Below are 1,153,433 nucleotides of genomic sequence, written 5' to 3'. Positions count from 1 at the left end.
AAGGAATGCTGCCCTCCCCCTCACCACCGCTGGACAGTTTTTGGTGCAGCCACCCAGATCCCATGCTGTACCAGGCTGCCCTGAGGCTCCATCACCACCACCTCTGGGCTTCCCAGCATGGCAGCAGTATTACCTCTCAGCTCCATGTTCTTGGGGAACCCTGGCACAGGACACAGCCTGTCTGACTCGCAAAGAATTTTCCCCTCCTCTACCTGAACAAGAACTGATTATGAAAGACAATGAAGATGCAATGGGAGATGCACCTAAAGCCCTCCAGATAAGGGAGCAACTACCCTGGTCTCATTTGCATCTGAGATGGAACCTGATGACAATTCATTTAAATGGGAGATGGGACAGGAATACACCTTCATTAGCATTCAGGATGGAGACCAGAGATTCCAAGGCAAGGACCGCACTGAATTCTGGGATCAGAAAAGCAGGGGAGCACTGCATGATGGGGAATCACCTCATCTAACCAGAACTAAGCAGAAATAAAGTTTAATAGGCATCTTGGGCTGTACATTCCTCGGTTCCACTGTGGAAGGCCTATTTAAATTTGATTGTCTAAAACTCGGTTGCCGGGTTAAGGAATGCTGAGGCAAAGAGACCAAGTCAGCGGGTGTATGGGCAACATTTGAACAATGGTGAAGGGTTCATCACAGCATCCAGCCCACTGGAGCCCTGACCAGAAATGCTGTCATACTTTTCCTGGGATGACTGGTAGAAGTCCTTCCCACAAAGTTTATGAACACTCCAATAATCCCCTTAAGTCTGTTAAAAGACTACAGTAAAATCTGGAAAAGTCATGCTAAGCTGAGGCTTATTCACAACAGGTAAAAATACAAAACCCTGATGCTGCAAGCTATCTATTGTTTCTGAAGAAACAACGAGGTATCCCATTCAGTATATCTGCTATCCATAAGAATTTCAAGCTGGCTCCTAAGTGTCAGGTTACTCCTTAAAAACTTATGTTTTTTTCCTGGTTGTTAATCAGTTTCTTGAGATGTTCCAAACCAGATAACCCCTTGTCAATAGAAAAGACAATTATTTACACTATTAAAAGAATGTTTTGAAGAAGCTGAACTGAGGGTAAAAGCAGCAAAGCGTGCTTCAAGAGGAGAAATCTCTCTGACACCATCCACTGTTGTTCCTGAGAAGCTGGAAGAAACAGATCATCTCCCTTCAAGGACTGTGCTAAGAACTTTACCTGTCAACATTGGAACCTGAGTGCCTTGGACTGGTGAGACCTCAGCTCTTACTCTCTCTCTCTTTTCTCTTTTCTCTCTAGGCACAGATTTCTGAACCTGAACTGTATTAGTCAAGCTTGAGCTAAGTTTCCCCAAATACTTAGTGAAACCAGGGTAGTATTGTAATTGATTGTTTTCCTTTGTATGTCTATTATTACTAGTACCATTATACATTTCATATACTCAGCAATAAATAACTTTTATAGTAAAACTGGTAGTAACTGGGTATATTTTTCCTTCTCTACTTTTCCTTCCCCACTTGCTCTGCAGCAACACTTCTTTTACCTAAGCTAAAGATCCCTGTGAAGCCCAGAAATACTGTGGGGTCTGCTCATCAAGAGGCTACCACTACTAGGACAGTTAGGGCAAAGATTGGGACATGCTGAGTTTGAAACACATAAGAGGATCAGCTTGTACAGGCTGATTGACCCAGTTTGGCTCAGACATGCCCTAATGAACTGAATGCTGGCCCATGAGGATGTCAGCTGGACACCCAGCCTGATTCAGAGGTATTCTGTTCACCTGTGTGCTTGTGTCTGATTGCATTTTATTGTTACCTTAATGAACTGATTCCTGGCTTATAAGGGTGTCAGCCTGTCCATGCTGATCATCCCAGCTGGGTCAAGCATGTCATGTTAATCTGTGTGTATGACTGATTTGGTGACTGGAGGTACCTAGCCCCATTGAAACTGAGTCCTGCAAGATAGCTCCATTGGGGGTGAAGACTTGCAGAAAGGAGATATACAGCTCTATATAGAAACACCAGTACACAAGCAGCACATTGATAGAATTACAAAGACCCTAGAAACATATCCCTAATAAATGAGTGCACCCCAAAGTGATGGGCAAATCTGGTAACAGCAGTGACAGTGTGGAGCAGCCACAGGGCAGCCCAGAGGCAGTGGTGACAGAGCCACAGGGCAACCTAGCACAGTGCAGGCTCCACGCAGCCACACCAAAAATTGCTCAGCAGCAGCGAGGGGGAGGGGCCACTTTACCACACACTGAGCAGCAGTTTCTGCCCTGCTGCTGATGCTGCTGCTGCTCAGCCTGTACAGGTGAGCCCAGAGCTGGCACAGGGTGCACAGGGTCATGGCTGCACATGTTGGTGCCCTCCATTTAAAAGGAAGGAAACAACTAAAAGAATGTATATGGTAGTGTGGTATAATGTAGAAAAATATGAGCCAACTCTAAATGCATGCATTGATTTACCATGCTAAGAACAGCAAAGCTCTAAGTTACTCTGGTTTCTGACAGCTACCTAGTTTTGTCTCAGGCATGTCTTCACAAAACCTAACCCCCAATCTTCATTGACTCCTCTTCAAATCAGTTTCATATTAATCAATCAATAATGCTTAGCTTCAGTATCCCCATATTATTCGCATTAAAATGGTATTAGACAATCTGTCACCTGTAGAAAGCTGAAATTATTACTTCAAGCCTAGCTGCAACCTTAATCATGGAGTACTTAATGACATTACAATATGCTTTTTAATCTAGCTATAGACACATTTGTAATTTTTCAAAGGGTTGATAAAGAAAAGTTATGCTGGAAGCAGCTCAATCATAATCAGTAGCTGAATGTATTTTGACAAAGCACAATGCATACTGTTACTTGAAAGGTTATGCTTCCTTGGCAACTATCAAATGCATTGTTAATGTCCCCCAGGAAGTTTTGGTCAATAATGACTCAAGTCCTTTAAAGCCTATTTTTAAACTAACGTTTTGGCTAGTTTAATCTTACTTCCAATTTGTATGTTTAATTGATTAAATGGGAGGTAGCTGAACATTTTTGTTAAGGAAAGGTTTTCATCTATAGTTCATTTTTTCTCTAGAGATATAGAACAGCATAACTGAAAAGATCTGAGCATGTCCAGTTCACAAGTTACTTACCCAATATTTTATGACATGTCTAGAAATCAAAACTGAATTAAGTTGAAAACTGAAATTACACAAAGACTTCTACTTCTTGGTTCACTTCTTGGTTCACGTATTTTGCTCCAGACAATTATACTGTCTTGGATACATGAAAAGCAAAGGTAACAGTTTGAGAATGAGTTTAAATATTAAAATAAAGTGATAAGGAAGCTTGAAATCTCACCTGCTCCAAACACACCACAGAGTGCATAAAAAATTGGCAAGTCACTTAAAAATTTAGGTCCCATTTGAAGTTTGAAGACTTAAACTTGTAAAACTCAGGCTTGCCAGTAGCATGCAGAGACTCCAACCCAGTTTGGGTACCTACTAAATTAAGCATTATAGTAATGCTATAGTGTACACTGTTATGGGTAGCTTTTGTTTTGGAGAGCTAGGCATGTTTGGTCAGGCACCCTGAGCTGACCACTTTGTGCTTTTATAGACACACTGGGTAGAGTGTGCTTTAATTAAAGTGGCTCCAAGAACACCACATTTATGAACACCACACTTGTTTATACATTTGCATAAGCCTGGCAGGCCCTCTTAGAGCTGCTCTAGTTAAAGCATCCACTGTGTCATGTGTATCAGCATCCCCATGCTGAAAAATGGTAGCAGGGTTGTCAAATGCATTTTAGTTAAAGTGCCCCTGCTGCCATTTTTCAGCATGGGGACACTAATACATGTGACACTGGAATCTGCTGGAGTGTGGTAATTATCACACTCCAGCAGACTCAACTAATCAATAAATTAATGGATTAATTGAGTCTGCCCTGACACGCTGCAATTATACCACATCACTGTAATTATACCACCTCACTGCATGTGTATAGGTGCCCTTTTACTTTTGCTGCTGGCTTTATCTAAGGACCCACTGTTCAGGGCCCTCACCTCACCCTGGGCTTGCAACAGACACAAAAGAAACAAACTTAGTGAAACAAATAAACTGCCACTTAGCATTTTGCTGGTTTCATGCCTCATTGTTGCTAGGCTTCTCTCAGGCTTCACTTGCCCATAGCCTCTTATCTTTCAGAAGCTTTGAGGGCCTGTTGGGCTTGTGCTACCAAATGAGCAAACAAACAAAAGAGAAGTCTTACTTACAGCCCCTCCCTGTGGCTGCTGGACCTCAACTAACCACAGGCTCCAGGTAGCCTTGCTCCCTGCCAGGGCAGCCCACAGAGGCTGCTTTCAGCATCTTTTATTTTCCCTCCGATGGTTCACAGAGCTGGCTCTCCCTCATTCTTCACACCTGAGTTGGGTCCCTTGCTGGGAGGCTGGCTGCATCGCCAGACCTGGGTCCTCAGCCTCTGTTGAGTCCCTCCAGCTCTGGGGTGAGTGTGGGGGAATGCTTCCAGGGTGTGGGGTCATTCAGGCTCCTCTACACCCACAGTAACAGAGTCAGGCCCTGTTATACATGGCAACATGGCTCCAAATATGGAGGGAGGAAACCTTACAGTTGAACAGAACAAGAGATGGAAGAGGTGAAAATACTGCTTAATAATACCAGCTCTCCCTCAGCCTGTCCATCACTAGCTTCTGGTTTACGTGTTGTGTTAAATGTAGTGTTCATGAATTTGATGGAGTTCATAGGATCATTTGACTTATTTTTTCTGTTATTTTCATTATTTATATTAAATAATATGAAGTAAGAGACAACTGTAAAATGGAGAACTGGGACTCATAGCAGACTGCATCAACAGACATTCATGTACATGGGAAAAACACTGGGCAGCACTGGGGCAAAGGGGATGGAAGATAAAGACATTTTTAAGTGAAGAAATGGTTAGGGTTATAGGAACACAATTCAGAGTTATTTTCAGGAAGCTGGTTAAGTCACTTGTGAAGAGAAGCTGGTAGATGAACAATGGCAAGTTTCCCTTGTTCTTATCCTCACTTCATATGCGCTTTGTAGTATGCCTTACCTTGTACTATTTTGCTTCCAAGACTGCTGCTTTGAATAAAACATACCACCAATCCATTGAGTCATAAGGCTGTCAAAATTAAACTCTGAAATACTAAAAGCATAGGCACAAACAGTTCAAATCTGCTTCCTAAATGAAATGCTATTATTTATCTGAGATGGTCTAAGATGTGTTTTTCCCTCAAATGACATCTCTATCACAACACATCTGTAAAATGCCCACTCTCTTGAAATAGCACTCCATCTTGCAATATTTCCAACATATCTTGCTCTTTTTCCTTCTTCCTGGTTTTCCTTCCATTTTGCCTAATATAACAAATACTGGAAATTAGTTTTTAGCAATTTCTGGACAGTAGGATTTTATTCTTTAACCTAGGATTTCAAGTTGCTGAATGGGCGACTGGTGCTGCCTTAGTCAGGAGGGGCACGTGCCCCCCCAACAACCAGTCAGCAACTGTGGGGGTGTCCCTGTGCAGCTAATCTCGCCAACCAGCAGGGGACTTCCCTGTGGCCGACTGTACCAACTGGTAAGTGGCTGTGGCGCTCCCGGACATGGACACGGCACTATTTTCAGTGCTCCCACTCCCCGGTCAGCGCTCGTGGGGGGGGCACTGGTGCTCCCACCTGCCCCCACTGCCCGTCATCTAAGTGGGGAGCGCAGCCTGTCAGGGGGTGCACCAGCACTCTCAGGGGTGCATGCGCATACCCGTGCACCCCCTATGCATCGCCACTGAGTTACTGTATGGTTTCTAAATTCATTGCTCTCAGTACCATTCACTGTGTTGTTGCACCATTATTTCACTTCAGCTCAAATAGTATCATGGAAAGGAAAAAGGAAAAACCAAGGAAATTATACGTAAGTTAGCCTACTTGAATCTCTGTAAGGATTCTGGAACAAATTACTTTTAAAAAGTCAAGTTGCAACTACCTAAAAGATAATAAAGAGATTTTTAAAAGCCAAATGGGCTTGTCAAGAACAGATCATGTCAAACCAGTTCTCTAAGAGGATATCAGGCCTGGTGTGTGAAGCAGGAAGAGTAAATACAGCTTAGTGCAGTGGTCTCCAACCTTTTTAAGTAAGAGATCACCTTTGACATTTAAAAACAACCCAAGATCTACTGTGCACCACCGCCCCCGCCCCCCTGCCCAGCAGGTAAGTCTGTGGGGAGGGAAGGGGGTGCAGATCAAAGAAAAGGGAAAAAAAATAATTTGGGGGTGCTCCTCCCCAGCGGGTAAGTCCAACCTGTCCAGAGCCCCACTCAACTTACCCTTGCTCCTGCCTCAGCAACACTGTCCCTCACTGTGGGGGCACATGACTGACTTTCCCCCACAAACTGACCTGCTGGGGTAGGGCACATGTGTGCGTGCATGTGCGCACTCAGGCCCCCACCCCAGCCTCAGATCGATTCCAAGAGGCTCCAAGATTTACCACAAGAGGCTCTGAGATCTACCAGTTGGTGACCACTGGCTAAGTGGATGTTATAAGATGGTCTGGCAGCAACAACTCTGGAGGCCCCTTCCAGAGCTACATTTTTATTATTCTATTATTTGAAATAATTGTCCCGGCTTTTGCTTCTGCACCATGTGATCAGATCCAGGTTTCTATTTTATACACTGTCCTGAACAGTAGCTATGCTTCTTTAAAGATGCTTACCGCCCAAGTACTACAACACAGAAGAATCTTATTACTTGCTACCTGATCTCCTCAGCCTTAGAAATTTTATAAAAACCCAGGATATGACAGTGTGAGAATGTATTTGGGTAATAAATCAAATAGTCAGAATTTTTAATTATCTAAGAAATTAGTTCAACACTAAGAACTTCACCCAGTTAAGGAAAACAAAATAAATTTGAACTGACCCTGATTGCTAATTAGGTCTGTTTAGAGTTCTAGCTTTCACTTTTACCACTTCCTTGAAAGGAAACCAAGCCCTAGAGACTTTTCTAATTACATTATGAAAAGATAGGTCCTAGCTAATCACTCCATATAAAATGGAATGTCCAACTGCCAAGAACACAACTAATCTACACAGCTGGCGCTTCTTTCTTTTTACACTAACCAGCAGCAGTTCCCTCTGACTGTGAATGCAGATCCACAGCTTTCTCTCTGCACCCTCTATACAACCCACCATCTGTATTTCACAAGCTAGCCACGACTGATAACATGATTGCCAAGTTTGTTGGGATGGAAAAGGGAAGGCAGCAGCTGCACTGTATCTGTACTTAGTCCTTGTTACCAGAAATATTGCAATATTGTCTGCCACCTTATACAATCAGCTGCGGTGTAATTTGTAAACATTCTGTTGGATCAGGAAAATACTGTAAGATCATACATTTAAAACAAAAATAACGATAACATCTGAAAAAAAGCTCTATTATTTACCTGTTATTCAAGTTAATGTATGCCTCATACCACATGCAAAGTTTTAATACAGGGGTGCCCAACCTATGGTACAGGCAACTTCTGTATGTGACACACAGAAAACTGGTGAGGGGACAGGTGGCACAGTAGCAGATAGGGCCAGGAGCAGAAAGCAGAGCAGCGGATCAGACAGGCAGCACAGGGCAGGAAGCTGAGCAGCAGATCAGTGTGGCACTTGGGAAGGGTGTGTGGTTAATCTGTGGCATGCATGCCAAAAAGTTTGTCCCTTTGCCGTCAGCAGCTTTAATAAATAGCTAAACTTTGCTTTCAGAAATGTCCCAAGTTCTTATAAGTCTAATGCTCTTTGCAAATGACTTCAAATTAATCATTCAAATGCTTATGTTACTTTTACAAGAATACCACAAAGGTGTCTTTCCCAAGAAACTACTGAAGAGGAAGTGGGCAATGTTACTGTCATTTTAACTTCTCATTATTTTAAGGCAGTTGTCACCAGAAGTGTGTAATCTATCTGCTGGAACACAGCTGATTTGCAAAACTAGACTAGCTTGCACTTTTTGTTTTGTGTACTTAAAGCAGTCATGAAAGAGAAAAAAGGCACATTTGTACTGACACTAAGAATATCTGATCCTTCTGAGTCTTTGCTGGCAGCTTTCTAACCCTTCATTCATCCCCAAAATGGCTACTTCGAAGCAAAAACATAGCTTTGCACGATGAAGTTAGAAAAAAGTCAGAAAATAATTCATTGGCTAAACTGCCATCTACATTTCATTGCAGAAAACATCATGGAAAATATGAGTTAAGAGTAAGGGAAAGCACAAAACTATTTTAGATCATGTAGTTGGAGTTAAATTTGATGTGTTAGTCATAGAAGTTGACTATATGCAGAAACTCAGGGAGTCATTTTTAATCACTGTTATTAACATAATTTCGAGCCAGAAAACAGGATTACGGTTTTTTAAAAAATGCATAAATCCCCTAAGGTGTCAACATCTAGTGAAACCAGTTGAAAGAAAATAGAAATATTACAGGCATGGCAGATGCTACCATAAACGTTGCTGCCCCATGACACAAAAGAAGCAAGAATCACCTGTCTTGAGGCCTCTTTAATATTAATATTATTATTTAATAGTTAGGAAATTAAGATGGGTGGAGAGGAGGAAGAAAACAAGAGCCAATGAGGTTATAGATAATACTGACTATTTTCAATCAAGTGTCACTTATCAAAGGCAATCATAAATCCAATAGAAATATCTGCTAAAATAACTAGTGGCAAGTGATGACTTACATTCAATACCAAGATTTTTCTCCCACAAAGCTCACGTCTTTCCCTTTCTTTAATTCTATCAACAGTTTTTATAATGTTGATACACCATTTGGCTTTTATTACACCTTTAAAGAGTCCTCTCTATGGTATAACGCTAATCTTGAGCCAGTTTAAGGTACAATTTCCTTTATTTCTTATATTTAGTGCCTATTCCCAGGTGTCTGACACTAAAACCCATATATTCTCTACTTTCCAAGTGTTCAGCCTCTATAGCATGTGAGCTGACAGAGAGTTCTCCTTTCACACCTTCCTGCCACCATCTACACATCAATGACCTGAACCTCCACCGTCTCCACCTATACTTACTTCTAACTGTAATACTTCAATTTATGCCACAGTCCATCAATAACCAACTATACTTTCTTCAGCATTTGTGCAAAGCTGTTATCTAGACAAAAGTATGGTCTTATCACCCTAAGCTTCTCCACAGACTCAGTTATTTCACGATTTACTTCACAATTACTCTTGTTGTAAAATAAAATCTTAAAACTACCTTGCCGCCAACTCCCTTGCTTCCTCCATTCTTTCACAGTTGTTTCTGTGCATGAAATAGCATATCATACAAAATTTGCACATAAAATTGATAGACATTTCATTGGTACTGTATATTGAATTTAGACTCCCTTATATAGGAATTTGTCTCATACTAGTATTCATAAACAATAGCAAAGGAAAAATAATAAGTTATAGTAAACTTTTTGGATGTAGTTAACACAGAATTGAAATTACATTGTATTTCTGGCTACGATGTGGGATGCAGGGCACTTCTGTAAAGTTATTTCAGCTAAACCATGCTAAAAGGAGCACACGATGTACATTTTCATACATTTGTTTTCTAGTTTAGGGAAAATCAGTTTTGACTAATTAATCAAACTGTGTGATTATTTGGACATTGCCTTCTTGACGTGATCAGCTGAAATATTTTTCACATAGCAATATTTGATTCTCTATGTAGGCTTTCATTCTTTCTCCTTTCTATTAAGCAGCATCACCTTTACTTACTCATATATACTTATTGTGAGGGAAGAAAAATGAGGTCCAAAGGATTTTTAAAAAACCTCAATGGAATAAACTGCAAAAAAGTACAGATAAAGAATTTATAGTAAAAGGAAGGTCACCTAACCCATCCATCATGCACATAAGCAACTCAATAAAAAGGGGACAGGGAGGCAGAGAACTAGTTTTTTTTTCTTGTTGTATTATGTATTTTAATGAGTATTGTATTCAGATGGCTTTAGTAAAGTCTGTACTGTTCTTGTTAAAAAGTACATACCCTTGAAACATTTTTGGAGCCTTAAAGATTAAATAATGCTCTTAAAAAGGTATTAAGCTTGGATTCATCTGATTAATGCTCAACATTTGTATGAAAAGCTGGGCTCTTTATAAAAATGATATATGATAATTAAGGCCACTAGAAGGCAGTGCAGTTATTTTCTTTAGAGCTGGTATGTTTCCTTACATCTAAGGCTTTGTTGTTAAAGAACAGCAGCCAAAAATTGTTTATGGGGAAATGAAGCCAATTGGTTTTCTAAGCTATAAGGATTAAAATACTTCTGTGAAATATTTCCCCTGGAAACCTTGGAAGCAACACTTTTTCCCAAAATTTTATTACAGCTGATGAGCAAAAAAGCATATGCTTTTTAATATCTCCTAAATAAAAATAACTAATTTGACTTATTAACGTTGATTCTCTTGAGCCAAAGATAAGAGCGTTTCCTGCAGCTTTATCTAGTTGTTGTTATTCTTTAGCAATATCTGGTTTTACATGAGAAATAATTATTCTAGCCATCTGTTTTCCAATATCAATTAACAAATTTACAAACTGCGTTTTAAAGGTATTAGCTTTCTGGGAAATAGTTTTTCAATTACTCTATTTCTTCAACTTTTGAAACTCTGCTAGTAGGCAGACAAATATTAAAGTCAATTTAGAAGTTCTGTATCTGGTCATCTGTCTTAGAAACCTGAGGTGTATGGCCACAGTTTATTTATTTAAAGCATATTTAGGATCTTGCTCCCAGCGTACTACGTTTTAGATCATAACAGCATAAAAGAAACATATCTGCCAATAAAATGACAAATCTACTTCGGCACCTCTGATATAAAAAGAAGATAAAGGGATCTAATGAACATATATAAGCAGTACTCTAACACAGGTAAATTGAAGCCAAATACATATCAATTACCTTAAGGGCTAGGCAGTTAAAGATTGGCTAAGTAACATTATGGCAGGAGAAAGGAGATTATCTAGGAATAAGGAGGGCTAAGTGAGGGTTCTGTTTATATGCAGAAACAAGATATTCAGGTGACATTTGTATTGCCTTCCTACTGCCCATCTCCCTTAGGCTAAAATGATACACGTAAAGCACATTGAATACACTCCTTGGCATTCCTATGTGGGGTTAGCAGCAAGCCAGCAAACATGACTCCTCCCAGAACCCTAGGTGACTGAGAGTGAATAATAAGGTTGTCAAGGCCTTGTTACACAGTAATTTTAGGTAGCTTCTGGAGCTCTTAACCCCTGATTGGCTGCACATTAACATCTTTAAGTGGTTTAAAGAGTTCGTTATTCAGTTTAAAGTTACACCACTCCTGGGCAGGATTAGCTATAGTCCACCTAATTCTGCTCCTGTTCCATTAAGGTGTGGCCACTCTTCAGTTATTCAACCTAATCTGAAGTCCTCCAGCACCCCAGGATGCAGTGGCACCTGCTAAATCAGGGTGAGCAGGGAGACCAGGGTACACTGGGGCCAGCACAGAACCTCTGCCCCACTGCTCCCCCAGAGCAGAGCCAGTGCTGCACCCCTGGAGCTCCTGGCAGCCGTGGTGCCTTCCAGACCAGCTTGCTGCCTCAGATGGCTGTGCTGGGCTTGGGCCACAATGTCCTCAGGGGATCACAGGCTGGTGCTCACCCTTACCACTGACCTGCAGTTGAACCTGCACCCAGTCCTATGCTCTGCTGCAGCGCATCCCCTGCCTGGAGCTTGTGCCCCCAGAGCCTGGACACATGCCCCAGCAGGGCCAGGAAGTTGGAGCAGGGCAGAGCTCAGAGGCTGCAGCATAGCAGCCTGAGGCCAGTTCTCAGTGATCCCATGCTCTGCCAAGCGGTGCAAGGTCCAGCCACCAGCTCCACCTGCCTGGCTAGCCTGGCAGGCCACAATTGGCAAGCACCTGAAGCTCCTCAACCTCCCATAGCAGTCAGGCAACTCCAGGCATGTAGTGTGGGGCTCAGCACTGCCCATCCTGGTTGAGGCTGCTAAGAACACATGGGGAGGCTGTGCCACTCACAGAAGCCTCCCAAGCCCAGCAGGGGTGGGAAGTCCCATCCCTGTCCCCACCCCTGCAGGCATATTCCAAGACTTCTGGGCCAACCAAAGCAAACAAGCTCCAGGGCTGCAGCACTGGGTCTGCCCAGCAAAAGTAACAATCCATTCCTGTCCCTAGTTCTGGTTCAGGAACATGCCTGGAAATTGGGGTATAGGGATGGGACTTTCTGTCTCTGCCAGGCTTGGGAGGCAGCTGTGAGCAGTTCAGCCTCTCCCCCTGCTCTGTGCAGCCCTATCCCAGACGGGCAGCACTAAGCTGCATACTCCATGCCAGGCACCCAGCTGCTACAGGTGGTTCACTGGTACCAGGTGGGGGATGTGCTATAGTGGAGCATGGGGCTTGGCACAGGTTCAAATGTTGTTCAGCAGGAGGTGTGGTCACCAGCCTGCCACCTCCCCTCCCCCACAGGCATCACTTACGGAGTCCAGCCTGGACATTCAGACCAACAAGCTGGTCCAGGAGGCACCATAACCACTGGGCACTCCAAGGCTGTAGTTCTGGCTCTGCACAGCAAGAGAAGCAAGTCCCACCTGCCCCTATCTCCTAGTCATGTCCTCACTCACTGAACCTCTGATGGCAAGTCACAGCTGCGCATATGAAGGGCAGGATGAGATTTTTTTTTTTGCCTTAAGGTGTGACTGCTCCACTAAGTTGATTAACATTTGTGTGGTTTATAGCATAAGGTGTATGCATTTGTGTAGCTTACAGCATAAGGCCCTCACTTGATGGCAGATAAGAGATGTAAAGGCATTTGTGAGAAGGTGTAATAGGCAAAGCACCTGGGCTGCCATTATGCCCCCTTTTGACTCCCACATATTGTTACTAAAGTAATGAAGGGAGGCTGGTGAGCCTAGGCCCTCTCTTTCTCCCTCTACGTCAGTATTCACTCTATCCAACCCTATGTGTTTTAAGGGCTACATTCATGACCATGTCTGACAGAAGTTACCAGTTTACATTTAGGCGAAGTGATTTGCCCTCAAGCCCATGACAGGCCACTTCAGGCCTTGACGCCTGTATTGGTGCCTTGACCTTCCCAGCCTCCATCCCTTTCTGCCATCTCCACTATGCTGAGCCAGACCTCTGGGTTCCAGCCCTCTTGTCCCACCTTCCAGAGTCCTTATTTCTGCCCCTCCCAGACTCTGGGATCCCTGGCCTTGGTTGCCTTTTACAGGGTTCAAATCTCTGCCCTTCTCAGGCTTTCAGCCCCTGGCCCTATCACTGCCCCTCATTGGGCTGTGGGCTCCCTAGGCCCATCTCTGCCTCTCCTGTGCCATGCTGAAGCTTGAACACTGCTCTAGCAAGCTAGAGCCTAATGTGCCTCCCTGGCACTCTGGGACCTCCTTTCACCCCTGTCTATTCCCACCCAAACTGCTGGTATAAAATTCTAACCAAGAAAGAAGCCTCTGGCTATAATTCAACTTCCTGACTGAGTCTAAACACAAACCCCAGCTCTTTGACCGTATCACTAAGCTTTCCCCCACCTATTCCCCTGCAAGTCAGCAGTATTCTACATGCATTACTCACAGGGTAATCCGAGTCTCAACCAGGAACTCCTCCACAGTTTCCCCACCTAAAGCTCTTTCTGCAGCTGCTTCCCAAATCAGACTGACTTCTGGCCCTTGACTGATATGGCTGAAAGCCATGCCCCATTTTGGTCATGTGCCATCCCCAGCTTTGCACAGGGTTTTACCTGTAAAAGAAGAGCCATCCTGCCTTCTTGCATCCACAGCCAGCTGAGCCAGCTGTGTCTTCTTAAAGGGACAGGAGCCTCCTGGCCCCCTGTAACAGTTCCCTCTTCTCCCTCTCTTACTCCCCAAGTATCAAGGTCTGGGTCCCCTGGTACAAAAGGGGAGAAAGATGGAAGCCACATGAGGATTCTTACATGCCTTTGGGATGTTAAAAAAGTCCCAGGGGATCCCAGCGTATGCTCCAATCTGAAAGTGGGGTGCATACATGGCACTGAACCGCCTCTGGATTTGCCCCTGCCTATGTCCCTTCAACTTGATCCTTCCACAAGGCATTTTGCTCAAGCCATCCTAACAGTGTGAGGACTTCCCAACAAATTGCAGCTTGATTCTGCCCTCCTTTTGTCAGGATCCTGAACCGTTCATGATAAAAGGAGTACCTGCACCCAAGAGACATCTTGTAGATAATCCATAGGTCCTTAGCCTTCTAGGAGAGATGCTGAGCTGATTAGTTGGTCTAATTTACTACATTTGAAATGTGATGGGCTGGCTGGTAGTGACTTAGCCCAGGGGATTTGAAAGGGAAAAGATGATTAGAGGCCTTGGGATTCCCTTTCCTCACCAATCAGGCCCCAGAGACTCACCCCTCATGTCCCCTGATTGGCCCCTTGGGTCACCTGGAGGGGTATAAAAGGGGCAGCATGGCTGACTCAGGGGAGAGACCAGCAAGGGATCACAAGGAAGGAGCTTTCAGCAGCTGGCAAGAGCTGAGCCAGCAGGGTGGGAGCAGTTGCCCCAGAAGAGCCTGAAGGAGTAGGACCTGCAGGCAGCATTGAAGTCCTCAGCAGCACGGCGTGTGGTCGGCAGGAGAGGCTTCCTGCTGGGCTCCAGGATCCCCTACGAGAGGTTGTGGCTAGTAGGAGAGGCTCTCCAGCTCCAGCAAGATCTGAGCAGAGACGTGAGAGGTTCCCAGCTCTGCTTCCTGCTCCTCTAATCAGAGGTCAGGCAGCTCAACATGAGGCCAGGGATCCAGGAAGGTCAAGACCCCTAGCAGTTGGGAGCAGGACTAGTGGAGGTGGCTGTGTGGCAGAGTTTCTGCCTACTACATGGGAGATCTGAGTTCAAGTCCTAGTTTTGGTGGCTTAGGGTGAGTGAGCTAACAAGGAAAAATTCCTCTTGCAGTGGAAAAGGGCCATTGTGTTTTCCCCCTTTCTTCCCCTCCAGGTACCCGGGCCCTATATTCCTTGTAATTTGACATTTTGTATTTTGTACCTTTTGTATTTCCAGTAATACCAACCAGTATTGTTTGTTCTGCTGTTTGTGTTTTACATTTTGGTTAACCCTGTCTTTTGTCAACTGGATTAATATGTCTACCATTATAACTGTCTAACCTTTGTTGAATCCTGCCCCTTCGGGGCATTGTAGTGTCCCCTATACCCCGCTGGTTTATACTGGTTATGTTCCCAGTATTGTTCCCTCATTAAAAAGTATATGGTTAAGTCCCCATTGGTGGTCTGGCTCTCCTCTATAGGGGGAGGAGAGTCCCTACACCTCCCACAGCGCTTGTGCACCTGCTTTGATCCCTTCAATTGGAGAGGGGCTACCTCTTGGAGTACCCCCCGGGTTACAGAAACATTATCCAGATGTAGCCAGCTGCACTCCATGGGGCTGCAGAGCCGCTCAGAGCACAGCCGAGCAGTAGGAGGTGGGGAGAGCCAGGGTTGCACTCCCCACTGGCCTGAGCTTCATGGGGCTGGCGGAGTTGCTTGGAGCACAACCCTGGCCCACCACTGGGCTGCTTTGAAACTTGAAATGTTTTGAAACTTTTGAAATGTTTTGAGTGCCCTCATTTCATTTCAAAACTGTTTTGAAGCTTTTTGTTTCATTTCAATTTCACTGTTTTGAGCTCAAAACACATTGAAACAGCTTTGAAATGAAACACGCAGCAAAATTTCACACAGCCCTAGTACTCATCTTTCAAAATTGAGGACCTTCTCCATACCCTAATTCAGGGAATTGCAAAGGAAGAGGAAAGCATTGTGGGGGAAGTAGCAGTTTTCATAGTATTTAGGTCCATGACTTGTGAACAGGGAGTCTTCTATGAAATGGCAGCTGCATCCTTTCATAGGGGGCATATCATATAGGAAAACTATGGTCCAGAGGCAGCAGATGGAAGTGGGTAGAAGAAAAAGGTCTCCATATGTCAAGACATGGCAAAGCAGTATTCCTGTGAGCTGACCATTCTTATACTGCATAGTAGGGGAGCTGATACATGGAAGTTATAGATAGAAAAGTCACTATTTGGTAATGTTACTGAATGCTTTTAAACTAAGAATAAATTTCAGGTATTTACTGCATACTGGGCATATCTACACAAGACGCTTACTCTGCATTAGCCTAATAACACTGTGCAGTAGCATTGTGGTTAAAAACTGTGCTAATGCCTACTGTGCAATGTTATTAGGCTAATGCACAGCAAGCATTACAAAGTAACTGTGCGCCAGTGCTACTACACATTTAGTTAGTACTTCATTGAGCAAGTACTAAACTAAATGTACAGTAACTAAGGTGCATTAATGAACATGAAGACGTTCCCATTAAGTCTGTATTCCCTGTGTCTACTCTAATTCTACTGTGTAGTACTATCCATTTACTATATAGTAAGTGTGTTGTGTCTATGCCCTAAATGCCAAGTCAAAGTAGAGGAGAGGGAAGAAAAGGTAGAAGTAGCAAAAAGGAAAACTAAGAAAATTGAAATAGCAAAACATAATGAACTAACCCATTGTTTTGTGTGTTCTATGAACCATGAAACATCTCAGTAATACTCGTGAGGACAGGAAGGCAGGTGCAGTTGCAGGTCTCCTGTGAACTATAACATTTTAAGACAGCTCCTTAATCTTCCAATGTGTCCATATTAAATTACTGAGGTTCTATGGAGCCCAGAAGAATATAATTTCAACTTTTCTTTCCACCTTTCCTTCCATAGGCAATATCCAATGCTAATGTGTTAATAAGTAATGTACCCCCCCCCCCCCCGAAATAACTAGAGACAAGTTGTTGTTTTTTTTTGCTTACTTTTTTCCCATCTTCAGGAACAAAAAGTTTAATCTGAAGGTCAAATGCTGCCTAGACTCATACCCCTTTCCTCTAAATCAGATTGTACAGACAAGTGTTGATATTAAAACTGAGTAGGACATGTGAAAAAGAGTTCTTTGCCTTGATTATCTTAGCTTTTATGCAGTAAGTACAGCTGAGAATCATTGATCATTGGTAATCATTGATTATATTTAACCAAAAAAAATGTATACCGATTTTAATCTACCATGAATGAAGCTGCCAATACAGCAAGTTATTGACATGAAGATGCTAATTCCATCAGTAAAAACTTAGCAACTGCTTCATGCCGGTATGCAAGATGAGTGTTACAGAAGTAATATAATATACTTGAGAGCAATTAAGAAAGTCAAATTTCTATACCTTAAGTTGCACAATAAAATGGCATGGTTCCAATTACCTCACACTTCCAAATAAAATTATGCTAAAAATAAAACAACAAAAAACATGCCATTACAGGAGTGCTCAAAGGAAACATTTTTGGTTGGTTTCTGATAATCAAGGGCCAAAAGCATAATGTGAACATAATTTGAATAGAAATTCCAACATGAACAACATATACACTATCTACTATATATTGTTTATTCTTCTTTTCATTATTTTCTTGGTTTTGTTTTGCTTTAATAGGCAAACAACATGTCTCAACATTTCTAGTTTATGTGCTATAGACCCAGTTGCACATTCCTTAAGTAGATATAAGTCCTACTAAAGTAAGTTTTGTTTCTAGTAGGTATGGTTTCATACCTTGATAGTCCCTAGAAGACAAAAGGTATAGATACTGGGTTTAAGCTATAGATACCAATATTTAGCTTAGTTAAGTTTTTCAGGAAAACCTGCTCAAGGCTATGGGAGTAGATTTTGAAGTCTTACAGCAAGGAGACAAATCTAATTTATAGAGTTTGACAGAAAGTTATAAACCTAATTCATTATTCAGATATAAAAATCTACTTACGAAGGATAAAGTATATTTTTACTGATTAAGCAAAGTTAGATAACAGCTAAGCATGCATAAGGATGTAAGTAAAATAACATTAACTATAGGTTCGCTTACAAACTTTAACAGAAATGACTAATATGTTAGTGGTAATTCTCTAAACAATTCTGCTACTTCTCCCACAGGTTTGATTTCTAAAGTAATATTTAGACGTGTCACTTGAATTAAACTAAAATTTGTAGCAGATTTAAATACACCAGATCAGGTTTAAGAATTATTTTTTACATATGAATTCTTATCTATGAAATGTTATTTTGTAAGGTAATTTATGTTTTAGTACAATATGCAATGATCTAATCATCATTATCAAGATGCTAGGCACAAAGATGCATAATCACCCACATGCCACATCTCTCACTGGCACCTTTGTCCACCACTTAAACCTGGCAGTGTTAGCGACCTGCCCTTCCTGCGTACGGGGTGGAGGAAACTGTCTTCTATGCCTTCTTGGACTGCCACTGGCTGCAGCCACTCTTTGCTGTCCTCAGCGCCCATGTACATGCTGGAATTAGAGACCTCTCTGAGACTGTGTACATCTTTCTAGATCAGCTGCAGAGCAGAGAAGAGGAGTATGATCTGCCTGGCCAATTTGCTGCTGGACCATACCAACATGGTAACTCTGAAGAGTCACAGAAACCAGCTCACATGGTATGGTCCTGGCAATGCTCTCCAACTCTTACACTTTTCAGTCCAGGCGCAGGTCACATTTGAATTTGGACACATAGCCTTGCAACAAAATGTGGACTAGCTTGTGTCACACTGGGCCATCAGGGAGGCACTCTGCAAGGTGGAAGATGGACGTTTAAGGTGGAAGTCCTACGTATGTAACCCCGTTAGAGACATGGATGGAGATAGTTCAGTCTCTGATGATATGGTGCTTTTTGTCACTGAAAAGCATTTCATGCTCAGTCCCTGGTAGGACTACATTCCTTTGCATTTTCACTGTTTCTAATATTTTTTATAATAAAAGTTTTAAAAGTCTCTCCCTCTCCTCTTTCAGAACTCCTTTTTTGTACAGGATCTGGGGCAAAAGTAATCCCCAGCCCAAAAGCCAAACTTATATAGCTCTCTAATTCCACCTTCTTCCAGTCACCTTGTTGAGAATATTATCAAAAAATAATTTAAGATGAATGCATAAGTGAGTGAGTGAATATGGTTTCAAGCATACCCAGTCTGCTGAGAAAGCAGCCTTGAAAACAGGAAGATAAGAAGAACAAATAAACCATCTACAAGAAGATAAGAAGCAGAGCAGACTCCCTGTCTCAGGAGGTTGTAAAACAAGGGATTCCTCACCATCCATCCATCTGCATACCTAATCACCCTGTACAAATAAGGAACTATTTAATTTAGATTTAGATTCAGCTGATTTGGATGCCAGCGATTCAATTCGGAGCTCCAAATCAGTTTTCGGCATCAATTCGGCCAAATCGGCTCTAAAGCTTCAGAGCCAATTTGGAGATTCGGCCATAGGCTATAATGGGGAATCAATTAAATATCTATAACTTTGTTGGTTTTTGTCTGATTCAGATTAAACTTGTAGCAGTGGTAGCCTCTGCTGATAGCATGAAGCCTGACAAGACTCAAGGAAATAGGTGCAGGGGTTTCTGAGAAACTGCACCTCAAATTCATGAAAGCAAAACTCATGTCACTTGTGTGTGCTATGCCACAGTGAAAACTGCAGGAATAGTAGCCCCTGCTGAGGCCACAAAGTCTGCCAAGTTTCAAGGTGATAGGTGCAGGGGTTTGGGGGAAACTGCACCTCAAGCTGCTGACAGGCAAAACTCGTGACATAGTTGACACTGTGTGTGTTAAGGCGCAGTGGTAGCCCCTGCTGAGGCTATGAAGCCTGCCAGCTGTCAAAGAGATAGGTGCAGGGGGCAATTTTGGGGCCCTCCACCTCTGGCTGATATCAGACAAAACTTGTGACATGAGTGCTTGTGCAACTGTGTCTGTCTTAGGGCATGGGTAGAGGGGGAACTACTGCAGGCCTGTCAGGCCCTGCTGTGGCCGTGAAGCCTGCCAGCAGTAAAAGAGATAGGAGTGGGGGGGGGGGGGGTGGAGAGGGGAGCTCTGGGGCCCTGCACCTCTGGCTGCTAACAGGCAAAACTCATGATGTGGGTGGGTGATACTGTGTGTGTCTTAAGGTGTGCCCTCTCTGTTGCTGGGGCCTCTACATAACGTGGAAGTGTGACCCAGTGGGGTCTCTTCCTCCCCTACAGCCTCAGCCCAGGTCCACCACTTTACATGACAACAGGTAAAATAACTTAGTGACTGACTAAGCACTGTAGCACCAGCAGCAGCACCAGCAGCATCTCAGGTAGCCAAACTTCCAGACAGCCCTTCTTTCCTCTCAAGTAGGACCTGCTTCTTCTCTAGCATATCTGTTAGGGTGTGCTCTTACTGTGCTACTGTGTGTGTGTGTGTGTGTGTGTGGTTATGCCTCAGCTCTGTATTCTTGGGCAACCCTGGCACAGGATGCAGTCTGTCTGACTCACAAAGGACTCACCCCCCCTCCCTCCCCTCCTCTACCTAAACAAAACTGATTAAGATGCAGTGAGAGACGCACCTAAAACTCTCTAGATAAGGGTGATAAGAGTGAACAACTGCCCTAGGTCTCATTTACATCCAAGATGGAACCAGATGACCATTCATTTACAGGAGAGAAAGAAAGAAAAAGAAGAAGCAGGAGGAAAGAGGGAGAAAAGGAAAGAAGAAAACTCCTGTGCTGACACCATCCCCTGTCATTCTTGGGACGCTGGAAGAACAGATCGTCTCTCTCTTCAAGGACTGTGCTACGGACTGTGCCTGTCAGCTTTGCAGCCTGAGTACCATGGACTAGGTGAGATTCCCAGCGTTCTCTCTCTCCTCTCTAGGCATAAACTTCTGAACCTGAACTGTATCAGTTAAACTTGAGCTAAGTTTCCCCAAATACTTAGTGAAACCAGGGTAGTATTGTCATTGTTTGTGTTTGTTTTTCTTTTGCATGTCTATTACTACTAGTACTATTATATATTTCATATGCTTAGCAATAAATAACTTTTCTAGTCAAACTGGTAGTAATTGGGTATATTTTTCCTTCTCTGCTTCTCTTTCCTCCCGTGCTCTGCAACAACGCTTCTTTTACCTATGCTAAAGATCCCTGTGAAGCCTAAATTATTGTAGGGTCTGCTCATCAAGAGGCCAAAGATTGGGACGTGCTGAGTTTGAAACACGTAAGGGGATCAGCTTGTACAGGCTGATTGACCCAGTTTGACTCAGACGTGCCCTTATGAACTGAATGCTGGCCCATGAGGGTGTCAGCTGGACACCCAGCCGGATTCAGAGGGATTCTGTTTACCTGTGTGCTTGTGTTTGACTGCATTTTATTGTTGCTCTTATGAACTGATTCTTGGCATATGAGGGTGTCAGCCTGTCCATGCTGATCAGCCTGGCCAGGTCAGGCATGTCACGTTAATTTGTGTGTGTTTGTGTGTATGACTGATTTGGTGACTGGAAGAACCCAGTCCCATTGAGACTGAGTCCTGCAAGATAGCTCCACTGGGGGTGAGGGCTTGCAGAAGGGAGAAATACAGCTCCGTATAGTAACACAAGCAGCACACTGACAGAATCACCAAGACCCTAGAAACTATCCCTAACAAATGAGCACACCACAAAGTAATGGGCAAATTTGGTAACAGTGTGTACTTGTGTTCAGGTGTGCCCTTCCTGCCACTGGGGCTTCTGCACAACACGGCAGTGTGCCCTAGTGAGGCTTGCTACTCTCCTACAGTCTCGGCCCCAGTCTACCACTTTACATGACAACAGGTAAAATAACTTAGCTGACTCAACACCGGTACCAGCAGCAGCAGCAGCAAAGGTACCCAAACAGAACTGTCACAGAGCCTTTCTTTTTTAAAGGAATTCACAGCAAGAAGTAAAGATGTTGTATTGGATATATGATGTTACACATGGTGTAACATGAGACTCCCCAGGTACCTCTGCACTTTTACCTGCATGGCTACATCCCCCTTTTCCACCCCTGATGCCTCCATTTCCATTTTCACTGGCTAGATTTCTTGCCTGCATTGAGTGCCAGGCCAGCCTCATGCTTCTTTACTATTCCTTCCACCCAGGAAGAGCACATATAGTTACATACACACCAACTCAACTGCAGGTACTTCCTCAGCCTGGTTTTGCAACCGAAAAGCTGGCATCCGTGGCACCTAAACTGAGCTCACCAGGAACCTCACAACTGCACTGCAAGCAGCAAGCATCAGGCCTATCAAAGATCTGGGCATTGCCCAGCCAGGACTCTGTGTGCGCATGTGTTAGCTGGAGGTTATGGAGCCTCCTACCTGCCTTTCACCAGGGGATCATTGGTCCTGGTATTTATGGGGCTGCTGCACTGCCAGCAGTCCCACCAGGCCTCCCTACCCTGGCAGGGTGCAGTTTTAGTGGTTATGCCCAGGATCTGGGGCCTCCTCCTTCCCATACCTCTAAGTTCATCCTGGAAGAGGAATGAGCTCAGCAGGGACATGTTCTTCCTCTGCTGGTTAGTGATACAGTTAGTGCTGCCTCCAGCTGAGAGTGGGGCAGCTTGGCTTTTCAAAACCTCCAAAAAGGAAATTGGTGCAGAGTGAGGAGGGTGGCACTCAGTCCATCTGCAGGTGGAGCTTGGGGAATCCCAGCACCAGGAGGTTCACCTTTAGGAACACCAGCTGCTCCACCAAAGCAGAATCCAAGCAGGTGTGGTGTGGTGTCACAAGATCCCCAGCAATACTGAACACCCTCTCGCTTGGCACACTGGTCAATGGACAGGACAGATGTTGCCAGGCAACTGTGGCCAGATCCTGCCACATCTGGATGCAGCTTTCCCAGTAGGCCAAGGGGTCAGAGTCCAGTGGCTCCCCATCCCCAGAGAGATAGGTAGCCACCATAACCTCAGAGCTACCTGCCCAAGTTGGGGTCTGGTGCATATTGACCCCAGCATTGAAGCAATGTCTATGGCCCACAATGGCAGTAGCTGGCGTGGAGGACACTGGCTGGTGCTGGAAGTGCTGGCACAGGAAAATTGATCCTCCTCTTCCACATCCCCTCACCTCTGCACTTTGGGCTCCCTGACTTTCTTGACCAGCACCTGCATCCAGTGATCGGGGGTTTTGGTGCTGCCAGTGCACATGCTTCCCTTCACCCTTGGGTCACACATGCCTGCCATCATGTGGACCGTACTGAACCGCAAGGGATCCAGCCATCTCCTGATGCCCTCCTTCAACCACCTCACCAATGTCTGCACATCTGGTGACAGCGGCCTTCCCCAACCAGAAACACTGGAACCTCTCCATTTGGCTCTCAAGTTCTCTCACTATGGGAATCACCTGGCTGAGGAGGGCATTGCCAGTGCTACAGGTCTCGTTGGCCTCCAGGATGGGCTTGAGAACCACCAAGATCTGGGAGGTGGTACCCCACTCAACTCTGTTCAGGAGGCCACTAATCCCAATCTCGCTAAGCAAGGCCATCTCATGGATGGCCTTCTGTTGCTGCACCAGTCTTTCGAGCATCAGGTATGTGGAGTTCCACCAAGTCTCCACATCGTGCATGATTTTGTGCTGCAGGATGTTCAGCTCTGCCTGTTTCTCCCATAGCATCTTGCCCCCCTTGATGCTGCTGTGGAAGTAGCCCACCACCTTCCTGCATTTTGAAATCACTTGGCTTGTAGCAGTAGTGGTGGCAGCACCATCACCAGAAGCCCTGTCCCCCTCCAAAGCACCCCTCACTATGAGGAGCAGCCTGTGTGCCACACAGCAGATGCCAACAAAGTTGGCATCATGGACAGCCTTCACCATATTGGCCCCATTGTCAGTGACCATGAACTCACGAGTGAGCTCGACCTGCCCAACGAGCCACCCCTGCACCATGCAGTTCAACACCCCCATGATCTCCCTTGCTGTGTGGGGACTCAACCAGCACCTTGGCTTGCAGTAGAGCCCACAGACATCCCGACTGATCACACCAGTGCCCTGTGTGGGGGAAGTAGGTGTGATTGACACCCCAGCTGCTCCAGATGTCGGAGGTGAAGTGCAAAGCCAGCTGCAGCCCTGCCTTGTGCAGCTCCTCCCTCAAGTACTCCCTGCATGCCTCTTAGAAGCAGGGCAGCACCATCCTGCTAATGGTGGTGCATGCAGGCACTTTGTAAGATGGGGCCAGAAGTGCTAAGAGCCACCTGAACCCTGGCTGCCCAACTAGGAAGAAAGGCTGGCTATCCAGAGTAAGCATCTCCCCAATGGTCTGGGTGATCTCGCTTGCCTTTGCAACTCACCCCCCTCTGCCTGCAGCTTTCCCCCTCTGATCCAGGCTGGCCTGCCTCTGGTTTGGGGGAAGAGGGCTTTGGAGTGAGTGGGGGACTTCTCTTTTGGCACGCTCACACTGGTGTCAGGCTGAGCAGCAAGAAGGGCAAGGGGGTGCTGCCTCCTGAGATGCAGCAGGATCACCGTGGTAGAAAAGTGTTTCCTGTCCTTGTCCCAGCTGATTTGCCTTTGGCATTGCTGGCAGATGGCAAACCTGAAATCATCTGCCAGCTCAGAATGCTCCCACGCTACGCTACTGACCTGCTTCTGGGTTGAGGGTGAGGATGCTGCCTTATCCCACTCCTCAGCAGGCTGAGGCTCAACAGCAGGAGGAGCTGCCTCAGCTGAGCCACTTGCCTTCACAACCTCAACCTCCTCCGAGGTGTTGCTTTCCAGAGGAGACTTGCATGTAGGGGAAATTTGAGGGGTGTGGAGCACAAACTCTGATTCCCCCTTGGCCCCCAGAATCACTTGAGCCAGCATGCTCAACCCCCATAGTTCCAGCTCCAGCTCCCCCTCTGGCAGTGGGAGGCTCATGCTGAGAGATGACATTGGGGTGGAGGACACAGTGATTCCACTGCTGGTGCTTATTTCTGGACTGAGGGGAGGTGGTGCAGGTGCACTGATGTCAGCTGCAGACACTGCTCCCACCTCCTTGCTTCCACTGGCAGCAGAAGCATCATGGCCACTTACGAAGAGAATGCATCTGTTTGGGGGTGGCACTTGCATCTCTAGCTCTCCCTCTACCCCTCTCCCTCCCCTGCCAGAAAACCTGGCACCTGCCTTTCCAGCACACTCCATATTAATCCTTCCTGTGCTGCAAAAGGTGTGTGTGTCACTCCTTTTGTGTTGTATGTTTTATTCCCTCTGTGTGGCATGTGTGCACTGGACTCTTCTTTGATTGTTTGACTCAGTAAAAGTATTAAAAACTATGTAAAAAATGTGTGTTGTCTGTCTGTCTTCTTCACTGTGATGTATTTATTTACTATGAATTAAGAATGTGAAGTGTGACTCTGTTTTCTGTTTTATTCCCTCTGTGTTGCATGCATGCACTGGACTCTGCTTTGATTATTAATAAACTATATATGGTGTCTTCTTCTGTGATGTTCTATTACTGTGAATGTGTGACTACTACTGTACTTCTTGTTCTTCTTCTGTGTTGTAATATGCACCTAAAATGATTTATCTCCTTCTTCTAAGACCCTGACTTCTGTGTTGTCTTCAGTCTCTATGTAAACTAAATATAATAATATTAATAACTACTAAATATAATCTAACTCTTTTCTTCTCCTATGAATATCTGATTTTTCTTCTTCCATGTGTGTATATTATAAGTGTGCGTGTGCAATCTGTGTGCCTCCCTGCACAGTGATGGATCATGCTGGCAGGGAGAACACCAAGTTTTCTTTTTTCAAAGTTTGCAACAACAACAAATAGAGAGCAATTATAAGTTGAAAGAAATTAATTAGATAGTATTAAGAGATTCTAAGCTAAACTAAGCCAAAACCTTCCCAATCCTTTCTAACAACAAAAAGGAGCAGGTAAGTATCAACTGCTTACTATGAAACAAGCCAGACAGGGCACAGTACCTTTCTGATGCTGTTCCTCAGACAGAGCCAGCTTACAAAAAGCACAGGAAGCTTGCACACAGAAGCTTTTATGCTGTTTCTATGTACCTCCCCCCAGACACTGTAATTGGAAAGGCAGTCAGAGAGAAATCATGCTCACTGGCCACCTAGACATGTCAGTCTTTCCCCCCGTGCTCCTCCTCCCCTCCTCCCCTGCTCCTCCTCCCTCTTCTAAATTTCTGTTTCCCATACAGACAGCCCTCCAAATCTCTGAATCCCTGAATCGTTTCTGAATCTTTTCTGAATCTTTTCAGAAGCTCTGAATCAATTTGGAAAGCCCAAAGCAGCCATTAATTCAATTCGGACATGCTGATTCGGCCTTCAAATCATCCGAACCTTTTCTGAATCTGAATCGTGGTCTGAAGCTTCACACAGCACTAATACTTAAGCCATGATGTATGTAACCAAAAGACCGTGCATTTTGATGAAGTCAACTCAGCAACTCAGCTCAACAGCAACAAGGTGATTGGCTGGGTGTGTTGTCAGAGGCTGGATAAAAAGGCAGCGAAGACCAGGCCCTGACGACATTATATGCCACATCAACTTGGGAGAAAAATACTGGCATCCCTCCCAAGAGATCATCTTGTCCAGAGTCGTTGCGACTGGCCATTGTGACTGAACTTGAGCACCAGTGGATTGGCCTGTGTGTATGTGTGTGTGAGTATAAATGGTTTTACATAAAGCATTGCTTTTCCCCACTTGATCTGTGTGTGTCACTCAATAAAGATCTTGGTTGCTGAACCCCTGGATTGGTCTTTCATCCAACAGCCTGATCCTTTCAGGCTCACAACAGGGCACAGGTGTTGCTAATTATTGAATCAGTGTCCTGGCATCCTGCTGCCTGTAGTTTGCAGGCTGGGGACCTGCACCTACTGTACTTTGTAGCCTCATAGCACTGCTTCTTACTAAGTAACAGGGGTTTATAGTGGCTACTATTTATACCCTCACATCATGATGTCATGGCTCTGATTGAACTTTCTCTAAATATTTAGAATTTTGTTTTTTGCCCCATATGCTTGGATTGGTCACTGGGCAGGTTTCAAACACAGTTTCTGGCTGTAGCCTCTCCAGAACATTTCCAGGCTAAACTCTTTTAGAAACCCATGTTGTTTGGGTTCGTTCCATGTGCCAGTAGCCTCAAGTACCTCAAAATACAACTGATCCCAAAAGATACCCATGGTTGTTTATTTATTCAATTTTCCATGGGCACTCTGTCTTTTTAATTTATTCCTTCAAGGACATGTGATAGTTGTACCAGAGAGACAGAGACTTTAGAAAAAGATTTTCAGCAGTTGGGGGTGGTGACCTGGGATTTCATATGCAGAAACTGAGAAATTTAACTCAAAGAAGGGGGTCTTTCCTTTAGCTAGGGATATGGGGCAAGCACTGCCATTCCTAATGCTCACAGGAATGAATTTTAGAATTTAAGTAAAGCTATTATAAAAGCTGTGTTCTGCATTCACAAGCTTTCCCCTATAATGACTGACAATGTCATCTGTCTAGGAGAAAGTAGCTGTTCTGCAGTCATAAAACAGTGTTTTTCAACCTTTTTAGACTTAAGGCACCCCTCAGTAGAGTCAAAGCACCCCTTACAAATGCCAACTCCTACTTTTCATTAATTTTTTGACTATGGAAAAATACTACCTCAATTTTTCAATTGCAAAGCACTCAAAAACACCATGGCTAAAAAAGTCAAAAAGCCCAAATCTGAATTAATTCAGTCTATGCAGGATAGTCTAAACTGCAAAGATTGAACTGAGAAACAAATTAACAGACTTTAACTTTTGATTCCAGAAATGCAGTCACATGCCTGCAGTGGCTCAGGCCAGAAACTGGGGGCATTAAAGCATGCCTTCCCTTCCCTTCCCTTCCCTTTGACAGTGGCCGGCAGGCTGAAGGAAAGCAGGAAGAGAAGCCCTCCAAGGCTTTCTCCCCCCACTGCTTGAGCTTAGGGGGGACATGGCCAAGCCATGGCAAACTGATTCAGTATAATAGGGGAAGTTAAACCCCAACTCTGGCCTACATGGACCCCAGCCAGGGCATACCAGGGGAGCTGCCCCTACCAGACTTTTCCCCTGCTCCCCTTATCCCTGACCCCAGCCTGGGCCAGCACACAGAGCAGAAAAAGGGGTTTAAACACCGACTCCCATGGTACCCCAGCAGGGGTGGAGCAGACCCTGACAGGCTTTTCCCCTGCTCCACAATTGAGTAGCGGGGGAGGGGGGCGGGGGGGGGGGCATGGCCAGACACTGGACTGGGCCAGCACACTAAAGTGGAGGGTAGGGAGGGGTGTTTAAACCCCCTTCCCCACATACATGGAACCCCAGCCAAGGTCTGCCTTGCAGGGGCAGAGCAGACCCTTACAGACTTTTCCCCAATGCCTACTGGAGCCCCCTCCCCCACCTGCATGGAAGCCCAGCTGAGGTCAGCAGGGGCAGAGCAGCAGGGCACCGCTTCCTTCCCTCTGCCTTAGTGTGCCAGCCTGAGCCAGTGTCTAGCCACACACACCCTCCATCCACTCAAGCAGAGAGTGGGGAAAAACTTGTCAGGGTCTTCTCCACCCCTGCCAGGCAGACCCCAGCTGAAGACTCATGTGGACAGAGTGATGACACTGGATTTATGACTCAGATACCTTGTTCCAGGTGGGCCCAAACCTTCATACTGACCACAACCTCTCCATTTAATAATAGGATACACAGTGACAGCAGATAAGAATAATGCAAACAATTCTGTATCTACCAGTCCTAGAGCTGTCATCAAAGCCAAGATACATCAGGCCAGTACACAAGCTTCACTGTGAGGTTCTCTCTTGAATGTCAGATGTCAGCAGCCTGAAGGTCAGAGACCAAGGCCCACCTCCCCCACCACCAATGGGGTGGGTGATATGAGCTGGTGATATGCCCTCTATCCATGGTGGCCTCAGGTTCCCCACTTGGGGATCCTTTGCTGCTCTGAAATCTCTCTTTTTGTATTTTTTTTCCTCTGTGATGACTCTTTATCTTTTGGCATTGCTGATTGGTTTCTCTGTGGTCATCATACTGCCCACTTTCTGTCCCATCAGCATATTCCTTTGTTTCATAAACCCATCACATGCACACATCCTAATTAGTTATTTCTGGTTTCTCCTAATTTGGTCTGTTCCCCAGAACCAAAAATCTCAATGGCTCTGCAGTTAAGCACTGTAAAGTAATGCCAACTCATCTCATGTTATAGAACACTATGGGACATGTGTTCAATTTCCCAGCCTGTGCATCTGCTTGCTGCTTACCTGTGTCAGACACAGTGGGCTGTGAAGGCACAAACAGACTTTTAGAACTAATTAACCCTTGCTGTTGCCCTGGACCATTATTCTAATGCATATCTACTTTACCTACAAGCCAGTTCCCAATAGCAAACCTCTAATTTCCATTTTCTACCCATCACGGGGGAGGAGGTTTAAACTATCCCTCTCTCCCCTTCCCTCCATCCTCACATGCTGATCCAGGCCAGCATCTGGCCACATCCCCCCACTCATGCAGGGAACAGGGGAAAAGCCTGTCAGGGGCTTAAAGCCAACTCCCTGCACCTCATTCTGCCAGCCCAACCCAGGGTCTGGCCATGTCCCACCCTGCACTCAAGCAGCAAGCAGGGAAAGTCTGTCAGGGGCTGCTCCACCCACACCAGAAAGACCCTGCCTAGGGTCCAGAGCCACATTTTCCACCCCCACCCCCTTCTCAGCCAACCAAAGCAGTGCTAGTGCTCCTGCTAGGGAGTGGAGGGGTGGGGCCAACCCCACTCTGCTGGAGCAGAGAGCTCATCCCAGGGCTGCAAACCTGGGATGCTGGGGGAACTGTGTGTTAACTTGAACTAGGAAAGGGTTTGGGACAAAAGTTCCCAAACTTTTCAGTTCGTAAACTGTTTCAGTTCGTAAACTGATTTGATCTAAATCAGTTCAGTCTGATACTACATCCAAACAGATTTATCTTCAACCAGTTTTGGCCATTTTGAAAGTGGTTTAAGTGTACTGAACTTCTGTTGTGTTATAGATTTGAAACAGTTTCTGATCACTTAAACAGGTTTATATATAAATTCTGTCCCTAGCCCACAAGTAAGAATTGTTTTTTAAACTGCAAACTCTTATTTGAAATTGCTGGGTTTATCTTCTGAATCATGTTTACACATTTAACATTGTGTGGCATCCTACAAACTACTGAAAGGATCTGAAGTCACCCTTATAGACAATCACTGTCTTAAATGAAATATTCTCCTTTATTAATTAGGACACAACTGATGCCACACTTCGAATCCTGAAACAGAAGTACTGTGAAAGCTTTCTCACGAGAAACCCAAAAGGAGAGTATAAGATCACTTTTCAAAATCAGTCAGTGATCATCATGCTTTGTATTTTTTTACTGATTTAAAGTAATGTTTCCTTTGAAAAATTACATTTTATCCTTATTTTTTATGAAAAAATAGCAAGTTTTCCTCCAAAGTAACTCTGCAAGATTATTTTTAAATTTTTGCTTTGAATTTTTATCACTTATCCTATTGCATAGCTGTGGAAAGTCTGCTACGAGCACAAAAGATCATTCAAATAATTATTTCACACTTTCCCACTGTATTAAGAAGTCTTAGCAGAAAAAACGTCTTTCATTTTTTACTTTATATTTTCTTCTGTGTGTGGAGAGTGAGGGAGAAGGGACAGAAAAAAATTAAAACTGAGGACATTTTCTTTTATTTTGACAAAAGTTAATATTTCACTGCTGCTTTTACAAAACATTTAATCTGAAATTAATTTTTATTAACATTTGATTAAACTGGATTTTCAATGAGAAAATGGTCAAATATTTCTACCAGCCATATATCCATCACAGTTCTATTCAGAATACTGGTTAACTTAAAGTTTTATCTTTTTTTTTTTTTAGGGTGTGGCTTCACTTCTGGGGGAGAATTACAGTAAGGAGTGCTAGAACTCATTAAATAATGTAATGAGGCATCACATCCATCCTGTTAGAGATGCAGTTTCCCTCACAGCCTATCATAGTAGACCAATAAGTGGACTTTTAATCCTGACCTCAGTGAGGATATTTTTAGTTATACCAAGCCCTTGCTGTTTTTTATGAAGCCTTACCAACCTATGATGCCATAGTCACAATGGAGTGTTTAACCTATATTCATTCTTACTAAAATCCCAGCTAACTGGCTCAACTAACTTATAGGGCAAGACAGAGCTACTGCTTTTTTGCAAATCAGGAATGAAGCAGATTGTCTTGTACTAACCTTATTTTAGCACAGGTTAGGCTCAGGTGCATAATAATGTAGTACTGCTATACAATAGGCCTGTGCAAAGCAGCAAATATTTGCTTCAGATTTGGATTTGGCCAATTCGGAGGGACAGTGATTCAAATCAGTAATTTGAATCACTGTCCTGATTCAATTCAGCCAATTCAGATTTGGAGATTCAGCGCCAATTTGGAGATTTGGCCATAGACTATACAGGCTGTCCTCAGCGACACTGGACACAACTGCCTCCAGCTGGTAAGTCTGTTGGGATGAATGGAGCGGGGAGGGAAGGGTTGTGTGGGGGCCAGATAAATGCCCCACCAGCAAGGGAGGGATTGGGGCTGGGGCAAGCTGGGGCTGGGGCACAGGACTCACGGAGTGGGGGCTCCCACCACTGCATGCCAGTGCACACCACCGGTCCAGGAGCTGCTTTTCTGGTGGCTCGTCTGGAAGCTCTCACCACCGGTCTGAGAGGGCATGAGAGCGGGTGTGTGCCCTGGATCTGCATGGGATGGGCTGGGCTGGGCTGGGCTGGGCTATGCTCTGGGAGACTAGCCTCATCCACCCACTGGCCAGCTGTGCTCCACAGGGTGGGTGGAGCCAGGTCTGTGCTCTGGGTGGCAAGCCCCCACTGCCAGGCTGTGCTCTGCAGGGCAGGTGGAATCAGGTCTGTGCTCCAGGCTGCGGCTGGAGCTAGCCACCCAGAGTGTAGCCCTGACTCCACCTGCCCTGCAGAGTGCAGCCTGGTGGCAGGCAGCTGGGGCTAGCCTCCCAGAGCACAGCCCTGGCTCTGCCTGTCTTACAGAGTACAGCCTGGCAGCAGGGGCTTGCCACCCAAAGCACAGCCTCCACCCACCCCACAGAGCATAGCCTGGTGGCAGATTGTTCAGGCTAACCTCCCAGAGTGCAACCCTGGCTCTGCCCACCCTGCAGAGAGCAGCCCAGCAGCGGGGGCTTGCCACCCAGGGTGCATCCCTGGTTTCACCTGTCCCGCAGAGTGCAGCCTGGCAGCGGACAGCTGGGGCTAGCCTCCTAGGGTGCAGCCCTGGGTCCACCCACCCCACTGAGCACAGCCTGTCAGTGGGGGCTTCCTGCCTGGTGCACAACCCTGGCTCCACCCACCCCGTGAAGCACAGCCTGGTGGCAGGAAGCTGGGGCTAGCCTCCCAGAATGCAGCCCTGGCTCCAGCCACCCCACAGAGCACAGTCTGGTGGCAGGTGACTGGGTCTAGCCTCCCAGAGCACAACCCAGCCCAGCCTAGACTGCCTCATGCAGATCCAGGGGCATGTGCCCACTCCCATGCCCTCCTGGGCCAGTGACGAGAGCCACTGGAGGAGTAACTTAAAGAGCAGCTCCCAGACTGGTGGTGCACAGTGATGTGCAGTGGTGGGAGCCCCCCTCTCTGAATCCCATGGCCCCCCCACCCCAGATGGGCAGCTTGCCCCAGCCCCAGCCCCAATCCCTCCCCTGCTGTGGGGGCATTGATCTGCCTCTCCCCTCCATGCCCCTTCCCTCCCCCCTCTTCCCACCACAACAGACTTACCAGCTGGAGGCAGCTGTGTCTAGCATTGTAAAGTTGAACCCCCATCAGAACCTGGAAAAAGGATCACAATTTTCAAAGGTCATCAGAGTCGTTTGTCATAATTCAAACCATCATATGTTGAGGACTGCCTTTATGGAAGATAACTCCCTCCCCCTCCCTCTTTTCAATTTCTGTTTGCTGCAAGCCTTCTGAATCTCCAAATCTCTCCATATCACTCTGAATCAATTCAAAGACTTCTAATTTGATTTGGACCCTTTAATGGGTCTCCCAATTCAATTCAGATTTGGAGATTTGACTGCTGATTTGGGTTAAATCTCCTCCAAATGAAATTGGCTACCAAAGCTTCACACAGCCCTACTAGACAATCCACAACTAGCAACAGAGTATACAGTGCACGTTCCAAATCCCCTCTTGCTGTCATGATACACACTGCTTTGTTTACCTGCCAACAACTTTCTCTTTGTAGCAGCTAGGGCTGTGCAAGTCGGCAGCGATCCAATCCAGCTTCAGATCTGGGTGCTTCACATGGACATGATCCAATTCAGAGCTCAGGACCGGGTTTCTTCCTCGATCTGGGCAAAGCAGCTCTGAAGCTTCAGAGCCACCTCGGCAATCCAGCCATAGGGTATAATGGGGAATCAATGGAAGATCTATAACTTTGTTGTTTCTTGTCCAATTTTGATGAATCTTGCAGGAATGGTAGCCTTTGCTGAGAGCATAATGTCTGCCACGTTTCAAGAAGATGGGTGCAGAGGTTGGGGGGAAACTGTACCCCAAATTCTTAAAAACAAAACTCATGTCAAGGCTGTGTGTTACAACGTAGGAGTCTGGAAACTGGAGGGATGGTAGCTCCTACTGAGTCCACAATGCCTGTCAAGTTTCAAGAAGATCAGTACAGAGGTTGAGGGTGAACTGCACCCCAAATTCTTGAAAGCAAAGCTCCTGTCACGTCTATGTGTTACAACACAGGGGATTGAAAACTGCAGGGCTGGTGGCTCATACCAAGGCCACAATGCCTTCCAGTACTGTGTGTCCTACAGCAGGCCTGAGTGAGTGCTGGACCCTGCCAGGCCACGAAGCCTGCCTGCCAGCTGTGTGTGTCTCACTGTGGGAGTCTGTTTTTTGGGGCCCTGCACCCCAAGCTGCTGACAGGCAAAACTCATGATGTGGGTGGGTGACAATGTGTGTGTGTTAAGGTGCACCCTTCCTGGCGATGGGGCCACTGCACAACACGGCAGTGTACCCCACTGAGGTCTCCTCCTCCCCTACAGTTTCACACCCGGTCCTCCACTTTATGTGACAACAGGTACAATAACTTGGCTGGCTCATCACCAGTAGCTTCAGCAGCAGCATCAAAGGTACCCACATGGAACTGTCACAGAGCCTGTCATTTTATAAAAGAATTGACAGCAAGAAGTAAAGCTGTTGTGTTGTGTTGTGTTGTGTTGTGTTGGACATATGATATTATTCATGGTGTATGATGGCTTATCTTGTGTTTTTATGTCTATGTGTTTATTATGGAAAAAAAGGAGTACTTAAAAAAATGTATCTTTGGAAGCTTTAGGGTTGAAAACCCCTTTGTCAGGCTGAGGAAGTACCTGCTGTTGGTCCTGGATGGAAGGAATAGTAAAGAAGCCAAAGGCCGGCCTGGCATGCAGTGCAGGAAAGAAAGCCAGTTAGTGAAAATGGAAATGGAGGTCACAGAGTGAGGGACAGGCTGGGTGGCGGGGATGAGGTTGCAGCAGGTAAAAGTGGAGAGATACCTGGGGAGTAAGTTGTCCAGCAGGTTGTAGTATGTCAGAATACCAATGTTTATATTGAGTCCATGAGTTTCTGTACCTACTACGTAGGAGGCTGATGAAGTGCAGTTCATAAGCCCAGCTCTGAAAAGTGGTTTGTATATTCAAACAAGCATCTAACCTCATCACCAGAACTGAAGCCAACTTCCTACAGCTCAAAACACAAAACCTGCCACCTATCTCCAGTACCCCCACAAACTGCACACCAGAATCTATCAAAGACAACAAAACTCAACTACCTGTGGGGGCACATTCCTCACCAAAAAAACACTCTGCCTCCAGTCTCTCAGGCCTGATCCTGAGAGGGGAAAAATTACACTGATTTACAGTCAGGGCAGCTAGGATCTGGAACAAACTTCCAAGGGAAGTGGTGATGGCTCCTACCCTGGAGGTCTTTAAGAGGAGGATTCACATCTACCTGGCAGGGGTCATTTGAGCTCAGTTTTCTCTCCTGCCTGGGGCAGGGGGTTGGACTTGATGATCTACAAGGTCCTTTCCAACCCTACTTCTATGAATCTATGAATCTATGAATCAATGCAAACCACTTTTCAGAGCTGGGCCTATGAACGGCACTTCATCAGCCTCCTAGGTAGTAGGTTCAGAAACTCATGGATGCAATAGACACAGTGGAGTTCTCACACACTGTGACCGACCGGACATCTGACACCCCAGGCAACTCTGCACTTTTACCTGTGCTGCTACATCCCCCTTTCCTCCCTACCCCACACCCCAGCCTGTCCCTCACCCCCTGATGCCTCCATTTCCATTTTAAGTGACTGGCTTTCTTTCCTGCACTGCATGCCAGGCCAGCCTCTGGCTTCTTTACTATTCCTTCTTTACTATTCCTTCTTTACTATTCTTTACTATTCTTTACTATTTACTGACAAAGGGGTTTTTAACCCTAAAGCTGGCATCCTGGGCAGCTAAGCTGAACTCACTGCGAGCCTCACAACTACACTGCAACCAGCAAGCATCAGGCCTGTCAAAGACGTAACAGATCTGGGTGTTCCATCAGCCAGGACTTTGTGCATAGGTGGAGGTTATGGCACCTTCTACCTGCCTTTCACCAGGGGATCATTGGTCCTAGCATTTATGGGGCTGCTGCACCACCAGCAGTCCCACCAGGCCTCCCTTCCCTGGCAGGGTGCAGTTTTAGTGGTCATGCCCAGGACCTGGGGTCTCCTCCTTCCCCATAGCCCGAATCCCATACCTCCAAGTTTGTCCTGGCAGGGGAATGAGCTCAGCAGGGACATGTACCTCTCCTGCTGGCTGGTGATGCAGTTATTGCCCCCTCCAGCTGAGAGTGGGGCATTACTTGGCTTTTCAAAACCTCCAAAAAGGAAATGGGTGCAGACAGAGTGAGGAGGGTGGCACTCAGTCCATTGGCAGGTGGAGTTAGGGGAACCCCAGCAGTGGGAGGTTCACCTTTAGGAACACCAGCTGCTCCACCAATGTAGGATCCAAGCAGGTGCGGTGGGGTGTCACAGCAAGCCCAATGATGCTGAACACCCTCTCACTTGGAACACTAATTGGTGGACAGGACAGATGTTGCTGGGCAACCATGGCCTGATCCTGCCACATCTGGCTGCAGCTTGCCCAGTAGGTCAAGAGGTCACATTCCAGAGGCTCCACATCCTTAGGGAGATAGGTAGCCACCAAAGCCTCATCGCTACCTGATTGAGGCTGGGGTGTGGTGCATTTGGACCACAGCATTGAAGCCATGCCCATGGCCCACATTGGCAGTGGCTGGCATGGAGGAGACTGGCTGGTGCTGGTGCTCATGCCAGTGCTGGTGCTGGGAGTGCTGGGAAGGGAAAGTGGATCTCCATCTTCCACATCCCCTCGCCTCTGCACTTCGGCCTCCCTGACTTTGTTCACCAGCACCTGCGTCCAGTGATCAAGGGTTTGGGGGCTGCCAGTACACATGCTCCCCTTCACCCTTGGGTCACACATGCCTGCCATCATGTGAACCGTACTGGACTGCAAGGAATCCAGACATCTCCTGATATCCTCTTTCAGCCTTCTCACCAGTGCCTGCACGTCTGGTGACAGAGGCTTGCCCCAGCCAGAAACACTGATCCCCTGGAACTTCTCCATTTGGTTCTCCAGTTCCCTCACTAGGGGGATCACCTAGCTGAGGAGGGCATCACCAGCACTAAGGGTCTCAGCAGCCACGAGGAAGGGCTTAAGGACCACTAAGATCTGGGAGGTGGTACCCCACTCATCTCTGTTCAGGGTGGCGCTGATCCTTATCTACCCAAGCATGGCCATCTCATAGATGGCCTTCTCTTGCTCCATCAGCCTCTGGAGAATCAGGTATATGGAGGTCCACTGAGTCTCCACATCCTGTATGATTCTGTGCTGTGGGAAGCTGAGCTCTGCCTGTTTCTCTCGCAGCATCTTGCCCCACTTGCATCTTCTTTCTGGCTCTTACAATATTGTGTATCTGTGAATGAAATTATTTGTGTGTCTATTCCTGTGTCTTTTCTGGCTCACACAATATTGTGTGTCCGGTGTTGTCTGTGAATAAAATTTTCTGTGACTATTCCTGTATCTTGTTTCTGGCTCATGAGATATTGTGTATCCGGTCTTGTGCTGTGAATGATATTATTTCTGTGTGTAGTCCTGTATCTTCTTTCCGGCTCTTATGAAATTGTGTATCCAGTGTTGTGCTGTGAATTAATTTATTTCGGTGTCTATTCCTGTGTCTTTTCTGGCTCACACGATATTGTGTATAGGATGTTATCTGTGAATGAAATTATTTGCATGTCTACTCCTGTGTCTTTTCTGGCTAACCTGATTTTGTGTCTATTCCTGTGTCTTTTCTGGCTCTCACGGTATTGTGAATCTGGTGTTGTGTTGTGAATAAAATTATTTACATGTCTATTCCTGCATATTCTTTCTGGCTCTAATGATATTGTGTACCCGGAATTGTGCTGTGAATGAAATTATTTGTGTGTCTATTCCTGTGTCTTTTCTAGATCACACAATAATGCATTTCCGGTGTTGTACTGTGAAGGAAATTATTTACATATCTATTCCTGTATCTTATTTCCGGCTCTTACGACATTGTTTTGGGCGGTGTTGTGCTGTGAGTAAAGTATTTGGATGTGTATTCCTGTGTCTTTTCTGGCTCTCACGATATTGTAAATCCAGTGTTGTGCTGTGAATGAAATTATTGCTGTGTTCCTGTGCCTTCTCTTTGGCTCTCATGATATAGTTCCATCTAGTGTTGTGCTGTGAACCAAATTATTTGCGTGTCTATTCCTGTATCTTCTTTCTGGCTCTCATGATATTCTGTATCCAATGTTGTGCTGTAAATGAAATTATTTGCCTCCCTATTCCTGTATCTTCTTTCTGGTTCTTACAATATTGTGTATCTGGTGTTGTGCTGTGAATGAAATTATTTGGGTGTCTATTCCTGTGTCTTCTCTCTGGCTCTCACGATATTATTCTATCCAGTGTTGTGCTGTGAATGAAATTATTTGCCTGTCTATTCCTGTATCTTCTTTCTGGCTCTCATGATATTGTTTATCCAGTGATGTGCTCTGAATGAAATAATTTGTGTGTCTATTCCTGTGTCTTCTCTCTGGCTCTCACGATATTGTTCTATCCAGTACTGTGCTGTGAATCAAATTATTTAGGTGTCTATTCCTGTATCCTCTTTCTGGTTCTCATGATATTGTGTATCCAATGTTGTGCTGTGGATGAAATTATTTACATCTCTATTCCTGTATCTTCTTTCTGGTTCTTACAATATTGTTTATCTGGTGTTGTGCTGTGAATGAAATTATTTGTGTGCTATTCCTGTGTTTTCTCTCTGGCTCTCACGACATTGTTCTATCCAGGTTGTGCTGTTAATGAAATTATTTACGTGTCTACTCCTTTGTCTTCTCTCCAGCTCTCACAACATTGTACTATCCAGTGGTGTGCTATGATTGAAATTATTCACGTGTCTATTCCAGTATCTTCTTTCTGGCTCCAACAATATTATTTTATCTGGTGTTTTGCTGTGAATGGAATTATTTGCATATCTTTTCCTGTATCTTCTTTCTGGCTCTCACAATGTTGTGTATCCAGTGATGTGCTGTGAATGAAATTATTTCTGTGTCTAGTCCTGTGTCTTCTCTCTTGCTCTCATGGCATTGTTCTATCCATTTTTGTACTGTGAATTAAATTATTTGCGTGTCTATTCCTGTATCATCTTTCTGGCTCTAAGGACATTGTGTATCCAGTGTTGAGCTCTGAATGAAATTATTTGCGTGTTTATTCCTGTGTCTTATCTCTGGCTTTCTTAATATGGTTCTATCTAGTGTAGTGCTGTGAATGAATCTATTCGCCTTTCTATTCCTGTATCTACTTTCTGGTTCTCACGATATTGTGTATCCAGTGTTGTGCTTCGAATGAAATTATTTGCGTGTCTATTCCTGTATCTTCTTTCTGGCTCCAACAATATTGTTTTATCTGGTGTTTTGCTGTGAATGGAATTATTTGCATATCTTTTCCTGTATCTTCTTTCTGGGTCTCACGATGTTGTGTATCCAGTGATGTGCTGTGAATGAAATTATTTGTCTGTCTATACCTGAATCTTCTTTCTGGCTCTCACGATATTGTGTATCTGATGTTGTGCTGTGAATGAAATTATTTGTGTATCTATTCCTGTGTCTTCTCTCTGGCTCTCACGATATTCTTCTGTCCAGTGTTGTGCTGTGAATTAAATTATTTGTGTGTCTACTCCTTTATCTTCTTTCTGGCTCGCACAATATTCTATATCCAGTGTTGTGCTGTGTATGAAATTATTTGCCTGTCTGTTCCTGTATCTTCTTTGTGGCTCTTACAATATTGTGTATCTGGTGTTGTGCTGTGATTGAAATTATTATTGTTTCTATTCCTTTCTCTTCCCTCTGGCTCTCACAATATTGTTCTATCCAGTGTTGTGCTGTGAATGAAATTATTTGCGTGTTAATTACTGTATCTTCTTTCTGGCTCTCAATGCATTGTGTATCCAATGTTGAGCTCTGAATGAAATTATTTGTGTTTCTGTTCGTGTCTTCTCTTTGTCTCTCATGATATTGTTCTATCCAGTGTTGTGCTGTGAATGGAATTCTTTGCATGTCTATTCCTGCATCTTCTTTCCGGTTCTCACGATATTGTGTATGAAGTGTTGTGCTGTGAATGAAATTATTTGCCTCTCTGTTCATGTATCTTCTTTCTGGTTCTTACAATATTGTGTATCTTGTGTTGTGCTGTGAATGAAATTATTTGTGTGTCTATTCCTGTATCTTATTTCTGGCTCTCATGACATCATGTCTCCAGCGTTGAGCTCTGAATGAAATTATTTGTGTGTCTATTCCTGTGTGTTTTTGGCTCTAATGATATTGTTTTATCCAGTGCTGTGCTGTGAATGAAATTATTTGCCTCTCTATTCCTGTATCTTCTTTCTGGCTGTCATAATATTTTGTATCTCATATTGTCCTGTGAATGAAATTATTTGCATGTCTATTCCTGTCTTTTCTTTCTAGCTCTCATGATATTGTCTATCTCGTGTTGTGCTCTGAATGAATTTGTTTGACTGTCTTTACCAGCATCTTCTTTCTGGCTCTCACGATATTGTGTACCTGGTATTGTGCTGTGAATTAAATTATTTGTGTGTCTATTCCAGTATCTTCTTTTTGTGTCTCATGATATTGTGTATCCAGTGTTGTGTTGTGAATGGAATTATTTGCATGTCTACTTCTGTATCTTCTTTCTGGCTCTCACGATATTGTGTATTCAGTGTTGTGCTGTGAATGAAATTATTTGTGTGTCTATTCCTGTGTCTTCTTCTGGCTCTCACAATACGGTTTTATCCGGTTTTGTGCTGTGAATGGAATTATTTGCATATCTATTCCTGTATCTTATTTCTGGCTCTCACGATATTGTGTATCCAGTGTTGTGCTGTGAATTAAATTATTTGCCTTTCTTTTCCTGTATCTTCTTTCTGGTTCTTACAATATTGTGTATCTGGTGTTGTTCTGTGAGTGAAATTATTTGTGTGTCTATTCCTGTGTCTTCTTTCTGGCTCTCATGATATTGTTCTATCCAGTGTTGTGCTGCGAATGAAATTATGTGTGTGTGTATTCTTGGATCTTCTTTCTGGCTCTCATGATATTGTGTATCTCGTGTTGTGCTTTGAATGAAATTATATGTCTGTCTATACCTGAATCTTCTTTCTGGCTCTCACGATATAGTGTATCTGGTTTTGTCCTGTGCATGAAATTATTTGTGTGTCTATTCCAGTATCTTCTTTCTGGTTCTCATGATACTGTGTATCCAGTGTTGTGTTTGAATGAAATTATTTCCGTGTCTACTCCTTTATCTTCTTTGTGGCACTTACAATATTATGTATCTGGTGTTGTGCTGTAAATGAAATTATTTGGCTGTATATTCCTGTGTCCTTCCTGATTCTTACAATATTGTGAATCTGGTGTTGTGCTGTGAATGAAATTATTTGCGTGTCCATTCCTATATCTTTTTTCTGGCTCTCACTGTATTGTGTATCTGTAGCAGAAAGCCGCCTTTTCCTCTTGCCTGGAGTTGCTCTCCCCTCTTTGGATATGTTTCTCCTCTTCTACCTTTTCTTCCTTCCTCATTCTTTCACTATAAGATAAGGAATTGTGTTTTAAAGTTTGTATGTGTCCATTTTGTATCTCCACTTGTATTTTGGTATTTTTATACATTTGTGTGTAATGGCATTGCTCTTGTAGCTTATATTTTATACTCCTCACCTTTTAACTAAATGTGTTTAGTTTCAGAAGTAAGTTATACATTGTAACAATGTTAACAAGGGTAGGAACCAAACTGCTGCTTCCCTGTGTCAGGCTGGCCCCTGAAAGACTGAGTGAATCAGTGATTGAATGCGTAACACAGTAGCAGGTAGAAATTAACACCTAGGGAAACCGCAGAGCAACCAATGGAAGAAATCAATAGGAGACAATGTAGCAACTGGGAATTCGCTGTTCAAGGGCTAGAAGCCCTGGTCTGAGTTAATCAATGCCGGGGACCAACTTTTGGGCTGAATATCTCCAGATGGAATGCTCCCAGATCCCTATTCAAAATACATCAACATACTCCCAAACCTGCATGTACATGCGGATGACCCCTAGGGCTGACAGATGCCATCCAGTAGCCACCGAGGGGGAAGTCCCACGAGGGTCAACCCCTGGATTGGGCAAACCTGAAAACTGGGGAGTCACCGAAGTCTGCCAAGGACAGATAAAAAGCAGTGAAAAGTGACCCTCAGCAACACCCTCTTCATCTCCAACTTGACCAGCAGCCAACCTGTCCAGCCAGAAGGACCAGCCAGCAACCCCCTTCTGCAGGATAACACCACGCTGTAAGAAGCCTTGACTGGCCATCGATGGCAGACTCCAGCACCTCTGGGATAGGTATACTCAACTCTTGTAACTCGCTACTGTGTGTGTGCATGTGTGTGTGTGGGGGGGCGGGAGGAACCAGCCCCAAAGTTTATGATTTGACTTCATTACAGTGTTTCAATCCACCTAACAAAACATAATTTTAAGGATCCTCAGTTGGACATTTGTAGCCAACATATCCAGTGTTGTGCTGTCAATGAATTTATTTCCCTGTCTATTCCTGTGTCTTTCCAGGCTCTCAAAATATTGTGTATCTGGTGTATCTGTTCCTGCACCTTCTTTCTGGTTGTCACAATATTGTGTATCCAGTGTTGTGCGGTGAATGAAATTATTTGTGCATCTATTCCTGTGTCTTCTCTCTGGCTCTCACAATATTGTTCTATCCAGTGTTGTGCTGTGAATGAAATTATTTGCCTGTCTATTCCTGTATCTTCTTTCTGGCTCTCACGATATTGCTTATCCAGTGATGTGCTCTGAATGAAATTCTTTGTGTGTCTATTCCTGTGTCTTCTCTCTGGCTCTCATGACATTGTTCTATCCAGTCCTGTGCTGTGAATGAAATTATTTGCGTCTCTATTTCTGTCTCTTCTTTCTGGCTCTCACGATATTGTGTATCCAGTGTTGTGCTGTGAATGAAATTATTTGTGTGTCTATTCCTGTGTCATCTTTCTGGCTCTCATGATATTGTTCTATCCAGTATTGTGCTGTGAACAAAATTATTTGTGTGTCTATTCCTGTATCTTCTTTATGGCTATCATTATATTTTCTATCTGGTATTGTGCTGTGAATGAAATTATTTGCGTGTCTATTCCTGTACTTCTTTCTGGTTCTCACGATATTGTGTATCCAGTGTTGTGCTGTGAATGAAACTCTTTGGCATTGTATTCATGTGTCTTCTTTCTGGTTTTTACAATATTGTGTATCTTGTGTTGTGCTGTGAATGAAATTATTTCTGTGTCTATTCCTGTGTCTCCTCTTTGGCTCTCATGATACTGTTCAATGCACTGTATTGCTGTGAACCAAATTATTTGCTTGTCTATTCCTGTATCTTCTTTCTGGTTCTCATGACATTGTGTATCCAATGTTGTGCTGTGAATGAAATTATTTGTGTGTCTATTCCTGTGTCTTCTCTCTGGCTCTCATAATATTGTTCTATCCAGTGTTGTGCTGTGAATGAAATTATTTGCCTGTCTATTCCTGTATCTTCTTTCTGGCTGTCATGATATTGTTTATCTAGTGATGTGGTCTGAATGAAATAATTAGTGTGTTTATTCCTGTTTCTTCTCTCTGGCTTTCATGACATTGCTCTTTCCAGTGTTGTGCTGTGAATAAAATTATTTGCGTGTCTATTCCTGTATCTTCTTTCAGGCTCTCACGATATTGTTTCATTCAGGGTTGTGCTGTGAGTGAAATTATTTGCATATCTATTCCTGCACCTTCTTTCTGGTTGTCACAATATTGTGTATCTAGTGTTGTGCGGTGAATGAAATTATTTGTGCATCTATTCCTGTGTCTTCTCTCTAGCTCTCACAATATTGTTCTATCCAGTGCTGTGCTGTGAATGAAATTATTTGCATCTCTATTCCTGTCTCTTCTTTCTGGCTCTCATGATATTGTGTATCCAGTGTTGTGCTGTGAATGAAATTATTTGTGTGTCTATTCCTGTGTCTTCTTCTGGTTCTCACAATACAGTTTTATCCAGTGTTGTGCTGTGAATGGAATTATTTGCATATCTATTCCTGTATCTTCTTTCTGGCTCTCACGATATTGTGTATCCAGTGTTGTGCTGTGAATGAAATTATTTGCCTCTCTATTCATGAATCTTCTTTCTGGTTCTCACAATATTGTGTGTCTGGTGCTGTGCTGTGAATGAAATTATTTGTGTGTCTATTCCTGTGTCTTCTCTCTGGCTCTTACGATATTGTTCTATACACTGTTGAGCTGTGAATGAAATTATTTGTGTGTCTATTCCTGTATCTTCTTTCTGGCTCTCATGACATTGTGTATCCAGTGTTGAGCTTGGAATGAAATTATTTGCGTGTCTATTCCTGTGTCTTCTCTTTGGCTCTCATGATATTGTTCTATCCAGTGTTGTGCTGTGAAGGAAATTATTTGCCTATCTATTCCTGTATCTTCTTTCTGGTTTTCACGATATTGTGTATCCAGTGTTGTGCTGTGAATGGAATTATTTGCCTAACTAGTCCTGCATCTTCTTTCTGGTTCTCACGATATTGTGTATCCAGTGTTGTGCTGTGAATGAAACTCTTTGGCATTGTATTCATGTGTCTTCTTTCTGGTTTTTACAATATTGCGTATCTTGTGTTGTGCTGTGAATGAAATTATTTCTGTGTGTATTTCTGTGTCTTCTCTTTGGCTCTCATGATATTGTTCTATCTAGTGTTATGCTGTGAACCAAATAATCTGTGTGTCTATTCCTGTATCTTCTTTCTGGCTCTCATGATATTCTGTATCCAATGTTGTGCTGTGAATGAAATTATTTGCCTCTCTATTCCTGTATCTTCTTTCTGGTTCTTACAATATTGTGTATCTGGTGTGCTCTGAATTAAATAATTTGTGTCTCTATTCCTGTTTCTTCTCTCTGGCTTTCACAACATTGTTGTTCCCAGTGTTGTACTGTGAATGAAATTATTTGCCAGTCTATTCCTGTATCTTCTTTCTGGCTCTCATGATATTGTTTATCCAATGATGTGCTCTGAATGAAATTATTTGCCTGTCTATTCCTGTATCTTCTTTCTGGCTCTCATGATATTGTTTTATCCAGTGTTGTGCTGTGAATGGAATTATTTGCATATCTATTCCTGCATCTTCTTTCTGGTTCTCAAGATATTGTGTATCCAGTGTTGTGATGTGAGTGAAATTTTTTGTGTGAGTTCCTGTCTCTCTATATATTATCTGTGTCTTGCTGTTCTGTAAATATCTGTCTGTATTCTTCTGCTGTGATTTTTTTTCTTTATTCTGTGTCTCTGTGTATGTTCATGTATGCATTCAAGCAATCTGTGCCTCCCTGCACAATGATAGATAACACTGACTGGGAAAACACAAGTCTCTTTTTACAAAGTTTCCAAAACAAGTTTCCAAAAAAATAATTCAAAGAAATAAATTGAATTCTAATACTACTATTAATTTAATTGAAAAACTAAGCTAAACTAAGCTATGTTAAGCTAAATCCTAACCCCTGTTTTTAATGCAAAAAAGCAGCAGGCAGGTCTCAGTCACAGCATTCCTCTCTCACACAGCTGCTGACAGGGATTAAGCTACAAAAGGCACAAAAGGGCAGGGAACAGGGGCTTTTATACTTTTTTTAGTCCCACCCCACAGACGCTGCCATTGGTTAGGTAACCAGGGATAAATGCTTCTTCCTGGCTACCTACAGACCTCAGTCTTCTCCCCCCCCACTCCCCCTCCCTTCCCCACTCCCACTCTCCATCCCTCCCCCCAGTCCCCCTCCCTCTTCCAATGCCCTCAAAATGGCCAAAGCACCTCCGGAGCATCCAAAGTGGGTCTGAAGTGCTTCGGATGCCCCTGACCCACTCTGGACACCATTGCTTGTAACCCGCTTCATCCTTTAAGTGTCACTTCGGATGCCGGATCACCCAAAGCGGGTCCGGATCCGATGCAGGATCCAAAGCCTCATGCAGCCCTAGTAGTGGCCGACAATATTTGCTACAGAAAACTCTCACATAGCAAGATGTCTTTCAGAAAGTCTGTGTTAGGCTAAAGTAATTTGAAAGTCCCTTGTCCACTTTAATAATACTCAGAAAACCAAGAAATAACATAAACTATTTTCAAGGGTAAAGTCAATAACATGACTATCATTTTGGGAGAGTCCCCTTCCCTCAATAGTTTGAAAATATGTAATAGGTCCTTAATAAACCTCAAGGTAAATATCAGTAAGCAGTGGAAAAATCTACTTACTGTCCAGCAAACAAATGGATAGCACAGGTTGTCCTTAAATGTTTTTAAAATGAATGTTAACCATTAATGCCAGTTTTTTAATTATTTTTAACTTTCCATGTAAATACACAAGTCTTGGTTTATACTTTACATAAAAGCTAATATTTGAATGGGAAGTGCATGCCAGTTACAGGGAAATCATGGTATATGGGTTCTAGTCACACCTGTACTACTGAGTTCAGTACCTCCCTCTAGACATTTTGAAGAGATATGAACATTTGCAGCTCAGCTTGTGTGCCTGATCAGCCCATTGGCACAGATATATGCAAAGACTTCCCTGCTGCTAGGTACAGAAATCAATACTTGCAGATTAATTGATTTTTCCTATCTCTTAAATCCTATGAATTACACTAACAGCAAAGTACTTATTCATAAACTAATAGTGGCATAGACTTATTGCTATAGCAATCAGACATGAGCAACAGTTAAAGGAGCACCTCTGTAAGAGCTGCAGTGGTAGACAAAAGATGATATTTACATTTTTAGATGAGCATGTCAGAATCAGGCTAAAACTTCCAACATAGATGTAGCAGGCAGTGAGGTCTACAGTAAGTCCAGCAAGCAGTAGCTCGCATCAAGTCTGCACAGCTTTTGATGTCTTTTTGGCAGTGTTACCAAATTTGCCCATTACCTTGGGGTGTGCTCCTTTATTAGGGATAGTTTCTAGGGTCTTGGTGATTCTGTCAGTGTGCTGCTTGTGTTACTATACGGAGCTGTATCTCTCCCTTCTGCAAGCCCTCACCCCCAGTGGAGCTATCTTGCAGGACTCAATCTCAATGGGACTGGGTTCCTCCAGTCACCAAATCAGTCATACACACAAACACACACAAATTAACGTGACACGCCTGACCTGGCCGGGCTGATCAGCATGGACAGGCTGACACCCTCATATGCCAAGAATCAGTTCATAAGAGCAACAATAAAATGCAGTCAGACACAAGCACACAGGTAAACAGAATCCCTCTGAATCCGGCTGGGTGTCCAGCTGACACCCCCATGGGCCAGCGTTCAGTTCATAAGGGCACATCCGAGTCAAACTGGGTCAATCAGCCTGTACAAGCTGATCCCCTTATGTGTTTCAAACTCAGCACGTCCCAATCTTTGGCCTCTTGATGAGCAGACCCCACAATAATTTGGGCTTCACAGGGATCTTTAGCATAGGTAAAAGAAGCGTTGCTGCAGAGCACGGGAGGAAAGAGAAGCAGAGAAGGAAAAATATGCCCAATTATTACCAGTTTGACTATAAAAGTTATTTATTGCTAAGCATATGAAATGTATAATAGTACTAGTAGTAATAGACATGCAAAAGAAAAACAAACACAAACAATGACAATACTACCCTGGTTTCACTAAGTATTTGGGGAAACTTAGCTCAGGCTTAACTAATACAGTTCAGGTTCAGAAGTTTATGTCTAGACAAAAGAGAGAGAATGCTGGGGTCTCACCTAGTCCACAGTACTCAGGCTGCAAAGCTGACAGGCACAGTCTGTAGCACAATCCTTGAAGAGAGAGACGATCTGTTCTTCCAGCGTCCCAAGAATGACAGGGGATGGTGTCAGCACAGGAGTTTTCTTCTTCTTTCCTTTTCCTTCTTTCCCCCTGCTTCTTCTTCTTCTTTTTCTTTCTCTTCTCTTCTTTAAGCACACACACTTACAGATTTTTATACCCTCAGTTCAACTGCTTCGAAGCACCCTCAGTAGTGTAAATCATTGTCTTTTCTATTGACAAGGGGTTATCTGGTTTGGACCATCTCAGGAAACTGATTGATAATCAGGAAACACTTAAGATTAGGGAGTAACCCAAATACTTGGGAGCCAGCTTGAGATTCCTATGGATGGCAGATATACTGATGGGATATCTCATGGTTTCTTCGGGAACAATAGATAGCTTGCAGCATCAGGATTTTGGATTTTTACTTGTTGTGCACAAGCCTCAGCTTAGCATGACTTTTCCAGATCTTACTATAGTCTTGCTATAGTCTTTTAACAGACTTAAAGCAATTATTGGGGTGCTCATAACCTTTTGTGGAGAGGACTCCCACCAGTCGTCTCGGGAAAGATATGACAACACCTGTGATTAGGGCTCCAGCAGGCTGGATGCTGTGATGAACCCTTAACCATTGTTCAAATGTTGCCCATACCCCCTCTGACTCGGTCTCTTGCCTCAGCATTCCCTAACCCGGCAACCGAGTTTTAGTTAATCAAGTTTAAATAGGCCTCCCATAGTGGGACCGGGGAATGTACGGCCCGAGATGCCTATTAAACTCAGAGCTGTGTGTGTGTGTGTCTGGGGGGGGGAAGTCCTTAGTAAATCCAGATTAGAACTGGTCTGATAAATGCTGAGCTGGGTGTGTGTGAACATGGGTTGATTAACATTGGAAGCACAGATTCCCCATCATGCAGTGCTCTCCTGCTTCTCTGGTCCCAGAATTCACTGCAGTCTCTGCTTCAGGCTTTCTGTTTTCCATCTCTCATGTAAATGAATGGTCATCTGGTTCCATCTCGGATGTAAATGAAACCTAGGGCAGTTGTTTCACTCTTATCACCCTTATCTGGAGAGTTTTAGGTGCGTCTCTCACTGCATCTTAATCAGTTTCGTTTAGGTAGAGGAGGGGAGGGAGGGGGGGGTGAGTCCTTGTGAGTCAGACAGACTGCATCCTGTGCCAGGGTTGCCCAAGAACACAGAGCTGAGACGTAACAGCAAACTTAATTATCACAATGTCTTTTAAATCCCATATGGGTAATTCCTATTGATTACTTTGTTGCCTACTGCTGAGAGCAAAGCTCATCCACTACATCCTTCTGTGCTCTTAATCTTTGCCAGCATGCTACTTATGTCTATTACTGTTTTTGCATTTTTAGGTGAAAGAAAAATTAAGACAGACTTTCAAGATGAGGCCTATATATGGCACTAAGCTTATCTGAGGAGGTGAAATCCCTGTTTATTGGCAGCTGAAGAACCATGATTTAGAAGTCTTTTATTTTGCAGTTTTATTTCCAATTTCCTAAATACCTGTAAATATTTTCTATACAAACAGTTTTCATAAAAAACAAAATAATAATCCACTGACTGCTAAACTTTCTTATTCTCCCCAACATCTCTACCCATTCCAAAAACATATTCCAGTAAACTGAAGTTGGCTGATACCTTCACTTGACATACCCTATACTTCTAATTCTCTGGTAAACAGCTAAGTTATATGTAATATATACTTTACTTCATAAATTAAATACATATTAAAATATAGGAACTTCATTCAAGCCTCTTTTCTTGTAAAGATTTTACAAGAAAATGTACCTGGTTACTTTTTAGTGGAAAATACTTTAGGATGCAGAATTCAAATAATAAAATCCTTTAAACTTTCTGTTACTACTTTTACTTGCAATGTGAATATTGTTTATTCTTCCCATTTGGATCTTGCAGTGAAGCAATTAATATGTAATAGCAATAGCACCTTTTGGAACCATAATCTATTGCCAGGGACACCAAGCTAGCAATTATGATGCCATTGTAGACTCCAGCTAAAAAAAAAATCTTTGTTGAAGGGCAAATACAGCTATTTAGACTCATCTGATATTAATTGCACCCACACAGTTTCTTTCATCCAGATATCACAAAGAGTCCTATAAACAATTATGCACCATGTTACTTGGGAGGCAAGAGCAGTCCCTATTACAGGGAAAACAGTACTGCAGCAAAAAGGGTTTCAATGATTTGCCCGAGGTCAGGGCTGCAGCTGGGAATAAAAGCCAGATGTCACCTTACTACATTCTTTTATTAGCATTAAGATAGCAAATGCATGGAATCTAGCCAGCCAAAACAATTTGCCAGTTATACATTCTTACTTTGCATGAATTGAGCTACACAGTTGTAAGAGCTCCCTGTATTCTTCCATGCTATCAACTCAATGCTGCATTTGACAAGGCAGAAACATCCCCCTCAAACACATGTTTTGTCATTCCTCATCAGTATGGGGCAGCTGTTATTTCACTCTCTGAAATTGCCATCCCTCAGGAGGAACTGTGATTTAATTAGATTAGGTTACATTCCAAAAGGCAAGGAACTTGAAAGCAAAATAAAACAGAACACTAGAATCAGTGTCCTTATAGTTTTGTTTGATAATCAGATTTCCATTGGCTGTTTTCATTGAACCGGTTTCCTAACAAAAAAAAAAAAAAAATTATGGCCTAAAGTTTAGTGTGATCCCAAGAAAATTTTGTATGTATATGTGGCAGAGCACCAGTGGGGTGCTCACCACTTAAGGGCTGTTGCAGGCTGTGAGGGAGCCTGCTTTGTGAGCAGCAGGGAAAGCCTCCCCCAAGAACCATTTTAAGAGGGAAGGCAGAGAACCCTTGGTGTCTGCCACTTTAAGGTGGAGAGCAGGCAGCAGACAAGTGCAGGCCAGCCCTGATAAGATGGCCATTTTAAGATCCATTTTAAGATCCTGGCTTTCAGGGCTGGAGCAGCAGTTTGCTGCCAGCAGCTGAGGTAGTAACATCACTCAGCTGTGCTGCTGCTCTCTTGGAGGTAAAGGAAGAAGCAATGGGGATGGCTGGAGGCTCTTGGTCCTGGGTATGACTGAAAACTGCACCCTGCCAGTGAAGGGCCGTCTGGTGAGACAGTCCCTCAGAAATGCCAGGACAATTACCTTCCCATTGAAAGGCAAGAAGGGGCTCCTTCAAACCTCAACCCCCACCATTCAGTGGGTTAACAACATCAGAGGGAAGTAGAGCCAAGCACACCCATCAGAGTGGCACCTGGGCCCAGAATGAGTAGTGGGGCCAGGGACACCCATGAGAGTGGCACCTGAGCCCGTAGGGGTGTAAGACCCTGGGGAGTAGTGGGGCCAGGCACACCAGTGGGAGTGGCACCTAAACCCATGGGGTGAAAGACCCCAGAAAGTAGTGGGACCAGGCACACCCAACCAGAGGCACCTGAGCCCAATAGGAATAGTGGGGCCAGGCACACCCATGGGGGTGGAACCTGAACCCGTAGGAGTGGAAGACCCTGGAGCCCCAGAAGAATGGGGTTAGCATGTAGAGGCCCCAGAAAAAAGGAGCAGTGAGGCCCAGGTAAGTGTTTCAATGCCTGAGGCTGCAAGTTGGCTGGGGCTGAATGAGGTGCCATAGAGGGGGTCATGAGTGGCAGGGTGTGTCATTGGCCCCAATTAGAGAACCAGTGGCCTGTGTTACCCAATGAGGGGCCAGGGGTGGAGTTGGCCCAGTGTTTGGCTAATTGCACAGTCACCATACAGATAAGGGTTGTGGGAGAAGCCCAAAAGACTGCACCAGGACTGGCCAAAGAATGAAGGGACAAGCCTGATGCCCATGTGGTCACTCAAGGAAGCAGGGTGGGGTGAATGAGGCTCAGTAAAAGGGCAAGGGTGTGAGAGATCTGGTGAGAGTAGGCAGAGTAATAGAGGCCCCAGTGAGAGTAGGGCTGTATGTGTAAGGCCCAGAACAGGGCAGTATGACAGAGGCCTAACAATGTGCTGAGTTGGGCCCAGCCTTAAGTCAAAGCATAGCACAACTCACAGATGTCATTTGCAAGGCACATGACATAATAAGGGGAGGTTAGAGTCATGTGTATACTGCCCTTTGACATCAGGACACACAAAGGGCAGCCTCCTGCCTAATTAACATCCTAATTATTTAACAACAAGGCATGAGTAAGGTAAGGTGGATGGTTTGCCCAAAGACAGGTGGGCAGGCCGGCACTGTAACTGGGCCTTGGAGTTTGCCCCCTGTTACAGTACACTAGAGCAGTTTCTATGTCCTTTTTTTTTAGGAAAAAAATTAACTCATTTGTTAGAGAAAACATAACTTTTCTCTCACTTTCACGAGCATGAATTAAAAATTAGCGGAGTCCACAGCAGTCATAGGAATAATTTCCCACAAAATATTGATTCTTATTAAATTTACTTTTTGTGGGTGGAGGAAAAGAAGGATATTGCATAGAATACACAAAATTATTAACCATACCTTCTAGGAAATGTTCTTCCTAACTAGCAAAAGTTTGAAGCTCTATTTTATGCTATTTTAATAGTGTTAGTGATATTCTTAATTTTCTGTTGCATTGTGCCTATCTTCTAAAGAAGGTTGAGAAACAGGAAGCCATTTTGTAAGTACATCAATTTTCAAGTAATTAAAAAAGAAAGTCAAGTTTGGTTTAAAATTTAAAATTTTGATTTAAAATGTTCATGGAATATTTTCAAAAGTTTTCCAACCTCGTCTTGTCTTTCCCATTCTTACCACTGAATGCAACAACATTAGTGACTTCCAAAGACAGTTTCTTTTCCTTTTTGCCACTTTTTCTGCTTGTAGCAACAAGAGGAAAAATGGAAAGGAAAGTGAAAATGGTCTGAGGAAATAAAAGCAATGTCCAAGTGGGAACAGAAGAAAAAACCAAAACAAAAAGAAAAGATAAAAGCAAGATTTCAAAATGATCTTTTTCATGAAAAACATGTATTTTTAAAAACACAGTAATACATTAAGAAATTATTTTTTCAAAGATGGAAAATAGTATCAAGAATGGCTTAAAAACTTAAACAGGTTACAACCTGTTTGACAGTGCAAAAATCATAGCAAGAAGTATGTATTTCCATTTTCAAGGGAGCCAAGTTAGACCACTTCTATACAGACAAAAATAAAGGGTCATATACTGTGCATTTGACCCATGCATAGAGCTCTAGTTAACTGGGATTCTAGTAATAATAACTGAGAGAGTTTCTGGCCCGCTGCTTTAGCAGGGATAAATTTACATGTTTGTAGATAGTCACATTCAGAAAAACTGGTACAGAGGTTCCAGATTGTGGAGCAGACCACAAACAGTTCTTTGCAGGTTGTAATACATCTGAGCAATCACAGGGTTGCCTTCATTTTTGTTTTAGCCTTGGATCAACAAAGAATCATGAAATACAAAGTTATCAGAGCTATCTATGAACATCTATCACTGAGGTATGCCTCCCAAGAACTCATATCAAATACTAATTTAAGTCTACTATGGAGTGTTGCTAATCTTCCATGAACTTGGTCTAAACAGGTTAGTAATCTCAATCCATATTTCCTGTGCTATCTATTATTTTGACAGCTAAGTAATTACAGATGACCTCCATACTTGATATGTAAGTCATCACTGCAAAAAACTTAATATCCACTTTCATCTACCCTTGCAAGTGCATATGTTCATTTTCCTGTATTCAACTTAGCAGAAACACATTTCTCCACCTGCAATTGCTGTTTCTTTCTCTTTTCTATATGGAAAATTATTGCAGAAATTATTAATTCACTCGTCTTCCAGAAGAAAAAAGGCGGGGGGTGGTGAGAAATGTGAGTAAGTGGACAGAAACAAATACCATTTCCCAAAATTTTCTCACTAGTAGTTACCAATAACAAATACATTTTATAAGGCAGAACTGTAATCAGTGATGAAAGCCATCATTTGGAACTTTATATTTGGGCTAACATGATTATCTTGGTTTAAGAATGCTTCTTCAGACTATGTTTTATTAGGAAAAATTATGTCAGTTTTCAGTCTCATGACTGGTTTCTGTTCTTTATATTCTGATGCTTTTCTAAAGAACTAACAAATTTTAACTTTCAGTCGACTCACTGGAACTAAGTAGCAGACAAAGTTCTTATTTTCTTAGAAAGGAAAGAAATAGTTGTCTTGTTGAGGACCATAGAATGCTATTTTTGTATTCCACTATGTGAGCCAAACAAGCAGCATGAGAAAGTGTATAGAATGAGGTTGGTAAAGGGATTTATTTTTTTATATTAGAAATGCTCAATGGAAAGATGCATTTTGCAACTTATATGTATCCAATGTACAGAATCAGACATTTCAGTCCATGTTAAGCAGACTGTATGTATGTAGTGGTTGTCAATGTCTAGTTTAAGTCTGTTTAGCTAATTACTATGAACTTAATATTTGTTTTTTATCAATGTGCAATTACAATTCTTTATGCTGAAGTTACCTTTTCCTTTGGGGACTGATTATATGCTTCTTGGGGAATTGAGTGCCAACCTATTCTTCAACTCTCTTAATTTACTACCACATAAATCTGTCCCACCCTGACCTTGTTAGTGCCAATAAGAGAAATTGGTAGGACTCATTTCCTAGTTCCACCGCAATGATCGTCTTTATTACAAACTCTTAGTTGTTGTCCTTTTCAACTGGATACAGACTGGAAACAGTAATATTAAGGCTAAATACATCACATGGCAATATGGAAAGAAGTTGGTCTCCTATATTAATATGGACTTTGTTTTCACATCTTCCTTCCCATCCATATATCCATTACCCATTTTTACACAAGGTATCTAACTTACAAAAAAAATTTAGCTCTGGAAGACATTTTTCCAGCTGGGTGTCACTACATGCTCAGCTGTTTTCTTGGCTGGTTCTACTAATTGCCCTCATGAAATAATTGAATTTAACTATCTTCCAATTAGGCCACTGCATAGTTCCTTCTCACTTGTCATCTGAGATCTGCCACATACATCTCATATATTCAGTGCAGTAAACATTTTAGGGTCTAAAGTATTATTTTTTTTCTCCAATGAAATATAAGGAAAGGACCTAAAAATAATTATACTTAATGGTAACTTATGTCTTACAACTATCCCTTCTCTACATTTTGATTAAGGTACTGAACTGATTATCCAGTATGAAAATTGAAGTATTCATATTGTTTTACAGTTTACAGTGAATAAAATAGACTAATACAGTTTACAGTAAAAGGTGAAGAGTTAGTTGTAGCAGAACTTTCTGACCTTGAAAGTCAATGAACTACGGTGATGTAGCATCAGCAGGCATAAACCATAACACCAAGGCTATGACACTGTAGCAACAAGCTTCATCACCGTAGCTCATCACAAGGGTGACACAGCATCTCAAAATAGCTGCATGCCTCAGTGACTGGATGGTACTGGCAGGTACAGAGTGAGAGCTGTCTCTTAGTAATCATTCACAGATTTTTTTTTATTGCTACATCCCAGGACGATGTCATCTGTTATGAGAATCTTGGTTTCAGATTCACAGCACTGACTTCTTAGTTTCAGGTCTATGACAAACTCCTCTACTGTTCCTCCTGCGTTTTCATCCTGAAGATATACCTCTCAAGTGATTTTTTTTTTTCTAGGAGCATTGTGATTCTCAGGCATTTTCATTCTTTCTTTAACATGTGTTTCTTGGTCCCATGCTGTGTAGAAAGCATTATTTGTATATACAGTGTTTCAAATAAAAGCATATAATTCTTTTGCTCTTCCTATAAATTGTCTCCTAATATGCAGATCAAATAATTGTTTTAACCTGTTCCAGGCATTTCCTTTTATGCTTGACAATCTGTAGAATGGGCACTGTGTCTCATAAAAGGTGGCAGCTATTTTATGTTACCATTCTTCATAGTTTTTGCAACATGCTGTACCTGCCACTCTTGGTACCATGTAAGAGTTCTAAAGATTAGCTGTGTGTTAAAAATAATGCTTTGTTAGTTACCAGCACTTTGCATAAGCATTTTTTTTTTTGCAATGATAAAATACATATATTCATATTGCTATGCAGAGGAGCCTGATGACCTATATAAGAGCTATCCTAACTACCCAACTCTTTCTAGAAATGCCATGCTTCCTGGATACTGCATTTTGCAAGGTAAATTTACTTTATGGTAAAAGACTGAAATGTATTAGTTTTAACTAAAGATTTCCATCTTAATATATGGTGTTTCTGAGAGACTTAATGGCCTGTAATAGAAAGTCCATGATTTAATCGTCCCTTCTGGCCTTCACATCTATGAAACAGAAATGATGCTTTTCTATAGCAGACTTTTCAGTGAAAATATGGAGTCAGGAAGAGATGGCATGCAGCAGGTTGAGAGCACTCTGAGAGAAAAAAAAAACAGGCTTCTTTCCTGCCTGAAGAGCTTCTGTACTTCTGACAAACATAATCAAGCAATAAATAATAAAAACCCAGTGAATATAGTTTTTGCTACAGGAGTTTCTGAATGTGTATGGAACCAGGCTGTGATAAAACTGCTGTGACATCAGATCAAGTTATAAGCTAAATCAGTCTATGGGACAAATTGTACACAAGGGGCTCTAAATGTAAACTTTGAAAGGAAATATCTTGAAGGTCACTGAAACCTGTATTCCAATAATTCAACTGTATATTTCCCCCTAGGCAGTTATCTTAATTCTGTATTTCCTAAATGAATAAAGATTTGGTTTTCTGAGATATAATTTTCACAGAGTACCTATAAGTAAATATATTAGTTGTCACTAAGTTCCAGCATTTATTGTTGTTGCATTATCTAACATACTGCCATTAGTTTTCATACTATCTTTGAGCAGTCAACTATATCAGCCCACATAGTTAACGCACATATTAATAGTTGTTTATTTCTTAATGGCAACTACTGTACAATGAATAGTAAATGGAGCAGGCAGCCTGTGTGATCCATTTCAGCTGACCTACACACAAAGAGTTCAGACTTTATTCCACATAGAACCAGCAAATTATCCTGGATAATTACATTAAGAAGGTCTGACACCCCACATTGCTACACAGATATGTATTCTACAGTTGAAAGACTATATGGCTTTTCACATTACTTGTTCAAAATTATATTGTATAACTGAACTCACAGTGGTGTCTGTACCACCATGTCCTAGATCCCAGTACTTGGATTCCAATTAAGGTATGACAACATTATATTCGAGGATCATTTATGTCATCAATCAAGTCACACTCTTTAAGAAAAAAAATGGATCAAACATTTTGGCTAGAATTTGCTAATTGTTTCAAGGTAAAAAAAGGTTTATTTTAATTTTTTTATTTCACTTCATTTCTGCCAGTCAGGCAGATTCCATCTTGCAAGGTTTCAACCAGCCCACCCACTTTGCTTCTCAAATCTTTTTGGCAGACTCCCTCAACACCAGAACCCAGAAACTCTGGGTTTTCAGAGCCCACAGCTCCAAGGCAGCCTTCCTGGAGCTACAACCCTATTTCCTTTTTCATTACCACATGCCACACCTTTTCCATCCTCCCAGTGTGTCTTTCATGGAAACCCAATATCTGGACTAGAATAGAGGCATGGGGAAACTGAAGTGGCTGGTATGGGCTGCAGTCCCATCTGTTCATATGCAGCAGGTACAGAGTGTGACGGGCCAGTAGGGGGTGCTCCTGCACTGAGCCACCTACCTTGCTGCACCCGACCACCTTCCAGGCTCTGAGTTCCTCCCTGGGGGTGCCTCATGTCTCGTTAACCCCCTTTCTGGAGCACACCCGCTAGCCTGGGGGTACAGCTGCCACCACCCAAGGATGGGCTGGATTCTGGCATGATGTTCCCTGGGAAACACAGGCCTAGTAGCCCTCAAGGGTATTTAACTCACTTCAAGAACTTGCGGTGCTTCCCTCAGTCAGAAGGACAAGTAGTGGTCTCCCTTAGTCAGTTGAACTAAGGGAACCCCAAGGCATAATCTAAACCCACTCCTAATAAGTATCCCACTTTAGGTACAAAGGAGAACTTTATTGGTTACAAGGAGTAGGGTTGGAATAGGGTACAGAGTAGAGCAATATCAAAGAAATCCCATAGAGCAAACAGGGTGGCTGGACTAGCCTTTGATCATGCATCTGAATTACTGCAAACAATATATCTACTTAGCTATCAGGTAGCTTACTCACAAGTACCATCCAGAGAAAGATGGAGATTCCCTCTGGAGGCAGGCAGTTCTTGATCATGAGTTTTGAGAGAGAAAGTTTCAGATGCCCGCCCGCCCGCCCGCCCGCCCGCCCTCCCTCCCTCTCCCTCTCCCCCTCCCCCTCCCTCTCCCTCTCAGTTTTCCTCTTGGCTGCTGCCCCTTCCTCCTGGGCAGTCCTTAACTTATATAGCCCTTATGACCTCATTTACCTGGCCCAATGGAGGCCAGCACCTGTTGGCTGTCAGCCAGCCAATTTGAAATGCATCACTGGTTGCTGGGCAGACTGGCAGTCTCTAGCCCACCATGGTGCCCAAGCCCCAAGCCCAGGTATGTGATGCCAGTCACGTAAGCAGAGGGAGCAGGTTTCCCCCCTCCCTCAGGAATGGATCCAGATCAGGTTACCTAAAGAGAGAGGGTAAGGTGTGTATCCTCTGCTGGACCCATCCTAAACAAATTGTCACAGAGCAGAGTTTTTGAGGAGAAACAGAGGTGGCCTTCTGCCACACAGAGTCTACTCTTCAGCATGACTCACCCTCCTCTTAATGTTCAGTCAAAAGGTAGAGGTGTAACCCTGTCACAGTTGCTACCAATTTAGCAATGTCTTTTGGCTAAGCAGCAAGCAGAGGGCAAGTGACACTGGTGAATGCACACTTTCCCGGCTCCATGCAGTCAGCATTCAGCTGTGACTCTGGGGAAATCTTTTTTTTCTTCATTCTGCCTTCCTAAAAGAAGTTGTGTGTCTTCCTTGGGAGCATGTGGTATGCAAAAAGACACAGCATGTCATTTTTGTTTCAATTTGGAACAAAACCAAATACTGAAATACTAAAATCCTCCATGAAACAGCATGGTTTTTCTCCACACAGCTGGTCATCAGTAGTATGTTCTTCTACGTTAGAATACAAGAGATGATTCGAGGCAAGTCATCTTACATACAGTGACCTTCTGTGGTTTCATCTAATGCCATTCAACTGATGGCTTAACTATTCATGCTGCCCAGATAGGAACTCTATTTTTAAGATTCCTTTTCACTTCCCATATTACGAGTTAATAAATTTTCTCCAGCTAAGTTGTAGCTTTATTAACTCACTAATCATTCTTCTACCTGCTGCATGCCACCCAGGATGTACTTTCAAGTAGAGACATAACTTAAGAATTTTTTTCATTTTAAGGGGTCCTTTCCCTATTTCCCTCCAAAATATTCAAATGTTTTAATAGGATTCTTCTGTTCAGAAATACCACCTAGCTATTTTCAACTACTGAGTGTCTTCAGTGCACTGTCTGAAACACTAACAAAAATCAACCTTCCTTGTATGATTTCAGTTTCTCATCCATTTTCCCAGTGATTTATTGAACCTTGCTGTTAGCTGCCATATAGCTAATGCTACAATATTGAAATATCTGACTGATGAATAATGAAACCACAAGTTGTTTTTAAGTTAAAAGTGAAAGCTGCTAGAATAGCTATTTATTAAAATGGACTAATTATCTATATGGCACCTTTTAATTATAACCTGCTTTGTATCTGTTAAATACTCTTGAAAAAAAAACCAAGGTAAAAACCCCAGGCAGTTCATTCACATGTATTCTTCAATTAAGAGTCACTCATATTAAGCAAATCAAACAAATGTAGGTAAGCTTTCTGTAGCAATTTAAAGAAAAGAATTAATGATGAACAATATAGGGAAATTGTTTCTCACTCTTTTAAAGAACAGAATTCATAGTACATAATATATCATGTCCACTAAAGGCAACTTTTAGTACCCTCCTGGTACTAGAGTACCTTTTGTACTCTATTGTGCCTTAAGCCCCTTCTTACATCAGGAAAAGTCATCTCAGAATGTGTTATGTTATGAACACAAGAAAAATAAATAGGGCTGACATTTTTAATTAAGGCAACTGAGGAATGCAGCACACATCTGAAGACATGATAATTTCTTTAAGGTATCTCCATGACAGATATTAGGTGTTACATCATGACAATATCACTTCCCATTTCTTCATTTGATAGTAACTCAACATTTCCACTACCCCTTTGCATCAACATTTTAACATGTTATCTTTAAGGTTAATAGCTCAACAGGTGAACCATATATTTGTTCTTTTTTTCTATTCCAATAGCAACCTACACCCCAAACAGAATCAGAGGCCCAGGTACTACAAACATGGAAAATTAGAGACTATATCTAGACTGCCTATAGTTTAAACAAAAAGAAGTCCTCACCTTCACTTCTCATTCATCTAGGAGAGCAATTGATTAGGACCTGCCTTTTTGTTCTAGTCATCCTGCCTGTTTTAGCACCTATGATAGGGGCTAACTGTTCTTCCATTATAGTCATAAACTTGGTTATCACTATGTTGAATGTATTTATTTTTTATTGTTTTCCTTTTTCACTGGCTTTAAAAAAGAAAAATGATTTACAGTTTATAAGTCATTTAACACTAGCTGAATTGTGTGTTTTATGCTAAACAGTGCTGAGGGCAATATTTACAAGAAACTTCTAACCATTATAAATCACTTTTTTTCCAACAATGCATAAAAATTAGCAAATATTTTATAAATTTGAAAATATTTCAATCATACAAATTTAAACAGAACTTCCCAAAGCCAGTGTTTTTGCTTAAATAAAAATAGTAAGAAATTATATTTCAACTGATTTTTTTGGTATATTCAGTTCAATACTGAGGCTTTATTGAGTAGCTGTGAGAGCAGATGGACACTTTGGGGAACTAAGAAATAATTTATCAGACTTTTATTAATGCAGAATTCTGCACACATATACTCCTCAACTATTTCTTTAAGCTTTTGACCCAGCCACTTAACTAGCTCTCAGTAGAGCTCACCACTGTCAAGGGCTTATCACTGAGCTTATAGTGGCTCTACTTTTCCTTCTTATATTTATATTACCATTACCAGTTTACTATATTGAAGTTACTTCCTAAGCAGCTCTTTCCTTCCCTTACCAGCTCTTTCCTTTGCTTCCTTTGCTCTTTCCTGAGCTTACCAGATTGCCATAATCTTCAATTCTGCTTTCATTTTAAATCTTCACATCTAGGATACATCTAAATCTTGCCTATTTTTTTTCTAAAATCCCTCTAAAAAACAGCCTTTCTTACCCACCCACACAGCTGAAACTCATCTAGGCTGTCATCCTCTCAAATCTCAATTACTGCTAGATCCTTCTTTCTGGCCTAGATAAATACAGCCTTTCCCCACTCACACATTTTCAGAATACTGCTGCAAAAAGCGTTTTCATAGCACATCACTTTGGCAATGTCATACTTCAGTGTGAATTTCTCCACTGGTTCTCCCTTCTCTAGTGCATCAGACTTGTGTTCCCTCTGTCCACTTTCAAGATCTTTCCTAGTCTATCTCAATCCCTATCAAGTTGTCTAGTCCCCTGTTTGATTCAGACAAGCACTTCTGTGCTTTCCTGTTCTGTCTCCACATCTGGGACATGTTCTTCATATAGATCTGTACTGCTAAATTGTCTTCATATTTCAAACACCTCCTCAAAACTGTCCTTTTCTTGAAGTCTACAAAACACTTGACAACAGTTGGGCTGCTGGTGGGTTGACCACACTATCTATGATACTGAGCAATACTGCTTTCATCCTGATTCCTCCATGTCTTGTCTAAGATACTAGGCTGTTTGCACCAGGAACCATTTTTTGGTGTTATCTTTGGACAGCACCTAGCACAATGGGAACCTAGTCCCAAAATAGAACTCCAAGACAGTACAAGAATTCATATACATAAAAATGTGTTTTCTGTTACTGAAGTAAACAATAAAGCCAGCTAATAATGACATGCAAAATGACTGAAAGATTATAAACATAATAAGATGAGAAAACTGTATCACAATGAAGATCAAAGATAATAAAAGTCTAAGGCTTGGAAATAGGGATGGATTTATATTTAGCATGGGAATGTACAGCTTGAAGAACTTACTTTCATAAACACTTAAATGGAGAGTTCACCGTAAAAGTATATTTTATTTCTAGCAGGGGTGCTTTTAAATAGCTTGTCTCACAATGAAGAGGATAGTCTCTGAAGCTCAGAAAAAAAAAATGTAGTTAAGAGGCACTTGAAGGACTTTCCAAGTACCACCAACTGCCAGTGTCTCAGATCACCGAAAAAAATTCACTGTCAGTTTGTACTGCAGAGTCCTTGATCAGCTTGAACTTAGCTCTGTTCATTTGCCTAGAAGAATTTTTTTTCTTTAAATAAAAATTCACCAAAGACCTAGCTGAAGAGGGTTTTGAACTAGATAAAAAGTGACATAGCTCTCTTGGTGCTTTAGAATTCACACTACCAGTGAAAGCCATTTTGGAACTAATGTCACATTCTATTTACTTATTCAGGTCCTCTTTCATTGAAGTTAACTATTCAGTGCATTTGTTTAATGTTGTCTCTTTAGTTTGCTAGACAGATACAGAAATCATTAAGCATACATTGTTAAGTAAGGGCATGTATGTTACCACCATTAAGACAGGAAAAATATTGGAGACTGCTTAATTTGTTAGAAATCCTTTCCCATCAGAGTTCAATAGCTCAGACCATAAGCCTTGTTTTGTTGCATGACTAGTGCCTGTTTGCTTTCATTTTAGAAGTTGTTTACTATTGTTTACTCAAGAATGTGTGACTTAGATGTCCATTTCACTATACCCAGTTAACCAGACTAGCCAGCAAGGAGGGTGTAAAAAAGACTAGGAGATAATTTACCATGGAGAATTCCACCATAATGGAATTGTCCTCCTAGACAAATTGAAGGATTAGTCCAAAAGAAATAATATGAGGTTCATTTAGGACAAGTCCAAAATTCTGCACTTAAAATAGAACAATACCATGCACAGGTTGGTGGGGGACTTACTGGCTAAGAAGCAGCAGCTCCACAGAAAAGGACCTGGAGGTTACAGTGAACAGTAAGCTGAATATGAGCCAACAGTGTGCCCTTGTTGCCAAGAAGGCTAAAAGCATATTGGGCTGCATTAGCAGAAGCATTGCCAGCAGATTGATGGAAGTGATTATTCCCCTCTATTCAGCACCTGTGAGCAGCAGGACCCTGCGGGGTAGGTAAGGTGTGTGAGAAGGAAAGCTCCAGGGCTATGATTCAGAAGAGGCCAAAGAGCCCAGAAAGACTCCAGTGCAGAGTCCTTCCCCTCTTGCAGTTTGTTCTCACTGTGACTGATAAAATCCTCACTAGTAAGAGACAGCTGAAGCTATGTTACCAGTAAGGCCAGAGCTGAGATCCAAAAGGAAGTACTATCGACAGCAACCCTGAGCAGTAGTGGTGACAACTGAGCAGTAACAATCCCAAGCCATGTGAGGCAGCATTTCTAGAGAGGCAGCAAGCAGCAGACCTCAGTGCTGACCCAAGCAACAGTCTCTAAAAGCAGTGGCAACAGCAGTGATGCCAAGCAGAGCTCCTTACAGTGGTAGTGGTAGCAACCCCAAAAGCTGTGACAGGCAATTTCTATGGTTAGCAGGCAGCCAATGATCAGGAGTGATTGGTGTAGGACTCATATCTCCAACCCCTCCAGTTAAGACACGTTAAGAGTGCCAAGGTAGGAGTTCTCAGATGGAAACTCACCACCAAAAACCCATGGTGGTTGTTGTTGGTGTGAGTTTGATATTTGGGGTGTTGCTTGATATGTAGGCAGGTGCTATCTGGCATTTAGGGTGTTATTAGATATTTGAACTGTTATTTGATTTTTGGGGTATTCATTGTTTCATTGTTTCATAGTTTGTAGGGTTGGAAGGGACCTTGACAGATCATCAAGTCTGACCCCCTGCCATGGCAGGAAACAGCACTGGGGTCAAACGACCCCAGCAAGGTGTTCATCTAGCCTCCTCTTAAAGATCCCCAGGGTAGGAGGCAGCACCACTTCTCTTTGAAGTTGGATCCAGATCCTAGCTGCCCTGACTGTGAAGTAGCGCCTCCTGATTCTAGTCTAAATCTACCCTCTGCCAGCTTGTGACCATTATTTCTAGTCACTCCTAGTAGTGCTCAGGGGAACAGGGACTCCCCCAATGCCTGCTGGTCCCCCCTGACTAGTTTGTAACAGGCCACTAGATCCCCCCTCAGCCTTGTGAAGGCTCTCTTGTGAAGGCTGAACAGGTTCAGGTCCCTTAGCCTCTCCTCGTAGGGCCTGCCCTGCTGCCCCCTGATCATGCGGGTGGCCCTCCTCTGGACCCTCTCAATGCTCAGTGCTCTCAGAATTTGGGGAGTTCAATTTGTTGAAGTGGAATTTAGATAACACTAAATTTTCTGGGCAGATGCTTGATGCAGAACCTGCTCTCCCCCCCTGCCCCCCCATATTTGAACCCAGGGCCTGGCAGAAGGTTTACAGTAACATTTCCAATGACAATTTTAAATAAACCACATGATTTACTGTGTTGCTTGCTATTAGAAAATAGCAGTGTGACTCTCTTAAGGAGGATTTTCTGTCCATGTTTCATGTTGACAATTCTGTACCTCTAATAAATAAATGGAAACTCACCACAGAAAACAGCAATTTTCTTGGCAATTTCCCATAAAGCAAGATTCTTAAATGCACACACATGGCACTAGCAACAGAACTAAATATTGCTGTGGCTTCTACAGGCATAATTCAGCAAGTGGAAGACAAAAAGGAACGCACAAGTTTGTTGGGGTTGCCCAGTACACTTACATAATGGATCAATAACTTACAAAACAGTGTCATTAAAGACCAAGGGGATAACTTATGGGGTAAACACTTAAAAGTTAAGCTTTTCTGTTACTTCTAAGTATGCACTGTGGAATGTGGGCTTTATGAACAGACTAACCTTGCAGCATACATGTGCAACCCTACATACAGTGAGCTTCCCTGAAAGCTCCCAAGCATAATACCACCACTTCCAGTGGCTTGTCTTGTGAACAAGGCACCCAGTAGCATTTTTATCACTGTGTACATTGCTTTTGAGTAGTTCCATAACAAGGTGGTAAAATGCTAGCACTGGGTTTAACATTTGGTGCTGCCTTTAATACTGTGTTTCAGTGAGGGGAAGGTGTCACTAGGTCAAGAAATGTTGGGGCAAATTTTCATGATAACATTTTATGGGGTTGTCAGGAACCTTTGCTTTGTAATTGGCTCAGCATTTGAACAGGCTCTTGCTCTCAAAATTAAAAGAAAAGAGAAAATTCAGCTTATAATATTATTAAATGAACATGTTTAATGGATTCTATTATGTGTACAAGGCTCTTTTCAAAATCCCAGATACTTTCCTACATAATTTCTTTGCCATGACACACTGTTGAAAAATATTGGTGGTGTTAATATTAAAAATAAAGTGGCTTAGTAGATAAATATATTTAGTGTCTCTCAGCTTCCCCAGAACTAATTAAATTATTTCAGCTACCACTCTACAAAACAAAAGCCAGTAAAAACTTGTAAGTAATCTATGCTTCAGATGAAAGCCCTAATTATTAAGTACTTCCTACACAAGAAACCATAATTAAGACCTTGCTACTTCAAACCTAAACATGGGCAGTCAAAGCCCACATTAAAAAACAGCTGGTAATGGTTTTTATTCTCCAGCCACTAGAGGGCCAAATCTAATGTGGTGCTTCAAACCATTTGGAAGGTGAAATTAGAAGAATGCTGAAGCTCTATCATTAAGTGGTGGACGGGTCATATTCGACCTGGGGGGAAGTGGGCAGCAAAGTCCCCCAGGGCTCGGTCCTTGGGCCCGCACTGTTCAATTTCTTTATCAGCAATTTGGACGACGGGGTGAAAAGCAATCTGTTCAAATTCGCTGATGATACCAAAATCTGGGGTGAGGTGGGCACGCTAGCAGGGAGGGAAAGACTACAGAAAGACCTGGATAGGTTGCAAGGGTGGGCTAACAAAAACAGGATGTGTTTCAATACGGACAAGTGCAGGGTGCTGCACTTGAGCAGTAGTAACCAGCAACACACTTATAAGATGAGAAACTCCTGAGAGCACGAAGGCAGAAAGGGATCTTGGAGTCATCATTGGTTTTGTGACGGGAACACATTAAACTAGTGTTGCTTGAAGTGACAGTACAAGTCAAAGGTTGGCTGAGTAGTCAGGGTAAGATCCCTGGTTTTGAATTTCTCTGTGCAAGAAACTGAGGTAGTTTGCTGCATTGGTCTGAATTTAAGAAGAAGGCAGGGCAGTGTGGCACCTTGTAGACTAACTGATTCAGATGTATGAACTTTGATAAGTTACAGCCTATTTTATCAGATAATTTGTCAGAAGTAGGCTGTACCCTTTGAAAGCTCATTAATCTCTAAACGAGTTAATCTATAAGGTCCCAAAAAGTCCTGAATTGTTAGTCTCATAAGAATGCTGAAAATCACACTAACCCTCATTGTTATAACAGTTGTGATTGTAGTATGTTGTGGGGTTACACAGTCTTGCAATGGAGCCCTATCCCAGGGGTGGCCGTAATGCCCCTAGAACATTACCTTCTCAGACCTTGTCTTCTTTGCTTCCTTCAGGCAATCTCCCCTTCAGCTCACCTACCATTCCTTGACGGTATTATGTGCCTTGTTCACAAGACAAGCCACTGGAAGTGGTGGTATTATGCTTGGGAGCTTTCAGAGAAGCTAGCTGTATGTAGGGTTGCACATATATGCTGCAAGGTTAGTCTGTTCATAAAGCTCACGTTCCACAAGTGCATACTTAGAAGTAACAGAACAGGAAGCTGCCCAAGGGCTCCCCAAGTAAGATCTCACTCATGAGCACGTGTGGCTGCTCATTGCATTAAAGGCTAATCATGGGCTTCTTACTGAACCCCTGCTCCCATGCACACATAGCCACACCCATGCCTCACAGGTGTTTTCAGTCATCATTTAAGTGGGCATCTTGGCTCACACCACCAGGCCACCTTAGGCTTCTACTCCCTTGTTGGCAATTTGGCCTTCCTGACTTCTGCCCCTGCTGCTCTGGCTGGTCCCTTTGGCCTAGACTCACTACACCCTATCTGGCTCCTCCAATTCCATCCCTTGCCTTGCCCTCTTATCTCTGCCCCTCTGTAGGCTGTAAGCCCCCTGGCCCCAAGATCCTCCCCTCTCTGGGCTGTGGGTCCTCTGACCCTATTCCTGCCCCTCTAGGACGGCAGGCTTGCTGGCCCTTGTTCTTGCCTTTATAGCACTGTTTCTGTCCCTCTCAGGCAACTTGGGGCTCCCCGGCCCCTGTTTGTGCCTTGAGCCTGACTCCTGTCAAGGCTCAAGGCAGTCATGTGCCTCTCGGGTACCAATGGAACCTCCAAGCCACCCCTTTCTAGTCCTACCCAAACCACCAGTCACAACTCAAACCAAAAACATAAGCACTCTGGTTATAACTAAACTTTTACCCCCTGTCTGTATACCAGAACTCCTACCCAGCCATTGGCCTTAGTCGGGTCCTAGCTCCCAGCCCCTTCACTTGCTGCCTCTGGACAAAATGGGTACATGTACATACCATGATATTTGCCCTTTCAGGTGCTGCAACTGCGTGTGTTTGCACAAATGCAATTTCCCACCATTTTAAAAGTCTTCTTCTTGCGTTAAAGTAAAACTGCTGGGATGTAGTTTAGTTCGGCTCACCATGAATTACAGTGTTGCACCTATGGATTCATTGCATGCAAACACAAAGGTGCTCAAAGACTTGTAATCCACCAGGTGGTGCTGCACCATTTGTGTAGTTCAGGACTTTGGTCCAATAGATGCCGCTTCCCATTGCTACTGATATATATATATATATAATTTTTTTTTTTTTTTGGACTCCTGATCATCCCTCCCCTGACCTGCCCCACTCCCCTGCTCTCCCACAGCTGCATGCAAGCAGGGCACAGTGCAGGGGGCATCTCATGCCTCCCTCTGTCCTATACTGGAGGCAATAGTACTTATACTGAAAGAAAAAACTGGAGGAGCAACCCAATACTTTCCCAATGCACACTGTGGTATACTACCTCCTAGCAGTTGTCATGCCCATACCACCACCCTCAGGACCGTTCCTGTATGTGCTCCCCAGCCTCCTCCCTGTCACTGCAACCTGTGCCCAGCATACTGTTCTAAACTGAAGAGCACAGTGGCAGAAGCCCCAAAATGGTAAGTTTACAACTGAGGGAGTGTTGCACCTCTTCTTAACATTTTAATATTTCAGGGATAACTTTCCTATTTCTTATCATTGCCATTGTCATTCCAGAAGTAAATAGATAGTGTATAAATGATAAATAGTGTATAAATAGTAAATAAATAGATACAGGGGTTCAGGGAAGGAAAATCCAGACTACTTTTTTCTATTTTTCTACTACTTAAGTTTATTTTGAATGACTTATTTTTTACTAGCCAAAGTACCCAACTTCACATGGGTTGCAGTAATTAAATGTTAATGCTTTATAAATAAAATATTTTCATTCTATTTTATTTCCCTCTACTAATAAGCTGTGGGCATGTGGCAGGCCACGCTTTTGCCCTCAGTTGTGTGCATGTAGCACTGAATGGCTCCAGAAATCTTTCCCTTGTTGATGAGATTCATTAATGCCTTCACTTTTTGTCGGAGTACTCTTGCCAACAAATCATGCCGATCCCGTGGTTTTTGGTCTGGCATCAGTTCATTAGCCACTTACACCCAAGCTGGGTTGCAGGTGAAGGTAATGAAGAGATCAGGGCGGCCATAGTTTCGCACATATGTCATGGCATCCTGAGTGCGCTCATGCATGTAGCGAGGCCCACCTGTGAAACTGGAAGGCAAGATGACCAACTGGCCAACATTGGCAGCATCTCCCTCGTTGTTCATGGCATCTCTGAGGTGAACATAGTTTTCAATTCTGAATTTCTTTTGGTTCATTCGAATGAATCTCAACCTTTCTGCTTCAATTTTGACATACAAAATGCCACAGCAAATTGGTGGAATAGATCTTTGCATCACAAGATGTGATTGAAACTTCTAGCTTGCAGCATCATCCTGTAGGCATAAAAGTCCATGGCAGAAATCTTCTTTTGAGTTGGCAGCCCCATTGCTGGGTTTGTTTGTCGCAGTTCAAAATGGTAGCCATAATCACCCTGCCAGAAAATTAGTGGATACTGAAGTGCATTATATGATCAGTGTGTCTCAGCAATTCTCTGGAGGGAGCTGTTGCTCAGTTGTGACACAATGTCTCAATTGCCATGTTGTTCACCAGCCAGAATGACAGCTGCTTCTGATGTTGTGGGTGCACTGAAGCACCACTCATGCTAACCAGCTGGAGTTTTGTCTGCATGAATGACAACATTGTACTCTGGAGTCATCTTCTCCATGGCACACTTGAAACTGTGAACATAGTTGTTTTCCTTGTGGAGCATGTCTTGCAACTGCAACACCACCTGCAGGTGGTTTTGAATGACATTGTTTCAACACTGTTCAACCTGCTTTGTATTGTCACCCATGAAGTAGATCTGAAGGAATTTGGGCTCTTCATTTGTGAGTGGCATCAGACTGGCCCTGCACTTTAAATGTGGGCATGTAGCCACATTCTCTGATGTCTTTTGTGCTGCCAAAAGTTGTCATTTAGAAGCATGAGTTGTATCTTCTAATGTTGCTTTGGAAATGATGTGCATCTGGAGTGCTGCCTGTCAACAATGTGTGAAGGGGCTCAGGAGGATCATTCCTTTGGGGCAGTTGAACCTGGCTACTGTTGCAGCATATCCCTGGAGCTTCTCCTTTCCATCTCATTGCAAGGCAGTGGCTGCAAGAAGTCGCCATTGAGCCAATTGCAACTAATGGATCAGAACCATAATCCAAAACTGAATTGTAGAAGAATGCATAGTTTTCTTTTTCCCTCAAGGGTCAGTTCCTGGCTGCAGCCATTGCTGCTCTGTTTGCAACATGCTGTGCAGGAGTTTCAGTTGCTCTGGATGCAGCCATTGCTGCTCTGTTTGTTGTCTTGCAACTTGCTGCTCTGGAGTCTCAGCTGCTCTGGCTGCAGCTTTTGCAAGTCAATTTTTGGCAGGTTTGCTTCTTGTAGATTGCCTTACAGGAAATGCTTCTCACAACCCCCAATCAGTACCTGAGAAGGCCCAGTACAGTTTTCTCCCTGGACCTTCCTTAAGCCCTCACTCCACCTGCGGGTGCTCCCAGGTCCTGTTAACCCGTCCCAAGCACAGCCCTTAGGGAAATACTCCTAAATGCAGAGCCTTCTCCAGCTGTACTGGTTGACCTTGACCAGGAGCTTTGAACTTTGCTAAAGAATGTTTTGCACATGCACATTTATACTGCTTCCTGGGGCTGACCTGTCACAGGGGGTTATGCAGTATAGATCAAAAAATCATCAAATTGTTTTTTTGAGCCAAGTCAAAAAAATAGCATCCAGGGGGCCCCCAGGGGCCCCTTAGTATGCATGCAAAGTTTCAGGTCTCCAGGTATCATGGTCTTGGAGCTATGGTGCTGACACACACACAATCCCTTTTATTACTATAGATGGAAAAAAATGTAAAAGAACCATCATCATAATGTTGAAATAAAGATTTGAAATTCATATAGTTCCTTCCAGATGTGGCATGTCTTCTTTCATAGGCAGATTGTCATGGCAATCCATGTGGTTTGGGGGTGGGTGAGAGAGGTGATGACCATACCTTAGCATGGGGATCTCTTGCTTGGGGGCATTTTGGGAGTGATGGGATTACTGGAAGACAGCAGCAGGGTGGATTGGTATGGGTGGTGCAGTGCTTGTATTACCCCCAATCCCAACGTACAGGGATCCTAGCAAGCCAGACTTCTGAGGGGGCAGCACCTTTTGATAGATTTGCAAGAAAGACTGCACCTCCCTCCCCACCCACTCACACACAGAGAATGTCCCATCCCAAACCCAACAAGAAAAAGCAGCAATACTGCACCAGGGGAGAGCCAGAGAGAAGGCTTAACGTTTGAAAGAGGGAAATTAGCAACTCAGGCTATCATGAGCCTATGCTTGGGTTCTCTTTTTGGCATCACCTCCACCACACCCTCCCCCCCCCCCGTGAGGCCTGCCAGCTGCTTGCAGGCAGGCCACCACATGTAGGTCCCTGGCCAGGTGGGTGGAGAGGCAGCTCATCGTGCTGTCCCACTGGCTGGCTCCCCTGCTCCCACACCTGCATGCGGGCATGGTGGGCAGTGTGGTGGTTGCCAGACAGGGGGTGGAATAGGGGGCTTGGGGTCCCCGCTGGGTGGGGGGGCAGCTGTCCTGGGCACAGGGACCCCCAGGACCCAGGGAATCTTAATCCGCCTCTACACCACCCTCCCATCAGCCTCTCCCAATCTTCCATGCTGCTGCTACTCAGCTTGGGCATTTGTCCTTTTCTGCTGTTTCACGCAAAAGACAGGAGGCAGATCATTCATTATCTTTTATAAAAAAAAACCCTTTAATGTTTTATTCACCCTTTTATTTTTTTTTTCATTAGTACACACATAAGTGAGTTACATGCATAGAAATCCAAGCATAGACATATTCACAGTTCAACAACTTAGCAGCTACATTGACCAAGGCCACCTAGCCCCCTCCCTGCTTCAGGGTATTTAGCAGACAGAGGATGCCAACACCATTTGGGCAGCAGTACCCCATAGTTCGCAGCAGGAACCCCTACAAGGAAGACAATTAATGGAAGCAGGGGGTGCGTTATAAGAAAAAGACATGTAAATGGAGCACCATTTTAATGTTGAAATACAGTTTAGATATACATGCAGTTCCTGAATTGGCATCTTTTCTTTCATAGGTAGACAGACAGGCGGGGGGGCTGGCTGGTCATCTCACTGTCCTGTACCACCAACCATCTCCCATAGCTGTGTGCATGTGGGCTGGGCAGTGTGGGGTTCGCCAAGCAGGGGAACTGGGGGCAGCCAGCAAACATGCATACAAATGGCAGCCAGGAAGTACTGCACACTCTGCGTGCTTCACAGACATTTCTGAAACATTATTTTTACTGCTTATTCTGATTATTATTCCACCAATTATTTCTAATGATTACTATGAAAGAGGGCAAACCCTCACCCACCACATGCTGACACCGAGCAGGCAGGTGACCCCATAGTTTGTTCTACATTGATATTTGCATAACTTAATAGCTTTTAGTCACAACTACTATGAAATGGTTATAATGTGTTAACTAGAGCAACAAGACATCTTTTTTGTAATTCAAAAATGAAAATATATGGAGGTCAAGCGCTCAATGTTTGGGATCTGTAATAGTAAGTTTTTTAATTTTGAGAGTCAGCTGTATTTTTCTGAAGTGTTGTATTTTTGTGTGTGTGTTTGTGGTTTTGTTTTTGTGTGTTTTGTGTTTTTGCCTTTGTGTTTCATACATTGTAATGAAGCACTAGTTGATTGATTCACCAGCACCTTGATACTGGCAATATTTCTCCTTGAATCTTTATATTCATTGCTTTGTCTTCATGTTATTGTGGTTGTGTTTTTTGCATTTTTGTGTTTGTGTTTTTTTGTGCTGGTTTTCAGGCTTTCTGTGTTTGTGTTTTTGTGTTTGCAGTTTTCCCTTACTTGTGTTTGTGTGATTGTATCCTTTGTGAATGCATATTTATAGCAACAGTCACCTCATCAAAATGTATGGGAAATGTAGTCCTTATACAGAAAGAAAAAAATGGAGAACCAAGCCAATACCTGCCCAACCATCATGCATGCTTTGGTGTACTACCCCCACAGTAGTGGTGTTGCACATACCACCACCACCATCTCCAATCTCTTATGTGCTCCCTGCCACCCCTGAGCCCTTGCACCCAGCCCCCTGCTCGAAACTGTGGAGCACAGTGTCAGCAGCAGCAAATGTTAAGATTGCAACTGCAAAGCAATAGTTGCTTCATCAGAATGTGTGAAAAGGTGGGACCTCAACAAGAAAAAGACGCTGATACCCAAGATGCATTAGGAAAGAGGGCCATTGCCCACCACCCCAGGTGCTGAGACCCACCACACGCTAAGGAAGAGGATCATCACCCACCACCCTGGGTACTAAGACCCACCAGGCAGTAGGGAAGAGGGCCATCACCCACAATCCTGGGTGCTGAGACCTACCAGGCTATTTAATATTTGGCATAAACAAAGAGAACAGAAGTCAAGATGGAATGCTTATTTATAGCAACAGTCTCTTGATCAGAATATATGAAAAGGTGGGACCTCAACTAGGGAAAGGTGCTGATACCAAGGATAAAGTAAGAAAGAGGGCTGTCTCCCACCACCCCAGGTGCTGAGACCCACCATGCAATTAATCTGATTATTTCTGGTTAGCTATAGTATTTGAACTTCAGCAAGCTGACCAGACCAGAAAGGGTTGGGCTCCACAAGCTACAAAAGAGTGGTGGCTAGAGTATTCTTATTATTATTTACAACTATTACTATTATTATTATTAATGTAATCATTACTGTAGACAGACCTAATTGGGCTCATTGTATTCACAAGATACAAAATAGTACAATCAATAGGCACCCACCAAGCATGCCCAGGCCAAGACCCCTTTCTGGGGTGTTACCTGCTTTTTAATGACATACTTCAGCAAGCACTGCAGGACATCAGTTATCAACTCGTGTGTCTTCTGGGCATCCACATGGTACTGAGCAGCCATGTCCACCAACTGGCCCGTGTAGTCTAGCAGCTTTTCCCAGAAGGCAATTGTGTTGTCCGCAAGTCAGTTCTCCTGGACCTCATCACAATGAAGCAATTCCCAGACTTCATCCTGCCAGCCATCTGTGGCGGACACTCTGGTTCGTGACAACTCCACCAAAGCCTCCATCATGCTCTCTCAGGACCATCACTGCCTGCAGTGCATATCTCTTGAGTGCTTTGCTGTTGTGCAAGCTGGGGTCAGGGGCACATCCCTGGTAGGCATCAGGCATGGTAGCTGGTAAACAAACAAAAAAAGTGTTCCTGGTTTGGTCACATTTCCTTCCCCCAACCATTCAAGAGGATGATGATGACCCTCCACCCCCACCCCCCTGCAGTGAAGAATTTGCCTGCAGGCATGGAAATTAAGCCTGCAAGAGTGGGGCACCATTCACATTCCCCAAAACTTACAAGTCCCTGATTTGAAGCCATGTCTCTGGCTGCTACTTCCTGTGCCAGCTAAAAACAATTAAAGCAAAACAATGAGTTCAGAATCTGTTACATTACCAGCTATCCAACTAATAATGACAAAAGAACATGGCATATACCCTTCATACACCACTAAAAGAACATGGCGACCCACCTCCAGTGATACATGCATTTCTCCCCTCACCCCACAAATCCAACCCGCATGAACCCAAGCACTGCCTGCCAGTGACGAGGCACATTCCAAGATACTTACAAGTCTCTGGTCGCACATCTTCTTGGGTCTCAGGAACATAAACCGATGTTTGGGTGTGGGGAACAGAAACCACATCCTAAGTGGTTTCATCCTCCTCATCCTCCTGCTCATCATCTGTGCTAGTCTGTGGAATTAGGGGGGACACTAAAGTCAAGCTCAGAGTATACTGCTCTCCTTGGGAGTCCCCACCATCCAGCACCATGGAGCAGTCTCCCCACTGCCGAGACATGCTCATGGTTTCCCATTCAAGAGAAGATGCTTTTGTTGGTGTGCTCTCCAACACAACACCATTCCCAAAAGACTGCACACAGGTAGCCTCACCCACATCATTGAAGAGAATGATGGACAGCTGGCCATAGAAAGGAGCAATTGTGCGCCCTGCCCCAGAATGAGAGTTTTCATCCTTGGCATGATGCAACACACATCTCAGGTCCTTGATCTTGCACCAGCACTGGGTCTAGTCCCAGTAGTGCCTGTGCCTTCATTTCTTTTGCAATGGTGGCATATATGGGTTTATTCCTCCTACTTTCCAGCTGGTCTATGATCTTTTGCTCCAACAAAATGTAGATTAAGTCCTGCAGTTCTTCCCAGGTCCAGTTGGAGGTATCAGCCTCCTGCTGTGTCACCTGCATACTGCTGAACTTGGTTTTCTGAGACATTGGGAAGCAGTTCAAAGGCAACAGCAACCAATTCATGAAAGGTTGCTGGCAAAATGTATGGATTGATAATATACACATGCCTTGCAGGAACAGTTTGGAAAATTCCACATACTCAAGATTGTGAAGGTATCACCTGTGTCTCACAACACCCAATGTGATAAAGCACCCTGTTTACCAACAAAAATATGATAATGGGCTTGAGCGTGGGCCAAATAAGTCCACTGTCCATTCAGATGGCTAGTTAGTGTCCTGTAATGTTAGCAAAAACTGGTCATGCCTGCTTGTCTTTGCCTGTCTTCCCCTAGTCCCACAGAATCAAGGCCAAATGAGCACCCCTTTGAGAGGAGCTATTTTGGTAGCTATTGAGCCATAGTCTTGTCCATAACACACCCATGTTTCTGTGGGAGAAGGGTATTTTGTGGAGATATCTGCCTTGTAAAAATATTTTTTGGACTGGGTAAGATGCCTCATGTCCCTTATAGAAAAGTTCAAGCTAACTGCAATTTACAAATAGGAAAAAACCCCAGATTAAACACACACACACAGATATATGGTGAGGCCATTCTGATTGCTCATACTACACCATTGTGGCAAATCTGTACACCAAAAAAAACCCACTGCTGGAGTATGTAGGTTGTGTTGCTTTCTTTTGCCACCTGAACACATTCCCTTGCATCATCATCAGAGGAAAAAATTCCTTTTTAATGCCAAATATACCTAGTGTAATAGACATGCTTCCTCACATATTCAATAAAAATCAGCAGTTGATGCTTCTAAACCTAGAATATTTAGGTTCTTTCACAGTGTGGCTTTGTATGGAATTGCTACTTCTGGCAAAGCCAATTTGTTACTGCTGCAACTAGAGAAGCACAGACTGTTTTTGTTGCCCTTGCAAAAGTATTCAGCTAATACTGGCCCATCTGGACATGGATTCTGAAGGCTTTGTCTGGTCCTACATTAACACAAGAGCAGTATGGCAAAATTGCAGGATTAATCATCTTTGCAACCCTAGATTGACGACAGTTGTCTTGAACAAAGATTTGATGCATCAGAACTTTTCCATTATAACTCTTTTCTTATCTCAGGGTATTTCATTTTTTCCCTGTGCTTACTAGGACACACTAAGAGTGAGCACAAATTTCAAAAGGATGAGATCCTGTGCATCCAAAACATGACTTTTAAATGTAAATGCTGTGCCTGGCCTGACAGGGCAAATGGTTTTCCCTGGGAGGACCTTGTTTTTTTAGCCAGGAGTGATGTGTTATTGTAGGTGAGGCCTTTTACTGGATGATATCACAACCAAAGAATGAGGAGGCATACCCAACAACTATGTTGCATTTTCTGGGTGTGGCTATTCATTGATATGGTATGTGCAGTTATCCTGAAGCCAGGGCACCATTGTTCACCACAGTAAACACCAACATGCTCCACCAAACACAATAAACAGAAAGGCTCTGCTGAGCAAATCCCCAGTGCCCAGGGGTTACTTGTTGAAATGCAGAGAGCTCCACCAGACCACAACACCCCCTGCTTGGTAATGGTGGTGCTGTGATCTGAGAAGCAACCCTGCTGCATACGTTCAATCAACCTTGCTTGCGAGACTCCATACAGAATGATGGAGGATGACCAAATGGAGATTCAGGATGAAATGCCTGAGGAATGGGAAGTGGAGAATGGAAAAGAACTGAATGAAGACTCCGACGGAATGAAGACTCCGATGAAAAATCTGGACAACATGGGTGAGGAGGAGGAGCTGGAAGTGCTGCTGCTTACCCTAGAAGTAGAAGGATTGTGGGTTAGGCTACATGGGGGGCAAGGAGAAAGGGATTTGCTGGTAGGGGTCTGCTACAGACCCCCACATCAAGGGGAAGAAAGAGATTCGGGGCTCCTCAGGCAACTCTCGGAGACCATAAAAGCTAAAGAGGCGGTAGTCATGGGGGACCTAAACTACCCGGACATCTGCTGGGAGTCACAGACAGCAAAGTCCCACTGCTCACGCAGGTTTCTAACCTGTGTACAGGACCTCCACCTGACACAGGAGGTACACAGTCCCACTAGGGGGAATGCCATACTGGATCTGGTATTGGCAACGGGGGATGACATGGTAGGGGACCTCCAGATCGGTAGCCATCCTTACAAGCCTCCCTACAAGTACAAGCAGAGGAGGTATATTTATCTTTGGAGATCTCTCCCTGTTTCCACTTTTTATGTGCTCCCCTTTTGTCCCTTAGGCTGCTCTGGATTTCTCTGGTCAGCCAGGGAAGCCTCCTGGCCCCTTTCCCTCTTTTGCCTCGCTTGGGGATCGTCTTGCCCGAAGGATCGTTAGCTTTCTGCCCAAAGGATCGTTTCCTTAAGGCACAGCCACCCTTCTTGGGCTTCCATCTCTTCAAATCTCCTACTCTGCAGTCAGTTGGAAGAACTGGATGCCTTTAAGTCGGCAGGCCTGGATGAGCTCCATCCGAGGGTGCTGAAGGCACTGGCCGACATCATTGCACAGCCACTGGCGGGAATATTCGAACACTCGTGGCGCATGGGCCAAATCCCGGAGGACTGGAAAAGGGCCAATGTGGTCCCCATTCTCAAAAAGGGGAGGAAGGAGGACCCAGGCAACTATAGGCCAGTCAGTCTCACCTCCATCCTTGGCAGAGTCTTTGAAAAAATTATCAAGGCTCACATTTGTGAGAGCCCGGCAGGACAAATTATGCTGAGGGGAAACCAGCACGGGTTCATGACAGGCAGATCATGCCTGACCAATCTAGTCTCTTTTTATGACCAGGTTACGAAACGCCTGGACACAGGAGGAGGGGTGGATGTCGTATACTTAGACTTCAGGAAGGCCTTCGATACGGTATCCCACCCCATACTGGTGAACAAGTTAAGAGGCTGTGACTTGGATGACTACACAGTCCAGTGGGTGGCAAATTGGCTGGAGGGTCGCACCCAGAGAGTCGTGGTAGATGGGTCGGTTTCGACCTGGCAGGGTGTGGGCAGTGGGGTCCCGCAGGGCTCGGTCCTTGGACCGATACTCTTTAATGTCTTCATCAGTGACTTGGACGAGGGAGTGAAATGTACTCTGTCCAAGTTTGCAGATGACACAAAGCTATGGGGAGATGTAGACACGCCGGAGGGCAGGGAACAGCTGCAGGCAGACCTGGACAGGTTGGACAAGTGGGCAGAAAACAACAGAATGCAGTTCAACAAGGAGAAATGCAAAGTGCTGCACCTAGGGATGAAAAATGTCCAGCACACCTACAGCCTAGGGAATGACCTGCTGGGTGGCACAGAGGTGGAAAGGGATCTTGGAGTCCTAGTGGACAAGATGAACATGAGTCGGCAGTGTGACGAAGCCATCAAAAAAGCCAATGGCACTTTATCGTGCATCAGCAGATGCATGACAAATAGGTCCAAGGAGGTGATACTTCCCCTCTATCGGGCGCTGGTCAGACCGCAGTTGGAGTACGGCGTGCAATTCTGGGCGCCACACTTCAAGAAGGATGCGGATAACCTGGAGAGGGTCCAGAGAAGGGCCACTCATATGGTTAAGGGCCTGCAGACCAAGCCCTATGAGGAGAGACTAGAGAAACTGGACCTTTTCAGCCTCCGCAAGAGAAGGTTGAGAGGTGACCTTGTGGCCGCCTATAAGTTCATCACGGGGGCACAGAAGGGAATTGGTGAGTATTTATTCACCAAGGCACCCCCGGGGGTTACAAGAAACAATGGCCACAAGCTAGCAGAGAGCAGATTTAGATTGGACATTAGGAAGAACTTCTTCACAGTTAGAGTGGCCAGGGTCTGGAACGGGCTCCCAAGGGAGGTGGTGCTCTCCCCTTCTCTGGGGGTCTTCAAGAGGAGGTTAGATAGGCATCTAGCTGTGGTCATCTAGACCCAGCACTCTTTCCTGCTTATGTAGGGGGTCGGACTCGATGATCTATTGAGGTCCCTTCCGACCCTAACATCTATGAATCTACTGCTGGCGTTGAACTTATTACAAAACATGCAAGTGCAGCTAAAGATGTCAGCGTATGTATTGATACTGTTTCTCAATGCTTCCTATGAGAAGATACCTACACGTACAGGTGCCTTGTGAAAAAGGGAACTTAGATTTGTGATGGAGTGGGACAGCCAATAGGCACACAAAGAAGTGGAAGCTGACAGGGCTCTGTAGATAAACCTGGAGCAACCACATGGTCTGTGCCTGCAAGAGCATCTTGGACTGGTAGGAGTGAATCATGCTGACCACTTGGAATGATCAGGAGTGGCTGGAGACGTTCTGAATGACCAGGGAGATGTTTTATCATATCATCTCAATGCTGGGGCCACGAAATCTGAGGTAGGACACTAACATGTGTTGGGGGATACCGGACAGGAGGGTGGCCACCCCGTGCATGAAACTGGCCACCCTGTGCAGTCTCTGCTACATCGCAAACCAGTTAAGCATGGTTCCCTGCATGGCTGGGCTGGCAAATCACAAGGTATGCCAACTGCTGCAGGACATCATGGCAAACAACTTTATTTGCCTCAGGAATCCTCAGGAAGTCATTAATGGCTTCAATAGCATGGGATTCCCTAACTGTGTGGGAGCTTTAGACAGCACTTACACCCCTGTCCATTCCCCTTTGGGGAGTGGGAGGTCATTCACAAACAGGAAAGGATTTGCCTCCATGATCCTGCAAGCCATGGCAGACCACCAGGGCTGGTTCATGAATATTTATACTGGGTGTGCCAGCAATGTGCATGACACACACATGTTCATAAACTCTCCGCTGCCTCACATCAGGGAGAAAGGAAACTATGCACGCAGAGTCCCTGTGACAGTGATCCCTGATGTCACCATTCCCCTGCTTATAATTTCAGATGCTGCTTACCCCTCAAGCTCTGGCTCATAAAGCCTTACAGAGGGCATGTTACAGACCCACAGAAGCTGGTTTTCAACTTCCATCTGAGCAAATGCAGGATGGCTGTTGAATGCACCTTTAACCAACTGAAAACACAGTGAAAGGCACTTAATTGCAGGTTCAAGCTGGAGCCAGAAAATATCATGGCCTTTATAGTGGCAGCATGCATGCTGTACAACATCTGTGAGATGTGCAGAGAGGTATTCAATGACTCATGCACTGACAAAGTGTGAGAGGCAGCAGCAGCAGTGGCCAGACAGAGATGCAGGTGGGCAGCAGTGCAGGGACCAAGAACATATCCACAAGGAGAAGCTGGCCAGCTGGGATCACCTGGCAGCACATATTATGGACGCTGCCAAAAACTAGCAGTGGTTGTTCTTGATTAAAAGAAATTATTTTACTATTTACAACATAAACCATCTGTGTCTGTCTGCAGGCATGTGGGGGCAGGAGGGGATGGGGGGGAGGATGAGCAGGGCATAAGGGGAGATAGCCTGGGTTGGACTGGAGTAGGGGGTTATTGTTTGGAGGCTGGCATTGGTCCGAGGTGGGGGGGTGTCGGGCAGCTCATTACACAACCCTGCCTAGCCAGCATGAATCATGTCATGCAAAAGGGTTAATTACGCCTCTCGTTGGCTAGGTTGGGGTCTTGGTGGATGGGGAGTGAGTGATATGAACAGCCTGCAGGAGTCCGGTTTAGGTGTGTGTGCAGACAGGGGGCAGTGGGGGAGGGGGAATGGGGTTCATTTGCCTAGGTTGTAGGAAGGGAGGACCAAAATCCTCCTACAAGTCTCTGCTATATCTAGCTCCTTTTTCCCCCAAATTCAATATGAAATGGCAAAGAGCACTTTTTGGAGTAAAGAAATCGTCTCCGTTTACTGCACCATTATACACGGAAAGATTATGGGCGGTATGGAGTGGGGGAAGTGAAGTCAATATTCAACCCTAACTCTAACCCAACCAATACCCCACCATTTCAACAACATTTCACAGCACTCCAACATTTCACAAAGTGTTATGCCGTGCTAAACAAACACAAAGCCTCAGGTATTCACAGCGTAACATGGGGAGGGAAGGGGAGGGGAGGAAGCAGCCCTGTGAGGGGTCCCCATGGAAATTGTTCCAAGCCCAGGCAACTAGAGAATGCTGGGAAAAATAGTCCTAAAACATGGAAAACTAACAGCTGTTGGATTTGCCCCCCGCACCTCTCCACCCCTCACTCCACGCACACCATACTATTACCACACCACTACATTTTCTAATAAGCATTCATGGCACACATCTGTTTTGGCAACACAACACCAACCACCCACAAATCCACCTCATGAACACCACCAACAACCACAGTCACCAATCACCCGGGGTGGCACCCACTTCTCTCACCCCGTAACTTTCTGATGATATATACAGTTTAAAAAAAATTCATATAGACATTTACTAGGGGTGTGTGAAACAGTCCCTATTCAATTCAGATTCAGCACCAATTAGGGACAGTGATTCAATTAATTGATTCAGATCACTGTCCCTGATTGAATTCAGCCAAATCTGAATCTGAAGATTTGATGCTGATTTGAAAAATCAGCAATTTGGACATAGACACAGCTTTAAAAGTTTTTTCTACATAACGTTGAGATAGCAGGAGCAGCTCATGATCACTGCAATGCTGGGGTAGATGAAGCATCCCACAAAAGCATGATGCAGCTCCCCATGTGCTTGGCAGTGAACCAGGAAGTACTTCCAGTCCACTCCCAGGTCTGCCAGGGAATGCACTGGGGCACTCCCCCCATGCCTCCCTGGCTCACCATTCAGTCACAGGGGGACCCTGGGTGCTCCCCCAGACCCAGGAGGCACCATTCACCAAGCCCGGGGGAGTGAAGGGGCACCATGTGCTCCCTGGTGAACCCAGAAGTGGACTGGAAGTGGGTATTACTGGTTTACTGGTCCGGTCCTGCAGGGAGCATACCAGGAAAGCCAAGGCTGCAACTGAACTCCAACTAGCTTCGAGCATCAAGGACAATAAAAAGTCTTTTTTCAGATATGTGGTGTTACCAAATTTGCCCATTACTTTGGGGTGTGCTCATTTATTAAAGGATAGTTTCTAGGGTCTTGGTGATTCTGTCAAAGTGCTGCTTGTGTTACTATACGGAGCTGTATCTCTCCCTTCTGCAAGCCCTCACCTCCAGTGGAGCTATCTTGCAGGACTCAATCTCAATGGGACTGGGTTCCTCCAGTCATCAAATCAGTCATACACACAAACACACACAAATTAACGTGACACACCTGACCTGGCCGGGCTGATCAGCATGGACAGGCTGACACCCTCATATGCCAAGAATCAGTTCATAAGAGCAACAATAAAATGCAGTCAGACACAAGCACACAGGTAAACAGAATCCCTCTGAATCCGGCTGGGTGTCCAGCTGACACCCCCATGGGCCAGCGTTCAGTTCATAAGGGCACGTCTGAGTCAAACTGGGTCAATCAGCCTGTACAAGCTGATCCCCTTATGTGTTTCAAACTCAGCACGTCCCAATCTTTGGCCTCTTGATGAGCAGACCCCACAATAATTTGGGCTTCACAGGGATCTTTAGCATAGGTAAAAGAAGCGTTGCTGCAGAGCACGGGAGGAAAGAGAAGCAGAGAAGGAAAAATATGCCCAATTATTACCAGTTTGACTATAAAAGTTATTTATTGCTAAGCATATGAAATGTATAATAGTACTAGTAGTAATAGACATGCAAAAGAAAAACAAACACAAACAATGACAATACTACCCTGGTTTCACTAAGTATTTGGGGAAACTTAGCTCAGGCTTAACTGATACAGTTCAGGTTCAGAAGTTTATGCCTAGACAGAAGAGAGAGAATGCTGGGGTCTCACCTAGTCCACAGTACTCAGGCTGCAAAGCTGACAGGCACAGTCTGTAGCACAATCCTTGAAGAGAGAGACGATCTGTTCTTCCAGCGTCCCAAGAATGACAGGGGATGGTGTCAGCACAGGAGTTTTCTTCTTCTTTCCTTTTCCTTCTTTCCCCCTGCTTCTTCTTCTTCTTTTTCTTTCTCTTCTCTTCTTTAAGCACACACACTTACAGATTTTTATACCCTCAGTTCAACTGCTTCGAAGCACCCTCAGTAGTGCAAATCATTGTCTTTTCTATTGACAAGGGGTTATCTGGTTTGGACCATCTCAGGAAACTGATTGATAATCAGGAAACACTTAAGATTAGGGAGTAACCCAAATACTTGGGAGCCAGCTTGAGATTCCTATGGATGGCAGATATACTGACGGGATATCTCATGGTTTCTTCAGGAACAATAGATAGCTTGCAGCATCAGGATTTGGGATTTTTACTTGTTGTGCACAAGCCTCAGCTTAGCATGACTTTTCCAGATCTTACTATAGTCTTGCTATAGTCTTTTAACAGACTTAAAGCAATTATTGGGGTGCTCATAACCTTTTGTGGAGAGGACTCCCACCAGTCGTCTCGGGAAAGATATGACAACACCTGTGATTAGGGCTCCAGCAGGCTGGATGCTGTGATGAACCCTTAACCATTGTTCAAATGTTGCCCATACCCCCTCTGACTCGGTCTCTTGCCTCAGCATTCCCTAACCCGGCAACCGAGTTTTAGTTAATCAAGTTTAAATAGGCCTCCCATAGTGGGACCGGGGAATGTACGGCCTGAGATGCCTATTAAACTTAGAGCTGTGTGTGTGTATCTGGGCGGGGAAAGTCCTTAGTAAATCCAGATTAGAACTGGTCTGATAAATGCTGAGCTGGGTGTGTGTGAACATGGGTTGATTAACATTGGAAGCACAGATTCCCCATCATGCAGTGCTCTCCTGCTTCTCTGGTCCCAGAATTCACTGCAGTCTCTGCTTCAGGCTTTCTGTTCTCCATCTCTCATGTAAATGAATGGTCATCTGGTTCCATCTCGGATGTAAATGAGACCTAGGGCAGTTGTTTCACTCTTATCACCCTTATCTGGTGAGGGTCTTAGGTGCGTCTCTCACTGCATCTTAATCAGTTTCATTTAGGTAGGGGGGGGGTGAATCCTTTGTGAGTCAGACAGACTGCATCCTGTGCCAGGGTTGCCCAAGAACACAGAGCTGGGACAATAAAAAGTCTTTTTTCAGATATGTGGGGAGCCGGAGGAAAAGCAGGGGCAACATTGGACCCCTGCTGAACCAGATGCGGCAACTGACAACTGACACCCAGGAAAAAGCCGACCTATTAAATAGGTACTTTGCGTCGGTCTTTCATCAGTCCCATGGGATGCCCATGCCTGCTACAGGACAGGGAAGTCCGGGTGAGGGTGGTCCCCTGCCCTCCATTAATGCTGACCTCGTGAAGGAACATCTTGAGAAGCTGGATACCTTCAAGTCAGCCAGCCCTGACAATCTTCACCCCAGGGTACTCAAGGAGCTGGCGAGCATCATAGCCCAGCCTCTAGCACGGATCTTTGAAAACTCTTGGCACTCTGGTGTAGTGCCCGAAGACTGGAAGAAGGCCAATGTGGTGCCTATCTTTAAGAAAGGGAGGAAAGTGGATCCAGCTAACTATAGGCCCATTAGCCCAACTTCTATCCTGGGGAAGATCTTAGAAAAGTTTATTAAAGAGGCCATCCTTAATGGACTGGCCGACACCAACATCTTAAGGGATAGCCAGCACAGGTTTGTTGCGGGTAGGTCTTGCTTGACCAATCTCATTTCCTTCTACGACCAGGTGACCTATCACCTGGACAAGGGAGAAGAGATTGATGTCATATATCTTGACTTCAAAAAAGCCTTCGATCTGGTGTCCCATGATCGTCTCTTGGAGAAACTGGCCAATTGTCGCCACGATCCACTGGCTGGAAAATTGGCTCCGGGGTCGGACCCAGAGGGTAGTAATTGATGGAAGTCACTCATCGTGGTGTCCTGTGTCCATTGGGGTCCCCCAGGGCTCTGTCCTTGGACCCATACTGTTCAACATCTTCATTAATGATGTGGACACTGGAGTCAGAAGCGGACTGGCCAAGTTCGCCGATGACACCAAACTTTGGGGCAAAGCATCCACACCAGAAGACAGGCGGATGGATCCAGGCTGACCTGGACAGGCTCAGCAAGTGGGCGGACGAGAATCTGATGGTGTTCAACGCCGATAAATGCAAGGTTCTCCACCTTGGGAAGAAAAACCCACAGCATCCTTATAGGCTCGGCAGTGCTATGCTGGCTAGCACTAAGGCAGAAAGAGACTTGGGGGTCATCATTGACCACAAGATGAACATGAGCCTGCAATGCGATGCTGCGGCTAGTAAAGTGACCAAAACGCTGGCTTGCATCCATAGATGCTTCTCAAGCAAATCCCAGGACGTCATTCTCCCCTTGTACTCGGCCTTGGTGAGGCCGCAGCTGGAGTACTGTGTCCAGTTTTGGGCTCCACAATTCAAAAAGGATGTGGAGAAGCTTGAGAGAGTCCAGAGAAGAGCCACGCGCATGATCAGAGGTCAGGGAAGCAGACCCTACGATGACAGGCTGAGAGCCCTGGGGCTCTTTAGCCTGGAAAAGCGCAGGCTCAGGGGTGATCTGATGGTCACCTATAAGTTTATCAGGGGTGAACACCAGTATCTGGGGGAACATTTGTTCACCAGAGCGCCCCAAGGGATGACGACTAGGTCGAACGGTCATAAACTACTACAAGACTGTTTCAGGCTGGACATAAGGAAGAATTTCTTTACTGTCTGAGCCCCCAAGGTCTGGAACAGCCTGCCACCGGAGGTGGTTCAAGAGCCTACATTGAACACCTTCAAGAGCAAACTGGATGCTTATCTTGCTGGGATCCTATGACCCCAGCTGACTTCCTGCCCTTTGGGCAGGGGGCTGGACTCGATGATCTTCCGAGGTCCCTTCCAGCCCTAATGTCTATGAAATCTATGAAATATAAGCCTAGGCTAGAGGTAGAGCAAACAGTCTGGGCCTTGAAGCTAAATGGAAAGGAGCTCTGCAGGGAGCTGCCTACTGATGATGGACTGTAAGGGTGCGTGTACATGCCACAGCATTTAATCCTCATTAACTTAATGAGCATTAAAAATGTTAAACTTGTTTATTTTGGTATGTCAGGTTTGTGTTTGCACACACCAGGATTTTGAATAAATTAAGCCCTGTGTGCAATTCCCAGCAAATTCCAGCAGGGGGAGCCAAATACCAAACTACTCCTGATGCTGTCTTTCCTAATGAATTACAGCAGAAGGCGCATGTTTGCCTTTTAGTTGCCAACCGGGGTACTTGGACCAGGAGGACTTGGACCAGTCCTATGGGGTACACATGGGCAGGTGAGGGCATGAGAAGTTACGGGGTGAGAGAAGTGGAGATGGTAGCACTCCATCCCCACCTGCCCCCACCTGCCCATGTGTACCCCGTAGGACTGGTCCAAGTCCTCCTGGTCCAAGTACCCCGGTTGGCAACTATACTCCGGTTGGTACTATAGCACAGTGTGAAGAGGGTCTGGATAAAAAAAGAGATCAGGGGAACGGGGATCAACATCACACCAGGAGAATGCCACTTCTGAAGCACCTGTTCTTTGAAATTAAAAGGAGGCGATGTGGCAGGGCACGAGCGTCTGGAGAGAAGCATGTGGAGCGGAGGTCTGGGGGTGGAGGAACCACAGTGCAGAGATTGGGACGGGGAAGTCTCGGGAGCCAGCTCCGACTGGAGAAGAGGAACTCATCCAGAGGGGAAGACCTGGAGTCCCTGAAGAAGTGAACACTGTTCTAAAGGTTGACTTTACCTAGTTTTATGCTTGTTGTTTTGGGCTAAATAATTGCAACCAAGTGTCCTTAAAAAAAAAAAAAAAAAAATGAATAAAAGTAAATGAAGCAGTTTGAGGGAGTCACAGGCTGTATAAATATTATATGGTAAAAAAAAAAAAAAAAAAAAAAAAAAAGGAAATTCTATCTATATTGCCAGTGTCCTTCTGCATCAGTTACACCTCCTGCCTAATAACATCGAATTAGGTCAAGACATGGCAGGCAAGAGTTGGATAACAATATGGAAGTACCCAAGTCAGGCAATCAAGGAGGTGAGAGCAAAATTCAGAATCTTGAGTATAAAAGGAAAACTCCACACATCAATAGACACTTCTCAATTTAAAAGGGGTCTGGCTGTCTATCATGCTATAACTAGCCCTCCTCTTAACTGCCTGAGTGGAATTTGCCTACATTTTCTCTCAGTAACAGGAACTGTAGGTTCCCTGTTACAGTACTTAGTACACCATGCATGTGCCTATAGATTTTGGGTGGAGGCTTTCCCCTAAAAACTGAAACAGCAAAATCTGCTCTGGCATCATCTAGTTATAGCCAGAAGAATGTAGCCCTTGATATATGATTATCTAAAGCAACATAAGATATTAGCACTTCATGAAACCATGCAGTGTTTTTTTTTATTGGATTTATGCAAACACCTTTTTTCTGTACCTAGGTTCATACCTATAGATGTTCACTTTGGATTCTAATTTGACATGCAGGTGCTAAAATTTCACTGTAAGCTGCTAAATAACACTTAATTGTGCAATGCAATCAAAAGACGCTGTGAACTTCAGAAGATTTCCACGCAAAGCATGGAAATGGCCCAGGTCCACTGAAAAAAGTGTCTACAGATTAAATTTATACCACACCTATCCTGACCTATGGCTCTGTTTCATGACCATGCCAAAGTTACTTACATCGCTAGTATGACATTAATACCTAACCTGGGTCCTAGAATCCTTTGCAGTATTAAAAATACCAAAGAACCAAATAGCACACTGGTTCTAGATAAAAATATTGTGCTCTCAGATATCCCTACAAAGCTTTCCCAATGTTAGAAAAAAACAGTTAGGTCTTGCAGTATGTGAAGAAGTTCAGCAAATCCAGGGTCTATTGGAAAAAGGAAAAGCAGGGAGTCCTCATTCCACACTAACCTCAAAATCCAGCTTAGTTTAAACAATGGGTCTGAAAACTTTTGCTGCCATGGGCTGTGACTTCCAGGCCAGCCCCCTGCCATGGGCTCGGGGCTGGCAAATCTCTGCGCCATGGTGCACTCAGGTTACCTGAATTTACCTTCAACACCAATCCTTGTCCCCAGTGGCAGCAAATGTAAGTGCAAGCACAAGAGCAGCAGAGAAAGCTATGGAATGGAATACTGTCAAGGGGTTGGGCAACATGGAGCAGCTGCATGCCTCCAATCCCCCATAGTGCCCCAAGCCAGATTGAACCTTCATGGGCAAGATCCAATCTCTTTGCATGTGGGCTCAGCCCACCAGCTATAGGTTGCCACCTGCTGGTGTAGATTGTGAAGAGCAGTTTTATGTTATGTCATTAGTAATATAGGAAGGTTTCCATGTTTAAGAAACAGTCACTATCTGGGCTACTTATAAATATTTTTAAAGTTCTACATGTTGTGGTAATGGTAAGATTGCTGGGCTGGGCTTTATGCTTGGTCAGACATGGTTACCTGCATGAGTGATACCCTGATCCCAAGCTCTGAACAAGCACCAATACTTTGCATTTTGAGAATTGATCTGATCCTGATGAATTAGATGTTCCTTCCCCAGTTGAAGGTTCCTATGTATTTGTAAAAGAGAAGCCATGGATTTAATTTATGCCTCAATGGCTAATTCTAGTTGCTAGTGTTTAAATTTCTAGATGCTCTTAATTTAACACAAGAATTTGCTATGTAAATTGAAAGTTAAGTCATTCCACCTTGTATACTACATATCGCTTGAGGCATTTGTCTTTATGTGCTACAGGTCAGATTAATTAGGTGTCAGTTGTCTTAAAGAGATTTCACACTGGTTTTGTTTTCCTTCATCTGAAATAAGAATCTTCAAAAAAAAAAAATTTGCTCTTTAAACAGGAGAAAGTTAGTCAGGAAACTCGAAAAATAAGGGGTATATGATTCCAGTAGCATAAAGATGAGTGGGCAAACTGGGCCTCTGAGCTGCTTACAGCATTTTGGGGGCATTAAAAGGGGTGAGGCCATTTCACTCTCCCATGTCACCCATCACCCTCTTTCTGCAACCTTCAGCTCCAGAAGTGGCACAGGAGTACGTATGAGTGAGTGGAGGGCATCCTGGAAAATATGTTCTGCTGAGCAGCAGTAGACAGGGGGCTCAGCTTGAGTTTGCTGCTGATGGGCAGGAGATGTCACTCCATTTTTGCCGCTAAAAAAGAAAACCTTGAAAGAAAGAAGATTTTTAATGTCGAAACCATAAAACAAAATGTGGCTGAGCAGCTTTTAGCAATCCCACAAATTGCTTATCATCAGAGGTGCTTCCAACAATGGCAGAAATGTTGGGAGAAGTGTGTGGCTGCAGAAGGAGCATACTTCAAAGAAGATTAAGTTGCAACCCCTGTAAATAAGATATTTTGTTTCCTACAGCATCAGTCTCAATACTTTTTGAACAGCCCTCATATGCTTGTTTCAAAAATTTCACAAATGTCTTATAATAGAGACGTGCTATAGGCTTGACTATTGGGGGGTTTTTAAAATATCCAATAGCATGCATGCCACAGCTTCCCTAGAGTGCTAGATAACTGAAAAGGAAAGAAACAAAATCAACAGGTAAACAAGTGTTAGTGATTCAAGAACTTTATCTGGGAGGTATTTCCAATATTCAGATATGAAAAAATAAAGTTTATTTCACCCCTTCAAGCCATAAATGTAACATAGGTAAAAATAATAGTCTACAGAGTTAAATGACTTGCCACATTTTTTGAATATCAAAGCTTTATACAAATGTAGTGGTCAGTTGTATTCTAAAAAGGAAGAGGGGAGAGAGGCGGGGGAATGGGAAGAAGAAAAAGGGGCCAGAAGTCTGTCTGTTGTTGCACGACTGGTCACCCAAAGCAATGCCACTGAAAAAAGGAGAATTATGTTAACATAAAAAGCCTTTGAATCTGTCATGGTTCTGCTTATCATAAGTATTCTGTTGCATGATCATACACAGAACCATATGTCAGTACTGTCTGTTGAGTGTCATCTTTAACATTGAACAAAAGACTTGACTATACTTTATTTTAGAATCATCACTTTTCCTTCTGCACAAGAAGCATATTTTCCTGGCCATTTTTTTTTTTCCACAGCAAAGCCTGAATCCTTGATCTAGTTTATCAGCTGAGTGCATTATGTCTATTTTTGTCCATGTCCAATGAGGTCCAAGAATCAGGTTTTTAATTACATCTTTTACATCCTTTCACATGAAGTAAGTATTGCTGCTTTAAAAGGTGCAACTAACTGCAGTTTAATATGCACCGTTTATAAGAGACTTCCAAATAGCATTGTCAAGTCAGAGGAAGAGGATTTTGAGTCAAGACATATTTCAGTCATTGCCACCCCTTAGTTTTTACAACATTTTGGGCAGATGACTTGTTTTCTCATTTGACAGGTGTTGAGTATATTTGCTATAACTGACAAATCGCGCTGTTGTTCTCCACCTCTGAAACTAGTCAGGCTTGTACCCTTGAGCCTTAAACTGCACCAGCCTGTAAAAGTAGTATACTACTTATCTATCATTGTGAAACTTTGAGATTTAATGAGTTAGAAAAAAGGTAGGCATTATTACTTGTTATGGCCGTGAGCTCTGTAAATTCCTGCAGCCCAAATTTATCACCCATGATGTTTTTCTGCTAGTTCCACAACTGCACTTTAATTTTAAAAATTGTATCCTGTTCTGCCTGTGAACAAATCCATTTTTCCTCACATGTTCCACTGGAGACTGCTGGTGCACAAAGTGCTTATACCCAATAAATAATATTTATATCAAAATATATTTTTTCTGTTCTCAATTGCTCATCCACAGATTTGACTGTATTGGTAAATTTGTAAGTATGATATCTCTTAACACCTAGTGTTCAATCAATTTATCTTGAATAATTTTGTAGGTTTATCCTGACATTTAAGATGCTTGTCATTTTCCAAGTGTTTTCATAGGTTGTGTTTACATCCATGTTCTCCCTGAGGAAAATAGCTACATTCCACCATAAAAGTGCATTCATACCTTTAAGGGCATTCAACTCTCTAGTGATCAATTAGGTACAATAAGGCACATATCAGTGTAGTTACTAAACTACAAAAACAACACTTAAGTATTATAGGCTGACTATTGCCTCCTTTTTGCCTCTGACATTATGGTCAACAGCCCTGAAATTATTATTTAGAGACTACTCTTTGCTTCTTGCTTAGATGAAAGTAGCAGAAGCCCATACTTAAAAAAAAAACAACTACGTAAATAAAGCGTGTGCGTGTGCGTGTGAATAATTGCCTTGCCTTGCTCTTTCAGGTACAGATCCATGGTAAGTATAAAGCCAGGAAATGTAGTTTCTCTCACCAAGAAAAAGAGGATACTTTCACTACCAATATAAACTACGCCACTTAAAGAAAGCTACGTAACTTAGCTCTATTCTGCCTCCAACTTTTTTAATATCTGTACTTAGCCTAAAATGCTCCAAATCTTCAACCTAGGATTGCCACATTATTTAATCCCATATCTAGATAATTACGTAGATATTATCCGGATATATTACCTGACATCCTAAACTATGTGAGGCCTTTATGTAATCCAGAGCATGGTGTGAATAACATGTCCCAGCCTGGAGAAAAGAAGACTCAAAGGGGACTTGGTGGCAGCCTATAAATATAGTAGGGGTGTATATCACCAAGACACTGCAGGGGAAGACAGGAAACAATGGGCACAAATTGACTGAAGATAGCTTCAGACTGGACTTAAGGAAAAACGTCTTTACAGGTCGAGTGCTGAGGGTTTGGAATAGGCTCCCACCAGAGGTAGTACAGTCACCCACCCTGGTAATCTTCAAAAAACATCTTGACACCCATCTTGCTGGGGTCATCTGATCCCAGCAGTCTTTCCTGACCAAGTGCAGGGGGGCTGGACCCAATGATCTGTAAGGTTCCTTCTAGCCCCTAGCAACTATAAAACTATGAAAAGTGATCTTATACTCTCCTTTGGGGTTTCTCATGATATAGCTTTCACAGCACTTGTGCTTCGGTATTCAAGGTGTGGCATCAATAGTGTCCTAATTAATAAAGGAGAGTATTTCCTTTAAGACAGTGATTGTCAACTAGGGTGCCTTGAGATCCTTTCAGTGGTTCTGCAGGATGCCACAAAATGTTACGTGTGCAAACATGATTCACAAGATAAACCCAGCAATATCAAATAAGAATCTGTAGTTTAAAAACAATTCTTACTTATTTTATTGATATATTTACAATTCTTTAGTAATTTTGAAGCTTACCAATGCCTCAATCATTATAAAAAATAAATTCTAAATACCTATATACGTCTGTTTTATTTTCATTTTTTATCATGCAAAATCAGAGCTCCCCCTATTCCCTTCACTCACCAGGATGCAGATCCAGCTGCAGCTGCCCCCACCACTGCTTTGTGACACTGAGACAGCCTGATATGCTGGTGCCCTGACCCTACCCATGCTGTTGCCCCTCACTCCCAAGCCACAGCCCTGCCAGTGCCCCTCACTCCTGACCCACCACCCCCTGGCCCTGCCAGTGCTCCTCACACCCAATCCACAGCTCCCAGGCCCTGCCAGTGCACCTCACACCCAACCTGTAGCCCCCTAGCCCTGCCAGTGCCCCTCACTCCTAAACCACAGCCCCCCCAGCCCTGATGATGCTTGTCACTCCCAGCCCACTGGCTCTCACCCCCAGTCCTCAGCCCCCCAAAGTGTGAGGAAGGGTGTGGGTGTGTGGGGAATAGGGTGGGTGTGTGGGGAAGGGGGAATGTGGGCACAGGTGACACACGGGAGGTGAGAAGGGAGCACAAGCAATGTGATGTGGGAGGGTGGAGGGACATATGCTCCCTGAGATTTTTGTGCCCACAGCAGGCACAGGGCTGCAGCCAGGCTGGGCCAGCTCCGGGAAGGAACTACTTCAGCAGCCCAGCAGGCAGGACTTGATCTGGGAGGCAGCACCATGCCTCTAGGGTGAGGTGTGGCAGTGGAAGCAGCATGGAGTAGTTCCCCACTGCTGCCAAGTGGGCAAGGGCCACCTCATCTTGGTGGCCATGAAGGTTTAGCACTCCCTCCTGAGCTGAGTCCCATCCACTGGGCTGTGGTGGCAGCTCCTGCCCAGACCTGGTCCAGCCCAGCTGCAGCCCCATGCCCCACTGTGGGCACAAAAATCTCAGGAAGCTTTTGCTCCCCCACTCCATTGCCTGTGCCCCCTCCCACCCCCATAGACTTACCTGCAGGAAGCTATGGGAGCTGTTCTCCAACACACTGCCTGGCTGCCGTATGCATGTTTGCACACACTCATGCACATGGCACCCCCTGCATCTTGTTCCCCCAAGCCCCAAGCATCCCCTTGCAGACTGGAGCACTGCCAGACAGGAAGGACAAACCCACAGTTTCCCAAGATTTTCTCCTTTAGAGGGAAAAATCCATGATTTTCTCCTTTGTCTGAGAAAATCTGCATTTTTCCACAGGAAATGGAAAACCTAGATCCCTGCGATGACAAACACAATTGGCAACAAGGATAGGGGAAAAGATAAGTTTCCTAGAGTAAGGGAAAATGTGTTAGAGATTATTTATAGAAGCTAGATATTTTTAAGACAGCAGGGCTGGATAAAATGGATCCTAGATTATTCAAAGACTTGGCTGAGGTAACTACAGAGTCACTGGCTAGTCTCTTTGAAAACTCATTGAGGTAAGGTGAGGTCCCAGACAGCTAGAAAATATAGTGCTCATTTTGAAGAACAGGAAAAAGAGGATCCAAAGAATGACAAACCAGCCCATCTGACTTTGATAATGGAGCGGGAATCTTTCTCAAGAGCAGAATGAGTTGATCAGGAACAGCCAACATCAAAGTGATCAAGAGCAAGTAATGCCTGGGTAGTTCAATTTATTTCTATAAAGTGATATTTTTTGTGGATGGGAAAAGACCATAGATGCAAGGTATATCTCAACTTCAGCAGAGCTTTTGACACTGTCTGCTATTACATCCTCATTAATAAACTCAGGAAATACTGGACTCATCTACACATGTACTTTAATACATAGTAGACTACTTTACTGTGCATTAAGCATCATGTAAAAAACCATGACATTATGCTAATGCACAGTAAAATAGTCTACTGTGCATTCAGCATCAGTATAAAAAGCATTCAAATGCACTACTTCACATTAGCACAGCCTAATGAGCAGTAATTTAGTAACTCATATTGGAGGTACTAAATGTAAGAATCATTAGAAAAGATGCATTATTGCATATGTAGACATGCCCACAATCTACATAAAAGAACTGTAGGGTTCATAGTTCAATCTACACTATCAGTAGCATCACCTGATGTTAGAGTGGCACCAGCTGCAAGGGTTAAACTAATTTCCTGCAGAATTGACTGCACTTAGTAAATAAGCCAAGACCTTTCACTGGGGATTTTGTTGCTCAATGCTTTATGCCATGCAGCACCTTGGCCTTGCTCCAGGCTTGCCCCTGCCTTGGACCTTAGACCCCCCGTACTTAACTTACCAAATGTGTAGATGACAACAAGATGGCTGGACCTTCAGACATTTTGAAGAATGAAATTAAGATTTTTATGACCTCAACAAACTGGTAAAACATCCCAAATCAAATTAAATAAGACAAGTGCAAATACCTGCATTTAGGATGGAACAAACAAATTGACAAATACAGACTAAGTAATAACTGGTTAAGCTGCAGTACTTCAGGGAATGACCTAAGGGTTATAGTGAGCTGAAAGCTGAAGCAGAGTCAACAGTACACTATTGTTGCAAAAATAGTAGCACACTGGACTGTATTATTATTAATAATAGTAATCATGTTGTTATAAATTATAGATTTATATTCCACTCTATCCAGAAAAGCTCAGAGTGGCTTACAATAAGTGACAAATAACAACAAAAGATTCCCCAAGCAACACCCCAAATTAAGATATCCATAGGCTCATCTGTGAAAAGCAGTTTGTAAATTTCCCTTTGAGGATCAGGCCTGAGAGATTGGAGACAGGTAGTTGGGTGTTCTTGTCTTTGATAGATTTCTGGTGTGCGCTCATTCTGTCAATGGTGACACTTGCCACTTAGGCGATGAACAGGGGGGCAGGCAGGAGCACCAGTGCCCCACTACGAGCTCCTGCCGGGGAGCGGGAGCACTCTTGGAAGTGGTGCAGCCAATTCCAGAAGGAGCTGCAGCGATTGGCCACCTCATGATCAGCTGCAGGGGGACCTCCCCCAGTTGCTGACTGGTCGCTGGAGGGGCATGTGCCTCCCATGACTAAGGTGGCACCTACGTATTTTCCTATGTGTCTCCTATGATATGCATTATGAAGATATCTCCACACTGGAGATACTGTTGGCAGGTTTTACATGTCTTGTCATGGCATGGTCTAGATCCATTCAGTGTGTTTTGGGCTGTAGAATGTTGGCATCTGGTGATGAGGTTAGGAAGGTTCAGTGCTTGTTTGAATTTACAAGCCACTTTTCACAAATGACCCTATGAACTGCACTTCATCAACCTCCTAGATACTCATGGACTCAATATAAACATTTGTATTCTGACACACTACAACCTACTGGACAACTGACTCCCCAGGTATCTCTCCACTTTTAGCTGCTACATCCCCATCCCCTCCCCCCCCCACCCGCCTTTCCCTCACCCCCTGACACCTCCATTTCCATTTTCACTGACTGGCTTTCTTGCCTGCATTGCATGCCAGCCTCTGGCTTCCTTAGAATCCCTTCCATCTAGGAAGAGAACACACACCAACTGCAGGTACTTACTCAGCCTGACGAAGGGTTTTCAATGCAAAAGCTTCCTAAGATATATTTCTCCAACTTCAGTTGATCTACTAAAAGATATCAGATTGACCCAAAGAACCTTGTCAGCATAGAAAACAAGAGCAATAGGAGTCAGCTTGCAGGAAGAGGAATATGAGGCTGCTGACTGAGATAAGTAGCAGCACCTGTGCCCTAGAAAGGCCAGGAATTTAGGAGGTGAAAGTCACATAAGTTTGAGCCTTGGGCTAGAGGCTCAGAGAAGTCCAGATTCTCAGAAGGAAAGGAGCTCTGCTGACACTTGTGCAAACATAAGCTGTTTTATGTTGAATAATTGTTTCCTTGCAAAGGGGGAGGGGTTTTCTACAGGGAGGTTTAGGTTTGCCTACGAGGATGGCTGGAGGCTACAGAGGTGCCAGGGAGGCACTCTGTCTTTTGAGACCTACAAAGGTCAAGGACCCAGTTGGCTGAAGACACCAAGGGCCTTACACAGGTCCTGCACAGACAGAGGCAAAAGCATGCACAGGTCAGGTATCTGGTAGGCTGGAACAGCCTTGCCAGGGCAATGGGCCCAGTGGGCTGAGTGAGCTGAGGAGAGGACAGGACTAGAGGGCCTGGTGAACTGGAGCTTAAATAAGGCCCACAATACATGGGGATAGTTATGAAGAAAGCTGGAGGCCATGAATAGGGCCATTAGGGCCATGACTAGTGCCAGTAGGGTACAATTGGTGACCACAGGGCAAATCCCAAATCTGGGACCCAAGATACTGGGGCAGGGCTGTAGGCCCAGATCAGAAAGAGAGAATGAGGCCACCCATGGCCTCACTCTGGTCTCAGAAGGCAGCCTTCCTAGTTTGGACTAACATTCATCAAGGTGTGGCAGACATGATGGGGCAGTAGCCTATGGGATTGGGTGAGAGCAGGTAAGGGACAGTAGGGTAATACCCAGTCCTTTGGGTAAATCTGATATCTTTTATTAGACCAAATAAATAGCTGGAAAACTTTTTCTTAGCAAGCTTTTGGGTTTAAAAACCCTACATCAGGCTGAGAAAGCATCTGCAGTTTGTGTGTGCTCTTCCTGGATGGAATGAATAGTAAAGAGGCCAGAGGCAGTAGGGCTGCTAGAAGGGCACTATGACCACCCTCCTGAGGTGGGCCTTGCCACAAGTTCTTACCCAGATTACATGTAAACTTACAGGTAGGATAAAAGCAGCAAGAGACAGGTCTACACAGTGTGAATTTTTCTTGCTTACACCTCACAGCACAAAAACAAATGCTCATTCCAAAGGCTATGTGGCTACCCAAGACAGCAACACATATGCAAATAGGGAACTATTCAATACGGGTTTGGATTCAGCCAATTCAGATGCCAGCAATTCAATTTGGAGCTCCGAATTGGTTTTCTGCTTCAGTTTGGCCAAATCAGCTTTGAAACTTCAGAGACGATTCGGCAGTTCATCCATAGGGTATAATGGGGAATAAATGAAATATCTATAACTTCGTTGGTTTTTGTCTGATTTAGATCAAGCTTGCAGAGATGGTAGCCTCTGCTGAGGGCATGAAGCCTGCCAAGTTTCAAGGAAATAGGTGCAGATGTTTCTGGGAAACTGCACCTCAAAGTTCTGAAAGCAAAGCTCATGTCCCGTGTATGTGTTAAAGACTGCCAAGTTTCAAGGTGATAGGATGCAGGGGCTTTTGGGAAACTGCACAGCAAAATGCTGACAAGCAAAACTCATGACATAGGTGACACTATGTGTGTATTAAGGTGCAGCAGGGTGAAAACTGCAGGCCTGCTAGGCCCTGCTGCAGCCACAAAGCTTGCCAGCTGTCAAAGAGGTAGGTGCAGGGGGAATCTGGGTTTTGGGACCCTGCACCTCTGGCCACTAACAGGCAAAACTCATGACATAAGTGGGTGACACTGTCCGTATGTTAAGGTGCACCCACACTGGCACTGGGGCCTCTACACAAAACAGTAGTGTACCCCAGTGAGGTCTCCTCCTCCCCTACAGCCTCAGTCTGGTCCACCACTTTATATGACAACAGGTAAAATAATTTAGTGACTGACTGAACACTAGCAGCAGCACCAACAGCATCTCAGGTAGCCAAACTGTCAGAGAGCCCTTCTTTTCTCTCAAGTAGGACCTGCTTCTTCTCTAGCATTAAGGTGTGCTTTCACTGTGTGACTATGTGTGTGTGTGTGTGTATGTGTGCCTGTGTTCAGGTGCATCCTTCCTGGTGCTGGGGCCTCTGCACAATATGGCAGTGTGCCCCAGTGAGGCCTCCTCCTCCCCTACAGACTCACTCGGTCCACCACTGTAAATGATGGCAGGTCAAAATAACTTAGCTGGCTGTTGCAGGGAGAGACAAAAGGGAGGACCCAAATGGGTAAGGGGGGGAACCCCAGGAGCAAAAGTCTGGGGAAGAACAGGGAGAAAAAAGCAAAAATAAAAGAGAACACTCACCAGCAGCGAGACCCACGGCAAAGCAGGAACACCGAGAGGAACCCATGCAAATCATCAGCTGGGCCTTCATACAGCTGCAGCCAGCTGGTAACATCAGCGGCGATCACTGGTCAGTGGAAATAAAGCGGGTGGCCAGCAAAGAAGTGGTGGAACAGACGCTGGCAGAAACCCCAGCTGGAGGGGTCTCTAGCAGGCTCTGAGTGGGGCCAGAAGCAGGGTTCCCCAGTGGGAGAGGATCTGATGCCTTGCGCGGTGAGTCAGGAGCTGCTGACTGTGGAGAAGGCAACACCGCACTAGGAGCAGGAGCTCCCATGCAAAGAATAGAAGAACAGGAAGGAAGAGCCCAGAGAGACCCCAATCCCAACAGTCACCGTGGAGAAGGGGGAGGTGCTGACCCACCACCCAGCATCCAACCAGGTGGGACAGTAAAGGGTCTCAGGGGGCCTGAAGATATGCCCCAGAGAGAGCGGCATTGGTGAGAAGCCCCAGAGAGGGGGCAGATTCATTGAGAAGCCCCAGAGGAGAGGGCAGCATTATCAGGAGCCAGAGAGGCAAGGGAGAGAAAGCCCAGGGAAAGCCCCAGGGTCCCACGACCATGTGGGGAACCTAAGATAAACCCATAGATGTCAGGGGGTGCTGGTATTGTGTGATTGGGGCTTAGGGGCCGGATGTGAGTACCTAGGGGTACCGAGGGGTGTGTTAGGAATACTCTTTTCTTTTTGGAGGTTTGTTGGAATATATTTTGTGTTTCCCACTTCTGGAGGGGTTGAGTATCAGGGAACAAGGGGAGAACTGATGGTTGTGTGAGCCTCAGGATTGGGGTTAACAGGAAGGAATGTCAGTATGCCCAAAAACCAGGGAGATACTAGGAGCCCATCGCTCGGGAGTTTGGCCGCAGGAACAACACTGACCTGCCAGGCTGGGTATAAGGATGAGGTAGAGGGGAGGTGGAGCCTCACAGAAGACTGCCAGAGAAACAGGGTGCCCGCAGGGGAATCTGAGTTGTCCCGACCCCCCCCCCCCTTTGTATTAAGATTCAAAGTCATGGCAGGTGAGACAAGGGAGGGCCACATCGGGAGTAAACATCAACTCGAAGGGCCACCTGGGATAGCAAGGCAGACACCAGCATAAATCCATGCTCCGTGGGATCCACTGGAGCATGGGCTTGCTGCTCTACTTGGGGGTCTACCTGTCCCCCACAGACCTCTCCCCACTGGAGAACTGGCCTCAGCTGGAGGCAAGGGTGGTGGAGCAGCTCCGGGTATGGGCAGGGCTCCTGAGATGTTTCTCCCTGTGTGGTAGAGTGCTGGTGCTGAACCAGCTTGTTCTGTCCATGCTCTGGCCCCACTTACACAGCCTGCCTGTGCCTTCTGAGGTCCTGGCGGGATTCCAGAGATGAGCACTGGAGTTTTTCTGGCCAGGATGGCACTTGGTTGCTGCAGAGGTCCTGAGCCTCCCCTTGAGGGATGCCAGCCAGGGCCTGGTTTGCCTGCGCAGCCATGTCTTGGCATTCTGCCTTCAGGCCCTGCAGCAAATGCCATACTGTGTCAGCAGCCATGTGGCATGGGGCCACCTGGGGTATGCTTTCCTCCACCACTTCCAGAGGCTCCAATATGACTGGCAGCTTCTCAGCTTGTGGGGCTTCTCCCTGCAGGACCTGTGAGGGCTGCCAGATTTCTACCAGGATCTCCTCCAGGCCTGGAGGCTGGTCTCTGCCTCCAGGTCCCCTGCAGCAGTCACCCAGGGTGCCAACCTCCTCATCGAGCCCCTCCTCTGGACCCCCCAGCTGGAGGTGCCAATGTCAGAGGCAACCCAGTTATGACAGAGGTGGGTCCTCACTGATGTCACCCATATTGGAGACCTCCTGGATGATGATAGGTGGGAGTGGGTGGACTCCACTGTGCTGGCCCGGCACATGGGTCTACCCATAACACGTGCAACCTGCCATCTGGTCCAGGAGGTGAAATCTGAGCTGCGTCCTGATGCCCTTGCCTTTGTTGACCAGGTCCTGCATGGTGGTGGCCACCACCTTCCCTTGTTCTCCAGCCAACCAGAGTATGTCATGGGCCCAGCTTCACAGCACTCTCTGCTCTACCACCTGAGCTGGCTGGAGGACACCAGACGGGTCTGCTTTTCCTCCAGAAGATACAAATAGACAGAAGCTTCTGGGGACCAGCCAATAGGTAGCTGGGGACACTACCCCTTGTGCCAGCTGGACTGCTGAAGCAGCCATGAGAGCTCCCTGCACCCTTTATCCACTGCAGCAGTGCAGCAGTGGGGACTGCTGCCTGGCTGTGACCTGCTGCACACCTGCCAGACCTGGATGAGGACTGCACAGCCAGTAGAGGCATCTGCCCCTCTGGGCCAGCTACCAGTGGGCTGTGGCTGCAGAGTTGCCCTCTGTGCAGCACTACTGCCACGTGTGCCCCTGCCCAGCCATCTGGGCAGCTATCACTCAGAAGATGTTCCAGGTGTGGTGGCCTGCTTTCAACTGTCAAAGCATGTCCTCCTGGCCCCATTTGGCCAGGAAGTCAGCCACAGCCAGCTGGGCCCAAGGTGCCAGCTCTGAGCAGGCAGGGTCCTGCCACTGGCCTTCCTAGCAAGAATTCTGGTGTTCCCTATTGGAAAACTGAAAAATCCCTGTTAAAAAAATCCCAAAGTCACTCTGTAATATACCCCCAAATCCATGTTCATCCACAAGTAAAACAAAAAACCACTATAAAAAGAGAGAGAGAGAGAGAGAGAGAGAGAGAGAGAGAAATTGAGACAGAGACAGCCATCAGTTGGACAAAGTTTTATTGATATTTCTACAGTGTTAAGTGGAAGCCTACCAGTGTCTCTTATCATAATAATAAAGTGAACTCTAAATACTTGTTTCATGAATTCAACTAGACAAAGGCTTGGCTGGGATGATATAGTTGAGGATAGTCCTGCTTTGAGCAGGAGGTTGGACTAGATGACCTCCTGAGGTCCCTTCCAACCTTTATTTTCTATGACTCTATGATTCTATAAAAGCCTTTGGTATTCATGTTAGCCTTATTAGGTCAGAAGAATGTAAATCATTCATAGGTTTAAATATAGGAGCATTAAACTTCAATGGAAATGATTTTGGGAAAGTAACTTCATAAATCAAGGAAAGGGTGAGGTTGGTTAATCCTAGAACTCTTCATATCTCTGCTCCTAAGTATCACCAAGAAGAATGATATAATTAAGGATCTACTTAAATTGTGCCAAGGCAAAGGAAAAAACCATGGGCCGCTCACAATGACCCATGCCATTTTCACTGTCTTTTCACATTCCCCCCAATGCCACTGATTGGTCAAGAGGACTGCCCTTCATGTGGCCCCACCCATCGCTGCTGATTGGTGAGTGAGAGACAGTGCCACACAAAAGGCATCCCTCAGCCAATCAGCGTCAGAGGGAGGAAGAACAGCTATCATCTTGGCTGCTCCCCTTTGTGCCAGCGGTTTCTTCCCATTCCCTCGGCAAGCTGTGGGATCCAGCATTTTATTTTTAGTAAGTTTTATTTTGTCCTGCTATTCCTCCCAAAATAGCAGAAACCATCATTTTTCATGTTCACAAAAATTACAAAATCACGATTTAAGTAGGTCCCTAAATATAATTACTTAAGCTGTCATGCAGTAGCTTTTAAGTTATAGTATGTAGGTATGTTTAAAATTAAATACAAAGCATATTATATAAACTATATACTATACTGTAGAAACCTATATGGTAAAAAGGAGTGCCTAGTATCAGCACCTAACCATGGCCTTTTTCTGTTACCTTATTTGTATGTTGCCAAAATAAAATGAATTTACTGATCAACCTGCTTTCCAAATGAACATATTTCCCCAAAGTAAATATTTGAGGGGAGTATTATGCAATCATATGAAGTGGTTTGGGAGGCACATTAAATAAGCAAGTTAAGCCACCGGCCTTTTTATTTATATAAACATGAATTTTAACAGCAAAGAACTGGAAAACTCCCCATACTTACCATAGTTGGCTCAGCTGAAGCCAAACATTCCAATAAAATTATATCTGTCCAAAACCTGGGATAGGTTAGAAGAGCTACAATTCCTTCCCACAGGTGTCCTTCCTTCCCTGGGCTTTTCTTGAGCGCTCATGATTGGTTTTCAACATAAATTTTCACTACAGATGGCTTCAGGCCACATAGTTTGAGACAACTCAGCTACAAACTCATGAAAAAAAAATACAGCATATGGGGTAGAATGTCAAAACATTCACTGCTCTCCAAAAATATTGATTGCCAATGAATCATCAAAAAAGACGACGTTCAGTCTTCAGGTTTCCCATATACCTGAGTGTGATTCATATCCTGTCACTTTGGGACAGGCTGTTCTTTCAGACATTGTATGGCTGAATGATGGAGCAGATGGTAGAAATTTTCATCTGAGGATGCAAACTGAGACCAGTTACATTATGTATTGAGGTTACTGGGCTGCAACCTCAATGCATGGTGTACCCTTTACAAGTTTAATGAGAATTGATATTTATTTGTAACAAAGTTATCACTGACTTTCTCTTATTAAATAGCTATGAGTGCTGCTATTGGCTAGCAAACTGAGCACACATTTGAGAAATGAAAGATACTTAAGGTATTATTGATACTACCCTTGACTTATTAAAAGCAACCTTGGGTAAGTCACTTAGCATGTCTTAAAAAAATAATGCTTATACATCTTCATAAAGTGCTTGCAATGACTCTGATAAATAATCCAGATGCCAGCAGTGCCCCCTTGTCAACACAAACCACATCATCACTTGACCAAATAACACAGATTATAACATCCAAGTTCCTGCACCTCTCCAAATGTTATATGAACTGTCACCTACTAACGGGGCTCTCTGCAGTGTACATTCAACAAAGTGATCCATACATGTAAGCATGAATGAACACCAATCTGACATCAATACCAGAAAGACAGACAGCTCATGGCAGAACACTTTCAGCTATCTGGACATTCCATCGCTGACCACAAAGTAGCTGTTCTTAGACAACAAAACTTAAAAACCAAACTTGAATGGAGAATTGCAGAACAAGAAATAATCTACAGACTGAGTTAAGTATGGTCTAAACCAAAACTATGGATTCTTACCCCATTATCTGGATTATGTTTTATAAGCCCTATGTCCCTCATTGGTGAACGGCTTTGTTTTCCTCTCTCCTACCCACCTTGCCTCTCTCATCACTGCTCCCTTCTCTTTCAGCACCTCTCCCCCTCCTTCCCTACTTTTGCAGGGATTTCTTTGGTTGATATCATTTATTGGACTGACTACATAGTTGGGTTAGACTTAGACACGTTTTCAATTGCAAGACATTCTTCTTCAGGTCTCCTACTTACCTTAACCTGAAGAAAAATACCTTGCATTCTGAAGTCATCCAGTAGTTACCCAGCTATGCAGTCAGTCTAACAGAAGCAACCATCCAAACAAATAACTAGCCTGTCACATAATTCCTGGACCATCACAGCTGCAACATCACTCTTTATCCTTTGTATTTTAATCACTGTTTTCTGTTTAGGAGCTCTGCTTTCTGCAGTCCCTGATGAAGTAAATCCCATTCTTATGAAAGCTTATGCTATAAATTTCTAATTTAGTTAGTCTATAAAGGTGCAAATCTACCCTGACTTCTGCATGACTTCAGACTAAGACAGCTACCTGTCTTCTCTGATAAGTAATGTCATCAGGTAAGTGTGCACTTAAGGAAGCTACTCAAAAAGCTTTTTGAATCTTTTCACCTTGGTCCAAATCCTTTAAATGAAGTAAGGTCATCTGTAAAAGCAGTACAATTATTACCTAGCTATTTTTGCACAGTCCTTAATAAAACATTTCAATACAAGGCTAACAGCTTGACCTGGAAATCCTCATTCCATCCAGGAAGAGCACACACCAACTGCTGAAACTTCCTTAGCCTGACGAAGGGTTTTTGAACCCGAAAGCTTGCTTAATAATTATTTTCCAACTATTTGGGTTGGTCTAATAAAAGATATCAGATTCACCCAAGGAACCTTGTCTGCCTATGTCCTTAGACCAACACAGCTACAACCTACACCCCTGTCATTTGAGTAGTTGCATTTTCAGGATCATGTTGTATGGCATCCACAGATGAAGACTATATTATCACCTTAATCGTGAAATCTTTAGAGTTCAGTAAGTCTTCATGGACAGCTGAACTTACTGCGAATATAAATTCATGGATGTACATTTATCTATTTATCCTTACATTTTGACACTCATTTAAAACTCTACCTGTGTTTGGTTTTTAAGATTTACTGCAACTTAAGTCTTGGATGAAAGTCATGATTGAGCCAAAAACAGTGCTTCCCATCAGTAGCTGAGAGCTCGTTTGTCCCCTCCTCTGAGCTCATGCAAGTTCAATTAAACAGTAAACTTTAGATCAAATTAGTGAGTTGCCTCATTATCAGCCACTCAGCTATCCAGCTGTTCACAATAATATAATTAATATATGTATCATATACAGAACTATGTTGTAATATGCTTAGTAGGTTCTCTCTTTTCTTTAGTTAATTACTAGTGTATGTGCTTATGTAAGCCTGGCTTCCTGTTTCACTGCTTCTTCCACTCTAGCAAGGCCCCTAAAGAACATAAATCACAATGCTATTCTTGCATCATTATTAGCTGTAATGCTTTTTTCCTCTCTCAGGAAACAGCAATGTGGTTAGATGTTGCTGTTATTAGTACTTGCACACTGAGACTCACACTAAGTATGGTTGCAATTAGCGATCTAAAAATCATTTCTCATTATCTAATTATATATTCCAAAATGGTAAGAATACATTAAAATGCTAACTATCAGCATACAAGGATGCAATCAATCTTAGGTTACATGTACAACCTATATGTATAATAGAATTTCCCAAAAGAAAATACACAAGAGAAGGTTCAGCTCTCTTTTAAGTCAGTCCTAGCTACTATTTTCAGTTGAATTGCATGGGTGTAAGTGAAGTCAAGAGCCTGGCCATTATTTTGAAGTGGAAAGATAGCTATGTATGAGGAAAATATCTTACTAAAATTCTTGAATGTCTCATTACTTCTTTGTAAACACAGTATCCCTCAACTTGTCACCTTGCATTGACAACCACATTGGTGAGCCTACCCCACATTTGGACTTTATGTACAACTTTATGTACAATATAAAGGCAGAATAGACTTTCTAGATTAGTAATGTGCACTTTGAAAAGGATACGCTTATGATGAGTTAATATAGGACATTTCTGTCTAAAATAAGAACACACAAATCAACAAAAAGGGATCAGTTGTCCAAATGCAAAATAAATACAATGTGTCAAGTGGCTTTCTATCTTACAGGCAGTTCTGAGTACTGATCGTATGGCTATGAAAGATTAAGCAGATAAACCTGTTAATCATGTGATCCTGCATTCCTGTAGATAGCTACACATTCATCCATTTAAAGCAAGGGCAGTCAACCAGTGGTATGTGTGCCACAAGTGGCATAGGCAGCCTCCATGTATGGCGCACAGTCGATTGGGGAGGGAGCCAGGGGCAAATCAGCAGATCAAGCAGCAAGCAAAACCCAAAGCAGCAGATTAGGCAATGAACATAAAGTCTGGCCTCAAGTGATCTAAAGTCTCAGCACCTAATAGTACCTTAGCATCCTATTGCAATTTATTAAAGCTGATTCAAAACATCACCTTTCTTTAGTTTTTTGGTTTTTTTGTTTACTTAAATTTCTGGAAGATGGTAAAGAAAGACTAGATTGAGGAAGAGAATTTTATGTCACCTTCAAAAGTCATTATGGTTTATAAATACAGTCTCTAAGTATAGCCAAACATTTCAAACCACCTCCTTCCACCAATATTCTGCCAAAATTTTCATCTTTTTCTAAGCTTTATGTATGTTAAGATCTATTTATTGTCTAATCCCATAGCTTGATTTCACTTTCAGAAAAAAAATAGGAAGGGAAAATTTCAGCCTAATATCAATGACAAGCAGTTGTTTACAATGTTAAAAAAAAAAGAACAAAAAAACCCCCCCCTTCATCCACTTAATTTATAAATGGGCAGCATGCAAACTAAGAACATGAAGACCATGAACATGACTAGAGAAACTGTACTTGAAGTAGTTATAGGAAAATAATGATAGTCTAACTAAATCCCTGTCTCCCCTAAATGATTGCTGGAATGTGGAACAAAGTCTCTACTCAAGAAAATATGTCAAGAAAAGGATGTCTCAAGCTTCAGTTCTGAGTTAGTTTCTATGGCAGGTTTCAATATCTTTTAAACTCCTGGAAAACATATTCCAAGTGTGCATAAACCTTCCCTATATATGGTTTCAGTATCTTTGAGTAAAAAGACCATGAATTTGTATTAAAGCAGCTGTATAGAAAGATATTTCTCAAAAGGTCACAACCCCCACACTAAGCTAGTTTTATGTGCTGTGTACTTTTGTTCCTTGAAAAGTATTCTGCTCAAGTAAAAGCTTCTGAAGCTAGTATCTAATGAACTTAAGAAAACAAAAGCAAAAACAGCTCATATTTTGGAAAATCATAAGTACATTACCACAGTTTTAAGATTATTTATTATAACATATTAAAAGCTTTTTGCTAAAAGAAGAGTGAGTACTACTCTTCCTGTTCAGTACTTAACATAGGAGATAGCACAAGTACCCATGCCTATAATGTATCTTTCTTACTAACTTCATTGTATTTAAATGTGTGCACCTGAAGTTAAGTTAGTTTAGTCTTGTTTCCTTCTAAAATTAAGAGTTAAATAGCATTTACTGACCTGCAAAGCAACTGTTCATGTCATAAACAAAAGTGCTAAGGAATGATCAATAAAACTAGTGAACAAATGTTTGCTTTAAAGATTTAAAATCTTTTCTTACTTCAAGAACTTAAATGCTAGGTTTCCGAATTAGCAGACTCAGGGGCCTCAAAGCATAAGCTATCCAGTATGCAGAAAATGAACAAACTATGCAACAGTTACTTAAGGAAATAGTATAATAATCCATTTGTCAACAGCACGGCTGGACTTACACTAGAGAAAAAAGGTAAGCAAGAAAACTCTTTCCACACTTTATGTATGACTGTAGTTAGCTCAAGAATTAAAAGAAGTCAGTAAGAGGGTTTAAGATATGGTGACAGTGGCTGCCAGAATTAGGTAAGGGTCTTTCAGTGAAAAAGGCACTATTCTCTACATAAAAATAAATGATTTTATGAAGGCCTGGAAGGAATCCCAATAAGATCATGAATCACAATACAATACAAGATGGACTCATTTTGTTTTTTCCCCACACACGCATTCTCTCTGCACATGGTTAATATGGTTATTAATACTAAATCTACATTGATCAGCTACCTCAGGGGTTGTCAACCGGGGGTATGCGTACCCCTGGGGGTACTTGAGAAGGCCGTAGGGGATGCACACAGGCAGACAGGAATGGAGCACTGCCACACACCAGCCTGTGCTGCTGCACAGGTGCCACCCACCCAGCTAGATGCGAGGGGCGAAGGAAGCTCACATGCATGCGTTTGGCCATGCTCCCCTCCCCCACACTGCTCTGCATCCAGCATCACCCTGCATGTGCTGGGGCTGGGGCCAGGCTAGGTGCTGTCAGCGCAGCGCATTCCTCCTAGGGAGCAGTGCCAGGAACAGTGGCAGCCATGGCTGCACCACGCTTGCCACCCCCCACTCTATGCCTGGCCGCTCGTCACTACTCCCCCACCCCGCATCTGGCCACTTACCACCTCCCCCCCAAGGGTACATGTATTAAGAAGGGGGCCACTGGGGGTACACTTATTTAAAAAGGTTGAAAACTCCTGAGCTACCTAATCTAAGTGGCACCTTCCCAGTATACCCACCCTGCTTGTGTTTGGCTGACCCCTACCCCATTACTGAGAAGGGGGAGCAAGCCCCCAGATGCAGACTTACGTGGGGGGTAAGAAACAAGCAAACAGTCACCAAAGAACCAGCAGCAACAGCAATATCAGGAGTCAGGGGCTTGCATAGAAACCCCACAGGTCTCAGCACCAAGAGTCCTCCCTGAAACAGCCTCAACAAGCCAAAGCAGAAAACGCATGGGGCAGCTCTTGGAGGCAGGTGACCAGCAGGGGCAGGACCAGAAAGCCACATAAAACACAGGCCCTGAATCAGAGGGAGGCAGTCTGGCTCTGCAAGTTGCAGTGGAAAGAACTGGTCTAGAAGGCTCCAAGGGAGTGTCTGGTGGACTGCTGCACTGCCTGGGAACTAGTAGCAAGACCATGAGGCTAGGGACAGACATTCAAAAAGCCCGAGTCTGAATTGATTCACTCTTTGCAGGTTAGTTTAAGCTGCACAGCTTAAACTGATTAATAAGTGGACAAACATTCTCTGTTAAATCAGGAAATGCAGCCACATGCCTCAGTAGCTCAAACCAGAAGCCAGGAGGTGCTAGAGCATACCTGCCAACCATTGCCAAAGAGAAGAGAAGAGAGATGCCCTCCAAGGCTCTCACCCCTCCCTGCTGGAGCAGAGGGGACATGGCCAGCCACCAGTCAGGGCTAGCACATTGCACAAGATGCCAGCCACCAGCTGGGGTGAAGTGGGGTGGGCCAGTGTCACAGAGCACTGAGGTGCCCTGCTCCTAAAGAGGAGAAACTGCTAGGGAAAGAGCCCTAGCAGTGAATAAGGAGCCCAGCTGTTGGTTGCCAGGGCAACTGGAGTCAGCAAGCAACCCACACCTGCCAGTGGTCAGCTGACCATAAGGGGCAGGGCCTGGCCCTTATAAACTCTAGGAGCTGAGGCCAGAGGTAGTTCTTTGCAAGCACTCAGAGAGGAGGGAGTTTTTTGAGCAAAGATGCAAGAAGAAGTCTGACTGTAGGGATAGCTCAAGCTGGGTAAAGGATGGCAGTTCTAGGATGTTTGAGCAATGTGGTTTTAGCCAGGCAGCTTTAAATTATGTTATAGCCTAGGGGCTTGTGTTTTGTGTTGTTGTTTATCACCGGTGGTTTGGGTGAGGCTATTAGGGGTTGGAGGAGGCCTCATAGGGGACTCACACTAGTGTGGGGATGTGAGCGCCAGTGAGGGTGCAGCATTTGGGGTGCATAGATCCCAGTCCCAGAGAGGGGGCAGCTGAGAGGCCCCAGAGAGGAGGGTGTTGCTGAGAGGCCCCAGTGCAGGTGTGGTGAGCCCCAGAGACAGGGGCAGCATTGTGGTGAGCCCTGGAGAGAGGGTGGCACCTTCCCTTAACTCCATCTCCAGTGTGTGTGTGTGTGTGTGTGTGTGTGTGTGTGTGTGTGTGTGTGTGTGTTACTGGTGCCCTCTTTGGTGTGCAACCAGGTTCAAAAAACAAAAATAATATTGTCCTCTAGGGCTTGTTTTGGAGCCAGTGCCCATCTTAATATCTACGCCTGTCTGTTAGGCCTCCATTCTTGCTTGCCATTATTTTGATTCTAATTATTCACCTTGGGAGGTTTCCACAAGTTAAGGTTAAGGATTTCATGCAAGACTTTTGGCTATTTCCTCTGGGCTCCTACCTCCCCTTTCACTCCAGCCTTTCACCAACCAGATGTTGTGTCATATATATACTCCAAGTCCTTTTAGGTCAATTTCATATCAATAATAGTCATTCATTAACTTAATAAAGTCTTATCATAATTTTATAAGGAATCAGTAATCTTAAGAGACTCACGATTTGATGTTTTTCTTGTTCTGTATATCTTTCTAATTCTACAGCTCCTTGGGGAACGCTGTGTCCTGCTCCAATGTCCCATTGTGCCAGTCCCTTCTCCAAGTAACTGGGCTTGTACTGCTAGGTGTCTGTCTCCTCTCTGGGGTAAATGGCTTATATCAGACCAATCGTGGTCCCATGGCCCACTGCTTTCTGCTTTTGGGGCTTCCTGTTCATATTAGTCTTTCCCTGCTTCTCTCCACTGCTGAGCTTTCCCAGCTTACCTGCTCCACTGCCGGTCTTCCCCAGCATGCAGGAATGTCTGGCTTTGCCAGTCTTCCCCAGCATCTCTCCACTGCCAGTCTTCCCTGGTCTCTCCACCTGTTTGCTGTCTTTCTTTTAAAGCTGGCTTTCTACTTCTGGCTGGACTGGAAGCAGCTGCCTACCCCCCCCCCCCCCCCCAGCATGCAGCCAGCACACTCTTAAAGTATACGGGAGGAGGTGCTGGGCTAATCGGCTGCTCTTCTGTTGCCACCACAGCATCTTTCTGCCAGTGAGCAGTGCCTGAAGCCCTTCCTGGGCCATTTATCTTCTTTTTGACACCTTTTCCTCTACCAGCCCTCTCTTGGGACTCTCTCGGAGTGCACTCCCACAGTCTGATGATTTTCAGGTCTTTGCCAACACTTCCCACCTCTCAATCTGGTCCTGCACGGCTTAGCTTAGTTCTGGGATCACAGATACAGGGCTTGGATCTGCACACTAAGGATGGGCTTGCCTCTCATCTCCCCTCCAGAATGCACTGTGGAATTGATCCTCTCCTTGCCTGGCTGCAGACAAGCTGCAGAGACTACAGCCAAACCCCCAAGAGTTCCAGGGAAGAGAGGAGACGGAGGGAGGAATTAACCAACTCCCTACCTGGCTGCAGGCAAGCTGTAGAGGCATCTGGGGCTGGCAAACTCCGGCTGTGGTCTGCAGGGTTTGCCAATAGTGGGAAGAGGGGACAGAGGGAGGAATTTGCTTCAGGGGCCATGGCAGACCAGAGTCTGGCCATGCCCTGCCCCTGCTCTGGCTAGAAAGCAGAGGGGAGGGGCCAGTCCAGCTCACTAGACCAGAGCTCCACCCAGCCCAGAGAACCAGAAAGGGGTCTGGGACAGACCTTGCATAAACTGGTTTAAGCCAAATCGCTTAAGTCTGATACTATATTCAACCAGGTTTATCTCAAACCAGTTTCAGCCACTTTTAAAATCATTTATGTGTACTGAATGTCTGTCCTGTTACAGGCTTAAACCAGTTTCTAATCGCTTCAACCAGTTTATGTGTAATGTGTGTCCCTAGCCTGAGAGCCTACAGGGGGATATAGCTTGTGTGACAAGGGCAACTCTGAAGTCCAGTGTTAGCACCAACACGCCCCTGTTTCTGGGCAAACCACCCACCTTGCTCACCTGCCATGCCTTGTTGTTATCTAATTAAGATGTTAAGTAGGCGGGAGGCTGCCCTTTGAATATCTCAGTTGTAATGGTGCAGTGTTTACATGCTCCAACCAACCCTTACATGTCCCATGCCTCAGATGTTTCCTCCAGTGGTTTGCACTGGGGTCTTCTTTAGACGGACTAACATACACAAACACACACTGAGCCCCTGGCCCCACATACTGGACTCTCAGCCCTTGGTTCCCTCTCACTGTGGCTCCTCTGGCATCCTCCACCTTGTGGGGCTCAGGTGGCTACAGCCATGTCTAGCCCCCTCTCAGGGCCTTTGCAACCTCAGGTCTCACAGGGATCCTGGGTGCTGCTCCAGGTCCCTCCACTGATCTGGACCCTGCCTCAAGACTCCCATGAGCCTGGGTTCCCCCTGTGTAGATTGAACCCACCAGGGATGTTGGGGCTGGGGTTTTCAGGCACCCCTTCTCCCCTTTCAGTGGGGAGGTAACTGGCCTGGATTTTCTGGGGAGCTACCCAGCCACAGGTAGCTCCACCAGACCACCCTTCCCTGGCAGGGTGCAGTTTCAGGTCATGCCCAGGACCAATGAGGCCTCCTCCTTCCCCATAGCCTCACCTTTACCTCCAGGATATTCCTGGAGCCAGAGCTCAGCAGGGAGATGTTTCTTCCCTGCTGGCTGATCTCAAACTGCTCTCCACATCCCAGGGAGCTGAGCATTAAATGGCACCTGCCATCCCCCTTGTCTAGCCCTTAAAGTGATGGAGCACTAAGGCTGCTCCATCACAGCCTGAGCTGGAAGTTATGTTGGTACCCAGGGTGGGCTGCTCTGAGTGTTTGTTTACCGACCCTGATGGGGTTAGAAGACTTTCCTTCTTTTTTTTGTTTTTGTTTTTTGGTTTTTTTTAAAGTACTCACATGCTCTTCTATTGTTTCTGTTAGGTAGCTCAGAAGGGAAATTTTTTGTTAACCTAAAATGCAGCAAATGATTGTTTATACTGGTGGCTGTGAAAGAGACTGTGAGGGGTGGCTTTTTCGGAGGTCCCATTAGTGCCCCAGGAGCACATGATTGTGGGGACAAGCTGATGATTGTGAAACTCAAGCTGATCCAGGCCTACTCGCAAAAGTTAATATACAAAATATTTATGACAACTGCATAGTGCAAAAGAACGTAAGTTTGTGGCTGGACCTTCTAAAATGGAATAATAAGGCATCACTTCAAGCTTATCTTACTATATTTATAATGATTTTAAGCAGGCTTCTATTTGTGTAATCCCTGGCTCAATTAGCGTAGTAAATATTTCTTTGCAATTAACTTGTATTTATGTGTTGGAAGAGACATTCTCTGTATAAGCTTTGATAGGTGTGTCTTCCTGATTTTACTCTCATTTTGCTTCAGAGTTTCCCTTGGTCTCCCAAGGATGACTCCTCAGAAACCTTGTGTTTTTTTCCTAGATGTTAATCAATTTCCTGATATGTTCCAATTTGGGAGAAATTGATAATCTCCTGTTACTGAGGAAGGTAATTCAATCAAAATTGGGACTTTCTGATCCATCAAACTGTTCAATTTTTTGGCTAACAGGATTTTCCTGTTAATTATTGTTTGAGACTTTCTCTTGGTTTACACAACAACAAGAATGCTTTGAAGATGCTGAGCTAAAGGGCATAAAAGAAGAAAGAAACAACTAACAAGGCACACTTCCAGACTGATAAATCACTCTGAGGAGAACTGCTACTGCACCCAGCTGATCTAGGTGAAAGTATCCAAACCTTGAGAAGCTGAAAAGACAGAGACCACCACTTTTTGCCTATAATTAGTAAGATACTATCACTTTTACAGCTGAACACTGGACTTTGCTTTGCTTTATGCTCACTTAACAGTGGATACTTGTAGCAAATAAAGTCTTTCTGTCATTCATCAAACAAGTTGCCATGTCAACCCTTTAACACTAGTCTTGAATCCCATTTCTTCACTTAACAAGGCTCAAGGGATTCCATCAAAGCAGAACCTGGACCAGGGCAGAGTGTGGGGCCAGAGAGCCTATAACTGGACAGAGATGAGGCACAAGGAAGGCCAAGGCCATATGCCCCAAAATACATATTTAGCCCAGGAGACAAAGAGTGAGACCAGGCATGGGAAACCCTGGGGCAGCCCCCTTTCTTCCATGCCTTGATGTCATAGAGTTTAGAAGACAAGCAAGGGGGTGAATGAACTAAGAGGACAGATCAGGCAAGGGCTGAGCAGCCAGCAGGGGGTACCGTGGTTATCCCCTAGGATAAGTACCTTGTTACACTGTCATATGAACATTTTTATAAGTATCTGGTTTGTCATTTTCATTCTCTTCCCACCTCAGTATAGAGTCCCCCCACTTTCACCCTTGAGAAACTGAGAAATAAAGTTACTTCTTTGTATCCCTTTTTCTAAAACTCTACTACTAATATTACTTTTTCCTCTTAAGTTGAGGTGGTTGCAAGCTCAACACCGCATGTTAGATGTCTACCTACTGATTTCTCTGTGTTCTTGAGGAAACGTTACTGTAGCACCAAGAATAGGGGTTATAAAGAGTTGGAATTAGTATCAACGCTATAAGGAAAACAGGAAAGGCATGTAACAAGAAGATGTGTTTGAAGTTATTACCTTTCAAATAATGTAAGGATGAATTTCCAGTCATCCAGGACTAACTTCCTTAGGCCTCAAAGGCAGACCTCAAATACAGACTAGGGTCACAGGTTAAATTCATAGTTTTTAAATAGTATTAGATCAGTGGTGCTGAATATTTTGGTGCCACAGACCAAGTGCATTGCACAGGACTGGGCTATAGGCCATATCTGAACTAATGGGCTGGGACTGGGCCCCCACTCTCCACCCTGTGACCTTCAGGCTGATGCTTCCTGTGTCAAAACAGCAGCATGGCAGAGACACAAGCAGCACAGGCCTGCTCTGCTCCTGCCATAGCTGCACTTCTCACTTCTGGCTGCCCGAGGTCCTGGCTCTGGCACCCAGGGACAAAGTTCCCCACTTCTCAGGGCTGCTGCAGCTGTCCTGCTTGACTGTTGCTGTTTCACATGCCTGCCACTCAGCCACCTAGTGCTGTCTGACTCTTCCACCTGCTGGTACATGGTCTTCTTGGACCCCTGCCACTATGCAGCTGTTCCTGCCAGCCCCAGCAACCATGGGCTCCAGGACATCACAACCAGGGCTGCTGTAGCCCTCCTGTTCCATCAGCCCTACTGCCTCAGCCTGTCACGCCAGCCAGCACTGGTGGAAGCACATCATGCTGCAGGAATGAGATGATAACCAATGGGTTGACATGCTCTGGACAACCCAGACCAACTCTGAAGATCTGCTGTGCCACCTCCAGCGCCGCCTAGAGTGCCAGGACATGGAGAAGTGCCTATCCATCCCTGCCAACATCTGCCTGCCCCGCCGCCCACATCCCCCTTACTCTGCTTGGAGAGGTGTCCACCCTACAGCACCACTCCAAGACATGCACACGTGTTTGTAATGAAAAACTTTATTCCCCTCACAGCCCTCATCCCATCTCCCACACCTTCCCCTTAAACAAACAGAGCCTCCTTCCCCTCCCTCCCCAACACAAAGCCCTTCCACCACCCTCCCACCAACAATAAAAACCTGCCTCCCAAACTGAAAACTATATACATCAGTCTCAGTCCCTCTTTGGGTCCTGGAGTGGGGGGCTGTGCAATGGGGGCATCCAGGGCGCGGAGCCTGGTGGCAGGCAGCCAGCACCCTGCTATGGACAGTTCCCCCCTATGGGTCCAGGGGCTGTGGCAAATGCGAGGAGCTCCCGTGTGTGGGGGGCAGTGGAAGTCCTCCTATGAGGCCCAGGCAGGGGGCTGCTATGAGGTGGTGGTTGAGAGCCAGGAGTCCTTGCTGGCCAGTTGCTGCAGAATCAGCTTCACACAGCACTGCTCCAGGACTTCCATCTGAGCCCAATGTGCCCGCTGTGTCTGGTCCTCTGCCTCCTCCCATGCAGTCTCACATGCGATGTCTTCATCCCTCCAGGCTAGCTTCCATGCCTGTTGCACTTCCTGCCATGCCTGCTCCTATGCTGCCCAGCTCTCAACTGCTGCCACCAGCCACTGGAGCAGAAGGGTCCAGTCCCTGGTGCACCACTGGCAAAGCCAGCATGTCTGGGTGGCTACAGCAGTGGCTGGTGGCAATCCTGCTGTGGCACTCCCACAGGACCCTGCAGCTTCTCCCCAACATCCAGATGTTGGCCCTGCAGAGGCATAAGACAGAAGCTTTTTGTGCAAGTTTGTAATATTGCAAAGATAAGAAGTTCCGCGCCAGAGGCCCTGTGCTGCTGGGCCTCAGATTGAAGTTTGGCAGTGCATGGATACCCAGGGACCATGGTAAGCATTGTTGGGGCAGGGCTGGGCCCAGGCAGCTGCTGGCCAAGTTCCCCAGCCCAACTTGCCCCCCTAGGGCCAGTAGGCCACTGGGTGCTGGTCACAGGCAGCCTGCCTCCCCTGAACTCTTCCTAGGGCAGGCTAGGCCAGGCTACTGGCAGCACCTGCTGCCACAGCTCCAGGGCCCTTCCACTCCCTAAAGGCCAACTGCTCTTCTGCACTGCTGCAGGCTCCTGGAAAACTGGGGGGCTACCTGAGCCAGTATGCCCTGATGATGATGATCCTGATGGTGCCCTAGGCACACCTGCTCTCCTGGTTCAGGACCCTAAACCATGACCCAGCTGCAGGGACATGGGCTGCTCAATAAAGTTTTGAACTGTGTCCAGCCTCTCTGCCTGCTGTCAGGGGGGAACCTGGGGACAGGGGAGTGAGAGTGGTCCATGCAGGGAGCAGGAGCAGGGAGAGAGGCCAAGGGCAGGGGCAGGGCCAGGGACTAGGAGGGCCTTCTCCCAGTGCAGGACTTACTTTGTGTCCAGGGCTGGTGGCTTGGTATGGGGCTCCCCATCAGCAATGGTGTCTTGCTGCACCCAGCACCCACAGCCTGTGGTGAGAGGCAGGCCCGCACCTGGCCAGTAGCCAGGGAGGAGCTGGCACTTCTGGCAGATGGCAGCCAGAAATGGTATGCCTGGCTGCACCTCATGGAGGGGTGCAGGGCTGGGCCGAGTGTGAGGCAACTGCTGGGCAGGGCTCCCTGAGCTACCAGTGGATGCAGCAGCCAGGGAGGTGAGCAGGGTGGAGTGCTGAAGGCCCAAGATCCCCTCCTCCAGTGACACATCACCACAGGCATCAGGATGGGATGCGGGTGAGGATAGGCCACCCATGTTGTGGCACTCACAGGGGTGTGGCCTGTCTCCCAAAGTGCCAAAATGCAGGTTATCTTCTGCATGAAAGGCATGGTCTTCTGGGCATGACTGAACCAATGACTGAAGTCAGTCACAGCCACTCACTATGTCCGCAAGACCTTGACCTTCACGTGGCATTTCCATGCCTTCTGGGAATGGCCTCATGCACACATCCTACTGGATATGGCCTCATAAATGTAGGCATTTGAGCACCCAACCTGCACAAACTGCCTCGGGATGTCAACCCCACTCTAGAGCACCACAAGGTCACACACTTCCTCCTGGGTCCAGTTCGGGCCCAGTTCGGGCCCTTTGGTGGTTGCACACCACCAAAGAGGGCACCAGTAACACACACACGTGCTCGGCATCGGCATGGGCATGGGCATGTGAATGGGGCTGGGGCTTGATGGGGGTGATATGCTGAACATGATTCCCCTGCCAGCTGTCTGGGCCCCTCCACGGCTGTCCCTGCAGTGTCAGCCCTGGAGGGATGCCAGCAGCACCCAGGACAGAGGCATGGCCAGGGACGGGGAACCACGCAGCAGAGGTACTTCACCACAGTTCCTGCAAAGAGGCAGAGCTGAGGTTGAGGAAGAGCTTGAAGCAGGTGCTGGCCCTGCTGCCATAGAGAGCAGGACCAGTAGCCCTTTGGGGAATTTCAGGAGTGAGCAAGGGATGCAGTAGGCTGCACCCCTCTGCAACACTCACCTTTGTCCAAGGAGCAGCTCCAGCTATGGGACAGGACAGGTGAAGGCTGCCTGGGTCCTGTACAAGGGAGGCTCCCTGCATCCTGTCCAGGGGCCTGGAGGGTTCCTGCAGAGAGCACTGGCTCCTCCAGGCTCCCTGTGCTGTGTGCCCCAACATACAAAATGGCTGAAGGTTTTTATAGCCTGTAGGTGGGGCTGCCAGAAAGCAACCTGGCCCGGGAGGAGGAAAGGTGGCTAACCAAGAGCCCCAGGGCTGGGCTTAGGATGGCCCTCTAGTGGCTAGGCAGACCCAGCACTGAAGTCCCTGCATTAATGCATGTACACTTAATGCGGTTTAACTAATCGCATTAACTGAATTTGATACTTGCTTTATACAGGTATCAAATTTAGTCATGATTAGCCTAAATTTGCCATTTTTAAGATGTATTAAGGGCATGCACATGTAGATATGTGCCTTTAATGCACCTTAAATCAGCCTAACACACATTAAATGCCCACATGCAAACACCCCCAAAGTCCTGAGCTGCCTCCACCCAGCTACATGCCTAATAGAGTAGAGAAATGACTCAGGATTGTTGGAACTGAAATATATTGCTTAATATTTACCATCCAAACTTGATAATAGCACTCAGAAGCAGTGTAAGCCATAAGGTTTCAATGCTACTTTCCAAAGCACCTTTACTTTGGGGGACCTAGCCCATTCCTAGATATTTTGAAGCCAAAGCAGTAATCAGGTTTGTCCTTTCCTCCTTATTTGTACTTTACATATACAAAATTATCATGAACCTCATGACGAATACTCACACTCCATGGGTGTGTCTACATGTGCAAGTAATGCTATTTAGCCTTACAGTAAGCCAGCCCTGAGAAGGCATCTACATGTGCACCCTGTTGGAAGCAGATTTGCTCCTTGTAGGATTAAGCAGATCCATGCCTGTTCCTGCCTTGCTCAGACCTCCTGCAGCAGCCAGGGGAAGCTGCAGGCCCTAGATGCCAAGGGTCTCTGGGGGTGGAGGGGCGGGCTCAGGTTGGCAGGGGTATGTGGGTGGACAGGCTTATACTGGCAGGGCCCTGCAGGGGGCCCAGACACAGGTTTGCAGAGGTCTCCAGGGGGGATAGGCTGAGGCTGACAAGGGTCTCTGGAGCAGGTAGGCTCAGCCTGGCCAGAGATGCTGTCCCAGAAGCCTGTAATGAATGCACCATGGATGCTCTCTGCCCTCTCCTCAGCAGCTTTGGACAAGGCACCGTATCCACAAGACACTCGTGAACCACCTCCACCCCCACCCTCTGCAATAGGATGACTGGGCAGCTGCCTGCAAACCTCACAGCACACCCCCAGGACTGCACCCCTTCTAGATAGTTTCCAGTTAACAATCTTTATTTCCTACCAACCACAACACACTCCCTCCTGCTCTCCCTCCCCAACAACACACTCCCTCCCATCCTCCCTCCCCAACAACAGCCCCCACCCTGAACTCCAACACACATCACTAATAAAACACTCTTCCCCATGCAACTATTTACAATAATGTGGTTGGTGCAGAGTCAGGGGAGAGGGGTGGGCTGGAGACAACTATGGTGCAGAGCCTAGGGAGAAGCATCCAGGACCCCAGCTTTATACAGCACTGCAGGTGTGGACACCATTGCAAAGCCAGTGGCCCAGGGGCTCAGCCAGGGGCAAGGGTAGGCACTGTCCAGCCTGCTCTCCCTCCTCCTCTGTGGGGCCAGGCCCAGTGGGAACCATCTCCTGCTCAAAGGACTGCAAGGTGGGGAGGTAAGCACTGGGCAGTAGCCTAGGTGGGCATTCTGGCTGCCAGAGGACCCAGCTCAGGGGCAGGGGGCTCTGGCCACTGCAGGTGTCATTGGATCTCCTCCCAGACTCACTGCGGGGCTTGGTGCAGGGCCACAGGTGGCTGCCAGGCAGAAGGTGGGGCTGAAGCCAGAGCCAGAGCCAGGGCTAGGCAGCAGACAGGGCTAGAGACAGGGTAGGGTGGCAGACAACATGAAGGTGACCACCAGGGCCAGGATGGTGTCCAGCACCTGGCAGTCCTCCTCTGTGACCTCTGCTGCCTGGGACACCACAGCAAAGTGGTTCTTCTGCACCTCCAGCATCTTCAAGGACTGCAATGTGCCTCTTCTTGAGAGTGTGGAAATAATTTTAACCAGGCCTCTTACTTGACTAAGAAGAGAGAGAAAGAGAAGAGAAAAAGATGCTGATGCTGATGCTATGTGTTTTAATATGTTCTAAGATAAGGAAAAACCTTCATGCCTTGTTTTGTCTGTGTGCAGATGTTAACCTCCTCCTTTCCCCCGAACCAGAAGCTGATAACTTTTCCCAAAACATAGTGTTTTTTTCTAAATAAGTAAACTGCTTACATGTGACAAACGAATGATCAACATCTTTCTGTTTCTCTCAAAGTTGCTTTGTCTGAACCCTGCATCTTTTCTCGCTGTCTAAAGTATAAATACACTTGTAAATTTGTAAAGGTCAGAGTTCCTTTGTGAACTCTCCCTGTGATCACTTGTATAGCTTTAAATAAACCTAGATGGCTCTGCCAATTCTAATACAACCACAACACAAAGTTTGATTTCTTCCACAAGAGTAAGGAGCCTGTCCCAGAAGGCATGGCCCTCCCAGTCCCTCTCCTGCTCATAAGTGGTGGTCTGTGGGACTGCTAGAGCCAGAATGTGCCTGCAGCCCAGAGGCATGGTGCCTAGTGGCTGGAGAACAGCTGGCAGAGGCCTGGGGGTCAGTCTGGGGCTCTGCAGTGCTGCTACAACCAGCACATGCCCACCACACCAGTGCTCAATGACCAGGGGCAGGCATCAGCTGACCCAGACCCCAGGGGTCTAGGCAAGGTTCTAAAGGCCGCCCCATGGTTGGAGGGAATCCCAGCCATGTTGCTGTGCTCCAAAATTGCTCCTGGTCAGCATCTACATGTGCACTACTGCACATTAGCCTATTTTACTGAACAGTAGCTTAGTGCATAGTTATACAGTGATGCTTTACTGTGCAGTAGATTAGTTTACTGTGAAGTAAAGAATCTTGTATAGATGTACCCCATGAGCACACAACTGCTGTCATAACCCTTCTAAGGCCTAATTCTCTTCAAGGAAACTACTTGCATATTTAATAATAGTTTGGCTAAGTTGGAAATTTAACATTTATAATTATCTATTGGCCTCCCAGCTACAAGTGTGAGTGGGGTCCCTTGTGTCTGTGAGCCCTGTCAGCTAGAAGCTCCAAAGCTCAGGGGTGTCCATGAATCCCCCAAGCTGGGAGCTATGATCAGCTGAATTAACTTTGTAGCTGCTTCCTATCATGTCACTAATTGGACATGTGGCCAGGGGCCCCTGTAGCTAGGAGCCCCATCAGCTGATCAGAGCTCCCACTTGTGAGGGGGGGAGGGTGCATGTACACCTTTGAGCCTTGAAGTTTCCAGCTGACAGGGCTCCCAGCTCTGGAATTACTCAGGATCGGTGGACTTGAAATATATTGCCCCATTATTTTCCTCCAAATTTGATTATGGTACTAAGAGGCTGTGTAGGCTACAGGGTTGTTAGTTTGAATATATACAGAAAATGAATGCTACATTAAGTATAAGAAAATATTAATCTAATAGTTACTCTGCTCTCCTTTTCAGATAACTTTTTTCTACTTTCCAGATCAATTAACAATATATTTTTTAAAGTTAACACAATTACATATTATTTGCAATGCTATCTTAAAATTGGTAACAGTCTCAGATTCTGAAAAGTGAAATAATCCCCTAATAGGCAGTTTTAAATTGTTACTTAAGTAGTGGGATTTTGCTTCTTTCCTGTGTTCTAATGTGAGAGGGAATGCTTGGTCCTGAATGCTAGACACTCACGTTTACTTAACTTTCATAAATCAGTTTCAGGTCTACATCAGTGATTTAAATGCCCAGCACTTCCAGTTAAAGTGGGTGTTTATCTGTTGTGCTATCTTTGCTTAAGAAAATTATAGATACATTTTAAAATATTAACAAAACTAAATACTCAGTTCCCCAGAACTGCATCATATTAAACTTATTATTCAGAATTAGACTTCAAGCAGTTTTGTAGGAGGGATTTGAGAGGATTTAATTATGATTAGTTAAATGTAATTGGTTACACTGCGCCTGGGGATTACTCTGTTATGCAATGCATTTGTAATTTACATATCCATATGGCTGTAAGATCTGCTCAGAAAAACCACAACCCCCGAGACAACTGTTTTCCAATTTAAATCATAAATACACTATATCAAATGTTGACAATAAACATAAGTTGGAGATCTGGTGAGTAAGTGCAATCATACAAGCAATTTTTTTTTAATTTACCTTTTTATTTAATTAAAATCATATTCACCTTCCTTCACTCATATACATTCCAATTAACATTCATAATTATTTGAGGAGCGTGCCCGCCGCTGCTCCAAAAGGCGTTCCCTGGCTACTCTTGCGCGGGTAGCTGACCAGGTCTGCCCCGGTCCCGTGGGTGGATCCCCAGAGAGTGCCCCAGGAGCCGGTGACAGACCCCAGGAACTAACCAGCCGCGGGCCTAACTGGACCCACAGCAGAGGGATCCCCCTCTCCGCGGCCTCCGGCGCCAACACGCCTTTGGTGGGCACTCACGGGGCTCCAACCTCCCCTACACCCCGGCCAATGCCACCTTCAGTCGTGGGACTTCCAGCCCCTTTATTGCCGGCCTGAGGGCTACAGGTCCTGAGACTCAGTTGCCCCTGCGGGCTTCCTCCCTGATGTCCCCGCCGGCTCTTCCACTGGTTCCCTCACTGGCGGCTCCCTGCTGACTCTTCCACCAGTTCCCTCACCGGCGGCTCCCTGCCGGCTCTTCACTGATTCCCTCACCGGCGGTTCCCGTCCCCGCCTCCCTACTGGCTCTTGCGTCGGCTCCACAGCTGGGATCTTCGTGGCGGCGGCTTTCTTCGCCCTTGCTGCTCCCAGCGCTGCTGCAGCTTACCCTGTTCAAGGCAGAGACACCACGCAGATACCCGCTTCCGGTCTTGGGCTTCCCTCCAGGCCTCGCGTCCTCCTGCAGCGTGCCCCCTGTGCCCTCGGGGCCGCGCTTTATTTCTGCCGGGTGGCGCTTCTCCCTGACGTCACTCAGCCCCAGCTGAATGTAAGCGTGGCTGATAAACCGCACGGGTGGTTTCCCGGCATGCATGCCTCTCTTGCCCTCGACTCCTGCAAAGGATAAGTAGGTGCTCCCTCTGGTTTTGGGCCGGGGTTTCCCTCTAGCCCTGATGTCCCCGGGACATAACCCCCCCTTAAGATGCTTTGGGGCACTTCTTTGTTCCCCATCCGGGTCGTACCTGTGGTGTCGGTCCGTCCCTTTTCTTGACCTCCTTGGCCCCTGGTCTGGTCTTCACCTCTACACCTGGACAAGAAGTCCGCCACTGTATTGGTTTTCCCAGGCCGGTGTATTATGTAGAACTTATACGGTTGGAGTGCCAAGGCCCATCAGGTGATCCGAGCATTATCGGTCTTGGTGGTACTCAGCCACTTCAGAGGGGCATGGTCTGTAATCAGCTTAAACTCTCTGCCCATTAGGTAGTACCTAAAGTGGTCCACCGCCCACCGAATTGCCAGGCATTCGTGTCCGATAGTCGCATACCTTTTCTCCGCTGGTAGTAGTTTGCGGCTTGCGTAAGCCACAGGTCTTTCACTCCCCACCTCTTCCTGGGTGAGGACGGCACCCACCGCTGTCTCTGAGACGTCCGTCTGCAAGATAAAGGGTTTTCGGAAGTCAGGGGTATGAATTATAACATCTTCGCATAGCGCCGTTTTCAATCTTTCAAAACTTTGCGCCATCTCCCTAGTCCATCTTACTGCCCCCATTTCCCGCCCTTTGAGGGCTTCTGATAAGGGTGTTGGCAGCTCTGCAAAGTGTGGTACAAATCGCCTATAATAATTGATCAGCCCTAAAAATGACCGTAACTGGCAGCAGTCTTGAGGGGCTGTGAAATTGCGGATGGTTTCTACTTTGTCAGCCAAGGGTTTAATCATGCCTCTGCCAACCAAGAACCAAAAATATTTCATTTCTTTCTAAGCCAGGGCACACTTTTGAGGATTTGCCGTCAGGCCAGCGTGCCTCAATTCCGTGAGGATGGCTCGAAGGGCGCTCTTGTGCTGCTCCCAGGTTCGGGTGTATATAACTATATCATCTATATACGCCGCCACATACTCGGCATGGGGTGCCAGGATCTGGTCCATCAGGCGTTGGAACGTTGCGGCGGCGCCATGCAACCCGAAGGGCATTCTAAAGAACTCGTTCAGTCCCCACGGGGTGCCGAACGCTGTCTTCAGCCAGTCTTCCTTGGCTACTGGAATCTGCCAGTACCCCTTTGCCAGGTCAAGGTTCGATATATATCGAGTGTCCCCTGTCCTTTCTACCAGCTCTGCCACGTGAGGCATGGGGAATGCGTCGAAAACCACTGGCATTCAAGCACCTGTAATCCACACAAAGCCTCAAAGACCCATCAGGCTTACGCACTGGCACCAGCGGGCTCCTCCAGGGACTTCTTGAAGGCCGAATGACTCCTAGCCTTAACATTGAATCAATCTCTCTGCGGACGATTTCCAGGAGATGGTGGGGAATGGGCCACCACCTCTCCCTTACTATGGCCCCAGGGGGCATTTTTATAGTGTAGCACAAGCCTCTAACCCAGCCGGGTTCCTTGCGAAATGCTTCTCAGAACTCGTTTATCAAGCTTCGGGCTTCCCGCTGCTGAACAGGGGACAATTCATCTCCTATCCTAACCGGGGTTCCCTCCGGAGAGGGCTCAGTCCCTCTTTCTAACCCCTGGGGTCCTAGGTCCTCGTTATCGGTCTCAGAAAAGGCCGCCCATCCTTCAGGTTCCCGCCATTCCCGTAGGAGGTTCACATGGTAAATCTGCTTCTCTCAAAGGTGTCCAGGCCTGTGAACCTCATAATCCACTGGTCCCACCCATTGGAGAATTTTGAACGGCCCCTGCCACTGCATTAGGAGCTTGCTCGTGGACGTGGGGAGCAGCACGAGGACTTTCTGCCCCGGCTCGAATTCTCGCTCTTTGGCCCGGCAGTCATACTGGCCTTTTTGACGGGTTTGGGCTTCTCTTAGGATTTCCTGAGCCAGGTCCCGGGCCAACCTAATCCACCACTGGAATGCCTGTTGATATGTCTTCGGCTCCTGGGAGGGTCCTTCTCCCTGCTCCCACTCTTCTCTCAGGACCTGTAAGAGACCCCGCGGGCGATGTCCCAACACTGGCTCGAATGGAGAGAACTTCGTGGAATCTTGGGGGGTGTCCCTGAGAGTGAACAGCACTAGAGGAAGGAGGAGGTCCCATTTCCAGGGGTCCCCTTGTATACACCGATGCAATGCCCGCTTTATTGTCCCGTTGAGGCATTCTACCAACCCATTGGTTTCGGGATGGTAGACCGAGGTGAGGAGCTGTTTTATTTGGAGGGTCCGGCATACCACCCTCAAAACCCCAGACATAAAATTCTTTCCTTGGTCTGTCAGTATCTCTTGCGGGATCCCCATTCGGGCCATCCATCTTATTAGCTCCTCTGCAATCCGTGGGGCAGTTACGGCCCGCAGGGGGATCGCCTCTGGGTACCGGGTGGCGTAATCCACAATGAATAAGATGTATTGGTGGCCCAAGCTGCTGTGGGGCAACGGGCCCATGACATCTAAGGTGATCCTAGAGAACGGGGTGTTGATAATGGGCATGGGTTGGAGGGGTGCCCGTGGAGGGCGCTCGGTTCTCGTCTTTTGGCAGTTGGGGCAGGCTGCACACCAGTGGGCCACTTCCTCCCCCATCCCGGGCCAAAAAAACCACCTGCTAACTCTCGCGAGGGTCTTGTCCCGGCCCAGATGCCCCCCTGTGGGACTCGCATGCGCCAACCGCCAAATGGCCTGGCGGAATCGGGAGGGCACTGCTAGTTGCGAGCCCTCGGTCTCCTCCCTCTTGTCCCCCTACAGGCGGTGAAGGACACGGTTCCTCACCTCGAAGTGGGGACGCCCTTCCGGCAGTAACGCTGAGGCCCCTTGGGTACTTTGGGCCTGCTCTCGGAGCGCCCCAATCTCTGGATCCTCCTCTTGGGCTTCGCGGAACAGGAGGCTACTGGTCAGGTTGCTAAGGTCCAACTCATCTGCCTCATTGGCCAACCCTTCATTTTCTTCAATCTCGCCCAACCAGCCCTCCCGGTCCTGGATCTTCTTACAAGCCACTTCTGTGTCCCTCACCCTATCCAGGACGTCATATATTGGTGTCCAGTCTCGTCCTAGAAGCATCTCACACGCCAACTGGGGTACCACCCCCACCAGGAGTTCTCCCTGATGCTCCATCACCCGTAGGCAGACCCATTGGTGCTCAATCTGTTTGGCATCTCCATGGAGGCAGGCTACTCTCATGGGGAAAGCTGTCTGCCGGCTGTGCGATTGTACCAAGTCTTCCCTGACAAGAGATTGAGCACACCCCTAATCCAGGGTAGCCTGCACGGGGTGGCCTTCCACCCAAGCCTTGACAACCGGACGTCTCCAAGCCACGTTCTCCCCGCTGACCACATAGCTGCAGTCCATCAGCTCGTCGGGCTCTGCGCCTCTCCGCCTCTCTGCTGGGGCCAGGCTCTGTCACCCAGGATCCAGCATTCCGCGGCCTGGTTCAGGTATTCCCTGGAAAAATGGCCCTTCTGCCTGCACTGGAAATACACGGTATCTCTGGAAGCCCCCTGGCCAGGCAGACGCCGGCGCTCCGGCTCTCTTGGGACTGCCATCGAGGGCCCCAGGTTCCTCCTCTCCCTAGGGTAGTGGGCCTCTGAGGCAGTAAAAGCCTCGGCTAACTTTAAAGCTTCCTCGCAAGTCTGTGGGGTATGTTGTCGGACCCAGCGTTGCGTCCGCTCTTCTAAATCATTCTGAAACTGCTCCAGGGCGATCTGGTCAGCTAATGCCTCTCGGTCCTGCCCTGCTGGGTTCACCCACTTCTGCAGCAGATCCCGCAAAAGCTGCAACAGAACTCTCGGTTGTTTCACCTTGGGTCCCTTCTTGGCTCGGAACTGGCACTGGTAGTGCTCGGGTTTAATCTCCAATCGGTACAGGATGGCTTCTTCACCTGCTCGTACTCTAGGGCATCATCCCTCAAAAGGGCCCAATAGGTGGCTTGGGCCTTGCCAACTCCTAAGGCTCCTAACTGGCTGGCCCAATATCTCTTGTCAAGCCCGGTCATGAGGGCGTGCCGCTCGAATGCCTCGATGTATGCCTCCGGCTCCTGCAAAAGGGTAAGTAGGTGCTCCCTCTGGTTTTGGGCCAGGGTTTCCCTCTAGCCCCGATGTCCCCGGGACAAGGAGTATGACTGAAAACAAGTTGGATTTTAAAAATAAGCTAAGGCAGGTTTCTGCCAACAGAAATGTTTCATGTTTAGAACAGTCAATTCAGAAAGTAATCTTATCTGATGTCTTGCTTAACACTCCTCTGAAAAAAACTGCATAAAATTATATTAATCACTACTCCACTAAGCACTTGATTTACCCTACAATAACTTGATTATTTTGGTTATTTGCAGTGCAAAACTGGAAAGCAGTTAATAAATGAAGTATCCAAGCAGAGCATCTGTTGTATAAAATGTGTGTGACTGAATTAATTGCCAAGGTGTCTGCCTTTTGTCAATAGTGAAATCTGTCAATGAAATTAGACTTCTTTCTGGTTTAAGAATTTTTGTTGTTATAAATTAACTGTTGTTCAATAACCACTCCATTGACTTAGTTCAGGGGTGCTCAGTCTCTGGCCCACAGACCAAAAGTGACCTGTGGAACCATTGTATCTGGCCTGTAGGCTCAGTAAGTTTGGCAGTGGGGTAGCAATGGCCATTAATATGGCATGCCAAATTCCCAAACCCCAAGCCCCACACAGCCAGTTGGAGCCAGGTTGCACCCCCTTCTCCCATGAGGCTGAGGGACACCTCCTTCCCTCCCATGGAGCCAGGTTGAGGCGAAGCCACACCCCCTTCTTGCCCATAGAGTCCCCTTCCCCCCAAGTTCGGGCCAGGCCACATCTCTTTCCCTCAAAGTGCCAGGTAAAATAACCTTTCCTCTGTGGGGCCACATTGGGATGACCCAGTATACACCCTATTCTCTTCCATGCATCCAGATGGTACCCACCATAGGCACTAGGTTAGGACCACTGGTTGGACTTGGCCCATGAATGGACTGCGCACTGCATATCCAGCCCACTGGGGAAAAAAGATTGAGTACCACTGAGTTAGTTAAAAAGAAAAAGGAAAGGAAGGCCCTATTTTGGGAAGTGGAAAAGAAAAAAAAATTTAAAAAGTTGTTATCCTGTTCTCACCTCACCTACTTTATTAAATTGTATTTCTTTCAATTGTGCCCATTTGTGTTTCTCTTCAGGTTAATGTGACCTAAAGAGTAAAGATTTTACTTGATGATTGTCTCCCTGCTACGAAGTGTTTTTTGCTAAGTAGTAACAAATTACATTATTGCATGTGTAAATCCAGTGGCATTATCTCCAAGGGCTATACACTAGGGCTGTGTGAAGCTTTGGTAGCTGATTGAATTCCAAAATCAATTCAGAAAAGCTTCAAAAAAGATTCAGCTGATTTGATTTGGCCATAGACTAAACAGGCAGCTGACACAGCTGTCTCCAGCTGGTAAGTCTGTTGGGCATAGGGGAGGGATGGAATGGGGCTGAGGGTCGAACAATCTGCCCAGCTCAGGCTGGAAGTGCATTACTGGGGGAGGGGAGGGAGGAGGCAGCATGCGGGCATGGCAGTGCTGAGAGCAGGAGCTCTGCCCTGCTGCCATTTGTCCAGCTGGGGCAGGGGGTGCAGCTCACTCCAGGTGGGAGAGGGCAAGCAGCAGCATAGCATAGCCCCTGCTCCCAGTGCTGCCATGCCCGCATCCTGTACCCCCCCCCACCCACCACATTGGCTGGCAAGTGGTGGAAGAGCAGAGCTCCCACTCCTGGGAGTGGAGGCTATGCCCTGCTGCCACCTGGAGCAAGCTGTGCCTGCATCACACCCGCTCTGTGCTGGCTGGGCCAGCGGCAGCAGGACATAGACCCCACGGCTCCCCCGAGCAGGTCAGAGGCTGACACAGCCAGAGAAGCAATGGGAGAAGCCCACAAGGCTGCCCTGACCAGCCCCGTCTCCTGCCCTGCCCTGCCCAGCCCAGCCTCTGGTACTTAAGAAAGAAAGAAAGACTTTGAATTTTAAAGAGGCATTTATTCCAGGGAGGGTAACATATCAGGGCCAGTAGAGATTATGTACAGGTTGGCCCGAAGATCTGGGCCTCATGGACAAGGCCTGGGCTCATGGCCTACAAGGCCTGCCCATACACTCTAGACACAAAACAAAAACACAACCATAAAGAACAAAAGGCGTATTTACATATATACAGTTCCACCATTGGGGACGCCCAGGGGGGCCTCAGGGCATCAGGGGTTGGCCCGCATGAACAAAGTCCGAGGTCTCGGCTTGCTGGACATGTCTCTGCACCTTGAGCAGCTGGCGGTGTCACAGGCATCCCGCCTCGACTCGGCACAGTGTCCCCTTGAGGGCCCAGTGTTCCTCAAAGGTGGGCACCGTCTGCCGGAGAACCGCGTGCTCGAACTCAAGTGAGAGGCGGGCCCACACCAGCAGGCAGAAGAGCTGCAGGGCATCGACCATCCCGGTCCCGGTGAGCCGGTTTTGCCAGCTCTTCAGGGTGGCCACCTTGGCCTGGCCCAGCAGGAAGCTCGCCGGGCTGACTGCGGCCCACTTGGCTGCCCGGTATGGGAAGGAGTGGATGTAGCTGTCCTCTGAGAAGTCCCGGCCCAGTGCCCGAAGCAGCGGTCTGAGGGTGGCAAAGAGCGGCTGCAGCTGGGGGATTCAAGGAAAGCATGGAAAGTGTCCTCATCCAGCACCCCTGGGCAGAAGGGGCAGGCTGCTGAGGCCACCGGGCCCAGGTGGTGCACAAAGGTGCCAGGGGCCAGGATGCTGTGCACTAGTCACCAATGGAGGTTGCTGGTCTTCTTGGTGGTGGGCGCCTTGCACAGCGTGTGCCACGCTGGGGGTTCCAGACCACACCAGGCACTGCTGCCACACCATGTCAGAGTGGCCAGACAGCACCTGGGCATGTCGGGTGCGCACCACCCACACATAGAGGTCCTTGCGGGGCAGTGCGTCAAAAGGGCAGCCTGTATTGCTGCTGGGGGCACAGGGAGCCTAAGCAGCGTGTTGGGCCACTCAGCCAGCTCACTGGGCACTGCTGGGATGACCGGCAGTGGTGGGAAGGTGTCACCTGCGGCGTCCGCGGTGGGGAGGGTCTGGTGAGCCTGGAGATAGCCTTCCAGGGCAGTCGCTGCTTCCTTCAGGAGGGCAGCCCTAACGGCCCACAGATGCACTGTGATGAAAAATGGCCCAAAGCCAAAAGCCTCAAGGGTGCCAAGCAGGTACCGGTGGACGACACGATCGAAGGCCTTCTCCTGGTCCAGGGAGACCAAGCCGGCGACCAAGCCAAAAAGCTCCACGGCTATGAGCAGGTCATGCAGCAGAAACAGGTTATCCTGGATGGTCCTGCCCGGCACACAATAGCTCTGCTCGGGTCCGATGACGGAGGCCATGACGGTGTGGAGATGGTTCTCCAATGCCTTGGCCAGGATCTTATAGTTGGCACACAGAAGGGAGATGGGCTGCCAGTTCTTCAGGCAGCTGAGGTCCCCCTTCTTGGACAGCAAAGTGAGCACTACCCGGAGGCAACTGGTCAGTAGAGTCCCATCGGCAAGGCTCTCGCGGAAGACACAGAGGAGGCTGGGCCCAAGGAGGGGCCAGGAGGCTTTGTAAAATTCCATGGGCAGACCATCAAGGCCCAGGGCCCTGCCCGAGGTGAGCCCCCCCACAGCAGCCTCGAGCTCTGCCAGGGAGAGTTCATGCTCCAGGCCTTGACCTGCAAAGCGCCAATGTGCAGCAGGTCCTTATGCAGCTGCTGAGCCGCCTGGAGACAAATGGGCTCAGATGCAAACAAGTCCTGATTGAAGGCCATGGCATGCCCCCACACTTCGCCTGGGTCCATAAGCAGCCGTCCCTCTGGGGTCTTGAGATGGTCCAGTGTCTTTCCTGCAGCCCGCCACCTCTCTAGGCCAAAGAAGAAGCCGGTCAGGGCATCGGCCTCTGCCAGCTCCTGGCAGCCGCATGTACCCATGCGCCATGGGCCGTGTCCTCTGCCAGCTCCCACAGGAATTTCTTGTGGGACCAGAGGCTCTCGAGGTGTGCTGCGTCATTGCCCACATGGAGCAGGGCTGCCTCAAGCTCCGCCACGTCTTCCTCTAGCTCCTGGGTGCAGCGGCAGATCTTGCTTGCCGCCAACTGGGAATACTGCTGGCAGAATGTCCAGATCTGGATCTTCCCGATGTCCTACCACAGCTGCCAGGAGGAGTAGTCTGCTCGCGCAGCCTCCCAGTTCCTCCAGAGGTGGGAGAAGCAGTCCCTGAAATTGGTGTCCTGCAGCAGGCTGATGTTGAGGCACCAGTAAGGGGCCCGCGTGTGTGCTTTGTCAGGCAGGCTCAGTTTGCAGCAGACCAGGGTATGGTCCAAGAGGCCCAATGGGATGATGCGGCTGCCACGCAGTAATGGCAGATGGTGCTGGCTGATGTACAGGTGGTCGAGGCGGGCCATGGCGATCCCACTGGCACTCATCTTTGCCCAGGTGTATTGGCGTGCATCAGCATGGAGGACCCGCCAGGCATCGACGAGATCCGCCGCCTCCAACACGGTCTGCAGCTTGTGGGCCGAAGGCAGGTGCGGCTCTGGCCCAGTCTGGTCTAGCAGCGCATCAACGGTGCAGTTGAAATCCCTGCCCATGAGGAGCAGGTCACTGGTCTCGCTGGCATCACGCAGGAGGTTGCCCAGGGTCTCTAAGAAGGCTACCCTCTCTCTCCCATCAGTGGGTGCATAGACCTTGACAAGGAGCAAGCTCTGGTGTACCAGGGTGACGTGGACGGTCAGCAGCCAACCGGGGACGACCTTTCGTGCCACCGCCAAGTTGTACTGCAGCTGCAGCGAGAGGAGGGTCGCCACTCCTGCGCTGAGGTTGGTGCCGTGGCTCAGAAACAAGCGACCTCTCCAGGCAGTGTGCCAGTCAGCTTGAACATGCACGTCACTGTACATCTCCTGGAGGAAGGCGAACACCAGTCACTTTTGTTGCAAGCCCTCCAGGACAGCCGTCCACTTCACTGGGTCTCTGCAGCCATTTGTATTTAGCGAGGCAATTGTGGTAACCTCCATGAGCAGGACAATAGAGAGGAAGGGTAGGCAAAGTACAGGCGGGAAAGAAGGTGACAGATCCGGGCAAAAACCGCAGAGACAGGGGAAGTCCTATCGTTGCTCTACTCTATTCCATGGACTCGCCTCGGCCCCACACCTCCCTCACCTGGGTCACCATCTTCTCAAGCCGGAAGGTATGTTGATGCATGCCCGGGTCCCATTGCCTGATACTCTCTGCCACATTCCTCTGGCTCTTGGTCTGGTCTAAGAGGTTGAGGAGGCCTCCATAGCTGGGGCCACCCAGGGGGGTTTCTCCGGAAGGAGCTGGATATTGCCGACCGAGAACCCGTGGGACTGTACTCTGGGAGGGGACTTCCTGGTGAGACCGGTGAAAGTGCCCTCAATGGCCAGGCTCCCTAGCAGGCCCCCCTCAGTATCTGGGTCAAGGACCGTCTCCGGGAGATCGACCCCATCTGCTTTGGGGGGCAAATGTCATTCCGCTCTCGGGGCTGCTTGCGGCACTCAGAGAGCAAGCACTCCAACTCCTCCTCATCGGCATCGGTGGGCAGGGGAGCGGGCAGTGGGGTGGCAGGACCCTCTGCTGTCTTCTGTGCCTGCTGGTCGGGGGGCTAGCACTCTCCCCATGCCTTGCCACTCACAAGCCCCACTACCTGGGATGGGATCAAAAGGTTGCCAGATGGCTCTGGGACACCCTCAGTTGTGGCCTGAGGTGGCGCGGTTTCTGGGGCAGCAGGCAGGTGGGTTCAGGTTCCCTGGCTACATTTTACCCGGTGCTGACCAAGGCAGGCCCCAAAGGGGCAGGAGCTCCTTTAGACACTCCTTTTTGCCTCTTGCTCTTGGCTTTTTTGGGAGCAGTCGACACCTCCCCCATAGGGGACGGGCCAGGCTGCTTGGGGTTCGCCACCTCCGGGTCCACCACCTTAGCTGAGGCAGGGGTGGAGGGAGGTGGAGAGGAGGTCTTGGTTGCTCCACCTGATGGGGCCCCAGTGCCTCAGACACTAACCACCCCGGGTGGAACTGGGACAGGGAGGGACTGGGACTGGGAGGACTCCCCAGCCCCGCCACTGGGTGGGGCATCAGCCGCAACCCCAGGTGGGAGAAAACTGGGAGAACATCTCAGGCCCCCCCCGGGTGGCATGCCAACACCAGAGGGGTCGATCTCCCTGGATGGAGCAGGGGTGGAGGGGGGCTTGGCAGATCCCCCAACCCCACCCTTTGATGAGGGTCCCACACCAGAGGTGGATGCACCATCCTCCTTCACGGGTGCAGCAGCCTGTGCCCCTGCTGATTGCCCTAATGGGCACTGGGCAGCTAGGTGGGAGCTGCTGCCACAGTGGCAGCATGAATTCCCACCCTGGGAGAAATACACCATGTAGGACCTCCCATCCAACACAAAGGTCATGGAGAGAGGCAGTTTCTGGGTGCCACACATGAGGAGCATGAATGCCTGCCTCTGAAAGGACAGGACGTGTCTCAGCTTAAGGTCCCTGCTCCTCATGGTCAGCCTGCGCCAGAGGCTGGTGAGGACACCATAGCGCTCGAGCGCATTGGTGAGGTCCCAGTGTGGCAGCTGCAGGGGGACATAGAGGCCACCACCTGCACTGCCAGCGTCTCCAGGGGCATAACCAAGTGGTGGACCCCCAAGATTTCAAGCCCTGCTGCACACACCTCCCTCGCCAGGCTGGGAGAGCTTAAATATAAGATGGGCACTGAGTTTACCTGGGAGGCGTACCGGATACTCCTGCATCCCAGCAGGTCCGCCACAGCTCCGGCGCAGTCCTCCACCCTGATGTGGAGAGGGGCGTGCACCCGCAGGCCATGGCTGAAGGCAAGGTCCGCAGAGACATCCCCATGCCAAGTGCCCTGGCTGCTGGCAACCCTCTCCTGCCCGGGATGGCTAAGTCTCCCACAGGAGGGGAAGAAAAAAAAAAAAGCCTCAGGCTGACCCTGGGGACTGGGAGTGGGAGGGGGCTGAAAACACCCCAAAATCGGCCTGAGGGGGGGCAGAGCAACTCTGCAGGGGCTCAGGGCAAGCCCTAAGGCAGGGGGAGATGGCAAAGACCAAGGTAAGGGGCCCTGGGGGAGGGAGGCAGCAGGAATCACAGGGAAAACTCAGGCAGGGGTGGGGGAGGGGCAGAGGCAAACGAGGCTGCCAGAGCCCAGGGGAAAAATGCTCAGAAAGTGGGGGGAAGGGGCAGGGAGGGGGGGTCCCCAAGCACAGGCTGGGGAGAGGGAAGGTTTGCGGGGGTGGGGAGAGGGACGGGGGGGGGGGCAGGGAGTGCAGGGGAATACGCAGAAGGCACCTGAGCTGCAGAAGCTCAGAAGGGCTTCACCTGTTGGTGGCCATTTTGAAAGAATGAAAGACTTTTGAATTTTAAGAGGCATTTATTCCAGGGAGGGTGATAAATCGGGGCCAGTAAAGAGCATGTACAGGTTGGCATGAATATATGGGCCTCATGGACAAGGCCTGGGCTCATGGCCTGCAAGGCCTCCCCGTACACTCTAGATGAAAAAAAACAACACACAAAAAACCCACAATGAACATTAGGACTATTTACATATTTACAGTTCTACCAGCAGGGACACCCATGCAGGCCTCAGGGGTCGACTCGCATGAACAAAGTCCAAGGCCTCGGCCCTCTGGACACGTCTCTGCAGCTTGAGCAGCCCGGGGTGTCACAGTGCAAGGATCAGGCGTCCCACCTTGACTCGGCACAGTGCCCCCTCAAGAGCCCAGCGTTCCTCAAAGGTGGGTACCGTCCGACGGAGGACAGCGTGCTCGAACTCGAGCGAGAGGTGGGCCCGCACCAGCAACAGGAAAAGCTGAAGGGCGTCAACCATCCCGGTGCCGGTGAGCCGGTTTCGCCGGCTCTTCAGGGTGGCCATCTTGGCCTGGCCCAGCAGGAAGTTGGCCAGGCTGACCGTGGCCCGCTCGGCCGCCCGGTATGGGAATGAGTAGATGTAGAAGTCCTCGGAGAAGTCCTGGCCCAGCGCCCGAAGCAGTGCGCCCAGGGTGGCAAAGAGAGGCTGCAGCCGGGGGCAGTCGAGGAAAGCATGGAAAATGTCCTCATCCAGCACCCCCGGGCAGAAGGGGCAGGCCACTGAGGCTGCTGGGTCCAGGTGATGCACAAAGGTGCCGGAAGCCAGGATGCCGTGCACAATTTGCCACTGCAGGTTGCTGGTCTTCTTGGCGGTGGGCGCCTTATACAGCGTGACCCACGCTGGGGTCCTGAGCCACGCCAGACACTGCTGCCACTCGGTGTAAGGGTGGCCAGCGAGCACCTGGGCATGCCAGGTGCGCACCACCCACACGTAGAGGCCCTTGCAGGGCAGGGTGCCAAGAGGGAAGCCCATATTGCTGCTGGGGGGCACCGGGAGCCTGAGCAGCGTGTTGGGCCACTCGGCCATCTTGCTGGGTACCGCTGGGATGACAGGTAGTGGTGGGAAGGCATCTTGTGCGGCGTCCGTGGCAGGGAGGGTCCGGCGAGTCTGGAGATAGACTTCCAGGGTGGTCATGCTTCCGTCGGGAGGGCGGCCCTAACGGCCCGCAGAAGCCGGCCCATGATGCGGCCGGAGTGCATGGCCAGCCGGGTAGCCAGGGCTTCGGGTGACAGCCAGTCCGACCGAGCAGGGTCCAGGAGGTGCTCCAGGTGGGTGGTGTGTGCCTTGATGAGAGCTGCCACGAGGCTGGAGGAGGCCAGGCTCGGCACGACACGCTGCAGGGCTGGGTTGTAGACCAGGGGCTCCCGAAGCAGTTGCGGGAACCGCAGGTGCCTGGCCTGGGGACAGAGATGGAAGGCCGCCCGCCAGGCCCGCACCATGCTGTGGTAGAACGGGGGAAGGTCTGCCCCATTCAGGAAGGTGAGGTCCAGCTGAAATAGCTCCCGGTCAAAGCCAAGGCCCCCCCACTCACTGCAGGAATCAGCACACCAGCTGTCGCTACGGGAGGTGGCCTTTGGTGTACAGGAGCCGCTGGAGGGCCTGCAGCCAGTAGGCGGCCACCCTGCTGGCCAGGTCGATCAGGCCTTGGCCCCCCTCACTGGTGGGCAGGTAGAGGGCAGCTCGTGGGAGCCAGTGGCGTCCGTCCCACAGGAAATCCACCAGGAGTCGCTGCAGTCTCTCCAGTAGATCCGGCGGAGGGTCCAGCACTGCGCAGCGGTGCCACAGGGTCGCCACCACCAGGTTGTTGATGATGAGGACCCGGCTGCGGTAAGAGAGGGCAGGCAGGTGCCAGCGGCAGCGCTGAAGGCGGGCCTCCACTCCGTCCGCCAGGTCCTCCCATTTGCGAGCCACAAATGCCGGTGACCCCAGGAACACTCCCAGGGCTTTGAGACCTTCCCGGCACCAGGCGAGGCCTCCTGGTAGGTTCGGAGGTGGTGTGCCGGCCCATGTCCCGAGCAGGAAGGTGTCGCTCTTGCCCCAGTTGATGCGGGCCAATGTGGTGAGCTTGTAGGTGCATTGGCAGTCCACCAGGGCCCGCACATCCAAAGGCCTCGAGGGTGCTGAGCATGTACCGGTGGTCGACACGATCAAAAGCCTTCTCCTGGTCCAGGGAGACCACACCGACGTCCAGGCCAAAAATCTCTGCGACCGTGAGCAGGTCACACAGCAGAAACAGGTTGTCCTGGATGGTTCTGCCCAGCACACAGTAGTTCTGCTTGGGCCTGATGACGGAGGCCATGACGGTGCAGAGACGGTTCGCCAGCGCCTTGGCCAGGATCTTGTAGTCGGCGCACAAAAAGGAGACGGGCCGCCAGTTCTTTAGGCAGCCTAGGTCCCCCTTCTTGGGCAGCAAGGTGAGCACGGCCCAGCGGCAGCTAGTCAGCAGGGTCCCGTCGGTGAGGCTCTCGCGGAAGACGCGGAGCAGGCTGGGCCCGAGGAGGGGTCAGAAGGCTCTGTAAAATTCAATGGGCAGTCCAGCAAGGCCCCCAACAGCAGCCTAGAGCTCCGCCAGGGGAGTTCGCGCTCCAGGGCTTTGACCTGCGAAGAGCCGAGGCTCGGCAGGTCCTGATGCAACTGCTGGGCAGCCTGCAGACAAACGGGCTCAGCCGCAAACAAGTCCTGATAGAAGGTGACGGCATGCCCTCGCACTTCGCCTGGGTCCGTGAGCAGCCATCTCTCCGGGGTCTTGAGGTGGTCCAGTGTCTTCGCCGCAGCCCACCGCCTCCCCAGGCCGAAGAAGAAGCCAGTCATGGCGTCGGGCTCTGCCAGCTCCTGGCAGCAGGCATGGACCCGCACGTTCCGGGCCGCGCCCTCCGCCAGCTCCTACAGGCATTATTTGTGGGACCGGAGGCTCTCGAGGAGTGCCGCGTCATTGCCCGCTCAGAGCAGGGCTGCCTTGAGCTCCGCCACGTCCTCCTCCAGCTCCTGGGTGCGGCAGCGGTGCTCCCTTGCTGCCAGCTGGCAATACTGCTGGCACAGAGCCCAGATCTGGACCTTCCCCACGTCCCACCACAGACCCCAGGAGGAGTAGTCTGCTCGCGCCACCTCCCAGCTCTTCCAGAGGTGGGCGAAGCAGTCCCTGAAATGGGTGTCTTGCAGCAGGCTGACATTGAGGCACCAGTAAGGGATGAGCGTGCGTGCTCTGCAGGGCAGGCTCAGCTCACAGCAGACCAGGGCGTGGTCCGAGAGGTCCAATGGAATGATGCGGCTGCTGCGCAGTAACGGCAGGTGGTGCTGGCCAATGTAGAGGTGGTCAAGGGGGGCCATGGCAAGCCTGCTGGCACTCATCTTTGCCCAGGTGTATTCTTGAGTATCAGTGTGGAGGACCCGCCAGGCGTCAACGAGGTCTGCCGCCTCCAGCACGGTCCGCAGCTTGTGGGCTGAAGGCAGGTGCGGCTCCAGCTCCGTCCGGTCTAGCAGAGCGTTGACAGTGCAATTGAAGTCCCCGCCCATGAGAAGCAAGTCATCCTTCTCGCTGGCGTCACGCAGGAGGTCGCCCAGGCTCTGTAGGAAGGCGATCCTCTCTCTCCCATCGGTGGGCACGTAGACATTGATGAAGAGCAGGCTCTGGTGTACCAGGGTGACGTGGACGGTCAGCAGCTGGCCAGGGACAACCTCTCGTGCCACAGCCGAGTCGTACTGCAGCTGCAGCAAGAGAAGGGTTGCCACTCCTGCGCTGAGGTTGGTGCCATGCCTCAGGAACAAGCGACCTCTCCAGGCGGCGTGCCAATCAGCTTGAACATGGATGTTGCTTTGTGTCTCCTGGAGGAAGGCGATCGCCAGGCGCTTTTGCTGCAAGCCCTCCAGCACAGCCGTCTGCTTCATTGGCTCTCTGCAGAAGTTGGTGTTGAGCGAGGCAATTGTGGTAACCGCCATGAACAGGAGAAGAGGGACGAAGGGTAGGCCAGGTACCGGTGGGGGAGAAGGTGTCAGACACCAGGCAAAAACTGCGGAGACAGGGGGAGGCCTAGTGTTGCCCTACCCTATTCCACGGGCCCGCCTTGGCCCCACACCTCCCTCACCCGGGTCACCAGCTTCTCAAGCCGGAAGGCATGTTAACGTGTGCCTGGGTCCTGGCGCATGAGCCTTGCTGCATCGTTAGCGGTGCGGACAAACTGCGCGGGGTCCAGGCACCATTGCCGGATACTCTTGGCCACATTCCTCTGGCCCTTGGTCTGGTAAAAGAGGTTGAGGAGACCTCCATAGCTGGGGGCCACTCAGGGGGGTTTCTCCAGAAGGAGTTGGATATTGCCAACTGAGAACCGGCGGGGCTGTACTCTGGGAGGGGACTTCCTCGTGAGGCCAGTGAAAGTGCCCTCAATGGCCAGGCTGCCTATCAGACCCCCCTCTGTATCTGGGTCGAGGACCATCTCTGGGAGATCGATCCCCATCCGCTTTGAGGGACAGACGTGATCCCGCTCCCGAGGCCACTTGCTGCACTCAGAAGGCAGGCACTCCATCTCCTCTTCATCGGTCTCACCGGGCAGGGGAGCGGGCGGTGGGGTGGCAGGACCCTCTACTGTCTCTCGTGCCTGCTGCTGCTTGGGAGGCAGGCACTCTCCCCATGCCTTGCCGCTCACAAGCCCCACTACCTGGGATGGGGGCGAGGGATTGCCAGACATCTCTGGGACACCCTCAGTCGTGGCCTGAGGTGGCAGGGTTTCCGGGGGGGCAAGCAGGGTGGGCTCAGGTTCCCTGGCTACCTATTCCCCAGTGCTGCCTGAGGCAGGCCCCAAAAGGGCAAGAGCTCCTTAGATGCTCCTTTTTGCCTCTTACTCTTGGCTTTTTTGGGGGTGGCCGGCACCTCCCCCCTAAGTGGCGGGCCAGGCTGCTTGGGGTTCGCCACCTCCGGGTCCACCACCTTGTCTGAGGAAGGGGTGGAGGGAGGTGGAGGGGAGGTCTCGGGTGCTCCACCTGACGGGGCCCCAGCGCCTGAGACGCTAGCCACCCCGGGTGGAACTGGGACAGGAAGGGACTGGGAGGACTCCCCAGCTCCTCCACCGGGCAGGGCATCAGCCACAACAGGAGCGGGAGAAACCCAGGAGAATGTCCCAGGCCACCCCCCTAGGTGGCATGCCACTGCCAGAGTGGTCGAGCCCCTCAGATGGAGCAGGGGTGGAGGGCGAGCTGGCAGATCCCCCAGCCCCACCCTTTGATGAGGGTATCACCCCAGAGATGGATGCACCATCCTTCTGGGCGGGTGCAGCAGCCGGTGCCCCAGCTGACTAACCTAATGGGCACTGGGCAGCTAGGTGGGAGCTGCCACCACAGCAGCGGCATAAATTCCCGCCCTGGGAGAAATACACTACATTAGACCTCCCATCTAACACAAAGGTCAAGGAGGGAGGCAGTCTCTGGGTGTCCCCCCTGAGGAGCATGAACACCTGCCCCTGAAAGGACAGGACGTGTCTCAGCTTGGGATCCCTACTCCCCATGGTCAGCCTGCGCCGGGGCTGGTGAGGACACCATAGCGCTCGAGCGCGTTGGTGAGGTCCCAGTCTGGCAGGTGCGGGGGCACGTTGGAGGCCACCACCTGCACTGCCAGGGTCTCCAGTGGTGTGACCAAGTGGTAGACCCCCCAGATGTCCAGCCCCACCACACACACCTTCCTCACCAGGCTGGGAGAACTCAAATATATGATGGGCACTGAATTGACCCAGGAGGCGTACCGGATACTCCGTCGTCCCAGCAGGTCCACCAGAGCTCCGGCACAGTCCTCCACCCTGACATAGAGAGGGGCGTGCACCTGGAGGCCATGGCTGAGGGGAAGGTCCGCAGAGACATCCCCATTCCAAGTGTCTTGGCTGCTGGCAGCCATCCCAGGCAGGAGAGGGTTAACTCTCCCACAGGAGGGAGAGGGGGGGAAAAAAAAAAAAAGCCTCAGGCTGACACGGGGGACTGGGACTGGGAGGGGCCTGAAAACGCCCCAAAATCGGCCTGAGGGGGGGCAGAGCAACCCCGCAGGGGCTCAGGGCAAGCCCCAAGGCAGGGGCAGATGGCAGGGACCAAGGGAAGGGGCCCTGGGGGAGGGAGGCAGCAGAAATCAAAGGGACAACTCAGGCGGGGGTGGGGGAGGGGCAGAGACAAACGAGGCTGCCAGAGCCCAGGGGAAAAAGGCTCAGAAAGTGGGGGGAAGGGGCAGGGAGGGGGTCCCCAGGGACAGGGTGGGGAGAGGCAAGGGGTTTTTTGGGGGGGGGGGGACAGGAAAAGGGGGGCAGGGAGTGCGAGGCAACGAGCTGAAAGCACCTGAGCTGGAGGAGCTTAGAAGGGCTTCAGCTGTCGGCGGCCATCTTGAAAGAAAGAAAGAACGCTTCACGAATTTGCGTGTCATCCTTGCGCAGGGGCCATGCTAATCTTCTCTGTATCGTTCCAATTTTAGTATATGTGAAAGAAAGAAAGAAAGAACGCTTCACGAATTTGCGTGAAAGAAAGAAGCACTGTAATACCAGGCTGATGCATGGAGGGGATGGAGCAAGCTCTGGTTCTACCTCCCAGGACCAAAAATGTGCTCAATACGTATACATTTTACAGAAGAAAGATCTTTGTAGAGGTCACTGAAGAAGCCTTTATGCATCTTCTCCTCCAGCAGGCGCATTTCCTCCCTTCGTGTTCCTGGTGTAAATCACTTGTGCTCAATGCTTGGAGACAAGTTTGAGAAAGAAAGACTTTTGACTTTTAAGAGGTATTTATTCCAGGGAGGGTGACAAATGAGGGCCAGTAGGGAATATGTACAGGTTGGCCCAAAGATCTGGGCCTCATGGACAAGGCCTGAGCTCATGCCCTGCAAGGCCTGCCCGTACACTCTAGACTAAATAAACACACAAAAACAAAACAAAACCCCACAACAAACAAAAGGACTATTTACATATCTACAGTTCCAGACATCCATGGGGGCCTCAGGGCATCAGGGGTCGGCCCGCATGAACAAAGTCCGAGGTTTCGGCCCACTGGACGCGTCTCTGCACCTTCAGCAGCCGGTGGTGTTGCAGAGCAAGGAGCAGGTGTCCTGCCTCGACTCGGCACAGTGCACCCTTGAGGGCCCAGCATTTCTCAAAGGTGGGCACCGTCCGATGGAGGACAGCATGCTCGAACTCGAGCTAGAGGCAGGCCTGCACCAGCAGGCGGAAGAGCTGCAAGGCATCGACCATCCCGGTCCCAGTGAGCCAGTTTCACCGGCTCTTCAGGGTGGCCATCTTGGCCTGGGCCAGCAGGAAGTTGGCCAGGCTGACCGCGGCCCACTCAGCTGCCCGGTACAGGAAGGAGCGGATGTAGATGTCCTTGGAGAAGTCCCGGCCCAGTCCTCGAAGCAGAGCTCCCAGGGTGGCAAAGAGCGGCTGCAGCCGGGGGCAGTCGAGGAAAGCGTGGAAAATGTCCTCGTCCAGCACCCCCGGGCAGAAGGGACAGGCCGCTGAGGCCACCGGGTCCAGGTGGTGAACAAAGGTGCCGGTGGCCAGGATGCTGTGCACTAGTCGCCATTGCAGGTCACTGGTCTTTTTGGCAGTGGGCCCCTTATATAGCGTGTGTCACGCTGGGGTCCCGGGCCATGCCAGGTGCCACCGCCACACGGTGTCAGGGCGGCCGGCCAGCACCTGGGCGTGCTGGGTGCACACCACCCACACGTAGAGTCCCTTGCGGGGGAGGGTGCCAAAAGGGCAGCCTGTGTTGCTGCTGGGGGACACAGGGAGCCTGAGCAGCATGTTGGGCCGCTCAGCCAGCTCACTGGGTACCGCTGGGATGACGGGTAGTGGTGGGAAGGCGTCGTGTGCGGTGTCCATGGCGGGGAGGGTCTGATGAGCCTGGAGATAGACTTCCAGGGCAGTCGCTGCTTCTGTTGGGAGGGCGGCCCTAACGGCCCACAGAAGTCGGCCCGTGGTGCGGATGGAGTGCAGCGCCAGCCGGGTAGCCAGGGCTTCGGGTGACAGCCAGTCCAACAGAGCAGGGTCCAGAAGGTGCTCCAGGCGGGTGGTGTGCGCCTCGGTGAGAGCTGCCACGAGGCTGGAGGAGGCCAGGCTCAGCACAACACGCTGCAGGGCCGAGTTGTAGACCAGGGGCTCCCGAAGCAGTTGCGGGAACAGCAGGCGCCTGGCCTGGGGACAGAGATGGAAGGCCGCCCGCCAGGCCCGCACCATGCTGCGGTAGAACGGGGGAAGTACTGCCCTGTTCAGGAAGGTGTGGTCCAGCAGAAACAGCTCCTGGTCAAAGCCAAGGCCCCCCACTCGCTGCAGGAATCGGCACGCCAGCTGCTGCCGCAGGAGGTGGCCTTCAGCGTACAGGAGCCGCTGGAGGGCCTGCAGCCAGTAGGCGGCCACCTTGCTGGCCAGGTCGATCAGGCCCTGGCCCCCCTCACCAGTGGGCAGGTAGAGGGCAGCTCATGGGAGCCAGTGGCGTCGTCCCACAGGAAGTGCACCAGGAGCCACTGCAGTCTCTCCAGGAGCTCTAGCGAAGGGTCCAGCACCGCGCAGCGGTGCCACAGGGTCGCTGCTGCCAGGTTGTTGATGACGAGGACTCAGCCGCGGTAAGAGAGGGCAGGAAGGCGCCAGCGCTGAAGGCGGGCCTCCACACCCTCAGCCAGGTCCTCCCAGTTGCGGGCCGCAAAGGCCGGCGGCCCCAGGAACACTCCCAGGGCTTTGAGGCCTTCCTGGTGCCAGGTGAGGCCTCCCGTCAGGTCCAGAGGTGGCGTGCCGGCCCACGTCCCGAGCAGGAAGGTGTCGCTCTTGCCCCAGTTGATGTGGGCCGATGCAGTGAGCTCATAGGCGTGGTGGCAGTCCTCCAGGGCCCGCTCATCCTCCTGGCTGCCCAGGAAGATGGTCACGTCATCCGCGTACGCCGTCAGCCAGATCGGGGGGCCGGTGGTGGGGCCCGGTGCCGGCGGCAGGGCTAGGCCGGTCAGGCGACGTCGCAGAGTGTGCAGCAGCGGTTCGATGACTAGGGTGTAGAGCATGCCTGACAGGGGGCAGCCCTGGCGTATGCCGCGAGGTACGGGGAATGGGGAGCACAGAAAGCCGTTCACCTTGAGCTGGCCGGAGGCATCGTGGTACAGGACCCAGAGCGCAGCCGTGAAGAGTGGCCTGAAGCCAAAGGCCTCGAGGGTGCCGAGCAGGTACCAGTGGTTGACACGATCAAAAGCCTTCTCCTGGTCCAGGGAGACCACGCCGACGTCCAGGCCAAAAATCTCTGTGACCGTGAGCAGGTCGCGCAGCAGAAAAGCTTGTCCTGGGTGGTCCTGACCGGCACACAGTAGCTCTGCTCCGGCCCTATGACGGAGGCCATGATGGTGTGGAGACGGTTCGCCAGTGCCTTGGCCAGGATTTTGTAGTCGGTGCGCAGAAGGGAGACGGGCCGCCAGTTCTTCAGGCAGCCGAGGTCTCTCTTCTTGGGCAGCAAGGTGAGTACGGCCCAGCGGCAACTGGCCGGCAGGGTCCGCTCGGTGAGGCTCTCGCGGAAAACGCAGAGCAGGCTGGGCCCGAGGAGGGGTCAGAAGGCTCTGTAAAATTCCACAGGCAGTCCATCAAGGCCCAGGGCCCTGCCCGAGGCAAGCCCCCCCCCCCCCACAGCAGCCTCGAGCTCCGCCAGGGAGAGTTCGCGCTCCAGGGCCTCGACCTGCAAAGTGCCCAGGCGCGGCAGGTCCTGATGCAGCTGGTGAGTGGCCTGCGGACAAATGGGCTCAGCCGCAAACATGTCCCTATAGAAGGCAATGGCATGACCCTGCACTTCGCCTGGCTCCATCAGCAGCCATCCCTCCGGGGTCTTGAGGTGGTCCAGCGTGTTTGCCGCAGCCTGTCGCCTCTCCAGGCCGAAGAAGAAGCCGGTCGGGGCATCGGCTGCTGCCAGCTCCTGGCAGCAGGCACGGACCCACGTACCACGGGCCGCACCCTTTGCCAGCTCCCGCAGGCATTTCTTGCGGGACCGGAGGCTCTCAAGGAGTGCCGTGTCGTTGCCCGTGCGGAGCAGGGCGGCCTCGAGCTCCACCACGTCCTCCTCCAGCTCCTGGGTGCAGTGGCGGAGCTCGCTCGCCACCAGCTGGCAATACTGCTGGCAGAATGCTCGGATCTGGACCTTCCCCATGTCCCACCACAGGCCCCAGGAGGAGTAGTCTGCTCGCGCCGCCTCCCAGTTCCTCCAGAGGTGGGCGAAGCAGTCCCTGAAATCGGTGTCCTGCAGCAGGCTGACGTTGAGGCACCAGTAAGGGGCCCGCGTGCGTGCTCTGCCAGGCAGGCTCAGTTCGCATTAGACCAGGGTGTGGTCCAAGAGGCCCGATGGAATGATGTGGCTGCCGCGCAGTAATGACAGGTGGTGCTGGCCAATGTAGAGGTAGTCAAGGTGGGCCATGGCGATCCCACTGGCACTCATCTTTGCCCATGTGTATTGTCGCGCATCAGCGTGGAGGACCCGCCAGGAGTCAACGAGGTCTGCTGCCTCCAGCACGGTCTGCAGCTTGCTTGCCAAAGGCAGGTGCGGCTCTGGCCCCGTCCAGTCTAGCAGCGTGTCAACGGTGCAGTTGAAGTCCCCGCCCATGAGGAGCAGGTCACCCTTGTCGCTGGCGTCACGCAGGAGGTCGCCCAGGCTCTGTAGGAAGGCGACCCTCTCTCTCCTGTCGGTGGGCGCATAGATATTGACGAGGAGCAGGCTCTGGTGTGCCAGGGTGACCTGGACAGTCAGCAGCCAGCCTGGGACGACCTCCCGTGCCACCACCGAGTCGTACCGCAGCTGCGGCGAGAGGAGGGTCGCCACTCCTGCGCTGAGGTTGGTGCCGTGGCTCAGGAACAAGCAACCTCTCCAGCCAGCGTGCCAGTCTGCTTGAACGTGCACGTCGCTGTGCGTCTCCTGGAGGAAGGTGATCGCCAGTCGCTTTTGCTGCAAGCCCTCCAGGATGGCTGTCCGCTTCACCGGGTCTATGCAGCCGTTGGTGTTTAGCGAGGCAATTGTGGTAACCGCCAAGAGCAGGAGAAGAGAGAGGAAGGGTAGGCAGGGTACCGGTGGGAGAAAAGGTGACAGATCCGGGAAAAAACTGCAGAGACGGGAAGGCATAGCATTGCCCTACCCTATTCCGCGGGCCTGCCTCGGCCCCACACCTCCCTCACCCGGGTCACCAGCTTCTCGAGCCGGAAGGCATGTTGACGCGTGCCTGGGTCCCGCTGCATGAGCCTCGCCGCGTTGCTAGCAGTGCAGACAAACTGTGTGGGGTCCGGGCACCATTGTCGGATGCTCTTGGCCACATTCCTCTGGCCCTTGGTCTGGTCCAAGAGGTTGAGGAGGCCTCCATAGCTGGGGGCCACCCAGGGGGCTTTCTCCAGAAGGAGCTAGATATTGCCGACCGAGAACCGGCAGGGCTGTACTCTGAGAGGGGACTTCCTGGTGAGACCGGTGAAAGTGCCCTCAATAGCCAGGCTCCCTAGTAGGCCCCCCTCCGTATCTGGGTCGAGGACCGTCTCCGGGAGATTGATCCCCATCCGCTTTGGGGGGCAGATGTCATCCCACTGCCGAGGCCACTTGCGGCGCTCGGAGGGCAGGCACTCCATCTCCTCCTCATCGGCAGGCAGGGGAGTGGGTGGTGGGGTGGCAGGACCCTCTGCTGTCTCCTGTGCTTGCTGCTGCTCAGGAGGCAGACACTCTCCCCCTGCCTTGCTGCTCACAAGCCCCACTACCTGGGATGGGGGCGAGGGATTGCCAGACATCTCTGGGACACCCTCAGTCATAGCCTGAGGTGGCAGGGTTTCCGGGGGGGCAGGCAGGGTGGGCTCAGGTTCCCTGGCTACCTTTTCCCCGGTGCTGTCCGAGGCAGGCCCCAAAGGGGCAGGAGCTCCTTTACACGCTCCTTTTTGCCTCTTGCTCTTGGCTTTTTTGGGAGCAGCTGGCACCTCCCCCATAGGGGGCGGGCCAGGCTGCTTGGGGTTCACCACCCCTGGGTCCACCACCTTGGCAGAGGCAGGGGTGGAGGGGAGGTCTCGGGTGCTCCATCTGATGGGACCCCAGCGCCTCAGACGCCAGCCACCCCGAGTGGAACTGGGACAGGAAGGGACTGGGAGGACTCCCCAGCCCCTCCACCGGGCAGGGCATCAGCCACGACAGGGGCGGGAGAACCCTGGGAGGATGTCCCAGCCCCCCCCCCCCCCCCACCCGGGTAGAATGCCAATGCCAGAGGGGTCGAGCCCCTCGGATGGAGCAGGGGCGGAGGTGGGCTTGGCAGATCCCCCAACCCCACCCTTTGATGAGGGTCTCACCCCAGAGGTGGATGCACCGTCCTCCTGGACGGGTGCAGCAGCCTGTGCCCCGGCTGACTGCCCTAATGGGCACTGGGCAGCTAGGTGGGAGCTGCCGCCGCAGCGGCAGCATGAATTCCTGCCCTGGGAGAAATACACCATGTAGGACCTCCTATCCAACACAAAGGTGAAGGAGGGAGGCAGTTTCCGGATGTCACCCCTGAGGAGCATGAACACCTGCCACCGAAAGGACAGGACGTGTCTCAGCTTGGGGTCCCTGCTCCCCATGGTCAGCCTGCGCCGGGGCTGGTGAGGACACCATAGTGCTCGAACGCGTTGGTGAGGTCCAAGTCTGGCAGGTGCGGGGGCACATTGGAGGCCACCACCCGCACTGCCAGGGTCTCCAGGGGCGTAACCAAGTGGTGGACCCCTGAGATGTCCAGCCCCACCACACACACCTCCCTCACCAGGCTGGGAGAGCTCAAATATACAACGGGCACTGAATTGACCCAGGAAGCGTACCGGACACTCTGGTGTCCCAGCAGGTCCGCCAGAGCTCCAGCGCAGTTCTCCACCCTGACGTGGAGAGGGGTGTGCACCCACAGGGCATGGCTGAGGGGAAGGTCCACAGAGACATCCCCATGCCAAGTGCCCTGTCTGCTGGCAGCCATCCCGGGCAGGAGACAGGAGAGGGTTAACTCTCCCACAGGAGAGCAAGGGAAAAAGAAAAAAAAAAGCCTCAGGCTGAGCGGGGGACTGGGACTGGGAGGGGGCTGAAAACGCCCCAAAATCGGCCTGAGGGGGAGCAGAGCAACCCTGCAGGGGCTCAGGGCAAGCCCTAAGGCAGGGGGAGATGGCAGGGACCAAGGTAAGGGGCCCTGGGGGAGGGAGGCAGCAGGAATCAAAGGGAGAACTCAAGCGGGGGTGGGGAGGGGCAGAGACAAACGGGGCTGTCAGAGCCCAGGGGAAAAACGCTCCGAAAGCGGAGCAAAGGGGCAGGGAGGGGGTCCCCAAGCACAGGCTGGGGAGAGGCAAGGTTGGGGGGGGGGGAGAGGAACAGGGGGGCAGGGAGTGCAGGGGAACGCGCAGAAGGCACCTGAGCTGCAGGAGCTCAGAATGGCTTCACCTGTCGGCAGCCATTTTTAAAGAAAGAAAGAAAAAGAAGTCCCAAGCTCTGGCAGCAGGGATCATGGCAGAGGCCCACCCATGCAGTGTAGGGCTGTGGGTGGAAACAGAGATAACTCCCCCTGCCTGGCACCTGCACTGCAGCTCCCCATGTTGCAGGTGTAGTGCAGTGCAGTGCAGTGCAGCGCAGGTCTGCAGTTCACTGCGTGCAGGGGCTGAGTGGTGCCAGGCTCCCACTGACTGCTGGAGCTGCCCCAGCTCCCAGACATCACATGAAGCCCTGCCTACTCACGCTGCACCCAAACCATGGGGCAGCTGCCACACAGGTGCCAGGCAGGGCTGAGCGATTGCCACTGCCCCCCACTGTCCGGTGCTGCATGGGGAGGCTCTGCCATGAGCCCTCAGGCTTCTGCAGTCAGTGAATGCAGGGTATTTTTTTTTTTTTAAGTGCCAGGATGCTGGGGCCAGTTATGGCAGCCATGGGGGCTTCTCCCACAGCTCCCCCTGCCCAGGGAGAGGCAGGCACAGCTGGAGGAGCTGCAGGAGAAGCCTTCATGGCTGCCATGCCCAGCCCCTCACCCACCCAGCTCCAGCCTTTGACACTTAAAAAAAAAAAAGCCCCACACACTGGCTGCAGCAGCCTCTGAGGGCTCATGGCAGAGCTGCCCCACACAGCGCAGGACACTGGGGGGCAGTGGGGATTGCCCCCCCCACACCTGTCACCCTCATGGCAGCTGTCACATCAGATGGGTGCAGTTTGGCTTGGCAGGGCACCTGGCGCTGCTGGGGAGCTGGGGTGGCTTTACATATCAGCTGGAGTCTGGTGCCACTCAGCCCCAGCTCCCAGAGAGCACACAGCGCCCTGCTGAGCCATGGTGCACCCATGCTGAGCCATGCTGCACCCATGCCATGGGGTAGCTGCCAGGTGGGTGCCAAGCGGGCGGGGTGATCCCTGCACTGCCTGGGGGAATTCTGCCATGAGCACCCAGAGGCCCCAATCACCACTCCTGCAACTAGTGAGTGCATAGCTTTTTTTCTTTTTTTTTTTTTTTTTTAGTGCCAGGTCTAGGCTGGGGCCTGGGCAGGGGTTGGAGCTGGGCAGGGCAGCTATGGGGGCTTCTCCTGTGGCTCCCCCTGCCTGGGGAGAGGCAGGCACAGCTGGAGGAGCTGTGAGAGAACCTGCAGCCTCCCAGCTGTGCTTGCCTCTCCCCAGCTGATCTAAATCACCAAATCTCTCTGAATCAGTGCCAAATGGTTGAAGGCAATTCAACTGAATTGATTTAGGACAGTGATCCAAATCTATAAATTGGATCACCGTCCTCCAAATCGGCCAAATCCAAATCTGAATCGAATACTTCCCTATTCGCACAGGCCTGCTATGTACTCTAGCAGTTCAAACTAGCCAACAGGTATCTCGATTTTTAATTTCAAAATAGCTTTCTAAGGTAGCTATTTTAGGAAGTCTAATCTATAGAAGTGGCATGTGCAAACTGTGAAGGTAAACATCATTCTTCATGGAATATTGAAAAAAAAGCATTTTTACTATTCTTACTCTAGAAATTTAGCAATGATTATCCATAAAATTTACCTGAGCTTATTGGGTAATTTTAAGTTTATAATTTTTGTACTTAAAGGTTAAAATGTAAAACTTTGTAATATGTCAAATTTGGGCCTTATTAGAAAACCAGTAAAAAGCTCTAGAGGCAGATTCACTACTATAAAACTAGATAAAGAAGGCCCACAGGTGATTTACAGTCAGCCCTTGAACTGACAGCCATTTTCAACTCCATGTACTTATCACGTATGATTTAGGAAATATTTTAAAGATTATGACTTTATATATTGCAAAGATAATGATCTGGCCGAGTGTTACTTTAAGGATTTGGCTCTCTGGTCCCAGTATAACAATTTTTATTCTAATTTTTTTTCCATTATGAATTTGTATCCCACACTTTGAGCCTTTCTACTGCTGTGGAATAACTATTTTGAAATAACAGTGTTCACATGCCTACTATTGTTTATTTCCCGCTAAATAAACATATCCACAACAATACCTATAACTACACAGGCCTCTTGGGAGGTATCTTGGCACTTTGCCTTGCAGCTGGTCATTATGCATCCTGGAATATTTCTTGCAGAAATTCTGTGTTGAATCAGATTTACAAACCCAAAGACTGCTCTCTCAGCTTCCCAGAACTAATTTTTCTTTTCCAAGCCAGTTTGATTTCTAAACTACCTTTCAGCCAGCTTGGGGGAATGCTGAATAACCATTTGAATAAACCATGTATATGGTTAAGGTATTGTGTTCTGGTTTTCCTCTATAGAGACCCTGGAGAAGAGGAAGCTGCGAGCAAGCTGCAGTTTCCGTCTCCAGTATGTATGCCCTGCTGACCATCCCCTTCTATTGGAAAGGGGGGTACACCTTTCAGTACACCCAGGTTACACAGGTAATGGGATAAGAATGCATAGTTCCCATTTAAACCACACTTAACACAGCCCAGTCTGGGGATAATTTCTTGTTCCACGATTTCCCTTTCACATCAGTTTTTAAATGTTTGTTGCCTGAGAACAACCCCCCTCAGGTCATTGATGGGATGTCCAGCAAGTCTGAAGTGTTCTGCCACAGTTAGGCATGTTTTTCTGCAGCACTCTCCCACTCCCTTCTGCTTTTGTATTCAAATTTCTCTATCCTTATACACAGCTTTGTGCATGTTCTTTAACAGCCTCTGATGAAGTGAGCTTCAGCTCATGAAAGCTTGTGCTATATATATCTACTTTGGCTAGTCTATAAGATGCAAATCTACCCTGCCTTCCAATAAAAGTTATCGTGCACAAGAATTCTTGCCCTTGGGAATTATGGAACTTGGAGTGCAGGATCCAAGGAAGCTAGAAGTTTAGCACATTGTTACTATACTTATTTTAGCCTTCATAGCAATGGGATTGATTGCTTATTTCTTCTTCTTAAAATGCCATTCCCATAGTCTGAAAACAGCTTTTTGGAACCTGGCTTGCTGCAGGAAGAAAAAAGGTGGAAGAAAGAGGAGAGACTAACAGGAAGAAGAGAAATAACAAGAAAAATGTAATGAAATACTAATAATCTTCCCAAATACTAGTAATTTCACTGTCTTACCTTAGTGAGTGATGCTGAATAGGACATCCAGGTACTTAAATATTTATTTAAACTCTAAGTTCAGTTGCTATATATCAATTGTGTTCTACACTTTCATTTGATGCATCTGCCACAAGGCAGACTTTCAGACTTGTTGAGATCTATTTCACTATACATACCTTAATGCTCAAAACCTTCAAATGCTCCATAATTCCAGCATGGATTCAAAGGTGCTCAATAGACATACCCAAGAATATACTGTTAAAGAAAACAATATGCATACTATATCATGCGGTAAATTAGCTCTGAGCATTTGTATCTACCTACTCAGGTGACCAACTTACATTTTGCTTACATTTATCATAGTCATGAGTTTTCCAATAGACTCATAAAGGTCATGACTATCTATGGTGGTGGGAGAGTAGAGTTATTTTTTGTGGTTCATAATTAGAGGTTCTCAACTACATTTTTATACATTTGGTAACTTGTGATTACATGAAGCCATTTATCTCTATAAAATTTACAGGTAAAACAAATAGCTTCTTCAGTCAGCGTATATAATGGGATCTGGAAATCCACCTCTGCCATTTGTAGGCTTTGTGTAATCTCAAATTACCAAATGTGTAAAAATGTAGTTGAGAGCCCCTAATTATGAACCACAAAAATAACTACTTACCCACCACCACTTTTCCACTGTAAGAATATGGCCAATTTTTGCATATTATAAGATGTATATATTTAAGTAATAATGCAAAAAAAAATTGAAGAGAGTATGGACTACAGTTTTCTCAAATAATCAAATGGATCAGGTCAGGTGTGTGTACCATCATCTTTGAGAGGGAAAACAATCTTTTATTAGAAAGTATAGCAGCTGCTTTAGGAATAATAGACAATGTATTGGTTGGCCTTACTCTTTCTGAAAGAAATAATGCCTTTAAGTAATTCATATTTATGTTAGTGAAAGATCTCCTATAAGTTCACTTAGAGGTGGCAAAACAACTCTTAAACTGTTCTATGAACAAGTGAAATCATCTCAAATAATTTAGAAGCTTCTTTTTCTTCCCCTTTTTTCCTAATTTTTCATTTCAACTCCCCACTTAAAATGTTTCCATTTGAGAATGTTTTAGCTTTGCTTTATCTGTATTATTTACCCAGAGCTTGATTCCTAGTAGAACAATTTAGGTGTAGAGATTGCTATGGTGATATCATATGCTGGCTTCATTCATCATGTCACTAATCACAAATCATGTTAATCTGGACTGAGCAAATGGATCTATACAACTGTAAGTTTCATATTCAATATAAGATCTACCCTAAGAATCATTATTGCTACACAAATCTCATTTGTGTCTAATGAGCCCACACTGCTACTGCAGCTACATGTATCTAATATTAGGATTTCTGATGGGGTATATTCCAGGGTTATTAGTGCATTAGTTGTGCCTGCTTATGGGAAAAAAAATTGCAGCAGGGTAGATGCAGGGTAGATATAGAAAGACTTTTAGGCTAGGGACAGACATTCAAAAAGCCTGAGCCTGAATTGATTCAATCTTTGCAGGTTAGTCTAACCTGGCTAGGCTAAATCAGTTTTGTAACTGGACAGACATCCCAGAAATGCAGGCACATTCCTGCAGTGGCTCAGGCTAGAAGCTGGTGGACACTAGAGCAGCCCTCATTTACTTCCACAGCATGGAGCTAAGGGGAGTGTGACCAGGCTCCAGTAGGAGCTCTGATTAGCCCAGCAGAGAATTGATAACAGTGTTTATCACCCAATTAAGAAAACAGAGGGACATTACCAGCTCCTTGTGGATTCTGCCTATTGAATTTACCTGTTGATTCAGCACTGACTGTAGCCAGCCCATGGTCTACTACCTAATACACAGACACCTTCTCAGCAAGACAGAGGGGAGGGGGGAATTCCTGCTTAGCAGGGAGTGGTGAGGGGAGAGGGAAAGCAGCCTGCAGTCTCTGGAGCTGTAGCCAGAGCAAAAGGGAGGGGCCAGCCCTGCTGTGGAGCAGAGAGCCCCACCCAGCCCAGAGAGCATGCCGGGATGCTGGGGGTATCTGGTTTATCTTAAACCAGCAAGGGGTATGGGACAGACATTGCATAAACTGGTTTGACCCAAATCAGTTAAGTCTGATACTACAATCAACCAGGTTTACCTCAAACTGGTTTCAGCCATTCTCAAACTGGTTTATGGGCACTGAACATTTGTTCTGTTACAGGTAAACCAGTTTCTGATCACTTAAACTGGTTTATGTGTAATGTCTATCCCTAGCCTTAGATAACATTAGATTTTGGACTTTTGGCAGCAACCCATCTTGAGTTCAGGGATACCCATGTCTACAGGATTTGTGCACTCAATATCACTCCACATCTGCAACCAAATAATCTCTAACCATATCATTTTTAAATTAGAGCAAAAGGCCAATAGATGTTTATATTCCAACTATCACAGGTTCTAGACTCTATCATGAAATTTTTCTTTCTGATTTCTATTAGCACCCACATTTGACTACTTAATTTACAAAGAACAACTCATAAGGAAGGTAAGAATTCCCTGATTTCATAGTATTCTCATAAGAAATGTAACAGTTATCCCCAGGTACAAAAAAACTCAGCTTTCTATACAGTACCTTACAGATAATGTGATAACTCAGGATTTTCCCTTGTACCTAACAAATTTCAGTGTATTATTTATACCCAACTTTGAGCAATCTGAGGGCCTTGCTACATGTTGCACTTTGAACTGTTCAAATGTTGATTGGTGTTAATGCCAGCTCAAGCTTAGAGCAATCACACCTTAAGGCTAAAAGCCTTCTCTGACTGTCCCCCTACCTGCACAGCTGTGACTTGCCACTAGAGGGCTAGCAAGCATGGGGTAGACTAGGAGCTAACTGAGTTCCTAGTAGAGAGCTAGTGACCCAGGATGGGCTTCTAGCCCTGCTGCTGTAAGTGGAAGTATGTGAAAGACAGGTTGGGAGGGAAGGGACACAAAGCTGGGAAGTGGAGAATTAATTGGACCAGGGTGGGTAATGAAATGGGAAGTGGAAAGAAAAAGAATTTTAAAAGAAATAAAAAGGAAGTACATTTAAAAAATTCTCATGTTTTAACAAAATTGGAATGGGATTGGCCTGTGGAGGGTGCTAGTTGTATTTCCTGGGGTAGTTTGGCAGTGGAAGTAGTGATGGGTGAGGAGGTGAATGCTTTTGGGGGAGTTACTGACCCTTCCCCAGGAAGAAAACCCCAGTTCATGTGGACTCAATCTGGCCCCCTACCTTGTTCTCCACCCATTCCTCTAGCCCCTACTCCTAGACGTGTCCATGCCCTGTGACCTGGCTAGCTGGCATGTGGTCTTCAGGGTGTTTGTTTAGGGTGGGAAGATCACACACCCCCAGGATCAGAAGGGGGTATTGGCTTGGTGCCAGAACTGTCCCCTGGGCAGTAGAGTTCAGGGGTGGAAAGTTTGTCCACATAAAACAGGGGGGTGAGGGAAGGGGACAGCTGTCAGCAACCCCCTGGCTGATCAGGGTAGCAAACAGCTCTGGGACTAGGGACAGGGGCACATAGAACAACCTTGTTCTGATGCTGATCAGCTCCTGGCTCCTGGGAGAAACCAGAAACTAAGCAGTGCCAGGACCAGGGACAAAGAACTCCCCATCTGATGTGGCTCCCTGCTGCTGTGGCTGACTGGGGGCAAATTTACTCCCAGTCAGGTTCTACACGAGCACTACTGTGCAGTAACTACTGCACAATTAATGTAGTACCTATATTTCCAGGTGATAGCTAACTGAGCAGTAGTCTAATTTTCCATGCAGTAAATGCCATGTAAGTGTAGATGGTGATGCTTTATTACTCAGTAGATTAGTCTACTGTAAAGTAAAGCATCTCATGTAGATGCACCCTATTTAAAACAATCATTTAAGTTCTATTAAGCAATCAATTGAGCATGTCTAAAAAAAGGAGGTTTGCCTATAAAAAGCCAGGCAAAAGGATGGAATGTGCATCTGATCCCAAGCAGAGAAAATGAGCAAGAGGAAGAGATTATTTAGTCTTAATACCAAAAAAAAAAAAAAGAGAGAGTCTCATTCTGCTTTCCAAAACAGCTTTTTCCCCCACAGAAAATATGTAGATGATATACACCCTAAAGTTGAAAATGAGATTCTATTCCATCTACTGAATATTGTAATGTGAAATATTTTTAAAAGCAACCATGTACTCATGTACAGGCATTATGTTTCTACCAGGAGACCCACTGCTCTCCCATTAGAAACTACAGGCATTCATTCAATTTCTCCCAAGGAAACAGGGACAATGCATAGGGTGTGCATGGGAGTGCATGTACACCCCCTGAGAGCACTGGTGTACCTCCTGTCCAGCGGCATTCTCTGTTTAGCCAGCAGGCAGCGGGGCAGGCACCAGTGCCCCCCCTGCAAGTGTCGGCCAGGGAGTGGGGCTGCCAGCAAAAGTAGTGATGTCACTTCCAGAAGTGGCTGTGGGAGTTTCAAAACCAGCACAGCCACTTTTATGATGAGTGAGATCAGCCACCAGGGGACCCCTCTGCCCCAGCCAGCAAGATTGGCCACTGGGGGGACTTCCCACTGGCCAGCAAGATTGGCCGCTGGGAGGACTCCCCATCGGCCAGCAAAATTGGCCACCGGGGGACTCCCCACTAGCCAGCAAGATTGGCTGCCGGGGGACTCCCCACCGGTTGCCCCCTGACTCAAGAGGCACCAGACACCCATGCAAGGAAACATGCCCCCTTTAAGAGAAAAATATTCCAGGTGTTAACCTAGAAGATCCCCCTGGTGACAGAATCTGTCACTTGTATTCTCCTCTCATGGTCTGGTCCAGAAGGAGTGTAGAACAGTGAGTCAAACCAGTTGCCAAGAGCAGGAAGCTTTGGTGGTTGCTCCAGTATCTTCCTGGTCTGAGAGGGGAGTGGAGCTTCTTGCCTGCTGCCCACTCCTTGGTGTTTGGACCCAGGGCAGCCGGCCAGCAGCTCTCCCTGACTCCCACACGGACAGTGGTCGGCAGAGGGTCGGTCCGGGGGCCTTAGAAGGCTGTCAGGCGGGTACTTGTGACGCTTGGAATGGAATTAATTAGGCGGACGCTTATCGGTTGCAAAGCAAGATTATTTACTCACGCCGTCAAGGTGGTAAAAGACGGAGGTCAGAAATACTTGGTTAGTTACAGCTTAGGGTTCGTAGGTTGGTCTGCATAAGTGGTCGGATAGAAATGGTCGGGCAGAAAAATGGTCAGGCCGGCAGGTTGTTGATTTACGTCTGAGATTGGGTCGAGACGTGAGGGGGGGGCACTGGCAAGTGATCAAGTTGTCAGTTACTCTGATACGTGTGATCAGAGGTCTCCAAGGTTTGTACGGAGGTCCCCCTTCTTCTTCTTCTTTGCGGAAGTGTATTGGGGTTTTATTTGTATAATAGCCAATTGCTTTTCGCCACGTCATAAATTTAATTAGAATCACCAATTATCTAGCGGTCTTCGCTCGGGTATTATCATAGGGTTATTCCCTGTTTTCTCTGACCAATTATAATGATTTATGTACAGCACAGAAGGCTAAGTTCTATTTCATGTTGGTGTCGCAGTTATAAATTTCTTTTTGACATGCGCAGTAAAAAAAACTTACTATCATCTTGTTAGTTAACCCTTAGTTAACCTAGTGCAAAACAAAACTGCTTTGAATGGTTTCACTTGCTTGTGACATGGGCACTACTTAATTTGGTTGTGACACTTGGACCAGAGTCTGTTATGTGGGGAGCAGGCAGGGGATTAACCTCATTGCCCCAGTGCTCTCCTAGATCAGCCTGGGAGGGGACTTAAGCAACTGCTGCTCCCCATGTTTCCCCAGACCAGAATCACCATGCTCTGGAAAAGGCACAGAGGTGCTGGTACAAGCTGAATACCTATACTGCTCCTTCTCCTGGAGATTCCTGGCTGTGAAAATTTCTCAGAAGTTTCAACAGCTAAAAATGAATGCCTTCTCAAATAATTAATATTTTACTTTAGAAACTGTGCATTTCCAAGGAAACAATGATTTCTTATGGAATTCCACCAGGTATAAATACTACTGCTGCTTCCTTTATTAGAACTCTTTGGAGTGTGTATAATGAGTCAGAGCAGTACTATGTCAAGTGCTGACATACTGACATTGTAGGATGCATTTCCAGGGTTTGATTACTTTATTAGCCATTGCCAGCCTAATGGGTGTTTAAAAGGACACTCCCTCCATAACTATATTTTTGTCAAACACATTCTTTCCCCACCCTTCACCTGTTGCTATGTGCAAGATTCAGGGGAAGGCAACTATAGTCAATCTGCCTACATACTACTGCTACACAATACAAGTTAGAACAGCTTGGTATAGTACTTTTGTCTTTTATTTTAGAGATACTTAGATTGGATTCATATATTAGGATCAGAAAAAACCATTATAACAACTACACTGCTTGGCTGCCTGTATAAACAGACTTCTGAACATCTTAGACTTAATAGATATAATAGACTTCTGAACACTTACATCTATATCTAGCCTATGTGCTGCTATTAACTCTAGGTAAAATATTTTCATCTACATCTCATTTTAAGCTGTTTGTGTCCCTTATATAAAATATTCGTATAAAGTCCTCTATTGTCTTAGTGCTGCTACAAACCAATTTAGTCTAGAAATCAAAGACACAGCATAACCGTTTGTTTTTCTATCGTCTCCTCTATTCCAACAAGCCATGTTACTAATATAATGCAGCACCCATTGCATCTGGCCGCATTCCAGAGTTATTTTTCCAAAACTCAATTCTGTGTTGTAATTCCTAGATTTATAAAAATGCCTCTGGAACTGTTAAATATGTCCCAGTTGTCACTGTGCAGTTACAAGGGGACACTAACGTGAACTCACTTCTTGAAAATAAATAAATAAAGGCTTCTGCAGTTCTAATTATTTAAACCAGAGCAAAATAGTTGAATACAAACAGACATGCAACAGGTACTATCTTAAAGAGTAGACAAGGCCAGTTTGGCTCATTCCCTCACATGGGTGTATCTAGCATTTAGAAACATGGGGATGGTGGTGGGAGGGTGTGAAGATGCTGAGAGATGCATATTTTTCTCCAGTTAGAAAGAAATTTCTATTCTAGGCACACAGGGCTACATTATTCAGTTTAAGATCCAAGCAGGGGGAAAAAACAACTATAACTAGGTTTGGAGAAGCCTGATTGCCAGCTCCGATGTGGGGCAAGAAGCTGGTGCCAGAAGCATACAGCTGTTACCCTCCAGTCTGGACATATACCAAAAACCCATTTCTTTCTTTTTTTTTTTTTTTTTTAATGCATTCCCTCCCCTTCCCCAATCATTTCTGACCTTTTCTCTCCCTCTCTTTTCCGTATAGATAATTATAAGTAAGCTAAGACGTAGGATAAGATTTAAACATTTTTATTTTGGTAGCAAGTTTTTGGTTTTGGATATCCACCATTTTATATTGTATTATTATTGATTTTCACTGTTGTATATTGTATTATTATCATTTTTGCACTGATTTTTATTGTTTCATATGGATATTGTATGGTTTAGGCCTGTGTTTGTAAGTGAACCAAAGTCATATCAAGTTTCTATTTTATATGTCAAGCTTCCATCTTCTGTCGTCTGCCTGGGCATCCCATGTTGCAACTGTATGAGTCACGTACACTCATGTACATTGGTTCCCCAATGAATGAGAGTGATTGGGAATGATTGAAATACAATGGTAGTAGGCCTCTACCGAATGGCCTGTAATGACTGGGCCATCACCTCGCATTGATTCACCCAGGAACCACGGACCTCACCCAGGAACAGAGACAAGACCAGCATTTGAAAGACAAAAGACCCTGCAAAACCAGCAACTCTCACCATTACAGACACCAGAAACTGCACATTCCTGCATGGAGCACACACACTCAGTACACCAGGGGCTGACCCTTGCCTGGGCATGCCTCCTGTCACTAGGATCACACAAGGTCTATGAAGACAGTGAAGACAGACCCAGTGGGAACACCATTTGCATCTGGACCAGCACCATGTCACACCACCAATCCACCCAGAGGCCTTGCCGGTGACCCCCCTCTGGACAACACCTACTGGACAAGGACCCCTTCCATCCTGGGATAGGTAGACATTACCTGCACACCTCCTCCTCCAATTTGGACTCTCTCTCTCTCTCTCTCTCTCTCTCCTCGTGGACTTCAGCCCCTGCACCAAGCCTCTCTAACCCCTGCTGCCATTGTGTGTGGGTGGATGTGGGTGGGTGCAAGGGAACCAATTTGGCACTGTGTCACCATCTCCCCTGTTCAATAAAACCACTATCATTTGCAACCCCGAGTTGGGTCATGTTTTACTGAATCACAGTCCTTTCCTTATCTTAAATTCCAGCCTCATTCTCTCTCTCTCTCTCTCAATTCCAGCCCCCAGCCCTCTCCAGTAGTTTCCCGATCTCCTCTCAATTCCTACTACCATTTCCCTGTGACCTTCTGCTGCCTTTCTCTGCTTTCCTGCTACCTCTGCCACGTTTCAGTCTCTCCTGCTGCTTCCCCCGCCCACCCCCCTTCAGCTTCCCAGACTTCTCTAGCTGCCCTGGTGCCATCCTCTGGCTCCCCCACACCGAGAGCCCCTCTTTAACACTCACACTTTCCCTTAGTCCCATTTTTCCCTCTCCCCATCTACCTTTTCAGCTTCCCCGTAGCTCTGGCTCCAGACCAAGCCTCTGTGCAAGCATGCTTCCCTGTTCTGCAGGCTTTGGGCATTGTCTTTTAATCAATTAAAGGTACCCCCGAGCCTCGGTTCTTCAGCCCAGGCCCCTCTAGTCTACCGGTTCTAATCCCAGTCCCGGTGACTTTCATTTCCAGTAACTTTAACTCCCTACACTTCTACCTTCTTACCTTAACCTTTCCCAAGGAGACCAAGCACATGCATACATACACATCACAACACCCAACTTAGGAACTCACCTGTGTGTATGTGTAGGTGGGTGGTATGTGTGTGAATTAGTGAATACACCTATATTTACATATATAGATATCAGTGTGTGTGTGTGTGTGTGTAATCCACCTGTGTGTGTTGGATGTGCAGGTGTTGGTAACGGATTCGGTCTAAATGCAGTGTATGTAGCGTGTATGGGTTTAAACTGGTGATAGGTGTGCATGAACCTAGACTGGTTATTTTGAACGTGTGTGTATCTGAGTTGCTAGTGTGAGTGTGTGTGTGTGTGTGTGTGTGTGTATGTATGTATATAATGTGGCATTGTGTGCATGATATATGAATTAGTGATCTGTGTCTAACTTCTGGGGTGTATAGTGTATGTGCTTGAATTGGTGATAAGTATGCATGTGCCTAGGCTGGTTTGGATGTGTATGTGCCTGAGCTGGTAGTGTGTGTGTGTGTGTGTGTGTGTGTGTGTGTGTAGCGCTAATTGATTTGTGAGTGTTTTGTATATGTGCAATTGTGTCACACCCTCCTGTCTAACAGCGCAATATTGAGATCCTGAGAGTTGGCCTGACCCCCCAGGGCAGCAGAAAGAACTGCTTCCTGAACTCCCACACCTGGGTTCCCTTATTGCCTTGAGGGGTCAGGCCAATGCTCAGGATCTCAATATTGCACTGCTAGACAGGAGGGCATGGTGTACAATTGCACATGCACGCATAAAAATCAATTAAGCACACGTACACTCACTAGGTGCATACACCCTTACCAGTTCACACACATACAACCCACCTACACATACACACAGGTAAGTTCCTAACTTGGATGGTACAGTGTGCATGTGTGTGCTTGGGGTACCTGGGATACTTGGGGGAAGGTTCAGGTGAGAGACAGAGAGTTAAAAGAGTAGGGAGTGAAAATTGCCAGAACCAGGATTAGAACTGGTGGACTACAGAGAAGCTGGCTGAGGAATGGGTTTATTTAAGGTAGACCAGGGATGGAAACTGAGGCAGACAGCTGAGATTCATAGATTCATAGATGTTAGGGTCGGAAGGGACCTCAATAGATCATCGAGTCCGACTCCCTGCATAAGCAGGAAAGAGTGCTGGGTCTAGATGACCCCAGCTAGATGCTTATCTAACCTCCTCTTGAAGACCCCCAGGGTAGGGGAGAGCACCACCTCCCTTGGGAGCCCGTTCCAGACCCTGGCCACTCTAACTGTGAAGAAGTTCTTCCTAATGTCCAATCTAAATCTGGTCTCTGCTAGCTTGTGGCCATTATTTCTTGTAACCCCCGGGGGCGCCTTGGTGAATAAATACTCACCAATACCCTTCTGTGCCCCTGTGATGAACTTATAGGCAGCCACAAGGTCGCCTCTCAACCTTCTCTTGCGGAGGCTGAAAAGATCCAGTTTCTCTAGTCTCTCCTCGTAGGGCTTGGTCTGCAGGCCCTTAACCATACGAGTGGCCCTTCTCTGGACCCTCTCCAGGTTATCCGCATCCCCCTTGAATTGCGGCGTGCACTAGGACTCCAAGATCCCTTTCCACTTCCGTGCCATCCAGCAGGTCATTCCCTAGGCTGTAGGTGTGCTGGACATGTTTCCTCCCTAGGTGCAGCACTTTGCATTTCTCCTTGTTGAACTGCATTCTGTTGGTTTCTGCCCACTTGTCCAACCTGTCCAGATCTGCTTGCAGCTGTTCACTGCCCTCCGGTGTGTCTACATCTCCCCATAGCTTTGTGTCATCTGCAAACTTGGACAGAGTACATTTCACTCCCTCGTCCAAGTCACTGATGAAGACATTAAAGAGTATCGGTCCAAGGACTGAACCCTGCGGGACCCCACTGCCCACACCCTTCCAGGTCAAAACAGACCCGTCCACCACGACTCTCTGGGTGCAACCCTCCAGCCAATTCACCACCCACCGGACTGTGTAGTCATCCAAGTCACAACCTCTTAACTTGTTCACCAGTATGGGGTGGGATACCGTATCGAAGGCCTTCCTGAAGTCTACATATACGACATCCACCCGTCCTCCTGTGTCCAGGCGTTTCGTAACCTGGTCATAAAAAGAAACTAGATTGGTCAGGCATGATCTGCCTGCCACAAACCCGTGCTGATTTCCCCTCAGCATAATTTGTCCTGCCGGGCTCTCACAAATGTGAGCCTTGATAATTTTTTCAAAGACTTTGCCAAGGATGGAGGTGAGACTGACTGGCCTATAGTTGCCCGGGTCCTCCTTCCTCCCCTTCTTGAAAATGGGGACCACGTTGGCCCTTTTCCAGTCCTCCGGGACTTGGCCTGTGCGCCACGAGTGTTCAAATATTCCCGCCAGTGGCTCTGCAATGATGTCGGCCAGTGCCTTCAGCACCCTCAGATGGAGCTCATCTGGGCCTGCCGACTTAAAGGCATCCAGTTCTTCCAAGTGACTCTGCAGTGTCTCAGGGTCTACGCATGGAAGTCTGGCACCTTGCTGCTGCCTCTCTACAACCCCAGTGAGAGACTTGTCGTGCCCCTCCACTTAGGAACACTGAGGCAAAGAACTCGTTGAGTTCAGCCTTGTCCCCCCTGTCTGTCACCAATTGCTTCTGCCCATTTAGCAGGGGTCCTATTCCTCCCTGGGCCTTCCTTTTACTCCCTATATATCTAAAAAACAATTTCTTGTTCTCTTTTACTTGGGTTGCCATCCTCAGCTCCATGGTAGCTTTGGCCTGTCTAACTGCCTCCCTGCAATCACGAGCAGAGGAGGTATATTCATCTTTGGTGATCTCTCCCTGTTTCCACTTTTTATGTGCTCCCCTTTTGTCCCTTAGGCTGCCCTGGATTTCTCTGGTCAGCCAGGGAAGCCTCCTGGCCCCTTTCCCTCTTTTGCCTCGCTCGGGGATCGTCTTGCTTTGTGCCCGAAGGATCATTTCCTTAAGGCACAGCCACCCTTCTTGGGCTTCCATTTCTTCAAATCTCCTACTCTGCAGTGTGTCCTTGACTAATCGCCTGAGTTCATTGAAATCAGCTTTCCTAAAGTCTAGCACTTTCACCATACTAGTTACCTTACCCACTTGACGTCTTATGGTGTATTCTATTATTAGGTGATCACTGTCCCCCAGATGGCTACCGATCTGGAGGTCCACTACCATGTCATCTCCCGTTGCCAATACCAGATCCAGTATGGCATTCCCCCTAGTGGGACCGTGTACCTCCTGTGTCAGGTGGAGGTCCTGTACACAGGTTAGAAACCTGCGTGAGCGGTGGGACTTTGCTGTCTGTATCTCCCAGCAGATGTCCGGGTAGTTTAGGTCCCCCATGACTACCGCCTCTTTAGCTTTTATGGTCTCCGAGAGTTGCCTCAGGAGTCCCGAATCTCTTTCTTCCCCTTGATATTGGGGGCGGGGGCAGATAAGTGGTGGCAAGGAGGAGACAGCCAGGAAAGAAACGGAGGCAGAAACCTGGTTGCTCAGGGGAAAACAAAAAGGCAGTGGGGATAAGACAGTGGCAAAGAACCAGGGGGTATGGAGGCAGAGAGGAGCTCAGGATAGGTGTTGGAGGTAGCAGTGAGCCAGAAGCACGAGACGGAGAAATGAGACTGAAGTTAGAGGGGCGAGGAGCAGAGATTGGAGCAGCGCCAAACCGTAGTAAAGCAAAATCCAACTTAGGGGTCCAATAACAGTTTTATTAAACAGACAACACATTACACAGCCCCATGAAGTTAGTGGTTCACATACACACACACACACAGACACACACACACACACAGAGCAGGAGAAAGAGACTCAGTGGAAGGGCTGGAGTCCAGGTAGGGAAGAGAAGCAGAGTCCAAGTCCTTGGTTGAAGAGGGGGTAGGGGGTGATAGCTACCTATCCAGGCTGGAAAGGGATCCTTGTCCAGTAGGTGTTGTCCAGAGCGGGGTCGCCAGCAGGGCCTCTGGGTGGATATGTGGTGTGGCATGGTGCTGGTCCAGATGGAGAAGGCATCCCCCTGGGTCTGTCTTCACTGCCCCTTTTTATAGGGGCAGACCTTGTGTGACCTTAGTGACAGGAGGCATGCTCAGGCAAGGGTCAGCCCATAATGCAATGAGCATGTGTGCTCCCTGCAGGGATGTGCAGTTTTGGGTGTCTATAATGGTGGGGTACAATGGTAGAGTTGCTGGTTCTGCAGGGTCTTTTGTCTTTTAATTGCTGGGTTCTTGTCTCTGTTCCTGGGGGAGGTCTGTGATTCCTCGATGAGTCAATGCAAGGTGATGGCCCAGTCATTACAGGCCATTCAGTAGAGACCTGCTACCATTGTATTTTAATCATTCCCAATCACTGTCATTCATCCGCGAACCAATTTACATGAGGGGGTACTTGACTCATACAGTTGCAAACACAGGGGATGCCCGGGCAGAGGACACAAAATGGAGGCTTGACATACAAAATGGAAACTTGACATGACTTTGGTTCACTTACTAACACAGGCCTAAACCATACAATATCCATATGAAACAATATAAATAAATACAAAAATTATAATACAATATACAACAGTAAGAATCAATACAAACCTAATAATAATAATAATATAATATAAAAACAGTGGATATCCAAAACCAAAAACTTGCTACCAAAATAAAAATGTTAAAGCTTATCCTAAGTCTGAGCTCACTTATGCTTGTCTATAGGGAATAGAGAGGGAGGGAAAGAAAAGCCAGAAATAATTGGGGAAGGGAAGAGAATGCATATGTATGTATGTATGTATATATTAAAAAAGAAAAACTGAGGGTTTTGCTACACCCTAAACATTCCACCATGGCTCCAAAGCACCCCTGCCCATTCAAATCCTCCCCTGGGTCCACTCCATCCTCTATAAGGGACTGGGACATCGGTGTTGTAGTGATTACTTGCCACAGATGTCATTAAAGAGGGCAGGTATCTGGGAACAAGTTACTGGATCTAAAGGCAATCCAAAGGCAGAGTCCAAACACAGGCCAGGTCAGTGTTCAGGGGGCCCTGACCGAGTTCCCAAAACCAAAGGGGAAAACCGCAAGCCAGAGTCCAGGAACTAAGAAAGCAGGGTCAAGAAACAGGAAACTGATGCAAGGGGAAATCTAAGGACAGAACCAAACCAGGGTCAAGAACCAGGAGGCTCACCAAAGCAGAGCTCAGTCAATACAACTGGCTGGCCTGGGGGCTGCTGCCACAAGTGAGAATAAATGGGTAGCTGCCCTCCCAGCAGCTAATCAAAAAGCCAGCCAGATAATTAGCTGGGGTAGAGCCATCAGTCAAAACTGCAGGCAGGTGTGACCACCTAGGCAATTAGCCCAGGCTGGTCTGCCTGATTAAGATTCCTGATAACACCATTATCCCATGTATCTCCCCCATGCTCAGCCCCACCTCATCATGCCCCAAGCCCCATCAGATCACCCCATCCCCATTGCATCCCACTAAGGGTTACCATGTCTACTCACTGCACTCATAAATCCCCGACACAGATGTCCCTATCACACCACAGCCCTGCCCTGAACCCCCAAAATCCCTTTCATGCCCCACTGAGCCCTCCCTTGCTGTAGTCACACCTCACCACAGATCTCCACACTCCCGTGAGCCACATTCAGCTTGCTCCCTGACATACACCTCTGGTAACCCCTTTGACTCAACATATGAACCCCATTTTGACTTTGGCTTAGCTCCTATGAACACTGGTATCAACTCCTAGCTCTAACTACTAGACCTAGTACCTCTGTGCACCCTGACACACTGCAGTAATTTACCTTTTGCCTCACCTTCACAACTGCCTTCTGTGTCTAACCACAGCACCACCATGCAGCCCAGCCTGCCTTCAGCCCTTTCCCTCCTATCCCTCTCTCTGATTTATCGTGGATTGAGTCCCCTTGGAATATCAACACACCCAGTACAGGTTCCTTGTTAGTGGCATGCCTTTATTGAACATGCCATTGGAGAAGCAGAGAAACATTACCAGAAGTAGGTAATTGTAACAATGTATTGGTCCCATGGGGTGACCATAACACCCACTGGGTGTCACTCAGCCCTAGCTTGGTGCACCCTTCTGCGGAATTCCCCCCTTTGCTCACCCACCACACCTTGATGTTCTAGTATTTTGAAGGAAGGGAGGCTGCCCCAGGGCTTTCCAAGTATCACTCAGTGGCCCATGGGCTAATTACATGTCTCAGGGTACCTGTATACACTTGTTGAGACTTGGCCTTCCTGGCTTCAGCCCCTTCTTTCTATTGTCTGATTCCCATGGTCTAGGCCCACTGTATAGGACCTGGCTTTTGGGTCCCAGACTTGTCCCAGCTCTCCTTGGGCCTTGGCTCTGCCCAGTTTGAGCTCTGGGCTTTCTGGCCCCCAAACACTGCCCTGCTCTGGGCTCTAGACTCTCCAGCCCCCAATGCTGCCCTGCTCCAGCCTCTGGATTCTCTGGCCCCTCATGCAGCCCTGCTCAAATCTTCAGGCTCTCCAGTCCCTCATGCAGCCCTGTTCTAGGCTCTACTTGATTGTTCTGCCTTGAGCCTGCCCCCAGCAGGGCTCAAGGTGATCACATGTCCTTAGGGCACTAATGGAACCTCCAAAAAAACCACACCTCACAGTCCCTTCCACAACCACCAGTATAACTTAAGATGCAGTGAGCAACTGCTTAACACAAACCCTCCCTTCTGGGTCAACAAACATCAGCTAATAGAAAACAGCATGCTACTGCTTTAAAAACAGGAAAACCTCCTACCCCTATCAGGGTAGGCAAGCAATCACCCAGAGCAGCCCTCCCTGTGTACCAGCAAAACCCCAGTTTTGGGTTATATCCCCCTGTAGGCTCTCAGGGTCCTGTTGGTAGTTCCCAGGCAGCTCCGTAGTCCACCAGGCATTCCCTTAAAGCTTTCCTAACTAAGACCTCCTTCCTCTGCAGCTTGCAGGGCCAGACTGCCCTGCTCCAGCTCAGGGCCTATATCAGGGGCAGGCAATTATTTTTGGTGGAGGGCCACTTAATGTATTTTGATGAGCTGTCAAGGGCCTCATGGGTAGCCACACCTGTTGACAGGTACCCTGCCCCCTGGTCACCATCTTGTGACCAGAAGTCCTGCCCCCTAACTCCAACTTTTGCCACCAGAAGTCCCTATCCTTGCCCCCGGAAGTACTCCTTTCAGCAAAGGGTTTTGCCATCTTGGAACCAGAAAAATACCAAATTATATTCTAAAAAGTGAACATCTACAACATTCATTAATTTAATTTCAAAAAATACTTTTGTCCTGATTTACATGTGTTTGTGTAGTGTACAAAGGTGATTGTATAATAGCTTAAAATGAAGTTTTATTTTTGTATATTGTAGGGAGTGGGGGGCATGGGGGTGGGTATAGATTTGTGGGGGGCTGTGGATGTGTGGTTATGTGGGGGATGGGGGATGGTGTGGGTGTCTCTATGGGGGGTGGTTAGATGTGGGTGAGGGAGCATGTGGGTGTGTGGATATATTGGGTGAGGGTGGGTAAGGGGTTTCTGGGGAACTGTTTGTGGGGGGAAGGTGGCTGGGATGTATGAGGAGGTGTGGGGGTCCGCATGTATGGCAGTTCAATGGGGCGGTGCATGTGTATGGTGGGGTACGCATGTGAGACTCACTCTACAAACACACAGAGTCCCTACCTCCCTACACACACACATGCACACACACATTGCCATTTCCCTGTTTTCCTTCCCACTGCCAGCTGCTCTGGCAGCACGTGGTTCTTGGCTGCATGGCCACAACCACAGGACTCAGAAGGAGCCGGTCCTGCCCCAAGGACTGGGGCGATCACCCACAGTCCTCCCCTGCCTCCCCCCACCCCCCGTGTTATTATCTGAGTTTCCTTCTCCAGCACAGGGAGGTGGGAACAGCGCACAATCCCAGAACAAAAGGCTCTGTTAGACAGAGGCATCTGGCTGGGAGGTGCAGAGGTGGGAGGGGGCCGTGGGGGTGGGACTTGCTGCTGGCCTGCAGGATCCTGCTACTGGCTTCCCCTTGATCCTGCTGCCCAGGCTCCTGTCATCTTTGACAGGCAGCCAAGAGCAAATAAATATTAATTTTCTAAATTTTTTAGGGGCCCTGCGGGCTGCATAGAATGGCCTGGTGGGCCAGATCTGGACCACAGGCCATATTTTGGCCTTTATCTATATGGCTACTTCGCTCTGCCCCTTGCTAGGCACCTGCCTCCCAGAGGTGCCATAGGTGATTTCTGATTTGACTTGGTGAACCAGCCTCAGAGAGATCCTTTGCTGCTAGAACCTATGGCATTTCTATGCAAGCCCCACAACTCCTGATGTTGCTGTCACTGCTGGCTCTGTGGTAAGTGTTTGCTCACATCTTTTTCACCCTTAAGTCTGCACTTGGGACTTGTCTGGCCAGCCGGCCCCTGGGATTTGTCCCCCTTTCTCAGTAATGGGGTATGGGCCCCTGTCACAGACTTGTGGCCACGGAGGTAGCTGCAACACCCCCTGGTGGTCTTCCAGCTCCTGCCTGGCTTGGACTCTAATGTTGCTCTCCTTAGATTGCTTTCCTGCCATGCCTTGTTCTTAAAATTAAAGGTTGATTAAGGGAGGCTGCCAACAGGCCTTGAAGTGAGCCTTAATCCTAATAATTTCCCGCTGGGTCTCTCCTGAGGCCCCACTATCCTCGATCAAGCCCTCAAGCCTGATAGGTCCATCTTGGCCTGACTAGGCCCCTGTAGGGCACCTGTAGCCTTCAGGGAAAATTGCATGGCTCCTTTCCCTTCCCTACACCATGCCCCAAGGCTCACAGATGTTCTCTCTCTGATATTAACTATTTGCACACTTGGCACCCTTGGGCCCTCATACCCCCTGATCCCTTATGCCATCTCCCTCTGAACTTTTGGACCTCTGGTCCCACATGCAGCCCTTCCTCCAGGCTCTTGGGCCCTCTGGTCTGGCTTAGACCACTCTGGAGTCATGGACCCTCTGGCTCAGCTCAGCCCTTCCCTGGGCACATGGATGCTCTAGTCTGGGTCTCACCCTTTTCCTAGACCCCCTTATTGGGTCCCAGTCTCAGTCTGAGTGCTCCTGGGTCACCAGTTCTCTAAATAGGCCTTAAGCCTGCCACAGCAGGGCTCAAGGCTAAACTACCAGTGTAACTTAAATAAACAAAAAACATCTCAGCCCTCTGATAGACACTTTAAACCCCCTAGGGTTTAACATAAACAAAGGACACTTGCCTGTAAAACCCAGTGATGTTTAGCTAAAATCCAAGTCCCTACAGGAGCTCTTAACTTCAGGGTTGCTGGAGAGAGACTAAGTGACTGGTGCAGGCTCTGGGCTTATATAGCTCCAGCCTGAGCTCTCTCCAAGTCAGGTGAGTACCTCATTAGCTCCCCACTGCCACCTGCAAGCATCCTCTCAGGTTTCTTGCTTTCTTAAAGAAGCAGGCACATCTCAGCCCTGCTACAGCCCCATTACAATAACAAACAGGAAATTTGTAGAAGAAAGGCTAGCTTGATTAGTGGAAGATCAAGAATTATTAATACCTTTAGAGTAGTGGATACTAGTAAGCCATAAAATCAACTGAATCAGCTCATGAAATCAATTCAGTTCAGCTCTGCCTGGACAGCTTGTTTCAAACTTTGCTAGAAGCAGGAATCAAAGGGCTGTGCTTCTGCACCCTGGATCCACTCCTCTTCCCTCAGAAAAGAAATACAGCAAAATGGTTGTTTCCTACTTTCAACAGGCTTTGTAATCATATTGTTCATAATATGGCCAACAACTCACATTTGCCCCCAACAAAGCACCTGTTTTTAGATGTTAAGGTTCACTAGTGATATAAAGGTTTATTAAAACCATTGTTGGTTAAAATATTAATACTCCTAGCTCACTGGCCTTTAATGCTCTGAAGAGAAGAGGAAACAATGAAAGCATAGACGCATTTTGCCCTTTACTTTTTATAGGTATTTGTATTTCACATTCCAGGCCAAGTTCTATGCTCATGCTCAATAAAACTCCCTTATTTTCCCTTATTGGTAAGGCAATAGTTAGACGTATTTGCCAGACAGATTATATAAAATCTCCATTCTGTTACTCTTTCCTCATTCCCTCCCTCATCCTACCATACACCCATTTCAACTACAACAAGTACAACCAGTGATAAGCTACAAATTCTAAGTGGCAGGAAATGGACCTGTAAGGAATATCTCAAAAAGCAGACTTTTCTAATCTGTGTGTGTGTTGGGGGGGGGGGGGGGGAATAGAAGAAGTAGTATAATAGTCAAAAGTAGTAATATAATGTCACCACAGGAAAAGATACTTGAGGCCCTGCAGTTTCAAGAAAGAAGAAAGGACTCTGATTATCAAGATTCAGTCTATTGTAAGCAATTAAATCAATATTACATGTTTGAATCAAGAAAAGACACATACCATTTCAGGGGTGTACTTGGTAGCCATGTTGGTCTGACACAAAAAGACATACAAAAAACTAGAACTTTTGGTTCCAAAATGATACCTTTTAGTAGACCAACTAGAAAATGGCAAGAAAATTGTCCTTTTCTGCAAGCTTTCGGGATCAAAATCCCTTTGTCAGGCTCTGGGAAAAGTGTAGATGGTACAAGATGGTAAAAAGTCCCCATAGGTAGGAAATAAACTTCATTTTTGCACAGAGGGAGCTGAAGATGGAAGTCTGTCCCTTTGGGTCCATGAGCCATTTCAGACATTTGTGGCCTTAAAAATAACTCCATTTGATATGGTACAATCTTTTCGTATATGGGTTAGAACTGTGCTTTATTATGTTCCTTTTTTTTTTCCCTTCCTATAAAATTCCATTTTGATGTTTCCTGTTTAATGACTTCCTTACTCAGGTTCAGGGAATATGCAAACTTTACATTTAGATAGACCTAAATATGGACTATCTAAATGCTGATCTGTGCAGACATTCAGCAGGTTTAAATAAAACAAAAAACATTGGCTTAAATCTAAGTTAGTAAACCTACTCAGGTGAACTAACTTAGACTAGAAACAGGCTAACCTAGTCCAGCAAAAGTCTGAACACATTTGGAGTACAGCCCCAGAGCTGGGAAAGCCTAGCTGCTTGCCCCAGTCCCCAGCTCTTTTTACCCCGCCACTGTGAACAGACTATTTTTAGATACCCATACCCCACTGCAGACTCACCAACCCCTCCCACCTGCAGACCTGCGAGCCCCTTTCCAATCCTATCAAACCCCGCATGAACCCACCAAGCCCACCACCACAGACCCACACCATGGCTTCAAGTAAGCCATATGATCATAGGTTGGATGTGGCGAACGTTTGTATGGTGTTAATTCCAAGAGTGTAATCCCTTATGGCCGATGTCTACAGCCTATTTTTTCCTTTGAAACTATTTATAATGCTATTAAACTATTACATTTGATATACAAGGTCTTGGTCAGGGTGTTATTTTTAGGAGTTATAAATTAGCTGTCCATTTTTCCATGGACTACATCAGAGCTAAAAGGCAGAGTTTCTGGAGAAAAATCCAAGGTAACTTTTCCCAAGATCAAACTTCAACTATTAAAAAACAAATCTCCTAAATTGGAGTAGAACAGCCATTTTCTTTGGGCTAATAAGACAAAACCATGCTTCAGGAAGTCAGGAAATATTTTCTCAAGTCTATTGGAAGAAGTTGGTGTTTTTCCTAGAGCAAAATTGTATAGACATACTATAGATGCAGAAGGAGTCATTTATTCATATGGAATTGCACTTGTATTCATAGAAGTAATTTCTAATAGATATGTGTAATAGATTGTAGTACGTAATTTGATATAGGAATCTCACTTATTGCAGGAAATTAATGAAGTATGAGTTTATTATATTAAAACTTCCTTTTTGTTTTAAAATCACTTTTGGTGTTAACATAATTTAAGATAGTCTGCTAAATTTGTATTATATAAAGAAAAATTGCTACCCTTTGTGAAACAGCGTGACAGGTTCAGGTCCCAGGGGCAGCCATGACACCTCCTGGTGGCCATGCAATTCCTATCCTAGCTCTGTCTCTAGGGGCCCTAACCTCCTTTACTCACCCTCCACACCTTTGTTTGGGAAGGAGGGAGTTTGCCTGAGGGACTTAGAGGAAGTCTGCCATTGTTCAGCCTTCCCGGCCTCCACCCTTTTGCCCTTGCTGAGCCCTCCAGTCAGCTTTAGTCCACTGATCGGACCAAGCATCAAGGTTCTCAGCTTCTTGTCTGCCTTTCAGGGACTTATCTCTTCCCTTTCTCAGACTGCTGAGCCATCCTGGACTCTCTCTGTCTGTCTGGGCCCAAGGCCTACCTGTTCGAAGGCTTATCTCTACCCCGTCTCAGGCTACTGACCATGAGATTACTGAACCCCTTTAGGCACTATGGGATCACCCCTCCAGGCATTCTTAGTAACCCCCTTGCAGGCACTGTAGGATTTTCCCTCTCAGGCACTATGGGACTGCTGTGCCCCCACTACGTGCTCTGGAACCTCCAAGCCACAAGGTAATGCCCCTTGGGTACCAAACCCTTCTGGTTCCACCCAGGCACCAGACCAAACTGAAACCAAAACACATACACACTAGCTAAGTTTCTGTGGCAATCCAGTTGCAGCTGTGCTCAGGCTGTCTGTCACAAACACTTAATATAAGTCAAATTGGTAAAAACTTCAGGACTTCAACAGTAAGACAGGATGCAATCAACATTGGCCAAGTGCTATTTGTCCTTCTTACATGTTCAATTCATTTTTTTAATAGACTAAAGCATCCTAAAGCCAGTAGCCATCTTATAATTTTATTCCTATTGCAATAATGTAAGCAAGGTTCCATGACATTTTTTTATATTATTCTTCACACTTTCTTTTCCTTTGAAAATAGGAACAGGGCAGAAATACAGGTGACCCTTGCCATTCATTGGGGATATGCTCTCATATCCCCTGGGAATGGCAAAATCTGTGAATAAGGCACTGCATTCATGAACACCATCTGCATTCATGAACTCAATGCCCTTGGGGGCTGGGCGGGGCATGGCTGCTCTGGTGGCAGCAGGAGCACAGTGGCAGCAGTGGGAGTGCAGCGGCAGCAGCGGGAGCCCAGCAGTGGCAAGTGCAGAGCTCCCAAGGAGCTCCATTAAGTGTATTTCAGAAGCGGGTTTGGCATTCATGAATATTTGAAACCGCGAGTGCCAAACCCGAGAATAGTGAGGGTTTCCTCTACTGGTTAATAGCACACTTCATTTAATCCTAAATTTGTGAAAACAAAGAAGTCAGGCCATTTTCAGGAGCATTAGCCTTTTCTAGCATCTGCTTCCTTCCTCCTACTCTAAAAGTATTTTACTTGAAGTGCAATAACTTTCACCTCCACTTTTCTATATGGTAATAATCTTTGAAAAAATTATCAAGGCTCACATTTGCGAGAGCCCGGCAGGACAAATTAAGCTGAGGGGAAACCAGCACGGGTTCGTAGCAGGCAGATCGTGCCTGACTAATCTAGTCTTTTTATGACCAGGTTACGAAATGTCTGGACACAGGAAGAGGGGTGGATGTCGTATACTTAGACTTCAGGAAGGCCTTCGATACAGTATCCCACCCCATACTGGTGAACAAGTTAAGAGGCTGTGACTTGGATGACTACACAGTCCGGTGGGTGGCGAATTGGCTAGAGGGTCGCACCCAGAGAGTCGAGGTGGATGGGTCGGTTTTGACCTGGAAGGGTGTGGGCAGTGGGGTCCCGCAGGGCTCGGTCCTTGGACCGATACTCTTTAATGTCTTCATCAGCAACTTGGACGAGGGAGTCAAATGTACTCTGTCCAAGTTTGCAGATGACACAAAGCTATGGGGAAAAGTGGACACGCCGGAGGGCAGGGAACAGGTGCAAGCAGACCTGGACAGGTTGGACAAGTGGGCAGAAACCAACAGAATGCAGTTCAACAAGGAGAAATGCAAAGTGCTGCACCTAGGGAGGAAAATGTCCAGCACACCTACAGCCAAGGGAATGACCTGCTGGGTGACACGGAAGTGGAAAGGGATCTTGGAGTCCTAGTGGACAAGATGAACATGAGTCGGCAGTGTGACGAAGCCATCAGAAAAGCCAATGGCACTTTATCGTGCATCAGCAGATGCATGACGAATAGATCCAAGGAGGTGATACTTCCCCTCTATCGGGCGCTGGTCAGACCGCAGTTGGAGTACTGCGTGCAATTCTGGGCGCCGCACTTCAAGAGGGATGCGGATAACCTGGAGAGGGTCCAGAGAAGGGCCACTCGTATGGTTAAGGGCTTGCAGACCAAGCCCTATGAGGAGAGACTAGAGAAACTGGACCTTTTCAGCCTCCGCAAGAGAAGGTTGAGAGGTGACCTTGTGGCTGCCTATAAGTTCATCATGGGGGCACAGAAGGGAATTGGTGAGTTTTTATTCACCAAGGCGCCCCCGGGGGTTACAAGAAATAATGGCCACAAGCTAGCAGAGAGCAGATTTAGATTGGACATTAGGAAGAATTTCTTCACAGTTAGAGTGGCCAGGGTCTGGAACGGGCTCCCAAGGGAGGTGGTGCTCTCCCTTACCCTGGGGATCTTCAAGAGGAGGTTAGATAAGCATCTAGCTGGGGTCATCTAGACCCAGCACTCTTTCCTGCTTATGCAGGGGGTCGGACTCGATCTATTGAGGTCCCTTCCGACCCTAACATCTATGAATCTATGAATCTATGAAATTACCAAATGGCCCTCTGGGCAGCTGAGACTGTGTCAGAAGCCAAAGGAATTGCGATTTTAGAGAATGTTGATTCATGTGTGTGGGCAGATGGGACTCCTGCCCGGGCAAACTACATAAATCCAGTCAAGATTCCCCTAAAGTAGGGAGAGGGTCCTGTGTGTGTGAGACAGTACTCTCTGAAGAAAACCACCCGCGCAGGTTTAAAGCCACTGATTGAAAAATTCAAGCAGTATGGGTGGTTAATAGAGGGATCATCCCCCTTTAATACGCCGATCCTGGGTGTGCCCAAAGCAGATGGTGCCTCCTTCAGGTTAGTGCAAGACATGAGAGCTGTAAACAAAAAGGTTTTAATGAATCATCCTATGGTCCCAAATCCACACACCATTCTGACCCAAGTTCCAGCAGATGCCAAGGTGTTTTCTATGTTAGATTTAAAAGATGCTTTCTTCTCTATCCCGCTACATAAAGATAGTCAGAAATTGTTTGCCTTTGAATGGGAAGACCCGGACACGTATCATAAGACTCAATTGTTATGGACAGCCCCAGGGATTTGTCTCATCCCCCCATATCTTTGGAACAGCATTGCAAAAAGACTTGGAGCACTGGAAAGAGAGACACCCTGAGGTGGTGCTGCTGCAGTATGTTGATGATTTATTGATAGCAAGCCCTGATGTGCAGACGGGAAAAAGAGCAACAGAATCCTTGCTGAATACCCTGGGAAAGAAAGGGTATAAAGTGTCATGGGAAAAGGCTCAAATTTGTCAGCCAAAGGTCACCTTTTGGGGTTATGAGATTGAGGAGGGGGCTCGGACTTTGAGTAGAGATCGAATTCAAGCAATACAGGATATGCCTGCCCCCAAAAATCCCAAAGAGCTGCGAGCTTTCCTGGGCCTAACCGGGTTTTGTAGACTGTGGATTCCTGATTATGGGGGAAAAGCCAAACCCCTATATGAGTCCCTCACAAAAGAGGGTCTCACAAATTGGAAATGGACTAAGGAAAACCAACATGCATTTGAGTTATTGAAAGCTGCCCTCTTGCAACCCCCAGCGCTGATGATTCCAAATGGGCGCAAGCCCTATAGACTTTATGTACATGAGAATAAAGGGGTGGCCTCAGGGGTCTTAACTCAACCAGTAGGCCCAACTTGGAAGCCCGTGGGCTACTACTCCAAGGTCCTAGACCCGGTAGCGAAGGGATGGCCTGCATGTTTAAGGGCTGTCGCTGCCACAGCTACTCTTGTGGAGGAGGCCCAAAAGATTGTTATGGGAGCGGATATGGAAATACATACACCCCATGGGGTTCCCCAGATCCTCGGAGGAGAGGGGAGGGAAATTTTTAAACCCCTCCAGACAATCCAGATATGAAATCTTTCTCCTATCTAATCCAGGCCTCACCTTCAAGCACACCACTGCTTTGAACCCAGCCACCCTGATGCCAGAACTGGGACCTCCGTGCCATGATTGCTTAGAGGTATTGACTCAGACAGTACTAATTCATCCTGACTTGACAGACGACCCACTCGAGGACCCAGAGGAGGAGTTCTTCGTAGATGGTTCAAGTAGTGTAATACATGGCGTGCGGCATACAGGGTGTGCTGTGGTAACCTTAACTGAGACCGTATGGAAAGAAAAACTCCCTGCAAACTGGTCAGCACAGGCAGCGGAGCTCACTGCCCTGACACGTGCATTGGTATTAGGAAAAGACAAAAGAGTGAACATTTTTACAGATTCGCGCTATGCCTTTGCCACTGTACATGCCCATGGGTTGTTGTGGAAAGAACGTGGGTTCATCACGGCCTCTGGACAAAAGATTACAAATGGGCCACAGATTGTAATGCTATTGGAAGCCCTCCGGCTACCGAAAGAGGTGGCTGTGGTGCATGTTAAAGCCCACAGCAAGGCTGCAGACGAGCGCCAGAGAAGGGGAAATGCGAAGGCTGACGTAGCAGCCAAAGAGGCAGCACAGATGGGAGGAGAGGAAGTGTTTCAGGGCTCGGCCCATGAAGTGCCCTTTTACTTAGAAGATTGTAAAGCAAAGTATGGCCCAGGATCAGATAAGCTAGCCGCAGAGCTCAAGGCTATCAAGAACCCTCAGGGATGGTGGATTGTACCCGGAGGGAAAATATTAATACCTTGATGCTTATTGAAAGAGATACTCCACCGGTTACATTATTCCACTCACATGGGAGGCACTGCGATGGGAGACTTGTTAACTCGTCAAATGGTGGCTCCAGGACTTTAATTGGAAGCCCAGAGAGTGGTCTCTCAGTGCCCAACCTGTCAAAAGGTAAACCCAAAACCTACAAGACCACCAGCCCCTATGGGAGGAAGACCGTGGGCCCATTATCCCGGACAAGCTTGGCAGATTGACTTCACTGAACTTCCAAAGTCTGGTCGTTACCGTTATCTGCTAGTATTGGTTGATCAACTAACTGGATGGGTGGAAGTGTACCCCACAAGAACGGCTACTGCATCCACAGTGACACGAGTACTACTCCACGAGATAATACCCCGATTTCTGTTGCCTGAATCCATTGAGTCAGATCAAGGAAGTCATTTTGTGGGGAAAATAGTACAGGAAGTGTCCAAAGCTTTAGATATCAAATGGAAACTCCATGCTCCATGGAGACCCCAGAGTTCAGGTCAGGTGGAGCGCATGAATAGAATGCTGAAGGCTATGCTAACGAAAATCTGTATCGAGACTCATTTGAAATGGCCACAGGCACTCCCACTGGCTTTAACTCGTATTCGTAGCACACCACGTAGAGGGATTAAATTGTCACCATTTGAATTAATGTTTGGTATGCCTCCCAGAGTCTTGCCAGCGGGGTGGAGGGAACAGGTTACTGTGGATTTGGGGAAATCCAAAATTTGGGAACATGTTATCGCCTTGCAGTCTGTTTTGTCTTCCCTACACAGGTTTGCTGCACCCTTCCAGAGCCTCCCGCTTGATGCACCGATCCACAACTTTAAACCGGGTGACCAGGTCCTGGTACAGAAGTGGAGAAAGAATCCCCTCGCGGAAAGGTGGGAGGGACCCTACCAGGTGCTGCTGACTACACACACAGCTGTTCGCTTATCAAACAGCGATAAGTGGACCCATTGCTCGAGAGTGAAGCCTTTTCATCAGGAGGACACCAGCTCCCAGGGTGTGGTCACTCCGGAAGCTGATAACACCCGGGAACAAAAAGCCAACAAATGGAAAAGTGAACCTGCTGGAGATTTAAAGTTACGCTTGCAAAGATGTGGGCCCTAGTCTATTTGTTGAAGCTCTTGTCCCTTTTAGGTATATTAAACCCAGCTATTATGCCCACCTGTTGTAAGTGTCCCCAAAGCGGGGGTGGAACCCTCACTAAGGCTAACTACAAACTTTCAAAGTCTACAATACTTAGTGCCCTCCTGCACCCCATTTCCCGGTGCTGCCCGCGTCAAGAAATTATAATTCAATCCGGCGATACAACACTGCTGTGTGTAAAGCCAGACCCAGAAATCTGGTCTGCAGTCCTCAAAGATTGGCTTTCAAGCCTTCAACCTGTCAATAATATATGGGAACCTAAAGGCCCACCTACAAATACATGGGTGGGAAATTCATGGGTGGCCCTTCTTAAAGACTCAGCCCAGGCTCTAACTAACCAAAGTTGTCTTTTGTGTGCGCTTACTCCTGTTTCTAGTGATGAGGGAGTCCCTTTCTTGCCTATCCCCCTCAATAGGACTGGTATAGTCTCAGATTGGGGTTTTAACCGGAATTTCTCCTTGAGATATAACGGTTCTGGGAGAATTATGGTGGCAAAAGTTACTGGATCTATTTGCATTTCCCAACACGGAAGTGGATTTAAAGTGGGACAGTCAAGGTGCAAGGAAACATGGATTTCTAAGGAAATCGCCCCCTGGGAGGGTGCATGGACATGCGCAAATGTCTCACATAACAAGTTTGACAATTGTAGCTGCCTATTGAGTAAGGAGTGGATTTCAGTTTGGGGCATTAATTGTACCCACTATCAAAATGGTACCAAGGTGAGTGGGAGTTCAACAAAAAGAAGCTCACTAACTCTAACTTTAATGAGCTCTTGTTCCACCATCACAAACGAAGGCTGTGGGCTATGGTGGATTTGTGGGCAATGGGCATATAGACAGCTTCCCGCCAATTGGGCTGGGACTTGTTATTTGGGGGCTTTAATTCCGGGTGTTTGGATAACACAACCCAAAACTCATCGATCCAAACGCAATACTGATGTTTCTTTTGAGGGTATTGCAGCAGGGGGAGGCCAAAAGTGGAAAAATGATGAGTGGCCAGCAGAGAGAATCATTCAGTACTATGGTCCAGCAACTTGGGAGCCAAACGTGGTTGGAAGAGAGCCCACATATTTGACAAATCGAATTATTAGACCCCAGGCCGTAGTAGAAATTGTTACCAATAAAACTGCTGCAGCCCTGCGTCTGATTGGCAACCAGCTCACTCAACTACGTACTATGGTACTGCAAAACCACTTAGCTCTTGACTACTTACTTGCAAGTGAAGGAGGGGTGTGCAGGAAGTTGAATTTATCAAATTGTTGTGTTGAAATTGATGATAATGGTGAATTGATAAAGGCTTTAGCGGATGAAATAGAGGAGGTAGCACATGTCCCAGTCCAAACATGGAACGGGTGGAATTTTGATTGGTTTACATCCTGGCTCCCTAATTTTTGATGGTTAAGGGGAGCGTTCTTAATCTTTTGTCTGCTAATGTTGATACTTTGTTTGATTCCCTGTATTATACCCTGCATCATGGCTCTTGTGAGATGAACAGTACAGTCGGTCGTCAACCAAGAGATGTTTATGCATTATCAGAAGCTAGCCATAGCTGAAAATTATTAAAATTAGAGTTAGAAAGCATCTTGAGGGGGGAGTAATTGTGGTAAAAATATAGCATAATCTATACATCCTGCTTTTATAATTGCTTCTGCATATTATCACAATTGCTTTTGCTAAGGCATATATGCTAATGATAGATTTACGAGTAGCACCAAACTTCTGCAGACAGAGCCAGGAACAGATGCAATCAATAACTCCTTACGAGAGATAAGAGAAGAGGGACAGGGAAAGATGCTGATGTGAAGAGATCAGACCCTGACCGAAGGATGACCACGGGGGGCTTAAGAACTGCCCCTGGGAGGGGATTTAAGATGTAAATGAGACATGTATGTAAACCGTCATAGAACATGTAACTGCTAGACATACGATGCAAGACGTAATGCTAAGTCTGCCAATAATTGCACAACACGTTGAAATCTATTGTTTACATTGGCTATAAAAAGAAGTTGCAGACACAGTTTGGGGTCGACTCTGATTTGAGCGGCTCAGCTCCCCAGTCGATCTGTTTGCAAACAATAAATCTGAAATTGGACCTAGCCTGTGTGTGTGACTCTGTCCTGGGGGTGGATTGGACAAGCCTCCCGGGGCACGAAACTAGCAGTTTGTGCAACAGTGTTCACCTGTGTGTGTGCATATGAGTCGGTAATTTTTGTATGTACATTGTGTGTGTTGCATATAATTTTGTGTCGCGCCCTTCTGCCTAACAGTGCGATATTGAGATCTTGAGCGTTGATCTTGCTTGTCATTATACTTATCTAGAAAGGGAGTCAGGTGATTTTTTAAAGGGCTGCAAAAGTTATGTGGAGCAGACTTGTAGTAGGTTATGGATTTGAAGGGGTGGAGAGAGCAAGACAGAGTATGTATATTGGAAAAACAGCTGGGTCTTAGTTTCTTGTTTTGCTTAAGAGAAATGATGATGCTTAGACAAAATGTATGTTGAAGTACCATGACCTTGAAAAATAAATTATGCCCTTCAGAGGAATTTCAAAAGATCTTGTGTGCAGTGTTACACCTGAGTATGTTAATGAAAATTTGAGTAGCCCTACAGGTTTAAAGGGTTTGGTTATGGGGCTATAGGAGGTCTTGGAAGCATGGCAAGAGGATCCATCACCAGCTCACTGAAGGAACAGTCCTTTCTGTCTCTTCAGAGAACCGAAAGGAAGTGGGAGAATGTATTCTCTTAAGAAAAAAAAACTTGCTGTTCAAACAGAGGAATATGTGTCTAAAAAGAGAAAAATCATCTTTAGATGCAATACATACATGCTGAGAACTATAAAATAGAAACCATAGGAAAGACATAGGACAAGGATTTACTAAAGTGGGGTGTGACACACTGCCCCTCAGAGCATGGAGGCACTGGGGTGAGGCACAGTTGGAGCCCTCAAGTTTGTGGGGGACACCAGGAATCTGGGCAGGGAGCAAGTGCAGCAGGTGTATGCAGGTGGGGTGGGGTTGGTTCTGTCCCTGCTACTATCCTCTACTGATCTGGAGTTATACAGGGTGCAGGGCTCAGCAGGGGATTATGGCAGCAGTACTCAGGTTCCTCCTTTCAGTATCTGCTCCCTGTCTGTTCTTCCCAGTGTCCTCCCACAAGATGGGAGGAGGTGCTGGAAGGAGGAACTTGTGTGGTGCCACTGCAGCCCCTGCCCAATGCAGACATGGACGTTAGCCCCAGAGCTGTTCCTCACCTGTGCTGGAAGGAGTGGTTTTGAAGGGAGCTGGGCTGAACTGTGAACAGTAGTGGCATCATGCAGTTTCCTTCTTCCAGGGCCTACTCCTGGCCAGCAGGGGACACTGGGAGGGAAAGAGAATGATGCTGGAAGGAGAAACTTGGGTGCTGCTGCCATGGTCCCCTTCTGGGCCCGGTACTCCACACACTGCAACCCACAGGTGGAGTGGGGCAGAAGCAGTTTTCAGTCCCCCCCACCATGCCTGGATTAGCCAGGGACAATTGCAGCAGTGGCAGAGGCAGTATGTGATCACACTGCCAGAGCCCCTCTCAATCTGCCCCTGACAATAATCAATCTTCAGGGAAGGATGTTTCATGGTACTCAATAATGAGATTAAATCAAAGGCTTTTGCAATAACAGCAGCAACAATTTCAAGGAAAAAATGATCTGTGTTAACAAACAGCGGGGTAAAAAAATTATTTTGGAAATGACATAATTTTGCTTTTCCCAAGTTGATTCTGTGGCACTTGTGTAATATAGCCAAGTTTGAGTAAGGAGAGGAGTTTGGATTCTGCATAATCTTGGTGTTTGTACATGCTAGTGACATGGTAACAAGTAGATCATTTATTCACTTAGAGGGAAACTAAGTTCTAGCTTGCAAGAGTTTTATTCTTTTACAATAGGAAAACCTTCATGGAAGTTCTGGACTGTAATCGTGTGTGTGAGGTTGGATAATGGTTGACCCAAACTGACTGTGTATCACCAAATGTTTAAGTTTTTGATGAGAAGTACCTTTTTTGCTATAGAACTCTTGGGTTAAAAAAAAATATTTGGGCACAATGAAAACACTTTAATTTTTAGAGCACTGGCTAGAAAGAAAACCCAGTAAAACTACTTTCATAATACAGTACTATCTCTTTCAAGAAACAGTGAATGACTAACAAATACTGACTTACACTGGTGACTCCATAATGGTTGCATCTCCACCTTGTTAAAAAAATCTGCCAAGGAAGGATGGAGAAGGAAAAATCCAATGTACAACATGATACTAAAAAGCAGCAGTAGGTAAGGGTGGACCAAAAAGATTTTAATTATGTAAATCAAAAGAAAAGTGCTTGTATAAAAAATTGCTTCTTGCAAGAGAACAAATACTATAATTGGAGAAATGTATAGGATTTGATTTCCAAACAACAGATAAGCAACTTTTAAATGTCACTATCCTGAAATATTATAAATGCTCAGAGTACAAGCAATACGGAATTTATTTATTGATTTATTTCTGTCTCTCTGATAGTAGTGAGCCAGTACAGGCTATGACTGTCCTTTAAATATAATATTTAGGAATATTGCATCTCATCCAATTTCAATCCCTTGTTTTTTGTCTGTGGCTAGCAATAGCAAACAAAATTCAATTGCAGATCTGCTGTGACTTTGCAGAGACCTTATTATACTATCCTCACATGTAGCATATAAACTTTTTTATACAATAGGCTGTGGTTGTCCATTTCCTTCAGTTAGTGTAAGCGGGGAATGGTGAAATCAGTGACTAAGCAGTTTTCCATTGTTAACTCAAACCTGTCAAAACCAGTACTTCATCTCTGATTGTTATGACTTCTCCCTAGCTTTCTCATAGATAGTTTAAAACAAAGCACTAGTTGTGGCTGAAGAAAATTGAACAAATTTCAATGGCTCTAAAGCAATCTGCTTGCAAAATACTCTTTCCCCTATGCTGGTAGATGCTATTTAATGAAGTTCTTGGTACTGCATTTTAAGAAGTTTTCAGAAGTTTATAAATCATTACAATAATATGATCAGGACAAATGCAATAATAACACTGATGAAAAAAATCACTTAATCTGGAAAAACTTGCTGTACATATCACTGTCATATTTTTTCTGTTGCTTCTTTTGACTGTACCCTAGTTACAGATCCTAGTCATTTTGTGTTCTTGTACCCAACTGTGAATGAGTGTTTTTTTCCCCTTGGAACGGCACAAAAAGGATAAAACGGGAAAGGTAGGTTAAGAGAGTTTAAAGAATAGTAGAAGGAAGAGTAGGATTCCTAACAGGCTCAAAGGAAAAAGCTGTGTTAGGTTTTTTGTGGTATAGAGTGTTTGTACTAATGATACAGAAGCCTGGGATGGAGAAGCAGATGGTCTGTATTATCTGCTGACTTGACATTGTGTTTCCTGTCAGTGGTTAAGTTAAATATAATATGCTTTCTTGCCAGCTGTGGTATACAACATTACAAGTTTGCTGACAGCATGGTGACTTAGTCCTGATAACTTCCTTTTTTGGTGCCAGTAACTAGAACATTTCATTTTGCAGAGTCCAAAATTTAGAGCAAAAAACTGTTTCAGTGACCAGTAGATTTTCATTAGCAATTTTAACGTAATCAGTTTTAGGAGTCAGACTTTAACTGTCCCATGGAAAACTCCTGTTAATGGTTCTTTGTAAGCTTTTTTCAAGTTTTGTTGTAGTATGAAGCTTGTATACCTACATATGCTGCCTTTTTAAAAGGAAGCAGTAGGTGGTTAGTAGAGGATGCCTGAAGTGCCTGAGGTGGTAATCTTAAACAGGGTTTCTTTTCCTTTCATGCTCTTCTATAAGGCACCCAACATATATGTCAAGGCTATATGAATGTTAAGCTATGACACTGTTTTTCAGACAGCAAATACTTATTTGCAGTTTCCCCATACCTAACAGTTCAGCTATTTTAGCTACGTAACTTTGAATATAACTGAGATTACATGATAAACCACAAGCTGAAATGTTTGTATCTGTGCAAAATAGAGGTGTTTAAGTTTATATGGTTTCACTGCTGTGATATGATTTTTACACAGTAGTGATATTGTAGTTATCAGAGTGATTGTTACTTCAATGTACTCAGCAACAGTACTAAGCAAGGTAATAAAGCTCCATGGTCAGAAATTGGTCTTCATATTATCATAAAAGACCCTCTAGATTTGGAGTAGTAGCTTATTTATAGCAGTTGCTAAAACAATACAGTAAAATTGACAATTGTTATAGATAATTATATATGTTATGGTTATTGGTAAAATACTGTAAGATTATACATTCTGCCAGCTGAAGCACAATAAAAATAAAACCTTATAGGATGATATAAAAATAGGTGAAATGAAACAATATACAATAGCAGAATAAAAGACTGAAAGCAGATTTTATTTGATTTTGGCCTTTATTCTTTGTATAAATAATGCAAATACACCTAGAGCTGTGGCCTGGTGCCGGGCTGCAGCGGGTCAGCTGCCAGTCCGTAGCATGGCCAGCAGTCGGACTGGAAGTGGCTGTGGATCGGCAAACCGTGGCCCTGCAGAATCAGGTGGAGAGGCCACAGCTCCTTTCGCAGGGCCGGCAGCAGTGCAGGGTTTGGCCCACTCCCCTGCCCAGAGGATACGGGGATCCTTACCAGTCTTCTGTCTGGAAATTCTGGCCATGGTTGGCTGTGACTGCCAGACCACGGTTTGCCGGGCCACGATTTGCCGGGCTGCAGCATAAAAACTTTGGGAACCCCTGACCTAGAGAGTATAGGACTAGCTGTAAACTATTAGAAGGAGCCAAATTATTTTCTCATTAGTCTCCTTAGTGGTGTCGGGGCTGAGGGGCTGTGGCCAGCAGCCCGGGCATGTGGGCCGGGGAAGTCAGCACGGCAGGCTAGAATTAGGCACTGACGCATGGAGGTTGATTAAAGATTGTTTTACTTACACCGTAGATGGTTGCGGTGCAGGCAGGAAAACTTGCTTGGTTACAGTTGTAGATAGAAGAAAAGAAGAAAACTCGAACGATGAGAGCTCTCTGAACCGATACGAGAGTCTGAGCTGTGACTCTCAACGAGCGCGCAGGCTAGGGATACGACAGGGATCGTTCGGTGACGGGGAGAGAGTCTTGATGGCTGATCAAACCACCATTCGGTCCGAGATTTACGTAGAAATCCACGAGGTAATCGTGGACTCCTTGCCGGAATTCTCTCGGATTTCTCCCGGAATTCTCGGAATCGGGGTTCTCAGGATCCTCCTGAGATTCTTGGAGATCTCTGATTTGGGCGGAAACTGCTCAAGCCTCTTATATGGCTAGCAAGCCAATCGCTAGCCGCCACGTGGGAATAATTTAGAAACAGCCAATAGTGGGACACAAATTTGCATGCGAGTGGCGGGAACTCCTTTGCACTGGGGTTTTCTCTCTGCAGCTGAGAATTGCACCATGCAAAGAAAGCTCCAGATGGCGGGAAGTAATTCTGCAGTGCTGAAGCGCATACACAAATACTCATTAGGTTATGACAAGTGGCATTTAAAATTTTCCACAACTGAAGAGATCCCTTTTCTTATTTCTTGAAAGAATGAGCAAAACAACAAGTTTAACTCATCTATCTCATTTTTTCTGCAAGAACATATCCTGTTTGTATATGGGGTCCAACAGAACCTGCCCATAAAATGTTACCAGCTAGATTTGTTCTAAGTAACTTTCACCGCAGCAAAACAAATTACAAAGATATAATATGTAGATCTTAACTGCTATATTTACTTGAATCCAGGATGAGGTTTTTTTTCCCTATTCAGCATGGGGTGGGAGCAGGAAGCCTCAGCTTGGATTTGAGTATGAGGCATGCAGGGGCCAGAGCTGCCTTTGCTGCTGCTTGGCCAGGACTTGGGTGGCTCACAGGGGAGGGGAGGGGATGTGTGGTGCGGGAGTCCTTGGGAGACTGCACATTATATGGCCCTGGGGATGCACAGCAGCAGGGGTGTTACTGCAACTCTGATTCTGGCTCCAGCCTTGAATTGAGCCAGAGGCTGCAGCTGTTGCTTCTGGGCTAGGCCAGGCCAGGCCTGGAGTCACCACATGCTACATGCCCTGAGCTGGAGCCAAAGCTGCCACATAGGGTAAGCAGTAGTGGGGGGCCAAGTGATGGGGGAACATGCACTTGGGGGGGGGGTGCAAATGGTAGACGGGGACAGATGGCAAGAGGGCAAGCACCAGGGGGAGGTGGCAAGTGGCAGGGAAGACAGGTGGAAGGGAGACAGGTGGAAGGGAGGATAGAAGATGGCAGAGGGCCTGGCATCTGGGGGGAAGGGGGTAGGGAGTAGGCACTGTGGGGGCACAGACACTGGGGGGGCAAGAGGTGGGGCCAAGCTGCCTGCCCTTCTGCTGCTTGCCCCTCCTTTACTGCTTTTCCTATCACTTTCTCCCATGCTGCTGCTGCTTTCCCTGCTGCAGTGGTGGTGGTGGTGGGAATGTAAGATTACCCTCCAATAATTAGATTGTAGATGTAACAGACTGCCAATGTGGGCTCACCAGATTGGCTTGAGATACTTACCCTGGGCTAGAAACAGTGTCGGTGAACTCTGAGCGAACCCCAAGAGGTGGGAGCCCTGCCCTGTGGAAAAGGAGAAGCCAATCAAAAGAAAGGGTTTTCAATCCCCTCATTCACATGGAAGGGGGATGGCTGGGGTTGTGGGCCAGCCACCCCGAGCCCTGGTTGACAGGTTTGCAAGCCAGGGAGGAACTGCCTGAGGGGATAAAAGCAGCAGCCGAACTGGCATGTGGGGGCTGCTGACAGTGACTCCAGGGAACGATGCAGGAGGCCTAAGAAGAGCTGGGGTGAGCTGACCCAGCAGAGAGAGGAGAGACCCTCCAAGGCCCTGGGAGAAGAAGGCAGCAGCAGTCGGCTGTGCCTCCAGTCCTGCAGCAGAAAGGGAGCCATGGCCAGGGCTTGGGCAGAGAGCTGGTGCCCCAAGGCCCCATTGCAGTGTGCTGGATGTGTCAGGTGACCCAGAGGCTAGGGGTGGCAGTTGGCCCCCACTCCACTGTGGAGAAAAAGCAGGGGCCAGGAGCGTAGGCGGCATCCTTATCCAGAGCAGGGAGCTGGGCCGGTGAGTTGAGGAAACCCCTTACCTTCCCCAGGGAAGCAGGACAGCAGCATACAACGCACTGAGATCCTGAGGAGCAGCAGAGCGCCAGGACGAGAGTCCCCAGGAGCTCTGGGCGCAGGCCGGCACTCGGTGCGATTGGCGAATTGGCATATGGGGCACCTGGCCAGCCATCTGGAGCAGGGGTTTAGAGCAGTGACCCCTGGGAGCTGCCTGTGCTGCTGACCCTCTGCCACTGACTGCCCCAGAGGGGACTCAGTCCTGTCCCTTATTCTACAGCTGATTGTCATCAGATGGAGTCCCTGAGCTTTGTGCTTGGGTCATGCCGATTGCTGCAGGAGCCTACTTTGTTGCTTGTCTTTTTGGTTGCCACGGAGGGTCATCCTTCAGCCTCTTTGGGGGATTAATATAATTTGATTACTGCAGACCAGAAGAGCTTACACTGTTGCAGTCTGTCACTTATTGGTAAACCTGTTGAAGCTGCTGGGAATGAGTACCCTGCTTCCTTGCTGTAGCATCTCAGCAGTGGCTGAAAGCTGCCAGTTAACCTACCTGTGGTTCTTGAGTCAAGGGTTGACTAATGCATTCTGGTTTGTTTTGCCATTTAAGTTCACTTGTAAATAACCTTTCCTATTATTCTTGTTTTGTAAATAAAGTGTAAATAATTAAATCAGTTAAGTGTTAGACCTTCTTGGGACCACGGGATGCTCTGTGGGGAGCAGGGGCCAGCTGGAAAGTAAATTGATGCTGGCCAGAAGCCCTGCCCAACTCTCACCACACCATCCCTGATATTTGGGCATAGGTGGCAACTATTGGGCTGCCACCCAGGTTACATATACTTGGAAAATTATAACAAATTTCTAATTTTCCATGTATAGAATTTAAATATCAGGGGGTTGTCTTAAATGCAAAGTCATCTTGGATTTAGTTAAACATGGTACTCAAATATTATAGTAAAGCCATAACAACTGCTGTGATTGAAAGGATACCTCGCAGCCATTCCAGTACTTTCTATTTTTTTCATAATACAACTTTTCTCTGGAAAAGAATGTGAATAGTTCACAAGTATTACTTGTAGAAATGTCAATCCTAAAGATTCTAGCAGATTAGCATACACTGCAGCATTGTGCATCAAAGGTGACCATGAATAATCACTACTTAAGAAGCTGAAAGGAAGAGCTTTGTCTACTAGTTAAAGCAAAGCATTAAGACAGTAATCCTCTTGTAAAGAAATATGTGGGAATATTAGAGGGGATAAAACTTGCAAGATGTATCTCACTGAACTTTGTGTTAAAAAACTACTACCCAAAGGACGCTGGCTGGATTTTTTTTTAAACTAGACTCTTCTGCAAATTCCATATGCCATATTTTAATGCTGGAGTAACACAAACATATTGTGTAAATTCTTTGGTTGAGGTGAGGGAATCTGGAGGCTTGGAGCGCTGTATATGGGATAGTTTGCATCTTTGCCACACGCAGAAGAACAGGAGAGGGATGGATTTTGGCATGCACACACCTCATATTCTTAAGAGTCTGTAGCATAAAAGGCATATTGCATTAATGCTTGAATTGTCATTACAAGGCCTCAGAGGTGATAGCCAGTTGGGATAAACACATTACTTCGTGTCCCAGCCTCTGTTTAAAATGGTCTGCAGGCTTCCTTTGACAGTTTATTGTTTCATTTTTGGAATATTTGCTTTAAAATCATAGCCCGAGAACTTTTTTAATGAAGACTGATTGTGAAGCTTGACTAAGCTTAACACTGTTCTCTATACATTGAGACTCTATACATTGTTCTCTATACTGTTCTCTATACATTGAGACTCTATACTTCTGACTGCCTCAATCTTGCTTTTGAGTCTGATTTTTCAGGAGACATGTGTAAACTTCCCAGTCCTGAGCTGATGTCACTGACCTCCCCAGGCACCATGTCTTTGAGAACACACAGTAGAGAGAAGCAAATACTGAATCTAAAAACTCTGTCAAACTTGAGCATGTTCAAGTCTAATCTTTACTCTTCTTGCATGCAACAGTAAGGAAAATGTTATTCCAGGCTTGTTAGAAAGTACAGGCTTACTGGTTCTTTGCATGTGCAGTGGATACAGTGGTAGTATTGTGTTTTGTCACATTCAACACACAGTTAAGTCGCATAAATGACCCACTTAAGTGACATAAGTGGGACTCTAGTAGGAAATGTCGGTAAGTTAGTTCAGTTTGGAGCTATACAGAAGTATGTCTCCAAAATTCCCTGCAAATTTGTGTGTTGTTGCCACCCTCACTTCATTTCAACAACTTTAAACCATAGGTGAGGTGTGGAATGGAGACTTTCAGAGTAGGTCAAAAGGTCAGAGCAGTTACACAACCTTAGGATTCTCAGTCATTTCACATATAATAGTAGTCTTACTTTAGTAAAAACAATTAATTACTTACTGCAGTATATAGTCATTTCTACTAATCTCAGCATTCGTCATCTTTTCCCCCCATTTAATAAAAAATGAGCTTCACATAAATTGAGATTTTAATTAATCAAAAATTAGTTTCAAGACTGAATGTATCATATTCATGGGCTTTTTATTAGTCTCCCCTCATGGCTTTTTATCATTCCCTTTGCAGAAGTTTATTTTGTTAAACTTTTTTTTGCTGTTCTTGTGTTTTGTGAATGGTGATGAAGTGTAAATGTTTAACACATTCAGCTAAAATAAAACTTGCTTAATGCCATGAGTTGAGTTCTTTTAAATGCAAAATGTGTGTATGGGGAAGCTCTAGAGTACCTGAATTGTAACAAATATGGCTCTGCAGAATAGTTCAAGAACACCTGAAACCCGTGTTTAGGAAAACAGACCATTAGGAAGTATTTGCTCTGTATTTGGGATGTCTGTACTTGTATTTTGAGTTATGGGATCCTATAATGACCTCAAGAACAAAGTTGCCGGGGGGGGGGGGGGGGGGGCGGGGGGGTACAGGGCCTAGCTGAAAATAAGAAAGAATGCTGAGGAGCTGCTTTTTTGGCGAGGCTGTCAATAAATACTGCATTTGACCAGGTTGTTTTATGATAGTCTAAACTGCAGCAGGGGCCAGTCACTCCTACTCAGATCCAGAAGAATTGGCAACACCGACTTACATTTTTTTTGCTTACCATGTATTTGAATTAAAAAGTACAATATAATATTTTTAACCTTTGAAAGCCTTATAAACAGAATATCAACCAATGAAATGCTGCCTGCAGTCTGCATTTCAGAAAAAAAAAAAAATGGATGTGTGAACTTCTCACTGCTCTATTAAGAAAATACCCCAAACCTTGTGTACTATATAAATGCTGACACAACTCTCAAAGTGTGCCATTAGTAGGGACCCACTGAATTTACGGCAGAAGTAGTATGTGCGGCAGCTCCTTGAATCTTGCATGTTCCTCCATGTGCAACTTCCCCCCCCTCCCCACCACCTTGCTGCTGATTAGTGGAGGATCCCACTGCCTACTCCTGATCAGCAGGGAAGCTAAAACTGTGGTTTTAAAGATGGCGTGATGTCTTCCTCCCTGCCAGTCAAGGCCCATCCAGGGCCCTGCAGTCAATCAGTGGCGGGAGGCAAAAATGGCGCCATATTTAAAACCGCAGTTTTTGCCACTCCACTGATCAGGAGCAAGCCGCATGTAGGGCCCCTCCACCAGTCAGTGGGGGTGGGAGGGCGGGGGAACCTGCAAGATTAAAGGAGCCACAGCACACCCCACTTCCATCATGAATTTGAATCACCCATTAGTGCCCGAGGATTGCCATAGAATGAACAGTGTCAAGTATTAAATTTATATCCAACTCCAGTGACTGCAATTACAATTGATAGTCTGGCTCTGTAGAATGATTTTGACAATCCTGTATCAATACAACATACTCAAGGAATTTCAAATCTATTGTTTGCAAATTCTGGAAGTGTCTAGAGATAAAGCTTCATTGCTCTGAACAAGTAGGGGATGTCTTAAAGTTAACTGTCTTCAGTTAATGTTAGTTTCAAGAAACTAGGTCAATTTAATACACTTGAGGGGAATATTGCATCTTCTTCACTCACAATACTTATACAGGGGAGGGAGGGGAACCGTGCTTCTTATTCTCACCACTTAAGTACTTTACTTGCTACATAGAAAGAAGTGTGAAAAACAAAAAAACCAAAGAAAAACAAAAGCAACAAAACCCCAAACCTGCTTACTGTAGTTAACTGAAAGGGTGTGCCTGTCTTATTTAACTGATGGAGCTATAAAGACAATCTTCCTCCCTGGATATGCAGACTTCACTGGCAATTAGTAGTTCAAGAACTTTCTTGAAGGCAAGAAATTACCCCTGCCTCACCCTATCTGTCAGCTTTTATTTCCTTTTAGCCTATCTGCAGCACAGCTGTGCTACCACAGCCCCACTCTAGCCTCAGCTGGCGGGGTAAACACACTCCTTAACTTTCAACAGCCAAAGTAAGAGGTCTGCTGGTCACAACTAGTGGTTCTCAGAGCAGAGGGGCAAGGAGAGAGGCAGGTAAAGGCAAGCCGAGGTACCTCCCCGCCCGGGCCCTCTGCAAACTTGCAAGCAAACGGGTTTGTGCCACTGGGTGCCCTCAATTCACATGGCCGGAGACCAGAAAACGCCCTGTCCGCAACCCTCACAGTTCGGAGCTCCTGCTGTGCGGCGGACTGCACCGCCGGGGGGACAAAGCGCCCCGTGCACAGGAGACGGCGATTGAGCTCGCAGGGACCTTGCGGAGCCGCCGCCCGGACGCAGTCCAGCCGCTGCGGGCGCGAGGGGGGTGCCTGGCGTGGGCGGCAGCTGAGAGCCAAGTCGCGGAGGCTGCGCGGGTCGGAGGACCGCGGGTTTGCGGCTACGGGATACCCCGCGCGCCCGGACTTAACAGGCCCGCAACTGTCTTGAGGCTAGGCGCGGCGCAGGCGCAAACGGCGCTCCCCGGCCCGGCTCGGAGCATGCGCACAGCGGGCCCAGAGGGTTTTTTTTTTTTTTTTTTTTCAGCGGGCGGTGGCAGTGGCAGTGGCAGCCCGGATGTCGCGGGGCCCTGCGTGCGGTCGGATGAGGCTGTGAGACAGCGGCGGAGCGGGAGGATGGAAAGCGCGGCAGCGGAGGACGCCCCCGGCAGGGCAGGCACAAGGCGGGCCGGGCGCGGCGCGGCCGAGGAGGAGAGCAAGAACAAGCCTAAGCTGGTGAGGCCCCGCGGCGGGGGCGGTGGGTGCTGCGATGCCCTCGGCGTGACCCGAGCTCGGCCGCGGGGCCCGCGCTGCTCGGTTCGGGGTCTGGGAGCGTCGCTCCTGCAGGCGGGGCCGCTCGGGGAAAACAAGCAACAAGTTGTAGGCGACCCGCCTCTCTCCCCTCCCGGCCCGCCTTTCGGTATCGCGCTGGGCCTAGGCAGCGCGTTCCCCGGGTGCCACAGCCTGGGCCGAGCTCCCAGTCGCTTGCGGTGATCTTTACCCTCCACGTGATGTGGGAGGAGGAGCCGGCACCTCACGCACCTGAGCCGCTTCCTCGCCGACTCCCGGGTCCGGCAGAGAGCCTGGGCGCGTTGTGAAGCCCTGTCGCGCGGGCAGCGGCTGGTTCCTGGTCTTTTTTTTTTTTTTTAAAGAGAAGTCATTTTGCAGCAAGGTGCAGAGGAGCGAGGTGCTGGGTCGTCGGCTTGCTCGTTTCAAGTCGACTGGCAAAGCTGTTGCTCACTCTGCAAGTTTGCCTGGGTCGGGGTGGCAGCAGGTGGCTTGGTGCTAAAGCCTTAGGTAACAAACCTCACAAATACAAATGGTGCCCAGTACTGTACCAGAGAAAAGCCAGGTGAATTGCTCTGGCTCCTGCTGTTTTGTTTTGAAGACCAGGCTATTTTACCTTGTGGTGGGAAGGCTTCACGGACTCAAATACCTCAGGACATTTATGTTCACAAGCACACTGTCCTTTCACTTTTAAAATTTTGATTTGAGCCATGGGTAGACTTCATGTACTAAAATCAGTAGAACTGCTTTGTGCTGCAAGGTAACTATGAGTTTACAGGTTCAGGTACAAGGCTACAGGGGTGTAGGTTGTAGCCGTGTTGGTCTAAGGACATAGACAAGGTTCCTTGGGTGAATCTGATATCTTTTATTAGACCAACCCAAGTAGTTGGAAAATAATTATTAAGCAAGCTTTTGGGTTCAAAAACCCTTCATCAGACTAAGGAAGTTTCAGCCCAGTCGGTGGCTTCTTTACTTTTCATTCTATCCAAGAAGAGCACATACCAACTGCTGAAACTTTCTTAGCCTGATGAAGGGTTTTTGAACCCGAAAGCTTGCTTAATAATTATTTTCCAGCTACTTGGGTTGGTCTAATAAAAGATTCACCCAAGGAACCTTGTCTGCCAGGTACAAAGCTGCCACGTTTAGAAAAACGAATGCTTGGAAAAACATATATAGCAACTTGTGGGTTTTTCAGCTTTTCAGAGTTAGACTTTGGGTTTTTTTGTTTTTTAGTGCAAAAACATGAAGGTTTCTTGATTCTAGCAAATCAGCTGTGGTCCCTCCCCCTCTTGATCTGTTGATAAGCTATCACTTCCTCAGCAGAATAAATTTTGTGTTGGTTTTTTCCCCCTCCCAGTAGTTTTTTCCAGGTAATGTGTAGGTAGTGATGGCTTACATTCCTGTGACAGATGAATTAAGAAATGGCTGAAGAGGCCAAGCAACAGGGTGCATTTGGTTTAAATCAAATTGATTTAAATCACAGATCAGGAAACCTCGATTTAATCATTGTTTTCTACAAAAAGTGCATTCTTGTTGTTTAATATCCTTTATTCATTTAATTTCTTGAAACTTTGCACTTTTAGAGAAAGGTAAGGGCTTGACTGTGTATACAAACTTGCAGAGACACTAGGGCTGATGGATGGGTAATCACTGTCTGTTCTCTTTCATCTCCATGTGCCCTTGTTAACAAGGATGGGATCTCTGAAGACTGCAAACCCTACCTGTGTCTGAAGAACCTGCTCTTAAACTTCTCTTAAAAGGTTCTGGGCATGTAGAGTCCACAACTTTTCTAGGTACCTTCTTTCAGTGCTTGGCCACCCTTATAGTCATAAAGCTTGTGTGTTTTTTAAGGATGGCTGATCTTTATCTGACTTTAGATCAGGGGTTCCCAACCCCTGGTCTGTGGCCTGCTGCTGGTTTTATACCGAGTATAAAAAAGGGTTGGCTACCTGCCTGCAGTATGCTGGCCACTTCTGGCCCGTGGCTTGCTGGTCCTCAGCACAGAAAGTTTGGGAACCCCTGCTTTAGATCCTAAAAATTTTAGAGTTAATAATGATTGCTTCTTCACTTGAAGACAGAGTTGCTGTAATAGTCTAGTTAAGTGTTTCTCTACCGGTGGGTCGCGACTCAGAAGTGGTTTGCAAGATTATTGCAGGTCCCTGGAAAAACCCGTGAAAGCACAGGTTTCCTCTTGCAGGCTGGTAGTGTTTTAGACTGCAGGTGGCTGCTTGGGATAGTTGGAGGCAATGGGAGCATGTGAGTTTGTGTGTGCAGATGCACGTGGCCAGCATAGAGTGAGGCTGGGTGGTGGGAGCAGCCCCAGCTGCTGGATGCAGGTAAGTATGGGGAGCGGGGGATGGAAATCCAGGGGACTCTCTGGAGGGCTGGGGGGAGGGGTGTGGGTGTCGTGTGCGTGTGTGTGCCTACCTGCTGGTGCTGGGGACAGTGATCTGGTGTGGGGCTGTGCCATGGCACGGAGGGTGGGGGGACAAGGCACCTGGCCCTGCAGCGGGGAAAGGAGGCAGGGGCAGTTCTTCATGGCAGGGAGCTGTGTGCCTGGGTTGGCAGCACGGGGCAATGCCCATATACACAGGGGTTTGCATTCACTGCTTGCGCTCTGGCCCAAATGGGACGGGGGCAGCTGGGGATCCCCTCTGGCAGGGCTGGGGGGAGGGGGCAGGGGACAGCAGATCAGGAGAGAGGGGTACCAGCATGGCTCAGGAGAGCAGGGGTCTATAACTTGGGGTGAGGGGCACCAGCAGGACCAGGGGGCTGTGGTTTGAGGGTGAGGGGCAACAGTAGGGCCTGGGGGAACAGTGGACTGTGGGTTGGGCACTGGCAGAGCTAGGGGTGTGTGGGTTGGGATAAGCCATTGATTTTGGCAAATGGGTCCTGGTACGAAAAAGGTTGAGAACCACTGGTTTAGTTAACACCTGAAGGTGCTTCCTTTTGAGGTGACTAACATCCTACTAGATAGGGTATGGGCAAATCCAACAACTGAACTGTTATCAAATGTCTCACTGATTTGGGAAGACAACTGTTTAGTGTTAGAAGTATCTATCTGTACAGTGCCTTCGTGTTTCAGGTAGAAAGGTATTTTTATGTATTGAAGTTTTGTCTCCAACAACAGGGGTTGGGAGTCAGTGCCCAGCATGCCCCCCAGTACCTGAATTGCAGCGGGGGAGGGGGAACAAGGGATGCTCGCATTTGTGTTTTGAACATCTCATGGGTTTGGGTGTTCTGTGGCTGGGGATCTTTTACTCTTCTGCTTTCTCTCATCTCCTGAATATGAGCTCTGTGAACTCCAGGAGCCTGCAATAGACCAGTGTGTGCAGTGTCTTGACCTGGCTTCCAATTCTGGTGAAGTTTGGGGCTGGGAGGGGGAGTTCTTGGACCCATGTTTAAGGAGGTCACTCAGCCAGTTCCCTCATGAAGGCCAGCGAGCTCCGAGTTCAAGTTTCCAGTCACTTTATCTTTTTTACACGGGTCAAGCTTGTCCCCATAGCAAACAACAAAATAAGCAAGGATGCAAATAAAAACAAAATGTGCAAAAACACCTATGGTCTTCCTTCAGACCTAAAGAATCTCCCTCAGCCTATCCGCCTCCTTTCTTCTCTCCCCCTTGCCCTCTACTAGAGTTAACATGTTTTCTAACTCTGTCCTCACTGGCTAGTCATCAGTTCCAGCTGGCTTCCAGCAGCTGACTGCTGCTGGCAGCTGGGTCTCAGTCCTCTGCATGCTGATGATCTCCTTACCCCATGTTTTTGGACTTCCAAAATCTGGACAGGCATGATGAGCCACTATGGTGAGGTAGGGAGTGCAGTGTTGTCAACTCTCATGATTTATGGCATTGTTCTTTCAGAGGCTATGCTTTAGGAATGTGAAAAACTTAATTTTAGTTTTTGTAATAGTTCTAAGTTTACTAGCTAGGAATGGTAATCTAGCAAAACAGCTCCAACTTTAATACTGTACTGGTGGCTATACTCCATGTGGGGCAGTTGCAGGTCATAAACTATTTTAGACATGTGAAGCCAGTTAGCATCTACATGCAGTTCATAACAGCAGAGTAGATATTATTAGGTAACTACTTGTGCAGTGTATATATACACAGTGGACTAAAAGTGTATGAAATGTTTTCAGAAGCTTGATTAATGGAATATACGATGAGTATACAATGAGCAGTTTCTGCTTATTAAAAAAAACAAAACAGCTTTTAAGGAAGATCACAGCAATTTTACACTTGAGGTTGTAATGGGTGGTTGTAAATGTAAAAATTTGGCTCAACGTTTATCCTCTCCAGACAGTGGACAGTTCTCAAAGCCATGCGATATGTGCTTAACTGATGCTGGTAGAAGAACAGACTTGTTAATTGTGATGTTGCACGCTTGCTGTGTGTCTATGAATTAAATGTATTTTGGGAGGGGTGTCAGAAGGGTTGAAAAATACTAGGAAGGTGTTAAAGTGAATGAACAATTTGCCACAGGTGTTAGACATTCTTGACAATCGTGGTAAATGGGAAAAGTAGACTGTGCTCAGCTGGAGAGTTGCTCCATTCCTTGGAAGTGTGAGCTCATTAAATTGCTTGTTGGTAGTCCAGATGTAAGGAGCTGCTTGTCTCAGTGGGGCCAGTCCCCTGAGCTGCTCATAGTTTGTTCCTTATACACCTTATCTCACCTGCTTTTATTTTGTACAAATAACAGGAATAAGGAAATATTCTTGTGGGGAGGGGGAGGTACCCATCATATTTCTGTGTGACTATAGATTTGCTTGTTGAAATAAGTCAACCTTTTACAAAGATTATTAAGTGTTTTGGTAGAAGTGCATTATCCAGTACTAGTTGATTATGTGGGTCATAAAAAAAAAATACAGATAGTAAAAATGTGGTGTTCTGTGTATGTCAAGCACTTTGGCTTGTAGAGGGAGGAAGGGGCAAACTATTTACTTCAAAAAGCAAAGCAGCACAACTCCCCTCTCCCCTTTGACCCCCCTCTCTGCAAGTTGAGGTTGTACCAGTGAACCTTGACTTTTTCATAATTTTATATACCATTCTCAACAAGACTTGGTAATGAGCAGAGATCCGGATGAGCAGGATGGGGAACCTGAGCCCCCATCCTATTCTTGGGCAGCCCAGGTAGGTGGGTATCCCACCCTCACGCTCATCGCAGATCTGGGGGGCATGGGTCCAGCATGAGAACCAGCACCACCCTGAGCCTGCAGTGGTCAGTCTGCACCTGCCCCCACCCACAGTGGGCTCCATTTTGGCTGTGCTGTCCATGGGGGAGGGCTCTAGACTCCACTTCACTGCAGCAGCTGCCACCTGCTGCAGGTGGAAGCCAAGGCTTGGGTGCTGCTGCAGGGGGCTGTGGACTCCGGTCCCTGGCTCCATAGCCTTGGCAACTGGGTCCCCACCACTGGAAGGACTGTGGGGCTGTATATGTGGAGTGAGGGGCTGGGGATGAAGTGAGGGGCCTGGACCTGCATTCTGTAAACTAAGGGAGTAGGGAGAGCTCTGATTTTTTTTTCTCCATGATTTAAAAAAATAAAATCAAATACCAAAATTCATGAGTATTTAGAATTTATTTTGTTATAGTGATTGAGACACTGGTAGGCTTTCTAAAACTGTAAATATATCAGTAAAACATTGTTCTATGTATGTATGCAGGGAGGCAGGCATTACACATTGTATGCCTGGAGAACATATCTCACCATGATCTGAAGTAGCTTGCCATATAATTGAATGTCATCCCCACTTTGAAGAGCATATTGTCTCATATTGTCACATTCTTTTCATGGTACAGAAGTGTTTGTTCAAGCTGTCTTGAGAACTTAAGCTGAAGAGCGGGGAAAAGAGAAGGCAGGCACACCACAATAAATTAGACAACCCTGTGGACCACTTCAGGCACAGACCCGTGTTCTCGAATGCACACAGAGGGTTGTTAAGCCTCTATACCCTACCAACCTCCCTATTACATTTGAAGAACACCAAAGAGTTAAATCCCTCTGGAAATTGGCCTACTGCCTGGCCCTGACCAGAGGTGCAAAATACCAAGCAAAACCCCACACAAATGTAAAGTTTAACAAATGTATTAAGACAAGAACCAACAAAACCAAATGCAACAGTATATAGACACAGTATACAGTCCTATAAACAGTTAAACTATAGAACAGCTAAAGAACCCCATGCCAGTCTGTCACTCTTGGTGGCAGACTATCCCTAGAGAGCTGACAGGCAGGGCAGGCCTACTCTGCAGCCTGACACCCCTGAGGATTTCTCTGCTGTTCCCTCTCATGCAGGTGGGTACTAAGCACATCAAAAAAAGGGGTAGGTGATACTTTACCCAACCAACACAACGTGCAGAAGCAGTTGAGTGGCTGGCAAGTACTCAGGTGATCAGGACCCTCCTGTCATTGCGCCTGAACACTGTCCTACACACACTAGTCTCACTTGCTCAAGAGCCAATAAACTATGGGTTCCACAAACACAAGTACTCAAATACTAAATCAGTTGCGCGCGCACGCACAGACACCAGGTGGAAGAGCGGGAGAAATCATGAGACAGAGCAGGTCTCAACAAGCTCTAACTCTGATGATCCCCAAAAGCTGCTCTGGCCCCTACACTGGACAGGCTTTATAATGTCTGAACCACACCACCTGTCAATCACATGCAGATCCAGTCATTACTCTCTCATTCAATGTCAATCAAAGTCGATCACAGCTAGGACCATACAAATCAAACTATCTCAACAACCCATAATAACTTATTAACATAATGGTCCTAACTGCCACAATTCCCCTGGTTACCAAACAAGCAACTAGGTACTGGTCAAACAACTTGCTATATATGCTCAGGTTTCAGAAGTGGGTCATGATATCATTAAGGTTAGGAGTTCAAATGTTCTAGAATAGTCCAGCCTCTAGTCATCCTATGCATGCATAACAGTGCCAGGACTCCACTGTGTCCAAGGGTACATTTCAAACCATTATTTCTGAACCTGGTGGTGACTCCAGTATGTACCTGTATCCAAGGCAACTTAGAATTTAAGGAGCCACCTACTAATTAGGTTGTATATAGAGGTACAGATAAAAGGAAAATTTACATTATTGGCAATGGGCTTTTTTTGGCCGATGTGGGGAGAAGTGTTGCTGATAAGTACTGTGCTCATGTGCATAGCTGTGGCGGTGCTGGGAGGAAGGCTACAGCAAATCTTGGGGTGGAAGTAGCCTCCCCTCCATAGCAGCGCAACAGTTGCCTGCCCTGCCTGGCCCAAGCACAGTTCCAGCCTGGGCCCCCCTCTGGGAAGAGGCTGGTGCAACCTCTGGCCCCGAGTGCAGCGGCAGCCTGCCCTTGCCCTGTGTGCAGCTCTGGGGAGCACATGCCCCCCCATACCTCACCTTGGGGTGTGTGCAGCAGTGGGAAGTGCTCCTCCCTCCCTTCCTGCATGTCCCCTGGATGAGTTGCAGCTCTATCCCATGCCACCCGGGCTGTGCAGTCCCTGCCCCACTACCTCACCATGGGGGCCTCAATCTGATCCCCTTAACAGACTGCTCTCCAAGTTGCTGGGCTGCATATTGGCAATCGGATCAGTATTGGCCCAGACAATCTTTCTTGGTGTGCCTCTGCTTGTATACATGGAAAATTATAACTTCTATAATTTTTCCATGTATAAAACCTAATTAGTGAAAGGTCATCTTAAATTTGCACTGGCAGCAGAGGGCAAGGATCCAGACCCCCAGCAATGCACCTGCCAGCCCCCCCCCCCATACCTCTTTCATAGATTCATAGATGTAGGGTTGGAAGGGACCTTGTAGATCTTCTAGTCCGACCCCCTGCCCTGGGCAGGAGAGAGAACTGGACTCAAATGACCCCAGCTAGGTGAACGTCAAGCCTCCCCTTAAAGACCCCCAAGGTAGGAGGAACCAGCACCACTTCCCTTGGAAGTTGGTTCCAGATCCTAGCTGCTCTGACCATGAAGTAGTGCCTTCTAATGTCTAGTCTAAACATACTCTCTAACAACTTATGGCCGTTATTCCTTGTTACTCTGGGAGGCGCTCGGCGCTACTGGTCCCCCCTAGTAAGTTTTTCGGCAGGTCTCCTCTGGCTCTAGGACAGTCTAGCACCGGGGACTTCAGCTCTGTCTTGCCCTAGCCTGGCAGTGATGGCAGCTCCTGGCCAGCTTGGGTCAGGATGGAGGGACCAGAGCAGAAGATAAAGTGCAGGGGAGCGGTGTAGTTTGCAGGAGGTGGGGAGGTGGAGGCATAGGCATGGATGCAGGAGTTGGGTGAGGTTGGAGTGGGGGCAGGCTGCAGGTTCCTTCCCTAATTGTGCCCCTTCAGTCAGATGAACTGTTCCAGACCAGGGCAGGCAGTGACTTAGTTCTTCACTTCTGACCCAAGACCAGGTCCAAAGCTGGAGCTGAGGTGCCATGTGCCTGAGTTAGTACTCAAATCTGGATGAGGCTTTTCTTTTCCCCTTGCTAATTGGGGTGGGGTGGGGGATAGGAACCACATCTTGGATTCCGGTAAATATGGTTTACTAGCAAATTGCCTGTCAAGAATGAAGGGGGGGGGGAGGGGCGGGAGGGCTGGGTGCTCTTTGGCTGGGGCCAGGGCCACTCCCTACCTCCCCCCTCCCCTTCGGGCTGGGGCCTGGGCCACTGCCTTCCTCCTTCCCCCCCCCCCCCCCCCCCCCCCAACCATCGCTTTGGGCCAGGGCCTGAGTCGTTTTTTCCCCCCTCCCCCTGCTGCTGCTTCAGGCAGGGGCGGGGGCTGGGGCCTGGGCCGTTTTCTTCCCTTCCCCCTCTGCTGCTTGGGGCCAGAGCCAGGGCCGTGGCAGTGATCATGGTGGTGGCTAGGTGCAGCCACTGGTAACTCCCCCTGCTCCCTCCCCACTGCCTACCCTCCCTGCTGGCTTGAGGGGTGGGGGGTTGCTGGCCCCTGGCTCCAAGAAGCAGACCTTGGGGTGGAGGGAAGCAGACCCCGCTTTGTTCCATCCATTATGGCGGTGCTTCAGTCCCTGTCGTCCCTCTCTGTCTCCAAGGAACTGGGGAGGGGGGCAACGCCAGCTCCGCTGGCCTCACCCTCCTCCCCTCCAGCCTCTCAGTCCCCACTATCATTGCTTTGCTCCTCCATCTGTCTTTGTCTGTGTAGAGCACTCTGATTGACTGCTGAGACAGCCAGTCAGAATGCAAATAAAGTGTTACAGACAGACAGACGGACAGAAAGACAGACTAAGGCTTTTATAATATTAGAATGTTTGGGGAAGCTTTATTAGAGATGGCCTTGCCACCTGCTGGGTTTTGTAGACTGAGGGGATTACTTGGAACTGAGGTCATTTAGTGAGCCAACTGAGGCTGAGGTGGTCTGAATCTCTTTGGCCAAAGCAATTAATTATTTGTGAAATTTACCCCTGGAGTTAAGTCATTGTGCCTTGACTGCATAATTGCTTTGTGGCTTTCCTGCTACATGTTGAAATAGAGGTGATAATGGATATTTTTTCTAATTAACAATCTAAGAATATTAATTAACTCTAAGAAACTGAGAAAAGAACACTGATAGAAATGTTAAAAGAACAGACTACAAATATCCCTTAAGTAAAGATTAATAAGATGAGTTCAGTAGTGATATGAGTCATATTTGATTAAAAGCTACAGTAGTCTCAAGTACTTAAGAATACAAGAGCAGAACTCTAAGGTAATGCAACTTGTGTTCCAGTATTATCGGTGCCTCAGAAAATCCTTATATGTATAGCAATGGTCTGACTGCTAATATAAGAAGCAAGGAAATGATGTGTGACTGCCTACTGAGATGTTTTGTGTTAATTTCTTAGTCTGTCTAGCATACCATAACTTCTTCATGCAGAGTTCAGAATGGACTTCAAGTCCTAGTTACTTAGGTTGTATACAAATTGAAGTTTTGCTTAAGTTAACTGAAGACCTGATAACAGAGCTGAAGTTGCCTTTGTTGTTTCAGACTTAATTTTTGACTCATGTTACCAGATTTGCCTGTCACTTTGGAGTGTGCTCATTTATTAGGGGTATGTTTCTGGGGTCTCTGTAATTTTATTAATGTGCTGCTTGTGTTACTTGTGCTTCTTTATGGAGCTGCATCTCCCCCTTCTGCAAGTCCTCACCCCCAATGGAGCAATCTTGCAGAACTCTGTTTCAATGGGGCTTGGTTCAAATCACACTCTCACTCTCACTCTCACTCTCACTCTCACTCTCACTCTCACTCTCACTCTCACTCTCACTCTCACTCTCACTCTCACTCTCACTCTCACTCTCACTCTCACTCTCACTCTCACTCTCACTCTCACTCTCTCTCTAACAGGGCATGCCTGAGCCAGGCTTGGTTATTCAGCATTGACAGACTGACACCCTCATGTGCCTTGAACTCAGTTCATCACTTATTTCAGCAGGAAAATAATAAATGCAGTTAGACACACGTACATACATGCTACCAGAGTACATCTGAGCAGGCTGGGTCTGATCAGCACTTTGAGCTGATACCTTCATGCGCCTCAAAACTCAGCATATCCCAATCTCTTGTCACAGTGGTCCTAGTAGTAACTCCCTTGACAAGCAGACCCCACTGTAGTTTTGGGCATTACAGGGATCTTTTGCTTAAGTAAAAGAAACATTGCTGCAGAGCAAATTGGGAGGTCAAGGGGAAGGAAAAGTAAGTGAGGTTCCTAGAGAGAGTATAAGTATATGGTCAAGCAGCCAGCCTGACCATAAAAGTTATTTATTGCCAGCTATATGAATTTATGATACCAGTAGTAAAAGCTATACAAACAAAAAACAAATAAAATACTTACAATATGAATTTCAGTTAGGTATTTGGGGAAGTCTAACTCAAGTTTGATCAACAAAAATCAGGTTTAGAAAGCTGTGCCTGGAGTAAGAAAGCAGAAGTCGGGTTTCAAGCGAGAGAGAGCAAGAGAGTTGGGGTCGTACCACTCAGCAAAGCTTGAACCAGTCAAGGGTCCCAGGTGTAGGATGGAGCTTGAAGACAGGCAGAGCCCTCGGCATGGTTAGTGGAGGGATTCTGGGCAGAAAAGAAGTGGAACTGGTGCAGCTTTTGGATCCAAGCTCCAGGACAGAAACTTGAGCTTGGGTAGGGGTTTTTGTAATGAAATAACAGTGGCTTAAGGGAGAGCCCTAGGTTTGTTTATGGGTAAAGATGGCTCATATACTGGATAATAGAAACTGATCACCAGGGATCCGGGTTTTCCATTTCCCACGGACAAATGGAGAAAATGACAGATTTCCCATTTTTATCAGAGAAAATGCGGATTTCCCCTTTTAACAGAGAAAACCCATGGATATCCCACTTTTGAAAAGAGCTCTGCAGGCTGGCACAGTATCAGCCTGCAAGAGCTGATTGCAAAAAGGGTGGGAAAGCCCCAACCCTGGGGAGAGGGGAAGGGAGATAGGGAAGGGCAGGGCCTGATGCTTTTAGTTGGTCCCAAGTTTTGGGTCAGGTTCACTTTCCTTGTGGTGCCTGTGAAGTAAGTGGGGCTTATAGAGGGCTGGGGGGTTGCCCAGCAGGGCTTGGGGGGAAGCTGGTTGGGGGCTGAGGGAGCGGGGAGGTTTGCAGCTGGCTGAGAGCTGGGGGGTTTTGGATCCAGCTGGGAGGTTTGCAGCTGGGAGCTCAGGGGTTTGCAAGAGCTGGGGAGTTTGCAGCAGGGGGTGGGGTTTGCAGCCAGCTGTGAGGTTTGCAGCTGGGAGCTGGGGGCTTTGCAGGAGCTGATGGTGGGAGGGGGTTGCAGCCAGCTGGGAGGTTTGCAGTGACTTTTCAGGGTTTTGCAGCCTCCTGTTCCCTGCTGGAGTACCAGACTGGCTGCACGTGGAACCCAAGCAGTGCTATTGGCTGGACCGGGCTCGGCTCCTCTGTATGTGGCTTCCCTTAAGGGCTGATAGCACAATTTGCAGTCCATGTTTTCCCCCCACACCTACTCACTCCCTCGGCCCCCAGCCAGCTTCCAATGGGAATGTGTCCAGTGTCCATGCATGCACATACAGATGCACACACACATGTACATCCATAGATGTGCATACGGGTATGTATACACATGTATACTTGCACAGGTGCACACATGCACGTACACAGATGCACAAATGAAAGAAGGGCACCAGGAGGGCTGGGGAGACTCGGGGGTCGGGGGGAGTGAGGGGCACCAGTAGGGCTAGGGAGGCTGTGGGGGGCCTTTAATAACGGATTTTGGGTTTTTTAATCGGAAAATTTTATTTTATTTTATTTATTTTTTTTACCAGAGAAAACCAGGATCCCTGTTGATCACTCCTGGCTATGGGTGCTATTACTCTGAAGGAGCTCACAATACAAACAGGCAGATTCAGTGCTTTGGTTACCAGTAAAGGAGTCATTACTAGAATTGGTCTGATAAATGCTCAGCTGGGTGTGTGCAGATGTGGGTTGATTAGCATTTGGAGCAGAGATTCCCCCATCATGGAGTGCTCCCCTGCTTCTCTGGTCCCAGAATTCAGTGTGGTCCTTGCCTTGGAACCTCTGTTCTTCATTCTGAATGCTAATGAAGGTGTTTTCCTGTCCCATTTCTCATGTGAATGAGTTGTCATGTGGTTCCATCTCTGATGTAAATGAGACCAGGGGACTTGCTTCACTTCTGTCACCCTTGTCTGGAGGGATTTAGGTACATCTCCCACTGCATCTTCGTTGTCTTTTGTAAGTCTTTCCTCTAATCGGTTCTTGTTCAGGCGGTGGGGTGGCAGGGACTGAGTCCTTTGTGAGTCAGACAGGCTGCATATGGTGCTAGGGTTCCCCAAGAACACAGAGCTGACAGGTAACACTGATGTTAAGTTTTTAATAACGGCTATATTTCAATGAATTGACTTTTGCTGGTCAGATCAGAGGATAGTATCCTTATTGGGCCTATAGAAGATGGTGTGGGAAGGGCTTCTCAACTAGTGTCAGGAAGGCTTAACTTTGGCTTGGCCAAGATGAAAGTCACCTCTTATATCTAACTTAGTAAATAAGAGCTGGTTTAAACCAATTTCTTGGCAGCCACTTGACTTTCTCCAGCCTCCCTACAGGTTTCCCTTGCTTTATGAAAATGGCGCATAACTCGAATTCGCATAAAGGGAACCCACTTTGCAATGTAACAAATGGGATATGTTTCAAGACATTGACTGTACTGACACCCAGACCCGTTTCTATCACTTTTATAAGACAGTTTTGGTACTCGCCAATAGCAGACAGTACACACAAGCACAGGGTGGTGGTGAATATTACTATAATGGGGATGGCAACTACAGAAACAAGCGAGGAGCACAGTTCCGCACAGGAGACTGTATTTTGGTTTGCATCACTCCCACAATGCACTGTACAAAGCAGCTGACTGCAGGCTTCTACCACACTGATCACAGAGTGAATTTACCCCTCATATAATGAATTTTTGGTATAAAAAGGGTCCTCGTGTAAGAGCAAATTCGCACGTACAGAACCCTCATAAAGCAAGGGAAGCGTGTATCATTCTGAGCTACTACGAGGGAAGCGTGTATATGCAGCATGGAGCTCAGAATGATAAGAAGTAGGGGTGCACAAGGTGGGCAGTATTCAATTCAGATTTGGCCCGATTCAGGGGACAGTGATTTGATTTAATTTGATTTGCTGATTTGGATCACTGTCCCAATTCAATTCAGCCAAATCTGAATCTGAAGATTCAATTCTGATTTTTCTATATACCTCAAGGTACCAGGTGAGGCTCGTGGATGCTGAGATGTTTGGACGGATGGAGCGTCCCATGGGAGCGCGGGGCTGGGGAGGGGCCTTCCTGGTGTGCTCGGTGGTGGACCCGGAACTATTTCCGGGTATGCTTCCGAACATGCGGGGGACACCCCTCCCGCACTCCCATGGGACGCTCTATCCGCCTCACCATCTCAGCGTTTACAAGCCATGGCTGGTACCTTGAGGTACGTAGAAAAACATATAAAGCTGTGGCTATGGCCAAATTATCAAATCTCTCCAAATCAAATCGGAGGCATCTGATTCAGTTCATAGAGATTAATGGCTCTCCTGATTTTAATTCGGATTCGGCTGCTGAATTGAGCCGAATCTCCTCTGAATTGAATCAGCAACTGAGGCTTTGCACAGCCCTAGTAAGAAGCATTCCTGTGCAGGTGAATACCCCCCCGCGAGTGTATGCAGCAGTGGGGAGTTGACCTTGGCCCTGCCCCTTCTTGCCTCCTTGGATGAGCTGCCTGCAGCCGGGTCTTGCTGCCTGCTGGGGCCCTATGGCCATGTATTATGGCCCCAGCCCTGCCCAACTCCCTCTTTCCCTCCCTGCATATACGTGCACATGGCACCTCCTGCCTGACTGCCCTTCTCCTGTTCCCTCCCAGCCCCTTGTAGGCTGCAACTCTGCCAGCCTGCAGAGGGCGCATTGCAAAACGGCAAAATCTGTGGGTTTCTCTGCTAAAATGAGATAGCCATGTTGGGGTGTGATGCCAGTTCCCACAATTATGCTTCCTGTCATGCCACCCATGCGTGATGGGAGGTGTGATTGTGTAATTGAGCATCAGAGCCCATCATGCCAAATTGCTAGTGTAGGAGAAGCCTGGGATCCTAACCCTGTACAGGCAAGTAGCAAGCCCCAGCAGCTGGTAGCCCAGATCAACTAGCAAACAGGTCTCAGCCTCCGAGGCACGCTGGGAGCCCCAGCCTGGCCACATGTTCAGTTAATGGTAAGGTAAGAACTAGCTTCTTGGCCTCTTGCCTGCTTAGATCAAGTGTGGTTCCTATGCTTACCTGGCAGGGGAAACACCGTGACCACCGAGGTAGTTTTCCTAGTTGTACCTGGGGATGACCGTTCCTCTGGCATGGGGGTAGTACCTGCGAAGGTAATGTATAGTTAATTTCCCACTTAGCTGCTGGAGTGGGGAGATCTCAGCTTTATGCTCACTTTATAGAAATGGGAGACTGCTCCCTAGCTTGCTCCTGTGGCCATATGTCTGAGGGCAAGTGAAACTTGGGCATCCAAGGGCTTGGGCCTGCACATAGGATGCCTGCCAAAGGATTTGGAAACATCTGAAGCCCCATATGGGGGTGGATGGAGGATGTTTGCCAGTAGTAGGGCCGCTTATGGTTCTGGACTGACTCACGGATTTGGAATTGATTTGGCTAATTTGGCTTGGAACATGGAAAATTAAAAATAAATAAAAGTAAGGTAAGAACCAGCCACACAGCTGTTGCACAAAACTGTAATAACTGTGTGGCTTGTTCCTTGTTTTATCATGCCATTAACTGCAGTAATATGTGTCCAGATAACTACTTGCAATTAACCAGTTAATCACATCTTAAGTGTAGTGTGTGCCAGGGGCTGTGGTGGCATGAAGGGTTCCATTGAGTTTAACAGGCTTTTTTAACTTGTTGCTAGTTTGACAGCTTGACTGCACAACCTCTGCTTTGTGTCCATGTGTTAAACACTGAGCATACTTGCTCTTACCCCTGTGACACTTGGTTTGCCGTACTATATCTAGTGTTGTTTAGTGAGCTAATGAATCGCTTCCTGTATTAGGGAGCCCAGGCTGAAATCAGTCTGTAGAGCTGTATGTTTGACAATATTTTCTCTAAAGTAGTAATGAGTGCCAGACATGCAGGGTGGATAAGAATCACAAATGGGCTTCTGGTGACTATAAATGTTTATTTGATGCTTATTTAAATATTCATAGTTGAAATGTTGACACACCTGTCTTAAGGAACAAGCTATTCAAGTAACATAAGAATAAAGAAAGTATATATGTTTAGGACTAAAAGAAATGTAAACTACTGAATTGCTACAAGTCACTGACTGGGTACCTGGGGTTCCTTTGTTTAAAGTCTGACATACCTCTTGACCAGAGCTGTGTTAGTTTGAAGTCAGGCAGAAGGTAGGATAGTTATGCATCTTGTAGATTAACTAAGGGGTGTGTATATATAGTGTGTTATACGTGACATATACTGGGTACATTTACACATGCAATTAACATGTAGCAATAAACTATGACACAGTCCGTGCACATGTACCCAGGACCACTGCACATTAAGCCAGGGTGGAGCAGCCCCCACTGGCAGAAACCCCAGTGGGGGGTGGGTAGGGGTCAGCCTGCCAGCCGAGGGCTGCTCTGCCTTGGTTCAGTGTGCTGCAGAAGGGCTGGCTCGGGCATGAGGGTGCCACATTGCTGTTAGCCACATTGATGTTAGTCCGCAGGCAGCCCCTGCACTGTAGCACCGTCATGCCTCAGCCAGCCCCAGTGACTGTCTACACATGCGTTTCACCGTACTTAGCTACTCTGCTCTCAGATAGTACGTGTCCCAGACAAGTAAATGGGCTTAGTTAATATTTTTCTCTCATCTAGTATTTTTAAGGTTCTTTTGCTAAACTGCCCAAAACATTTTATATTTACTGACATCCCAGTGAAGCCTGCCACAACTGGGTAAAGAATTGGTTTGCACAAAAGAAATGCATTTGTCAATATTTTTCTAATGATGACTCCAAATAATTCACGTATTGTATAGTGGTTTGTGTTTTTTAGATTGACCACCTTTTTTGGTGTGTAAGGGGTGGGTGGGAAAAAAAGGGGAATTTGGTAAAGAGGCTGTTCTGGGTTAGCATTCTTTTAGTGCAGGGAAGGGCAATTATTTTGGATGGAGGGCTGCTTACTGAGTTTTTTGGCAAGCTGTCAAGGGCCACATGGGTAGCTCTGCCTCTTGGCAGGTGCTCCGCCCCCTGGTTGCCATCTTGGGGCTGGAAGTCGTCCCCCCCCTCCCCTTAACCTCTGACCTTTGCCAAGGCAAGTCCCTCCTCTTGCCCCTGGAAGTACTCCTTTGGGGAAGAGGGTTTGCCATCTTAGGGGAAAAAAAAAAAAAGCAACAAATTATATCTAAAAATAAAACACCCATAATAATATATTTCAATTTAATTAAAAATATATTTCTGTGTGTTTGTGCTGTATATGTAGAAGTGATTGCATAAAAGTTCAGAATGCAGTTTTGCATGTATATTGTGTAGGGTATGCATGGGCAGGGCCATCCTGGGGGTGGGGAGGGGCATCCCGGGGGTGGCACAGGGGAGAATCAGCGTGACTGCTGGGGGCCCTGAGGAGCTGGGCAGAGCAGCGTGGCAACTCAGTGCTGCTGCCAGCTTCACATCTGGCTGCTTGCCACCCCCCTGCCGAATCTGCCACTGGCTTCCTCGCGTATGGGGCTGGAGCCGCATACAGACTGATTTGTCCCGGGCCCTGCACCTTGTTTGGGTTGCCTCTGTGCATGGGTGTCTGGGGGTATGGAGTGGGTGTGGGGCTTCTGGGGAGCTGTGGGTGGGTGGGTATGGGGGTTTGTGAGGATGTGTGTGTGGGTATGGTATTGTGGGGCATGGGAACCACGGGGTGCCGAGCGGCCGGCAGGAAAGTGGGGAAACTGGTGGTGGAGGGGGAGTGGGGAGTAAGTAGGCATGTGGGAGCACGGGGCCTGTGGGGCCCAAAGTGGGGTGGTAGGAGCATGGGGTGTGGGCTGGCTCCCACTACCAGCACTCCCTGCAGCAGCTGCCTAGAGCCTATGGGGCTGTCCTGCCTTCCACCGTATCCCTGCTGCCTGTGGGGCAGCGGTGGCAACGGAGGACAGGCACAGGCAGCCCCACATGGGCTCCAAGCAGATGCTGCGGGGAGCACTGGTGGCGGGAGTGGGAGGGGCTGCTTTTCCCCCATGCTCAGTTGCAGTTTGTTCCTTGCCGCTGCTGCCAGCTGGGGCCTTGTGCCAGCTCTGGGCTTGCCCGTTGGACTGAGCGGCAGCAGGAGAAGCAGCGGGGCACAAACTGCTGCCTGCCCCACTTTCCTGCCTACCCCTCCACCTCCTTCGTACCTGAATATCCTGCACTGGCGCAGGGAGGCCTGAACAGTCCCACAGTCCCAGGCCAGAAGCCCCTGCTAGCCAGGGGCTTCTGGCTTGGGGAGCGGGGCCAGGTGGGCCCTGCTATTGCAGGGGCCTGCTGTGGCTTCCCCTGCTACTATTGCCCCTGGCTGCTGTCATCTTTGACAGGCAGTGGTGGGGCAGATAAAAATGTTAGAAAATTAATATTTAGGGGCCCCATGGGCCAGATACAATGGCCTGGTGGTCTGTATTTTGCCCACCCCTGTTTTAGTGGTTACCAAGCAAGGGGAGCCGAACTTTTTTTTCTTAAGGAAAATGACAAATGCAAATGAAAAATAATTTATTTCTTTGTTGATTATTGCAGAATTAATCTGACCTGGTCACAATACCCTGGAACATTTATTGGGCGAGTGATCTTGGGTATATGTTAAAAACCCAATATGAATTGGATATTGTTACTTACAGTTGACCAAAGCAAACCTGCCTACTTAATTCCTCATGAATCTTTTCTGTCATGCATGCGTGTGGATTTGAGACCTGCTTTTTGTTGCCCTTTGTTCCAAAAAGGCCAAGTCTTCTGAAAGGCTGTTTAACAAAATCAGACCAATCTAAAATAGGATCTACATAAAGCTACCTGTAATGAGTATTCAGACACTTGGTGACAACATCAGTGAATACCTGAAGAATAAATTACTTGTCTTGGGTTTTTGTTGTGCAGTGAGGTTGCAGTTGCTTCAGAACTCAACAGGAATACTTTCTGGTGGCAGTGCAGCTCTTGAATATCTTGAGTCATCCTGGATCTATCAGTGTTCAGTTCGAAATGACTTATATGGAATATTTTGTATTACTGTACCCTGTAAAGAGGATAAAACACAAGCACGTTGGGGTAAGGGTAAGCTTGTGTTCACTAGGCAATGAGACTTAAGCTCAAATACTAATACAGAACTAAATAAATGTTGTTCTTGGAAATAGAACGTACATGGATTGGTTTGCATGAGCCTTGTGACAAGGATCCTGGAATCCTCCTTGCTTGTTAAATGTTTTACTTTTGAGATTTTTGGCATCATACTTTTTCCTTTTCAGGGGAAAAAACCCCTGGAAATAACAGACATTGTCAGATGGTTATTTGTTGCTTCCCTTCTGTAATTCATTGTCAAATATGTAGGGCAACCCCCAAAAATACTTCAAAATGTTTTGAGGTAGTTGTGGTCTGCTTCAGGAAGGATTCTTGCATAATTGCTTTTAGTGTGTTTGACAAGTCTTCTGAATTATGATGGAACTGCACCTAAGCGGGAAGAGCCCTTATGGATCTACCTTTGCAGCATGGACTTAATTAGTACCTTTGAAATAGGTACAGGAGCAAGCTGAAACAAGGTAACTTGGCTTTTTTAGAACTTGAATGTATTTAGGGTAGTTCTTAAGTGTCAGGTTTTTTTCTGTTAAAATAGTGAGAGGTTAGATTTATTTATTTATTTTTTGTGGGCACTTCTGTCCATTGGATTAACTTTCCTATTAATAAGGATAGGTAGATGAATAAAACTGGGCATCCCAGTCTCCTAGGTCCTATGTATGCAAATCCAGCTTCTGCCTTTAAGATTTTATAAACTAAGAAGGAAATAAATTGGCTGAAGGCTCTGCTACATTGAACAGTGCTTGTACTGAGACTCTCTCATTAATTCTCAACTCACTACAGTAAAAGTTCTGTTAATCAGCATCTTACTAGCTGACATGCTCTACTAACCGGCATGCTGGCTTGTAAGATGAAGTGAAACTGGAAGTGCCCGCTGTGGCACTTACGGTTTCTCTGAGCAGAGAACCGGTTTCTCTCTGCCTGGGGCAGAGAAACCTGTGCTGCTGAGCCCCCATGGCCCGGGGGCATAACAGGCTACGTGGGGCTGTGCGGGGCCCCATCTCCCTGTCCTGCAGGGCCTGTGGGAGGGGCAGGGGGATGCCGGATAACAGAGCTGTACTTTTCTTTTCTTCAGGAACTTTGTCAATCTGCCCAAGCCACTACTTGTCCTTTCTTGCTTGTGACTTTTTAGGACTACAGTTAGTGATGGGAGCCACTGGAACTGAATCTTTGGGAATCTGATTTATGAAGGAACAATAACATAATACTGAGACCACCCTATGGAAGAGTACATTATGTGCTGTAATGACTAGCACAAAACTTGAAGTGTTGCTTTCAGATGGGGACATTTCAGTGAAAGATTTAATTTGATCTTAAAGTTGCTAGTTGACTGAGCATGGAGATGACTTGCTTTTATGTTGTAGTTTGTGTGTGCATGCATGTTTCTGTCAGAGTATAAAATTGTTGACGTCACATTTGATTCATACGTTTCAGCCAGCAGGCTTTCTGTATTCTAGTAATTACTTGTCTGATTGTTCTGTTAAGAGTTGTCCAGCTTGTGTGTGTGCACACTCTAGGATACAAAGCTTAGACACCCAAGGGAATAGTTAAAATTAATACAAAAGAAAATATATTAAATAGTACTTGAACCAGAACACGTTAATTAGCATCACACTCCATAATCTGAATGCAGTTAAGAAATAAGATAATTACGAGATAAGCAAATTTTTCTTTATCTAATCTCTGTTGGTTCCTTGCTGTGTTTACTAATTGGGGAAAGCATTAAGGTTGCAATATAAATCTGCTGCCTGGGAAATTGAATGAGTTTTTGTTGAACAGCTGAATATCTCATTGCAGGTAAGAAGCAATATAGCCTTAAGAGCTAACCAACCCAATATGTATGGTGATGGGGTTAGCTGTATATGTTGCCTTTCTGGAATATGCAAAGAACTACTAAAGATATTCAGTTGCATGCTGCTGTTTATGCTTTTGCTTGTTAGGTTAATGATTCTAGATTTTAGTTCAGGAGTGGGCAGTTATTTCAGCGGGAGGGCTGCTTAATGATTTTTGGTGAGCTGTTGAGGGCCCCAGGTGCGCTGCCCCTGGTTGCCATTTTGGGACTGGAAGTCCTGCCCCTAACCTCTGACCTTTGCTACCAGAAGTCCTTCCCCTTGCCCCCAGAGGTACTTTTGGGGTAGGGGGGAGGATTGCTATCTTAGAGGTTTGATTTTTAACAGTTCCACTATAACATTTTAATTTTATTTCAAAAAAGATTTTTGTCCCGATTTACATGTATTTGTATGTATATAGAAGTGATTGCATAATAGCTCAAAAATAAAGTCTTACTTTTGTATATTGTGTGTGGGGTTTGTGGGATGGTGTGAGACATGTGGGGTGGGTGTAGGGGTGGGAGTTGTGGTGGGGTGTGGCTGTGTAGAGGCAGGTGTCCCCCCCCGTCCCCCCCCCCCCCCCATGGTGCACAGCCCTTCTTGGGGTGCTCGTGGCCTGCACAGGCAGAGCTTCTTGGCAGTGCATGGATCTGGCCAGTTCCAGGAGATGCACATAGCAGCAGGAAGAGGGGCCAGGCCGACCTGCATCCATTGGAGTGTTCCCTGTGTCTCATGTGCAGCTCTTGGGAACCAGCCAGAGCTGCAAGGGGGGAACCCTGTGCAATGGAGCCAGTGGCCTGGCCTTGCTCCCTGCTTCCATGTATAGTTTCCAGGACTCCCTCATGCCATGTCCCACCCACTGGGCCATGGAGACGGCTAGTGCCTGGAGCTGGTCTGACTCCACTGTAGCTCCACACGCCTGTGCGTGCAGAAATCTATGGGCATGTGCCCTCCTGCCACATCGCCTTGGCCCCCTGCCATGTCACCTGTGCCCTCCCCTCTCCCCCAGCTCCCCATGACTTATCTGGAGGGAGGTTTGGGAGCTGTTCTCCACTGCCTTGCTTTGCTGCTGTGTGCATGCCCACATGCATGTGGTGCCCTACATCCTGTTTTTCGCCTAGCCCCTTGCAGGCAAAAATGCTGCCAGCCTGCAAGGGGAAACCCACAGTTTCCTGTGTTTTTCTCCTTTAATGGAGAAAAACTGTGACTTTTTTTTCCCTTTTAAGAGGGAACATCTGCTATTTTCTCCATTAAAGGAGAACTGTTACATTTTTCTGCAGCAAAATGGAAAACCCGGATCCCTAGTCATTACTTACCAATTTTTATGCCGTTTAGAGATTATACCAGCAGTGGTGGGTTTCCCCCCCTTATCCTACACTTGCCTTCTGGGGTTTGAAAAATAGTATTAGGACCAGCAAATAGCTCTTCAGAATTCTTGCCCCTCCTCTCCAGCCCTACCCCCTCTATTAAAAAATACAAAACAAAACAAAAAACAAAAACACTGTCATTTTAATTATTTCCTATTGACTACTAATCTGGAGGGCTGCCTAATTTTAAGGTGCGCTACTGATGCTGCATAGTGGTTGTTATTTTAAATCAGAATGCCACGTGCTAAGATAATTTTGGAGCTTGTAACGTGGTACCAAGCAGACAACTCACCAATACTTACCTACATCATGTCGTGGGAGAAAACTCCCTGGAGTTCGTTGTCTAGCTGCATAGGAACCAGGCAACACAGGTAAAGGCTTTACTGCAGTATATTTGCTCGAGCAATGACCATAAGCCCGCAAAGAGGCAAAATGGCCCCCCCTAAAGGGTGGGGTGTTCTTTTATACTTTTTACAACAAGGCAAGACTACAGGGTGAGCAAAAGCAATACTTGGGCGGTGCTTCACAAATCTTCATAACAGCATATTTCTGTTAAGCTAGCATTTTTCTAAAAGCTGAAGAAGTTAAGTAACAGTAACATTATGATACGTTAGCAAAAACTTGCACAGTAGTAGATATTTCTTAAGGACACGATCACTGTACTTAGAACAATGGCTTCTTTGTGTTATCTTGTTCCTTGCTGTATCTGGTTTACAGCACATGGACACAGATTCACTCGCTGCATTTACTCAGAAAATGGTTAACACAGTTAAAATGATTACTTAACATAAGCAAAGGCTTAGCTATCATTCTGCCTTGTGGTCAGCGGCATTGCTGGGCCACAGGTCATGCCTTGTATTCAGCTGTAAAGCTAATACTTCTTAATAATCTAAATTATTGTTAACCTAACCGTATGCTATCAGAAAACTATTTTATTTCAGGGTAATAACAAACTTGCCCACCACAATCACATTCAGTACTGGCCAGGCATAGAGGTTAACAATATGCAGTGGCTAAAAACGATAGATCAGACACAGGACCAAGAATAGTCTTGCTTTTGGCTGCACTATTAATGCAAAAGGATATAAATAAATACTGTGTTTGGGTTGCAGTTGCCCTCTGAAAAGTTGGTTAGCCTAGAGCAGTGGTTCCCAATCTGTGGTACATGTTAACAGATTTATTATAATTAGTTTATATGACAAAAATTTGCTGGTGGTACTTAAGGGTAAACTGAAAAATATGCTGGTTCTATTTAAGGTTGTATTGTTTTAAATTGGTGGTGTATAATCTGTCAGTTTGGGAACCACTGGCCTAGAGAAATAAAAATCATTACTATCAGGTTTGCTGCTGGTACATAGACTATAGCTGCTGTAGTGGGTACTTATCCAGTGGTTGGTGACTAAGTTTTGTCTAAGAATAGTGATGGACTGAAGTGGGCAACTACCCTGATCTTACCAAGTAAGTCTATACCTAATATCTGAAGTAAATTGGCATTCTGCACCTAGCTAGAACCTTACATTTGTATTCAGCAACCCACTTCCTGGTTAATCAACCTAGAAGAGAAATATCTTGGCCAGTATATCCATATCCAGTGACGTTTTTGGCCACACTGGCCAAAAAAAGCCAATAAAGTTACTTTGCCAATCTGATATGGCATCGATTATATTGGTGCACCTCTAGTGGGAACCTCGCCCAAAGTCAGCTTCTCTGTGCATGCCAGCTATAGCTGGCGCTCTGTCCCTCACCATGGGGGCTTTGATCTGTGCCCTCGCTTGCAGGGAGCTGCTTTCCATGCTGCCCAGCTGTGCTCTTGTAAATTGGTTATTGGATTGGTATCGGCTGATTTGCATGGTGAATAATCGGCTATTGTATTGGCCAAGAAAATTTTTATTGGTGCACCCCTAGTTCCCATACCTATCTTCAGAGAGTGGAGGAGGGGGAGGGCACAGAATATCAAGGGCAGAATCTGCCCCCAATAGCCTGTTAGCAGGAAAAGATATTTCTCTTCTAGGATGATCATTCAGGAAACAGGTTGCTGAATACAAATATGATAGGTTCTAGGTGCAAAATGCCAAGTTACTTCAGAGATTAGGTGTAGAATTGGTAAGATCAAGGTAGCTGCCCACTTTACTCCATCAAGGGAGTTGTATCTTAACTGCCCTGCCTCATGAAACTGACTGTTATTGCAGACAGTCTGGGAGACGAAAGCTTAATTATATGAATCTCAAACATGTCTACGGGGGATGCCATTTCTCCCTGTTGAACAGACCAAGGTTTCATAGATTTCATAGACATTAGGGCTGGAAGGGACCTTGGAAGATCATTGAGTCCAGCCCCCTGCCCCAGGGGCAGGAAGTCAGCTGGGGTCATAGGATTCCAGGAAGATAAGCATCCAATTTACTCTTGAAGGTGTTCAATGTAGGTGCTTGAACCACTTCTGATGGCAGGCTATTCCAGACCTTGGGGGCTCAGACAGTAAAGAAATTCTTCCTTACGTCCAGCCTGAAATGGTCTTGAAGTAGATTATAACCGTTTGACCTTGTCATCCCTTGGGACACTCTGAACAAACGTTCCTCCAGATACTGGTGGTCACCCCTGGTAAACTTATAGGTGGCCATCAGATCACCCCTGAGCCTGCACTTTTCCAGGCTAAAGAGCCTCATAGATCTCAGCCTGTCATTGTAAGGTCTGCTTTCCTGACCTCTGGTCGTGCGTGTGGCTCTTCTCTGGACTCGAGCATCTCCGCATCCTTTTTGAATTGTGGGGCCCAAAACTGGACGCAGTACTTCAACTGCGGCCTCACCAAGGCTGAGTACAGTGGGAGAACGACAACCCGGGCTTTGCTTGAGAAGCATCTATGGATGCAAGCCAGCATTTTGGTCGCTTTACTAGCCGCAGCATCACATTGCAGGCTCATGTTCATCTTGTGGTCAATGATGACCCCCAAGGCTTTCTTCTGTAGCGCTAGCCAGTGTAGCACTGCCGAGCCTATAAGAATGCTGCGGGTTTTTCCTCCCAAGGTGGAGAACCTTGCATTTTTCAGTGTTAAACACCATCAGGTTCCTGTCTGCCCATTTGCTGAGCCTGTCCAGGTCAGCCTGGATCACCCTCCTGTCTTCAAGTGTGGATGTTTGGTGTCATCAGCGAACTTGGCCAGTCCGCTTCTGACTCCAGTGTCCACATCATTAATGAAGATGTTGAATAATATGGGTCCAAGGACAGAGCCTTTAGGGACCCCACTAGTCACAGGGCACCATGATGATTGACTTCCATCAATTACCACCCTCTGGGTTCGACCACGGAGCCAGTTTCCCAGCCAGTGGATCGTGGTGGACCCAAGGCCACAGTTGGCCAGTTTTGCCAAGAGGTGATCATGGGACACCAGATCAAAGGCTTTTTTGAAGTCAAGATATATGACATCAATCTCTTCTCCCTTGTCCAGGTGATAGGTCATGTGGTCATAAAAGGAAAGGAGATTGGTCAAGCAAGACCTACCTGCTACAAACCTGTGCTGGCTATCCCTCAGGATGTTGGCGCTGGCTAGTCCATTAAGGATGGCCTCTTTAATAAACTTTTCTAAGATCTTCCCTGGGATAGAAGTCAGGCTGATGGGCCTGAAGTGTGGTGGATCCACTTTCCTCCCTTTCTTCCCTAGTTTGCTCTGGGATAACTCCTTATCCCCATAAGTTTGAGCTCCACTACCCTTATACTAGACCTCACTTGTGGCAAGGGAGTCCCTAGCAAGGAAGCACTACAGCAAGAAATGTTAGGTTCCCTTTTCCATAGAATGCAGCTAGTGTGGAATACCACTTGCCCAGAGACTACTCTTTGGACAGGCAACTAGTAAGGAGATGGAAAAAAAAGGATCTGTTATGTAGGAAAGAAGAATTATAAAAGCAAAACTGATTATAGATTTATAGATAAAAAATAATAAGTTTTGTACCCCTCTCACCTAACTATACCCTAGTCTTCTTTGAGAGCTTTTGCCAGTGATTTTAGAGATCATTCTTGCTGATTCTACCAGCCTGGGCTGTTGAGACCTTAGACCCTAAAAATGCTCCAAGCTATTTCACTCAGCTGTTCTTGCCCAGCTGTTTTTTTTCCATTACAGGGAGACAATACCTTGGGTGCCCAGTCTAATAATGTTACCTTCTGCCTATGTCTAGGTGTGGCAGTTGTTTATGCATGCATACCTCAGTCCCTTGACTGAACCATGTCTAAAATCGTAAATATGTACTTGCACAGTAGAACATAATCTATACAGCAATACAAATGACATAAATGGATACAGCAGAAGTTGGGCTTTCCAGCGAGACCATATGTGCCATATCTGTACAACACAACACAAGATAACATTGATGACACTCTACATTCCCTGACAACATAATAGGTTTTGTGACACCACGTTTGCCATTTGCTAGATACTGGTAGAAGGTGTTGCTGTAAACTAACTGGATAACAGTGTGGCGGGCCAGTAGGGGGCGCTCCTGCGTTGAGCCGCCCACCTCCCTGCGCCCAACCACCTTCCAGGCTCCAAGTGCCTCCCTTGGGGTGCCTCACGTCTGGCCCACCCCTTCCCTGGAGCACACCCGCTAGCCTGGGGTTCCCGCTGCCACTGTCCAAGGCTCTGGACTCAATTCTGGCTCTGCGCACCTTGGAGAACACAGGCCTGATCGTCCAATGGGTACTCGACCCAATACCAGCACTTGGGGCACTTTCCCAAGTCAGGGGCTTATTAGGGAAGCCTCCCTTAGTCCACAGACTTAAGGGGCCTCCTCGGCATAATTTAGACCCACCCCTCAATAAGTCTCCCACACCGGTCACAAAAGAGAACTTTATTGATTACAGGGGGTAGGACAGAAACAGGGTAATGTCACTGCCGTGCACTGCAGTGAAGGGTACAAGACCTTTGAAGGCCGTCAGGCGGGTACTTATGACGCTTGGAGTGGAATTAGGCACAGACCCTTATCGGTTGCAAAGCAAGATTATTTACTCACGCTGTTAGGGTGGCGAAAGACGGAGGTCAGAGATATTTGGTTAGTTACAGCTTAAGGTTTGAAGGTCGGTCTGCATGAAAGTCTTTCGTCGGGCAGATAAACGGAAGAAAAATCGAGCCGGCAGGTCGGTGATTTATGTCTTAAGATTGGGTCGAGACGCGAGGGGGGCACTGGCAAGTGATCAAGTTGTCAGTTACTCTGATACGTGTGATCAGAGGTCTCCAAGGTTCGTACGGTGGTCCCCCCCTTCTTCACGGAAGTGAAGATGGGTTTTATTTGTATATTAGCCAATTGTTTTTCGCCACGTCATAAATTTAATGAGAATTGCCAATTGTATAGTGGTCTTCGCTAGGGTGTTATCATAGGAACACTTCCGGACACTCCCATGTCATTCCGACCAATTACAATGATTTATATAAAGCAAAGAAGGCAAAAGTTTTTATCTCTGTTAGTGGCGCAGTAATAAATTTCTTTTTGACATGCGCAGAAAAAAACCTGTTATTTTCATCTTGTTAGTTAACCCTTAGTTTCCTTGTATATATTAAAACTGTTTTGATTAATATATTTCTTGCTTGTGGCATGGGCAGTACTTAATTTGGTTGTGACATGCCCCCTTGCCCATGGCACAGCAAGTTACATCATATTTATGAAACAGAGAGGGGGAGACGAAGACACGCGGTAAGGCTAGGGTGGTTGGTGGCGGTGCCGATGGTTTCGTCCCAAGCTGACAACATCAATAGGACGGTGTTGGTGGACGGCGGTGGACTGTCATCATCTGGTGGTGGGTTGACACCTCGCTCCTGTAGAGGGCTTGCTCGACACAGGAGGACCAATAGACACAAAAGGAACATGTCGTCATCAGACGCAGGACGACTCGAAAGCTGGAGCTGAAAGAAAAGAAAGAGACAAGACAGTGACTGATTTACAACCTAAAGGGTTGTTGCGTGTGGGTTTGCGCGTCGGGACAACCAATTATGATGGGCGAGAAGCGTAGTTGGTCGGTCCTCATGGATGAAGGTAACGGTATAGGTGTTTGGATACTGTTCTGGACGGACGACGGTTCCTTTGTGGATACGCGGATGTGGCTGACGTGGATGTGGAATGGTAATCCAGACTAACTCGTTGGGTGTAAATTTTGGGACCCATGGTTTCGGGGCCCAATAAGTGGATTCATCCCACAATGTCTTATCTGCATTCAGTGATATGATGACTTCATTGTTTAATTTCGTCCAGTTTTTGAAGGTTCCGCCACCTTTTAAGCGCAATCGCTTTTTATAGAGGCCAACGTGTCTTTCTACTACTCCATTGGATTGGGAATGATACGGTAAGTGCAGATGCCAGGTAATGTTATGGAGGTGAGCGTATTTGTCGAGCGCTGAGGAATTAAACGGTGGACCTCCATCTGATTGAATTGTGTCGGGGGTCTTCCAACTGGCAATTGCTGTAGTAAGAGCCGATATAATAGCGACGGCGTTGCTCTTTCGCAGGGGGATGACTTTTAGTTGCCGGGTACTAAGATCTACGATAACGAGTCCCTTGTTTGGAGGCTTCGTGCCTGGTAGAGGTCCCAACAGGTCTACTTGCCAGACCTTTCCCGGTGCAAATTGCTGCGCGTCTAGCGCTCCAGCCTGATGGTTTGTCTTATGACACTTTTCTTTGGCGCATGCTTCACAGGCTTGAGATATTCGTTCCCAATCGGACCTTGTGCCATAGGGTGCGGGAGTTTCTGTGGTGGATCGCCATCGTAGGTGACTAGCCCTTGGTCCTGGGTGTCCCCAGTGTTCATGCAGCCACGTAAGGAACGGATCAAACTGTGGTTTGGGGTCATCTGCTTTAGCAACTAAGACAACATCACTCCGGAGAGGGTCTTTTAGAAGCTTGTCGATGATTTCATGTACTGGATCAGTTTCAAGTTTATGCGACTTGGTGTGTTTTATGAGCGGTAGAACAATAAATTGGGATAACAGGTCCCAGATTCTTTCCCAATCCTTTAGGTTTTCCTCCGCAGTCGCTGTGCCAGTAACAATTTTGTAGACATATTGGGAATCAATAGCTATGATGGGAGTTGGAAGTGTTCCGTTGTGATGTTGAAGACAGTGGCGGATGACAACTTCAAAACCTAAGAGTTCATTTCTTTGGGCTGTGCCCCCTTCCGGGGCTCTGTGTAATCCCACATCATGGCACGGTTTGCAGTAGAACCCGTAGCCCCCTCCATTTCGAGTGGTGCCATCGGAGGCCATCCAGGCTGGGACTATGGTCCCATAGAGAGTGAGCGTTGCGTTATCTTGTGCATTGGGACCGGGCGGCAGGTCTTCGCACTTCCAACAACACCAATGATAGTGGTAATGCAATACCATTTCGTTCCAAGTAGCCGGTTCTCCTTGGAACTGTGAGTCAACCTTTGTGGCGTTCAGCAAACGTAAGAGAGTAGCAGCTGGTGTTCGAAGCGTTCCATGTCCCTGGGATAGTAATGTGACGAGTCTTTCTGCCAACAGAATTTTTCCAAAGGCTCCGTAGCGATGTTGTGCCGCCTGGAGAGCTTTGTGTGAGGCATACACCAGTTCGTTTTGGGGGTTATGGGCAGTGGCCCATACATGACTGGCAATATATCCCAAAGTAATTACTAATGCCTCGGTGAGGTTAAGTGCTTGAAGTGGTGTGTGTTTCACAGCGTGGAGAAGATTACGAAGATCCTTTCTGTCTTTGTCCTTCCAAGGTGTGGCTTTCCGCAATTTGTCGCGGGTCTGACGCTGGAGTCTCGCCAATAGCGGAAGGTAATGTGGAGTGATGTAATGTCGATACCAATTGAGATGTCCCAAGAGCCGTTGAAATTGCTTTTTGTGCATTGGTAATGGCTCTTGAAGTGTACCGAGCTCCGGGGTTTCGTTGTGTGTGACACCGGATCTAGTTGTGCCGGTAAATCTGGTACCTAGGAATGTAATATTCATCGTGGGTTGCAAGTTTGATTTTTTCAAATTAACTGTCAAGCCCTTAGCATGGAGATGGTCGACTAGACGGCGGGTGACCTCAGCAACAACTTGCTGATCACGACCCATAATGGCAAGGTCGTCAACATAACTCCAAATTTTGAGTTGTTTTTCCACTGGCAAAGGATAGGAAGCGCGAAAGTCTTTAAGTGTGTCGTTCATTGCGCCTGTGGCCAATGCAGGAGAGTTGCGATATCCTTGCGGGCATACTGTCCATCGGTACATCATACCTTTGACACACATGTTCAAGATTCTGCTGTTGTCAATAATTGGGATGGAGAAAAACATGTCCTTGAGGTCAAGGGTTGTCCCGTACCACTTGCCCCCTTGAAACCTCGCCATTTCATATAAACACTGGGGTAGCGTAAAAGCATTGGGTTGCGTAAGTGGGAGACACCGTTTATTCGCCTCGCGGAAATCCACTACAAGTCGGACTTCGTTGGGTTTTCTGGGCTTCGCGATTCCCCACCCTGGTGATAGGTGGGTACTGGCCGCTATTGGTGTTATACATCCCTGTTGTTTGAGCCTCTGTAACAGGGTGACAAGGGCTTCCTGAAGATGTTGTTTGGTCAGGATTGGTTTATAACGCCATGTAGACGTGTTACGAAGCGTAGGTTGGTGTCGGTCGGGCTCAACAATAAAGAATGGAAGAGCTTGAAATATTAAGTTTTTTAACTGGAGTGTCTTAATGCCTGGTACGCCCAAGATGTTCATGCCCCCTAGAACTGCTTCAAGGGGTTTTTTGTGATTGTGTATCCAAAATTTGACTTTTTCAGCAGTTGATATAGCATTTAGCCCTTGTACCATGATGGTTTTTGGAGTCTTTCTATGAGGTGTCGCAGGTGCTACGACGTTAATTTGTGCTCCCGTGTCGAGGAGAAAAGAAATCTTCCGTTGCATCGAGGGATTATCAGGGTGAACGATAATAAGGCTGGTATATGGGCGAGGATCCGAAGGGTCAGGCTTTTCTGTAGGGCCACTGGCTTGCCCGGCGGCCACTACCCGTTTTTTGGCTTCTGGGTGTAATTGAATCCCAACTTTTCTGCTAGGGCCTTTTGCCCATCGTCCCTCAGGACGCGTAATTGTTGTTTGGTAAGGCCAGACTCTTTTATCAGGAACCAAAACATGGCCTTTTCTTTAGGGGTCCATCCTGGGACTGGTGGTGAGCCTTTGTAGGGTGGTTTGTTCACTTCAGGTTGTTTTATGGGGTACACTGATGATGGGTCCGGTTCTGTAGCACAATTGACACCTTGAGTTATCGCTGTTGGCTTCTTGAGGGTTTGGATACGGCCCAAATGACTGAGTATGTTCCCGGCCTGTCCGTCTATTTGTGGGGTAAGGAGGAGGCGAAGAGTGATGGCATGAGATCCCCCATAGATGTCTTTGCAAGCTTCCAAGGCTTCAGGGGTGATTGGAACCATTCCGGGTTGCGTTAGGAATCGATGTGGCCACGGCCCAGCGGCCTGTTGCTCCGTCAAGCCGAACCTGTTGTGTTGAATACCCATCGGCTGTGGGCCCCCGTCCCATGTGCAGTACGAGGTTCCTATTATTGCTAATAAAAGTTGTTCTGCCGACGCTATTTCCGGGCGGTCGTTGTGCCACAGGTGGGACTTGTTCACGATTTGGCGGGCTAGAAGCGCAGGGAGTGGTATGGCCCAGTGTTGGTTTTCCATGATTGGGCCGCGGTCGGTGGCGTGTCCTCCACTCCATGCAGCTTGATGAATGAGGAAGCTGGCCTCTTCCATGTCCAGTAATTCTGAGCCAAATTCAACTACCATTCAGCCAAGCCAAATAGCCAGGGTTTCTCCCGGTTTAAATTTTGATAGCTGAAAAATTTATATAAAGCAAAGAAGGCAAAAGTTTTCATCTCTGTACCTGGATGACCGCATGGCTAATGGCTGCCTTCTTCCTGGCCCGGGCCCTTAAATAACCTCTCTGACCTCAGCAGCCCGGTCCAATCGAAGCTGCCAATACTGGCCACAAGCCAGCCAATCTACCAAGCATCCCTGGCTACCTGGGCCCGTGAGCAGGGTCGGGCTTTTCCCCCCTGCCCAGGTGACCAGAGCATTTAGGCACCAGGCTTTTGTCATGCAGACCAGGGAGGGAGATCCCCGCCCTGAGGGATTCAACACCAGCCTCTCAGGCTGGCAGAGACAGGTCTCTGGAGAGGGGCACCGACGGTGGCATTTCTGCCACAAACAGTGCAACCAATAACATGTGTTACAGGGGTATGCTGCACACTGCTGTGCTGTGCATTGCTAAACATGCAAGAGAAAGGGGAAATTTTCACCAGAAGATGGAACAAAATAGTGCTGGCAGGCAGTTCTAGTACAAAGACAGAACCAGAAAATGCATGCACCTAATTATATTGTCTTCCAGGAAAGTAGGATCTTGTGTATCTGCTTCTTTACACAACAGGGACAAAACATTAAACTAGGTATTACGCATACATACTACTCATGTTGGTATTGTTTTTACCAAAAGCTGCTATTATGTTTTGCATAGAACTTCCTGCCTGCTGCTTTGGTGTACAAGCAGCTACACCCCAATGCAATAAAATCTTTGTTCAGATATTAAGAAATGCTACCAGGAAGCCCAAATGCCTTTAACTCAAATGGGGAAAATAGAAGAATGTAACAATACTGAATGCAGTGAAGACTAGATGAATAGACAGTAAAAAGGTATCCTTTGATAGTGATACAGATCTTGACTATTACTATGCAGCTATTAGGTTTGTATGATTATGCAGGAAATCTGCTCTTGACTTAAACTCTGCTTTGTTTGGGGTCAAAATCGGAACAGTTTTTAGATGGCGTGTACAGATAAACAGTTATATTGTAACAGATGATGAATGGCTGTACTTCTTTCCCTTTTTAAGCAGCTAAAACTTGTTTGTACCGTAATTCTATCATCTTGGAGAAGATGAAAAGGATTTGTAAAACTGTTTAACTTGAAACATTTCAACTACCATATTTTCTTGCATACATCACACTCTGGAATATAATATTTACTTTGTATTTGAAAGGCAGAATAAAGTGAGAGACTTCTCTCCTCTCCCCTGTCCCTTCCCCCAGAGTTATGGCTACATAGATCAGGAACAGAACCTGATCTTCAAATTAGACTTCTCTTTTATTCCCCTAACTAAAGCTGAAACACTAGCCTTGCGGAGAAGGTGCATGCTGTATGTAAGAACATACAGTATTAGCCCTTGACTGCAATCAGATGACTTGAGCGAATGCAGAAGGCCTTCCGCTATTCGGAAACTCTCAATTCTTTTTCTTCCAGCTCTGGCATGAACAGTCTAAATGATCCAAGTCAGTTTGGAAAGGGAAGGATCTCCAGGAAACTCATCAAACAATGATATTCTTGATTAAGATAGCTAAAGCTTTGCAGAAACAATCCATATTCAGTAGGTTGAAATGATGGAATGGGTGACACAAATTTAAAAGTCTGACAGATTACAGCAGAACCTGGACAGGTTACAGGGGTGGGCAAATGAAAATAGGATAGAATTCAATATTGACAAGTGCAGGGTGCTGCACTTGGGCAGTAGGAACCAGCAGCATACCTATAGGCTGGAGAACTCCCTTCTTCAGAGCACGGTGGCAGAAAGAGATCTTGGAGTCACTATTGACTCCGAGATGAACATGGGCTGACAACGCGAGAACACGGTCAGTAGGGCTAACCGTACCTTGTCATGCATCCACAGATGCATCACAAGGAGGGCCAAGGCCAAGATCCTCCTCCTCTATGCGACATTGGTCAGGCTGCAGCTGGAGTACTGCGTCCAGTTCTTGGCGCTGCACTTCAGGAGGGACGTGGACAGCATTGAGAGGGTCCAAAGGAGGGCCACTCGTGTGATCCGGGGACAGCAGGGCAGACCCTATGAGGAGAGGCTACGGGACCTTAACCTGTTCAGCCTTCGCAAGAGAAGGCTGAGGGGGGACCTGGTGGCCATCTATTAACTTACTTGGGGGGACCAGCAGGGTTTGGGAGAGACCCCCGAGCGCCTCCCAGAGTAATGAAGAATAACGGCCATAAGTTGCTAGAGAGTAGGTTCAGACTAGACATTAGAAGGCACTACTTCACAGTCAGGGTGGCTAGGATCTGGAACCAACTTCCAAGGGAAGTGGTGATGGCTCCTACTCTGGGGGTCTTTAAGAGGAGGCTCAACGTTTACCTGGCTGGGGTCATTTGAGCCCAGTTTTCTTTCCTGCTGAGGGCAGGGAGTTGGACTAGAAGATCTTCAAGGTCCCTTCTGACCCTACAGCTATGAATCTATGAACCTGAAGTGACTGGCAAGTGTCTTACCGCAACAATGGGATTCTTCAGATCTCTGGGTCATCTGTGTGATTAAATGTTTAAAAAGGTTTTCATTTGGCTTTAATTAATGCATTTATAGTAGGAAGTGAGTGCATTTGAATCAAATCTCATTTCTTGTTGTTTGATAGCTTGGCTTTTGAGGAAAGTGGATGAGTTATCTCACTTACTCCAAAGATTTTGGTCCAAGATCTTAATGCCTTTGGACCCAAGTTAACCTCCCTTTAACTTCTCTCTATTTACAGACTACAAAGAAAATCTGTGTCCTGGAACTTGCAGTGAGAAGTTAAGGCAGGAAGGAATCCTTCAGAAAGCTTAAACTCTTGCTTGCTATAAATAGATTATAAGGCTGTTGGCTAACTCATTTGAGTGAGAGCAACTATGGAAGTCAGGTGAACTAGAAACTTCTTATCCTTTCAGGCTTAAAAAACAAATTGAACTTTCATATATCAGCACAATTTGCAGAAGGCATACAATCAGAAATATATTTGTTCGACATTTAGTTCATTTACTAGATAAGCGACTGTCATTTGGATCAACTTTGAGTCATAACTTACTTTCCTAGAGAGGCATCTGTCATTCAGGAGAATAGAAGTAGGTAATTTTATCTTCATACACCATAGTTGTAAACGCATCACTTCTGTTTGAAAGTTCAGATTTGGAAAGTTCAGCAGGTGCAGGTGCTTGTGTCCCACACTGGTGTCCAGCTCACGTGGCTCCAGCCAGCACTGCGTGTGGGGGCAAGGAGCATAGCCTGCCTCCATTGTGGGGGCTCTATGCAGGGGGTAGGGCTCCCTTCACTTCCAGTGGGGTCCCTGAACCTGTGTGTCAGGGGGCGGGGAAGGCAGCTGGTTCCAGTGCAGGACTTCCCTTGGTGGTGCCTGATTGCAGGAGCTCCATGTGCGCTGTGTGGAGCTGAAACTCTGCAGTAGTCGGGCCGGGCAGGCTGTGCTCCTTACCCCCACATGCAGTACTGGCTGGAGTAGTGCAGTGCCAGTGCCTGTCTGGGGCACAAGTGCCCCGAGTGCCTCTGCCTGCTGCTGTTATAGGTGAGGGAAAGCAGGAGGGCCTTTTGAAGGCTAGAACTTTTATAGCAGTGGTCTCCAAACTTTTTATGGTGAAGATCATTCTTTGGCACCCCAGGATTTGCCCTGCTCCCCCTCCCCACTGCCAAGCTGCCCCGGCTCTGATCCCCAGCCCAGCCCAGCCCAGCCCAGCCCAGGTGGTAGGGGGTGTGGCTCAGTCCAGCCACCTGTCGTGCCGCTCCTGATTGTAGAGCCTCTGACAGACTGAGAGAGACTGTTAGAGGCTCCACAATCAACCAGATGATCGAGATGGACCGGTTGGTGACCACTGTTTTATAGCATAAGGCAGAAGAATGGCTGCCTGTAGTGACAACCCAGTCAGGGGGGGCAGACACACCAGTGGCCAGGAAAAGTACCAAGTGGTGAGCAGTGGGGGGCACAATGGTGGCTGCAGATAAGAGCAGGAACTGCCCTGAAGAGGCATGACTGGTTTGGAGCACAACTAATCGCCCTCTCCCCCTCCCCTGCACCTTTTCTTTTGCAAAGCCCAGCTTGTAGCTAGTTGGCTGTAGTAGACAACAGCAGGAGGGGCACCTGGGCCAAGTAAGCAAGAGGTCCAGTTGGCAGACTGAAGGTTAGGGGTTAACTGGGATATAAACCCTTCCTCAGGACAGGGGCAGGGACTTCTGAGAAGAAAAACTGTACTCATTCTAGAATATTGTAAATAATTCTGTTAAATCCTAAATGGATACAGTAAATTGGCTGATTAATCATTAGGAGTAATTTATCATAAAATAAATTCATGTTAAATAATAATCATAATTAAAAAATATCACTAATCTTGTTTTCTTGGGGCCATAGAAATATTGCTGAGAAATAAAAAGAGCTTGTAATGTAAGCTTATGGGAGTATTTTAAGGAACTTGTCAGTGTGTGGAAATTCGTTAAATCAACATGAGTGTTTTTTTGAGTACTGTAGCCCCACAGGGTGACAGAATAAAGGAGCTTTTGTCAAGTATTAAACAGTTCTTAGATGCAGCGTGTCAGGGAACTGACAGACTTGATTGTATTGCCACCCATAAAAATGGACCACTATCCTTATAGACAGTGCAGCTGAAAGTACAGACTTGATTAACTTATTTCATTAACATCCCTTTATCTTCTGGTCTGATCCACCTCTATACCCCTAGATTAGAACTTAGTTACAGTTACCATATTTCCAGTTTCAAAAAAAGAAGACACTGGGGAGAGGCAGTGATAAACCTGTGTCCTGCCCCTCACTGCCAAGCTACAAGCCCCCTGCCCTCCCCAGCTCTGCTGCTCAAAGTGTGAGGTGTAACAAGGCTTTTAAAAGAATTCATATAAAAATAAGCAAGGTACAAAAAACATGCTTTAGGGATCAGTTAAATTAAGTGTGGTGGCTCTTAAACTTAAGTGCAGCTTTTTGCCATAATCTATCTAAAGAGTCCAACTTTATTTGATAGCTTGTGAGAAGTTAATATTTGACTGCTATTTACCAATTTCACCCAGTTAAACCCTACTGCATGTTACTTAAAGTGCCTTTTTCATTGTTTCTGAACTCTCAGTCAAGTGCTAGAATTGCCATGTTTACTTGAGTCCAAGATAAGGTTTTCTCCCACCCCCATACAAAAGCTAAGCAGGGGAGAAAAAGTGTCTTGGATTAAAGAAAAACTTGGGGCACGTGCCTGCTGTGGTTTTGGGCAATAATGAGAGTGAGACCTATATCTATATATCTATCATCTGAATTTGCCTGAGTAACTTCTTAAAAGCAAGCTTAATTCCTGTTACCAATAATTACAACAACTACTCATATAAGATGATACATCAGTTATTGCTTCCCTGAACTTTGTCTTCAGTTTCAAGAACTTGAGAAATTACACTGCAAATCTGTTACTTTTATGCTTTTTTCACATTGTCAGTTTTGTAAGCAGCTTCTTGACGTGTGTTAGGACTTGTTCTGAGAATATCAGTCTCTTGATTTACAAGCTGAGAGAGAATTTTGCTAACGCTTTAGAATGTTGCATATACAGGTGTTGTCTTATAATAACAATTTTAAAATTTCCCAAACTTACCATACATACAGTGACGGGGCTGTCTCAGGCCCAGTCCAGTCATTGGCCTGCCCACCTGTCTATGGCAGTCCGCCCACCTAACTCGCCTGTCACCCCTTTATATACAACTGAAAAGATGTTCCTAGGCAGGAGGCTGCCCATTTAATGCCCTGATACCAAGGGCATAATACACAGCTCCATACTGCCCCTACACCATGTCCCATGCCTCGCAGATGGCATTAGTATATGGCTCTGGCCCCACTATATTCCAATTGACATTCGCACCCTGACCTGGATCCCTCCTACTCGGGCAGCCTGACCTCCACGATCATCCTGGGCTGCAAAACTCCCTGGACCCCTTTTCCTTCTGGCAGTGGCCTCCATCAGGACCCTTGGCCTCACAGGCCCTGGCCTTGCCTCTAGGCCAGTTGGGACTCCAGGCCTCTAGCTTTTGGCCATTCCTTGTGGTGGGCCTCCTTGCCCTTTTGACCACCATGGTCCTGGCCCCAGCACGGGCCAGTTGAGTTTATATGTCTAGATTTTTTGAGCAGCTAGGCCACTCTCCCATGTGGGTCCACTTTCTCAGGCCCCCTCAAACACTCTCCCCACTCTCTGAGCTTGTGGGTCACATAGTTACTCTCTGGACCCCTCCTGGGCCTGCTGTTCCACCCTCACTGGGCTTGCTCACTCTTTGCCTCTTACTGGGCCACTACTTGGACCATTCACTGCGATCACTACTCCGCCCCCTCACTGGGGCTCCTGGGCCATACACCTCTTGGGCCTCAGGTATCTGATAACGTGCCTGGACCCATCGCCTGTCCCCTCTATGGGGTAACCCACCAGGTTGTGGAGGCTCAGGCTGTCCAACGCCTTTGACTGGGGAAGCACAGGTGTGGCATTTCCTGGAGACAGCCCCACCACACCATCCAACTCCAGCAGGGTGTAGTTTCAGATCATGACTCAGGAACCTCCTTTATTTCCATAGTTCCTACCCTTGACCTCCATGATGTTCTGAGAGCACCAGTACTCCAGCTGGGAGATGTTCACCCTTTGGCTCCCCAGTTGTAACTGGCAGCCCTGCTTCTTGGGTCTGGTCTTATATCCTGGCTGTGTAATCTTAAGTCTTAATCATTTTAAGATGACCTCAGGAAGTCATCTATTCCAACCCCCTGCTTTAAGTAGGAACATCCTCAACTAAATTATCCCAGCCAAAGCTTTGTTTAGCCGGGTCTTAAAAACCTCCAAGGATGTAGAGTCCCCAACATCTCTGGATAATCTGTGCCAGTGCTTTACTACCCTCCTAGTGAGAAAATTATTTTTGTCTAACCTAAACTTTTCATGCTGCAACTTGAGACCATTGCTTTTCGTTTTGTCATCTGCCACCACTGAGAACAGTCTAGCTCAGTGGTCTCCAACCTTTGTAAGGTGAAGATCACTTTTTAAAGTAAAGGGCAACTCAGGATCTTGGTGGTGGCGCTGGGAGGGAGAGTTGGAGGGGCTATGGTGAATTTTGGGGTGGCTACAGCCCCCCTTCCCCCCCATAGCTTCCTTCCTACCACCCACCCCGAGCTCAGCTTGACCCAGCGTCCTTCCTCTGGGAAGAGCCTGGCTTAGCCCCAGCCTGCAGCTGCAGCCTGCCTCCCCCCATACAGATTCGGGGCACTTCACAGGACTTTGCACTTGTCCTTGTTGAACCTCATGAGATTTATTTTGGCTCAACCCTCCAATTTGCCTAGGTCACTCTGAATCCTAGCCCTATCCTCAGCGTATGTACTACTCCCCCCAGCTCGCCGTCATCTACAAACTTGCTGAGGGTGCACTCTATGCCATCTCCTAGGTCATTGATGAAAGATGCCCCTGTAGTGCCCCCTGGGGCACTCCACTTGATACAGGCTGCCAGCTAGACATCGAGCCATTGATTACTACCCTCTGAGCCCGATGCTCCAGCCAGCTTTCTATCCACCTTACAACCCATTCATCTAGCCCACACTTACTTAGTTTGCCTGTGAGAATGTTATGGGAGATGGTATCAAAACTCTTGCTAACATCAAGGTACACCACATCCACTGGTCTCCCTGCATCTACAGAGCCAGTCATCGCATCATAGAAGGCAATCAGGTTGGTCAGGCATGGCTTGCCCCTGGTGAATCCATGCTGATTGTTTCTCATCACCTTTTTCTTCTCCAAGTGCTTAGAAATCGATTCCTTGAGGATGTGCTCCATGATTTTTCAAGGGACTGAGGTGAGGCTGACTGGCCTGTGTTCCCTAGATCGTCTTTTTCCCTTTCTTAAATATGAGCACAATGTTTGCCCTTTTCCAATCATCCAGGACCTCTCCTTATCGCCATGAATCTTCAAATATCATGGCCAGGGGCTCTGCAACTTCATCAGCCAGCGTCCTTGGGTGCATCTCATCCAGCCCCATGAACATGTATATGTCCTGCTTTTCTAAATGGTCCCTAACTGGTTCTTGCCGAGTGTTGCTAATTGGCTTTTGTCCAGGGACAAATGAAGCCCATTCCCCTCCCTTCTCCCTCCTTTTGGATTGGACCAGTGCTGGAATCTCTGGGAACATGTAAGAATCCCTTCCCCTCAGTGCTTAAAGCTACTCCCCCCTCCCCTCCCCCCCCAAGCAGGGAAAGCAGCAGCAGAGGGTTTGGGAGGAGGGGGAAGGTCAGGGAAGGGGATGTGCCTTTAAGGTATGGAGGGGAACGAGGTGGATTCTTGCATGTTTTTGGGACTTCATAAAAGTCCCCAGGACCTCTTACAATCCAGTCTGTCTACACCTGTGAACTGGCAGGGGAGGAGACTGAGAGCTGGATGCAGCCCTCCTGCAGTGCCAGTAGCTGCTTCTGCTCCCGTTCACCAAATCCTGGCTCTGTCCCTAGCTTTGTCTCCAACTGCTTGCAGTTGGTGCCTTTATAGTATTTCTACTTCTCTGGTATTGCATTGTGGGGCTGGTGTCTTGCATATTAAATAACGTTTTCAGTGAGAGTAAAGTGTTCTTGCTGATTACCAGGGATCCTGGTTTTCTCTGATTTCAAAATTGCAAATTCTCTGATTTAAAAACCCAAAATCCATGATAAAATGTAATTGCCCCCCCTGCCCTCCTGGTGCCCCTTGCAACAGCCCCCCAGACATGCAGACACAGACACTGATACCCACCCCAGCAGGTAAGCGTATGTGGTGGGGGGGGAAGGGAGGGACAGGGCAGGGGAAAGGGAAGGTGCTGGGGGGTAGATCAAGAAGGGGTGGGGAGTGTGCCCCTGTGCCCACTCTCAGGAGCAGGACCAGGGGGTGAGGGCAGGGGTGCCACTCTGTGGGCCACACACGTGCCAGCTGGCCTGACAGGGGGTTCGCACACGGAGGCTGCCACCGCAATTCTGCCACTGCAACCTGCGCTACCATCCCATGGCCACCTGCATGGCTTTGTGGGGAAGTGGCGCAGGGTGCAGCAGTGGCAGTGTGGTGGCAACCACCGTGTGTGGGCCGCATACGTGCCGTCCGGCTGGGGGTGGAACGGGGGGCTTGCATGTAGTGGCATGCCCTGCAACTGGCTGCATGGCTCCGCAGTGGTGCGGGGTGGTGGTGGCTGCATGCAGGCTGGGGGGGCTTCGCGGGCCAGCACTGCCACCATGGAGCCATGCCCTTTGCCCCTGGATCCTAGAGGTAAATGGGGCTTGGTGGCTGTGGGGCAGGGCTGGAGAAGATGGTTGGGAGCTGGGCGGGGGGGAAATGCCAGCCCCAAGCAGCACACCACAGATGGGAACAGGGCCAGGGGGTGAGGGCAGGGGTGCCCCTTTGTGGGGTCTTTGCAGGGAAGCAATGCGGGGTGCAGTATGGTGGTACCTGCCATGTGTGGGCCACACATGCTGCCCAGCTGCTAGCCCAGGGGAGGGGGAGAGGGAGGCTTCCATGCGGCTGGAGCACAGCTCCGTGGCCGACTGCAGCCGCGGCGAGGGATGGTGGCTGGGGTGGGGAGCTTGCATGAGGTGGCTGCTGCCGCTTACCTGGAGGACCGTGCCAGTGGTGATGACCACTGCCTACAAAACCTCCCGCTGCCACCACGGAGCCCTGCCTGGAGTTGTGCTGCCGGCCACTGGGCGGCAGCGGCAGTGTGGTGGTGGCCGGGCAGTATGTAGCTATCCCCACCAGCGTCCCGCACTGCCGCCGGCTGCACAGCTCTGATCATGGCTTCGCAGCGGCAGCAGGAGGTTTTGCACACAGCGGCAGTCACTGCTGGCACAGGCGGTCCCGCAGGTAAGCAGCAGTGGGCGCCCGTGCCAGCAGTGACTGCCGCTGCCTACAAAACCTTCCGCTGCCATCGCGGAGCCATGCTTGGAGCTGTGTGGCTGGTGGCAGCGGCGCGGCACAGGATGGTGGTGAGGATGGTGGTGAGGATGGCTGTATGCCGCCCAGCCACCACCACGCTGCTGCTGCCGCCTGGCAGCCGGCTGCACAGCTCCAGGCACGGCTCCACAAGAGCAGCGGAAGGTTTTGTTGGCAGCGGATGTCACCACTGGCATGGCCCTCCAGGTAAGTGGCAGTAGCCACTGCGTGTGAGGACCCCCCGTTACCATCCCTCGTCATGGCTGCGGAGCCGGACACAGAGCTGTGCTCCAGCTGCATGTGAGCCTCCCCCACCCCTGGGCAGGTGGAACGTGTGTGGTGCACACATGGCGGGCCACCACACTGCGCCCTGCATTGATTGCCTGGAAAGCACCCCGCAGAGGGGCACCCCTGTCCCCACCCCCTGGCCTTGCTCCCAGCTGTGGTGTGCCGCCTGGGGCCGGCAGCACCCCCCGCTCCTTCAGCCCCCAACCATCTTCCCCATCCCTGCCCCAGGGCCCCATTTACCTCTAGGCTCCAGGGACGAAGGGCGAGTCTGAGCCCCGCCTTGGCTGACTCAGAGACTCAGGCTCCGCCCTTCCCCCCTCTCCCTCCGGTTAGGGCTGGGGGTTTCTCACCCTTTCTGCAATCGGCTCTTGCAGGCTGGAGCTGTGCCAGCCTGTAAGAGCTCTTTGCAAAAGTGGAGAATCCATGGATTTCTCTGCTAAAACAGGAAATCCGTGGTTTTCTCCATTTTTTTGCATGGGAAATGGAAAACATGGATCCCTGTTGATTTACTCTTGTATCATTAAGATAGCCTTTGAAGGATGTCCAAGGTTATTTGGGTGTCATCAGCACCAAGGTAACCTTTTTTTTCTTTTAATAGAAACCAGTTCAATCAAGCCCAGATGTTTCACATTTATAGTTTAGATAGCTCAACCTGAAGCCTTTTGCGTAAAATACGCACTTTAAGTACTTTATAAGTACTACATTTAGTTAGTTTTATTGCTTGAGAAACAGATTTAAGTATTCTTCTTGAGCTCACCCCAACAAACAAATTGACCCGTCAATCAATAAGGACATATCTGGAACTCACTTAGCCACTCTAACATCAGCAGCAGTAGTGCTAGTCTTAAGTCTGAATAAACAGGGAGGTTCAGTATCATCTGAGAGGCTGCATTTAAAAAAAAAAAATCCAATAGTGTTGTAAATGTCAGGCTATGCATTTTGGTTGCAAAATGTTTAATGAGGGATTAAAAAGTAGTAGGCCTTCCATCTGCATCTCTTATATCTAAAATGGAACTAGCTTTGATTCTATACCATCCCTAGATCTGTGCTGTGTGTATGGGTGGGGGCTGTTTTGCAGTGCATTTTGTGATTCTATCCAGAGTATCAGAAAGTATTCTGTGAGCAGCCTGGGGTCCCTTTTACCCCTTTCTTTTGCTGGCTGTTAATAGTGGAGGTTTGAGCTGTCCATCATTATACTCATCCTGCAGGTATATAAATCCTTGAATGTGCTTTAGCATAAAACCTCATGACCAGAATGGAGCTATCTTGCTTTGACAACAAAACAAAATGTGGTTGTCTGGTAGTTTCTTGTTTTAAAGGAAGAATACCGACAAGCTTTTCCAAATGTTTCTTACATCCTCAGATTGTGCTTACAGACATATTTTTATATCTACAGTTGAATCTTTTTTGGTTTTCTTTTAATTGCACTACAGACAAACTGGTCTAAAGTTTGTACACAAGCAACAAATTGGAGAAAATTGACTATGGGTAACTGAGTGCATCTTCCTGGTGATGCTGCATTTTTAGTTTCTATTCTTTAGCCAGTTATCTAAGTATAGGTAGGTTTTATTACAGTAGTAGAGCAATTTAGAACTCCTTGACAACCAGAGCTTCAAGTTGTAGCAACTGAAAAAATGTCTGTAGTTGAATTGAGTCATCTGCACTCCCTACTATTCTCTGACCTGTTCATAAAACGAGTTGCTTACCTTGAATGGTTGCAGCAGCAACCATTTTAATAATGTGGGCAGGTTAAACATCATGAAGTAGAGACAAAGTGAGTGAAAACTCTCTCTAGAAAGAGGATTCTATGTGGCATTTATTTTGTCATATTTAATATTTTTGCAGAAAGAAATTTGAGTGACATGAATAATATAAATGAAGAAGTGGATTAGATCTACTTGCCCCAGGGTCCGGGTAGTTTTGAGATCCCTAGAAAATTAAGAAGAATAAAATAGCTTTTAATAGATTGTTTCCTGAAAATGGAAACAAATACTTAAGGCAACTTTATTTTTGCTTTGCCATGGATATCCTTTGGGATTAGGTAGTTAAGCCTTGGTCTTAGGTACTTAATGTCAAGCACATTAACAGTTTGTTTGGATTATCTAGATAATAAACACAAGGCAAAATTGTAAGTTTGAGTGGAAAGTCAAAAAATATTTTCACTGAAGAAGTAATGTTCTCGACTAGAAATCTTATTCCTGCTATTGATCATGTTTATTGTGGGGTGTGATTAAAGATTAACCTAGAATGGTCCTCACTGTTCTATGCAGTGTACAAATACATATTATTAAATGGTTATGTCTGTGGGAGCTCTCAGTCCCCCCAAAAAAGCAGAGTAAATGGTGTGGTGGCAGTAAATGTCATGTTAAAACCAGCCTTTTTGGAGGTGTAGTTAGGAGTTAGGCTAGAAGCAGAGGAAGAAGCTAGGGAAATTCACAGCTTGTAACTGATCAAAAGGAGACAGAGTGAAATATTTACAGTTCTCATTTTAACAGTAAAATTATACTTAATTTTTTTGCCTATATTTTGGAGGTGGAGAGGTGGTGTTGCTTGATCTCCTTTTTGTGGGGAGCTGGAGGGAGGCGGGAAAGGAGTTGTTTCTATTTATATGCCTAAGTATGAACTCAGTTTGACCGTTAACTATTAAGGTTGAATGACTTTGGCCATACAATTAGCTGTCACATGCTAGATCGGGGTAGGTAACGTTTTTTGGTCAGAGTTCCGAAAACCCCAACAATGCCTACCTTGGAAGGTGCCGGAGTGCTGGCATGCCAAAAAAACAAAATGAGGGCAGGGGGTACATGGCAGGATGCCCTGTGCCCCCCAGCCTGGGCTCTGTGGCTGGCAGCAGCTACCCAGAACCGGGGCGGCTGTGGCCGGGAGGCTCCAAACAGCTGTGTCAGGCTCCAGAGCCCTGGCATCAGCTTCATACCGGCACGTGCACCTGCACATCAGAGCGGGCAGTGGGGGAGGGGCCTCAGACAGCACAACCCCGGTCTCTCCCCCGCTTGCAGCACAGAGCTGGTGTCTGGGCTCCGGAGCCCGGCACAGCTGTTTTGGAGCCTCCTGGTTGCAGCCGGTCCCAGCTCTGGGTAGCTGCTGCCAGCCACAGAGCCCGGGCTGCTCCCAGCAGGCAGCTGGGATGCTGCAAGCCCTGCTGGGAGCAGCCTGGGCTCTAGCAGCTACCCAGAGCCAGGGCTGGCTGTGGCGTACCGAGTAAAATGGCCTCGTGTGCTATGCTCGGCACACATGCCGGGGGTTGTCAACCCCTGTGCTAGCTGTTCATTAGCTCAATATGGAAAATTTTTCTTGTTACATTTTTCTGTGAATAAATAGTTCAGTGTAGTCGGGCAGTTAGATCACCATAAACCCTGCTGCAGCATAAGGGCAATCAGGATTAAGTCTCTAAGGCCTCTACAGCAGTGTTTCTCAACCAGAGGTCTGTGAGCAGGTTTCAGGGGGTCTGCGATTGAGGAATGAGGAGGTGGGAGAGTGGTGCTCGGGTGCTGGCTGCTTCCAGGTGGGGGGCTCACGCCAGGCGCTCATCATGCTGGGCTTCTGCTGACTGAGCCTGGTGCTGTGTGAGCTGCAGGGGCAGGTGGTGCAGCAGTCTGGTGAGGTCTTTGAGTGCACTTCCTTGTGCAGCACCGCCCATCATGGCATGGTGCTCTCCTTCTGCCTGCAGGCCATTTGACCTGCTACTCCTGCAGCTCCCTGCAGGTAAGTCTATGTTGGGGGGCATAGGCAACAGGCTGGGGGGCAGGAGTTCTCCCAGCTTGCTGTGCCCACAGCAGGCATGGGGCTGCAGCTTAGCTGGATGGGCAAGGGCAGGAGCTGCTTCTGGCCCAGCAGGTGGGACCTGGCGCAGGAGGGCAGAGCAGGGCAGTGAGACTTGTTGCCACTATTGTTTCTGGGACCCCAGTTGTGCCACCAGCAGCATGATGAGTAAAGGGGTGGGGGGTACACTGCCCTCGCCTCCTCCCACTGCTGAAGGGGAGATGGGGTAGGAAGCGGCATGGGCGACCTGAGGGGAGTGGTTGGCTGCTAGGCCATGGCTCCCCTCTGGCCTGTACATGGTAGGGTTGGGGGCGGGGAGGTAGTGGATCGGTACTGAAGTCATGCAGGGAGGTGGGGGGGGGTTGTGGATCGGGAGTGAGGGGCACTGGCAGGGGTAGGGTAGTGAGGTCCCACTCTTCACTACCAACCCACAAGTCCAAAAAGGTTGAGAACCACTGTTTTAGAGCATCACCTCTGGGTGGCTGCAGGGTGCGGGCAGCTGCAGGTTGCTTATGTTTTCGTGCTATAACGCAAACATGTCTGTCACAAAAAAGGGGCGCAATGTTTTACCATGTCTTGTGGCTACAGTTTTGGGTGTTTGTGGTGTGATAAGGGGCATGGATGCCCCTTTGCTTGGGCATTCATGCCCCTTATCACCATAAACATATTTTTTTGGCACAAAGGGGGGGATGCTTTTTTTGCAACTTAAGGGCCGTGTCCAGGTGAACACGGCCATGTGGTATGTGGTGCTGCAGACACATCTGCAGCACCACATACCATGTATTCAGTTGTTCTCTGCACTCCAAGGGAGCAGCGCAAAGGGGTTTTTTGACCCCTAGAAAACCTGTGGAGAAAGAAGGCGGACCAGAGCACTCGTGGGTAGTGCATGCCACTCACAAGCAGAATCGGGCTGTGCTGCGTCTGCCAGCTAGGCTGTGTGGCAGAATCACTGCTGTTGTAGCCCCAGGAGGTCCCCAGGCCCCAGGTAAGGCTGCTGGCGCCAGCACAGTGCTGGCTGTAGCCTCTCCTACTGTCGCCAGGGTAACTTACCACGTACCAGATTGTGCATGTGTAGCAAGTGTGGGATCTCCCCAGCCAGCCACAGTGCTGGCCTCCCACTGCCTCTGGGCATGCCGCCCACCTATCTCACCTGCCATGCTTTGCTGTTAAGTAATTATAGTCTTAATTAGGCAGGAAGCTGTCCATTCTAGGCCCTGATGTCTAGGTCCTTTAGTACATGGTCCTACCTCCCCTTATGTGTCCCATGCCTCGCAGATGTCTCTTAACAACTGTGTAAAGCTCTGGCCTGAGACTGGGCCCAACTCATTGCAGTATTAGGCCTCTTGCAATCTGCCTTGTTATGGGACAAACTCATACGGCCTTCCTCTGACTGAGGCCTCTCACATACAGGGCTCTCCATACAAGGTTGCTGACTTGCCCCCTTATTTCTCTGTGGCTTCTCTGCCACCCTCCAATTGGCCTCAGGTGCCAGAAGGCTTACCTGGGCCAAATTTGGTTCCCAAAGTTAACAGGACCTCAACTCGTCCCCTACTCACAGGGCCTCATCTGGTTCAGTTACTCAGATGCAGCCCATCAGGTGCTTCTCTGTACCTTCTCCTTCCCTGAGGCACATACTCAGCCCCCTTCTCTGGGACCTGGGGTCAAACACCCCTGCAGGCTCAGGTACCCCTTTTTGGTGTGCCTGGCTCAGAACTCTCCTTCTCTCCCCAGGGTCTTGCAAGCCTCTGGGCTCAGGTTACTTCAGCCATGCCTGGCTCCACTACCCACTCTGGGGCCTTGTGCCCCATTGGGTTCATGTGTCCTGCCTAGACATATGTGGTCCTAACTCCCTCTGATGTTACTAGTTGGCCCCAGATGGTGGGGGCAGGGGTTAAGGTGCCCTGACCCGCCTTTCACCAAGATGGTCCTCAAACCTGGTATTTGCTGGCCCTGCTCCATCATTGGCAGGACCACCAGGCCTCCCTATCCTGGCAGGGTGCAGTCATGCCTGGGACCAGGAACTTTCAAACCACCCCATAGCTCCTGCCCTTACCTCTGTGTTGTCTCCAGAGCAGCAGCTCTGCCAGGAGATGTTCCTTCCTCCATGCCAGGCAGCAATTGCTGCCTCCAGTCCTGCTGGCCTGAGTCTTAAGATGGCCGCTTGTCAAGACTGGGCTGTGCCTGCCTGCTACCTGGCCCACTTCTTAAAGTGGCAGAGCACCATGAGTGCTCTGACACATGCCTTCCCCCTTAAAATGATTTGGGGGATGGGGAGAGGCTGCATTTTCCCTGCTGCTCAGCCAACAAGCTCCCCCAGAGCTTGCCCGAGCTGGTGCTCTGCCACAGCATGGCATGGACATTCCCCAGGGGCAACTAGTGGCTCTGTAAAGTGCGTTGTTGCTAGTTGTTCCAGGGGAGCAAAACATACATACCACGTATGGACGTGGCCGAGGAGAGCAAGAGAAAGGTTGCATGAAAAGTGGTTGCGGGGGTATTTTTTTAAGTAATGGAAGTGCTATAACTATAGTTGTTAGTACAAGATGTACTAGTGTCTTCTCTGCTCTTTTAGTTCTTTTAGAAGCAAATTCTAGGTTGTCTCCTGCATCTGGCTTTACGGTATTTCATGGCCTCAGATCCATTTATCCTTATACGACTATTGACCTGGACATAAAACAAGTGCAGTTTTGATGGATGATTTACTTGGAATTAACACTAGGAGGAAATGTCCCTGATGTACAACATTAACCTCCTTGTTCATACAGTTGGGAGTGAAAAGGTAGCAACTCAGACACATACTTCGTAGTCCATACTGAATGTTTTCAAAACATTCGGTACATTGGAAAGTCATTTCTCCCCAGGAGTCTTGCTGGTTCATCTTTCCAACTTGAGAAGTGCACTTTGCCCTAAGGATTTATGGTGGTAAGAAGGCCTAGTTGGTATTGACCATTTTTCTGATAATCCTCAGTGTTGTCCTCTGTAATGTGACTAGGATGGTTATTTTTGTTACTTATATGGTATTGGAGCATGAACTTTAATTTACTGAATGCTGCAGTTGCAGAAAATTAGCATGTCCCCCTGCTTGTGCTCTGTGGATGGGATTTTAAATATATAGGATTTCTTGAAGGATATTTTAAACATTAGACATAAAGGGCATTTACACACATGCTCTGGCAGGGGGAGGTAGGGGCACTTTGACAGCCGCTCTAATTAAAGTGACTGGGGCATCACGTGTATCGGCATCCTCATGGTGGAAAAAGGTTGGAGGGGCACTTTTGTTATTTTAAATTGCCAAAACTCAAATTAAGAGCGAGACCTTAAAAGGGGGATAAGGCAAAATGCCGTGTTTATTGGTTAGATGAAGCAGATACATAAGCTTGGACACACCAGTCATACAAACAGACATACACAAGCATACATACAAACAGATATACACAGATATACAGAAAAACCACTCCAGTAAGATGCTATAGTTATCAGCAGATGTTACTCAATATTAGCACTGGATGGCCGGGTCCAGGCTTATTGAGGGTGATAGGAGCGGGGGAAGAACAGACACGCATGTCTGTGCTCTATGAGGTTGCAGAGAGTGGATTCCACATCATGGCTTGTCTGCATCTCACTTTTATAGGGATTTCAAGTCTTTGTTCAGCATTAGGGTTTTTCCATGCTCAGTCTTTAATTAGAGGTTGTTTATTCTTGTTATCTTAACTTGAGGTCATTCCAGTAAATTTGGTATCTTTGATGAGGTCATTTTAGTAAAGTTGGTTATTTCAAGAGTTTAATATTTTGGTCTTGATCTTTGCCTTGAAGCTTTGTGTTTTTGAAGTATTGCAGTTGGTATCTCTGCCTTGAAGTATTGTGTATTTCAAATGGCAGAATATGCAAAATTCCTTTTTCTTACTATCTTTTTTGTACCTGATCACAGACAAGTTCCTCAGCTGTCCATTAATTAGCTTAATTAGTTTATTGTATGGTAACTTATACATTGGCATCTTGTTGCTTTCAGAATCAGTTTAATCTTCTTCTGTTTTCATGCAAATAGTTACCATTTTTTCACCATTCACCCTCTCACACAGGCACTCGTGTACACAGAGTATATGAATTTCATCTACTCATGTCAAGCAAGGGAAAAGCACAAAATGGAGTTTTAGTTGTTCATACAATCATAGCGGTTGATCAATTCAATACTATTATCATTTAAGCATAATAACTAATATGCAACAATTCATACTACACTTTAACTAAAGCTTGTTAAACAAACTTTTTTCAGAGTGGGGATGCTGACGCACGTGACACTGCAGTCTACTGGCGTGTAGTAATTGCCATGCTCTAGAAGACTCAGTTGTGTTGGAGCAGCCTCAGTGCACTTGTATAGGTACCAAAGAAGGATATAAAGATGACATGGAAGAATTTTTGCAAAAGCTTGAAGCTGACTTAATTATGGTGACAGATACCAGTTGCAACTGTTTGGTTTATATTTACAAGTCACTTAAAACTCTAGAAGTTTTTTTCTTTCAAATTTGGGATGTTACAACTCAAAAACAACCCAAACCAATAGAAATGACTGACTATTGGATCCACAAACTTTTGCGCAGGAAAATATTAAATGGTAATAATATTACCTATAATGTAAACTGGTTATAGAATAAAATGAAAAACCTCCTTGATTCTGTAATCTCAAACTTTTAGCTTGCTAGTGAAATGAAGAGTAAGGAATGCTGCTCAAATTGGCAGTTATGTCATCCAGACAAAGTTTAAATTGGCAATTTTTCAAACATTTAAAATTAAGTCAAGTATTGCGCAAATCAAAACACGTGTACTGATTTCAGGTTCCGTGGAATCTTGGATGAAAAGTTTTCTTTGCTTTTCTATTGAACAGGTTTAAAAAAAATTAAAGCATAATGTCTGGTGAAAGGGTAATAAATTGCTTGTGGTTTTTAACCTACTTAAAAATTAGGTTTTTTTGGCTATGAGATTTGTTACTTTAGCCATGTCTGTATTAACATTGCATGCTAATGTTCTGTACGAGAAGGTAACTTTACTCTTTTCTTTTGGTTTTAATAGAACATTCAGATAAAAACTCTGGCAGATGATGTGGTAAGGTCCTCATGGCAACTTGGTTTATAATTGACCTATAGTGCATGCACTTGCTCAAAAAGCTGTGGACAATGAAACATATGCTTAAAGGATAAATGTTTTACTAGCTGGTGTCTAAAAAGAAAGTGCGCTACTGGAGATGTGTTGTGAAGAAAAACCTTTTTAAAACGTTTTGAATTTAAGTTTTAATACAGCAGTATGAATTTGTCCTGCTTCCTTGGAAGGCTATTTCAAAACACATGTACAACTCAAATACAATTGAATGGCCCATGAATGTGTAATTTCATTTACAATATAAACTCCAATCAGATTTCACTGTGGCTAAATACATAATTTACTACATTTCAAAAAACATTTTTGTCCCAACTTACTGTCATTCTAGACTGAATGATTTTGCTTTTTAAATATAGCAACAAAATCATACTGCCTATTTGGTGATGATCTCATTGATCATGACTCAGAAATGGTTTTGTAACAGTTTTTAAAAAGCATATTATACTTTGATAGGGAAACTACAGAGATATGTTGCGAATTTTAATTTAAACACAAAAATGAAGCTTAACTCTTGAGGTGCACAGGTATGAAATATTCTGTTTAAAACAGACTAGTGACTTTCGGTTCTATTTGCCAATATTTATTGGGTATGGGCACATAGTAGCGGTGAGCCGATAAAAATTCTTTGGGCTGATACCAATGGCCGATTTACTAATGAGCCATATCGGCTGATACCAATCAGACTGCTGATTATGCAGCCCGAGAGCTTGGAGAGTAGCATCCAGCTGGTAAGTCTGTGGGGTGCAGGGAGGAATGTTGGGGGAGGGCAGATCAAGGGCCCCGTGGCAAGGGAGGGAGACGGACTGGAGCAGGGACAGGCAAGGCTGGGCACAGTGTGGGACAGAGCCATGAATGGCTTGTCTGGGGGATGCATGGAGGAAAGGGGGCAGCTTCTGCAGCTGTGCACACCCCTGGAGGAAGCATGGACCTGGATCTGTGTGAGGTGAGGGCAGGGTGCCACTGTGGAGCACCAGGCTTTTCTTGGGGGCAGGCTGGGCCAGGGCTGTGCTTGGGGCAGGTGGTGGCCTTGGGAGGGGCGATTGGGGGGGGGGGGGGCTACAACAAATTCTGGGGTAACTGTAGCCCACCCTGTAGCCCTGGCTCCCAGTACTGTTGCTGCCCACCCTGAGCATAGCCCCAGCCCACCCCAGCCCTCCTCCCCTGCTAGGAAGAGCCCAGTGCCACCTGTGGCTCCAGCCCACAGCAGCAGCCTGCCCTTGCCCTATGCGCAGATCTAGGGGGTATATGCTCCCAATGCCTCCCCCAAGGGTCTGAGCAGCGGCAAGAGCCCCCCCATTCTCTGGATGAGCCACTTGCTGCTCCATCCCATGTCCCATCCTGCCCTGTCCCGCCCTGCCTGGCTGGGCAATGCCTGCCCCTGTCCTAGCCCCACTCTCTTGCTGTGGGGGCCTCGATCTGCCCCCCGCCATGCCCCTTTCCCCTTCCCCCCCCAATAAAATTATGAGCTAGATGCTGCTCTCCAAGGGCCGGGCTGGCCCCATGTATGCTTCAGCTGCGCACGGGCGCGCAGCATTTATTGACAATGTTATTGGCCACGTCAACCAAAAAAAGCCGATTGCTGATAATGTAAATTTTCTTTTTATTGGTGCCGATGCAATATGGACCAATGTATCGGTGCACGTCTAGCACATAGATAAGAGGCGTGATGTGGCATATGTTTAGGGCATAGCTTTACCCAACGTTTCTAGCAGGAATAAGGTGGCTTGTAGGGTTACTTCATGTATGAGCATGCACATGAGCAGTTGGTTTGAAGCTGATGTGCTGAAAGCATGTACCCTCCTTTTAAATTTTAGGGATTGATTCCTGTGCCTGTAAATTAGGAGATTGATTGGCTGAAGCACAAGGCTTATTTGAAATTATGCGCATAGTAGTAGAGTGAAATGCACCTTAAATGGCTGAAGCAATCAGGGCTCGTGGTAGAGCCGATATCTTTTATTATACTAACGAGATTTCTGCAAGAAAAATTTATTTAATTGCAAACTTTTGGGCACAAGCACCCTTCATCAAGCATCAGATAAAAGAAGTTTTCCTGGGTAGAAATGAAAGTTCATATTTCATAGGATTTCACAGAGGAGTCAGTAGATGGAAAGCGCCTCTGGGCAGGCAGTTCTTAGCTGGTGAAAAGTCTCTCAGCTCTCCTGTGAGGCTCTGTTATGATGCAAATTACCTTGAATCAAGGCAGGAGCAGTATCTCAGATTTCAGGTGGTCACAGTTGCTTTCTCCTTGGGAAAATATGAAGATTTCATTTTAAAAGTCTTAAATGGCTGTTCACTTGAATGATGGTTGTTTACTAAAAAACTTATCTTACCAATTGTGAGAAACAGAACTCTATTGGCTATATTTTACACAAGGTTGGGATTTCTTTAAGCCAGACAAGCCTTTAATTCTATTTACTTTGAGGGGATATTAAATAATATGTAGATAGACATAATATCTACATGACAAGAAAAGTGGCAGCATCCTTTAAAGTTATGTTCTTGTCCACATATTTGACTACATTAAAAAGGGTGTGCAGTTTACCTAGGGTTACCTCTTTCAAGATGAGTTTGAAGCTTATGCTAGGGAAACCTGCCATTTTGTGCCCGACACAGCTGGAGTAACTCACTTGAGTAAACATAAAGTACAGTTCTTTGTCGACTTTGAAACTGTAAGCCAGTTTTTGAATCCTTAATGTTCCTCAAATGTTAGCTGTAGATAACTTAAACTTCAGTCTAGTAATTTGTTTAACATGCTTACATTAACTAGATGGAACAAATTGAGCTTACTTTCATAGAAAATGCTTCAACATTTTTATATTTGTAACCCTATTTAAGCTGCTTCAAACCTATTGTGATTTCTGTCTTAATAAAAAACATCTTCATAAGGCTGTTTTGGATCTATAAAAACTACATACCCAGTGAAGTGTACTAATTTGTGCATGGGCATGTTGAAGAGCATGTATTAGGAATTCACTATTTAGATGACTTCATTCCTGCCTAGCTTACATAGAGTAAAATAACAAGCTTTCTGCTTGTAAACTCCAGTCCCTAAGAATAAGATAATGTTTTGATTAGTATGGTGTCAAACAGCTTTATAATATAGTTTCACTTTCAATCGAAGTACAGGTCCTTTCTGTTTTTTGTATTAACAAATTAACTGAGTGGTATATGTGCTGCTAAAAGGAGAAAAAGGAATAAAACCTATTCAGTTTTAAACAAGTAACTTTATTGTAGTTTACATAAGTTCTTACTAATGTCTTTCGAACGCATTTAAACTATGAATGGCTACTCCTTTGCAATAAAACTATTAACAGGTTTGTGAAGCTGTTAATGACAAGAGACTGTACTTGAAACAATTTTTAAACAAGTCCTGACAAAAATCTAATCTGTGTATTCTTTTGGGAACTTTATTTTTATGAGGACATACTACTTCATTTTGATGAAGCTGCCAAACTGTATCAATTGAACTAACCTCTGAAGAGCCACAGCTTTTCAGTCAGAGGAGGATTGGATGTTGTCGATGAGAGTTATATTGCCAGTGTTGCCTAGTGGAGAGAACATGCTATTCTGTCCACTAGGAAAATATCCAAAGTTTTTCACACCTAAACATAGTGTTCCCATGAATCTTGGAAAGGAGTTAAAAAACAATCTTACAGGACATGATGGAAACTCATGTCATTCTTCTGGACTAATTTAGTTGAAGATGCAACAATATTTATTTACATGTTGAAGGGTGTATTAATAGTACAGTCTCTGTTTATTGACTATGCTGTTTAAATTAACCTTGGACATGTTTACAGCATCAATTGCATGTGAAGTGCTCAATAAGTATTTATACATCCTTTTTTTGGTAACATACATGCAAGTTTAAATATCTTTTTATTTGCAGCGTGACAGGCTAACAAGTCTTAGAAAGTCAGCTGTGAAAAAAGAGAAACCTCTAATTCAGCATCCTATTGATTCTCAAGCTTCTGTAAGTGAACTTCCAGTTGCTCAGCCACTTATTGATGAACGTTCTATGAATTTATCCGAAAAAGAAGTTATGGACCTCTTTGAAAAAATGATGGTAAGTTCTTTGCTTCTAGTCATACTTCATATGCTTCAGTATTTTTGGATAGTGTTGCCCTTGGTGTTTCTGAATTACTCCAAAAAGTTGAAATTTCACTGCAGAGGTAAGTTTTGAAATGAGAAGATGGACTAAGCTATGACTTTAGCTATTAGCTAACATGTTTTAAGGACTTTGTTCAGTTAAGGTAATATAGGTAGTAGAAGTTTCCCCAGTACTGTAGATACTTAAGAGTTGCCTGGATTGAGGTTGAATAGGAAGTATGGAGCTAGGGAGTCAGGATGCATAGTCTGTTGGTTGAGCTGACTAGGTAAGGGACTTGAGAATAAGTAATAAAAAAGGAGAGTACTTATTTCCTCCTGTTTTATCCATTCATTTTCCAGATTCTGTTAATTTCAGTTTGCCACTGGGAGTGTTCCTAAATACATTGTATCATCATTTATTTCAACTCCTGATTGTCCAAATGGCAACTTTTGTTTTACAAGCCTGTGTTGTATAATAAACTTTTCAAAAAATTTTTATTTAATATGATACTCTGCTTCATCTCAAGCTTGATAATGGAATTTACTTAGTATTTTAAAACACTTAGTCACTTAGTATTTTAAACACTTAGTTACTTTAGTTACTTAGTCACTTAGTAACTTAGTATTTTAAAATACTTAGTCACTTAGTATTTTAAAACAACCTGTTTCCGAGTTTTACTGTAATGGATGTGCTGTCAAGTTTGATACAGTTTTACATGTCCCATATGTTGGCATGTACAGTTTCTCACGAGGAGTTGAATTTTAAATTTAACTGAAGGATTTCAGTTACTCAAAGGCCTCTCCAGTGTGTGCTTTCCGATGGGGTTAAACTAACTGAGGAGAAACTGTTTCTTTGCTACAGATGGAGCTTAGAATGTCTGGTAAAATAAGATACTTGACAGAGGAAGTAAGTCCTTTGAATTGGCTTCATGTTCAACATCTCCACTAGTATGTGAAGTGGTTATTAGAACTGTGCTCCATTGCCTGTAGACTTGTGTTACTATTGTCTCGTCTGCTGGAGCTGCCTCTGCAAAGCATGTTCAGGAGGAATCTTAACAAAAAGCGATTACTTTAGCCTTACTTGCATAGGAAAGTCATTTGGATTAAGGCAAAGTGAGAAACTGAAGGAAAACCTTTATTCTTGAGAGTCCCTGTGTAGACGTCCTTGCTTTGGAATACAATTTATTCTTAGTAGTTAAATAAACTCCAGAAAATTGAATGATAATGTGGAATAGATTCGTTTTTCAAAATAAACATACCTACATAGGGTTTTAGTTGCCACTAGTGTTTCAGTATACTTTCCTGAGTAGTCTAATCCTTCAGTGAAACTAGATAGAAATAAATTGGTTTACTACACAACTGCTTTAAATTGTTTAGGATTTTACATTACACTTACAGGTCAGGAAGAAGCTTGTACTTCATACAAGCCCCCACAGCAATACTTGCTTCTGTATAGAGCAGTGCTCCAAGCATACTATTAGGCTTTCTCTTCTCATTTCATATAGCATGTTATATAACTTAAACTCAGATGACTTGCCCAGTGCCACAAAGACAGCTTCAGTGCTGTTCAGCTCCAGCCCCAGGGGCCAAATGATGGGGCTCTGAAGGCTGGATTTTGCCTGCAGCCATCTTTGACACCCCTGGCATATGGAGTAGGGGAGATGATCCTATTTTGTTGAGCACTGTTATATGTATAGCATGAGATACTACTAACTTTGCTCAATTTGTTTTTGGAATTTGTCAAAGAAACCATCTTAGTGTTTAGTCCTGTGAGTGGGAACAAGGTCTGCATATCCACGTCTGTGGTAACCTGGCCGAGGCAACTTATAAAACATTTCTTTATCTGCTTATGCTAGAAGAAATTCAGAAGCAGAGAATAAAAATATATTGAATAGAATAATTAGGCCACATAATTATTCTTTGTATCACTCCATAATGCCACCTGCTGTCATATCAAATTGAAATGTCATTCATTTAAAACTCCTTTCCACTTAGTCGTAGTTGATCTGTAATATCTGTTAGTGCTTTCAACCTTATCCACATTGTTAGGTGTAACCAAGCGATAGCCATGCCTTCTTGCTTGCAGACCCCTAATGAAATGACTTTACTAAGCTTGTCTGGAAAATGCTTTTCCTTTGAACATCAGGCACTGTAGCATGACTGCATCTTATAGTGTTGTTTGGGCAGTGTTGAACATTTTCTCTCTTTTCCTATTTTCTTGACTTTTTTGTTTCATAGTCTTTAAATTATGAGTTCCTTAGCCAGGGTTGTTTTGCCAGACCTTGGAAAGCATTTGATATATGTTAAGTACTGTCATGACTATGTTAAAATGGTCCTCTGAGTTTCAGACATGAATGAGTCTGGGACCTAATTCTTTATGGAGATAGTTTAGGAAATATTAAAAAACATATGTTTCTACAAGTATAATGGTTGTAGTAAAACTTTGATATTTCGTGGTATGAGATTTAAAGAAAAGCAGTTAACCAAAATAGTAAATTGTTTTAACTAAGAAAAAACAAGTGTTGATGTGAAATGTTGAACCAGTTTATGGTTTGTAACTATCTTGCTAATGGACTGTCTGCTGAAGATGGTTGTTTATAGGCAGGTGGCTTTTGACACAACTCTAGTTCGCTCATTCCTCATGTCACTGTAAATGTTAATAACTGTGTTTCTTGCTTGTAAAAACACACTCTTTCAAAATTAGAATAATGGAAATATCTAGATTTTGAAGTTGCATAATAACTTGAATATCAATTTTTTAACTTTGTTACTTTTGGAGTGATCATCTTTACAGTCATCTTTACAGTGTAGCACAAAACTACTTACTATGCGATTTAGAACTTAAAGGTGATGAGCTGACTTTCTGCGTGGAGTGAAACACAGAACTGGAAGTTGTGTGGTGGGATTGGAGGGGGTGCTACTAGGCTGAGCCACCGGCATCACTTTGCCTGACCAAAACCTGCTCCAGCTTTCTCTTGGGGTGCCTACATCTGGCTGACCCTCTTCCGGGAGCACACCCTCATAGATTTCATAGACATTAGGGCTGGAAGGGACCTCGGAAGATCATCGAGTCCAGCCCCCCGCCCAAAGGGCAGGACGTCAGCTGGGGTCATAGGATCCCAGCAAGATAAGCATCCAGTTTCATCTTGAAGGTGTTCAATGAAGGCGCTTGAACAACCTCCGGTGGCAGGCTGTTCCAGACCTTGGGGGCTCGGACAGTAAAGAAATTCTTCCTTATGTCCAGCCTGAAACGATCTTGTAGTAGTTTGTGACCATTCGTCCTCGTCATCCCTTGGGGCGCTCTGGTGAACAAACGTTCCCCTAGATACTGATGGTCACCCCTGATAAACTTGTAGGTGGCCATCAGATCACCCCTGAGCCTGCGCTTTTCCAGGCTAAAGAGCCCCAGGGCTCTCAGCCTGTCATCGTAGGGTCTGCTTCCCTGACCTCTGATCATGCGCGTGGCTCTTCTCTGGACTCTCTCAAGCTTCTCCACATCCTTTTTGAATTGTGGAGCCCAAAACTGGACGCAGTACTCCAGCTGCGGCCTCACTAAGGCCGAGTACAGGGGGAGAATGACGTCCCGGGATTTGCTTGAGAAGCATCTATGGATGCAAGCCAGCGTTTTGGTCGCTATACTAGCCGCAGCATCGCATTGCAGGCTCATGTTCATCTTGTGGTCAATGATGACCCCCAAGTCTCTTTCTTCCATAGTGCTAACCAACATAGCACTGCCGAGCCTATAAGGATGCTGCGGGTTTTTTTTCCCAAGGTGGAGAACCTTGCATTTATCGGCGTTGAACACCATCAGATTCTCGTCCGCCCACTTGCTGAGCCTGTCCAGGTCAGCCTGGATCCATCCGCCTGTCTTCTGGTGTGGATGCTTTGCCCCAAAGTTTGGTGTCATCGGCGAACTTGGCCAGTCCGCTTCTGACTCCAGTGTCCACATCATTAATGAAGATGTTGAACAGTATGGGTCCAAGGACAGAGCCCTGGGGGACCCCACTGGTCACAGGACACCACGATGAGTGACTTCCATCAATTACTACCCTCTGGGTCCGACCCCGGAGCCAATTTTCCAGCCAGTGGATCGTGGGGGACCCAAGGCGACAATTGGCCAGTTTCTCCAAGAGACGATCATGGGACACCAGATCGAAGGCTTTTTTGAGAAATGCCTCCCCTACTCCATATGCCATATACTATATACCTCAAGCCTGGGGTAATTGCTGCCACCACCCCTGCTCTGGTCTTTGTTAGGGCCCTCTGCAGCCCAGGCTACACAGACCTTGGGGGTGCTTTGCCCACTAGTAGTATTTCTGGGTGTTCTTTATAGCCTGGAGCCACCCAGGATGTTTTCAGGTAAGACAGAATCAGATAATAATCAGCCGAGCTCTGCTAGGAGCAAAAAGGCCTGTCCCTCCTCTCAAGCATTCACCATTAGGTGTGCTGTAACAGATAGCTTTTATTAATCAGAGAGGGAGAGAATGGGGAAGGAGTACAAGATTGAAGAGTATTAAAAAAAAAAAAAAAAAAAAAAATGCCTTGAGCAAAACAGAATGGGCTTGTTGGCCCTTTTTAACATATGGCTAAAGATACATAACCCTAACTTACTGGCTAAATTTCAGGTAGGCTACTTACAGATAGATCCAGAGGATTCTGGAGGCCCAAGGTTCTATGTGCATTTCCAAAATGCCTGCTGGAGGAAGCCCCCCAACCAGGTGACCTGACCCTTAAATAACTGTTCTGCCTAATTACCCAGCTTCAACCAGAAACAGGCATTATTTGAACCCTGCTGATGTGGTGAACAGCCCTCGGTGGAGTGATCGGGGTCACCAGACAGTTCCACAGGTTACTTGGCTGGAAATTTAAGACAAAGGGTATGGACACAGTAAGGGGGAATGGGAGGAAGCCAAGCATACAACTCAAACAAGATGCACAGCAAAACGGAGATAGTCAAAAGGGGATTTCTTCACAAGGTGAACAATGCTGGATTCTCTTACAGTTGCATTAGTAAGAAAAGGTACTTGGTAAAGTGAAAATAGGCATATGCAAGTAGGCTGAACTAAGGTTGCTATGGTGAAATGACAATTGGAAAAATGAAGCTTTAAGTACATTTCACATTCCAGGTGATACAAAGTACAAGATGCAAGTCAAATGGAGAATAGTCTTACGGCTTCTTTATTTCAATTTGGCATGTTTAAAATAAAGTAGTTATAACTTCCAGATAGTGAATTCTGCTTATGTATTATCTTGCATGGAATATGGAAAAGTACTTCTGAATTATTTGACACTCCATGTAAGTATATGCCAATTAATTGCTGCTTTTTTGAGATGATGCAGTAACTCCTGAGAGAGTAATTGGGTTATGGAGCAGTAGGTTGGCAAATGGGTGGGATTACTACATGAGGGGATTCCAGGAATTAAATTCCTCTAGGGCAGAGGGAGCTATCTGCAGTATGATTGCCCCAAGTGACATAAGCAGTTTCTGTGTGTGTCACTGCACCAGATAGGGTAGGAAGCTGAAGGCAGAGCAGATCAGTCAGGGAACACAGGGTACAAAGCAGACCAGGAGATTGGACAGGGGTCAGTGATTGGAGTATCCCTCAGATGGAGTGGGGCTCATCTGTGGCATGTGTCAAAAAATTTGGCCTCCACTGCTGTAGGAAAAAGCTTGTCAAAGAAGCTATCTTTGACAAAAATCTTAAAGCAGGGTGTCAAATATTTGGCCCATGGGCCAGATCCACCCAGTGTCATCCATCTGTTTGGCCTGCCAGACTACCAGCATGGCTTGGGGAGTGGCCTGCTACAGAATCCAGGGCCTTCGGGCCCCACTGAATAGGGCAGTCAGAGCCAGGAGGGCAACATGAGGGTTGACACAGCTGCTTTGCCCATCCACATTGTTATGGCCCTACCTTTCTGGTTTGTGGCCCTGTCAGATACACGTGCTGGAGCCAGAGCAGGAGCTGCTGCCACTGCATGGGGCACATGATGATGTAGGTTCTAGCTCTGTCATGGGCAGGGATCCTAGTTTTCTCTTTTAAAAAAAATAATTCCCAAATTCTCTGATTTTTAAAAAAACCCCAATCTTGTGTTTTTCTATGATAATAAAAGGAAATGCTATACATGTGTGTGCATACACTCAATTGAACACAGTGTTTTATTGATATGTTTATAATTTTAAAGCAATTTGAAGCATACCAGTGCCTCAATTATAATAAATTCTGAATACTTACGTATTTTGGCATTTTTGTTTTTTATCATGGAAAATCAGAGCTCCCCCTGTCTCCTTTGCTCACCATGATGCAGGTCCCACTGTGGCTGTTTCTCCTCCCCTCCTTTGCTCCCCCTTGTTGGTCTTGTGGTGATGAGCAGCCCTGCTATGTTGGTGTTCTGCCATTGCCTATGCCCGCCACCCAAGCCATAGCCCCCCACCCCCCTTCCTCCCTGCTGCTGTCTCTCAGTCCCAAAACCCAGTCCTACAAATGCCCCTCTTGGAGGCCATGCCTCACTTCTCTGCCTGCTCCAATCCAGCCTATGCCTGGAGCAAAGGAAGACTTTGCGGGAGCTATGCCTTAGTGAGGACAGGTTTTACAATGCCTGGCCACCTTGGAGAAATGCATGGGTTGTGCTGTTATTCATCGCCATTTGCCAATGAAGCCATCTGCTCCTGGCCTTCCTGCCAGAGGGCTATTAAGTGTTTAGCAATCAAAAAAAAACTGGGGAGGGCAATGCAAGGCGGGGAGGTGGAGATCCTGGCGGCTGGAGGAAGTAGGCAGAGTGCTTTCTGGGCACGTGTGTGCATGGGCCTGGGTGGGGAGCCTGCCAAAGTTGAACCTGGACTGGGGGCAGGTGGGGAGGGAGTGGGCATGGTACCTTGGAAGAGGAAGGTTTGCTCCTGTTGTGCAGCCCCGGGACCTGCCACACCCTTGCCACAGCTGCTGACTCTCTTCCAGCTGGAGCTCGGACAGCATCTCAGTCCACAGTGTGGGGTCCATGCTGAAGTCTGCAACTGCCCTGCATGGTGCCTGTCACTCCCTACCTGCTGCAGTGCCCAAAGGACCTCTGTTGCTACGCCCATACTTAGCACCTGGCACCACCTGGTGTCCCAACACACCTCCCCCAGGTGCTCTTGCCCCATGTCCCCTTTCCTCCATGCCTCCCCACTGCCACCTCTTTGTGCATATCTGCTGGCAGGCACAGGAGAAGGCAGAGAGTGCTGAGTCAGCAGGCAGGCTCCATAGCACAAGTGGCTCAGTTGATGGCTCCTGGCCACGAAGAGGGAAATGTCTGGCCCATGTGCACTGTCCTGCTCCAGCCACATGTCTGTGCATACACACATGGTTCTCCCTGCCTCCAAACACCCTCCCCCCAGACCTAGGCAGCTCCCTGCAGGCTGGAACTCTGCCAGTTTCTTGCTTCAAAGGAGTAAATCCAGGTTTTACTGTGGGAAACAGAAAACCTGGATTCCTGGTCATGAGATGGATAGCAGGGTCTGCTGCTGCATGCTCATGCTCTGAGTCAGGCCTAGGGCATAAGGTGGATTTGTCATAGAATCATAGAAAGTTAGGGTTGGAAGGGACCTCAGGAGGTCATTTAGTTCAAACCCCTGCTCAAAGCAGGATCATTCCTAACTAGATCATACCATCCAAAGTTTTTCTAGCCGGATTTTGAAAAGCACCAAGGATGGAGCTTCCACCACCTCTTTGGGTAACTTGTTCCACAATGTTTTATTGCCCTCCTAGTGAGAGAATTTTTCCTAATGTCTAACCTAAACTTTGGTTGCTGCAGCTTGAGACTGTTACTCCTTTTTCTGTCATCTGCCACCACTGAGAACAGTTTATCTTTATCCTCTTTTGAACTCCCTTTCAGGTTCAAAAATAGAAGGCTGCTATTAAGTCTCCCTCTGTCTCCTCTTCTGTAGACTAAATAATCCCAGTTCTCTCAGCCCTTCCTCAGAAGTCATGTCCCCCAGCCCCCTCACCGTTTTTACTGCTCTCTGGTGGACACTCTGCAATTTGTCTGCATCCATTCTGTAGTAGGGTGCCAGTACTGAACACAGTACTCCAGATGTGTCCTCACCAGAGCTGAATAGAGGGGAATAATCGCTTCCCTTGACCTACTGGCAACAGGCTTACCAATGTAGCCCAGTATGCTCTTAGCCTTCTTGGCAACAAGGGCATACTGTTGGCTCATATTCAGCTTATTGTCCACTGTAACCCCCAGGTCCTTTTCTGCAGAGCTGCTGCCCAGCCAGTCAGCCCCCAGCCTGTACTTGTGCATGGGATTGTTCTGTCCTAAGTGCAGGACTTTACACTTGTCCTTGTTGAACCTCATGAGATTTATTTTGGCTCAACCCTCCAATTTGTCTAGGTCACTCTGAATCCTAGCCCTATCCTCAGCGTATGTACTGCTCCCCCCAGCTCGCTGTCACCTACAAACTTGCTGAGGGTGCACTCTATGCCATCTTCTAGGTCATTGACGAAAGATGCCCCCGTAGCGCCCCCCTGGGGCACTCCACTTGATACAGGCTGCCAGCTAGACATCGAGCCATTGATTACTACCCTCTGAGCCCGATGCTCCAGCCAGCTTTCTATCCACCTTACAACCCATTCATTTAGCCCACACTTACTTAGTTTGCCTGTGAGAATGTTGTGGGAGATGGTATCAAAACTCTTGCTAACATCAAGGTATACCACATCCACCGGTCTCCCTGCATCTACAGAGCCAGTCATCGCATCATAGAAGGCAATCAGGTTGGTCAGGCATGGCTTGCCCCTGGTGAATCCATGCTGATTGTTTCTCATCACCTTTTTCTTCTCCAAGTGCTTAGAAATCGATTCCTTGAGGATGTGCTCCATGATTTTTCAAGGGACTGAGGTGAGGCTGACTGGCCTGTAGTGCCCTGGATCTTGCTTCTTCTGTTTCTTAAGTATGGGCATCAGGGCTCTGTCAAAGTCTGTGTTTCGATTTGGTTTCAGATTCAGCCATTTCGGAGGACAGTGATTAATTTTGGTGTTTCGGATCACTGTCCTGTTTCATTTCAGCCAAATCACCTCTGTGTCTGTTTCAAATGGGCTGCAAGCTTTGCATAGTCCTACCCAGCTGGGCGAGGTTTGGGACTGGGGGCTGCAGGGCCCCAGTGGGGAGCAGAACGGAGCCGTGGGTGGCTTGTCTGTGGGAGGGCTGCTACTCTCCGTGCAGGCGAGGAGACTTTCGTGTGGATCTCTGATACCTGTCATGATGGGTTGCAGGGCAGGAAAGCAGCGCAGAGCGACAAGCAAGCTTGCTAGTCCCTGCCATGCAACCTGGTTCCACAGGGAGCAGAGAACTGCGTTGGGGATCTTCTTGCCGCTGTTGCCCGCCCTGTGCTGCTTCGGTGATGTGGGGCTGTGCGGGGCGGGCAGTGGTGACGAGGAGACCCCGGCATGGATCTCTGTTCACTGTGGATCCAGGTCTCGCGGTAGAGACCAGCAGTGCTCTGCCATGTGACTTGGCTCTGCAGGGAGCAGAGATATGTGCCGGGGTCTCCTTGCTACTGCTGCCTACCCTGTGCAGCCAGGTCATGCGGCAGGGACCAGGACTGCCCTGCCACGCAACCTGGGTCCGCAGTGAGCAGGGATCTGCACTGGGGTCTCCTTGCCATCACTGCCTACCCCTTGCAGCCCCAGTGAGGACACCTCCAGCACAGCTCTCTGCTTCCTGTGGAGCAGAGTTGTGTGGCAGGGCAGCAGTGTACAGCTGTTTTTCTGCAAGCCCGACTCCAAAACGCCAAGATTTTCCAAAACGTTTTGGATGCCTCGTTTTGTTTCAGAGATGTTTTTGAGACTTCTGTTTTGATTTGGATTCAGTGTTTCAGGTGCCAAAACATCCTGAAACACTTCCAAAATGAAACGGCTGCCAAAATTTCATACAGCCCTAATGACCACTATCTTTGCTCTTCTCTGAGCATCTGGGAGCTCTCCTGATCATCATGAGTTTTCAAAGATGATGGCTAATGACTCTGCAATCACATCAGCCAACTCCCTCAGCACCCTCAGGTGTATTCCATCAGGACCCATGGACTTGTACATATCTAGCTTTTCTGAGTAGTTCCTAACGTGTTATTTCATAACTGAGAGCTCCTTACCTCCTCCCCAAACTGTGCTGCCTGGTGCGGTAGTCTGGGAGCTGACCTTGCCTATGAAGACTGAGGCAAAGAAGGCATCGAGCACTTCAGCCTTCTCTGCGTCCTTTGTCACAAGGTTGCCTCCCCCACTCAGTAAAGGGCCCACACTTTCCCTGATCTTCCTCCTGCTACCGACATACTTGTAAAAACCCTTCTTGTTGTCTTTCACTTCCCTTGCTAGCTGCAAGTCCAATTGCTCTTTGGCCTTCCTGACTTCATCCCTGCATGCCCAAGCAATGCACTTATATTCTTCCCTAGTTATTTGTCCAAGCTTCCACTTCTTATAAGCTTCCTTTTTTGTGATTTAGTTTACTGAAGAGTTTCCTGCTAAGCCAGGCTGGTTTTCTGCCAAACTTGCTAGTCTTTCTGTGCATCGGGATGGTTTGTCTCTACTCAGTAAGGCTTCTTTAAAGTACAGCCAGCTCTCCTGGACTTCTCTGCCTCTCAGTCCGGCTTCCCAGGGGATCCAGACCATAGTTTTCTTAGTGAGTCAGTGTCTGCTTTTCTGAATTTCTCTGCTGCTCTCCATCCTTCCTTTCCTCAGGATCCTGAACTCGTATCATCTCGTGGTCACTGCTGCCCAAGTTGCCATGCACTGCTACATTCCCCACCAATTCTTCCCTGTTTGTGAGTAGCAGATCAAGAAGAGCATGGCTCCTAGTTGGCTGCTTCAGCACTTGCACTAGGAAGTCGTCCCCAGTACTCTTCAAAAACTTCCTGGATTGCCTGAGCACTGCTGTATTGCCCTCCCAGCAGATGTCAGGGTGATTGAAGTCCCTCATGAGAACTAGTGCCTGTGATCGGGGAAGCTTCTGCTAGCTGTTTGAAGAAAGCATCATCCACCACTTCCTCCTGGTCTAGTAGCAGACCCCCACCATGGTGTCATTCTTGTTGCTTTCCCCCTCTGACCCTAACCCAGAGAGTTCTAAACAGGCCTATATCCAGCTTCTGTACTGGAGCTCTGAGCAATCATATGGGTCTCACATGAAAAGCAACTTCTCCTCCTTCTGCCCTGTTGCTTCTCTCTTAAAGTGTTAGGCTAAGCTTTTGAAACTGGGTTAGAGTAAATCAGAGCTAAGTGGATGAGGTGATGAATACATTTCAACCAGAACATCAGATATCCTCTGTAACTTGTGGTTTTATGATACTCTGTTGAAAGTCTGGCAAATGCTGCAAGCTCATTCAATCAGAGAAGTAGAATGCCAATGTGTAATGCTGGCCTTCAAAAATAAGGTGGTGTTGAATGTGTATATAACACACACCTTTTGACATGAAGGTGGCTTATTTTCACGTTGACTTCAAATGATACAATTTGTGATGACGTTAAATGCCCAGACCTTTAATGTTAAATTACATGAATTTTTGTTCTAAAACTGGATACGTTAAAATGTTATGTGAAGTACTTAAGCCTGCTACATGCAGTACCCACAGAACCAATAAAACTAAACAAGGAATAAATTGTTGTATGCCTAAACTTCAGCTCTTCCCACCTAGCTATCTTGTAGGTATTACAATATCAACTATAAAAAACATTTTAAGAAACGAGTTTGAGTTTATGAATGCATGAGAAACCTAAGCGTTAAAAGAAAAAAAGCTGTTGGATTATGATCTTGATTATTTAGGAGGATGGCACAATCAGCACTATCAGTGAAGGACAGGTTTAGGGACAATAAATCAGTAAGATCTAAGCAAGTTTGTGAAATCTGTAATTGACTAGGGTCAGCAATTGTGGGAAATCATTGTTCCTGGGATTGCTTTTTGAAGATGACAGGCGATTGAAAAAAATAAGCAAAATGAATTTTAAATCATAAATGATTTAGCTACTTGTTCCTCTCTTTTTTTTTTATATTTATTTTTAAAGGTTTCTGATTTTATTTACTTTACCTTGGGGCTTCGTGCTTAGTTAGTGATCATTGAAGCTGAAAGAGAAATCTAGAATTTTAATAACATTGCTGTGGGAATAGCACAAAACCAAATATAATCATAAGCAGTCAGTCCAGATTATGAGCTTGCAATATATATAATAGATTTCATAGACATTAGGGACTGAAAGGGACCTTGTGAAATCAGAGTCCAGCCCCCCCACCATAGGCAGGAAGTTAGGTGGAATCAAGTGATCCCAGCCAGAAAAATATCCAGATTTTTTTGAAGAAATTCAGAGTAGGTGCTTACACCACCTTGGGCAGCGGGGAGTCTGTTCCAGACCATGGACACACTGTAAAGAACTTTTTTCTTGTGTCTAGTCTAAATCAGCCTTCCTGGAGTTTAGACCCTCCATGGCCATTAGACCTTGTTATCCCTTGGGGAGCCCTGGTGAACAGCTGTTCTCCCAGGTCCTGATGTACCCCTCTTATATAATTGTAGGCTGTTACCAAGTTCTCCCTGAGCCTTCTTTTTTCCTGACTGAAGAGTCCCAAATCCCTCAGCATTTCCTCACACAGCCTGTCTTCCATACAAGTGGCTCTCCTCTGCACTCTCTCAAGCTGTTCCACATCCTTCCTGAAGCGGGGGGCCCAAAACTGGATGCAGTACTCCAGCTGCGGCCTCACAAAGGCTGAGTAAAGTGGGAGGGTGGCATCCCTGGTTTTGTTTGAGATGCATCGGTAGATGCATGCCAGAGTTTGGTTTGCTTTGCCAGCCATAGCATTGCATTGGTGACTTGTATTCATCTTGTGGTTAGTCAGGACCCCCAAGTCTCTTTCAGTCGTGGTGCTAGCAAGCATAGTACTGCTGAGCTTCTAAGTATGTTGAGGGTTCATCCTACAGAGGTGCAGCATCTTACACTTCTCTACGTTTGAGGGCCGTCAGGTTTTGGTCAGCCCACCTTGAGAGCATGTCCAAGTCTGCCTGTATCCCCAGCCTATCCTGCGGTGTGACCGCCCTCCCCCATAATTTGGTGTTATCTGCGAACTTTGCCAGTTTGCATCTGACTCCTGACTCCAGATCACTAATGAAGATGTTAAAGAGTATTGGCCCAAGTACCAAGCCCTGAGGGACTCCACTGGTCACCCTGCGTCACGTTGATTTGCTCCCGTCACCAAGTACTCTTTGGGTCTGACCCCGTAGACAGTTAGCTAGTCATCGGACCATAAGATGATTGAGGCCACAGTTCCCCAGTTTAGCCATGAGGACATTGTGGAGAACTAGGTCAAAGGCTTTCTTGAAATCCAGATATGACATCCACGTCATCTCTGTTGTCCAGGGATCATGTCACGTGGTCATAGAAGGAGATGAGGAAGGTCAGGCAAGACGTACCAGTCACAAAGCCATGTTGGCTGGCATTCAGAAGCTTGCCTTCCGCTAGTCTGGTGTTGATGGATCCCTTGACAATTTTCTTCAGGATTTTTCCAGGGATGGACATCAGACTGATTGGTCTGTAATTCCCTGGGTCATCCCTCTTTCCTTTCTTGAAGAGTGGAAAAGAGCCAACGTGGTTCCTGTCTTCTGGGACCTGACCTGAGTGCCACGAATTTTCAAATATCTTTGCCAAGGGGGTTGCAGTGATGTCTGCCTGCTCCTTCAAGACTCTTGGGTACATTCTGTCTGGGCCCACGGACTTGTGAATGTCCAGTTTCTTAAGGTGTTCCCTCACCTGATCCACATCAAGTTTGGGCCCACCACCCACTCCCAGAATGGCTTGTGTCCTTTCTGACAGTGTGATCCCCATGAGAGGGTGAAAAACCGATGCAAAAAAGTCATTTAGGAGATTGGCCTTTTCTTGGGCATTGGCTGTCAGCTGCTCCATTTGATTTTGCAGGGGCCCAATGCTATCTTTGTTCTTTTTTTGACTTCCCATGTATCTAAAGAAGGACTTTTTGTTGTCCTTGATCCCCCTAGCTAGCCTGAGTTCAGTTTGTGCCTTGGCTTTTCCGGACTGCTCCCTACAGGTGCGGATGAGTGCTGAGTAGTCCTCTTTGGTGATGCTTCCCATTTTCCAACTGGTGTAGGCTTCTCTTTTGATTTTAATGAGGTCCAACAGTTCCTTGTTCAGACAAGGGGGCCTCCTTGCCCGTTGATTACATTTCTTGTGAGATGGAATAGCTGTCCCCTGTGTCTCGAGGATTATATTTTTGAGAGATGACCATTCTTTGTGTACTCCTTTATCTAGGGGGGTATGGCCTCTAATTGCCTGACTTACCAAATCTCTGAGTATGCGAAAGTCATCCTTTCCACAGTTAAGGACTTCTGTTTTACTGGGGGATTTGCCTGCTCTTCGGTGAACTCAGAAGCTGGCCAAATCATGGTTATTGTCACCAAGCTTCCCCTTGATCCTCAGATAGCTCACCAGCTCCCCCTCTTTGGCCAGCACCAGATCAAGTAATGCCTCCCCCCTTGTCAGCCCATAGACCTCCTGTGTTAGGTAGAGGTCATCAATGCAAACAAGAAAGCTGCGCAACCTGTCGGATTTGGCCGTGTGCTCATCCCAAGAGATGTCATGGGGGACTTCAACTTCCCTTACGATCATGCATCAGGAGTGCACGGCCTCGACCAGTTTCCTATTGAATTCCTGATCAAGTTCTTGCTCTTGGTGGGGAGGTCTATAGTAAACTCCTACAAGTATGTCACCCTCCCCATATTCTCTCCATATTTTGACCCAGAGGGTCTCAAGACACCTGTCCTGGTTAGAAAACTCAATTTGCAGGGAAGTGAACTGATCCTTGACATAGAGAGCAACACCCCCACTCCTCTTCCCAAGACGGTCTCTCCTATACAAGGTATAACCCTCCAAAGCAACAGACCAATCGTAGGTAGGGTCCCATCAGGTCTCTGTTATCCCTACAAGGTCATAGTCATTTTCACGTAAGAGAAGGGCCAGTTCCTCTTGCTTGTTTCCCAAGCTCCTGGTGTTCGTATATAGGCAGTTGAGTCTGCCATGAGAAGCCCCATGCTTCCCTATGGGGTGAGGCAGGACCTTTCCTTGGACTGTCATCAGAACAGGTTTCCTTGGGCTGCCCAAGTTTATTAGTAATGCGGCTGACATGACCTGGGCTAGAACTGTTAATAGACCATCCATCCCCCAGCAGTCTTAGTTTAAAGCCCTGTCAAAAAAGTCAACCATTCTGGCTGAGAACAGCTGCTTCCCTTTCCAGGTGAGGTGGAGGCCATCCCTTTCCAACAGTCTGCTCTTTCTGCAGTGTGAACTGTGGTCAAAGAAGCCAAACCCCTCACCCCTCACGATGGCACCATCACCGGAGTCTTGTATTCACCTTGCTGATGCACCTTTCCCTCCGGAGCCCATGTCCTGTGACCGGGAGGATTGATGAAAAAACTATTTGTGCCCCCAGTCCCCCTGAGCCCAGCCCCCAGAGCCCTGTAGTCACGCATGATCCGGCCCGGACTGCTCTGTGCCTTATTGTTTGTGCCCCCATGGATGAGTAGCATGGGATGATGGTCAGAGGGCCAAAAAGTTTGGGGGTCCTCTTTGTCACATCCTGGACATGAGCTCCAGGCAGGCATCAGACCCCATGGGCTAAGGGATCAAGGTGACAGATTGCTCCCTCTGTCCTCCTAAGGAGGGAGTCACCCACCATGATAACTCTGTGCCTTCTTCTAGGCACAGGTGCTGGTGGCCCTCTGTCCTCACATGCTGGAGTCGGTGGTATGGCTGACTCATAGATTCATAGATGTTAGGGTCGGAAGGGACCTCAATAGATCATCGAGTCCGACCCCCTGCATAAGCAGGAAAGAGTGCTGGGTCTAGATGACCCCAGCTAGATACTCATCTAACCTCCTCTTGAAGACCCCCAGGGTAGGGGAGAGCACCACCTCCCTTGGGAGCCTGTTCCAGACCTTGGCCACTGGAACTGTGAAGAAGTTCTTCCTAATGTCCAGTCTAAATCTGCTCTCTGCTAGCTTGTGGCCATTGTTTCTTGTAACCCCCGGGGGCGCCTTGGTGAATAAATACTCACCAATTCCCTTCTGTGCTCTCGGGATGAACTTATAGGCAGCCACAAGGTCGCCTCTCAACCTTCTCTTGCGGAGGCTGAAAAGGTCCAGTTTCTCTAGTCTCTCCTCATAGGGCTTGGTCTGCAGGCCCTTGACCATACGAGTTGCCCTTCTCTGGACCCTCTCCAGGTTATCCGCATCCTTCTTGAAGTGTGGCGCCCAGAATTGCACGCAGTACTCCAACTGCGGTCTGACCAGCGCCCGATAGAGGGGAAGTATCACCTCCCTGGACCTATTCGTCATGCATCTGCTGATGCACGATAAAGTGCCATTGGCTTTTCTGATGGCTTCGTCATACTGCTGACTCATGTTCATCTTGGAGTCCACTAGGACTCCAAGATCCCTTTCCACCTCTGTGCCACCCAGCAGGTCATTCCCTAGGCTGTAGGTGTGCTGGACATTTTTCCTCCCTAGGTGCAGCACTTTGCATTTCTCCTTGTTGAACTGCATTCTGTTGTTTTCTGCCCACTTGTCCAACCTATCCAGGTCTGCCTGCAGCTGTTCCCTGCCCTCTGGCATGTCTACATCTCCCCATAGCTTTGTGTCATCTGCAAACTTGGACAGAATACATTTGACTCCCTCGTCCAAGTCACTGATGAAGACATTAAAGAGTATCGGTCCAAGGACCGAGCCCTGCGGGACCCCACTGCCCACACCCTTCCAGGTCGAGACCAACCCATCCACGACGACTCTTTGGGTGCGACCCTCTAGCCAATTCGCCACCCACCGGACTGTGTAGTCATCCACATCACAGCCTCTTAACTTGTTCACCAGTATGGGGTGGGATACTGTATGGAAGGCCTTCCTGAAGTCTAAGTATACGACATCCACCCCTCCTCCTGTGTCCAGGCGTTTCGTAACCTGGTCATAGAAAGAGACTAGATTGGTCAGGCACGATCCGCCCGCCACAAACCCGTGCTGGTTTCCCCTCAGCATAATTTGTCCTGCTGGGCTCTCACAAATGTGAGCCTTGATAATTTTTTCAAAGACTTTACCAAGGATGGAGGTGAGACTGACTGGCCTATAGTTGCCCGGGTCCTCCTTCCTCCCCTTTTTGAAAATGGGACCACGTTAGCCCTTTTCCAGTCCTCCGGGACTTGGCCCGTGCTCCGCCAGTGGCTCTGCAATGATGTCGGCCAGTGCCTTCAGCACCCTCGGATGGAGCTCATCCGGGCCTGCCGACTTAAAGGCATCCAGTTCTTCCAAGTGACTCTGCACCACCTCAGGATCTACGTATGGAAGTCTGGTGCCTTGCTGCTGCCTCTCTACAACCCTAGTGAGAGACTTGTCGTGCCCCTCACTTAGGAACACTGAGGCAAAGAACTCGTTGAAGGGTTCAACCTTGTCCCCCCTGTCTGTCACCAATTGTTTCTGCCCATTTAGCAGGGGTCCTATTCTTCCCTGGGCCTTCCTTTTACTCCTAATATATCTAAAAAACAATTTCTTGTTGTCTTTTACTTGGGTTGCCATCCTCAGCTCCATGGTAGCTTTGGCCCGCCTAACTGCCTCCCTACAAGCACTAGCAGAGGAGGTATATTCATCTTCAGTGATCTCACCCTGTTTCCACTTCTTATGTGCTCCCCTTTTGGCCCTTAGGCTGCCCTGGATTTCTCTGGTCAGCCATGGAAGCCTCCTGGCCCCTTTCCCTTTTTTGCCTCGCTCGGGGATCGTCTTGCTTTGTGCCCGAAGGATTGTTTCCTTTAGGCACAGCCAACCTTCTTGGGCTCCCATCCCTTCAAAACTCCTACTCTGCAGTGCGTCCTTGACTAATCGCCTGAGTTCATTGAGATCAGCTTTCCTAAAGTCTAGCACTTTCACCCTACTAGTTACCTTACCCACTCGACGTCTTATGTTGAATTCTATTATTAGGTGATCACTGTCTCCCAAATGGCTACCGTTCTGGAGGTCCCCTATCATGTCATCCCCTGTTGCCAATACCAGATCCAGTATGGCATTCCCCCTAGTGGGACCATGCACCTCCTGTGTCAGGTGGAGGTCCTGTACACAGGTTAGAAACCTGCGTGAGTGATGGGACCTTGCTGTCTGCGTCTCCCAGCAGATGTCCGGATAGTTTAGGTCCCCCATGACTACCGCCTCTGCAGCTTTTATGGTCTCTGAGAGTTGCCTCAGGAGCCCCGAATCTATTTCTTCCCCTTGGTGTGGGGGTCTGTAGCAGACCCCTACCACCAAATCCCTTTCTCCTTGCCCCCCATGTAGCCTAACCCACAATCCTTCTACTTCCTCAACCTTGGATTCTGTCTTGATGAGGGTTGATGTATATTGCTCACTGACATAAAGTGCAACCCCCCCCCCCCTTTCTTCCCAGACCTGTCCTTTCTGTACAATCTATAGCCCTCAATATGTACCGCCCAGTCATGGGATGAATCCCACCAGGTCTCTGTTAGCCCCACTAAGTCATAGGTGTTTAGTACAAGCAGGAGCTCTAGTTCATCCTGCTCGTTCCCCATGCTCCTAGCATTAGTATATAGGCACTTGAGCCCTGCGACTGGCGCCTTTGCTGCCCCCCGCTCCGAGTCCCAAGGGGCCCATTGTTTCTTACCTGTTCTGTAGTGCTGGTCTCCCCATGGCTTTCAGGTTTCCAATGTTCTCCTTCAGGCTGGGCTGTCCTTGTGGGTGCCACATGGTTTGGTGGTCCACAGCTTCCCCTGCCCTCGTACTCCCCTCCCCCCGACGAGCCTAGTTTAAAGCCCGCCGGAGGAGATCCGCCAACCTAGTAGAAAACACAAGCTTACCTTTGGGGGACAGGTGAAGCCCATCCCAGCTGAGCGTGTCCCTCGTCGTGGTGTGCGGGTCATTGTCCAGGAAGCCGAAGCCTGCCTCGAGACACCACTGCCGAAGCCGCCAGTTGGTTTCTCGGATGCAGTTCTCCTGCCGTCTTCCTTGTCCGGTCACTGGTAGGATGGAAGAGAAAACCACCTGTGCACCGAACTCCTTCAGCACGCCACCCAGAGCACTGTAGTCCGCCATCAGGTGATCGGGGGTTCTCCTGGCCGCATCATTAGTACCCACATGGACTAGGACCATTGGGTAGTAATTGGTGGGCTTGATCCTGGCCTGGATTACCTCCGTCACATCCCGAATCTTTGCTCCAGGGAGGCAGCATACCTCTCGTGCCGAGGGGTCCTGGCGACAGATGGGTCCTTCCGTACCTCTCAGGATGGAATTGCCTATGACGAGCACTCGTCTCCTCCTCCTCTGGGTCCTTGTGGATCTCTTGATCTGTTCGGAGTGTGAAGAACGTGGTGTTTCTTCTTGCCCGAGGGTTTCCTCCTCCCCTTCCATCTCCTGCAGGGTCGCCAGGGCCTCGTACCTGTTCACCAGTCGGACTGGAGAAGCTGGTACCAGTTTGCTGTGAGCTGCTCCGGTCCTGGCTGTGACCGTCTGCCACTCTGCTGCGGAGGGCACTCCCCGGGCTGCTTCTTCCTTGGGTGCCTGGGCCTGCAGGGAAAGGAAATAACTGTCAATTTCATCCTCTGCCTCCCTGATCCCCCTCAGCCTGCTAACCTCCTCCCGGAGCTCCCTCATCTGCGCCTCCAGAGCCCTAAGACGGGCACCTGCCGGACAGGTGTGGGGGCCCCCAATCTCTTCCCCCCCCCCCCCCCGGCCCTGCTCAGTTGGTGTGAGAGGTGCAAAACAGTTGTGCAGCTCTAGGGGAGTGGTAACCCTGGCACTGTGCCTCTCTGGGCCGGAGACGACCATTGTCCGGACAACCCCAGGTTGGACTTCATGGCGGTTCCTTGGTTCCGCCATGCTTTCATCAGCCATCAGGTAGAGAGCCTGAAAGTAAGAGTCCAGCTCCTGCTCCACATCTCTAATGGAGCGCAGCCGCTGAACTGTTGCCTGCAGTTCCCTGATCTGGTACTCCACGGCCTCCAGCATTGGGCACACCCTACAAGGGGAGGTATTAATGTCCCCAAACCAAGCTGCCTGCAATCTTGCTAGGCAGCCTCCACATGGAGCCAGGGGCTCCATCTGAGTCGAGGCTGGGGCAGAGGGTCTCACCCGGGTGGGGGCAGGGACCGCAAGCTCCATTTGGGTATAGGCCGGAACCATGGGCTCCCTTTGGGTGGATACCCCACTGGTGGCAGAGGTGTAGAGTCCAGGTGTAGCGGGGAGCTTCGGTGTATAATGTGTCCCACTAACCATTGTCCTTGTAGTAGTCTGGCTACTGCTGTGCAGACCCTTGGCTGGAGCTCAGTGCCTGGACCCTCATGCCCTTCAGCTGTTGCTCCTGCGCAAACTTCTGTGCTAACTTGAGTGCCAGGCCCAGAAGCACACTTGTTTTGAGTATCCTGTTCATGTGGCTCCCTGGGGGGGCTGGGCCAAGTAGGAGCTGAGGCAGGGCAAACTCCTCCTTGGCTCCTCTCAGCTACCTTCCTGCAGCTGGCTAGTCCCCTCCCACCATGAGTCCTGCTCACCTCTGGGTCTGCTGAGGCGGCTAAGGGTCTTTGGAGTGCAGGGTCATGATGGGCTTACACCTATGCGTCTCTCCCCGCTCCTGGACCCAAACTGCTGCTCCTGGACCTGAACTCTTACATGTCAGAAAAAAACGGATGTGTTTTCACGATATGTTCTGTCAGGCCATATTATTTTAAATAATTGGGACCAGTAGTGCAAAGTCACTTAACATTTTCATTTTTTTAAATAAATCCTTCTTGTAGCAAGTGCTGGAAGCAGTAGTATCTAATGAATTTCACTGGAGTGGGATTTAGGATTCCTGGTTTGCATTTGTAGTTCTGTTCCTGCCCTTTTGAGTGAGTTTTGGCAAGTGACTGTTCCTTTCTGTTTTCGTGAAAAACACTAAATGTATTGATGAGAAATTGTACTGAAAAGGCAATTAAGTGTCCAGTATGAGCTTGGAAGCCCATTACAGAATATTGTTGTTTAAGAAGAAAGAATTCAAGCACACTCTTTGTGTATTGTATGGAAAGTTTAAACTTTTTGGATGGCTCCAAAACAGTGCGGTCTAAAGTGAGAATATTGTATGCCACTTAAACATCTAATAAAATATTGTTTCAAGGACTGATGCTTGAAATATTTACTTTTGCTCAGTTTTTTTATATCTTGTTCTCCTCTCCCCTCCCCACCCCCACACCTCAGTGTGGTGATTCTAACAGACGTGCTGATTCTAGTACTCCTTTTTAGGTATATTATGGAAAACTATAAAGTTAGAGTTAACAATCAGTTTTTAATATAGAGTAAATTTTAAATAGGCAGTTGAGATGAAACCAAACTAGAACAATTCAAAATTAACTGAAATGATCACAGATAAACCACTAAGCCCAGTCACACATTAGTCAGCTGTGGTGAAGATTAAAAAAACCAAAGAATAAGTATAAACCTGAAATTTTATATCATTTTTACCTTTACAGGAAGACATGAATCTAAATGAAGAACGGAAAGCTCCTTTACGGAATAAGGACCTGACCACAAAGCGTGAGATGGTTGTCCAGTACATTTCTGCAACTGCCAAATCTGTAAGTAGGTGACTCTCCAGAACAGACCAGAAAAATAAGTTTAGTCTAATGTTGTGTTTTTTTTTTTTTGTTTTTTTTTTTTTGCTTTTGAAGCTGAAGTCTTATTTGGTTCCCCAATTTATTTACCTAGAGTGGTTAAAATCTGTACTTCATAGTATACTTCAAAATGCCTTCAACTGTGGATGTAGAGTTGGTTCAGAAGAACTGATTTGTATCCGTTTTAGCTGCTCATTAATCTGAAACTTGATATTTTGCTAATAAACCATTAAGTTTACAAAATGTGCTCCTGCAGAGAAATAATATTTCTGAGCATATTTTTTGCCCAGGTGATCTTAAAAACAGATATTTAGGGCATCTAGTTAGGACAGCATAAATGACATGGACAGACATTGTCACCTGATTTAAATAGAAATCATAAAATAGCAGATAAAAACAGAAGATAGCAGTATTGAGTAGTAATAAAAATGAAATTAGTCAAGGTCTGGTAGCAGAGATTGTTTTGGTGTTGGTTAATATTCTGAAGCACAAATTAATATGTCTTTCTGAAGAGGGTAGTTCTAAAGTGTATTGTTTAGTCAAGTTTATTAGGTCAAGTTTTTTTTTGTTTGTTTGGTTTTTTTTGTACTGCATAAAACACTTATAATGGCTTCACAAATCTCTTTGGTATCAAGGTGGTCACTTAACACTGTTTTAAGGGTACTTTCATGCAGAGGGAGTTTATTTTAATGTGTAGGATTCTAAATCTCTAACTTTGTACTTTTTCTCAGTGACCACTTAACTAGGCAATATTATTATTTTAATGGAAGTCTGTTTGAAGCAGTATTGTTCTGCCGCTACCCAATTTTTTCCATTATATTTTAAATGTTTATATTATAATGAAATAGCATTTAGAACATGTATAGATTGTATAGAACCATAAAGGTTTGTTTAAATAAGGCTGATCGATGCAGTCCATCTGCAATAGAGAGAATATTGTTATATAAGTAGTTGACGTACATATGACATATTATGTAAGTGTAGCAATTCCAGTATAAATTAGAAATGAAGTTTGCCCTAAACTCCCTTACTGTACCTGGTGTTCCTTCTGCTTTTAAGTAAGGTAGCGCTGAGTGTTAAAACAATTTAAACAATTCACTGCAGCACTGCCAGGGTAGAGTAAAAGCACACTTTTTAATTTGCTGTTGGTGTCCAAGGACAAAAATGTGTTTCAGGTGATAAGTGAAGTTTGCCATCAGCATCATTTTTGACAGAGCTGGGGATGCATAGGGTTTTACTTAAAAGATTTGATTAATCTCTTTAAATTTTTACACTGATCATTTAATAATAAAATGTTATTGAAAATGCAGGGCATAGGTTTAAAACAGTTTGTAAGATACTTGAAGGCAGAGTTGCCATTAATTTTACATATAAGTGCAAAATATGGCTAACATTACATGGACAATTATGTTTAACATGGCCATCTGTTAAAGTAAGGTGGTAAAGTTGTTACTGCATCTGCCTAGTGGATTTTATGTAGAATCCCTTTAACTCAGGGGTGTCCAACCTTTTTGAATGTGGGGCCGGATCACAAACTTTTTATCACCCAGGGGGCCAGCGAGCCATATTCAAAGACCTCGCAGGAAGTGGTGTGATACCACATCAGGAAGTGATGTCAAGTGATGCCACCTTTGACACCAATAAAGTTGCAGGAAGTGACAATGAAATGGGTCTAACTAGTTCAAAACTGTCCCTCTAAATGACGCATTTCCTGGATCTCAGCAAGTAAGCTGGAGTTCTCAGATAATATGCAAGCGTCACAGAGCTGTTAATGTCACAGTCCATCAGTACAGTTGCCCTGTGCTTTAGAGTCCTAGTGAAGACATTAGCATTATTTCTGGCTGTGCAGTGTCTGAACATCCCCAGTGGAGGGAAGCCATCCCACTACAGTTAACTCATTTTACCCAACAACATATATCAAATCCTTCCAGGGACACATCTATTTCACTCCACCACCTTTCCTGCCAGAAACTCTTCTCCCCTTTGCTACACACCTCCAACATCAAGGAGGGGTCGCAGAGTCTGGTGGGTCTCTGCCCCCTGAAGAAGTTTTCTCACCACTAGAGACTATTGGGGAGGGCCCGCCCCTCCACCAAACCGCGGCTAGCCATAGTTTTCCTTTAGCTAAAGTTTTGGGGCTGCACCTGGCACCACGCAAATGCCATTCCGGGTAGGGCATCCCAGCGCAGGGAGGCAAGGAGGAGCTGCCGGGACCAGTGCAGAAGGGAAGCGTGGCCGCGCACGTGGAGCCTGGAGTCTGTGCGAGGGCCCGCAGAGGTGCTCAGGCCCCGTGCCTGTAAACGGAGCAGGATTTGGCCCAAGGGGTTAGGGCGCCTCTTGATGCTGAACCGACGCTCCGTGAGCAGCACGTCCCTGGGGCCGTGGGCTTCCATTCTGTGCCTGACCACGCCGGACTCTTCCGCAGCCCGGCCCCACAGCTGCCCTGCGCCAGGCATGGAGCTGCGAGAAACCTTGCCGGGGCAGGCCCCAAACCACTGGGGGATCCCGGAGCCCAGCAGGGGCAGCGTGGCAGGAGACGTGGTGAGGACAGTTCAGCTTCAGCTGCATGCCGCTTTTCCTGGCCGGTGCTGACCCAGCTGGGTCCGTCCCATCCGGAGCAGCATGCGGCTGAAGCCGGCTTCCCACGTGCTGCTGGGGACAGGAGGAGGCCGGCCGGGTCTGCACTGGCAGGCAGAAGCGGCAGTGGAGCCTTGTGCCGCTCGGGAAGGGACGAGCCTGGCCGGAGTGGCAGGGGCTCAGCTGCATTTTCCCCTACCTGCGCCAGTCAGTCCCGAGTGACACACGGCTCTGTCGCTGCTTCTGCTGGCCGGTGCCGACCTGGCTGGCCGCCTCCCATCCTCAGCAGCACATGGGAATCCGGCTTCAGCTGCATGCTGCTCTGGATGGGACAGACCTGCCCGGGTCAGCACCAGCCAGCAGAGGCAGCGGCGAAGCTGTGTGCCTCTCAGTACTGACTGGCACAGGTAGGGGGAAAATGTAGCTGAGGGCCCTGCTGCTCCGGCTGGGCTCAAGCTGCCCGAGAGGCACATGGCTAGTTCTCTTCCCATGCGCACCGCATCGGCAACATCAAGGTGACGTGCTGCGTGTGGGAACTTTGTCCCTTCCCCAGCCCTTCAGCAGCCATTAGGAAGCTGCTGAGAGGCTGGGGAAGGGACAAGGGGCGGGAATGAAAGTAAACCATATTTACTTTTGGTTCCCATCGCAGCACCATGGGCCACAGAAAATGCCTTGGAGGGCTGCATGTTGGACAAGCCTGCTTTAACCTATTTAAGTTACACTGCTAAATGGAGCTTTCACTTCACCTAATTTTTCACAATACAACGTATGTACATGACTGTGTACACACATACACGCATATTCTATATAAAACATTATTCTTTTTGAGAAAAAACTAAACCTGTCTTAAAACTGGTATAACATGTAAATGAAAATTCTGTAAGACTAGACAAGTCTACCTGTTTTCAAACGCCAGTGAAACCTTAGAGATTGTCCTTCGAAAAGAGAAATCCAGAGTTTAAGGCATTGTCCGGAGCAACATACTTGAATTTAACATGCAAGCCTAAATAACATTCCAGCATTATAATACAGTTTTCCTTTTTTTCCATGGACTACTTCTGGACCTCCTGGTTAGGATGCTTTAATTTTTCTTTTTCCTAAACTGATAAAATACTTAAAACTTACTATTTCTAGCAAGAAGAAAACACCTTACATATTAAACCTTTCTATTTTTTGGAAAGTGGAAGATTTTTCTAATGGGAGTACCAAATGAAAATAGTCTTCTTGAGGTAACTGCCAGAAGCAATACTGTATCATAGATGGTTAAAGCTTGTGCCAAAATATGGGTCATAATTTGCCAACTTACTAATATGGCATTTTGTCAAGGTTGCTAACAAGTTAAGTTTGCATTTTAACAAACTCTTAAACAGAATAGAGTATGCGGAAGTGTGACATGAATTTAGGACTTGATTTAAATAAAACATTAATAGAATTACAGTAAAATCCAGCACTTTAGTAACTGGCATGCTCCATTAACTGGCATGCTGGTCAATGCAGCAAAAGCGAAACCTGAAGTGCCCACTGGGACAAAGCAGCCTGCATAGGGCCTTCAGCCTGCATAGGGCCCCAATCCCCTGACATGCTGATGCCAGGGAGGGGCAGTGGCGCACAAGATGCGGCAGGAGGGGCAGCAGCCTGAAAAGGCAAAGATGCCTGTTCGGGCCTCTCAGGTAACTGGCATATTTGGTTATCCAGCACCCCCCATTGCCCATGGGTGCCGGATAACAGAGCTTTTGCTGTAGTATCTTTAAACACCTACCAACAAACCCTTCCAACTTTGCTCAGCCTTTAGTATGGATGTTTTATTAGGTGCTACAACTTTTTAACAAAAAAATTTAATTTCTAATTCATGAATAAACTTGCATATATTTAATTCAGACACATGTAAACCATATTGTAAACCAGTTGCCATATATCATTCTGTGTATAAACTAGAAATATATAGATGAGCATTCATACCACATTCGTGGTAATGTCATGAATCATGCAGCAGAGTAACCTAATCTTTAAAGTAGGAATTTGGTGTTTAAAATAATTTAAGGTTTTCTTTTAATACTCTCTCAAATTCTGCAACTAGGCTGACTCTGGCACTAGAGAGAACTAAATTGGTTCTTCTGTCCTTCAGCCATCTTCCTAGCTAAACAGCTCTATTGCTCTAGTTTAAATTTATTCCAATGCCTGCCTTCTAAGCTATCTTCCTGCTAACATATGACTTGCTCCCTCACCCTCATCCCCTTCTGCCTTCCTTTGCATAGTATCTTAGCTTCCAAGAGAGAATTAATAGCTCATTTATTCTGACCTTTTTTCTGGTCTCCACTAAAACTCTAGCTCATACTACCTAGCTTTTATTGCTCCAGTAGACTGACAGGTTATTGGTCCAATAGCCAAATACTCACCTACATCAGGGATGGCCAATTATGTGGGCGGGAGGGCCACTTAAGGAGTTTTGAATAGCTGTTGGGGGTTGGATTAGTACCCCCCCACCCCTGCCCCCCATTCCCCTCACCTACAACAGCTCACCAAAACTCCTTAAGTGGCTCTTCCTTGGGGCCTGGCCCCACACTGTCACCACTCAGTGATGTCTCTGTCTCTCTCCCCCACTACCCCCCGGGGTCTCCATGGAGACTGGCATAGGGCATACTTGGCTGGGCAAATGGGATGGGGCTACAGGTGGGGGGGGAATGGCATCTGGGAGGAGGATGGGTAGGGCTGGGATCTTGGGGTGGTGACAGCGCAGAGCCAGGGCCTCAGACAGAGCTGCAATCTGCTCTTGGTACACTCCTGCATGTGGAACCAGTGCCCATTGCAGGGATGTGCCAGCAGCGGATTGTGGCTTTGCCCTGGGGCTTGGCCCTTTGCTGTCACCATCTTGTGATCCAGGCCCCACCTCCAGTCTAGCCCGCTTCCGGCTGCCTATCCCCACCTGACTTTTGCCTCATTCCATCTGCCTGGCTAAACACACCCTGCTGTCAAGGGAACATGGACTGGTTTTCATGGCACTTCCAGCGGTGGTTACAAGGAGGATGGGCTGGCTTGCCCAGGCAGCAGGGCCAGGTCCAGTGGTGGTAGTGACACTAGCGGCAGCAGCTGCAAGGAGTTGGAAGTTGAATCTGGTCACCGTGCTGCCCCAGCCCCAGGCTGGTTGCGCATACCAGGGCTTGGGCTGCCCCCTTTGCCTAAGCCAGGTGGGGCTGAGGGACCTACTGCAGGCCAGATGAAATCCCTTGGCAGGCTGGATTTTGCCCACCCCTGGCATACAGGAACTGAGAAAGGAGGTGTAGAGTGCAAGGGTGGTGGGGTGGAAGGAAGAGAATACTTTTTATTTACATCTGCCATTGGACAGACATACCTATTCAACTCTTTAAAAGAGATGGGGAGCTGCTGCTCTACAATGTGTATCAGCAGTTATGAGACAAGTGTTAGGTTTGTATGCCCCTCTGGCATTACAGATTAGTAGCTAAATCCCTCTAATTTTGATCCTTAAGGAAATGGAGTGAAAGAGTGTTTCTGGTGCATGTATACTGCTGTAGAATTATGCAGGTATAACAGTTGGATAGTAACAGCTTACTCTATTTGTCTATACCCTCTGCTGAACTTGAGGTGACAGCTAGCTATACAGTGAGGATAGGTCTGGGCAAGAGAGCAAAATCGGAGTGCTCTCATGCAGATAACAGTCAAATTTGGTTGAATACTCTCACTGTTCCTGCTATCCTCAGACCTGAAGAATTCAGTGCATTTGAAAGCTTGACCAACAGTGCAGTTGGTTCAGTAAAAATATCACCCACAGAAAGCCTTATTTGTGTTCATTTATTGAACTTAATTGTAGAGAATGTATGGTGGGTGAGTGGGGTAGGAGCCCTGTGAACCCTCACAAAGCTGGAATGTGCATTAAAAACTTATGAAAGAAAGACTAAGGCTTATTACACCAGTCAGAAAAGAATCAGGGTTGGCAGCGTGGCAGTATGGTATCAGAGCCAGGAGACCTGAAAGCATACTCTCCCCCTGTGGAGAGTGTCAGTGGGAGCACATCCAGAAACAGGCCAGTGAAACCTGCTCCAGTGGTTAGTTTTGAAGGTTAGTCTTCAGTGTATTTGAGTGGTGTCACTCACTTTTGTTTGGAGCGTGAGAATGGGAGCAGATAGGTTGTTTATACTTAGGTACATCTCTGTCAGGGCTTGTGTCTGCTAGAATGTGACCATGCCTGGAGCAGGCAGAATCATAGAACATAGTGAACAAACTTTCAAAAACTCTAGAGTACAGTCTTTGGTGGGGAAGGGAGAGACTTTCTTTTTCTTAAAGGGATGAATTATTTCTTGTTACTTCACTGAATTATTTCACTGGATCATAAGCCTTTGGTACTTTCCGTAAAATACCCCAAAACTTGTGTTTTAGGGTTGTATGTATTTCTTCTTCTTGAAGGACTGTATTCTGGTAATCTGCAGGTTAGATAGGTGTGATACTTAAGGATTTTCTCATCCACTTGGACCTTAGTGTAAGGCGATATTATCAATAACCTCTCTTAGTCGACTGTGGCTGCCTATACATGTGCTTGGGGGTGGAGGCATTTTAATAAGAGCACTTTCCAGACAGCTCCTCTAATTAAAATGGCTTGCTATCATGTATTCAAGCCCCTGCACATTTCAGAATGGCTGCTGGATGCTTTATTAAAAAGTTCAGTTGACAAGGTTTAGATAAAGCGCCCCCGCAGCCATTTTGAAACTCATGGCGGCTTAATGCACGTGTTAACGAGGTGATGCTGGAGCATTCCAACTAGAATGCAGAGCAGACTCGATTAATCAAGTCTGCACCAACGTATTCTAATTAGAACATCAAAGAGCATGTCTATAGGAACTCTGTTTGTACTGGGCTGCAGGCGGTAGCAGCCAAAGAGAGGTAAAGGTAACAGTGCTTTTTTGGACATATCCACTTTGGGTAACTGAATTAAGCAGTAATTAATGGATTGTGAAAGTCCAACTTTGTTAGTACAAAAGCATCTTATTTAAATACAGGGGCAGCACAGAAAAAAGAGTTCCCAAATTCTGGATGACACTGGTTTTTGTGTTTTTGTGGGTTTTACTTAATAGTCTGTATAATGGAAAGTATCCATACTGAACAGTTGAACAGCATGCCACGTGAAAAGATTTCATAAAATACTAAAGGTCAGACTTCCAGTCACAGGCTACATATTAAATTATAAAAATATAATGGCCCTTGCTAAATGAAGCAAAAAAACCTTGAAGTAAAGGGAATCACCATTACCAGAATAAAGTTGGAATCGAACAAGCTATTAGGTGTTCTGTTGCCATGCATTTTTTCACAGTGCTGTGTTTTGTTAATGCATAGTGCTTGATGCTTAAGTTACAAAATACTCTAATGCTTGATCATCAGCTGCTGCATGAGTGTATAAAATACTAATGATTGGGCACTTGATCATTAAATACAACCTTAACTTTCTCCATCCCAATGATGTACCTATTACATGGCTTCAGTTATTAAATATTTTATAAATTAAGTATTCAAAAAGATGTAGCCAGGATTGACTAATTATTAGAGTTTTTGTGTGAAGTGCGATGGCTTACTAATTTCGCTATGTTTGTTTTTTTACACCATAATCACTCTTCGCTGACCACTGCATGCAGATAACTGGAAGTAAAGTTCTGGTGAGTACAAATGTGGTTGTGGTTGCTTGCTCTAAATAAACACTTGTATGTTAAGTCTCTTGCTTTAAAAGATTTTGGTCACCTTATCTTGTTTTATATAGAATGTCAAGGACATTTAACTGTATGCTAGCAATGTAATAGTAAATTCTTACAGTAAGAAGTAAGAAATACAATAACAATTGACCCAAAGCTTTCTGGAATCTAAATCAAGGCCCATTCAGTTAACTGGGAATTGTTCTTTGTCAAACTTGAAATACGAACTTTATTTAAAATGGACCAGATAAGTTGTTTTTTTTTTGTACAGAACATGACTATCAACAGAAACCCATGCCACTGGAATACCGTAAACAAAGGAGGATTTATCTATCTCGATATTTGACTGAATTAAGTCTCCGATTCATATACTGTTTTGCAGTAAAAAAAAAGTAATATCTGTCATGGGATATCCCTTTAGAGTATGACAGTCATAGCCTGCAGCCTTTGGAACTAATTAATCATAAGTGTTATGTGAAGATTTCTAAGAATGTGGTTTCACTGAGAGTGTTTCCTTGTTTTGAACTACTGTTGATAGGTGATAATGTGAAGTCATTCTGTGTGGATATCACCTTTTGCCTTAAAGAGCTAATCTGTGATCTGAAATTTCAGTGTTAAACTCAGGGCAGGAAAGCCTGGGAAAACCTGGTTGAGCTTGTGAAAAAGTAGTTACAGTACGTTTTTTTTTTTTTTAGATAAAAGTGCTTTTCTAAAGAGGTGACTGCCCTGTTCTGTTATAGGGGTGGGTGAGATTATAGAGGGTACTTAACATGCATATTAGTTTAATACACGATGTAGAATCAAAATTGTTGTTTGCCATGCAGCTTTCAGTTGGAAGAAAATGTACCCTTTTTGAGATGGAATTTTTAAATGGCACAATAAACGAGGTAAAGAATTACTGAATGTATGGGAGAGACTAATATTAACCTGCAGTGACTCACAGATGATCCACTCCTGTGGGCCTTAAATTTGACACCCCTTACCTACAGCATTCTTGTTAGTCACGTCTACGTAGCCTTAACAGAATTTTTTTTTACCTCTAAATGGTTTAAAGGTATATATTTTTTAAAACAAACAAAAACAACACTTAAGCAGTCTATGCATTGGAAGCATATTTGAAATAAATCAATATTTGACTTGATGTGAGAACAGATCTTGAACAAATTTCCCAACTGTGAGAGAGTACACCTAATAATAGTTGGGTAAAGGCATATCTTTTTCCACCTCCTTTAGGATTAGGTCACAGACGATAACAAGATAAAGATTTTAAGTACCAGTTTATTTTTAGTGGTGATCTTGATTCTTGCCTGCCATGTTTCAGTAGAAATGAAAAGGGTTTTTTTTGTTTGTTTGTTTGTTTTTCTTAATCTGGAGGAATGGATTTGAACACCACTATATAACCTGAATATGTCACTTCACCTTGTAACATGAAACTTTGAAACCTTCCTCCAAGTCTATAGAAATTCAGCAATCCTTTTTGTAAAAACTCATAATGATCAATTTTTTCTCTTTTACTTGTCTTTTATTATTCAAATTACATAACAAAAATTATTATGTTTTCTTAAGTAGTTCGAGATTTTTTTCTTGAGTTCCTAACACCACTTCTTCAGATTTTGGTAATTGCAATATTTAGTCTTAGCCAAAATTAAGATAAATGAACAAAACAAGAAAAAAAACCCTCTTTTTAGATGAAGTTGCTCAGTACCCTCCTCTCTTTTAGGGATACATTTATTAAATAATGAAAGTTTTTCTGACATCTCTCCCGATTGTCTGTGTTGGGGCTTCAGTTATTAGAGTCCTTGCTATCCTCGCTACTCTCCACTTCACTTTTGTTTCTTTTTTATTTTCCAAACATAAAAACTTAAAGGAGAATTTTTACTTGTTTCTGTAGGGCTTCCTATCTGTTTATTGGGATTCTCCGTCTATTTATCTGGTTTCTGTACCTCGTTTATGTCAGTGGGTCATCAGGTGGAGTCTATATTCCTACATTGTAAGGCTGCTCTTAGTCTCTTGATCTGCCATCTGTTGTCTCTCCCTCGCTCCCAGCATCCCACTCGCTTCCTTGGGCTCCTTCTTGTATCGCGTCGCACATCTCTGCCTCATCTGGGTCTCTTTTCTTCCCTGCCCCCTTCTGGGGCCATTCCAGCTTCACGGAGCACTAACTCTGGAAGCACAGCTCCCAGCGTGCTCTCTTTTCTGTCCCTGGCTCCTGCCTGCCCTCAGGGAGCATCGGAATTGTCGTCTTCTCTTCCTCACACCAACATAACCACTTTTCCAAGCAAAAAGGTGCTGCTTTAGTAATGTATAATACTAGAGGGATGGTATTAGGAATCTTTGCATCCTAAGATGTTAGCCATTGGAATTAAATGAGTGAAAAGGATGTGCCCCTGGCAGTCTCTGGGAGTAGGTCTCTGAAAGTGGGGAAGAGCCAGGGCACTCCAGTTGATTGGCAGTCACAGTCCCAAGGTGGCAACCAGAGTGTCTAGACTCCCTTGTTTCCAGAGGTATGCCTTGGAGATTGCTAGGATGTGCCTCTGGAAGTGGAGAAAACTGAGGTAGGCCACTCCCTAGGCCTGAGGGGCCCAATCCTGTAAAGGAATTTACGTGGTGCTTTTGACCAAGTCCCTCAATTTTAAATTATAGACAGAATTACTATTTGGTATTATTATACAGTGTATACTGGGGCATCAAAGATGCAGCCAATGGGCCAAGTGTCATCATCTGGCCTCCGGTGCTAGGCCCCTGGCACCTGTCCACCCACCGAATCCTCAACCCTTTCTGTACACGGTGTGAGTCCCAGACAGGCCGGTGCAGGAGGCGCAGGTCCTGGGGAGGGAGGTACTGTATCCAGAAATAGTCAGGGGGAGGGAGGACAGTGGTCCATGGGCCTGATATGCAGAGCCAGATGAATATGACACTAGAAGTGCACTGATATATCTGTCCAATATCGGATCAACACCAAAATAAAGAAAATTGAGTGTATCGGAAATCGGCCTGTTGGGGCCAATAATTTGGCCAATAAATGCCCGTGTACGTGTACAACTGCAATGCAGCACGTAGGCAGCAAGAAGCGCAGCCCGGAAGCATGGAGAGCTGTGTGCAGCTGATAAGTCTGTTCTGGTGGATGGGGAGGGGGGGAGGGGCATGGGGTGGGCAGATCAATGCCCCCCACAGTGAGGGAGGGAGTGGGGCTAGAACAGGGCCTGGGGTAAGTGCTGCCCAGCTGGGGTGGGGCAGGCATGGGATGGAGCTGCGGTTTGTCTGGGAGGCGGGTGGGGGGGATGGCTCTTGCCTCTGTGCACCCTGGGAGGATGGGGGGGCATGTGCCCCTGGATCTGTGCGGGTGGGGTCGGCTGTAACTGGGTTGGGGCCAGGACTGTGCTGGGCTCTTCCTGGTACAGGGAGTAGAGTGGAGGTGTGGGGGTTCACCTGGGGTTGTACTTGGGGTAGGTGGCGGTGGCACTGGGAGGGGAATATGGGGGGGCTATGGCAAATTTGGAGGGGGGGGGCTGCAGCCCCTCCCACCACCTGTAGCCTCTCTCCCAGTGCTACTGCTGCCTGCCCTGAACACAGCCTGGTGCAGCCCTGGCTCCAGCCTGCAGCTGCAGCCCATCCTGCCCATGCCCTGTGCAGATCCAGGGGCGCACACTCCTGCCCTGTGCTGCTGTTCCCCTTCTACCACAGCAGACTTATCAGCTGCATGCAGTTCTCCACGCTGTATCGGAAATCGGATTGGTATTGGCTGATATGCCTCTTTAAAAATCGGATATCTGTATCGGCCCCAAAAAACTCTTTATTGGTGCACCCTTATTTGACACCTCTAGTGTACTTTGAAATGAATCTGACAAATGATTTCATAATAAATGTAGTGCTAGAAAATAGCATACTTTTACTTGAATCCAAGATGACTCCCCAATAATTAGATTCTAGGTATAAAAACTTCGTAATTTTTTTTTTTTATAAATTAAAGTCCTCCCCCCCACCCCCCCCCAGTAATTCGACTCTAAACATTTGCTGTAATTTTCCATTTATAGATTGATTACTTGCTGTTTGTCTTGCATTTGAACCCATCCAAGGGGGTGGGGGAATGGGGGGCGGGACAGGCACCTTGACCCTCTGCACCTTGCACCACCACGCTTGCCCTCCCTTTCTGAGCCTGTGCTACCTGCCTCCTTAGCTGATCCCCAGCCTTGCTGCCCTTGATCCCCCATGCGTGCTGCTGCACAATCCTTCATGTGATCCTGGCTGTCCCATCTTGCTGCCTCATTTCCTGACGCACACTGCTGTCCTGACTGCAACATGGATCATGGAAAGGAGGAAAAGTATAAATCAGGTGATAGGGCAGTGGCACACACTGCTGTCCTATCCCATGGTCTGCCACCAGATCCCTGAACTGCTGCCCCTCCAACACACTACCACCCAATCCTAGACTCTACCTCTGGCCCGTGACCCACACTTATCACATGGCTGCTGACTTCATGATTCCCAAGTAGCAGCGGCAGTCCTGGTAGCTCCGGCTCCTGCCCTGGGGCAGAGCTGGCGTGCTGATTTACTTGAATCCAAGCTGAGACTGTTTTTTTCCCTTTTGTTGACCGAAAGGGGTGGGGGGTGATGCCCCTTCTTGGATTCAAATAAATACAGCAGTGATTATTGGAGGGTTGTCTAAAAATTGTCCGTGTCCCCCCCGCCAGTACTGTGACAAGGCAAGCAGTGGCAGAGGCCAGGTTGTTGAGAGGCCAGATGGTGGAGGGAGTCGAGCAGCCCAACTTCTCCACCTTGCCCCATTTTTTCCCCCCTTCTCCCCTCCCCCACTTGCTACCTCTTCCTGCAGTGCCTGTGCCCATGCTACTGTTTACCTTGAGGCATGTATCTGGCTCCACTTCAGCCTGGGGCACAGAGCACATGCAGGCTGTGGTTCCCCGTTCAGCGAGACAGCAGTGCCAGCTCCAGGCCCAAGACCAGGGTTATAGCTGCTGCTGCTGCTTTCTGCACAGGTTAGGGCTGGTGCCAGCATGTGCTCTGTGCCCTGGGCCTGAGCAGTGCTGGAGCTGGAATTGGATCCAGAGCTGCAACTCTAGATAACTGGTAGTGGTGGGCTGGAGTGGGTGGGGTGGCGGAAGGCAGGCAATTTAGGTGTAAAGGGGTAGGTGGGAGGACAGGGCAGTGGCTGTAGTTCCGTCTCTGAGCTGGGTCAAGGCCGCAGCTGCAGTCACAGCTACAGCAGCTTCTCCCTGCCCCCACTGTACTTGAATCCAAGACGAGAAGTTGTTTTCCCCCCATATTGATTGGGGGAGGGGCTCAGTGATTGTGCTTTTCTGTATTCTGAGTTAATACAGTATTTGTGCTTTTCCAAGCCAGGTTTGATGTTCAACTGTGAATAAAATTTTTTATTAATACTAAAGCCTGCAATAATTTAAAAATAACCCTTTTTGGTAAATTTATTTCAGACTCTTACATTTCCTAAACGCACAGCAGCATGTATCAGTTAAATTCATTTTAGTTTATTTCCTTGAGCTTGATAGCACTATTTTGCTAGTGCAGAATGTATAATAGCCTTTCAATTGTATGCTCTAAATGAAAAAATAAAATACAGTGTTTAAACAATTAACGTCTGTTCTGTTACATTTTATGTTTGAATTATTCTAGCTTTAATTCATTGGCTCTTGTTGTAGAGCAAATTTTGCAGAATTAATATTAGGTGAGTAAAAAGAATTTGGTATACTTGGAGGTCTCATATAATCCTTTCAATATGAAATTGCCTTACTAGTGTTCTTATCAATACTGCAAACCTAATAAATGCGTGTTAGTTTGGGAACATAGTTTTATAATCTTATTAAGCTGATAAATGCTTAAGACCATAGAAATAAAAAACACACAACACTAGAATTCCTTTTTCTTCTAGATATTGTGTTAACTAAAATAGATAACTTACTGCATAGACACTGGACCTATCATCCAGAAAGTTGGGTCAGGTTGATCACTACAGAAATTAAATCATTGTACTAATCTCAGTGTATATTTATAAGAACATAAGAACTACCTTTTACTGGGTCAGACCATAGGTCAGAGGTGGGCAATTATTTGGGATGGATGGCTGCTTAATGAGTTACGGTGAGTTGTCGAGGGCCACAAAGGTAGCTCTGCCCTTTAACAGGTACCTGCACCCCGGTCACCATCTTGGGAACAGAAGTCCCACCCCTAACCCCTGATATTTGCCACTGGAAGTCCCTCCCCTTGTCCCTAGAAGTATTCCTTTTGGGAGGAGAGGGGTTGCCATTTTTGGAACCAGAAAAAAAACAAATCATATTAGAAGTTAAAAATTTTACTGTAACATTTTATTTACAAATTTTTTTTGTCATGATTTGCATTTGCATGTAGTGTATGTAGAGATGATTGCATAACAGCTCAAAAATAAAGTCTTATTTTTGTATATTGTGTGGGGGAAATGTGTGGTGTGGTGTGGTGTGGTTGGGGGATGGGTATGTGTATGGTAGGGGGTGGGTGTGTGTGGGAGGGGTTTAGGGTATGTTGAGGGTGTGTGTATATGTGGGGGGGGCTATGGGGTGTGTGAGGGCAGGGTCTGGGGACCCCCAAACACCCAACCCCTTTCGGTGCACAGCCTCTGCTGCCAGTAGCAGCAGGCCCTCAGGTTGCTCGTGGCCCTGGTAGGTGCTGCCACCAACCCAGTAGTGCGTGACTCCGGCCAATTCCAGGAGCTGCATGCGGCATAAAGGAATGGAGTCAGGCTGGCCCTCCTCTATTGTGTGGGGCTCTCCGTGGCACGCATGCAGCTCCCAGCACTTGTGTGCCATTGGGGGGAAGCCCTGTGTGATGAAGATGGCTGCCTTCCCCATTCCCTGCAGCTGCTTGCAGCTGCTGGGACTCCTCTGGGAAGCAGAGGGTAGGGCTCCCCACCACTTCTAGCAAAGTTCTGTAATCTGCACATGGTGGTAGGGAGCGACAGAGGCATTTGGCTCCCATCGTGTGGGGCTTCCCCCTGGTGGTGTGCAAGTGCTGGGAGCTGTATGTGTGCTGCAGAGAACCCCAGGGGATAGAGGCAGGCTGGCCTGGTGCTGCTCTTTGCCATCACATGCAGCTCCCGGAACAGGCTGGAGATGAACGCTGCCAGGTAGCAGTGCCCGCACAAGCCACAAGCACCCTGAGGGCTTGCTGCCTGTTGCTGTGGGGCTGTGCACCGTTGGGGGGGAGTCCCCACAGTCCTCACCTTCCATTGCAACCCCTACCACCTGAGCTCCACATTCACAACCCTGCCCACCTGAGCTCCATACTGCTGCCAGCACTAAGCTCCCCCCCAGCTGCGTCTCCACCCCTCCCCACGCCCCACTCCCTGTTGGCACTGGATTTAGGATCCAGCCCTTATACCATTGTTTCAAGTGAGCACAACTTAAGGCTGACTATGATCTTTCCATTCAATAATAGGCAAATTTATTGATACAGAGTGATAACAGAAAAGCAACAATACAAACAATCAAACAATTATATATCTACCAATCCTAGGGCAGTCATCAGAGTCAAAGTACATCTGGTCAGGATGCAGGTTCCACTCTGAGGCTCTTTCAATTACCTGGACATCTCGTGGGAGGATCGCTCGGCAAAATCTGAGTGGTCGCAGAGCTTCCTCTCGTGCGTGGATGACCTCTACCTGACTCAAGAAGTCTATGGGCCAACAAGAGGCAAAGTGCTGCTCAGCCTGGTACTGGCTACTGGGGATGACCTAGTCGGCGACCTAGTGATCGATGGGAAGCTGGGTGACAGCGACCACGAGCTGATCACCTTCGCCATCCACCGAAAAGCTGGCAAGTCAGTCAGCAACACGCAAGTCCTTGACTTCAGGAAAGCCGACTTTGACAAGCTCAGGAGGCTTGTCAGTGAGGCCCTAAGGGACTGTGACCACAGGGAGAGGGGAGTTCAAGAAGAGTGGTTGCTCCTCAAGGGAGTGATCCTCAATGCACAAACTAAGTCTATTCCATCTCGGAGGAAAGGCAGCAAGAGGGCACAGCAGCCCCCCTGGCTCTCCAGGGACCTAGCAGACCTCCTGAGGCTAAAAAGAAAGGCCTACAAAGGATGGAGGATGGGAGTCACCTCCAAGGAGGATTATTCTGCACTGGTCTGGTCCTGTAGGGAGCAGACCAGGAAAGCCAAGGCTGCAACTGAACTCCAGCTAGCTTTGAGCATCAAGGACAATAAAAAGTCCTTTTTCAGATATGTGGGGAGCCGGAGGAAAAGCAGGGGCAACGTTGGACCCCTGCTGAACCAGATGGGGCAACTGACAACTGACGCCCAGGAAAAAGCCAACCTATTAAATAGGTACTTTGTGTCAGTCTTTCATCAGCCCCATGGGATGCCCATGCCCGCTACAGGGCCGGGAAGTCCGGGTGAGGGTGATCCCCTACCCTCCATTAATGGTGACTTCGTGAAGGAACATCTTGAGAAGCTGGATACCTTCAAGTCAGCCAGCCCTGACAATCTTCACCCCAGGGTACTCAAGGAGCTGGCGAGCATCATAGCCGAGCCTCTAGCGAGGATCTTTGAAAACTCTTGGCGCTCTGGTGTAGTGCCCGAAGACTGGAAGAAGGCCAATGTGGTGCCTATCTTCAAGAAAGGGAGGAAAGTGGATCCGGCTAACTATAGGCCCATCAGCCTGACTTCTATCCCGGGGAAGATCTTAGAAAAGTTTATTAAGGAGGCCATCCTTAATGGACTGGCCGACGCCAACATCTTAAGGGATAGCCAGCACGGGTTTGTTGCGGGTAGGTCTTGCTTGACCAATCTCATTTCCTTCTACGACCAGGTGACCTATCACCTGGACAAGGGAGATGAGATTGATGTCATATATCTTGACTTCAAAAAAGCCTTCGATCTGGTGTCCCATGATCGTCTCTTGGAGAAACTGGCCAATTGTCGCCACGATCCACTGGCTGGAAAATTGGCTCCGGGGTCGGACCCAGAGGGTAGTAATTGATGGAAGTCACACATCGTGGTGTCCTGTGACCAGTGGGGTCCCCCAGGGCTCTGTCCTTGGACCCATACTGTTCAACATCTTCATTAATGATGTGGACACTGGAGTCAGAAGCGGACTGGCCAAGTTCGCCGATGACACCAAACTTTGGGGCAAAGCATCCACACCAGAAGACAGGCGGATGATCCAGGCTGACCTGGACAGGCTCAGCAAGTGGGCGGACGAGAATCTGATGGTGTTCAGCACCGATAAATGCAAGGTTCTCCACCTTGGGGAAAAAAAACCTGCAGCATCCTTATAGGCTCGGCAGTGCTATGTTGGCTAGCACAATGCAAGAAAGAGACTTGGGGGTCATCATTGACCACAAGATGAAAATGAGCCTGCAGTGTGATGCTGCAGCTAGTAAAGCGACCAAAACGCTGGCTTGCATCCATAGATGCTTCTCAAGCAAATCCCGGGACGTCATTCTCCCCCTGTACTCAGCCTTAGTGAGGCTGCAGCTGGAGTGCTGCATCCGGTTTTGGGCTCCACAATTCAAAAAGGACGTGGAGAAGCTTGAGAGAGTCCAGAGAAGAGCCACGCGCATGATCAGAGGTCAGGGAAGCAGACCCTACGATGACAGGCTGAGAGCCCTGGGGCTCTTTAGCCTGGAAAAGCGCAGGCTCAGGAGTGATCTGATGGCCACCTACAAGTTTATCAGGGGTGACCACCAGTATCTGGGGGAACGTTTGTTCACCAGAGCGCCCCAAGGGATGACGAGGTTGAATGGTCACAAACTACTACAAGATCTTTTCAGGCTGGACATAAGGAAGAATTTCTTTACTGTCCGAGCCCCCAAGGTCTGGAACAGCCTGCCACTGGAGGTTGTTCAAGCGCCTTCATTGAACACCTTCAAGATGAAACTGGATGCTTATCTTGCTGGGATCCTATGACCCCAACTGACTTCCTGCCCTTTGGGTGGGTGGCTGGACTCGATGATCTTCCGAGGTCCCTTCCAGCCCTAATGTCTATGAAATCTATGAAATCTACCCTGAATCTCAGTGTGGATTTGGGTCTGGAAGATCAACCATAGACATGGTATTTTCCCTGCATCAACTTCAAGAAAAGTGCTGAAAGCAAAACCTACCATTGTACATCACCTTTGTGGACCTAACCAAAGCATTTGACACCATCAGCAGAGCAGGCCTGTTTGTTTTAAGTAATATCTTCTGATGGCTAGAAAATGATATTTAGAGATTTGCTTTAGAAATTGGCTTGTAGGTGGAGTAAATATTGCATTAGAACACTTGTTCAGGGCAATGGCAAGGGTTAATTGCTTTCTAAAAGTCTGTGACAAAGTTTTATGTTCTCAGCCACTGTCTGAAGCTAGTACTCAAACAGGCTGGGGAATTGAAAACATATACAACACTGTTCCCTGAAAATCCATAACAAGAAAAAAGGTAGCATTAGGTCACAGTGACAAGCTGCAAAGCCCCTGGGGTTTCAGGTTGGACCAAATTAGGAGGCTGGGCGTGCCCAAATTAAGACATTGGTAAATGACCAAATTTAAGACGTATGCATGTAATAGGTTTGTGGAAACATTCTGGGTTCCACAGTTCAGGAAGGATGTGGAGAAGCTTGAAAGAGTCCAGAGGAGAGCCATGCACATGATCAGAGGACAAGAGATCAGGCCTTATGCAGAGATGCTGAGAGACATGGGACTCTTCAGCCTGGAGAAGTGCAGGCTCAGGCATGACTTGGTGGCAGCCGATTAAATACATAATGGGTGTGCATCTGGATCTGGGGTAATGCCTGTTCACCAGAGTACCCCAAGGGATGACAAGGTCCAACGGTCACAAACTCCAGCAAGATCATTTTAAGCTGGACATAAGGCGAAACTTCTTTACTTTCTAAGCCCCCAAGACCTGGAATAAACTCCCTCAGAGGTGCTGCAAACACCTACTCTGGACTCTTTTAAGAAACGTTTGGATGCTTATCTTGCTGGGATCCTTTGAACCTCACCAAAAGCATACGGGAATGTCTCCTAGGTAAGAAGGAGGTGTACACCCAATGGAAGGGAGGGACCATCACCAGGGAGGACTATACCTCAGTTGCTCGGGGCTTTAGGGAGCGGTCAGGAAGGCCAAGGCGAAGACGGAACTGGGACTAGCTACCCAGATCAAGGACAACAAGAAGTCCTTTTTTAAATACATAGTGGGTAAAAAGAAGGTATGGGGTAATGTGGGGCCTCTGCAGGATATGCTAGGAAATCTGGTCGTTGCACCAGACAGCAAAGCAAACCTATTTAACAATTTCTTTGCCTCTATTTTTCTGAGCAGGGACTGGGTCACCCCCTCACCAGGACCCCCGTAGGTCCCAGGGGAGGTGCACCCAGGCCTAGGGTCAGTGAGGACCTAGTCAGGGAACTTCTGGAGGGACTGGATATATTTAAATCAGCAGGTCCTGACTATCTCCACCCCAGAGTGCTGAGGCAATTAGCAGAGGTCATTGCGGGACCCCTGGCACAGCTTTACGAGCACTCATGGTGCTCTGGCATGGTGCCAGAAGACTGTAAAAGGGCCAGTGTGGTTCCCATTTTCAAAAAAAGGAGGAAGGAGGACCCAGGAAACTATAGGCCAGTCAGTCTTACCTCGATCCTGGGTAAGCTTTTTGAGAGAGTTATCATGGTGCATGCCTTCAAGGGGCCAGCAGGGGAGATTGTTCCGGGGCAACCAACATGGGTTTATTAGAGGCAGGTACTGTCAGACCAACCTGGTGGCCTTCTATGACCAGGTCACAAAATCCTTAGATGCAGGGGTAGCAGTGGACGTAGTCCTTCTGGACTTTAGGAAGGCCTTTGACACTATCTCTCACCCCATTTTCATTAAAAAGCTAGGAGACTGTGACGTCGACACATACACAGTCAAATGGGTCACTAGTTGGCAGGAGGGCCACACCCACAGAGTGGTGGTGGATGGGTCTTATTCGACCTAGAGGGATGTGGGCAGTGAGGTTCCACAGGGCTCGGTCCTCGGGCTCGCACTGTTCAACATCTTCATCAGCAGCTTGGACAGGGGTGTAAAAAGCACCCTGTTCAAATTCGCGGATGACACTAAGATGTGGGCAGAAGTAGGCACGCTAGAAGGGAGGAATAGACTGCAATTGGACCTAGACAGGTTACAGGGGTGGGCGGATGAGAACAGGATTGTTTTCAACAGTGACAAGTGCAAGGTACTGCACCTGGGGAGGAGGAATCAGTAGCAGACCTACAGGCTGGGGAACTCCCTTCTCGTCAGTACAGAGGCAGAGAAGGATCTTGGAGTCATTATTGATGCCAAAATGAACATGGGCCGACAATGTGGGGATGCAGTCAGGAAGGCCAACTGTACCTTGTGTTGCATCCACAGATGCATCTCAGGCAGGTCCAAGGAGGTGATCCTCCCTCTCTGTGCAACACTGGTCAGGCTGCAGCTGGAGTACTGCATCCAGTTCTGGGCACTGCACTTCAGGAGGGATGTGGACAACATGGAGAGGGTCCAGAGGAGGGCCACCCGCATGATCAGGAGTCAGCAGGGCAGGCCGTACGAGGAGAGGTTGAGGGACCTGAACCTGCTCAGCCTCCACATGAGAAGGCTGAGGGAGGGGATCTAGTGGCCGTTTACAAACTAATCAGAGGGGACCAGCAGGCATTGGGAGAGTCCCTGTTCCCCTGAGCAGTACCAGGAGTGGCTAGAAATAATGGCCACAAGCTGGCAGAGGGTAACTTTAGGCTAGACATCAGGAGGTGCTACTTCACTGTCAGGCTGGCTAGGATCTGGAACCAACTTCCAAGAGAAGTTGGTGCTGGCTTCTACCCTGGAGGTCTTTAAGAGCAGGCTAGATGAACACCTTGCTGGGGTCGTTTGACCCCAGTACTCTTTTCTGCCATGGCAGGGGGTTGGACTTGATGATCTGCTCAGGTTCCTTCCAACCCTACCAACTATGAACCTAGCTGACTTCCTGCCTTTTGGGCAGGGGGCTGGACCCAGTGATCTTATGAGGTCCCTTCCAGCGCTAATGTCTATGAATCTATGAATATGCTGACAAAACAGAATGTGGATAGTATGACGGCCACAGGGATACCAGTCAATGGTATCTAGAAATGAAGTCATTAGAGGAGAAAGGATATAAAAGGGGGTTCTGGAGACCACCATGGGCAGAAAGGGTGCACCACTGGCTTATTTTACCCACCCTGCTGGGAGGCGGGGAAAAGTGGGTAGAGTTGGGAAGGACGGGGTGGACATTGGCCCTCGACCTCCAGACTGCTGACATCTGACATTCAAGGAAGAACTACAGGGTGGTACTCGCATACTGGCCTGGCATACCGATCCCCTTGTCAAGCCTTAGGACCTGGTAGGTGAGTCGAATCAGGGCGGTTATTTTGTTTGCCTTGCCTGCATTGCTCTTATTGATACACAGTGATATGATTGATAAAATTTGTGTATTATTGAATGGAAGAAGGTTGTGGTTGGTCTGAGGGTTTGGGTCTGCCTGGAATAAAGTATCTGGGTCATAAATCCAGTGCCAACATCCTCCTAATGCAAACATCTGTTCATTTCTTTGATGAAGCTTCAAGATGATATAAGGAATAAAAAAGAAACTGAATTGCTCCTAAGGAGTTCTTCATTGGACTACTGAATTAAAAGGAGTAATACAAAGCATTAGCTCTTGAAATAAGCATGTTTATAGTAGAGAAGACTACAGTAAATTGCCACTGGAAAAAGAAAATTGAAAGAAGTAATCCTGCTGTAAATTTGGGAGTTATTTGTAGTGGATAGAGGGGATGAGTGAGTATTCAGGTGAAAGGCTTCAAGCAGGAGTTGAGTTAGCTATTGTGAATTAGGTTTTGGGGAAAAATGAAGGAGAAGAGAGATTTGAATTAATTTCTACTTCATGCTTAATAAAGCAGAGAAATATTTTCACCATCAGAGGTTCAGGAGGAACTAAGTGGTGTTAACTTTTTGAAAAATTAAAAACGAATAAATTCTAGATTAAATGAACTTCATGTAATGGCTTATTTTTTAATAAGGCAGTTTGTTTTGGGTTGATTTCTTCTTTCTGGATTCTCAGTGCCACTTAAAGTACTTATACTATCTGACAGGAATAGTAGTATATCCACAGGGAGAATCTCTGGCGGCCTGGCCAGCTGCTGGTATCTCTGGATGGGCAGGGGAGTGAGCCTGAAGACACCAGCTGGCCCAGCTGCTGGGCTTTTGGTGCAGGCTACGGTGCCCCCTCCCTCCTGGCCTCAGCCAGTACGTGGAGGCTCTGAGGCCCCACCATCAGCGGTGTGGGCGGGCTGAGCAGGGACCACCCCCACCAGCAGCTGTGGCGCTGACACTGGGAGGGTGGGCCAAGTGGTGACCACCCCCACTGGTGGCCATGGTGCCCCCGCTGGTGGCTGGCTGCTGCGGCATCATCGGCAGTGAGGGTGGGGAGAGCAGGGGCCGGGCGCCATTGGTGACGAGCGGGGGGCACGTGCCCCCCCCCCCCCCCCCCGTGTGCCTCCTACAGGTCGCCTATGCCCCTAGATACCTTTTCCATTGCAAGGGGGAGATGTCAGTCTGTGCCTGGGAGCAGCTCACAAAAACTGCTCCTTGATTTTGTTTCATTTGATTGGGTATTAATCCTCAGGTTCATTTTTAATTTTGTAACAGTTTTGTTGTGAGTGGAGCTGACTGCCCTGGGGGGGAGAGAGAGGTTCTGAGAAAGCTGAGTAGAGAGAATAGAATAATTAAAGGGAGGACAGAGTGAGAGAAAGGACACAGATCCCAGGGAGAACTGAGTTCAGACTGAGAAAGTGGAGAGGCAGTTGCAGTGGCACAAGAAAGACTGTTTGTTTGTTTGTTTGTTTGTTTGGAGCTGAGATGTCTGCTCTACTGTTTGGGATGTTGTCACTCTGACCATTCTCTCTTTTGAAGAAGAAAGCACCCCTGTTCTGGCAGCTGACCAGAACAGGTGGAGTTGAGGTGAGGGTGCTGCAGGTCAGTAGAAGAGCCAGCATCTTGACCCAGAGGCTTGCCCCTTGAGAAGCCATGTCAGGGCTGACTGAATAAGGCTGCTATTTGGGAAGCCTTGGGGCAGAACTTCCTCTCAAAAGTGGTAAGTTCTGTGACACATATCTCTAAAGGTCACACAACATAATTATAGAAATTTGTAAAGTGGATTGCATAATATCTTTTAACCTGTTACTAGCTTCTTCACCAGCTTCTCTCCTTGAACATCACCTGCTAGAGTGCATGCAACTTGATCTGCTTTGTTTAGGAATGGTTTAATTACAAAGTTCTGTATGGCAGCCACATGAAATAACCTGGTGATGTCTTGATTTGTATGGTTTTAATATGGCAGCTGAACAGAAATTTAGAAGGTAATACTTTAATATCCATTTGATAACTGCGACTTCCTTCCCATTGTCCATGGAGAATACCGCTTGTCAATATCCTACAGTGGGTTCTTCATTGAAACAGAATTTGAAGAATGAAGTAATCTGGGGGCTGGGGTGGTGTGGGTGCTAAGTGAGTCTCTGAGCTTTGCTAAATACCTTGTTACAAGGACATGAAAAAGGAAAGGAAGTGTGGTGATCTTCTTAGTACAATAAGAAGTAATCACCTGGCAATCGTATAACTTAGCCTCTCTTTATTCCCACTTTTTGGAGTTCTTAGCTTATTACATTTTGTATTGCCTTCTTACTAACTCCTTTATCACTCACAGTAATGCTTTTATTTGAGACCTTACCTTGTCAGGAGCAGGGTCTTCTTATGGTTGAAGTAGCAGGACTGTTGGGGATTATGTAAACAGTCTCCATGTACATACAAAACCTTTGCATGCTTAAAAAACTTGTTTTGGGCTTTTGGTTTCCATCAGATGCTATGATAAACTGTGGGGCTATATTGTTGTTGTTCTGATTGTTGCCATTAGAGCTGCACTGATGCATTGGTCCGATATCGGATCGGCACCTATATAAAGAGAATTAAATATATTAGAAATCGGCCATATCAGGCCAATATATGGCCCATACATGCACGCAGTTGCAGTGCAGCACAGGTGGTGAAGAGCACAGCCAGGTAGCGTGGAGAGTTGCCTCCAGCTCTTAAGTCTGGTGTGGTGGAAGGGGAGCGAAGGGGCTTTGGCGGTGGCAGATCCCTGTGGGGAGGGAGGTATGGGGCTGGGGCTGGGGCAAGGGCTGCCCAGCCAGGGCAGGGCAGGGCAGGTGCAGGATGGAGTGGCGGCTTATCCCGGGGGGGGAGGGGGGATGTCTTCTGCCGCCATGTGCTGCTTGGGCAGGAGCAGCTGGTTTGGTGGCTTGTCTGGTGGCTCCTGCCATTCTTCTGGGAGGGCTGGGGAGGCATGTGCCCCTGGATCTGTGTGGGGTGGGCTGGGACCTGGGCTGCACCAGGCTCTTCCTGGTGGGGCGGTGCTCTGCTGGAAGGGGGCCGGGGGGGGGGGCTGCAGCCATAAATTTGCTGTAGTTCCTTGGCGCATACATAAATAGTTAACATGGCTAATAAGATGCAAGAGGCTGAGGCCAACAAATATAGAAATACTACCATAACCTAAGCATAGCTTTCAAAAGAGGCAGGAAAAAAAGATTATAGCAGTTGGTGCAGGCTCTGATACAATTAAAAACCAAATGCATAAAATCCTATTAAAGTTGTTATGGGTGAAAAAGGAATATGAAAAATGCCTGACCTATCTTTATTAGATTGTTAGAGACCATACGGAGCTAAGGAGCTTTAGGAACTGCATATTAATCATAACCAGTCTTGTGAGAGAAACTTGTTTTTTATAACTTATCAAAGCTGTACAGATGATGAGTCATTTCCTTTGGTAAATGAATGTTTTACATGCATTGTTCTGGGTTTTGAATGCCACTGCTTTAAAAAAAAAAAAAAGATTAACAGATTCTCATTGAATTCTATAGCTTAGCCGGCTATTTTTGTGTAATGCCATCTCAGTAGGGAGTTGATCTCTTTGTTACATCTTACATATTATTGTTCCGCTATGTATTGAACAAGAGACTCTGGGGACAAGTATTAGAGGCCAGACAAAGGAACTTCGCTGCAGCAAGGCATCATTAATTCATGCAAAAGCATTTCTTTGTTTAAGTCCTTACTTTAAGCAACAATTGCTAGATGTCAATTCAGTTTTTTGAGTCACTTTCAATTGTTCAACTGCTTTTATTTCATTTGGGGAAAGAAAATTAGCTAAAGGGGCCACAAGTCCATCTTGTTAATGTGCTGTATTATAGAAGATAAAAAGGAGGTGTAAAAGGAATAATCAGACTAAGATATTTTAGGTAATTGAACTGTAAAGCCAAGAAAACCCTTAGCATGGGATTATTTTAGTTTATCAATGAAAAAGTAAATTCTTACAGTTGAACAAGTGAATTAATATATTTGTAATCATGAGGAAATGGATACATGAAATTTGTCTTTAACCTGGTTGGCTGGTTTGATAACCACCACAGCTGCTATCCTCCTAACTGTATTTAATTAATTGCTGCTTTTAGAGCAAATGAACACAACCTGGTGTCTCGTGTACTTTTTGCTTTTAGAATGACTGAAAACAACCAATGACCAAGCCTCAGTCATCAGGGATCCTGGTTTTCTGTTTAAAAACGACAAATTCTCTGATTAAACTCCAAAATCTGTGTTTTCCCATGATTCCATACTGTGGAATAAACTCCCTCCAGAGGTGGTGCAATCACCTACCCTGGAAATCTTCAAGAGGAGACTGGATGGTCATCTTGCTGGGGTCAGCTGACCCCAGTTGCCTTTTCTGCCTAGTGCAGTGGGGCTGGACCTGATGATCTTGCAAGGTCCCTTCCAGCCCGTTACAATCTATGAATCTATGAGAGAGGTATCAGTTGAACACAATGTTTTATTGATACATTTACAATTCTAAAACAATTTGGAAGCCTAACAGTGCCTCAGTCATTATAATAAAATAAATTCTAAATAGGTATACATTTTGGCATTGGATTTTATTATGGAAAATCCCCCTGCCCCCTTTGCTTGCCATGGTGCAGATCTAGCGTTGGCTGACCCCTGCTGCTTTGTGGTACTGAGCAGCCTTGATATGCCAGTTCCTTGCCCATGTCAGTGCCCATTGCTCTTGGCTTGCACCCCCCGCCCCGGCCCTGCTGGTGTCCCTCACTCCTGACCCAGTCCCCTCCTCTTCCCTTCCCCTCCCCTCCCCCCCGCAGTGTACCGCAGGGCTGGGGGTGCACTGGGAGTGAGTGGGCACAGGAGCACAAGGCCCGCACTGGTGGAGCCCAGAGCAGGGTGCAGGCTGAAAGGGGTCTGTGGAGCCGGGCTGGGCTGCACCAGCAGGGAGAGGGGGGAGCTGGCCCGGCTTCATAGAGGCCCTGCTCTAGGCCCAGCTGGTGCTGGCCCTGGGGCATTGGTCCCAAGATGGTGACCAGGGGACAGGGCACCTGTCAAGGGGTGGGGCTACCCATGCGGCCCTAGTTCTCAGGCTTACCCAATCCAGGGGTCGTTGACTTCAAGGGACGTCCCTCTTGGTAGCTGCTGGATGGCAGCTCTCGGCTCCAGGGGTCACATCCACAGGTACGTGCAGTCCCAGGAGTTCGTTGATGGATTTTGATTGATTCACTGCCATGATGAATAGAGCTCTGGAAGTGGTTGATCAGGTGGTATTTCAGCCCCAAGGGTCTGTTTCCAGCCTTGATTAGCTCAAACCGTGGCTTCCGCACCTTTAACAGTGAAGTTTCAGGGAGTTCCTGGCTCTGTATTGATTCTTTCTTCTTCTTGGTCTGTAGTTTTGTAGGTGTTAATTGCCACTTGTTAACTTGTTTATCCAGATTAGCTACTGTGTTACACAGTTGACCATGATTCATTTAGGGACCCGCTCCATACAGAGATTCCTGCCCTTGCTAACATTGTCACATGGTACAGCTTACTTTTAAACTTAAAGTACATTTGTAAAAGCATCTACAAGCTCTATTTTCACTACAAGTACACATTATATAAAAATAATAATAATATAATAAAAGAAAAAGAGAGAGCATCCCCAAAAGGGGGCAAATACTGCAAAAAGGGGCTTTTGCCATATGGAGGAGCTTCACATGGGGGGGGGGGGGGCCGCAGGCAAAAAGGTTTCTTGCTATACCTGTTCATAATTTTCTCTCTTTTTCTGATGTATGCTTCTGGGACTATCATCCAAGGAATGCATTTTTATACACACACACAGTTGGAAAATTGTTTAACTTAACATGCCTTAAAGTGAAGACTGAAGGGTGGAAAGTTTTGGTTCACGAGCTGCTGTTTGATGATGCTGTACTGAGAGCAACCTTCAAAACCTCAGCACTCAGTTTGCTCATGCCTGCCAAGACTTCGGTCTTCCAATCAGCATCAAGAAAAGCAGTGTTATAGGCCAGGATTCAACACCAGTGATTACAATAGGAGAAAACATATTGGATGCTGTAAGTAAACTTATGTACCTGGGCTCCATTGTTACCAACAACCTGTCATTGAGGCTGAACTGAATGGCCATGTTGGCAAAGTATCAGGTATCATGAACAAGCTGAGCAAGTGAATGCGAAACAGCAGCAAATTGACTGTTAAGATCAAAGTCAAAGTACATCATGTTTGCTTCATCAGCACCCTTTTGTAACATCCTGGGCAACATAATCAAGAAAAGCACCTCAACAGCGTACACTTTTGTTGCCTTTGCTGCATTTTTAGGAATTTTCTGTAGTGGGACAAGTATTGCCCATGCTGTGGTCTTGCAACGTGCTAACATTTTAAGCATCTGTTCTCTACTCAGCGTTGACTCTAATGGCTTGGTCATATGTGGAGAATGGATGACGGCTATATACCAAAGTATCTCTTATATGGAGAGCTAATTACACGAAGATGACCACGTGGGTGTCCTTATCTCCAGTTCAGAGATGCTTTCAACACGGATATGAACATTGAGCCAAATGACTGGAAGAAGATTGCTGAGGATAGAAGCACTTGGAAACAATCTGTTAAACATGGAGTGAAGGCTTTTGAGAGAAGATCTCACTGTGCAGAGGAAAAAAGAAATCTCAAGAAGAACCCCACACCACATTCAGGATTGTTCAGTATGAACTTCAAATGTGGAAAGTGCAGAAGAGATTGTCACTCAAGAATTGGGCTCTACAGTCACATTCCCAGATGGTCAGTTAGGTGATGCCTCACTTGGCATAATTCTAAGTCTTGAGACAGATGCATGTCTATTAGTGCCTATTACTATAGCTACTATGACTAGAACTCATATTTTTTGCTGGCTTTCATAGTTAGCTTTTGGAGGCTATGACATTGTTGTCACTGGACCCAGCTACCTTGTTCCGGGCAGAGCCAAACCCTCAGACTGACCACTTCTTCCATTTGATAATAGGAAAAAATTGATTGATACACAGTGATAGCAAATAAGAATACTGTAGGCAGGGCAAACAAAATAACCCCCTGTCACGGTGTGGGGTCCTGAAGGAGGGCCGTGATCTCAAGGCCCCCTTCCCATGCAAAGTTGGCCCAAGGGCACCCTCAAATTGTCTCCCGCCACGTCTTTGATGACACAATGTATTTGGGAGGCTGCCTTTTATGCCCTCTTGGTCACATCTTGATGGACACTCAGACCCTGTGGCTTCCCAGACCCCCCCTTAGGGGTCCTGTTCTGCAATGGGTGCTGCAGGGGCACCCCCGCCTTAGGGGCTTTGCATGGCTCCAACCACCCCTTTACCATGCCCCAAGCCTCGCAGATGGAATAGACGTTGTTCTGTCTGGGCCCTGTTATAATTTGGCCCCCTTGTCCTCTCTGGGCCCTGCATGGCCCTGTCTTGCTCTTCCCCCTTCTCTGGGGCTTCTCAGTAATGCGGCTCCCCCTTCTCTGGGGCTTCTCAGTAATGCGGCCCCCCCTTCTCTGGGGCTGGGATCAGTGCCCTCGAATGCTGCGCCCTCGTTGGGGTCTCCACACTGCTGTGGGCCCCCTATGAGGCCTCCTCCAACTCCTAGTAGCCTCACCCAAACCACCGGTCTTTAAACAGCAACACAAACACAAGCCCCCTCAGCTATAACATAAACTGAAGCTGCCCGGCTATAACGACGTTACTTAAAACACCCCAGGGATGCTCCATCCTTTACCCAGCTCAGGCTGTACCTGCGGTCAGGCCTCTCCTCTCAGCTTTGCTCAGGGAGAGCTCCTTCCTCCCTGGCTGCTGGCAGGGAACTTCCTCTGGCCTCAGCTCCTAGGGTTTATAAGGGAGCCAGGCCCTGCCTCTTTCAGTCAGCTGACCGCTGGCAGGTGTGATCACTTGCTAGCTCCACTTGCCCCTGGTAACCAACAGCTGTGCTCTTTACTCACTGCTAGGGCTCTTTCCGTAGCAGTTTCCCCTCTTTAGGAGCAGGGCACCTCAGTGCTCTGCGACACCCCCGTCCCCCTGATTCTGTATCTACCAGTTCCAGAGTTCACAGAGGGAAGGTACATTTGACCAGTATGCCAGCTTCACCCTGTGGTTCTTTCTTGACTATCAGCAGTCTTGGAGGTCAAGGGCAGAAGCCTGAACCCCACCCCCCATGGATGCGTAAGAGGGGCCAGTGGTGCCTGCTGTCCATGGTAGCCTTGGGATTCCCCTTACGGCACCTTTTTGCTGTTCTGAAATCCCTCCATTTTTATATTTTCTCCACTGATAACTCTTCTTTTCCAGGCATTGTTGTTTGGTTTTTCTGTGGTTGTCATTGTCCATGTTCTGTTCTGTTTTGTCAGCCTATTCCTCTGTTTCTAAAACATATCCCATGTATACATCTTAATTTGGCCATTTACCAGTGTTTTAAGTTGGGCATGCCCTGGCCTCATAATGTGGTCATCTCACTAAAACCAGAAATCCCAGTGGTTTTGCAGCTGGGCACTGTGACCTGGCTGTAGTGCAGCATTATCTTTGTTATGGGTTTTCAGGGAACACTGCATAATTTCCCAGCCTTTTTGTCTGTTGGCTTCAGACATGGTGTCTGCTTGAAGACTGTGAAACTGTGACAAAGAGGCGTTTAGAAACCATTTAACCCTTGCTGTTTCCCTGGACCATTGTTCTAATGCAATATCTACTTTACCTACAAGCTAATTCCTGAAAGCAAATCTCTAAATATCATTTTCTAGCCATCAGGCATGTCATGTCATGTCATATCGCTTGGTGTCAAAAAGGAGTAATAAGGCAGTCTAGCAAAGGTAGTCTGAATTACATGAGGAAGACGATAAAGCTTTGATTCTTTATTGCTTTGTAATGAATAGACCAGAGCATTACAATGTTTAATAATGGTTGTCCTCTTCCAATGGGGCAGAAAAAAATGGTTAAGGATTTTTTCTTCTTTCCCATGTTTAGGCTCTTTAATACTTAAAACAGAAATCAAGATTATTGTAATTACTAATTTGAAAGGCTAGAAAGCTTACTCGCCAAATATAGATGCATACACTTTTTATTTGTCTTACAGTAGTATAATATATATAGTATATATAGATATAGTATATGTATTACATTAGGCTATATACATATATGTGTGTATATATAAGAAATGAAATAAGGTACTTGGTTCTTCAAGAATAGCTTGAACAGGGCCAGAGGGAAGAAAGTCAGTTTGATTTCTTTAACATGGTGGTTCTCAACCTCTTCTTAGACCTGGGGCACCCCTTGATAAGCTCCAGGCACTTCTTCAGAAAATTAATAGCTTTTAATTTTCACTCTTTTTTGGCTACAGAAAAATATTGAATTAAGACAAGGATTTTTACTCCTAATCAGCATGGGGAAAAATTCCCCTTTTCTTATATTCGCATTCAAAATGGGAGGGGGAGGTGGGGTGGAGGGGCGGCTGCCACAGGTCTGACCTTGAGCCTATGTAGAGAATAGCATGTTCAATGAACTGGATAAAATAATTTTACCTACACTTGTTGCCTGAGATGTGCACCAGCATGAGAACATAGTAAAAACAGTCACGAGACTACATGATGAGCCATGGCCCATTTTTATGAGGGAGATATTGTCATAACCAAATGAGTTTTGTGCCCCTGTCATAATAGAACTGCCCTGAATAACCGCAGTTACTTTCAAATTTGGTACGTTCTGCCTCATTAGCTATTCCAACCTGGCAGTCTGTTATTGGCTACTCTAAACGTATAAAAATCCGTGCAGCTTCCGCCCAAGTCGGAGAGCTCTGAGCATGTGGTAGAGTACGGAGAACTTTGCCACATGGCAGAGAAAAGCTGGCAGACTGATCACCACCCAACATCTCCCCGTTACCATCTGTTCCCGACGTATCCTTCATCCTGCATGCTCGTTTCTGTCTACAAACTCGCCGGCTCATTTTGGTCGCCAGTTACCTGTAACTATGCAAGCAACTTGTTACCTGTAACTACGTAAGCAACCTTACCACCTGCGTCATGGCCACCAGCGGTGTAAGTAAAGTTAAAGTAAAAGTTATTTTGCAACCAATATGCTGTGTCCCACCTCTCCATCCACCAGCCCACCTGATGGCCGAGTAATCTGTGATCCTCCGCAAGTCGGCTCCAGCCATCTGAGAGAGGTATAATGTGTTGTACTACCCCCCAGAACAGCCGGCAGGGAGGGGGAGGTGGCAGTCAGGGAGGGAGAGAAGCAGATGCAGGCCAGGTGGGTATGGAGCGGCGGGGATGGGGGGTGAAGTGGGGCCGGACTCAGAGCGGTGGGTTGGGAGGGGTGGGGTGGAGCGGGGCCGGACACGGGGCTGCATCCCTGCCTGTCCCCTGCTCATCATTCTTGACAGGCAGTTTGCTAGTTTAAGTATATATTTGATCATTTCTCAAAAGTACAATGGCAGCAAATTTATTTAAAAAACCTAAAATCAAATAATACTATGAATGGAAGCTAGTGTTTAGGCTGTGGTTTTGTAGGAATATTAACCAAAGGCTACGGACATATAAGTGTACTCCCTAGTAAAAGAATTACTTTGTAAAGTATACTATATTTTCTCACATATAACACACCCTGGAATATAATATGTATCTTGTTTTTGAAAGGCAGAGTGAAGGAAAAAAATGTACTTGTAAATAACTAAGGATCAACAGCAAGGGAGCTCAGACCTTTCTCATTTTCCTGCCTCCTGTTTGTCCCGTGCAGATATAACCTACACTTTTACTTTTATACAATAAGAACAGTTTCTGTCAGTGTTCTCATATTTAACACACACTGCAATTTCCTGCAGCTGTTTTTGGAGGAAAAAATGTTGTATACAAAACAACACAATAACTTAATTTTGAGTCTTTTTCAAAGACAACATTCAATTGTTAGAAATAGAATATGTATTTTCCCCTCATATTTCAGTAGGCATGAATGTAACCGTTCATTAAGTGAAAAGACATATTATTTCAGGCCTTTGCTTTGAAGCTACATGGATGCTGTATTAGGAAAAAATGTTCTCTTTATGGAAATACCTACATTAATCTTTAAATGTTTTCATTGTTCATAATCATAACTCATCAAAAGCTTATGAAAGTTAACTTTCCGTGTCTAATGAACCAATGTATTTGTTGTTCTAATAAAACTTTGAAGGGAATTATACAACAGATATAAATGTGATTAGCACTTCCTCTGCAATATGCATGCACATAAGTCGTGCTGAATTTACTAGAATTATTCTTATTTACAGTTCTCCAGATTTAAAACAAAACTGAATTGAGCAACATCAGTATTTCTAGATGACATTGGGAAGCTTAACTGAAGCATATTGAAATTTTTAAGTCTCTGCTTAAAATTAGAAAAAGCCCTTAATTTACCAGAAACATACAGAAAAATGCCATGACTCTAAAAGCCTCCAACCCTACCTGAACATTAATTTCAGACACCATTTTTCCTATCAAAGGATAATGAACTTCAGCAGTACAACTAGAGAGTTGTTACAAAAACCCTCCCAGAAGAGAGAGAACCCACTATAAATATTGAATATGACATTTCCAACTCTTAAAAACATGGGGGCACTCAGCCCTGAACCCCAGTCTCAGATTGATTCCAAGAGGCTCTGAGATCTACCGGTGGATCAAGATCCACTGGTTGGTGACCATTAATTTACAGCATTGGTAGAGTTTCATTTGACAAAATCTTGTGGTAACCTTGCTGCTGCTGCTCCAAAGATCAGAAACATTTTGTAATATTTCTGAGAATAGTTATTTTTCTTGAAAAAGTGTGACAGAATAATTGGGGATAGTCTATTTTGTACTTCTGTTGTACAGGTTTCCTTCGCCAACCACAGTTTTGCCAACCATAATTTTGAGTATGCATGGTTCAGGGAAGGGTGGGGCACAGTCTGAAAATACCGTCCCCTCTTCCCCCAGCCCTGCTGGTTTTGCCAACCACGGGAACTTTCAGGAGCCTAACTCCTGTAGTTGGTGAGGGAAACCTGTATTAAAATGCCATCCTTGTATTGTATTGTATTGTATTGTATTGTATTGTATTGTATTCAAGTCCATACTTGGACGATTTCTGTTAAAAGTAAAAATGAGCAGGGTACTCATTTTTCCCTTCCTCGTCATCTTCCTTTTTAATATTTCTTACTGGGCTTCTTTCTGCTATATAAATCTGGTGGTAACATAGCATGTACTGAAATTTGATGAAAACAAGTACAGTTATTGGCTCAATGTTGGCTTTAAATGTGGATGCACTACTGAAAAAAAATAGTTGATAATTCTGGGGAGAAAGAGACCAGTTCAGCAGTGTGGGCACCTGTGTGGCATGCTATGAAGTAAAGATGCTTGTCGGGAGATAAAACTAAGGTTTCATGCTTTGTATTAAAAAAGGCTGTCCTACTGTTTACCTGTTACCTACCTAACCCCCAACACTAGACAGTGAAAAACAGACTGTCATCACTTCTCGTACTTTGTGATTCAGTGACAACTAAATTTGTTCAGTGGGTTACTGAGTATGTTTTAACTTATTTAAAGAGTTTTAATATTAAAAAAAAAAAACTTTTGAAAAAATATGACAAGATTGTCAGAAGTACAAGGAGAAAGCAATAGATAGGTCTCATAAAGCCTACACTATATTTATGTTTTGGTGTGTTTTTTATTTTGACTACTTCTTAATTGGCCATAACTGTAGTCTTTATTTCCTAAAATTTTAGGATTAAAATAATATGCATTTTATTTTGTTGTTGTTGGATATCCATTTGTGTATGCAAGATTAAATAACCTTGTAACCTAGTCATAGAAGGCTACCAAATCCTTAGATGCAGGGGTAGCAGTGGACGTAGTCTTTCTGGACTTCAGGAAGGCCTTCGACTCTCTCTCTCACCCCGTTCTCATTAAAAAACTAGGGGACTGTGGCGTTGACATCTACACAGTCAAATGAGTCACTGACTGACTGGAGGGCTACACCCAGAGAGGGGTGGTGGATGGGTCTTATTTGACCTGGAGGGATGTGGGCAGTGGGGTTCCACAGGGCTCGGTCCTCGGGCCTGCACTGTTCAACATCTTCATCAGTGACTTGGACAGGGGTGTAAAAAGCACCCTGTTCAAATTCGCAGAGGACACCAAGTTGTGGAGGGAAGTGGGCACGTTAGAAGGGAGGAATAGGCTGCGATTGGACCTAGACAGGTTACAGGGGTGGGCAGATGGGAACAGGATGGTTTTCAACAGTGACAAGTGCAAGGTACTGCACCTGGGGAGGAGGAATCAGTAGCAGACCTACAGGCTGGGGAACTCCCTTCTCATCAGTACAGAGGCAGAGAAGGATCTTGGAGTCATTATTGATGCCAAAATGAACATGGGCCGACAATGTGGGGATGCAGTCAGGAAGGCCAATCGTACCTTGTCATGCATCCACAGATGCATCTCAGACAGGTCCAAGGAGGTGATCTTCCCCCTCTATGCGACACTGGTCAGGCCGCAGTTGGAGTACTGCATCCAGTTCTGGGTGCCGCACTTCAGGAGGGATGTGGACAACGTGGAGAGGGTCCAGAGAAGGGCCACTCGCAAGTGGGATCAGGGGACAGCAGGGCAGGCCCTACGAGGAGAGGTTGAGGGACCTGAACCTGCTCAGCCTCCACACGAGAAGGCTGAGGGAGGGGATCTAGTGGCCATTTACAAACTAATCAGAGGGGACCAGCAGGCATTGGGAGAATCCCTGTTCCCCTGAGCACTACCAGGAGTGACTAGAAATAATGGCCACAAGCTGGCAGAGGGTAGATTCAGACTAGACATCAGGAGGTGCTACTTTACTGTCAGGCTGGCTAGGATCTGGAACCAACTTTCAAGAGAAGTGGTGCTGGTTCCTACCCTGGAGGTCTTTAAGAGCATGCTAGATGAACACTTTGCTGGGGTCGTTTGACCCCAGTACTCTTTCCTGCCATGGCAGGGGGTTGGACTTGATGATCTGCTCAGGTCCCTTCCAACCCTACCAACTATGAAACCATTGCTGGGGTTATTTGACCCCAGCAGTCTTTCCTGCCAAGAGCAGGGGAGCTGGACCGTATGATCTCACGAGGTTCCTTCCAGCCTTAAACTTCTGTGAATCTGTGCTGCAATAGAGCTATATTATCTGTCTTGTTAATGTATTATAGTTTTGTAATTTCTGAAACACAAATGAGAGAAACAGTGAAGTGAAACTGAAATGATGCTGCAAGTGTTTACATGCTCCTAATGTCATCTCTGTTATCGCTAACATTGACACATGCATCCAGATTGTACTCATGGAGCGTTCATAACGTTGATGAAACCACATGAAGAAATAAACATATAATTTTGACCCACTTCATCTGGGTTGCACTAACCAGCAACCCTTAGTGAGAACTCTTAGTAGAACTACTTTTTACTCCAGTCACCACTGTTCTCAATCCTTCAGTATTAAAGAAGTAGCATTGCATACTTTTCAGGCAGGCAGAAATAAAAATTACCTACCAGTTTAAGCGAAGGTGTGCCTCAAGTTGAATTCAGTTAAATTAGTGGTCACCAACCAGTGGATCTCAATCCGCTGGTAGATCTCGGAGCCTCCTGGAGTCAATCTGAGGTTGGGGTGGGGGGCTGAGTGCTCGCATGCATACACAAGTGTGCTCCAGCCCAGCCAGGTCAGTCAGTGGGGGAGGGAAGAGATGGGGCTAGATCGAGGGCCCCCATGGTGAGGGACAGTGCCACAGAGGCAGGAGCAGGGGTAAGCTGAGTGGGGCCCCTGCCGGGTGGGACTTACCTGCTGGGGAGGTAAGCCCCCAAATATTTTTTTCTCCCTCTGCCTTGGTCTGCCTCCTACCCCTTCTCTCCCCACAGACTTTCCTGCTGGGCAATGGGCGGGTAGTGCATGGTAAATCTTGAGTTGCTTTACCATGCGCCAAAAGTGATCTCCTACTTAAAATGGTTGGAGACCACTGAGTTATATCATGCTACTTCTGATATCTGTGTCCTGATCTTTTAACAAAACTTTCACAACTTTGATTTGTTATGGAAAAGGGATTGAACCTTTATCATAAGAAGCTCCTTCTATGTTGAACCAACAGAATGCTCAGCATTGTACTACACTTTGTTTTTGTTTACTCAATAGACAATAAAAAACTTAGAAATTTGGTGTTGTCATTTTCTCCACGTTATTAAAGTGTAGCTGCCAGTATATATTTGCTGGTCCTTCAAATTCCTTATTGAGAAAGGTCAAGTTTTGTAGGATTCTTTACTCTACATTTGCCTCTTGCATTAAAATTAATTTGTAGCAGAGCGGTTCTGGGCTCCAGTGTTATACTGCTTTTAAATTAACTTAGAGTATTTTTTGTGTTCATATCATTGACTGCTGCATATTTAACAAAACCTCAGGTAAAAGTAGTGTTATCCATTGCCTATATTGAGGTACATGAATCAAATATACAAAGTAATGTCATTATGATGGATATAAGATCAGCTTTATTCATGAATGAGAATATCCCAATGGGGCATAAAGTGTTTAATGTGTATACTTATTTCCAAACTTCTAGTTGTTGTTGTACCTTAGGGGGCAGCGGGGATCAACTTCCGCCTGACAGGAGCCAGTAAGCCTGGGCTTTTTTTAAAGGACACGGAGCTGGGGTGGGCAGGGCAGCCATGGTGGGGTTGGGAGAGAGGGCAGGGGTCGGGGGGCTCGTGGCAGAGCCCCACACATGTGGAGCAGCGGGGGGGCAGTGGGGATCCCCTCGCCTTCCCCCCCCCCTTGCCTTGCAGCAGCTGGGCAGTGGGGGCTTTTTTTTTCCAAAGAGCCGGGAGCTAGGGCCCATCAAGCTCTCCTGGCGGGGCTGGGAGAGCAGGTGTGGGATGGGGGGGCCTGTGTGATTTGGAGATTCGGCTGATTCAGCAGAGGCTGAATCTCCAAATCAGATTTGGCTGAATTGATTTGAGACAGTGATTCGAATCATTGAATCTCACTGACCCCTGAATTGGTCTAATCCAAATCTGAAGTGAATACGAGCCGCTTCGCACAGGCCTAATGCTTATCATCTTGAATTTGCATAATTATTGTAAAGATACTCATGCCATAATATACATTTAAAAAACCCCACATTTATAGCCATTTGACTTCAGATTCCTGTATTCATTACTAATAATCATGGAATATTGATATTCTTCTTTTTGGAAAAGCTAGCAATTAATCTTACATGGCATATTCAAATATGCAGAAAAATTCTTTCTTACTAAACAATAGGAAATGAAATCAATTTAAGTTTATTCTACGCATTAACTTATTACTTTGAATGAGGCCACTATATGACCCACTGAAACAGATGGCAGCTTTTGAAATATTATTGATTGTTTTAAGTGTCCATTGTTTTACTTTTCCTTTACTTTTAGCTTGAAAAGCTAAAACTGTTAATTGCTGCCTTTGGTAAGTGTGTGGTTTTTTGTAGCATTGAATGATTTGCATTTCTGTGCTCAGAAGCATAATCTCGGAATCTTTTAATCTGTTTAAGAGTAGATGTTGTTGCCAAAGTTTAACTTCCTGTATTGTATATCTCTGTTGTGTAACATTTATGTACTCCAGGGTCTGGACGTTAAATGTTGCATCCTATATACTTACAGTTTCTTGCCTGAAGTTTGAATTGGAAAGATTCTTCTAGTTTGTCAATCTTTGTATGTCCATTACATTACCAGAATTAGGTTAGTGGATTTAATGACCTATGACGGGTCTTCTTTGGCCACTCACTGTCAATACTACTCAACATTTGCATATGCTAGGAAAAAAGTAAATTTATGCTGAAGTGCCTATTTCATTCATAGTCTCACAGAAGAGTAGAACCGGTGAGGACCTCGGTAGTCTCATCTCTTACTCAAGGCAGGATCATCCTTGTCTAAAACATCTCAACCAAGTGTTTATCTAACCCAGTCAGAGTAAAACATCCCCTGGGGTGCTGCAAGATCTTTGGATGGGTGCAGTAGGAAGAGATAAGCAGATAAAGACAGGCTTGGGTTCTCCCTACCCAGCTACTTCCCTATCCCCACTGCTTGTCCTCTTTGCAAGGAGGTAAATCATGTAATAAATAAATTAGTTTTTAAAATGGGCTGCCACTTAATTCAAAGAAGTTATGGAGGCATGCCTCAAGTCTGGGTGTCTTGAGTCTAAAAGGGTTGACAACCACTCGTCTAACCTGTTCTTAAACTTAAATATGGAGATTCCACAGTGCCTTCAGGTAGTCTGTTCCAGTATTTAATCACCCTTATAGTGGGAAGTTTTTTTTGTAATATCCAAGCTGAATTTCCTTTGCTGCAATCCAGTATTATTGCTTCTTGTCCTGTCCCCTGCAGCCACAAAGAATAATCTAAGAATACCCTTCACATAATGGTTGTTAGTTTGCTTTACTGAAGTCCACTATCTCTGTTTGATTTGCTGCCCTTCCTTCTTCCCTTTAAGATCTTGAACTTAACCATTTTGTGGTTCCTGTCACCTAAGTTACCTTCCATCTTCATATTCTCATTCAGTTCATCCCTGGTTGTGAGCAACAAATGAATTCACCCCCTGCCCCCCCACCTCGTTAGTCTCTCTACCACCTGTACCCTAAAGATGTATTCCGAGCGCTTTAGGAACTTGACTGCCTGTGCACTGCTGTGTTATCACAGCACACATCATGGTACTTGAAATCTGTTATCAGAATCAGGTCTCACTTGGAAAAATTTGTAAACTTCATTTGGTTGCTTGAAAAAGTGCTCTTACATTTCCTTCTTGTTTGGTAGTTTATATCAGATGCCCACCATGACATCACCCTTCCTGTTTTCCCCTGTTACTTTGACCCAGTGACTTTCGGCAGTACCACCTCCTACTTCGTACCACACCTTGGAACCAAAAGTATGTCTGTCTTCTATATGTAGAGCAACATCATCTCCTTCCCTTCCAACTCCACCTGTCCTTCCTGATTGAGTTATACCAGTCTGTGACAGTACTCCAGTTCTGTTAATTATCCCACCAACTCTCCTTCATACTAGTTGCATCATATTTCCATAGTTGCATTAGGACTTCCAGTACTTCCTGTTCCAGTAAGGGCTATGGGCCTGCTTGTACAGTGTGCCACCCAGGTACCTTGGGTGCAGCCAGAGCAAGTAGGAGAGGGAGTGATGACTGAGTATAAACCTGGGGGCCACAAATGAACCCCTGGCAGGCCACATGGAGGCTGCACATTGAGCAGTCCAGTCCAGAGAAAGAGAGGTGTTTGGGACAAGCCTATCTGATTGGCAGTGGCTTGGCAGCCCAGAAATAAAGCCATAGAACAGTGGTTTTCAGTCACCTGTTGGTCCAGGCTTCTGTGCCACCACTGCCAGTGGGTCAAACTGGTCCCACGTGCCTGGTTCCATAAGGTGTGTGCAGGGTCAGACTGGGAAGCAGCTGTGGCAAGTAGGGTTACTACTGCCGCTGTTAGATTTAGTTGATAAACCATATGCAGGAATCTGCTTTGTGGAAATATAGGGACATGGGGCAGTTTCACTTGGCTGTTGGGGCTGGCAGTGCTGGCACTTTGGCACCCTTGTAGTGGTGTCATGAACCTTGATTAGGATACACTGGCCTGGAAGCAGTGTAGTAGGCACATTTTGAGAGCATATTAAATATCAGTGGTTGGCAAGGTTCCCTCTAAGTTGCGCGCACGCGTGGTGGCACACAACTAAAAGTGTGGCCACGCACAGCCTTTTCAAGGTCGTGCACCAGGAGAGGCTGGGGTGGGAGCCTGGCATGGGCTCCGCTGGCTCTGGGGAAGTGCTCTGCTTCCCCACATCAGGGCTGGGAAATGGAGCACTTCCCCAGAGCCGGCGGAGCCCGTGCCAGCTCCCCGCACCAGCCTCCATCCCTGCCTTGCCTCACCTCGGGGAGGAGCAGTTGCCTGCCCCGAGTGAGGCTCTGCTGGTTCCAGGACACTGCTCCGCTCCCCTGCATTGCCTTGGGGGGCGTGTCCCAGAGCCAGCGGAGCCTCACTCGGGGCAGGCAGCGGCTCCTCTCCAAGGTGAGACAAAGCAGGGATGGAGGCTGGTGCGGGCTCCGTCAGCTCCGGGGAAGTGCTCCACTCCCCGGCCCTGGTGCGGGGGAGCGGAGCACTTCCCTGGAGCCAGCGGAGCCCATGCCAGCCCTCGGCTCTGGCCCCTGCCCTCCAGCCTCCGGCCCCCAGCCCCAGCTTCTTGGCCCCAGCTCCAGCCCCAGGCTCTCGGCTCTGGCCCCCAGGCTCTCGGCCCTGGCCCCTGGCCCCAGCCTCTGGCCCCCAGCCTCTCGGCTCTAGCCCCCAGCTCCAACCTCTGGCTCCAGGCCCTAGGCCCCAGCCCCTGGCCTCCAGCCCCCTTCAATAAGCGTCTCACATCAGACTGAGGCAGCGCGCTCACGGACCGCTACTCCTTAGAGGGAACATTGGTGATTGGTATTCTTGATCTCTTCCAATTTTGCTGATAGTTGTGTGGTTATAGCATGGGTGGTAGTATATGAAGTACAGTGAAGTGCATAAGTGCATAGGTGAATTGACTATGTGAACAATAGAATTTGGCTACTTTTCAGCTAGTACATCTATCCAAAGCTATTTCCATTGCAGTTGACTTCAACTGTAGGGCAGGCGGTCGGACTTGATGATCTGTTCAGGTCCTTCCTGACCCTACAAACTATAAAAACAACAACAACCCCCTCTCCCCACCCCCCAAAAAACCACCTTCTTCTGCTATTTCTGGGTACATAATCTTTGAGTGACAAAAGTGGAACTTAAGTTATTCCTAAGTTAGTAAAGTGTAATGACTGTTTTTCCCTTAGCTTTTTTACTATATTCATCACTTTTTCTAATATAAATCAAAAGAGAATTGAATTTGGATTAATTGCTGGATGCTGATTGTACATAATCAGGTATGGTGTTAGATAATGGGATTTTGAATCCATTTGATAAATTCAGCTGTCTTGACTAGAAAACAGGAAGTTCCTCAGGTGCATTTCTATAGTTCAGCTGAACACCGCTTTTGACCTTGGGAGAGAGGCTTCTGTTTAGAATTCAGGACCACTAATGCAGGGTTAGACAGAAGAGCCACTAAACTAGGGCTCTGCAAAGCTTTGGGTTCTGATTCAATTTGGCCCGATTCGGCAGCCAAATATCTGCATCGAATCAGGGGACCAATTAAAAGGTCCAAATCAATTTGAAGCTGTCTGAATTGATTCGGAAAAGATTTGGAGAGCTTCAGCGATTCGGGCAGTCCACACTTGCTGCAGCAGGGAGGTGGACCTGGACTGTTAAGTAGGGGGCAGGGGAGGGGAGGGCTGGGGGAGGGAACCATGGGGGGACCCCTGCCAGGCCCCATCCTCTGCCTGCTCTCTTAGCCCTGCCCATGGCTGACCCGCCTGCCCCAGCTCCCACCCCTTTAAAAAAAAAAAAAGCCACAACTCAATGGCTCCTGCCTGGCAGGGGGGGTGATCCTTACTGCCTGATGCTGCAGGGTGGGGTGGTGGGGAGCTGTCATGAGCCTCCAGAAGTCCCAAGGCTGCTGCAGCAGCCGGTGAGTCTGAGGTTTTTTTGTTTTGTTTTTTTTAAATGGCTGGAAGCTGGGGTGGGTGGGTCAGTCATGGTGGGGCGGGTGTCGCTGGGAGATCGGACGGGGGATGGGGGCCTGTGTGGTTTGGAGACTTGGCTGATTCTGCAGCAGCCGTATCTCCAAATCGGATTTGGCTGAATCAATTCAGGACAGTGATTTGAATCACTGAGTTGAATCGCTGTCCCCTGAACTGGCCGAATCCGGATCCAAAGCGAATACTAGCTGCTTCGCACAGGCCCACTGTAAACTAATATGAAGTTGATTTTCATTTGTTAATAGCATCAGTCTCCAGCAAAACGAGCTCCTGTAAATTAAATGTACTGCATTATTTACCGTGTTTCAGTATGTTTGAAAATGAAGTGAAGAGAAAGCAGTGAGCAAAAGCATCTTTGATAATGAAGCAGGTGCTTGCTCGCTCTCAAATATGACCTATAATAATGATGGAAACCACAATCACCGCAAGTCCAATCAACTATGTATCCATTCAGCCAGATTCTGTTTTTGCAATATAGTTCTTTCCCTCTCAAAGTTATATAAAGAGTTCTTCTTTCCTTTTAATCAGAAAATCTCTTGCTATTTGAGATAGCATGGGGAAGAATAGGTTTCTGAATTCTGTTATATTAACTGGTACTTAACAGGTGATTTTTGTGCCATGGACAGAGGGTACTTTTAACTACTCAAAAAGGGGTGCGACTTACTGCTTGGATAGGGGCTGTTAAGATATGCAACTTCTGCATTAACTTCTAGTGATATAAATGAGCTACTCTGTGGTAAATTTAGTCCTGAATGAAATAGGCATTTAAGTTGCAATTTTTTTCTTCTCTCTTTGTACTTTCACAGGATGTTGCAGAATTCATAGTTAAATTTATATAGTTAACCATCAACTGCATTCTAATATTATAAAAGCCTAAGTCTGTCTGTCTGTCATGCTTTATCCACACTCTGATTGGCTGACAGAAACAGCCAATTCGAGTGCTCCACCTGTGGGCGAGTACTGCTGTGATTCTGAAGCTGCACTGAGGACAGAACAGAGGGTGGGGGTGCTGAGGCCAGCAGTGCTGGCCTTGGATTCCCCACTCTGCTCCCTGCAAGAGGCAGAACAGTGGCAGCATGGTGGTGGCATTCTTCCCCCCCTCCCCAACCCCCCGTCATTCTTGATGGCAGTTGGCTAGTGTTTTCATAACTGCCGAGGGATCGATCCCAATTAGTGCAGTTGAGACTTCTACTGTAGATATCTACTTGCTGATTAACTTAATTGCGAAGAGTTACAAGAATGTCATTTTTGTTATCTTGGTTAAACAACTGTTATATTAAAATGTGTGGTTCTTATGGAGGTTGATGTCTTGGTAATAAAATGTAATGCTGACTGATCTGGCTGAGTACAGCTTGCACTTTTTTACTCTGAAATGAGTGCATGTATGAGGGATGAGGAAGGGCTAAAGAGACATCTACACAAAGTGGTTGTTGGTGTTTTCATCTCTCAATACAGTCCGAAATATATTTCTCACAGTCTTCCAATTGAATTGAATTACAGTGATATTTCACAGGTTAAATGAGCCCCCTCGCTAAAAGGTATCCTGGTGCTCATCTTGGCCTTTCAGGACAGAATGAGTAGTTGGTTGATCAACTTGATCTTCTGTTAAAAGATTTTCATTACACTATGGGCATGCAAATTTAGGAATTTGTAGTCTAGGAATTAAGTGTTCTTGGGTGCATCTGCACGTGCAGTTAGCATGGAGCAATAAGCTGGTGCAGTTTGCATGAAAGTCGACTGCTCCTGGGCAGCTGTTACTGGGACACCAGGAGCTTGAGCCAGTGTGGAGCAGCCCCAGGCTAGATCCAGGGTCCGGGGGAAGGTGTTGGGCAGCAGAGGGGCTGGCTGGGGAATGAGAGTGCCCAAAGAGCAGAGCTATGTAGGCCAGCAGGTAGGGCCTGACATCCTGCTGCCTGGGCTGACCAGGTGCAATGGTATGCCCTGGTCAGCATTTATATGTGTGTTTAGGTGTAGTTATTTTCACTGCTGTTAGATAATACTGCCCCCTACAGTACTGTCTTACAGCAACAAAATGTTTTTGTTTGATGCGGTCTAATAGCATCGCAGGTGTAGATTCATAGATGTTAGGGTTGGAAGGGACCTCAACAGATCATCGAGTCCGACCCCCTGCATAGCAGGAAAGAGTGCTGGGTCTAGATGACCCCAGCTAGATACTCATCTAACCTCCTCTTGAAGACCCCCAGGGTAGGGGAGAGCACCACCTCCCTTGGGAGCCCGTTCCAGACCTTGGCCACTCGAACTGTGAAGAAGTTCTTCCTAATGTCCAGTCTAAATCTGCTCTCTGCTAGCTTGTGGCCATTATTTCTTGTAACCCCCGGGGGCGCCTTGGTGAATAAATACTCACCAATTCCCTTCTGTGCCCCCGTGATGAACTTATAGGCAGCCACAAGGTCGCCTCTCAACCTTCTCTTGCGGAGGCTGAAAAGGTCCAGTTTCTCTAGTCTCTCCTCGTAGGGCTTGGTCTGTAGGCCCTTAACCACACGAGTGGCCCTTCTCTGGACCCTCTCCAGGTTATCTGCATCTTTCTTGAAGTGCGGTGCCCAGAATTGCACGCACTACGCCAACTGCGGTCTGATCAGTGCCCGATAGAGGGGAAGTGTCACCTCCTTGGACCTATTCGTCATGCATCTGCTGATGCACGATAAAGTGCCATTGGCTTTTTTGATGGCTTCGTCACACTGCCGACTCATGTTCATCTTGGAGTCCGCTAGGACTCCAAGATCCCTTTCCACCTCTGTGCCACCCAGCAGGTCATTCCCTAGGCTGTCGGTGTGCTGGACATTTTTCCTCCCTAGGTGCAGCACTTTGCATTTCTCCTTGTTGAACTGCATTCTGTTGTTTTCTGCCCACTTGTCCAACCTATCCAGGTCTACCTGCAGCTGTTCCCTGCCCTCCGGCGTGTCCACATCTCCACATATCTTTGTGTCATCTGCAAACTTGGACAGAGTACATTTGACTCTCTCGTCCAAGTCACTGATGAAGACATTAAAGAGTATCGGTCCAAGGACCGAGCCCTGCGGGACCCCACTGCCCACACCCTTCGAGGTCGAAACCGACCCATCCACCACGACTTTCTGGGTGCGACCCTCCAGCCAATTTGCCACCCACCGGACTGTGTAGTCATCCAAGTCACAGCCTCTTAACTTGTTCCCCAGTATGGGGTGAGATACCGTATCGAAGGCCTTCCTGAAGTAGAAGTCTAAGTGTAGACTATGACACATTAGTCTACTGTGCATTTAAGCATATGTGTAGGTGCAGCCCTTGAGCACTGCATCTTTCAGTAATTTAAAATGTCATCCAATCCTTATGATAAAAGAGTGGTATAAAATGTAAAATATAGGCTCTGTCCTAGGGTGTAGGTTGAGGAAGAGGCTCAGAAGTAGTAGCAGCTGTTCTGGCAACCATGTTGTCTACACACTGTCAGCAGCATGGCCTCTTGCTTGGCTGCTGCCAGGGTACTCGAGCACTCAGTTACCCCTGATAAAATATTACGTAATGTTTAAAGAATTTCAGAGATTTTCTCACTGAGATTTCTACTACCAGATTACAAATCACAGAATTTGTTTTAGTAAGTTTTACATTTTCCAATGTTGGAACAGAATGTTCTAAATCTATCTCGAGAACAAACTTTGGTCAGTGGCTTATTTGTGAATTTTAAGCCACATTCTTTTACTCTCAAAGACTAGTAGTAATTTTTCTTGAAAACTAAGTTTTCTTTACCTTTTTCAGTTATCTTACTGGTTAAGCATAATCACAAATAGAGGGGATGAAATGTCACTTGACCTTTTTTGATGCTTAGGAAGGAATAGGCGTCATGAACCTGCCCATGAGGGACCCTGGGAGCCCCAAATTTTATCCCACTGTGCTGCCACTCACTCCAAAGAAGAGACTGAAGTTTCCCTGAGAGTTTCTCTAATTCCTAGCCCAGTACCTCAGTTCTTCTGCTATTACACTGGACTCTGCAGCTCCAGTGAGGGATCTGTGCTGGTCCCAGGTGGCCTTGTTTTTTGGGTTATGGAAGAAATAACCCAGTCTCTGTAGAGAGAATCAGCCTGGAATGTCACCTGCCCAGAAGTCACTTCTTCTACAGGCAATCAGTAAGGAAACAAACCAACAACAGGGTTTATAACCAAAAAACCCCCAAAAATCAAGCAAAGGAAACCTATAGCCATATGCTGAGATACAGCCTGAAAAATAAGTAAATAACTAAGTAAATAAACAAAAGAAATACCAGAATGTTGACTTGTTCTTTCCCTGTATCTTAAGTCCAAAGATATGGTCTCTACCCTGAGGTCTAAATGCAATTCCTGCCTCTGCCCTTGCTATCAGGGTTTCCTGCATCTTCCTGTCACACTGGTTTCCCCAGACTGCTTGTCTGGGGGACTCAGCCCTCCCTTGTACCTGGGAAGGCTATTTCCCAGGCATGTTTAAGTACCCTTGCCAGTCTAGCTTAACATATGGCACCCCTTCACTTCAAGGGGAACTCATACTATGACAGTTAACATCTTGATACCCCTTCTTCCCTCTGCCCCTTGCATATTTACCAGACTATAGCTTTGTTAATTTGTTATGCTGCTTTATATGATGGTTTGACCAGTTAGAGACCTTGTAGCTGCCTATAAGTTCATCACGGGGGCACAGAAGGGAATTGGTGAGTATTTATTCACCAAGGCGCCCCCGGGGGTTACAAGAAATAATGGCCACAAGCTAGCAGAGAGCAGATTTAGATTGGACATAAGGAAGAACTTCTTCACAGTTCGAGTGGCCAAGGTCTGGAACGGGCTCCCAAGGGAGGTGGTGCTCTCCCCTACCCTGGGGGTCTTCAAGAGGAGGTTAGATAAGCATCTAGCTGGGGTCATCTAGACCCAGCACTCTTTCCTGCCTATGCAGGGGGTCGGACTCGATGATCTGTTGAGGTCCCTTCCTACCCTAACATCTATAAATCAGGCATTTTTAAAAATGTAAGTATATTATTGTCTGGCAGACCAGGCTTCTTTGTGCCTAATAGGAGCTCAGCCATTGACTCTTCTAGGTGTCAATAAGATTAACTGTTCAAATTAATCACTGCCTTATTAACACAATCTTGGCTGAATTATTATAAAGACATACCAAAATTGCATGAACATTGTTTGATATAATAGATACGATGATGGGAGCAATACAGCTGAACACAGCTTTGCAATAGCTACAATTAGAGACGAAATACCACAAGAGTAAGTTTAGTTTGGGAGAATATCCAGGCATGCCACAAAGTGAACCCCCAAAGGTGTAATTTTGTCTTCAGGTGACTCCATGACCATGCATACCATGCTACCGCATTCTCTGACCTGTGCTTTTGCTCTGTTCCCCACCTGGTCCCCGACTTATCCAGTCTTTCTGCACTGCGGCCCCATTCCTTACCTGAATTATGTGTGATGCTGTCCAACACCTCACTGTCATCTAATCTTGAATCCCAGCCCCAGGTCCACTCTCACCGCACTGTTGCTGAGTCCATGGTTGCTGACTCACAGAAGTGGCATCCCCAGTAGGCACTGCAAACTCCAAGAAAAAGCTACTTTTGGGGGGTTCACTGTGTGGCATGCATGGATATTATCCCAAATGATGTTTACTCACGTGGTGTTTGGTATCTAATTGTAGCTATTGCAAAGGTCTATTTAGTTTTATTGTTCCCATAACTGTATGTGTTACATTATTTGATATAAATAAAATTTTGATATGTCTTTATTTCAGCTAAGTTTCTTTTACTAAGGTGGTGATTAGCTTAAAAGTTGCACCTAAAAGAGTCAGTGACCAAATTGGGGCCAGGGGAGAGCTGGAACACTGGTACTCAAATGCAAATGAGACTTAATTTTTCCCACAGCAGTCAACATGTGGAAAAAACATCTTGGATTCTAGTTAGGGTGACCATATAATTTGAGGGAAATGCAGGACAGGGGACGTGGGTGCACACACTCCCCCCCCCCAGCTCTTTGGCTCCCAGGAGGACGGTGCAGCACACACAAACATGCACCTGCCCTCCCTTACACCTTCTTTCCCCATCTCGCCCTGCTCTGAGTCTACTGCACCAGTGACTCTGCTTGCAGCCCAGTGGAGTCTGGACCATTGGCTGGGCTCCCTGGAGAAAATTGAAACAAGTCCCAGATTGGTATGAACCTGCCCACACATGCCTGAGTCAGAAGCCAGACAGGTTTGCTCCAATCCAGGAGTTTTTCTTCAGTTTTCTCCAACAGCTGGGGTGCTGAGACAGCCTCTGAAATCCAGGACTTGCGTAACTTTATCAAGCAGGAACATTAAATTGGTTATCCTTGCTAGTTAAACAAGAAATGACATTTCTGTAAAGTCTTATTTACAGCTGTAAGGCAGGAGTTTGGGTGCAGTTGTCAGAGAAAAGTCTTCTTTTTACATAAGAAGAATAGATGTCAGTATGTGGGGGTATCTGTTTAAATACATACTTCTAATTTCAAACCTCCTTGTTTGCACATTTTCACAGGGAGGACTGAAAAATAGCAAGCATGAATGCACACTGTCTTCCCAGGAATATGTTCATGAATTACGATCTGGTATCACAGAAGAAAAACTTCTCAACTGCTTGGAGTCTTTGAGAGTGTCTCTGACCAGCAATCCAGTCAGGTAAGTGACCACTTTTTACATTATTAATGCATATAATTATCAGCTCAGTTTTTTTTACAGACTTCACAGATAAGCTTTTTTTAGCCCTTTTATACAGAGAGTTCACAAATTTATGGACAGTTGGCACCCATGGGGCCAGTGTTTTTGGCAGGAGTGCCACACTAACCCTACACCTTCCTGGAATGTCACGATGGTCCCCTTCTCTTGCCTGATCTAGTGCTTTGCTTTCTACCCATCTTTGATCTGCCACATGCCATACACAGGCTACTTGTTCCACTTGTGGCACTTGTACTGCAAATTGGCCACTTCTTATCTAGACTCAATATAATGGTGTGTGTGCGCATGTGTATTCCAATAGTATTCAAAGAGTTTAGTTCATTGGCTGGAGAACTCTTTGCCCTCTGCATGAGTCAGAAATGGAATCCATGTTTTTAAATATGTATCTTGCTATTAGAAAACATACAAAAATCTAACTTTCTATACCAAAGTTGTTTTTAGCAAGATTACCCAGCTATGAGTTGACCAAAAAGACACATCAGTTCTTCTGTATTGGCTGCTATAAGAACAGCAGGAAAGGAGAAGAATCTGAGGGATCCAAAAGAAGCTGGAGACTATAGGGAACAGGAATAGAGTCTTAATATTTTTGGCAAGAATAGTAGGAGTTACAGGAATTGGGAATTAAGGAGTAGGAGTTACAGGAATGAAGGCTTCCCTACTTAAAATAGGATCAGAATGATTTTTTTTTCCGTTTGTTGTTGTTTTTCCTAGAAAAGTTAGGGAGGATTCTTCACTGATGGTGAAGAGTCGACTGTGACATTGTGTTAAATCTGTTGAAATCGATCAATGGTAGATATCTTATGGTAACTTGAACTGTCTCTGTAATATCAAACTCACTTTTTATGGTCATTTCAGCATCTAAATGCTGGGGAAGTGAGGGAGGAGAACTCTGAATTAGACATGCTGTATATCTATAAATACATGCCTTTCCTATTTGCGTCTTCATATTGATGACCTAATCAGTACCTGGATAAAAACCTGAAAATTAATCTCATCTAAAGAAACTTTGATTTCCTGTTTTTTTCTACTTCTCTCGAGGATAGAAATAACACCTGAAAGCATCATAGACTTAGAAAGTTTAAGTACTTAGGCTTTAGTTTTACTAAGATAGTAAAACTTTTCTGTCAGACCTATCAGTTGTCCTCCTGTTTTGACTTTTGCATATTGCTTTGGATTTTACGTTTTGCATCTTTCTAGTTCAAACTCTCCCTGTGGTGTTCAGGTAATATTCTATGTAGTTTTGAAAACAACATAACTTTCCAATGGTCAGGAACAAATGTAGAATACATTTGAAAACTCTGAGATTTTGCAACGAAATCTAGTTAACATCTGGTGAACAAGAAAAGTTGAAATCTCTGGACACGCACAGATTTTTTTTCAATGTGTTGATAAAATTCAATTCAGCAGTGATGGGCAGATGTAAACTTAGGTAGTGACCTTACCAGAATTTAATTCTTTGGTTGGGACTAGCTTCCAGTAAAAGACTCTAAAGTCAGGAGCAGGTGTAAAAGTTAGGAGGGATCGCTTATCAAAAAGCATAGTCGCATTTTGAGGACAGTATACAGCAGACCACTGTTTTTTAAAGATCCCTGAAGATAATTAAAAAAAAAAAAAAGGGGGTAAAGTTAGTCTCCTTTTCCTGGGCAGTGTATCATGATCTCTCTTACTCTGAAGAAATTAGTGTTTATAATGACATTAGTCCTTGATTTCCTGTGGATCTTGCCTTCTAAGTCCAACTTCATTATATGCCTTCATAGTACCTTCAGGTTTCTTGCTTATCTCCTATGTATCTTAATCTTGCCTTAAAATGTTATACTAATTTGGGAGGTAGGATTTAACTTAATTTTTGCTACCAAAGCGATAAAAAATAATTAAAACAACTTCTGTCTTATAGTAGGTCTTGGACATCATTTCATATAATACATGAAAATTAGCCAGAGAGACTCCACACTAGGAAACTCAGAGGCATGTTAGTGTGTCATGCTCTACTGCAGTATTATAGCTTCATAATCTTATTTTTCTGTGTTGAATTTTATAGTGCCTAGTTAGAGTTTTTAATTACTTAAATGGCTCTGTTGCTGGGATGCAACTCTTTGATCCAAGCACAGGGGGGATAAAGGAACAGAACAACTACCTGCTGAAAAATTTTGTTAAAAACTTGTTTAAAAGAGTACAAATCCTGTTTCTTATTGCCTCACTAAGTGACTGTGACTTGTGAAAGATAGCTCCTGAGTTATATGATTGAAGTGGAATGTACTTACATTGCCATTATGGCACTTTCCGTAGAATAAAAAATATATTGCTTTGCTGTGGGGACAGAAAATATTTAGTTGCCCAGTGCAGATGCTAGGGCAGCAATTTCTCAACCAGGGTGCCACAGCACTTAGAGTGTCAAGACGTTTGTCTAAAGGTCCAGCAGTCTGCCCTGGAATACTAAGTGTGCAAGTACCAATGAATGATTCACAAGAGAAACAGAGGTTTGAAATGAGAATCCATAGCTCCTAAAACATTCTGACATATTGTGATCCCTCTTGAGTTCTTTGCAATAAAAGATGGATAATACTGACCAAATATCCCCATTATCAGGCTGCAGTGTTTTAACTATTTTGGTATAAACACTATAAACAAGGACTTTTGATGCTGCTTGTTCTTTTCTTTTTTTAAAGTCAGAAATAAAAAATGTCCTTCCTGCAGGTTTTTTGCAAGACAACAGTTATATATTTATTAAATTTGTATGTTGTCCTTCCTGAACAAAGCTTAGAATATCTTACATTGAGATACAGAAACAACATAAAAGCAAATGGAATGGAATATGAAGCAAAAACACCTTTTGTTGGCATCCTAGCCCATAACAAACTGGAAAAAGCAGAAAATCATGGTAGTACATAGTTTTTAAAAACAAAGTTAAGGTAGAAAGATGTGATAGTAATACATAATCTAGAATTTGAGAGATGAATGCTTTCCCGCTTTTACATTTTTGGTTGATTTGTCAGCAGATAGCAGTTTCTTTGAAATAATTGTATACTTTAGGTAGGATTGTTTATTAACTGTTCCCTATAGAGTTGTAGGAGGTGCACTTGTTGATTCTAACCAAATAATTTTTCACATAATTAGGAATGTAGATGACTAAAAAAAGAGAAGAGAAAATTTACTTTCTCTACTGTATACACACAGAGAAAACAAGTCCAGAAGTTAACCTGCAGTGGTGGTGGTTTGATGGACTCCTCAATTACTGGTGATAACAGTTTTATTAACTTCCATGTCATTTCCATGTTTATGTATTTTGTAGTGCAAATACTGTAAATCCTGTTAACTGGCTAGAGAAACTTAAAAAAAAAACAAACCTACACCTACCTTTTGCATGCTAATTGTTGGCGACTCATTCATAATTTCTTTTTATTGTATAATAATTATATTTTACTGAAACAAGCACATTGTATTTGATTGTACAGGTTAGATTTATTGCATCTAATTCATTTTATGCTAAGGAAATAGATATGGCATCCTTCTTAATAACAAAGCATTTAAGGGAATTTACTGTGTGCAAGTTGTGCTTTCCTTGTGTATTTGTTTCTGTCATTCAAGAGCAAATTAAGTAAGGAGTGAGCTTCTTGCAAGTGCAAAGACTGTTAGCTTTCCAGCAGAATGCATTCTACACATGCTGGACCAGTGAGCTCAACCTCTTAGAGTAGTGGCCTGGATGCCTATAACCTAGCTGCACTAGCGTCCACCACTTCCCTTCAGGGAAGAATGTAAAAAAGAATGTGAACAGGAGTCTAATTCACCAGGGGGAATGTGAAAAGGAATCTGCTTTTAATGTCAGAGGGAGCTGTGGGAAGAAGAGAGCTTTTCCTGGAAAACAGTGCCTGCCACAGGGAAGTAGGGAGGGAGAAAAGGGGAGAGAGTAAGCAGCACCTCCCATAAGGAAGGAGAGAGCGCAGAGGGCTGCAGGGGGATCAGTGGCATGGTGCAGGGCAGAAAAGCAGATGCATAAGGCTGAGCTGCTTGCCACTGTTCCAAGCTGCAGGTTGGATTGGGTCACTTCAGGGGCCAGAATTGGCCCACAGAATTGGTTAGCACTAAAGTGGCATGGAATCACCATTGCTTTTTCATCCAGTTATTAAACTGGGGTTTAAGGGTCTTGATGAATTATTGGCTGTGACACTAGCTAAAGTATTGCTTAGCTCCTTAGTTAAAGTAGATAATACTATACGACTGGTATACAATTGAATTGATTATGGATATTCTATTAATCTGAATAACTACTGTAGTCAATTTGGACCTAAAGGCCTAACAACAAGGTGGTTACATTTAGGAAAATGACTCTAGATAGTGTGGAAACAAAGCGTTGATGTAAGTATAGACCAGGTATAGTCTTATGTGTACGTAGGAAGCTTGTTCCATCAACGATGAAGTTAAAATGAGATGCGTCTCAGCCACACACATTGCATAAATACTAAATATAATGTCTTCATCAGTCCGTAATTCAATTTTGAAGTGACAGTTTATCAAATCAATGCACTAACAATATTGCTCTACAGTGAAAGTGAGTGCATTAAATGAAATGCACATCAAAAAGCTGAAGACAGAAAAGATGAGGTCTTCAGGGCAAATATTTTTACTGAAAATATTTTTTCAAGATAAGACTTAAAGTGAAACGAAACCAAGGTTTGGGATTAGTAACAAATGAAGAAAATATGATAGTAGGGAAACATGGTAGAGATGCTGCGGAGGACTACTAATATTTATATGAAAGAAACCCAGAGTGAGTCTGACCTGGAGGCTGGTCGCCAAACAGATGACTGGGCATCTTATGCATGCATGTGATCAAAGTGAAGCTGTAAGCCTTGGAAAGGAATGAATGGCAGCATGGCAGCTTTGTACTTCTTCCTGTTTAGGAAATGAAGTGAAAAGACCACCAAAGGTTAGCTTGAACCTGTGCATCCTCACTTTACTTCAGTTAGGTTGGAAACCTAGGGATAAGATACGACTTGGAAAGTTCCCTTGCAGCCCTTGTTACAGGGCATTTTCATTCCTTAACCAGGTGTCTCAAACTTGCCTCAGGCTGGATCAGACCTTTTGATGTCCTTCCAGGTCCAATGTCTGGGGTGCAGTTGCAGCATCTGAGGGTCCAGTGGTGGCGGCTGAGGTCCAGGGACCACAGGGTAAGCAAGGGCTGTGTGGACATGGTCCTAGTTCATCCCCCTGCCACCCATGATCATGTCCAACATGACCCATGGGTCCTGAATTCTGTGACAGGCCACTTCCCCTAGCTCCACCCCAAGTTTTTGGGAGCTTCCTTGTAACCCAGCAGGCTGGATGGAATAGCTCCACTGGCTGAAAGCAGCCTACAGACCATATATTTAACATGCATGCCTTAAGTGTGGTGTATCTGAGCTGTAGCAACTAATTTAAGTTAGCCGATTAATGTATCCATTAAATAATAACAGTAGTTTGTTTGGATTAAACGAACAGTCTAATTCTAAGAACTGGATTTTGAACTGGGTCATTTTATAAATGTTTTATAATATTTTTTGAATACAATGCAGAAAAACATTACAAATGAAACAAATACAAAATGAAGATCCATTATACATTAAACTTGAAGCTTGTTTGAATATTGGATAGTATTTTTTCTGCTTGATGGAACAGTGCTTTAAAAAAGTGTAATTCTGTTTTAACAGACAGCTACGGTTTAACCTAGAAGTTCCTGTGCATCTTGGCTAGTGTCGTAATGAAATGGTGATACGTAACAGGGAAGTTGTAGGTTTATTTTTCCTTTTTCCTGTTGTGGATACAATCTTCATAAGAGAGAATGTTGAATGTTTTACTGAGCTGGAAAATGACATTGTATAAAAAAGGAAAATGCTTCTTAATACGCTTGAATCAGTTGCTGTACATTAATTTTATTTGTAAAGTCATTTATCTGACCATATCTATACTTTTAAATTTGGTTTTGGGAGCATGAGCCCGAGTTTAAAAGCTCAGATATATATAACTTTGAGCAAGTCATTTAATAGGTTGGATAGTGCTTAAACTGTGATAAATCATGTATTTAATCATGCTTTACATTTGTGAACTTCATTATTTAACTTAACAGCCATAGCAGAAGTGGTCACATCATGGCCGTATCAGATTCTAACAAATCTGCAAACTCTGCTAAATACCAGTCACCAAGAATCTCAGGACATGAAAAGAAGAAGAATTACTTTACCTAAAAAAATAAATAAATAAATACAAATTATTGGTTGGTAGCATATAACTTTTTTTATGTTTTACAATAGTCTTTCCACTAAACTGGATCCTCTTTTTTTCCCCCTTGACCAGGAGAATATGCTTAACACAGATAAGAAGTTCCATTGTAGCATTTAAATTTGTACATGCTAGTTGACAATAAAATGGAATTGCTGTACTTTGAATTTAGCTGAAATGTTTTTATTGAAAATCTACAATAATTGTTATGAAAAGTTGTAGTTAATTCCTATTTTTACCTCATTAAAAATACTGTCAACAGTATCAGTATCAACAGTGAAGTAGAAGCCCAGTAAGCGTAGTGAGGAAGCTATAGGTAATGATTGTCATGTATTTTTTTTAATATTAAATAATAATGGGAATGTTAAAGAGGACTGACTTGAAGTTGGCCTGCCACTGAACAGCTAGGATGTATAGACTGTAAGAAGAGAAAGATGAGCTGCCTGACATGTAGCAGGTGTGAGAGAGGCCTGCTTTTGATCCACCTAGTCATTGTACATTACTTCTAGCTAACAGGTAGCATTTTGGACAAATGTATCCTGACCGATATGCATAATTCCTAGTCAAATTTTCTAAAGCTACCTGGCATAACTAAAATATTAAGCTCCTGGGCTGATCCACTGTAGTGGGTTTTGAGGTGAATCCTAATAGTTCCAGTCTGTCTTTGCTTAGTTGATTCTTTGGATGTTTTTCTATCATTATTGCACTGTCATACTATTGTTCTGCTTCTTACGTTGATAACCTCTGTGAGGTTCCTCTACATGTTATAGGTATCTCACCATTAACGGAGTAATTGTGCAGTTGTTTTGAGACCAGCTATACAGTATGTGCAAAATAGCTATCGTACCATAAAAGCTCCAACCAGCTAAGAAGCTAGACCTTGAAAATGTATATTAACTTCATAGCTGGTTGCTATTGGGCTTAAATTTACAACATGACATATACAGGTGCACCATGTCCTTCTGGGGCTGGGAACCTTGCAAAGCTAGTATGCTATTTTCAAGGTCTAACTTCATAGCTAGTTTGAGCTTTTTATGGTGTGATAGCTACTTTGCACATAGAGCTGGTCTCAAAGCAATTTCACAATTACCCAGTTAATCGCAATATACCTGTAACATGTAGAGGGGACCTCACAGAGGTTGTACTTCTTCAGTCTTATGTTGATAACAATAGTATGGTTGTGCAGTAATGACAGAAACATGTCCAAAGTATCAAATAAACAAGCATAGATTGAAACTATTAGGATTCATTTCAAAACCCACTACAGTGGTTAAGTTCAGGAGCTTAATATTTTAGTCATACCCAGGTAGCTTTAGACAATTTGGCTAGGAATTATGCATACAGGTCAGGGCTCAGGGCCCTGGCAGTCGGGTGGTGTAGCTGCTCCTGGGGTATGTGGGAAACACCCAGGGTTGGGGTGTCATGGTAGCTGTGATCCCACAGTCATGAGGGTTCATGGGGGAGTCATGGGGTTCATGACTGAGAGCCCCTCAACTGAGGAGCTTGCTTCTTTCAGTACAGGGGGAGCCCAGGATCAGGCTTTCCCTGCGCCAGCAATAAGGGACGATGAAATCTAATGCATGACCCCACAATCATGCCTCACATGCCTGGCATGGCTTCTGTGTTTTCTTTTGTGTTTTATAAGATCCCCTCTAAATTTTGAAGTATACGATATTCCAGAGGTTCTTTATTGTATATATGTAATTATTTGGGCAGTTCATGAACTTGAGTCTCCTGTTTTTTTTCCCCTTGATACTATGTACTAAAAATAAAAATCAGTAGCTTGTTGTTAGATAATTCGCTTTGACCTCAGACATATAAATATTAAATCTCTGCCTTCTTTTCTGCCCTTATACTTGTATATTAATGTCAAGAATTGATGTTGTAATCAGCCACAGTTGTCAGTATTTAAGAATGACACTGTCATGACATTTGAGTCTTTGAAATATCTATAGATATTAAGAACGAAATCTCCTTTCATAGATTTCATAGACATTAGGGTTGGAAGGGACCTTGGAAGATCATCGAGTCCAGCCCCCCACCCGAAAGCAGAAAGTCAGTTGGGGTCATAGGATCCCAACAAGATAAACATCCAATTTTTTCTGGAAGGTGTTCAATGGAGGTGCTTGAACCACCTCCGATGGCAGGCTATTCCAGACCCTGGGGGCTCAGACAGTAAAGTATTCTTCCTTATGTCCAGCCTGAAACGGTCTTGCAATAGCTTATAACCGTTTGACCTTGTCATCCCTTGGGGCGCTCTGGTGAACAAACGTTCCCCCAGATACTGGTGGTCACCCCTGATAAACTTATAGGTGGCCATCAGATCACCCCTGAGCCTGCGCTTTTCCAGGCTAAAGAGCCTCATAGATCTCAGCCTGTCGTCGTGAGGTCTGTTTTCCTGACCTCTGATCATGCGCGTGGCTCTTCTCTGGACTCGAGCGTCTCCACATCCTTTTTGAATTGTGGGGCCCAAAACTGGATGCAGTACTCCAACTGCGGCCTCACCAAGGCCGAGTACAATGGGAGAATGACGTCTACATCATTAATGAAGATGTTGAACAATATGGGTCCAAGGGCAGAGCCTTGAGGGACCCCGCTGGTCACAGGGCACCATGATGATTGACTTCCATCAAGGCTCAATGATGACCCCCAAGTCTCTTTCTTCCGTAGTGCTAGCCAGTGTAGCACTGCTGAGCCTATAAGGATGCTGCAGGTTTTTCCTCCCAAGGTGGAGAACCTTGCATTTTTCACTGTTAAACACCATCAGGTTCTCGTCCACCCATTTGCTGAGCCTGTCTAGGTCAGCCTAGATCACTTTTCAGGTATGGACGTTTTACCCCACAGTTTGGTATCATCGGCGAACTTGGCCAGTCCGCTTCTGACTCCAGTGTCCACATCATTAATGAAGATGCTGAATAATATGGGTCCAAGGACAGAGCCTTGGGGGACCCCACTGGTCACAGGGCACCATGATGATTGAGTTCCATCAATTACCACCCTCTGGGTTCGACCATGGAGCCAAGGGGGTTCTATTCTCCCTTGTCCAGGTGATAGGCCACCTGCTCATAGAAGGAAATGAGATTGGTCAAGTAAGACCTACCCACAACAAACCCATGCTGGCTATGCCTCAAGATGTTGGTGTCGGCCATTCCATTGAGGATGGCCTCTTTAATAAACTTTTCAAAGACCTTCCCTGGGATAGAGGTCAGGCTGATTGGCCTATAGATTGCCAGATCCACTTTCCTCCCTTTCCTGAAGATAGGCACCACGTTGGCCTTCTTCCAGTCTTTGGGCACTACACCAGAGTGCCAGGAGTTCTCAAAGATCTGTGCCAGAGGCTGGGCTATGATGCTCTCCAGCTCCTTGAGTACCCTGGGGTGTAGATTGTCAGGGCCAGCTGACTTTAAGGTATCCAGCCTCTCAAGGTGTTTCTTCACGAGGTCAGCATTGATGGAGGGCAGGGAATCTCCCTTGCCCGGACCTCCCTGTCCCATAGTGGGCATGGGCGTCCCATTGGACTGATGAAAGACTGACACAAAGTACCCATTTAATAGGTTGACTTTTTCCTGGCCGTTAGTTGTCAGTTGTCGCATCTGGCTTAGCAGGGGTCCAATGTTGCCCTTGCTTTTCCTCTGGCTCCCTACATATCTGAAAAAGGACTTTTTATTGAGCTTGATGCTCGAGGCTAGTTGGAGTTCAGTTGCAGCCTTGGCTTTCCTGGTTTGCCCCCTGCAGGTCCGAACCAGCTCAGTATATTCCTCCTTGGAGGTGAATCCCATCCTTTGTAGGCCTTTCTTTTTAGCCTCACGGGGTCTGCTAGATCCCTGGAGAGCAGGGGGGCTGCTGTGCCCTCTTGCTGCCTAACTTCTGAGATGGAATAGAATTAGCTTGTGCATTCAAGATCGCTCCCTTGAGGAGCAACCACTCTTCCTGAACTCCCCTCCCCCTGGGGTCGTGGTCCCTTAGGGCCTCACTTACTAGCCTCCTGAGCTTGTCAAAGTCAGCTTTCTTGAAGTCAAGGACTTCAGTGTTGCTGACTGACTTGCCAGCTTTACGGTGGATGGTGAAGGTGATCAGTCGTGGTCGCTGTCACCCAGCTTCCCATCGATCACTAGGTCGCCAATTAGGTCATCCCCAGTAGCTAGTACCAGGTCAAGCAGCGCTTTACCTCTCGTTGGCCTGTAGACTTCTTGAGTCAGGTAGAGGTCATCTACACACAATAAGAAGCTTTGTGACGGCTAGGATTTTGCTGAGAAATCCTCCCATGAGATGTCTGGGTAGTTGAAGTCACCCATGATAACCGTGGTCCTGGAGCAATGCGGCCTCGGCCAGTTTCCAGGCGAACTCCTGGTCAAGCTCTTGATTTTGGGTTGGAGGTCTGTAGTAGACTCCCACCATTGTGTCCCCTGTGCTGTGTTCCCCACGGATTTTAACCCAGATGGTCTCTAGTTGTCCACCCTGGCCACTAACATCAGCTTGCAGGGATGTGTAACTTTCCTTAACAGAGAGAGCTACACCCCTGCCTCTTTTATCTACTCGATTTCTCCTATACAGGGTATAGCCGTCTATACCCATGGTCCAGTCATGGGTGGAGTCCCACCTGGTGTCTGTTATCCCTATGACATCGTAATTATTTGTGTTAAGCAGGACGAATTCCTCCTGCTTATTCCCCAAGCTCCTGGTTTATACACACTTGAAATACAGAAGGGAAGCCTTTCCCGATGCTGTATTCTTTCATTTTAAAATCTACTCAGTGAACATTTTCTTTAATAAATAGCTTGGTTCTTAGTGAAAGTTGAGTATTACAGTTATATGTATTTTACTGTAGAAATAACAACTTATAGCTTTAATGTACCTGCAGTACTTGTGACTTGAAAGTAATGGTCATTGTCTGAAGGACTGTGTTTTAGTACTGCACATTAGAGTTTTTTAAGATGTATGTGAAGGCAGAGTAGTAGTTATTTTATCAATTAGTAGGATTGGAATCTAGGAGTTCAGTAACTTATCAGAAACCACTTTTACACTTTTGTTGTTGAAAATGAAATTTTAGGAAAGGATCAATAAACAGTAAATGACTTTCAGTTAAATTAGGGTAAGATCTTAATTTTGAAATTACGCAGGCAAAGGTAGTTGCTTTTCAAAGCAAACCTCTTAGGAAAAACAATATTGATTACTGATATACAATAGGTAAATAACTGTGTTTTGTATAGAATTGCAACTTAGAGTTCTAATCTTCAAAACAGGTAGTGTATTTCAGTTGTAGAATCACATTCAAGGACTGAGCTGCCAAGTGTTTCAGTAGTTCTTTCCTCTTGAATGAAACTTATAGCAAATACGCCTGGTGGTGAGTTTCTATGACTGTATACATACAGTAGGCATATGACTAGAATAAGTTTGAAGGACTATTGTAAGTCTGCCTGGTTTAGCCTAGTGCAGTTTCTCAACAATCATAATGGACTTACGTGTATGTTGGGTGCAAAACTAAAAATGGCACGGTTTTGCTTGGCATACTCTTGGTTAAAAAGAACAATTTACACTGCATTAACAAATAAGCATAATTAACCTACTCTTCACCCCAAATTATAAAAAATATCACCTGAATACCATGAAACAGTCTGAAGAATGTCGTGAAGTGTAAATTTTATTTTGCTGCAGGCATTTTTGACTTAAGAATTAAGTAGGCTGTTAGATACAGAATTTACTATGCCCAGGCTAGAATGAAAGAGTTCAATAGTAGACCTTCAGTGACCCTGAGTCTATTATGAATCTACTCTGGTAGACGAGTAGATTTTAAAAAATAATGCAAAGCATGTACTGCAGACAAGTATGGGAACAAATTATGTGTAAATGTCATATGGTATTCTTAAATGTGTTAATAAATGTGTTTATAATGATGACCGGTGCTGACCTGAGACTTAGGAGTTTCTGCAGGAGAAAAGCATATGAGTATTAGTGAGCTTCCCTAGTTTGGTGACAGTAACACTGGCTGTATCTACACGAGACACTGACTGCACAGTAGCCTGCGACTACTGTGTAGTCGGGTCACTTGGCAGAAAGTGTGATACTTTACTTTGAAGTAGTCTTGGGCTGTGAAAAAGCCATTTGCTGCTACTGTGTAATAACTGGTTACTGTGCAGTCATTTAGTACTTGTTTATACATGTACTAAATGATTGTGCAGTCAGCATCTTGTGTAGAAGTGGCTACTGTTAATGTTTTCTGTACTGCGTTGTCCTCAAAACCTCTGCACAGTGTCTATTATACCTTTTTACGTAGGTTCTAATCTGAACTTAAAAGAAAAATTGCTGTTGCATGCATATTTATTTACAAACTACATATGTTTTTATTTTTATATATGAATTTAATGTCTGTCTGCAGGTAGACTTTTCCTCTCTTCCTGTATTAGAATTCTGACTGAGGTGATTTAGAATGCTTAGTTAAGTTTGGGCACTTGAACACTTAGGTTGGGATTTACAAAAGGGTTCACCATTTGTCAAGATCTACTTAAATTGTAATGGGATTTTTCCACTGACTACAGTGACAGGAATCAGGCCAACATGGTGAAAAACATATTGAAAGTGGATTAGGATATTTTTTTAACTTGATCAAACACAGGGTCATCTGATATAAATATCAACTCAAAGTCTTTTGCTTAAGTAGATGATGGTGTATCTTGGACTTCTCTGTGGATTGAAACATTGTAGTGGTGGGGAGGGTTGTGTCCCCCAGTGATTCTCAGAGTTATGTTGCCTGGAGACTTACACTTCTGGCAGGGTTACCCATGGTGAACAGTCCTGAAGGGAGGTTCCAGACAATCCACGGTCCAAACGCATGTCCTCAATGGCACATCAGGCAGAAGATGTCAAGATTTCAACAGCTGTATAGATGGAAGAAGGCTGTAGTAAGATGGAGGTCTCCTGTTGTCTAGGGTTCTCTCTTGCCACTGGGCTCAGAATTCTCTATCTTGTCAAGTTTGCATGGTTGCTGTTTCCATGCACCAGCTTCCTCATGTTAAACAGTCATGCGCAGGCTTCTACCATGGAAAACAACACGCTTTCCTGTACAAACCTCCAAAAGTCCTGCAGGGATGGACCAGTAGTGACAGAGAGGACTAGTGAATCTGGCAGTCTTCAGCCACGAATCTGCAACTTACAGAGCTTCCTGTGGGCATTCACAAATGTCTTTAAACCCTTCATCTTAAGATCAGCAAAAACCAGTACATCCCTGTCATGATGTTGATTTACTATATGATGTCAACAATTATACTCCAGCCTTGACTGAATTCTAACTAATACTTGCATGGAGGACAAGATCATTCTCCTTGGTGATTTTCAGTGTCAGTGTTGGAGGGGACCTGGAACTCTCCAGTGTGGCACCATTAGGAAGGAAGGAGTAGGGAAAGCCAACTTTAGTGGCATGCTTTTCCTGGACAAATGTGCAGAGCATGGTCTTGTCATCATGAGCACCATCTTCAGACAGAGAGACAAATACAAGACCACCTGGAGACATCCTCACTCTAAATTGGCACATCCTTGACTATGTTATTGGTAGAGCCCATGATTGAATGGATGTCTATATCATGCAAGCCATGCGAAGAACCAACAACTGCTGGAGAGATCTATTATGAACATTCAGCCTGTTCTGAAACACCAAAAAACAAAACAAAACAAAAAAAGCAACCCCCCCAACCCAACAAAACAAAACAAAGAAACAAACAAGTAGCCAGCCAAAAGCAATGTGAAGGCCTTTCAACATCAAATCTCTTCAAGACCTGAAGGTCTGTAAGGATCTCCAGTGGTGTCTCCATGGAAAGCTTGCTGCCGTATCCACAAAAGAAGGCAATATGGAGAAACTCTGGAAGGGGTTTAAAATCGCCATTCATATAGCCCATGCTGAATACCACCCTTTGACACCAAGACTGGGTTGATAAAAGCAACACTGAGATACAAGTCTTCCTCGACTAGAAGAGAAGGACTCATTCTGCTTGGAAAGAGGACACCTCATCTCAGCAGAAGGAGACATATCAGTCTCCAAAGTCAAAGCTCAAACAATTCCGGAAATTAAAAATCAGTGGTACCAAGTTAGTCACAGAGATCCACTTCTATGCTGAGAAACGTGGCATGCCTAACTTGTTCCAGGTAACAAAAGCTATCTTCAGCCCAACTTCCTGTGGTCCTACTTTCCTGCGATCTCAGGAATTCTATGTTTCACAAAGACTATTAATCTGTCCAAGCTAGATGGAAAGAGCAGTGTGAGGCACTTCTGAACTGTAATACCACTGAGTACATCTTCCAACACCTGGAAAGGGGATCCCTTGCCAACCCTCCTATCCTAGAAGTCTGGCATGCCGTCTAGGAAACCAAGAACAAGGCTACTGGATTGGAAGGCATACCTGCTGAAATGTACAATGCTGGCAGCAAGGAACTGGTACTGAGACTCCACAAAGTCATTCTACGGATTTGGAACAATTAAGAGAACTCTGGGACCTGAAGAATGCCAAGTTCATGACTTTTTTTCAAGAAAGGAGATAAGTTTGTGTATAGCAATTACCAAAGTATTGTCCTCCATTCCACATCAGAGAACAGCCTTGCCTACATCCCCCTAAACAGTCTTCTACCTCTTGCTGAGGAAGTCCTGCCATAATTTCACTGTGGTGTCAGACCATCCTGTGGGGCTATTTAAGTGATCTTTATTGCCTGCCAGGCTGAAGAAAAGTGTAGGGAACAACATCAGGACCTACATATGGCTTTCATTGGCCTCACTAAGGCCTTTGACTGTCAATTAGGAAGCCTTGTGGAAAGTACTGGCCACATTTGGATGTACATCAAGGTCCTGAGGCTGAAAAGTACATCAAGGTCCTGAGGCTTCTTCGCTACCACATGACTGTGACTGTCCTATGCAGCAGGTCAGAGATGGATACATTTTTCACCCAAACAGGGATCAAGCAAGGATGTGTTATCATCCTAACTCTCTTCATTTTTTTTTTGACTGTCATCTTGGTTCTCATTAAGGAGCATCTCCCTTCTGGAATTGACACTGAATTTTGAATAGATGAAAGGCTCTTTAATCTGGGATGCTTTCGATCAAAGTCCAAAGTACTTAAAACAGCCATCCTTGATCTTCAATACATCAGTGACTGGACCATCCTTGCGCATGCTGTGGAAAACCCCCAGACTGCGCTAGATCTTTTTGGGGAAGCCTAACATGCTTTTATCCTCTCTCAACTTCAAGAAGACTGAAGTGCTCCATGAGCTTGTGCTGGGCCATGAATGTGATCCTCCTCCACAAATTAACTTTGAAGGAAAAACCGTGGAGGTAGTTGAACACTTCCCCTACCACAGTAGCAACTTTACAAATAGTGAACATTGAGGATATCCAGCACCAAGGTCTGGTGTGCAAGTGCTTCCTTTGGGAAATTGCTTTGGCATGTCTTTTATACATTGCAATCTCCAGAAAACCCCCAAGATACAAGTCTACAAAGCAGTCATCATCCCCAGTCTCCTCTATGGTTGTGAAACGTGGGTGACCTACCATCGTCATTTCAAGAACTTGGAATGGTATCACCAATGATACCTCTAGAAAATCCTCCACATCCAATGGGAAGATAGCTGCACAAACAACAGCATCCTTGTTGAAGCCATTGTTGTCAGTATTGACTCGGTGATCCTCAAGCACCTACTTTGCTGGACTGAATGTTGTGTCTGGTCCAGCCTGACTCTCAACTCCCAAAACAAGTGCTCTACTCCAAGCTTAGTAACAGCCTAAGATCTTGTGGTGGCCAGAGGAAACACTAGAAAGATGCACTGGAAGCGTACCTCAAGAAAATGGGTGCTGACATCAGGAGATGGGAGGAGCTGGCTGTCGACTGACTCCAGTGGTGTTGCAACCTCAACCAAGCTACAGCCCGTTTCAAGGTAGTGTCTTGTGCTTGAAGCAGAGAAGAGAGAGTGGAGGAAGGAAATGAAGAGGAATTCTAATCTATGGCTCTTTCCCTATATGCAAAAAGCTGCAACTTCTGTGGATGGTTCTCTGGCTCAAGGACTGGACTGAAGTCACCTCAAGACCCATCAATGAGACATGGTAGAGATCATCTTTGAATTTAGGGACTGTGGATTTGTTTTATTTTTGAATCCACTAATCTTTCGCATCTCAGTATTGGTTATTGTTTTTATTAATGTACTAACATTCCATTTCTGGTGATTTTGCATTTGTAGAAGTAAAAAAATGGAGAGGAGTTTGGTTTTTTAAAATTAAATTTAAAGGCATAAAAGAGCATTTGGCAACACTGCAATGAATAGGGTCTGTTTCAAGCACAAAACAAAATAATTCGAGGGTCTCAGTTTTCAGAAAATGTTCCACTTGAGTGGCATACCTTTTTAGCAGCAGTAGTAGGGATGCACACTCTCAAGCTATCTTCCCAGTCTACTATCCCCTTCAAAATAACATTAATTCAGTTACTTCAAACATTGTACCAACATGGCTACAGTGGTGCTGAAACTGGCTTGTTGAGAGCTAGCTTGCAAATATCTAGGCTGTGATGTGCGGATTCACTATTTGTTTAAAAACTCGAGAGCTGCTATGTGCTAGTGACTGAAAAAAAAATGCGTATACAAAGGGAGGCTGAGCTGAGGGTACGTAGTAGGTGTGTGGGTGAGTGATTCTCAGCCAGGTACTGTTTTGATTGTTGAAAACCTTTGGCGGATTCACAAGAGCAAATTGGAGAGCTCCTGCTGAAAAAATCCTAACTACCTGTTGTGATAAGGGTTATAGCAGTGGTTGTCTACCTTTTAGACCTTTTAGACTTAGCAGTGGTTGTCCACCTTTAGTGGTTGTCCACCTTGGGTAGACTTGGCACCCCTCAAAAAATGCCAGCTCTTTATTTTCACTTATTTTTTACTACAGAAAAAATATGAAGAAGTATTTTTGTTGCAAAAAAGTCAGAAAGACTGTAGCTATGGATTTCTATTTGAAATCTCTGGGTTTATCCTGTGAACTATGTTTGTTAACCTAACCGTGTGTGGCACCTTAGGGCACCCTTGAAAGGATATCAAGGCACCCCAGGGTGCTGTTGGACCCTGGTTGAGAACCACTGTTTTCATAGAGTGTGTTGTCACCCATCCTGACTGCTGGGACTGATTTTAGTGTAAGAGGTGGAAAAAAAAGAGTTTTGTCACTGGAAGTAAAATTTAAATCTGTGTGTAGAGGAGAATGAAAATGTTTCTTGATATGGTGGACTAAAATAAAAATTCTTTATTCTATAGCTGCTGCTGTTAACAAACTTTCTATTGCTATAGAATGCATCACATACTCTTGTGGAGAGAGCTGCTATGTAATGCAATCTTAAAGCTGCAGCAATTGCCTGGTTATTGTTAGTATTGGAGAAGCCAGGCCAAGCCTAGCATTTACAAGGTTTTAGAATACCATGTCTTAAAAAACATTTTCACCGTTTCTTTTCTGCCAGACTTTTACTTAATTCGCAATTATAATACAATAGCAAGGGTGAATTTCCCTCACTGATTCAACTTGTTTGCAAGCTATATTTGTGAAATATGCTGCGAATCTATCAGCATGTACTTCTGACCCCAGATTCAACCATGTTTTCTTCTATTATATTCCTTGATCCATTTAAGTCCCTAAACTACATTTTGGTTTGTAACCTTAAGTGCAAATGTTGTTCTTGAATCCCATTTAACTTCCCATCTATTACAGTGCATTTCCGTGTCCTGGAGTTTGCTCTTCCTCTGCTTGGCAGTTTTTCTTTCTTCAACTTTTTAATATTAAAATGTGTCTTTTGCTTTACCTGTTTCCAGAATTTTCTTGGGCAAGTTAATTTCGTCATCAAAATACAAGCAAGTAATTGTAATTAAATGTTACATTCCCACTTTCTTTTTTGGATTCCCTGGCTCTGACTTTTCAGTTTGTTTCACGTAATTTCTTACTCTTTACTTTTCCCATGTTAGTAGTCCTCAGGTTTTTATTCCTTATTGTCATCTCAACCTCTTTTCATTCTTTTTAACTAGTGCCTTTAGAGAAATGTCAGGATAATTTCTAATCCTTTCTTGCATCTTCACTTTGCTGTCTTGACTTAACTCCTTTATTCTCCTGTTTTCCCTGTTCCTTCTGATTTTTTTTCTCCTGGTTTCCTTGCATATCTGTTGTTATGGCTTGTCGCTTTCTTGTCTTTTTGGTGTCTGAAATTAACTCCTCTTTTTCCTTTTTGTTCTTGCTGATAAATATGTTGGCTGCTGCTTCATTTTTAGCTACCTTGATTATTGAAACCTGTCTGCATTTTTGTTTTTCTTTCAGTCTATAGGAAGGACTTGATCAAGTTATAGTCCCTCCCTTCTTTTCCCACTGTGTTGAACTACACTTAAATCTGTTAGTTTCCTGTTGCTGCATCAAAATCTGGCCTTTGCTTCATCTTAAAGAGCATTTAGAAACACCTTTTTTGAGCATGTAGCTACATTCAGTACATACCTTACAAGTGTGCTCTGCAGTGCCACTTGGTTTGCTGTCCATGTTCAATCTAAGCAGCTCTGTAGGGCCATCTAGTGACAGCAGTGCATATATGGAATCTTTAGAATGTTGAGTATGGATTATTTTAAAACAAAATGTTAGTATGATTTGAATAAATCTGCTCCTTTAATTTGTTAGCCTTTGATCTCATTAGTAGCATATCGTGTTGACAATATCAGTGTTCATAAGTTCTGCTTTTTAAGTATTAAAAAAGCACTCTATAAGGAAGACTTGTAGTGTTTCCCTGAAACCTCAATTGCTCAGCCATGCCTCTTTTCTTCAAGGATTCAAGTTTATCAGTATAACAGAATTTACTGTTTAGCAAATGATGTGAGGAAGGAATTGAGCATTTAGGACACAGCATGTCTGAGGCTTTTTAACCACTTACTCTTGTACAAGTGGGACCAAGAGATTTTGGAACAAGCTAACAAAACTGGTATGCATGCAATTTTCTAAAGAAGAGGACTTTTTTTTCCTCTAGGTTAATTTGTATGGCTATGGGTGGGAGCTGGTGATGAAGTTAAAAATAGACGCATGAAATTTGGTAGAGGGCTGCCTTGTCCTGAGTGTGTCCTTTGCCATTCTACTTAAACTTCCCCAAGAATCTGTTTGTTCAGGCTCAGATGCTAGTTAATTTGGCAATAAAATGGCTCTGAATATGGCATTTGTTTTGTGTGTGGTTCTCACATTTGTAATTATTTGGTTTGGATGCAACAATACATGACATTTTTTTAACGCAATAAAGCTTAGGTCCATCGCTGCATACAGGGTCTGACTACGGTTTCTCCCATTAATTTTCTTTAAGCTGAAGTCCCTTTGTTTCCAGGTTGCCAAACTGAGACCAGAGAAGGTTTGTCTTCATTTAGCAGTGTTGGTGCACAGATCATAAGAACATAAGTAGTGCCATACTGGGTCAGACCAGTAGTCCATCTAGCCCAGTATCCTGTCTCTGACAGTGGTATAAGTGGATGCTTTAGAGGGAAAGCATTGTGTAGACCGTAGTAGGCTTTAAGCTGTTTTAATGATAGGTTAGTATAGAGTTACTTGTATCTGCTTCAACTGTAGTTTGGGTTCGAATCATAGAAAAGTAGAGCTGGAAGGGACTTCAGAAGGTCATCTAGTCCAGCCCCTTCTTAAAGCAGGAATACCCCCAACTATATCATCCCAACTAAAGCTTTGTCCACCTGGATCTCCACTGCTGGAGATTCCACAACCTCTCTGGATAGCCTGTTCCAGTGCTTTTAATACCCTCCTAGTATGAGTTTTTCCTGATATCAAACCTCAACTTCCCTTGTTGCAACTTGAGAGCATTTCTCTTTGTTCTGTCATCTGCCACTACTGAAACAGTCTAGCTCTATCCTCTGTGGAAGCATCCTGCAGGTAGTTGAAGACTGCTATTATTAAATCCCCCCTCAGTCTTTTCTCCTCCTTTAAGTAAGCCCAGTTCCCTCACCCTTTCTTGTAAGTTTTATGTGCCCCAGCCCCCTAACCATTTTCATTTCCCTGTGCTGGACTCTCTCCATTTTGTCTACATGCTTTCTGTAGTGGGGGGCCCAAAACAATACAATATTCCAGATGTGACCTCAGCAGTCCTGAATAGAAGGGAAGAATCCCCCCACAAGAGGGGGAGTCTCTGGACTGCAGCCTGGAGCTCCTCTATGTGGCACCCCAGAGACTCCAGGGTGGAGCAAACCTCGCAAGGGGAGGTGGCCATGCTCCTGGTCCCATGAGCCTGGAAACATGGCAGACAGCCCCAGCAGCCAAGAGCCAGAGGCTCCATCTGCGTGGAGCCTGGAACCATGGGTTTTATCTGGGTGGAGGCCTCTGAGGTGCCAGAGGGGGAGGCCGCAGAGTCCAAGGGGACCCTCTGGGTGTGGTGTGTGTCCATCCACATTGTGCCGCTGGTAGGCTGGCTACTGATGGGACTGCCAGCCTAGGGGGCTTGCTGGCAGGGCTGCGGGCTCTCCTGCTCACCCTCCTGCATTAACTCCTGTGCTAACTCATGCCCTGGACCCAGAAGTGCACCTGTTTGTGCGTCCCTTTTGCAAGGCTCTGGTCGCATGGCTCCCTGGGGGGCTGGGCAAAGTTGGAGCCAGGGGTGGCGTGACCCTCCTCGGCACCACTCAGCTGCCTTCCTGCTGGCTACGCCCCTCTCACTATGGGCCCCTGCTTACCTGCAGGCAGGCCGGGGCTCGTCGGGGGTCCTTGTGCTCACGGGGGCTTAGTGGGCTTTCATCCACGTGTCTTGTGCTGGAGCTGGGACCCAAGCGTAGCTTCTGCTATTGCTGGGACCTTTTTAAAGTGCACGCATGTGCAGATGGGCTGGCTGGTGCCGCGCTGCTCTCGGGCGGCTAAGGAGGTCCTTCCCCCACACTGAAGGAGGGGACAGGTAAGTGCCCCCCACAACCTGTCTTGTGCTGGAAGCCTGGTCGCGCATCTCTATGGGGGGCTGGGCCAAGTAGGAGCCGGTTGGGGGGGGAGGGGGGATGTGACCCTCCTCAGCTCCACTCAGCTGCCTCATTGCTGGCTATGTCCCTCCCACCACGGGCCCCTGCTTACCTGTGGGCAGGCTGGTGCTCGTTGGGGGTCATGGGGGCACAGTGGGCTTTCACCCATGTATCTCACGCCAGAGCCAGGACCCGAGTGAACATTCTTTGGTTTCCAAATGAACATTTCTTGGTTTCTACAGTATGATAGGAAGAAACTTTTTTGTGGGTTTTAAAAGCAGGAGATTCTGTTGTGACTATAATGAGTTATTAGTTGATTGAACATGAATATCTATCATCATAAAATATATTACTGTTAAGGGATGGATGACTATTCTGAATTGGTGCACATATGACAAAATGAGATGAAAGATTATAGTTAAGATATGTGTATTCTTTTTTTCAGCTGGGTTAACAATTTTGGACATGAAGGTCTTGGACTTCTGTTGGATGTACTGGAAAGACTCTTGGACAAGAAACAGTAAGATCCTAATTTATTTAGGTAATGAAGTAGTTGAGGAAGCTGCTCTTAAGTCTTCAAGTAATGTCTCATTTTTATTTCAAGGCAAGAAACTATCGACAAGAAGAATCAGAATAAACTTATCCAGTGCCTCAAAGCATTTATGAACAACAAAGTAAGGAATATATATATTTTTCATTTTATGAGATAATGGCATATTGTTTATTGCAATAATGAAAAATATGATACTGCATAGCAATATTTCCTCGTATTTCTTTCATTTACTGTCCTCTGTCAAGTGAGACGTGCAGAATGAGAGATACTTAAGTCCTTGGTTAGTTCATTGATCGATAACTGAATATAGATATAATGTAGACTTTCTTGTCTTCAGCATCTAGTTCATCTGTCCTCAGTAAAGTTTAAAAGGGCGTTTATTTTTTTTATGAATTCTGGTGGTAAGTGAAAGTAGAAATATAAATTGCTAAGTAGCATGGTATGTTGTGGGCCAAAAGTAAGTCACTTTTTAAAAATAGGTTCCATAGAACTGAAAGAAGCCTTATTTCATCCTATGCTTCCTAGCATGTGCCCTTTAATTGTCATAAGATGCTATGAGACTTTTCTTTCTAGCTTCTAAAAAGAACCATGGAGGAAATTCATAAAAAGTTAAAGCTGCCAATATACTTGCTTGTTTAGAGTATAGAGTAGTGGACAGAATATGTTGAGTATTAAGGTAATTTGTTACAGTTGGTTATGGAAAGCATTTGGCATTTTTATATAGGTGTTGAAGTGGCTATTAAAATGCAGTTCACAGAATTAGTTCATCTTTTGGTTGTAGAATGTTTCTTAGTTTACTCAATTTGAATATTAAAAAAGATAATCAGCATGCCAAAAGTACTGGGGTGAAAAATTGGGCTACTTCCAGTGCGCAGGGTTGGCAACTGATAGCCTGTGGGCCAGATCAGGGCTACAAAGAGGTTTGATATGGCCTGGGAAAGTTTGATCTGCTAAGGAGGTTTGATGGCATGGAGCTGCATTGTGCCACCTATCTCTTCCTTTGCTGTGCCTGCTCTTAACCTTGTTCCAGAGGAGGTGGGGGTATGCACAGGCAGGTGGGTGCTCCAGGGATGGAGACTTGCAGCCCATGACAGGCGCTGGGTCTCAGAGGGTTCAGACAGAAGTGCAGCTCCCTGCTGTAAATGATGATGCTTTGCAGGAAAGCATTCTGAGTTGCAACAATCCCCTGGACCAAACAGAAATCCACTGTTGGTTCTGAGGGGAGGGGAATCTAGCTGCTGGCCTGTAGTCGGTTTCCTGTAACAATATCCCCTCTTCCCTGCAAGGCTACAGAGTTTTCAGAATGGGAGGGGAGGAAGGGAGCAGTGAGAGCTTGTTCTAGGAGTTCCCCAGCTGGTGCTGCAGGGTGGAGTGGGTAAAGAGGAGGGGGGGGAAGAAGGGATGGAGGAAGGGGGGCTCCAATACACCCACCCTCCAGCAGGGGCTGAAAAGTCACCAGACCAAACTTCTTCTGATCCCTTTTCCCACTCCCATTCTGAAAACAGAGACAGGCTGGGCAGGCAGGGAGACGAAAGTTACAGAAAATGCTCTGTTTTGAAACATCTTCATCTGACGCCTTATGTGATGAGGGTTCCGATTTTCACCCAATTGGCTACTTTTGAAGCTGTCTGCAGCCATTCACTTGTGTTTGGTTACAGCTATAGACCACTTTCTGTGGCCAGATCGGGTGAAAATTGTCACTTCTGTCTGCACCCAAAGGGTGTCTGTGGCAGCAAAGGGTTTGTGACTGCTGCTGTAGAGAATTTTTTTTCCAACTATAGCAATGGAAGGAAAATTACAAAACAACAGAAAAATGCATACTGTCTAGAAAGTGGCAGTCCTTTCATCACATTCATGCTTGGGTTTCCAAAGCTAAGAAATTTAAAAAAAAATTGTGTAATAAATAAATAAATAAATGCATGTCAAGAGTTACCAGCCCCTGTTGCTTTCAGAGAAAAGTGGCTGTACTTCACAGGTTAATCTTTGTTTTTCTTTTCTCTATTTTGAACTTTTACAATTGGTCAAGCAGTTCAAGTTAAGGTGTTTATCTGTATAGTTTTAGCTTTGTGTAACTGGAGGAAACGAGCACATTGCAGTTCTTGTTTTCAATTAACTACAGTACATCAATTTTCCTATAATGAGGGGCATATGTACATAATTAAACTTGTATTAACCACTTTTTAAAGCCTAAAGGTATTAATTGAAGGGAATACATCTGAATAATCTTTTTCAATACAATTGACTTGAAGTGGAAATTAATCAGTTTCTTTTAAAGGGTTGTTTTACTGTTCATGAAGTGTTTTTAAATAACTTGTCTGGTCTATTTTATAGAAGTTGGACATTTGGATAATTTAAGACTTTTAATTGCTCATAACAAACTGCAAAATGTTCCACTAATGATGCTTACTTTTCAGTTATATGCTAAGCGTAGCAATCTTTTACCATTACTTAGTTTTATTGCTGTTACTTAATGCACTATTCTGTATTTTTAGAATATGTAATCCATTTGTGAGGAAAAATGGTGTTAAGTACATGAAGAAAAAATATGTTTTTTAAAATGGCTTCTTAAATAATATAGCTATCATTGCAAAGACGTGATCAGTTTTACTCATGTAGACCCCTTGAGCTTATGTTAAAATGAGTAATTTCTATGCATACATGTTTGCAGGATCTGATGTTAATATAGAGGTATTGCGTAGCTATGGCTTCTCTTCAATTATACAGGTCCCCAGGACACTGTCCTTCCTAGAAGAAGGAAAAGAATGTGATTAGAAATCTAACATTTTCTTTATCCATCTCATTTTATAGCTGCTGTTTAATCCCCTTGTTCTTGTTTTTATTTATACCACTTTCTTTTTCCTTCTTTTCTTTTACCTAACCCTTGATTTCTGATCTTTAAACTTTTTTTCCTGACCCCTTTTTCTTTATAGCGAATTAATGTTGCTTCATCTAGAACTAGCTGATACTAATATAGGGATATCCAGAGTTAAATGGAAAAGCATCTTAGTTTCGAGTGAAAATAACTTTAGTAAGGAACAGAAACTAAATAAAATTTCAGCATCTGTTTTGTTTATTTACAGGATGGAGGGTAATATATTAATTATAATGAAGTAAAAAAAGATGAAAACAGTAAAATATGAAGTCATTCAATGTAACATGAAGCAATATTTTAAACATGTTCACTACTTCAATATTAAAAGAAATGGGAAAAAAAAAGAATGAGAGAAACAAACCGTAAAAAAAAATAGCTGAGGATAATGCCCATATGCCGTATGTTAAAAGAGAATAGTGAGTGGAATTTTTTTCACGAGAAATAGCAACAGAGCATCATGTTTGCCAGGAGTGTCAAAGATCTCGCCTGTGAAAGGACATCATCTGGCCTGTCTTCATGGGCCACCTGTGGGGCTAGTCTGGCCACCCTGCATGCCAGATCCAGTGCCTTCAGCACCTGTTCTGGTCAGTCTGGACCTGTGCTGCTTGTGGCCAGTCTAAGGTGGGCACTGTGTGCATGCAAGTCTGTATTTGGCCAGAGCAGGTACTGTCTGGGGCACAGACCCAGACTGGCAAGCTCTGTGGACACTGCATTCAGCCTGTGATGGTGGGGGGAGGGTCAGATGAGTTGTCATTTCTAGTCACCTGTCTTGTCTGTAACAGTTGAGAAGTGACAAGAATGTATGGCTATTAAGGGTGTGCGAAGTGGGCTGTATTCAATTCGGATTCAGATTTGGCTCGATTCGGGGGACAGCGATTTGATTCGTTGATTTGGATCACTGTCCCAGTTCGATTCAGCCGAATCTGAATCTGAAGATTCGATGCTAATTCGGAGAATCAGTGATTCGGCCATAGATGCACCTTTAAATGTTTTTTCTACATTCCTTGAGGTACCAGGTGTGGCTTGTGAATGCTGAGATTGTGGGGCAGATGGAGCGTCCCACAGGAGTGCGGGGGCGGGGGGGGGGGCATGCTTGGTGGCAGACCCAGAAGTGGACCAGAAGTATTTCTAGTCCACTTCTGGGTCTGCCGCCGATCATGCGGGGACCCCCCCTCCCTGTATCTCCCTGGCTTGGCAATCAGCTGCAGGGGGATGCCGGGTGCTTCCTCAAACCCAGGACGCACCAGTTGCTGAGCCGGGGGGTGGGGGGAGTGCTTCTGGTCCACTTACAGGTCCACCACGAAGTATGCTGGGGACCCCCCTTTGCTCCTGTGGGACGCTCCATATGCCTCACCATCTCAGCATTCACGAGCCGCCTGGTACCTTGAGGTATGTAGAAAAACATTTAAATCTGTGTCTATGTCTGAATCTCTCCGAATTGATTCAGAGGTTTCTGATTCAGTTTGGGGAGGTGAAAGGGTCTCTTGATTCAATTCAGATTCAGAGATTCGGCTGCTGAATTGGACTGAATCTCTGCCGAATTGAATCAGCGACTGAAGCTTTGCACAGCTCTAATGGCTATCCTATCACTTTTATTTGCTATTCATTAAAGAGCTATGGTATTATAAACTCTATCCTTTTTTATTTTTTTTTTAAAGGTATCTATCATACTTAAGTTATGGAGCACTTTTTTTTCTTCAGATTTCACCTGCTTAATAGTCCTTAGTGGGTGCAATTCTTTAGTAGGGACATGAAACATTAAATGAATCTGAATATACTTAAGTCATTCTCTAGTATTATATTTAATATGCTTTATCTACTGGAATTACAGACAAATCTTAGCAACAAGATATGATTTGTGCTGTACCTGTTAGATGTCTGATTCATTAATATTTGTACTTTTCATTGTCATTACAAAACTGAATGTTATAAGCAAATTAATGAATGCAGATGAGAGAACACATTTGAAATAGCTGCAAAAACTGAGAGAAGGATTGTCACTAAGTGAAGGGAAATGTATTTTTGTTTCAGTGATAAAATGCCCATTGACATGAACAGTACTAGGTGTTTATTCCAAGGCTATAAACAGATGTTGCATTTGTCTGCTGCATTCGTCACAGGACTAGTTGTGCCATGACTTGTCCCAGAATGGACAAGTTGTGTGATTGGCATATCTATATGTGAAAGTTGACTTTTAAGGAGTGGCTGAATGCACTGCTGCTCTTCTATCAGCAGGTGGCCAGTGATCATATTTACAAGCATAGAAAAGTGGAGCTGGAACAGACTTCATGAAGTTGTCTTGTTCTAGCCCTTTGCTCAAGGCAGGATCATCCCTGACATCCAACCAAGTGTCTTTCTAACCTTCTTCTGAAAATCTACATCATAGCATACTTTGTCCTGGTCACCTGTCCATAGTTGCCCCTGACTATTTCAAGTCTGAGCAAAGTGCCCACTGGGTATGCACATTGTGAGTGGCAAACTTTTTGTGGAAGGGATTTTTTGGTGTGATTCACTGCACAGCTAATGCCCCTAAATGTAGGAAAAGAGCTGTCTTCTGTACTGAGACCATTTTTAGCCGTTGGTTGCAGATTAGGAAAAAGCTATAGAACTTCATTCAAGTATGTATATGGCTTTTTATTTTACCATTCCTGAAACTGATAACAGTTGTCTTGTACAGAAAGATTATTCTTCAAAACACTTAATTGTTCCATAAGAAGTCTGAAACTTACTATGCTGAAACAATTTTCATATTGAGACAAAAGTACTCTAAAAATAGTTTTTGAGTTGTGTTAGGCACTTAAATTGAGGAAGATATAACTTTTCACTAAGCATTTATTGTTTGTTTCTTTTTAAGTATGGATTGCAAAGGATTCTAGGAGATGATAGAAGCCTTTTGTTACTAGCAAGAGCAATTGATCCAAAGCAGCCAAACATGATGACAGAAACAGTAAAGATACTTTCTGCTATTTGTATTGTTGGAGAAGAAAATGTGTAAGTAATATGTTGAAGAGATGCTAACCCCACATTCTTGAGGTATTTTGGAATGAGAAATGTTTTGCTTGTCAATTAATGACAACTGTTCAGTTTACTTTTGCATGCTGTAGGCTATTTTGTGCACTTCAGATCCTTTTCTGGTGACTTAATAGAACAAACTGGTGGCTATTGATAAGATATTATAAATGATTCACTTACATGTGTATTTTTAGTATAATTTTCCTCTTAGGCTTTTCTTGAGAAGGAATCAGTTACCTATTTAAATGAAGAAAACTGTTTTGTTTGGAATAATTTCTATATTGAACTATCCTTCAAGTTACGCTGTTGACATTTGTCACATTAACACAAAAATAGTCTTCTTTACTATGATATAGACTTTAAATCAGTTTCTTATAACCCACTTCTGATAGTATCCAGAATGAGACCTGTTTGAGCCTAATGTTTGTTGCTTCAAAACTTAAGTTAAATACATATTGAAGATTGCAGCACATTGTTTACAAGTGGAAACATATGGATAATCTTAATATACTTCCAGTCCTAAAGTGGCTGTGGATGATAGAGAGAGAGTATTAGGCTTATGGAAAGTATTTCAGTTTTGGAGCAGTTGGCAGACAATCTAAGAAGAAATTAAGGTGCATGGATATATATGGTTCGAACCACTATGTCTTTGTGTAAGAGCAAATTTTACTTTGGTAATCTGTTAAAGTTCTCTATTTTTAGAAATTGATAATCCCCTTATCTGAATTTAGATAAGGGTAACAAATTTACATAATTTATTTACTACTTTCCTATTCTATATATAAACTTCCACATCAAATAACTACCTTCTCAGGGCCTTTGTTTTGTTAACTAAAGATGTGCTATTGAATCATGGAATAACAATATAGCTAATAACCTATCAAGAGTTAATGCTCATGTTCTGTCAAAGATGGCAGTAATATCTAAATGTCAAAGGCTGCAAAAATTAGGTGTTTTTTTCTTTAATTTGGAGAACGGGGGGGGGCAGGAAAGGAATAAATTATGAATGCCTAAGAGTTATTCCTTTTGATTGAAATATATATGTTTTGGTTTCCCAGCATTTTAAGTCGTTTAGGCTTCTTGCAGATGCTCAACCTCCCTCCCCCCCCCCCCCCAAAAAAAAAAAAAACCCAACCAAAACCAACACAAAACAAAACAAAACACACTTTATCGGAAGAAATACTGTGTTACCTCAACTCAGTTCTAGCATCTGTATAGTTTGGGCGCTTCAGCAGGGCTTTTTGGTGCTTTTAGATATAGCTCATTCAGCTATTAGATAAGTGCCAAACCCCAACCTCCGCTAAAGCACCCGATCTTTACAGACGTCGGATGAACCAGTACAACTAAGTCACGGCCACTTCTGGGCATGTGGAGGGCTTGGTGTGGGAGCATGCAGAATTTAAAGTAAAGCGCTGTTTTTAAACGTCTGCAAGCAGTCTCTGTTCATTGTGACTTTTTTTTCTTTTTTGCTTTGGGTTTTGTTTGTTCGTTTGGTATCTCAAATGGGGGAAAACAGTTTACAATTTATTATGTTGTTATTTTTGCCAGCAATCAGAAGGAAAATCTTATAAAGTGCTTAAGGATGCTTTAAAACTGTGCATGAATTGATCTTTCTCATTTCTCCCTCAACACTCAGTCTTGATAAGCTTTTAGAAGCTATAACTACTGCGGCTGAGAGAAATAATCGAGAACGCTTTTCTCCAATTGTGGAAGGGCTGGAGAACCACGAAGCTTTGCAATTACAGGTGTGTTTGCTTTCGTTTTGGTTATCATCAGATTGTTGGATCTCTTAAAAGCAACCTGAATTGTTAAACTAAATGAGAAAGCTTGGATCTGTTGCATATTGTGTTTTGTTAAAATTTTGATTTTGAGAGAATTGTTTAGGTCAGCAGTTTTTTCCTAATTCTTGAATGCTGGATTGAGATTTCAAAGCAAGCATTACTTTTTTAACAACTTGAGAAACCAACAGCTAGCTTAATTGTTTCAATATCCTGTCATTGACATATGCATTATATTTATCAAATGACTGTTTAATGATATTACCAAATGGTATTCATGTACTACAGTTAGTCTTAGTGATGCTAAAGGGAAGTTCCCGTTAAAGGCTTTTATTGCCTCCTTGATCCAGATACCTGCACTTGAGCAAAGGTACAACTACAAGACTCATTAACTTGTTACTGACAAAAATGTTCTTTACTTGCATTAACACAAGCCATTAAGCTAGAATTTCTTCTGGCAAAAACAATCATAGCAGATGGCATCTTTTCTCTCTATTAATTTCCGATTGAACATGTACTTTGGCTTGTTCAGTCATGTCATGGTTGTAAGATAACAAGAGTCATTCAAGCAGACACAATGATGATGCAGTTACAGGCATATACAGTATTTGGAACCTCTACCAGCTTGCTGCAGCTGTAGAGAAGACCATACTTTTCAAAGAACTTAATAAATAAAAATGTTAACGCAATTAAGATGTTTCAATAAAACTAAATGGTGAATTTAATTAAAAAATTAAGGAGATTTTTAACCTGTTACTTATTTTTTATCAAGCAGATACTGACTTTTATCTTGCTTTCCATCTTACTTTCAGTTAACATCTTTTACCAAATGTGGTTATTTCCCAGGAATCTATTTTCAGTTTTTTAATGTATATTAGTACTTTTGACACTAGATTGTCTGCTGGTTATAAAACAAAGTCAGTCTCGTGACCTTTATCAGAGTATTTGTTTTTTAAAACATGCTGCTGAAAAATAACTTCCTGGGATTTAAGCTGGGGGAGGAGGATACTTAAAGTTCCAATAACCTAAACCACCTGGTGTTGGAAAATATTAACTGTTACTAGATTTCAGTTTGTGTTCTAGGACTTTCCTGAGTATTATAGGGACATCCTTCTTTATTAATTGTGGTATGCGATAACAAAAAAGATTTTAAGGACAGGAAGGCTATGTTGGCTTATGTAGGCCAAGTGTATATATTGAGAACTGTATCTTTAAGTTTAATACTTATTGATTACAGGTGGCTTGCATGCAGTTCATAAATGCCCTTGTCACCTCCCCTGAAGATCTTGATTTTAGGATACACTTGAGAAACGAATTTCTTCGTTGTGGATTGAAAAAAATATTGCCTGTAAGTAGTCTTGCCTTATTCACTATCTAAATATAAATACTTATGCACCTTTATATTATAACAATAAAAATAAATCTGTTTGAGGCAGCTCAGTGGAATGGATCAAGAGAGGCATTGCAATGTAAAGTAACTTGTAAGCAAAGTCCTTTTTACTTCCCACTATTTTGGTAATTTTTTGTGTGTGGTTTGGACCTGGTAATATTTTAATAGTTTTATTTTATACTCAAGCAGTAAAACACAATATGTTAAAAAAAAAAAAATTGCATGGCAGGGAGTCTTAGTAACTGGTTTGTTTGCTTTTGCACATCGCAATTAAACTATCAGTAATTAATTATTACATAATAATGATGAACCCAACTAACTTCCCTTTTATTATGTGTGAAAAGGTTTTACATTTTTCAAATGAATTTTGGTATTTTTAGTCCTGGAATCAATATAGGCCTGTTGTCCTTTTTAATTAGCTTACCACAGCTTTTGAAATATTTTTTGTATTTGCTAAGCTGCTTCTGTAAACTTAAAACCAAAAGAGCAAAATAAACAAAATGCAGGTATCAAATTAACAACTTTTTTTTCATCCTGAAGATAATCTTATGAATGAAAGACTTAGTGAGGCTGGGAGTTAGTGACCTTTTTAATGAAAGGGCACTGTATGCTTTCTTTTTGTACTACTTTCTATTTTATTGGAACACTGTAAGATGCAGAGAAAAGATGTCTAATACTCTATTTCTTATTGTGTTAAATCATGAATATAAGTTTTAGCACATGTTTGCTAGTATGAATACTTTGTTATAATGGCAGTGCAGAACTATTTTGTGGTTGTCAATAAAGAGAACGGAGGATCTAACAGTTCTTCAGCCTAATGGGAATAATTTTAGTTAGAAAGGCAAAACAGTGACAGCCAAATGCTTATGACTTATCTTAATATCTATAATTCACTTTTGGTAGGTGGTTTTGGAATGATGTTGTAGGGGATCAAACGCCTGCAACCGCTCATCAAAAAGCAATAGCACCTGTAAAATAAGAAATTGGTTGCATCAGTCCTGATGGTGGAAATTTGTCCAGCAGCATGGGTGATCACTGATCAGTCTGTGATGCTTAAGATTTTTAATGCTTTCACTTTTGGCAGTGCAGATTGTATAATTATCAAGCACATATACTTCTCTGTTTACTCAAAAACTAGTACTAGGATTTAAAGTACTGAAGCTGCTGAGCTGTTTGCCTCAGAGCATGCCTGAGGATAATAATATTTGCTTTACTTTTGGCAAAAGTAACAGAATACAGACCTTATACTCAAAGGGATTAGTTTTTCAGTCCCTAGTAATTTTGATTATTTGGTGTAGTCAAGAACTTGGATCTGCAGCCTCGGTTAACACACTTGAATTCAAATGATTTTTTTTTTCTTTCTTTCTTTTTTATTACTATGTCATTGTTACCCTTTTCATTTTAGGGTAGATATTTTGAAGGCTATTCTCTTAGAACTACTAGTATAACCCCGGCCCCCCCACCTCCCCCCCCACAAACCAAACAAACCCCCCAAAACAAAAAAAAAAATGTATTCTGTTGTTTTTTTAAAGAACCTCTCTCTTTTAAAGTGAATCAGTGTCTCAGCTTAAAGGAATTCTTGCTTTTTCTGCCTTTGCTATGAAAAGGCTTAAAATTAATTGTTTATATTTTCAGTTATGACAGTTTGCAAATGATATCCAAAACTGCATTAAAGTAACTTTTTGTTTGAAGAAAAACATTAAACTTCAGTGCTAATTTAAAATAGATTACTGGATTCTTTAAAAAAAAAAAAGAAAAAAAAAGGCAAGCCTAGGTCTTCTGACTTTGGAACAACAAAGAAAAGAGAGAGACCATTGAAGGCATTTGGCTTATTTGTCAATTTTTTTAATGAGCTTTAATTGGTAAATCTAGTTTGTTTGCATTGCTTTCTCATATTTTTATATCATATAATTGAAATCCAATATATTTGTTTTAAGATGTGAAAATTAAAATGCCCAAGTATCCTTGAAGAAAAATATGTAAACAGTATTTAAAATTGGACTGATTACGTTTACCTTTCTGATTTGATGAGGAAACCTCTTTTTCTGAACATAAACATTCACTTTCCTTTTCCTTCTGTTACTTGATTTAATGTCATCTCAGTTACAGTAAGTAATATACTTGTTTTTCCTTTTTAAAGAAAGATGTCTGTGATAAGGCATCACAATCCAACTTTACATTTTGAGATCAAAGTCTTGGACTCAAAGCTTCTGAAATAGAAGGCAGAAGAGGCAGCTGCTTTTGATATGGTTTTCTGATGTTTGTTCTTGTTTACTGATCTTTTGGTGGATCAGACTTATTTTGGCATAGGAGACTCATTAGACTCATGTGAAAAAGTGAAATAGCTTAATGAATGTTACTGTCATAACTAAGTTGTGCATCACTATAGGAATGCTTTTAGGTTAAATCTAGTGATGATGAACTTGCCTTTTTTCTTTTTTTTTAATTTTGGTCAAGTTGAATTAAGTAATGTTTGATTGAGTGTTTTTCCGTTAGGCTCTTGAAATTTCATTTTTTCTAGTTATTGGTAGAACTTTACAGGAAAAGGAACACCGAAGAGACTAAACTATACTTTTTTTTACAGTAGTCTTTGAAAGAACTCTTTTGAGTTCCATGCTTATTTAAGCTTTAATTTTAAAGTGGTATATATCAGCATGAAAACCTTGAGTGCCTTCTAACTTGAAATACCTCTCCCACATGAAAATGCACACTTGTTTGATTGCTTGGAGCACTTTTTGGCATCAGGAAACTGATCAGTGCAAGAGCAGGAAGATGCCTTAAGAGGGAGATGGCAGTTTACATTTTTTAGCATGTCCAGAATGGCTGACAGGGCAAGGATTAATTGCTTGCTTTCTTTTTAGGACCCTTCTACATGTTACAGTTATTGCATAATTAACTGGTTAATCGCAGAATTAACTGAGACCAGCTACACATGCAAAATACCTGTCATGCTATTAAAAGCTCCAACCAGCTATGAAATTTGGCCTCAAAATTGTGTGCTCATTTTATAGCTGGTTACTATACAGCTTTAATAAAAGCTTCCATGTAGCACGGAATACATTATACGAAAGCAATTTGCTGGTCCTCTGGCATTCCAGTGTGCGTTGCTCCATTTCCAATATAAACTTCTCTTAAAAAGAACAAGGAGGAAACCCTTGCCGCAGCATAGTTCTGACTCTTAGGTTCATTCCCCCTACCCAGCAGGAGAAAACCCTTGCCCCCCCCCCCCCCCAATGCATCCACAGAGCAGATGAGCAGGGACACCCCTGCCACGATGGAGCATCCTATGGAGCAGCAAGGTGGGGATGGGGAAGGGGAGGGGATGGAGGGGAAGCTTAGAGAGCCAGGGATACCCTGCCTAGCCACAGTGCATTCTGCTGAGCAGCAGCAAGCACAGTGGCGCCCCCCCCCCACACACATACACACACTTCTCGCCAGGCGTGCAGGGAATGAGGGACAACCCTGCCCAGCTGGAGCAGAGCCTGAGTCTCCTGAGCACCAGCAAGTGGGAGAGAAAGGTGGGGAAATCTCACCCCCCCACACCATTTCACTGCACAAGTCTAGGGAGCTGTTGACACCCTGCCCAGCCACAGAGCAGCCCCAGTTTCCTGGGTAGCAGCAAGCACAAGAGAGTGGGGCTGGGTAGGATGTCCCCTGCTCCCTGAACTTGTGCAGGGAATGATGGGGGAGGATTTCCTTCCTTCCTCCCCAGCTTGCTGCTGCCTGGATGTAGCCATGCACATGATGCAATGTCTTTATTGCAGCACTGTTTTCCTGGTGCAATAGGAATAACATGTAGAGTCCCTTAAATGAGCACCCAAAACCAGTGCCCCTTCTTGCTCTGCTTTAGTGAAGCTACTGGAACAGGGCAGAGTGGGACACTTCCTGTGCCTGGCCTCCAGACTTGTGTATTGGTACGGAGGCATAAGATTCCTAGGTGAACTCTAATACACCAGAAACAGGTCTATTATATGGCTCACAAGTGCATTTTCAATATGCTTCATCTAATTATACAAGCTAGGTAAAAACACTTTTAAGTTTTGTTTTTTTTGTTTTTGTTTTTTTGGTGGCTGTACAAATAACTTTTACACATTTTAGTTCTATAGGAAATATTGCTGTTAACAGTTCACTAATGTTTCAGTTTTTAAATTGAACTGGCCTATTCATATACTTACAAATGTAATAATAAACACACAGATATGTAATGACTACTGGAAATAATATCTGTGAGCCCTGTTTTTCAAAGAAATGTGATAGTTAAGTGAAAGCTGAAGGGCAGCATGATGTACATTTGATATGTACCAGTAACTAGCGTATGGATCAAAACTGTAGTGCTTAATTTGTGCAGCTTAAACCTGATGAATTATATTTTTCTGATAAATCAGCAGCAATTCTTAGGTTTACTTTTTTTTATTGAATCTTGTGATGGTATAGCTGAACAAATAACTGAACAAGTTGCTTTTTGAGTAATAGGTTTTTAGTTCCTCAAATTTTGGCCTGTGCTTCTTGTAATTCTGCATTACAAATGGAAATTTTATGCTGAGCAAATGAACTTTCCCAAGGAGTAGAAGTGTAATGGAAGTTTTACTGTAGACAGACTTTAGCCTCCTTATTTAATAAAATGAAGTATTTTAGTTGAAAGGTCACAGAACATTTGTTTCTGACTTCGCAATGACGTCTAAATTGTCACTGAAGGACTTTTAGAATTGCCGTGCCCAGTATCTGCCAGACATCCAAAAAGCTGACTGAAAATAAAAGTTTACTGCTCCCCTCCCCCCACAAATCCTAAGACATTTATTTTCCTATCGTAAACTCCAGGGAATGGTAGATGGCTTTAAAAATTCTCCTAGCTAACCAAGACACATTTGGAAAAAAATATCTTTTTTTTTTTTAAGAGTTTTGGGAAGCTACGGAAAACTTGATGCCATCATAAAGGACTATAGGTGACTAGCGAATGTGGTAAGAACTGCTCAAGCTCCTTCTTTACTCTGAGGGGTGTGAGCAGTAGCAGATAAGAAATTTAAGTGTCAGGTAGTACCAGTGCATCCATTTATTTTGTGCACAGGTGGGAAAAGGTGATGCTGTCGAGTAGCATTTCCTTTTAGACTCAGCACTAGTTGTTGCAGTACCCTATCTTTGTGTAGTTGCACTGGAAGTACTTACTTCAAATGTTATGGTCAAGGGATCATGTTGTGGATGGAGGTAGCTATTTAACGTCTTCTAAGAATTTTTTCATGCAGCTTAATGTCTTTAGCAGAGATGCACTTTTCAGCAGAGATGCATTTGTCTAGCATTTCTCTTTGTCTATAAGTGTATATAAAAATGTGTATTAGCTCATTAAATAATTTGTAAGTTCCACGTAAATTTTGTTTTAATGCTGAAAGGGGAAACCTTGGCAGGATCTCTTGAGCCAAGTTTACCCAAATTTAAGATGACTTAGAATTTAATTATAATCTATAATCTAATTATAGGTTAGATTCTATAAATGGAAAATTTGGAAATTGGTTATAATTTTCCATATTTAGAATTTAATTATTGGAGGGTCATCTTATATTTAGGGATCTCCATAAATCACTCCAGAAGTGCCCCCTGTAATGGCTCCTTTACTGCTTTCATTTCATCACTTTCATTTCACACTGAGGCCCCACTGACTTGGCTGTTTGCCATTGTTTTGAATATGCCACGATTTTTGCTTCCCTGGTAGCAAATGGCCCAGCCAGCAGGGCCCCTCAGTTAATCCATGTTGGGGGAGCAGGCAAGCAGTAAGATGAAAAACATAGAAGGGGCTGATGGGAGGGAGAGGGGGTCACTTCTACAGCTATTTACAGAGATCCCTACTTATATTCTTACCTTCCCCTCCCTCCTCACCACCACCACTGCAGCAGAATGGAGGGAAAATGGTAAATAGTGGGGGGGAAAAAACTTTGTCTTGGATTTGAGTAAATACTGCATGTGAGACCCATTTGAGGATTGCAGACAGTTTAGTGAGCCAGCCATTTAACACATCTTAAAAGAATAACTGTAAGAGCGTAAAGAAGTTTGACACCTGCAGCAGTTCTGTTTTCAGTATATCTGACCATTGTTAAGCAGAGATTATAATAGCACAAAATAATACATGATTTTTCATTATATAAATTACTATCAAATATTTAACTATGGTGGCTTTAGTCAACACGTACATTATGGCAAACACTGAATTTGTGAAAATTAAAGAGCAACCTTTTTATTCATTTTCGTTTGGTTTGTCTTATCTTCCTAATTTGGAACTCTACATTGCTGATATTTTCCTTTTCAATGCGCTTGACCATCCTTCTCTACTTTTTCTGCCATCTTTGAATGGTCTTCACATGTGATTATTGAAATGACATTTCAAAATCATTGCCCGTTCCCTGTCACCATGTGCCACTCCCTGACTGGGGCACCTGCCAGCTAATCTCGCACCCCTCTTTCCCGCTTCTCCCTCCCCGTCCTGCAGCATGTGGTGCTGGGAGGAGCTGGGCATGGGCAGTTTGCCTACAGTGGGACAATGTGTCCCTCAACAAAGGGTACATGCAGGGGCATGCATTATGGCACAAAGTAGCAGCATGAATTTGTGCTGCTACTGTTTGTGCCACTACAAGCACATGATCCTGCTTGTCTGGACATGGCCTATTTGTGTATTTTAAAATTGGCATGCAGGAAGTCAAGCATCATAGGTTTGATAATATAGTAGCAAAATACCTGAGGAATTTTGTGTAATATTTGTGTAGTACCTTTAAAAATCTACTAGTCACTCCTGAGACTTTTCTACCTGAATATACGCTTTTTTTCACCATTTAATGTAATCTGTTCATAACAGTTTTTATTTGTCATGAGGCCATATAATACTGTCTTTAATTGTATGTTAGTAGATAATGTTCTCTCATTTGAACCAGTTTGTTGAGAATGAAATTATTGGCAGTTAGATTACTGGGCACTCACCTTCTGTAAGTTTCCTAAAACATTTAGATGAAAATCTTGTATCTAAACTAACGAGTACCAGTATAAATTGAGTGTTCTTGCTATGATGTCAGGTTTTGCCACAATCATGCAATGATTTGTACTTTTGTTTTAAAACATGCTTCTTGGATTTTCTGTTCGGAGAGATAGTGTGCTATACTTGTAGCTACTAAACTGTGTATAAAATGCAGAAAAACTGAAATTGAAGCATTTAAATTGTTTTGCCTTGGAAAACTAGGGTTTAAAAAAGAAGGAAAATGAAGAGCTGGATATTCAGTTAAAAGTGTTTGATGAAAACAAAGAGGAAGACTTAATTGAACTGTCACACCGTCTCAATGACATCAGAACTGAAATGGAATATCCTTTTTAATAAAAGATCACTTTATTATATTGTTCTTGAATAGTTTCGATTAATTTTATTTAAGTCCTGGATTCATTTTCTTCAAAAATTAATTGATTGCTGTGGTTGCATTCCCTTTGGGACAGTAATTTGTGACAGGTAGATTTGTCTCCCATTAATTTGATAGGAAATGGCGAAATATAAATACAGTAAAATCCCTGTTATCTGGCACGAGTGGGGAGTGGGGGTTGCCAGGTATCTAAAAATGTCAGTTACCTGAGAAGCATGGGTTTACAGACGGACACGGGAGGGTTGCGGGGGAGGGGAGTGACTTTGAGAGATATATACCTTGCATTAATAATGGTCTTTACTTTTAAAGCATTACTAATTATTTCTGTCAGGTAGTGGTTGCTATAAATTAGGAAAAAGTTAGACTAAGGTAAAGTGACAGCTTTATTTCCATTGTTAAGGGAACAACTTTTTATTATAGTTCTGGGGGGTGTTTTTAAATAAATATTTGTTTATACTTAGGCTAAGTCAAAATATTTTCATCCTTGGTTTTGTTATCAAATCAATTAATTTGCATAAAGAGAATCACTTTTCAGATTTAGTTTGATTTTTTTTTAGGCCTGGTTTTTGTTTTTAAGATGAAAATCTTTTACAATTTGCACTTCTCTGCTTTGCAATATTGATATGTTCTTACTCTTCAATAACATCTATTTTCTTCCTTTAAAGTCAGTTCCAGTCAGCACTTGTAAATCTTCATGTTATATAGCCTGTTTTGTTTTTCTCTGTGTAACTCTACCTTGAGAAATCAGGATTAGTTCAGTTGAAGATGTCTATATAAAACTTCCTTTAAATCAGAAATGGGCATTTAATAAGGAAAAACTTCTTTACTGTCCGAGCCCCTCAAGGCCTGGAACAGAATCGCCTCAGAAGTGGCGCAAGCACCTACTCTGGACACCTTCAAGAAACGTTTGGATGCTTATCTTGCTGGGATCCTTTGACCCTAGCTGGCTTCCTGCCCCTGGGGCAAGGGGCTGGACCTGATGATCTTACGAGGTCCCTTCCAGCCCTAGCGTCTATGAAATCTATGAAATAGTTTAATAGTTTCTAGGGTTGGAAGGGACCTGAACAGATCATCAAGTCCAACCCCCTGCCCTGGTCAGGAATGAGTGTTGGAATCATAATACCCCAGCCAGATATCTATCCAACCTCCTCTTGATGACACCCAAAGTAGGGGAGAGAAGCACCTACCTTGGGAGCCCATTCCAGAGCCTGGCAGCCCTAACTGTAAAGTAATGCTTCCTGATATCAAGCCTGAACCTACTCTCAATCAATTTGTGGCCATTATTCCCTGTTATCCCAGGTGGTGCCTGGGGGAACAGAGCCTCACTTATTTTCTGCTGGTCCCCCCTGGTGAGTTCATAGATGGCCACCAGATCCCCTCTCAGTCTGCTCTTGTGAAGGCTGAATAGATTTAGACCCTTTAGTCTATCTTTGTAGGGTGTGGCCTGCTGCCCCCCTGACCATGTGAGTGGTGAGTGGCCCTCCTCTGGACCCTCTCAAGGTTAGCCACATCCCTGTTGAAGTGTGGTATGCAGAACTGGACATAGTACTCCAACTGCGGCCTGACCAGCGCCGCATAGAGGGGAAGGATCACCTCCCTGGACCTGCTTGTGACGCACCTGTAGATGCACGACAAGGTGCCGTTAGCCTTACTGACCACTTCCTTGCATTGGCAGCTCATTTCCATCCTGGAGTCAACAATGACTCCAAGATCCCTTTCAGCCACTGTGTTGTTGAGAAGGGTGTTACCCAGCCTATAGGTATGTTGCAGGTTCCTTCTCCCTAGATGCAGCACCTTGCACTTGTCTGCACTGAATTCCATTCTATTCTCATCTGCCCACCTCTGGAACCTGTTTAGATGTAGTTGGATTCTGTCCCTCCCCTCCAGTGAGCCCACTTCTCCCCACATCTTTGTGTCATCAGTGAATTTGTACAGTGTGCTTTCCACACCCGCCTCCAAGTCGCTGATAAAGATGTTGAGTAGCACAGGGCCAAGGACTGAGCCCTGGGGAACTCCACTGCTCATGTCCCTCCAGGATGAAAATGATCCATCCACCACCACTCCCTGGTTGTGACTATCGAGCCAATTTGTCACCCATCTGACTGTAGGCATCAATGCCGCAGTCATCTATTTTTTTTTTTTTTTTATGAGAGTGGGGTGAGAAACAGTGTCAAAGAGGCCTTCTTGAAGTCTAGGTAGATGACATCCACCTCGATGTGTGCGTCCAAGAACTTTGTGATCTGGTTGCAGAAGGAGACAAGGTAAGTCAGGCAGGATCTGCACATAGTTAACCAATGTTGGTTGCCCCTGAACATTACCTCCCATGCTGGGCCCATGGAGATGTGCTCCTTGATAATTTTGTCAAAGGTCTTTACAAGGACTGAGGAGAGACTAACTGGCCTATAGTTAGCCAGGTCCTTCTTTCTCCCCTTTTTGTAAATGGGGACCACATTGGCCCTTTTCCAGTCCTCTGGGACCTGGCCAGAGCACCACGAGTGCTCATACAGCCATGCCAGGGGCTCTGCTTGATTTCCGCCAATTTCCTCAGTACCCTCGGATGAAGAGCATCCGGACCTGCTGATTTAAACACATCCAGCTTCTCCAAAAGTTCCTTAACTGGGTCGTCCTTGACCCTAGGCATGGTGTCGTGTCCCCTGAGCCTGTCCGTAATCCTAGTGGGGGAGTTGTCCTGGTTCCTGCTCAGAAATATGGAGGCAAAGAACTCGTTGAAGAGATCAGCTTTTTCCTTTGCTGCAATCACCAGATTGCCAAACCTGTCCTGTAGGGACCCCACGTTACCTGATGCCTTCTTCTTACTCCCTATGTATTTGAAAAAGGACTTCCTTCCTGTGTACCTCCTGGGTTAGGTTTTTAGCCTGCATACAGGACTTCCACCTATGTGAGCGTTCAGACCTGGCTGACTGATCCTCCCAGCAGATGTCTGGGTATTTTAGGTCACCCATGACAACCTCAGCCCTTGTCCTTCCAACCTCTGTGAGCTGACCTGAAAATTCCAGGGCCAGCTCACCCCCTGGTGAGGCGCTCTGTAGTAGATACCCACTATCAAGTTTCTTTCCCCACGACCCCCTTTCATTCTAACCCTGAGTGCTTCGGTTTGCCCTTCTTCTGAACCCATCCTGATCATCAAGGATGTGTACTGCTCTTTAACTTAGAGCGCAACACCGCCCCCCCCCCTTTCCCTATTCTATCCTGTCTATACAACCTATAGCCCTCAATGTATACTGCCCAGTCGTGGGTAGAATCACACCAGGTTTCTGTAAGCCCAACTAGGTCTGGGTTTTTGCTAGCTAGCAGGAGGGTGAGTTCCTCCTGCTTATTCCCCATACTTCTAGCATTTGTGTAGAGGCAGTTGAGACCTCCTATGGGTGTTCGTGCTGCCGTCTTGTTCCCAAGCTTGCCCAGGCCCTTGTCACTTACCTGGGTTGTTCCTGCTCACGTCACCTGGCTTGACATTTGAAGTGTTCTCCTGCACCTCTGCATCCCCGTCCCCCGATGAACCTAGTTTAAAGCTCGCCGTACAAGATCAGCCAACCTGGAAGAGAAAACATGCTTACCTTTTGGAGAGAGATGTAGCCCATCTCACTCTAGCATGTTTCCTGCACAGAAGTGTGGGTCGTGGTTGAAGAATCCAAAGGCTTCCCGGTACCATCAGCTTTGAAGCCACCGGTTGACCTCTCTGATGCAGGCCTCGTGGTGCTGTCTGTGTCTGCTCACCGGAAGAAAAGATGGGAAAACCACCTGTGCTGCCGTTTTCCTAAGCTTGGCCCCCAGAGCCTTGTAGTCTCTCATGATGCAGACTGGACTACTATTGGCCGTGTCATTAGTGCCCACATGGATGAGGGCCAAGGGGTAGTGATCAGCAGGGATCTGGGTTTTCCGTTTTCCACGGAAAAACAGAGAAAACCATGAATTCCCTGTTTTTATCAGAAAAAATGTGTATTTCTCTTTTTAGCAGAGAAATCCATGGATTCCCCGCTTTTGCAAAGAGCTCTTGCAGGCTGGCACAGCTCCAGCCTGCTAGAGCTGATTACAGAAAGGGCGGGAAACCCCCAGCCCTCCATGGAGGGAGAGGGGGAAGGACGGGGCCCAAGCCTCTGAGTCAGCCAAGGCTGGGCTCAGGCTCAGACTTGCCCTTTGCCCCTGGAGCCTAGAGGTAAGTGGGGCTGTGGGGCAGGGCTGGGGGAGATGGTTGGGGGCTGAGAGAGCGGGGGGTGCTGCCGGCCCCAGGCAGCACACCACAGCTGGGAGCAGGGCCAGGGGGTGGGGGCAGGGGTGCCCCTCTGCAAGGGGCTTTGCGGGTAAGTGATGTGGGGCACAGTGTGGTGGTGCCCGCCATGTGCGGGCTGCACACATGTTGCCCGGCCGCCTGCCCAGGGGAGGGGAAGGAGGAGGGGGGAGGCTTGCATGCGGCTGGCTGCACAGCTCTGTGGCTGGCTCTGCAGTGGTGGCGAGGGATGGTGGCTGGTGGGGTGGGGGGGCTCGCATGCAGTGGCCGCTGCCGTGTACCTGTAGGGCCGTGCCAGCGGTGACAGCCGCTGCCTACAAAACCTTCAAGCGGAGCCGTGCCCAGAGCTGTGTGGCCAGGCGCAGGGTGGCAGTGGTGGTGACTGGGTGACACGCAGCCATCCCTACTGCCACCCCATGCCACGTGGCAGTCATGGCCGCCACCACACTGCTGCTGCCACCTGGCGGGTGGCTGCACAGCTCCAAGCAAGGCTCTGTGGTGGCAGCGGGATGTTTTGTACACAGTGGCCATCACCGCTGGCATGGGCATCCCCATAGGTAAGCAGCAGCGGCTGCTGTGTGACAGTGGTGACGGCCACTGTGTACAAAACATCCCACTGCCGTCGGAGTTGTAAGAGAGGTACGTCTGAAGCCATCTGCCACTTAACCCACCAGAGATGCACTGAGACTCCCGACCGCCTCACCCTGTGGGGAAAAGACCCTTGAGGGGAACCTTTGAAGGAACCATCACCACCAGGCTGTGTGAATGTATCACACTAGCAATGGCTACCCACAGTCATAACCATGACTGGAGTGCAAGGCCAAAGCAAAATAGATGACAGGTCTCAGAAGGAGATCCAGAATGAGGGCAAGACGAGTGAGGATCCGTTTGGGACATGGGAGGAGGAAATGGTATCCCCACAATCAATGTCAGATCAGTGCAGAAGCACATGAGTGAGGTTCAGCCACCTGTCCCACCAGGAGATCCAGGGCAGCAGCAGGGCTCCTTGCCACCTTTGCAAGGGAGGATGCTGTCCCAGCACCTGCTTGTGAAAGGACTCTGTTCCTGCTACCTGGTCTGTTCTGACTGAGTTCCATCCCAGGCCGTTGCCTTTTCTTATGACAATATAAGCTTAAAGAAATCTTTACTGTATGCAGTAATTGTTAAAACACTATACCTCATGACGACTTTAAGGTGCGCTTCTCTGTATTGGGTGGTAGGACTTTAAACAGTGTGCCTCAGTTTCTCTGACTAGCTTGTACTGGGAAAAGAACAGTTAACAGAATCTCTGCTAGGTCCCAGAGCTGGTTGTCCACCTGATGGGATAAGATGGGCTCCAGCATTAACAGATAACTGAATAGCCTTATTGATTTTTCAACAGGGTGGGACTGGAGGTGATGACCAGGAGGCATCAAGAGAAGCAGACTGAGATAAGCGTCACAACCTGATAGGGCCACTGAGCAGGAGAACTGTCATTCTGAAGTTGTAGCCAGATGTTAAGCGGGAGTCTACTGAGAAGTAGATTTCTATTCCCCTTCCATCTCCCTCCCCCATATATACATGTGGAGCCAGTATGCAGTCTTGTTGATGCTGACTCCACAGTGTGGCAGTTAAGAGCAGTCTGATGAAATAGATCGGGCCTAGGAGCTGGATAATCTGTGGAGGGTCTCAAAAGCCCCAAACAGGTGAACAACTTAAGGGGCTTAGGGTTGTGTAGAATGAAGAAAGAACAACTGAGCTAGCTTTGGGGTACTCAGGGCTATGAAGACTGGATTGTAAAGAGAGGTACTAGTTAACCTTTTGGAGCAGAGCAGGATCTTTTTGCTCTGAGGTGTTCATTCCCAGCTATATGCCTGTACTGAAAAAAAATGTCTGCTTTGCTGCTTGTAACTTTGGGGTCCAGTTCATTTCTGTATTGGGAAGTAAAGCCCTTCCCTTGGGAGCAGACCTTGGAGGTGCAGGGACTTAGATAGGCAGGGAGGGTCTGAGACCTTAGATAGTCTGGGAGGGTCAGGGACCAAATGGCTGGAGTCTTAGAGTTATAAGAAACCAGGTTCTCCCCCACTCTAGAAGCCATCTGTATGCTGGCTTTAAGGGGGTGTAAGGGGCCAGATAAAGCTGAGGAAGTGCCCTCTGGGCAACTCTGTGACTTATGCTATTTTCCAAATAGCAAATAAGCTGAACCCAAGGGCGTCGTTGACTTCCACCAAAAGTGAAACTAAGCATAATAAGCTCAATGGAACTGAGAGCTTCATGATTAGATTTTTAGCATCTTGTGAGATGTTGTTTTAGTGCAGTGCTCTCCAGTCTTTTTAAGGTAAAGATCACTTTTTGAAGGAAAAGGCAACCCAAGATCTACCGCACTGCCTGCCCTGTCCCCTGGCCCAGCAGGTGGGGGGAGGGGGAAAGGGCAGGCAGAAGCAGATTAAGGTGTACTGCGGCCCTGGGCAAGCACAAAATTGGAGGCCCCCTCCTGCAATGGGAGCTGGCCTGCAGCGGGGAGGGGCCTGTTCCCCTCCTAGTGCTGGTGGGGGAGGCTGGGTGGACCCACTGGGCTGGGGGGGGCACAGGCCTGCCTCTTCTCCTTGCTCCCTGCCCCCGCTATGGCCGAATGTAAACACATGCGCACACACAGGTGTGCACAGACACAGGCGCGTGCACTCTACTCTCACTCTCTTAACATGGACACATGCCCACGCACAGACACACAGATGCACGCATGCACAGAGACGCAGACAGATACATACATGCAGATGCAGACAGACACGCATGCACTCACACACTTGCACATACACTGCTTCCTCTCACTGGACCTCCCCTTCCCCCACTCTCGATCACACAGAGGCAGCCCTCCACCACTCCCCTTCCCCCGTGCGAGCCACCTGTGGCTCAGTCTCCCTTCATGCCTAGCCCCTGTTACACTGAGCTATAGGGAGCTGCTGCCTGGCTGTCCTGTGCAGCAGTGCAGAGGGCTGGGCTGGGCTGGGTCAAGCGCCATGCCATTTCTCTGCAGGTGGGTGGTGGCACTGGGGGGAAGGGTGGCTGGGGGGGGGAGGGCTAAGATGAATTTTGGGGGCTATAGCCCCGAAGTCCCTCCCAGCACCGCAACCTTAAAGGTGCAGCACTCCTGGCTTGCCCAGCCGTAACCTCCCCCCCCCCCCAACCCAACAGGTGGGGTACAGCTCTCCCAGCCTGGCTCGCCCCCTTCCCCCCCAGACTTGGCACCACCTGGCCTGCCCAGCCCCTCCCCCAGGTGTGGCGCGGCTCTCCAGGCTGGACCCCCGCCCTGTCCCTCCCCCCTCCCCCCCAGCCTCATTTGGTAGAGGGACCTGCTTCCAGCTCCCATGAAGGCAAATGTGAAAGCTGCAGTTTTAGACTTGGCACCAAAAATGGGTGGCAGGTTTAAAACTGTGGCTTTTACTTCTCTGCTGATGAGGATCCTGGGGCAACTGCCTTGCCCTATGCACAGATTGAGGGGGCATGTGCCCCCCAGGCCTCTACTGGGGAGCGTGCAGCAGTGAGAGCCCCCCACGCACCCCTGGATTACTTGCCTAGGCTCCAACCCTCCTCTGGCATGGCCTGGCCTGGCTGGAGCCCCATTCACCTGGTGGCGGGGGGGGCATGGAGGGGGATTGTCCCATTCCCACAGCCCGGCCCCAGTGGCAGCCCAGCCACATGCATCCCGCTGCTCCCCATGTATGTACTCCCGCTCCCAGTCATGAAGCCTCTGATGATCAGTCTCAGTCTGGGGGGGCTCAGTCCACCCAGATTTAAATACTGTCAGAGGCTCCCTAATTAACCAATCATGATCGACTGGTTGGTGACCACTGTTTTAATGACTGACCAGGCAGCTGTGGCTTCTCCCATATGCTCTTCCTTGCAAATGTTGCAGCTCCAACAGAAGAACCCGGAAGGCTTCATATTGGAACAGGACAATCAGCACTCTTCCCTACCTACTCATACTCCTGGCATAAGATTCTTAGAATTTTTAATATAGGGGTTATGTGCTTCCCCAGGCACAATTTCTGCATGCATTGTGGGCACTGCCTACTCCCCTGTCTTGAGGCACACTGCACCCCAGCCAGCTGCCCTGTGGTTGGGTGAGGTACAGTGGAGCTCCGTGTGTCTCAGTGCAGGGGCTCTATAGTGGAGCCCCCATGCCAAGGCATGTGGAGACAGGGGAGCAGCCAGTCCAGGGCTGCCTGCTCCCTAGTCTTGAGGCACCCTGTGGCCCAGCCAACCAGGGAATGGCTGGGGCTCAGGGTGCCTCAGCATGGGGTCTCCACAGTGCATGGAGACAGGAGACCAGGTAGCCCTGGGCCTCCTGCTCCCCCGTCTCTGTGTTTGTCCTGGTGCTTGCAACTTTGGCATGGTTTGCACCACTTTTTTCCTAGGGGTGGTGGGGTTTTTTTTTTTTTTTTTTTTTTTTTTTTTTGCTACTGTGAATTCCTGGTAGCAAATTTCTCCCCAGCGCTGCAAATTAGCAGTGCTGAGCACCGATTAATGTGCAGCTCATGCGGTTTGTGGCACTGCAAAGAGGTTTGCAGCACTACAAACCACACATATCTGCATGTCTGGATCTAGCCTATGGTGCCACCCTGCCCGAACCTTTCACCATTGTTAACATTGATTCAAGGGGAAGCATAATATGTGTGAAGTTGTGGGGAAAGACCTGGGCCATCAGACTCCACCACTTTACCCTGCCCCTGCTGGGAGTGGGGAGGTCTTGCTGCCATGCTCCTTTCCAGTACCTCCCCCTCCCCCCGATACTCGGATACACATAGCATGTAACCTGCCAGTACCCAGCCCATCTTTCAGCATCTGACTTGTACTAGAACTGGGTCTGCTGGCTGGTGCCAGAGGGTTAAGGACGCATTGTGGGCTTGCTTCTGAAGTGGAAAATTGACAGGCTTGAAAAGAAAACAGACATGCTCCTGTATTTCCTGCTTGAAATCTTGACAGCAGAGAGGACAGTTGTGGGGGGTGGGGAAGTCCTCTGGGACAGCCAGTGAATCAGTTCTTAAATGTGCTTCCTGGTGCTTTCAGCTGTCATTGGGATGCATGCACTAGGGCTCCCTGAGTGGGTGCTGTCACCAGTGCAGGCTGTCTGCAGAGCACCTAGCCAGGCCTTATAATCATTCTCCCTGTATACAGAATGAGCAACTATCTACTAACAGTTGTACCGAGCATTTTTGTTTGTTTCTCAATAATGGGAGAAGGTAAATGATTTGTTTTGGTAAATAATTAATAACTGAAAAAAACCAAAACCTGGTCAGCAGGCAGTATTGTTTAATTTGAATAATATAGATGTTTATCTTGCAATAAAAAGGCCTGCTTATCTTAATTCTGGCATTTCCTTGACAATCTTGGCACTGATATGAATGAAGTATACCATCTCTTATACAACATGTTGAAGGACACCAGTTCTGAAAACTATTTCCTGTCAATTCTGCAACACCTTTTACTCATCCGGAATGATTATTATATCCGGTAAGAGTCTGCTCTGATGCTATATTCTTTTTTGTCTAAATTTCAATGTCAGTGTGTTTCCATGGGGTAACACAACAAATTCACTTGCTTGAGTGCAGTGGCTCTTGATTACTTGCGCCTTTTTAAAGGTAAATATTTTTCCAGAAATATTTTGTTATTTTCTTGTAATCTTAACAATATTTTGTGTTCTGGATAAGACCTTTGGTTCGACTTCAGAAGATTTTTTTCTGCCCTTCAGTGCATTCAGGTGAAGCATAATATTTGTTTCTGGTAAAGAAATTAGATTAATCTGAGCAAAATGGGGCAGTTGGGCAGGGGGTGCCATATGCAGGTATATGCACATGACTGCCAGGCAGCCTGGAGAACAGCTCCCACAGGTAAGTTGCGGGGGGGGGGGCAGGAAATTGAGGCCCCCATCGGGAGGGAGTTGGGCAGGGCTGGGGCTTGGGGCCTGGGGCCCGGGGTGACAGTGCATGGCTGCAGGGCCCCAGTGGGTATGGGATGGGGCCACAGGTGGCTCATCCAGGGGGGTGAGGCTAGCTCCCTGCTGCTGTGCACAGTCCTGGGGGGAGCAGGGGAGACCTGTGCCTCCCAGATATGTGCTCAGGGTTGGGGCTGGGGCTTGTGCGGGCTGCCCACTTTGGCTTGGGTTCCTGCCTTGTTGCCTTCCATTGGGGTCTTTGCAGCTGAGCGGGTACAACCTGCCATTGTGGGGCCATATGAGGCAGCTCTTTGCTTCTGTGAGCTGTGTACTGCCCTGGTGAGGGTACCCCTTGTGTGCACGGCAGCAGTGAGGGTCACAACCCCATGCCACTGCCCCCACTGCAGCCACATGGGCAGGGGATGCCTTGCCACAGCAGCACAGAACTTGCCTGCAGCAAGGAGCTTCTCCAGGAGGCCCTGCTGTTCTCTGCAGTGCTGAGTTGCACTTCCTGGGTTGAGGAGGCCCCGGGGGAAGGCAGCAGGACGGGGAACCTGAGCCTGCAGCAGGAGCCCGCCCCCACTCCTGCCCTGTACACAGATCTGGGGGCACAGGTCCCCTGTACCCCCTGAGATTGCACACAGCAGCAGGGAGCTGGCCCTGCCTGAGCTTGTGGCAGGCAGGCAGGGGGGGGAGGGAGGGGGCAGCCAGGGCTCAGGCACAGCTGCAGGGGCAGGGGGAGTGAGGGGCACTGGCAGGGCTTGTGGGGGCTGTGGCTTGGGAGTAAGAGGCCTGGACCTGTGTCCTGGTGAGCTAAGGGAGCAGGGGGAGCTCTGGTTTTCCATGATAACAAACCCAAAATCAAATACCAAATTTTATAGGTATTCAGAATGTATTTTATTATTGTGATTGAGGCACTAGTAGGCTTCCAAATTGCTTTATAATTGAAATATATCAAGAAAACGTGTTCAGCTGATATCTCTCTCTCTCTCTGTCTCTCTGTCTCTCTCTTTATATATATATATATAGAGAGAGAGAGAGATCTCTCTCTCTCTCTCTCTATATATATATATAGATATATATTTAGTGGCCTTTAATTTTAATCACGGAGTTTGTCATTTTTTTATCACATATTACGGGGTTTTTTTGTTTGGTTTTTAAATCAGAGTTTGCAATTTTTTTGTTGGGGAAAACCCTGCTCTTAATACATCTCCACTAAGTAGTAGTCAGACCATAATTCTGGCATCCTTAATTTTTTGAGTGTTGCACTTTACAAGTTTTAATATCATCCTCAGTGTGCTTTTTGTCATGGGAAGTGGTCTTATTACTACATGGTAAGAAAGTTTAGCAATCAGTGGCAGTACCTTGATTTGTTAGTGTATAGAGACGCATGGCAATTTTATCATCATCAAAGGATGCTGCTGTAAGATGGTAAGATGCAACTATTAGATTTTTGTGATTCTGTAGCAATGAAAGTATGACAGAATTGCTTCAAATTTAATTCTGTTTCGTTCAAGGTAAAGTTAAAGTGATTTAGCTAGCTTGCATCTCTATAGATTCATGCAGACAGTTGCAACATAACATAGCTCCTCTCCCCTTTTGACATGGCTAAAATGTACATTTGCCCATATCTTTAGAAAATGTTTGAGGGTGTGACACATGAAACAGGTACTGTGTAATCAAAGATGTATATCATCTCTGTATTCTGCTGTGTTGAGAGTTTTACTTCCTTACAATCCTATTAATATATAGCTGATTAAACTGAAACTTTACAGAATAATAATTTGAAATAATTGATACCTTGGCCTTGTGTATCTGTGATTCCCTGGCCTTGGATGTAGCCAGGTGTGCTTATGAGATACTCTTGTGGTGCTTTCTCACTTTCCAACTGTCCGCCTGCCCCAAGCCCATCCCTGCTGTCTGACCACTGAGAAAAGATCAAGATGCTCAAAAGGTCACCTCCCTGACCTGTGGTGCCTTGTATATATTTGTCTCACCCAGGTCTTGCCACACTCTTGACTGATCATGTACGCAGCAAAGACGGATTTCCCCCTTTCCAAAAAGAGGCCCATTAACAATGACAATAAGTGAGTTAAAAAGATAACAAAAGCATTTGTTATTAAACCAAGAACAAGAAGAAGAAATCAGTAAACATCTGTTGAGAATAAGGGCAGATATATAAGAATAAACAAACAAAAAGAAATGATCACAGCAGTAATCTGTTGTTACCCTGTATCTTAAATCCAAAATGCAGTTTCTACCCAGCTCAGCAGGTTGGAAAGCAGTTTCTGTCCTTCACCTTTCTGCCAGGGACTCCTGTAGTTTCTCCTATTAGTCTGCTTTACTCAGCAGGCTGGTTGAAGGCCTACAGCCTCCCCTGTACCTGAAGACTACAGGCTACTTTCTCTTGAGGCCAGGCTTAAGTATAATTTCTTATCTGGCCATTTACATGTCACCCATCAGATTTTCAGGAAGACCATGCTATGTGTATATATTCTGCCCCCCCACACCCTAAAACTGCATGCATGTAATATAGCAGAAATATTTCCTGATTTAATGAAGATGAGAATATTTGCAACCTTCAGACATGGATATTGCTAATCCAGAACATCACTGATCCTAAATGTACTGTCTTTTAGGTTGCCCACTTTGAGAAATGTCCTTCCAGGTGGCGTTCTTTTGTGGTTTTTTTTTTTAAATGTAAATTTGTCGTTGTCTGGAAAGGCCGGTCTGGATGAACAGCTAAAGTTAGGTGTTAAATTTTATTGATTTACTTATTTCAAGTGTGAATATGTGAGAAATTTAAGTGTCTTGGTTAAAATACAGAGAGACACCAAAATTACATTCACGTTAAATACCACAATTCATGAACAGCTTAAATACAGTTTAGCACTACCTATATGTAGAGATGACACATTTTGTATCCTTAAAACACTCAAGAAAACATGTCCACGAAGCCCCTCTTCACCCAGGCTATAGTAGGGTTTGTGACAATACCCTATTTTTCAGATTATACCTTCATAATCTATATAAGGCATGCAGTAACTTTTTTATAAAAGTAATAGAATGGGACATGTTGAAGTTGAAATAGAAAGAGGCATTGTGGATTGACATTTCATTTCAAATAATATTTGGCTAGCTCTTTGATAGTCACTATACAAATGAGTATTGTATGAATCTAGTGGTAATGTAATAGACGTATTTTTCAGTTGTTTAGGCTCATACCTTTTTTGGGGGTGGGGGGGGAGGGGAAGAAAAAAGCACGATTGACTGAAACTGCGATTTACTGTCATCCAGCAAGACAACTAGGAAAATGCTCAACAGGACCCATATTCAAATGGGGCTCAGGGGGCGAAGCCCAGTTCGCAGCAGTAGCCGCCTCCACCACACACAGGTGGGGTGGGGGGGGCACGTGCCCCATGGGGCCTCCACCAGGGTGCGTACAGCAGCAGGATCCCCCTGTGCCCCTAGACAAGCCACCTGGGCTTGATCCTCCCATCACCCACCTAGCTGGGGCCCCACTGACCTTCTCTCTGCTCCTGCCTCTGTCCCACTCTGTCCCTCACTGTGGGGACCTTGATCTGGCCCCCGCCTCTTCCCTCCCCCACAGACTAACCTGCTGGGCTGGGGGGGAGAAGGGGGGGCGCACACACGCATGCATGTCTGTGTTCGGTCCCCTCCACCCCTCCAGCCTAAAATCGACTGCAAGTGGCTCTGCGATCGACCACTAGTCTAGCTCTGTACTCATTGGAATCACACCCTTCAAATAGTCGAAGTCTGCTATTAAATCCCCTCTCAGTCTTTTCTTCTCTAGATTAAATAAGAGAAGACTGTCTCCTTGCCACTTCCCCTCAGCCTTCCCTGATAAGCCATGTGCTTAGCCCCATAACCATTTTTGTTGCCCTCAGCTGGACTCTCTCCAGTTTATCCACATCCTTTCTGTGGTGGAGGGTCCAAAACTGGACACAGTACTTCAGATGTACCTCAGCACCTTCAGGTGCATCCCATCCAGCCCCATGGACTTGCGTACGTCCAGCTTTTCTAAGTAATCCCTAACTAGTTCTTTCACCACTGTTGGCTGCTTACCTCCTCCCCAAACTGTGCTGTCAGGTGCACTTGTCTGGGAGCTGAGGTGAAAAAGAAATTGAGTGATTTAGCCTTTTCCATATCCTCTCTTGCTAGGCTGCCTCTCCCCTTCAGTAAGGGCCCACACTGTCCTTGATCTTCCTCTTGTTGCTGATATACTTGTAGAAACTCTTCTTATTACCCTTCACAGCCTTGCTAGTTGGAACTCCAGCTGTGTTTTGGCCTTCCAGATTTCATCCTGGAATGCCTGAACAATGTTCTTATAATGACTCTATACTTACTAAATTCAACAAAAGAAAATCTAAGTCACTCGGAGTTAAAAAATGGCAAATTTTCTGATAAAAAATCACAGATTATCTTATTTAAAAACTCCCCAAAATCCACAATTAAAATGAAATGCCACCCCCCACACACACCCCACCCCCCTCGACACACTGTGTGTGTGTGTGTGTGTGTGTGTGTGTGTATCGAACACAATGTTTTATTGATATATTTATCATTTTGAAGCAATTTGGAAGCTTACCAGTGCCTCAATCAGTGTAATAAAATAAATTCTAAATACCTATACATTTTGGTGTTTGATTTGGGGTTTTTTATCATGGAAAACCAGAGCTCCCCCTGCCCCTTTTGTTCACCAGGACATGGGTCCAGCTGTGGCTGTGCTCTCCATACTGCTTTGTGGTGCTGAGCAGCCCTGATACATTGTTATAAAAGTAATAGAATTGGACATGTTGAAGTTGAAATAGACATTGTGGAGTGGGTACGCCTCACCCTGCACCACCTACAGCCCCCTGCCCTCCCCCAGTCCCGCCTGAAGGGGCCCCCAGGTGCCAGGACTATGGGGCCAGGGTCCACAGCCCCTGCTCCACACAGTAGCACCTGAGCCCTGGCTGCGAAGTGGAATATGAAGCCAAGGTCCCCCTCCCCTGCAGGTGGCATGGCCAGAATGGAACCTGGGGTGGGAGGCAGTGGTGGGTGCAGGCTGCCTGCTGCAGGCTCAGGCTCTCTGCCATGCTACCCTGCCCCTGGGGCTTCTGTGGCCCAGCATGTGGGACCCAGTGCAGAGGGCAGAGTGGGGCTGGGTGGGGAAGCTCCTTGTCACTGGAAGTCCGGTGCTGCCTTGGCGAGGTACCCTGGTCTGCCTGGCAGCAATGAGGGACACAGCTCCATGCCAACGGTCCTACTGTAGCTGGGTGGACAGGGGGTGCCTCACGAGGGGGCAGGGCTGCAGCCCCAAGGCATTTCCCCACCTGGCCCTGCTCTGCCTTCCATACTGGATCCTGCCTCCTTAGTGGTGGAGGCCCCAGGGGGAAGGCAGTGGGGTGGGAAGCCCAAGCCAGCAGTGGGAACCTGCCCTCACCCCATGCACAGATCTGTGGGGCATGTTTCCCCCCATTCCTTTCAGGCGTATATGCGCTGGCGGGGAGCTAGCCCCACTTGTCACGTGTACGAGCCATCTGTGGCCCTGTCCCACTCTCCGCCCGGGCTGTGCAGCCCTGCATTCTGGCCCCAGGCCCCAAGTCTCGCACACTGCCTTGCCGGCCAGGAGCCCTAGCCCTGTCCTGCCCAACTCTGTAGGGACCCCAGTCCTCCTTTCTCCCACCAGCCTTATCTGTGGGAGCTGCTCTGCCAGCTGCCTGGTGGACACGTGCATGCACACCTGTGCACAGGCACACTGCATCCACCTGCCTGACTACCCTGCTCCCGTTCCCCCAGCTCCTTGCAGGCTGGAACTCTGCCAGCCTGCAGAGACCTCTGCAAAAGTTTAAAATGCATGTGTTTGCATTAAAATGAGAAATTCACATTTTTCTCAGTTAAAAGGACAAACTACAGTTTTTTCCTGTTTTCCATGGATCAAACCCAGATCCCTGATCATTACTGTAGACTGAGGCGAGAAACAGCTCTATTCTCTTTTTGGAATTACCCATTTGTCTCTGGGCATCTGAATATTTGCCTTTAATACCTTGACAGTTTAATATCATAGGCTTGCTTTTAGGAATCTACTTAAAAATTTTTTTTAAGGGGGTTTAACCCCAGATGTGTATTGCCTCCTTTGCCTCTTTTTTTGTTTAGTTTTATTTTACATTTGATAGTTGTTAGCTAATTTTTAGCCAACTAATTCTTAGACATGTTAGTAATACTGAACAGTTTTACAGAGTTACAGAATACCATCAAAGTGTGCCTGTGTGTATGGTAGGACTTGCTCAAAAGTCACAAAGGAGGTATGGTGTGGAAGATGGACCGTGGGCTCTGTCACTTCATTTTTCAAAATTAAAAAGATAATGTCATGTCTGGTATTAGAAGACACTCTGGGGAGAGAAGTGTGATTAGCTTATTTCTTCTCTTGGAAGTTGTTTAATCCCTGTATTGTTAGTTGCTATTACTCTCTCTTTTTTTCTGCTGCATGTTACTATACACATTGTTTTTATTATATTGTAAGATACATTAATGCATATTATTCCATTATCAGACCTCAGTACTACAAAATAATTGAAGAATGCATTTCACAAATCGTACTGCACTGCAGTGGTATGGACCCAGATTTTATATGTAGAGGAAGATTGGATGTAGATTTTACTCACCTTATTGGTATGTAAATGTGAAATAATTTGTCATCTTGGCCTTTTATTCCTTAAAATATTCTGTTACAGTCTGTAAGATATTCTTTGCTTATGTCTGCTTTTGACATGCAAAATCCTCCTTATGTGGTATTGGGAACCTGTAACACTTTTTTTTTTCCAATTTCTGTGGGCCCTGTGCTAAGTTTTTAATCGTATTTTTTAAGTTTCTAATCGTATTTTTAAAGAGGTTGCAGAATTTAACTCTCCATAGATGTAGTTCACTAATTAAGGATGTACAGTTGATCTTAATTTGGTTCCTTTCTATATATACTTTGCTTACATGACTGCCTTCAGTTGCTGCAGTTCACAACATGACAAAGAAATTGGCACAAGTAAGTTAGCAGTTGCAAGACCCAAAATTTAGATTATCAAATCATTGGTTGGTTGGATGGATGGATGGATAGATATGTTAATGTCGAGTCTATCGCCGATAATAAGTTTCTAAGCTGGATATGCTAGTAAATAAACTTATTTATTTTGTACTTGCTATAATAAAATGAAAAGGTATACGGAAGTCTAATGTCAAGTTAAGCAGGTGTTGGGTGTGGGTTCACATGCTGCTTGTCTGGACGTGAGAAACACATAGGAAATGTGTGATCTGATTCAAAGAGGAGGAAGTAATTGAATCCTTCTGAACAAAAGTGGTAACTCAGGTGGCAGGTGTACACAGGGGATGAAGATAAATGGTTAACTTTGGATTCCTTTTTGGGTTCTGTTTAAATTGTGACTCTTTCTCTCAAATGTGAAGTATTTTCCCTTTTACCAAGGGTGTATACACAAATGAATGTTAAGGATGTTACAGAAAAATAATCAAGTGACTTTTCTTCTTTTGTAGCTCTTTATAGGTTTTTAGTCCAACTAATGCAATGTGTGTGTTTTCTGTTTAGCTTAGTGTATTTAAAAAGTCACATTTATCTTTTAGATTTGCAGTGAAAGATTATGCAGAAATCTAAGGATATTTTTTACAGTTCTGAGGTTTATCTCAAGGAGCAGTTTAAGGAAATTGCTAAGGTTTTAGACTCTAGAAATCCTTTTATAGGAGGAGTTCTTTTTAGGTTATTCACATTTAAAAAAAACAACCACCCCATGTTGATAATACTGTGAAGCAAACATGGGACTAAAATGTCTTGCATTTTTATTTTAGCTTAGCCCCTCGTTTGCTGAGTGATTTAAGCAAGATACTAACTAGGCTATGCATCAGTTTCCCTACCTGTAAAGTTGGGAGAACAGTGTTTACTTCTAAAGCGGGCTAACATATACTGATCAAAACTGCTGTACAGTAATATTACTCTAAGGTTTTACTGACTTAAACCTTTTCATATTTGTTTTTTAATGCTTTGAAAGGTCATCTTTAGTTGAAACAATAAAGCATCATTTTCTTTTTCAGAAGTAAAAGGGGGCTTTCAGAAGCACCATCCCCAGAAGAAATCCGTATGCTTATGCAAAAACACTTGATAGGCAAGGTTTTTATCTGGATTACAAGTCCAATAAAATATGCCAGATCAAGGAAAAACAAAGGTTGCTACACATGTGATCTGGTGTTTCTAGGACTGGACAAAAAAAGACCAAAGCATAGTGTACTTGATATCAGAGAATATTAGAACTTAAACTTACTGTAATATGCATGCACTTGGCTGAGGAGGAGCTAGAATCTTTGCGTGCCTATACACATGCCTGTACCCTGTTTCGATATGCTAATCAGTACACATTGGAGCAGACTTGATTGAGCTGCTAATGAATGCTGATTTATTTACACGCTCCAGCAGCCTCGGCTTTTCGTGTATTTGGCTTTTCATGTATTTCGTGTATTTGAAACATTTCGTGTTTCAAAATGGTGGCAGGGGCACTTTTAATTGAAGCTTATTCAACAAGCTTTAGTTAAAGCCTCTCAGGTACGCTGAATACACAAGATGGTGCGTGTGCTTTAATTAAAACACTGCCCCCCCCCACCTTCCACAGCACGTGTAAAGACACCCTTTAGAGCTAAACCTTTTCAAAATAACTAATTGCTTAACAGACACAAGGAAGCTATCAGTATTCAGGAAACCTTTTGTGGAAATTTTTTTTGGTAAGACCTGGAATGGAGAGTAAAAATATGCAGTTGAAACAGTTAAATGCAACTTTAAATATCTAAATGTTTGTGTGTTTACCATTTTTTAGCATTGCCTGTCTTAATCAACTGTGTCAGTAATTTTGTCTATTTTAGATGTGTGTGTAGATAAAGCAAAAGTGGAAGAAAGTGAACAGAAGGCAGCAGAATTTTCTAAAAAGGTAAGATTATATATCATTAATTTATAAAGAAATGGAAATCTATGCTAAGAACCTTAATCAAAATGCTTTATCTTATTTCTTTACATGACAGTAATTGATTTCTGATTATGTTCAATACTTGACATCGTTACTTCATACTTTGTAATACTATTGAAAGGGTTGATATTTATAGATCAGCTCTTGTGGTTTTAGTTGTTGACTTAAGTTATTTGCAGGTAACAAGAAAATTTACAACCATGAAGATTAACAGTAGTTTACCTAAACTCTTTGTATTATACTAATTCAGAAAATAGAATTTAAAGGCCTAGTTGTTCAACTATTTGAACAAGTATCAAGTAAACAATAAGACATACAAAAAAACTATACTTCTTGGTTCCACAATACCTTTTATTAGACAAAACTGGGAAATAGCAAGAAAATTGTCCTTTTCTTCAAGCTTTCAGGATCAATGATTTTAAACTTCATTGCAGAACAACAAGAAAAATTGTTGTTTTTTTTTTTACCTCCCTGCTTGCCATCTGACACCTCCAGGGAAGGAATTCTATCTGATCTACACATCAAAGAGCTACTCAGCGCAGCTTACAAAGACACTCTCATGGACCCAGAGGGACAGCCTTCCATCTTCAACTCCCTCTGTGCAAAAATGAAGTTTATTTCCTACCTATGGGGACTTTTACCATCCTGTACCATCTATTCTTTCCCTAAAGCCTGACAAAGGGACTTAGATCCCAAAATCTTGCAGAAAAGGACAATTTTCTTCCGATTTTCCAGTTGGTCTAATAAAAGGTATCATTTTGGAACCAAGAGTTCTAGTTTTTTTGTATATTGTCTTGTCTCAAACCAACACGGCTACCAAGTACACACAAGTAAACAATAACACATGCAGTGATTAAAATATAGCTTTGTTTGCCTCTATGTTTTCTTCTTCAGTATCTAAGAAAGTTCCCTAAATTCTAGGAGGTAGTTAACTATTGTTGCAAATTTCAGTGTTCTCAATTCCTTTGGAACAATATAACTTTCAGGCTTGTTTCTCTTGTGAAGTCTCCCTACCTTTATTCCTCCCTCTTTCCCTCTTGTCTTTCATGGTAAAAGTATAAGGATATTCGTTCTGTGACATAAACCTTTCATATGAATCTAAGTTGGGTTCTTTTCTTGTCAGTTTTTACATATCTGTTTAATTAACTGAACAAGATGTGTCTAACCATAAAACATTCTTTTTTCCAAGGTTCTGCTTATATAAGCTTAATTTAGAAGTTCAGTTTAAACTTTTAAATTGGTTTCAACAGGAAATTGATGAACATTTCAGCCCATTTTTATTCTTGACTCTGTTACTAGTCAGTACATACCTTTTGCGATCACAACAAAATGCCTACGTTTGTCTGTGAAAGAAAATATCTGTGAAGGTGTTCTAGTTCAGAACCCTATAACTACTAGGGCTGTGCAAAGCTTTGTTTGCTGATTCGATTCGGTGGCCGAATCTCTGAATCTGAATCGAATTAGGAGACCCTTTAATCTCGCTGAATTGAATTGGAACCCTCCGAATCGATTCGGAAAGATTCAACGATCCAGACATAGACACCGCTTTAAATCTTTTTTCTACATATCTCAAAGTACCAGGCGGCTCATGAATGCTGAGAAGATGGGACAGATGGAGCATCCCACAGGAGCACACGGGGGAGGGGGGGGGAGATCCTCGGCACATGTGACAGTAGACCCAGAAGTGTACCAGAGGCACTTCTGGTCCACTTCTGGGTCTGCCAGGGAGTGTGCTGGGGAACGCCCCCCCCCCCAATGTCTCCCCAGCTTGGCAGTTGGTGCCTCCTGGGTCTGGGGGGGCACTCGGGGTTCCCCCGCGGCTGATCGCTGAGCCAGATTTGCTGCCAAGTGCGTGGGGCTCCCCCCACGCTCCTGTCAGATGCTTCATCCGTCCGACCATTGCAGTATTCACGAGCTGCGCCTGGTATCTCGAGGTATGTAGAAAAAACATTTAAAGCTGTGTGTATGGCCGAATTGCTGATTCTCTGAATCAGCACTGAATCTTTGTATTCGGCTGAATTGAATTGGGACAGTGATCCGAATCAATGAATTGAATCACTGTCCCCGATTTGGGCTGAATCCTAATGCAAATTGAATATGGCCTGTTTTGCACACACCTAATACTAAAACATTTTTAAATGCTGTTTAAGCTGCCAGCATCATGGCATACAAGTGAACAGCAAGCTTTCAGTGACTGTTGTTTAGCTAGTCCTCTGGGCATCCTACACGTCACTGCTCTTTATCTTCTCCCCCTTCCTGACCCCCAACTCCTGCATGGCAGGTGGCTACTCTGGCTCACATCCAGAGCTCTGCTGTCCCAGCCTGGGTTACCTGGATTTTACCTAGTCCAAGTCACTCCAGGCTGATTTGGGCTGTTGGGGGGGGGAGGGTGGTCAGATGTGTAGAGAAGGTACCCCTACTTCTGAGTTCCTGGGTTGCTGCCCAGCGTCTCTGTAACTATTAAACAGTAGAAGGCACTAGTTAATTTCATTCATTGGCAGTTAAAGTAGAGAACTTAGGGTGCTCCCTGGAGCATCCAGCTACCAATGAAGAGAGAAGTAAGTGTCCAGGTAATGCCCTTTAACTAACTGGTACCCCTTTACCCCCACATCAGTCTGTGATGCACCGAACCCTGGCACATTTTGTCAAGAACTGAACTAAATTGAGTTGTTTGGGGAAAAGTATGTTTTTGAAGACACAAAGTCTGACAGTCCCAGAGCACCCAGAAGCGGGGTTCTAAGCAACCCCCTCTTTCCTCCCACCCACTCACACTTTTTTGCTCCCAGTCAGTGTACCACCACACAGATTTTGGTAAAGTGCGTTTGGATGGATGTGTTTTATTGATTTGCTCTTTATTGAACTCAGTGTTAGGAAGAAAGGGGATCAGGTAATTGCCATCATGGGGGAAGCTGATGTCATCATCTTTGTCCTCCTCCCCTGCTTAGGGAATAATGGGGAGCTGGGGCACTAGCCCAAGGGTAGGCAGCCCCAGACACAGGTGCCAGTGTGTGGCATGTGAAGGCATTTTGCTTGGCACATATGCCTCAGAACAGAAAGCTGGGAAGGGGTTGGGGCTGCACTGCCACAACAAGTATTGGGCCCCTCGCAGCTCCCCTACTGTCCCACCTCTGGCATGCCAACATCTTACAAGTTGAGGCTGTGGGTATTTTTGGCATTCTGCCCAAAAACATTGCTGAAAGACATGTTAGTCTGGGTATTCACTATCATCACCCCTTAGTGGCAGTTTGACAGCACTGCATTACCTAAAATGTGACTGATCTACTTAGAAGCCTTGGCAATATATGTGGGAACACATCCGAACTGGTTCCCAATCAGTGACATTCTTAGAATGTTATGTCTGTCTGTATGCTAAATATTACTATCTTGAATTATTTACATTTTTACCTTTATAGGTGGCATATATTGCTAAAATTGACAAGGAATCTTTTACTAAATATTATTGAAATATATATCCTTATTTCTTTATTAGGAATAAAGGAGTTGAAATGATTTATATGTCAGTAATATCTATTGAGTTGATTTCCCATTCATTTATTTAAAAAAAATAAAAAATCCCTTTTTTGCCATTTTGCTTTCTCAAAGTTGGTACATTCCACATGTCAAAGTTAGGCACATGGCATTTTCAGAGTACTTTCTGAATTTTTCAGAAACTCTTTCTGTGCACTGACCTCAAATTGTACAGAATGCAGGGTGCTGTAGCATTTCAGTCTTCTGTGAGGCATGATCTTTAGTAGCTACAGTCTACTTTGTCAAATATTATGAACAGCCTTGCAGAGAGAAATGGTACAAAACCAAAAATAGTAAAGTAATTTTCAGTTAGTATGTTACTGGATAATTAGAATGTGTCTGGTAGCGTTTCCCCTTTTTTTATTTATTTAAGCCTAAGTGCTGGATATATAATCTAGCCTTGAAATTTTAATGGCTGCTGTTCCACAATGTTGAGTACAGACAGCATACACCCATGGTCTGAATGCTAATCTCTTCTAAGAATCCTCTTTTACCCTAAAAAAGTCTCTTTTGGAACATGAAATACATCAGTTTCATAATTCCAGCGAGATGTGCTGGTATTTTTATTCACTTAGTTCTGCCCTTAATATTTTTCTAGATGTCATTTAAATCAGAACATTATAGATGCCTGAACTCTGGAGGAAATATAACTATTTGGATGCTTGTCTGTGTACAGAATTTCCTCTAGCATGATTTATAAATGAGATCTTGGGATATTTGTCGCAGATATTACATTTTATATTCTTATGTAAGGGGGGAGAAAGCTTTAAGGAATCCTCTCTAGGAAAGTTGATGTTTTTACACAAGCTGAAGTGGAGAAAAGTAAAATAATAATACCCCCTCCCCCCATGCATTAGAGTAGAAATTATTTTAGTACTAGGTTTAGAAAAGGGATGTATATCAAACTGGGCTTCCAAATCAGGCTTTATCATGTCTGCTTGAGGCACATCTTTCAGTAAATTTAGTAAATACTACATCATGAGTTTCAGACCTGCATCTTCAGAATATATTACATGCTATTCCTGCCAAATTTAATGGGTGTGGTAGTACATTGGTAGGACTAGTTAATGTCAAACCCTCAACTATGTCTGATTAGATGCTGAAGATTTTTTTTCTTGCTTCTTTTTATTCAGTCATACTCATGAACTTCTAGGATGTGGAACTTATTTGATTTTTCTCCTGAGAAACCTAATTTACACTTAAATGGCTTCACTATGCCATTTACCTGACAATGAACTTTTAAATAAATTTTATAATTTTAAGAGACAAGACTTTAGCTCTCCTCCTATTAAACTATGCTACCTACAGAAGTTACTACACTTGAAATGGTATTAAAGCATACTCTTACTATCTTCTATTTACTTACTGAGGTAATTTAAAATAACCATGGAAATACCCTTTGTAACAACTTAATATTTGCAGGATTAGATAATATAGTGCAAGTTTTAGCATCCCTATGTTACATATGAATATAAAGCATTATTGTGGTTTTAGACCACTTCTTAAGAAAGTGGGGAGGGAGACTGCATCAAATGCAAAATAGTTTACTAGTTTAAAACCGAGGTATTTGCAGTCAGAGACCCCAAGGGCATACTTTATTTTTAACAGTAGTTCGGAATACTTTGCTAAAGTTAAAATAGTACAAATAGTCTTTATAAATTGTTTAGTAAAATTGCTGAGTATAAGTTTTCAGGTTTACAATAACAATTTGTGATATAGCTGGATTTCAGTGACCACTATATGAATACCAAATGGCCAGAAGAGGTATCTTGCGTGTTGTTGCCAATTGGTCAATCATTGTAATGGCCCAAAAGTGCTTCTGTTACTATACAATGCAATAGATTTAAAACTTTCCTAGAACTACAGTATTTAGTGTGGGCATAAGTGAATCAGTGCTCTAATGTAATGGTGCTGGTATTGCAGTTTGATGAAGAATTCAGTGCTCGACAAGAGGCACAGACTGAGCTTCAGAAACGAGAGGAGAAAATAAAAGAACTGGAGATAGAAATCCAGCAGCTACGAACTCAGGTAATGAAAAAATGCATCTCATTGAGTTCCAAAGAAGAAAAATACTGTTGTAGTCTAAATGATGTTACCAAAATTTTTCATGGTATTCCTAAATTTTGTTACATATTTTCTCTTGATCTGATTTTTAACAACAGAGCATTACTTGCAAACATGTGGGGACAACTTCCAAAATAGCAATGAAGATAATATCTTATTTTGTCAAATGTTAATGTATGCTCAGTATGGCACAGCCAATTTGCTTATAGAGTGTAAATCATCATGAGGGTATTTCATAGACATTATTTCATAGACATTAGGGCTGGAAGGGACCTCAGAAGATCATCGAGTCCAGCCCCCGAACTGAAAAGTTTGATGTAGCAACTTTTTTCTCCCAAATGATCCATGTTACCAGTTTTCATGGCTTAAAATAGTATGATACAATGCACTGTTTGCACATATTTTCTCCAGTGTTTCCAAAAGCCCACATTTCATAGTCATCAGTTATACATAGTCTATTATAAAACTATTGAGTAAAAACTCAGACTGAGACTCAGGTTTTATTTTTTGGGAATCAATAAGCAAGGTTTCCTATGGGACACAGAACAGCCAATTTAAGATTTTGAAAAGGTAGGTGGGGTAGAGTGCGTGATTGGTGGCATTGACTGGCAGCCAAGACCAGAGCTTTTAGTGGTGGAAAATTTACTGTATGTGTGCAACACAGTTGAAAGGGGGTATGATTACACCATTGTACCCTTCCTGGAGACATAATATGAAGTTTTGCTATAGATAATTGTCTGCTACAAATAATTGACCTACCTTTTATATTAGAAAATTGAAACAGTCAAGCTATATAAGACAAGCTAACCTTTGAGAGATGCACTGAATAGTTTCTATTGCAGTAGATTTTGCTTAGAACCTTGTTTTTTTAAACATGCTTATTCTGCACTGGCCAGCAGAAGCGGCAGCGGAGCCATGTGCTGCTCGGGATGGGGTGAACCTGGCCGGAGCTGCAGGGGCTCAGCTGCACTTTTCCCCTACCTGTGACAGTCAGTCCCGAGCAGCACACGGCTCTGCCGTCGCTTCTGCTGGCTGGTGCTGACCCAGCCGGGCTCCTCCCGTCCCCAGCAGCACGTGGGAAGCCGACTTCTGCCTCGTGCTGCTCCAGATAGGACAGGCCCGGCTGGGTCTGCACCAGCCAGCAGAAGCGGCGGTGGAGCTGTGTGCTGCTCAGGACTGATTGGCAGAGGCAGGGGGAAAGTGCAGCTGACCCCTTGCAGCCCCAGCCGGGTTCATCCCGTCCCGAGTGGCAGCAGCGGAGCCATGTGCTTCTGCTGGCCGGTGCAGACCTGGCGGCTCCTCTCATCCCCAGCAGCACGTGAAGAGGCGACTTCAGCTGCATGCCACCTTTTCTGGCTGGTATAGACCCGGCCAGCTCTGTCCCATCTGGAGCAGCATGGGGCTGAAGCCAGCTTCCCACGTGCTGTTGGGGATGGGGCAAGCCCGGCTGGGTCTGCACTGGCCAGCAGAAACGGGGCGGAGCTGTGTGCCACTCGGGACTGACCGGCGAAGGTAGGGGGAAAACACAGCTGAGCCCCTGCTGCTTTGGCTGGGCTCATCCTGTCCTGAGTGGCACACAGCTCCGCCACCACCTCTCCTCCCTGGTGCTGACTGGACCGGAGCTGTGGCCCAGCTGCTGCTTCCCCTCCCTAGTGCCGGCCCAGCCGACCCTGCATGGCCCAAGCGGCACAGCATGGGGAAAGCCTGCCCAGCAGCCGCTGTCCTGGGCTTACCTGCAGGTCAGGGCCCTTTCCAGTCCCGTACAGCAAAGCAGAACCCAGCCTAGACACTGTTTCCCCTCACTGGTGCCACAGGTTTTGGCCCAGCCCCCCTTGCCCCTCGCAAGCTACAAACCTGGCCTGAGCCAGGGGCGGGGTGAGGCCAAGTGGGGCAGGCTGAGGTCAGGGTTGGTTGCCTCAGAACCAGAACCCAAGGAAACAGCCTGAGGTGCTGCAGCCGGCGGCTGGTGCCGCTGGAGACTTTTAGAGAGGCAGCTGCCATTACTTGAGTTTTGAAGGGGCTGTGCAGGCCAGAGGGAAGTGCTTGGTGGATCCGGCCCGCGGGCCGTATTTTGCCCACGCCTATCTTAGCAAAATTATTTAATGTAAAATGAAATGGTATAAATGAATTAAAATGGAAAATTTTAATAAAAAAATGACCTAGGTAAATTTAAAATATAGATTAGTTTTCTCCAAACCCATACCAGACAATCATGTTAAATCTTTTGTCTTGGAGTTGGTGGAGGCTTTAGTATACCCAATTTCAGACTTACAGCTGTGCAAAAGTGAAATTATTAATCAGACCCAGGAACAAAATTTTCACTCTGATTATTACTCTGTAGCTAAATTATTATGAAAGATTCCATGGAGTAGTGAATATTTAAATATGGCAGGCTGCCTATAATAATGATTCATTTTAACTCATTAGCTTACTTTTATCAGCTCTATGAATACCCACCTGAAAAAAAATACTTATGGAGAGTATTCCATTAATAGACCTATATTCTTGGTTCCAAATGTCTGTTCATTTAGTCGTTTGATGTTAGAATATATTGAAAATGTTTAACAAAAGGTATACGTGCAGTTTTCCTGTAAGATAGAACAGAAGTACATTTAACTTTGGATCAAAAGCCCAGGCCATGTGACTTCAGCTTGTAGGATAGTCTGAAGAGTACTTTTTGCCTGAAAGCTTGTCCAAAATCTCTTTTAATAATACAGTTGTTAAAACAATCAAATGAACAAACAAAAAACCCTACAAATCTTTAAGTAATTGACAAATTGAAATATTCCAGTATTAAGCCCGGTCCTAAGTCTTGATGAAAGATTTCCAAACTGAAATTCAATGTTGGTGGTTGTGTTTTGTAGTGTTTACTAGTTATTTGTGAGCCATGTGATAATGGGTTCCATAGGTTCAGCTGCGAAACTGAATTAGATGAATCAATATTTGCTAAAATATTTCCATGCAGTAGTTTTCTTGCTTATCTGTAGCTGTTGTTACTATTAGCTATTGGGATTATAAATGTTTAAGATCAGTGTAGGAAGAAACGTCTGCATAGGTTGGAATGAAAAAGTTGTTTGAAAAATATCAATACAGTAAAAGCCTTGTTATCCAGCACCCATGGGGAATGCGGGGTGCTGGATAACAAAATATGCCAGTTAATTGAGAGGCCCAAACAGGTGTTTTTGCCTGTTCGGGCTGCCACTTCTCCCACCGTGTCCGGGGTGTCACCACCCCTCCTGTGGCATTGCTGACCCTCCCGCTACATTGCTGACCCTCCCGCAGGCCCCACGAGCCCTGACGGACAGGGAAAGGGAGCCCCACGCAGCCTGCTATGCCACTTCTGGTTTCACTTTACTTTACAAGCCGGCATGCCGGTTAATCGAACATGCTGGCTTGTAAGGTGCTGATTAACAGAATTTTTACTGTATATCGAAATGTAATTTGTGCAAAGAAAAAAGTTTGATAATACTGGACTATAGGCAGCTGTGTTCTTCTGACTTATAAGATGCTACTACTGGCTTGCCATAGGGTTCAGGGCAAGTTGTTTTCAGTCACAAACTAGGAAAAATAAAACCTAAAAGTGCTAAATAATTAAATTGGGAATTTTCAATGGGACTTTGAAATACTTACTATAGATATTGTTAACACTATCCAGCTAGGGAACATTTCTTCCTCAAGAAAAAAAGGGTAACTGTTCATATCTTGATTAGTGTGCTGGAGTATCTAAATTATCAGAATGACTAGCAAATATTTATATAGCCAAGATGATAGTAAAAATGCTATGTTACCTTATGAGTTTTACGAAATGAGAATATATATTGGAAGGAATTGCATTGGTATGGATGCAAGAGAATGTATTAACTTTATTACATGCGTGGGAAATGCTTAAACTTCACAGATAATATATACAAGCAAAAATTACCTGGTGCAGATATTGTGCACTCTTTTTATTTTTTTTTGGAGTCCTTGTACCTGTTTGAAAATGGCAGAATATACGTATGGTTGCTTGAAACAGAGATGAATCTAAAGCAAAAATAGCCTGATTAGTTCAAGATACTGTTAATCCTTCCCCCCCCCCCAAAATTAAGTCTATTTTTTCTTAAATTTCAGGGTCCTGGACTTCATTCTAGTCAGTCAGCAGTTGGGGTTCCTCCACCATCCCTTCCAGCAGGAATCCCACCCCCCCCTCCTCCCCCCCCCCCACCACCATTACCTGGTGCAATCTCACCTCCACCTCCATTGCCTGGAGGGGGTGTACCTCCACCCCCACCCCCACCTCTGTTAGGTGGACCACCACCACCACCACTTCTCGGAGGCATACCTCCTCCTCCAGGATTTCCAGTATCGCTTCCTTATGGAATGAAGGAAAAGAAGAAGTATAAGCCTGAAGTAACTATGAAGAGAATCAACTGGTCAAAGGTATCTTAGTACTTTGCTGCTTTTTTCCCCCCTTCCATTCCCTCCCATCCCCTCCACACAAAGGCTTTTGAGAGGATAAAGTGGTACAGGATGTGATTTTCTTTGATCTTATTAATAATCCAAGAAATCATCCCATTCATTGTTTCCTTAACCGGAGACCTTATTGTCATCCTTTCCACTGAAGTACTCTTTAAATGTTTATTTTCAAATAATATAGTTATAATTATAAAAATATATGATAAAATTAGATAATTGTTGTAAAAGTGTAATTCTCCTAAAATTAATATTATTTTTTCTTAATGAACAAAACCTGGGAAATGCTGAACATTTATCAAGGATCCATATTATACATTAATTTCTGCAGAGATTGGATATGAGCATTCATTCTCAGGAGTTTGGCTCATTTTGATGTACTAGCATGTTTTAAAAGGTTCATGTGTAGTTGATTGGTATTATTAGGGTAATTCAACAATCCGAAGATGAGAAATAATGACTTCTGAAAATTAACATTTTAGTAATATGTGCAGGCTTAAAACTTAGTGATTTCAATAGCTTAACTTTTAATAATCAGGAATGAAAAGGGAGAGTTAGTTGCATGTATATAATTATATACGTACAATTTGTATGAATAAGGAAAGAGAACTCTGGGCTGAATTGTAGATGGAGCTATGGAAGAGTTCAAATTGAGATACCCTGCAAGTGATGTGGAAAAATGTAGAAAGGGGATCTCGGGCAAGATAGAAACCAGATACATGCAAGCTAACTAATACTTGTTCTACAGCTGTGGGTTGCTAGAAGAAGGAATGGGACTAGAGTACTACAAAAGAAAATCAGGCAAAGAGAGCTATGTTAATAGTGTCCTTCCACGTTGAGAGGCACCAGTTACTTTTTCCACTCCTTAAGGTGTATCATAATCACTTCGGGGGCTAAGGATGAACCCTAGAATCTTTTTGGGCAGGGACACACATAACACTTAGAATGGTTTAGAGTTGAGGTAAACCTGAAGTGGACAGACTTACAATCCTCTTAAACAGGTTTAAAGTAATCTGGAATGGTTTAAAATTGTACCTGGAAAATCAAGTAGGGGTGCACCAATAGAGGTTTTGGGGGTTGATACCAATAGCCGATTTTTAAGGAGGCATATTGGCCTATTTGGATCTGATTTCTGATACAGCTGTGTGCAGCTGGTAAGTCTGTTGTGGTGGAAGGGGAGTGGAGGAGGGCAGATCAATGCGTCCTGCAGTGAGGGAGGGGGCAGGCGCTGCCCAGCCAGGACAAGGAGCGGGATGGAGCTGCGTTTCATCAACCGGGGGTGGCTCCTGCCACTGCTTGCACCCTGGGAGGGCATGTGGGTATATGCCTCCTGATCTGCGCATGGGAAAGTGGGCAGGCTGGAGCCAGGACTGCCCCGAGCTCTTCTTGGTGGGGGCTGGGCTCAGGGCAGGGGCTGCAGAGGGGGCTGCAGCCACTGCAAATTTTGCCATAGCCCCACTCGCAGTGCTGCTGCATGCCTGGTACAGCCCCAGCTCACCCTAGCTCAGCACCCTGCCTCCACACATGCACTGGTGCCGCGGTAGTGGCGTCTCTGGGAGCAGGGCTACGGCGAAATTTGGGGTGGCTGCAGCTTCCTTCATAGCCCCCTTCCTGAGCCTGGCTCTGGCTCCAGCCTGCTCACCCCGCCCTGCGCAGATCCAGGGGTACACATCCCCCCTGTGTTCTCCCAGGTGCAAGCAGTGGCGGGAGCCTTCCCCCCCCCCCCCCCCGCCCCAAATTAGCCGAGGCTCTGACCTGCGCCTCGCCCCGGCTGGACAGCACCTGTCCCTGCCCCCTCCCTCACTGCAGGGGGGGGGTTGATCTGCCCCCCCCCCTTCCACCCCACCAGACTTAACAATTGCGTGCAAATCTCCAGATGCTGCTGGGCTCTATTTCTTGCGGCCTACATGCTGCTCTGTGGCTGTGCACACACATGAGCATTTATTAACCAAATTATTGGCCTCATTGGACCAATTTCTGATACAGGCAATTTTATTTTTATTGGTACTGATCCAATATCAGTTTGATGTATCGATGCACCTCTAAAATCAGGTATTGTTTCAGGGGCACTCGACCCCCAGCCCAGGGGCCAGATGCAGCCTGGAGCACTGTCATCCAGCTCACAGGGCTCTCTATGGGTATGGAAGTTTGGTGGTGGGGGATTTAGTGCCTGATCCTAGAGCTTGGAGGTGGCGCTGGGTCTCAAGGCACAGTCCCAGTGTTCAGGGATGGGAGGGTGTGGCTTGAGGCCACCCAGGGCCAAATCTTGGTACACAGGGAGGCAGGGAGGAGCTTCTGGGAAGTGAAGTGTGAGTTTAACCACTCCCTCCCCTTCTTCCCCAAGTCTTGCAACCACGCTGCAGCAGACTTCTGTTCTGAATTGCTGTCTGTTGGAGTTTATTGAACTCATTTAGGAAATCAGGGAAAGCAGAAAAGTGAAAATACTCCCAGTCACTGGTCACCCACCCAGTTGGATCCCCTAAGTATAGGTGGAAGCAACCTTTCCCCACCCCTACTCCCACACCCACTTGCCCACTGCAGGGCATGCTTGGCTGGGTGCTTACCCTGGTGTTGGAGGCACAGAACTTCACAAAATTGTGAACCAGTTGCCAATGGAATTTGGGAATGGTTCAGTTGTAGTGTTTGCACTCTTCATTGATTCTGAACTATAGTTTCCTTCCAAATGCTGATAAGTTCACAAATACCTTCTCATTGTTTTGCGCAAGCTGTTTTTGGTTTCATCAGTTGCTGCAAGAGAATCAACGGAATCCTAAGCCCAATACGTTGCACCATCCTGGCACTTAAGTGATAGTATAACTGACTTAAAAAAACAAATATATGGCTAAAGTATGTTTGTATTGACAAATTCTATGAGTGTGATGTACTTTGGAACTTCTGTGCACAGTAATATGAAGAATTTGGGGATTCCATGGTGGGAGAAGCCTTCAGCATTTCAGCTCTGTGGCACTGTGGCATGGCCTATGTCAGGGCAACCTATAGGCTAGGCAACAGACTTACAGGGCAACCTATAGGAAGCATATACTAGGGGTTCTGTATTGCTGTTGTAGAGAGCCTAGGGCAGTGGTTCTCAACTTTTTTGGACTTGAGGCACCTTTCTACAACTTTTATGAATTCAGTGGCACTCCAATTTCACAAACAAAGTTAAAGATTACAGTGCTTACTTCCTTGCAGAGATGCTGGCAGTGGAGATGGGGTTGTCCAGGGAAGGATAAGCCTGAGCCTGGGCCTATTCGTTTAGTTTATCTGCATACCTCTTCATACCACCTCGCTTATCTCCTTACACCCCATTGCACCCTTCAAAAGGTCTGGCTGCAGGCACCACAGGATGCCCAGCACCCTGGTTGAGAATGACTGGTCTAGGATTTTAACTTCAACTCTGTCTTCTGAAGATGCTTCCACTGTGTTCCTTCTCAGCTTTTAACGTTTTGTCTCCAAAAGTAGTTTTAGATAATTATCCATTCATTTCTTAAAAGCTTTGTATCTTGAAATATTCTGAAATAGTCTGTAACAAAATATGAAAAAAAATCCTGAGGCAAATGCTTTTAACAAATAACATACAAACTTATATGATCACAAATACCTATTTAAAAGGTATTAATTTATAATGACATTAAATTATTTGTGCAGTTTTTCAAAGGCATATAGTGGAAATCAACATTTTTTATTCTGTTTTTAAGTTTGTTTTTATATATGTGCCATGCATTGTGAAAGAATCACTTGGATACCGTATAATCTTTTTGTGTTGCTTGTTAACAGTTAGTCAAAATGGCCTTAAACAGATTTTTTCACTAATCTATTACTGTGGGAGATGGGCCACTTCTCTTATTTACCTACCTTCTGGCAGTTGTAAAGTTTAGCACACATCTTGTAAAAGTGAGAATACTACGCAGCAATGTGTTCCTTATTAGAAGCTTAGCATAAATAAGGTTAAGTTATTCAGATCACATCTATGATTTAGACACCAATTTCTAAATTAGTAATTACTGCATTTTGTTTTTTAGTACCTGAACAGCATACAGTTGTTTGTTAGGGCAGAAGACTTGCAGACTTGTAGTTGGTGAAAGTTGTGAAGCTTTTTGGGTTTTATGTACACTATAAACACAATAGAATGCATAATACAAAACATTTCAATTTTAAATTGCACATATACAATGTTTAGACTGAGGGGAACCTTTTCCATTTTGGTCTATGATTCTGGAATATATACAAGAAGAAATTGTTTATTACTATACATGAAACCCTTTGCATAACAAATTTATTTTAAATTGTTTGTGAGGAATGATTGAACCAGAAAAAGAGTAGTTATGTGTAAACCTTTTTATTTAGGCCTACCCTTTCTGTGAACTTAGAAAACAGTATTTGAATACTTTTAGCAAGCTAGTTAGGTCTAACAATGCCTAACATATATGCATAAAATAGTGTGGGTGTGTTTGAAATGTTGGCTAATGCATCATAATGACGCTCTTAAAATTACAGCTCCCTCTGTATTGCAGAACAATCATAATTAGTTCATGGAATGGCTATTGCTTAGCTTGAAATAAAGCTAGGGAAAAGTGTTCAGCTGGAGGATAAATACGCTTTTGGGGAAAAATGAGCACAGACTAGTTGGTAGTTATGAGACTTGAATTTATTAGCAGGTGGCAATGTAAGCGTTAACTGAAACAGATACATGGATGGTCTGAATCACTTCTGGGTTATCTTGTGTGCAGTAAAAGTAACCCTGCAGATTGAGTTTTTCAAGTTGAAGCCAGCACTGTTCATTGTATAATAAGGGGATATAATTTGTGGAAGCATCTATATTTGCTAGGTGTAGACAAATGTGTGAATCTCTTTCTGCTTAGTGTCATGCTTTCAGTCAGTGCATCCAGTGCTTCAGCCCCAAAGAAAATTTAACAGTATAGCCGATTCTGCACAATTGTCAGAACCAACAGTTGGGGTTGAAGGCTATTTGAAGGATATTTTAAATCAATCTGGTGACTTTTGTACTTTATTAATATCACCACCCATTACCACCACAGAGAAGATAAAAGACAGAGCACACCCCTTCTCTCACTTCTTTTCAATTGCCTTTCTGAGTCAGAGAAACCCATCACTTGAGTCCTGCCTGTCAATTGGCTACAATTCTTCCCTGTTCTTTTGTTGTTACTTTATCTTTTTTTCCCTCCACCCAAAAAACACATTTTGGAGGTTCTTAAAATTGTTTTGAGGTGCTTCATGCTAATTGCACCCCCTCATTTCTGTTCTCTGCTATTCTTAATGGCACTGACATTTTGCATTGCAAGAGGCAGAGTATTCTCCTCCTGGGTGATCTTATACAAAACCCTGAACTTGCTTTATTCCTTTCTGTGACTTGGGTGAAGACCGTACACTTTCTTCATAATGCCTTAGCTCAAATCACCAGGTTTTTATAGCTGTCCCTTTTTTCTGCCTTGGAGTCCCATAGGAGTCCCTATTCAGGGAATACCATGCATCTGATAAATGTAACATTTGGTTATTTTAAGCTGAGGAGAAGGAATGAGCATGAGGGAAAGCTGTGCATGCTCCTACTTGATAATTCCCTTGGATCTTTCCTTGACTTGCTTGTGCATGCGTGCACCACATCTTCACAACACCTATCATCCTTGCATTTGCTGTGTTGCTTAGCACCAATTTTGCTGCTCTAGAACTAGGTTAAAAAGGAATTCCTCTTCAACATCTTCATATAGAGCTCTCTGCTTGCTGTGGCCATTCATGCTGATCGAGGAATGCACCCCCTCGAGGAAAGCCAGTACTGCTCTGACATGTTCTGAGGCCTCCCAGTTGTGTAAATATCTGGAGGAGGATAACAGGGGTTCCGGGCTGACATCCTCATCTATCTTCTCCAGACCTCAGGGAGATCCATCTCAAGAGAGTGCCTACAGAAACTATAGACAGACATTTAGTTTCTCTAGGGAGCGTTCTTGCTCTCTCAGGAGAAACCATTAGTGTACAGAAGTTCACAATTTTTCTCCCAGAGTAAAAGTGGCTACTCTGGTAGAAAAATAACTTGGGAACAACCCAAGTGAAGTGACTCCCAGGAGACTTTCTCAGGAGATCGAATGTCTGTATAGGCAGGGCTTCAAAAGAAGTTACAGAGCAGTTCTCCAGAATCCCAGTGTGCTCTGCTCCCTTTGTATCCTACAGGGCCAGGGAGAGCATGCGTCTCTGCTCTTAGCCAAACAGGGAGCAGAACATGATCCCCCTCTCCTCCCCCCCCCCCACCCCAAGTACTTCAGGCTGGAAAAGCCCAGTGGTTAAGTACTTGGGGGGCATGTTCTGCTCCTGAATTTTTCAGTGGTTCGGGGGCTACTCAGGGCAGACCAGAACTAGCCAACCCACCCCTGTACCCAGGTAACCCCAGCCCCAACTGCAACACTTAAGTGCTGGGAAGTTCAGATCTGGCCCAAGTACAGATGGCCTGGGCTGAGCAGAGCACATAAGGAACCCTAGGCCCCCAGGCAGCACCGGCCTCTGTCTTGCCTTCAGGTCCTTTTGCACCACACTTCAATGTGGCATGCTCTGCTTCTCGTTCCACCACTGAAAATGACCTTGATCTAGTCCTGCCATTCCAATTTTCTAGGACTTCACAGGAAGCCACTGTATTTGGCACCACAGTGTCCATACCTATCTGGACTAACCCAAACAGGAATTTCTTACCTGTGCTAGAGTTTGTAATTTTTCTTAAAAATGCATGGAATTCCTTTACTTACTCTATCTCCTTTCCTATTTGCAGTGGCAGTAGCCCACATAGTGAGATACCAGGTTGGCCCCAAGAGAGGAGGAGTTGGACTAGATCTCTATGACAAGAGATCCTATTTTTAGGATCTCTTGCCATGCGACTTCACATTGTAATCTTCTGTCTTGCTTTGCTGTCTTCCAGTTTCGGAGAGTCCTTTCTTTCATGCATATAAGTTGAAAGGCTTATGTCCAAAACTGTCCTGTGAGCTACCTTAGATAGTAGCATGGTGTGCCCTGGCTGCTGCTGTAATCCTGAGAGGGGTTCTGGGCTCCCAAAGGAAATTCAGACAGCAGTGGGAGAACTCCTTCTTGAGGGCTTCAACTGTTCTTCCTTCTACAACAGAAGACTGCCCATTCATTGAAGGTCTTAAAAGCTATTTGGTATCTACTTGGTCATTTTGTTCTCCTCCCATCCCAGCCTTGAGTTCTACTTTGGATCTATCCTTCCCAGCACCTGCATCTTATCCACTGCTCACTGGTTTGAGTCTCCAACAACAAAAAAAAAAAAGGCAGAGAATGCATAGGCACTGCTGTTCCAGACCCACCCACCCACCCAATGTGACCACTTAGAGAAGTAGGGGCTTGGATAATATATTCAGGAGATGCTCTCAGCCCTTCTTCCCTCTCTTTTATGACTGCTTGACTGTTTTTTTTTCCCTTGGTTTGGAAGAGAATTATTGTAGGGCAGAGGGTTTTAGCTGCATTTGGGTGTGTCATAGCTGGCCACTCTTTCTGTCCCATCTTGGACTATGCTCCTTTTTCATTAGGAGGGGACATTGCTGTTTTCTTTGGGTTCAGTACAATGTGTTCCATTGCAACTGAGAGGAAAAGTGTTCTACAGACCACGAGAGAGAGACATACTAGCCGCTATTATTCCATCTTTGGGCAAGGGTACTGACTAGCATCTCTCAGCCTGAGAACTGCTATTTTCCACATTGCCATCTATCTTTCAAATGGACAGTTTGTTTCTTTGTAGCCTGGGACCATTAGCAGTATTGTGTCTTTCTCTTCTTGAGAGCCATGGTGGAAGCTGCATACTCCAGGAAATTGGGGTTTGCAGTCTTCCCTTCCCTGGACTAATGGCTTATGAAAAATCCTCCAGCAGATCATGTATTGGCCAGTCTTGGAATGACCACAGATCTCTTCTAGTTATTGGATATCCTGGTAAATTACCAAAAATCAATTTTGACCCTGGTTGAATCATTGGTTTTCACAATGTTAAAATGTTTCATAGTGTGTCAAGGCACAGTACTGGGAAAGCCATTCAGGAAATTTAGGAAGCATTTCCTTGCTCTGAGGAGCCTGATCCTTGAGCTTGAAAGGTACCCAAGAACTTGGAAAATGTTGCCTGAATTACGTTTATTGTACTGAGAACCTTGACAAGGTTAACCTCTCAAAACTCTAAAGTGGACAGAAAAAACTTTGGTGGGGTGTCCTATCCTTTATTCCTTCAGTTTCGTTTGAAATCCACCCATATATAAGAATACTTGCTTTTGTGGATTGGAGTATACCTTAAAGTCCAGTTACTGGTAAGTAACTCTTCTATTGATCCACATTGCTATGGCAAACTTATATCTACTTCTATAGATCCTAACACATAGTAACTGCTGCTTATTATAAGCAGGGGTCACATCTCTTGAAATTCAGGTCACAGAAGTATCAGCAAAATGAAATACATTAGTCTAATCATTGACCACATTGATGTTAGTGAGCTAAAACATATATTCAACCCACCTTTCAAATACCGCTTTGCTGGGGCCAATGAAATGTAATGGAAAGATATCTTCAAGAAGTGTATGTGTGTGTGTGTGAGGGAGGGAGAGGGAGTTTCAAAATCAGGCTTCTTGCAAATCATGTATCCACTGCTATCGGGGGTGGGAACAAAACTACTCCTATTCACAGTTAATTCCTTGAATACATAATCTTAATTTTCACTTCAGTGGAAATCTGGGAAGTTGTTTAACAGCACTCCAGAAAGGAGTCCCAAGTAATAGAAATAATATGAATAATAAGATCATTCATTTAGATTTTATATATTTTGAGTTACATGGCTAATTCCATTAACTTGAAGGAATAAAAATAGTTCAGTGGGTTAGAGGGGCTATATAGTATGTAAGAACCTCTGTGTAGAAATATATGGCTTGTGAACTTAAATAAATTACTGTGACCATTATTTTGCCCTATCATTTAAAACCCTAAAATCTGTCAAACAAAAATGAAAATTAAATAAAATTAATTAGTAAATCACTTTTATATGTAAGTAAATATTTGAGCATTCCTTAAATGACTTTTTAAAAATCTGAGTTGTTAACTTGAAATACAGTTGACATTTTGTTCTCCTTATGTCTTTAAATCATATTTCTGTGGTAAAATAAAAAGTTGTGTAATGATCTCATTTAATTTCTCCTCTTTACTGTAGGGAGATTTGTTTCAGGTTTCTCTTATTTTACACTTTACAATTTCTTTAGCTTTTGCTTTGAGGTGACTACTTTCATAGGCTTTATTTAGTTTCTTTATTTACAAAGAGCTGGTTTGCCCACATGTCTTTTAGTCATTAATTCCAGGGGCATATAAATAAAGTTAGAGTGATGCAACATGTTCAGATCCTCTCAGGAGCTTATTAACTGTGTAAGGCTCTCATTCGAGGAAGCAGGATGAAGTTGAGTTACTTGCACTCTATTCCTTAATGTGCTGTGCTTTCCATTAGGCCTCTGGACCTGCCCTTACATTGTGTTTATTCTAATTAGATTTATAGTTAATATAAAAATAACTGATTTAAAATACAGTAGACTGGGTCTTGGTAAAGGGAAATACTTTTCATTGTAAATTTAAAAGTGAAATGTTGGAGTTTTTGTCTTCTAGTTGTTGTTTTTTGCTAATTAGAAAAATGTAAGCATAAGGTGTTCTTTCTGCTGGATGATTCATGAAAATATCTTGGTAATATTTAAATGTGTCTAAAATTAAGACTATTGCTGAGGTCTGAAGGGGGCAAAGCACTAAAATGTCTTTCAGTCTAGGCAGCTATATTGTCATGCTTTATTTCAACAACATCAAATAAAAGCAGTAATTAAAACAATTCCTACTGCTAATGCAGAACAGAAGTGAAGTTAGTCCTTGATGAGGTATTATAGAAAACTGAGAACTTGATTGCTGCTGCATAAGAAAAAGAAAAGTGGAAACTCGAGTGTTTCAAAAGTTGAACTTGCTTAATTGGTAGAATTGCATTATGGGTAGAAGTCATGTTTTGAGATCAGTTTCTGCTCTGAATCATGCAGATTTATAGTCTTTTTAAGGCGGTGTTAACACTCTGCTTATTTATATAGGTGTGCTTATTGTTCTTAAGGCAAAGGTCTGTAATTTATAGAACGACTTTCTATAGAAAATCTTATGTTTAAGGATTCTTTATCTCCTACAGCCTTTTTTGAATGTTTTTGTCTTCCTTAAGATTCCTTAATCTTTACCTAATGTATCTTGATGTTGTAATCATTTTTTGACTGATATTTTGCCTTGAGTGTCACAGGCCAGCTAGGCGCTATGAGTGTATCAGCCGTTAGGCTGCTGGGTTCGGGATCAAGGAGGCGAGTCGGGAGTGAAGTAAAGGCAAATTTACTTATTGCTTAGCATACAAAAGTTAACAGAAAGGTTAATGCGACAGACAGATAGTACAGTAATAAAGAGCTAATAGTGAATGATAACAACAGATAGAATGACAAAGAGTTCCCACATGGGGCTGGCAACTTATTGGCAGTCTCTCTATGCCAGGTGCACGCCAAGTTGTTCCAGCGAAGTCAGGTGTCCCTGATCAACGCTGTCCGAGGGGTCACTGGGAAGGTTCCTTGGTCAGGATCCGGTCCTTGCTCACACTGGGAGTCCAGGGTCCAGGCTTGGTACAGCGATGGTCCTTCTGTCCTGTCCTTCTAACTGGTCACTTGACATGCACGTTCCTTTATGCCTTATCTTGTGCTGATCTGTTGGCTTTAGAGCCACTCACAATCTTGCCCTATAGCTGTTACCTTATGAGATCAAAAGGTGTTAGAAATTATCATGAAAGGTTACCGCCTGAACTTGGGTTTACCCAGTAAGCAAATTACACCACATTACTTTGAGGTTTGAAATTAACATTACTCTGCCCAAGCTGAACTCTTGCTTTTTTATTCCTTGGATTCCTAGGAATGTGCTAATTATTTTAGGTGGTCAGATCTTGTTATGGCTGACCTTTAAAAACCCTGTTAGATCAGCTAATCTTGTAGTTTGCTTATTGTTGGGGCCCATGATCAGTGCAAACAGTTAGATTCAACACTTTGGTTAAATTGTGACAGACAAATTCCACTTGCAGGCTGCAAACTTGTAAGCTTTGCATTAGCTAATCTTAACTGCTAAACAAGTGCCTGGATGTCTCCAAGAGCATATATTTATTGCTCATGATAGTAACCCCTCTGGTTCTGGCCACCACACTTGAGCAGGTATTCTCAATGAATAAGTAAGGTCTGTACTTTTTTTTCAAGTATCGTGACAGATGAAAGTACTCATGCAACTAAGTATTTTGATTTGACCAGCCTAATTCTCACCTGCCAGCTCAGGTTCTCTCCTTGGTTCTTCAGTTTCTTACCTGCGTTTGCCTGTTGCAGTCCCTATCAGGATACATTTATAAGGAAGAATACCTCTCTGTCCTATTTGACTAGAATCTCAACTTGAGAATTAATTTCCAGAAACAACTTCTGCTTTCTATTCCCTTCCTAGAGGCTGAATAACTTTACTATTATTTCTTAAAGGGATATGTGGGAAGTTATGCTGTTTGTAATATAACTGTTTTGAAACATGATCTATTTAAGATAGGAAAAATGTTAGTAAAGTACTCAGGAAAGTTCACATAATATAGGTACATCAAGCTCAGCATGGTGAGGGGAGATCTACCTTGTCCCATCATGTAAGGGTTGGAATTTTTTATGATGAAGAAAACCAAGTTGTTGCTTTGACTCTTTTAATCAGCCTAGCAGCCTCTGGCCTTTGTCTCTCTAAAGATTTTGCTATCCTTGATCTGCTTAATTAGTTCCTCAATCAGTGGTACTTCTAGTTGTTGAAGTTCATTATCATCTCAGGGAAGTTTTCCCCAAATAATTTTCTGAAGAAACCACCTCTTAAGTTGTGTGTGTCTCGGTGTGTTTGAGTTATCCGAAAGGTGGAGAAACACAAAGTGGAGACTGTGGGTTTGCTTACATCAGGGGCAGGGCAAAATACGGCCCGCAGGCCAGATCCGGCCCGTGGGGCCATTCTCTCCAGCCCACGTGGCCCTTAAAAATTTAGAAAATTTATATTTATCTGCCCTTGGTTCCTGTAAAAAATGACAGGAACCAATGGCAGTAGGACCTAGGGGAAGCCCAGCAGGCTCCCACAACAGCAGGGCCAGCCCAGCCCTGCCCCCCAGCTGGAAGCCCCAGAAGGGGCTTCTGGCCTGGGACCAAGTGGCTGCCCTGTGCTAGAACCTCAGGCAAGGGGGGGAGGGCAGGGGGGGACCCCAGACAGCAAAGGAGCCCGGGGAAAAGTGGCCTGGGGAAAAGCTGAGCACGGGGGCGGGGAAGCTCCCTGTGCTGCAGCCATTTGGAACTCGTGTGGGGCTGCCTGTGCCTGATCTCAACAGCTCCACATGGGCTGCGAGTGGCTGCAGCAGGGAGCGCTGGCCACACTGTGGGGGAAGAGATGCTTTCCCCCCTCCCCACCACTCAGCTTTTCTCCGGGCTCCTTCCCTGCTCCTTCCTGGCACAGGAAAAAGCAGCCCCTTGCGTGCCCTGTGGCCGGTGCTCCCTGATGCAGCTGCTTGCAGCCCACGTGGGGCTGTCCAGAGCAGGTATAGCATGGAGCGCTGGCTACGGGGCAGGGAGGGGGCTGCTTTTCCCCCCCCCCATGCTCAGCACCACCTTGTAACCCAGCCACACTGCTAGCCTGGGCCCTGCACCAGCTCACCTGTCGGGGCTGCGTGTGGCGGCAGCAGCTGTGGGGGGCAGCCCCCCCTTCTTGCCACGCTGGGCAGTATTTGCCACCGCTGCCTCTGTGCTGCCCAGCATCTGAGCTCAGAGTGGGCAGCAGCAGCCAACACTGCCTGGTGTGGGAAGTGGGGGGGCTGCAGCTGCTGCTGCTGTGTGCAGCCCCAACGGGCGAGCCTGGAGCCGGCGCAGGGCCCAGGCTGGCAGCAGGGCCAGGTTACAAGCTGGTGCTGAGCATGGGGAAAAGAGGCCCCTCGCTCGTCCCGTGGCCGGTGCTCCAGCCACTTGCAGCCTGTGTGGGGCTGCCTGTGCCTGCTCCAGACAGCCCTGAGTGTGCTGAGAGTGGCTGCAGCAGGGAACACCAGCCATGGGGCAGACGAGGGGCCGCTTTTCCCTGTGCTCACCACCAGCTTCTTCCCTGCTGGTGAGCAGGGGGCCGGGTCTGTGCTCTCCCCCCTACCTGTACCGTGGGGCTAGGGGGCACTGGGAGTGAGTGGGCGGGGAGCCAGCGGGAGCACGGGACCCGCACAGGTGTCCTGGGGCCAATGCCAGCGGGGCCCAGAGCAGGGTGGCAGGAGTGTGGGGTCCTAGCCGGCAGGGGCTCTATGGAGCCACGCCAGCTCCCCCTTCTCCCTGCTGGTGCATCCTAGCCCAGTTCCATGGACCCCTGCCAGCCTGTGCCCCGCTTTGGGTCTCACTGGTGCTGGCCCTGGGACATTGGTCCCAAGACATTGGGACTTTGGTTCCAAGATGGTGACCGGGGGGCAGGGCACCTGTCAAGGGGCAGGGCTACCCATGCGGCCCTCAACAGCTTGCCAAAACTGGGTTAGCGGCCCTCTGCCCAAAATAATTTCCTGCCCCTGCTGTAGTCCCAAGCCATTGGTCTTAATATAAAAATGAAGGCCATTTGCCTGCTTAACAGAGCTCTTGCTCTGTCTTGTTCCCAGCCCTGCAGAGCTTCTTTCTTCCTGCCTCCTTGTCTTCCACCTAGCTACAGAGCTGTGCTTTAACCCCTGCTCTGCTGCCTGCTCATATTATAAAGACTCTGCCCTTAAAAGGGCCATGCCGCTCTCTAGTAACAGGCCAGGTTCACTGTTACACCTGGCCACATGTTCATTCAATTTATGGTGTGATAAAACCAGGAATAAGTGACAAAGTTAGTAGACAAGGTTCTTTGGGTGAATCTGATATCTTTTATTAGACCGACTTAAGTAGTTGGGAAACAATTATTAAGCAAGCTTTCGGGTTCAAAAACCCTTCATCAGGCTAAGGACGTTTCTGCAGTTGGTGTGTGCTCTTCCTGGATGGAATGAAAAGTAAAGAAGCCACCGGCTGGGCTGGTATGCATACAAGACAGGTAGCCAGTGAAAATGTAGATTGAGGAGTCAATGGGTGAGAGAGAGGCTGGGGGTGGGGAGGGGGAGAGAAAGGGGATGAATAGTGGAGAGATACCTGGGGAGTCAGATGTCAGGCAGGTTATAATGTGTCATAAATCCCCAATGTCTATATTTCTTCCATGATTTTTAGTGTCCAGGAGGCTGATGAAGTGGAGTTCATAGGCTCGTCTCTGGGAAGTGTTTTGTAAGTTTCCTTTGAGGATCAGGACTGAGAGATTGGAGAGAGAGTGGTTTTCTGGTGAGAAATGTGCCCCCACAGGTAATTGGGTATTCCTGTCTTTGATAGATTTCCCGGTTTGCATTCATTCTGGTGCGCAGTTGTTGTTTGGTCTCTCCTACATATTTTCTGTTGGGGCATTTGGTGCATTGGATGAGGTATATTACATTTCTAGAGGTGCAGCTGAAAGATCCGGGAATGCTGATGGCTCTGTTGTTAGGTGTAGTAATTGTGGGGGTGGTGGAGATGTGTTGGCAGGTTTTGCATTACTTGTCATGGCATGGTCTGGATCCATTTGGTGTATTCTGGGCTTGAGGAAGTTTGCTTCTGGTGATGAGGTTAGCGAGGTTCAGTGCTTGTTTGAAGGCTAGGATGGGTGGCTCTGGGAAGATCTTTTTAAGAACAGGGTCTCTTTCTAGTATGGGTTGCAATTGTTTGAGGATTTTACGTACGGGTTTGAGAGAGGGGTGATATGACATAACCAGCAGCGTGCGATTTGTGGGGGGTTTTCTTCTGTACTGCAGCAGTTCTTCATGTGGTATCCGGTTTGCTCTTTCAAATGTACAGTTTATCCCTCTGGAGGAGTGTCCTTGTTGGACAAAAGCCTTTTTAAGACTGGTGAGGTGGCAATCCCGTGTGTTCTCTTCAGTGCAAATTTGGTGGTATCTGAGGGCTTGGCTGTATATCCCAACTTTTTTGGTGTGTTTAGGGTGATTGCTGGTTCTGTCCAGATATGCATGTTGGTCTGTCGGTTTCTTGTATAATGTGGTCTGTATTTTATCATTCTGGATACTGATCATCGTGTCTAAAAAGGAGATGCTGGTGCTAGAGTATTCTAGAGCAAGTTGGATGGAGGGATGATGATTGTTGAATTTGATGGAACTCAATCGGAGATTGTAGGTTTTCAGTCCAAATGATGAAGATGTCATCGATATATCTTAAGTATAACAAGGGTTTGATGGTGCAGTTCTTGAGGAAGTCTTCTTCCAGGTGTCTTATAAAAAGGTTGGCATACTGTGGGGCCATTTTAGTGCCCATAGCTGTTCCCATCATCTGGAGGAAGTGTTGATTATTAAAAGTGAAATTGTTGTGTGTGAGGATGAAGTGTATAAGCTCAGTAATATCTTTGGGTCTGTATTCTGAGTTGTAATTTTGTTCCTGTAGATATGTAAGGCAGGCTTGGATGCCATCCTGGTGTGGGATGTTGGTATATAGGCTGGTAACGTCCGTGGTGGCTAGGAGGGTGTTGTTGGGAGGGTGGTCTATGTTTTTAAGTTTCCGTCGAAAGTCTGTAGTGTTTTGTACAAAACTTGATCTGTGGGTGACGAGCGGTTTTAGGATGGATTCAACAAAGCCTGATATTTCCTCAGTTAGGGTCCCATGGTTGGATATGATAGGTCTGCCAGGGTTCCCTTGTTTGTGGATTTTAGGGAGCATGTAAAAAGGCCTAGGGTTAGGTAGTGTGGGGATCAAGGTCTGTAGTTTTTCTTGTAGTCTTGATGGAAATGATTTGATGGTAGTATTGAGTTTCTTGGTGAAAAGGGGAGTAGGATCTTCTTATAGTTCTTTGTAGTAGGTGGTGTCAGAGAGCTGTCTGTTGGCTTCCTTTATGTAGTCTTCATGGTTTAGGGTGACTATGGCTCCTCCTTTATCTGCTGGTTTTATTACTGTTTTGTGGTTAGATCTTAGAGATTCTATGGCCTTTTTCTCTGGTAGAGAGAGGTTGTTATGATGGCGTGTGTTGCTGATTATTTCATTGTTCATTCTTTCCCTGAAGCAGTCGGTGAACTGCTTTCTTTCCCTGTAGCGGTCAAGGTTATGGTTTTGTCCACTGTGAGGTGTCCAATCTGATTTTTTGGGGTTTTTTTGGCATTGATCATGGGGGAGGGAGATGGAAAAACAGCATAAAAACCATTGGTTGAATTGAGCTTTCTATGTGTCTTCATGTGACACAAGTTTTGCTCTGAACAGTCTGAGGTGCAGTTTCCCAGAAACCTCTGTACCTATCTCCTTGAAACTTGGCAGTCTTCATGGCCTCAGCAGGGGCTACCATGCCTGCAGTTTCACCGTGTTGTGCCTTAACACACACACACGTGGCACGAGTTTTGCTTGTCAGCAGCTTCAGGTGCAGTTTCCTGGACACCCCTGCACTTATCTCTTTGAAACTCAGCAGGCTTCCTGGCCTTAGAAGTGGCTACCAGCCCTGCACATTTTATCTGAATCAGAAAAGAAATGTCAAAGTTATAGACAGTTTTGTGCTTCCCCATTATAGTCTATGGGCAAAACATCAAAACAGCGTTGAAGCAGTGAAACAGTTTTGATGAAACAAAACAGCAATGCTTTCGAAATGAAACAAAACTCTAAACAAAACACCGTCTTATCGAAACAGCGAAATGGAAGCTGAAACTAAATGGTGCTGTTTTGCGCAGCCCTATTTCATATTGCATTGTTTCTTTTACTTGTCTAGACACAATCTGAGTAAATAAAGTTCCACTTTGTTAGCTTTTTTAAGTTCTTTGTCTGGTTAATTAGAGATAAAACTATACTGGAGCTCTTTCAGAAAAAGAGTGAAAAGCGAAGGACTTATGAATTCTGTTTGTTTGAATGAAAAGCTAAGCTTTCTAATAGTAATGTTCTTTCTACCTTAACATGCATCTCAACTAGACCGTCACATAAAATATAAGAAGTCTTACTTAACTTCAATGCTACTTTCACTAGTATTTGAAGAATTTTCACAGTACAAATGAAAAAATATCTTGAACTTTGAGTTCTAACACTATTAATGCACCATAAGTAAATAATTTGATTTAATGAAGAAGTGAAGTCAGGGTTAGATACTTTCGTCCTTCTCTATGAAATGCCATATTTTTCCTGCGTCTTTTTAACTTAGAAGTAGATACAGGACTAAGAGCTGATAACCATTGTCAAGATTATGTATTTTGATGCATAAATTAAACTTTATTTGTAAGTCTACACTCAGCAGTAAAGGACAAGTAAGCTAGGCCATCTCTTTCTCAGTGAAAAAAAAACAAATCTTCCTCTCTCAATCTTTGACTGGTACAGAACATTGGTGGAGGATTAAAAGCATTGAAATTATCTGAAAATAATAATCTGATCTGCTTTTACTGTTGGCATTTTCCATGTAGACAAATGACACTGGTTTAATTAGTGAAGTGAGGTAAAACTAGTAAAACTCTGTGTAGACATGGAGTTGGGTAGGAGGATCCTGTTTCAGTTTCACTTAAATTGATTGGGAAATAAATTATTCATATTAATTAAAATATGTGATTTAAAGCGCAATAAGTATTCACAGATCAGTTGGCACTAATTTAATCAAACTGTTAAAACTAAGTTTGCATGTAGACGAGACTACTTTTCCCAGCTGGAAGGTGCTTAATACCTGCAGCTCCCACTGATTTCAGTTTGTGCTCAACACTAAAAAAATCAGGTCACTTGTTAAGATGCTGTATATGACAGGGGTTAAGCTACTTCTGTCCTCCCCCCACAACTGGTTCTGAAGTATGGGGTTCCTCATGTTACCCCTCTCTTTTCTGCCAAGTGCTCTGTGCCCCAGACTTTAGCAGCAGGCCTGCTTCTGAATTTCTGGCCCTCCCTACCCCCACCACAGGCCATATGACATGGCTTTCCAGGATGCATCTGGTCCATCGGCTGTATGTTTGCCCCTGCCCTGTATGGATTTTAGTTATCTTTTTTGCCTAACTGTGCTTCTGGGAATATCTTTAAAATATATAAAATCCAGGTTATAGCAAATATTTTTTCAGACGGAAAATATATTGATAGAAATTTGAGCATTTCAAATCTTGAGTACTTAACACCTTCCAAAAATGAATTCTTTGCTTTTTTTATTTCAGGTTGAGCCGCAAGAAATATCAGAACACAGCTTTTGGGTAAAAGCCAATGAGAATAAATATGAAAATCCAGATCTTCTGTCAAAACTGAGGCTTACTTTTGGTACACAGATGAAAGGTAAATGTCTTCCTTTAATTGGTATTGCTTTTATATGCAACTTTAAAAATAAATGCACGTGAAAGAAATACAAATGCTTGTTTTTAAAAAGTAAATGCACAAATCATCATTTTATGGGTAAGGTAATATAGAACTGAATTTATGAACTGTTATGGTAGTACTAGAACATTTACATGTTTAAATATGCACATTTAGAAATTATCTACACATGAATACTTCAACTGTAGCTTATATTTGAACATTTGAGAACAGTAATTTTATAAATATTATACATTAATTTATTTCCATTATTCATTGGTTTCAAAAGCAAGATAAATTTGTATTTACTGAGTACTGAAATAGGAAAGATTCTGACTTCAAGAACAGTTTCAATTAAAAACACTTCCCAAAAACCCTGAAATCAATTTATATTGCTTTAACCTCTTCCTATAATCATTTAGGATGATCTTCAGTGTGTGTGTGTGTGTGTGTAGGGGGGAAGAACCAAGATAAAAAAAGATAAATTATACAGGTTGACCTACCAGTTAATCATTCATAATTATTTTTTTCTAACTTTAATTCCCCCCCCGCCCTTTGTTGTTTGTTGTTTCAGTTAATTGTTCTGTGCTGGTTCACATGTTTAGTGATGTTACATAGTCTTCGCATTTGGTCCAGAAAATCAAATGAGATGTATACATTTATTGATGCATAGAAAACAATATAGTAGAAAAGCAGCAATTTGGCTTTAGAGATTTTCATAGAGTCAAAATAAAATTGGTGCTAGTGGCCTTTAAACAATTTCACTGCTGCGAAACTAGCTAATTTCTCAAGGATGTACAGGTACTCCTCACTTAACGACCTACCTGTTTAACGACTGCGCGGACTTACGACCAGCTCTCCGAGCAGCCGGTATTGTACGAAACGTATTGTGGAAACGGCAGCGCGGCGTCTCAAGCCAAGGCACGCGGTATCAAGGGGCGGCTCCTCGCTTATCGACCAATTCGCTTAACGACCTAGTCGCAGGAACGGAACTCGGTCGTTAAGTGAGGAGTGCCTGTACTTATATTTTGTTGATGTGAGATAATTCATGTCAGTATTTCGACTGCAAAAAAACTAAATTATAAGTGACTAATAATGTAATAATTTGTTATGGTTTTAAATGTTTTTATACTATGCTGAAGTTTTGTAAGTTTTAAATATAATTATTTGTATGCTTTAAACTGAAGTTGCTCACAGACTTTTCAAGACTGATGATTAATTGTGATGAATAATAATGAAAAGTCAATCATTATTTAATGCATGGGCTGTTTATTCATAGTTCCTATGTCAGGTGCTCGTAAAGAAAAAGTACCATTCAGGTGTGGTTTAGTAATAACTTAGGAGTTAATGAGGCAATTCAACAAATTATAGTCCAAAAAGTGCTAAGTACTAAAAGAATGAATTCCTGGTGTAGCTGCAAATCTTTCCCCTCCATGTCTCAGCTGGTTAGAATATGTTGCACTGTAGGGACACACACATCTAGAAGATAAATACGGGTCAGTTGAATCAAGTGTTCATAGGTTAAATGTGCAGAACTGACTTTTAAAGGCAAAACTGCTATTTAGGTTTCTGCTTAGGAAACACAATGCTTTATCTGGTTATACCATATTTACTTCTATGTGGCTGCTTTTGTTTTAAGGCTTTTATGTTGAACGATGTTTTACAGTTATACACATTTCACAATGTATCATGCTAGGGAATATTGACACTGGAGGTGATGTTTTTGCTTGTTACTTGAGGTGAGTTTTGCTTTAAAACATTATGTATAATTTGACTACTTTTGTTGCGAATTTATTGAATTGAGTAATAAAAGTCTTTTGATATACTGACCATGATTTAGATTGAATTATGCAGATAAATACATAGCTTGTATTTATCTAGCTGTTTTCTATGCTTAATAGTTTCAGTTAAGATTGTTGAATTTAAAGCATGGTAGCTCTTAAATTCCTGAATAGTGCTATGTATGGGTGCATATTTTGAAATAATGGCTGCATATTTATTTTGGGTTTCTTGTTTCTGTTTATCTTAAACCACCTTTTAAAGTTTTTTGAGATTGACACACTGCTTTTAGGTAGTAAGCTACTTTTCTTTGAAAAATCTTGGCATGTGGTGGCCACATAAAGACTACAGTGTGATTTATTTTAGATCTAGGTAATATGCTTTTCCTATTAATTGAACAGGTACTGCCCTTCTATTTATCACCAAATTGAAGAATACTTAGTATTCTCCCTGTATGATAATTAACACATTTTTTTTAAATATCTAAAAGGAAAGTTTGTTGTAATATTTATATTTTGTTTGCCAGAAAATGTATGTATTTCTTTTCAGAGATCTTTCATCAAAGGAAATTAATGTTAAGATTATTTTAATGGAATTGTTTATTCACACAATAAGATGACATAAAAACATGATGGGTCAAATAATTTCTCAGAGGATTTCTGTACAGAAAGTGTTTTTTTTCCCCAGCTTCTTAGCATTATTTATTTACTAGCCAATTGCTCATCAAGAATGACGGAGGGCAGGGGTGGGGTGGGGAGGGGAGAGCTGGGATGGAGTGCTGCCACCTAACGCCCCATGCTGCCACTGTTTTGCCTCTTGCAGGGAGTGGAGTGGGCGAGCCAAGGCCAGCAGTGCTGGCCTCGACTCCCCAACCCTCTCTCTGGTCCTTGGCACAGCTTCTGAATTATGGCAGCACTTCCCCATGCTTGGAGCACTGTGATTGATTGGCTGTTTCCATCAGCCAGTCAGAGCACGGATAGTGTTACAGACAGACTTAGGCTTTTATAATACTAGAATTGACATAGTTACTCATCAAAATGAGAGAGGATTAACTGGAAAATTCTATTTGAGAGAGGATGTGGGGAATTTTAGAGTATTTCATCAGACACTTGGGAAATACAGGAGTAGGAAAGAAAGTTGTTTTGGATTAGTCAGAGGAAGACTTGTGTGTGGTTTAATCTTATTTGCTCTCTCAACCCTTTTCTAAGATGCTGTCTCCAACTACCTGTTGGAGATGGTAGTAATACAACATGCTCCTTGTCCTCTACAGAGTTAACATGTTTTATGCTTTGATTCTTTCGTCTTTTTCTGAGGAAATCTAGAGAGAGAGAGAATATATTCTCCATAGTTAACCTTCAGGCACTAGAAAAATCTTATCAGAATTCTCAGATTATCTAGGGCTGTCTTGAATACCTTTACTTTTTCCTTATTTCACCAGAACTGTTTCCATACCCTTGGCCTTCAGAGTGCTTGCTTCTATGCCTTGATAACAGTAGCTTGACAAACTGTTTCCAGTTCTACTGAGGAGAATCATGTCCAGGATCAAGTACCAGATGTTTCAGTATGGATTTAGCACTTAGAAAGAACATTCATATTCCTTAGTGTAATGGTGATTTATCTTTATCACCAAGTATACTTTGCACTATAGTTTACAAATCTGAAACAAGCCCATTGACCAGAGTGTCTTCAATAGGTTTAGCCAGTGGGTTTCTTTTTCCTGTGACTAAGCAACAAGTATTGTCTTTAAATATAGAGAGCTAAAAGGTTATGATCCCTTGAACTCTAGCAATTTGGTGTAGAGAGACACATACAGGATGTGTCTACACAATGTTTACCGCACAGTAGACTAATTAGGTGCACAGTAAATTTTGTGTATCTACACATCACCCCTACTAGGCTGGGGTAAACTAATTTACTCTGCAGCACTTTTATTTGTACTCTTCTGCTGTGGAGTAAAAAAACTCTGCAGCAGCATATGTGTAGGTACTGCCTTGGCTGGCTGGGACACAAGGGTGCTTCGGTATGGGGGCTGTCTGTTGGCTAGACCCACACTGAAGTTCCCTTGTGTCCCAGACAGCACCTCCACAGCACTTTGATCTGGGGAGGAGCAGCCCTGGCCTGGCCTGGCAGGCTGATCCCCCTGGAGCCTCTGCCAGCCGGGACTGCTCCAACTCATGCGTAAATTCTAACAGCCCTCATTGCAAACATCTCGCTTAATTATATATGTAGCATTGTATGGACTATGTTTTTCTGAGTACTCTAATTATTTTTTCCTACAAAAATCCAGCTAAGCAGCCTACGCTAACCCACAATGTGCTGCAATCCCAGGTGCATGTGTAAATGCTTGCCCAGGAGCAAAAAACTGTGGTGCAGTTAGGACCAGAGTTTATTGCATTGAATTAATATGTATGTGTAGATGTGCTCACAAAATTCCTGATTAAAGGATCCCTTCTAGTAGATACTTCATGGTGCTATACATATTAGCATAATTTCTTCTTTTATTTGATTGTGGTTTGATATCAATTTAATTGATTTGAGTCCAGTGGAAAGAGTATTTAAAGTGATTATTTAGGACAAATATCAACATCACAAAAAACGAAAAACTTACTGCCAGGCTTTACTCCACTCGCCACTCCAGTGAGAGAAACCCCCCTCTCTCCCCTCCACCACACACACGTGCAACATCATAAATTAGTGTAACTTTAAAAATGTTTAAATGATTTAGGCCTTAAATGTGCTTAAAGATATTTATCCTTAAGTATGTGAGCCTGAGACTATAACGCCCTATTAGGGCCTGAATGCCTATTTAATTGAAAAAGAATTAAGTACCTAAATAGCTTTTAAATACTGATGAAAGCTTCCTAACCTCCACTGAAAGATTCATTCTTAATTATTTTAAATACTTTGACATTTTTATTTAAAGTCTTTGTTAACAATGTTGTTTTCTCATTCAAATATAGTTGTGAAGGTGTATCAGTTTGTCAGAGAGATTTTGAAATGTATTCCAATTAAAATGAGGCAATCTGGCAAAAGTCTAAGATTGGTTATTAAGAAGCAAATCAAGCAAGTTAAGAAGCAAATCAGTCTTTTAAAATACAGATGCCAGTTGTACACATTGTTAAACTTTGCTGCTCATTCCTATGTGATTAAAATTTCCTAAACAGCTTTGTTTGGAAACAGTTATTGTACTGCCTTGTTAATGAATTGGGTAACAGTGTTTTGAAGAGTAACTGTGAACTAATCTTCCTAATGTTTCCCTAATGATAAGAATGGTTATAGGCATAGTATTTAGGAGTATAGAAAATATAATCCAGAGTAGTTAATGCTGTAACTTGTTACTTTTGTTTACTCCCTAAAGGTTTATGTGCTCCTTACTTGCTGTATAAATGCTCACTTTTTCAGTGTTTGAATTGGTGTAAAAGCCAATTATACTTTACATTTAAAATTGGACATTCATGGTAGATAGTAATTGTACATTGATTTTGTAGTTTTACGGGAGGAGCTTAAAATTTTGTTGCAGAAGCAAATCAGGACATTTGTAGTAACATGAACTATTCCGTGTGTAAGTTATATTTAAAAATGTTAGAGGGAAACTAAGAATCTGGAGTTCAGAATCCAGTATTCCAGAATTCAGTTTCTTCAGTTTCTTAAAATGGATCTTCAGCTGTGTAAGCTCCTGACCCAAGAGTTGCATATTGGAGATTCATTTCTAGTTCTCTGTCAGTGTCTATAGATATGCTGATTGCAGATGTTTGGAACTTCAGCCACTAAGCTTCTGTTTTGGAGCTTCTACTTCATACAAAAAGGTCTTGATTTTGAATTCTCACATCTTGCTTGATTATATATGTAGTATTGTATGGGATATGTTTTTCTGAGCACTCTTTTAATTATTTTTTCCTAAAAATCCAGGTAAGCAGCCTATGCTAACAACCCTTTTGGCCAACATCTGTTTATTTCTGGCCATAATGATATGTATATATATCATTGCTAAAGGAAATTTAGTTATGCACACCAATAAGAGCCATTAAAAAACCCCACAAGTCACAAGACAGATGCAAATAGTCAAGACAAAGTAAAAAATATATATCTGGATATCTAGGGATAGATATAGATATATTTTTTTTACCTAGTCTTGTTAAGCCAAGGTAAAAAAAAAAAAAATCTCGATATAGATATAGAGATATATCTATCTATCTATATATATATTTTGTATATAGATAAAAATATATATCTATTACCAAGAAATGGTTTTGTGTGTGTGTGTGTATACATGCATATATGTGTGTGTGTGTGTGTGTGTGTGTGTGTGTGTGTGTATAATTTTTTTTTACCTTGTCTTGACTATTTGTATCTTTCTTGTGACTTGTGGGGTTTTTTAATGGCTTTTATTGGTGTGCATAACTAAACTTCCTTTAGCAACCATTAGTATCAAGACAAGAGGAAGCTTACAGCTACAACTTTCTCTGTTTGACATTATCATATGTCAAAAGACTTGACCTCACAGAAGACTTGAGGATGTTTTCTGGTATAATTATAAATTGTATAAATTGTAGAGAACCAGTGTAAACAAGAAGAGAATTTATAATTCAGATTTACAGATATTATATGGTTTGGTTTTGTTAAAATTAATCCTGTGAGCTGAAAAAGAATACATATGTGTATGAACATGCATGTGTCTCTAATTTGATCCGCCCTATTCTTCTGCTTTGTAAGCATTATTTAGTTACTGATTCATAAAGTCTGACATCTTGGGTCCATAATTTTCAGGTAACTTGGGTATACTAGATATACTTTATGTACACATATTTTAAAAAGATGCAGGAGAGGAAGGTAGACTTAGGTGAGTGTGATAAGGTACCATGAAGGCTAGGGACAGAAGTTACACATAAATCTGTTTTAAGTGTTCAGAAACCAGTTTAAACATGTAACGGAACAGAAGTTCAGTGCACCTAAAACTCTTTTAAAATGGCTGAAACGGGTGTATGATAAACCTGGTTGAATGTAGTATCACACTTAACTGATTTAAGTCAAACCGGTTTGTGAAACTTCTGTCCCAGACCCCTTGCTGGTTCAAATTACCCCCAGCATCTCAGGGTGCTTTGCAGCTCTTGGCTGGGCTGCAGTGTGTGCTCCAATGGAGCCAAGTTGGCTCTGCCCCTCTGCTCACTAGCCAGAAAGCTATCACTTCTCTGGCTGGCTGAGAAGGGGGTGGGGTTGGGAAACGGCAGCTGTGTCTGTTTGGTGGGGGGCAGAGCAGCCCCTCACAGGCTTTTTCTCAACTTGCTGCTTGAGTGGTATGGCCAGACACTGGCCTTGGGCCAGCACACTAAGGCAGAGGGTGGAGGGGAGTTTCTCTCGTTGGAGTGATGAGTGGAGAGAAGCCTAGCAGAAGCTGCTGCACCTTTGTCAGGCAGGCCCCACCTAGGGTTCCATGCTGGTGGGAGAGGAGGTTTAAACTCCCCTCCCTTCTCTCTGCCTCAGTGTGCCGGCCCAGGGCTGGCATCTGGCCATGCTCTCACCACCTCTGCTTAAGCGGTGAATGGGAAAAAGCCTGGCAGGTGCTGCTTCTCTCCTTCTCCTTCAGGGGCACGCTGGCTGGGGTTTGTATAGGCCAGGGTTGGTATCATCCCCCCATGATACTCAGCAGGCCTGCCTGGGCCTGGACATACCTCCCTCTCCCGCCCCCCCCCCTTCCCCTCCCTCCCCCGAGCTCCAGCAGGGAGGAGGGAAGAGCCTGGAGGTCTTCTCTCCCAGCTTTCCTCCAGTCTTTTGGCCACTGCTGAAGGGAAGGGAGGGTTTGCTAGCACCCCCCAGCTTCTGGCTTGAGCCACAGGCATGTGGCTGCATTTACAGAATCAAAAGTGAATGTCTATTCACTTGCTTCTCAGTTCAATTTATGCAGTTTAGACTAATCTGGAGAGATTAAATTGATTCAACCTCAGGCTTTTTTGACTGTCTGTACTTGTTAGCTTTAGACTTAGGACCCTGAGACCTTGTCCCACCTTCAGACGGACTATGGCCTTCCCATTTGGTAATAGGTAAATATATTGGTACGCAGTGATAACAGAAAAGAAACAATACAAACAGTCAAGCAATTCTATATATCTACCAAATCCTAGGGCTGTCATCAGAATCAAAAGTACATCTGGCCAGGATGCAGGCTTCACTCTGAGGCTCTCTCTTAGGTGTCAGATATCAGCAGTCTGGTAGTGGGATGCCCAGGCCCATGTCCTCTCTCCAGTGGGGTGAATGAGACGAGTTGGTGGTATGCCCTCTGCCCATAGTGGCCTTGGGGACCCTTCCCTGGCGATGGGGATGGGGACCCTTCTCGGGGACCCTCTTGGGGGAAAAGGTTGATGAGGAGGAGTGATCCTTTGTTACTTTCAAGTCTCTGCTTTTGTATTCTCCTTCCCTCCTGATGACTCCTGGTGACTCTTCATCCATGGCTATTGCTGATTGGTCTCTCTGTGTGGTTGCCATATGTCCACATAGCTCATTAGATGTACACATACTAATTTGGTCTTTCTGGGTCTTCTCCTAATTTGGTCTGTTCCTCCAAAACCAGGATTCAGCTCCTCCTGCTCTGGGGCCTTGTTAGCTGGTGACACCTTTATCTCATGTTATGGAACAGTATGGTACATGCCCCCAGTTTCTCAAATTGTATATCCATTGGCCTTGTGTTCTGTCGCTTTCAAAGGCTGTGTGAAGCTGTATGAGACCCAGGCTTTTTAGAAATCAGTTAACCCCTGCTGCCCTTCCTGAACCATTCTAGTGTATGTGTGTGCGTGTACACCTATAAGCCAATTCTCAAAAAGCAAACCTTTAAATACCATTCTAAGCCAAGTGCTTAGCCAAACACTTAGTATTTCCAGGACGTAATGGCTACTTGCAGACATAACCCCCCCCTCCCCCCCAATAATTAAAAAAAAAATACCTGCGCTTTACTGGAAGCACCAGGACATTAGTTTGACCAGCTCTGCAGCGTCTGTATAGATTTGGGCACTTTAGGAGGACTTTTTGGTGCTTTTATCTAAAGCTGAGTCAATCAGCTATTAGATAAAAGTGCCAAAAAAGCCCCACTAAAGCACCTGATCTGTACAGATGTTGAGCAAGGCGGGTCCAACTAATGTGCTGCCTCTTCTGGATGTGTGTGTGTGTGTGCTGAATTTAAAGTAAAGCTCTATTTTTTTTAAACATTTGCAAGCAGCCAAAACGTCAAAAGGGAATGAGAGGATGGAAACTATTTGTGGTAAGAATGTGTGCTGCTAGAAATTAAAATGAATATAAGAATGATGAATTAGGTAGGATGAGAGAATATGAAATTCAATTATGCTAGCAAAAAGTAGTTTTTACAAATCTGCTTGTCTATACATTTACATCTGTTTAATAGATATGCTTGTGTACAGTATATGAAATAATGCCTTAAGATATTGAAGAAAAGAGTTTAAGATTAAAAAATGAGTCAGACATTAACATCAATAATAATACTTTGCATAACAAAATAATTATAGTTTGCAGAACAAAAATTGGCAATTGTAAAGAACATCTTCCTTAGAGCAGAATGTTACCAGATTTGCCCATTACTTTGGGGTGTGCTCATTTATTAGGGATAGGTTACTAGGGTCTTGGTAATTCTGTCAATGTGCTGCTTGTATTACTTGTGTTTCTATACGGAGCTGTATCTCTCCCTTCTGCAAGCCCTCACTCCCAATGGAGCTATCTTGCAGGACTCAGTCTCAATGGGGCTGGGTTCCTCCAGTCACCAAATCAGTCATACCCACAAACACACACAAATTAACGTGACATGCCTGACCTGGCCGGGTTGATCAGCATGGACAGGCTGACACCGTCATATGCCAAGAATCAGTTCATCAGAGCAACAATAAGCTGCAGTCAGACACAAGCACACAGGTGAACAGAATCCCTCTGAATCCGGCTGGGTGTCCAGCTGACACCCTCATGGGCCAGCATTCAGTTCATAAGGGCACGTCTGAGTCAAACTGGGACAATCAGCCTGTACAAGCTGATCCCCTTATGTGTTTCAAACTCAACACGTCCCAATCTTTGGCCTCTTGATGAGCAGACCCCACAGTATTTTGGAGCTTCACAGGGATCTTTAGTTTAGGTAAAAGAAGCGTTGCTGCAGAGCATGGGAGGAAATAGAAGCAGAGAAGGAAAAATTACCCAGTTACTACCAGTTTGACTATAAAAGTTATTTATTGCTAAGCATATGAAATATATAATGGTACTAGTAGTAATAAACATGCAAAAGAAACAAAACAAACACAAACAATTACTATACTACCCTGTTTTCACTAAGTATTTGGGGAAACTTAGCTTAAGCTTAACTAATGCAGTTCAGGTTCAGAAATTTATGCCTCGAGTGAAAAGAGAGAGGGAGCGCTGGGATCTCACCAGTCCAAGGTACTCAGGCTGCAAAGCTGACAGGCACAGTCCTTGAAGGGAGACAATCTGTTCTTCCAGTGTCCCAAGAACAACAGGGGATGGTGTCAGCACAGGAGTTTTCTTCTTTCTTGAAGCACCCACACTTTTTACAGATTTTTATACCCTCAGTTCAGCTGCTTCGAAGCATCCTCAATTGTGTAAATCATTGTCTTTTCTATTGACAAGGGGTTATCTGGTTTGGAACATGTCAAGAAATTGATTGATAATCAGGAAACACATAAGGTTAGGGAGTAACCAAATACTTGGGAGCCAGCTTGAAATTCCTAAGGATAGCAGATATACTGATGGGATATCTCATGGTTTCTTCAGAAACAATAGATAGCTTGCAGCATCAAGATTTTGGATTTTCACTTGTTGTGCACAAGCCTCAGCTTAGCATGACTTTTCCAGATCTTACTATAGTCTTTTAACAGACGTAAGATAATTATTGGGGTGTTCATAACCTTTTATGGAGAGGACTTTCACCAGTCGTCTTGGGAAAAGTATGGCAACACCTGGGTTTAGGGCTCCAACGGGCTGGATGCTGTGATGAACCCTTAACCATTGTTCAAATGTTGCCCATACCCCTCTGACTCGGTCTCTTGCCTCAGCATTCCCTAACCCGGCACCCGAGTTTTAGTCAATCAAGTTTAAATAGGCCTCCCATAGTGGGACTGGGGAATGTACAGCCCGAGATGCCTATTAAACTTAGAGGTGTGTGTGTCGGGGCGGGCGGGAAGTCCTTTGTAAATCCAGATTAGAACTGGTCTGATAAATGCTGAGGTGGGTGTGTGTGAACATGGGTTGATTAGCATTTGGAGCACAGATTCCCCATCATGTAGTGCTCTCCTGCTTCTCTGGTCCCAGAATTCACTGCAGTGTCTTCTTCAGGCTTTCTGTTCTCCATCTCTCATGTAAATGAATGGTCATCTGGTTCCATCTCGGATGCAAATGAGACCTAGGGCAGTTGTTTCACTCTTGTCACCCTTATCTGGAGGGTCTTAGGTGTGTCTCTCACTGCATCTTAATCAGTTTAATTTATGTAGAGGAGGGGAAGGAGGGGGAAATTCTTTGTGAGTCAGACAGACTGCATCCTGTGCCAGGGTTGCCCAAGAACACAGAGCTGAGATGTAACAAGAATGAGAATCACTGTCTAGGTTTAGGAAATATTGATGGTGTCCTTTTTAATACTATCATATTACTGCAATTTGGCCTATTTATATGTGGAACAGTGTTCTGGATAACTTCTTATCATTGAACCTGATCTATCTGAGTTCTGCTTTCTGCTGAAGGGTTCTGGGACCTCATTGCGTTTTGGGAGAGCTAGGCTGGTGACATGGCCTAGTTAGGATGTTTGTAAGGTGCCATCACCTCATGGCTAGTTGCTACATAAATATATTCTTCTCACTTTTTGGATCATATGAATTAAAAAATAACTTAAGAACCAACCTAAATTAAATAGGAGTAAACCTAGTAATAGGGCAGTGGGATATATTTTTAAAATCAAATGAACAGTTGAAGATAAAGGAATTTGGATAAAGGAGAAAGACAGGGAATCCCAAGGCACAGATGCATTGATAGCCAAAACGCAGAATTAATCCTGTAACTAAATTCAGTCAGAACACCACGCAGATCGGATCAGTTAGACAATGTCTACCTGCAGGTTGTGGATGCTCAGCCTGGGTTTTAACTCCAATTGGAGTCCTATAGGGGAAAAATTAAAGTTTGTAAATTTGGGGTGTGGGGAAGAGGTAGGCCTATCTCTTGTGTGCTGTGTGAATATACAGAGCAAGATTTTCCTTTCTCTTGGAATCCTTTCTTAACTAGTTAGGTGAACTATCCCTCCTGCTGTCTTAAGGCTTCAGGGGAGTTTCAGGTAATTTCAGCTGTGAATTTTTAAAAAAACTGTTAATGGAGGTTAAGCAGCTGAGAGGCAGTAAGCTGAAGAGAAACAACTCTGTGATACCAGGTATTTCAGGTCAGCGGGGTCCTTTGGGTGTGAGAAAAACATGGTCTTTAACCCTGGAGCTGCATTTCTTGCTATAGCTAACAAATGATGCCTTTTCTCTAAATACTGTTCAGATTAGTAGAATATTCCAGATATATGCACTAATGTGCATCCTGTCATGAGCTGCAGTTGGTAGTGTGCTATGTTAATTTGGCCTTTGGTCCAGTATGTTTTCTTACATATAGCACACTTTCCCCCCAAAATTGGGGTAGTCATATTAAGTAGGGATGCTGGTTCTTCAGTATAGAAGCAACTTGCTTGGATTCCTTATGCACAAAGGAGCAGTTGTTGTATGACTGTTCAGGAGTCAACTGATTTAATGGTGCATTATTATTTACTCTTGGGTGTTAATGGCTGTCTCCATTTTTTTAACAACTGTTAAAGAGCTCTTTCTCTTAAGGGCATTTTTCTTTCTGCTAGTTGCTCCTGATCTTTCTTCTCCTGTTTTACAGCGTAAATCAGAAAAGGACTGCAAGTCAGCTGATGATTAGGCTCTGTCAGTGCTGTATGCAACCATAACTCTGGGGGGAAAAAAAATAATTCTTTCTTTCAAAAACAAGGTGAATACTATTTTTTGGGGTGTACTTTAAGTGAGACAGTATTTTTTTTCTGTCCTTTCCCTTGCTCTGGGTGTCTCAGGCATAGGCAATTTCCATTTCCAAGTCTGTCTTTGTGCATAAGAGCTATAAAATGGCTTTGTCTTTTACCTTTGACACATCTATGCGTTGTCTACTGTTGATAGAGGTTATGAGGACAGGTGGAATGTCAGCCTGATATAGTATGATGATGCTTACATGATGGTAAAGTTGAGGAGGCAATAAGAGGTAAAAATTAGTAGTGAATAAAAAGTTGTAATTAAAACTAGGAAGATTAAGCCATTAATACCCGTAAGGGCAAAATAAATTGTTAAGCAATATTTTTCTCCTTTTAACTAAACTATTTGTTGCTGCAAGTGATGCAGTTCACGTTTTTAATGAGTTTGGGTCACTTTCCTTCCCTTTTAAAAAAGACATTTTTATGAAGAAGTGAAGCTTCTTTGAGAATTCAGAGTTATTTCTTCAGATGGCTGATGAAAGAGAACCAAGCTGAAGGCAAATGTCTGTGATTTTTATCATACCACACTCAGTCTGTTTGAATTTATATTTCCTGCTACTGTTTGCTTTCTATAAGGAAATGTTGTTATTACATTGAGGTCAAAGTGATAAATTGTATTTTAATGTATGCTTATATTGTAAGCATGTCTTGTAAAAAGTCTTTCTTGTCTTGTAAAAGTCTGAGATTAGTAATACTCTGAGCTTGTTGAGGATAGCCTCTTGCTGTGACATGCAGTGAGAATGAAATCCATTCAGCTTCTCTCTGGAGAAGTGAGGTAAATTACCTAAGTTACCTGGCAAAACATTATTGCACAATATATTTGAACACTTACAGGAATATGGAAATATGAACTGGAAGGACGCAAATGTTTCCAGTTTGTTTTTTTGCTTTATTCTTAATTCACTTGTTCACCAATTTTTCAAGTTGAGAAAAAGAGTAGTATATGTAAATATATATAACTACACAGAGTTGATTTTTTTTTTTTTTTTCTGTCTGATACTTAAATCCAAAACAGTAATGTTGGAAAGATGCTTGCATCATTTTTTAGGCTAGGTAAAGGACAGCAGACAAGTAAAATCCCAGGTAAACTCCATCTGGCAGCAGTGTAGGATATAATATGTTCTCTCAGCTGAAAGCAATCACATTTATAAATATTTTACTCAGAAAAGGGACTGAGCACACAGACAGAAATGACCATTTTCACCTGACCTGGCCTCAAAAAGCAGTCTACAGCCATGACCAAGCAGAAGTGCATGGCTGCAGACTGTTTTAAAAGGGCCCAATCCTTGCCTGAGGGTTTAGATGAATGTGTTCCAAAACAGAGGGTGTTCTGTAACTTGTGTATGTGGAGCTTCCTGCCTGTCACTGTTGTCAGAATGGGAGGGAGAGAAAGGGAGTGGAGGGAGTTCAGTCTCGTTTTTTTTCAGCTCGTGCTGGAGGATGGGGAAGAAAGGGGGAGGGGTTGTGCTCTATGTCAATGAGCAATATACATCGACACTCATCAAGACGGAATTGAAGGATGAGGAAGTAGAAGGATTGTGGGTTAGGTTACATGGGGGGCAAGGAGAAAGGGATTTGGTGGTAGGGGTCTGCTACAGACCCCCATACCAAGGGGAAGAACTAGATTTGGGGCTCCTGAGGCAGCTCTCGGAGACCATAAAAGCTAAAGAGGCAGTAGTCATGGGGGACCTAAACTACCCAGACATCTGCTGGGAGACGCAGACGGCAAAGTCCCTCTGTTCCCGCAGGTTTCTAACCTGGGTACAGGACCTCCACCTGACACAGGAGGTACACGGTCCCACTAGAGGGAATGCCTTACTGGATCTGGTATTGGCAATGGGGGATGACATGGTAGGGGACCTCCAGATCGGTAGCCATCTGGGGGACAATGATCACCAAATAATAGAATTCTTCATAAGACGTCGAATGGGTAAGGTAACTAGTAGGGTGGAAGTGCTAGACTTTAGGAAAGCTGATTTCAATGAACTCAGGCAATTAGTCAAGGACGCACTGCAGAGTAGGAGTTTTGAAGTGATGGGAGCCCAAGAAGGGTGGCTGTGCCTTAAGGAAATGCTCCTTCGGGCACAAAGAGAGACAATCTCAATGCGAGGAAAAAGAGGGAAAGGGGCTTCCTTGGCTGACCAGAGAAATCCAGGGCAGCCTATGGGCCAAAAGGGGAGCACATAAAAAGTGGAAACAGGGAGAGATCACCAAAGACGAATATACCTCCTCTGCTCGTGCTTGTAGGGAGGCAGTTAGACGGGCCAAAGCTACCATGGAGCTGAGGATGGCATCCCAAGTGAAGGACAACAAGAAATTGTTCTTTAGATATATAGGGAGTAAAAGGAAGGCCCAGGGAGGAATAGGACCCCTGCTAAATGGGCAGAAGCAATTGGTGATGGACAGGGGGGATGAGTCTGAACTCCTCAACGAGTTCTTTGCCTCAGTGTTCCTAAGAGAGGGGCATGACAAGTCTCTCACTAGGGTTGTAGAGAGGCAGCAGCAAGGTGCCAGACTTCCATGCGTGTAGACCCTGAGATGGTGCAGAGTCTCTTGGAAGAACTGGATGCCTTTAAATCGGCAGGCCCGGATGAGCTCCATCCGAGGGTACTGAAGGCACTGGCTGACATCATTGCACAGCCACTGGCGGGAATATTGGAACGCTCGTGGCGCACGGGCCAAGTCCCGGAGGATTGGAAAAGGGCCAATGTGGTCCCCATTTTCAAGAAGGGGAGGAAGGAGGACCTGGGCAACTATAGACCAGTAAGTCTCACCTCCATCCTTGGCAAAGTCTTTGAAAAAATTATCAGGGCTCACACATGCGAGAGCCCGGCAGGACAAATTATGCTGAGGGGAAACCAGCACGGGTTCGTAGCAGGCAGATCATGCCTGACTAAACTAGTCTCTTTTTATGACCAGGTTACGAAACGCCTGGACACAGGAGGAGGGGTGGATGTCATATACTTAGACTTCAGGAAGGCCTTTGATACGGTATCCCACCCCATAGTGGTAAACAAGTTAAAAGGCTGTGACTTGGATGACTACACAGTCCGGTGGGTAGCGAATTGGCTAGAAGGTCACACCCAGAGAGTCGTGGTGGATGGGTCGGTTTCGACCTGGAAGGGTGTGGGCAGTGGGGTTCCGCAGGGCTTGGTCCTTGGACCGATACTCTTTAATGTCTTCATCAGCGACTTGGACGAGGGAGTGAAGTGTACTCTGTCCAAGTTTGCAGATGACACAAAGCTATGGGGAGATGTGGACACGCCGGAGGGCAGGGAACAGCTGCAACCAGACCTGGACAAGTGGGCAGAAAACATCAGAATGCAGTTCAACAAGGAGAAATGAAAAGTGCTGCACCTAGGGAGGAAAAATGTCCAGCACACCTACTGCCTAGGGAATGACCTGCTGGGTGGCACAAAAGTGGAAAGGGATCTTGGAGTCCTAGTGGACTCCAAGATGAACATGAGTCGGCAGTGTGACGAAGCCATCAGATAAGCCAATGGCACTTTATCATGCATCAGCAGATGCGTGACGAATAGATCCAAAGAGGTGATACTTCCCCTCTATCGGGCGCTGGGCAGACCGCAGTTGGAGTACTGCGTGCAATTCTGGGCACCGCACTTCAAGAGGGATGCGGATAACCTGGAGAGGGTCCTGAGAAGGGCCACTCATATGGTTAAGGGCTTGCAGACCAAGCCCTATGAGGAGAGACTGGGGCACCTGGACCTCTTCAGCCTTCGCAAGAGAAGGTTGAGAGGCGACCTTGTGGCTGCCTATAAGTTCATCACGGGGGCACAGAAGGGAATTGGTGAGGCTTTATTCACCAAGGCACCCCCGGGGGTTACAAGAAATAATGGCCACAAGCTAGCAGAGAGCAGATTCAGATTGGACATTAGGAAGAACTTCTTCACAGTTCGAGTGGCCAAGGTCTGGAACGGGCTCCCAAGGGAGGTGGTGCTCTCCCCTACCCTGGGGGTCTTCAAGAGGAGGTTGGATATGCATCTAGCTGGGGTCATCTAGACCCAGCACTCTTTCCTGCCTATGCAGGGGGTCAGACTCGATGATCTATTGAGGTCCCTTCCGACCCTAACATCTATGAATCTATGTGGGACAGGTGGTTTGGAGTGTTCCCCTTTTCCCACTGCCTCAGAAAAAACCAAAAAACCCTTGGGTGAGGGGGGGCTCCAGTTGACCCACTCCACCTGCCAGTGCTGGCTGGGAAACCCGAAAAGTGAACTACTTTTGGGTCTAGGGGATCCTTGCAACTCAGTTCTTCCTGCAAAGCACTATGAGTTGAAATGGGGATCTGCTCTTCTGTCTGTGCCCCCAGTCCTGCTTTCTGTTCCTCAAGTTCCTAATGAGACTTGCATTTAATTCATTTACATTCCACCATGAAAACTGCTTCCCTAGTACCTATTAGATTGGGAAGGTGATCATTTGGGATCTAAGTGCATTTTAGATGTCCCCTACCCTACCAGGGAGAAGAGCTGGACTGGGAATTCTTAGGTCAGCTCGCAGAGGCAGTTATGGGACATGGTCATCATGGATGACCTAAACTACCCGGACATCTGCTGGGAAGAGCAGTCAGCCAGGTCTGACCGCTCACGTAGGTTCCTAGCCAAGTTACAGGACCTTCACCTAACCCAGGAGGTGCACAGTCCCACCAGTGGAAATGCCTTGTTGGACCTGGTCCTGGCCACAGGCAACGACCCAGTGAGGGGACTGCGGGTGCTTGACCACCTGGGCGATAGCGACCATTGCCTACTGGAACTTACCATTCAGCGCAGGGTGTCAAAGGCCTGTAGCAAGGCAGCAGCCCTGGACTTCAGGAGGGCAGATTTCAGTGAGGTAAGGAGACTAGTCCTGGAGGCACTGAGGTCCTGGAGGAACTAGCAGAGGTCATTGCAGGACACCGGGCACAGCTTCATGAACACTCGTGGTGCTCTGGTGAGGTGCCTGATGACTGGAAAAGGGCCAATGTGGCCTCCATTTTCAAAAAAGGGAGGAAAGAGGACCCAGGAAACCCGTTAGTCTTACCTCGGTCCTGGGGAAGCTCTTTGAGAAAATTATCCAGGAGCACATCTGCGAGGGCCAGCAGGGGAGTTTATGCTTAGGGGCAATCAACATGGGTTCATTAGAGGCAGGTCCTGTCAGACCAGCCTGGTGGCCTTCTACGACCAGGTCACAAAAGCCTTGGATGCAAGTGTCATGATAGATGTAGTCTTTCCGGACCTTAGGAAGGCTTTCGAGACTGCCTCTCACCCCATCCTCATTAAAAAATTAGGCGTCTGTGGTGTCAATGCCTACACAGTTAAATGGGCCGCAAATTGGGTAAAGGGCTGCACCCAGAGAATGGTGGTGGATGGGTCATTTTTGACCTGGATAGATGTGGGCAGTGGGGTCCCCCAAGGCTCGGTCCTCAGGCCCGCACTGTTCAGTATCTTCTTTGGCGATTTGGATGAGGGGGTGAAAAGCACCTTGTTCAAGTTCTCAGATGACACTAAGATGTGGGAAGAAGTGAGCACATTAGAAGAGAGGGACAGGCTACAACTATATCTGGACATGTTACAGAGGTGGGCTGATGAGAATAGGATGGGTTTCAATACAGACAAGTGCAAGGTGTTGCACCTGGGGAGGAAGAACCAGCAGCAGACCTACAGATTGGGGAACTCCCTTCTCGTCACCACAGAGGCAGAGAAGGATCTTGGATCACTATTGATTCCAAGATGAACCTGGGCCGCCAATTTGGGGACACGGTCAGGAAGGCTAACCACACTTTGTCCTGCATCCATAGATGCGTCACGAGCAGGTCCAAGGAGGTGATCCTACCCCTCTACATGACATTGGTCAGTCCTCAGTTGGAGTACTGCATCCAGTTCTTGGCGCTGCACTTCAGGAGGGATGTGGACAGCATCAAGAGGGTCCAGAGGAGGGCCACTTGCATGATTAGGGGGCAGCAGGGCAGGCCCTACGAGGAGAGACTACGGGACCTGAACCTGTTCAGCCTCCACAAAAGAAAGCTGAGAGGGTATCTGGTGGCCACCTATAAACTGTTCCCCCCAGCACTATCGGGGTCACAAGGAACAACGGCCATAAGTTGACTGAGAGTAGATTCAGGCTAGATATCAGGAGGAGCTACTTCACTGTCAGGGCGGCTAGGAGCTGGAACCAGCTTTCAAGGGAAGTGGTTCTTGCCCCTACCCTGGGGGTCTTCAAAAGGAGGCTAGACAGCCACCTAGCTGGGGTCATTTGACCCCAGCATCCTTTGCTGCCCATGGTAGGGCTTTGGACTAGATGATCTGCTTAGGTCCCTTTTGACCCTACCAACTATGAAACATCCCAGGCAAAGAAGTAGCAGTGATTTCTGTGTTTAGATTAAACTATTATGAAAGCTTCATGAATTGTCAATTAGAGTGGATTGTGAATATGGTGCAATTAAAATCTGCTATGTGTTCAGGAACAATGTTGCTGTATGGGAAGAAAGTGACGAGAAGATTGTGGAAACCATACCTTCTCAATTCATGATCGTCAACACAAGCCTTATGGGAAGGGCAAGAAAGGAAAATTTGAAAACTTTGAAAAGTATTGCTGTTTTTAAAAAAATAGAATATTTCCTTTTGTTATTTCTTTGAAAGCAAACAGCTTGGCATAGTGAGATGTTCTGCAGCACCTTCCTGTTTCGAGATTTGGCTAAAATAAAAATTATAATGTACTTAAAATGCAGTGAATCCCAGGATTATGTTACTACCTCCTTTATAACTTCATTTATATATTTAGAGGAACTTGAGGATAGGGTTTGGTAGCTCTTATATCCAGTTGGGACTATTCCATTCTTTTACCTCATTCAAAAATGATTTTGTGATTTATCTCATAGTTGCTCTGTGTTTTGGGATGCTTTCAAAACTCCTAATTACATGAAACCAGCATACCTTTTTTTTTAACTTTTTAACTTAGCCTATAAACTTCATTTATGTGTGGAATAGGGGAGGGTAGTAAAGGCACACGATATCAACAATTTTGGAACTAAGAATTTGCCAAATGAATATATGAATATATTTGCTGAATAGTTTTAGGGGCATTCTCCACTTCTTAATTCTAGACTTGTTTACTTTTTGAGGATTTGATATTTAATAATGTTGAAACTATAACATGAATATGGTGTTTGTTTTATCTTGTTTTGCATTTAGCATTTAGTTACTTCTGTATTGGGGGAGAATTATTGTCCTTAGATTATAGATGAGGACAGCACTTTACTTAAGCTGTTGAATCATAATTTATTTTAAGCATCTCAGTTAATGTTAATTGTTTCTAGAGTGAAGTTTTGTTCCATTTAAAAAAAAAAAATGTAGGTGGTTCACTGGAAAGCATCAAACTCTTAAATACAACAAAACAAAACAAACTTTCTGCATTGGCTTAAAAGAGAAGATAGCAAGTTTGCAATGACTTTGCTATTCATTTTTGTTTGCAACTCTATTAGGACCTGGGAACTAAAATATTGCTGAACATGTATGCTGAGGCAGACATTGCAACTTTCTTGTCAGTATGTTTATTAGGTTCTTCTTTTCAGTATCCATAGGTTGGGCAATTTTACAAGAGGAGAAATTCCGACACCCTGAATGGTGATTTAAAAGAAAAAAAATGATTAAATTGGATCTTTTCCCTTTGGCTAGGGACAGACATTACACCTAAATTGGTTTAAGTGATCAGAAACCGGTTTAAACCTGTAACAGAACAGACATTCAGTGCACATAAACCAGTTTGAAAATGACTGAAACCAGTTTGAGATAAAGCTGGTTGTATGTAGTATCAGACTTAACTGATTTGGCTCAAACTGGTTTATGCAATGTCTGTTATCTTAAACCACCCCTTGATAGGGTGGGGAGGGGAAGTGGAAATCTTAGATGGGGTTCAGCCATTTTAAAACCAGTCTGTGCTGAATTTCTTTTCTGTTGTGGATATAGACTGGTTTCTGATCACTTATACCAGTAAATATGCAATTTCTGTACCTGGCCCAAGACATCTGGTTTCCATAAAGAAGTATTGAGCACAGGTAACATCAGTTTAGTTCATCTTTATTGGCATGACAGTACATGTTGTTCAAATATATCCTCGTGTTTGTATGTATGACTCTATGTAAATATACATGATTGTATGCAAGTATGTCCTCACATGTTTCATTCAGGCATCTGTCAGATGCTTGTACCATTGGTTGAAGTGAGGGGTACATAATTTTTCAGCTTCCTCTATTCAGTAGTCATGTCTATCTGTTTTTCATCATCTGATAGTATACAAGTACTAGTATGTATGATAGTGTAATGTATACACGGTCTAATGTATACTAGTCTACATTAGACATGGCGTGTCTAATGTAGACACGTGACTGTGTCTAATGATAATGACCGTTTGTAGACGCAAACACGGTCTAACATTTGCTGGCCCTCTCCCAGTCCCACCTCACTGCCTGCCTCTTGCCTGCCATGACTGGTGATATTTTGCTTGTTGTTGGGGGAGACAGTTCCTGTAGCTACGAGTAACATCTGTGGTTGTCTTGCCTGCCCAGCCAGGCTAGCACCCCCATTCCCCCAACCTGAGGCCTGTACTCTCCCTTTAGTACTTTTCTTTTCAGGGAGTGCTCCTGTAGGCCTCTAAGCACCTGTTGGTGGGGCATCAGCTGTCACAGCCTTAGTGCCCCCCCCCACACACTTTCTCTCTGGCTGCACCCTCAGCCTTGGTCTGCTGTTTAAGATGTCAGCTCCCAGGTATCAGCCCTGCCCTGGTGGTAGCCCCTCCTGCGGTTCCAATCTCACCACGACAGTCTCTGTCCCTCTGCCTTGAGGCTAGCTTCTGGCACATATAGCAGGAGAGTGCCACTTAATAGGGCTGTGAGAAGTTTCAGTCCCTGATTTGATTTGGTGGAGGTCTGGCCCGATTCAGTGGCTGAATCTTCAAATCTGAATTGAATAAGAGGACCCTTTAATCTCTCCAAATTGAATTGGAACCCTCCAAATCAATTTGGAAAGATTCAGAGATTCGGAAATAGACACAGCTTTAAATGTTTTTTCTACATACCTCTAGGTAGCAGGAGCTCATGAATGCTGTGATGCTGGGGCCACATGGAGTGTTCCACAGAAGCACGGGGGGCTCCCCAGCGCACTCAGCAGCAGACCTGGAAGTGGACCAGAAGCACTTCCAGTCCACTTCTAGGTCTTCTGGGGAGTGCACTGCCCCTTCTGCTCTCCCCTCTCCGGCTCAGTGACTGGTTCCTCCTGGGTCGGGTCGGAGGGGGCACCCGGGGTCCCCCTGCGGCTGATTGCTGAGCCGGGCAGGCACGGGGGGCCCAGCGCGTTCCCTAGCAGACCTGCAAGTGGACCAGAAGTACTTCCAGGCCACTTTCAGGTTTGCCGCCAAGCATGTGGAGGGCCCCCCTGCACTCCTGTGGGACGCTCCATCATCCCCAGCATTGCAGCGTTCACAAGCTACGCTGGTACCTTGAGGTATGTAGAAAAAACTTTTAAAGCTGTGTCCAAATTGCTGATTCTCTGAGTCAGCATACGAATCGAATCAGTGTCCCTGATTTGGGCAAATCTGAATCAGAATCAAAAAGGGCCCAATTTGCACACCCCTACCAGTTTGTGGCCTCCACCCTTGTAGTTGTAACCCAGTTCTCCAGTTTGAAGTTCAAAATAGAACAAAAACACAAGCTAGCTGCTCCACAAAACAAATATTATCTCCCCCTCAGTCTAAATGTTGCCCACTGGCCCTGCTGCTGTCAGAGCCATTTCCCCACAACTTTCTTGGGTGGTTTGGGTGCCTGTCTGTCAGTCTCCACTGGCCCCTCTCTCCTGGTGGGAGATCCTCTCCCTGCTGCAAGGAGGGGCTGCCCCTTGCATGGTCAGAGACTGGGTTTATAACCCCAAACCCAGCCTTGTTCTGGCCACATGCCTAGGTCTTCTTCACTGAGAAACTAGGTGCAGCATATTACTTCATTATTCACTTGGCCCTTTTAGTCCCTGACTCAGTCTGCTCCTCCTTACTGCCCTTCTTGGCTAAGGGTTTTCTACCTTAGACCTTCCTAGTAACAGGGGCAGGTATTTCCTGTTACAAACTTAAGAAAAATAGAAAGGTATTTATTTTACAAAATATTTATCTGCAGGCAGAATCCACCTGCAGTGTAATTTAAATGATGGCATATGCTGGAAATAATGTACAATTCGTTCAGCACATTCTGAATTATGATGAAAGTTTCTTGGCAACCTCTGTCTGCATCCAAAATTAAGTTTCTTATGAAGTGGCACTTAGCAATACACAGCACCATCAAATGTTAAAACTTAGAAAGAGCCGTCCCTAATATCAGATAACTAATTTTGAATTGATCAAATTCCATTGGAGAGGAGGAAACAACTTTTTTTAGCTATGTAAATTTCCCTTTGACAAAGACAGTCAGGTGTCGCAACAGTTTTATTAAAAAGTTGTTGACAATAGTGGTCTACAAAAAGTATCAAGTAATGGTAGAGTCTGTAATGATGGCTAGGTAAGGACAACAAATATGTAATCAGATGCTTTCTTGACTTAAATAATGATTCATTGGGTATAAATTCATGCAGAATTTTTAAGGAAACCTTAATATTAGGACGTATAAAAACTGAAGGCATCAACTGTGAATATTCATTTTAAATTAGTCACTGAAATACATTTGTTTAATTTGACACATGCATCTGTCTCTCACTTAAGATCTAGCTTATTTTTGTTTAGTCTGTTGTAATGTTCCAGGGCTCCAAATCCTTCCACTCTAAAGCGGGGGTGGGGCAGGGAGGAGCAGGGGAACTATTCCTTCCCCTTATAATATTTACCTCCCTAGGGGAAATCATCTTGAATGGGTGGTAGTTGTATTCTAAGGGACTCAACCTAATCTTGCTCTGGGAGACATTTGACTCAATCCCGATAGTCTGTGGTACATGCTACATTACTGAGTCCTTTGATGTTAAAGTTTTCTTTCTGGCAGTGTCCTAATATGAACCATATTAAGAATAGTACAAGCAGAATCTCTAAATTGTTAGTTGCTTGATACCAGAGGCTTAGAGCATTTTTGGTTTGTTTGTTTGTTTGTTTGTTTGTTTGTATATGGTTTCATTTTTAATTTCAGTTCTATTAATATATTTGGAATGATAAATAACTCCTACCAAAGCCATAAGGATTGATGTAGTTCCTAGATCATGACAGCTATGTTACCTCAACACTACCATGATTTTTGGTTTCCAGTTTTATAATAATTGCTGGTGAATGAAATTATTTAATTTATTATTTTCCTTATTTAACTCTTATTGATTCACTTTATAAAGTTTAACATAATGCAATCATTGTTTTGTAATTCTGTTAGTAACTTATATGTGCATTATTAGCTACAGGTCATTTACACTAGCAAAAAGTTAAATCCAGGAAACCTTCACTATTTGCGGGTTTGGCATTTGCAGTTTCAAATATTCATGAATGCCGAACCCACATTTTAAATACACTTTATACACTTACAGGAGCTCCTCAGGAGCTCCACGTTTGCTGCTGCCAGGCTCCTGCCGCCACTGCTGGTCTCCTGCCATCATCACCAGAGCCATTCCCTCCCCCAGCTGCTGGGGGCACTGCATTCATGAATGCAGTGCCTTATTCACAGATTTTGCCATTCACGGGGGATACAAGAACCTATCCCCTGTGAATGGCAAGGATCACCTGTATGTCTTTGTATCTTTTGTGTATATGTGGCCTATTTGTTTTTGTATAGTAAATGTCTTACCACAGAAAATGAGTTGTCTTTTCCCATCGGTGTCCTGTACCAGGTGACTTAAGGAAATCAATACTCTGTAATTCACAGTTTTTACACATCAATATGCCTGTAGAACAGTTCTTTCTTAATCTGACCACTTAGAAGCTGTTTTTCTCTGCAAATAGGAGATGTTCTTAAGTAAATTTATTCTAATGTAATTGTAGGGGGTGTGTATGTGTGTGTGTGGTCAGTTTATAAATACTAGTATTTTTGCCTGAATTACACTGTCAGAATGAGCTCTACAGACTCATTGATTTGTTTCTGCTTTAAACAAGAATTCTGTTGTGTTACTGGTGCTTGTTTTGATTTGTACTGATTTCCTGTCTACTTAGTGTTCTTGTGTTATGAGATGATGTAAACCTGAATGTTCAGCTGACATTTGATGTTGAGGATTTCAAAGGCTTCTTGTGTGCCCCTCCCCTCTGCTCCCCCATATCTCTTTGCTTTTTGCTAATTTTTTATCTTTCACCTCATTGTGCTTTTCCCTTCTTTAAAATATTTGGTACTTTTCATCATTTCATAGTTGTTAGGAGCTGGATCTACTGGGTTTTTGCTACTTAACTTGGAGGTGAGAATTTCAGATATGAACATAGTATTTAAGAAGTCAAGGTGCAAGGCACCACTCAGGCGACCTCTACATGTTACAGGTATTGCACAAATAACTGGTTAATTGCACAATTACCTGGACACCAGCTACACGTGCAAAGTAGCTGCCATGCTATAAAAAGCCCCAACCAGCTATAAAGTCAGATGTGGAAAATTTATACTTTATTTATACAAACTTTATAGCTGGTTACTATTGAGCTTTAATTTGCATGTGTAGCAGCGTTTCCCCTGTGGGTGGGAGCCCTGTTATCTTACCAGGCTTCCAGCTGCAGTGGTGCAGCATGCCCAGCATGAAACTGCTAAGCTCTAGGGCTCGGGAGTTCAGGAAACCCCAGACCTGGCAATTGTGGCTGCCACGATCCCTAGGGCTCAGGGGTACACCAAACCCTTGCAGCCAGAGGCTGCAGGGGTTTTCCACACCCCCAGGGTGGAGAAACACCCCTGTGGTGTTTCATACATTGTGGGGAAAAACACCCCTTGGGGGTTTCATGCATTCCTGGGGCAGGGAGATTGCCACAGGAGGGATTCTTCAGTCCCAGGGTGCTTGAGGCACCTTAGTGGCTGGGAGCCCCACAACTCGGATGCATGAGGCTCTGAGCTGTGGCAGCTAGATTCTTGCCAGTGCGGGGGGGGGGGGGGGCAGTTTTGGGCTATTACACCCAATGGTATCTAAAACGCAATTCCACAATTGCACCTCCTGCCATGCATGTATGGTATGGCAGGGGCATGATTGTATGAATTGCGCATTAGATCTTATCACACCATTACTTGCATATATAGAGTGGGCCTAATGGATTACTTGTATTGAGATTTTTACTACTAATGCCCATTGAACAGATTGTCATTGTTGTCATCAAATTGTTTAAAAACACATTTTAATTATTTTTCGAAAGCTGTCCTTGAAGTCTATCATTTTGTGTTACTAGTTAAAACTATTCCTTCTATTCTTTGTACCCTTGTACTCCAACAGTAAGTTTTACTTACCATTGTGATAAACAATTTGTTTTACTTAACATTGTGATAAACAATTTGTCTTTTGAGGTTGAAATAAAGTTTTATAACCTGATGTTCCCAGAAGCACCAGTGAATCCTTTCTTAATGTACACGGAAAGACTATTGGAAAAAATGGGTGCCGGATTCATTTTTCAAGTGTTGAACACTCAGCAGTTCATTGTCTTCAAAAGTGGTAAATACCCAATACTGAATATAAGAATATTTGCTTGGTGCTTAACTTCAGGCACTTAGTTTAAAAACAAAACAAAACACTCAGTTAAGTGCTGACACAAACCCCATCTATAGGGTAGCATGGGTTGTCCTACAGATTTCCTTTTGTTTGTTTTATTAATATGGTGTGTATGACCTTGTTCAAAAAACAATGTCATGCTGTGTTCATTTGTCATTTTCATTATCTGTATGGGTTATGTTATGCTGTATGATTATGGACATACTTTAATCAAAGTAACAGACAGATCCATGCTTAAGGAAAAATGAGTAGGCAAAACTGCTAAGTATCTCTTAGCATTTTGTTACTGGGGCTAGGACAGTTGCCACCCCTGTTGCCCTATAGGGTCAGGCCAACTCTCAGGATATCAGTATTGCGCTGTTAGGAGGGTGTGACACAATTACACGTATACAAACACACAAATCAATTGGATGGATACACATGCGCGCGCGCGCACACACGCGCACACACACCCACACACTTCCAACTCAGGCACATACACATCCAAACTAGCCTAGGCACATGCATACCTATCACCAATTCAAGCACATACACCCCAAAAGTTAGACAAAAATCAGTTGTTTATACCCGCACACTCAGTACACATACACAGATCACTAATTCATATATCATGCACACAATGACATACACACACACAGAGGTAGGTTCCTAACTTGGATGGCACAGTATGTATGTGTGTGCTTGGGGTACCTGGGATACTTGAGGGAAGGTTAAGGTGAGAGAGAAAATTAAAGTGTAGGGAGTAAAAGTTGCCAGAACTGAGATTAGAACCAGTGGACTAGAGAGAAGCTGGCTGAGGAACTGAGGCTTGGGGTTACTTAAGGTAGATTGGGGCTGGAAACTGAGGCAGACAGCTGAGCTATTGGGGGGGAGCAAGTGGTGGCAAGGAGGAAACAGTCAGGAAACAGACAAAAACCCAACTTGGGGTTTCAAAATAACAGGTTTATTAAACAGACAACACACTACACAGACCCATGAAGTTATTGGTGCACGCACGCACACGCAAGGACACACATGTAAGGACACACACACAAGCACTCAGAATGGCAGCAGGAGAAATACCCTCAGTGGAAGGGTTGGAGTCTAGGTGACAAAGAGAAGCAGAGTCCAAGTCCTTGGTTGAAGAGGGGGTAGGGGGTATAGCTACCTATCCAGGCTGGAAAGGGGTCCTTGTCCAGTAGCTGTTGTCCAGAGGGGGGTCACTGGCAGGGTCTGTGGGTGGGTAGGTGGTGTGGCATGGTACTGGTCCAGATGGAAAGGGCATCCCAAGGAGCCAGTCTTCATTACCCCTTTATGGGGCAGACTACCTCTGATCTCCTATGGGGAGGGCCTGTCCAGGTTCTTAGTGAGCATGTGCAGCCTGGCACAATGGTGGGTTGCCTCATCTTTTGTTTCTTGAATGCTGATGGGTGGTTCCAAGGACTCGGTCATTGGTCCAGGTGTTGGTGTTGACGGTTTGGTCATTCTGAGGGAGGTATTTTTAGACCTGCTGCCATTGTCTCTCAAGCACCCTCATTCATCCCCATTCATTCAGGAACCAAGTTACATAGGAGAGGTAGGTGTGAGTCATGGGTTACACAACTGGGCCTGGGGATAGGATGGAGATTTGACAAACAAAATGGAAACTTGACTTATGCTAACTTACATATGTAGGCCTAAATCATGTAGTACCAGTAAAACAGTAATATAGAACAGTAAAAATCAATATAAACATTATACAATATAAAGAAGGAGAAACCCCCCCCCCCCAAAACAAATAGAACTTGTTACCAAAATAAAATGCTGAAGCTTATACTGTTTTAGCTCACTTATACTTCTCTATAGAGAATAGGGAGAGACAAAGTCAGAAATGGTTGGGGAAGGAGAGGGAATGCATTTTAAAATGAAAAAAAAAAAGAAAAATGGGGTTTTGCTACACCCCCAAGCATAGGCAGAAGGGGCTAGTGTTGGAATGAACATAAGTATTGTCTGCATGTAACGGAATTTAAACCCTCAGTGGTGAAGGCAACTCAGAATAATGGGTCATTGGCTAGACAAATTTCAGGTGCCCCATAAAAATAAATAAATAACGTGTCTAGAGTGTTTTGGGACTGAGTAATTAAGACAATGCTGGTAGCATTTGGAGAAGGGGATCTTGGCTTGGAAGTATTTAGGAGCTGTTATGGCCTTTAACTTGTGATTAGTCATATACTGGTGAGCAGCTGTGTCCACATAGAGATCTATGCTTTTATTTAACTTTGCTTCTACTTCTGACCCTCCTTTCTGCTTCTATTTTTTTCTGAAACTGGATGTGCATCTTTCTGAAGCATACCTCAGTGGCTTGAATAAATGTTCCTATCATAGTTCATCTGATGGTGTATACTAGGAAAATGGCTGGGAATAAACATGTGTTTTAGAGTTAAGAATGGAACTGCCCTCAAGGAAAGGTCATGTTATTTAAATGTTTTCTTGTCACCTTGCTTTATATATATATATATATATATGTGTGTGTGTGTGTGTGTGTGTATATGTGTGTGTGTGTGTGTATATATATATATATATATATATATATATATATATATATATATATATATATAAAAAAAAATAATTTTATCAGATGATACTTTACGGTGAGCATTACAGTAGATTATTAGATTCTTTAAAATTAAAAAAAAAAGCAAATGTTGACAAATGTACTTAAATGGACAGTTGTGCAATATGGTAAAGCAGACGTGCAATAAGGTACAGCAGGGTAGTCAGGAAAGTGATGGTGCCTTTAACTAGGGTGGGTGTGAGGGTTGAGAGGGTCTATTAGTGAAATCACTGCAGATTCCATAAGAATCCTTTGCCATGCAGTATAAACATAATTTATTTCTGTTGAACCAATATGATGTATTGTAGCCATACTGACACTTGTGACTATGAACTGACACTTGTGACTATGATTCTGGCTAAGTCTATTTGAAAGGGTGGTAGACTTATGGAGATTTTTTTTTGGTTTTCTCCTGTCTTCTGAAACTTTGCATCTATGTAGTTAGTAGATGCCTTATATGTTTGGAGGCTAAGTTCTCATTCTGATCCTATAGTTCTTTATATGTCTGTACGGTATAAGAGAGCAGACTTTTCTGCCTCTTGCATCCCTGAGCAGTGCTCAATTTTTAAAAATTTTTTATTACCATATAAATGTTTGTCTGATTTATTTGGAATGTCTTTTACTGACTTTGACCCGTGAGATATAGAATCCTTGTGTCTTCTCTTTCCAGTCACAACAACCACACAGGTTTGAAATGGAAAGTAGAGTGGCTTCCATCATTTTTCTCTTCTCAGAGAGACAGTTGTTAAGATGTGAGATGTTTTTTTTTTCCTTCTATGGTAGTGGTTCTCAACCAGGGTGCTGTGAGATCTTTTTAAGGTTGCAGCAGGGTGTATGGAGGATGTTGTTTTTTTGTTTGTTTTTTTCCATCCCTCCTGGCCCCTGTGTAAGGAAGGAAGTATTTTCTCCTCCGTTCTCCCCATGCCTAGCCTCTGTGCTAAGAGATATGGTCTTTGCTTGTTCCTGTTATGCCACAGTGTATGGAATAAACACTCTCCTCTTCTCCTGCAGCCTCGCCTGTATGCAATGAGGGAAGCACTGTAATAAATTAATTTTTGAAATGGGGTATTACTAAATTCAGAGAAGTTATGGGGATTATTAAATCAAAAAATGGTTGAGAATCACTTTTCTATAGCAGGGGGGTTCAATTTTTTTAGTAGGTGGCCAGACATGGAGCCAGGGGGCGAGGGGGGTGTGGCGTGTAGCTGGAGTGGCAGCAGCATGGGGTGGTGGGAAGTGGTGGCGGCCTCCATGTGCAAGTTTCTTCACCCCCCTGTGCAGCCCGCAAAAGGGCGCTGCTGCCTTCGCCCCCCATCCACCAGTATGTACCCCCTAGGGCCCTCCCATGTACCCCGGGGTTATGGGTACCCCAGTTGACACCCTCTGTTCTATAGCATTCTGCCAGTTATTTAGGAAAGAGAAAAGAAATTCTCAGTTGTAATAAGTTTTAACAGACTTGGTGGCCATTTAACTCTATAAAGTGAAAGGAGTATTTTGCTTTAGAGTCTCGATCCAGTTCATATGACTGGGCCAGGTATAGTTTGCTTTAGTTTGACCCCTTCCCTATGTTGAATGAGTTTCTCTTGATCCAGATCACTTAAGTTAATTTTTTATATTAAATTGTGGTATTCCCACCTAAGCCAGTTGTCCATGCATATTTAAATGCTGAATGTACGTTTAATGGAGGGCAGATGATATTTCAACAGCTTGCAAGAAAGGACCCCTGGCTCTATACGTGTGTGGTTCTTCTCTGGCAATAGCCATTATTCTATCTTGCTCTTAATTTTTTTGGCTAAAAACAATGGTGTGAAATGGACTTTATTTTTTAACTTGCTCCCTACGAGTTTTTTCCTTGCCCTCTGAAAATATCTGAATATAATTAGTGAAACTTACCAGGGGCCTGTTAATTTCACTCTGCTGCTACATCTGGGCAAAGACTTGAGCAGCAGCCAAAAGATGGGGAGATCTCTGCCTGAAGACTGAAGATGATGATGATTTCTCCACTGACCCTTTCATACATATAGGGATCTGTCTGACAGCAGAACATGGTTAGAACCTCTTATTTAAAATGGATATCAGGTCTTTGGGTATTGGTCTAGACATTCACAAGAAAATTGTCATTGATATGAGTAATATTTGGAAATTCTTTTGAGGCTCATACTTAATTTAAGGATTTAGAGAATAATGTAGCAAATCCCAGTAGTGAAAACATTGAACCCAGTTTTGTTCTTTGATATGCTTTTATTAACTTAAATGAGATTTATAGGAGTGGGCAGTGCTGGCTGGTCAAGTCTATATAAATGTTAGTCACAAGTGTGCTGTGCTTGCTGTAATCTGGATATAGTTTTGAGAATAAAGAATCCCTGAAGAAATGAAGAGAACAAAGATACGCGTAATATATTGGCTTTGTCTTTCAAACTGCAGGTGGCTCTCTTGATCTTTTGGTTGGCTGAGACTTAAGTGTTGCTGTCTGTATTTTCTTCTCATCCCTGAGATGTGTGTGAATGGCAGCCAAATGCTTTGCAATGTAAGCTGTCCTGATCTCTGTAGGAACTTCATGTTGTGAGACTACACAATCACCTAATTAGTCTGAACATCTCAGTTTTCAATGGTGGGAAAAAGGAGTGAAGTGGATAGGATTTGCTTCCATTTTCAGGGTATTCAGATCAAAATGGTTTTCCTTCTTCCATACCAAAGAACTCAAGGAGGCCAGACAGGGAAAGAGCCAGATGTCAGCGTGTCATCTCTTGTCTTTATCATCTTTTATTAATTGATTGATCCCTTTTGGATGGTAAACTCAATGCTGTCCCTAATTCTGTGTTGTCTGGTTACCCTTTATGACTTCTGTTTGGTTAGCATTTGCCATTGCTATCATATTGGATTGTTAATAAACATTGCTTTCTGTTTTCAGGTTGGCAATACAGAGGCTTTTTTGTTTGTTTGTTTTTAAAAAATATAGAAAGGGAAACAATTACAATTTAGCTAAAATGGGTTTAATTTGTAATACATTTTTCAATACAGTTGAAAATAAGACATTGTACATTTAAGCCTTAAAGCGCTTTTGAAGTATTTATCTAACTGCAAGTAGTAACCATGGGAGTTTTGGAAGAGTACAATTGTAGCATAGTTTTCTATTAGGGCTGTGCGAAGCTTCGGTAGCCAGTTTGATTTGGAGGAGATTCGGCTCAATTTGGGGACCGAACCTCCAAATCTGAATCAAATTTGGAGACCAATTAAAAGCTCTGAATTGATTTGAAGCATCTAAATCAATTGGGAAAAGATTCGCCCACTTAGGAGATTCAGCTGTAGACTAAACAGGCAGCTGAGACAGCTGCCCCCAGCTGGTAAGTCTGTTGGGGTTGGGGGAGCAGGGGAGGGAAGGGGCATGAGGGAGGGAGGGATTGGGGCTGAGGCTAAGGCTGGGACAAGCTGCCCAGCTGGGGTGGGGGGGTGCATTATTCAGGGAGGGGGGAGTGGGGCAGGGGGCGTGGGATGTGGGCATGGAAGCTCTGGGAGCAGGGGCTCTGCCCTGCTGATGCTTGCCCAGCTGGGGTGGGGAGGGCGGGATGCTGGCGGGGCTCACTCCAGGGAGAAGGGGGCAAGTGGCAGCAGGGCATAGACCCTGCTTTCAGTGTTGCAGCACCCACGTCTCTCGCCTTCTGTGCTGGCTGGCAATTGATGGCAGGGTAGAGGCCCCGTTCCCAGCACTGATGTAGGCGCAGCTGTTACTGCATCACACCTTCCTCCCCCCGCCCCACCACCCCTGCCCCAGCTGAGCTAGGGGCAGCAGAGCAGAGTCCCTACAGCTCCTCCGACCAGGGCAGAGGCAGGCACAGCTGGAGGAGCTGCAAGAAAAGCTCCCATGGCTGCCCACCCAGTCCTAGCCTCTTGGCATTAAAAAAAAAAGCAAAAATAAAAAAGCCCTGCACTCATTGACTCTGGCAGGAAGGATCAGGGCCTCTGGGTGCTCATGATAGAGCTCCCCTGTACAGTGCAGGGCAGTGGGGAGCATCGGGGTGGCCCCTCTTGCCTGACACCTTTTGCAGCAGCTGCCCCATGGCGTGGGTGCAGCAGAGCTCAACAGGTCACTGCACTGTCTTGGAGCTGGGGTGGTTCCGTGTGTCAGCCACAGCCCAGCACCATTTAGCCCTAGTGGCCCCAGCTCCCAGACGGTGCATGGTGCCCTGCCAAGCCACTCTGCACCTGAGCCATGGGGCACTGCCGCACGGGTGCCGATTCCTGCTGCTTCCCACTGCCCCGCACTGTTCGGGGGGGGCTCTGCCACAAGCTCCCAGAGGCACTGATCATTGCTGGTGTTATACCCAGTGAGTGCAGAGCTTTTTATTTTTTATTTATTTTTTTATTTATTTATTTTTAAGTTCTAGGACTAGGGTGGGGCTGGGTGGGGCTGGGTGGGGGATGAGGCCAGGCAGCGTATGGGAGCTTCTCCCATGCCTTTTTCCATCCAATCAAAATCTCCAATTCTGATTTGGCTGAATTGAATGAGGACAGTGATTCAAATCACTGAATCAAATCACTGTCCTTTGAATCAGCCAAATCCAAATTGAATACTATTTGCACAGGCCTATTTTCTATGAGCAAGTTAATTGTATAACAAATAATGCCACTTAACAATTTTTAGAAGCAAAAGTCTAAGCCCCCTTTCCCAAATTTATACCTAGTAAATTGTGTAAATGCTTTCTTCCTAAATGACAGACTAAGCAGAAACATCATAGATAATAGAGATGACACTTTTATAGAATATGCTGTCCAGTTTTTAATTATCTAAAGTTGTAAAACAAATTATTTCTGATATTGCTAAAAATCCTGCAGTAAGATTTAACTCTGACTCCTACTGTTTGGGTTTTACAAATGAACTTGCAGTAGTTGTATAGAATAGCATGATTCCAAGTTGACCTTAAAAATGATACATGTGGCTTTGCTGCAGCTGGGCTATTGTTTAGGAGATTCACAGTACAGGCCTCCCAGGAATTATTTGTATATTCCTTTTTGTGTGAAGTTTTTGTCTGGGAAGCTGCTGTGCAAACAGTAGCCCTTAGCACCTGCCTCTGTTGAAGGGAGAGTGTGAGTCTTTTATTTAGAGAGCATCACTAGCCTTTTCATTCATCTCTATACAAAAGGACCACCATACATTGGCATTCTAGTGACACTGAAACAAACCAAAACTTCCAACAAGAAAGGATGCTTGTAAACATTGGGCCTTCTTATGTTCCTTTCACTTGTGATACAGTTATTTCTGGACCTATTTTCTGAGGAAAAAAAACCCCAACCACCTTTGCAATAAAAACATATATGGCAAATCGCCAATAACATTTTTTTCCATATTGAAAGGGTCCATTGAATAAAATATGTGCAGGTGACAATTTTTTAAGATGACTATAATACTTATTTTTACTATTACAAGTTAAGCATTTCCAAAACAATAAAAAAACCTTCCATAAAACACACACTTTTTATTATATTAATGATATTCTCTTATATAACATTATTCTTCTATCTAAACACATTATTTTGGTTTTGGTTTTCCACTCAGTGATGAAGAGCAATTTGTTCAAGTGCTCTATACTTTGGAGGTGGATCATAATCTAAATGCTTCTGTTTAAAAACAAAACAAAACTTGTCAATTGATAGAAAAGGTGAAATGAAAGACAGATATTTGTGATGGTGATGTTAGACATAGTAACCATGCCAGGTGTAATTTTAATTCAGTATGATGAGGTTATGCCTATGTGAAGTTTATTTTATCAATGTATGCTATATACCCATAGGATGTGACATGTATGTGACAACAAGAACCAAAAACATTAAGAGGACAAAGCGCACACATTTGTGTTCACTTACTTTTCTGGCAAAGCTTCACTTAGTTTTGTTACTGTCTGTATGTAAAATTTAGTTTGGTACGACTGTGTACCTCAACTGTAAACGTGCAAATTAAGCCTGATTGCATACAAGGTCTTTCATTTAAAAAAAAAAAAAAAAAAAAAAAAAAAAAAAAAAAAAAAAGCTTTACATTTATTTTATTACCATAACATTTTATCTTCCTGTCTTCTGTAAAACCAGTGGAAATATGTATGTAAATAAATTTTAGCAATTTAGGGAATGCTTCCTAAAGCATTGGCTAGGCTGTGTCTTGCTTGGGTTAGAAGAGGATGGAGGAACTGTTTGTTTGCTGTATTATTGTTCTTTTATTGGAGGATATCAGAGTGCTTTAAAAATTAGTTCTCATTGGGAAAAAATGCATAGCTATTGTCTCCCATATATAAATGGGTAAAATGAGATAAAATGTGTTCAATGACTTTCCCAAGGGGTTATGGAGAACATAGGTAAGAACAACAGAGGACATATGATTGCTCTACCAGCCTGGTTTTTCCTACTTGCATATGTGACTAATCAGTCTTGGAACTTCTACCCACAGCTGGAAAATTGTGGGAAGTTTAAAACAAAACGCTTAAGAGAACTTGCATAGAAATGGCATCTTTTTGTAGATTCTTAAATATTCACTATGCAATTTGTCTTTGGCAGCTGTGTGTAGAGATAGCTGGTTTATGGCCAGACATAGCTTAGGAGTCCTTCAATCATAGTACAGCTAGGGAGTGTCCACACATGCAGGTACGTGTACTTGCAGCAGCTCAAATAGAAGTGGCACACATTTGAGCCAGGACTTTTTGCCTCAGCGCATGCACCCGGACATGCACTTTTCTGTGGGGCAAGTTGTGCCACTTAGGGCAAAATAAACCTGTCCGGCTCTTCCCTGATCTGCCGCCAGGGGGAGATAGAGGCCGGGGCCAGCACCTGTGCTGTCCCCAGCAGTATAGAAAGCTGATGGGGCTGGGTCACGCTGGACACGTTTTCCGTGAGGCTCAGGCAGTGATGTGCTATGGCCTGTTGTTAGAGGTGCACTAGCGGGCTGGCTCTGTTCAGCATGTACGAAGCCTGGATATCACAGTGCCACATTGCCGCTGGCTGTGGCTGCAGCCAGGCCACAGCCCAGGGAGCGGACAGTGGGGGCAGGTGTACGGTGGCCCCTGCTCAAGCCCCTTCACAAGCCCACCCACAGGCCACACCCCCTACCACTCTACACCCCTGACATCCCCTTGCCATGACATCTCCCCCCCCCCACTCCTCTCACACCCATAAACACCTCCACCCCCACATACCTGTAACAGCACTTGGGTCCTGATCCTTCTGTTTGCTCCAGCATGGTAAGGGTTCATGCCCTGCGTGCTGGGGCAGCAGGAACACCACAGAGATGCTGTGGCCAGGAAGGTGCATGTCCGGGTGTATGCGCTGAGGCAAAAAGTCCTGGCTCAAATGTGGAGGACTGGTTCCCAGGTTACCTCAGAGCATGATCGGGGACTGTGCCTTGCCCTGCTTTTTCTTCCCAAATTTTATTTTGGTACCTGGATTTTCAGGTACCCAATTTTGAGTCCACGCTGCAAATATGCAGAGTGGGGAATGGCTTTATTTTGTGCCCAGCGTGTATATTGCAGCATCTTAAAGGAGTTTGAGATGCTGCAAGAGGCGCATGCACGCTTGTCTGGACGCACCCTTAGAGTGCAGAGATCAACATTATACAATCCACACACAGGACATATGTATAAATGGCTATGTTTGGCTTTGTTGAGTCCCATATCCCTAAATGTGTATGTTTGTTGAATGTATACCATATACCACCTTTTTTGAGCTGGCATGTTCAGGCTTTGAAGATAAGTTCTTAGTGTGCTATATGGATGGGTTTTATTTTCTTTGAACACTTACCTTTTTGTCTAATGTTTTATTTTTTTGGAATTGATTGTTAAATACACAACACTATGACCAACTCCCATTAGATCACTGAATGTTTCAGGGTGATTCTGCAGAATCTTGCTGTTTTGGATAATTAGCCTGGAATACTAATTCCAAATTAAATTTAAAGGCCTAATACCTTTAGAACAATTTAAATTTTAACCAAGGTCAAAGTCAAAGAAATTAATGTGGTTTTCATGGAAGATATATTTAGGTCTGATGACTTGAGTAGCAAAGAATATCACAAGTAGCATGATGCGTTTGTGATGAGTGTCAGTTGTGGTTAGTTATAAAAAGCTTTTAAAAAAGTCACTGTTAGTGAATTCAAATTTTAGTATTAACAGATTTAACATCATGGTTAATTGTTCATACCTATGTTAAATGATATGCTTTGAAATAATATGAATTGGAAAAGAGTTACAAACGTCATTAAAGTATCTTGAACATACTTTTCTGCTGCACTGTGCATTTGCAGTTCTTTATAGTGAGTGATGAATTCTAAGAGTGGACAGCATTTTCAGTGTGCAAGGCAATTAATAAATTGACATAACATGGAAGAAAAATAGGTCTAGAAAATGTAACTAGGTTTAGTCCAGGTATCTTCTGTGGAGGGCAGTATCATCTACAAACCATTCAAGTCAAGTGTTTGTATTACCTTCATTTAAATTTTCATCTTTCTAGGTGTTTTATTCATATGCTTAACCCTCCCTCTTAGGCCACGTCTGTTGGCTCTGGATTTAGGACCCAGAGGTCTTGTTCAGGGAGGACCCACGCTCAGACTGACCACAATCTCTTTATTCAATAACAGGCAAATATAGTAATACACAGTAGGCACATCCAGATGAGTGTGCATGTGTCTCTTGCAGCGTCTCAAAGCCCTTTGAGATGCTGCAAGAGGTATGTGTGGAAACAGAAAAATGTTCCCCATGCTGAAAATTTGCAGTACGGGTGCAAAATTAGCCCCCTGGACATCCAGGGGGCAAAAAATACCATGGGCAAAAAAAGGGGCAGGTGGGGCAACCGGAGGATTGGGTCCTCCACAGAGATGCTGTAGTAGCCAGCCAAAGTGTCTCTATGGCTGGCCCTCACCCCTGTGCTGAAGCATGCTGCCTGCTTGTGGAGGGCAGGCAGAGTGCCAGCCACAGGGAGCTGGACTTGGGCTCTGTGCCCATTAAGTAGCTCCGGGTGGATGGGGCTAGAGGAGGGGGGAGGGGACAATGGGGGGGACCCCTGCCCACTCCCGGAGCCTCCTGGATCGCTGCCCTACCCAGTCCCAGCATCCTGGCCAGCCCCTCTCCCCCCCACCCCCAAAACCCTGCACTCACCAGCAGTAGCAGCTGCCATTGGGGTCACTGGGGCCTCATGCCAGAGCCCTCTCCCGCACAGTGGGGGATAGCAGGGACAGGTCCCGGCCGCCTGGCACCTGCGCTGCTACTGCCCCAGAGAAGTCTGTGTGTGGGGAATTATCAAGGTATCATTCCTCATTTCCACAGCAAGGAAAAATATTGCCTACATCCTCTTGAACTGTCTTCTACCTCTTGCTGAGGAAGTCCTTTTGAAATCTCAGTGTAGTTTCAGACAAGCCCGTGGGGTAATTGACATGACCTTGGTTGCGCACTAGATCCAAGAAATTTGTTGGTTAACAACATCGGGGTATATAACCTTCATTTAGCTTACAAAGCTATCTGAGTCTATCAATCATGAAGCCTTGTGGAAAGTACTGGCCAGATTTGGATGCCCTGAAATGTGTATCAAGGTCTCAAGAATTCTCCATGGCCAGATGACCTTAACCGTTCTTTGTAGCAGATCAGAGACAGATCCATTTGTCATCCAAACTGGGGTCAAGGATGCATCATCACCCCAACTCTGTTCTCCATTTTTCTGACAATCATTCTGGTTCTCATTCAGGACCACCTTCCTTCCAGAAGTGACACTGAATACTGAATGGATGGAAGGCTCTTCAATCTGGGACATTTTTGCTCAAAGACCAAAACACTTAAAACAACCATCCTTGACCTTCAGTATGACAATGACTGTACAATCCTTGTGCACAATGAGGAAAACCTCCAGACTGTGCTGGATTTTTTCAGAGAAGCCTACTGAAATATGGTCCACCTCAATGTTGAGAAGACTAAAGAGCTCTCCCAGCCTGTGCTGGGCCATGAATGTAACCTCACTCCTCAAATTACAGTTGAGGGAAAGATGTTGGAGGTAATCAAGCACTTCCCGTACCTCAGTAGCCACCTCTCTTAGAGAGTGAACATTGAGACGTTCCAGTACAGGATCTAGTGTGGAAATTTGGGAAATTGCTTTGGTGTGTGTTCATTAATCAAGATCTCTGGAAAGACACCAAGATCCAGTTCTATAACAGAGTTGCCATCCCCACTCTCTTCGATGGATGTGAAATGTGGGTGACCTACCATCATCATCTCAAGAGCCTGGAGAGTTATCACCCATGATGCCTCTGGAAAATCCTCCAAATCTAATGGGAAGATCACTGCACAGATGTCAGCATTCTTGTTGAAGCCAGTATTACCAGCATGGACTTGGTGATCTTCAAGCACCAACTTCGCTGGACTGAACATTGTGTATGGATGCCTGACTCTTGGCTCCCAAAACAAGTGCTCTACTCCTAGTTTAGTAACAGTTTGAGATCTTGTGATGTCCAGAGGAAATGCTACAAGGACATGTTGAAGGCATACCTCAAGAAAACAGGTACCAACATCAAGAGTTGGGAGGAGCTGGCTGCCAACCTACTCCAGTGGTGTGGCAACCTCAACCAAGTGGCAGCCTGTTTTGAGGTAAAGTGAAGCAGAGAAGAGAGAGTGAAGGAAGGAAAAGGAGAGGAATCCCAGTTTGCAATGTACTCCCTTTCAGAAAGACCTGCAGCTTCTCCAAATGTAAGTGTGGCTCAGGAATTGAACTCCTACGTCTCCTCAAGACCATCTGTGAACTGTGGTAAAGAACATCTTGGACTCAAGGGATCGTAACAATGAACAGGACTGTCATGGGAGACTGTGTTGAAAGCCTTGGTAAGAGATAGGTCTACCATATCCACTACTTTCCCCCAGTTCACAAAACTCTGTTATTTTGTCATAAAAGGAAGTTAGATTGGTTAAACATGACTTGAGAAAACCCACATAGGCTGTTTCTCAGCATCTTTTTAGGTGGTGAGGACTAAATTGCTTGAGCATGTGCTCCAGATTCTTTCTGGATATCAGGGATAGACTAACAATGCTTTTTAATGGAAAGAACATAAAACTAGAAGGGATTTGTTGGGTCATCAATATGTTGTCACACGTATTGAAGAAAATCCTCTTTCAAATAAAAGTTAAACTGTGATTAAATATTTAAAAAAAAGATGGATTTGGTGAGAGGAAAGGGAAAGCATTTGGCCTGACTGTGTAGCAGCAGTCTACAAAAATTTCAGTGTAAAAGCCAGCACTGTGTGTTTCTAGACATTGCGAATTCCAAAGGTCTCCATTTAAGAAGAATAAGGACCATTGCTTCTCAAAACCTAAGACGGGGGCATATTGCCTGCATCTACATATTAAGCACTAAGGAGGCCAATTTAACTTTTTGTAAATACCTTGTTTATATATTTAAATAACTTACTACTACTGTATGTTTTTCTGCAATGCTACTAGGCCTTTCCTTGTAAAAATGTTTTGTAAGGAGTACATAGGAAAAAAATAGTAGAGGCTTGGATTCTAAAGTGTCTATTCAGTCACAGTGATACAGTGCTCAAATGAACTATAGCAGATTTAATGAGCAATTGAAGACAGAGACACATGTATTGGACACACTGGGGAAAGATATGATGTGTACAAGGACTAATTAGCATTAAATATGAATGCCTTCATACAAGTAGTCTTGATCTATGGGAGACTTATAGAGAATGATTTTTGCATGAGTTTAATGACAAATTCAGAAGTTGGACTATATAAAGAATCTTCAAATAGACTAACTTTCTCATTTTAGGAAATCTGACTTCCTCTACTTAATAGTGTTAGTTATTAACAAGGAACGGAGAAACCCTTTTTTCTGCAGTGTCAAAATACTAGAGTGTCTCTAGGTGACCTGCTTCAGTACTAACCTTATAAGTGGGCATAAAAACTTCCAGTTATAAGTTTATTTCTAGAGCAAGTTACATAGGGAGATTGTAGTATTTTCTTCATCGGAGTTTACAACAGGTTATCCAAACATCTTAAGTATATTTGATCCTGTCCTCAAGGAGGGGTGGAGGTACAGGGAGGACATAGGAACATAAGACTAGAAGGGTTCTTCTGAACCACATAGTACAATTCCTTGCATTGGAAGGCAACCATTTACCCCAGAATTCCTAGACGTCCTAGTCAAAACACTCATACAAAACAAAACACCAAACCAGGAACATCCTTCAACATACCATAGATGAAAGCAGGGGAGATAACGGCCCTCTCACTGCAATGGCAGAAGCAATTCATTATATATTTACAGGTTCTCAAAAATATACTCAGGGTATCCCAGGAGGAGGACCATTGCCCACACTACAAAAGAAGAGATACTCTCTTATTCCTTGTCAATCTGATCTTGGAGAAAAAAATCTTACCTTGCATAAAAATTAGTGATAGATATGAATCTAAATACAAGAGGAAGACTCTGCAGCTGGGAACCTCTGAGCTTTTTCTGTGAATAACAAGTAGCACCAACCCCCTACCTGACCCTGGTCCAACCCCCCTCCCCAGCTTCACTTTTGATTAATATCCATTGATTCAGAATGTGATAAAAAGAAACCAACATTTTTGTCAGTAAGTAACATTCTTGAGAGGCAGATAGATGGAATTCCTTCTTCCTTTTGTAGGTGATCAGTGTCATGGATTTCCCTAGAGAAGCACTTGCTTGATCTGGTCTTGAGTATCCCTTGAAGCCAGTCAGGTGTGACTTCCAGAATGGGGTGATCCCTGGCTCTTCCTGACTCTGAGACCCTAGGTGGCAGACTGACTTTACCCCTTTAAAGAGGAAAGGAGATATACCTAAAGTACAAAGCGTCTAAGCCCACAGCTCCTCCTCACTGAATGCATTTGGTGCGGGGCAACAGTTGCGTGGTAATGAGTCCCTATCCCTCTAAGACGGGGATCGGCAACCCCCAGCATGCATGGCATGTGAGGCCATTTTTCTCAATGTGCCACAGCTGACCTGGGCTCTGAGCAGCTGCCACCAGTCCCAGATCCTGCGCTGCTTGCAGCAGGTATATGCAAGTCCTGCTACAAGCTTTCCATGCTCCATGCCAGGCAGCAGTTGCCCAGAGCCCAGGCCAGCTGTGGCAGACAGCCAGGAACCTGCAAACAGCTACACGGGTCTCCACGGCCCCTGCACCAGCTCCGTGGCTGTGGCAGCTGCATGCACATCTCGGGGTGCATGGCCATGAAGGGGCCTGGGGCAGTGCAACCCTGACCCCTCCCTCGCCGTGTGCCCCAAACTGTGCATGCACATGCCACTGCCACAGAGTTGGTGCCAGGGTTGTGGACCCTAGTGTTGCTGTTAGCAGCCTGCCTGCCACCTGCTGCAGCCATCTAGAGCCCAGCTGGACTTTGGCAGGATGTCGGGAGTCTGCAAACAGTTGCACTGGGTTACACAACTCCAGCACCATCTCTGTGATGGCGGCAGCTGCATGTGTGCCTCAAGGTGGATGGTGTGGGAGAGGCCAGGTTTGTGCTATCCAGACCCCTTCCTGGCCATGTGCCTGGAGGTGTGTGCAGTCACCACAATTGTGGAGCTGGTGCCAGGGCTGCGGAGCCTCGTGCAGCTGTTCACAGCTTCCTGGCTGCCTGCCACATCCAGTCTAGGCTCTGGGTGACTGCAACAGGCAGCAGGCAGGCTGCAAAAAGCTGCAGCAGGCTTCAGAACCCAGGCAGTGGTTCCTTGGTGGTGGCGTGTGCACGCATGACTTGGCACGTGGTAGGAAACAGAGTGGGGCAGTACAACCCTGGCCCCTTGCCCTGCCATCTGCCTAGAGGCACACATGTAGCCACTGCCAGCAGTGAGGATTTGTCAAATCTACCTGAGGTGGTAATGAAGTGCTTTGCTCCTGGAGTTCTGTCTGGTCCTGCCTTCTAGGTAGGCAGTGCTGGGCCTTAGTAAGGGCTTATTTGTACCTGGGGAGTAAAGGATTAATAAGTCAGTGGAAGACATATAACAGTACTACATTAACGCACTGGAACTAGAAATATTACAACTTTATATTGTCACAATCCGCAAAACCCCTTAAACATAGGATTGCTAAGCATCTACCACTGCAAGAAATATACCACTATATCCTAATATGGAGATGGCAAATACAATACACCTGTATTATAGGATAGGTGTATTTTACAATACACCTATCCTATCATAGTATCCCTTTCCATGATTTTTTTTCAGTTCTATTTCAGTGATACAGAGTCTTTGCCCCCCACTTTGCTTGGAAGATCTAGGTGAACTGGATCAGGAGTTCTCAGTCCCATCCCATGGGCCAAATTTAGGCCATGGAGCCATGGCATCCAGCTCTCACGGATCAGGAAATCTGGTGATAGAGCATTGCCAATTAATACCACTACCCCTCCCCCACTGCCAAATTACCAAGCCCTGCATGGCCGGTTGAGGGCTGGGTCATGCCTCTTCCCTCTGCATGGCCAGGCTCAGTGCTCCCCCTCCCTCCTCCTTCCTCCCCAGCTGGATCGGGGCCAGGCTGCCTCCTGCCTCCCTGTGCCTGGCTGGATTGAGACCACCACCGGCAGGATCTTGGGTTGTGGACAGATCAGACCCTGCCTATCCGAGACATAGGGCAAAAATGTTGAGCACCACTGAACTACATGGTCCCTTGAGGTCTACTCTAAGCTTTCATTTCTATGGCTTTGCTGTTCAGGATGCCATATTCTCTTGTTTCTTTTGTGCATGTTGGAATTTGGATTTTTAGTTCTCTCTCATTAACACTGCTAAAAAAATTATCAGTGCACTGCCTCAAAAAAATTAAAAATGGAATTGCACTGTAAGATTACAGCCAAGCAATATCTGTGTAATAGGTGACCCTTAAGCCTGCACAAAGTGGCTAGTATTTGCTTTGGATCTGGATTTGGCTGAGTCTGGAGACAGTGATTTTGATTTGGTGATTCGAATCATTGTCCAGAATTGATTTGGCCAAATCTAATTTGGAGATTCAGCTGTGGCCAGATCTCCAAATCAAATAGGCCCCATTCCCCACTCACTCTCCTAGCCCTATCAAGGCTGCCCATCCCCAGCATCCTGGCTCTTTAAAAAAAAGAAAAAGCCCCGCACTCACCAGCTGCTGCCAGGCTGCCCTGTGATGCATGGGGGTGGGCTCTTCCATGAACCCCCAGAGACCCTGATGGGCGCTGCAGCAGCCAGTGAGTGCAGGGCTTTTTTTTTTTTTTTAAAGATCCGGGATGCTGGGGCTGGGTGGGGCAGCCATTGGTGGGCCTGGGTCAGGGGGCACTCAAGGGTGCTAGGGGAGCAGCCTCCTACTTACCAGCACAGAGCCTGGGTCCAGCTTCCTGCAACAGCGAGTGGGAACTGCCCAAATCACTGAATCTTTCTCCAAATCTTTTCTGAATTGATTTGAATTGAACTGAATCAGCACCTAAAGGTTTGCACAGCCCTAGTGACCCTCTCGTGCACAGCTGATGTTTTTCTTCAGGTCCTGGAAAAAGAAAACCACCTTCCGTACCAATATTACTATCTCGACCAGTATTTTCAAAAGGTCTACATCAATATCTATCTTTCTTTCTTTCTTTCTTTCTTTCTTTCTTTCTTTCTTTCTTTCTTTCTTTCTTTCTTTCTTTCTTTCTTTCTTTCTTTATTATTTACCTATCTATCCTTATTTATCTGTTCTTATCTATTTTTATTCCTTCTCCTAAGAATTTCCATTTGTTCCCTTCTCTTGCTTCTCTTTGAAGACAGTTTCATCTAGCATGATCTTTTTTTTCCCCCTAAAAGATAAATCATTACAGTGTTAAATACTTGTGTTTTCTTAGCTTCTTTCACACAAGGTTGTCATCAGCCCATAACTGCTTTGATATATGTTGTGTTTAGATTTGTACATTCTGTTCATGAAATGAATGAGTTCATTAATTGCACATAAGTTCTCTAAACACTCAAACAATTCTTTATCCTTCATTATGTGCAGAAGTAACATGCCTTCCTTAACTGAATGAGATGAGTGAGACTGACTTAATTCTTAAAGAGGGTGATACTTGGACACATGCATTGCTGTTACTACCTTTTATTTTGTGATCTGTTTTGAAATTTCTTTGTGCTACCCCTGCACCCCTAGCTCAGTATACATGAGATTTCTGAATATTTATTGATTTTTAAATTATTCCATTTTCTTTTTTGTAGAATTTTTCATGGTAAGTTCCAATTCAATGCACCTTACATTTGTATATTTTTCCACCTTTTAAGTGGGGGTATCTTCTAAACGTAATTCATGATGAATATTTATAACTGTCAGTTGTACTGTTACAAGCATTTTGGTTCTGTCAACAAGTCTTGACTCCAATTTGAACCAGGGGTATCTTGGATTGACTGGAATCCGAAAGTGTGTTGTGAATGTTGAAGTGACTGAAGTAAGTGAATTTGGTTCTTAGTCCTGTAGACTTATTCCCATATACTCTCTGTTATATGAATGATAGTTCATGGACTGATTGTGGTAGGTAGAGAGGGATACTTTTAACTAAACATGCAGATAGATTTTTGGTATTGGTAAGAATTCAATTCCAAGTCAGCGTGTATCAGTGACAATTACTTCTATACTCACATATTCGAAACTCTGAAATTAATCCTAAAAAAAAAATTGGATAGAAACAAGTTTGTTTGTTTGTTTTTTATTTTTATAAATTTAGGCAGATTAAAGCCCATATTTTAAAGGACCCAACCTTGGATGAACATGTTCTATTGTCTGTTACTTTTATTTGCTGTTTTTATCTGATAATGCGTAAAATCCATCCAAGAGAAATATTCATATCCCATCAGTTTCTGTAGCATAAAATCATGATAAGAATTGGCTGGTTCTCCTGTGAACATTAAAACATGTTTTCAGACATCTTTTTTACATGGCAAGGAGGGGGGAAAAAAACCCTTATTTTTTTTTCTGTTTCTTCATTGGCTATTGTTGTTTCAAGTTTAACAGTTTAAAAGCTAGAAATGGGATAAATACATTTTAAATGTGATGGAAAAAATATTGATATATTCTACCTACTACTTTCTTTTTCTCCCCAAACGTAGCTAATTATTTTCCTTGTAAGAATTTCATTACCAAGACTTATATAGTGCAACTGCCAATAGAATTTGTAATAAATAATACTTACATTTTTGAATGGCATGAAAGTAACTCAGTGGTGCATATGGACGATTGACCTTTGAATGGAAGAACTGAATATGGGAACAACTGCAAAACACACACTTGAAAGAAATTTAAACACATTTTAAAACTTGAATATATAGTCATGTGAATTTATATGGGAATGATGAAGATAGTGAAATCAATAAATATCAACAGTGAATTTAAGAAAATACAATGGATGAATTGTCATTAAAAATCAGACAAAACCACAAAATTAAAACAGCTGTTGAAAATATATAATATTTTATTAATCATACTATTATTTTATAAACTGAGAAGTAATTTAATGAATCTTAACAGTACATGACCAAATCTCTAAAATAGATGTTAATGCTTTTAGTTTGACTGTTTAATGTGAAAGTGCGAGATTTAAGAACAGTGGCTGAGTATCTTGTCTGTCACTGTGATATAAATATAATCTAGCATTTAAAAAAAGACAAAACAAAGGCTTCATTAGTCTTTCATAATAGTAAAAGACAGCAAAAGTAGTTCTTAAATTGCTGTTTCCCCAATTATAGACAAAACTAAACAAAAACACTAATTGCATTTAATTCATATTTTAATAGTTGTACATGGCTTGTATTTCAAAGTTCAAGCTATTCTTCTATTGAATTGCAAACAGGATTATTAGATGTGGGAATGTGTGGAAAGACACTGTTAAATTTGCAGTCTAAGAAATTAAATTTACAATTTGAATATTTTTTTCTGTGAGGAAAAGGTTTAGAAATTTATGCTTAATAAATGTCAGAGTCAAGATAATATTTTATATAACAGTGAAGACTGAGTATATTTGTGGTTCCAGGTTCCAAAGATGGATTAATTTGTCATTTTAAAGTTTGCTAAACATATCATTGCATTCATCTATGCTAATTATAAATTTAAATACAAGAATGATGCTAATTCAGAAGCTTATAAGAAACATAGAATGATGTTGAAATTAAACATATTAGTTGATTTTAGCCACTAGTAAAGGAATTAAAATAGTTGGATGGATGCAGTGTTTCACTTTTGGTTGACCTGACTTATCAAGCTTCATATAGTATTGCTCTGATCTATTGCATATTCTGTGTAAATCTTGCATATATGTTTTCCAAGTCTGAGTTCTAAACTTTGTTTGTCACTGTCACAGGGCACCTTGGTGCTCCTGCTCCTAGAGTGGAGAAACTGCCAGGGAGCAAGTGTGTGCACCCTGGCCTGACATGACGAGCCCAGCTGAGGCTGGCTCAGGTAATGAGCGCAGCTGCGGGTTGCCGGAGCAACCAAGCGGAGCCAGCTGCCTGTAGGGGGCAGGGCCTGGCCCTTATAAAGCTCAGGGCTGAGGCCAGGCTGGCAGTTCTCTGCCAGCAGCCGGAGAGGCAGGAGCTCCCTCAGCTGAGATATGGAAAGGAGCATGACTCGCAAGTACAGCTCGTGATAGCCCTGAGAGGATGGGCACTATGGTTTAGCCAGGGGGCTTTAGGTTTGTGTTATAGCCAGGAGGCTCTAGTTTACGTTTGGCTCTGTATATTACACCCGGAGGCTTGGGCGAGGCTGTAGGGGTTGGAGGAGGCCTCAATTACTCGCACGCCAGTGTGTGAGCAACTGGCGGCGAGGAGCGCGGCCAGTGGGTCGCGGGCGCAACCCGTAGGTTGCGGACGGGGACCTAGACCCTGGATTGCGCGTGGGGGAACATAGCCCCCTGTATAGCGCCAGGGAAGGCGCAGCTCGCACGCCACTGCGCGAGGAGCGCGGCCAGTGGGTCGCGGGCGCAACCCGTAGGTTGCGGATGGGGACCGAGACCCCGGATTGCGTGTGGGGGAACATAGCCCCCGGCCCCAGGAAAGGGGCAGTATTACTGAGTAGCCCAGGGCGGGCACGGCGAGCCCCAGAGAGGGGGGAACGCCCTTGTACAGGATTGAGTAGCCCAGTGTGGGCGTGGCGAGCCCTGGAGAGGGGGAACACCATTGTGTATTATTGAGTAGCCCAGTGTGGGTGTGGCGAGCCCCAGAGAGGGGGAATGCCATTGTGTTTTATTGAGTAGCCCAGTGTGGGCGCACGGGCATAGCGAGCCCGGCCGCAGGCTAGTGCGGCAATCCCCCTCAGACCAAGGCAGGGCGCTGCGGTTGCCCCTGAGAAGACAGGGAGTAGCAGCGCGGGGAGCCAGAGTCAGGGAGGGTATCTGTGCGGTTGGCCCATAGGACCGGAGGCCTGCTAGAGAGTCCCGAAGCAGAACCACACCGGCAGGGGAGGCCCAGAGTGGGCTAGATGAGAGTCCCAGCAAGAGGCTGGGCATGAGAGAGGGAGCCCAGGGTGGGCCACATTAGAGAGACAGACCGGACAACGTCCATTACATCTGCGAGGCTTGCGGCGTGGTATCAGGGGAGGTAGGAGCCACGCATAGCCCATAAGGCTAGGGCGCTTGGGTAGCGCCCATTGTACGGGGAGACCCACGAGGGGTCCAGGAGCTGACAGGCCCGAGGAAACACAAGGCAGCCTCCCTATTACATACTCGATCAAGACGTGGCGGGCGAGAATGGAGGGTGCCCTCGGGCTGGAGTAGCGTGGTGAGAGGGCCTCAAGGAGATCACGGCCCTCCGTGAGGACCCCGCCGTGACAGTCACTTTTTAAAGAAGTTTATCCTTAACTTTACATGAAAACTATTCAACTTTCAGGACTTGGTAAACCTAATGGGAATATAAATATAGACACCTAAATTCTTCAGCACATATTTCTTTTAGGAATTAGGTACCTATATTTTACTTCACCTAACTAAGGAAAGGTACAAAGTTACTTTTTTTGTTTGGATTTGTAGGTAACATCATTTATTTTAGGGATGATATTCATGCCAATACAAGTACTGTGTTAACAGTTCTGTTTTGAACATTTTTTTTTTTCTCATTGCAATTAAAATTAGCCATAAAAATTGCTCTTTGTCAGGTGATTTGGTGTCAGGAAAGAAGCATGCACCTCAAACAGTTCAAGCTTTCTGTTGTAAAGGAAGTATTTTCTAGGAATGAACTGATTTAAAACTTTTGTTACAAAAAAGGCTGCTAACCAATGTTAATGGTATGATGGGATCTGATGTGTGATCTGAACAGTCATGTTTCCTGCCATACCACATGTGCATTGCAGAGTTTGCAACTGTGTAATCAAGCATCACATCCCATTATGCCATATTGCCAATGTGGGCGGAGCCTGGGATCATGACCTTCAGTTACTTCTGCACCAGCAAGTAGCAAGCTTGGCTCCCTGTGCTGCCTTGGGTGGGAACCCTGGTCAGCAGATGGAGACTCCAAGCCTGCCATGCACTCTGCTCATCAGCTGATCACAGCTGCTAGCCAGGGGAGCACATGGAGCCATCAGCTCACATGTGCTTCCCTGGCTGGGAGCTTCAGTCACCTGACTTGAACTGTTTGAGGCACATTTGATGGGTGTTCCCAGCTAGGTGAGGGTGTGGGTGTTCCATGTGCTCCTGCAGCTGGGAGCTCCAGTTATCTAATTGGGACTCACTGCTATGGGAGCACATGGTTCACTCATCTGGCTGGCAGCCCTGATCAGATGACAGGCACATTCAGCCTCTGTAACACATAGGGGTTTTGAAGGGCTCCAATGTGCTCTAGGGGCTGGGAGCATTGGCCACATATTCAGTTGAATGTGTGATAGGAACCAGCCATAATGTTATTACACAAATTTTGTGTAATAACTTTGTTTAATAACTGAGATAACCCTGAATGAAAATATGACACCTTTTGTGTAATAACTTTGTGCCTTATTCCTCATTTTAGCACACTGTTAATTAAATGAACATATGGCCAGGTCATTAGTTAAGACATAGTTAAACAGTTAATTGTATTAAGTGTAATGTCTGTCAAGGGCCAAACAAACAGAGGACCATTAATAGAGTGTTCATCTCTCATCTAATACAACGTAGTTTCCAGGGTCAAAAGCTGCAAGTGTGAATTGTAAAAATTGTTAAATTTCAATTAAAGTACCTGGGTAACTTATGCTAAAGCTTTTTTGTTTCATGTTAGAAGAGAGAAGTGCTGCCCTGAGTAGCTACTGTAAATCAGGGTAATGATGATAATTCTCTAAAAGCAAATTGTGGTCAATTTTATACTTTAAGCTAATAGATTATTTCTTTAGTGACAATGAATGACATATTTGTTATACCTACCACTATAGTGCTCAGCTTTTTAGAATTGTTGCTTTGCAACAAGAACTTACTTCCGAGAACTTACTTTAAATAAAAAGAGATATTACAAACTATACCCATAGTTCCTTGTGTTAGAAACCTGAGCTGCTGAGGGAAGGGATGGGGAGTCTATCCAGCATAGAAATCTTATGTGTGTACCACTGCAGTTTCGGTCCTAAAAGAATTATCAGATATTTATTTACATTAATTTAATAGATTTCAAAGACATTCAGGCTGGAAGGGAACCCGGAGGATCATTGAATCCAGCCCCCTGCCCAGGGGCAGGAAATCAGGAGGGATCATAGGATCCCAGCAAGATAAACATCCAAAAAAGTGTCTTGAAGGCGTTCAAAGTGGGTGCTTGAACCACCTCCGGCGACAGTCTGTTCCAAACCTTGGGGGCTCGAACAGAAAAAGAATTCTTCCTTATGTCCAGCCTGAAATGGTTGCAGAGGAGTTTGTGACCATTCGATCTCGTCATCCCTTGGGGCTCTCTGGTGAACAGACGTTCCCCCAGATCCTGGTGAACACCTCTAATAAACTTACAGGTGGCCACCAGATCACCCCTGAGCCAGTGCTTTTCCAGGCTGAATAGTCCCATAGCTCTCAGCCTCTCATCATAAGGTCTGTTATCCTGACCTCTGATCATGCATGTGGCACTCTCTCATTAATGTATAATACTTTTTAATTTGTGCTCCAAGATACCTGCAGGCTAAAGTATTTCAGTTAAAGTAGTTTTTTTTATGAGGAAGGGGGGAGGGGGGGGATCAAACCAATGGTCAAAAGCTCTATTTTCCTATGAAGGTTATGAATACAATTGCAATATAAAAATTTATGTTATTTAAGTTCAGTCATTTGGGTCCTATTTTTGCCCCTGCTCATTTCACTAATGTGCATATTTAAAACAATCTTTATGCTTTGCAAGTTGCCTGACGTAGTCCAGTACACTCCACTTCACTTGTTTGTACCATGTGAATTAGGCAAAGGCTTTTCTGGTTTAATTGGCATCACACTTTTCCCAGTAGCTGGTATTAGGTCATTATAACTGAATTTGTCAGGTTTATTTGTAAATACCAAGCAACTTAATTTGTACCTAATTTAAAAGTTTTCACTGTTGAGAATATTATTTTTCAAATTGTCATGGCCTTTTTAAATTCACATGTATGGACACTTGAAAACTAAGCAACACACAATTAGAATAGGGCAGTCCAACTTCTCAGTGGCTGGGGGTGACATACTCTGGGCCACAACTGTGCGGGCCTTAGTTTCCTTGTACTGCACAGTGCTCTCCTGCCCTGCACTTTTTGCTGCTGTGCTGTCTCCCCTTGTCACATGGAAGTCCTTGTGCCCTTCTCCTTGGTGCCACTGCATCGTGCCTCCTTACCATTTTGTCTCCCTCAACCCCCCCATCTGCCACCATGTGGGCATCCCCATGCTCCCACATACTTCATGGACTCCCCCCATTCCCTCTTGTCACATGAGGCACCTGGAGTTCTTTCCACCTGGCAGGCTTCCCTGCCCCTGGATTCCAGAGACCTGGCCTCCCCAGATATGCTGTTATGCCCCTTAGAGGTAGGGATGGGAAGTGAAAGGTGGAGGAGAGAGGTGGAACCTGAAATCTGTGGGTGATGCAGCAGCTAAAGTAATGTGGGTCAGGAGCAGTGTCTGAAAGGAAGCCTGGAGCCACAGTTTAATCCCTTATAGGCTGCCTGTGATCCAGCAGTTGGACTGCCTTGAGCTGGAACACAGTTTCTTCTATTTTTCCTCCTCCATATGATGTGTGAAAATATACTGTAGGTCTACTTTTTAATAGATTTTTAAGTCAGGTGATATAATAATTGAAGTATTTCTTTTGGAACTTTGTGCATAGCGTACAAATACAATAGTAACAAAATATGCAAGTAAATGACTGTCATTCACAAAGTGCAAACCTTGTTCTATAGCTTTTATTTGGTATTTCTTTCTAGATTGTGGATTTACTTTGCTGCCTTAGTCTATTATCTACTTCTAACTTTTTGTTAGATTTTGTTTAAAAAGTCTAAATCAGGTTTGTGTGCATTTTTTATTGACTTGTTTTGTCACATCAATTCAACTGACAGTTCAACAAAGATAACAGAAATGAAACAATTACTGACTGTAAAATAAAGTAACTATTGCTTTTGATATTGGATTTTGTATCTTTTTTTACAATTTCAACTGAAATTGGAGGACTAACCCAGTTTGTATTGAGTAGTTAAGTTGTCCATAATAATTTGGAAAGTTGCTTTTTAAAAGAGATTGATTTTTGGAAAATTTCTGCACAGCTTGATGTCAGTGTAAAAAGACTTGTTCAGAACGTTTTAATGATTTGTTTTTTCTTCTTATTGTAAGGTCTGCCTAATTGTTTGTTTTATAGAATTTGAGATGTCTGACAACTCATCTGAAACCTTCCATCTATAATTAACCTGTGTGTATGTGTATTTTTGACCAAAATATGTAAGACATAGTGTATTTATTTTGCCCGGATATACTTACTACTTTCATCTACTTTACCCTGAACCAGTTTTCTCCTGGATGCACATATAGACTACATACAAATATTCAGTTTCTTCTGGGAGAGTCACTGCTTTTCCAGGAAAACCATGAATGTACAGATGTCCTGCAAAAATGGCTGCTCTAGGAGGAAAAAAACAAACACATCGGGTAAATATCTGTACCAACTCTCTATTCTGAGAAAAACCATAGCATAGTGCTCCACCATCCCAGGGTTCTTTGCTTCCTCCCTCAGTAGAGTCTCTCTTGGGCTGGAGTCAACTATTCTAGCTAAGCAGAAAGCAGAACACATCCCTTTCACAAACCCTTTGTGCTGCAGGGAGAACAATCTGGGGCAGCGAATCAAGGCTGCTTTGTGTGCTATTGTCATCTGTTGACAGGCAGACTGAGGGAACTTGGAGAATGCACTGAAATGTGCACAGGGACCCACTGGTTGTACCCTGCAATCTTTCGCTCCTCAGGGGCTCAGCATTTGAATGTCCATTCAGACATCTTTGGGTGAGGTTTTATACCAGCATAACCAACTTGGCAGATTTCTCCCAGGTCATTTGAATGTGTGTATGTAGCTGTAGCATCAGTGACCAAAAATATAACATTTTTTTATCTGTTAAGGATATTGTGATGACAGTATCAGACTGATTGGTACCTTAGCACAGAAATGTATGCTTTGGTAATTTTGGATAGGATTACTGCAATATGTTGTGTATGGGAATATATCTAAAGGCTAATCAGTAGTTGTGAGTTTGTTTAATATGGCATCCTACTAATCTGGTGTTTTTAATAACAGAAACTACCTATGATGCTTGAGTTAACAGTTTTCAAATTTACATATACAGGAAATAGACATCTTAAGTCGAGGGCCCATCTTTTTGGACCTTATTTCCCCTTTCCCTGGATCTTATACTAATTATACTGATCTTTGTGATTGAAAGGGTAAATTTGGATTAACTTGCAATTTATTCAAGGATCTTTCTGTGATTGATTTTTTGAACGATATAACAGCATGTCATACCAAATATTTTATATTATTCTATGATTATTTGCAGTTAGGGGCAGATACTGTAGACAGATAATATTATGTTATTGAGAGGTGATTGCATAGGTTAATTCTGTTCATTAGAAGTCTGTTTAAAAAGTAACAGATAAACAAGCAAAACATTGTCTCAAGACTAGACTAAATTAAAATAGGCCACCTCCTGAAGGAACAAGTTTCAACATTAACTGGAAGGTGTGTCTGGCCAAGGCTGCAACCTAAATGATTGCAAACCATATACAATCCTAAAACATGTAGATAACTCTATGGGAGCGGAGGGGAGGGGAGGAGGGAGGGAGGGTGGGAAGTTAGGAGCAAGCTGTCAGTCTGCTTCAGTAGCTGGAGACAGACAGGTCCTTCCAAGGATCTAGCAAGGTTGAACTCCTTGGTTACTGTCACAAACCTGTCCATGGTGTACCCCCAGAGCTCTGAGTTCCTCCCTGTTGTTCAGCCACTTGGCTGTCCATTATGCCCTATGCCTGTTGATGGAGCTCAGATCCTATTTTGATTGGTAAAATTGAGCAGTGGTCTGTGGAGAAGCTTTGGGTTACTGAACTTGAAGTGCTGATCGCAATGGAGAGACTTCCAGAGCCTGGTTGCAATTGAGACTCTGAATATGTAAAAGGCCTGTGAAATTCTACCCAGAAAGTGGTGAAGACAAGAGTCTTATTTTCTAGAAAAGTATGCTTGGAATTGGAGAAGATGGTTACCAAGTACATCTAGTCCAGAAACCATAGAAAGTATATAATTCAATGTATAGTCATCCTAGGGATTTGAGGCTCCATGTACCATGTTGATTAGGAGACTCAATGTATTTCTTCATGCTGTGATTATTGTGGGGATGGTGCTTAAGTTTGGACATATCACGTGTTATATATGGTCATGAACTGAGACTTTGGAGAGTCTGCATGCCTTTGTTGTGCCCTGGAACACTTGCATCCTTACCGGGGGGCGGGGCATGTGGCAAATGATCTTTTTTCAGCACTGGCTGAGAGGTCTTGGGGTCCCCCTTTCAAACTAAGGGCACACGCCTTTAGCCAGCGCTGATTCAATGCCAGAATCTGTCACTGAAGTTGTTTCAGATGAAAGAAAGGAGTTCTATGAATTCTATGGAATAAAGTCACATGATCTTTCAAAATATATACCATCTCCCATTACCTGATGTGCTTTACCTTTCCATACCTAATCCTGAGCATACAGTAAAATGAGTAGCAACAATATGGCAACAGTCGTTTTTTGCTCCAAAAAGTTCTAATCAGTCCTATGGCGCAGGAGGTTACTGTGATCTGTGTCTCTAGTGGGTTATGGAATAGAGAAAATCCCACACAATTTACTGATTCGTTTTGATGCACTGGCTGGGGGAGTAGTTAGTTGATTGCACGATTTCACAATGATTACACACTTAATTTCTACAACACAATTTTATTTTAAAACTCTTTGCTACGTATATAACACTGCTTAGCTTTAAGAAACACCACAAACATTAAGAACACAATAATTACATATATCAGAAACAATGCTCCGAATGCACTTCCTTCCCAAACAATGCTATAAGAATTAGTATTACAAAAACAACTACAACTACAACTAAAAGTTAAATTTGAATCAATATTGTTATTTTCATAATATACTTACAATCCTAGAATTCCGAGAAGCCAAACACCTAAATATGGTTTCATTCCTCAGTAGTACAATTTAATGGGTTGGCCTCAGTAGTACGGTTCAATGGGCTCGCCTCAGCAATACAATTCAATGGGCTGGCCTCAATACTGATAGGACTAAGTCCCCTTCCTTCAGTCCCTTTCGGGTGCTCTGCAGCTTCAGCGTGAACTAAGAGATTTGTGTTCACGGAGAGGGTAGTTCAGGTGATCAGTCTGATCCGGCCTACACTTGCGATTCTTCCTTCGTTGTTCTGCAAGTATAGTCACCTCCAATTTGGGAGAGTAGGTTACAGTTTTTATTGAGTGAGCTGCCGTCTTGGGCCATTCCTACTCAAACCTGTCATTACCCCCAAATTTGGGCTTGGATCTTACTCAACAGATTCTTTTGCTTAGTAATTAGTTTCTTTTGTTAATCATTTTAATTACTTTTGGGGAACTTCCATATCACTGCAAGTGACCTTTTCTTACCAATCTGGTCAAAAGGCCCTAGGGTTTGATCTCTCGGAACTCAGGATATTTGCTGAGTACAATTTTCAGGTTCTCTTTGTAAAAGACTTTTAAAGATAAAATTCAAGAGTTAAAACTTTAGGCAAAGTCTGGATTTTCCACACGTAGTCCAAAACAATGAGCTAGATAAGGAGATAGATCTTATCTTCTTCCTGAAACTGGCTAATGGGCAACCATTACAAACATTCAAACTATTTCATTCAATATGACAATCTGAAAACCTTATAAAACCTTAAAACTTGAGAGATGCATCTTCCTTTTTTTCTTGTCTTGTTATAACACATCAGTCTTACAAGGTAGAAATTGAGAAATTCATAATGGTACTACAACTCTTCTTTAGCCCTGACCCATCACTAGTGAAATAATGTAAGTGTTATATTTCAGAGTGTTTTATTTTGTGAAATAACTATACATTATATTCTAAGCATATAGCTATTGTTAAAGAAATAAGATTTCATTTCAGAAAGGTTTTTAACTATAAACTTTTTTTATCTTCTCTGTCCCCCCCAACACACACAAAGGGTGGATAGAGGGACACGATGCCTGGTATACATTTTCCACTCTTTCAGGGGTGGTGTAGGTTGTAGCTGTGTTGGTCTAAGGCAGACAAGGTTCTTCTGACACCTCTGCCTCAAGGAATATTTCCACAACCAAAATTTAATCCACTTCCAACAACTCCTCATCCTCTGACAACATTGAGGAAAAGATCAACCCCCCAAAACATCAGATTGGATACCTCACAGTGGACAGAACTCTACCCATGACTGCTACATTGACTGCTTCAGGGAAAGAATGAGCAATGAAGTAATCAACAACACATGCCACCATAACAATCTCTCTCTACCAGAGAGAAAATCCATAGAATCTCTAGGATCTAACCACCAAATAGTAATAAAACTAGCAGATAAAGGATGGAGCCATAGTCATCCTAAACTTTGAAGACTACATAAAGGAAGCCAACAGACAACAAAGGAAGCCTCTGACACCATCTACTACAAAGAACTACAAGAAGATCCTACTCTCCTTTTCACCATGAAACTCAAAAATACTATCAAATCATTTCCATCAGAACTGCAAGAAAAACTACAGAACTTGATCCGCATACCACCCACCCCAGGGATTTTTTACATGCTCCCTAAAATCAACAAGCAAAGTAACCCTGGCAGACCTATCATTTCCAACTGAGGAAATATCGGGTTTTGTCAAATCAATCCTAAGACTGCTTGTCACCCAAAGAGCAAGTTTTGTCCAAGTCACTACAGACTTCTATGGAAATTTAAAAACATAGGCTACCTTCCCAGCAACACCCTCCTAGCGACCATAGATGTTACTAGCTTATATACCAACATCTCACACCAGGATAAGGCTGCCTTATATATCTACAAAGAGCAAGATTACAACTCAGAGTACAGATCCAAAGATACTACTGACCTTATACACTTCATCCTCACACACAACAGTTCCACTTTTAATAACCAACACTTCATCCAGACCATGGGCACAGCTATGGGCACCAAAATGGCCCTACAGTATGCCAACCTTTATATAAGCCACCTGGGAGAAGAATTCCTCAAGGACTGCACCATCAACCCTTTGCTATACTCAAGATATAATCGATGACATCTTCATCATTTGGACTGAAAACCTGCAATCTCTGATTGAGTTCCATCAGAAATTCAACAATCATCATCTCTCCATCTGACTATCTCTTGAATACTCCAGCACCAACATCTTATTTTTAGACATGATCCAGAATGGTAAAATACAGACCATGTTATACAAGAAACCCACAGACCAATATACATATCTGCAAGGAACAGGCAATCACCCTAAATGCACCAAAAATGCTGTGATATGCAGCGAAGCCCTCAGATACCATCAAATTTGCACTGAGGAGAACACCAAGGATTGCTACCTCACCAGGCTTTCACCCAATGAGGACCTTCCTCCAGAGGGATAGGTCGCACATTTGAAAGAGCTGCCCAGATACCACATAAAGAATGATTGCAGTAGAGATGAACCCCCCCCACGAATCGCACACTGCTGGTTATGACATATCACCCCTCCTCGAATCCATGTGGAAAATCCTCAAACAATTGTAATCTATACTAGAAGGAGACTGTATTCTTAAAGAGATCTTTCCAGAACCACCCATCCTAATCTTCAAACAAACACCGAACCTCACTAACCTCATCACCAGAAGCAAACTTCCTGAGGCCCAGAACACACCATGACAAGAAATGCAAGACCTGCCAACGCATCTCCACCACCCCCACAATTACTACACTCCACAACAGAACCATCAGCATCCCTGCATCTTACAGCTCCACCTCCAGAAATGTAATATCTCATCCAATTGACCAAATGCCCTGATGGAAAATATGTAGGAGAGACCAAACTACAACTGCACACCAGAATGAATGCACACTGGAAATCTATCAAAGGCAAAAATACCCAATTACCAGCGGGGCACGTTTCTCACACAAAAAAAATTCTCTCTCCAATCTCTCAATTCTAATCCTCAAAGGAAACTTGTAAAACACTTCTCAGAGATGAGCCTATGAACTTCACTTCATCAATCTCCTGGATACAAAAAATCGTGGACTAAATATAGACATTGGATTTTTATAACCTGCCTGACATCTGACTCCCCAGGTACCTCTCCACTATTTAACTGCTACATTCATCCCCCTTCTCCACCCCCCCCCTCCCCCCCCATCCAGGCTGTCTCTCACCCACTGACTCCTCAATTTACATCTTCACTGACTGCCTGTCTTGCATGCATACTAGCCCAGCTTGTGGCTTCTTTACTATTCATTCCATCCAGGAAGAGCATGCACCAACTGCAGAGACTTCTTCAGCCTGACCAAGGGTTTTTAAACCCGAAAGCTTGCTAAAATTTTTTTTCCAACTGTTTAAGTTGGTCCAACAAATCCTTCAGATTTTTCATTTTCATACAGAGTATACAAGTTTTTGATGTATTAAAATGATGATTGTGACATTATCACAGCCAACTGAACTACATATTTTGAATGATTTTGCTGTTTTTCTGAACATGATAATGCTACTGTTAGTGTTAGCACCTCTCCATACTTTCTGTCCCTATGTAAGTTCCTTTTTGAGCCATTGTAATTAATACCTGCTGTGGAAAACTGACACCATAAAATAAGAAGTATCTGAAAATAAGTGCTGGATTTTGAATGTTAGTTCAAGATATAAATGAAATCTTCAGAAACCCAAGTAGCTGAAGTGCTTTTCCTTGTCTGGTAATTCATAATATATTATATGGGGTTTTTTTTCTTTTGGTATTTTTGGGAATCTACTTTGTGTTTAAATAAGGTAGTTCATATCCTGTATCAAAAATACAATTTTGCTTCATTTTCTTTGTGATGACATCAGTGATAAATACTAGTAGTAGTACAAGTTGATAGTTTCTGCATATACAGCAGTTATGATCTAATTTTGAATGCTTGATTTGTCAAGGTGCTAGAACAATACTGCCATTGTACCTTAGGTTCCTTTCTGATTTTAATCTAGTTACTGCTCTTTGAGAGCTTTGATATATTAACTTGTGATTTAAGGTGCTATCAAAGATCCATCACTTCTGCAGTGAACAAAAAAAATGTAGTTGATTTTTTTTCTTTTACCTTTTTACAGTTTATTAAGGTTGTTATCTTTTGTGATTATAGGGAAGATGGACGTGCAGCAGAGACACTTGTTTGTTTTCATTCCAGGAACTGATAACTGCACAATTTGCTTTCATAACAGGTGGCATTGGGAATATATGGTTAGATCACACAGCTGTTTACTTAATTGGCATATAGGTGCAGCTCATAGTGCTTGAAAGGGTTTCATATACATAATTTGCCAATTCCATACTGGAGAATGAAGTTGATACCTCTACAATTTTTCCTTCTTTTATTTCAGTGTCAAAAATATGTTTTTTCTTGAATCTATTGAGCTATTTATTTCTAACAAGGGGGAGAAATAAAAATAAGGGCACTGCTCACTGCTGCTGTTCTAGTATTGCTCCCACTCTACCCCTTCCCCCTCATATTTTTTCTGGATGTGTAATTTCATTCTTGCATATCTAGAGAGAAAAAAAGTTTAGTTTATTTTGCTCTTTGAAAAAAAAAAATGTAGCAGGAATAGGAAATGCTTGCATCCTTCCAGAATCTTGTTAGCCAAGTATTTGGTAATTTGCACTTCCCATGTCTTGTTTAACTTTAAACTTTTTAAGAAGTTGTGATCAATATGCAGTCAGATGTTACTATGATCTCTTTCAATACAGTATAGTGCCAAATTATGTTGTATATGTTTAAGCATGCATTTCAGTGAGTATAAGGAGTGCTATACTATTGGCAGTGGACACTGCTTCTGACCACGTACAGATGTTCAAGTTTCTACTGGGAGAATTGCCGTTCTCCAGGGAGAAAACACAAGTGTGCAGATGTTCAAGCATTTCCTCCTGGAGTAAAAATGGCTGCTCCAGGAAAAAAAAAAGTAACACAAGAACACCCAGGGTTAAATCACTCCTGAGAGAATAGTTCCTGGGACACTGATTCTCTACACACTTTTCCCTAGTTTAACTCCTCCTTGGGACCTGGAGGAGTGCAACTTGGGGAAAAGCTCCCATGTCTTTCCAAGACTCGAGTCACCCCAATCTGGAGATGGCATGGGGTTCAGCTGCCTCCCCCCTCTTATAGAGAGGGGGGGAAGAGTAGCCCCAGCTGTCCCTGCCCCCTACCCCACCTCTTGCTTCTTGCAGTGGAGTTCCCATTTTGAGAAGTAGGCAGGGGATTTGCTGCAACACTTTCTGCTTGGCCTGCTTCCCCTCTTTAAGAGCAGGAGAAGTCGGGAGTTGGGCTTGGGCTGGCTCCTAGCTTTCCCTTGTCTCCCTGCTACTGAATTAAACAGGAGGGGCACTGACTTAAAAACCAGAGCGGTCATGAGTCTGGTGTGTGGAGGCTTTCCCTGAGCCTGGCTTCAAGCCCTGCTGGCTTCCTTTTGCTGTCCAGCTGATCTGCAGTAATATGGGGCAAGGCAATCCGCTGTGCCCTTGCAATAAGTCTTCTGGAGCCTTGACACAGTGGCTTGAGTACTCCCCCTATCTCCTTGCCAGGAGGAGTCCAAGAAGCCAAGCTATACTGCAGGGGAGAACCAAGAAGGTTCCCACTAGGGGGGTGCAAAGTGGTCCCTGTTCCATTTGGATCCAGCCTGAATCGGGGACAGTTTTGATTTGTTGATTCGGATAACTGTCCCAATTCAATCTGGCCAAATCTGAATCTGAAGATTCAGTGCTGATTTCCAAAATCAGCAATTTGGACATAGACACAGCTTTAAGTGTTTTTTCTACATACCTCGAGGTACCAGGTGTGGCTTGTGAATGCTGCAATGCTGGGGTGGATGGAGCGTCCCATAGGAGCACAACTTTCCCCCCACTACCCCATGTGCTCAGCGGTGAACCCGGAAATGGACTGGAGGTACTTCTGGTCCATTTTCAGGTCCTCTGGGGAGCATACTGGACCCCCTTCTTGGGGTCCTCCCCCCCCGGCTCAGCGATTGGCTGTGGGGGGACCTGCTTCCCCACAGAGGTACCCCAGACCCAGGAGGCACCAGTCGCTGATCCAGGGGTGGGGGGGGGGGGGCGTGCACTGTCCGGCAGACCTGGAAGTGGACTAGAAGTGCTTCTGGACCACTTCCAGGTCTACTGCTGAGCGCGCTGGGGAGCCCCCCGAGCTTCTGTGGTACACTCCATGCACCCCAGTATTGCAGCATTCATGAACCACCTGCTACCTAGAGCTATGTAGAAAAAAAAATTAAAGCTGTCTTTATGTCCAAATCTCTGAATCTTTCTGAATCTCTTAGAATCGATTTGGAGGGTTCCGATTTGATTCGGAGGGATTAAAGGGTCCTTTGATTCGATTTGGATTCAGAGATTCGACCACCGAATCAGGTCAAATCTCTGCCGAATTGAATCAGGGACCAAAGCTTCGCACAGCCCTAGTTCTCACCATGGAAGAATGTCTTTCTCCTGTCAGTCAACTGATTGGCAGGGTGGAAGAGGTGGGAGGGGCATTCTGGCATTCTCCTTAGGCTGGAACTGTCCCAGGGCTGTTTTGCTCTAATGCTCCAACTCTCACTTGACTTCCTGCCTCTGTTCCAGGCAAGGGAGAAGGTAGACTGTCAAATAATGGGCTCCCCTAAGGGCATGGATGGCCAGGGAACAGCCCTTTAGTATGCCCTGGCTGGAGAGCTTGCCTGTGGACATCTGTACAGTCCAATGTGTTAATGTAGCCACGAGTGCCAGTTAGTGTAATTGGGAGTGGTGGGTTTGTGATAAAGATGCTTGTCAGCTAGACTACCAGTAGCTTTTGTGTAAGGGTTTTTTTTGTTGCTGATGAGAGCTGGATTCAAATGGATGAGTATGGATGTCTTAGTTTTACATTACTAGCCTCCTGAATTGTTACGCCCTTTACCTAGAATCAATTTTTCTTCATAGTCTAAGCCTTTAAATGTTGTTTTTTTTCCCATTCTTTTAATCCCGTGTCAATGAAATGTTAAATTGGATTGATGTGTGTAATGTTGACAGACTCTTCTTATAGTTTTTAACAATCAAGCATCTAAAGTAACTTCTAATTCTGTGGAATCTCTAAAATCCAAAACACATTTGTATTCTGCTTCCATCAACTACATATTTCTTGGTGCCAGACCATGACAATGTAAAATAAAGAACAAGTATCTTGTTAGCAAAGCACTTTTTTCAATGTCAGCATCATTTAAAACAATGGGACATCAGTTTTCCAAGCTGAAAAGGGCAAAATTGTTTAAAATAAATAAATAACTTTCAGGAGATGGTAAACAAAGAGGTTGAATGAATTAGGAGTGTGCCTTTACCTTTCTGCCTGCCACATCTCTCAGCATATTCCATGTTCATGGCTGACTGACACTTCCTTTTCACCAGTGATACATTTTCCATATATTTGCAAACAACTGCAAAAAGCCAAAAAATGACAATGCAAAGCTATCCTCTGACTGAGTCTGAGTAGAAATACTTTTCCTCTTGAATATTTAACTGCCCCTCTGATTCTAACTAGCCATGTTATGTAGAAACAAATGTTTCTAGAGTAGTGTTACAGCTCATCATCCAGTTGCAGTGAGGGGAATTTTCTTTATTTGGTCACCTGCTTTCTAGCTTCCACGTGTTAGTGTTTTACTCTTAATCTTGTACTTGGCAGTTAACCTGCCTTTAACTTGAAGTGTGATTAATACTTGATTCTTTACTGTTTTAGAGATGATGAATAGCATTTACAGTTTTTCAATCCATTTCCATCCCATAGACTGTGTTTATCTGACTCACTTTCATCTGGGACTTCTATAAGCAACAGTATTTCTCACTTTTATGTTGGAGCCCATTAGAGAGAAGTTTGGAAGCTATATATTTTGGCTTGTATGACAGGTACAGCTTTTGCAAAATGTTTGTCTCTGACAGAATCAGAATTTTTCAAGAGAACTCAAATGTGTTGAATTTTTAGGTTTATTTTAAGCCTGGTTGAATGCTATGAAGCTTGAAGATCTTCATGAAGATTTCAGTTTTTTGGTTTTACAAAAAATGTTTTGGGCATAATTTCAGTTTTGATTTGAATGAAAAACAGCTTATCTGTATCTGAATTACATTGGTGGAAGGTTCTTTATAAAAAGGTTATATTATAAAACAGTATTTTTCTGGTAACGGAATATACGAGGTTTGTATGCCTTGAAAGCTGCATTTTAAGTTATTTAACTTATGTAAAGTAACATTTTTAAAACTCTTACGGTACATGTCCTGAAATCAGCAGTTTTTCAGGTGCCTGACCATGTAAGCCAGTTCCAAACAGTTTATACAGTCTAGTACACACTTGCTTAAAACTCCAAAAGTCATAATATTTACTCAAAGCTGAATCTACCTACTTTTATTATTAACTTAGACTACAAACATGAATAGCAAAGGGAAGTAATTTGAGGTCAATATGTTCCCTAGTCATATTTGTATTCATAATATACATATTTTGTTTTGTTTGTTTTTCCTAACTTTCTTGCTTACCCTCCACAAGAAAGTTAATAAAAGAGCTGTAAAGACAGATTAACAGAAGGGGTTATTTGCTTTGTTAAATCCTGTTTTAATTACTGTGGGTGGAACTAGCTGTTATTATCGATGATTGGTTTTTGCTTTATTTCACTATGATGTTAAATGACATACAGAAGGATAGGCTATCTAAAAAAAAAAATCTTAAAAAAAAAAAAAGGCTATTTTCTGTTGTCTTTTCTATGAATAAAAATTTTTCATTTTTCATTAGCCAGGTGTTCATTATTAATAATCAAAGTTAAGTCCCATTCCATGCACAGTATCTCCATTTAGAATTTGAAACCTTTATATCCTGACGAAACTGTTCTCAGATTTTTCACTGTGATTGAATAATCATGCCCGTCTTTATAAAACAGTTACTGGATTGTATCATGTATTATCATTGTAAGGTCTCAGTGGACCTCCATTTTTATTCATTCACATTTTGCATGACCAAAGCGTATCTAATAATTTCTATACCAGTTTCTATTTAACTGTTTTTTCCTCCTCTTGTATTTCTCTTCATTATGGTGCGTCTTCAGCCAAACAGTTGTAAGCTGAGATGTGATATAGCTCTCATACTGATATGGTATATGTACCTTCAAGGAAAATCAATGCAGTGCCATTATTACTGGCTGCTTACAGATGTGTAAGAAAGAAAGAAAGAAACAAACAAAAACCCAACCCAGTGCTTTACTTTAAGCTAGGTACATCCCTGAGCTGAGTGCAACTCATACTCGGAAGAGGCGTCGTGTTAGTTTAACCCATCATGTCCAATGTCTGTATAGATTGCACACTTCAGTGGAGCTTTTTTTATCTAAGAGCTGATTGAATAGACTATTAGATAAAAGCACCAAAAAGCCCTCCTGAATGCTCAATCTATACCCAGCTCCCCAGCATCTGTCAAACTAACGCGCTTCCTCACCTGGTAAAGTGCCGGTTTCCATGCTCTTCCCCACCTTCCCCCATCTGTCAGCAGCCTGTATGTACAAGAAAGATATTTTCTTCTTTGCTATGTATAAAAAATTCTGTTGGAATCTGGGTATAAATGCTAATAATCTTTTCAATGTAGTTTTGTAATGTAACAATATCTTCTGAGTCTTATACAGTGTAACAAAAGAGCCAAAAGTTCTGAATTTTCTATGCGACAGGGAAAACTGCACTACTATTTCTTACCCAGATCTCTGTGGAGTAATTGCATTAGTACTAGTTTTGCCATGATGAGATGTGTTCTGTTAACCTAAATTGTGTGCAGAAAAAACAGAAAATACCTCCAGGAAGAGCACACAGCAACTGCTGCAGCTTCCTTAGCCTGACGAAGGGTTTTTGAAGCCAAAAGCTTGCTTCATAACTATTCTCCAACCATTTAGGTTGGTCTAATAAAAGATATCAAATTCACCCAAGGAACCTTGTCTGCCTATATCCTTAGACCAACACGGCTACAACCTAAACCCCTGCATCATGTAGTGGTTGTGTGTTGAGCCATAACACTGAAGGGCGGGGGGGAAATGAAGGGGAAAAATCTAATGTTCTTAAAGTGATTGTCGTCTCAGTTTGCAGTAGTGGTATGTAGGTTCCCCCTATTCTCAAAAGACCAGATTCTGCCCAGTTTTTGAGGCCATGTTTTGTTTTACAGAAGGTAGAGGAATGTTGACAATGGGCAAAAGCTGGGTAGCTGCCATGAATTTCTGTATAGTGTGCAGGCTGGGGGCGAGCCGGGCCCGTCTTTGCGCACGCGGGCTGTGGCCAGCAGCCCGGGCACGCAGGGCCAGAGAGGACCGTGCGGCGGCAAGGCACGCACGGGCTAGAATTAGTCACAGAGGCATAATGGTTGATTTAAAGATTATTTACTTACACCCAAGATGGTCGCGGTGTAGGCTGGACAACTTGCTGGAGTTACAGTTGCAGATAGAAAAGAAGAGAGGCAGACCAGCGTTCCTTCCTGTGAACACTCTTCTAGCCCATCCGGTTGGAGGCTGTAAACTGCGAGCCCGTCGTGCCAACCGAAGAAAGTACTCGAAACAAAACAAGAGTTCCGAATACACTCACAATTCACTCGCACAAAGTTTGCTAGGCTCCGTGGATCCTTTTTGCGCGCAGGGAAGAAGGATACGTCAGGATTGCGCTCGGTGACGGGGAGAGGCTAGAGGCTGATCAGACCTCTGTTGCCTGCTTGAAATGTACTGGGTCCGTAAGGATCCGCAGCGCTTAGAGATCTTCATACAGCGTGAAGTCTCCTCCTCCTGGTGTTCGTGGAGTCCTCCAACTTGGGCGGAAACCACTCAAGCTCTTTATACGGCTAGCAAGCCAATCACTAGCTGCCACGTGTGAATAATTTAGAACTAGCCAATAATGGGGCTCGAATTATAATACGAATGGCAGGAACTCTTTGCAACGAGCATTTCTCCTCTGCAGCAGAGAAATGCACCCTGCAAAGAAAGCTACAAATTTGGCGGGAATTCTCCTTTGCACCGGGGTTCTCCTCTGCAGCAGAAAACTCCACCGTGCAAAGAAGCTGCAATTTAGCGGGCGCAATTTAGCAGTGCCGAAGCGCGCACACACACACACAAAAAATCACAACTTTGGGTTATGACATCCCCCCTTGCTGAGAGCATATCTAAATTAGACCGCATACTCGTCATTTGAGTTATTAAGAGCTCTTACCACAGGTTGCTGAACTAAACGAGTAAACACAAAATTTGCTAACATAAGAAGTTCGTCCTCTAGGGATAGAATCAAATAATAACCAGCACAAATACATATACACATGATCAGATTCATAACAAAAAACTGCACGATCAGGGCTTCAGTGGGCGTCATGGCGAAGTCGTACGTCAGGCCCTCACTTCTTCCGATGATGTTATCTTTCTCAGGGCTTCTCTCCACCACGCACTCTGAATTTTGGATCTGTAAAAAGAACTTTCTTAAAACAGTTATTTCACTAATATATACAAACTTTACACGGAACCGCACGTTATAAGGCGGTCAATTCAACTCACTATCACTACTAAACATATAACACAGGTATTTAAACACGACTCTACTCTGGACAGCCTTTTGTACACTACAGTTAGTCATGTTTAAACTCCATGGCCATGAGTTCTAGCCATGAGATTATAGCTTCATCAGACTCCATCTCAGATTCTTTGTATAGCTGTTGTAACTCTGTCCAAGCACGGATGCGACTGGTGACAACATCTCGCTCATCAGTTGTTTGGTTGACCGTGGCTGTAGGACAAGCTGCTCTTTCGGGAGTTGATGTTGTTATAGGCTGAACTGCTGCCGCGGGAGTCACTGCTGCTGTTGCTGCTTCAGGCAGGAGGGGTGGATGCACTCCTCTGCTTGACTCTCTCCTTCGTCGGCAGGAAGGCGTGGTCGGTAGAGGGGTTGCCGGCGGCGACGCTGCGTCGATGGGCGGAGTCGCTGACCGAACTCTCGCAGGTTCTTCTGAAGCTCCACCCTTCTTTTCTGGTTCTTCCACGCAGTCTCCCTCTTGCTCGGCGCCATTTTGGACTGGCATTTCAGGCTCCTTTTTCTCAGCCGCTTCTTTGACCGCTTGGATAGCTATCTGCAGCTGGGCTTTCAAACTTAAATTCTTGTCCATTAGATTCATTACAGTACGAAAAGTTGCACTACACTCTCCCCCCCTTGTTGTACCACAGGGCCACCCTCTCATCTGCGGCTTGTTCCTCCGTCTCCAGATCTTCGTGGAGCTTGGATGGTAGCTCGCGACCCCTTAATCTAGCCGCCATGAGGGGAGGGAACCGGACAATCAACTCCGGTTCTTCACTCTCCCGAGCATATCGTAGGCATCGGGCACATTCCCGGGTGAAGGTCGGGTTCATTCCGCCCGCCGGGTTGGGTCTAGCGAGGGACACAGTATCGAGGGGCCTGAACAGGACCCGCTCGTCTCTCATTATACACCTGAACGCCGCAGGGAGCAAAAACACTTCCCTCTCTCTCGGGGCTCTGTCTTCGGAGACTCCCTTTTCTCCCTTCAGCGACAGGCGTCCGCTGACAAATCTTTCACCCGTTCCGCCCGCCTGGTGGTAAGCAATATGCGCTTCCAGTTCCTCAAAGCTTTTCATTTGGCGTTGGTTATCGCGCCAAGGGCAGTTCCTAACCAATTCTAGGTCTAACATGTCTCCTCCTGATCCCATCCTCGTTGCCATGTGCGGGCCGGGGTCAAGCCGGGCCTGTCTTTGCACACGTGGGCTGTGGCCAGCAGCCTGGGCACGCAGGGCCGGAGAGGACCATGTGGCAGCAAGGCACGCACGGGCTAGAATTAGTCACAGAGGCGTAATGGTTGATTGAAAGATTATTTACTTACACCCAAGATGGTCGCGGTGTAGGCTGGACAACTTGCTTGAGTTACAGTGGCAGATAGAAAAGAAGAGAGGCGGACTAGAGTTCCTTCCCGTGAACACTCTTCTAGTCCATCCGGTTGGAGGCTCTAAACCGTGAGCCCGTCGCACCAACCGAAGAAAGTACTCGAAACAAAACAAGAGCTCTGAATACACTCACAATTCACTCACACAAAGTTTGCTAGGCTCCGTGGATCCTTTTTGCGCACAGGGAAGAAGGATACGTCGGGATTGTGCTCGGTGACGGGGAGAGGCTAGAGGCTGATCAGACCTCTATTCCCTGCTTGAAATGCGCTGGGCCTGTAAGGATCCGCAGCGCTTAGAGATCTTCACACAGCGTGAAGTCTCCTCCTCCTGGTGTTTGTGGAGTCCTCCAGCTTGGGCGGAAACCACTCAAGCTCTTTATACAGCTAGCAAGCCAATCCCTAGCCACCACGTGTGAATAGTTTAGAACTAGCCAATAATGGGGCTCAAATTATAATACGAATGGCGGGAACTCTTTGCAACGAGCATTTCTCCTCTGCAGCAGAGAAATGCACCCTGCAAAGAAAGCTACAAATTTGGCGGGAATTCTCCTTTGCACCGGGGTTCTCCTCTGCAGCAGAAAACTCCACCGTGCAAAGAAGCTGCAATTTAGCAGGCACAATTTAGCAGTGCCGAAGCGCGCACAAACAAAAAATCACAACTTTGGGTTGTGACATATAGATAGAAAAATAATCAGAGCAAGGCATTCCTTTCATATCGGAGACTTTGCATGTCTTTGCTTGTTTAGGTATCAACTAAGTAATATCTATTACAGGTTTCTCTCTCTTTATGGGTTCTGTGTGAATTCACTCTTAGGTAATGACCCTTTTTATACCAAAAATTTGTTATATGTGAGGTAAATTCATTCTTATGTAATCAGTGTGGTGGAAGCCTGCCCACAGTCAGCTGCTTTGTGCAGTGCATTGTGGGAGTGGCCCATACCAAAATATAGTCTCCTGCACGGATATGTGCTCCTTGCTCGTTGTCTGCGACATGTTTCTATAGTTGCCATCCCCATTATGATAGTGCCCTGTGCTTGTGTGCACTGTTTGCTGTTGGTGAGTGCCAAACTTGTCTTGTAAAAGTGGTAGAAATGGGTCTGGGGGTCAGTACAGTCAATGCTTTGGAACGTATCCCTATTTGTTACATTGCAAAGTGGGTTCCCTTTATGTGAATTTTGAGTTATGCGCCATTTTCCAGGAATGCAAGTACAGCATAAAGCAAGGGAAACTTGTATCACATCATTCCAGTAGCATTCGGCTGTTCAGGGTTGTAACACACCCAGGGCAAAATAGCAGGAACATAGCAGGGAAGCTTGGTATCTAGAGGAGCAGCAGCACCTGGGACATCAGTGCTGATGGTGTAGCTAGTTGACAGCAATAGTGGCTGTTTTTTTGTGCCTCTTCTCCCCCAAAATTGGTGCCTGGGACTTCTGCCCTGCTTGCCCCTTTTTAGTTAAGCTATGTCAGAGTGGCTCAGTGTTGTTTTTTTAAAATATAAATGTTTTCTAAAAGCCTTCTGTATCATTAGTCATGCATAGGGGTTTTCAACAGTAAGCCTTGTAACACACTGAAAGTATCTGAGTTTCTGCCTTACAGAAAATAGGAGTTTGGTATCTCTTTCTGATACCTTCCTCCTTTTTTGGATGCCCATTCAGATGTATGTCTTGAAATCTTCCTCCATGGGATTTGCTGACATGGGTTTCCTCCCTTTTGGCCCATGGTTATATATGATCCCTTTATCTTGTCAGTCTTTCTAATGACAATATTGGCAAAAAGAAGTAGAGAAATGGGGTCCTTAAGTCAGTGATATGGAATTCAGGCCACATTTTTACTACTTTGTTATACTTGTACTACTGTTTTTACTAGTCTTTATTGTAGACATCTGCATTTGGTGCAAATTGTGGTCTTTTAACTGGAACTAATTTCTGATTATGAGTGGAACCTGTGTAGATCCTTTATAAGGGAATAAAGAGCCGTAACTTTATAAGTAACTGTGTGGTTAATGAAGATCGTTCCCATATGCATTCTGTGGCCTGAGTGCTGCTTTTCCAGTATTGAGAACATTGCCATTTGGTATCTTTTGACATTGCCATTTGATATTGGTGAAGGAATTAAAAATAGCTGAAGCCACCTACCCTTAGCTACATTTCCCCCTGTGATTGAGGGAGTAAGAGCAACTGCTGGTGATGAACCCAGAACCAATGCAACTGGCAAACCTTTGGTTAGGAAGTGTGCCCGTGGATTCACTTGGGCAGAGCACAGTCAGGTTCTGGTTGGCCCAGTCCTTGTTTGGATTCCCCACTGCAGCAGTATAGATATATTCCCTAACTTAAGGTAGAGGTGTGGGCTCAGCAGACTTAGTTGATTCAGAATAAGTCAGATCTTGAATACACTGGGGTCAGATTCTGTTCCACCCACTGGAGTTCTAAATGGTCTTGGGCACCAGAAAGGCAATTGTTTAATTCTGTTAAAATTCCTGAAAAATCCATGAATATTTCTGCTTTTGTAATACACAGTCGTATTTCTTTGAAGATTGAGTAGCAAAAAAGCAGTGAGGAGGACACATCACCTTTTGTATTAACAGTTCAGAGGGTCAAGGAGGGTGAAAGTCTGTTTATGCACCTAGGCTAACTACCATCTGACCCCTGGTTTATGTGCATCAAGAGTGGAATTTATGTGAAAATATATTTCAGAGAACTACTGTTACATTAACATTTTCAGTCATATCAGGTATACAGTTATTTAACATTTTCCATAGTTTTCATGGTTTAACTCCAGTTAAAGTTGTTAAGGTAGATAACTGAATTTCTATTTTCTCCTCCCCCCCCCCCCCTTCCATTTTTGGCATAACTGCTACTTTACCCTTAAGTGTGACTGTATGCTTTTAACCTCACATTTAAAATAGCTTTTGCCTCAGAAATAGGTGGGGTCTTCAATGTTGCTGCCCTGAGTTGCACTATTAGTCACTTTTATAAGCACTAAAACCACCAAATAGAGAGAGAGACTGTTAACAAACATATTAAGTCAAGCTATAATACTTGCAAAACTTTAAAGTCTTATTTGATGCTCTTAAGGCTTTTAAACATATTGTGCTGGTAATGTTTAATGGTGTTCAGTTATTGAGTTAATGAACAGGTGTAAACTACTTTACTTTAGTTATACAGCTGTTAATTTTCAAAAACCATGTGTGTGTACAGATTTTGGTCTTAATTGGGTCTCAAAACCATTAAAACATGTTTGTGTATTCCTTGTTATTAGTACTGTTATTTTTTAAATATATTTTAAACTTCTAAAACACTTTGACTCGTATTGTTTTCTCTTCAGGCACAAAACAGGTGTCAAACTGAAATTGTCCTTTCTGTGGGATATATTAGTTGCTTCACAGCTGTAGGCGTTGCTGAAGATGCACATTTCACAGCTGCACATGCTGTACCGAACATATAAGAATGGAATGGAAAACAGTCTCTTACAGCATGTTGCATCAGCTTTTTTTCCTCCAGCTTTGATAAACAAATACGTTATTACTCACAAAATAGAATCAAATACTAAATGAAAACAAAATCTTGGTTGCTTACCAACATGTTTAATTTAGACCCTCATTTTGTTGTTCTGTGAGTTGTTGTCAGTGGCCTAGCTGTACTTCCATTTTTTTTACAGTTTCATTAATTTTGAGTCACCTTATCTTTATTGTTTCACCTTCTTAATCAGCTGGAGTGAGGAGAAGAAAGTGTTCTGCTGTTAAAACTAGTCTTATGCATGAACATGCAAAAGTTGAAGAGTGGCAAGTGGTTGGTCTGTTCCATTAGTGAAGAATATTTATTAATAAAGGTTCCTTCTCTGCTTTCTAACCTAGGGAAAACAACTTTTGAAACAGTAATTATGGTATTCACTTCACTATGGAAAATTTTGTAGAAAACTAAAGTAATTTGAATATAGTAATTGGGTAACAAATATAATCCATGTATTCAACATTTAACTAAGCCAAACCCTACCCCCAAAAAAACCCAGACCACCTATTTCCATGCACACACCTGCATACATGCCTGCATACTGCCATGTGTGCGGGCCGGGTGCGAACCCGCGGCCCTTGTCGCGCTGCACGCAGGCTGTGGCCGGCAGCCCGGGCATGCCGGGTCGGAGAGGGCAGGTGCCGAGCTAGAATTAGGCACAGACGCGTAATGGTAGATTTTAAGATTGTTTACTTACACCGAGATGGTCGCAGTGCAGGCTGAAAGCTTGCTTGAGTTGCGGTTACAAACAGAAAGAACACGAACAATCACGTGGAGTTTGCTAGGCTCCACGCAAACAGAACTCCGGATGTCCAGGACAAGCGCGCCACAAAGAACTCGTAGATACGTCTTAAGGAAGGTTACCGCACGAAGACGGGAAGAGGTGGGCAGTGGATCAGGCCGCCAAACTCCTCTGGGTCTCACACAGGGTTTCTATTACCCTGCCATGTACCCAGAGTCCCCACGAGATGGATGTGGAGTCCTCTTCTGCGTGGGCGGAAACCGCTTAAGCCTCTTATACGGCTAGCAGGCCAATCGCTAGCCGCCACGTGGGAATAATTTAGAACTAGCCAATAGCGGGAAACAAATTTGCATTCGAAGAGCGGGAACTCTTTGCACTGTGCATTTCTGTGCTGCAAAGAAAATGCACCCTGCAAAGACAGCTGCAAAGTGGCGGGAACTCTCTCCTTTGCACGCGGGTTCTCTGTGCAGCAAAACTCCACCATGCAATGAAGCTGTAATCCCACGGGGATAATTCTAGTGCCGAAGCACACTCAAAATCATACCTTTGGGTCATGACACCATGCATAATATTCCTATTTGCATGCTGCATTAAGTTGGAGTAACATTGCACATTAGTTTAATATCTCACTTAAACTGCTTAATCACGGTACAAAAAGAAACAAATATATGGTCAAAAATAGTTTTCAAGAAAGCTTTTTAAATTAATAATAATAATAATAATAGTATCAATGATTCTGGTTTGCTAGTCACATGGTTAATCCTTTCATTGCAAACTGCTTAACTGCATGTAGTGTCAGTTTACTAACCTGACTAACTATAAACTACTTCTTTTCCATGAGTCTTGTCAAAAAATGAGTGAGGAAGTGACCCTCTGGGTGTCATGATAAAGGACACTTTATGGAAACTTAAATTAAAATGCTTATTTGTTTTCAGGTCCTGCCTCAGCGGAAAATATTTCATGGCATTTTCCATCCTTCATACCTATTCATTGGTGATCATTACCATATGTCTATCATTGTGTAGTGTTCTGTGAGTAAAAATACTTATGCTGCTTAAGCTTGCTTTAGCATATGTTTACTGTTTGATAATTCAACACATATGCTAATACTTGTGCCACTTTAGACTGTACAATTATTTTTAATTATTATATCTCATAATGAAAAGAAAACAAAGTCCCATTCTGTCCACACAGAATATATTGCCTGCAAGAAAGATAAAACAAAACAGATATAGTGGGTGAGTGTGCGCATGCACGCTCTCACACACACACACACACACACACACACACACACACACACACACACACACACACACACACACACACACACACTTTCTCTCATTCAAAAGATAGCACTAATGTAAGATATAGTAAGAGGAAAGAGTACCAGTGAATAGACTTACTAACTGGTTTCCCTTTGTTCCATTTTATTTGTGTTTAGCTGTTACAGTGTTAATGAATAGTACATTCAGTGTTATTTTGATAAACTGTACTTAAAGTTTTTTACATATACTAGATAAAAAATTAGTGCTGTAGTATGTACCTGCTGGGAATATTACAAATTAATAGAGAAGACATGTAGATACAAACATGACAAAATGATTGTTTTAGTAAATTAAACTGGAGAAGAGGAAACAAAGTTTAATTTGTTTATATGTTTTTGTATACTCTAGTTCTAAAGTAATACATTTTTACATTGTATATTATGCATTTGCCTTTTAAAAAAAAAAAAAAAAGGCAGCAAACCTTTATGGAAATCTTATGTTAGTCAATGAATACTCGAGGTTTTTTTTACATAAAAACTCAGAATGACTATAGCAACCATAGTGCTGTTGCTAGCCACAGTTTCATGTAGTTGAAATTTATGTTGATATGGTGAAACACTTGTTGAGGGTGAATATTTGATAATCCGTTCCTGAGAGAGAGTCTTCTCGTATCATTTATACATAGTGTCTACTGTAGGGGCGGGCAATTATTTTGGGCAGAGGGCCGCTTACTGAGTTTTGGCAAGCCATTGAGGGCCACATGATAGGCAGCCAGGGGCAGATAAATATTAATTTTCTAAATTTTTTAGGGGCCCCACAGGCTGGATAGAATGGCCTGGTGGGCCGCATCCAGCCCCTGAGCAGCATTTTGCCTACTCTGGTCTATTTTCATATAGTAAATATAATCTGAAAATACACAGTAGTAGCAGAGTAGGAAATGGTGGTGGTTTGTACCCATTAATCAAAATATGCAGGTGAATAAAAGACAGGCAGGGGGATGAATCTTTGTAGAAGGCTGCAATTTTAGTAACACTGGTTGAGGGGAGCTTTTACCCAATCTCTCACATGCCAGACACATATGTGAATACTTTGAGGCCTAGGGGGCATCTACGTAAGGAGAGCGATTTATGGCTGTGTAATAATTAATTTACTTGTGAGCTCTCTCATCTTTGCTACCATGAGGAATGTAATGGGTACCCTGGGGAAGTCAGTCCGTGAAGACTAAGATTCTCCTGTTTTCAAGGAAGAAAATACACCAACTAAATCTAGACTTACTCACTTCTGGGAGCGATCCCATTTAGCCTTTGGCAAATTAGAATGAATTGAGCTTTTCTATATTAACTGGTAATATTAGAATAGCTACTTACCAGTTTCAGTCTAACTCTGCTGTAGGAGATGCATAGAGAAAACAGACCTTTGTCATTTTGGCCCAGGGATAAAACTTTAATCTCAAAACAGAGAGTTAAACTGTCAGTGTTCTGGAAATGCATCTTCATTGTTCATAAGAATAAGGAAGGAGGGTTGGGTTGTTGTTAAGAAAAGATGGTGCCTCTGTGTCCAAGAAAGCTTTGCAGTTTGGTGGGAAGTGGTATGAGAGTAAATATGTGGAGAAATTGGATATTAATAATGAGAGAATGTTTACTTAAGTCTGAGATGGTGGCCTCCAAAGAACATGCAAAAGAACAGCATGTTGCAAGGAGAAGGGGGGGGGGGGAGATGTTTTAAATATAACTTCACATGTTTTTACAAATCAGAAGTGCTATATAATTTTTTTCTGAGCTTATTGGAAGTGGTGCATAAAATGAGAACTTCAAACTATCTCAGAAACTATAGTGTAGAACAAATTTCTCAACGTATGAGGAACTAACACTATTGGGAAAGCTACATTGCACAGTGAGGAACGTGATTAACTAGCATTTGTAAACATAGATGCCTCGAGTCAGGTATCTGAACACATTTTTGGGCACGTGAATAGAACTGAGATTTTACAACTAGTGGGCATTTGTTAATCAAAACCTTAACATTGCTACAAATAAATAATTGATAAAATAAATTTCTTGATTACATTTTTTTAAAGTTGAAATGGTTCAGTACAGCTGCATTAAATGTACTGCATTGTTAACCCTTGAAGGTTCAAAAGTTTGTTGAATTCAGTGACATTAGATGATTATCCCATGATTCCTTATACAGTTCCTATAAATTGTACGTTCCTTGAGTTTTTGGAAGTTTCATCAGTGCTTTAAAGGACATTAATGGGAAGATTGGTTGTAGGTTTTTTTTTTAGAGTTAGTTATCCATGTTGGTCTGAAGTTGGGTGGAAGATGGGATAGATTTGCATCTCTGATTTAGTTAACCTACAGGGTTCTAATCTATCCTGCTGTATATGCTTGTCTTTTTTAGCCATAGTCACATTGACATGATTCAGATAGATTTATCCTATATCTAACCCTGTCATAACTGAGTTCACTTAATGCAGGGGTTGTCAACCAGGGGTACACGTACCCCTGGGGGTAGTTTGGGAAGGCCCCAGCGGGTACGTGGCAGTGGTACGGAGAAATTAGGGCAGTTCTGGTTTTGCTGATGGCATTTCTGGCTGGCACTTGTGGTTTCACCTCTGCACGTGGGGGACCCTTCCCCCCCACCTGCTCGTCAATTGGCCAGGGGACTCCCTGCTTCTCGACCAGCTGCTGGGGGTACACCAACCAAAAAAAGGTTGAAAACCCTGATAATGCATCATCTTTTAAAATGCTTTGGAGTATTAGTGTCTGAATGGGCTATGTTTTTTCAGTAATTTTAATTGGAGCAAGTTACTCCTAATATAACTATTCTTGATTGTCAAAAATATTTCTGAGTTCAGATTTCATTTCAGATCATTTTTGTTGTTTTAGGTACATGTATAAAAAAAAAAAAGTTATTGAATAAACTCTCTTGTCTATAGAGCGAGTTAGTTGATTCATACACTTTATAAACAGGAAAAAAGACACAAACCTTTATAATTAAACTTAGTACCCCCTACTTAATTTTGAACTTTGGAGATAGAATTATGATCCCAGTGAAATCAATGCCAAAATTCCAGTTGATATTTAAAAGTGCCAAGATTTCACTCCTTGAAGGCAAGGGCCAAAATGTATGAGTTTTTTTTGCAAAAAATAAATGACTTACTTTACTAAAGAATGCGGTGGCCAGTTCAAGAGATAATGCTGGGAGCTGAAGTTGCCTTTACCTCTGGCAGGAGAGTGATGAACAATACAGTGTGAATGTGGTGTGCAATTTAGACTGCAGCTGAGTACATGTCTTGTAGTTTCATGCTTAGAGCAAATGACTGTTCATACATAAGAAGAAAAAAACGCTTAGTTTTAAGGTATCTGAGTCTGGTCTCTATGCATTAGTGTTTTGTGTGTGTGTGAAATCTTAGTTACACTGTTTTCTGTAAGTGGCATAGTTTAAATCGGTAGCGAGTGGAACATATTTTTCCTACAATGGTATGACAGAAGTGAGAAATAAAAGAAATGGAAGTGTGATAACCAAGCAATAGGCCCCTCTGCTTAAAACTTCCTTTCAGTTGGTTTCCAGTGGCTAATGGGTGCTTGAAAGAAATCAGATTTTCACTGAAGCAGAAATGCTACATGTATAACTGTAGTCTAGGAAACAACAATACTATAGCTTTGTAGATTTAAGATTGATTTAATTGACATTTGTGAAAGTGCCAGGAAAATATTTAATATTTTCAGTTAGGTAAAAAACAAAACAAAACTTGGATTTCTTATATTATTTGAAATAAAATGAGAAGATAAATGACTACTTATTTATTTAAATATTTAAAATACATATAACAATCATCTTAAAGCATAATCAAATGTCTGGAACAGAACTGTTTTACTTTTTTTTTTTGCTGAGAAGCCTTCAGAATGATATAGCAGATATTAGTGTTTCAGTAGATGGCATTCATCTGCTTTGAGCTGGTATAGAATCAGAACTATGTTGCTGAAGATACTGGAATGAAGGAAAACTAGAAAAAAATAAACCAACCACTTCAATCCACCCCACCTACATGTATGTCTATATATAGATATATATTTTTTGCAACAACACAATTATTATTCAGTTCCCTATTGATTTAAGTTTGTAAACCATGCTTTGTTCTTCTGCTGCTTCACAATCGTACATCGTTTTTTTATTCTTCAAAATGTATGTTTCCATGTTTAAAAGTCTTCAAATATATTGAGGTACCACCTTTGTTTTCTTTTAAAGCAAATAAAACATCTGACTGATATGGTTCAGATGGGGAAAGCTTTTTAGATATATACTACTATATTATAATATAGTATGTCTTTTATAAACCATCTAAAATAAATGTGTTTAAATTTACTATATTTGTGAATTATCAGCTCATATATATATGTACATTTACAGCTAGGAGGGCAGTAGAAGACATGGAGGAAAAGAAAATCGTTATGCCAAAGAAAAGAGGTAAAGAACTGAGAATCTTGGATGGAAAAACAGCACAGAATCTGTGTAAGTAATGTTATTTGTTTACTGGATATGCAAGCAAGTTTTCTTATGTATAAGCTTAACCATGTATAAGCTTTCTCATTTCATTCTCTTTACTCTGGTCTCGCCTTCCTCCCCACCCCCTCAAAAAAATCAGTGTTGTGTACTGCTGTTCTGCAGAACTCTTAACCCTTATTTATCTGTTATTTGTTTTGTTTTTATTTTCTTCCAAATTTTGCACGAGCATTGCTTTTCTATAACATAGGATACCAAGTGAGGGGGAATAGTAGATATGCTGGAGGGTAGGGCTTGGATTCAGAGAGACGCTGACAAATTTGAGGATTGGATCAAAAGAAATCTCATGAGGTTAATAAGGACACATTCAATGTCCTGTACTTAGGATGGAATAATCCCATGCACTGGGGACTGGTTGGCTGAACAGCAGCTCAGCAGAAATGGACCTGGGAGTTACAGTGGACAATAAGCTGAACGTGAGCCAACAGTGTGCTGTTGTTGCTAAGAAGGCTAATGGCAATACTTGGCTGCATTAGTAGGAACATTGCCAGCAGATCAAGGAAAGTAATTCTTCCCCTCTGTTCAGCGCTGTTGAGGTAACATTTGGAGTACTGTGTCCAGTTTTGGGCTGTCCACTACAGAAAGGATGTGGACAAATTGGAGATTGTCCAGCAGAGGGCATCAACAATTGTTAGAGGGTTGGGGCACGTGACTTTTGAGGAGAGGCTGGGGGAGCTGGGTTTCATTTAGTCTGGAGAAGAGGACACTGAGGTGGGATTTAATAGGAGCTTTCAACTACCTTTAGGGTGCTTCCCAAAAGGATGGAGCCTAGTCTGTTCTCAGTGGTGGCAGATGATAGAACAAGGAACAATAGTCTTAAGTTGCAGCAACGGAAATTTAGGTTAGATATTAGGACAGGCTTTCTTACAAGGAGGGTAGAATCTCCATCTTTGGAGGTTTTAAGACCTGACTAGACACAGCTTTGGCTGGGATGATCTCATTGGGAATAGTCCTGATTTGAGTAGGGTGTTGGACTAGATGACCTCCTGGGCCAGGTATAACCTGTGCACTTTGAACTCGTATAAGTATTTGGAAACTGATCTGTACTCTTAACTGAGCAGAAGTTCAGTACACATGGACTGGTTTAAAAGTGGTGAAACCCAGTCTAAGATTTGCCCCCCTCCACCAAAGTACAAATGTGTGTTCTGTTTGCTACCAATCAAAACTACGCCGCTTACAAAAAAAACACATAACTCAAGCTTTTTGAATGTCTGTACCTAGCTTTGAGGTCTCTTCCAACCCTAATTTTCTATTATTCTATTCTGTGATAGATCAGAATGTAGTAAAAATATTTTGAAGTTTTTCTAGTCCTTGTAGTGAGAGAAATGGTATTTCTGTAGTAAATTTTTAGGCCTTTCCTTCAGGTTTGGGAGCCAGTATTTCATGTAGAAGTGGGTGAGACTTTTATTTAAACATAACTTCTTTTAGAGTATATCAACTTTAGTATTTGGGGTCAGCCTTCAAGCCTCCTAGAGGCCCATGCCTGATGCCTCTCTATACAAAAATCTCTCAGTGCTTGACCTTGGAAGGTACCCCTTAGGCTAATGGTCTTAGGTCAGACCAGCCTCCTAGGCTGTCTCTCTCTGTCACGTACTTGGAATCCATTCACTTATTACAGGCCATATTCTGTGTGTGTGTGTGTGTGTGTGTGTGTGTGTAGTATAATTTTAATATTAGTATAATAGTAACACTTATTAATTGTATTATAATATTAGGTTATATTTGCTTTATATATATTAGCAAAAGACTTCACTGTAATACTCTTTGAAGTCACTATAAAGCTATTACTGTTAAATGCTGCATGCATGTGCACAGCAACAGCATGCATGTGGCCAGGAATGCAGCCCAGCAACTTGGAGAGCAGCATCCAGTGGGTAAGTCTTTGGGGGGAGGGGCATGGGGGAGGGAAAGGGTGTTGGGGGACGGATTGAGGCTCTCATGGTGAGGGAGGGAACAGGGCTGGAGCTGGAGCAGGGACAGGCGCACTGCACAGCAGGGGTGAGGTAGGGAAGAGGACAGAGTTACAGGCACCCCAAAATTCCCCGTAGCCACCCCATAGCCCCCTCTCCCAGTGCCACCATGTCCTGTCCTGAGCACAGCCTTGGTCCTGGCCCCTCGTTGGGAAGAGGCTGGTGCAGCCTGCAGTAGGCAGCCTGCCTTCACCCTGTACACAGATATGGGCAGTACATACCCCCTATGTATTGCGCAGGGGTGCATGCAGTGGCAGGGAATTGTGCTTCCCGGACAAACTGCCTGTGGCTCTGTCCCATGCTCTCCTCTGCCCTGGCTGGGCAGCCCCATTCCCTCCCTCACCGTGGGGGCCTTAATTTCCCCTCTCCTCCATGCCCCTTCCCCCCCACCCACCCATACACATACCAGCCAGATGCTGCTCTCCAAGTTGCCAGGCTACATATCAGCTGTTGGATCGGTATCAGCTGATATGACTGGTTAATAATCAGCTACCGGTATTGGCCAAAAAAATCGGTGCACCCCTGTCTGGCTCTGCTTTTTGATTTAGTCATTCCTGGATGTCCTTCACGTATTTGTTCCAAATTTTTTTCTCATCACTACAAGAATTATAATCTGTTTACCCTTCATGAGTACTCCCGAGATGACTAACAGTTCATTTTTATATTGAGACTATGTAATGGGAAATGATTTTTTTTCCTCCTTATTGTTTGTATTGTTCCTTGCAATGTTTCATCTTTGGCTGTTTCCATCACCAGTTCATCTGAAATGCCTGGAGTTACATAGCATGATGCTTTCTTCATGTTCACATGTATGGTTAAAGTTTGTTCCAGACCATCAGATTTTGCAATGTTTGATGGATAATATTTTATTAAAAGTGAAATGGTGTCCAGGTTGGAACTCCAGGGTCATGTCATACTTCTGTAGTTTCAAAAGTAGTTGCTGTATCTTTGTGCATTTCCAAGACCCTTTTCCTGTTTCCTTTTCCTTAATATTTCAGTCAGTGGTTTGTGATCTGTTTCTGCAGTGAATCTCTAACCATGCAGTAAGTCGTCAGTTCTTGCACATCCATAAGCCAGGTCAGGAGTGTATTTGAATTTGTATGTATAACTTTTCTTTACCTCTCATAGCTCTAGATGCATGAGACTGGCAACCAATCAATTTCATGATATTGTAATAGGTGCTCGCAGTTCATTTTTGGAGGCATCCTTGGAGATTTTGATTTTAAGGGGTCAAAAAACATAACAAGAGGAATGATGCTAATATGTGTTTTAGAACTTTAAATTCACTTTCATGTTCTGGCATTCAGGCCTATGCTGTGGTCCTTGGAAAAAAGATGCCTTAAATGAGTTGTATGAGCTGTGTAGTTAGGGATAAACTCGCGGGCATAATTCAGCATTCTTAGCAATGTTTGAATTCTTTTTTTGTTTTCAGGTTTTGGCATGGTCAATATTGCTTGAATTTGTGAGTCATCAAGTAAAATTCCCTTTGAGGTCAGCTGCTGGTGCAAATATGTTATTTCTGTAGTCTGACATTTGTCCTTATTCAGTTTAAGGGTGTTAACTCTTGCAATATTCAGATCTTTTCTCAGTCATTCTTAATGTGTGGTGGCAAATTATTGTCATCAGCAGGGACCCAGGTTTTCCGTTTCCCATGGAAAAACGGAGAAAACCACAGATTCCCTGGTTTTATCAGAGAAAATGTGGATTTTCTCTTTAAGTAGAGAAACCCACAGATTTCCCCCTTTTGCAAAGAGCTTTGTAGGTTGGTAGACTTCTAACCTGCAAGAGCTGTTTGCAAAAATGGCAGGAAAGTCCCACCCCTGCCGGGAGGGGGAGGGGGAGGGAGAAGGGTGGATCCTGTGGCTTTTAGGAAGTCACAAGGCCTAGGTCAGGCTCACTTTAGCCTTAGAGGCTGTGAAGTGGTAAATGGGGCTTGCTGGGGGTTGCGGGGCAGGGCTGGGGTGGAAGCTGGCTGGGGGCTGGAGGAGCGGGGTGGTATTGGGGCAATACATGGAGTGCCCGGCCAATGCCTCCATGTGCAGCTTCCCTTAATGGGTGCTAGAACTGCTTTGATTTCACGTGCCCCTGGCCAGGCACTCCAGCCGCAAGTGGAGAGGTGTTGGGACTGCCCAGCTGGCTCCACATCGGCTTGAGGGAAGTGACACATGGAGATGCCGGACACTCCATGTTGTTCACTATCAGGGGGCAGGAGGGACCCACACCCCCACACCTGTGAAGGGGGCAGACTGCGGGCTCAAACTCCTGCCCCGTTTCCTTCCTGGAGGGCTGCTGTAGTCCTGCAGGCAACACCCAGCACAGCTGGGAACAGTGGGGCCACACCAGGATCTCCTTGTCCCCTCCCTGCTGCGCTTCCTGCTGCTCTGCGTGGCGGAGCCCCACACCGCTTCCTTCAGTGCAGCCCCGCATGCAGGATACACATTGCTGGGACAGTGCAGAGCAAGCAGGCTGTCCCTGTGTGGCTCTTCTGTCCCCAGCTGCCTTGCTCCACTCCCCGCGACCCAATGTGTACATAATTGGAAGATTCCTCTTTCCTCTGAATACATTTTCATATGATGCTGTTTGTGCTTCAAATTTGGCTCAGTTCCATCCTTACTACCACGTCTATCTGTTATTCATCTTCCTAGTAAGACCAAGTATCTCTCATGTGTATGAGCCTAAAACGGTCTGCTTTCCTCTGTGTACCATCGCAGACACTTGATCCATTGTTTTATGTTTGTATCCAAGTGTTAAGGGTTCACTCATAAAACTGGAATGGTCTCTCCATTATAGTGTTTCATAGATGCATTAGATTCTTCCACTTTTGTGATCCCTTTGCACCTTTCTATTTCATTTTTTTGTGATTATAATTTCTTGTGCCTCAGTATCTATCTTGTAGGTAGCATAAGTGTCATTTGTCTGCATTCTAATTAGCCATACTTTTGAGTTATTGGGCTCTTCCTTAAGTGTACTCAGGAACAGTTTTCGTCCACACTTGAGTGTTTCTACACTTAATAAAGGTCAGTCGCATCATATGCGCATTTAACTTGCACGAATTCAACTATATGCGGGGTGGAGGGAGGGTGGGGCTTGAGTTTGCACGCGTGCCCAGGGCTGTGTGGCTGGTCGCCGGGTGGCAGCGGCAGCGTGGTGGTGGCCGGGCAATATGCAGCCATCCCTACCACCACCCCATGCTGCGCCGTTGCTGCCGGCTGCACAGCTCTAAGCATGGCTCCGCAGTGGTGGTAGGAGGTTTTGGAGGCAGAGGCAGTTACTGCTGGCACAGTAATATGCGATTTTACTATACGCGATTTTTGCCTTACGCGCTGGCTTTAGAACGTGACCCCCGCATAAGATGCGACTGACCTGTTTTCCTACCTTCTTTGCATATTTTAGCATAATGGTTCAGTTCATTATAGTGTCTACTTTTTTGCCTGAATGCTGGGCACTTTCTATGTTTACACTGGTTGCCACACTGCTTGCATTGTCTATTGTTTCCCAAGTGACTGTTCTTGCCCAGCTTAAATTTTGTGGACTTTTCTTTTGCTGGTTTAGTGATTGCACTTCCTGTCATTTCTTATATGTCTTTTTACTTGTGCTTCTGCTTGTTCTTGTGGGGGCCGAGAGGGGACCGAGGATCGGGAATCCTCGGGAACGCTTGCTGGGGTTGCGGCTGCTATCCCGTGACAGGCAGATGGGTACTCTTTATCACTGGAGCGGAATTAGGCACAGACGGGACACGTATCAGTTGGAAAAACAGAGATAGCTTTACTTACACTGTAGAGTCGTATACAGCGCAGGCAAGAAGTGACTTCACACTTCAATCGTAGTTGCAACAATTCTAATCTCTAGTTGCTAATGAAGGAGCTCTTGTAGACCGGGTAGCTCGGGTCCAACTCGGGCATGCAACACGGAGGATACGTCGTAAGGCTTCAAGGACGGGGAGTCATTGGCAGGTGATCAAACTGCCGGAGTTCCACTCCAGGGGAAATCGCGGAGTTCTCTAACTAGGGCAGAAACGCCCCTAACCTTTTATATGGCTAGCGAGCCAATTGCCAGAGGCCACGTGGGAATAATTTAACATCGGCCAATCGTGTTATGCAAATCTGCATATCCTCGGCAGGAACTCTATTCACGCCGGAACACTTCACCATGCCAAGAATTCCCCTGCCTTACCGTGCCTTGTGCTGGAAAGTTCCACTGTGTCGAGGCACTGATCCAAATCAGCTCTGACATGCCCCCTTGCCGAAGACGTAGCTGGGACTTGAAGCACGTGCACGCCATCCAAATTATCGCTCCTTTCTAAAGATAACTGGCTATATACAAAAGCATACAACGACAGTAGTTCATCCTCTACGGATCGAACCAAATAGTAACCAACACACATACACATACACATCGATATATTGGTCACAAAAAGTTCAATCATGAGGAATTCAATAGGTGTCATGGTGGAGTCATAAGTCAGACAACCTCTGCGTCTCTCTTTCTCTCTCTGGATCCGCTTCTGACACGTATCTCGAACTTCGGGTAAACCTGTAGAAAAAGAATTCTTAGACACTGTTAATCAACCTATATAACACTATCCATATGGAGAGGTAATCAGATCTCTTCTCTCGGTTCCCCACTCTCCTTCAAGCACATGACATAGGTGCTCGAACTCGACTCAGCTCCGGACGGCTCTTGCACGCCCGTAGATGCACCGTCACGAATGACGATCCACACACGGACGCTGCGTGGTCTTGTCCTAACACGATGAGGACGTTCTGAAGTCACTGTCCAGATCCTTCGGACACTGGAAACCCAGCTCATGGGCCAACTGCCATTGACCCTCGTCTCCCAGGATCCGCAGCTGTTGCTTCGTGAGTCTGGAGTGGTGTAACAGGAAACCAAACATAATCCTCTCCTCTCTCGTCCTCTGCGGCGGTTGCCACACTCGCTCTGGCTCATTCGAAGTCCCTGTGTCTGACTTCATGAGCGCTTGCAATCGCGGAAGCTGTTGCAGAAGGTTGTAGGCCGGTTGGCTGGCTAACGGGTTGAGGAGGACTCGAAGGATGGTGGTGTTCCTCCCTCCATACACCTCAATACAAGCCTCTATGCTGTCAAAAGTCACTGGAACAGTTCCAGGGTTTCGTAGGTGGCGATGCGGCCACGGTCTCTGCTGCTTGGTCGGTGTCAGTCCCAGCGCGTGCTCCCTGAGGTTCCAGGAACCGTACGAGCTTCCTATCACCGCCAGTAGGATCTGCTCTGCACTGATCCTCGCCGTACGACCTTTGTGCCAGACGTGGGGCTTGTGATCCACTTGACCCGCGACGAGTGCTGGGAGCGGAACAGGCCAGTGAGTATTATACATTAGCCAATCTATATCGGTGGCGTGTCCTCCACTCCACAAGACTTGTCAAGTGAAGAAACTAGCCTCCTGCAGATCAAGCAGGTTGGATCCAAACTCCACGACCAGATGTCCTAACCATACAGCCAAGGTCTCATCGGGCTTGATCCTCAACTCTTTGCACAGTTCCTGTAGCTCAGTCCAGGTTCTAGTGTAATGGGTAGAGTAGATTGTCTCCCTCACTTGGCTGCTTGCTGCTGCAGAACACGTAGCCACTGTCGAGGCTGCCGCTGCATCCGTGGAGAGGGGCGGATGTCCTCCGCTCGCTGCCCCCTCCCCGTGGAAAGGAGGCGGGGCTGCCGGAAGCGACGTCGCGTCGGTGGGCGGGATCGCCGGCCAGGTTCCCACTAATTCTCCCGAAGCTCCTCCCTTCTCTTCCCGTTCCGGGCAGCTCGCTCCTTCCTCGGCGCCATCTTGGAGTGGCGTCGACTCGGAGCTTCTCTCCTGTGCTGCTTCTCATGCCGCTGGAACGGTCGCGAGCAGTCGGGCTTCCAGGTCTGCATTCTTCCGCAGCAAAGTTGTCACAGCTCGGAAGAACACATCCAACACTCTCTCTTTTTTATCCCTCGGGGCTACACGCGTATCCAGCGGGGGGCTGAACCGGTTAGCCATCGTCGGCTCTTCACCCTCCCGAGCGAGCTGCACGCAGCGAGCGAACTCTGGGCTCAGAGCTGGGCTCACGTCGCCCAATCCCCATGTGGCGAGGGATGCAGTGTTCCCTCTCTCCCGGGGCCTGAACAGGACTCTCTCACTGCCCATCACACACCCAAACGCCTCGGGGTGCAGATGTGCCTCCCATACTTCCGATGCCTCTTTTCCTTTTTCCTTCAGTGAAAGGTAGCCATCGATAAACCTCTCACCCACTCCACCCGCCTGGTGATACGCGATGTGGGCGCCTAGTTCCTCAGAGCTGGCCACGTGGCGTCTCCCGCTACGCCAGGGGCAACTTCTCACTAGCTCCTGCTCCATCAGATCTTCCCCAAATCCTGACTCCGACCATATCGATCCTAATCCCGATCCCGCTGATCCTGTTCGTGACGCCATGTGGGGGCCGAGAGGGGACCGAGGATCGGGAATCCTCGGGAACACTTGCTGGGGTTGCGGCTGTGATCCCGTGACGGGCAGATGGGTACTCTCTATCACCGGAGCGGAATTAGGCACAGACTGGACACGTATCAGTTGGAAAAACAGAGATAGCTTTACTTACACTGTAGAGTCTTATACAGCGCAGGCAAGAAGTGACTTCACACTTCAATCGTAGTTGCAACAATTCTAATCTCTAGTCGCTAATCAAGGAGCTCTTGTAGACCGGGTAGCTCAGGTCCAACTCGGGCATGCAACACGGAGGATACGTCGTAAGGCTTCGAGGACGGGGAGTCATTGGCAGGTGATCAAACTGCCGGAGTTCCACTCCAGGGGAAATCGCGGAGTTCTCCAACTAGGGCAGAAACGCCCCTAACCTTTTATACGGCTAGCGAGCCAATTGCCAGCTGCCACGTGGGAATAATTTAACATCGGCCAATCGTGTTATGCAAATCTGCATATCCTCGGCGGGAACTCTATCCACGCCGGAACTCTTCACCGTGCCGAGAATTCCCCTGCCTTACCGTGCCTTGTGCTGGAAAGTTCCACTGTATCGAGGCACTGATCCAAGTCAGCTCTGACAGTTCTGCAGCTTGACACAGACATATTGCCTTTTTCTAATATCAGGTCTTTTTCTCTTAGTAATCAGTCACAGAATTTTTTATTGTAGCAGCCCAGGATTATCTGGTCTGTAATGAGCGAGGCTTTGGTTGTGTACACATTTCAAATGCCCTGGGGGAATCATTCCAGCGTTTTTGTTTGTTTGTTTTGTTTTGTTTTGGTTGTGGGGAAGAAAATTATCTAGAGACACCTGAACAAACTTTCAAATACTGAGCCCCTGAAAAGGAGAGAGCTTGCAGTGCTGACACTGCACAGCCAGGAGGCCTCATTGTACACATTTTAGCATGCTCTTCAGACTACTTTAGTTTGCCTGGACACAGATGGCAGCAGTGCACAGGTCAGCCCTGATTGAGTGTCACAGACTGCAGAGTGTTAGCCAGAATTCAGTGAATGACAGTGTCTTCTGAGATGAAGGGAACAAAGCACCCTGGGACGATGGAGAACTGTGCTTAAGAGAGTGCATACAATTTGATCTTTCAGAAAAAAAACTTTCCTGAAGCAGCCATTTTTGCTCTGGGAGAAAAATCCTGAACATCTGTACATTGTGCCCCTCCCCCCTCATCAATATTTACAAGCCGCCTGTGGTGTTCCATATTCACAGGACTGACTTCTTTAGTTTTAGTTCTGTGGCACTGATTGCCCTTCCGTTTGTGTTCTCATCCTGAACATATAGGTAATATTTTTTTATAGGAACACAATGAGCTTCTAACGTTTTAATTATTTTTGCAAGGCTTTTCTCTTTAGCCTTTCCCCCCTCTGTATGGTAGGCATTACACACATCCAGTTCTTCATTGTCTTTTTCTATTAAGAGCAGTCATCTTTAGTTCTTCCTCTAACTTGTCTGCCCCTGTGGTTTTCATATACAGCTGAAATTGTTGTTTGAACCCTTTCCAGCCATTTTCAGCATTCCCCTTTATTTTCAAGGATACTGGGAGGTATACTTGCAGTTTTATAGACTCTGCAGCAGCCATTTCAGGTACTTCTTTCATTAGCTCTTTCAGCACGTTGTACCTTCCACTTCTGACACTGTGTAGTATCTGGAGGCTTGTAATGTGGAACGATTCTGTATTATATACAGAAATGTATATACAAGTATTTACAGTAAAAGGTACAGTGACTTGCGTGCTCCTCTTCTGTCACCCAGAAGTGGTCGCTATCTTCACCAGACTGTCTCCTGGGAGGTTATGCTTCCCAGACACTGTCCAGGAGGGCTTACTCTATCACACAGTTGACCTGAGATCCTCTTAGGACTTGCTTCAGAGAGTGCTATGTGCTGGCAGGTACAAATTATTTTCAGCAATCTGGTGCCCAAATTATATGTATATATTTGTGAACAGGACAAGGATGGATAGCAATAAATTTAAAAGCCTTTTATTTGTAGAGTAGACCTCATATGTAGAAAAGCAGTGTAAATGCTGTACTGACTATTACTATTATTTAGAGCAGTAAGTGTTAGATTAGTATCTGGCCTGTGAGTTTAGATATTCAAGAATTTTAGATTCTTAAATGTGGACATCTTACATAGAAATATGGTTGGGAAGACCAATTCATTTTGCTCACATGGAACCTAATAATAAACAATCTTAGATTTGTAAGTGCCTTGAATTTGAGCAGAGCTATTTCTGTATTCAGTTTATGATTATTTATATTTTGACCTTTTTGGTTTTAATATCTTACTTTTTAATTTCAGCAATTTTTCTAGGATCTTTCCGTATGCCTTATGAAGAAATAAAAAATATTATTTTGGAGGTAGATGAAATGAAGCTGAGTGAATCCTTGATACAGGTAAGTCAGAATCTCATCCATTATCTTATGGGTTTGGTTTTACTCACATTAACTCATTTAAAAACCAAATAAGCTTTCATTCAAGAAAAAAGCTCAAGATGGTACAGTTATCTGTTTATCAGAATCTAATATATATTCCTTATGTGTTCATTTTTATTTTTGGGCATGAAGAATATAATCAGATGTAATGGATTATGAATGGAGACTATTGACTAAGGGCACTTACATTTGCTGAAGTCTTTTTCCTTTTGTCTTCACTTCAGTTTACCCTTTCAGAAGGAAAAGATGGCATAACAAGGATTAAACAGTTGAACTGCTAATTAAGCTATCTTTTACTTGTAGCATATTTTGGAACATCAGGTGTTTTCCATTTTTCTACCTTCTGGTTTCATAAATATTTGAGTAGTCAAAAGGAGTGTAGATCAGATCTTTATTTCTTCTCCTATTTTCCCTCTGGGATACTATTTAAGTGTTGATGACAGCATATATTTTAATGTTCTCACTTCATGTTAAATGCTGGTGATTTTCTTTGTAACTTGTGGGAAAAGGGTGCTATTTTGGTTTTGACATCTTTATATTGTATGTCCTAGTGTGCTGTGTCAGTTCAGATAATGCCATCCTCCAAATTAATGACCCCGAGTGTGGACTGGAGAATAAAGTACTGGGCTGAACAGTTTACATACAGACATGTGCAGTTTGTGGTACTGTGAACCTCTTTGCAGTGCTACGAACTGCATGTGCTGCATGTTAAACTGTTCATGGTGCTGCTAATTCACAACGCTGGGACAGAATTTGCTATTGGGGTGCAGCATGCCTCAAGATAGGAGCTCCATGTGTCTCAGTGCAGGGAGCGGTTGGCTGGGGAGCAGGATGCCTCAAGATGGGCTCTGCAGTGCAGTGCATGGAGGCAGGAGAGCAGGTAGCACTTGCTCTCCTGTCTCCATGTGCTACTTCCCAGCTGGCAGGGTCATAGGGTGCCTCAAGAAGGGGGCTGTCTGCTGTCTAGCCCTGTTCTGTCACAACCTGTGTGTTAGCCAGCTCCCTGTGCAGCACATTATGCAGCAGGACCCACTACAAATCACACAGGCAGGGGCATGCACCATGGCACAAAGTGTCAGCACAAATTTGTGCCGATACTATTTGTGCTGCTGCAAACATACTTCCCTGCTCAGGTAGACACAGCCCATGGTTTAAACCATATTAAACCATCCTAGTTTTAACTGCATTGAATTTTGGCCTGTGGCCTGTGTTTTGATTTAATATGTATTGCTCATTAGTACTATTCTCTACACATATTCAAATCAAACCTGTAAAAAAGCGAAAACTGAAGATAAACTTTTTAAAATTCTTGAACTCTTGCTGCTGATTATTTTGAAACAGTACTTGGCTTATGAAAAGTAAACAAAATCACTGCACTTTACATTTCACTCTGTTCTTCAGTATTTTGCTTCAGAACATAACTTTTACCTATTTCAGTATTAAGCATTTTATAGCACAGGGCTGTCTAATTGATGGCCCCAGTCCTACCTGGGCACTGCTTTTGATGCAGAGATGGCTAGGGTCTTAGAGTTCCCTCTCCCCTGTTTCCACTTCCAGCTGTCACGGTGGCATAGTGGGAGAGGGCCAGTGTGCCAGTGATATACAGGAAACCCTCGGTATTTGCAGATTAAGCATTCATGATTTCAGGTATTTGCGAATGCTGAACCTGCATTTTAAATACACTTTAAACACTTACTGGAGCTCTGCATGAGCCCTGGCAGACCCAGAAGTGGACCAGAAGTGCTTCTGGTTCACTTCAGGTGTGCTGCTGAGTGCGCTGAGGAGCCCCCCACGCTCCTGTGGGATGCTCCATCCACCCCAGCGTCGCAGCATTCACAAGCTTCCTGGTACCTTGAGGTATGTAGAAAAAACATGGTCACTGCTGCTGCAGCCGGTGAGTGCGGGGCTTTTTTTTTTAAGTGCTGAGATGCTGGGGTTGGGTGGCGGAGTGGGTGGGGGGTGGGGACAGGTTTAGGGCACTTGAGAGGGCTGGGGGAGCTGGCGGTGGATGAGGCTGGGCACGGATCCCCGCCACGGTGCCCTCCCCAGTCCTCCAGCCCCCGCCACCCCTTACTTACCAGTACAGAGCCTGGGTCCAGCTCCCTGTGGTGGCGAGTGGGGACTGCCCAAATCTCCAAATCTGTTTGGACCTTTTAATGAGTCTGCCGATTCGATTTGGAGATTTGGCCCGCAAATCGGGCTGAATCTCCTCCAAATCGAATCTGCTACTAAAGCTTTGCACAACCCTAGTATATGTATATGTAATACACATTTTACAAAATTTGTGTGTGTATTTTTTCCCTTTAAACTGGGAGCTTATCAGTTGGAAATGATGGAGGGGGGGAAAAAAAAACTCTGGGAGTATTAATAAGTAACAAGATGATCATGAACTATTAGTGTGATGTGGCTTTGAAAATGACAATCCTAGGATGCATCAGATGAGGTATTTTTAGGAATGCTAAGGTAATATTAATGTTGTTTCAGAAGTCACTCTTGAGATCTCATGTGGAATACTTTGTACAATTTTGGTTGGCCATGTTCACAAATGATAATTTACAGCTGGAACCAAAGTAAAGGAGGTATATAGGCAGTGGTCAGGTGAATGGAGAGTCATCATATGAGTGAGAACTGAAGAGCTTCGCTTACTTAGAATAAAATGGAGGTTTAGAAGCAGGCATGATTTCTTTTTATGAATATATTGCAGATGCAATGGCAGGATAGGCAGCGAAAAAACCTGTTTAAATAAAGAACAGTGAAAGCTACAAAATGTTGGCCTTGGTGGTGTCTGGCCAGAGCAGCCTACTGCCACTACCAGGCCCTGCTAGGGTCAGTGCCACCATAGCTGGAACAGGGCTGGAGCTAAAGGGTAAAGCCTGGAGCTAAAGGGGCAAAAGCAGCACTGGGGGATCAGGTACAGGGGCAGGCACCAGGGGAGGGCAGGGGCCAGAGGAGTGTAGGAATGGTGGGGGCAAGTAGCAGGAGTGTGGATGGTGTCAGGCAGGAGAGGAGGCCAATGGTAGGGGAACGCAGCAGGGAGCAAAGCATGGGCATACAAGGCACAGGGGCAGGTTTGTAGAGCCCCCTTCCATCTGCTGTCTTACTGCCTTTCCCCCAACTGCCTGTGCTTCTGCCACTATTTTCCCTACTTGCAGGGGTGGGAGGACGATGACAGATTTTAAGATGACCATCTTTGACAGCAGGCGCTCTCAGGGCTGGGTCATGATTTTGGCCTGTCCGCCTGTCTCTAGGCTAACTGCTTGCCTTCCTTTTCTGCCACGCCTTCATGGTAATAATTAAGATGTCAATCAGGTGGCAGGTTGCCCATTTACTTGCTCTGGTGGTAAAGACATTGCACATGGCTCTGACCTCCCCTTGCTGCATCTCATGCCTTGCAGATGACAGCATAAGTTGATGACAGCTGTGGCCTGGCCAAACTCTACCCCTTGTAGGGCCTCTGACATCCAACACACACATTCTGCCCTTCACCGGACCCCTTTCACACCACCCACTCTTACTGAGCCTCTTACATACTGCCTCTTCTTGAGCCACTTCCAACCTGCCTTACTCCATGCCTTTTGGGCCCTACTCTGTGTGGCACTTCGGGCTTCCCTACTTACTCTCTAGCTGGGGTACATGTATCACTTCAGGCCATCCTCTCAGAGGCCCTACTCTGTGACCAATGACCTTGTGGCCTACTTGGGGCTGAACTGGGCCGCTGACCCCTCTCATGCACAGCACTGCAGGTCGACCATGCACCCTAATCTATTCTGGCCTCCATGTATTTATGCTTCCTGACTGGGGCCACTCTGTCTCTGCCCCCTCACTGGGGCCATTGAGGTTTTTCACCCAATGGGGCTCAGGTGCCTCTCACTAGGCATGCCTGGCCTCATGTCACAGGGGCCTTTCGCCTTATGGGCTCAGGTGCTTCTTCCCAGGCGTGCCTGGCCCTATGTCATTGAGTTCTTTCACCCTATGGGCTCAGGTGCCTCTCTCTAGTTGTGCCTGGCCTTGTGCCCATCCCTACCTTGGGGTAACCCACCAGAATGTTGGGACTGGGGTTTTAAGGTGCATCTACCTGCCTTTCACTGGGGAGGCAACTGACCTGGCATTTCTGGGAAACTGCCCCACCACAAGCAGTTCCACCAGGCCATGCTTCCCCAGCAGGGTGCACTTTCAAGTCTTAACCAGGACCAGGAGCCTCCTGCAATCCCCATAGTTCCTGCCCTTACCTCCAAAGATGTTCTAAGCAGCAGCTCAGCCAAGTGATGTTTCTCCGGCTGCCAGCAGGAGACCCAGCTCTGAGGGCTTGGGTTAAAATGAAGGCTAATCTGTCCCCTCCTCTAATCCCAGGGCCTTCCTGGGATCATGTGACCACCTGATTAAGGCTGGCCAACACCTGCAGGCTGCCCTGCTTTCAAACCTTAAAGTGGCAGGTACCTAAGGTATTCTGCTACACCCTCCAATAATTTGATTGTATACATAAAAACCGATAATAAATTTATGCATTTCCCATGGTTAGAATCTGATTATTGGGTAGTCTGTTACCAAATTTGCCCATTACTTTGGGGTGTGCTCATTTATTAGGGATAGTTTCTAGGGTCTTGGTGATTCTGTCAATGTGCTGCTTGTGTTACTATATGGAGCTGTATTTCTCCCTTCTGCAAGCCCTCACCCCCAGTGGAGCTATCTTGCAGGACTCAATCTCAATGGGACTGGGTTCCTCCAGTCACCAAATCAGTCATACACACAAACACACACAAATTAACGTGACACGCCTGACCTGGCCGGGCTGATCAGCATGGACAGGCTGACACCCTCATATGCCAAGAATCAGTTCATAAGAGCAACAGTAAAATGCAGTCAGACACAAGCACGCAGGTGAACAGAATCCCTCTGAATCCAGCTGGGTGTCCAGCTGACACACTCATGGGCCAGCATTCAGTTCATAAGGGCACGTCTGAGTCAAACTGGGTCAATCAGCCTGTACAAGTTGATCCCCTTACGTGTTTCAAACTCAGCACGTCCCAATCTTTGGCCTCTTGATGAGCAGACCCCACAATAATTTAAGCTTCACAGGGATCTTTAGCATAGGTAAAAGAAGCGTTGCTGCAGAGCACAGGAGGAAAAAGAAGCAGAGAAGGAAAAATATACCCAATTACTACCAGTTTGCCTATAAAAGTTATTTATTGCTAAGCATATGAAATATATAATAGTACTAGTAGTAATAGACATGCAAAAGAAAAACAAACACAAACAATGACAATACTACCCTGGTTTCACTAAGTATTTGGGGAAACTTAGCTCAAGCTTAACTGATACAGTTCAGGTTCAGAAGTTTATGCCTAGAAAGAAAAGAGAACGCTGGGAATCTCACCGAGTCCACGGTACCCAGGCTGCAAAGCTGACAGGCGCAGTCCGTAGCACAATCCTTGAAGAGAGAGACGATCTGTTCTTCCAGCGTCCCAAGAACAACAGGGGATGGTGTCAGCACAGGAGTTTTCTTCTTCTTCTTTCTTTCTCCCTCTTTCCTCCTGCTTCTTCTTTTTCTTTCTCTTTCTCCTTCCTTTTTAAGCACACACACTTACAGATTTTTATACCCTTAGTTCAGCTGCTTTGAAGCACCCTCAGTAGTGTAAATCATTGTCTTTTCTATTGACAAGGGGTTATCTGGTTTGGACCATCTCAGGAAACTGATTGATAATCAGGAAACACTTAAGATTAGGGAGTAACCCAAATACTTGGGAGCCAGCTTGAGATTCCTATGGATGGCAGATATCCTGATGGGATATCTCATGGTTTCTTCAGGAACAATAGATAGCTTGCAGTATCAGGATTTTGGATTTTTACTTGTTGTGCACAAGCCTCAGCTTAGCATGACTTTTCCAGATTTTACTATAGTCTTTTAACAGACTTAAAGCAATTATTGGGGTGCTCATAACCTTTTGTGGAGAGGACTCCCACCAGTCGTCTCGGGAAAGATACGACAACACCTGGGATTAGGGCTCCAGCAGGCTGGATGCTGTGATGAACCCTTAACCATTGTTCAAATGTTGCCCATACCCCCTCGGACTTGGTCTCTTGCCTCAGCATTCCCTAACTCGGCAACCGAGTTTTAGTCAATCAAGTTTAAATAGGCCTCCCATAGTGGGACCGGGGAATGTACGGCCCGAGATGCCTATTAAACTTAGAGCTGTGTGTGTGTGTCTGGGGGGAGAAAAGTCCTTAGCAAATCCAGATTAGAACTGGTCTAATAAATGCTGAGCTGGGTGTGTGTGAACATGGGTTAATTAACATTGGAAGCACAGATTCCCCATCATGCAGTGCTCCCCGGCTTCTCTGGTCCCAGAATTCACTGCAGTCTCTGCTTCAGGCTTTCTGTTTTCCATCTCTCATGTAAATGAATGGTCATCTGGTTCCATCTCGGATGCAGATGAGACCGAGGGCAGTTGTTCAGTCTTATCACCCTTATCTGGAGAGTTTTAGGTGCGTCTCTCACTGCATCTTAATCAGTTTCGTTTAGGTGGGGGGGGGGGGGAGTCCTTTGTGAGTCAGACAGACTGCATCCTGTGCCAGGGTTGCCCAAGAATACAGAGCTGAGGCGTAACAAGTCTTAAATTCACAGTAGTCTTGGATTCACTTGCATATGGTAATTGTTTTTCCCTGTTCAGAAATGATGAAGCCTTTTCTGGAATACTGTGTCTAATTGGACACTGCACCTAGTGAGAGATTCCAAAGGGGAGAGTGATGAAAATGATTAAAATGTTACAAGAAAGCTTTACAGAACCAGAAATATTTAGTTTAGAGAAGACAAAAGCAAGAGAAGGGGTAGAAGTAATCTTCAAATGCAGAAAGGTTGGTTATAAAGAGAATAGTAATTAACTATTCTCTTTACCCACAGGAGGCAGAGCAAGAAATAAGACTTCATTTGCAAAAAGGGATACTTAGATTAGCTGTTGAGAACTTTCTAAATATCAGGATGTTCAAGGTTACTTAGAAAGGCTTTGGAATGTCCATCCTTGCAAATCTTTGAGTGCAAGTTAGACCAGCACTTGCCTGGGATGGTGTCAATAGGAATGGTCCTGTCTTGAGCATAGAGTTGAACTAGATGACCTCTTGAGATCCTCTCCAGCTAGTTCAATTTTGTTTTTGTTTTTTTTTTGGGGGGGGGAGGGAGGGGGGTTGGTATTTATTTTTATTCTATGACTACAGTATAGCTTTTTGTTAATTGAAAAAAAACCTTCTTTCTAAGTTGTTATAATTTAAACAGGGTTACTTTACTTCCTTGCTGCATTTAAAATTTATTTTATTAAGTTAATTGGAATATTCATCTGTTGTGACAAAATGTATAGCATTATTCTGATTTCTTGAGAGTAACTTTCCAGAAAAGGTGGTTGTGGCTCTCACTCACTGACAGACAGTCTTTGTTATAAAAGTTCTGTTGGAGAAATTGTGTCAAAGATCAAGTGTAGCAGACTGGAGGATGTAATGATTGCAAGGTGTTTAACTACTTGCCATGAACAGGACTAAAATACATGATTCATTTGTCAATGGCAAGACAGAATAAACAGATAAATTAAAGCAGTGGAGTAGAAATAACATTTATCTCGTCAGTTTTACTACACTGTTCTGAATAGCAGAAAAACTGATCAGCTACTTTTAAGACTTTGAGTTACAGTTCTGAATATAGCATCTCAGGTGTATTTGCTGTACAGCTGCTAGAGTGCTCTTTGTGTGTAGGGAAGGCATTGTTGACTGTTGTTCATCTTTCCTCCCTTACCCCGCTTTTCCTTTTAGTCAGAAGAAAATTGAATCCCTGTTTTGTCTGCTATTAAGTCCCCAGTAAACTCTAGTGCACTTTTCATACAGAACATTGATTTTTTTTTCTTTATCTCTTTGACAAGCTGTTGGGCAGTGTGGCAGGAGCGATGTCAGGGTTGCTGTGCTCTCCCCTGTCACCTCCTTTACTGTGCCAAACTCCGGACTTGCACCCTCCTATTCTTGCCCGCCACGACTTTGATTGTATGTGAGTTCTTTATAGGGAGGCTACCTTTCTTTTGCTTGGCTACAGTTCTCCAGCTTCTAGTGTTTTGTGTACCCGAGCCTTGTGGGCTATGCGTGTACAACACTGTCTTGGCCTACACCCCTCTGGCGCTCGGGCTCTTCTCTGCGATGCTGCCCTCTCACAGGGCTCTTCTCTGCGATGCTGCCCTCTCACAGGGCTCTTCTCTGGAGCTGGTGTCTGTACACCCCGAACTCTGTGCCCTCACTGGGGCTGGGGTCCTCACTCTACCGCGAGTCCCCTATGAGACCTCCTCCATCCCCTTCTAGCCTCACCCAAACCACCGGTGTAATCAATATCAAATACAAACAACAACATAAACACAAACCTCTTGGCTATAACGTAAACATAAGCCACTAGCTATAACTAGGCTCAGGCCTACCAGGTTTTCTCTCCTACCGTGGTGACCAATGCTGCTCTGGCATTCAGGTCCTCTCTTCTAGCAGGGAGCTCCTTCCTTCTTAGCTGCTGGTCGGGGAACTGCCTCTGGTCTCCTGCCTGTGCTTTATATAGGGGCCAGGCCCTGCCCCTTTCTTCAGCTGGCTAGGCAAGCTCCCTTTGGTTGCCTCAGCAACCGGCACCTGAAGGGTTATCCCAACACTTCTAGTAGCAGGCACCCTAGTGCCCTGCTACAGGCAGTAAAGGAATATGAATGTGAATAAGGTAAGAGCAAAAAGCGCCAAACAAACAACACACAAAACCAGTTTTCAAGAAATGCCATCTGCCCTTGTACTTTCCTAAAAGGACAAGGAGTTTAAACTAATGGTATTTCTTCACAGGAGACTTTTAGGGTGTCTATACATGTACTTCAAGGGTGGGTGGGGGTTGTCTGCAGCACCTTGTATATTCATCATTTCGCACTTCAAAATGGCAGCAGGAATGCTGAATACGTAAGATGCTGAGGCTGCTGGAGCATGCTGCTTAATCGAGTCTACTCCAACATGCTGCAATTATAGCACATCGGAGCAGGTGTCCCGCATTTTAACAGGCACCCTTAGATTCCAGCGGGAGGCAGTGAGAGACTTCTGGAAAATGTTGGTACTTGCCTGCCTGGATTGTAGCGGGGCTTAGATGCTTGAGGGTCATACAAATTATTTGCAAAAGAAGTCAACAGATAGGGAGAGAAAAAATGTAGGAGTGAGGAACCTGTGTAGAGTTGCTTGCCTATTGATCGGGGCGGGCAATTATTTCAGGCGCAGGGCTACTTACTGAGTTTCGGCAAGCCATTGAGGGCTGCCTGGGTAGCCCTGCCCCTTGACAGGTGCCCCACCCACTGGTCACCATCTTGGGACCAGAAGTCCCATCCCCTAACCCCTGACCTTTGCCACCAGAAGTCCCCCGCCCCCCCTTGCCCCCCACCCCCCCCGGAATTACTCCTTTCAGCAAAGGTTTTTGCCATTTCTGAACCATAAAAATTCTAGATTGTATGCTGAGAATCAAACATGTACTACAACATTCATTAATTTCATTTTAAAAAATACCTTTTCCTGATTTACATGTGTTTGTGTAGTATACATACAGGTGATATTATAATAGCTTAAAATTAAGTCTTATTCTTGTATATTGTGGGAAGGTGCGAGCGGGAGAATGCATATAGGCTTGTGGGGTATGGGGGAGGGTGTGTGTGTGGGGGATTTGTGGGGGGCTAGATGGGTGTGCGGGGTGTGGATGGTTATCGGTTTTGTGGGGGGCTGTGAGTGTGTTGGGGGAGGGTGGCTGAGGAGGGTTGTGGCTTGTGTGGAGGGGGCAGGGTTTGCCCACAGCCTGCCCCTCCCCCCTCACAGCAGGCAGAGCTCCTACCAGTGCTCCTGAGCTCTGTGCTTCTGTTGCTTCTGGCCCTGGAGCACTGGCGCAGTCTCCATGCTTCCACTCAATGTCACTTGCTCCCTATCTGCCAGTGCTGCCACTTCCCTGTCCCCTCTGGCTGTTCTGGCACCATGTCCCAGCTGCTCCTGTGGTCCTGGCACTGCTGCTGGGAACCACATGATCCTGGAGTGCGGTGGGTGGTGGAGGAAGCAGGGAAATGGGTGTGGCAGGTGGGGGGAGAAGGGGCAGCAAACAGGTGTGTGGAGCGCAGTCATAGCTGGGTGGGAGAATGGGGCTTGCACGGGTGCACCAGGAGCAGCAGGGAGAGGAGGGAGCCAGCTTAGCTCCATACAGTTCCTGGCAGCCTGCGCCCTGTGCTCCTGCCGTCCCACTCTGGACCCCACCGGTGTTGGCCCCATGCTCCTGCCCAGCTGTCATAGATTCATAGATGTAGGGGTTGGAAGGGACCTAAGTAGATCTTCAAGTCCAACTCTCTGCCCTGGGCAGGAGAGAACACTGGGCTCATATGACCCCAGCTAGGTAAACATCAAGCCTCTTCTTAAAGACCCCCAAGGTAGGAGCCAGCACCACTTCCCTTGGAAGTTGGTTCTAGATCCTAACCGCCCTGACTGTGAAATAGTGCCTTCTAATTTCCAGCCTGAACCTACTCTCAAACAACTTATGGCCATTATTCCTTGTTACTCTGGGAGGTCCTCAAGTGAACAGGGTCTCTCCCATTCCCAGCTGGTCCCCCCGGTTAAGTTTATTAAATGGCCACCAGGTCTTCTCTCAGCCTTCTCTTGTCACTGCACTCTGTGCTTGCACTCGCTACCACTTCCTCCCACCTGTCGCAGCCATTTCCCCACCCCCCCGCCCTTCATACTAATGAATATTAATTTTCTAAATTTTTAGGGGCCCCACTGGCTGGATAGAATGGACTGCTGGGCTGGATCTGGCCCTTGGGCCGTATTTTGCCCACCCCGCTGTAGATCCTCTCATGTTATGCTATACAGCTATTGTGGCATTAAAGCTGAGAGAAACTCTTTGAAATCCACCTTCCTTTTCTGTTCTGTGTAATAATGTTTAGTACAGCTACCCAGAAGAGTTTACAAGACATGTCATTGGGTATTACCTGAGTATTATTGATGCATTAGTAAAGTTATTGCTGCTCTAGCCAGCTTTTTTCATTTAAATGGGGAATCCATATTAGTTCATTATACATGCAGGTGCAGTTAGGATGAATTATTTAAAATATTCCTTTGCCATATAACAACAGCAAATGCACATATTTTATAAAGAATCATAAATTTCACCTCAAAACACTACTTGAGAATTATTGATAAATTGAATGAGACTACAAAGGATTAGTTTTGGATGGATAGAGTGTTGTGAACATTACTAGATCTGAAGATTTGGGAAGTCGCATGTAAATCATTGTAACTTCAATGAGAAAAGAATGGTAGTCAGCATTCTGATACTAGTCTGTCAAAAACGAGAACCAAACCTTTGATATTTTAACAGGCTGCAGATTTTTTTGAAATCATGGTATGCGTTTCTATTTTTACCGCATAAAATCAGGTGATACTAGTACTATCCATGGAAATCATGGCAAAGTGCTATAAAATAAATGTCAGGTTGTGATTCTCAACCTTATAGTCAACTTAGAGGCCTTTGATTTGCTTGTGAATATATGATCCCTTTTGTATCTGATTGTCTACCACTTTCAGGAATATTAGCTAAGAATACCTTAAGTGAATTAACATGTCCTCAGGCTCCATTTGTCATCATCACCTATACTAATCTAATCTAGGCCACAACCTTAAGGGTTTGCTGAATGATAAATTGTCAGTTTCTGAGACTAGGGGAATTCTTTTTTTTTATAAGACTAAGTTTTATTTATTTTCTCTATCCCCACATGTATATAGATGGAACTTCTCAGTTGATTAAAATCTAGATTTCATAGACTAGATTTCATAGACATTAGGGCTGGAAGGGACCTCGTAAGATCATCGGGTCCAGCCTCCTGCCCAAGGGGCAGGAAGTGAGCTAGGGTCAAAGGATCCCAGCAAGATAAACATCCGTAGATTTCATAGTCCATAGGTTTGTAGTGTAAAGAATTTCTTGATCTTTTACTGTTGGTTCTTGTCTGCTGGAAGGAAAAGAAAAATGTTTAATGATCAGAGCTCCTGCTGCTCAGTGTGTGCAAAGAACAAGAAACAAACAAACAAACACCTTCTCCCCCACCTTTAATTTAAAATGAAGATGCAGCCCAACTTCAGATGTTCTTCATGCTGGTAAGGTTATTTAAAGATGGAGAATGAAGAAAAATAAATAACATACAGGGAAAATAGCTTACTGATTTAATAATGTGGCTCAGCTATTCATCTTGAGAGGTATGATCTTTCTGTATCTTTGTGTTCATGTTTTACTTATGAATGATTGTACTTGCAGTAACTCCTTTGTGGGTCACTGAGAATAGGACTTTTTTAGTAACTTATCAGCAAAGAGAAATAAAGAGTCCTTGCCCCCAAAATCTTATGTTCTCAACTGTTAATATGTTGGTTTAAATAACTTGACTAGCATTGTGTCATGAATCTGCACTGCAGATACAGCAGACAAGGGTAATATGCGTTTAGGTTGGGTAGTAAATAAACTTAACCACGTGACCATGTTCTCTCCTATACTCCTACATTAGCTGTCTCATTCATGAAATCTTCCAAATTCTGCAAAAAAATGAAGTTGGGGTCCTACAAATAAGACTGTTCTTTAGTATACAGTCATGTGCATCTTGAGTTTTTCTCCATGCTGTGTATATGACTGAACTTGAATGGTTATATTTTAGCAAGGTTGTAATGGAATAAAAACATGATCTCATTGGAAACAAGTACTACCAGTCCCACCTATAACAATCCTACATTGTTTGTAAAAGTAACACTTGGTTACAGATTTTTTTATTTATTGAAATTTAATTTTAATTTTAATATTTATTGAAAATATTAAGCTACATTTTTGTGTCTCAAAGAGATGAAGGTGGGGGGAGGAGAAATAGAATGGGTAAAAATTATGCCTGTTTAACCAGCATTTCAAAATGAGTCACTCTTCTTCCAGGACAAAGTTGGTCACCTGTGTAAGTAAGTGCCAATGACATGGCATGGGGATTTTTTTCTTTTTTTCCCCTGTTTAATGAAATAGCAGAATATTTAAAAAGTATCACTATGGTCCACCCCTTCCATCTTTTTATCTAAACTAAATATACCTATTTCCTTCACTCTCTGCTTTTTAAACCTTTTATCTCCTCTTGCCTTTCTACAGTTTTTTCAGAATCCTTTGCAAAATGGTTGGCCCCAAAATGACACAGTGCTTCAGGTGAGGCCAACTCTGAGTAGCACTGTCGTACATAGATAGATAGTACTCACTCTCAAACTCTCCTGATAATCCCAATTTTTAGCAAAGAATCAGTCATTTGATTTATTCTGAGTTTTGTAAAAACCTAGCAGGAGGCTGCCAGCTCTGTATTTGGCTTTTATACTTTGCTGGAGTTAATTATCATCCAAATATATACCTTTTTGCATATTCATTATAAACTGGCTGAAGGTAATGAAAGCTTAAATCCATGTAAATATGAACAGCGTGGGAAATATAATGCTGGTGAAACTATAAGATCTACTTCTATGTAGCTGTTTTCCAGGAATTTTAGACAAGAGCTCAAGTGAGAGTCTATGTTTAGACTGAAAAAAACCCATATTTATTATATTATGGAAATCACATGCATTGTGATGTCTTTGAACTGATTTTTATATGAACACCAGCAAAAGACATTTCAGCCTTGTCTTGTCACTTCAGCTTTTTTTATCTGTATTCTGATAATCATAACCTTCTACAATAATTAATTTATATATGAAGCCAGATTTGTTTCCACTTTTGAATCCCCTTTCTTGAACATTAGAGCCAGTTTCCCTCCTGCTTCCCCCCCACTCAAGTTCTTTAATGATAGCCTTTCCTTTTCATGGAGTAAAACTGTCATCTACCATATTAAGAAATAAATCTACGCTACCACTTTATTATATTGTGCATGTAAGCCTGGAAGGCTTCTTGCTATATTCTCCTTCTGATATCATCTATAATGATAGTCGAGCAGGGCGCTGCCTCTTAAGATCTTCAAAAAAGCAGAACGGGAACGGACATTCCACCCAATTCACTACTTACTGGGCTTCAAAAAAATAGTTATCCCTCCAATAGAAGACCACAAGTAATGCTTGAAGGAGATTTTGTAGGTATGAAATGTTGTATAGTATGAAATCACAGATTCACATGCTTAAGTATGTATATTATAAATAGTTCTAGATTAAATTCTCACTTCATTACTATGTTACTTAGCAATGACATTATAGCTTTGTATTTACAGGCACCGTAATTTGTTTGGTAAGCCTAGTGTGTGTACTTTTGGATATGATATGTTACTGCTGAGTTATTTTGTGTATTAGTGTATGGTTTTTAAGAGTAAATAGTTCATGTTGGAAACTGTTTAATGATGCTGAGAAGCAGTGTTCCGATGTAATGCTCTGCTGTAACATTTGTGCTATCAAGCTCAAATATGCTCCTATCACCAAAGCCAGGATCCTTCTTTGTTACATTTCTTCAACAGGCCAGTGCTTATTTCCCCAGCTCTGTTCAGGAGATGGAGCCAGGAGATGTGTATTTATGCTTACATACGTGATTATTGTTACTGAGTTACATGAATTACTGTTACATGGTTGCCACAGTAACTATTATGAACATGTTTTATTGGGGATGATCGCATAGAGAAATGTCTTAGAAATCTTGGTACCTATTTTCCTACAAGAGAAAATCCTTATTTGCCAAACTTCTGACTTAATAAGCTCTCAGTGTCCTAGAACAGAGACAAGTACATTGTTGCTCCCTCCTCTTTTGAACTTTAGAAGCCACTTTCTTTATGCATATTAAGCACACACCTTTTGTTTATCTTTTTTAAATATATGCTGGTTAATACTTAAGCATTATTTGTAACATGATTGTGTATTTTGTGGAGCTTTGTTTGTAGTTCCAGGTATATCTGGTCCAGTCTCAGAAAAAATCCAGAGTGATAGGTTAACCAGAAGGCATTGAAACTCAAAATTCAATTGCTTCTACTGAGAAATGTCTGCCTAACGCTGTTTAGATTGATGTTGACAATAATCTGCTACATTTGTAGTGTTGCTTTAGGATTCCCTTAAAAAGACTAGTTTGAATTATAAACAAGAAGTTCTGTTGTCCAAGAGTTTGAATCTTTAGGATAAAACTACACTTTTCCAGTTAAATCTTACTCAGCTCTGAAAGTTAATGGCCTCAATTTAAATGAAAGTATGTGGTACACATACTCAGTAGCTGTTCAAGCGAGTGAATGCTTTCAGAAAAGATTTTTTTTCTTTTCTTTTTTTCCCTAACTGTGATGTTCATCTATAATGCATGATATCCTGGAACCTTTAACGATTGAATAGTCTATTTCACCATGAAGTACTGATTTTATTTAAATTATATTGGATAATTAACATAATGGTAATATTCCATCATTTTGTAGGTTATTCTTTTGAAAAGCTAGAAAAATGCTATTCAAATAGTTATTTTGTATTATAAAAATGGATACATACAAGTCGTAGGTGTCCAAATGGAAACTTATCCTCAAAAAAGAAAAAGCACCCTTGAGTGAAAGAAGAAGTTGGTTTAAAAATTCAGTTTTAGCTCAAACTTCTAAGACATTTTAAATTCTTTTCTTATTTCCTAAGCTCTAAAACACGAATTGATGCTCTTTCCCCATGTTTCCCTACATGTTTACATGTTTATTTTAATTTAGAGCATGAGAATGGCTATGTATTCATTTAAGTAGAAGAGAAAATTCCTATTATGTGTAATCAATGCTGGAAAAAGGGTTTCAATGAATTTTTAGCCTTGAGAAGCATAAGTTGCTCCCATTGTTCTGGGGGGAGGGTGGGGGTTGAAGTCATAATTTGTGAAACTGAGTCATGAAATCAAGAGTTAGTTTTGGTGGGTGTTTACAAATAAAATTTAAGTGGTTTCATAGACATTAGGGCTGGAAGGGACCTCGGAAGATCATCAAGTCCAGCCCCCTGCCCCAGGGGCAGGAATTCAGCTGGGGTCATAGGATGCCAGCAAGAAAAACATCCAGGTTTCTCTTGAAGGTGTACAAAGTAGGTGCTTGAACCACCTCTGGTGGCAGGCTATTCCAGACCTTGTGGACTCGGACAGTAAAGAAGTTCTTTCTTATGTCCAGCCTGAAATCGTCTTGCAGGAGTTTATAACCGTTTGACCTTGTCATCCCTTGGGGCACTCTGGTGAACAAACGTTCCCCCAGATCCTGGTGAACACCCATTCTAAACTTCTGGTGGCCATCAGATTGCCCCTTAACCAGTGCTTTTCCAGGCTGAAGAGTCCCGTGGCTCTCAGCCTCTCATTATAAGGTCTGTTTTCCTGACCTCAGATCATGCGCATGGCTCTCCTCTGGACTCTCTCAAGCTTCTCCACATCCTTTTTGAATTGTGGACCCCAAAACTGGATGCAGTACTCAAGCTGCAGCCTCACCAAGGCCGAGTACAACAGGAGAATGACATCTTGGGATTTGCTTGAGAAGCACCTATGGATACAAGCCAGGGTTTTGCTTGCTTTACTAGCTGCGGCATCACATTGAAGAGTTTATATTCATCTTGTGGTCAATCTTGATCCGCAAGTCCCTCTCTTCTGTAGTGCTATTCAGCGTAGCACTGCCAAGCCGGTAAACATGCTGCAGGTTTTTCCTCCCAAAGTGGAGAACCTTGCATTATTTGGTGTTAAACACCATCAGGTTCTCGTCCACCCATTTCCTAAGTCTGTCAAGGTCAGCCTGGATTACCCCCCTGTCCTCAGGTGTGGATGCTTTACCCCAAAGTTTGGTATCATCGGCAAACTTGGCCAGTCCGTTTCTGACACCAATGTCTACATCATTAACGAAGAGGTTGAACAAAATAGCTCCAAGGACAGAGCCGTGAGGGACTATATTGGTCACAGGTCACCATGACGATTGACTTCTGTCAACCACCACCCTCTGGGTCCGACCACGGATCATGGTGGATCCAAGGCCGTAGTTGGCCAGTTTTGCCAAAAGGTGATCATAGGATTCCAGATCAAAGGCTTTTTTAAAGTCAAGATATATGACATCAATCTCTTCCCCCGTGTCCAGGTGATGGGTCACCTGGTCATAAAAGGAAATGAGATTGGTCAAGCACAACCTACCTGCAACGAACCCGTGCTGGCTATCCCTCAGGGTGTTCCCATCAGCCAGTCCATTAAGCATGGCCTCTTTGATAATCTTTTCTAAGACCTTCCGTGGGTCAGGTTGATGGGCCTGTAGTTTGCTGGATCCACTTTCCTCCCTTTCTTGAAGATAGATAGGCACCACATTGGCCTTCTTCCAATCATCGGGCACTTCACCAGAGCGCCAGGAGCTCTCAAAGATCCATGCCAGGGGCTGAGCTATGATGCACGCCAGCTCCTTGAGTACTCTGGGGTGTAAGTTGTCAGGCCCAGCTGATTTGAAGGTGTCCAGCCTCTCAAGGTGTTCCTTCACTAGGTCAGGATTGATGGAGGGCAAGGAAGCACCCTCACTCAGGCATCCCTGTTCTGTAATGGGCAGGGGCGTCCAATGGGACTTGTGAAAGACCGACGTAAAATACCCATTTAGTAAGTTGGCTTTTTCTGGGCATTTGTCGTCAGTTCTCCCTTCTGGTTTAGCAGGGGTCCAGTGTTGCCCTTGTTTTTCCTTCGACTCCCCACATATCTAAAAAAGGACTTTTTATTAGCCTTGATACTTGTAGCCAGTTGGAGTTCCATCGCAGCCTTCGCTTTCCTGGTTCACTCCCTGCAGGTTCGGACCAGTGCAGTATATTCTTCCTTGGAGGTGAGTCCCATCTTCCATCCTTTGTAAGTCTGTCATTTTAGATGCAGGAGGACCACTATTTCCTTGTTGAGCCAAGGGGGCGGCTGTGCCCTCTTGCCGCCTTTCCTCTGAGATGGAATAGCCTTAGCTTGTGAATCGAGGATTGCTCCCTTGAGGAGCAACCACTCTTCTTGAACTCCCCTCCTCTTGGGATCATGGTCCCTTAGGGTCTCACCGACAAGTCTCCTGAGCTTGTTAGGGTCAGCCCTCCTGAAGTCGAGGACCTCTGTACTGCTGACTGACTTGACAGCTTTTCGGCAGATGGTGAAGATGATCAGCTTGTGATTGCTGTCAGCCAGCTTCCTGTCGATCATTAGGTCACTGATTAGGTTGTCCCTGGTTGCCAGTACCAGGTTGAGCAGTGCTTTGCCTCTTGTTGGCCCGTAGACTTCTTGAGTCAAATAGGGCTCATCCACACATGAGGAAGTTTTGCAACCCTTCGAATTTGGCCGAACGCTCTTCCTACGAGATGTCAGGGTAGTTGAAGTCTCCCATGACAACCATGGACCGGGAGTGTGTGGCCTCAGCCAATTCCCTGGCAAACTCCTGGTCAATCTCTTGATTCTGGGAGGGAGGTCTGTAGTAGACTCCCACCATTGTATACCCTGTGCCGTGTTTCCCATGGATTTTTACCTAGAGAGTCTCTAGTCATCTACCCTGGGTGCCAATGTCGGCTTGTAGGATTGCGTAGCTCTCCTTGACGTAGAGGGCTATACCTCCGCCCCTTTTGTCCACTCGATCCCTCCTATACAGGGTATAGCTGTTTATACCTGTCGTCCAGTCATGGGTGGAGTCCATGAGGTCTCCGTTATCCCTATGACATTGTAATTGTTCGTGTTGAGCAGAAGGACAAGTTCCTCCTGTTTATTCCCCAAGCTCCTGGCATTGGTGTACAGGCATGCAAGTGTCCCCTTGGGGGCCCTTGCCTTGCCTGCAGCTCGCTGTAGGGCTGGGGCAGGGGTGGGCTCCCTTAAGTGCCTTAGCTTGGTGGCTTTGCAAGGGTTGCTCAGCGGGCCTGCAGTGGCGGTAGTCCCCTCATCCCACAGTGGGCTTAGTTTAAAGCCTGGTGGAGCAGGTCAGTCAGTCTGGCTGAGAAGAGCCTTCTCCCCAGTGGAGAGTGGTGGAGGCCGTCCCTTCCCAGCAGTTCACTGCCTATCTCACCAGAGAGCGGGCTGTGGTAATGGAAGCCAAAACCTTCCCGATGACACCAGTGCCAGAGTCTTTGTTTTACTTCCTGGATCCTCCTCTCCCTCGTCAGCCCGCAGCCCAAAACCAGAAGGATCAAGAAAAACACCACCTGTGCCCCCAACCCCTTAAGCCCCGCTCCCAAATCCGTGTAGCACTTCATGACCTGGCTGGGAGGATTCTGAGCCATGTCATTGGTGCCCACATGGATAAGGAGCATAGGGTAGTGGTCAGTGGGCTGGACGACTTTAGGGATCTTCTCCACAATGTCTCGGATGTGGGCTCCTGGGAAGCAGCAGACTTCCCAGGCCAAGGGGTCGGGACGGCAGATTGCCCGCTCAGTCCCCCTCGGGATGGAGTCTCCCGTGACAAACACTTTGCGTTTTGTCTTAGGGAGATTGGGGGTGGTAGCTACAGTTGAGCCTGTGTTGCCTGCAGGAGCTGGCAACTTAGCAGGCTCTGCTGGGGCTGCAAGAGTACGGGAGATTCCCCAAGTCCTCCCTTGTCCTGGAGGGAGACCCTGGTTTATCCTCCATCTCCCAGGGGAGAAGGGCCTGGCAGTAGGAGTCTATCTCCAGCTCACAGTCCCTGATGGTATGCAGTCTCTGGGCTACAGGCTGGAGCTGCTCCAGCTGGCACACCAGAGAACCCAGAAGGGAGCAGACCTCACAAGGGAAGGTGGCCATGCTCCCAGGCCCCAGCGCCTGAAAAATTGACAGGCAGCCCCCGCAGCTGAGAGCCAGGGACTCCGTTTGTGTGGAGCCCTGAACCATGGACTCCATCTGGGTGGAGGCCTCTGAGGTGCTGGGGGGGGGAGGGGTGCAGACCCTGAGGGGACCCTTGGGATGCGGTGCATGCCCATCCGTGCCATGCCACTGGTGGGCTGGCTACGGCTGGGAATGTTTACCTAAGGGGAGCACAGGCAGGGCCGATGGCCCTCCCACTCGCTCTCCTGCATGAATTCTGCTCTAACTCACGAGCTGGGCAGCCAAGAGCACCTGTCTGTGCAGCCTGTTCGCGTGACTCCCTAGGGGGCTGGGCCAAGTAGGGGCTGGGGCGGGGCGAGACTCTCCCCGGTTTGTACTTAGCTGCTTCCCTGCAGCTGAGCTTGGCTAGTCCCCTCCCCCACAGGCCCCGCTTACCTCCGGCTGCTGCTGGAGGTCAGCAGGGGGGCTTCGCTGCAGTTGGGGGTCGCTGGGATGTTACCAGATTTGCCCATTACTTTGGGGTGTGCTCATTTATTAGGGATACGTTTCTAGGGTCTTGGTAATTCTGTCAGTGTGCTGCTTGTGTTTCTATACAGAGCTGTATATCTCCCTTCTGCAAGTCCTCACCCCCAATGGAGCTATCTTGCAGGACTTAGTTTCCTCCAGTCACCAAATCAGTGATACACTGATCAGTGATACACACAAATTAACGTGACACGCCTGACCCGGCCAGGTTGATCAGCATGGACAGGCTGACACCCTCATATGCCAAGAATCAGTTCATCAGAGCATCAATAAGCTGCAGCCAGACACGAGCACACGGGTAAACAGAATCCCTCTGAATCCGGCTGGGTGTCCAGCTGACACCCTCATGGGCCAGCATTCAGTTCATAAGGGCACGTCTGAGTCAAACTGGGTCAATCAGCCTGTACAAGCTGGTCCCCTTATGTGTTTCAAACTCAACACGTCCCAATCTTTGGCCTCTTGATGAGCAGACCCCACAGTATTTTTGGGCTTCACAGGGATCTTTAGATTAGGTAAAAGAAGCATTGCTGCAGAGCATGGGAGGAAAGAAGCAGAGAAGGAAAAATATACCCAGTTACTATCAGTTTGACTATAAAAGTTATTTATTGCTAAGCATATGAAATATATAATGGTACTAGTAGTAATAGACATGCAAAAGAAAACAACAAACACAAACAATTACTATACTACCCTGGTTTCACTAAGTATTTGGGAAACTTAGCTCAAGCTTAACTAATACAGTTCAGGTTTGTCACAACCCAAAATTGTGATTTTTCGTTTGTGTGTGCTTTGGCACTGCTAAATTATTTTCCCGCTAAATTGCAGCTTCTTTGCATGGTGGAGTTTTCTGCTGCAGAAGAGAACCCCGGTGCAACGGAGAATTTCCTGCCAATTTGTAGCTTTCTTTGCATGGTGCATTTCTTTTTGCATCTAAGAAATGCTCGGTGCAAAGAGTTCCTGCCATTTGTATTCAAATTCGAGCCACATTACTGGTTCACATTAAATTATGCACACGTGGTGGCTAGCGATTGGCTTGCTAGCCGTATAAGAAGCTTGTGTGGTTTCTGCCCAAGTTGGAGGACTCCACGAACACCAGGAGGAGGAGACTTCACGCTGTGTGAAGATCTCTAAGCGCTGCGGATCCTCACGGACCCAACGCATTTCTTAAAAGGCAATAGAGGCCTGACCAGCCTCTGGCCTCTCCCCGTCGCCGATAGATTCCTAGATGTATCCCTTCCTGCACGAGAAACAACTGAACCCACGGGGCTTCAACAACTCTGTGTGAAAGAATGAACTTGTCATAGTCCTCTAACAAGGATTTAAGCAGAGCTGTGCCTGGAAACTGTCCAGCCTACACCATGACCACTTTTGGTGTAAGTAAACAATCTTTAAATCAACTACTACGCATCCGTGACTAATTGTAGCTCGCCCCCGGTCTTCTCCGGCCCCGTGTGCCTGGGCTGCTGGCCACAGACAGCATGCGCAAAGACGGGCCCGGCCCGCTCCCGGCCCGCACAAGGTTCAGAAATTTACGCCTAGAGAGAAAAGAGAGAGAGAGCGCTGGGATCTCACCAGTCCAAGGTACTCGAGCTGCAAAGCTGACAGGCACAGTCTGTAGCACAATCCTTGAAGAGAGGGACGATCTGTTCTTCCAGCGTCCCAAGAACAACAGGAGATGGTGTCAGCACAGGAGTTTTCTTCTTGAAGCACCCTCACTGATGCTTTTTTACAGATTTTTATACCCTCAATTCAGCTGCTTCGAGGCATCCTCAACTGTGTAAATCATTGTCTTTTCTATTGACAAGGGGTTATCTGGTTTGGAACATCTCAACAAACTGATTGATAATCAGGAAACACGTAAGGTTAGGGAGTAACCAAATACTTGGGAGCCAGCTTGAAATTCCTATGGATAGCAGATATACTGATGGGTTATCTCATGGTTTCTTCAGAAACAATAGATAGCTTGCAGCATCAGGATTTTGGATTTTCACTTGTTGTGAACAAGCCTCAGCTTAGCATGACTTTTCCAGATCTTACTATAGTCTTTTAACAGACTTAAGACAATTATTGGGGTGCTCATAACCTTTTGTGGAGAGGACTCCCACCAGTCGTCTCGGGAAAAGTATGACTACAACTGTGATTAGGGCTCCAATGGGCTGGACGCTGTGATGAACCCTTAACCATTGTTCAGATGTTGCCAATACCCCTCTGACTCGGTCTCTTGCCTCAGCATTCTCTAACTCAGCAACCGAGTTTTAGTCAATCAAGTTTAAATAGGCCTCCCATAGTGGGACCGGGGAATGTACGGCCCGAGATGCCTATTAAACTTAGAGCTGTGTGTGTGTGTCTGGGGGGGGAAAGTCCTTAGTAAATCCAGATTAGAACTGGTCTGATAAATGCTGAGCTGTGTGTGTGTGAACGTGGGTTGATTAGCATTTGGAGCACAGATTCCCCATCATTCAGTGCTCCCCTGCTTCTGTGGTCCCAGAATTCACTGCAGTGTCTGCTTCAGGCTTTCTGTTCTCCATCTCTCATGTAAATGAATGGTCATCTGTTTCCATCTCGGATGCAAATGAGACCTAGGGCAGTTGTTTCGCTCTTGTCATCCTTATCTGGAGGGTCTTAGTTGCGTCTCTCACTGCATCTTAATGAGTTTCATTTAGGTAAAGGAGGGGAGGGAGGGGGGAATTCTTTGTGAGTCAGGCAGACTGTGTCCTGTGCCAGGGTTGCCCGAGAACACAGAGCTGAGACGTAACGGGGGCTTTGGAGTTTGGGGGCACAACGGGTTTTCACCCGTGCATCTCGCGCCACTCCCTAAGCCTCTCTGGGTTTTTTTTCCTTTGGCAGGCCCTTTTAAATTACATGCGTGTGCAGTGGGCCCACCACTGTTACTTAGAAAACAGTGGAGTCTCCCATCCCTTTTCTGTGTGTTTGGTGGTGGTGTTTTTGTTTAATCATATTTCTTCACAGAAGCTTGTCAGTGTTGAGTAATACAGATTATGATTGTTTATGTTATCAGTTAGCCATTACGGTAGAAATAATTTGTCTTTTCTCTTTACCAGTGGTGCTCTGCATTTTTGCCCTGTAGGCTGGATGGGCAGTGCCCAGGCGGTCTGTGGGCCCGATCTGGTCACACACAAGTGAGGAAGCATGGCAGTTATGGGGGGGGGGGGGGCATTGGTCTCGTTCTGATCTAGCTGTGTGGGGGCGGATGGCTTGGCCTAGCCTCTACACCGTAGCATGGGGCTTGGGAATTTGGCAGCCAGGGAGAGAGGGGTTATTAATTGCCTCTGCTCCCCTGTTGCCAAATTTCCTGATCTGTAGGGGTCTCTGCAGGCTGGATCTGGCCTTTGTCCTAGGAGCTGAACACTCTTGCTGTATATGAAGAACCTGTTTTTGAATTCTTGATTAAGAAATGTCCATAATAAATGGGGTGTATGTTGTCTGTGGTGTCGGTTTTCCTGTAGTATACAGAGAGGTTGAATTATACCAGGGTTTGTCAGTTGGGGTATGCATACCCCTGGGGGTACTTGGAAAGGCCCCACAGGGTATATACGGGCATCCACCACCCTGCAGCACCACTGCATGCCGCTTCCCCCCCATCCCAGTGTTCGTCCAACCCCCCCCCCCCGAATTCTGCATCTGGTCGAAGGGGTACGCTTCTTAAAAAAGGTTGAAAACCCCTGAATTACACAATGGGTGTATAGAAGCAACAATTTTAGCCTGATCTAGCCACAAAAAAAAAGTTTATAGCTGTGACCAAACATAAGTGCTTGGCTGCTTGGCTGCAAACAGCTTAAAAATTTGCTGATTGGGTGAAAATCTGACCCCTCGTTGCAACAGGTATCAGATAAAGATGTTACAATATGTAACATTTTTTGTAACTTGCGTCTGTGGAGCTCCCAGCCTGTCACTGTTTTCAGAATGGGAGCGGGGAAAGGGAGCAGAGGGCATTCAGTGTGGGGCTCTTTCAGCCCCTTCCAGAGGGTGGGGTGGGTGTATTAGAGCTCCCCTCAAGTTGGAGGTGGGCTTCAATTTATCCACCTCAGCACCAGCTGGGGAGCCCCAAGAATAAGCTTCCTCGCCTGCCTTTCCCACCTCCCATTCTGAAAACAGTGAGCACTGGCAGAGAGCCTGGCAATTTATTGTGGGAACCTGGCTTCAAGCTCCCAGCCTGCAGATAGATTTGCCTCTTCCATGGAACTAACAATGAACTTCTGTTTGGTCTGGGGTAACATTGTAACTCAGAATACTCTGCAAAAATTGTTCTGAGTTACAGCTGAGAGTTGTACTTCTGTGTGCACCCAATATTTTGGGGTAGATAGTAAAACATTTATTTTTTATATTTAATTTTGCTAAGTATTTATAAAGCACACTTTAAGCAGCAAGTAAATGGATACAAATTTAGCTTTCCAAACTGTAGAAGTCTGAAAAATCTCTCTTGCTTTTCTGCTTAGTACGAGTCATATCTGACTGTTTTTCTTACAGTGGCACGCTCACTTTCTGTTTTTGAAGCTTTTTGGAATATATGAAAGAGTTCAGCGATGATGCTAGAGAATGTAGTCGGCTTATCCAAGTTAGTACTGCTGCTTATGCAGATAACCACGCAAGTTTTTCTGTAATACCTTGCCAGTATGATAGAACCTGAGTCTGAAAGAATATTCACTGATATTAGCAACTATTCTAGTAGTCTGGTTCATTTAATCCTTTATTTCAGATAAATCTGTAGGCAGCCCTCTCATATTAAAAAATGTAATTGCTGGTCTGGACCTCACTTACCATCTAGCTGTCTCTCACTTTACATTATGAGGAGTTTACGTCATATGTAGTGTTTTGCACAGCTCTGACTTTGCTAACTAGTTTCCCATTCTTGTTGGCATCTCCACTTCACTGTTCACAATCTAACAGTCCTTCTTGTTGTCTGGCTTTGTCTATTATTCTAACATTCTTATCTTTTATTCTTTTTCAAGATTCTCCCTCTAACTAAAAATGTATGCTTTTTGTGTTGCAACATTCTTCATTTGTTTCCACATGCAAATAAACTTTTTAATGTAATTTTCATCACTGATTCATGTACTTTTTGTCCATTCATTATTATATAACTTGACTGCTGTATAGTGGCTGATGTTCCTGTCTGGTACCTTTTTCTGCCTCTCCCTATTCCCATCTTCTGAATATTTTGAATTTCTTTTCTTGATTAATTGAAATCTTATTGGGGTAGGGATTTTCCATGTAACAGCTCTAATGTGGAAAGTGCCGTGAACTGTATAATGCATGCAGTATGATGCTAAGGATTCCTAGGTATATAGTGTAATGGAATGCCCTCCCAGGGGATGCTTGCCTGGGGACTACTGCAGCCTTGTCTGCTCTCTTGAGCAAGTCCTCTTAAGCCAGCTCAGGCTTGGTTTCTACACTAAGGTGGGGAGTCCAGGCTCCTTTGCACTCTGCGACCCCAGTCTTTTGGTCCCTCTTCTCCCCTGGTTTTCCATGGCCCTGCCTCAAGGAGATAGGAATGGAAGTAGGTGCTAAGGGACTTTCCCTTCTCTAGGCGTCTCCCAGTTCAACCCACATTTCCAAGTAGCCTCTTTAAACAGTTTCTTTAATAAAAGCACTTACTGGGGCAAAAGTCCAGCGATTCAGAGGCTTTCTGTCCTTACTGAGGGGTTAAGCAGTCCATCCATCCCTAATCCAATCTGCACAGCCCTGAGTATCCCCAAAGATGCTCAGCTATCCCTAAAGAGTCTCACTGACTTCCCAAAGCTTCTCCACTTGTCTCAGTCCCCAGAATCTTTGGGCCCGAGACCTGCTAGAGTGCTTTTTCCAGCCTGCTTTATGCTTTTGTTTGGCAGGATTTGATATTTATTTGTAAACATTGGTAAACACTGATTTTTACTTCACACCCACAAACTCAAAAAATATTTCCATCATTAGTAATCTAAATTCATTAGATTCATTAGATTAGATTCATAGAAAGGGGATGTAAGAAAAATGATGGCTGTTGGACTGTGTGACAACAGGGGGAGTAGTCCTACAGAACTGTGCTGACAGTAGTTTGGTCTGCAACTTCCAGAAACCCTGGGGACTGAGAATAAAGGAAAAGGAAGTGATGAGGCAAACGAGGAAGCTGTGGGTAAGCGGAGCCAGGGCTGATGGCAGGTTGGCTGTTCAGCCGGTGGCAGCCCTACAGTAGTTATGTTCATCGCATCAGGTGGTTAAACTGCACAATAATAAGAGTGTACCCCTACATTTGCACAATCCTGAAAATTTAAATTGAAAGAAATCAAAATAAATGTTTTAAAAATAAGCACTGATATTATCAATCAAAATTACGAAAAATAACAATCAAATTCTGCCAAGTCTATTTATATTTCAGCCTGCTCCAGCCTTCTGTAATGTGTTTATCTCTCATCTACACCTCCTGGGTGTTGTCCATCTCACCTCTGTTGATCTGCTAACATAAACATTGCAGACTGCTGATGCTACAGGTCAATTTCAGTTCTCCTGTAGTTGGTCTTGGCACTTAACCCTTCCTCCTTTGTGCACAGCTGAAGGAAGCAAACCCAGTCATACAGTATTATAAGTAATGTGTGAACTTTGTTAACAGAAATATCACAATAAAGCTTGCAGTCCTGTCTGATACTTTTCCAGGAGGCAGTAAAATTGTCTAGATAAACAGTTAATTGGATGGAGCATGACAAGTCATATGTTTGTATGCCACTTATTTAATGCTTTTAATGCAATATTTTTTTTAAGAGTGTTCCTTTTCAGTGCTACTCATTACTGACAGGAAAGCCTATTCTTGGCCTTCTTTCCTCTTCCCTGAATTTGCTTCTACAGGCTTCTTTATCTGCTAACCCATCTTCCTTGCAAACAGTATTTTTGTTAAGCAAGATCTAATTCTTCAGTCTTTTTGTTTAGATGCTCCTTCTCTCGATTAACTTCTTTGAGAAATTCCATTTACCAACTTGGTAGAAAATCTCTCATAAGCCTTCACCTTTTCTGTCTGTTGGCATAATTACTGTCTTCCTATATCATTGGTCTGTAAACTGAATACCATTGTCTGTATCAGTATATTAATAGTGTTGGAGCTCTACAAAATGTCTCATCTTTCCAGTCCCTCTGTAGAAACTAGACTTTCACATTCGTCTGGTTCATCTTGACATGTATTGTTGTCTTGGCTGATGAAATACTTGACTTGCTGCTCTGTCTTTATGTAGTGCCTCTTGAAAGCCCCCTTTTGTGGCCTGTTTGTTTTTCCTTATACATAAAATTTAATCTCCTTAATCCTTTCAATCTTCTCTGTTCATGTCTCCTTTTCTTACTTGGGTCAGACTCTGCATGTGTGTACTCTTTTCATGGCAGTGTCCTATTCCTGGTCTCTGTCTTTTCCTCTGTGATTCCCTGGGGCTGAACCCTCTCCTTTAAGCTTTTTTAATGAAAAACATCCTTTTTTCCAAGGATTTTATATAGTAGTATCTAAAAATTGTAGATTTGTTGTAAATAAATAAAATTAACTTAAAACCATATGTAAAAACAAATGTTCAGGTAATCATTGCTACCTATTAACAACTTGATCTTCACTTTCAGCCTTTTTTGTTTTTGTTTGTATGTGCTGTTTCCCGATTTCCAAACTCAAAGTTTTTTCTTTCTCTTTGCTAAAGCTGAAAGAGAATAGAGGGAGGGAAAATATTTAAAATCTTTACTAGTTGCATTTTTATCAAGCTAAAATGCTTTTTAAAATTAATTAATTTGTGCCAAAAGCGGGTTATATATGCCAGGGTTACTTAGTTTTTCATACTACAGCATAAAGAACATTGCACTTTGTTACTCAGCTTTAACAGGCAGGGTTTTTTTTTTTTTTTTTTTAACAGAATGAATGTTTCATTTGAAATTTTAAGAGAGCAATATACTGATTTTATAATTTTGAGAGGTTATTATTAGGTTTTAAAAAATAAGTTTATTTTCCCACATTGTTAAAAAAAAAGGCAGCTAATATGTAGTTTGTTATTAGGGTCCATTTTCTTTAGAGGTGTGTAGGTCCTGCATAGTCCCTTATAACAAAACTACTGCCTTTTGTCCCTTATCCTTTAAACTGTATTTGAGAGCCATACTTTTTCAAAGATGTTTGTATACCAATATCTAAAAATTATAGGTTTGTTGTAACTAAATAAAATGACCTTAGTGACAGCTTTGTTATTGATACCTTATAACAGCTGTGGTTTGTGTTTTATTTCTTGGACCTTATACAATTCGGCTTGCTAAAAAGTTTACTTGTAATGACAAACAAAGAAAATGGGGAATTTTCCTTGAATGCAATTACTTACTGCTACAATTTTCTATTAATATAGACATTGGCTGCATTCTTTAATATTGTAAGAGCCTTCATCTAGTAACAGCCTCATAGCCCATTTTGGGTTGTAAAGTTTTAGCTGATAGTTTGGACTGAATGCCTGTCCCTTGCCAGTCATTTAACATGTAAATTGAGGTGGTCAGTAGGTGAAAGGCTATTTGTGTGGGGGTGGGTGGGGGGGGAGGGAGGAAGGGGGAGTGAATGTGGCTGTAGTCACAGGATGAGATACAGGAGGATGGGGGTGGGGAAGGGAATGAGAATATCTGGTAAAAACTGGAGGGTTTACCCGGGGAGTCAGATGTTAACAGCTTATAATGTTTCATACATCCAATGTCTATATTTAGTCCATGATTTTTTTGTATCCAGTAGATTGATGAACTGTAAAGTTCATAGGCTTGTCTGTGAAAGGTATTTTGTAAATTCCCTTTGAGGATTAGAACTGAGAGATTGATGAGAGAGTGGTTTTCTTGTGAGAAATGTGCCCCCACAGGTAATTGAGTATTCTCATCTTTGATAGATTTCTCGTGTGTGTTCATTTTGGTATGCAGTTGGTGTTTGGTTTCTCCTATGTATTTTCCATCAGGACTACGTATGTGTCTAGAGCCACATTCATTTCCCCTTCCTGCCCCCACCTGTCTCTCACCTACTGACCACCTCAATTTATATTTTAACTGACTAGTTTTCTTGCATTTGTACTGGCCTCTGGCTGCTTTACCTCTCCATCTAGGAAAAGCAGAGACCACCTGTAGATGCTTCCTCAGCCTGACGAAGGGTGTTTGTGCCTGAAAGCTTGCTAAGAAGGATTTTTCCAACTATCTGAGTTGTTATAAAAGATATCGGATTTACCCAAAGACCCTTGTCTGCCTATGTCCTTAGACCAACACATCTACAACCTACACCCCTGCAGACAGAAGTGACATTTTTTTGCATGATCTGGCCCCTGAAAGTGCTCTATAGCCATGGCATAATACACATGCACAGCTGTAGTGTGCTTTTTAAATGGCCGATCACGCAAGAAATTAACTGTTATTAAATGAAGTAAATGAAGGTGCTCTAAATTGGAGCGTCTTAGGGAGCTTTCCACTTCTATACAGTTTCCTGTGGGGGTTAAGTATCATGCCCCTGTTCTGCCACAGGAATGAGATAGAGTTCATGGAGACATGGCTGTGCAGCTGGCTATCTGTGTGTGTTGGTGGGGGTACAAATGAGGCAGTGATGGGGGCTAGAGGGCACCCTGGCCAAAGATCCCTCCAGGGAGAGGGTCCCCAGTGCCCACTGGCACCAGCTGTGAAGGCTTGGCCAGCTTACAAAGCAGGAGACGGCACCCCCTGCCACTTGGCCTCTGTCAGCGCATGAAGGAACTCAGCCCCCATGCACAGGAGCTGTACATATATTAGGTTTCAATGACATTGAACTTTCAGCACTTTGTGTGAAGCATAAAAAGTTACAGTGTGATTGAAGTGCCCTTTATAACTTATGTAAGCACCTGGAACTCCACCCCCCCCAAAAAAAGATCTGCAGTGATGCTATATCTGTCTATCTGTCTATCTCTGTAAAGATATATCTTACTTTTTATCTATCTATATCTCTGTCTAGAGATAGAGATCTATATATTGATCTCTCTCTTTCTCTCTCTCTCTATATATATGGTCATGGCCAAAGAAGACTTGAGCAAGTGACTTGAATATAGAGGATAGCCTGGGTGACAGTGACCATGAAATTGTTATGTTCACTGTCTGTCACAAGGCAGGCAAATCAGCTAGCAGGGCTGAAATTTTGGACTTCAAAAAAGTGAATTTCAGCAGGCTCCAGGTAATAGTAGGAGAAGTGGTGCAGGACAAGGGACTAAAGGTGAAAGGCGGGCATGAAGAATGATCATTCCTCAAGGACATGATCCTTGAAGCACAAAAGTTCATTCCCATGTGGAGGAAAGTTAGCAGAAGGGCTGGTAAGCCCTCTTGGCTTAATAGGGCTATCATGGTCCTTTTGAAAAAGAAGAAAGAGGCATACAAACAATGGAAGCTTGGGACAGTCCCCAAGGAGGACTATACAACAATGGCCCACACTTGTAGGGAGTAGATTAGAAAGGCTGAGGTGGCTACTGAATTTAAACTAGCAACAGAAATCAGTGACAATAAGATGTCCTCCTTTAGGCATATGGGGACAGGAGGAAAACAAATGTAAGTGTGGGGCCATTACTTAACAACTCAGGGCAGCTGGTTACCAATGCTCAGGAGAAAACTGAACTCCTGAATGACTACTTAGCTTCAGTATTTCACTGGACTAAGGGGAAAATCATACTAGATAAGGTTCAGAATGGGCATGGTGGGGAATTGACCACCTTCCTACTGTTGATATTAAGCTGGTGCATGATCAGTTATAAAAGTTAGACATTTAAGTCAGCAGGACTTGATGAGCTTCATCTGAAAGTGCTGAAGGAGCTGGCTGAAGTCATCATGGGACCTCTGGCAAAACTCTTCCATAACTCTTGATGCGTGGGGGAGGTTCCTGAAGACTGGAAGAGGGCAAATGTTGTGCCCATCTTCAAGAAGGGGAGGAGACAGGACCTAGGCAACTATAGGCCAATTAGCCTAACTTCTGTTGGAGGAAAAATCCTGGGAAAATTCATCAAGGAGTCTGTGTGCAATACACTTGCAGAAGGTAGGATTCTGAATGACAGTCAGCATGGCTTCGTCATAGGCAGGTTTTGGCTTACCAATGTCATCTCCTGCTATGACCAGGTAACTTGCCACCTGGATGAGAGAGAGCAGGTCGACATTGTATACCTAGACCCCCAAATGGCCTTTTATCTGGTATCCCATGATGTTCTCACAGGAAAATTGAAGGATTGCAGGCTAAACTGCTCAACAGTTTTGTGGGTAGGAAGCTGGCTATGTGGTATGACTCAGAGAGTTCTAATGAATGGTTCTGTGTCATCCTGGCGAGAAGTGGCCAGTGGTGTCCATCAGGGGTCCGTGCTTGGTCTAGTGCTTTTCAACATCTTTATCAATGATTTGGATGGGAGACTGAAGAGCTCACTGGCCAAGTTGGCGGACAACACCAAGTTATGGGGGAGAGTGGTCATGCTTGAAAATAGGCTGCAGATACAGGTGGACCTAGACAAACTGTCCAGTTGGGCAGATTAGAACCAGAGCCAGTTCAACATGGAGAAGTGTAAAGTGCTCCATCTGGGGATGAAGAATCCCCAACATACGTATAGGCTTGGTGGCACCAAACTGACTAGCACCATGACTGAAAGGGACCTAGGGGTAATAATAGACAATAGTACGAACATGAGCCATCAGTGCGATGCTGTAGTCAGCAGGGCAAACAGTACTCTGGCGTGCATCAACCAATGCATCTCAGGCAAAACCAGGGAAATGATTTTTCACCTTGACTCAACAGTGGTGAGACTGCAGCTGGAGTACTGCATCCAGTTCTGGGTGCAACACTTCAACAAGGACATGGAAAAGCTTGAGAGGCCAGAAAAGAGTCACATCTATGATCAGAGACTTCAAGGCAAGCCATACGAGGAAAGGCTGAGGGTATTGGGTCTCTTCAGCCAGAGAGAGAAAGCTAAGAGGGGACTTTGTAACAGGTTACCGCTATATCAGGGGAATACATCAAAGGTCGATGAACAACTGTTCACCAGAGCACCCTTGGGGAAAACCAGGAGTATAGCCACAAACTCCTGGAAGACTGTTTCAAGCTTAACACTAGGAAAAACTTGTTCACAATTAGGGTGTCCAGACCATGGAATAAGCTCCCTCCAGAGGTGGTACAATCACCTACCCTGGAAATCTTCAAGAGGAGATTGGACGGTCACCTTGCTGGGGTCACCTGACCCCAATTGTTTTTCCTGCCTAGTGCAGGGTGGCTGGACCCGATGACTTTGTGGGGTCCCTTCCAGCTTGTTACAATCTATGAAAATATATCTTATGGGGCAGTAAAATGATTTTTGCATTAAGCAATACCTTTTAAGTACTCAGACTAACAGGAATTATTACTACAGCTCTTGCAGTTAATAACTACAGCACTTTAACAGGTAAAAAAGTGCTGATAAAGTAGGAGCCTTGCTATGAAGGGGAACACAAGTGGATATGATATATTTTATATTGAAGTGATCAGTAGCTGAAATGTCGATGTAATTTTTTTCCTATGTTTTTGTGTTTGTTTTGAAGGAGTGTGCAAACTCTTGATTGCAGTTCCCAATTTAAGGGACAACAGGTGGAGTGTTGTGTAGGGCAAACACCATAAGAAATCTAGAAAAAAACTTGGGTAGTATATAATAGCAGGGGTGGTGTAGTATGACAGGGCTGTTGAGAATTTTAATCTGTTTACATTATTATGTGTATTAATGCTTGGAATTAATGTAATTCCTTAATGGATTAGACCTGTCTCTGAACATCCCTTCCACTATATCATTCCAGCCACCCTTTATGTTTTACCTTCAGGGTTCAAGTCAGCTGTCTTTAGAATGATAAATTAGGAAAATAAGGGCAGTTCAGAAAAGCTGTTTTATTTTTCAGCTGCTATATTGACTGTACATTTGCAGTTTGAATTGGGATTTTGAATTTACTATTCCTTGTAAATTTACTACTTTTCCCCTCACTTTTCAAGGACTTTGTGTAGGTAAAAGCACTGTTATTGTTGTGTAAGCATGTAGACACACACACACACACACACCCACCCACCCACCCACCCACCCACCCACCAAGGAAAGGGACCAGAGGTTTAAATGCCCAAAGAGTCTAGATGGGCACAGGAAGTGTAACTGTATCAGTTGATACAGCTACACCCCTTTATGATCTAACATATGTCTGCTTCTGTAGTAATACAAGTGTAGCAAAACTGAAGCAACTTCAACCCCATTTCATTCCTTGGTAAAGTTGCAGGACCAGCCTGGCAGGGTAGTATTTGTAAATACCCTTGTGCAGAGTTTGAGGTTCCTGTACCCTAATAGGGGCATGTGTGTAGACACTGAGACATTTACTGTGGAGCTAATTAGTCTCATATAGACATGTCCATTGTGTCCCCTTTTTGCTCTGGGGAAAAAAAAAATCTTGAACCTCTGCACACTTCTGTTTTCTACTGGGAGAAGAGCAATTTTCCTGGTACATGGCCTGTATTTACAATATTTTGTAAAGACACAAGCTGGTTTATATTATATAAATAAATGTATTTTTAATGCTTGTGTTTGTGACAAGTAGAATTGTTACCTTCATTAATAACAAAAATACAAAAAAAATGTTTCCCACTCCCTATGAACTTGTTGAGCTGTCCCAAACGGATTCCTTTTCTGAGGGGCTGGCAAAAGAGATCTTGTCATACTGTGTCTGCCAGCTGGCAAAGTGGCATCCTCCCACATATGTGCTGCTTTGCCTAGGCTACCTTATAAAGCAACTGTTTTACTGTCCTGCTGTTAGGACATGATGAAAAGTGGGCACAAAGGGTAGGGGTCTTTGTTGCAGGATTTGTAGGAGAAGCCAAATTATCTTATACAATCAATTTTTACTGTTTAACTCTCAGTGTAGCTAGCATCTGTGATGCTTAACATAATCCTTTTAACCTTGTGGTATTCAGCTTCTGAAAGTCATGTTCATCATGACCTAATTTATTAATGAACATGCTGATTTCATGCTTGGTTTGACAGTCATTTTACTTTAACTCTTCTAGCAATCTGAAAAGCAGGGTATGCAACTCTTCCAGTGTGTAATATATATGTGTGTGTGTGTGTGTGTGTGTGTGTGTGTGTAAATTCCACTTACTTTTTAAAAGTAACATTTTTCAGCTTCTCAGAACAGCTGCAATAGATCCATATTGCTGTGACTCCATTTTATATTTTCTCTTAAAATGACAGGTTAGCAGTGACTTTAAAGTTGGGGGGGGGGTCTTATTTATGATCTGAAATAAATCATGTCAGGCAGCCTTGTATTTTATCATTATATCTTTCAATTTATAGGCTTTTTTCATTTGAGTTAGTTTAATTTTTCAACTAACCAAAGGGATTAACAGCTGTAAACACATACACACTCACAGCTATCTGCAGAGATTTAAATGGTGTAATAGGATTATCATTGGGATTAGATAAATATGCAAGTTCATGCCTCTGGTATGGTACGTTGAGTTAGCTAATCATGAGATCTCAAGACTATTTCTAAGACTGAATTTAAGATGGTAAAAGTTTGTTGCCTATTTAAAGATTCTTTAGGCATGGTGGCTTCATTCATAACAAAGCCTACATTTGGGGTGTATAGAATCTCATGATGTTAAATATTGCCAACTTTCATTTTATCTGTACAGTTAGAAACTTTTTTGGTGCACGTAAGTCTATACTTAAAATTACCTTTTTAATGCATCTTGTTGATAGAAGATGTTTCAGAAGCCAGATATTAAAAATTGAAGTTTATATTATTAATTTTAGATGTGCAACATGAAATAACTAGGAAGTCTGCAAATCAATTATTTTCATACAACTTGTGCACTCTGCACCATATCTGTGCAAAATTGTTCTTTTTCCGCATTTTATATATCTTTAACAAAAACAAACAAACTACATATTCCTCAGAGTTTGAGTTGCTTATTAACATGTCATCTCAGGCTAATATAAACAAAAATTAAATCCGAATATATATGGTGAACAGTTTTTTTTGAAACAATGAATGTACAGAAATGGCTGTTTTAATTATGACTGGTACTCGTATAACTTTTGATCAAAGCTGTCAACTCTTTAATTACTTGAAATACTGGAAATAAATAGTGTATTTTAAAGTCAAATCTAGAGTTAGAGGTCAATTTCTCAACAAATCCTGCAAGTGATTCTGGGCAGAACTTGATGGATAATCTATCTAATGGACCCTACTAATCATAGACAGGAACACAATGATTTTTAATTTGGTATGTAACTAGGCACTGGGGGATTTTTTAATGAGGCTTACTTTCTTTCATTTGAACAGGGGGAAAAAGGTGGGGGTAACTGTTCCTTTGTAAATTCCTCCTGTTGATTTCCAGAACTGCTATTAAAGATGAAAAAACCGAATAGCATTACAATTGAACAACATTTCCAAACTCCATATTATGAAATAGTTCACTTAAAACTATTTCAGTCTCTTTGTGTATGTGCTTCTTTTAGAACCATCTCTTAGTTTAGTAAAGGATTAAATAATTAATTATACTTCCATGTTAATGGGAGTTTGCAAATTCTGTACCATAACATATTTTTTTCAGAAAACAATGTATTGGATAGCAAAAGTGGTATATGCCACTGAAAAGCTATGTATTTGGTCCATATAAAGTTTGATTTGTTGAGACCATGTACCTCTACAGCTGGTTGGCTTGCAGAAATACTGTAGGCTTTGTGACGTCATAGGTATAGGAGATGCTTTGAGTGTAAAGGGAATTACAAGGTATTTTTCTCTCCCCTGTCAAGGTCATGGTAGGTGTTTCTGCTTTCCACAGCAACCACACCTGTTAATTTAGTGTTTGTTTTTAATATCATACTGATTAATATTAAATGCATTTTGAGATATTAGAATTTCAGCTCAGGTTGTTCCCCAGGGGCAATGCCTTTATTGGAACATCAGTTATCCTGGGAAATTTTGAAATGAAACATGGCTTCAAATTATTCAGTTCTCCATAGCTAATAGTTCAGAAGTCATGAAAAGATTGTGGGGGACAGGGATGACGTCCCAACTCAAACTTGTCTAAACTGATATGGTTTGGATAATATCTTTCCCTTCAAAATCTCTGGGCAGGGTAAAACTGGCAGGTGGTATGGTAAAGATCTGTCTTACTGCTCATTCTGGCTTACTTCCCTGTGTGTTAATTGCAAGTTATCTACCAAGTCATGCAGCCCCTCTATCTAGACCTGTACCAATGAATTGCTCTAGTCCTAGAGAATTATGCCATATAGCAAGAGTTGTTATTGTCAGCTCTTCTAGCAACAGGGAACTTTCCCTCCTTTTAGTACTATAACAAATACCCACAATATTTTGTTTGTGCATGTTTCCAGGGGTAGTAACAATTTCTGCATCAGAGCATATTTCTCCTATGTAGCCATCTGCAAGGGAGTCAGTCTGTGAATTTCTGCAGTGTGTGCAACTCAGTGACAATTACTTTCAAGGAAAAGGGTCCATTACTAATGATGAGAAATTTGATAACCAGTCTCTGAATGTATTAAATAAACAACAAGAATACTTTTAATATAACCATATTTCTGTTCGAGGAAAAAAAAATCCCAGTAAGTTTAGACCTTTATTTGTTCAGCCTGTTTGATTCTCAAACCATTTTTGCTGTGTGGAAACAGTTTGCAATTTCCTTTCTAAAATGCTAATTGAATCACATGAAGAGAGAGGATGATTAGTACCAACAAAACTGTAATTTTGATAAGTAGACTTAGTTAAATCATAAATCTGAATAAAATAATTATGAAATTAATATCTTACATCTGGTAATACAAGCGCTAATATAATAGCAACAAAAATTGAAATATGAAAACTATTTGAAGAGAATTTTTTCCCTTTTGTATTACTACAGCTGAAAATGTAACTTGATCAATTCACTTTAGTGACAGGACTACCTTGAAGCAATTTGCATGGACTAACCTATTTAATGCTGACTAGATTTGAATATATTTGATTAATATCTATTTCTTTGTAAACCTGTGGGTATATTTTAGAAAACATTTGCATGGTTCCTGTAGGCGTTAGTAGTCATTGCTAGATTATAGCTTGGTGTTAATTAGGTCCAGGGAGGGGAGAACCCAAACAATTTTGGGGGACTTCTGTGATATGACGTTCACTGCTAAAATGGCATATTGAAATAATCTTTCTTGCAACAAACTTGACCCCTTCTCAGTTAATACAAAACCTATTGTCTGGTGAGTTGAGAGGAAAGAAGCAGAGATTAGAGAAGAAGAGAAGAGGCTAGATGTAGCGGAGTCATGAATATGGAGTTTTGAACCAAGAGCTGGATTCTGATTGACAGCTGGTGCAGTGATGCATGGAGATGAAGGCAAAAGCAAACGCAGCTGAAACTGCAGGAAAGAGCAAACAATAAGAAGAGTGATGGGAAGAAGATGGAAAGCAGCTGGACTGGGGAAAGCAGCAGCAGAAACGAGAGAGCTGCAGAAGAATAGAGAGGAGGATCCGGATGACGGGAGCTGGAACAGCGGGGTGAGCGGACCTTGGACAAGGAGCCCAGAGAGACTTTGAGGCTCAGGGTACACACAGTAATCAGTAGGGAGAAGGAAGAGGAGAGAAGGACCGTGGAGATGTATGATATTTTTTCAGTCAGATTTTGATTGATATTTTCATAGCTTCATAGATTGTTAGGGGCTGGAAGGGACCTTGCAGACCATAGGGTCCAGTCCCCTCCCTCCCCGCGCTCTAGGCAGGAAGACAACTGGGGTTAGGTGACCCCAGCAAGGTGATTGTCTAGCCTCCTTTTGAAATCTTCCAGGGTAGGTGACTGTACCACCTCTGGGGGGAGTTTGCCACAGTCTGGACACCCTGACTGTGAAGGAGTTTCTTCTCGTATCAAGCCTGAAGCAGCCTTCCAGGAGTTTGCATACATTGGTCCTGGTCTTTCCTGGGGGTGCCCTAGTGAACAATTGTTCACTGAGCTCCTGATGCACTCCTCCGATTATAGTGGTAAGCTGCTATTAAGTCCCCTCTCAATCTTCTTTTCTTTAGGATAAAGAGACCCAGGTCCCTCCTGGGTCAAGCCTTTCGTTGTACGGCAAGTCCTTGATCGTGCAGGTGGCTCTTTTCTGGACCCTCTCAAGATTTTCCACATACTTATTGATGTGCGGCGCCCAGAACTGGACACAGTACTCCAACGGCCATCTCGCCAGTGCTGAGTACAGCGGGAGTATCACTTCCTTAGTTTTACACAAGATGCATTGGTTGATGCATGCCAGCATGTTGTTTGCCCTGCTGACCACCACCTTACACTGATGGCTCATGTTCATACGATGGTCAGTCATTACTCCTGGGTCCCTTTCGGCCATGGTGCAAGTCACGCTGTCACCACTGAGCCTGTATGTGTGTTGAGGGTTGTTTGCCCCAAGATGGAGCACCTTACACTTCTCAGTGTTGAACTTCATCTGGTTCCAGTCTGCCCAACTCTTGAGTCTGTCCAGGTCTGCCTATATCTGCATTCTGTCTTCTGGCATGACCACACTGCCCCATAACTTGGTGTTGTCCATGACCTTGGCCAGCAACCTTTTCACTCCCTCATCCAAATCATTGATAATGATGTTGAAAAGAATTGGTCTAAGCACAGATCCCTGAGGGACACCGCTGGCCACTTTGCACCAGGACGACACAGCTCCATTCATGAGAACTTTCTGGATCCTACCATGTAGCCAGTTTCCCACCCACCGAACCATCGATCAGCTGAGCCCACAATCTTGCAGTTTTTCCACAAGGATATTGTGGGACACTAGATCACAACCTTTTGCAAGTCTAGGTATATAATGTCTACCTTGTCTCCCATTTCCAGGTGGTGAGAGATCTTGTCGTAGAAGGAGATGAGATTGGTTAGACAAGACCTACCCATGACAAAAGTCATGCTGGCCGTCATTCAGAATCTTACCTTCCGTGAGTGTATTGCACGTAGATTCTTTAATGAGCTTTTCCGGGATTTTCCCTGGGATGGAGGTTAGGCTGACTGGCCTATAGATGCCTGGGTCCTCCCTCTTCCCCTTCTTGAAGATGGGCACAGTGTTGGCCCTCTACCAATCAGGGATTTCCGCCATGCACCACAAATTCTGAAAGAGCTTTGCCAGGGGTTCTGCAATGACTCATCCACAGTGAAGGAGGCTGTTAGCCCTGGCATGTCCCCTATGAGCCTTACCTTGCTTGACTTTCCCCATGTTCCAGTGAAATACCGAAGCAAAGTGTGCATTCAGGAGTTCATTTTTTCCCTGAATGTTGGTTACCAGCTGTCCTGAGATGTTAAGCAGGGGTCCTACACTTCCATTTGTTTTCCTCCTACATACCTAAAGACGGACTTCTTATTGTCCTTGACTTCCATAGCTAACCTAACCTCAGTCGCTGTCTTGGCTTTTGAAAGTAAACCCTGAGTACTTACAATGCATGATAGCTTACCCAAATGGGTGGTCATGGGGTTTCACCTTCTGGCACAGAGGGGCCTATAAGCAGTTCTGGAGAAACAACAAGGAAATGGAGGAGAGGGAAGACTTACAAGGACTGAGATTGCCACTGAACACAAGTCAAGGGAGTGAATGATCGTTGTCGAACTGTATTTTGACATCCTTGAAGAAATGGATGTGGAGAGATGGTTGGAGGGGGGAGTCCAGAGAGTACTGTTTGTGGAAAAAGTGAGACACAAATGTGTGGAATTCAGGTGCAAGTGATTCCAAGGGAGTAGGAGAGGATCCCAGGAGAAGTGTGGCATCTGCTGTAAGTTATTAATGTAGGAGAGTGCTGGGGCTACATCATATACCACGGGCAGTCCCATCAGTTTAGAAAATGCAGACAGGAAGGGCATTTGGCAGCCTATGTAGCCTAACCATTTGCTACTAGTGTGGTGGGAGAAGGTACAGATCCCATGTGTGCCAGGAATGTGCTTAAATATGGGATATGCCAGAAGGAAGGGCACATGTAAAACAGATGCCCAGATTTTTTTTCCTAAGAGAGCACAACCTAAAAGGGGGAATGACTTCAATCAGATGAGCAAAGAGAAGGAAGAGATGGGGGAGGTCAGGATGGATTCAGAGGAGGGAATGTTGGTGGAAGAATCACCAGAGATGGGAAGGGGTGGAATGAGTGTTGTGGCAGTAGCACAACAAGTAGAGGAAGAGAGGGAAGAGGAGGAGGGATGTGGAAGCATGAGCATGGAAACAGAAGTAGAGAGAGAAATCCTGGAGATTAACCAAGAAGAAAGTTCTGCTTTAGAAAAAGGGAAAGGTGTGGAGCCATGGGTATAAAAAAGGAAGAAACAAAGGCCGTCATAGTTGCAGAAGAAGGAAATGGGGGAAGATGGAAAGAGGGAGAAGGGAGAATGACACTAGTGGTGAACGGTATATTGGAAATGGAGGTGGAAGGGTCTGCTGAGCCAGAAGAAAGTAGTTGTGGGGAGGGGACAGCAGCAGCCTTTCTCAATATAGAAGCCTTGTGGCATCCAGTTCTGGGCGCTGCATTTCAAGAAGGATGTGGAGAAGCTCAAGAGAGTCCAGAAGAGGGCCACCTGCATGATTAGAGGCCTGGAGACCAAGACGTATGAGGAGAGGCTGAGGGACTTGGGATTGTTCAGCCTGAAGAAGAGAAGACTTTGGGGCACTTGGTTGCAGCCTGTAAGTATACTAAGGGCGTACATCAGGGTTTGGGGGCGCAGCTGTTCACCAAGGCCCCCCAGGGGAGAACAAAAAATAATGGGCACAAGTTGATTGAAGATTACTTCAGGCTACACATAAGGAAAAATTTCTTTACAAGCAAGTGCTGAGGGGTTGGAACAGACTCCCCCCAGAAGTGGTACAGTCATCCACTCTGGCAATCTTCAAAAAATGTCTTGATGCTCATCTTGTTGGGATCATTTGAACTCAGCAGTCTTTCCTGCCCACATGCAGGGGGTCTGGACCCGATGATCTGTTAGGGCCTGGAAGGGACCTTACTAGAAACTGAGAACCTAGTGAGAGATAGGGGGATGAGGAAGGGGGAGGGACAGAGTAACTGATTGTCAGCAGTGATGTGGACGATCTGTAAAACAAGAGAGGTGAGGACCAGTGTCTTCCACCTTTTCTTTATCATGGTGTTATGTATTGCAACTTTAAATGTGAGAAGTTTATTGACAAGGAAGAGATGGGACCAAATGGCAGCTACTTTAAGGTCTATCAACATACGTCGTCTAGAAAAGTGTGTTATACCATGGAGAGACTAATATAAATATCTGGAGAAGAGATGGGGTTTGGGGCAGTCATGGTGGGCAGGGACAAACATGAGCAAGGCAGCAGTGTTAATTAAAAACCCAGGGGTTAAAGCCAAGCAAGTTCAAGTGTTAATAGAAGGAAGAATGCAGAGGATGTTATTAGAGACAAAAGAGATGGAGGTAGAGCTGTTTAACGTATATGCACTCATGGTAGGGGGAAGGGCGGCTTTATTCTGGAAATTGGAAATATACATGGGGGGCGGGACACAGTCATAGTTGGCAACTTCAACTGCATGATGGAAAAAGGGGATGGGTGGGAGTTAGTTGCTCGAAGATGTTAAAGAAAATTATCAAGGAAGAAGATTTCAAGGATGTGTGGGCAGGAGAGAAAGTGCAAATGAAAGTGGAGCCAAGAGGAAGGAAAATTTCAAGTATTGATTTTATTTTGGTCCCTGAAAGAGTGGTGGTGCACAAGAAAGGCATACAAGATTTTAGTGGGGTTTAGTGGGTTTTAGTGACCATCAAGTATTACAGGTGGAGATGGGAACAAGGGATGGAATGGGACAGGGAAAGGCCTCTGGAAATAGAACATTAGGCTGCTCCACAATGAAAAAGTGGGTAAGGAGGAATGGAGAGCCTTAAAGAATTGTTATAAAAGCAGATGGAAATGGTGGTGTATGCTTAAGAGAAGAACAAGCACATTTTTCATGAATGTTTGGAAGAGAATGGTGAGGGACAAGCTGAGGGAGCTGAAAAGAGGCAGGAGAGGGCACAACGCTTGACTGTGGAAGCAGGAAGCGGAAGAAAGGTGAAGGATAAATTGGAAGAGGCGAAGTTGGAGGTGGAGGAATAGTTTAGAGAGAGCTGATTAAAAGATATTCCTAGTGAAAATGTCTTGGGTGGAAGAAGGGGAAAAATGAAACTCATACTTTGCCATAAGAGTCAGGAAATCAAAGGGAGACGGGTGGAAAGAATGAAAAAGGATAATGGAGACTGTGTGGAAGGCCAGGACAAGGTAGTGGAGACTGTGCCAGACATCTATGAGGATTTGTATGGAAAGTAGAAAATTGATAGTGAGCAGAACATGGGGTTTTGGCAGACATCAAGGAGAAAAGGTGGAGGATGAAAGCATGGATGCGTTTGGGTGGGGGGGTAAAGATAACAGAGGTAGAAAAATGTTTGAGAACTTTTAAATGAAACAAGTCACTAGGAAATGATGTAGATTACTAAAGAGGAGTATACCTCCTCTGCTCGCGCTTGTAGGGAGGCAGTTAGACGGGCCAAAGCTACCATGGAGCTGAGGATGGCATCCCAAGTTAAGGATAACAAAAATTTGTTTTTTAGATATATAGGGAGTAAAAGGAAGGCCCAGGACCTCTACTAAATGGGCATAAGCAATTGGTGACAGACACGGGGGACAAGGCTGAACTCCTCAATGAGTTCTTTGCCTCAGTGTTCCTAAGCGAGGGTCAAGACAAGTCTCTCACTGGGATTGTAGAGAGGCAGCAGAAGGGCACCAGACTACCATGCGTAGACCCTGAGATGGTGCAGAGACACTTGGAGGAACTGGATGCGTTTAAGTCGGCAGGTCCGGATGAGCTCCATCCAAGGGTACTGAAGGCACTGGCTGACGTCATTGCACAGCCACTGGTGGGAATATGTGAACACTCATGGCGCACAGGCCAGGTCCTGGAGGACTGGAAAAGGGCCAACATGGTCCCCATTTTCAAGAAGGGGAGGAAGGAGGACCCAGGCAACTATAGGCCAGTCAGTCTCACCTCCATCCTTGGCAAAGTCTTTGAAAAAATTATCAAGGCTCACATTTGTGAGAGCCCGGCAGGACAAATTATGCTGAGGGGAAACCAGCACAGGTTCGTAGCAGGCAGATCATGCCTGACTAATCTAGTCTCTTTTTATGACCAGGTTACAAAACACCTGGACGCAGGAGTAGGGGTTGACGTCGTATACTTAGACTTCAGGAAGGCCTTCGATACGGTATCCCACCCCATACTGGGGAACAAGTTAAGAGGCAGTGACTTGGATGACTACACAGTCCGGTGGGTGGCGAATTGGCTAGAGGGTCGTACCCAGAGAGTCGTAGTGCATGGGTCGGTTTTGACCTGGAAGGGTGTGGGCAGTGGGGTCCCGCAGGGCTCGGTCCTTGGACAGATACTCTTCAATGTCTTTGTCAGCGACTTGGACGAGGGAGTGAAGTGTACTCTGTCCAAGTTTGTGGATGACACAAAACTGTGGGGAGAAGTGGATACACCGCAGGGCAGGGACCAGCTACAGGCAGACCTGGACAGGTTGGACATATGGGCGGAAAACAACAGAATGCAATTCAACAAGGAGAAATGCAAAGTGCTGCACCTAGGGTGGAAAAATGTCCAGCATGCCTACTGCCTAGGAAATGACCTGCTTGGCGGCACGGAAGCGGAAAGGGATCTTGGAGTCCTAGTGATCTCCAAGATGAACATGAGTCGTCAGTGTGACAAAGTCATCAGAAAAGCTAATGGCACTTTATCGTGCATCAGCAGATGCATGACAAACACAACCAAGGAGGTGATACTTCCCCTCTATCGGGCACTGGTCAGACTGCAGTTGGAATACTGCGTGCAATTTTGGCCGCCGCACTTCAAGAGGGATGTGGATAACCTAGAAAGGGTCCAGAGAAGGGCCACTCGTATGGTTAAGGGCTTGCAGGCCAAGCCCTATGAGGAGAGACTAGGGCGCCTGGACCTCTTCAGCCTCCGCAAGAGAAGGTTGAGAGGCGACCTTGTGGCTGCCTGTAAGTTCATCACGGGGGCACAGAAACGAATTGGTGAGGCTTTACTCACCATGGTGCCCCTGTGGGTTACAAGAAATAATGGCCACAAGCTAGCAGAGAGCAGATTTAGACTGGAGATTAGGAAGAACTTCTTCACAGAGTGGCCAAGGTCTGGAACAGGCTCCCAAGGGAGGTGGTGCTCTCCCCTACCCTGGGGGTCTTCAAGAGGAGGTTAGATAAGCATCTAGCTGGGGTCATCTAAACCCAGCACTCTTTCCTGCCTATGCAGGGGGTCGGCCTCGATGATCTATTGAGGTCCCTTCCGACCCTAACATCTATGAATCTATGACTCCCAGCTGAAATTTAAATGAAATTCTGGCTGTGGGTGGGAAAGGATTTGGTGGAATTCTTCAAATAGATAACGGAAGAAAGAAAAATGGGGGAGGGTTTTGCAGAAGGATAGTGGCGCTAGTGTATAAGAAGGGAGATCGAGAGTGCCTCTAGAACTTGAGGCCGATCATATTGAATACAGATTATAAAATCATGGCAAAAGTCATAGTTAGCAATATGAATGAAAAGTGTTTTGGATCAGGTCATACAAGAGGGCCAGATGTGTCCTTTGGGAGAGAGAAGAATTGCGCAGGCAGTCTGGGTGTTGAGAGATGTGCTGTTATATGTAAAGGATAGAAAATTTAATACAGTGGTAGCAAATTTTGTTCTCAAGAAAGCATATGGCAGGGTAACACATGAGTTTTTGTTTGATGTGCTGCTAAAAATGGGATTCCTGGAAAAGTGGGGAGGCTGGGTGGAATTGTTGCATAGGACAGCACAGAGTCAGGTTCTGGTGAAGGGAAACTTGAATCAAGTCTTTCATATACAAACATGGGTGAGGCAAGGGTGTCCCTTGTAAGCCTCGATCTTTATATACACTATGGAACATCTGGTGCCTAGGTTAAAGGGGGACTAAATAATCAGTGGAGTTAATATTCAGGGGCAGAGGAGGAGTGAAATGCTTATTGTATATGGACAACTTTAACATGATGGTTCAAGATGCAGTCTCAGAGAGAATCCTGATATGTATGGAAGACCATGGGGAAGCTCCAAGGGCAACAGTAAACAAGGCAGAGTGAGGTGTTGGGGATTGGCAATTGGGGAGATCTAGGGAAGTTTGGCATGGGGGTGGTTAAGAATCAGATCAAAATCTTAGGAGGGGTGGTTCTTGATACAGAAGGGAAAGGCACAAAAGCATGGGAAGAGATAGGGTCACAGGTTAGGAAAAAATATGTTTTTGGAGCACAAGAGGTTTGTCATATACAGGAAAGGTGAAGCTGGTGAAACAGGTGTTGCTCCTCACTGTGGTGTTTGTGAATGTAGTATATCATGGATTCAAAGCAGGAAAATCCAGAAACTGATTTGGTTGTTCTTCTGGGGTTCTAAAACAAAACGGATTGTCAGGAAGGAATTATATAAGGGATGGGAGCACAGAGGGTGGGAGCTACTGGACAGAGAGATGTTCATCTACACATACTATGTTAGAATGGTGATGACTGAGGGAAGCTTTGAAAGGAAATGGGAAAGTGGGAAATTTCTGTAGATTTTGGAGGGGGAAATGGCTGCGGAGGATGGGCCTATATGGAACAGGGTGGAAGGGGCAGTGGGCTTGAAAATTGTTGATATATTATGGGAGAGCAGAAAATTTTGTTAAAGTACAAGGTTTTGGAAAGCCTAGGGATACAAAGTTTGAAGGAAAAGGGAAGGATTTTGAAGAAAATCAGAGGGAAAGACAAAGTAGCTGAGTGTGTGATTTGTTGCAACAACAAGCAAGGCAAGGGTGGAGAGGGGTAATGGGGGAAGATTTAAAAGAAGAACATGCAGACCTGATGTGGAGAGTGTTGAGGAGGGTTTGAATGGTAAGAAAGGTTCAATATAGGTGGGGTTTAGGAAGAGCAGCAAAATGCCCACAGGAGAAGTGTGGGTGAGGGCTGGGAGGAGAATTGGTGGTACATTTATTTTGGGAATGCAGTTTTGCATGGGAGGTTTGGAGAAGGGCACAGAGATTTTTATAAATGTTAGAAGTGCACGATAAGATCATTTTTGAGAGGGTGATGTATGGGTTAGTTAAGAAAGGTTGGGAAGAAGGGGAGATACGGGCATGGGTGATTTGTGTTAATGCAACACTGTGGAAAGTGAGGAGCTTGCTGATCATGAAGGGAATGGATTTTACTACAAAGGAATGTTTGCAGGTAGCTCTGTTTGAACTCAAATATTACATGCAATGGGATGATGAAGAAGAAGATCATACTAAGAGGGAGGGAAAGATAAATGGAAATATATATTCACTTGAGGAGCGCCTGAGGTAGTGGGGTGAGAGAGAGGGGAGAGTAGGAAGCTGTCAGATGAGATAATGTTGTTATTGTAAACTGTTAAGAGATGAGGAGGAGTTAATATGTTATAAGGCTTTGTTGGATGATATAATCTGTGCTGTTTGTGCTATTTGTAAATATGTATGAGATTTTTTTTTAAATAAAATTTTGTTTCTTTGGGTTTTTTTTAAGTTTCCCATTAGTATGTTTGCCCGTGTGGGCTATGCATTTTATTGTTATGCTCAGTGTTGGCTGTATTTAATCAACTTCATAGTTGGTTTCCATTCCTGAGCACATGCTGCTTTTGGCAGCATTTAAGTGATAGTATGTTTAGTGAGATGTCCTTGTATGTGATTATAAGATGAGGGGCTTTTTCCCTATGCCAACCTGCGGAGAAGAAAACCTCATCTTGTATTTGAGTAAATATGGTACTTATGGCACAGTAGACCATATGTTTGATAGCTGCCAACAGCATATTAGTGTGTATTACCAAGAGTGTCACTTGTAAATCAAGGCAAGTGATTCTTCTGCTCATTTCAGCACTTGTGGGGCCTCACCTGTGTGCAGGTTTGAACCTCAGACTTCAAGAAGTTATGGATAGATTGGAAAGATTTCTACAAAGCACAACAGACATGATCAGAGGGTTCAGAAGCATGACTTGTGAGGAAAGGCTGAAAGAATTAGAGTTATTTAGTATGAAGAAGTGAAGTCAAGGGGAGAATTTGATAGCAGTTTTCAAATACCTGAAGGGTGATTATAGGGAGGATAGAGATGGGCTGATCTCTGTGGTTATAGGGGACAGGACTGGGAAAATGGGCCTCAAGCTTCATTAGAGGAAATTTAGGCTGCAGATTAGGAGGAGCTTTTTGACTATGAGGGTGGTCAAGCATATGAACAGGCCACCTGGAGAAATAGTGGAATCTCCATCTTTGGAAGTTCTCAAGAGCAGGGTAGACAGACACTTGGCTGAGATGGTTTAGTCCCGTATGATCCTTGCTTGAGGAAGGGGCTTGACTAGATAACCCAGGAAAGTCTCTTCTAGGCCTTCTTACCTGTGATCCTTTCCTATGAACTTATTTTGAAACTTGAACGATAAAATTAGGCAGGTGCCTTATTGGTTCCATATTTGTTATGTCATTTCAACTGTTGTGGATGTTATGTTAGTTTCCTTCTCCATTTGCTTATTTGTTTAATCTTTTAGAACAGGGCTGTCCAAATTTTAAACTGCTGGGGGTCACACCAGTGCAGGCCATGTGCCCTCCGGGTTCACCGTCCCCACTGTACTGTGGGCCTCTGGCCACACACACAGGTGTGCCCCTCCTGATTTCCTTTCATTGTTTTAGTAGTGTTGCACGTGAATTTTTGTTATCCTTCTCTCACACCACTGTGCTCCCCCTCCCCTCCCATGCTCTACTGTGCTGCATCTGCAAATGCTTCCCCTCCCTCTTACCTGCTCCTTGCTTTGCTTCATATCTTATGCACAGATCCTCCCCTCCCCACTCCTTTGCTGTAACATCACATATGTGGAGGCTCCCCCCTTGCTGCCCTGCACTGTTCCATATACAGGGATCCCCCCTTTCTACCCCCTGCAGCATGCCATGAATATGACCCCAGCCTTCCACTCAGCTTCCTAGGTTGTGGGCTGGACTGCCTTGTTCTACACCAGGGATTTTCATCCTTTTTTTTAAATAAGTGTCTCACTTCTGACTCAGAGTTTCAGCTCCTGTACTCCTTTATATTTTTTTCTTGTTTTTAAGCAGGGGCTGAGGCCCCCGTGGTGAGGGAGGGAGTCAGGCTGGGGCAGGCACTTCACAGGTAGGGTGGGGTGCAGGATGGAGCCACAAGCAGCTAGTCCAGGAGACAAGGGGATGGCTCCCACCACTATGTGCACCCTGGGAGGGCATGGGGGGGGCGTGTGCTCCTGGATCTGTGCTGGGAGGTGGGGTTGGAGGGGCAACAGTGAATTCTGGAGTGGCTGCAGCTCCTCCTGTAGCCCTGCTCCCAGAGGCCACAGCAGTGAGGGGGAGGGAGTGGGGCTGGGGCAGGCACTGCATGTCCGGGCAAAGTGTGGGATGAAGCGAGCGCGTATCTGGGGAGCTTAGGGTAGGAGGGTGGCTCCCACCACTGCATGTGCCCAGGAAGGTGGGGGGAGGCACATGCCCCTGGATGTGCGCATGGGGCGAGGGTGGGCTGAGGCCGTGGCAGTGCTGGGCTGTTCCCGGTGGAGGTGTTGACCTGGGCTGCGCTGGGAGTGGAGCAGGTGGGGATGGGAAGGCTATGGTGAATTCTGGAGTGGCTGCAGGCCCTCCCATAGCCCCGCCTCCCCCCAGTGCTGCCACCTCCTGCCCTGAATGCAGCCCAGCCCAGCCCTTTGCTGGGAAGAGCCCAGCACAGCCCTGGCCTCATCCTGCCCTGTGTGAAGATATGGGGGCACACGCCCTCCCAGGGTGTATTCACCCAGTGGGAGTTGCCCCCCCCCACCAGATGAGTCACTCATGGCTCCGTCCTGTGCCCCACCTGACTGTGCAGTGCCTGCCCCTGCTGCAGCCCCAGCCCCAGCCCCACTTCTTCCCTCACCATGGTGGCCTGTGGGAGGGGCTGCAGTCACTCCAGAATTCAACGTAGCCCCCGCTCCCATTCTGCCCGTGCCCACCCCAAGTGCAGCCCAGCCCCCACCAGAATGAGCCCGGTGCTGCCGCAGCCTAACCTGCCTCATGCGCAGATCCAGGGGAACATGCCCCCTGTGCCCTCCCAGGGGTACGCATAGCCCCCTGCTCAGTCCTGCACCCCACCCCGGCTGTACAGTTACTGCCCCAGTCCCACTCCTTCCCCCACCGCTGGGGCCTCAATTGGCATACCCCCCACCCCTTCCCGCACAGCAGACTTACCAGCCGGATTTGGCTGCTCTCCACATGGCCAGGCTGTGCTCCTCGCCACCTGCATGCTGCACTGCAGCTGTGCACGTGCACGAGGCAATTATTGGCCACATTAGTTTTGCGTACCCCCTATGACCCTTTTAAGTACCCCTAGGGGTACATTTATCCTTTGTTCACAGCCATTGCCCCACACAAGCCCTGGGGAAGGACACAAAATCTGGAAAAGGGAATGAGAGCCTGGAGACTCTGTCTGTTGCTGCTGCAGCTGAAGTTATATAGGGGGTGATGGCCAGGCTCCTGCCCAGGGGTCACAAACTGACCCTTCACCACCTGCTAGTTGGACAGCTCTGTTTTAGAATATATAGTTATCTTGTTTTGTGTTCTGTCTCTTTTACCTTTTATTTTTTAGTAGGATAGTTGATCAACTATAATTCATATCTGGAAACAAATAGGGAAAAATTTTGTTTAGCATTCAACAATATAATTATGTGCTCTTTAATTTTATTTGCCTTTCAAAAATTAGATCTGCACATAATAAAACAGATTTCTATGAACTCTAATTTAAAAGAAAATCTTGATGCAGTGGAGTAAATAGCACCCTTTGGACTACTGATTAGTTCTAACAAAGCGTATGTTCAAGCACAAATGGTTACCTTGTTAGTGTAGTAGTGATTGTTTATAATCAGCTTTCAAACAAACAACTAAATAATCCTGTGAGAAGTGTGTGCATGTGTGTGTGAGAAACTCTGCAAAGGAACCTGATGTGAGATAGGATGCTTATTTTGTTCCTTGGTGCTTTTTTTTAAAATATGGTAGTCATTAAGTTGTAGTGTTGTTATAAAAGATCTTTAAAAGAACACTGAGGCTAGGGACAGACGTTACACATAAACTGGTTTAAACCTGTAACAGAATAGATGTTCAGTGCCATGGCTGAAACCAGTTTTTGATAAACCTGGTTGAATGTAGTATCAGACTTAACTGATTTGGGTCAAACTGGTTTATGCAATGTCTGTCCCAGAGTCCCCCAGCATTCCAGCATGCTCTCTGGGCTGGGCAGGGCTCTCTGCTGCACAGCAGGGCTGGCCCCTCCCCTCTACTCCCTGGCTGCAGCGCTAGCAGAGACTGCAGGCATCTGCCTGGCTTCTGCTCCTGCTTCCACTCCCCACCTCCCAAGCAGAGATTCCACTGCCCCTTCTGCTTTACACAAATGCACAGTATTAGGTAGCAAACCACATACTGGCTTACCTCCGTGCTGTGGCAGCAGGGACAAAGGCAGAATCAACAGGTAACTGGTAATGTCCCTCTGCTGTTTTCTTAATGGAGTGATAAACACTGTGTTATCAGGGGTGATAAACACTGAACCCCTCCCTAATCAAAGTATCCTGCCAGGGCCTGGCCACGCTTCTCTCAGCTCAGCCCTGTGGAAGGGTAGGGAAGGGAGTGCTGCTCCAGCACCACCTTCCCCCCTGGCCCCGGCTTCTAGCTTGAGCCACTGCAGGCATGTGCCTGCATGGCTGGGATTTCTGTGGGTTACAAACTGGTTTAGCCTAACCAGGTTAGAATAACCTGCAAAGATTGAATCAGTTCAGGTTCAGGCTTTTTGAAGGTCTGTCCCTAGCCTTACTGAACTACCTGAAGTCGGCCAATGTCTTCTTCGTTCTTGGTAACAAAAGTGAATTGCAAAGTAGTGTTCTGATAGTTGCAGTTAAGGGCCAGTGTTGAAGAGCTGCTGGGATGCCTTCATGCTGTCAGTTCCTTGAAAACACATGCTTTGGGTATTTTGTCTGTTTAAATTTATTTCTGACAGAAACCAAAATTAAATAATTATTGCCCAAGCCTAAAGTAGGAACAAATACTTGTGGCCACATGCTATAAGTACTTTCCATTTTTTCACTTGCATTTAATTTGAATTTCCATCTTGAAAGGTGTACAGTTTAATTCAAAGGCCTTTTCGCTATAGATTCATAGATGTTAGGGTTGGAAGGGACCTCAATAGATCATCGAGTCCGACCCCCTGCATAGGCAGGAAAGAGTGCTGGGTCTAGATGACCCCAGCTAGATGCTTATCTAACCTCCTCTTGAAGACCCCCAGGGTAGGGGAGAGCACCACCTCCCTTGGGAGCTCGTTCCAGACCTTGGCCACTCTAACTGTGAAGAAGTTCTTCCTAATGTCCAGTCTAAATCTGCTCTCTGATAGCTTGTGGCCATTATTTCTTGTAACCCCCGGGGGCGCCTTGGTGAATAAAACCTCACCAATTCCCTTCTGTGCCCCCGTGATGAACTTATAGGCGGCCAAAAGGTCGCCTCTCAACCTTCTCTTGCGGAGGCTGAAAAGGTCCAGGTTCTCTAGTCTCCTCGTAGGGCTTGGCCTGCAAACCCTTAACCATACGAGTGGCCCTTCTCTGGACTCTCTCCAGGTTATCTGCATGCCTCTTGAAGTGCGGTGCCCAGAATTGCACGCAGTACTCCAACTGCGGTCTGCCCAGCGCCCGATAGAGGGGAAGTATCACCTCCTTGGATCTATTCGTCATGCATCTGCTGTTGCACGATAAAGTGCCAGTGGCTTTTCTGATGGCTTCGTCACACTGCCGGCTCATGTTCATCTTGGAGTCTAAGTATACGACATCCACCCCTCCTCCTGTGTCCAGGTGTTTCGTAACCTGGTCATAAAAAGAGTCTAGATTAGTCAGGCACGATCTGCCTGCTACGAACCCGTGCTGGTTTCCCCTCAGCATAATTTGTCCTGCCGGGCTCTTGCAAATGTGAGCCTTGATAATTTTTTCAAAGATTTTGCCAAGGATGGAGGTGTAACTGACTGGCCTATAGTTGCCCATGTCCTCCTTCCTCCCCTTCTTGAAAATGGGGACCACATTGGCCCTTTTCCAGTCCTCCGGGACTTGGCCAGTGCGCCACGAGCGTTCAAATATTCCCACCAGTGGCTGTGCAATGATGTCGGCCAGTGCCTTCAGCACCCTCGGATGGAGCTCATCCGGGCCTGCCGACTTAAAGGCATCCAGTTCTTCCAAGTGACTCTGTTCCATCTCAGGGTCTACGCATGGTAGTCTGGCGCCTTGCTGCTGCCTCTCTACAACCCCAGTGAGAGACTTGTCGTGCCCCTCGCTTAGGAACACTGAGACAAAGATCTCGTTGAGGAGTTCAGCCTCGTCCCCCCCCTGTCTGTCACCAATTGCTTCTGCCCATTTAGCAGGGGTCCTGTTCCTCCCTTGTCCTTCCTTTTACTCCCTATATATCTAAAAAAACAATTTTTTGTTGTCCTTTACTTGGGATGTTATCCTCAGCTCCATGGTAGCTTTGGCCCCTCTAACTGCCTCCCTACAAGCGCGAGCAGAGGAGGTATATTCATCTTTGGTGATCTCTCCCTGTTTCCACTTTTTATGTGCTCCCCTTTTGGCCCTTAGGTTGCTCTGGATTTCTCTGGTCAGCCAAGGAAGCCTCCTGGCCCCTTTCCCTCTTTTTCCTCGCATCGGGATCGTCTTGCTTTGTGCCCAAAGGATCATTTCCTTAAGGCACAGCCACCCTTCCTGGGCTCCCATCACTTCAAATCTCCTACTCTGCAGTGCGTCCTTGACTAATCACCTGAGTTCATTGAAATCAGCTTTCCTAAAGTCTAGCACTTTCACCCTAGTAGTTACCTTACCCACTCGACGTTTTATGAAGAATTCTATTATTAGGCGATCACTGTCCCCCAGATGGCTACCGATCTGTAGGTCCCCTACCATGTCATCCCCCGTTGCCAATACCATATCCAATTAGGCATTCCCCCTAGTGGGACCATGTACCTCCTGTGTCAGGTGGAGGTCCTGTACACAGGTTAGAAACCTGAGTGAATGGTGGGTCTTTGCCATCTGCGTCTCCCAGCAGATGTCTGGGTAGTTTAGGTCCCCCATGACTACTGCCTCTTTAGCTTTTATGGTCTCTGAGAGTTGCCTCAGGAGCCCCGAATCTATTTCTTCCCCTTGGTGTGGGGGTCTGTAGCAGACCCCTACCACCAAATCCCTTTCTCCTTGCCCCCCATGTAGCCTAACCCACAATCCTTCTACTTTCTCATCCTTCGATTCCATTTTGATGAGGGTAGATTTATATTGCTCATTGACATAGAGCACAACCCGTCCCCCTTTTTTCCCCACCCTGTCCTTTCTGTACAATCTATAACCCTCAATATGTACCGCCCAGTCGTGGGACGAATCCCACCAGGTTTCCGTTAGCCCTACTAAGTCATAGATGTTTTGTGCAAGCAGGAGCGCTAGTTCATCCTGCTTGTTCTTCATGCTCCTAGCACTAGTATATAGGTACTTGAGCCCTGCTACTGGTGCCTTTGCTGCCCCCCAACTCCGAATCCCAAGGGGCCCCTCATTTCTTACCTTCTCGTTGCTTACCTGTCCTGTAGTGCTGGCCGCCCCATGGCTTGCAGGTTCCCACTGTTCTCCTTCTTCAGGCTGGGCTGTCCTTGTGGGTGCCACATGGCTTGGTGGTCCACAGCTTCCCCCGCCCTCATCTTCCCCTCCCCCCGACGAGCCTAGTTTAAAGCCCGCCGGAGGAGATCCTCCAACCTAGAAGAAAACACACGCTTAGCTTTGGGGAACTGGTGAAGCCCATCCCAACTGAGCATGTCCCTCGTTGTAATGTGCGGGTCATTGTCCAGGAAGCCGAAGCCTGCCTCGAGACACCACTGCCGAAGTCACCAGTTTGTCTCTCTGATGCAGTTCTCATTCCGTCTTCCACGTCCGTTCACTGGTAGGATGGAGGAGAATACCACCTGTGCACCGAACTCCCTCAGCATGCCGCCCAGAGCATTCTAGTCCGTTATCAGGTGATCGGGGGTTCTCCTGGCCGCATCATTAGTACCCACATGGACTAGGACCATGGGGTAGTAATCAGTGGGCTTGATCCTGGCCTTGATTACTTCTGTCACATCCTGAATCTTTGCTCCGGGCAGGCAGTAGTGTCCTCTCATTTTGAGGGGTCCTGGTGACAGATGGGCCCTTCCGTACCTCTCAGGATGGAGTTGCCTATGACAAGCACTCGTCGCCTCCTCCTCTGGGTCCGCTTGGATCTCTTGACCTGTTCGGAGCGTGGAGAATGTGGTGTTGCTTCCTGCCCATGGGTTTCCTCCTCTCCTTCCATCTCCTGCACGGTCGCCAGGGCCTCGTACCTGTTCTCCAGTTGGACTGGAGGAACTGGTACCTGTTCGCTGCGAGCAGGTCCAGTCCTGGATGTGACCGTCTGCCACTTTGCTGTGAGGGCACTCCCCGGGCTGCTTCTTCCTTAGGTGCCTGGTCCTGCACGGAAAAGAAATAGCCGTCAATTTCATCCATCCTTATGGGGAAGTGGAAAAGACAGTGATTTGGAGTAAAACATTGCAAATAAACCCTTCTATAAGTTAAAAATAAAAATTCCTTTCGTTGCTATTTTTAGTTACATGTGAGTCACCTATTATTACTTGCACCTAAAAAATAAATTTTTCTCTTAATGCATATACATTTATAACTGGCATTTAAAGTGTTGTATTGTTTAATCACCACCGACCTTCAATAATGTTATCAAGCTCAGTGATTATGAACTTTATGCCACTTTAGTCAAAATACTGAATATTGTAGCTCTGTATATGCAGCTTCAACTGAGGCATTATCTTGGGTTTAGGTGCATCTAGCACACACATTTCAGGAAACTGATTAATGTGCCTATTGGATAATCCACCATTTTATGCTTTCATTTCCTTTTCCTTAACTTTCCTTCTAGGGCATCTTCCTCCTCCCAGTTATCCACTCCTGATGATATAGTTCACTCCTGATATATCCACTCTTGCTGGATAGTTCACCATTATTTGCATTACCCTTGGAGTGATGAATTAAGCAGAATGCACTGTATGAAAAATGGTTTAATGAAAACTCTGCACATTGTGCCTCATGGAGTTTATATCCAAGACAGGTTTAGCTAATCTAAGCAAGCAGAATGGGAAAACCTGGGTTGGAATAACTTGTTCATGCCATATCTTTGGTTATAATTGCAATGTGAAAGAGAATTATCCACCCCCTCCCACCCCAGCCCATTTCTCCCAACCCTTAGCTGTCTCCTCAGCATGAGAAATATAAACCAGGTGGTAGGGGTTCCTTTGTTGGATATACTTGTTATCTTAGTGGAGATATATATAGTGATAGCTGTGCCATTCTAAATTGAATTTGGTTAAACAAGGCAAAGGTCTCTGTTGTCTTAAAAATAATTTATGTATAATATGATAGGCTTAATTATGGAGAACCCAAATTTTCCACACTAAAGGTAAAGTGACTTAATGAGATAAAAAGAAAGAAAGGTTATGTTTTGGCAAGGAAGAAAGGGCATTATGGTTCAATACCCTCTTTTAACTAACCTTTAAGTGGGCAATTAACATTTACAGAAAATAAAGTTTGGGGAATTCTGTAGAATAATTAGAGAAATGGGGAAAGTAGCTAAAGGTCTCTGTTCTGTTAGCAGGCATTCTTTTACATCATACTGCTGACATACCATAAAATGAAAGCTGTGATGCATGAAAGACTGCACACATACTGTGGTGCCATAAATACATCTACAATGGGAGGCATTTACTTTTCCATTTTTACGCTGATTTAGTTTTAGCTCTTGACTCTGCCAAATTTCATTAACCTGAAGCAGGGGTTATGAGGTACCACTAGCTCGTATACTTTTGAGTTCCAATGTATTTTGAACCTAGTATAAAAAAGGGATACTTCTTATAAGTATATGACAATAAAGGTCCAGCCCAGCTAGTGCCAACAGCATTTCATGTTAAAACACAATGAATATTATAAAAAGATTTTCCCATATTAAAACTGGTGCCCAATGAGCATAGGCATTTGTACATCAGAGAGGATGTAATCTGTCATGTATATCTAGAAGTTCTAAATGACTGAAAGTATTGTAGAAGATAAGATGTTAGTGGCATTAAACTTTCACTTCACTTAATGTATACAAGGAACAAATACTGGAGGCATATTGATAATAGGGTTCTTTATTTCCATTTGTATTCATAGTTAACAACGGCCTTCATAGGGAAATCTTGGGGGAACATGTGAGAATTACCTTCATGTAGATCATGCAGCACTTTCCCCCTCTTTGTTCAAATTCTTCCATCATGGAAAGCAGTTCTTGAACTCTGTGGACAAGTACTTCATGTTGGTTTGGAATACATACTATCAAAAATAGTCCTGCTAATTGAGAAGGTGTAAAGATCTGTGAGAGAGGTCAGAAAAGATCCTTCAGTTTTCCTTGTTGTTATGACAAAAAATGTACAGTCCCTTACATTTCCATAGAATGGATTCAGGTCTGGGTTTCTGTCAGTTTTACTGCCTGCCCAATTAGTTTGTCATAAGTTCCAAGTGAACAATAATAACCTGTTGACATTTGGCAGGGGGGAAGGAGGTCAATCTAGGAATTAGTCCCTTAAAGGATATGTACAACAGTAATTTTTCTTATTAGTCTGATAATATTGTACTTCTGCGTTCCTGTAGTTGAAGGAAAACATTTAAGGTAACATGACCCTTTATATATATATATTAGTATTCTCTCTCTCCACTTTTTTTTGAAAGACTTTCCAGTGGATAAGATTAAAATGTTACTTATATGTCCCTTCAACTAAGAAACACACACACGTGTGTGTGTGTGTGTGTATGTGTATATATATAAATATATATATATATAAATAAACATATGAAAATGTTATACATATAAAAAGAGCATATACATTTTACAATACATGTATATATACTTTAAATTTACTATAAATTTCTTTAGATTTTTAATAAGTAAAATATTTTTAGTTTAAAAAAAACCAAACCTATATAAATTATGCCTGTCCTTTTCCAGGGTTTGGTTGATCTCATTAAATGTATAAAAATTTCTTTCAATGTGAAAGAGACGACCATGTATATCTTGCTTTATTTAAGCATCATCGAGGGTGATCAAGCTGAAAAGTTTAAGCTTCATATCTGAGAAGTTATGAGTCTTCTACAATTCTGGAATATTTTCCATTTCTGTATAAATATCTTTAAAATTATATCTATGTACTGGTTTTGTAACTAGCCTCCCAAGATAGTAGAGTCCTGTTGTGTACATAAAAAGGGGCTTCTTTAATACTTAGTGGAGGAGACAAAACCAGGGATGAAGAAATGGTAGCAGCAAGTAGCTCATACTTCAATGGCTACTTGTATGACAAGTAATTCATACTTGAACTTAAATAACTGTGACTTAGCTTGTTCTATTGAGTGTGGGAAGAACATGACTCCTGTCAGACTGTTGTGGATATGTTGATGTCTGTATAAAAGAGATTAATTTACTGAGGGTTTTTTTTTCCCTTTTATGTGGTCTGTGTGGTTATTGGAGTTATCTAAAAGAATTTTTAAGTTTCAAGATGCTCTGATTTACATTGACATGCCATATAATCCATTTTATTAAGTGTTAATATCACAACTGTTAGAATTTAAAACTGATGTAATTTAACCTTGCTTTTTTCAGAATCTGGTGAAGAATCTTCCTGAACAGAAGGAACTCAGTGCCTTAGCCCAGTTAAAGGATGAATATGCTGATCTTTGTGAGCCAGAACAGTTTGGAGTTGTGGTATGTAGTAGCCCAATAATTCAACTGAGGGTTGTACTTCATAGATGCAATGAAAATATTTTTCCCTTCAACTTTGTATTGGTTTTATATATATAGGTATTTATTCATAGAGTAGCAAAAATCAGGAAATTAAGATTCTTATGAGATGCAATCTCTACAGGTACTTGACAGACTTAGTGCATATAGAAGTGAAAGGAATAGTGATGTATAATTAACAGCTGCCTTCTATAAAAGGCATTTCTATGACAAATCAGATCTTGTATCTCTGTTCTGATTGACAGCACAGTGCTGTTGATAAATAATAAAACAGAAGTTATATTTAGGAGTTCAGAAGGATTCATTTATGCAGTGCCCCCTTTTTTTCCTCTGAATTGGTTGACATAATAACTAAAAGTTCAGCAGTTCAAAGTGTTAATCTATATTATTTATTCAAAAACTATTTTCTTATAAGAAGGAACTCAGTGCCTTAGCCCAGTTAAAGAATGAATATGCTGATCTTTCTGAGCCAGAACAGTTTTGAAGTTGTGGTGTGCAGTAGCCCAATAATTTAACTGAGGGTTGGTTGTACTTTGTTAGATACAATGAAAATATATTTTCCGCTTTTTGTAAAAGTTTTGTATTGCTTTTTCCCATTATTGTTAATGTATGTTTTGCACAATATATATAGGGTTTTTTTGGTATAGATATTCATATAGTGGCAAAATCAGGAAAAGGTTCTTACGAGATGAAATCTCTACAGGTACTTGACAGACTTAGTGCGTATAGAAGTGAAAGGTATTTTTGTTTTGCCATTGAAATAGAATGCCCACAGATAACTAAGAATTGTTAAGAATAATTAACATGAATCATTTGTTTTTTCTTTTTCTTTGCTTTGGCCAAGCTATGGTCCTAAATACAAAAACTAAAACCTCCTTAGCTTCATTAATTTCAGATCTGGAACTAAATGTTGGACAAATTACAAAAATGAATCTTAAATGCTGCAGATATCTTCCCACGTAGGAAGTGTGATTTAGAACAAGGCTGTCCATCTGGCAGTCTGAGTGGTTAAATTACGGCCCAGGAGACTTGTTGGTTTGGCTTCTGAAGTCACTACAGTCCAGAAGGTTGCTGCTGACTTTTCACCCCTCTAGTCTTTTGTCCACCACTTAATTTAGGCTAAGTACAGACGTTCAAAAAACCTGATGGGATCAATCAGACTTATGCAGGTTTCTGTAGGTAGTAGGACTGTGCAAAACTTCAGCAGCTGTTTCGTTTTAGAGGTGTGTCAGCCCATTTTGGCGGACAAATCACCAAATCCAAATCAAAATGGAAACCTCTGAAACATCTCTGAAATGAAATGAAAGCATCTGAGTTTTGGAAATGTTTCAGAATATTTTGCAGTTTCAGAGATGGGCTTGCAGGGAAACGGAAACTAAGATGACGGAGGGAGAAGAGTGGGGAAGGACTGCTCTGATATTGACACCTGGAGCTGGCCAGTGACTATGATCTTTCCCTGAGTTCCTTCCCAGCCATAGTGCTCTGGGGGAGGGATGGAGAAACAGCATATGAGGCTCTGTGTCAAGCTCGCTCTTTGCCTTTTCTGTCACCTGTCTCTCTCTTGCACCACGAGCAGCAGAGCACATAGCATCTGAAAGGTCTAGGCTTACTTGGTAGCAATAGGTACTGGTAGTCTCTTGCTACCAAGTTGTAACTAGTCCTTTCCCACTTACCCTTGCCTATCATCACTATTGTTATCCCTTTCAACTAATTCTTCCCCCAAAATCCTCTTATTTGTTTTTCTTATCCCCCCCCAAACAAAAAGAAAGCTGTGTGTGCTTTCCCTTGTAGTGTGTCATCTATCACTGTGCAGAAAAGCACAACACACACAAATTATACACACACTTTCCCGCACACCAAACATGAAGGTGCCAGGTCTTCTGGCAGGGGAACGAGAGCAGGCAGAGGGAAAGCTGTAAATTTCCTCACCCAACTTAGATGCACCTTAGTTTCCCCACCCAACTTAAATGCACCTCATGCAGAGATGAGGCTTCTGCTGAATTGGCAGCAAAGAGGTGGGAGGTCTGCACCTGTCCCACCTCCACTAACTCCAGAAATAGCCACCAGCACCAGCATAACACTCTCCTCCACCCCAATTTCAACTCCCAGCTTGAGCCTCCCAGTGCCAGAGGAGGAGCTGGATATGGAAGCAGTGGAGCTCAGTGCCGTAGCCAGGGAAATTCTGGGGAAGGAGGGGGAATCTGAGTTTGTGCTCCACCCCCCTCAAAGTTCCCCTAGAGCCAGGTCTCCTTCTCTAGAAGGCACTTGGGAGGAGGTTGAAGTTGTGGAGGTAAGTGGCTCAACTGAGTAAGCTCCTTCTGTTGTTGTGCCTGTGCCTGCTGAGGAGAGAGATAAGACAGGATATCCCCTCCCCCCCTCTCCCAGCCTGTGTCTCACCCTCTGTCTCAATTTACATTTTCACTGACTGGCTTTCTTGCCTGCATGCCAGCCTCTGGCTTCTTTACTATTTCTTCCATCCAGGAAGAGCACACATACCAACTGCAGATGCTTCCTCAGCCTGAGGAAGTGTTTTTAAACCCAAAAGCTTGTTAAGATATATTTCTCCAACTACTCGGTTGGTCTAATAAAAGATATCAGATTGACCCAAAGAACCTTGTCTTCCTATGTCCTCAGACCAACACAGCTCCAACCTACACACGCACTTTAACACACACAAGTGTCTTGGGTTTTGCTTTGAACAGTTTGAGGTGCAGTTTCCCAGAAACCCCTGGATCCATCTCCTTGAAACTTGGCAGACTTCATGCCCTCAGAAGGGACTACCATCCCTGCTGTTTTCGTGCGAATTAGCCAAAATTGACAAAGTTATAGGTATTTTAGTTACTCCCCGTTATAGTCTGTGGCTGAGTCTCCAAATCAGTGTCAAATTTCCAAAACGGGTTCGGCCAAATCAAATCAGGACAGTGATCCGAAACGCCGAATCTAATCACTGTCCCTCTGAAATGGCTGGATCTGAATCCAAATTGGAACAGAGCCGTTTCGTACAGCCCTAGTAAGCAGCATAGGTTAGTTTGGGAGTGAACTGAACCCATGTTTGCCCTTTGGGGCAGGGGGTAGGGGAGGCTGTTGGCGAGGGACCACCCAGGCTGCCTTCACTAGCTGAGGCCAGCAGGTTGAGGGCACTCTTGCACATCTTCCCGTGGCCTCCCTAGGCTGCAGACTTAGCGCACTTGAGTGGCTGGGTCACCCCTGATTTGACTGCCAGGCATGGGAGCGCCCTCCTCCCCTATCATCATCATCATCATCATCATCATCATCATCCACTGGTACATTAACTGCAGCCAGGCAATGAAGGCACCCATGGTTGCCCACCCTCTGCAGCCCAGTTGTGCTCCTTAGAGATGTGCCTGCTTGCAGGGGGTATAGGTTCCCTGGGTGAGCTCCTGCACACCCAGCCAGGGACCCCCTTTCCCTCCATGAGGGGCCACAGCCCCAGGGAGCCTGACTGGGGCTCAGGGCACACCCAGCTGCTTGTTTCCCCCCCCCCCCTCCACCATCATCATCAGCCACTGTGCTGATTCAGCTCTGAGAGCCCAGGGTTGGGGCTGGCTGGGTGCTTGGCTGAAGCAGCCAAGTGCAGGATGAGTGATAGTGTGCCTTCCTGTGAGAGGAGGGCTAGCGGGGGGCTGCAAAGGTGCCTGGGATACCAGTGGACAATTCCCTAATGTGAATCAATAAGGGGTCTGGTGCAGAAGTTTAGTTCCCCAGTCTAACCTAAAATGATTACGTTTGAGCGCACATTGATTCAGGTCTATCTTAAACTGGGTTCTGCTATTTTTAAGCCAGTCTGTGAGTGCCAAACTTCTGTATTGTTATGGGATTAGACTGGTTCCTGAGCAGTTATATTAGTAAACGTATAATATTTTTACCTGGCCTTGGAGTCTCCAGTCATTGTTAGTGACTAAAATAGATGGTGGGGAAAAATAGGGGTTGAACAGTGACAGCATTCAACTGCCCTGTGCTAAAGATGAGTTTTCTGGAAAGCCCAAAAGAAGCCCATGGTGCAGATTCAGTTCACAGGAGCTGATGCACTGGCCATCCTTGGTTTACAGCATTCAGTTAGGATTTGAATGGCCTAGGTTCTATTGCTGGTTTTGGCACAGACCTGCTGCTATGTCTTTAGTAAGTTGCTTCCACTCTCTTTGCCTCAGTTTTCCTACGTCAGTAAAGTTAAAGCAAGTTAATTATTTGTTCTTTGTCACCTTAGTGAAGTTGTAGGTAACCCCAAGGTTTATTTGCTTTTCATAGCTAAACATATTGGCCTATTGCCCCTTTTTCTGTGGAAAAGTGCATGGAAGAGTTAAATAATGGAAAATCTCTATTAACAGTAGTATAACCATGAAGAATAACATTTGCCCACAATGAAACATCCCTCCTAACTTGCGCTCTCCCGCCAGTCTTATTTAAAGAACTTGTAAGAGTGAAGATGGCTTCAGTTTTCTTAAAATCAGAAACTTACCTTTCCTTGTCTGCTCTGTTCCAGTCCCTGCTAGTCTTGGTGAATAAGCTTTGATTTAATACATGTTTCTAATAGATATCAGGCTGAACTTTACATGGACTCATTTAAGTAAAATAAGGAAGGTTTTTGAGTGACCATCTATACATTCCATGTATATATACACACACGTAGCTAATGCATCTTGTCAGCAGGGTGCCTTCTCTACTATATCTGACTTCTTTTCGATAGGCTTTTTTCCTATCTTTCTACTAATTTCAAGGAACTCATCACTCCTGGTACCTCCTACACATTCATTAATGTGCTGTAATTGCAGCACATTAGGTTTAGTATCTGTAATGACAGGTACTAACTTAATGCACTGTAATTGACACTACTGCACCTTAGTGCATATGGTCTTTTTGTGTGATGTTACTGCGTAGTATACTAAATTTACTTCACAATAGCGTGTTATTATGGGTTTTACCTTCCATGCTAATGCACAATAGAATTAGTCTGCTGCACTCAATGTGTTTTGTGTTGACGCACCCAGCATTTCTGAATCCACTGCAGCCTCACCTTGGTAGCAGATCCTATACTATAATTGCAGTCTTTCCCACCACTCCAAACTTTAGATTTTTCTTTTATAATCCTATATGCCACTTGTAGTCTGTGCCACTATGAATACATTTTTTGACAGCTACCTTTTTGCTTCTGTTTTGTAACAGTTCAGTTTTTTTTTAATTCAAATAACTTAGCCATTCTGTTACAAACTATGTATAATTAAACTGAATATTAAAGTTATTAATAGTAATAAATTGGAAAAATTAAATAAGAGTTATGTTACAATCATAACTTTTGAGAAATAAATATAAGCAATCTTGAGGAAACACTTAAAACTGTAGTTCATCTTCCTGGTTAATCAGTAAAATGTAAGATGTGATTCAATGTCTTAATATGATTGCACTAATTATATTTAGTGTTTGCATTAAGTGATAATGATGTAACATCTTTGTTTTTGAAGAATGGAAATGGGATGGGGGGGGAAATGCTGATATTGTGGAAGTCTCAAAATATGTCCTTTTTTGTGCACCAGCAACCCCAAGTTTACTTCTGATTGTGTTTAAGGATATCGTAGTTTAACTTTGACATGAAAAAATATGGGTAATGAAAAATATAATAATGAAATTGCACATGAAAATTAGAAATAAGCCAATGCAAATGAAGCTATGCACATTGTAGTGTGCCTATCAATATTGTTATACACATAATACATCTGAAAACCCTGTTTCACGTGTTAGAGATCACTTTAATTTATCCATGGTGTACATGTAATTGCTTGTTCATTTTGCTATTTTTACTTCATACTGTATTATATTTTTAGTGTGGTCTTTGGGGGCGGGGGACTTCATGAAATTTCCTAGTAGCAGCGTCATATAGCCATTCACGTTCTATATCTGGATACCATATGTCCTATTATGCTGTCATGTCTTACCAGTTGGATAGGGTCATGACACCAAATGTCAGTGTATTTTAGGTGGTTGTTATAAACAGGGATCCTGGTTTCTCTGATTTAAAAACCCAAAATCCACGATAAAAATTAAAGTCCCCCCACAGCCAGTGCTGCTGGCGCCCCGCACTCCCCCCCACAGCCTCAACAGCCCTCCTGATGCCCCTCGCAACAGCCTCCCAGACCCACAGAGATACAGACACAGACACCCACCCCAGCAGGTAAGTGTGTGTGGGGGGAAGGGGCGGGGCAGGGCAGGGGAAAGGGAAGGTGCTGGGGGAGTAGCTCAAGAAGGGCGGGAGTGTGCCTCTGTGCCCACTCCCAGGAGCAGGGCTGGGTGGTGAGGGCAGGGGTGCCACTCTGTGGGCCACACACATGCTGGCCGACTGTCCTGACAGGAGGTTCACACAGTTGAGGCTTGGGTCCGGGGGTGCCAAAATGCAGGTCACCTGCCGCATAAAGGGCATGGTCTTGCAGGCACAGTTGGATTGATGATTGTGGTCAGTCACAGTGACCCACTGTGCCCACAACACCTTGACCTTTCCCCAGGACCCAAGCTGCAACTGTGAGGTTTTTATCACACCCTGCCCTGACCCCTCCTGTGACACAAACAGAATCTCGCATCTCCTGGGCATTCAGCATCCTGTCCCACCCAACTCCCTGGCTACACAGTCCACCAGCAGCTCAGGGAGCCCTGGCCAGTGCCTGCCTCGGCAGCTGTACAGCCCCAGATTCTGCCATGAGGAATGGCCAGCCATGTCACTATCAGCAGTCAACAGTGTCAGTTCCTCCCCAGGGAGACCCCTGGCTGGGTGTGTGCACACCACACACCACAGGCACGGGACACCAGGTGCAGGCAGATGCCATCACCAATGGAGAGGACTGCTGAGCCTCCAGCCTTGCCAGCCCCAGCCATGTGGTAAGTCCTGCAATGGGAGGAGGGCCCTCCCTGCCCCACCCCTGGCCTCTGCCCCATCTCCCTGCCTGCATCCCACTTAACAAGGCCTCATAAATGTAGATGTTTGAGTGCCTGCCCTGCTCAAATTGGCATAACACCTCTGTGTCGCCCCAGAGTGCCACAAGATCACCAACTTTCTCCTGGCTTTAGTTGGGGCTCCAGATGGAGGGGCACGGGCATGCACATGTAGGCAGTGCCAGGCCTGGACAAGGAGCAAGAGGCCATCATGTGTCCTGTGCCAGCCCTCTGGCCCCCGTTTAAGCTGTCATGCTGGTGCTAGCCTTAGGCAGCTTCCAGGAGCACCCAGCAAAGGGGCACAGCATGGGACTGGTGGCTGCATGGCTGAGATTATGCCCTGCAGCAGCTTGCAGGCAGTCCTGGGGTGCTGACGTACTGGCCAGGGGCTGCAGCAACTGTTCTGCACCCACCTGGCCTGATGGCAGTGCCTTGGTAGCTGCAAGGCTATGCTGGGCCAAACAACAGCGAAGGGTTCCAGAAAGTCAGGGAGAGCTCAGCTTTGGCCTGCCCAGGGGGACGCACACAGCTTTCACTGCCCTCAGGCTGTCTGTTATGTTTGCCTCGGGGCACAAAATAGCTCCAGGCTCCTATAGCTTGTAGGCAGAGGCTGCCAGTGAGGTAGCCCAGCCCTGGATCAGGAAAGGCTCCCAGCCAGGAGCCCTGGGGCTGGCCTCAAGCTGGCCCCCTAGTGGCTGGGCAGACCTGGCAGTAAATTTGCTGCTGGGTCGCATCTACAGGTGCATTACTGGGCAGTTACTAATCATGCTTAAATTTGCTACCTGCAAATTGCAGTTAGGGTTTTTTACTGTGCAGTAAGTGTGCGCATGTGTAAACGCAGATATTTACTGCTCAGTAAAATAGGTAACTGTCCATTAAGGCCTCTTGTGTACATGCACCCCCTGTCATTTAATATAAACTATGACAAATTTGCCTGTGTCAGATTGAAGTGTAAATGAAGAATAACTCAAATGGAGTGAGTGGAATTAGTTTGAATTTACATCATTTTGAAAAAAATTGAATCATAGCTTTGTGAATTGTGTGCTGTCTCAAGTTGTACAGTTAGTGCTAATGCACATTTTTATATTCTTTCCTTTTTTTCCTTAACATAATTTGTTTACCATTCACTGAATCTGTCAGGCTTTCATTGTTTTCTCAAAATTTTAGCAATTTCTTTCCCTGGAAATCTTAAGAGTGTCATGACCCAAAGGTCTGATTTTGTGTGTGCTTCGGCACTAGAATTATCCCCGTGGGATTACAGCTTCATTGCACGGTGGAGTTTTGCTGCACAGAGAACCCGCGTGCAAAGGAGAGAGTTCCCGCCACTTTGCAGCTGTCTTTGCAGGGTGCATTTTCTTTGCAGCACAGAAATGCACGGTGCAAAGAGTTCCTGCTCTTCGAATGCAAATTTGTTCCCCGCTATTGGCTAGTTCTAAATTATTCCCACGTGGCGGCTAGCGATTGGCCTGCTAGCTGTATAAGAGGCTTGAGCGGTTTCCGCCCAAGCTGAAGAGGACTCCACATCCATCTCGTGGGGACTCTGGGTACGCGACAGGGTAACAGAAACCCTGTGTGAGATCCAGAGGAGTTTGGCGGCCTGATCCACCGCCCACCCCTTCCCGTCTTTGTGCGGTAACCTTTTATAAGACGTATCTACGAGTTTTGAGGCGTGCTTGTCCTGGACATCCGGAGTTCTGTTTGCGTGGAGCCTAGCAAACTCCATGTGACTGTTCGTGTTTTCTGTTTGTAACCGCAACTCAAGCAAGTTTTCAGCCTGCACCGCGACCATCTCGGTGTAAGTAAATGATCTTAAAATCAACCATTAATCGTTTGTGCCTAATTCTACCTCGGCACCCGCTCTCTCCTACCCGGCGTGCCCGGGCTGCTGGCCACAGCCCGCGTGCAGCGCAACAAGGGCCGCGGGTTCGCACCCGGCCTGCACAAAGAGATTCCATAGAATACTGTTGAAAAACTGTACCCATGCAGCTGTGGCAGTTTCATATTAGTTGAGTTTCTGCTACAGTTTCCAGTACTGTTGCTTGTCATTAAAATAAAATAATAGAATTAATAAGGTAAAATCTTACAATAAAACAAATCAGAATGAAACACGGTTCTGCTGTGGATGTCATTCTTTTTTTAGCTATGAATTTTATTTGATCTTTATGTATTGGGGTGGTTCGTAATTGGGTGGGATGGTGTTAATTTTTAGTGGACTGATGAATTAATGACAAGTTGCTTAGCTGTTTCCTACAGTTTTTCAGAGGTGATGCTTCTCCACTAAGCTGGAGCTCAGTAGTGTGCCTGCCTAGCTGATCAGAGAAGCATTCTCCTTTTGAAACAAAAGGAGGTGGAACATCTCAGTGGTTCTATGCAATTGTTTATGACGCGTCTGTATACTACAAGTGGTTCTCAGATGCTCATCTTCACAGAGAGGTAAACAATCTTGTGAAGAATCCAAATTTTTTTCTACTTAAGGCACCCTCTATTTTTGTTCTGGGGTATAACTGTAAGTGGTGCTGAAGAGAGTTGAAAAGACATAATATGTTTCTGAACAGAAGTTCCAAATAAAATATCTTGAGATGAAAACCTGTTATTCAAGAAGTGTTGCTCAGTTTAAATCATGAAAAATAGTTAAGGTTGTTCCTTTTTAGAGAACTTGGATTAGTGACTCAGATTTACAGCCTACACTTCAGGGAGTCTTATATTAATGATAATCTGAACACTGCTGTTAGAAGGGACAGGTTCAGAAGTAAATGACAGAGGACAGAGAGGGTAAATTAAAGAAATAATAATATACCTATTTGCAGATACAAATTAGGCATGCTAATTATTTATATAGGTTTTAATTGGATAATCAATATATACCCATCAGCCTTAATAAAGGTCAAAATTGGATGTTTAAAATTCATGTAGAAAAAGGCATATTTTGTAATTAAGCTACTTATCATAAGAGACTAATTAACTTAATATTTGATTTATTTGTGAATGAGCATCACATTTTCATTTAGATGAAGTATTAAGATCAATTATATATTCAAATCAAGTATTTGGACAGTTTTTGAAGTTATATTCTGAGATCAAAAATGTTTCATGTGTAATAGAGATCAAGTTAATGATGTTGAAGCATAATGGAGAGACTATATTTGTTATGCTTTCAGGAAGAAGGAAAAAAAAAGTCATGTTCCTTAATAAGCAGGGCAGCAGGATCTTTTGTGTTTCTGTTTAAAATATGCACAGTTTTTAATGAAATTACCATTTCACCAGTTTGAGTGCAGGCAGGAGTTAACCTAATACTTTAGCTATAAAACACAATTCAGGGTCCCACTTTAAAATTCAGAAAATGGTTTGATGAAGTTAACTCCAGTCAGCATATGTAAGAGTCAAGGCCACATTCAGTCATGCCAAATCTTAGAATCTTTTGAGTGATGTATGGAGTAGAATGAGGCTGCTTTTGTTTTGTTTTGTTTTGTTTTAAAGGTCATTCAGAAGTCTCCTGGGAAGTGGTGATTGGGCTCCCTCTTCACCCCCCAACTTTTTTTTTTAAATATGCCTTGAGTGAGAAAACTTACGAGACCCTGTAACTGCTGAGTGGAACTTATTCTTTATTTGGTCCCTCTACACATACACGTTAAAGTGCAATGGGATGTAATGCACGATCTACACAATTGCACCTTCTATCACACCACATGTGCATGGCAGAAGGTCCAATTGTGGGGTTGCACATTAGATCCCATCGTGCCTTATCACCATTGCAGGGGGAGCTTAGGATCAACAATCCTGGGCTCCCCCTGCAATGACTCCCATGACTGCAAGTCCTGCAGCTGATAGGACTTGGTGGGGAATGCTGCCCCTGTTGCGAGCATGATTGGCTATAGGGCTCGCAGAAGGAGCAGTGTTCCTGGTGCTGCCCCAGTGCAAGCCTCGTGAGGTGAGGCACTATCCTCTCTATGAACTTTGCACCTCATGAGGCTTTCAGCAGCAGCAGAATTCTCTCCACTGCAAACTCTGGAGCTGACAGTGCTGCTACCACTGTGAGCCATGTCAGCTATAGCGGGTGGTGCTCCTCTCTGGAAGGGATCCCCACCACAAGGGAGCACTTGTCCATGCAGTCAGTTAATGACATGATTAGTGTAGGCTACTAAGTTATTCCACATGTCTGTGGAATAACTTTGTAGCTCATTGCTTGTTTTATCATGCTATTAATTGGTTGAACATATAGCTGGGTCACAACTTAAGGTGTGATTACCTGGCTAAATTTAACATGTAGAGGGGGGCCTTAGTTTTACTGATAATAGGAGCAGTGAAATTGACTTTCATTGGTTATAAGAGACTCTGTGTTCTTGCTGTTGAGGGAGAAAGTTCACCAGTGGACTGGTCCCCTTCTGGGGACCCCAAAGCTTCCAGAGTTTCCATCAGGCCGGTTTGTTTCATCTGTACTGGCATTAAATGGTCAGCAATTTTCTACATGTTCAGTAGTGGGGTACATCTGCCATGAAATGGATCACAGTTCAGAATCCTGTTACAGATATGGTAAAAGGTCATTGTAACCCCAGATGTTCTAAACTGAAGAGAAACCCCTGAAAACTGGCTAAGCAGCGTGCCCCACCCCTTTATCCCCCCAAACCAAATTATAAAAAGAACAACAACTTTTTAGTTAATTAGACTGTTTTTGACCAGATCTAGTCATGATTTTTAATCTACTGGGATCAGTAGCCGCAGAACACTTTTTTTCTCTGGTTGCATACACACATTGAAATAATCTGAGGGAATTTTCCTGGGTTTGTTTGCCTGCAGACTGGTGACAGATGGTAGCAGTGCACAGAGCAGCTCTGATTGGCTGACCCTGACTACCCATGATCAGCCTGTATTTCCTTGCATCACAACATGGGGATTGTGAAGGTGGGTGGTGGTATTCTTTTCCTTGCTGGAGCATCAGAGTCTGGTGAGCAAAACACTGTCTCCTTGGGGGAAGGGGAAGGAGACATGCTGGAGAGCTGTGTTCTTTTCTGAGAGAAGCCACAGCATGTACAAATATTTGCTTTCCCAGGGTAAATTCTGGGAATGAATGAATTCTGGTTATTCTCAGATTATATTTTTCCTGGAGTGGCCATTTTTACCCTGGGAGAAAAAGCCTGAACATGTATACACTTGTGGTTTCTTCTGGGAGAGTAGTATACAGGGTCTGTTTCATTATGAAAAGGATAACTGATGAGTGAAGCATACATGTGGTTGAATGAGTTAATTGTTTATTTTCTTCTTATTCTTTTTATGCATCCCTTAACTTCTACTGACTTATTTTTCTTCTCCCTTAACTTCTAATCTTCTAGTCCCTTAACTTCTACTGACTTACTTGTCTTCTCCAGAGTGTATACCTTATCAAAATGTACCTGTAGAGTTCCATTTTTTTTTTTACTTCCTCTTGGTTTTTTATGCACAATTGTTACTTAAAACTGTCAATTTCTCAAATTAAGAGCAAGACCTTAAAAAGGGAGATAAGGCAAAACTCCATGTCAGTTGGTTACATGAAACAGATACATGAGCTTGGACACACGTCATACAAACAGACATACACAAGCATACATACAAACAGACATACACAAGCACACAGAGAAAACCACTCCAGTAAGATGTTATAGTTACCAGCAGATGTTACTTAATATTAACACTGGATGGCCGGATCCAGGAGTATTGAGGATTTGAGCGGAGGCATACAGGCATGTGTGCCTCTGCTCTATGAGGTTGCAGAGAGTGGATTCCTCATCTTGCCTTGTCTGCATCTCACTTTTATAGAGATTTCAAGACTTCGTTCAGTATTGGGGTTTTTCCATGCTCAGTTTTTAATTAGAGGTTTTTTCTTCTAGTTATCTCAACTTGGGGTAATTCCAATGCATCTCCGATAAGGTCGTTCCAGTAAAGTTGGTATTTTAGTCTTGATCTCTTCTTTGAAGCATTGTGTAGTCGGTATCTCTCCCTTGAAGCATTGTGTAGTTCAAATGGCAGGATATGCAAAATTCTTTCTTCTTACTCTCTTCTTTGCACCTGATTACAGACAAGTTATTCAGCCATCCATTAGTTAGCTTAATTAGATTACTGTCTGGTAACTCATACATTGGTGCCTTGTTGCTTACACAATCAGTTAAATCTTTTTTCATGCAAATAGTTACCATTCTTTCACCATTCACCCTCTCACACAAACGCTCACATACACGGGGCATACAAAGTTCATTTACTTATGTCAAGCAGGGAACAAGCACAAAATGGAGTTTTAGTTCATAAAATCATAGATGTTTATCAATTCAATACTATTATGATTTAAGCATAATAGCAAACATGCAAAAATTCATACTACACAAGTTCTGGAGGAGCAAGATGAGTGAGTCTGGAAGGTACCCCCCCAGTGTATTGTACCATCTCACTGTAATATGGACTCAATCTCTTCTTTCTATGATAGCCCGTTTACACCCCTAACATTCAGAGTGTGTGTGTGTGTGTGTGTGTGTGTGCACATTAAAGGTGGGGAGAGGGGAAAGAGACGGGGGGGGAAATATTTGTATGCTTGTCTTATAAACAAGGAAATATAAAGAACACACCATGCTAAAATACCCCCTTTCCCCCCATCCTTTTGGGAAATAATCTACTTATAACTGTTGTCACCAAAAGCTGTCCTCCCTTCCTCCTCCTCCTCCCCTCTGCATAATACCACATCATGGTCAATGTTCTATGTTACTTTATGGAATGAATTATGAAACAAAGGATATAGGTTGGCTAAAATGATGTGAAGGATGTATCTGGGAAATGTCCCTTCTTTCAAACTGTATCAGTTTATATATCTTGGTTGTAGTGTTACCTTGGAACTTGTAGCTTTTAATCATTATCTTTCTCTACTGTTATTTGTGTGCATGAGCAATTCAAGGTGGTTATGAAAATACTTTTAGAAAATGTAATGAATGTTAAATTTCCATTTGGGAGTCAGCTAAAATATATGCTTTCAAAGGCACAATTTTTCAGATACAATATTTGTGAAATTAGTAACGATCACAGGTATAATATATTAAGAGCTTGCCTGGTCCCTTTGCATTTATTTTTGCAGTTAATTTTGCTGTAAAAGAAAAGTCTTTAATAATGGAACCTCTAAAATTGATGGTTAATAAGCAGAGCGCCTTTCTTGAACCTTTGAATTAAGGGGAGAGTGAAAAATAGTTTTCTCTGTATTCTCCAGGAAGCATTAAAATAATACTTTCAGAGGAAAGAATGTAGTTAGAACACTACAGATACCATTCTTTTATAGACTATGACATGTGAAGGAATTGGCTCTCAGAGATACTGTGATATCACTATTTATGTTAGTGTAATAAATCCAGTTGTATTAATTGAATTCTGCCTATGACAAGTAACTGAAAAGACTAAAAAAACTGATGATGTTTTACATAAGCTTTAACTTTTATTTTAATTCCTGTTTGTTTTAAAAGATCATTTGAAGGATTAGAGTTTATTTGTGAGGAGTAAGAAAGAAAAGGGCATATTTTGGCAGTTCCTGAAAGATCTACCAAAACTGATCATGCACTATTTAAGTTACTGAATCACTAGGAAGGGTATATGTGTGAAAAAAAGTACATGACTAATTCCTTTCTGACGAGTCTAAACAATTTGTAGATATTTTAACTGATGCTTAGGAAAATAATAATAAAAAAAGGTAGAGCTACTAAAAACAGCCAGTGTGTAAAGATTTGCATGGAGACTTTCTTTAAAAAAAAAGTGCCAAAATTGCAAAACTACAACTGATTCTGAAAGCAGACATTTCATTGTCTATTGCAGTATGTATTGCTTAAGTAGTTAGAATATTAAGAATAGTTCTAGGTTAGAGACTGTCATGGCTGCGTATTTCTTGAAAGTCTTAAGGCATAGATGTAAGTCTGTGACTTGAGAGAGTTTCAGAGAGTGCCACAGCTTTTTACAATTGTGTTGTCAGGGTGGTAACAACCTCAGGCCACTTTGGAGACAATTGCATATTTCGTCATGGACTCCAACTAAGAATTCCCTTTTCCTCCCTCTATTGTCATTATTCCCTACGATGAATTGAATTCTCATTATTCCCTGTGATGAACTGTTTTCTCTCACTCTTGTAAAGTTTCCTCTTATGCCCCCCTAAAATCTCAGAATAAATAGTAAAATTTCTTAAAATTTTATTAAAATTTCTGCCCTGATGAATGGATTTTGTTGGTAATTTTCTTGTAAAATACTGAAAAAGACTCAAATGGTTTTGAACAAATGTAAACTGTTAAGGTCAAAACTTAAGGTGATTTGGATACTTTGAGTAGGGAAATGCTGTATAAACCATCTTAGGTTTCAGATCATTAGAAAAAAAATATACTTGGCATGGGGCACAAATTCATTGGTTTCAAGTTTAAGTGAACCTCACCAAAGAGATTGCACCAAGGAAAAGCATCCCCTAGTAATATGGTGGCCACATTTCCCATCTAAGAAATGATGAATACATGCAAGTGAGTTGCTACATTTCAAGTGAAAGAGAATTAGTCTAGGCTGGTTTTTATTTATTTATTTATTTATTTATTTTTAAATAAATAATTTAAAACTCTGAACGGCTGAACAGGGTAGGCAGTGTCAGTAATGGTCTTGTGGTTGAAATGGATGCATATTTGGTAGAATTTCCTTGCTCTTATGCATTAGTTATGCTGTTTTTGCATGATGAAAACTTTGATATGAACAAGATTGTGCTGGAGCTCACTGTTGTCATAAGATTGAAACCAAAAGTTTCAAAAAGTAATGGGAATTTGTATGGATAACCCACCAACTGAGGGGCTTAGAGAGAACTTTTCTAATGGGTGGGCATCCCATCACATCCGTTAACTTAGTTTTGTTCACATTTTCTGAAGCTGTTGTATACTGTATTATGTCAAGTGCAGAATATTGGGCTAAATGGGCCACTGACATGATCCAGCAAGATAATTACTATTGTCTACTAGTGTCTACAAGAATCTTAATCTAATGGACATTTGTTGATTTCTCAATCTTGTTTCCTTTCCTTCCATTTCTTTGGACATTGGCATTTGCATGACAATCCTCCCACTTGATCAAGGATCTTTTGGAGGTAGCGCTGGTGAAGACATTCCAAGCTTTTCAGGTGGTCCCTGTAAGGACCAAGTTTCACAGCTGTAGAGAAAAGTTGGTATTATATAGTAGGAGCTTTGTACGAGTCCTGACGTCATTATCATTGAACACATGATTAGTCAGTCTTCTGAAGGCAAAACTTGGCACGTCGGATGCTATGCTGGATCTCCTTATGGATGTTGGGCTTCTTTGAGAGATGGCTGCCGAGGTATCCAAAGTGTTCAGTGTTCTCGAGCTCCTGTCCATCAATGATGATCTTTGCCAGAGGAGTTAATTGGCTCAGAGCAGGCTGGTAAAGCATTTTCTCTTTTTTCCAATATTAGTGGTCAGTTCCAGGTACTGGTATGCTTGAGAGAAGCATGCCGGTACTTTATAAATGCTTGCTGGAGATTTTCGGTGTTACTTAAAACCTAGTAATTCCAAGCAGCGCTGTTAAGGACATAGGTAAATGCAAGACTTAGAAATATGTTCCTGTAAGTTTATTATAACAGTAACTTACTAGGAACATTCTAACACATATTTGAAACCGACTTACATACATTACTTCTTTTAAATCATAGGACCATTCTTCTAGTGTTGTAAAATGTACTGAAGCACAATCAGAGGTAGGGAAGTCTTTGTAGGTAACATGAGAAGTTTTTGTAGGTCTTTTCAGATTTGAAACAAATAATTATCAGTGTTTTGGAATGATTCTTTCAGTAACAGAATGCTTTTGTGACTGCATTTTGAGTTAATCTTCAGTTTTTACTTTTTCACTGTACTGGCTTACATATAGTTCACTTGAAAGAGGGATTTTGGCAGTGTACAACACTAATTTCCACTGATTCTGTAATTTATGTAAATTTATGTTATTTACTGTTTAAGTTAACGTTTTTATGTTAACTATGCTGTTTCAATTAATTGGTTAAATTCAAACATACATTGTTTATGGTGTTTGTAGCTACATATTCCTAGAAAGCCAAGGCTGAACAAACGATACAAATGCAGCTATAATGTGCTGTTTCTTGCTGGAGAGGGACAGTGTTTTAAAATTAGCTACATTGCATAAATAAGCTTTTTATTATTCCTGTGCACATTCTGAATGAACGTTCTTTATGTTGCAGATGAGTTCAGTGAAAATGTTACGACCTCGGCTCAATGGCATCCTTTTCAAGCTTATGTTTGAGGAGCATGTGAACAACATCAAACCTGGCATCATGGCAGTAACGCTAGCCTGTGAAGAGCTGAAGAAGAGTGAGAGCTTTAGTAGGCTGTTAGAATTAGTTTTGTTGATTGGAAACTACATGAATTCAGGCTCAAGAAATGCCAAATCATTGGGCTTTAACGTGAGCTTTCTTTGTAAGGTAAGTTTTTAAGTCATAAGAACATAAATAATTTAAAAATGTACTTTCAGGCTAGAGACAGACATTAACCAGTTTAAGTGATCAGAAACTGGTTTAAACCTGTAACAGAACAGATGTTCAGTGCGCATAAACCAGTTTGAAAATGGCTGAAACCAGTTTGAGATAAACCTGGTTGAATGTATTATCAGAGTTAACTGATTTGGGTCCAACCAGTTTATGCAAAGTCTGTCCCAGATCCCTTGCTGGTTTAAGATAAACCAGAGTCCCCCCAGCATCCCGACATGCTCTTGGGCTGGGCAGGGCTCTCTACTCCACAGCAGTGCTGGCCCCTCCCTCTGCATCTACCTGGTTTCTCTGTGCTGAACATGGATTATTCCCCACCCAACCCCCCAGCCCCTCTACTTTATGCAGACACCTTGGCATTAGCTAGCAGACCACATGCTGGCTACAGTCCGTGCTGTGGGAGAGACAAAGGCAAATAGGCTTTTTGGAGCTTATCAACAGGTAGCTTAATGTCCTTCCTTGGAAAGGCTATTTGAGAAGAGCTATTTGCTCCCCCCTCTTCCGCCTCACTACTCTCTCCTACGCACAAATTCCCCCCTGCCCTCTGCCTTGCTGAGAGATGTCTGTGCATTAGCCAACAGACCACATGCTGAGTCTGTGCTGAATCAACAGATGGTAACTTCTCTGTTTTTCTTAATGGGATAATAAACACTGAGATAATGGTGATAGACATTGTTATCAGCTCCCCCCTCCCCCCGGCTTGCTTCCCTGTCAGTTTGCTGCAGACAGTATACAGAAGCAGGGAGGGAGAGCGAAAAGCTCAGTATCACCAACAGATGCATGCACCGCACACCCCTCCTTGCCTCAGTGATAGCCTGGTCTGCAGGCTGTCAACACTCCTGCCCATTGAGTAGCGAGTGGGTAAAAGTCTGGGACTGCAGGCAGGGTGGGGGCTCCACCCCTCCCTAATCAGAGCCCTGCTGGGGCCTGGTCACACCCCCCTCAGTGCAGCTCTGTGGAAGGGCAGGGAAGGTTGCTTTAGTGCCTCCTGGCTTCCAGCGTGAGCCACTGCAGGCATGTGCCTGAGTTTCCTTATATCAGAGGGATTGTCTGTATGGACCGGTTCAGCCTAGCCAGGTTAGACTAACCTGCGAAGGTTGAATCAATTCAGGCTCAGGCTTTTTGAATGTCTTTCCCTAGCATCAGGGTCAGAATTTTTGGAAAGCTGCTGTAAAACATGTAACTTGAGTGCCTCAGTGTGGGACAACTCCAAGTGATGCTGTTGTGCTGATAATATAAGAAAACAGTATTAATTAGGGAACTTTTGAGTTTGTTCTGACTGTAAGATTTTTAAGTAGAGCAAATGTATTTTTTTATAGTTGGCTTAGCTCAAAAATACAGCATTGATGTTACCTACAAAGGTTTCTAATGATGTTAGATCAAATACAGAAAAGAAACATACACCAGTCTTCTTTGAGTTAACTGAAATAAATTTAGGATAAGCAGTAGGCATTTTTATTTTGTGTGTAACTGTGATTGTGCAGTGGCATAACAGAAGGGACAAAGAAATCTTTGAAACACCTAGATGTTATGTAATGAAGTTTGAATTTGGTGGTTTTTACATGGCAAATACATGGGGATACTACTTTCATCCTAATCACTTGGTAGTATTCAGTTTCATCTGGATTGTTAAAAATGGCAAAACAACACATTATTAAATTATTAACCAGTGCATGTTATACCATTTGTTGCCATTCTAATCTTTGTGTGTTCAGACATGCAGATGAATCGAGTACAGATTAAACTGGTTTAACTGTGTAAATCATCTACATTGCAGTATATTTGGAGCATGGGGAAGTAGGTATGCGAGCCTGTTGCTGTTATTAAGTGTTCTGTACTTTAATATCCTGACCACTGTGCTGAGTATTTTCCACTTGGTTGTCAATCTGATTTTTGTGTTGAAAGTTGTAAACATAATGCTGGTAATTAAGGTTGTTAGATTTTTCTCTATAGTCTTTAGCTACCACTTGGCTCATGCTTAAAGCCAGGCTAGTTGCTGTATGTTTTACTAACACACCTGAAAGCTGTAATATGCAGTGAATCTGTGGGTTTTTTTGTGTGTTTGTGTGAAAAAAAAATCCCCAAACTTATTTTATGGAGCAGTTTAAACAGAAATCATTTACCCACCTGCTCCATCCAAAACAACCATATGTGACTCTTACTAAATGATCACTGATTTGGCATGGAGGGTGAGGGGGGTAAGGGGTATGAGAGAAACTTCTGTGTGGCAGGCATCTGAAGAGTGTTTTCAGGCAGGCAGAGCTCATGCAACTGAGGGCTCCACAAAATAAGTTTAACACCTCTGCTCCTGCAAGAGTTTATTATTTCCATAGTAGGTAGTTCCCTAAACTTGTGTTATTTTTTTTCTCAAAAAAAAAGAAATCCAATCCAAAATGGTTTGATTGAATGATACAGAAATAAAAAATAAACTGGTGGGTTACTTGCTTCTCTAGCCACCCTCTCTGTGGCAGGTGTAAATATGTTGTTACTACTCTGGTTGCCAGGACATTCTACTGTCAGTCCTGATGATTTTTCAGCTTTTGGGGGATTTGTTAGCACAGAACCCTGCAATAGTTTTCTTTCTCTAATCTGCTGTCAGTTAAGGTAGATTTTTCCCCTTCCACTTTGCCTGTATGTTAAGATGAGTTTGATCTTTATCTTAAGTAAGCATTTAATTTTAAACCCACAGTTTATGCTGCTTGATACTAAACGTTCAAGTGTTCCCTTGAAAAAAGCCTTTGTCCTTGCTCAGACAAGGGGGCCTGCAGGGCTTCAGTGCACCAGCAGCTATGGAGGTGATTGTATACTAAGGAGGGTCCTTAGTTAATATTGAACAAGGATAGCATACAGATGTTGCTTCACCATGCATTCTTATTCTAATGATTAAAAAAAACCTAGGTATTATAGAAATGTTAAATGAAAGCAATCAGCCCCAGGGCTTGAAAAATGTCTTGCCTGCAGGAAGGATAATCTTAAAATGACCTGAAATTGTTTATAAGTGAGAACTGCTGTCAGTAGTGGGGTAGGGGGGAACAAAAGCAAAAATAAACAAACAAAAACAAAACACCCCTCACAATTAAAAAGTAAAAACATGAGTATTTTAAATAGTGTGCAAAAGCTACAAAATCAGTCTACACTTACCATTTCATTTTTTAATATAGTATATTGACATATATTTAATTATGTTACTTAGTCTAAGTAGGTATGCATCCTTTACTGTTATTGTGTAAGTTAGTTTCTTCTTCACTACCTCTTGTTCAGTTCTGTAAACTGAAACCCTTGGAGTAAAAGGGAAAAGAAATAATTGGCAAACCAAAAAAAGGGTTAATGCATGGAGGTACATGGTCCCACTAGGGGGAATGCCTTACTGGACCTGGTATTGGCAACAGGGGATGACATGGTAGGGGACCTACAGATCGGTGGTCACCTGGGGGACAGTGATCACCAAATAATAGAATTCATCATAAGACGTGGAGTGGGTAAGGTAACTAATAGGGTGAAAGTGCTAGACTTTAGGAAAACTGATTTCAATGAACTCAGGCGATTAGTCAAGGACGCACTGCAGAGTAGGAGTTTTGAAGAGATGGGAGCCCAGGAAGGGTGGCTGTGCCTTAAGGAAATGATCCTTCGGGCACAGAGGGAGACGATCCCGATGCGAGGAAAAAGAGGGAAAGGGGCCAGAAAGCTTCCCTGGCTGACCAGAGAAATACAGAGCAGCCTACGGGCTAAACGGGGAGCACATAAAAAGTGGAAACAGGGAGAGATCACCAAAGAGGAGTATACCTCCTCTGCTCGCACTTGTAGGGAGGCAGTTAGATGGGCCAAAGCTACCATGGAGCTGAGGATGGCATCCCAACTGAAGGACAACAAGAAATTGTTCTTTAGATATATAGGGAGTAAAAGGAAGGCCCAGGGTGGAATAGGACCCCTGCTAAATGGGCAGAAGCAATTGGTGACAGACAGGGGGGACAAAGCTGCACTCCTCAACGAGTTCTTTGCCTCAGTGTTCCTAAGCGAGGGGCAAGAGAAGTCTCTCACTGGGATTGTAGAGAGGCAGCAGCAAGGTGCCAGACTACCATGCATAGACCCTGAGATGGTGCAGAGTCACTTGGAGGAACTGGATGCGTTTAAGTCGGCAGGCCCGGATGAGCTCCATCCAAGGGTACTGAAGGCACTGGCTGACGTCATTGCATAGCCACTGGTGGGAATATATGAACACTCGTGGCACACGGGCCAGGTCCCGGAGGACTGGAAAAGGGCCAATGTGGTCCCCATTTTCAAGAAGGGGAGGGAGGAGGACCCGGGCAACTATAGGCCAGTCAGTCTCACCTCTATCCTTGGCAAAGTCTTTGAAAAAATTATCAAGGCTCACATTTGTGAGAGCCCGTCAGGAAAAATTATGCTGAGGGGAAACCAGCATGGGTTCATAGCAGGCAGATCATGCCTGCCTAATCTAGTCTCTTTTTATGACCAGGTTACAAAACGCCTGGACGCAGGAGTAGGGGTTGACGTCATATACTTAGACTTCAAGAAGGCCTTCGATACGGTATCCCACACCATACTGGTGAACAAGTTACAAGGCTTTGACTTGGATGACTACACAGTCCGGTGGGTGGCGAATTGGCTAGAGGGTTGCACCCAGAGAGTCATAGTGAATGGGTCGGTATCGACTTGGAAGGGTGTGGGCAGTGAAGTCCCGCAGGGCTTCGTCCTAGGCACTTTGCGGATGACACAAAGCTATGGGGAGAAGTGGACATGCCGGAGGGCAGGGAACAGCTGCAAGTAGACCTGGACAGGTTGGACAAGTGGGCAGGAAACAACAGAATGCAGTTCAACAAGGAGAAATGCAAAGTGCTGCACCTAGGGAGGAAAAATGTCCAGCATACCTACTGCCTAGGAAATGACCTGCTGAGTGGCACGGAAGTGAAAAGTGATCTTGGAGTCCTAGTGGACTGCAAGATGAACATGAGTCGGCAGTGTGACGTAGCCATCAGAAAAGCTAATGGCACTTTATCGTGCATCAGCAGATGCATGACAAATACATCCAAAGAGGTGATACTTCCCCTCTATTGGGCTCTGGTCAGACCGCAGTTGGAGTACTGCGTGCAGTTCTGGGCACCGCACTTCAAGAAGGATGCGGATAACCTGTAGAGGGTCCAGAGAAGGGCCACTCATATGGTTAAGGGCTTACAGACCAAGCCCTATGAGGAGAGACTAGAGAACCTGGACCTTTTCAGCCTGCGTAGGAGAAGGTTGAGAGGTGACTTTGTGGCTGCCTATAATAGATTCATAGATGTTAGGGTCGGAAGGGACCTCAATAGATCATCGAGTCCGACCCTCTGCATAAGCAGGAAAGAGTGCTGGGTCTAGTCTGGCGCCTTGCTGCTGCCTCTCTACAACCCCAGTGAGAGACTTGTCGTGCCCCTTGCTTAGGAACACTGAGGCAAAGAACTCGTTGAGGAGTTCAGCCTTGTCCCCTCTGTCCATCACCAATTGCTTCTGCCCCTTTAGTAGGGGTCCTTTTCCTCCCTGGGCCTTCCTTTTACTCCCTATATATCTATAAAACAATTTCTTGTTGTCTTTTACTTAGTAAGTTTTTCTAAGTTACTTACTATGTTACTTAGTAAGTTTTTTACTTAGATAAGTTCATCACCGGGGCACAGAAGGGAATTGGTGATGTTTTATTCACCAAGGCGCCCCCGGGGGTTACAAGAAATAATGGCCACAAGCTAGCAGAGAGCAGATTTAGATTGGACATTAGGAAGAACTTCTTCACAGTTCGAGTGGCCAAGGTCTGGAATGGGCTCCCAAGGGAGGTGGTGCTCTCCCCTACCCTGGGGGTCTTCAAGAGGAGGTTGGATATGCATCTAGCTGGGGTCATCTAGACCCAGCACTCTTTCCTGCCTATGCAGGGGGTCGGACTCGATGATCTATTGAGGTCCCTTCTGACCCTAACATCTATGAATCTATGAATGTATGACCGATACTTTTCAATGTCTTCATCAGTGACTTGGACGAGGCAGTGAAGTGTACTCTGTCCAAGTTTGCGGATGACACAAAAATGTGGGGAGAAGTAGACACACCGGAGGGCAGGGAACAATGTTAGTGTCCAAGGTCTGGAATGGGCTCCCAAGGGAGGTGGTGCTCTCCCCTTCCGTGGGGGTCTTCAAGAGAAGGTTAAATAGGCATCTAGCTGGGGTCATTTAGACCCAGCATTCTCTCCTGCCTATGCAGGGGGTCGGACTCAATTATCTGTTGAGGTCCCTTCCGACCCTAGCATCTATGAATCTATGAATATGAATGTATGAATACTAATTTCACAGAAGAATTTTACAGCTACTTCCTGTGTTTTGGTGATTGTCATCTACCTGTCAAATAAAAATTCCTACAAACAAAACATTGATCTGACATCTTTCACTAGAGGTAGACTCAGAAGATTTAGCAGAAAGATTTTGCTATCTTGAAATGAAACAAACCAAAAAACCCCAATCTTCTGGGAAATACTATCATGTAGCCATTTTAAAGAGAGAAGGTGAGTTGAAAAATTTTAAGTCAAATGCTGTTTCTACTTCTCAGCAGGATTTGTATCTAGAGAGAAATTCATACTTTAAATTGGAACTGGTTGATATTAATTTGTGGGGGGTTGCGCATGTCTATTATTTTAATAAGAGGATTGAGCAAGCTATTCTTGTACTGCAGGTGATATATTTATGAATTTCTGTCAACACTAATCCCACAGATGTTGACACAGTACAAGTAAATTGATTAATCCTGTAAATTATTCTCTGTTGAATTATATAATTGTTGAAGCATAGTTAGCTGTGATTATAGCTAAATTCTAGGTATGCTAGCTAAGATATTAATTGCTCATTATTTTACTTGGACTGCTGTGTAAAAAGAGTGAATTTGTGTTCCTGTTTTGTTGTCTTTCAAGAAAAATTAAAGCTATCTCCATCTAAATTATTATAATATTATTATAATGCTAATTTTCTTTCAGATAGCTTTGGAAAAAAAGTAATAAACTGTTCTGTATAGTAAAATAGACTTTAATAAAATAAATACTTTGCTGGTATATTCAGAATTTATTGGATGTATTTGGTTACATGTTGATGTTAAAATAGCCTCTGTTCATAAGCATTCGATTATAAATGCAAAGAGATGGGTGAACCAGAATGTCATATAACACTAAAGGAAATCATTAGAGTAAATGGCTGTATTACTTTCACCATGTAATGTTAATACAAAGCAGTCAGTTATCTAGTGTGAATCACTAAATATATCCATGTTTAAGTAAAGTAAAATTAATGGAACTACAAAGCTTTCTGTAATAGACTGCTCTATGTTTGTGTGCTGTTGTTATAGAAGCAACTGGTAGCAGTACTATAGTTGATGGTTATTCTCTGTGTTCATTTATAAATGTCATTTTTCACTTTTTAAAATAGTAGCTATCCTAATTTATATGTGGCTAAATGTTACAGTTAACAAACTATTTTTTTGTTTTTTTTCCCCCTCTTGTGATATGCCGCTTTATTCTGTTCGTGTAGCTGTGTGTTTTAATATGTAAACATAGTAGCAAGAAACATTTTCATCATTTAAGATCCCTTTTCTTAAACCAAATTTAAATTTTACACATTTATAATCCTTAAATACTATTTATTTTGGACTCTATATTTCTCTATTTTTCTTTAAATAGAAAAAATTATATTTGAGAAGTATATTTTGCACATACATACTACCTTTAACTTTCAATTTTATTTTGTTTCCTTGAGTCCTTATTAACTTGCAGTAGATTTATTGGCTTCCTGTTATTTGCTAAGAATCCCAGTTTCTCATACCGTAACATGGAGAATGTTGTAGTGTACTAACCTAACCATTTTGTTAATACTGTGTCAGAATTACACGTAGAAGACAATGCCAGTTGTTTTGTGTGCACATGTGCTTATTTCTCCAAATGTTGTTTTTTAACCACAATATACTTTATCTCTAGTAGTAACTCAAACTACCACATTCTGCCCCATTTCTTTTGTCTGAGATGTATTCTGGAGAGGTAGGTCTAGGGAAATAGAGGGATAGTTAGGTGATCATGTCCACTGGGTCTTGGATCTTTGTGGTGTCTCTTTCAATCCTTGAGCCAAATGTTTCTCATCGTATTGCATCCCCCTTACTTAGATTTCTGTTGCAAGTCTCTGGAGTAGTTAAAAAAAAAAAAAAAGTTGAACAATATCATCTGATAACTTCATTGTTTCTTTTGAATGTATACATTAAATATAATAAACTATGTGCTACATTTAACTAAAGCTAGTTGTTCACCTCAGTGAAATAGTAGAGGCAATATCAGGTTTGAAGCCAGTAGCAAATAGTTGCTTTCTTTGTTGAAACAAAACTGTTTGCATCTTAAATTCTCTATAAATGTCTACAATGAAATAAATGTGGGATTTATTTACTTTTTTTCAATTTATGTAAAGTTTCACCTCCATTTCAAATGTGCTAGGTGCTGTTGAATAGAAGTTTATTATCCTTGTTGCATTAAATAACTAATTGCCATATTAAATGATAAATATTTCCAAAATGAAATGTCCTTCTTTTACCTGACAAATTTAAGTTCATCTCATATTCTGTATTTCTTTCCTTCATTGTTGGAGAATGCAATGCAAGTAAATTTTTTGGGATGCACTGATTAAAAAAAATAAATAAAAAATCGGGGCTGATACCAATGGCTGCTTATTAACCAGCCCTATTGGCCAATAACTGATCTGATTGCAGATATGCAACCCAGCAGCTTGAAGAGTAGTGTCTGGCAAGTAAGTCTGTTGAGTGAGGGAGGGAAGAAGTGTGGGAGGTGCAAATCAAGGTCCCGCAGTGAGAGAGGGCTGGGGCTAGGGCTGGAGCAGTGGCAGGTACTGCACAGCTGGGGCGGGGTGTGGGACTGAGCCGAAGCTTGTCCAGGGAGGGTGGGGAGGGGGTGGCTTCTGCCACTGTGCTCACCCCTGGGGGAGGCATGGGGAGTATGTGACCCCAGGATCTGTGCATGGGGTGAGGGCAGGCTGCTGCTGCTGCTCACTCAGGGCCGGAGGCTGCACCGGCCTCTTCCTAATGGGGTCCTGGGCTCAGGTTGTGGCGCTGGGGTGGCTATAGCCACCCCAAGATTTGCCATATTCCTCCCTCCCAGCACCACTGTCACCCACCCCGAGCACAGCCAAAACCCAGCCTCCCCACCAGGAAGGAGCCGGCGCAGCCTCCTGCCCTGAGCATGCAGTGGTAGCCTGCCCTCACCTCATGCACAGATCTGTGCCTCCTCCGGGGGTGTGTGCAGTGGCGGGAACCCACCAACCCCCTGGGGGGGTGTGTAGTGGCTGGAACACACCGCTCCACCCTGCCACAGCTCCATCCCGTGCCCTTCTCTGTCCTGGCTGGGTAACGCCTGCCCCAGCCCCACTCCCTCCCTCACGGGGGAGGCTTCAGTCTGCACCCCCATTCCCCTTCCCCCCCTACAGACTTACTGGCTGGACCCTGGTCTCTAAACTGCTGGTCTATACTTCTGGCCACATGCTTGATTTGGCTGCACGCATGCACACAGCATTTATTGCCATTATCAGCCACATCAGCCACAAAAAAAAAAATGATTGCTAATATTGTCAATTTTCTTTTTTATCTGTGCTGTTACAGTATGGACTGATGTATCAGTGCACCTCTATAAATTTTCAAATCAGAGTAATAACAAGTTTGTTTTTTTGCTGACTGGAGTGATTTGCCCTCCTGCATTTTTGTATCATCTATTCAGAGAAGATGGGGACTTCATACTTTAATTATTTGTCATCATTTGCTAAATGTCCTTTCATTTTTTTTTTTTTGGTACTGTCTTGTCTTGAAAGCTATAAGAGAAGGTTTTGCTTTCTTTTTCTCATTGACCGTATTTCAGTCTCCAGGTGTCTTTAGAGGAAACTTTCAGTCACTTTTTGGATAGAATACATATAATAGTAATGATTAATTTATTAGTAGTGTGCTTATCATACCTGGTTTTCTTCTGTGGCATATTTTAGTGGGTTGTTTTGTTTTGTTCGTTGTTGTGCTGGGTCAGAGGGGATTCATTTGAAAAAAAAATATTTATCACATGGATTTTGTAATGGGGATTTGGGCCTGCAACTCCCTTTTGTATCCATGTTTCTATTTATTTTTATAGCATAGTTCAAGTAGTAGTTCAAGTGGGTTTCTTTGTTTATAACTTCATTTTCATAAATAGTGCCTGATCAGCTGTAGTGGGAGTCAGTCTAGAAGCAGAGGTACTCAGAGTTTTATCAATTGCATTGCACTGTTTTATATTAGAATTCAGCTCTGGTAATTTACAGTTATAAGCAACATTCCTTCTAATATTAATTTTGTTAGCACTGCAGCCTAACACACTAATTTCTTTCACTAACTTTAAATAAAATAAATAGAGAAAAATAATTTTGACATTTGTTTTCCCAGAATCAGTTTACTTCTTTTTAGGAATAGTAGCATCACATTTCAAATTTCATTAAAAAAGTTTCATTATAAATACTAACTGACAGCTAATTATTGTACTGCATGAGCGGTACTTAATGAACTTGATTAATGCACTTTTTACTCTGTTTGAGATGTTCCCCTTCATTGTGTCAGGGAAACGAGGCTAACTTTAGGATATGCTTTGCTTTTAACTTGTTCCTGTTGGAAAGCAAGATGGTTTGAAGAATTTCCTCTTAAAAAATGAAATCTGTAGTCTAGATATGCCAAAACTGTAAGAGGTATTAGAGGCTGGGGCCCACTTGCTATCTAGGTAGTCCCAGTCTCTGAAGGGAAAAAGGGAAAATGATACAGATGGGTTACTTTCCCATTTAAGATCTACAGACAGGAAAATCTGGAAGAAAGTGAGGCAGTGAGAAAAAAAAAAAAAACCTCTTTGAGGGACTGTTACGCAGAATTGATGGCCTGTAGCATTCTAATATAATAAAAGCCTTAGAATGTCTGTCTGTCCGTAGTGCTCTGGGTCAACTACACATGTGCCACCCAATCGCCAATCGCCACATGGATGGCGATTGGCTGTCCTGGAGCGTTACTCACAGACAGGAGGTGGAGGCAGTTGGGGACCAGGGAGCGGGCCGGGGGCATGGGGTACAGGGCACTCCCTGTCGCAAGACACAGTGCACTGCCTGCTGCAGGGCATGGTTGTGTGGTGCCCTGCTGCGGAGCACTGCTACACAGCACAACATACCATGCTGCCAACACATCCTTCCCTCCCCACCACCTTTCCCTTCCTGCTGCCTGTTTTCAGGAGGTGCAGTGTGGTGTGCCCCCAGACCACAGCCGGCAGGGAACAGGAGGTGGCAGGAGGGAGAGGAGTGGATGTTCTGTGTCACATGGCCACACAGCAGTGCACCCTGCCCTGTTGCATCATGCCCCTGATTGCCTCTGCCCAAGGAGGCGGCATGGGGTGGAGTGGCAGGAGGTGGTGGTGGTGGTGGAGCACATGGGGCCACATGTGGGAGTAGCCAGGGGGGTCACATGTCCTCCCTTGGCTCTCCCATTCTATGCCCCTGGACAATCCATGGGGCTCTGATTGCACAATGGCCCGGCCCGACCATGGCCCATTCACAATGACTGGGACCCCAGTTGGCCCGGGTCGTGGGATAATCAGAGCCTGGCAGCTTCTCCAGGGGTGTGACGCAGGGGAGGGGAAGGAATGGGCCCGAACCTAAAGCGGTGGGGGGTGGGAACGGGCCTGGACCCAAACTGGCAGTGGGGACGGGGGAAACAAGCCCGGACCCAAACCAGTTGTGAGGGGGGAGGAATGGCCCCAGACTGGGCAGGGAACGGACTTGACTGGGCAGGGGGGAGGCAGGGTAGAACAGGCCTGGACCCGAACCGGTGAGGGGAGGAACGGACCTAAACCAATGGGGGTGTGGAGAATAGGCTCAGACCGAACCGGCAGGGGAGAGGGAATGGGCCTGAACCTGAACAGGTGGGGAAGGGGGGCGGAAACAGGCCAGGACCTGAAGCGAGGGGGAGACTGGATCCAGGCCTGTGTCCCTGTCCGCCTGTCATTCTTGACAGGCAATTTGCTAGTAAAAAATAGAGGTAGAATAAGTTAATTGCTGAAATGAAACAATCAGTAGTTCAGCTAGATGATTGTATCCACTTAAGAAGGGGGAAACAATTAGCTAATCTTGTCTGCTTCCATTTTCCATTATGTTCTTCTGGGCTAGGGATAGATGTTGCACATAAACTGGTTTAAGTGATCAGCAACTGTGTCTGCTTAGGCCTTTTTGGAGCTAATCAGCAGGTAAGATGGTAATGTCCTTCCTTCTTTGGAAAAAGCTGTTTAAGAAGAGCTTGAACTATGAAGAGCGGCTTTTTTTTTTTCTTGATGGGCTGATAAACTTTGTGTTATCTGCTTCTTTCTGGCTCACTTGCCTATCAGTTTGCTGCAGACAGTATGAAGAAGCAGAGAGAAGAAGATTGACAGTGTCATCAACAGATGCATGCAGTCTTCCCTTCTCCCCCCACTCCTCTCCTGCTTGCCTCAGAGTCCTAGCCAGGGGCCAGTGTATGGCAACACTACCCCTCCAGACACATCCCAGCTGGGGATTGTGCAGGCAGGGTTGGGGTTTAAACTCATCCCTAATCAGAGTGTCCTGTCAGAGCTTGGCCACAACCCCCCTCAGCTCAGCACTGTAGAAGGGAAGAGATCTCTCTCACTGTAGAAGGGAAGAGCACTCTCTCCCCCCCTGCTTCTAGCCTGAGCCACTGCAGGCATGTACCTGCATTTCTTGATTCAAAAGTGAACATTTATCCACTTCCAAATTAGTTCAAGATCTGCAAGTTAGACTAACCTGCTCCGATTGAATCAGTTCAGGCTTGGGCTTTTTGAATGTCTGTCCCTAGCCTGGATATCCAAATTCTGTTTTTTATCTTACTGGTGTGGTTCATCTGCTATGAAGGTAACACTACAGAGTTTATTTGTAACCTTCAAGATGTTTACATAATGGCTACATTTTGAGTGTTGCTGGAACTGGACCTCCATTTTAAGTGCTCATTATAAAAAGGAGCACACATCTAATTTTCCTTAAGTATGCATTGTTTCCTTTTTTGGCTACTGGAGCACACCAAATAAAATAGTTAAGAGCAGTGGGAGGCATAGTTAGTTACTGACCTAAGCAATGGAAATGAGGAAAGAATATAAAGTACACCTACTTTTTTAGGTAAAGCTGCTGACAGGGATTGATATATCTATCCCCTGTTTGCAAGAAAACAACACATTTTGATGAATCCCCATATATCGCAAGGGTCAATAAATAATTGCAACACTAAAAAAAAAAAGAAAAATGATTATTTATGGGTGTAGCTTCAAGTTTTACTTGATCTACCAAAAAGGTTGCTTCTGTAGGGGATTTAAGAGAAAATGAAACCAGCTGGTTTAGTTTTTATGGACAGTTTATACTCATTTTTTCAGTTTAATCTTGTATCTGATTGTGTGAATTTTCACAGTGGAAGAAAGTTGACAAGATAAAGAGCCTGTAGTAAATATAATTAGCAACTTAAATCTTTTAGTAATCTAAACCATTTTTCTGGATGGACCTTTGTCCCATAAAAATAGCAAGCAGGTAGAATCTAACTTAATGCATGCCTTAAACTAAATTTTTTTAAAGTATACATTTCCCATAATAGATTTTGTACATGGGCCAGATTAAGGTCTGTCACAAGGGAAAATACAAAAAATGGATAGTATAATAAAACAGGAGGAAGCAAGCAGGTGTAAATTTAGTTAAAAGTTAGAGTGAGAGAGATACAGTCACAAATACTTTACTTTTAAAGCCTTTATTATATAAATATGAGAAACTAATAATGAAAATGCAAAGGTATGTGGCCCTCCCAATGGCCAAACACAAAATTTTTGTCAGCAACAAAGTGCACCATGTCACCAGAGATTGAAACCTTCCCCCGTGCCCCTCATGGGCTTACACATTGTGACACAGGGCAACCTTGAGGCCAAATCACTAGCCAGCCTGCCCACCTGCCTAGGGCAGTCTATGCTGACTAGCCTGCCATGACTTGAATGTTAACATGATTTATTAAGCATGAGCCTGCCCTTACACCAATGCCAGGGCATGCTAGCCACACCTCCAAACCTCCCCCATGGCCCATGCCTTGCAGATGGCGCCCAGATTATTATTGCTCCCTGGTCTGAGGCTGGGGCAAACAGACCATTGTTGGCCTCTTTCACACACTTATACACTGCCCTCCTCTCACAGAGGCATCTTGCACTCTGCCCCCTTCTCATAGCGGCCTCTTGCATACTGCCCATTACTGGGCCACACTCTACTGCCCTTGCTCTTCCTGAGTGACCCCTCATGGGACTTTGGGCTTTGCTACTCACTTCCTGGCACCACCATTCAGAAACTTTGGATCCCACAATTTCATCTACTCTACATAGTGTTACCTTGTGCCTATGCTGGGCTGCTTTTGCCTCTAGCCCCTCACCAAGCAACTGCTCTTGTGCTCTCACATTTCCAGAGCTGGCCCATGTACCTCCCTTCAAGCTTCCCTGTCTGTCCTATGCAGTAAGCCCCTGGTGCAGCTCTTCAATCTGCCCTGTGCAGCCCTACTCTGCACCCCAAATTTCATAGTCGTTCAGGTGCCCTGCTACACCCTCCTCCACGCGGGCTCACACAGTCCCACTTCTTAACAGCGCTACCCCTGTCTGGGGTCTCCGGGACCCTTTGTCCCTGCTGGACTCAGGTGTCTACTAATGGGCGTGCCCGGCCCCACTAGCCCGACAGCTCTCACCTATCAGATGGTGGGGGCCAGGGTTAAGGTGCCCCTACCTGCCTTTCACCGGGGTGAGTAACCAGTCTGGTATTTCTTGGGGGCTGTTCCACCACAAAGAACCCTGCCAGACCCCGCTTACCCAGCAGGGTGCAGTTTTAGGTCATGCCCAGGACCAGAAGCCTCCAAACCATCCCCCAAACTCCTGTCCTTACCTCCAAGATGTACCAGGAGCAGCAGTTCAGCCTGATGTTACCTCCTTAGCTACCAGCAGCAGATTGCTAGCCCAGCCTGTGTATCTGGGCCCTAAAATGGCTGCCCTAATTGGGCACCTGGCAGCTGCCTGCTTCCAGTTCTTAAAGTGGCAAGAACCCAAAGGTACACTGCCACACACATGATGTAGGACTAGCTCTGCATCTTGAACCTTGCAGAGGGACCTTCAGTGGCCTTGAATGACACAAACTAGTTCACTTTTTGTTCAAGGTGAGGTGTCCAAATACAAATATGACACCTGCTGGGACAAGGAAGCGGAATTGTTGGAGGGTATCATCAGAGCCATCCATTTGAGATATTTTCTGTGGCTTTTCAGAATTGCCATCTTAGCCAGGCCCAACAGAACATTGGCCAAGCAAATCATGTTCCTCTTGGCTGCTTGTTATGGAATAGAGAAGAGGTACACAGTCTTGAAGAAATCTTAAGTCTAGCGCGCCAAAGAGTGCTGAGGACAGCAAAGAGTGGTTGTAGCTGGGGGAAGTCCAGGAAGGCATGCAAAGTCTCCTCTGACTCCTCCTTGGGCTGGCCACCAATGCCACTGGGTCTGAGTGGCAGATAAATGTGCCCATATCCAGAGCCCTATGTACTAGCCACCACTGGAAGTCACCAATTCTCCTGGTGAACTGTAGCTTGTACAGGGTTATCAGGCCAGGTAGGCTTGCTCTTGTGTTGTGCCACTGTGCTGCCACCAAGTTGTGTCAGGCATGCAGCAAGGACGGAACGTGACACACTTTGCCTGTCCATGTATACAATGTTTCCCCAGACAGGATCTGAAAGCAGATCCCATTGGGCATGTGGAGGTACAGCAGAGTGCCAGGCCTGACATTCATTGCTGTCCACAGCTAAAAAAAACAGGCAGTGATAAAGAGCTGTATTTGGGGACAGCTTGTTTCTTGTGGAAGTGGTCTTCTAGGGCAGCAATAATATTTGCAGGGAGGGTAACTTTCACTTTAGCCAAGAGGTGCAAGGCAAAATGGACAAAGTGCAAGCCCAGCTGTTCGGCCAGGGCTTTGGCCAAGAGCTCGGCAGATTGAGCTGAGTTGAGCTGAAACTGAGCTTGATGGTGTGTGACTGGATCAGGTGAGCAATGAGACTTCCAGAGATGAGGCACAGTGTCCCCTTCTGCAAGACTAAGTTATGGACCAGGAGCTCCTGCTACAGCTCTGGGGGGAGGTGCCTGCCCTGGGGTCTCAATTGGAGGTAGGCCTGCCAGGCCTGGTCTAGGCTACAGTTGAAAAGGGCAGGTCATCCCAGCTGAGGCGATCAGGATCCAACAAGAAAAGTTCCTGATCAATGTTGAGGTTCCCCACCCAAAGCAGGAAAGCAAAGGCCATCCATTACCAAGAGGATGGGTTCTTCACTGAAGGTTCACCCTGCTTATTAAGTTGATTAGGCCATAACCTCTCTCATTGGTGGCCAGGTACAGGAGAGCCAGGGGTGCCTGTTCCAGAAAAAAATCCATGGAGAGCTTCTGAAGTCTTTCAGGCAGGGTCATTGGTGGGTCCAGTATGGCACACCAGTGCCACAGAGTAGCAGCTGCTGGGAAGTTGAGAGAGAGATAAATATGCCATTATGGTTGGACCAAACATTTCATAGATTTCATAAACATTTGGGCTGGAAGGGACCCTGGGAGGATCATCGAGTCCAGCCCCCTGCCCAGGGGCAGGAAGTCAGCAGGGATCATAGGATCCCAGCAAGATAAACATGCAAAAGTGTCTTGAAGGCATTCAAAGCAGGTGCTTGAACCGCCTCCAGCGGCAGTCTATTCCAAACCTTGGGTGCTCGGACAGAAAAGAAGTTCTTCCTTATGTCCAGCCTGAAACAGTTGCAGAGGAGTTTGTGACCATTCGATCTTGCCATCCCTTGGGGCGCTCTGGTGAACAGACGTTCCCCCAGATCCTGGTGAATATCCCTAATAAACTTACAGGTGGCCACCAGATCACCCCTGAGCCAGCGCTTTTCCAGGATGAAGAGTCCCATGGCTCTCAGCCTCTCATCATAAGGTCTATTATCGTGACCTCTGGTCATACACGTAGCTCTCCTCAGCACTCTCTCTCAAGCTTCTCCACATCCTTTTTGAATTGTGCAGCCCAAAACTGGACGCAGTACTCCCAGCTGTGACCTCACCAACGCTGAGTACAAGGGGAGAATGACGTCCCAGGATTTGCTTGAGAAGCATCTATGGATGCAAGCCAGCGTTTTGCTCGCTTTACTAGCCACAGCATCACACTGAAGGCTCGTGTTCATCTTGTGGTCAATCATGACCCCCACGTCCCTTTCATCTGTAGTGCTAACTAGCGTAGCACTGCTGAGTCTATAAGCATGCTGCAGGTTTTTCCTCCCAAGGTGGAGAACTTGCATTTTTCGGTATTAAACACCATCAGGTTCTTATCCGTCCATTTCATGAGCCTATCAAGATCTGCCTGGATCACCCTCCTGTCCTCAGGTGTGGGTGCTTTACCCCAGAGTTTGGTGTCATCAGCGAACTTGGCCAGCCTGCTTCTGACACCAATGTCTACATCCTTGATGAAGATGTTAAAAAGTAAGGGCCTTAGGACAGAGCCCTGAGGGATCTCTCTGGTCACAGGGCACCATGACAATTGACTTATGTCAAGCACCACCCTCTCGGTCCTGCCATGGAGCTAATTCCCCAGGCAGCGAAGCGTGGTGGGGTTGAGGCCGCAGTTAGCCAGTTTTGCCAAGAGGTGATCATGGGATAGTAGATCGAAGGATTGTTGAAACAGTCTGACCTAGATAAGCCCCTACATACAGTGTGGGGCTCTGGAATGTTAATGACTTTTGGAGAATTAAAGTATTTTAAAGATTATTCAGGATAACTTTTGTGTAATATGGGATATTTTTACCATAGTTGTGAAGCAGAATTGTTAATGGAATTGGGAATGGAAAGGTAAGACCAGACAAAAGGTGTGGCTACTGATGTTGTGGGTTTTATTTAGATCAGTTGTATTGTATGTATTTGTCTTTTGAATAGACTCTTTACCTAAGTTTCAAGGCTGGCTACTTGCCTGCCTTTTCTCCCAAATTTTAAATGACTGTATTAAGATGCTTTTCTGTAACCAGTCTATAATCCTAACTTAATTAGATTTTTACATAGAGTAACAATATTATGTAATTATGCTTCAGTCTGACCTTGTATAAATAAAAAAGCAACTCAGTCTTATTTCAAAATCATTATATATTCTTACAATCCTATTCCAGTTAAATAATATATTTATTTACATGGCTCAATATAGTGCCATGAGGGATAGTACACTCATACTGAATGTACTAGATTGTACATGGTAGAAGGTGGTATTATGAGCTGTTGAGGCAGGTACATGAGGTAACTGTCTTTTCTGGCTCCAGAAGTTGAAGCAATAGAGTTATAATAATGTGGTCCTACATCAAGGATAATAAAGAACATTGCATTAATTTTAGAAGGATTAAAAAGCTTATGAGCCATTAAATACTTAGTTCAACTGTGGGAAGTTCAACTGTAAAATGCAGTACAATGAAATCTCTTCTGTATTCCAAAGAGGTAGATGGAGACTGTATATGAACTGGTCGACAAATAGGAACTCTTTGTTCGTACTTTTAAGTTTGCAGGTGAATATCAAATTTGCCTTTTCTTTAGATTTCAAAGAAGGGACCTTAAAGATCATCAAATCCAGCCCCCTGCCCCAGGGCCAGAAAGTCAGCTAGGGTCAAAGGATCCCAGCAAGATAAACATCAAACCTTTCTTGAAAGAGTCCAGAGTAGATCCCTTCACCACTTTTGGAGGGAGTCTATTCCAGGTGTTGGGGGCTTGGACAGAAAAAAAAAAAAAAAATCTATAATGTCCAGCCTAAAACAGTCTTGGAGGAGTTTATTACCATTGGTCCTCTTTTTTCCTTGGGATGCTCTGGCGAACAGACGTTCTCCCAGATCCTGATGTACACTCCATATGTACTTATAAGCAGCCACCAAATCTCCCCCTGAGCCTGCACTTTTCCAGGCTGAAGAGTCCCATGGCTCCCAACCTCTCTTCATAAGGCCTATTCTCTTACCCACTGATCATGTGTGTGGCTCTCCTTTGGACTCTCTCAAGCTTCTCAACATCCTTCTTGAATTGTGGAGCCTGGAATTGGATGCAGTACTCCAGCTGCGGCCTCACCAAGGCCGAGTACAGTGGGAGGATGACATCCTGAGATTTACTTAGGAAGCATCTATGGATGCAAGCCAGATTTTTGTTTGCTTTACCAGCTGCGACATCGCATTGGTGTCTTATGTTCATCTTGTGGTCAGTAATGACCCCCAAGTCTCTTTCAGCCATGGTACTAGCAAGCATAGAACTGCCAAGCCTATAAGTATGCTGCAGGGGTTTTTTTTCCCCGAGGTGGAATACCTTACGTTTATCGGTATTGGGTATTGAATGTCATCAGGTTTGTATCTGCCCGCTTACTAAGCTTATCCAAGTCAGCCTGGATCACTAGCCTGTCCTCAGATGTGGATGCTCTGCCTCAAAGTTTAGTGTCATCGGCAAACTTAGCCAGTGCGCTTCTGACACCAATGTCCACATTGTTGATAAAGATGTTGAGGAGAACCAGTCTAAGGAGGATACCAGCCTTGGAGGATGCCACTGGTCATGGAGCGGCATAATGATTTGCTACCATCGACCACTACTCTCTGGGTTTGAACTCGGAGCCAATTTCCCAGCCATCAGACTGTAGTGTAGCCAAGGCCACAGTTGGCCATTTTTTCCATGAGGAGGTCATGGGACACCAGATCAAAGGCTGTTTTAAAGTCCAGATATACAACATCAATCTTTTCTCCCTTGTCCAGGTGATGTCACGTGGTCATAGAAGGAGATGAGATCGGTCAGGCAAGACCTACCCACGACAAACCCATGCTGGCTATCCCTCAGGATGTTAGCTTATCCAGAAGGGTCTCCTTGATAATTTTCTCCAGAATCTTACCGGGGATTGAGCTCAAGTTGATTGGCCTGTAATTCCCGGGATCTACTTTCTTCTCTTTCTTGAAGATGGGTACCATATTGGCCTTCTTCCAGCCTTCAGGTATTTCACCTGAGTGCCATGAGTTTTCAAATGTTTTTGCCAATGTTTGGGCTATGACACCTGCCAGCTCCTTGAGTACTGTAGGGTATAATCTGTCAGGACCAGCTGACTTCAAGGTGTCCAGCCTCTTGAGGTGATCCTTTACTAGATCAACACCGATACTGGGTATAAATATGCCCTCACCCTGGCCATCCCACATCTTGCTAGGCAGGGCGGTCTCATTGGACTGATGAAAGACCGATGCGAAGTACCCATTAAGCAGATTGGCTTTTTCCTGGGTGTCGGTTATCAGCTGTCCCATTTGGTTCAGCAGGGGTCCAATGTTACCCTTGCTTCTTTTCCGATTCCCTACATATCTGAAAAAGGACTTTTTGTTATCCTTGATATATGACGCCAGATGGAGCTTGGTTGCAGCCTTGGCTTTCCTGATCTGCTTCGTGCAGGTACGGACCAGTGCTAAGTAGTCCTCCTTGGTGGTAGTTCCAGCTTTCCATCCTTTATAAGCCTCTCTTTTGCGGCATAGGAGGTCCTCAAGTTCCCTGCTGAGCCAAGGGGGTTGCTGTGCCCTTTTGCTTCCCTTCCTCCGAGATGGGATGGCCATCCCTTGTGCTAGATTAATCAGATATTGCTCAAGGGAATGGGAGAAGTCTTAGACCCCAGGACTCTCTCTGTATTATGACAGTTACATAATTAAACTATGGCTATTTGTGTTTGAAATTGTATTCCTTTACATACTTATTTCCATTTTCTTTTGAGACATGGACACTCCAAAGCCTTCCCCCATAAATATATTTTTACCACAAAGAACTAACATCAGAAAGTTACAATAATTAAATAGGAATTTCTGCTTTCATTATGACCTTGAGAAAGTCTTTCCTATAAATCAGTTGATTACTGAAGTGGGGTTTCAGACATCTGTCTTGAGTAAATACATTAATATATTTATTAAAGGTAGATTTATTTTATTTTCCTAGTTTGTGATAAAAGTAATTATTATTAGAATATACTTCTCTACATTACTATATATTCAAGGATTTCATATATCTTTGAAAGCATGGTTAGAGGCATGACTCAGTAGTATGAAATAGACAAATACAAAATAAGTAATTTCATTATTAATGAGTGTCATTGCTTAATGGACAAATTTTGCAATAAATTGCATTATGGAATGCATAGGGATCTCTATAAATCGCGGAGGAAATGTGCCCTGCATCAACTCGTTTATTTTTTTCATTTTGCCACTTGGCCCCTCCTCTTCAAGAACAAAGGGGCCCTGCCAGCTGGGGAAGGGAAAACCATGTTTTTCAATATGCAGTGGTTTCTGCCTCCCTGCTGCTGATGAGCGGAGTGGCCCTGGTGGCTCCGCTTGCTGCTGATCAGCAGGAAGGTAAAAACCATGGCATATTTAAAACTGTAGGTTTCACTTCCCTGGCAATCAGTGGTGAACAACCCAGCCAGCAGAGTCCCTCCGCCAATCAGAGTGGGGAAGGCAAGCAGCATAACAAACAAACAAACAAAAACTGAAGGAGTTGCTGCAGGGGGTACTTCCTCTGATTTCTGGAGATCCCTAGATATGGTTTTAAATGTTAATTGTGTATACATTGACAATCAAATCAGTTATATTAGCAATAATTGGCAACTGGTAACAGATAGGCTGGCCAAAGTGAAGCGCCTAAATTATTTCTTTGCATTTGTGTTCCTGGACATGAAAACAAGCACGCATCCCAATGGGACTTTAGGTAAGCACAAGATAGATACCAACCCAGCAACTGTTAGCACTGACCTAGTAAAGTGGCACTTGGAGGGTTTGGATGTATTTGAGTCAATAGGCCCTGATGATCTTCATCTTCAAACATACTTAGGGAATTAGCTGGAGTCATAATGGAACCACAGGCATGACTGTTTGAGCACTCATGGCGCTCAGGACAGGTCCCGGAGGACTGGAAAAGGTCCAATGTGGTCCCTATTTTCAAGAAAGGGAGGAAGGAGGAACCAGGTAACTATAGGCCAGTTAGCCTCATCTCTATCTTTGGCAAGACCTTTGAGAAAATTGTTAAGGATCACATTTGTGGGGGACCAGCAGGTAAAATAATGCTAAAGGGCAACCAGCATAGGTTCATAGGAGGAAGATCCTGCCTGACTAACCTGGTTTCTTTTTACGACCATGTCACAAAATGCTTGGATGAAGGAATAGTGGTATATGTTATTTACTTGGATTTTAAAAAGTCCTTTGACACAGTGTCACACCCAATTCTTATAAATATACTAAACAGTTACAATGTAGATTATTACAGAGTCCAGTGGGTGGAAAATTGGCTTATGGGATGCACCCAGAGAATGGTGGTGGATGAGTCGGTTTCTACCTGGAGAAATGTGGGCAGTGGAGTCCCCCAAGGCTCTGTCCTGGGACTGGTACTGTCCAATATCTTCATTAGTGACTTGGATGAGGGAGTAGAAAGCACTCTGTCCAAGTTTGCAGATGACACCAAACTATGTGGGGAGGTAAACAAACTATAGGTCAGGGAGGAAATCCAGGCAGATTTGCACAGGATGGGGAAGAGGGTAGAACAGAATAGGATGCAGTTTAACAAAGGTAAGTGCCATGTGATTCTTCCACCTAGGGAGGAAGAATCTTCAATGCTCTACCTCGACTCCTGTGTCTAAGCAGTTTGTGACCTGGTCATAAAAAAAAAGAAAAAAAAAGAACAAGATTAGTCAGGCAGGATCTACCTGCAATGAATCTGTGCTGATTTCCTTTCAGCATTATTTCTTCTGCTGGGCTCCCACAAATGTGATCCTTAATGGTTTTTTCCAGAGGTTTCCCAAGGATAGAGGTGAGACTAACTGACGTATAGTTTCTGGTTCCTCCCTCCTCCCCTTCTTGAAAATAGGGATGACTTTGGCCCTTTTCCAGTCCTCTGGGACATGACTGGAGCACCATAGGTGCTCAAACAGCTATGCCAGTGGCTCTGTGACAGTGGTCAATTTCTATAGCACCCTTGGATGAAATTCATCTGGGCCCGCTGATCTGACCACATCCAGCCCCTGCAAGTGCCCCTTCACTAAGTCTGCACTAACATTTGGTGGGCTGGTGTCCCTCCTGTGTCTGTCTGTGATCCAATTGGGAGATTTGTCTTGGTTTGTGTCTAGGAATACAGATGCAAAGAACTCATTGAAGAGCTCAGCTTTGTCCCCTCTCTGTCACCAATTGCTCCAGTTTATCTGTAGGGGTCCTATGCTACCCTGAGTCTTCCTTTTGTTTCCTATATACCTGAAGAAGGACTTTTTGTTGTCCTTAATTTTTGTCTCCAACTTAAGTTCTAACCCTGCTTTGGCCTTCCTGACTGATTCCCTGAAAGTGCGAGCCAGGGAGGTATATTTCTCCTTGGTACCTAACCCCGTTTCCACAGCCTGTATACCTCTTTCTTTGTCCTTAGGCCTTCTTAGACTTCCCTGTTCAGCCAAGAGGGCTTCTTGGCCCCTTTGCCCCATGATATGTTGCTGATGAATATGTTGCCAATTAAGAAAAATACACGTTTAGATCTATCTAGAAAAAGAATTAAGACAGTTCCTCAGTATAAATTACGTTGTCTTAAATTAGAACCAACCCTGGTCATGGTGTACTCAGAAAAAGCCTTTTTGGTTATGGATTTAGAATCAGGAAAACTTGTATTGAACCTGTCTGGTTGTAGCTATAAAGATAATGCTTTTATGGTAATTGAAAATTCTTAAAAATACATTTTTTCTGGATGTGATATTGAAGTATGTGGTGTTATTGAAAAAAAGCAATCATTTGTAAACAACGCTTGGCAGAGAGCACAAAACTTAATTTTGTTTAAATAAAGGAGAGCAACATTAGAATTCATGTGCTGTATCAAGACTGGCAAGCAATAGTTGCTGTTTTGATATATGCACTAAACATTAATTTCATTCCATCCAGGAAGAGCACACACCAACTGCTGAAACTTCCTTAGCCTGACTAAGGGTTTTTGAACCTGAAAGCTTGCTTAATAACTATTCTCCAACCATTTGGGTTGGTCTAATAAAAGATATCAAATTCACCCAAGGAACCTTGTCTGCCTATGTCCTTAGACCAACACGGCTACAACCCAAACCCCTAAACATTAATGATTGCTTAAGTATTAAGTGTTCTGTAAATATGCAAATATGATAGAGAAGGAAGCAGAGAAGCAAAGAGGGGATGATATAGTTGAAGATCTAAAGGTGAATCTTCTGAGCAAGTTGGTAGTTCTGACAATTTTACATATATGGATTGGCCACTATTGTTTGCTGTGTTACAGTAATGATTAGCTTTTTTTTCTTTCACAGACAAGAAAACCCTTTGGGGTCTGGAAAATTATCATGGTAGAAATGTGCTTCATTTAAAAAGAAGAAAGGTTACTTTTTGACTTTCAGAATTCAGGGCTGTTTGCTATCATTCTCTTGTGAACAAGTGGAAAGAGGCACACCAGGCATCTTTCAGTCTTTTAGTAAATATGTTCTTAACCTCAGCTGTTTAGTCTGTTTGTGCTTATGCGTCCTTTTTTTTTTAACTTTTGTGTATACTATCATTGTTCCAGGGACATTGTTTATGTAGTTCCAGCAAACCCTGAAGGTAAGGGGAAAATTCTGCACATGTTCCTTAAGAATTATTAGTAAACATATAGGATAGGCATTTCAAAAGTGCTTGAAGTGACCTAAGAGAATATTTCTTTATGTAAATCAGTGGAATCTGTGCACCTCAATCAGAGTATATGGTTTTGAATACTCCATCCTTAGGAAACATTTACTTTAAATGAAAATATTGTCATGCTCTGGTGTTCCGGAAAACACCTAGAGTTTAAATGAGTAATTTATTAAGAAAAGAAAAATAATCCTAAGCTTTCAAAGGAATCTACACATTTTACTTACCATTTAAACTACCTCTCAAGAAATGAGTTTTTATTAACCTCTGGCATAAATTGTACTACTTAGTTCTTCTGGGATCAAAACGCAAGAAATGTGTTGATACTCTTTTTTACCTGCCCATCACCAGTCAGTCTTACCTCTATTCCTGGGAAAATGCTAGAGAAAATAATCAAAGAACACATTTGTGCAGGCCCAGCAGGGGAAACGATGCTGAGGGGAAACCAGCACGGGTTTGTCACAGGTAGATCCTACCTGACAAACCTTGTAGCCTTCTATGACCATGTCACACACTGCCTGGATGTGGGAGCCGAGGCTGATGTCATCTTCCTGGACTTTAGGAAGGCCTTCAACACGGTTTCATACCCTATCCTCATTGGGAAGCTAACAGACTGTGGAGTGGATGCCTACACGGTCAGGTGGGTGGCCAACGGGCTTAGGGACCGCACCCAGAGAGTGGTGGTGGATGGTTCCTTCTCGGCCTGGAGGGAGGTGGGCAGTGGGGTCCCACAGGATTCAGTCCTTAGACCGATATTATTTAATATCTTCATCAGCGATTTGGACGGGGGCGTGGAGAGCACCCTCTCTGAGTTCGCTGATGATACCAAGTTATGGGGCAAAGTTAGTACACTGGAGGGCAGGGAGCAGATTCAGGCTGACCTAGACAGGTTGGATCAATGGGCAGAGAGAAATAGGATGCAATTTAATAAAGATAAATATAAGGTACTCCACCTGGGAAGGAGGAATCCCTAGTACACCTATAGGTTGGGGAGTGTCCTTCTCAGCAGCTCAGAGGCAGAGAGGGATCTTGGAGTCATAATTGACTCCAAGATGAACATGAGCCAGCAGTGTAATGAGGCCATCAACAAGGCCATTTGCACCTTGTTGTGCATTAGCAGGTGCATGACTAATAGACCAAAGGAGGTGATGCTCCCCCTCTGTGTGGCACTGGTCAGGTCACAGTTGGAGTACTGTGTCCGGTTTTGGGCGCTGCACTTCAAGAGGGACGTGGGGAATCTCGAGAGGGTCCAAAGGAGGGCCTCTCACATGATTAGTGGCCTTCGTGATAGACCCTACGGAGGGAGGTTGAGAGAGCTGAATCTCTTCAGCCTTCACAAGAGATGGCTGAGGGTAGGTCTTGTGGCCGCATATACATTTATTAGGGGAGGTCAAGGGGGAATAGGGGCCGCGCTGTTTACTAAGGTGCCCCAGGGAGTGACTAGGAATAATGGGTGTAAACTAGTTGAGAGTGGATTTAGGTTAGATATTAGAAAGAAATTTTTCACAGTAAGGGTGGCCAGGATCTGGAATGGGCTTCCAAGAGAAGTGGTGCTATCACCTAGCTTGGAGGTCTTCAAGAGGAGGCTAGATAGTCACCTGGCTGGGGTCATCTGACCTTGGTCCTCTTTCCTGCCAAGGGCAGAGGGTCGGACACGATGATCCATTGTGTTCCCTTCCAACTCTACAATCTATGAATCTATGAATAACCTTGTGATAGGCTCGTTCTTACCATTTTGTATCCCTTACTTAGTTTTCTTCCCCTTTAGTTTTCTTCTTTTTCTTACCCATCTTTCCCTCTTCCATTTATTTTCCCCTTGCTTTCTCTCTCTCTCCATCGCTCTCTCTCTATTGTTCTTCTCATCTGCCTTGTGAACTCTCACACTGTTCTGTAACAGATTAAAGTATAAGAGCTTACTGGCCAGCTTGGACTGCAGCATTCTTCAGTGTCTCTTAGTTCCATGCTTTTTGCTTTATCTTTTTCAGAACATCTTTCTAATTAGCAGTTGCTGGAGAAAAGGTGAAATTAAAGTAACATGAAGAAAACTTTCCAACATGTAGGTCAAGATTCTTGATGAAGTTGAGGAGAATGGCAGGCATAGAACAGTGTGGTTCCTTTAGGAGCATGTTTTAGGGCATGTCTAATTACATTGATGCTACTCTTGGGAGCATCACTATAATGCGTGCTTTGTCCTCTCACTTATGGAAGGAATTTAGATAAACCCGTAGTACACTACTTTTGGTTCCTTACAACTCTGATGCTTTATTAGGTCTAGATTGTAGATTTTTGTACACTGGTGACCAGTTACATTAGTATGATTGAAATCAGTCTCCAGTGTGAATAAAGACTTCAGTTTGCATCACCATTAGTAGTAGGCCTGCATGCTACATATAATAATATGTGTTTCCATGAAATTCTTGAGTTTGTCCCATTGGTTTCTTTCTCACTGTAATTAGACTTTTTAAAGTTTGTTTAAAAAAAGCTGCAGGGGTATTTTTAGTTTTTCTTACCACTTTTCTAACAGAAATGAAAATTGTCCTCTTGGAATATTTAACTGTTTTACATGGGGAAAGTGCATTCCACCACTTTTATTTATTTTGATTGCATACATACATTTCTGTATCCAAAGACTTATCTAATTGTTGCTTCTTTTTTAATAATTATTGTATTTACTCTAATAGAAGGTAACTCTGATTATAAGACAGCTCCCCAATAATTAGCTTCTATATATGGAAAAATTATAAATTTGTTATAAATTTCCAGGTATAGAATCTAGTTACTGGCTGTTTGCCTCAAATGTACCCCCTTCCCGCTGCTACAGCAGGGGAAAAAAAACTGGGAGATCAGATAGCTTTTTGCTCTCTGCATGCCCCCAACTCTTCCCCCTGGCAGCCCCTCCCCCCCCTTCCTCTTATTGTCAGACCCTGGCTGTAGCTATTTGCATACCGTGCCCATAGACTAAGTTAATCTAAAAGTGATACACATTACCTTTTTTTGAAACAGCTGAAAGTTTAGCAGAGGTGTTTCAGAAACACCCCTCAGCAGCACTTATCTCTAGTATAAACTCAGGTTAAATCAGTTTCAGTATCACTTGGGCAAAGCCCAAAAGTTGATTTCTTGATGTGGCACTATGTAGCATGTCAGGGCCCCAGAGGTTGTTGTGATGCTGTGGCAGGCATCCTTCTTGTCAGCCCAAAGCCTGGAAGCCTTGGAGTTTAGATGCCCCCTAGTCTCACTCCTAGTCAAAAGGCTGAGGAGTAAGCTCATTTCCACTAAGGCTGCTTATAGACTTTTTTCTTTCTTTGAAAAAGACACTTTCCTTGAAACTCAGCATGTCCCTGTGCTGAGCCCAGCTCATGCCCAGAAAAGGCATTGTGTTATTTTGACCTGGCTCACTCAATGTCTGTATAGATTAGGCACTTCAGCAGGGCTTTTCTGGTACTTTTATCTAATAGCTCATTGAATCAACTTTAGATAATAGTGCCAGAAAGCTCCGTTGAAGTGCCTGATCAAGCGGAGCCTGGTCAAAGTAATGCACTGCTTCTTCTGGTAAAACTTTTTTTTTTGGGGGGGCAGGGGGATTTTTTTCTTTTTTTTCCTTTCCGTGTCTGTCAGAATACTTTCTGTGACATAAAGCAGTATCATGGCTCACAATGACTTGAAAAATAGTAGGTGGTGAGGGGGATTGCACTTAATGGGCCCTGGCATATATTATCTCTTTGGCTAGGAGCAAGCAAGACTACAGTTTGGGAATATCTGAAGCCTCAGGCTGAAGAGTCTGGGAAGGAGTATACTTGCCAGTTGTAGCACCACACAGACTTGAACAGTTGAGCTCTGCTCAGTTGATAGAATTCAAAACTGAGTTGGCTAATTTGGCTTGAGAGACAAAACTGAAAAAAGGAAAAAAAAAGATGGGGAGAGGAGGAGGCATTCAAATTCCAAGGCTAAGTTCAGACAAAAATCCCAAGGCTGAATTGATTCAATCTTTGCAGGTTAATCCAAGCTGCATAGATTGAACCAATAAGCAAGTGAACAGACATTCACTTATGATTCCAGAAATACAGCCACATGCCTATTGTGGACCAGGCCAGAAGCTGTGGAGAGCACACCTCCCAGTCTGCCAGCCACTGCTGAAGGAAAGGGAGGGAAGCTGGGAGAGAAGCCCTTGGAGGCTTCCCCACCACAGCTCAAGTGGAGAGGGGGTCCTGGCCCGGTCCTAGCCCAGCTGGATGAATACAATGTGTGGGGTTTAAATCCTCACCTTGGCCCACAATGGATCCCAGCTAGGGTCTGCATGGCAGGGGCAGGGGGTGGGAAGGAAGCCCTCAGAGGCTTTTCTAATCCCTCCCCACTCGAGCAGAGAGGGGAGGGGCATGGCTAGGTCATGGCCCAGCATGGGCCAGCCAAGTATGCAAGACAGAGACCCCTCCCCCGGTCATAATCAGTTAGATCAGGCCAGGGCGTGGGCCATGACCTCCCTCTGCTGGAGGTGGGTGGGCAGGGGGGCTCTAGGGCTTCCCCCCTACTCACTGAACCCCCCCCCCAGGTAAACCCTGAATGAGGTTGGTGCTGGCCAGAGTAGGGGTTTAACCCCCCGACTCCATCACACTGAGGGGGGCCTCGCCATGCCCCCCTCTCCACTCTATGGAGGGAGAGAAACCTCCAAGGGCTTCCCCCCAACCCCTGCCAGGCAGGTTCAGTGTGGGCCAGGGCCAGGGTTTAATTTCTCCCACAATACTTAGCCAGTTTGGACCAAGGGCTTGCCCCACCCCTTCTCTCTGCTAGAGCAGGGATCTCCCCTACCCCACTCCAGGCAGACCCCAGCTGGGCTGTGGTGCTATGTTCCCCCCCCCCCGCCACCCCCTTCTCTGTTAGCCAGAGCAGTGATATCACTCTGGCTGTGGAGGGGTAGGGCAGACACTGCTCTGCTGGAGCAGACAGCCCAGCCCAGCCCAGGGCTGCAAAATATCCTGGGATGCTGGGGATCCGTGAGTTAACGTGACTGCAGCAGGGATCAGGCACAGAAGTTCCATAAACCCATTTGACGTAAATCAGTTAAGTTTGATACTGCATTCAACCAGGTGTATCTCAAACAGATTTTGGCCATATTGAAAGTGGTTTATGTGCTCTGAACTTCTGTTCTGTTACAGGTTTAAATCAGTTTCTGCTCACTTCAACTGGTTTATGTGTAACTTCTGTCCCTAGCTGAAGGCTTTTGGGCATGGGACTTTCACATAAAAAGCCTGCCAGAAAGGGGGTAGGGGGGAGTTCCCAGCAGCATATTTTCCCAATGTGGGCTATGTGTTTATTGTCATGCTTAGTGTTGGCAAAATTTAATCTACTTAATAGTTGGTTTCCGTTGCTTAGCACATGCTAGTTTTGGCTGCAGCTTGAGTGAGATTTCCTTGTACATGATTATAAGACAAAGGCTTTTTTCCCCTTATGCCAATTAAGGGGGGACCTTATCTTGGGATTGGATAAATATGGTACCTGAAGTTCTGAAATACACCTTTTTTCCCCTCTAATTGATCCATATTAATATAGTTTTTAATCAAACTTTCTCTTGCACCATTGGAAAGCAGTATGGGGGGAAAATCTCTGAAAAACACTTTAAGAACTAAGTTCTATAGGAACAATTATCCAGTAGTTAAATATTTTGGTTGGGGTGGGGGGTGTATTTTGGTTGTTTTTCGTATGTAAATAGTGCAGGAATAATATTTTGCAAAGTGACAGCCTCTTTTTTTTTAGGTTTAAGAAATGTGAGATGTGGCATATATACATATACGTGTGTGTGTGTGTGTGTGAGAGTATATATACATGTATGTATGTGTTTATATATAAACCAGATTTTAAATTCAGCTATTGCTGTATGATGGTAATCATGAGAGAGAAACAATCCATGTGGTCAACTAGATTTTGTTACAATAAAGAAATGCTTTCAAAAGCATGTTCTTTCATAGGAACTTTTTAAAATCCTTTTTAAACTAATGAAGGTAAATTGAACTGAATAAACAAAAGGGTAAGAGGAAATTGTTGGTGTTTGTGTGTGTACATGAGCAGACAAAATATAGTTCTGATATTTTATTTTGTATAGTCTTCTAGGTAGAGGTAACAAATAACCTGGGATCCTGGTTTTCCCTGATAAAAAAAATTGCAAATTCTCTGATAATTCCCACCCATGACTGGACCACGGGTATAGATGGCTATACCCTGTACAGGAGGGATCGTGTAGAGAAAAGGGGCGGGGATGTAGCTCTCTATGTTAAGGAAAGCTACACGTCCCTGCAAGCCGATATTGGTGACCGGGGTGGACGGCTGGAGACCCTCTGGGTTAAAATCTGTGGGGAACACGGCACAGGGGACACAATGGTGGGAGTCTACTACAGACCTCCCACCCAAAGTCCTGAGCTTGACCAGGAGTTTGCCCGGGAACTGGCTGAGGCCGCATGCTCCAGGACCATGGTTGTCATGGGTGACTTCAATTACCCGGATATCTCGTGGGAGGATCGCTCAGCAAAATCTGAGCAGTCGCAAAGCTTCCTCTCGTGCGTGGATGACCTCTACCTGACTCAAGAAGTCTATGGGCCAACGAGAGGCAAAGCGCTGCTCGACCTGGAACTGGCTACTGGGAATGACCTAGTCGGCGACCTAGTGATCAATGGGAAGCCGGGTGACAACGATCATGAGCTGATCACCTTCACCGTCTGCCGAAAAGCTGGCAAGTCAGTCAGCAACACGCAAGTCCTTGACTTCAGGAAAGCCGACTTTGACAAGCTCAGGAGGCTTGTCAGTGAGGCCCTAAGGGACCATGACCACGGAGAAAGGGGAGTTCAAGAAGAGTGGTTGCTCCTCAAGGGAGCGATCCTCAATGCACAAACTAAGTCTATTCCATCTCGGAGGAAAGGCAGCAAGAGGGCACAGCAGCCCCCCTGGCTCTCCAGGGACCTAGCAGACCTCCTGAGGCTAAAAAGAAAGGCCTACGAAGGATGGAGGATGGGAGTCACCTCCAAGGAGGATTATTCTGCACTGGTCTGGTCCTGTAGGGAGCAGACCAGGAAAGCCAAGGCTACAACTGAACTCCAACTAGCTTTGAGCATCAAGGACAATAAAAAGTCCTTTTTCAGATATGTGGGGAGCCGGAGGAAAAGCAGGGGCAACGTTGGACCCCTGCTGAACCAGATGGGGCAACTGACAACTGACGCCCAGGAAAAAGCCAACCTATTAAATAGGTACTTTGAGTCGGTCTTTCATCAGTCCCATGGGATGCCCATGCCCGCTATGGGACAGGTAAGTCCGGGTGAGGGTGATCCCCTGCCCTCCATTGATGCTGACTTCGTGAAGGAACATCTTGAGAAGCTGGATACCTTCAAGTCAGCTGGCCCTGACAATCTTCATCCCAGGGTACTCAAGGAGCTGGCGAGCATCATAGCCTAGCCTCTAGCACGGATCTTTGAAAACTCTTGGCGCTCTGGTGTAGTGCCCGAAGACTGGAAGAAGGCCAATGTGGTGCCTATCTTCAAGAAAGGGAGGAAAGTGGATCCGGCTAACTATAGGCCCATCAGCCTGACTTCTATCTCGGGGAAGATCTTAGAAAAGTTTATTAAAGAGGCCATCCTTAATGGACTGGCCGACACCAACATCTTAAGGGATAGCCAGCACGGGTTTGTTGCGGGTAGGTCTTGCTTGACCAATCTAATTTCCTTCTATGACCAGGTGACCTATCACCTGGACAAGGGAGAAGAGATTGATGTCATATATCTTGACTTCAAAAAAGCCTTTGACCTGGTTTCCCATAATCACCTCTTAGAGAAACCGGCCAATTGTCGCCTTGGGTCCTCCACGATCCACTGGCTGGAAAACTGGCTCCGGGGTCGGACCCAGAGGGTAGTAATTGATGGAAGTCACTCATCGTGGTGTCCTGTGACCAGTGGGGTCCCCCAAGGCTCTGTCCTTGGACCCATACTGTTCAACATCTTCATTAATGATGTGGACACTGGAGTCAGAAGTGGACTGGCCAAGTTCGCTGATGACACCAAACTTTGGGGAAAAGCATCCACACCAGAAGACAGGCGGATGATCCAGGCTGACCTGGACAGGCTCAGCAAGTGGGCGGACGAGAATTTGATGGTGTTTAACGCCGATAAATGCAAGGTTCTCCACCTTGGGAAGAAAAACCCACAGCATCCTTATAGGCTCGGCAGTGCTATGCTGGCTAGCACTATGGAAGAAAGAGACTTGGGGGTCATCATTGACCACAAGATGAACATGAGCCTGCAGTGTGATGCTGCGGCTAGTAAAGCGACCAAAACGCTGGCTTGCATCCATAGATGCTTCTCAAGCAAATCCTGGGACGTCATTCTCCCCTTGTACTCGGCCTTAGTGAGGCCGCAGCTGGAGTACTGTGTCCAGTTTTGGGCTCCACAATTCAAAAAGGATGTGGAGAAGCTTGAGAGAGTCCAGAGAAGAGCCACGCACATGATCAGAGGTCAGGGAAGCAGACCCTACGATGACAGGCTGAGAGCCCTGGGGCTCTTTAGCCTGGAAAAGTGCAGGCTCAGGGGTGATCTGATGGCCACCTATAAGTTTATCAGGGGTGACCACCAGTATCTGGGGAACGTTTGTTCACCAGAGCGCCCCGAGGGATGACGACTAGGTCGAATGGTCACAAACTACTACAAGATTGTTTCAGGCTGGACATAAGGAAGAATTTCTTTACTGTCCGAGCCCCCAAGGTCTGGAACAGCCTGCCACCGGAGGTGGTTCAAGCGCCTACATTGAACACCTTCAAGAGCAAAGTGGATGCTCATCCTGCTGGGATCCTATGACCCCAGCTGACTTCCTGCCCTTTGGGCGGGGGGCTGGACTCGATGATCTTCCGAGGTCCCTTCCAGCCCTAATGTCTATGAAATACCTCCCCCCCCATCCATGATTAAAATTAAAGCCCCCCCAGCTGTGCTGGTGGCCCTCCTTCCCCTCCCTGAGGCCCCCCACCCTGCTGGTGCCCCTCCTTCCCCACAACCCCCCTCCAGCCTTGCTAGTGCCCCTCCTTCCTCCCCCTAAAGCCTCCCCACGCTGGTGGTGCCCTTCACTTCCTCCACAACAGCTCCCCCACCCTGCTTGTGTCTGTTGCTCCCCACCCACAGCCCCTGCCCCCCAGCTGCCAGGGCTATGGAGCCAGGGTCCCAAATCCTCAGCTCCCTGCCCACAACAGAAGGCAGTGGCTGCTGCAGGGTGAGCATGAGCCGGCTCTCCCACTGCTAATGTGTGTTTGAGCGGGGCTGGCTCCTTCCCCCCTAAACCTGCTGGTTCCCCCAGTCATGATTTGCAATCCTCCAGCCCTGCCAGAGGGGGTCCCTAGCCTCCTGCAAGCCCCGTTTACCATACAGGCTCCAGGAGCAAAGAGTCAGCTTAAGCTGAGGCAAGCCGAGCCTTTGCTGACTTACAGCCTCAGACTCCACCCTTCCTCCCCCACCTCCCCAGGCAGGGCTGGGGGTTTCCCATCCCTTTTGTAATCAGCTCTTGCAGGCTGGAACTTTGCCAGCCTGCACAGCTCTTTGCAAAAGGGGGAAATCCACAGGTTTCTCTGCTAAAAGGTAACATCTGTTTTTTCTTTGATAAAACAGGGAAATCTGTAGTTTTCTGTTTTTCTGTGGGAAATGGAAAAACTGGATCCCTGCTTATAATTGCCACCTGAAAAACTGAGCCAACTTAAAACAAACAAAAAAAATAAAAAAGTTTGTAAATCAACACTTCCCAATTTGAGATTATGCCAAACCTGCTGTAATTTCAACTAGAGAGTAAAAAGCAAGGTATTAAAGGCTTTTGTTGATATTTATCTTTTTGGTTAAAAAAAGTCTTACCTTCCTATAGATTCCAACTAACAGAAATCACTGTTAGTGCAGATTTATTTTTTGATGGACGCTTCACTGAGGATAAGACGATTTAGGGACAAGTCAGTTTTCATTTTAATTAGTTTTTTTTAATAATGTTAGGTTTGTCTTAAGCTTTATGAAGAAATATAAATGCAATTCACATAAAGGAAGACAGCTAATGAATGTAAAATCTACAGCTAAATTAAGATACAGTATTTCTTGGGAACCAACTATATTAATTTTGCCAAAAATTGGGAAATATTTTTCATTTGCTTAATTAAAGTACTTTGAAACAATTGCTTTGGTATGTAATAATCACATGCTTTTTAGAAAATTACAAAAGGAATGTTTTTAAGATTTCTGAACTGTACCTTGTAATAGCAGTGTGAATTTTCATACATCTGAAGAGGAAAATATTTTTTTCCTCCATGTCTCTTTCTCTAGAAGAAACACAGATTGTTCGCTATTGATAAATTTAAATTTCCTCATTTTTAGTTGTTTTATAAACCTAAATAGGGAAAGATCTGCAGATTTTATGAACTCAAATATAATCAATTAACAGTATTGAATTCAAGACCATTGTAGAAATGCACTCCATTGATGTCTCCCTATTAACTATTGACATTGGCCATGCAGGGAAGTTGGCCTCACACAGACATTCCTTTCCTTCATTGTTTGAGAAATACAGTATAATAACATAAAGAATAGGTGCTAGTGTAGATGGAAGAAGAGCAATTGCCTGGTCTGTATTCAAATAATTGTTTATCTAAATGTTATTCTGATGAATCTTTCTTAATGAATTCAGAATTCAAAGAAATGGAAGCTAAATATTTAATCGTTCTTGTTTTTCAATGCACAAGAAAGATGCATAACCCTGATTTTCAGTCTTCACCCATTGCAGCAACAGGTTATTTTTCATTTTGTATTTCAGTTGTTGACAAACAGTTCTAAATTTAGGTTTTCATAACAGGAAACAGACAGGCTGAGCCAGTAGAAGCCACTTATTATTACCCTAGCCCTTTGAGTAAAGGTGCCTGCTAATCTGTTCTCACTATTATAGATTTTTTTTTTTAATATACTATTTTCCACTTATGTCCCCCCCACCAATGTAATTGCATCTTATGGTGGAAAAGTCTTTCAATCTAAGTTTTAGGCAAGTCCAAAGGTAATAATCATTTCCAAGAAGACTTTCAGAATTAAGTTATTTTGCATATGTGTGTGTTATGATCTGGTATAATATTACCAGATGGATTAAGAAAAGATAATGAGTGTTGTTGTGTTGTTATATTTAAGTAGGGATATGCTATGTCATCTTTGTGTACAAATTAAAAAAAATAATCCATGTACTCTGCAGCTTGGTCAGTTCCTTGGTATCTAAGGGCATCTGTACACTTGCTTCAGGGCAGGGGGAGCCATTCTAATTAAAGCACCGGCAGCATCACATGTATTTAGTGCCCCACACTTCAAAATGGTGGCAGGGCTGCTTGAACTAAAGCTTGTTTGATGAGCTTTAATTCAAATGCTCCTGCTGCTATTTGAAGTGTGGGGACACTGAATACATGTGACACGTAGGCTGCTGGAACATGTTATTTAACACATGCCAGCAGACTTGATTAATCAAGCCTGCTCCAGTGTGTGCTAATTAGCATGTGTTGGCGCAGACATCTGGCACATAAATAGGTGCCTGTAAAAACCTGATATAAGGTGATACAGTCAGCTTCTGCATGATGCTGTAGCAATACAAGTGAATCCACTCCAACTTTAACCTTCTTTCAGTCAAAGTTAAGGTGATTTAGCTATCATGTATCACTACAGGATCATACACAAATAATAGTTACTGGGTACATCAACACATGCACTTTACTGTGGATTAAACAAATTAGCTCAACAGTAAAGCATCACCATTTACATGTGCACCAGTAATATGGGTCAGTAAACTAATGAACTGTTGGGGACAGTACTGTCATGGCAGAGTAATTCACTGCGCTGGAACGCTCATGTAAACACTGACCATGGGCGTAAATTGCACCTGGTCAGTCCAGCCAGCAGGTGGTTTGTTCCACCCTTGCTCAAATTGCTGCTGTCCCAAGCATTTTTGTAGACACTGTGCCTGAGAGCAGTTTACTCCAACTCAAACTGCCCTGGAGTTTATTGCTTTGCATTTGTTGCACATGTAGATACACCCACAGTACAGCAGCTGCTGAGTAGCAGCTCCTCTCCTTTCCTCTTAAACGTGGCTAAATGTTTGCTTGTCCATACCCTAAAATTGCTTACTTCTGACAACTAGATCAATAAATTGCTTGTACAGGTACAGTATAACCTCATAAATCTTACTTTCAGAATTCTCAAAATCCAGCACTTTTTAAAAATACACTACGTCAGGGAATAGCAGTGGCTGGTCCCAGAACAGTGGCTGTGGCACAGAGTGGTGGATGGTGGCAGCAGCTGCTGCATGCAAGCATCTCCCTCTCCCCCTCTGCATTGGGGTGGGGGGTAGTGTCAGGCAGTCACGGAGTGGGAAGGAGGGGAGGAGAGGTCCCAGAGCAGCGGCCACACGGTGTTTCAAAAATCTGGAATTTTCAAATTTTGGGCAGGTCCTAGGTCGCAACAATGCTGGATTTATGAGGTTATATTCTGTGTGTGTGTGTGTGTGTGTATGTGTGCACGCGTGCGCGTGCTGACAAGACAAATATCAAGCAGACAAGGACCTAGAATCAGTAGGGTAGTTCCATTCTTTTATTTGGACAAAATATTTCGGTACATTTTAAACTTGTAAAACATTGCATCTGATTGTTGTGTGCCTACTTTATTCTCCTCTGTGCTATGTATTAAGGAAGTTATATGATCAGTGTCAGAACAGTGTTATTTTAAATATGCTTGACACTGGTGTTGAACATGTGCTGGTTGTGTGCCAAACGCAGCTACATGAGATTTTTTTCAGCCCTGAATTTCACAGAGCAGGAACAAGTGATTATTACATGTCTTCATAGCAGCTTTTCCTGGAACTTTCTGACAGTATGAAGATAGGCAAGAAGTAAAGTTTTCTAATCTCTCTCCCAATTTTACAGTTAGGCCAAATACAAATTATCACAAATTTACCTTACTTCTTGATTTTTTGGGGGGACTATCAAAGGTGCAATGCCACTCCAGTCCTACTACGTTGCAAAGATAATACAGAGAGAATCAGGTTATCCTTAAGTTAGGCATAAAATATCCTAGTGTCCTAAAATAAAAAGTTAGGTGGCATATATAGCATAATATTGTACTCTTATAGTGGAAAGAGTGGGATAATTCCATTTGCTGTTCAAATAATCAGCTTTTATTTGAATTTGTCATAGTACATCCATTATCACTGCATTCACTTTATAATGTTGCTGTATACATACTTTAAATAAGTATTCTTGCTTTTAAATATATTTGACACATTACATGTTTGAATCAGTCCAATAAGGAACATGCTAGTTTGAGATATGCAAGAACTGCTGTAGAGTCTACAACTGAAGATATTTTAATAGTAGCGGTAGTCTTCTGTTACATGTAAAGTAGGGGTGTGTGTGCGTGTGTGTGTGTGTTTAAATATGTAAAAGAACACTTTATATTTTTTTCTTAAATTAAAGTATAGAAGAGGCTGGGAATTATAGAAGAAAGATTTCAGAATTGGGTTCTTTAAGAAGGAAATTACTACAAAGTTAAATATTTATGAATATTTTATGTTGTCTTGCCTTATGCCTATTAATTAGGTCCGTGCAAAATTTTGGCAGCTGTTTCATTTTGGAGGTGTTTCAGGCCGTTTTGGCGCCCGAAACACTGAATCCAAATCGAAACAGAAGGCTCCAAAACATCTCTGAAACGAAACGAGGCATCTGAAATGTTTCCACGACATTTTGGAAAATTTCGGCATTTCAGAGCCAGGCATGCAGGGAAACAACTGTATGCTGCTGCCCTGCTGTGCGACTCGGCTCCGCAGTGAGTAGAGATCCGCGCTGAGGGTCTCCTCACCGTCGCTGCCTGTCCTGGTTTGCTCCCTGCTGAGGCCCCTGGTCCCAAGCCCCACCTGGTTGGGCAGTAGTAGGGCTGTGTGAAGCTTGCAGCCCATTCGAAACTGATTCAGAGGAGATTTGGCTGAAACAAAACAGGACAGTGATCCAAAACACTGAAACAAATCCCTGCCCTCCAAAACGGCCGAATCCAAAACCAAATAGAAACACAGCCGTTTTGCACAGCCCCACATTAGTCTCTGAAAAATGTGTAACACTAGCCCATTCTTTAAGGTGGTAGTTATGGAGATAGTTTAGTGAGGGTATGGGTAGAAATAGATGCATATATTTATTATGAACTTTTGTAATGATATAAGTACAACCCTAATATACACAGATTCATATATACATCTTACTTTGTGTTTTATAAAATAAGTAGAGTTTAATGTGTTTGTTCTTAAACATACCTTTTCTATATCCTAGTGCTTACATAGACAATAGTAAGAGTCATCTATTACTCATTTATTTCACCTGATGCCAGGGTTTTGTTCCACCCTGCTCCCTGTTCCTCCCTCCATCCCATCCCAGTTTATGATCATCCATTTTTGTTCCTGATTTAATTATATCCATAATTCAATCCCAAGCTATACAAATAATTTGAAATATTTTAATATAATTTTTAATACATTTGATTCACGGTCAAAATTATAGGCGGTCAGCTCATTCATACTGCTGTAGAATGTAAAAAAGGTAGCAGTTAAATCATAATATGTGCAATCACTTGTAGCAATTTCACATACCCTTTTGAAGCAGTTGAGAATAATGTCTCTCACACCCTAAACTGGGTAGCATTTGTCTGGTCTGTTGCTAGAGAATGTTGATCTTTTCAAAGAGGTGCTGTCAAATATCAAAAGTGTAACATATGTAAAAGTAGGAAAAATGTGGCCACATAGTATTTTGTCACTGAAATCAAGGAGGAAAGAACAATAGGGAAGAGGGAACCAAGGTACGAGGAAGCACGTGCAGCGTAAGTTGGAGTGTAATGGGGGAAGGAAATGAACAGGAAATACGTATTACATGGAAGGTTTGATTTTTATTTTCCATATCTAATGAATATTATGATTCCATATCTAATAATATTATTCACAAACTGAATATCTGTGTGATTTGCAGAAGGATCTTTCAAGAGTTTGAATGGCTAGTTAATGTGGCCTTCAGCACCTTAATATATTCAACATGTATAACTGTCCCACATGCCTCTTTTTCTATAAGGAACATAGAAGGGTGGAAGCAGACCAGGCGTGGCTAAGCTGAGCCATCTCCTTGCCTGCTTTAAGCTGATTAGACCACCCTAAGGCAGGAGGAGTGTACACAGGGCAGTTTTATCAGTTTTACTTCTATGGTGAAACCAGTGGAGAACTGCTCATCAACATTAACCATATTGGTAATGCAGAGAAAAATTTTAGGAGGTTGAATAGTATTTTCAACCCCAAATCAAATGTATAAAATTCACCTCCCCCTTTTGGGGTCAGGCTGAGAGAGCCTCCTTTTTTGATCATTCTTTTCTGTGAAATTCTGGCAATTCTTCCATCAGAGTTTGCTCCATTACAACAAAATACAGGCACTCCTCACTTAACGACCGAGTTCCGTTCCTGCGACTAGGTCGTTAAGCGAATTGGTCGATAAGCGAGGAGCCGCCCCTTGATACTGCGTGCCTTGGCTTGAGACGCCGCGCTGCCGTTTCCACAATACGTTTTGTACAATACCGACTGCTCGGAGAGCTGGTCGTAAGTCTGCGTGGTCGTTAAACAGGTAGGTCGTTAAGTGAGGAGTACCTGTAAGACAAACCCCACCCCAACAATATCTCCTTTGAGCGATTGTCTAGGTAAACATCCTCATTAAGGGCAAAACTGCACCTCAAGCATTCTTTGAAGACATTTTGCTTCAACTTGCCTATGGGGTGCACCTAGCTCTATCCTCATACGGGGGGTGGGGGGAGAAAGGGTGGTACATAATTTCTGTTGCTGAGTTCCTGTCAACTTCTGGGATTAGATGGAACAGTTTTGTCATCTTATGCCTATCAACTAAAGGACTTGCTTGAAGTCTTCAAAGAGCTTTTTTGATGAAAACAAAAATAGCAAGATTACTACTAGTTTCTTTCCTCTCAAAACAAACAAACAAAAAAAACTTGTCCATATGTATTTATTAGACCTCGCAGCTTTTATTTCTTTTAGGTTTCTTCCTTTCACGCACAAATTTTCATGCACTATGACTCCTGGGGGCCATTTTATCCTACTATCTCCTGGACTCTTGTTTCTGTGTAGGGAAATTAGGAACCTCTTTTTTTTTGTTTTAATAGTTTTAAGAGTCTTTATTGTAGCCTCTCCCCACTTTTGGTACCTCAGTGTTATAGCTTCTTTTGTGACTGTCGTGTTGGTATTGGAGAGGTACGCATGATACTATTTAAAAGAGATTCCCATATTTGTGGGAAATGTTCTATATACTGCAGGTCTCTTTCATGCAAATCACACCACGATACCTAGCTTCAGGTCTCTTGGGCTCCAACTCTAGTCTAGGCACCAAAGATTTAAATGGCTACCTGCAACCCTGGCACTGTCTCTGCTCAGAGACCTTCTATCCCCTTGGCTCTCAAGAACTTGTTAACAAATTATGTTTCTAAAGATTAGCCCTTCTTTAAGGAGCCCCAGACAGGGGCCAATCTTTAGAACCACAATTTGCCTCACTCACCTGAACTTGAGACAGTGGCCTCTGAGTATGCTATTGAAACTCTCATGTTTCACTACTGTGTCCTGGCTCAGTTATTAGTAATCTGCAGGCCACCAAGATGACTGGAAATCAATGGCCTAGATGCTCTTCTGAATCTTCTCAACTAAGAGTAGCTTGGTGGCTCCAATTTGCATCCAGTGCCCACATCCCTAGTTCAGGCTATACCAGATGGGATATGAAATGACAATCTGCTTCCTCATGCTGCCCTTATCATTGTAGACTCCCCAGTTGATCATGGCATTGAACTCATCTTTACTGTCTTCTAAACCTATACTTTCAACCTTGACAGAAACTAGTAAAGTGTGCTATCCAGTGTGCTATCCAGAGTTAGCCACCAGTCCTGGCTCTGAATGTTAAGGCGCAGTCTATAAAGGTTGCTGTATCCGACTCTCCCATTGTTTGGGCATGCAAGAATAAAGTCAGGAAGGCCAAAGTGTAATTGGAGTTGCAGCTAGCAAGAGATGTGAAGGGTAACAAGAAGTGTTTCTACAAGTATGCCAGTAGGAGGAGGAGGATCAGAGAAAGTGCGGGCCCCTTACGGAATGGGGGAGGCAACCTTCTGACAGTATGCAGAAAAAGGCTGAAGTGTGTAATGCCTTTTTTGCCTCAGTCTTCAGAGGTAAGGTCTGGTCCCAGACTGCTACATCGGGCAGCACAATTTGGGGAGGAGGTGAGCAGCCCTAAGTGGAGAAAGAACAGGTTAGGGATTATTAAAAAAAGATGGACTTGTACAAGTCTTCATAGACTTCGCAGACATTAGGACTGGGAGGGTCCTCATAAGATCATTGGGTCCAACCACCTGCCCAAAGGGCAGGAAGTCAGCTAGGGTGAAAGGATCCCAGCAAGATAAGCATCCAAATGCTTCTTAAAAGTGTCCAGAGTAGTCCTTCGAGTCAGATGGTATGCACCCGAGGATGCTGAGGCAGTTGGGTGATGTGATTGCACAGCCACTGACCATCATCTTTGAAAACTCACGATGATCAAAAGAGGTCCCAGATGATTAGAAAAGAGAAAACAGTGCTTCTATTTTAGAAAGGGAAGGAGAATCCAGGGAACTACAGACCAGTCAGCCCTGGAAAAAGCATGGAGAAGATCCTCAAGGAATCCATTTCTAAGCACTTGGAGGGGAAGAAGGTGATTAGGAACAATCAGCATGGATTCACCAAGGGCAAGTCATGCCTGACCAACCTGATGGCCTTCTATGATGGGATGAATGGCTCTGTGGATGCGGGGAGATCAGTGAATGTGGTGTACCTCGATTTTAGCAAGGTTTTTGATACAGTCTCCCACAACATTCTCTCAGACAAGCTAAGGAAGTATGGGCTGGATGAATGGACTGTAAGGTGAATAGAAAAGTGGCCGGAGCATCAGGTTCAGAGAGTAGTAGCCAATGGCTCGATGTTTAGTTGGCAGCTGGTATCAGGTGGAGTGCCCCAGGGGTTGGTCCTGGGGCTGGTTTTATTTAATGTCTTCATCAACAACCTGGAAAATGGCATAGAGTGCACCCCCAGCAAGTTTGCAGATGACACCAAGCTGTGGGGGAGTAGTAGATATGCTGGAAGGTAGGGCTAGGATTCAGAGTGGCCTAGACAAATTGGAGGATTGGGCCAAATGAAATCTCATGAGGTTCAAGAAGGAAAAGTATAAAGTCCTGCACTTGGGATGGAACAGTCCCATACACCAGTACAGGCTGGTGGCTGACTGGCTGGGCAGCAGCTCTGCAGAAAAGTTCCTGGGAGTTAGAGTAGACAAGAAACTGAATATGAGTCAGCATATGCCCTTGTTGCCAAGAAGGCTAACAGCTTACTGGGCTGCATTGGTAGGTGTATTGCCAGTAGGTTAAGGAAAGTGATTATTCCCCTCTATTCAGCACTGATGAAGCAACATCTGGTATACTGTATTCAGTTTTGGACCCCCCACTATAGAAACAATGTGGACAAATTGGAGAGAGTCCAGTGGAGGGCAACACAAATGGTGATGGGGCTGGGGACATGACTTATGAGGAAAGACTGAGGTAACTGGGCTTATTTAGTCTAGAGAAGAGGAGACTGAGGGGGGATTTAATAATTCAACTACCTGAAGTGGAGGGATCTAGGATTTAATAAAAAGCTAAAAGTAGTCTGCAGGGCTATGAAATATGAGAGACTAGGAATTGTGAAATCGCAAATTCTTCAGCACAGTGGCTTAAGAAAGAATAACTTGATAAGTTCAACCTCAGTACCATTAAAAAGAACAGGTCACTAAAACCTTTTGAGTCAGGGGCAATTAGCATGGATCAAGCAGATTATATGAAACCATGCTGCCTATTGAGTCCCCCAGTGCTGCCTGACTAGAAATGCTCCTGTTGCTATTCTGGGTAAAAAATGAGCTTCTGTTTTTAAAACACAATATAATTTTGGAATGTTAATTTTTGAAGGAAAGATTCATATCATATGCAAGCAAATATGGTTCAATTTAGGACAGTTAATCAGAGTTCAACTCTGTTAAATTAGAATCTGTGCTTTGCAACCATTTGTAGACACAGGTGTGCTGCTTATATGCTCGTGCAGCATGTCATTAACTTATTAAGGATCGTATAGCTACGACTGACATAATTACAGTTGAAGATTTAATTATTTACCAAATAAGAATCACAATTCATTTAAATATGTATTATTAATTTTGGTGGCTTATTAGTTCAGGTGGTAAAATATTATAACTTTTTCTGTACTGTTGTCCATTTTAATAATTTGAGGTTAAAATAGGACTCCAGGTTTTGATGTGCAACTGTTTCCCAAAATGTCCTGTATCCCATTTGGGCCTGGAGTCTCCACCCAAGGAGCCCCAATGAGGTTGTACCAGTGGACTGTTGGTTTTTTTTTAAATCCCTTGTACTTCCTTGCATGGCCTCATTAGCCATTGAAACAATGTAACAAAAAATAAATTTATCTACATAGATATAGAACTATATATAGATCTATATCTAGATATATAAAATAGGTTTTAGTTATTTATTTATTTATTTTACTGAAGATTGTTGGGGTGGGGGGAGAAAAGAAGAGGGGTTGGTTTGCCCGTGAATTAAGATCAGTGTAACTGTGTTCTGTTTTTCTATAACTATTTTCTCTAATTGTAAATCTGTCTTGAATCTATCAACTATAAGAGTAAGGAGTATTTAAAAAAAAAAAAAAAGAGGGAGAGAAAAATAAATAAGTTTTTCACCTGTCAGTGTTTTCAACTGCTATTAACTGCTGGAATGGTCTTTGTCTGTCATCTTTTACAAAGATCAATATGATATTTCAGATTTAGCTTTTTATCTTCTAGACCAAATAAGATATTTCTTAGGTTGAGAAGTCTAAACCTCAGACGTCTGTGGTTTTACAACAGATTCAGCTTCTAAGAAAATCACTCACATTTATTCTCAATTTACCAGCCTTTTCTCAATTTATTAGCTGTTTGCTATAAGACAGTGTATAGTTCTTCTGCTGGTAGCTGAAAACTGGCTTCTCATGTGCTTCTGGGGATGAGAGGAGCCGGGCCGGGTCTGCACCAGCCAGCAGAAGCAGTGGTGGAGCCGTGTGCTGCTCGGTTCTATTTGAGCAGTGGGATTATCCTTGTAGATTGCACCGTTGTAGAATTCCTGTTTTTTGCTACCATTGACAATACTTGTATGTTACCTTAGTAGCATTTTATAGAATTGAGTTAACCAGAGTTTTGACATTGTATTGTTCGGAATTTGTGCCAAAGACATTCAAATAGACAAAATACTAAAATTAATTTTAAGTATTTATTTTTTTTACTGCTACAGTCAGCTGTGCTGTCTCAATGGAAATGGATTTTGCCTGAGTTACTTCAGTTTTACCTATTCTGTGATATTACAACATGCCCTTTTTTTTTAGTCTTTCTGTTCATGTTTAAGGCCTTTAAAGAGGAAATAAAACTAACTTTCCTTTTTAGAGTTCAGTACTTTAGCAACTGATTTTATTTTTTAAGTTGGAAAAAAGCTTCTCTAAAGATTACTATAGTAATGCATTCCTGTGTGCCATTACTGAACATTTTTTTTTCTTTTAATAATCCAAATCAATATGAGTTAAATTGCCCCTTAATTTGCCTAAATATCATATATTTTAAAGCCTGTTTATGGAGAGTATTCATTTATTCTTAACAGGGTAAATCCTCAAAGCTGAAAGGCCTACATTAAAATGAACATCCATGGGCAAGACTGTCATATGAAGATTATAGAATTAGAACTTCCAGTGATTTACAAAATGACAAAGCAAATGGGAGATCTTTATGGACATATTTGTGTTGTTGTAAACAAATCCTGCATTTTATTTGTAGTATATTTTGAGGCATAGGCATATATGAGTTATTTTAGATATAGTGGTAGAAGTAAAGGTGCATTAGAAACGTTTTACAGCTGTCATAGTACTACTTACATCTGAATAAGTCTTAAGACCTGTGTCTCCAAAATATTGTCCATCTAATATATGCATGCATCCTTAGTATTTGTATGAATCATCAGTCACGATATCCTGTACTTGTGCCAAAACTAACATACACACACACACATACATGCTCTTTTTAATTATGCATATACAGGTGTAAAGAAGCTCTTCTAGGCAGCCAGTTTGTATCTGTTATGCTTCTCCTTTTGCAGAGCTGATCAAGTCATTTAATTCTTGAGTTAAACCTTTCTTTCCTCTAAAGTCCATCCAAACAGACTGTGAAGCAGTAATTAAGTTCTACCTTTTTTTTGGCTGTTGCTTAAATGTGCAATTGATTTACACTGGTAAGAAGGATCCATAACTTATCCTAAGAACAAAAATTGTATGTCCAGGAACAGAGAGCAGAGATTACTTTACATAAAATAATTAAGATTAAAAAATGGTGTTTGTGTGTGTGTGTGTTTTCATGTACACACACACACACACACACGCATGTTCATATATTTTTAAAATATATATAAAAAGCATACTTTGAAGGATTACTATGGGGGGTATGAGGCAATGTGGTGGGGCTACTTCTGGCATGGTATCCCCTATAGAATACCAAAATGTTGCAATCTCAAGGGTAAGGCAAGTATATAGGGTGCCTCAAAACCCTAGCCCTCACTACTTTGTGGGTACTCCTTGATTGGAGAAAGGCTAACAGACATACCCTGATAAAGGAGCCCTTGCAGAGGTGTTGGGCAGTCAGCACCAGCTCTAACTTATTGCTCTTTGGCAGAAGTTACAACTGTTGAGGCATTGAACGTCTGGATTTGGTCTGGCCTTTGGAATCTGTCTTGATGTTGTAAAGGGGGGATGGTAGGGCAGCTCCACTCATCCGTTCTCTTGCCTAGGCATATGTGATCTAGGTCTTGATGAGATGGTCACATAGACCTCTTGCATGTACAGTGTGATCCAGAAGATTGATGGCTGCCAAGTATTTAGAAATGGAGTTAATTAAAATAAATCTGATGGTGGATATAAGAAAATAGTTGAAAAAAACGAATTAATGCCTTCCCTCCCCTCCACCCCAATTATTTCTTTCCAATCCTTCTGTTTACAGATTAGAGATACCAAATCATCAGATCAAAAAACAACACTGTTGCATTTTCTGGCAGAAATATGTGAAGAGAATTATCGGGATATCTTAAAATTCCCAGATGAATTGGAACATGTTGAGAGTGCAAGCAAAGGTAAGAGTATAGTTAGCATACCTAGAATAATTACTATCTACTTTGTGGAATGCTCTTAGAACATTTTACTTCAGATTGTAGGATTATGTAATGTGTGAACATTAATAATTGTCCTGGATTTTTCTTGTTTTGGCTGTTCATTAACCTAGGAAGAGCAAAAAATATAATTCGGTTTGATTTTTAGTAGTACGTATTAATAACAGAATATTACAGTGAAGCACTTTGAGTTTCAGGAGGGGAAATGGCTAGAACAACACCATCATGAAAATAGTTCACATTAACCACTTTAGAGACTAATTTTATTCATATATGCAACCACAATTTAAACAATATATTTTTTTCCTTATCAAATTAATTAAATCTCCTTACATGATGATTATTTAATTGATATTACAAGTCAAATTTATAGTGCTGTAAGTAATATCCTTGGACAACTCCCCAGATCATTAGTTCTGTTGGCTATTTTGAAGATTTTTTTTTCCAAGTATGACTTTTATAATAAAAATGTAACTGGGATTGTGAAACCAAAATGCTTAGGCACATATAGTCAACTAACTACATATTCATTTTTATTGTGATGTTTGGGTTGACATGTATTTTTTATTAGAAAAATGGTACCAGTGATGTCATGAATGTTCATACTTTTGGTTAGCGAGGTAATACAAAGTTGCATGTTCAGTTAATTATACATGCATTTAGTTTTGTGTAACACACGGAAGATTACAGTGCTGTGAACAAGGGAATGGAGTAGGTTACATAGGCTTTATTTTCTTCATTCAGTCTCATTAAGGCTAAGTACAGATGGTCAAAAAGCCTGAGGGTGAATCGATCCAATTTCACAGGTTAGTCCAAGCTGCATAGACTGAACCAATAAGTAAGTGAATAGACATTCACTTTTGATTCCGGCAATGCAGTCACATGCCTTCACTGGCTGAAGCCAGAAGAGAGCACACCTCCCTGCTTGGCTGGAGCAGAAGGCTTGAGCCAAGGCTAGTCTGCTCTCCCTGCAAGGAGTGGGGGGGTGGGAAGGGCTGCAGGAGAGATGCTGGGGAACTGTGAGTTAACTTGAATCTGGAGAGGAACTGTGACAGAACTTCCATAAACCCATTTAACCTAAATCAGGTAAGCCTTATACTACATCCATTCAGGTTTATTATAAACCAGTTTCAGCCATTTTGAAAGTGGTTTACGTGCACTGAAATTGTTGTGTTACAGATTTGAACTGGTTTCTAATCACTTACACTGGTTTATGTGTCATTTCTGTCCCTAGCCTAAATTGCTGAAGTGGATGGAACCAGTGCTTTAAAATAAACACACCAGAATACAGGAGACATAAGAGATTATGCTTTCTAATATTTCTAGTATAACAGACCAAATGTGTGCATCATTATCATCTGTACAACAGAAAAAAAATAGTAATTTCTATTTATTAGTAGAGGTTCACTGATATATTGGGGCAAAGTGGATTGGCACCAACAAAAGGAAAATTAATATCATCGGCCATTGACTTTTTTTGGCTGGTGTAGCCGATAATGTCACTGATAAATGCTTCATGCATGGTTGCAGCTGCAGCTTGTGCGCGGCCTGGAATGCAGCTGGGCAGCTTGGAGAGCAAGCTGTGAGGAAGGGACATGGGGGGCCAGATTGAGGCCCCCACTGTAAGAGGGACTGAGGCAGGGGCAGGCACTGCCCAGCCAGGCAGGCACTTCCCAAGGCTGGGAGCAGGAGGAACAGGGAGATGGGAAGAGGGTGGCTCCTCGCTGCTACACAGACCCCTGGGGAAGGTATGGAGGGCATTCCCCCCCCCCCCCCCGGCGCTGGATTTGGGCTCAGGGGCTGCACCAGCCAATTCTCAGTGGGAGGGGGATAAGCAGGGGCAGGGTGGACTCAGCTGTGCAGGATGAGTAGCGGCAGTGCTGTGGGGGGTAGCCATAGCCCTCCAAGCTCCCCCTAGTGCTTCCCCTGCTTCAGGCACTGTGCTCTGTTCTTTTCTCTCATGCTGCGTGACTCCTGAGGGACACAAATCGAGGAGGCCATGTGTTCCCTATGCGTCCCCCAGGGGTGTGTGCTGCAGCAGGGAGCTGACTACCTTCCTCCACCTCCTGGACGAGCTGTCCACCATTCCTCCTGCCCCAGGGTCGCATTCATCACCCTGGCTGGGCAGTACCTGCCCCTGCCCCACTCCCTTCCTCACCATGGGGAGCCTCAATCTCCCCCCCCACACACACATTCCCCGCCACAGACTTACTGGCCAGACACCACTCTTGATGCTGCCCAGCTGCATTCCTCTATATTGGCTTGATATTGACTGATATGGCTAGTTAATAATTGGCTATTGATATCAACCAAAAAATCTTTATTGGTGCAATCCTATTTATTATTTTCAAGTGTTTATGTACTGTAGTCTGTGGAAGTTTGCCATTAGTGGAAGCACACTGAGAAAATTGGCCTTGAGACTTGTAGAGTTGATCTGATATACACATTCACCATTGTCCAAATGTAACAAGCAAACTCTTATGATAAATTAAGGAGCCTTGTGAACTGGCCTGACACCATGAGCAACTAATTTGAATATTGTACTACAAGCAAACATATACGTTTAAACAGAACTAAAAGCACCACTTCTGCAAATGTGTGATCATAAAATTTAGTTGAAATCTCTTACTGTTTATAAAACTTCTCTGTTTTACATATTGTAAAGTTTTTCTGTGAGCCTAAATTTGGGTGGAAATCATTTAAGGTGTATGTGTGCAGTAGGGAAATGGTGTACTCCTTTAGCCTTGTTGCAGTGCAGCTTCTGGGCACAGATTTTGTTACCTTTTACCCTTATTTGTGTGGAGCCTATTGTTCTTTGAGTGGATTTCTGGGCTGCAGCCTGTGTTAACCAAGTGTATTAACCCAAAATTGTCAACTGTTTTGGTCCTAATATAATATTCTTCTATGGGAAACTACCAGGTTTAAACAATTCAAAATCAATTTTTCCCTCAAAATAAAGCATCATTTTCCTCCAAAAGGCATGTACCCTCAAGAGCAAAGGGATACAAAAAGTGTGCATCTGGGTGGCAACAGTTGTTTCTCTTCACACTTTGATTGTAATTTCTTGCAATCAGGCAGGACAATATGAATCAGGTAAATTGATAGCGGTGTTTCAGGGTGGGTTTTTTCTTTTTTTTTTTTTTTTTATGGAAAGAAATATGAAAGTTACTGTGTTCTATGCCAATGGCTTACTGAAGTGTCGATCTGAGCATCAGATACAGTGCTTGTGATAATTACTTTATCATTCTCTTTTTTTTTTTTTTTTTTAACTCGTATTAATAATGTATGGCTTGGTATTCTTTTTTCCTCCAACATATTTTTTCATAGCTTTTTTGCAGTTTTAGACTTCAAGATTGAAAACATTTGTTCCATAGAATGCATATGTATGTGTGTGTGTGCACGCGCGCTTGTATCCTCATTGGAATATTAAGGGATAATTTTCTTTCTTTGTTTTGGTTGTCACCTGTGGTTTTTGGTGATGCTTCTTTTTTCCATATGTGGGCTGTTCTATTACTTTTAATATCTTTCTCTTTTAAGTTACCCATACGCTTTGTCTTGTAGAGCTTCAAAGAATACCTCATCAAAACAGTTTTGAGGCCCACTTTAATTGTAATATGGGTTATCTCCAGAAATTATGTAGTACTTGCTATCCACAGATCTCCAGCATAGATCTTGTCTCCTAAGCAGTGAGTATGAATAGTTTTTGTGCATTAGGGGCATAAGTTGTTTGTAAGTGGATAGTAGTTCGTTGAATAGACATATGCTTGAAAATTGTCATCCCCTGTTTTGTCAAGAACTTCCCAAGTATTTTGGATGCTATTGCTAACATACTTAAAAAAAAAAAAATAAAAAAATTTCTAAATGTTACTTTTTCTTGATATGTAAAAAAAATAAAATTTAAAACCCTCAAAATTAAGTATAAATTCCAAATCCTACAAGGTAAAAATCTCTTGCCAAGCGTAAGTGGGTTACTGTGTCTCCTGTAAAAGGGCCTAGTATTTTGTGAAGTATTGAAGAGAGATTTTTAAAATTCAAAAGTACTGCTATATTAGCTTAATGATGGATTTCTTATGTAACTGTTGAGTTAGAAATGATTTATGCATGATTCATGGTAGCTTACACTTGTGGAAATGTATAAAAAATGGATATACATAGATGTAGTCAAATAGGACCACATCTAAATTTGATTTAATGTAACATGAGTATGCTTTGATCTTGGCTATTATCTGCATTTTAAATATTCTGAGAATATTTCAAAAAGTTAGTAACAACCTAAATCTACATGACCCTTATGCATTTTACCTCTTTTGTCTAGTTTGCTTTCCCTGTTTCTTTTCTTCTGTCCAGCAAAAGGGGTAACGTGTAATTCTGAAGTAGTCTTTCATAGCTTCACAGTTCTTGCGATGAGCATACAGCGTCATTCCAAAATAATACTGTCATGTTTTACTAACCCCCCCCCCCAAAAAAAAAAAGAAACCCAAAACCCAAATATGGTTTTATGACAAAAGGAAAGAAAATCATCAGTTGAAAACTAAGTGGCACTTTGCTGTCAGTACTTTTTTATTGTAGTGATAGTCATTATGGACTTTATAATGGATTTGTCTAGTTGGTTCTTTAATGCCATCTCTTTATATTGTAATATACTTCACATAAATGCATGTAAGCCACTGAACTTAGAGCACTATGAGTTAATATGCTATAGGTCTCAGAAGAGATGGGCAGTGATACTGGAAGGATCCTGAGACCATAATAAATAAGTCTTGACTCTCTTGCATCTAAGACCCATCTTTAGGTATTATAAAGTATTTCAATCATAGATTCGTAGATGCTAGGGAGGGACCTCTTGAGAACATCAGGTCCAGCCTGCCTCCCCCCCCCTGCTGTGCTTGGGTAGGAAAGACTGCTTGGGTTGGATGACCCCAGCAAGGCGAGTATCCAGACATTGTTTTGAAGATTATAGAGTAGGTGATTGTACCACTTCTGGGGAGGAGTCTATTCCAGACCCTGGACATTCAAGTTGTAAAGAAGTTTTTTCTTATGTCTAATCTAAAGCAGTCTTTGAGCAATTTATGATGGTTAGTCCTAGTCTTCCCTTGGGGAGCCCTGGTGAACAGGCATTCTTCCAGTCCCTGATATGTGCCCCTTATATATTTATAGGTTGCCACCAAGTCCCTCCTGAGTCTTTTCTTCTCCAGGCTGAACAGTCCCATGTCTCTCAAGCTTACATTGTACAGCCTACTCTCCATACCTCCAACCATGAGCGTAGCCCTCCATTGGGCCCTCTCAATCCTTCCTTAAGTGTGGTGGAGAACTGGAAGCAGTACTCCAGCTACAGCTTCAACAAAGCCGAGTAAAGCAGGAGGATGACATCTTTAGTTTTGTTTGAGAGGCATCGGTAGATGCATGCTCATGTTTTGTTTGCTTTGCCAGCTATGGTATCGCATTGGTGACTCAGTTCATTCTATGGTTTATCAAGACCCCCAGGTCTCTTTAGGTTGTGGTGCTAATAAGCACAGTACTGCTGAGCCTATAACCATGTTGCAGGTTGTTTCCCCCCAGGTGGAGCACTTTACACTTCTTGGTATTGAACATTATCAGGTTTTGATCTGCCCGCCTTGTGAGTGTGTCCAAGTCAGCCTGTATCTCCAGCCTATTCTTCAGTGTGACCACAGTCCCCAAGAATTTGGTGTCATCTGCGAAATTTGCCAGTCCATTTTTAACACTCAAATCCAAATAATTAATGACTATGTTAAAAAGCACCGGTCTGAGCACTAAACCCTGAGTGCTATGTTGACTTGTTTCCATCTGATTACTCTCTGGGTCTTGTCTTGGAGCCAGTTTCCTAGCTAATGGAACATTGCATTATCGAGACCACAGTTCCCCCATTTTACTGTAACCCGGGTACACCCAAGGGTGTGTCCTATTCTCAGTTGAATGGGATCAGTAGGCAGAAGGGGGTGCTGTGAGAGGGATGCCAGAATTTCAAGCAGACCTCTCTTTCGTCTGTAGAGTTAGCCCAAGCCCAAAGTTCTTAACCATATACAATTTATTAAGTTATAATATACATAAACATAAAACTAAATATTATATACGTATACTTACACAGTGAACACTAACCAATAACCAAGGTCAAACCTTAAATAACACTATTTACAACATCACAATACAATATTTCAATTACAAAATATAAGGCCCAAACATGAACAATCTTAATAACATCTATCCCTTAATATAGTCTCTGACCCATGGCAAGAGATAGTCCTCCTTCCAGTGGGGCCCCTTGGGGGGTGCCCAGGAAGCACCAGGGGCACTCCCCTTAGGGCCTTGACTAGGCAGGGGGGCTGCTCACCCTGCCCCTTCTCTGGGTTAGCCCACCCCAAATGTCTTTCCCTTGTGGGACCCAAAGGCCCAATGACTCACGCTCCCTCAGGTGGCGGTGGTCAGGGCACAGCTCGATTGGGTCTCTTCTGCTGGAGCACCTCTCCCATGCCTCTGGGTTCCTCAGCTCCTCTCAGCTGCTGCACCACCACTGCTGGCTTCTGGGTGCTGGGCCTCACACTGCAGCACTACTATTTCCCCATGCCCTGGCCTGGCACTGAGGGCTCTCTTAGCATAGGCTGGGCCCTTCAGGCTCTGGCCAGCTGTCCTTATGCTGCGTGGCTAACCCAAGCAGCCTCCACTGCTCCCTGGCTCCCAAGGCTCGGGCACATGCACCGCCCTGCGCACTGTGGGACCTAGCTGCTTGCTGGGAGATGAGGCCTGAGCCGCCTCACTGCAGCCCCCAAGGCCCTACCAGGGTTGCAGGCTCAAGCCACCACTTGCAGCTCCCAAAGCCTAGTCTCCATACACCAAACTGTGCACTGTGATGGGGCCAAGCAGTCTCACCACTCCCAGGGATGGGTCTCCGCGCACCGTCCCTGTGCACAGTGAACACCCCGAGTGGTCTCGCACTACTCCCAAGGCTGCTTCTCCAGCAGCAGCTTCAGGAGCCTTGGACCTATTGCCCACTGAGGGAGAGCTCCCCAGCTTTTCTTGGCTCCACTCTTCTTGAGTCCCTCGCTGCATCTGCCCCTCATGCTGGGTACGTAGCTCCTTTTATATGCTTCAGGGCTCTGCCCCTGAAGTCTTCCAGACCTGACAGTTTACAGTCTTCAATCAGCTCTGAAATGTACTGAAATGGATAATAAATGTGGATAGGGACACACAAGCTAATACTTATAATCAGACCTGAGGTCTTCATAGTCCAGTATTTCTTCACTGACATTAATATTGAATTCTCCCCACTATAAAAATCATTTTTGAGTTTTCTAATACAATTGTCTAAACTGTGACAAGTTTGACTTGAAACTTCATGACCGCATCATGCTGTTCTGTTCAAATAGAACATTTTTCTTAACAAGTTCAAAAGGGAATGTTCACTATTTTAACACAGTGCTGGTAGTGAATTAATTGTTTATTATGGAAACATGCTTTTTATGTATTGGGAAAAATGTTGCAATAGGGAACTTCCAATTTTGTTATATCCACTTTGAACTTGCTACAAACCAACTGACAGTTACAAGTAAACAATAGGAAAGTTTGTCTCCAATTCATTTTGGATGCTTGCTACATAACAAAATAAATCTGAGCAACAGAACCTCCTTTGAGTTGAGGGTTTTGGGGGAGTTTGGTTTTTGTTTGGGTTTTTCTTTAATATGGACATGTAAGTAAAAAACTAATATATTTCTCTGTAATATAGCCACTATCATAATCTTTTGATGCTTTGTGTACACACTTGACTTACTATCCTTAGAATGTTACACAGGAATTACACATTGACTTGAATTCTGCTCAGGTGATATTTACCTTGATTACCAATGTTTTGTTTAAATTGTAAGAAAGTGGTAGAGGAAGGCAAGGGAAATCCTTAGAACTACATGCTAATAAGCCTCACTTGGTTTCTCAGAAAACTGATTGAGCAACTAGTTAACTTAGAATCATAGAATGCAAAGTAAAACCTGAAGGTCCTTTCTTCATAAGGAAAAAGAAAGTGATTCTGAACAATTTCAGTTTTTGTTTTCTTTTAAAAAGTAGATGATAAAATAGTACATGCATTCAATCTAAATATTTAATGTGGATTGTGATAAGACAAGGTGACTTATCTTTGGTTTGATAAGATCAAGTTGATGCTATTAATGGGGAGGAACACATAGCAAATAGCAAAGTCAAGACAACTTTATCATGCAGATAAACCTATGGGTGATTTAGACCAGTGGTTCCCAAACTGTGGGTCATGACCCCAAATGGGTTTGCAACATCAGCAGTTGGGGTCACAAGATTTCTGCACCCCCAGTGAGATGCAAGGTTGCAACGGGGCTGGACCAGCTCCATGCAGGAGCCACCTGTGCAGTCCAGTGGGCAGGACCCATCACAGGAAGGAGTGCCGCACTGGCATGGCTGTCAAGGTGAGGTGTGGCAGCGGCAGCAGTGCAGACTTGTACTTCCAATGCTGCTGAGCAGGCAGGGCATGCCTCAGCTTGGCGGCCATCCATGGTGGTCCAGTGCTTACTGGTCCTGGCCACTGGTCCATGGAGCCTCCAGGGGGAGGGTGGCAGGGCAGGGGGCCCCAAGCCCACAGCATCCTTCCCTGCTTCCCATGGACTGTGCTCTGGCTGTGCTGCCACAAGGGAGGGAATGGGGGAGGAGGGTGGGAGCTAGGCTGTACACTCTGCTGTGGCTGCCGGTTGGGAGGGAGAGGCACTAACAGTGCCAGGGGGCTATGGGTTAGGAGTGAGGAACCATGCTGAGAAAATGGGGTCATGCTGAGGAAATGGGGTCATAAATGGGGTTGCTGTGGAAAAGGTTGGGGAGCACTGATTTAGAGGCTGAAACAACCACTTAGTTTGTGAAATATGCTGATTATATTACACTGTTTATTGAGCCATAACTAGGACATTGTATAAGCAGAATTAACTGTAACCAGTTGGAGCCTAGACAGCACAGTGACAGAAATGTAACTTGGCTAAATATAAAATATTGTTTGTTGCTAGAATTTTTTCTAGTATCACCTGTGAGATAATAGGTATTGATTTTGCAGGAATCTCTAAAGAAAAAAGTTCAGTTTACAGGTAGAACAGGTCTGTAGGTTTAAGTGAAACAATGCTAGGAAATTGAGTGTCTAAATTTGGAATACCTACCTCTTGTTTCACCTCTTACATAAATAGTGTAAAAAAAAAAAAGGAGGAAGGGAAAATTAGCAAAGTTAAGAAAGTAATTACATTACCACTTCCAAAGGACAAGGAGTTGAAGATGATTTGACTAAGTAGCCAATATTAAGAAAGGTTAGTGCAATAGAATAGATTTATCCTTTTGACTGCGTCCCATAACATGACAAGATGGAATATTTGGTGAAATTAAAGGACATTAAAAGTCAGAACCAAGAAAGAAAATGTCAAATTTGTTTTACATACTAAACATATACAGTTTATCAGCCCAGTATGTAACTGAGACATATACCATAGCTGGATTTTACAAAGAACTGAATAATTCCATGACCACTATCATTTGTATCTGTGGAAGATCAAATAAGGTTAACCAAATATTATGCTCTGAAGCATAAACTGATCCTCTGTCAAGGATGAGGATTGATATTATATTACATACAATTTGAATAAGCTTGTTAAAAAGCTTATTCAGGTTTTGCATTCTGGATGTCAAGCTCAGAGCTTTCACAATAAAGTGCTCAGAGACTGACTTCAATAACCTAATTGAAAACATATTCGTGTGTTAAAATCGCATACTTAATTTTTCAACGTATTTCATTTATGGTCTGGTTTAACAATGTAATATAAAGATTTTAGTAAGCTTAGAAGTAAAACTATATAAGAATTCTCTCTGTAACCCCAAAAGTATCTTAATAGAATTTCTTATTATTGATTTTATCTCTCTCTCTCTTATCCATCTTTCAGATAAAACATGCTCTCTTTAATTATCCCTGCAACTGGAAAGTTGTGCAGGCAGAAACATTTTCTTACCAGGAATAAATTTAAAATACATCATGAATTAATATAATTAAAAAACAGCTTTCTGAACCAGCTATTATAAGTAATCAAGAAATGTCATTTGTGAACCTAGGAGCACACTCCAAACTCTTTTATTTCTGGCACGAGTACACAAAAAATTATACTAACTTCTGTTTGAAGAGTTTATACCACTTAATTTCCATGTTAAGATTGTTGAGAATAACCCTATGTATCTTTCTTTACCCAATGGAGAGGAGTACGATTCAAAGTCATTCCAAATATATGATCATGGAAGAAATATTTGAGTCTAATGTAAGATTGGCTCATATGGCGGAAACAAGTATTCTCTGTATCCTGTCTAGATTTAGGTAGCTTACTTTAAGCTGCCTGAACCTAGACAGGAAGTGGCAAATGAAGCTGTTTGACACTGCCAGGAGCAGTGGCAAGAACCCAAGGTAAGTAACTCAAAGTGGGGAAAGGGGCTGGTGAGATTGGGGTGGGGCTGGCGGTTTGGTGGGGAACAGTGATGGATCTGTAAGGGGCGGGGCTTGCCATCATGGGAAGGGGTGAGCCTAAAAATACAAACATGCTTTGTATGGAAGAAGAAACTTTTGCTTCCTCCACCCAGTCCTGTCTTTAGTTTAACATTTTTGTAATCAAGTTAATTGAGTTTTTGTTTTCTTTTGCATTTTACTGATATTCTTAATACTAGACTCCCTTCAGATTTAGTCATCTAAATCCATAAACTGTGAACATGCAACATGGATGAGAAAAGGGGAATTTTTAGTTTTGTGTGACTTTCAAATAAGTATTATTTATGTTTTCCATTAGTACAGGGTGGGTTGGAAATAGGGTAGCCTGAATAATTTAGGTTTGTCATTGAACATTTAGACAAGGAACAATTTAATGGATTAGATATATATTCAACCTAACCCATACAAAATGTATGCAACAATGTATATTTGGTTTACTTTGTCGTTATTCATAGGGAGATGTATAACTATCATATCATAATGCTAAACTCTGTCCACAACAGTAAAAACTGAAGGCTGTATTGATTTAATAGCATGAAGAGTTTTCATCCAAAGAAAATGACTGAGATTTGAACAAAAGATGCATTATTTTATGAGACTAAACTAAAGTTAAAGCACCTTGAAGATAAAAGATGAGCGGAATGAAGATCAGATTTTACAATGAAAAGGTCAGCAAGATTAGATGAACAAGCCATGCATTTCCTAAAGTCTTCAATAATCTGTTTTTTAGCTGGTAGCAAAATCCTTGAACTTTTTAAAGATGGAACTCTACCTAAAGATATATGAAAAGCAAAAACAAATTAGAAAATGTTTTTTTGCTGGAAAGTGCTAGTCAAGGTAAATGTGACTAATTATTGAAAAAAAGAATTGGAAATAGATTGTTTGAGTAAGAAGTAACAATTTGGGGAAGTGTCTGTTACCTTTCTGCCAAGCCTGGACTGCCCTTTTAGGCTGCATATACAGCTGAGAAGGATCTTGTATGCACATTCTCATGCCTTTCTCAGGCTCTCCCAAGACTTAAGATGTTTATGCTGCTTAATTGATAGCTTTGGACACTGCACTCAACCTTCCTAAAATAAAAGTAAAATAAAAGGGAGACAAGGTCCCTTGGGTGAATTTGATATCTTTTATTAGACCAACCCAAATGGTTGGAGAATAGTTATTAAGCAAGCTTTCGGGTTCAAAAACCCTTCATCAGGCTAAGGAAGCTGCAGCAGTTGCTGCGTGCTCTTCCTGGATGGAATGAAAAGTAAACAAGCCGGGGCGGGGCTGGGCTGGGGAGTCAGTTGCCAGGCAGATTGTAATGTATCAAAAATCCAATGTCTATGTTTAGTCCCTGATCTCTAGTATCCAGCAGGTTGATGAAATGGAGCTCATAGGCTCGTCTCTGGGAAGTGTTGTGTAAGTTTCCCTTGAGGATCAGGACTGAGAGATTGGAGAGAGAGTGGCCCTCCTGTGAGAAATGTTACTGGTAATTGGGTGTTTCTGGTAATTGGGTGTTTCTGTCTTTGATGGATTTCCGGTGTGCGTTCATTCTGGTGCGCAGTTGTTGTCTGGTTTCTCCTACATATCTTCCATCAGGGCATTTGGTGCATTGGATGAGGTATATCACATTTCTGGAGGTGCAGCTGTAAGATCCTGGGATGCTGATGGCTCTGTTGTGGGGTGTAGTAATAGTGGGAGTGGTGGAGTTGTGTGGGCAGGTTTTGCATTTCTTGTCCTGGCACGGTCTGGATCCTTTTGGTGTGTTCTAGGGTTGAGGAAGTTTGCTTCTGGTGATGAGGTTGGCGAGGGTCGGTGCTTGTCTGAAGGCTAGGATGGGTGGCTCTGGGAAGATCTTTTTAAGAATAGGGTCTTTTTCTAATATGGGTTGCAATTTTTTGAAGATTTTCCGTACAGGTTCAAGGGATGGGTGATACGTCATAACCAGCGGTGTGCGATTTGTGGGTGTTTTTCTTCTGTACTGCAGCAGTTCTTCATGTGGTATCCAGGTGGCTCTTTCAAACGTGCGATCTACCTCTCTAGAGGAGTGTCCTTGCTGGGTGAAAGCCTTTTTAAGATTGGTGAGGTGGCAATCCTGGGTGTTCTCTTCAGTACAGATGCGGTGGTATCTGAGGGCTTGGCTGTATATCACAGCTTTTTTGGTGTGTTTCGGGTGATTGCTGGTTCTGTGCAGATATATATGTTGGTCTGTGGGTTTCTTGTATACTGTGGTCTGTATTTTACCCTTCTGGATACTGATCCTTGTGTCTAAAAAGGGGATGTTGGTGCTGGAGTGTTCTAAAGAAAGTCGGATGGAGGGATGGTGACTGTTGAATTTCTGGTGGAACTCAATCAGAGATTGCAGGTTCTCACTCCAAATGATGATGTCATCGATGTATCTTAGGTATAGTAAGGGTTTGATGGTGCAGTTCTTGAGGAAGTCTTCTTCCAGGTGGCTCATAAAAAGGTTGGCATACTGTGGGGCCTTTTTAGTGCCCATAGCTGTTCCCATCATCTGGAGGAAGTGTTGATTATTAGAAGTGAAATTGTTGTGTGTGAGGATGAAGTGTATAAGCTCAGTAATATCTTTGGGTCTGTATTCTGGGTTGTAATCTTGTTCCTGTAGATATGTAAGGCAGGCTTGGATGCCATCCTGGTGTGGGATGTTGGTATATAGGCTGGTAACGTCCATGGTGGCTAGGAGTGTGTTGCTGGGAAGGTGGTCTATGTTTTTAAGTTTCCTTAGCAAGTCTGTGGTGTCTTGGACAAAACTTGCTCTGTGGGTGACAAGCGGTTTTAGGATGGATTCAACAAAACCTGATATTTCCTCAGTTAGGGTCCCATGGTTGGATATGATAGGTCTGCCAGGGTTCCCTTGTTTGTGGATTTTTTGGAGCATGTAAAAAGTCCCCTGGTTAGGTAGTGTGGGGATCAAGGTCTGTAGTTTTTCTTGTAATCTTGATGGAAATGATTTGATGGTATTGTTGAGTTTTTTGGTGAAAAGGGGAGTAGGAAGGTTGATATCTGTTAAAGCAAATTAAATTAATCTTAAATATAGATCAGCTATTGTTTTCTATGATACAGGGGTCAAATCACATCTCAGCTAGTGGTGTAACAAGGCAATAAGAGTCGGTCAGTTTCTCTATACAGAGAAATTAACTGGTAATGCTTGTTAATTAACTTTGGTAATGCCAGCCTCCTGTCTGGCTTTCTTTTTTGAGGTAGTGGGAGGCTGCAATTCAGTTGTGATTGACCAGTGCTGACTCTTCCTCTGTTTCCCATTACTTTATGCACACTTTTCCCATAATACAGCAGTCATGAACACTGTTGTATAGTTTCAGTCTTATGGGAAACATTTCAGGAAAAGGATGAAATGCATTGGCTTTGGCTATAGTTTTTACCTGTAGAAAAACGAGTATCTGTTCCCTCTGTGCAAGCTGTTGCCATTCCTTGTGCTCAGTTTAGGGCTTAGCCTCTGTCTCTGTGTTTGTCTGTCACTAAGTACATCTCTTTTGGAATGTTAGAGTCAAGAAAATGTTTCGTGTTTATTGTCACCATGATCATAGTGAAAGAGTTCCACACACTGTTCATAAAAACATGCAGGGTGTTTGAATAATACACAAGGTTTTGTTCTGCTGATTTATGAAGATAGCTTGTATATCTGATCAGTAAGTTATTATAGAAGTAAGTCTGGAGGGGACCTCAAGAGATCATCTACACCAACTGGAAATTGAACCTGTAACTTTGGTGTTATTAGCACCAGGCTCTAACCAAACTGAGCTAAACTTGTCATACTTAAATTATTAGTTATGTGACTCTTTGGAACAGGGGCTTTTTATTTTGTATAGTACTCTGCCCAAATGGTGATTTGGTGTTACTACAAACAGGTATTTTACAAACAGTTTATATAAAATGTAGCTGTTCCCTTACCTTTTCTTTAACATTCCTACCAAGGAAATAACTCTGACTTGTTATACTTAGGATTATTTTTCTGTAAGGACTTAAATTAGTAGACTAATAAATCTAGCCATCTTTGAGCTAGAGTTGAGGAGAGAGCAAGAGTACATTAATGTGTACATCTCAGAAGGAACATTTTGAATAGCTAATACAGTGATCCTAGAGGTTTGTTTTTTGTTTTTGTTTTAAATCAAATGAGTGAACAATTCATTTCTTCAGTACATCTCAGTTTATAATTTTTAGTGAGCAGGCTTTGGATAGCTTATATTTAAATTTAAATTTTAAATTAGAACTCAAGTCAAGAAGCTAAGTAGTCTAATCAAGATCTGCGACTTAAAATTTGATTTTTGTTAGAAGACAATCATTTTCTTTAAGATAATGGAATTCCAATGAAATTGGCTTTGTGATGTACAGTGAAATTACAGTGCACAAAAAGATTTTTCTTTGTGCTATAAAAGTGACTAAATTTCTTTGAAGTCCACATCTGAAGGAGGATTTGAAAGAGGATAGAGCTATACTGTTGTCAGTGGAGACAGATGACAGAACAAGGAGCAATGGTCTCAAGTTGCAGTAAGGGAAGTTTAGGTTAGATATTATGAAGAATTTCCTCACTAGGAGAGTAGTAAAACACTGGAACAAGTTACCCAGAGAGGTGGTAGACTCTCCATCCTTGAAGGTTTTCAAGACCCGGCTAGACAAAGCTTTGGCTGGAATGATTTAGATGGGGATGGTTCTGCCTTGAGGACTAGACCTCCTGAGGTCCCTTCTAACCCTAATTTTCTATGATTCTATGATCTGGTTGGATTTTTATATCATATTTTTGTATTGTTATTTAAATTCAAAATAATAAATGCCTTGAAGGAAGAAAAAAGGCCATGAGAAAAGTAGCTCTTACAAAGTTACTACCCACAGAGCATAAAAAATGAGGAAGTGTACTGTTTTTCCCTTGAGGATTTCAGATATATTTCTTGTCATGCAGGTATTTTATTTTGACCTTTCCTACTGTGTTGGGTTTAGCCAAGAAATGAGATTATTCATTACAGCTCCAAGGTTGATCTTGTGCCTCTCTCAAACTAGAAAACATTGCCTAAATGATTAGCTACTCATAAAGAAAATTAATATAGAAATGTAAGAGTGAGAGGGACTTCAAGAGACCATTTACTCTAATCCACTGCACTAAAGTAGGATTGAGTACAACTAGTATGTATAGCATTGTATACTATAATTGTCTTACAACTATATCTTCTTCCCCCTTTTTTTTATACCTTACTTTTAATGGATGCTGTGTGTTTGGATCCTTTAAAGAATCCCTGCTGGGCATATTTCTTACTACGGTATTCTTTCATTGATCTACTTAAGACTACTTGTAATAGTGATTGTTGCATTCGTTAGCAACTGTAAATTGGCCCCTTTGGGTGAAATTCACTTTGTACCAAGTTATAGTACAAGGCCTGAATACCACCTATGTTCTAATACCAGTGCCATTATGTGCTTTGCAGGCTTCATCTTAGCCCCCATAACAGGGCTTTGCTTTACCTGTAATGATCTTAATTGTAACAACCCAGCCTAAAAGTACTTACCTACTTATATTTTATTTTCAAAAGCAAGATATTGCCTAGCTTACTGGGGGCCATTTTTTTTCGTAGACTTGCCACAAATTAGCTCTTCACCCTCCCCAAATGCCACTTTGATACCTTTCCTTTGCTTGATCTGCTGCTCTGATTTCTTCTGCCTGGACTGTTTTTCCTGCCTGAGCTTCTGCTCTGCTTCCTGTTCTCTATCCTATATGCTGCTATGCTTCCCATGCTGTCCCTAATTTGCTGTGTTCCACACAGGGCTTTCTGTGGCACTTTTGGCACTTGTGCAACAGGTTGGTCACCCTGGTCTAGCTAATATAATCTGCATCTTGTTATTCTTTGATGCAGTCTTTGGAAAGGACCAGCCTTCTTTTCCTTCTTTTCTTTTTTTTTGATCTCTGAAAATCCACAGTATCCTCAGATCTCTTCTTAATTGGTAATTTCTGTACTATGGACTTGCTAAATTTCTATAAAGGTATTAAAATTACTTAGGCATTCCCAAGATGGAATTTGTATAAACAATGTATACTGTTTGTGTAATTAGTTTTAACAAAGACAAAAACAATTTATCCCCCACATTCTTCTGCTTCCTACATAGCTTTTAAAAAAAAATATGAATACTTTAGAACATATCCTTAGCTGATCCCTTGACCATGATCCCTCATCAGATTTTAAATTAGAAGTGGAAATGCTAACCTTTTGGAAAACACAATATTAAGATGGTTATTCAAATGTAAATGTTAGGACTGCACCTTTCTGCGTTGTTCATGTATTATATGAAAATTTGTATATACTGTTCTACAAAGGTTAAATTAATCAAATAATTTAAATTAAAAAAAAACAAACCAAGCTTGTAGATATTAGTTTGCATAATGCTTTGCATAATAATGAGTGTAGTTTGAGGATAACCACCATATTTCATTTTAGGTGGTTATAAAAACGTATTGAGCTCCATTAGAGGCCCAGGAAACGGATATAGGTTACTGATATAGGTTATTGACAGGTATTGTATTTATGCCAGGAGCAATGTCTTTCAAGGGTTTTTTTTCCACAGAAGAGAACCAACTGTCTGCAAAAAAGAGAGAGAGAGAACATACTAAAAGAAAGATCTCTCTACTCTTGTGACAGCTTGAATAGCTATATGTTCCCCGAAAGCCTAAAAAGGCAAATACAGAGCATCTAAAATACCACCTACTTTCGTTATTAACTGGGGAAACAAATACTTAAAATATTTTTGAGCATGTGAGTAATTAAACCCATTATATTAAGGAAACTTGCCGGTGCAGTGTTTCTTCGCAGGGTATGAGTTAAGGCCAACTACAGTGAAAGTTAAGGCCAACTGTATAGAAACATCTGGAGTCACTAGCATTAGCTTACCTTCTTGTGCCTTAATGTTTTTTGTCGGTACTTTCTTTGGCCTGTTAAACCTACCTAATGCATATTTAATAATAAATAATAAAATAATAAGGCACCAGGGGTAGACCGTCTTCTAGCTGAATTCCTGAAATACAGATTTGAATTACAGGATGATTTAAAAAAATCAGGAGTGAGGAAAGAATGCCCATACAATGGAAACAGGCAATAATATGTCCAATTTACAAGAAGGGTGATATAAGTGAGTGTAATAAGTATCAGGACACCTCCTTAACTGTGTGCAACATATAAAGTTTTTTTTTTCTCAACTGCTGTTAAACTGTTTACTCCCATATGTGGAAGAAATTGTGGAAGGTTTCCCTGAGTATAAAGCAGTTTTTGTTACATAATGTGTTTGTTAAGGATTTGATTCATTTTTACTGAGCGAATGGCTAGTAAAAGACATGAAAGTAATTGTGTTAGGTATAACTGACATTTAACAGGAAGAATAACCCGGCTTTGAGGGATGGGTTGGTATTTGGGGAAATCAGGGTTGATTTGCTCTCTGGTCTCCATCCCCTCTCATCTTAGTGATTCATTCTTTCAGTCAAGGAATGTTTTTCCACCAGTTGAAAAGGAACTCTATTCCTGACTTTTTAAATCTATTTTGGGCAAAATCCTCCTTGTGTTACAGATATAACATTTAATTTTCAGTTTTAAGGTTTTGTGAGACCATTTACTGCAGTCAGTCACAATTGCTATAAACAGATACTGTACTTACTAGAATATTTCAACCTCTTTCTTAAAATGACTGTGAATTTCATCTACATTAAACGGTATGGTATGGGATATACTTTTTCAGTCTACCTAAATGCAAAAGGGCAATGCTCTTTGTATTTGTTTGGCTTGGGGAGATGGTTGAAAGTAGACATTGCTATTGTATGTATGCTTGAGGTCACCATGGAAGAAAAGCAGCTACTTGCTGGATGCTTGATTTGATTACCAGAGTCTGGCTGCTATTATACTAATATCCTAACATTATAATTTTTAAGCATTTTCAAATGGGAGGGGAAACATGCCACTCAGTAACACTTCCAGTTTAACTGTTATGTCTGTCCATTGCTATACCAATGTAAGAGCCCTGGCAGTCTTTCTTTTTGTAAAGTTTGAAGAGTATGAAGTTTGTACTGCTACAAGGTATAGAATGCTATGGGAGGGCTTATGGACAGGCCCCTGGCTGAAGTGTGACAAGGTTGCTGAAAAAGCACCCTCTTCCATCATGGGGTGATAGGGGCTGCCCCTTACCTATCTCTGCTCCTAGGGGAGCTGGACAGGCTTACTGACATGCTCTTTTGATCAGCTATTGCACATGCTCAAGACTGGAGACTACTGCAGGAACTGCAGTGTGCGCTCTAGTCTGTCTAGGGAACTTTAAAGGGTTTTTGGTATGCAATTGGGGAGAGCTTCATCAGTGGTGGCAGGGACTGCCTGGATAGGGAAACTGCCCCATCAGACCCTACCACCCCTGCTGCAGCCATCTCCCTGTTTTTGCCTGAGGAGCTTTAAAATTGAGTGGTGCTAGTGCTGTACCAGTTCCAGTGGCTGCCACCACCTCCATGACAGCATCAACTATTGCCAGTGCTCTGGCAGCAGGGTGCCCACAGGGCTTGTTTATAGTTTGCCACAGGAGAGGAGAAGAATGGAAGATTGTGGGATGCTGGGAGTCACAGGAACCCCCATAGAACCCACAGGAACCCCTGTAGAAATGCATGCAACAGTACAACTGTTGCAAAGGTAGCTTTTTGTTGTTGTTGCTGCACAGTGGCTTAATGTGTGGCCGATTTGTTTCTTGTCCTGCTTAATTCGCCTATAAATCAGGACATTCTGCCATAGCCCCAAGAGAACTAAACATATCATTTTAAACCTGAATGAAACAGGCCAGCATTGAGATGCTTGGTTGAAGTTGCTTGCATATATTTTTGCAACTTGGACATACATTCTGTAATGGGCTAGAAATTATCAATATAAGCACTATTGTGTTGTTTCTGCCATCTGTTTCCACAACTTCAATTTATTTAATTTTGCCAATACCCAATTTTAATATGCCTATAGTTTGTTTATTTTTAATTAACCAAAACATAGTCCTGATGTGTAGGAATTGTCAGTGAGAAGCTGAAGATTGTATGTTTGGATCTTTTTACATTCCTAGGAACTATTATGTTATTCCCAGACCATGGTTTGAGGGTAACAGATTGCCTGAGCTCCTTTCTATTATTGTTTGAAGGCACAGAAAATTCTGTTTTTAACAAATATGTTCCTTTAGCTTGACAGGAAGAGCAAAGTATGAAGCTGTATGACATGCTCAGCATTGCTTCTGTAACAGAGAAATTTGAGGACCATTGAAATGTTAAAGTGGTTCAGGATCGTGGGTTAACTTCTCCTTAATGAAGGAGTTAATGCAATTGAGGATTTAAATTATTTTTGAGTCGCACCTACACAGGCCATTCTATGCTATGAAGATAGTACTTTATCTGTTCCTTGTTCAGTGGACATGCAGAAACCTCCTCTTGGGTTTTTTTATTTGCTTGTTTGTTCTTTAAGTATGAGAAATAGAATATTACACTTAGTGATGCAGTGGATTCCTACAGCAGAATTGAGCCAAAGGTGATGGGCTTTAGTATCTTTTCATGGTCAATGGGCCTTATGCACTGATTGAAATTTTGAAATCTTCAGCATTTTGTTTTTTGTTGTATGAAACTGAGAGGAAAGGGGAATGGAGCTCTCCAGGACTGAAAGTAGAGGTATCTGAGGAGTAAAGTGTGTTTGGGGAGGAGGGGAATGTAGAAGGGAACACAATGAGAATTTCACTGGGCCCTGAGGGCAGCCAGGAGATTATCACTTGATACGGGTCTGAGGAGGTCTTTCCTCCTCAAATACAATTTAAATTTAAAAATTGTCATTGGTTGTTATGAAGGCAGTTTGTCTAGTTGACTTGAAGCCCAAGGATACTCTCATGTTCAATATGTGAAATCTCTGTCAGGGCTGCTTTTAAATATAAAAAAGTAAATATTTTTAAAATATTATTTTAATTTGGTAACAGAATTTTAAATTATCTACATCTTAGACGCATACAAATCTGAAAGATTGATACACGTTCTGACATGTACTTGACTTTGCAACTATAACTTTCTTTTAACTTCTTCTCCTCTCTTCTTTTATTATTATTTTTTTAATGTTTTATCCATAATTTAAGGTCTGAAATTTGTTCTCTTTCTAGCTACAAATTGCTTTGTATTCCTATACTTCTTGACCTATAGTCTTTTCTTATACAGGTTTCCCTCGATTTATGTGGTACCTGCGTTCCTGGAGAACGGTGCATAAATCAAATTCACATAAAGTGAACCCACTTTACAATGTAACAAATAGGGATAGGTTCCCATGGCGGTGAGGGAGGGAGTAAGTCTGGGACTAGGGAAGGGGTGGGGGCTGGGGTGCTGCTCCCAGGGCTGCACAAGGCAGCAAAGCAGATGGAACAGAGTGGCACTCACCCCAGCCCTGGTTGCAGTAGCCCTGAGAGTAGCCAGTGCCAGCTGCCTGCAGCTGCTGGGTTGCACCATGCTCTGCCTGTCCCCCCCACACCTGGGCTCCACTTGTCCTAACTCACCTCTGCTCCTGGTGTAGGCAGCTGGCACCGGCCGCTCCTGGGGCCATTGCAGCCAAGGCTGGGGTGAGTGGGGCCACAGCCCTTTCCCCTCCCCCCCACAGACTTACCTGCTTGGGTGGGGGGGTGGGGGAGAGGGGAGCATCTATACTGATTTCATAAGAGCAAATTTACCTTACTTATAACGAATTATGGATCTAAATATGCTCATCGCATAAGAGCGAATTCGCATATAAAGAACCTGCATAAATCGAGGGGAAACTTGTATATCATGGCGCAAGTCTATTAAATTCAGTACAGTGTGAGCACTTTAACACCATATTCACTACTGGTGTATTATGGACCAGCTCCATTAAGGTTAGTGAAGCACAAACACTTCATACCTGCAGAAAAGTTGGTCTACATTAACCCACTTAAGTTTTCCTTCTTACTCCCATGCAATTTTCACATGGTTAATAGACTAGAGATTTTTATTAGTTTAATATATGCTTATATTACACACTGTGACCTGTGGTTAAAATATGTATTTTGTAACTGAAATAACTTGAACACATATTCTGAATTTAATAAAAGAGACTTCTAGATATTAATCTTTAATATCTACTTGGTATCCTCTGTTAGATATTATAGGTAATGTGGTAAAAATATATACTGAATCAGTTAGGTATTGGTAGGTGGGAGAGAGAGAACCATAAAATGGTTACATAAATTAGAATGGCATTGTTGTCAAGATAGGATATTAAACCTATTGTTTTCAACTGTACATTGGGCCAGTATTATTCATAAGCTGCAAAATTACTTGGTTATTCATGTTGCAGTTTGGAGGATTGGCTTTTAGGTTCATTACAGCTTGTAGCGGTTATTTATCGAGACAGCAGCTGATTTAAAAAACAATTTGTTATATAGTTTTCTTCATAGTCCACTTGCATTTTCTTTTTTGCTCTTTGCTTCTTCCCATTGGTCAATGTGACTTCCTTATTGACTTGAATTTTAGAAATGCTGAGCACTGGTATCCTAACAAGTTAATCCATAACAATGGTTGCTCAACTCCTCTGACAAGAGGCCACACATCATAAAGCCTCAGAGCTAAGAGAAAGGAAATATCTGTGTAATCCAGTAATGTCTTCTGTTTTTATTATTATGGTGATTACGGTTAAAGGCCAGTGAGTAGATTTTTTTCTATCTGTTGTACTGAGCTTCCTTGTCATTTTTGTAAGAGTGGTGAAATTGTTGCCCACATTCTTAAATTCAGCAACTGACTTGTAATGAAATAAGCAAAACAAATAAATAGGCATTGGTTTTGCCTGAAACTTTTTAACTTCAGGGTGATGCTGATATATTCCCTTAGAAATATTACTAGAAGTCATTGTTTCTCCTTTGAGGGCAGATAAAGCTAGAAAATAAATAGTTACATTTTTTTAATCCTCCCACTCTCCAATCATTTAGCAATAATTTCTGCATTTACAGGTGTACTTACAGGATGTGTGTTTGTGTATAAAACTAAGAATGAGAAAAAACAGTATTTAGGGATAATACAAGCTCCAGCTTTCTTTTGTGAATTGTATAAGTTTTGAAATCTATAAATGGAAGCAACTTCTGTATCTAGCTGTTTTTCTAGATCAATGGTATGTTGTTAATAGTGGACACCACAGATGAGTCTGCATATCAACTTTCTTAGAAAAATTAAAACATTTTATAAGCAGTTTTAATAGCAACAGGTGACTTAAAATACATGAAAGGTGTTAGAATCAAATGAAAGAAAAAGTAAGTATCAGCAGTTTCTTCCTTGATATTTATGTTGGCATGCAGTTCTATTTGACTATGCACCTATTTGTCATAAAAGAAAAATCAAGTTCCTGATGGCGCTGTTGTTATCTTTTGTGTAATTACTTGTTCCTAGGATATGTGGGAGGAAGACAAGAAATCATCCTGATAAACTACAGTAACTTATCTGAATGGACATGTCTTGCTTTATTTATCTTTTATTTTCAAATGTTGAACCTTGTAAAAAATGGTATAGGGTTTTTCAAGCAACATTCAACTATCTTTTGTCTTTTGTTTAACTTATTTGGGTTCAACCTGTTCTTCAGATACTAAAGGTTGAATGTATGCACAGGCTGAACTGAGAGACAGTATTTGGAGGGAATGACAGACTACTGTCATTAGTTGCCTTCATTCTTCACTACAGTAAGTACTTATCTCCAACCATAAAAATACACCTCTGTGTGCCTCATTTTCAGTGGTTGGTCACCTTAATTAAAAAAAAAAAATAAGTGCAGTGTCTCTGTCGAGTATGTTAGAGCTTGTTGAAATCGAGTGTTTTCTTCCTTCTGCTTTTTATGATTTGTATTGAGGAGGAAAAAGCATTTACTTGACATTCTGAAAAAAAACTGAAATGCTAATTAAACTGTTGTGGAACAATGTTATTGTCTTCTATTAGTTTTACACTGACAGTTTTAATGGACATTATAAGGAGAATCCATTGAATCGTTCATTGTTTCCCCAAATTCATTGAACAAGCCCAATGCACAAAAAAAAAAAAGAAGCTTTACAAGGAATCATGTATAGATAATATATATTGAGTATTGTATAAAAAATATAACTCTGAAAGTCCTACCCATGAGTAGGGGATATTGGTAGGTATTAGTAGGAAATGAATAAAAAGTAATAACGATTTGGAATGTAGTTGAAAATAACTTAGAGACCTACTTATTGTCTTTGGCTTTCTATTTTTGTGACTTTCACCCAGTAGTCATGATACTGTTCATGCCCCTAGAGTAAAGTTTGTTAGTGTTTCTTTCATTACCTCTTTTTTGAGGTAGTTTGGGTGCATCTACACATGGCTCTACTACTTCCTTTTGGAAGTACTAAAAGCACAGTAACAGTCTGTACTGTGCCATGCTGGCTGTGCATAGTTATTTTTGGCTGCTACGTTGCTGTAATAATGTGCTATATTGAGGACACATGTTGCTATAGCGATGGTAGTGCCAGTGTCATGGTTTTTGCCAATGACACTACTGTTATGTAACATCTTGTGTAGACTTGTCCTTTGTTACTTAACTGTAAGTTCCGAGAGTAGTAATTTGCATAGAATTGGCTTCTAGGGTCATAAATTCCCCCTCCTCCATAAATTCCTAGAAGATTATTTAAAACTCTTCAGTTCTAGAAATAGTACTTCTCCCCCAGCATGGTTTTGCTAGAAAACCAATTTGGTATTTTTTCTCTATGTTGTCTATTAGAAATCTCTAATTGCTGGGTGTAAAAAAAATAAATAAAAGTGGAAGTATACTAATGAAGAGTACACTTGCCGAGTATAAGAAAAAGTGTAAATATATTAAATATTACTATTACTTTAACATTGTGTGTAATACAGTGATGTTTATGGGGTAAGATACAAGGTTTTCTCTGGCTGAATAGAACAAATTGGTGTTGTCACCATAATTTAACCATTTTTATGCATAGGCTTAAATAATAATAATGCCTCTTGGTGAGAGATCCTTAAACATAAATTTCCAAAACTGTAATTATGTGCTGATAGTGACACAACATTCTCTGCATATGGCATGTGTGGCAGAAGGCCACCTCTGTTTCTCCCCAAAAACTCTGCTTTGTGACAGTTTGGTTAGGATGGGCCCAGCAGAGGATACACACCTTACCCTATCTCTTTAGGTAACCTGATCTGGATACATTCCTGAGGGAGCGGGGAAACCTGCTCCCTCTGCTTACGTGATTGATATCACATATCTGGTTGAGGGGCTGGCTCCCTGGGGAGCTAGGAACTGCCAGTCTTCCCAGCAACTAGTGGTGCATTTCAAATTGGTTAGCTGACAGCCAACAGGTGGTGGCCTCCATTGGACCAGGTAAATGAGGTCACAAGGGCTATAGAAGTTAAGGACTGCCCAGGAGGAGGGGGCAGCAGCCATGAGGAAGACTCAGAAAGAGAGAAGAGCTGAACCACCTGAAACTTGCTCTTTCTCTCAAAACTCATGATCAAGGAACTGCCTGACTCCAGAGGGAATCTCCACCTGCCTCTGTATGATACTTGTGAATAAGCTACCTGAGATCTAACTAGATACTTAGCTTGCAGTAACTCAGATGTGTGATCAAAGGCTACCCAGCTAGGGGAGTTTGCTCTATGGGATTTCTCTGATATTGCTCTACACTGTACCCTATTCTAACCCTACCCTCTGTAACCAATAAAGTTCTCCTTTGTACATAGTGTGGGAAACTTATTGGGAGTGGGTCTAGATTATGCCTTGGGGTCCCCTTCGTTTGGCTAACTGAGGGAGACCACTACTTGTGTTTCTGACTGAGGGAAGCATCCCAACTTCTTGAAGTGAATCAAGTACCCTCGAGGGCTACTAGGCCTGTGTTTCCCAGGGTGCGCAAAGCCAGAATCAGTCCAGAGCCCTGGGTGGTGGCAGTGGAACCCCCAGGCTAGTGGGTGTGCTCCAGGAGGTGGGTCGGCCAGATGTGAGGCGCCCCCAGGGAGGCACTTGAAGCCTGGAAGGTGGTTGGGTGCAGTGAGGTGGGTGGCTCAATGCAGGAGCGCCCCCTACTGGCCCGCCACAGCATGTGTTTGTTTGTTCTCATCAGTAATCTGTAAAATCTAACCAGGGTTGAGTTTCACCTCATAAGTAGAAGGATGTGCAACTTATCTTACTGAACAATGCTTTAGACATTTTTTTTTGGACAACAATATTTTTATCGTGGCACGTTCATTTGAAGAGGAGGAGGGAAGTGTCCTCACTCTAACCTCCAAAACAGAAGTGTTTTGCCATACTCAAAAAATTAAATAAATAGCATGTCAGGAGGGTACTGTAGATTTATATTCATTAATAGAATCAGACCATGTCTGAAATATCCTCTGCCATGAGGTGTTCAGCGACTTGATGCGGGAGGAGACCTCCGGGACTGTGGAGGAAGAAATAGCAGATGCAGCACTAGAGAAGAGAGAGGACACAGAATCCAAGAGGGTGGAATCTGAAGGCATGTGACTGGCAGCAAGCAGAGACCTTCACCTCCACCTGCAGTAATTTGTCTGGAGAACAGCTATACAGCCCTAGCAGTAGAGATGGAGGAGCGTGTTCCATTGGTGGAGGAAGATGGCTGGGCCTCACCAACCTGCAGAGGATTGAGACAACTGCCATTAAGAAGAAGCAACAGGTGGTGGTGGTTGGAAACTCCCTTCTGCGGGGGATAGAAGGAGCCACCTGCTGACCTGACCTGTTGTTTTGGGAGGTTTGCTGTGTACCTGGAGCCCAGATCCGAGATGTCATGGAGGGACTACAGAGGCTCATCCAGCCCTCTCACTACTACCCCATGCTGCTCATCTACGTAGGCATCAGTGTTACTGCCAGGAGAGACCCATAGCATATCACAAGTGACTACATGGCTCTGGATGCAAGGGTGAGGGGATCTGGGGCTCATGCTGTTCTTGCCAATCCTTCTGGTGAGGGAAAAGGCCCAGGCAGAAGCAGGTTCATCCCGGAGATCAACACCTGGCTATGCAGGCGGTGTTGCCAGCACAGCTTTTGACTGCTTCGATCATGGGATGTTCTTCCAAGAAGAATTATTGGGAAGAGATGAGATCCACCTGATGAAGAGAGGGAAGAGCATCTTCACTTACAGGCTTGCTAACTTAGTGAGGAGGGCTTCAAACTAGGTTCACAAAGAGATGAATGCCCTGAGGTAAGTGTGGAAGCAGAAGACCTAGAGGAAGAGCAAGCAGGAGGAGGCAGTAGGGGAGGTGCTCTTATAATTCCTGAGAAATAAGGACAATCAACTAGTTACCTCAGGTGCCTGTACACAAATGCATGTATCCTGGGAAACAAGTAGGAAGAATTGGAAGTCCTCGCACAACACTATGATGTGATTGGAATAACAGAGACTTGGTAGGATAGCTCACATGCCTGGAGCACTGTCATGGATGGGTAAAACTGTTCAGGAAGGACAGGCAGGGGAGGAAAGGAGGAGGAGTTGCGCTTTATGTGAAAGAGCCATATGATTGCTCAGAGCTTCAGTATGAAGCTGGAGATAGACCTGTTGAGTCTCTGGGGTAGGATCAGAGGGGAGATTAACAGGGGTGATGCTGTGGTGGGGGTCTTCTATAGACCACCAGACCAGGAGGAAGTGGTTGATGATGCTTTCTTCAAACAGCTAGTGGAAATTTCCCGATCACAGGCCCTGGTTCTCATGGGGGACTTCAATCACCCTGACATCTGCTGGGAGAGTAATACAGTAGTGCACAGGCAATCCAAGAAGTTTTTGGAGAGTAGTGAGGACAGCTTCCTAGTGCAAGTCCTGGAGTCGCAAACTAGGGGCCATACTCTTGACCAGCTGCTCACAAACAGGGAAGACTCAGTGGGGAATGTAGTAGTGTATGGCATCTTGGGCAGCAGTGACCACGAGATGATAAGAGTTCAGGATCCTGAGGAAAGAAAAGATGGAGAGCAGCAGAGCATGGACCCTGGACTTTAGAAAAGCAGACTTTGACTCACTCAGGGAACTCATGGGCCAGAACCCCTGGGAAGCCAGACTGAGGGTGAGAGGAGTCCGGGAGAGCTGGCTGTACTTTAAAGAAGCCGTCTGGAGAGTGCAGAAAAAAACATCCTGATTTTCAGGAAGTCTAACAACTATGGTAGAAGACCAGTTTGGCTTAGAGGGAAATCTTTAGTAAACTAAATCACAAAAAGGAAGCTTATAAGAAGTGGAAACTTGGACAAATAACAAGGGAAGAATATAAGAGCATTGCTCAGGCATTCAGGGATGAAGTCAGGAAGACCAAAGCACAAGTGGAGTTGCAGCTAGTAAGGTATGTGAAGGGTAACAAGAAGGGTCTCTACAAGTATGTCGGTAGCAAGAGGAGGATCAGGGAAAGTATGAGTCCCTTATTGAATGGGGGATGCAACCTTGTGACAGAGGGTGCAGAATGCAGAAAAGGTTGAAGTGCTCAGTGCCTTTTTTGCCTGAGTCTTCACAAGCAAGGTCAGCTCCCAGACTGCTACACCAGATGACAGCACAGTTTGGGGAGGAGGTGAGCAGCCTTTCATAGTGAAGGAACAGGTTAGGGACTACTTAGAAATCTGGATGTGTACAAATCCATGGGGCTGGATGGGATGCACCCAAGAGTGCTGAGGGAGTTGGCTGATTTGGTTGCAGATCCAATTGGCCATCATTTTTGAAAACTCACGGTGATCAGGAGAGGTCCAGGATGATTAAAAAAGGACAAACATAGTTCCCATATTTAAGAAAAAAAAAGAAGAAGGATTGAGGGAACTGCAGACCAGTCAGACTCACCTCAGTCGCTGGAAAAATCATGGAACAGCTCCTCAAGGAATCCATTTCTAAGCACTTGGAGGAGAAGAAGGTGATTAGGCACAGTCAACATTGATTTACCAGGGATAACTCATGGCTGACCAACCTAATTGCCTTCTATGATGAGATGATTGGCTTTGTGGATGCGGGGAGACCAGTGGATGGTTGTGTACCCTGTTTCAGCACGGCTTTTGATATGGTCTCTCACAGCATTCTTGCAGGCAAGCTAAAGCAGTATGGACTGGATGAATGGACTGCAAGGTGGATAGAAAACTGGCTGGAGCATTGGGCTCAGAGTGTAGTAATCAATGGCTCGATGTCTATATTGGCAGCCGATATCAAGTGGAGTGCCCCAAGCGTCAATCCTGAGGCTGTTTTTGTTCAAATAGGCTATTCTTAATGGACTGGCCAATGGCAACATCCTGAGGGATAACCAGCATGGGTTTGTTGCGGGTAGGTCTTGCTTGATCAATCTTATTTCTTTTTACGACCAGGTGACTTGTCACCTGGACAAGGGAGAGGAGATAGATGTCATATATTTTGACTTCAAAAAAGCCTTCAATTTGGTATCCTGTGATCACCTCTTGGCAAAACTGGCCAACTGCGGCCTCGGGTCCACCACGATCTGCTGGCTGGGGAATTGGCTCCATGGTCAGACACAGAGGGTGGTGGTTGACGGAAGTCAATCGTCATGGTGCCCTGTGACCAGTGGGGTCCCTCAAGGCTCTGTCCTTGGATCTATTTTTTCAACCTCTTCATTAGTGATGTGGACATTGGAGTCAGAAGCGGACTCGCCAAATTCGCCGATGATATCAAACTTTGCAGTAAAGCGTCCACACCTGAGGACAGGAAGCCGATCCAGGCTGACCTTGACAGGCTCAGGAAATGGGCGGATGAGAACCTGATGGTGTTTAACACCGAAAAATACAAGGTTTTCCACCTTGGGAAGAAAGTTGGATGAGGGAGTCAAATGTACTCTGTCCAAGTTTGCAGATGACACAAAGCTATGGAGAGAAGTGGACACACTGGAGGGCAGGGAACAGCTGCAGGCAGACCTGGATAGGTTGGACAAGTGGGCAGAAAACAACAAGATGCAGTTCAACAAGGAGAAATGCAAAGTGCTGCACCTAGGGAGGAAAAATGTGCAGCACACCTACAGCCTAGGGAATGACCTGCTGGGTGGCACAGAGGTGGAGAGGGATCTTGGAGTCCTAGTGGACTCCAAGATGAACATGAGCCGGCAGTGTGACGAAGCCATCAGAAAAGCCAATGGCACTTTATCGTGCATCAGCAGATGCATGACGAATAGGTCCAGGGAGGTGATACTTCCCCTCTATAGGGCACTGGTCAGACCTCAGTTGGAGTACTGCGTGCAATTCTGGGCGCCACACTTCAAGAAGGATGCGGATAACCTGGAGAGGGTCCAGAGAAGGGCAACTCGTATGGTCAAGGGCCTGCAGACCAAGCCCTACGAGGAGAGACTAGAGAAACTGGACCTTTTCAGCCTCCGCAAGAGAACGTTGAGAGGCGACCTTGTGGCTGCCTATAAGTTAATCACGGGGGCACAGAAGGGAATTGGTGAGTATTTATTCACCAAGGCGCCCCCGGGGGTTACAAGAAACAATGGCCACAAGCTAGCAGAGAGCAGATTTAGATTGGACATTAGGAAGAACTTCTTCACAGTTTGAGTGGCCAAGGTTTGGAACGGGCTCCCAAGGGAGGTGGTGCTCTCCCCTACCCTGGGGGTCTTCAAGAGGAGGTTAGATGAGTATCTAGCTGGGGTCATCTAGACCCAGCACTCTTTCCTGCTTATGCAGGGGGTCGGACTCGATGATCTATTGAGGTCCCTTCCGACCCTAACATCTATGAATCTATGAATCCCTATAGGCTTGGCAGTGCTACACTGGCTTTCACTATGGATGAAAGGGACTTGGGGGTCATGATTGACCATAAGATGAACACGAGCCTTCAATGTGATACCGCAGCTAGTAAAGCGAGCAAAACACTGGCTTGCATCCATAGATGCTTCCCAAGCAAATCCCAAGACGTCATTCTCCTGTTGTACTCGGCCTTGATGAGGCCACAGCTGGAGTACTGCGTCCAGTTTTGGGGTCCACAATTCAAAAAGGATGTGGAGAAGCTTGAGAGAGTCCAGAGAAGAGTCATGCACATGATCAGAGGTCAGGAAAACAGACCTTATGAGACAAGCTGAGAGCTATGGGACTCTTCAGCCTGGAAAAGCATAGGCTCTGAGGCAATCTGATGTCACCTATAAGTTTATAAGGGGTGTTCACCAGGATCTGGGGGAAAGTTTGTTTACCAGAACACCCCAAGGGATGACTAGGTCAAATGGTTATAAACTCCTGCAAGACCGTTTCAGGCTGAACAGAAGGAAAATTTCTTTACTGTCTGGGTCCCCTAGGTCTGGAATAGCCTGCCATCAGAAGCGGTTCAAGCACCTACTTTGAACACCTTCAAGAGAAATTTGGATGTTTATCTTGCTGGGATCCTATGGCACCAGCTGAATTTCTGCCCCTGAGGCAGGTGGCTGGACTCGATATTTTGAGGTCCCTTCCAGCCCTAATGTCTATGAAATCTATGAAATGTCTTCATCAACAACCTAGAAGATGGCATAGAGTGCACCCTCAGCAAGTCTGCAGATGACACCAAGCTGGGGGGAGTAGTAGATATACTGGAGGTTAGGGCTAGGATTCAGAGTAACCTAGACAAAATGGAGGATTGGGCCAAAAGGAATCTCATGAGGTTCAACATGGATAACTGCAGAGTCCTGCACTTGGGACGGAACAATCCAATGCACCAGTACAGGCTGTGGGGTGACTGGCTGGGCAGCAGCTTTGCAGGAAAGACCAGGGGGTTACAGTGGACAAGAAACTAAATATTAGCCAACAGTGACCTTTTTGTCAAGAAGGCTAACGGCACACTGGGCTGCATTAGTAGGTGTGTTGCCGGTAGGTCAAGGGAAGGGATTATTCCCCTTTATTCATCACTTGATGAGGCGACGTCTGGTATATATATTCAGTTTAGGGCCCCCCGCTGTGGAAACAATGTAGACAAACGGGAGAGAGTCCAGCGGAGGGCAACAAAAATGGTTAGGGGGCTGTGAACATTATAAGGAAAGACTGAGGGAACTGGGCTTATTTAGTCTAGAGAAGAGGAAACTGAGATGGGACTTAATAACAGACGTGAACTACCTGAAAGGGGGGTGGGGGGCTTGAAAAAGGATGGAGCTAGACTGTTCTCAGTGATGGCAGATGACAGAACAAGGAGCAGTGATCTCAAGTTGCAGCAAGGGAAATTTAGGTTAGGTATTAGGAAGAGTTTACTAAAACACTGGAACAGATTACCTTGAGTGATGGTGAAAGCTCCATCCTTGGAGGTTTTCCAAACCCAGTTAGACCTAGCTTAGGCTGGGATAATCTAGCTGGCAATGGTCTTGCTTTGAGCAGGCTGTTGGATTATATGACCTCCTGAGGTCCGTTCCAACCCTAGCTTTCTATGATTCTATGTCGGTCTTTCAAGTCTTTCAGCACAGGCACCACCGTGCGGGCTCCCCAACTGTGTTGTTTCAGGCCACACCACATTTCAGTGGCAGTGGGGGGAGTGGAAGTCCCAGCTCGAGCCCCACAAGACCCAACCAGCATAGTTGGTAGGGGCTGCTCTTCTCCTTCCCTGCCTTCCGCTCCCTGCTGCTCGCTAGCTTTGGCTTTCCTCTCCCCCTCCCCCCAACCCGAGGTTGAACTTGTATTCTTTTTTCTCCTGAACTAAGTTAGTCCATTTAGAGAAACCCACATAACTTAGTTTGAATCTGCCTTGAGCTTTTTGAATGTGTGTACATAGAGTAAAATTCCGAAAGAAAACTGAATCTCTAAACTAAACTACTCTTTTAACCAGAAAGGTTATTCATTCTCAGTGGAGCTAATAATTAAGCCTTATGTTGGAATGCATTAGTAAGAATAGAGCTCTATGAAGGATAATTACTCAAATATGTTCTTTGGAAATCCTGTATAGAAGGATTAGGGAAAGGGCAGAAAAATGTGAGGTTGGTTTAACAATAACAGTGTTGCTGTTAAAGCATCATGATATTAAGAAGCACATTCCACCATTTTTGGTCAGACATCTGGTATATTCTCTCTGTTGTATTCAGTTCTGATTATTTTAAAATTCAGTGAAAATTCAGGTGAGTTTCTGAAATGGGCAGCAAAAATAAATAAATAAATAAAAAGTTGAACATCTTCCTCATTAAGGGAGCTTAAAAAGAACAGGACTGTTTAGCTTATATGGGACATGGCAGAAAGATATATAAAATATACAGATTAAATCAGGAACTCATGTTAATATCTTAATTCAGATGCAAACAGACATTCTGTGGAATTGAAAGACAGCAAATGGTATTACTGATAAATGCAAATATAATGCATAACTAGTCTGAAGCATTTATTACTACTAGATGATATTAATACTGGGATTGTTGTATGATTCAACAACAAAATACACCAATGAAACTGTTCATAATAACTGAATGCCAGATGACATGAGAGTTATAATTTGAAAGAAAAAATTTAGTAGAGAAAATGTGCAAAGAGCAGAGGGGAGGTTTTAAATGCTCTGGAGTCAAAGTGGTGATTTTTTGACACCGTGGGCCACTGCTTGCTACCCAGATTCGGGAATTGGCATGCTTTATCCACAGCATTAATACTGGAGTAATACACTTCTTCTAAGCATTATGAACAGTTTGAAGAATCTACTGGTCATTTGGATTTTGTAGAAACTTCAATTTGTTGGGTTTTTTTCATTTAATTCTTTTCCTTATGTGAGATCAAAAATAGGCCACTTACAGGTGTTCAGGCTCTGCCAAGAGGTTCGCCACTGTCCCAGTAGAAACCATAGTCATACAGATGTTTCAGCTTTTTTCTCAGAATAAAAATAGCTATACAGGAGAAACATACCCCCATTTCAACCAGATGGAAATGGCTTCTGGGAGAGTGTCTCCCTGGAGAATGAAGGTCTGCATGCTTTCTCATTTACCACTCCCTGGGAACCAGGGGTAGAGCCAAGGGAAAGACTTTCATGCCTTCCAGAGACCAGAGTCATCCCAATCTGGAGAGGGCACTGTAGTAACTGTTCCCTCCCCTCAGATTGGGAGGGAAGGAGCAGCCACTAGCTTCTCCCCAGCACCTTCACACACAAGAGTCCCCCAGTTTGAGAAGCAGGCAGGAGGCTTTGCCCCACTGCTGTCTGCTGGGCTCCTGCACACTCGGCGCTGAGCAAAAGGAGCAGTGCTGCAAACCATTTGTCTGTTTTTCACACCAGTCCATAGTGAGAAGTGGGCTGCGGGCTTTGTCTTGCTGCATTAGTATCCTTGGGAACGGGAGGTCTCATGCAGTCCATGCTTTCCTCAGAAACAGGATCACCCCAATTTTAGGAGGATGCAAGGATCAGGGGAGAAAGGCCAGTTGCAGCCTCTACTTCTCCCTCTCCTGGAATCATTTCTAGCAGTGGAAATATTCTACTGCTAGAAATGAGTATTTGTAGATAGCCTAAGGTAAAGTGAGAACTGATTCACAGAAGCTTAGGGCTGGAAGGGTCCTCGTGGGATCATTGCATCCAACCCCCCTGCTCTGGGCAGGAAAGACTGCTAGGGTCAAATAACCCCAGCAAGGTGTGCATCCAGTCTCCTTTTGAAGATCTTTAGGCTAGGTGCCTGCACACACACCCCTCCCCCCCCAACCCCAGGAGTCTATTCCAGAATCTGGTCACACGAAATGCAGCTAAGTTTTTCTTTATAGATTCATAGATTCATAGATGTTAGGGTCGGAAGGGACCTCAATAGATCATTGAGTCCTACCCCCTGCATAAGCAGGAAAGAGTGCTGGGTCTAGATGACCCCAGCTAGATACTCATCTAACCTCCTCTTGAAGACCCCCAGGGTAGGGGAGAGCACCACCTCCCTTGGGAGCCCGTTCCAGACTTTGGCCACTCGAACTGTGAAGAAGTTCTTCCTAATGTCCAATCTAAATCTGCTCTCTGCTAGCTTGTGGCCATTGTTTCTTGTAACCCCCGGGGGCGCCTTGGTGAATAAATACTCACCAAATTGCTTCTGTGCCCCCGTTATGAACTTACAGGCAGCCACAAGGTCGCCTCTCAATCTTCTCTTGCGGAGGCTGAAAAGGTCCAGTTTCTCTAGTCTCTCCTCATAGGGCTTGGTCTGCAGGCCCTTGACCATATGAGTTGCCCTTCTCTGGACCCTCTCCAGGTTATCCGCATCCTTCTTGAAGTGTGGCGCCCAGAATTGCACGCAGTACTCCAACTGAGGTCTGACCAACGCCCTGTAGAGGGGAAGTATCACCTCCCTGGACCTATTCGTCATGCATCTGCTGATGTACGATAAAGTGCCATTGGCTTTTCTGATGGCTTCGTCACACTGCCGGCTCATGTTCATCTTGGAGTCCACTAGGACTCCAAGATCCCTTTCCACCTCTGTGCCACCCAGCAGGTCATTCCCTAGGCTGTAGGTGTGCTGGACATTTTTCCTCCCTAGGTGCAGCACTTTGCATTTCTCCTTGTTGAACTGCATTCTGTTGTTTTCTGCCCACTTGTCCAACCTATCCAGGTCTGCCTGCAGCTGTTCCCTGCCCTCCGGCGTGTCCACATCTCCCCATAGCTTTGTGTCATCTGCAAACTTGGACAGGGTACATTTGACTACCTCGTCCAAGTCAGTGATGAAGACATTAAAGAGTATCGGTCCAAGGACCGAGCCCTGCGGGACCCCGCTGCCCACACCCTTCCAGGTCGAGACCGACCCATCCACCACGACTCTCTGGGTGTGACCCTCCAGCCAATTCGCCACCCACCGAACTGTGTAGTCATCCACATCACAGCCTCTTAACTTGTTCACCAGTATGGGGTGGGATACCGTATCGAAGGCCTTCCTGAAGTCTAAGTATACGACATCCACCCCTCCTCCTGTGTCCAGGCATTTCGTAAGCTGGTCACAGAAAGAGACTAGATTGGTCAGGCACGATCTGCCCGTCACAAACCCGTGCTGGTTTCCCCTCAGCATAATTTGCCCTGCCGGGCTCTCACAAATGTGAGCCTTGATAATTTTTTCAAAGACTTTACCAAGGATGGAGGTGAGACTGACTGGCCTATAGTTGCCCGGGTCCTCCTTCCTCCCCTTTTTGAAAATGGGGACCACGTTAGCCCTTTTCCAGTCCTCCGGGACTTGGCCCGTGCGCCACGAGCGTTAAAATATTCCCGCCAGTGGCTCTGCAATGATGTCGGTCAGTGCCTTCAGCACCCTCGGATGGAGCTCATCCGGGCCTGCCGACTTAAAGGCATCCAGTTCTTCCAAGTGACACTGCACCACCTCAGGATCTACATATGGAAGTCTGGCGCCTTGCTGCTGCCTCTCTACAACCCCAGTGAGAGACTTGTCATGCCCCTCACTTAGGAACACTGAGGCAAAGAACTCGTTGAGGAGTTCAGCCTTGTCCCCCCTTTCTGTCACCAATTGTTTCTGCCCATTTAGCAGGGGTCCTATTCCTCCCTGGGCCTTCCTTTTACTCCCAATATATCTAAAAAACAATGTCTTGTTGTCTTTTACTTGGGTTGCCATCCTCAGCTCCATTGTAGCTTTGGCCTGCCTAACTGCCTCCCTACAAGCACGAGCAGAGGAGGTATATTCATCTTTAGTGATCTCTCCCTGTTTCCACTTCTTATGTGCTCCCCTTTTGACCCTTAGGCTGTCCTGGATTTCTCTGGTCAGCCATGGAAGCCTCCTGGCCCCTTTCCCTTTTTTGCCTCACTCGGGGATCGTCTTGCTTTGTGCCCGAAGGATCGTTTCCTTAAGGCACAGCCACCCTTCTTGGGCTCCCATCCCTTCAAAACTCCTACTCTGCAGTGCGTCCTTGACTAATCGCCTGAGTGCATTGAGATCAGCTTTCCTAAAGTCTAGCACTTCCACCCTACTAGTTACCTTACCCACTCAACGTCTTATATTGAATTCTATTATTAGGTGATCACTGTCTCCCAAATGGCTACCGATCTGGAGGTCCCCTTTCATGTCATCCCCTGTTGCCAATATCAGATCCAGTATGGCATTCCCCCTAGTGGGACCATGTACCTCCTGTGTGAGGTGGAGGTCCTGTACACAGGTTAGAAACCTGCGTGAGTGATGGGACCTTGCTGTCTGCGTCTCCCAGCAGATGTCCGGGTAGTTTAGGTCCCCCATGACTACCGCCTCTTTAGCTTTTATGGTCTCCGAGAGTTGCCTCAGGAGCCCCGCATCTATTTCTTCCCCTTGGTGTGGGTTTCTGTAGGAGACCCCTACCACCAAATCCCTTTCTCCTTGCCCCCCACGTAGCCTAACCCACAATCCTTCTACTTCCTCAGCCTTGGATTATATCCAGTCTGAAACCTTCTAGGAGTTTTCCCCTGGGGTGCTTTGGCAAATAGTTGTTTTCCTAGCCCCTGATGCTCTCCCCGATATATCTGTAAGCTGCCACCAAATCCACCCCAAAGTCTAGGCTGAACAGTCCCATATCTGTCAGCCTTTCCTCATATGTCTTCCTCTTCAGCCCTTTAATCTTACGAGTGGCTCTTTTCTGGACACTCAAGCTTCTCCACATCCTTCTTAAAGTGTGGTGCCCAGAACTGGACACAGTACTCCAGCTGTGGCCTCACCAATGCCAAGTAGAGTGGGAGAATAACTTCCTTAGTTTTGCTTGAGATGCATCAGTTGATGCATGCCAGTGTATTGTTTGCTCTGCTAGTTGTAGCAGTACACTGGTGGGTCATATTCATTTTTGGTCCGTTATGACCCCCCAGGTCCCTTTCAAAATATTTTTGATAATCCTGTGCTTTTACCATGGATAGACTGAAATACCACAAGGCTACTACAATCTATGTCATCTCAGCATTATTTGTTTATGGATTGTAGAGGCATAGAGGTGTCTTGCAGGACAACATAGCATGTTAGCCCAAACACTTGCATTCACATAAGTCTAAGTCTTATTTATGTATGTGTATAGGGAGCAAGATTTAGGACCTGCTTTCCTGCTCACTCTACCATATTAGTATAATTCCATTACAGTCATTGATGTTACTCCAGCATAGAAGGTTTGTAATAAAATGGGAAAATGGAGCATTAGTGTTTAAAATGCTTTTTGAATAAAAAACAAACTGCCCAGTTCCAGAATTCAGCTTCAAACTTGGCTCAGTTTCACCTTTGCACTGAAACTATTGTTTGAGTTTTGCTATGAACAGAAAAGATGAGAATTTAAAATGTCATTTTTTAAACAGTTAAATTACAGATTGTGAAGATATCAAGAACACAAACCCTGGCTTTCACAGGAAGACAGAGCTGACAGGCAAGAATTGATGTGACTACTTTTTTACTCATCATTGTAAATGCTTTTTAGAAGTTTGAAAAGAACTTTTCTTCTCTTATCCTTTGTGAACTATTTCTATTAGGCTGACAGTTTGTGTGTGTTTTGAAATTGCACAAAACTTAGCGCTGGTCTTTTTAGGGCTGTTTGCAGGCTGTGATGAAGATTGCTAAGACAGTTTTTAGAATGAGATAGTAAATTAAGTTGGGCTGCTTGATTGGCTAGCTGTAGAAGCTGAAGAGCAGATTCTGACTTTTTGGCAACATGTCTTTAAAAATAAATCATTAAACTAAAAAACATTCTCCACCAGGTACATAGCAGTCTCCCTTTATGCTTTCCAGCTGGAGAATAATAAAAATATGTGCTAAATCAAACTTCTAGTTGCACTGCCCTATGGATTATATTTTTAATAACCCTCATACTTATCCTGTTCTTGCTGAAACACATAGTAGTAGTAAATAAGATTGTTTTGTGATATTTATTGTAATTGAGTTTTATTGGTTAATAGGGTGCAAGTACAATACAGTAAATACAGTAGATGTGGCCACAGTGCTTGAGATCCAAACAAACTTTTCAAGTAAAAGTATTTTTGCTTCACGGCTAAGGGTTGGGTAGTGTTATGGCTGCTCACTTAATTATACTGATAAATCTTTCCTTATGCAGTCTGTAGTGATTTCCAGTTACCCGAGTGCTACAAAAATATGTACATCTGTCATCCATTTGGAATGAATGAAATAGCCTGATATTTTTTTGGATTTGCATAAAATTGATGTGTGTCTGAAGAAGTGGGAACTCAATGAAATAGTTTAATAGTATTTCCCTGCACCGTTTTGTAGGTTTGTCTGTTATGTTATATTTTGGCTTGGCAGGATTTGATTTTTATCAGTAAATACTGATGAATTTTGATTTGATCTAACAGTGATGAAAAAATATTCCCATTGTTAATAATAGAAATGTATAGAAAGGAGACATAAGAAAAAGGATGGCTGATGGAATTTATAACGGGGAACAGGGAAAATCCACACTGTTTACTTGCAAATGGAAACAAATGTACCCCTGATATGCTGCATTGATATTCTGCTTAACTGGGATCTACAAGTTGCTGCTGTTGTAAAAAATGCTTTGTAGGAAGTGGAACTTAAGACAGTAGGCTCTAGAAGGCAGCTTCTTTCATCTGCAGTGCAAGTTTTTGCTTAGAATTTCAAAGTATACTGAAGGCAACCATATTCTGCAATGTACCAGACGGACTCTGTGGATCGGAATCTGGTGTTGCCAACTGTAGTGTTTGACCCATTTAGCAAGGCTCAGATGTCACGCAATTACAGCGGCTACAAAACTATTTTGTGTATTTTCCCTTGCAAGGCAGATGAGTTCAAGCATGACTGATTTGTACATGGCACGTGAAATGCCCTGTGATAGCAACATAACAGCATTTGATTACTGAAAAAAGGAGACCCAGTTACACCCTGTCATGTCCAGTGTGGCATTATGTGCGCTCGCAGGGCCAGTAACATCAGTGTCTGTGGAAAGATCATTCAGTTTTTTCAGAAAAGTTCAAGACAAACACTGCATGTGCCTCTCTGAAGACTGACTTGGACAGCTCAATGGTTTGTACTACACTAAAGATATAAACTCAGATTTGGGGAGCTTTTGACATCTGAATTAGTCTGCTGGATCAGCAAATTATGCATACCAGTAACTAACAAAAAAATCCAAGGTTTTTAATTTTTTAATTTTTGTTTCACTTTTTTTTATGAATGTGTACTATCAAATTAACAGAATAATTTAAAGCAGCTATGATGTATTGATTTATGTATATTTACTTTTTATACTTCGATATGATTTTATAAAGCTTTCAACAGTATACTGCCATTAACAGTTTAACCCAAACCCTTAATTTTGTGCAATCCTGAACATTTTAAGCGATTTAAAAAAAATTATAATTGAAACAAATGCTTAAAAATAAACTGGATATTATCCAGCAAAATTATTAAAAAAGTAAAAATCGAATTCTGCCAAACCTAATTTTTTAACAGTACTTGACGCACTTTAATGTAATGAAGAAGAACATTATTGGTTTGGATTGTAATTAATGATGATAACTTTAAGCTGAGTCATGATTTCTAGAACATGGCATGCTAGAGTTTATATTCTGTTGTCTTTATTGTGATATACTATGAGAGATTTTTCATCAGACTCCTAGACTAATATTTCTGTTCCTACTGTAGGAAATTTTGAGTTCAGATAAAGTTTCACACCAAATGTGACATAGGATATATGAATAAAACATTTTACTGGAGGGGAAAAAAGTCGTCCTTGACCACATAATTTAATATAAACTTAATTTTAAACACATATTCTCCAATGCAAAGTACTATTTACATAAATGTAAATTTAATTTAAAAAGCTAATTTTCAAAAGCATAATTTTAAATATCCGATGATACTTTACAACGAACCATACATTTTAACATGACCACGGCCATGTATGAACTATTTAAATAAAATAGATCTCACTTATTTCAAATACAGAGTACGCCCCAATTTTTTTGTTTCACATGATCAGTAAATGGTATGCCCAGCTCTTATAGGCATGAACCATGGGAACCTTAACCTTAGATGTCTGGATTTCATTGGTTTTATTCATTAAACATGTTTTCCTTTATATTACATTAACATAGTTGCTTGCTTTTTAATAGAAGCTTCTTTTTAATGTAATGTTTGCAAGTTTTGTAGCTGAGACTAAACACGAATAGGGTTTGTACATTAATAATACATGGCATGCTTCAAGAAACAAGACATGTTGCAAGAAAGATATTTATTTCTTTTTTTTTTATACATATCTCAGCTGGAGTGGTAGGTTTTTTTTTATGGTTTGTGGATAAGAAATATTATTTCTTTGTAACCAGAAATGAGTTTTAAGTTGCCTTGGGTAAATTTAAGATTGTCATTCCTAGCTTAAGCAGTGCTTGGAATTTATAAGTATGATTCCTTTTTCTACTAGTTTTCTTGAGGATTTTTGAGAAAGTATTTTTAGTTATCAGATAATGTGTGTGCTACTTATCTTCTCATTCTAGGAAAAAAAATAGTCTTTATCTATCCTTTGCTATACTTTCTTCTCTTCTCTGCCAATGGTTGTTTAATGTTCAGGTGTGGAATTTTTTTTTTTTTACCCTTTTTGTATTAGTATCTGTGCTTGTCACATTCTGACTTTTAAATGAGACTCATTCGTATTTTATAAAGACTCCTAAAAGTATTTGTATTTCAGCTGTAGTGGATTTTTGTGCCAAGTAGGGATCTCAGCTGAAGTGTTGAGTCAGATCCCAGAACATAGTCAAAATTTTGCACAACTGCAGGTAAACTCAAACTAGAGTTTTAACTGAATTCAGTGTGCAAATGAATAATAGTCAAAGCAGAATATTCAGAATGTGGAGCTAAATTAAATGTAGAATTTTTTCTGCCTGAAATTTTCAATTTCCAGTGTGCAACAAAACTTGATTTATGGCCTATAATTGTGCATATTGTCAGGAGGAAAGCCTGGAGATTTTATTTTATTTTTTTAATGGTTTCTGTCTAGGTTGGTCTGTCCTTTCGGAGCTGTGGAAAGCAAAAGATTATTTTATTTTCAAGGGGCGGGAATTCCCTTGTGGCCCACAACGGCTCACCAGAACACGTTAAGTGGCCCTCCAGCCAAAATAGTTGCCCACCCCTGATCTTTAGGAATCCCAGCAGAAGACTATAGCTATGAAATGATGGTGCAGGCCACTATCAAGATACTTCAAAGGGTCTGACATTGCTCTGACACAGGAAAAGCTAAGAACTCAGGGAGTGGGTCCACGCATATAGGGTACAGTATGCTTTTAAACCAGAATGTAAATAAGGTCATATGCCAGGCAAGTCCTGGGAGCTCAGAATAGTGGAAACTAGCATGAACCACAGAGGTGACTCCTCAGAGCAATGTGGGAGGAGTCGGAGAGTTGCTGAAAGACTAGCCAAGTCCCTGCTGTGCTGTGCTGTGCTGTGCTGTGCTGTGCTGTGCTGTGCTGTGCTGTGCTGTGTTGGAGGGTGCAAAGTAGCATGGTCTGTTTTTTTTCTGGGATAATTTTTGTGGCAGAACAGCTGGATTGAAGTGCTTCATTGGCCATGTACAGCAAAAGCTTTGTTATCTGGCACCCATGGGGAATGGGGGGGTGCTGGATAATCAAATATGCTGGTTACCTGAGAGGACCGAACAGGCATCTTTGCCTGTTCAGGCCGCTGCTGCATCTGGTGCACCGCTGCCCCTCCTGCCGTGTCACTGTGCCAGGGGACAGGGAGGGGGGCCCTGGGCACACTAAGGAGAGGCTGCTATGCCCCCGGCCATGGGTGCTCAGCAGCACAGGCTGCTTTGCCCCGGCTGTGGAGGCTCTACGAAACTGAAAGTGCCCTAGTGGGCACTTCTGGTTTTGCTTTTGCTGCATCAACTGGCATGCCAGTTAGTAGAGCATGCTGGTTTGTAAGGTGCTGGATAACGTGGCTTTTACTATATGTCTGTATCTTCACTTTTTTTGAGCACTTTAAAGGCAGTTAGTATGCTTCAAAGGTTACGTCCTGCATGTACTTATTTTATATCTAGTGGTAATTTCCGTGAGGTCTCCTTCTCATTGTGCACTGCAATTGAGGAAAATACACAAATAGAAGATGGAAAAGGTGGTGAAGTAGTAAGCTGTGGGAACATTTTTATATTTATCACAAAAAAGCTGCACTTGCCTCCTGAGCAGCAGATATTCTAGCTGTAAGGATACCATTCCCCAAGATGGACTTTCTCCCAAGGGATGTGCACAGGGTACAAGCAATCATGACAAGCAGTCTTACATCATAAAACTCTCAAAGATGCATTTGTGCTTGTACACCCCATGCCCCAAGTATATTTGTGCACTTAAGGGCAAGAATTCAAAAGGAATGCTCAAGCACTGCATGACAGGGGAGTGTAATGACATGATTTACTAACTTTTGTCCATTCGTATCTACAGAGATAACAAAGCTACTTGTAAATCAGAAGAAGAATCCACACAAACTCAAGTGGTAGTGCTTACTGTTAAAATTTTACATATTGTAGTGATGGAGAGCTGAATAACTGCTCTGTATATTTTTTCTCTATTATACAGAGCAGTTGATTCACAAATATGCACCAACCAGAACTTTTTCGTAGGCAAGTTGAATTGACCATACTTCCTTGAAGTAGCTACCTTTAAACATACCTTCCTAATACTCTGTCAGATTTTTAGTTCAGCTGGAACTAATCTTCTCAGTTCTGTCAAACAGTAAAAATGAACTTTCTAGAGCAAGCCTGTAGCTTCGCAATCATAAACTGTTGTTTCCAGTTGCTTGGCTAACTACTTAAGATACAGCAGAAATCATTGTAGAAATAGCATCAAAATGCACCATATCAATTAAAAAGAAAAACAAAAAAAAGAAAAAAAGAACAGCCAGTAGTTTAATGCCAAGACGTTAATTAACAGCTACTGAGGCCAGCACCCTGTATCAGTGTTATAAAAATACATCTTTCAACTGGTGACCAACACACTACCATTCTAGCTATTTTCATGCATGAAAATAACAGCCAGCATTTGGTGCTCAGGCAAAAGGAACATGGCTCTTTGAAATCATTTTAAATTATGCAATATTTTCCATGCAGAACATATACTAGATGATTTTATCTGTTCATACATATCCTTGGGGCTAGCCTTTTCTTGACTTTAAAACCAATTTGCCATGGGTCCTCAGACTAATCTCTGGACCTTAAAGGCAAGGAAGGTAGGAATGGGTCTCAATTATTTTGCCTTCTGTCTAATATTTTCAGGATTAAAGTTTTGTTCCAAAACTAAAGGAATAAATTGTTTTTATTCTGTTTCTTCTACATTAAAACTTCAAGCCTGGCTTACTCAGATAGTCTCTAAAGATAATATATATAATAATAATACAGCCAATACAATGAAATTACAAGTGCTATAACCAAAGAGGTTGAAGTGGAAAGGAGTTCTCATTAAATTGGTTGCTTGCTTTTGTCAACAAGCGAGGCAGATGAGTGACATGACATTACTTATACATTATAGAGACACAAATCAGTGAACTGACTACCATTTTCTATGCTTTATAGTCACTTTTGTTGTTTTTCTCTTTTATTTTCCTCTTTTGAAATGAATCCGAACAGTGCAGATTTATTAGGTACTCCTAACAATAGTCTTCCTATGTTCCCTAGGGGGTAGGTGTAATAAAGGCTTGTCCAAAGGGTGGCCAGGGCACCCCCTAGTGGCTACTCAGCTCCTGCTTTGTCTCATAGTTCACCAGCTTGCTCCCCTTCACCTTTCCTGCCATGCCTTGTTGTTCTCAGACTTTTGGAAATGGAGGCTGCCCCAGGGATCAACATTCCATGTTGATATTCCAGTGTATCTACTTAGTGCCTTAAGGACTTATAACATGGCTCCAGCCATCCTTTACACCATGTCTGTGTCTCACAGATGTCACAATTAACTCTCTAGCTGCCTCCCTTTGCCCAAAACTGGGAACTCTGCCCATTTTGGCTACTCCCTGGGTCCCTGATGCTGACTCTGCCAGTCTCCAGCTGTGGCTATCACTTTCTCTAGGCCCTGGCCCCACTCTTAGCCAGTTGAGACCTCCAGGCTTCCTGACCCTGGTCACCCCTCCTGGGCTTCGGGTCCCTGACTCTGCCTTTTGCCCCTTGTGGGCTATGGGTCCCTTACCCTCCTTGCTCTCATGACCATTTGGCTGTGGCCCATGCTCTTCAGCCTTGGCCAAGCCTCCTGCTACAGTCTTTCTTCAGCAATCCATTGCAGTTGAGAATGACAGTCTTCCATGATAAAAGAACTGATTTTTTTGCACTTCTTCATCAATCTGAAATCTCCTTATTGAGTGGCTTACATTTTTATGAGGGTCTGCCTTATTTGAAAGCACTAAATGAAAAATTTCAGCAGGAGGGTGTGTGTGTGGGGGGGGGGTTGGCATTTTGGAATATAGGATTAATATTTTAAGCTGTGCTTGGCAATACAGGAAAAAAAGGAACACATCCCTGTACTACCAAATACAACACTTAGTACTACACCTGCCTCTACCTTATCAGTACTAGAAATGTCCGTAGTAGTGTCAGTTGGTGTCAGGAGGGAGAGCAAAATGGGTGATGTAGTAGTGGGGGTCTGTTATAGACCACTAGGCCAGGAGAATGTGGTTGATGATGCTTTCTGCAAACAACTGGTGGAAGTTTCTCAATCACAGGCCCTGGTTCCCATGAAGGACTTCAACCATCCCTGACATCAGCTTTGAGGGCAATACAGCAGTACACAGGCAGTCTAGGAAGTTTTTGGAGAGTAGTGGGGACAACTTCCTGGTGCAAGTGCTGGAGCAGCCAGTGAGGGGGCATATTCTTGACCTGCTGCTCGCAAATAGGGAAGAATTGGTAGGGAATGTAGTAGTGGATGACAACCCAGACAGCAGCAACCATGAGATGATTGAGTTCAGGATGCTGAGAAAAGGAAGGAATGAGAGCAGCGGAGTAGGGACCCTGGACTTCAGAAAAGCAGACATGAACTCATTCAGGGAACTCATGAGAAGGATCGCTGAGGAAGCCAGTCTGAGGGAGAGAGGAATCCAGGAAACCTTACTGAGCTTGCAAAAACAAACCATCCTGATGTACACAAAGACTAGTTAAGAATGGCAGATGAGCAGCTTGGCTTAGCAGGGAACTCTTCATTAAACTAAATCACAAAGAGGAAGCTTATAGGTAGAAATGTGGGAAAACAACTAGGGGTTTTTACAAGTGTGTGTGGAAGAAATCAAACTTTGCGTTGTGGTTGTATCAGAATTGACAGAGCCATCTTGGTTTATTTAAAGTTTATACAAGTGATCACAAGGAGGGTTCTCAAAGGAACCCTGACCTCTACAAGTTTACAAGCGTATTTATACCTTAGACAGCGAGAAAAGATGCAGGGTTCAGACAAAGCAACCTTGAAAGAAACAGAAAGAAGTTGATCATTCGTTTGTCACATGTAGGCAGTTTACTTTTTCAGCAAACACATTGTTTTGGGAGCAGCTATCAGTTTTGGGGTTTTTTTGGTTTCTGGAAAGGAGGAGGTTAACATCTGCACACAGACAAAACAAGGCATGAAGGTTTTTCCTTATCTTAGAATATTTTAAAACACATAGCATCAGCATCTTTTTCTCTTCTCTTTTTCTCTCTTCTTAGTCAAGTAAGAGGCCTGGTTAAACTTATTTCCACATTCCCTGCTTTTGGGCCTTTTATGGCCAAACATATTAGATATTTATAGCCATGAGCCTTTTAACTTCTAATTTTCCTTTCTCTTTCTCTTTTTGCTATTTTAACATACATATCACAAAAGTTGGTCCAATTAAAGGATAAAGCATTTATGGGCACCCCTGTCATTGTACTAGGAGGCAAGTGGGGACATACCCAACATTTAGAAACATTTAAATCCTTTGCATATTGATAAGACAGTTGAAGAAAAGTGTTTTGGTGAGCATGCCAGTGTGGGAGTGATCTTTTTGACCTGTTTTGAAGTCTAATCTGATTTACAAAGTTTCTTTTAGCTGGTGAGTCTTTAAGTTCATATAAAATGATTCAAAAGGAAAGACTGAGAAGTACCCAAGTCACGACTAACCAACCCCACCTCAGGAACCAGGAACTAGGTAGAAGCCTTTTTCCTTTTCTGAAGGGCCATAGTGGTGTCGTTGGGGTACATTTTCTTTGTTCTGTAGTGGTAAATCCTCTTTGCACTGTAGTGGCAAATCCTCTTTGCCAGTAGGCACTTGGCTCACTCCTGGTCTTGAGCTCTCCTGTTGGCAGGCGCTAGGCTCACTACCAGTCTGTGGAGGCTGATTACAAGGTTGATATGGAGGAGACTCTAGGTCTAACAGGGCTGATGTTTTCTTAGTGTGTGAAGCGTGGATCCACGTTTGGAGTCCTTGACACTTTATTGCAGTGTTGGTTGTCAGGAGTACCTGGAATGGGCCTTTCCAGCAGGGTTCCAGCGATGACTTCCGTTGATGGACTTCTATATGAACCCAGTCACCAGGCAGGATGGAATGGCATGGCTCTTATGGTTCCTTGGGGAGAGCTGCTTGTACCTGTGAATGAAAAGCCTTAACAGACTTCATTAGTGCCGTACCAGTAGTCTAAAATAGTATCATCAAGTAAATGTATACTGCAAAAGTGGGAGGCAACAGGTGGTGAGGCGGGGAGCCTCATGGGTCTTCCCATCAGGATTTCATGTGAGCTCAGTCTAGTCTTTCGGTTGACAGTGGATCTCATACTCATAAGGGCTATAGGAAGTGCATCTGGCCATTTCAGGTGAGTCTCAGCACAAATTTTGTCCAGTTTATTTTTTTTTTAATGCCATTTTGGCATTTCACTTCGCCCGAGGCCTGTGGATGGTACAGGCAATGAAAGTTCTGCTGTATTTGCAGGACTTTGCAAACTTCTTTTATTATCTGCCCAGTAAAATGAGTTCCTCTATCGGAGTTTATGGATAAAGGAATACCAAACCTTGGAATAAAGTCTCTGAGCAATGTTTTGCTCACAGTGATGGTATCAGCTTTTGAAAATGGGTAGGCTTCTACCCATCCAGAAAACATACATACAAAACAAGAACATAATCATAAGAACAACATTTCTGCATTTGAATAAAATCTATTTGTAAATTTACAAACGGCCCACAAGGTGGGGTTTGTGCTGTCTTTTTTGTTTTTATAGGCTTTCCCACATTATGGGCTTGACAAATAGGTCAGGTATAACAGCATTGTTGAGCCACAGATGGAAAAGTTGGAGCAAACTAATCAAGCATAACAGCTTTTATCATCTCTCCTTTGCTCACATGTGCTATGCCATGGTATATGCAAGCAAGATAGGGAAGAAGGACCGTTGGGGCAACCAGGTGGCTGTCCGGGGAGCACCACAAATGGTTAGGGTGTAACAAACACCCAACCAGTCTCCACGTATATTTTTCTGGTTCTGGAGCCTGATCTTGGAGGAGGGCAACGTCATGAAGACTTGCCAATGGAGACTGGTTAGTAGAGAGAGACAAAAACACAGGCGTAGTCAGAGGAGTGGAAATAGCCACAGCTTTGGCAGCGGAGTCTGCCAGTGCATTTCCACGTGTAACATTATCATAAGGTTTCTGGTGAGCTTGGCATTTAATAATAGCAACAGCAGAAGGTAACTGTAAAGCATTTAACAAGGTATTTACATATGGACCATTATTAATTTTGGCACCTCCTGACACGAGGAAGCCTGTTTGCTTCCAAAGTTGACCATAATCGTATACAATACCAAAGGTGTAGCGAGAATCAGTGTAAATATTAACACAGGTAGCAGAGACTAGGGTGCAAGCCCTGGTAAGGGCCACAAGCTCAGCAACGTGAGCTGAATACACATTAGGCAAGTGATGGCTTTCTATAACATCATATTGGGAACATACTGCATATCCTGCAACAAGAGAACCTTTTGAGTTTCTTTGACATGATCCATCAACATAAAATACTAGATTTGGGTTTTGCAAGGGGGGGTGTCCTTTAGATCAGTGCAGGGCATTGTTAGGTGGGCAGTAACAGCAATACAATCATGGCGTTCACCATCTGAAGGAGTAGGCAACAGGGAGGCAGGGTTTAAAACAGGGCATCTAGTTAGAGTAATATTTCCAGCAGAAAGAAGCAAAATTTCATACTTAGTCAATCTAGCATTTGAAAGGTGTGGAGTTTTAGTTTTTAGTAAAAGGGCTACTACAGTGTGTGGGACAGCAACAGTAAGGGGAGATCCTAATACAAGGGTACAGGGCAGTTCAACAGTAATGGCAGCTGCAGCTACAGCACGAAGACATGGAGGAAGTCCGGCTGCAACTGGGTCAAGAGCAGAGCTATAATAAGCAATGGGATGCTGCTTGTCTCCATGTGCTTGAGTGAGCACAGCAAGTGCAAATCTGTCTTTTTCATGACAAAAAAGAATAAAGGGTTTAGTATAATTGGGAAGGCCTAGGGCAGGAGCTTGCGACAGAGCTTATTTAATAGAAGCAAAAGCGGCTTCAGCTTCTGAAGTCCAGGGCAAAGGCTCAGTTGTATTAACAAGAGTCCGGTTTTGCAGTGGCTTGACTATAGAGGCATAGCCAAGTATCCGCTGGCGGCAGTAGCCACCCATGCCTAGGAAGGTACGTATTTGGGACACAGTAGTTGATCTAGGGATTTTAAGAATAGCTTCTATCGTGGACAAAGAAAGCAGTCATTCTTCAGCAGAAATATCATGACCCAAATAGTGGACATGAGGGAGACAAAGTTGTAGCTTTTCTTTAGATGCTTTATGGCCTTTTAGGGCAAGAGAGGTGAGGAGAGTTAAAGAATCAGCTTTACAGGATTTAAGGGAGGTAGATGCTAAGAGCAGATAATCAACGTACTGTACAAGCACAGAATTTTCTTTAAATATTATGTCATCTAAATCCTTCTTCAGAATTTGAGAAAAAGAAGGGGATTCAGTATAGCCTTGGGGCAATCATGTCCAGGTATACTGAAGTTCCTGATAGGTGAATGCAAAGAGAAACTGGCTATCAGGGTGTATAGGGATAGAGAAAAATGAAGAACACAAGTCAACAACAGTAAAATAATAGGCATTAGAAGGAATACAGGACAAGATAGTGGCTGGATTTAATCAATTTTTACAGGCTGGGCAGTATGGATTTGCCTTACTTCATTAGCATGTTGGGACCAGAGAAACGGAGGGATAGCCTTTATGATTTCCTCTTGTAACACAGAAAGATTAGGGGACTCAGGCTCAGGAGGTGAGCTAGCTAGGTTTAGCAAGTACAGCCATTTCATTAACATAGGGAACATCTAAATAAACACCATTAGGAGAGCAATAAATAGTGCAGCCGAGTTTACAAAGCAAATCTCTGCCTAACAAATTAACAGGAGAACAAAGACTGCGCAGAAAGGCATGTTAATCAGAAACAGGGCCAAGAGAAACATGTAAGGGTTGGGAAACAGGATGAGGAACTATCTGATTTGAAATTCCTATAGCGTTTACAACAGCAGAGAGGGGAGTTGTAGAAAATTCTTCAGCTTGGAGAATAGAGCGACTTGCACCAGTGTTTACTAAACATTTTATAGGAGTGCCACTTATTAAACAGGAAATGAAGGGATCCTCTTGATTAAGTGAGAGAAGCAGGGCTGTGATGTTATTATTCCTCAGGCTGTCCTAACAGGAGGCTTCTTGATTTGGGACAGAAAATTGAGTGCGAGGAGGTGGTGGCTGGTTAAACATCATCCCCGGCTGGCCAGGCTGGTGAGGACATTGAGCCTTCCAGTGTCCTGGTTGGCCACAGTAATGACAACTGTCATTATTTTGGGACTGAAATTCTCTTCGTCCCATCCCACAACCATGTCCGTTGCCTCTGAATTGTCCATGATGGAAACCTCGGCTTCTACCTCTGCCTAAAGTTTGTATTTGTAAAGACATTAACTTAGTTTCCGTGGATTCCTTTTCTTTTCTTGGCAGGACAGTGATTAGCAATGGTGACTAATTCTGTAACCGTCTTAGTTTGCCAACCTACAGCAATTATACGCAGCTGTTCCTGGACTTTAGAAAGAAGTCCTTGGACAAAAGCAGCAACTGCTTCTGGGGCAGTTTCAGCTGCATCTTCAATACCAGAGTGTCTTTCAAATACAAGTTTTAAGTGATCCATGTAGTCTGCTGGGGATTCTCCTTTATTTTGCTTAGTTATTTATTTTGGCCCAGTCAATTTTTCTGGGTCAGATTTTAAGCATGGCCTCAAGAAGGCATTCTTGGGCACCTACTAAGCAACTTCCCATTCCGGAGTTTTGAGGAGGCCAATTAGCCTGTGCGATGAGGCTGTTATGGACCTCAGGGGGCAGAACACTTCTCATTAATTGGTTTAAATCTGCCCATGTTGGCTCATAACAATTGATTACAGTTTCCAATTCATCTCTAAACTTCTGGGGTTCTTCCCTGATATTGAGGAATTGCTTAACAAGGTTTAGCAGATCTCCTGGGACTGGTATGGTGGGGGTGGCACACTAAAAAATCAATTATGTCTTCTACAGACTTCCAGATTTATTTTCAGTCAATTGTGGATAAAGTTGTGCTGGTGCTGTTGATGGGGGATCCCCTTTTGGTGCATTTTTCTATTTTAATTCCTTTATCTGTGATTTTAGCTTTTCTTGGGAGTCCTTAAGGCTCTGAACTTGAGATTCTTGATGTCTTTTGGAAGCTTCTGCATACTAATCAAAAATTTGTCCCACTGAGTCTGTGGTGTTTTACTGTCTCTTGGCTCAAGGGCTCCACGGACATGAATGATTTTACTTAAATCAAATGTTCCCTCCAGGGGAAATTGCAAGCTAGAATCATCTCTGGTATACCAGTTCCATTTGTCTAGAAACTTACAACTTTTATGGCCATAGTGTATGTACATGTACAATGCTGGAGTCCCTTTTGGTGGAGCCGGTATGTCTTTAGACCCTCCACTCCCCATGTCTTTAAGCTCAATTCACACAGGTCTTTCACACAGGAGAGGCTTATTGAGGGTGTCCGGTCAGGTCATGAGATTTGCTAGTGGCACAGGAATGCTGTGGCTTATGTCCAAAGACAAGATTCCGTAGCACCATCACACAATACAGTTACTCGCTGTTAGACATGGCTCATTCGTGAGAGTGGGGGTAGGGAAAATTCGTCACACAACCCTGATCTCCTTCAGTCTAGGAGTTTCCACCTTGCACCCTTGCTTTTGAAAAGCACAGAGAACAAGTCTGGCATCCTTGGGGCGGCTGCACAAGGTTTCCCCTCGTAGCTTCAGAAAGACCTCGTAGTTCGTTACAGAACTTAATTCACATGGAGAAACACATTCACTGACAACAGCAACACAGTGTCAAACTCTTTTCTACTCACAGTTTCTACTTACATAGTTTGTCTGACCATTCTGGCAGCAAAAGGGTCGGATAGGGTAAGCCTCAAGCAGCGAACAGGAAGGCACACAGGCAGTCTCTCACTGGAAAGCCCCAATAGAGATTTCAGAAGGTCTCTTACTTCATTTTGGCACCGGGGCATCAGTGAGGAGATGGTCTGTATCTCAACCGATCACTCCGGGCATCTCTATCCAAGTCACAGCACCAAATTGTGGAAGAAATCAAACTTCGCGTTGTGGTTGTTTCAGTATTGACAAAGCCATCTTGGTTTATTTAAGGCTATACAAGTGATCACAAGGAGGGTTCTCAAAGGAACTCTGACCTCTACAAGTTTACAAGCGTATTTATACTTTAGACAGCAAGGAAAAGATGCAGGGTTCAGACAAAGCAACCTTGAAAGAAACAGGAAGAAGTTGATCATTCGTTTGTCACACGTAAGCAGTTTACTTTTTCAGCAAACACATTGTTTTGGGAGCAGCTATCAGTTTTGGGGTTTTTGGGGGTTCCTGGAAAGGAGGAAGTTAACATCTGCACATAGACAAAACAAGGCATGAAGGTTTTTCCTTAACTTAGAACATTTTAAAACACATAGCATCAGCATCAGCATCTTTTTCTCTTCTCTTTCTCTCTTTTCTGAGTCAAGTAAGAGACCTAGTTAAACTTATTTCCACATATGTCAGTAGCAAGAGGAAGATCAGAGATATTGTGGGTCCCTAGCTGAAAGGGGGAGGCAACCTAATGACAGAGGATGCAGGAAATACTAAAGTATTCAATGCCTTTTTCACTTCAGTCTTAACAGGCAAGGTCAGCTCCCAGACTACTGCACCTGACAGTACATTTTGAGGAGGAGGTGAGCAGCTAACTGTGGCAAAGAACAGGTTAGGGACTATTTAGAAAAACTGGGCAAATATAAGTTAATGGGGCTGAACACGATGCACCCGAGTTTGCTGAGGGAGTTGGCTGATGTGACTGCAGAGCAACTGGCCATTATCTTTGAAAACTCATAGCAATTGAAAGAGGCACCAGACAACTGGAAAAGAGCAAATATAGAGCCCATTTTTAAGAAAGGGCGAAAGGAGGACCCAAGGAACTACAGACCGGTAAGCCTCACCTCTGTCCCTGGAAAAATGATGGAGAAAGTCCCCTAGGAATCCATTTCTAAACAGTTGAAGAAGAAGATGGTGACTAGGAACTGTCAGCATGGATTCACCAAGGGCAAGTCATGGCTGAATAACCTTATTGCCTTTTATGATAAGGAGACTGGCTCTGTGGACACAGGGAGAGCAGTGGACATGATATACATTGACTTTAACAATGATCTTGATATTGTCTTCCACAACATTCTCACAAGGATGCTAAGGAAGTACAAATTTGATGAATGGGCTGTAAGGTAGATAGACAGCTAGCTGAATCATCAGGCTCAGAGCGTAGTAGTCAATGGCTTGATGTCAAGTTGGCAGCTGGTATCAAGGGGAGTGCCCTAGGGGTTGGTCCTGGGGCGGTTTTGTTCAATATCTTCATCAATGACCTGAAAGATTGGATGGAGCATACGTTCAATAAGTATGCAGATGACACTAAGTTGGAGGGAGTAGTAGATATGCTGGAGGGTGTGGTTAGGTTTCAGAGAGACCTGTACAAATTGGAGGACAGGGCCAATAGATATTTCATGAGGTTCAACAAGGTCAAGTGAAAAGTCTTGCACTTAGGATGGGGCAATTTCATGTACTTGTGTAGGCTTGGGACTGACTGACAAAGCAGCAGCTCTGCAGAAAAGGACCCGGGTGTTACAGTGAATAACAAACCAAATATGAGCCAACAGTGTACTGTTGTTGCCAAGAAGACTAATGGCATACTAGGCGGCACTGCTAGGAGTGTTGCCAGCAGATCAAGGGAAGTGATTATTCCCCTCTATTCAACACTGGTGAGGCCAGATCTGGAGTACTGTGTTCAATTTTGGACCCATACCCCCTGTAGAAAGAATGTGGACAAATTGGACAGAGTGCAGTGTGGGGAATGGAAAATGGCAAGGGGACTGGGGCACATGAATTCTGAGGAGAGGCTGAGGGGACTGGGCTTATTTCATAGATTCATAGATGTTTGGGTTGGAAGGGACCTCAGGAGATCATCAAGTCTGACCTCCTGCCCTGGGTAGGAAAGAGTGCTGGGGTTAGATGTCCCCAGGCAGGTGCATGTCTAGCCTCCTCTTAAAGACCCCCAAGGTAGGGGAGAGCACCACCTCCCTTGGAATCCCATTCCAGATTCTGGCAGCCCTTACTGTAAAAAAATTCTTCCTGATGTCTAACCTAAATGTGCTCTCTGTCAGTTTTGGCTGTTGTTCCAAGGAGTGCCCTGGTAAACAGAGCATCTCCTATTCCTTCCTGCCCCCACCACCAATGAATTTGTAGGCACCCAAAAGACCATCTCTCAGCCTTCTCTTGTGAAGGCTGAAGAGATCGAGGTCCCTCGATTTCTCCTCATAGGGCTTTACCTGCAGGCCCCTAACCATATGAGTGGCCCTCCTCTGAACCCTCTCAAGGTTGTCCACATCCCTCTAGAAGTACAGCAACCAAAACTGTATGCAGTATTTCAACTGTGGCCTGACTGATGCTACATAGAGGGAAGTATCACCTCCCTGGACCCGTTTGTCATGCACCAGCTAATGCATGATAAATTGTGGTTCACTTCATCACATTGATGACTCATATTCATCTTGGTGTCAACAATGACTCCAAGATCCCTTTCCACTGCTGTGCTGCTGAGAAGTTTCTCCCCCAGCCTGTAAGTGTTGGTGATTCCTTCTCCCTAGGTGCAGCCCTTTACACTTGTCCATGTTGAACTGCATCCTTTTCTGTTCAGCCCACTTATCTAACCTGTCCAGATCTTCCTGGATTCATTCCCTACCCAATAGTGTGTTAACTTTACCCCATAATTCTGTATCATCTGCAAATGTGGACAGAGTGCACTCCACGCCCTGAAGCAAGTCACTGATGAAGACTTTGAACAGCACAGATCCAAGAACTAAGCCTTGTGGAACTCCACTGCCCACATTTTTCCAGGTCGATACCAACCTGTCCACCACCACTAAGGTTCGACCCCTAAGCCAATTTGCCACCCACCTGACCGTGTAATCATCTATGTCACAACTGCTCAGTTTATTTATGAGAATAACATGAGATACCATATCAAAGGCCTTCTTAAAATCCAAGTAAATGACATCTACCTCAACTCCTGTCTAAGCATTTTGTGACAGGGATGAGGCCTGCTAAAGACATGATGGGTCTTTGCCAGCCAGGACTGTGTGTATGTAGTGGCTAGAGGTTATGGTGCCTCCTATCTGCTTTTCACCAGGAAGATACTCAGTCCTGGCATTTTCTGGGGCTGCCACACTGCCGGCAGTCCCACCAGGCCTCCTGACTCTGGCAGAGTGCTGTTTTTAGTGGTCATGCCCAACACCTGGACCCGCCTCCTTTCCCTGGACCCCTGCCCATACCTCCACATTTGTCCTGGCATGAGAGCTCAGCAGGGTCATGGTCTTTGCCTGCTGGCTAGTGATGCAGTGAGTGCTGCCTCCAGCTCCGAGACCAGGGCATTACATATTTTTTTAAAAAAAGGAATAAAGGGAATAGGTGTGGACAGAGTGAGGAGAGTGGCACGCACTCCGTCTGCACCTGGGGCATGAGGAACCCCAGCAGCAAGAGGTTCACCTTGAAGAGCACCAGCTGCTCACCAAACCAGGATCCAAGGAGATGTGGTGGGATGTCACTACATCACCAGCAATGCTGAGCACCCTCTCACTTGGAACACTGGGCGGTGGACAGGACAGGTGTTCCCAGGCAACCATGACCAGATCTAGCCACATCTGGCTTGTGGCTTGCCCAGAAGGCTAAGGGATCGAACAACAGTGGCTTCACATCCTCAGTAATATAGGCAGTCACCAAGGCCTGAGCACTACCTGCCTGATGGTGGGTTCTGGTGCCCTGGACCTCACCATGGAAGCCATACCCTTACCCCACATTGGCAGCACATGTGGTGGAGAAGGAGACTGGCTGGTGGATGGCATTCTGGCAGGGGAACAGTGGATATCTCTCTTCCACATCCCCCTGCTTCCACCCTTCCCAAGGTTAGTCAGACCAGATCTACCTGCTCTGAATCCATGATGGTTGCCCTTCAGCATTATTTTTTCCCGCTGGTCCCACAAGTGTGATCCCTAATATTTTTTTTCAAAGGATAGAGGTAAGATTAACCAGATCCTCCTTCCTCCCCTTCTTAAAAATGAGGACCACAATGGCCCTTTTCCAGTCCTCTGGGGCCTGACCTGAGCACCATGAGTGCTCAAACAGCCATGCCAGTGGCTCTGCTATACACTGGCCAATTCCTTCAGCACCCTTGGACAAAGATTATCTGGGCTTGCTGACTTGAACACATCCATTCCTTCCAAGTGCCTCTTCATCAAGTGGGAGCTAATGGTTGGCTGGTTTCGCTTTTGTCCCATCTATGATCCAATTGGGAGATTTGTCCTGATCCATGTTCAATGAGTTTTGTGCCTCTGTATTCCTGAAGAGCTCATCCTTGTCATCCCTATCTGTTACTAATTGCCCTAGTTTGTCCTGGAGGGGTCCTATGCTACCCTGTACCATTTTTTTACTCCATATATACCTGAAGAAGGACTTTTTGTTGACTTTAATTTTTTTGCTAGCTTCAGTTTTTAGTCTAGAGAAGAGAAGACTGAGAAGGGATTTAAAAGCAGCCTTCAACTACCTGAAGGATGGTTCCATACAGGATGGAGCTAGACTGTTTTCAGTAGTGGCAGGTGACAGAACAAGAAGCAACGGTCTCAAGTTGCAGCAAGGGAAGTTTAGGTTGGATATTAGGAAAACAGTTGTCACTAGGAGGGTAGTATAACACTGGAACAGGTTCATAGATTCATAGATGTAGGGTTGGAAGGGACCTTGTAGATCTTCTACTCTGACCCCCTGCCCCGGGCAGGAGAGAAAACTGGGCTCAAATGACCCCAGCCAGGTAAACGTCAAGCCTCCTCTTAAAGACCCCCAGGGTAGGAGCTATCACCACTTCCCTTACAAGTTGGTTCCAGATCCTAGCCGCCCTGACTGTGAAGTAGTGCCTTCTAATGTCTAGTGTAAACCTACTCTCTAGCAATTTATGGCCATTATTCCTTGTTACTCCTGGAGGCGCTTGGGGGAACAAGGTCTCTCCCAAACCCCGCTGGTCCCCCCTAGTAAGTTTATAGATGGCCACCAGGTCCCCCCTCAGCCTTCTCTTTTGAAGGCTTAACAGATTAAGGTCCCATAGCCTCTTTTCATAGGGTCTGCCCTGCTGTCCCCGGATCATGTGAGTGGCCCTCCTTTGGACCCTCTCAATGCTGTCCACATCCCTCCTGAAGTGCAGCACCCAGAACTGGGCACAGTACTCCAGCTGCAGCCTGACCTGTGGAGTACTGCGTCCAGCTCTGGGCATCGCACTTCAGGAGGGATGTGGACAGCAATGAGAGGGTCCAAAGGAGGGTCCTCCAATGGAGGTTACCCAGGGAGGTTGTGGAATCTCTATTCCTGGGTTTTTTAAGACCTGGCCAGACAAAGATTTGGCTGGGATGATCTAGCTGGGGGTGGTTCTGGCTTGAGCATGGGGTTGGACTAGATGACTTCCTAAGGTCTCTTCCAAACTTAATTTTCTATGATTCTATTATTCTAGGTGTGTACTACATAATCCCAGTGGTAGTAGATTCTGAGAGCCCATATACTTGGCTGTTTCTCACCACTTGGAAATAATAAGGAAAGCAAATCCCTCTTTTGTCCTGAGCAAAGACTCTGTCCCTTAAATGGGGCATGATGCTTACACTTTTCCCTATCTTATTTATGAAAAACCATTTTAGACTTTTTGTAATCCTAACATTATAAACATCAGATCCTGTTTTTTAGTTGCTGTCAGTTTTGAAAAGATATTTGTTCTAACAGAGTTACCTGATCATCACTTCTAAACCACGTCTAAAAATTAGTCTTTTTCGAGTCTCGTTTATTATTTTGTATGTCTATCTATTCTGAAATACCATGTACTATAACATCTATTTTTGAGCTGACAGTATGGTTTCCCATTTAATTTCACAAATAAATGAATGGGCTTCTTGAAACCGTTCTGTTCATTGATGAACTATTCTCTGTTCTTTCACATATCTGAATAACAACATGATTGAACATATTACAAATCACTGTAGATCACAGAAGCGCTGTATTGCTGTGTTCTGCAAGAATAAGCTCTATAACGTACAGATGGAAACGTGCCTTGCAATGATGGATTGTTGTTTTTTTTTTCTTCAGTAGCAACACAAAATATACATCTTGATGATCCTAACAGTACCATGACCTACAATTAAGCACTTAAAACTATAAATTAATGAAATATTGCTAAAATAGGCTACTTTGAATTATAGCATTGAAATCTGGTTCCATGACTTGTGGAAGACTTCTCTCTATTTTTAGTTTTACACTATATTATTATATTTTCAAAGTCTATAAATAGGTATCAAACTAAAATATCATAATTAGACAGAAAATGGAAAATAGGCCAATTAAATCTGTACTGTTATAGCATTTAAAAAAAAAAAAAAAGATGTTTGAAATGCATGAGAACACACAAATCTTTTAATCCTCGGTCACTTTAGCCTCAATGTTTCTCCAATTCCTGAAAGGAAAACTCAAACATGGGGCAGGGGGACTGCAAAGGTAAAGCTCATCTGGGATAGATTTAGAAAACAAAAGATGTATTTTAATTCTCTATTTCAGAAAATGGAGAACAAACCCAAAGCTGTCCTTTAAAAAATGACACTGGAACATTACAATTAAGTGAAATAATGTGTGGCAAGAGATGAAAGGTTTAATTAATGAAAAGAATAAATGCTAAGCACAAAACATCCTATGGGTGGGTTCAGGCTTATAGTGGAAAGTTGTTCACAACCTTAACTACATAGCCTTATTTGTATGACAATATGTAACTAAATAGTCTTACCATTCAAACACTAATAATTGAGGTTTCTTTGTGTATGTCATAAAATATACCACACAAACTACTTCCAAGAAGATATTCTGAAAATGATTTCAAGTGCATAGTGCACTGGCTAAAGTGGAGAATGCTTTGAAACAGCTGTTAAAAGTATAACCTTTTCATAATGGTTTTTGGTTTTGCTTATTTTTTAATGTATTAAAAAGGTATGACCAAGCCCCTCAAAAAAATAGTGCAAATTTATTATCTAAAGTCAACAGTCTAACTCTGCCAAATGTATTGTCATGTAGATGTATCTGGAACACACAATGATATGCAGGGATCTGGGTTGTCCATTTCCTATGGGAAAATGCAGAAAAAAGCAGGGATTTCCCCCTTTTGGAAACAGCTCTCTGCAGGCCAGCAGAGTTCTAGCCTGCAAAAGGTGCTTGCAAAAAGGGCAGGAAACCCTAAGTCCTCTCTGCAGGGGGAGGCAGAGTGTGCAGAGGTGGGGCCTGAGATTCACTGTCCCTCCTGATTTATATGGGTTTGTGTAGTGTATCTAGAAGCTATTACATACTACCTCAAAATGTGTATATGGGAGAGTTTGTGTTTGTTATTGTGTTTGTGGGAGATAAGGGGGTGTATGTGGGGGGTTGGTTGGGGAGAGGGTGTGTGTGGCTGCTTGCAGTGTGGGTGGGGTGTGTGGGGGAGGGTGAGGAGTGGGGTATGTGGGTAGGTACTGTGGGAGGGTGTGGGGGTAATGGTGGGGGGCTTGGGAGTGTGTGGGGGCTGTGGGAGGATGTGGGCATGTTTGGGGGTATGATGGGGTGTGGGTGTGTGCATGGGTATGGTGGGGGTGGGGGAGTGGGAGTGTGTATGGGTCTGTGGGAGGGTTTTGGGGGTGTGGGTATGATGAGGGTGAAAGTGTGTGGGGGAGTTCTAGTGGGATGGGAGCATGTGGGGAGGGTGTGGGTGTGTTTGGCAGTATGGTTGCGAGTGATGTGTGTGTGGGAAGGTGTGGGGTGTGTGTATGGAGGGGTGGAGGTCATCGGAGTCCCTGCAGTGTTCAAGTCCCTGGAGCCGCATGTGGTGGCAGTGAGCGGGGCTAGACTTGCCCAACCCCATAGTGCACAACTCCCCATGCTCCCACTCCATTCCCCAGCAGCAGTGTGCAAGGCTAGCACCACACAGCCCCATAACATGCAGCTCCCACCCAAGTCCCTGACTTCACTTGGCAGCATATGGGCTCAATAGTGCTCCTGCCCAAGTCCCTGGTCACATGTGGTAGCAGGGTGCAGGGCCAGCCCTACCCAGCCCCATAATACTTCCACCCTAGTCCCCAGCTGCATGTGGTGGCAGTGTGCAGGGCCAGCTCCACCTGGCCCTGTAGTGTGCAGCTCCCGCACTTCCACCTGAGTCCCCAGCCTCACATGATAGCAGCATATGGGACCCAGCTAACCCAGCCCCATAGCATTCGGCTCCTGTGCTTTTGCAGCATGTGGGGCCATAGAAATCATAGAAAATTAGGGTTGGAAGGGACTTCAGGAGGTCATCTAGTGCAACCCCCAGCTCAAAGCAGGACCATCCCCAACTAAATCATCCCAGCCAAAGCTTTGTCTAGCCAGGTCTTGAAAACCTCCAGGGCCAGAGTTTTCACCACCTCTCTGGGTAACCTGTTCCAGTGCTTTACTACCCTCCTAGTGAGAAAATTCTTCCTAATATCTAACCCAACTTCCCTTGCTTCAACTTGAGACCATTGCTCCTTGTTCTGTTATCTGCCAACATTGAGAATAGTCTAGCTCCATCCTCTTTTGAACCCCTCTTCAGGTAGTTGAAGGCTGCTATTAAATTCTTCTTTTCTCTAGACTAAATAAACCTAGTTCCCTCAACTGAGCGAGCACAGAATAGTGATGTGTGTGCCCTCAAGGGCTCCAAGACAGTTCAGGAAGCCCACAGAGGCAAATCTGGTAGTGACTACCTGAAAGTTGGTGAAGCAGAGAAGCTGTAGTGACAGCATCTTATGCATAATGTGACATGACTTCCAGATGGCTGCTACTGTTGACTTGGTTGCTCTTGATGTAAAGTCTGTCAAGGGTGGACATTGTCTAGATGAAAATGGCTGAGTGCTTTTCCACAGTGAGAGGATGCCCTTATGCTGGTGGCTTGCTGCTTGAGTGATGGGGCCACTTGGCATATTATATGGCATTCCACCTTCATGGAGATATCTTAAAGTTCTGCTGCCATTCTTCCTTGTCCTTGGACAAGGACTGTGCCTGCCCACCAGCTGCTGCGTATCTCACTTGCCCAGAATTACTAGCAAGTGATCTGCAGGCAGTCCAATGAAGGCTGTGATTCATTGTATTTTATATGGTATTATATTTAGGCATGTTGCTGTTAGTGTCACAGAGCAGGTAGCAAAAGATGCACTTTTCCAAGGCCTTGGTTGTGGTGCCCTGTGTTGAGATGCTGTTGTCTGCCAGCTAGGAGATAAACTGGAAAAGGACATAAAGAATGTTCAGGTAACCCATGAAACTTCCCAAGCAGGGCAGGAGAGATGGTACCTTTCAATACTGCTTGGCTAAGGACTTCAGGGTAAGAAGACATTATGTGAACTCGGTGACACTGCTGCTTCTATTACTGGCAAGCCTTCATGAGATGAAACTAAGGAGGCTCTCAATAGCAGCAAGCCCCCAAAGGAAACTCAATCGACCAGCAATCAGCATCTCTTGTCCAGATCCTTGGGCCCAAAAGGCACACTGAGTGAGATCTCTGCTCTCTACTCTTCTAGCTTCTGAACACCACCACAAATAAACTCAGGGCCATTATGAAGTGCTTCAGCTAGGAGTGGCCTCTAAATCTGCACAGTGCAGAAGCACTCCAAAAGTAAGGTGCTGTTTGTTAGAATGTGATGTGATATGAAGTGCCTCAAAAGATCATCTGTCCCCATCCCCTAAGAAAATATTTTGCATGAGAGTAGGAGAAGGGAATCTGGAATGATATCTGCAGGAGTACAAAGAATTGCATTTTTGCAGAGAAATGCAATTTTTTCTATATCATTTTAGCTGAATTTAGTCCATTGTGAATAAATAGCTTCATTTATTTATCATCTTACATATTTCCATACCAATTATGACATGAAGAATGTTTGTGTTGCTTAAGGTACAAAGTGGGCTTAGAATTTTTCAGAGAAATGTTTTACTTACACCATGTATTTGGAATAATTTGTTAGAGAGCAGGGAATGTGGAGAGCAAGAGGGAGTCTGAATTTTGACTTTCAAACCTTTATTATCCACCTTGCAGAAAGAGAAAAAGAATACGTTTTAAGCTTCAATAGTTTAGTTGTCAGAAGTGCTGAATGCCTACAGCTTTCATATCTTGACTTTTTGTAAAACTTTGTTATGCAAATATTGAAGGAAAATGTTGACAGTGCAAAGGTATGTGGTCCTTGTCAGCGACAAAAACACCATGTCACCATATCTCTCAGGGGATCACAACTGTAGAACCAGCTGTCCATCTTCCACCTTATAGAGTGCCCCTCAATAACCCAGTGCAGCACAAACTGGTCCACATTTCATTGCGGCATGAAATGTCCAAATTCAAATGTGGCATGTGCCCAGACCAAGAGGCAAGAGTTGGAGGGTGTCATTCAAGCCAGTTCCTGTGGCTTTTCAGTTATTTTTTTGGCCTCATTCAACAGGAAATTGGCCAGGGAGATCATGCTGCCCTTGGCCTCTCGGTAGGGAATAGAGAAGATGTACACAGTCTTCGGTGTACAAGTCCAGTATGCCTAAGAGGGTGTGGCAGGAAGCAAGGAATGGCTGCAGCCAGGAGCAGTCCAGTAAGATGTGGAAAAGTGCATCCTGTGGCTAGGGTCCCATGCAGCAGCCACCATGGGAGGTCCCCAGTTTTCTTGGTGATCAGTAGCTTGACATGGGCATATGGCACACTTTAACTGTCTACATGTACAGTGCATTCCAAGACAGGTTCCCAAAGCAGATCCCACCACTGTTGTTACTGGACACAGGGAGGGACAGCAGTGCCAGGCCTGCCACTCTTATTGCTGACCACAGGCAGAGAAAAAAGCAGCTATAGAGAGGGTCTGTCTAGTGAACTGCCATCAGGGAGGATTTGTTGTATGTGAAGTTGCTCTTCCAGGGCAGCAAACACATCCGGGGTGGGAGGGAGGCACTTTTTACTTCAGTCAAGACTTGAAAAGCAAAATGGGCATGGTGTGGGCCCAGCTGTTTGACCAGGGTTTGGCTGAGAGTCAAGCATACTGAGCTGAGTTGAAGAAATGGGTCAGCTTTATGATATGTGACTGGACCAAGAAAAATGCCTGTGATGTCTAGAGCTGCTGCAGGAACCCCTGATGTCTTAGTTGGTAGTAAGCCCACCAGCCCTGGGCTAGGCTACAGTAGATGGGCAGCAGGGCATCCCAACCAAGGCAGTCAGGATCCAACAGGAAGAGTTTCTGATCAGTGTTGAGATCCCCCACTCAATACAGGAAAGCAAAGGCCAGCCATTGCCAGGGGAGGGGTTCATCACCAGAGAGCAGACACTGAAGGGTTTGTTGGCAGAAGACAGCCACCCTTCTCACCAGCTTGATTAGTTCTTGACTTCCCTCACTTGTAGGGAGGCAAAGCCAGCTGGAACCAGTGGTGCCTATTCCTGAAGTCCACGAGGAGCTTCTGGAGCCTTTTAGGCATGGTCATTGGCAGGTGGAGAATGGCACACCTCTGGAAACTGAGCATTGGCCCAGGTGCCCAGCAGAAATGTGACTTTTGGCCCAGCTGCTACAGGCTGAGGTGGTACAGTTGTAGGCCTGCTGACGTTCGATCAGGGACTGGACATCACCCTCACTTCTCCTGAAAATCACAACATTTACATTAGCTGTCACCTTAAGTGGTGGCCAGTGGCTGGGGCTGAGGCCTATGAGAGGGTCAGGCACTGCCATAGGGGTGTTTCATTAGAGCATAGACCATTCCAGAGAGAAGGCAGCCTTATTGAATAGCCCTACATGTTGGAAATGGGGTGCACAACTCGCCTTTCACCTTCAGTAGGCTAGTGATATAGGAGCCAGAAGTTTCAAATGAATAAGGCCCTAAACCAGGGGCTTCCAGAGTCTGAGATACACAGTAGCTTCCAGAATCAATACACAGTAGCTCTGTTTGGGGTCTGCAACAGAGGCCAGGACTGTTTTGAGCTCATTGGCCAGGGCCTTGGTCAGGATTTTGTAACTGGTGCACAGAAACAATACTAGTTGCAAGTTTTTAATGTTTTTGAGATCCCCTTTCTTTGGTAATAGCATGAGGACTGATTCCTGGCAGCTAGCTGGTAGTATTCTATCTGTAATTATCTCCTGGAAGACAAGCAGGAGGTCTGGGCTGAGGAGGGGCCAAAAGGTCTTGTAGAATTCAACAGGTAATCTGTCAAGGCCTAGCCTTACCTGTGGTGAGGCCCTCAACAGCAGTGGGAACAAGTTTGAAGTTTAGGTTGCTTTGGTTAAGGGCCTAGATATGGATTTTGGTATATAATTTTAGGTGTCCGGGTTTGAAAACATTGATCTGGAGACGTCTTGATAATTGCTCCTGCACGTCGCTTATAATATGGTGTTATATGTACTGGTGAAATCTGTTCTTCATTTGACTACTACTACTTCTGCCTATCCTCCTTTTCACAATTCTCTGAGTCCTGTAGTGGGGTCAGGGTTAATACTTAGCTCAACCAATCAACTTAAGTCTCTCACATCATATGTTTATTCCCAGGCACCCTTGCCACCCAGGAATCAACATAAACCAGTCCCCAAAACACACCCATAAACACAATCCATACAGGGCAATTCAGTCCTGAGGTCTCTGTCCAGACACAGAAGGTGCTGCCAGCTTTGTGCTGCTCCCTCAGTGCCACAGTATAGTCTTCGATTTCTCTCACCTGAGCTCCCTTTTCTGGTCTCATGCTATTGCTGCCTCCAGCCTTGTAGCCCTGGGTCTTTTGCCAGACCTTGGGAGAGTGCTTGGCTCAGTTCTGCTGCTAGTAGCCAAGCAACCTCTACCTCTGTATCCACCCTCTGGCTCCTCTCCCTAGGAGCCTTTAGCTTCCTGGGGCCGGATAATTATCCCCTGCATTCAGCCTAGGTCCCCTAGGCAGTCTGCAATCACTTCTGACTGCCTGTAGCTGCCTGTAGTCCTTGCAGGCCTGCACACTCCTCTAGCCTGGAGTGTGCAGTCTGCTGCAAGCCTTTGCCAGCCAGCTTGCTGCAGTCCCTCCTTATTTTTCCATATGTTTTCCCAACTCCCCATTTCTATTCCTTCAGAGCTTTATTCCAATTCACTTTTCTGTTTAATCACTAAGCTTGAGGATCAATGGGATAATTAATGCTACCATTGACATAACGCGTTTGGTTTTGAGGGTTGACATTACGTTGAGATGTAGGAGCTGGTGGAGTTCACACTTATGTGTCATTACTGCAGTTTGTGGTTTAAGATTCAAGGATTTCTTAAGATGATACCTTTTATTGGACCAACTGTGTAACTGGGGTTAAATCAGACAAGCTTTCAAACATAAAACATTCCTCCTCAGGCCTCTGTGGACAATATGATGCACTCAGTATATGCTTTGTGAAGTTAACTTTATAGAAATAAAAGTGGTAGATTTTAAAATTAAAGGAGAATTTCTGCACAGTTTGAATATCCCATATTAGCCACACATGCATCAAGAACATGCCTTAGGACTACATATTTGACGTGACTTAGATTGTAAGAAAAGTAGGGGCTTTCCCTAAATTGTATATATCTGCTATGTAGTAGGGATGACAGCAATTAAATAATAATAGCAGTTAGAGACTGTTCCTGGGTATTTATTTTACATTGTCTGGTGCAGTGAAGCCCTGATCCATGGCTAGAATTCCCAGGCACTACTGTAATACAAATAATAAATTATAGCAATAATATAATTTAAATAGAAACACCTTTTATATAGGTTGAAGCCAAGCATTTGTGATAGCAGCATAAATTTTGTAAGCAAAGATCAATATACATGAAATAATCCAATAGCTTTTTAGCATATTAAAACAGATTTTGAACTACAGTTTTTTTAAAAATGGAATTGAGCTGCTTGAAACAGATTTTTTTTAACCCCATTTTTGTAGAAGCCAAGTTGCAAGCTGGATATTACCGATTACTAAGAAATGCAGATAGTGTTATTTTGTTTTACAGCTATCATTAAAAAAAGCTATGTACTCATTAAGATAAATATTTTCTGCTTGAACAACAAATTTGAGCGAGAAAATGAAATCGTGCGTACCATTGTACACGATTTCATTTTCTCTATTGAACTCTATTGAGTAGAAATTAGTGAAAAATCTTTTCACTTACAAGCCAAAAAAAAAAATAAATTTCTACTCGGACACTTTTTTCTGCATTTCTAAATTTAAGATGTATTGTTTTTAAAATGAATGCATTGGACTGTAATGGTCTATATTAAGATTTAATCAATCATGTAATTTGAAGGGAAGCAGAAAAGTTCAGAATATAAACAGTGAGTGGCAACCGCATAGAAATGTATTTCATGCACTGTATTTTTGAGAGATTTGATTTATACCAGGATTCCATTAAATGAATGAGTGAATAGTTATGCTTATGTGTATTCAAATAGCATTAAAATGTAGTTGATTCTAATATGGTGACACACTAATGTCTCTTTCCTCAGGAAAATATAATTTTGTTCTATTAAATTAACAAACACATTTAATACTATATGTTTGTGCATTTGTACTCTGTTTTACTTACGCTGCTTGTATTTCAAAATTCCCCCTGAAAGCTTCAAGTTTTCTTTGAACACTTGTGGGATTATTATACAAGTATTTAGGTGAGGATTATGTTTGTTTTCAGGAAATGTTATGGATTTATATGATTTTAGTTTGCCTAAATATTAGGCTTCTCAGTAAACATTTTAACAAGCAGAAGAAATTACATTATTTGTGTTTCTTACTATGCCTAACTTTAATTACATATTAATTGAAGACAGATGTTTATATCGCTGTAAAATGTAGCTGTTTTGATTAAAATACCATGAAACATTGTAAAGAAATTTAATTATATTTTTATAATGAATAGCTTACAATTAAAGGTCTAATCCTACACTCTCACTCTGGATGCATAGAAAATTAATTACACCAGTGGAAAACTTCCCAATACAATATTTAATTCATAGGGAGGATGTGGATCATGAAAGAATATTAATTCTGAACCTGAAACTGAACTTCTAGTCTGCATTTTAATAATGGTTTAATGATCTTTATTATTATTTTATTTTTTCAAATCTGAGTCTTAGCTGCATTAACGGAAAAAAAAAACCCAAAACAAACAAACAAGGAGCTACTTGTTTGCTGTTCATTGATGCTACATTGGAAGAATACCAAAGACACTTGGGACCTAGTCGGAGCACATAAACTTTTGGAGGGTGAGAGCATTAAGCTCCCCTATGCTTTTGCATCAGAGCTAAAAAAGAGTATAAAAAGTGCTAATGAACTGGAAGCCTAATCTTTTCATTGAGTTCCTTTGGCCAAACATAAGTCTGAACAAGCTATAAGTCAAAGATAATGTGTAGAGAACAATTAATAAATATGTTTCTGAAACTGGATGAAAATGAAGAGTAGAATAAAGTACAGAATTTAAGGAAACATAATGCAACTATTTTTGTAAGTGCTTAAATGTGTCCGTCTAGTAACACCAAACAGCTGGTAACATCTTTTATCTTAAACACCTGAATTCTTCAGTACATAAATGCAGTTTTGAAGCCAACTACTGTGCTTATTATTTAGAAGAATTATCTTTTATTTTTAACTTAATGTTAAATGTCTATTGATTTTTTTTTTTCCCTTTTTTGTTTTGTCAGGGCATGTGTTTCAAATCATTCTGTGCCTGTGAAGTACACTATTGCCTTCATTATGCAGTTAAATTAAGTTTTCCAACTGTCTCTTAATTAATAATTTATCTCTCAGTTTAATAAAGTAAATTAGAGCTGCATTTATCTTCTCAGAAACCTATAGCCTTGTATCATCCTTGTGTTTTCACTAGTTTGCCATACTTACCAGGAATATCACTTAATAAAGCCATTGATTGCATTTCACTTCTCTGACTTCACTGTACTGCCGGGGTGGTCATTTAGTTAGCTACTGGAGTTCTGTCAACACAAAATGAATGGAATAGCCATTGCTTTGATGAATTTAGTAGTCTTGTACTGTAATGTATGTTGCAAATGCCAGACCTTAATGTTTTAATCTGAATGAAAATGCGTGACTTTAAAAAGTGTCTAATTTGCTAATAAGTTCAATGTATAACAGTTTGTAAATTATGTATATTGATATTAAGTATATATAAAAATATTTATATAATATATACTCTATTTAATCCATATTATATTTAAATTAAGTTTTCATAGCAGCTTGTATTGGAGACAAAGTCCTTCAGTGGAAAACAGGTCTAAAATATGTGATTGCTAAACTTTGAATATTACATGTTTAAAAATCATTTTAGTATAATCAAACTCCTAATATATAAAAAATGTGCTGTTTGTTTGAAGATTTATGATGCAGCACATTTTAATATAGTTATGGCTAGCTGCAGTCTATTTGCAGAAGCTCTTTTCATGCAAGTATTTCCACTCACTTGAGTCCATACTGAGACCTTAACTTCCAAGCAGGAGAAATGTGTTGGGGCTGGACTTTTATTAATTCTTGCTAATATGTTTCAGAGATGTATTTAAAGCATGCTCAGATGATTTTTTTTCCCAATTGCTCAGATATCAGGTTATTGTGGAGGGAGAGATCTTGCCCTATTTCTTATCTTCAGAGAGAATAGAATGATCTACTTCCAACCATGCATGGGATCTGATGTAGTGGAAAGCCTGTTCTGGCTTTTTCTCTTTTCTGCCTTCTCTCCTCTCCCCAGGAGGACATTCCATGCATTTCTAATACACTGCATATTGGTAATACTGGTATGTTAGTAGTGTCATGGACCTGGTTCCTTGGAATGTTCGCACTTGGTTATTACTTTGGCATGGTGTCAAGAATTCTCATGAGAACTTCCAGTGAAGAAAGGTCTGAAGAGAAATCTTGAGATGCGCAAAATATGTTTCTAGCCTCATGGATTTATCCCAATTAAGTTCCAGTGGCCTGCTGCATACAACCCTTAAAACCACCCCCAAAGAGAGAGAGAGAGAAGGCTGCCTGTTCTGAGTGCTACAAAATCCAGAACACTTCTTTTAGTTGGGTCTGCATGACTAGTTCACACTATACTGCATAATTGTCCATGTCTAGAAGCTATTATGAACAGTGCCACACATTCTCTCTCTCTCTCTCATTTAGAAGATTCTTTATGAACCAGCACAGCAGGTGACTCCCAGATCTTCAGGACTTCAGCTGTCACCAATACCAGTATTGACAGTCAGTCATTATGGCACTTATTTTTTCTTGTCTCCCACTCTTAGCAAGTTTTTTTCTTTTTTTCTGTTCCACAACTTTTCATGAATGCCAGTCTCTTAATAGGATTTATTCCATTTAAGAGTATCAGGGGATGGGCACTACCATGCTCTTTATCCCCACTTTGGACCTCGTCCTAAGCAAAAGTTTCCTCTGTTCTAGTGCCCACCACATGACCTATTTGAGAATGCTTGTCATTTTGAAAAGGGAGGCTGCTTACAGCTTGCAAGGGTGTTACTTTGGTGCTCTGCTCTCTCACTGTCTTTCGGTTCATTCGTCCCTCTGGTCTGAACAACAGCTTGTAGACTTTTCTGTTCCATTCTCTTCTATGCTGTCATCTCTCTTAGCAGGACCGTGCTATGCCCTGCACCCCTCTGAGTTTATCCTGGCTTGATTGCCCGCTGGGCCTTCTTGGGCCCTATTCTATACTTTTTGACATTCTGTTGCACTCCTACTTTGTATTTGGACCCACCTGGGCTCTTATGGAGACCTCCTCTTCACCCCTTTTCTAGTCCCTCCTGGTCCTCCAGGTAAAAAACAAGATCAGGTGCTCTAGCTCTCAAAACAAAAGAAAATACACTGCCTTTCCCTGGGATAGCTAAGATGTCCTGTCTCTTTAAGACTGTGACCCTTTTATGCATTTCTCCTGTCTGCCCTGCTCCGGCATCATTAAGCCTCTTCTCATTATAACAGCTCCCTCCCCACATGAGGGACCCTCCTAATCTGGGGTCTCCCCTTCTTCTTTTCAGGCTGCTAATCATTCTGCCCAGGTGTTCCTTCTCCACAATCCTGGCCCTGGGGCTGTTTCCACTCCCTGCTTGTTAACTCCCATGGTAACCTGCCCACCTAATTTCCAGGATTCCGTCCCTCCAACCTTGCTCCCTGTCAGAGAGGCTAGGATAGGTGGGTTACCCAGGATACAGAAAGGAAGCTTGTAGGTACATTATTGTAATTTCCTTCTAACTGTGTCCTGTTATTCATTTGTACACTGAAATCAACAAAATGGTGGCAATTGTTGCCTAAACTCCAGTCTTCTTTCAGGCTAGTAGAAACAAGTGTTCCCTAGACTAGATCAGTTCTTTGGAAAAATTTTAATAAATCCACAGTTCCAACCCATATCTCAAAACCTGCTACATTGCAATATATTGTTTAAGGTGAAAACAGGATAGTTTATATTATCTTTCATGTCTCCAGCTTCTCTTTTGCATCCTTCCAGTATATTGGAAAATGCTTGTATAGTTCTTCATATTTAACATCTTATTGTCTGTGTCTACATATGTAGTGTACTGCACAGTTGTTACTCTTCAGTCATTTAGTACTCGCATAAGCAAGTATTGCACAGTAGGTTGTTACTACTGTGTATTTTTGTCGCTGCATGGGTAGTGCCCAGCAGTGCTAGCACTCCATAGCATCTTGTGCAGATATGCACATTTCTTATATGCTTGGGTGACCAGTGAAATTAGGGAATGAAGTTAACATTTAAAGCATTATCATTGGCATCTAAATTGGCACATATTGAAATGAATGGGACAGATTTCACTTGAGAGCTGTTGTTTAAAGTTTTCTATGAGTATAGGCAAATGTCTTCGTATTGTTTACACTTGCTTTATTTTTTGAAGGTTTTGTTTGTAACCTTAACAACTAGGAATCTTTTTTAAATGAAAGTGGACTCTGAAGGATACTTGTGAGTAAAATTATTTTTTTCTGTGTCCTCTAGCTTTCTCTAAAAAACACTATTTTATTTGATGCCTTGCTTATTGGCAAAAATGAGCCAAGATAAGTAACTTATTTCCTTGCATATCAATAAGATGGATACTTTTCTGTGACAGTCGCATAGAATTCTAATATTATAAAAGCTGTAGTCTGTCTGTCTGTCCATAATGCTTTATTTGTACTCTGATTGACTGTCTTGGCAGCCAGTCAGAGTGCTCCAAGAGCAGTCAGACTGCAGCTAGCAAGGGCTGTGAAGAGTAACAAGAAGGGCTTCTACAACTATGTCAGTAGCAAGAGAAAGATCAGGCAAAATGTTGGTCCCTCACTGAGTGGGGGAAGCAACTTAGCAACAGATGATGCACAAAAGGCTGAGGTATTTGATGCTGTTTTCATCTCAGTTTTAACAGGCAAGGTCAGCTCCCAGACTACTGTACCTGGCAGCATAGTTGGGGAGAAGGTGAGCAACCAACAGTGGTAAAAGAACAGGTTAGAGACAATTTAGAAAATCTGGACACATACAAGCCCATCGAGCTCGATGGGATTCACCCGAGGGTGCTGAGGGACTTTGTCAATGTAATTACAAAACCACTGGCCATCATCTTTGAAACCTCTTGGCTATCAGGAGAAGTCCTGGATGATTGGAAAAGGGCAAACATAGTGCTCGTATTTAAGAAAGGGAAACAGGAGGATCTAGGGAACTACAGACTGGTTAGCCTCACCTCTGTCCCTGGAAAAATCATGGAGCAGTTCATCAAGGAATCCATTTCTAAACACTTTGCAGAGAAGACAGTGATTAGAAACAGTCAGCATGGATTCACCAAGGGCAAGTCAAGCCTGGCCAACCTGATTTCCTTCTATAATGAGATGACTGGCTGTGCTATTTACAGTCTAAATACATTCATGTAGCTATATTACTCATCTATAATTGATTGAGCACAAAATTCTGGGTTATTTTTGATGAAAAAAGGGTATCGAGCCTTGGTTCAGGAACCAATCCCCCATTTATAACATTGTTTCCTATGGGAAAATCGGTTCCAAGTTGCAATGTTTTGACTTAAGACGTGGTTCTCAGGAACCAATTGTGTCATAAGTCTGAGGGCTGCCTATGAAACACAATAGATAATTTGAGTGATGTGCTATAACTTCCACTAACAGCAACTTATACACCATTCAGTTGAACAATTCATATGGGGTTTTTATTATTTTTATTTTATTTTTATTTTTGGAGTAATTCTTCAGTCCTCTACCTTTTTACTTAAAATACAGTAGAGAAGAAAAGTAAGAATTTCATTCGTGTTTTATTATCGGCATAGTTTCAAGAGAGAATTTCTGGAGCCCTGGCTCATTCCTGGCTTGATACTCATAATATAGTCCCTTTCTGATACTGGCTTACAGAAAAGGCCATCTGCCTTAGGCAGCTATAATACTGACTCCTCAGATTCCCAGGTAGCTAAAATAGCACCCTTTGTCAGAGCTGAATCATTGTGTGTTTGTTTACATCTCTCACTTCAGAGAAATGTGTGTAATATTTAATATACACACTGTCTTTCTATAGGATTCAATATATGGTAAAATATAATCCTATAAAATAAAAAAATCAACCTCATAACAGATGGTTGACACACATGCACTGGCCTTCCATGATTGTACATGGAGCCCCCAAGTCATTACATCAACAGTGAAACCTATTGATGTAGGTTGGTTGATTTTTCTGTTCTTTAGGATTATAATTTACCATATGGATTTTCATTCCATTGTGTAGTCAGCACAACTATTTGTGTTACCAACAAATAATTTTTATCACAACTTACTAGATAAAAGAACAAAATATTCAAATAACATTAAAGAGGAAAAAAGGTTTGTTTGAAACCATTGACTTTTAACTTTAAAAGTAAGATGAAGCACATTGTTTCACGATTAAGAAATATGATGGTCTTTTTTTGCATTGCTTTGTGCTCTCTTCTCCAAGGCTGACATAAGGTCATTAGTTGATATAGGGTCAAATAATGCATGAGCTAGTTGATAAATAAGCTTTGGCATAAAAAGTAGTCATTTGATATTAACTCTGCTAAAATAAAATCTGTTTAATACAATATTGAATCTTTATGACCAGAAGAAATCATTGGATCCTTAGTCATTTGTGCAGTACAGTAGTTCTGCTTAGCTGTGTGGTGTGTTTCCTGTCTCCCATTAAGGACAATAGAGACAATATCTTACTATAAAATATAGATTGTTTTAATACTTCTAGGATTCCTCCAGTAATCATTAACTATGGGTTATATGCAGCATGCTGAATACAGGTGCAGATATTTGTCAGGCTATTGAGTATACAGAGATAGTTAATGTCCATGTGTACTGTATGAAACATTCAAAGATATATTCTCTTAGCTTCTTGGATATGTGTTAGAATTTTTTTTTTTTTTTATTTCCCTTCATCTCTCACATTTTTTAAATACAGAATGTCAGCCCGTTTGTCACTAGGTATAATTAGTTAAATAGTTAATTTAGGTGGATAATTAAATGTATGTTTAAATATTATTAATATAAATTAGTCCTTGTTTTCATTTCTACTGCCTTAGTGTTTGAGTAGCTAAAAGTGGTAATCTACATAAAGATAAATGGGCAGTGATGCCCATAAAGAACTACTGGTCATGTAAAATTAAAGGCTAAAATTATTTCTTTGTTTTATAGTTTAATATTAATAATAATTAGTTGTCACGCAGAGCAATATTTTTCTTTAAGGAGACCTATTCTGACAATTGTAAATTAATGTAAGTATCTTTGATTTTGTACTGCCATCTTGGAGGCCAAGGGTGGGTGCCAGTTTAGTTTTGTTTTTTCACTTTTGTTTCTCTTCTACTTCGTGTGAAATGTGAGAACATTCAGAATTCTGAAGTAAACCAATTATTTACCGCATTTACTCAAATATAAGTTGACCCCACCCCCCAGTAACATGGGGAGGGGGGGAGCCTCAGCTTAGATTCAAGAACCAGCCTGCAGCATGTGGCAGCTCAGCTCTAGCTTTGGCCTCAGGCCAGGGTGCTTCATGCAGTGCAGTGGGGAAGGAGGATCATGGCAAGGGGAGCATGGGAGACACTGAATAGTGGGGTTGGGGTGTGTACAGGGGGATCTCTGCTTGGGGTGAGACAACCATGAGGAAAACCCTACAACTTTCTCTGCACACCACCTTTCTACTTACCTTAGGCTCTGGCACTGGCCCCAGCTCCAGCTCTGACTAGGACTGGAGCTACCACCACTGTTTTTATCTGGCCTGGCTGGGTTGCAGAGCTACCCCAAAGATAAGCAGCAGGATGGGGCCAGCTACAGGGTGTGTGGGGCATTACAGTGCTGGCACAGGCAAGGCGGGGAAGGAGTAGAAAGACAGGCACAGGCCTGGAGGGGGCAGGCACCAAGTACACACAGGCAGCAAGATGGTAGGCAAGGCATGGAGGGGCAAGTCGGTGGGGACCAAGTGGCAGGGGGGACAGGTAGCAATGGGACAGGTACAGGCATGGGGATTCAGGCAGGGAGTGCAAGTGGCTGGGGTCTGGCCCCTCACCTCCTGCTGCTCCTTTACCTGCTACAGTTGTAGGAGGGGACAAATTAAAGGCAGCCCTCCAATAATTAGAGTGTATACATGGAAAATGTTAAGACAAGGTTCTTCGGGTGAATCTGATCTCTTTTATTAGACCAACTTAAATAGTTGGAGAACAATTTTTAAGCAAGTGTTTGGGTTCTCCAACTATTTAGGTTGGTCTAATAAAAGATATCAGATTCACCCAAAGAACCTTGTCTGCCTGTGTCCTTAGACCAACACAGCTACAACCTACACCCCTGGAAAATGTTAACACATTTATAATTTCAAGTCCCTTCATTCCCTGACCTAATAGGATTGATTAAGAACAGGGTTAGGAGCAAACATCAGTATAAATATTGTATATTGGTCTCCTCTCTTGAATACTGGCTTTAAATGATTCTGAAAGGTTGCCTGTTGTTCTTTACACCTCTGGGACTTCCCACTTCAGAAAATTAGAAAGACACGAAAGATGATGGCTTTCAAAAGCCTAGAGATTTTTATACAATGAGTGATGCGGTGTATTGATAGTATATATATATAAGTGTGTGTGTGGTATAAATTGTAATATATATATATATAAAATCTAAATGGGTGCATAATGTGGGGTGGTATCAATACAGAAAAAAAATTGTGCATGCATTTATGTGAGTATTTTTCACTGTATAAACACACAAAATAATTATTCATAAGGGTTTGTGTGTACATTCCTACAAGGAGATGGACATAAATCAGAAGGAAATTGGCTTTTCAGAGCAGAGTGTTTTTAGCACCTCAGAAGAGGCATAAAATGAATGGAGACAGCATATTGGCTGCAAGGTAGAACACTTAAATGGGAGCTGAAACTGTTATACATCATTTGTCTGCTAGGGAATGCTATAGACATGCTAAATGCACTGATGATCAGATGAAGTAGTATTCAAGTTAAAAAAAAAATACTGGTAAACAAATAGTGTTTAGCAGATTTATCTCCCAACCCCTCAGGAAGTCAGAATTGTCCATTTATCTAGCTACTCCTACATCCAGCCCTTTTTTTCAATCATACACTAGTGTAAATTTATGTATTATTTATGTTTTGGAGATATGGAAAAACTGGTATTTTGAATTGGTCAAAATACCTACAATAGGAAATGGAGGTTTAATACTTATAAACAAAGATAATGCTTTCTTTTTTGAGGTGTGTGGAAGATTTTCTCTTTTTGTAATTATTGAGTAAAAACTTCACAATATTGTAGGCCTATACCTCCTTTCAAATTTGATTCTATAGTAGTAAGTATTCTTCTGACATTCTTGTAAAATTGGCTGCAACTAACTTCTGCTAAAATGCCTTGAATTGACAAGATTGAGCAGTATTTTTCCTTTTAGTAGTTTTCCATGTGTTTATTCTCTCTTGTGAGCATTGTAACAACCTGCAAGTTTGCTGCATGTTGGAATAAGAGTTGGAGCTGGGAGGATTTGGAGTATGACACCAGGAAGCTCCATGTGCTTTTGGGAAAAGTCTGCAACAGCTCTGAGCACACAATGCTTCATGGCTACAAGCAGCAACACTAAATACAATGCACTTCAAATAAAGATCCAAGTTGCTTCAGTCTAAATGGAGTCCTTTTATTCTGACACAACTCTGCCTATGAAACAAGTGTGAGCTTTCTACCCTTGAGCTTTTAATTAGAGATTTTGTCTTAGCAATATCCATAACATGTGCTCTGGCCCTGCCCTTCACGCCTTCATCTAGTTCTGCTCTGAGAATAATGTGTAGTGCACACTTTGTGCTTTTCAGTTCCTCTCAACTACTTGGCTGAATCAAAGATGCTTTTGTTCATCTGCTTTGCAGCCTACAGCTTCTTAGAAGCCTAGGCATGGCTTCTACCTTTTTTTGTTTTTGCTTTTCTTTTTTCCTTCTACTTTGTCCCTTCCTTCCCAAAACCTTTTTTTGGAAATGAAAAGAATGGGTTTTTTTCAGCCTTTGGGGAGGGGATGGCACTTTGCTGCATGCTTCACACTCACTATCTCAAGTTTTTAATGCTACACAGTACCCAGGGCAGCACCAGCTCTTGAGGGGCCAGTCACCGTGGTACAATCAGTCACCACTGTGTCAGTGACTGCTTTTGTGTCACCCCTCCCAAGATGACGCCTGAGCCTGCTACCCGAGTCACTTCTGCTTATTTATGCAACTGCCCAAGGTTGTACTACCTGTTAGTGATTTGATCTTAAACCATGTGAGGCTCATGGCAAATTTATCTTGGAGCCCCCACGAATTACTCTAGACACCAGGTACATGGTCTCTCACTCTATGGTAACAGCATCAGTTATGGGGTCATTGTGGTTTCAGGGAGCTGGGCTCCCCAAAGAGATCCAAAATAAGTAGAGGACCTCCCAGTTTTGAAGGAAGCAGGTTGGGAAATTTATGAGAATGCATTAATTACTCAGATTTTCCATAAGTACACATGAACATGCATATTTTTATCATGGATCAAGAATATTATATATTTTTGCTCTTAAGTTTTATGTAACCTGTATTTTTACAAGCAACAGTTAGAATTAGAGTCACAAGCATAGCAAAAATCCCCATTGTCAAGTGATAACATTTCCCATTTTCCAAAATCCCTAAAATAGGTATTTAAATACTGCTATAAAGAACATCAAGGTAACAATTACACTACAGACATATCAAACGTGTGTGTGTGTGTGTGTGTGTGTGTGTGTGTAGATATATATATATACATACACCATTAGGCAAAGTATATTTCAGAGTAGGCAGGAAATAGTTTAGCACAAGGCTGTCCAACTGGCACCCTTGGGGACCCATACAGCTTGTGAAGGGTTAATTTGTGGCCCCTGGGCTTCCACCTGGCCATCCCTCCTTCCACTGCTGGTGTCTTCAGGCTCCTCCTCCTTGTAGCACAGTGTGTGCTGCAGTGCAGTGGGGGAGCCTGCACCTTGGGACCTGAGGGTGAGGCCAGGACACTTGCATAGTGTGAGACCCAGGAGCCTGTAGCATGCAGTGGTGCACCCTGTGGCTCCTGGCCTCTTAGAAGCTGGACAGCATACAAAAAGCATGTTAATTGAAAAATGTCATGAGATGAGAAGACAGGTATGACAGAACAGTACAAAAGAAGTTAAGGATGAAAGAGATAAGAAAGCAAATAAAAATGTTTTTTCTTGGGAGTGGGGGGAGGGGAGAGGAAGGGATAGGGGGTGTTTTTTATTTTGTATGTTCCCCCCATTTGCATATTTTGCCATTTGATCTTGGTTTATGACAATTAACTAATTTAAAATGGATAATAAGTACCCTTAAGATACAAGTATCTTTAACATAATGATGATGTGGATGCAATTTTAATCTGGAGACCTCTTAAAGCAGAACAATGACTCTCATGATAGATGTTACAAATGCTGTTTAGAACATCTATAAGAATGGTAAAGGGGCTCAGCAGCGTGGTGCTATTAATAGGGATTTGTGATATTAGTGTTTTTGGTAGCATAATGATCGAATTGTATTTTGTATTAGAGGGTTTTCAACCTTGTGATGTGATATCCAGAATTGTATTCTATATGTTTAGGATTATATCTAAATGGTGAGTTATAACCTTCTACCAGAATGAAACTGTCATGCACTACCATAACATATATATGGTTCCTTTAATTGTTGGAGCATTAAGATGTAGCTTACTGTAAATGATGATCTTAAATGTGGTAACCTGCATGCATTACTATTTCAGTTCCATTAGTATATTGATTGTTATCTTCAGGAACGTAACTAGATTCAACCAGAAAAAAAGTATGTTGGTTTAGAGGGCATACTTTTAGCCATATCTGTGCTGCTGTGCCCAAAAGTGCGCTGATTTCATTTCACTGGAACACAGATTAACACAAACTTGTCAATGCTGCTTGCTTGTTGCACTAAGTAAGGCTGCTGCCACTATACACTTGTAAAATGAAGGGAAGCTGCATACCAGTGGGTTGACATATTTTAATTTCAACTCAGATATTCCATGTTCCTTATTTTTTTTACTCTGTAGATCATTTATAATCTGTAGACCATTGGTGACATGTAGGGGTTGCACGTGGGTGCATGTGCACCCCTTTAGATTCATGATGCACCCCCTGAAAAAAGCACCGCTGATGCTGCCAGCAATGCCTGTGGGTGGGTGGCGTTCGCCACCCCAACCCCCGCTGCCGACAGTCCTGCAGCCGCCTGCAGGACCTTGCCACTGCCACGCCTCTGCTGCTGGTACCACCTGCAGGTGGTCACCATGCCTCCCAGCCTCTGGGGGCATGCGTTGTTCATGCTGTATACTTTAGTTGCAGATTGCTTTCATTTCAGATAGTGACATAGGAAGTAGGGATAAGCATTTGTACTGTGTTTTGTGATGTCATTAGGTCTGCTTTTGACTAAAACCATGAGCTTTTACAGTTCAACTGTTTATTTTAGGGTCCCATTCTGTCCCAGATGATTGATAAGTCTCCTGTCCGATTCTCCACTACAAGAATATTATTGCAATCTAGGATACCCACTTCATTAAACATACCAGTTTGTCAGTTAATTTATTTCTTAAATTGAATGTCTCATTACACTGTCATAAGTCAGCAGGGCCAGATAGACTTCATCCAAGAGCGCTGATGGAGCTGGCTGAGGTCATTGTGGAACCCCTGGCAACACTCTTTCAGAAATTGTGGCATACAGGGGAAATCCCTGAGAATTGGAAGAGAGCCAACATTGTGCCCATCTTCAAGAAGGGGAAGAGGGAGAACCCGGGCAACTATAGGCCAATCAGCCTAAACTCCATCCCTGGGGAAAATCCTGGAAAAACTCATTAAAGAATCTATGTGCAATATGCTCATTGAGGATAAGATTCTGAACCACAGCTAGCATGACTTCGTCACGGGTAGCTCTTGTCTTACCAATCTTATCTCCTTCTACAAATGGGTCTCTCACCACCTGGACATGGGAGAGAAGGTCAGCATATACCTAGGCTTCCAAAAGGTTTTTGATCTAGTATCCCACGATATTCTTGTGGAAAAATTGGAAGAATGTGGGCTAAACTGCTCACCAGTTCAGTGGATGGAAAACTGGCTGCATGGTAGGACCCAGAGAGTTCTTATGAACGGATCTGTGTCGTTCTGCCAAGAAGTGGTCAATGGTGTCCCTCGGGTCCGTACTTGGACTGGTGCTTTTCAACATCTTTATCAATGATTTGGATGTGGGGGTGAAAAACTCACTGGCCAAGTTTGCGGACAACACCAAGTTATGGGGGAGCATGGCCATGCCAGAAGATAGGTTACAGATACAGACAGACCTGGACAGGCTGAAGAGTTGGGTGGACCGGAACCACATGAAGTTCAACACTCAGAAGTGTAAGGTGCTCCATCTGGGGGCAAACAATCCCCAACATACCTACAGGTTTGGTAGCGACAATTTGACTTGCACCATAATCAAAAGGGACCTAGGGGTAGTGGTCGACCTTTGCATGAACATGAGCTGGCAGTGCGATGCTGTGGCCGGCAGGGCAAACAACACACTGGCATGCATTAACTGTTGCATCTCATCCAAAATTAAGGAAGTGATACTCCCACTGTACTCCAGACTGGTGAGACTCTGCACTGGGTGCCACACTTCAACAAGGATGTGGAAAAACTTGAGAGGATCCAGAGAAGAGCCAACCATATTATCAGGGGAGCAAGACAAGCTGTACGAGGAGAGGCTGAGGGACTTGGGCCTCTTCAGCCTACAGAAGAGAAGGCTGAGAGGGGACTTGATAATGGCTTACTGCTACATCAGGGGAGTATGTCAAGAACAGCTGTTCACCAGGGCACCCCTGGGGAAGACCAGGAGCAATGGATACAAACTCCTGTAATGCCGCTTCAGGCTCAATTCCAGGAAAAACTCCTTCTCAGTCAGGGTGTCCAGACTGGAATAAACTCCTTCCAGTGGTGGTACTATTACCTACCCTTAAAATCTTCAAAAGGAGACTGGACAGTCACCTCGCTGGGGTCACTTGACCCCAGTTTGTCTTTTCTGCCTAATGCAGGGGGACTGGGCCCAATGATCTACAAGGTCCCTTCCAGCCCCTAACAATCTATGAATAAACTATGAAACTCTAATGAAGCCAGGAACTACTCAGGGTTGGACTTGTTATGAAGTGTTCGTATCTTACAATTGTGTTCTGTCCCTGCTGGACAGTAAATGGACAGGACAGTGAAATCAATGCCTATCTCACTTTATCTTTAACAAACTGAAATATTGTTTTACTATAATAGACATAGAGGTGGATTAAAACCATGCCCTACAAATCCTGGTTTACAAATCCCTTTTTGTTGTTGTTATTTATCCTTCATTTTTCCTTCCTCCCTATAGGAATTGTTAGCTTAGCTTTTGATGTAGAACCTCTTACTACTTATTTTGACAACTCTGTTATCAATAGTATTTTAAACTGCATTTTTCTTTCTAGTCATTATGCTAGATTAATGTTAAAAATATCTGTCTTATTTCATCAATTAAACTTGGAAAAGATTTAGAATAGTGGTCTTCATTGGAATTTCCTGTTAGAATATGAAATGTCTGAACATACAAGGAAAATTAGGTGGTAAAAAGAGAGCAAGAGCTGACACATTATTCAATTTTTCTTTTTTTTGACACCATAATTAAGAGAACTGGTTGTCATATTTTTCAACATTGCTTTTGTAGCTATGCATTTTATCAGAGGAAAATCAAGTTTCTAAAACCTTTAGATAAAAATAAAGCTTTTATTTCTTTCAAGAAATTGGTCTTTTTCTTCTCTTTCTTTCTGAGCTGTGAGTAGCTAAAGTAAAAAATGGTGGGTACTAGGATGAGGCTGGCATTTGTTAGGGTGTATTAATATACACACACAAAATAATTGATGTATACATGCTGACAGGAAATGATTTTTTGGATCAGGAATTGAAGATGAATTGCTAAGCTACTTAAAATGAAGAAGCATGTGATGTTTCCCTCCACCCTTCAGTATCTACCACACTGTTTCTGCTGACAACTTGACAAGAGAGGACAAGCAATAAAACGAAGGATCTGTTGTTATGCAGCTAATGACATCTAAAGATATGTAATTTGCATATATGGACCTACATGCCAAATATTTATACCAGTTCTGTTTTTTGGGAGGTTTTTTGGAGGGAGGGGTTCATTTCTTTGATCCAGTATTTTTTCACAGCATTTAAGTAACACTTGACAGCTTCAGAAAGAATTTTTATTTTTTTCCAAATAGCAAAAAAAGACACTGGAAAAAAACTTCACAGCATTTACACAATCAATTACAATATACATACCACATGATGGACTTTGGAAGCACATTGAACACATGAAATCATGCATGTCCAAATACTTGTAGTTAAATACTCTACATCTGCAGGTAAAGGTGAGATGACATCTAATATATGACCAACACAATCGTACCTCCTCCCATGTCATATCTGGATGGCAGGAGGTGTGATTGCAGGAGTGCACATTACATCCCATTGTTCCTTATAGCTGGTACAGGGGGAACCTGATCCTGGGCTCCCCCTGCACCGGCAAGAAGCAAGCTCCTGCAGCTGGGAGCCCTCTGTGTCACTCGTACCTGACCAGCAGCCCTGATCCCTTGGGCATGGGGCATTGGGCATACATTCCTGAGCACTGGCAGTCATGGCAACTGCAATACCCTGGGCCCAGGTGTTTCACCCCCAAGCCTTGCAGACTGTAGCAGTCATAATCCCCTGGGGTTTTACACACCCCTCTGTCTTTGGGGTTGTGACAACCTTGATTCCCTGTGCTCAGGCATTCCATGCACCCCTAAGCCTTGGGGATCATGGCAGCCATGATTCCCCAGGTCCTGAGGGTTTCCGCCAACCGCTTTGCACCTCTTGCATCAACGGAGCCAGCCATCCACCAGCTACAGCATATGAGAATGTAGGGCCACCTGCAACTAGAAGAAGGCACAGAGTTATGGTGGATGACTCCCTTAGGGGGACTGAGGGAGTGATCTGTCACCCTGACCCCCTGGCCTATGAGGTCTGCTGCCTGCCTGGACTTTGTGTCTGGGATGTGACAGAGAGGATCCCCAAACTTATCTGGCCCTCTGACCACCATCCTATACTCCTCATCCATATGAGCACCAATGACATGGCATAGAGAAGTCCGGGACGGGTCATGTGTGACTACAGGGCTCTGGGAGCTGGGCTCAAGGGTCTGGGGGCACAGATAGTTTTCTCTTCAATCCTCCCTGTCACAGGACATGGGCTTCAGAGGGATAGGTGCATCAGCGAGGTGAATAGAAGACTCCAGCGATGGTGCCATAGAAAGTTGGCTTCCTCACCAAAGTCCGCACTTCAGAGAGAGCGGATTGTTTGGAAGGGATGGCCTCCACCCCATCTGGAAAGGGAAGAAGCTCTTCTCACCCAGAACGGCTGACCTTGACAGGGCTTTAAGCTGAGACCTCTGGGGTATGGGTGGTCTACTAACAGTCTTAGCCCAGGTCATGTCAGCTACACTACCAATATCTTGCGCAGCCTAAGGGATCCCACTCTGGCGACAGCCTGAGGAAAGGCCACTCTTAACCTCTCAGGGAAGCATTGGGCTTCATATGGCAGACTTAACTGCCTGTACACAAACGCCAGGAGCTTGGGAAACAAGCATGAAAAACTGGCCCTTCTCCTATGTGATAATGACTATAACCTTGTAGGAATTACGGAGATCTGCTGGGACTCCACCTATCATTGATCGGTGGCAGTAGAGGATTATACAATGTATAGGAGAGACTGTGTGGGGAAGAGGGCTGGGGGTGTTGCTCTCTGTGTCAGAGATCAGCTCACCTCCCTGCAGATTGACTTTCCAAACCAGGAAGGGTGTCTTGAGACCATCTGGGTCAAGATGTGAGAAGAACATGGGGAGGGTTACTTACTTGTAGGAGTCTACTATAGAACCCCCCCCTCCCCCCCAAGAGGAAGACTTAGATCAGGAATTCATTAGGGAACTGGTCGAAGCCACATGTTCCCGATGCTTGATCATCATGGGAGCCTTCAACTTCCCTGACATCTCTTGGGATGATCACATGGCCAAATCTGACAGGTTGCATGGTTTTCTTGCGTGTATTGGTGATCTCTACCTAACCCAGGAGGTCTGTGGGCTGACTAGGGGAGAGGCATTTCTGGATCTGGTCCTGGCCAACGGGGAGGACCTGGTGAGTGATCTGCGGATCAAGGGGAAGCTTCGTGACAGTGACCCTGAATTGATCACCTTCTTAGTTCATCGAAGAGCAGGCAAACCCCTCAGTAAAACAGAAGTCCAAAAGGAGGGGAAGGCCGACTTCTGCAAACTGAGAGAATTGGCCAGTCAGGTAATCAGAGGCTGTCCCCCCCCCCCCCCCCCCCGAAAAGGGAGTACATAAGGAATGGTCATTGCTCAAAAGCATAATCCTTGAAGCACAGGGCAAAGCCATCCCTTCTTGCAAATAATGCAGTCCATGAGCAAGGAATCCCCTATGGCTGAACAAGGAACTGTTGGACCTCATTAAGCTAAAAGAGTAGCCCACACCAACTGGAAAACAGGAAGCATTACCAAAGAGGATTACTCTGCACTCACCCGCACCTGCAGAGAGCAGTCAAGAAAAGCCAAGGCACAAACCAAACTTAGGCTTGCTATGGGGATCAAGGACAACAAAAAGTCCTTCTTTAGATATGTGGGAAGTAGGAAAGAGAACAAGGACAGTATTGGGCCCCTGAGAAATCCAATGTGGAAACTGAAATCAGATGCCCAAGAAAGGGCCAATATCCTAAATTACTTTTTCACATCAGTTTTTCACCTTCCCATGAGGATCACACTGCCAGGAATGGCACAAACCAATTTGGGAGCCAGTGGTGGGCCCAAAATTGATGTGGATCAGGTGAGGGAACACCTTGAGAAACTGGACATGCACAAGTCTGTGGGCCCTGATGGAATGTATCCAAGGGTCTTGAAAGAGCTGGCAGACATCATTGCATCCCCCCTGGTAGGGATATTTGAAAAATCATGGCGCTTGGGCGAGGTCCTGGGTGACTGGAAAAGAGTCACTGGTGGTCTCTATCTACAAGAAAGGGAGGAGGGATGAGCCAGGGAACTATGGATCAATCAGTCTGACGTCCGTCCCTGGAAAAATTCTGGACAAAATTGTCAAGGGATCCATTAACTCCAGACTAACAGAAGGCAAGCTTCTGAATGCCAGCCAACATGGCTTTGTGACTGGCAGGTCTTGCCTGACCAACCTCATCTCCTTCTATGACCAGGTAACATATGCCCTGGACAAGGGAGATGAGGTGGACATCATTTCTCTGGACTTTAAGAAGGCTTTTGACCTGATTCCCCATGATATCCTCATGGTTAAGTGGGGAAACTGTGGCCTAGATCATCATATGGTCTGACAGCCAGGCAACTGGCTGTTGGGTAAGTCCCAAAGAATACTACAACATGGTGCAGTGTTACCAGTGGAGTCCCTCAGGTCTTGATACTCAGGCCAGTACTCTTTAACATCTTCATCAATGATCTAAATTTGGGAGTCAGATGTGTACTGGCCAAGTTCACAGATGATACCAAATTATGGGGGAGGGCTGTCACACTGCAGGACAGGCTGGGGATACACGCTGACTTGGACACAATCTCAAGGTGGGCTGTCACAGGCCAACTGGGCACTGTGTGTGTATCAATTTGGTTGCAGGCCGACTGGGCGCTGCAAATGTATCAGCTACTGGACTGTTTGGTTCGGGATCGAGGAGGCAGAGTTGGGAGTGAAGCAAAGACAAGTTTTACTTATAACAGTGAAGATAAATTTTACTTATAGCAGCAACATAGCAACAAAAATATGTTTTAGCAGCAGAATATGGTTTACACGTATAACAATTAACAAAAAGATTAAGCTAATAAACAGACAATACAATAGTAAAAGTTCAAAGTTGGCAGTGATAATAAGAACAGACAAACAAATTGACAAAGAGTTCCCACTTGGTTGGCAACTTATTGATAGTCCCTCAGTGCCAGGTACATGCCAAGTTGATCCAGCGAAGTCAGGCATCCCCGATTGACCCTGTCGGAGGGAGCACTGGGGAGGGTCCCTTAATCAGGATCTGGTCCTTGCTCAGGCTGGGAGTCTGGAGTCCGGGCTTGGAACAGCAATGACCATTATGTTCCATCCTTCCTACTGGTCACCTGATGTACATGTTCCTTTATATCTTGCCCTATGCTAATTTGTTGGCTTCAGAGCCACTCACAATCTTACTCAACAGCTCTTACCCTATGGGATTAAAAGGTATTAGAAATTATAATAGGTTACTGCCTAAACTTGGGTTTACCCAATAAGCAAATCACACCAAATCACTTTGGGGTTTGAGATTAGCATTTTCTCCGCCTAAGTTCAACCCACTCGGTTACTTCCTTTTGGAATTTTTTGAAATTTATTAATTATACCTTGTGTTCAGGTTTGTCATTTTTACTGACCTTTAAGCAAAAACAGGTCAGCTAAAGTTTGCAGTTCTGTTTTCTAGTTCTGCTTCTTGAGGCCCATGTTAGTCTTATGATTGGTACAGAAAGTTAATTTTAACATTACGGTTATACTTATGACAGACAGGGTATGTTTGCAGGAAACAATCTTGCAAGCTTTGCCTTAGCTAATATTAACTATTATGCCATTGCTAGATGCTCTCAAGAAGCAGATCTTTTTTGCTATAATTTGCTCATGAACCCCTTTGGTTCTGGCCATCACAGTGGGCAGACCAAACTGGATGGCCTTTAATACAGGGAAGTGCAAGGTGCTGGACCTCGGTAGGAAGAACCCTCAGCATACTTACAGGCTCGGCAGTGCTATGCTTGTTAGCACCATGACTGAAAGGAACTTGGGGGTCTTGACTGACGACAAAATGAAGATGAGCCACCAATGTGATGCAGCGGTGAGCAAAGCTAACCAAACTCTGGCATGCATCCACCAATGCATCTCAAGAAAACCAGGGAAGCCTTCCTCCTGATTCACTCGGCCCTGGTGCGACTGCAGCTGGGGTATTGTGTCCAGTATTGGGCCCCCCACTTCAGGAAGGATGTGGAGAAGCTTGAGAGAGTCCAGAGGAGAGCCACTCATATGATCCAAGGCCTGGAGGGCAGGCCATACAAGGAGAGGCTGAGGAACTTGGGACTCTTCTGTCTGGTAAAGAGAAGGCTCAGAGGGGACTTGGTAACAGTCTACAATTATATAAGAGAGGTACATCAGGACCTGGGAGAACAGCTGTTCACCAGGGCTCCCCAAGGGATAACAAGTTCTAACGGCCATAAACTCCAGGAAGGCTGATTTAGACTAGACACAAGAAAAAAGTTCTTTACAGTGTGTCCATGGTCTGGAACAGACTCTCCCCCCCCCCCCCCCCCCCCGAGATCCTACTCTGGACTTTTTCAAAAAACATCTGGATATTTTTCTTGCTGGGATCACCTCCTGCCTATTGGGGGTGGGGGAGGTGGACTCTATGATCTCACGAGGTCCCTTCCAGCCCCTAATGTTTATGAAATCTATGAAACATGGGGATTGCAGCTGCTGCGGTGCCCAAGTCCCAGGGGGTTCACATTGGGCATTATGTACCCCTGTGTTTGGGAGCCCCATTAACTGATAAGGCTCCCAGCTGCAGGAGATACCCTGCTACATTTGTAAATTATAGCTGGTTTCTATCGAGCTTTAATGTTAGTACACATTTTCAAGGTCTAGCTTTATAGCTGGTTGGAGCTTTTTATCATGTGATAAGTACTTTGCATGTGTAGCTGGTCTTAGGTAATTGCACAACTAACTAGGTAATTGCGAAATACTTGTAATGTATAGAGGGAACCTGAGTACATCTGCTAACCTGTTACGCTGGTTTTTTGGGTGGGGGTATTTCCTATGCAGAATTTAAATTTAAGATCATACTTCTCCTTTCAGCACTTTCTACTAGACTAGACTTGTTTGTCTGTTCTAAAAACTACAGGTTACTCCCCCCACCCTTCCACTTCCACGAGAGAAGCATATTGTTGACCAGTCATGTCACCATTCACTGAAAACTAGTTGGAGAAAAATCTGTAACAGATGTTGCCCCACTCTAAGAATTTCTTTCCACCCTTTCCTCTTACAAAAGCTCTGACTCTTCCAGAATTACTTGTTTTGGAGAGCAGGCATTGTGGTCACAATACTGCCAGAACTCCCTCTAATTCATTTCTGGTTGCAAGGCATTTTTTGTTTTTATTTTATTTTGTTCTATTTGTATTTCCTTATGTGCCTGTTTTTCTCTCTAAGATTTGTGTGTGTCTGCGTATATGTATATGTCTGTGTGTGTGTGTGTGTGTATGTACTCCTACACATACCTATAAATAAAAGTTTGTTTTTGAGTTCACTTTTTATAAAAATCCTCAAAGTTTTTTTTATGGCAAATAGAAGTTCAAGTAACACCATTTGGAATCTAAAAACAGGAGCTGCTACACCTTAGACTCCTAGTTTTCTACCCTGGTATTGGATAATCATGTGATTTTCCTCAGTTTTTGGTTGAGTGAGCTTCTATGATTTCACTCTAAAAATTGAAAGGATACGTCAATCCCAAATCATTGTTGCTAAGTTTTGGTCTCTAGAATGACAATTCCCTTTGTCACTAGACAGAGGTTGTGTGAAAGATAAATAAGCTGAAAAACTTGCACCCTTATGAGAGAGACCTAAATAATTGTGCTTTGTTCTGCATTGGTTACAAAATTATTGCTTAGCTTTTAAAGAAGAAAGGAAAGAATATGGCTCATTTTTCTTTGCTACTAAAAGTATGATTTTGTGCAGCTGGATGTTTCATTGGTTTGGTAGTGGAAATATTTTATAATTTAAGACTTTGTCTAGGATTAAGAAACATTCTCACAACTTCCTCTTCTCTTAAGAGCAGATTTTTCCCATAAGCTTTAGTTTTTTATACTTTGTGTGACACTATGTTAATTCCCTTCTAGAAAGTGTTTGCAAAATTTGGCAGTGGCTCAGTTATCAAATGTGTCATAAAAACAAATTGATCAAAAATCACCTTATTCACATGGATCAGGGTTTGTTTGTCTGTGTTTTCATCTTTAACTTGAAAGTTTGTTCACTCATTAGCATATGTAGATATTTCAAAGGCTTCTAACATGGTAATGTAGATTTATAAGTAGGGACAAGGATCAGAAAAAAATGTTAATTATAAAAAATATTCCTACATCCTTGGCTAGTGCTTTATATTGAAGCACATTGGTCTTTCATCTAATTCACCGATGGAGTATCTTTGTAAAGGCTAAAATGGTTATAGTTACAGTCTGCAAAATATTTATTCTTGAAAATTACAGGGCCTTTAAAGGATTAGTGAAGGGAGGGTAAAACTCAAAATGGGTTTCTCAATTGGTAAGCAAAATTATGGTTATGATTCAGTAATTTTCCAAGGATGTTATTTCTTCTTTGACAGCTGGGAAAAAGTTTACACTACATTTGCTGCCTTTGTTTGCAGAATAATGTCGCAGAGCACCGAGGTGCCCTGCTCTTAGAGGGGCAGAAACTGCCAGAGGAAAAGCTCTGGCAGTGCATAGGGAGCCCTAGCAGGGAATAGGAGCCCACCTGTGGGTTGTCAGGGCAACTGGAGGGAGCAAATGGCCCACACCTGCCAGCAGTCAGCTTCCTGTAGGAGGCAGAGCCTGGCTCTTATAAAGCCCAGGGCTGAGGCCAGGCTGGTAGTTCCCTGCCAGCAGCCAGAGAGGCAGGAGCTCTCTCAGCCATGACACAAGAAGCAGTGAGAATTGCAAGTACTGCTTGAGCAGAGTTACAGAAGGCAGCTCGGGAGGCTTGAGCGTGGTGTTAAGTTATAGCCAGGCGGCTTCAATTTGTGTTACAGCCTAGGGGCCTGTGGTTTTGCTTTGGCGTTGTTATTTATTAGACCGGTGTGGGTGTGATGAGCTCTAGAGAGGGGCACTTTGGAGAAGCCCCAGTGCGGGCGTAGCAAGCCCTAGAGAGGGGCAACTACTGAGAAGCCCCAGTGCGGGCGTGATGGCCCCAGGAAGGGGGCAATACTTTAGAAGCCCAAGTGTGGGTACAACGAGCCCCAGGGAGTGGGCACTATTGAGAAGGCCCCAAGAGAGGGCGACAGCATTGAGAAGCTCAGTGCGGGCGTGGCGAGCCCCAGGAAGGGGGCAATACTTTAGAAGCCTGAGTGTGGGCGCAGAGAGAGCCCCAGAAAGGGGGGCATTATTGAGAAGCCCCAGTAAGGGCATAGCAGACCCCAGGAGGGGGCACTATTGAAAAGGCCCAGACAGGGGGCAGCAACGCAGAGAAGGCCCCGAGAGAGGGTGACGGCGCAGCGAATGCCCAGAGTGGGCAAGGAGAGCCCCAGGAGGGGGCGTCAGTGTACGTAGAGAGACAAACCAACGTCTATCTCATCTGCGAGGATTGGGGCATGGTATCAGGGGTGGTTGGAGCCACGCATAGCCCATAAGGCTAGGGTGCCCCGAAGCACCCATTTGTGCTTGACAAGACCCACGAGGGGTCCAGGAGTCTACGTGTACATGAGGGCATAAGGCAGCCTCCCAACTTAACTTAAGATCAAAGACGTGGCGGGTAAGAATAGAGGGTGCCCTTGGGCCGACTTGACACGGAGAGGGGGCCTCAAGGAGATCGCGGTCCTCCTGCAGGACCCGGCTGTGACAATAAACACTGGATATAGAATGCACACATAATGTGAAAGACTCATTCATAATATGGAGGTGTTATTTTTTCCTAAGAAAATGCAACTTGGATTCTTTATGTATTATTGTACAAGAAATCAGTTCCTGTTCTGTTCAATTCAGGCCTTATCCTTTGGCTTCTACTTCCCACCGCTCCCACCCTCCCCAACACGCACACTCCTCTTTAGCTCAGGAAGTCTTGATACAATTAAAAATTTAAGTAATTTAGGATAGAGAAAAAATGTTCACACTAACAGTGCTGCTTATTTTGTAAGTGATTATCAGGAGGTCAAGAAGTTCAAAGATTATCGCTGTCCTTCTTTCAGTGTTCAACAAAGGTCTTGAAAATTGCAAATAAGCAAATGGCTTTGAGGAAGGAGGTCTACTGGCTTGTAAACTTTTCTCTGTTCCCATCTGCTCCATTAACACTGCAATAAACAAGCATAATTTTTAATTGAAATGTAGGTTTGATAGTTTTGAGGTCAGTCCAGTTCCCTGTTTCCCACACACTCCAAAAAGATGCTAAAATGTACCAAGATGCTGTGGCTGTGATAAACAGATTATTTATGGTTAGACTTCTTATAGTTCATTCTAGTGTGCACGTTTACCTACCTACCACTAGGAAAGTTACACCAGGTGTGGGGCTATGATTCTCATTCATTTCACACGTTATTTATAGCATTCACACCCACACCCACTTCTTTTGTTCTCTTTATCTTGATGCTTGGGCTCTTAATTAGCACTGCTACACCAGTTACTCTACTAATGTTTGAACCAAAACAGCTAAATGGGCCCCACTCCCACCACTTTATAGTCTTCGTAGGGGTTTGGGTTGTTTGTTTTTGTTTGTTTTTTTTCTGGTATTGAACATTATTGTACATGGATAATATCTGTCTTTATCTAGGCTAGATATGCTTTGATCATAATCTATCTGTCCTTATTTAATACACATCAGGTGCATTACACATGCTACACAGCATGGAACAATAAACTTTGGAGCATATCTCATAGATTTCATAGACGTTAGGGCTGGAAGGGACCTTGGAAGATCATCGAGTCCAGCCCCCCGCCCAAAGGGCAGGAAATCAGCTGGGGTCATAGGATCCCAGCAAGATAAGCATCCAGTTTCATCTTGAAGGTGTTCAATGAAGGCGCTTGAACGACCTCTGGTGGCAGGCTGTTCCAGACCTTGGGGGCTCGGACAGTAAAGAAATTCTTCCTTATGTCCAGCCTGAAACGATCTTGTAGTAGTTTGTGACCATTCTAAGAGAGAGTTCTGATGCCATCACTTCATAACTTCGCACTTATTTTGGTATTTCAAATTTTGTGGCGGTATTCACCAACGTTTTCCTATTGTCATCTGTGCCTTTTCATCTTGCAGTTCTATTGTAATAATTTTGCAGTATCTCTTCATACTTCATGAGTTCCCCATTTCATTACTAGGGAGCAGAGAGACATCATCATCATAGTGATGTGCTACTGTTCTCCAAAGCTTACTCTACAATATACAGTAAAATGCATTATAAAAATCTAAGCTATTACCCCACTACTAGACTAAAATTTATTCTGTAAGTCTTATTTTTCTCTGGGAGCAAGGGATGAGGAGGAGTAGTCTATCCCAAACTATACCTGAATCAGATTATCCTCCTTTCTTGGTTTTGTTTGCCTGAGATCAGAGCCATCCCTTTGTCTAGCCCACCTCCTCATTTATCTCCATTATGCCTCTATTCTTTCTCCTATGCTGGTACCTGCAGTATAGTTAGTATTTGTAGTGCTGTAAAGGGGTAGTTTTCCTCTTCTTACTTCCCCTTAGGTGCATGGATTAAGTTTAGATCTTGCTACACATCACAATAAATATATTTACAAGTAGCAATTTGGTCCTTAGGAGATTTAATCTCTGTGAAACCCTAATGTTTAGTTTTAAGTGAATAAATTACCCACTCATGATATATTGTACTGAAGGACTTCAGGGAAATATATCACACTTCATTATATTGTTAGGTTCCTAAATTCAAAATGAAACACCTAAAGTAAGTGCTCAGTACTTCAGGAAATCAGAGAGTATCTTCAGGCATCTCAATATAATTTAGATGCCAAAAATTTAGCCCACCCCCATTTTAAAACCTGAGGCCTAAACTTTCATCTAAAAAGATTTTTGAGCTCCCAGGTGCAAATAGCTTCAGAGTTTTCTTCCTAAATTATCAAATAAGCTGAAACGGTGGATTAGATTCTACTGTCACATGCAATAATATAAATCTGGAATACTTCAGGTGAAGTTATTGTAGATTCTTACCAGAATAAGCATATAATTTGATTCAGAGAATATGGCCTATTTTTGATTGGCTTATTAAGAGAAATTTAGTGATAGTTAATCCATTTAGCATGATAATTTTGATAACATAGCTGCGGTTATTCGCATGAGGTTAAATGATTTATTAGTTATTATTAAGACTTTCTCATGTTAGAAACAAAGTTGAAGCCACACTCCAAAACATTCCACAACAGGTGTTACTTCCCTTCCCAACAGGGAGAATGGGGGAGAGAGAAAAAATATGCTACATACATCATATACACAATGGTATCTTCAAATGAGAGATCTTACTAACACGTGGTAGAACAATGTGTGTTTATCACTTCAAGATGGTTAAAGCCCCCTGCCCCCCCGTTGAACTCGAGCAGCTGTTCAAACTTTCCCAAGTGTTAAGAAGTGTGTTGGTCCATGAACCAACTGCAGGAGTCTCTAGCTGTTTCCCTGTCCCTAAGCTTCAGTTATATTATACTGTGTCAGTAGAAATATTGATATATAAAATTATAATGCAATACAAAATCCATAAATACTGTACTTAATTCAATATATAAAGTAATTTATTTGAAACTTCCTAAAATATTACAAATAAGGACGCTTGCTCTAAAACTCTGTTTGGGGTCCAATTATAAAATAATATACTCAAAATACACAAATATAATTGAATCTCCTCTGCTCCTTTTTGTTGCTTGTCCAATTTTAATCATAATCTTTGATACACAGTCCTTATCATTCTGTGTGTAAACTATCTGTGTGTAAACTATAATACTATTCATCTTGGAATGCTCTTACATGGCTGACAGCACTGTAATAATGATACTAGAATAATGAAAGCATCACTTCCCTTAATATTCTTCTTCTTTTCTGACCTTAAATCCGTACATGTAGTGTGCTGGAGTTCTGTGTTATCACTCAAATTTTTGATCTGGTTAATATTGGAATCAGAAGTTGGATGTAGAGAAGACCCATTAGATCACCCTCTCCATCTCCTTGCAAATCCATCTTACGTTGCTAGAATCTAAATAGAAAACCAACTGCTCATCTAATTATTAGGTTCAGGGATTGCATCGCACTTACCTCAGGATTTCGGCTCTAAGTAAAATTACTGCTTTCTTTAAAAAAAAAAAAAAAAAAATAGAGCATTACAGCTGTGCATCTTACAAAATGTCTAAGGATCCAACTGTCTTTAATAAATCTTTTCATGAATACACATGATGCAGGTTATATAGCAATTATTTATGTATTTATTTATTTGGACATGATTTCAAAAAGGCTGCTTTTTCAACTTGAATTTATAGGTATTTGAGGGACCCACTAAAAGAAGCATTTATTGCATTCTATTTTCTCATTTAAAGACATCTTGGAGGATATAGTCAGTTAGTTTGAAGTTTTCAGCTATCTGTCTCAGTTGAATAAAGATATAAAGAGGGAATATATGATATTTGATTAATGGCTTGTTGGCAGGAGTTTCAGATATGACTGATGTGGCTAAGTGGTGAGGCCACAAGTGATTAATACACATCAGCCTAACCGACTGTCAGTAAAACCTTTTATGCCACACTCGACTGTGCATTTGATATATGTAGCCTGTTTAATAAAATTGAACATTCTAAGGGAACATTTTATGTGTTTTTGTAAAACTGTGCCATGTATCTCTGCCTGGTAAAACTAAAAAAATACATATAAAATGAGTTGTTGTTTTTTTTTTCTTTTTGATGCTTTAAATTTACATTTATGTTTCACATCTGCTCTACGTCTTCTTACCAAAACCTTCCTTCTCTTGGGAAACTGGGTTCGGTAGCTTCCTAATGCTATAGGTGTCTATATCTAGCATTGATTGGTTGTATAATGTTTTACCTTTTCTGATTTTGTATGTTGGCTCAGATCCATTTGTAAATAAAGCTCAATTTGCAGAGAGGACATACTTTTTTGGGCAGAAGAAGTTTTTCTTTATTATTATTATTTTTTCCTGGCTGATTGACAGTGAGAAGGAAGAGGGGAAAGAAAAGGTGGGGTGTTAACAGGCAGCGTTCCCTCTAAGCTGCCTGGTGTGCGCGGCCACACAGGCACATCTGGCAGTGCAGCGTGAGCGCACCTGTGCAGCCGTGCATGCCATGCAGCTTAGAGGGAACACTGTTAACAGGTGATAGTGGCTAGTATTTACCAGTAAGAGTCCTCTTTCTTTCTTGATTCCCTGGTTCCCCTGTCCACATATTTCTATTGTTGCTGTATATTGTTTAACAGTCACTTAGATCATCTGGGAGAATTCCCTCAGGTTTGTTCTCCAGATAGAAAAGCTTACCTAGAGCCACATGTACAGATATTTGAATGCTGAGGCCTTAAAGAATATAGAGCTTGCAATGCCGAAACCGCAACCAGGGAGACCCCATGCACACAGCTCAACATGTTCTGCAGGCTTCCTTATTTAGTCTTCTTGATGGCAGAAGTGCCTACAGCAGCTCTGATTGGCTAACCCAAACTGCCATGGTCAGCCTATGTTTCCATGCAGCACAATGTGGGAATTGTGAAGGGGATGTTCTAACACCATCTCCTGGAGTGGGAGGGGCAGGGGGATCCTGGAGGACTGTGTTCTCTTCTGAGAGAAGCTACAGCATGTACAAACATGCCCAGAAATTAGGCAGTGGTGCTGTTTTTGTTTTAAACAGGCATATGTACTAATAGCTGTTATGTTACCTGTTGGTCAGTAGAAGATGAAGGGTCACACCCAATGCCAATTGGCTATTCTAGCTTCAGAGTAATGATCTTGGTCTTGATAGCAAAAGTACCACCATAGATTTGTCTCCAGCCTCCCTGCTGATCTTGACACTGTTGATCACTGGGAGAGCCTCATGAAAAACGTCCATGAGGTCCGCAAAGAATCTCTAGGCTTCTCCACAAAAAAACATGAGGACTTGTTTGATGAGAATGATGGGGAAATGCAAGCTGCCATTGACAGAAAAAGCCAGCATTCAAAACTTGGTAGAATGATGTTAGCTCAGAACTGAAGGAAGATATTATTGCCACATTAGAGCCGAGACCCAGAGGAAAATTCAAGAGGAAAAGAAGTGGTGGCAGGATGAAACTAAGCTTCCAAAGTTTGCTGACAGCCATAATGTGTAGTTTCTTCAGTGCAACCAAAGTTATTTATGAGCTAGGCACACACAGCTGTCTCTCTGAGGTCCAAGAATGGAATAGCACCCTTTAAAGAGAGCTCAACCACCAATGTGTGAGCTTCTGAATGGAAATCTTAATGGAAACCATTCCATTCCACATCACCCTGTTAAAGGCTACCTTGCAGATCAACCAACTTATCTGGAGACCTTGAAAGCCATTAAGCAGATGAATAGCAACAAAGCATGTGGTCCTGATGGAATACCAATTAAAATTTTTATAAGCTTGGTGGAAACAAAACCTCTTTCAGTATGTGCTGTTACTCAGAAAATCTGGAAACCTCAACAGATTCCCAGTGACTTGAGAAATGTCAAAACCATAAAGATAGACTACAGTACTGAATACCAGGTATATCTTTTAGTGCTGATTTTGAACATCTTCAAAATTGAATCTTTGATGATCATGACTTCAACAGAAACCACATTTCTCATCTACCAGGCTGTTATCATTCCTACCTTGTTGTATGGGTGTAAAACTTCAACAACATATCAGACACTTCAAAGCCTTGGAATACTATCATCAGTGATGTTTCCAGAAAATCCTCCATATCAATTGGAAGGACAGAAGAATGAATGCAAATGTTTATATGGCACCTGCTCCATTGGACAGGACATGTCATAAGCATGCCTGACAACTGGCTCCCAAAGCAGGTCCTATACTTCCAGCTTATCAATGGTCACTGCTCTAGAAGTGGGCAAAAGAAGAAATTCAAGGACACCTTGAAGGTTAGTTTCACTGAGCCATAGATGTTTTCAAACCAGCGAGGCTTCTTAAGATTCATCCTGAAGTGTGGCAGAGAACAACCAGGTTGTGGAAGGAGGATATAGGAAATGACTAACTGGTCAGTCCAATTTCGATGGCTTGTTTCAGTCTGTGTGTATCAATCAATTTCTAAGGCAGTGCGAGATAAGCGAAAGCCAACAAGTATGTTTCTACTATATGTGTGTGTCTACATGTGTGTGTCTATTATAGACCATCCTGCCAAGGGGTTGAGCTGGACCAGGATTTCTCAGTACAGCTTATAGAGGCAGTTGGGTCTAGGGACGTCATTGTCATGGGGGATCTAAACTACCCAGATATCTGCTGGTAGGAGCAGTCAGCCAGGTCTGACCATTCGCGTAGGTTCCTAGCTGAAATACAGGACCTCCACCTTATCCAGGAGGTGCACAGCCCCAGTATGAGAGATGCCTTGCTTAGACCTGGTCTTGGCCACTGGGGATGACGTGGTGAGGGGACTGCAGGTCCTTGACCACCTGGGTGACAATGATCATTGCCTGCTGGAATTCACCATCCAGCGTAGGGTGTTGAGTGCTTATACCAAGACTAAAGGACCTGACTTCAGAAGGACCAACTTCAGTGAATTTAGGAGATTAGTGGGGGAGGCACTGAGGGCCCAAAAGGTAGAGGATATGGGAATCCACAAGGGATGGTGCACCTTAAAGGGACGATCCTCCAGGCTCAGAGTGTGACAGTTCCCGAGAGGAAGAAGGGGGGTAAGGGTGCTCTGAAACCCCCATAGCTCAGCAAAGGCGTTTGAAAATGCCTGAGGGCCAAAAGGGAGGCATACACCTGGTGGAAAAGAAAGGCCATCACCAAGGAGTAATACTCCTCCTTGGCCCGTGAGTGTAGGAGAGCCATTAGGTGGCCAAGGCGGGAGTGGATCTCAGGCTAGCTACCAGGATTAAGGACAACAAAAAGTCCTTCTTCAAATACATTGGGAGTAAGAAGAGGGAACGGGGTAATGTAGGGCTCCTGTTAGACTCAAATGGTAATCTTGTGGCTACGCCAGACAAGAAAGCCGAAATTTTTAACAAGTTCTTTGTCTCTGTTTTCTTGGACAGGGACCAGGACAGCTCTCCCACCACAGGTAGGGACAATCTTGGGGATAGCACTGCCAGGCCTCGGGTCTGAGCAGAAGTAGTTAGGGATCTTCTGGAAGGGCTGGATGTATTTAAATCTGCGGGCCTGGATGCCCTCCACCCACAGGTGTTGAGAGAGCTGGCGGGGGTCATTGCTGTGCCCTTGGCTCAGGTGTACGAGTGATCCACAGGCCAGGTGCCCAGAGATTGGAAACTAGCTAATATGGTCCCCATTTATAAGAAAGGGAGTAAGGAGGACCCAGGAAACTATAGGCCCATAAGCCTCACATTGGTGAAAAAATTATCAAGGATCACATCTGTGAGGGGCCAGCAGGGGAGATCATGCCCAGGGGAAATCACCATGGGTTCATCACAGGCAGGTCCTGCCAGACCAACCTGATGGCCTTTTATGACCAGGTAACTAAATCCCTGGATGATGGTATCGCCATGGACGTAGTCTTTCTGGACTTTAAGAAGGCCTTTGACACTGTCTCTCACCCCATTCTCATTAATAAATTGAGCGACTGTGGCATTGATGCCTAACAGTTGGATGGGTCAAAAATTAGCTGATGGGGCGCACCCAGAGAGTGATGGTAGACAGGTTGTACTTGACCTGGTGGGATGTGAGTAGTAGGGTCCCCCAGGGCTCGGTCCTGGGGCCTACACTGTTCAACATCTTCATCAGTGACTTGGACAAGGGAGTGGAAAACACATTATCCAAGTTTGCCGATGACACCAAGATGTGGGGAGAGGTAGGCATGCTCAAAGGGAGAGAGAGGCTGCAATTAGATTTAGACAGACTACAGAAGTGGGCGGATGGTAATAGGTTGGGCTTCAATGTAGATAAATGCAGGGTGCTGCACCTGGGGAGAAGGAATCTACAGCATACATACAAGTTAGGGAGCTCCTCCCTTGAGAGCACAGAGGCGGAAAGGGATCTTGGAGTCATTATTGACTCCAAGATGAACATGAGCTGCCAATGCCAGACTGCAGCCAGCAAAGCCAACTGCACCTTGTTGTGCATCCAAAAATGCATCTCAAGCCGGTCCAGAGAAATGATACTCCCCCTTTACGCGGCACTGGTCCGGCCTCAATTGGAGTACTGCATCCAGTTCTGGGCACCACACTTTAAGAAGGATGTGGCCTGCCTTGAGAGGGTTCAGAGGAGGGCCACCCGCTTGGTTGGAGGGCAACAGGGCAGGCCCTATGAGGAGAGGCTGAGGGACCTGAATCTGTTCAGCCTCAGCAAGCAGAGGCTGAGGGGGGATTTGGTGGCTGCCTACAAACTCATTAGGGGAAATCAGCAGCATATAGGAAGGGTCCTATTCCCCCCAGCAGCACCTGGGGTGACGAGGAACAATGGCCAGAAGCTGCTGGAGAATAGGTTCAGTTTAGAGATTAGGAGGCACTATTTCACTGTTAGGGTGGCCAGGATCTGGAACCAACTCCCTAGGGAAGTGGTCCTCGCTCCTACCTTGGGTAAATTAAAAAAGAGGTTGGATAAACACCTGTCTGGGGTCGTGTGATCCCAGTGTGTGCTCCAGCCTGTGGCGGGGGGTTAGACTAGATGATCTATTTAGGTCCCTTCTGACCCCGAACTACTATGAAACTATGAAACATGGATTTGACCATTTGACCACACCAAACCCAGGCTTAACCAACCAAATTTCCTTCTTTGATAGTAAAACAGGCCTGTGGATATTGGAGAGGCAGCAGATATGATATACCTTGACTCCTGATTCTGCTTCCCTTTTGACACTCAAGTCAGTCAAGCAAATATACTCTACATTAAATTAGTGAAATCTAGACTAAACTAGTGATATTCATGCTCAAATAATAATAATCAACAGTGAAATTTCAGACTGGAAGTGATTATCATGTGGCATAATCTGTCATGGTCCAACACTTTTTCATATCTTTCTTAATGGCTTGGAGGATGGAATTCAGTATATTCTTATATTTGCTGAATGGAGTAACAGACACTTCAGGGCTTGTTTATCCTATTATAGTGGTTTGTCATAGCCAAGACAGGCTTGAGCATTTCTCACCTATGTTCACTGGTAAAATCACACAGGGACATCTTTCTGATGTTTCCACCATCCTTGAAAGCCACTACCTGGGGATGAGCCCCGAGCTGCTTCAGCAGTCTATTTCTAGGTTTGGATTTAGCGTATGTGCATAGGAGATTGGCATATGTTCAGGTCCACTGTGGCTCAGACATGCTGCTGCCACAGTATAGAAAAGCCCTAAAGATCCAAAATGATTTGATAAATTTAGAAAAAAAAATCTGAAATAGAATAAAAATAAATTAGGACAGGTGCAAAAAGTTTGTTTGGAAAAGAGCAATCAAGTGGTCAGAATGAATAGAGGGAATGACCAGCTAGCTGCAGAATTGTAGAAAAGGATCTATTAGGATTAAAGTAGACCACAAATCAAATACGAGTCAGCAGTGTAATAGAATGACCAACAACTGCGTGCCAGAACGAATGCACACTGAAAATGCATCAAAGAGAAAAATACTCAGTTACCTGTGGTTACACACTTCTCACAAGACAGCCTCTCCCTCTCCAATTTATCAGTCCTAATCCACAAAGGGGATTTACAAAACACCTTTCATAGATGAGCCTATGAACTTCATTTCATAAATATACTTGATACAAAAAAAATCATGGACTAATTATAGACATTGGATTTATTGCACATTATAACTTGCCTGGCATCTGGCAACCCGTTGTCATTTTACCAGCTACATTCTATTACAAGTCCTACATTCTGCCTCCCCCGCACCTACCTGTCCTCACACCCGTTGTCTCCCATTCCCTCTGATCCTCACTGCCACGCATTTGCTTTTTCACAGACCTGCATTTTGCATATCGGTTTCTATTCTACCCAGGAGAGCACACAAAACACCAACAGACTCCCTGTGCCTGAAGAAGGGTGTTTGTGCCCGAAAGCTAGCAAAAAAACATTTTTCCAGCTTTTTATTCGGTCTAATAAAAGGTGGCACATCTACCCAAAGAACCTAGTCTGCCTATGTCCTTAGACCAACACAGCTACAACCAACAACCCCAAAACATTTATAGCATACATCCCTATTAACAGGAAGTTCTATGCAAATCTTGGGAATAGATTCATCCGTCTGTTCATGCACACATGCAGAAAAAAAGAAAGTTATGAGCAAATTAGAAAAAGTCCAGAGGAGAGTAGCACAACATGACATGGGGACAGACTGGATAAGTTGTCCTTAGTTAGCATAGAGGAGAAAACCTTGAGATGGATTTGATAGCACAGAGACGCAAGAGAAATTTAGATTTAGTTTACGTATTAGGCCCTTCTCGCTATGAATATGAACACATACTGGAACAGGCTACCTAGAGAGGTTTTGGAATGTCTAGCATAGGTAGGTTATAAGTGCAGGTTAGATGGGCACCATTTGGTGTGGTTTAAAACAAGATAACCTGCTGATGAACAGGGGTTGGACTTCATTGCCCTTTCCAAGGTCCTTCTAGTTCTACTTTTCTATGACTTCGTATTTTCTCTATATGTATATAGTTACTGCACTATAACTATTATGTGGTCATTTACTTTGTGGCACACTAAATTTGTACTTCTAGAAAGTTTCTGAAGAGAGATTCAGAGGTAATACAAGAAGCCTTGGAAGAACCAAATACATTTTCTATTTGCTTTATAAAGTTTCTGCTGCTCCTTTATAAAAATGGTTGAAAATACAATAAATATCAAGCCAAATATCTAACCCTATGCCTAGAGCACTTTAGTAAATAAAAAATCCCTGGAAAGGAAAGTTACTGCACAGCCTTTGGATCTTGGCAATTCTGTTTTTTAAATTTGAGTTTTATAGAGTGATAGTAATAAAAATGCACATATTTTGTGTAATACCACATACAGGAAACAGCAATACAACTGGAAATATAAGAAATAAGCCCCAGAATAGTTGTTATAGAGCCCATGACTACTAAGGAAAGATACATCATACCACATCTAGACAAATGTTAAAGAAATAAGGTGTCATACATATTAAGAAACAAAATAAAAATCAAGAAATGGTCATTTTCAGGTTAAGAAAATATATAAGACTAAATCTTTAATTTGGGGGACTTAAAACTGTGCTGTTTTATAAAACCTGAAGATATATCCTATTCTTTTGGATTTTTTTGTAATCAAATACCAAATGGGGCCCTGGCAAGAGGTACCTTTGTCCACCACTTAGACCTGGCCATGGCAGCAGCTTCCCTTTCTGCAAGAAGATGGAGGAAACACTCTTCTGTGCCTTCCTAGACTGTCCCCTCTCCCTCTGGAGCTGCTCTTTGCTGCTCTCAGGTCTCTTTGTCATATTGGGCTTGGACTTCTGGACTGTTTACGTTTCCTCTATTCCAAGCCAAGTGTCCAAGGGGAGTGTGATCTGCCTGGCCAGTTTCCTGCTGAGTCAGGTCAAGATGGCAAACTTGAAAAGCCACTAAAACTGTCTTTCAGGGGGGCCCTCAGCAAAACTCTATGACTCTTCTGTTTCCTGGTCTGAGCATGTGTTTCCTTTGAATTTGGACCTGCAACAAAATGTGGACCAGATTGTGTTGCACTGGGCATCAAGGGGGCACTCTGCAATGTGGAAGACACATGTCTAGTCCTCAATATGTAACCCTATGAAAGGAGTTGTGGTGCGGGGAGGGAGAGGATTACATTTCTGGCAAAATGGGTGTTTTATTACTGACAAATGTTTCATGCTTAGCCCCCTGGAGGGACCACACTTGCACTTTCATCCTTTGTTTTCATCTTTAGTCAAAAAAACAAACTAACTTGAGCGATAGTCTCAGAACTCTCCAGGACAACCTCTTTGTACTATGTGACCTGTTGGCAGCCACATAAATCTTTTACTTTAACATAGGCCTCGTCTCCCTGGATCAAGAAAAAGCCATTGAGCAGGGCAACCATGACTTCTTATTTTGGACTCTTGAAGTCTTTTGGGCCTGTCTTTGTGTGAAACATCCAGCTCCTATACCAGAACATTTCTAGCCTGAAGATTAATGGAGAGCTACGTGCCCTGTTCCCAGCCTGAAGGAGCATCTTTCAGGGTTGCTCTGTCTCTGGAATGCTTCAGGCCCTAACTATTGAGTCAATGCTTCGCCCACTGTGGCAGCACAAGAAGGGCATGGTCTTCCCATCAGCCCCAGCCTCTGTCCCTCCCCCACAGCAGCTAAGGTGATAACTCATGCCAATGACATAACTTTTTGTCAGTAGTGAGGGTGAGGTTCAATACCTGATTGAATGTCAGTGGACCTGATTGCCTCGCCTCCGCCCTTATCAACTGAACAAAAAGTGAGACATTTCTGCTGGGCACTTGAGCCATCACTCAGCCCCCAGACTTCCTAGAGGCTTGTGTTGATGTGATGTCTTCAAAGCTGTGGGCATGTTTCTAGGCCTGCCAGCCTATCTAGCCAAGAACTGGGAAAGCCTTGGTGAACAAGCTGAGGCACAACTACTGCAGTGGTGCTGGATCCTGCCCAGTCTTTTACCATGGCTGGGTCCTGGTTACTAACAAGCTGGCAGCTGCTACTCTGTGGCACAGGTGTATCATTTTGGACCTGCCAGTGACCCTGCCTGAAAGGCTTCAAAAGCTTCTCATGGACTTCTTCTGGAATGGGCACCACTGTTTTCAGTGGGTTGTCCTATGCCTGCCCACAAGTGAGGGAGATCAGGGGCTAAATGAGCTGGTGACCAGGGTGGCTGCCTTCTGCCCACAAACCCTTCAGTGCCTGTTCTTTGCTGGGGAACACCTCCTATGGCAATGGCTGACCTTTGCTTTCCTGTGTCGGGTAGGGGACCTCAACCTTGATCAGGAACTTTTCCTGTTGGATCCTTATCATCTCAGCTGGGATGCCTACTGCAGCCTGGCCCAGACTTGGCAGGCCTAGCTCCAAATGAGACAGAAAAACAGATGCCTGTGATTTCCAGAGCTGCCGTATTATCCCCTGTTCCATGGCTTGGTCTTGCAGCAGGGACACCGAGCTGAGCCTCCAGAAACTATTTTCCTTCTTTGGTCTGGTCACACACCATCAACCTGATGCACTTTTTCAACTCAGCTCAGTCTGCCTGGCTCTTGACTAACACCCTGGCTAACCAACTGGCCCTGCAGTTTGTCCATTCAGCTTTGTGCCTGTTGTCTGAAGTGAAAACTTCCCTCCCTGATGATACACTTGCCACCCTAGAAGACCACCTCTGCACACATCAAGCCCTTCCCAATGGCAGCTTTCTACATAGACACCCTCTATTGCTACCTGTTTTTCTGGCTGTGAATAGCAGTGAGTGGCAGACCTGGGATTCTGCTGTCCCTCCCTGTACCCAACGAGAACAGTGGGATCTGCTTTGATAGCCTGTCTGGGAAGACACTGTACACCTGGACAGTCAAAGTGCATCATGCCCATGTCCTCATTGCCCATGCTGACATGACTGGAGGCAGCACTTAGTGGCATCAACAGCAGCAGAAGCCTGGCTGATCTGCTAAATACTATACAAGCTACCCATTGCCAAGAGAACTAGTGACTTCCAGTAGTACGTTCTGCATGGGGTCCTGGCCATTAGCAGTTTTGTCTGCTATGTACCTGGTGGTGTAAGGGGCCTGACCTTACTGCAAGGAAGAGGTAAAGAAGACTCGTTTCCACACCTTCCTGGACTGACCCTGGTTGCAACCACTCTGTGTTCCCCACAGCACCTTCTTTGGGACACACTGGACTTAGACTTCTCTGAGACTCTGTTCACCTTCTTTATACCCTACCAAATGGCCAAGAGAAGCATAATCTGCCTTTCCAGTTTCAAGCTGGGCCAGGCCAAGATGGCAATCCTGAAAAGCCGCAGAAACTGGCTGACAGGGGCCATCTCTGATGATGCTCTCCAACTCTTCTGCTTTCTGGTGAAAGAGGGACAGCTGGTCCTAAATGTGTAACCCCATAAGGAGCACAGAGGAGGGTGTTTCAGTCTCCAGGCACATGGTGTTTTTTGTTGCCAACAAGTATTTTGGGCTGGCACCTGGGAGAGCCAGAAACATTTGCACTTTCACATTTGTTTTTAATATTTGTAAAATAAATAGTTCTAAAAAGTCTCTCTCCTCTCTTCCCTATTTTGCGTGTGACAGAAATTTGACCTCAGTTCATTGCAAACATAAATAGATCAAGTACTTTCCAGTAAAATGAGGGGTATTTTTATCTGTGTGGCATTTTGAATTGAATGCTTCTTAGGCACTTGCTGGGAAAGTACTATGAATGGAGATGGGGAAGAATCTTTTTAATAACAGCTAAACACTGAGTAGACTTAGTTACCTACAGTTTGGGCTCTGCAGTGTCTTGCTGAAATAGCAGATTCATTTGGTATATTGGTCCTTGGGTTTACAGTTTATTAGCAGAGCTGAGAAGGAAATGTATGTACCTTAACATTACCTCTTATTGTCCCCCTCCAGCTGATTGTATTTTGTGAGGGAGTCCAGGTTATTTCTCCTTGGTTAGAAAGACAGATGTCATATGTCCTGTCCAATATAGGAAGGCCATAATGGTAGTGCTGCCCTTCTCAGGAGAACACATTATGCTATATCTTATATTTTTTAGTGATAAGTAAGATTGGCAGAATGTACATATATCTTTAAACTTTTCTTGTCATTCCCTATCTGTTTAAATAATCCTTTCACATTTGAATAATTGGAAAGATTTAGCTTAGACAGCTCATTTAAAGAACTTTTACCTTTAAGAGTAGATCATGCTCATTAAAACCAAAATAGTTTGGATTAAAAACAGGAAGGGCCATCACTAAAATGTTCTCTGTTTCTAATGATCCTTTATAATTATGCAAAAGCTAAGTAAACCAGCTAATTTACCTCAAAATGTCCTTTTTTTCTTTAGGAAAGAGCAGAGTAGCTATTGATATCGTTTTCTCTTTTTCCCCATGCCCATTAATTACATTTTAAAACAAAGCCATCCAGAGCTTGGTAAGGAAAAGGTTAGGCAATCCATTTAAGGATGCTTTCATGCCTTAATAACAATCTCTGTATTTAAGCTGTCTCTGTATTTAACCTCAACCTACAAGGTTTCCATCATAGACTGGAAGTACTTTTTCATGGTACTTTGTACATTGGTTTCAATAAGAAATAGAACTCAGGATCTGAATTATAATATAGTAATTTGACCAAGAAATAAAAAAGCAAATTAAAATAAACACAAAAGTAAAGGTGAATGTTAAGATAGAGAGTGAAGGCCTCTGATACCCATTCAATGTTTTAAGAATCAATATTGCATTATAAGTCATTTCCATTTATTTTGATGTTTTGATAGGTATATTCCCAGTCCCAGACATTCAAAAATCAGTAGATAAGCCGTCAAACAATCATACAATAGGCTTTAAAATCTTAAGATTTTTTTTGTTGCGTCATTCTGGCTAGGGACAGAAGTTGCACATAAAATTCTATAAGTATACGTGATCAGAAACCGGTTCAGATGTGTAACACAACAGAAGTTCAATACACATAAACCACTTTCAAAATGGTGAAAACCAGTTTAAAATAAATCTGAGTGGATGTAGTATCAGACAACTGATTTAGGTTAAATTGGTTTATTGAACTTCTGTCCCAGATCCCCAGGTTCTCTTTTCGTGTGCATGCATGTGTGTGCTTAAAGTAGATTAGAGTTAGGCTTTTGTGCTTTTTTTCTCCTCTGCAAATATGAGCATCAGAAATTTCCTTAAAAATCTAAGTTGAGGTTCTTACATAGCAAAATCCCTTCAGAATCTAGAGATTTTAGAAATGACCAGAATTGGAGGTCTAACAAGTGTTGAAATTGTTGGTTAGTGAATATCTCTCTATTGATTAATCATTGTTATTAAAAATTATTGTATTTTCTCATTTTTATGACACAGTAAGAAATGGTGTAATAAAAGAAAGCATAATGTGTGATTTTAACTTTATCAAAATGTCTGACCTATTCCTTGGCCAATTGCTATTGACAGGGGCTGTGGTGAAGTAACTGCTTGACTCGTGGATTGAAAATAAAGATGAATTGTATGTGAAAACTTAAATTAGTAGTTTTAGTCGGAATCAAATTATTAGCTAGCTCAAGTTTTATTTTTCTTTGATCAGGTGTCTCTATCAGATTATGAAAAATAACCCACCCAATTAATATTGGCACCAATTAATTGCCCCATTAATAGCTTCAGCAGAGAAGTCAGTTTTGAATGAGCTTTTAGACTGAAGTACCCTTTGCTTTTAACATTTTGACCTTTTCAGCCACAAGAGATACATATTGATAATATGGAATCTGTATTATTGCTTTATGTTCTTTATTTGCTCTTTAGATGGATCAAGAATTTCAGTCTAAAGGTATGTGCAGTCTAGTCATAACTTCAACCTGCTGTGTGTCAATAATGACCAAAAGATTTTGTCTTTGGATAATCATCTTGGAAGTAGTAATCTAGCAGCAAAAACTCTGTATTTCAAGATCAAAAAAGGGTCACCTAGTTCTACTTTGTCAATGTTTCTGTAAAGATTAAGAATGGGAAGTAAAACATATTGTTGAAATTTTGCTGGTTAAGAGGCTCATGTTTCAATTAGCACTTCACTGAGCAGAATATGAGAGAGTACAAATATATTCTTGAAAAGAGGATGTAATGCTAGGCTTCTGAAATAAATATTCAGGTATATAGTGTAATTAGGAATGTGCTAAGACTTGTACTAAGGGAAGGAAAATGAAATGGCACCAAGATGTGCATAATGTAAATGAGCAGATGCAGACTATTCATTAAAGAACACTTTCCGACTTTATGGAGTGAAGAGTGGATTGCACACCGGCAGCACTTGTTACAAAAATGTGTTCTAATACTGGTTTTCTGCTATACAGGAAAAGTTTTAGAGGCCTTCATACATGGCCTTCCTATTTGAGGCAAATCAATACTCTTACATAATGCCCAATGTCAAATAATTCTAGACTATTTCTTTGCAGTTTAAATTGTGTTTAAGTGCAAATAGTTAAGTGGATGTTTTATTTAATTGCTCAGTCCTGTCATTGATTGCTGAGACTGCATTTGTAAGTGGTAATTTTTGGTGTTTTATATTGGGAGTTCCAGCATCAGGAGTTTAACATATGAAAATAAAAATGCTTAGATGACTGCTCTATTGTCCGAATACTGGAACATGTAGATTTTATAATACAAATATGGATTTTGATTTTGTACTTGTTGCATTCTGTATGAGAGTTACCAGATTTTTAAATACCTTCTTTGTGGTTTCTTCTTCTTTAAATATTTTCTTCATGTGTTTTATTAATATCAATACTATTGTAATTCAACCAATACCAATTTGTAGAAATAACACTCTGCAGACTTTGGTAATTGTACCAGAATTTTCCCTGGCCAGTTGAGATTAGATCAATGGATCTAATCTCAAGAATGACACATTGAAAGCATTCCACAGATGACAAATAACTTGAAAGAAAACACAGAAAAAGCTATCTTGGCAAACCTGAGAGGATTCCTTTCATATGAAGTATAATAGAGCAAAATTGAATGTGGAAGTATAGAGGACTATTTTATGTGCAGACACTGGCAGACTGAGAAATGAACTAATGTTTGTTGTGCTTCCTTGAGACTGACAGTCAGCTTGAGAGTACTGATAGAAAAGTGGTTCAGTCTTACCCACACTGATGACAAAGTCCACCTGTTTAAGGAAATTGTATTGCTTGTGTAGAGTATTTTGCCTTAATTATGACAAAACAAACTTTACTAGTCCAACACTTTTCAGGAATCATAACAAATTTCTCATTAGTTCTGCTCCTTGCTCCCCCTTCTGTTTATGCATCTTATCCAATGACTTTTAATGCAAGAGCATCCCTTCAGAGCAGGGACTAGAACCCAGGATTTTCTCTTCATCCTCCTCTCCTCCATCCTGTTATAGTGGCCCTCCTTGCTGTACTAACAAACCCATTCTTGCTTTCTTTTTCTGCATATACATGTTGCACATGTTTCTGAGCAGTGGGCCACCTTCAACAGGAACCTTGCTGGTTAGACTCCCTTGAGAGGTGAAAAATGTAGTAGGTTTAAACCCCTTCAGAGTGAGGAAAGTCTGAAACCCAAGTCACATTTCCTGATCAAGTTCCTTAGCTTTTAGGCTTTTTATATGAAGTCACCATCACCCTGTCTCTTTGTTTCTCCGCTTACATTTTTAATGCAACTGTCTGAGTACTGAATTCAATGTTGTCAGTCATTATTTTAATTGTATAGTACAATCTGTTTTTCATCTTGCTGTTACATCTTTATCCAGGAGCTGAGGTTTAAAATACTGCCAGACATAGAAACAAAATTCAGTCTGCATACAGAATATGAGGGTTGCACTTGTTTACTGATGATTAAGTAACCATTTTATCAGTAGTAGGCAGTTTTCTTGCTTACATGCTTGAAGTTTTTAGGAGCCTTTGGCAAAGTAAGTACTCATTTGTGTTTTGGGGTTGGTTTTCTATTTTTAGGCATATCCACTTATTTGATGATACTTTCTTTTTCAAGGTCTGGCTTCATTAATTCCTTTACATATACATCCCAGTAATCCAGACTTTCAAGGATTTTATATGAACTCTCATATATCTTAACTATTACAATTAATTTGTTCCATCCTTTAATGGAACTTGGGCATTTACCATTTGGGAAGTAAAACTATTCCATATAGCCCTCTCATGTCCTGGTTTAGACTGACAGTCAGCTTGGACTTGTATCTGAACTGTTTTCCACCAAAAAAATTGTGTCCCCTGTTTCATTTAATTAATCACAGCAGCCCATAATGCTTGTCATTGTTTGCAGCATTTGTCTTCATACTTTTAAATTTCAGACACAAAAGTAAGCAACCATTCTTACGAAGCAGTTATACATCTAATTTTTTCAAATTGTTGAAAACAGTTAAACTTTATTATCTGTTATAAAGTTGCCAATTTACTTACCAGCTACTATTCTCTCTTTACCAACCAAATAACCATGTGCATTCTTTTAATTTATTTTTTCAATTCTAGCACATTTTACTTCCATGCTGTTTATCTCCCTATCCAAATTCCTGACAAATATGTATTTATTATTTTAATTCAAACAAGTTTTTCAGTTCAAGCACCAATATTGATGCTCCTTTTCAGGCCCAATACCCTAAAAACGATAAAAGTAATAGAGCTGTAAGCAGTTCGATTCTTTATTGTGCAGGCCACTCCAGCAGTTGTTTTTATGTTTATCCTGTACTACCTTGATAGTGACTTTAAGGAATATCTACATGGGCACAGCATTCAACTTAGATGATGTGAATAGTAAGGTTCATTGTAAGGACTAGGCCTGCTTTTGTTCGCTGAATCTTTTACTCACCTGGTATATTTTCAGTTAATTAACCTATTATGTTAAAGGAGCTATAGAAGTTAAATAAAATAACTGCATTAGAATGTGGTGTTTACTTCATTTTCCAAACATATATGTGTCAATTTAAATTGATAGTAATAACCACATTAATTTCAGTAGATTTATACCAGTGTAAAATGGGTCCTGATAAAAGAATCTTGGTACAGACCCATCACCAATCAGCTGGTGAGGTCATAAGGGTTTGTGGTACATGAGGAGCTCCGAGTAGGAGCTCTGCTGACATGCCAGTGAACTCCCTGCACATGCAGTGCACAGAAAAAAAAGGTGTGTGTCTGCAGTCCTGCACCCCCTCTGGGCCCACCCCTCACAGTGAGATACCATGAGAGAGACTAAATGGACAACAGATATCTGCCTTGGAGGCAACTATGTGGAGGGCAACTATAAAAAAAACAGTAGTTTTCCTCTCAGAAGTCTTCTTGAAAAATGGTAAAACACATAATTCCAGACATTTAGATTGTAATATTGAGGAGTAATCTGACTGAAGCCACATCAAATGTTACTTATTTTTTATGGAAATGAAGATTGACATTGGAAAATCTGTTGTTTTGATTCCACACCGTGTTTCTGGAACAGTGAGTGATGCACATCAAAAGGAAGAACACGGTTCTAAATTAGTTCTCTAACCTTCTAGATAAGCTATTAATGATTATTACTGAGCCAAAATTGCCTATTATACATTATGAGAGAAATTTTAAAAGGAGGCTTTATGGAAAAACCTGCCTTATTGTTTGTTTCTGTTTGTGTTTTAGAAGAAGTTTGGGTTTTTCTTGGAAACTTTTGACCAATGTCTTTCATACTCCAACTTCATTTTTATGTTGTCATGAAGTGAATTGATTTTTTTTTCTTCCTTTGATATCACATTGCACATCTTGGACATTGTGATGTCACACATTCTGCATTCTACCCACATGAAGCAGGGGAATGAAGCCTCTTGTTTCATTGTATCTCATTAAATAGCAGGCATTCTAAGACAAATTATGAATGACTGTTAGATTAGTTAAGGTTCAAGATATTTCAGAGCTTCTCCAATAAAAGCCTAGTTACTGGTTGCTATTTCCAAACAAATGAAGAATTCAATTTGTATGAGCTGATGTATATTAATTTTGTTTTCCTGTTTCTTGTGTTTGAGTTTTGTCCTCTCATCATCTGTACTCAGCCAGGAAACATTTATATATAGATTCATAGATTATAGAGTCTGAAGGGACCCAGTGGATCATCGTGTCCAACCCCCTGCTCTTGGCAGGAAAGAGGACCGAGGTCAGACATCCCCAGCCAGGTGATTGTCAAGCCTCCTCTTTAAGACCTCCAAGTTAGGTGGTAGCACCACCTCTCTTGGAAGCCCATTCCAGACTCTGGCTACCCTTATTGCTAAATCTACTCTCCACTAGTTTGCACCCATTATTCCTAGTTACTCCCTGGGGCACTCTGGTAAACAGTGCATCCCCAGTTCCCTGCTGTCCTCCCCTGATAAATTTATAGGCAGCTACAAGGTCACCCCTCAGCCGGCTTTTGTATAGGCCGAAGAGATCTAGATCTCTCAACCTCTTCTCATAGGGTCTTTCATGGAGACCACTAATCATGCACGGGGCCCTCCTCTGAACCCTTTCCAGATCCTCCGTGTCCCTCTGGAAGTGCGGTGCCCAAAACTGGACACAGTACTCCAACTGCAGCCTGACTAATGCTGCATAGAGAGGGAGCATCACCTCCCTCGATCTGTTGGTCATATATTTCAAGGTGTGATAGTTCTGGTGCTCTCCAAGGATGTGTCATCCCCTTCAAGTTATCCCCTTGAACTTTAGGCCTTTAATATCCTAGTGTACTCTGCAGGCTTCCCTGTCTACCTGGAAACGGGTATCAGATGCTCAAGCTACAGATCCAGATTAGGCCTAATGGGTTGGCTCGTGTCCCTAGGGACCACACCACCCCAACCCCAAAATACTCCCTCCTTCCCTCACAGCTGTCATGATGGCAGAGAACAAACCCAGAAAATTGTCATCTTAGATAGTGGCAGGCATGCATATATTTTATGGCAAGTAAAACAAAAATAAAAGTCTAAAGTTATCTGGCTGGAAGAAGTGAAAAATGAGTATGGAATGCTAAAGTATTTTGAACATGGTACTTAAGATAGCTAGTTAGTGTTCTAAGTGGAAAAGTGGAAACAAAGAAAGTGTAAAGAATTTAAAAGGTAATTAAAGCCACAGTGAATACAGTGTTAACAGGCATGCTGAGATACTATGGTGAAGTGTATGGGGTTTTTTTTTCCTTTTCTTTTACTGTTTTACCATATGTTCTATTCTTGTATTTGTTTAATGTATCAACAACACCCATATTTTTGTAGATTTTAGGAGCTAAGAAATTTCACAGATGTTGGTTTATAGAAATAGTGTATTTCATGAAAGGAAAATATTTAATCTCTTTTCTATAATTTTTCCTTAAATCACTAGTGTAGCCAAGTACATGTATTCATAAGATAAAATGTCTTTGAAACTTAGTTTCTCCTTAATCTTCAGATTAGATTTAAAAGAATAAAATATTACAATTTCTGTCAATAAATTTAAATCGAAATGGATTCATTTGAACTAATGACTGAATAAAATGGTCACACTCCCACATTAAACATGATGATTTGGTATATTATATTACATTATATGCACTCACTTATTTTATGGTGGGTAGAATTTTTATGATCAGTAATTCAGAAAAAATGAATCTGTTTCATGGAATTATTCTCTTTGCCTCAACAATACTTTACTAATACCTTTTCCCCTTTAAATCAGAATCTGGTATATTTTTCTGATCTATTGTACCATTTATCTTAGTTTCAGCTCAGTGTCTCAAGAGCAGCCTTGATACGATGGAACATCAGATCCAGCGTCTAGAAAGTGACATTGAGAAGTTCCCTAAAACAGAAGATACACACGATAAGTTTGTGGAAAAGATGAGCATATCCTTTTTGGTGCTGCTTCTTTGATAATCTCAATGTTCTCTGCCTTGTTAAATATTTACAATGGTTGAAATTAACAGTTTGAAATATCTGTTCTCTGTGTTTACTCTTTTACACAAGGAAAAGCAAATCAATTGTTTTAGTGTTAAAAACATAGTGGTGCATGGTGGGTCTCCAGTGCCTGGGGACCAATGCCTACATTTGCACCCCCCGGGATGATCTGAGCAGGGCACAGCGTCCCCTCTCCCGCCCCATGGCACTTCCACCCCCCTCCCTCCCAGGCAGTCATGCAAACAGGCAGAGATTGATGCTTACTTCCTGGCCCTTCACCTGGAGAAGGAAGCCACAGAGACCAGGTAGAAAAGTGGGCCTGAACGAGATGCCCATACCGACAGCAGGTGGACATTGGTGACATCAGGAATGAAGCCACATGTCTATCAGTTGTCCCACCAATAACCCTGCACAACAGCTACGAAGCCTTCACACCATTGATGAAAGGTGCATCTATATGGGATCGGCTGACCCCAGCAAGTAAACAACGTAGGGTGATAGTTGTAGAAGACCCCTTGCTGCAGGGCACAGAAGGAGCCATTTGTTATTCAGCCCCCTTTGCTCAAGATGTCTGTTGCCTTCCATGACCCAGGATCAGAGATGTTATGGCAAGGATCCCTAAAGTGCTCCACCCTACTGACAACTATCCCGTGCTTCTTGTCCACTTGGGCACCAATGATGCAGCAAGAAGTAGCCCTGGGAGGATCATGGGAAGCTCAGGTGAATCAGGAGGATCATGGGAAGCTCAGGACCTAGAAGCACAAGTGGCTTTCTCAATTCTCCTAGTCAGAGGCCATGGCTGTCAGAGGGAGGAGTGCATCAAGGAGGTCAACCACAGGCTTAGGAGATGGTGTCACTGTTTGGGCTTTGGATACCTCGACCTTAGCACGCAGTTTAGCTACAGCAGTCTACATGCAAGGGAAGGTATTCATCTCACAGGCAGAAGGGAGAAGCTCTTCACCACAAGAGTCACCAACTTGTTGAGGAGGGCTTTAAATTAGGCACATCTGGGAAGAAGGTTTCAGTGCTGTGCACAAATCCTCTAGCCACAATGACACACAGGAAGGTGTTCAAGCAGTGAAAGTCCAGATAAGCACTGACGTATTGAGACACAGGTGGTGTGACAGAAAAGCTAAGGCAACTAGGAGAGAGCTTAGATGTCTTTATGGGAATGCCAGAAGCATAGGAAATAAACAGGAGGAACTAGCACTCCTTCTGGTGGATGAGGAATTCGATCTGATTGGGTTGACAGACAGATGGCACACATGGTTGGGCAGTGAATATTGAGGGGTATAGGCTTTATCAGAAGGATCGGGTTGGGAAGAAGGGAGAAGGTGTGGCTCTCTGTGAAAGAGTGGTACCCCTCCATGCAGGTCAGGTTTGATAGCGGGGAGAAGTCCCTCGAGACCCTCTGGGTCAAGCTACAAGGGAGTTCAGGAGAGGAACACCTAAGGGTGGGAGTCTACTACAGGCCTCCCTCCCAAGACAAGGAGTGCAGTTAGGTATTCTCCGGAGAGCTGATTGAGGCAGCAGGAACTAGAGACATGATTGTCATGGGTGACTTCAGCTGCCATGACATCTGTTGGGAGGACCACTCAGCCACCTCCAGCAGGCCAGCCAACTTCTTGGCCATGATAAATGATCCGTTTCTGACACAGGTTGTGGAAGGGCCTACTAGGGGTAAGGCCACTATAGATCTAGTGCTGACCACGGGGGAGGATGTCATAGGTGACCTGAGGATTAGTGGTACTCTGGACGACAGCGATCATGACTTGATGAGGTTCACCATCCAGCATAAGAATGGGAAACCAGTCAGCAGAACAGAAATCCTAGACTTCAGGGAGGAAGATTTTGGCAAACCCAAGAGGCTAATTGGTGAGGCCCTCTACAACCAGCAACTGGATGATTTGGGAGTCCAGCAACCATGGTGCTTCCTTAAGGAGGCAATTCTCAAGGGTAAAAAACATGTTATCCCCACATGGACAAAAAGCAGGAAAGGAGCCAAGAAACCTGCTTGGCTCCACAGGGATATTAGGGAGCTATGGAAAAAGAAAGAAGAAGCATATAAGCAATGGAAGAATGGCTAACCAACCAGAGAAAAATACACCTGTATCACCAGGGTCTGTAGATACAAAACATGAAAAGCTAAGGCAGGCATGGAAATCAAGCTGCCAACTGGTATAAAAAAAACCCAAAAAGTCCTTCTACAGATACATAGAAAGCAAGAAATAATCAGGATCCACTGTGGAACCCCTACTGAATACTCGGGGGCAGCCCACAGTCGGTGCCCGCAAAAAGGCAGAACTCTTAAATACATACTTTACATTGGTATTCCTGAAATCAAATGGGGGCCATTCACCTGACCGGAGGCCCAGGGAACGTCGGGAAGACAACAGATTACATGTAATCAGTCCTGAACAAGTGAGGGATCTCCTACAACACTTGGACATTTTCCAAGTCTGCTAGGCCAGACGACCTGCACCTGAGAGTCCTGAAGGAACTGGCTGAGCTTATACCAGCACCACTGGCCAATTGTTTGAAGAGTTGTGGAACTTGGGAGTGGTCCTGGATGACTGGAAGAGGGCCAGTGTGGTGCCTGTCTTTAAGAAAGGGAAGAAGGGATGGCCCTGCAAACTACAGACCGGTCAGCTTGGCTTCAGTCCTGGGTAAAGTCTTTGAAAACTTTGTTAAGGAGACCATCCATCACAAGCTGGTAACCCACAGGATGTTAAGAAGCAACCAGCATGGCTTTGTTGAGAGTAGATCATGCCTGACAAACCTAGTGTCCTTCTACGACCAGGAAACTAGCCATCTGGATGAGGGACATGAGGTTGACGTCTAAACTTCAGCAAAGCCTTTGATTCCATCTCCCACAAGATTCTCTCAAGCAAACTGGAGGGTACTGGGCTGGACCAATCTACAAGTGAGATGGGTGGGCAAGTGGCTTATAGGCTGCTCCCAGAGAGTTGTAATCAATGGGAATGCCTCATCCTGGAGGGCCATCTCCAGTGATGTCCCTCAGGGATCGGTGCTTGGACCTGTGCTCTTTAATATATTTATTAATGATTCAGACTAGGGGGTGGAAAGCTCAGTGATCAGGTTCGCAGATGATACCACGTTGTGGGGAAATGCAGGCATATCAGAGGATAAGGTAAAGATCCAGGATGACCTTGACAGACTGGATTCATGCGTGAAACAGAATCAGATGAAGTTTAACAGGGAGAAGTGCAAGTTCCTTCATCTGGGTAAGAAGAACCCTCATCATAACTACATGATGGGTGGTGGTCCACCCAGCATTCGGCGTTAGTGAGGCCTCAGCTGGAGTACTCCATCCAGTTCCGGGCACCGCACTTCAAGAAGGATATGGATAAGCTTGAGAGGGTACAAAGAAGGGCCAACCGTATTTTCACAGGCATGGAGGATAGGCCCTATGAGGAGAGACTCCGGAAATTGGGCATGTTCAGTCTGAATAAGAGAAGACTGAGTGGTGACTTGATAGCTGCTTACAAGTATGTCAGGGGTGAGCATCAAGATCTATGGGAGCAAGTCTTCAGGAAGGCACTTGAAGGAAGGACAAGGATGAGGACCAATGGGCATAAGCTAATAGAGAGTAAATTCAGGCTAGACATAAGGAAAAAAATTCTCTCTAAGGGTCACCAGAATCTGGAACACGATCCCAGCAGAGGCGGTACAGTCACCATCCTTGGAGATGTTCAAGATAATTGAGGTTGGACATGCACTTTTTTGAGCTCGTCTGAGCTCAATAACTTCCTGCCTATGGTGGGGGGGAGGACTTGATCTTACAGGTCCCTTCTGGTTCTATGATTCTATGTTGACTTATCAAGTAAATATAGACTATTAGCAGTTTCTTTGTCAGTATTGAAAGTAGTTATGCATACCGTGATAGATATGAATATATATCCTGAACTGAAGATTGCTTTATTATCTATCTCTCTAAGGAAAAAATGTAGTATACTCTTTGTCTAGTAATAAGTAAAATCAACAGAAATAAATCGAAAGGTTTAACCTCTCTTGTTTCCTGTTTAGAAATCTTCACATATCAATTTCAACCTTTGCTCGAGAATATAGAAGTGTAAATACAATCCATACCCAAATACAGAAATCTGGGTTTTTTTTCCCCGTTTTTTTTAAGCAAATGTTTAGTATAAGGTAAATATTCCTGACTCATGAGCCATGTGCATGTGTATCTGTGTATATGTATGGGGGGGGGGGTGTGCGCACGCATGCACACACACAGATTTGTTTTGAATATTCAGCTTCCTCTTATAGAAAAGAGGGAAGGTATGCACATGTTTAAGAATGGGATAAAATTAATTTGAATTTGGAGGAATCTACTCAGCACGACTGCTGGATTTATGTAAAGCAGAGTGATTCTTCTAACCAGTATACATGTATGCTGTGTTTTAAGGTAGTTGCATGTAGTCAGCCTAAAGAGATAAAATAATAAAAATGCACTCCCAGCAATACTGTCCAATCTTCTCTACATATGCATGTTTGTATGCACGTTCCTTTAAGACCACACAAGAGTAGATCAGCTAATTTACAGTCAAATATAATGTTCCTCTACCTTTCTTTATTGATGTTTATATTAATTGCCTCCTGACCAATTCACTTGAATGCTTCATAAATAAACTACTGTGAATGTAGCCAAAAATCCTAAGTGGTCCCAAAGTATTTTGAATAAAGTCCCCAAGCTTCATTCTATACCAGGGGTCAGCAATATTTTTGGACAATGTGCCGAAAACACCTGCCAACTTGGCTTATAAGACATTGGTGTGCCAGGGTGGACGGTGGGGGAGCAGCAAGGGGCCTGATCCTTGTTGTGGCAGTGCAGCCCCAGCCCCCTCCCTCCCTTCTGCCTCAAGGTCCATGTGCCAAGCAAAATGCCTTCATGTGCCACTCTGGCACCCTTGCCTACTCCTGTCCTATACTTCCATCTGTTCTCCCATTTCTCCTGCCTTAATCACAATCCCAGGTTGCTTGTTCTCTATTTTGCTGATTCATTTAAATTGTCATTGTCTATACCTAGGTAGTTATCTGCCTCCTATTGTCTAGCAGCTATTTGGTTTCGACCACCTGACAGATTGCCTGCAATCCTTAAGGTTAGATGGCTGTTCCTTCTTGTTAGGAAAATCTTTCAGCTTATCTTGGTTTGTTTGGGTTTTTATTTTTTTGTGGGGGAGGGGGAGGTTGTTTTTCATTTGATTTTGATCTTAGTGATAACTATTTACTTCTCCAACATCACAGCTACTTGCTAAGGACTGCTGATCAAATTCCTTCATATTAATAAAAGAGTACTTTTTGACCTGACAGTGTTGATTTTGCAGAACCCTTCCCTTTAGTTGTCTGAGCAAATGCTCATGCTCTTGTTTATGGTAATCAAACTACATGTCTGAAATAGTTCACCTGGGCAATGGTGATTACATTGGTGTAACGAGTAGAGACAGATGTTACAAGTTTTAAAAAAGATATATTTTTATTATAACATTGCTTCTGACGTTTTTGTGCTAGGTAAAATCCTAAATATTTGGCCATCTTTTGTTGGAAGTAAGGGCTGAAAGCAGGTGTTAAAAGGTAAGACTTTTTTTTCTTCTTTTTAATATGTTTCGTTGTGCTGGCCACATTTACAGACTATGACCACTTTTCACTAAAAACGGCTGTGAAATACAGTTAACAAAACTGCTTCACTTCACTGCACATCATCATGTTTCTGAAGTCACAGCAGGATGTGTCATTTGTAGATCTTCATAATTAAAAGAGGCATATTGGATTGTAGATGGCTGGCAGCTTTTATAATAACATAACACTATACAAAATTGATGACTTGACAAAATAGATAAGCCTATTAAAAAATAAATAAGTAAACTGCTTCTGTCTCAGGAATTACTGTTTTCCGTAATTAAGAGATTGCCTGATAAATAGAGTTTATTGGGAAACCCATCTCCCCTAACATCAAATTATAGCACATGATCACATTTTCAGCATCTTATCACCATTGAATGAGCCTTTTTTTCTTACACGCACATACGTACAAAGCATTTTTTATTAAAATTGAAAATACTGCAGCTGAATAGCGAGAGGGGAAAAAGGTCTTTCAGCTTCCTGTGCGTGCTGCTTCTGTTTCCATCAGCTTAGCATGGAAATTTTTGGTTGCTATTGGCATATGCTCAGATTAGAAAGTTACGGAAGTTCAGGGACAGCAAGTTCAACGTGATCTTATAACTGCTTGAGTATTTCAGAAAAAAAGGAGACAAAAATGTCAAAACATTAATCATTCTGAGCAGAGAGAGCTCTGGGATGCGCTGCCACAAATATACCGTAATTAAAGGTATTGTTCCCTTTCCCCCTTTATGCCAATAACATAGGCAAACCACTTGCTGAAGTTGTAGATAGATTTTTCTTCAGAGAATGCTAAAGAAATATTGCATGGCATACTAAGGTAGGAGGTCAGTTAAAAGAATATTCTATTCCCAGAAGTGAAGCAAATGTTATTATAAGAATTTGACCCAGTTTTAGTGTACTATTAAAAATGTGTTAGGTTATTTAATAGGTTACAAAAGATGAAAACTGAATGTAAATTTTACTTACAAAATTGAATTAATTTATATTCTTGCTGTTCTTGCTCTCCTTTCAAGCAATCTGATTTGAATTTCAGTTAACTTGTTTGTTTGTTTTTTCCTGTATGGCAAGACTATAGATACTTTCAGTGATTAGCATTTCATTGAACCATCACGTGAGTAATTACAACATAAAACATCATTAGTGATTACACACAGGCAGAGATTGGGGAAGACAACAGTAGTACAGTAGTCTACAAACAGTTCAAAGAAAGTGAATATGTTGCAGGCAAAACCTAATCACATAAACACTAAGTGGATTAGGACTTCAAAATTAAGCTTATTGATTAGAAGTTATGTAGTTATTTTGCCTGCATTGTGATAACTTGATACACATTTTGAACATTTATTAACACATTTTGTTGGTAAAAACCTGTGAGAAATTATGTGGCCACATTAGTCAAAGAATGCAAATTTGAATGGAGAGCTGGCTGCAGCTAATTCATAGGGATGAATTGATAACACAGTTAAATTTGGTTGTAAATTAGATTAACTTTAGAACTCTGCTCAGATTCTTTTGGACTAGTTTCCTACTCATATCAATGCAATTTTGTGTTTGGGGGCATATACTTTTTCTCCCTTTGTAACTCATAAATTTCAGGTAAAAATAGTACTAAAAGCACTCCAGGAAATGTAGCCTTGGGTTGATTATTATCTTTCCCAAGTGGTTAATCACTGATTGGTCTTTATATGTATGGCAAGCTTTTTACTTGAAGTACTGATGTCTGATATAGCTGCCAAGGTTTACAAGGAGCAGGTGCCAAGTTTAGAGGCAAACAGATTTAGGCTATCCCACAGTGAGGAGTTTACCTTCATAAATCATAGTTTAAAAGGCCGAAAAGGATTATTATAATCCAATTTCATGCTTGGTGCATTCCAAACTGCTTCTCCAATAATATAATTGTAGAGTTTGTATCTTCTGTGTAACCAATAGCATGTCTTATAAAAAAAATAGAAGGTAGAGTAGATTTACACCTTATATACCTTATAAAGCAGAGGTGCAAAAGCTTCTATAAGAAACTACTTACTTCATGAGATGTTGCTGAAAGATTATGCATCTCTGATTTAATTAGTCTATATGGTACAAATCTACCCTACCTTGTGCTTGACTTCAAGCTAACTCAGCGAACCGGTTCTGTCTGCTTAAAAATATATATATGCAACCTTGATTTAAAGGATTCAGTTGATGGAGAATCCAATTCTAACTTGTTTCAATTATTAATTATTGACTTAATTAAAATGTGTACCTATTTTTAGTTTGAATTTGTCTGGTTTCACCTGCCTTTAGATCCCATTGTACCTATATTCCCTAAGTTAAACATCTGTCTGCTGGCAGAAATTGCTTCCTGTCCCAGGGACGCCGGGGTTAGAAGGGTACCTTGGGGCCGGACCAGGGGGGAAGTAACCACTTACTTACCCCACGCAGAGGCCGGAACAAGCAGGGACACGCACGCGGGGAGACCGCCAGCGTGGTTTGTAAGCCGCGCTTATATCCAGCTGGGGCCGGGCAACGCCGGCGGGAGACGCCGCCCGGCAGAGATAAAAGGCGGCCCCAGAAGCGGGGCCAGGAGAGAGGCGGGGGAAGCCTGCAGGGAACCCCGAGAGCAGGACCCATGCCAGCAGGGCACATGCATCCTACCCGACAGGGTCAGCCGAGGCAGCGGCGCTACCTGCAGCAGCTGCCGGGAGAGCGGCGGTGATAGCAGCACCGGCCGCGGCAGAGAGAGCCGCCGCGTTAAAGGAGCCGGGAGAGAAAGCTGCGGCTACAGCAGCAAGGACTGCGCTCTTAAAGGAGCCGCACATGAAAAAGAAGACAATGTCGGCAGCACGACAGGAGGAGGAACTGGCTACAGTCGTAGCAGGAGTGTGGGTGGCGAAACCGGTGAGGCAATTGAGCGTGGGCCCCGCGAGAGAAGTGACAGGCAGGCCAGCGGGGAGCCGGCAGTGGACTCGGCGAGGGAGAGAACGCCAGGAACAAGACTCCCAGAGAGAGGGAGCCATAAGCTCAGGGAGTAGGCACCCGGGGAAGTCAGTGGCCTTAAGCCTCCTGACAGGCCGGTAGCCAGGGGGAGCTCATCGGTCGGGGCTTAGCCACCCGGGTCAGAGCCTGGGCTAGGCGTGATATAGGAGTTGGAGTTTAGTTTCAGTATTTCGCTCTCTTTTGGGGCTAGCTCGTGGTTGTAGTGTTGCGGAGGCCTCGGGACCATATGGGCTAGGGGCAGCCGAGAAACCAGGAGGGCTGAGACCCCTAGGCAGCTTTCAGCCTGGGTAGTTTGGATCCCTGGGATAAGGACCACCGGGAGATTCAGGACCGGAAAAGCGACGGGGCCGCCGAAGGAAGGCCACTAGAAGATCAGCAGCAGCAGGTGGCGATTGGCCGGGGTGTAGGGGAGGTCGGAGCCCCCTGAGTGCCCGCCGAAGGCGCGATGACCCCGGGAAGCGGCATTAATGGAGACCCCCACCACTGAGGTTACATTCAAAGTCGTGGCAGGCGAGGTTAGGGGGCCTCCCGTCACCACCCGAGGCACCTCCTGGGGCCCTCTCGTGAGCTCGTGGCCAGTGAGAACGGCCACTCGGTCTAGAGCAGCCCGAGAGTGCCTGGTCGAGCGGAGGCGGGCACAACCTGGTGCATTGGCCGGGAACATGGAGGACCCCAACTTGGCTCCCTATGCCAACATGCAACCCACGGCTACAGGCCCCGCCGATGTCCTGGGGCAGAACCTACAGGTTCTAGCTCAGATCCTGGACTCCCAACAACAGATGATGGGTAGGCAACAAGATTGGTTTCGACATGGCCTAGCTTCCTTTAAGATGCCCAAAATGACCAAAGACAACGACCCGGAAGCTTACATCGAAGCCTTTGAGCGGCACGCCCTTATGACGGGGCTCGACCAGAGCTATTGGGCTAGCCAGTTGGGAGCCCTAGTCGTCGGCAAGGCCCAGGCCACTTATCGGGCCCTCTCGAGAGAGGATGCCCGGGACTATGAGCTAGCGAAGCAAGCCATCCTATACAGGCTGGAAATAAACCCGGAGCACTACCGTCGCCTATTCCGGGCCAAAAAGGGGTCGGACGAGAGGCGACCCAGAGTGTTATTACAACTATTGAGGGACCTGCTAGATAAGTGGGTGAGCCCAGCCGGACAGGACCGAGAAGCCCTGGCAGACCAAATTGTGCTCGAACAGTTCCAAAACGACCTGGAAGAACGGACACAATGTTGGGTCCAGCATCACACCCCACGCACCTGCAATGAAGCCCTAAAGCTGGCGGAGGCGTTCACGGACTCGGAGGCCAGCTACCCTCGAGAGAGACGGAGCCCAGGGTACTCCCCGGGGAGCCCCAAAGAGCTGGAGCGGCGGAGGCCGCCGAGTCGGGGGGCTACCAGGGAAACCATGTGCTTCCGGTGTGGGCGTAACGGCCATTTTTCTAGAGAATGCCCAGACCAAGCGGTGGAGTGCTGGATCCCTATCAATAGGTCGAGAACCTCGACCGAAAAACGGAGGGGTCCGGAATCGGGTGAACCAATGGACTGTAGCTATGTGATCGTGGAGGAGAAGGCAGCCTGGAGTCGCCCAGTTGTGAAGGCCTGGGTGGAGGGTCGCCCTGTGCAAGCAGCCCTGGATTCAGGGTGTGCCCAGTCACTGGTGAGGTCAGATCTGGTAGGGCCACAGGGCCAGCAGGAGGCCCGCCCCATAAGGATAGCTTGTCTCCATGGGGAGTCCCGACTAGTTGAGCGCCAGTGGGTTCGCCTCAGGGTGATGGAACACCAAGGAGAACTCCTAGTTGGGGTTGTACCGTGATTAGCGTGTGAGATGTTATTAGGGCGAGACTGGGCGCCCGTGTACGATGTCTTGGACAGGGTAAGGGACACCGAAGTAGCCCGTAGAAGGATCCGAGACTGCGAAGGTTGGCTGGGCAAAACGCAGGAGGGTGAGGAATCAGCAGATGAGGCGAGTGAGCTATACCTCAACAACTTCACCAGCTGTCTACAGTTTCGGGAGGCTCAGACAGTGGACCCAGAGGTCCGGGAGTTGCAGGAGCACGCCCAGGGCCCCCAAGATGTCCCAGCACCGCCGCCAGGAGGGCCTCCCTACTTCGAGGTAAGGAACCGCCTCCTTTACCGCATGCAAGGGGAGCGGTGGGGGGAGGCCTTAGGCTCCCAATTAGTGGTACCCACCCGATTCTGCCTACCATCTGGCGGTTAGCACACGCGAGCCCCACGGGAGGGCATCTTGGATGGGACAAGACCCTCGCGAGGATAAGCCGGTGGTTCTTTTGGCCCGGGATGGGGGAGGAAGTGTCCCGCCAGTGTGCAGCCTGCCCCAAGTGCCAGAAGACGAGAACCGAGCGTCCGGCACGGGCACCCCTCCAGCCTATGCCTGTCATAGACACCCCATTCTCGCGAGTAGCCCTAGATGTCATCGGACCTCTTCCCCTTAGTAGCTCAGGGCACCAGTATATATTGGTGATAGTGGATTACGCCACCCGGTACCCAGAGGCCATCCCCTGCAAGCGGTGACCGCCCCGTATATTGCGGAGGAGTTAGTAAAATGGATCTCCAGGATGGGGATCCTGCATGAAATATTAACAGACCAGGGGAGGAATTTCATGTCTGGAGTCTTGAGAGCAGTGTGCCGAACGTTACAAATAAAACAACTCCGCACCTCAGTCTACCACCCCCAGACTAATGGCCTAGTGGAGCGCCTTAACGGGACAATAAAACGGGTGTTGTGGCGCTGCATTCAGGGGGACCCCCAAAAGTGAGATCTCCTCCTCCCGCTAGTATTGTTTACCCTAAGGGACTCCCCTCAGGACTTGACGAAGTTCTCACCGTTCGAACTGGTGTTAGGGCACCAGCCACGGGGCCTGTTGCAGGTCTTGAGAGAAGATTGGGAACAGGAAGGAAGCTCCTCTCAAGAGCCGCAGACATACCAGAGAGAGTTTCAGCAGAGGATTAAGGTGGCCCAGGACCTCGCTCACGAAAACTGAGGGAAGCCCAGGCCCGACAGAAGGAGAGGTATGACAGCCGCATTCAGGAACGGGAATTCAAACCTGGCCAAAGGGTTCTAGTGTTGTTCCCGACATCCACCAGTAAGCTCCTGACCCAATGGCAGGGGCCGTTCAAAATTTTCCGATGAGTTGGACCGGTAGATTACGAGGTCCATAGGCCCGGCCACCGTCGGGAAAAGCAAATCTACCACGTGAACCTCCTGCGAGAGTGGAAGGAGCCCGAAGGGTGGGTGGCCTTTTCTGAAGCAGATAACTAGGACCTCGGACCCCAGGGTTTGGGGAGAGAAGCCAGGCCCACCAAGGGGGGCCCCTTGGTCCGGATCGGAGAGGAGGTGGGCCCTGTACAAAGGCAAGAGGCCCAAAATTTGGCAGAGGAATTCCAGGACATATTCCGTGAGGAACCCAGGTGGGTTCAGGACGCCTTTCATGCCATAAAGACCCCCCCCAGAGCAATAGTAAGGGAAAGGTGGCAACCCATCCCACACCACCTCTTGGAAGCTGTTCGTAAAGAAGTAGACTCAATGCTGAGGTTAGGGGTCATTCGGCCGTCGAGAAGCCCCTGGAGGAGTCCATTAGTGCCAGTGCGTAAGCCTGACGGGTCATTGAGGCTTTGCGTAAACTATAGACGATTGAATACCTTGGCGACGTTCGACACATTCCCGATGCCCCATGTGGAAGAGCTGGTCGAGAGAATAGGGGATGCCCAGTATATCTCAACCCTCGACCTCGCAAAGGGGTATTGGCAGATCCCGGTGGCCAAAGAAGATCAGCCAAAGATGGCATTTGGCACCCCATGGGGGCTGTACGAGTTTGTCAGGATGCCCTTTGGGTTACATGGTGCTGCCGTGACGTTTCAGCGCCTGATGGATCGGATACTGGCCCCACATGCCGAGTATGCCGCAGCCTATATAGACGATATCGTCATATATACCCGGACGTGGGTACAGCACAAAAAAGCCCTTCGAGCCATCCTGACGGAATTGAGACAGGCGGGGCTAACAGCCAACCCTTGAAAATGTGCCCTGGCCCAGAAGGAAACAAAATACCTGGGGTTTCTGGTTGGCAGGGGCATGATCAGACCGTTGGCCGATAAAGTGGAGATTATCCGCAATTTTACGCCCCCGCAAAACTGCCGCCAGCTTCGATCATTCCTGGGGCTCACCAATTATTATAGGTGGTTTGTACCCCACTTCTCAGTATTGTCCGCGCCTTTATCAGAGGCACTCAGAGGGCGGAAAACAGGGGTAGTCAGGTGGACAGAAGAGATGACGCGGAGTTTCAGAAAGCTGAAACAAGCCCTCTGCGAGGAAGTGGTAATACACACTCCTGACTTCAGGAAACCCTTTGTTTTACAAACGGATGCCTCGGAGACCGCGTTGGGGGCCGTCTTAACCCAGGAGGACAGGGGCAGTGAAAGGCCCGTGGCATACGCCAGTCGCAAGCTGCTGCCGGTGGAGAGAAGGTACTCCACCATAGAACGGGAATGCTTAGCCATACGGTGGGCGGTAGACCACTTCAGGTATTACCTGATGGGCAGAGAATTCAAATTGGTAACAGATCATGCTCTGCTAAGGTGGCTGAGCATGGCCAGGACCAATAACGCCCGAATAACACGGTGGGCCTTGGCACTCCAACCTTATCAGTTTTGCATAGTACACCGACCGGGGAAGGATAATGCAGTGGCGGACTTCCTATCCAGGTGTGACGGGGAAGACCAGACCGGGAGCCGAGATGACCAGCCAAATGGACAGACCAGCCTGACAGGTATGACCCGAAATGGGTCCGAAGAAGTGCCCCAAGGCATCTTGAGGGGGGGTTGTGTCCCAGGGACGCCAGGGTTAGAAGGGTACCCCGGGGCCGGACCAAGGGGGAAGTAACCACTTACTTACCCCACGCAGAGGCCGGAACAAGCAGGGACACGCGCGTGGGGAGACCGCCAGCGCGGTTTGTAAGCCGCGCTTATATCCAGCTGGTGCCGGGCGACGCCGGCGGGAGACACCGCCTGGCAGAGATAAAAGGCGGCCCCAGAAGTGGGGCCAGGAGAGAGGCGGGGGAAACCCGCAGGGAACCCCGAGAGCGGGACCCGTGCCAGCAGGGCACATGCATCTGACCCGACGGGGTCAGCCAAGGCAGCGGCGCTACCTGCAGCAGCTGCCGGGAGAGCGGCGGTGATAGCAGCACCGGCCACGGCAGAGAGAGCAGCCGCGTTAAAGGAGCCAGGAGAGAAAGCTGCGGCTACAGCAGCAAGGACTGCGCTCTTAAAGGAGCCGCAAACGAAAAAGAAGACGACGTCGGCAGCACGACGGGAGGAGGAACTGGCTACAGTCGTAGCAGGAGTGCGGGTGGCTAAACCGGTGAGGCAATTGAGCGCGGACCCCACGAGAGAAGTGACAGGCAGGCCGGCGGGGAGCCGGCAGTGGACTCGGCGAGGGAGAGAACGCCAGGAACAAGACTCCCAGAGAGAGGGAGCCACAAGCTCAGGGAGTAGGCACCCGGGGAAGTCAGTGACCTTAAGCCTCCTGACAGGCCGGTAGCCAGGAGGAGCTCATCGGTCGGGGCTTAGCCACCCGGGTCAGAGCCTGGGCTAGGCGTGACATAGGAGTTGGAGTTTAGTTTTAGTATTTCGCTCTCTTTTGGGGCTAGCTCGTGGTTGTAGTGTTGCGGAGGCCTCGGGACCATACGGGCTAGGGGCAGCCGAGAAACAAGGAGGGCTGAGACCCCTAGGCAGCTTTCAGCCTGGGTAGTTTGGATCCCTGGGATAAGGACCACCGGGAGATTCAGGACCAGAAAAGTGGCGGGGCTGCCAGAGGAAGGCCACTAGAAGATTAGCAGCAGCAGGTGGCGATTGGCCGGGGTGTAGGGGAGGTCGGAGCCCCGTGGCACCTCCCGGGGCCCTCTCGTGAGCTCGTGGCCAGTGAGAACAGCCACTCGGGCTAGAGCAGCCCGAGAGCGCCTGGTCGAGCGGAGGTGGGCACACTTCCTCGTGTAGTACTTGTAAGCTGTGCTCAAGTTACCACCTAAATTTCTCATATAAAGTAAGTAGGCTGAGTTTCTTTTTTTTTTTACTGCAAAGTTAGCAAAAGTCTTGTCCATGGGGGTTACAACTTGGATCAGGTCTCTTCCAAAGCTGTCGATCAGAGTAACATTGAAAAGCAGAATGCTGCAGCCTTCCTTTTCTGATGGTCAGTCATCCTAACATTTCTAGAACCTCCCTGAATTTCTCTAATATCTATTTAATATAATATTTTTCTCACGTCTAATAGCTTTTAAATATTTTTGTTGAAGTTCACATACATCAAGGTTAAAAGTGGGAGAAAGATATTCATCAGTTGTTACAAATGCGTGGCTGAAGACAGTTGTCCACAGCACTAGCTAAAAATATAGCATATGTTTACTTCATGATGATAGCATGTTGGTAAAAATAAGATAGATGCATTTATTTAAGAAAATACTGTGCAGTGCAGCCAAAAACAGAGATAATTCCTACAATTTCAGGATCCATAATTTACCCTTTTTGTAATTTTTTGAGCAGTGAAGATTAGTCATTCCTTCCTTCCTTCCTACAACAAAGTAAGCACTGTATTATATAAATTAGTTTTTGTTTTTGTTTTTGTTTTTTTAAATGGGGTGCCACTCAATTCACAGAAGGTATGGAGGGGTATCTCAAGTCCTTCGACAGGTGCCTCAAATCCAGAAAGTTTGAGAAACCACTGTTCTAGATGATTGACAAAGTCTCTTGCTTAGGGACACTGAGTAATCATCCCATCAAGTGCCTGGTGATAAAAGCTGTAGTTGATAGAGATAAGACTGGCAGGACTCACCGGGTGAAATCCTTGTTGCAGCTGTTACATCAGGAAGGAGTTTAGCACCATCTGACATCAGATCTAGATGCTGGAACACTGAATGGCTTCTGCTTCATAATTATTCTAGCCAGTGCTAGGAATATTTTCTTCATGGGCATGTTCATCCTGTTGAAAGGAGATGCACTCATTCACTGAGTCTGTCCCCAGGTAAAAGAAAGAAATAATTAAACATTCACACACAAAAATCAGACTGGTACTTTTGTTCATAAAGAAGCAACAGAACTATGATTTCTAGCACTGATGCTTGATTTCTTAATCTTCTTATCTTCCATTAAAGCAACCTTTTAAAATTACCTTTGCCCCCTACAAAGAAAATAAAAAAGTATAAACATTTTTGTATAGAAGAATATTCTATAAAACATCAATTCTGAACATTAATACAACTTACCAACTTCAAGTAATAGTTATATTCAGTGTATAGACTGTCCAGGTTGGCCTGGGTCTCTCTCATTTTGGAGATGTGAACTCAGCCTTATTACCAGGAATAGTCTTCTATCTTTTTTCCACTGTACTAACACAACTTAATGAAATAAATATAGCGGGATTGGAGTGTTGTTGTACTATGATGGTCCAGGGGAGGCAAGTTTTGTGATATCTTTTACTGAACCAACTCTATACTTAGGAAAGATGTTGTACAAGATTGCAGGCACAAAGTGCCCTTCTTTGGGTGACACAGGTAGGAAAGGCACTTCTGTTTACCTTGGTTGGAATAGCATCATAGGTTTAGCTGTGGTTCTACACCATGTTGTTTATTTCTTGAGATGAGTCAGTACCAGTATCTGATTGTCACTATATAATATTTCTGAGAAGTTGATTAGCATGGACAGTTTCATTCAAGGCCAAGGGCAGTGGCCCTGTACCTCCAAGTATCAGCCTTAAATGTGTTGCTTATAAGATGAGGTATAAAGCATTTTTTTAGATAGGTATTTTCATAAAAGATAGACTGGAGTTCTGAAGTTCATTTTAAAGGTGTGTTTTAGACGTTATAGTCACTTTATATCATACAATGACATAGGAATTTATTTTTGTAATCCATTGTCTTTTTCTTGAGTTTTCATTTGTCTTAATTTTTATATATTTTTTTCACTGTAGTATTCCTTCCACCACTCCAACTCCCCCAACCCTTATTTTTAGTGACTTATTGAGGAGCATTATATATATATTGTTCTCCTCTGGCCTTATTTTCATCATATGGAGCACTTATAACTCCAGCTAAAGTTGGTGGGATCTTAGAAAATCTGGCTTACATGATAAAACAGAATGTAGGTAATTGATCTCCAGTGTTAATTAGAATTAGTCATTGCAGTTTTAGCAAGAAGTAGAAGCAGGGCTTTCTATAGTTCAAGGAGGGGGGCTGAAATGATTTTAAAATGTCATTTTTAATAAGCAGCTGTTCTTTGATCTGTGCTTCATATGACATCTTTCCTATTTACCTTCATGACCTAATCATAAAACAGAATACATGGCTAGATCTGTTTTCCATGGCCAGAATTTCAATTATAGTTTACCATCTGGTCTTCCAGTATTCTTCTTGCCTTTCTTCTTAAGCACCTCCACCTGTACCTCTTTTCCTGGAAATGGCCTATATGCATGCAATATGGGGAAGTCTAGCTCAGTGATTTTGGAAAAGTAATTTCAGACTTTATGAACTGGGCTTTGACTCCCTATTTTATTTCCCTCTTTATGCAGTTAATTAAGGCATTTTAAAATGAAAACTGTCTGCATTCTCTTTCTGTGTGTTACAGATGGATAGTTATTCTTCATTGCAGTTCTGCCAAAGTATAACTATTTGTCCACATGGGGATTGAGAACTATATTAAAATGTATGCAAAGTTACAGCCGCATACTATTAAAAAGTAAAAAGAGAGAAAAAAAAGTAGAGCAATTTATTTCACAAGGAGCACTGGAATATTGAATTGAGAGAACCAGACTCCACAGAACCTATAAATTGGCTTTAAATTAGAACTATAAAAATTTCTTAAAGCAGGTTAGCCCCTTGAGTAGTCCTTGAAAAAGCAGATGTAAGTTTTGAGCCATCAGACGAGGACATAAGGGAAAGAGTTAGTAGTTTCATGGCTGTTTATTTTTTAATGTCACTTCAGATCCCTTCTAGAATTGGATTAATTCTTTCCAGTTATCCTGTAAGTTCAAGTAAGTGTTGTTAGGCCTTTTTTTGTCCGTGGACAAAGTGTTATACATTTTTAATGCCTTGTTTTGTCGTAACCATGCAGTGGTAGCACATTGTACAATAAAGCATAGGTGTTGAACACAGACATATTTTAAAATAATAACAGCACTTTTTTTCCAAATACGTATATCGTGTTGTGAGATTAATTAGCAACAATTACGATACATTTAGTTGTAAGTTATGAGGTCATTATTTTGAAAAATAGAAAAATATACTGTTATAAGTTCAACAAGTTGTTTCTTCTGAGAAATTGATTGCTCAAAAGCAGAAACGTAACAGGAAAGTTTCAGTTGGTTTGTAGCAACATATCTGTTTAAGGCTGAATGTCCTTAAACATGAAGATTTTATACAAAAATATTTGCATTTGTGATTGTTTTATTTCTTTGCTTTCATAACATTTTATAATATTTGTGTTAAACCAGTTTTCTTTCTTTCTTTCTCCATCAAAGTAATAAGTACTTCTAAGCAAGAAGAGTAAATGGTAGGAATGATTTCCAAGATTCAGAGGAGGCAGCTAGGGCCTGGGGTGAGCTGAGCCTCCTATCTCCTGCTGTGTCCAGGACTCTGACCAAACAGGCCTGGCTGGGCCAAGCACGTGAGCTACCACTCTTGCCTCGATCCCTGGCTAATGTGACTGACCCAGTTCTCTGCCATCAGACTGGCTACTGACATTGCCACTCACCTCTTTTAAGCATACCTCAGGCTGCCAGTACACCTTGACGCAGGCTCAGTCTGTTCCAGCAAGCCTCATATTCACAGCTCTTCCTGGTTCTCTTGACTTCTGACCTGTCTTTGGTTTTTCCTGCACTTGGTCTTGGATTTCCCCTGACAGTTGGTTCTGACTCTATTCTGGTTTTCCTGGTATCCTGACTTGGCTTGACATCCTTGACTCTGATCTTAGATTCTCCCTGGAAATCAGCACCAGTTCTCTGACCCCTGGCTCCTGACCTCATCTTACGTCTCTAACTACAGCGCTTGGATCTCTGCTCTTTGCTCCCCTGGAGCTTGGTTTCACAGTCTTCACTCCACTGACCCAGATCTCAGCCTGATGCTCTGGTAACCAATGCCCCCACCCTGCTGATCTCCTAGTTGCCCCCAAGGTCCTATCCACAGGCTTGGCTGCCCACATCCTAGCTGAACCCTCACATGCACCTGTCAGACACTGACAGCTTGCACAAAAATGCAGTGAGGAATTCCATTCCTTAAAATATATCAAACAAAATCTGTATTAGTTGATAAAATGTAAAAGCAAAATGTCACATGAGATAGAGGGGAATTCATGATATTTGTTGCATTTAATGTCTTTTGGGCAAAGGTGTTGTTTTTTTTTTGTTTTTTTTTTTACTACAAACCCAACTGCCAGAGGAATTCTTAAAGTCCGTAAAAAATGTCACCGCCTTTTTTGTTGTTGTTTGTCCTCTCAACAGTTGCATGTGGCCTTATTGTTTTTACATGTCTTGCTATGATAGTCCTATAGAGTAGCCCCTACTGCCTGCCTATTGCAGAAGTTTGAATTTGCCAAGTTTGTGATGGATTCCCCAGGGGATCACTTGCTTGGGACCCCTTGCTTTGTCTGGTCTCTGAGTACCACCCAAAGTGAGCCCAGATGTGATTTCTTGAGTAGAGTGAGCCCTTGGCTCCAAAATTGGCCTTTTAGTCCCTGACCTTCCGTGGTTAACTGTGACCCTCTCAAGGGCCCTTCTAATGGACTTGTGAGAGAGATATTACCACTCCAGAGGGGAAAGGCGTGCAACCTGGAATACCAAGTAGAAAAGCAGACATCTCCCCTTCAATGTGTACACATTGATTATACAATTGCAACACAGCAAATAGTCTTTTCCCCTCCCCAAAGGTTTAATCAGTCCATCTGTCCCCAGCCTAGGCTCCTGAGCTAGTTCTCTCATTCTCTTAGGCTTTTTCAGACCTTTCTTTCTCTCGCATTTCTGATTTCTCTTGATTCCTCCTGAGTGTCACCTCTAAAAGAAGTTTACTGAACCCCCTGGAAGCATCAACAGAGCTACTGTATTTATTCAATTCTAAAATGAGGCCCACCCCACTCTGTTTAACATGGGGTAAATGCTCCTTGTCTTAGAATTGAGTATGAAGTTGGTGGTGGAGCAGGCAGCTGCTGTGGTTTGGAATCCAGCCCCTACCCAGGGGTAGGGCTATAGCCACAACCGCTGTTTCCCTCTCCCCTCAACCCTACCACTTTTGTTCCCTGCCCTTTGCAGCCTCTGCTTCCCCACCTACCCCTGGCCCTCTACCCTTACTCCTGCTCCATGTCAACAGGTTCTGCTGCAGCCTGGGGTACTGAGCATGGCCCTGAACTGGTCCAGTAGGAGTGGTATGAAGCCCATGTGGCTGCTACAGGGGCTAAGATGGGCTGGGACCATGTCAGTGCCAAGGCTAGAATAAGGATGGAGCCTACCAGTGTGCGGCTACAGTAAGGGATTGGAGGAAGCAGGGAGCAAAAGCTAGTGGGGAGAAGGGGGCTACAGAGGCTGGTGGGGTGGGGATGGGGACTGCCAAGTTTGAGAGGCTGGAGAATAGAGGAGGAGAGGCTGGGGGTGGAAGGGCAGGAGTGAAGGCGGAGGGGAAATGGACTCAAGGCTTCAGGGGGTAGGCAGGGAACAGAGGTGGCAGGAAGCAAACTGTTTGACCTTTCCACACTACCTACCCCCCTCTGCCTGTCCCCCTGCAGCAGTGGTGGGGTGAATTAAAGATGGCCCTTCAATAATTAGATTCTATACTTGAAAAATTATTTTAAAAATCATACATTTTCTGTATATAGAATCTAATTATTGGCATGTTGTCTAAAATTCAGGTTCATCTTAGATTTGAATAAATAGATACTGTATTCAGTTCCTTATTGGATTATCTTCTGTCACATGAGCAGCTCTGGATCCGGTTCCTTGTAACCCCTTCTTTCCCTCTGTACAGGCTAGTCAGAGAAACTGAGGCATGCAACACTACAACATGAATACATTTAGACCAGAACTAATACAACAAGAAGTCTCAAAGTGGTTATATCCAGCTATGCTCATTGAGGTCCTCACTCCATCTCTGATTAATTGGGACTGTTCTGTTATTACTTTCTCCACATCCCTTTGTGCTAGTGCTCTGTAAGATCAGTCACAGTTGCATTCTGCTATTTCCTTAGGCCTTAACATAAAAGCAAAAGATTTAGGCAGCTTGTTAGGGAGCTGTGGAACAGGTTTCCAGAAATCAAAGGACTCCCGGGTAAACCAGGAAACATAATCAGTGTGTAAAAGAGAAAAGAAAATAAATATCTCATTATAGAGATACAGTGTCTGGGCAGCAGTTCCTCTCCATGTAGAAAATATGTTTATTTGTCATTTCAATTCTTGAAATTAAGTGCTAGAACAAAACACTGTTAGAAATAAATGAAACCTTTCAGCTGTAGAGCTTTTGGCTGTAAGAGCTTAATTCCTCAGGTTCTGCCATATGACTGGATTGATGTTTCTGAAGGTTATGACAGCACTCTCTTGCTGTATGATGATAGTCACTTGTCACATGGAGGAGGGGATCAGGTGGGTCCTTACTTGACTTGTCTTGATCAGTAGCGAAGTCTCTCTGGGAAAGACTGCTACCTATTTAAAATGTGCTGTTTAGTATTTTGCAAACTTGAAGTGCCCACTTAACATTAACTGGTAATTCTCTGCTAGGAGCCACACTGCTGTATCTTGTTGTACAGCTTGGCATTTGGGAGAAAACCATCTACTGGAAGGCAAACACTGACTTTGATTGACTGATTGCTGACTGAATCTTCCCTCCAGCATGAGGCTTCATAGTGACTGAGCAGCAGGACATAATTAACACATAGACAAGGAGTGCTGACAGAATGTTAATGATATTAACACCCTGTCATCTATTGCCACTTGGTATTTCTTTGTAGCTTATTATGGAAAAGTAATTCACTTAAAGTGTTTAGAGATGTGATTTCAGAGAAGTATACTTATCTTTGCAGGCACTTTAAGATGAGCTGGGGTCCCAGTTGCAGCATAAATATCTAGACTGTAACCTAAACTTGTTCTCAACTGCAGTCTTGTCAGAGTTAAGCCAATAAGACCCCCCATCCAAAGAGTCTGACTTCCTTGCTACTTTTATTTCTCCTTGTGTTTCATATTATATACAGGTATTGTAAAATACATATGGGTAGAAAGAAAATCACATTTAAAGATATCCAATGTTAAGACTTTACTAATGAAATGTCAAAAGGATTATGCATATGCTTTTAGTTTACAGTATTTATCCAGAGATTTTTTAGCTTGCCTTCTATAAAAGTGACACTTTAAAAGTGTTCATTGAAAAACTAATTCTTACCTAAAATGTGTATTTGTGGAAAATCACTATTTAACCAAATAATGGAAACTTTTTTTTTTTCTGTATAGTAACCAGGGAAAGACAAAAACCGCTTATTAATGTTTATGCAGATTATGTGAGTCTGATGCTTGTGCATCAACCTGAAAAATACTCTGCCAGATTTTTAAATGGAAAGGATGGAAAATTTCAGGAGGTCTTTTAGGGCTGTGTGTTCTAGAACCTGAGTTTCATATTGTAGAGACAGAGAGAGAGAACAAGCTTCTAAATTCCCATAAATTGGGTGGAAAACTAATATAGTTTTAAATTAGTTTCTTACCATTGTTATGTATACTCCAGAGTTCCATTCTGATTTAACATAAAGGCAGAAATGACTGGCTTGTAGATATGATGTTTATGACTTCTTATGCTAGTGTAATTGTGATTAAAAAAAAAATCATTCAAAATTTTTCATATATTATTCCTTTGGTGTTGGGCTTTGATTTAAAATGCAGCTATTGAGACCTTTCTCCTGACACATTCTGCTTACAACTAGAAAGCATATTCCAAGAAACAGCCTTTAAGAAGCATGTGTCTTAGGATCTGTTAGCACTGGAGAATTAAGTCTTATTTAGAGAGATTTGCCAGTACTACAGGATCAATTAATTTTAAATGTAGCTTAGTCCACAGAATATGAGCTGTCCTTTTGAAGGCTTACTTAAGCAATTTATACTCAATTAAATGCCTAGTTTAACAACAGTGTTAATGTTTTCTTGTCATTAATTATAATGAACACTAGGACTTTTTTGCCAATATATATGGGAAACTAAACAAATATCACTATTAATGACATCTATTATCAATATTGCATGGAGATGAAGATAAATTAGAATCAACCGAACTTGAAATTGTGAGGTTTTTTGCTTTACAAGTTGAAGAACCATATTCCCCCCCTCCACACCCCTCCAAACTCCTCAGGCCCCTTGTAATACTGATTAGAATCAATAACTTTGTTGACCTTTAATTTCTGTAGTTTTTGGGGCAGTTCCCAAAGACAAGGGTGTCTTTACATGTGCTGCAGGGGTGTGTGCAAGGGACAGAGGGGGTGTAATTTAATTAGACCAGCTCTTGGGAGTACTCTAATTAAAGCCTCTGCAGTGTCTCGTGTATTCAGCTTCCCATGCTTCAAAACAGCAGTGGGGGCACTTTAACTAAAGCTCATGTAGGTGCCAAGTTGTCATTCCTTAAAGAATATAGTACATTATAAACAATTTTGAAGTTGTTGAAGCTGCCATAGTGACATACTAAATATTTTCAACAAAATACAATTTAATGCTAGTAGTGCAGTTTCTAATGATAATTTTAGACATTTTGAAAATATTAGTATTGTCATTATAGAATATATTAGTTTTCAGTGATCTCCACTGAAGAAAACATTATGGTTAACTTGTCTAACTCAGGAATAACTTAAAACCCTCTATAGTGAATATTTGTGTGTGTACCTCTTAGATGTTAGTGCATCTTAGGTCTTAGTGCATCTAAGAGTAGGGGGAACTGGTTTGGTCTCTTGAATGAAAAAAGGCAAATACAGAGAAAAAAGGCAATACAGAGAAGTCACCCTGCATCATGTGTTGCTGGAATTTTAGTTCAGCATAGTATGTAGCTGAGGGGGAAGAGCTTGCTATAAAACCAAAAAATTTATCTGCAATATAATCTATTCATATTCTCGGTTTTCCCTTTTTTTGCTTTGGAAATTTCAAGTTGTAAGAGAGGACTTGGACCAGATTCATAGGAAGGATGCCAGAATTCAGACTCTTCAGTCACTTTGCTTCCTGGTAAGCAAAGCCATGATAGCCATTGAAAGCCATTTCTTTTAGAATGGGAGAAGATGGAGGACAAATGGAATATAGAATTACCAACAAGTAACTTCACATTATTGAAAATCCTCTGTAGTCCTCTTCCCAGGAAACAGACTATTCAAAGTGGAAGCACTAAATAGCAGCATTAAACAACACAGTGCTCTTTGTAGGCAAGCTAGCTGTTTAATTCCATTTTCTTAACCCCAAAAGGGAGATGGGATATGAGTGAGATAATCTCTGGAAATTCTGCTGCTATTATGCTTCAGCTATGGTTAGTTTCATTTAGCTCTTCTATTCAAGTAAGTATGCATGTGACTAAAGTAACAGACATGATGGAAGGACAGGAATCATTTAAATGAGGACCGGAAAAGAAAAGCTCTTGGAGTTAGGAATGTGATGGAATAAAATTTCATTAACTTTGAGAAGCAGCCAAGAGAAGCGTGTATGGAGGAGGATCAGTAAGTGAATGGGACAGGACTTTAAAAATATAAATCAAAACAAAATTATTAGAGAAGGAACAAACCAAACCAGACAGATGAAACTGAAAAAGACAGTTGAGGAACAGGTTTGCTTTGAAAAGGAAATTGGAACAAAAGAAATTACAGTTTCCAGAGATGCTTTTGATGAATGTACTTAAGAAAAGAGTAGAGGGTGTTGAGTGAAATGTGTCATGAAGCACAAACAGAAGGGTTTGACATTATCCCCCATTTCCCTTCTTTCTCCCCCCAAACAAAAGACTAGGGCTAAGTACAGACAGTCAAAAAGCCTGAGGCTGAAATGATTCAATCTGGGTAGCTTCCTCTAAACTGCATAGGTTGAACCTATAACCAACTGAACTGACATTCAGTTTTCAGTTGGGAAAGGGAGAGTCCTGTGCTGACCCAGGCCAGTAGGCAAGGGATGCTAGAGTACATCTCCCAGCCTGCTGGCCATTGCCAACCCAGCCAAGTGTCCCCAAACACCTGCTGTCCCCCCAAAGGGGATTAAGAAGCCTCCCCCACTCCTCCTTCCCTGCTGCTGATTGGTTCAGTAGTTGCCCCAGAAGGGAGGGAGAAGTCCTCTGGGCTCGGTGCTTGCCCATGAAGCCCAGCATGGGGGAACTGGGGAGCCCCTTGCCTTACAGGGGCTTCTCCCCACCCCAGCTCAGGGTCCCAGGGCCTTGGGCAGCCCCAAGGAGCTGAGGGGAATTCTTCCCCTCCCCAACGCCTTGCCTTAGCTGCTGTGAGTCTCAGGGATAGTCCAGTGAGTGGAGGGAAAGTTTCCTGCTTCTCCCCAGCCAGTTTTGCCTTAGCTGCTGAGAGTCTGAGGCAAAACTAATGCAAGGGAGCAAAGGAATTTCCCTCCACTCCCTGGGCTATCCCTGAGACTGGCAGCAGGTAAGGCAAGGGCATGGGGAGGAGAATAATTCCCCTCAGCTCCCTGGAGCTTCCCAGGGCTGAGGGGACCCTGGGCTGGGGTTGGGGGTAAGACCCCCTAGGTAGGAGCTCCCCAGTGCCCCCATCTTTTGATTTAGATTTGCCTTGGGCAGGCACCCAGCCCAGAGAACTTATTCTCCCTCCCTCCTGTGGCAGCTACTGAAGCAATCAGCAGCTGGGAAGGGGGAGAGGAGGGCTGCCACCACAGTGGCTTTCCCTCCCCGTATGTGGTATGAAGACCCTGGTTAAGGGGGGCTGGGGGTCTGTCCCCTGCCCCCTATCCCTATGGGCTGAAGGATACAGGTAGGAAGCAGGCTAAGGAGCGGAGGGATGAGGCAGTCCAACTTGACCAGGAAGGGATCTGGGAAAGAAGTTCCATAAACTGGTTTTGCCTAAATCAGTTAAGTTTGATACTACATCCAACAGGTTTATCTTAAACCAATTTTGGTCATTTTGAAAGCAGTTTATGCACACTGAACTTGTGTTCTGTTACAGTTTTAAACCAGTTTCTGTTCACTTAAACAAGTCTGTGTGTAACTTCTGTCCCTAGTCTAGTAGATCAATTTCAGTTGTTTTGTATAAAATTTTCCAATTTTATGATACTGGTTTTGAGTAAAATCATAATACAATAATTATTAATAAGTCAATGGCAAAGCATGTAGTAAAGAATGATAATTAAAAGTGTCAATCATATATGCTTTCAGAAGTACTTGTGCCTTAGAATTTCATAACAGTGTTATTGCATATCAAACAAATATCAAATAAACAAGTCACAAAGTAGCAGGGCAAGTGAACTCATGCAAGTGTAATTTAGAACAGTGAGTCTCAACCTTTTTTGTACAGGACTCATTTGTAAACATCAGTGGCCAGTCCTGACCCAGTGTCCCTTACTACCTACCAACTGTCCCCAGACCTCAGCCTCCCAAATTGTGTGTGTGTGTGTGTGTGTGTGTGTGTGTGTGTGTGTGTGTGTGTGTAGGGGAGGGGGTCGGGCCTGGGGAACCCCAAGCAACCCCTTGCAGCCTGCAAGGGAAAAGCCATACATTTTTAAAGTTTGTTGATCCATTTTTTAAGTTTGTTTGCAACCTTTTCATATATTCTTGTGACCCACTTTTGGATTGTGACCCATGGGTTGAGAAACATTGATTTAGAAGAGGACATATATAGCTAGTTGTCCTTATTTTCCCCTATTTGACTGCTTAGAAAAGGTAACAGTTGAAATAGAATTAAATTCCAAAAGTCATTCGTGCCAGATCCCATTGTTAAGTGGAAGTATTCTTCCTGTTCTTTGCTTTTGCTCAGGTACTCTAGTTTATTGTGGTTCTCCATGTACACACAGTCCTTCAAGTTTTTAACATATTGGCTCATCCTCTAATTTTGTAAGGTCTTGTTTCCTGATTCCGTTTGGTTGTTATGGGTGCTTTGTCTTGTAATATATTTATATACCAAGTAGTGCTTACATACATGAAGATAGGCTCTTTAAAGCTAAGTAGAAGCAAAGAATGGAAATCATAATTTTATTTTTGAGGGAAACCACTTCTGAGGTCATGCAGAAAAACTTGTGTTGTAGAAATCACCTAATTACTTTTATAAAATATTAAAAAATACATCAGTCATTGAACATTCAAAATAACATTGGTCTCTGAAAAAATATACTGTCTCCTAAATAAATTACTGCAGGATTACTAATGTTTAACTTTTCTCTCTCTGAAAATCATACATCTCTTTACTTAAATATATCATAATATAAATAATAATGTATCCATAAGATTTTACATTAAAAATAGCACTGCTAAAGTACAAACAGAGCTTAGAATAACTACAGTTCTACAAAAGATGATAACACATGGTCATTAAGCACGATCTAAGAGCTTTTTTAATATCTATAAATAAAAATGGCATTTCCAGTTTTATTAAAATACTGTAGTCTGCTGAAAGTAGTAGGGAGCTGAGAAATGTTTCTAAATCAAAAGAAATAATGTTGCTGACCTTGATTTATTCTCTGTTGATCAATTAAATATAAGAATCTATGCGACCTATGAGCTGTTTGTGCCCCTGTTTTTATATCTTTTACATTTGCATCTTGCTTTTCATTTAAGGACACCTAGAAGTAATAGTGAGTTAATTAAGAAACTGATGCTCTAGTCATAAGTTTTGCTGGTCATGTGAAGGTCTCCAGATACAAAGATTTAAACTTCATTCCTTAGAACTATGCACATTAATGAAAGTACCACTATTCTCTTCATCTCATGTTTCAGTCAAAACAAGCAGCCCTAAAGTGCCATATGTATTTCCTACAGATTTTTTTTCTTAAAAAATTTCTTTAAAATGTTATGAAACTGGTAGAATAAATATTGTTGAGAGATTACTACTGTTAATGTGAGGTAGGTATTTAATAGGGGTGTACCGATAAAGTTTTTTTGACTGATACATATCGCTGATTATTAACCAGCCATATCAGCCGATACTGCTCTGATAGCCGATATGCAGCCCAGCAGCTTAGAGAACAGTGTCTGGCCAGTAAGTCTGGGGTGGGGGGGAGATGCGTTATAGGGGCAGATCAAGGCCCCTACAGTGAAAGAGGGAATGGGGCAGGGGCAAGTGCTGCCCAGCCGGGGCAGTGCAGGGCATGGAATGGAGGCGCAAGCAGCTCATCCGGGAGGTGACTCCCTGCCACTGTGCATACCCCCTGAGGAGACATGGGGGGAATGTGTCCCCCTCCCAGACTTGTGCGGGGGCAAGGGCAGGCTGCCCACTGCAGGCTCAGGGTCAGGTGCTGCACCGGCCTGTTCCCAGCGGTGGCGGAGCTGGGCCAAGGCTGTGCTCCGGGCAGGCAGGGTTGGGGTAGGGTGGGTGGAAGTGGCACTAGGAGTAAGGCCTATGGGGTGAGCTATAGCCAACCTAAAATTTGCTAACTCCCCCCCCCCCCTTCCCAAGCACTGCTGCCACCCACCCCAAGCTCAGCCCCAGCCCAGCCCTGTACTGGGAAGAGACCAGCACAGCCCCTAACCCTAACCCCACAGCAGGCAGCCTGCCCTCATCCTGCACAGAAATCCAGGGGGCATGTGCTCCCCATGTCTCCCCCAGGGGTGCGTGCAGCAACAAGGAGCCACCCCTTCCTCCCCACCCCCTCTCACCCTCTGAATGAGGTGCCCATGGCTTCACTGTGCACCCCACCCCAGCTGGGCAGCTCATGCCCCAGCACTAGCCCCACTCCCTCCCTCACTGTGGGGGCCTCGAGCTGCCCCCCCCAACACCCCTGCTCCCACCACAGACTTACCAGCTGGATGCTGCTCTATGAGCTGCCAGGCTGCATTCCTGGCTGTGCTCATGCTGCAGCTGCGCGCATGCACATGGCATTTATCAGTGACATCAGTATACCAGTCAAGAAAAGGCAATTGCTGTTAATATCAATTTTCTTTTATCGGTGCCAATCTGATATGGACTGATATATTGGTGCATCTCTAGTATTTAACCTACCTCAAGGCTAGATTAGTTCATGGTTCTGAATGTTGTTATGATATCATTTAGCTCTGACCTCAGGCCTATCCACAAACCAAATAAACTGCCCTAGAATGTGGCTGAGGACAACAGTCTTGTTGAACTTACATTAAGCTAAGAAACTTAAGTGGCAACTAGGTTTGCTACTTTTCACATCCCCTTGCAAGCTAGAAAACTTGGCTTGTTTGCTGAATTTGTACATTCATATATGATTACAGTGTATTACACACATGCAAACAATTGTTCTCTTTTCATCCTGTCATATCAAAAGCATTTCAAAAAGAAAAAAATCTGTGACTAGATTGGCATTGCAACTTTTACATGCCACTGAAGGTTTCAGGGTATTCTGGGTCCCAAGAACTTTGATACCTTTAAATGACCAAATGAACAAATTGTAAGTTATATGCTATATAGTCTTTCCTATGGACTCTTATTGACTAGTGAAATATGGTAAAAGCACTCAGTACAATCAAGTAAATCTGTAGACTCCTCAAACAAGCAATAAACTTTATTTAATCTGAAAAAACCTTCAGTCTAAGACCTGGTGCTTGAGAGTATATGCAATTCTTCATAGAAGAAAATTAACTGCAGATAGCTTTAGAGTACAAAGATTCCCAAAGAAACTGAGAACCATGCTTGTAAAGCAAATAAAATAAAGTATCCATCTTTAACTAGTCAATGGGTGCATCTACACAAGATGCTGACTGCACAGTAGCCGAAAAGTACTTCGCAGTAGCGTGTCACAGCACAGGCGTGCTAATATGGTACTGCATAGTATTATTAAGCTACTGCATAGTAGCATCACCTAAAAGACCTTTGCTGGCACTTCTGCGCAGTAACTCCAGTAACTGTGCATTTATTTCATAGTGGCTAGTACAAGTACTAAATAAATGTCCATTAATGACAGTTGCGTCTTGTATTAACGTGCCCTGTGAGGAGCAGAGAAAATGAGGACATAAATGATGAACTAATGGTTCTGGGCAGTGACAGAAACTGAGAGATTTTACAATCCAGGAAACAAGGTGTACTTGAAATTGCTTGTGAGACAGCAGTTATCTTGCTTGAAAACTTGTGTCTAAGAGAGAAAACCCACAGAGAAGCAGGACATTTAAAAATATTCAAGTTTGGAAAGAGCCAAAGAAGCCCACCTAGGTTCTGGGCAAAACAGTCTGAATTGGAAATTCTGTTGTCCAGTAAGAGTCAGAGAAACTGATCTGGGGAGAAAGTATGAGGATATTTCAGCAATACTTTGAAAGAGACTCGCCTTCTTTACAAGAAAAGGGACATGATTAACTTGAGTTCTAGTCAGTTTAAAAAAAAAAAAGTGTCAAGTGATTACTGGAACACTCCATTCTTCAAGTTCCCTTGGCAGTTTTTATTGTTCTGCAATCACATTTTTAAAGGTTTTCCACTTTTGCTATTTCTGTATGAAAGATGCAACCAAAAAAAGTGGCGGGAAATAGACAATACAAGGGGGAACAATTAAATGGATAGTAGAGAAAGTACAAAGTAAACAAAGAACAAAACAGAGCAAAACAAAACAAACAAAAAACCTCTTCAGAGTAAAGCTTAGTTTTCAAGTTGATATTTCTTTAAACATCTTGTTTTATTGACCCCAAAAGATGAAATAGTAAATACAATAGTCTTGTTTTGCAAAATTGTTTGTGTTAGAATTTGTCCTGTTTATGAAAATATTACATGCAAGTATTTTAAAGCTCTGCTTGCAGCTGCAAGATAGAAATTTAATTTTTTTTTAACTAGACTTATAAATGACTGTCCCAGGGACATAAGAATGGGAGAGCGGGAAACCCCACCCGCAGAGAAACCCCAGGATGAACAGAAAGGAGAAAACCTTACCACTTGTAGGATGCTGGAGGGATGAGGAAGCATGTCAAGAAGAGACACCCACGTGGTTCATCAGCCACGCTCATCTACAACTGGGGCCAGGTGACTTCAGCAGGAGATGCTGCCTGGCGAAGACAAAAGCTGGCCCTGAGAGCATGGGAGCAGGAGTTCCGGGAGCTGGGGAGGCTGCAGGAGATCTCCGCGCTGGGTGCATCCAGCACTGGCGAGGATCAGAAAAGCTGATGCGGAGGCAAGCAGTGGCGGCAGCAGGGGTTGCAGGAGTTTCCCACACCGGGTGCAGCCAGCTCTGGCAGGGATCAGAGGAGCTGACGCAGAGACAAGCAGCGGCAGCAGCAGGGGCTGCAGGAGAAGCTTGCACCGGCGGTGACCAGTGCCAGGACGCCAGGCTAGAGGTGGCTCAAGGAGAAGCCGAAGCAAACCCCGGCTGGGGTAGAAGAGTAGATCCCAGCCCAAGGGATGCGCTTGTCTGGGACGCTTGCCATAAGGAGGAAAGAGAGCCATTGGCTCAACGGTTTCCCCTCCTCTTTTCCTTTTTTTCTTTCCCTCTTCTGACCCTTTTCTTCTTCCTTGTTCTGGATCATTCCTTGTGTGTCATCCCATTCCATCAGTGTGGCTTCTTTGTCCTTTTTGTTCTATTTCTTTTCCCTAACTAGCACAGGCTCACCCATCTCCCTTTTGCTGGGCTTTTGGGACCAGAGATTCCCACAGGGAGACATGGGCAACATAAGGGTGCAGCAGTGACCGGTGGCATCCATTTTGGATCACCCAGGGTGTCAGAGGGGATGTCTTCGGAGGCAGAACGTCCCAAGACCTCTCTGGGTCCAGTTGGAACCCAGGATGATCGTCCTTTGAGAAAGAAGCATAGGAACCTGAGGAGGACATCATCTGAGGGCTAGCAACACAAAGATCTTGAGGCTCATCTCGAAGGTTGGCGCATGGCCAGGGTGTAGGGGAGGTGGAGCCCCGCGTAAATCTGCCAAGAGTCGTGACAACTCTGGAGGTATCCTCAACAGGAGCCCACTCCACTGAAGATCTATCCAAAGTAGTGGCAGGAGAGTTTGGGGGCCTCTCCAAAAGAGATCAAGGACCTCTCCGGGGTTCTCACAAGGTTACTTGACGCCCATGACCAGGTGCACGTGCCAAGGCAGTGCGGGAGCGGATCATCAAACAGAGGCGGGCACAGTGACTTAAAATGTTAATTCCTCAGTAGTATAGGAGACCAAGACCATTTTTGTGAGTTTTTCAGAAAAAAGAGTTCTCTGCTAGTGAGTTGCACAGAAATTGTGCTTTCTTCTTCAATTGGTTGCTTTTGCACCAGTCACTTATTCATGTAAGTCAAAGCTGCTGTAACTCCTATTTTATATATTGGCTTTGTTATTTAAATAACTTTAATCAAGAGCTATAAACATGCTAGATCAATTATTACAAATTAACACTAAATGAAGCCACCATGTTCAGTGGTTTAAAGGAGCCCCCCACTTGCCTGGTGGTGTTCTGAATACAACCCTTTTATTTTAGTGCAAAAATATGCATTTTTATTAAATGTGAGTTTCTAAACCCCTAATAATTGCCTCAGTGTGTGCTACTGTCTTCCCATAACAGTGTAAAGTGCATTTCTCCTGGGAAAAAGCCTTTTTTCATGACATCCTACAGATGTAGCAGGCGATTTTTCTGCTTTCAGTGCCTGTAAAATAGGCAAGATAAAATGTGCTAATACTTCTTTTCTCTTGGGACAATGCTGAGCATGCTTATACCTTAATTGATCTTTGCTGACTTTTTAATTTTTTTAATGCAACTATCTTTTTTCTTCACTTAAATTTTTATAGTGGGTTAAGAATGCTGGAGCATAATAAAGAAATTGCCTGTTTACATGGTGGAAAACACAGCTAATTTACAAGGGAAGAGAAAGTTTTCAATATCTATCTATTTGAGAAGTTATATGGAGCAGTTGAAACTTTCACATGTAAAAATTGATTTTGCCCTGTAAGAAACTGACATTTGGACTGTACTTATACTTGATTTGTAATATAAATTAACTTGTCAGTTATTGACTGTTTCACCTGACTTTGTATGCATTGTGAATCTAAAAAGATTTCAGAATTGTCATTGTCAAGAAGACTGTCTAGGGATTCTTATGGGTTCACCAGCTGGGTCCTAGTTAAATTATACAGTAAATATTGGTTTGCCATCTGTCCTGCAGCTTTTCTTCATAGCTTATTAATCAATTGAAGAGTTTCTCTTTTATATTAAACTGTTTTTAACCTGAAATCTATAATAATAATAACAATAGCAACAGCAACACATACACATGAACTCCAGATTCTTGCAGGGTCTGCTGAGTCTTTATCATTTTATAGAGAGAGGTAGGTAGCCATGTTAGTCTGAAGCCAGACAGAGGGCAGGGAGGGGAGGAAACCTTCAAGACTAATTCAGAAAGTCATGAACTCTTTTAGGTGACAGTCTACTTCATGTGATGCTGTCACCTCAGTAAGCTTATGCATTTGTAAACAAGTTAGTCTCTGTCTTCTATTTTCTTTTATGTCTGTGTGCTCATTAAGAGGAATGGCAAGCCCTTAAGAATGAAGGATTGTTTCTGAAAACTAAATTTGTGAGTAGTAAAAAATTACAATATACATTTGTGTGATCTTAAATGTCCTGGCAGAGTACTAAGGCAATGGTGGCCAATCTTTTTGGCAGAAGTGCCACAAATTAAGCCTCAGACCACAAATTAAGTCCTCTTCTGTTCTGTCTGCTGCTCTGCTTTTTGCCCAACTTGATGTCTGTCCCTTCTCCAACTTGCTGCATGCTACACACATAGGCTGTTTGACACAGCTTGGCCACCCCTGCTACAGGGCACTGTCTACATTCAAATCTGAATGAATTTAAGTTTGCTTTAAAAGTGTATAATTTTAAGCAGTGTAATATTTTGTGTAGACACTTTTTTCACTTTTAACTTGTTTGATATCAAGTTAACTTTTGCTATAAGTAAACTAATATTAGTTATGTATGTGTGATATTGAATAGGAATGTCTATGCACAGCTAAGCAAGTGTAGGGAAATGGGTATACAAACATAATTTTAGTTAAATTTGTGCAAATTTGGTGTGTTGACATAGCTGTAAAGTTCTTGAGCTTAGTATAAATAATAAATTAAAGAGAACTTTAAGACTATTTTTTTTTACTTTTACGTTCACCCCTTAAAATTTTGATTTCAGATTTTCATTACCATACGTAATCTTCTTACTCAAGGACACGGTTCCTGAATAAAATGTAGTCATTTTTACTGGTTTGGGAGTAACCTTAAATTGTTTGAAGAAAAGTGAAAGCTAATTACATCCACAGTTAAGAGGGTCCAGAAGTTAATAACCACAAGGGTGCAACTGATATAACTTAAACACCTAATTTAAGAATGTAATCAATATTTGTATATCTAAATGGTAAAGTGCCCAAATTAAAATTTAGCTGTAAAAATATACGCCAACTCAAAGTTTTTTAAAAAAAACATCATTGGTATTTGTTGGTACATTGTTAAAATCAAAACTGACTTTTTTTTTTAAATAAAACATTGTGTTTAAAAATTGCTTGATCTAAGCACTCACCCTTTTAATATGAATGTTAGTATGATCGTAATCTCCCTTGTCTATCTACCAGACGCCGTGCATGCCACTTCTTGAACTTGGCCATGACTTCTTCAGGACGAAAGAGTCAGTCTCTGGGTGACTTTAGGGTGATGCACCAGGAACCTTTCCTGCCACGTCTTTGATGATTGGTTTTCTTTCACTCGGGAGGATGATGTTTCAGTCCTGCTTCCCCCAGTGCTTCCCCTTAGGTCACTTCTTTCATGGCTCTTTCGTGGGGCTCTTCCTCCCCTACACCCCGCCTAATGCCAACCGTGATGGAATCATTCGTCATTGAGGATGGTGTTCTGGGTTCTCTCTCCCCTCTAGCCCACTGGGTCTGGTGACTGTAGCAATGCTGCTCTTCGTTGTAGGTGTCTCCACTGGTCCTCTTTCTTCGGCTATATCGCATCCATGTTCAACACCACCCTGCTCTGGGGTGCCTTGCCCCTCTTTGGAGGTTGGAGTTGGTTCTTTGTTGGTTGCGGCTGATCTGCTGTTCCACTGGGTTCCACCAGGCTCCAGTGTTCACTGGAGGTCTCAGCCATCCACAGTGGCCCTGTGGACAGTGCCTCCGATTGAGGCTGTCTATATGGCCCTGAGGCGACCCCTTCCTGGGGTGCCCACCAGGGCTTCCTGGGAGGAGCTTCTATGCTGCTTCTCCTGCTGCACTGGGGACTCCACTTCCGGTCCCCCTGGTTGGAGTTCTGCCGGGCTTTTTGGCCCCGCTCCAGGCGCCCAGCCAGCCAATCGGCCCCGGCATACTTAAATAATGCGGGTCCAAGCCGACACAGAAGCTGTTCCCGGCTCCCTCTGGCTTGTCCACTTTTTTCCTCTTTGAAGTGTTGCTGCGGTGGCTCTGCCTGCTGCAGTTTCATTTTCACTGGCTCCGCTCTCTTGGGCGTCATCCCGCTGCCTCCCAGCTTCACCAAGCAAATTTTTCTCACAATGATCAAGACGCCTGTTAATTAATGTATTGTGGTTGCAGTTCCTACATCTCGAGTCCTGATAAGATAGATCTATGTAGACAGGTAATCCCACCAGCCAAGGTATTGGAACAGAACACAGGAGAATTAATGCACAAATGTAACCTGTTTTCGTTTATTAAATTATTGTTGGTTTATTAAAATTCAGGGCATAAATCATTATAAATATAATGAATACTTTTTTTTTTCTTTTTTCAATGTAATTTCTTTGTTCCAAGTTAATAGCATCTCAGAGTTATGAACCCTGTCCCAAAAACTGATGTAGCTAGTCTCACAACCAGATTACCATATTTAGTCAAATTCCAAGACAAGGTTCTTTTCCTTATCATGGGGGAAAGAAAACCTCATCTTGGATTTGAGTACTGGCCCAGTTCAGGCAGTGGCTCAGCTCTGGCTTCAGCCCCAAGCTAGGAGAGTATGGGGGAATACTGTGGCAGGGAGAGGTGGTATGGGAGAGACCCATTTGTGCAGCTCAGGGGTAGTGTGGGGAAGACTGAGCAACATCTCCTCATCCCCCAGCTATGCTCTTCCCCTGTTACCTTCTCTGCTCTGATTCTGATCTGTCTAGCCATGTCTCCATCCAGCAAGGAGTTACTGCCACTTCTGCCTTGCTAGGTTGCTCTGGGACCTTGCCTAGCCAAGGCTGCCGCTGCTGCTGTTCTTGACTGCTCTGGAGCCAGAACAGAGCTGCAGCAGAACATAAGTGGTGGCGAGGTGGGCACAGGGAAACAAGTGTTAAGGGTTAAGCATGGATATAGGGGGGTGAAGGGTAGGGGAGCAGGCTGTAGAGGGGAGCCAAGAGGGCAGGAACTAAGAGGATAGGTACAGAGGACAAAGGGCAGAGTGACAAAGAGTAGGCACTGAGGGGAGTGAATGGCGGGGGAGCAGACAGTGGGTGCATAGTGGGGGGGTGCAAATTTAAGATGGCTTTCCATTAATTAGATTCTATACATGGAATATTATAACACATTTATACATTTTCATATATACAGTCTAATTATTGTAGGGTCCTCTTGGATTTGGGTAAATACAGTGCTACCAATTTCTGTTGGTTCTAGTTATGTGTATGTGTGAGCAGTGTTAAACTGCATGGGAAAAACACATATTAGGTTATACTGAACATTTTTATTAAAGCAGTAATTGTCAACCAGGTACTAGAGCACCCAGGGTGGCACAAGTTCTTTTCAAGGGTGCTACATGGTGTGAGGAGATAGGTGCAAGCTCAGGCTTGTCTCTGCCCAGCCACTGCCCTGCCCAACTGCCTAGCCCCTCTGCAAGGAGGCAAGCACTGTAATAAATCAGTTCTTGAAATGGAGTGCTGCTCAATTCCCATAAATTATGGAGAGGTACCTTGAGTCAACCATGGGGGATCACTGTATTGAACTCTATGAAAGTTTTGAATGAATTTAGGTTACAGAATCAGGCTTAAATATGTTTACTTACATACTACCTGAGAAGATCAAAGCCTGTTTAAATACAAGTGCCCCTACAGCAGGGGCAGGCAATTATTTTGGGCGGAGGGCTGCTTACTGAGTTTTGGCAAGCCATTGAGGGCTACATGGCAGGCAGCCAGGAGCAGATAAATATTAGTTTTCTAAATTTTTTAGGCGCCCTGCGGGCCAGATAGAATGGCCTGGTGGGCCGCAGTTTGCCCACCCCTGTCCTACAGAGATGTTAATCTGGAGCATGAATAATCGAGCATGGAAATATAGCATTGGGCTATTACAAGAGTTGAGGCTGCACATGCAAAATATAAGTACTACTCCCTTCAGATTTAATCCAGAACAGGTAGTGATTCCAAAAATAGCTGTAATGGATACTACTCTTCTAGTATCCATCCCCTTTTTCTCCATTCATTATTATTATATTTTTGTAACAGTCACTGAATTGTTTCATTTTCTAATATGCTGCCATATAAATGGGGGTGATAATGCCCCCTTCCTCTCCTCAAAAAGTGCTTTGAGATACTTGGACTCTGGTGCTACACAAAATGTCATTTGTTGAGTCTTTCTTGGGAGTCAGAAATGAGGAATTACCATGGCTGTAAGAGAGAAAATTTAAGCCTGTGCTTTCCCTGCTGCATGTATATTTTGCAGATGTCCTGTCCAACATATTTACTCTGTTGAAGATTATGTATATTCTGGACCTTTGCAAAAATTGCTTCTTGAAACTGACTTAATGAAACAGTGACTGTTTTGTCTACCTGATAGAACTGTTCCACTTTTAGATAAAGATAGAATTATATAGGCTTCTAATTTGATACTTCAGAATTCTGTCTGAATGCAAATGTCTGTGTGTGTGCATGCACATGCATATGAATTTTAATTTTAATACATTTGATTTTTAATACATGTAATACATTTTAATTGTGAATTTTAATACATGTTGTCCCACAGAATCATATTCTTTTTAAAACGTGATGGCAAAATCAGACTGCAACCCATCACTTGCCACTTTTTTGTTTGCAAACACATTTGCCTTTTCTGGTAAGCTCTTCATCAGAACATTTTCATATTTTGGGTATACATGTTTATTGAAACTTTGTCATTTTGAGTGTAGAATTGCTATGATCTTTAAAAAAAAATCCTATCTACCTATTTGTGATGGTAGGAATTGCTTCCACGTTCACCACCCACAAATTGAAGGGTGACTCTTGCTAAAGGAGGATAAATCACTGTATCCTAATCAAGTGTTATCCGCACATTTTTATTACAATGGGATTAACCTCTATGTTATGAGAATTGCTATAGTCTTTTGCATGGCCAAGTACCAGCCTCCTGTTGACTTGAGAGCATAACATTTAATGGAGGGGAAACCATATGGTTCCCGTCCATTAAACCATCCCTCTGTGACCAGAGAGTAGGGGAAAAACAGTGGAAATTAACTTGCCATACATTTTTCCATTATGGAGCATGTTTAATTCTTCAGGGTTTTTGCACTATAGTGGGTATGTTGAAACAGATTTAGAGGTGATGGCCAGCCTGTTGTCTATATTAAACATCACTCCAAGTTTGGTTATTTAGAGAAGCATCTGTTAAAAAAGTTATAGAAGCATATTATGGGACCTGTGGTGCACTGCAGACATACTGAGCCTCTGCCTGAACACCTTTGCCATTAGCTAATGATATCCTGACCCTAAAGGCCCTTGACCATTTGTTGGCTGCTGTTTCCCGAAATATTTGCAGTTATATGAGCAAGATGTGCTCTCGTTCTTTTTTCATCAGCACAATGGCTCATAAGTCTTCCTGGCCTCTAACTTTCCCCATCTTTGTCAGGGGTATTTCCATCTGTTACATACAGAAAACATTAAACCTAGAGTGAGAGTATATTTCCACTGTGCACCAAATAGAAAAAAGTTCTTATGTAAGCTGTTTGCTATGGTCTGCTTGTGTTATGCTCATTTTTGGTAAAACTGTCTGAGTAACTTGAAAATTAATTAAGACCAAGACTTTAAAATTTGAAATGTTATATTTCTATCCCAATTAGAATATTAAACAGTATTTTGCTGCATTCTTATTAGCTTTTTGCCATTTTTTCTGATGTCCTACTTCACTTTTTATTCATCTCTTCATTATGCTCTCTTATTTTTTGCTCATTTCTGTATATGCATGTTCCTTAATTAAAGTGGAACTCCACCCAATTCCATATAATGGGTAGGGAGATAGGAATCATTCCATTTCTTTATGAATAAAATACAATAGATGTAACACCAACAGAGAAAGACATTAGTAAGGCATCGATGCAATGCTTTACCAATGAATTGAAAAACATTAATTTTGCTTGGATATGAAGACTGCTTCATGGACTGCAATCTACCTTAAGGGCATAAACAAAGGATGGTGATAAATAGCAATATATTTAGCACTGTAATGTATTTAGTGAGGTACTTCAGGGACTGGTAGAAGGTCCACTTTTATTTAACAGCTTTTATGAATGATCTAAAGAAAAGATTAACAGCACATCAATTAAATTCACAGATAATAAATTGGTAGATAATGCAAACCACCAGTAAGGACAGAGAAATAATATAAAGGGATCTAGGGAGTGTAGAAATATAAGCAGGAAATAATGAAATAAGATTGAGACTAGAAAAGTGTTGGCTAATATATTGGGGGAAATAATAGAGAACACATGAATTTAATGGAGAGAGGTTGGTGATGGAGGACAACAAATTGCCTACAAGCTCACACAAGGTGTCTGTTAACAAAACATTGAAAAAGAAAGCAAACAAAATATGGCACTACATATTAGATCGTTATCTCCAAAACAGCTCCCCCATTGAGCAAAATTAGCTTTACTGATTTAGGTGAGGGAAAGTATACCTCAGTTTGCTTTGTGGAGATAAATGGAGGTATTAAAATATTACAATAGCAGCTTGTGATTTGATCCATAGTAAAAAAGGCAGGTTGTGGTGTTCATTTGATATAGATCAAAGAGGAGGTGGTTGAAGGATATCGTTTACCCAGCCAGAACAAGAAGGAACTAGGGATATTGAAGAACTATATTGATGATAAAGGCCTTTGTAATTTAAGGACTGGTTGTATGTTTCAAATGAATGAAAAAGCTGTTGTTAGTATCCAGTTTTTAGGGATATACCTCAGATGAAGATGGATTAGTCTGAAAAAGGCACTGGTCTCTTGTACTCCTTGATTCTTTACACATTGAGTAGGATTAAAAATTGTATTTATATGGAGGAGTGGGGCATACAAAATGGCCAATACTGTATCTTGTTTCTTTCTTCTTTCCTGCAAGCCTGTGCTTTTCACCACTCTTAAAAAGTTGCATTCATATGTCTATACAGACAATGGCATACTGGCATATTTATTTCTGTATGTTTAGTCAGAACAGCATATTACAGTTGAGTAGAAGTTTAAAGAAGTTCTCCAGCTATTGATCTGTAGGCTGTGCAGATTCATCTGCTGGCCTGGCTGCCAGTTGAATTGGAGGGAGGGGGTGAGGATTGAGGTAGGAAGTAGAAGGATGAGAATGAGAGGAAGTGTGGTGGGTGAAAGTCCTAAATAATGTGCAGTAGATTAGAAATGCAAACTGAAGTCAATGCACTTTGTGCATGGCCTGGCACTCAGGGTTTTGTAAAATCTAAAAGCTTATGTATGAAATGCAAGAAACATGCAAGTGGTAGAGTGTAGAAGAGAAGTAAAGGTTCCAGAACCTCAATTCCCTGTTTGTTTGAAATTTTCTTTTAATTCTCAACCTAAATTTAATCATGGCCATTTTATACCCATTCGTACTTAAATACCTGTTCTCCCTCTCTACAGTTTTCATTAGTTTTTTAAACAAATTAAACTTCATTTGGTACTGTCGAATTTCATTTGCTTTGATTAGTCCAGTTCTCAGGGCTGTTCATGTCTTTCTGTACAATAGAAAGAAATGCCTGACATCTACCTCTGCCTTTTCTCTTGTGAACTGGAAGATAAAGAGCCTGCAGCAGGAGATGGATATGGAGAAAGGGAGAGGTAGATGTGGGGCAGCAAGATGGATGTGCAACCTATGAAGAACTCAATGGGAAACTTGAAAAATCTATTCCTTCTGCAGTATTTTAATACTTAATTCAACAGTACTAAAGGACATGGGATACCCACCAGAAATTACTCGCCAAATATTGTTGTTTAGGGGATAAATGCCCAGCATAGTCTAACACAAGCAGTGTAGTTAGTTGATAAACATAATGCATAAAAATAGACAACTTGTAAGAGTTGTCTGTTTATGTAAATATTAACTACTCTATAAACATGTTACATAACTCGAAACAGAATAGCCATTGAGTTTTATTAATGAGTATATAGTTCTAGCTCAGAATCTGTATTATTCTATGAAAAAACTGACTGAACTCTTGACTCTTGACAAATTTTAGTAAGTTTAATTTAAAAAAACCCAACCAACTAATAATATTTTCCACTGAACATTCCAAATGAAAGATCAAATTTGGAGGATGATGAGCATTTTAAATCCAGTGGGGTAATGATTAATTTGCATTAATAGTTTGTGTGGCAGCGAGAAATTCACTCAGAATTATCTTCTTATGTTTAGAGTTATTAGATTTATAAACTTTGGAAATCAAATGGTAAAAGTGCATTTTGTTTAATCTTCTTTCCGTTATAACAGCCATTTGAATTTATCCTTTCTTAATTGAAGTGTGTGTGTGTGTTTTGGAGATTATGCAGCTATACCACATGAGGGAGCCCCTTTCTACTCTGCACTGCAGAGACTGCATCAAGAATAGTGCTTCTCTCCGACATTTGTTTGAGAGGGAAATACTTATAAGGGGAGGGAGGGATAAAGGGCTGGAAAAATTGACTTCAGACTGAAGGGCAAAAGAATTAATTTAGGTATATGCTGGTAAAAAAAATAAGTGGATATGATAGCAATCTATGTATTTGTGGGAGAATAGTGAAATAATTGAGGTCTTCTAAAAACACAGGAATGTAATAAGGGAAAATCAGACTAAGGACATGGAAAACCTTCCTAACACTGAGTACTATTAGATTATAAAGTAGTTTCCCAGGGGAAGTAAAGGAAATCTGGTCATTAAACTCATATAAAACTAAGAATCTGGCAGTATCAAGAGGAGGAATGAAAAGACTCAATTAATCTTTCTTTTCTAATTGCTATCATTTTTACAATGTAGAATATTAAAGAAAACATGTGCTGTGAAATCTTTAAATTCTGACAAAAGGGACCTTTCCTGGTAAAAGTAAGTACATTGTACAAATTGACGTACAAAAAACTAGAACTCTTGCAAAATCTCATTACCAGGGAATTGATTCTGGAAGCAATGTTAAAATCCTACAACTAACACCACCAGGCCCCTCTGGATATATTAAATTATCCTTGGCAACATTTTCCATGTGGGTAGAGTCACAGATTAAATCCAAGGTTTGCTGCATCTTTGTTTTAAAAATGATTTAGGAGTATTAGATGTCTGTTGCCACCTTGTCTCAATGATTGTACTTGGTATGTCTCTCTTGTCAGCCACGTATTGTAAAGCAGTAAACTGCAACATTTCTCATTCTTGCAGTCAGTTCCTTCTGATTTAATCATCAAGGAGTCTGCATAGACAATGGAATACAGTGTGAATTTTTTTATATAGTTTGACAAGCAGACTACAACAAACAAAACTATTGGAAGCCTGTTATGGTCTCAGAGGACACATAAATATACACTGAACTTCTCTAGTCCCTTTGCCCCTGAAGAAGACAGATGCTGAATAAAATTAAAACCACAAAACTTTAGAGCTGTCACTAATTTAAATTGAGTAGTGGCCATTTTGCAGGTTTGCAGATTTGAGGTGAAAAGGAGTTAATAATAATGAGTAACACTTTCATTCTTTCATTTCACCAAATTGAATCATATTTTACATTTTACTGCTGTGAATACCTTTTAAATACAAATTCCTCAGTAAAATTAGTTTCCCTCTTGTATTTTTGTCTTTTAGATTTAACAGTTTTGTTGAGTTCTTTATGTTCTGACCTAATATGCAAATAATGTATTTATTGCACTGAAGTTATAGCTTTCATAAAACTGATAGCTTGATTGAGGTTTTATTTAGATTTCAATTATATCTTCTTCCTATTGTATATTCAACTTAAAAAAAATCCATTTTGAGAAGTAGGGACTTGATTATTTCTCTCAGGCTTTAGAGTATTTTTAAAAGGTTTAGGCAAATATATACCCCATGTCTGTTTGAATTCCCAGACAGTGTTGTAAGATAAATAGATATATAATCATAGAGCACCTGGCCAAATGATTAGTTTGATATTTTTCCCTAGGTTTTTTCTATTCTGGATATGTATAGATTTAGAGAGAGAGACAGTTGTAAGTGTGCGTGCCTATAGTTACATATGTTTCTCTGTAATGCCTTGATCCTAAAATCAGTTGCATGCATATTGAGTTTTAGATACATGAATCATTGTGTGTTGGATGAGGCCCATATTTCAGAGAATTCTTTATTTCTCCCATCTTTATTTAATCTATTTATATGCTATGCTCTTGAGCAAGCCAGCCTATTCCTATGTGTGTGGTCAGTGCATAGAATGATAAGTCTTCAACTGAAGCACAGTATTGTATAACTCAGTATTAGAGCCTTAAGTTAACAATCAGGAAATTTGGAAAATTATTGTTGTTTATATGGCATATACTATATAGCATGGTATGCATTTAACAGTACAACCTTAGATTTCAAAATATATTTTAGACATAGGGCCATGCGTTTGCAGCAGCCCAAATAGTAGGGGCACAAATTTATGTCACTATTTTATGCTGCAGTTTAGGCCGCTGCTTGTGCGGTTTACAGTAGGACACGTTGTCCCGCTGCTCCATGTCCTGCAGGGGGGCTGGCTGGGGCACAAAGTGCCTCAGTGCAGGGCTAGCCAGTAGGCAGTCATTAGCAAATGCCAGTAGCAAATTTTGCCCCAGTACTGCTAATTAGCAGTGCCATGCACGGTTTAATGTGCAACACATTCAGTTTTGGGGTGTCACAAAGAGGTTTGCAGCACCACAGACCACACGTGACTGCATGTCGGGATCCAGCCAGGGTAATCAAACTAGTATTGTTGAAAATATTATTCTTTTCATTCTATAACACTTGTGTTTCAATTTGTGGATACTAAGATATGGCCACATAGTAACACATCTTTGCAATAAATATTTCTTATTTGTAAGAATCCATTCTACATTTATGTATGACTGCATCTTTTCTCATACTTGATTTCAGCACCCTGAAACTGGTGCTCACTTGTACTCAGAAACAAAATAAGTTGTTTGGTATGTTAGGAGCAGAACTTTAGGAACAAAAGGGAATAAAGACTTTATATTGCTGCTGCTCTAAGAAAATTTTAGGGAAGATTAGAAGCGAACTCCTTAGAAATGTATTTATCTCTCTTAAGTGTCTATCAGGCCTGCTTATTCAGCCTTGTTAAAATAGAACATACATGACAACACAGATAAACTTATGCTAATTAAATCCAAATGAAATGGGGAGACTGTATGATCAAAAGAGAGCTAAAATATTTGTAATTCCTATGAAAGATTTAGGGCAAACAAATCTGTTGTAATTTGCATCATGTCACTGTATATTCTAAAGCCAGTATAACTTGTCCAGCAGAGGCGGCCTTAGTGTTCTTTCACTAGGCCTGGTGGTTCTTGTTATTGTTGAAATCATGTCATGTAATTGCAATAGTTTCAGTTACTTGAAACAATCACATTTAATTAATATTAAAACAATATGCAAAATGAATTTTGAAAAACCAGAACATTAATATTTGGTTTGGTTATAATTGAAATACCTGCATTTCAAATGTTTTCTTTAACTTTTTTTATTCATTTAAACATATTTATTCCTAATTGCTCCCCAGGGCAGGTACACTAGAAGTACATTATTCTTACTACATTTTCTCTTTGTGTATTCTTAACTATTATGTCTTTCATGGTCTTGCCTAATTTGTGTATGAATGGTGATTACAGTCAATTGTGACCGCCCCAAATCTGAATTTCAAAGCTGCATAAAACCAATGTTTGTTTAGTTTGAGGGAAGGGTTATTGTTTCAAAGATTTAAATCTAAGTAGTTTTATGTGATGGATTTTCTTGTTTTGTTTTGTTTTGTTTTTTTGGGAGGGCTGGATAAAACAGGATAGGTTGCATTATAACAGGTGCAGTATAAACCTCCAATTAAAATCCAGAGATAAAGATTGCACTTCCTTATGATTTATTTAAACATTTATGTATATCTCAAGTTGTAAGACATATTTAGACAAGTTTGTAAACAGAAATTCTCTATTTTGTTAAACTGCAAATGTTATAGGAAAATAATTTGGAATCATTAGTTCAAGCAGCATCATGACATGTTGAAAAAGATAGTGGTAAACCTTCTCTAACATAGGTTTATATTAACCTGGTTTAATGCTTATGTCACTCCACCCTTTTTAAAATACTTGCTACAAATAAGTAAAGACATCAAAGAAAATATCACATGTAATATGCTATGACTATTGCATGCATTTTATATACATGATTGCTTTTTCTATTATATAAATAAGGTGCTAAATTTGAATAGAATCTTAGAAAGCACCTAAAGTTATATGCAGAGTCCAGTGTGATGTTTTGTATAAGTACTTAAAGATGGAACCTATGAAGATGCATTTTAACTTATAAATGTATTCTTTTTCCAATGCTCTTGGGTCCATGGCGATATCTTTTATTAAACCAACTAAATAGTAGCAAAAAACCCCTTTCTTTTCCCAACCACATTTCTTTATATATGTATATACCATTATATTTGTATTACATGCATGCATGTATGTGATGCATATAAAGAAATAGGTAGAAAATGCTGTAATAAAACCTTGGCAGGAAAATCACTGAATTTCATGTGGGTCATTGTGGAGCCTGTGCCTAGCTCCGCCTGGCCTATCGGGGTGTTGCCCCTCCCCTCAACTCGCCTGCCACGACTTGGATGTAATCAATTACCTTCAGAGGGGTCTACAGTGGAGATCTTTATCCTGGGTGGGGCCTCCCGATAGACGGTGTTACTCACGGTTGTCTGACGCGGTGGTCCACGGGGCTCCGTCTCCCCTACACCCCGTCCACACGCCAACCGCTGGGTGATGCGTTCCAGATGTTTCCAGGCCCTGTATGACGGCCTCAGACTGGTTCCCCAGTTCCCGGTCATTCTCCCTCCTTCTGGGAGTGATTCCTCCTTTCTCCTCTCTTACAGAAAATACTCCTCCGAATCAGGAGGAGCTGTTGGGTGCTCCCCCTGGTTCCAGCTCCCTCCTGGAGCCTCCGCTGTCTCCCCTCTCCTACTGGCAGCAGAGCGCTCCCCTGCCTCCTGAGTGTCAGCCGCTTCAGGATACTGAGAGAGTGCCTCGGCTTGCACTCTCTGACTGCCTTCTACTCTGCTGCTCGCAAAAGGCTTACAGCTCTCTGCTAAACTGCCTGCCTGAGACCCACAGGCTGGGTCCTCTCCGCTCCGTGCGTGAGCCCGCAGCACGGGCAGCCCACCCGTACTCTCTCTCCCTGGCTCTCTCGCTCTCCCTGTCCTGCCGGCGTTTTTAAACCTTCCTGCAGCGGTCGCTACGGCCGCTGGGATTGGCTCAGCTGTTTGCCGCGCCGGGAACAGCTGTTGCCAGAACCGGCGTAATGGCGGTTCGCGTGGCTGCAGCCGTGGATGCGGCTCCTCCTCCCACTGTTCTTCAGCCTGTACGTATGCCCCTCTGGGGGCTTGCTCTCGGGGTCTGGGGTCTGTAGGTCCTCCCTTCTCTCCCTCACGAGCCTGTGGGGGCATTTCGCCGCCACAGTCATAATTAAGCTAATATACTATTGCATGAGCTCTGTAAACTTTGGATTTGAAATTCAGTTGCATCTTTACTCCTGACCTAGATGGCATTAAAACATAATCCTTCACAACACAGTGTGTTGTCTTTCACAGACGAAGACCACCGCATCCAGCCGTGGGGAGAGAGGTGGGAAGAAAAAAGAAATGGGAAAGAAACGGGGAGAAAAGAGAAAAGGAGGAAAAAAGGAGAAAAGAGAGAGAAAAGAGAAAGGAGCAGGGTGGAGGCTAGGTCGCATGGGTACATAGGTGACTTATAAGCCCGATCTTTGCCTTGAACAATCTGCTGCACAGGGGCAGGAAAACGATGAGGACTGAGTACGAGAGGTTTTTCTTTTCCTGGCCATGCATTTCTTCATTGCTTCTGTCATGCATTTCTGTTCAAAGGCCAGTGCTCCATTCTGGATTGATGACTTCCAGGATGGTCTGGATGGTCATGAGCAATTTGCTCCCGTGACTAAGTCAATACTGAAACACCTTTAGGGTGTCCTTGTGCCACGTCTTTGGTGCACTGCAAGTGTGTACTCCATTTGACAGTTTGCCATAGAAGATTTTCTTTGGCAGGTGAATGTTGGGCATTCTTGAAAGGTGTAGACAACACAGTGTAGACAATAACAAACCTTCACAAATGAAAAATGTATATTAAATGAAATGCAAATTTTACAATTGAACTTACCTTCTAATGCTGTACCCCTATGATAATTTCAAGAAGGTGACCAACCTTTTCAGTTAGTGTTTTGTAATGATCTTAATATGAATACTTCAGATACTGAAGTTCTATTTCATTGTTTAAACCATACATATTCAAACTCCTCCAGCTCTTATTCAATCTCTTCTTATTACCTTTGGGTGGCATAAGGTGTGTGTAATATGTCTGGTATTCTGCTCTGTCATCTTCTAAGATTCAATGTTGTCTCCTTTCATGCGCTGAAAATGCAGATGGAGGAACAGGGAAATAAAACAGAATTTGGATTCTTTTGAGTCTCTGGAGCTTGTTGGGCAATGTTGCTCTTTAAGCTCAGGACTGCCACCAAGAAACAAGTCTCATCCACATACATACTCCTGATTTGCTCATGCTGAAACCTAGTAATTATGCATCTTAGGTGGTTTAGAGAGGACCTCAACCTGTGCACATCTTTTTACCTACTCTCATGTGGTCAAGATGTCTCTGGGTGTTGTTACACATACTTAACCATACATGTATGTTAACCATACTTAAAATGCTAGTGTCCAATCATTTGAACAGGATAACATGTGCTAAGTATTCTACCTATGATAGCAAAGTTGCATCTTTTCCAGAGAGGTTATCTCCTGATCTTATTAGGTGCCATGTGTTGCCTTAAGGTGAGATCAAACTATCAGTTTTGGGCCCAGTTTTGGAACCCACAGTCTGCTGATGGCCAGGAGAAAAATAACCTGGAAACAGCCACAATTAAATCACTCCTGGGAATGTTTCTCCTGCAAGTGTGAATGTCTGCACAACTAACCCTTCAGAAAGAAGCTGCAGCATAGTCCTCAAGCATCCCAGGGTGCTTTGTTCTCTCTCTTCCCCCCCCCCCCCGGGAGACAATGTTGCTCAAGCTAGATTTTTCTGCTCTAGACAAGCAGGGAGCAGAACATTACCCCCCCCCCCTTCACAATCTCCTCATGCTTCAGGGAGAGACAGCCTGCAAGGCAGTCTGGGCTAGCCCATCATGGCTACCCTGTGCATTGCTGCATGAATGCTGAAGGGTTTTCTAGCACAGATCAAGATGAAAGTGTTTTTGGTTTTCAGTGCTGCCCCCAGAAGTCAGGACATTAGAGAATTGCATGTTTTTTAATCTAATCATGGAGGTGTTGAATATACTCTTATGATATCAGCATGATTTTGCAATTTGTGAAGATATGGGAAAGTCACAGTTAATGTTGTATCAGGGGATGAGGGTCAACTTTATGCTTTCTTGAGATTTACTCCCTAGTCAGTTGGCACAGTGTTTCAGATGATTCTGCTCTATCTTGTCTGTGAAGTTGCATCAAGTGTGTTAGTTACTGAATGCTAAAATTAATCTTAATATAACTTCATTTTCTAGTAAAGATAAAACCTTTAGTGCACTGCTATCCTGACATGGGACATTATTGCTGTTATAATTCTCTGGGGCAGTCTATCAGTTGTGCATAGTAATAGGTCTCTTCTACATATGTAGGTAAAGGTATGATTGGATCTAATGCTTGATCCACACAGTCACACATCCTGCCATGGCACAAGTGCATGGCAGGAGGTGCAATTGTGGGACTGTGGATTAGATCCAGTCACATCTTATTGCTGTTTTAGGAGGAACCCAATCCTGGGCTTGCCTTGCATTGGCAGAAAGCATGGCTGATAGTACCCTTTGGTGAGGGGGCTTACAGCCATGGGGACCACATGCAGTTGGGACCAAGAGTCCCCACACCTGATGATGCTCTGGGTCCCACACATGACACATGAGGTGCAGCCATAATCCAGAACCCCATTAGGTGTGGGGTGTCTGGGTCCCAGTTGTACATGAGACCCATTCAGAACTGAGAGCCCTGTGTGGGCCTAGAGGTTTCATGCATCCCTGAGCCCTGGGGATCATGACTGCCATGATCCCCAGGGCTCAGGGGTTTCACACTGGGCATGGTGCACCACTGCAGCTGGGAGCCTGTCAGCTAATGGGCGCCCAATCACATGGGAGACACTGCCACACATGCATATTAAAGCTTGATCAAAACCAGCTATAAAGTTAGTATATATTTTCATGGTCTAAATTTATAGCTGGTTGGGTAGCCCTGTAAACAGCAAAAGTAAAAAAGCTGTCACTTTAAACAAGCAGAATCTTCCCCACTCTGAGCAGACAAGTCTCCCTCATGTGACAGCTACTTCGCACATGTAACTGGTCTCAAGGTAATTGCACAACTAGCCAGTTAAATGGAAGATGCCTACAATGGAGAGGATGTGGAACAGAGAGCCAGAGGCTCCTGTTACAGGAAAGGGAAAAACTCATCAGGACAGCTGCTGCTTAAGCAAACAAGTAGCCAAGATGAGGACTGTAGACTGTAAACTTAGGCAGCTTCAGGGAGGGTGGTAGGGATCATAACTCAGACTAACTTCTTAGGGCCAGTGCCTCACCAGTTTGTTACCAGGTCTGCTAACAAACAAGACTAGATAAGAGCATGCTCTGAGGCAGAGGAGATGGGGAGTGAAGCTCTGTGAGGGGAGCAGGAGGTGGAGATTCCTCCTCTCCAGGGGAGGAAAACTGACTGCCATGAAACCCAGGCTGGGGCTTAGACTCTCAGAAGCAGGGTGGTGGGAGGAGTGGTTGGGGACTGCCAAGAGGGAGAGTTGTTTGCTCAGAGTGGGGAAGATTCTGCTTGTTTAAAGTGACATCTTTTTTTGTTTTGCTGTTCAGAGGGCTGCCCAAATGAGGTTTCCTGCATTAAAGGGAGAGCCTGGCTTTTTCTTTATAATGTTGGCTTACCCAGTGTGCGGAGGTTTTAGTTAAGGCACCAACCTACTTTTATGTTGTGCTTTATGACCGGTGGTTTGGGTTGGAACTGTCAGGGTGGTGGAGGTCCCTGCAGTGCCTGAGCAGGGCAGAGATGGGGCCCGATGCCTGAGCAGGGTGTAGATGGGGCCAGGGGACCCGGTGCCCAAGCAGGGTGGAGGGCCAGGAGGCTGCATCAAGGTAGGTAAAGCAGGGGGCTGAAGAACATGAGCTGCAGTCAAACATAGTGGACCTAGACTAAAAGGTGCCCAGACAGAGAAAAGGGGCTAAGGCTCTGAATGGTGAAACCCCAACAAGGGTGTAGAGGCCAGAGGTGGGCGGAGATGATAACTGGGAGGGGTGTGCAAAGCTTCTGTCACCAATTCGATTCAGAGAAGATTAGACCCAATTCAGAGGCTGAATCACTGAAACTGAATTGAATTGGGAGGAAAAAAAAACCCCCTCTGAATCGATTCAGAAAAGATTCAGAGATATGGAGATTCAGAAGGCAGTTTTGCAGAGGAACAGAAACTGAGAAGAGGGAGGGGAAGCAGGAGTGGGGGAGAGAATACTGACATCTCTAGCTGGCCAGTGACTGTGATCTTTCCCTGAGTCCCCTTCCAGTCACAGTGCTCTGTTGGGAGGGACATAGAAACAGCATATAAGCCTCTGTCTGCAGCCTTTCTGTCTGTTTTCTGAGCTGTTTCCACCTGAGTAACAGCATCTGAAAGGTACTGCTGAACTGGCTTGGCTTCTTAGTCAGCCTACTATGAGTCTGTGTTCTTGGAAAGGATTAGATACAGCTTACTAATTACCCTAGCCTAGAATCCCTCTACTTGTCACTATCCAATCCATTTCTTTCTACTTATTCTTCCCCAAAAACCTCTTATTCTTATTTTTTCCCCACACTTTTTAAAAAGAAAGCTGTTTTCCCTGGCAGTGTGTTCACATCACTGTGAAGGAAAGCACATATGTTACACACACTCACACGTATACAATAAACAGAGAAGAAGAGATGTTAGTTATGCACACATACAGTATCAGAGAAGAAGAAAAGATATTAGTTACACAGAGAGAAGAGATATTACAGTTGCACGTGCGCGCGCACGCACACACACACACACACACACACACATTTTCCAGCACAGTAGAGTTTAATATGAAGTATGCTGGAAAGGCAGGTGCCAGGTCTTCTGGCAGGGAAGGGAGAGGGACTAGAGGGGGTAAGGAGGAGAGTAGCAAGTTCCCTGCTCCAAACATAGACACATCCTCTTTCCTGGCAGCCGTGAGTCTTCTGCTGCCAGTGTGAGCAAGGAGCTGGGAGCAGTAACTGTCCCTGCACTTGCACCATCTCCCTTAACTCCAGAAATGAGGCACCACAAACAGAATAACAGTATCCTCCACCCTAATTTCGTCTCCCAGCATGAACCTCCCACTGCTACAGGAGGAGCCGGATCTGGAAGCAGGGGACCTGAGCACCCTAGCAAAAGAAATTCTGGGGAACGAGGTGGAATCTGAGTTTGTGCTCCTCACCCCTCAAAGTTCACCTACGGCCAGTTCTCCTTCTCCAGAAGGCACCTCAGAGGAGGCTGTGGCGGGAGGTGGCTCAGCTTCCTCTGTGCCTCTGCCTGCTGCGGAGGGGGATAAGGCAGGATCCCCACCCTCAACCCACCAGGGTTGGGAGACCTGGGGGGACTGCTGGTGGTATGACAGCCCCCAAGAAATGCCAGGCCCACAAACCCTGGTGAAAGGCAGGTAGGAGGCACCTTATAACCTCCAGCCACCACATGCATGCGCAGTCCTGGCTAGGGAAAACCCAGACCCGTAAGATTTTTGGGAGGCCTGAGTCTTGCTTTTTGCAGTGGAGTTGTGAGGCTGGATGAGTTTAACTGCCTGGGATGCCATCTTCAAGATATGGGCCACAGTGTTAGGGGAAGTACGAAGCTGCAGAACAGATGCATGTCACCCCTAGACATCAGGTGCCTAAATGCGCAGCCTCTCGCCTGGGAAACATCTGAATTGATTTTCCAGGTGAAAGAGGAGCAGGCGGTTGACCCAGAAACAGGTGGGCAGGCTGAGATCTCACCCACACTGGGAAGACTCCCTGCTCTTCCTCAATGGAATGAATAGTGAAGAAGCCAGAGACTGGCATGCAATGCAGGCAAGAAATCCAGTCAGTGAAAATGTAAATTGAGGTGTCAGGGGGTGAGGAGCAGGCTGTGGGGGAAGAGAGATGTAGCAGGGAGGGCTGTGCAAAGCTTCAGTTACTGATTCGATTCATCAGATATTCAGCCTGATTCAGTAGCTGAATCTCCAAATCCAAATCGAATCAGAGGACCCTTTAATCTCTCCAAATTGAATCAGAACCCTCTGAATCAATTCAGGGAGATTCAGAAAGATTTGGAGATTCAGACATAGACACAGCTTTAAATGTTTTTTTCTACATACCTCTAGGTAACAGGCAGCTCGTGAATGCTGCGATGCTGGGGCACATGGAGTGTCCCACAGGGGTATGGGGAGCTCCCCAGAGCACTCAGTAGCAGACCCAGAAGTGGACCAGAAGAATTTCCGGTCCACTTCTAGGTCTGCCAAGGAGCATGGTGGGAGCCCTCTCCCATGCCCCCCTGTTCAGTGACCAGTGCCTCCTGGGTTTGAGGGGGCACCTACGGTCCATCTGCAGACAATCCCTTAGTGGGGGGGTGGGGATTGTGGGATGCTCCATGTGCCCCAGCATTGCAGCATTCACAAGCCACACCTGGTTCCTTGAGGTATGCACCCCCTACGCATCACCAGTGTGTAGTCCCTCTTTATATTTCACGTACATTTAATGCCTCAAAGGATAGAGAACTGACTAGATTTACAGGCTGTGACTTTTTACTATTATTTGCGTCCTTTAGAGAAAGTGGCATGTTTCTTAGTTTCTCCCTTCTGCAAGTATTGTTTAATAGATCCATAATACTCATCTATGTGATGTATCTATTTAGGAAAATAGTACTTCAAACAAGATGTTTTTCAATAGCTGCCAACAATGTGGTTTCTCGTGTTCTTACTTTTCTTAAATCTTGATGTCTTTGTGAGTTTTTAATATTATAACAGCTAAAACATCTTTATGGTTTTCCACTGCTGTCTGGGCTATGCCAACCAATTGTAGGGAATATTTCTGCTGAAATTCTGAAGAAGGGACAGGCTTTCTGTAGGAAAAAACAGTGCAACATCTACACTGTGATCAGATTAATCAGTGCATAATCTGTAAGCCTTGTTCTGAACATGCTCTCCTTAGTCATATAGATTTATCATATTTGTTATATGAATAATTAAATAATTAGTCCTATTTATACATTGATAACTGATGTAATTAAAGAACTCTCATCGTATCTGAGACACTGTTATTAGAGTTGAATTGCCATCCTTTCAATTAGCATTTTTGTGCATTACTCTAATTAGGTTCAGTCTACAACAGGTTACAAATGGGCAAAGGTTTAACATTAAATTTACAAAGCCCTGCTAATACTAACATATGCATAAACTTTTAATGATTTGAATGAGAACTATTTCAAACTTGCTCCTCTGTACTTACAACACTTTTATATCATCTTTGAGGAGGCTCTCAAGAGAAGTTAAAGCAAAATTGTGAAATGAAAGAAGGCTGATTTATATGTATATTATTTGCTGCTATCCTCTCACTTAAATCATGCTAAGTGCTTCTTCACAAGGGTAGAAAGTAAGAATACTACATTCTATTGAAATAAAAGAATCAGAATAATATTTCTTTATTCCAAGTTTTGAAAAAAGAGTGTTTGTTTTTTAGTTTGGTTTTGAGCCCCGGAGTTTACCAACTTGAATCTATTTCAAACATATTCAGAGTCTGAATGCTTTACTTTAAAATCTCTTGCTTGTATTTTGGGTGGTATATGTGCATATTTAATTTGATAGTGCAGCTAAATCAGACTTTTAATTTAGAAGGTCACTTCTCTGATACTAGGATACAGATGTTGAGGGAAGATTGTCTGAGTCTGTATGTAAAAGAATGTGCTTTATATACTGTATTTTCTCTCCTACAGCATTCTCTGGAATATAATGTGCACCTTGTTTTTTGAAAGGCAGAAATAAAAAATAAAGTATTTTCCTGAGTTATGGCTCCATAGAGGTGGGAAAGAGGTTAACCTTTAGCTCAGTCACCCTACCTTTCCTACTTCTCTAAAAATTGAAACTAGCTGCTGCTGTAGATTGGCTTCCATAGTTGGATCTATGATTTTGAAAAGCTAAAGAGTTTCCAGGGCTGTGAAATAAGGGAGAGTGTCTAGGAGTAACTAGCAGACTGCAAAATTACCCTAAGAAAGGTTAGCTTGATGAATGAAACATCAAGACTATTAAAAAAGAGAAAGGATAGTGAAGAACAATAAGTCACTAAGTTGACTGACTTTTTTAGCTGCCCAAATAGTAGTATCACAACTGCTGCACTGCGGAGCTTGCAAAGCAGCTAGTATTCACTTTGGATTTGGATTCGGCCGATTCGGTAGGCAGTGATTCAATTCAGTGATTCAAATAACTATCCCAAATGGATTTGGCCAAATCTGATTCAGAGATGTGGCCACTGCTGAATCTCCAAATTGGACAGACCCCATCCCCTGCCTGTTCTTCCAGCCCTGTGAATGGCTGTTCTGACCGGCCCTGGCTCTCCCGGCTCTTAAAAAAAAAAGAAAAGAAAAGTCCCAGGCTCACTGGCTCCTGCCAGGCAGGATGGATGCCCACTGCCCCATGTTGCATGGGGGATTCTGTCATGAGACCCCATCCCCCGCCCACTCTCCCAGCCCCAGCTCCTGGCTCTTACAAAAAAAAACAACAAAAAAAGGAGCCCCCACTCACTGGCTGGTACTAGGCGGGGGGGGGGTCCCCGCCTGCCCCTCACTGTCCTGTGCTGCGTGGGAGGCTCTGCCACGAACCCCCAGAAGCCCCAACGACCACTGCAACAGCCGGTGAGTGGGGGCTTTTTTTTTAAAGAACTGGGAGCTGGGGCCGGGCAGGTCAGCCAGGGTTGGGGCTGGGAGAGCAGTCAGTGATTGGAGAGGGGCGCTCAGCAAGCTGGGGAAGCAGGCAGGGGATGTGGCCTGGCAGGGGTCCTCCCATGGTCCCCTCCCCCCTCCTCCAGCCTCTCCTCCTCCGCCTCCTACTTACCAGCATGGTCCAGCTCCCGGGGCGGGGGGGCCAGCGGGCACTGCCCAAATCTCCAAAGCTCTCTGAATCTTTTCTGAATCGATTTGGAGAGCTTTGAATTGATTCAGACCTTTTTATTGGTCTGCTGATTTGGATTCGGAGATTTTACTGCCAAATGGGGCCGAATCTCCTCTGAATCGAATCAGCACCCGAAGCTTTGCACAGCCCTAGTGTCTTTAGCCTGAGTAAAAAATCAGCTTCCCTGCTTAATGCACACTCCAATTTTTTTGGCAGGGGGCTGTTTTTGGAGGAAAGGATGCATGTAGTGTATGAGAAAATACTGTATATTCGAATATATTTAAACTAGATTGTTAAAAATATTTTCTAGCACATTTTTAATACAGACTGAAATGTATAAATTGATCTTGTTTTGCTTAAGATGATTGCAACTTTTCTGTTACAGAACTGTGAATTTCATAAGTGTAAGTGTTTGGAAACCAACCATAAGGAGGATCACTACTATCCTCAACGTGTTTCCATATGTTCCATTAATTTTAATAGGAGGAATGTGTGCACATGTCCCATGTACTTTCCTGTATAAGTGTTTATGCAGCAAAAGATACAGAAAGCTGTGTATATCAGTGTAATGCTTTCAGTTGAAGAATAAAAAGATTGCATTTTCTTTCTTGCTGCATCTTGGAGCTCCTTATATTATCCCAAACAAGAACTTTTATCAAGTTATAAAGAAACTGGTTCTAAGTACAGGTCAGACTAAACAAAAACAAAATACATGGATTATCTCAGGAGTTCAATCAGTTTCATTTTCTATTGAATACTATACTTGTTATCATTAAATTTATGTATATTCTGTGAATGTGTAATATCTCATGTTGACTGTATTAAGAAAACCTCATGCCATTAACATTAAACTATGGAACTCGAGTTCCTTTGTTCTTCATAGACAGAGTGTCAAGTATCATCCCTACCATAACTATTTTCATTGGCCCTATATTAAGGATGAATAGTAGCCCATGGGTATTCGAACAAAACTTCCTATGGCTATTTTCTGGCCTTGTGCCCACTTTCCCCTTCATTTCATTCCATTTTGTTCATTCTTTAGCCTTCAGGATGTCAGGTTTGTTGCTTGTGAGATTCATTTGCAAGCAGCATTTGCTAATCCAACTATCCTTCTTAACAGAATGCAGTATTGACAATATGATGGTTTTTATCCCATTTCTTTCTGGTGTGTGGTGTCTTAAATTGTTCATAAATGCATGCAAACAAAGAACTGAGAGGTTTGTTATTTGCAGAATTTTTCTGCATGAGTAGATGTTTTCCTCCTAATTTCATCCTTGCCTTTTTTTACTAAGTGTTTTATTTAAAAGTCAGTTTCTCCCACCAAGCAATTTATATAGGTAAATATTTTTTCAGTAGACTCGAATGTTAATTTTCTAAAAAATGTTGCCAGTATTTTACAGGGCATTACAGACGATCAGGTTCAGGGCTAAAGAATAAAAGGTTTAATGGTAGTTTATGGGATTTTTTATATAGATACATGGGTCTGTATTTATCCATCTGTATATATCTGTGTGTCTGCATGTGTGTGTTTAATATATGTGGGCTCACTTGTTAAAATGTGACTCAAACTGATACCTGCCAAAAGTCATTGCCATCCAATGGCAGGTTGTTAGCTTGAAGAAAATAAATCTTTGGCTTCACTCTTATTCATAGTGGGCAGATGTTCACCGTAACCATCTATATCAATTCATATTAATAGCTTCCTTTAACAACAGTGTAATAAGCATCAAATTTTGCTGGTCAGTGTAAATACACTATCCTGTTACTTATGTAGGTGGTCTATCCTTTCTTGGATCAAAGTGTTGTAGAGTCATTTGATGTAGAGAGGCATGGTAGAGTCTGAAGTCAAGCAGAAGGTTGAGTAGGTTGGCACTTTAGAGAAGGCTTTTCTGAACAAGTTAGTCTCTAAGGTACCACCCTGCCATGTCTTCTTCCTAAATGGTCATGGAAATCTTAAGGGGACTGTCTAGATTGCATCAGTTTGTTGTGTGAATTGCTTTATGAGTTTGTTACCCCACGGGTGTTATTTTTCACCCACGGCTTTTATTTTGTGTGTGTGTACATATACACACACACACACACACACACACACACACACACACACATATATGAGTTGTTAATATATTCTTGATCATGTAAAGCAAGATTAAACTATGAGTGGTGCATATTAAATCCTGTTATCTGTACAATGCTGCCTTAAAATAAGACGGAATAAAAAAACAGCTTTATTTTGGTTGGCATACTCATGAACTGCTGTGAGATTACACCTCTTATTTTTGAAATTTTCAAGGGCATGTATGAATAGAGAACTGATTGTTGTTAATCAGCAGAGATGATGTGTTTAAGGCATGGATTTGATTATGTAGAATCAATCTCCAGAGAGCTGGCTACAACAAAGTATTATAAGCAGTATGCAGAGATTCTAGATATTTACACATTCCAATCATTAAAGTGAGTTGCTTTTAAAAATGCATAGGGTTTCAGAATGTATTTACTTCAATTTAAGATTGCTAGTCTATCTTGCAAACAAACCAGACAAACAAAAGGAAAAATTTCAGTTGTATCCATTTCTGGAAATGGAACGTAGAACACTTTTATACAAGTTTCTTAGAATATAGTATTTCATTAAAGATACACAGAGACTGCAAATGGCAGTTGTCCTAGATCTGTGAATTTAAGATACAGAATCAGAAACCCCATATGGAAGAACACTTACTGTATGCTTCTCCACAGTATTGCTCATTCCACAAAGTTGGATTTTATTTTTGATAGGTGGTTTGACAGTGTAATCATTCTATAGCTATGATTAGAATTTATTGGAGTTAACAGGTTTGCTTTTAATAAAGGATGTTGCATAAAAATACATTGATGTTATCTTTTCAAAATTATCATTCTGTGTGTTTCCATAGATACACAATAGAACAAAATGACTGCTTACCTGGCAGTGGAAGGGAAGAGTAAATCATAATGCATGAATTAGTCTAATATTAATCTGTTGTTAATATGAGACAAGTCATGGGCTTTGTACCACTACTGTGATAATAAGCTCCTGCAGCCCCATGGTTCCTAGTAAAGGGTGCCCTGGTGATCACCAGTCCCCTTAATAACCTCTGAGGTTTAAAAATGGTAAAAGTTGTTGCTTTAATTTATAATGGTGATTAACCCAGCAAAAGGGATGACTCTGGGATTGGGGAACTATAAAAGTTGTTTAAAGGTAAATTTACATTGTCTCCAGACCCCGGCCCTTTTCATGTGGAGTCCATACCCTGTGTGTGAGGACCTTGGCTGATTGATTTCTATGTAGTATCCTCAGTCACTTACAGGGCTTCATGATTGCAAATCACATTCAAATGGCCATAGATGTAAAGACATTTTTATGATTAAGCATGACTTTAAATTGATTTAACTGGTCTTTTTTTTCCATCAGACTAAGATCAAAATACACATTGTACAAAAAATACACAGTTGAGATAATGTATGTTGATATTGTGAATAGTAACATGTACAATTAAAAAAAAAAAGTGCATCCAAATATATACAGAAAAAGCCAATTATATGCCTGTGGAGTCCTGCTGATTTTAATTTGTAAAATTTTAATTGAAAATTCTGTATACGGGTGGATGGTCTGTTTATTTATACAAAACTGTTTAATTTCTTGAGCTATTTCATCTTAGTCCTACAGACATAATTTTGTTTCAGGAATAATATGTACCCCTAATATTTTACATACAATCTGTAGTTAGTACATCATACACAATCATGAGTGCAACTCCTCCTGGGTAAAAAATTACACTCACAGCAATGGAGTCCACATTTGAAAATCAAGTCTCTTGTGTAGTGATAATTGTAGTAAGCTTGTATTTGTAAGTATCTTGATCGTATCTGGACTTCTAACTTTCATAGGGTTTTAAATACACCATGTAAAACCATGCATCTTAAGTACCCATGGGAACTCCAAAAACTTCAAGTGGGAATGAACTGGTTTGCAGTGTTTCACATGCACATTTTTAAAACGTCATTGTTTCTGTCTTTCCTTTGCCCATGCCTGGATCTGGGAAAAAATTGGACGTAGACTGTTAACTCTACAAGTGTGCAACACACTGTTGTACAGTCACTTCCTAGACATCCTTAAAATGTTACTGAGTTGACACGCCCAGTTCTGTTGAGATGGATCTCTTCAAGGAATGTGGGGTGTTCCATCTGGAAGCCTATTTCCTCTCTCACCAGTTTAAATAGGCATCAGTGGGTCAGTTATACTATATGCAAGAAAATGCATTAAGAGGAAGATTTATAACAATAATTTGGCCCATTATAATTTAAAAAGAGCTTTTTTTTAACCCAGTTGATCAATTGTATTTTTAGTACTCATAATTAAGTTGAGAAAGATAAATACACATTTTATTAGTTAGAAGAAAACTTTCAGAAGCCAGGTTTCTTGCTGAAAACTGCAAGAGGGTCAGTAGTTTCTTCATTGTTGGAACAGGTTTCACTTGTAAAGTAACTGTATAAATATTGGTGTGTTCTTATTTAACCCCAAAGTATTCCACTGTGAGAGTACAGTGCACAAAATCTTATTACCTTAATTTATCAATTTAGTATTTTTAGAATTTCATTTTCTCAAAGTTCAGCATTTTAGGGTCTTTGCAAAACATGGCAAACAGTATTTTAAATCTCTCAAATCTAGGAAGATTTTTTTGTAACCCCTTAAATTGTTTTTAAAATTGCCATGATGTGCATAAAAGCCAAATTGTTTGGCACTAGATTGTGTCAAATTCCTTGCTTGATCACTCATGTAGTATTTATCAGACCTAAATGTATTTTTAATATATTCTCTTACTATTCTGCAGTGGAAGGGGAATTAACATTCCCAGCCTTGATAAACAACTGACAGTTCACCATTTTAGGATAGCTGTTCATCTATATGAAATTCAAAAGTTTATCTTTAGAACAATGATTTACATTGGTCATGGATACATTTGGGAGTTTGCTTACTTATATTCTCATAGTTTCATGGTTCATTCAAGTAATATAGGCCTGTAAAGCATGGGTGTGAAAGTAGCCTGTTTTACTTTCACTGTGGAAGAATTTTCAGTTACTTTTGGGTAAAGTTATATTTTAACTCCTGCCACAGAATTAGCAGTTTTTACATCCATTTCATCATTGTGTAAAGAAAAAAACCCCCAATCCATACTGAAGTTCATTAGCACTTGCAAAACTATCTAATCAGCACTCTTTACTGCTACTAGGCTTCTTCATATGAGAAAAAGGTGTTAAAATGTTGTTTTTGTGGCTTGATTTATATTGATGTTTTCTCATTAGACTTAAGCAGTAATGCATAAAAATGGTGCTTTTTTTAGCTAAAACCTCTGGGATTTCACTATCTTACACAAAATGTCTTTGTTTAGAATAAAATAAAACTTAAGACAGCTTTGAAATCATTTGTGATTAATAATAAATGTTCTTTTATTTTCTTAAAGTATATGAAAATATTTGAAAGTTAAGTTCTGCATCTTAAGCAGCGTAATCTGGTGTATTGTTTCTTTCAAGCATTGCTCTGGTACCAACTGTGCTTGTCATTTAGGATTATCTGAATTCTCAAGAAATTCTATAGTACCATTTGCAATGCTGGACTTAAAAGTTTTGCAGGATCTTAAGGGAAATAGTAACTTGGGATACACAGCTTCCACTCAAGTAGATATATAAATGGTGTGTGCATGTGTATTTGAAGTAATATTTACAAAAAAATGGCTCAAAGAAGAAAAGCCTTCAATGAATGGTAAGCCTAAACAGAAAAAGAATCCTAAGGCTAGGTACAGACATTACACACAAATTGGTATAAGTGATCAGAAACTGATCTAAATCTGTAATAGAACAGAAGTTCAGTGCACATAGACTGGTTTAAAAATGGTAGAACCCAGTCTAAGATAGACCTGGATGGATGTAGTGCCACTATTAATCAGTTTAGATTAGGCCAGTCTATTGAACTTTTGTCCCAGATCCCATTCTGACTCAAGTTAGGTTGCAGTGCCCCAGGATGCTTTGTGGCTCCCTACTAAAAGTCCCTCACAATGTGGGTAGGCTAAACTCTGCTGGTGTTCATCTGCTCTGGCTGAGTGCTGGCCTGGCAATGCCTCTAGGCTGTGCAGAGTGGAGGCAGCAAAGCCTCTGCTTCCCAGCCCTGTGTCCTGCCTGTGCCTCCCAGCTGACTGGGTAGGGGGAGCAGAGGCCCTATCCCTACCCTCCCAAACCAGCATAGCTGGAGGCGTCCATTTGGGCTCTGCTTCCTTCACCAGTTTCCAACCCAATGGACAGCTGTGTGGGTCCAAGCTGTCACTCCTATCTGCAGCTGTCAGGTGGTCAGGCAGTGCTACACGCCCCACCCTCCTGCTGGGCTGGTTTAGGACTAGAGCTGTGTAGCAGGGGGATCCACTCCCCCACCCCTGCACAGCTACTGCTGACAGCTGCAGACAGGAGCTGTGGCTCAGACCCATGTGGCTGCCCACTGGGCTGGGACCTGGTGGTGAGAGGGGTAAGCAGAGCTCCCTGCTGTCAAGGTCTCCCCCTTCTTGCTGCCTTGGGTCTGAAGATGGGCTGGTCCAGGTCCATGGAGCAGGGGGCTCTACTTCCCACCTCAGTTCCCAGTGCAGTAGAGGCATGGATCCTGTCTGCAGCTCTCAGCACTGGCCAGGCAAGCAGGGATGGGGGAGCGGAGCACCCCACAAAGTGGATCTGATTCCTAGCCAGCCCAGCAGGGGGGGCTCATGCAGCAGGGGGAGGCATTTCCACCCCTACCCCCCCACTCCACTGTCTGACAGCTGCAGGCAGAAGCCATGGTTCAGTCCCACACTGTTCTCTGAGCCAACAAGGTGGGGGACAGGTGTGGGGCAGAACAGCAGAGGCTCCACTTCTTCCCTCCTCACCCAGTTCCCAGTGTGGCAGGCAGCTGCATGGCCCTGGTCATGCCCCAACCAGTCTGTTCCCTCCCATAGCCAGGGGGCCCACATGGCAGGGGGCTCCATTATTCCCCTCCCCCCCACCAGCCTCTGGTGACAGCTGATAGCTGGGGTGGGGGGGGAGGAAGCGGGGACTGGCCAATCAGGTGTGGCCAGCTCCTCAGCTGAGATCAGCATTTTCTGGCAGTGACCCCAACCTGCTGGCTTTGGCCAGTGCATGCTGCCTCTGTGCCCCCTCCCTCCTGTGAAGGGTGAATGTGATTTCTTTTTTCTCCCAAACTAATCTAGGATGCTTAGAAAAAGCTGTGAAAGTTTTTGCAAAATGTGCCACGGGCTTTTTTGAGCATTCATACTTAGTCTAAGAAAGTACAAAGGGAAATTTCTGTGCAACCTCATACAAAGCTCATATACCTAAAATAAACGTTAAATATATTTTTAAAATTTGAGTTTTCTTATTTTCAGTGGAAATTTCTGATCTCCCTCTACGATTTCTTAGGGTTCTTATTCTGCTTGTTTGCCAGTCTTGCAAGGCCTATCTTCCTTGCAGCCTTTTTCTTTTCTTTTTTTTGTAATTGTTACTTTATTTCCTTCTCCAGCATTCTTTATTTACTTCCCTTCACTTCATCCATCTCGCCCCCTTTCCAACTTCTGTTTCTTTTTCTTTAGATCCTATGCTTGCTTTTCTGCTTATCAACTTCCAGATTTCTTTCTCTGTTACTTGCTGCTCTATTCTTTACAAAACAAGTGTTCGATGAAACAGGATGTAAGGAGTGGGCAGATCAGGCCTGTTGGAGTGTGGTTTGAATTGTTGGGGTTTGGTGGGTTTCTTTCTTTATTTTTTCAGGCATTATCTTTTGTTCCAAAGAGAGACACTTTTGTAACAGGATTACATTTTTTTTCTTTGTCTATCTAATCTTCCTGTCCTTGGGCAATGAAGAATGTGGAGTGCATAATGCCCTCAATAATGGCATGGTACACATCAGAACCCATTCCCAACTCCTATGCCTGGAAGACATAGAAATCTGTTCAGTGAACCTCTCTCTGTAAGTGAATCTTAGTTGGGCAGTCTGTGCTAGATTGCGTGCTCCTTGAGTGTCTTTCAACTTGTATTTGAAGTCAGTGAGGGCAAGACTGAATTTACTCACCTTAAATAGACACAACATTCTTCCTGGACAATTTTAGTAGGATTGTTAATGAAATCTTGTCCCCTGATGAAACTTAATACATAGAGGGAACATGCCACATTTTCAAGTGTTCACACATTACACTCCTATTCTCACTTGGAAAGAAATTATGGGATAATATATATGGTATGTGCATCTCTTTAGATCTTCACACTTGAGTTATGGTGTGGATATTATGCATTGAAAATATATGCAGATCCAAGCCAGTGTGTGAACATAAAAACAATAACAGTGAATAGAATGCTTTTGATAAGGGTGGACTTGATGTTGGGATTGGAAAGCTATATAATTAATTGGTCATTCTATGTGATGAAAACTAGAAAAGAAAGGTATATTTTTAGAGGCAATTAGGTCTTTTTTCAGTATCAGCAATGAAGATAACATACATATCAAATAGCAACTGTAACTCTTTTGCATTTATTAAATAACTTTCAATGGGAAAATGCTACAAGAAACCTAAAGAATTATTTTGTTTAATATGTATTTTTAATTGAAAATGGTAGAAGGGGAAATGGTTTGCCAGCAGTTTTCTAAGGCATCTGACAGATGTCAGTTTGAAGGCATGATGGAATCTGATCCCTGATACCGACAGTCACCTACCATGCCACACATGCATGGGAGGAGGCATGATTGTGAGAGTGAGGATCAGATCCCACACACATATGGCTAGTACAGGAGAAGCCAGGGATCGTCATCCTGGGCTCTCCCTTTACTGGCAAGTGGAAAACCAGGTGCCCAACAATCAGCTGACCATTGGCTGGCTTCAGGAAACAGTGGAAGCAGTTCACATCCCTGTGTGGTCCTTGGAAGCACTCGATGATCACCTGATGGTCAGCAGATTGAGACAGCCCAAGGACTCGAGCCCTGAACTTGTCCTGATCTGCTATCAGTTGTCAAGGACTATACTGGGATTCCAGTCCCAGGGTAGACCATACTGGGATTCCAGTCCCAAAGATCTGATAATTGGGAAGTCCCTGGGGGCTCAAGCCACAGAACAGTCCCAATCTGCTGATCCTGGGCAGGATTGTGACTTCCCAGTGGTCCCTATCTGCTGTTTCATAGTTTCATAGTAGCTAGGGTCAGGAGGGACCTGAACAGATCATCTAGCCTGACCCCCTGCCACAGGCAGGAATGAATACTGGGTTCGCAAGACCCCAGACAGCTGATCGTCCAACCTCCTTTTGAATTTGCCCAAGGTAGGGGTGAGGACCACTTCCTTGGGAAGTCGATTCCAGATTTTGGCCACCATAACTATAAAATATTGCCGTCTGATCTCTAACCTAAACCTATTTTCCATCAGCTTATGACCATTGTTCCTTGTCAACCCAGGTGGTGCTGGGGAGAAAAGAGCTCTGCCTATTTGCTGTTGATCTCCCCTCATGAGCTTGTAGGCAGCCACCAGGTCCCCCCTTAGCCTCCTCTTGCTGAGGCTGAACAGGTTCAGGTCCTTCAGTCTCTCCTCGTAGGGCCTGTCCTGCTGCCCTCTCACCAAGCAGGTGGCCCTCCTCTGAAACCTCTCCAGGCTGGCCACATCCTTTTTGAAGTGTGGTGCACAGTACTGGACACAGTATTCCAACTGCAGCCTGACCAAAGTCGCATAGAGGGGGAGTATCACCTCTCTGGACCGGCTTGAGATGCATCTTTGGATGCATGATAAGGTATAGCTGGCCTTGCTGGCTGCAATCTGGCATTGGTGGTTCATGTTCATCTTGGAGTCAATAATGACTCCAAGATCCCTTTCCGCCTCTGTGCCTTCAAGAGGGGAACTCCCCAGCCTGTATGTATGCTGTGGATTCCTTCTCCCAATTTGCAGCACCCTGCATTTATCTACATTGAACCCCATCCTATTCTCATCTGCCCACTTTTGTAGTCTGTCTAAATCTATTTGCAGCCTCTCTCTCCGTTCAAGTGTGTCCACCTTGCCCCACATCTTAGTGTCATTAGCAAACTTGGACAGAGTGCTTCCCACCCCCTTGTCCAAGCCGCTGATGAAGATGTTAAACAGTGTGGGCCCGAGGACCGAGCCCTGGGGTACCCCACTGCTCACATCTCACCAGGTTGAGTACAACCCGTCCACCACTACTCTCTGGGTGTGCCCCATCAGCCAATTTTTTACCCATACAACTGTGTAGGCATCAATGCCACAGTTGCTTAATTTATTGATGAGGATGGGGTGAGAGACAGTGTCAAAGGCCTTCTTAAACTCTAGAAAGACTACATCCACAGTGACACCATCATCCAAGGATTTAGTTACTTGCTCATAAAAGACAATCAGGTTGGTTAGGCAGGACCTGCCTTTGACGAAGCCACGCTGATTGCCCCTGAGCATAATCTCCCCTGCTGGTCCCCTACAGATGTGCTCCTTGATGATTCTCTCCAAGATCTTCCTGAGCACTGAGGTGAGGCTTACAGGCCTATAGTTCCTTGGGTACTCCTTCCTCCCTTTCTTGAAAATTAGGACCACATTAGCCAGTTTCCAATCCCCCAGCACCTGGCCAGATGACCATGAATGCTCATACAGCCGGGCCAAGGGCTCCACGATGACCCCTGCCAGCTCCCTCAACACCCTTGGGTGTTAGCTGGCAGGGACTGCACTGGGATTAGTGGTCCCTGCCAGTGAATAGTCTCTGCCAGCAGCTGATCATTGGCAGGATTGGAATTGCTCCAGACTTCCCAGTGCAGCCTAATCATGCCAATGATTTGCAAATTGTCGACTGGTGGGGACTGCACCTGGGCCAGTTGCAAACCCTTTCACAGTCCACCTTGCAACACGTTCAGTTTAAGGCATGATGGAAACCAGCCATAAAGCTATGACACAAAATATTTTTAATAATTTTGTGGGATGTTCCCCTAGACAGGTAGCTGGTTATGTTTAAGTAGCTAATCATGTCTTAAGTATAATGTCTGCCTGAAACCTCAGCCTGAAATGCATGTTGCTATGAAAGGTAGGTGGTGAAAAAATAATGAAATAACCTATTTTTTGGTATGATGGTGATATTCCTAGCTTTATGGAACAAGGTTTGAGAAAATATTTTTTGTAGAATGTTATTCTGTAGCCATCTCAAATCTTTCTTTGGAGATACCAGTCAATCATTCTTGCTTCATCCATTTTAGTAGTCATATATAGTTACAAAGAATATAATCCAGTGTGCATGGAAAAGATTTCATTACCTATCTTAAAAGAAACAATTAATGTGAATAAAAAAATAAGTAAAATGTCTCAAAGTCAAGTCCCAATAAGGGCTTCACCTAAACCTGGCTGTGATTCTGCCTCATCTTACTGTAAAAGGTGTTAAGAGTGCCCTGCCACCTCCACCTTAAAGTTGACTTTACCTGCATAACTCTGACTGTGGTCAGTTGTGTGATAACAGGTAAGGCTGAAAGAAAAGAATTGAAGAGGAATAGTTTTCCCCCAGAGCTTTAAACTGATGTCAAAAAAGCCAGTTATTTTATTTGCCCTTTTTGAAACAGTACATTTCTTCCCACTTACCATGGCATAACTCTCTGAATTGTTACCTTTGAGAGCAGAAAATTGCTCTTTAAGAGGATTTTTAATAACATTACGAAGAGGTATAACAGCGTTACTAACAAAAATTACTAGCCAAGAAAACACTTGGAGAGAGCTGCTTTTTGGAAGATATTGAATCAAAGATGCTGTAGTTCTTAGAAATCTTATTTAAAATCTTTTCAAAGAGCAACCTGCTAGTAAAGATCTACTATATGATGGTCATAGTAAAGGGTTTGAGTGTTTTTGGCTTTTGGCCTCCATTCTGAACATTTGTGATACCTTGTAAATACCTAATGTCAGATAACATTGTAGAATGTTACTATATACATGATGATGTTTTGGCAGGTATTTTGCTTATTAAAGACTGCAGATTCTCTGAAATATATACATTAATTATTTAATCTTTTCTAATTTTTTAAATATAAAAAGCTGTTTTAATAGCTATAAAAATGTTTGTCTGAAGTGCCTCGCCTTTTTATTAGGTCTGACCTCTTTCTGGAAAGGATGTAGGCAGAATCACAGAAGAACATCTTGCATTAGAACATAAGAACTGCCATTTACTGGGTCAGACTCTAGGTCCATCTTGCTCAGTATCCTGTGTCACACAGTGGCAGAATGCTGAAAGGGAAGTGAACTGGGTGTGACCAGGATTTTGCCCCTGTTCCTTTCCCACTTGCAGCCTCCAGAATTTAAGATCTGACTGTTCTGATTCATAGGCTGTGCCCTTAACTCACATGTTCAATAACTACTAATGCATATTTCCTCCAGAAATTTTTCTAATCCCTCATTGAATCTGGGTAAATTGTCAGCTTCCACAGAATCTTGTGGCATTGAGTTCTACACTTTAATTATATACTTACTTTTGTTACCTTTAAACTTATTACCCAATAGTTTCATTGTATGATCCCTAGTTCTTATATTGTGAGGGATATAATAAATGAATCCCTATTTATTTTCTTTTCACCATTTTATATTTTGTAAACAATTATCAAGTCCTCCTTTACTTTTATCTTTTGTAAACTAAATAGGACCTAGATTCTTTAGTGTTTCCCCATGTGGAAGCCTCTGCATACCACTAATCAACATTGTTGCCTTTCTCAGTACCTTTTCTAGGTTTTCTATATACTTTGTAAGATGTGAGAACTAAAACTGGGCACAGTATTCAAAGTGTCTACACACCATGGATTTATTGGGGGGAGGGGGGAGATAATGCTATTTTATGATTTGTTTACAGTTCCCTTCTTTATTCATTCCTAACATTTTGTTTGCCTTTGAGGGCTGCTGAGCACTGAGCTGGTGTTTTTAACAAACTGACCACAATGACTCTCTGTGGTAACAGTCATTGTGGTCAGTTTTAATGTAGAGCCCATCATAGTTTGGGTTATTTTGTCTTGAACATCACTTTACACTTATCTACATTGAATTTAATCTGCCATTTACTAGCTTATTTGCTCAAGAGTGCCAGATCCTTCTGTGGTTCCTAACACTTGCCTTAGTCTTTACCACTTTGAATAATTTTGTCATCCACAAATCTGGCCATCTCCAGCCATGAGGGCAGGGGCTGGGAGAGCAGGCAGGGATTGGGGACTATTGACAGAGCCCCCCATGCAGCATGGGGCACTGGGGAGCAGCGGAGATCCCCACACCCACCTAGCAGCAGCTGGTGAGTAGGAACTATTTTTTGAAGACCTGGGAGCTGGGGCAGTTGGGGCAGCCATGTGGGGGTGGGGCTGGAAGAGCAGGCAGAGGTCAGGGGGAAATCAGAGGGGCTGGAGGAGAAGGCAGGGGATGGGGCCTGGCAGGGGACCCCCATGGCCCATTTCCCCCTCCTCCCCTGCCCCCTACTTACCAGCATAGTCTGGATCCAGCTCCCTGGTGCTGTAAGTGGGGACTGCTCGAATTGTTGAAGCTCTCTGAATCTTTTCCGAACTGATTGAGAGAGCTTCGAATCTATTTGGGCCTTTTTCATTGGTCTTCTGATTCGATTTGGATTCAGAGATTCAGCCACCAAATCAGGCTGAATCTCCTCCAAATCAAATCAGCACCCAAAGCTTCACACAGCCTTAATATATAGCCATAAAAATATGCTGTAAAATGTATAAGCGTGCGCACAAACAAACGTATTCAATGCAGACAAGTGCAAGGTACTGCATCTAGGTAGAACAAACCAGCAACACACCTATAGGCTGGGGAACACCCTTCTTGTCAACACGGTGGCAGAAAGGGATTTTGGAGTCATTGTTGACTCCAGGATGAACATGAGCTGCCAATGCAAGGAAGTGGTCAGTAAGGCTAACCACATGTTGTCGTGCATCTACAGATGCATCACAAGCAGGTCCAGGGAGGTGATCCTTCCCATCTATACAGCATTGGTCAGGCCACAGTTAGAGTAGTGCATCCAGTTCTGGGCGCCGCACTTCAAGAGGGATGTGGCTAGCATTGAGAGGGTCCAGAGGAGGGCCACTCACATGGTAAAGGAGCAGCAGGGCAGGCCCTACGAGAAGAGGCTAAAGGACCTGAATCTATTCAACCTCCACAAGAGAAGACTGAGAGGGTATCTGGTGGCCATTTACAAACTCGGGGGGGGATCAGCGGAAATTGGGGAGGCTCTGTTCCCCCGGGCACCACCCGGGGTTACTAGGAATAATGGTCACAAATTGTTAGAGCGAAAGTTCAGGCTGGACATCAGGAGATATAGCTTTACAGTTAGGGCTCCCAAGTGAGGTGGTACTCTCTCCTACCATGGAGGTATTCAAGAGGAGGCTGGACAGATATTTGGCTGGGGTGATATGACACCAGCACCCGTTCCTGCCCAGGGCAGGGGGTCGGACCTGATAATCTGTTTAGGTCCCTTCTGACCCTAAGCACTATGATACTCTGCATGTCTCTGAATGTAACTATGTTTTTAATGCATACAACTGCTAGCCTTAGACTAAGAGAGGAACACTGTTAAAGATTTTCTATAGTAGTTATGTATAGAAACCTTGCCTTGCAGTTTCACAGATTTGGCAGAAACCATTAAATCTGGGATTATCTGCAAAAGCATACCCCTCCCCCCCATAAAAATAAAATTCTAGTTCCCCAATGGAAGCCAGTGGTCCTTGCTGCTGGGAGAGGAAGGCACCAGATGGGCAACATGAAGGGCAACAAAGATGGCAGCTGCTCCCTCATCCCTTTTTCCCCTGCAGGGTGTCTCTGCCAATCAGTGCCAAGGGCCAGGGCAGAGCAGAGCAGCATGAAGGGCAGCCAACAATGAAGATGGTGGCTGCCCCCTCATCTCTTTTCCCCACCTAGGTCCCTCCACCAATCAGTGCTGTGTGTGGGGCCTCTCCACCAATCAGCACTGAGGGGCGGGGACACCACAAAATGCCTGCAAAGTAGGCTCTGGGCACCACAAGCGAGCTGACAAAAACCCTTTGTCTCACCGCAATTTTAGATAGATCCCTAGTCACGCAGGAGACATTCAGTAGCCTTCTGCACTACTGAAATAGTGTTTGATGATCAGGCATCCAGTCAGGAATGTGTAGTTTGCCTTCTTTTGACAGATGTTTCTTCATAGTAGTTGTTTACACTTGTATTGTAATTGAAAAGGAATTTGATCCTTCCTTATGAGTTCTCCTTTAGCTGGTGTCTAACCATGAATGTGTAATATTGTGAATCAGTCTGCAGAAGCAAAAATAATTTCTGAAGTTCTTTGAAAATTTACCTTAAGGATTCGTCATTCCTCCATGCTGTTGAATGAAAGAGCAAATGTTTTCCATAATCAGAACCTATATTAAAGTTGCAGATTTTTTTTTCTTAAACTAGCAAAATCTATGTCAGACTTCTTTTTCCATACTCAGGCCTCTTTCCTTTGTGTTCTCTTATTTTTTTTCATTAATTTGAACAGATTTTTCTTCATAATTAACATCTGTCATAAATTGTTCCATAAAATATATTTAGGGGTATTTAAGAATTGAAAATTAAGATCCATTTTATTTAGGAATTATAATGCACACCACAACAGTTTAAGCCTATGTCCTGGCACGTAGCTCTTCCCTAATATTTAAGTAGCATATGAAGTACTTTATTCTACTCCTTTTTGTAATCCTTTTACATTGATGATAATTATTTTGCATGTATGCCTTACCTAATCCTAAAATAGTTTTAACTTAAATTATTTAGCAAGAAATCTAGCATGGAAAAAAAAGGTAGCTACCAACTTTTAATTTAAAAATGCCAGAGCAAAGCTATTAAGAGTTTAGGCTGCAATGTGCTCTTATTATTACTTCTTCTGAAAATTCTGTAATACCCTATCATTATAAAATGCTTCCAAAAATAATGAACCTTTTTCTTTAAGAGAGAGAGTGATTTGGAGAAAACCTAAACCATCACAACTCCTGTTGACCGAATGAAAGATGTGGCTGCTCAGCATGTCTACAACTTGTATAGTTCTTTATTTTACAAAATACAGTCTTTTATTTCTGCATTTTGCAAGCACTTCTCAGCAATAGGGGTTTTTAATATATTTCCTAGTTCAGCTCAGAGCAGATTTCTACAATGAAATTCAAAAGCCTTCACAAGTAGACTTTACAATGGAATTTCTGATAGTCTGTTTTAATTAAATGTTATTATCTGCAATCCTGAACCTCCTGAGAGAGCTTGCCATTGTCAGTACAGTAAGGGTATCATTCATTTAGCAGTTTAGAATAACTTATTGAATATTATGTTCATCAATTCTAAACTATGAAATCATGGCATCTTACTGAAAAGGGACAGAAATCTGCAAGTCAGTATTCAGTTTGCTGTGTTCAGGCTTAAAAAGAAAGTGGTGGAGTTTCATTATAGCATTGCAATATCTACAGACATATTTTACTTTGTTCTTTTCCAAATTACAGGAACACTGGAAAAGGATCCAAATTTATATGAGGAAGAAGGTTTTAGTACTGGGGGCTCTTATTAGAAATGTAAATAGTTCTGCTTGATGTTTGGGAGGATCACACAAGATTTTTCTGCTGGGGGCAAAGGTAATGGACCTGGCGAGACAAATAGGATACCTTGTTAGGAATGTTTGGGAAGCATAACAAAATTATTAGGAAACAAAAACAAACACAGCATGTAATTAACTGGTGGAACTCGTTGCTACAGGATGTTGCAGAGGCTGACAGTTTAACTACATCAAAAGAGGATTAGACAAATTGGTTATTAAAATATTATTGTAGGGCTAAGGCCTCCAAATTAGGACTTCTTTGAGGCCTCTAAATACTGAAAGCTTTATGACCAGTGGTTTTCAACCTTTAGACTCCAAGCACCTGTCAGTAAGTTTGAGGCACCCCTTGGAAAATGCCAGCTCTTGGTTTTTTCTCTCTCTCCTTCCTGTTTTTTGACTATAGAAAAATAATAGTGCAGTTCTATTGTGCTATTCCAGAGAACCCAGAAAGAGGTCAGAATGTTTTTAACACTATGATTCTTATTTGCAGTCTCTGGGTTTACCCTGTGAATCATGTCTGCACACCTAACAGTGCTAACATTGCTCTATGGCATCTTTGGAAGGATCTCAAGACAGCCTGGTTGAGAATCACTGCTCTAAGAGAAGAGGAGCAGGGTGCAGATCACTCTGAACAGGCCCTGCATAAATCCTCTCCCCATTTAACATCTACACTCTTCCACTATAAGGTCCAAGATGTTGGGCTCAGTGGACCTGTGGCCTTTATCCAGTATGGTATTTCTTATGTTAACATCACCATAGTTTTTCTGAGCTTCTTTCTTTTAATGTACATTTTAGAACTAGAAATGTTTTACCCATTATTAGAACCAGTCCAGGAACAACTCTTAATTGTCTTTCCATATTAATTTTTCCTTGGAGTACTTATAATGTGCTATGCCACAGATGTTGTTTTCCATCATGGAATATCAATTTACTTTCATATTCTTTGTTTCTTACTTGCAGGGGGGAAAGGAAGATGTCCAGCTGCTTTGTTTAGTGTTTTCTTCTTTTTTCTTCCAATATACAAAAAGAGATATATAAATCTTCAGTCAACCTATGAAATCAGACAGATTTAGGAGAATCTCTCCAGAGATTTAAAAGAAAAAATCATGTTTTGCTTATTTTATAATGGAAACATCTCTTCTAACAACACCTCTAAAGTGTTTGTAATGCATATTAGGTTCAGTACATTAGCATTAGCATATTAAGTTCACTGTACATTTGCAAACCTAGAAACAGTAGGTTCACACTGAAAATAATGATGAACACAATCAACATAATGAATTAGAAAATAGTGGATGAAAAATCAAAGCAGTCCTCTCTCTCTCCCTCTCTCTCTTTGTTTTGGCTTCTACCAGTCTGCCTGGGGAGTCGCACATTTTCTGTGTTTTTTTTCTTTCCTTTTGGTGCCAAATTATTTAATCTAGCTGATCCTTTACTATTTTTTATTCTCCATGTTAAAGAGAATATGGAAAAGATCTTACTTGTCTCATATCAGGGTTAGGATGTCTTCACCTTACCACCCCACAGACCTCAGTTTGTCTTAAATGTTTCCTTGCTTTTTCACTGGAAACAACAAAAATTTATAACATGGGTTACATACACATTTTTCACTCTTATAAGGGATTCTAGAGATGGAGCAGTATAGATGTTCAGTCTCTCACTGCCTCATCTACCCTGCTCCATGCACTTTCTTGACACTGGAATGATTCCAATGTGGGGAAACCATGGGCTGCTCCGATCCTCCCATTCCTAAGGAGACTGGAGCATCAAACCAAATTCCTTTGCCTTCTCATACCAGGGACTCTGGTGTGAGCGGCAAGCAGGGGTATTGTAGTACGGCTCCTGGTGCTAGAAATCTTTGGGCATTTTTACGTGTGTCCAGGAGTGGAGAGGGAGGAGGCACTTAAATTAGACCATCTCCAAGAGCATCTCCAAGCTCCAATTAAAGTGCCTGGAGTGTCTTGTGTATCAGTGTCCCTGTGCTTCAAAATGGGGGGGGGGGGGGGACACTTTTTGTATAGCTCATTGAATGAGTTTTTCTTAAAGCACCCCTACTGCCATTTTGAACCATGGGGATGCTGATACACGAGATGTGGAGGCTGGCTGGAGCATGGTAATTACCATGCTCCAGCAGACTCAATTAATCAAGTCTGCTCCAATGCACTGTATTTAAAGCACATTGGAGTAGCCTCCCCCCTCCCCCCGCTTGTATATAGGCACTCTTTCATTCTTCCCTTTGGATTTGAATAGGGGAAACTGGTATCATCAGGGGATTTTTCCACTATGGTTTAACTTCTGTAAAAACACCTCACAGGTTTGGGGTTTTTTTTACCTTCAAATTTCCTGTTTTGGTTAACTCCATATAATTTCTGCAGATGTTATGGTTGTAGAACATGCTGTAGCCCCTTACGTAGCTCAGACCCAACTTGTAGAAGGCTCTTGAAAAATTGGACCATGACCTTGAACTTAAATTTAACACTTGTGGAAACACATCAATCAAAGCTCTCTTTAAATCTTTGTTTTTGGCTCTTAGATCTTAGCTTCTATGTTCTCATTACTTCCTTGTGTATTATATAGCATGAAAGAAACCAATAGAAACCAAGGTATAAGAGGTGATTATTACCCTACACAGGCACATATAGATTCAATATGCAATACTTCTGGTGATTACTGTGTGATAGATGGATTCTCATCTTTGACAATATGGAACAATGTGGCATATTTATTACCCTTTACTAGCTTAATTTATTGAGCTACTTTAGGCCTTTGGTGTAATGCAAGTAAATAATAATAATTTGGTCACATTTCCAAGTATAAAGGATATTGATCAAATGACTGAAAGCTTGTTTTTTCTGCAAATGTGATGAGCTTTATAGACTCATAGAAACACATATCTGTATTGAACACTGAGAATTTCTTACAACCCATTCCTAAATATCTTCTTTAAAGTAATTTGTCCTCACAATTCCATACACATCTTTCTGTATCTAAACACCCTTTTGTTTTCTGCATATTGATGTTCAGTTTCACATTAACAGGAATCATATGGTCATACTTTAAATGTAAATAGACTTCATAAAAATGGGCAAGGAGAATTTTCTTAAGAGTTCCTCCAGACGGAGAGCACTAATGTAGCCAATACCTGACCTTTCACATTCCTAGACCCTGAAATAATTCTAATATTGGAAGTCCTACTTACTTACTTCTCTGTGGTTCGAAAGGGACAACATGATTTCCTTCTGAGATTTAGTTGTTTATTCTAGTGTTTACTTCAGAGTTCTCTCAGGATATTCTAGTGACAATATTATCTAATAAAATGAATAGGGTTTTTTTATTTCAGTTACTGAAACTTTTCTTTTTTTTGTTCTGTCTGAAGGTTGAATGCAGTTGAAAATTAGAAAGAAAGAAGGAAGTTGGTTAGAAGACATTTTTTTTTTTATTTGAGACTAAAAGGACACTGCTTCAAACATTCTAATTTGATAATCAGAAATTCTCCAGCTCTGATTTAAAATCAGTTGCAATCTGCAGTAGGATTAAAATAAAAATGAGAGAAAGAAGTAGACTAAAGGGCATAGGAACTGCATGTACCAAACTCTTCTTTATCGATGACTAAATAAAATACATGTTTTGAAGGTAATGTATGGAATGTTTCACAGATGGTGATTTCATACAGTTTTGTGACTAGCTTTTTGAAGTAATTTTGAGCCTAAAGAGAATAAAATATTGAAACAAATGCACTCTTTCTTTGCACCTTCCCAGATAGAAATTCCTGTTCCTGATATATATGGTACTTTTCTAGAGAACTTGCAAAATGAAGGCAAAACTAAATACAGTGCCAAAAGTAGCAAAATACTCTATATCTATATAGATCTATAGTTTCATAGTTGGTAGGGTCAGAAGGGACCTGAGCAGATCATCAAGTTTGACCCCCTGCCATGGGCAGAAAAGAATGCTGGGGTCAAACAGCCCCGGCAAGGTGTCTGTCTAGCCTCCTCCTGAAGACCCCTACGGTAGGAGCGAGCACCACTTCCCTTGGAAGTTGGTTCCAGATCCTAGCTGCCCTGACTGAAGTAGTGCCTCCTGATATCTAGCCTGAATCTACTCTCCATCAACTTACGGCCGTTATTCCTTGTTACTTCCAGCAGTGCTCAGGGGAAACAGGGACTCTCCCATTGCCTGCTGGTCTCCCTTGGCCAGTTTATAGATGGCCACCAGATCCCTTCTCAGCCTTCTCTTGTGGAGGCTGACCAGGTTCAGGTCTCTTAGCCTCTCCTTGTAGGGGCTGCCCTGCTTCCCCCTGATCATGTGAGTGGCCCTCCTCTGGACCCTCTCCATGTTGTCCACATCCCTCCTGAACTGCAGCGCCCAGAACTGGGCACAGTACTCCTCCAACTGCGGCCTGACCAGTGTCGCATAGAGGGGGAGGATAACCTCCTTGGACCTGCTCGTGATGCATCTGTGGATGCAGACAAGGCATGATTAGCCTTCCTGACTGCATCCTCACATTGGCGGCCCATGTTCATCTTGGAGTCTATAATGACTCCAAGATCTTTTTCTGCCTCTGTGCTGATGAGAAGGGAGTTCCCCAGCCTATAGGTATGCTGCTGGTTCTTTCTCCCTAGGTGCAGTACCCTGCACTTGTCAGTTTTGAATTCCATCTCATTCTCATCCGCCCACCCCGTAACCTGTCCAGATCAAATTGCAGCCTGTCTCTCCCTTCTAGCATTCCCTTTTTTTCCCACATCTTAGTGTCAGCTGCAAATTTGAACAAGGTGCTTTTCATCTCCTCCTCCAAGTTGCTGATGAAGATGTTGAACAGTGCGGGCCCGAGGACCAAGCCCTGGGGGACCCCACTGCCCACATCCCTCCAGGTCAAAAATGACCCATCCACCACCACTCTGGTGTGGCCCTCCAGCCAATTGGCGACCTATCTGACTGTGTAGGCATCGACACCACAATCTCCTATTTTTTTAACGAGAATTGGGTGAGAGACAGTGTCGAAGACCTTCCTAAAGTCCAAAAAGACTACATCCACCATGATACCTGGATCCAAGGATTTTGTGACCTGGTCATAGAAGGCCACCGGGTTGGTCTGACAGGACCTGCTTCTAAGGAACCCATGTTAGTTGCCCCTAAGCATAATCTCCCCTGCTTGCCCCTCGCAGATGTGCACCTGGATAATTTTCTCAAAGAGCTTCCCCAGGACCGAGGTAAGACTAACAGGCCTATAATTTCCTGGGTCCTTCTTCCTTCTTTTTTTGAAAATAGGGACCACCTAGATATAGATATATATAGATATAAATAGATATGATGTAACAGTGTATGGGAAGATAGTATGATCCAAAAGTATAAGAATGAAACTGTAACCAAACTGACTTCAGTGAAACTACAATTTTAACTTAATTCTGCATTAAGGACAGCTTTTTGCCAATTTTAACAGCGCTCTTATTTATTGTTTAATAGCATTGTCTTTTCATTTTTGAGTCTGCAATCGCAAAATCATAGAAGCAGGTTCACTTTTTTTTACTGATATAAAATTTGTTCTTACTTTTAAGAATTTGTGGTACTTCATAATACCTACAACTTTAAAATTAGGAATGGCATATCACATTATTAGCATTTTAAGACCATGAAGAATACAAGGAGATTTATATTTTTACATTTTTTTTTTTTTTAAGGAAATGTGATTTTGTTTATTATCTTGGAATTCCTTCCATCTGTACAAAGAATGTTACTTTATTTACACAGGAAAATATGCTTCAAAATTTCATCCCATATGGCCAACCTTAGACAGAGTTCCATAGTTCCGCTGCATATTTTTAGGAGGGCAGGCAATAAAAAAACATGTATTGAGAACTTGACATAACTTTGTACACGGTCAAATTATATGAAGGATGGGAAGTACAAAAGACATCTGTATATCGTGGCTGCTACTGAAGCTGAGAAGCTGTAATTGTAGCTGCAGCCTGGCTACAGAGTTGTCCTTCTTTCTGCTCAGTCTTGAAATGCAAAAGTGTTTCCATTCCTACAGTCGTTACACATTTCATTTTCTCAAGCTGTCAACATCTTTTTGTCTGTTCTATAATAACGCTTCTCAGAGATTCCCAGTATGGACATTATTAGATAATTCTTAGTTAACATAATTTCAGGATGTCCTCTCTCATTCAACAAGGTTTATCTTGTTAGTTACTGAATTTTTGCAGTACTCTGTTTTCAGCACTTGTTGCTTTTTGTGTGTCCTGATTCTAGTTGGAGTCCAATGCTTGCTGGGTTGCTTTGGTTGACTTTAATAAAGGAACTAATTTCAAGTTTAAAATGTTTTAAAAGTTTAGATGTGTGGAATGAAGTAAAATGTATAATTATGTAACCAGCCTTTATTTTTCCAGTAGAATTTTTCGGAATTGGTTGTTCAGGCTGCTGATTTGCTGACATGAAATTGTAGAAAAGCAATTCACTCTTCTGTAAGGAATTTACAAAGCTCTGAGTCCTATACTCCAGGAATGTGCCATTGCTGTCCATGTCTACACTAGGCTCTATTGCATCATCATTGACAGCTCCACATTGTGTTTCCTAATTTCAGCAGTGGCTGAGCTATTCCAGACTGCAGGCTGTTATAAAATGGGCTTATGGCATTACAAACTATAAAGCAGGTTAAAGTATGCAAAACTGAATTGGAAAGCAACAGGTATTGTTGGTACCTTTTGAACCCCAAAAGAATTTGCAGCCTTCATCTTTAGAGTAGCTTGGCTGATTTTAATGTTTTAAAATCTTACTTCATATATACTATGTTAAGATGCATCTGTAACCCTAGCCACAGTGGTACCCATGGCCATGTCCAGATTCGAGGTGCTGAGGTGTCAAATAGCCTCCATCAACCTCCCAGCCCCTGAGGCTGGGGCCACCTCTCTGTGGAGTGCTTTCTTGTGTGCGCTTTCTTTGCTTTCTGTGGAGTGCTTTCAAGGGGTTTCCCCACACACTCAAGTACATACAGTCTAACTATTTACACATTTTATTATTTACAAAAGAGTCAACAGATGAATGAGGTTAATATCAAAACAGGATATCAATAATCTAATGTCAGAGCCAAGGTATCAATGAACCAAGAACACTTTATACTAATTGAATAAAGAACATCCTCAGTACAACTCCCCAGTTTAAACCTTGAATCTCAAGTGAGTTTCAGCAGGAGTACATGGGGTTAACAAAACATCAGCTCTCCTTTACATTAGCAACATAATAACATTGACTGGTGCAGGGCTGCTTGCTTCAAAGAGAAGGTGCCTTTCTGCTCTCTGAAAGAGCCTGCATGGGGAAGAGAACCTCCAAAAGAAACTCACACTGTCGCCCCCCCCTCCCCCTTCCCAAAAGCACCTTTCTCCAATTTCCAGACACAGCCCCTTGTGCTGTTAACTGAAACAACCCTAGGTTTATCACCAAAGGCCCTAAGCTGTTTTCTCAGTTAACTGTCCCCAGAGCCTTCCCAAACTGACACCCTGCCCTCCTAGGGCACCAATCACAGCTTTTATGCACGGCAACAGCAACCACAGGCTGCAGCATGGTTCTTGCCTGAGCTCTGGGATCCCAGGGTGCCTCTCCCCTCATACCCCTTTCTGAGCTTGGCTGTGACCCGGGGTTGAGTTCCCTCCCCTTGCCTGACTCAGGAGCCAATCAAAACTATGCATATCCTTTTGCAAAATAACTGGCTACAAACTTTCCCACTCTGCCTTTGAAGGGACCCTTTGCCCTGCTGCAAGTCCAGCAGCAGCCATTACACATCTTTCCCCAGACACTTATTTTTTTCCTTTTTTGTTGTTCTAGATGAATATAAGAAACTAGCAATAAGTAGTGTAGCCTTCCATAAAATAGAGACTATCACCTGCAGTTTTCATTCTTGAATACAAAGACATTACAAAGAAAGGTTGACTGGTTTAAAGTGCCATAGTAATTTGTCTGATAAGAATTGTACGTGGAATATGTATGGATGGCAAGTTAGAATTGCAACTGTTAAGTTGAAAGAATCATCTTAGGTATCCCATTTTCTTAACGTACATACAGGCATTATAGTTCGATTGACCTAACCATTGTTAGGTCAGTCTAGATGCCCAATCATGCAGTCATTCAGAGAGCTTAAAACATCCAAAAATGGCGTATCTGATCTAAGATAGTTCATTTCAGGAGATTCACTTAGAATGAGAAAGTTTTAACCTGAAGTAGGAAAGTGTTAACCTGATCTCCCAAACACCTGCACACATGTGTTGCACAACCCTGGGGCTAGGAAAGCCAAGTCACTCACCCCAGACTCCCAGGGCCCTGCTATTTCCATCCCCCCAACCCTGACTCGGATATTTTTAGCCCCCCAATCTCTCCATTGGCAGACCTGCCAGCTGCCCACCAACCCCTTTCACAGGCCCACTAGTCCCCCCCCAACCCTCAGTCCCATCCACCCCTACCCCATTCCAAATAATTTATTTCAGATTTCCTGCACTGCTCCCAAGAGCTGTGAATGGCTGTATGTATCACTTCCAGTCGATATAGGTAGCTTAAAGTAAGCTGTATGGCCAAAGACCATGTGCTGAATGGCTGTATGTTTCTCAGTATTGCACCTTCTGCTCAGGTTTCTATTGTTGAGAGACATTCAACGTGTACCTCCCCCAGTACTGTAATCTAAGCATTATTCTATTCTCTACCATTTGTTTTATAGTTAATGATTGAAGGCTTTTGCTTTGTTTTAATAAAAGAAACATACAGTCTCCCTTTTAGGCATGTTGTATCTACTATACCTGTACAGAACCTTAATAGCAGTAGAGAAAAATCATTTATATTTGTGCACTTGCAGAATTTATTTTTCTTTGTTAACAATTAAGATGTTTAAAAATGTAGGAATTTGAAGATTTAGATTAAAGGCGGAGTGGATGCTGTAATTTTTAGGCAAACAATCTATCAATAAATGCAGTTCTTATTTCAAACCTAAGAGTAATTTACACATTAAGAGACAACAGGAAAAAGGATTTACAGCAAGAGAATGTGAGTTTAGTCTACCAGCAAACTAAAAACAGGGTATTTTAACTAGAATGAAAACTTCTAACTTAGTGAGGGAAAGCTAGCACAGTATTTACATATTATATACAGAAAAATGTGTCTTAAAAACCCTCCAAGCCTCTCAAGATGAAACAGAATTGATACTTCTGAGGTTACAATTGGTTCCCTAAGCTCTTGTATGGATTTTTTCATATTGTACTTGGAAAGCTGTTTTTAAATGAATTTGAAACCTTTACTTCAGATATAATGAATAAAAACTAAGCAAAGTACCAGGATTATTTTCAAGCTCCCCCTCTTTTGCTTTGGTATTGCATAACACAGAGATTTTTAGCCATCTTAACAATAAGTAAAACAAAGTTTTTAAGAACGAAGTTTCAGCCTAGATTCCCTTGCATTTTTCATGTATTTCACAACTTCGAATATTCCTTTCTACAGGTTATTTTCTTTCCTCCTTTTTTCCCTTTTGTTTTATATTCTTGATATGTACAGCAAAGTAATTTCATTAGCTGCAGTTCTGAATCAGAAAACTTAGTTCAACCATGGTTGGATGGTTTTTAATGTGAATGATGCCGATCTTAAGTACAACAAATGAGGGAAGCATACTGAAGCTTGTAAAAACTTGCTGGAAATGTGTAATTTTTCCTTAAACATGTCTTAAATTTTAAATGTTCACATATTAAGTCAAGTCAGTCCCAAGTCTGGCCTGACCATTGGAACACCTTTGATGTAGCAGTAACTTTCCTTCATTCTTCCCAGTCTTTTGCAATCCTTGTATAGTTAGTCAATTTTGATTCTGTCCAGTCTTTGATGATTGTGGTCCAGTTTGTCCTAGGTCTTCCTCTTCCTCTTCATCCATCCACAGCTCCCTGTAGGATGGTGTTGGCAAGAGTGCTGAATCTTCTTGTTACATGTCCAAAGCACTGCATCTTTCTTCTTAAGACATTTTTAATTCTTAGTCTTTAAAAGTTCACATATATATTGTTCTAAATATAGGTTATATTTTTTTACTTATGTGTTCTTCTTTTCCTTGTGATTATTATGCCAAAGCATCTCTGAATTGGATCTTTGGTTGATTTTCAGGCCTTGTTCAGTTACTAATGAAAGTGCAATATAGCTAAGCATGCAATGTAGCTGCCCCATTTTAGACAATGATTTGTATCTTTTTTCCCCATGAATTGAGGGCAGTGCAGATATTGTGCATACTTGAATTTTGTAAATATCCCTGCCATTTCATTCTTAGAGAATATCAGTTGATATGTCTAATTTTGTCTTGTTTGTACAGTTAATGGCTTCTGTATTATCCAGGTACATTTTTTCTCTATATCTGACATAAAATTGTTTTAAAGTAGCCATTGGCGCTATATTTCTGTTGATTATTTTGTACTTTGTATTGTTGTGTACTTAAAATAGTTGGTTCTCATGTAGTCTGACATGACTGTTAATCATGTAGACTTTCTTATGCAGTAATACTTGTTTTGTTATGCCTGATGCTAGTCTGTAACTCTTAAAATTTCAGTAAGATTTTAAATAAAACAAATTAAAAGTTTGGGAGGAGGCTTTCATCACGAAACAGTTTTCATTGTCAAAAGCTGGTTGTAACTTGGAAGAGTTTGCAAAACAGTGGTGCAACCTACCTGTGTAGATGTAAAAAATTACTCAGATTAAAATCTGTATATAAAAGTATTTGGTTGGCTTGTAGAATAATATCAATTACACAAGACTGTTGTGGTTCAATTCTATCTTAACTTTTTGTGCAAGTTTGTTGTTCAGTTTACTGATAAGAGTTACAGTTCAGTCATGTACCTTAACACAAACTTACAGCTTTTCAAAGAATGCCAGAGACCATTATGAAAAATTGTCCAACATGCACAACAACATGATTAAGTTATATGAGAATTTGGGAGAGTATTTTTCCTTTGATCCCAAAGCAACAGGCATAGAAGAATTTTTTGGAGATCTCAGCAGCTTCCGAACACTGTTCTTGGTAAGTAAAATCTAATAAAGCAGTATATTTTTTCACTCCCTTCAATCTCCCCAATGGTTTGGATTTCTCTCCCTCTCTAACTTCCTCATAAAGACCAGGCAGCACTTGAGTCCCATTTCTATTTTACATGTGAAAGGCTTATTCCCGTGGGAAACAAAGCAAGTGATACCATAAACAAATGTACAAATAATATACAAAGTAAATCCTCAGGTCTTTTCTCTCACCTAAAAGAGAGGTCACCCAGGCTTAGTACTTTTCCTTCAGCATACCAGCCTCCTCTCTCCCTGTCACAGAGCACTGAGGTGCCCTGCTCCCAAAGAGGAGAAAACTGCTAGGGAGGAAGCCCTAGCAGGGAATAAGGAGCCCAGCTGTGGGTTGCCAGGGCAACCAGAGAAGGTCAGCTGACCAGAAGGGGCCCTTTATAAACCGGGATGGAGTAATTCCCGGGTAGGCTTGAATGTTCTTATGGCCAAGCGGTTTCCATTTAAGATATAGCCAGACGGCTTGTGTTTACATTGCTGTTTGTTACACCGGTGGTTTGGGAGAGGCTATCAGGGGTTGGAGGAGGCTTCATAGGGGACTTACAGTGGAGTGTGAGGACCCCAGCGCCAGGGAGGGCGCAGCATTCGGGGTGCATAGACCCCAGCCCCAGAGAGGGGCAGTTGAGAAGGCTCAGAGAAGGGGGTGTTACTGAGAAGCCCCAGTGAGGGCATGGTGAGACCCTAGGGGGCGGTGTGACCAAGAAGGCTCCGAGAGAGGGCGGCAGTATTGAGGAGCGCCCTGAGAGGGGGCGAAAGCCCCAGAGAGAGGGCAGCTTGACAGAGAAGGCCCCAAGAGAGGACAGCAGTATTGAGGAGCACCTTGAGAGGGGGCGAAAGCCCCAAAGAAGGGGGCAGTTACTGAGAAGCCCCAGTGCAGGTGTGGTGAGCCACAGAAAGGGGGCAGCACTACTGGGGAGCCCCAGAGAGGGAACAGTTGCCGAGGAGCCCCAGAGGAGGAGGCATGATTGGGGAGCCCCAGAGGGGGGTGGCGTGACTGAGGAGGCCCAGAAAGAACAACAAGGGGGACCGTTCGTAATTAGATTGAGACATAACATCTATTCCATCGGCAAGGTGTGGACTGCAGTGTAGGGGAGGAAACGGAGCCACAGATAGCGCCTCCTGGCAGCGGGACAGTACAAGGGCAGCCTCCCACTAATTAACACCAATTAATCAATTAATAAGGCATGGCAGGTGAGTAGGGAGGCAGTTGCCCCAGGAACGTGTACCTGTCACACTCCCTCTTCCTCTTCCCTAGTTATCCTCCTTGGTAGTTTTTAATGTCTTCTGGAGCCAGCCAGTCATCCTTGTCAGCTGGCCTAGGGCTCCTAGTCAGGTGGGCTATCACTTCTAACCCCTGCAGCTGGGCTTCAGCCCCTGAGCCATGCAGCTTGTTATATATCTAGAAATAGAGATATAGACACACAGATACACAAGTTCTTAAAGCATTTGGGCTAGGGACAGACATTCAAGAAGCCTGAGCCTGAATTGATTCAATATTTGCAGGCTAATCTAACCTGCAAACCTTGAACCAATTAGGAGGTGAATAGACATTCCCTTTTCATTCCAGTAAAGCAGGCACATATCTGCAGTGACTCAGGCTAGAAGCCAGGGGATGCTAGAGCAGCTCTCCCTTCCCTTCTACAGTACTGAGCTGAGAGGGGGTGGGCATGGCCAGGCCCCAGCAGGACAGAATTGATAACAGTGTTTATCACCCCATTAAGAAAACAACAGAGGAACATTACCAGCTATTTATTGATTCTGCCTTTGTCACAGCATGGACTGTAGCCAGCATGTGGTCTGCTAGCTAATGCACAGATACTTCTCAGCAAGGCAGAGAGGAGGGGAGAATCCATACTTTGCACAGGGTGATGAGGGGGATGGGAGGAGCAGCCTACAAGTCTCTACTGGAGCTGCAGCCAGGGAGCAGGGGGGCAGGGCCAGTTCTGCTGTGGAGCAGAGAGCTGCGCCCAGCCTAGAGAGGATGCCAGGATGCTGCAGATGTCTGATTTATCTTAAACCAGGAAGGGCTCTTGGACATGCATTGCATAAACCAAATCAGTTAAGTCTGATGGTTTATTCAACCAGGTTTATCTCAAACTGGTTTCAGCCATTTTCAAACTGGTTTATGTGTACTGAACACCTGGGCTATGGACAGACATTACACATAAGCCAGTTTAAGTGATCAGAAACTGGTTTAAAGCTGTAACAGAACAGATGTTCAGTGCACATAAACCAATTTGAAAACAGTTGAGAGAAACTTGGTTGAATGTAGTATCAGACTTAACTGATTTGGGTCAAACCAGTTTATGCAATGTCTGTCCCACACCCTTCCTGGTTTAGGTTAAATCAGACACCCCCCGCATCCCAGCATGCTCTCTGGGCTGGGCAGGGTGCTCTGCTCCACAGCAGGGCTGGTCCCTCCCCTCTGCTCCCTGGCTGGAGCTCAGCACAGACTGTAGGCGTCTGCCTGGCTTCTCCCTCGTCACTCCCAGCTAAGCAGGGATTCCACTGTCCCCTCTGCCTTACAGACATACAGCATTAGCTAGCAGACTGTGGCTGGCTATGTTCCGTGTTGTGGCAGGACAAAGGCAGAATCAACAGGTAGCTGGTAATGTCTCTCTGTTTTCTTAATCAGGTGATAAACACTGAGGTTAGGGGTGATAACACTGTATTTTCAATTCCCTACTGGACTGGTCAGAAGAGGGATGGAGCCCCTTCCTAATCAAAGTGCCCTGCCAGGGACTGAGCTCAGCGCTGTGCAAGGGACAGGGGGTGCTGCTCTAGCATCCCCTGGCTTCTAGCCGAGCCACTGCAAGCATGTGCCTGCATTTCTGGGATGTCTGTCTGGCTACAAAACTGATTTAGCCTAGCCAGGTTAGACTAACCTGCAGAGATTGAATCAATTCAGGCTTTTTGAATATCTGTCCCAAGCCCCATTCTGTTACAGGTTCAGACCAGTTTCTGATCACTTAAACCAGTGTATGTGTAATGTCTGTCCCTAGCCTCGATGTCTTTCTTAGTGACTGTCTGAGAATCAAAATCGACTGCACTATAGGAAGCAAACGGAAAAAACAGATGCCCAAAATATCAGTATCTCCAGAGAATATTCAAATCATCTTGAAGTATAAGTGTTTCTTAGCCATCTACCATATAGTTGTAGTGCACAGATCTATATTACCAGCACCTAGTTTAACTTATTGAGAAACTGTCCAGATTTTCAGCATAGTGTCTATAAATGTACTGAAAGCATAATTTTAGTATATAGAATTTCTTTTCTTTTAATTTAACTGAAGTACTTTTTAACTGAATATTGGGGGGGGTCCATTTTTTCCTTAACTGAGTTATACAGTTCTGTTGCACATAGAGAGCTACCGATAAAACATTGGTATAAAGATTTGTCATAAAGAACAGCAAGTGACATTAGATGTTTCTATATAATATTTGTTTTCTAAAAATTAAGGTTATTTTTTTTCCAATTTAGATGCTTACAAGTTGGGCATCTGAAGCGCATAATGCTATTTAAACAGTAATATGGCCACAGGAAATATAGTTGGTCTGCAGGTGATATTCATACCAGCAAAGATCCATAATGCCTTTTTACTTGCCAAAGATTGCCACAAATGGCAAATCTTTCTGATCCTCTTACTTCCCCTCTGTTCAGACTTATGGGAGGTTCTGGCTACAAAGTGGCTTATTTTTCTTCAGTGCTCATTGTCGAATTTTCAGGAAAAGGCATTTATTTATACATTGTGTGGTGGTGGTGTTGTTGTTGTTACTATGACATTGTTACAGACATTTGAAACCAAACAGTTAGGTTTACAAGAGCATGCAGTTTTTATGCTGACTTTAGCAGCAGTAGGAAGATTTTTTTACATTTGAGTATTTCACTTGGGAGAAGTGAGAACTAAAAATAAAGTGCTATAACTCTGCCAAAAATAAAAATGTAAAATTTTTGTGACCTTTCCAACTGAGTTGAAAATAGAAAAAGAACTACTAAATAGCTTCACAGATCTAGAAGCAGATGAAAATGTCATTAATTCAAGTTTAAAGTGGAGCTCTACTCTGAAGAGTAATGCTGTGAAAATATTGTCATGTTTCTTTCAGTGATTCCCATATTGGAAGTATTCATTTTACTTCCAATAAGAGGGGGAAAGGTTTTAATTGTGAGCCCTACAAACCTCACTGCCAATCATGCAAAGTTCTGCTCTATTCTTCTCAATCAGCTTTTCTAGTAATAAAGTTCTGCAAGCTGTACAAGTTTCACATGTAACAGAAAAGGTTCTGTGCCTTGTGCTGTGACATCAATGCTTTTGTTATTGGGCCCCCTCCAAGTCATGCCCTGGTTGCCTATCCTTAATTATACAATTAGTCAGCCTCCAGTTTTGTTTGTGCAGTCTCACAGCTTTCAAATTACCTCAGTAATACTTCTGGGAAAGTGATTTTTTTCTATTAATTTTACACGTGATTGATGTGGAGTTAGTAAAGAATTATTTTGATGAGGAGGTAGAAAGTAGTATAGTTCATTTCATCTGAGCAAGTTTGGCTGTAAAGTGCTAGCTGGATAAAAGTACGCCAGGAGGTTGGGGTGGGAAGGGGAAAAAGGTAATTTGAGACTGAGAGCTTTTCCATTGTTATGAAAAGGAAAAAGTTGTGAATAAAATTAACAATTTTAATACATGAGTTTTTGAGCCATTTTATATACATCAACAAATACTACCCTGGACAGTATGTATATAAAAAAAAAAACCCACAATATGCAATAGATCTGCTTGTTTTGTGTAAATTTGCATAAATCACTGTGTTGTCAGTCAAAATTCATTTTGTATCTTCACTAGTAGTATGTTTTTAATTCTGAAATGATTAATGCAATATTAGGATTAAGTTATATTCAAACCATCTGTAAACACATTTAAGTAAAAACAAAATATCACATGGTTATATCTAGGGTGAGGGACAGATTATAAAGCCCATGACAAAACCGAGTTTTGCAGTTGTCTAACAAGCAATAGAATTAAGGAAAAGGCCTTAGATTTTTTTTTAATGGTCATAAAAAGGGGGGAAGTTTGATCCATGTGCATTATTTAAAATAAAATGACATACAATTGAAAGGACTCAGTGAAATCCAGGTGTAACAGGGCATACCTGGGCACCAAAAAAAAATTATGCCACCCTGTTCTAGGGGCAGTCTGCCCTGCACTCACCCACCATGCCTTGCTGTTAATAGAAATACGTGGACTGTGGGAGGCTTCCCTGATTTTCATAGAATGCCCCTTGAATTGTGGCCCTGGCCTTCTGGGCCAATCATACTGCTCCGTGCCTCCGCTACACTGTGTCCCATGCCTCACAGGTGTTATCCTGCTCTTCATGCCTGGCTGCTCTCTACCTCAGGTCCCTCACAGGACTGTACTCTGGCTCAGGCCTCTCATCTCTGCTCAGGTTCCTGTTCAGGCCTCTCACTCTGCTCAAGCCTCTCAACTCTGATCAACTCTATGGACCCCACAGTCAACCTGATCTCTCTTGCCCAGTGCTTTTCTATCTGGGTGAGTTCGCCTAGCCTTCCCCCACCATGGGGTCACCCACAAGGCAGCTGAGGCTTTCTGGTGCCCCATCCTCACCTTCCCCTGAAGTGGCCCACATGTGGCATTTCCTGGAGGCTGCCTTGCCACAGGCAGCTCCACCACACGAAGTAACTCCAGCAGGATGCAGTTTTTGGTCTCACCCAGGACCAACATCAGGCCTACCTAATCTCCCTGTCTTCTTCACTGGGCCTTCCTTAGAGGCTCTGCATCTCTCCTGGGCTAGTGGCTCTTGAGCCCTCTGGCCCTGGTTCCATCCCACATCTCTACCTTTACCTCTGGCCCTAATCCATACTTGGACCCTTCATCCTCAAGCCCTTCTCTTCAGATGGCTCAATCAGCCATCGTCATCTGAGCTGTACTTGCTATGACCCCTAACTCTCAGCTGTGGTCTCCACAGAGACATTTGGCCTCCCTGAGGGTCTGGCCCTGCTATCAGGCCAGTTGAGGCACTGGGCCCTCTGCAGCTCTGGCCACCTCGTGGGCCAGTCAAGGTCCTCAGAGTCAGTGTACTGGCAATCAACCCCTTCATATCCATGGGTCCACCCTCTCAGGCCCCTTCATGCATCTCTCCTTCTCTTTACAGGGTTCAAAGCCCTACCCAGATCATGCCAGCCCCACTCTCTTGGTTCATCCAGGCCTTCAAGTCAATCTCAGCTGCGCCCACCTTGTCAGTTGCCCACACCTCTCTGGGCCTACTTGGTCACTTGCCACGCCTTCCTCTGGGCAGATGTGGCTTCTCACTAGACTTCGCATGCTAGATACATCAACAGTTTTCCATCTCTGTGCAGTTCTTGATAATTCTCACAATTTTTCTTAAATCTCCTGAAAAGGTTTCCATCAGAGAGCTTTCTTTCAGAATAATTTTTAACATCTGTTATTAAGGATCATGGTGCAGAGAGTCTTGCAATTGATCTGCACACTTCAGAAAGCAAACCCACAGTTTTATTGTAGCTTTATTTACTGTGAATCCCATGCTGGCATACATGTAGACTCAGCTTAGTGCACCTCTTTACAAGTTGACCTGTCAGTGTGTTTCCACCTCCACCCAGAAGGACTGCTGCTTTTCAGATGAGACAATAGTCCAGTTGGTATGTCCATTCATCCTTTTCTATCTTTGCTCAGAATGGCAACAAGGAAATCTTTTATAGTTGTGATTTTCACTATGAACTCTTTGAGGTAAAAACTGGACTAAGGACACAGGTACCATAGAATAGCTGTTTTGGATCACTACATCTGTAGGTCAGACTGAACATACAAATTTGAATGGTTTTATGTTCCTTTATCTTCTCTTTTTTTTTTTTTTTGTCCCTGTTTTTTTTTTTTTTCTTTCTTTTTAGCTCTCTGTCTTAATGTTGGCTTTTATTGTAGTCTTACAGATAATGATTGCAAGATAAACAAATTAACAGAACTCATGAATGGCTAATTAAAAGTGCATAAAGGTTACAGTTTTTCTTGCTCTTTTCCAGTTTAAGATTTAGGAACTTTGTGCAGAGACATTTTGCTGTTTCATTTTTAATAGGAAGGATGAATTGTTGTTGAAATGTATCTCCCCCCCCCCCCCCCCCCCCAAATCAGTCCTTTCCCAATGACACTCTGAATTGACATCCCTAGATTGTCAATATTTTATTTAAACTATTAGGAGGAGATGGCAGTTGAGGCCATAGTCCAAAAATCTATATATTTGAATACAATTTTTAAAGTAAGTATTCAGATGTATAACATGCACATAATACTTTAAAGGGCAAACTGCATGTATGGATTTTTGGTTACTCGTCCTAATCTTAATCCTCTTTCACCTCCTTCTACATTAAATCTTCTGTTATATTGTACCATTTGATTATTTTCAGTATTTTGCTGTGGTGCTGATACACCAGTTAGCAAAGCCCACCTCCCCACTAAATAAACCACAGTAGCTAAGATTGCCAGAGTGTTAATCCATAATGACATCTCTCAGAAGTTCCATGTCGGGCACGATGTGTCTGATGCATGAACCACAAAGCTGTATCATATGACCATAAACATGATTTCTCCCTTTTGACTGCTTCACACCCATCCCCTGGGAACACAGCCTGCTTGTTACATTTGATAACATTTCATCATATTCCCTGCCTTTTTTGTCATTAGGATAACAATTTACCAGCAATTGAATTTGTTGTCATACACCACAAAGAGGTAAATGAATACTTGGATATATAAAGATAAAAAGAAATTATTTGTACAGTGAACAACCTGCTAGATCTTAAAAATCCTCGCATTGCGGTAGATTGTAGATTAACTTCCACTTAATCAGAGTTCACCATTCTAATGGGCTGTGACGGGAAAGACTTTCTTATTCTTTTTCTTGCAGCCTCAGATCACATATTTTGCACTTGCAAGGCAAATTTAACGGAAGGCCTTGGGGATCACAGCCAGTCTTCATTATTGGTGCATGACCACTTTGTAACCAACTGCATCTCTAATATCCAAGGAGATTTGCACATTATAGTCTGATTCTTTCTTGTTTTTAATAATTTACCTTTGAAATTCTATACACAGCTGTATCCGTGTGTAAAGATCTGTTTGTCTGTCAAACCTCAAGATATGTATAGCATATAAGAGATGCATTAATTTTTGATTTGCTGCTTAAGGAAGCTGAGCTCTAAGCTAACTGTACTGAATACAAGAGGTTTATTTCAATGAATCCTAGAAACATGGAGGAGTATGTGCTTGCTTTTCACTTTAGCTAGCTCTCTTAGCAACAGATACTTTTCCTCAATCCATTTCTCTGTCAAGAGAGACTGTCATTCATAAAAATTAAATAAATAAGCTTGAATGAACTTTCTATCTTACTTTTTAAACCACGGGAATGAAAAAAAAATATTAACAGCAAAACTCTTGGTGTGCACTATGGCCTCTCGCAGATGTTACACTTTAAGATGCATCTTAAGTAGTGACCTGGCCACACATTTGATTAATGGCATGATAAAATATGGAATAAGCCACAAAGTTATTACACAAAATATGTGTAATAACTTTTTGACTGGTTCCTATCACTCCTTTTAATTAAATGTGTGGACAGTTTCTGGAGCACATGGGGACTTTTAAAGACCTCTGTGTACTCCAGAGGCTAGGAGTATACCATGCACATGCTGCACTCCCCCAGCTGGGAGCTCCAGTCATCTGACTGGGACTCCCAGCCAGGAGAGCACATGGTATGCTCCCCTGTATGGGATCCAAGCTTCCTGACTGTCAGTGCAGAGTGAACCAGGGATCGAGCTCCCCCCACTCTGGCAATATGGTGCAAAAGTAGTCAAACAAAGCAAATGTTAAAGCAAACATGTGATGGGATCTCAAAAATTGCACCGGGTGCCATGCCACATGTGCGTGGCAGGAGGTGTGATTGTGGGATCATATATCAGATTCCATCACACCTCTGCTTTAACATCTGTTGGGGGCCTAACAAAATCACTTAGGATCTTGTTTGACTAATTTTGAAAAAGTCATTTATATAAAATTTTACATCATTGGAAATTTATTTTCAAATTCACATTTTCACCTCAAATATTTTGGTGGAACTTACATGATTTTAACAGTGTCTGAGTGCTGGAAAATTTAGATATTATGTTTCATGTCACATTTATCCCAATTGTTAAGCAGAATATTTTACAATTTCTGATACAAGTATTATAAGATTCTTAGGTCTTGGAAAATAAGTACATGATTCTTTTTGCACACTTTTATAGAAAGATGTAATATGTTTGTGTCTTCTAAACAGTCTCCTTTTACAGTAATTCATTCCTCCCATGATAGCACATAATTGTTTTCTAAATCATAGAAATGTTTTAGCCCCAACACCCTTGCAAAATTAAATGTACCTTGCATTCATGGCACTTTTGGCATGAAGAAGCACTTCCTAACATCTACTCTAAAGTTGTGGGTTTTTGTCTTTGATTTTTGCTTATACCTTTTTATCCTTGCATCCTGGATAAAAAAGGAAAAACTTCAGTTAAAGATTTTATATACTTTCATCCAATCCCCTTTTAACATAATCCCAGAAAAGACAACTACCACATCAAACATGCTTGTTCAGCTTGTCTTTTATACTTACCACTACTCTTAAATGTAATCCTTACTGGTTTTTATATTACCATGATGATTGCTTTGGTCAAAGTAAAAATGAATGACAAATCCCTCATACAAAGTAATTGTGAATCTTTTCATTAAAGACTGAGAATGTATGTGTTTGTTGTAGAAAAGTACAGTAGTTCTATGACATATTTTTAAATGGACATAAACTATAAAACCAGTATTTTGAGAACAAAATGCATAGATGGATACCTTTCTAAATATGCTCCATTGTCCCTAGCAAAGGCTTTCATTCTTAACTCTGAGATTCTTTTCTGCCTTGCAGTGCAGAAATCTAACGTCTACCTGTTACCTCTTGTGTTATGCTTTGTGTTTTTAGAAAGGAATGCAAAACTATACAGAACACTTAGTAATTGGTAGTATATACTTAAAGCTCCTGGTGGCCTATGCTAAAGTAACATATTTTGAAGCATCTTCTAACTACAGATTTTGCCAGAGTTGAAACAGCATTCTGGGCAATTAGGTAACTTGACCTACAAATTCCTGAGAAGAAGTATTGTCTGGTGTTCAGTACCGCCCCAAAAAAATGATAACCTGAAACTGCACCATGGTATGTCATAAAAATTCAGCATTAGTTTGGTAGTGTAGAGGAGAATACAAATAAAATAAAAGCCAATAAAAAGAAAAGAGGAATAAAAGCATAAGACAGGTTAAATTTTCTTAATCTGCTGTAGTCTTTTTCTTGTTGTTTTTTTTCTCTCTAACTAATCTCCCTGATATCCTCAACCAGGAAGAAATATTTGCCATATCAATTCAATTTTATCATCATCCTCTGAAAGCAAGTTTCTGAGGTCAAATTAGTGTTTGCTTTCCCTGTCTGAGAATTTCTTTCTGTGAATTGCAGAAGCTTAATAATAAGGAGAAACTGTTTAGGCTGTAGCTGACACCATTTTCTCTTTAGATTTGAGATATAGAGGATACAAACTCTGCTCAGGGAAGAGTATAGTTTATAGTCTCTGGTAAGCCAGCCACACATTTATGCAATTAATGGCATAATAAAATAGGAAATAAGCCACGAAGTTATTGCACAAAAATGTGAAGACCGTTATTTACCCAAATATAAGACAACATTTTTTCCCCTCAATCAGCACGAGTAAGAAAGTCCTTCATCTTACATTTTCATACAAGGAAACAGCATTAAAGAGGTATAAACAGCCACAGACCCAATCTCTGCTTCACTTTGGCCTCCTTCTTCTTCTGGGCTGTCCTTCCAATCAGCTTGGGGTCAAACTCCACCCCAAGGATCTTGACCCCTTCACAGTGGACCAAGACCCCCAGGGTCCCTGAGCTCACTCACAGCCAGGCAGGTGCTGTAGCTCACACTGAGCTTGGCCCCTGCTTCTGCCTTGTAGATCCATGTGTGCCACGGTGCTCTCTCTACAGCCCACTTATTCCAGCACAGGATGTTCAGGTTATCCATGTAGGCCAGGACCTTGGTCTCTTCCTTGCTTCCTCCAGGAATCAGGACTCCATGCATCCTGGGGTCCTGCCTGATGTGCTGGGCCAGGGTTTCAATGGCACAGATAAAAAGGATCTGGGAGAGCAGGCAGCCCTGCTGAGCACCTGACTCTATCATGATCCATGTGCTCAAGAACCCGTTGACCAGCACCTCACTGCTCATGTTTGTGTACAGCATCCTTATCCAGCCGATTTAAAGGTCAAAGGGATACCCATTTGCTTCAGTGTCTCAAAGAGAAACCAGTGTGACACTCTGTCATACACCTTTTCCACGTTCAGATTCAGCACTGCCCACTTCTGCCTTAGTCTTGTTCCAGCTGGAGCACATCCTTCAGTTGCAGCAGGGCCCTGTGGATCTGGTGTCCTGGTACCATGCACGACTGGTTCTCGTGGATGATGGAACCGAGGATGGATTTAAATCACTCAGCCAAGACTTTGGCCAGCAGCTTATAGTCGAAGTTCAGGAGGGTGATAGGCCTCCAGTTTTTCAAATCCTCCCTCAGACCCTTCTTATGCAAGAGGGTCATGAGGCCCTGGCTCATCCCAGCCCCCAATCAGCACTCGTGTAGTTACTCTTGAAAAAGCTCCAACAGGTTGGGGCCCACCACGTCTCAGAAGGTCATGTAAAACTCCTTGGGTTGGCCGTCCATCCCAGGAGTCTTACCATTGTTGAACCTCCGAAGGGTCTGCTCGACCTTCTCTAGTGTCCACTCCTCCTCCTTCTCCTGCTGTTACTCAGCTTCTCTGAGGGCCCAGGTGAGCCCCTGCAGGCACTGCTTCATGGCTTCTGGGTCCTCCTGTCATACAGTGTAGAGTTCTCAGTAGAAAGCGGTCACTGTTTCCAGTATGCCTTCCTTCAACTGGTGCTCTGCTCCTGCGCCATATCTCAGGCATGTCATAGGCTTCTCCTTGCTCTTCTTTAGTCTAGAGAAACAGACAACTCCTCCCTCTCCCCCTCCCCCACTCAGTGGGCCCGCTTGGAAGTGTTAGGGCCATGTTTTCCAGGAAATCATACCTTACCTTGGCTTTGGCTGGCGTGTACATGCACAGCACCTCGAACTCTGTCTCTTTTGCTTCCATGGTGGCTTGCAGCAGCCTGCCTGCTGCTATTTCTCTGTTCTGTACAGGGTGCACAGTGTCCCCTTTCAGCAGGATTGCAACCCCAGTAACCCTAGTGTCATCCGCCCCCAACCACAGGGCTGCCCTGTGGTGACCAGCGTTTGGAGAACAAAGACCTGCTGGTGTTACTGGGGAGACTGCACTCCTGCAAGCAGATCATTCTGCTTCTATCTGTTCCAGAGTGTGTATTACCTGGTCTCATTTCCTTGTCCCTAGCAAACTTCTCACATTTACCGAAACAATTTTAAGAGCTTTCATTGTGTGGGAGGTTGACAAATTCATTGGGGGGGGGGGGGCAGTAGGATTTCAGGTACCTCCTTTCTTGTCCTCACTCTTTGGATCATGCTGTTTTACCTGACTGGGCCTTCCCTTGGATTCCCTTGTAGAGCCCATCTTGTTGTCCTCTATTGGCTTTTTTTTCCTACTCTTGTGCTTTTTCCTCTTTTGCTGGGTGCACTTGTACCCCTCTAGGGGATCAAGATGGGGAGAGGTTTTTTTGGGTTTCCTCTTTCTTCCCTTCCAGCTCCTTCCTTTTCTGGGGTTGCTTTCTCCCTGGGCTTAGGTCTTCCTCTCCTTTTCTCTTCTGATTTTTCCCCTTTTCCTTCTTTCTCTTGTTCCATGGCTGAGCTTGCTGCATTCCTATTCAGTTCCATTATCATCTCAATGCTCCTTACAAGAGACTCAGAGACAGAAGTCTCCTCTAGCCCTGCAGGAAAGGTTCTTTCTTCTGTTTCTACAGCATCCCCCTCCTGCTTCATGTCCTCCTCACTCTCCTCTTCTGCGCCACCCTGCATTCCTGGTTCTGAGGTGAAGGACTTGAAATCCTCCTCCTCCTTTTGCTTCCCCATGTGCTCGCTTGCCTGCAGGCATTTCCTGAAGAGGTGGCCCTCCTCCCCACAAAAGTTGCAGTGTTTCTCTTTGTTGCAGTCTTGGGATGTGTGCCCAGTCTGGTTGCAGACTGCACAGAGCTCTATTTTGTACTCTTTTCTCAGGTGCCCCTCCTGTCCACATTCGTGGCACAGTTTGGGTTGACCTCTATAGTAAATCAGGCCCTTGTGGTGCCCCAGGTAAAGGGAGGCTGGCAAACACTGCATTGCCTCAGAACTACTCAGGTCTTTCTTTAAGAGTACTCTAGCAATCCAGGCCCCTGTCAAAACTTCTTCTGTATCCTTCTCCTCCTCTATTGTTCTTACCTCCTCACCGTGCCTACTCAGCCAGAAACAGAGATCTGCCTCATCTATTTCTGTCGTGGACAGATTGATCTTTACAATTTTCTGTCTCCACTGAGTTCTTTGGATGTCTCCTCTGTAAAAAGCATAATCTTTCAGGTTGGAGTCCTCCCCAACCTCCCCCAGACACTTTCAGAAATGCTGCCTGGCTTCAGGGCCCCTGAGTCCCACCTCCCAATCATGGGAGTGCTTTTGCTTCCAGGTGTAAATTACATCCTCCTTATTTACCTGGAGCAGCTCTCACAGGACTTTCATGTTGAACTCTTCTCAACACCCTGAAGTCCACGGGAAAGCCCCTTCTCTTGTTCTAGCTGGTCCTGGTCCTCCAGCGCTGGTGCCTTTCTTTGCAGCATCTGCATAGCTGCCTGCCTTCTGCACCTCCTAGACTTCTGTGCCATGTGGACACCTGGAATCCAGAAAAGAGAGAATCCCCCCCTGCCCTTCCCCGCAATGCATCCCAGAACAGGGGATCCACAGAAATCTTTAGTAAAAGGTGAAAGATTTTTGCAATCTGAAGAGAAACCAGAGCAACTTCCCCACACAGGGATAACTTAGTGCAATCTATGTGACTAAGATGGATGAGTGCGCCCATTGAACACAGCTCCCCTCAGCACCAACTCCTTTCCAAGTCATGGTGAGCTGCTGCATTGCATACATTTCAACTTCCTCTTCACCCCCACAGCTGAACTACACTTTTCTTTTTAATTTCCAGTGACTGCTATTTCTTCACCAGCCTTAAATATTTGGCAAATAGCACCAAAAGGGGCCCCAGACAGCTTACCCAGACTCCTTCTGTCACACTGTCTCAGTGTGCGGGTTAGTATGACCCCCACCCTCTGTGAGGTAAAAATGAACTAGTTTCCCCTGCTCCTCATCTATATATAAATTTTTGGAGGATCCCAAGACTTATGACAAGAACACCTGGTTCCAGTCATGAATGGGGGGCTGATTAACACATGGATCCTCTGTGGGGAGCACACACATATACTGAGCAATGCTGAGCCACAAGATCACCATGGCTTGAAATACAGTTGACTCTGCTGGGGCCCAGCCCAATGAACTGTATGATAAATCATGGGCCTTTTGGCTTTGGATGCCTATACATAATACTTAACATAGTATTTGCCTGGCAAGAAAGATACCATCTTCTTGGCCTTGAATGATTCAGTATAGTTAGAGGATGATGCACTGCAGACAGGGTAACCTATGCGAGAAGTTACAAATATCTCCAAATGCAAGGATCTTGGCTACACTATTTATGGTGATAGGGACTTGCTTTCAGGCTTTCCCATTAGCTTGGCCCCTCTCCCTTTTGGCTAGGGACAAGTGGGGGGGTGGGGTCATCTGAACTCCAAGGCCTCCAAGCTTGGGGCTTGTACATAGGATGCTTGCCATGGATTTGGAAGTATCTGAAGCCCCATACTGGTGAGTCTGGAAGGTAGGATACTTGCCAGGGGTAGCACCATACAGACTTGAATAACTGACCTCTGCTCAGTTGATAGAATTCAAAACTGATTTGACTGATTTGGCCCAAGACATGAAATATCTTAGTTTGTACTGTCTCTTAGTAAGTGATTCAATGCTACTTAAAAATGTGTGTTGTGGAGTAGCTGTGCTAAAAACTTGCAGCAGTTAAGGAAAAAGTAAAACACATTATTTTGGGGTGAACTAGGTCTATGGGTACTATATGCAAATTGCTACAGCTATGTTTATTTCAAGATCAGTTTTTTCAAATTTGTTCTGCACTTCATTGTGCTCAGGGAGAGGTAGGGTCTGACAATAAGGAGTGGGAAAGAAGTTGGGTGGGGTGGGGTGGGGAGGAGCAGAGGGCAAAGGGGCTACCTTACCTCCAAGATTTATTTTCCCTGCTGTAGCAGTGGGAGGTTGACAAATTCAAGACCAGCCTCCAATTATTAGATTGTATAACTGGAAAATGTCAATTTTTTAATTGTTACCATATATGCAATCTAATTATTAAAGAGTTGTCTCATAATCAGAGTCATCATATATTTGAGTAAATAAAGTAATTTTGTTTCTGAGGAACACAACTGAATTGAATATGTGACTGGTGTGGTTCTGGGGCAGGGAGCACCAGAGCCCTTTAAAGCTCCAATATGCATCCATGGTGGGGAGACTCAATCAACAGACTGTTGCTCACAGTTATGGGTGCACTGGGCACGTGGTGTGCTACTTTCCAGGGACCCCAGAAGTAGGGTGCAATTTGGATCTGATTCCTGATCCCATAGTTGCGTTTCCTGTCATGCACCTGTGACACAGCAAGTTTTTATTGGGATCAGGGGTCAGATCCCATCACACCTTTAATTGACCATCTGTCATCGGCCTAGAAAGCAATCTGTCAGTGGCCTAGAAGGAAAATCTCACTAGCAATGAATTATTGACAGGGAGTAGTGGAAGTTTGTTCCTTAGAAAGAAAATTCCCATCACTAACTTTCTGTAGCCTCAAAGATTGTTTTCTTGTTCTCTTTTTCCTGATAGGTGGGGAGATGTCACTTTGGCCTCCTCTACAAGTTACAATTATGCCATAAGTAACATGTTAATCATGGCATAAATAGGAAGGGTGCTATACTTGTACCCTATGTAAAATGTCATAAAGTGGGAAATGAGCCATAAAAATGCTTAATATTTAATCTATATCTGATCAGTATGGGGTTTGAAGTCCCTAGTGGGGGAAAGTCTCTGCTCACTGCCCACTGAGACTTTAAACCCACTGTGCCATTCTGACTAGGCCTATCAGCATCAGGGAGCAGAGGCTACTTCATTTTTGGGGACTTTAAATCCCATGCTGGGCAGCTGCATATTGGTAAGTCTCTACTCCATGATGGAGGGACTTTTACACCCTATGTAGCTCTAACCAGGCTGCCCACTTAGGGGGGAGTGGGAGAAAAAACTTCCCGACCTTGGGCTGCTTAGCCAAAGCTGCTTGGGAAGGATTTACGCCCCTGGTAAGAGGGAAGCCTCTGCTCCCTCCTGTCAGGGAGTTTAACTGGCCCCCACACAATCCCTCATGGGGATTACACCACCAGGGCCAATTCCAGACTCTGGTGCAGTCACTGGACCTAGTCAACAATCAGCTGATTTGTCAGCCCAGCAGGACTGTGCTGGGGCTGTTTCCAGATGCCCATGCTGTCCCCATGTGTAGCTGACAATCAATTGATTTTGTAGTACCAAATTTTCAATTTGCTGGTGCAGGGGGAACCCAAGATCATAATCCCCCTGCATGGGCAAGTAAAGCAAAATTGGGATGTGATCCCTGATCTTAAAATTGTGTGTCCTGACACACACATGTGGCAGCATAGAAGGTGTGATTGTTGGGTTCAGAGATCAGATCCCATTGTGCCTTTAAATGAATGTGTCAGTGATGTAATACACAATTTAGTCATTCTCACAGTGCTGTGATTTCTTTAAAAATATTCTTCTATGTTTATTTTAAGTTCATATAGCTCTAGTGTGAAATAGATAAGTGAGTAGCATTTTCTGTTAAAGAATCAGAATACATATATTTATATGTATCTGAAAAAGATACACATAGCTAGCAGATGTTTTGTGAATGGGGAGAGCATCACTCCATTATTCAAAATAACTAACATTGTTTTTATTAAGAACACTTATCTTCATTGCCTCTTACAATCTAAGACTGTGAGAGGGGAGGCAGAAGCCCCTCCAGTGTGGCCCAGACGCCAGACCAACATGTCCCGGCATTTACTTTAGGAGCCAGGATGAGCAGGAGCTGGGAGACGATGCAAACACAGGCTCGGCAGTTCCACAGCTGCCTGAGCCTGCGTATCGGCAAATGCTGGGGGCATGGCTTCCAGGCAGCGAGGGCTGCTCAAAAGGTGGCTGGGGAACCAGCTGAGCCGGCACCAGAAAGGCAGGAGCAGAATGCCGGCTACAAAGCCAGTGGGTTCCAACTCTAGCTGCTTCAACAAGAAGCCAGGTGCCTGCCGGAGGACCCCGACCAGTAAGGCAGAGGCAGCCTCAGGGGCTGATAGGGGCAAGGGAGCCCCACGGAGGGGAAACAACCACAAGGCAAGCCACCAGGGAGCAGCAGCGCTCCAACCAGGGGCTTGGGCACTGTGGCTGGGGATGGCTCCTCAAGCTTACAGGCATCCTCCAACAGCCCTGCAGTGAGCAGAGCATGGGGTATCACGGGCCCCCAGAACAGGGAAGTAGGCGACACTGGCTGGAAGGACAAGGACGACTGGACCACAGGTCAGCCGGGCCCCAAGGAGGTGACACCAGAGGAGCTGATCGAGGTTGGGCACAGGACAGTTGCCTGTACCCATGCCTACTATGAGAATAGGGGACAGACAAGTCTCCCGAGGGGATTGAGGGCCCTGAGAGAGGGAATCTTGGGAGCCCCACCGGCACGAGCTGGACATTTCAGTTTAAGTTACAGTTTGGCCCTAGATGGGGCAGGTTTATTTCTCCAGAATTGGGGAAGCCAACCTGGAGATGAGGAACGGACCCCCAAAGATTGATGGCCAGGAATACCCATCCTTTCCAAGGTGGGCAGTGAGGGAAGACCTCCGGGGAGCAGCATCTACCCAGGCCAAGGACATGGTAAGGGTGGGGTAAAGGGGAGGTTTGGAGCCCCACAAAGACACCCCCATGGCCAAGACCCCCTTGGGTCACCAACAGGGAACTGCCTCCTAACAACAACATCAAAGACGTGGCAGGCAAGAAAGGGCAGTGCCCTGACCATCTAAGTGGCACCTGACCTTGCTGGGGGTACCCAAAAGAGGGTGTCAAAACCCTACAACACCTACCAGTGGTAAAAGACATTAAATTAAAATCATTATGCAGATAAAGTTGATTTTCTTCTCTATATTTTCTTTTTAAAAGACTTAGAAAATGTTTACATACAGCCTATTTCCTAGTATAATCTCTTCACCACCTAAGCTTTTTGTCTGGATAACTTTTTCTTCTGTAAAGGTCAGATCCTATCTCCACTGAAGTCTATGGAAAAATCATCACTGACTTTAAAAGGAACTCAACTAGACCCTTGACAATGCAAGGAAGATCATCTATCTTCCACTGACCAATTTCTCTTGACTAATATTTATGCAATTGATGATCTGACATGTATTCAGTGAATCACTGTATGAAAAAAAAGTTAACCATGTTTTGGTGAAATTGGGTTTATGATTAGAATGGAGTAAATGCTGAAATGAGATATTTCTAGTTAGTCATCCAAATCATAACTGTATTTATTTTGATAGCACTTAAAATCTTATTTAAGTGGCCATTTGAGAAGTATAGTCACTAGCTTTGAGTTGGTCTTTTAGTAGAAAAGAGTGTTTAAAACTTAAGCAACTATTTATATGATTATACAGTCAGTTGTATCATAAAGACAACTGTAAACACATTTTTGTGAACTTACTTCATCGTTTCTGGAAAAGTTTGTTATCCAGTGGGTGCATCTACATATTGCCCTATGGCAACGCTGTTACTGTGCCGTGCTTTTGTAATTCCTTTTCGAAGTACTAAAGCACGACAAAGTAACCACCCATATTGTGCCGTATGTGCAGCGCACGGTTATTTTTAGCAGCTACTTTGCTGTAGCAGCGCACTAAAAGGGGGGGTGGACCGCTACAGCAGTGTAGCTGCTGGTCATGTGTAGATATCTATGGATGCTATGTTGCCGTAGCACATAGCTATGGCAATGTAGTGTCACATGTAGATGCACACACAAGTGACTAAACAGAGTGGAGCAAATGCTTGCAAAGTAGTTTGTAGAGGTGAACATATGGTATCCAAAACATTTATTAAATATTCTCCTGTATTCATTCAGTCAAAATCAGTCTTTTCACAGATAAGAGAAGCAGTGGTTAAATTTGCTGAAGTAATTGTATTTTGTTACACTTAGCTTTTTATTGTAGAGTGACTTAAAAAATGAGAAACAAACATATATTTCTATGACTCTTGTCATAGATTCAAGAGAACTGTAGGCCCAAAGCAAGTGGGCAATAATGTGAAGCTAAGAGGATCAAACATGTTGGGGTTTTAAAGAGGAACTTCTTTATAATACCTAGCCCATAAGCATTCTGGGGCAGAAACTGTTTGCACTGTATTTTTATAGGATACTGTATAAATGGGGCTTCTAAGCTTCACTGCAGCAGCAGCAACAATAATAATAATGATAATAATAGTTGTTATTAACTAATCAGGATGAGGGTGCTAGTCAAGAGAGAGAACAGAAAATAACAACAAAGAAATATTTAAATATTTAAAAGTTAAAATTTCAAAGTGAAAAAATACTAGGTTTAAGTGCTAAAAAGTGATGTGATTTGATTTTGATTGGATGTTCTGTTTTCCTTAGCTTGATGACAAATATGGAGGAGGGAGTATTGTTTGAATTTTAATCTAAGTGTTGTGTTTTCTCACCTTTCTTCAGGATTGTGTAGTGTCTGCTTTACATGATATTCATCTTGACTTCTAGCCAACATGTTTTATCAACTAATTGACTAAATCCCAAAATTATTCACACAAAATTCCCTTTCATTTCAATTGAGGGTAATTTTCCCCAAGTAAAAACTGTAGGATTGAATCAATAAGAAATTTTCTAACAAGTTCATTTCAGATTATTTTCTTTTGTTACCTGATTCAGACTTTTCTTTTTTTATTATTGAACATTATAGAATGTTCCTCAGTCTAATAACAAAATATTGATAGCTACTGGGTTACCCCTTTATTGATATTGATAGCTACTGGGTTACCCATGAAATTTCTTCTTTGTTTTAGCTTTAGGTTGTGGTGTTTTGCTCTCATTGCAGATTGTGAAGTTGCAATGAAATGAAATATCTGCCAAGTGTGATCAAACATGCAAAAACAGGACTGTCCAAAAACAAAAGGGATAAAATATTGACTTCTTCTTTTAATCCCTTTTTGTTTCAGTCAAAGGAAACATAGCTTTTATCAGTGTGCTTGTTGACTTTGTGGTTCTGTAAATATCATTTTTAAAGCCTAGTACTTAGAAGTGTTGTCACCCTGCAGCTGCCATTGACTTCAGTGAGACCTATGAGTGTTCAGCCTCTCTGAAAAACAGGCCATTGGTTACTAAATGAGGAATCATACAGAGTAGTTTCTAGTGAGGCTACAATTGATTGATGGAGTTCCCTGAGAATTGTCAAGCTACCCCATGTAGTTAAAATTATTAAAGTCCTGACAGAAGTGCTTCTGACTAACATTTTGTTGTTGCCCCTGTTGTTCTGCAGCTGCACCACTGCATCCCTTCTAGATCTGCCCCATCTATATATTTATATGAAATTATTAACTCTTGATAAGTCTTTACTAATTTATTTATGAGTAGTGAATTTTCATAATAAGCTAGAAAGCATATTCTTTATCCTGTCTCCTGTCCTTAATCAGTTTATATCTTTAAAAAATGGTCCTTAATAAGCATGGATCTGATTACAAATGCATTTAGTTTTGATACATTTTTGTTTTAGTATTGGTTGAGGTTTTATTAATTTTTCTTACTGCCTGTAACATTCAATGCATTTAGAAAACCTTAAATGAAGCATAATCCCTACCCTGCAGCACTCACAATCTAAAGGAAGACACATAAATAGTTCATGGAGGCAGACAAAATAGAAGAAATACATACATACTCACACATGCACGTGCACACATGCAAAATGGAAGAAATATATAATGCGCGTGCGCACACACATATATAAATATATATATACACACACACATCTACAAAATGGAAGAATAATATAATGCGCACACACGCGCATATATACATATACAAAATGGAAGAAATATATAATGCGCACCCCCCCCCATACATGCCAGGTGGGAAGTATAAATGCAACAAGAACATTATATCCAGCATACTTTTTACACGACAGAGATATTTAGTACACTTCTTAATGGTATCTTGGCAGAGATGAGTCTTCTGCTGGGGCATATAGATGCAGAAACAAGAGAACACCATAAGGATACTTTTGAATAAGCTTAAGAAGGCCCGGGTATAAGGGGCATCATGATAGAAGTCGTCAAGACATTTGTGTGAGCCGATAAATGGACAGACACTAAAGTAGGGTACATAGAATAGGGTAAATTATGCCATTCTTTCTATACTAGATTTTCCTTTGATCTAGTTTCGAGCCTAGGCTATTTGCATAAGAGGCCAACATTAGAAGCTTTTTTTTTTTTAAATAGCCTAGAAAATCCAGATAAAAATATTCCAGTGAGTTTTGCTGCAAGACACATGTCTGAATCCCCTAAACTGCTTAGCTTATTTCAGTGAGAACATTCTGGAAAATGTGTATTAGATTGCAGTGGAAACCAGCTGAACTGCAATACCCTGTACTTTAACTGCTTTCATAGTTGGGAAAAAGTGCCTTTCTGCCAGTATGCCCTCTGTTATCAAATTTTTTGTCTGAGAAGGGCTGATAGAAGTCTGTTAACATCTTCCATAAATAAATTCAAGGGATTGCTCTAGCATGAATGTTTAGAGTTTTCTCCCTCCACAATGGATGTACAATAAAACAGGAGATGCCCTTTAAAGTGTTTATTCATTGATTGTGTACTCTGTATTTCAGACTGTTACTTTTAAATTTAGTCAGATCAGCCTTACCTGCTCAGAATGTTACCCTTTAGAAATTCTTTAAGACAGATGTTTCTGTTAAGTTCCTATTACCCTAAGCTGTAACTATTTTGGTATGATTTATACTTGGACTTGTTCCCATACAAAAGGAAATAAGTTTTGAACACGATAAAGTTATTTTCCCAGCACTGTGAAAAGCACATGAAACTCCCTTCAGGCAGCTGAAGTGCAGCCCTATTCCAGCTAAAGCCTCCACACAAACAAGGTTTTTTGTGTTTGTTTTTTGTTTTTAAGTGCTGGTTTCTTCAATTTGCCATGAATAAGAAATGCATTTCTACATTTCTAATGCAGGAGGCACTGAAAGAAAACAACAAAAAAAAAGAAATGGAGGAGAAGATCAAGAGAGCCAAGCTGGCAAAAGAGAAAGTTGAACGAGAGAAGCTAGAGCGGCAGCAGAAGAAGAAGCAGCTGATGGATATGAACAAAGGTAAGGCAACGTTTTCAGTAGAACGATTTGTAAACAAAACCCCTCCCCCACAAAACAAAAAAAAATCCTTTAGACTAGACTTCTCCAGATCAGTATGAGAAGTACTTAATTGCTGAGGGGAAAATGGAGAAACCAAATTTTCTAGTGTGAGTTTTCTGTCCTAGTGTAGCCTTTCTGATTCCCATTTTATTTTGCATCTGTCATTCACTATATGTGATATCTCTTCCAAAGCATTTTGTGGTGAATTATTCTGTTTTCATTTGGCATCATTAATTGATTTTTTTTTTGTAAGGCTTTACTAACAAGAAAAAGTCTCTTTTCTTGTTTTGTTGTTAATTTATTCTGTAAACATCTCTATCATCAAGATAGTATGGCAATTAACGTCTTTCTTTTTTAGCTTTGAGGCTCCATATTATAAGTGGCTGTTCTCCCAACAGTCCTGTTATGAGCTGAAAAATCTGGTTCAGCTCTGAGCCTAAATACAGAGTGACATTTCAACATGATTAAAAAGCAGTGCTCATTGGCTAGACTATTCTGGATGAGGGTATTCTATGACAAAGAACAAGGAGGAAGGAAGGAAGAATCAGCTGGCCCCTAATATCTATGTTATGTATGTTGTGCAAAGTTCCAGAAGACTGAAAAATGCAAGCTTTACTCTCTATCCCTTTGGACTCCAGAAAGTAAAGGAAGATGGCACAAATATGAATTAGATAGAAGTAGAGATTTACTTTAGGCTACAGTTGCTGTTCTCCTTCTGTGATCATTTGTGTGCTGTTGTAAGACTGAGCTAATCCTTCCCAATCATAAAACATATAAAAATGCTCAGTGTGTGACTACAACTTGTCTTTTCTACCCAGTGAGCAAATCTGACACTTTCACGCCTTGCGAAATAATAACTTTTTTTTTCCTTTGACAATCCATATGTACAATGCCAAGGTATGTTAGCTTCATACCAGAAAGATGTTACAACAAACTTCTAATTAAGGTGAATTGATGTAGCACTAAGCTGAAGATCAATCAATTAGACAGTAAGCTCTAAAATAAAATCATTACATTTTAAGTGAACGTATACAATATTTATAACAAAAGAGTATATGCAAAGGTGCATTACACTCAAAGTATCAGGCCAAACTTTTAAATGCGACTCATGATTCTGTGACACTCTGATTTTGGATGTCCAACTTGAAAAGTCTTTAGTCTGTTTTTTTGTTTGTTTGTTTGTTTGTGTTTTTGAAAAGTTGTGTTATTAACCAGTACAGATTCAACACTTGGGAAAATGGAGGACCATAAAGTTAGCAACTCAATGTTTGATTAAGCGGTCTCTTCTTTAGCTTCACAAAAGACTTCCAGGCTATAGCAGATATGGAGGAAGGGGAAGGGTCTAGAAAACAAACACTGAGCTTTTTCCAAAAACAGCTAGTACTTTAAGGTGCCTCAACTTTTTTGATTTCCGCGTTTGAGATGTCTTTAAAAAAAAAAAAAAAAAAGACTTGTGTATCAATTGATGGGTGTTTTCTTTCTGCTGATTTTTCCAGTGAAGTAATAATTCCAACAGTGTGTCTGAAATCAGTAGTTTATAGAAGCTGAGTCTGATGACCTTGCAGCAGGTCATTAGCCTGAGACAGATATTTAAGTGGAATTGGTAAATTGCACGTCAAATAATCTCAGATATTCAATAACTAGTAAGGACTAAAATTACTAAGAAAATGAAAAGTGTAAATGATTTATATTAACCAGTTTCATCTTTTCATTATTCCCTCTTACTGGATGGTTGGGTTTTGAGTGTGGTGTGGCAGGTGGTTGATTTAATGAGTTGGTTTTCCTTTGAAGGGTCAAAAAGTAAGTGAGAATGGAAGATTTGCTTCTTGTTAAAGTATTGGTATTAAAAATATAGAGAAAAACAAGGTAACCTTCTTTTTTAACATGAACAAATAGATTTTTAACTAGTTTTCCAGAACAAGCTGTTGCAGTGACCTTGTCTATAAATATATGAGTAATCTTATGAGAGCGTTTCAATTAAATGTTTTTGTCTGGTGATGAAAACCATATAACCATGAATAGGAAACCGAGTTCATTTTCATTTTTAGTAATGAGCAGTGTAGAAGCCAGATTTTTTTTCTCCTTTAAAAAAATCTGTGAAAGCTGAGCTAAGCTTTCTTTGTTTAAATGATAAAACAGTGAAATCAGTATGCTGAAATACATCTTTACTACAGGATCCATGAGAAGGTGTTTCATCACACATTCTTTCCAAGACACATTACCATAGCATTTCCTGTCTTGTTTTATGTGTCTGCTATGTCAAAAACTGTTCAAGATTTATGACACTTTAAAATGAAGTTATTATGCTTTCCCCTATACTCCCACTATATTTCTAGATGTTCTGGATATTTATGAAATATGTGAAAAAGGAAAAAAAAAACATGTATAGAAAAATAAGTGCAAACAGAGTTTTTTGTTTTGTTTTTCCCTTTTTTTTTTTTTTTTGCTCCACATGGAAATATAGATTCTTAACTGATGTATGAATTCAATCTAAAGAAATACCCTTTGAAAATTAAATGTCTTCTAATGTTTGACTGTTTCTTACTTTTTAAAATATATCAATACTATTTTACTTTCTTAGGTGCATACATTAGCAGATATCATAGAAAGTTGGGAGAGGCCTCAGGATGTCATCTAGTCCACTTCCTGCTCAAAGCAGGACCATCCCCAACCATATCATTCCAGCCAGGGCTTTGTCAAGTCAGGACTTAATAAACTCTCTCCAACTTGTCCACATCTTTTCTATAGTGGGGGGCCCAAAACTGGACACAATACTCCAGATGTGGCCTCACCAGTGCAGAATAGAACAGAATAATTACTTCCCTTGATCTGCTGGCAACGCTTCTACTAATGCAGCCCAGTATGCTGTTAGCCTAATTGGTAACAAGGCCATACTGCTGACTCCTATCCATCTTAATGTCCACTGTAACACCCAGGTCCTTTTCTGCAGAGCTGCTGCTTAACCAGTTGGTCCCCAGCCTGGGATGACAGAAATTTAAGGCATGGACAGATATAACAGTTATATCAAAGAATATTGATACAAGCTGCAGGAAATCACCTGATAACTTTGTGTGATTCTGTATAGCAAGTATAGCAAAATTGCACCCATTTTAATCCTGCTTTTTCCAGGGTCTAAGCTATTGTGATGGAGCTCACTTTCACTTCTGAGCCTGTAATGATTTAAGTGTTACAGTTGATGCCCACTCTCAAGCAGCTCTCCTTCCTTTCTGAAACAGCTACAATGTGTGTTCACCTATACTTTTATCTTCTGCTCACCTCAACTTTTTATGCATCCATGATTAGGAGAACTAATCTAATCCATCTCTTAAGGCACCTGAATTTCCCATGTGTTCTCAGTGCATAGCCAGATGCAGCCATAGAGGCCAATACTGTTCTGCCAGTGAGTAATTTTATACACCTACAGAGCAGGTCAGCCCTGAGCAGGTAGTCAACCAGAGGCAGCCAATAAGAAACACTAGGCATAGGGGTGTATGCCTAACCCAGGGCTGCACATCCTGAGCCTCTGCTATCTTATGATCCAGCTTGCACAAAGGGAAGTAAGAGAAGGCCCATACTTGGTAGATTGCTACAAGGAAGAGGAGGATCACTTTGTTCAATAGCCTAACTAGAGTGTTTCCTCGGGAAGGTGGAGATATGCATTCTAGGCCCACCTTGGCCAGAGAATCAAGTGGATGAATGGCATTTGGACCACAGCCTATGAGCAGGGTAATGCCCTCCTCACTGAGGTTCATGCTTCTTTGGTTGTTCTCCTTCTGGCCGAAAGAATCTGCATATTTGGCTGCCAGGCTTTACACTCGTGGACGGTGTCCTCATCCCTGCTTAGTTCATAGCCTGATGGTTATGACACTTTTCTAAGAAATGGAAGATGGGATTCAGATCCTTTTGGAAATGTACAAGAAATGTGGAAGCCCTAATCAAACTCTGGCTGCTGCATTTTTAATTACACAGAGACCTAAAAGCCTCAAAGTCAAAAAGTCCTATGTTCCTGTTGACTTTCCTCTTTACATCTCAACAAACCTTTGCTTGGAAGCATATGTAATGAGTGGAACCTACTAAGAGTTATAATGGAAAATATACTGGTTTGGATTTTTTTTAAGTGTCCAATTAAAATTAGAAAAAAAAACAGATTCTTCCTAACAGGAAGAGCTTTACAGTGATAAAACTTTGCCCGAAATAGAAGGGCTACACTGCTTTAACTTCACTGATAAAATGGTACAGCTTTCCTTTGTGTAGGAAAGTTTTTATACTGAAGACACAATTTATATTTGGCCAACATGCCTAGTCACATATATATTTACAGTTAGTGTAAAGAGCACAATGAAGATATATTTCCTTTAGAAGTGAAAATTTCCTCATAGTCTATGATTTTCCTTAGTTGTGCAAATATGTTTTTTATGAAAAACATTAATTGGATATCGTGCTACACTTGTTGACAGTAATACATTATATTTCCCCTATTTCTTCATGTTTTTTATTCCGTTGTTTTTTTTAATACTGTACAAGCATAGTGTAACTTGGACCGAGTGATATAAACTCAACTTATTTTTGTGGCAGTCTTGAAAATTATGGACATAGTATCTTTCAAAGCTTATGCACATGATTGTACACAAAACCTTTGAGCCACATTGCTTTGCCTTTTTATTTCTTCAGGTGGAAGAGAGTACTTCATTTTAAAAAAATCAAAAGTCTAGCATAGTTTTGATCGATACATTTAAGATGATTTGTGTTGATCACAAACTCTAAATTCACAATATGAATTAAGCAACTAGTTTTCTACATTAAGTTTAGGGAAACTTGCTTTATTCTGTTCTCAACAACAGTTGACCAATCAGTAGGCTACCTTCTAATTATTTTTCTTTAAGTAGTGTGTGTCAGCTGACAGCTTTGGAAAATTGCCGTACTTTGTTACAGCATGCACAGCAGTAACATACATTATCTTATCTCTGGACAATATGGCCTACTTATGACCATAAAGGATCTTTTCTATACATAAAATGTAGCAAAGTTTTCACTGTGTTTTGATCTTTGTACTAGTTTGGTGTCATATGGATGACTGTCTACTTAAAAATGTTTTGAAATCACCAGATAAGTTATTGAACAAGTACTAGTGACTTCTGACCTGGCTCACATTTGCACTGTTGTCCTGAAAGTAGAAAAAAACCCTTATTTCAGTGCCATAGTATGTACACATTTCTGATTGTAAACTACTGTGTACTGAAATAGCATTTCATACATTTTACCCCCGTTGCCAGAAATAATTGAATTCCAGAACACTCATATTCAGTGTCTTGGTTTGCCAAATTATTTTTTTGTCTTTATATTCCTAGCACTTCAGGGTCATTTCTGCTTATGAAAATGGCTTGCAATTTTTTCTAAGTCAACATGACACAGAAGTCAAAGAGGAAGAGTGCATATGTCCTCTCAAGCTGTAATTTTGACAAGGTGACTCTTTTCACCCAGGGGACATTTTAACTCTGTTGTTTTGTTCCTTCTCTGTGTCTTAAAATATGAATACTTTCCTAAGGCCTTTAAGTTTAGAGCAGACAAGTACCTATGTTTTTCCAGCTTCTTAATTCAGATCTAAGCTAATCTTACTGCCCACCTGTTTTATGGACTAAACTGAGAAATTAGTGTTTTTTTTCTATATTCTGTAAAGAGCCTGACATTAGGGATATGATATTTTTATTAGGTATATTCATCAACATCGATATAAAACAAATGCCTAGTAAAATGAATGCTTTGTACATGGGTAGAGCAAAAATATTAAAGGAGTTTCTTTTCCCCAGCCCAGCAGTCAAGTAAAATTTTAATCAGACAGCTGTGGCAGGATTTACTCCTGAAATATTAAATTATGCCTACATTCACAAAAATCAAATATTTTAATGTAAGAACAAAGCTAGATGATTTAAACTGATAGTTAGATCAACCAGTCCCACCCAGAATATGAGAGTAACTATTTCCCAGATAACTGGGTGTCTACATTATGAAGGATTTTCTGTATATGAGAAGATAATATTTTTTTCCACAGGTTGAACAGTTCTCAGTTAATGAAGAAGAAACCAATATTAAATGAGATTAAGGTCTTATGGACCTGCCTTTTATTTTCAGCTAAATTCCATTGGCAGTTTCAATCTGGAATACATCAGTTAAAGTCAATGGATTTTGATTTTATACTTAACTGAGAATGCACTAGGGTCATATCTGGACAAAAAAGGTAATAGGTAATAAAGGCAGATGTCTTCTCCTGAGTCATTTTCATGTGTAGACTGAATGGTAAGAAGGGAAGGGTGCCTATTCCCTTAATTGTTGGGCCAAATATTAATATTGAACTTCTTCCTCAGAAACTGGACACCAAGTTCCATATAGTTAATACAGGATACTGAAAATATTAGTGCCTGTATATAATCATGTATTTCAAGACATATCATAATTGTATTAAAAAAAAAAACAAGCAAACAAAAAAAACAGTGCTGTTAGCTCTAAAACAGCTAGAATTGATTGCATTTTTTGGCAGGGGGAGGGGGGAATGGGAGGTGGGACAGACTTTCACTGTTGCCATAAAATTCCATTTTGATTTGCAGCATATTTTTACCAATGCTTATCCTTTTGGAAACTGACTATTTTTAGTGAAGGAATATATATATATCTAGAACTAACTTAAGATCAGAGCCTGAAACAGGGCATACTGAGGTCTGCCTTTTAATGTCAGAAAACTAATATTTCTCTCTCTCATGTATTTATAGAGTCCCCATCACTGTATCATCTGAATGCCTTGGTTAAGGATTTCTAATGTATTTGCAACACTCCTGTGAATTAGATTTTTTCCTTCCCTGTTTTATATATAGAAAATTGAGACAGAAAGACTGAGTGACTTATCCAAGGTCACAGGGGAACAGATCTATAGCTTCATAGAACTAGAAGGAATGTTAGAGGTTGTATAATCCAAACTGCTACACGCTGCATCTGCAGGGTGCCTTACTCCTTAATCATTTTATAAGCATGCCATTCTTGAAAACTTCCAAGTTACAATTCCACATTTTCCCTAGACACTTTTCGCATTGTCTTATTTTTTCAATTTTCATCTAAATTTGCTTTGTTTAATTTCAACCCATTGTTTCATTTCCTGCCTTGTTACAAGGAAGTTTCTCCATCATCTTTATGGTAGCCTTTGAAATATTTGAATATTACTGTCATGCTCCCCCTTAATCTCTTTTCTTCCAGCTACACTTAATTCCTTGTATCTTGTATTCCACTGTCTTTAGCATTTTTACTGGTCATGTGTGGACCCTCTCCAGTTTCATAGTAGTAGGGTCAGGAGGCACCTGAACAGATCATCTAGCCTGACCCCCTGCCACAGGCAGGAATGAATGCTGGGTTCACAAGATCCCAGACAGCTGATCATCTAACCTCTTTTTGAATTTGCCCAAGGTAAGGGCGAGGACCACTTCCCTAGGAAGTTGGTTCCAGATTCTGGCCACCCTAACTGTAAAATATTGCCTTCTGATCTCCAACCTAAACCTATTCTCCATCAGCTTATTACCATTGTTCCTCGTCAACCCAGGTGGTGCTGGGGAGAATAGGGCTCTTCCTATTTGCTGAAGATCTCCCTGATGAGTTTGTAGGCAGCCACCAGGTCCCCCCTCAGCCTCCTCTTGCTGAGGCTGAACAGGTTCAGGTCCCTCAGTCTCTCCTCATAGGGGCTGTCCTGCTGCCCTCTCACCAAATGGGTAGCCCTCCTCTGAACCCTCTCCAGGCTGGCCACATCCTTTTTAAAGTGCGGCTCCCAGTACTGAACACAGTACTCCAACTGCGGCCTGACCAAAGTCGCATAGAGGGGGAGTATCACCTCTCTGGACTGGCTTGAGATGTATCTTTGGATGCATGACAAGTATGGCTGGCCTTGCTGGCTGCAGTCTGGCATTCGTGGCTCATGTTCATCTTGGAGTCAGTAATGACTCCAAGATCCCGTTCCAGCTCTGTACTTCCAAGAGGGGAACTCCCCAGCCTGTATGTATGCTGTGGATTCCTTCTCCCAAAGGGCAGCACCCTGCATTTGTCTACATTGAACCCCATCTTATTCTCATCTGCTCACTTTTGTAGTCTGTTTAAATCTAGTTGCAGCCTCTCTCTCCGTTCAAGTGTGTCCACCTTGCCCCACATCTTAGTGTCATCAGCCAACTTGGACACCGTGCTTTCAACCCCCTCATCCAAGTCGCTGATGAAGATGTTAAACAGTGCTGGCCTGAGGACCAAACCCTGGGGGACCGCACTGCTCACATCTCACCAGGTTGAGTACGACCCATCCACCACTACTCTCTGGGTGTGCCCCATCAGCCAATTTTTTACCCATCCAACTGTGTAGGCATCAGTGCCACAATTGCCTAATTTATTGATGAGAATGGGGTGAGAGATAGTGTCAAAGGCACTGTAGTTTCTCTACATTCATTTTAGAATGAGAGGTGCTGACAGATGTGGGTGGGAAAAAAAACAGTGCTCTACTGGAAAAGGAATTGCGTCAGTTTGACCTGGCTCTGCAGCGTCTGTATAACTCGCACACCTCTGTGAGGCTTTTTGGCGCTTCTGTGCAATAGCTGATTCATTCAGCTATTAGATAAAGGTGCCAAAAAACCCCACTGAAGCACATGAGCTATACAGATACTGGGCAACTGGGTCAAACTCTCTCATGATTTCTCTTCCAGGCATCTCTGCACTTGGCTTGGGGGCATGCTGAGCTTAAAGGGAAGCACTGTTTTGTTTTGTTTTTTTTCCTATGTCTGTAAGCACCAAAGGTGTCCACGGCTAGACACAATGCTACAACTGAAGCACAGTAAGCCCCAACTGGTTCTACCACCTTCCATGTCTTGAATGTCTTGCATAAAACGTTTCTGTCAACTCCAAATTGCATTTGCTTTTCTGTGATGGTTTTATGTTGTGGGCTGATTTTGAGGTTTTTTTATCTACCAAAATGCCTGGATCCCTTTCAGCAGTGCTACTGTTTAGCCAGTTATCCCTCATTCTGTATGTGTGTGTTTGGTTTTAATTTCCTATTTGTAACAGTGTACATCTGCCCCTGTTGAATTCCCTTTTTTGTCAACAGCCCTGTTCACCAATATATCCAGATTCCTTTGAATTTTAATTTTTGCCACCAAAGTGATAGCAGCACCTCTCCTGTTTTGTATTGTCTGCAGAGATGATCCATATATTCTATTCTTGCAACCAATAAACTAATAAAAATACATTGCAGCAGTCTTGGAACAATTAATTCAATACTAATTCAAACCTCCTGCTAGTCCAGCATTAATCTCCAAGTAGCTACTCTTTGTTTGCAATTATTCAACTAATTATATATCCACCTAATAGTATAATTCCTTCTAGTGCACATTTTCCTGTCTTATTTGTGAGAACAATGTGTGCAACTGTGTAAAGCCTTACTCAAATCTGGGTCTTTTTGTTCATTGCATTCCACTTAGCCACCATACCAATTACCCTGTCAGAGGAGGAAATCAAGTGATTTGGCATTATTTGTTCTTTACACATTCATGTTAGATGCTAGTGATTGACTCCTTTGTGTTGCAGATGTTTATGGAATGTGTATATTTTGTTCTAGTAGCTTTCTTGATGTAGGCACAATGCCACCTGGGATGGCGGTGATCATGCTGTAAGTCAACCCTCAATAGGATTTGGCACAGAAGTTCGAAAAAGTCTGTTGTGAAATTGCATACTGAACCAGCATCTGCCAAATACCAGGGCAGATCCCTCAACACTAGGGCTCAGTACAGATGTTTAAAAAGTCCCTGGCAGAAGCGCTTTATCATGCTTTACTTAAAGTGCTATGAGTTAAGGTGTGAGTGAACTGAAAGGCCTTCATTGTTTGGTAGGGGGGCTCAGAGCCTGCCCAAACTGGCTACTGGGGGTGCTCCCACATGCCTCCCAGCAGGCTGGCAGAGTATCTCCTCTCCCCAGCCCTCCCACCTCCCACCCCTGCCAGCTGGTGGCTGTCAACAGCAGCTCGGGGGATAGGGGAGAAACCCCAGAGCCCTTCCCGCACAGCTCCCCCAGCCAAGCAGCAGAGTGCCACTGACTGCCTGGGGTTGTTGCAGGGTGAGACACCCCAGGCTCCTGCTCCTGCACTCTAGCTGGTTGAGCTGTGCTACACAGAAACCCTCCCTTCTCCCCCACCCACAGGCTGTGTGCTGGGCTGGGATCAGAGGCTGCCACTGACTCAGGTCAGTGACAGCTGAGGGCGCAAGGCCAGCCTGGTGCTCAGGCAGAGCGCAGGAGCTCTGCCCAAGACTAGAGCATGGCACTGTGCAATGCCACCTGGGATGGCTGTGATCACGCTGTAAGTCAACCCTCAATGGGATCTGGCACAGAACTTCAATAAAGCACTGTAACAAAATGTGGTTAGTCTAAAGCTCATCCATCAATGGCAACCTGCCATTTTTAAAGCACTTTAAGAGCCCTGAACATCTGTTCAGTTATGGCTTTAGAACGCTTTCTGCCTGCTTAAAGCAAAATAAGTGTAACGTCTGTACTTAGCCTAAAATATCCTCTCTCTCTCTTCCTCTTCCCACCTGTTTGGAGATCAGTATTTGCAGAATGGGAGCACTGATTTTAGTTATTCTCCTGCAGAGTTCCTAATTCTCTGATATACATCCAAGCACATAGTGCCACAGTTGCTCTTGTTTCTTTATGACTTTCTGGTTCTTTAGTTTTACATCTGTAACCTCCTCATAGCGTAGTTTATTACATGCATATGCATATAGGAGTAAGAGAAAAAAGGCACTGAAGACATGAGCTTCTTAGGAATTGAAAAGCCTGCAACATCAGAGCTGATGTTAATATTACTTTATCAAGTGCAATTTTATACATCATTATATCTGATTACCATGGCAATTAAAATCACCTTATAACTACTAACATGAGAAAAGAAGGATAGAATGAGCTGCCACAGTCACAATTAGTATTGAATTAATTGTTTTCAAGGCATATTAACATTGTCCCCCAACACAAATGAAGATATGAATATGGAGTTTTTTGGTCGCAGTTGATCACTATCTGGGTTGCTTAGGTATTCCCGTGCCTAAAATAAATGAATATCCCAATAGTGGATCATAATAAATTTATTGTAAATATATAGCTGCTCTATGATATTGTTCAAGCCAGATATAGTGAAAGATAGCCCTCCTGTATTTCCCTGAACTGCTTCACTGTCATTGACAGTTGAAAGATCCAGTGTAGGAAAGTCACAGTTTCTACTAATATCTAATGTCACTGTGTTGTTCTCTGTCCTTTTAATATAAGCATGTGGGGTGAAACAAATACTAAAATCCACATGAGCAGCGTATCATTTTGGGACCCCATACAGCTGCATCAACATTAATAGTAAGCTCCTTGTCATCTTTACAAACAATGTTGGTTAGTGGTTTGAATAGGATTCTTGGAGCATTATAATCCTAGTTTGTTCCCTACTATATTAAATGATTATTTTATATCACTGGATAAATAATGATTGGGAGTTTGTTACACCTCACTTTGCTTGGCCAGCTATGTATATTACCTAGCATCTCAGTGTGACAGACTGTTTTGACTCTCCATACGCATCAGGAAAGTTAGCCCTACCAGAAAGGAAAAAAAAACTAAGTTAAATTTATGTTCCTGTGACAGTAATCATGATTTATTAAAACTTAGAATCAGACTTGATCTTAATGTTCAAAGCCTTTCCTAAAACTTTAACATTACTAATGGCTTTCATTTACACAGGAGCTTAAAGGGTGCTTGAAATATTGTAGGGGACAAGAGGGGAACAAAGTATAATGTGTGGAATTAAAATGTTATAAGATTGAGTGGTAAGTACAGGCTAGGGATGTGAAGCATCCGGAAATGGGTCAAAGGTTAGAAGCACAAGTTCTTCAGTAAAAGGTGGACCCCCCAGTGAAAATCAGTTTTTGATAAAATAGCAAGATAAAAAACAGCAAGGTTTGAAAGAAATGTGAATATATAGAATGGAAGTGGAGTGGACAATAAATTGGATAAATTAAAAATACATTTTAGAAGGCTCTAACTAAATCTCTTTAAGTTTTAAGTGGGAAAACCATGTATTTTCTTATATTAAAATGTCTGTCTTTGTAGCCAAGCCTTCAGAAATCACAGAAGTATAATGGTTGCAATTATTTCCCACAACACAAACAGTTATTACATGCCTTTGTTTACTGATGCAAGGGCTCATCTGATTTCTGTCTACTACTCATTTAATTGCAGTATCTCACCAGGGTATTGCACATAATACTTCCTTTAAATTTAGTGTTAAATGATATAGTTTATTATAGGATATAATGGTATGGTATCATGAAAGGAAACTGAAGAGTTATCCTAGGGGTAATAAGAAAAATCTTACAGTTGGGAGCTTTTTTCCATAAGGAAAATAAAATGTTAAGAAAGAAGTATGCACTGCTTGCGAAAGAAAGAAGGTTAAACAGTTGTGAACTGAGTGATCCTAACTTCCAAAATAATAGTATACATAATTTCCCTGCCCTGTCATTTCACTTTGATAAATTATTTTTATCCAAATTGTTGTATAGTGTCAATCTTGAATAGGACAACTGAGCTCCACCCCAGAGATGGCCATATTTCAGTGTAATTACCAGATAAAACATCCTATACTTGATTATATAAATTTTTAAGTGTCGTATAAGTGTTTGTACAATTGTATAACTGTTTATATAAATAGTAATGGTAAAAATAATTTCTGAATTTATAATATATTAAATCAGCAAACAGTTTCTTTAACTGAATATTTAGCCAGAAATCAAAGGACAAGATGGAGAAGTGTACATAAAAGGATTTATAAAATGGAATTATATGTCTGAAATGGGAAGGGCCTAGGATACTTTTTAAACTCTGAATGAGTGGAGGATTGTGGGTTTTGTAGCAGTTACATGTAGCTTCTCGCACATCTGAGAGACTTTCTCCCCAGATCGTCTCTCCCGAAGTATCTAGATAGAAGAATTGATCATAATAAAGTCTTTTGTCTGCTGTATGTATGCATTCAACATATCAGAAGAAAAATACTGCTGAAGTGCTTGAAAATCAGCTTAATTAGAAAAAAATTTAATGAAATCATGTTCATTCACTATCAGCATATACCATAATACACCTTCATTTTAATAATAATTCCATTAATGTTCAAAAATACTTAGCTTTCTAATATTCTTTTAGATATTGGCTTACTATTGCACCCCTGTGCATTGAGCCTTACTATTACAAGCTTTTCCACCCTCAAGGCAATTTAAAAGCACAATAATATGATGAGGCAGACCTTATGCACTTATCATAAGGAAAAGTTCTACAGTATTACATAGCTCTATTAGAAATCTGTCTGCTTCTTATTTCTGTCAAGTGCAGATATTTAATTACATGAACCGAACCTTTCTATCATTGGTGTCAGTGGAGCTTTGTTAACATCACATTCTAGTAATCAGTCAGCTTGAAATTGCAGGTCATTGGTAAGCTGTTAGGAAAAAATGTGATTTTAACAATATAACCCAAAACACAGCTTTAGTATTAGTTTATAGAAACATTGTTTTACATTTCATCTTTTTAACCTGAAGCTTAAAGTGCTATAGTTTTTGTATCCATGGTAGATAAATGTGAATTCTGTTTGAAGCAGAAAACTGAAATGTGTTTAAAAGAAATGACATGATGGGTTATAAAGAGTGCGTGGGTCATCTAAGCATTGTTAGTTTGCAAGTCAAAGGACCCAAATTTAAATACTACAGAAGCCATATTTAGCACGATCCATTCAGTATATAATTTAACCATTTTAACTTGGAAAGTCATGACATCAGCAATTCTTTAGAGTGCCAATGTAAGATAGGACTAAAAGTTAAAATAAAATATATCTGTATACAAGGAATACCACCATATTCAGATGACTTCATCAAAATTCTTTTTTTGCAGAAGTGTCAAATGAATAAAGTAGCAATGAATTCAGTTATATTCTCAGTCAAGTATATTTCCATTTAAGATCAGTGATTGTAACTTAACAATTTCATTACTATAAACTAAATGCATTCAACTAAATCAAGAGTTTTTAATTAACTAATCTGAGAAACATATGAAATGTGTACATTCCTAAGCTACTTTTGAATTGGTATGTAAAATGTAAGTCTGTTCAGCAGTAGGTTACTGTTGCAGCATCCATTTGTTAGTGGTCTGTCATAATTTCATGCTATATAGCTCTGACCTGTTTTGGTTAGGGCAATATCCCCTCATTTTATTTACATTAATTAACTCAAGGTGCTTATCTCTCTCATCGATATATTTCTTATGGCAAAAACTAATCAGTCACAAAAATTAAATTTCGTAACAAATGAGGAAGTAATCTTTTTCACAAAACTAAATTCTAGTAACAGTAAAGTCCAGTAACATTTGTTTTGGGAAAGGGAAAAATAGATATATTTTGAAATCAGAATTGACTCCATATAGTTTTTTAAAAAATCAAAACATTTCATTTCAGAATGTCAAAAGTTTTAAGTGCCAGTGACATCAGCAATGAGGGCAGGTAAGCCACAGGTTTTATCAGTTGTCCTATTTTATTTTTCTAGAACAAAGAAACCTGTGATTCTCCCTCAGCTTTGACTTAAATTCAGGAATTGTTTTTGGTTACCCTGCAATCCATTCTTGGTAGACTGTTCTTCCAGAATTTTCACCCTGTTCTGCACTGCACCCACAATATAATAAACTGATTATTTCAAACATATATAACCTTTTAAAGAAACCAAGAAATTTTTTTTTCAACAATTAATTACAAGAGTTATGAAAAAGTCATTTTTAGTTGGAAAGTAAATAGTAAGGAAATTTTTATTAAAACTTCTACACAGGTTTACCCCCACACAGATTATCTCACCGAGGCCCTAATAGTAGATTCAGATTCTTTCAAGCTAATGAAATGTCATTTAAAGCCAGTCTTGGGTCCCTCAGTAAATAATGTGTTATCTATATATAAGTCCCCTTTTAAGAGTAGACAGTGGCCATGTACAAGCACCCATTTCTAGCAGTGGAAAAGTTCACTGATAGTAATGATCCAGGAGAAAGCATAGCACAAGCATTCAGTCTGCAACCTTGCTCTCCCTCCCCTGTTCCTTGAGCTTTCCCAGGACTAGGGGGATCTTAGTCCAGGGAAAGCATGGGCTGCTCCAGTCCCTCCTGTTCACAGGGACTCTGGTATGAAAAGCAGGCAGGAGACCTGTGGCACTGCCCCCTTGATTTGCCTTCATGTCCAGAAGTAGAGGGAGGGGGGTGGGGAGCAGCAGAGCAAAGCCTCCTGCCTGCTTTTCACATTGGGGACTCCAGTGTGTGAGGAGCTGGCATGGATCAGCTGACAGCTGCTCCTCCCGCTCCCCTCTTGCTTTATGGAAGGGTTGGGAGCAGGGGCCCCCAGACCGTCTCAGCTAGGGACAGACATTACACATAAACCGGCTTAAGTGATCAGAAACTGGTTTAAACCCATAACAGAATAGACATTCAGTGCACATAAACCAGTTTGAAAGTAGCTGAAACTGGTTTAAGATAAATCTGGTTGAATGACTTGACTCATTTGGGTCAAACCGGTTTCTGAAACTTGTGTCCCAGACCACTTCCTGGTTTAAGTTAAATCAGTTCCCCAGCATCCCAGATGCTTTGCAGCCCTTGGCAGGGCGGTGCTGTCTGCTCCAGAGAGCTAAGCTGGCCCCTCCGCTCTGCTCCCTAGCCTGAGCAGGGGCAGGGTGTGGCCAGAGGCATGGTCCGCTGAGGCAAAGGGCAGTTTGAATTGCATTTTTTAAATTAATTTCCTAGAAACATTCTCTGTTCCTTTTTAACAACCATTGAATTAAGTCTTTATAATAATTCAAAACTTTGCATAGTGTTAATATTATATGGGTGTGTGAAGTGGGCCGTATTCAATTCAGATTTGGCCTGATTCAGAGGACAATGATTTGATTCATTGATTGGGATCACTGTCCTGATTCAATTTGGCCAAATCCAAATCTGAAGATTCAATGCTGATTCAGAGAATCAGTGATTCGGCCATTGACACAGCTTTAAATGTTTTTTCTACATACTCGAGGTACCAGGTGCGGCTTGTGAATGCTGAGATGGTGGGGCTAATGGAGCATCCCACAGGAGCATGGTGGGGCCCCCATGTGCTCGGCGGTGGACTCTGCCACACTCTCCCAGCTTGGTGATTAGCCGTGGGGGGACCCTGGGTACCCCTCCATACCCAGGTGGCGCCAGTCACTGAGCCAGGGCAAGGAGAAGGTCCCCAGCATGCTCCACAGCAGACCTGGAAGTGGACCAAAAGTGCTTCTGCTCCACTTCCAGGTCCACTGCCGAGCATGCTGGGGACCCTCCCCCACACTCTCATGGGACGCTTCATCCTCCCCACCATCTCAGTGCTCACGAGTCACCTGGTACCTTGAGATATGCAGAAAAAACATTTAAAGTTGTGTGTATGTACGAATCATCAAATCTCTCCAAATTGATTCGGAGGTTCCAATTCAATTCGGAGAGATTAAAGGGTCTCCTGATTCAATTTGGATTTGGAGATTCAGCCACTGAATCGGGCTGAATCTCTGCCGAATCAAACTAGTGACCAAAGCTTCACACAGCCCTAGTTAATTAACACAGTAGTTGCGGTTATGAGAAAAGGGTAACCACAGTTTTGCTCCCACTGTGAAGGTAAGCTGCTATTTTACAAAGACATTGGGGGCAACTTTAGCAAACTCTAAAAATTCTTGAAACTGCCTTTCCTAAGATCTTAAACACAAAGGATAAATCATTGTAGAACAGCTTATATTTGGAGTTGCTCTGGGATTAGAAAATTGTGGTTCATTGGTACAGAGCAGGGATGTCAAATTGGCTTGGCCTTCCTGGACCAGATTGAGAATGTGGGGAGCTCACAGACTGGATCCAGACACATCTGCAGCAGCGGATCAAACAGCAACAGGGAGCCATGTGGGTTAACGCAGCTGTTATGTCCCACTGCCACCAACATGCATCTTGCCCCCAAATTTCAGGCCTCTTCAGGAGTCACATGTGCTACATCATTTACACCTCTGGTACAGAGGAAAAGCCTCTTTGTAACTGAAGTTTAACCTTTATTAAAGTAACTTAATCAATATCTAAATGTATATTTCTCTGCATACAATACCTACTGTAGTACCTTCTCTTCTGTAACTTTTGAAGTTGCATAGCCCTTTCTTTCCCATGTAGAGGCAATGTGGTCCTTTTCTGTTACTAAGTAGTCTACATTAATGCTTATTTTTCTGAGCTTCACAAAAGACACCGTTGCAAGGGGCATAAGTCCATTCAGAATGAAGCCCCAGGGATAATGCAGCTATATTTCAATTAAATACATTCCTGCTATAGTAGACCTTGACCAGTGTGACGTTTTCTGAAAATGAAAAAATGTATGTGACTCTAAAAAATGTTTTCAGTAGCTTGCCAATAGAACAAAGCATATCTTTCTTATTCGATTAACTTTGCATAAGCCTGAGATCAGCTTATCATAAACAATGAGCTTAATTGGTATGTAAGCAAGGGTATGCCTTGTTTTGCAAACTGATGTGAGGTATAGGTTCACTTATCATTCACACAGTTCTAACTTGCTCTCCTTTAATTAAAAAGTTAATATTATTCACAAAATTTTATTCCAGCAGAAAATGCTGGGAAAAGTGGTTCTCAAGGATATTTACTCTGCATACAAAATTAATTTAGCAAGCACAAATTACAAATAATGGGCTACAATGAGTGGAAAAATGTGCTACAAAAGAGTAAAATGTCTGAGAAAACACTGAAAATGGACCATTGTAAAGTAGTAGGTTGCATGCATTTTTTTTCTGGATGCAACCTACTCATATTAATTATACAGTTACTGTTTCTCCTTTAGCCATTTTTGGAAGTGAATGGCCATAGGTATGTGCATGCCAAGACAGTGATTATGCAGAAGTAAAATGTTGGAATTGTTTTGACCCTTCCACTATTGAAATGCAACTGTTGTTTGAATGTAAACATTTAACAGGCCACAGCAATTTAGGACAAGACTAGATGTGAAGGGGGAAAAGAATAGCACTTTGGAAATAGGTTGCAAGTGAACCTTGCCAAAATGTAGCTATCCAAATTATCCAATTTCATCAGGTGTAAGTAAAATTCCTAGTTCTTAGAAGAAAAGCTTTGCCAAGCTCCTGGAAAACTTCTTACTTTTTGTTTGTCTTAAGTTTATGTAATGTGTAAATTTATGAGGTGTTTTGCAAATATGCAAGGACATATTACGATATGTCTTTACAAAAAAATTATATACTCTTGTAGCATTTCCTTTGTAGGTTTAATGTAGGCAGTCTGGACTGTAACAGAACTAAAGATGAAGCAACATGGTTACTGGACTATGGACCCAAGGCCCCTAGAAGACTTTAGAAGCCAGGGGAGGTAAGGGAGGGGGACAGGAGGGGTTAGCCCATGTTGAAGACTTCATAGCTTCTGTATTTACAGCTCCTGTTATCTGTGCTCTTATTAAATGAATTCTAAAATATAATAAGGGTCTTCAAGAATATCTTGCTGTCCTTGTAGGCTGTTTGACCAGATACCCATATACATTTTTCCTCCATTCTATTCTATGTTACATTTCTGGTCCCTGCATCAATAGTCAAGCAAAAACTACAGCTGCAGCACTACCTGAAGTCCTAAGGCTTTCGTAACTTTTCTTATGAGGCACTGAGAAATCTGCCAAACGTTATCTGAGCTTATCTGCTTGATGGATGATGTTATACTAAAGCTAGAATGGAAAACTGTTGCAGTGATCACAGGAATAGGGTGGAATATACATAGGAGAAATCATTGACAAATTATAACGAGGAAGCATATTATATTAATTGAATTATCTTGTTTTTTGGTATCCTTTTATTTATACTTTGCAGTCCTGTATAAGTAATCATTAAGGCTTTGCTCCTTTTCCTCTACATTCAGATGTGGACAGAATTAGGTGCTTTTTTTTTCTATGCATCATACCTACAGTTTCCAGTGAACAGAATAACATTTGAAGTTATGATATGCTTTCTTTGTTTTCTTCTATTCAATTTCATTTGATGTCATTGTGAACAAATTCTCCAGCTTTTCTTTTATCATAGTAGCTTATTTATCTGTATTACTTGTCCTGTTTGTGCTGCAAGAGCTTGAACAGGTATCAAAGACTTTTTTTATGTTTAGTGGATGGCTGCATATCTAGCTTACCACATAGTAAGTTGCTTTTTCACATTGTGGATTGTTTTTTATGAAGACAGTGATTAAAAAAAACAAAAACAAAACCAATTCTGTCTAACTTTAAGCTGCACATGAGATGTATGGTCCTTTTATGATGTATTTTTGCATATAGAGAGGTTTGGCCTATATTTTAGGAAAACATGCACTTTTATCATATTTTGTATCTTTTTGAGGCAAGGTTTTAAATGGTAACACTGTTGCCATTAGATTTGATTTAATTGTACTAGTAGAACTTAAAGATCTATTTCCTAAAATGTCAGCATGTTGTGGGCACAGAAATTGAAAACTCCTAGGCTACGAAGAGACATTACACCTTAACCAGTTCAAGCGATCAGAGCTTGGTTTAAACCTGTAACAGAACATAAGTTCGGTGCACATAAACCAGTTTCAAAATGGTGGAAACTCATGTGAGATAAATCTGGGTGAATGTAGTATCAGACTTAACTGATTTGGGTCAAACGAGTTTATGCAATGTCTGTCCCAGACCCCTTCCTGGTTTAAATTAAACCAGAGTCCCCCAGCATCCCAGGTGCTTTGCAGGCCTGGGCTAGGCTGTCTGCTCCAGAAAGCAGAACTGACCCTGCCCCTCTGCTCCCTAGCCAGAGTTCTAGCAGTGACTGTAGGCACAGCAGGGTCTGCCTTGCTTCCCCCTGCCCCACCCCACCTCACTGCTCACTGTTCAGGCAGGGATTCTCCCCTCCCTCCCATTTCCCACAGCACAGACCCCAGCCCCATGGACCCTAGGCATGTGGTATGCTAGCTAATGCTGAGAGGTGTCTCTGTGTGTATCTCCAATTTCACTGGGACAGGCAGACAAAGCAGTGTCCACTTAAGGCTTTTTAAAGCTAATCAACAGGTCAGCTAGTAATGTCCCTCTGCTCCTTCCTTGGAAAAAGCTATATAAGAAGAGCTTGAACTAATGAGAGAAGCTTTTATTTTGTTCATGGCAGTGTTTACCAGCCCCCTGCCGGCTCCCTTGCCTATAAAGTTTGCAGATTGTATGAAGAAACATGGAGAGAGAGAGTGAAAAGTTCAGTAGCATCAACTGATGCATGCACTGCACACACCCCACCCTCACTTTGCTTTATAGTCCTAGCCAGGGGCTAGGGTCTGGCAACACTTTTGCCCCTTGAGCAGCAAGCAGGGAAAAGCCTGGGACATGCAGGCAGGGTAGAGGTCTACACCCTGCCCTAATCAGAGCATCCTGCCAGCATCTGGCCACACCAGCACCAGGCTCAGCACTATGGAAGGGACGGGAGGGCTGCTCTAGTGCCCCCCCCCCACAGTTTCTAGCCTGAGCCACTGCAGGCATGTGCCTGAATTTCCTCAGTCTGGAAAGAATGTCTGTGCAGTTGCAAACCGGTGCAACCTGGGCAAGTTAGACTGACATGCAAAGATTGAATCAATTCAGACTCAGGCTTTTTGAATGTTTGTCCTTAGCCCTATGCATTAAAAGTTAACACTGGCCAGTCATTGCCACACAGACAAACCTAAGCCCCATCCTAATTCAATGCTGATTCTCAACTTATATCTCCTTTTCATAATTTACTTGATTTATTTCCAAAACAGACTCCTAACATCTGTCTTCACCCAACATGTTCTCCTACCACTTCTGTCTTTTCAATGTAAGAACAATTTTAAAACCTCCATGGAAAAACTAAACATGGAACAGTTAACATTTGAAAGTGTTGTTTTAAGAGAAATAGAACATGGGTACTTGCTGTAAAAATTATTTTCCAGGCTCAGCTGCAGTGTTCACTGCTGCTCCTGCAGTACTAACTGCAAGAGGATTTTTAGAAAGAAAATATATTTTTTGGATTAAATGTTGATGTTTATATGAGGTCTAATTGATGATATTTGTCATGGAAGTGATAAAGGAAATACAATATTGATGCTGCAGGTGCTAAATCTTATCTAAGGAACATTTAGTACCCCCACTAAGTAAAGTAATAAAAATGTGTTATTCTTCATATCCATGTTCTTTTCCGCTTTTGATGAGACCCAGAAATTGTTTGATAAGTGTTTTCCATTGAAAACAGAGAGAATAGATTCATAAGTGTGTGAAGGATTGTAATTGCTCTGAGGCAAATGTACTAAATAAACATACTTTATCATCCTCAGATTCATCAGACTTGTGCTTTTTACCTTTACAGAACATTCATCTAGGTTAATTTAGCAGTATATGGACTATGCCAAAATACATTGTTTTTTCTAAGTTATAGACTCCTACATATACTTCAGACATAGCTGCAATATAATGCAAATGCTGGCAGTTTCAGTAAATGATTACTATGAAAAGTGAAGATACCTTAATCTCTTTGTTCTGTTCCTGAGGTGGATTAAGTGTCAGATTCATATAGTTATTCATGTAGGTTTAAAAATCTGATGTGCCTTATGCACATAACCTCTGATCTACAGTAACTATTTGTACTGTTCTTATCCAAATCCTGATAAGCTACCATCAGGCATGCAGCAATCCAGAGTGCCTTGCTTCTTGACATCTGATGTGTTGCAGGTATGGACTAGAAAATGTTGCATTAAGAAGATTACATTTAAAATTTGAAAAGTTAGATTGAGTTGTGTTCAGAGAGAGTTTCTATAGCAGTGACAGAAATTGTTTATGAAAATACTTTACACCTTTAATCCTTAGATTTTATTCTTGATTTTTCATTTTAAGAAAAAATGGTAAAGAAGTTATATATAAGAACACTGTTCACAGCTGATGGAAGTGGTATAAAAACATATCTAAATAAATGTTACTTTTTAATATAACTATATATTAAAACAAGGGCAGGAAATAAAGTGTTAATATTGTCATTCCATCTCAAGCCAACATTTGTCAGGAGCCAACTATGAGGAAGAACAACCTGAGTTTAGGATAGATTCTGTGCAATTAGAAGGCTATGGATCCAATCACTTACAAACAAATGTTTGGGTTTTTTTTTTCTTTTAATTTTTTTTTTTCAATATATGATTAGCTTCCCTCTCTAGAAGACCATTTCAAATCAGCTGTAAATAGCTAGTTAGTTGTATGAGAATTTAATGGATTCATTGTAATGTATGACTTAAGATAAATTGGAGGATTGGGCCAAAAGAAATCTCATGAGGTTTAACAAGGACAAGTGGAAAATCCTGCCCTTGGGACGGAACAATCCCATGCACCAGTACAGTCTGGGGGCTGACCAGTTGGGCAGCAGCAGAAAAGGAGGGTTACAGTGGACAAGAAGCTGAAAATGAGCCACCAGTGTGCCCTTGTTGCCAGGAAAGCTAACAGGATACTGGCCTGCATCGGTAGGAGCATTGACAGCAGGTCAAGGGAAGTGATTATTCTCTTCTATTCAGCACTGGTGAGGCCACATCTGGATTACTGTGTTCAGTTTTGGGGCCCCCCACTACAGAAAGGATGTGGACCAATTGGAGAGAGTCCAGCGGAGGGCAACAAAAATGGTGAGGGGGTTGGGGAACATGACATATGAAGAGAGGCTGCGGGAACTGGGCTCATTTAGTCTGGAGAAAGAAGACTGCGGGTGATTTAATAGCAGCCTTAAAGTACGTGAAGGGGGGTTCCAAAGAGGATGGAGCTGGACTGTTCTCAGTGGTAGCAGATGACAGAACAAGGAGCAATGATCTCAAGTTGCAGCAAGAGATGTTTACATTAGATATTAGGAAGAATTTTCTCACTAGGAGGGTAGTAAAATACTGGAACAGGTTACCCAGAGAGAGAGGTGGTGGAATCTCCATCTTTGGAGGCTTTTAAGACCTAGCTAAACAAAGCTTTTTGCTGGAATGATATAGTTGGGGATGGTCCTGCTTTGAGCCAGGGGGTTGGACTAGATGAACTTCTGAGATTCCTTCCAAACCTAACTATGATTACCCTTTCTATGATTCAGTTGAGGTACATGAAAAAAATGCAAGATCATTCTACATGTTTCTCAGATTGAGAAACTATGATACTGGATTTGATAAAACAGTTATTTGCTATGTTAAACAATATTTTTTTATTCTGATAAATTTACAAGTTTGCATCAGTAGAAAAAACCATTTAATGAATTTAATCAGTGGAAAGCCTCAGATAGCCTCTTTGTTATATGCACAGAAATCAGATAAATGCATAACCTTCCTCCTATAATTTATACAAGGGAAGGTCCAAAATACAAACAGTCAAAAAGCCTGAGGCTGAATCTATTCAGTCTTTGCAGGTTAGTCTAACCTGCAGAGATTAAACTGAGAAATAACTGGATACACATTTACTTCTTATTCAGAAAATGCAGCCATATGCCTGCAGCAGCTCAGGCCAGAAGCCAGAGGGCACTAGAGCACAGAGCTCTTGCGCACAGCCAGCCTGGGCTGTGTTTGCTTCCTGTTCCTGCTGCCCCTTGAGGTCTCTGGGATGTGTAGTCCAGGCCCACAGCAGCAGAACTCTTCCTACTTCCAGGTACAGACAGGGACTGCTTCCAGGTGTCTCTGGGGTTTGTAGTTCACAGTCACAGCCGGCAGTAAGTTTGAGCGGGGGAAGGGGTGCTTAACCTTCCCAACCCCACCCCCCATCCAGCCCCAGACCCCAGCCAGGGTTTGCCTGGGAGAGGGTGGGGGGACAGTCCCTTCCCTCCTTTCTCCCTTCTTCCCCCCCACCAACCCTTCTCTGCTGGAGCAGACAGCACAGTCCTGCCCAAGGTTGGAAAGCATGCTGGGATTCTGGGTAATTTAACTTGAACCAGGAAGGGGTCTGGAACAGAAGTTTCATAAACCAGTTTGGTCCAAATCAATTAAGTCTGATACTACATTCAGCCAGGTTTATCTTAGACCAGTTTCAGCCATTTTGAAAGCAGTTTGTATACTGAACTTATGTTCTGTTACAGGTTTAAACTAGTTTCTGATGACTTAAACCAGTTTATGTGTAATTTCTGTCCTTAGCCAAGGTATACCTGCTCCAAAATGGAGCTAGCACTAACACCAATCAACATTTGAGTAGCTCAAAGTACAGTGTGTAACAAGGCCCTTACTATCAGCACATGGAAATCAGTGGAACAACCTGCCTGAGTCTTATTGTATATCTTTGACAGGCTATGTCATGATTTCTTTTTTAAGCTTTCCTTACAAAGAAACTGCATCTTTCTCTGAAGGTGTGATTTATAGTTCCATTGACTTTATCAGAAAACTTTTTAAACAGCAATATTCTTCATTTCACAAAAAAATCATGATGTGATGACTCAGCTCAGGTATTTGACTCTTGGACTATATGATATGAGTCTATGAAAATTCCAGGTATCTGGTCTGCCCTCTGCTAATATGAGGTAATAGTTTGGGATTTCAGAAGTTATTCTGGTACAATCGTAAGTAAAATTTCTGATCTGTTAACTAAGTGATCAGGAGCTAAGTTATTATGTAATATATTCCCTGAATAACCTCTTTTTGTCAATATATGACTTAAACATATGCATTTGGTTACTTTTAAGTTTATATTATTGTAATTCTCCTCTAAGTACAACATTGATGTGTGCAGTCAGAAACCACAGGATAGCATATTCCATCATCTACATGAGATGCTAGGGCACAGTAACCAGAGTTACTGTACAATAGTGCCAACAAATGTTTAAGTGATGCTACTGTGTGGTAGCCTAATAATACTGTGCAGTAGTGTATTAGCACTGTCAGTGCTGTGGCGTGCTACTTCGCAGTATATTATTTGTTTGCTGCGTAGTCAGTGTCTCATGAAGGTGTGCCCTGTGTCATACAAATTGTAGTGATATCAGTAAACTAGCAGAAATGGGGTGTGTTGGACATGTGCTGTACTGGAATGCAGAGTACAACAACAACTTTAGAAGCTAAGCTCTGTTTCCTTGATTAAATGTACCAACCAGAGCTATTGGATTTTATTATGTAGTTGCTATATTGTCTGAATACAATTAAATGCCAGTTACTAATATGTATACTGGCAGCTTCAGTTACTGGACAGCATCTGTTCAAGAGAAACTTTTATTTGTTTTGATATTGAATGTCACTTCCATTCAACAGTAAGTGCTATCTGAATTATAAAGTCCATAATTAGTCTCTTAAAACAGACACTGTTTACAAAGTACATCTGTACTACATTAAAGTGTAAACTTAGAAAAGTAGCTTGCTGCCAAAACTGTTTATATTTACTATAAACAAATCTATGATTAAAATATCAGAAATTACTGATGGCCTATTGGACACATTGGTCAGAAAAATATTGAAAAGCTTGTTGAAAATATTATGCAAAAACATCAGTGTCTTTAGCTTCTCCTTCAGTTTTGATGACCAGTTGCAAAAAGTCACCTTGACTCCAAATGAAATCACACAGACTACAGATGACACCAGTTATTCTAATTTGTGAATTATTTACCATAATGTTACATGTATTTGTTCTCATATTATACTACCTGCAGGCACTTATTCTTAATAAGCCAACAATGCTAAAATAAAATCAGTAATTAAAAAGACATCTTCTATTGTAAGTCTTTAAAAAAAAACTGCACCCATATTTTGAAAGACAACATATTTATAAAACTTTGGCTAAAAAATTAATATAAACACTGGTCCAAGTGAAAGTGAGCCAAAACCCCTACTCTGAACAGTTCCAGAAATTAATAAGTTCTGGTAGGTAACCAAACTTTACAAAGATGGGATCCTTTGCTAGTTAACTGTAGCTGTAAAGACTAATATTTGCTTAATGGTCTTGTCCTTGACATTTATGGAATTAGGTATGCTGTTAAGATAAAGTTGCACTTTTATGAACCTTTAAATTGCTATTTACAATTAGAATGGGTCAGATCACACTCCAAGCCACCAAGCAGGACCCAGGTTATTCCAGGCATCAAGTATTAGTCACAAAACTAATCCTAGAGTTGGCATTCTAGATGTACCACCATCACAATTGTGGATATGGCCCTGCAATCAAATTCCCCGTATCACGGTTAGGTATGACAGACTATGACTTCATTGTAATGTTTCTGGCTTAAAACTGTTTGTGCTGAAATAATGTTGCATGCCTTAGTTTTATAGCATACTTATATGGGAGGAGGGAAACAGACAGTGAATCCTGAGTTACCAGAAAAGCCAGCCATCAAAGGATTTAAGAGAACAGGGTGGGCTTGGAGATGACATCTAGGAGGTATCCAGAAAAGTGAGGAATATCAGCACCACAAGCATTCCCCTAGAGCATGGCAATCTGAAGCAAGAGAGCGTTCAGGCTACTTTGGGATGCTTGGACCATGCTGATTGAAGAGAGAACAGCTGATCTTATCTTGGAGTGCTCAGGACTACTGAACCCTTTGGAGGGAGCAGGGTCTTCTTGCTCTGTGGCCTTTCCCTTCCCCCACCTCCCCCACAACTAAATGCCTTTCTTTGAAGAGGATCTGTTTTGCTGCTTGGAATTTGGGGGTGTACTCCTTACCCCTTTGAAGCATCCCTCCTTTGGTGGAGGTCTCAGTTGGAAGCAACTCCCTGAGGCACCGCCACAAATAGCCAGGAAAGGTCATGGACCAAAAGGCTGCAGTCTCAGAGTTGAAAGGAGTCGGGGGTCTCCCCATCTCACAGCTTCTCTAGAAGGTACTCCTGGGCTGGATTTCAGGGGTTATAGAAGTCCCAAGCAAGCACTTTCCCAAGGCTATCTGTGACATTAGCTAATAGCAAAATGGTTCCTCAATTGTGTAAATTAATAGAAATATGGACCACTACCCTGCTAATTGTGCCACGCTCCTATGCTACTCCAACAGTTACACTTTGGATGCCCCTTGAAAACTATTCCCTGTGTTGCTGAAGTAAAAAAAAAAAAAAAAATGAAAGCTTGCAATACATACCTAGTTTCCTACCCCAAAGGGTAATTGCCTAAAGCTTTCAGCATTCCAGCAAATTCAATAGCAAATTAAAGCAGCCAAAACCAGGGGAAGGAGGATAGACTTTAGGAAACTCCTTGTTAGAGAAAAACCTATGGCTAGGTACAGATATTCAAAAACTACAAGGTAGAATCAAACTAAGTTATATAGTTTTCTGTAAGTGGTGTAGCTTAGATTGGTAGCTAACAGAACACATGTTCCCCCTTTGGTGGAGGGAGCAAATCTTAGGCCGGGTACTGCCATTTTTAAAACAATCTGTGTGTGTTGAACTTTTCTTCAGTTAGAGGTAAAGACTGGTTTCCACTTACTTATACCAGTAAAAGTGTAATGTCTTTACTTGGCCTATGTGTTCTTGCCTCTCATGTTAAAACATGGTAGTTTGGTAGCAACTCACTGCCACTTTAATCGTTGTCTAGGTTTATACAGTCATTTACTTTGATAGTCTATAAATTCTATTATATTTACCAACTGAACTAACTAGCAGGTAGGATGGCCATCCACTGAAAAGAGGTTGGAATTTGCATAAATGTTTCTTAGACATGGAAGGAATTTGTAGGTTATTTGTTGTTTATTTAAAACCAACAAAAATACAACCTATTTACTTAGGGAGTGGGGTTTCAGGTTTTTTGGGGAGAGGATTTTGGGGTGGGGTTTTTTGTTTTTTGCAGAATGTACTTTGAAAATCAGCATGTTAATTTTTTTTTTACATTGGGTCCATTATAGAACAACTAACTTTTCACATCACATTGTCATATGTGGTCTTTGACAATTCTGTTTGTATATTTTTATTTGCATATTTTCATAAGTATTTGAGGCAAAATGTGTACTGTAAGAATTTGTTCATTTTGTATTTTATCTTAAATGCTTAACTTTGCAAATGTATTAAGAGGAAGAAAACCAGATAATGGGAATCATGTAAATGAAACCGGAACTCTCACTGATAATTTGGATCAGATTTTGACCTCACTCCCTCCAATATGAACCCCAACAAAATCCATTTTTTTTGCAGGAAATAAAGATTTTAAAGCATTTTAAATTAAATCAGAATCCAGTTCTGTATTTTAAAGGTGCCTTGTGGTTGCTTTCCCTACTTCACTGTTTGCCACATTGTATTGCACATAACTTGTGTTTTGCTTACCTATCGAATACTAAACGCTTTAAGTTAAATTTATTTATAACTTAAATTTACAGGTTAACTTATGGTAATGTTTGTCATATAAGAATTATATTCAGTCTGAATATGGCCCAGTAATGTCAAATATAATAGAAACCAGGGTATATGTAATAGGAAGGAGCTCTAAACCATGTCAGGGACTGCACCACCTGAATGGTGTTTTAGCATTCCCATTTCTACATGTGTGTCAGTCAAGAAATATTTGGAGAAGTCTTTCAAAGTGATGTTTAGCTAAGATAGTCCTGGAAGTATGAGAGAAGCAAGGTTTTCTGGTGTCATGTGAAGAACGGTATTTTGAGCCCCAAAGCATGTGTAACAGCTCTCCAACTGTACAGTCGGCTTGACAAAAGATATCACCAAAAAATCCTTATCTCTTCTCTACCTGAGTCTTGTCAGTCTGAGATTTAGCTCTTTTCTTATATAAAAGAACAGAACAGGAGACACCGCTCATTGATATTTTTATAATTTATGGCAATCCTTGACTTGTCTTGCTTGCATTATTGCATACCACCATTAGCCCTTATTAACAAAACAAATTGAAACACAATGAAAGTTTAACACTCAAATGAATCCTAGAATAAAGAATGAAATAATTTCAACAATACCTTGGAACCAAGCAATTTAAGGCCTGAGGGCTTACATCCCTGAATATGAACAAATGGGAGCAAGACCCTTACAGAAATGGGACTCTCCTTACTAATGACTAATGAAATATGTCATGTCATTGTCCTTTGATGAATGCATTGTTATTCTAGGAGTTCCTTGTTTGAAAGACCAAGGAGAACAATGTTCAATTCATGAAAATAAATGTAAAAGTGGAAATATGAAGAACTAGAAAAAGTCAAGAACCATTTTAAAGTTTTATGGATTTTGAAGGTGAAAATTGATAATGGTTAATATTTAAAATGTTTATAATATTAATACAGTTGATATTATTCTGCTCCAACAAGTTTTCCCGTGCATATAAAACAGTGAGCTTGGCATCAATTTGGCTTAATAGAGCATCATAAACAAACTAGTTACTGGTATCTGCAAAACAGATAACATGCATTGTACTAAAATATATATGTCCATAATTTGGAGGCTTTATATAAATCTGACACCAGTTTTGCTCACCTATTTCTCCAGTAGCTTCACTTTAATTGCACTAAGATTAATTTTACTTTTCACCCTATTCACAGAGGGCGATGAGACGGGAGTGATGGATAATCTGCTCGAAGCCCTGCAGTCAGGAGCAGCTTTCAGGGATCGTAGGAAACGAACACCAAGATGTCAGGGTAAGACATTTTCTAGAAAACTTTTGGTTATGAATTACAAAGAAGAAATAATCTTGTGCTCAAAGCAAGGGAAAAAAGTATCTTGCAAAGGCTTTTAACAGCTTTCATTGAAAGTTGGTCTTTCAGTTCTAGTGTGAAATCTCAGCAGGTTATAGCTATGTGATCACAAGTTTTAACTTGGTAACTGTGTCTTCAGATAACTGTAGACTCTGGAAAAAAAAAAAAGAACAAGGCCACCTACTGTGTTTAATACAACAGTTGAAATTTTTTCTTTTTATGCACACTTGGTTTTTTTTTGTTTTATCTCTTATAATTATCAGTATAAATAATTTATTTGTTGTGATTTGCCCTGAAAATGTCACAGTACCTTCTCGTACGAGGGGACTGATACACGTGGCTGATTGTATTTCTCTGGTGTGACTTCATTTTGCACAAGTTGGGTTGAAAGCTATACTGTTTATGGAGAATAAATTACCCAAAGCTTCATGCTACTAAGTAACCAAGTGCACGCAATTTGTCAGATACATAAAATATTTAAATTGTTTTTTCTGCACAACTACCACTTATTAAAGCTCATGGCAGCATATATTAGATTTCATTGTTTTTCATTTTTAACGTATCTCATGGCAACAATGGTATTTTAATAAATCAAACTTGAAAACTACATATAAAATCAAACCATTGAGTCAGATCAATGCTTTGGATTTAAAAGAATGGTGCTGCTGGTGGAAGTTAACCTTGTAGCAAAGTTTATTAATCCATAAAAGTGCATGGTTTGCCAGCACCGTACCTAGACTCCTGGTGGCTCCAGGCAGACTTTTAGTATTGGGCCCCCCTTTGCCAGAGATAACGATAATAATTTTTAAATGACCATTTTGGGTCCCCGGGCAGCTGCCTAGTTTGCCCATGCCTGGGTTTGGTTCTCAATACTACAAGTTACATGTATGCAGGTGGCTTTTTATGTAACACAAGTTGATGTAATTTGTAATATAAAACTTTGGTCTGCAGGATGCTTAAATTCATTTTAGCTCAAAGGACTCTAGGCTCCTTGCCTATTTTTCTTCATATCTTATGCCTGTGTGCTCCATGTAGATTCATAGATGTTAAGGTCGGAAGAGAACTCAGTAGATCATTGAGTCCAACCCCCTGGCCCGGGCAGGAAAGAGTGCTGAGATCAGATCACCCAGCCAGGTGCTTATCTAGGCTCCTCTTAAAGACCCCCAAGGTAGGAGAGAGCATCAGCTCTCTTGGGAGATCGTTCCAGATTCTGGCAGCTCTTACTGTAAAGAAGTTCTTCCTGATGTCTAACCTGAATCTGGTCTCTGTCAGTTTGTGACTCTTGTTCCTAGTTATCCCAAGGGGTGCCCTGGTAAACAGAGCATGTCCTATTCCTTGCTGTCCCCCTCCCCTATGAATTTGTAAATGACCACAAGATCGCCTCTCAGCCCTTTCTGATGGGTGATATAAAACAAGACTTTACCTGTGAAGCTAAGAATGTTAATACTGTTCTGTATCCCATTCTACTTTGAACTATCAGAAAAAAACACATACTATTTTGATCTCAGCATCGATTCCATGTAGGAAAATGGCAAAGGCAAACTGTGCCACCTTTCCCCATCCTAAAAAAATCAAATTGATAGGACATAACTTTGACTTGCCACATTTACAATTTGTCCCATACTTAATCCTAAGGAAGAATAGTGAAATAATAATGCACACCCTTTCAGCTGAAGTGTCATTTCCAGTATTATTCTTCCATTCAGAAAATATTCCTGTTGCCAGACCCTTATTCAAAACAGTAATGAGTATACCAAAGAAAGTAATTTTATGTTATATTTTTTTGAAAATGAAAATGAAACAAAATATGTGGTGTTTTTATTTTTTACAAGTTTATTTTAATTCATAAGTCCCTTATGTCATAACTTTACAGAAAACTTTGTTAGAATAGTAAATCTGAGTATTGCCAACCATGTCTCTCTTAGTAACTGGCATTGCTTTCACCTGACTTCTCAACCTATAGAAAAAAGGCTGCATCAAGTGTCCTTTCCTTGATGTTACTTTATGGTTTGAAGTTGACTAGTAGCATGGTGGAAGAGTTGAGGGGTCGGAAAGGGGAGCTACAAGTGTATTCTTATCCAAAGCAAAGTGATTTCTTTCATCTTAATGACGTAGAGAAAAAAAATCAGTGTGAACGTAAATGTGTAGAGAGTTTTATTAATTCTGCCATTATTGGCAGTCGCTAGTTACAATAAATACATTAAAACCTTAGAGAGTATCAGTATAACCTTTTGAATAGCCAAATGCTCATTCATTTTGTCTTTTGCTAAATATTATGTATAATTTACTAGGTGGCAATTGAATTTTCAAAAGTGCATGCTCTAGATTCCAATGACATATTGTGAGACTGTACTGTTATTAAGCATTCTTGCTAACTGTCTTTTTGATATCACAGAACTTTCTCTAAAACGTTAATCTCAGATTAGATTTCATGATGTTTTGTGTGTATTTTTTTCTTAAGTTTGTTTGACCAGGTAATGTTATGGTACTGCTGGGTAATAGGTTATGTACACTCTGAATATGCTGGTCATATAGTGAAAAGAAATATTTAGGAAGAATGAAATATTTAATGTATGGCTTTACTTTTGAGTGTGTTCTGTCTATGAATATGAAACAATGTTTTCAAGAATAGGATAACTCAAACATACATTTGAAACAAAGAAGTATAAATTCTGCTAGTTATAAGCCTTATTTTGTCACAACTAAAGAGCAGTTTTAAAAACCTGTTTCCTTTTCTTGGTTAGGGATGTTGTTTGCTAGAAGTGGTCTGTCTAGACAAGCTGAGTTGTCTATCAAGACAGACAGAATATGATTCTTTGTGAGGAGTCTAAGCTGGATATTCCTAGAGCTAGAGCAAACCACAGGGCGAAGGTGGACATGTGTATAGTCTGGACTGTTGTTTTGGAGATATTTCTTTTTTAAGTTTAGTTACTATTCACCACACTCATTTCCCCAGATAGAAGAGAACTGTAAGATCAGACATAAGGCAGACCTAGTCAAGTAATTTGCTTTTATACATAGTGAACTGAAACCCTGGGACAGCCCTGAAAGTAGTAGAATTATACTATTTCACCCTGAAAGACAAGCAACAGCTAGAGGTCTGAAACTTAAGTTGGGTGGGCTTGGGAAGACCAAGAGAGGTGCACGTTTAATTTTGTAACACAGAAAATTTTCACAAATTTAGTTAATCTACTTACTTTCAATCAATCCTATTTTATCACGTTATAATGTATTGTTCCCTCTTTCTATGTCCTGCCTTTTTCCAGTGATTAAAATATGATTTATGCTTCCTGTGAGAAAGTAGGAAAGGAATTGAGTTACCCTACCCTATAGAGGTGTTTAAGTTAAATTGTGACTTGTGACATTATGAGAACACAAAGCTGTTTTCTTAAAAATGAAGAGTACCCCTTCAATGAGGAAGCGAGGAGATGTGTAGGAAGAGAGAGAGAGCCGATAGAGCTCTACAGAGAGATGGCAGCAGAATTTCACCCTATTCTGTTCCCTTCCCATACTTTCCTTAGTGTAGTTGCACGCCACCACCATAAACAGCATCTGTCTAACTGCTTGTCAATCAATATGTAGCTGTAGTGCAACTGCATTTAGCATTTTGTGGACCGTTAGATCCTATAGTTTAGGACGGATAGTGAAAACTGGAACAAAGACCCCCTCTACAAGTTACAGGTATTGTGCAATTAACTGGTCACCTTAAGACCAGCTACACATACAAAATAGCTATCACCCAGTTAAAGCTCCAATCAGCTATAAAATTAGACCTCAAAATGTGTACTAACTTTTAGCTGGTTGCTATCAAGCTTTAATTTGCATGTGTAGCAGCATCTACCTCGCAGCTGGGAGCCCTATCAACTGACAGGGCTCCCAGCCACAGGGATGAACCTCGCTCAGCATGAAAACCCTGACCCCTAGGGATCATAGCTGCTGTGATCCCCAATCCGGGGGGGGGGGGGGGGCGCAAGTGGGCAGGATGTGAAACCCCCAGCCCACACAAGGCTCTTGGTCCAGCTCCTCATCCACAGTGGGGACTGAGAGTCCTGCAACTGACAGGGCTTCTAGTTCTGCTACGTGCGAGGCTCATCCGGAGCCGAGACCTTCATCAGTTGTGAGGTTTTCAGTCCCGGCTACATGTAGGTGCAGCTGGGACTGGGAGCACCATCAACTGCAGGGTCTGTTGTCCCTGCCTGTGCATGGCCCCTGTGCCTGGGAACCCCCTCAGTAAAGGGGGCTCGAGGCAATGAGCGCCTGCTTCTTCAGTACAGAGGCAGCCCAGGATTGGGTTCCCCCTGCACCCAGCATTATAGCATGATTGGAACTAATGTGTGATTTCACAATCATGCCTCCTGCCATGCATGTATAGCATGGCAGAGGATGTGATTATATGGATCGTGCATTAGATCCAATCACGCCTTTACCTTCGTATGTAGAGGGTGCTAAGTACAAAGAAAGGAACCAAAAAAGTATTGATACATTTTATGAAATGGAAGAAACAAAGGAAGGAAATATATGTAATCTAAAACGATGTCTACACTGAATAAGTGAGTGTTAGGCAGAAGAAATACACAAGCTAAATCTAAACAAGCGCCCAGACAGCAAAAGCAGTACACTTGCCATAACATGGAGCTCTGCTTCTGCACATTTAGTCTCTTTGCCTGTCCTGGCTCTTTCCCTGCTGTTATTGTTTAAATTGACACCTATCATGAGAACTACATTGTCTTCTAGGGAAAGAGTGGGTAAATTAACCTAAATCATCACATTATCTACTTTAAGCCGATGTGGCAAATTAAAGAATAAATAGCAGATGGGAATGGTATATATAGCACAATTTATTTCCTCGCATAAGGTAATTACATTGGCCATTTAATATTTGATTTGAGGTATTTCTGAGGTACAGAAACATATGTCTAGTTTTTAGTGTGGACCTCTTGGAGCCTAGAACATTTGTCTCACTTTTCTTAAACTCACTCCAGACCAATTCTGTGATTTTCCTTTGACCTCAAAATCACTTCTTTATAGCAGCTTTCATTTCATAGTAGTCTATTAAGTACCCCGTGGATTTTATGTAAGAATAATCCCAGTCTGTTCAAGCATAGTATTATTCAGAGGTACACTAGAAATTTTGCACTCCTCCACACCCTTTTTAAATTATAATGTTTTGTTTTTGCACGGATAGTTGTTTAGTTTGACTCTTCTATCTTAAAATATGGTTCACTTACTTTACTTAATGAGTCTGCGTAAACTAATTACAATGATTTTTATTTAATAGAAGAGCAGTGCATTAAAAAGACATTTCATCACCTCCCTCCATCCGTCCCCCCTCCTAACCCCCACCCCCGCCATAAGAATAAGCTTCACAAGTATATAATCTGCAGTGTATTTGGATAATGTGTCCTAGTGATAGTTGTTTCTGATTATCCAGTTTCTTTATAATCTTACTCTTTGCACCAGACTGGTCAAGCAAATACATGTCCTTCATTGGGCCTGTGAAGTAGTGTTAATAGTTTTTTTATGTCAGTAGTCAAACCCATTGCGTATAGTTCTTGGTCTTGCTCATTTTACAACTGCTCTGAAAATGTCCTTCCTCTTTTTATTTTCCATTAACTTCTGGATCTCTTCAAAACTAATCTCAAACCTTATTTGCTTGATACTAATTTTTTTTTTAATTTCCTTTATTATTTTACTTGCTAAAGACAATCAGGTTCTCACTTTGGGCAGTTCTATGTAAGTGCCATGATTGACTGACTGATTAATCTGATCTAGGTATGCATTACAACAAGGTACTGTGATGCTGATGACATTCTTTGTCAACAAGGAGAAAACAAATTGAGTACAGACCATTTTATACCCTATTTATATGCAAAATTGTTCTAAGCAAGAGCTGATGTTGTTCTGTATAGAAATTTCAATCACTCTGCTTTTCTCTAGGTGTAATCAGCTCCAATGCATATTTCATAATGGAGATCTCAGCAGGACAGCAAGAAATAGGGTCAATTCCATTTGACTATTGTGAGAGCATGAATTCAGTATTCTGACTTTTAATATAGGAAATGGAGTAAAATTTAGCATAAGCAAAGACTATGGTGCAGGAGAACTCCGAGACGTTCCCATGACAAAAATTCAGATATTATTTGGCAATGGCTCCTATCCCTTATTTACAAACCTCCAGCTAAGCAACAAGTGACATAGATGCACAATATTTGTATGCAAATGAGAAGGATGATTCTTAGAACATCTGCTGATACTTAGGATCAATAAAGGACTCAACAGAGTTCCTCAATGCATGTTAATTTTTGTCTCTCAGTCAAGTAGGAGTTCAGCTTCATGAGGAAAAATTAGTTATGGTTTTTTATTTTCATTTTTATGTACATTGTTTGCATATCTAGGGAAAGTTGTAGGATATATCTATCCTGGAATATGTATTTTGCCTTATAAGGTAATTTATCATTCATGAGTGATGAAAAACTGAGTGGATATTTAAAACAAATATAACTTTTTTGGTTAAAATCAACTTTTCTGTAAAATTAAATCTTGCTTTTAAATCTGAGTGCTGTTGTGTCAGTTGACATCCCTAATGTTAACTAGTTGTCGTCTTACTGTTGTGCCAGCCCAAATGTAATTCCCTGAATTAAAGCAGAGAATTTTCAGCAGAAGTGAATACACTTGCCTTTTTAAATGAATCCAGTAGTCCCTAATAAGGCAAAACTGTTTTCCTAGTGAAATAAGGAAATAAAATCAAAATTTGAAAAGGCCATACTATATGCCTGTTTTTCCATTTGCTTATTAGAGCTTCAGTAATCTTCTCTTGTTGGTTTGATAATACCTAGCATGGTTGAGCCTTTGGCTGCTGCAGCAAACAATATCGTAATAGTAGCAAATTGCCTGTCAAGAATAAAGGATGAATTTCAAATAACAAAAGGAAACAGATAGATTTATTTTTTTATATTTTTTAAATAAATATAAATAATTACAAAACTTAAATAAAATAAGCTGAACATTTGAATATATGAATTCCTTCCTGCACTTACTCTTGTCCAGCGAGCTGGAGGTAAACCTACCCATGGTGCTGCCTGGCCGCTTCCTGCATGCCTCCTTGCTGGGCAAGGGCAAAAGCAGGAGAGCTCCGTGCCTTGCAACAGTCTCCTACGCCCCAGGGCTTCCTCTGCACTGCCCCTGGATGCCTTCTTCCCTGCTTGGGATGGGGCCACTGCTGCTCATCCACTGCCTTGCACCTCTGCCTGGCTCCTGCTTTTCCTCAGCTGGCCCCTCCCTCCGCCCTCCCCACCATGCTAGGCTCCTAGCACCCTCCTGGGAGGAGCTCAGTAGAAACAGCCCTGCCCCTGACTTTTTTCCCAATTCTGGAAGTTGGGATCATCCTGACATGGTCACTAAACAAATGCTAAAGTTTAGCAAAGACATTTCTCTGAAGACACAAATGTTCTTTCTCTTACAATTTTTAAGCTATCTTCACATTTAAAGAGTGTTGTGGACAGACAGACACAGACAGATGGACTAAGCCCATATATATATATATATATATATATATATATGTATATTTGATTTATATAGAGATTGTAACAGTTAACATTAACTTTCTCATGTTTGTTCAGTAATGACATCACAGTCTTGACCCAGCACCATCATGTTATGATGTAACATCATTGTCTAACTGTACTATCGAATCTCAAATATATTTTTGACAAATAACAGGTAAGAAATCATGGTCAAACTTGGACTGCACTTTAAAAAGCAAGCCATTAATACTAGGTGTACCACCAAATATTTACTCATTACCTAATTGAAGCAGATACTTAAGAGCAAGTATATTCTTTCACATACTTTGGAAGCTACTCTCTCTCTGATACCTATTGTTCATCTTACACCAGTGAAAGACACCTAAATGTATGACTCAGACTCACTTCCGTCCGGCATTTGATTTGATGGCTTTCATATCTTGCTAAAAGTATTAAAATGAGGGCTGTTGAGTGTTAAGTAGATTTTGTGGTAGAATATGGTAAGATTTTGATAGTTTTGGGTGTTTGACTTAGGCTTTCTAAAGAGTGCTCCCATAGTTCCAGTGAGAGAATGCTGGGGGGGGGGGGGAGCATGGAAAAATAATGTACTGTGGAAGAAAGATGGTAAATCTTTGGATTTCTGGGTTGTTTTGTTGTGTTTGGCTAGCATATAGTATACAGTAAATGATGAGTACTGTTTGTAGTCTCTCTGCACTAAGAAGGAATTTTTCATTTCATACATTATTCACATCTTGTTCCAGAAAGTCGAGAAGTGTGTGTGTGTGTGTGTGTGTGTATATATATATTGTTTGTTTTTAAAGTTAGACTTCTAGGACAAGATTTTCATCTTCATCTGGCCTTGGTAGCTGTCATCAAGCCTTAACTAAAAGTAAATGAGAGAGAGAATCTTTGTTACATTTCTTCCTATTATTTGGCCACACTGGACATAGATTTAATATCACTTTGCTTTGATTGCAAATAACGTTTGTTTGTTTTTTTAACAACAACAAAAGTAGATGATAATGATATTTTGTAGGTTGTTACTGTTGCAGTTGTGGTATATTTCATTTAAGTGCATGATAACAAGTAGTCTCAACAGTAAGATAAAAAATATCCAAATAATATGGCCATTTCAAATATTTTCTTTTTTATGCATATATACCATATCTCTGTGAAGTCTTATATCACATTCCTGCTGGTATTGTCTGCACATAAAATCAAGAAAATAGCAGCAAGAGAGAGGTAATGGCTACCAACATTTAGCTGTTCATAGAGTCAGTCAAACTGTTTCAGGTACTTGCTTCATGTGGTTTACTCTACCCATAACAGAGCTAATAAATGCTCCATTATCAAGGGCGGAGGGTGAGAGAACCCCTCCCTAATCACAACATCTTGCCTGGGCCTGGCCACACCCTTCTCAGCTCAGACCTCTGGAAGGGAAGGGAGGGCTGCTCTAGCACCCCCAAGGTTCTAGCCTGAGCCACTACAGGCATGTGCTGGCACTTTTTTTCATTCCCGCAGGGATATCTGTGCAGTTACAAAGTGATTTAGCCTAACAAGGTTAAACTAACCTGCAGTTCAGGCTCAGGCTTTTTGAATGTCTGTCCCTAGCCATAATGGTGATGGAATTGAGGAAGCTCTTGAAAAAGTAATGCAACCCAGTAAATTATCTTTTAAAATTAACACTTGATTTGAAAATGTTACATTTAAGTATGTATCTATTTGTTGTTCTGTATCAGTAAATGTGATTTCATTGGAGAAAGGAGTATGTATTACAAGGGCTATCATGCAGTACAGGTACCAGTGCCTTTGCTTATGAAGCATTGAATGAATTGGTTAAATAAGAGAAATTGGGCATTTTAGGTATGAGACAAAATAGCCTTATAACTGGATATAAAATGTCCTTTGTGATTAAAAAATAAAGGTAGTTGGACTATAAAGGATAAAAAGGAGGAATACTTCCCCCCATCCCCCACATTGTTATGAGTCACAAAACAGAAAGCTATAGTTTTTCTTAGCTTCTATACGAATCACAGATTTGCCATCTGGTGTCTACATACAGTGTGTTCTCAAGACCCCTTGGCAACTCTCTACTGTGTAATTGGCAAGGTGGAAGATAGTTAACTGCCGTTTTTACAATGCTAGTACCCATGTGGGAGGTTGAGGAGACTTAATTATTTGGTTTTTTTAACTTAGGTTTTACAATGTTAGGACCCAGATTCGGATGTCTAGGAAGGTGAATAAATGTGTACATCAATGTTTTTCTTCTGCTAAATGGAGAATATCTTAAGAACTCTGTAGCTTCATAGTTTCATAGTTGGTAGGGTCGGAAGGGACCTGAGCAGATCATAAAGTCTGACCCCCTGCCATGGGCAGGAAAGAATGCTGGGGTCAAACGACCCCGGCTAGGTGATTATCTAGCCTCCTTTTGAAGACTCCCCCACCCCCCCCAGGGTAGAGTGAGCACCACTTCCCTTGGAAGTTGGTTCCAGATCCTAGCTGCCCTGACTGTGAAGTTGTGCCTCCTGATATCTAGCCTGAATCTACTCTCAGTTGACTTATGGTCGTTATTCCTCACTACTCCTGGTAGTGCTCGGGGGAACAGGGCCCATAGCCTGCTGGTCCCCCTTGGCCAGTTTGTAGACAGCCATCAGATGTCCTCTCAGCCTTGTTTTGTGGAGGCTGAACAGGTTCAGGTCCTGTAGCCTTCACTTGTAGGGCTTGCCTTGCTGCCCCCTGATCATGCGAGTGGTCCTCCTCTGGACCCTCTCGATGCTGTCTATGTCCCTCCTGAACTGCAGTGCCCAGAACTGGGCACAGTACTCCAACTGTGGCCTGACCAGTGTCACATAGAGGGGGAGGATCAGACCTTGCACTTATCAGTATTGAATCCCATCCTGTTCTCATCTGCCCACCCCTGTAACCTGTCTAGATCTAGTTGCAGTCTGTCCCTGTCCTCCAGCGTGCCCACTTCTCCCCACATCTTACTGTCATCCGCAAATTTGAACAAGGTGCTTTTCATCCCGTCGTCCAAGTCGCTGATGAAGATGTTGAACAGTGCAGGCCTGAGGACCAAGCCCTGGGGGACCCCACTGCCCACATCCCTCCAGGTCAAAAAAGACCCATCCACCACCACTCTCTGGGTGCATCCCTCCAGCCAATTTGCAACCCATCTGACTGTATAGGCATCAATACCACAGTCGTCTAATTTTTTAATGAGAATGGGGTGAGAGACCGTGTCAGAGGCGTTCCTAAAGTCCAGAAAGACTACGTCCACCATGACACCTGCGCCCAAGGATTCTCTGACCTAGTCGTAGAAGGCCACCAGATTGGTTTGACAGGACCTGCCTCGAATGGTTGCCCCTAAGCATGATTTCCGCTGCTGGTCCTTCGCAGATTTGCTCCTGAATAATTTTCTCAAAGAGCTTCCCCAGGACCGAGGTAAGACTAACGGGCCTGTAGTTTCCTAGGTCCTCCTTCCTCCCTTTTTTGAAAATGGGGACCACATTGGCCCTTTTCCAGTCCTCCAGCTCCTTACTAGAGCACCATGAGTGTTCGTAAAGCCGTGCCAGGGGTCCCGCAATGTCCTCTGCTAATTTCCTCAGCACTCGGGTGGAGATCGTCAGGACCTGATGATTTGAACATGTCTAGTTCCACCAGAAGTTCCCTGACTAGATCCTCACTGACCCTGGGCCTGACAGCGCCTCCCCTTGTAGCCCTGTGGGGTCAGGCCAACTCTCAGGACCTCAATATTGTGCTGTTAGCCAGGAGGGTGTGGCACAATTGCACAGATACAAACACACAAATCACTTAGGTGCATACACACACACACACTACCAGCTCAGACACATGCACATCCAAACCAGCCTCAGCACATGCATACCTATTGCCATTTTAAGCACATACACTATACACCCCAAAAGTTAGACACAGATCAGTAATTTGTATATCATGCACACAATGCCACATATATATAGACACACACACACACACACGTGTGCACACACACACACACACACACACACACACACACTCTCTCTCTCTCTCTCACACCAGGTCACACACATACAACCCACCTACACATACACACAAGTAAGTTCGTAACTTGGATGGTACAGTGTGTATGTGTGTGCTTGGGGTACCTGGGATACTTGGGGGAAGGTTCAGGTGAGAGAGAGAGAGAGTTAAAGTGTAGAGAGTAAAAATTGCCAGAACCAGGATTAGAACCAGTGGACTACAGAGATGCTGGCTGAGGAACTGAGTCTTGGGTTTGTTTAAGGTAGACTGGGGCTGGAAACTGAGGCAGGCAGCTGAGATATTGGGGGGGTGGGGGGCGGCAGATGAGTGGTGGCAAGGAGGAGACAGCCAGGAAAGAAACTGAGGCAGATACCTGGGTGCTCAGGGGAAAAGGAAAAGGCAGTGGGGATAAGACAGTGGCAAAGAAACAAGGGGTTTGGAGGTAGAGGGGAGCTCAGGACAGGTGTTGGAGGTGGCGGTGAGCCAGAAGCAGGAGAGGGAGAAATGAGACAGAAGTTAGAGGGGCGAGGATCAGAGATTGTAGCAGGGCCAAACCATAGTAAAACAAAACCCAACTTAGGGGTCCAATAACAGTTTTATTACACAGACAACACACTACACAGCCCCATGAAGTTATTGGTACACACACACACACACACACACACACACACACTCTCTCCCACAATGGCAGCAGGAGAAGAAGACTCAGTGGAAGGGCTGGAGTCCAGGTGGGGAAGCCAAGCAGAGTCCAAGTCCTTGGTTGAAGAGGCGGTGGGGGGGTGATAGCTACCTGTCCAGGCTGGAAGGGGATCCTTGTCCAGTACGTGTTGTCCAGAGAGTGGTCGCCGGCAGGGCCTCTTGGTGGATTGGTGGTGTGCCATAGTGCTGGTCCAGATGGAGAGGGCGTCCCACTGGGTCTGTCTTCATTGTCCCTTTTTATAGGGGCAGACCTTGTGTTACCCTAGTGACAGGAGGCATGTCCAGGCAAGGGTCAGCCCCTGGCATACTGAGCATGTGTGCTCCATGCAGGGATGTGCAGTTTCGAGTGTCTGTAATGGTGGGGTACAATGGTAGAGTTGCTGGTTCTGCAGGATCTTTAGTCTTTCAAATGCTGGGTTCTTGTCTCTGTTCCTGAGTGAGGTCCGTGGTTCCTGGATGAATCAATGCAAGGTGATGGCCTGGTCATTACAGGCCATTCAGTAGAGGCCTGCCACCATTGTAGTTCTATCATTCCCAATCACTCTCATTCATTGGGGAACCAATTTACATGGGAGGGGTATGTGACTCATACAGTCACAACACAGGGGGTGCCCGGGCAGACGACACAAGATGGAGACTTGACATACAAAATTGAAACTTGACATTACTTTGGTTCATTTACAAACACAGGCCTAAACCATAAAATACCCATATGAAACAATAAAAATCGATACAAAAATGATAATACAATATACAACAGTAAGAATCAATACAAACCTAATAATAATACAATATAAAACAGTGGCTATCCAAAACCAAAAACTTGCTATGAAAATAAACATGTTAAAGCTTATCCTAAGTCTGAGCTCGCTTATGCTTGTTAATAGGGAATAAATAGAGAGGGAGAGAAAGAAAAGCCAGAAATAATTGGGTAAGGGAAGGAAATGCATATCTATCATATATGTATTAAAAAAGAAAAACTGGGGGTTTTGCTAAACCCTGGGTCCGTCGGGGATCCAAGTGGCGGGGGATGCCCTGGTCCCTGCTCAAAAAGATAGAGGCAAAGAAATTGTTAAAGAGGTTAGCTTTGTCATCTGGTTTGACCACCAGATTTCCTAGCGTATCCTGCAGAGGCCCTACGTTACCCATTACCTTCTTTTTACCCCTATGTATTTAAAAAAGGACTTCTTGTTATCCTTGATCTGGGTAGTTAGTCCCAGTTCCATCTCTGCCTTAGCTTTCCTAACAGCCCCCCTACAGTCTTGAGCAATAGAGATATAATTCTCCTTAGTGATGGCCCCTCCCTTCCATTGGGTGTATGCCTCCTTTTTAGGAGGTCATCTCTTCCCAGCAGATGTCCGGGTAGTTTAGGTCACCCATGATGACCACGTCCCTTGACTTAACTGCCTCCGTGAGCTGACCTGAGAATTCCCGGTCTAGCTCTTCCCCTTGGTTGGGTGGCCTGTAGTAAACCCCTACCGTTAAGTCCCTTTTCCCCCGACCCCCTTGTATATGGACCCAGAGCACTTCAGTCTGCCCCCTCCTCTGACCCAGTGCTGTTTGTTGAGAATGTGTATTGCTCTTTGACATAGAGCGCCACACCCCCACCCTTCCTCCCTGTTATATCTCTCCTGCACAGCCTATAACCCTTGATGTTTACCGCCCAGTCATGCGTTGGATCCCACCAGGTTTCCCACTATGTCTGGGTTAGTGTTGGCTAGCAGGAAGGCAAGTTCCTCGTGCTTGTTTCCCATACTATGAGCATTAGTGTAGAGACATTTAAGGCCTCCTGGAGGTGTATGCACTGCCCCCCCTAATCCCAGGACTATCTGGGCCCCTGTCTCTTACCTCGATATTTCTTGTGCTCATTGCCTGTCTTGACTGGGCTGTTCTTGTGGGTGGCTCTTGATTCGGTGTTCCGTGGCTCCCTCCATCCACATCTTCCCCTTTCCTCTGATGAGCCTAGTTTAAAGCCTGCCAGAGGAGATCAGCCAACCTGAAAAAGAACACATGCTTACCTTTGGGGGAGAGGTGGAGCCCATCCCACCCGAGTATGTCTCTTGTCCTGAAGTATGGGTCATGGTCCAAAAAGCCGAAGCCCAGCTCAAGACACCATTTCTGAAGCCACTTTGGTGGCTCCATTTTTAATTGTAATTTTAATCCACTTCTTTCATTAGATTGGGCAGCTTACTAAATAGCCAGGTACAGACATTATACTTTTACCAGTATAAGTGGTCTGTACCTGTAACAGAATAGAAGTTCACAACACCCAGGCTGGTTTAAAATGGCAGCACATGGTCTAAGATTTGCCTCCCTCCCCACTCCACCGAAGCATGAATGTGTATTTTGTTCACTACCAATCTAAGCTATGCTGCTCACAGAAAACCACCTTGGGCTTTTTGAGTGTCCATACTTTCCAATAAAGTGTTAAGCACTGTAAGATTCACTGGATTGGAAATGTCACCCTTGATGGACAAAAAACTATTAGTCCCTGTGAAAATTTTGTTTTCTTTGAACCCAAAGGCTTCTGAAATCCAGATGTAACATAATTTTTTCACTAGGAAGAGAAACTGGTCTTTTGCCTGCTGGGGCTTTTTAACATGACAATGTGTATTTACCCAAATGACAAATAGCAGCAAAAATGTAGAAAATGACTTGGTTTCCTAGTAGTGCCACATTCTGTATAGCATGCTAGTTAACATTTTACGTTTTTTCTAGAGGAATATACCTAATAGGACAACAGTAGTTTAAAAATGTCAACTTTTGCCCACTTGGACAACTTTGGTAGAAGTTTTTCAAAACTGAACTTTGCTTTTACTTTGTTTTAAAGAACAAAAATATTGTCCCAAGTTTTGACTAGAAGTGCATCATGATGGCTTCAAGATGGAGTTTCACCTGAGTAAGGACTTCAAATTGTATAATTGTGAAATATTTTTCATTATTCTGTTGCAAAAGAAATTCATCATAGGAATATTTATTTTAGTAATTGAAAAATAATTCTATTTTCCCCAGGATAGCAATCCCAAGTAAAGATACATTAAATATATATCATTTGCACACATCTAGATAAGTGTGTATACGTGAAATGTAAAGGTAGATAAATTATGGGTTTGGGGGAACATATTGTTTTATATCCACAATATTTCCCTATCTTCTGTTTTATAAAATATGCAAATGCTAGATTTTAGTAGCTAGATTTTAATAGAATGCATTATAATTAAACATGTATCCAAATAATCTTTTCTTCATCAGCCAGTGGAAGGAAAAAAAAACAGCCCCTTAATTTCCACTGCAGTTCTTAAAAATTCTATGATAAAATGATTTTTTTTCAAATATATTTTATGAATAACATACAAGCTGTATGCTCTTAAACTTGTTGTGTCATTATACTTTGCATGTGACTGCAAACTAGATCTTTTTAAGACTCTATATTGTAACAGTTTAAAAAAAAATAAAGGCTGTTCTCCAAGTAATGGTATTTGATTAAAAAAAATATTAAAACTTTTTAAAATTTTACCAGTGTCTTTTTGTAGCTGAAAAAAAAAATCAGTTTCAGCTGGGTGGTATTTATCACCAGGTACCAGTTTCAAGTCTGTTCCCAGCCTCACTGTTGCTTTAATTATCCATGACCTTTCTTCCTAGCCTTGGGGTGTAAAATTATTAAAAAAAGACTGATACTGAAATATTTTTCCCTTTAATATTAGTTTAAGCAAATTTCTGTTCAGAGCTAACTATTCAATCAGGGTTTGGGTTTCTTTTCTTTCCGCTAAGCTGCTAAATCTTTTTCCATGGAATTAAACTTAATGTTAGTGATATGCACAAAATAGATCCTGTTGGCTATGACAGCTTTTGCAGTTAGCTTGTAAATTCTGGGAAGTGTTGGATACACTGCTTATTGGGATAAATAAGCTTCTTGCCTCCCTAGGCAGTTCCTATGAGATCTCTACTTCTTTTGCCTTCCTCTGGGGCAACAGGCACTACAGTCATCAACAGTCTTAAATAACTCTCTTACAGAGAGAGAAGAAAGGAAAGGTAATAGCTTCCTTCGAATATTGGTTTGTTTCATTTTTTAAAGTATTTTTCTCATCAGTGGCAATGCGTAGGGGGTGCACGTGCACCCCCTGAGAGCGCTGGTGCATCCCTGGCAGACTGCGCTCCCCTCTTAGGCGTTGGGCAGGGGGGATGGGCAGGAACACTGGTGCCCCCCCCCCCCCCCCCCCCCCCCGCAAGCATTGGCTGGGGCGTGGGAGTGCCAGAAGAAGCACTGCAGCCACTTCCAGGAATGCAGCAGCCTCTTCCTGGTCGGCAAAATTGGCACTGGGGGGACATCCTACCCCTGCAGTCAGCAAGATTGGCCATAGGGGGGACCCCCCTGGTCGGCAAGATTGTGTTTTGTTCTGTTTAAATCATGCAGGGGTCTTGTGGTAACAAAAAGCATATTAACTACCATGTTGCAGGGGTTTAGGTTGTAGCCGTGTTGGTCTAAGGATATAGGCAGACAAGGTTCCTTGGGTGAATTTGATATCTTTTATTAGACCAACCCAAATGGTTGGAGAATAGTTATTAAGCAAGCTTTCGGGTTCAAAAACCCTTCGTCAGGCTAAGGACGCTGCAGCAGTTGCTGCGTGCTCTTCATTCCATCCAGGAAGAGCACGCAGCAACTGCTGCAGCGTCCTTAGCCTGACGAAGGGTTTTTGAACCCGAAAGCTTGCTTAATAACTATTCTCCAACCATTTGGGTTGGTCTAATAAAAGATATCAAATTCACCCAAGGAACCTTGTCTGCCTATTAACAACCATAGTTCAAATCCAGGTGTCTCTTCCAGTTGTGTATTCAATTTAAGTTCTTGTCTTTGTGAGCTTGGGGTTGGGATTTTTTTTCTCTGCCTTCCTAAATTTAAAAAGAACATGGAGAGAGAACAGAATAGTGAAATTAAGATTAAGCAACAGAAGGATAGGTGTTTTTAGACAAGCTGACATTTTCCTTTCTTAACATGATTTACATTGTGAAGTGTTTGCCAGTTGACTTACTGATTTTTTTTTTTCTTTCTCATGATTAATGTGTTTTGCACTCAGAGACCCATTATTGGCAGTGTAGCTGAAAACAGTTTACATAATGTCTGCATCTGCTCTATAGTGTGTTTAAATGAAAATAACACAAACTACAACCAATAAAACAATCAAACATTATTGAAAGACTTTCGTCTCATATGGTAGGAACCTTCATTCTATACATATCCCCTTGGCAATCAAGCTAGTTTACAGATAAAGTTAACCTACTGTTGAGATATAGATGAGAAGCAATATAAAATCATTACATAAATTCTGATGCAGATTAACATCTTTTGCTATATCACTGAAGTCAGGAGACCCCATTTGTGTGATTCTTGTCATATCACTTTCGGCATAAGTTTATTGGCATTGCATGAGAAATAGATCAGAAAAGAACCAGCAGGAAAATTCTTTTTATCTTGACTTATTTCAGTGCAACCCTTAGTCAATTAAAACAGAGAAAATGACCTTTTAGTGTTTAATTTGTGACTGAGTTTAATTATTAAAGTAAAAAATGGATGTGAAAAAAACTCTTTGTGTTAAGTTTCTTGCAGCTTCCAAAGCTTCAGGTAGTCACTTTTCTACATACAGGCAGATGTTGAATAAATCATAATATTAACATGTTTTGATTTATTGAAAATCCAAATATCTTAGTCATAAGTGAACTGGGAAACTAATATCTTTTTCTTTAAAGTACAAACCCATTCTACATATAGCCAAGTATGTTTCTAAGAAATGAAACTTGATTGCATCATTAATGTTATTTCCATGGTGATTTTTCTTGAAAATTATTTTTCTGATGCAAGTGCCCATGTCCACTGCTGATGAGAAATAATATTTGGAAGCCATAAGATTGGTATGTCTACAGCTTTGGTTTTGGTGGGAACAGCAACGTGAACTTAATGTTTTAGTTCTCCATTTGCTTTCATGAAACATAATCACAAGCTATCAGTGTCTTGTAGTGGTCTGGGAATGACAAATATAGCATTCCATAGAAGGAATGCACTTTCATACTGAGATCATCTGAAATTTTGGTGACAAAGACAACTGATTTTGCATGTATTCTTGCTCTTCACTTATGCTTTGTTTTATTTTTAACCTGAAACAGAAACAGAGAAGATAGAGAAAACATATTCACCATGAAAACAATGAACCAGATTCTACAGAATCAATCATTTCTCTGCAAATTTTCATTCTTGTGATAACTGCAGTGTTGCTGTTCCATATGATAGTAAAACAAACATCTATCATTTGAGAGATGGTACAAATGCAAAAAGTCAGATTACAGATTTTTTTATTTTTTATACTTATACTTGGATGTGCTAGCCTACTTTCTTTTTGCTTTATAGTTAAAAATCCCCAACTGTGCCTGCAAACACACACACATATATCCATTCATGTACATATATACATTTACATATGTATGTATGTATACATCTAGTATGTGTGTATGTATGTCCGTGTGATTGTATAATTTATATTTGATGCTACAACCTAAATCATGGGACGTGTATGTTTTCTTCCGTGCTAACACACTCATCACTCTAGTTCCCCTGCCCAAAAAGCCTGTCTGTATGGTTAAGGAATTGCAGTTTGCTGGAGAACTTAATTTTTGGAAGGACTGCTTCATTTTAGTGTCCAAAACCACAGAAAGTCTTAGTAGAATTTCTGGGGGTAATTTCTCATCAGCAGCCGTCATACATTTTGTAAAATTGAGCAGCATCTTTTTCTCTCTTTATATGACATCTGGTCTTTATATGCATCCTTTTTTTTCCGGCAATGTGCTAGAGGTCCGCCGCTTCGGAGCAGACTCAATTAATCATGTTTGCTCCACACACGAGCTGAGGCAAACTCCATTGCTCCGCATGCAATTGTATAAGTACCTAAATGTGTGTCAGCATGCAGAAAATGGTGGCAGTGCACTTTTGAACTAAAGCCCCTCTGAGGTGTGTTAATTCAGAAGTGCACCACCACCATTTTCTCCATGCTGACGCTCATTTTGCCACTTATACAACTGCATGCATTGCAGTACTGGGCACTTTTCAAAGTGCTCAGAGGTGCGACGCATGCATGTGCAAAAATGCCCCTAGGTTGCATGCTGCAAGTTTTATGATACTTAAATACATACATTTGGAGAGTGACATGGAAGACCTATGAAGCATGTGACTTTTGTTTCCAGCATCAAAGCTTTGAGCACTTCTCTTATTGAGTGTTTACATGAACCCTCTGTATGAATAAGGGGCACTGGTATTTTGATTGTGTTTTTTCTTTGAAAGGGTCATTCTTCATAATAATAGAAATACAGCTGCAGAGGGCTGGGAAATCAAAAACGGTGAAGTGGGTGACCAGTAGAGGACATGGATGAGGGTTCAGGGGTCCTAGAACCTGACCTCAAACTCAACACACTGAATCAGGTCAGCGTACAGAGTCAGTCTGTGGCTGGATGCAGCCCATGTGTCAGTAGAAGGGGGAAGGTTCACAGAGCTGGTGCCTGGAGCTGAACTTTGGCTGGGCTGCCTGCACCCCCACAGTCAGAGAGAAGGCAGCAGGCAAAACACTGTACAGCCCCAGACTTATGGACAAGGTGAGTGTCTCTACTTCAGATTGCCTCATGACTGTGAGCTGGGTCTGTTTGCCCATTGGTGGGGTGCGGGCAAGCGTACAAGCAGACTGCATTCAGGAGCAACTGCCCCTTCCAGCTGTGCTGCAATGCTGAGCCAAATGTGGTCAGGAAAGTTTCAGAGATGGCTCCACTTCTCCTTTTTCCTGAGCTGCTGCTACTCAGTTCTTCTCTAAGCTAAGGCCTTTTTTCCTTCATGCTGCCTTTCCAAAACAGGAGACACAGCACAGCCCCAGCCTAACCCCTGTATACCACTGTTTATAGGCTGTGTACCACAGCTGCAGGGCCAGGCGCAGCTGTGTACTGTGCCCCAGGCTTCAGCCTGAACAGAACCTGCCAGCTTGGAGGCAGGCTAAAGGAGGGAGACAGAGAAGCAAGTAGGGGAACAGAGGCTATGTGGGGTGGGGGATGGTGGGAGGAGGCTGCAGGGGGTGATGGTGGGGTGTAGAGGTGGCAGACAGAGAGGGGGACAGGCAGCAGCTTCAGCTATGGCCCTAACTCTGGATAGGGGCTAGTGCCTGAGCCACAGCATCCACCTTCTTCCCCACCACCCTCATACACGATCCTAAGATGAGGGGCACTTTTCCCCATGTTAGATGAAGGGGGAACGTCATCTTCGAAATGAGTAAATACAGTAACGTATGCCACCTACATCAGCTTTGTATGTCAAGGGGAAAGATTTTGAAACTTTCTACCTGCTTTCTACCCTTATCGTAGCACACAGTACACTGACATCAGTGCAAATGCTGAAGTAAAAAGCATACCTGCTGATATTTGTAAATGGCTTAGGGATCCCCTGGCATTCTGAATGCTTCAGGTGAAGGCATGATAGGATCTGATGTGTGATCCACAAAATCTCGCCTCCTGCTGTGCATGGCAAGAAGTGTGATTGTAGAATCTAGCACCAGATCAATTCACACCTTATTACTGGTGAAGGGGGATCTCAGGATTGAGATCCCAGGCTCCCCCTGTACAAGCAGGTAGCCAGCTCCCGCAACTGCTAGCCCCACAGCTGATGGGGCTTACAAGAGGGGCAGAACATGGAGTGCTGCCTCCACTGCGAGCTATGTCAAGTGCAAAACTCACAGTGGGAGTACCACATGGAAGACCACCCCTGCTGTGAGCCTCATCAGCTGTGGAGCTTGCAGTAGATGGCGCACTGCTGTAGCTGGAACCCCTTTACCTGATGGGTCTTCCAACCACAGGGAAGCACCTGGCCACATGTTCAGTTAATGGTGTGATAAGAACAAGCCATGAAGTTTTATCCACATGTTTTGTGGAATAACATTGTGGCTTATTCCTTGTTTTATCATATCACACCTTTGATTGATTGATTGTGTGGCTGGGTCACAGCTTAAGAAATAATCGCACCTTAAGGCTAGGGACAGACATTACGCATAAACCAGCTAGTGATCAGAAACTGGTTTAAACCTGTAACAGAACAGATGTTCAGTGCACATAAATCAGTTTGAAAATGACTGAAACTGGTTTGAGATAAACCTGATTGAATGTCGTGTCAGACTTAACTGATTTAACCGATGAGCTCTATCTGACGCAAGAAGTCGATGGGCCAATGAGAGGTAAAGCGCTGATCAACCTGGTTCTGGCAATGGGGGGACGACCTAATCAGTGACCTAATGATCAAAGGGAAGCTGGGTGACAGTGATCACCAGCTGATCACCTTCACCATCTGCCATAAAGCTGGCAAGTCAGTCAGTAATACAGAAGTCCTCGACTTCAGGAAAGCTGACTTTGACAAGCTCAGGAGGTTTATCAGGGAGCCCCTAAAGGGCCACAACCCAAAGGGGAGGGGAGTTCAGGATGAGTGGTTGCTCCTCAAAGAAGTGATCCTGGAAATACAAGCAAAGTCCATCCCATCTCAGAGAAAAGGCAGCAAAAGGGCACAGCAGCCCCCCGTGGCTCTCCAGGGAACTAGCAGACCTCCTGCGTCTAAAAAGACAGACCTACAAAGGATGGAGGACTGGATCCACCTCCAAGGAGGAATACTGTGCACTAGTCTAGACCTGCAGGGAGCAAACCAGGAAAGCCAAGACTGCGACAGAACTCCAACTAGCTACAAGTATCAAGCACAGTAAAAAGTCCTTTTTTAGATATGTGGGGAGCCAGAGGCAAAGCAAGGGCAACAGTGGACCCCTGCTAAACCAGATGGGACAGCTGAAAACCGACACCCAGGAAAAGGCCAACTTGGTAAATGGGTACTTTGCGTCGGTCTTTCACCAGTCCCGTAGGATGCCCCTGCCCATTATGGGACAGGGATGCCCGGGTGAGGGAGATACTTTAACCCCCATCAATGCTGACCTCGTGGAGGAACACCTCGAGAGGCTGGACACCTTCAAGTAAGCTGGCCCTGACAGTTTACACCCCGGGGTACTCAAGGAGCTAGCTAGCATCATAGCTCAGCCCCTGGCATGGATCTTCGAGAACTCCTGGTGCTCTGGTGAAGTGCATGATGATTGGAAGAAGGCCTATCTTCAAGAAAGGGAGAAAAGTAGATCTGGCAAACTATAGGCCCATCAGCCTGACCTCTATCCTGGGGAGGGTCTTAGAAAAGTTTTTGAAAGAGGCCATTCTTAATGAACTGGCCATTGGCAACGTCCTGAGGGATAGCCAGCATGGGTTTATTGCAGGTAGTTCTTGCTTGACCAATCTCATTTCCTTCTATGACCAGGTGACCTATCACCTGGACAAAGGGGAAGAAATTGATGTTGTATATGTTGACTTCAGAAAAGCCTTTGGTCTGGTATCCCATGGTCACCTCTTAGTAAGAATAGTTAACTGCGGCCTCGGCCACACCACGCTCCACTGGTTGGGGAATTAGCTCCGTGGTAGGACCCAGAGGGTGGTGGTTGATGGAAGTCAATCATCGTGGTACCCTGTAACCAGTGGGGTCCCCCAGGGCTCTGTCCTGGGGCCTATACTATTTAACATCTTCATTAATGATGTGGACATTGGTAGCAGAAGCAGACAGGCCATATTTGCCGATGACACCAAACTCTGGGGTAAAGTGTCCACACCTGAGGACAGGAGGGTGATCCAGGCTGACCTTGACAGATTCAGGAAATGGGCGGATGAGAACCTGATGCTGTTTAACACTGAAAAATGCAAGGTTCTCCACCTTTGGAAGAAAAATCTGCAGCATCCTTATACTCTTGGCAGTGCTACGCTGGCTAGCGCTATGGACGAAAGGGACTTGGGGGTCATGATTGACCACAAGATAAACATGAGCCTGCAATGTGATACTGCTTCTAGTAAAGCAAGCAAAATTTTGGTTTGCATCCACAGATGCTTCTCAAGTAAAACTCAGGACAGCATCCTCCTGTTGTACTTGGCCTTGGTGAGGCCACAGCTGGAATACTGCATCCAGTTTTGGGCTCCACAATTCAAAAAGGATATGGAGAAACTTGAGAGGGTGCGGAGGAGAGCCACGTGCATAATCAGAGGTCAGGAAAGCAGACCTTATGAAGAGAGGCTGAGAGCCATGGGACTCTTCAGCCTGGAAAAGCGCGGGCTAAAGGGTGTTCTGGTAGCCACATCATCAGGGGTACTTACCAGGATCTGGGGGAACATCTGTTCACCAGAGTGCCCCAAGGGATGACAAGGTCAAATGGTCACAAACTCCTTCATGACAGTTTCAGGCTGGATATAAGGAAGAAATTCTTTACTGTCCGAGCTCCCAAGGTTTGGAACAGATTGCCACCAGAGGTGGTTCAAGCACCAACTCTGATCATGTTCAAAAGACATCTGGATGTTTATCTTTCTGGGATCCTATGATCCCTGCTGACTTCCTGCCCCTGGGGCAGGGGGCTGAACTCAATGATCTTCCGAGGTCCCTTCCAGCCCTAATATCTATGAAATCTATGATTTGGCTCAAAGCAGTTTATGCAACGTCAGTCCCAGACCCCTTGCTGGTTTAAGATGAGCCAGACTCCCCCAGCATTCCAACGTGCTCTCTGCGTAGGGCGGTGCTCTCTGCTCCACAGCAGTGCTGACCCCTTCCCACTGTTCCCTGGCTGGAGCTCTGGCAGAGACTTGCAGGCACAGAGCATCTGCCTAGCTTCTTCCTGCTAAGCAGAGAGATTATTCCTCCTGACCCCTCTGGCCTTACGCAGACACCTCAGCATTTGCTAGCAAACCACATGCTGGATACACTCTGTGCTGTGGGAGACCACAAAGGCAGACAGGGTTTTTGGAGCTAATCAACAGGTAACTTAATGTCCTTCCTTGTAAGAGCTGTTTAAGAAGAGGTTGGAGAGAGGCTTTGTTTTCTTAACGGGTTGATAAACCCTGAGTTAGGGGTGATAAACATTCCCTGCTGGGCTGCTCGGGGCGGGGGGGAGGGTGGAATAATTAGAGGGTCCTCCCTGGCCCTAGCCATACCCACCTCAGCTCAGCATTGTAGAAGCAGAGGGAGGGCTGCTCTGTTGGCCCCTGGCTTCTAACCTGAGCCTCTGCAGGCATGTTCCTGAATTACTAGAATGAAAAGGGAACATCTGTCGACCTCCAAATTGGGAGATTGAATCAATTCAGGCTCAGGCTTTTTGAATGTCTGTCCCAACCCCCGTGTAACTTGTAGATGGGGCCTTAAAATAATCAAAGCGGCTCTCCTCAGAAGTTGTATAACTACAGAAAGTTTCTATTTTCTCAGCCATCTGAAAAGTTCTTAGTAGCAACATGAGCTTTTTAACCACTGAGGTTGTTTTATATGCTGACTTTTTTTCTGAGGATTTGGATTTCTTCCAGTATATTGCTTCAAGAACAAGGAAAGCACAATATAGATTTACACACTAGAAATTCAAGAAATAAGGTCAGTCTGCTTAAAAATATAACTCCAGTCTTGTTTAGACAGCTAGTGTAAGATGTCTTTCAGATATGATAGTACATGGGTTTTTTGTGCAAGAATTGAATATCCATTTAATATAATCTTGTACTGTTCCATATGAACAGAACAGCATAGAACAAGAGACTTTATATCTAGCATGTTGACCCAGACATAAAATGACTGCATCTGATAATGCTAAAGTAATTACAGCCAGTGTACCAGAACTTACTTTGCAGTTGATTTTTCTGGTGTGTGTTTGCATTGGTTTTACAAGTTAACCTTTTAATTTTTTTATTGGGGTTTTTCCAAATAAAGCTACAACAAGCAGAAAAATGAGTAAAAATTCTTTACATTCTTCTGTTAGATGCGAAAGCATTTTACCATCTTTTAAAAGAGCATTGTAGGTTGAGACTGGTCACTAAAATATGTGTTTATGTATAAATTTAATGATATCCCTTGAAAACTGCCATTTTGGTTCATGAAAATCATAAACTCAAGATTAGAGCTATTAGTAATATTGAACTGAAGCCAAGTTTGCTGCTTCTCAAACACCAACACCTGTTTTGCAGTACACAGAAAACCCCCCCATAATGAGTTATTTAAATGCACAAGCAAATGCATATTGTCATATACTCTGAATAGTAACGTGTACATTAAATTGTCAGAAAAAAACCAAAGTTATATTGTGAAATATAGTAAGGTTTATATTGTTTCATTGAATGATCATGTATCCTAAATTATGTCAGTGATGCTTATTCAAAGAGGTATTGAGCATTACATTCTCACTTTCTGTTGGCATTATAATTTGCTGTTGAATACTGGCTATTTAATAGGAAATTAAATAATAGGGTGTGCTGGTCTTAGTTGTTGTGTGACACATGTTAGACAAGGTGTCACTATTAGTCAGATGTAACTTATGCTATCTCCTATTAATTTACACCTTGTGAAATTTTATATTATACTTAATTGAGAATTTAGTCAGAACTTTTTCTGAACATTTAAGAGATGTCTACTACCCAAATAGAACTTTTGACATTGTGCAGGACATTGTCTGTTGTCTTTTTAAACTACTGGATATTACTGTAATTTGAAATGTTGGCATAAGTTTATGTTCACTGACAGCTCTACGTGAAAATAATGTGACCCAAATCTTATGGATTTTACTCTTTTTAAAGGAATTTAGTAAGCAAAAATCTTAATTCTTTTTGACATCTGAAATAACTTTTGCCTCTTCCAAGACCGTCTTAAGCTCCTGTTTACATTTGTGCATGAACTGTGCAATGTATGGACAAATGAATCTCAAGTATTCTTCCTTTTCTTTTCTTTTTACTGTCCTACAGCACTTTCATATTTCACTTGTCCAGATTGTATATGCAGGTGTTACTGTCAGACAGTTACCCCACTATTATCATAGTGACACTACTATCCATTTGATTCCACATGCAGATGCTTCTCTCCTACATTAATCCCAGGCTATGTTAAGTAACATCACATTCCCCCTGCAGGCTTTCTGCCCCCCTGCCATCTACACCCCACATCTGTGGCTTCCCATAGCCTCTGCCCCTCCTTCCACTCCCCCAGTCTCTGCCTCTTGCCCCCAATTCCCCCAGTCTTTGCCTCTTACCCCTCAAAATCCCCTGTGTCTGCCTCTTTCCCCATCAAAATGCCCCCAGTCTCTGCCTCCTTCCCCTCACCAAAGTCTTCTCAGTCTCTGCCTCTTCCTCCCTCCCCCCCACTGTCAGCTGCTGCTGGACTGCTCTATCCCAGAGCACAGCGTGTGGAATCATAGCTCTTGGCTGGCCATGCAGCAGTGTCATCACTGCTAATTGGCTGGGCAAGGGAAGAAATTTCCATGTGCTCCTTGCCCAGGAGAGACCCCAGCCAGAGCTGAGCTGTCATTAGCAGTAAGGGAGTGGAAAGGGGGTGGGTAGGAAGGCAGAAGCTACAGAAGGGAAGTAGGAGACAGGGAGGAGGAGGCCCTGACCCAGGTTTCATGTGCAAATTTAAGATGAGGGGCTTTGTCCCTCATGCTGATGGGGGAGTGAGGGGGGACACCTCAACTTACATTTGAGTAAATATGGTATGTAATTCAGAGAGAGAGAGAACTGATACTTCAGTGCTGCAGATAATCAGTTATTTAGTTAGAATTTGGACCGAGTCCTGCAGGCCATGCCTATACATGTAGTCTCACTGAACTGTTATCTAATAGGACATATATAAAATGCTAAAGACAAATGTGGCGGTTTCATTTATCACAATAATTATTAGTCCCAATAAAAAGTGAAACATATTTCACCATTACAGTAAACTGTATTTTCCTACTTTTAATTAGCAGAAGATCTGTGTAAGGAAATACAGTTTCTTGAAGCTATGCCTTAAAATTTTGGCTGCAGTATAGGTAATTGTATTGAGGTGGCTAACTATCTGCCATGAATCATGTTGTTATAAAACTAGGTAATCTTAATTCATAGGAATTGGGCTTCAAATCTACCTTATTGACATGCCTGAATAAAGTGGATGGAACTAATTAACGTTCAGCATTATAAAATAGGGAAAATTAAAGAAGTTTCTGTATTAAAATCAGACCCCTATGAAGATATTCCCTTTAGTTATGGGGATTTTGGACTTATGGACAGGCTAAACCAAATCTCGTAATCCTATTACAGTCTCCTATACTCATATAATAAGCTTAAATATCTGTTTCTTTACAGTCTGTAATACTGCCTTCTCCCTATAGGCTTCTCCTAATATGGCTAATATATTCTTTAATGTACTCGTTGAACATCTTGTTATTTAAAATGGACACACAAATGTTGCTGTATTTTCACTGTAAGTATGTTATTGGCCTCTAGGGATTTCAAGTTATATTTTTAACAAAAATAAGCTGTAAAGAAGAACACAAATACGATCATTATAACTAAACCATTACAGGACTAATGTATATCATGGAAATATCAAAACTTTAGGAGCATCATCAATTACAGTGAGCACATAAGTAATGTTTGGATCGCAGCATACACCAAACCATGGATTGTAGCATACACCAGAGGGTGGTTGCTGTATCTGACACTCTTCCTATACCCTGAAGTCACTTTTTCCCTTGATTTAAAAAAATATATATATTGTGCGGGGTAATACGCATGTTCTGATTCTGGGAAGAAAATGGAACTGGCATAGAAGGAGTGAATTCTTTGCTGAGCTAATGAACTTCATATGAATTAGTTAACTGTCAAAAGGATTTATTGACCAAAAATTTGTCAGTTCATTGAATCTGTCAGTTCATTTAATTTGAAAACCACTTACATTTTGCAAAGGGCTGTCTATATCCAAAATTTAAACGGTCTGACTAGAAATAATTTTAGTAAGTTATTGTTCATAATTTAGTTGTTTATCTCTTTACTGTACTTTGTGCTCAGGTTGTAATTTAAAAAAAAATTTTAACATTCCCTAGCTAATTTACATCCCATTGCTTGGGAATAGTGCTATCTACAAAATGTGAGGGATTAGATTATGAAAGTTTTAAGTGCTTATTGCTGAGACTTTTGCCCAGTCTTGCCAGTGTTCTAGCATGGGATGAGTTTATCACTGCTCTTGTCTCTGACCCCAGAATGGACTAGACTAATAGTAAATTGGCCCAAAGATTTTTTTTTTTTAAAGAAGCTTATATAATATTTAGCTGAACATTACACATCTAAGACTTCTGTAAAACAACCACTCGGTCTCTACAATCTGCTAAAATTCTTTGAAGTTACCTGCCAAGTAGTGTCTAAAATAGCACTAGATGGCTTAATTTATTTTGATTTTCAAATGGGACATTTAAGGAAACTAAATAGCAACTAGTCATGAATTAAGAAAACTAAATAGTGACTAGGCAAGTAGTAAATAATTGGGATTGATGTGAAAGTCTCTAAGAAAATAAATTAAGAGAGTGGGAATGATCAGCATTATCAAAGTAGAAAGTGGATCGTTTCAAAGTTCCTTACCTGTTTCTGTTATATATAGGACATAATTCTCAATTAGAGTTATAAAAATAACAACAGAAAAAGTTAACAACAAGTTTATCAGATAAACATTTCTAATATAATAACCTTGGTTAGAGTATTAGTGGTTTAGCTTCTTACACTAGGAAAAACACTTGTTGATATAGATTGTGCCCACAATGAAGTAGGTTGGTATGTATCTGCATAGCAGTACTGCCAAATTGTTCCTGATGTAAACTGTGCCCATTTTTTATGATTACCTGTTTTTTTTACTCCGTTAGGAAATTCAGGGCATTAGATGACTTAGCAGGTTAGGAAGACATTTCTTCTACAGGCAAGTTATTACAAAATTTCCTACGATGAGGGGTTTTTCACCTTCCTTTTGAGACATTATTTACTGGCCTTTTAGACATAGTATTAGACTTGAAAGACGATGGGTCTGTACTTGCATGGCAATCTCTCTGTCAGATTGAATCTCTTGCTGTTATGCTACAGGAAGGTTGAAACTTGAAGAGGCATGTCAAGACCCTGTCAATCAAAACTTCTAAAGGACAACTTTGTCAGTATCACTATGAAAATTTGTGAAACTGCAATATAGAGTTCTCATATTTTTATGCATTATAGTCTTGACATAACACAGCTGAGCTGTTCAAAGTTTGGAATACATGTCATTCAAAAACTAATTTCAAAATAGCTATTTCTACCAACCCTGGTAGTTAGTGTGGCTGTGCATTTTTTGGTTTATCCCTTTTATTCTGTGAGCAGTTAAGATAATTAGTTACAACAAATTGTTAACAACTTACACAACACAATCAAATCTTTATGATGAATAAAGTAGCAGCAAAATGGTGATGATGCTTTTCCTAATAATTACAGTAATAATGTTTTAATTATTTCTTTACTGCCATAGTTTGAATTGTAAAAGGCTGACAGTTACACATGGGCAAGGTCCATACTCTGAAGCCTCTACATGAATACATTTGAATACATTTTTAGTGTTCAAATTATGAAATACCATCTCTGTTCTGATATGTTGTCTCTTTAGACAGATTAATGAAAAAATATATCTCCATCTCTGATCTTGCAGTACAGATAGTTAAGAACTACTAGTGAAAGAAGATGTATAACCTGTAAGTAGGACACTGTAAAAGTAGTATAATCAATATATATATCAGTATACATACTACTCCATCCTCTTCCATGTCCTTCATTGGATTTTATATAATAATTTTAAATTGTTATCTTGACAGCAAACATTCACTATCTAGCATGACCTATACCTGAAAAAAAGAATGAATACTTTGAATTTGGTAATTTTGAACACCATACATGACAAGCCTACCTGCTTAGGAATGGTTACCAATTGGACAGCTCTACTTACTATTTTTGAGAAATCTGCTTATAGATAAATCTTGGCTCTTTAATATTAGCACAACTGCAAATTAAGTGCACAAAATTGTACAAGAGTGGTTTACAACTTGATGAAGCCATCAGAAGAATGCTGTGCCACACTTTCCACTTTTTTTTTACAGCGTTATATTGGAAGAAGAAAAGGAGAGACATTTTACACCTGAATTAAAATAAAAACCGAGCTTTTATTTTAAGCTCATTGCATATTTAAGTAAAGAAATGGTTCCTTGAGCTGATTTACACAGGAATGTCATGGCAAAGAAATTAGTTTGGCAGTATTCCCTCAGGGTTTGTTCTTCATCAGATGTTTACATTGGTTTTCGGAGACCTTGGCACTACAGGCACTGGGGGGTTGAAAGTATGCCCATGGTTAAACTTCAGTTCACTGCTTATCAGGGTATGTGTGAAGGCTCTTAGGCTGAAAGGCTCATTAGGTCAGCCTACAAAAGCTATCAGTCAGACCAGTGGGGTAGGTTCCATCCAGGAAGAGCACACACCAACTGCCGAAACTTCCTTAGCCTGATGAAGGGTTTTTGAACCCGAAAGCTTGCTTAATAATTGTTTTCCAACTATTTAAGTTGGTCTAATAAAAGATATCAGATTCACCCAAAGAACCTTGTTTGCCATCAGTCAGACCAAGTAGACATGATAAATTTTTTTTTATTGGAGGAGAAAGGAAAATGGTCTAACACCAGGACTTGTATCATTGTCCTCCTACTATCAAAGTAGTTGTACTATCAAGTACTACTGGTTTACATTCTGCAAGAATTATGAATTATATATAAAGTAAATTGGAAATATAATTCAAACATAGCTAGGTGATTCTAAGGTTTTTACTTATTAATTATGATGGGATTTAGATTGAGGTTACTTTATGTTCATTTGAGAAGAATACCAAAATGGATTTGAATGGAATTGAATTGAAAATTATTTAATGCTGGTGATATAAATTCCACTAATACAATGTCCAGTCAAGTATTTGCAATTGAACCAGGTTATCAGTTTGTTCTCTCATGCAAAATTCAATCAAATCAGTGTTTGTTTCACCCTTTTAAAAAGTTGTTGAATAACTAACGTTCAACTTTTTGTTTGTCAGATATTTTAAACATATTTCATAATTTCCTTCCTTAATGAGTGCAAACACATTTGAAAACAAGGTAAGTTAGACAGCCTGAGTCTGTTTCATTTCCAAGTGTCATCCATTAAGACAAACATCTTGAAAAGGACACTGACCAAAATGCTCAGCCCATATCCTAGTGGATAACATCTGGAAGAAAAATAAACTTATCTTTAATGATTGTAATGTTTAATGATATAAAATTCCCATTGCAGAAGAGTGCATTTTTATGATTATTTATTCACCGTTGAAACAAAATCCATTTTAATATTATGGGACACTCATAACATTGAAAAATTTTAATTTTTGCTCTTTTTATTAAAAGCAATCATGTTTAAATAAAATGGTTAAATACTTTGAGAAAAGAACATTTATTTTAAACTTCATTAAGAACTAACTCTTTTAAAAAATCATTTCAAACATCTACTTCATTAAGAGGAACATTTTTAGTGCAACTTTTCCTAGGACATAAATATATTTTTTTTAAATCTGTTTTTAAAAGTCAGTTTATGCAAGATTGTATAACTCTAGTATTCCCTGTTGCTGGTAGAAAAGGCAGCTGAAAGAAGTTTCAAAAACAGAGTAGTGTAATAGTGTGCAGGTTCTGCAAAGAAATTATATTTCCCTTTGTACAGTAAGATGTTCGACAGACAAAGATCTGTGGAAATTACTGTAATTCTGGGCTGTATAAAGTGGTGTGGATGAAAAAAATCCCATCATGGGAAAAAACTACTACAGCAAAGAGCAGTGGTCATGCATTGAAACTCACATTGGAAGAAAGTAAAATAAAACTGTGTGTTTTTGTGTCTGGGGAGACATGGTGCTGTGCACAACCACACATAAGGCTGAATCTGTAGTAAGAGGCCTATGGGAATGTGTAGCTGACCTTGTCAACTGATGTTAAGACCACACATTTGCAGATGGCACCTGTGCACTTTAACATCCTCTGAAACATTCATCTTTTGCCATATGGGGGTGGAGTGGTTGTATACACATTTTCATTGGTAAATAAAAGGTAACGTGAGCAGCTTTAATTTACTATTCCTATCCTATAGTATTTTATGTTTTTTCTAGGATAATATAAATGGCATTTTGCTTTTCCCTGACTCCTCCCAGCTTACTTTTGACCATGTTCACATTAAGTTCTCAGAGAGCTCTGTGTATGATTCATTTTGGATTGAAGTCCTGTGACAGATATGGGTTAGTTGTATTGTTGTGTTTTCCTTTAGTCTAGAATATCAGGCTTCTAGGAATCACCTTTCTTGGAGTGGAAGCCAGCGTTCCTCTTCTTCCAGAGCAGAAACCTGGGGACAATTTATTGTATTCACCTCAGCAAGATTGACTTCATCTGAGTACACTACTGTTTTTGTCTCATGGGAACAGTGACAGAGTAATTCAGGGTCCAGTAATTTTTTTTTTTAAAGCAAAGAACTAGTTACTTAGAACAGAATCATTACTGAGGACACAGAACCTAATTATGAAACAGTTTAGTTTGCAAGTTTTTTACCAAACAGGCACGTAGAGTAGAAACTGTTGTCACCTTTGTGCCACCGTAAAAAAATTTAGGGTGATACAAAGTAAAAGTCAACAAACATCCCTACCTTCTGATGTACTTTAAATGCTCACGTTTGTGGCTGAGACAGAAGGTAGTAGTATTGCAGACCACATCTATTTGGTTATGGCAGGAGAGCATGGGCAGCCTGAAGTTGCCCATGCTCTCCAGCCCCCTGGTCCAGGGGCTCCGTGGACTTGAGAGCCCAGTCTTGCATACCCTGGGAATTCCCATACAGAATTATGGTCCTCAGGCCTTGGGAGTGCCTGTGTTGTTTTCCCCGCTTACCTAGACATGTCCCAGGGTTATCCAGGGACACGTTTGGAAAAGTAGAGAAAGTTAGGGCTTCACCCCGACACAGGGTTCTTGAAGTCTGAAGTGGAGCACAGCCAAGCAACTAGCAATCTCTATAGAAGTTTGTGGAGCATGATCAGCTATACCATGACATATCAACATGGATGGCATCTGTTTCCAGCCCCTCTGTTTGTAGGTCACTTTTCAGAAACTCTTCTGTTTCTTCAGAATACCAGTAATATCACATTGAAAATAACTGTCTTACTGTTGAGATAAATTGCAGTGAAACATAAAAAATTTAAATATCTTAATAGATTTATAATTGTACGTTGCAGTCTGCAAATTGGGTGCATGTGTGGTTACGAGGTATTCAGAAAATCCCATCTTAGGTTACGAGGGATTCAGAAAAGTTTATTGCAGTAGCACATCTCTTCTTTTTATATTTAGTACATACATTTCATTTCTTCTGTGAATATAACTTGTTTCCAGCTTGTTTTCTCCCTTATAGCCTATGTTGTAAGAAGTCTATTTTCTGATGTCTGGATGGCACTATGAGTGTTCCACAATTCATTTTTAAGTGAAACGGAACTTTTTCCTAAAGCTGATCACTAAAATCTGATTGTTAGGGATTGAAGAATTGACATGCAGAAAATTGTGTGGGTAGTTAAAAAGGTAATATTAGCAAAATGTGACAAATGCAAATATTTCCTAGTAAGAGAAGTAACTCCCAGTAACCCTGTCCAGTAAAGACTATGAAAAGCAAGTTTCATTATTCCTAATCAGAAAATGATGCAACTTGTCTTTGAAGCAATGATAAGCTTAAGTCATATTCTGCCCTCAGATGCCAGCACATACAGTTCTCATCTATTTTGTTGGGAATCCCATGTATCCAAGAGGAGATGTTAATAATTGGTTAAAGACAGCTACTACTTCAGGAGCATTTTCTGCCTTCCACCAATCTATTCAATCACATTAGGAAGATGAAAATGCTCTGGGTATTTCTTCTTGAGCAAGCAGAAATACCAGGCATTTGTCCTGAACATCACTGAACTCTTTACTGAAAGGCAGTTAAGTGATGCTCAGGAGAGGCTCTGCCTAGAAAGGAAAAATCTTAAAATACACAGATTCACCAAGCAAATCAACACTGCATTTAAAGCAAAAACTGCAAAAGAAGCAAAACCCTATTTGTACATCACTAATATCTGTTAAATTCAGCAGTGTGATAGAAAATATCTGGGATGTTAGACTTCAAATAATTATAGAGTCTAAAATACTACTGCAGTTAGGCCAAACAACGGAAGTTCCAGTCTCCTTAGCTACAAATAAACTAGCAGCTGGTGTTCCACAAAGATGACATCAGAAACTGAAATAGTGTAAGCAACAGTTAAATTAAATCAAAATTAAAGGATGAGCTCACTAAGTTTGATAATTGTATTTATATGGTGTGGTCAAGTGACATTGCATCATTTTGAATTAAGGTAAATGACATAGAAAGAAGCTAAGGATAAGGTAATTAGATGTCTGAAAGAAATAAATGTTCCCAAACAGGTCCATAGTTATCCATATACAGATACATACATTTGTATATGCGAATGGTGATTCTTGGTAGCAATGTAAGACTTGGTCTCCCCAACACCTTCTCTAACCCTACTTCACCCTTTACCCATACAATGCTATGGAGTGCCCAGAGACTGGTAGAACTGTTCTGTTTCCTCTGGGTGTTGGCGGGGTCTCCCTTTTCTCCTAAAGAGAATAAAGGAGCTGAAGGCTTCAGGCTTTTTCCTTTTTCTCTCTGTTCTTCCTTTCCTTTTTATAAAAGAAAGAAAACAGATTGGACAGTTGTTCTTCCATCACATTTTCTATGTGCTCTGTCTGTTGGCAGGAAAAGCTTGAGGCTTCCTGCACTCAGCCTGAAACCAGTTCTTCCTGCTGCTCCTACTTCATATTCTTCTGTGCCCTAAGTGTTTATTTGAGAAACCAGTGAAGAGGAAGGCAGGGGTTTGGGGGTAGGGAGGGAATTTGGGACTTCAGGGAAGTACAACAAAAGAAAAGGAGAGATTACTCTTCTAGAACCAAGACATTTTGTACTTCCATATTTAACGTTCTTCCCACCCACTTTAGTTCTTTATGTATCTCTGATATTATTTTAGTTGTTTCATATAAAAGCCTCCCTCCCATCATGCTCACTGTGCAAATAGTGGCTTTTTCAGCTCAGTGGCCAAATAAAAAAAAAAGTTCAGATTATTCTGGAATACAACCTCCCTTTTCCAGGGAAATTGATATAATTAAAAATTTTTTCTTTTATTAACATATTGCTTTGACTTGAAACTATTGTTTGGTTTTTGGATTATTTAATCTTTTGGTACCTTTGTGTAATATAGGTCAATTCCACAACCTTATTTTTAAATATAAACCTGAAACATTTTCCCAAATATCACAGGAAAATGTTTGAATTTTCCAAAAAATTTTCCCAAAATGGAGATCCATATAAGTAAAGACTGTGTCTGAAGAAGATATTGTCTGATGAAACTATTTACCAAATTTGCCTCAGATAGGTGAATTGTTTTGAACCTGTTCCATCCCCCTACCCTCAGAACAGTATTTTTCTGACAAATACAGTGTTTTCCATAAATAAAAATGCTAAGCCTAATTAGAATAAATAGCATAATCATGTTTGACCAAAAATAAAATATTCATCCAGTTGGAGAAACCAACTATTTTAAAGCAAAGATTTTGGAATTTACCTTCTTTCTGTTTTTGTTCTCTTTTGGGTTTTTTAAAAGTCAGTTAGATTTATCTGTTGTTACACTGCTGTTTTTAGTTCATATTTCTGAGAGGAAGCCTTTAAAATAATGAAGATAAACTGTTAAATTTATTTACTATAAATCTTTGAAATTTGAGTTAAAATTATTTTATGTGAACTCTCTTAATTGTGTCTCTTAAAAAAAGATCCAATAAGGATCACTTTAATTATAATTAATTAAAGTTCACTGAATTTAGCTAAATGTAGTAGGTCTGATTTAGAAATGTAAATCTGTGGTTTGTCACCCTGTCTGGGCAAAATCTTAGTTTCAACATTATCTGACAGGTAGTCAGCGCATCAGGCCTGAGGATGTGCTCTTGGGCATCTCATCTTTTTACTCATGACTAGTTACTTATATTATGAGGCATAAGTCAAAACTGGCAAAACAAAAGTGAACAATAGAAAATGTTTAAAGAGCTCCTTTTATTTTTACATGAATCCTTCATTAATATAATAAGAAATTGCCAGTGAATTGTGAATGCTGCTGCAGCATGCACCTATATGTAGCTTTATTTCCATGGCAAAAAAGCACCCAAACATAACAAATGTCATTAATGTAAATTATGAGTCTTCTGGCTGTATGTTCGAGAATATGCAAATTTAACCTTGCTCAATAAACATAGCTCCCTGCTAGTAGCTTCTGTGACAAATAAGGCTTGCTATAAAGCGTACTGCATTTTCATGTTACTATATAATAAAAAGGACAATCTTGCAAAACTGCCTTAATAAGACAGGAATTTGCTCTCTCTGGCTATATGCAGATCCTTTTGATTCAGTTTTAAACAAGGGCATCTGTGGATATTGTATTTGAAAAGAAAGGGATGAGTTGTTTCTAAATATGTGCTCCAGGCATGTGAAAGAATAAGTTGAAATCAATCAATCGTTTACAAAAAAGACGGTCTTAGCGTTGGCACAAGTTGATTGATGGCAGGAATTGAAATCAGGATTTGTGATCTTTAGTCACTGTGTTAACAGGAGAAGCATAGGTGGTCTGGTGAAACTTGCTCCTGTCTCCATGGGAGAGGGCATGAAACTGTCCCCTAGGAAGTCACCTTCTTCAGAGCCAAACTGGTGTTCCAAGCCAGAGCAGGTCATTACTCACTATCCATGAAGAAAAATTGCATAGTAAAAATAATATTTATTAGTGGTTATATTGAATAGCAGTCTCTTATATGGATGGATTTAAGATTAATATTAAAATACATTTGATTTTATCATGTACCTATAAAGAGTTAGGTGATGCATGCTGTAATAAAAGAGCCAGAAAATAGGAATAGATTTGGCTTGGCATGGACATAGCTGCCAGGGAGCTCCTGGATCCCCAAGTTTCTCCTTGATGTCCTGCTGCTCGTTGTAAAAAACAGACTAAAGTTTGCCACTGAGACAACTTTTCAACACTTCAAACCTCAGCTCTTCCTGCCCCTACACCAGACTTTACAGCTGCAGCAAGAGATACTTTGCCAGCTTCAGTCAGTCTTCTGGATCCCTCCTCTGTAGAAGAGGAGACTATCTTTTCTTTTCTTTATTTTTTTTTTTTTTTTTGAGATCACACTTTACCATTAGCAATTAGAAAGGCAATAAAATAGCAAAAGGATTTATGATGTAGAAGAAACAAAACATCCCAAAAAGTTAACCATAGACTTTGGAGGAAGAGTGGAAAGAAAGAAAAAAAAATTCAGACACCAGCCCTTCTGCTGACACAGCCAGCTTGGATCACTGGGGACCAGGATACCCCCAAGTCATGGGGAAATCCAAAGATATGTTTTTTACCTTGCAGGCACCTAAATACCTTCAAGCAGCCCCATTCCTCAGTCTTTACTGTACTATCTATTCTCTGGGGAACCTTAGAGTCCCTCTAGAACATTCCTTTCTGCCTGGGGATTGTGCAATTACCTAGGGGATTCCTAATCTTCCTAGAACGTACTTGTTATCGTGAGGCTTACGTTTCTACTTACAAGTGGTTTGATACCACTAATATTTTTGGTGCTCAGCCCAACAATTTGTTGTCTCTCTATCAGAAGCTTTTTCTGCCATGTGTCTGGAAGTCACAATTCCTCTTGGTCTTGTAATACAATTGATACCTGGTCATTCATAGCTAATAGTTTCACCTCTCCCCTGTTCATTAGTTATGCATGCCATGGTTCTTCTGACATGTAAATAGTTACTTTCCCTTGATCTGGTTATAATTTTTAATTAAGCTATATCCCAAAAATCACAGGGATACATACAAGCAGAATAAAATGATCTATACAGAAATAAAAGTGATAGAAATGAATGTAGGTTATCATTCTCTTTTGAAGGAGATCAAACATGAAGTTTGTTAAATTCAAATTGGTATAAATATCTCTGTAAGAGACACTCTGAGCCCCAGATCAGGAGCTTTTGGGATAGGTTTGTGACAGTTTGATTCTAGCCTTCAATAGGCATAATGGGTGTATCCAGATAAGTGCACATGTGCCTCTTGCAGCATCGCAGACCCCTTTCAGATACTGCAAGATGCACATCAGAAACAAAAAAAAATGTTCCCCATGGTGGGGGAAAAAAGCGGGGCAGGACACGGTCCCAGACCATGACCTGAGGCAACTGAAGGTTTTGGTCCTCCACAGAGATGCTCTGGTAGCCAGCCAGAGCATCTTTATGGCTGGCCTTTGCCCCAGTGCTGAAGCATGCTGCCTGCCCATGCTGGGGAAGCAGTGGTGCAGGCTGCAGGGATGGGGACCTGGGCTCACTTCTAGGTGAGTGGGGGGGGGCTCAGGGAGAGGGGGGACCATGGTGGAGGCAGCTCAGGGGGGGTGGGTCCCCCACCCACTCCCCACCAGGCTCAAGCCCCCCTTAGGCCCCCCCACCTGGCTTGAGCCCCCTGCTTACTCCCCCATCCCACTCCAGCCTCCTGCTCACTTCCCTGCTTGGCCTCAGCCCCCCACACTCACCAGCAGCAGCACTGGCTGTTGGGCCACTGAAAAATCCCTGATAAAAAAAAATCCCAAAGTCTCTCTTTAAAATACCCCAAAATCCATGTTCTTCCACAATTCAAACAAAAGACGTGTGTGTGTGTGTGTGTGTGTGTGTGTGTGTGTGTGTGTGTGTGTGTGTGTGTGTGTGTGTGTGTGTGAGAATAAAATCAGTCTCACTCTCTCTTTTGGTCTTTTGTTTGAATTGTGGAAGAACATGGATTTTGGGGTATTTTAAAGAGAGACTTCGGGATTTTTTTATCAGGGATTTTTCAGTTTTTAATAGGGAGCACCAGAATTCCTGCTAGCGAGCCAAGTGGCAGGACCCAGGTAGAGGAGCCTACTCAGAGCTGACACCCAGGAGCCAGCTGGAGGTGGCTGGAGGTGGCCACTTGGGGCCAGGAGGACATGCTTTGACAGTTGAAAGCAGGCTACGATACTAAGAACATCTTCTGGGTGATAGCTGCCCAGATGGCTGGGTGGGGGTACACATGGCAGTAGTACCACACAAAGGCCAACTGTGCAGCCACAGCCCCCGGGCAGCTGGCCCAGAGGTGCAGATGCCTCTGCTGGCTGTGCAGTCCTCACCCAGGTCTGACAGGCGTGCAGCTTTGGGGTCACATGCTGTTGCAGGGGGCAGCAGGTCACAGCCAGCCAGTAGCCCCCACTGCCAGGCTGCTGCAGTGGGTACAGAGTACAGGGAACACTCAGGGCTGATTCAGCAGTCCAGCAGACACAAGAGGTAGTGTCCCCAGTTACCAATCAGATGGGTCCCAAGCCCTAAGCTACTTGCCAGAGCCCTAAACTACTTGCCAGAGCAGCTTTTTAAACTGCTGGGACCAGCACAGGTGCTGGCCTCTAGCTCCCCCTGGCTGCAGATCTGGCAGGATCCAGGCAGGGTTATTTTGCCCCAAGTGGCACAATTTGCCCAACAGCAAATTGCATACATGTGTTGAGGCAAAAATGCTTGGCTCAAATTTGTGCCGCTTCTATTTGACCTGCTGCAAGTGCACGTGCCTGCATGTGTGGATATTCCCTATAAGTTCAAAGTTTTGGAATAAAACCATGTCGATTTTTTTACACGTGTCATAACCTTCCTTCTCTGATAAGAAATGGGCACAGATGCACACTGAAGTTAACAACTAGAGATCCATAGTAGTAAAGCCTACCTTCCATTACTTTTCCGCACCTCTGGCACTTGCTCAGATTCACTCCTTGGAGAAGTCCTCCTTTCTACTAGATTTCATAGATTTCATAGATTTCATAGACATTAGGGCTGGAAGGGACCTCAGAAGATCATCGAGTCCAGCCCCCCGCCCAAAGGGCAGGACGTCAGCTGGGGTCATAGGATCCCAGCAAGATAAGCATCCAGTTTCATCTTGAAGGTGTTCAATGAAGGCGCTTGAACAACCTCCGGCGGCAGGCTGTTCCAGACCTTGGGGGCTCGGACAGTAAAGAAATTCTTCCTTATGTCCAGCCTGAAACGATCTTGTAGTAGTTTGTGACCATTCGTCCTCGTCATCCCTTGGGGCGCTCTGGTGAACAAACGTTCCCCCAGATACTGGTGATCACCCCTGATAAACTTGTAGGTGGCCATCAGATCACCCCTGAGCCTGCGCTTTTCCAGGCTAAAGAGCCCCAGGGCTCTCAGCCTGTCATCGTAGGGTCTGCTTCCCTGACCCCTGATCATGCGCATGGCTCTTCTCTGGACTCTCTCAAGCTTCTCCACATCCTTTTTGAATTGTGGAGCCCAAAACTGGACGCAGTACTCCAGCTGCGGCCTCACTAAGGCCGAGTACAGGGGGAAAATGACGTCCCGGGATTTGCTTGAGAAGCATCTATGGATGCAAGCCAGTGTTTTGGTCGCTTTACTAGCCGCAGCATCGCATTGCAGGCTCATGTTCATCTTGTGGTCAATGATGACCCCCAAGTCTCTTTCTTCCATAGTGCTAACCAACATAGCACTGCCGAGCCTATAAGGATGCTGCGGGTTTTTCTTCCCAAGGTGGAGAACCTTGCATTTATCGGCATTGAACACCATCAGATTTTCATCCGCCCACTTGCTGAGCCTGTCCAGGTCAGCCTGGATCACCCGCCTGTCTTCTGGCGTGGATGCTTTGCCCCAAAGTTTGGTGTCATCGGCGAACTTGGCCAGTCCGCTTCTGACTCCAGTGTCCACATCGTTAATGAAGATGTTGAACAGTATGGGTCCAAGGACAGAGCCCTGGGGGACCCCACTGGTCACAGGACACCACGATGAGTGACTTCCATCAATTACTACTCTCTGGGTCCGACCCCGGAGCCAATTTTCCAGCCAGTGGATCGTGGGGGACCCAAGGCGACAATTGGCCAGTTTCTCCAAGAGACGATCATGGGACACCAGATCGAAGGCTTTTTTGAAGTCAAGATATATGACATCAATCTCATCTCCCTTGTCCAGGTGATAGGTCACCTGGTCGTAGAAGGAAATGAGATTGGTCAAGCAAGACCTACCCGCAACAAACCTGTGCTGGCTATCCCTTAAGATGTTGGCGTCGGCCAGTCCATTAAGGATGGCCTCCTTAATAAACTTTTCTAAGATCTTCCCCGGGATAGAAGTCAGGCTGATGGGCCTATAGTTAGCCGGATCCACTTTCCTCCCTTTCTTGAAGATAGGCACCACATTGGCCTTCTTCCAGTCTTCGGGCACTACACCAGAGCGCCAAGAGTTTTCAAAGATCCGCGCTAGAGGCTGGGCTATGATGCTCGCCAGCTCCTTGAGTACCCTGGGGTGAAGATTGTCAGGGCCAGCTGACTTGAAGGTATCCAGCTTCTCAAGATGTTCCTTTACGAAGTCAGCATTAATGGAGGGCAGGGGATCACCCTCACCCGGACTTCCCGGCCCTGTAGCAGGCACGGGCGTCCCATGGGGCTGATGAAAGACCGACGCAAAGTACCTATTTAATAGGTTGGCTTTTTCCTGGGCGTCAGTTGTCAGTTGCCCCATCTGGTTCAGCAGGGGTCCAACGTTGCCCCTGCTTTTCCTCCGGCTCCCCACATATCTGAAAAAGGACTTTTTATTGTCCTTGATGCTCAAAGCTAGCTGGAGTTCAGTTGCAGCCTTGGCTTTCCTGGTTCTGCTCCCTACAGGACCGGACCAGTGCAGAATAATCCTCCTTGGAGGTGACTCCCATCCTCCATCCTTTGTAGGCCTTTCTTTTTAGCCTCAGGAGGTCTGCTAGGTCCCTGGAGAGCCAGGGGGGCTGCTGTGCCCTCTTGCTGCCTTTCCTCCAAGATGGAATAGACTTAGTTTGTGCATTGAGGATCGCTCCCTTGAGGAGCAACCACTCTTCTTGAACTCCCCTCTCCCTGCGGTCACAGTCCCTTAGGACCTCACTGACAAGCCTCCTGAGCTTGTCAAAGTCGGCTTTCCTGAAGTCAAGGACTTGCGTGTTGCTGACCGACTTGCCAGCTTTTCGGCAGATGGTGAAGGTGATCAGCTCGTGGTCGCTGTCACCCAGCTTCCCATCGATCACTAGGTCGCCGACTAGGTCCTCCCCAGTAGCCAGCACCAGGTCGAGCAGCGCTTTGCCTCTCGTTGGCCCATAGACTTCTTGAGTCAGGTAGAGGTCATCCACGCACGAGAGGAAGCTCTGCGACCGCTCAGATTTTGCTGAGCGATCCTCCCACGAGATGTCTGGGTAATTGAAGTCACCCATGACAACCATGGTCCTGGAGCAAGCTGCCTCAGCCAGTTCCTGGGCAAACTCCTGCCCTATGTGTTAGTTTGCCACCAGTTTTTTGTCTAACTCACTTTCAAAGAGAACCATGTAGTTTCACCCCTGAGCTCCATGTCAGACCATTTCCCTGCAAAGACTTCATTAGAAAACTAAGGTTGATGCCAGGGCTGAGGAGTCATCTTCTCCTAATCTTTGGTCAATTTTTTTTAAGTTTGCCTCCAGAAAGCCTATTCAGCAGCTCTTTGAATGCCTTTGATCTTTCTGCTGGCCCTATAAATGAGAGCAATGGAATCACCTTAAGCTCTCAGACAGATTAATATGTGTGTCCTGAGTAAAATACTCATTTGGGAAGTTAAAGGATCTCTTTTTTTAATAATAAAAGTTAGAGGTGATCTTCCATACAATGAAGCTGACAAGAACCCTGTCTGTTACTCTCCTCTTGTTTTCCCCGATCATGTGTGTTGAGTGGCATGAGAAGGGCAGAGGGATTATCTTAATACCAGACATTCTGGAGAGAGACATTTGTTCTGTGGTGGAAGCTAGGAAGGCCAAGGCCCCAACAAAGGAGGAGAGAACTTAAGTATCCTAGTAGTGTGGGGCAGCATGTTTGCAGTTATTTTTATATAGTACAAACTATGCATGATTATTAGACCAAAGTCAAAAGGCTCACCATTCATTGGACTAGGCTCTAGTAGAGTCAACAGCATTTCAAACTATGATGACCCAACTGCTCAGCCCTTCTTAGTATGTGTATATACTCCAGATACAACCCCCCCCCCCAAAGGTTCCATGTGCTAATTAGCCCCCCACTCATGAGCCTCCAAAAATTTATATGCAGATGAGGCAAAGGGCAGCCTGATCTGGCTCCACCTCATGAATGGCAGTATTAGGGTAGCTTGTCACATGTATCACTAGTTGCACTTGGTTGAGTGGTGAATTACAGTATTGTTAGAATTTTTATTTATTTTTCCCTTTCTGCTTTTGGTGTTCACATGGTCAGCTATAGCCTTGAGTTCACTCTTACATTGTTTATTTTCTTTCTTATCAATGTGAGAAAGACAGCTTATGTTCTTACATTATCAACATCGTGCTAGCCTGGTTACCAGCTCAAATGAACTGAACTTGGCACTAATCAAATAAATCAGAGAGATAAAATGATTGCATATATTAGTGAAAGGTGATAAGAGGGGACCAATGGGACATTTGCAGTGTTGGTGGGCAGACAAAAATAGGAGGCCAGGGCATGCCCAAATTGAGGCACCAGTAAAAGACCAAATTAAGATGCCCATGTGTGATGGGTTTGTTGGAACAAAGGAATATGCTGATCAGATAGAATAGGAACAGTATGATGACACCAGGGAAACCAATCAATGGTACCCAGAAACAAAGAGTCGTCGGAGGAGTGAAGTTAAAGGAAAAGCATGGAAGGAGGCAACAAGAAATTTGATTGTGTGTTGTCATCTATCCAGCAAACAACATCTGTCTGGATTGTGCCAGCCGAAAAGACTGCCCACCCTCTATTTTCATGATTGCTTACTGGCCATCTCTCTTTCTGTATAGAAACTAGTAAGATAACATTTAATGTATTAATAAAGTTAGATTTTAGTTAAGTTGAATGGTATGAGGCGTATTCCATGTTCACTCTGGGTTGATTTTGCTTTAGTAATTACTTAACGCCATCTGGTGGACAACTGGTGTGGTTAGAGAAGGGCTACGCTAATCATATGCAACAGACTGAGAAAGGGGCTGACGGAGTGCTTTTGGGTGAAATGTTTGGGGCCTGTTTATTGATGTTTGCCAGACATTTAAGGCTGGTGAAGGAACAGGAAAGAAAGGCACAGCTCAGCTGTGTGAGTGAAGAGGAAGTCAAAACATATTCAGTGGAGTGGCTTACCATGACTTGAAAAAGAGTCAGCACTGAGAGTGACTAAGCATAATGGGTACTATCATATATCTTTTTCAGATAGGCTGAAATAACCCATCCCTGTTGTAGATTCCCATTAAGGCACTTTTCCTGGTCACAGGGGATAATCGTTTTTTTGACACGAGGTAACACCCACAAAGGTAATGTATAGTTACATTCCCACTTTCTCTTCCAGTGGGAAAATCTTGGCTTTACATTCACTTTATGGAAATGGGAGACTCCTTCCTAGCTTGCTCCTACAGCCATATGGCTGAAGGCAAGCGAAACCCGCGGGCATACAAACCTCAAGTCTCCAGGCTTTGATCTGCAGATAGGATGCCCACCAAATGATTTTGGAACATCTGAAGCCCCAGGTTGGAGTGGAGGATGTTTGCCAGTAGTAGAGCCACATATGGTTCTTGAATGACTCACTGATTTGGAATTGATTTGTTTTGGCCCATGAAAAATTTTCCTTAAAATAAATAAATAAATAAATAAATGGGTCACGGGTTTGGAATTGATTTGGATTGGAACACAAAAAATGTTCCTTAAAACAAAACAAACAAAAAAACAAGTGGTAAGTTCCCATCGGTATGTTTGCCCAATATAGCCATGTGCTTTATAATCATGGTCAGTTTTGTCTGCAATTCATAAATGTTATAGTTGGTTTCCATTACTAATGAGGTTTCCTTGTATGAGAAAGTAAAAAGAGGGGTTTCTTTCCTCATCCCCCTCCAACCTGCTCCCTTGCTGAATGAGGGAGAAAACCTTGTCTTGTACAGTAAATACAGTATTGTCCTCTAAATGTGTTTTTTTTTTTCCCCTGATTCAGGAAGTTTTATATAGGATTCTATCTCACTTCCATAATCTATTCCCTAGTGTACATTTGGTTAGAATCTGACCTTAATATTTTACAGTTTTCCCTTGGCACATGGACAACATTACACCATTCCTTATACGTAGGGAATTGCACAAGTAAAGTTGTAGTATTGTATGCCTGGAACAGTACAGGTAAAGATTTTAAAGGGGATCACTGTATATTCCTTTACTGTGCCCTTTTTAGAGCCTTAAAGATAGTCATATTGCAGGCATCCTGGTCTTTCATGGAGTCTACTTCAAAATCAGTGAACTGGGGAAAGCATTTCTTTTTTATAAGGAAAAGGCAGTGTTTTTTTTTTCCTGTACTACCTGATGTCCTTTAAAGGTCAAGATAAATGCAGAAAACATCTCTAAAACGAATTAACCGTTTTAAAATTGTAATCTGTGTTTACTTGAAAAGACCAGAGTATTCTACAATGTGAGCATGATAAGCAGTGTCTACTCCAGGGAGGCATGTTACTAAAATAGCTAGGTTGTTATAAATCAAGATTAAAATGCATTTCTTATCAGACCTATGTGGGAGAAGCTTGTGCAGTGTTTGACCATATTATGGCCAACTTTGGAGAGTTCCATTGGTCTCTTGTGCTGAGGACACTAACATACACCTGCAATTCAAGAGCACTAAAAGGACCTAAGTCAGGAATTTGTATTCTCAGCCATAGCCACAGAAATAAATTACTAGCTGTAGAGCTGGAATCATTTCAGCAGACTAGGCAGTACAACCTTTCTTATATGGTCACCAGATTACATATTCCGGCACTGATGATAAAACAGAATTTGATAAAGTGAATTAACTCCAGAGGTTTCAGAATGTGTGTCTCAGTTGCCAGTTTGGAAGTCAATTCCATTTATATAACTGTATTATGTAATTTATTTTCCTAAAAGTTTTTTTTTAATAATTCAGGTTTCTCATATATACTCCAATTTTTGCATGTTTTTGAACTAGGAGTATTATGTAAGGAGAACATTAAAGAATATTTTTTTTTAAGATTTTTTTTTAACTTTTAGTGTTACATTTTATAATGAATAATTAAAGCCAGTACTCTTTCTAAAAATACTTTAAGTGTTTTTCTTTGAAAAAAATGCGGATTTCAGAATATAAATTGATACCAAATGGGAAATTGATAAGATCTCTTTCTGATTTTAATTTGCTCATTTATCAGATTTTCCTGGATTGAATTGTATTTTAACACTCATGCATGCATTCTTTTATACAAAAATCAGTCCTTTTTTTTTGGTTGTTCTAATTCTGTGCAAATCTGTGATAATTCCAACTGTAGCATATTCTGTAGCATATCTGTAGCATATTCAGTTTAATACATTCAGCTTGCAATGTGGCTTGTATTGGCCAATGCCTTTTATTTTAACCCAGAAGCTATATGTTCTTCTACGCTGTATGATGGCCAAATGCCATTCGTCAAGTTAAATTATTTTTTTTAAAAGAAGCAAATAAAACGTGGCAGACTCCAGTGTCTTTGTTCATGTGATTATGTAAATTTGTTTATGTTAATCTTTGATACATTTCCTAGCTTTAGCTCTCTTTCCTCGTTCAGGCTAATGCTTGTGTTAATTTATATCTAGACATATAGGTATGCTTGAAATCACCTAATTTGAAATTGTACTTTTTAGACTTAAGAAGTAACAAATGTAATTATACAAAGATTATTTTGAATAAAATATTGCATAAATGATTAGAAACCTACTTAATTTCCAAATGCAAACCAAAGTAGCAGTCCTTAAAAGTAGTGATTTGTCAACCTAAAATTAGCCATTTTATGCTTTTTAAATTAATATATATATTTTTAGTATATCAAAATTAAGAAGTTTGCTGTTTTCATTTTGACAGTATTTCTTTCCAACTTGCCAAAATGAGATTTCTGATGAGAAATTACCAAAGTACCACTCCATTTACTACTGATTTTCTCTTTCTAAAATGCATCATCTCTTATGCTTGAGATGTAGATGTTTCAAGTAAAGGAACTTTTCAAGTAAAGCTCCACTTTATATAGTGTTGCAAATGAATGGTGAATTTATAAAATGTCATCAAAGTGTGTAATCTCAGCAAACAAAAAAATACAGCCTTCTTGTAAAGAAAAACGAAATGTATCAATACCTGTGCTCTTACTTAGGTAAAAATACCTTTTGACTTTATTGGAAGTTTTGCCTGCATAAAAACTGCAGCACTTGATTCAATATTGAAGTGACAGTAAAATGTTAAACACAGTTTTGATGTAAGATAAAATCACCATGCATCTACTTGTAAAGAGTTACACAAAATTCAGCTTATTCATGCTTTGTATTTTATATACTTATATTGTGCAATTATTTTTTTTAAATTAGAAGTTAGACTGAGATATCAAATGAGCAAGCTCTGCAGTATATCAGCGCTCCTGTGTACAATGGGCAGTAATTAAGAATGATTAGGATCCCAATATCTACCACATGGCTGAGTCAAAGGTTCAGTTTTTACAGAAAGTAAAGTAGTTCTCTAGTAGGTCTCATGGTAGTTCTCATTTCCTGTTCCAACTAAATTTATATTAATGGAACTTGAGACAAAGAAAATGTAAAGAACTAAAGTATTCTGTCTCATATATATATAAAATGAGCAGTGTCTCGTATACATCTATATCTATAAATAGATATATCTATGAGATGCTGCTTTTGATTTGGCTGGGGTTTTTTGTTCTTGGTTAAAGTGTTCTGGAGGTATTTATTTTCAAATATACTTCAGTTCCTGATAGTTATTTGCATGCAATTTAAATATCATAGCTATCAATAATGTACATACATAATAAACCCTTAGGATACAATTGCAGCATTAACAGCAGCATATAAGACTTCTTCTGAAGTTGTTAAATTGATGGTTCTTATATACAAATATCAGACTGATTTCATGTTAACTTGGAGGTTGATTTGAAATGAACAGCAGTAAGCCCCAAATAGTTTAGGCTTCATATACTGAAGCAGCGAAGAATTTTAAGTACTACAAATGACAAAGGGTTGCAACACGAGTACAATAATGCTAGGGATAAGAGGTCAGGAAGAAGGGCTTCTTTTTTAACAGTAGTCATTCCTTGTACCATTTTTGTTGTCTTTTGGCTCAACAAGGGTGAAGCTTTTCATCTTAGGATCTGACACAATGCAGCTGCAGACTGCAGGGGGAGAGTTTGGCCAAATTGCCAGACTCTAACAAACATCTATAAAACAACAAAAAATTACATTACCAATGATAAATCAAAGCTGAAAGTTTGCCTTGTCTGTTGTCATTCATTGCCATTCATATTTAGAAAGCAGACTGCTGTGATAATTGATTTGATGGTCCAACTTGAATGGAAGCACTTCTGGGCATAGCAGGCCTCAGAGATGTCAAAAAAGAAGAAAAGGTGGGAATGAAATAATGCACTACTTTCTCCTCAGAGGCATGTGGCCCAGTTTCTGAGAACAGAAAAACATGCTTTAGAGAAAAAAAAATCCTTTAAGAACTCAGTAATAAATACAAAAATGACCATATAGCCTCAGTCAGATAAAAATAGGCATTCAAACAGAGACAATGAGAGTACATATTTTACTGGCAGGTGAATAATAAGAGAGCGCTGTGGAAAAAATGCGATTTTTAACAGACCCTGTCCATGGGAGTACCTTTTTTGCTGCTCTTTTGTGTAAGAACAAAAGTGGTTCCCATTCTAAAAGGGCTTTTAATTTTTTTTAAGCTTTTCAAAGTGGAATTGATGGTTCAGAAGAAGGAATAGAAAACAGTAATTGAGTTTGAAAGGCAATATATGTGCCTGGATTATCTGAACTCCTACTGAGTTTATTTACTTCAAGCAATAGGTGATAATGAAACTTGTCTCTATATTTTTGACTAGAGGGTGATGTTCACCCCTAGCATCCTGCTGATATGAATAACTTAGGAGACTAAGGCGTGAGTTGAGAAAAATATATATTAAAAAGGTACTGAATTCAGAGCCTGACTGCTTAATCGCAACTGCCAGCTCAAGTGTGTGCCCCAACATCAATTTAAAGAAGCAAACAAAACCAGATACAAGACGAGCTGTCAAAACACAAATTCTAATCAGAACCTGTTTGTCTTTTCAGAGAAAGGTAATTATTTACTTGCAGAAACATTGCAGTCCTTCAGCTTTGCTAAACTGTTTGTATTTATATTCTTTTTTTTTTTTTTTTTACTAATACTACAAGAAAGCAGGAGTGGCTCCAGTTTGACAGCACAGATATTAAGAAAGAGAAGGCTGATGAACTAGATCGAAACAGGGTTATAAATATGCTGCACCCGTTCAAATGTAAATAACACCACCTCTGGTTTTCAGGGGGTTTTTGAATCAGTATTTTCTCAGCTGCAATGAGATAATAGGTATTGTAAGTACAGAATAACCCAGTTACACAAAAGACACTCTCTAAAAGATGATTAGTGTACTAACTGCTTAGGGAAACACTTCATGTTGTTATTTTTATCCATTGTGATTTTTTTTTAATTCTTGTTTCTTGTGTGTTTCACAATGTGGCTCAGCGTTTAAGGTAATGCATTAATGCCCAAAACTGGGAAAACCAGTCTCTTTTGCACTGTATACTTTGTAGCTTATTATTATTTTTATTAATGTATACACCGCCTTTAATGATAAGAAGAACTTCCACTTCACCATTAATGTAAAATGCACTAAGTATTATACATGCAGCTTTTTAGGACGGGAGAAAAAAGAAATCTTTGATTTAATCTGATGAGGAGAGGCAGGAGAATGAAACATATTACAGGATTAGATTTTTATGGGGCACTGCAACTTTCTTAATATGTTACTTATTATAAAAGCTATTCCTTCCCCCCAAACCCTGTCCAGTGCAGTGTAAAAAAAAAGTGCCCCCCATGTCAAATAAACAGCATTCAAGTTTGGTCTTCTTTGTCTTAACAACTAGGGTATTATGTGTGGGGGATGCTTGGGGGGGGAGGGGGTGAGGGTGCATGGTCATGTGATCTCCCAGATTTCTGGCGGTCCATAGAGCATGTCTAGGGGGTCTGTGAAAAGTGACTGTGCTGCTGCTGCTGCTCCAGCTCCCCCTGTGGGCAGAGGCCAGGTGAGCAGCAACAGCAGGCAGCCCAGCATCAGCAGGCAGAGCTTAATGCAACTCCCCCGCTGCCAGAAGGTACCTGAGCACCAGCAGCTTTGCCAGGTAACAGCACCTTATCCTGTCCTGCCACTCCCTCAGGTTGGATCTGGCACTGCTGCGCGATTTTTATTAATTCCTCATTCCTCATTTTCTACCAGAACCTTTAAGTTGTGCTCCCCCATCATCAGTAGTTACATGTCGCCTATGGTATGACCCATAACTGAATCCTCTGAACTTCCCCCATGAGGAAGACAGTGGTTCCCAATCTATGTATGGTATGCATACCACCAGTGGTACCCAGACAACCGGTTAGTGATAAGTGTTAACAGATTTATTATAATTACTTTATATGAGAAATTTGCTGGTGGTACTTAAGGTTCTATCGTTTTAAATTGGTGGTGTGCAATCTGTTAGAGTTTGGGAACTGCTGGATTAGGGCATACATATATGGTGCCTCAATCTGTAAATACTTCTCCCACCAAGAAAACATCATCCACCTGTTATCTTCCAGGTCTGATGTTTACCTAATCCATTTATACTGATTCATTTGAGTTGCTGTCTCCAGCCCAAATCCACTGCTTGGTATCTACCACCAATCCATTCCTAAAGCTTTCCTAATCTTTTATCAATCCCTTTGTCTACTAAATATGCCCACCTTCCCTCTGTAATCATGTGCATGATTACTGCACTAATAGGATCTTTTTCAGTTCACCCACAGCAGCAGGATTTGACAGTTCTATACCATGCCCACCATTTAAGACCAAGCCATGTCTAGTGTCCAGTCATAGCTGAAAAATCCCATCCAAATTCCTTTTAAATCCTGCAGCTCAATTTCATCAGCTACCCTGTTCCTTGCAACAGTTTCTTTTCCTGTCACAGTTGCTGCTACATACATTTTGGGTATGAGAGGATAGGAAGGGAAAAAGCCCAAACCAGACAAATTTGCTTCCGTTCTTTATTCTCAGGACTTGTGCGATTGTTTTTCTTTGGTTAGTCATGCCAAATGCCTTTTTTGAGACGGGTATGATGAGGGACATGGAACTGAAAAAGAAATTTAGAGAGGCATGCTACTGGTACCAAATCTAGTCATGAGGCTGATATTTATCTCTACTCAAATGAGTTGTGAGTCTTCAGTGACTATGAGTAGCCTGAAACCTCAGTAGTTAGTATCTATTGCTGTTTTACATAGTATTATGCTGCATTGCAGATTTTTCTCCTGCCATGACATTTCGATTTAGAGGTAACCCTGCACATGTGTTTCATTGTCTTAGCATACTAGGTCTGTAAGCTGGACTTGTGCTACTTCACAAGTCAGTTCTATCTGCTTTGCTGTTCCTCCCTGTATATAATGGAGAAGATTCTTCCTCTGTTACCTTATCTTTTACTTGGTGTATAGCAAAGCCGTCTTGAAAAGGAAGTCCCAGATCTTTAGAAATCTTGCCTATTATGTCTTAGTGTGACTTCTCCAGAATGCTAAGAAGGTCCTTTGCAAAACACAATGGCACTTCTCTGACATGCTTTAGAAAGACTGCTCCAGTAGGAGCATCTTCACATCAAACAGCTATTTAGGAATCTGATTCCAATCCTGTTGCAGTGAATGGCAAAACATTCACTCATTTCAATGGGAATAGATTCTGATTTCATTACATTCATTCATCCTGGTACCATTCATTACAAAAGGAATTGAGTCTGTTAACACTACATGTAGTTCTGCTAACTTTTCTCATAGCTATATAACTTATTCCTTTACATTAAATTACTGTTTGGGGGGTTGAGGTTTTTTAATCTCTAAAAATCACATTTGTTGTTCTGATATCCTGGTAGTCTACACTATGTAATAGGACCAGAATATTGTTTAAAATAGAAGATGCATAGCCTGCCCTGTCTGAGCTTCAGTTTCTTATACTGCCTTTAAATACACAGGTCAAGCCCTTTAACCAAACTAACTTAATATTCAGTAAGACTGCACTGTAAAATTTAAAAATAAATTGAGTTATGATAGCTACAAATGCTAACACGTCAAAGCTGAAAGTGTTGACATTTTTTAGGAGGAAAAAATCCAAATTTAATCCTTTTATTTTATTTTAGTTAGTTATTAGTTATGTATGATATTGTGGTTTCAATAGTCAATCTCCAGTGGACGGGATATCTTCTTTTCAACATAGCTTTGAGTTATATTGCCTATATTGCCTAGAAATTCATCTGCCCAACTTGCAATTAACGTTAATTGGGATTGGGTAGATAAATCCCCATGCAACCCTTTGAAAACTGAGCTCAATAGCAGAGCTATCCAGTGGTTAATACAGAAAGTGGAGAGCACTCCGGAAATATTATATGTGGAATCTTCATTTACAGGCTTCCAGACACTCAAACAATTTATCTAATATATTAATCTGATCTGTATTAGATAAAAGCCATTATGATTGTCAGACAAAATTCACCATAATGTTTTTTGAAAAAACAAATGTTTTGCAATGGCATATAAAGGTGTTCCATACAAATATGACTTCTTTTTTTAAAATCAGGAATACAAAGATGCCAAATTGTGTTAACAAAGTTATTCTCAAAGCAAAAGAAAGATCAGCACAAATACAGTTTGCATAAAAAGCCACAAAGATATTAGAAGATGACATCTGGATTTCAAATACTTAATCTGTATAATTAAAGCTTTTTTCAGAACTGAGAAGCAAGTTAGACTTGAGGTATCTTAGGAGTTAATTAGGCAGATCTTTGAATATTAGGAACGCCTTCGAGGGATAAAGTTTTGGAAACTAGGGCTTTCACATAACATAAATTGCACCAGAAACTTTTTATAGGTCATATAGATGCAGACAATTTTTTTTCAATCATGCCATTTCCTACCATCGAAAAATATAAAATGGCATACATTCTCTTTCAATGATGATAATATTTTGTCTGCCTTCCTAAGGATTTATCGATACCTTATTGGCAGTGCTGGGATAGTTTTTCTAGAAGACGGTATCCCTTTATATATTACAAATACATTAGAACTGTTCAATATGACACTGTCTATAAGACTTAAGAAATGCAATTAAAGTACATGGCGGGCAGGTGTTGTTTATTTGTTTGTTCCTTTTTAAAAAAAGAAATTTAAAAAAATCAAGCTCTAGAAATAATATAAAATGCAGTAAATGTAAAGTTTGCTTAGTGGTCTCAGATATTTGCTCCTAAAACTACTGCACATTTAATAAGAATATCAAGAGGAAAAAACCCTCCTACAGTATTGCAACAGAAATAGAAAAGCATGAACATGTCTACTTTAAGTTACATCTGGACTTTTTTAAGCCTTCCATGTAATAAAACTTTAAAAACTAAATGAAAACTGATTTGAAAATCATGGCCTCTTTCTAAATGAAAAATATACAGCAAGTGGGTTTGTTTTATCCAACTTTTATGTGATTTTGAGCTCTGGCTTTGAGATGGGGTACAGGTACAAGGTTTTTCTCTCTGTATCAGTGTACGGGCAATGTTTGTTAATCCACAAGTTTCCCCCATTGAAAGCAATGTGAGTATGAGGAAAGAGAGCTTTTTCCTTTTTAGTTATTGTTAAATATGAGGAATATACTTACTATTGGAAGAAGTCAGAAATTAAAGCATTGGTCCCTGCTCCAAAGACCTTAAACTAAATATAGGTTAGAGATGGCCAGTACAATCTAAACATAATAAACGTTATGTAAGGCCAATTGCTTTTAGCTCCGTGTAAGTCAGTGAAGTTGCAAAAGCAGAGAAGTTGGCCTGTTGTGTATTAGGTGATATATAATGTTAATATAATACTATAAATAGTGTGTATTACATCTAATTTACTACTATTATACTACAGTATATAGACAAATTTGTGTAACATAATTTGAATGTGAGTGATAGCACAGTCTTGCAGGTAATTGTTATTTATATGAGTAATCCTATTAGTTTCATAGCTGTAGACCCATTGGTATATAGTAGGGATTTGAAAGGTAGCATCTCAAACTGATCCATTTGTTTTCATTTTAAAACTTTTTTTCATAAAATTTACCTCAATCATTTCTTCTTTTTACTATATTTATTTAAATAATTTTTTAAAGATAACTTATAAGAGACTTCAGCTTCAAATAGAGAGAAAGGCATTTGTTTAATATGGCACTACCTGGGAATAAGAGAATAACAATGATCAGCCTATTTCTTGTTGCTGGAAAATAATCAGATCATAAGACTATCACACAAATAAAGCCATGCTTAAAATAAAACTTTATATTGCATTTCAAACTAAAGTCAGACTTTCAAGTATCCTGTTTAGTATAGTATATTGATGAAGCCTCAGAGAACAAATTATTTTGGTTTCACCTGTAGAACAATTGCATTTATTTAATGAATTATCACTTTACATATGTGCTTTACAACTCATTATGGTTAAATGTGAGAATTATGAGCAAAATGGGGAAATTGAAGATGTATATTTTCTTTATCAATGAAGTAAACTGATGTAATTCATTTAACTAAAAAGGCAAAGCATGTCTTTACTATTTGTTCAAATAAATTATGAAATTCATTCACTGCATGGGTTCCAGGTCAGGTCATGTGTGTTACAAAGCCCCATCAACCACTTATACATAAGCTGTAGGTAAAACTGGAGGGGCTGTTGTCCCTATTGTGTGCTAGGAAGTGGGGCTGCATGGCAGCTTCAAATAGATGGGCATGGAGGAAGAACAGGTTCAGTGACTGTGCAGGTCCAAGCGTTGAAAATCCCTGCATTATTGTATCTAGAAGGATGTGGCTACTCCATCAGCTATCAGACAGGGGTAGGAAGTTATGCTGCTGTTCAACAGAGTTGGATTCCCTTTCCCCATAAGCCCTGAGCAAGCCATTGAGGGATGTAACCCTTTAGTATTTCACTCTGGGTATACGTAATATAGGTGTTAAAAGTTATCAATGGATTCCTTACAAAATCAAATAAATGACATACACTCAAGGTCTTTTCATTTTTTCTTTTTGATGAATTTCAGTGACTGAGATTTGAGACATACTGGATATAACTTGTGCTATGCAGTTGGCTTCCAAACCTGAAGTTTCCAAAGAGTTCCTGCTGCTTTGTCTCTTGATACTGTGGGCCAGGACTTCCCAGCATTTATTGCAGTGCTGGTAGTGGGGTGGCAGTAGGAAGGATTTGGTACATAAGGTTTTAATGTTGGGCTTGGATGAATTATTTAATGTAATGGGAATCAGCATTGTACTTTTGAATTAGCACTTACTTTCTCAATACTTTAACTCAGGAATTTTACAGTGGAAATATTACCACCTGTTCCTAAAAAAAACCAAAACAAAACAAAAAACCTTGTTCCTAAAAAACCAAAATATATCATTGGCAATCTTAATTAGAATGAAGCCACGAAATCTGAGAATTTAGCAATATATTATAAAACCACAACATAAAGTATGTATAAATCACATCTACAGTAGTGGCAAAATAAAGGTTTGTTTTGGTAACCTAAATCACTTGCTGCAGTGCAGGTCTGATGATTATAAACATGTAATAGCACAGTTGATCACTAAATAATTTTCTCTTATGATTTCAGCTAGACAATAACATGACTACAGCCATGAAAAGTAGAGTGTATTCACTAAGCATGACAGCTGGATCTCTAACACAATCTGAATCTGCAGATTTGCAGAGCGCACACATAGCTCAGCAATTCAGTTCATAAGTACATGATTTTTTTTGGTTGCAGGAGACTTTGTTTGCAAGCAGAGAAGCCTTCAGTACTAATTATAAATCTGTAACCCAATCTTATCAAAGTTAAAATCTTATGGTCATCCAAGGGGAAACACTAATATTACTTTGAAATGAATGCACTTTTTCTGTATTGTAATTTAGTTCTGTTGTTCAGGATGTACTGCTGCTCTCTATCATCTATATGTGTGACTGCTTGAGAACCATTACAGGGTGGAGATGACAGCAATTGTATTTCAGCTGATTGCTGACAATACTGGCTTTCAGCAGGGATCAGCAAAAGGGCATCTCTCATGTTATGTGAACAAGAGAATCTCAAACTATATGTTTCAACTTAGCAAAGAAATCCATGTGCAGGGAACTATATGAGCAGAATTCTTATGCTTCGGAACACACATTTTAGACAGCCTATATGACCCACTATTTTAAAAATGTGATAGGTATAACGGGTCTTGAATAACTGCTTTTCTATAATGAACATCCTGGGTTTTGTAATAAAGAATGCAGTACATTCCTATCATTTTGAATTCATTAGGATGTAGTGTAAAAAATGAGCATATGCAAGACTTAATAAAGAAAGGTCAGCTCTGCCATAGTGATCACTGAAGCATAATGCAACAAATGAGGTATTTTTTAACTGATCCATTTTAGAACATTCAAACAAGAAGTTGCAAAATCTAGTGCTTCATATGTCTGATTAATGCTGAGTGCTCAGCAGTATAAAGCTGACTTTACACCTGCACAAACATATTGCAAATGTCAAATAGTTTGTGTGAAAATGCTGATACGCAATTTCGATATGCACTGTATCTGGTTTGTCAGATGCCCTCTCTTCTATTATGATCCACATTGCATATTACAGTTTTGATTTTATTCATCTTTATCTCCCACTTACTAAAGTAAAAAAATGCTTAATTGCACAATAATTATTTCTACAGCTTCAAAAATTATTCAATTTGTCTTTCTCAGCTTGCCTTATTTTCTGCCTTACTGTAGTTTTCTGTGTGGTGGGTTGTTATGAAATGTATTGAACAGCAGTTTGTTCTGCACCTGTTTTTCTCTTAAGGTTTGATTCATTTACTCAATCCCCTTTCATTCCTTTTGATATTGATACATTTCTCAACCAGCGGGTCAGAAGAAAGCGAAAATGTAATATTGTTTCTATGGTTTGCTATTACAAAAACATATATTTCTAGGAATGTTTTTGTCATATTGCACTGGGACTTTTAAAGATATTAAAAAAAAAAAAAAAAGAAACAATGACTGTTTAATTTCTGTATTTTAAACTTTACTCTGGCTATAAGCAGATGTCTTATCTGAGGGAGTCCTTACTGATCCAAGTCGAAACCTGTGACAGAGGAGCAGCACAGTCCTTTACACATGTGGCTGGTCCAAGCCATATTGCTGCTCTCCTGCCAGTAAGTAGCCAAAGAGAGCACCAGCCTTACAGGCTTGTCCCTGAAATGACTGGCAGTTAACATGAATAAAATGGAATTAACTTATAGACATACACAACATTGTCTGATGGCAGGGAAGGGAGGCGCAGGGCTTTAAGTATTGGCACCTTTTATCTCACATATTTCATAGGTACTTAAAGTGGGGCAATGGATTTGTATGGTCTGTAGGATCCTAGGATAAAAGGCTCTCTCAGGAGAAATACCATATCTGTTTATACGTCTTTTAAAACAAACAGTTTAAATTTCACACCATCCAGGGAGTTCACATTATTAGCACATGTTCTGGTATTAGCACATTCATCTGTGGTCCATTTTGTGTTCTTGTGACTTAATATAGAAATATGGGCATCAGTGTTATTGAATATTAGAGGTACTATTTATTTGCAACAAAAGTAACATTTATTTTTCATTTAAAAAGTCAATCTGTCTCTGCTTGCAAAACTCAACTTCAGCTGAAGTTTTCTGTTTTCAGTCCTAGCAGGCATTTCATATTTAATTGGGATTATAAATAAATGAGTGAGCAAAAGTAAAATGCTATCTAAAACTCATATAATATTCCCATTATCAATTTGCCTTTTTCAGCGGGCTCGTATGCAAATTTCTCCTTCCCAACTTTCTACAGTGACCATTGCTCCAGGTACCTCCTTTCCTACTGCTTGTACCTGTAGCACTTTTGATAGGTCAAATATGCTGAGTTAGTCGCCAAAAACTGTTCCATTCATTAAGCGCTTGAGGATTAAAGTAATAAGGGAAGCAAATCACCATCTCATTATTGTCTAAACTAGAGCCTAGTCTGGTGAATAAGATTATGGGAAGAAAGGAAAAGCATTCAAAATTCTATGGGTTTGAGAGAGACTTCTTAATTAAAGGTAATGGGTTACTTTCAAAGGAGGATAAGGAGGAGAAAAATTATATGTGCTTTCTCTAGCTGATCCTCTAGCACCTTCATCAGCACAGTGGCTAGCTGGAAGGATTCTACTACTGTTGTACAAATGTAGCTGTTGAGGATTGGACTTTGTATTTGCTAGCTGGATTTCTATAAGAAATTTCTCTTCATGAGACACCAAACACAGTTTACTTCAGTTAAATTTAATAGCTTTGGGACTGAAAAAAGATTATGCACGTATCCAAACTTAATGTAAACAATCAGCTCGTTAAGCAATCCGGGCTGTCCGTGTTCTGTTATTAGCAGCCCCAAAACTATCTCCCATCATATTTAAGACTTCTAATAGTAGCACTTAATATTACTAGAAGCCTTCAAAATCATGGGGCATAGTAAGTTTTGAGATTGCTTCTATCTCAGCATGGACAGCACAGTTTAACCTAAGGAGAGAGATTATTTGCATTTAAATTTGGGTAAGTGTATAGCCCTTTTTGGTCCCACAGCTGTTCAGTTAAATTGATTACGCTGTGTTTGGTCTCTCACTGAGAGAAATTTCCTATCAAAATCCAGCTAATGAGTACAAAGTCAATAATGGTTTCAACACTGAATATTATAAGCCTTGAAAATGAGGGCAGCTAGTCTGTTTTGGGATTGCTAATACCACAGCACTGACAGCGCTGTATACTTATGGAGTGTTGCGTATAACACTGTCAGTGCTGTGGTATTGGCAGCCCTGAATTGACTGGTTCCTGTCTTTTTCAAGGCTTTTAATAGTCCCTGTCAAGATTCCTGTAAGGAGCTTTGAAATGAGAGAGGAGAAGCTGTGAAACTCACTAGCTCTCCTCATTTTCAAGGCTTTTGATAGCAGCCCTTTGACAGCTGCTTCCTCTTCACTGTTTGTAGTGCTCTTAAAGGGAGTACAATTAGTTATAAAGTAGACAGTTGCAGTTACAGTTAGTATGTGGTTAACCTGAATATGGTTAAGCTACAAACTAGGCAGTGGGGCTGTAAAATGCTATGCTCTGAAGCAGTAGTTAGGCAGTTACGAGAATTGTGCATCTGTCCTGCACAGTAGGATATGCATTCAAGTGGAATATACTGCAGCCAGTGGACATCTGCAACTATTTTAGCAGCTATGAGCGTCTTGTTTGCTTCTCTTTTATGCAGCACTGGATACTTATTGTACCTTTTTTGATTTTTGGTTATCAGATGTCACAAGCTTATTCTGACTTGATATTTTGACAGAAGACCTACCCATTGCACCTAGCTGCAAACAGGAAATGGCTTTGATGATGAATTCAGAGACATTATTTCTTTTGGGGCAGTGCTAAATCCAATTCTTTCCATAGCCCGCAGAGTAACTGTGCTATAGAGATGTCATTTTCAGGCAAGATAGTCTAGCCACTTTGTTTCTGGCTAAATTCCAGTTTAGGTCCTTAAGTTATGTTGTCTTTGAATTCCCTTGTGAGTTTTCCAGTGATGTTTACGTCACTCTGTTTTGAACTATTGCATTGACATAGCTGTCATATTTGGTCCTGAATTAAAACGTATTGGTTTTTGAAGAGATAAAATTGTTTATAGGTTTCGGATGTACATAATTATTTTCAGTGGACTTTTGACTTACCCTTTAGAACTGTTGTTTGCAGTGGACTGTGCACAAATTCTTCCTTTAACATTGCTGATGTTTAGAAAATGCAAGCTGATGCAATTGTTGGAAGAAAATGTCAACAGATTCCAGGGCTTCCATGATTTTCTTCAGAAGTACCTACAGTTAAGTGGCACCTAAAAAGGTTATTGTGTTAAGGACCTCAAAAAGTTTGGGCTGGAGTATTTATTAATGTATTCAAGGCTGTATTCAAATACTGCAGTAGAACAGTCACACATCAAAGTATTCCAAGTAAAGACAGATAACCATGTAAAAGAACAAGGCCCTATCCTCAGCATTGTAAAATTATTTTTTCAAGGTGTCTATATCTTACACATAAGAACCACTAAACCTAATGTGACTTTGTACTTGTGATGAAGTTGAGTTTTTGTTGTATGTGCTAGGCACTCCATGTCTAAATATTTTTAAAATTACCTTGCAGTTTCGACATTTTGAGACTTAGCTATCTTTATAGTTAAGTGAATTTTGTTGCCATGGAAGGATATATCATTGAACAAACTTCACAGAGAAGCTTTAGGGAAGTTTAGGTTTGTAGCGCTTTAGATTCACACTAATGCTGAACAGAACAATTCTAACAATTAAAACTGGAGATTAAATTTTAGCCGGAAATCTATACCTAAATTATTTCCCAGGTAGGGAAATTAAGCATGGAGTTATCCAAAAGATTAGCTTAGTGGACTTCAGTGTATAACTCTGTTTCTTTTTTGTCAACACTTCAATTTGGAGATATTGCAAAACTAAATTGTATTGTAAAAGATTACTATAATATGGCAAATCACATTTTTACTTGTGATAGTATTTTTGTTATAGCTCTTTCTATTCTACCATCTCACCAAACACTTAACTCACATCATTTTCTAAGAATGCCTTTAATCAAATCAGTTCTCTCTTTGCAGACTAATTAAAATAAGAGCAATATATTAAGCATATTAGTTTCTTCTAAACTGTTTCTGACTAGGAGATGATGAAATATTCTCCCTTCCCATGCAGGTTCTTCATAATGCAGACAGTAAAGAGTTTATATGCAAATTTAGGAATTAGAGTGTGTGTGTGTGTGATAATTATCTTTGTTCACTGATCCACAAAATCTGTTTGTTAATTTTCAGAATTGTAGGTCATAGCAGAATCCTTTCCAGTCCTTCTCAGTGAAATGACACATTTTTTAAAAATTTCCTAAACCTTTGAGGGACAAGACCTGGGAGGTACAAAGTACCTGTGAATATGGATATAGTTTTTACTTATTAAACAGTAGTTCGTAATGTTTCTTAAAAGTCCCTGAGTACATATTTATGTTGTCTAGCATTACAGGCTGTGAGATCAAGTCTCACTTGTTATGGCATTTGGATGTATTGGGGGGAGGAGGAGGAGAAGGACTCTTAACCCTTCCACTGCCTTACTTTTACTTAGCAACCATCTGGGAGTATATATACACATTAGTCCATTTTAAAAACTGTTAATTTTTGCAAAGGATATCCTTTAGAGATGCTACAGGAGCCAAAAGAAGGTAAGTGAAAAATTAGAAGAGAAAACACATTTCACACCATCAGGACTAGATGCTGTTGCTCATCTGGCAATAAATTACTCTGCAAACATGTTGATTCATCCTTAAGTTATCCCATTCAGGTACTGCACAGAGATAGTTAGCTATATTAATCTGTTGTCAGGTGGAAGGCAGGGCAGAGTAGCCCCTTAAGCTTTTGTAGAATACCTGTTTTGTCAGACCCATGAATGGACTCAGAGACAGCAGTGATACTAAATAAAAAGGAATGAAGTAATTTAAATACAAAGAATAGGGGGAAGGGGGCACTGAAAGTTTTAAAAGATCAAAAAGGATAAACAAAACAGTTAACCCATTAAGGGACATAAGGGTTATAAAAGTTACTCCAGATATCAGGAGAAGACGGCATAGTCTCTGTTGAGACTGAACTCAACACAATCCAGTCTGTGGAGGATTTCTTGTTCTGCACTTTTGCATTCAAGCTGATTTCTAATATTCTGTTGTTTAAGTAGTACACTAGTTTGGGAGGTTAGATTGGGCAAAAAATGGTCAGCAGATCTAACTTAGTTCACTCACATGTAGCCCTTACACTTAGACTGACCCTACATAGAGTTAGGTCAATCTAAGTACCAGTCTTACTGCCCCCCCCCCCCCCCCCCAGACTCCCAACTCTCCCAAGGACCTACTAACCCCTCAATCCTGCCAAACCAACCCCAAACACACCGACTCACCCCCATGGACCCGCTACCCCCCATCCTACCAAACCACCCACAGACCCACTAGTCCTCACAATCCTACCAATGTCCCCCTCCCCATAGACCTACTAGTCTCTCTGATTTTTGCCAACCCTTCCATCATGGACCTTCAGTGGTAGTGCCTCCCTTCCCCAATCCTTCTCACCGCTACCACTCTACCCCCCACTTACTTTGATCGGACTCCCAACACCGGTGAACATGTGTACAGCCAGCACCCGATCTATAGTCACTTAAAATAAGCCACTTGATGTACATCAGATCCTGGGAACCTCTGTACCTGGCGTTAGTCTATAAGGTGCAAATCTACCCTGCTTTCTGCCATTTTTAGGTGCCATATACATGCTACTTTGTCATCAATGGTGATTTTTTTAATTGAAATTATTTGGAGGTTAGGATTATTTAATTTCTTATATTTAATGTTCATCTGTTTCATAGCCCCTGCAGTATATAACGTAACTGTCAAATGTGCTACACTACATAGGATAAGAATGCCAAGGTATCAAAATACAATTTTATGTTAAAGTGTAAAGGCTATATAGATTGGTTCAAACCACTAACAAAGCAGCAAAGTGTTTTTGTTCTCTGGATGACCCCTTCAATATATTCTTAGTGAAGCAGGATTCACATATCCCTCGGATGCATAAGTCTTATCCTAAGTCTTTTGCTTTTCCTTTAAAACAATAATTCAGCGTAACTCAAATGGCTCTTAGTGCTCAAGTAGTTAAGACAGCTGAGTGCTGAAAGTTGATCTATGAAGCATTTTAGCTAAGCACAAGGGCACCACGTACAGTGGTTCCATTTTACACACAAAGGATAAAACTGATGTGTATATTATATTATTAAAAAAATTATGAAATGCATGGTAACAGAAAGGTTGTGCCTCAAGAAGCCTTTCTCAAAGGTTATATCTCGAGAAATATACTCTAGCATCTTCTGGGGCAGAGCAGTAGATCTAGAAGAACAGTGGATATGATATACTTTGACTTTAGGAAGACTTTCAACTGGTTGGTTCATCCTGCTCAAAGTGTAGTCACCAATGGCTGAATACCTAGGAGTTACCGAATGAGGTTTTCCAGGAGCCTGTCCTGGGTTTGGTATTTTTTAAAATCTTCAGTCAGAATGTTGAGGATGGGACTGAGTGTACAGATAGCAGATTTGCAAATGACACCAAGCTGGGTGGAGTTGCAATCTGGAAGAAAGGGTTAGATTTTGGAATGACTTTCATAAGCTTGAAAAATGGTCCAAAGTTAAGCAAATGAAATACAATGAGGATGAGTTCAAGGTCCTGCACTTAGGATGGAGCAGTCAAATGCACATATACAGACAGGTGAGGCTGTAATACTTAAAACAAAAACAAAAAAAGGGGGGGTCACATGAGGGTCATAGGGTACTGTAAGCTAAATATGAGTCAACAGTATCTTCTTCTTGCCAAATAAATTTTTTTAAAAAGACAGTTTACTGGCTTTTACTAACAGGTCCATTGCTTAAAAGTCAAAGGAAGCAATTCTTCCATGCTGTTCTGTACTGGTGAGGCCTCACCTGGAGTACTTTGTCCATCTGGATCATAGAATATGCATAAGAAGTCTAGTCAGGTGCCTAATGAATCTGGTTGTGGCTGACAAAGCCCAGTTTGAGAGTGACACAGCTTGTTACAAGTTTCATAGATCCATGTGTTGTCTGAATTGGAGTCCAGGTTTACAGTAAGCAACTTCCTTCTTTCTCACATTGTTTCCACCCTCTGGATCAAAGCTGCTTCATGTTGAGCTGTACCCAGTGCCAGATGTTCCCTCCAGATTGGACAGGATTCTGCGCACTCCTCCCAACTGTCTACATTGGTGATGATGAACGACTTCACATAATTTTTGCACGTTATGGTACTGCCATTGGGTGCAACCCCACTTTCTAGAGCCATAGCGAATCTTGCTGTACAAAATATTCTTGGGGATATGGTATCCTACTATTCTCCTGACATGGCAACCTCCTTTTCTTGATAGTGGTTTCTAAGTGTGTCAGTCCTGTACATTCCAACACGTCTGTGTTTGGCACTTGTCCTCCCACTTTATTTTCAGGATCTTGTGCAGGCATCTCATTGGAAGCTGTTCAGTCTCCTTATGTACCTAGCATATGTAGTCCATGTTTCTGAACCATGAAGCAGGGATGACAGAACGCAAGACTCATAGATTTGCATCTTCACATTAGTTGATAGTTTGCTGTTATCCCATGCATATTACTGTAATAGCCCAAAATTCTTAGCTGCTTTTCAAATTCAGAGCGATGTCAGGCACTGTTTCTTCCATCCCTTGCTACATGATCACAGTGTACTTAGAATGAATTGTCAGCCTAAAGCTCTTGCATGATGCAGAAAATCTGGCCAAGAGATTTTGCAGGGTAGATTCACTGAGGGCAACCAAGGCTGCATCATCCACAAATAGGAAATCTCTCAGAAGCAGTTCTTTCACCTTCAATCTAAACTTTACAATGTTGAACAAGCCTCCATTTAGTCTGGTTCAAAGATAAATGCCAGCACTGCTATCTTGAATGCATGAAGAAACAGGAATGAAAAGTAGATGTTAAAGAGCTTGAGGCTAAGACATACCCCCGTTTTACCCTGTTCTTGATGTCAGAGGCATCAAAAAAGATATAGATAAATACAAGGAAGATCCAAAAGCTTGCAAACAACAATTGTTCTGACTATTTAATTGGCCTAACAAAAGATATCACATTTACCCAAGGAAGATATAAATAAACTGGAGAAAGTTCAGCAGGAAACAGTAAAACTGTTTAGAGGTCTAGGAAACATGACTTACAAGGTAAAGGATAATTTTGTCTAGAGAAGAGAAAACTGGGGAGGGGGGCTTTTGAAATGGTATTTAAATACATGAAGTGTTGTTATAAAGAGAACAGTAATAGATTAATCTTTTTGGCTTTAGGAGAGGACAAGAAATAATGGTATTAAATTTCAGCAAGATAAATTTAGGCTAAATCTTAGAAAGAACTCTCTAATCATGATTAAGTATTGGAGCAGGTTACCTAGCAAGGTTGTTTTTTTAGTCTTGAGCAGATGACCACCTGAAGTCCTTTCTATCCCTCTTGTATTTGTATGATTCTAACTCAGTCACTTGGATTCAGCCCAATCTAATCCTGTCAACATTGTGCATCACTAGTAAAGGTACTGTAATACTCAGTCCACTCTCCTTTTCCATTCAGACAAAAAAACACTAAAGCATCTCCAGGTAAACAGGGTCTCCTCCTGTGATTTATAGTAACATTGTTAATTGATCATTTTGAGAGCAGGGGGAAGTTCAAATCCACAGCTGAACTGGTGTGTATAAAAAATCAGATGGTATGTGGAAACTTCTAAACTCTTCAGCCTGGTGCTCATGCTTTATAGCAAAATTAGTATAACAGTAATAATGGGTGATTGCTGCTAGCAGCACTTTAGTTGATTGGATTTAATTTTCCTATGAAGCAGTATGTGATAAGTGAGGATCAGACATTTGCTGTAATTAAGTAAGAATGTGCTGAAAGAGTAACTTCAAGGTTAGCAGACCTTTGACTTTCATTCTCTGAATAAATATCAGTTGTTTTTATGTCCCTTTCTTTTTTCTTTATAAATCATTATCACACAGTCCTTAACTAGAATTCAGTAAGTGTATAGGGGAATACACATTTTTTTGTAGCTGTTGGGATACAATTACACTTTAAAATGAGAAATTGGTCTCATCACTGTTCACGAGTAATTTTGTTTGCATTTCAGACTAAGTTTATAAGGATGTTTAATAATAATATTTATGTATCATTTTCATTGTAGAGGATGGTGGAGCATTTTTTTTTTTTTAATTCAGTTTCATTTCCAAGCCCTTTGTCTTGGCTGGGGTCCCTACAGGCCAGGGTAGTGGTTTAAACTCCTCTGTAATAATACTTAGCCCCTGCTGGGGGCCTGGCCATGCCTCCCCCTGGTTAGCTTCTCTCCGGCCTTGCAGCTGCTGCAAACAGAAGGGAGGGCTGCTCTAGGACCCCCTCCCCCGCCAAGCTTCTAGCCTAAGTCACTGCAGGCATGCACTTCCATTTCCAAAATTAAACATGAATATCCAGACAAGGTTCCTTGGGTGAATTTGATCTCTTTTATTAGACCAACCCAAATGGTTGGAAAATAGTTATTAAGCAAGCTTTCGGGTTCAAAAACCCTTCGTCAGGCTAAGGAAGCTGCAGCAGTTGCTGCGTGCTCTTCCTGGATGGAATGAAAAGTAAACAAGCCAGGGGCTGGGCTGGGGAGTCAGTTGCCAGGCAGATTGTAATGTATCAAAAATCCAATGTCTATGTTTAGTCCCTGATCTCTAGTATCCAGCAGGTTGATGAAATGGAGCTCATAGGCTCGTCTCTGGGATGTGTTGTGTAAATTTCCCTTGAGGATCAGGACTGAGAGATTGGAGAGAGAGTGGCCCTCCTGTGAGAAGTGTGCCCCCACCGGTAATTGGGTATTTCTGTCTTTGATGGATTTCCGGTGTGCGTTCATTCTGGTGCGCAGTTGTTGTCTGGTCTCTCCTACATATCTTCCATCAGGGCATTTGGTGCATTGGATGAGGTATACTACATTCCTGGAGGTGCAGCTGTAAGATCCTGGGATGCTGATGGCTCTGTTGTGGGGTGTAGTAATAGTGGAGGTGGTGGAGATGTGGGGGCAGGTTTTGCATTTCTTGTCCTGGCACGGTCTGGATCCTTTTGGTGTGTTCTGGGGTTGAGGAAGTTTGCTTCTGGTGATGAGGTTGGCGAGGTTCGGTGCTTGTCTGAAGGCTAGGATGTGTGGCTCTGGGAAGAACTTTTTAAGAATAGGGTCTTTTTCTAATATGGGTGTGCGGGCCGGGCCCCGATCCCGCCCTCGTCGCCATGCACGGCGGTGATTCCAATCCCATTCTGGCCACCATGGGCAAGCCAGGGGCGAACCGGGGTCATACCGGACCCGTCTCCAGTGCACGCGGGCTGTGGCCGTCAGCCCAGACACGCAGGGGTGGGAGAAAACCGCGAAGCGGCTTGCACATGTGAGTTAGAATTAGTCACGGAGGCGTAACGGTTGATTGAAAAGATTGTTTAGTTACACCCAAAGATGGTATCGGTGTAGGCTGGATAAGTTTCCAGGCACAGCTCCCGCTTGAACCCTCGTTGGAGGACTCTGACAAAACGATTGCTCCCACGGAGTTTGCTAGGCTCCGCAGGTCTGGTTAAGTTGGGTTCGAAAAGTTTCCCCAGAGTTATTCAGGCTCCGCGGGTCCGATAAGTTTTCCCCGGAGTTTGCTAGGCTCCGCGGGGTCCGAAATTATAGGAAAGGGATACGTCTAGGATTGCGCTCGGCGACGGGGAGAGGCGAGAAGTGAAAGCTCCATAGGCTCGGTTCTATTGCCTCTCTTGCCTGCTTAGGGGAGGCGCGCCGGGTCCGCGAGGGTCCACAGCGCTTGGAGATCTTCACACAGAATATCTCTCTCTCCTCCCTCCTCCGGTGTTCATGGAGTCCTCCAACTTGGGCGGAAACCACACAAGCCTTTTGTACAGCTAGCAAGCCAATCGCTAGCCGCCACGTGTGCATAAATTAGGAGTTGGCCAATAACATGGCGTGGACCCTTATACAAATGGCGGGAACTTCTTTGCAACGTGTATCACTACAGTGCAAGAAAGAGATGCACCCTGCAAAGAAGCTGCAATTCTGCGGGAAATCCCCCGTTGCACCAGAGTTCTCTAGCAGCAGAGAACTCTACCGTGCAAAGAAAGCGACAAATTTGGCGGGAAATAATTTAGCAGTGCCGAAGCACACACACAAACAAAAAATCACAACTTTGGGTTGTGACAATGGGTTGCAATTTTTTGAGGATTTTCCGTACAGGTTCAAGGGATGGGTGATACGTCATAACCAGCGGTGTGCGATTTGTGGGTGTTTTTCTTCTGTACTGCAGCAGTTCTTCACGTGGTATCCAGGTGGCTCTTTCAAACGTGCGATCTACCTCTCTGGAGGAGTGTCCTTGCTGGGTGAAAGCCTTTTTAAGATTGGTGAGGTGGCAATCCCGGGTGTTCTCTTCAGTACAGATGTGGTGGTATCTGAGGGCTTGGCTATATATCACAGCTTTTTTGGTGCGTTTTGGGTGATTGCTGGTGCTGTGCAGATATGTATGTTGGTCTGTGGGTTTCTTGTATACTGTGGTCTGTATTTTACCCTTCTGGATGCTGATCCTTGTGTCTAAAAAGGGGTGTTGGTGCTGGAGTATTCTAAAGAAAGTCGGATGGAGGGATGGTGACTGTTGAATTTCTGGTGGAACTCAATTAGAGATTCCAGGTTCTCACTCCAAATGATGAAGATGTCATCGATATATCGTAAGTACAGCAAGGGTTTGATGGTGCAGTTCTTGAGGAAGTCTTCTTCCAGGTGGCTCATAAAAAGGTTGGCATACTGTGGGGCCATTTTAGTGCCCATAGCTCTTCCCATCATCTGGAGGAAGTGTTGATTATTAGAAGTGAAATTGTTGTGTGTGAGGATGAAGTGTATAAGCTCAGTGATATCTTTTGGTCTGTATTCTGGGTTGTAATCTTGTTCCTGTAGATATGTAAGGCAGGCTTGGATGCCATCCTGGTGTGGGATGTTGGTATATAGGCTGGTAACGTCCATGGTGGCTAGGAGTGTGTTGCTGGGAAGGTGGTCTATGTTTTTAAGTTTCCGTAGCAAGTCTGTGGTGTCTTGGACAAACCTTGTTCTGTGGGTGACAAGCAGTTTTAGGATGGATTCAACAAAACCTGGTATTTCCTCAGTTAGGGTCCCATGGTTGGATATGATAGGTCTGCCAGGGTTCCCTTGTTTGTGGATTTTAAGGAGCATGTAAAAAGTCCCTGGGTTAGGTAGCGGGGGGATCAAGGTCTGTAGTTTTTCTTGTAATCTTGGTGGAAATGATTTGATGGTATTGTTGAGTTTTTGGTGAAAAAGGGAGTAGGATCTTCTTCTAGTTCTTTGTAGTAGGTGGTGTCAGAAAGCTGTCTGGCTTTGTTGATGTAATCCTCACTGTTTAGGATGACTATGGCTCCTCCTTTATCTTCTGGTTTTATTACTATTTCGTGGTTAGATCTTAGAGATTCTATGGCCTTTTTCTCTGGTAGAGAGAGGTTGTTGTGGTGGCGCGTGTTGCTGATTATTTCATTGTTCATTCTTTCCCTGAAGTAGCCAATGTAGCGGTCAAGGTTAGGGTTTCGTCCACTGTAAGGTGTCCAATCTGATGTTTTTTGGGTTTTTTGGGGCACTAAAATGGCCCCACAGTATGTCAACCTTTTTATGAGCCACCTGGAAGAAGACTTCCTCAAAAACTGCACCATCAAATCCTTGCTGTACTTACGATATATCGATGACATCTTCATCATTTGGAGTGAGAACCTGGAATCTCTAATTGAGTTCCACCAGAAATTCAACAGTCACCATCCCTCCATCCGACTTTCTTTAGAACACTCCAGCACCAACACCCCTTTTTAGACACAAGGATCAGTATCCAGAAGGGTAAAATACAGACCACCGTATACAGGAAACCCACAGACCAACATACATATCTGCACAGAACCAGCAATCACCCGAAACACACCAAAAAAGCTGTGATATACAGCCAAGCCCTCAGATACCACCGCATCTGTACTGAAGAGAACACCCAGGATTGCCACCTCACCAATCTTAAAAAGGCTTTCACCCAGCAAGGACACTCCTCCAGAGAGGTAGATCACATGTTTGAAAGAGCCACCTGGATACCACGTGAAGAACTGCTGCAGTACAGAAGAAAAACACCCACAAATCGCACACCGCTGGTTATGACGTATCACCCATCCCTTGAACCTGTACGGAAAATCCTCAAAAAATTGCAACCCATATTAGAAAAAGACCCTATTCTTAAAAAGATCTTCCCAGAGCCACCCATCCTAGCCTTCAGACAAGCACCGACCCTCACCAACCTCATCACCAGAAGCAAACTTCCTCAACCCCAGAACACACCAAAAGGATCCAGACCATGCCATGACAAGAAATGCAAAACCTGCCCCCACATCTCCACCACCTCCACTATTACTGCACCCCACAACAGAGCCATCAGCATCCCAGGATCTTACAGCTGCACCTCCAGGAATGTAGTATACCTCATCCAATGCACCAAATGCCCTGATGGAAGATATGTAGGAGAGACCAGACAATAACTGCACACCAGAATGAACGCACACCGGAAATCCATCAAAGACAGAAATACCCAATTACCGGTGGGGGCACACTTCTCACAGGAGGGCCACTCTCTCTCCAATCTCTCAGTCCTGATCCTCAAGGGAAACTTACACAACACATCCCAGAGACGAGCCTATGAGCTCCATTTCATCAACCTGCTGGATACTAGAGATCAGGGACTAAACACAGACATTGGATTTTTGATACATTACAATCTGCCTGGCAACTGACTCCCCAGCCCAGCCCAGCCCAGCCCCTGGCTTGTTTACTTTTCATTCCATCCAGGAAGAGCACGCAGCAACTGCTGCAGCGTCCTTAGCCTGACGAAGGGTTTTTGAACCCGAAAGCTTGCTTAATAACTATTTTCCAACCATTTGGGTTGGTCTAATAAAAGAGATCAAATTCACCCAACGAACCTTGTCTGCCTATATCCTTAGACCAACACGGCTACAACCTAAACCCCTGCAACATGAATATCCATGCACTTGTAAATCAGTTCAATCTTTGCAGGTTAGACTAAGAATCAGACATTAAGACAAAAGAGAATATTAACTTCAGTTGCGGAGGCAGTAATTAAAAATTGACCATCTGCTTCAGAATAACAAACTTTTCCTGCATGATCTACACACATATCTCTCCTAAAATAATTTAAAGGAGTCTGGTTGTTGGCAGAAGCACATTATTTTCAAGATTCTTTCACATGCAAAATGTTTCTAGGTCTCTGTCTGCATGTCTGTCATATTTCTAGTGCTAGCCTTATGATTTCCTGTATCCCAAACAAGAAAGAGGGCCCAAAATTTTGGACCATGGGACAGGGAGATGATGGGGAGGTAGGAAATTGAGTCATAGGTGGCTTTATCCTTAGTTTTCAGCAGCATGCTGTTGCCACTGGATTTATGACCCAGATACCTTGTTCTGTGGGGACCCAAACCCTCAGACTGAACATGACCTCTCTGTTCAATAACAGGCAATTTTTATTGATACACAGATAGGAGTAATGCAGACAATTCTATATCTACCAGTCCTAGAGCTTCAAAGAGGGAAGATATATCTGGCCAGTACATGAGCTTCAACCTGTGATTCTTTCTTGAATCTCAGATGTCAGCAGCCTGGAGGTCAAAGTCCAAGTCCTCCCCACCCCCAACGAGGTGGGTGAGACAGGCTGGTGGTATGCCCTTTGTCCGTGGTAGCCTTGGGTTCCCCTTCACGGGGGACCCTTTGCTGCTCTGAAATCCCCCCCCTTCTTATTCTTTCTCCTCCTCTAATGACTCTTCATCTCTGGGCATTGTTGATTGGTTTCCTTGTGGTTGTCATATTGTCCATGTTCTGTTCTATCAGCATATTCCTTTGCTTTACAAACCCACCACATGCACACATCTTAATTTGGTTATTTCCCAGGCTGCCTAAATTGATCTGTTCACAAGAACTGGAAATCCCAAGCACACTGCAGTTTGGCACTGTGATTTAATGCCATGTTATCTCATGTTATGGAGCAGCGTGATATATGTCTTTAATTCCCCAGCCTGTGTCCTCTGACTTCAATGAGTCTTGAAGGAAATTTTGTCACAAACAGGCTTTTAGAAACCAATTAGCCCTTGCCGTTCCCCTCAACCATTATTCTAATGCACATCTACTTTACCTACAAGCCAGTTAGATAAATCTAATTGTAGGTAAACCTACAAGCCAATAGGTAAATCAGTTCTAGTCATCACATGTGTAAATGAGCCTTAAGTTGCTACTTCCCCTGCTGCCTTTTCCAGAAAAGGGATAACATCTTGGGCCTACCAGTGTCAGGAAGTGATTCCTGTTTACAGTAGTTTAAAAGTGTAAAACTCTTCAAATACCTTTCCCCTAAATGTTCACTCGTTTTGTTTTTGCAGTGGCCTAGACCTGGTTATTTTAGGCAGTAGAGTTTAGAGTTGCTTGTTTTTCATCACAGATAGGGATTTGTGCATAGCATACAACTGCTTATAGTTTCTAATATTTTTTTTCCTCTAGAGTGGAGAGGAAGGGGAAACTAATTTGTACTAATCTGTTTTACCTGATGTAGAACAAATTCATTTTCCATTCAAACTTATGTTGCATAGAATTAAACTGTCTAGGATGCGTTTGTGCATGCACATTTGCAAAAGTAAAAATGTCAGTGCAGAGCTCTGCACCAGCAAAACACATGTTCATTTTGGAGAATGTCTCAATATTTGTAACGGAAGATCTGTGGCCTGTCAGTAACTTTCTGTTTTGTGGAAAGAGAAGACTGATGAAGATGTTAAGAGGCCTGAGTAAACTTGAAGCATCCAGACCAGATGTTCCCTAGAAGTCTGTACTTGAGATAGTTGAGCTTTTGAAAAATAGTCATTAATCATTGATGAAGCACTTTATTTGCTTCCATAGGGAAATCCTGGGTAAGATACTGCCCTGCATTTTGTGTGTCTTCTTCAGAGAACTGTTGTGGAAAATGGGAGAATCTATCCTGTCCCAAAGGAGTAGACAGAAGAAGAGAGGAAACAACCTTTCCTTTGACAAAACAATGTGAAGCTGTCATGCTGACTACTGGGTGGTCAAGGCAGAATGCTATGAAAAGCATGTCAGATATTATTTTTTTCTCTAGCTAATTTGTCTCTCTGAGCTTTCCCAAAGTATCCAGATGAAGTAAATTGAACTTCTTAAAATTTTAATATGATCTTTCTATTTTCTAAGAACAACAGTTACCTGGGTATTCCAGAGAAATGCTTCTAAGGAGAGCAAAGTTCTCTAACCACTAATTGGAGGTGAAGAAGGCAAAAGGAGTTTCAGAATCATAGGGCCTTGTTACATATTCATTTTAGGCAGCTCCTGGAGTTGTTAGATCCTGGATTGTCCACACATTAACACCTGAAGTTAGTTCTAAGCACACTTTAGCTGGCTTAAATTGATGCCATTCCAGGGCAGGTTTCTCTCTGATCTGTTACCAAGCCTTTTTTCCATTAACATGTGGCCACTCCCCACAGATGAGCCACCCAAGTTGCAGCTCTCTAGCATCCCAGGATGCAGTGTCCTCCCCCACCCTCCTGTTCTGTGAGGACATTTCTACCCCCAAAACTCTACTGCCCAGGTGGCAATTCTGGCCTCAAACCAACTCCTTCCACCCCTGAGGGTGTGACCTTCCCATCCCCAGGAATGCAACCCTGTGTAAATAGTCTGCAGAGGACATGCCAGGTAGCCAGATTGCAATGCACAGATGGGTCAAGGTTGAGGTACAAGGTAGGGGGCCAGATTGGATTCCCATGAGCTGGGGCTTTCTTCTTTGGGTAGGGGCAGCTGCTCCCCTAAAAGTGCTTTCCCTCACTGCTCCCACCTTCCAGCCATCCCATGAAGCATGACCAGCAGTCCCCAACCCCAATCCTAAATCCCAGTTTATTAGAGAGCATGAGACCTCCTTTAATTTACTTTGTCTTTATTTCTTTTTAAATTCTTTACTTTTTTTATCTTTCATTTCAGCACCTGTCCCCCACCCCTATTTCTTTTAGTCTCCCATTATCTACCCCATCCCATTAACTGTCTGCCTCCCAGCTTCATGTTACCTTTCCCTCCTTCCCAACTCATCTCTCACACACCCCCACCTAGAGGAGGGATAGAAGCTTGTCCTACCTCACTAGCCCTGTAGTGGCAACTCACAGCTGTAGCTCCTAGTCATGCCTCTGCTTACCAGCCTTCTAGCAGCAAGTTACAGCTGTGCAGGTGGGGGCACAGTCAGAGAAGGTTTTTAGCCTTAAACTCTGACCACTCAAAACTGGAGCTAGCACTAACACCTATCAACATTTAAACAGCTCAAAGTGCAACATGTAACAAGGTTCTTAACTTGCTATTTAGGCCTTTTTTTGTAGGAAATGTTAATATCATTATGTAATGTTAACCCTATATTTAGACACTTATCCAGCATAAACATCTTTTTCTGGTTTAGCTTGAATACTGTGATGGGGGTCGAACTTGAAGCCAGATCAAAAGTTGGCCCAACCACCTGCCTAGGACAGTCTGCCCAGACTCACCTGCCATGACTTGAGTATTAACAATATATTAAGCAGGAGGCTGCCCATTCAGTACTCTGATGCCAGGGGACACTATCCACGGCTCCAAACCTCCTCTACACTGTGGCCCATGCCTCACAGATGGCATCCATATCAATACTGCTCCCTGGTCTGAGGCTGGAGCAAACTCAGTCCACTATTGCGCTCCGTTCATATTCACACTCACTCTACCCCCTCTCTCACAGGGGGCCTCTTGCACTCCTCCCTCTCTCACAGGGATCTTTTGCATACCGCCTATCATTAGGCCACACTCCAGTGCCCTAGCTCTCCTTGAGCAACCCCTTTTGGGCTTTTGGGCTTCAATACTTGCAGTCTGGTAGGACACATGCAGCCCTTCGGTTCCCTCAAGTTCCCCTACTCTATGTGGCCTGGCCTTATGCCAAATACTGGGCTGACTTTGCCCTGGGCCCCTCACCGGGCCCCTTGACTCTATTCTCACTCATGGGGGTTGGCCCATGCACTGTCCCTCAGGTTGCTCTCACAGCCTTATTCATTGCCTCCCTGGTGCAGCCCTTTAAGCCTCTCCCTCAAGCCCTACTCTGCACCCCACACACACAATTCTTCAAGTGCCCTTTTTTGCACCGTACTCTGCTCAGGCCTTCACCATAACTCTTCCTAACAACACTGCCCACTCCAGGGCCTCTGGGAACCTCTGTCCCTGCTGGGCTCAGGTGCCTATTAATGGGCGTGCCTGGCCCTACTACTCCCATAGCTCTCACAACTACCCACCAGATGGTGGGGGCCAGGTTTTAGGTGCCCCTACCCACCTTTCTCCAGGTAAAGTAATTGGTTTGGTATTTTGGGGGGGGTTGTCCCACCATAGCCCCATCAGATCCCCCTTACCCAGCAGGGTGCAGTTTTAGGTCATGCCCAGGACCAGGGGCCTCCAAGCCATCCCCATAGCTCCTGTCCTCATCTCCAGGATGTTCCTGAGCCATAGCTCAGCCAGCTGATGTTTCTCTCATGGAAACTGGCAGCAAATTGCTGCCTCCCTCTATATAAGCTGGGTCTTAAAATAGCCACCCTAATCAGGCACCTGCTGGCTGCCTACATCCAGCCCTTAAAGTGGGAAGCACCCAAAGGTGTGCTGCCACAAACACCTTCCCAAATCACATTCAGTAAATCAAAAATAAAATGTTCTTCTTCAGAAAAAGTGTGTCCACATGGGAATGCATCAAGTTGAATTTACACATTATCTTGTAGCATTATAATAATCCTGGTCTATCAAACATTTAATTTTGATTCCTAACACTATAAATTGTGGAGCTTAGATGAAAAGTAGGGTTGTAAGGACCAAAGGAAGAGATTTGAGTTGATGATGGATTAGAAGGTATATATCAGTGGCACACATGAGAGAACTTCCATGTATGCTTTGGGGTTGGAGACTGTAGAATTAAACATGAAGATCTTGAAGGAGGAAGATTTTTACCTGTAATATTTTATTACCCTTATAGTTAGTAGGGCTGTGTGAAATGGCTATGTTTCGATTCAGTTTTGGATTCAGCCATTTCGGGGGACAGTGATTAATTTTGGTGTTTCGGATCACTGTCCTGTTTCATTTCAGCTGAATCGCCAAATCTGTTTTGAAGCCCAGCTGAGCAGGGCTCAGGGCCAGGGTTGCAGGGCTCCAGCATGGAGCAGGACAGGGCCGCGGGTGGCTCATCCGGGGGGATGGGGAGGGCTGCTGCCCTCCATGCAGCTGAGGAGACCCTCACACAAATCTCTGATCCCTGCGGAGCCAGATTGCATGGCAGGGACCATCACTGCCCTGTCCTGTTGTGAGACCTGGCTCCTCAGGGAGCAGAGATGCATGTAGGGAGTCTTCTCACTGCCTGCCCTATGCTGCCCTGGATCTCTGCTCCTTGCTGAGTCAGGTCGCAGCAGGGACCAGCACTGCCCTGCCATGCAACCTGGCTCTGCAGAGAGAAGAGATCCATGCTGGGGTCTCCTAACCACCACTGCCTGCCCTTGATCTCTGCTCCCTGTGGAGCTAGGTCACCTGGCAGGGACCAGCACTGCCCTGCTATGCAACCTGGCTTTGCAGGGAGCAGAGATCCACACTGAGGTCTTCTCGCCGCTGCTGCCTGCCCCACCCAGCAGAGACTAACACTGCCCTGCCACATGACCTGGCTCTGCAGAGAGTAGAGATCTGTGCTGGGGTCTCCTCCCCACCACTGCCTGCCCTGCGCTGCTCCGGATCCCTGCTCCCTTCAGAGCCAGGTTGCTCAGCAGGGACCAGCACTGCCCTGCCGCACAACCTGGCTCCTCAGGGAGCAGAGATCTGCACCCGAGATTTTCTCCCCACCATTGCCCGGCTCATGCAGCCCCACATTGCCAGGGTAGCTGGGGATGAGTAGCGGCACTGAGGAGACCCTTGGTGTGGATCTGTGCTCCCTGCAGAGCTGAGCTGTGTGGCAGGGCAGCAGAGTACAGCTGTTTCCCTGCAAGCCCAGCTCCAAAACTCTGCAATTTTCTGAAACATCTCCAAAACATTTCTGAAACATTTTGGATGCCTCATTTCATTTTGGAGATGTTTCTGAGCCTTCCATTTTGATTCACATTCAGTGTTTCAGGTGCCGAAATGGCCCAAAACACCTCCATAATGCAGCCAAAATTTTGCACATCCATAATAGTTACAGACGGATTGTATAGTCTAGAGTTATTTGAAAGTTTGTTGTTCTACAGGATAGATAATACAGAATGAGTATATGTAGTTGTAAATTCTAAATCAAATTCTTTAGTTACTTTAGTCATTTACAAAATCATAAAACGTACACACAGGTATAAAACTCAGGATGGAAAGTGAACTGCATATTGATATACATTTGGTTTTTTTTAGTGTTGTACAAATACTTGTATACACTTATGCAGGCAAGGTTCCACTTACAGAATTTCTTCTTTATATTTATTCTAATACAAGTTTTAAATGGAAAATTATTACATTTTATTGGCTCATCATCATTTAGACCTGTGGCTGTCCTGATGTAATTAACCATCAAAAGTAATGAATTCTAAATTGCATTTTCAATTAGTCATAACTAAATTAACTTGAACTAAAAAAAAATGTTTTGTTCTATGGAAAGCTTCATTGCTTTATCACTGTTGTTATACTTTATCTTTAGATTAGGGTAACTTAGTTTTTAAATTAAATGTCAAATATAATTTGCCAGTGGAAACGGGGAGTGTATGGCTGCACCCTACAGGGGAAAAAAGCTAGATCAGCATTTTTAAAATATTGATATATATACCTAAAATCAGCTTTCTACCCAATTAGATCATGTTTGGAAAAATGTGAAAAATAGTTTTACATATTCATGCATACACAGACACAACTGTCAATACAGACACTATACTGTACATAAGGCTAAAGTTTTGTCTCAGCTGTCCTGGGAATAATTGATTCCATAGTTTAATTTTTCTTAAATATTAATGACTTCTGACATTGTGAAATGATTGCTGTGATATATGACACTTCAGGGTGTTTGTATTTGCATGAACGGGCATCTGACTGGCTGTGTAAGCTAAGTGGTTGAACAGCCTTTACTGAAAATCCATGAGCAGTGCAGGTTGAACCATGCGCAGCATGGAGCAAGCATGTGGTCAAAGATAATACTGTGGGCAACATAAAGGACCAGGTAATGGCTCCTCACTAGCCCTCACACCCTTTCCATCTATTGGGCTTCCTTAGTGATTTCATACTCAAGGCTTTATGGAATGTAACAGTAACATTGGAGTGTAAATCATTTTTGTTAGAGATTAAAATAAATTTGTTTTGTAAAGCGAATTCAGAGCATTGAAATTTAATTTCTAGAAAGTAAAAAAATCAGTGAAGTAGTTTTAGAGTTTAGCCTTTGGAAATGGTTTGGTATTTTGGAACCCTGCCAAATCTATGAAAATATAGATGGAAAGAGAATCTCTTGCCTATGCTAGGTTTTAAAAATAATAGCATTATCTTAATTTTCTTTTACTGCGCTTTTTTTTTTTACAGCACTGAGTTCATCAAATACCAGTGTCTTTAATATTACATGTGCTAAGTTTGGTATTAAAATAGTAGAAAACAGCTCTTTTGAAGGGCCAAAGACCATGCTTGGCCTGTATAGTTCCAAGTGCTAGAAAAGCAGTAGTTATTCTGATGGAAGCATTTAGGGACTCTGCTGGGCAAACACCTTCCCAACAGGTGCACTGCAGATTACACACTGCAGAAAGAGAGGAAGGCACATCTTCTTAAGCACACGAGGAGTGTCCTGTTCCTGTAGGTATTAGAAATATCCCCAGGGGGAGGAGGGGATGGCAGGAAATTTAGAATACCACTTCTGCCAAAATATTAGAGCTTCTTGCTTTATTTTCCAGTAACCTGAACATGAATTGCTAGCAGCTCAGTATGCTGTGAGAGACAGTGCATAAAGACTTGTATGCAAAAATCTTGAAGGATACCCCAATACAAGTCCTCATGCACCTTACGCAGTTTTCTATTCAGATTCCTTCCAGAACATTAGAGTTGATGAGCAATACTATATTTATTCAGGGAAGCTTATTTTCTCTGTGTGTACTTTTATAACATAAATGTTCATGGTTGCTACATAATATTAAATATAAAATTCTGTAAAATATTTCCCGTTTGAATAAAGGGAATTCTCTGGGGGGAAAAATTCACAGAAAATTAAGGTTGTGAGTTCAGCAATTTTCAAAATAAATGTTGGGCATGTCTCTTTCACCATAGCAGAAAGCATATTTATTAATGATCTATTTGTTGAATTAGTTTACAAGTATGTCTTTTTGCTGGCAGGCTACATTTTTGTTTCCAGAAATTTTTAAACTAATTATTCAGCAAGTGAATGTAGAGGCAATAAGTTTATTGAAATAGTTATGTAATTTACATGAACTATTACTTCCAAGCTGTTAATATTTGGATTATTAAATCATTGTTGATCAAGCACAGAGGAATGTCCCAGCAGTTAGAATGCCAGCAGGTCCTTCCAAAAATATGAAGTCAGCGTTTTTCTCTGCCACAGACTTTTCTAATGACCTTTGGCAATTCGATCACTCATTCTATGCCTCAGTCCCTGATCTGTATAACTGAAATAATAGGAATGTCCTACATCACAGCAGTGTTGGAGAATAAGTACAGTAAAGATTGAAAAGCATTCAAATAAGAGGGTAGGTATCTAAGGGAGATTATTTACTTCAGAAACTTTACCTTTCAATGAAGAAAGATTTTTGTCTAAGAAACATGAATTTGGCAAAAGTTCTTCTGTCATGAGTTGAAACATATTATCTGTTGCACAGTTATTTTCTATCCAGGCCTGTTTGATTGGTTCCACGTTCATTTTAAGTAAAGAAAAATATAGTTAGTCACAATGCAAGGTAGTGAAATTCAGCAGTTTTTGTATATAATGGCTGCAGTGGCACATTGTATCATTAAGCAATGGAAGAGCTACTGAGTTGAGGACCAGAATACGCAAATTGCTTTTCATTATATACAAGGCCACAATTTTTGTCTTTTTTTCTCAGTTGCATTCATTTTACATTACATTTTTAGAAGATTGATGGACTAGTGAAGGCATTAGGTACATGACTGCAGTTGAATGACTGAAGTTAAAGTTGCTTCTTGTTGAGGAAGTTATCAGTGATTTTAACCTGAAATCCAGTAATCCCCGAGTTCTCACTTGATTCTTCAAAATAAACACAACAGTAAGGTCTTCTCCACAGTAAGAACTGTTTTATTTATGTTACTATATATATATATATATATATATATATATAGTAACATATTGTTTATACTTATGTAGGGCTCAGTGTAGCTGAGGACTCTTGAGTTTAAAGCCATAATAGCTGGCCATAGGTGACCTACAGTCACTTGGAAGTTTAAGCTTTTTATATTAAATTATTTAATTCCTTAACTGTAACAAGCTGACATAATTTTACATACAGCATTTCTGATCTACATTGAATACTAGCATTTTGTTAATACTATTAATGTTATAGCACAATGCTGTTTCTCCGATCCCCTCCACTAGTGCTAGAAAACAAAGGTGCAATGGGATCTAATGCATGATTCACACAACCATGCCTCCTGCCTTGCCACATGTGTATGGCAGGAGGCTTGATTGGGCCCAACTCGAAGCTGATCTCAATGTCAGCCCACCCCTGTCTAGGGCAGTCCGCCCACTGCCTCACCTTTGAGACCAATTGGAAGTTGCTAATAAGATGGGAGGCTGCCCATTTATTACCTGATGTCAAGAGCATTAAACACTGCTCTGACCTTCCCTTTACTGTGTCCCATCCCTCGCAGATGGCATCCAGATCACTACCCTAGCTCCAAACTTCAGCCACACTCTCTGCACACCTTGCCCCTCACTCTGGATGCCATTAGTCCTACCAGACTCCTTGCCGGGTGCTTTTCTCTCAAGGTGTACTCCCCTAGCCTTTCCTCTCCATGGGGTAGCCCACAAGGCAGCGGGAGCTGAGGCTTTCTGGCGCCCCATACTTGCCCTTCACTGGGGAGGCACAGGTGTGGCATTTCCTGGAAGCTACCCTACCACAAGCAGCTCCACCACACCATCCAACCCCAGCAGGGTGTAGTTCTAGGTCATTCCCCAGGATCAGGAAGCTCCTCCAGCCCCATAGTTCCTGCCCTTTACCTTTAGGTATTGTGACAACAGCAGTTCTAACTAGGCAACTTGCAACAACTGCTGGCTGTACTGCTCAGGGCCTGCTCTTATTCTCCAGCAGCTAGGCCCTCCTTCCAATCAGGCAGCCTCCTGCTGGCTATGTGACTCTCGTGATTGGGAGTGCAGTCACCTGCAGGCTTCCCTGCTGCCTGCTCAGGCCCTTAAAGTGGCAGGCACTAATGGTGCCCTGCCACAATCACACATTAGATACTATGACACCGTATTGCCTGTGCAGGGTCAGCCCAATCCCTGCAGTGATCCTCCAGCCCCTGGGGGTTTCACGCACACCTGAGCACTAAGGACTGTGGCTGCCATGATCCCCAGGGTTCGAGGCTTTATGTCTCGGCATGGTGCACCCTTCTGGTTGGCAACCCTGCCAGAGACAGTGCTCCCACATGCAGGAAAGACCCTGCTATATGTGCTAATTAAAGTACAATAGCAGCTGTGGAGTTAGTACACATTTTCAAGGTCTAACTTTATAGCTGTTTAGAGTTTTTTATTGTGTTATAGCTACTTTGCACATGTAGCTGGTCTCCAGGTAATTGTACAATTAACAAGTTAATGGCTCAATGCCTGTAATGTGCAGAGGGGGCCTCAATGTACACAAGCCCTGAAAAGGATCTCTCTTCTACTTCTCTTCTTCAGATTGGTATAACTCCACTAAAACAGTCTGTCCTAGTCATGTTTACATTTGAAAAATTTGAAATGGAAAGACTCATCTTTCACAATAAATTTAAACTGTTGTTTGTCCTTTTAATATGCCACAGGAAAAGTAAGACCTACTATAATTGAATAAGGAATATTAGAAGTATGTTTCCATTTCTGAATGCCTGGTCACTGATGTAGAGTAACAAAACTTATTTCATCCTCTTAAAGATTTATATTTTTCTATCCCTTCAGTCCCATTTTTTCTGTCCTATATATTTTATAATAATTTTTCCTCTGTTTCTTGCTTCATGTGTCCCACTTTTCTCTATGCTTTTGTCTTCTCTTCCTCTATGCATATTCATCATTTTACTCATTCTTTTTTTTTTTTAATTTTTGATCAATATTCTCCATAACTAGTAAACATTTTTTAAATTGTTTAGAGGTGATGGAGGGGGAGTGTTAGAAAATGAAAATCTTTTCAGTGGTATCAAATTGGTGGGGGATTTAGTGCATCTACCTCACCGTATGTTTCATTACTTGTATATTCTAAAAAATCTTCATTAAATTTAACATGAAGAAGAAATTATTTTTAATCAATGGGACAAGGACCTGATGAAGTAAGAAGTTTATATTAAAAATACTACACAACCTTTTTCTAGGGCCCTGATTCATTATATGAAAACAATGTTTCAAGATGCATATAAAGTGAGGGTTGCACAGTTGGTTGCTCTTTAGGCTGAGCTCATTGTGCACACAAGGGACAACTTGCATTTCTACATTCCCTACCACAAGCTCTCTGTGGTACCATTTACCCATTCTCATATTTCAGGTACTTCCGTGCAACATTCCAAACCATCTTTCATGGACTTGGTATGTCTCACCCCCTCCCCCGCTTCTGCCTCCCTTCACCCCTCCATATTCCCTTTTTTTTATCTGAATTTGGAGTTAAGAATGTTACCTTTAACCAGCACTTTCTTTAATTTCTGTATGTAATGCTAAATTTTCCTGAACAGGACCTGATAAGGAAATATACTTAATGTACTTTAATAGTGCACATGAAATAGATTATTGCTGGACAACTGTTAATAGAATTTGCATTCCAGTCTCTCTGGCATCCTAAGGGAGAGGTCTTTAGATAAAGTAATAGATTTACATTTCATGGAGAATATGTACAAACAAAATACTTCGGAGATTGAGAAATTTTAAGGGAGAACAGCAAGAACCTAAAATTAATGGCATAATGAATGAGTAATTTAATGGTTTAATTTACTTTCTCTTAAGTCCATTATACACTACAGACACAGAAATCATTTAGTATTGTATGGAAAAGAAAAAAGTGATTTTTTTTTTCAGAAGTTCACATAGAAGTCAGCTTTAGTCTTTTCCACTAAGATGTGTTTGCATTATGCTTAAGAAAAAATCATTCACCTCAATAGAAGTGGTTATAAAACAATATTTAAGTGAATTAGCACATAATACTAAGCTCCTATTTTAATGTCTTTATCAGCCTGCCATACTGATTGAATTTGTAAATTGACTGTAATTTGATAAGCTTTTGAAGTAATTCCATGAAAAAAAAATCTGTGCAACTTTCAGTTTCATTCTTGCCTACTACTCCTTAAATGCCAGCTTGGTTTGAGAATGTTGGCTATTTCTCAGATGAAAACTCTGGTAAGTATACTAGGTGGTTAGACTTCAGATAGCTAAATAAATAATTAGAAAAGAAAAACAAAATAGATTTTTAAAAAGGATTAGAAATAGCTGCTGTTACTTTGACAGCTCCATTGTGTGAAAAGGGCTGTTACTGATCTCACTGGATATAGGTCTCACCATATCATTTCCCATTGTGTAAACAGGGTATGCTTCTTCTTTCATTTACATTCTGCACAAAAATGTAGTACCATTAAATTTCACACAATTATTCTATACATCATTGCATGTCTGATTTTTTTTTTTAAAGGAAAAATAGTAACAGTCCTGAAAATTCCTGGTTTCTGGTACTTTCTAATGGCAAAATAAGTTCACTTCTAATTTCAATGAAAAGATTGGGTGGATATTTTTGATGCGGTATGTATGTGTTGTTTTTTCTTTTGAAGTTACTACAGTTGTTCTTAAAACTTAGTTGCCTTTGATAACTGGATAATGATACATCTGAATACTATGGTAACTGTATTGAGTCACTAAAAGCAAAGCTGGAAGATGCAGTAGACATAAAGGATATGTCTTATATGTTTTATCAGATTTTTATTTTAAATACTAAGACCTTCATTTAGAGATCAATGCTGTAGTGTGGCTATCTCCTCCCCAAGCCCATATTTTGAGAATCACCATTCTAAGGGCTCTTTTGTCTTTGATATTAAACAAAAATACTAGAAAATAATTAAATAACTTGCTAATCAGTTCATTAATCAAGTATATTTGCAACGCATTATATAGAGACAGATAGGGAAAGGCACTGCACTAGCCAGAAATCCTCTCTCAGATAAGTCAAAAGTAAAGATAAACACAATTGAATTTCCCTTTGAGGTTTGATTTCTGTCTAGCTGCATTCATCTATAAAATGCCTCCCAAGGCATGCTTCCTGCTGTTTGTTGATTCAGAGTTGGTTTTGAAAGCTAGCCCTGAACCTCCCTTGATAACTGTCTGATAACCTCCTAAAGTCTTTTTGTTGTTTATAAGAGATGAATTTAATCAGTCTGTCTTTAATTGTGTTCTCTCATTAAAACCCACATATCATTGTGCCACACCTTAGTCACTAAAAAGAAATAAAATAAGCTCCCTTATGTAAGATACCTGAATTGCAGTTATATTAAAGAGGTGAAACATTATAAAATATATAGATCTGAGTGCTTTAGTTACTTATTTCTCTCATCTCTTACATTCCCTTCATCCTTTTTCTGTTAGAAATTCTTCAGTTCATAGATTAATAGATTCATAGATTGTAAGGCCAGAAGGGACCTTCGAAAGTCATCAGGTCCAGCCCCCTGCACCAAGCAGGAAAGATAACTGGGGATCAAGTGACCCCAACAAGGTGAATGTCTAGTCTCCTCTTGAAGGTTTCCAGGGTAGGTGATGGCACCATCTCTGGATGGAGCTTATTCCACAGTCTGGACACCCTGACTGTGAAGACATTTTTCCTAATGTTGAGCCTGAATCGATCTTCCAGGAGTTTGTGGCTACACCACACCAGACCTAGGGCCACAGGTAAAGGGAGCACGAGAAGAATAGTCATTCCTTAAGGACACAATCTTAATGGCTCAAAGAAAATCCATTACCTTATGAAGAAAAAGTAGCAGAAGGGTCAAACACCCCTCTTGACTAAGCAGGGAAGTTGCAGTCCTCCTACAGAAAAAGAAAGAGGTGTACAAACAATGGAAGCATGGCACAGCCTAAAATTAGCTACAAGAAGCCCTTCTGTAGCTACATAGGAAGTAAAAGAAAAACTAATGGGAGTGTGGAGCCCCTGCTCAATGCCTCAGGATACCTGGTCACTACCACTCAGGAAAAACTGGAACTCCTAAATGACTACTTTGCCTTGGTCTTTCACAAAACCAAAGGGAACAATACACCAGGTAGGGCACAGAGCAAGCAGGATGGGATTGACACCGTTCCCATCATTGCCATAGAACTGGTGTACGATCAATTAAAGAAATTAAACATATATTAATCATCAGGACCAGATGAACTCCACCCAAGAGTGCTGCAAGAGTTGGCCGAAGTAATCGCAGAGCACCTGGCAAAGGTCTTAAAAAAATTATGAGCCTCTGGAGAAATCCCAGAAGACATTCATCGAAGAGGCTATATGTGACAAACTTGCAGAAAGCATGATACTGAACGACAGCCAGCATGGCTTGTCTGACCAACCTCATTTCTTTCCATGATGAGTGTTTCGTCACCTGGATGAGAGAAAAGCAGTTGACATCATATACCTCGACTTCCAGAAAGCCTTTGACCTGGTATCCCATGAGGTACTGATCAGAAAACTGGAAGATATTGGGCTCAACTGCAGGACCATCAAGTGGGTGTGAAACTGGTTGCGGGGTAGGACTCAGAGTACAAATGAATGGATCGGTATCATCCTGGTGAGATGTAGGCAGCGGTGTACCCCAGGGTGCTGTTCAACATCTTCATCAATGACCTGGATGAGGGGGTGGAAAGCCCATTGGCCAAGTTCTTGGATGACACCAAGATTTGGGTTGCGTGGATACATCCACAGATAGGCTGCAGATACAAGCAGACCTAGGCAGGCTGGCATGTTGAGCAGAACAGAACCAGATGAGGTTCAATGTAGAGAAATGCAAAGTGCCGCATCTGGGAAGGAAGAACCCCCAGCACACCTGCAGGCTGGACAACACTAACCTGACCAGTACTACAAATGAAAGGGATCTGGGGGTAACAATAGACCCCAGCATGAATATGAGCCAGCAATGTGACACAGTAACTGCTAGGTCCAGTAAAACTGGCATATATCAATCAATGAATCTCCAGTAAAACCAAAGAAGTGATTCTCCTGCTTTACTCAACATTGGTGCGGCCGCAAGTGGAGAATTGCATCCAGTTCTGGGCGCCGCACTTCAACAAGGATGTGCTAAAGCTTGAGAGAGTCCAGAGAAGAGCCACCCATATGATCAGAGACTTGCATGGCAAGCCATACAAGGAGAGACTTAGGGATCTCAGACTTTTCAGGGTAAAGAAAAGAAGGCTGAGAGGGGACCTGATTGTGGCTTACTACTATATCAGAGGTGTATATCAGGGGCTCGGTGAACAACTGTTCACCAGGGTGCCCTGGGGGAAAACTAGAAACAATGCCCACAAACTCGTGGAAGATAGTTTCATGCTGAACATTAGAAAAAACTACAACTAGGGTGTCCAGACTATGGAACAAGCTCCCCCCAGAGGTGGTGCAATCACCTACCCTAGAGGTTTTCAAAAGAAGACTGGATGGTCACCTGGCTGTCTTTCCTGCTCATGCAGGGGGCTGGACCTGATGATCCTTTGGGGTCCCTTCCAGCCCTATGATTCTATGATTCTATTACTCCTAGTTTTCCCCTCGAGTGCCCTGGTGAACAGTTGCTCACCGAGCCCTTGATGTACTCTGCTGGTGTAGCAGAAAGCTGCTATCAGGTCCCCTCTCAGCCTTCTTTTCTTCAGGCTGAAGAGTCTCAGATCCCTCAGCCTTTCCTCATATGGTTTGCCATGTAAGGCTTTAATCATATGGGTGGCTCTTCTTTGGATTCTCTCAAGCTTGGATGCAGTACTCCAGCTGTGGTCTCACCAGTGTTGACTAGAGTGGTAGAATCACCTCCTTGGTTTTGCTGGAGATGCATCGATTGATGCATGCCAAAGTATTATTTGTCCTACTGGCTACAGCATCACACTGCCAGCTTATATTCATACTATGGTTTATTATTACCCCCAGGTCCTTTTGATTCATGGTACTAGTCAGTTTAGTGCCACCAAGCCTGTAGGTGTGTTGGGTGTTGCTTTTCCTGAGGTGGAGCACTTTACATTTCTTGATGTTGAACTTCATCAGGTTCTGATTTGCCCAACATGCTACCCTGTCTAGGTCCACTTGTATCTGTAGGCTATCTTCAAGCTTGACCACGCTTCCCCATAACTTGGTGTCGTCCGTGAACTTGGCCAAAGAGCTCTTCACCCCAACATCGAAATTGTTAATAAAGATTGTGGCGGTGGCGAGCCTCCACAGGCCGGAGAGGAGGTGAGAGAGGTCTGCGGGGCACACAAAACCCCGAGGCAGAACCCCAGCGGGGAAGACTTATCTCTAGAAAATGCAGGGGGGCAGGAGCTGGAACCGCGAGGGCAGCCTTGTGAGCTGCCATTATGGCAGGTTTTGAAACAGCTGTTCCCAGTGAGGGAAACAGCTGGGCCAATCGCAGCAGCCGAGATGGCTGCTGCGGGAAGGTTTAAAAACACCAGCAGCACCCTCAGGGAGGGGGAGCGAGAAAGAGAGCGAACAAGTGGGCAGCACACCTGCCGTTCTGACGCTCCTGCTGGGGAGAGGCACAAGTCAGGCTGTGCCGTCCCGGTGCAGGAGGCAGGGCACACCTCCAATCCTCTGCTGAGGACAAGCAAGGGGAAAGCCCTGAGCTTTCAGCAAGAGGAGAGCAGGGAGAGATCTGTACTCCCCTGGGGAGACAGAGAGCTAGGGAAGATAGAGTCAGGGAGAGGGATAGAAACTCCTGGAAAGCATTGGGAAGGGGAAGGCAGCTCCAGGAGCCTCCCTGTCCCAGAAGAATTCTACTTCTAAAAAAAAAACAAAGGATAAGGTGAAAAGGCACAAAGATACGCGGAGGACTAGAAGATAGAGAGAAAGCAAGGGACAAGCAGGCTGAGCTATACAGCTTAGCTCAAATCCCTCCGGGCTGGAGTCCATCGGCAGGGCAAGCCGACGGGGAAGTGACTACCATCCTACCAGCCCAGGACCGGTTGGTGAGTGGACGGGGTGTAGGGGTGGCAGAGTCCTGTGGAACAATGCACTCTGTAACTGTAAGTACACCCATGTCGGGAAGGGACCCCTCGAGAAGATCTCCACTAGGACCCTCCCCGTAAGAGTTTATCAGCAAAGTCGTGGCAGGTGAGACAAGGGGGAGGGGGGATACCTTACCGGTGGGTGAGTACATACATAAGACCACCATCATCACAAAGATATTGAAAGGTACTGGACCAAGCACTGACCCCTGTGGGACACCAATGCCCACTTCTCACCAGGATGACACAGATCTGTTCTCTATGACTCTCTGGGTCCTATCCTGCAGTCTGTTTCTCACCCACCTGACTGTCTCAGAGTTAAGTTGATGAGGAGTGGCTGTTATGACATACTTTCTTAATTGATTTGTCTGTCTGTTGGCCATTCTAAGGCAAAATCAGAAAACATGTTTACAATAACACTGTGTACTTTTACTATGTAGGGTCTCATATGAATGTCATTGTACAAAGGTATATTGAATTAGAGAAATGCAGAATTAAATACCTGTGGTGTTTAACATAGACCCCTGTATAGTCCTATGTAGTTGGGAAGATCCATGCGGTGGTGGACTCACTGGCTCTGCCCTTCTTTGTGTTGTACTTTTTGCCAACATCCCTTGAGATGCTTTTCTTTGTTAAATGTAAAGAACTTCTAAGTTGTCTCATTGGTTACATCATTCCAAGGCAAAATCACAAAACATGAGTTTACAGGTCCATATCCCAACTCTTTATCCCAACTTACCCTTCAGTTTGAGTATTTATTTTTTCCATCTGTTTTCTTTTTCAGGTTTCTTTCTCTATACCAATCATGTTATAGACTTAATTGGAGAAAGGAAGGCTATTAGGACTTTTAAGCTCTGTTTGGGCATTCTGGCTTCTGAAGTATTAAAGTTTAGTGACATTGTGATTAGCCATCAAGTAAATAGTGGATTTCACAAGCTTCTCTGGACATTTCCCTTCAGTATATGTCTTAAAATCCCCAACAGCTACAGTTTGGAGACATTAGTCGTTGTATCTCATATGATACCAGGATTTTTGTTTATGTACTTGTATATTTTTCAAGTGTTTGTAAATTTGTCCTTCTATCCTAACAAAGTTTGAATGTTTAGGACAAGAATCTTCTTTAAATCTCAGACCAGTGAGTCAAGTATATTACATTCTTTATCCATTATCTTTTTACATGAATCTGTGCAAATTTCTCGTGGTTTTAATTGGGTATTCTATTTTTCCAGTATCAATTTGCAATTTCTTAGTTACATCTGGGCTAAGTACAAACATTTAAAAATCCTGAGGCTGAATTGATTTAATCTTTGCAGGTTAGTCTAAGCTAAGATAATTGAGTGAGCAGACATTCATTTTTGATTCCAGAAATGCTGCCACATGCCTGCAGTGGCCCAGGCCAGATGACAGAGGGTGCTAGAGCATGTCTTCCTGCTGGGCTGGAACAGACAACCTAGGTCAAGGCTCACCCACCCACCCTACAAGGGGGAGCTGGAGGGGAACTGCAAAGCATCTTGGGGGAGTGGGATGCTGGGGGACTGGGAGTTAATTTGAATCTGGAGGGGATCTGAGACAGAAATTCAATAAACTGATTTAACCTAAATCAGTTAACTCTGATACTACATCCATTCAGGTTTATCTTAAACTGGTTTCAGCCATTTTCAAAGTCATGTGCACTGAACTTCTAGTGTGTTACAGGTTTGAACCAGTTTCTGATCACTTAAATCAGTTTATGTATTACTTGTGTCCCTAGCCCTGGTAACAATACCTTGCTAAGGTTAACTTACATAGCAGGGTTTTTTCATGATTTCACTCTCCTTGCTTCTTTCATTAGTATCTGCTTTAACTTTCAAGTAAACCTTAAATTAGCAGATATGTTTAAATAAAAAGGTAAATTGTGTCTTATTGACTTAGTATCAGAACAAGGTTAGTCACAGAAATTATTCCTATTATTCAGTGAAAATGAAGGACCAAGTAGCAGTATCTTTTTTCCTTTCTGACCATATTACAGAATGTTGAAGTTCTGAAAGATATCTCATCAGGAAAGTACATTAATAATAGATATATAAGCAACATATAAGCCTATAACAGCCTTTAACTACCTCAAAAATAGAAATAATTCATCCTTCAGTGCTTCTGATATTCATCAACTACAGACCCTTTGAATTTGTTGTTGATTTTCACAATGTTGCTGCTTTGTCATGAATGCTTCCAGATGATTGTGTTAATCACTTTGGCCTTATGTTAATATATCTATCAGTGCATCTTTCTTAAACTATCAAACACATGATATTGCTAGAGGGAAAAAAAATAACTACAGTTAAAAATAACCTTTTCTCATTTATAGAAAAACTAAAATTATCTGAATCTCCTGGGTGAAACAGCTCCATAACTGTGTGTGACAGTTTAAGACAAGTACCCAGGACTAAACTGTAATACTGCATTTGAAGCAGGTAAAAAAGAAGAGTACTAAATCAAGATAAGAGAATAAGAAGAGAGTTAATTACTTCCCGTAAAGGTTGCAATCTGCTTACATAAGTCCTCAGATACTCAGCACATTTCATTGTGGCATTTAAATTTAGAACACTTAAAATAGTGATGAGAGAGGTTTTATAGATGCTAGTGGGATCATTATAAGCACACACTCAGTCAGGCAAAACTCAGGCAGGAAGGATAATTTTAAAAAAAGCACTCATGGAGGTAGAAAACCAGCATTAACTCTGTCAGTCCACCTTGCAATATCCATGTAAGACCAGAGATAGATAAAAACTGAAAACTATAGGAGAAACATGAAAAGGCAATGAAAAATGACATGTATGAAAATAGGAAGTGGCAAAAGTTACCATAAAATATTATTATGCAGCCCCTTACCAGTGAAACAAGTAATAGTAAAAACATCAACAACAACAACAACAACAATACCTAATTAGAATATTACATGTAAATAAAATATATGACAATAGAAGACTACATTAAGGAAACTGGAGAGCATTCAATCACATCTCATTTGTCAGTGGCAATATTTATTTATTTTTTCACAAATAACCAGCTGAATGTTCTCATCTCTAGAATATTCATACTCCTATTTAGGATTTGGGAAAGGACTAGAAAAAACATGAGAGGGAGCATCATAAACTGTAGTTTGACTATGACTTGAGAGTGAAGAGTCTTTGAAATCAGTCTTTTGTATGTGGAAATTATCCGTTCTCTCTAACTACAAAAACTTATGCCTTTCTGAACCAGTTAGTCTCTTTCGTGTCACTCTGTCCTGCCTTCTGCTTGTTCTTTCCCCGTTCATTTTTTCTTATTTTCACTGTCCAGTGTAACCAGCAATATTAATATTCCATAGAGTTATTGTTATTGAAAAAATAAGCATTTCTCAATCATTTACTGGCATATCAAAGTTACTTCCTAATATTAATCAATAAATGGTCAAAGAGATTTTGCTTTCTTCATTACAATGGTTGGAAATATCCATGTCCTCTTGGAAAGTATCTTCAGTGTTTGAAATTCCTGGATAATCATTCCCCATGTACAACCATTTTGCAATTGAACCAACTCCTTCATTCACCTTGGTCCTTTGGCTAGAGTCTATGATGACAGGACAGAATGAAATTCAGGCATTTGCAGTCAGCTTGCAATTAAGTGCGAGTTTACAGTGGTCCTAGATCAGGGATGGGCAAAATACAGTCTGCAGGCCATATCTGACCCATCAATTGATTCCAGTGGGCTTACAGGTGGTGGCTTTAACTCCATCTATGGCTTCTGCTGGTGCCACAGAGGATGCTGGGCAGAAGCAGCCCCACCTGCCCAGCACCCATGGGCAAACCACACTGGGCCCCTTGTGCCCCACTCAGGCTGTGCTGAGGTCCCTGCCTGCTTGTGTCTCAGAGCTGATGGGACCGTGCAGTGGGTGCTCTGCATCTGTGCTGGGAGGCAGCAGAGCTTCTGTGCCTCCCAGCAGGTGAAGCCTCATTCCCACCTCCTGCCTTGCCCCATGCAGTGCTGTGAGCTGGCCCAGCCACCTACCACCTCCTTGCTGCACCCAGTCCCATCTGACCAGGTGGGTCTGGGGCTCCTCCTGGGGGAAGGGGAACCCCCAGAGTGCACGTAGGCACAGCTTGCATGGCCCTGGCAGGTGGCTGGAAGGGGCTGCTGGACTTCCCTAGGCTTAGTGGAGGCATGTGTGGACAGGACAGGGTGGGAAGCAGTGGGGTGTGGAGTACAGGTGACTCTTGAGGGGCACATGGGGGTGCAGGCTGAGGCAAGAGCTCCGTTATAATTTGGGGGGTGGCTGGGCAGTGCTGCGGGTGGGGTGGTCTCCCTTGGCCATGTCCTGCTGGGTAGTTTCAGTTCCCTTGGCAGAGAGGCTTTATTTTGAGATGTTATGCAGTTGCCTTTGTATACACTACTCAAAAACTCACAAATCAGGAAAAAAATTATTTTAAAATAAAATTTAAAATATTTTATAGTAGATGTTTTATCTTTAACATATGATTTTTTTTTTATCTACATATTTTTAAATTATATATTTACCATGAATTTTGTGTGCAGCCCTCAACAGCTCACCAAAACTTAAATGGCCCTCCACCTGAAATAATTGCCCACCTCTGTCTTAGATCCATATCATAGATTTTCAGGTGGCTCTCACATAGCCCTAAGTGAGTCAGTGGTACCCAAAAATATTGAGACTCCTATACCCTAAAGTAGTGGTTGTCAACAGGTGGGGGGGAAGGGGGTATGCGTACCCCTAGGGATACTTAAAAGGGCCATAGGTGGTATACAAGGGAGTCCGCGTGTGCACCTGCAGAACAGCACATGGGCAGCAAGGACACAGCCTGGCCACATGGAGAGCAGCTGGGTCTGGTGGGTAAGTTTGTTGTGGGAGGAGGGACTGGGGCAGGGGAAGAGGCTGCCCAGCCGGGGCAAGGCAGTTCCCACTGCTACACGCACCCCAGGAAGGCATGGGGGGGTGTGCCCCTGATTCTGCACATGGGGCGAGGTGGGCTGGGGCCAGGACCATGCCAGGCTCTTCCTGGTAGGGGCTGGGCCAGGCTGCGCTCAGGGTAGGTGGTGGCAGCACTGGGAGGGGGGTTGGGGCCACAGCAAATTTTGGGGTGGCTGCAGTCCCCCCCCATAGCCCCACTCTCATAGGCCCCCCTAGTGAGGGAAGGAGTGAAGCTGGGGCCAGGCCTGGGGATGGAGTAGGGGCAGGTGCTGCCCAGCCGAGGCAGAATGCGGGGGGTGGTGGCTCCTGCTGCTGCACACACCCTGGAAGGGCATGGGGTGGGTGTGCCCCTGAATCTGCATGCAGGGTGCGGCAGGCTGGGGCCACTGCAGGCTGGGGCCAGGGCAGCACCAGGGTGTTCCCAGCGGGGGTGTTGGGCCAGGCTGCATTGGAAGCGGGGGACAGGGGATGAGACTATGGTGAATTTTGGGCTGGCTGCAGCCCCCACATAGCCCATCCCAAGCAAAGCCTGCCCCCCCACCCCCAGCAGGAATAGCCTAGTGCAGCTCCAGCCCCAGCCTGCCCATGCCGTGTGTGCAGACCCGGGGGCATGTGCCTCCCATGCTCCCAGAAGTGGTACGCTTGTTTAAAAAAAGGTTGAAAATTCCTGTCTTAAAGACTGCATCTTTAGGCAACCTCAGTGGGAATGAGGATTTGGGTTTTTTTTAATAATATCTGCAAAAAACGTACAAACCTAAGGATATATGGACATTTTGTTCTTTGTAATTAAAGAAAACAGTTTACTTCAAGAAATTGAAACACAAAAATTATCAAAGAAACCATTCTTGACAGGCTAACAGAAGGCAACATTCTGAGGGATGGCCAGCATGGTTTTGTTGAGGGTAGGTCTTGCCTGATCAATCACATTTCCTTCTATGACCTGGTGACCTATCACCTAGACAAAAGGGAAGATGTTGATATCATATATTTGAACTTTTAAAAAGTTTTTGATTTGGTGTCCCGTGATGTCTTCATGGAAAAATTGGGCAACTGCAACCTAGACTACACTACAGTCTGATGGCTAGGGAACTGGCTACGAGTTCGGACCCAGAGAGTGGTAGTTGGTGGAACCAAATCAACATGGCACTCAGTGACCAGTGGGGTCCCCCAAGGTTCTGTTCTCAGACCTGTACTCTTTAGTTTCTTTATAAACAATCTGCACTCTGGTGTCAGAAGCAGACTGAGTAAGTTCGCTGATGACACTAAACTTCTGGGAAGTGTATCCACACTTGAGGATAAGCTGGTGATCCAAGCAAGACCTGGATAGGCTTGCAAGGTGGGCAGATGAAAGCATGATGGCATTCAATACAGAGAAATGCAAAGTGCTCCACTTCAGACAAAAAATCCCGCATCACCCTTATAGGCTCGGCAGTGCTACACTTGCAAGCACCATGGCCGAAAGAGACTTGGGGCTCATGATTGACCACAAGATGAATATGAGCCACCGATGTGATACCACAGCTGGCAAAGCGAACAAAGCTTTGGCTTGCATCTACCAATGCAACTCAAGCAAGACCCATGATGTCATCCTCCTGCTGTACTCAGCCTTGGTGAGGCCGTAGCTGGAGTACTGCAACCAATTATGGACTCCACAATTCAGGAAGGATGTGGAGAAGCTTGAAAGAGTCCAGAGAAGAGCTATGCACATAATCAGAGGGCAAGAGAACAGGCCTTATGAAGAGAGGCTGAAAGCAATGGGACTCTTAAGCCTGGAGAAGCGTAGTCACAAGGGTGACTTGGTGGCAGCCTATAAGTACATAAGGGGTGTGCATCAGGATCTGGGGTAACACCTATTCACCAGAGCACGCACAAGGAATGACAAGATCCAACAGTCACAGACTCCTGCAAAACTGTTTTAGGCTGGACATAAGAAAAACACTTCTTTACTGTTGGAATCCCCAAGGCCTGCAATAGTCTGCCCCCAGTGGTAGTGTAAGCACCTGCTCACACTTTTAAGAAACATTTGAAAGTTTATCTTGCTAGGATCTTTTGACCTTTTGGACAGGGGGCTGGACCCATGATCTTACAAGGTCCCTTCTAGCCCTAATGTCCTAATTTAAGTGTTACTTATGCTTTAAGGGCTCCAAGAATCTCAGGCCATGAGCAGGAAAGGCCTTCACTGTTGACAGTCAGCTGATTGCTTCTGTCTTGCTGGTGCAGAGTGAGCCCAGGTTCTGCTTGCACCAGCACATAAAGCATGATTGGAATCTAATCCCCAATCTCAGAATTGTTTGTCGTGCCATGCACCATGTGGCATGACAGGACATATGAATGTTGTGATCAAGGATTAGATCCCATTGCATCTTAAAGTGAAGGTCTGTCAAGGGCCCAAGAAAAAGCATTACAAAAATAACTGTTAGGTTACCCATATTGTGACTGGCAGTAGTTAAACAGGCACATCTGTCCCCAAACAGATTTATTTCTGCCAGAAATAATTGTGTAATGTTATAGAATCAGTATTCATGTAAACATGACCTCTAGGTCTCTCTCAGTTTCTCTGGCAGAGGGGTTACAGAAGAACCTCTTTGGGTTTTAGTTTCGCCAGAATCAAGCTGGACTATTTCTGTTTTGTAATCCCAGTTTGGGTCCCAATTTTTCTTGTATTCATCACTTACCTGAATGTAATCTTGAATAGTTTATATATTAAAGGGCACCTTCTTTAAATACTATAATTCTATAATTAACTTTATTTGTACCATTATTAAAATTATAATTATTATAAAAAATACAAAATAATTATTAAAATTACATATTATTATACAAAATACGTTAATATATAAATAGATTGTTAGCTCTTAGTTTTTTGTTGAAGTATTTTCCTAGCGAAGACAAAGGTATTGTTTCTGCAGTTCCATTTTTCCATACCAATTTTAGTTTTGATGTTATTTCCCTATGGATATTATCGGAAGCCCAAAAACATATAAAAATCACTTAAACCATGTCATTTTTACTGACAAGAAGTCAGTTTTCATATAAAACATACAACAAGACATTATTTTAACAATTTTAATAAAAGGAGCACCTCACTGAATAAAATGCTTGATCTTGAAGCGTGACATTCTCCTAAACTGGACTCTTAATAGAACTGATTTATTGAGTTAAAATGCTGCTTCTTTTCTTCCCACTGAGGCTATTTTAGGAATGGTGTGTGTATGTATGTGTATTTTCCTGAGCTGTGGGGATAAGTGGCTAGCAGGTAGTCAGAAACATTTTTATGTTTGTAGCCTCCTTCAGCAATACATACTAAAATACATTTTATTTTTGTTCCACATTTCATTGACATTTAGGGCTAAAAAATTAGTCACCATCCCAGAGGAAATACCTAAACTAATATTATGCATAATGTTTTTCTTATATATGTAAAATCACTTTATTTTGTCTGAACTATCATCTAAATTTACTTTGTAAATCCTAAGGGCTGTCAGCTGTTCATTAAATCTTGATTTTCTGCCAGGAAGAATTAATAATCTTGTCTTCTGAGTGAATTTAGGAGCAATGAGGGATTGAACTCAAGTATTTGAATACCATTGCAGTGCTAAATTGGTTATCCAATTTTCAACTTAGTTTTAACTGGTGGATAAGGAATACATGTAATTTATAAATCCTGCTCTTTTTAACATTCCTTTTTTTCCTTAGCTGAATTAAAGTGGACATATACAGTAACTTTTCTGTTAAATTCATTTTGATTTTCTGAGAATCACATTATATATAGTCTACATATATGGTTCTTTATTAAGACTTATTTAAAGGGAGCTTTAAACAGGTAAAAATAGATTTCTTTTTGTAAGATACAAAATATAATAAACATTATGTGGACAAGTCAATATCATTATTCTCAAAGCAAATCTAAATCTAATCTAGGGACATGGTTGTCATGGGGAACCTAAACTACCCTGACATCTGCTAGGAGGAGCAGTCAGCCAAATCCAACTGTTCATGGAGACTTTTAACCTGTGTACAGGACCTTCACCTAACACAGGAGGTATACAGTCCCACTAGAGAGAATGCCTTACTAGACTTGGTGTTGGCTACAGAGGGTGACCTTGTAGGGGAGCTGCAGATCCGTGGTCACCTTGGGGACAGCGACCATCAATTATTAGAATTCACCATAAGGTGTATAACTAGTAGGGTGGAAGTGCTTAACTTAGAAAGGCTAACTTCAGTGTGCTCAGGAGTTTAGTCAATAACACACTAGGATAGGGATATTGGTGAGATGGGAGTCCAGGAAGGGTGGTTGTTCCTAAAGGAAGTGATCCTTTGGGCACAGAGGGAGACTATCCCATTGTGAGGGAAAAGGGGCAAAGGGGCCAAAAAACCTCCTTGGCAAAACAGAGAAATCCAGGAATCCTAAGGGCAAAAAGGTATATAAGCAGTGGAAACAAGGAGAAGCTACCAAGGAGGAGTATACCTGCTTGGCTCGCACTTGCAGGGAGGCAGTTAGAAGGTCCAAAGCAACCACGGAGCTGAAGCTGGCAACAGAAATTAAACATAACAAAAAGTCATTTTTAGGTCTGTAGTGAGTAAAAGAAAGGCACAGGACAACATAGGACCCCTACTGAGCAAACAGGAGCAGATAATGACAGATAGTGGGGACAAAGGCATCAGGCGGGTGGCAGGAGCCAGAGGGGGATGGGGCCAGGTGGGGCAGCAATCCAGGGGCCTGGGGGAGCAAGCAGGGGTGGGACACATGGGCCTTGCAGGGGGGGGCTGTAGCCCCTGTCAGGGGCTGTAGCCCATGTGGGGGAGCCATGGCCCCTGAGGGGGGGCGCAGACCCTGTTGGGGGAGCTGTAGCCTCCCCAGTAACTTATATTCCCCCCAGCAAAACATATATTCATGTATTCATGAATTCATAAAACTTATTTAGAATTCAACTTTATTATTATGATAGAGACACTGGTAGTCTTCCAAATTGCTTTAACACTGTAGATACATCAATAAAACATTGTCCAACTGATCGCTCTCTCTCGCTCTCTCGCTCTCTCTTGTCTTTTGTTTTAATTGTGGAGGAACATGGATTTTGGGGTATTTTACAGAGTGACTTTGGGATTTTTTCATCAGGGATTTTTCAGTTTTTAAATAGCGAACGCCAGAATTCCTGCTAGTGAAGCCAGTGGCAGGACCCTGCCTGCTCAGAGCTGGCACCTTGGACCCAGCTGGTTGTGGCTAACCTCCTGGCCAATTGGGGCCAGGAGGACATGCTTTGACAGTTCAAAGCAGGCCACCACACCGGAACATCTTCCAGGCAATAGCTGCCCAAATGGCTGGGCAAGGGGGCACACATGGCAGTAATGCCTCACAAAGGCCAACTGTGCAGCCACAGCCCACTAGCAGCTGACCCAGAGGGGCAGATGCCTCATCTGGGTCCTGCAGGTGCGCAGCAAGTCACAGCCAGGCAGCAGCCCCCACTGCAGTGGTAAAGGGTGCTAGAAACTCTCAGGGCCGCTGCAGCAGTCCAGCTGGCACAAAGGATAGTTTCCCCAGGTACCAATTGGCTAGGCTCCAGAAGCTCCTGAGAGCAAGTAACCCTGAGCTGCTTGCCAGGACAGCTTTTTGTACTGATGGGGCCAGGACAGGGAAGCTTTTTATACTGCTGGGGACAGCACAGGTGCTGGCCCTGGGCTCTAGCTGCCCCTGGCTGCAGATCCAGAAGGAGCCAGGCAGAGTTATTTTGCCTCAAGTGGCACAATTTGCTCCACAACACAATGCATGTCTGAGCATGTGTGCTGAGGCAAAAAGCCCTGGCTCAAATTTGCACTGCTTCTATTTGAGCTGCTGCAAGCACATGTGCTTGCATGTGTGGATGCACCTGATGAGCTGCATCCGAGGGTACTGAAGGAATTGGCTGGTGTCATAGCAGAACCACTGGCATGGCTGTTTGAGTGGTGAGGTCTGTTCCTGCAGGACTATAAAAGGGCCAATGTGGTCCCTATTTTCAAGAAAGGGAGGAAGGAGGATCCGGGTAACTATGGACCAGTTAGTCTCACCTCTGTCATTGGAAAAGTCTTTGAAAAAATTATCAAGGATCATATTTGTGAGAGTCCAGTGGGAAAAATAATGCAGCAGGGTGGGGGCTTTTTTGACCAGGTCACAAAATGCCTAGATGCAGCAGTAGAAGTGGATATTATTTACTTGGATTTTAGGAATGCCTTCGATACGGTATCTCACCCCATTCTCATAAATCAATTAAGAGGCTGTGACTTGGATGTTTACAGAGTCCGGTGCATGGGAAATTTGCTTGGGTGTTGCACCCAGAGAGTGGTGGTGGATGGGTCAATATCAACCAGGAAGGATGTGAGCAGTGGGGTCCCGCAGGGCTCGGTCTTTGGAGAGTTTTGCACCTAGGGTGTAAAAATATCCAGCACACTTACCAACTGGGGAATGACCCTCTCAGCAGCACAGAAACAGAAAGGGATCTCAGAGTCATAGTGGACTCCAAGATGAACATGCATTGTCAGCATGACGAAATCATCAGCAAAGCTAACCACATTTTTTCATGCATTAGCAGACGCATGATGAATAGATCCAAGGAGGAGATACTTCCCCTCCATGTGGCATTGGTCAGACCGCAGTTGAAATACTGCGTCCACTAGTAGGATGTAGAGAAAGGATGTGGATAACCTAGAGAGGGTCCGGAGAAGGGCCACCCATATGGTTAAGGGTTTGCAAGCCAAGCCCTAGGAGGAGAGACTATGGGACCTGGATCTCTTCAGCCTCCAAAAGAGGAGGCTGAGAGGTGATCTTGTGGCCACCTACAAATTCATTAGGTGGGGGCAGCAAGGAATTGGTGATGCTCTGTTACCCCAGGGTGCCTCCTGGGGTAACAAGGAACAGTGGTCACATACTGACAGAGAGAAGATTTAGGCTGGGCATTAGGAAGAACTTCATGGTAAGCATGGCCAGAATTTGGAATAGGCTTCCAAGGGAGGTGGTTCTCTCCCCTACCTTGGGGGTCTTTAAGAGAAGGCTGGATAGGCATCTGGCTGCGGTCATCTGACCCCAACACTCTTTCCTGCCCAGGGCAGGGTTTCAGACTTGATGATCTGATGAGGTCCCTTCTGACTCTAGCATTTATAAATCTATAAAGAAAAAAAAAGATTTTCATTTTCTATGACTGTCTCACTAGAAACTGCTACTTGCATACAAACATAGGCTCTAAAATTGTGACCTGCTGTTGCCTTTTTATATTTACTTTTAATGTCTACGTTTTTATTAGTTTGATTCATTTTAATTTGCTCAGCTAACATGTCCTTAGATAGAAAATAATTAAAACAACTAAGGTTTGGGAGATTTTGTAGTCTGGCTCACATTCTGTCTTTTTATAATCCATTGTATATCTGCCAGGATAAAGCCATCATGTCTCCACACCTTATGCTGTCATATATTGACAAGTCAGGCTGCACTTGTTGACACAGCGTGCTCATCTACCATATAGTGTGGCATTATATTCACATTCTCCCTCACTATTAGAACAAATGTGGGTGCTGGCACTTGAGTTTTCTTACTCTCTTTTTTCCCTTCCTCTTTGAATTTAGTTTGTTGCTTACATGATCTCCTTCTCATGTGACAGACTTCTGACTGGATTCCCCAAGTACCATATATATTAATACAGTTTTCCATTTCTCCTTCAAATTCATTTTTTCTTATTTTGATATCATTAGATTTAGAGTCTCTACAGTAGTTTGAACCCATATGCCATCCTTTCTGTTCCCTAAAAGAATATAATGGTTTCCCTGCATTTTGTTGGCATTTATCTTGCCTTTCTATAGTTAGGCTAGCTTTGGGGACATAGTATGCAAACTTCAGCAACTTAGAGGTCCCAAAGTCTAAATTACTTTTTTCATTTCTGGGGTCCAGCTTTGTAGAACAGTATACTTCAGGCAGAACAGTGTTGCAGTTTATTCCATATATTCCATGCGCTATATTTTAGAGTTAAAGACAATGGCTGATATACGGGATTATCTCTTCCAAATGGCAGGACAGATTTACTATATAGCTACAGTACAAAATGTAGTCTGAAGACTGAAAAGGCTACATTTTTGATGGAAGTTACTGTATGCATTCAATTGTTTTATTTAAGTTAGGATTTGTGGGAGTCAGGAAGGCTTCATCTTGGAGAAAAACAGCTAAAGTCAGAGGATATGATGCCATATATATTTTCCCACCTGGGTTGAAAGTCCTCCTTACTTGTAAATTAAATGACCAGCAGCTTGCTTCCAATGGAACTGTTCTTTGTTTTTACTCTAATGATTGGACTCTTCTTCTCTAAAACATTATTAGTCTATGGCTATTAGAATTCTGCAAGAAACTGAAACCAAAAATGGGATTTCATTTGATTGGGAACTTCAGTATGAGCTGCACCATTTCAGTAGGCAGATCACTTGATTAGGAAGTGTTCCCCAAAATACTGAGCTTTTCAGCAATGTGTTTTAGAAAAGCAGCATTCTCCCTCTGTACCACACTTGAGAAAAATGTGTTTAAAAATGAGTTAGAGGGAAATGACATGTTTCTAGATTCCCAGTGTTCATGCAAGGCACCTACATCTGAGGTGGAGTCTGCTTCAGAGGTGTGAGCGTTAAGCTGGCAACCTGTAGACAGAACTATCAAGTTTGTGAATAAGTGAAATAAGTCTAATGTTTTTAGGGTTTTACAAGTGCCACATTCATATTGGCTTAATTTTGACTGAATATGAAATGGAGGGTAAAAATTAGATAGCATGGAAAAGTTTTTTTAAAATGCTGTCGCAGAAGTATCATTCTAGTTAAATGTATATACTTTTCCCCTTATAGTGATTGTTTCAATGTAAAAAGTGTTCTGCAGAAATACACTACATTCCAGGAAGGCAATTACAAGTATAAATGATTAAAAATAAATATTATAATTGTATGGGAATTTCCTACGTCTTGGAAGGATTTACCCTTTAGTTCATCTCATTACTTATCTGTTCCTATACTGCACACTGTTTCTAACTCCGCACTCTAGTTGTAATTAATTTGATTAGCTTACATTTCTAGAAACACTGATAATTTTCTAATGATTAAGTTGATGGTTTGTATCAGAAGAGAAGTCCAAGGGGTGTGTCTTTTATTCAGAGTGTGCATGGCCAAAGTCCATCTTTTTCTACACAAAAGGTCAGACTGATTTTCTCTTGCTCTTGAATACTTTTGGCAAGATGCAGGCACATACACATACCCTAAAATAGAATAGGTGACTCACTGTAAAGTGTACCTAAAGGAGCATTTCTCCATGTAAGTTTTGCATGATTATTTTAACAGAAACCTTATCTCAGTTGTTTCATTTAGAAAATTACTGAAGAAAATTGGACTTAATTTTGCATTCTAGAAAAAGCATTTTTCAGACCAAAAAAAGATAAGGCATCAAAACCTCATGGATGAGTCCAGACGAGCACACACGTGCCTCTTGCACCATTTCAACACCCTTTAAAACACTGCAAGAGGCACATGGGAACAAAAAAATGTTCCCTGCACTGCAAATTTGCAGTGTGGGGGCAAAATGAAACTCCTGGATATCCAGGGGTCAAAAAATACCCCGGGGTGAAAAAGTGAAAAAAGCAGGCAGGCAATGGAGTCTCAGGTCCTCCACAGAACCACTCTGGTAGCCACCCAGAGTGTCTCTATGGCTGGCCCTCACCCTGGTGCTGAAACACGCTGCCTGCCCATGCAGGGAGCTGGACCTGGGCTTTGTGCTGGTAAGTATGGTGTGGGAGGAGAGACTGGAGGAGGGAGGGGACACCATGGGGGGATCCCCCGCCCACTCCCCCAGCTCCCCAGATCACTGCCCCGCCCATCCCCATCCCCTAGCTACTCTGCCTGGCTGCATTCCCCCCCCCCCCGCGCAATGGCTGCCCTACCCAGCCTCCTGGCTCTTAAAGCCCATATTCACTGGCTGTAGCAGTGGCCATTGAGGCCTCTGGGGCCTCGTGGCATAGTCCCCCTGCACTGCACAGGGCATCTGGGATCAACCGCCTGGCACCCTCACTACTGCTGTCAGATCGCACGAGTGCAGCATGTCTTGGTAGGGTGCCGCATGGGACCCCATGATGTCTGATAGCTTGGGGCTGCTTAGGCTGTATGGGGGAGAGGTGGGAGTTCTGCCATGAGGCCCCAATGGCCACTGCTACCACTGGTGAGTGTGGGGCTTTTTTTTTCTTTTTTAAGTGCTGGGATCCTAGGGCTGCCATCGGGGGGGTGGGGGAGTGGGCAGGGGCAGTGGCTGGGAAGAGCAGTGATCTGGGATGCTGGGGGAGCAAGTGTGGGGTAGGGCCAGTCAGGGGACACATGGGCCCTGTAGGAGGGGTGATAGCTCCTGCAGGGGTAATGTGTCCCCTGTTGGGGGGGCTGTAGCCCTTGTTGGAGGGCTGTAGACCTGTAGGGGGGATGTGCAGGGAGCTGTGCCCTGCAGGGCGCAGGGAGTCCACCCCTTCTCAGCAGCCTACCCCACACAGTCCCTCCATGATCCACCTACACCTACCCACATACCCCACATCCCTCCACAGCCACCCACAGCCTGGGTCCTGCCACTTTCCTCCTTAGTAGGAATTCTGGTGTTCCCCATTCAAAAATTGCAAAATCTCTGATAAAAAAGCCCAAATACACTCTTTAAAATACCCCCAAATCCATGTTCTTCTACAATTAAAACAAAAGACCACTACACACACACACACACACACACACACACATATATACACAGAGAGAGACAGAGAGAGAGAGATCAATTGGGCAATGTTTTATTGATATACTTACAATTTTAAAGCAATTTGAAAGCCTACTTCTTCTCTATCATCATAAAAAAGTAAATTCTAAATATCTATATGATTTGCTGTTTGCTTTTGGTTTCCTTATCATAGAACAATTAGAGCCTTCCCTGACCCCTTCACCAACCAGGATGTGGGGACACCTGCCCCTGCAGCCACAGCTCCTGCCAGCAGGTCTCATCCTGTCTGATACCTGGGCACACAGGGTGGGATAGAGGGATGTGGTTTGCAGGAGGGGGGTGAGAAGTGGTGTTGGGGGGATGTGAGGGGGTTAGTGCGGAGGGATGGGGGAGGGCATGGGAGTGTGGGGGGATTGTGGAGGGACTGTGCGTGTGGGAGAACTGTGTAGGGGGGCTTCTCAGGAGGGGTGAGTTCCCTACCCCCACAGGGCACCACCCCCACCACAGGGCCCACAGCCCCCCCTACAGCACATGGAATGCCCCTCCTGCATGGCCCACATGCACCCTCCCACAGAGCCCACATGCCCCTCCCCCCCATGGCCCACATACCCCCCTGCATGACCCATAGCTCACCTGCAGCAGCAGCTGCCATCGGGGCGCTCAGGGCCCTCCTGGCACAGCCCCCGCCCCCACGTTGTGTGGGCCAGTGTGGCTCATTGCAAGCCGCCTGGCACCCAGTGCTGACTGTGCCAAATCACATGGACCTGACCTTGCTCAGTGCAGGGCTGTGTGCCTTCAGGCAGCCCCAGACCACTTGGACTGTCACCCAGGGCCCTGCACCACTTGCAGGGACTGCCTATCATGTCAGCCCAGGTCCTGCACGCACCGGCCCTGCATGCCATTGGGCCAGGCTAGTTTTGTGCGTGCAGAACCCAGCCCAGCGCAAGAGGCAGTCTCCGAGTGGCATGGGGCTCCAGGTGACAGCCTGAGTGACCCAGAGCTGCCTAAAGGTGTGCAGTCCCGCACTGAGCTGTGCCAGGTCCATATGATTTGGCACAGGCAGTGCCAGATGTTAGGCAGCCGGGCCTGAGCCACACTGCTGCACACTGTGCAGGAGGAGCTGTGCTAGGACAACCATGAGCAGCCTGATGGTGGCTGCTGCTATGGGTGAGCTGTATGCTGTGCAGGGGGTGGGCTCCAGGTGGGGGCCCACCCCTCCTGAGCTGCCCCTCTCATAGTTCCCCACACCCTCGCAGCCCCCCTTGCCCCCTACTTACCTGGAACAGAGCCCAGGTCCAGGTTGCTGCAATCTGCATCATTGTTTGCCCTGTACATACAGGCAGCATGCTGCAGCATCAGGTCAAGAGGCAAGCATAGAGATTCATAGATGCTAGGGTCGGAAGGGGCCTCAATAGAGCATCAAGTCCGACCCCCTGCATAGGCAGGAAAGAGTGCTGGGTTCAGATGACCCCAGCTAGATGCTTATCTAACTTCCTCTTGAAGACCCCCAGGGTAGGGGAGAGCACCACCTCCCTTGGGAGCCCATTCCAGACCTTGGCCACTCGAACTGTGAAAAAGTTCTTCCTAATGTCTAGTCTAAATCTGCTCTCTGCTAGCTTGTGGCCATTATTTCTTGTAACCCCCGGGGGCTCCTTGGTGAATAAAACCTCACCAATTCCCTTCTGCGCCCCCTTAATGAACTTATAGGCAGCCACAAGGTCGCCTTTCAACCTTCTCTTGCGGAGGCTGAAGAGGTCCAGGTGCCCCAGTCTCTCCTTATAGGGCTTGGCCTGCAAGCCCTTAACCATACAAGTGGCCCTTCTCTGGACCCTCTCCAGGTTATCCACATCCCTCTTGAAGTGTGGTGCCCAAAACTGCATGCAGTATTCCAACTGCGGTCTGACCAGTGCCCGATAGAGGGGAAGTATCACCTCCTTGGATCTGTTTGTCACCAAGCAGGTCATTTCCTAGGCAGTAGGTATGCTGGACATTTTTCCTCCCTAGGTGCAGCACTTTGCATTTCTCCTTGTAGAATTGCATTCTCTTGTTTTCTGCCCACTTGTCCAACTTGTCCAGGTCTGCTTGTAGCTGTTCCATGCCCTCCAGCGTGTCTACTTCTCCCCACAGTTTTGTGTTATCTGCAAACTTGGACAGAGTACACTTCACTCCCTTGTCCAAGTCGCTGATGAAGATATTGAACTGTATCTGTCCAAGGACCGAGCCCTGCGGGACCCCACTGCCCACACCTTTCCAGGTTGATACCGACCCATCCACTACGACTCTCTGGGTGCGACCCTCTAGCCAATTCGCCACCCACCGGACTATGTAGTCATCCAAGTCACAGCCTCTTAACTTGTTTACAGGTATGGGGTGGGATACCGTATCGAAGACCTTCCTGAAGTCTAAGTATATAACATCAACCCCTACTTCTGCGTCCAGGTGTTTTATAACATGGTCATAAAAAGAGACTAGATTAGTCAGGCATGATCTATCTGCTATGAACCCGTGCTGGTTTCCCCTCAGCATAATTTGTCCTGCCGGGCTCTCGCAAATGTGAGCCTTGATAATTTTTTCAAAGACCTTGCCTAGGATGGAGGTGAGACTGACTGGCCTATAGTTGCCTGGGTCTTCCTTCCTCCCCTTCTTGAAAATGGGGACCACATTGGCCCTTTTCCAGGCCTCCGGGACCTGGCCCATGCGCCATGAGTGTTCAAATATTACTGCCAGTGGCTTTGCAATGATGTCGGCCAGTGCCTTCAGTACCCTCGGATGGAGCTCATCTGGGCCTGCCGACTTAGGCATCCAGTTTCTCCAAGTGACTCTGCATCATCTCAGTGTCTACACAGGGCAGTCTGGTGCCTTGCTGCTGCCTCTCTACAATCCCAGTGAGAGCCTTGTCCTGCCCCTCACTTAGGAACACTGAGGCAAAGAACTCGTTGAGTTCAGCCTTGTCCCCCCTGTCCATCACCAGTTGCTTATGCCCTATTCCACCCTGGGCCTTCTTTTTACTCCCTATATATTTAAAAAACAATGCTCTGGCCAGCTACCAGAGTGTCTCTTTGGAGGACCTGGACCTCTGGTTGCCTCAGGGCAAGGTCCTGACCTGTGCCCTGCCCCACTTTTTTCTGGCTTTTTTTGGGGTGGGGGGGGATGGGGATTTATACCTGGATATCCAGGTATCACATTTTGAGCCCATGCTGCAAATATGCAGCGCAGGAAGAAAAAAAATGTCTTTTGCCACATCTCAAACTGCCTTGAGATGTGCCAAGAGGCATGTGCACATTCATCTGGATGCACCTCATGTGTCTTATTGACTTCATATTAAATAAGAGACTATGAGCTTCCAAATAACCATAGCTCCTAGTTGATAGTTACTATTGCACTGTGCCTGACAACAGTGTTTCTATAAAGACAATAAATCAGCCCTCTAAGACGTTTTTGTTGTTTAAGAATTGCGTGTACATATATGATTACATAAATATGAATTTTGCATTTGGGCTAGGAAAAACCAGAGCTGGTTTAGCACAATTAACTTCAGACAAAGTTGTCCCCAGTAGTGTTGTTTGTTAGTTTGAGTGAAAGTCTGTCTGGGGCCAATCTGTCTACTTGTCAATTGTTTTTTCTCTCTGATGCATTTTTGTCTCTCATATATCACAGGATTCTGTTAATAATACCTTTATTCTGTCTGTTCATTCTGTATTTAATTTGATTTACTGCTATGATTTAAAGATTCATTGATATGATTTTGATAATTAGACTGATATCTCTGAAGCCAAAGTAAAGTTACTTCTGCCACCTGTGCAATATCTGTTTGCGTAACCAGTGCTCAGGCTTGGAAAGCAAACCCATTAGATGTTATCACGCAAACCAGTTACTTTTACAATTTACAAATAACTTCAGCCTCTCTGTCCAGGGACAGAAATTATACACAAGTGATGGGAAACCAATTCAAATCTGTAACGCAACAGAAGTTCAGTGCACATAAACTGCTTTCAAAATTGCTGAAACCAGTTTAAGATAAACCCAAGTGGATATAGTATCAGACTGAACTGATTTAAGTTAAATCAATTTATTGAACTTTTGTCCCAGATCCCCTCTAGATTCAAGTTAATTCACGGTCCCCCAGCATCCCAGACTGTTTTGCATCTCCCCTACAAACCCCGCCTCGTATGGTGGGTGGGCTAGGCTTGGCCCAAGCTGTCTGCTCCAGCCCAGTAGGGAAGCAGGTTCTAGCACTCTGCACACTCCCCCTACTCTCCCTCCAGCTTCTGGCCTGGGCTGCTGCAGGCATGTGGCTGCATTCCCAAAATGAAAATTGAATGTCTGTTCACTTGTTTATTGGTTCACTTGCTAACTGGCAAAAATTGAATTGATTCAGCCTTGGGGTTTTTGACTTTCCTTAGTCTTTTAAATCCCCATATAGCTGCCTCTCATGGCTGAAGTTTGCAGGCACTTCTGTATTGTGCCATAGAATTTGAATTGCATTGTTTTCTTTTGACAAAATCTTCCACTTTAGGAATATCAACTGACTACATAGGGGTGACCAACTTTTGGCCTGCTGGGCAAATCCAGCCCACAGCCATGTCATCCCAACCCATCAGGCTCCCCAGAGTTCCAAAAATCTGTCAGTGGGGCAGCAGTTAGAGCATTGGTAGCATAGGGCCCGTGTGTTGGCAGCATGCAGGTGGTCCAGGGCAGTGTATGGCCTGATCAGGGCATGCAGAGCCAGGCTAGGGTGGTGCAGGATGGATCCGGGCTCAGGGGAAACAACCCCACACACCCAAACACACAAGGCATCCAGCCCATGGACCAACCCTGCGCAAGTCACCTGGCCTATGGGTTCAAAAGGTGGAGTACCATTGGAATACATCCTTGTCATTTGTTACAAAGGTTTGATGACATGGCCCTCTACACGAGATCGCACTTACAGGTCAATCCAGCCTGCAGACCAGCCCTGCTGGAAGGTTGAGCACCACTGCTTTGCCTATCCCTGCTGCTTCAGCTAATGATGCAGATCCATTGTAGCAGCACTATTATTATTATTTTTTGCTAAGATACGTTTCAGAATAAAACCATATAATTGTTTATCCTGTGCTTACTTTTCTAACTGATTTCTGCTTGGCTTTCTAGCCTTTAGCAGTAGAGAAGGGGAGCCGGAGGAAAAAAAACCATTAGGAGGGACATTGGGGATCTTCAGAACCTTATCTAGAAAGTGTCTAAATAGGGCTGGCTGAAAGGAATAGTCAGTTTTTGCTCTGTGCAAGGGAAGAGAATGTGGTAAAAAAAAAAACAACTTTCTACATCCTTTCTTTTTTGAAGTAACTCTTGACTGTAAGTGAACTGCAGGTGTAACTGTAAGTAATCATTAACTGTAAGTGTAATGAAGAGAAATTTTTCTTTGCAGCCCAATACAAGAGGAGTACTCTTGTTAAATCATAAATAATGGCAAGTGTTGTTTTTTTTCAATATTTTCCCTCTGAGAAGAAATCTAAAGAGGAAGAGATTACACAGAAGGATTTGATGTATCTGACTTCATTGTAAAAGGTCTTCTATATATCGGGCTGTTACACTGACTCATCCCACTATTTAACTTTTTCTAAAAGACAAACAGATACTCATCCCTATAACAAAAAGTACTTACAGCTTTTCATTCTTTCTTTCTGAGTTACTTTTCACATGCTTATAATTCTGCAGTATTCTTTTCCTTAAGTATGCTTGTATGTGTAAGAATGAATGTTTCTAGCCTTCAGCTAAAAATCCATGGTAGTCAACTGTAATTTAGACTTTCTCTCCCCTTTGTGATTCACTCTAGGTATTTGGCTTTTTCCAAAATGGTTATCCCTGTCTTGTAAACTCCATCCTGTGCGCAGTAGGAATTTGAAGATAAAGTCTATAAAATCAGTGACATGAGTACACTGAAGAAAAACTGTAGGTGTGAACTGTGGTGTAGTCATGTTTTTATTGTCCTATGTGAAAAACTTTGTAAGTGTGATTCATTCACACTATGTGTTTATATATTTGATTTTGTTGTAAAGTAACCCACATTGTTGCTAATCCTGTAAATTCCCTTCTGCTACTGTAGCCATACAATGTTGCTGTTGTTGTTGTTGTTTAAAATTTAACTCTAAAATGGAACTGGGCTTTAATTTCAAATACCGGAGGCCCAGAATCTGTGTTCTGTAGTGTGCACTGTCAAAGGCCCTGGCTGCACCTGCACAGTCAGTGCTTCCCTCATCTCCCCCTCCCCCACCAAAATTACCAGTATACACACCCCTGAAGAAACTAAGACCAAAGTGATGCCCATCTCTTCCTTCCAGTGTATGGTTGGTGGGGAAAAACAAACCATTCAGAGACTCCAGATGATAGAAGAAGCTGGAGCCCTGGAAGCCTTCAAAGCAGAGTGTCCCAGGGACACTGGAGCTAGAGGGAAGCCCCGGCCCAAAACCAGGGGAAGCATCTACTTACCCTTTGCAGGAGTGGAGGGCAGGAGAGGCAGGCACAACGTGGTAGCAGCGGTGGGATCATGGAGGCCCCCGACCTTGCAGCCTACGCCAACATGCAGGCCACGGCTATTGGCCCCGCTGATGTCCTCGGACAGAACTTGCAAGCATTGACCCAGATCCTAAATTCCCAGCAACAAATGCTAGACTGACAACAGGATTGGCTCCAGCACAGTTTCACCTCCTTCAAAATGCCTAAAATGACTAAGGATGATGACCCAGAGGCGTATATTGAGGCCTTCGAGCGGCACGCCCTCATGACCGGGCTCGACAAAAGATATTGGGTCAGCCAGTTGGGAGCCTTAGTAGTTGGCAAGGCCCAAGCCGCCTATCGGGCCCTCTCAAGGGATGATGCCCTAGACTACGAGCACGTGAAGGAGGCCATCCTGTACCGCTTGGAGATTAACCCCAAGCACTACCGGCGTCAGTTCCGGGCCAAGATGGGACCTGAGGCGAAACAACCGAGAGTGCTGTTGCAGCTTTTGCGGGACCTGCTGGATAAGTGGGTGAGCCCAGCGGGGCAGGACCGAGAGGCATTGGCAGACCAGATCATCCTGGAGCAGTTCCAGAATGATTTAGAAGAGCGGACGCAACGCTGGGTCCGACAACATACCCCACAGACCTGCGAAGGGGCTCTAAGGCTGGCCGAGGCTTTTACTGCCTCAGAGGCTTACTACCCCAGGGAGAGAAGGAACCAGGGGCCCCCAATGACAGCCCCAAAAGAGCCGGAGCGCCAGCATCCGCCTAGCCGGGGGGCTACCAGAGTTACCATGCGTTTCCGGTGCAGGCATAAGGGCCATTTTTCCAGGGAATGCCCGAGCCAGACTGTGGAACACTGGATCCCGGAGGACCGAGCAAGAGCCCCAGCAGAGAGGCAGAGAAGCCAAGAGCCCGGCGAACCGATGGATTGCAGCTATGTGGCCGGCGGGGAGGACGTGGCTTGGAGACATCCTGTTGTCAAGGCTTGGGTGGAGGGTCGCCCCGTGCGAGCTACCCTGGATTTGGGATGTGCTCAGTCTCGTCAGGGAAGACTTGGTACCATCGCAGGGCCGGCGGACGGCTCCCCCCGTGAGAATAGCTTGCCTCCATGGAGACACCAAGCAGACCAAGCGCCAATGGGTCCGCCTACGGGTGATGGAGTATCAGGGAGAACTCCTGGTGGGAGTGGTGCCCCGGTTAGCATGTGAGGTGCTCCTGGGACGAGACTGGGAGCCAATATACGACATCCTGGATAGGGTGAGGGACGCTGAAGTTGCCCATAAGAAGATCCAGAACCGGGAGGGCTGGTTGGGCGAGATTGAGGAAAGCGAAGGGTCGTCCGACGAGATGGATGGGGTGGACCTTAGCGACCTTACCAGTAGCCTCCTGTTCCGTGAAGCCCAAGAGGAGGATCCAGAGATCGGGGCACTCCAAGAGCAGGCCCAAGGTACCCGAAGGACCCCAGCGTCGTCACCTGAGGGGCGTCCCCGCTTCGAGGTAAGGGACCGTCTCCTTTACCGCCTGTGGGAGGATAGGGGGGAGGAGACCGAGAGCCCGCAACTAGTAGTGCCCGCCCAGTTCCACACAGCCATTTGGCGGTTGGCGCATGCGAGCCCCGCAGGGGGCATTTGGGCCGGGACAAGACCCTCGCGAGAATAAGCAGGTGGTTTTTTTGGCCCGGGATGGGGGAGGGAGTGGCCCGCCGGTGTGCAGCCTGCCCCAGCTGCCAAAAGACGAGGGCCGAACGGGCACCCCTCCAACCCATGCCCGTTATTAATACCCTGTTCTCCAGGATCGCCTTAGATGTCGTGGGCCTGTTGTCCCGCAGCAGCTCGGGCCACCAATACATCCTAGTCATGGTGGATTACGCCACCCGGTACCCGGAGGCAATTCCCCTGCGAGCCATAACTGCCCCACGTGTTGTGGAGGAGCTAATAAAATGGATAGCCTGAATGGGAATCCCACAAGAGATACTGACAGACCAAGGGTGGAATTTCATGTCCGGGGTTTTGAAGACGGTATGCCAGACCCTCCAGGTAAAACAGCTCCGCACCTTGGTCTACCATCCCCAAACCAATGGGTTGGTAGAACACCTCAACGGGACAATAAAATGGGCATTGCGTCGGTGTATACAAGGGAACCCGCGGAAATGGGACCTCCTCCTTCCGCTAGTACTATTCACTCTCAGGGACACCCCCCAAGACTCCACGAAGTTCTCTCCATTCGAGCTGGTGTTGGGGCATCGCCCACGGGGTCTCTTACAGGTCCTGAGAGAGGAGTGGGAACAGGGAGAGGGACCCTCCCAGGAGCCAAAAACGTACCAGCAGGCGTTCCAGCGGAGGATCCGGTTAGCCCAGGACCTGGCTCAGGAAAATCTAAGAGAAGCCCAAACCCGGCAAAAAAGGCCAGTATGACCACTGGGCCAAAGAGCGAGAATTTGAGCCGGGGCAGAAAGTCCTGGTGCTGCTCCCCACGTCCAAGAGCAAACTCCTAATGCAGTGGCAGGGGCCGTTCGAAATTCTCTGACAGATGGGGCCGGTGGGTTATGAGGTTCACAGGCCCAGACACCTTCAGGAAAAGCAGATTTATCATGTGAACCTCCTACGGGAATGGCGAGAACCCGAAGGATGGGCGGCCTTTTCCAAGACCGACAACGAAGACTTAGGACCCCAGGGGTTAGAAGGAGAGATCGAACCCTCTCCGGGAGGAACCCCGGTTAGAATAGGAGAGGAATTGTCTTCTGCTCAGCAACAAGAGGCCCGGAGTTTGATAAACGAGTTCCAGGAAGTGTTCCGTGAGGAACCCGGCTGGGTTCAGGGCTTGTGCCACGCTATAAGAACGCCTCCTGGGGCAATAGTGAGGGAAAGGTGGCGGCCCATTCCCCACCATCTCCTGGAGACCATCCACAGGGAGATCGATTCAGTGTTGAGGCTAGGAATCATTCGGCCTTCTAGAAGTTCCTGGAGGAGCCCGCTGGTGCCAGTGCGCAAGCCTGACGGGTCTTTAAGGCTTTGTGTAGATTACAGGCGCCTGAATGCCATGGCAGTTTTCGATGCATTCCCCATGCCCCACGTGGTGGAGCTGATAGAGAGAATAGGGGATGCTCGATATATATCAACCCTAGACCTGGCAAAGGGGTATTGGCAGATCCCAGTAGCCAAGAGAGACCAGCTGAAGACGGCGTTCGGCACCCCGTGGGAGCTGTACGAATTCGTTAGGATGCCCTTCGGTTTGCATGGCGCCACTGCAACGTTCCAACACCTAATGGACCAGATCCTGGCACCCCACGCCGAGTACGCGGCAGCATATATAGATGATATAATCATATACACCCGGACCTGGGAGCAGCACAAGAGCACCCTACAGGCCATCCTCACAGAATTGAGATGCGCCGGCTTGACGGCAAATCCCCGAAAGTGTGCCCTGGCTCAGAAAGAAACAAAGTATTTAGGATTCTTGGTTGGTAGGGGCACAATTAAACCCTTGACCGACAAAGTAGAAACCATCCGCAACTTCACGGCTCCTCAAGACTGCCGCCAGCTACGGTCATTTTTAGGGCTAACCAATTATTATAGGCGATTTGTGCCACATTTCGCAGAGCTGGCAGCACCCTTGTCGGAAGCCCTTAAAGGGCGGAAAACAGGGCAGTCAGATGGACTAAAGAGATGATGCAAAGTTTTGAAGGATTGAAAAAGGCGTTATGCGAGGATGTTATAAATCACACCCCTGACTTCCAAAAACCCTTTATCTTACAGACGGACGCCTCAGAGACAGCGGTGGGTGCCGTCCTCACCCAGGAAGAAGGAGGGAGTGAAAGTCCCGTGGCATACGCAAGCCGCAGGCTACTACCAGCAGAGAAAAGGTATTCGACTATCGAACATGAGTGCCTGGCAATTCGGTGGGCGGTGGACCAGTTTCGGTACTACCTGATGGGCAGGGAGTTCACGCTGGTGACGGACCATGCCCCACTGAAGTGGCTGAGTACAGCCAAAACCGATAATGCCCGGATCACCCGGTGGGCCTTAGCGCTCCAACCGTATAAGTTCTGTGTAATACACTGACCCGGAAAAACTAATACAGTGGCGGACTTCTTGTCCAGGTGTGGAGACGAAGACCAGATCTAGGACCAAGGAAGTCAAGGAAAGGAACAACCCGACCCCGCAGGTACGACCCGGATGGGGAACAAAGAAGCTCCCCAAGGCATCTTAAAGGGGGGGTTATCTCCCAGGGACACCGGAGCTAGAGGGAAACCCCGGCCCAAACCAGGGGAAGCACCTACTTACACTTTGCAGGAGTCAAGGGCAGGAGAAGCGCTCACGCCGAGAAACCACCCGCGCAGTTTATCAGCCGCGCTTACGTTCAGCTGGGGCTGAGTGACATCAGGGGGAGACGCCACCCGACGGAAATAAAGCGCGGCCCCAAGAGCACAGGGAGCCTGCAGGAGGACGCAAGAGCCAGAGGGAAGCCCGAGGCCGGAAGCAGGCACCCGCGGGACGTCTCAGCTTTAGGCAGGGTAAACTGCAGCAGCGCCGGGAGCGGTGAGGACGAGGAGAGCCGCAGCTGCGGGGATGTCAGGTACGGAGCCTGCGCCGGAGCCGGTAAGGAACAATCCCGTCCCGGGAACCGCCGGCGAGGGAGCTGGAGGAGGAGCCGGCAGGGACGCCAGCGAGGGAGCTGGCAGGGACGCCGGTGGGGGACGCCGGAGGGGGACGCCGGAGGGGGAGCCGGCGAGGGACGCCGGAGGGGGAGCCGGCAGGGACGCCGGCGAGGGAGCCGGCAGGGGGAGCCGGCAGGGACGCTGGCGAGGGAGCCGGAGGGGGAGCCGGCAGGGACGCCGGAGGGGGAGCCGGCGAGGGACGCCGGAGGGGGAGCCGGCGAGGGACGCCGGAGGGGGAGCCCACAGGGGCAACGGGGCCGCAGGACATGTAGTCCTCAGGCCGGTGATAAGAGACTGAAGAGCCCACGATCCAAGGTGGCGTAGGCCAGGGTGTAGGGGAGGCTGGAGCCTTGTGAGTGCCCGCCAAAGGCGTGTTGGCACTGGAGGCCGCAGAAAGTGGGATCCCTCCGCTGAGGGTCCTGTTGGGACTGCGGCTGGTGAGTTCCGGGGAGCTGCCACCGTCCCCTGGGGCACTCTCTGGTAACCCTCCCACGGGAGCGGGGCAGACCCGGTTAACTGCTCGTGCAAAGGCAGCCCGGGAACGCCTCTTGGAGCAGAGGGCTCTTCAGCCTCTTATCACCGGCCTGAGGACTACGCGTCCCGCGGCCCCGTTGCCCCTGCAGGCTCCCTCGCTGGCGTCCCTGCCGGCTCTTCCTCCGGCTCCCTCGCCGGCATCCCTGCTGGCTCCTCCTCTGGCTCCCTCGCCGGCAGTTCCCGGGACGGGACCGCTTCCTTACCGGCTCCAGCGCGGGCTCCGCAGCTGAGATCCCCGCAGCTGCGGCTCTCCTCGTCCTCGCCGCTCCCGGCGCTGCTGCAGTTTACCCTGCCTAAAGCAGAGACGCCCCGCGGGTGCCTGCTTCCGGCCTCGGGCTTCTCTCTGGCTCTTGCGTCCTCCTGCAGGCTCCCTGTGCTCTCGGGGCCATGCTTTATTTCCGCCAGGTGGCGTCTCCCCCTGACGTCACTCAGCCCCAGCTGAATGTAAGTGCGACTGATAAACCACGCGGGCGGTTTCTCGGAGTGCGTGCTTCTCCTGCCCTCGACTCCTGCAAAGGGTAAGTAGGTGCTTCCCCTGGTTTTGGGCTGGGGTTTCCCTCTAGCTCTGGCGTCCCTGGGACACAGAGATTTAAATTTTCAGGATGCCTTCTAGAGTTTTGACTTCTCTGACTTGCCCTGAAAAGCTTTTGCTTCTTTCCCTTTTCTTCTGTCTCCTCTACAACCTCTTCTCTTCAGCTTAATTCTGTACCTCTTCCTCTAATTTTCTTCTCCCCAGCATGGTCCCTCTCATTCTATTTCCTTTTAGGATTCCCTCTTTCTTCTCTTTTTTCATATAGCTTATCCCTTCCTAACCAATCCTTGCTACACCCCATAAAATCTGTGAAAGAAGTATGGCATTTTTACCCCCATATTATTTATTTTGTGTGTTAGATTTAGGCAGGAGAATGATTTATCTTGACTTTCTAGATGGTAAATTGTTTGGACTAGAGATTTTTTGCCGTTACTATAGTTCCTAGAATATTGCAACCCATTGTTTTGCTGTTAAACTAGTTCTAAAAAACATGATGATAAACTTTGTTCATATTTAGCATACCTTCACATTTTAATTAACAACACACAAAATCAGGTGCACTTATGCATGTACATGTGCATGACTCTTGCCACTGTTAGGGTATGAATATGCAACAGCCTTACTACAAGTTACAGGGGCTGGAGCTGTCTATTATCCATCAGCCTTATGCTTACTTGTATCCGAGGGAAACTGAAAGCTTAAGCCATGGTAATTTAGTATTTTACCCCTTAGCCTGAAGGGCAAAGCCACTTAAGTTTTGCTTTCACTTATTTCAGGTTAAGAGCATGCAAATGGCTGTTACTACAAAGCAGCTGATGGGTGGATCTGCTGACGTGTGAACTCTAAACATGGATCTGCCTGGAGTCTGTACAACAGAGGACTTATTCTGTCACACAGTTAGCCATGACTCTGGGAAAATCTTTTCCCCTTGTCCTTTCCAAAAACAAACTGTGGTTTATTTTGGGGTGTGTTGTATGCAAAAAACCACGGTGTTATATTAAGACATGAGAAGTGACTATATGACTCTACTCAACACTAGTTGGGACTTAGCTGGAGTAATATATGCAGTTTTAGGTTCCTCATTTCAAGAAGGATGTAGAAAAATTGGAGAGGATTTGAAAGGCACACGGCAAAAATAAAAAAGGTTGAAATGCAAGTTATATGGGGAAACGTTGAGAAAACTGGGTTGTTTGGGGGAAAAAAAGAGATTAAGTTGGGGACATGATAGTAATTTTTAATATTATGAAGGCTGATAGAGAAAAAGCAATGGTCCTTCCTTGTGCAGAAGGACATAAAGCAACAGATTTGAACTGCAATGAGTGGATTTAGATAAAATATCAGGAAAAAAAATCCTTACTGTCAGAACAGTAAGTTAGAGGGGCATGCTGCCCAAAAAAATTGTGGCATTGCCGTCATTACAGGTTTTCAAAAAGAAGCTGGATAAGCATTTGTCTGGATAGGAAAAATACATCTTGGGTAGGAATAATACATCTTGCATTCCTACAGGGACTTCTGCTAGATGACTGTGGAGATCCCTTCAAACTCTCTGGTTCTGTAAACAAGACTTCAGAATGAGTAATATAACATCTTGTTAAATTAAATCAGGAGAAGTGTTGGAAGAATTCAAAGAAATCCACGTGATCTGCATTTTTAGAATTGTCTGAAAATGTCTTTATATAATTTATATGATTACAGGCTGAATTTTTATAAATGCAACCATAATATAGATTATATGAATTCAAAATTATTTCAGTAATACTCACGTGGCTGTTACAGAGCAGTCAGTCGAACTTTAAACACGCCCATAAATCATAAAGATTTAAAAAATTACTTTTACAATATAAGTAATAAAGAGCAACCCCTCCATACCAAAACATAAAACAATGCTATAACTAAATGCTATAAAACACCTTTATCTAGAAATTTATGCAACTAAATAGGCATGCCAACTACAGATCCTAGACCCTCTCTCATTGCCTGTTCACTGAATTGGATAATACATCTCAGAAGCAACAAATTCAGCTCTTGCCTGTTTGCTTGGGCAGGAGAAGATTGTCTTCAGGTTGCCCTTTTATGCATCCAACAGCTGTACCTGTTGGATGATCAGGTGTGGCATTAATATATATTTATGGGTATTGTGGTAGTTTCATGCATTACAGTGAATGGATTGTGGGTAAGCCTAGTTTTATGGCTTCCTAGAAGAGGCATGCAAGGGGTTATTTAAATGCAGTAAGAGTATTAAATGCATTGCTGTACAGTGCATTTAAATTAAGGTAAGTATTCACAACAGTTTCATAGTCTTCGGTTTTATTCATTGTTAAGCACCAAAGGATCCCGAATGTTGTTCAAATATCACAGATCATTAAATAAACCAGAATGTTTCTAGTATGCAAATCCAGATACATCAGCAGGCAGATTCTCCAACTCTGATTTTAACAGTGTGAACTTTTTGTCTTTACTATTGAAAAATGTGTATGTAATGTATAAACTGCGAATTGTAATACATGTAATAACATTATATTTCAGTTATGTTGCAAATTCAGTCCATACTCATATAAAATACAGACCAGCTTTCTAACATTCGTGGGAAATTACCTTACTAGTAATAGCATTAAAATATTTTTTACTGAAATAAAAGTCTTAGATTTGGGGGAAATACCTATTGTAAGGTTGCTGATGCATTTCATTAAAATATAAAATTTGAGAGAGAGAATCATTGAGTTGTATGGGACCTCAAGAGATATCTAGTACAGCCAGTTGCAGAGATGTAAGATCTGTTTTCTCCTAGACAGGTGCCTCTTCTTAAAACAACCACCAGTAAGGGAGATTCCAAATCTTCCCTAGGCAATTTGTTTTGTTGTCTTAACTTTCTAACTGTAAAAATACCTTTCTAGGATTTAGTCTGGAGCTCTTGGGCCCTGGTGGACAAGGAAGTTGGTGGCAGGAGGAAGAGTAAGAGCTGACACAGCCCCAGGTGCCCTGCAGCTGCTTGGCATATCACCACTGCCCTGCATGCTTCCCTACTTTGTATCCTACTGCTGCTGTCACTGCCATGTCCACTGTGCTGGACTTGTTGCCACTGCATACCCCAGACCAGAGCCTCTGCCAAATCCACCACTACATGGCATAGATCAGAGCCAGAGCTAAATTTGCTTCTGCATACCCTAAGCTAGAGCCACACTTGGAGAAGAATGCCCTGGGCCAGTCACTATATGCCCCAGGCTGTATCCAGTCTGCAGGGATCCCCATGGTTCAGATCCAGCTCAAGTTACAAGATAAATCTGACTTTCCTGCAGTAACTGATAGCAAGACCCACTCCTTAATCACATTTTTCCAAACTAAATACCTGATGGTGGTGTTAGTGATGATGTATGTGTGTGTGTGTGTGTGTGTATATATATATATATATATATATATACACACACACACACACAATATCCATTTGTTAAAATAATTTAAAGACAAAGTTTTCATATTATTAAAACTATACTCCGAGAATGTGTTTGCAGAATTGTTTAGGTATCTATAGTGGTCTAGATACAGACTTTGAATCATGACATTTAAGCAAACTTTTTATGCTGTTCTTCCCCCTTATTGTTTTTATATTACCATAGTTCCTCACATGCAACATATACCTTTCCCCAAAAAATTAGCCCCCCCAAAATTGAGACGCATCTCTTAAACAAGGAAGCAATTTTTCTGCCAGGATAGAAGCACCCTGCATGATTCCTGCTCCACAGCTCTGGTATTACTATTCAGACAGTTGAGAGAGTCAGTTGGCTTAATAGCTCATTGTTCTTCACTCCACAAGTGTTAACTATCTTTTCTTTTTTTTTTACTTGTCTTGGGGTTCCACTTATTAAGCTAAACTTTTGTAGAGTAAATTTGCTGTCTGCTAGCTGTTCTTGGACTCTCTTCTCCTATTTCACAACACCTGGAACTCTTTGGTTCAAAATCATATATCTACCCATAGAGACAAGTCTTTAGCAGCAGCTAGGTTTTCAGCTTTAGTTAAGCAGAAAAGGGAGGGTGAGTCGGAGGAAAATTAAACTCTGTTCCTGCTCTGTGCAGTCATAATTCTGGGGGGGAAATGTTTTTCATTGTTCTGCCTTTTGAAAACAATGCGTACACATTATATTTTGGAGCATGTTAAAAATAAATTAAATCAAGATATACATAGAATCAATAGCATTTTGCATAGAATCAGCTGCATAAAAATACAAATCATTAGACAAAGACTGACAACAAATGTTTTAAAATTATATAACCTTTTATATGTTTATTAAACAAGATGGGTATATGTTGTTAGTATATCACTCCTCTTATTTTCTGTTCTTATCCCATGTAAGTTAAACAGAGTGACTTAAGTGGTGAGGAAGAAGAGAAATTATTAATTACGCCTTTTCCCTGTGCCAAACCTGTGTACCCAATTTCTTACCTGCATCTCGTCTCTCTCTCTCTCTCTCTCTCTCTCTCTCTGGATTTAAACCTGTCATTCCTCATCTGTGTCATTTTGAACCTAATCCCGTCACTATGAAAAAGGCACAGAACTGTTGTCATTGAGTGCTATTGCTTTTCCATGGAGATAAGTTCAGCACCAACAAAGAAATAAGCACATGCACACTGGCTACAGATGAGAGCTGTATTCATCAGAACAGAAGCTGTCATGGCAACCTTTACAAAACTGAATCTTTGTTTCATTCCAAAGATTTTTATGTTTTCACAGTTTTTAAATGGTGGGGAAAAGGGAAGAGAGAAAAAGATGTGGTTAGCCGGTAAGGTGAGAGTTGAGATATTTTACAAGGAAGACATTGTTGAAGTCAGTTGTCTAATGGGATGCAGTGGTAAACAAGGAACATGGAAGAAAGATTGAGACAATCAAGAGTTCAGGAAAGGGAGAGATCTGTAGTACAGAGATAAGGATTAAGAAAACAGTGAAGGACTGAAAAGAAGATCATAAAGAAAAGAAATATGCTAAGCAAAATAACTCCTCTTTGTGTGCATTTTGTATAAAAGACTTGAATATTTTCAGATAACTGAAAAAGGTTACACCAGGTGCCACAGATGCAGGTGCTTACATCTGCGGCACCTGCCATGCAGCCTGCTATTACCCGCCTTATCTAAACTGATTCAGTCTGATACTACATCCATCCAGGTCTACCTTAAACTGCTTTCTGCCATTTTGAATCTAGTCTGTGTGTGCTGAACTTTTCTGTTGTGTTGCACGTTTAGACCAGTTTCTGATGTGTAATTTCTGTTCCTAGCCTATATGACTGAAATTCCACATAACATAATATCCTTATACTTTTGTATGGATATTAACAGTGGATAATAATGAGAATCACTATTTTGCAAAGAGGGGATCAAGGAACAGATGCTTTCCCACAATTTTTTCAACTCCACCCTAACTTCTGAGAAAAAGCTTACAAAAGTCCCAAATCTTCTCGCCAACAGCATGTTAGACTTGTATTGCTTATTTTGTTGGGGTTGGTGACATGATCAATAAACTAAGAAGTTAGACTTTATCGTTAGTATGCTGTATATGTACTGCTTTGGGGATCAGTTGCAATTCAGTGTGTTTTAACCATTCATCTTTTTTATATGAATTTCCATTCTGTTTGTTTTCCTTATTCGGAGTTAGTAGATCATATTGTTACACCATAGGTAAAATCTAGAGAGCAGAATATTTTAAAATATGATTTTGCCTCTCTAAAATTAATTATCATATAAAGTAGTGATTTATTTACAAAGATATATATTTGTCAAATAGTTAAAATGTTACATTGGAAGGAAACTAATTCAGCTGGAGCGAAAATAGTTTCATATGACAGACAATGCTGAATACTACATCTTTCTTTATTATAAAGCAGTAAAGCAGGCTATACTTACTTTTACCCTGAAGTAAGTAATGTTACTTCATTGTATACCTAGCGTAAAAGTTATCTTTTTGCCATGATGGTCCCAGAAATATGCAAGAGTCAAGAAATCTTTAGAGTTGTCTTTTATTGAACCAAATGCATGGTTGGGATACACATAGATAAGTTTTTGGATATCATAGTACCTTTCCTCTGGTTTCTGGAAGAGAAACAGCAGAGCTAAGTGGCAGATGGAACAACAAACACTTTTGCAAAACTCCATGTATGTAATGCATTCATTGTTTCGGTAATCAAATTGAAAAGGTTTGCGAACTAACAAACTCTGCAGTAATTTATCTCTAATGTCAAAAAGCTGATTCTTACCCAGGATTAAGATCTAAGTTTCTTTTGGCAACTCAATTTGATATGCAAAACATTTGGTCTTTTTTAAGGTTATCTTAAATCATAAGCCTTATCATCTGGCCTTTGGCAAAACTGTAGACAAAAATTATCAAGTATCCCTATCTATTAGAAAGATAACCACAGAAGCCCTTGGTGTTTACTGTCATTACATTTTTGCTTATGTAAACTTTCTAAAGCTTCAAATCTAATCTTATTGTTCTGCTTTAAAAAAGAAGTGGCTTATGAACACATTTTACTTTTTGGGTATTTGCTATTCCAAGTATTCATAATCTTCTTAAAATCAAGAAATGAAAACATAATAATTTAATCAGAGGCATGCCCAGCATTGAAACTAGTAACATATAAAGTTATAAGAGAATCAGAGAATTATCCTGCTTGCCTTAATAAACTACAGGCATCCAGCATCTTGCATTTAACTTGCAAGAATTCAACTATACGCGGGTGGGGAGGGGGGGCAGGGCTTGAGTCTGCACGCGGTGCTGCCGCTTACCTGGAGGCCCGGCCACCACCACGCTGCCAGCGGTGACTGCCTCTGCCTCCAAAACCTCCCACCGCCACCATAGAGCCGTGCCCGGAGCTCTGTGGCCAGCTGCCAGGCGTGGTAGTAGCCGCGCAGCACGCAGCCTTCCCCACCACCACCCTGTGCTGCACCACTGCCTCCAGCCTCACAGCTCTAAGCACGCTCCACGGTGGCAGTGGGAGGTTTTGGAGGCAGAGGCAGTCACCACTGGCATGGTAATATGCGATTTCGCTATACGCGATTTTCGCCTTTACATGCTGCCTTTAGAACATAACCCCTGCATAAGCTGCGGGATGCCTGTATTGTGAAATGCCAGCAACCACTTGTTAAAGTCTGGGAGCAATCTACCAAAAACAACAAAATCCCCCCATAGCTATTGCATATTATGCTGTGCTCATTTTAGGTCTCATAACTGGTATTTGAACAGAGTCAGTGTCAGCCCTTACAAAAAAATAGTAAGAAATCATGCCAGTCATTAGCACTCTTTCTTCTGAAATGAAAGAATTATTAATGACTAAAACATGTTGAGATTTTTATGAAACATTTTGTCAGAAAATTAAGATTCATCAGAACCAAATCTACCTCAGAAAAGTTAGCCAACTTGAATTTTATATTTCAAACATTGAAATATACCATGACAGTATTTTGGAAAAGGAGTACATTTTTATGGTTTTATGGTTCAAAGGGGATTTTGTTCTTTAGAAATATATTAGCTTATAGTTTAAAAATGTAAGGAGGTCAGCATTGGAAGAGACTTTCCATAGTTAGTGATTTGACCAACTCTGTATTTTTGAACTTCTAGATACCTGAATTGTTAAGTTTTTTTACTTTCTGTTCTCATGTACATTGGGAAACATTTTTGAAATACAAAAATTCTTGCAAACCATTTCCTGCCCTGTTCTTCTATTAAATCAATACCAATCAACCTCCTACATTGCTGGAGGATCCATCTTCCAGAGAAGGTATAAGTTCTATGCCAGTTTAAAAATAATTTGATCTTAAATGTGTTTTTTTTCAGCTGAGGAACTTAAAAGACTTTTCAGATGCCTATCAATGTGTGTACAGTACCACCTGTGAACAATGCTAGGTATATTGATGCTAGCTATTTTATAGAAAAGTTCATGTTTCTCAAGATAGTGAGTTCCACTGTTTCTCTAGGTAACCTGTCCCAGTGCTTCACCGTCATAGTAAAAAAAGTTCCTCCTAATCTCCCAAACTAAATTTCCCCTTCTGCAGCTTGAAGCCATTGCTCTTTGTCATGTCCCCTAAAGCCACAAAGGAATAACCTATCTCCATCCTCCCTCTAATAGATACCTTCAGGTATTTGAAGACCATTATCAAGTCTCTCCTCAATTTTCTCTTTTGCAGATTAGAAATATAGTTCTTTCAGCCTTTCCTAAAAAGTCCTATCTCCCAAGCCCCTAATAATTTTTATTGCTCTGTGCTGCACCCTTCCCAAACTCATTTCTCTAAGTAATCCTTAACCCATTCTTCTGTTACTCTAAGCTGTTTGTTCGATTGCCTCTTTTGCTACCAAGCACACTTATCATTCAGTAGTTGCCCCAAATTGTGAAGAATAAAGTAAAAACATTAAACATTTCAGCCTTCTCCACATCATTCATAACTGGATAGCATTCCACATTCTGGCAGGACACTTTTACTCTCAATTCTTTATGACTTTGGTTTTGGGGGGGGGGGAGAATTTGGGGAAGATTGTTTAATTTTCTAATTCTCTGGCATGAACGATATGTGCTCCCAGTGGCTGGGGGGGTAGGGCTGCACTGGCAGTAGCAGGAGTGCACCAGTGGTGGTGGGAGCATGTTGGCGGTGAGCGGGGAGCTCCTGCAGACACCGATGGCACTGTCAGTGTTGAGGGGGAGGAGGGGGTGGTGAGTGCCAGCAGCATTGGGGGCAGCCAGTGGGGATTGCTGACCACCCACAGGCGGTGTTGGCAGCAGGGTGGCGAGCGGCGACTGCCCGCAGGCACTGCTGATGGTATCAGTGTCACCTTTTTGTATGGGATGCACTGCCACACCCCAGGGGTGCACATGCATCCGCGTGCACCCGCTACGCATCACCCCTGTTCTCAGGGGCATACTTGATGAGAAAAATAATTTCCAATTGGCATATATATGTGCATAATATAGAGAATGAGAGGCAACTGATACAGATACTTATATTTGGACTTACAGAATGAAGGAAAGGTCTATTTTTTAAAAGACAAGGATTGTTCAAAGACACTTTTAATATTTCCCTTGCCAGATTATTTGATGATTGTATCCATCACATCAAACAGCTTCAACTGAACGTAAACTGATCACAGTGCTGAGTGACCTTTTAGTTTGCTCATCATTAAACTTAAGTTAGTTGACCTTTCAGCCTTATGCAGACTTTCTCCAAGGCACCCTGCTGCACCTTTGGTACTAAACTCTTGAATCATTATCTGTCTTAAGGATCTGCTATGCCTCGAAGGTACTATGACATTTGCAGAGACTCCCCATTAACTTTCCAGACATTAATGGATCATGATGGCATCACTTCACATGTTAAATTTAAAGCACAAGACTTGTTTTTGTAGAATAATTCAAACTGAACAAAAGGGATCAAATCACAATTAGCACTTGATTCTTTGTTACTGCTTTAAGATGCATGTCGACAAAAGTCGGAAAAGTTCAAATAAATTTTTATTGCAGTAAATGTTAAAAGGTTGAGAATATTTTTGAGGCTTAGAGCATACCTCTTTGTCTCTCTCTCCCTGTTCTGAAAATACTATTTCCAACCCTTTACAGCTATACATGTCTAAGACTATAACTGATATTTTTCCTGAGTTTTGGTTTAAAGCATTTCTTTCAGAGACCCAGTCAGTGAAATATATAAATGGTATCAGTTACATAATTTATGAGAGAAGTTGTGTAACAAATCCTGTATTACAGCTTGTGAAAATTCTTTAGCTGCAGTTTGTTGCTCCTTCATTGCTAAAGTATCAGACTGGAATTTCAGTCAATTAAAAAAAACCTATTAAGGAGTGAGTCACTTTCAACAAAAATCTAGTTAAGATCATTTAAAATTGCAAGTCAAGTGTATTATGCCCAAATACAGAACATCTAGAAATGATATAATTAACTATCTTTTATTTGTGATGCTTTTGTTGCTGTTTCCCATTGAAATGTTAGGTCAGGGGGAAAATTAGGATTCTGCTAATTGATTTGGGGGGGGGGGGTTGTTCATAATAAGCAGCCAGAAAAACCACTGAAATGCTTCAAAATGAATAAAGAACCATTTTATTTATGCTACAAACAAAAACAAAGATTATTTAAAAAAATAAAGCAAACTAAAACTGAAATAACACACAAATACTTTTTCTCTTTTATTAACATTAGTTAAGCATTCAAGAACTAAAAAGCAGACAAAATAACAAAAATATAGCACTCGAGTGTATGAGTGGAAATTGAATGTCATTCTTTTCAGTTACCATATTATGGGCCCTCTAAATTGTCTTATCCTGTACAAGCAGTTTCTTAAATACTAAGTGGCAACTAAAAGTATAGCTTACAGTTTCTTTGTAATGATGAAGAAGAGATGTAGGAAATACTTTCCCATAATACCAGAACAGAAAATTAAATTAATACATATATTGTATTATGCTCATTTACTATGTTGCTTAGTATATGTAATGAAGTACCTAGTATATGTAATGAAGTACCTGGGTATTGAAAAAGTATTATTAACAATATCAAGCAGTTAGTTCTAATTCATAGTCTGTCTTGACCTTCAGAAAAAAAATGCTAATTTAAGATACCCAATTATACAGAAAAGAAAAACAAAAAATATCTCTTTAAACTAGAACTCTGACTAAATAAAACATCCTGGTACAGTGTTCTGTTTGTGAGGCAATGATTGCGATGGGCAGTAGGAAAGTCAAATGTTAATGGTTTCCTTGGGTTGGGGTTCAGCATCACCATACTCCATGCCAGGAGTCAACAAACTAAGTTCCTGACACTATCTCTTCTCTAGTTTCCCAGGATATCCAAAGATACATGTGGATGATGGTTGAATTTTGAAGACTATAAAACAAAAATATTTTAATCATAAAGAATTGTCTCTGTAATAAAGAACGTGCAGCTAAAACTATTTGAGGTTGTTTAAATAGAAGTCAACATTAATAATCACATTCTCAAATTGTTAAGTAAATAGCCATCTTTGGGCAAAGATACTTGAATGACTAGGGAATTTTCAGAGGGTGACTTAGTTCACAATTATGCAAAAGTGGCTCAGAAAAATATACATATCCATTGTGGTGAAGGGGAAGACATTGGAGATAGCTGATGAAACATTTTAGGGTGCATACAGAAATTATATTTTTCACATGATAAGTCCCTTGAAAGCACCATACAGCCATAATATAGCAAATGTTTATGCCTGCTTAGCATTTTTAAAATGGCCAATTGCATGAAAAATTAACTATTGTTTAATCAGCTATTAGCTGAAGACACTCTAGGGCAGAGCACCTTAGGGAACTTGTGTCCAGGTTCCCTATGAGGGTTAATTTTGGATGATTCCGCCCACATCCCATGTGCCTTTGTGGGGCTGGGCTGGTGCTCATGTGGGTGTGCACCAGCCCAGCCCCAACCCTGGGAGGGGAAGGCATGGAGGGAGATGGGGAGGAGAAGAGGGATGGGAGGGAGGTGGGGTAAGCTACCCCTGGAAATTCACTCGTGCTGGGAGCTGGCGTGGGGTGTGGAATCCAAGCCCCCATGCTGCTCAGACCTGTCCCAACTACCTGGGTAAGGTCTTGGGGTGAGGGGAACCAGCCCAGGCCAGCAAGGCAGTGTCTCAGATTCCCTCCTCCCACCCCAGCTCGAGCGTGTTCACAGTAGCCCTGCCTGGCTGCAGTGCTGGGAGCTAGAGCAGGACAGGACAGGGGGAAGGGGATTGCAAGCCCCCTACGCTGCACCAGCTCTGCTACCCCAGGTGGTGTCCTGGGGTAGGGAGGCTTGGATTCTTTCCCCCCACCCCGCAGCTCTTGATGCCACATCCAGGCAAGGCTGCTCTTAACACACGTGCAGTGGGAGCAGGGGTGGGGGCAAAATACAAGCTCCTCTGCCCCACGAACCAGGTCTGAAGGGGTAGTCCGGCCAAGCCAGCACAGTGTACGGGCTCAGATTCCCCAGCTCTTAGCTTCAGCTCCCAGCACAAGGGGCTAAGATTCTCCTCCACTGCAGCTCCCAGTACCACAGCCAGACAGGGCTGCTATCAACATGCTCCTGGCCTTGGCCAGTACATGAAGACAACATTGCCCCCTGACTCCTGGCCTCAGCTAGTGCATGGAGGCTCCATTTGGATCAAACACCAAATGTCTGTTAATTTCTGTGCAAAAGTTACAGGTAATCCTAAGTGCCTTTTGTAACCTTAAGCATGTAAGCACCCTTAGACATTTTTTGAAACTGCTAAATCTGTTTTAAAAATGGTTAAAGGACAGTGTAGTGTGAAATGTGTAAATGAATTGTTTTAGTGTAAATTAATTGTTTTAGTGTAAATGAATCGTTAGACAAGAATGAACATCCCAATTTCAGGAAAACACTTATTTTTCTGTGGCACAGAACATACTGATTTTACAAGATTAGAAAGTGGGCTTATACGAGTTGGCAGGAGAGGTAGTTAACATACATTAGACTTGGAAGTTCTGGGCTAAATCTTGTAGTGCACGTTTCTCAGATGTTTTCCCTATGAATCCTAATTCTGACCTTCATTTGGTCATTTGGAGAAGCTGAGAATTAGGACTTTGACTTCAAGCAGCAGAAAAATTTTAAGTTTACACATCCACCTCTGTTGTCCATAGTTCTGCCCATCAGTGTTGGTGTTTGTATATTAGACATACCTGGGGAATTAAATAATTTGTATTCCTATACCTAAACATTACAGCCTGTTTCTGACTTTCCACTTCCTGTGGCCTGTGCTTTCCCCAAACTTTGAATTGTTTCTCCTCTTTTCCCCTGTTTCATAATTGCAGAGATATGGCAGCAGTCATAAGACAAATTCTCCATCTTGTGATCTGGAAGTCTCTATGGTCTGGAGGAATTAACTTCATTGTTTATATTTATTGCTTTTGGCTGCTGATGATCTCAATGCAAGCAGGTATCCCAGATTGCAGGAAAATATTTTCAAAATAGTATTCAGCTTACTAAATAGCACTAACATGTGCTGTCTTGCTAATGAAAGATTTAATTTGGCTTGAATGCAATCTACCCATGCTGTATCCTCTTATTTGTATAAATCTTCAAAAAGAGTAAAGAATAATTTAAAAAACAGTAAAGAATAGTGTACTCTGGATCTCAATTCCACTGGTTTTAGTTATTCATGTGCAGCTAACCCATGAGCACAATATCAGTCATGGACTGAGGGAAAATTTTTATCTAAAATAAAGTTAGGTGTTAGGGAAGAATAACTGGAATAGAATGTATTAAGAGAAGTAAAAACTGATATAGTCATCAGAAAGACAAAGCGGTTGTAAGCACAGTTTTTGTAAAGTTGTTGTTATAACTGGAAGCAGTGCTGTCAGCCAATGAGAATAATAATGGGTAACAGTGCTAGGAGAGTGGAGCAGCATTTCTTATGGTTCCGTGAAACTTGTGGAAGTTCCTATGCTGTTGCAATACACCTAGACTTCCATGAGTCCTGCAAGGGGAAAAAAGGGTACTAAGATGTTGCCTTAGCATACTGAATGCCATATAAGCATGATGAATAATGCCCCAGAGATAAACACACAATTCCAAGAATGGATTCATGACAGAATGGCTTGGCATGTCTCTTGGAAGAGGGCAGGTTTTTTTCCCCTGCATCCTCAGGCTCACTGAAGTTAAGAGGCTGAAGCTTCTGCCTGCTCAGCTAGAATTTGGGGAGCGTGCAGAATTTGGAAAAATTATCTTTCTGTTAGCTTACATTATTACTATGGTCTTTTTTTCCCCTTGTAAAATACAAAGTTGCAGAAAAATCTTTAGAGTCTGCATGCAATTTGGGTTTTGATAAAATTCAGAGCCTCAGTATTTCATGCCATTTAGTGCAAAGATGTGTGCGATAATGACATTAGGAAAAAAAATTAACAAAAGAAATGCTTGCTCACAATACAGCAGAATGCAAACTGTAGAGAAGGAAAATATCAGTGTGGAGTGAACGTAGTCTAATAGCTGCACCAGCAGCAGCAACAACAAAACAAAAGACAAAGACAGTGAGAGAGATCCTGAGGAGAATATGGAAAGGTCTGCTGTATATTCTGACAGATGGTTTTAAGGATTTATTCAGCATTAATAAGACCTCATTTGAAATACTCTGTAAAGTTCTGATCACCCAACCTTACTATATAAAAAATGTTGTTAAGATAAAAAATGTACAGTAGAAGGTAACAAAAATGATTTAGGGTCTCAACGTTATAAATCATAAAGAAATATTAGCTGGCTAGACTACTCTGTGTAGCACAGAAAGCAAGAGAGGGTGAGATATCTGAGAGAGATAAGATTGTAAAGAGAAAGAATTAGATTGTTGCCAGTAAGCTGTTAGGGAGAGTGTGTAATTCAAAAGCAAAGAGGTCAGGGACTTGAAGGTAAAGAGGAAAGGCTAACATTTTATGGCATATTTAGCATTAAGCCCTATTAGCATGCATAAGGCAAAGGTAGTTCTTATTCATGTTTTCATTGTCTTTGTTGACATTAATGCATAGATCTTTCAGAGTCAAAAGGATAATTGAAAACCTGTGAGTTTATGAAAGATGGTTTTCATTCATCTATCACCTAGCTGTGAGTTATATTATGCTGTAAATCGATTTAAATTAAACCTCAAGGTTGGTGGGGAAAAATACTTGCAAGCACTCCACAGATTATTAAAAAGGAAAAAAAAACAAACTTTATATATACATAGCATAAAGGTTGTGACAAACTGTCAAAGGCAATGACAGTCAAATCTCACCTTGGTACTGGATGCTCTGGAGTTCCTTCCACTAGAGGTAATGCACTTCATAAGAGTTCATGGTGTCAGAACTATTGAGTTCTAGTATCAAGGGGCTTAAGGCTTAGTTTTAAACTTGTCCATTCAGTACAGCATTTATGACTCTTAATGCAGCATTGCACACAGGGGCAACATGTAGGGGGTGCATGGGAGTGTATGTGCGCTCACTGTTTAGCTGGTGGGTAGGCAGGAACAGCAGTGCCCCCCCATGAGTGCCAGCTGGAGAGTAGGGCCGCCAGCAAAAGCGGCCATGCTGCTTCCAGAAGTGACCATGGGGCTTCCGGAAATGCCACGGTCACTTTCATGGTGAATGAGATCAGCTGCCAGGGGACCTTCCCACTTGGTCAGAGGGATTGGCCACTGAGGGGACCCCCCCCATCACTGACTGGTGTGAGGGGGGCATGGGGGGGGGGGCCCAACTCAAGAGGCACCAGATCCCCATGATAGCACATTAGGTAGGACCTCCCCCCATATGTTTTGTAGGAACAGTGGCACAAAGGACAGCATGTCCTGGTTCCAGACACTTTGTGTCAATTTTAGTTATATTTAAATAGTGGGCTTTTTAAGTTTTTCTTTCTTTTAAATGTAACTTGTTTTTACTTTAATGATAAAAAAAAAATTCTTCATTAAAGCATATGAGATTGATGCATCCGTTACTTTGTCACATTGCAAATAGTGGATCTCTAGGGTCTCTCTCTATTGTTCAGATCTGGTTTTGTTTTTTAATATAGATAATAGGTAAAAAAAAAATAAAGCTTTTAATAATGTAAAATATAGTGCACAGCATGGTCATAGCTCATTACAAGAGCAATAAGGGTTTATGCTTTTGGGAAGCTTAGAAAAGGTGGATACCGTAGAGAACCCATTATGGTATACAATGTAAATTTAGGTTGTTGGCGGGTTTTTTATTTGCTTTGGAGCAATTACACTTTTGTGTAAGTAGGTATATTAAATATTTTTAAATGCATGTCATTCACACAGAAGTCCATACTGTCTCAGTTGGAACTAATTTATTTCTTTGTGTATTAACAAGTATTTAAGGAAGCATATGTAAAAAGTCTCTCAAATGCTCTGTTAAAAATGTTAAAATATAATCATCTGCTTTGTCTAATTTGTCCCAATTCCTGTGCCCCACACTGGTTGGACAAAAGGGCAATAAAGCCATTAGAGAGCATCACTTCAAGGAAGGAAGTGCATCATAAAGCTGTGAAAATGGCCTGTTTCCCTCTTGTCCCTGAGAACCTTGGACATGGTGGGTGGTCTGGTAGAAACTGAATTGAATTCAGACATAAACACAACAGAATGTTGATAGCCTTCAGTTCATTAACTACTCTTACAACTTTTGATTCATCAAACTCATTATTATAATAAAAAATGGGGTGACTTGAGTTGCACCTTAGTAGTAGCATGCTAATTGCAGTTAAGTCATTGGCAAATCCTGATCTACTTTAATGGGAAGGACCAAGATCAGACACATAAGTAGGGACCTACCCAAATCGAGGAGACAGGCAGCTGATTTCATGGACAGATTGCAGGGCCAGACACCATTTTTGCAGGCTTATTGCTGTGCCCCCCCCAATACACTTCTTATTGGCTAAGGGGGCCCAATGGCCCCACCCATCACCACTGATTAGTTGAGGGCTGTCTATCATACAGCCCTGCCCCTCATTGCTGATTGGTGGGGAGCTAACATTTTATTTGTAGTCTTTTTTTTTTTTTTGATTTTGCATCCGTTGCCCAATTTCACAGACAGCGCCCTATGTTCTTGCTTTCCTCAAAATTGAGAATTGAGTAGGTCCCTACACAAAATTTTAGAGGTTTTAATGACCAAGTTATTCTGTTTTGAGACAGACTTCATTCGACTGTATAAGCTAGTATGTGTAGCTATGATACAATGGAATAAGTATTAAAAGTCCAATTCAGCTGTTGAGTAAATATTCAGGTTTTCCTATTGAATTTGGACAGCTGTTTAGCTCTAAAGGTTGTTAATATATTTCACCTTGCAATTTTTGTCATTTGTTCTAAATTGCTTTTTATATGAATCTTTTTGATAAAGAACAGCTTCATATTTGCATAATCTGTACATGCCTTTGTTGCAAATAATTTATAGTAAAAGACACATACAGTATTTAGGAATTCACAGTTGGGGCATAGAGAAGTAACGGGTAATAATGAGATCATTTTCTAAACTCAAACAACAACTTTTCTTTAATGTTCTATGATGAAGACATGGACAGGCATTAATGATTATGGCTTGCACCATCCACTTATACACCAAAGATGCAATTTTAAGTTTTCTTGTAGCATATTCAATTCCATTTAAATATTGCAAACTGCTGAATTGCAAATGTTAACCTAGACATGAATAAAAAATGTTGATATTTTATTTAATCTAAAAATAATTACGGATAGGCTGCCTTTATTGTATTATTTAAAATATTTCATTTTACATGTAGACTACAAGTTATTGCAGACTTGTCACTATTTTTTTTATAAAGAGAATTTGTTTCTGGTGCATTAAAAATACAGGAGGAGGACTATTGCAGGGTATGGGGAAAAGCTGTTTGCTTTCGACAGGGCCTGTCAGTACTTGTGGCCTAGGAGAAAAACTGGTAGCCAGTTTATATGAAACAGTAGGAAGGACTCAGTACTGAAGGTGCTTGCTATCTATTTCCTCTTCTAAAAGAAATTCCTTCACAAGAAAAAAGAGTGCTTTCTTTTTTCTTTGTCATCGTTGAATTCATCACTTCTGTACTGTATGCAAAGAATAAAGTACTGGCCCATGGAAGACTGTAACTTCCGGTATTTAAACTGCCAACTGCTAAAACTGATTGAGTTGAACCAGAGAGGGGAAAAGTCCTGCTGAAGAAAACATGTTCTTACACCCTCTTGAATAAAATATTGTAAGGAATTGTTAGAAAGCTTCCCCTTGGACTTTCATCTGACAGTTTTTGATTGTAGCCTTCTGAAGGAATCACTATTGACTCCTGTCAGGCAGTTTTGGAGAAGAGATGAAGAACCTTCTCTTATGGTTTTCTGTGTGCTTTGTCATATCTTATGCTTTCAGTTGAAGTGAGAAGTGAAGGCTGATGTCAGGAAATGCCTTGAAGCGCGAGCTGGTGCTGGTCTCCCGCGACTTACTTTTTTTAAAGAATCGGATCAGATTGTAAAATGATGGCAATATGACTGGACATAAACACGTTTATTGCAGGCTCAGCAGCCGTTACATATCATTAGTGAAAGGAGGCAAGGGACAAGGGGACCACTTTGATGTCAGTTTCATTCTTTTTAAGGACAAATGCATTCAGATGAGAAGATCCTAACTTTATGAATGCTTGTTTACTTGAAGTTCAGAACATATTATAATCTTTATTTTACTTCCTTCTTTGTAGCTTTGAAGTTGAACTTATTTTCAGTGCTAGTGGAAATTTGAAAAAGCTATAGTGAGAATGAGGGAGTTGTGAGTAAAAAAGGGATGCCATTAATATCAGATCAAATCTGTCCAAAACGTACATATACTTATTTGCCATTTTTCCATAGTAATTAAAAGGTACATTTAAAATAGTGAAACACCTTTTTATATCCCTAAATTTTTTTAGTTGATACAAGATGCCTTTTTTGTATTAGTAATTGTAATTATATTAAAATAAAATTGTAATTTAGTGCTGCCCCTAAAAGGGCATTTACTTTGCATGTCAAGCATAAAATGGATGAGGGTAAGGATACTTATTAAACAAGTCAGTTCCTGAGTTGTTTTTATTCATTATTGATGTAGATATATAAATTGTTTGGTCTCAGAAATCCTTTTTGTACTCTGAATGTTTGAAAAACTGAAGACATAGGGATAAATTTAGGCAGAATGCATGGAACTTTTAGCTAAATAGGATAATGTTAATTGTAGTCTTGCAGTTGGTCCTAGGGGACCAGAGGAAAGGGTCAGTGGTTTATTTGGGAGCAAGTTTAAGAATAAACAGAAAAGGAGTATAAATCCTTAACGTGGTATCTGTAAGTTACCACACTATGCATCTTGGACCTGATCTGCTTCCAAACTATGACACATTATAGAATTCATCTTTCTTTTGTATTTTTTAATGGAGCACTTCCAGTTGTCCCATTTGGTTTAAAACAAATCAGAAATTCATGTCCTAAATGTTTCACTAGTCAGAATAATTAAGTTGATCAGGTCTGGGAGCAGTGGAAGGAAAATAATGGGGTCATTGAAGCATTCAAGCTCTAAGGGGAACCTGAATTCATTCAGATAGCAAATCTAATAATTGCTGTACACCTGTATACGCAGTCCCATTGAGCAAATTCACATTAAAGGTTTAGTTGAACAGTTTCAATACCAGGCTCCAAGGGGTCTTGAAACCAGTTTTTAAAGATGATATAGTATTTTTCAACACCTTTCCTTGTGGGGCAGGTGTATTTTACTTAAATAGTTACCCTTTGTTGTATAGACTTGGAAAATATTTCTGTGTATTTCTTTGTTGTTAAGGTTAGAATATGAAGAATATAACTGGATGTCATACTTGATAGCTATCTGAGAAAAAGACAAAAAATATTGTGTGGTTTCACTATCTGGAGGCACCATGGGGTGAGGTCTAGCAAAAATTACTGTATTCAGTCTCAAATTTGGAAGCAGTTTGATTGTGCCTATTATATGAGATAGCACAATGGTAGATACCTTACCCATTGACATGATTGCTACTTGAAAAAGGAAACTTCAGGTGTGTGAAGAAGTATGAGGTTGGTACTATATAGTAAGATTACAACCATAATATGATAGTGTGTACTTTCTAAGCTGGCTAACACTGAAGCTTGTGACAGAACTTCATTGACTTTAGTGGTTGCAGACTTGGCTCTGTAATGTTATAATACTGACATAAATGCTGTGGTATATCACAGAATTTGAGGTAAGAATATGACAAAGAATGAAATCTTTACTGACTATAAAAATGACAGCTATTTGAAGTACATTTAATTAAATTCCAAACCCAAATAATATTTACAGTGCTTCTATTCCAAAATATCCTTCTACCCAGTGCAGTAGTTCTTTTCTTGTCATCCTTCTTTTTATCCATTCCTTTCAAGTTTTAGTTCTCAGCTGGAAATTCAAACTCCAGATGAGACAGAGAATGGATGTATATGGCTCTGTTTTGCATTGACATGGGGGCTTATTTTCCTCAGTGATTTTAAAGGCCAATTACCCTTGGAGAAAAGGATAAGATGGATTGATTTGTCTTGTGACCCTTGAGGCAGGCATGCAATTTTTCAAAATAAGATTTAAGTAGCCATCATGGTCTCAATTGTTTTGGGTTGGCTTCTCCCAGATGGTGGGGTTAGCAGAGAAGGGAAATCAAATCAAAATTTAAAGTAAAAATTTCAAAAGCCAAAGCCATTCAAAATTGCTGGACTGTATTCTTCTACAGATCTATAAGGCAGTGTATGTAACTGGAGATGCAAGTAATTAAAAGCTGGTTTCATGGATGTCAAACATACAACCACTTTTTCTGACACACTGGAATACCAGCAGGCCACTGGAAGTTGGAGGTGTGGCCTGCCACAGAATTTGGGGCCCTTTTGCCCTCTTGGCCATGGCCATCAGCAGTGAAGTTGGACCCACTACTGTCACCAGACCCCTGCTACCTGACCCACTATTGCTGCTGGAACTCTCACTGCTGCTGGATTCCCTACTGATACAGCTGCTGTGTTGGCCATGGTGCTTGCCCCCAGACCCTGAGATGGATCTGGCCTTAAGGAACCCTTTAGTCTGGATCCAGGCTGGGGCAACAGGTGAGTTTGACACCCCCGCTATAGATTAATGGAAACTAAGACTTGTGAATCCATTTTCCTGAATTGCCTTTATAACATGCTTAAGTTTATTGGATTTTTGTGAGCAGAAATATTCTTTGCTCAATGCAGATAGATGGAATCACAGATTTTGGTCACATTTTATTATGGTTCCCATCCTGTATTGAATATGGTTGTAGCTGGATTGTGTTGGGTGAAGAAGCATTATTATCCATACCATTTAACTTTCATACCTTGTGCTCAGTTTTGAAATGTGTTTGTGTACATGGCACTGAACAAGGACAAAAGCAGTCTATAGTCACTATGATCCCCATTTTCATGTGAATCCAAAAAGGATTTCAGTTAACTGTAGATAAGTAACACACCATGAGTCAAATTTATAGGGACAGCTGCATCTCTGTCCCTTTCCTGATCTCCCTAAGATATCAGGCTTCAAGCCTTTGTCTCTAAAGAATTTTGCCATTCTTTCTGTTCTGAAGATGTCTGTTCTACAGGACCAAACAGCATTCCTTTTCTCTGACTCAGGTTACTTTACATGTTACAGGTATTGTGCAATTTAGTGAGACCAGCTACATGTGCAAAGTGACCATCACAGCATTAAAACATCCAATCAGTTATAAAGTTAGATCTAAACAATGTTACCAAACTTTATAGCTGGTTGGCATCCAGGATTAATTTCCATGTGTAGCATGGTTTGCCCAGCTGACCAGGCTCCCAGCTGTAGGGCTGTATCATGTGCAGCCAGGGCTTGGGAGTCCTGCAGCTTGAGGGGACTCTCCCTCCTGGTGGTGCTCCATGGCCACCAGGACAGAGAGATATGTGGGGCAGTTCCATGCCTGCGAGTCCCATCAGCTACAGGACTCGCAACTGCAAGAGCTTTGTACTTGCTGGTGTAGGGGAGCCTGAGATGGCAATCCTGGGTCCCCCCTGTATTGGCAATAAGGCACATTAGGACCTAATACTGGATCCCACAATATCACCTCTTGCAATTCACATATGGCATGGCAAAGGGAGGGTGCTGTTGTGTGAATTGCATTTCAGATCCTGATCATCTAGAGGGACCCTCAGAGTCTGATTCAGCACACATTCACTGCAAAAATAGGTCAGAACTTTGGCTCTTTTAAGCATAGGACTCTCTAGGCTTTGATTCCTAGAAGCTTTGGGGATGATAGCGTTTGCTGCTGGTATCTACCTCTATTTATATGTTGGATTTATATACGCACATTTTTTAATACAGTAACAGCTGCAAAAATGTTGTGTTGATTTTCCTGGTCCTCAAGGAAGGATTCTCCCTTTCCTTGTTCTCAGCCCCACTCACTCTGTTCCTGATACACTGCTCAGTTTATGCTCTGAAATCTAAGGTTTAGCTTAGTAAAAAAAAGAAATTTCACAGAATCTGAAAAGCAATATAAGTGAATTGCCTGACAACTTTATTGAGGGGTTGAAACAAATCACAGCATTGCTAGTTGTTTACCGAATAACAAAGGTTTAATACTTAGGTTTAGCACAAAAGCTGAATGCATAGACTTTGTATCACTTGATCTTTCCTGATTTTTGACTGAAAAGTGCCTAAAATACTAATTAGCAAAAGGAAAACATACTGACTACACAGCCTCCAAGAGCAAATAAGAAAAGTGCATTCAGAAACAACTTTTCCGAATCGCTATATGTTAGAAATTTAATAAATCAACCAGGTACAACTCCAGCTCCTGTTGTATTGATCTGCAACATCAGAGAAGATAATGAGACAAGTACTTGCTAGTTCTAAGGATGCTGTATGGATTGCTTGTTCTAGAATATTTTCTGAGCTCGATTTGCACATGGATTTTCTTAAGACTAGCCAATAAGCTCAAAGGTTAACTAGACCCAGCCTGGAGAGCATCTGTTGCTAAATGTCTCTACAAATTGTTGCTTTTAAACCTGAAATAAAATATGAGATTTTTAATATATATATATATATATATTTGGCAAGAAGTTCAGAAAAAGATTGAGATTAAATTTATTTGTGAAGTCTAAATGTTAAAGTGAAAAAAGAAAACCCAGGATGAAACACAAACCCACTTAATTGGTTAATTAACTCAAATCCAAATACAGGGGTGTAGGTTGTAGTCATGTTGGTCTAAGAACATAGCCAGACAAGGTTATGATATTGTTTATTGGCAAGGTTATCTGGTATTGTTTATTAGACCAACTTAAATAGTTGGGGGGGGAAAAAATTAGCAAGCTTTCAGGTTTAAAAGCCCTTTGTCAGGCTGAGGACGTCTCTGCAGTTGATGTGTGCTCTTCCTGAATGGAATGAATAGTAAAGAAGCCACAGACTGGGCTGGTATGCGTGCAGAACAGGCAGTCGGTGAAGATGTAAATTGAGGAGTCAGTGGGTGAGAGAGGGGCTGGGTTGAGGGGAGAAAAAAGGGGGATGAATGTAGCAGTTATATAGTGGAGAGATACCTGGGGAGTCAGATGTCAGGCAGGTTATAATGTGTCATAAATCCAATGTCTATATTTAGTCCATGATTTTTTGTATCTGGGAGGTTGATGAAATGAAGTTCATAGGCTTGTCTCTGAAAAGTGTTTTATAAGTTCCCTTTGAGGATTAGAACTGAGAGATTGGAGAGAGACTGGTTTTCTTGTGAGAAATGTGCCCCCACCGGTAACTGGGTATTCTTGTCTTTGATTTCTGGGCAGTTGTTGTTTGGTCTCTCCTACATATTTTCCATCAGGGCATTTGTTGCATTGGATGAGATATATTACATTTCTGGAGGTGCAGCTGTAAAATGCAGTGATGCTGATAGTTCTCTTGTTGGGTGTAGTAATTGTGGGGGTGGTGGAGATGTGTTGGCAGGTTTTGTGTTTCTTGTCATGGTATGGTATCGATTCGGTGTGTTCTGGGCCTGAGGAAATTTGCTTCTGGTGATAAGGTTAGCGAGGTTCAGTGCTTGTTTGAAACTTAGGATGGGTGGTTCTGGGAAGATCTCTTTCAGAATAGGGTCTCTTTCTAGTATGGGTTGCAAGGATTTCCCATATGGGTTTGAGGGAGGGATGATATGTCATAACCAGCAGTGTGCGATTCATGGGGGGTTTTCTTCTGTACTGCAACCTTTTTTTACTCAGTATCCGGGTAGCTCTTTAAAACGTGTGATCTATCTTGCTAGAGGAATGTCCTTGTTGCATGAAAGCCTTTTTAAGATTGGTGAGGTTGCAATCCTGGGTGTTCTCAATGCAAATTCCGTGGTATCTGAGGGCTTAGATGTAGATAACTTTCTTGGTGTGTTTAGGGTGATTGCTGGTTCTGTCCAGATACGTATGTTGGTCTGTGGGTTTCTTGCATAATGTGATCTGTATTTTACCATTCTGGATACTGATCATCATGTCTAAAAAGGAGTTGTTGGTGCTGAAGTATTCAAGAGATAGTCAGATGGAGGGATGATGATTGTTGAATTTCTGATTGAACTCAATCAGAGATTGCAGGTTTTCAGTCCCAATGATGAAGATGTCATTGATATATCTTAAGTATAGCAAGGGTTTAATGGTTCAGTCCTTGAGGAATTCTTCCTCAATTGTTCCTGAAATTCAGGGAAAGAATGAGCAATGAAATAATCAACAACACCACCACCATAACAACCTCTACCAGAGAGAAAGGCCATAGAATCTCTAGGATCTAACTACCAAAGAGTAATAAAACCAGCAGATAAAGGAGGAGCCATAGTTATCCTAAACCAAGAAGACTACATACAGGAAGCCAACAGACAACTCTCTGACACCACCTACTACAAAGAACTAGAAGAAGGTCCTTACTCCCCTTTTTACCACGTGTCATGACCCAATGATTGTGTGCGCGCTTCGGCACTGCAGAATTATTTCCCGCCACATGGAGCTTTCTTTGCACGGTGCAATTCTCAGCTGCAGAGAGAAAACCCCGGTGCAAAGAAGTTCCCGCCACCCGTATGTAAATTTGTTTCCCACTATTGGCTGTTTCTAAATTATTCCCACGTGGCAGCTAGCGATTGGCTTGCTAGTCGTATAAGAGGTTTGAGCAGTTTCTGCCCAAGTTGTAGAGGACTCCACAACCATCTCGTGGGGACTCTGAGCACACGGAAGAGTAATAGAAACTTTGTGTGTGTCTCAGAGGATTTCAGCGGCCTGATCAACCACCAACCTCTTCCCGGCTCGTTCGTTAAATTTTTAAGATGTATCTACGGTTTTTGCGCGCTCGTCAAGGTTATCCAGAGCTCTGCCGTGTTTGTTTTTGCGGCGCCTAGCAAACTCCGTGCATGTGTCTTCGGTGGAGCCTAGCAAACTCCACTTGTGTTTGTCTGTAACTGCAACTCAAGAAAGTTTTTCCTGCCTGCACCGCGACCACCTATGGTGTAAGTAAAACAATCTTTAATTAACCGCTACGAGTCCGTGCCTAATGCTAGTTCGTCGTGCAAAAGTACCCGCCCTACCGTTGTGGGCTCCTGGCCACAGCCCGCCGCACACCCCCGAAAGCCTCAGACCGCTCCCGCACACCATGAAACTCAAAAATACCATCAAATCATTTCCATCAGAACTACAAGAAAAACTATAGACCTTGATCTGCCTACTACCCAACCCAGGGACTTTTTACATGCTCCCTACAATCCACAAACAAGGGAACCCTGGCAGACTTATCAAATCCAGCCATGGGGCCCTAACTGAGGAAATATCAGGGTTTTTTTAATCAATCCTAAAACTGCTTGTCACCCAAAGAGCAAGTTTTTTGTCCAAGACACTACAGACTTTCTAAGGAAACTTAAAAACATAGACCACCTTCCCAGCAACACCCTTCTAGCCAGTATGGATGTTACCAGCTTATATACCAACATCCCACACCAGGATAGCATCCAAGCCTGCCTTACATATCTACAAAAGCAAGATTACAACTCAGAGTACAGACCCAAAGATATTACTGACCTTATACACTTCATCCTCACACAACAATTTCACTTTTGATAACCAACACTTCCTCCAGATCATGGGCACAGCTGTGGGCACCAAAATGGCCCCGCAGTATGCCAACCAAGAATTCTTCAAGGACTGCAGCTGAAGTCCAAATAAACACTCTTTTAGAAATCTGTGCTAGTGCCTTCTGTTACAGTATGTGGACCCTTCTGTGTATTCTGATACTTTACTTTATCCTTCTGCAGTATGTACCATCTTCCAAATCTTTGTGAGGTCAACCTTAGGCCTGTCCCAAGTGGTTCTGGGGGCACCAGTCTGCCAGTACTCCCACCCAGCACACACACACCTAGGTTCTTATCCACGTGGCTGTGCTTTTACTTAACCATGTCTTGACACATCTTCACACAGTCATGCACAGTAGGTCCTAGTCTTTTGACAGCAAAGCTGTTTGCTGTGACACATATTGAGCTCTAAAAATACTGCAGTTAGCAGCCATTTTTCCTTGTGTCCACTCCCCCGTATTTTTCCTGCCTTGTAGCAAAGGCTGTCATAACGCAAGAAAAGTTAAGGCTCTTAATTTTTTTTAACTGCTCTCCATTATTAAATAAAATAAGTTGACATAGACACTAATATGAGGGGCATGAAATTGAATACCACATTAATGCTAGCATTAAGAAAAGGCTGGACACTGGGCTTCCCAGCTGCCTTTGTCTTATCCCATATCAATTCCAATTATCGCTCAGGGCAGGGAGGCGCAAACAGCACCGTGGCCCCAGGCCAGAAACCCCTGCTAGGCAGGAGCTTCCAGCTGGGGGATGGGGCCAGGTGGGCCCTGCTATTGCAGAAGCCTGCTGGGGCTTCCCCTGGGTCCTACTGCTCCTGGCTGTTGTCATCTTTGACAGATAGCTGGGGCAGATAAATATTAATTTTCTAAATTTTTAGGGGCCCCACAGGCTGCATAGAATGGCCTGGTGGGCTGCATCCGGCCCACAGGCCATATTTTGCCCACCCCTGGTGTAGGTGTTCTGTAAGGAAAATAATGATTGAGTTAATTGTCACCCTCAATTCTACTTTACAGCTACTGACAGTATGATGTGCTACAGATAACTGCATTGAAACTTGGGCTTAATGTCCCATCTGTTGGTTGGCTTGATTCAGTCTCCTGAAGACATAGTAGTATTACAGTCAGAGACTCCAAGGCGTAATAAAAGAAATTCACTTTGATTTGTCCTCAGTGAAATCAGTAGAGTTATGCATCAAGCATGTGTTTGGCTCAGTGTGAAAGACAGTTATGCATCTAAGTAGTTATTCAAACTTCCATTTTTCATGGAGGTGGGATGTTGTTCTTATCATCAGCATCACAGATTCACAGTTTACTACCTGGAAAGTAATGTATTATGTTAGTAATTCAGGGTTCCTCATCACGTTAACCCACAGCGTGGTGCCCAACTGATTAATCTTCAGTGAAACCATTCAAATACTTATCATGATTATGTAACCTGGGTACACCCAAGGGTGTGCCCTATTCTCAATAGGATGGGATGGGTAGGCAGGAGGGGGTGCTTTGAGAGGGACATCAGAATTTCAAGCAGAACTCTCTTTCCTCTATAGAGTTAGCCCAAGGCCAAAGTTCTTAACTATGTACAATTTATTGAGTTATAATATACATAAACATAAAACTAAATATCATATACATATACTTACACAGTGAACATTAACCAGTAACCAGGGACAAACCCTAAATAACACTATTTACAACATCACAATACAACATTTCAATCTCAAAATATAACGTGCAAACATGAACAATCTTAATAACATCTATTTCCTTAATATAGTCCCTGACCCATGGCAAAAGATAGTCCTTCTTCCAATGGGGCCCCTTGTAGGGGGTGTCCAGGAAGCACCAGGGGCCCCTCCCCTTAGGGCCTTGACTAGGTGAGGGGGCAGGCTACTCACCCAGCCCCTTCTCTGGGTTTGCCCGCCCCAAATGTCTTTCCCCTGTGGGACCCAATGACTCACACTCCCTCAGGTGGTGGAGGTCAGGGCGGAGCTTGATGGGGTCTCCTCTGCTGGAGCGCCACTGGGTCCTCCCCACCCTGTGCCCCGCTCTGGGCACCGAGGGCTCAGCTCCTCTCAGCTGCTGCACCACCGCTGCTGGCTTCTGGGTGCTGGGCCTCACGCTGCAGCACTACTGTTTCCCCCATGCCCTGGCTTCAGCACCGAGGGCTCTTTTAGCACAGGCTGGGCCCTTCAGGCTCCGTCCATCCATCTGTCCTCATGCTGGGTGGCTAACCCAAGCAGCCTCTGCTGCTCCCTGGCTCCCAAGGCTTGGGTTCATGCGCCACCCTGCACACCGTGGGACCTGGCCACTTACTGGGGGATAGGGCCTGACCCACCTTACTACAACCCCAAGGCCCTGCCAGGGTTGCAGGCTCGAGCCACCACTTGCAGCTCCCAAAGCCTGGGCTCCGTGCACTGAACTGTGCACCATGATGAGCCCGAGCAGTCTTACACTGCTCCCAGGGCTGGGTCTCCGTGCACCATCCCTGTGTGCCATCAACAGCCCGAGCAGTCTTGCACCACTCCCAAGGCTACTCCTCCAGTGGCAGCTTCAGAAGCCTTGGGCCTATTGCCCGCTGAGGGAGAGCTCCCCAGCTTTTCTTGGCTCCACTCTTCTTGAGTCTCTCACTGCATCTGCCCCTCATGCTGGGCACGCAGCTTCTTTTATATGCTCCAGGGCTCCGCCCCAAAGTCTTCTGGACCTGACAATTTACAGTCTTCAGTCAGGTCCAGGGGAGTTCTTCTCCCCCGCCCCTCAGGAAACGGACACGACTTTATTTCTCCTGCTGCCTTCTGATTGATGTTTGGGCTCCACCAATCAAAACAGCAGGATCTGAAGCCTGGGACTCAACCCATGCTCTGAAAGGTGAGCCTGCTACAATTAAAAGATTAATAGGATGTACCACAGTTCATCTTCAGTATCACAGCACCAGAGTTCAGTGTTTTAGTTCTACTGCTAAAAGAATTCTATTCTAGTTTATTGAGCGGAAGTTAGTCTGTAGGTACATTACTGGTAATATTTGTTAAAAACAAAATAAACAGGATGTGAACTGCAGACCCAAAAAAGTGAAAATATAATGTAAGCCATTAAAATATTTTCCTCTTTACTAAGACCTAGCTAATGTGGACTTGTCACTGTATTTTTTTTTCTACATAAATAGACATCCCAGTTTTCAAGAAAACTTTTCTTAGTTTCAAGGAACTTTTAACCCTTAAATGGCCATTATTTGCATAAGATTAAATGCTATCTATTTAATATAGCCTGCTATGTCCCAATATTTCCTGTATTATATTGTTTATGTTCTATTTACTGGTGTACTTTGAAATTTTATGAATACTGTCCTCTAGGTTGGTAAAGAAAACGAGATGTCTATCTCATTAGGCTTTCCCCATGAGCAACATTTTAAATGAATGACTAAATAAATATTTGATGCAAATGCTTTTATTTCTTCCCGAAGGCATAGGCCATGCAAACATCTTTACAAAGAGCATTTCCCCATATTACATGCTGCATCTACCAAAATTATTCTGCTAACAAAATGTTAATGTATTTTTCACCAATTGTTCTTTTAATTTCTTTATCATGTGGCCATTTTCACATTGATTCAGCCTAGTTATTTCTTTGTCACTGTTTATTTTTTGGAAAGAGTCAGTCTCTTTGGTTTTGGAAAGACACTTTGGATACATGACTTAATAATATGAATTCCTTAAATACACTTACATCAACAGTTTTCACTGTTAGGTCTCATGCCTCTAGTATAAGACTAGCAAACACCACTCCACTATACATACCAAAAGGTGCAAAATGATTACTTTTTTCAAACTTATAATACCTCTCTAACATAACATTTATTAAATGTGTCATCCTTTAAGCTACTTAGTGCTCAGGTATGAAAATACTATGATAATGCTAGCTTCAAAGAATGGGAAATAACTTATCTTGTACTGCTGCTTCCTTGAAGACATTCTTTATTGGTACTCTTGTTCATCCACTTCTGCATTGGCCTAGTATTATTGCTACACATAGCTGCTTTATTCTTTTGCTAGGAAAGAAATCTTGAAAGTTCAGAAAACCATAGGTTATGCTACTCACAATACAGGGTCCAAATGTTCCTAGATGCTGCTGTGTAGAGGGTGCTGCAGTCATCCAAAACATAGCTTTAGGAATTTCATCCAGACTTGTGCTTGAAGCTTGAGACTTGAGCACTGAGTAAAAACCCTGAGAGAGGGCTATCTTCAAAGAAGTCTAATTTTGTGGCAATTTTCTGTCATTGGCATAAAACCTACCACTATGAGACGTATCCTTCATCCTGACAGTTGTTGGCTCTAATTTTTTAAAAATTATCACAGTCATATCTTCAAATATCTCCACCTCACTCCATTGGGAAGAAGGTTTCTTCAGCCAGAATGACTGACCTGCTTGACTGGGCTTTAAACTAAGTTTGCCATAGGATGGGCAGATAACCATCAGTGCAAGACCACCAAGCATCAACCACAAAATCAGCAGGTCAGTCAGCTCAAGGGAACCCACTCCCACCCCAGCCCAGGGGTGGGGCTTTTCTAGGAATGCAGGAAAGTCTAAGGCCTCCAATGGCAAACTCACTTGCCTATACACAAATGCCAGGAGCCTGTGGTCTCAGAAAGATAACAGACACCTGATGGGACTCCACCTATGACTGGACCTCAGGTATAGATGGCTATACCTTGTGCAGGAGACATCATGTTGAAAGAAAGGGTGGGGATGTAGCTCTCTATATGAAGAAGCATTACACTTCCCTACAAGTGGAGGTTGGCACACAAGGAGGGCGATTTGAGACCCTCTTGGTTAGAATACGAGGGGAACATAGTAAAGGGGATATCATGGTAGACGTCTACTACAGACCTCCAAATCAGGAGCAAGAGCTTGACCACAAATTCACTAGGGAACTGGCTGAGACTGCATGCTCTCAGTTCATGGTTGTCATAGCAAACGTCAACTACCTGGACATCTCATAGGAAAAACACTCAGCCAAGTCAGATTGGTCACAAAGCTTCCTTATATGCATGGATGAGCTTTACTTGTCTCAAGAAGTTTACAGGCCAACAAGAGGTAAGGCGCTCCTGAATCTGCTATGGGCCAAAGGGGATGATCTAGTCAGTGACCTAAGAATTAAAGGGAAGCTGGGAGACAGTGACCATGAATTCATCACTTTTGCTATCCAACACAAAGCTGGCAAGTCAGTCAGCAATGCAGAAGTCCTCGACTTTAGGAAAACCAACTTAAGCTCAGGAGGCTAATTGTCAAGGCCCTGAGAGACCATGATCTGACATGGAGGGGAGTTCCCAATGAGTGGTCACTCCTTAAGGAAGCAATCCTTCAAGCACAAGGAAAATCCATTCCAGCCCATAGGAGAGGTAGTAAAAGGGCTCGGCAACCCCCTTGGCTCAATAGGGAATTTATGGACCTCCTATGTCTAAAAAGAGAAGCCTATAAAGGATGGAAGACAGGAAACACCACAAAGGAGAAGTATTCAATGCTGATCCACACCTATAGGGAGGGAACTAGGAAAGCCAAGGCTGTAACCGAACTCCAACTGGCTACATGAATCAAGGACAATAAAAAGTCCTTCTTTAGATATGTGGGAAGTTGGAAAAAAAACAAGTGCAACATTGGTCCCCTGCTAAATATAGCCAGCATGGGTTTGTTGCAGGTAGGTCTTGCTTGACCAATCTCATCTTCTATGACCAGGACAAGGGAGAAGAGATTGACGTCATATATCTTGACTTTAAAAAATCTTTCGATCTAGTATCCCATGATTGTCTTATAGAAAAACTGGCCAATTGCGGCCTTGGCTACATCACAGTCCTCTGGCTGGAGAATTGGATTTGAGGTCGGACCCACAGAGTGGTAGTTGACAGAAGTCGATCGTTGTGGTGCACCGTGACCAGTGGGGTCCCACAAGGCTCTGTCCTTGAGCCTATCCTTTTCAACATCTTCATTAATGATGCGGACATTGGTGTCAGAAGCAGACTGGCCAAGTTCACTGATGACACCAAACTTTGGGGAAAAGCGTTAACATCCAAGGACAGGATGGTGATCCAGGCTGACCTTGATAGGCTTGGAAAATGGGTGGACAAAAACCTGCTGGCCTTCAACTCCAAAAATTGCTAGGTACTCCACCTTGGGAAGAAAAACCCACAGCAGACTTATAGGCTCAGCTTGCTAGCACCCCGGCCAAAAGGGCATTGGGGCATGACTGACCACAAGATGAACATGAGCCACCAATGCAATACCGCAACTAACAAACCAAACAAAACTCTGGCTTGCATCTCAAGCAAGACTCATGAAGTCATCCTCCTGCTGCACTTGGCCTTGATGAAGCAGCAGCTGGAGCACTGCATCCAATTCTGGGCTCCACAATTCAGAAAGGATGTGGAGAAGCTTTAAAGAGTCCAGAGGAGAGCCACATGCATGATCAGAGGGCAAGAGAGCAGGCCTTATGAAGAGAGGCTGAGAGCCATGGGACTCTTCGCCTGGAGAAGAATAGGCTGAGGGGTGACTTGGTGGCAGCCTGTAAGTACATAAGGAGTATGCATCAGGAACTGGGAGAATATCTGTTCACCAGGGCACCCCAAGGGAAGACAAGTTCCAATGATCACAAACTCCTGGAAGACTGTTTTAGGGTGTACATAAGAAAAACTTCTTTACTTTTCAAGTCCCCAAGGCCTGGAACAGACTCCCCTCAGAGGTGTGCAGGTGTCTACTCTGGACACTTCAAGAAACATTTGGATACTGATCCTGCTGGGATCCTTTGACCCTAGCTGGCTTCTTGCCCCTTGGGAAGGGGGTGAACCTGACGATCTTTTGAGGTTCCTTCCAGCCCTAATGTCTATGAAATAAATAATGGCAGTTACATCATTATTTGCATATTGGGATTGGGGTATAATCTTTCCATTTTATATCATGTCACATTTGTATTATAATACAGAAATGAGTTCTAAGTTACTTTGGCAATTTAAAATGAGGCTTCCAGTCCTATTTGTCTCTTGCAGCCATATGCTCTTTTTGTTAAATGTTATACATGCTATCATCAGAGTTGCTTACAGAACTGTCCATGTTTTTTTACAAAAGTTTAAGTTCCATTTTTTTTCAACTGGGGGGAATAATTATCTTTACATCTGACATAACAGAATAAAATAACATTTAATATATTTTACATCTTAAGAACCATTTCTAAAATGCTTCTGAAACTAGTATTTTGAAACCTAATGAAGTCCAGTGGGGATATGTGTAATTCAGGTTTCTCAGTTAATGGAACGATGATATTTACAATATTTCCTCTCAATTGTCAAATTTAACTTGTTGCATAGATAATCAGAGAACATGTTTCTGTTTCCCTGCCTGTCCTTGTGTTCTCTGTTTGAGTAAAGAGATAACAGGCTAATAATTTTCTCCTTCTAAAGATTCACTGTTTCTTCGTGTTGTCACCCCAACACTTTTGAACTCTTAAGTGTTTAAAATCAGACAGCTTCTTTTATTATATATAAATCTGGAATTAGGCTATCTTTTGATTTATCATATGTGATCATTATACCTAGAACTCTGTACAATGTGCACATAACAAGAGAGAAACAGCATGAATATGGAACTCCTGTCAGCCATCCATATGCTCTTGTTCTATTTTGGAAGGGTTGGCAAAAAAGAAACAAAGATGCTTTTGGAAATAAAGATGACAGAGTTATGAAGCCAGCTAATCTCATCTCTTAATTCCCTTCCTCATTCATTTCAGGCATGGATGGGGCATCCTTATAAAGGCATTGGAGTTCTTGAAAGAGTAAATTTTATCTTGTGGTTTGTGGACTGAGTTGGGACTCATCAGAACCAAGTTCTATTTTTCCTATAGCCATAGACTTACTATGTGCAGCAAATTTACTGATGTAATAAACCCCTAAGTGTGTTCTTCCTGCAGATGTTTATCAAATTCAAATTAAGCATTAGGGCCATGTACAGATGTTCCCAGGATGTGATCTTACCTTAAGTGGTATGACTGTAAAGTGTATGCTGGCTATACAAATATTTGCTGGTGCCAGAAGCCCAATTTAGGTAAGCTGGAAAGGAGGAGAGGGGTGGGCAGGATTGCAAGAGCTAGGTGGTCCATGGGGGATTTGAGGGGTCTACTGAGAAATAACAGTTCTGTGCAGGGTTGACAGGATTGGGAGGGTTAGTGGGATACCAGGGGAGGTTTGGCAAAATCGGAGAGGCTAGCAGGTCTCTCAAAGAATGATCAGGAACCACCTTGCTGCAGCTTTCCCTGCACTGGGCTAGATTTGTGGTGCCTGGCATGTATCTCCACAGCCACTACTGCTGCTTCCCCATGCTACCTGTTGCCCAGAGGAGGAGCAGGAAGAGCCATTGGAGGCAGGGGATCTGAGCAGTAACCAAGCAGCTGAAGCAGCAGCTAGAGTAGCCCTGCCAGGAAGCTATGGACACTGGCCAGGGCCGGGGTTGGGGTGAACCATTGGTGGGTGCAACTTATGGTTGGGCAGGAGTGTGGGCTGCCCTGGGTGGCAGTGGGCAGGGCTTGGCCCATGGGAAACACTATGGGAGCAGACAGCCCAGCTACAATCAATTGGTGGGCAGAATCCAGTCCACAGGCCTTATTTTGCCCACTCCTGGGTTAGACTGATCTACGTAGTTCACCTCAAAGGTAAATTTAGATTGGCCTGGCTATTTTTTTGCCTGACCTTACCTTCCTGAATGTCTGTATTGTACTGACTCTAACTAGGGTTAGATTGATCACCACATGAGTAAACTAAGTAAGTATAGGGTGAGCATTTTTGGCCCCTTCTAATTGTTGAACTTCTGTACAGTTCTATCCTTAGGTCAATCTAACCCTAGTTAGATTTATCTAAATGTTACTTCTGTATATGTCCTAAGTATCTCACTTTGTACTTATAAAAATCTGTTCTTAGATTAACTAATACTGGTTACAGAGAAAAGAAGGTGCATGCTTCAGAAAGTATGGTTTAGGTAATGGCATACAAAAAGTATATGACTATTGGACACTTGCAAATTTTGAGGTTGGCCTCTGCCTTATTGTCCCACCTAGAAAATGGAGATGTCACCACTAGCTTGGAGGATATTGTAGTAATAAGGTCATTTATTTGTGAGTAGAGGATGAATAGTGTAGGAGAAAAGGCCGGTTGCAAGCAGCCAACATGGATTAATGAAAAAGAAATATTGTTAAACAAACCTGATTTCCTTCTTTGACAAAGTAACTAGCTGAGTGGTTGAATGAAATGCTGTGGGTATCATGTATCTGGACTTCAGCAAGGTCCCACACAACTGTCTCATAAATAAATTGGAGAAATGTGGGCTGGGTAAAACTGCTACATGGTGGATAAATAACTTACTCAGCAGCCACAAGCAACAGTTAATTTTTCACAGGATCATGTCAGAATAGCAGGAGGTTTCAAGTGGAGTCCCACAGGGCTCTGACCTCAGCCTAGTGCTGTTCACTGTGTTTACTAATGATTTGGAGGCTGGCATTAAAAGCTTCTAGAGCAAGTTTGTGAACATCACGAAACTGGGAAAAATTTTGACCATGGAGAATGCGAGTGCAATTCAGAAGCATCTTGACAGATTGGAACGTTGGGTTAGACCTACCAGGATGAAGCTCAATATAGACAAATGCAAGGTGCAACACCTTTGAAGGAATAATCAAAAACACAAATACAAAATGGAGGACATCTGCCTTGATGGCATCTCTATAGAAAAGGGCTTCAGAGTCTTGCTAGATTACAGATTCAATATGAGTCTGCAGTGTGATGCAGCCATGCAAAAGGCCAGTGTGGTTTTTGGATGCATCAACAGAAATTATTGTATTAGGTGCAAGACATGGGAGGTGAGAGTGCCTCTGTACTTGGCACTGATTAGGCCTCATCTGGAGAACTCTGCAGTTCTGGGCTCCACATTTTTAAAAGAATGCAGAAAAGATAGAAAGGGTCCAGATTCAGGCAACAAAGAAGATCAAGGGCTTGGAAACAAGTCATATATGAGGACAGGCTGAAGGAGGTAGGCATGTTCAGCTTGCGGAAAAGGCACTTAAGAGGGGACATGATAGCAAACATCAAATACTTGAAGGGCCACCATAAAGAAGAGGGAAACCACCTTTTTTTTTTCTTTTGCTGCACAGAGAGGGATGTGGACCAGTGGCTTGCAGTTGCAGCAAAGTAAGTTTAGATTGGATATCTGGTAAAACTTCTTCACTTTTAGAATAGTGAGGGAGTGAAATCGACTGCCTGAGGAAGTTGTGGATTCTCCATCACTGGATGTGTTCAAGAAGAGTTTGGACAGCCACTGATCATGGATTACCTGGGCATAGGTATGCCTATTTTCTACCATAGGTATTTCCCATGCTTCTGGGCTTTGCTGGTTGCTCCCACCCCACCCCATGCTTTTCCTGCTATGTGGTTGTTTTTAAGTCTGTGTTAGCCACAGGTAAGTCTTGGGTGTTCTGATTCTCCTGCTAGAAGTAAAGCCAGAGGTTCCTGCCCAGAGGATTTTACCCACCTCTCCCCAAAACTCTCCGCCCCTTCCGCAGTTCAGGGTCGGACTGATAGCCGTATTTGGGGTCAGGAAGGAACCATATTTCATTGTCAGCTTGGTATGGACTTGTGGGAGTTTTTGCCTTCCTTTGTAGCAGAGGTCATGGCCCTCTACTTGGTATCTCTTGAGCATATATTGTCAACATTTTATAGAAGCAGGACATTGGCTGCTGTGGTTCCCTGTACCTGGTGCAAGTTAGGATGTTAGGGCTATATTCTTTCAGAGTAGAGTGTAGTCTGATGTAGAGTTTAGATTATAATTGTATGGGATGGTGTGGATAGGGATGATCCCACCTCAGGTTGGGGATTAGACCTCTGGAGGTCCCTTCTTTGTGACTATGGGCACCTATACACATACATAGAGGCTGCTCTGACACACTGTAATTACAACATATTGAAGCAGACTCAATTAATTGTGTCTGCTGGAGTGTGGTAATTACCACACTCCAGCACACTCCAGTGTCACATATATCAGTGTCCCTGTGCTGAAAAATGGCAGCAGGGGCACTTTATAGCTCATTTGAGCCATTTTTCAACATAGGGATGCTAATACACATAATGCTGCAGGCACTAATGAACTATTGACGTTGAGCCTGTGCATGATCAGTTAGAAAAGTTAGACATTTATAACTCAGCAGGACTGGATGAACTTCATCTGAGAGTGCTGAAGGAGCTGACCGAAGTTATCGCAGGACCTCTGGTGAAACTCTTCCAAAACTCATGGCACTCAGGGGAGGTCCTCAAAGACTGGAACAGGGCCAATGTTCTGCTCATCTTCAAGAAGGGGAGGAGAGAGGACCTGGGCAACTATAGGCCAATTAGCCTAACTTCTGTCTCAGAGAAAATCCTGGAACACTTGGCTAGGTCGGATTGGTCACGTAGCTTCTTAACCTGTGGAAGCTAGGAAAAAAGCTCTATCTGACCCAGGAAGTACAAGGGCCAACCAGAGGCAACACTCTCCTAGACTTGGTCTTGGCTAAAGGAGATGATCTGGTGAGTGACTTGAATTTTGAGGGCAGCCTGGGCAACAGTGACCATGAGATCATCATGTTCACTGTCCACCTCAAGGCAGATGCATCAGCTAGTAGGATTGAAGTCCTGGACTTCAAAAATGCAAATTTCAACAGGCTCAGGATAATAGTAGGAGAGGTGATGCAGGACCAGGGACAGAAGGTGAATGGAGCGCACAAAGAGTGGTCATTCCTCAAAGACACGATCATCAAAGCACAAAAGAACATTCCTGTGTGGAGGAAAGGTAGCAAAAGGGCTTGGCTTAATATGGATATCATGGTCCTCTTGAAAAAGAAAAAAAGAGGCATACACAGTGGAAACTAGGGACAGTCCTCAAGGAGGACTATACAACAGCGGTCCACACATGTAGGGAGAAGATTAGGAAAGCTAAGATGACGACTGAATTTAAGTTAGCAACGGGAATCAAGGATAATAAGTCCTTCTTTAGGTATGTAGGGAGCAGAAGGAAAACAAATGGAAGCATAGGGCCCCTACTTAACACCTCAGGACAGCTGGTAACTGACACTCAGGAAAAAAAATGAACTTCTCAATGCCCACTTTGCTTTGGTATTTCACCGGACCACAGGGAAAAACATGCTAGAGAAGGCTCATGGTGGGCATGTTGGGAATGATCGCTTTCCTACTGTTGATGCTGAGCTAGTGCATGACCAACTACAAAAGCTAGACATTTGTAAGTCAGCAGCGCTGAATGAACTCCACCCAAGAGTACTGAAGGAGCTGGCTGAGGTCATTACGGGACCCCTGGCAAAACTTTTCCAAAACTCGTGGTGTTCAGGGGAGATCCCTGAGAATTGGAAGAGGGCCAATATTGTGCCCATCTTCAAGAAGGGAAAGAGGGAGGACCTGGGCAACTGTAGACCAATCAGCCTAACTTCTATCCCAGGGAAGATGCTAGAAAAACTTATCAACAAGTCTATGAGCGATACGTTTGCAAAGGGTAGGATTCTGAATGACAGCCAGTGTGGCTTCGTCCTGGGCAGGTCTTGTCTTACAAATCTCATCTCCTTCAACCAGGTATCTCACCACCTGGACAAGGGAGAGGAGGTTGACATTATATACTAGATTTCCAAAAGGCCTTTGATCTAGTATCCCATGATATCCTTATGGAAAAATTGGAAGATTGTGGGCTTAACTGCTCAATGGTTAAGTGGGTAGGAAACTGGCTGTGAGGTAGGACCCAGAGAGTTCTTATGAATGGATCAGTGTTGTCATGGTGAGAAGTGGCCAGTGGTGTCCCTCAGGGGTCCATGCTTGGTCCAGTACTTTTCAGCATCTTTATCATTGATTTGTATATGGGGCTGAGGAGCTCACTGACCAAGTTCACGGATGACACCAAGTTATGGAGGAGCATGGTCACACCTGAAGATAGGCTGCAGATTCAGGTGGACCTTGACAGGCTGGAGAGAGAGGCAAATCGGAACCAGATGAAGTTCAACACTGAGAAGTATAAAGTGCTCCATCTGGCGGCAAGCATACCTACAGGCTAGGTGGCACCTATTTGATTAGCGCCACAACCAAAAGGGACCTAGGGGTGATAATCGACCATCACATGAACATGAGCTGGCAATGTGATGCTATAGCCAGCAGGGCAGACAGTACTGTGGCACGCATCAGCCGATGCATCGCATGTAAAACCAAGGAAGTGATTCTTCCACTGTACTCAGCACTGGTGAGATCACAGCTAGAGTACTGGGTGCTGCACTTTAACAAGGATGTGGAAAAACTTGAGAGAGTCTAGAGAAGAGCCACCCATATGATCAGAAACTTGCAAGGCAAACCATACAAGGAGAAGTTGAGGGACATGGGCCTCTTCAACCTAAAAAAGAGAAAGCATAAAGGAGACTTGGTACCAGCTTACCACTACATCAGGGGACTACATCAAAAGCTCGGTGAACAACTGTTCATCAGGGTACCCATAGGGAAAACCAGAAGTAATGGCCACAAACTCCTAGAAGACTGCTTCAGACTCTAGGAAAAACTTCTTCACAGTCAGGGTGTCTAGATTGTAAAATAAACTTCCCCCAGAAGTGGTGCAATCACCTACCCTGAAGATCTTCAAGAGGAGACTGGATGGTCACCTCACTGGGGTGACCTGACCCCACTTGTCTTTTCTGCTTAGTACAAGGGGGCTAGTCCCGATGATCTTGCAAGGTCCCTTCCAGCCCCTAACAATCTATAAATCTACCCTGAATATGTATATGAGTCAATTTCCTATATGTTGCAAATAAATACTGAAGATACTCAAGCAATCATCAGTAATTTATTTCTTTGTTTAAAACCCATAACATATAAAATTCCTTATTTAATTATTTCATATGTGCTTTCAAGTTATTGTCCCATCCTGTATAGATTCTTACCTTCAATTTTTTGTTTTGTGACAGCATGCTGTATTTGTCTTAGAATATAACTGAGATCTAGGCTCATTTAACAAATGGCAGATTTATACAGAAACTGCAGTGCAATGCACAGACTCACTAACCATTTTCTTTTTGAATGAGCTTTGACATTTTACCTGCCGAAGATCAATAGTTCTGTCTTTTAAGTTCAAATATTAAGACGAATTGTTTTTCATTCTGATACTTCGACTGATTCCAAAGATTTGACATAACCCTTATGAATTAGTCAATTCATTAACTATTCAAATATTAGTAATTTAAAGCCCAAGATAATGGTTTCTAATATTTGCTGTCTCAAGCGTTAAACATGTCAGAGTATATATCTTCTGTACTCATTACAGGATAATACACATTTGTGTGCCTTGAAGCTATAGTTTTGTAGACCATGGGTTTTTTCTGATATCAAGTGTTTCAATCTTACTAAAGTTACTATAATTGAGTTTGTTTGATCATGCAACCTCTATATTACTTCCAGAGTTAATCATTTGCAGAAAGTCAGGTTCATAATGAGAGAAAGCACAGAGTCACTACCTGGAAGGAAGGATAAGAAGCAAGTGGAATATAGAAAAGTGATTTAATCCTAGTACTTCAGTTCTGTAAAATATAATTTTTTTTCTCCTAACACAGCAGTTTCATGCTGATAACAAGCTATTAATAAACTGTTGGCAACTATTGAGTTTTTTCTTTTAATAATACAACTAATGCATTAAGAAAAAGAAAGGATAGAAAACCTTTCATAAATCCCTCCCCTTCCTTCCCCCCCAGCAGATCTGTAATCCCTCGTACATAAAACATTTGGAGAGAAATTATATATTAAAATTTCAGTGTGAAATCAAAGGATGTTGAACAATTAAAATATTATGCCTATAATTTAGCACAGAGTTGGGCAATTATTTCAGGCAGAGGGCCGCTTACTGAGTTTTGTCAAGCCATCGAGGGCCACATGCCAGGGGCAGATAAATATTAATTTTTTAAATTTTTCGGCGCCCCACAGGCCTGGCAGGCCGCAACCAGCCTGTGGGCCACATTTTGCCCACCCCTGATTTAGCATTTACTGAGAATTATTTTACTTATTTTCTTGACAGGAAATTAACAGATAGTCGAATATCCCCTGCCTTCATGTTACACTTAAAGAGAATTTAAACTAGAATTCATACAGCATAATTGAGTCCTATTTTCATTGCAATATTAAACTGAAGCAAAAATAAAGCAGACTGAGACTAAAGATAAATGTTGCTATAAGTAAGTCCATAAATATATATATATACATACACACACACACTGTCTGCAATGTATTTTTAAGTGTGGAAGTTGCACAATAAGGATTACATTTTGATTTCATGTGGTAGGCATAAGAATATATTTGATATTTGTTTTAAACCCTAAACCTAATTGTACATTTACTACTTTGGATGAAATGATCCTGTCAGCTGATATGAATGTAATAGTTGATTACATAATGTAGTACTGGGGGGGGGAGTTAAGCCTTGTGTTGCCTTGCTATATTAGCTAATATGAAATGCCATACATTTCATTTACCTATAGTGCACTTCCATAAATACACACACACATATTGTTTTTCCTTTTGTTTAGTATGGCTACCTATAAAGCAAGAGGAAATATATGATTGTCATAGCGGCTACCATGGACATTTCTGTAAAGTTATGACATTTGGGTAATTATTTTATTTAAAGTTTTAGAACTACTAAATCTTGACTTAATCCATTCAGTCTACATTGCAGCCTCAGTTGTGAAAGATCCTGCTTTAGTTTTCTGTCAATCACTGTCAGATGAACTCTAAAACCTCATGCTTATGCTGCACTGAATCGGCTTTCACATTTTCGTCAGTCAATTGGCTTTATGCAGTAAATAATTTTGTTTAGGGTTTATTATTTTAGTAAGTGCTTACTCCTACCTGCATCACTAGACATTTTATAAACGTCTTTTAAGTTGAATATTCAGACTGAATTCTGGTTCTTTTTATGTTTGATTGCTATAGAAGATTTTCACAGGATTTACAACCCAGACACCTTGTAGAGGACCATATGTAATTTGTTTTTGTGACTTTAAAAGTTTTCTTGTTCAAAGATCTTTGCATTGATATTGTCCTTATCATGCCTATGTACAGAAAAGCAAAATTATTCCTTTCTCCTGCTTACTATTTTTGTCTAAACATAAATTACTAAAACAGATTGCTAAGCTTTTTTGTGATATATTTTATTGAACCAACTGTATAGTTAGGTTAGCTGCTTAACAAGCTTTTGGGCATCGGGAACGCCTTCCTTCAGTCACCTGATTCCCAAAAGCTTGTCCAGTAGCTCTCTCTCAATTATACAGTTTGTCCAATGAAAAAATATCACAAAAAGCCTTGCCTCTGGGATGTTTTTTGGACTATCACTGCTAAAACAAAACTGCAACACTACTAAAACAAATTAAAATGTTTCTAGATAGGTCTGTTTTCAGAATTACATTATATTTGTTTTCTGACAGTGAATGTTATATATTGTTCCCATTGTATCTTGATCTAAGGACAATACAAATCAGTCATCAAGGGAGTGTCAGTGCCCTGATGTGTTGCATTTCTAATCTATTGGTGTCATTGTGGAAGTAAAATGGCTTGCATTTTCAGTCACTTCTCCATTTTTCCCCTCCACGTTCCACTGTCATTCATCTTTCATCCTAAAATTTTCTTGGTATAGTTTGTCTACCTTTTTTTTATTATATTAAAATGTTTAAAATATTGGATAGTACTAGAATGGGAGAATAGGTATGATTTGACTGAGATGTGGCCATTCAAAAATTGCATGCTGTTAAAGTACGCCACATTTTATTGCTTATTTCAATGATTCTCAATCAGGGTGCCATGTCATCCTTTTAGGGGTGTCACACAATAATAGCACTGTTAGGTGTACAGACACCTACACATGATTCATATGTTAACACAGAGATTACAAATTGAAATCCATAGTGTCAAAAACATTCTGATCTGTTATAGTGTTTCTGAGTTCTTCACAATTGCTCTACTATTTATCTGTAGTCAAAACACGAGTGAAATCTAAAAACTGGTATTTTCTGAAAGATGCTTTGAGTCTAAAAAAGTTGAGATCTACTGATCTATTCTTACTAAAATGTTTCTTTTTAACATCAAAGGAAATATTGTACATACATACTGAATGATTGGTTAGTGTTTTGTTTTGTAAAGAAAAACAATTAACCCATGCATATTCTAGCAATATGAAAGTGTTAACTTATTTTAAATAACAGATAAATTGTCTCCTCCATCCCTATTTTTACTGTGGCATGATGATTTTATCAAAGTGCAATTGACTTCCTGTTCCCTGTGGTCTTGCTAAGAGACACTAGAAAGCTCTCTGAGCTTTGCAGAAAAATCTCTTGCAAATGCTGATGATATATCCCAGTGTTGATAACTAAAACATTGTTCCCTGTCTTTTCTCATTGTCCAGAATGTCAGTCCACTCCCCAATGTCAGTATTGAATTTATGTTCTCATGTTTTCTTTTCCCTATCCCTAGAAAACATAAGCCTTTTTTCTAACAAATTGCAAATAATTTACTAAGCCAATTCAAGACGCCGTTAATAATGAGAAATTAAATTAAATTCAGATTGTCTTCAATTTAGGAAGGAAATTCTACTATTCCCAACTTTTGCAATTTTAGTGTGGCTCGGGCTTATGGAGATGCATAATTATAATAAAAGTGGCACTTGCTATGGTTTTAAATCTCATGATTTTTTTTGGAGCATGTTGAATTAGTAATACTAAAAATATATTAGATAAATAGTGCTACTGGTGATTTTCCATTGATATGTTCAACTGCTAGATGCTTTTTGCTCACTCTTGTAGCAAACCCACAACACATTTGGGCGGCAGTACTCCCCTTGCTGTATTGCAAATACAAATATACTTTGAATTTTAATTTCTAATACCTACTGACCCTGTAATTGTTGTTGAGGTTAATGATCCTTTCTTGAGAGATTCAGTCAGTAAGGAGTAACTTAAATCGGTAACCCTAACCATGGATTCATCGAGATTAGGCGGCACCTTGGGGCAAGACTACAAAAGCACCAACAAATACCATGGAAATAGCACCCCACAGAGTACTTATGGGAGAATTTTTTTCTTTGGATTTCGGAAAGGAAGATTTGATTGAAAGATTGGTTTTGTGGCAAAACTAGTTCACACCCAGACAGGCCTTAGCTGTCTTTGCTTTATCAGTAGAAGTATACAGAATGATTAGCTAAACATTATATTTTTTCTGTCTCTACAACACCCTTTCTATATGCAGTCAGCTTATTCCTTAGTCTTAGGACAGTGGTGTCTAACTCATTCAGCCCTGCAAACTGGATGAGTGCATTGAGTCCAATTCATGGACTGATTCCAGAATATTCAGCTGCGTCATCTGGTGCACAAGGTTGGAAATTGGTGACAGCAAAATTAATTGTGGTTCCTGTGATTCCTGGAGCTGTGGTAGCCACCACTTCCCCTGCTACCAAATTCCCAGCCCTGTGCTGTTGTTCTGTTCTCCAGAACTGGCCTTCAGAAATCCCCACATGTCCAAAATTTGGCAGCAGGATGAGTGGGAGCAACATGATTTGCCATGGCTCCAAGAGCCATGTTATTTAATGCTGACACCACCTATCACCAAATTTCTGGACCCACTGGCCAAATGACATAGTCCAGAGAGAGTGTAAGGGAGAAGTGAGACAGTAGTGGTCTTAAGGACCACCGGAACAAATCTATTTCTGTTTTTTAAATACTTTTTTTCCTGTAACATTCCTTGCTTTTTAAAACTTTACTTTGAAATTATTTGGCTTTAGTGCATGATTGTTTCTTCCTGTGATGGGAAGATATTCATTATTCATTGCAGTAATTACTGTGTAATATTTCATACTGAAAGTTGTTAACATCATCCAATCAGGAATTGCTTAGGAAGTGGCTGATTTTACTCTTCTATTTATATAACGATGAGTACACATTTTTAGCGAGCAGACTTACAACTCTTAGACTTTTAGTATGTCATGTTTAGGAGGTGCATTTTCACATTCGTATTGAACACTCAGAGGAAATTGGAAGTGCCTTCCTTCAAAACTACAGTATGTAGAAACTTTATAGAACAACATTTTTACCTAACATTTTAGTTGTCATCTGGTATTTCCAAGGGGACTGTGCTTCAGAATTCTTCCGATGCTTTTATCACCCCTGCTTTTCTGATCAAGAAAGTAATTTATTGCTGATTGCAGAACTCTTGAACTCAGCCTGGCAGCTGCAGTGTGAAACGTCTCTGATCCAGTATCCTAGTTACTTATTTACATATTCATTTGAAGTGATTTTTAGGACTATTTCAAAACCTCTTGACATTGCAGTATCCATGTTTCAAATCAGATGATGTTTTATTTTTTCTCTCTTTGTATTCCAGATAACAGACGAGTAACTTTGGAACGGTCACGTTCTCGCCACAATGGAACCATCACAGCTGTGTGATTCCTCTGATGCCAAAGAAATGGAGAAATGTTTTATTTACATTAAAATACAGACATTTTCAAAAGAGTTAACATGAAAAACATCAATGATCAGAAATGAAATTTAAATGAAGTCCAATGGAGGATAAACTAGGAAATGAATAAATATGCATTTTCAAAACTATTGTAAAAAATCGACCTACTGCATTTAAGTACCACAATAATCAAGATTTGTAAGCAACGTTAAACCATAGGTTCTATATTATATTATCTGATGTTACTTGTTATGCTTGCAACTCTTTGAAGGGAACTGGGACTTCTAGGAAATGTTCTATATAGAGTTAGATGAGAACATATAAACTTGCTGAAAAAATATAGCAGTGAACAAGATCAGGTCATGGAAGGGAGGTATGATTCCATTTGCAGTTCTGATTTGGACATGAAAGGAAAAAAATGAACAAATTTGCATATTAATGAATTCAGATATGAGCTGATATTGCACACATCATAAAAGACCTTTTTTGTAAGAGTGTGAAAACACTGTATAGCCCCAATCAAGTTTCTTAGAATCTTATCTCAAGTTAAAGCCTGATGAATTCAGCTATTTTGGTTACAGCAGAACTTATCAAAAATCTACAGTTTCAGTGGTTTGATGAAATGTAGCTACTTATCACTGCTAAAATATAAAGCATAGGATTGTACCAAAGTTAAAGCATATCAATTGCAGAATATGTTTTTAAATATATTTAAAGAGGTATTTTCTAATTATGCACGTATATATACTTTATACAGGTATTTTTGAGGAAAAGACTTAATTATCCTATTTTAATTAATCTAAAAATGCCTGTGCTTTGGTTTAGCTTTTTAGAGACAAGCTACATTATGAAGTTCTTCTGAACTGCCTTTTTCTAAGTTTTTCCTCTGTTTCTCAGGTAAAACACAGTAGGATCTTTACCATTGTATCTTAGTGCTGGAGACCAAGCAGATAAAAATATTTTTCGCCCTTTGGCACTATGCAGCAGGGAACACAATGATTATAGACATCCTGAACTTCAAGAGACGCTCCTCTCATTCTTTTCTATATACAAGCCCTTGTACTGCATGACCAGAGTCGAGCAGTCAGCTTAACAGCTGACTCTGTTCTTCCAGTTAATGGGAAAATTTAAGACAATTCCCTCTCTCTTATCCTGAATCTGAATCTTTTTGGAGGTTCACTTCATAACCTTCAGCTGTATTTTGGATTCAAGGTGTATTGTTTATAGGATGGAGAGGCATGATCATAAGCAGGAGTCCCAGGCCAGGTACAGATATTACACATAAATTGGTCTAAGTTATCAGGAATCGATCTAAACCTGTTACCATAAAGAAGTTTGACATACAGAGACTGGTCTAAAAATGGTGAAACCCCATTTAAGATAGACCTGGTTACATGTGCACTCAAATCTAATTGATTTGGGTTAGACCACTGAATCAAACTTCTGTACCAGATCCCCAACTGATTTAAGTTAGATCGCTGCCCTCCAGCATCCCAGGCTCCATTGCAGCCCCCACACCCAGTCTCATAGGCAGGCATGCTAGCTTTCAGCCCATTCTTGGCTGAAGTGCCCAGCAGGCCCTGTCTCTAAGCTCTCTCACAGCCGAACCAGCACAGACCCTCCAGCCATCTGTCAACCACAGACAGGCAAGGTGGGGCAGGTAAGGGAGGCTTTGTGTCCCCTGATGAGCCCCAGGACCTGGGTAACTGTGTCCTTGGGCCATGGCCCTATCATGAAGCACCCCGTGATGTACATACAAACCTGACACTGAGCCTAGGAGAGTCCCTGCACTCAGGCACAGCCCCATGGAGCCTGACCCTGGCTGTACACCCAGCCAAGGAACCCCATGCCCCTGTGCTCAGGCACAGCCCCACAAAGCCCAAACCTGGCTCCTGCGCACCACATCTCAGTGGTCAGAGCCGGGCACCCTGCCATGGATCCCCAATTCATCAGGAGCCGGTGCGGGCAGATCACCTTTGTTGGGGTGGCAAGGGACAGAACATTGCCACTGCTTGCAGGTACCCAGGCTATGGGCACCTAAGGTGCAGTAAGGCTTTTTGGTCTACAGCTACAGGGCCCCAGAGTACTAGGGCAGTGGGGAGGTGGGATGGGGGTTGGGGGTTGTGTTCACCCTGGCAGTCAGTCAGGAGTGGCTTGGGCACTCAGCTGCCCTCAGCAGTCTCCAGCATCTTGGAGACCCCACGGGTGGTGTGCAGGAGTGCCCCCAACCTGCCAACCTCAGCCAATGCAGGTAGCCTGCATGCCCCCCCACCAAAGGGCAAGCATGTGTTCTGTTCACTGCCAATCTAACCTAAGCCACTTAGAGAAACCCATGTGGGTTAGATCGATTCCTCCTCAGGCATTTTGAATGTCTGTTCCTGGCCCCAGTAAACTACCCATTCATTGCTCAGCTACATTTTTAGAAACCTGGTAATGATATAAGAAAGTAGAAGCTCACTCTAAAAATTATATATTTTGCCACAGATTGCATTGTATTACTTGGAAATAATTGTTTTTGGAGAATACTGGCCAGATATTTATCTACTCTCAGCAGTATATGGAAAGCTGGATGACATTCTATTTTCCGTTTGTCAGCTCTTGGGTCACAAAGAAGATCAGTCTTACTTGGAGGCAGTATAACTTTGCACTACTGCTTTGGCCAAAACTCTTTGTACAGTAATCCTTCTCTTCTCTTCTCTTCTCTTCTCTTCTCTTATTTGCTAGGTAAGAGCCTTCAGAGATTATCTGACTGATTTTGGCTAAATTCCTACAGTTTTGAATTCATTACAAGACAAGACACAGAGCATGTTCACTCTCTCAATCAGCAGTACTTTTGTCCATTATTACATTTCTTAATATAAGAATGTATCTCAAATTTAGAGAAATGTATGCTGTTAAGTAATACTACTGTATCTGCTTTTTTTCTAAAGGCACACTAAAGTATTGTGTGTACTTCAGAAAAAATATAAAACAGAATTATATTTCCCACTGTTTTATTTAGAGGCACCAAGGATTATATTCTTTTGTGTAAATTGATCATTGAATTTGTACTGAGAAGTCTAACTTTTTTAATTTGAAGTATGAAATTTACAGTTGTACAAATGTTACATGTATAAAACCCAAATGTAAAAAAAAAAAAAAAAAAGTGTATAATATCTGTATATTCTGATCTGTGAAACAATGTCTTGAAATTCAAATATAAGGTAAGTAATTTGCTAGTATTTAAAAAGCAAAAGACTTTCAAAGTACTCATTATAATACATGTCAATTGAATATAACAATCCACCATAGATCCTTTGTATGATAGCTCTTATTATTGCAACTACAGTGTTTTTCATTTCCTAGTATTGTATTTTTGAATGGCTCTGAAGTTGTTGGTTATAGTTTGTTAAACATCATATACTAGCAAAAAGTAAATCCAAAAGAGTAACATTTTCTGATATTTCCATTTTACTATGCAGTCCTTAATTCACATATGAAGCATTTATATAATTTATTGGTCATATCTGCTAGAAAGAAAAGCTCCTTTCAAATAAAAAATTAGTTTAGAATATAATTTATGTAAATACAAGGTGTTTGTATTTATGAAGTCTAAACATATTTAATGCTGGTAACTTTGTCTTTTGATACCTTTTCAGTCTATATGAAATTACAGATATTTTTAATGTTTTTATTATTGACATACTTTCCATAGTTGTCACACATTTATCTAGAAAGTGTGTGTACCCCAGAAGTGTAGAACCTTTTTCAGAAATGCACTTGCCTTATTTTCTAAAATATTAAAAAAACTTTAAAAATATTTCAGTTAAATTGTATTTGCGTTTAGAATAATCCCTGAAAGTAAATCACCAGAGGATCTTACATAAATTTATTGTTAAATATATTTCACTATATGTCTTTACAATATTACAATATATATTAAAATAGAAATATAAAGGTGCATCTATTTGCACTCTCATTCAATGTATTAAAACAGTACAGGAAAACAAAAGTTATGATGTGCACTGTTTACATTTCTTAAAAGATTTTTAAGGAAAATAATTTTTACTTTAAAACAAATAGAACTACATTTGTAACTGCTGATATGGAAATGTAATGTTAAATACACACACACACATATCTATGGCTTAAAACTACTGACAGTATGGGTCAGATTCATAAAAGTGCTAGAAATTATTTACTCGAGATATATTCTGTTTACCCAAAAAAAAGTGCAACACATTTATGTAACATATGCTAGATTGTGGTTGTGCAAAATTTGTATCCCCTACACCTAACATTTGTTATAAATGTTAACCACTTTTTTGACAGGTGCTCAAGCCAAAATAAGATTAGTGGCTCTAAGTGAATAAAACGCTGTGAGAAGGATTCTCAAGAATACTATTGCATAAGCATGATCTGGTTTTAAGCAATCGTGGTCCTTTGGCAACAAACTAAATGCATTCATATGGTCTTATTTACTGACTTTGGTTAAAAATGCATACTTTGCCAAATTTTTATTTTTGTGATACTTGCACACAGATATGTGTCTCTGTGTATATTGTATAGTTTTATATGTGGTATATGTACTACCTCAAGAGTTAAACACCACTGAAGCCACTGAGGTTTTTCATGGTTTCCACCCAAACCACCGTTCATTAGAGGCCTAAACTAAACTTATTCAGTGGTTGACAGAAGATTTGCAAAACTTTCAGAGAATCTGGTGGAGTTTCATGTTTATTTCGAAAGTTTTGAGTGACTAAGTTTCATAAAGAAAGCTTTGCAGAGTTTAATTCTTGCACCCTCAGCCACAGAGGACCCTGCTTTTACTGTGTATATTTAACACTTTCCCCATAGAATGTTATACCACTAGCAAATATTTTAAATCTATAATAATTGCAGTGAATCAAAAGCTGGTCTTATACATAAATTGTATCTTCCACTTGAAACATAGACAAGTTTGAGCTGTGCTTAGATTTTTGCCTCTTGAAATCACTGGAAGATCTGACTGAGAACTGTCAAACAATGAAATCTTAAATATAAAAGAAAGGAAGCAACAATCTTTATATAGCTGCACTCCCAGTGTGGCATAACAAAATGTCCATTTAACATACTATAATTAGTACTGCAGAAGGAAACAGCCAGGTCTTGTACTACATTTTGCCCCTACTGTCAAGTGTAAAAAAAAATAAAATAAAGTTGCAAACCACACACCCCAAATGTTTTTAGTGTCTGTACTTCACAACATACTTTGTTTCTGCACATAAAAAGGTGAGCATTTTGCATAATTGATGTTGAATTCTACAAGGAGAACTAGTCTTTCAGGTTGATGTTCAGCTGCCGTTGAAGTCGTTGAAAGACTGGTCCTCAATATACATTAACATCCTTCAAGATTATACATATGCCACAGAATGTGAACATATTAAGTTACAATTTACCTTAATTCCATACTCAGTTAACATGTGCAACCCAGTGCAATTTCTCTTTTGGAGTCAAATATTTAGAGTAATATGGTTCCAGAGGCTAATAAAATACAGTTTACATAATCCATGCACTTACGTTTTTTAAACAGCATTTTGTTTGTATATTATCTTAAAATATTTTTGGTGAAATCAGAACCTAGTTTTCATATGTGAATATCCAAACACTGTAACAAATTTATACATTGAAGGTGGTTTTGTTAAGTTCTCTAGTGTGTACCTGTTTGTGTTTGCTATTACTACCATAAAGTATATTTGTATTACATAACAGGGTTTGAAAGTTATACTCAATTAATCTTCAAAGTTTTTTTTTTTTTACTCTGTGTCAAATCTGGTTGTTTTGAATTAGTGGGAAAAACCTTCTCTAATCGATGGCTTTTAAAAAGAATACAATTTTTTTCAGTTATTGTATTTTTTATCTATACTCAGACACAATGATACCATTTTACTTAACAGGTAACAATAAAATGCAATCATTAAGTATATCATAATGAGTCCATCTTTATATTTTAAATATCTTGAGTTAAATGGAGGCGTTTCAGGATATAGACATAATAAATCATCTAGACAGTCATTGTTAGTATTTTCCAAATCATTTACTTCACTCTGTCACAAAATGGCCTTATTGGAAACAAATCTTGACAGGACTTTTAGCTTAAAAACAGTCTAGTACACGTGCAACTTAGTGATACCACCATGCTGACATGACATGACAGAGACAGAAGTTGTCATGAGGTACTTTGGAAATTCAATGTTAAGTGTGTAGGAATGAGTAGGATCAACCTCACGTGTATTAGGGAAAAATACACCAGGAGATAGTTAAAGCCACTGGCTTAATGGATGCAACAAAGAGCAGGGACTTATTTTATTTATCATGCAGTTATAATTATTTGAGAGAGGGAAAGGAAAACTATACAGATTTACTCAGAGTAATAACACATTAAAATAAATGAAAACATCTTAATGCCTGCCTTAAATTCTATGGTTGCCTTTGTTAAAGAAGGCTGAATCAATTTATTTAAAGATAGCTTGTTCTTGGCCTGAGGTTTGAGTTTGAGCTTCTTTACAGAAGATAGAGCAGAACTCCCATCATCTTCATTTATAGCTTCCCCTTCAACACACAGGCAAACAGAATCTCATTTTGAGACAAACTGCCTGCAATTCCCTCAAGTGTTCCATTTCAGTTACTTTTTTAACAGCATTAAATTAAGGAACTCACTGTAAGAACTGCAGCATCCCAGCAAGTTCTAGTACTCTTCTACCTATAATATAGCCTTTCTGGAACTTTTGCTTGTCTCTCAGTTGCTGCACTAAGTCAGCTTCTTGTAATACTGTTTTCATAATCCAAGAGAGAAGTCACTCTTATGATTCTGTGGTTCTATAGACTAGTTGAAAATGTGTTCATTTGTTTAGCCATGTGAGTACTTAATAGCTTTAATTAATCCCTTTTTACAAATGAGGAAACTGAGGTTAAGAAGTGTAAGTCAGAGAAGAGTCTAGACAGATTATTTGAAGTTTTTATGTGCCTTAAATATGCAATAGAAGTCAAGTAACAAACTTAACTGATTACTATTGAAATAATCGAATTCTGTGTCTAAGGGGAAAACATGGAGTACAGATAGGTAGGTAAGGGCTTTTGAAATTCTTGGGCATATATCACTAGTTGTGCATCTCAAGGTACCGAAACACTTTAAAAAAATCTAGCACTTATAGTCCAGTAGCCACATCCTCAGCTAGTAAAGACTGTCACAGTTACATTGGTATCTATGAAACCATGACAGTTTATGGCACCAGAAGCTACATGCCAGCCATTCCATGGTCTCTGCTCCGAATTCTAAGTTGCTCTAAAGATAATGGTGTCCATATATTATATACCCATTTAAAATAACCTTTGAGATTCAGAGAATAGGAACATGTCGCATTTGTCCCTGGATAAGTTGGACCTGTATTTGTCCCAGAAAAAAATATCCTAGTATTGGCTAGTATACACATCACCCTTCTAATCAGAGTTTAGTGAATGATTTGAAATGCCACTTTTCTGCCATTGATTCAATGATGCAATCCCAGGATAACTGTACAGACGTACTTTACAATATCCCAGGATAAGCTTTTTCTACTTGTTATCCAAGGAAAATTTTAGAATTCATTTTGAAACAATGGACATGGGCATTTATACCATTGCACTTTGGTCCAGGATAAATATGATGCCTATTTGCAGCTATTTGCATATTTTGTTGGTAATGACAATGAAGCCAGTGGAACTGTATATGCTCATTTGGTTATTATACCCTCTTAACTTTGAAACTGAACATATTTTATGGAGGGTCAGAAAATGAGCTTGCTTATCTGGATGAGAATATTAATATTAGTGGACAGAACATTTTTCAGAATTTTAAAATTGTTGGAACATTAAAGTAAAAAGGAAATTATTACTTTAAACAGTTAAAATTAAGATACTCTGAAGTAATTCTTAATATATCCTAAACAATTAGCTGATATAGCCAACCAATTGACTGGATCTTGCTATGAATAAATAAATTGTCCGGATAAAAGAAATAAAAAGAGTTTGATATATAACATATAGTTTCTGCATCAAATGATATGCCATGTAATATCCCCATAATCAATTATGGATAGAAATAATTTCTGTGCATATGGACCAAAATTTTAGATCAATATGTAGCATTAAGCCAATGTCTGTAACTTGACCACAATTTATACAAGTACTTTATATTAGTATGGAATTTGGCTGTTTGCCTCAATATTTAAAGAACTAGAACTGCATTATTGTTCATATCATCTGATGTAGTTTCTAAGAAACTGGAATGCTTTCATTTCACCTGCAGAAAGACCTAAAATGTGAATTTTTTTCAGTACAGCTATGTTTAAGAACCCTTGGACAAACTTAGTCCTGCTAAAACTTGTTTCACTTTAAAACAGTTACAGCAGGTATGGACTTGATTAGGGTGTTAAAAGGAATTCAGGAAGATAATTCTATTACAAATTCAACTGGCTACACAGGGCTAGTTGAATAATTGAAAAGGCAATATGATCTCTATTTCTAAGTGATTCAGTGAGCTTTAAATGAAGGTACAGCCCACCAACTGCATTCATATGATGAGATTGAAGACTGTGGACAGAATAAGGAAGCTATTAATACAACTATACTGTATAAGAGATTAATCCTGCACATAACTAGTTGATAGCAGACTTAAATGGTGCAGGCTTAATTCCCTAGGAAAGAGTAGCACTTTCAGTAAAAAAAAACAAAAAACCCAACAAAAGTTAATCCAGATCCCTTGAAAGTCCATGATAATTTAGCCAGTAACTTCAGTGGGAGAAACATGCTTATCACAAACAAAATTAATGAATTTCTAAGGGGATTCATGCTATATGTAAGGAAATATTCCTAAAACCTACACAGACAAGTCTACATTGAATATAATGACCATATACGTAATAGCTTTGGAAACTGAGCAATTTTGCTTAAATGGGTCCATGTACCTGTGAGGATTATACCTGTGATTTTTAAAACCCAAATGAGATGGAATGGCTGGGCCAAAATTCTGGTTGCAACAATGCTTCAAAATTGTTAAGCCCAAGAAAATGAGATTTAGCTATAGGCAAATATCTGTGGTGTTTGTATAAGTGATGTGATACTGAAATCAATCTCTGCAGATGTAGGAGGGATGTCCCCTGACATCCCAGCACAGCCCTGCCCCCATGCAAAAAATTAATCCTGGAGGGAACACAAGTTCCCCAATGCACTCTGCTTTTGAGTGCCTTAATGTACTACCTGATAGCCTCAGAGCTGTGGGGGCTGGAAGGACTGTGAAGAGGGATAGTTTCCATTCCTCCTGGGAGGCTGCTGGAGCAACCCTGCCTGCTGGCCTGGGTCGATGCCAGGTGACTCCAATGTCTTCCCACCCACCCCACCCGACCCAACAGGTGAACATGTGTTGGGTCAGGGGAGGTGCGCTGATTCATGGCACTTTATGTTAAGTGCCATGAGTTAACATGTGGCCCTAACATGTCTGTGCCCAAAAGTTAACAGTATACTGGCTGCATTACTAGGAGTGTTGCCAGCAGACCAATGGGAGTGATTATTCCCCACTATTCAGCACTGGTGAGGCCACATCTGGAGTAATGTGTCCAGTTTTGGGCCCCCTCACTACAGAAAGGATGTGGACAAATTGGAGAGAGAGTCTAATGAAGGGCCACAAAAGTGTTTAGAGGACTGGGGCACATGGCTTCTGAGGAGAGATTGAGGGAACTGGGCTTATTTACTCAATGAGAAGGGAAGACTGAGAGGAGATTTAATAAGTCTTCAACTAAAGTATGAAGCTAAATTGTTTTCAGTGGTGGCAGCTAACAGAAGAAGCAGCAATGGTCTCAAGTTGCAGCAGGAGAAGTTTAGGTTAGATATTAGGAGAAACGTTCTCACTATGGGGTAATAAAGCACTGGAACTGGTTACCCAGAGAGGTTGTGGAATCTCCAGCCTTAGAGGTTTCTAAGACCTGGGTAGACAAAGCCTTGGTTGGAATGACATAGTTGGGGATGGTCTTGCTTTGACTAAATGACCTCCTGAGGTCTCTTCCAACCCAAAGTTTCTATGACTCTATGATCTAGATGTGCATGAGATGCTCAGGGAAGTTTCTTCTAGAGGCGGCAACAGCAGCAGCATTCCAGAAGTGGAGAGGCTGAAGCATAAGATGAGGCAGCACAGCAGAGGTTTTCAAATGGGATGAAGTGCCTCATGCACCTCAGTCAGGGCCCTGTGAGCTCTGATTTCATGGCTATGGGATATTAGTATTTTTCCAAGAGGCCCTGGATTTATAATTTTTTCCTTCTGTTTCTCTATCCTTCTGCTATTTGCTTGCTGTCCTGCTGTTTCATAGTAGAGCTCAGTCAGCAAGACTTCCCAGAAGTGCAGTCCAATATGCATTCCATAGACAGCAGTGAAGCAGAAGAGCCCCAGACAGCCAATGAATAGGTGCAGAAGCCACCTGCAGGTTCAAAACTAAGCCAGATAAGGTCTGGGGAGTGTAGCTGGCAACCTGGAGAAAACAATATATATTATCTATACTGTTTCCACAGAATTTAGGGGTCACTCCTGGGGAAATTGGTTGCTTTGTGATGTAAATCTTACTGTAATACACTCTTCCTCATTCACCAATGTTACTGTGATCCTACAATGGTTCTAATCTATTAGACTTAAATATCTGCATTCAAGATTGAATTTTTTTGCCTCATGAGGGACATTTCTGATGGTGAAATGTTTTGCTTCAATAATTTTATCTTTAAAAAAAATGTAAATGACATAACTCAAAATGGGAGTCATTTTAAATCTGTCTGATTGCTTTCTAGGAAGAGATGGCATCACCATTATCACAGAAATTGCTTAATCCCAGCAGGTTCTGCTTCCCAAATCCATGCTTTGAGTCAGCGAAAAAGATATTTAAACTGAATGCTGCCATGATTAACTGAGTTATATTACGACTAAGTTTAATTGCTAATTGACAGCAGTGTCCTGTGGTGTGTATAACATACTAAAATTAACTGTTAATCTGACATGTTAAAACTGTCAAACAGTTTGAAAATTGTAACCTCAATAATTACTAGCTTGTTTCCTTGTTTCAAAAAGGTTGGCACAAGAAAGTGCTCCTTGGGCTTGCTGGCTATACGTTGCAGTCCAAGTTCTTTTTTTTTTCTCTCCCTTGAGAGAAAGGAGATTTCATACTGGCAGATTTCTGTAGTTAGGCAGTCTGAAAAACTATTTAAAGTCCCCAGTGCTATCAATTTGAGCACAATTCCAAGTACTCACAAAAAAATGGAAAGTGAAATATTGAACACAGAAATATATCCAGATGAAATATAAGAAATCTATTTTATAGCTATGATTTGCATGTACATCTTGGAAGAAGAATACATCAAAGGATTGTATTGCTATGTTAGTTCATTTTAGATGTATAAATTCACTAGAGATATAATCAATGCCTTAATTATATGCAAGGGTCTTTATTGTATATGTGATGCTCTGCAGTCATAATGCTTTCTATATTGATTGATTCAAATATGTATTCTTCATAAGCAGCAGCAAATCTTAAAGGCCTGGAGCAGCTGCTGAAGTGTGATTTCTGCATGATGGAGTGAAGCTTATTCAGCAATCTTGTGATGATTAAGGTAATACATGTAATTTATAGCCTCTTACATCTTACAAATACCTCAAGCCAAAACAGAATCACTCTTAAGAGTAACAAGATCCTGCTGAAAGAATTAGTGAATACAAAAACACAACAATTCTGTTAGATACTGACAAGCAGTGAAATCATGTAGATGATACATAATTTATGGGAAAGCTTTCAATTAATAGATAGGTAGGAGTCTTAAGTGTCTTGTTACTATTCAGTGCTAGACTTCTAAAAGACTCTTGATTTTAGAATCACTAGAGCAATTATCAAAAGATCTATAGATACTACAGCTGTTCACCTGGATGGTACTGTTTATCAAATGCATATTCAGATTTTCAAGTCTAGATCTGGTGTCTTTAAACTAAGCAGTTTCTTAACTAAGGGCTCAGTCTAAAGCTGACAAAAGTCAGTGGGAGCCTTTTCAGGAACCGTAGTGGCATTTTGGATCATGTTTGAACTCATTATTATATGTTAATTATTATAGAACCAATTTGTAGCATAATTCAGATTCTTCAACAGCAACAAAACTAAGCTAGAGACCTCGTCTACTGGTTAACTTTCTGATTTAAAAGATTGCCCCAAAGACTAAGTTCTCTGTGTTATGTACATACTAATTCTTATTAAAATTTCAGGCTTTGAGTATTTTTAATTTTTGTACAGCACATGAGGTATTGAATATGTTATTATTTTTAACAATGTCAGAGGCTACTTTTGTAAACTTCTAGAATTTGTGTGTTTTATTAAATAAAAAATTAAATCTCATTAGATTAAAAGCAGCCAGTTTCTTTTAGTATTAATACACTACTACACCCTGCTTTTGGGTTTCTATCTGATCTCAAGGTATAGTATTACTTTAATAATATTTGACACATTGTTACCAAATTCAATACTTTCTTTACAAGGGAAAGAATCTGGTGATCTAATATATGTTCTCAAATCTCCAGTAAGTATGAACTCTAGTATAAGCATATGGGATATGGAAGTTTAATCATGACTGAGCAATGTATTTACTCAGTCCAGTCGCTATGAAAAACTGCAGGCTGATCTTTTGCATAACATATGGTTCCAGTATGTAACATCAGTCTTAACCTTTATAAATTCTTATAGAATTTATATTAATTCAAATATACCTTGGATATCATGGAATAACAGAGCTGTTGCTTCTTGGTTTCGGTGAATGTATTTGATACATTTATAAGAATCCTGAACATTTTTCAATAACCTATATTTTCCTGTCTTCTATTAAGTCAAATAGTGACCATCAAATGTAAACCAATTAAAAATGTACAAAGCATTAATGTAAATGTATGAGGGGGTTGGATTTGGGGGGTTTTTTTGTTGTTTTTTTCCATCTGTTTGTTTTTTCGCTTTGGAATTAGATGTGGGTGGAGACATTCAGATTTAAGTATTCCAGGCAGTGCCTAGGAGCCAAATATTGACACAATATGGGGGTTCTTGAGCACATATTGTGTTTTACTTATTTGAATTCATTTGGCTATGAAATTATGAGTATATGGATTGTAGAGTGGGCCCATATAGAGTAGAGTCAATAGCATGAGAACAGTACTTTCTGCTAAGGGAAGTTCTGGAGGACTTTGGAAGTGATATGGCCTGCTTAAATCACAGCTTCTTTTCAGAATAATTTTCAACACATCACAGAGAAGAAAACCAGGGCTGTCATACCACAGATGACGTCCAATAGTCTGGGTAAAAAGAAGAAAAATGAAGGCTACCACAGGAAAATAGTGTGGTGTTGCGGGGAGGATTAGAATTAAAGAAGAGGGAGAAATCCAAAGCCAAAGAGGAGGAAAAGGGGAAGAGAGGGGAAAAGGTAGGCATATTTTAGGAAAGGATGACAGACTTCAAACAGTCTTGACAAGGAGAGAGAGAGAAAACACCAAAATGAAAATATAATAATAGTCTGCTGTCAGTCGTACCACTATAAATCTCCACAGGATTTACTCCTAATTTACACCCATGGGACAGCAGGATTTGGCACAAAGTATGATCCAAAAACCAAAAAAAAAAATAAAAAAAAATATATATATATATAGTGAAGAAAAGCACAAAGACAGTGTCAATATCTAGAATAGAGAATGTGGGAGAGATTAATGAAGGTTGGTCTTTTTTTCTGAAAGACAAAATGTAAAACTGCATAAAGGAGAAATTCCTGAGGGGAAAACTAAAACAAAGAAATAAGATACACAATGTAGCATTTAGCGCCCTTCGTGCTGCCCGGCCTATCGGGGTGTAGCCCCTCCCCTCGACTCTCCTGCCACGACTTTGATGAAAAAACAACTAGGAGAGGGGTTTTTTCCCAGTGGAGATCTTCCCGGGGGGGGCTATCCCAAAGTCCGACAGTACTTACGGTTGTCTGGCGCAATGTTCCATGGGGCTCCGCCTCCCCTACACCCCATCCACTCACCAACTGGGTGGATGTCTATCAATAATGATCTTCAGCCCTGTAGGGTGGCCCAGGGCCTGCCTTCTTGGTCATGGTGGCTTTTTCCCCCTTCTCAGGGTTTATCTTAATTCAAAAAAAAATTCCCCTGAGGACGAGAGGGCTGTAGAGCTGCCTCCTCTACCCCTGCCTCCTCCAAGGGGTGCAAATGCTTCCTCCCTCCTGCTGTCCGCAAGGGACTCCCCTGCCTCCTTGGCCTCCGCTTCCACCAGGAGGTGGAGGGATGCCCCTGTTTTGCCTCCAGCAGGGGGCTTAAAGGTCTCCCTGGTGTTGCCTGCAGGAGCCGCGCAGGCTGTGTTGCTCCCTTCCCATGCCGGAGCCGCAGCACGGCCAGTGAGCTGCCGGCCTGCGCCCTCCTCCGGCTTTTTCCCTGCCCTAGTTCCAGCGGGGCTTTTAAACTTTCCCGCGGCAGCCAGTACGGCCACTGTTCCCATGCCAGAAACAGCTGATTAAACAGCCAGCATAATGCCGATTTGCGCGGCTGCGACCGCAGTCGCGGCTCCTGTTCCAGCTGCCCTGTGGGAGGTGAGTCATCCCTACCGGGGGTCTGCTCCTGGGGTACAGGGCCCACAGGATTTACTCTCTCCCCTTCGGGAGCCTGTGGTGGTGCCTCACCACCACACACAAATAGGAGGAAAAAGAGCAAAAATGAAGCATACAACCTAAGCACGTTTACTTCAAAAATATTATTTGTTCATGCACACACTCTTTGGTAGTGTTCTTGTAAATTGTCTCCAATATCTACAAAGATCAGGAGAAGGACAGGGTGGAAAATGTCTGCACAGATTCTGCTTCTTCCAGAAAACCAAGAGGATGGTACTCTGCAAGGCCTCCATGCCAGACACTGCCCTATGGGCAATGCAATAGTCCCAATAAGATTGTGGTGTGAAATTTTCTGCAGAAAGTTGCTTTTCTACTAAAAATTAAGTTTGTAATTAAACTATTTTTTTTCACAAAAGCTCCTATTTTTCACAAAAAAATTTGCATTTTTGGGGCGATTTCAGTTTTTCTACAGAGTCCAATATTCTCTTGTAGAAGTACAACAATTGGTTAAATGTTTTCTGTTATTCTTTTGATAGCATTGGGGGTGATTTGTATCTAGGGTGATCCAAGAAAAATGGTAGAAATAAGGACTTTTGTGGGTGATATATTTTATTGAACCAAATGTATATCAGATAGCTAACAGAAAAAAAGAAATACAGTAAAAAGGATAAGTAGAAGAGGAGCATTCAAGAGGGTTGTTATTACCTGTTGCATACAAAGACCCTAGCAGGGATCAGGTAGATTATAATGAGCCAAAAAGTCGTTATGTCTGGCTGTGTACAGATATTACATTTCTACCAAGCTTGGTTCCCAGACCCAGCAGGCTTCCCTTTGCACCTCCCCCTTACCCAGCTGTGGGCACCAAGGATATCCCAGGGGAGTGCCAGGCACTGAGCAATGGAACAGCCTCTGCTGTTCCCCACCCACACCCCAGAATGGAGACCCTAGTCTGAGGAGTGAGTGAGGGGACGGGAACAGGAGGACTGGAGCAGCTGCTGCTCTCTATGCTTTCCCTGGACCAGGATCAACTTGGTCCCAGGAAGAAGTGAGGAGCAGGGAAAAGGCATGGTGGGAGCAGTGAAAACCACCAGCAGGGGCACAGAGAGGGAAATAGGGGCCAGCAGAAGTGGGGTAGAGAGGTTGTGCGGGAAGAGGTGCTATTCCAGTCCCAGATCCCCGTAGGCAGTGCCCAGACACTGGGTTCTGGGTGCTGTGCCAGGCTCCCAGCCATGGCTGCTTGGGGCTCTCATCTGTCGGTGTTTGATAAGTCATTCCCCACCCCACCCCCATACACATGCTGAGCCCCTATACTTGCCTGACTCATCTAGAACCACAGTAGCCCTTTCCAAGCGTGTCATGATGGGAAGGGAAGGGATGAGTCCCTAGCTGGGCAGGATGGCATGGAGCTAGCACCAGTGCTCCCCTTCCACCTAGACTGCACAGAGCAAAACGTACTCTCTTTCCTCCAGCACTGCCCAGTCCAGAGCCTGCCCTGACTGCAAACCCTGCTGGACACCCACTGGCTTTCTGTAGTGGCAGGAACTCCACAGGGCCTGGGGGCCCCAGCACAGAGCCAGTTCCTCTGGCTGCAGAGTGAGCCATGCTTCTGGGATCCAGGATGCACCCCGTCTTCCCCACTTCCACCTTCCCTAGTCCCATCTGGCACAATCTCTGTCATCTCAGCAGGGTCTGTTGCAGCCTTTTGCAGGCTTGGCTAGTGCTCCTGGGCTACCCCTGGAGGTGCTGGGTAGCACTAACTAGGCTCACAAAGCCCATGGGATACTGGTAGAATCACTAGAAATTTGACCAGCATATAGAAGTTATTTAAAGCACTGTAGGTTGATACAGGGCACAGACAGAAGTTATGTTTGTCGTGCGATTGACTCCCTGAAAGTGCTCTACAGCTGTGCTATGACACATGCAAAGCTGCAGAGTGCTTTTGAAGTGTCTGATCACATGACACATTAACCCTAATCAAATGAGGGTTCAGATGAAGGTGTTCCACTTTGGGAACTTGTGGGCCCTTATACATAAGCAGTGAGGCTGCTCCAATGTGCTGTAATTACAGAACAGTGGAGCAGACTTGATTAATTGAGTCTGCTTGAGTCTGCTGGTAATTATCACACTCCTGCAGACTCCAGTATCTCATGTATAAGCATCTCCATACTGAGAAATGGTGGTGGGGCTGCTTTAACTAAAGCACATTGTATGAGCTTAAGTGAAACCACCCTCACTGCCAAACCACCCCCACTGCCATTTTTCAGCACGGGGATGCTGATACACGAGACGCTTTGGGCACTTTAAGTAAAGTGACTCTTGCAGCTGCTCTAATTAAAGCACTCCCCCCACACACACACACATTCTCTCCCAGAGCACATGTATAAATGCTCTGTGTTCCCTAGGATTAATTTGTGGTGCAAATCAGAGCTGGGTTGATGCAGCCCAGCCTCATGCCTGGGGCCTAAACTGGAATGGGGAGCAGGTGGATTGGAGCCCTCTCATCTCATGGCACCCTCAGCCCTCCTCTCCAGCTCAGGTCCGGAAAATCCCAGCCAGCAGCTCACTCCTCCTCCCTCCCTTCCTGCACACAGTCCTGGAGGGGGGGGGGGGGGATGGAGCTGGGGGAGAGAAGCAGTTCCTCAGCTGCAGGCAGGCTCCTTTATGTAAAACTGCACATCTGTCAGTGCCCAAAGAGTACTGTAAAATACAGCTCTTCACATTTAATACCTCTTTAACAAGGGTTAATTTAAGGTACTATAACCATTTTTAAAGTACTGTAAAGCCATGAACTTCTGTTAAGTCATGGCAATAAAGTGCTTTAGATGGTGAAAAAGTAACTTCTGTACACACTGTATGTCTCTCCCAACTATATACAGAGTTGAATATAAGATATCACCCAAAAAAAACCTTTACCTTCTGCTATTGTTGACATTTTCAGTGGAAATATATATATATCCCAGGCTACTCTATTTCCTACCCTTTCCTAACCTCCAGTAATTATAGCACCTAGGGACTGTGTATATTACTTATCACATGCATTTGCCAGGCCATATTAATATTGATAACAAAGGCTACTGCTAAAGTGGTTTTTCAATATCAAAACTGTGTTTTGTCTCCAAATGATTAACCTCAGTTTCAATATAATTGATGGGGGAGAAGAATCATAATCTAGAGTCATTGCTGAAGTCATGCCTGACCTAATGTCTGTTCTCTGCCTTTCATGGGCTGCATTGGAATTTCACTGTATATCTTGCACAAAGAGCCAGCAAGAGACAGTGCATAAAGGACCAATACAGATGCGTGATGAAAGACAATTCAGGTGTTGTAGGCAAGGTAAGAAGGAACCCAGTAAGGTTTGTCATTAAATTAAAGCAGAAGATAGTCTTTCGTAAGTGGAGCTGAAAAGAAATAAAAGATAGCGAAGTAGGAATCATCTTTTACATCCTCTGGGAAGTAGGAGGAGGATATGTATACTACTGTATTTTACTTAAGGCTAATACTTTTTTCATGGCATATACTACTTTGGAGAAGGATGGAGTAGGTGTAACCCAATTTCCCTGAATCAGAAAGAATTAGGCCTCATACCTAAAATGCTTTTCCACCCTAATCATAGAATTTATGGACTTGTTCTCTGTAAGGATATGAAACATATCTGTACATGTCAGTTTAACCAACCACTTTACATATTATTTATTATGACTCTGGGAGTACCCTCTTATCTAAAGGTTAACCTTTATTTTTGTAAAGTTTTCTCCATGACAGCTAGGAGGGAGTCACTGCAATAGGAATGCACCTAGAAAATACCATGAATAGACTGACACTGAAGATGAGTTGCAAAAGAGTTTTTTTTCTTACACCACTATACCTATGTAAAATTTATTTCAGGGGCGGCTATCTTAAGAAAATATAAATGATAACTAAAGATCTCAGTTTTTTAACTGCATGAGGGGAAGAAACTGTTTTTCCAGCCAAGGATAGATTTAAGCCAGGCATCTGGCATCCCAGCCATATTGTACATGTTGAAGTGAGATGATTGGTAAAATTAACTGGTATACATAGGTCTTCCTTAAACTGGAATTCTTCCAAAATATCATAATCCTAATATTAATCATACACTTGAGTAGACAGAAGTTACAGAAAGGGTCACAGCAGATAAGTGATTCTGCAAAAAAATCAGGTGCTTTTAACTTTCTTTGGGTCTGTCCTTGCATGCTCTGTCTAAATCATCTCTTCTCTAAGGCATAATTTATATAGCAGTGAGCACTTTAAGAAACACCAAATCATAGGAAGTGTAATCCTTCCTACATAACAAAGGAACAATTCAAAAGGATAAGCTTCCCCATTTTAATGGCTCTCAGCTAACTGTATAATAAAGCCTCTTAATTTCTCTTCATTTTCTCTTCATGTAGCTATTATGTTTGCCATGCACTCACTAATGCTCTGTTCTGCAAATAGTGAGTGTCCTCAACTCTGCTGTTTTGTGAGAACAGAACACTGTAAAGCAAGACAGTCACTTTCTCTAGCCCATAGCAGTTTCATAATCACTTGGTGAGTGTTTCAGACTTGTTATCACTATCATGTCAGCTACATAGGTCCTAATTTTGATCTGTGAGTTAATTTCCTTTGAAATAAAATATGTAATGCTGGACTTCAATGCAGAAAGTTCAGTAAAATACAGAATCAAAGATGTCTTGCTTTAACACAAACTAACCTGGATTATACTGAGGTTGACCCATTCAAAGATGTAATCATTATACTCCTATCATAATGAAGCTACTCTTTATGTATGTAATCCCAGCATTTGATAGAACTCTGGTAACAAGACAAGTGGTTAGTGCCTCACAATCAAAAGTCAACTGAAATTTCACCTGAACAGGTTGATATTTTTGCTAGCTGCCGTGGCTGTTAATAGGTTTCAGCACAGATGTATGTCAGTGATTGATCCAAATCTCCTGGCATGATATTATTGAAGCTTGAGGTCAGGTCTTCCCTTGCTTCTGTCTCCTTTCAGTCAAAGAGGTGAAAAGGTGTGATCCTAACTGACATAGCTGTACAGCAAAATTCCCTAATGCAGCAGCAGTTATGCCAGCAGAGCTGTACTTGTAGCTAGGTGAGGGTATGTATCCGAACTTTCAAAAAGCTTTTGACAAAGTCCCAAACTGCTCTTAATTAAATTGGGCTGTCGTGAAATTAGAGGCAGTGTCCACCTGTGGATTGGTAACTGGCTAAAGGACAGAAAGTAAAAAATAGGCTTAAATAAACAGCCCTCACAATGGTGGGACATAAGCTGTAAGGAAAGTAATTAAGGATTTACTATTTACTACTTTTCACAAAAACACATTGCCCTAATTAGAATAATTGCAATATGCCTTAAACCTTATACATTCAAAACATCTTGAATAGGAGGCCAGAGATATTTTTCCCTCACCTGCCTTCTAATCTGTTTTACTCCTTTCTGTGGGCTAAAGAAAAAACATGCCTTGCTCGTTTCAAAATAAACTTTTATTTCCATCATTCAGTTTTGTCTAACATCTATTTCCGTTGAAAATTTAGCAATGCAGTTTTTCAGCCCAGGCAAGATGTACCCTTTCAGAAGTGTAAAGGGACAAAACTATTGTGACAATTTCACCCTTCTGGAAGGAGTCAGACAGCTACATAGGGAAAAGCCATACAGTCCCTAAGACTCAACAATAACATCATAATCACGTTGCAGACAAAGGTGGAGCTACAGTCACCCTCAACCATCAAGACTATAACAATAAAGCCAATAGACACCTCTCTAACACCAAATAATATAAAGAACTTGTGGAGGATCCCACACCAGAATTCTCTCTAGAACTGGAAAATATAATCAAATCCTTCTCATGCCAGCTGCAGGAAAAAAAAATTCTGCTTATCGCAAATAAAAGTTTAATACCTCTAACCTCTCATGGAACTGAAATTTATTCAGAAACAGCAAAATATATAAATAGAACCCTTTAAACCATTCTTAACATGACTCTCATGCTTTTAAACCATGCTATTTCTGTGTTAGATGTTACCAGGGAATGGAGAAATATCCAAAGTTCTATTTGAATATGGGTATAAACAAGGACTTTAGCAGTGGTGGCCTTAGGGTTGCTGGGGTCCTGGGCAAGAGAGTCATTTGGGGCCCTTAAAGGCTTAATTTTGATGACCTATAAGTAAGTTGGACATATTCAATTTCACTTTGCCCTATCCATGAAACTGCAATGACAGTATCTTAATACAGTATTGATAATACAGAGTTTTTTAACATTGAGCTATATTCTAGGTTCATTCTAGGTTCAAAATTTTGGGGCCCCCTGAAGTGTGGAACTCAGGGCGGTCGCCTGGTTTGCCCTCCCCTAAGGCTGCTACTGGGCAACTCATGACTATCTGCAAGTAGGAGACAATGCTGATTACCAAGTGGAAGCAAATAGGGAAAGAGGTACTTCACTTGTCAGTGGAGGATCTTGGTGAATGGGACAGAAGGCACTAGTGAAAAAAACTTTTATTGTTGGAAGGAGAAAAAGAGGCTAAAGGAGGACCAAGGGATCAGAATACATATGAACTCAGTACATTTGTGAGGAATGAGAGAGAGAAGCAGATTCATCAATGAGCCAAGATTTAAAGCAACTGAGGGTTTAAATTTCTCATAAAGCTCTGCTTATTCAGGCAAAATGTAAATGTACCTATCTATAACTGCCTATTAATATGTTCATGCAAATGAACATTTTGATCCAAATTCATCCTGTAACTTTTTCTCTGTCACTGGAATTATAACAGATATATCTAGTTTTTTGACTGTTGGTTTTCTTTCTTAGAAGAAACTGCCTTTCTTTGGCTCAAAGCCCACTCTGGAAGTCTTCACAGTAGGAAGCAAATATCTTCCTGAATATGTCAGTGATCTGTATTTGAAAACAGTATTTTATTTAAAAGGATGTATTTTTATGTCTAATGCTAAAGCTGACTATTTACCAAACAGTGGCAATATTTGCTACACACTGCAAAAGTATAGGAGACCAGTACAGAAGTTGATAAGACATTTTTGCATACAACTTCTGACCAACTGCTTTTGTTAACATTCAAAAAGTGAGCTGCTATACTTAGATGCTGAATATTGTAAACAATATTTGCATTTTATTGTGCATATTTTGCATAACTTTAAGAATATGCTACCATGGAGCTGAGGATGGCAACCCAAGTAAAGGACAACAAGAAATTGTTTTTTAGATATATTGGGAGTAAAAGGAAGGCCCAGGGAGGAATAGGACCACTGCTAAATGGGCAGAAACAATTGGTGACAGATAGGGGGGACAAGGCTGAACTCCTCAATGAGTTCTTTGCCTCAGTGTTCCTAAGCGAGGGGCACGACAAGTCTCTCACTCGGGTTGTAGAGAGGCAGCAGCAAGGCGCCAGACTTCCATGCATAGATCCTGAGGTGGTGCAGAGTCACTTGGAAGAACTGGATGCCTTTAAGTCGGCAGGCCCGGATGAGCTCCATCCGAGGGTGCTGAAGGCACTGGCCGACATCATTGCAGAGCCACTGGTGGGAATATTCGAATGCTCGTGGCGCACGGGCCAAGTCCCGGAGGACTGGAAAAGGGCTAACGTGGTCCCCATTTTCAAAAAGGGGAGGAAGGAGGACCCGGGCAACTATAGGCCGGTCAGTCTCACCTCCATCCTTGGTAAAGTATTTGAAAAAATTATCAAGGCTCACATTTGTGAGAGCCCGGCAGGACAAATTATGCTGAGGGGAAACCAGCATGGGTTTGTGGCGGGGAGATCGTGCCTGACCAACCTAGTCTCTTTCTATGACCAGGTTACGAAACGCCTGGACACAGGAGGAGGGGTGGATGACGTATACTTAGACTTCAGGAAGGTCTTCGATACGGTATCCCACCCCATACTGGTGAACAAGTTAAGAGGCTGTGATGTGGATGACTGCACAGTCCGGTGGGTGGCGAATTGGCTAGAGGGTCGCACCCAAAGAGTCGTGGTAGATGGGTCGGTCTCAACCTGGAAGGGTGTGGGCAGTGGGGTCCCGCAGGGTTCGGTCCTTGGACCGATACTCTTTAATGTCTTCATCAGCGACTTGGACGTGGGAGTGAAATGTACTCTGTCCAAGTTTGCAGATGACACAAAGCTATGGGGAGAAGTGGACACGCCGGAGGGCAGGGAACAGCTGCAGGCAGACCTGGATAGGTTGGACAAGTGGGCAGAAAACAACAGGATGCAGTTCAACAAGGAGAAATGCAAAGTGCTGCACCTAGGGAGGAAAAATGTCCAGCACACCTACAGCCTAGGGAATGACCTGCTGGGTGGCACAGAGGTGGAAAGGGATCTTGGAGTCCTAGTGGACTCCAAGATGAACATGAGTCGGCAGTGTGACGAAGCCATCAGAAAAGCCAATGGCACATTATCGTGCATCAGCAGATGCATGACAAATAGGTCCAGGGAGGTGATACTTCCCCTCTATCGGGCGCTGGTCAGACCGCAGTTGGAGTAATGCGTGCAATTCTGGGCGCCACACTTCAAGAAGGATGGCGATAACCTGGAGAGGGTACAGCGAAGGGCAACTCGTATGGTCAAGGGCCTGCAGACCAAGCCCTACGAGGAGAGACTAGAGAAACTGGACCTTTTCAGCCTCCGCAAGAGAAGGTTGAGAGGCGACCTTGTAGCTGCCTATAAGTTCATCACGGGGGCACAGAAGGAAATTGGTGAGGATTTATTCACCAAGGCACCCCCGGGGGTTACAAGAAACAATGGCCACAAGCTAGTAGAGAGCAGATTTAGACTGGACATTAGGAAGAACTTCTTCACAGTTCGAGTGGCCAAGGTCTGGAACGGGCTCCCAAGGGAGGTGGTGCTCTCCCCTATCCTGGGGGTCTTCAAGAGGAGGTTAGACGAGTATCTAGCTGGGGTCATCTAGACCCAGCACTCTTTCCTGCTTATGCAGGGGGTCGGACTTGATGATCTATTGAGGTCCCTTCCGACCCTAACATCTATGAATCTATGAATATATCGTTTATCCCCAAATGGGCCTATTTTGAGTTCATTACACACTGTGAAGTTTCACTAATGTAGTAGAATTCTTTCAGCAAAAACAGGCCATATCACGGTAAACATAACAGCTTTCAAGCAAAGAGGATTTTGTGTAAAAAAAAAAAAAAAAAGTTTTAAAAAAATCATTTTGATGCAAAAATCTATTCAATATGCACAGCAAATAAAGCCTGTTCCAAGAGGATACAAAATCCTAAGAAAATGGAAAAAGTTCCCTGAAATTCTGCAAAACAAAGTATATTTTGCAGACCTCTAATTGCAGCTACATATTTAAATTAATTTAACCACAGATGCCCTTGCAAAGTAGATGTATTACCATATTATTGTTGAGAACAGGACTTTTAGTTGGTATGTTACTAGGATTGTGAAGCACCTAAGAATGTAAGGGCGTTTGTACACATGCTCGTGTCTCAGTGCCAGGTGCTTTTAAAAGTGCCTGGCACTATGGCACATGCATTTGTATAAATAGTGAAATGTGTGTCAGCACTGAGAAAATGGCAGTGGTGTACTTTTGAAGTAAAACTGATTGAAGGTGTTAGTTCAAAAGTGCACCGCTGCCATTTTCTTAGCACTGATGTACATTTCACTGTTTATACAAATGCATGTTATGCAGTGCCAGGTGCATCAGCTTCTGTGTGGAGCAGACTTGATTAATCAAGTCTGCTCCAATGTGCTGGATTTCTGGTGCATTGGATGTCACAGGCCAGCTGGACACTGTGCGTGTATCAATTCTAATGCAGGCCAACTGGGTGCTGCAAGGGTATCAGCCACTGGGCTGCTCAGTTCAGTTTCGGATCAAGGAGACAAAGTTGGGAGTGAAGCAAAGGCAAATTTATTATAGCTTACACACACAACAGTTAACAGAGAGATAAATGCGATAAGCAGATAATGCAGTATTTAAGAGCTAATAGTAAATAATAACAACAGATAATAACAACAGATAGATGGATCAATTCTGTCGTAGGCCAACTGGGCACTGCGAGGGTATCAGCCACTGGGCTGTTCAAAACAACAGATAGACAGACATGGGTTGGCAACTTAGCAATAGTCCCTCAATGCCAAGTACGCCCAAGTGATTCCAGTGAAGTCAGGCGTCCCCGATCAACGCTGTTGGAGGGATTACCAGAGAAGATCCCTTGATCAGGATCTGATCCTCACTCTCACCAGGAGTCCAGAGTCCGGGCTGGAACAGCAATGACCGTTCTGTTCCCTCCTTCCTGCTGGTCACCTGACGCATGCACTTTTTACAGCTAGTTTTATGCTAATCTGTTTGCTTTAGAGCCACTCACAATCTTGCCCTATAGCTATTACCCTATGGGATTGAAAGGTGTTACAAATTATCATAAAAGGTTACTACACAGACTTGGGTTTATCCAATAAGCAAATTACAATGCAGCATCTTTAGGTTTGAAATTGACATTACTCCACGTAAACCCAAGCCCTTTTAGTTTTCTCTGAATATGCTTTCTTGGGACGTACGTTCTTGGAATGTGTTGGGTGTGCCAGGTGGTTGGATCCAGTTTTTATCATCAAGGCTGAACCCTGAGCAAAAACCGTTAGGTCAGCTAATCTTGCAGCTACAGCTTTGCCCATGGGGCCCAGTCAGTTCCACGATTAATATGCACAGTTAGTTTTATCATTTTGGTTAAACTTATGACAGACAAGTTACATTTGTGGGTTAAAAACGTATAAGCTTTATATTAGCTAATATTGCCTGTTTAGGCAAAATACCAAATGCCTCCAAGAAGCACATATTTATTGCTTATTAATCCCTCTGGTTCTGGCCATTACAGTTGGACCAGAAAAACCTATGTGTAGAAATGCTATTCCTGAGTTAAATTTCACCATGCTAGGCTAATTATTTATACCCCTTTCAGAGATGGGAAAAACAAAACCAGAGAGAAGTTAATGTTTATTTTTTTAAGTAGTGTAATTTTAGCTGTGTTCATTTTTGTGCCCAATTTGAAAAAGCCAGGATCTGCTTTTGGAGAGTGCTTAGCATACAAAATCTCTACTTAAGTCTATGAATATTATGGGTACTTAGCATTTGTAAGTCAAGTCCTTAGTGTCCCCAGTTGGGCACCTCAGTAGTGAGCACTTTGGAAATTCTGGGCCTTTCTGACTTGACCAAGGTCACTGATCTGATACTAGGATTAGAGAAAAACTCAGAATTTTTGTATATCCAGTGCTCTAGCTCCTGAAAAATAAGTTACATTCTCTAATATTTTATGGTTATACTTAAATATCATTATCTAAAAAGCTAAAAAGCTTTCCTCACAAAGCAGCCTCTATAAATCCCCAACAAAATGGTAGAGATCAGATGTCATTTCTGTCTGATAAGGTTTTGGTTTAGGTTTCTTTTCCTTTTCCTTTGTTGTGTTTTTTTGGGGGGAGGGGGGGTTGGCAATTTCTTACATGCAACTGTGTGGTTGTTTGGGGGTTTTTGTTTGTTTTGTTTTGTTTTGTTTCTTGGCCCTATTCTTAGAGTATATTTGTCTATAGTCAAAAACTGTCACTCGATCTGGACTCATTCATACTTGTTAGAAGTTTATAAATACCAAAAACTGAGTGAGCCACAAACCTTTAATTCCTAGTTTGGAACACATCTCTAGTTCAGGAGTGAATTACATATAGTGACATTCTTTGTTGATTTGATGGATAAATAGAAATCTCCTGTATATGTACCTGTCTGACTCTTTCCACAGGGGTGAAAGTGCCACAACAGTATTGCCCCTTTGGCTAGGTACAGACATTCAAAAAGCACAAGGCAAAATCAATCTAAGTTATGCAGTTTTCTGTAAGCAGTATAGTTTAGATTGGTAGCAAACAGAATACACGTTTGCCCTTTGGTGGGGGGAGGCAAATCTTAGACCGGGTTCTGTCATTTTTAAACCAGTTTGTGTGCTGAACTTCTGTTACTGGTACAGACCAACTTCTGATCACTTACACCAGTAAAAATGTGATATCTGTACCTGGCATTTATGTTTCTGAAACAAAATGTGTCACCTGGGCTGAAAATCTGCATTGCCAAATTTTCAATAGGAACAGTTTTTAAATGAAACTGAATAGATGAAAATAAAAGCATATTCTGGAACCACCAAGGCATGTTGTTAATTTAGCACTGTTACACTAGAAATAGAACCTACAGAAAAAAGTAAACTGGATTAGAAGGCTAGTGAGGGCAAAAATCTCTATCTCCTCAAAGGTCATCATTTTAACAAGTTTTGAATGTATAATGTTTAAGGCATATTGAAATTATTCTAATTATAACAAAGTGTTTTTGTGTAAACTCACAAATCTAGGAGCCACATGTTTAAGGAATGTAATTAGTATAAATAAAAAGCTCAATCAAATTCTTGTCTGTAATGGATCCAACTTTCAGACTAAGCATGGTGCAGTATACCATGATGTCATTCCAATTAATATGGCTGATTTCTATTATATATATTTTTATTTAACGCATATAAACACAAAGCATGCTTGTTTTAAAGCTGAGATGGCTTGCAATTACTGTAAGAGGTATCAGAATACCAGGCCCCACATAACCAAGGTGGATGCTGATAAACTTATTAGTAGAAAGGATCTCAGAAATGTGTAAACTGGAAAAAAATCTCCAGTGATTCAGTTCTAACAGCAATTAGGAGTGCACTGATAGAGATTTTTGGGCCAAAACTGATGGCCAATTTTTAAGAAACTTTATCAGGCAATGCCGATCCAATTGCTGATATGCAGCCGGGCACCTTGGAGAGCAGCATTTGGCTGGTAAGTCTGTTGTGGGAGAAGGAGCAAGGGGGAGGGAAGAGGTGTGTGGGGGGAAGATAGAGGCCCCAGGGAGTGGGGCTGGGGTAGGGGCAGAAGCTACACAGCTGGGGTGGAGCACAGGCCCATGAGTGGCTTATTTGTGGGGTGCAGGATGGGGGTGGCAGCTCCTGCCACTGCATGCACCCTGGGAGGGCATAGGGGCATATGCCCCCAGATGTGCATGTGGGGTGAGGGCAGGCTGCTGCTGGGGCTGGGGTGGTGCCAGGCTCTTCCCAGTGGTGGGGTTGGTCTGGGCAGTGCTCGGGGCAGGCAACAGCGGTGCTGGGAGGGGACAAGGGGGGGCTGCAGCCACCCCAAAATTCACCGTAGTCCCCCCACACCCCTCCCAGTGCAGCCCCAACCCCACTCCTTCCCTCACCATGGGGGGCCTCAATCTGCCTCCACCATGCCCCTTCCCTCCCCCTCACCCCTTCCCTCACAATTGACTTACCAGCTAGGCACTGTTCTCCATGCTGCCAGGCTGTGCTCCTGGCCACCTGTGTGCTGTACTGAGGCTGTGTGTATGCATGGGGCATTTATCAGTGACATTATCAGCTGCATCAGCTAAAAAAAAGCCAATTGTCAATACTGTCATTTTTTCTTATATCGGTGCTGATCCAATATGGGCTTGATGTGTCAGTGCACCTCTATCAGCAATAGCAATATCTGAAGCTCTAGTGTGGACAGGATATGCTTTTTTTTAAACCACACCATTTATTTTTTTTAAAAATACTGCTTTGCTTTCTTAGCAGTGCTGATACTGTTCCCCCCTTTATCTTCCTCTGGCAAGCATGTGTAATCTTACACAGTTAGAAATGTTTCCCTGGGAACTAGGCTGGTCAGGTGATAGGTAAGAAATTCTTTTCAATTTATGGCAGGATCCCTGGGGCTCTTACATCTAGGCCTCATATTTGAAGAAAACTTTGAATTTATTACTTCATCAAATCCAAAATCATTTGAGCAGCCTGCTCTGTCCACAAAATAGGTTACACTGAGCAACTGATGGGCCTCTTTTGCTCATGTCAGAAGCCACAGGAAGGGGATTGCAAATACATGATGGGTCCAAGTGAGGTTTGACCTTAATCTGTTCCTAAATTGCCTGTATCTTCCCTGTCAGGTTTGCTAACAGGACAATTCAACAGCAGCCCAATTTACCTTTGGTGGCCTATGTGAAAAGATTTAAGGGCCCCAGCAAACAGATATCCATAATCCTAATCACCCTCAGGATAGTTTATGTACTGCCAATTTAAGCAGAGGGATTAAAGACTTGAATGGGCCATCATGTCTGAACTGCTCTCTCACCAGTGATATGATCTCTCCAGATTAAGCATCAGACATATTGGCAGGGCAGCACCAAAGGACAAAGCTTCCACTTGTCTCGGACGGCCAGAGCCGACTCGAGGTGATTAAATAATTACTTGTTTGTCAGGGCAGGCTGGTGAATAGAGAGGCCGAGAAAGCTTTATGGTTGTAAAACTTTACTTACGTCGCTTGCTGTTGCGACGAAAACGGTCCGGTCATCTGAACAACCATGTTAGTTGTTCCAGCTGGCAGGGTTCAGGCCAGCACGTCCGTCTACAAATCGGGCCGGCAGGGAAAGGGATACATCTGGGATTGCACTCGGCGACGGGGAGACAAATCGATAGGTGATCAGGCTATCGATTAGCTCAGCCACGAGTCAGATCTCTTCAGAAGCACTCTGCAGCGTGCTCAAAGTTCTCCGACTTGGGCGGAAGTTGCGCTGATTTTTAAACGGCCAGCAAGCCAATCACTAGCCGCCACGTGTGCATAATTTAGAACTGGCCAATAGCGGGACACAAATTTACATCCGAATGGTGGGAACACTCTTGCACCGGGGGTTTTCTGCAGCAACAGAAAGCCTTTACTTTTGCAAGAGGCTCTCATGTGGCGGGAAAATTCCACCGTGCCGAGGCACCAAAACCACTGGGTTCTGACACCACTGACACTACCTGCTCTGTACCTGTTTAATATATAAATAGTCTTCTGCCACCCCCCACTAGTTTCATGTCAGAAACATTTATTTATGTCTGCTTTAAAGTTTTTTGCCTTGCTTACTTTCAAGTCATTTTTGTTATAATGCTTAACATTTGGCAGGTGAGCTGCAAAGTCAGCTTCAAGATTCCAGTGCAGCATTTCCCAACCTTTTCTGCCCCACAGCACACTTACCCATCTTTCTCCACCCACGGCACAATAGCTGAACATAGGGAGGAGGACGGGGGGTGGTGAGCAGCCAAACACCAAGCTGGGGAGGGTGGAAGTGAGAGGCCAAACACCAAGCATAGGGAGAGTGGGACTGGCCAGGGCACGGTGATGGCATGAGGTGGCAGTGGAATCACTGCCTGGAGCCATGCCCCCTAGGAGCCATGGCCCCCCTCCAAGATTCTGTGGCACACGATGTGACTGATGGCACCCCAATGTGCCATGGTGCACTGGTTGGGAAATGCTGTTCCAGTGATGCCAGTACTAGGTGCTAAAATGCTCCTTTTGGATAGAAGGGGACAGTCACATGATAATACAAGGCCTATTATGATTTCTTGTTGGTTTTAGACTAATGTAACTCCACTGACACTGGGATTGCTGTTGATTTACAGCTATGTAAATGACAGCAGAATCTGACCCATCTCTTTAAAACCTTCCTTTCCTTCAGGTTCCCTACACCCCCAGTGACAAAACTCCACCTGCACTATGGCAATTCCAATGCAGCAGAAAGCATTCTGGGATGTTGTGATAAGCAATTCTGGAGGATTTGAAGGGAAACATTGAATTTCTAAAGTGGTATTTTAATTAAAATTTTTCTTCACTTAGAAGGTAGCAGTTAGCACAGAAGGGAGTTCTGAACTAATAGAGCCAGTTCATCTTAAAGAAATATTTCATGTTTTCTTCCCTCGTAGTGCAGTTCCCAAGTAGTTACCACATCTTCCTGTAGAGCCTGATACTTTGACCTTCATTTTCCATTGACTAGTATCCTCTAAACCCCAGAATCACATGCTTATTTTTTTTCCTCCAAGGCATCAGCAGAAGAGCAAAATCTCAGCCATGTCCTTCTGGAAATAATAGCAATTAAAAAAAAAAAATCAATGGAGCATTGCTTACCTGCTGTCAAATACATGGGTCAATCTGCAGTACAGAATTGTAATAAGACATGTGCACAATTATCTTATTGATGATCAAGCTCAAATTGGAAGCAGTAAAAATGTTGGTGATTAAAAATGATCTTTCATAATCGCTTGCACAGAAATAGAGAAACTTAGAAAGCACATTGAAAGTATTTAAACATTGTGTCATGCTTATACATTTTACAGAGTACAGTGCTTTTTATTCATGATGAACACTCTTTACCATCCTACTTGTCTGATTTGAACAGGTCCTTTTATTTAAAACACCACACACAAAAAATTGCTATGGCCAGCAGAAAATTGCAAGTCAAGAATGGAAGAAGTACAGATCCCACAAGTTTAGTTTCTCCCTGTAATTTGTATTATTTTCTACTGCCTCCTACACTTTCATTTAAAAACAGTAACTACAGCACTGGTCTTCCTCTACATGAAGTCCGCTTTCCACATGTATTGTTGACCTGTTAATCCCACCTTAAAGACCAGGTAATAGCAATAGCAAAAGCTGGTCATCCTCACCTGCGTTCCCCCTCCCTACCCACGAGGCCTTTCAATGGAGTTTTTGCTTTAAGGTCTAGAAGTGTAGCAATCTAGAACAAGCCATTAACCAGAAAAACAAGGTTGAGAATGCACACACACACATGTATGCTACACTGGCCAATTTTCAAGGGCTATAGGCTGTATAGGAGGGACAAGACAGGGAGGAAAGTTGGGGGTGTAGCGCTCTACATCAAGGAGGAATACACATCCTCATCTAGTAGCACAAGGTCAGATGAGGGGCACACTGAAGTGCTCTGGGTTAGAATACAAGGGAGTGGAGGGGAAAGGGACTTAATGGTGGGGGTCTACTACAGGCCACCCAACCAAGGGGAGGAGCTAGACCAGGAATTCTTAAGTCAGCTCACAGAGGTAGTTAGGTCAAAAGATGTGGTCATCATGGGTGACCTGAACTTTCCAGACATCTGCTGGGAAGAGAAGTCAGCCAGGTCTGACTGCTCACGTAGGTTCCTAGCCGAGATACAGGACCTCCATCTAACTCAGGAGGTGCACAGCCCCACCAGCAGAGGCGCCTTGTTGGATCTGGTGCTGGCCACAGGTGACGACCTCATGAGGGGGCTGTGGGTGCTTGACCACCTGGGCGACAGCGATCATCACCTGCTGGAATTCACCATCCAGCGCAAGACGGCAAAGTGCCTGCAGCAAGGCAACAGCCCTGGACTTCAGGAGAGCAGATTTCAATTAAGTAAAAAGAATAGTTGGGGAAGTACTGAGGTCCCGGAGGGGAGGGGAGTTGGGTGTCCAAGAAGAGTGGTCGTTCCTTAAGGAGATGATCCTCCATGCCCAAAGGGAGGTAATCCCAACAAGGGTCAAAGGGGGCAAGAGGGCACAAAAGCCCCCATGGCTCACCAAAGGCATACAGGAATGTCTCCTAGCTAAAAGGGAGGCGTACACCCAATGGAAGGGAGGGGCCATCAGCAGGGAGGACTATACCTTGGTTGCTCGGGGCTGGAGGGGGGTGGTCAGGAAGGCCAAGGTGGAGATGGAACTGGGACTAGCTACCCAGATTAAGGACAACAAGAAGTCCTTTTTTAAATACATAGGGGGCAAAAAGAAGGTACCTGATAACGTGGAGCCTCTATAAGACATGCTAGGCAATCCAGTTGTCGCACCAGATGACAAGACTAACCTATTTAATGATTTCGTTGCCTCCATTTTCCTGAGCAGGGACCAGATCAGCCCGTCCGCCGGGACCCCCTCAGGACCCAGGTGAGGCACACCCAGGCCTAGGGTCAGTGAGGATCTAGTCAGGGAACTTCTGGAGAGGCTGGACATATTTAAATCAGCAGGTCCTGATGATCTCCACCCTAGAGTGCTGAGGGAATTAGCAGAGGTCATTGCAGGACCCTGGCATGGCTTTACAAGCACTCATGGTGCTCTGGTGTGGTGCCAGAGGACTGGAAAAGGGCCAATGTGGTTCCCATTTTCAAAAAAGGGAGGAAGGAGGACCCAGGAAACTATAGGCTAGTTAGTCTTACCTCGATCCTGGGTAAGCTTTTTGAGAGAATTATCCTGGGGCATGTCCATGAGGAGCCAGCAGGGGAGGTTATGCTTTGGGGCAACCAACATGGATTTGTTAGAGGCAGGTCCTGTCAGACCAACCTGGTGGCCTTCTATGACCAGTTCACAAAATCCTTAGATGCAGAGATAGCAGTGGACATAGTCTTTCTGGACTTTAGGAAGGCTTTCGACACTGTCTCTCACCCCATTCTCATTAAAAAACTAGGGGACTTGACATCAACACCTACACAGTCAAATGGGTTGCTAACTGGCTGGAGGGCCACACCCAGAGAGTGGTGGTGGATGGGTCATTTTCGACCTGGAGGGATGTGGGCAGTGGGCTCCACCAGGGCTCAGTCCTCAGACCCACACTGTTCAACATCTTCATTGGTGACTTGGATGAGGGGGTAGAAAGCACCCTATTCAAATTTGCTGACAACACTAAGATGTGGGGGGATGTGGGCATGTTAGAAGGGAGGAATAGGCTGCAATTGGAGCTAGACAGGTTACAGGGGTGGGCAGATGAGAACAGGATGGGTTTCAACACTGACAAGTGCAGGGTACTGCACCTGGGGAGGAAGAACCAGCAGCATACCTACAGGCTGGGGAACTCCCTTCTTGTCAGTGCAGAGGCAGAAAAGGATCTTGGAATCGTTATCGATGCCAAAATGAACATGGGCCGACAGTGTGGGGATGCGGTCAGGAAGGCCAACCATACTTTGTCATGCATCCACAGATGCATCTCAAACAGGTCCATGGAGGTCATCCTCCCCCTCTATGTGGCACTGGTCAGGCCACAGTTGGAGTACTGCATCCAGTTCTGGGTGCTGCACTTCAGGAGGGATGTGGACAGCATTGAGAGGGTTCAGAGGAGGGCCACCCGCATGATCAGGGGGCAGCAGGGCAGGCCCTATGAGGAGAGGCTATGGGACCTGAACCTGTTCAGCCTCCACAAGAGAAGGCTGAGGGGGGATCTAGTGGCCTGTTAAAACTAATCAGAGGGGACCAGCAGGTATTGGGGGAGTCCCTGTTCCCCCGAGCACTACCAGGAGTGACTAGAAATAACGGTCACAAGCTGGCAGAGGGTAGATTCAGACTAGACATCAGGAGGCGCTACTTCACAGTCAGGGCGGCTAGGACCTGGAACCAGCTTCCAAGAGAAGTGGTGCTGGCTCCTACCCTGGGGGTCTTTAGGAGGAGGCTGGATGAACACCTTGCTGGGGTTGTTTGACCCCAGTGCACTTTCTTGCCATGGCAGGGGGTCGGACTTGATGATCTGTCAAGGTCCCTTCTGACCCTACAAACTATGAAACTATGAAACTATGCTACACCAGAAAATATGTTTTCCTCTTTTTTTTTTCTTTTAAAGGGGTATTCATAAAGTTATGAGAGGGTGTGGAAAGGGATTGGAGGCATTTATTATTTACTATTTCAATATGCTTGTACAAGACCTGCATATACTAGTGTTCAGTAGCACTGATGGTGAAAAATGGGTACTGAATTATCAATCCTGCAAGGTGTTGTCCATGGTACATACAGTTAAAAAGCCTGGTATAGACAGTCAAAAAGACACTTAAGTACAGACAGTGAAAAAGCCTGACACTGAATCAATCCAAACTAGGCAGCTTCCTCTAAGCTGTGTAGGTTTAACCAATAACTAACTGAACTGACATTCAGTTTTCAATTGGGAAAGGCAGGGGGAGGCCTGTCTTGACCCAGGCCAGTTGGCAGAGGGTGGTAAAGCACATCTCCCAGCCTGCTGGCCATTGCCAGCCCAGCCAAGAGTGCCTAAACACCTGATGTCCCCACACAGGGGGTTCAGGAGTCCCCTGTCCAGTCGCTGGCCCATCTTGGGGGAGCCTTCCCCTCAGGAGATTCCTTCAGCATGGGTTCCTCAGCCCAGGCAGTCCTGGGGAGCCGAGGGGAATTCTGCCTCCCCCCCAACCCACTTCTCAGCTGCTGATATCTTCAGCTGCTGCCACAGGAGTGAGGGAGAAGTCCTCTGAGCTGGGTGCCTGCCTGTGCAGCCCAGCATGGGGACACTGGGAATCCCCCATATTGGGGAGCTCCCCCCAACCCAGGGTCCCCTGGTCCCAGGCAGCCCAAGAAGCTGAGGGGAAATCTATCCAACCCCACCCATTTGTCTTAGCTGCTGGAGTCTCAGGGATTGCCCAGGTAGCAGAGGGAAATTCCTCTCCTCCCCTGCATTAGTTTTGTCTCAGACTCACAGCAAATAAGCCAAAACCAGCTGTGGAGGAGCAAGAGAATTGCCCTCTGCTCCTGGAAGCTGTGAGACTAGCTTGGGCCAAAATGAGGTTCTAAGGTAAGGTTCAGGAGGGGAAGATTGTCCTCAGATCCTGGGGCTGTCCTGGGCTGGGGGACCCTGAGCTGGGTTGAGGGAATGCCCCACAAGGCAGGTGCTCCCTGGTTCCCCCATGCTGGGGTGCATGGGCAGGCACCTGGCTGGGTGGACTTCTTCCCACTCCCTCCTGTGGCAGCCACTGAAACAATCAGCAGCTGGGAAGGGGGAGGGGAGAGGGTTGCCAGGGTCTGAAAAACCCACACCACAGGAGTTTTCCCTCCACCCAAGTGCTGTGTAGGCCCTAGATAGTGGGGGCTGGGGATCTGTTTCCCTGTCCCTATGAGCTGACAGACACAGGCAGGAAGTGTTGCCCTGTGGGGTCAGGCCCACTCTCAGGATCTCAATATTGCACTGTTAGACAGGACGGCGTGGTGAACAATTACACATGCACACTCAAAAATCAATTAGGTGCATACACACACTCTAGGTGCATGCACCCTCACCAGCTGTGCATACACACACTACCAATTCAGGCACATACACATCCAAAATCACCAGCCTAGGGAAATGCACACCTATCACCAATTCAAGCACCTACATGCACTATACAGACCAAAAAAAATGAGACCAGAACATGCAAACATCATAATTATCACTTACAAAACAGTGGATATGTATGTCAAAGTAGCAGGGCGCTTATTTGCAGAGGGGAGAGAAATAAAACTTACTACCTAAAATAAAATGTTAAAGCTTATCCTACATCTTAGCTTACTTATACTTATCTATAGGGAATAGAGAGGGAGAGACAAAGTCAGAAATGGTTGGGGAAGGGGAGGGAATGCATTTTAAAAGAAAAAAAAAAGAGAAAAACTGCGGGTTTTGTTACATATTCCCTGCTTAACATCAACCTTACACAAGGGTGATGTCACTATACTGTTTGAACACCACTGTCCAGCTATATAGAAAGGAGGTGTGTCATCTTCAGCTGGTTTGAAGTTAAAACAAAACTTAGGGACTTAGAAGAAATTAAAAGAGAAAAACCTTGGGGTGTGGAAGAGAGAAAATAACATAATAAGGTTGCTTTGAACAGTTACCATGGTATAGTTGTCTCTTTGCTTATTAAAATATGACTTTGAATGCAGTTTTTACATGCATCTTGTTATACTGATATTCTAAATAGCATTTAAATTCTTAAGAGAAGTACAACCCCCCACCCCAACAAACCCAAAACAAAACATTTTGACATCTTATCATATAGTTTAGAGAAGGGGGGGGGGAATAAACAAAACAAAACAGAACAAAAAAACCCCAATTACACATAACCTTTAATAAATATCATTTTGCTAATCAAATGGAATTTAAATCTTTATATGAATTGCTGCCCTTGTTTCAAATATCAGAACAACTTTCCAGTCCAACCAGATGGAAGTGTTCTGGTTCTGGGATCCACAGACAGATTCAAGTTTTAGAGGGGGTATTACCAATGACTTTTATTATATCTTTATGATACTAATATGTATTCAACCTGTGACAACTTAAAACAAGCCACACAAACAAACACAAAACATATAACAAGACAACACAAACAGACAAGAATTTTTTATTTTTTGGTGATTTTTGCCATGGCTTAGATGAGGGAGATGCTGCTGGTGGTAATGAGACCTCATGGTTTATCAGTCACCTTTGATTACACTGTGGTTTCTGCAAAAGAAAACAAACACACACAAACCTGCCAAGGAAAAATCCTTGCAGTGGCTGATTATTCATATTTACAAATGTATAATGCTGACATGTGCACTGGCAGTGCACACATCATTGCTGTTCTTGGGATGCTTTTCTTCTATACTGAAAAAGTGGCACAGTTACCTACAGGAGGGTGGCCATCCTAAGTTGAGGACTTTTCTGGCCTTTTCCTGCCTCCACATTGGGGTGAGCACTGATCAGCCCATCCTACGTGTATTTTCCAATGGCTCAGAGCCATTCCTTCCTGTTAGCCAAGAAGGGTGGCCGGCAGGATAGAGAAGATTGTTTACCCTATTCCTTGAGGGTCAGGTGATTTATTTAACAAGGGGCTCCCAACATTAATTGTTCATTGGAGCCCTCCTGAAAAACTCATCTTTAAAGTGACAACCTAGCCCAACTGCAACAAGGGCATTGGCATCCCTCAGAAGGACACTTTCTCCCTCAGAATTTTTGCTTAGAAAGCCTTTCCATGTTCTTACATCTCACCCCTATTACCAATAAGAGTATACTTTTACATTTCTAGCAGTCTCTGCCTTGCAACACAGGCACAAAGCAGACACAATACTCTTTTGCACAAACACCTCAACAATCTCTGCAATCTCTTGGCTTTACTTGTGTTACAAACATTCACAGTTTCTAGCACAGAACTTAGTCTTCTCTGCTACTGACTTCTTATTAGACCAGTGATATAGGGTGTTGTACTTAACCCAAACAGACCACAGCATGACCTCAGGCACTCTGAGATCAGGGCACAACTTTTCCTTAAAGCAACTGCATCTTTTCCCTGCTCTAGAGCAGTCATTCCTAAAATTGCATTCTTACTCTTTCTTCTGTTAATCTCTTATTATCTTTCTAAACACGTTCCATATCTCTCTCTATAACAGCTGGCTCACAGCCTGTTTTCCTACTTCCCTCTATCTTTTTCCTTTCCCTCTCTCTATCACAGCTCCCTGCATTCTGAATCTTTCTATGTAACGAAACAAACCCTGAATGAGTGAACCATGCATCTTTCCTAGTGAAATTTTCTTGAACTCCCTCACATAGGGCTGTAACAATACAGGCACTGGCTGTGGGGGGCAGTTTCAACTGTAATGGTTTTCAACCTGTCCAGACCCAGGACCTTTCAAGAACTGGATCTCCCTTATGTCCCAAATCTGGCACAAAAGAGGGAAGTCAGAACCAGGTTGCTACCCTTTCTACTCAGGTCTAAATACTGGACTATACTAGCTCTTCACAGCAAACAAAAACCAGTGTCTGGCACCAAACAGTAGCTTACAGCCAGCAATAAACTCAAAACTCAAAAGCTCAGAAACTTCAAAGCTCAAGACACAAAATCTCAAAAGCCTCAATACAAAACAATCTTACAAGCATTTCTGCTGGAGAGGACCTGCCTCCTCCTTTTCACCCACTTCAATCCATGCTCACTAATGCTTGGTGTGGGGGTCTTCTTCCTGAACATACTGGTTACTTCTGAGCCCTACCACAATGACAATGACAACAACAACAATGACACTGACAACAAGGAAAGCAGTTACTTCTGAGTCCTACCACAACAACAACAAGGAAAGTGCTGTGGGTGCTTGACCCCCTGTCCTGCAGGAGTTCCCCTTAATAATGTTGACCCTTCACTGGGTATGCTCGCCCCTCTCTGGGGTGAGTTCTATAATGCCAACCCATCACCGGGTATGCCTACCCCTCACTGGGGTGAGTTCTATAGTGCTGACCCATCACAGGGTATGCCCACCCCTCACTGGGGCGAGTTCTATAATCACAATAACAGTAACAGTGTAGGTGTCCCTACCGTAACAGCAACACTTCAAGCACAACACAAACACAGAAAATAGGCAAAAGTGGTGGAAACAGGGCTGAAAGCCTGAAGAAAGGGGACAGAGAGGAAGCAAAAAGTGGTGGGAACAGGGCTTAGAGCTGAGAGGGAGAGAGAGACTGGAATTTAAGATAGGGAAGGGACCGGGGCTCAGTAAAACACAACCCAACTTGGGGTTACAAATGATAGTGGTTTTATTGAACAGGGGAGATGGTGACATGATATTTTATTGGTTCCTTTGTGTATGCGCATGCACGCACACACGCACGCGCACACACACACACACACACACACACACACACACACACAATGGCAGCAGGGGTTAAAGATGCTTGGTGCAGGGGCTGAAGTACAGGAGGAAAGAGAGAGAGTCCAAATTGGAGGAGGAAATATGCAGGTAATATCTACCTAACCCAGGCTGACAGTGGGTCTTCAATGGCCAGTCGGGGTCTCCTTCAGCTCGGTGTTGTCCAGAGGTGGTCATCTGCAGGGGCTTCTGGGGTGGATAGGTGGTGTGTTGTGGAGCTGATCTGGTCCAGATAGAAATGGTGTTCCCCAGGAGTCAGTCTTCACTACCCCTTTTTCTGGGGTAGACTACCTCTGATCTCCTATGGGAGGGCCTGTCCAGGCAAGGTTAGTCCTGTTCCAGAGGGTTCCAGATGTTCTTACTGAGCATGTGCAGCCTTGGCACAATGGTGGGTTGCCTCATCTTTTGTTTCTTGAATGCTGAGGGTGGTTCCAATGGCTGGACCACTGGTCCAGGTATTGGTGTTGATGGTTCAGTCATTCACAGGGAGCTATTTTTAGACCTACTGCCATTGTCTCTCAAACACCCTCATTCATCCCCATTCATTCAGGAACCTAGTTACATAGGAGGGGTAGTATGAGTCATAGGTTACACAATCGGGCATGGGGATAAGATGGAGGCTTGATATTACAAGATGGAAACTTGACATGACTTATGCTAACTTACATATATATGCCTAAAACAGTAACCACACAATATAAAAGCAGTAAAAAAATAAAATAAAATAATCAATACAAACATAATAATTATCACTTACAAAACAGTGGATATGTATATCAAAGTAGCAGGGCACTTATTTGCAGAGGTGAGAGAAATAAAACTTACTACCTAAAATAAAATGTTAAAGCTTATCCTACATCTTAGCTTACTTATACTTATCTATAGGGAATAAAGAGGGAGAGACAAAGTCAGAAATGGTTGGGGAAGGGAAAGGAATGCATTTTAAAAGGAAAAAAAAAGTAAAACTGGGGGTTTTGCTACAGAAGGAGGCTAAGGAGAAGAGAAGCAAAACAGTCTCTTGTCCACTGAAGCAGGCAGCATAGCCCAGGACTGCAAAGCATCCTGGGATGCAAGGGACCGTGAGTTAACCAGTTAGCACAGTTTGGAGAGGAGGTGAACATGCAACAGTGGTGAAAGAACAGGTTAGGGACTATTTAGAAAAGCTGGACATATAAAAGTTCATGGGGCCAAATGGGATGCACTTCAGGGGCTGATGAGACTGCAGAACCATTGGCCATCTTCTTTGAAAGCTCATGGTGTTCAGGAGAGGTCCCAGATGATTGGAAAAGGGCAAACATAATCCCCATATTTAAGAGAATGAAGATGGAGGATCCAGGGAACTACAGACCAATCAGCCTTACTTCAGTTCCTGGAAAAATCATGGAGCAGATCCTCAAGGAATCAATTTCTAAACACTTGGAGGAGAAGAAGGTGATTAGGTATGGATTGACCAAGGGCCTGGATTCCCCAAGGGCAAGTCATGCCTGTCCAACCTGACAGCCTTCTATGCTGATGAGATGACTGGCTCTGTGCATGCAGGGAAACCAGTGTATGTGATATACAGGAAACCCTCAGTATTTGTGGGCTCAGCATTCAGTTTCAAATATCTGTGAATGCTGAACCTGCTTTTTAAATATGCTTCAAACACTTACCGGAGCTCCTTGGGAGCTCCGTGCTTGCTGTTGTTGGGCTCCCACCACCGTCACTGAGCTCCCACTGTTGCCGCCACACTCCCGCCATCGCTGTTACCCCCCAACCACTGGGGTCATTGTGTTCATGAATGCAGATTGCATTAATGAATGCAGTGCCCTATTCACAGATTTTGCCATTTGCTGGGATCATGGGAACGTATCCCCCATGAATGATGAGGGTTGCCTGTACCTTGATTTTAGCAGGGCTTTTGATGCAGTTTTCCACAACATTCTCGCAGGAAAGCTGAGGAAGTATGGGCTGGATGAATGGACTGTAAGGTGGATAGAAAACTGGCTGAAGCATCAGGTTTAGAGAGTAATAATCAATGGCTCGATGTCTAGCTGGCATCAAGCAGAGTGCCCCATGGGGTTGATCCTGGGGCCCATTTTGTTCAACATCTTCTTCAATGATCTAGAAGACAGCGTAGAGTGCACCCTCAGCAAGTTTGCAGATGACACCAAGTTGGGGGGGGGGAGAGAAGCAAATATGCTGGAGGGTAGGGCTAGGATTTAGAGGAACCTAGATTAATTGGAGCATTAGGCCAAAAGGAATCTCATGGAGTTCAGCAAGGACAAATGGAAAGTCCTGCACTTAGGATGGAACAGTCCCATGCATCAGTACAGGCTGGGGGATGACTGGCTAGGCAGCAGCTCTGCAGAAAACCTGAGGGTTACAGGGAGAATAAGATGATTATGAGCAAGCAGTATGCCCTTGTTGCAAAGAAGGCTAACAGCATACTGGGCTGCATTAGTAGGAATGTTGCCAGCAGGTCAAGGGACCTGCTATTCTCTTCTCTTCTATTCTCTTCTCTTCTATACAGCACTGATGAGGCCACATCTGGAGTACTATGTTCTGTTTTGGGCCCCCCACTACAAAAAGGATGTGGACAAATTAAAAAGGGTTCAGAGGAGGGCAACAAAAATGGTGAAGGGACTGGGGGACATGACTTATGAGGAAAGACTGTGGGAACTGGGCTTATTTAATCTAGAGAAGAGGAGACTGAGAGGGGATTTAATAGCAGCCTTTAACTACCTGAAGTAGGATTCAAAAGAGGATGGAGCTAAACTGTTCTCAGTGGTGGCAGATGACAGAATGAGTGCAACAGTCTCAAGTTGCAGCAAGGGAAGTTTAGGTTAGATATTACGAAGAATTTTCTCACTAGGAGGTTAGTAAAAGGAGACTGGACAGGTACCTGGATGGATTCACATGACCCCAGGTTTGGTGACCCTTTTCTTGCCTGCCAGGGGCAGGGGGTTGGACTAGATGGCCCACTGAGGTCCCTTCTGACCCTAGAATCTATGAATCTATAAAACAAACCACTGGAACAGGTTACCCAAAGAGATGGTGGAATCTCTGTCTTTGGAGGTTTTTAAAGACCTAGCTAGACAATGCCCTGTCTGGGATGATCTAGTTGGGGATGGTCCTGCCTTGAGCAGGGAGTTGGACTGAGATGACCTGAGATCTCTTCCAACCCTAATTTTCTATGATTCTGTAATTCTAACTTAAACCAGGAAGGGGCCTGGGATAGAAGCTTCAAAATCTGGTTTGACCTAAATCAATTAAGTCTGATACTACATCCAACCAGGTTCATCTTAAACCAGTTTTGGTCATTTTTAAAGTAATTTATGTGCATTGAACTTTTGTTCTGTTAGAGGTTCAAACCAGTTTCTTATCACTTAAGCCAGTTTATGTATAATTTCTGTCCCTAGCCCATGACTAGAACTTTGTGTTGCATGTAGCCATGCTGATGCCAGTGGAACTCTGCAGAGAACAACATACAGGATCAAATTTCCTTTTAGACATAGTCCTTTTTTCTGTGCCTCTTAGCCTTCTCATTTGAAACCTGTTGACAACATCTCCAAGTCTACCTCAAATCACCTAGAATATTGCACTGTCCCATTGTTGGACATGGATTCCCATCTTGGATTTCCCTTCTAGGCATGCACACATTAATTAGAAGTGGGAAGGTTCTGGAACAGCTGAACTTTTCTACCTTGATGATAGGTAGAAAATGACCCACTTACCGCCAGGGAATATGTGCAATGGCCTACTTGTTCCATTTTGGTGTTGTGTGCTACACTTAAGACCTAGGTGCACAGTATTTTGGGTGTCGTGCACAGGGGTATGATTGGTTGAAAGCATAATTGACATATGGGGTGACATATGGGGCCCAATATATATGGAATCCTGAGAGGATTGTGCACAAGGAGGATTTAATGCACAATTGCACTATGGGCAATTAAGTTGTTCAGTTGGGGTGCAATTGTTGGATTGAGGTTGAAGCATGATGTGCATGATTGGATATGTGGTATATAGAATGTACCTTTAAGGGGCCAACAGTGGTACAGTCCAGTCTTTCCCCCAGATGCCCAGTGGGTGCGGGTTGGTTGGTGTGGTTGTTCTCCCCACAAGCTGTGAGTGTGTGTGTTGCTGAATCCTGTTCCTAATAAAGATAAAGCTGTTTACCATCCCACTGAACTCTGCTGAATGAGGGTAGAACCCCAGAGGCATGGAGATCTGAGTAAGTACCTGTAACAGGGAACCTGAGCACAGTTACCAGAAAGCAGGCTGGTCCCTTTAAGACCAGAACTTTCCAGGCACAGCTTGCTGGCAGGGTAGGGGTTAAAAGCTGAGCCTGGCCAGCTAGTCAGGTGACTGGAAAGGGGCAGGCCAGGATTATAAAAACCCTGGACTTGGCTGCAGTTGGAGACAGTGGGCAAAGGGGAAGGAGGTTGTGCATGTGAGCTCCACAGACAGGCTTGGCTGCTGTGAGAAGGGAACTCATGATGACTCTCAGAGAAGCAGTGGCAGTGTCAGAGGGGGGAGTGTCATAGACAGTGGGAAAGCAGAAGCACCAAGCCACAAAGAAATGTAAGCTGGCATGCTGCCTTGTTTAATTTCTATTTTTTTTGTAGTTATAATCCATTGATTTACTGTTTATATAATTTTTGTTGATTGATACACTGGTGGTTTGTGGTCAAGGCTGTAGGGGAGGAGGAGGCCTCATTAGGGCCTTGTGGGCAGTCATAAAAGGCTAAAGGGCCTAGTGCACTAGAGTGTGCAGCTGTATAAGGCTGGTAGTTCAGAGCAGGTTGCAGGACTTTTAAGCTGGGTCCCAGTGGGGGGATCTCGGCTAGTAGCCCAAGCTGAAGAAAAGGGTGCCCTTGGCTCCATGCCCAGTGGACAGGCCTCTGGGCTAGAAATCCTGGGCTCCAGATTTAAAACAAAAGGAGGGCTATGGGCCCCAAGAGGGTTGAGGAGCTAGAGCCTTGGAGTCAAACCCTATCTAGTGGGTTTAGACTGGTAGGCCTAGTTAGAGAAAGATGGGGGACAAGGCCCATGGTGGCTGAGAACTGCAACGTAGAATTATAATAGGCAGTCTTCCACTTGTAAGAAAAATAATATTTACATCAATAATATTTACATTAAGATGTGGCAGAAAGTAAAGTTGGGATAATATAGAATTGAAACATTAAGGGATTTCAAGGGTGCCCCTCATAGGCTGGAGAAAAAAAAATGCCTCTGGGGAGGCCAACCTGTTACAGTACCCCATCCCAGGAACCCAGTGGCCAAGGGCAAACACTGTATGGTGTTAAAAGTGACCTGTTTCTCAGTGGAGTCACCAGCAGCCTGATTAAGGGAGTTACAGGTTTCATTCATGTCAAACCTCCACCAGCATTCTTCTTCATTGGAAATCTTGGGAAGAATTGGAGGAAATGGGAACAGATGCTACAATTATACCTTGCAGTCATAAAGTTTGAGAAAGAGGCAAAGGTTTATAAAATTGCAGTCATGCTTCACTGCATTGGGGATAATGCCCTAGAAATTTACAACAACAATCAAAGGGTGTTTGTAGATCCTAGTAACAAAGCCCTTACAGAGGAGCATTCAAGAGCTACTGTGAACCCAGAAAAAAACCCTGTTTTTGAAAGGTATCAGTTCTGGCAACTTAGGGCGTGTGTAAACAAAATGATATTTCCCATTTATGCCGATGTAACTGTTTTTGTGTTTGCATGACCTGGGATTTCCTGCCACTGTAAAAGTCCATTTAGCACCTTAAACTAACACTACTCTGGTATGTGTTAATTTGTGGAGCTCTCCAGTTACGCCGCCCAAACTGTGGATTTGTTCATGCAAACAGCCAGAGACTCTAAAGACTTTTAATTAATCCCCTTCACCATGAGGGGGTGCTGTGTTCCAGCCTTTAGCCAGTCGGTGCCACCATGTGTTCTTTTTTTGTAACCCTTCTTTGCTCCTCACTTCTCTCCTCCCTCACAGCATACAGTGGAGTGGAGTGGCCACAGGTTCGTTGGTCTACTCAGCAAAATGATTATTATTTTAATTTTAACAAGAAGAAATGGGGGAAGCCAATAATCCCTTAATTTACTACCCCCTTGTAATTCTTGTACCCCCCCCACCACCTACAGTGCATGTCCTCCTGCCCCTACCCAGGTACTCTCCTGTCCTCATGCCCACCCCCCCCTACACCTCTCGTCATCGTAATGGTAAGTTTTTTGCAAGTAGTTTGAAACTTTGGGGTGAGTGGTTATATGACTGCTTTCCATATTGCAAACCTTCTGAACTTCATCACATTCCATTGCAGAACCACAACCAAAAGTCAAGGGGCAGGACACTGCCTTCCAGACCCGATGCCCAGGATGTGCAGCGTCCTGGGAGATATTTAGGTAATATGTCCCACCAGCCGTGTGTGTGTGTGTGTGTGTGTGTGTGTGTGTGTGGGGCGGGGGGCAAAATTCAGTGTTTCAACTGTGCTCCAAATTCCAGATCTCTTCCTCTTTTTCTCTTTCCCCCTCCTTGCAGAAAACTTTCATGGGCAGAACTCGTGGCAACCTGTAATGAATGAAGACAGAGTGAAAGAAATAACATTATCTTCAAATTTACAGTTTCTTTTTTTAAATTTTTTTTACATTTTGTATATATTTTATATTGTGAAGCTACTGGGGAGGAAGATCCCATTTTTTTTTTTTTTTAAATAAATTTTGAATGAAGTGTTTTATTTTTGCTCTCTATATATCATGTTTTCTTTGGGGTGGGTAGGGTGATTTTCAGAGACTGTGCCCACCTCAGCATGGGGATGCTGTGCTTGGGGGGGGGGGGAGGGTTATGGAGTTATGGCATTACTTACTGGAAAGTGTTGCAAAGAGTTGCAGGGTGGACTGCTATTGGAGGGAGATTGAATATTTAAGTGCTAGGGTACAGCCACCATTTTTTTTTTTTTTATAAGAAAACTGACAAAACAACCCCACCACCCCCAACAGCAAGCAGGCAATCTGCAAAACTTCTCCATGCATGGACCTCCCCAGGTGTTTAGCCTTTAGCAAGTCTTTAAGACAATATAATGCTTTTCATATGCATGATCACCAAGGGAGACCTGGCAGTTCTTTTTCTTTGCATGCAGGCTGTACTGTTATGGGAGGTGCAATGCAAAAACTGATTCTTTTTTTTCAATTCTTTCTTTGCAATGCAATGTTTTATTTACAAAATCCTGCACACAGCACCTTTTGGAGCCAGCTGGCTTGGCAGACCGCCCCTCCCCCCCCCCAGCCGACTGCAACCTGCTCCCCACCTGGAGAGAGCTCATCAGATTTTGGTTAGGATTGCTGTGTCCTCCCTTGCCATATCTCTCCTCTCAGCCTTCTCAAAGGACAGGGAGAAGGTGAGAGGGAAACAAGGAGCAGCATTCCCAAGGCAGACCAGAGTAGTCTGTTCAGCTATCTCACTTGATTCTGCCTCTGCAGAAACAAGTGTATTTAAAAGAAAGCATCCTTGTGGGAGAACTTCTTTTCATCCAAATTCAATAAATTTGTTATACCTCCTTCTCCTGCACTAGGTATTGGCATGTCCTCATCAGATGGGTCTCAGCTACCGCAGGGAGTCACCCTAGCAGGGAGCTGCTAATGAGTCAAGGCCAGGATTTCAAAAAGTACTCTGCTCCCTACAGAGAGGCCAGAAGTGTTATGCAGCAGATGGCCCCCAGACACATTATTGAGGTGCCTGGAGGGGAGACCAACCAACCTGAATTACAAACCCTGACCAGCTTTGTGTTCAGCCTGGGAAGCTACTGCCCTCCTGCCCCTGGCTGGCTGCAAACCACTCCCCTGTTTCCAGGTCCATGCCCTGAAATTAAGCTGGAGCAAGTACAAATCAGATTTTTTTTTTTTTTTGTTCTTCATCTTTATTCTTTCATAATGAATTGAATTGCAATCAACTTAACTGAGAAATCACAATAAAGCTAAAACAGTATACACATTTTTGTTTTACTCAACAATGCTGTTGGTAGTCAAATGGTGAATACATTTTTTTACAGTACAGTCATTGCCAGCAAACACAATACAAGAGGATAAGACACCAATTCACAATATGCTACCAAGGTCCCTTGAGTAATCCCCTTGATATTCATTATGCACCGTCAACCACATCTGAATGACCCTCTTCCCCCCCACATGGATGAGAAAGTTAACTATTATAGCTCTTGGCGGGCTGGGGAGGGCAGGGGCAAGACCAAGAACAGCAGCAACCTACATTTTCAAAAACATTCTAAAACCATTTGTAAAACAATTCACAACACACCTCCAAAAGCTGTATGTGGCACTACACAAACAGATTGATGGTATACCTGGGTAGGGAATGGGAAGGATCTAGTAGGACCCCCCCACATTGGAAACTGTACAAAGATCAATGAGCTCAGGAATGCTGGGAACTGTAGTCCAAAAAAACAGAAGGAAAAAAAAAAGCCAGAAGAGTTTGCCACCACCAGCACCATCGACAGCAATCGCCAATCAACCAGGCAGCAACACAGAACCACCCACCCACCTGCTACTCTAAATCCTGAACATTTTATATCATAGCAGTTATCACAGCAGTTATAGTAAATAAAAGAAAAAAAAACTTACATTTGTAACATGGTGGGATGGAAAGGAAAAGGAAGGGAGAATTCATATGCCTTGTCTTTGGGATTAGGATGGGGGTCTTTGGAATTGTGTACTAATAGAGAGAGACCAGACCAACTGAGCATAGGTGGCTGCAAGTGACAAAGATTTTGGGGTGACCATGACTGTGCCCAGGGGAGACTTACAATGACAGTCAGGACTGCCCAGTGAGAGTCTGGGGCAAGGGATTGGGGAGGCCAGGCGGTTTACATGTATGTGCCTCCTGCTGAAATACATTAGGAAAGACTTTACAGGGGGTAAACTGGTACTTGACTCCTCCTACTGAAATTTGTGGAGAATGACACACGAGGCTTAACTTGCTTGGAAGTGCCCTTCGTGCAAACACAAATGCACTGCAGCAAAAAAAAGCCGCTTTAAAAATTTCAGGCACTCGACATTAATGCCTGTGTCTGCCTCCAGTTTTTCTTTTTTTTAATTTTAAAATGCATTCCCTCCCCTTCCCCAACCATGTCTGACTTGTTCCCTCCCTCTCTATTCTCTATGAGTGAGATAAGACATAGGATAAGCTTCAGCATTTTATTTTGGTAGCAAGTTGTATTTGCTTTGTTTTTTTCTCCTTCTTTATATTGTATAATTATGTTTATATTGATTTTTACTGTTCTATATTACTGTTTTACTGTTACTACATGATCTAGTCCTAATAGTAAGTTAGCATAAGTCATGTCAAGTTTGCATTTTGTCTGTCAAGTCTCCATCTTTTCCCCAGGCCTGGTTGTGTAACCTATGACTCATACCTACCCCTCCTATGTAACTTGGTTCCTGGATGAATGGGGATTAATGAGGATGATTGGGGATTGCTTGAGAGACAATGGCAGTAGGCCTAAAAATAGCTCCCTCTGAATGACCAAACCATCAACACCGATACCTGGACCAACGACCCAGCCCTTGGAACCACCACCCTCAGCATTCAAGAAACAAAAGATGAAGCAACCCACCATTGTGCCAGGCTGCAGATGCTCAGTAAGAACACCTGGAACAGAACTGACATTGCCTGGACAGGCCCTCCCCATAGGAGATCATAGGTAGTCTGCCCTCTCCATTTAGACTAGCACCATGCCACACCACCTATTCACACAGAGGCCCTGCTAGTGACCCCCCTCTGGACAACACCTGCTGGACAAAGACCCTTTCCAGCCAGGATAGGTAGCTATCACCCCCACCCGCTCTTCAACCGAGGACTTGGGCTCTGTTTCTCTTCCCTACCTGGACTCCAACTCTTCCAATGAATCTCTTTTTCCTGCTGCCATTGTGAGTGCTTGTGTGTGTGTGTGTGTGTGTGTGTGTGTGTGTGTGTGTGAACCAATAACTTCATGGGGCTGTGTAGTATGTTGTCTGTTTAATAAAACTGTTATTTGAACCCCTAAGTTGGGTTTTGCTTTACTATGGTTCCGAACCTGCTCCAATTTCTGCTCCTCGCCCCTCTAACTTCTGTTTCATTTCTCCCTCCTGCTTCGGGCTCACCACCACCTCCAACACCTGTCCTGAGCTCCTCTCTGCCTGCAAACCCCCTGTTTCTCTTCCACTTTCTTATCCACACTGTCTTTTCCCGTGAGTTCCAGGGTTTCTGCCTCAGTTTCTTTCCTGGCTGTCTCCTCCTTGCCACCACTTATCTTCCCGCCCTCCCCCAATACCTCTCCTGTCTGCTTCAGTTTCCAGCCCCAAGCTTCCAGGTTTCTGCCTCTCCCTCTTTCCTGGCCATCTCCTCCTTGCCACTGGGCTTTTCCCCTTGCACCAGTGACCTTGAGGGACCCTGGGGCCACTTAAGTAACCCCAGGCCTCAGTTTCTCAGCCCAGCTTCTCCCTAGTCCACTGGTTCTGGCAACTTTCACTTTCACTCCCTACACTTTAACTCTCTCTCTGTCTTACCTTAACCTTCCCCCAAGTATCCCAGGTACTCCAAGCACACACATACATATTGTACCATCTAAGTTAGGAATTTACCTATGTGTATGTGTAGGTGGGTTGTACGTGTGTAAACTGGTGAGTGTGTGTGTATATATATGTTATTGTGTGCATGATATACATGCAGGTATGGACAATTGATTTTTGTCTAACTTTTGGGGTGTATCGTGTATGTGCTTGAATTGGTGATAGGTATGCACGTGCCTAGGCTGGTTTGGATGTGTATGTGCCTGAGTTGGTAATGTGTGTGTATGTATGCACCCAATTGATTTGTGTGTTTGTATAGGTGCAATTGTGTCACACCCTCCTGTCTAACAGTGCAATGCTGAGATCCTGAGAGTTGTCCTGACCCCACAGGGCAACATGTCATTTACATATGCCCTTAGATACAATGAGGCTGGAGGCATAGATGATTTTGTTACAGAGCTCAGAAGTAGAGCACAGCATTATGAATTTAGATCTGCTGAGGATGTTATGTTGAGGGACAAAATTGTTTTCAGCATAACTGACTGCAAACTCAAAGAAAGGTTTCTGGAAAACCCCTCCCTCCCTCCCTCCTTCACCCTAGCATAGGCTGTGAATATCTGCAGAGCAAAGGCTCTCACAAGTGCTCAGGCTCATGTTATGCATACAGTTGAGCAAAAGCAAAACTGCCATAGCATTTTGCAAAAACAAAGCAAACCACCAATGAAGTTTGCTCCAAAGGAGGGCCACCAAGCTGCATTGGGCAAAGTTTGCAAATGGTGTAGAAACACACACAAGCCTAGACCCTGCCCAGCTTTTGGAGAAACTTGTTACAAATGCTCTGGAATGAATACCTTTCCAAAAACATGCAAATAAAAGAGAGAGTCTCCAAAGTCTGCAAAAGGACCTGGGTGCAATGTCTACAAAGCAGCACTCACAGACATTTGATAACCAGAATGCCAGGTATAGCACAGTAATGATTGCTGGCTTGCCAGTTTATTTTAAGTTAGGTGCTGGAGCAGTATCAAACACTATTCCAGTAGATGTAGCAAAGGTTTTGCAAGAAAAAGTATGCAGGACTCAAACTCACATTACATTAGTTGTATTTGGCAGTGTGCGCATCAAACCAAAAGGTGTAATTATTGTACACTGGAAATCTGGTGCTAATGAATCTAATTTAACTTTTTACATAACCAAAAATAGTGACCCACCAATATTTGGCATATGCACCCTTAGAACTTATCACGAGTCCATGGAATGGCCCTGACAATACCTGCAACCAAGGCGGACCTTCTCAAACTATACCTGGATGTTTTTGAAGGGTTGGGACAATTTCACGGTACCCACCACATCTATGTTGACCTGGCAGTACTACCAGTGGTGCAGGTGTGTAGAAAAATTCCCTATGCAAGCCTAGGAAAATTGAAGCCTGCCCTTAAATTGCTGGAAGCTATGAGAGTCACAATGAAGGTGACTAAGCCCACAGCCTGGGCCAATAACTTTGTGATCGCACAAAAGAAGGATAGTTTGCTATGGCTTTGTTTAGACCCATGAGACCTCAACAAGGCAGTATTGAGGCAGCACTTTTCTATTCTTACTGTAGAGGATGTGCAAAAGAGCTTGTCAGGTAAAAAGCTCTTCACCATTCTTGACGAAAGGGACATCAACTGGCAAGTCAAATTGGACAAAGAATCAGTAGAGCTGTGTACCTTTAACACCCCATGGGGACGGTACCACTTCAATCACCTTCCCTTTGGTATTAAGACAGCTAGTGAAGTATTCCTATGAATGAATCGTGATGCTTTGGTGACATTCTGGGAATTCACATAATAGCAGATGACATACTCATTGTGGCAGCTACCAAAAAAGGAGCAGGGCACTATCCTGAAACAAGACCTAGAGAAAGCTTGTCTGAAAGGTATAAAGTTTAATAAGAATAAAATATAGTTTTTAGTCAACAGCATTAGATATATGGGCCATATCTTCTCAAAAGAAGGTGTCAAAACAGATGATAATAAAGTCGAAGCCATCAACAGGATACCACCTCCAACAGACAAAACAGGCCTTCAGAGACTCCTCAAAACCATTCCATACTTGGTGCAATACATTCTGCATGAGTCCAGCCTGATGGCTCTGCTGGGAGTGCTTCTCAGGAGAGCCATTATCTAGCAATGGGGACCCAAGCATCAGGAAGCCCTGGATAAGCTCAAGCAAACCATCACAATGACACCTGCGCTCAGGTATTTCAACCCAGGAGAGCAGCTGAAAATCCAAGCTGATGCATCTAAAGATGGCCTAAGAGCATGTCTGTTTCAGCAGAAGCAGCCAATTGCATATGCTTCGAGGGCTCTAACATACTCTGACATAATTATGCTCTGATTGAAAAAGAACTTCTGGCAATTGTCTTCACCATGGCAAAGTTCCATCAATATGTGTATGGCACCCAGGTATGGGTCCAGTCAGACCATAAACCCCTGGAAGTGATTTTTACAAAGCCCATAGGAAAGGCTCCAGCATGGCTACAGATGATGCTGTTGCAAATCCAAAAATTTAACATCCAGATTCTCTATACCAAACGCAAAGACATTTTAGTGGCTGACACATTTTCTAGAGCTACAACACTCACCCCTCCCCCTGATCCTGATCTTTTCCACTCAGAAAAAGGTGGTTCAGGGTCTGACTGAAACACAGCCACACAGCGGCCAGTTACTCCAGCAGTTACAGGACCACAAGAAGGCAGACAGGGAACTACAGGCCCTTAAAGCCCAGCATCTTAATGGATGGCCGAGCAGGCAAAAACAAATAAAACCTGAACTAAAGCCTTACTGGCCTCTCAGAGACAAAATCCAGATTCAGGATGATTTTCTTCTGATTAGACTGAAAATAATCATTCCACATGATGCGAGGACCAACATGTTGACATTGTTTTACTTGCTCCATCAAAGCATACAAAAGTCGAAAGCATGAGCTTGACAAATCATGTATTGGCCTCAGATGAATGCCCATATCAAGCAATGGATTGCAAATTGCACACCTTGCCAGTAACTCCAACCCAGTACTTAGAAAGAGCCCATGATTTCACATGAGATCCCAGAGATGCCTTGGCTAAAACTGGCAGTGGACATTTTTGACCTATGGGGACAGTCTTATTTGACAATAGTCAACTATTACTCCAAGTACTGTGAAGTTTTGCACCTTTCTGACAAGACAGCAGGCAAGGTAATAGCGAAAATGAAGTTTGTATTTGCTTACCATGACATACCTAAGGAAATTGTTTGTGATCATGTGCCATTTGCAAGTCACGTGATGAAATAATTTGTGAAAGGCTGGGGCATAACCATCACCCATTCTTGTCCAGTGTCACAGACCAGCTAGGTGCTGTGAGTATATCAGCCGTTAGGCTGCTGGGTTTGGAATTGAAGAGGAGAGTCAGGAGTGAAGTAAAGGCAAATTTACTTATAGCTTAGTATATAACAGTTAACAGAAAGGTTAATGTAACAAACAGATAGTACAGTAAGAAAGAGCTAGTAGTGAATGTTAACAACAGATAGACAGGATGACAAAGAGTTCCCGCATGGGGTTCGCAAGTTATTGACAGTCCCTCTATGCTAGGTGAACACCAAGTTGTTCCAGTGAAGTCAGGTGTCCCCAGTCAACGCTGTCCGAGGGGTCACCAGGAAGATCCCTTTGTCAGGATACGGTCTTCACTCACACTGGGTGTCCAGGGGCCAGGCTTGGTACAGCGATGGTCCTTCTGCCCTGTCCTCCTAACTGGTCACTTGACATGCACATTCCTTTGTGCCTTATCTTATGCTAATCTGTTGACTTTAGAGCCACTCACAATCTTGCCCTATAGCTGTTACACTATGGGATCAAAAGGTGTTAGAAATTATCATGAAAGGTTGCTGCCCAAACTCAGGTTCACCCAATAAGCAAATTACACCACATTACTTTGAGGTTTGAAATTAGCATTACCTGCCTAAGCAAAACTCCTTAGTTTTTTTATTCCTGAATTCCTTGGAATGTGCTGATTATATTAGGTGGTCAGATCTTGTTATGACTTGACCTTTAAAAAACCTGTTAGATCAGCTAATCTTGTAGTTCTGCTTATTTTGGGGGCTCAGTGGTCCCATGATCAGTGCAAACCGTTAGATTCAACACTTCGGTTAAATTGTGACAGACAAATTCCACTTGCAGGTTGCAAACTTGCAAGCTTTGCATTAGGTAATCTTAATTAGACAATTGCCTAAATTCCTCCAAGAGCATACATTTATTGCTCACGATAGTAACCCCTGTGGTTCTGGCCACCACAATCCGGGTTATCTACAATCCAGTGGTCAGGCTGAATGCACAGTTCAGACCATCAAATCAATGTTTAAGAAGACTTTGCAGGATGGCTCAGATCTATAGCTGGCTTTACTCAATCTGAGGATCACTCCCATTGTGGGCCTTGAGTATGCTCCAGCGCAGCTTCTGACGGGGAGACTTTTGTGCAGTACCCTTCCTGCTACAACAGCAGTGCTAACTCCTAGACTACCCTCGAATGCCTCCCACAAGTTACAGAACCTTCAAAGGCACCAAAAGATGCACTATGTCCGCAGAGCTGCATTCTTGCCACCTCTATGAGAGGGGGAGAAAGTAAGGGTGCAAACAAATACAGGTTGGATACCAATTTCCATTATGGCAAAAAGGGATGAACTGCATTCCTATGTAGTAAACCCCCCCTGCAGTAATGTCTACAGGAGGAACAGAAGATATTTAAGACAGGATTACTCATCAGTACCAGAAGAACATGTTGATGCACCTCAAGAGATGGCAGCAGAACAAACATCAGAAGTAAAACCAGACCACTAAGAGCAACAGTTTTGTTACATTTCAGAGAATCCACCAGTACCCACAGAGACACCTGATGACACCACGCAAACTAAGAGCGGACGTGTGATGAAATTGCCTGTGAAGTACAAGGGCTATGTAATGGGATAGCGCTAAAGGGTAAACCCCATCGGTGAGCCAAGTGCTAGCAACCTCTGGCTCCACAATCCAGAAACGTTCCAAGTTAAACTACCTACTGATGAACACTCAACTATTTAAGAGGAAGATCCCAGAGTAAAGGAAGAGGATGTGGTATATGGAATGGACCATTAAGAGGCCAGCAGTGGTACGGTCCAGCCTTTCCCTCTGATGCCACATGGGCACAGTTTGGTTGGTGTGGTTGTTCTCCCCACAAGCTGTGAGCGTGTGTTCCTGAATCCTGTTCCTAATAAAGATAGAGCTGTTTACCATCCCACTGGTGTCTACTAACTGCTGACTTGAGGACAGAACCCCAGGGGCATGGAGGTCTGAGTAACTACCCGCACTCGGGAACCAGCAGCGGGAAGGAGAGGATCCAGGCACACGTGTGTCCCGCATGCACGTGTGTCCCCTTACTGACTCACTGACCAGAGGCGGAAGCAGCAGCAGCAGCAGAGGAATCAGCAGTGGGGGCAGCAACAGCTGATCCTCCGAAGGTAAGGGGGGCGGAGGGACCCGGCACAGCTGAGCCGGATCCAGAGGGGAAGCCCCCTGGGTCCCATATAGCTGAGCCAGTAGGGAGCCACGCTCCTGAGCCGTGCAGCGTGAACAGAGTGCGCAAACAGGCACGCTCTGTAAGAGCGCACCGGCGTTTGCGTGGGCATTCGCGTCAGCGGGCAGGCAGGAAGGGCCAGGAGAGAGACTCCTGTAAGGGTAGAGTGTAGACACCACACAGATCTACAAACAGCAGCTTATGGAATGGTGTCAACGAGGAGTGGTGCTAGGGCCTCTGCCCAGGGGGCCAAGCCTACCCGGGGCTGGTCTGAGGCCTCCACCCAGACTGAGCCCATGGGGGAGCTGATGTCCCTCTACCTCCTGGCCTGCGGGGGATCCCCACCAGGATTGGGGGGGCAGAGATTGGGGGCCCCCACACCTGTCCGGCAGCAGCCCATCTTAGGGCTCTGGAGGTGCAGGTAAGGGAGCTCTGGGAGGAGGTTAGCAGGCTGAGGGGTATTGGGGAGGCGGAGGATGAAATTGACAGTTATTTCTTTTCCCTGCAGGACCAGGCACCTAAGAAAGAAGCATCCTGGGGAGTGCCCTCCACAGCCGAGTGGCAGACGGTCACATCAATGACCGGAGCTGCTCTCAGTGAACTGGTACAAGTTCCTCCAGTCCGACTGGAGAACAGGGACATGGCCCTGGCGACCCTGCAGGAGATGGAAGGAGAGGAGGAAACCCTTAGGCAGGAAGCAACACCACATTCTCCACACTTCGAACAGGTCAAGAGATCCAAGTGGACCAAGAGGAGGAGGTGACGAGTGCTCGTCATAGGCGATTCCATCCTGAGAGGTACAGAAGGGCCCATCTGTCGCCAGAACCCCTCAACACAAGAGGTCTACTGCCTGCCCAGAGCAAAGATTTGGGACGTGACGGAAGTAATCCAGGCCATGATTCAGCCCACTGATTACTACCTCATGGTGCTAGTCCATGTGGGTACTAATGATGCGGCCAGAAGAACCCCCGATCACCTGATGACGGACTACAGTGCTCTGGGCGGTGTGCTGAGGGAGTTCGGTGCACAGGTGGTATTCTCTTCCATCCTACCAGTGAACGGATGTGGAAGACAGCATGAGAACTGCATTAGAGAGACCAACTGGCAGCTTTGGCAGTGGTGTCTCAAGGCAGGCTTCGGCTTCCTGGACAGCGACCCGCAAATCACAACGAGGGACATGCTCAGTTGGGATGGGCTTCACCTGTCCCCCAAAGGTAAGCGTGTGTTTTCTTCTAGGTTGGAGGATCTCCTCCGGCGGGCTTTAAACTAGGCTCGTCGGGGGGAGGGGAAGATGAGGGCGGGGGAAGCTGTGGGCCAGCAAACCATGTGGCACCCACAAGGACAGCCCAGCCTGAAGAAGGAGAACATTGGAAACCTGCAAGTGATGGGGTGGCCAGCAGTACAGCACAGGTAAGCAATAAGCAGGTAAGAAATAAGGGGCCCCTTGGGATGCGGAGCTGGGGGGCAGCAAAGGCACCAGTCACAGGGCTCAAGTGCCTATATACTAATGCTAGGAGCATGGGGAACAAGTAGGATGAACTAGCGCTCCTGCTTGCACAAAACACCTATGACTTAGTGGGGCTAACAGAAACCTGGTGGGATTTGTCCCACGACTCGGCGGTACATATTGAGGGTTATAGGCTGTACAGAAAGGACAGGGTGGGGAAGAAAGGGGGAGGGGTTGCGCTCTATGTCAATGAGCAATATACATCGACCCTCATCAAGACGGAATCAAAGGATGAGGAAGTAGAAGGATTGTGGGTTAGGTTACATGGGGGGCAAGGAGAAAGGGATTTGGTGGTAGGGGTCTGCTACAGACCCCCACACCAAGGGGAAGAACTAGATTCGGGGCTCCTGAGGCAGCTCTCAGAGACCATAAAAACTAAGGAGGTGGTAGTCATGGGGGACCTAAACTACCCAGACATCTGCTGGGAGACGCAGACTGCAAAGTCCCACCATTCATGCAGGTTTCTAACCTGTGTACAGGACCTCCACCTGACACAGGAGGTACACGGTCCCACTAGGGGGGATGCCTTACTGGATCTGGTATTGGCAACAGGGGATGACATGGTAGGGGACCTACAGATCAGTGGCCATCTGGGGGACAGTGATCACCTAATAATAGAATTCTTCATAAGACGTTGAGTAGGTAAGGTAACTAGTAGGGTGAAAGTGCTAGACTTTAGGAAAACTGATTTCAATGAACTCAGGCGTTTAGTCAAGGATGCACTGCAGAGTAGGATTTTTGAAGTGATGGGAGCCCAAGAAGGGTGGCTGTGCCTTAAGGAAATGATCCTTCGGGCACAAAGAGAGACAATCTCAATGCGAGGAAAAAGAGGGAAAGGGGCCAGGAGGCTTCCTTGGCTGACCAGAGAAATCCAGGGCAGCCTACAGGCCAAAAGGGGAGCACATAAAAAGTGGAAACAGGGAGAGATCACCAAAGAGGAGTATACCTCCTCTGCTTGCGCTTGTAGGGAGGCAGTTAGGCGGGCCAAAGCTACCATGCAGCTGAGGATGGCATCCCAAGTAAACGATAACAAGAAATTGTTTTTTAGATATATAGTAAAAGGAAGGCCTAGGGAGGAATAGGACCCCTACTAAATGGGTAGAAGCAATTGGTGACGGACGGGGGGGACAAGGCTGAACTCCTCAATGAGTTCTTTGCCTCAGTGTTCCTAAGAGAGGGGCAAGACAAGTCTCTCACTGGCATTGTAGAGAGGCAGCAGCAAGGTGCCAGACTACCAAGCGTAGACCCTGAGATGGTGCAGAGTCACTTGGAAGAACTGGATGCCTTTAAGTCGGCAGGCCCAGATGAGCTCCATCCAAGGGTGCTGAAGGCACTGGCCGATGTCATTGCACAGCCACTGGCAGGAATATTTGAATGCTCGTGGCGCACGGGCCCAGTCCCGGAGGACTGGAAAAGGGCCAATGCGGTCCCCATTTTCAAGAAGGGGAGGAAGGAGGACCCGGGCAAGTATTGGCCAGTAAGTCTCACCTCCATCCTTGGCAAAGTCTTTGAAAAAATTATCAAGGCTCACATTTGCGAGAGCCCGGCACAACAAATTATGCTGAGGGGAAACCAGCACGGGTTTGTAGCAGGCAGATCGTGCCTGACTAATCTAGTCTCTTTTTATGACCAGGTTACGAAATGCCTGGACACAGGAGGAGGGGTGGATGTCATTTACTTAGACTTCAGGAAGACCTTCGATACGGTATCCCACCCCATACTGGTGAACAAATTAAGAGGCTGTGATGTGGATGACTGCACAGTCCGGTGGGTGGCGAATTGGCTAGAGGGTCGCACCCAAAGAGTCGTGGTAGATGGGTCGGTCTCGACCTGGAAGGGTGTGGGTAGTGGGGTCCCGCAGGGTTCGGTCCTTGGACCGATACTCTTTAATGTCTTCATCAGCGACTTGGACGTGGGAGTGAAATGTACTCTGTCCAAGTTTGCAGATGACACAAAGCTATGGGGAGAAGTGGACACGCTGGAGGGCAGGGAACAGCTGCAGGCAGACCTGGATAGGCTGGACAAGTGGGCAGAAAACAACAGGATGCAGTTCAACAAGGAGAAATGCAAAGTGCTGCACCTAGGGAGGAAAAATGTCCAGCACACCTACAGCCTAGGGAATGACCTGCTGGGTGGCACGGAGGTGGAAAGGGATCTTGGAGTCCTAGTGGACTCCAAGATGAACATGAGCCGGCAGTGTGACGAAGCCATCAGAAAAGCCAATGGCACTTTATCGTGCATCAGCAGATGCATGACAAATAGGTCCAGGGAGGTGATACTTCCCCTCTATAGGGCGTTGGTCAGACCGCAGTTGGAGTACTGCGTGCAATTCTGGGTGCCGCACTTCAAGAAGGATGCGGATAACCTGGAGAGGGTACAGCGAAGGGCAACTCGTATGGTCAAGGGCCTGCAGACCAAGCCCTACGAGGAGAGACTAGAGAAACTGGACCTTTTCAGCCTCCGCAAGAGAAGGTTGAGAGGCGACCTTGTGGCTGCCTATAAGTTCATCACGGGGGCACAGAAGGGAATTGGTGAGGATTTATTCACCAAGGCGCCCCCGGGGGTTACAAGAAACAATGGCCACAAGCTAGCAGAGAGCAGATTTAGACTGGACATTAGGAAGAACTTCTTCACAGTTCGAGTGGCCAAGGTCTGGAACGGGCTCCCAAGGGAGGTGGTGCTCTCCCCTACCCTGGGGGTCTTCAAAAGGAGGTTAGACGAGTATCTAGCTGGGGTCATTTAGACCCAGCACTCTTTCCTGCTTATGCAGGGGGTCGGACTTGATGATCTATTGAGGTCCCTTCCGACCCTAACATCTATGAATCTATGAATCTATGAACCTTTGATACGGTATCCCACCCCATACTGGGGAACAAGTTAAGAGGCTGTGACTTGGATGACTACACAGTCTGGTGGGTATCGAATTTGCTAGAGGGTCGCACCCAGAGAGTCGTGGTGGATGGGTCGGTTTTGACCTGGAAGGGTGTGGGCAGTGGGGTCCCGCAGGGCTCGGGCCTTGGACTGATACTCTTTAATGTCTTCATAAGAGACTTGGACGAGGGAGTGAAGTGTACTCTGTCCAAGTTTGTGGCTGACACAAAGGTATGGGGAGAAGTGGACACGCCGGAGGAGGGAACAGCTGCAAGCAGACCTGGACAGGTTGGACAAGTGGGCAGAAAACAACAGAATGCAGTTCAACAAGGAGAAATGCAAAGTGCTGCACCTAGGGAGGAAAAATGTCCAGCACACCTACTGCCTAGGGAATGACCTGCTGGGTGGCACAAAAGTGAAAAGGGATCTTGGAGTCCTAGTGGACTCCAAGATGAACATGAGTCGGCAGTGTGACGAAGCCATCAGAAAAGCTAATGGCACTTTATCGTGCATCAGCAGATGCATGACGAATAGATCCAAAGAGGTGATACTTCCCCTGTATCGGGCGCTGGTCAGACCGCAGTTGGAGTGCTGCATGCAATTCTGGGCACCACACTTCAAGAGGGATGCGGATAACCTGGAGAGGGTCCAGAGAAGGGCCACGCATATGGTTAAGGACTTGCAGGCCAAGCCCTACGAGGAGAGACTAGAGAACCTGGACCTTTTCAGCCTCCGCAAGAGAAGGTTGAGAGGCGACCTTGTGGCTGCCTTTAAGTTCATCACCAGAAACAGAAGAGACTTGGTGAGGTTTTATTCACCAAGGCGCCCCCGGGGGTTTCAAGAAATAATGGCCACAAGCTAGCAGAGAGCAGATTTAGACTGGACATTAGGAAGAACTTCTTCACAGTTCGAGTGGCCAAGGTCTGGAACGGGCTCCCAAGGGAGGTGTTGCTCTCCCCTACCCTGGGGGTCTTCAAGAGGAGGTTGGATACGCATCTAGCTGGGGTCATCTAGACCTAGCACTCTTTCCTGCCTATGCAGTGTGCGGGCCGGGGGCGAGCTGGGCCTGTCTTTGCCCACACAGGCTGTGGCCAGCAGCCCGGGCACGCGGGGCCGGAGAGGACCATGCGGCGGCAAGGCAAGCACAGGCTAGAATTAGTCACAGAGGCGTAATGGTTGATTTAAAGATGATTTACTTACACCCAAGATGGTCGCGGTTTAGGCTGGACAGTTTCCCAGGTACAGCTCCGCTTAAATCCTTGTTGGAGGACTACGACAAATTCGGTTCTTAGGCCCCTGAGTTGTTTAGGCTCCGTGGGTTCGGCAATTCTTTCCCACGGAGTTGTCGAAGCTCCTTGGGTCTGGTTCGGCTCTCTGGCCCCGGAGTTGTTAAAGCTCCGTGGGTTCGAAAATTGAGTATATAGGAAAGGGATACGTCTAGGATTGTGCTCGGCGACGGGGAGAGGCCGGAGGCTGTTTAGACCTCTGTTGCCTGCTTAAGAGATGCGTTGGGTCCGTGAGTATCCGCAGCGCTTAGAGATCTTCACACAGCGTGAAGATCTCCCTCCTGGTGAGTTCTCCAATTTCTCCTTCTCTCTCCAGTTTTTGTCTCTCTCCAACTTGGGCGGAAGCCACTCAAGCTCTTTATACAGCTAGCAAGCCAATTGCTAGCCGCCACGTGTGCATAATTTAGAATTGGCCAATAACGTGGCACGGATCTTCATACAAATGGCGGGAACTCCTTTGCACCGTGCATCTCCGAGATGCAAAAGAAATGCACCATGCAAAGAAAGCTACAAATTGGCGGGAAATTCCCCGTTGCACCAGAGTTCTCTTCTGCAGCAGAGAACTCCACCATGCAAGGAAGCTGCAATTTAGCGGGAACATAATTTAGCGATGCCGAAGTACACACAAACAAAAACTCACAACTTTGGGTTGTGACATGCAGGGGGTCGGACTCGATGATCTATTGAAGTCCCTTCTGACCCTAACATCTATGAATCTATGAATCTACCCCATCCCAGAAACCCAGTGGCCAAGGGCAAACACTATAGGACTGATTGTTTTGTTGACTTGTTGATCCTGAGAGGAGCTTGGTTGGTTTTGATTGTCTGCGGCGTGTGGTAGCGCTTGTGACAGAGTGAGTGAGGGGTGTCCTTTTGGAAAACTAAGGTGTGTTTGATACATCTGTAGACTTGTGTTGGATACTTACCGGTGCCTACCAGTGAACACAACCCAGATCATCTGTTGGTAATTATCACCCTTCCCTCTCACTCTCAGTCTGAGTAAAAGGAAAAGACTTAGGGAGCTGGTTGTCAGAGTAATTTAATGAGCCTTAAAAAGGCCCTGACACTGACCTCTACTGCCCCCTGGCAGTCTTGTTCATAGTTTATGATCAAACCAGTATATGTATATATAGTTGTATTGCCTTGTTCTCGTATTCTGATATTCGTATTGAGTCTATTTTACAATATACTTTTAAAACGTATTTGAATCTCCACAATAGTCTTATTACAGGGTACAAGGGGGCAGGCTGGAGCCCTATGTGTATCTTGTGACCCCATAAATTCCATCCCTACAGAGATAATTATAAAAGGCCCTGATCATCTGAAGAGGCCTTAAAACCCTCTGCCCCATTTGTTTATTATACATTGCCAGTGTCATGGATGGTGCAGTTCATCTACCTTTCACCACAGAGATGAGATAAACAGTGTGGCTGGTCCCTGATGAACCTTGTGTAACCTAGAGTTGTTTGCCATGCTAAGCACTATGTGGTCCACTTAGCATATCTATTATGCGCCTTTAAGCATACATAATTGTACTCCAATATCACTGAAGTATTATAACCATTTCTTGAATTAGTTTTACTTCAAGCAGAGCTAGTTGCAACATTGATCCTCTAACACATCCATCTCCATCAGTGCAGTGGCCACATGGATGAAACTACCTGGTGTAATGATCACTCCACCTTAGACATGTTTAGATAGCCCACTTGCACTCCACTGAAGAGGCATCAAGTCTGTCAGAAGTCAGGTAGATGTACAAATCATGCTGCATGTAGGAACATGTGAAATGGTCCCTATTTGATTTGGATTCGGCACAAATCAGGGACAGTGTTTCAATTAATTGAGCAAATAACTATCCCTGATATGTTCCTGCCAAATCCAAATCTAAAAATTCAATACTGATTTGGAGAATCAATGATTCAGCCGTAGACACAGCTTTAAATGTTTTTTCTACCTACCTCGAGGTACCAGGTGCGGCTCATGAATGCTACAATGCTGAGGCAGATGGAGCATCCCAGAGGAGCATGGGGTGGGGGGCACCCTGCATGCTTGGCAGTAAACCCAGAAGCGGATCAGAAGTACTTGCAGTACACTTTTGGGTCTGCCCCCCCCAATTCTTCCCCTGGCTCAGCAATCAGCTGTGGGGGGACCTCAGGTGCCCCTCCAGACCCAAGAGGCAGCGGTCACTGAGACAGGGCCATGGGGGCACCCCCCAGTGTGCTCTCTGCTGGACCTGGAAATGGATCGGAAGTGCTTCTGGTCCACTTTTGGGTCTGCTACCGAGAGTGCTGGGTACGAGAGACGCTCCATCTGCTCCACCATCGCAGCATTCACAAGCTGCCTGCTTCCTTGAGGTATGTAGAAAAAACAGTTAAAGTTGTGTCTATGTCCGAATTGTCAAATCGATTCGGAGGGTTCCAATTTGATTTGGAAAAATTACAGAGTCTCCTGATTTGATTTGGATTCAGAGATTTGGCCGCAGAATTGGGCTGAATCGGCCACTGAATCGAATTGCCGACTGAAGCTTTGCACAGCCCTACTGCACAGGCTGTGGAGCTTAGCAGCATGCATGTGACACAAGGTAGTTATATTAGGATGACTGCTATTTGTGTAATATAACCCAGTTCTGCTGCGGGAAGTATATAACATAGGAAGGTGTCCTAAGACAGATATGTAGGCATCCATCTGGTGAAAAAATATTCGTGGTCAGCAGAACTTGGGTATTACATTTTTTTTCAGACTGTCCAGCCATGATATGCATAACTTAGAGTGGCCATGGAAGGCATAATAATACAATGGACAGTCCCTTGTGATACAATTAAGTGGGTTGTAATACAGATGGCACAAACAGGATTCTCTAAAAACTACTCTGAAAATATGTTACATAAGAGAACTGAGGCCCTTTAACCTCACTGCAGAAATCTGACAGATAAATATCCTATAGAATGTTTATTTATTGTTTTCTTTTAAATCCTATGGGACTTTTCCATAATGAATTGTCTTAAACTTGGTACATTAAATATACATGTCCAACTGTTTGCATTTTTTAGTTATTGTTAACAGAAAATTTACTTCAGCAGCTTAGTTTACTCATGTATAAAAGAAGAAATTATGTTATTTACTGCAGGCAAAGTCTACAACTGTTTTTGTTCCATCCCTGCTGCCATGTGGCTTAGCATAGTGAATAATAGTTACTTCATTCTGTCAGAACCTATAATCATCATAGGCTAATTCAGACCTTTCCCTCTTCCTTCCAGCTCTACCCTTTTACATCTATGTCTTCCTTTGTTTTGGGTCACTGGGCCAGGTTTGCTTTCTTGTTATCAGAGTTTTACAGTTCAGAGTCTGAAACCCCTCCAGTTCTTAACACAGATGTTGCAGACAAGAGATATTTAACCACTAGTGCTGTACTTGTAACCAGAGCCATTGTTGAGGAAGGTGAAGAATTGCATTCAGAAATGGAAAGGACACAGTAAGACATTTTGCTAAGACTTATCTTACAATTATTTGATGTTTAGAAAAACTATACTGTAACTCTTCATCTTTTACCTTATTTATCTCTGTTTCAATCAGATTTCAGACTCAACACTTATTTGAGGCTCAACTGGATGCAGTAAATGCCTAATATTGAACCCAGTTTCAGAATCACTGCATCTTACAACAGATGTCTGCTTTTTGAGTTCTGTGTCAGATGTGTCTGAACCCAAACATTTGCTAAACACCCACACAACTTTAGGTAGTTTAGGTTCCCTACTGCTCCTAAACCATCATGCTTGATTTCATTGGAGATGATGATGCCAAACTCCAGTACCAGACTTGAAACCTACTGAATTTTAGGGGAATTCTGAATCCAGATCTGAAATAATCTATATTACTTAAAGTAATCTCTAATATAGGTTTTGGCAAACACACTGTAAGAGTTCCATTGTTTCCAGAGACTTAAATGTAAAAACTTAAATTAACAGCTGTGAAATTTAAACTCTGGATGATTATTTACTGGATTACCAGTGGATGCATTCTACCATCATGGTGATCCACTTAGACTTTTTTATCCCTCAGCTTCTCATTACCCCTGGCTTTTCTCTCTCTCTTCACACTCCCTACCCTCCTGCCCCGACACACATCTTTACTCCAGCAATACATTCTTTTGCCCAATTCAGCCCCAACTGCCTGAAAAACGAAACCTGAAACTAAGTTTTTGTAAATAAATAGATAAGCCTAGTTATTCATAACCTTATGGAAAGTAAACACAAATGGTAAAAAAGAAGAAAGTGATATATCAGAAACAGGTGTAGCATCTGGGGAGTGCTATACTTCTGAGTTACTGCAAGCTGTTTGATGTGCTCCTAACATCTACATTTAATAGAAGAAGGGAAATTATTAGTTATCTTGGAAAATTGAATTTGAGAAGTAATTAGAACAGTATCCCCTTGAAATTTCAGAAGCCTGAAAAGAGTGACAGAGCTCTTTACATTCTCAATGCATTGATTCACAACTAGCTCTGATTGATTATTGCAATTTTAGTGGGCTAGTTTATAGCAGGTGGTTAGCTGAGACAAACTGCACCCTGAATATTATTATATCTTTGCGTAGGTAATTGGCCTCTATTCCCACAGCCTTCAGGGGTTAGAAGGATGGTTTCACATTTGGGACAACAGCCTGGGACTCCCTGTAGTGTTACAGTATTTTTATGTGATTTATGGGAAATTGCTTATGGCTAGATTCACAAAGGAACATACATGTTACAATGCAAACGATGTGAAACCCACACACCTGAGTAAGGCACCTGACTGCATCTTACTAATGGAAAGGGGCACCTCAGAATGAGATTCATAACAGCCATGTATGTTGAACAGGTGCCAGCCCTTGGAGGCATGGAGCAATTGAATAAGAAGTGGGTGGTGGTGTCTGAGGTTGGGCTGAAATTTCTACTTTCTTTTCTTTTTCTCATACTTTTGAATGAAAATAGCAATGGTCACTGAGTCTTCTATGGAGGCCATTTCTGTCAGTGTGTGTCAGCTGTGCTCAGAGACTTCCAGTAAGAATCAGAATTATCAGGGGTGATGGACAGGAGAAAAGGTAGTGCACCTTGAAAGGGCTTAGTTGTAAAAATATGTGCTGAGCTGCTTATTCTTGCCAAGATGGTAGCACATGCAGAAGCATAACTTCAGGCACCTAGGAAACTTTATGGGCCAATGTTAAAGCACAAAAAATGTTAGGTGTATGGATATAGATGGGAGTTTAGAAGATTGTGCTTTTGGACTTAAGCATCTAAATTCCACATAAATCCTTTTATGAACGTCGACCTTTGCCTTTCTCTGTCACTTCTCTATCTGCACAGTGAGAACAACAGTATATAATAGATAATTCTACAATGAGGGTAATAACCTTGTCTCACTGCCTTGTGAAAATAAATAATGTGAAGCAATCAGCTATTGCAAGTGATGAGGAGTTACTACACTTTCTAAATCTTTCAGTCTGGCATCTTTCACTCTTGAACACAGAAAGGGAGATCAGAAATCCGTTAACAGTTTCTAACTGAAGAATCTTTGCTTTGGCTTCCTATTCCTTTAGTTTTTCCATTACAGCAACTTTAGGAAAAGGATTGAGGAAGATGTAGCTGTTTGTTGCTTGTTGCCTCCTCCCAAAGCAAAGTGTGAGAAAAGAAGTACTAAAATTATAAATTTTGGCTCCTCCTTATTTCCAATTCCATGTCTATTATTAAATCTTTCATGTCAAACATTTGTATGTCTACCTGGTTGATGAATTATACAGTATCTTCCTTCATCTTTAACATACAACTGACACTAAGTGCACAGAATTGAATATGTGGCCCCTCTGTCTGGGTAACTGTACCAAAGTGAGAGGTTACACTCTCTAATCTGCTGTCATCGAAGTGTACAGAGATTTAGTTCTCCAATTCAGAGATGATGATTCACATTAGAACAAAAAGTGTGGGTAATCACCATTTATCATCTGCTGTACAAATCTGATATGGGAATTCTCTGTGTTGCATTTTGGCATGCAAAGTAACTGCAGCCCAGGTGAGGCCTCATTGGCTAATGCAGGGTCAAATTGATGAGTATACCAGAAAATGAATGTTGCTCCTTTTAATGTTAATCAGTCACTCACTAGAAAAAATGACTCAGGTAAATATTTTACATTTTTTTCAATAATTAACGCTAGTTTGACTACTTAATTTTTACTTGTTATTGTAATTAGACACTTCTAATTAACTTCTGTCTAAACATATTTACTTAAGAAGAATTATTTACTTAAGAATTATTTTAAATCTATACTTATTGAAAATTATTACATTTTAAGAAGAAATACAAATATTTATGCTCAGTGTCATAGCAAGGTGTGGAGGGGGGAGCGGAGTGACCACACCGGGTGTTGAAGCGAAGGGTGCCAACAGGTGCTGAAGTGAAGGGGTGCCAACAGTCACTGCCCAGTTGGGGTGGGGCACAGGATGGAGCCACAAGAATCTCATTTGGAGGGGTGTGGGAAAGTGGGGAGGGCAACTCCTGCCACTACATGCACTCCTGGATCTGTGTGCAGGGTGAGGGTGGGCTGCCGCTGTGGGATTTGCCCTGGGTGCCAAACTTCCTTGCCATGGTACTGTTTATGCACAAAATAAAATTACTCAAGCATAGAACTTCAGCTTTGCTTCTTCTAGCCTAGGGGATTCAGCTTGAATTGAATGTCTCCTTGATGGACTGACAAACTAGCACCACAATCATTCCAAACATGTTAGGAACCTGTACTAGCACCACTGCCAGGTCACTGGAAGGATCTGGTTCTTTTAGGGCTTGGGCTCAGGCTTGCTAGGAACAGAAAGTTATAAAGCCAGAATGGTTGTGGAACTTCTTTCTTTGTCCCTAGCTGAACCTTCAGTATCTTTTCAGGAATCAGGCAATCATCTTACACTTGAGCTTTTTGTCCTCCTGCAACTAAAGTTTATCCACTGCTAATGTACTTATAAATTCTGGCATAGACAAATACTGGAACTTCTAATAAAATGATGCCTCTAAGATCATTCTTAGAGGAACATTTGGTTCATTTTATATTCATGAAACCCATCCAACAGACAACGAGTTAGGACATCACCCTTTAATTTTTCTGTTCAAGGTCATAGATTTATAGATTGTAGAGTTGGAAGGGACCACAATGGATCATCGTGTCCAACCCCTTGCCCCTGGCAGGAAAGAGGACCGAGGTCAGATGACCCCATCCAGGTGACTATCTAGCCTCCTCTTGAAGACTTCCAAGCTAGGTGATAGCACCACCTGTCTTGGAAGCCCATTCCAGATCCTGGCCACCCTTACTGTGAAAAATTTCTTCCTAATATCTAACCTAAATCCACTCTCAACTAGTTTACACCCGTTATTCCTAGTCACTCCCTGAGGCGCCTTACTAAACAGCGCTTCCCCTATTCCTCGTTGACCTCCCCTAATAAACTTATAGGCAGTCACAGGATCTCCCCTCAGCCGTCTCTTGTGAAGGCTGAAGAGATTCAGCTCTCTCCACCTCCCCCCATAGCATGAAGGCCACTAATCATGCGAGTGGCCCTCCATGAAGTTGCTGCACAGAAGATTAAGATATAACCATTGATATCAAGCTAAGGAAGTTTAATACTGTTGCCTTTAGCTTCTAAAAATCTTTGATTGTTCACCCTAACCTTTATGTATGTGGTTGCTAATTTGAAATGACTGGCAGTTGTTCCAATTAAGTCACATCTAAAAAGATTGCTACCCACCTGGCCCTATCCTCCACCAGCTGCTGCAGCCCCCCCAATGGGTGGCCCACCCAGCCCCACCCCCCAACTTGTACCCCCAGGCCCCCAAGGCTACCCCCACAACCCCAGGCACCATCACTTAACCCCCCCACCAGAAAAAGAACAGCCTCTGCTTACCTTAGAAGCAGGGGTGGTGGGGCTCCAGAGCCTCCTGGCAGAGTCCCCTAGGCAGCACAGGACAGCAGAGGGGCAGGAGGGCCCAGGCTGGGGCCACTGGGGCTGTCACCCTGCCCAGCACTGGGCGGGTGGAGCCCCAGTCAGCCATACGGCAGCTCCAACTGCCGGTAAGTGCCGGTTTTTTGTTTGTTTTTAAGTATGGGGAGGGGGGCAGGGTTGGAGAGCTTGGGGGGATGGGGATGGCCAGGGCAGGGATCAGGGGCCTTGGGTGTGGCTGGCAGGGGGAGGGGCTGGCCACGGCAGGGGTCAGGATCCTCGGGGGGTCTTGCAGGGGGAAGGGCCGGCCATGGCAGGGGTCAGGGGCCTTGGGGGGGCTGGTGGGGGAGGAGCTGTCTGCAGCAAGGTTTGGGGGGGTTGGAGAGTGGGCGGGGCCATTGGGGGTCCCCCCATGGTCCCCTCCCCCCTTTTCCAGCCTCCCCAACCCCTTACTCACCAGCACCAGAGCCCTGGTGCTGAAACATGTGGTCTGGTCCACCGCATGTTTCAGCACCAGGGCGAGGAGTCAACTATAGAGATGCTGTGGCAGCAAGAGCATCTCCATGGAGGACCCAGCCTCCGGTTGCCTCAGGGCATGGTCCTGGACTGTGCCCTGCACCGCTTTTGTAAGCTTTGATTTTTTTAGACTCCTGGAAGATTTTTTTGTTCCCACACGTGCCTGTTGACCCACCTCAAAGGGGTTTGGGGCAGGGCAAGAGGCATGTGCACACTCGTGTGGACGCGCCCTACGTGTTAGGAATGCTTAACTTCAAAAACTCCAAGAGGAGTTTCTAGGAGGCCGCAACAAACATTTTAGGCTGCAGATGGGTCTTGAGAGCAATTTTCATTTCCTGTTTTAAAGAGTAATATAAATCTCAAGCAGCTGCTTTGTTTACCCCCATAGGTAGCTATACTTCAGTAGTGAGATAAATAATTCCTATATATAGTGGCCCATATGTTCTTTTTCTTTTAAGGGATTAGTAGAAAGCAGGCAGACAAAAATGACATATATTTCAAATAGTTGTGCCAGTTATTCTTTACTTCTGTGTAGCTGCCACATGCTCCCCATTCCAGGCACCTGCCCCAACCACCTATTTTAGCTGAAAAAGGGAGGCATGAAGGAGGAAACAAAACTGGTATAAGCAGAAGCCAGATAGCTGTAAAATTGAAGCTGGAAGAACTGGAGCAATAGCTCTCCGGTGTCAAATTTAATGAGGCTAGTCATGTACTTAAAGTTAGACACATTCTTAAGATATTTGATGAAACTGGGGCCATAATTAGAATGGGTGTGTACATTCAGATTCTCAAGTGTGTTCAAATAAGCAGTGACAGATGGGGAGGCCTTGAAATGAGAAATGGCATTTTTCCAGTTTACATTTGGAAAGTATTAAAAAAGAATAGCTCCAAGACTGAGAACAACAAGCACTTGAGGACATGGAGTCAGTAATCTCATCACTCTAAATTAAAAATCATCCAGTCTATCTATTTTTCACCTGCACTCTGTCATACAAACTGCAAGGTAGTATATGTGTTGTTTGTGGCCAAGTTAACCCTATAAAAAGGGAGAGCATCTCATATCTGATCCCTCTGAGTTTCATCATCTCCAGTGATTTGATTGGGTTTCTTGTAAAACTCTCTTAAATCTCTGCCTGATTTGATTCCTATGTTTGGGAGCCTGTCATAGTGCAAAAAGCAAGTTTTTCACTGCCTCCAGAGGCTGTATCACATGTGAGATCTACTCAGTTTATTATTTGGCTAAAGGACTTTGTGCTTCAGAAGTTAGGAAAAGTTCAATCTTGGTTTAAGTCATAAATGATAAATTGGGAGGTATAATCTCAGTGCCCACTTGTCACATTTCAAAACCAAATTACACTTTGGCTTGAACAGCAGCTTCTGTTCAGAAAAGCTCCAGGACTGACATACAAGGAGGCTGATACAGGACAGAAATGGGCAATGACAAAGAGGGAAAAAATTATGCACGCTTTGTCAATGATGGAAATATTTACACTATAGATATTGCACGTGTCATGCCAGATGTACCAAAGATAGAGATTTGTAAGGTCATCCATGCAGCAAACTTCTTCCTGCAGCCCATATTCTGAAGACAGGCATTTGTTTTATTTGGTAGCTTTCTCAAACCACTTTTGCTGTCCTCTCAGGTAGCTAGTGTAATGCCAAGAACTTGTACTATAAGTAAATGGGTTGACAGACCTGAAGCTGAGAATTAATTGCAATTACTGGTTTTAGATGCAACTTCTTCCCTAGTAAACAGGTTTCTAGAGCTCTTCTAAGCCCAGCGCTATACACAGGTTACCTGCATGTTCCAAAGCATTTTCATGCTACTGCTTTTAGTCCCCATATTTACAAACACTATATATATTTTCCTTTTGAAAAATGATTTTCATAACAAACCCCAACATTAAAGAAGAAGGGAGACTAAAAGACTACCAAATCCTTGTAAAGCAACTCCAAACCCAATGAAGGAGAAAGGGGCATAAAGAACTGTTGACATTGTTTTCATTGAGAGATCTGCATCAATACTGCATAAAACCATGAGCAATATGCATATTTTCCTATATCTGCAAAGAACAGTATCCAACACACACAGAATGATTAATGTGAGGCTTTTTATACATAATCAAGCTTAAAGTACTTCTTATCAGAGTATTGTCCTTTTCTCTTCCATTATATATGATTTCATGCTCCCCAAATTCTTTACTGTAACAGATGTCACCCACCACAATTCTCTGAAAATTCTGTTCTTCCCTGTTAGCCAGTCAAGCCCCATAACCTTCATTTGATCTTTTCCCAAGTTCCAGCCTCACTAAAGGACTATGCACTGAACTTTTCCATCACTATACATTGGGCTTTCTTTCATCTCTATAACTCATCCTTCAAAACTGTCCAACTGTAGAGTCATGTTTTTTCTACCGTCAGCTCATCTCCTTCAACTTCACTCACCTTCCAGCCAAATCCTTCATCCTTCTCTGTAAGCACTCTGTAGTTAAAGCCATGGGTGACTGGTGCCTCCTGAGTCTGAAGGGCACGAGATTGCCAATGGAGTGGGGGGGTCCCCAGCAGTTGATCCCCCGATCACTGCGCGGGGCGGAGGGGGGTGGCACTTCTGGTTTCACAGCTGATGCTTCCAGGGGGTACATGGCCGATCTCAGGGGATGCATGTGCACCCACATGCACTCTCCTATGTGTCACCAATAGTTAAAGCCTTCCAGTCTTTCTTGCTATGGTTCCCACTGGACAGGAGTTGGTTACCTTTAATAAAACAACTCTTGTTAGAAGTATTTGTAAAACTAGTACAAATTTCAAATCATCATGGAAATGGAATCTTCTTACCTCAAGAGATGCTGTCTTAAGAATAAGTTTAAATAATACTGATTTGCTGGGTACAGAGGGGGATCTTGTGGGTTATTTTTAGCAATTTTTTGGCACACCTGTTCTGCAAGTGAAAAAGAAAGACTTCAGTTTCCATTACTGTTAACCTAGTGTTTGCAGTTACTTTATAAAATACATTCCAACAGAAAGAATATTCTTTTCCAAGTTTGTTCCAGTAACATCTTTGTGATCTCATTTCAAAAGGAAATGAAAAACTAGGAAACTGATGGCTATAGTAAAATACTATACACACAAACTTGATAATGTGATATATCACTACAGGATTGGATTGGGTGAGTAACTGAGCTGCATGTGAATAAATATTTTATTCAAGGTCATGTGACTTTGGAGGCTAATATGATGATGATGACAATGATGATGATGATGATGATAAAATGAGTCATGGTAAATGATTTTGATTTCCAAGTTTCTATTTAAGTTTCTCTCAACATTATAAAAAAGTCATCTTTTAAAACAGATATCTTAAAGGTGGATTTTTTACGTTCTTGCCTCTGAAACATTTTTGTATGTTGTTTAGAATATAAAGTAATTTAAGAATACCTTCACTGTGCAAGGAGTTGCCACTGGTCCTTCTTTCTTCTGCTTGGTAGTTATCAGAACAAAAATTCTTTTCTTCTCATATTTGATTAAGTCACTGTTAAAAAGCAGATTTACTGGAAGTGGAATAAGCAGAAGATACTGTGGTGTGTGAAATGGGCTGTATTCAATTTGGATTTGGATTTGGACTGAATTGGGGACAGTGATTCGATTAATTGATTCAGGTCACTGTCCCAATTTGATTTGGCTGAATCCGAATCTGAAGATTCGATGCTGATTCAGAGAATCAGTGATTCAGCCATAGACACAGCTTTAAATGTTTTTTCTACATACCTCGAGGTACCAGGCATGGCTCATGAATGCTGTGATGGTGGGGTGGATGGAGCATCCCACAGGATGTGTGCTGTTTGAAAGTGCACCTGGGACTGCAGTATAATGGGCCAGGTTGGAGCAGCCCTGGCTAGCAGGGGGTTCTGGGGGTCAGTCTGCCAGCCTGGGGCTGCTCCCACCCACCTCCACCTTTGGCTCAATGTGCTGCAGAGGGGCTGGCTGGGACATGAGGGTGCTCCAGTTTGGGACTAGCCAGCAAGCAGCCCCTATACTGAAACACCTCATGCCCCCGCCAGCCGGGGCAGCATCTACACCTATGCTGCTGCAGAGGAGAAAACTCCATAGCAATATATTGTATTTACAAGTTCTATCCTGCTGCAGAGTTAATTAGTTTACTCCAGCCTAATAGGGGCACATACATAGATGTGTGATGTTTACTGTGGAGCTAATTAATCAACTCCTCAGTAAACATTTCACGCACCCACTGTTCTTATAAAAGGGGTACAGCTAGTGCAGGAGGAGCATAATGTCCTCTCCTTTCCATCATTCCCCATCCTTTCCAACATTCCATCTCTATTTTTCCCTCTAGTTGCAGTGGATCATGCCTTAAGGTGTACTCGGATGAAGCAGCAACGTCTTTGGAAAGCACAATTATTTAACAATTATTTTTGCTAAACATTTGTATTGCAGAAGGGCCAAGAAGTCCCAGTTAGGATCAGGACAGCATTTTGCTAAATTGTAAAGAAACACATGTTGAAACAATGTTTAAATCCTGAAGTCCTTGCTGCCTAATTCAAGAATTAATAAAGCAGCAAACAATAGATAGAGAAGGAAGAAAAAAGTATTAATAAGAAACTTATGGATACATAGGTTAGCTAATTAGTGCACAATTGAGGCACTCATACAAGATCACTTGTACTAGTGATCACCTATTGGCTCCCATGTAATTGTGCTTGGCCTCTGTGCAGGATGCATGACTGGTTGTTGTCTCTAGTGGGTTATGGAATAGAGAAAATCCCACACAATTTACTGATTCATTTTGATGCACTGGCTGGGGGAGTAGTTAGTTGATTGGACGATTTCACAATGATTACACACTTAATTCATACAACACAATTTTATTTTAAAATTCTTTGCTACACATATAATACTGCCTAGCTTTAAGAAATACCACAAACATTAAGAACACAATAACTACATATATCAGAAACAATGCTCCAAATGCACTTCCTTCCCAAACAATGCTATAAGAATTAGTATTACAAAAACAACTACAATTACAACTAAAAGTTAAATTTGAATCAATACTATTATTTTCATAATATACTTACAATCCTAGAATTCCAAGAAGCCAAACACCTAAATATGGTTTCATTCCTCAGTAGTACAATTTAATGGGTTGCCCTCAGTAGTACGGTTCAATGGGCTCGCCTCAGCAATACAATTCAATGGGTTGGCCTCAGCAGTGATAGGACTAAGTCCCCTTCCTTCAGTCCCTTTCAGGTGCTCTGCAGCTTCAGCGTGAACTAAGAGATTCGTGTTCATGGAGAGGGTGGTTCAGGTGATCAGTCTGATCTGGTCTACACTTGCGATTCTTCCTTCGTTGTTCTGCAAGTGTAGTCACCTCCAATTTGGGAGAGTAGGTTACAGTTTTTATGGTCATTTTTAGGTTAACTTTGTTAAAGACCTCTAAAGATAAAATTCAAGAGTTAAGACTTTGAGCAAAGTCAGGATCTTTCGCATGTAGACCAAAACAATGGCCTAGATAAGGAGATAAATCTTGTCTTCTTCCTAAAACTGGCTAATGGGCAACTATTACAAACATTCAAACTATTTCATTCAATATGACAGTTGTGGCTTGGCCATCACATCCCTTCTTCAGTCAAACTACCTGCCATTCTATCTGGTAAATATTACCTATGCTGGGGTAGAGAGAAGAATATACTTCAGTTGGTATCGAGGGTTATAATTTGTAAAGGAAATGATTTTGAATACAATTGAAATGTTAATAAGCCTGTCTCTGTAAAAATGAATCTGAATGTTAAAGTTATATACTGAAATGGATAGTAGAATCATTTTTTCAGATGTACTTGTGCTGTTATTTCCCCATGGAGAGAACATAAACCATAACATAGTATGGAAAAGTTAGTATTTTCAAGTTAACTGATGCACAAAATAATTTAAGCACTTGATGTTGCTTTATGCATAGGTATTTAAATATATAAAGAGATTTTAACAGATACATTTTAAATATTTAAACATGCCATTAAGTCTTATTAATGTTATGTTTTTATTTTTCAAATGAAAAATTCAGAAGACTTCCCAAGTCTTTCATCTTGATGAGGCAATGCATTTATCTTAATTATTTGCCAGATACTTAAAAAAAATATTTTGTGAATATTTAATGTTTAAAATAAAATATATATGTATTCCTCTTTTCTGTAAGAGCTGTATGGAGTAACATTAGCATTTAAGTAGCTATTTTGGGTAGAGTTAATACAGTTTTTATATATATAGTTTATTATTTATAGTGTCAGAATATGATTATATGCACTCTGTCACTTCTATAGCTGCTTTTATATGAGAATCTCAAAGCATTTTAAATCTGTTAATAAGCTCTGCTGTGTACCTGTAAGTTAAAATAATATTGTTCTCATGTTACAGACAGCTCATCTGACTCTTAGGACAAAGTCTTGAAAACCGAGGAAGCAGGTGTTTGCAAAACAGGAATTCTGTACTGTTTATGTAAGAAGTATGAGCCAGTGGTGTCTCAAGCATAATATACAGTGGAGATACTGTGGTGTGGCTCAGGAGCAGATTCAGAGTGGGCATGGCAGTATGGTTGTCCCCCAGCCCCTGCAGCTGTGTTGCTCATGAGTTCTTGGCACACGGCTCCCAAGCCCAGGGATTTAGTACTGCCACCTATGCTCATCACCTTTTTTCCCCTGCTGCTGAATTTAGTAGAGAGAGGAAACATCTGTAGCACTCATCCTCTGGCACTTCGGCTATACCCCACCTTGACCAGCTGGTGAGCTCAGGGCTGACCCCACTTTGACCAGCTGGTGAACTCAAAGCCTACTGTTTATGCAAAGCTTCAGTAGGAGACCATGCTGATTGGACAGTGAGCTCAGAGCTCACTGCATATGCAGCATAGCCAAAGTAGGGCGCAGTTCCATTCCTGAACCCACTACTGGTGTGGCTCAGTTTGGATATCTTGGAAAAATGAAAAGGCACTTCTTTTTTATATATGGTTGACCATCTAACAAGATTGAAAGATAGTTCACATAAGAGCTTGAGAGACAGCACAAATATATGCAGTATTATATCATTTAAGAGAAATATCTGAAAGGCAATCAGATTAGCTCTGCCTTTCTGAATTCTCAAGACATATCTTAATTAAAATGGTGACTGGGTATTGATAATTCTGTAGCTTTGTAGCTTTGTCTGTTGCTGAGTGTCTGTATATTTTTCTACACAAGTCACTCATGGCTTTGCAGTTGATGATCTAACTGATGCCCTGATTTGTATGCAAAGCTAATGTCCAACATACTATGGATTTTTTCATGCAACTATCCTACCTTTTTTCTTAGCCAGAGAGACTTGGCAGTATAGTGCTGTGCACTGTCCTGGCTGCCTTCTTCTGCAGTTTGCACAGATGGCTTCATCTGTGGACATGACCTTGGATATCATGCATCAGACAATGAACTTCAGCAGTAACTAATATTGCATGTGCAGGGTACAACAGTAAGTAAATGATGAAACGTCATATTTACAGTATTATGCTTTACTTCATACATGTGCGTGCAGTATAATTCTATATGATATTATAGGACATAGGTAGAGATATGTCATCTTCCACTTGACCCTGCTCTTTTGTCTCTCTGTCTTACACTTGGAATGATGATCATATGCCATACTGATAGATACAGCATAAGGAATGTAAATAAAATATGGTAGATTCCTGGATTATAGTTTCATTATGGTTGATTTTTTTTATTTATTAAGAGGTCCTATTATTTGCTTATATTTAAGGATTTTTTAAAAAAGCATTAGGAAAATTCCAAGATACTAAAAGAGATACAATCAAACCACCATTTCATTTTTTCACTATCAGAATGCTAATACAGTTAAAATTGGCTTTATTTTATATGTTTTTGCTTCCTCTAAGACACAGTTCATCATCTTTTTTCAGTAAAACGAAGTCCTTAAGTATCCCTCTTGCCATGTACCGAAGAGTTTATTAATGTATAAAGGTTACATTAAAAATAAATAAAAACTAATGCACATACTCATCTTGGGAAGAATACATCAACTTTGTAATGTCAAATGTGGATAGAGGAAGACCCAGGAAAGCAACTGAGTAAGTAAACATCAAATGAAAAAGAATCCTTTCAAAGGATTTCAGAAAAATCCTGTCAGTCGCACCTGTACCTCAAAATTCCAAAGCTACTTATTGAGCTAAGGAAGTACATGTCTTTACTGCCAGTAAAAATAATGATTTCCAGCTTTTAGCATCAAGTAATGAACAATTACAACATGCAGCTGCCATAGCTTTTCTCTTTCTTCCAATTAACTCCAACACCTCCAACATGCTACCATTTGAATTGAATTGACCATTTTTTCTCCAAATACCCTTCCTGGACTTGATCCAGAGACTATTGGATCAAGCCTCCTGAATAGGAGTTCAGAACTGTGGCGGCTACTTAAAATTTGCCTTTTTGGTGGTCTTAAGAGAGCATCTCTCCTGCTTTTAAATGCTAGATATTCAAACAACCTTTTAGGAAGGTCTTAAGAAAAAAATCATTAATGCGCCTCTCTGAAGCAAAAGGCCACTGCCTAATGCAAATTCTCATTGTGTTATCTTTAAATTTCCAAAACCGTGGTATATCAAAGTGGTGTAGTCTTCATGCTGCACGATGTACAAGATACATATCAAGCATGGATTCAGTTTATAAATTAGTTCCACAATGAATCTGCACAGTTTGTACAATTTTAAGATTAGCTACATTATATGTGGGTCCCCATGTGAAGAGCTCATTCCTGCTGCCTTTGAAACCTGCTCATTCTTATTGTTCAAGTTTTAAATTAATAAATAACTCAGTCATTTTCAGTTAATATACATTCAGTGTAAAGAACAATAGTTCTCAAACTATTTTAGACTTAAGGCACCTTTCAGAAAATGCTGGCTTTTATCTTGGACTCATTTCTGACTACAGAAAAATAATAGAGCAATTCTTTTGTTGCAGACACCTCAAAATGATCACAATCATTCAAAATATTTTGATACTATAGTGTCCTATTTGAAATATCTATGTTTAGCTTGTAAAAAACGTAGGTGCTTGCATACCTACCAGTTCTCATACTGAATGGCACTGTTAAAAGGCATCTTTGTTTGGAGTCACTGGTTGAGTCACACTATTTAGAGTATTTTTTGTAACATTTAAGCATGTTTTGTGTCATCCTAAATGGAATTTTTATATTAAATCTCAAATTAAGTATGCTATTGTTAGGACCTTGTTATACATTAATTTTATTTAGCTCCTGAAGTTCTTAACCCCTGGATTGGCTAGGGACAGAAGTTACATATCAACCAATTTAAGTGATCAGAAACAGGCTTAAACCTGTAACAGAATACAAGTTCAGTGCACTTAAACCTGAAAATGGCTGAAACTGGTTTAGGATAAACCTGGCTGAATGATGTAGTATCAGACTTAACTGATTTAGGTTAAACCAGTTTATGAAACTTCTGTCCCAGACCCCTTTCTGGTTCAAGTTAAATCAGTGTCCCCCAGCATCCCATCATTTTGTAGCCCTGGGCTGGGCTGAGCTGTCTGCTCCAGGAGAGCAGAGATGGCCTCTGCTCCCTAGGGCTGGCTCACTGGCCTTGCTGGCTGGCTCACTGCCCCCCCCCCCCCCAGGCAAACCCCTGCTGGGGTCTGAGGCCAGGGACATGGGATAAAATTCCTTGCCCCTGAGTACAGAGCTGCCCTGCTCTGCTTAATTAGTATTGGCTGCGACTGTGAACTACAAATCCAGGGGCACCTAGAAGCATGAAGAAGAAGTAATAAGCAAACCTGCAGAAACCTGATGCTGTGAGTCTGGACTGCAAATCCTAGCAACCTTGGGGGCAGCAGGAAGAAGAAGTGAACATGCATCCCATGCTGGCTATATGACAGAGAGCCAAGCTCTAATGCCCCCTAGCTTCTGGCTTGAGCCACTGCAGGCATGTGGCTGCATTTCCTGAATCAAAAGCATATGTCTATTCATTTGCCTATTGGTTCAATCTTTGCAGTGTAGACTAACCTGTAAAGACTGAATCAATTCAGCCTCAGGCTTTTTGACTGTCTGTACTTAGCCATTAACACCTGAAACTAGTTTTAAACACACTGTTGGTGGCTTGAAGTGATGGTATTTCAGGGTATGTTTATCTCTGATCCATGTTACCCAGCTCATGTTCCATTAATGTGTGCAGTACCCCATAGATGAGCAGTCCTCCAGTATCCCATGGTGCAATGTCCCCACCCCACTTCTGTTCTGTTTGTACAAACTTTCTACCCCAAGAACTCTACCCAGGGGGTGGTTCTGGCCCCTAGCCAACTCATTTTCCCACCCCTGGGGGTATGACCTTCCCACCCTCAGGGGTACAACCCTGTGCAAGAAGCCTTCAGAGCACATGCCAGCAGGGCATGGACAGGTCCAGGAGTGGGGTCTAGGTGGGGCAGGCGAAACAAGGTGGGGGTCAGATCTGGTCCCTATGAGCTCAGGGTTCCTTCCTGGGGCAGGGGCAGTAGCTTCTCCAAATTAGCACGTTAATAAGCCAAAAGGACCTTCCCTTACTACCCCCACATCCCAGCCACCCCAGGAAGCATGACCAGCACCCCTCACACTCCAATCCCAAGTACCAATTCATTAAAATATGAGGCCTTCTTTAATTTTTTTTCTCTTTATTTCTTTTAAAATCTTTAAAAAAATTATATTTTTATTTTATCCAGAAGTGACTGACTTCCTTCATTTTACCACACTTCCCCCACCCCCATTTTCTTCCCACCTCCCATTTCATTACTCACCACATCCCATTAACTTTCTGCCTCCCAGCTTTATGTTTCTACCCTGTCCCCAACCCATTTGCCACACCCCCCAAATTGGAGCAGGGATTGAATCCTGTCCTGGTTTACCAGTTCTGTAGTAGCAACTCACAGCTGTAACTCCTAGTCAGACCCTTGATCACCAGCCCTCTAGTGGCAAGTAACAGGTGTGCAGGTGAGGGACAGTCAGAAAAGTTTTTTAGTCTTAAGGTATGACTGAGATATTTAGCCCACTTAATAGCGTATATGTACTTAAATAGAGGCTTGAAAGTTACCCCAGACAGCAGGAGTCATTGGGCCAATCCTGAAGATTTTATTCATATAAAACTCCAATTAATTGATACACAATTTAACCAAATAAATATGAAGTAAAACCTAAAATAAATGTTTTCAGAGACTTGCCTATTGTAGGTACACCCTCTTGAGATTGGAAATTTGAGAGGAGAAAGGATTAGATCACCACCATGTGGAAAGTATCCAGGAGCCTTACTAAGAAGCATGGATTTGACCATAAGTCAATTTTTATGCTGCAAAATGTGAAATCATAATATTTTTGCTACTCAGACCAAAGTTTATTTCAAACCTGATTTATTGTGGCATAAAAAATATGACCAGTCACATGCAGAAAGCATACATAAAAGAAAAAGAAGCATGAAACAGTGTGCCATTGAAATGAATAAATCTTTGAGAAAGTTTTAACCCTGCAGTTAATTTTTGAAAATTGTCTAAACCCTTACTGTGTTAAACATATTTTTCTGCTTCTTATGGCATCTGTTATCTCTCAAATCCAATCTTGGTTTGTTGTTGTTGTTGTTGTTTTTGATTTACTGATTCGTGATGGTATTTTAAAAGTCAGGTCTGCCACAGATAAGGATTGGAGAAGAGGCAAGTACAAAGAGGGCAAGCCCTTCTGCAAGATGTTCAGAAAATATCAAGATCTGTAACTCAGATTCTTTTACAAACAAACAAATAAATAAAACCCCCCAAACCTCCAAAGAGATAGCTGAGGAATTTAGTAGCTGACAAGCTTGTTGGAGCAAGATAGTCCAAAGTCAGGCAGAAAGCAGGTCAGATTTGTAACTTATGGGTACATAGCATAAGCTATTGTAAGCAGCAGCTTACTTCACCAGATGCTCTGTTTGGTTAGTCAATCAATGATAGGAAGTAATCACCTATAATCTGTACAAATAGTACCTATACAGATACTTTTGATACAACTGGTAGTTTTGCTATAGGGGATCTTTCTTACATTGATTCTGACATTAATGTTTGAGCCAGACTAGATTAAGGCTTGTTCAACATTGCAAGGTTTAGGGCAAAAACCAAGGTGAAGAAACTTCCTGTTTGCAGACGATGTGGCCTTGGTTGCCTACAGTGAGTCTTCCCTGAAAAATCTTTTGGGCAGATTTTATGATTCATGCAAAAACTTTTGGATGGCAATTAGTCTCAAGAAGACTGTGATCATGTACCAAGGGGTGGAAGAACCAGTTTCTGACACCACTGTGGAGGGTAAACCTCTGGACATCATCAACAGCTTCTGTTACTTGGGTTCTATGATCAGCAGGAATCTTGACCTTCAGACTGAATTGACTAATACAAATGGAGAAGCAGCTAGCAGTTTGGGGCTATTACAGAAACATGCATGGAATAACAGCAAACTATCAGTTAAGGAGAAGATATGAATCTATCAAACTTGTGTGCTGTCATCGCTACTGTATGATTTCAAAACATAGATTACATCAAGACACTGAACAGCTTCCACATGAAATGTCTGCATAAGATCCTGAAAATAAAGTAGGAAGACAGAATACCAAAGACAGATACTAGATTACACAGGACTGACTGTCAGCACAGCATGTGATAGGGCCTCAGAGCCCAGTGACTCTGTGCCCGACCTGACTGTGCTGTGAGTCTTTGAGACAGTTAGAATTTGGCTGTACCCAGGGGTTCTCTGTTTCTCATCAGCTATGACTGGATATAATAGAATATTTTATTAAGGGAAGAATTTTGATTCTATTGCAGCTTGACTCTATGCACTGAGCTTAACTTGTCTTCTGGGGCTCCAGCCTTCCCTATGCTGCACCATGCAGCACTCTGATGTTCATGTACCATCACACCCTAGATCTTTTAAGGGCAGAGTCAGTTTCTCTTTTTTATTTTTCTTGTTGCTACAGCTCATAGTTGCATTGGCCTGCCTCCCTACTATGACGGGTACTGTCACAGGGCACTAAGGTGCCTGTTCCTTTAAGAGCAGAAACTGCCTAGGAAGAGGGCCCTAAGAGCCAGACAGAAGCCCACATGTACAGGTTACTATGGCAGCAGGCTAACAAGTAAATTAGCCTGCATCTGGTCAGCTGACCAGAAGATGCCTGGCCCTGAGCATATAGAAACCCCAGGGCTGGAACTAGAGGCTGAGTTCTCTGTCAGCAGTCAAGGGGGAAGGAGTGGTCAGAGAAGAAGCACACCAGAAAGGCTTGACTGCCTGTTCTATTCCTGGTAGGATTAAGGGGCTCCAGGAGCTCACCAGATACCCTGGCCTACAAGGCACTTAGTGCTGGGGGAAGTTTGATTTTTATTTTTTTTTAAAGGGGCAGAGCACACCCTGAACTCCATGTATTATGTTATAGCCCAGGGGCTCATATTTTAGTTGCTGTTTATACAGTGGTGGATCAGGCTGAGGATATTGGGGAAGGAGGAGGCCTCATCGGGGTCCCCTACGGTGTGGGAACCCCAGCACCAGAGAAGGGCGCAGTAACAAGGGGGTGAATAGACCCCAGCACCAGTGTGGGGTGCAGAGACAGGGCTGCAGAGAGCCTGGTGAGGACAAGAGGCCGAGCTATAGCAAGGCCCCAGGAGAGACAACATTTAAATAGTATCCATGAGGCTTGGGGCATGGTACAGGGGTGGTTTTGGAGTCACACATCTACCCCATAAGGCTGAGGGTGTCTGGCTGAGGCATGCATTTTGAAGAGGGACCCAAAAGAGGTCTCAGAACCCAAAGGGTTCAGTGGGGTCCATCAAGACCATGTCCAGAATACAAACTCGAGGGCAGCCTCCTGATTTATTAGAATTACCAGCAAGACATGGCAGGAGAGAAAGAGGGTGCCCATGGGGCAGAATTGCATGGTCAAGGAGCCCTAGGGGTATCATGGCTATCCCTGGGGACCCCACACCATGACAGGTACCTGGGCCTTAACTGCCCTCATTGGGGCCTTAAAAGGAAGAAAAGAAATGAAGCAGGTCACCGTTCCCCTCTGTCTTTGTCCCTTTTCATTCAGGGTTGGTACTCTTTCAAAAAAAAAAAAAAAAAAAAAAAAAAAAAAAAAAAAAAAAAGAAGACTCCTAGATGCAAAGGCCCTATCCTTGGGTTCTTTGCCTTTGTCTTGACTTTGCATCTTAATCCTGTGTCTTAATCCTGCCGTTGGGCAGGGCCTTCCTCACTGGCATCCTGATGGACTCTCCCTCCTCCCCCCCCCCCCGGCCTGGCCAAAAAAGAAAAAAGACTGGATTTTGTTTCTGGCATGCCACTCATTCTGCAGGCATCCCTTCCTCTGAAAAAGTTTCCTCTGGGCTTCCACTGCTGCTCTGCCACAGCCTAACTGCCAGCATTCTGGCTGTCTTAGTGGAAGCTCCTTTGAGTGTCTCTGCCAGCTTGCTTCAGTCTTTGCTCTCTCTCTGGAGCAGTTTCTCTTTCTCCCTCCTCCTCTTGCTGCCACACCCCCACTTCTTCTTCAAGCACAATGTTTTTGCTTTGTTGCCAGCATGTGTTTGGGCTCAGGATGGGAAAACTCAAGCAGCTACAGGATGGTACAGTCCACAGCACATAGCTGCTCGTAAAATGGGTTTTCCTCCACGTCCTCTTCTGCTACATCCAGTCTGGTAAGTTATCTGCTGTTGCAGGAGATAGTGGGGTTTTCTCTCCTCTTAATACTCATACACTTAGAAATCACTATCAAGAAGAGGAGGTTGCAATGGATAAGCCATGTCAGGAGAATGGGAGGACATATCCCCAAGAATATTTTGTACAGTGAGATATTTTGAGGTGGCTCTAGAAAGCAGGAGTAGTAGTATATGGCTCTCTGCCCTTCAATGCAAATGTGACAGGTGGGTGGGACCAGAAGTCCTGCCCCCTTCGCTCCACCCTCTTTCCCCTTCTATGATGTGTGACATCATCAGCCACACCCCCCTGACCCCGGTCACGTGGTGCATGACATCAGCAACTCCACCCCTGACCCTGGTCACGTGGTGCATGACATCAGCAACTCCGCCCCTGACCCAGAGCACATGGTGCGTGACATCAGCAACTCTGCCCCTGACCCCAATCATGTGGTGTGTGACACCAACACCACATAGTTCATGACATCAGAAGGACAACCCAGGCAGACCCTCAAAGCCCAACCCCTCATGCTGCAAAATCCGCCCTAGATCACATGGTGCTGTTATGGCCTATCAGGTCCCTGACCACTCTAACCCCCCCTACGCTGGAGCACAGGCATGGCCTATGGGGTGGTAGGGTGGTGATGTGACCCCTCTAACAACCCGCCCCAACACCCCCAACCAATTGGCAGGGGTTTCAGAGGCCTCAGACCTCCCAAGAACAATGCTGAACCAATTGGAATGAGTACAGTGGGGGTGGGGTTTAGGCGGCAAACCCACTAGGTCCATCTGCTTTCCCAAACGACCCCTCTGTTTATCTGAGACCGTGCTAAAGCAAGCAAGGGCAGATATGGATTCTTTCACAATGCCTGTAGGCCCACTCACTACACCACCAAGACGGCCTTATAGAAAGCGTTACCGTAGAAATAGTTTTGAGGAGGAGACCCGACTCCTTGTCCAAAGACTCTTTGAGACGCCTGACCCTGTTGGGGAAGAGCCTGTGAACAGGCAATTGGAGGAGACCCAGGGCCTCGAAGCAGACGTTGAGACTTTGGAAGATGGTATCTTTGTGCCTGAGCCTGCGTGCGAAGTAGAGGTCACTGCAGAGGAGAGACCGGTAAGAGACTTGGAGCATGAATGTGGGGGTCTTTGGGTTGTGACGGTAGTGGTGGGGTTCACTTCATGGCACGTGTGTGTTTGGAAGTAGCTAACTAACTTAGTCCTTTATTTGAATTCCTTTGCAGCTAGATGAAGCCTTTTTAATGACACCAGAAAACCTCCTCACCAGTACACCAGAAGGAAGTGTATGCTTCTGCAGAGAACAAAGACCTGATGAGGCTGAAGAGTTAAGAAGTCATCTCAGCATCGAATCTACACAAGCTCTTACATCACGTGAACGTAAAGTTTTCATGAAGTCTCTTGTTCGCGTTTCCTTTTATGGCATAATGAAATACTGCTTGAGGCAGAGACTTTTTGACCTATGCTGGGGGTGCACATTTGACTTAGGGGGTCAAGAAGCCCACGAATGTATTACTTGGTTAGATGAAGACATAAATAAAATAATTCAGGATCTTTGCCAGGAAATATGTCTTGATAGCATTTTCAATGCTGTTATAATCATAGGGTTTGCCAGGAACAGTCTCAGAATTACTGAGAAACACTTAATTCAGGTTAGACAGCTTCTAAACACGGTGTATTCTGCAGAAGATCCTAAGGCTGCCCTTCATGATTTGATCACTGAGGAAGATGAAACACTCATACCCCATATTGAACGCTTAATTGGTGCTAGAGATTATAAAACCCTGCTTAAGAGAAGGGAATAGCAAAACGAGTTTGGGGCGTACCTCTGTTGCTGTTCTGGGTGGGAGACTGGGGAATGTGAGGCTGTAAAACACAACAACAGTTTTCTACATCTAATGTATTTTAGCATTTGCTTTAGTGTCTTGGATATCTTATCACATACATATAGGGTTTTTTTGTAAAGATAAAACAATGAGACTTAATGGTCATTAGAAATGATAAAAATCCTTCTTAGGAGAAGGGGTAACAAAACAAACTAGTAAAATATTGTAAAAGTTTTAATGGAAATAAAGACTGAATTTAAAAACATATATTCTCACAGCTTTTGTATGGTATGGGTGGGGTGGGGTGGGGGTCTTGTTATAAAGATAAAACAGACCTCAAAAAAAAAAAAAAAAAAAAAAAAGATGACCATAAGTTATCTCTTACCAAAAGGCCTGCTGTAAAGATAAGGCCGACAAAGCATAATGGTCACTGGATATGATAAGAAACACTTCTTAGAAGAAAGTTTAACAAAATAAACTAATAAATATTATAAAAGTTTTTAAGGGAAATAAAGACTGAATTTAAAAATATATATTCTCACAGATTGTGTATGGTATAGGGGTGACGGGGGTGTGTATCATAAAGATAAAAAAACAAGCGGCCTGGTGTGTCCAGATTGCCACATGTTTTAAGACTAAAAGGGAGTGGAGGTGTCTTTTAGTGCTGACTATTTTAATACAGTTATATTTTACTTTATACATGCACTATTTTCCTTAATCTATTATTTAATTTTTAATACAGAAGACTTACTTATTGTATCATTTCATTTATATTACAGAGAGCTTATCAGGTGGGGAAGCCCCAGGCCATTTTACCACAATAAGGTAAAAATTATTTTAAAAGGATCGGGTTATTTGTGGCAGTGTTGCTATAATCACACTAAGTTATAACAACTGTTTGTTTTCAAACAGAACCTCTTCTTCTAAAATAGAAAAGCAGAACAAGCACATACAGTCATGTTTTTACCCAGTAGTAAAAGGTAATTTTTCTGAACCTGTGTGTTTCCTGTGGGAGGAGAATCTGTGTGTAGGGGTTAAGCAAATTTTAAATTTACAGTGTGTGAGGAAAGTGAATTCTCAATGCTGAGATATAAATGTTATATTTCCTAAGTGATCACACGCACCACACCTGAAGAAGAGCAGGAACCTGGGCAGAGACCTCTAAAAGCACAGCCTGCAGATCATAACACCCAAGGATCAGAAGACGGATGGGACAGAACAGAAGGGTACGATTCCTCAGAGGAAAACAAGCCACATACCTCTGAGAAACTCACATGTAAAAAGACTAGGATTCACACCCCCAAAACAGGTGATCTGAACCCTGTGAATAAGAAACCCAGGACTGATTGCTCGCACAATTTACAAAAAGAGGAGAGTCTTTCTCCTTTTTTGAAAGATCATAATTATTGTGAAAAAAAAAAAGAGGGTGGGTTTTCGAGGTGAGTATAAACACCCTGTCTTGAAAGATCGTGATTATTGTGAAAAAAAGAAGGGGGTTTGGAGTGGTACACACAGGCGTATACGTCTCAGAAAGAGTGTGCAGACCCCTTTGAAAGATCATGATTATTGTGAAAAAAAAGAGGGGGATTTGGAGTGGTACACGCAGGCGTATACATCTCAGAAAGAGTGTGCAGAGCGCTTTGAAAGATCATGATTACTACCAGCGCAAAAGGGTAAATTTTACTCAGAGAGGAGGTAGTCTGTGTAATTCAGACAGCAGGCGTAGTCTGTATCATAAGAGGGGGAGTCATGGTAAACGTGAGGGTAAAAATGGTTGGCCAACCAGCAAGTGGCTTGCGGGGAAAAAAGTAAGGGCCTGGTTAAAGAAGAGCGTGGGGAAGGCTAAACACCGGTTGAGGGGAAAAAAAAAAAAAGAGATCCCCTAGGGATCCCTCAAACACTTCTCCTCCTATCAGTCCTGACCCCTCACCAGAACCCCCGGAGCCAGAGAGAGGGGATGGAGGACTTGGTTTAGGAACCCCTTTAGAGGGTCCCTCAAATGTGCCCCAGACACCCAGATCGGACCTTTCACCAGAACCCACAGAGCCAGAGAGGGGAGATGGTGACTATGGTTTAGGAAGCCCCTTAGAGGGTCCCTCAAATGTTCCCAGACCTTCCCCACCACCAAGACCTGAGGGGTCAGAGGGTTGGAATAATGAATCTGTTGTAGAAGACAGTTTAGAGGACCCCTTAAGCACCCCCCGGTCTCCTGAGTCATCAGAGGATGTTTTACCGGATGTACATATGGTGCGGGTGAGAAGGCAAGAGTGGTCTGTAGCCAGGTTTGGAGGCATGAGGTACACTGAGGAGTTCCGTTTTGTGAATCTGGAGCGTGTGCCGTTACACGTGGCATACGAAGCCATAACCCATGGGGTGGAAGAAATTGTAGCAGAACTCTGCCAGAGATTCACAGTCAACGATTATGCCCAGTTACGTATTCAGGCAGATAGTATGTCAAACTGCTTATACTCTCGAGCTATTAATTTAAACAAGATGACCCCTGAGCTCTTTTTAGAGTGGTTCAGTAAGCTGTTACAAAGCCAGAGAGAAATATTGTTCGATTCAACATTTTGGCTGGTTGTGATTGTTGTGAAAGGCCAGGGAGGTGGGAGCCGTAGAGTTATAAGCTCTATCCCCTATTCCCAGATCATTACTAAAAAGAGGAAGTATTTAATAGACTTGAATACCTATGATACTAACCTGTGCTTTGCAGGCAGTCTATTGGCTGTTACAAAACATAGAGGGGCCAGAGATGTCGAACTGCTAGATGGTGCCAAAGAACTGCATAGGAAATTAGGACTGTCTATATATCAAAAGGTTATGCTCCATCAAGTACCTTTGTTTGAAGACCTTGAGCAGGTTAACATTCACATAGTGATGCATAAGGAAAAAACCGGGTGGAGTTTATTTAAAACACAGGACACGCCCAGATACCCCGACACCTGTTTTCTTCTGCTACATGGTGATCATTATTATGGTGTTTTAGATGTGAGAAATGTGTTTGGCATGATAAATTATTGTGATCTTTGTCAGACGTTTACAGCCATAGCCACACGTGCAGGTTCCAATGTCGTCTTTGCCTGAGCCCAAACTGCTCTGAAAACGTGGGCAGGACACAGCGGTGCCCTAATTGTAAACTGTTCTGTCGTTCCAAAGAGTGCTTAGAAAAGCACGTGGCCCTGGCCTCTGAAAATAGGATTGAATGTCTGACTCAAACTCTGTGCGAAGAGTGTAAATCTTACATGGACAAAAAGCACGAGTGCAAAGGGCGACAGTGCAAACAGTGTTATGGGAAAATCACGGATGTAAACAAACACTGGTGCTTTATGCGCCAGATTAAAGAGCCTGAAGAAGGCAAGGGGTACATTTTTTATGATTATGAATGTGTTCAGGAGACGGGTATGCATGTGCCCAACTATATTTTTGCAATGGAGCTAAAGACAGGGGAAAAAAAACCTCAGAAAGACGCAGGCAAAAACCCCCAAAGGGCTTGTAAAGCTAAGCCCAAAAAGCCAGAAAGCACTTGGGAGTTTAAGGGTGACGAGTGTCTGTCTGATTTTATGAAGGTTTTTATGGATAAAAAGTTCAAGGACTACACCTTCATAGCTCACAACGCCAAAGGCTACGACGGTTACTTCGTTGTCAGCCAGTTATTGAAGGAAAAAATTGGTGTGAAACTAATCACTCAGGGCGGTAAACTCATGTGCATTGAAGTGACCGGGCTAGGCATCCGTTTCATGGATTCTTTAACCTTTTTGCCTATGAAACTTAGCAGACTTCCACAGGCGATGGGATTTGAAGGATGCAAAGGTTATTTCCCACATTTTTTTAACACGGCAGAAAACCAAAACTATGTGGGACCTCTCCCAGAGATGGAGTACTACGGCGTTGAAAATATGATGTCTGGTGAGAAAGGACAGTTTTTAGAATGGTATCAGAATAACCGCGATAAGACCTTTGACATGCAGAAGGAGCTGGCCTATTATTGCCAGCAGGATGTAAAAATTTTGAAAGAGGCCTGTTGTCTCTACAGGGATGAGCTTATGAAAATGACATGGCGGGTAGACAGAGTGAAAGTAGATGGTGAACTCCAAAATGTAGTACGCTGCATAGATCCTTTTCAATACATCACGCTGGCCTCTTTCTGTATGGCCATGTACAGGTTTATGTTTTTGGAACCACAGACCGTAGCGCTTCTCCCCCCGGACAACTATCACAGGCAGAAAAAGAGGTTTTCAACCCCATCTATTCAGTGGCTAATGTACATATCGGAGAAAGAAAATATTCAAATTCAACATGCCTTACAGGGTGGGGAATTTCATGTAGGTCCCTATTTTTTAGACGGCTATGCCAACATTGGTGGGGAACCTACGGCGTTTGAATTTAACGGATGCTTTTTCCACGGCTGTGTCACTTGCTACAATGAGAAAGACCAGAACCCTTTGACAGGGACGACCTTCGGGTTTCTGAATTATCAGGCATTGCACAAGACCGATTATCTCAAGAGAGAAGGGTTTACCATTAGGACCATTTGGGAGCACGAGTGGAGGGCTCTGTTAGAAACGGATGGGGAGTTGGCAGATTTTATAAGCAGAACCCTGCTGCCTTCTCCACTGGTGCCTAGGGATGCTCTTTTTGGGGGCAGAACTAATGCCATCTGTCTATATTACCAAACTAAACCTGGTGAACAAATACACTATTACGATTTTACCAGTCTTTACCCCTTTATAAACAAAATGAAGGAATACCCAATCGGACACCCTGAAATCATTCATGACAATTTCCAACCCCTGTCGAGCTATTTTGGAATAGCCAGGGTGAGACTGTACCCACCGCGAAGTCTTTTTTTCCCCATGCTACCCACTAGGATGAACGGGAAACTTATGTTCACGCTGTGCCGCCTCTGTGCGGAAACAAGACAGCAAAAGTGCGACCACACAGATGAAGAGAGGGCCCTCCTGGGCACGTGGTGCACACCAGAATTGAATAAAGCTATCGCCAAGGGGTACAGAGTAGCTCAAATCTATGAAGTTTGGCATTTTGCTGAGAAGTCTAGCACCCTTTTTTCAAAGTACATAAAAATGCACCTCTGTCAGAAGCAGGAAGCCTCGGGCTACCCCGCCTGGTGTACTGACCTCGAAAAACAAGAGAGATACATGGCCAATTTCTTGCAAAAAGAAGGCGTGACCTTACGCCCTGAGCACATCAAACCCAATCCTGCCAAGCGCCAAATAGCAAAATTGTTTCTAAATTCTTTGTGGGGTAAATTTGGTCAGAGAACCAACTTGCCCAACACCAGTATCGTTAGAGACCCCGAAGAACTCTTTGGCTACCTCTTTTCTCCCGCCTATGAAATTTCATCTTGTGACTTTATTGATGATGAGGCAGCCTGCGTGTCTTGGAAACATGCCAAAGAGCGTTACACAGTCTCTGGTAACACAAACATCTTTATAGCCTGTTTCACCACCGCTTATGCACGCTTAGAGTTGTACGCCCTGTTAGACAGCTTGCAAGAACAGTGTCTGTACCACGACACAGATTCTGTGATATTTGTGAGCCGCGAGGGAGATTGGCATCCCCCGCTAGGTGATTATTTAGGCGAGCTCACCAGCGAAATCCCCCCAGATGAACACATCACAGAGTTTGTGTCGGCCCGTCCAAAAACCCACGGGTACAAGTTGTCTGGGGGAAAGGTTTGCTTGAAGGTGAAAGGGATTACCCTGAATGTGGCCAACAGTGAAAAAGTCAATTTTGAAACCTTTGAGAGATCTTGTTCTAGATTATGGGGCAAACTCCACTGGGGACACCCCTAAAACAATTGTGATACAACAGCACTCTATCGTCAGGAACAAAAGCAAGTGGACGATAGAAACCAAAACCTTGAGAAAAACGCAGAAAGTCGTTTATGACAAAAGGGTCCTCACAGAAAACTTTAACAGCCTCCCCTATGGTTTTTAAAGATGGATATGCGTTGGAAGCACCCCTTTTCTGTGATTTTGGCAGGCCCTAGCAACTGTGGTAAAAGTTACTTTATAAAAAACCTTTTGGATCACGCTGATAAAATGCTGTCTGTTATGCCTGAGAATGTGGTGTGGTGCTATAGCTGTTGGCAGCCTTTGTATGAAGAACTGCTTTGTAAATATCCTTTTATCAAGTTTGTGGAGGGTCTACCGGACAGTCTTAATGACAACTGTTTGTTTCCTCCTAATAAAATAAATATGGTTGTGGTAGATGATTTGATGGACTCTGCCTGTGACAGCGGCGAAATCGAGACCTTTACCAAGTACGTGCATCATCGGAATCTGAGCATTATGTATATAGTTCAAAATGTTTTCTGTCAAGGGAAAAGGAGCCGCACCATTGCTCTTAGCACAAAATACATGGTTTTGTTTAAAAACCCCAGGGATAAGCTACAGATAGTGTCCCTGGCGCGGCAGATGTATCCGGGTAAGACCCAGTTCTGTCTAGAAGCTTTTGAGGATGCCACTAAAACACCTTACGGGTATCTGGTGGTTGATCTAAATGCTTCTACCCCGGATGCTTTTAGATTAAGAACCGGGCTTTTTCCTCCCGACCAACTGGCTGCTTACACTTTTAAAAAAACAGCAGGTGGGAATAAAAAGAGATGATGGTAGTGGCAGCCTCTTCTTAGCTCTCGGGACGGTGGAGGGGAAACATGTCTAATCACGTAAAAAGAAATCTGGCTCTCTTAAAACTACTTCTTCAATCCTCCCCACAGCAGAGAAAAGCTATACTCTGCTCCGCCTCTGATGATTTAATAGCAGCCATTTCAGAAATTGCTCTGAACACCTTAAAAGGAAACATCCCTTTGACACCGCATCAAATTCACGTGCTAAAAAAGAGACGCGGGATCATAAAAAACCTAAGTAACAAAAGACTACCTCTTAAAAAAAAGAAACAACTGGTGAAACAGTCTGGGGGATTTATCGGACCTCTGTTAAGTTTTGCTCTTCCTTTGGTTACGGGGCTTTTGGCTAGCCGGTGATGGAGCATGCAGAAAAAATGTACCTGGTGCCCAAATATGAACTGGAACAATTAAGGGCTACCCAACCGCGTCAGGAAAATATCAGAACCGAGGCAACCTGCTTATTGGATGCTGAAATGAGGAATATTCTCCAAAGACCGGGATTAGAAGAATATGATAAGGCTAAACTGTATGCCACCGTGCTTCAGAAATACCTGACCTATGTAAAGCAGGGTGATCTGGACAGAGGGAAATTAACCCTGTTTCTGCTGGAACAGACACCCCTAGAAGCCGGATACCCCCTAGAAACCCCCACGAACCCTGACACAATCATTCAGGAAGTACTGGATAACGTGCATACCCGATACAGGAAAAATGCTAAAGTACTGCTCACTAAGCTGAGCCAGCACAAGGATATTTCTTTTTGGGATGATCAAGGGGGTTTTGTCTACAAAGGGATGCTCGTCAAGGGTTCTAACGTGCTCTACTTGGTCCGGAGAACCCTTCAGACTCACGCCGGGGCTACTAAACATCTGCCTAAAGGCTGGGACATCTATATGCAAGCCATGGCTGAGCTGAACGTACCATCTTCTGTTATGGGCAACGTTGTGAATCGTGATCATCTGGAACGTCTGAAAGCATCTGCCTCAGACCAAGAAACACCAACAACGCCACCTATGAAGCGAAAAATTGTCTCTAAAACCCCCTGGCTCTCCCTGTAAAGTTTTACACTTTGAAATAAACTATCCTCTACTGCTATAAATTTTTGTCTATAGAGGATTTTTTTGAACGAAAGCACACACACATTTAAACAACAACAGCTTTATTTACACAGCATCAGCTGAGTGTCTTATTTAGACAAAGCATTCGTGAAAGTCATTGCAAGAAATACATGTCTGGGCATGTTGAAACATGTTTTGAGCAGGCCCAGACACACGGAAATTTTCATATTTACTTTTTACAAAATGCATCACCACCCTATCATTTTGTGCTAAATCATCGGAATAATACAATTTTTAAATCTGTTCAAACGACAGCCCCTTGCTACGGTGGTGTAGGAAAAACACACAATGGTATCCGCAGGCGAAGGACTGGGGGTGTTGTAACTGTTTCGTTTGAAAAACAGTGCCGGTGACGTTCTTGTTTAAAAACAACATAATGCTTTGAGGAAAGAGAGCGCTGTTTGGGGGGTGACCGTACGAGTCGAAAAATTATCCGCTGTTCTGATCCTCCAAGTAAACAGCCAACCAGTGTTCTCCGGGTTGATAATGTGGGTGCATGTTGACTACCAAGCTCAGGGACCTTTTAGACTGCCGAGTCTTAGGAAGCCAGTCGCTGGGGAAAACATCTAAGAAAGTGTCTTTGGCATAAGGGTCTGAGGATAAAACCCTGATGATCTGTTCAGTGTCCATCTTCACATGTAGTCAAACAGGACGTTTCTTCTCTGATTTATTTCTATGACATTGTCAAAGACCCCATACACGATCATGTTAACCGTGGTGGGCAAAGCCGCAGCAAAGCATATTTCTGCTCTCAGATTCCCGATTTTAATCAGTGAATAATGATCAGCACACTCCTGGTCAGGAGACAGGTCAAAGGCAAATAAGGTGTACCCCAGAGCAAACTCCTCACGGTTGATGATCAGGGCCCGGTCTTTCGTATGTTTACCGGCTGTCTGTACCAGCTGCATGTATTCTCTCATGCAGTTACCGTTTTCAAAATCTGGTTGTAGGGGTTTTGTTGGGGTTTGTTTTCCATCAACGTAGTGGGCCACAAAATTAATATTGTAATGTTTAAAATTAAAGGGGTTCTTAGCATAATTCCCACTAAAGGCATCGTTATCCACGAACCCGATGACGATGAGTTGGGATAACTGTCCCAGAAACAGATTCTCCTGGTTGCTGACTCGGCTGCCGGCAGGAATGCTCAACACTTTCATACCCACGCGGTCTATGGGGTATTTAGCGTTGGCCGTAAGCAAGGCCTCCACGTGGCCCAATCGGACACCCGGAGCTATCTTCGCTTTTTTCACAAAAAGTGAGGCAGATGTTATTTTTAGTTTACATTGGCCAGCTGCTGCATTGCCCATCAAGCAGAAGGCATCTTTGCTACGTGTCAGCTTAATTTTCACATCCACGCCGTTCAGCAACAGTTTTTCTTGAAAAAACAAATCTCTATGGAGATGACCAAGCAGCACTATCTTTTTGCTCCGGTCTGTCAGATTTGCCCGTCTTCGAAACCCCTGATTATGGCCATCCCTTGCAACCGATTCATGATGCCCGGGGGTATCTTTGTAAAACAGGCCGGCAGAAAATTGGGTGGCGAGGGTGTCATCGCTGTAGTTGAGAACTGATTCAATGAAGGCTCGGTAAGGGTAACAGTTGTTGCTCTGGCTTATGAGACGGTCTCCCAGAGTGACATCCAGCTGACTGAAGACAGAGGCTAGTGGATAATTCACCAGACCCACTGCAGCCCCGGCATCAAGATCCATTCCATCACCTTTTACAATCTTGCAGCAAAGGTACAGCAGCGTGTTGTTCAAATCCATGTAATCTTCACCATTCCCAGCTATGAAAAAGTCAAGGGGGCTGGACTCAGTAATAGCCGAGAGTGGGGGGATCTCAACATACAGGCTTTTCTCAATGCAGGTCTGCGTTGGGGCTATTTGAAACACATCCAGTTCAGATTTGGCACATTCTTCAGACCCACAGTGAACAATGGTCATGGCGGTTAAAATATATTTCTGTTTCCTCCAGGAGAGCGCCCCTTCTTTTTCCCAGGCTGCTTCTTGGTTTTTTTGTGTCTGGCTTCCCCGTCGACTTACCCTCTTCTTTTTAAGGGGTTGTGGAGGTCCTGCACGTCCGGAGTCTGGTACGTCTCTCTTTCTTTTAAGGCTCTTTCTTTGAATATACATGAGGCCGGACCCCTCCTGCTTTGCCGGCTTGACCACTTTATCTAGGACAGCTCGGGAGACATGACCGATCACATCTTTGGCTATGTTTTGTGCCGCATTTTTAGCGTGGGGTTTAATAATCTCCAGACCCCTTCTCAAAAGTGGAATGACTTTTCTAAAGAGGCTGCGAAATATACCTCCCACACCAGCCCCATACATCATGGGTACCCCATGATATCCGGGAAGGCCATACCCAGCCTGGGCTTTATAATAATTTCTGTACAAATTAGGGTCCCCATAGTTTTTTACCATTACCATTGTACTTTTACTTATTTTAAAATCTCAAAGTCTTCCAGGGGCGTAGGTGAAGCTTAACGATCACCTTACCAAAGTAAAATGAGACGTGTTTGTTCTGATCCGTCTTTATTTCAATGCTGATTGTGTCGATGTGACGTTGACTGATGGGGACATAATGCGGGTTGTCATACGTGATGGTGACAAACTCGTTGTTGCTTCCACGGACCGGGACACAACGTAGCAAAGGTACCGAAAACTCCTCAACAAGCTGAAGTTCCACAATGTCTGTGTAGACATACAGTGAATTGAACCCTCCGGTAATATCAGCTGGGAAGGGTGGTTTTTTAACAGAGACTCCGGGTAGCATTCCCAAAATATAGGCTAGCTCACCATGTGTATAAAAACCGTAAGAGTTATCTTTGGCTTTCAGTCTCACTTTCCCGAACGCTTGGTCATAGTGCATAACTAATTCAGGCAGAGTAGGGTTGTTGGTGATTGTATTGTTTATAAGATCCAGTAACTCTGTGATGGATGTTTAATACCCCTGAGACAGGCTGTATCCCCATTTTTTAGTCCCAGAAATAATTTTGAAAGGGGTGTCTTCGTTGATGTTGTTCCAGCTGTGTGGGTATTATATTTCTGCTAACCCTATCTCCCAGTTCCCCAACAGATCCAGAGGTTTAACCAGTTGTATGGTAAAGTTTGAGCTGGTGTTCTGCAGAAAAATGCTGAAGCAAGCGTTGCTGGGTAAAGTAATGTAAAAGTCACCATCACACATCTCGACCTTCTGACTGAGGTACCCCTATATGTTACAAACTTGGGAGGCTTCCACCCAACTGTTAAATTTAGATGGCCACCCCAACCATTTTACCAACAACTGCTTCTTTCTTCCTTTTCCTTTCATTGCTAGAACTTTTTCAACCCTGTAAACTCTGTCCTGTTTGCGATTCACTTTTTATAGTTCTTCAGGGTAGAAAGAACCCTCAATAGGTTCATCTTCGTAATCTTTTAGGCAGTATACAGGCGTCTGCACATGTCTAAGGACTTCATCCACTATGAAAATCTCATTGGTGAATGTTTGTTCATAACCTTTTTCAAACCACCCTTTGGCTCTAGACACCCTCACGTGGTCTCCTTTTCTAAACACGGGTGCTGCTGGTTTTATTTTGAAATAGTCCCCGTACACGGCTTTCCACACCCGTGGAGAGTTTGAGAAGTTCACATCAACAGGCCTGGTGCGAATAGTTCTGTGAAAACTGTGGTTGTAGCTCTTTATAAAATCTGGTAACACATCAATGTAGTGAAAGGTGTTGCGGGCTGTAAAATACCTCCACATCTTTGATTTTAATGTTCTGTTAAACCTCTCTACCACCGCCGCTTCCACTTCACTATTTGTCACAAAATGGTGAACATTATACTCTTTTAACAGCTTACTTAAAGATTTATTTAAAAATTCTTTTCCCCGATCAGTCTGTAATTTTTGAGGTACACGGCTCTCTGTAAAAATGGTTTTAAAGGCTCGAGCTATTTCACCACCTGACTTGTCTTTTAGACCCACGGCCCACGCATACTTTGATAATATGTCTATCGCTGTTAAGATGAACTTAACCCCGCTGTTGTGTTTAGAAAACTGCTGCATATCCACCAAATCTGCCTGCCATTGTGCATCAATATCTGAAACAACAGTCTTGTTTCTTTTAAAATGTCTTCTTGCCGGTTTGTGCAGGGTATAAGCATCCTGGTCTGAAAGCCAGGCGGTCACCCCACTTCTGTTCAGGAACTTATTCTGCCTTTTGGTAGCTTCAAAAAACGCGTTCACCCCACCGAAACTGCCAGCTTCACCAGGAGAGTAATAAACTTCCTTTAACATAGCCTCCTGTGTAGACATGTCTGTTAACCGTTCCCCCCTACACTTACCCCCACGCTAACACCCGTGTGGTGCATTCAAACACTTGAGGACAAATTTAAACCACAACACAAAGACACCATCTTCCAAATTCTCAACTTCTGCTTAGTGGTCAGGGACCTGATAGGCCATAACAGCACCATGTGATCTAGGGCGGATCTTGCAGCATGAGGGGTTGGGCTTTGAGGGTCTGCCTGGGTTGTCCTTCTGATGTCATGAACCAAAGTGGTGTTGGTGTCACACACCACGTGATTGGGGTCAGGGGCAGAGTTGCTGATGTCACGCACCATGTGACTGGGGTCAGGGGCGGGGTTGCTGATATCACGCACCATGTGACCGGGGTCAGGGGCGGGGTTGCTAATGTCATGCACCACGTGACCGGGGTCAGGGGTGGAGTTGCTGATGTCATGCACCACGTGACCGGAGTCAGGGGGTGTGGCTGATGATGTCACACACCATGAAAGGGGAAAGGGGTGGAGCGAAGGGGGCGGGACTTCTGGCCCCGCCCACCTGTCACATTTGCATTGAAGGGCAGAGAGCCCTACTAGCAGGGTTGCACTCTATGGTGGTCCCATGATGTGTGCAAAAATTATATGAAGTCATTCAACATCACTGTAGAAACCTGGGAGAAGTGCATAGAATCCCACCCAATCTGCAGGGAACATCTGGCACTGGGTGCAGCTGAGCATGAAGTGGCTTTGATCCAAAGGATAGAAGAAAAGTAAGAAAGAAGAAAGTAGCATGCTGTAAATTTGGACTCCAACCCAGACAACATATGGATCTATGAAATTTGTAACAAGCTGTTGCTCTTGAATTGGGCTTTTCAGCCACAGACAGATTCATCAGGCACCTGACTAAACCTCTTATGTATACACCATGATCCACAGGATTGACAGTTGCCTATATATAATTAGATATGCATTAATTTATATATTTCTGTGGTCATTTTATTCGAATTTTGCCAACACTTATAGGCTCTGATATATTTTATTATAATAAAAAGTAGAAGTAACAATGAAAAGAGGTTTTATTTTATTAGATGGTACAAATACTCTGAGTGATTGATTTTTCTTTAAAAAACAGTTTTTGTGCTTGACAAATCATAAAATGAAAGTAAAACTGTTCAATTTAGTTACTGTGGTATCACTCATACAGTCACTAAAATAATACATTTTAACAAGGCCTTTAGTGTGAGCAACATCTCTGTTACCTTTGGTCTTATGGCAGAGAAGAAAGAAACATAGATCAGTTCATTTTCTTCTGTTTCAAAGAATGCTGTTGAAACAGAATCTGCTATACAATATTAATACCTACACAAAATTCAATTTTGTACATGGTTTTTTCTCTGACTTTTTTTTTTTTGTGAGCCTATGGGCTGCCACATGTGCGGGCCGGGCCCTGATCCCGCCCTCATCGACATGCGCGGCGGTGATTCCGATCCCATTCTGGCCGCCATGGGCAAGCCGGGGGCAAACCAGGGTCGTACCGGACCCGTCTCCGGTGCATGCGGGCTGTGGCCAGCAGCCTGGGCACACGGGGTGGGAGAGAGCCGCGGAGCGGTTTAGTGCACGCAAGTTAGAATTAGTTACGGAGGCGTAATGGTTGATTGAAAAGATTGTTTACTTACACCCAAAGATGGTATTGGTGTAGGCTGGACAAGTTTCCAGGCACAGGTCCCGCTTGAACCCTCGTTGGAGGACTCTGACAAATCGATTGCTCCCACAGAGTTTGCTATGCTCTGCGGGTCTGGTTAAGTTGGGTTCGAAAAGCTTCCCTGGAGTTATTCAGGCTCCGCGGGTCCGATAAGTTTTTCCCCCGGAGTTTGCTAGGCTTTGCAGGGTCCGAAATTACAGGAAAGGGATACGTCTAGGATTGTGCTCGGCGACGGGGAGAGGCGAGAAGCGAAAGCTCCGTAGGCTCGGTTCTATTGCCTCTCTTGCCTGTTTAGGGGAGGCGCGTCGGGTCCGCGAGGGTCCACAGCGCTTGGAGATCTTCACACAGAATCTCTCTCTCTTCCTCCCTCCTCCGGATGTTCGTGGAGTCCTCCAACTTGGGCGGAAACCACACAAGCCTTTTGTACGGCTAGCAAGCCAATTGCTAGCCGCCACGTGTGCCTAAATTAGGAATCGGCCAATAACATGGTGCGGATCCTAATACAAATGGCGGGAACTTCTTTGCAACGTGTATCGCTACAGTACAAGAAAGAGATGCACATTGCAAAGAAGCTGCAATCTGGCGGGAAATCCCCCACTGCACCAGAGTTCTCTCTAGCAGCAGAGAACTCTGCCGTGGAAAGAAAGTGACAAATTTGGCGGGAAATAATTTAGCGGTGCCGAAGCATACACACAAACAAAAAATCACAACTTTGGGTTGTGACATCCCCCCTTGCTGAGAGCATAGCTAAATTATGCCATACTCTTCCAAGCAATCTAAAATCTGTCGTGATCATCCAATGAGTAAACAAGCCATCAAACAAATACACAAACATAAAATTCGCTGTCCTGGGATCAAGTTACATAACAATCAAGAAATAATAACCAACATAAACACATAATCTGATTCATGACAAAAACTACATGATCAGGGCTTCAGTGTGCGTCGTGACGGAGTCGTACGTCAGGCCCTCACTCTTTTGGGTGGTGTCATCCCTCTTAGGGCTCCTCCTCGTCACACGCTCTGAATTCCAGATCTGTAAACAGAAAACTCTCAAAACAGATTAATGATCTATGTCACGGCGGAGTCCTCGCGGAGGGCCGTGATCTCCTTGAGGCCTTCTCACCGCGCTACTCCGGCCCGAGGGCACCCTCCATTCTCGCCTGCCACGTCTTGATGTAATATGTAATAGGGAGGCTACCTTGTGTTTCCTCGGGCCTGTCAGCTCCTGGACCCCTCGTGGGTCTCCCCGTACAATGGGCGCTACCCAAGCGCCCTAGCCTTATGGGCTATGCGTGGCTCCTACCTCCCCTGATACCACGCCCCAAGCCTTGCAGATGTAAAGGACGTTGTCTGGTCTGTCTCTCTACTGTGGCCCACCCTGGGCTCCCTCTCTCATGCCCAGCCTCTTGCTGGGACTCTCGTCTGGCCCACTCTGGGCCTCCCCTGCCGGTGTGGTTCCGCTCCGGGACTCTCTAGCGGGCCTCTGGTCCTATGGGCCAACCGCACATATACCCTCCCTGACTCTGGCTCCCCACGCTGCTACTCCGTGTCTTCTCAGGGGCAACTGCAGCGCCCTGCCTTGGTCTGAAGGGTATTGCTGCACTAGCCTGCGGCCGGGCTCGCTATGCCCGTGCGCCCACACTGGGCTACTCAATAAACACAATGGCGTTCCCCCTCTCTGGGGCTCGCCGCGCCCACACTGGGCTACTCAATAACGTACAAGGGCGTTCCCCCTCTCTGGGGGCTCGCCGCGCCCACACTGGGCTACTCAATAAAACACAATGGCATTCCCCCTCTCTGGGGCTCGCTGCACCCACACTGGGCTACTCAATAACGTACAAGGGCGTTCCCCCTCTCTGGGGGCTCGCCGCGCCCACACTGGGCTACTCAGTATGGCCCCGCTCTCTAGGGCTGCTCAGTATGGCGCTCCCCCCCTTCTCTGGGGCTCGCCATGCCCACACTGGGCTACTCAGAAATACCGCCCCTTTCCTGGGGCTGGGGGCTATGTTCCCCCCCCACACGCAATCCAGGTTCTCGGTCCCCGTCCGCAACCTACGGGCTGCGCCCGCGACCCACTGGCTGCGCTCCTCGCCGCCAGCTGCTCACATACTGGCGTGCGAGTAATTGAGACCTCCTCCAACCCCTACAGCCTCGCCCAAGCCTCCGGGTGTAATAATACAAACACAAAGCAAAACCACAAGCCCCTAGGCTGTAACACAAATGCAAGCCGCATGGCCATAACTCATCCTCATCACTCAAGCCTCCAGGGCTATCATGAGCTGCACTTGCGACTTAGGCTCCTTCCCATATCTTGGCCAAGGGAGCTCCTGCCTCTCTGGCTGCTGGCAGAGAACTGCCAGCCTGGCCTCAGCCCTGAGCTTTATAAGTGCCAGGCCCTGCCCCCTACAGGCAGCTGGCTCCACTTGGTTGCTCCAGCAACCCACAGCTGCGCTCATTACCTGAGCCAGCCTCAGCTGGACTCGTCATGTCAGGCCAGGGCGCGCTCACTTGCTCCCTGGCGGTTTCTCCACTCTAGGAGCAGGAACTAAGGTGCCTTGCGACAATCTGATTCAACAAACTTAAACAATCTTAAACGATTCCTATGGCTTAATTAGACGAAATCGTCGAAGATTCATCATCTGGTTCTTCCAAATAATGGAAACCTAACTCATAAGCTAACTGCCACTGGCCTGCGTCCCGCAAAATCCGAAGCTGCTGCTTGTTAAGTCCGGAACGTTGTAGGAGAAATCCAAACATGTATTGCTCCTCTAGGGTTCTCGGTGGCAGTGGTGGAAGATCGGATCCACTTCGTCTGGTGCCTTGAGACCTAGTCGGGTGTTGACAGTCCCGATCATAAGACAATCTTGGCTCCATCAGGATATGCAGTCTTGGCAATTGACAAAGAAGATTGCTCACGGGTTGATTTACCATTGGACTGAACAGAATTCGAAGAACGATGATGTTCTTTTGTCCGTAGACAAAAGAACAGTGGGGGAAATCCCCCACTGCACCAGAGTTCTCTCTAGCAGCAGAGAACTCTACCATGCAAAGAAAGCGACAAATTTGGCGGGAAATAATTTAGCGGTGCCGAAGCATACACACAAACAAAAAATCACAACTTTGGGTTGTGACACCACAGACTCATGTCATTCCTTGACAAGAAGAGGATTCCCCCCCCCCCCGAATTATTCTTTATTTTACCTTTTGTGCCTGAACAAAAGAATTTGGCTGTGCTCAGCATTGACCTCTACTCTGCTACCATTGAAGTCAATTAACTTTAATTGGAAGCAGATTTAGGACAATGCTGAATGCTTTTTGCAAATCCCATTTTATCTCTCCCTAACCCCAAATACTGCGGTGTCAGAGATTGTTGATAAACTTGATTTGTTTCCCTGTTATTATCATGGAATGTAGAAAAAGATACTGAAAATATTTGGCTTCTGCAGGCTTTTTAATTTGTGATTTCAAGTGATCAGTTCAGACAGGCCCATATTTATCAACCGTGATCTTTGCTTCTCCATTTTATAAGCATTCTGCATTTGAAAAACATTTTCATCCTTTGTTGGCATCTCAAGATTGCTGAAGTAATACTAGCTTGAGCCCCACAACAACTTCTTTAATAAACACTATATTTTTGTGAAGGAATTGCTATTATCAAGATCAGAGGAGAACAAGAGATACGATTTTATTGTGCACTGTCATTTCATTTGGGTCCAAAAATTGATTCTTATTAAAAACAATGGAAAGCATGCAAAATATCATTTAAATATAAGACATTACTATCTGTCTTGTATGACTTCTTGTGCATTGGAACTAAGGCTAGACAACATCTAGTAAGGTGTTATTGAAGATGTGGTTAATAGCGAGACTGCAGCTTTATGGCAACCCACACAATATTTTCTGGTGTGTCTCTAATAAACAGATCCTTCACTCATGCTTTCAGTCGGACAGATTTTTGGAAAGAAAAAGAAATAGAGAATACATTTTAGAATTTAAGCCTTTACTACCCTCTGTAGTTTAAAATATTCACTATCAAGTGGAATCTAAGAAAGACATTTATAACTTGATATCTTAAAAAATAAAGGAGGGTTATGGCATTTTTATGACTCTGTAAGTGCTTAAGCTACACAAGTGAAGCTGAATCAATATTTCTGGAATACTGTGTATTTACTAGGGAACATTTTATATTGGTGACCTGACAGTTATTAGTAGAAAAAATTAAACATTTGGCTTCATCCCAGTTAAAATTAGCCATCTTAATTCAATAAATGAGGATTTGTTTTTCCCCACTGAAAATGCCGACATTGTGTATATAGCATGTGTGTACCAGTGATGCTTCCAAAAAGGTGTGTATGTGTGCCCACATATGGGTGTGAGTTAATTGCACATAAAATATACAGGGAGCTTTATTTGTGTTTCTGGGTTTTACACATTCACATGGGATACGGTTCCATATATTACTGGATGCCAACAAAATATGTGATAAGTTCCTTGGGAAGGCTAAAACATGTATTTATAAAGTAGGGGACCCTGGGGTTGTGATTCCTGCAGTGGGTTTTTACTTTTATATCAAATGATTGAAGTAGATAAATTATTTTTATACAATCACTTTTGTTGCCATAAAATGACAGCATATCACTGCATGTCTCATGGTATGTTGCATTTTGAGTTCTTTAGATCATAGAATTGTTGGATGCTTTGCCAAATCAGAGATCAGCTTATCTATAAAGACTATATATTTTAAAAGCATAATACAGATTTCTGTACTGGCTACTTTTTTGTAAATAAAGTCAGAACTTATCAGTGGCTATGAATCAGCCATCAAGTAGTTGACAGAGATTCCATTTGGTGTAATAGCAAAGGAATTATCTCTGGGTCAATTTTCTTTGTTCATCAGATTTGATGATAGATAAGGCATAGTAAGAAGGAATGTCTGGAAATATAAGTAGTCTGATAAGGAATGCAAGGTATAGCAATTTTGCTGAAGCACACATCACAGAATAACACAGATTGAGACCAGATAATCTGACAGGTCAGGTTTAAAAGGTAAGAGTCAAAGCATGTAGGAAATATGGTGGTGTCTAGAGCTTAATCTTGAGATGCTTTTCCACTCCTCCAATCAACTGGGTTCATTCTCATGTACTTAATTCTAATTGTATCACTTACTTTATTCCACACTGATGCAGTAAACCATCTTCACAGAGAGAGCCCCAAAGGAGTCTAGCTCTGAATAAGTAGTTACCACATACTAAAAGAAAAGCAGCTTTTCATAAGAAGCTGGACTGCCAAACATGGCACAGGTCATAACCTCTATGTGTGCCATGTGCTTATCATGAAAGCTCTTTAATTGATTTCAGATGGCTTTTACATAACCGACTTTGCAGAATTTGCGTCTAAATAAAGATACTGGATCAAAGTTGTAAGCTAAATACTTCCTTGTTTATATTATTGGATTACTCTTCATTATTTTTGACAGTGGATGAGACCCCATTCTGAGTGGGGGTAAGAGGTAGTGGTTGCAGGGTTCTGACATGAGATGTTGGATACTCAAAGGAGAATCAAAGATCTGAATAAATGTATAAGGCTAAGTTATCAACTATAAGAAAAATATTTCAAGATGATAAGGAAGAGAAGATGAAACAAATCAAGAATTTAACTTAGGAAAGTGCAAGAAAGAAAGATTCTTTTGAGCAGTACTGAAAATAGGTATCAGTGTTGTAGCAAAAGCAACTGATTTATAAATATGTGTGAAATGCATTTATTTCCAAACTTCTTTCCAATTGCTCATAATTTTGGAAAACAAATTCCTTTTGAGCTCAAATCTGGTATGCTTGGTCCCAACCCAGAGGTTAAATATTTTGCAATTCTATAAAAATGTATTGAGTCATTTTTGAGTTCTTTGTGCAGGAGCAAAATGCTCTTGCACTTTTGATCAAATTGTGATCTCATAACCAGTGGGTTTTTTTTCATGACCGTTTGGCTTACCATTGTGCCACCATTGGGGATATATAGCTAAAGTAAGGAAATGACTTTTAGGATATAGCTGGTAAGAATTTTTCCAGTGGAACAGTTTTGTAAAAAAGATGATTCTGTAGAATCAAATCTTTCTGGGGGAATATGTTGATTCCTTTAAACTTTCAGTGGAGACAAGGCGGGAAGGCTACCTGGGCTTCTAGTCAGCAAAGCTGCTTGGTTTCCTGCTAGCCTGTCCACAGTAGGGAGGACTGGCAGGAAACAAAGTAGGCTTGCTGTCTGCCTAACTTTTTGGCCATACGACAGCTGGGAAGGCAAACAGACAGTTCAGCTGCTCTGTTAGTTGGCCAGTCACTGTCAAAATGGATTGTTCCAATTCACTGGAAATTCTGCAATGTTGCTATTTCATTTTGATGCACTCTTCAGATCCTCTTGTAAGCTAGAAATTCTCTTTTCCAACCAGCTGTGTTATATTTTATGACTGCTTTTTATTCCTTGGGTTTGTTTTCGTGCTGTCCACATTGCTGGCATATTTGCATCTTACTGTTTTTTGTGGGAATTCTGGGTAGTGTACTCTGTCAACATTAGAAGCAGGGAAAGATAGGTAGGCAAATTTGAATGGCAATAGAAGCCCACAGGTTCCTGCCTGAAGAGCACTCATATTTGCCTAACCACAGGATACCCAGTACCAGCTGCTACAAGTATGCTCCTATTCCCATTGCCTTTTGCAACATAATGGCAGCTTGCACAGTAGCAGATAGCAGCAGTGGACACAGCTGGCAAGATCATAAAATAATCACTGTCAATTTGTGCATTGTGAATATCCTTGGAAATAGCAAAAAAACAGAGTATTCTGCCATTTATTAAATGATGGTAGCTGCCAGCTTTATTTTAAATGCTGTTGTCAAGGGTTTTCAATCATAATTTCTTAACCTTGCAAACTTTAAATTAAACAGGGAGAACCCCCTTAATACTAACCCCCTCCAACCTAAATCTAAATTCAGAAGTCCTTACCTAACCTCTTTTTCCCTACCTCCTGATTGCAATTTTCCCCTTCTGCTAGCAGACAACCTCAAATAACAAGCAGTGTCAGTGTTCACTTGGACTAAACTTCCACAGGACTAGCCAGTGTGCTAACAACTCTTTAGAGGAGTAACTACTGAAGTAATCATTGGCACCTGAAATTTTGAACACTAACGTTGCCTACCCTCAGGCTTTCCAGCATCATCTGGCTTGGAGGCCAATGCTGAAGCATTATATCAATCTAGTCCTACAAGCAAATTATATGTTTCTTTGTTTTGTATCTAATTTTGCTGCAAAATATCAGCAGGCATTACAAAGACTACAATATACTTCAAATGCACCATAAGAAGAATTACTTTTCATAATTTATCCTTAACAAAAAATCCACAGGAGATGTTGGATGAGTTTCTTTTTCCTTTTTTTTTTTTAAACTACTGTGTGATCTTGTGCTCTACTGAAACACTTTTTCTCTTCCTCTGGATCGCCACATGCTTATCTCCTCCTTCTCCTTATTTTAGGCAGCTGGCTCAGTGGGGAGGTATTGGCACATTGTTAATCAATTATCCTGTACCAGAGGCATCTCTGGCATGGAAAGGAAGTCCTGCTTGTAACAGGACACTAGGATGAATTGCTAAGCATTTTTACTACCTCTGTCAAGAAAAAGCTTGCTTGCTTGCTTGCTTGCTTGCAGATACTACTAACAGCAGGACATAGGTTGGCTGTATTGGGACCTACTCTCACATACTATCCTAGATTCTTGAATGTTACATTTTATACACCTTTTGTACTATTTTTTCCATTCATTTAGTTCTTCCTGTGCCAATGTTCTTTCTCTCTCTCTCTCCTTTGGCTCTATAAGTAAACATGCCCTCAAGTTTCATCTTTCAACTTGCAACATATTGTGCTAGGAAACAGGAAATGCTTTAGAAAAAAATTAAAGAAAAAAGCCCAACCTAGTATTTCTTCCCATCAAATGAGAATACATAAAGTAGATAATAGGGCTGTGTGAAACTGCACTGTTCCATTTTGACTTGCGTTTCGACATTTCAGTGGAACAGTATTTCATTTTGAATTTCATTTAGTTTCAAAACCACTGTTCCATTTCATTTTGTCGAAACAGTTTCACTGTTTCAATGCTGTTTTGATGCTGTTTTGATGTTTCGCCCATAGGCTATAATGGGGAAACATGAAACAGTCTATAACTTTGTCATTTCTTGCTTGATTCAGGTGAAACTTGCCGAGACGGTAGTCCCTTCTGAGGCCATGAAGCCTGACAAGTTTCAAGGAGATAGGTACAGGGGTTTCTGGGAAACTGCACCTCAAACTGCTGACAAGCAAAACTCGTGTCACATACAGTACAGTCAAATGCGCTTATGATGCGACTTGCATGAATTCAACTTTACGCAGGGTGGGAGGGGGGTGGGGCTTCAGTTTGCAGCAGTTTGCAGTGGCAGCGGGAGGTTTTGGCAGCATGGTGGTGGCCCGGCGGCACTCAGCCATCTCCCCCACCATCCTGCGCTGCGCCACTGCTGCCGGCCGCACAGCTCCACGGCAGTGGCCAGAGGTTTTGGAGGCAGGGGCAGTCGCTGCTAGTCAAATTGCTGGTGATTTGACTATTCGCAATTTTAGCCTTATGCGGTGACCTCGGAACCTAACTGCTGCGTAAGTGGTGACACGCCTGTATGTGTATTAAGCCACAGTGAAAACTGCAGGGTTGCTAGCCCCTGCTGAGGCCACAAAGCCTGCCAGCTTTCAAGGAGATAGATGCAGGGGGCTTCTGGGGCCCTGTACCTTAGGCTGCTGACAGGCAAAACTCATGACATGGGTGCTTGTGTGACTGGCTGTGTTAAGGCACAGGGGGGTGAAAACTGCAGACCTGCTAGGCCCTGCTGCGGTCACGAAGCCTGCCAGCTTTCAAGGAGATAGGTGCAGGGGGCTTCTGAGGCTCTGAACCTCAGGCTGCTGACAGGCAAAACTCATGACATGGGTGGGTGACACTGTATATGTGTTAAGGTGCGCCCTCACTGGCACTGGGGAATCTACACAACATGGTAGTGTGCTGTGCCCCAATGAGGTCTCCTCCTCCCCTACAGCCTCAGTACAGTCCACCATTTTAAATGGCAACAGTTATAAAATAACTTAGTGAGTGACTGAGCACTAGCACAGTAGCACCAGCAGCATCTCAGGCAGCCAAACTGTGACAGAGCCCTTCTTTCCTCTCCTGCAGGAGCTTCTTCTCCAGTGTGTCTGCTAAGGTGCATCCTCACTCTGTGTGTCTGTGTGTGTGTGGGTGTGTGTGTGTGTGTGTGTGTGTTAAGGCCCCTCACTGGCTCTGGGATCTCTACACAACAAGGTTGTGTGCCCCAATGAGGTCTCCTTCCCTACAGCCTCAGCCTGGTCCACCACTTTAAATGACAACAGGTAAGACAATCGTGTCTTAGTAGGCCAACTGTATAGTTAGAAAAATATATCTTAGGAAGCTTTTGGGCTGAAAAACCCTTTGTCAGACTGAGGAAGCAGCTGTATTTGGTCTGTGAGTCTGCTGGTCCTGGATGGAAGGAATAGTCCGGAAGCCAGAGGCTGGTCTGGCATGCAATACAGGCAAGAAAGACGGTCAGTAAAAATGGAAATGGAGACATCAGGGGATGAGGGGCAGGCTGGGGTGGGGCAGGGAAGGAAGGGGGATGAAGCAGGGCAGATAAAAGTGCAGAGGTACCTGGGGAGTCAGAAGTCCAGCAGGTCGCAGTGTGTCAGAATTCCACTGTCTATACTGAGTCCATGAGTTTCCGTACCTACAACCTAGGAGGCTGATGAAGTGCAGTTCATTGGCCAGGCTCTGAAAAGTGGTTTGTACATTCAAACAAGCACCTAACCTCATCACCAGAATGGAAGCCAACTTCCTACAGCTCAAAACACAAAACCTTCCAACTATCTCCAGTACCCTCACAAACTGCACACCAGAATCTATCAAAGACAACAATACCCAACTACCTGTTGGAGCACATTCCTCACCAAAAAAACACTCTGCCTCCAGTCTCTCAGGCCTGATCCTGAGAGGGAACAATTTACAAACCACTTTTGAGAGCTGGGCCTATGAACTTCACTTCATCAGCTTCCTAGGTACAGAAACTCATGGACTCAATATAGATTAGACAGTGGAATTCTGACACACTGCAAGCTGCTGGACATCTAACTCCCCAGGTACCTCTGCACTTTTACCTGCACTGCTACACCCCGCCTTCCCCCCCACCCCAGCCTGTCCCTCACCTCCTGATGCCTCCATTTCCATTATCACTGACTGGCTTTCTTGCCTGCATTGCATGCCAGGCCAGCCTCTGGCTTCTTTCCTATTCTTTTCATCCAGGAACAGCAGACACACAAACTGCAGGTGCTTCCTCAGCCTGACAAAACATTTTTCAACATGAAAGATGTGATCCCAGGCAGCTAAGCTGAGCTTACCTGGAGCCTCACAACTCTACTACAACCAGCAAGCCTCAGGCCTGTCAAAGACTTAACAGGTCTGGGCTTTCCCTAGCCAGGACTGTGCATGCGTGTGTTAGCTGGAGGTTATGGTGCTTCCTACCCACCTTTCACCAAGGGATCCTTGGTCCTGGTGTTTATAGGGCTGCCGCACCACCAGCAGTACCACCAGGCCTCCCTGACCCTGGAAGAGTGCAGTTTTAGTTGTCATGCCAAGGACCTGGGGCCTCCTCCTTCCTCAAAGCACCAGCCCATACCTCCAAGTTCATCTGGGCATGGGAGCTCAGCAGGAACATGTTTTTCCCCTGCTGGCTGGTGATGCAGTGAGTGCCCCTTCCAGCTCTGAGAGCAGGGCATTAACAGGTTTAAAAAAAATAAAAAAAGGAAATAGGTGCAGACAGAGTGAGGAGGGTGGCATTCACTCTGTCTTCACCTGGAGCTTAGGGAACCCCAGCAGCAGGAGGTTCACCTTGAGTAACATCAGCTGCTCTACCAAACCAGGATCCAAGCAGGTGCAGTGGGTTGTCACTACATCCCCAGTGATGCTGAACACCCTCTCACTTGGAACACTGGTCATTCGACAGGACAAGTGTTCATGGTCAACCGTGGACAGATTCAGCCACATGTGGCTGCAGCTTGCACAGTAGGCCAAGGGGTCGTACAGCAAAGCCTCCATGTCCCTGGCAAAATAGGCATCCACCAAGGCCTCAATGTGACCTGCCTGATGGTGGGGCCAGGTGGCTCTGGACCCCACCACAGAAGCCATGCCCATGGCCCACATTGGTGGCACCTGTGGTGGAGGAGGAGACTGGCTGATGGACGGTGTGCTAGCATGGAACACTGGATCCCCCTCTTTCATATCCCCCTGCCTCCACCATTCTGCCTCCCTGACCCTCTTCACCAGTACCTCTGTCCTCTGATTCAGAGTTTGGCTGCTGCATATGCTGTCCTTCACCCTCGGGTCACACATGGCGGCCAACACATGGACCATACTGGCCTACAAGTGATCAAGCCATTTCCTGAGATCCTCCTTTAGCCACCTTCTCAATGCCTGCACTTCTGGTGATAGTGGCTTGCCTGAGTCAGGAACATTGATTCCCCTGGAAGCTTTGCATTTGGCTCTGAAGTTTCCTCACTATGGGGATCATTTGGCTAAGGAGGGCAGCAGCAGCAGCACTGAGGCTCTTGGTGGCCTTGAAGAAGGGCTTGAGGACCACCAAGATCTGGGAGATGGTACCCCATCCAGCTCTGTTCAGGGGGCCACTGATCCCAATTTCCTTGATCATGGCCATCTCATGGATGGCCTTCTGTTGCTCAACCAGCCTCTTGAGCATCAGGTATGTGGAGTTCCACTGAGTCTCTACATCCTGCATGATTTTGTGCAGTGGGATGTTCGGCTGTGTTTGTTTATTCTGGAGCATCTTGCCCCACTTGATACTCCGGTGGAAGTAGCCTGCCACCTTCCTGCATTTGGAAATGAGCTTGCTGGTGATGCTGGAACTGTCAACAGCAGCCCTGTACCCCTCCAAGGTGCCCTTGACAACAAGGTGCAACTTGTGTGCCACACAGTAGATGCCAACAAAGTTGACATCACAGACCATCTCAACCATATTGCCCCCATTGTTGGTGACCATGAACCCATGGGTGAGCTTGCACTGCTCAGCAAGCCACCCCTGCACCAAGTGGTTCATAGCCCCCATTATCTCTGTTGCCATGTGGGACTCATCCATCACCTCAACTTCAAGGAGAGTCCACCAATGGCCTGACTAGTCACACTAGTGCCCTGTGAGGTAGAGGTAGGCATGATTGATTTTATGGCTACTCCAGATGTCCAATGTGAAATGTAAGGCCACCTGCCTTGCACAGCTCCTCCCTCAAGTGCTCCCTGAATGCCTTATACAGGGAGGGCACAACTGTTCTGAAGGTGGAGCATGCAGGCACTTGGTATGATGGGACCACGATCACCATGAGCACTGAAACCCTAGCCACACAGGTAATGAGAAGGGCTGCACACTGACAGCAAGCATCTCTCCAATGTTCTGGGTGATCTCGCTCGCCTTTGCAATGTGCCCCGCTTTCTGTCTGCCTTTCCCCCACTGTTCCAGGCTGGCCTGCCTCTGCTGGGACAGGGGCAGGGGCTTTAGAGTGAGTTAGGGGACTTTCCTTTGGGCATGCTCCCACTTGTGCCAGGCTGAGGAAGAGGAGCAAGGGCAAGGGGGTGGTACCTGTGGAGATGCATCAGCATCCCCATGGTGCTCATGTGTTTTGTTCCCTTGTCCTAGCTGGTTTTGGCTCAGCAGTGCAGACAGATAGCCAGCTCAAAATGATCCCAGACCACACTAATCACTCACTTCTGGGGTTCAGGTGCATGTGTGAATGCTGCTGCAGTTTCTGCCTCCTCAGCAGGCAGAGGCACAATAACAGGAGCAGACTCAGCTGAGCTGCTTGCCTTCACCTCTACGTCAACCTCCTCCGAAGTGCCTTCTGGGGAAGGAGACCTGGCTCTAGGGGAAACTTGAGGGGTATCAAGCACAAACTTAAATGATTCCCCTTCCTTTCCCAGAATTTCCCTTGCTAGGGCACTGACACCCAGATCCAGTGCCAGCTCTTCCTCTGGCACTGGAAGGCTCAACAAGGGAAGTGAAGTAAGGGTGGAGTAGGCTGCCATGATGGTTCTTGTGCTGCTGCTTGTTGTTGTCATCATGGTTGTTGTGGGAGGGGGTTATGGCTGGTGCTCATGGAGGGGATGCAGTCTTGGGCACAGGCAGCAGCACTGGCACTGCTTCCCTCTCCTTGCTGCTTATAGAAGCCTCATCCCTTCTAGCTGGAGGAAAGAGGCTGCATCTCAGTTTGGTGGGGTGGGGGGGACTTACAGCTCTCCCTCTACCCCCTCTTCCACCCCTCCCTGAAGGCTGTCCACCTGCCTTTCCGACCTGCTTCATGGTGTGTTTCATGTGGTCCTTTTCTACAAATATATAAATGTATTCATGTTCCTATTTAAATGAAAAATGTAGGTGTGGTGCAATGAAGAAATGTATAAAAACCAATAGAAATATATCTTTATCCCTATATAAATTTGAAAGTGTAGGTGTGGTGCAACAAAGAAATGTATCAAAACCAATAGAAATATATCTTTCTCCCTTAGTAAATTAAATAATGTAGCTGTGGTACAAAGAATAAATGTATAAAAAAATATAAATATATCTTTCTTCCTATAGATATTCTATTATGTATGTATGTATGTATGCTGCAAAGCTTTAACTGTATAGGAATAAAATATAAATGTATTTGCCTTCCTATATAAGTTAAATACTATAGTAAACCTACCCAATATAAGTATAACATTCAAAAGAATAAATCAATGAATATAATAATAAAATAAAAGTGCTTAGAAGAAAAAGGTATTCTGAAATCCCTCTTGCTGGGCTTGTCTAGCCTAACAAGTAGGGAATCCTTTAGCCGAAGATCAGTGCTAGCCATAGTTCTCTGATGTTGAGCTGCTGGAACATACAGCTCAGTAAGTGACACCAAGGCAGAAAGTAGGACAGTTCAAACAATGCTGCCTTCTATGCAGTTTTTCCATCCCTCCCCCAGAGCACTGGGATTGGAAGGGACCTCAGGGAAGGATAACAGTCACTGGTCAGCTACACAGTCAATATGAGACCAGTCTTTCCCCACTCTTCCCCCCTCTTCTCCCTCCCTCTCCTTACTTTCTGCTTGCCTGCAGGCAAGCCCAGCTTCAAATGCTGTCAAAACTTGAAATGTTTCAAAACTTTCAAAACATTTTAACTACCCTTGTTTCATTTTGTGACTATTCTTAAGCCCTCTGTTTCATTTTGATTCCACTGTTTTGAGCTCAAAATGAGTCGAAACAGCATTGAAATGAAACAGCCAGTGAAATTTCTCACAGCCCTAGTAGATAATATGCTTCCTACAGACTTGCTATGTCCTGTGGTTCTAGTGCTTCTGTAGTTGTAGAAAGATAATTTTTTAAGATCCATTTAAACCTCACTATTTGTAAATCAGTATTTTTGAACTAGTCTCTCTCTCTAAATTTACTAAATTAAACAGTTGTCCATTTATGAAGTTTGAAGTGGTTGAACATTTTGCAATATTCAAGTATAGATGGCTATACCCTGTACAGGAGGGATCATGTAGAGAAAAGGGGCGGGGGTGTAGCTGTCTATGTTAAGGAAAGCTATGCGTCCCTGCAAGCTGATATTGGCGACCAGGGTGGACGGCTGGAGACCCTCTGGGTTAAAATCCGTGGGGAACACGGCACAGGGGACACAATGGTGGGAGTCTATTACAGACCTCCCACCCAAAGTCCTGAGCTTGACCAGGAGTTTGCCCAGGAACTGGCTGAGGCAGCTTGCTCCAGGACCATGGTTGTCATGGGTGACTTCAATTACCCAGACATCTCGTTGGAAGATCCCTCAGCAAAATCTGAGCGGTCTCAGAGCTTCCTCTCGTGCGTGGATGACCTCTACCTGACTCAAGAAGTCTATGGGCCAACGAGAGGCAAAGCGCTGCTCAACCTGGTACTGGCTACTGGGAATGACCTAGTCGGCGACCTAGCGATCGATGGGAAGCTGGGTGACAGCGACCACGAGCTGATCACCTTCACCATCCGCCGAAAAGCTGGCAAGTCAGTCAGCAACACGCAAGTCCTTGACTTCAGGAAAGCCGACTTTGACAAGCTCAGGAGGCTTGTCAGTGAGGCCCTAAGGGACTGTGACCACAGGGAGAGGGGAGTTCAAGAAGAGTGGTTGCTCCTCAAGGGAGCAATCCTCAATGCCCAAACTAAGTCTATTCCATCTCGGAGGAAAGGCAGCAAGAGGGCACAGCAGCCCCCCTGGCTCTCCAGGGACCTAGCAGACCTCCTGAGGCTAAAAAGAAAGGCCTACAAAGGATGGAGGATGGGAGTCACCTCCAAGGAGGATTATTTTGCACTGGTCCGGTCCTGTAGGGAGCTGACCAGGAAAGCCAAGGCTGCAACTGAACTCCAGCTAGCTTTGAGCATCAAGGACAATAAAAAGTCCTTTTTCAGATATGTGGGGAGCCGGAGGAAAAGCAGGGGCAATGTTGGACCCCTGCTGAACCAGATGGGGCAACTGACAACTGACGCCCAGGAAAAAGCCAACCTATTAAATAGGTACTTTGCGTCGGTCTTTCATCAGCCCCATGGGACGCCCGTGCCTGCTACAGGGCCGGGAAGTCCGGGTGAGGGTGATCCCCTGCCCTCCATTAATGCTGACTTCGTAAAGGAACATCTTGAGAAGCTGGATACCTTCAAGTCAGCTGGCCCTGACAATCTTCACCCCAGGGTACTCAAGGAGCTGGCGAGCATCATAGCCCAGCCTCTAGCGCGGATCTTTGAAAACTCTTGGCGCTCTGGTGTAGTGCCCGAAGACTGGAAGAAGGCCAATGTGGTGCCTATCTTCAAGAAAGGGAGGAAAGTGGATCTGGCTAACTATAGGCCCATCAGCCTGACTTCTATCCTGGGGAAGATCTTAGAAAAGTTTATTAAGGAGGCCATCCTTAATGGACTGGCCAACGCCAACATCTTAAGGGATAGCCAGCACAGGTTTGTTGCGGGTAGGTCTTGCTTGACCAATCTAATTTCCTTCTATGACCAGGTGACCTATCACCTGGACAAGGAAGATGAGATTGATGTCATATATCTTGACTTCAAAAAAGCCTTGATCGCCTCTTGGAGAAACTGGCCAATTGTCACCTTGGGTCCTCCACGATCCACTGGCTGGAAAATTGGCTCCGGGGTTGGACCCAGAGGGTAGTAATTGATGGAAGTCACTCATCGTGGTGTCCTGTGACCAGTGGGGTCCCCCAGGGCTCTGTCCTTGGACCCATACTGTTCAACATCTTCATTAATGATGTGGACACTGGAGTCAGAAGCGGACTGGCCAAGTTCGCAGATGACACCAAACTTTGGGGCAAAGCATCCACACCAGAAGACAGGCGGATGATCCAGGCTGACCTGGACAGGCTCAGCAAGTGGGTGGATGAGAATCTGATGGTGTTCAACACCGATAAATGCAAGGTTCTCCACCTTGGGAAAAAAAACCTGCAGCATCCTTATAGGCTCGGCAGTGCTATGTTGACTAGCACTATGGAAGAAAGAGACTTGGGGGTCATCATTGACCACAAGATGAACATGAGCCTGCAGAGCGATGCTGCAGCTAGTAAAGCGACCAAAACGCTGGCTTGCATCCATAGATGCTTCTCAAGCAAATCCTGGGACGTCATTCTCCCCCTGTACTCGGCCTTAGTGAGGCCGCAGCTGGAGTACTGTGTCCAGTTTTGGGCTCCACAATTCAAAAAGGATGTGGAGAAGCTTGAGAGAGTCCAGAGAAGAGCCACGCGCATGATCAGAGGTCAGGGAAGCAGACCCTACGATGACAGACTGAGAGCCCTGGGGCTCTTTAGCCTGGAAAAGCGCAGGCTCAGGGGTGATCTGATGGCCACCTACAAGTTTATCAGGGGTGACCACCAGTATCTGGGGGAACGTTTGTTCACCAGAGCGCCCCAAGGGATGACGAGGACGAATGGTCACAAACTACTACAAGATTGTTTCAGGCTGGACATAAGGAAGAATTTCTTTACTGTCCGAGCCCCCAAGGTCTGGAACAGCCTGCCACCGGAGGTCGTTCAAGCGCCTTCATTGAACACCTTCAAGATGAAACTGGATGCTTATCTTGCTGAGATCCTATGACCCCAGCTGACTTCCTGCCCTTTGGGTGGGGGGCTGGACTAGATGATAACCATTCAACCTCATCATCCTTTGGGGCGCTCTGGTGAACAAACATTCCCTCAGATACTGGTGGTCACCCCGATAGACTTATAGGTGGCCATCAGATCACCCCTGAGCCTGCGCTTTTCCAGACTGAAGAGCCCCATAGCTCTCAGCCTGTCATTGTAAGGTCTATTTTTCTGACCTCTAATCATGCGCATGGCTCTTCTCTGGACTCTCTCAAGCTTCTCCACATCCTTTTTGAATTGTGGGGCCCAAAACAGGATGCAGTACTCCAGCTGCGGCCTCACCAAGTCCGAGTACAAGGGGAGAATGATGTGCTGGGATTTGCTTGAGAAGCATCTATGGATGCAAGCCAGTGGTTTGCTCACTTTACTAGCTGCAGCATTGCATTGAAGGCTCATGTTCATTTTGTGGTCAATGATGACCCCCAAGTCTCTTTCTTCCATAGTGCTAGCCAGTGTAGCACTGCCGAACCTATAAGGATGCTGCAGGTTTTTCCTCCCAAGGTGGAGAACCTTGCATTTTTCAATGTTAAACTCCATGAGGTTCTCATCCACCCATTTGCTGAGCCTGTCCAGGTCAGCCTGGATTGCCTTCCTGTCTTCAGGTGTGGATGCTTTACCCCAGAGTTTGGTGTCATTGGCAAACTTGGCCAGTCCACTTCTGACTCCATTGTCCAAAACATTAATGAAGATGTTGAACAATATGTGTCCAAGGACAGAGCCTTGAGGGACCCCACTGGTCACAGGGCACCATGACGATTGACTTCCATCAATTACCACTGTCTGGGTCCAACCACGGAGCCAATTTCCCAGCCAGTGGATTATGGTGGATCCAAGACCACAGTTGGCCAGTTTCACCAAGAGGTGATCATGGGATACCAGATCGAAGGCTTTTTTGAAGTCAAGATATATGACATCAATTTCTTCTCCCTTGTCCAGGTTAGCTCTTAGTGTTGTCCTGTGGGGTCAAGTCAACTCTCAGGATCTCAAAATTGCACTGTTAGACAGGAGGGTGAGACACAATTGCACATGCAAACACTCAAAAATCAATTAGGTACACACACACACACACACACACAGACTACCAACTCAGGCACATACACATCCAAGATTACCAGCCTAGACACACGCATACCTATCACCAATTCAAGCACCTACACACTATATACACCTAAAGTTAGACAAAAATCAATACCCACACACATACATGGATCCGTAATTCATACATCACACACACAATTACATACATATATATACACACTTACCAGTTCGCACACATACCACCCACCTACACATACACGCAGGTAAGTTCCTAACTTGGATGGTATGGTGTGGTGTGTGTATGTGTGTGCTTGGGGTACCCGGGATACTTAGGGGAAAGTTAAGGTGAGAGAGAAAGTGTAAGGAGTGAAAGTTGCCAGAACCAGGTTTAGAACTGGTAGACCAGAGAGAAACTGGCTGAGGAACTGAGACTTGGGCTTAAGGTCCAGTGGCCCTAGGGTTACTAGAGATCACTGGTGCAAGGGAAAAAGCCTGATGGCAAGGAGGAGACAGCCAGGAAAGAGAAAGAGGCAGAAATCTGGGAGTTAGGGGCTGGAAACTAAGGCAGAAAGCTTGGAGTTTGAGGCTGGAAACCGAGACAGAAAGCTGGGAGCTTTGGGGCTGGAAACCGGGGCAGAAAGCTGGGAGCTTGGGGCTGGAATCTGAGACAGAAAGCTGGGAGCTTGGGGCTGGAAACTGAGGCAGACAGCTGGGAGATTCAGGGGCAGATAAGTGGTGGCAAGGGGAAAACAGTAAGGAAACAGACACAAACCCAACTCGGGGTTTTGAAATAACAGGTTTATTAAACAGGGAACACACTACACAGCCCCATGAAGTTATTGGTACACACACACATGCACACACTCACAATGGTAGCAGGAGAAAGAGTCCAGGTAGGAAAGAGAAACAGAGTCCAAGTCCTTGGTTGAAGAGAGGGTGGGGGTGATAGCTACCTATCCAGGCTGGAAGGGGGTCCTTGATGGCCAGTCAGGGTCTTTGTCCAGCAGGTGTTCTCCAGAGGGGTCGCTGGCAGGGCCTCTGGGTGGATAGGTGGTGTGGTGTGGTGCTGATCCAGATGGAGAGGGCGTCCCAAGGAGTCAGTCTTCTCTACCTCTTTTTTGGGGGCAGACTACCTATGATCTCCTATGGGGAGGGCATGTCCAGGCAATGTCAGTCCTATCCAGAGGGTTCCAGGTGTTCTTACTGAGCATGTGCAGCCTTGGCACAATGGTGGGTTTCCTCATCTTTTGTTTCTTGAATGCTGAGGGTGGTTCCAATGTCTGGGTCATTGGTCCAGGTATTGGTTTTGATGGTTCATTCAGTCAGAGGGAGATATTTTTAGACCTACTGCCATTGACTCTCAAACACCCTCATTCATCCCCATTCATTCAGGAACCAAGTTGCATAGGAGGGATAGGTATGAGTCATAGGTTACAACATACTTACACAATAGGACATAGGGACATGATGGGAATGTGACACACAAAATGGATACTTGACATCACTCATGCCAACCCACATTACAGGTCTAAATCATATAATGTTAATATGAAACAATAAAAATTAATGCGCAAATGTTAGGTATAAAATATAATACAATATAAAACAGTAAAAATCAATACAAACATAACAGAACACTATTTACATATTTACAATATAAAAAGGGACTGATTACAATAATAGTATACAAGAACTTAGTTTAGCTTACCCAGTACTACTTGTAATCACTTATAAGGGATAGAAAGGGCAGAGAGAAAGTCAGAAATGGTTGGGGAAGGGGAGGGAATGCATTTTAAAAATAAAAAAAAAAAATAGCAAAAAACAAAAACTGGTACATTTGCTACATTAAGACCCCCTGGAATTTGTTCACAGCTGCCTTATGGCTAGGAACCTCTACAAGTGTTTCTTTTATGGGGGAGCCTGTAAGGACCCATAGCTGAATTTATCCAGCAGATTTTTCTGGGAACCTGGATTGTCTACTTTCCAAAACATTTATTATGTAAAGTACTGAAGCAACATACATAAAATGAGAATTGATAGGTTTGATGCACCTGTTATTTGTCTGAGGCTGGTAAAGTTAAATTAGTCAAATTTTCTTGGACTTCTTAATAGTAAAAATCACTGATTCCTGGAGTTCCAGTAGCAGGGTCTGCAGTAAAACAGTTAACTGAAATTCAGTACAAGTAAATTCAGATTAAATTCATATAAATGAGTTTAGAAGTGGCTTCCATTGTAAAGAGGTAAAGGAACAGTAATAAAAAGTTACAACCAGAATCTTCCATATTTCCAAGTTGTCCCCCCACCCCACTTTTTTAATGGATTAGTCATGGCATTATATCCTTTGTGGTAAAGGATGCTGTCACATGTAGTCTCTCACAAATGGAGTTCTTTGCACCAGAAACATCTGAGATACTTGTAAGTACATAGCAGTGTATGTGCAGTTGTGGATTTCCTTGTCCAGTTCTGTGTCACTCATTTATAATTATAATATACCTGTTAGTTACCCATCATTGCCCATGTAAATTCTGAATGCAGCCAGACTGCTTGCACTCAATGGATAATTTTTACAAGCACGTGGCATTTTATCAAGAAGTTTGCACCTCAGTCACTTGGCCAAAAACACGCTTATGTGTTTTGTTCAGAAACCATTCAGAGGTAAGGAGATCAACAGAGTGCCATGTCTGAATTCTAACTGGTCAGCAATGTTCAATGCGAACCACTGTATAATGTAATGACTGATGTAAACTGGTTCATGCCAGAGCTCCTCAGAGGTACAATTTCTCACAGCTTGATCTCTAACACATGTATAAAGATAATAATGAAGCTGATATGCATTTCCCAAAGGGACTGAAGATGGTTCTGACTCTAGATTTAGGCAAGAATTATTTAGATCTGGGCATTGACTTGCAGTTAAACATATTGCCTTCTAAGATTGACTTCTCCCAGTTAAAAATGAAGATAAAGTACTACTATTCTCTCTTTCCATCCCATGTCTGCTCATTCTCGTGGGTTTAGCAGGAGTACAATCTAGATTATTCTCCACCTCTTGTTGGAATCTGGTCCTGCAAACCCTGTCTACTGCATCTGAAGCCTTGATGAAATGATCTTGCAATAGCTCCATGCCTCTGTGACTTAAATGTGCCTGCTTTGAGTACCCTACAATATGGGTCAGCGCTGCCTCACTGCAACAGGAAGAAATCTAGTTGGGCAAATGATACCTATATTATGCTTAATCTTCTCATTTTTGAGTGAATGTTAGGATTCCTTCAGAAACTTCTGATTTACAGGCTTTTGACCATGGACCCAATAATATCAAGTAGGAAGCATTTTCACATCTTGCTGAAAATCTAGTTTGGTAGAAACTGGGTCAGTTTTTCCTTATTAGTCTTGAGAGCACATGCTTCTTTTATAAGAAAGCTACTTTCCATGGAGAACAATTAATGAATTTTGCTTATTTTTCACAAACCTATAGCAGGTTTTTTGTTTCATGATGAAAAGTGTAAGCACTTGTGTTTCAAGTGTTTTTAATTTAATTTTTAAAGTCTCACACAGTGCTTTAGCATGAAGCTTTGACATCTTCTAGCAACACATTGTTGTCTTTTCCCTTTAAAGTGAGCTATACACTTCTGTATTCCAGTCTTTCCCATCTTGTACTCATCTTGTAAGACAATTGCCAACAGAAGTTACTTTGGTGAATGCATAGAGGATGAATGATAAAATAAGTTGTTCCTCAAGAACACCTTGACTAGAACTAGCTCATCTTTCATCCATTTCCCTCACTGGGCACATTCACACATGCAAGTACGTGTGCTTGCAGCAGCTCAAATAGAAGCAGTGCAAATTTGAACAGCGGCTTTTTGCCTCAGTTCACATGCCTGGATATACACTTTGTTGTGGAGCAAATTGTGTCACTTGGGGCAAAATAACCCTGCCTGGCTCCTTCTGGATCTGGAGCCAGGGGGAGCTAGAGCCTGGGGCCAGCACCTGCACTGGCCCCAGCAGTATAAAAACCTGCCTTGGCCAGCAGCTCAGGGCTACTTGCCCTCAGGAGCTTCTCAGAGAGGAACCTCTGGGAGGAAGTTGGCCATGCCCCTTCCTGTCCTAGGCTGCTGCTGCTGCTGCTGTTGCTGGTTGCTGCAAGCTTGGTCTCAGGAGCTTCTGGGGAGAGGATGGCCAGGCCCTTACCTGCCTCTGGCTACTGCTAGCTGCTGGCTTGGTCTCAGAACTTTTGGGAGTGAGTTGGCCACACCTCTTCCTGCCTTGGGCTGCTGCTGTTGCTGCCCCGCATTGGGGAGGGGCCCACTGCATTGCACCACACCGCAGCTCTGATTCCTGGACCTCATCCAACCCTCTGATCAAAACCCCATGGTCCTCATCCACAGGGGAATGAATGACATGGCCAGGGGCAACCCGGACCACATCATGAGAGACTACAAGGCTCTAGGGGCAAAGCTTGAAGAGAAAGGGGCACAGGTGGATTTTTCTTCTATCCTTCCAGTGAGCAGATGTGGATGGTGCCACAAGACATGCATTGGTAAAGTCAACTGTTGGCTTTGGAGCTGGTGTTACCAGGAAGGCCTTGGGGTCTTGGACCATGACCTGCATTTCCTTACAGAGGACATGCTTGGGTGGGATGGACTTCATCTCTTCCCAAAAGGTAAGCATCTTTTTTCTTCCAGGCTGGCTGATCTCATATGGTAAGCTTTAAACTAGGTTCACCAGGGGATGGGGATGCAGGGGAACATGAAGACACTTCACCGTCAAGCCATGTGATGTGTACAGGTAGTACCCAGGTAAGTGACAGGGGCCAGGGCAGGCTTAGGAACAAGTAGGTGTAGGTGCACATGCACCTACAGAAGGCCTCAAATGCCTCTACACAAATGCTCAAAGCATGGGGAATAAGCAGGAGGAACTTGCCCTCCTGCTAGCTAGTAACAACCCAGACCTAGTGGGACTCACAGAAACCTAGTGGGATTCTACTCATGACTGGACAGTGGACATCGAGGGATACAAGCTGTACAGGTGAGACAGATCAGGGAAAAGAGGTGGGGTGTGTGTAGCACTATACGTAAAAGAGCAATACACATCCTCAATGATCAGGAAGGGGTCACAGGAGGGTTAGAATGAGGCACTCTGAGTAAGAATGCAAGGGGGGTGTGGGGAAAGGGACTTGATAGTGGGCATCTACTATAGACCACCTCACCAGGGGGATGAACTGGACCTTCAGTTCTCAGGTCAGTTCACAGAGGCTGTAAAGTCAAGGGATGTCATTGTCATGGGTGACCTAAACTACCCAGACATCTGCTGGGAGGAGCAGTCAGCCAGGTCCAACCACTCATGTAGGTTCCTAGCCAGGATACAGGACCTCCACCTAACCCAGGAGGTGCATAGTCCTACCAGGGGAAATGCCCTGCTAGACTTGGTCCTTGCCACAGGTAATGACCTGGTGAGGAGTCTATGGGTACTCGACCACCTGGGCAACTGATCATCACCTGCTGGAATTTACTATCCAGCACAGGGTAGTGAAAGCAAGCAGCAAGGCAGAGGTCCTTGACTTCAAGGGAGGCAACTTCTGTAAGCTAAGAAGGTTAGTAGGAGAGGCATTGGGGTCTTGGAACTTCAATGAGATGGAAGTCCAAGATGGGTGCTTGTTCCCTCAAGGAGACAATGCTCTGAGCTCAAAGGGAGTCAGTCCCAACGTGCACCAAAGGGGGCAGGAGTGATAAGAAGTCCCCATGGCTCGGCAAAGGCATCCAGGGATGCCTGAGGGCAAAAAAGGAGGTGTACAAGCAGTGGAAACAAGGGGCTATCACCAAGAAGGATTATAATTAAGTTGCTTGGGACTGCAGGGAGGCTGTTAGGAAGGCCAAGGCAGAGATGCAGGTAGGGCTAGCGTCCAGAACTAAGGACAATAAAAAGTCCTTTTTCAAATATATAGGGAGTAAGAAGAAGGCACCAGGTAATGTAGGGCCCCTACAGGATACGATTGGCAATCTGGTGATTGCAGCAAATGAAAAAGCTGACCTCTTTAATGAATTCTTTTCCTCCATATTCCTGAACAGGGACCAGGACATCTCCCCCACTAGAATTAATGATAGACCCAGGGAAGGCAACGCCATGTCTAGGGTCAGGGATGACCTAGTTAGGGAACTTTTGGAGGGGCTGGACATGTTTAAATCAGTAGGCCTAGATGCTCTTCACCCGAGGGTGCTGAGGGAATGGGGGGGGGGGGGTTATAGCGTGGCCCCATGCATGGATCTATGAGCACTTGTGGGGCACTAGCCAGGCACCAGAGAATTGGAAAAGGACCAATGTGACCCTCATTTACAAGAAGGGGAGAAAGGAGGACCCCTGCAATTATAGCCCAGTCAGTCTTACCTCAGTCCTTGGGAAGACCTTTGAGAAAATTATCAAGGAGCACATCTGCAAGGCCCCAGCAGGGGAGGTAATGCTCAGGGGCAACCAACATGGTTTCATCGAGGGCAGGTCTTACCTGAGTAGTCTGGTTTCCTTTTATGATCAGGTCACAAAGTCCCTGGATGAGGGTGTCAGGGTGGACATTGTCTTTCTGGACTTTAAGAAGGCCTTTGCCATGGTTTCCCACCACATTCTCTTAAAGAAACTAGGTGACTGCAGCATTGATGCCTACACAGTCAGATGGGTGGCAAATTGGCTTGATGGTCACACCCAGAGACTGGTGGTGGATGGGTCATTTTCGACCTGGAAGGATGTGGGCAGTGGAGTTCACCACGGCTAGGTCCTGGGACCTGTACTGTTCAACATCTTTATCAGCAATCTGGATGTGGGTGTGGAATGCACGCTGTCCAAATTCGATGATGACACCAAGATGTGGGGTGAGGTGGGCACACTGGAGGGGAGGAACAGGATCCAGCTAGATCTAGACAAATTACAGAGGTGGGCAGATGAAAATAGGATGGAATTCAATGCAGACAAGTGCAAGGTACTGCATCTAGGGAGAAGGAATCTGCAATGCACCTATAGGCTGGGGAACACCCTTCTTGTCAACACAGTGTCAGAAAGAGATCTTAGAGTCATTGTTGACTCCAGGATGAACATGAGTCACCAATGAGAGGAAGCGTTCAGTAAGGCTAACTGCACCCTGTTGTGCATAGATTCATAGATTCATAGATGTTAGGGTTAGAAGGGACCTCAATAGATCATCGAGTCCGACCCCCAGCACAGGCAGGAAAGAGTGCTGGGTTTAGATGACCCCAGCTAGATACATATCCAACCTCCTCTTGAAGACCCCCAGGGTAGGGGAGAGCACCACCTCCCTTGGGAGCCCGTTCCAGACCTTGGCCACTCTAACTGTGAAGAAGTTCTTCCTAATGTTCAGTCTAAATCTGCTCTCTGCTAGCTTGTGGCCATTATTTCTTGTAACCCCCAGGGGCGCCTTGGTGAATAAAACCTCACCAATTCCCTTCTGTGCCCCCGTGATGAACTTATAGGCAGCCACAAGGTTGTCTCTCAACCTTCTCTTGCGGAGGCTGAAAAGGTCCAGGTTCTCTAGTCTCTCCTCTCCAACCATACGCGTGACCCTTCTCTGGACCCTCTCCAGGTTATCCGCATCCCTCTTGAAGTGCGGTGCCCAGAATTGCACGCAGCACTCCAACTGTGGTCTGACCAGCGCCCGATAGAGGGGAAGTATCACCTCCCTGGACCTATTCGTCATGCATCTGCTGATGCATGATAAAGTGCCATTAGCTTTTCTGATGGCTTCGTCACACTGCCGACTCATGTTCATCTTGGAGTCCACTAGGACTCCAAGATCCCTTTCCACTTCTGTGCCACCCAGCAGGTCATTCCCTAGGCTGTAGGTGTGCTGGACATTTTTCCTCCCTAGGTGCAGCACTTTGCATTTCTCCTTGTTGAACTGCATTCTGTTGTTTTCTGCCCGCTTGTCCAACCTATCCAGGTCTGCTTGCAGCTGTTCCCTGCCCTCCGGTGTGTCCACTTCTCCCCACAGCTTTGTGTCATCCGCAGACTTGGAAAGAGTACATTTCACTCCCTCGTCCAAGTCACTGATGAAGACATTAAAGAGTATCGGTCCAAGGACCGAGCCCTGCGGGACCCCATTGCCCATAGCCTTCCAGGTAGATACCGACCCATCCACCACGACTCTCTGGGTGCGACTCTCTAGCCAATTCGCCACCCACCGGACTGTGTAGTCATCCAAGTCACAGCCTCTTAACTTGTTTACCAGTATGGGGTGGGATACTGTATCGAAGGCCTTCCTGAATTCTAAGTATACGACATCCACCCCTCCTCCTGTGTCCAGGCATTTCGTAACCTGGTCATAAAAAGAGACTAGATTAGTCAGGCATGATCTGCCTGCTATGAACCCGTGCTGGTTTCCCCTCAGCATAATTTGTCCTGCTGGGCTCTCACAAATGTGAGCCTTGATAATTTTTTCAAAGACTTTGCCAAGGATGGAGGTGAGACTGACGGATGGAGCTGAGACTGACCTACAGATGCATCACAAGCAGGTCCAGGGAGGTGATCCTTCCCCTCTTTGTGGCATTGGTCAGGCCATAGTTGGAGTACTGTGTGCAGTTCTGGGTGCTGCACTTCAAAAGGGATGTGACTAGCACTGAGATTCCAGAGGAGGGCCACTTGCATGGTCAAGGGGAAGTGGAACAGGCCCTACTAAGAGAGGCTAAAGGGACTGAACCTATTCAGCCTCCACAAGAGAAGACTGAGAGGGGATCTGGTGACTATTTACAAACTAACCAGAGGAGAATAGCAGAAATTGGGGGAGGCTCTGTTCCCCCGGACACCACCCGGGGTTACTAGGAATAATATCCACAGGTTGTTAGAGAGAAGGTTCAGGCTGGACATCAGGAGACATCACGTTACAGTTAGGGCTGCCAGGCTCTGGAATGTTCTCCCAAGTGTGGTGGTACTCTCTACTACCTTGAGGGTCTTCAAGAGGGGGCTGGACAGATATTTGGCTGGGGTGATATGACCCCAGCACCCGTTCGTGCCTGGGGCAGGGGGTATGACCTGATGATGTGTTTAGGTCCCTTCCAACCCTAAGGACTATGATACTATGATACCGCACCCCAGCACTGCACCCCAGCTTGTGCACCCCTGTTCTGGCCTGCTGCCCAGCCCACCACCAAGCCACGGTTGGGGGACAGCCTAGGGAGGGATCCTGCACTGCCTGTGGGCCCCTCCTCCACCATCACTGCCAGAGCCTAAAGGTATCTTGCCTGCCCCAGCTGCTTTGGCAGGCAGACCCCAACCTTAACCAGAAGCACACCCTGAGTGGCTGAGCTGGATGGCTTCTACCATCACTGATGCTGCTGGCACTATTGTTTCTGCTGCTTTCCCCTCTCAGGAGAGAGGGAGATTCCCTGCTGCACCACCAGACACTATACTTGCACTGGATTACTTCCCAATTGACTGATTGCTCCTGCCCTCCCCCACAACTACCTCACTGCATCTGATCTTGCCTTGTCTTCCTGTTGTTGCTGAGTGCCTGGTTCAAGGTCTCCCCAGGCCAGCACCCCCCCCCCCCCCAGGGATCTTCCATTATCGGGGACCAAGGGCAATTGCAGGGGGAAGGGCTTCTCTTCAGCCTCCTCCACAGCTGGGGTGGGAAGGGCAAGGGCCCTGCTCCCAAGCCTAGACCACCAGTGCCAGAGGGGACCAGGTGCACTACACCAGCCAGCACACCCACTCACCCTGTCCCTGCCCCTAGCCTTGGGCCCACCAATATGTCCCCCTGGGTGGGGAACCACAGTTATGCACAGGCAGCTGTGGGGAGAGCCAAAGTTGGGGAGCCTGGACCCTCCACTGCTGGCCCTTTTCTATACACTGGGGGACCTGCAGTGCTTCCAGTGCCATGCCCCAGGGCACTTGCATCATGAGTGCCCCATGGACCAGGCAGAGAGGGCATCTGTGGGTCCCACTGGAAAAAGGGGTGCCCCTACTACCAGTGCCCCACCCCCCTCAGGTCCCCCTGGCACCCCAGCCACAACTACAAGCCCCACCATGAGTCAAAGGGACCTGGATCCCAACTAGGTTTAGCAGAGTCCCAGGGAGGACACCAGGAGCTGGGGGGAGAGGGGGAGCAGGGCCTCCCTGCCCCTAGTCATCCCCATGTCATGGCTGCCCCTCCAACCCTCAGCTTCTCTTGCTGAAGCCTGTCCACCTGAGGACCACCCCATGGCTGAGTGGGTGCAGGTCCCCTCTGAGCGTAAAGGCAAGAGGAAGACCTGGGTACAGCTAGAGCCCTCTGATGTAGAGGACTCCCCCCCCGCTCCCAGGACCACCACACAGTGGGAAGGGGCAGCCCAGCCTCCAGGGGTCTCCCCAGATGTGCCTGACACCCCACCCCTTGGAAAGATCAAATGGGTGATCCTGGTGGAGGAGGTTTCAGGGCTGCTGGGTAGTCATCTGCTGTCCAGGGCATACCCCTGAAATCACAGGTGCTGAGGCTGAGGCCTACCCAAAGGAAGGCCTGGCAGCAGAGCCTCCTCCCGATGGGGCTCACCTCGGTGAGTCCTGATGGAGGAGGTTCCCTTTCCCAGAACCCCAAGGCAGACACTGGAGCCACCCCGGTGCCTGGTGGGTCTCTTCCCTTCCTGGAAACCTGCACCTCCAGCCTGCCCCATAGTCCTGCACCAGAGTGGGTCACAATGGGGTCCCCTAATCAATGGGTCAATCTCATTGGGGACCCTGCATAGACCTCCCAGGGTTCCAGCTCTATTCCACCATCTTGTGAAGGAGCCCCACCCCCACCCTTACCTCCAAAACTGTCCCGGGGGCTGCAGAGATCTCCCAATCCCAACCAGAGTCCGGGATCTTAGCAGACCTGAGCATTCAGATGTTGCCTAAGGAGCCCTCTGAGCCCCAGGACCAGGAGGAGGATGGCCAAGAACCATCAGGCTCCATGGAGCCTGCAG

The 1,153,433-nt window shown here is 43.8% G+C and overlaps 2 protein-coding genes, 3 long non-coding RNA genes and 1 other non-coding gene across 7 annotated transcripts; 4 read left to right on the top strand and 2 right to left on the bottom strand.

Moving 5' to 3' along the window:
• Positions 1–108,433: 108,433 nt before the first annotated feature.
• Positions 108,434–112,902, top strand: LOC132252212 (uncharacterized). The gene is made up of 3 exons (XR_009464111.1): positions 108,434–108,501; positions 111,654–111,882; positions 112,167–112,902. It is a non-coding gene; the product is annotated as an uncharacterized LOC132252212 (long non-coding RNA).
• A 9,860-nt stretch (positions 112,903–122,762) lies between these two features.
• LOC106739017 (uncharacterized) lies at positions 122,763–123,131 on the bottom strand. The gene has a single exon (XM_014598399.1). It carries the CDS (start codon positions 123,129–123,131, stop codon positions 122,763–122,765), a length of 369 nt encoding a protein of 122 aa, XP_014453885.1.
• A 16,579-nt stretch (positions 123,132–139,710) lies between these two features.
• Positions 139,711–139,820, bottom strand: LOC132252358 (U6 spliceosomal RNA). The gene has a single exon (XR_009464253.1). It is a non-coding gene; the product is annotated as a U6 spliceosomal RNA (small nuclear RNA).
• Positions 139,821–190,309: 50,489 nt separating this feature from the next.
• DIAPH2 (diaphanous related formin 2) lies at positions 190,310–1,030,737 on the top strand. 2 transcript variants are annotated; one of them, XM_059732728.1, is made up of 29 exons: positions 190,312–190,384; positions 190,871–191,058; positions 241,954–241,986; positions 245,930–246,106; positions 267,634–267,738; positions 275,991–276,011; positions 316,572–316,711; positions 338,427–338,501; positions 338,586–338,655; positions 344,261–344,397; positions 346,055–346,163; positions 347,434–347,544; positions 354,803–354,921; positions 364,594–364,710; positions 371,688–371,806; positions 374,045–374,109; positions 379,597–379,701; positions 383,848–384,156; positions 402,434–402,548; positions 481,141–481,242; positions 492,044–492,138; positions 550,220–550,321; positions 567,526–567,765; positions 614,789–614,918; positions 727,765–727,890; positions 810,736–810,899; positions 833,380–833,515; positions 863,086–863,181; positions 1,024,716–1,030,737. In XM_059732728.1, the coding sequence occupies exons 2-29, from the start codon at positions 190,960–190,962 to the stop codon at positions 1,024,778–1,024,780; spliced, it is 3,282 nt and encodes a 1,093-aa protein (XP_059588711.1). In that variant the 5' UTR covers positions 190,312–190,384; positions 190,871–190,959; the 3' UTR covers positions 1,024,781–1,030,737. The 2 variants fall into 2 exon arrangements, with proteins under 2 accessions (XP_059588712.1, XP_059588711.1); XM_059732729.1 differs by lacking the exons at positions 727,765–727,890; positions 810,736–810,899; positions 833,380–833,515; positions 863,086–863,181; positions 1,024,716–1,030,737 and adding an exon at positions 652,657–654,639 and having other exon boundaries at positions 190,310–190,384.
• Positions 1,030,738–1,068,071: 37,334 nt separating this feature from the next.
• LOC109283314 (uncharacterized) lies at positions 1,068,072–1,070,404 on the top strand. Its single transcript, XR_002090426.2, has 3 exons — positions 1,068,072–1,068,244; positions 1,069,977–1,070,058; positions 1,070,195–1,070,404. It is a non-coding gene; the product is annotated as an uncharacterized LOC109283314 (long non-coding RNA).
• A 40,824-nt stretch (positions 1,070,405–1,111,228) lies between these two features.
• LOC132252211 (uncharacterized) lies at positions 1,111,229–1,111,628 on the top strand. The gene is made up of 3 exons (XR_009464110.1): positions 1,111,229–1,111,296; positions 1,111,384–1,111,451; positions 1,111,583–1,111,628. It is a non-coding gene; the product is annotated as an uncharacterized LOC132252211 (long non-coding RNA).
• Positions 1,111,629–1,153,433: the final 41,805 nt, after the last annotated feature.

The sequence above is a fragment of the Alligator mississippiensis genome, chromosome 8, assembly GCF_030867095.1.
Source record: "Alligator mississippiensis isolate rAllMis1 chromosome 8, rAllMis1, whole genome shotgun sequence".
In the NCBI taxonomy this organism is placed as follows: Eukaryota; Metazoa; Chordata; order Crocodylia; family Alligatoridae; genus Alligator; species Alligator mississippiensis.
Note: the sequence above shows the minus strand (reverse complement) of the source record. Positions and strands in the feature narration are given on the sequence as shown.

Bases quoted from the DNA above. Each gene is read 5' to 3' on its own strand.
- LOC106739017 (XM_014598399.1), bottom strand. From the start codon at position 123,131: ATGCCTCACGTGGCAGAGCTGGTAGAAAGGACAGGGGACACTCGATAT.
- DIAPH2 (XM_059732728.1), top strand. From the start codon at position 190,960: ATGGAAAGCGCGGCAGCGGAGGACGCCCCCGGCAGGGCAGGCACAAGG. The intron at 344,398-346,054 runs GTAAGTAATATG...CTCAACACTCAG, and splicing joins ATTGTTGGAGAAGAAAATGT to TCTTGATAAGCTTTTAGAAG. The intron at 354,922-364,593 runs ATATCCTTTTTA...CAATCTTGGCAC, and splicing joins GACATCAGAACTGAAATGGA to TGATATGAATGAAGTATACC.